Raw genomic sequence first — 1103708 nt, 5'->3', positions numbered from 1 at the left:
GACCCTCCCTCGGTACCGCCCCTCCCACAGTGTGACTCTCCCTCGGTACCGCCCCTCCCACAGTGTGACCCTCCCTCGGTACCGCCCCTCCCACAATGTGACCCTCCCTCGGTACCGCCCCTCCCACAGTGTGACACTCCCTCGGTACCGCCCCTCCCACAGCGTGACCCTCCCTCGGTACCGCCCCTCCCACAGTGTGACCCTCCCTCGGTACCGCCCCTCCCACAGTGTGACTCTCCCTCGGTACCGCCCCTCCCACAGTGTGACCCTCCCTCGGTACCGCCCCTCCCACAGTGTGACACTCCCTCGGTACCGCCCCTCCCACAGAGTGACTCTCCCTCGGTACCGCCCCTCCCACAGTGTGACCCTCCCTCGGTACCGCCCCTCCCACAGTGTGACTCTCCCTCGGTACCGCCCCTCCCACAGTGTGACCCTCCCTCGGTACCGCCCCTCCCACAGTGTGACTCTCCCTGGGTACCGCCCCTCCCACAGTGTGACCCTCCCTCGGTACCGCCCCTCCCACAGAGTGACACTCCCTCGGTACCGCCCCTCCCACAGTGTGACCCTCCCTGGGTACCGCCCCTCCCACAGTGTGACCCTCCCTCGGTACCGCCCCTCCCACAGAGTGACCCTCCCTCGGTACCGCCCCTCCCACAGTGTGACCCTCCCTGGGTACCGCCCCTCCCACAGTGTGACCCTCCCTCGGTACCGCCCCTCCCACAGTGTGACTCTCCCTCGGTACCGCCCCTCCCACAGTGTGACCCTCCCTCGGTACCGCCCCTCCCACAATGTGACCCTCCCTCGGTACCGCCCCTCCCACAGTGTGACCCTCCCTCGGTACCGCCCCTCCCACAGTGTGACCCTCCCTCGGTACCGCCCCTCCCACAGTGTGACTCTCCCTCGGTACCGCCCCTCCCACAGTGTGACCCTCCCTCGGTACCGCCCCTCCCACAGTGTGACCCTCCCTCGGTACCGCCCCTCCCACAGTGTGACCCTCCCTGGGTACCGCCCCTCCCACAGTGTGACCCTCCCTCGGTACCGCCCCTCCCACAGAGTGACTCTCCCTCGGTACCGCCCCTCCCACAGAGTGACACTCCCTCGGTACCGCCCCTCCCACAGTGTGACCCTCCCTCGGTACCGCCCCTCCCACAGTGTGACCCTCCCTGGGTACCGCCCCTCCCACAGTGTGACCCTCCCTCGGTACCGCCCCTCCCACAGTGTGACCCTCCCTGGGTACCGCCCCTCCCACAGTGTGACCTCTCCCTCGGTACCGCCCCTCCCACAGTGTGACCCTCCCTCGGTACCGCCCCTCCCACAGTGTGACCCTCCCTCGGTACCGCCCCTCCCACAGTGTGACCCTCCCTCGGTACCGCCCCTCCCACAGAGTGACACTCCCTCGGTACCGCCCCTCCCACAGTGTGACCCTCCCTCGGTACCGCCCCTCCCACAGTGTGACTCTCCCTCGGTACCGCCCCTCCCACAGTGTGACCCTCCCTGGGTACCGCCCCTCCCACAGCGTGACCCTCCCTGGGTACCGCCCCTCCCACAGTGTGACCCTCCCTCGGTACCGCCCCTCCCACAGAGTGACCCTCCCTCGTGCCCGCCCCTCCCACAGTGTGACCCTCCCTCGGTACGGCCCCTCCCACAGTGTGACCCTCCCTCGGTACCGCCCCTCCCACAGTGTGACCCTCCCTCGGTACCGCCCCTCCCACAGTGTGACACTCCCTCGGTACCGCCCCTCCCACAGTGTGACCCTCCCTGGGTACCGCCCCTCCCACAGTGTGACCCTCCCTCGGTACCGCCCCTCCCACAGTGTGACTCTCCCTCGGTACCGCCCCTCCCACAGAGTGACCCTCCCTCGGTACCGCCCCTCCCACAGTGTGACCCTCCCTCGGTACCGCCCCTCCCACAGTGTGACCCTCCCTCGGTACCGCCCCTCCCACAGTGTGACACTCCCTCGGTACCGCCCCTCCCACAGTGTGACCCTCCCTGGGTACCGCCCCTCCCACAGTGTGACCCTCCCTCGGTACCGCCCCTCCCACAGTGTGACCCTCCCTGGGTACCGCCCCTCCCACAGAGTGACACTCCCTCGGTACCGCCCCTCCCACAGCGTGACCCTCCCTCGGTACCGCCCCTCCCACAGTGTGACCCTCCCTCGGTACCGCCCCTCCCACAGTGTGACTCTCCCTCGGTACCGCCCCTCCCACAGTGTGACCCTCCCTGGGTACCGCCCCTCCCACAGTGTGACTCTCCCTGGGTACCGCCCCTCCCACAGTGTGACCCTCCCTCGGTACCGCCCCTCCCACAATGTGACTCTCCCTCGGTACCGCCCCTCCCACAGTGTGACACTCCCTGGGTACCGCCCCTCCCACAGTGTGACCCTCCCTCGGTACCGCCCCTCCCACAGAGTGACACTCCCTCGGTACCGCCCCTCCCACAGCGTGACACTCCCTGGGTACCGCCCCTCCCACAGTGTGACTCTCCCTCGGTACCGCCCCTCCCACAGTGTGACCCTCCCTCGGTACCGCCCCTCCCACAATGTGACTCTCCCTCAGTACCGCCCCTCCCACAGAGTGACCCTCCCTCGTGCCCGCCCCTCCCACAGTGTGACCCTCCCTCGGTACCGCCCCTCCCACAGAGTGACACTCCCTCGGTACCGCCCCTCCCACAGCGTGACACTCCCTGGGTACCGCCCCTCCCACAGTGTGACTCTCCCTCGGTACCGCCCCTCCCACAGTGTGACCCTCCCTCGGTACCGCCCCTCCCACAATGTGACTCTCCCTCAGTACCGCCCCTCCCACAGAGTGACCCTCCCTCGTGCCCGCCCCTCCCACAGTGTGACCCTCCCTCGGTACCGCCCCTCCCACAGTGTGACTCTCCCTCGGTACCGCCCCTCCCACAGTGTGACCCTCCCTCGGTACCGCCCCTCCCACAGTGTGACACTCCCTCGGTACCGCCCCTCCCACAGAGTGACCCTCCCTGGGTACCGCCCCTCCCACAGTGTGACACTCCCTCGGTACCGCCCCTCCCACAGTGTGACTCTCCCTCGGTACCGCCCCTCCCACAGAGTGACACTCCCTCGGTACCGCCCCTCCCACAGTGTGACTCTCCCTCGGTACCGCCCCTCCCACAGTGTGACTCTCCCTCGGTACCGCCCCTCCCACAGAGTGACACTCCCTCGGTACCGCCCCTCCCACAGAGTGACACTCCCTCGGTACCGCCCCTCCCACAGTGTGACCCTCCCTCGGTACCGCCCCTCCCACAGAGTGACTCTCCCTCGGTACCGCCCCTCCCACAGCGTGACTCTCCCTCGGTACTGCCCCCCACACAGTGTGACCCTCCCTCGCTACCGCCCCTCCCATAGAGTGACACTCCCTCGGTACCGCCCCTCCCACAGCGTGACCCTCCCTCGGTACCGCCCCTCCCACAGAGTGACACTCCCTCGGTACCGCCCCTCCCACAGTGTGACACTCCCTCGGTACCGCCCCTCCCACAGTGTGACCGTCCCTTGGTACCGCCCCTCCCACAGTGTGACCCTCCCTGGGTACCGCCCCTCCCACAGTGTGACCCTCCCTCGGTACCGCCCCTCCCACAGCGTGACTCTCCCTCGGTACCGCGCCTCCCACATCGTGACTCTCCCTCGGTACCGCCCCTCCCACAGTGTGACTCTCCCTCGGTACTGCCCCCCACACAGTGTGACCCTCCCTCGTTACCGCCCCTCCCACAGTGTGACCCTCCCTTGGTACCGCCCCTCCCACAGTGTGACCCTCCCTCAGTACCGCCCCTCCCACAATGTGACTCTCCCTCGGTACCGCCCCTCCCACAGTGTGACTCTCCCTGGGTACCACCCCTCTCACAGTGTGACCCTCCCTCGGTACCACCCCTCCCACAGTGTGACCCTCCCTCGGTACCGCCCCTCCAACAGAGTGACACTGCCTCGGTACCGCCCCTCCCACAGCGTGACACTCCCTGGGTACCGCCCCTCCCACAATGTGACCCTCCCTCGGTACCGCCCCTCCCACAGAGTGACACTGCCTCGGTACCGCCCCTCCCACAGCGTGACACTCCCTGGGTACCGCCCCTCCCACAGTGTGACTCTCCCTCCGTACCGCCCCTCCCACAGTGTGACCCTCCCTCGGTACCGCCCCTCCCACAATGTGACTCTCCCTCAGTACCACCCCTCCCACAGAGTGACCCTCCCTCGTGCCCGCCCCTCCCACAGTGTGACCGTCCCTCGGTACCGCCCCTCCCACAGAGTGACTCTCCCTCGGTACCGCCCCTCCCACAGTGTGACTCTCCCTCGGTACCGCCCCTCCCACAGTGTGACCCTCCCTCGGTACCGCCCCTCCCACAGTGTGACACTCCCTCGGTACCGCCCCTCCCACAGAGTGACCCTCCCTGGGCACCGCCACTCCCACAGTGTGACACTCCCTCGGTACCGCCCCTTCCACAGTGTGACTCTCCCTCGGTACCGCCCCTCCCACAGAGTGACACTCCCTCGGTACCGCCCCTCCCACAGTGTGACTCTCCCTCGGTACCGCCCCTCCCACAGTGTGACTCTCCCTCGGTACCGTCCCTCCCACAGAGTGACACTCCCTCGATACCGCCCCTCCCACAGAGTGACACTCCCTCGGTAACGCCCCTCCCACAGTGTGACCGTCCCTTGGTACCGCCCCTCCCACAGAGTGACCCTCCCTCGGTACCGCCCCTCCCACAGCGTGACTCTCCCTCGGTACTGCCCCCAACACAGTGTGACCCTCCCTCGTTACCGCCCCTCCCACAGCGTGACCCTCCCTCGGTACCGCCCCTCCCACAGAGTGACACTCCCTCGGTACCGCCCCTCCCACAGCGTGACCCTCCCTCGGTACCGCCCCTCCCACAGTGTGACCGTCCCTTGGTACCGCCCCTCCCACAGTGTGACCCTCCCTGGGTACCGCCCCTCCCACAGTGTGACCCTCCCTCGGTACCGCCCCTCCCACAGCGTGACTCTCCCTCGGTACCGCCCCTCCCACAGCGTGACTCTCCCTCGGTACCGCCCCTCCCACAGTGTGACTCTCCCTCGGTACTGCCCCCCACACAGTGTGACCCTCCCTCGTTACCGCCCCTCCCACAGTGTGACCCTCCCTTGGTACCGCCCCTCCCACAGCGTGACCCTCCCTCGGTACCGCCCCTCCCGCAGAGTGACACTCCCTTTGTACCGCCCCTCCCACAGTGTGACACTGCCTTTGTACCGCCCCTCCCACAGCGTGACCCTCCCTCAGTACCGCCCCTCCCACAGAGTGACACTGCCTTTGTACCGCCCCTCCCACAGCGTTACCCTCCCTCAGTATCGCCCCTCCCACAGTGTGACCCTCCCTCGGTACCGCCCCTCCCACAGTGTGACACTCCCTCGGTACCGCCCCTCCCACAGTGTGACCCTCCCTCGGTACCGCCCCTCCCACAGTGTGACCCTCCCTGGGTACCGCCCCTCCCACAGAGTAACACTCACTCGGTACCGCCCCTCCCACAGAGTGACCCTCCCTCGGTACCGCCCCTCCCACAGTGTGACACTCCCTGGGAACCGCCCCTCCCACAGAGTAACACTCACTCGGTACCGCCCCTCCCACAGAGTGACACTCCCTCGGTACCGCCCCTCCCACAGAGTGACACTCCCTCGGTACCGCCCCTCCCACAGTGTGACCGTCCCTTGGTACCGCCCCTCCCACAGTGTGACCCTCCCTCGGTAACGCCCCTCCCACAGTGTGACTCTCCCTGGGTACCGCCCCTCCCACAGTGTGACACTCCCTCGGTACCGCCCATCCCACAGAGTGACCCTCCCTCGTGACCGCCCCTCCCACAGTATGACTCTCCCTCGGTACGGCCCCTCCCACAGAGTGACCCTCCCTCGTGCCCGCCCCTCCCACAGTGTGACTCTCCCTCGGTACCGCCCCTCCCACAGAGTGACACTCCCTCGGTACCGCCCCTCCCACAGTGTGACTCTCCCTCGGTACGGCCCCTCCCACAGAGTGACACTCCCTCGGTACCGCCCCTCCCACAGTGTGACTCTCCCTCGGTACCGCCCCTCCCACAGTGTGACCCTCCCTCGGTACCGCCCCTCCCACAGTGTGACTCTCCCTGGGTACCGCCCCTCCCACAGTGTGACACTGCCTCGGTACAGCCCCTCCCACAGTGTGACTCTCCCTCGGTACCGCCCCTCCCACAGAGTGACCCTCCCTCGGTACCGCCCCTCCAACAGTGTGACTCTCCCTCGGTACCGCCCCTCCCACAGAGTGACCCTCCCTGGGTACCGCCCCTCCCACAGTGTGACTCTCCCTCGGTACCGCCCCTCCCACAGTGTGACACTCCCTCGGTACCGCCCCTCCCACAGTGTGACCCTCCCTGGGTACCGCCCCTCCCACAGTGTGACCCTCCCTGGGTACCGCCCCTCCCACAGCGTGACCCTCCCTCGGTACCGCCCCTCCCACAGTGTGACCCTCCCTCGGTACCGCCCCTCCCACAGAGTGACACTCCCTCGGTACCGCCCCTCCCACAGAGTGACCCTCCCTGGGTACCGCCCCTCCCACAGTGTGACTCTCCCTCGGTACCGCCCCTCCCACAGTGTGACCCTCCCTGGGTACCGCCCCTCCCACAATGTGACTCTCCCTGGGTACCGCCCCTCCCACAGAGTGACACTGCCTCGGTACCGCCCCTCCCACAGTGTGACCCTCCCTGCGTACCGCCCCTCCCACAGTGTGACCCTCCCTGGGTACCGCCCCTCCCACAGAGTGACACTGCCTCGGTACCGCCCCTCGCACAGTGTGACCCTCCCTGGGTACCACCCCTCCCACAGTGTGACCCTCCCTCGGTACCGCACCTCCCACAGTGTCACTCTCCCTCGGTACCGCCCCTCCCACGGAGTGACACTCCCTCGGTAACGCCCCTCCCACAGAGTGACCCTCCCTGGGTACCGCCCCTCCCACAGTGTGACCCTCCCTCGGTACCGCCCCTCCCACAGTGTGACACTCCCTCGGTACCGCCCCTCCCACAGTGTGACCCTCCCTGGGTACCGCCCCTCCCACAGTGTGACCCTCCCTCGGTACCGCCCCTCCCACAGTGTGACTCTCCCTGGGTACCGCCCCTCCCACAGTGTGACACTCCCTCGGTACCGCCCCTCCCACAGAGTGACCCTCCCTCGGTACCGCCCCTCCCACAGAGTGACACTCCCTCGGTACCGCCCCTCCCACAGTGTGACTCTCCCTCGGTACCGCCCCTCCCACAGAGTGACCCTCCCTCGTGCCCGCCCCTCCCACAGTGCGACTCTCCCTCGGTACGGCCCCTCCCACAGAGTGACACTCCCTCGGTACCGCCCCTCCCACAGTGTGACTCTCCCTCGGTACCGCCCCTCCCACAGAGTGACACTCCCTCGGTACCGCCCCTCCCACAGTGTGACTCTCCCTGGGTACCGCCCCTCCCACAGTGTGACTCTCCCTCGGTACCACCCCTCCCACAGAGTGACCCTCCCTCGGTACCGCCCCTCCCACAGTGTGACCCTCCCTCGGTACCGCCCCTCCCACAGTGTGACCCTCCCTCGGTACCGCCCCTCCCACAGTGTGACCCTCCCTCGGTACCGCCCCTCCCACAGAGTGACCCTCCCTCGGTACCACCCCTCCCACAGTGTGACTCTCCCTGGGTACCGCCGCTCCCACAGTGTGACCCTCCCTCGGTACCGCCCTTCCCACAGTGTGACCCTCCCTTGGTACCGCCCCTCCCACAATGTGACACTCCCTCGGTACGGCACCTCCCACAGAGTGACCCTCCCTCGTGCCCGCCCCTCCCACAGTGTGACTCTCCCTCGGTACCGCCCCTCCCACAGAGTGACACTCCCTCGGTACCGCCCCTCCCACAGTGTGACTCTCCCTCGGTACGGCCCCTCCGACAGGGTGACACTCCCTCGGTACCGCCCCTCCCACAGTGTGACTCTCCCTGGGTACAGCCCCTCCCACAGTGTGACCCTCCCTCGGTACCGCCCCTCCCACAGCGTGACCCTCCCTCGGTACCGCCCCTCCCACAGTGTGACACTCCCTCGGTACCGCCCCTCCCACAGTGTGACCCTCCCTCGGTACCGCCCCTCCCACAGTGTGACCCTCCCTCGGTACCGCCCCTCCCACAGTGTGACTCTCCCTCGGTACCGCCCCTCCCACAGTGTGACCCTCCCTCGGTACCGCCCCTCCCACAGTGTGACACTCCCTCGGTACCGCCCCTCCCACAGTGTGACTCTCCCTCGGTACCGCCCCTCCCACAGTGTGACCCTCCCTCGGTACCGCCCCTCCCACAGTGTGACTCTCCCTCGGTACCGCCCCTCCCACAGTGTGACCCTCCCTCGGTACCGCCCCTCCCACAGTGTGACTCTCCCTGGGTACCGCCCCTCCCACAGTGTGACCCTCCCTCGGTACCGCCCCTCCCACAGAGTGACACTCCCTCGGTACCGCCCCTCCCACAGTGTGACCCTCCCTGGGTACCGCCCCTCCCACAGAGTGACCCTCCCTCGGTACCGCCCCTCCCACAGTGTGACCCTCCCTGGGTACCGCCCCTCCCACAGTGTGACCCTCCCTCGGTACCGCCCCTCCCACAGTGTGACTCTCCCTCGGTACCGCCCCTCCCACAGTGTGACCCTCCCTCGGTACCGCCCCTCCCACAGTGTGACCCTCCCTCGGTACCGCCCCTCCCACAGTGTGACACTCCCTCGGTACCGCCCCTCCCACAGCGTGACCCTCCCTCGGTACCGCCCCTCCCACAGTGTGACCCTCCCTCGGTACCGCCCCTCCCACAGTGTGACTCTCCCTCGGTACCGCCCCTCCCACAGTGTGACCCTCCCTCGGTACCGCCCCTCCCACAGTGTGACTCTCCCTGGGTACCGCCCCTCCCACAGTGTGACCCTCCCTCGGTACCGCCCCTCCCACAGAGTGACACTCCCTCGGTACCGCCCCTCCCACAGTGTGACCCTCCCTGGGTACCGCCCCTCCCACAGAGTGACCCTCCCTCGGTACCGCCCCTCCCACAGTGTGACCCTCCCTGGGTACCGCCCCTCCCACAGTGTGACTCTCCCTCGGTACCGCCCCTCCCACAGTGTGACCCTCCCTCGGTACCGCCCCTCCCACAGTGTGACCCTCCCTCGTCACCGCCCCTCCCACAGTGTGACCCTCCCTCGTCACCGCCCCTCCCACAGTGTGACCCTCCCTCGTCACCGCCCCTCCCACAGTGTGACTCTCCCTCGGTACCGCCCCTCCCACAGTGTGACCCTCCCTCGGTACCGCCCCTCCCACAGTGTGACCCTCCCTCGGTACCGCCCCTCCCACAGTGTGACCCTCCCTGGGTACAGCCCCTCCCACAGTGTGACCCTCCCTGGGTACCGCCCCTCCCACAGAGTGACTCTCACTCGGTACCGCCCCTCCCACAGAGTGACACTGCCTCGGTACCGCCCCTCCCACAGTGTGAGATCCCTAGGTACCGCCCCTCCCACAGTGTGACCCTCCCTGGGTACCTCCCCTCCCACAGTGTGATCCTCCCTCGGTACCGCCCCTCCCACAGTGTGACCCTCCCTGGGTACCGCCCCTCCCACAGTGTGACCCTCCCTCGGTACCGCCCCTCCCACAGTGTGACCCTCCCTCGGTACCGCCCCTCCCACAGAGTGACACTCCCTCAGTACCGCCCCTCCCACAGTGTGACCCTCCCTCGGTACCGCCCCTCCCACAGTGTGACTCTCCCTCGGTACCGCCCCTCCCACAGTGTGACCCTCCCTGGGTACCGCCCCTCCCACAGCGTGACCCTCCCTGGGTACCGCCCCTCCCACAGTGTGACCCTCCCTCGGTACCGCCCCTCCCACAGAGTGACCCTCCCTCGTGCCCGCCCCTCCCACAGTGTGACCCTCCCTCGGTACCGCCCCTCCCACAGTGTGACCCTCCCTCGTCACCGCCCCTCCCACAGTGTGACCCTCCCTCGGTACCGCCCCTCCCACAGTGTGACACTCCCTCGGTACCGCCCCTCCCACAGTGTGACCCTCCCTGGGTACCGCCCCTCCCACAGAGTGACCCTCCCTCGGTACCGCCCCTCCCACAGTGTGACTCTCCCTCGGTACCGCCCCTCCCACAGAGTGACCCTCCCTCGGTACCGCCCCTCCCACAGTGTGACCCTCCCTCGGTACCGCCCCTCCCACAGTGTGACCCTCCCTCGGTACCGCCCCTCCCACAGTGTGACACTCCCTCGGTACCGCCCCTCCCACAGTGTGACCCTCCCTGGGTACCGCCCCTCCCACAGCGTGACCCTCCCTCGGTACCGCCCCTCCCACAGTGTGACCCTCCCTGGGTACCGCCCCTCCCACAGAGTGACCCTCCCTGGGTACCGGACCTCCCACAGCGTGACCCTCCCTCGGTACCGCCCCTCCCACAGTGTGACCCTCCCTCGGTAACGCCCCTCCCACAGTGTGACTCTCCCTCGGTACCGCCCCTCCCACAGTGTGACCCTCCCTGGGTACCGCCCCTCCCACAGTGTGACTCTCCCTGGGTACCGCCCCTCCCACAGTGTGACCCTCCCTCGGTACCGCCCCTCCCACAATGTGACTCTCCCTCGGTACCGCCCCTCCCACAGTGTGACCCTCCCTCGGTACCGCCCCTCCCACAGAGTGACACTGCCTCGGTACCGCCCCTCCCACAGCGTGACACTCCCTGGGTACCGCCCCTCCCACAATGTGACCCTCCCTCGGTACCGCCCCTCCCACAGAATGACACTGCCTCGGTACCGCCCCTCCCACAGCGTGACACTCCCTGGGTACCGCCCCTCCCACAGTGTGACTCTCCCTCGGTACCGCCCCTCCCACAGTGTGACCCTCCCTCGGTACCGCCCCTCCCACAGTGTGACACTCCCTCGGTACCGCCCCTCCCACAAAGTGACACTCCCTCGGTACCGCCCCTCCCACGGAGTGACACTCCCTCAGTACCGCCCCTCCCACAGTGTGACACTCCCTGGGTACCGCCGCTCCCACAGTGTGACCCTCCCTCGGTACCGCCCCTCCCACAGTGTGACCCTCCCTTGGTACCGCCCCTCCCACAATGTGACACTCCCTCGGTACGGCACCTCCCACAGAGTGACCCTCCCTCGTGCCCGCCCCTCCCACAGTGCGACTCTCCCTCGGTACGGCCCCTCCCACAGAGTGACACTCCCTCGGTACCGCCCCTCCCACAGTGTGACTCTCCCTCGGTACGGCCCCTCCGACAGGGTGACACTCCCTCGGTACCGCCCCTCCCACAGTGTGACTCTCCCTGGGTACAGCCCCTCCCACAGTGTGACCCTCCCTCGGTACCGCCCCTCCCACAGCGTGACCCTCCCTCGGTACCGCCCCTCCCACAGTGTGACACTCCCTCGGTACCGCCCCTCCCACAGCGTGACCCTCCCTCGGTACCGCCCCTCCCACAGTGTGACCCTCCCTCGGTACCGCCCCTCCCACAGTGTGACTCTCCCTCGGTACCGCCCCTCCCACAGTGTGACCCTCCCTCGGTACCGCCCCTCCCACAGTGTGACACTCCCTCGGTACCGCCCCTCCCACAGTGTGACTCTCCCTCGGTACCGCCCCTCCCACAGTGTGACCCTCCCTCGGTACCGCCCCTCCCACAGTGTGACTCTCCCTCGGTACCGCCCCTCCCACAGTGTGACCCTCCCTCGGTACCGCCCCTCCCACAGTGTGACTCTCCCTGGGTACCGCCCCTCCCACAGTGTGACCCTCCCTCGGTACCGCCCCTCCCACAGAGTGACCCTCCCTCGGTACCGCCCCTCCCACAGTGTGACCCTCCCTCGTGCCCGCCCCTCCCACAGTGTGACCCTCCCTTGTGCCCGCCCCTCCCACAATGTGACTCTCCCTCGGTACCGCCCCTCCCACAGAGTGACACTGCCTCGGTACCGCCCCTCCCACAGCGTGACCCTCCCTGGGTACCGCCCCTCCCACAGTGTGACACTCCCTCGGTACCGCCCCTCCCACAGAGTGACCCTCCCTCGGTACCGCCCCTCCCACAGAGTGACACTCCCTCGGTACCGCCCCTCCCACAGAGTGACCCTCCCTGGGTACCGCCCCTCCCACAGTGTGACTCTCCCTCGGTACCGCCCCTCCCACAGTGTGACCCTCCCTGGGTACCGCCCCTCCCACAGTGTGACTCTCCCTGGGTACCGCCCCTCCCACAGAGTGACACTGCCTCGGTACCGCCCCTCCCACAGTGTGACCCTCCCTCGGTACCGCCCCTCCCACAGTGTGACCCTCCCTGGGTACCGCCCCTCCCACAGAGTGACACTCCCTCGGTACCGCCCCTCCCACAGTGTGACCCTCCCTGGGTACCGCCCCTCCCACAGTGTGACCCTCCCTCGGTACCGCCCCTCCCACAGTGTGACTCTCCCTCGGTACCGCCCCTCCCACAGAGTGACACTCCCTCGGTACCGCCCCTCCCACAGAGTGACCCTCCCTGGGTACCGCCCCTCCCACAGTGTGACCCTCCCTCGGTACCGCCCCTCCCACAGTGTGACACTCCCTCGGTACCGCCCCTCCCACAGTGTGACCCTCCCTGGGTACCGCCCCTCCCACAGTGTGACCCTCCCTCGGTACCGCCCCTCCCACAGTGTGACTCTCCCTGGGTACCGCCCCTCCCACAGTGTGACACTCCCTCGGTACCGCCCCTCCCACAGAGTGACCCTCCCTCGGTACCGCCCCTCCCACAGAGTGACACTCCCTCGGTACCGCCCCTCCCACAGTGTGACTCTCCCTCGGTACCGCCCCTCCCACAGAGTGACCCTCCCTCGTGCCCGCCCCTCCCACAGTGCGACTCTCCCTCGGTACGGCCCCTCCCACAGAGTGACACTCCCTCGGTACCGCCCCTCCCACAGTGTGACTCTCCCTCGGTACCGCCCCTCCCACAGAGTGACACTCCCTCGGTACCGCCCCTCCCACAGTGTGACTCTCCCTGGGTACCGCCCCTCCCACAGTGTGACTCTCCCTCGGTACCGCCCCTCCCACAGTGTGACCCTCCCTCGGTACCGCCCCTCCCACAGTGTGACCCTCCCTCGGTACCGCCCCTCCCACAGTGTGACCCTCCCTCGGTACCGCCCCTCCCACAGTGTGACCCTCCCTCGGTACCGCCCCTCCCACAGAGTGACCCTCCCTCGGTACCGCCCCTCCCACAGTGTGACTCTCCCTGGGTACCGCCCCTCCCACAGTGTGACCCTCCCTCGGTACCGCCCCTCCCACAGTGTGACCCTCCCTCGGTACCGCCCCTCCCACAGAGTGACACTGCCTCGGTACGGCACCTCCCACAGAGTGACCCTCCCTCGTGCCCGCCCCTCCCACAGTGCGACTCTCCCTCGGTACGGCCCCTCCCACAGAGTGACACTCCCTCGGTACCGCCCCTCCCACAGTGTGACTCTCCCTCGGTACGGCCCCTCCCACAGGGTGACACTCCCTCGGTACCGCCCCTCCCACAGTGTGACTCTCCCTGGGTACCGCCCCTCCCACAGTGTGACCCTCCCTCGGTACCGCCCCTCCCACAGCGTGACCCTCCCTCGGTACCGCCCCTCCCACAGTGTGACACTCCCTCGGTACCGCCCCTCCCACAGCGTGACCCTCCCTCGGTACCGCCCCTCCCACAGTGTGACCCTCCCTCGGTACCGCCCCTCCCACAGTGTGACTCTCCCTCGGTACCGCCCCTCCCACAGTGTGACCCTCCCTCGGTACCGCCCCTCCCACAGTGTGACACTCCCTCGGTACCGCCCCTCCCACAGTGTGACCCTCCCTCGGTACCGCCCCTCCCACAGTGTGACCCTCCCTCGGTACCGCCCCTCCCACAGTGTGACTCTCCCTCGGTACCGCCCCTCCCACAGTGTGACCCTCCCTCGGTACCGCCCCTCCCACAGTGTGACTCTCCCTGGGTACCGCCCCTCCCACAGTGTGACCCTCCCTCGGTACCGCCCCTCCCACAGAGTGACACTCCCTCGGTACCGCCCCTCCCACAGTGTGACCCTCCCTGGGTACCGCCCCTCCCACAGAGTGACCCTCCCTCGGTACCGCCCCTCCCACAGTGTGACCCTCCCTGGGTACCGCCCCTCCCACAGTGTGACCCTCCCTCGGTACCGCCCCTCCCACAGTGTGACTCTCCCTCGGTACCGCCCCTCCCACAGTGTGACCCTCCCTCGGTACCGCCCCTCCCACAATGTGACCCTCCCTCGGTACCGCCCCTCCCACAGTGTGACACTCCCTCGGTACCGCCCCTCCCACAGCGTGACCCTCCCTCGGTACCGCCCCTCCCACAGTGTGACCCTCCCTCGGTACCGCCCCTCCCACAGTGTGACTCTCCCTCGGTACCACCCCTCCCACAGTGTGACCCTCCCTCGGTACGGCCCCTCCCACAGTGTGACACTCCCTCGGTAACGCCCCTCCCACAGTGTGACTCTCCCTCGGTACCGCCCCTCCCACAGTGTGACGCTCCCTCGGTACCGCCCCTCCGACAGTGTGACTCTCCCTCGGTACCGCCCCTCCCACAGTGTGACCCTCCCTCGGTACCGCCCCTCCCACAGTCTGACTCTCCCTGGGTACCGCCCCTCCCAAAGTGTGACCCTCCCTCGGTACCGCCCCTCCCACAGAGTGACACTGCCTCGGTACCGCCCCTCCCACAGTGTGACCCTCCCTGGGTACCGCCCCTCCCACAGAGTGACCCTCCCTCGGTACCGCCCCTCCCACAGTGTGACCCTCCCTGGGTACCGCCCCTCCCACAGTGTGACTCTCCCTCGGTACCGCCCCTCCCACAGTGTGACCCTCCCTCGGTACCGCCCCTCCCACAATGTGACCCTCCCTCGGTACCGCCCCTCCCACAGTGTGACCCTCCCTCGGTACCGCCCCTCCCACAGTGTGACCCTCCCTCGGTACCGCCCCTCCCACAGTGTGACTCTCCCTCGGTACCGCCCCTCCCACAATGTGACCCTCCCTCGGTACCGCCCCTCCCACAGTGTGACCCTCCCTCGGTACCGCCCCTCCCACAGTGTGACCCTCCCTGGGTACCGCCCCTCCCACAGTGTGACCCTCCCTGGGTACCGCCCCTCCCACAGAGTGACTCTCACTCGGTACCGCCCCTCCCACAGAGTGACACTGCCTCGGTACCGCCCCTCCCACAGTGTGAGATCCCTAGGTACCGCCCCTCCCACAGTGTGACCCTCCCTGGGTACCTCCCCTCCCACAGTGTGACCCTCCCTCGGTACCGCCCCTCCCACAGTGTGACCCTCCCTGGGTACCGCCCCTCCCACAGTGTGACCCTCCCTCGGTACCGCCCCTCCCACAGTGTGACCCTCCCTCGGTACTGAACCCTCCCACAGAGTGACACTGCCTCAGTACCTCCCCTCCCACAGTGTGACCCTCCCTCAGTACCGCCCCTCCCACAGGGTGACTCTCCCTCGGTACCGCCCCTCCCACAATGTGACCCTCCCTGGGTACCGCCCCTCCCACAGCGTGACCCTCCCTGGGCACCGCCCCTCCCACAGTGTGACCCTCCCTCGGTACCGCCCCTCCCACAGAGTGACCCTCCCTCGTGCCCGCCCCTCCCACAGTGTGACCCTCCCTCGTCACGGCCCCTCCCACAGTGTGACCCTCCCTCGTCACCGCCCCTCCCACAGTGTGACCCTCCCTCGTCACCGCCCCTCCCACAGTGTGACACTGCCTCGGTACCGCCCCTCCCACAGTGTGACCCTCCCTGGGTACCGCCCCTCCCACAGAGTGACCCTACCTCGGTACCGCCCCTCCCACAGTGTGACTCTCCCTCGGTACCGCCCCTCCCACAGAGTGACCCTCCCTCGGTACCGCCCCTCCCACAGTGTGACCCTCCCTCGGTACCGCCCCTCCCACAGAGTGACCCTCCCTCGGTACCGCCCCTCCCACAGTGTGACACTCCCTCGGTACCGCCCCTCCCACAGTGTGACCCTCCGTGGGTACCGCACCTCCCACAGCGTGACCCTCCCTCGGTACCGCCCCTCCCACAGTGTGTGTGACCCTCCCTGGGTACCGCCCCTCCCACAGAGTGACACTCCCTCGGTACTGCCCCTCCCACAGCGTGACCCTCCCTCGGTACCGCCCCTCCCACAGTGTGACCCTCCCTCGGTAACGCCCCTCCCACAGTGTGACTCTCCCTCGGTACCGCCCCTCCCACAGTGTGACCCTCCCTGGGTACCGCCCCTCCCACAGTGTGACTCTCCCTGGGTACCGCCCCTCCCACAGTGTGACCCTCCCTCAGTACCGCCCCTCCCACAATGTGACTCTCCCTCGGTACCGCCCCTCCCACAGTGTGACCCTCCCTCGGTACCGCCCCTCCCACAGAGTGACACTGCCTCGGTACCGCCCCTCCCACAGCGTGACACTCCCTGGGTACCGCCCCTCCCACAATGTGACCCTCCCTCGGTACCGCCCCTCCCACAGAGTGACACTGCCTCGGTACCGCCCCTCCCACAGCGTGACACTCCCTGGGTACCGCCCCTCCCACAGTGTGACTCTCCCTCGGTACCGCCCCTCCCACAGTGTGACCCTCCCTCGGTACCGCCCCTCCCACAGTGTGACACTCCCTCGGTACCGCCCCTCCCACAGAGTGACACTCCCTCGGTACCGCCCCTCCCACAGAGTGACACTCCCTCGGTACCGCCCCTCCCACAGTGTGACACTCCCTGGGTACCGCCCCTCCCACAGTGTGACCCTCCCTCGGTACCGCCCCTCCCACAGTGTGACCCTCCCTCGGTACCGCCCCTCCCACAATGTGACACTCCCTCGGTACCGCCCCTCCCACAGAGTGACCCTCCCTCGTGCCCGCCCCTCCCACAGTGTGACTCTCCCTCGGTACCGCCCCTCCCACAGAGTGACACTCCCTCGGTACCGCCCCTCCCACAGTGTGACTCTCCCTCGGTACGGCCCCTCCCACAGAGTGACACTCCCTCGGTACCGCCCCTCCCACAGTGTGACTCTCCCTGGGTACCGCCCCTCCCACAGTGTGACCCTCCCTCGGTACCGCCCCTCCCACAGCGTGACCCTCCCTCGGTACCGCCCCTCCCACAGTGTGACACTCCCTCAGTACCGCCCCTCCCAAAGCGTGACCCTCCCTCGGTACCGCCCCTCCCACAGTGTGACCCTCCCTCGGTACCGCCCCTCCCACAGTGTGACTCTCCCTCGGTACCGCCCCTCCCACAGTGTGACCCTCCCTCGGTACCGCCCCTCCCACAGTGTGACACTCCCTCGGTACCGCCCCTCCCACAGTGTGACTCTCCCTCGGTACCGCCCCTCCCACAGTGTGACCCTCCCTCGGTACCGCCCCTCCCACAGTGTGACTCTCCCTCGGTACCGCCCCTCCCACAGTGTGACCCTCCCTCGGTACCGCCCCTCCCACAGTGTGACTCTCCCTGGGTACCGCCCCTCCCACAGTGTGACCCTCCCTCGGTACCGCCCCTCCCACAGAGTGACCCTCCCTCGGTACCGCCCCTCCCACAGTGTGACCCTCCCTCGGTACCGCCCCTCCCACAGTGTGACCCTCCCTCGGTACCGCCCCTCCCACAGTGTGACTCTCCCTCGGTACCGCCCCTCCCACAGAGTGACACTGCCTCGGTACCGCCCCTCCCACAGTGTGACCCTCCCTGGGTACCGCCCCTCCCACAGTGTGACACTCCCTCGGTACCGCCCCTCCCACAGTGTGACCCTCCCTGGGTACCGCCCCTCCCACAGTGTGACTCTCCCTCGGTACCGCCCCTCCCACAGAGTGACACTCCCTCGGTACCGCCCCTCCCACAGTGTGACCCTCCCTCGGTACCGCCCCTCCCACAGAGTGACCCTCCCTCGGTACCGCCCCTCCCACAGAGTGACCCTCCCTCGGTACCGCCCCTCCCACAGTGTGACCCTCCCTGGGTACCGCCCCTCCCACAGTGTGACCCTCCCTCGGTACCGCCCCTCCCACAGTGTGACTCTCCCTCGGTACCGCCCCTCCCACAGTGTGACCCTCCCTCGGTACCGCCCCTCCCACAGTGTGACCCTCCCTCGGTACCGCCCCTCCCACAATGTGACCCTCCCTCGGTACCGCCCCTCCCACAGTGTGACCCTCCCTCGGTACCGCCCCTCCCACAGTGTGACCCTCCCTCGGTACCGCCCCTCCCACAGTGTGACCCTCCCTCGGTACCGCCCCTCCCACAGTGTGACTCTCCCTCGGTACCGCCCCTCCCACAGTGTGACCCTCCCTCGGTACCGCCCCTCCCACAGTGTGACACTCCCTCGGTACCGCCCCTCCCACAGTGTGACCCTCCCTGGGTACCGCCCCTCCCACAGTGTGACCCTCCCTGGGTACCGCCCCTCCCACAGAGTGACTCTCCCTCGGTACCGCCCCTCCCACAGAGTGACACTGCCTCGGTACCGCCCCTCCCACAGTGTGACACTCCCTCGGTACCGCCCCTCCCACAGTGTGACCCTCCCTGGGTACCGCCCCTCCCACAGAGTGACCCTCCCTCGGTACCGCCCCTCCCACAGTGTGACCCTCCCTGGGTACCGCCCCTCCCACAGTGTGACCCTCCCTCGGTACCGCCCCTCCCACAGTGTGACCCTCCCTCGGTACCGCCCCTCCCACAGAGTGACACTCCCTCGGTACCGCCCCTCCCACAGTGTGACCCTCCCTCGGTACCGCCCCTCCCACAGTGTGACTCTCCCTCGGTACCGCCCCTCCCACAGTGTGACCCTCCCTGGGTACCGCCCCTCCCACAGCGTGACCCTCCCTGGGTACCGCCCCTCCCACAGTGTGACCCTCCCTCGGTACCGCCCCTCCCACAGAGTGACCCTCCCTCGGTACCGCCCCTCCCACAGTGTGACCCTCCCTCGGTACCGCCCCTCCCACAGTGTGACCCTCCCTCGGTACCGCCCCTCCCACAGTGTGACCCTCCCTCGGTACCGCCCCTCCCACAGTGTGACACTCCCTCGGTACCGCCCCTCCCACAGTGTGACCCTCCCTGGGTACCGCCCCTCCCACAGAGTGACCCTCCCTCGGTACCGCCCCTCCCACAGTGTGACTCTCCCTCGGTACCGCCCCTCCCACAGAGTGACCCTCCCTCGGTACCGCCCCTCCCACAGTGTGACCCTCCCTCGGTACCGCCCCTCCCACAGAGTGACCCTCCCTCGGTACCGCCCCTCCCACAGTGTGACACTCCCTCGGTACCGCCCCTCCCACAGTGTGACCCTCCCTGGGTACCGCCCCTCCCACAGTGTGACCCTCCCTCGGTACCGCCCCTCCCACAGTGTGACACTCCCTCGGTACCGCCCCTCCCACAGTGTGACCCTCCCTCGGTACCGCCCCTCCCACAGTGTGACCCTCCCTGGGTACCGCCCCTCCCACAGAGTGACACTCCCTCGGTACCGCCCCTCCCACAGTGTGACCCTCCCTCGGTACCGCCCCTCCCACAGAGTGACACTCCCTCGGTACCGCCCCTCCCACAGTGTGACCCTCCCTCGGTACCGCCCCTCCCACAGAGTGACACTCCCTCGGTACCGCCCCTCCCACAGTGTGACACTCCCTCGGTACCGCCCCTCCCACAGAGTGACACTCCCTCGGTACCGCCCCTCCCACAGTGTGACACTCCCTCGGTACCGCCCCTCCCACAGTGTGACCCTCCCTGGGTACCGCCCCTCCCACAGAGTGACCCTCCCTCGGTACCGCCCCTCCCACAGTGTGACTCTCCCTCGGTACCGCCCCTCCCACAGAGTGACCCTCCCTCGGTACCGCCCCTCCCACAGTGTGACCCTCCCTCGGTACCGCCCCTCCCACAGAGTGACCCTCCCTCGGTACCGCCCCTCCCACAGTGTGACACTCCCTCGGTACCGCCCCTCCCACAGTGTGACCCTCCCTGGGTACCGCCCCTCCCACAGTGTGACCCTCCCTCGGTACCGCCCCTCCCACAGTGTGACACTCCCTCGGTACCGCCCCTCCCACAGTGTGACCCTCCCTCGGTACCGCCCCTCCCACAGTGTGACCCTCCCTCGGTACCGCCCCTCCCACAGAGTGACACTCCCTCGGTACCGCCCCTCCCACAGTGTGACCCTCCCTCGGTACCGCCCCTCCCACAGAGTGACACTCCCTCGGTACCGCCCCTCCCACAGTGTGACCCTCCCTCGGTACCGCCCCTCCCACAGAGTGACACTCCCTCGGTACCGCCCCTCCCACAGTGTGACACTCCCTCGGTACCGCCCCTCCCACAGAGTGACCCTCCCTGGGTACCGCCCCTCCCACAGTGTGACCCTCCCTCGGTACCGCCCCTCCCACAGTGTGACCCTCCCTCGGTACCGCCCCTCCCACAGAGTGACACTCCCTGGGTACCGCCCCTCCCACAGTGTGACCCTCCCTCGGTACCGCCCCTCCCACAGAGTGACACTCCCTCGGTACCGCCCCTCCCACAGTGTGACCCTCCCTCGGTACCGCCCCTCCCACAGTGTGACTCTCCCTCGGTACCGCCCCTCCCACAGAGTGACCCTCCCTCGGTACCGCCCCTCCCACAGTGTGACACTCCCTCGGTACCGCCCCTCCCACAGTGTGACACTCCCTGGGTACCGCCCCTCCCACAGTGTGACCCTCCCTCGGTACCGCCCCTCCCACAGTGTGACTCTCCCTCGGTACCGCCCCTCCCACAGAGTGACCCTCCCTCGGTACCGCCCCTCCCACAGAGTGACCCTCCCTCGGTACCGCCCCTCCCACAGTGTGACCCTCCCTGGGTACCGCCCCTCCCACAGTGTGACCCTCCCTCGGTACCGCCCCTCCCACAGTGTGACTCTCCCTCGGTACCGCCCCTCCCACAGTGTGACCCTCCCTCGGTACCGCCCCTCCCACAGTGTGACCCTCCCTCGGTACCGCCCCTCCCACAGAGTGACACTCCCTCGGTACCGCCCCTCCCACAGTGTGACCCTCCCTCGGTACCGCCCCTCCCACAGTGTGACACTCCCTCGGTACCGCCCCTCCCACAGTGTGACCCTCCCTGGGTACCGCCCCTCCCACAGTGTGACCCTCCCTCGGTACCGCCCCTCCCACAGTGTGACCCTCCCTGGGTACCGCCCCTCCCACAGTGTGACCCTCCCTCGGTACCGCCCCTCCCACAGTGTGACCCTCCCTCGGTACCGCCCCTCCCACAGAGTGACACTCCCTCGGTACCGCCCCTCCCACAGTGTGACCCTCCCTCGGTACCGCCCCTCCCACAGTGTGACTCTCCCTCGGTACCGCCCCTCCCACAGTGTGACCCTCCCTGGGTACCGCCCCTCCCACAGCGTGACCCTCCCTGGGTACCGCCCCTCCCACAGTGTGACCCTCCCTCGGTACCGCCCCTCCCACAGAGTGACCCTCCCTCGGTACCGCCCCTCCCACAGTGTGACCCTCCCTCGTCACCGCCCCTCCCACAGTGTGACCCTCCCTCGTCACCGCCCCTCCCACAGTGTGACCCTCCCTCGGTACCGCCCCTCCCACAGAGTGACCCTCCCTCGGTACCGCCCCTCCCACAGTGTGACCCTCCCTGGGTACCGCCCCTCCCACAGTGTGACCCTCCCTCGGTACCGCCCCTCCCACAGTGTGACTCTCCCTCGGTACCGCCCCTCCCACAGTGTGACCCTCCCTCGTCACCGCCCCTCCCACAGTGTGACCCTCCCTCGGTACCGCCCCTCCCACAGAGTGACACTCCCTCGGTACCGCCCCTCCCACAGTGTGACCCTCCCTCGGTACCGCCCCTCCCACAGTGTGACACTCCCTCGGTACCGCCCCTCCCACAGTGTGACCCTCCCTGGGTACCGCCCCTCCCACAGTGTGACCCTCCCTCGGTACCGCCCCTCCCACAGTGTGACCCTCCCTGGGTACCGCCCCTCCCACAGTGTGACCCTCCCTCGGTACCGCCCCTCCCACAGTGTGACCCTCCCTCGGTACCGCCCCTCCCACAGAGTGACACTCCCTCAGTACCGCCCCTCCCACAGTGTGACCCTCCCTCGGTACCGCCCCTCCCACAGTGTGACTCTCCCTCGGTACCGCCCCTCCCACAATGTGACCCTCCCTGGGTACCGCCCCTCCCACAGCGTGACCCTCCCTGGGCACCGCCCCTCCCACAGTGTGACCCTCCCTCGGTACCGCCCCTCCCACAGAGTGACCCTCCCTCGTGCCCGCCCCTCCCACAGTGTGACCCTCCCTCGGTACCGCCCCTCCCACAGTGTGACCCTCCCTCGTCACCGCCCCTCCCACAGTGTGACCCTCCCTCGGTACCGCCCCTCCCACAGTGTGACACTGCCTCGGTACCGCCCCTCCCACAGTGTGACCCTCCCTGGGTACCGCCCCTCCCACAGAGTGACCCTACCTCGGTACCGCCCCTCCCACAGTGTGACTCTCCCTTGGTACCGCCCCTCCCACAGAGTGACCCTCCCTCGGTACCGCCCCTCCCACAGTGTGACCCTCCCTCGGTACCGCCCCTCCCACAGAGTGACCCTCCCTCGGTACCGCCCCTCCCACAGTGTGACACTCCCTCGGTACCGCCCCTCCCACAGTGTGACCCTCCCTGGGTACCGCCCCTCCCACAGTGTGACCCTCCCTCGGTACCGCCCCTCCCACAGTGTGACACTCCCTCGGTACCGCCCCTCCCACAGTGTGACCCTCCCTCGGTACCGCCCCTCCCACAGTGTGACCCTCCCTGGGTACCGCCCCTCCCACAGAGTGACACTCCCTCGGTACCGCCCCTCCCACAGTGTGACCCTCCCTCGGTACCGCCCCTCCCACAGTGTGACTCTCCCTCGGTACCGCCCCTCCCACAGAGTGACTCTCCCTCGGTACCGCCCCTCCCACAGCGTGACCCTCCCTCGGTACCGCCCCTCCCACAGTGTGACACCAGGCATCCCACCTGTCCTGGAAGTTCAGGGAGTCTCCTGCATATCAATAGTGGCTCCCTGATGCCTGGAAATTATATGCAATATCCTGGAAATAGATTTTTTTGAGAGGGAGAGGGAGAGCGAGCATCCTGATTGGTCTCCCTTCATGCTAAGAGTGGTCCCCAACCACCGGGCCATGAGGAAACAATATGATTTGGCAATATGAGTCAGCTGCACTTTTCCTCATTCCCTGTGACGCACTGTTGAACGAGCGCACGTGAGGTCATTACCTTAGTGTCATCTGGGTGATGATACGGGAAGAAGATCAACTCCTTGAGTTTGCAAATGACGGTGGGCTGAAAATTATGTGTGACATAACATCTCTGCTGGCATTCTGGATCAAAGTCAAGGCTAAATATCCTGAGATAGCCACGAAAGCACTGAAAACGTTGCTTCCATTTCCAACATATCTCTGCGAAGCGGAGTTTTCTGCAATGGATGCAACGAAAACTAAACAGCGGAATAGACTGGACATCAGGAACCCCCTTCGAGTATCGCTGTCTCCCATCACCCCTCGATAGGACCGTGTTGTTGCAGGAAAACAAGCCCAGGGCTCCCACTGATTCAGCGATATTGGTGTGTTGCAATGATTTTATATGTTCATATGAGGAAAATATGTGCTGTGTTTAATATCAAACGTTACTTAAAATGTTATGATGCTATTGACTTATAATTGACTTATCACTATATTCATGCGAGGAAAATATGCACTGTGTTTAATATTAAATTTGTTAGATAAACCCTTTTAGAAATGAAATTACAGCCCCTCCCCCTCAGTACCGCCCCTCCCACAGTGTGACCCTCCCTCTGTACTGCCCCTCCGACCATGGGGATGCCATTAGGCCCTTACCCCTGCTTTTCTGTCCTAGTTGCCAGCCGGCCCTGAGCTTATGTCTCCAATGGCCATGTAACCAGCGAGGTGAGGATGCAGCCCAGAATTCTGCAGGGCTCAGAGACAGCCCCACCACCACCACATCTCACACTCAACTAGAAATAACTCCCTTCATTGTCTTGCACAGTCTGGAATCAGAATCAGGTTTATTATCTGAATCTTTAAAATATTATCATGATTAAAATCAGAAGTTCATAAAGTCAACATGGAGTTTATTGTCACATGCACAAACACATGAATGTATTGGTGCAATGAGAAATAAGCACAAAGTATCAGACGTACAATATTCATAAAAACATAACGTACATAACTTATAACATTTTTAACACGAAAGAACGTGACGAGAACGGAAAAAAAGTCAATTTTAGTTCAAGGTGGTAAAAGTGCTGCGATATTAAATTCATGATCAGGATCGTGCTGCTTGGATCAAGAACTGGATGGTTATTTACTTTATTTTGAAGAGAAGTAGTTATAGCTTGTGATGCTGTTGGGCCAGGAGATTTCGGCCTTAGTTGATGGTTAGCAAAGCTGGTAATTATTCCTGTGATTGACAGCTGGAGCATTGGGAAGAAGAGACGTCCCAGGTTGCCGTGTTGAGTACAGTATTTATTTAATGCATAGGATCCAAAAATTGAGCTCAAAAGAATAAAATAACCTATAATTTTGAATTCAGTTTTCAATTTTCTCCTCCTTTTCAATGCTCTTTATTTTGCATCAAAGTAGACCGGAACTTAACTGACAGGCGGTGAACCTTATTAAGGATGCACCGTGTGCGGGGCGGAAGATACTCTTGGGGCCGTAGGGTTCCGGGCTCCCGAGGCGGAAGTGTCCATTATAAATCCCTCCCCCGGCAGCACAGGCGGAAGTGAAAATGGAGGCGCTTGTATTCATTCTATCCCTGGTCGATTGTTGCGCCCTAATATTCTTGGCGGTATATTTTGTATCCTCTGGGTGCGGAGGAATGAAGCGAGTGAGGAAGGGTGTAAAGGGATAGGGGAGAAATGAAAGGGGATATAGAGAGGGATGGAGAGGGGGAGTGGGGAGGCGGGATGTGGAAGAGGAGTAGAGGGGTAGACGTGGAAGGGGTCTGGAGGAGGGAGCTTGGAGGGAGATACAGGGTGATGTGGAGGGGTCTGAGGGAGGATGGAGGGGATTGTGGAGGGAAGATGAAAGGAGAACGGGCATGTAGAGGGGGAGAATGTAGGGACAGGAATGGGGTGTTGGAGGGGTGGAGGGTGTGGAGGGGAAGAAGGTGCTGGGGAGAGGTGGGCAAGGAGGGAGGTGTGTCTGGGGGAGGTGGGGGATAGCTGAGTGGTTGGGTGGGGACGAGGGTGGCTATGGAGGAGGTAGGTGTTGGAGGTGCTGAGGATAGGAGGGGGCTGGATGTTGAGGGGCTGTGGGTTGGGAACGGTCTCTGTGGAGAGAGGAGGGAAGGGTTTGTGAAGCAGGGAGTGGGATAGAGGAAGGGAAATATGAGGGTGAGGGAGGTATAAGAGGGGGAAATGAAGAGTGAGTATAATTTATGTGGAATGAGAGCATGGGGGAAATGAATGGTAGCAGAGATGAGGGGTCCTGAGAAGGGCTGGGAGCGAAGCTACATGGGCTCTGGGTTTTCCTGAGCAGAGTTCAGATTATAACCTTGTCAGATCTGGAATGTGATTACATAAACGCCAGAGCTTGTTGCTCTAAACTAAACAAGGTGAGTAATCTCTGGAGACTGGGGTTGGTGCAGTCTCTGTCCCCACCTCTCTAGTCCTATCTGACACCCTCCCACATCTAGTTTCCCTGTGGTTCCCTTTTTGAAGATCATTGTTAGGCTTGGCTAGTTTGCAGCCTAGATGTGAAGAATGAATTTTCCAGTATCAGGGAACTCTGATCTCGTGATTATTTCCCTCCACCCGCACAACCCTTCATCAGATCTGCCTGTGCTCCTGTCAGTTTTGTAACCTTCCCCACCACATTAACCACTTTCCATCTCCCTTCTGGCTCTGTCCACCTATCACCCATTTCACTAACTCCCTAACTCCCACCCCATTCCATCCTTTAGCTTCCAGCAGCTGTCTCCTCCTTCACTCTCCCTAACTCCCACCCCATTCCATCTGCTTCCTTCAGCCAGCTGTTCATCATCCCTCACTTCCCCTCCTGGCCTGGCTCACCTCTCTACTACTGTCTGCCCCTGGTCCTGATACAAGGCTTTGATCCCACGAATCAACAATCCCTCACCTCCACACCCCCCCCCCCCACAGGTGCTGTTCGACTTTATGAGTTTCTTCAGTAGATTCTTTGTTGCTTTTGATTCCTGCATCTGCCTTTTCTTGTCTCTATTTAGCACGATTGCCTGCTTTCTGTCTTTTAGCTAGTTCTTAATCCATGGTAATTGTATGCCTTGAAGTTTGCTAAATGTCTTTGATGTGGGACTTACTCATAAACCCTCTGAAAACCCAGGTTGGTAACTTTCACCAAATTCGTCATGTCCAGTGGCCACTTTATTAGGTACAGTACAGGAATGGAATCTGGTGTGGACTTTTGCTATCGCCTAACCACTTTAAGGTTTGACGTCTTGTGTGTTCAGAGGTGCTCTTTTGCACATCGCTGTTGTAATATGTGGTTATGAGTTACTACTGCTTCCTGTCAGCTTGGCTATTCTCTGACCGACCTGATTAACAAGCCATTTTCACCCACAGACCTGCTATTCACTATGTTTTTTCGCTTTTCACTCCATTCTCTGTAAACTCAAGAGATTGTTGTGCATGAAAATCCCGGGAGACAAGTAGTTTCTAAGATACTCCAACCAGCCTGTCTGACACCGGCAATCATTTCATGGTCAGTCGCTTACGTCACATTTCTTCCCCATTTTGATGTCTGGTCTGAACAACTGAACCTTTTCTTCTTCTTCTTCTATTTCCGGCAGTTTAAATGCATCTAGGTGTATTACTGTCCTCCGCAGGATGTATAATTAAGTATAGAATTTCAAGGAACTCAAATTCTCGAATATAACCTAGTCTCATGTATAAACTGTAACATGGTTTCCAAATAATTGCATTGCCTCAAATCACATTAATTTCATTTGAATCATTTGTAAAACTAAAAGCTCCTTGTTTGATAATATTCATCATCGCATGATTAACATTTAAAATTGCTGTTTTCCAAGTCTATCTGTTATTTCCAAGTTTTCCTTTTCTTAAATCAAAGCCTGTAGTTGTTATTGAGATCTTGAAGTTTTCCCTCAGTTGTTTTGATGTTTCCATTTTATAATCCGAATGTAGATAATTCACTTTGCAACAAATTCCTTTTTCCTTTTGCAACTTTGGAATAAGTTCCTCCATTTTTAATCTGTTTTCCATGTCACTGAATTTTGACAAGCATCTTTTTCAGAAACTGTCTCCTTTAAATGCAGTACTGTTTCGTCCAATCTCTTTCCAACTTACAGTTGTTCTTATTGAGTACTTCTATTTGTTGATGGAGTTCTGCACATCTACCCTGGGTTTCAACCATGTTTCTTGTAAACATAAAATCTGAGGTTTTCCCCTTAAATTCTGGTGTGTGTGGGTGTGTGTACACAGCCATTAATTTCCTGCCTCTCCTGCCTGTGAACTGTTTGATCCTCCATTCAGTGCATCTTTGACTGCTTCCCACCTAAGCCCTGTAATACCAAGATATTTTTCTGCAGACTTGATTATAATTTTAATTTTTTTCGGTTCTTTTGTCTGTTTGCGCTAAACAGTTAATTGCATCTACCATAAACAGTACGAAATCCTTCTTACTCATAAGTAGTGTATCCTTATTTATCATATTACAGCCCTCACAATTCACCAGTTTATTATTCCCTGTATTTGTTTGCTTGATAGTCTTCTCTTTTCCAGCAAATGCTTTCACTGCCTCTACGTAACTGATCCCTTGAGTTACTTTTACATATTGTATCTCAGCTTCTTTCTAATAATGCACCCTTGATAAGCTGCGCTGTTCCTCGCTGAAATTGCAGCATTTCAGCCTAGCTCCCGCCTCACATTTCCCGTATTCATGTTCTCCAGCGCATCTCCCACATCTTTGTTTCCCTCTGCAGACCGCCGCAATGTGCCCGAATTTCTGACATTTAAAGCATTGTAAAGGCGGTGGTATATATATATATATTCTGACCTCATAACATACCCTAAATAAACTTTAGTCAGCAATCTCTCTTCATCAAAGTTGATCATAACCGATAAACTATCACACTTTTTCTCGTTTTTTGTAGCTTTCAAACGTTTGGCCTTAATAATTTTTGCTCCTTTTATGTTCTGTTTAATCTCATCCATTGTAACTTTTGTCGGTATACCCGAAATAACTCCTCTAGTCCACTTTCTATTGTTGGGAATGGAGCATTGTACTTTTTTGCCATATATTTTGTTTAATCTTATCAGTTTGCCTTGTTGAACACTATCCCGACAAATCACTAATAGCGATCTATTTCATAAAATCTTTGCACTTTTGACTTCACCTGTAAGTTTGTTGATTATCCTCGTCAAATGAATTGAGTTCCATTCACCAAAAGATGTTCCATCTTCGCTCAGTTTTATAATTGCTTTAATCTCAACTTCTTTCCGTTGTTTCGCTATCCTATTTTGTTTGTCCCCTAACTCCTCAGAGTTTGACATCTCATACCTCTGTTTTCTTTTCTTACTCTTTCCACTTCATTCCTCTTTCTCCCCAACGTCCATCTCGAACTCACTTCCACTATCCGTCGACCAGCAGTTAATCCTGCGGGATATTCTCTTTATCAACTCAGCAGTTGTGGCCTCCCTACTCATCTCTTCTTCAGCAGTTCTGCCCACAATCGGCACTCTGGGCTGGCTCGAATCGTTGATGAAAACAAGCGACATTGTCACCCTCCGTTCCTTGCTGCCCGCAACGTGCAGGCTCGGTGCTCCATAACTCAGCTCTATTCGCTCAATTCACCTCTCATTTCCCAACCAATAGACTCGACGGTGTAACTCTATGGTCAACTCACCAGCAACTGCATCTTTTGACCATGCCTGTGTGCTTTTATGCATTGAGTTGCTGCCACATGATTGGCTGATGAGCTATTTGCATTAATGAACCTAATAAAGTGGCCACTGAGTGTAATCAGCAACAAATCCACCTTGGCCTTCTCTTCCCCCCCACCCCACCCACACACAAGCACTTAGTAATGACTGGTTGTGAGGATGGTGAAGTGGGGGGACCTCTGGTTGCACAGATGATTACCGTGAATTTAATCCCCTGGTCATTTGGGGTGGGTTAGAATCATACACCATGGAAATGGGCCTTTTGACCCAATTGGCCCACACTGATTTAGATTCCCATCTAAGCAAGTCTTATTTGGCCATGTTTCTCTAAACCTTTCCAATCCAAGTACCTTTTAAATATTGATAAATGTATTTGCCTCAACAACTCTTTGGCAGCTCATTGCAGATACTGACTTGTCTCTGGGTGAAACTCTTACTCCAAGTTTCTATTAAATCTCTCCCCGCTCACCCTATGCCCTCAAGTTCTTGATTCCCTGTACCTGTGGTAAAAGACTGGGTGCATTCCCCTGTCTGTATCCCTCCTAATTTTATTCACCGCTACAAGATCACCCCTCATTCTCCTATACTAAGCTTCAATGAAAAAGGTCTCAGCCTCTCCCCACAACTATATTATGATTATGAGGACACATCCTCTTTTATTGTCATTTAGAAATGCATGCGTTAAGAAATGATACATTATAAGCAGGCTGACCTAAATCAAACACAGTACTCTAAATCCGGCCTCACCAAAGACTTGTACAACTACAACATAGCCTCCCTAACTTCTTTACTCAGTGCCCTGATTGATGAAGGCCAGCATGCAATAAGCCTTCTTCACCACCGGCACATGGTATCTGCAGACCTATATCAACTATTGCTCCCTCTCACTGGTTGTACAAGCCCACTGGGGAAGGACAGGTTAGGAGGCTAGAGGAGGGGGCAGGGTGTGGGTATTGGAATCTTCCCCCATTGCTTAGCAAGACTGCACACCCACTGATGAGGTTGCTAACTGCCTCCCAGCAGCCTGCTGTGGTTGGGGCTGGGCTGGGCAGGGCAGGGGTGTCAGAGCAGTCCTGACCATGGTCGTGACCCTTCTCTCCACAGTGGGTGTTACCGGAACTGATTGGCCACAGTGCTGTCACAACGTTGATGCTGACCTCGATGCACTGGTTTATCCTGCTGCTCAACTTACCCATCGCTGCCTGGAACTTCTACAGGTCAGTTGGCATCGTGGAGTGGATGGATCTAATAGCAAGGTTGGGGGGAAGGGGTTGAGCAGGTGGGCTTCCTCGCACAACTGGTGCAGAGGTTGTGGCTTAGGACAGATGTGAACCCATGTCTAAGCTCATGGGTCAGAGCACCGTGGAAGGAGCACTGATCATGGGTCTTTGTTGGATTGAGCTTAGGCATGATGAGTGCAGTCTTCTGAGGCTGATTTGTTCTGACTCTCCCACAGGTACTTCTCTGTCCCCTCTGGAAATGTGGGGGTCTTTGACCCAACTGAGATACACAATCGAGGCCTACTCAAGACCCACATGAAGGAAGCCATGATCAAACTTGGATTCCACCTGCTCTGTTTTTTCATTTACTTGTACAGGTGAGCAGAGCACAGCTTTCCGGTTGGGGGAAGGGGGCATCATGAAACCCGCAAGTGAGGAATGCAGCAAGATTCTGTCATGAGTTCTAGGGAGGAGTGAGGGAAGGAGCTCTGCTAGGCGTGGGGTGGGGTAAAGATAAATTATTCAGGCCTGGGGAGGGGAAGGATTTTTATTGGCTCTGAACTGGAGTTGGCTTATATTGGGTGAGAAGGGAGGTGGTGAGCGAGTTGGAGGGGTAGAGGCCAGATGGAAGGAGATTTTTGGGATTTACAGCAGGTTTGGGCATTACAGTAGTCATGAGGGTAATTAAGGATGTACGAGTGATGATGGGGGACAGAAAAGGGTCCAAGAACCAAGGATCCTACATACAGAAAGGGATTAATGGGGCATAGTATCACTTAAAATAAGAGGGAGTTTTGGCTAAGGAAAGTATGGTAATTATGTCTTGAGTGACTCTATCCCACACCAAATCCTTCTCTTCCATCAACAGTATGATCCTGGCATTGATCAATGATTGAGTGCCTTGACAGAAGGTGTGGATAGTCACAAGTTTCAAGTTCAGATCCGGGACTTTGACTGGAAGTTGGAGGTTACGTCATATACAGTTTATATTTTGGACCTGACTAAAATGTGTGTTGAGATTATCTTTTTTTAAACAATAAAGTTACAATTTAAATGTATGACTTTGACTGTTCGTGGAGTCTGCAGTTTGTGGTGACCCTCAGTACCAACTGTGGTGCTGACTGCAGCCAGCGTTGGTACTACTTTGGTAGGAAGGGACAGCTGAGATCAAGTTCCTTCTGGCCCCTACCTAGATCACTCAGTAAGGTCATGTCCAAAGAGACTGTTACGCCTCAGTTCCATTTCCCTACTCAGTTACCCTTCATTTTATCTACGCGATGCAATGGTTTTCTGGGAGTAGAGGATTCCTTTTGAGAGAAATAGCACCTCTTAACTTGGCATTAAAAACTGACATGTTATTGTAGTACAATGAGTCCTGATCTAAGTTTTCCTGTAGGTCCAAACTCCCTCAATCTATATTTTCAGGAAGATATCTTGTTCTTTCAGTCTACTTGATCTTCCTTCAAATGACAATCCCATTAAAATTCTTTCTGAAGCAACACACAAAGCAGCTGAAGGTACTCAGCAGCATCAGTGGAAGGGAAATGGCTCACTGACGTTTCATGTTGAGATCCTTCATCAGGTCTGAAAAGAGATAGAAGAGAGCCAGTATAAAAAGGTGGGGAAAGGAACAGCAAGAGTTGGTAGTTGATAGGTCAATCCAAGTGAGAAGGTGGGAGTGGGGATGGTAAGAAGTTGAGAGCTAATAGGTGGAACACCGTACTGCCTCACAGGTACGAATAGCGTAGGATTGTTCTGACTGAGATGTTCAGATCTCTAATTTGGAATACTCAGTGCTCTCATTGATCCTCTATTAGTCCCATACAATGTCCTATCTCATCTCCCTTTGGAATTGCCAAATTAATTCAGACAGGATGCTGGAGACTACCTGCAACTTGTGCCTTGCTCTTAGTTACTGATTCGAGAGAATCAACATATAAATCAAAATGCTTTTTCCAACTATGAATAAAAACTGAACATTCAAGGATATGCAGTTATTGATTTTTATTGAGATTTAAGAAACGATACAAATCATCCTTTTATTCTCTTCCTTTTGATTTGAATAGCCACACCTTACACAGTGATGTGACAAAGTGGATTTTCACAAACCTAATACAATAGGAACACAAAAAATATTGGAGTCAGTGAACATCTTGTCAATGGCCTTTAAGATATGCTTAAAACGCTCAATATTTATAAAATAATAATGATTTATAATCTAAAATGATAAAATAAATAGGCAAATTAAACCAGGCTGAATATTAAATGGTTATGGAGTAACATAATGCAGAAAGAATATATTTAATTCAATGCTGTCACTAGGTTTGGCAAAGGAAGTTACCAAATCCTACTTGTGTTAATGTTGGTGCAACATGCACCTTGTGAAATTCTCACTACTCAGGATAGACAACAGTATTTAGGCCACCGTCACAATTCAAGATGCTCTCTCCCAATTAAAAGACTTGCACTTCTATCGCAACTTTAACAGCCAGAGTTTATTTCAGGTGCTTTAAGGGCAAATTAATAATTTTTGAAATCGACAATATTGTGGTGTTGAAGAGATGGTAGTCATTTTGCACAAAGAAAGCAGCAATACAGTAGAACATTGATTCTTTAAAGGTATGTTGAAGGAGTGATAATCATTTGCCCTGGGAAAAGATCAGGGATATCCTGCAGCAGGCGGCTTGACTTGAGCTTTTGAATGCCATGCTTCACACAAAAACCATTGTCAGCTCCTGTTCCACAGCAAATTTCATTACAAAGATACCAGAAGCAAAGGGAAGGCGAGTGAACCTGACTAGAAGCACAAATAGTACAGTTTTTTTGCTGTTTAGTATTGGGCCATTGCAACAATCAATATGAACACCAAATACTTTACATTAACCCGCTCCAGAGTCAGAACAACTCAACAAATGGGCTTCCTACCAGACACTGGTTTCAACAGCAGGGCTTGGACTCTTCAAGGGGGAGACAAAAAGTCAATTGTGGAGGTATCCTGACCATATCAATTCTCTAAAGCAGGGGTTCCCAATTTCTTTTTATGCCATGGACCCCCACCATTAAGCAAGAGGTCTATGGACCCCAGGTTGGAAATCCCTGCTCTAAAGTATCCCGTATGTTACTTAAGATGGATTTGATACAGAGATAATGTATCAAGTTAGTCTTTGTCAATGGAGAACTGGAAATTGAGGTACACAGATTAAAATAGATTTGCAAGGGAAGTTTTTGAAGCCAAACCATTCGATCACATGATGTGGGGTGAAAGCAGGAACAGGATTGCGAGTCTGGAGGATCAGTCATGACTATCTTGAATGGTGGACCAGGCTCAACAGGTTGAATGATCTAATTTCTACATTTTCTAATTTGGATATGATGATGAGCCCTAATTAGAATGAAGACAGATAAAAGGAAAATTCTAGAACTCCAAAGGGAAAGATCAGTGACATGTGATGAGTGAGGGTAATTAATGGATCAATTCAATGTGATGGCATACCTTGGATTCTATATTTCCTCCTGATCACTGGAACTGGTATCAAGGACTGTTCTACAAATACAGTTACTAAGTATCAGTCATCTTAAGGCTGCAAATGAAATACAGTACTTTGCAGGATTCGAAATGTCCAAAAAGCATTCTAGAAGGGAGAGACCTATTTCAATCAATTTTCACTTGATTTAAGTCTGTCACTTATTACCCAGTAGAATATGCTAATTTTGTTTCTTACTGTTAATTCACAGAGTTGACAGGCACTAGCAAACTCAATTAAAATGAAATATCAAACACTTTTGATGGTCGTAGATTTATTTAAACATACCCTTTGATGGCCATTCCAGTCATATCTAGAAGCAGATAATCTCTCTACCCAACCCCAATACAGATGCCCTCTTTCATTTAAATGGTCATTGGCCGCTCCTCCCTATTACTGACAAGCAATTTACACCTTATTTTCCCTTCCAACCACAGGAGGCAAGGATAATAACTTACATGATTTAAGGTGCTTTGGAGCATCTAATGAAGCACTTTTGAGGCGTATTCAGTATTACAGGTCGAACAGCTGCCATACATCAAGTACCAACAAATAAAGGCATGATGTATTTCAGTTTATTGAGGGTTACTGCTATTCTTTAAAATAATGCACTGGATCTTTAATGTCTGCCTGAGAAAGTTGACAGGCCTCAATCCAACATCCAATTTGAAAGATGGCATGCTGGACCTTGCAACACTGGTGTAGTAGTGTCGATTTTGCTGGCTCTGAAGAGTTAAGCAAACTCCCAACTTTGGATTCCTGCTGCCAAGTCACACTTGGAACTTTTGAACCTTTCTACTGCTTGAATCAGTACTACATTTAGACATCATAGAGTAACACCAGCACCATGTTTACTTCTATTTGGCCCTGCACTCAAAATAATAGAGCCACAGCAAACTCTATCTTCTTGAATCAAGTGCAAGGTTAAAAGAGTACAGGCCATTCACTTCATTGCTAATTATGTGGCGTGATTAAAAGTCAGCAGCAAAATGACATCCCTGTACTTTGCAATGGACATTGCCTGTGCAATATGGGGTGCCATGCAAATTGAAGTCTTTACTTGCATTAATAAAAGGTGCTTGGAATAACAGCTCCATCATCCAACCTTAAGAGAATGGATAACATCTTTTAGAGAACAGAACGAGTGCAGGTTAATCCTTGATTGTAGCTAACTTCATATTGGCTCTTCAGTAGCTGTCTGTGGCATCTCTTCTGCAGGCAGCCATTTCAAATAATTGCCTCATCTTCAAGTGTATGGGGGCAGCCATTTGATTATGTAAAGCACACTACAGTTAAATATTCAATATTAGCTCATAGTCCTAATTCTTCCATCAACTATCAGCTACAGAGACTGTGTGAAGGCTCTGTCAAGAGCCTCCAAATTCAAAGATGAGAGTTCAGAATAAAGCATCAGAACAGGATTCAGAGACAGACACCAGTAATTTACTTCCAGATAAAGATGCAAAAACTGCATTCAAGAAATGATACGATATTCCATGTGAAATTATGAAATTAGACTGAATCTAACTTTCTTTTGCACAAAAAGTAGACTGTGTATAAATAACCTCTAGACCAACATAACTGCATAATAGGATTCTTAAAGAAATAAAACTCATCCTCACTAACTCTATAGTTTAACACTGAAAGCAGCCCAGTTGAATGAAAATTCAGACACCACTTTCAGTGATGTAACTCAAGAAACGATGAACTGAAAATAGAAATGACATTAAAGTTGTGAGACAATGCTGATCTGCTGCAAGTGAATTATTCCGCTAAGTGTAATCTTACAAAGCAGGTAGCAAGAAAAAACAATGAAGCCAATTTAGTAGGAGGCAAGTCCAAAACACTGGGATGTAAAGGTGCTGAAAAAAGCAGGAGCTACTGAATGGAACCTATGTGACAATGCTTCGTAACTGAAGTGGAGCATAAGATTCAACAGGTAAAATTAATGTGTTCACCATTGTACCATTTGGAGACAGGAAGTTTTCATTATAACATACAAGATTATAAATGCTGAGAAACTGCTGAATAACACAATTTTAATATGTAGAATATTAATATCTACAGATCTGTAACAGCTGCATAGATTAGAAACCTTGAGGAACCATGTTTCTTTACATCAATGACAAACAGTAGTGAAACTTTGATCCACCCTTGCCTTTATGAAATTATTAATGTTACCCATCTAAGAGTAGAATACTCTGCAATGTAACTGCAAACATCAGACTGGATTTCCATCATTCAGTATGGGCAACAATAATACTTCTAACCAATTTGGTCAAGGAAGAAGAATGAATATTTGGAAGCACAGGATCCTAAATCTCAGAAGAAATTGAGCTCTCCTGGAAGTTACAATGGCATTTGTTGCTTAGTGGTTTTCTTCCTGACAAACTAGCTCTTCAGCAATAATGGAAGGCAACTCTACCCAAGAGTCCAACCTCTACCTTAATTCCACTTTTAACCTTTGCTTGGTCTGTGATGAGAACATTGCCTCAAATAGAAGCAAGTTTTGAAGATAAGTAATAGAATTGTTACAAAGCAATTTATGGCTTTCAGAAGAACTTAGATCAGGTATCTGTCTAGAATCCTTTATTCAGCACTGATCTTGAACAAAAATATAGAAGTAAACACAAAAGGGTTAATAGAATCAGCTCCCTACAACTGTGCAAAATCATTGACAGGCTCCTCCAAAATACTACAACAAGTTACCTGCAGTATTGCCTAATTAGTAGCACAGATCCTATTCAGGGATTTAAACTAGATCACTGGAGAAAGATGGAACCAGGCATTTTCAAAATGCTGTCAATCTTTTGTACAGCTGGGTGGTACATCTCTAAAGGGCTCTAGATTCACGGGTCAAAACAATTAAACTCTGCACCCAATTATCATCCAATCAAATAATACCAATATTGTACTGTTCCAATAGATGGGCCTGGTAAAATCAGTATGGGATATCAATGTAACCCTGGAAAATGATGTAACTTAAGTATCTAACTTGCTTGCCTAGATTTCTGTTCAAAGAAATAATTTGGGGGAAAATGTGCTTATGTGACCTCAGATAATCAGTAAAATTAAACTGCATGGAGGAAGTATCTAACTTCCTCAATGGAAGTTAGCTCATGTGAGCTCAGAGAACCAAGCAACATATGTGGAGCAGAGAAGTAGCTGAGACCCTGCATCAGTCCTGACCATCCCTTTCCTTCCACAGATTATGTACGCTTGGTTTGCTGAATCCCTCCAGTATTTATTTTTAGCTCCAGATTCTAGCATCTATTTCTTATGTCTCCCAGTTAAACAACCAGCCTTGGGCTGCACACTTGATCAGTTGGTTTTAACTCAGGAAAATTTAGAAGCTATGATGACTTCCTAAATTAGTAAAATCAGGTCAGTATGCTAATTTAGCCTCTGCAAGTAGCAAGATTGGATTCCTTGTTGCTGCATTGTCCAAAATCTCAAGCCATAGTGAGCAAACAAAGTTTGTAAGTAGTACAACTCACATGATTTATGTTGGTGGGATCTGCTTACATACTTACTCTTGCTATTAGAATTCAACCAGAAATTCTGATTTGAATAGAATAAGCCTGTTTAGAACAAGGCAAGTGAATACTGCAAAAGAGATGAGCTGCAGCCTTTACCAGTGCACTAATTTACTAACTGGTGCTAGCTTATTAAAGGAAAAGAAATGTTCAAGTCAGTTCCCCTCCTTCACTCCCACCCTTTCCAAACCCTCTGATTTTTCACTTAATTTGGGATATTAGTTAAGGGATTTTGGAACATCTATTTAATTGAATGTATTTAAGTAGAAGCTAGAAATTAACCAATCCTGATTAGACTTGAGAAAGTGGAGCAATCTTCTAACTTATTTTCGTGAAATTTCCATCTTCTATGGTCTACACTATATAAACTCAAACAGTAATATTGGTCATAGAAGAAAGTGTGTTTAATGGGGAAGAAAACATTGTACAAGCACATTAAAGTACTCCCCAATAATTACTGATCTAGGTGATGCCATTTTTTAAAAATACTAAGTTATCAACTCTAATAGACTCAGGAGGTTGACTAATCACATTTTGGCACTAAGCCTTGTCTGCCTCAGGAACAGATCTATGGATAATCACAATAATGGGGTACAGCCCATTTGAAACACAAAACCTTATATAATAAAAAGGTACTGGCAGGGCAGTGAGTAATTTGAACATAATTTTCAGTTCTATCCTTCTCCTCAATGTTAAGCCATTGTAACCTCATCATGTGGGTACAACATACATATAATTATTCAGTGCTGCTTTGGTAAAAATCCATCAACTGTGCCTGAAGAAGTCAGCCCAATCAACTAATTCATTAAGGGCTACTTGCAAAACTTTGAATATCTTAAAGTTACTATTTATCATTCCATTCAAATATAGTCTGTGGGGCATGTTGCAATGTTTGAAACAAAAAAAAACTGAATAGGGTTTTGTCAACCCACATTGTATAGTTCATAAAGATGGGAAACAGCTGATACATTCCATTGGAATCCATGTTTCCCAGCCCCGGGCCATTAGATCTAGGGTTGCAATAGCAAGCAAAAGAATGAGTCATACTTTAAGAGTTTCCTGAGAGTAAATAGTGCAAATATACTGACTAATGATTGACCTTTGGGGAAATTAAATTCTGAACTGGAATTAGAGAACCACCTTCAGTTTCCTTCCAAAATTGCACACATACTGATTTGGAAATATACTGCACCCCTTCATTGTTACAGGAGATGGCTGGGATTTTTACTGAGGTAAATATAATGGTTGCCAAATAAGAGTAATAATAGTAACGTCTTGGATCATATGTTTATTATGAAGGAGGAGGCATTTTTAGCCTTGGAAGCTTATTAATGTGGGTAAATCCGCAGGACCTGTACAAGTCACCTCCAGATCTTATGAGGGCCGGGGGGGGGGGGGGGCGGGAGAGAGGGGAATCAGAAACTCTTGTAGAGATACTTGTTTAAGAGCCTGAATTCAGCTGTAGGAAAGTTACTGAAGGGAACTCTGAGGGAGAAGATCTACCATCATTATCCCCAGAAGGCCCCTTAACAGGAATAAATCAGTATGCTTTTGTGCATGGGAAGTGGCGTCAGTTAGGGGAAAGATATTGTCAAGATAAGAGAGAGTGCAGAAGGTTCACAACATTACTGCCTGGACTAGAGGGCTTAAGGTTGACCACACTGAATTTTTATTGCCAGAGAATGTGGAGTGATCTCATCGAAATCTTTAAAATTATGAGGAGCATGGATAAAGGTGGACAGTCATAGACTTTTCCCCAGGGTTGGGGGTCCAAATCTAGAGGGCACAGTTATGAGGGGAGAAATTTAAAATAAGGCCTGAGAGGTAAATTCTTTATCCCGAGGGTAGTGAGCACCTGGAATGAGCTGCCAGAGGAAGTGGTTGAGGCAGGTACAATTTCAACATTAAAAAGGTATTTGGGTAAGTATACAGAGGGGAGAATCTTGGAGGGTTATGGATGGAACCAAGGCAACTGGGACTATCAAAAATAATTCTGTGGTCAGAATAAACCAGATGGGGCAAAAGGCTAGTTTCCATGTTGTGCTACTCTACGGCGAATTCAAGATTGTGACTTTTTCAAGGGTAATTATGAATGGCCAATTGTGTGGCAACACTTGCAGCTGCCCCCAGTACAACCTCAGGTATGTTCGTTGTTAAAAAAAAAGACACATTTCACTATATGCTTCCGTGTACATTTGATAATTAAACTTGAATCTTCATCTTGACAGAATTCCCACATCCCAAAGTAAAATGAAGTTGAAAGTTGAAAGCAGTCCTGAAGTAAAGCTCATTTTCTTTTAGTCAAATTTAGATTGTATTCATTGGCCATCATTTACTCTACATCACCTGATACAATACTCTCTCACTCTCTAACCTCTTTCCTCCCAACAGTGGGTTTATTCAACTAAATACACCAATATATTTCTTATCTAAACCCAGTTCACATCCAATCTCAGCAAAATAATAATTTCCTCTTCTTTTCCAGTGGAAAACGTATACTTCCAAGTAACATAAACCCAAATTTAGAGAATTTAATTTCAATTCTAAGAGCAGTTTTACATTAAAAAATAGGTTGTGGGCTCTAAAAAATGTACAATGAATTGGCAAAGTACAAATTTGTGATAAATCAATCAGTGGTTTGATCAATTGATTGGATTGTAATGTGGGTCCTCTCACCTCCTCACCAACCCATACAGGTCAGTTTTCAGTTAAAGCATGATATAAAGCCAATAAACCACTTTGCTCAAGCTTCACTTGAGACCTCTGCTCCTATCTTACTGCCATTCACTTTCACAGTAAGTAAATGTCAATAAGATGAAGAGCAAATTCTACCTCAACATCAGTAGAGGTAACATCTGTGCACCTCCCATACCAGCAGCAGAACTATATCCGGTGATTAAGGAACTGGCAATGTTATACATTAAGGGACATTAAGCAACAAGGAAAATAAAGGATCGGGTAATATAAGCAGTGAAGATTATTTGTAAATAGTTGGAACTTTAAAAATAAGACACATAAAAGAAAAAAACAGCAAAGAAATCTGTATATATTGCACAAATCAAGATGTGGGACAATTACTCCTCATTAAACATTTATATTCTCTCCCAATTCCCTTGCTCTGAGCCTACCCAAACTTAGTAGCAGTCTCCAATAGAAAGGCAAGGTGGAGAGGGTCTCACTATTAAGCCAATGTCATTATGTTACCAGCATCTGTAAATGCTCAAAAAGTGCTGCACACTTTACATACATTGTTTTTCCTATCTCATGTCACTTCACATAGGAGAAATCATAGCGCCAACCCCACACTGAGATCAAAGACTAGCCAAACAGGAACTGTGACTATCTAGTTTGTACAATGGTCATGCCACATCACTTGGTACCGATTCTTTCTACAAAAAAAAACAGGTCAAGTTACAGATCTGAATGAAAGGACATGTACCACCATATAGGAAGCAGTACAACATACACTTCACTCTATCAATTTGGATATGACATCCCTAAATAAGAGAATGTAACAACCCCATCAGTGGATAAAAAAAACACTGCTGCGATCATATTGAAAACACCAAATATGAATTTATCATAAAACAAATGGAAGACCATGATGGGGGAATGAGTGCAGAAAACAAGATTTAAATGATTTAACCAACAATTCGAATTTTTAAAAAAACCCTGACATTTTGTACATGAATATCTAGCTCCTTCTCTCCCCAAAATACCACAATGGGGAATAAAAAAAAAAGAGTCCAGGGCAATATGACCCAAGGTGTGGTCCACAGACAGAGCTGTAGTTAGTTCCACTATTCAAGCTAACAGATTGAAAATAAGGAAAAAATTAATCTATTTTACTGCATGTTTGTCTCAGACTAGCATTTCTCACCCTAGCAAGCCTTCTATGTGTTAGACCCCAAACGAAGATTTAAAATTCCATGGTGTAGAACAAGGTAGATTGCCAGAACTTAAAAAAAGAGGCAGGAAGGAATCAGAGTTCAATGGAGTTGCAATGTAACACAATTCCTCACAACCAATGGGCAAAATTCAAATTGGCATCCCACTGGGGTCAACAAGATTGCTTCTCCAGGATTTGTAACTATGAAGCAAAGTGGTAAGATGCTGGCACCGGTTAGAGGACCTGAAATGAGTTTCATCATAAGCACATTTGTCCAGTTGGTTGTGCCAAAACCCCAAGCCGTTTTGTTCCGTGACTTAATTTCAGTTCAAAAGTTGTCCTTTGCACAGTCACCGTCAACTATCCATGCTACTACAAGCTTCTGTGGAGAGAGAAGTACAAAATTTACAACGTGCCAATAGTCTAAAATAAAATGATTGATGTCTTGTAAATCTATTAAAATTAACTGCAGAAAACTCAGTAATTTAGATTGTTTGCCTGGACAATGGGATTAGTTCCAGATAGCAAATGGGTGGTCATAACAACACGCACATCAAGACATCTAAACTTACACTTGCTTTAAAATATTGCAGCCATATCTAGTACTCTGGGTTCAGTTTCTAATAGCAATACGTAACAAAACTGCAAAGCCAAAAGGGATACATTAATATGATTTGAAATTATAGATAAATCAGAATGAGAGGCAGTCATCTAATCCTAATTCATCCGTGCTGCTGCTGTCCTTTGACTCGAGTAATTACACTAAATTTATTAATGTAATAATACCAAAGTAGTACTCAATCCATGTCCTCCTTGACATTTATATAATGAAATATGAAGAGAAAACAGTCTAATTATGTAAGTGTGCAACAGGTATTTGTATTTTTGACACAAAAATTAAATCTATTTGTATACCAGCTTAGATGTGGAAAAGATGCACCAAAGTCGATTAATATAATGTGATCATAGTATTCAAAACATTGGTTAAACTCCAGGTCCCAAAATTCTGCCTAATCTTTTCTTGGTAGTTTTTCCCAGAGCAGTTACCTAATTAAATGTTTCAGACAGTTGATAGTCCTAATGCGCCAATTTCCAGCTACTTTACATACCCAACTATACTGATGACTGAAATTTTCAGCAAAAAATAAATCATTGAAAACAAAAGCTATCAAACTCTTCTAGCTGAATTTGTTACTAAATGGGGCAGAAAATTTTGAAGTTTATCCTCTATTCCCTGTGATTAGGGAAAGTTTCAGATTCACTGGTGGCAGAAGCAACCACTAAGATTCACTATTACAACTGATTCTTCAGAACTCCAGAAGATATAGGCCCCTTCTATATGAACTCTATTCTCAGGCAGCCCTTTTCTTTCAGGAATCAATCTAATGAACTTTCACCGGACTCATACTCTGTATATTCTTTATTGTACCCACTTTATACTATGTACAGCTCTCTTTAGGCAAGATGATCAAAATGGTGTATAATACTTTAAGTGCTATACAAGCACACCCTGGATATATCTACAAGTGACTCTTTTACACAGATGGTCAATTAAAATTGTTATTTTCATGGAAGTCAAACAAAAATCTGGAAATGCTGGAAAATTGTAACAAACATAGAACATGCTGACATCATTTAGTAGGTCAGGCACATGTGAGAGAGAAAAGACGATGTTAAGTGGTAGTGATTAAGATAAATGACATGAAACATCAACTCTATTCTGCTACTTGTTTCCCGAATGTTGTTTCTATTTCATCTTTAAGAAACTACAAATATGGGTTTTTAAATTTGGTTCCCAAAGCTTATTAACTTTATAAACTTCCTATATAAGCAGTACCAAACCCCTGACTTTCAAAAGATACTTTGCTTTCCTATTCTTTATATAGTAAATATCTTTTTCAGCAATATATCCTGTAGTCTTGCACACCTTAATTGCCTATCTGGTTATGTAACAGATTACCAAAAACAATAAATAATGAATTTTGTCACCTTCAGACTCTTGGTTGCCCAAGAAAGGTGCTGGTCCCCATATCCTCACTGTACCATCATCTGAAGCGCTAGCCATCATGGATGGGACTTGTGGGTTCCAGCTCACACAGTTTACAGTACGAGTGTGTCCTGTCAGCTCTGCTATAGGTAGTTCACTTCTTTTGTGCCAAATGTAAACTTTGTGATCTGTAAGAGACATTTCATTCAAATACTAATGTTAGTACCCTGATTTACCCTCTTACATTATGCAACCTATAGTTCCCAAATGGGATACAAGATAGAAAAATCATTCAACTTTTAAAATTATTACATTTGCAAGTCAACACTTCACAATCTGCTCCTAATTAAGTCTGCTCTAGGTTCTTTCTCACTCCCCAATCTAAGCATATGACCTTTGAAAGAACAAGTAGGATTTTAAATAGCCTGATACTTGCAAACCAATGCAACCTACCCAGTAGGTTTTCCCCATTAATGAAAATTAGGCTTCCTTTTGTTTACCAGAAAAAGCGATTCAGAGACAAAATGTAAGCAAGGAGATCTTGCCTCATTCAATGATGCAGTTACAACTCCCTACTTCAGCCCATTCATGAACTTGTCAATTTGAATTACAGATCAAAATCTAAGCTGCATCATCGCCCAGCTCCCATATAGGGATAAATCTGATGCTATTCTATCAACTAATTTCATGGATTAATTAAAAAGGGTTAAAAATTCAAAAGCAGCTTTCTTTGCAATTAAGGAGTCTGACAAATACAAGGTAAACAGTGATTTTCAGAAAGATTTTTTTATTTGACCCAAAATGATTTAAAAAAAATCTCTTGAACAAACATTGGCACCAAGAATCAGGACGAAACTCAAAAGGCAGTCAGCTTAAAAAGTCAACACTGACAAATCCTTTCTTAAACAACACTGATAAATACAAGATATAACATTTACACCGATGTGCTGGACAAAAGTTGCAGTTATGAGGACAACACAGCTAGGAAGTGTGGCATACATTCAACATGATGTAATAATTGAGAAGACAAGCAGCAGATGATATTTAATACAGATAAGTACACTTTGGCAGAATGAAATATGCAGACTAAAGGGCACAATTCTAAATGGTATGCAGGAATACAGTGACTTAGATGTACATTTACATAAATCTTTGAAGGTGGCAGGAATCTCGCGTGGTTAGGCTACTTGTGTCCAAAGTACAAAAGCAGTACAAAATTTTATGACACACGCCAGCCGAGAAGCTATCCACCGAAACCCACCTTCCTTTGAGATGTCACTGGCAGATAGGATTAAGCTAAAATGGAAGGTATTTTGTAGGTACATTAAGGTCAAAAGAATAAGCAAGCAAAAGGCATACCCATTAGGGACAACAGCGGAAATCTAGGTATGGAGCCAGCAGGTATGGGTGAGGTCCTAAATGGATACTGTTCAACAGTATTCTGAAAGGAAAAGGACTTTATAGCTGAAGGATTCACTGAGGGGAACTTCTCTTGCAGGTGTAAAGGTGGATAAATCTCAAGAGTCAGATGTGATTTATCCTAGGTTGCTATGAAGAGAAGGAAAACGATTGCTAGGGCTCTGGCCGAGAATTATAAATTTGGACATGTGAGGTATTATAAATTTGGACTGAAGGACAGTAAACATGGTCCCGCTTTTCAAAGGTGGGGGGAAAGTGGAACAGAGAAAAGGCTGGTAATTAAAGATCTGTAAGCCTAACATTACAAGTAGGAAAGTTCTTGGCAAAAATTCTGAAGGACAGTTTTACTGATCAGTTGGAAAGGCAGAAGTAGTCAGCATGGCTTTGTCAAGAGCAAATCCAGTCTGACCAAACTGAATGAATATTTTGATGAGGTAATAAAGATTTTTATTGATCAGGACAATGTAGTAAGTATGTATTACTTTGCAGATTGGTCTAAAAGGTTTGGATCCATGGAAAGTATGTAAATTGTATCCAAAATCAGCTTAGAAGTTTGGGACTGGATACTTTAACTAGTAGTGTTTCACAGAGATTAGTGCTAGGACCCTTGCTGTCTGTAAGATATGTGAATGATCTGGAGATGACTGTAGGAAGCATGATTAGTAATTTCACAGATGGTTGAGTTTAACCCTGATAAATGTGAGATGCTCCTAGGGAGTACTGAAGAACAGAGCGACCTTGATATAATAGTCCAATAATCCTGGAAGGTGGCAGTATAAGGTAATAATGTGGTTAAGAAAGTATAGAAGACATAGGAATATATGATAGTACTGGAGAAATTCACCAGAATATTGCCTTTTTGAATGCCTGCTGAAGCTGGGTCTGTTTTCCCTGGAGTGCAGGACTTTTATTCATTCATCCATTTATTTATTTATTGATTGATTGATTGATTGAGATACAGAGCAGAATAGGCCCTTCCAGCCATGCCACCCAGCAACCCCTAATTTAACCCTAGCCTGGTCATGGGACAATTTACAATCACCAATTAACCTAATAACCAGGCAACACACATCAAAGTTGCTGGTGAATGCAGCAGGCCAGACAGCATCTCTAGGAAGAGGTACAGTCGACATTTCGGGCCGAGACCCTTCGTCAGGACTAACTGAACAAGAGCTAGTAAGAGATTTGAAAGTGGGAGGGGGAGGGGAGATTCCCTCCCATTTTCAAATCTCTTACTAGCTCTTCCTTCAGTTAGTCCTGACAAAGGTCTCGGCCTGAAATGTCGACTGTACCTCTTCCTAGAGATGCTGCCTGGCCTGCTGCATTCACCAGCAACTTTGATGTGTGTTGCTTGAATATCCAGCATCTGCAGAATTCCTCACGTTTGCGAACCAACTAACCAGTTTGTGTTTGGACTGTGGGAGTAAAGCAGAGCACCTAGAGGAAATCTATGCTGTCACAGGAAGAATGTACAAACTCCTTATAGACAGTGGTGCGAACGTACCTGGGTCACTGGTACTGTATAGTGTTGGGCTAACCACGATGCTACCGTGTTGCCCCAAGGTTTATGAATGAGGCCATGAGGGTTATAGATAAGGCAGATGCAGGAAATTTTACCCCCTTTCCGAGGTGAATAAAATTACAGCACACAGATATAGGTTAAGGGGTTGAAGATTTGGATATGATCCAAGGAGGACCTTCTTCATTAAGAGAGTGAAAAGTACCTGGAACACACTGCATGAGAGAGTGGTGGAAGCCGAGTCACTGAGAGCATTAAGAAGTGTCTAGATGAGCACTTGAACCACCTAGGCATAGAAGGCAGAGGCTCAAGAGGCTGCAGGTGCTGGAATCTGGAGCAAAAGAAAACAAAATGCTGGAGGAATTCAGCAGGTCAAGCACATGTATGAAGGCAAACGGATGGTCAATATTTGGGTTGGCTCCCCAACCATCCCTTTGCATCCACAGATGTTGCTTGACCCATTGATTTTCTCCAGCAGTTTTTGTTTAGGCATTGAAGGCTGTGGCCAAATGTTGAAAAACGGGATTAATGTTTATCAATGTCTATTGGTTGCCATGGGTGTGATGGGTAAAATGGTTTGTTTCCACGCTGCACGGTTTTAGCACTGAATCCATAATGCTGCACAATCATGGCTCAAGTACTCATCCATATAAAGTTTAAATGTGGTGGGGGTTTCACCTTCAACCACCCCCTCAGGCAGTGAGTTCAAGACCCCTATAACTCTAACTCCCCTCTAATCTTTTCACCAATTATTTTAAATTAATGGGTTTTTTTGGCCCTTTTAAAAAAGGGAAAAAACTGGTCTCTCCATCTAACTTAAATCCTGTAATGTCCAATCAATAACTTAGTACTTCCACTAGAAGGACTGCTGGAGTTCAAGGTGGTGGTGAGGGCAATAAATACTGGCATTGCCAGCAACACCCAGAGAACAGAAATATAATTTTAAAAAATCTAAGCTCCTTGTAATGCCTCAAATGTCTCCCCTTAGCTTCCTTTGCTCCAAAAAAAGCACTAACATTCAAACTTCCATCATTACTCATTTTTATGCAGTTCAGTCAACATCATTATAAACCTACATCCTTTTTAGTACAATCACTTACGGTATTTCCTTGAATATGGTAACTAGAGCTGAACATCCACAAAGAGTACTGTGTAATGTTTGGCTTGCACGAAACATTGGTTAGGTCACAACAGGTGCATTACATCCCATTAATCTCAGGAAGAATGTGAAGGTCTTTATAAGGGTGTAGCAAAATTTACTCCTGTGGTTATCAAAATTGTGATGTTTAGCTGTAAAATTTGAAAGGAGATGGTGAGGGTGGTCTCTTTTGATCTGATAAAAAAAGATTCTAATGAAATGAGGGCAGAGGAAAATTACCACTGTGTTGCTGCAATAGGAAATGTTTCAGTATGAAGACTGGACAGCTTGGGAATATCATTATTGGTTTGGAACAGAGGAGTCCAAAGGGAGACTTAATTGAGGTGTGCGAAATTATGAGGAGTCTGGATGGAGAAAATGAGAAAGACAAGTTTCTCCGAGCAAGGATGTTAAGAACTAGGGTTTTAACATTAAGAGACTGTATTTAGTGGAGTGATAAGAAAAAATTAGGACCCCACAGTGAAGAATCTAGAACTCACTGCATGAAATAATGGTAGAGATAGAAACTCTCACCCATTTAGATGTGAACTTGAAGAACTGTAAGCTACGTGCTGAGTTGCTCTATTTTGATTTTCATGGTACAATAGGGTGACCTGACTCCAGCTTTGTTTTAAATAGAGTAAAAGGTCAACATTCTAAAAATACACCATTAAAAAAGTCAAGTGGGCAAAGGTAGCCTACCTTCTTTACTATTTTCAGGATAGTTTCTTAGAACAACTGGTTCTGGAGCCAACCAGACAGCAAGCTATTCTAAATTTGATATCGTGCAATGAGATAGGAATGATTACAGCCGAAGTCAGATAATCGTTCAGCATGGAAACAAAACTAAAGGCCTACTGAGACTGTACTGACCATTAAATCCCATTTGTATTAACTGCCCCAAATTCTACTCTTCACTACCTCTTGGGACCATTTACGGAGCCTAAATTTAAAATTTATCTACCAATCCCCATAGTTTGAGTCACAGCGGTCAGGTTTCTGGCACTGAGTCTGACTCTGTGACTCAGAAGGGAAGTGGGGTGGGGTGGGGCGAGAGAAAAGAGCTCTGGTAAAAAAGGATTCATTAGTTAGGGGAACAGAAAGGATGTTCTGTGGATGAGAACAAGATTCCCGGATGTTATGTTGCCTCCCAGGTGCCAGGGTCTGGGACGTCTCAGATTGAGTCTTCAGTATTCTTAAATGAGAGGGTGAACAGCCAGGAGTCGTGGTCCATGTAGGTTTCCAACGACATAAGGAGGAAGAGTGATGAAGTTCTGCAAAGTGAGTTCAGAGAGTTAGGTGCCAAGTTAAAGGGCAGGACCTCCAGGGTTGTGATGTCAGGATTGTTACCCAGGCCACATGCTAGTGAGGCCAGAAACAGGAAGATTATACAGTTTAACATGTGGCCAAGGAGTTGGTGTCAGAGGGAGGGCATATTTTTGGATTGCTGGGCTCTCTTCCAGGGAAGGTGGGACCTGTACAAAAGAGATGGTTTGCACCTGAACTAGAAGGGACTAGACATCTTAGTGGGAACATTTGCTAGTACTGCACATTGGGGTTTAAACTAGAGTTGCAGGGGGATGGGAACCAGAGCACCAGAACAGTTAGTGGAGAGGTTGTGGAGACAGATGTTAAGACCTCAGATAAAATCAGGGACCAGAAGGTTGAGCATGGTGCAACTAATGTCCTGAGCTCCATATACATCAATGCAAGTAGTATTGTAGGAAAGGCAAATGAGTTCAGGCATGGATCAACACCCTGGAATTAGTGAGACCTGGTTGCAGGAGCGATTAAGGGAAGAGAGCTGGCGTTACTAGTCAGGGAAAATATCATGGCAGTGCTCAATCAGGACAGACTGGAGAAGTTGTCTAGTAAAGCATTATGGGTGGAACTGAGAAATAAGAAAGGTATGACCATGTTAATGGGGCTATATTACAGGCTAACCACCAGTCCAAGGCATTTCGAGAACAAATTTGCAGAAAGATCACAGACTGTTGCAAGAAACATAAGGTTGTTGTTAGTAGGTGATTTTCACTTGCCACATATTGACTGGGACTCACAAACTCAAAAGGACTAGATGGGATTAGTGTTTGTCACGTGTTCAAGAAGGTTTCTTTAATCAGTACGTCTAAGTCCCATCAAGAGAGTGGGTAATACTTGATCTGCTATTGGGAATGAGACAGAGGAGGCAACAAAAGTTTGTGACGGAGAACACTTTGCATCCAGTGATCACAATGCCATTAGTTTCAAAGTAAATATGCAAAAAGATAGGTCTGGTCCGTGGGGTGTGATTCTAAATTGGAGAAAGGCCAATTTTGATGGTATCAGAGAGGATCTGGCAAGTACGATTGAGACAGGTTGTTCTCTGGCAAAAGTGTACTTGGTAAGTGGGAGGCTTTCAAAAGTGAATTTTTGAGAGTACAAAGCTTTTATGTGCCTGTCAGAATAGAAGATAAAGATAACAGGTGTAGGGAACCTTGGTTTTTAAGAGCCCTGGTTAAGAAGGAAAAAAAAGGAGGTGCATAGCAGGTAGGAACAAACTAGGTGCTTGCTTACAGAGTATAAGTGATCTCCTAAGAAAGAAATGGAGAGCGCTGAAAGGCGGCATGAGGTTGTCCTAGCAGACAAGGTGAAGGAGAATCCTAGGGATTCTACAGATACGTTAAGAGTAAAAGTATTGCAAATGACAAAATTGGTCCTCTGGAAGATCAGAATGGTAATGCATATGAAGAACCAAAAGAGATGGGGAGATATTAAATAATTTTTTTTGCATCTTTATTTACTCAGGAGATAGACACAGAGTCTAAAGAAGTGAGGCAAAGCTGCACCAACTTCATGAAACCTGTGCAGATTACAGATAAAGAGGTGTTTGCTGTCCTGAGGCAAATTAGGATGGAAAAATCCCCAGGGGCTGACAAGGTGTTCTCTTGGATCCTGCAGGAGGCAAGTGCAGAAATTGCTGGGTTCCTAGCAGAGTTATCTAAATCAGCCTTAGCGACAGACGAGGTGCCAGAGGACTGGAGGATAGCCAATGTTATTCATTTGTTCAAGAAGGCTCTAAAAATAAACCAGGAAATTATTGGGCAGTGAGCCCGACATCAGTAGTGGGAAAGTTATTGGAAGGTTTTCTGAGGGACCAGATATGTAAGTATTTGAATAAGCATTGACTGATTAAGGATAGTTAGCATGGCTTTGTGCATGGTAGGTCATATCTAAACAATATTATAGAGTTTTTTGAGGAAATTACTTGGAAAGTTGATGAAGGCAAGACAGTGGATATTGTCTACATGGACTTTAGTAAAGCATTTGAGAAGGTCCTGTGTGGGAGGTTGGTCAAAAAGGTTCAGTTGCTTGGCATTCAAGATAGGTAGTAAAATTGGACTAAACATTGGCTTTGTGGGAGAAGGCAAAGTGGTAGTAGATGGTTGCCTCGGAGGCCTGTGACTAGTGGTGTGCCACAGAAATCGGTACTGGATCTGTTGTTGTTTGTCATCTACAAACGTTTGTATATCAGCAAACTGGATGATAACGTGGTTAACTGGATCAGCAAATTTGTGGATGACTTCACGATTGGAGGTGTAGTGGGCACTGAGGAAGGCTATAACGGCTTGCACTGAGACCTGGACCAGCTGGAAAAATGGCAGATGGAATTTAATGCAGACAAGCACAAGGTGATGCACTTCGGTAGGATCAGCCTGGGTAGGTCTTACACAGTGAACGGTAGGGCACTGAGGAGTGCAGTAGAACAAAGGGATCTGGGAATACAGGTCCATAATTAGTTGAAAGTGGTGGCACAAGTAGATGTGGTTGTAAAGAAAGCTTTTGGCACATTGGCCTTCATAAATCAATGTACTGAGTACAGGAAATAGGATGTTATGTTGAATTTGTACAAGATGTTAGTGAGGCCTAATTTGGAGTATCGTGCGCAGTTTTGGTCACCTATCTACAGGAACGAGGTAAATGAGGTTGAAAGTGTACAGAGAAAGTTTACAAGGATGTTGCTGGGTCTGGAGGACCTGATTTTATAAGGAAAAGTTGAATAGGTTAGGAATTTATTCCTTGAAATGTACAGGATTGAGAGATTGGGAGATTTACTGTGCTCAGTTCTGGTCGCCTCACTACAGGAAGGATGTGGAAACCACAGAAAGGGTGCAGAGGAGATTTACAAGGATGTTGCCTGGATTGGGGAGCATGCCTTATGAGAATAGGTTGAGTGAACTCGGCCTTTTCTCCTTGGAGCGATGGAAGATGAGAGGTGACCTGATAGAGGTGTATAAGATGATCGTGTGGATAGTCGGAGGCTTTTTCCCAGAGCTGCAATGGCTAGCATGAGAGGGCATAATTTTAAGGTGCTTGGAAGTAGGTACAGAGGAGACGTCAGGGATAAGTTTTTTTTACGCAGAGAGTGGTGAGTGCACGGAATGGGCTGCCGGCAACGGTGGTGGAGGTACCTGGACAGGTACATGGAGCTCAGAAGAATAGAGGACTATGGGTAATCCTAGGTAATTTCTAAGGTAAGGACATGTTTGGCACAGCTTTGTGGGCCGAAGGGCCTGTATGTGCTGTAGGTTTTCTATTGCATGTTTCTATAAAGATATACAAAATTATGAGGGGGTATAGATAGGATAAATGCAAGCAGGCTTTTACCACTGAGGTTGGGTAGGACTACAACTATAAGTCATGGGTAAAGAGTGAAAGGTGAAAAATTTAAGGGGAACATGAGGGGAAACTTCTTCATTCGGAGGGTAGTGAGTGTGTGGAACGAGCTGCCAGCACACAGTGTATGCAAGCTCGATTTCAATGTTTAAAAGTTGTCTGGATGGGTACATGGATGGCAGAGGTACGGAAGGCTATGTTCCTGGCGCACGTTGATGGGAGTAGGCAGTTTAAATCAGTGGTCCCCAACCACCGGGCCGCAAAGCATGTGCTACCAGGCCGCAAGGAAATGATATGATTTGGCGATGTGAGTCAGCTGCACCTTTCCTCATTCCCTGTCAGGCCCACTGCTGAATTTGAACGCACAAGAAGTCATGACCCACGTGTCATCCACGTCAGTGAGGGAAGAAGATCAACTCCTCGAGCTTGCAAATGACGGTAGGCTGAAAATTATGTTTGACATAACATCTCTGCCAGCATTCTGGATCATTCTAGCCTTTAGTCAAGGCTAAATATCCTGAGATAGCCATGAAAGCACTGAAAACGTTGCTTCCATTTCCAACATCATATCGCTGCGAAGCGGAGTTTTCTGCAATGAATGCAACGAAAACTAAATTGCGGAATAGATTGGAGATAAGGAACCCCCTTCGAGTATCGCTGTCTCCCATCACCCCTTGATGGGACCGTCTTGTTGCAGGAAAACAAGCCCAGGGCTCCCACTGATTCAGTGATATTGGTGTGTTGCAAAGATTTTATATGTTCATACAGGGAAAATATGTGCTGTGTATTTAATATCCAAATGTTACTTAAAATGTTATGATGCTATTGACTTATCACTATATTCATGCGAGGAAAATATGCGCAGTGTTTTTAGTATTAAATTTGTTAGATAAACCCTTTTAGAAACGAAATTGAGTGTATTAGCCACAGGTGACTTATAGTTGACTTACCACCTATATTCCGGTCGTGATAAACACACCCCACCCCCAGAGTTGCCAACATCCCGTATTAACCGGGACATCCCGTACATTGGGCTAAATTGGTTTGTCCCATATGGGACCACCCTTGTCCTGTATTTCCCCCGCTAAGGTAGAGCGTTCCTATGAAACCTTTCGCGCCGAAACGGAGTAAAGCGAAGAAGCAATTACCATTAGCTTATATGGGAAAATTTTTTGAGCGTTCCCAGACCCAAAAAATAACCTGCCAAATAACACATAAAACCTAAAATAACAGTAACATGTAGTAAAACCAGAAATAATATGATAAATGCACAGCCTATATAAAGTAGAAATAATCTAGGTACAGTGTAGTTTCACTGAGCAGAATCACCAAAAACGATTTGCAGGAAAAAAAATTGGCATGTACACGTCACGCATGCGCACACAGGTGCCCCCGCAAGGCTTCATGGTCATGGTAGTCTTTCTCGGGGTAAACACAACGTATTTGACCGCTACTCTTGTCCGCTGGCAACCCCTCCCCCCTCCCCCCACCCCCCCGGTGTCAAAAAAGGTTGGGGACCCCTAGTTTAAATGGTTTGGCACAGACTACTTTTCTATGCCTCTATAAGGTGAGTCTTTGGAACTCTTCCTCAAAGGTGATGGAAGCAGCCTTAATATTTTCAAGGCAAAGATACATGTTCTTAATAAGAGAGTGAAAGACAATAGTGTAGGTGGACATGAATGTAGAATTGATGCTAAAACAAGAGCTATGACCTTATGTAATGGCAGAGGAAGCTTGAGCTGCCACATGGTGTACACTTGCTTAAAACTGCTTGCTTGTAAGGCTACCATTTGTGCTGTAGAAGCCTATAATCATCAGCAACCCACATTCTTACCTTCACTGCCACTGGCTATAAAGTCTTCATTGTTGCCTCCAAAACATGAATGAATTGTGTAAAATCCTTGTGTCACCCCTTGATACTTTCTCACTAAAACACGATCCTGCAAGTCCCATAGATGAACTCCCTGAAGAAAAAAAGAAATTTACACTAAAGTTGAAGATGTTTTTCCAATGTACTGTATTTCCCATATAACAGTTTTTTGAAAATATTTAATATTTAAATATCGTGGAGTTTAGGACTGGATGACACTTTGATGTCAAGCAATAATTAGAAATACCAAAGGTACAAGAAATGGAATTGTACTTTGTCATTATTTTTGTTAGAAGGTTCATTTGATCCTCTGTATATTTCCCAACTCTTAAAATTATTTTGCATTTACAACATTGGCACAAGGCTAAACACAACCATTATATCAGACTTTAAAAGTTTGGACAACACCATTTAGTATTATTGGTCTGAGTGCTTGCTATTGTTATAATCATACAGTAACACAGCACAGAAACTGGCTTTTCCAATCAACTTACCCATACCAGCCATGATGACCAATGATATGGACCCATTTGCCATATTTCCTCTAAACCCTACCTAGCCACATACTTATCTAAATATCTTTTGATTGTTGTTGTACTTGCCTCAATCACTTTCTCAGGCAGCCCTTCCCATAAATGCACACCCTCTGTGTGAAGCTGCCTCCAAGATTCCTTTCAAATCTTCTCATCTTAAACTTGTGCTCTCTAGTTTTTATTCTCCCTCCCAGGAAAATGACTGAGTGCATTCACCCTATGTCCCTCATGATTTTAAGTGCTTCCATAAAGGACACCTCTCAGACTTCTATGCTCCAAGGAATAAAGTCTTAACCCACCTAATTTCTTCCTGTAAATCAATCAGCTAGAAGCAATAATCAAACAGAAAACAATCGCTTAGGTAAGCTGAATTTCATCAAAACTAGTTCATTGGTTTTATGTAAGGCAAATCATAAAGACAAATTTGCTCAAGTTCTTTCAAAATGCAATGGAGGAAAACCTGTTGATATACTGTGTTTAGATTTCCAAAAGGCATTTGACAAAGTGCTACTTTCTTAGAAGTTTGCATAGCTTCAGCATGTCACCAGAAACTTTGACAAACAGTGGAGAGTATCCTAAACGGTTGCATCATGGCCTGGTATGGAAACACCAATGCCCAAGAACAGAAAAGGCTACAGAAAATGGTAGGTACAGTCCAGTCTATCAAAGGTGAAGCCCTCCCACCACTGAGGACATTTATATGGAGTGCTGCCTAGAGAGCAGCATCCATTTTCAAAGATCTCCATTCAAACTATGTCCTTTTCTCACTAACTACCATTATGTAGGAGGTACAGAAGCCTTAGGTCCTACACACCAGAATCAGGAAGAGATGATACCCTACAACTACTACTCTGACCGGATTCTACAATGTACTGACTCACTTTCAAGGACTCTTTACAACTCAAGTTACAATATTTTTATTTGCACTCTTTGTTTTCTTTTGCAGTGTTTGTCAATCTTTATGTATAGTTTCCTGTAAAATTCTACTGTATTTTTCCCCTGTAAATGCCTGCAAGAAAATCAAGATTCAAGATTGTTTAATGTCATTTCCAGTACACAAGTGTAAAGGAGAATTAAATAATTGTTACTCCTGCTCCGATGCAGCACAAAAGAACACAATAATTAAAAGATACGATAAATATAAATACATAAGATAGCTAACATACAAAGATTTTGATTATGTATCCATAAAGTGATCTATGTACAGGAGAGTCTAAAATAAATCTCAAGGTAATATATGGTAACATACACATACTCTGATAATAAATTTACTCTGAACAAGAAGAATCTCAACCTATCTATTCATTTTTCCTTCTATATTTTGTGTTTGTTGCTTTGAACACAAGAAGCTGGTGCATAAATTAAGAGCCCAAGGTATTAGAGGAAATCTGTATTCCTGGATTAAAAGCTAGATATCACATAGGAAACTGGGAACTGGAATAAATGTGTGCTTTTCAGGCTGGAGGGGTGTAACAGTGGAGAACGACATTGAAAAGACAAGAAGATGCAAGTTTCCAACAAGTAGTTAAAAGAGCAAATGGCATGTTGACCTTTACTGTAAAGGAATTGGAGTTTAAGATAATGCAAACACGAGGAAATTTGCTGATGCTGGAAATTCAAGCAACACACATAAAAGTTGCTGGTGAACGCAGGCCAGGCAGCATCTCTAGGAAGAGGTACAGTCGACGTTTCGGGCCGAGACCTTCGTCAGGACTAACTGAAAGAAGAGCTAGTAAGAGATTTGAAAGGGGGAGGGGGAGGGGGTGATCCAAAATGATAGGAGAAGACAGGAGGGGGAGGGTGGAGCCAAGAGCTGGACAGGTGATTGGCAAAGGGGATATGAGAGGATCATGGGACAGGAGGCCCAGGGAGAAGGAAAAGGGGGAAGGGGGGAAACCCAGAGGATGGGCAAGGGGTATTGTGAGAGGGAGAGGGAGAGAGGGAGAGAGAGAGAGAGAGAGGGAGAGAGAGAGAGGGAGAGAGAGAGAGAGAGAGAGAGAGAGAGAGAGAGAGAGAGAGAGAGAGAGAGAGAGAGAGAGAGAGAGAGAGAGAGAGAGAGAGAATGTGCATATATAAATAAATAACGGATGGGGTACAAGGAGGAGGTGGGGCATTAACGGAAGTTAGAGAAGTCAATATTCATGCCATCAGGTTGGAGGCTACCCAGACGGAATTATAAGGTGTTCCTCCTCCAACCTGAGTGTGGCTTCATCTTTACAGTAGAGGAGGCCATGGATAGACATGTCAGAATGGGAATGGGACATGGAATTAAAATGTGTGGCCATTGGGAGGATCCTGCTTTCTCTGGCAGACAGAGCGTAGGTGTTCAGCGAAACAATCTCCCAGTCTGTGTTGGGTCTCGTCACTATATAGAAGGCTGCATCGGGAGCACCGGATGCAGTATATCACCCCAACCGACTCACAGGTGAAGTGTCGCCTCACCTGGAAGGACTGTCTGGGGCCCTGAATGATAGTGAGGGAGGAAGTGTAAGGGCATGTGTAGGGAATTTAAAATAAGGAAGCTTTGTCACAGTTGTATAAGATGTTAGTGGGTTTAGGATCACTGGAGGCACTTCAAAGGAGGTTTACCACACTACCTCCTTGGATTAGAGGGTTAGATAATTTAATTTTGTATTCCTTGGAGTTTAGAAGAATGAAGATCTTATTCAAACATCACCTTCTCAGGCTCATTCAGCCACACCATCGCCATTGCCCCACATCCTTTGTTGTCAAGGAAGAGGAGGTGAAAAGGCTGTTCAGGGACCAAAATATCAAGGTGGCTGCTGGCTATAACTCTTGTCTCCCAGCCATCCTTAAACACTGCATTAACCCACTGTCTATAGTTTTCACAAACTTTTTCCAATCAGTCTCTTAATTTATGCAATGTTCCAGCAGGTTTTAAGAAATTAATTACTCCTCCAGTCCTGAAAAAAAAACAAAGATCAGTGGAATCAATGACTACAGGCCAGTTGCACCCTCAATAGTCATAATGAAGACTTTTGAAAGGCTGGTCATGTCATTTCACAAATCCATAACTTAAAATTTTATAGATTCACAGCAGTTCACTTACCTGCAGAGCCAACAGACCGGCAGATGACGCAGTTAACATCAGTCTAGACTTCATACTACAGCATATTGACTCTTTTGGTACATTTGTCAGGATTCTCTTTGCTGATTTCAATTCAGCCTTCAAAACCATCAACCCTGAGCAAGAGAAACGCTCCAAATTCAACATGCCAGGTCCCATCTGCAGGTGGATCAGATACTTCCTCTCTGACAGAAGGCAGTATGTGAGACTAGGCAAGTATATACCCACATCCTGCTCAGTCAGCACTGGTGCACAACAAGGGTGCATTCTCTGCCTTCTCTTATTTTCTCTATACACTAATGACTGTCCCTCTAGTGATCCATCAGTTAGCCTGGTAAAGTTTGTGGACAACACCATTGTCATCACCAGAGATGACACATTTCAAGTACCACCAGAGACTAAACAAGCTAGCGTCCTGGTGCAATCACAACAACTTGGAGCTGAATGCCTTCAAAATCAAAGAGATGCATATCAATTTCAGGAGAAATGAGTCTCCTCTCCACCCACTGACCATCAACAATGTTTCAACATTCAGGTTCCTCAGCATCATTATTTTTAGCATCTCATATAGGAGAACTGTATCTCCTTCATTAACAAAAAGACTCAGGAAAGGGTGTACATCTTGCACCAGTTGGTAAAATTCCATCTTCCCCAGAACATTCTCACACCAGGCATTACAGTCTGGTTTGGTGCAGTATCTTCTTGCAATATAAAAAAAAACGACAGTGAACTGTCAAGTCAGCAGAAAAAGCTGCAGCCTATCATTACTGCAGCACTTGCATGTGTCCAGGACAAAGTGGTAGGCAGGAAAAATCATTGCCCACACTAATCACCCGGCAAACTGCCTTTTCCAGAAGCTTCCTTCTGTTATTATAACAAAAACTTCACGCTTTTTAAAAGTTTCTTCCCCTTGGCAGTTAACGTGGTCGTGTTGTTAGCGTGCCCTCACCCCCTTCTATTACCTCAGTCACTACAGGTACTACAAATGCGTTAAATCACTTTTTATAATGCTGTTTACATTGTAAATACATGCTGGTATTTATGCATATTTTATTCCATCTCCGTACATTAACCTCTAACTTTATTTTTATACAATTCTTTATAATTGTTCAATGCTGTTTTTTGTTGTCTGACGTGCCAATATATCACAGCAAATTCCAAATAAATGGACATGTAAATGACAAATAAAGTTGATCCTTGATCGATCTAGCAAACCTGCACTGCCTCTCACAAACCTTGTCTGTCATTTAATATCACGGCCAATCTGATTTTAACATCAACCTCGTTTTCCCATCTAAACATCGTACAGTGGTTGATGTATGCTCATACCAAAGTCCTGTTCAATGCTTCAAGGCTTAATTGAGTGCTCCAACTTACAGTAGTTATTCCCCGAGTTACGAACAACTCGTACTTACGAAGAGCCTGCCATAAAGCCTATTATATTAAAAATTCGCTGGCTCGAGGAAGGAGAACGCCGTCCGCCATTTTAAGTTGGATCATGTTGCCATTAACACTGTGTTGAGTGTGTAACTTTGTATTTGGCTTAAATTTTTCTTAGCAAGTTTCACCCTGACCCCCCTTTTCCAGTCAGCACCACCCCCACTTGTCCCATTTAACCTGTCTCAGTGCAGGTGGGCTTTAGGACCCGGGGGAGCTCAGGGCCTGCTGCCCACGGCTGCTGCTGAATCCACAGTGTTTCTGTTCCATTGATGGAAAACGATCATGACTGAAAATAAAGTGGAAATAATAAAGCGATCGGAAAGAGGAGAAACGCCATCAGTCACTGGAAAAACGTTAGGCTACAGTCGGTCAATGATCGGAACAATTTTAAAGGTTAAAGTGAGAATAATGGAGCACGTGAAAGACCCTGCGCCGATGAAAGCTACAATTATTACGAAGTAACACAGTGGTTTAATTATTGAAATACATATGTTTCTTAATTGTTTTATATGCATAGAAAGGTAAAATATATACTGTATACTAAGGCAAACGTTTGACTAACTCACGCTAAATAATACCGGATGTACCTGTTCCGACTTACGTGCAAATCCGACTTAAAGACGGACTTAGGAACAGAAGTTGTTCATAACCCGGGGACTGCGTGTAAAGCAAAGATTTCACTGTTTTCCAGAATGTAAATGTTTCTGCATTCAGATTCAGTTTCCGTAAAACAAATTTAGCAAACATTTAAATGTTTGCTCTTTTTTGTATGACAGAGTCAGTGACCTTGTTTTCCCAAATTATGCTCCATCATCCACATTCTTTCCCAGTTAACCTCTGAAAACAAAATATAAGAATGAGGGGCTATAGGTCACTTGACACCTTAAGCTTACTCCACAACTCATAAAGATCATGGCAGGTCTTCAACCTTAAATCCACTTTCTATTGTATCCCTCAATTCTTCCAATATCCAAATCTATAAACCTGAGATTTGAGTGCAAGCTTCCACAGGCCACCTGGAATCAAAATTCTCTAAGATTCACCATTCTCTTGAGTGAAAACATATTCCCTCACTTATCCTAAATGACCTGTCCCTTCTTTCCAAATGGTGACATTCAGATCTGGACATTTCAGCCAGGGAAACGGTGACAAGTCCTCTAAGAATTTTGAGCAACACACAAAATGCTGGAGGAAATCAGGCAGGATCTAGGAGTTTTGTATGTTTCAGTGAAGCAACCACTTGTTCTTCTAAACTCTAGAGAAACAAGGCCTAGTTTACTCAAATTCTCTCATGTGACAGACTCACTGTTCCTGGAACTATCTATTGTACTTTTCTTTTTTAAGTCAGGCAGATCAAAACTGCACATGATACACCAGATGCTGTCTCACCAGGGCCCTATACTACTGTAGCAAGATATCTGTATTCCAATCCTCTCGGCATAAAAATCACTTGGCTTCCTAACTGCCTACTGCTCTTACGTTATCTTGTACTGAGCTATGTACAGTATAAGGACACCAGGATCTCTCTGAATATTAACAAGTCCCAAACTCTCACCATTTAAAAAAAACGACATTTGTTTTTCTAACATAGAGGGTAACCTCACTTTTTTAAGTCTACTCTATTTGCCATGTTGCCCACTCGTGCCCTGTCTACTGTCTACACCTTCTTGAAACCATTTTATATTCCCATCACTATTTACAATTTCTTAAGATTCTTGTATTCAGCAGACTTGGAAATTTTATACTTAGTCCCTAGAATCAAATTGCTGATATGACTTCTGAAAAGCTGGGGCCTAAACAACGACCCCTTTAATATCTAGTTAGTTGGTGTCTACCAGCTCAAGAAAGAGCCATCTGCTCCTGGACTTTTTTTCCTTGTCTGCTAACCTAATTTTTAAATTACTATATTGTACCACACGGTTTTATCTGGTTGGATGAGATCAACAGCAAGATCCAAAAGCCAAGGTGGTTCTGCAACTTTTTGTGGAGAGCGAAGGGCATGATAAGTTACAGAAAAGGTTATAGTTGTCTACTGCAACCAAGGAAGACCCTAGTTTGAGACAACTACTTGTACCACTGGACCCAGACTTCTGAGGTCGTGAGAGTGCAGAGCCCCATTTCAACAGCTTTTCCACAACTCTCCCACACATTTTTCAATGTTATCTGCGGACACAATGGATACTGCCATTACCAACACACTTCTGTGTTCTTTGATTGACTGTAAATGAACAAAATTAGCACAGACACCTACTGCAGATATGGACTGCCTTCATACATTGCTTTCGGCGACTGCAACCTCCAAATCTTCATTTTCATTGTGACATTCAAGATGAATTGGAACTTCAAGTTCTTCATAGTTCCTAACCTGTTGAAGTGGTGAAATGTTTCATTTTCACTCTTGGCTGTTTCTGGCATCACCAAGTCAGAATGCTTGAAACCACAATGAATAAAAAAAATTCTAAATTGTCGTACTGCTTATTTCTCACCAACTACCAGTGACCAAAAATCACTATATATATTTTTTTAAAGCACAAGCACATGCAAAGGACACTAAAATCTGTTCGCTCTAAGCGCAGTGTAGTGTGTAATGGCCACAAAGTCCGCATGACCGGTGCTAGCTAGAAACCATTTGGTCACAGTCTCCTGTCCCAATTAAGCAGTATAGTGTCCTAAACAAACAAAGGGAATCCCGGCTATTGTTTCAATTAGTTCTGTTCTTTAAGAGCTGTCCCAAATAAGTGCCTGCCATGATTAACAGATGGCCTAACTAGCTGGAATCCACTGTATTTTACTTTTGCAATTCCATTTCTTAGCTATGCAATTTCAAATTCAGTCACGGCTCCAAGATTTGAAACACTGATTTTGACTCTCTCACTCCTGGCAAAATTATCAGTTTAAAAGAAAAGGCAATTAAAGGTACATTGTTGAGAATGATGAGCTTACATATGGAATGGACTGTTTGGATGGCATGCAAACTAAAGGTTTTCACTGCATCTTGATAACATATATTCCCAGAGTTTTAAGTTATAAAATCTATGTTGCCTTTTTGGTTTCATGTTTGCTTCCATAAATAAGGGTCCATTACCGTAGAGACATTGCCCAAATGGTGAAGAATAAGCAGATAATCAAAAGGTAAAAATAACCATTACCCAAATAAAGGGGGATAGTTGTGCCAGATCAGTCTAGGTCATTGAAAAGTAAACCAGAATGGTTGTTAATGTCTTCACTATATTGAATGGATTATCTTTATAAGTCTTCAAGAAACAAATTGATTTTTGTGTAGTAATGAATGCATCTGGTAATAAGCCAACAGTTAGAAAATACAAATGATAGAAAGGAAGGGTGACAAGGTCAGAGGCAGGCTAGGAGGACAATGTCCTACCCCTCCTGTAATTGAATTGAAAGGGTGCGAGTTTTTTTAATGTGATCAACATGAGGATTCATCAGCACCTGAAAAAGGAAGTAACAAACATAGACTTTGGTTGTAAAGTATAGAAAGATAAGTATCTGCCATAAATAGTGTTCTGTACTCATGATCCTCTGCTACTGAAAACATCTGCTGAACCTTCTATTCAGCATGAAGATGATTAAGAGTGAGCTTCACCTGATGTAAATTATTGTTAATATAAATCTGAAAGAATTGCAGACTCAAATATGAATGCTTGTGAAATCACTGTAACCATAACTCTATTGCCTTACAAGGGTAAAATTATACACTAATTGGCTTGTTCAAGACAAGTTTCTGATTTAGGGCAGCACTTAAATTTGAAACGCCAATAGAGTAGCCATTCTCTTTCAGCAAATCTCATCCTACTGTGAAAATAATTGTTTTTCTTAATACACAAGATAAAATCAATACCCCAGCTGGTTCAAAAACAGCTGCAGACACTATCCTGAACAGATACCACAATCTGATCTGATCTGCACAGTTAAACTGAGATTAAAGTTCCCCATAACACTATTTTTCCTCTAGATTAATTCTCTCTTCATTATCCCGGCTGTTAAGAGAGCTGAAATGAAATCTCTCACTAATTTTAAACACTTTGTTTCTCAGCTCCACGCACAGTTTTTCTTGTTCTTCTGAGCCAAGGTCATTGCTGAAATAACCTTATTTTGGTGCTGAAGATCCAGGTGGATTTCAACTCAAGCTCAACAAGCAACAGCAATGTTTAGGGAATGAGATAAGACCTCATTATAACATTTTACCTTGAAGGTTACAAAGCATTTCTCAATCAGATTAATCCAATGATACCCAAGAAAGCTTTGCCAGGATTTAAGACTATTGAAAATATTAAGGGTTAATAATTGCAGTACAAATGTAAGAGTCAAAGTACTGGAGTATGTGGGAATCCCATGCTTCTAAACAATAAAAATACTCTAATCAGAAAAAAAGAACATTTCTAGTAAATCAGTTTCAACACCAACTCTAGGAAATTGCATTGTTTGCTTTAAATCAGATGTTCCTGAAGGCAATTTCCCAAATTGCCATCATTCCATGGTATTTCAATATCTGTATTACACAGCAGTATGTACTGTATTCTCAATTCCTGATCATTTATAGAGAGTGTCTATTGTTCTGCAAGTTGTCGCTGGTTAAACCAAGTATTTGCAGAGATCTTCCACTATTTCATTCAGCTTCATTCATATAGATTTTCTTCCTCCAACTTCACTATGTCCAGGAGTTGGTAACATTTGAACAGATGGTACACTGGAGATTGTACTTTTTAGAAAGAATCACTGATAACTCCCGCTATTTTGTGGATCAAAGGTGTACGTTGATTACATTCTTACAAATAAGCATGAACACCTTTTTCAGGCTTTGTGTTTAAAATCGAAGCGCAGAGATGAAGAAATCAGCTCATGGTAACAGAAATCCAAATACTCACAGATGATGAACCCTGTTACCATGACAGCCAAAGTTCCTGAATGCAAAAGAATTATGGTGAATAGCTAGAGGGATCTTCCCGTAGCAGGAAAAAAAAATCAAGGTGTAGAGGAACAGCAGAGGTGGTGGTTGATTTTAAGAGAGCCACTTCACTTTAACTATGACGAATTGAGTCAGTATTCTGAAGTTTGGTTGGATCTGTTTTGCCATTGTCAACATGTAGATTTATCACTGTTCTGATCTTCTCTGATGATTGGTCCACACAGAGGTCTCCATGTAGTTAAGGACAAAGCAACATGCAATCAGAGCCATTATCCAAGGTAAAAGGTTTTCATTCAGGCCTAAGGTTTAGAACCCTGTCCATCCACTTAAAAGTCTGCAACCCAACTTCACAAATGATGCAGTGACCAAGTCAAGTCTGCTTTTAGTAGAGCAAAGTTCTCTACTAAACTCTGCATTGACCCAGAATCAGTTCCTCAACCTTAGACAATGAGCTTTAAAAAAAGCTGATTAAAGTGATAGTGTTCTTTCCATCATTAAGGAGGCCTTAAAGGAAGTTGAACCAGGCCCCTAAGTCACCATCACCACTTAGTGTCAAAAGCAGAACAATCTTAAATCAGTTTGGGCTGTTTTGTGTAGACTTTACTCACTCAAGTGAATGGATTTCTCCTGTCTTTTCTCTTCATCAACCATGGTCTTCAGTTATATTTCATCATGCAGAGGGAAACATATGATTCTTGTTAAAAATTCAATTCCAAATAGTTGACTGCTTCTCCAGGTATCCCAGACAGATCAATGTACTTGCAGGTAGATATAACGGAGAGATCTTGCAGTAGAGGATGAAGAAAAAGCACATAAAAAGACAAAAAAAAAACACAAAGCTGCCATCAAGTGATAAATGCACCCCTCCCCATTAATCTACTCAGCTTCACTAAAAGTGAAAAAAGAGCTTCTTTCACTGCTTGAATGCAGTTAACAAAATCGGAAAACATCAAGAGCCAATCCTAATTAACCATTTCTACACAGCTTATGATGCATTTAAATCAACATTCAACTGGTCTTGTTAATAAATGCTATGATTCTAGTTAAGGTCTACAACTACTAATGGATAAATCCCATGTGCAAATGCAAGCTGAACAATATGTACAATACTGTGGATTTTACCAAGGTATTCTTTTTAGTTCAGCTTGCTTTTCTATGTCTAATATCTAAGCACTTCCAACTCAAGGCAAAACACCATACATCACAATGGAAACAGAAGTTCATAAAAAAAAAATCACCATGCAATGATGAAACCCCTGGTTTGATCAACGTGGAATTTTACATCAGGTCAGAGTTGGCTCCAGCTTACATAGGTTAAAGATAATGTAATTAATTAAACCAATCCTCTTATTCAGCAAACCATAATGGAAGTAGATGTGTAAGGATGTGGAGAAATGTGGGTGGAGACGCGGGCAGTCCACAAGTAGCTTGGCTGTGATATCACAGTAAACAACATCCAACATTTAATCAGAGAGTAATGATGCTCAATTGGCAAGGGAATGGAGAAATAGCACATATACAATCATCCTAACATCTGTAGTCAACTCAAAAGGAAAACAGGCAGGGCAAAATGCATTGCTAGGTTGTGGTTTTGAGTTCACAATCCGTTAGCCAGCTACTGCTGAAGCAAAGATACGCTGATACACCTCACTAAACTTCCAAAATAATTTGCAGTTAAGGCTGGGAGAATCAGTCACCACAGGTTAATATTGCAATGGATGTTCCAGGTTTGATTAGTGAATGGCTGATGCTACGTCACTATTTTGAATGAGAACTTCTTTTAAAATAAAAGTTTGTTTTATCATTCTACTCAAAACATTCATAATCACAGAATTACATTCATTCATAGAAATTAGGAAAGCAAATATGGAGAACAAAGTATCATTTGCAGAGAAGATTAAGGAAATTTCCAAGTATTATCTATATACTAGAAGCAAGAGGTTAACCAAAGAAAGAGACCAAAGGAGGAATTGCACATGCAGCCAGAGGATGTGGGTGAAGTTTTGAATGAATTACTTCTCATCTGTATACAATAAGGAGAAATACATGGTAGTTGAAGAATTTGCTGAGGGTTATAGGTATATTATTGAGCATGTTAACATTAAAAGATAAAATGCATCAGATGTATTAATGGGCATTAAGGTGGTTAATTGCCCAAGGCCTTATGAGATATATTGCAGGTTGCTCTGGGAGATAAGGAAGGAGATTATTGGGGAGTTTTAAAATCTTTGCTGCCACAGGTTTATTGTGGTACTTTTATTGATGAAGGTAGCTAAGATCAGTCAGGTTGCTACAGATCAGTAAGTCTAGACTGAATGGTGGAGGTTAGTGAAAAAAATTCTTTGGGACAGGTTTAATCTACACTTGAAAAGGTAGTGGTAGATTAGCGATAGTCAGTAAGGCTGTGGATGGAGTCCTGGCGGATTAATTTGATTTGAACTTTTTGAAGTGACGAAGGTAGTGCTGTTGACCAGATTTATATGGACTTCGGTGACACCAATGATAAAAGGCCCCAAAGATTAGAGACCAGGAGATCCAAGACAAAATGAAAAACTGAATTCAAAGTGGCTTGGTAAAAGGAGAAAGAAAGAAATAGTGGACAATTGCTTTTGTGATTGGAAACTTGTGACTAATAGCATACCACAGGGATCAGTTTGGTTAGGACAGAGTGAGAATATTGTGTATAGTTCACTCTATAACACTATAGGAAGGACATGACTGCACTGGAAAATGCAGGACATTTACCAGGATGCCATAAATTATCAGGATACCATAATAGTTTGATCTAAAAGCAATGTGTAATGCCTAAACAATGGAGACTACAATGGGATGAGGGAGGATCTGGCTAGTGTAGACTGTGAACACAGGCTGTATGGTGGGGTAGTTGAACAGTGGAAGACTTTCAAAGAGATTTTTCACAGTGTTCAATAAAAGTATATTCCAATTGAAAGCAAGGACAGTAAGTGTGGGGAGAGCCAGCCTTGGATAACTAAGGAAATAAAAGAAGGCATTAAACTAAAAGTTCACGCATACAAGGTCGCCAAGAGTAGTGGAAAACTGGAAGATTGGGAAAACCTTGAAAAGCAACAAAGAACCACTAAGCGAGCAATAAAAAAAAAGGGGAGCCGGATTATGAACATAAGCTAATACAAAATATAAAAATGGGTAGTAAAAGTTTTTATAATTATATAATGTAATATAAGTGGCTAAAGTGAATGTAGGTCTCTTGGATTACAAGAAGGGGGAACTGATATTGGGTAATGAGGAAATGGCAGAGGCTTTGAATGACTATATTGTATGGTCTTCACCATGGAGGACACGTCTACATGCCAAAGAGAGATGTCATGGATGTGATGGGAGGTGAGGACTTCAATACAATAGCCATCACTATTGTGCTGAGCAAACTTATGGGCCTGAAGATAGACAAATTCCCTGGTCCTGATGGAATGCATCCCAGAGTACTGAAAGACATGGCAGAACTTATAGTAGAGGGTTTGGTGATAACTTACTAAAATTCCCTGGACTTTGGGTAGATCCCAGAGGATTGGAAGACAGTGAATGTCACACTACTATTCAAAAAGGGATGTAGGCAAAAGGCAGGTAACAAAAGGCCAGTTAGTTTAACATCTGTGGTTGGGAAAATGCTTGAAGCTATCACTAAAAAAGAAATAGCGAGGCATCTGGAACGAAATGGATCCCATCAGGTAGACACAGCATGAATTCAGCAAAGGCAGGTCCTGTTTGACAATCTTACTTGAGTTCTTTAAGGATATAACGAGCCCAGTTGATAAAGGGGAACAGATAGACTTTACTTACTTGGATTTCCAGAAGGCATTCAATAAGGCACAACATAAAAGACTTAACCATAAGATAAGGATGCATAGAGTTGGGGGTGATGTATTAGCATGGATAGAGGATTGGTTAGCTCATAGAAAGCAGAGAGTTGGGATACATGTGCGTTTCTCTGGTTGGCAATCAATGGTGAGCAGTGTGCAGCAGGGGTTGGTGCTGGGCCTGCAACTGTTCATGATATACATTAACAATTTGGAAGAGGGAACCAAGTGTAGTGTATCTAAGTTTGCTGATGATACTAAATTGAGTAGAAATGCAAATTGTGTAGAAGATACAGAGAGTCTGCAGAGAGATATAGATAGGATAAGTGAGATAGGGTAAGGTTTGGCAGATGGAGTACAATGTTGGTAAATGCAAAGACATCCACTTTGGAAGGAAAAATGAAAGAGCAGATTATTATTTAAATGGTAAAAAAATTGCAACATGCTGATGTGCAGAGGTACTTGGGAGTGTTTGTGCATGAATCACAAAAGGTTGGTTTATATGTGCAGCAGGCTATCACAAAGGCAAATGGAATGTTGGTCTTCATTGCTGGATCTTACTGAATGGTGGAGCAGGCTCAACGGGTCAAAAGGCCTACTGCTGCTCCTATTTCTTATGATGGAACATTTCATTTATGAGGAGAGACAGAATAAGCTGCGTTTGTTCTCAGCACAGAGACTGAGGGAACCTGACAAAGGCCTAAAAAATTCTCCCCATACTGAGATATCTAGAACCAAAGGACATGGGTTTAAGGTGAAAAGAAAGAAGGTTAGAGAGGAATTTAAGAATTTTTTTTTCAACCCAGGTGATTATAATCTGGAACAATGAAATGGTGATGGAGGTAGATACACCAAGAACATTTGGTGCATATTGCCAAGGCATTAAAGGCTATGAATCAAGTGCTTGTAAATGAGACAAGTGGGCCAAAGGACCTTTTTCTGTGCTCTATGACTGTAAATTTTAATCAAATATGGTAACCACAGAACAAAGGAAAAACAATGGCAATCATAAACTTTTAAAGGAGCTTATCAGGGAGTAACAAGAACTGGAACAAAGAAGCAGAATCTTTATTTAGATGAGACATAAAAAAGATGATGCATAATACTGCACTCCACCACTACTTCACTGGAATGCAAGTGGAAGTCAACACCTACAGTTCTAGAAATCAAAGCAACCAAGCAAATAGCCAGGAGGAGGAAATGAAAAGGCTCAACTACAAAAATATATTACATTGTACATAAATTAAATGACTAAGAAACAAATTAGAGAAAGGATTCTAATGCTAAGTAAATACCACCTGGTCATTATTAAAACAATTTAAAATAAACATCAGAATTCCTCATAGCTATTTCTGTACATGACATACAAGAAGATGTAGAATATTACAGTGTGCTCAAGATGAAATCTGGGATTAGTTTTGAATACAACCAGGTGAAATCTTAATTTATTATGAGATGCAGTGTGGAACAGGCCTTTCTGGCCCAGTGAGTCACGCTGCCTAGCAACCTACCTATTTAATCCTAACCTAAGCACAGGACAATTTACAATGATCAACTAACCTACCAACTGGTACATCTTTAGACTGTGGGAAGAAATCAGACCACCCAGAGGAAACTCACAGAGTCATGGGGAGAATGTACAGACTCCTTACAGACAGCACCAGAATTGAACTTCCACACCCTGAGCTGTAATACTGTGTGCTAATTGCTATGCTACTATGGCACCCATTGCTCTGAATACAACGTGCAGACATCCAAACCTGGAGTGAAGTAACTTCATACCTATATATTTATGGATTCTACCTTTGGTGTGTTTAAAATCAACAGAACCTAAGCATTACTGTGCTGCAGTTTTTTGACTAACTTGACTTGATTTTGATTCTGAAATCCTTTCCTATACCAGAATACTGATTAAATAAAGCAGGTGCAAGTAAAATACAACAGATTCAACTCTGTTTCACCATCCATTGTGTCATGAGATAGAAAAATTCCCAAATGTAAATTTCATTGTCATGTAAGTACACCGCCCACTGAATAACATTACACTACCTTTAATGTGCGGGTATAGATAGACCCATTGGGCTGAGATACAAAATATATGCTGGCAGCTAAAGCATCAGTAAGTACTATAAAGGATGTTTAACATGATAGCTTTTAAATCATAAAAATTACCAAGCTCACTCCTAGTACAAAGGTCACATGGTCAGTAGAATATTCAGTCATAGCTTACAAATTCAAGGCGGGGAACAAATACAAAATTTCTGGAAGATTTAAATAAGACTTTATCTTGTTAATATACAGCATAAAATAAATAATTTTAAAATGTTATTATTTCTCTTTTTGTCATTTGACAATTTCAATCATATTGAGAATCGACTTCAACATTATTCCATCTCCTTTTAGGTACTTACAGTGGTGCTAGAAAGTTTACGAACCCTTTAGAATTTTCTCGATTTCTGCATAAATATGACCTAAAGCGTGAAGATCTGATCACATAAGTCCTAAAACTAGATAAAGAGAACCCAATTAAATAAACACAAAAAAAATTATATTTGTCCATTTATTTACAGAGAAAAATGATCCAATATTACATGTATCTGTTGGGAAAAAAGTATGTGAAGATCTAGCATTATCAATTCATTTAAAGGGGAAATTAAGAGTCAAGTGCTTCAATGAATGGGATGACGATCAGGAGTGAGTGGGGGAGGCCCTGCCCTTTTTAAAGAATATAAACCTGGGTCTTCACTATCAAAGTCTGATCTTCACCACACAGGTTTTTGGAAGTGTGCCATGCCTTGATCAAAGGAGATTTTTGAGGACCTCAGAAAAAAAGTTGCTGATGCTTACCAGGGCTGGAAAAGGATACAAAACCATTTCTAAAGAGTTTGGGCTCCACTAATGCACAGTCAGGCAGATGGTGTACAAATGGAGGAAATTCAACATTGTTGTTACTCTCTCCAGGAGTGGTTGACCAACAAAAATCATTCTAAGAGCAAGGCATGTAATATTCCAGGAGGTCACAAAGAACCCCAGGATAACTTCTAAGGAGCTACAGGCCTCTTGCACTGGTTAATGTCAGCGTTCATGAGACTACCATCAGGTAAATGCTGATCAACAAAGGTGTGCATGGCAGGATTGCAAGGAGAAAGTCACTACTCTCCAAGAAGAACATTGCTGCCCGATTAAAGTTTGCTAAAGACTACGTGGATAAGCCAGAAGGCTATTCAAAGAACGTTCTGTGGACAGATGTGTCCAAAATAGAACTTTTTGGCTTAAATAAGAAGCATTATGTTTGGCAAAAAGTAAACACTGCATTCTAGTGCAAGAACCTCATCCCATATGTGAAACATGTTCGTGGCACTGTGACAATTTGGGCCTGCTTTGCTGCCTTGGGACCAGGGTGGCTTGCTATTATTGATGGAACTACGAATTCTGAATTGTATCAGCAAATTTTACAGGAAAATGTCAGGGTATCCGTCCGTGAAGCGAAGCTCAAGAGAAAGTGGGCCATTCAGCAAGACAACGACCCTAAATACACAAGTCGGCCAACCAAAGAAGGGTTAAAAACAGAAGAAATTTCATGTTTTGTTATGGCCAAGTCCTGATCTTAATCCTATAGAAATACTGTGGAAGGACCTGAAGCAAGCAGTTCATGCAAGGAAGCCCACCAACATCCCAGAGTTGAAGTAGTTTTACAAGAAGGAATGGCCTAAAATTCCTCCAAGCCGACGTGCAGGATTGATCAACAGCTGCCAGAAATGTTTGGTTGAAGTTATTGCCGTACAAGGGGGTCATACCAGTTACTAAACGCAAAGGTTTACATACTTGTTCCAACAAATACATGTAATATTGGGTCATTTTTCTCAATAAATAAATGAAAAAGTATTAATTTTTTGTGTTATTTGTTTAATTGGGTTATCTTTATCTAGATTTAGGACTTGTGTGAAGATCTGATCACACTTTAGGTCATATTTATGCAGAAATAGAGAAAATTCTACAGGGTTCACAAACTTTCTAGCACCACCGTATATACTCATTTCATGTTTTAAACAACTCCAAGGACTGTGCTTGATCTTCAGCTCACTTAATAATAAAATTCAATAGAAAGCAAGTTTGCTTCCATTTAAATGGTTTACATGGGCAAACCATAGTAAGGCACTTTAACCAAGGCAAGATGGTGAGGTGAATACCCAAAAGATGTCACAGACTTGTAGAACGCTATGCCAATATGCAAAGATTTAGGAAGCTTTCAACAGTTGATGCAAAGGTCAGGATAAGGTCCTAGGGGTAAGCTTAATCAAGGGCAAGAAAGGACTTGTAAATAAGGATAATAATTTCTTGGAAATGGGGAACCAATAATTGCAGCAAATAAGGGTTGGGTGACAGGTCTTGAACAGAGGTGTTCACAGCAGATGGTATTTGTAAAGGCGACCTTGACAGTGATGGGAAAGACAAGTCAAGATATAAAAACAATACAGTAGAAGGTTGTGGTAACTATGAGGAGGTGGGGAAAAGTATGGACTTGGAGCAGCACAGTGGCAAAGATGGTAGAGCCGCTACCTCATCTCTACAGTGACCTGGTGCTGTGTAGATTTGGCACATTCTCCCTATGACTGCAGGGATTTAGCTAGGTCCTTGGGTTTCCTCACAAATCTTTAAGACATGTGGGTTGGTAGATTTAATGCCCACATTAATTGCCTGAAGTAGAAGGGTAAGTGGAAGAATCTGGGGGGATGGGGGGAGTTGGTGGGAATGTGGGAAGGAAAAAAATGGGATTAGAGCAAGATTACCATTAAATGGGTGCTTGATGGTCAACACACATTCCATATGAATTTATTTTTTCTGTGCCATTTCTGAGAGCAACCCCATTGCTTCACTAATTTTCCCAGTCACATATTCATCCCCATATTTCCAATAACTCCCACTCCAGATTCTATTACTTAACTACACATAAGAGACAACTTACAGTGGGAAATTAAATTACCGACCAGCACGTCTGGGAAGAAACTTGAGCACCCGGAAAACATGAAAGCCAGAGATCAGAACCTGAATCATGGCACTGTTAGGCAATGGTTCTACCAACTATGTTATTAGGTCCAATGGGTGAAGGGCCTGCTTCTGTGCTGCATATGAACAGATGGACGATGTTCAGAAGGCTTTAGTGATAATTCAATGTGCAGTATAAAGTTCAATTTATGAAATTAGCCAAGGTGGAACCATACTTCAGTTTCTGTTTGGGTCTGGTAGACATTAGCAAATGATGATAGATACAGTACATAGTGGAGAGTAAAGTCCTTGGCCACTTGAACCTGATGAAAATGTTATTACAGGAAATATATTCCACACTAAAACTAAATGATTCCTCTCTGCTTTACATACCTGAGTTGCTACATTTAACAAGGCAAACCTTCCATTTTTCGAAACTGTAAACGACATTATAGGATGATCCTCTTGTACTCTGTAATAAAAATAAACAAGAATCAAACATAACTTTAACTCACTGGAATTACTTTACTATCATTCATAACAGAATTAGTGAGGAGATATTCAGTATTATTTGAGTCAGGATGCTTCATCCTTCCCATAAATGTCAAAAAAATCTTAAAAATAATATCCCATCTTAATAAAGAAAGCAAATGCATACTATTTTATTTGAGAATTAAGGATTTTACCAAAAGACACAAGAGCAGAATCAAGCCATTCAACCCATCAAGTCTGCTCAGCAATTTTTTTTCCCCATCAACTGAAGTTATTTGGATTAGAGGGTTGTCAGGATTCTATAACTTGATGGAATAGAAGCAAACAGTTGGTCTTAAAGTGCTATTGCCAGTTTCAAATATCAGCTAAATTATTATTTTATCACAGTACAAAGAAGTATGTAAAAGTAGAGCTGTGGACGCATATATGAAGAGTAACTTAGAATTCCCAATATTTGGTACACATCTCAAACTGTGTAAACTAAATGATCTAAGAAGGAATGGTTATCCCAAGTTCCTGGACTCACAAAATTCAAATTAAACAAGTCAGTAAATTATCAGTATAAATAAACTTAAGTCTAAACATTGATTAGACCACCATGTCTGACACCTAAATGCAGTACGAAGGCCATTTTCATTACCCCCAACTGAACTTGTTCTTCCCTAAAATTTAGAAGGTCAAGTAATTTTCAAAATAGGAACTATTCAATTTCAATGCTCTTCCATTAGCTAATATCCAGCCACTTTTTCAAAACAGACAGAATAGATTGAACTACACACACAAAATGATGTGAACAACTGGTCGTAACAGCTTACATATTCCTATCTGTCAGGTCCTCAAAGTTGTAGCCTCGTATCCTTTGATGTGTATCTGAGGCAAGAACTGTTTTCCCGTCATTTAGATACCATAGGCATTGCACTCGCACACCTTCCCATGAATCCAGTAGATTTCCCTCCAAATCCTAGCACAGACACAAAGCATATTAGTAAAGCCTCTGTAAGGTTGTATAGTATAACATAATTCTGTTTCCATTGCATTCCTTCCCCAAAAGCATCAATGTCCAATGTGCAGTGGCAATTATCTATTATCAGACCTCTATGACTATTTATGAATGTGGATTGTCATTAAGTTTTTAACATTGGAAAAATATTAAAACCTTATCCAATCATCCTCAATCAACATTCAATTTGACCAATTATTATCATCAAAATATGATAAAATGAAGACAGACCCTAAAGAAGTTGATGAATGGAAGGATATCAGGGTTCAAGTCCAAATTCTTAGGTAGCAATGTAGGTAGATATGATATGGTAGTGAAGGCGGCATATGGCATTCTTATCTTCATAGACAGAGAATATAAACCAAAACAATAATTTGCAACTAACCAAAACAATCATTTGACTTCACTGAGTATTGTGTGCAATTCTGGTTGTCACACAACAGGAAGAATGTGGTTGCACTGGACAAGCTGCAGAGGAAGTTCACAAGAATGCTGCCTGGACTTTATGGAAGAAATTGAACAAGCTTGTGTAAAGGGGCTGAGAAGGTAACCTAATAGAAACATACAAGTTTATGAGAGGCACAGATAGAGTAGATGGTTATTGCTTTCCTCATGGCAGTGGCATCAAAAACAAGAGGAACGAGTTTTTAAGCAAAACTGAGGAGAAAGTAATTTTCTTTACACAGTGACTGATATCTGAGACTTGCTGCCGGAGATGGTGACGGAGTCAAATACGATCACTACATTTTAGAGGCATTTAGATCGGTGGTTCCCAAAGTGGAGAATATCGCTCCCCTGGCGCGGTGGGAGTTTTAATGGGGGGCAATAAAGATAAAGGTGGTGAAAGGGGCACTCAGTAGCAAGGGGGACAGCTGAGAAATTATAGACTTAATTTAAGAAATGAAGTACTTATTATAAGCATTTGCTCATCAGTGCCTCTTAGTTGATTACAATGATCACATAGTCACCTCATCTCTTACTAATCCATCATTCTCTTAAGACATTGCTCAAAGTGAATGCAGTTGTTGAAAAGCAATGTGACACTTCTGTACGGCACATCTTGAGAAACCTGGACTGAAGAAATTGTATTATTTCTGGGTCTGGCTCGAACATTATTGCTGTTCAATATTGCAACATGGTGTTGGCTAGTACAATTCTCATCTGCTAATCATCTAGTGACACAATTCCTATGAATTGGGGTGTCTTGACCGCATTTCTCTAGCCCACAGCTACCCCATTTTATGTATCTTCAAGCAGAGAGTCAGGTTTTGTCTGAACTATGTTGATGTCTTTATTGATCACAGTGTTTGATGAGGGATCTACACAATAGGCAATTAACCGTCAACATTAATCCATAATGAAAATGGCAGAAGCAGACCAAACAAAAAAAGTGCAGACAGTATAATGTGACATATCTGAAATTTGGATTTACACCACCACCAAGCAACCAACAACAGCCAATGCTGTGTGAACCAGATTTTTTTTAAGATGAGGCAATGAAATCATCCAGGCTTCTTGAACATGTGAAGAACTTGGCTCATTTTCAATCACTTTGTGAAAACTTTTAGAAATGGAAAACACTTCAAAGCATATTTGCCAATACTTCACAACAAATCAGTGATGGTTTGAATACTTCATACATTTCATTGCTCATTGCTAAATCTGGAAAGCCCCATACAACTGGAGAAGAACTCATTCTGCCAGCAGTAAGGGAGGGAGGTTCTGAGTAGTCTTACATAAGTCACCAGTCTAAATAATTAAAGCAATTTCACTTAGTGACAACTCTGTTCAAAGATGAATAGATGAAATGTCTCAAAATGTGGAAGACACCTTGTGCAACATACTTAGGACAACAGAGTTGCTTTGCAGTTGGATAAGACAACATTGCCAGGCAACAAATTTTTACTTCTCAATTATGTTTGTTTCATAAAAGATAAAAGCATTGTTTAAGAATTATTATTTGCAAAGGGTCTAGAAACAGGGAGAGTCAATATTTTAGGTTGTTGAGCAATTTTCCCAAAGAGAAGGACATTCCACTCACCAACATTTTTGCTTGTGAAACAGATGGGGCACCAATGTTAGGACATCACAGTAAATAGTTATTACTTTCTTGAAAAAAGTTGTACCTAACATATTTACCATTCACTGTGAAATTCAGAGAACACCTGGTTGCAAAAATATCTAAGTGTTCAGCTGCACAAATCATTTATTATCACAGCGGTAAATAAAATATAATCCCATGCTCTCAATTCTTGACTATTTCCGAGAGCTTTGTATTGAAAGTGATGGAGATGTTTGAACACTTTCTGTTGCACACCGAAGTCAGATGGCTCTCAAAGGAAATTGCCTGAGACACTGGTATGCTTTTTGAAACTGATAAAATTCTTTGAAGACTGAAATGCTTCATTCAGGCATGACACCGCTTATTTGTCAGAAATATTTTCAAAGTTTAATGGCATCAATCTTCAATTGCATGGAAATGATGTGAATCTTATTAAAGTCAAATCATTTGTCTCCACATTTCTGTCCAAGTTAATCCTATTTAAATGCAGCATCGGCCATTGTTACCTTTTCTAATCCCCGAGCCTCAGAGTTGGAAGAAAAATACCGGATGATGATCTTCAAACAGTGCCCACCTGAGAGAGCTACATGTCAGAGAGATTTCAGGATTTTCTCTCAATCCAAATTCCAGATTGCATAATAAAATCCATTTCTGAACATCCATTTCTGTAATGAGGAATCAACAGGAAGGATGGAGAAAGAACTAGTGTTGTTATAAAATAATTTGAGCTGAAGCCAATGTTCAAAAAATTATATCAAAATTTTTGGTTGCAGAATCTTTGAATGCTGTTCTACACAGTGAAAATGTCAAGTTCTGCATAGGCAGGCACCTCCCAGTCTCCACCCAGCTAACAGGAATCACCTACCATTCATTTCCAAATCACCTGCAGCCTATTTAAACCCAGCTCTCATCCATAACCCTTGTACACTCATTGAACCAGCTAGCCTCGAGCAGTTGCTCCTAGCCTTCAGTTACATTGTTGCCTGTGGTATTTAGTATTTGTTCTCTCTTATTTTGTGGCCTTAGTAGCTAGTTGTTTTTGAGTCTATTATTAAAGTTATCATTCATTTCTGAATTGTGTTTGCTGCTCTGCTTTTGGGTCAAGCCTCCTCTACATTTCCTGACAGATTGAGTGAACCATCCACTGACCCAGCAGAGTATGATGAGCACATGACCCAGAAGCAGCAGAAAATCAACGACCATCTGCTCACCATTCTCTTCCAACTCTCCATTTCACTACAGCAATCCCGCAACAATTAACCTTTTCCCTCTGAACCTCAGATTCCGGTGCCCAAACACTCCTGATGGATCCCCAATCCGATGTCGCAACTTCTTGTCCCAGTGCATCTTACACTTCAAGCTCCAGCCAGCTTAGTATTCTACAGCCAAGATTGCTTTTACCATCTCTCTTGACTGGGCAAGCTCTAACCTGGGCCACCACTCACTAGGACAATAAAACCAACACTTGCAATAAATATAAGGAATTCACTGTTGAGATGCACTGGGTTTTCACACATCCGGGAAGTGGAAAGGTGTCACTGGATTGGATACTTTGCTTGCATCAGTGCTTACATTGCTGGATTACACTGTGGAATTCAGGACACTTGTGGCGAGCGCAGCTGAAATGCGGAAGCGTTGCTGGCCCATTACCATCATGGCCTCTAGGAGCACTTGAAAGACAAATTGTCTATCCAGGAGATGCCCACTGACATTGAATGCCTCATCACTCTGCCCCTCTGTATCAATATGCATCTCATGGAATGACCCTCCAGATCATCAGCTAGCCTCCCAGTTCTGTTCCCAGAACCATTTCAGGCTGCAGGACCCTCCTCAGCAATGCCTTCAGAACCTAGGGAAAGCTCCATTAATACCGTTAAGAGTGTGAGTGTCAGTGGAGAAACACCTTATGTGCCCACTGTGGAGCAGTCGACCACCAGTACATTAAATGCCCACCGTGTCTGGGAAATGGTACCACCAAGTAGAGGGGCCTCCCCCAGCCCCTTGATCTGGCACCATAGCCTGACTTGCTCCCTCTGTTGTTCTCCACACTCCCAACACCTCTATGTGCACAGGAAGTTCTGTTGGATTCTGGCACAGACTTATGGACCAGACTCTGTGTGCGGCTTGGACATTCTATGAGCCTCTCACCCCTTCTGCATCATGACAGACCTCCCTTGGGGTATGAGATGGTCAGAGTATGCATATAGCCTGTTCACATGAGCATCGGAGAATATCGCAAGTCCGCCTAATTTGTCCTGATCGACTCACCCAACTTACTCACTCTGATCTTAAGTTACCCTTGGATCTCCACTTTCGATCCTCACTTTGCCTGGTCATCTGGTTCACTGCTGAGGTGGGGACTCGCATGCTGGATCAGCTACCTGCAAACTCAGTTGACATCACACCGTAAATCCTTGGAGACGAAGGTAACCACTGACCTCACCAAATTCCAACAGGAATACCATGACTTTGACATCACCGTCAGTACGAGGGAAGCCAGCACCCTGCCACTTTACAAAAAAATGACTGTACGATTGACCTCCTTCTGGGCACCACCCTTCCCTGAGGTCACCTATTCTCCCTCTTCCCTCCTAGACCCTAGCCATGAATGACTACAGTGCTGAATTGCTACATCATCGCTTCATTTGACCATTCCAGTCCCCAGCTGGTGCAGGACTCTTGTCAAAAAGAAAGATGGGGGTTTTTATCTCTGCATCGACCACTGTGGACTCACCAAAATCAGCATAAGGAATTACTACTCTCTCCCCTTGACGGATATCACATTCAAAACACCATGCAGGGCCCAGATCTTCACCAAAATGGATCTACAGAACATGTACAACTTGATCCACATCTCCTACGGGGATGAGAGGAAGACGGCGCTCATAACACCCACTGGCCAGGACAAATACGTAGTGACGTCTTTTGAATTTTCAAACAGTCCAGCCATTTTCTAAGCCTTCATCAATGATATCCCCTGAAGCATGCTACACATGGTATCTGTGTCTACCTCGATGACATCCTTATCTTCTCCATCGCCCCTCAAGACGTCTGTTGCATCCATTCAGTCCTTCAGCGTCTCCTCAAAAATCAACTGTACAAGTTAGAAAAATGCTAGTTCCACACCCCAGTCATTTCCTTCCTGGGTTATGTCCTTTCACCCCAAGGCATAACTCTGGACCCAGAGAAATTGTGCCCTATCGTTGGATACTTCTTGGGATTCTCCAATTTCTACTGCTGTTTCATCTGATACTACAGCTAAGTTACCGCTACTCTCACCAAGTCACCTACCTCAAGGATAACCTGGTCTGTTGCTGCAAACCATGTTTTCGAGGAGATCAAGAGACACTTCACCACCACTTCCATCCTCCACCATCTAAAGCTCTTTGGACCATTTGTGGCAGAACTAGACGCATCTGATGTGAGCACCAGGACCATCCTTTTTTTTTTAGCGAGGCCCGTACGTGTAGCCACACCACTGTGCGTTCTTCTTGTGTAAGTTAAACTGTGTACAGCACCGTTATAGAGTAGGAAACAGGGAGCTACTCACAATTAAATGGACCTTGGAGGAATGGAGATAATGGCTTTTGGGAAATACCAAGCCCTTCCTGATCTGGACTGATCATTAAAACCTCAAAAAAACATACAACAGACTTGCCAGCTCTACCCATGTCAGGCTTGCTGGGCCCCCTTCTTTAAGCAATTCAACTTCATCATCTCCTACTGATCTGTCTCTAAGAACACTAAGGTGGACACCCTGTCAAAACAGTTCACCCCAGCTGAAATTGATATCGATCCTCATCCCATCATTCCACCCTCCCAGATCATTGTCTTGAGAACCAGATCCGCCAAGCCCTAAAGCACGAGCCTGTACCAGTTGACACCCATGAGAACTGCATGCAAGTGCTGGCAGCCGTGCGCTCTGAGACACTCAAGTGGGCCCACCCCTCACCCTTCTCTGGCTATCCAAGTGCATTATTGTCTCCGGATTTTCTCTGACATTGGTTCTGGTGGCCCACCATGATCACAGATATACACCAGCACATTGATGCCTGCCCTCAATGAACCAAGTCCAATTCCTCCAACCAGCGGCCTTTGATGGCCATGGCCCAACATTGCCATGGCTTTCATCATGGATTTGCTGCCTTCTGATGGGGCCATGGTGATTATGACAATGGTGGATCTGTTCTCCATGCTGGCCCACTTCATTGCCCTCTCCAAGCTTCTGTCAGCCACTCAGATAGTAGACCTGGGTCTTCAACATGTAGTTCACCTCCATGGCTTCCCTCAGGACATTGAATCAGACTAGGGTCCACAATTCATTTCTTGCTTCTGGTGAACTTTCTGTTCTCTCCTCTGCATCTCAGTGAGTTTGTCCTCTGGCTATCATCCAAACCAAAGGGGCAATCAGAAAGAACCAATCAACAAGTGAAGTAGTATCTGCTCTGTGCCAAGATGTCCCACAATGTATACACCTCCTCTGCCACAGGTATGGAGGTAACATCATGCTAGGAGGATGCTTTTCATCTTCATCTATGGGGATGCTTTTCATCTTATGACTGTCTCTTGAAAAAGTTTAGACTGCAAATATATCCCTTCCCACACAAAAAAAAAGTGAAATTGATCTGGTTGCAAACCTGTGGGTGTAGGAAATGTCGAGCAGGTCAGATAACACTAATGGTGACAGAAATATTGGATCAATATTTTCTGGATGACCTAGAGTAAAATTGGTCAGTTCTGAAACAGATTCAGAGTTACCCAACATTACTGCATTCAGTATTAAGGCCCTTTCAAAATGTCATTGATGGTGGGGAGTGCTGTGCCCCGTGTCGGAGCTGGCTGAGTCTACAACACACCATAGCGTCTTTCGATCCTGCACACTGAAACCTCCATATCAGGCAATGATACAACCATTAGGAATGTGAAGGTGGAGCGGAGTGATGATGGTGCTAAATGGAGACTCCTTTGCTTGCATCTTCAGAAACAGCTTTATTTCTATCTTTGATATCTCTTTTTTCACTCTTTCAAGGTTCTTTTGAAGATCCCGACCTGGAGTTACACTCTGACTTTGGTTCTTTGCAGGAATGGGACCTGCTCTCAGGGCCTCACAATCCGTCAGTTTCCGATATGCCAAGGACACAGCCTAGAAGACTAGTGGGCTTTCAGGGTGCCGGATTTTCAAAGCTCTGGAGGCGGACGGATTCAAGGCTGGTGCCGCTGCTGCCCACTGATGTGTTGCAGGAGAACACAAAAGATCGGAAGCAGCAGGTTTGCTGCTGGCCATGTGCCCAGTGGCGCAGAGCTCAGAAAACGTGACGCAACAGACTTTTAACACCATAAAACAGTGAAGTTGTTTTATGTCCCTCTCACCGTGAAACGGGGTCATCTTTTTCCCTTATGAGGGGGAGGGGGGAGGGGGGGCGCTTGTGGTATGTCAAATACCGAGTGAACAAGTAGTCTTTGGGTACTGCAAGTCTGTATCTTTATTGATGTTTTGCTGCTCGCTTGAGTGCTTGGTGGGAGACGCCGATGCTTTGTTTTTGCTGGTGATGGTGGGGGTGGGGGGTTGTTGCCTTGTTCCTGCTTGTGCATGGGTGGGGGGAGTTGGGAGGGTGGGTTTTGGGGCTCTAACATTTAACTGTCATTCATTCTTTGGGGCACTTTTTTGTTTTCATGGACGTTTGCGAAGAAAAAGAATTTCAGGATGTATATTGTATACATTTCTCTGATATTAAATGTACCTATTGAATGCTCTTCACTGTACATCTGTGGAAATTTGCTAGAGTTTTTGGTGACATTCCAAATCCCCTCAAACTCCTAATGAAGTATAGCTCCTTGTGTGCTTTCTTCATGACTGCATCAATGTGCTGGGCCCAGGAACTTGAAGCTGCTTACTCTTTCCACCAATGAACTCTCAATGAGGATTGCTGTGCGTTCCCTTCCTTAAGCCCATAATCAATTCTTTGGTCTTGCCGACATTTAGGGCTAGGTTATTATTGCAACACCACTCAACTAGATTATCTCTCTCTCTCTCTCCCCGCTGTACGCCTCTGTTGCCATCTGAGATTCTGCCAACAACGGTACTGTCATCAGTGAGCTTACAGAATGCTTGTGCTGTGCCTAGCCACACAATTGAGTATAGAGAGAACAGTTGGCTAAGCACATATCTTTAATGTGGGCCTGGATTATCAGTGAAGAGAAGATGATACTACCGATCCACACTGACTGTGATTTCCCAATGGGGAAGTCAAGGTTCCTGCTGCAGAGGGAAGCTCAGGTTTTGAAGCTTTTTGATTAGTACTGAGGGGATAATGGTGTTGAATGCTGAGTTGTAATTAATAAACAGACGTGTGAAGTACATACTGCTGTTGTCCATGTACTCCAAAGCCAAGTCACACTACAGAAGAGAATGTGGAGACTTTGCAGAGGGTACACTAGAATATTGCCTGATATTAGCTATAGGAGGGGTTGGATCAACTTGGATTGCTTTCTCTGGAGCACTGGTGGCCAAAGGATGATTCAGGGCGTAAATGCCAAATATTAGAGGGTATAGCTTTAAGGTGAGGGGAGAGCAAGTTTTTAAATATTTGCAAAACAAGTTTAGTTTTTTTCCATGGAGAGCAGTAGGTGCCTCATGCTGTAAGGGAAGGCTATAGAAGCAGATACTATAATGGTTAAAAGTCATTTGGACAGGCAGGTAATAGAGAAATACTTACCATGTAAAGACAGATGGGATTAATTAGATTGGTATTGGTGCACATATGGTAGGTGGTGTATTGTACTGTTCCATCTTTTATAATGATCACAAAATCTTGGGACATGAAAGGAAACAGAAACCCTCTGGAGAAATCCATGCAGTCACAGAATAACCATTAAGGTAACATTGGAAATCAGGACTGAACCTGGATTGCTAGAGATATGAGACAGCAACACTATCTCACCAGACATTCAATCACTAGAAATCATTAAGGAGAAAATGGATTCAGACACGAAAGATCGGAGAATTCAGAGCTATGGGTAACTAGCAGAGAGTAGTAGTTGAGTCCAATGACAGATTAGTCATTATAATACTGAACACTACCTCACTTTTAAAAATATACAGTATTTCCATTTTTGCACATTTTAAAAATAATCTATTCAATATATGTAATTGATTTACTTGTTTATGTTTTATTTTATTTTTTTCTCTCTCTCTCTCTCTGCTAGATTATGTATTGTATTGAACTGCTGCTAAGTTAACAAATTTCACGTCACATGCCGGTGATAATAAACCTGATTCTGATTCTATATTCTTTTTTATGCTATTTTATGGCCCAAAACAAAGGTGATCAGTATTTCATCTTTCATCAGGTGGGCTACAATCCACAGCACTTACATGTTTTCTGTGTGAGCCTTCTGTCTTCATTAATCAATCAACCAAATGGCTTCATCAATAGTTTGTCATAATGGCAATCTCAATCACAGGTACTACATTTGCTCTAGTTATCCCTCCCTGCGCCCCCCTCCATCCTCTCTGCTTCTTAAAACTAACTTGGTTTAAAAATTCAACATGAATTGCAGATGTTCAAAAACTAAAATATAAGCAGAAACATGCTGGAAACATTCACCCAGTCAGGCAGCAACAGCGGAAAGAGAAACAGTCAATAGTTCATGTCTGCAACTCTTTGTCAGAAATCAACAGAAATTTGGCTTTCCTCCTCCTGGTTCTGATTAAATGACAATTTAATGACAATTCGGCTTCTCTTTCACAGATATGCTAACAATCTGTACAAGGTACAAGATCCATCACAATCTTACTGAAAGACTGCACAGGCTCATAAGGTGTACTTTTGCTTCTATTTATACTATGTAAACTATCTTGTACCTGTGAATATACTAAAAGCTTTCTTAAGTATGTAAAGGGTAAAAAGTTGACGGTAGATATAGGACCAATAGAAAATAATGCTGGAGATATTGTAATGAGAAATACAGAGATGGCAGAAGAACTGAATGCATGTTTTGCATCAGTCTTCACAGTGGAAGACATCTGTAGTACACTGGACATTCAAGAGTGTCAGGGAAATGAAGTACAGTGGCATGCAAAAGTTTGGCCACCCTGGTCAAAATTTCTGTTACTGTGAATAGTTAAGCCAGTAAAAGATGAACTGATTTCCAAAAGGCATAAAGTTAAAGATGACATATTTCTTTAATATTTTAAGAAAACTTTATTTCCATCTTTTACAGTTTCAAAATAACAAAAAAGGAAAAGGGCCTGAAGCAAAAATTTGGGCACCCTGCATGGTCAGTACTTAGTAACACCCCCTTTGACAAGTATCACAGCTTGTAAACACTTTTTGTGGGCAGCTAAGAGTCTTTCAATTCTTGTTTGGGTGATTTTCATCCATTCTTCCTTGGAAAAGGCTTCTAGTTCTGTGAGATTCTTGGGCCTCCTGCATGCACTGCTCTTTTGAGGTCTATCCACAGATTTTCGATGATGTTTAGGTCAGGGGACTGTGAGGGCCATGGCAAAACCTTCAGCTTGTGCCTCTTGAGGTAGTCCACTGTGGATTTTGAGGTGTGTTTAGGATCATTATCCTGTTGTAGAAGCCAACCTCTTTTCATCTTCGGCTTTTTTACAGACAGTGTGATGTTTGCTTCCAGAATTTGCTGGTGTTTAATTGAACTCATTCTTCCCTCTACCAGTAAATGTTCCCTGTGCCACCGGCTGCAACACAAGCCCAAAGCATGATTGATCCACCCCCGTGCTTAACAGTTGGAGAGGTGTTCTTTTCATGAAATTCTGCACCCTTTTTTCTCCAAACGTACCTTTGCTCATTACGGCCAGAAAGTTCTATTTTAATTTCATCAGTTGACAGGACTTGGTTCCAAAATGCATCAGGCTTGTTTAGATGTTCCTTTGAATCTTTTGAATAGAACTTTTTGGCTGCAACGAGCAAAGTTTTCTTGCTTAAAATATTAAAGAAATGTGTCATCTTTAACTTTATGCCTTTTGGAAATCAGTTTATCTTTTACTCGCTTAGCTATTCACAGTAACAGAAATTTTGACCGGGGTGCCCAAACTTTTGCATGCCACTGTATGTGCTCAGGAAGCTTAATAGTCTGAGGATGGATAAATCTCTTGGACCTGATGGAATGCACCCTCGGGTTCTGAAGGAAGTAGCTGGAGAGATTGCGGGGACATTAGCAATGATTTTTCAAGAATCGATAGATTCTGGCATTATACCGAATGACTGGAAAATTGCAAATGTTACTCCGCTACTTAAGAAGGGTGGGAGGCAGCAGAAAGTAAACTATAGAACTGTTAGCCTGACATCAGTGGTTGGAAAGTTGTAGGAATTGATTGTAAGGGATGAGATTACAGAGTACCTGGAGGCACATGACAAGGTAGGCCAAAGCCAGCATGGTTTCCTGAAAGGAAAATCCTGCCTGACTAACCTACTGCAATTTTTTGAGGAAATTACAAGCAGGGTAGACAAAGGAGACGCAGTAGATGTGGTGTACTTGGATTTTCAGAAGTCCTTTGACAAGGTGCTGCACATGAGGCTGCTTAGCAAGATAAGAGCCCATGGAATTACGAGGAAGTTACGAGCATGGGTGGAGCATTGGCTGATCGGCAGAAAAGCGTGGGAATAAAGGGATCCTATTCTGGCTGGCTGCCGGTTACCAGTGGAGTTCCACAGGGGTCGGTGTTGGGACCACTGCTTTTTATGATGTATGTCAATGATTTAAGACTATGGGATTGATGGATTTGTGGCTAAATTTGCTGATGATACAAAGATCGGTGGAGGAGCTGGTAGTGTTGAGGAAACAGGGAGCCTGCAGAGAGACTTAAGATAGTTTAGAGGAATGGGCACAGTAGTGGCAAATGAAATAGAATGTTGGGAAGTGTATGGTCATGCACTTTGGTGGAAGAAATAAACAGGCAGACTTATTTAGGTGGGGACAGAATTCAAAAAGCCGAGATGCAAGGAGACTTGGGAGTCCTTGTGCAGGACACCCTAAAGGTTAACCTCCAGGTTGAGTCGGTGGTGCAGAAGGTGAATGCAATGTTGGCATTTATTTCTAAAGGAATAGAATATAAGAGCAGGGATATTGTGTTGAGTCTCTATAAGGTACTTGTGAGACCACACTTGGAGTATTGTATACAGATTTGGGATCCTTATTTTAGGAAGGATATACTGACATTGGAGAGGGTTCAGAGAAGATTTATGAGAATGATTCCAGGAATGAAAGGGTTACTGTATGAGGTATGTCTGACAGCTCTTGCGCTGCATTCCCTGGAGTTCAGAAGAATGAGGGGGGATCTCACAGAAACATTCTGAACGTTAAAAGGCCTGAACAGATTAGATATGGCAAAGTTATTTCCCATGGTAGGGGAGTCCAGGACAAGAGGGCACGTCTTCAGGATTGAAGGATGTCCATTTAGAACAGATGTGGAGAAATTGCTTTAGTCAGAGGGTGGTAAATCTGTGGAAGTTGTTGCCACGAGCGGCTGTGGAGGCCAAGTCATTGGGTGCATTTAAGGGAGAGATAGATAGGTTCTTGATTAGCCAGGGCATCAAAGGGTATGGGGAGAAGGCAGGGGAGTGGGGATGACTGGAAGAATTGGATCATCCCATGATTGAATGGCAGAGTAGACGCGATGGACTGAATGGCCTACTTCAGCTCCTATATCTTATGGTCTTATGTAGCTAAAGGAGGAATTTTGACAAGGATTGAGGGAAAACCAAGGAGATTAATAAGTCATTTTAGTCTTTGTGATTAAAGAGCTCATAATATCTTTGCATCTGTGGAAGATGAATTTAAGTGGAATGTAATATACAACTTTTATACAATATGCCAAAATAAGGGCACACATGATGTTTATTTAACAGCATGCCCATATGACTGCCCAATCAAACCATGTTAATAAATACAAAAGAACAGAAGATGCTGAAAATCTCAACAAGTCAGACAACTTCTGTAGAAAAATAATCACTTTCATATTTTCCAACATTTTCTCTTTCGCTTCAGATTTTCAGCATCTGTACTTCTTTTATTTTCAAAATACGATCTTGTTACTTAGAGGTATGCAGAAAGATATTAAATAGAAAATGAACAACTCACACACTGATAAAATTGCCCACGTTGTCCACCTGTCACAAAACGTTTTCCATCTGAGTTCCAAGCCACACTTGTTAGACTATCCTCATGGGATTGGCTCATCTTGGTCCTGAGCTCTCCTGTCTGTAGAGAAACAAATTTAACTATTAAACGTAAAGTGACTTATGTCAGATGTAATTAGATATTTACATATCTTATGTGTTGTGAAACAGTGCAAAGGTATAGGAAGAAAACTTCCAATAATGCAATACTCTAGCACAAGGTTTCCTTTACTTGCTCCTACCAAGATTTCACAAGTTTTTGGTTCAAATCAGTCAAAAGATGAAATTCAATCTATTTTTGCTTTAGAGGGTACTTTCAATTTTTAAAATGTACATGAAAAAACTGCAAGATAAAAAATTATATGCAATTTTCTCGTGCAAAGGTGCAGCTAATTGCACTACTTCTATGTGCCCAAATGACGCTGACTTCTTATATCCCCAATCCAAATATCCACCTCATCTTTTCAATCACTACACTTGATTTTTTCTGTTGCTTAAGTCACAAAGGGCTATATTTGATGAGGAGCACCAGTTTTACTTCAATTTAAAAACAATTTACAAAAGATCAGCACTCATTTCAATGCTGTCTCACTTTTCTTTAAACTGACATCTGTTGCAGAAGCTACCACTACAAAGTCCTTCCCACAGACTAACAGATAACATTGTTTAGATTGATTATCTCCAAGGAACTTCCAATATCCACTATTTGGGTACAATGGCGCAGACAAGGAAGGGACTGGTTTGTGTCAAAGTCACTTAGGAATTGTTATCTTGAGACAATAAAAATATCTGTTAAGATTCTAAGCCTCTATTTGGGGCATGTATTGTTCCTTGAACAGAAGGAAGATATAAAGTTGCTGCAGGCCCTCTTAGCGGCAAGTAAGAAATCAATCACTAGAAAATGGCTAAATCCAATACCACCTACATTAGAAGATTGGTACGAAATTATCTTGGAAATATTTAAAATGGAAAAGTTGACCTACTCCCTGAGAACTCAAAAAGAAACATTTTATCAAATCTGGAATAAATGGATTGAATATATAACCCCAATGCGAACAGACTTTAGATGACTCTCCTAATGATTTATATTGCTCTTCTCATCAACACAGTAATATTGCTAACGTAAGCACCCCTAGTCTAAATGTTTGTTGTTTTTTTTTGGAAAATAGAGAATTATCACAAGGGAAAGATTTGGGAAAGGGATAAAAAAAAATGAAAAAATTAAGTAAATAAGTACATAGGGATTGGATAATTATGTCTGCGGGCAGGAACAAGCACGAACAAATTGGGATATAAACACCTACAATGGTTGGTATATAGGCTTGTATGCAACATTTTGGACCAGTGGAAATGGTCCAGAAGGGTTGTATGGAAACTATTATCACCATTTTTCTTAACAACTAATTTCATTACTTAGCCTAATAGGTTAGATTTACCACAGTACATAATTATCTATTTAAATGTTTATTTTGCTTTTATATCATCTCAATGTGTACTTAAGAATGTATAAATAATTGTAGTATTATACATATAAAAAAATGGAAAAGGTTATATGTGTGAAAAAAGTACATGATAATTGTGAACTCCTTATCCAAATAAAAATAAAATTAAAAAAAAAGATTCTAAGCATTCCTTACCTGCACATTCCAAAGCCATAGTTCAGAGCAATCATCAGGGCCACAGGCCAAAAGGTAATTATCATCAGGACTCCAAGCCAAGTATGATACTCCATAAGCATGACCTTCTAAAGTCTTAAGCAATCTAAGCTGATGAGTGTCCTAAGAGAGGAAAAAAAGCAAAGCCTGTTCTTGAATTATGTCAGCATAACTAATATAGTTGGTTCCTTAAGGTTGTTATAGCTGGGGGACAAGCTCCCACTACAGATTAAATGCTCCCAATGGAATGCGCCCCAATAGCCTCTGACAACCAACTCCAGCTCCAGGCCTTCACATGCTACTAAGCCCAGTGGAATCGCTTCTACTGACAGGAGAAACGGCAAAGGCGGGTTACTGGCACCTTAAAACCAGTAGCTTCAGGCAGATGGGGGCTCATCAGCTGTGGTTGACAGCTCATCTGGGAGAAGGAAAACTCTAATCTCAAACCTCTGCTGCCTTGCGGCTAAACCCACTCCTGGGGAAGGCTTCAGGAGTAAATCCTGAGGGAATAATATGGGGCTGGAGTCCCTAATGCTGATTGGCAACTCCAATGATGCTGCCATCCTCTGGGTTCATCAGATGCATGGGAGGGAGCTTGCTCTCCATATTGTACTGCCCAGCTTGCATATCTAGACAGCTCGGATGCAATATCCACGGTCACCTCTGATCGGAGGCCTCAGACTAATATAGTTGGAAAATTAGGATTATGCACAACATTGCTCAAAGAGAATGGACATTGACTTCAATCACCTACATTCAATTGCACTTTTACCTTTCTAAAATAAAGACTCATTCCTCCAATATTTAAAAGCTGCAGACACGAAGCTACACCCAATTTCAATGCAGCACTACTGCATTAAGACTTCAAAAAAGTGCCTTGGCTCAGTTGACAACTGTCAGCTCAGACAGAAATCTGTAATTTAAATTGCCACTTGAAAAGCAAATAGATATCTAAATTGATACTCTAGTGCAGTACCAATGACATGCTGCAGCCCTGAAGGTGTCATATTCAAATGATGGATCAGTCTTCAGGTGAATGTAAAAGATTCTGTAGCCTTCTTCAAAGAACAGGGGTAATATCCCTAGTGTCTTGGTCAATTAATCCATTAATCATCTTCAAAATTAAACCTGTCACAGCTGTTTGTGAACGCTTGGTGTACTCAAAGACTGTCAGATTTCTTACAATATAACTACAACAATGAATGAAAAATAGAATGTCCTAAGGTTATGAAAGGTAGTCTGTGAGAGTAAACTCTTTGTTCTGAGTTTGGATGGAGAATCACAAGGCAAATGCTGCATTGACATTCAACATGGAGTAATGTTTTAATATTTTCAATACATTGTGCTAAATTAATAATGCTGCATTAATACTGGAAAATTTGAACAACTATTTTAGCTGTACAGCTTTATTATTAACTAAGAGTAAGGTTAAGTTTTTCCCAAAGTATAAATAAGAATATTGATCAAACAATACTTCAGCAAAACCTCAAAGGAAAGAAATGAAGTATAAAAACCATACACTTTTGTAAATAATATGCTTCATTAATACTTCTGTGAGGATGATTGGCTATGAACATCAACGAAATGTGAGGAGAGCAAACAAGGCAAGTGAAGGCAGAATTAATGATAGGATACTCAGTTCAAATAAAGGAATTTTATGTCCAGACATCCACAACATATCAGGGAAGGTATGTATTAGCAGATATGATTATTAAAAAATATGGGAAATCTCTCTTTACTAGCTGAGGAAATGAGAACAAGAGCTGGGAGATCAAGCCAACACTGCCAATACTGTTTAAAGTTGTGAGCGGCCAAGACAGGTTAAACACAAATTTCCCTGAGCTGTAAAGTCAATGACTTGCAGCCTTTAACAAACAGGAAGAAAATTATGGGAGCATTTAGAATTTTTTTTCTATTATTCAAAGTAGTGGAGATCCAGAGTTTACAGTCTTGAAGGACAGACAAGGCCAAGACTACATGGATTAACAATGGATATAACGCGCCATAACCTACATAACTACAAAGAAAGAGATGGATAATAATTTTGGTGTCAATCATTTTAGCCAGTTTGTCTCCTGTAACAAATTCCTATTGCTGTGTTCTACAAACAAAAGCAAGTTGTTATGATATGGGTATACAGGTGTTCCCCGCTTTCTGAACGTTCTCTTTACGACATTTCGCTTTTACGAAAGACCTACGTTAGTACCTGTTTTCGTTAACCAAAAGAGGATTTTCACTTTTACGAAAAAAGACGCTTGCTTTAAACTTGTGTTTACTCTGAGAAAGACTACCGTGACCAAGAAGCCTTGAGTGGGCAGGTGTGTGCGCATGTGTGACATGCGAATGCATGTACGTATGCATGCGTGATGTGCACGTGTGTACATGCCGATTTTTTTCAACGAATCGATTTTGGCTTGAACTTCCTGATTCTGTTAAGTGAAACTACACTGTACATACATTATTTCTACTTTATATAGGCTGTGTACTTATATCATTCCTGCTTTTACTATATATTACTGTTATTTTAGGTCTTATGTGTATTTGGTAGGTTATTTTTTGGGTCTGGGAAATGCTCAAAAAATTTTCCCATATAAATTAATGGTAATTGCTTCTTCGTTTTACGCCATTTCGGCTTACGAACAGTTTCATAGGAATGCTCTACATTCGGATAGCGGGGGGAAACCTGTATTGAGAATATTAAAACAAACTACAATAAACAGTGACCCAAATCATTTACAAAAAACACACAATAAAGGCTCAACTTGATTAAGAAAGATGTTTTCCTGTGGCCTTGTGATACTTACAGGATCAACCTGCCATACGATAACTGTGGTGTCCTTGGATCCTGTTGCTAATTTACTACCATCATTGGAGAACTTGCAGAACCATACTTCATTGCAGTGCTCAGTGAGAATCTGTTGTGTGTAGCAAGGAAACTGCTTCCTTTAAAAAAAAAGGAAAAACATGACTATTTGTAAACGTGTTAAGAGTTGTACAGGTTACCATAAGAATAATAATTGGAGATCCAGGATTACCTGTGGAATATAATATTCTGAGGGATAGGATTTATGTTCACTTCAAAAGGAAGGGACAGATTGGGAAGAGTCAGCAGAGGATATCATGCCTCACAAATATGACTAAGTTTTTTGAAGCAATAAATAAGGAAGCTGATGAAAGCACAGTATTAGATGAACACAGACATCATTAAGGCTTTTGCTGAAGTTCTATATGTTGGTCCAGAAGATTAAGGCTCAAGGGATCTGAAGCATTTTGGCAAACTAGACACAAAATTGGTTTAGTGATAGGCAGCAGAGGGAAGTGGTGGATGAGTATCTTTTGACTGAAAATCTTTAACAAGTGATATACTGCAGGGATAATACGAGGGGTGATTGATAAGTTCGTGGCCTTAGGTAGAAGGAGTAAATTTTAGAAAACCTAGCACATTTATTTTTCAACATAGTCCCCTCCTACATTTACACACTTAGTACAACGGTCATGGAGCATACAGATCTTGGACCTCCAGAAAGTGTCCACAGCAGGGATGATTGATAAGTTCGTGGCCTAAGGTAGAAGGAGATGAGTTATACGGCTCTCATTACATGCACATGCAGTTCAACTCTGAGTGATTAGCAGGAGGTTTGAAGTTAATAACTCATCAGGGGTGATTGATAAGTTCGTGGCCTAAGGTAGAAGAAGATGAGTTATTAACTTCAAACTTGCTGCATAATCACTCAAAGCATTGAACTGCATAGATAGAATAGATATTCAGTCTTATTCATCCAGTGGTAGAGTCTAGAACTAAATGGCAAGTTTAAGATGAGAGGAAAGACATTTAAAGGCAATCTAAGTTTTTCATCCAGAGAGTGGAGAATATTTGGAATGAGCTGCCAGAGGAAGCAAATATAACTACAATATTTAAAAGGTATCTGGACGGGAAAGACAGAGGAAACAGGCCTAATTTAGGCAAATGGGATTAACATAGATGAACATGGATTAGGAGGGTTGTACATTTCTAAGATTATATGACTATCTACATTTGTTACCATCTTCTTGATTCATTGATTATCATGATCTGGATATTTTAGCTGTGTACACACTTAAAATTCACGATTACAGAGGTAGCAATGCCCAGGTAGAGAAGAAGCAATGAAATTCTTTCATGAGTATCCAGAGAAACCAAATTCCAGGCAGAAAACACGTACTTAGTGTTATACTCCACCAAAAGGACTTTAAAATCATACTAAAGTTATCTCCTCAATCTTCCTTTTAGAATTACAAAATTAACAAAGGAAGTTCCTTTCATCTTGAAAGGATTTATGAACATTATTATAAAAGTTTTTTGTCTGAGACAGCAGATGCATTCAGAGGCACTTTTCAATACATCTAGATTACACCCTTGGGTTGACTCACATTGAATGCTAGGATGTTTAAAATAAAGCAATACCTTTTCCAACACATGCGATGGAATCATTTCTAGAATATTAATTACAGAGAAAGATATAATTTTCTAAGCACTAGACATAGGGCTTATTCTGGGTGTACAGTCTTGCCTCAGGTGCAATTAACAGTAAGGAATTATGCAAACAGAACTACGAAGTTTCTTTTTCTCCAAAGGTATACTACAAAGAATATAAAGGAATATAAAGGTGTTCGCATGCGTCATCATCTTACTCTCTTGGGGGCCAACCAAAGGTGCTTTCTTCTTTCTAAAATTTGTTTTTATAATCCAAAGACAATTCTACTTCAAGAACTTTGAGTACTATAGGGCTACTCCATCAGTGAGCTGCTCACTGATCAGAGTAGCTGGACTGGTGTTGGTGGTGAAGCCGGCTGAGATGTCAAAGGAGCCAGTTGGGATATTGAGAAAGAAGATGGTTGGGGTATTGGGAAAGGACATGGCCAGGATGTCGGAGGAGCCAGTTTGGGTTTGGAGGAGCTGATCTAGCTGCAGACCGTGTTGCTGCCAGCCACTCAGAAGCATTGGAGTTGGTGCAGTATAACCACGGGGGATTGTCTCGGACAGTGATAATGTAAACTGTCACAGGCCTGTGACCCTTGTCTGGTGGAGACAGTTGACATGGGAGTGGTGTAGCCTCAGTTCTAGAGAGGACTAGAGCTCAAGTCTCAGTCTTGCATGCTGCTGTAAGACCAGGTGAGAGATTACAGTGTGGTGTCTGCACTCGGCTAGGACCTGGCCTCTTCCATTGGTGTTGCCCTTCCATGTTTGAGCGGTGTAATGACAGGTTGGATTGTGTACGTCTACACACTGCTGGGAGACTGTAACACTGACTGCTGGACATTGTCACTCAGGGTCTTGGAGTATATATGATTTTTTTCCCCCCCAAGTGAATATGCTTCTTTGCTCACTATTTTGAAGTTTACTTGCTATTTTAAATGTTTTGTACCTCGGCCCCAGAGGAATATCGTCTCATTCAGTTGATTCTATGTATGGTTTGAATGATAAATAAACTTCATTTGATTTGATTTGAAATGTTTAATAATGAGCTAAAACCTGCTTCCAGCAGCCAACTGTCCACTGTTATCTTTATCAACTATGGATTTACAAGTTTTGTGGAAATTGCAATCAAAAAATTGCAACTAGGTTAGTGCTGTCCAGGTCTAAATTGGTGAGACCGTGGATAGTGACAGAGCTTGTGAATCACGATGTTGCCTTATTGGCAGGGAGAAAAGAAAGGACAATCAAAATATGATTTGCCTTTTGAAAAAATATCTTTCACAGCCATAAAGTCATCCCACAGTCATTCAAAAAAACTTTACAATCAATTAAGCAATTGAAAATGTTAAAGCAACAATTAAGTTTTAAAAAATTCGTTTTACCTGAGAGCAATTTTCCTTAAAATCAATAAGGTCACTCAAGTAGATTCCCTAGCAGAAATGTGCGAAACCCGCAGCAAATTTGTGCTCTACAGTTGGAATCCAACAAGGCCAGGAAATCAGTGGAGAATCGAAAAAAATTACCACCAGGGCTCCACCAATAAGCTTCCGATTTCCATATTCGTATACGAATTCCAACTTCCTGACAATAATATGGGTAAACACCAGCAGTTTAATGCACAGCTTGCTGGGAACTGAGTGCATCTCCAAGGAAGCTCTGACCATTATCTCAGGGTTCAAATACCAGATGAAATCCAAAGAAACAGAATCATCAGTGGACAAGTTGACAAGTTGGTAAGTTGGTAAAGTTGACAATTCCTAAAAAATTCTCAATAAACTTTAACAAGTAGAGTCATACAGTACAGAAACAGACCCTTTAGCCAAATTGGTCCGTCTAAGCTAGTCACACGTCTGTGTTTGGCTCAAGTCTCTCTAAACCTTTCCTATCCAAGTAACTTTTAAGAGCTGTTAATAATGTACCTACCTCAACCACTTCCTCTGGCAACTTAGATTCTACATATTGACCACCCACAGGGTGAAGGAGTTGCTCCCTAGGTTCTATTAAGTCTCTTCCCCCTCACCTTAAACTTAATGCCTTCTAGCTCTTGATCCCCCTTCCCACAGAAAAACACTGTGCATTTACCTTATATAAGTCATACATGATTTTATACATTTCTTTAAGCCTACTCCTCATTTGCCTACACTCTAATTAAAACAGTCCCAACCTCGCTCCATATCTCAGTCATGGATATGACTGGACTATAGGAAGGACTCTAGGAATAATACTATAAGACATAGGAGCAGAGTTAGGCCATTCGGCCTATTGAGTCTGCTTTGCCATTTACGTATTCCTGGCTGATCCATTTCCCTCTCAACCCCATTCTCCTGCCTTCTCCCCGTAACGTTTCATGCCCTGACTGATCAAGAACATATCAACTTTCACCTTAAGTGCATCCAGTGACCTGGGTTCCACAGCTGCCACAAATTCACCACCCACTGGCTAAAGAAATTTCTTAATTCTGTTCTAAATGGACACTCCTCTATATTGAGGCTGTGCCCTCATATCCTAGACTCCCCCATTATAAGAAAGATCCTCTCCACATCCTTTCAACATTAGATAGGTTTCAAAGAGATCCCCCCCTCCTCATTCTTTTAAATTCCAGCAGGTAAAGGCCCAGAGCCATCAATTGCTCCTTGTACAGTAAGCATTTCATTTCTGGAATCACTTTCGTGAACCTCCTCTGAACCCTCTCCAATGTCAGCACACCCAGCCAAAATTACTCACAATATTTCAAGTTGGGCCTCACCAGTGCTTTTAGGGAATTCTGTATGATGACTCCCTTTGCACTTCTGATTTTGAATTTTCCCCCGTTTAGAAAATAATCCACACCTTTATTCTTTCTACCAAAGTGTATGACCATACACTTCCTGACACTGTATTCCATTTGCCACTTCTTTGCCCGGTTTCCGAATCTGTCTAAGTCCTTCTGCAACCTCCCTGCTTCCTCAGTACTAGCTGCGCCACCACCTATCTTCATATCATCCGCTAACCTGGCCACAAAGCCATCAATTCTGTCACCCAAGTCATTGACATACGATGTAAAAAGCAGCCCCAGCACCGAACTGCAGAACACCACTAGTCACAGGCAATCAGAAAAGACTTCCTTTATTCCCACTCTCAGCTAACCCTTTATCCATGGTAGTATCTTTCCTGTAATATCATGGACTTTATCTTGTTAAGCAGCCTCATATGCACACCTTGTGACCACTGAAAATCCAAGTAGACAACATCCACCACTTCTCCTTTGTCTACCCTGCTTGTTATTTCCTCCAATAATTCCAACAGATTTGTCAAGCAAGATTTTTCCTTAAGGAAACCATGCTGATTTACCAGGTGCCTCCATGTACCCGGAAACCACATCTTTAACAATCAGCTCCAACATCTTCTCAACCACTCAGGTCAGGCTAACTGACATTTAATTTCCTTTCTTCTGCTATCCTCTCTTCTTGAAGAGTGGAGTGACAAATGCAATATTCCAGTCCTCCAGAACCATTCCGGAATCAAGTGATTCTTGAAAGATCATTACTGATGCCTCCATAATCTCTTCAGCTACTTCTTTCAGAAATTTGAGCTGTAATCCATCTGGTTCAGGTGACTTACCTACCTTCAGACCTTTCAATTTCTCAAGCACCTTCTCCCTGATAATAGTAACTGCACTCACTTCTGCCCTCGATACTCTTCAACTTCCAGCTTACTGCTCATGTCTTCCACAGTGAAGACTGATGCAAAATACTTATTCAGTTTGTCCGCCATTTTCTTTCCCCCCCATTATTACCTCTCAAGCATAATTTTCCAGTGGGCTGATATTTACCTCTAGCCTTTCTTTTACTCTTAATAGAACATAGAATAGTACAGCACAGTACAGGCCCTTCAGCCCACAATGTTGTGCCGACCCTCAAACTCTGCCTCCCATATAACCCCCCCCACCTTAAATTCCTCCATATACCTGTCTAGTAGTCTCTTAAATTTCACTAGTGTATTTGCCTCCACCACTGACTCAGGCAGTGCATTCCACGCACCAACCACTCTCTGAGTAAAAAACCTTCCTCTAATATCCCCCTTGAACTTCCCACCCCTTACCTTAAAGCCATGAGCAGTGGTGCCCAGGGGAAGAGGCGCTGGCTATCCATTCTATCTATTCCTCTTATTATCTTGTACACCTCTATCATGTCTCCTCTCATCCTCCTCCTCTCCAAAGAGTAAAGCCCTAGCTCCCTTAATCTCTAATCATTTACAGGTGTCCCATCGCTTTCTGAACATTCTCTTTACAACATTTCGCTTTTACAAAAGACCTACATTTGTACCTGTTTTCGTTAACTGAAAGAGGATTTTCGCTTTTACGAAAAAAGACGCTCGCTTTAAACTTGTGTTTACCCCGAGAAAGACTACCATGACCATGAAGTCTTGAGCAGACAGGTGTGTGTGTAAGTGTGACGTGAGAATGCGTGGCATGCACGAGTGTACGTGCTGATTTTTTTCAACAAATCGATTTTGGCTCAAACTTCCTGATTCCGTTGAGTGAAACTACACTGTACATACATTATTTCTACTTTATATAGGCTGTGTATTTATCATATCATTCCTGCTTTTACTATATGTTAGTGTTATTTTAGATTTTGTGTGTTATTTGGTATGATTTGGTAGGTTATTTTTTGGGTCTGAGAACCCTCAAAAAATTTTCCCATATAAATTAATGGTAATTGCTTCTTCGCTTTACGCCATTTCAGCTTACGAACCATTTCATAGGAACGCTCTACATTCGGGTAGCGGGGGAAACATGCATCTTGGAAAAAAAAACTTTTGTTATCCTCTTTGATACTGTTGGCTAGCTTACCTTCATATTTTGCCTTCTGTTGGCTTATTTTAAAAGATTCCCAATCCTCTACCTTCTCACTAATTTCTGCTCTATTATATGCCATCTCTTTTGCTTTTATGTTGGTTTTTACTTCCCTTGCCAGCCATGGTTGCGTTATCCTGCCTTTTGAATACTACTTCTTTGGGATGTATCCATCCTGTGCTTTCCAAATTGCTCTCAGAAAATCCGGCCATTGCTGCTCTACTGTTATCCCTCCTAGTGTCCCCTTCCAGTCAACTTTGGCCTGCTCCTCTCTCATGCCTCTAATTCCTTTTACTCTACTGTAATACTGATACATCTGACTTTAGCTTTTCCATCCCAAATGCAGAGTGAATTCTATAATATTATCATCACTGCCTTCCAAGAGTTCCTTTACCCAATCAAAACCAGCTCATTACACAACACCCAATCCAGAATTGCCTGCCCCTAGTGGGATCAACCACAATCTGCCTTAAAAAGCCATCTTGTAGGCATTCTACACATGTTCTCTCTTTGGATCCAGCACCAACCTGATTTTCCCCAATCTACCTGCATATTGAAATCCCCCATGACTATCGTAACATTGCCCTTTTGACAAGCCTTTTTGATCGTCCATTGTAATTTGTAGTCCACATCCTAGCTATTGTTTGGAGACATGTATACAACTCCCATCAGGGTCTTTTTACCCTTGCAGTTCCTTAACTCTACCCACATGTCTACATTCTATGTCTTCCAATCCTGTGTCACCTCCATCTAAGGATTTGATTTGATTTTTTTTTTAAACCAACAGAGACACACCATCTCCTCTGCCTACCTGCCTGTTCTTTTAATAAAATGTGTATCCTTGGATGTTAAGTTCCCAACTATAATCTTCTTTCAGCCACAACTCAGTGATGCCCACATCATACCTGTCAATCTCTATGCTGCATGCATTCAAAAATATAAAACTTCCAATCCTATATACAACACCCTTTTAGATTTTGTCCTCCTTCAAAACAGAAACTCATCCCACTGACTGCAATTTTGCCCTTTCATCTGCCTGATCTTTCTGATAGTCTTACTATTCACTACCTCTGCTTGTAAACCAATAGCCCTTTCACTCCAGTTCCCATTGTCCTGCCAAATTAGTTTAAACCCTCACCAACAGCTCTAGAAAACCAGCCTGCAGGATTTTGGTCCCCCTTGGGATCAGTGGTAACCCGGCCCTTTTGTACAGGTCATACCTTCCCCAGAAGAGATCCCAAAGATCCACAAATCTAAGACCCTGTCCCCTGCACCAGTTTCTCAGCCAAACATGCATCTGCTATATCATCCTTTCCTTACCCTCAATGGCGCGTGGCAAAGGCAGCAATCCTGCTTTTCAGCTTTCCCTAAATTAATTAGCTCCCTAAATTCTCTCATCAGACCTCTTCATTTTTCCTACCTATCTGATTGGCGCCAATATGTACCAAGACTTCTGACTGCTCACCCTCCCCTTTAGAATGCCGTGGACCTGATCTGAAATATCCGACCCTGGCACCTGGGAGGCAACACCCCACCCGGGTATCTCTATCACATCCACAGAATCTTCTGTCTACTCCTCTAACTATAGAACCCCCAATCACCAATGCAGTCCTCCTCTCCCTCTTCCCTTCTGAGCCACAGAGCCAGACTCTGTGCCAGAGACCCTGTCTCCCCTCCTCGTTCACTCAACCTATTCTCATAAGGCATGCTCCCTCTGCACCCTTTGTACGGTTTTCACGTCCTTCCTGTAGTGAGGCAACCAGAATTGAGCACAGCACTCTAAGTGGGGTCTGACCAGGGTCCTGTATAGCTGCAACATTACCTCTCAGCTTCTAAACTCAATCCCACGATTGATGAATACCAATGCATCGTGTGCTTTCTTAACCACAGAGTCGACCTGCGCAGCAGCTTTGAGTGTCGTTTGGATTCAGACCCCAAGATCCCTCTGATTCTCCACACCGCCAAGAGTTTTACCACTAATACTATATTCTGTCATCATACTTAATCTACCACAATGAACCACCTCACACTTATCTGAGTTGAACTCCATCTGCCACTTCTCAGCCCATTTATGCATCCTATGAATGTCCCGCTGTAATCTCTGACAGCCCTCTACACTAGTGGTTACCAACCGTTTTAAGCCCAAGATCCCCTACCTCGACCTCAGTGAAAGGCAAGATCTACCTACTAAATCGTTTAGAGAAAAAACAGCTCAGATTGTACTTCCAATTTGAGGCCTTTTATTTGGGCAAATTGTATTTGAATTACACAAAACACTTTAGTCAAACTTTCAAATTAATTCAAACAAGAAAACACTAACTAGCATGTCAAACAGGCCGTAGCTGTCTTTCTTTAAGAATATTACAATATTTCACACCTTTAATTTTATGTTTCATTATTTAATTTTATTTCAACACGAAAAATAAATGAATAAAAATTGACTGTTGCACTCAGTGTAATGACTGGGGCTGAATACTTTCTGCTAGTTCCCTGAAATTTGGCTCATAACTACAGACAGCCAGTCTGAGACAGTCTGTGAGGTGTAGGATTGCCAACTGTCCCGTATTTCCCCCAGTAAAGTAGAGCATTCCTATGAAACCTTTTGTGCCGAAATGCTTTACGCCGAAGAAGCAATTACTATTAATTTATATGGAAAAAAATTTTGAGCGTTCCCAGACCCAAAAAAATAACCTACCAAATCATACCAAGTAACACATAAAACCCAAAATAACACTATAACATATAGTAAAAGCAGGAATAAAATGATAAATACACAGCCTATATAAAGTAGAAATAATGAAAATTAAGCCAAAGCCGATTCATGGGGTTAAAAAATCGGCACACATGCGCACACAGGTGCCCGCGCAAGGCTTCATTGTCATGGCAGTCTTTCTCGGGTAAACACAAATGTCCCGGGATTTGACTGCTACTTTTGTCCCTTATTTGGGAGTGAGAAAGTTGGCATCCCTAGTGAGGTGTCTGTCAGTAAGTCGGCTCCTGCACTTAGATTTAATAATTTTCATCTGTGAAAATGCAATTTCACATAGATAAGTTGACCCGAAGTAGGCACCGACTTTTAGTGGTATAAAACCAAAGAGCACACCGCGCATTGCTCGGCCCCATCAGTAGTAATTGCCACCAGTTTATGAATGGGGATGTCATTTTCACTGACGTATTTTTTTAAACTCATTGTAAATATCCTCACCTCTCATTCTTTCCTTTAATTGCAAAAGAGTGAGGAAGTCCTCCTTTGTTGTAAAATCTTGGAAAGCCATTCTGACAAATACAACATGCTGGGCTGTTAGCATTACATCCAGGGATTCATCGAACTGTAGTGAAAAATATTCACGTCCTCTGACAATGACTCTACCCTCCTTGTCACTGTTGCAGGGCCGAGCGGTATATTATGTATTGCGGTTGTGATGTTGCTTTTGTTTTTAAAGTCATTAAAACAGTCTCTGTGGTAATGACCATTGCTTCCTTGAATAAATCGCCATCTGTAAAAGGCTTCTTGTGTTTAGCTAAAAGGTGACTTACACGAAATGATGCCTCAATAGCAGCCTTATTTTGAGCAGCATGTTCTGTGAAAAATGATTGCTGGGCCTTCAACCCCGATTTCAGCTCAACTTTCCAGGCCCGAATTGCGCTCTTTGGGGGGTAGGTGTCTTTAAATCCCTGGTGGTTGGTGTTGCGGTGCCGCTCCAGATTCCCTCTTTTAGTCAGTGCTTGTGTTTGGTGGCACAACATACATACACACTTGTCTTTCACCAAGGTAAACAGAAATTCCTCTTCCCATTCTGGATGGAATTTGTATGTTTTCGCCTTCTTTCGTGAAGCCTCCGCTATGCTATCAGGATATCATGAGCGATTACTGATTGCGTCACCTCTGATCTGAGCCGACATTTACGTGCTGGGCGGCACCTAATTAATTAACTTGTTTATTTCGGCTTTTTTTTCTTAAAGATGTGCTGTGTGCATCCCGACTACTGCTGCACCACTGCATGCTTTGCGGCCCGGAGGTTGGGGACACTGTCATATATTGATGTTTGCGACAGTCTGTACTCTTATCTAATCTGATTGGTCACTTTGATGCAGCACAGGCTACGCTGAAAACGCGGTGCATGGCGGGGGAACTACACACATGCGCACTGGGCAGAAAGAACGGAACTAAACCCATGCAACCCGGAAACAATCTCTCTTTACAAACAGCTTTTTAGTGAAAATATTGCTATATTACCATTTTCCTAATTAGTATTACTTTTATAATGCTCACATCACAACAGTATTTGTGTATTTATTTTTGATTTTTCTTCGGGATCTACTGGGAAAGTCTCAAAGATCGATGGGTTGGCGACCCCTACTCTACACTATCCACAACATCTCCAACCTTTTGTGTCATCAGCAGATTTACTAACCCATCCCTCCACTTCCTCATCCAGGTCATTTACAAAAATCACGAAGAGTAGGGGTCCCAGAACAGATCCCTGAGGCACACCACTGGTGACCAACCTCCATGCAAAATATAACTGGTCTATAACCACTCTTTGCCTTCTGTGGGCAAGCCAGTTCTGGATCCACAAAGAAATGACCCCTTGGATCCCATGCCTCCTTACTTTCTCAATAAGCCTTGCACGGGTTACCTTGTCAAATGCCTTGTTGAAATCCACATACACTACAAAGCCATACAGACTATTCCTAATCATATTATGCCTCTCCAAATGTTCATAAATCCTGCCTCTCAGGATCTTCTCCATCAACTTACCAACCACTGAAGTTAAGGCTCACTGGTCTATAATTTCCTGGGATATCTCTACTTCCTTTCTTGAATAATGGAACAACATCTGCAACCCTCCAATCCTCCAGAACCTCTCCCATCCCCATTGATGCTGCAAAGATCAGCAATCTCCTCCCTCGCTTCCCACAGTAGCCTGGGGTACAACTCCAGCAGATGACTTATTCAACTTGATGCTTTCCAAAAGCTCCAGCACATCCTCTTTCTTAATATCTACATGCTCAAGCTTTTCAGTCTGCTGCAAGTCATCCCTACAATCGCCAAGGTCCTTTTCCTTAGTGAATACTGAAGCAAAGTACTCATTAAGTACCTCTGCTATCTCCTCCGGTTCCATACACACTTTTCCACTGTCACACTTGATAGGTCCTATTCTCTAATGTCTTATCCTCTTGCTCTTCACATACTTGTAGAATGTGTTGGGGTTTTCCTTAATCCTGCCCACCAAGGCCTTCTCATGGCCCCTTCTGGCTCTCCTAATTTCTTTCTTAAGCTCCTTCCTGCTAGCCTTATAATCTTCTAGCTCTCTATCATTACCTAGTTTTTTTGAACCTTCTGTAAGCTCTTTTCTTCCTGACTAGATTTACAACAGCCTTTGTACACCACAGTTCCTGTACCCTACCATCTTTTCCCTGTCTCATTGGAACATACCTATGCAGAACTCCACGCAAATATCCCCTGAACATTTGCCAAATTTTTTCCTTACATTTCCCTGAGAACATCTGTTCCCAATTTATGCTTCCAAGTTCTTGCCTGATAGTCTCATATTTCCCCTTACTCCAATTAAATGCTTTCCTAACTTGTCCGTTCCTACCCCTCTCCAATGCTATGGTAAAGGAGATAGAATTGTGATCACCATCTCCAAAATACTCTCCCACTGAGAGAACTGATACCTGACCAGGTTCATTTCCCAATACCAGATCAAGTACAGCCTCTGCTCTTGTAGGCTTATCTACATAGTGTGTCAAGAAAACGTCTTGAACACACCTAACAATCTCCACCCCATCTAAACCCCTCACTCCAGGGATATGCCAATCAATATGTGGGAAATTAAAATTTCCCACCACAACAACCCTGAAACACCTTTCCAGAGTCTGTCTCTTTATCTGCTCCTTGATATCCCTGTTACTACTGGGTGGTCTATAAAAAATACCCAGTAGAGTTATTGACCCCTTGTTCCTAACTTCCACCCACAGAGACTCCGCAGACAATCCCTCCATGTCTTCTTCCTTTTCTGCGGTTGTGCCAAGCCCCCTCTTTTGCCTCCCTCCCTGTCCTTTCTGAAACATCTAAAGCCTGGCACTCGAAGTAGCCATTCCTGCCTCTGAGCCATCCAAGTCTCTGTAATGGTCACAACACCATAGCTCCAAGTACTGATCCACACTCTAAGCTCATCCGCTTTGTTCATAATACTCCTTGCATTAAAATAGACACATCTCAAACCATCGGTCTGAGTGCGTTCCTTCTCTATCACCTGCTTATCCTCCCTCTCACACTGCCTACAAGCTTTCTGTTTGTCAGCCAACTGCCTCTTTCTCTGTCTCTTCAGTTTGGTTCCCACCCCCCCAGCAATCCTAGTTTAAACTCTCCCCAATAGTCTTAGTAAACCTCCCTGCCAGGATATTGGTCCACCTGGGATTCAAGTGCAGCACGTCTTTTTTGTACAGTCACTCCTGCCCTGAAAGAGGTCCCAATGATCCAGAAAACTGAATCCCTGCCCCCTGCTCCAATCCCTCAGCCACACATTTATCCCCCATCTCACTCTATTCCTATACTCAATGTCACATGGCACAGGCAGTAATCCCAAGATGACTAACTTTGTGGTCCTACTTCTCAACTTCCTTCTTAACTCCTCGTAGTCTGTTTTCCTTCCCACTTCAGGATGTTGTGGACGCGATTAGAAACATCCCAGACCCTGGCACCTGGAAGGAAAACTACCATTCGTGCTTCTTTCCTGCATCCACAGAATCGCCTGTCTGACCCCCTAACGATAGAGTCCCCTATCACTGCTGCCATACTCTTCCTTTCACTACCCTTCTGAGCCACAGGGCCAGCCTCTGTGCCAGAGGTGCAGCTACTGTTGCTTCTCCCAGGTAGACCGCCCCCTCCCCCACCTCCCCCAAACAGTACTCAAACAGGAGTACTTATTACTACAGGAAACATAACATTCTTATTAATCAAGAACCTATCAACCTCCACTTTAAATATACCCAATGACTTGGCCTCCACGGCTGTATGTTGTAATGAATTCCATAGGTTCAGTACTCTCTGCCTAAAGAAATTCCTCCCCACTTCTGTTCTAAAGGATTGTCCTTGCATGCACGTACGTATTTATTTTATTTATTCATTCATTCATTTTGGGATATAGTGCAGGATAGGTCCTTCAAGATGTGCTGCTCAGCAATCCATAATTTAACCTTAGCATAATTATGGGACAATTTACAATGACCAATTAACCTACTAACCAGTATGCCTTTGGATTGTGGGAGGAAACTGGAGCACCTACAGAAAACCCATACATCCCATGGGGATGATGTACAGACTCTTTACAGATAACAATCGGAATTTACTCCAACATAGAGTTGCGCTAAATGCTATGCTACTGTGCCCTCTGGTTTGTTGGATCCTGATTGCTTTTGCAATCTTAAGATTGTTTGGAAGTAAGAATGAGATATAAAACTTGTTGCTTAAGATCGTTTTATTAACTATTACAAGAACAAGGTATTGAAAGGAAGAAGCATGGAAAGATAAAGGTGAAAGAGCAGACAAAAGAAAGACCAGGCAGGGAAAGAACAAAAGGGAAAAAAAAGCTTAAGGAAAGAGAGACAACAAAGGTGGTCTGGTCTTCTTATACCAAACCACTGATAAAATTAAATTCCATTGATAACATTAACCAATCAGTAGCCAGAATCAAGTAATATGATATCCACCACTGAAACCAAGAGGTTTCCAGTAAATACAGAATCAACTGTAACTCAGTAAACAATAACATATAAGTATAGAGGTGATTATATAAAAATACAAACATTTGTACAAAGATTAGGAATGTTAAACTACAAGAAAAATAACCATGTTACAGTTCAATCCAACAGGTCCTGAATTCCCCCACTATAGGAAACACACTCTCCATTTCTACTCTATCTAAGCCTTTCAACATTTGGAGAAGCATAATATGATTAGGAATAGTCAGCATGGCTTTGTGAAAGGTAGGGCGTGCCTTACGAGCCTGGTGGAATTTTTTTTGAGGATGTGACTGAATACATCGATGGAGGTAGAGCAGTAGATGAAGTGTATACAGATTTCAGCAAGGCATTTGATAAGGTACCCCATGCAAGGCTTATTGAGAAAGTGTGGAGGCATGGGATCCCAGAGGACATTGCTTTGTGGATCCAGAATTGGCTTGCCCACAGAAGGCAAAGAGTGGTTGTACAAACGTAGATGGGTCACATCCTACATGGAGGTCGGTGACCAATGATGTGCCTCAGGGATCTGTTCTGGGACCCCCTACTCTTTGTGATTCTTATAAGTGACCTGGATGAGGAAGTGGAGGGATGGGTTAGTAAATTTGCTGATGACACAAAGGTTGGGGGTGTTGTGGATAGTGTGGAGGGCTGTCATCTGGACATTGATAGGATGCAAAATTGGGCTGAGAAGTGGCAGATGGAGTTCAAACCAGATAAGGGTGAGTTGGCTCATTTTGGTAGGTCAAATATGATGGCAGAATATAGTATTAATGGTAAGACTCTTGGCAGTGTGGAGGATCAGAGGGATCTTGGGGCCAGAGCCCATAGGACACTCTAAACTGCTGCGCAGGTTGACTCTGTGGTTAAGAAGCCATATGGTGCACTGGCCTTCATCAATTGTGGGATTGAGTTTAAGAGCCAAGAAGTAATGTTGCAGCTATATCGGACCCTGGTCAGACCCCACTTCGAGTATTGTGCTCAGTTCTAGTCACCTCACTATAGGAAGTATGTGGAAGACACAGAAAGGGTGCAGAGGAGATTTACAAGGATGTTGACTGGATTGGGGAACATGCCTTAAGAGAATAGGTTGAGTGAATTCGGCCTTTTCTCCTTGGAGCGATGGAGGATGAGAGGTGACCTGATAGAGGTGTATAAGATGATAATCGTGTTTGTTGTCAGAGGCTTTTTCCCCAGGGCTGAAATGGCTAGCATAACAGGGCATAGTTTTAACGTGCTTGGAGGTGGGTACAAAGGAGATGTCAGGGTTAAGTTTTTTTTTACGCCGAGAGTGGTGAGTGCTTGGAATGGGCTGCCAGCAACTGTGGTGGAGGAGGATACGATAAGGTCTTTTAAGAGACTCCTGGATAAGTTCATCGAGCTTAGAAAAATAGAGGGCTATGGGTAACCCCATGTAATTTTTAAGGTAAGGATACATTCAGCAGTTTTGTGGGCTGAAGGACCTGTATTGTGCTGTAGGTTTACTATGTTTCTAATAGTCAATGTTTCAATGAGATCCCTCCTCATTCTTCTGAACTCCAGCGACTAAAGGCCCAGAGCATTCAAACGTTCCATAGAATTACATCCTTGCTTTTATATTCTAGTCCTCTTGATTCAGATCGACAGGTTTACTATACACCGTCAGGATAGATCTATAGAGTCTCTCAAAAGCAGAGGTGGAGGAGTTTGCCTCATGATCAACTCTTCTTGGTGCACAAATACATCAGTGCTGTCCCAATTCCGCTCCCCAGACCTGGAATATCTAGCAGTTAAGTGCTATCTTGCTTACCTACCACGGGAATTTTCTGGGGTCATTTTGGTAGCAGTATACATTCCACCTCAGGCCAATGTCAATCAGGCTTTAGATGATCTGAGCAATGAGATCAACATGCACGAATCAGCGCACCCTAATGCCTTCACCATCGTTTTGGGAGATTTAACCAATTCAGTCTGAAAAAAAATCACTAAGCAATTATCATCAACAGATCACTTACAGGACGAGAGGAAACAACACAGTGGACTATTGCTACACCACCATCAAGAATGCCTACCGTGCTATTCCACGCCCTCACTTCCAGAAGTCTGATCACCTAGCTGTACTTCTACTCCCTGAATATAGGCAGAAACTGAAGACTTCAGCATCAGTAGTGAGGCCCAGGAAGGTATGGACAAGGGAAGCACAGGAGCGCCTACAGGGCTGTTTTGAATCCGTGGACTGGACTATATTCAGGGATTCATCTTCAAACCTGGATGAATATGCTGCAGTTGTAAGCAACTTCATTAAAACCTGCGTGGATGAATGTGTGCCTACAAAGACTTACTGTACATTCCCAAACCAAAAGCCGTGGATGCAGGGCCAGACTTTAGGCAGGTCTAGGCTGGGCTGCAGCCCAGGGGCCAGAGCTGCAGAGGGGCCCAAATAGGTAGCTATCATCATGGCGGACAAAAAAAATACGAGAGTGAAGCACAGAAAAAAAAAGAAACAAGGAAAAGAGGACAGTGAGAAAGAAGCATTAAAAAAGACATTGAAGTTGACAGAATTTTTTAAACCTGTTCTCGATGATGCAACAGTACCATTGCTCTTGTCACAGTCTGAGACCTGGACAAATAGAGACTTGTTCAACAGCTAGCGCTAGCACCAACATTAGCACAGGACCACCATCCTTGCCACAGTCAGCAGCTAACCTTGGAGAGGCAGAGAGCACGTCTTTGGGATTCCCAACCACAGAGGCCTCCAAACAACCAAGTCGGGCTGCCATTAATGTTACTGCTACTGAGGATTCTCACAGCACTGATCCTGCTTGCTGGGGAAAGGAAATGTTAGATGATTCAGTCCGAGCACATTCCCCTTCCACCGGCTTTGTGTTTTGTTTTGCATGCCACATCTTCAGTGATGGTAACAGTCAGTCCATCTTTGAAACTGGCTTTAGTGACTGGAAACATGCTGCTGAGCACATAGGAGAGCATGAAAATAGTGAACACCACAGGAAAACAATACTGACCTACGTTACACTAGCGTCTGACAGCGGAAGAATAGATACAGAACTGCAAAAACAGTTCGAGTCAGAGTGCGTCTACTAATAAGTGGTCTTTACTCTGCAAGCCACACACAGCAATAGGTTAGTATGTGCTAGATCTCATTTTTCAAAAAGATTGTTGGAGTATTGTCAAGTTTCCTAGTTTGCCATAGTGCCATCTCTCTTGGCCTTTTTGTCTCTCATTTCCATTTTACTTTCTCAGAACACACGGTTGAGAAAAATACCTAGATAAAAATGCTTTGGCATTGTTTGAGGAATAAGGCCTATGCTATGTGCAGCAATAGCTAAATAAAGATTTAAGATTGGGTACATCACACTTCGTCTCTCTCATAACTTTACTAAGCCAACTAAGCCTAGGTCAATTTTTGAGTGCTTTAGATGCTGTCCTTAAAACTCAGAATCTGCATTACTTTCTGACCTCCCTCTTAAGGCCTGTAAGTTTATAGCCTACGTATTGTATTAAACCAATGCCTTGGTCCACAGCTTTGATATTTAAACCAGTACAACCTTTGCTCTTGTTCTTGCCTTTTTTTGCTTGATACAGCAGCCTCTAGCCCAGGGGCCCTGGCCCCACTAATTCTGGCCCTGCGTGGATGAACCAGGAGGTACATCATCTGCTGAAGGCTAGATCTGTGGCATTCAAGTCTGGCAACCCAAACCTATATCAGAAAACTAGGTATGATTTGTGGAGGACTATTTCAAGGGCAAAGAGACAATTTTGAACAAAGGTTGGAGCAACATCGGATGCACGGTAACTCTGGCAGGGTTTGCAAGACATTACTTCCTACAAAGAAAAACCCAACAGCATGAATGACAGCGATGCTCCACTACCAGATGAACTCAATGCCTCTATACTCGCTTTGAAAGAGAACACAACTGCAGCTGTGAAGATCTCTGCTGCACCTGATGACCCTGTGATCTCTGTCTCAGAGGCTGATATTAGGCTGTCTTTAAAGAGGGCGAACCTTTGCAAGGCAGAAGGTCCAGATGGAGTACTTGGTAAGGCTCTGAAAACCTGTGCCAACCAACTACAGGGAGTATTCGAGGAAATTTTACAACCTCTCACTGCTATGGGTGAAAGTACCCACTTGCTTCAAAAAGGCAACAATTATACCAGTGCCTAAGAAGAATAATGTGAGTTGCCTTAATGACTATCACCTGGCAGCACTCACATCGACAGTGATGAAATGCTTTGAAAGGCTGGTCATGACTAGACTGAACTTCTGCCTCAGCAAGGACCTGGACCCGTTGCAATTAGCCTATTGCCACAATAGGTCAATGGCAGATGCAATTTCAATGGCTCTTCACACAGCTTTAGACCACGTGGACAACTCAAACACCCGTGTCAGGATGCTGTTCATCGACTATAGCTCAGCATTTAATGCCCTCATTCCCACAATCCTGATTGAGAAGTTGCAGAACTCGAACCTCTGTATCTCCCTCTGCAATTGGATCCTTGACTTCCTAACCAGAAGACCATAATCTGTGCGGATTGGTGATAACATCTCCTCCTCACTAATGATCAACACTGGCGCACTGCAGGGGTTGCATTTAGCCCACTGCTCTACTCTCTATATACATATGATTACGTGGCTAAGCATAGCTCCAATATCATCTGTAAATTTGCTGATAATACAACCATTGTTGGTAGAATCTCAGGTGGTGACGAGAGGGCGTACGTTAATGAGAAATGCCAACTAGTGGAGTGGTGCCGCAGCAACAACCTGGCACTCAACATCAGTAAGATGAAAGAGCTGACTGTGAACTTCAGGAAGGGTAAGACGAAGGAACACATACCAATCCTCAGAGGGATCAGAAGTGGAGAGAGTGAGTATTTCAAGTACCTGGTTGTCAAGACCTCCGAGGATCTAACCTGGTCCCAACATACCAATGTAGTTATAAAGAAGTCAAGACAGCCGCTATACTTCGTTAGGAGTTTGAGATTTGGCATGTCAACAAATACACTCAAAACCTTCTATAGATGTACCACAGACAGCATTCTGACAGGCTGCATCACTGTCTGGTAATTTGGGGGGGGGGGGGGGCGCTATTGCACAGGACCAAAAGAAGCTGCAGAGGGTTGTAAATCTAGTCAGCTCCATCTTGGGTACTAGCTTACAAAGTACCCAGGACATCTTCAGGGAGTGGTGTCTCAGAAAGGCAGTGTTCATTATTAAGGACTTTAGGACCAGCTTCTTCCCCTCTGCCATCCAATTCCTAAATGGACATTGAACCCTTGGACACTACCTCACTTTTTTAATATACAGTATTTGTGTCTTTTGCACGTTTTAAAAAATCTATTCAATACATGTGTACTGTAATCAATTTATTTATTATTGTTAGTTTTATTTTTTTCTCTTTTATATTATGTATTGCATTGAACTGCTGCTGCTAAGTTAACAAAGTTCACTTCACATATCGGTGATAATAATCCTGATTGATTTCTGAAAAAAATAATGCTGATGTTATATTTGCCTTCCTTACTACTGGCTCAATCTACAAACTAACCTTCAGAGAATCCTGCATGAGGACTCCCAAGTCCCTTTGCACCTCTGATTTATGAATTTGCTCGCTGTATGCATTTATTCCTTTTAATAAAGTGCATGACCATGCATATTGCACTTCCCTACACTGTATTCTATCTGCCATTTCTTTGTTCATTCTCCTAATCAGTCCTTCTGCACACTCCCTGCTTCCTAAACACTACCTGCCCTCCACCTATCTTTGTATTATATTGCCCGCAAACTTGGCCACAAAGCCATCACTTCTGTCACCCAGATCACTGACATTTAACGTGAAAAGGAACAGTCCCAACACCAACCCCTCCAGAACACCACAACCACTACCATCTTGAAGGACGAGAACAGCAAATACCTGGGAACACTAGCACTTGGAAATTGACCCTCTTCACCCCCCCCCCCCCAAGTCACTCACCATCTTGACCTGGAAACATATCACTGTTCCTTCATTGTCACTGGCTCAAAATCATGAAATTCCCTCCCTAACAGCACTATGGGTGTACCTAGACCTCAGGGACTGCAGCAGTTCAAGGAGGCAGCTCATCACCACCTTCTCAAGGGCAACAATGGATGGGCAATAAATGCTGGCTTAGCTGGCAGCACCCACATCCCATAAATGAATTTTTAAAAAGTCACTGGCAGCCAACCAGAAAAGGTGTCCTTTATTTCCACTCTTTGCCTCCTGCCAGTCAGCCAAACTCTGACAATATTAGTATCTTTCCTGTAATACCATGGGCTCTTATGTTGTTTGGCAGCCTTATGTGTGGCATCTTGTCAAAGGCCTTCTGAAAATCCAAGCAAACAAGATCTACTGACTCTCTTTTGTCTATCCTGCAAGTTATTTCCTCACAGAATTGCAACAGATTTGCCATTTTTCAGTGAGGTAGTGTCCAAGGGTTCAATGTCCATTTAGGAATTGGATGGCAGAGGGGAAGAAGCTGGTCCTGAATCGCTGAGTGTGTGCCTTCAGGCTTCTGTACCTCCTACCTGATGGTAACAGTGAGAAAAGGATATGCCCTGGACATAGTGCTAACTTTGGCCTATTCTATCATGTGCCTCCAATTACCCTGAAACCTCATCCTTAATAATGGACTCCAACATCTTGCCAACCACTGAAGTCAGGCCAGTTAGTATATAACTTTCTGTCTTTTGCCATCCCTTAAAAATTGGAGTAACATTTGTAATTTTTCAGTCCTCTGGAACCATTCCAGAATCTAGTGATTCTTGAAAGATCACGAATAATGCCTCCAAAATCTTTTCAGCTATCTTTTTCGGAAACCTGGGGTGTAGTCCATCTGATCCAGGTGACTCACCTGCCTTCAAACCTTTCAGCTTCCCAGCACCCTCCCCTTAGTAATTATGACCATGTTCACTTAAGCCCCTGACACTTGAATTTCTGGCACACTGCTGGCATCTTCCACAGTGAAGAGTGGCACAAAATCTTCCCAAGTTTGTTTGCCATTTCTTTGTCACCCTATTAGTACCTCTCCAATGTCATTTTCCAGCAGTCCAATATCCACTTTCACCTCTTGTTTACTCTTTATCCATCTCAAAAAAAACTTCTGACATCATCTTATATTTTTGACTACTTACTTCATCATCTTTTTTTTGCCTTCAGTTGGGTATTAAAAGCTTCCCAATGCTTAATCTTCTCACTAGTTTTTGTCAGATTTGTCTGTTTTGTTTTCAAATGCTTATCCTCGACTTCCTTTGTCAGTCACAATTACCTCATCCTCCTTTTAGAATATTCACCTTTGGGATGTATCTAATTGCTCCAGAAACTCCAGCCATTGCTGCTCTGCTGGCATCCCTGCTTAGTGCCCCTTCCAATTAACCAGCTCTTCTCTCATGCCTCAGTAATTCTCTTTCCTCCACTGTAATACTGCTATATCTCTAAGTGTTCCTTAACCTTCACTCCCTCATCAAATCTGGCTTATTACTCAACACCACATCCAGAATTGTCTTTTCCCTGGTGGGCTCAACTACAAGCAGCTCTAAAAAGGCATCTCCAAATTCCTTCTTACAACCAGTAGGTTCTTGAACTGACCTGCACAACCCTAACCCTACCTTAAAAATAGAACACAAAGTTCAAGTAGGTGGAGCGGAGGGATGATGGCATTAAACGGTGGCTCCTTTGCTTGCATCTTCGGAAACAGTTCTAGTTCCATCTTTAATAACTTTATTTTTCTCTTTCAGGGTTCTTTTGAAGACCCTGACCTGGAGTTACACACTGACTACAGTTCTTTTCGGGAACAGGACCCGCTCTCGGGGTTTTATAACCGGCCGTTGTTGTTCGGCACACCAAGGGCTTGGCCTAAGAGTCCAGCTCGGATCTAGAAGCCTAGGATCTTGGGGCTCTGGAGATGTGCGTATTGAGGGTCTGTGTCACGACAGGAGACCCCGTGTGTCGTTGGGGAAGTCAGAATATCTGTGGTTGTGTGCCCAGATTTTTGGGACAGAGCTTAAAAAAAAAATGGTGTGGTGGACTTTTAACATCCTAAACCAGTGAGTTGTTTGTTATGTCTCCCCGCTCGCTGGGAAAATGAAGACACCTCTTTCTCCCATGTTAAGGAGAGAGAGAACCTGTGGCATGTCGAATACCAGCTGAAATGAGAAGTCTTTGGGGTAACTGCAAGTCTGTGTCTTTGCTGTTGCTTTGCTCACGCTTGAGTGCTCGGTGGTGGGGTGCCGATGTTTTTTTTGCTGGTGAGGGAGGGGGGATTGTTGCTTGCCGCCACTTACACATGGGGGGCGGGGGGAGAGGAGACTTTAGGGTTCTAACATTTGACTGTCGATCATTCTTTGGCACGCTCCTCTGTTTTCATGGATGGTTGCAAAGAAAGAGCATTTCAGGATGTATATTGTATGTTTCTCTGATGTTAAATTGCACCTATGAAACCTTTGCAACAAAAGACCATGAACATAGCCTCGCTACTTTTTTTATTTCTATTTTTTGCACTAAACTATTTAAAATGCCTATACTTACTATAATTCACATTTCCCTCCATTATTATGTATTGCATTGTACTGCTGCTGCAAAAGCAAATTTCACAACATATGCCAGTGAAATTGAACCCGATTCTAATTCTAATGGCTGTGTCTCTCTGCATTAAGGTTTTGTTTTTGCATAGTTGTTTTTCTCCCTTTCCTCACTGTCTTGTATAACTTGCACATAATTTATATTATGCATGTTATCTTTTACATGCATACATACTTGGACAACACACTGATGCTGCCATAAGTATAAGCAATAAATATCGAGAACATGAGATGAAGAGTCCTTGAAGGCGAGTCCATAGGTTATGGGAACAGATCAATGATGGGGCGAGTGAAGTTCAGTGCAGTTATCCCTGCTGGTTCAAGGGCCTGATGATAGAGGGGTAACAACTGATCCTGAAGCTGGTGGTGTGGGTCTTGAGGCTCTGTAACTTCTTCCTGATGGCAGCAACAAGAACAGAGCATGGCCTGGGTGGTAGGATGCTTTCAGGTGAATGTGCTCTGTATAGATGTGCTCAATGGTGGGGAGTGCTTTACCTGTGTGTCAGACTGGGCTGTGCCCACTCTGGGCATTCATAATCCAGGGACAGTCTGTTGTTCAACTCATTCCTTCAAGCTTCTCTGCCAATGAATATGATCACGGCTGATTACCCAAATCAAGTAATCAGTTCTAACTTTCTTCTCATATTCCATGATCCCTCATGTTTCCTTTCCAACCATGTATTCCTCCAATTTAAATGCTACTGTTCTCTTGACACCAATTCACTTGTCCAGCTCAGTGGCAGAGATCAAAGGTTTGAGAGGTGTTGCCAGAGAAGCTGAGGTAGGTATTGCAATGCACTTTGTGGATAGCATAAAATGTTGCCACTGTGTGCCGGTGTTAGAAGGAATCAATATTTAGAATGGTGGATAGGGAATCAGTGAAACTGGTTGCTTTGATGTGCATGATTTCAAGTTCTTTAAATGTTGTTGGAATAGCACTTACCTACACAAGTACAAAGAAATGCATTACATTCCAGATTTGTGCTTTGGGTGTCAGGAGGGGAGTCATTTCTGTCAAAATGGCACCGGCAATATACAGCAATGTTTTGCGGGCAGCTCACAAAACTACAAGATATTCTTTTAGATACACTTCTCCTGGACTAACATCACTACAGTCTATATTTTCACTTAAGAAATCATCTAAATGAACTAGTGATTTTATGATCTCCTGAAGGATTCAGCAAACATGACTCAGAGATGCTGGTATAGCCATTGCTAGTGTGTACTTCAGACCAGATTAAAGTGTGATGGCCAAAGAGCAGAAAACTAACCAATGTTTAGTCTCACTTCTTTGTGCCGATTAAAATTCTGAGCCAGATTAAAGTGAAGCCTGAGAGTAGAAAACAAACTGATGTTCAGCTTCAGTACTCTGTGCTGATTAAAGCGTTGAGCCAGAGTAAAGGGTCAAAGCCCAAGAGTGGAAACGAACTAGTGTTCAACCCACTTCTCCATGCCAGTCAAGATCCTCCCTTGTGCCTATCCCGTCTGCTTGACCTGTCTCCCTCTCTTCTTGCTGCCACCATTGTGCAGGAGGTGCAGGAGTCTTGGATCCCACACTGCCAGATTTGGAAGCAATTGTGCCCATCAGCCATTGGGCCCCTGGACTAGCTTCACTCACCTCAGCACTGAACTGATTCTGCAGCTTGCAGATTCACTCTTGGGGACACTGCTGTTCATGTTCTCTTTATTAGAGTCATTACCATAGAAAAGTACAGCACAGAAACAAGCCTTTTGGCTCATCTAGTTCATGTCTAACCATTTAAACTGTCTACTCCCATTGACCTGCACCGGGAGTATGGACCTCCATCCATCCACGTATATATCCAAACTTCTCTTTTAAGTTGAAATCGAGTTCGCATGCACCATTTCATAGTCATACTTTATTGATTACAGTTGCACCATAAATAATAAATAGTAATAAAACCATAAATAGTTAAATAGTAATATGTAAATTATGCCAGGAAATAAGTCCAGGACCAGCCTATTGGCTCAGGGTGTCTGACCCTCCAAGGGGGGGATTTGCACTGGCAGCTCACTCTACACTCTCAATCTTCTGAGTGAAGAAGTTTCCCTTTATGTTCCCTTAAACTTCTCACCTTTCACCCTTAATCCATGACTTCTAGTTGTAGTCCCACCCAACTTCAGTGGAAAAAGCCTGTCTATACCCCTCATAATATGGTATACCTCTATCAAGACTCCCCCAATCTTCTACGTTCGAAGGAATAAAGTCCCAATCTTTCCTTGTAACTCAGGTCTTCCAGTCCTGACAACACCCTTGTAAATTTTCTCTGTACTCTTTCAATCTTATTTACATCTTTCCTGTAGTAGGTGACCAAAACTGCACACGATACTCCAAATTAGACTTCATCAATATCTTGCACAACTTGAACATCCCATCTCTTGTACTCAATACTTTGATTTATGAAGGACAATGTGCCAAAAGCTTTCTTTATGACCCTATCTACCTGTGGCACTACTTTCAAATAATTATGGATCTGTATTCCTAGATCTTTGTTTTATAGCACTCCTCAGTATCCTACCATCCACTGTGTAAGACCTAACCTGGCTGGTCCTACTGGAAGTGTAACATCCTGCACTTGTCTGAAATAAATTTTATCTGCCATTTTTCCAGCTACTCCAGATTCTGCTGCAAGCCATGATAGCGTTCCTTGCTGTCTACTATACCCCTAACCTTTTTATCATCCACAAATTTGATGATCTACATTATCATCCAGATCATTGATATAGATGACCAATGGACCCAGCACTGATCCCTGCGGCACTCCACCAGTCACAGGCCTCCAGACAGAGAGGCGACCATCTACTACTATTCTCTGGCTTCTCCTACCAAGCCAATATCTAATCCAATTTACTACCTCATCTTGCATGTCGAGTGACTGAACCTTCTTGACCAACTTCCCTTGTGGGACCTTGTCAAAAGCCCTTGCTAAAGTCTATGTGGACAACATCCACTGCCTTGCCTTCACCAGCTTTCCTGGTAACTTCCTCAAAAACTCTAAGATTGGTTAGGCACGACCTATCATGCACAAAACCATGCCAACCATCCTTAATTAGTCTATGCCTATCCAAATACTTACATAGCTGGTCCCTCAGAATACCTTCCAACAACTGCCCTATAATTTCCTGGTTTATTTTTAGAGCTTTTCTTAAACAGCGGAACAACACCGGCTATCTTCCAAACCTCCAGAAGAGACGCTAAGGATGACTTGAGTATCTCTGTGAGGGCTCCTGCAATTTCTGCATTTGTCTCCCACAGGGCCCAAGGGAACATCTTGTCATGCCTTGGGGATTTATCCACTCTAATTTGCCTCAAGACAGTGAATACCTCCACTTCTGGAATCTGTATAAGGTCCATTAAGTTGATGTCGCTTTGTTTCACTTCTATATACTCTGTGTCTGTCTCCTGAGTAAATACCGACACAAAAAAAAAATCAATTTAAGATCTGCCCCACCATCTCTTTTGGCTCGACACATGGATTACCATTCTGATTTCCAGAGAACAAATTTGTCCCTTGCAATCCTTTTGCTTTTAACATACATGTAGAATCCCTTAGGATTCTCCTTCAGCTTGTCTGCTAGGGCAATCTCATGCCTTCCTTAAGCCCATCTGATTTCTTTCTTAAGTGTTCTCTCACATTTCCAAAACCCCACAAGCACCTCATCGGTTCCTACCTGCCTCTAACTGCTATACACCACCTTTATTTTTCTTAACCAGGGCCTCAATATCTCTTGAAAACCAACGTTCCCTACACCTGATATCTTTACCTTTGATTCTGACAGGCACATACAGGTTTTGTACTCTCAAAATTTCACTTTTGAAGGCCTCCCACATACCAAGTACAGCCTTGCCAATTAACAGCCAGTCCCAATCCACACTTGCCAGATTCTTTCTGATACCATCAAATTTCTCCAGTTTAGAAACTCAACATGCGGACCAGACCCATCTTTTTTGCAAATTTACTTTGAAACTAATAGCATTTTGATCACAAGATACAAAGTGTTCCCCAACACAAACTTCTGACACTTGCACTGCCTCATTCCCTAACAGATCAAGTATTGCACACTCTCTCAATGCAACTTCTATGTACTGATTAAGTGAACACACTTGAAAAACCCTATCTCATCTAGTTCTTTTAGTGTGGGAATCCCAGTCAATATGTGGAAAGTGAAATCACCTACTATAACAACTTTATGTTTCTTGCAGCAGTCTGCGATCTCTCTACAAATTTGTTCCTTTAAATCCCACGGCCTGTTGGGTTGCCTGTAACCCAACAGCCAGGGTCATGGTCCATATAGGTACCAATGACATAGTTAGGACAAGTGATGAAGTTCTGCAAAGTGAGTTCAAGGAGTTAGGTGCTAAGTTAAAGGGCACCTTATAAGATAACTTATTCCCAGTTCTACCTATAACACCTTATTAGACAAGTTCTCCAGTCTGTCCTGACTGAGCACAGCCATAACATTTTCCCCAACAAATAACACCACCCCTCCTCCTTTAATCCCTTCTGTTCTGTCACGTCTGAAACAACAGAATCCCAGAATATTGAGTTGCCAGTCCTGCCCCTCTTGCAACCAAGTCTCACTAATGGCTACAAATCATAATTCCATGCGTTGATCCAAGCCCTGAGCTCATCTACCTTTCCTATGATACTTCCTGCATTGAAATATACACAGCACAGGATGTTAGTCGCATCACACACAACCTTTTGATTCCTGACTTTGTCTGAGGTCTTAACATCTGTCTCCACAACCTCTCCAATATTTGTTCTGGCACTTTGGTTCCCATCCTTTTGCAACACTGGTCTAACCCCCTTCCCCTTTGCAGCACTAGCAAACCTTCCAGCTCGGATTAATTCCCCCTCCAGTTCAGCTGTAAACCTAAACCATCTCTTCTGTACAGGTCCCAACTTCCCTGGAAGGGAGCCCAGTGACCCAAAAATCTGACTCTCTCCCTCCTACATCAACTGCTTAACCATGTGTTAAATGGTATAACCTTCCTATTTCTGGACTCACTAGCACGTGGCATGGGTAGCAAACCTGCCCTTTAACTTAGCACCTAACTCCCTGAACTCACTTTGCAGAACTTCATCACTTGTTCTAACTACGTCATTGGTACCTATATGGACCATGACCCTGGCTTTTCACCCTCCCACTTAAGAATGCTGAGGATTCAATCTGAAATGTTTTGGACCCTGGCATCAAGGAGGCAACACACCATCTGGGTATCTCATTCTTGTCCACAGAACCTCCTTTCTGTTTCCCTAACCAACAATTCTCCTATTACCACAGCTCTCCTCTTCCCTTCTGAGTCACAGATTCAGATTCAGACTCAGACTGAGTGGCAGAGACCTGACCGCTGTCACTTTCCTCCACTAGGTTACTCCTCCCAACAGTATCCAAAGTGGTATACCTGTTGCTGAGGGGGGATGGCCACAGGGACAAATCTGCACAGGCTGTTTAACCCCTTTCCCCTTCCTGACTGTCACACCAGTTTCCTGTGTCCTGTACCTTGGCTGCCAAACCCAGGCATCAATGCGTAGATCACTAGTAAGTGACAAATGATAAAACTATTAATAAACCATTCCGTAACTTGGTTCTTGATGGGGAGCAGTCTGAGTTGGTGGTAATTAGCCAGAATGGATTTGTTTCACTTTTTATGAATAAGAAATCCCTAGGGAATTTTCCACATTATCAAGTAGATGGCATCTGGTAGATCAAGTAATCTATTGCCAAAATTTGGTTGGAGGTATAGCTAGTTCTGGAACAGAGCAATGCAGCTAGGATATTGTTTGCTTCAATAGCTTTTGCTGCATTCACAGCTTTTAGTCACTCCTTGATATCAAAAGAATGAATCAAAGTAGCTCAAAACTTCTTTGATGGTGTGGATGTGAAGAGAACGCAAGAGTAGACCATCCACTTAGCACTGAAAATCAAAAAAGAACTAAACCGCAGACTATAGAAATCTGTAAAAGCACACAAAAATACTGGGAACACGGGGTGGGGGGGGAGGCCAGACAGCATAAATAGACAGAGAAACAGTTACCATTTCAGGTCCAATGGAGAGGGAGAAGATGGGAGTTCCTTATAATTAACAAAAGCAGAACATGTTAAGCATGCAAGACTATGGAATCAGAAAGAAAAACTAAGGACAAATAATCGATAGCTTACTATCAGCAACACAGTACACATATTAAAACTATACCCTGATACAATTAACTTATCTCCCAACTCTAAACCAAAGTCAGAATCTTGAAATCATTACTTTGATGTACATAACCACAGCAGGAAATATTGTTATCACTGAAATCAAAATTCACTATCTCAGTCATCATTGCTCTAGTATATACAATCTACAGGCATAATTTTGCATGAAGATCACTTCAACAGCACTTTTTCCTATGGTCTCTATCATTGCGAAGGACAAAATCAAATAGCCTTAGGAATGCAATTATCTCCCTGGGATATTCCTAAGAATGTTTGGTTTTTCAGACAAACCATCAGGCTTTATAACATCAAGCTAACATTCTGGAACAACATTGTGAAAACAAGTTCAGAAGACTGCAGCATTTCAAGATGGTAGCTACAATTTTCATGTTCAACTAGTGACCAGCAATAAATGCAAGGCAGTGCATTTGTTTCATGATCAAAGTAATTTGGAGTCCTGAAATGTCTAGCTGGGACTTCTGATATTATATGCAGAAGGCCATAGGTTGCTGATATTGCATTAGCAGGGATGGCAGTTGAATAATGGGCATGATTAAAAATTCACAAAGAATGGATAAAAGCAGCCACAAAAATGCTGCAGGTAACGTGGACATACCAAATGAACTTTGCATCTACACATCATGCACAATTAAAAATGGAAAGAGGATAACAATCCACATCTTCAAAGTTCCTCAAGTCTAGTAATTCAACTTTAATTAGATTAAAGAACAAAATAAAAGTAGAACTCAAATAGAGAATAATGCAAGTACTAGTAGTGGAACTGGAGCTACTATTTTCCCTTCGTTAATTAGATGGGTACATCCCCCTAGTTAATATTAACTCTATTTCTTACTCCACATTACCTGAACTGCAGAATATCTCCTGCAATTCCAGTTCTTTTTTTTAACCATTAAAACAGCTGTAAGGCTCCAAAATAATCACCAATATATCTCAAAAGAAACTTTACTGCATTATCATAGACTCTAACAGTTTAAAAATGTACACAATGTTCAGTACTATTTGCAACCCCTCAGATAATAAAGCAGTACACATCATAATACAGCAAGACCTGGATGATGAAGTGTAAGTTACATTCACACCATATAAATGCCAGGCAATGATAATATTCAACAAGAGAATATCCAGCTATTATCCCTAACGTTCAGTGCCATTGCCAACACTAAACCCTTAGACAGCATCTTTCAAACCCATGATCTCTACCAGCTAGAAAGGAGAGGCCAGCAAAAGCATGGAAACACCACCACCTGTAAGATGCCCTCTAAATCATGTGCCACCCAGTCTTGGAAATATGTTGTCATTCTTTCACTATTGCTTGGCTAAGATTCAGGAATGCCCTCCTGAACAATATGGTGATTATCATCACACCCCTAAGACTGCAAACGCCCAAGGCCTCTTGAGGGAAGGAAGGATAGGCGATTAAATGCTGCTTAGCCCAAGGCGCTCACAGTCCTTGAATGAATAATGAATTTAAAAAATGGAAGGGACATTCAGATTAAGGACCAATTTAAATTGCACTGTGAGGGGACTAGATACATCTGGAATTTTCTTTGTCACAGTTTTGTGTGAAAAAAATTTCAGAAATGACAATGTGAAGTATCACCTGGCTATCAATTTAGCCCAGCAGAGTTGCCTCCTATAGTATGACAACCACTCTAGTTCAGGACACTGATGATCTGAAAATAGAATTCAGGACGGTACTCTGTGGAAAACTGAAAAAAAAAACTGTTGTTCTCCTTTAAATGAGATAATTACCTACAGTTGTGCTATACAACCTTTTGATTCCATTGTATCTGCACACTTTTTAAGTTTAATCTAGGTCTGGGCTCCTAACCTGGGGTCCATGGACCCTATGCTTAATGGCATTGGTCCATGGCACAAAAAAGGTTAGGAATCTCTGATCTAGATAGTCATCAACACAAAAGGCTAACTCTTTCTCCACAAAAGTTGACTGAACTGTTGAGTATTGCTAGCATTTTATGCTTCTATTTTCAGCATAAAGAAATGAACTGAGTAAAAAGCTAGAGAAAATACAGAAAATATTCACAAGGATGTTGCCTGGATTGGAAAACTTGAGTTATTGAGACTGGATAGGTTGGATCTGTTTCCCTTAAAACAAAGAAGGTGGAGAAGTGATATGACAGGGATACATAAAATTATGAGAGATGCAGATGAGGTAGGTAGCCAAAGTCTGTTTCACACACTGGGGTGTTTTACAAAAAAAAACATAGATTTAAGGTGAGAAGAGTGAGGTTTAAAAGGGATCTGAAGAGTAATTTCTTCACATAAAGAGGAGTTGCCTTTTGGAATAAGCTAGCAGAGGTGTAGTGGCAGGAAAAAGACAAACTACAAAAGATAACTGGGTAGGAATGAGCATGGAATTAATGCAGGTAAATGGAATTAGCATAGGTAGACAAGATGATTGGTATGTACATGGTAAGATGAAAGGTCTGTTTCTATACTGCCTCTTATGACATTCAAGAAACTTTACTGAAGTCTTGTGCATGATATTCCTTGTTGAGCTGCAACTACTTTGAGAAGCAAGATCAGGTGGTGGTACAAAATGGCTTTTGATCTTTTCCGCACAAGAGCAGTTAATCAGAGTAAAGAACTACATTCAAGTTGTTTGGAGATGCAATAGTACTGTATTTAAAACCACAATTCAATGATTAATTCCTTACCTACTACAAACATGGTCTATAAGCAGAGACATTGAGTCTAGATTGCCATCCAGCTTAGTATTGTGATATAGGCACCGGTCCCGCTGCAGTTCCACTGCTTGGCGCAGTAAAGTCTGTAAGCGTCGTGGAGGTAGCATTACTGATGGGGGCAAGTACACTGGGAAAACAAACAACAAATAAAAATTGATTTAACTCTGATGAGTAAAGGAATCGTAACAAAAATATCCGATACAGGTCCTCCCTAGTTATAATTCCCATGAACCATTCATAATCTGAACAGTTTTCAAGTTGGAAATGCAGTCGCAATTCTAATACCAAAAAAGCTTGTTCACATATATGGACTGTACATAGTCAGGCATTCGTAAACTGGGGAAGACTTGGAAAGACAAATCTGACGCACACAACTTTAGATGTGAATAAACAAAGGATTAAAGCTCCCAACCTAAATACAGCAAATTTTCTGCTTACTTGACTTGACAGAATCATGTTAACCTTGCTCAGTCCTTTATAAACACGAAAGCCTAGCTGTGAGCATGAACATAAGAAACACCTGGAATATGTCATCTGGCCCTCTCTGTGTACACATCATCCATAAGATCACAACTGATCTATGTATTAACACAATACAATTTTCTTGCATTTTCCACTTATCCCTTGATTCTCTAAATATTCTAAAATCTGTTTGAATTCTCAACTAAGCCTTCAGACTTCTAGCATAAATTTCAAACATTCACCATTGTCTAAGTAAAATAAATTTCTGAGTCAGTGATTACCAATTCCATACTCCTCAGCAAGAAGAATCACTCTGAATCTAGCCAGTCAAAACCCTATTTTTTTTTAATATTCTGATGATCTTTCCCTTTATTCCTCTTAACTTCTGAGAATGTAGGCCTTGTCTACTCAATCATTTCCTATACAAAAAAAAAACACCATCACTAACTGATCAAGTGAATCTTTATGGAATTCTCTCAATGAAAAGTATATACAGTGGCATGCAAAAGTTTGGGCATCCCGGTCAAAATTTCTATTACTGTGAATAGCTACGCGAGTAAAAGATGACCTGATTTCCAAAAGGACATAAAGTTAAAGATGACACACTTCTTTAATATTTTAAGAAAACTTTATTTCCATCTTTTACAGTTTCAAAATAACAAAAAAGGAAAAGGGCCTGAAGCAAGAGTTTGGGCACCCTGCATGGTCAGTACGTAGTAACACCCCCTTTGGTAAGTATCACAGCTTGTAAACGCTTTCTGCAGCCAGCTAAGAGACTTTCAATTCTTGTTTGGCGGATTTTCGTCCACTCTTCCATGCAAAAGGCTTCTAGTTCTTGGGCCGTCTTGCATGCACTGCTCTTTTGAGGTCTATCCACAGATTTTCGATGATGTTCAGATTGGGAGACTGTGAGGGCCATGGCTTGCACCTCTTGAGGAAGTCCACTGTGGATTTTGAGGTGTGTTTAGGATCATTATTCTGTTGTAGAAGCCATCCTCTTTTCATCTTCAGCTTTTTTTTTTACAGACGGTGTGATGTTTGCTTCCAAAATTTGCTGGTATTTAATTGAATTCATTCTTCCCTCTACCAGTGAAATGTTCCCTGTGCCACTGGCTGCAACACAAGCCCAAAGCATGATCGATCCACCCCCGTGCTTAACAGTTGGAGAGGTGCTCTTTTCATGAAATTCTGCACCCTTTTTTCTCCAAACATACCTTTGCTCATTGCAGCCAAAAAATTCTATTTTAACTTCATCAGTCCACAGGACTTATGTCCAAAATGCATCAGGCTTGTTTAGATGTTCCTTTGCAAACTTCTGATGCTGAATTTTGGGGTGAGGACGCAGGAAAGGTTTTCTTCTGATGACTCTTCCATGAAGTTCATATTTGTGCAGATGTCACTGCACAGTAGAACAGTGCATCACCACTCCAGAGTCTGCTAAATCTTCCTGAAGGTCTTTTGCAGTCAAATGGGGGTGTTGATTCGCCTTTCTAGCAATCCTATGAGCAGCTCTCTCGGAAAGTTTTCTTGGCCTTCCAGACCTCAACTTGACTTCCACCGTTCCTGTTAACTGTAATTTCTTAATTACATTATGAACTGAGGAAACGGCTACCTGGAAACGCTTTGCTATCTTCTTATAGCCTTCTCCTGCTTTGTGGGCATCATTTATTTTAATTTTCAGTGTGCGGCAGCTCCTTAAAGGAGCCCATGGCTGCTGATCGTTGGGACAAGGTTTGAGGAGTCAGGGTATTTATAAAGCTTATCAAGGATGTATACAAGTTCAATAAAACATCTATAGTCCTGTATTCAAATCTCATCATAACAAAAGCCAAATACCACTTACCTTCCAAACTGGTTACTGTGTAAGATGGGTGACTTTCAGCATTTTGTGTATAAGGATGACTGATTCTGAATATCATTACCCAGTTTTTTTTAAACCATATCAAGAAGGTTATGTTTTTCTCGTTTGTGGGCTGACATAAATAACATACTTTTCTATGACACATTCTGATATTTCTTATAATATAAGAGGTATTTCAGCCATTGATTCTAAGTTATCCATAGTCATACAGCTGAAAACAAGCACTCTGGCTCAACTGGTTCATGATGAACAAGATGCCCCATCAAATCTAGCATTTGGCCCATAGCATTCTAAACCTTTCCTATCCACGTTCCTGCCCAAATGTCTTTTAAATGTTACGATACCTGCCTCAACACTACCTCTGGCAGCTCATTCCACATACATATCTCCCTTTGTGTAAAGAAAAAAAATTGCCCCTCTAGGTCCAATTATCTTTACCCTCTTACCTTAAACCTATGCCCTCTAGTTCAATTCCCTAATCCTGGGAAAATGTCTAAGTGTATTCACCTTACCTCTGCCCTCACCTCACCCCACCCCCCATGACTTTATACACCTCTAAAAGATCACTTCAGTTCTCTAGCCTGCCCAATCTCTCACTATAACCCAGTATCTCCACTGGCAAGATCCTTATAAATCTCATCTGCACTCCTTCCAGTTTAGAGCTGATCAAAGAGTTCAGAACACGACCAGTACACATGTTCTAGTCTACACCAACAGTGTTAAGAACTTCAAGTTCCTAGGTGTGAAAATCACCAATAGCCTGTCCTGGCCCAAATGAAGACACAGCCAAGAAAGCTCACCAGTGTCTCTGCTTCCTCAGGAAGCCACAGAAATTCAGTGACGTTTAATAATTTTTACTGATGTGTAGTGGAACGCATTCTGACTTGGTATGGCGACTGTTCCGCACGTGACATTCTCTCTTCTCCCCTCTCCCATCAGGCAGATACCACCAAAACACTTACCACAAGGTTAAAGGACAGCTTCTATCCCACTGCTACAGACTCTTGAATGGACCTCTTAAGAAGGGACTCTTAGCCTCATGATTGACCTCATTATGATCTTGCACTTTAATGATTTACCTCATCTTAACTCAATGCACTCTGGAAAAATTGATCTATATAAACAGTATGCAAGACAACTTTTTCATTTTATCTTCGAAAGATTTAAAGATTCAAAGTTCAAAGTAAATTTATTATCAAAGTATATATAAATTATGCAACTTTGAGATTTATCTGCTTACAGGCAGCCGCAACGCAAGAAACCTGAAAGAACATAATTTAAAAAAAAGACCAGCACCCAATGTACAGCAAAAGAGAATAACAACACAAATCATGCAAACAATAGAAGCAAGCAGCAGCATGCTGAACCAAATTGAGTCTACAGTCCTGAATCCCTGGAGCAACCAGATAGCCCATGAGCCAGGACCCCAGATTTGGGCCACCGGTACCATTGGGGGGGGGGGGGGAAGAGATAAGTCTTAGTGATTTTTGGCAAGGTATATCCCCCTAGTGATAGCATTGCAGTGGTGGTAGCTTTCCCCTTTGGACAGATCGCTGTGGACCAGGCTATTGAAGCCACAGTGAACAAAGACACACAGACTCCTGGAGGCACATCACGGTTCAGCCTGAATGCTGGAGTTATCAAGCATTACTACTTAACAGCTGAGCACCGCAGTGCATTCCTGGGACAGTTAAAGGAGATGGTGCAAGGCAACAAATCAGAGCTTTGTCATGCGGAGCTACAGTGGCCAAGAATCCAGAAAGATGAGGAAGCAGTTTCAGCAGTGGTTAGCCTCATACATGAACCGGTCAACCCATTTGCAGAGAAGCTGGACCTCACTAGCATTTCTACGGCAAATACAGCCCCTAAGGACATTGCCTCTGACCTGATTAAGGCATATGAGATTGGTGAGCAATGCTATGCAACCTTCAAGGGTGAGAGACTGGAGGAAGACCCACCAGCAAAGAAATTCAATGACTCAATGAAAACCAACAAGCTGAAAACATTCAGTGATATGTGTAAGAAGAGAGAAGTGAAATCAAATGGGAGGGCGATCATCTTGAAAGCAAACAGGTCTTTGTTTGGATGCATCATAGTGATGGCACAAGGGCGCAGTCTACCTGTGGAGGATATCCTTTCTCATCCTTTTGGACCATTGCCCTGGGCCCTGTCCACATCAGAAGGATTGCTGAGAAAGACAAATAAAGCCACAACCTTGCAGAAAAATGTAGCAGTAGAAGTCCAGCTCCCAGGAAACTCTGCTACAGTGGTTGATGGAATGAACTTGGTCCAAAGAGTGAAAGGTGATCAAGTTACTTTCAGAGATGTTGCCACAACATTTCTGGGTAGGGCTCTGAGGGAAGGCAGTCAGAGTAGCAGAATAGATGTTGTGTTCAATACATACAAGGAGAACTCTATCAAGAATAGTGAAAGATCTCTATGGGGTGAAGAGACTGGCCATGAGTTGCAAGGTATCACAGGCACACAGATGGTGAGGCAGTGGAGGAGCTTCCTGACCAAAGTCAGAAACAAAAATAGTCTCATTAGCTTCATAGCCCATGAATGGAGGAAAGCTGCATACAGAGTAAAGCTACAGGAGAAGATTCTGTATGCAACTGTGAATGACAAATGTTACAGAATCACATCTCAAGACAATGGGGAGGTGTCAGCTCTTCAGTGTCAACAAGAAGCGGATGGCCGCCTACTTCTCCATGCTGCCCATGCCACAAGAGAGGGATACCAATCTGTAATGATCTGCTCAGAAGACACAGATGTCTTTATTATGTCTTTAGCATTTTGTGACAAGATTGAGGCCCCATTGTTCCAGAAGTGTGGCATTAGAACCCGTACAAGGCTTGTAGACATCAGCAAAGTTGCTGCCACTGTTGGCACAAAGGTTTGTAGGGCTCTCATCGGGTTGCACACATATACAGGATGTGACACTGTAAGTGCTTTTGCAGGCAAAGGGAAGACAAGTGCCCTAAAACTTCTGACCAGCAACAGGGAAACTCAGGGTACATTCTTAGAGTAGGGTCAGGAATGGGACCTCTCCCTAGAACTGATGGACAAACTGAAGGCATTTACATGTCTCTTGTATGCCCCAAAAGCATTGACCACCAAGATCAATTAGCTCAGGTATCACCTTTTCTGTGCCAAAAAAAAGGTGAAATCGCAAGTCATCAACTCCCACTATGCAAGGACTACTTAATAAAACATGCACAGTGAGCCAACTACCAGGCTGGTATATGGAAAAGATGTTTGGAGAAGGACCTACAAGTGCCAAGCCGTGTTGGCAGAGGATGGAAGATGGAGAGAGAAGAGGAAGCTGAACAGTTGGTGGTGCACTGGATGGAAGGCTAGCCAGCACACGATGCCGTCCTGGATCTACTGGCCTGTAACTGTCCAAAAAAATGTTCACTCCCAAGATGTATGTGTGTTGCAAATGGCCTCAGGTGTACTGGCATGTGTAGACTGGCAGGCTGTGAGAACCAGGCATCCACCTCAGAGAGTGTGGAAAGTTCAGATGAAGATGTGGAAGACTTGGAAAATTACTGATTATTAATAAGTTATGAAAGTATGGAAAACAAAGTATGCAAAGCAGTCTTTGATTAAATATTCATTTTACAACCAAATGGGGCCTAGGTTATGGCCATGTGGAACCCTACATTTGAATTATTGTACTGTAATTCTATCTGCTATGACAAAAGCTTAAGATTGTTTTGATTTGATATGGAAAATATCATGACATTGATAAAACTCCAGAAATCTCTCCAAATAAGATTTTTTTTTTACCTTTTGGGGGGGGGGGTGAGGTAACATTTTCTGCTGTACTGATGTTAATATGGAATATATACAAAAAGTGATTATTTATTTTAAGTAATAAAGCTACTGGTGCAATGTTATCACATATTTTCTAACTCTAGAGATGTATACCTTGCCAAAAATCACTTTGAGCATTATTCCCCCCAGATGGTACTGACCAACCCTACTGGCTCACAGGCTACAAGTAGGCCCAAAGCCTCAGCCTCAAATTCATCAAATAGCAAGGCAAGCCGCTATGATGCTCGCAGACATGAAGCGTGTAGCAGCTGGAGTAGACTCACAGCCTCAGCACCACAAAGGGAGGAGTACACATTGCGGGAGAGCGAGCAAAACTGGCTCGACCATCACCTCCGGTCTTGACATCCCGTCTTTTCAGTCATTCTGGGCCAGCGTTTAAATTGTCCAAACACTGGATCATCACCTGCTGGGTGAAGGGCCTACACTTTGCCACTCAGTCTGAAGCCATTCTCGATCTCTTCAAATTGGCTCAATGCTTAGAGTGATCCACCCACTTACGCACCAAAACTTCTCTGCCTCAACTCTTAAAATCGCTCGCTCCAATTGCATCTCTGAAATGCCTTCAAACATGTTGCACCCTGACTGTGCAACACATCAATACGGCTCCTCATCCCTCAAATCAGCCTCACCTCCTCATTACACAATTTACCTCAAAAAAAGTATTTTTATTAATGTTTTTGGTCGTATTTCTTGCCTTCTGAACTACCAGTAACCTGTCGCACAATTTCAGTAGTGCCATCTTAAACCAGAATATCTTGGTACATGTAACAATAATAAACCAATAAATAACAACTTTCCTGTAGCATGGTGACAAAAACTGAACAGAGTACTCCAGATGCAGCTTCACTATCATCTTGTACAATTGCAACATGCCCTCTGAATTTTTATACTCAGTGCCATGACTGATAAAGGCCAGTGTGCCAAAAGCCTTCTTCATCACTGTGTACCTGTGACTCCACTTTCAGGGAATCACATACTTCTTGAACTTCAAGGTCCCCCTGTTCTATATCACAGTCTAGGGCCCTGCTGTTCACTATAAAAATTCTACCTCATTTTGGTTTTCCCAGATGCAACATCCCATACTAAACTGAACTAAAATGATTAAGCTGATCAAAATCCTCTCCCAATTTTTGATAACTTCCTTCACTGACAACTACTCTAGTGTCACCTGCAAACTTTCTAAACATGCCTTGCAGATACTTGATCAAATTGTTAATATAGATGACAAACAACAATAGGCCAGGTACCGACCCATGAGGTACACCACTCGTCATGGGCTTCCGGTTTGAGAAGAACCTTCACCACTCTTGCTTCCATCCATCAAGTCAACTGCATATCAAATTAGCGAGCTCTCCCAGCATTCCATGTCATCTAATCTTCCAAAAGAGCTCATTAAACCTTATTAAAGGCCCTACTGAAGTCCACATAGCCTATATCTACCACATCGACTGTGCAGCCCTCACTGAAGTTCTTGGAGATGTCATCAATCAGGGTCTTCATACATGATCTCCCATGCACAAAATATGTTGCCCAACCCTAATCAAGCCTTCTTTAAAGAGACATGTACATCTTATTCTTTAGAATTCTCTCTAGTAACTTACCAACCAGATGTTAGACTGACTGGTCTATAGTACCCAGGATTTTTTTTTTTGCATCTCTTCTTCAATAAAGGTACAATAGTCACTACCCTCCAGTCTACTGGCACCTCACCCATGATATATGATGATGCAAATATCTCAGCCTGGGCCCACACAATTTGATTTCTTGTCTCTCAAATGTTCTTGGATGTACCTGGTTGGGCCCTGGAGATTTGTCTACCTTCATATATTTTAAGATATCCAGTACCTCCTCTACTGTAGTGCAGACTATACCCAAGACTTCCTCATTAATTTCCCCTAATTTTGAAGTCTTCATGTCTTTCTCCACTGAGAAAAGAGGAGAAATATTCATTAAGGATCTTACCCGCCCCCTGCAACTCCATACAAATATACTTTTGTGTTTGTTTGATTTTATTCTCAATCCAGTTACTCTTTTCCCCTTAATAAAGAGAATAAAGAAAAGATATACATAAAAAATTATTGAAGAAAAGACAGCTATAAGGAATACAGAAAAACTGGTAACGATGTTAACTGTAGAGCATATGAAAATATGAAAGCTATAATCAAGCGGGAAATTTGGATTGCCAAAAGGAAGATTGAGAAGGACATTGCTGATGTTGCTAAGACTGACCCCAAGAGACTGTTTCAATACTTCAGTAGTAAACAAGCAGGAAGTTTAGTGCATTAGGAATAATAGTGGTGTTAAATTATGCAGAGAAGGATATAGTGGATATTCTTATATTTTGCTAAAGTATTCACCTGTGAAGATATTAGCAATATGCCAGTAAGTGTGGCGAAAAATAAGGGTACTTTAATTGACTTAGAAGGTGAGGTCCTGCTTCAGATGAAAATGTTGAAGTTAATAAATCTCCACGACCAGACAACATATATCCAAGGTACTTAGAGGACTGTAATTATATACATAAATCTCTAACATGTATTTTTCAAAAGTAATTGAAGTCTAGTGAAATCCCCAAGGACTGGAAATGGGTTAAAGTTGTCCCACAGTACAAGAGTGACCACATTGATCCTGGTAACTACAGACCAATAAACTTAACGTACATCACAGCTAAGTTAATGGAAACAATAATAAAGAAAGAATAGGCAGGAAAGAACAGACATGCTAGCAGAAAAGGGAAATCGTGTTTTACTAATATGCTGGAGTTCAATGAAGAGGCAACTATAATTTATGATAACAATAGAGCAATTGATATCATTTACTTGGACTTTCAGGAGGCTTTTGTCAAGGTTCCTCACCAGAGGCTAATAATCGAATTACAGGAGGTAGGGGTTCAGGGTAAGGTGTGTGAATGGGTGCAGAATTGGCTCAAAAACAAAAAAAAAGTTATGGTAAGAGAATCATTTTCACACCTAGATGTTTTTAAAAGTGGGGTTCTACAGGGATCAGTTTTTGGGCCGCTGCTGTTTGTAATTTACATTAATGATTTGGATAAGCACATAACAAGCTAGTAATGTTTGCCGATATCACAAAATTAGGAGGAAAGGGTTGATAACATTCAGGCAGCAGAATCAATAGTTAATCTAAACAAAAACCAGATGTGGGCAGCTAAATGGCAGAAGAAATTTAATGCAAGTAAACGTGAAGTATTACATATAATATAGGTAGAAATATTAGATACAAATAACAATACGGGGTCTTCAGTTAGAAAGTGCATTGCATGAGAAAGATTTAAGCGTCCTGGTAGATTCATCACTATCAACATCTAGGCGATGCACAGAAGTAATTAGGAAGGCTAACAGAATGTTGGGCTATACAATATGCTCAGTGGAGTTCAAGTTAAGAGACATTCTCCTTAAGCCCACACCTTGAAAACTATGTATAATTTTGGTTTCCATATTGTGAAAGGGATGTGAAAGCACTGGAGAGAGTCCAGAGAAGGGTGACTAGACTCATTCTAGGACAGAAGGGTATGAGCTATGAAGAAAGATTGAAATAATTAAATCTTTTAGCCAAAGTAGACGTCGAATGAGAGGAGACGTGATAGAAAGGTATAAGTAAAGTGGATGCCAGCTGCTACTTCAAAATTATTCCATTATCGAAGACACACATGGAGACTGGTTAAAGGGAGATTGCAGAGTAACATTAGGAAGTGTATCTTTACACAGTGAAATGTGGAAGCATGGAACAAACTACCTAGTTTGGTTGAGAGTAGTACCTTAGAGACTTCCAAATCTAAACTCGGTAGTTACTTCAACACACCATGTGAATAGGAATTTGGCAAGATTTGTTGGGCCGAATGGCCTGTCCTTGTCAAAAACTTCATAATGTTCTAATACACTTATAAAATCTTTTTGGTTCCCATCAGTCCCATTCCTGCATCTAGTTCCTTGCAAGCAACAGGAATTCTACAGATGCTGGAAATTCAAGTAACATACATCAAAGTTGCTGGTGAACGCAGCAGGCCAAGCAGCATCTATAGGAAGAGGCGCAGTCGACGTTTCAGGCCGAGACCCTTCATCAGGACTAGTTCCCTGCAATCTACTTTCTTCCTTATATCCATCAATTCCACCCTAATACACAAGAGACAATTTACTACAGCCATTCAACACACCTATCAGAATGTTTTTGGTGGAAAGCCAAGCCTGAGAGGAGGTCAAGGTCCTTCCAGGTCACAGAAAGAACATGCAAACTCCACACAGGCAGCAATAGTGAGAAATGAACACAGGTCATCAGAACTGTGTGTCAGTAGCCTTACCAAGAAATGGTAGGCTACATGCCATTTTCTGTCTCATGGGATAGCCTGATAACCACAGCAGAAATTTACATAGTGGCCACTTTATTAGGTACACCTGTTTGTTAATGCAAATATATAATCAGCCAACCTTGTGGAAGCAACTCAATGCATAAACACATGCAGGCGTGGTCAAGAGGTTCAGTGGTTGTTCAAACTAAACATCAGAATGGGGAAAAAATGTCATCAAAGTGACTTACTGTGGAACACTGATCTCCTGGGATTTTTATGCACAACAGTTTCTACATTTTACAGAGAATGGTGCGAAAAGACAAAAAAAACCAGCAAGAGCAGCAGTTCTGTGGGTAAAAATGCCTTGTTAACGAGAGAGGTCAGAGAAGAATGACAAGCTGATAGGAATGCAACAGCACTCAAATAACCACGCATTACAACAGTGGTGTGCAGTAAAGCATCTCTAAATCCACAATACATTAAACCTGTGGGCCACAGCAGAAGACTACACCAGGTTCCACTCCTGTAATAAAGTGGCCACCGAGTGTAAAGAAACATAGAAAATAGGTGCAGGAGTAGGCCATTCGGCCCTTCGAGCCTGCATCGCCATTCAGTATGATCATGGCTGACCATCCAACTCACAACCCTGTACCTGCCTTCTCTCCATACACCCTGATCCCTTTAGCCACAAAGGCCATATCTAACTCCCTCTTAAATATAGCCAATGAACTGGCTTCAACTGTTTCCTGTGGCAGAGAATTCCACAGATTCACCACTCTCTGTGTGAAGAAGTTTTTCCTCATCTCAGTCCTAAAAGACTTCCCCTTTATCCTTAAACTGTGACCCCTCGTTCTGGACTTCCCCAACATCGGGAACAATCTTTCTGCATCTAGTCTGTCCAATCCCTTTAGAATTTTATACGTTTCAATAAGATCCCCCCTCAATCTTCTAAATTCCAGAGAGTATAAGCCTAGCCGATCCAGCCTTTCATCATATGAAAGTCCTGCCATCCCAGGAATCAATCTGGTGAACCTTCTTTGTAATCCCTCTACGGCAAGAATGTCCTTCCTCAGATTAGGGGACCAAAACTGCACACAATACTCCAGGTGTGGTCTCACCAAGGCCTTGTACAACTGCAGTAGTACCTCCCTGCTCCTGTACTCGAATCCTCTTGCTATGAATGCCAGCATACCATTCGCCTTTTTCTTTTTTTTTTAATTTTATTTTTATTTGGATAAGGAATTCACAATTATCATGTACTTTTTTCACACATATAACCTTTTCCATTTTTTTATATGTATAAAACTACAATTATTTACACATTCTTAAGTACACATTGAGATGATATAAAAGGAAAATAAACATTTAAATAGATAATTATGTACTGTGGTAAATCTAACCTATTAGGCTAAGTAATGAAATTAGTTGTTAAGAAAAATGGTAATAATAGTTTCCATACAACCCTTCTGGACCATTTCCACTGGTCCAACATGTTGCATACAAGCCTATATACCAACCATTGTAGGTGTTTATATCTCAATTTGTTCATGCTTGTTCCTGCCCACAGACATAATTATCCAATCCCTATGTACTTATTTACTTAATTTTTTCTTTTTTTTTATCCCTTTCCCAAATCTTTCCCTTTACTTGTGTTAATTCTCTATTTTCCAAAAAAAAACAAACATTTAGACTAGGGGTGCTTACGTTAGCAATATTACTGTGTTGATGAGAAGAGCAATATAAATCATTAGGAGAGTCATCTAAAGTCTGCTCGCATTGGGGTTATATATTCAATCCATTTATTCCAGATTTGATAAAATGTTTCTTTTTGAGTTCTCAGGGAGTAAGTCAACTTTTCCATTTTAAGTATTTCCAAGATAATTTCGTACCAATCTTCTAATGTAGGTGGTATTGGATTTAGCCATTTTCTAGTGATTGATTTCTTACTTGCCGCTAAGAGGGCCTGCAGCAACTTTATATCTTCCTTCTGTTCAAGGAACAATACATGCCCTAAATAGAGCATCTCAAAGTTCAGAGGTATCTGGGACCTAAGTACCTTAACTAATATTCTATGAATACCTTCCCAAAATAGACTTAATTTAGAGCAATCCCAGAAAATATGAAAATGATTTGCCTCCTTGGAGCCGCACCTTCTCCAACACATCACATTTGTATCTTTATATTTTTCCTGATATGGGGTCTTGAAGTATCTTATAATGTTTTTCCAACAATGTTCTCTCCAAGTCAAAGAATTAGTCGAGGACCATTGAAAGCTGCAGATTTTCCCCCAAGCCGCCTCTGAAAGTACCAACCCCGCTTCTTTCTCCCACTTCTCTTTAATATACAGTGTATTTACATTTTTAGCATGGGAGAGTGCATTATGTAGGTGAGAAACTAATTTACTAGGTATTGAACTGCAAGCCGAATTCAGAATCTTGAAAAATTCTAATTCTACTGTTGATAGGTCTGTATATCTACAACTCTGGTTAACATAGTTTCGTATTTGAAGGTACCTAAAAAAGTCATTATGTTCTAGGCCATGTTTGTCCTGCAGGATTTGGAAACTTTGTAATACTCTTATATCTATAAATGAGAGGTAGGTTGTAAGACCTTTCTTTATCCATAGCTCAAATCTTTTATCTCCTCTGTTGGGAAGGAATTCGGTATCATATGCACACCATCTAAAGAGTTTTAACATGTTATTAATTCCACATGAATTAACCACCTTCTGCCATACTTTTAATGTAAGATTTATCCAAGCATTATTAAATTTTTCCAACTGGGCCATCAATCCTTTGTCAGCTATTGAGGCCCGGAGAGGAAAACTGTCAACTAATCCAAATTCTATTTCCTTCCATCTAGCCTTATATTCCCTATTACACCAATATAACAGAGGGGTTATCTGTGAGGCATAAAAATAATTTCTCAGGCAAGGAAGAACCATACCTCCTCCTTCCTTCCCTAACTGTAAGGTGTTATATCGAATTCTAGGTTTCCTTCCTTGCCAAATGAAGCGGGAAATCCATTTGTCCCATTCCCTGAATTGATTATCATCCACCTCCACTGGTAAAGTACGGAAAAGATATAATAACCGAGGAAGAATATTCATTATTATAGTATTTATCCTTGAATTTAAACTTAAAAAGGGGATAAGATTCCATCTATGCATATCTGCTTTTATCTCTGAGATTAATGGCCCATAATTTACCTGTGACAGTGTTGAAAGATCCTTCGGCAGGGTTATTCCTAAATATTTTAATGATTTAGCTTCCCACTTAAGATCGTATGTATCCTGCAATTTTTTGGATGGTGTATAATTTAGGGACATAACCTGCGTTTTCTTTACATTTATTTTATAACCTGATATTTTCCCAAAGTCATCCAACAGTGTAAACAATCCTATAAATGATTTTTCTGGTTCACTCAGATAGACCAAAACATCATCTGCGAATAACGCCACTTTCTGTTCAATCCCTGCCACCTTGATACCTTTTACGATTTCGCTCTGTCTTATTAGTTGGGCAATTGGTTCAATATATAGCGCAAAAAGGAGAGGAGAAATTGGGCATCCCTGTCTAGTGCCTCTCTCTAAAATGAAGGAGTCAGAGAGGTCCCCATTTATCTTAATTCGGGCTGTAGGGCTGTCATATAGAGTCTGAATTACTTTAATAAACCTTTCTTGAAAGCCGAATCTTCCTAACACTCTGTATAGGAATGCCCAACTAACCGAATCAAAAGCTTTCTCAGCGTCCAATCCTACTACCATTGTCTCTGTCTCGTTCTTATTAACCTGTTCTAATATGTGCAGAGTTCTCCTTATGTTGTCCTGTGTTTGTCTTTGTTGAATAAATCCAGTCTGGTCTAAATGGATTAGGCCAGGTAAAAGCTTTTCTAATCTGCGCGCTAATATAGATGTAAATAGTTTGTAATCTAAATTAAGAACACTAATTGGCCGATAATTGCCACATTCTAGTTTATCTTTACCCTCTTTAGGAATAACTGAAATAATCGCTTCTCTCCAGGAAGGTGGAGTTTCTCCTCTCTGCAAGATCCAATTAAAGGTGTTAAGCAGTAATGGGGCTAACTGTGTCTTCAGGGACTTGTACCACTCTGAGGTAAACCCATCAGAACCCGGGGACTTTCCAGCCTTTAACCTAGAGATGGCCACGTTCAGTTCTTTGACAGTTACTGGTTCTAATAAACTTTCATTTTGTAAATCTGTAAGTTTAGGTAGATCTAAAAAATTCAATACACTGTCTATATAGGGCTCATTGGGGGCCCGGGGTTGGGAGTACAGCTCTCGATAATATGTTTCAAAACTCTCTTGAATTTTCCCTATTGTACTCTCCACAAGCTTTGTCTTTGGATTCTTTATTTTATGAATTGTATTGTCCGCTTGTTGTTTTCGTAATTTATATGCTAATAATCTAGCTGATTTACCTCCTACTTCATAATTCTTTTGTCTCAGGTAAAGAAAATTTCTTTGAGTTTCCAACGTATAAATATCATCAATTTCACTTTGCAATTTCCTAATTTCCTGTTTTCGATTTTAATTACTTTTGTTGCTATCTACAACTTGAAGTTGTTTTAATTTTCCTTGAAGGTCTGCTAATTTTTGTGCATTGATTTTTTTCATGTGAGTAGTAATGGAAATAATTTTCCCTCTCAGTACAGCTTTCAATGTATCCCATAAAATCACTGGTGATGTTTCTCCCGTGTCATTAAGGTCTAGATATTCTTTGATTTCACCCCTTACTCTCTCCATTACTTTCGGGTTATTGAGTATATGTGAGTTTAGCCTCCATAGTGTTTTCCTCATTTTCCTTTCCAGGATTAGAGACATAGAGACTGGGCTATGATCCGACAGATCAATTGTTGCAATATTACAGTTTTTTATCCTGAGTCTATCTGTATTAAAGATAAAGAAATAGTCTATCCTTGAATAGGCTGAATGAGGGAAAGAGTAATATGTATAATCTTTACTAGTAGGGTGTAATTCCCTCCAGACATCTATAATTCCCAACTCCTCCATCAATGAATTCACTTTCCGAGTCAGAGGTTTATTCTGAGTAACTATTCTTGAAGAATCTAATATAGGATTTAATCTAATATTAAAATCCCCTCCACAAATTACTACCCCTCGAGAACTGACCATTAGGTCAAAAATGTGTCGATAAAATGACCATTCACTACCTGGAGGAGCATAAACATTCAGCAATGTTATTTCTGTACCTTCTATTCTTCCTGTGATTTTTACAAACCGTCCTTCTTTGTCTCTAGTCTCTGAAATATGTTCATAATTAAGAGTACTTGATATTAAAGTAGCTACCCCTCTTTTGTGACTCAATTTATATGATGAATAAAATATATGCTTAAAGCCCATTCTTTTTAATTTTCCATGTTCAGATTGGCTCATATGTGTTTCCTGGAGGAAAGCTATTTGTGCCCTCTCTTTTTTCAATTTAGACATAATCTTATTTCTTTTAATTGGATTCAAAACCCCATTAACATCATAGGAAATTATTTTTACCAATTCAGTTTGCATTTTTCTCTAGAAGAAAAAAAACACTCTCCTTTTCTAACCAAACAGTAAGCAATCCCTTCTCAACAGTAAACCAAGACATATAACCACACCCTAGACATTTCTGAACGTATAACATTTGAAAATTTTTCCCGACTTCCCACAGTGAGGCCTGAGCACCGACCCGCCTCAGTTCAGAGGGATAACCTCTATCTTCACCCTGTGTTAGAGGGCCCTCAGCAGTTTGAATAATCATAGAGAATTTTCTCCTATTTATGTCTCGACCATATTGCTATCATTCAAGTTATTCCGCCTAGTTTATTTTCAGTTACCAGTTTTCATTTTACTTTTAAGTCCAATTTACTCTTTTCAGTCATTTCTCTTAATTAATCTGTATTCTCTGTACATTCGCGTCTGAATATTTGCAGCTTTTCCTTGTAGTTTGACACTCTGGTTCGAGTGGAGCGTCCTCGCCCCACTAACTGCCACGACTTCTGCCGAATCCTCTCCAGTAGCGACTCCGGTTGGGTGATAACTTTAATAGGTAGTCCCCGGTCCGCCAGGTCCAACGTTGCCTCCTCCACCGTAGTGTAAGTTTTTGTCCCTTCGTCGTAAAAGACTCTCAGCCGAGCTGGATACAGGGTCTGGAATCTGATGTTGTTTTCCTTCAGTACTCTCCGTGTTTCCATATATTCCTTCCGTCTGGCAAGAATCCCCGGTGCGTAGTCGTGGTCTAAACTGATTTTGCAGTTGTTCCACATGAAACCTTTCTTTTGCCATGCTCTTTTAAGCACCTCTTCCTTCGTTCTGTAACTGAGAAATCTGATCAGAATCGATCTGGGCTGGGCGCCTGCCGGAGGCTGTGGTGCCAACGCGCAGTGAGCCCTTTCTATCTGTAGGTCTTTTGCGGCCGGTATATCAAGGTTCTCTCTAAGCAGCTTCTCCACGAAGGGAATCATCAATCCGGGTTTACTTTCGGTTCCTTCGGGAACTCCGTAGATCCTCACATTTTCCCTTCTCAAGCGGCCTTCTTGATCTATTAGTTTCCACTGGAGCTGGTCTTGTAGCTTCAGCATTTCTGCTATCACTTCCTCGGCGTTTTGTAGCTTCTCTTCAATTCCAACAATCCTCGCTTCGGCTTCATCTATCCGCGAGTTAGTTTTTACTATTTCTCCTTTAATATCTTCCAGCTGTTTGCTGTTATCTTGTCGGAACTCGTGAATCTCTCCGAGAATCAAAGACAGAGTCACCGATTCCCCCTCATTATCTCCGTCCTGGCTTGCCGTGGGGGAGCTAGGCCTGTCGCCTTGCTGCATCTCTTTATGTTTATCAGCCTTCGAAGCGGACTTTTTATTCTTGTTCTTAGACATCATCCTTGCCCCTTTTATTAATATAGTTATGCAATATTAAGTATTTGTCTAAATTCGATTTTGGGGCAGTTTACCTTCTTTTTTGTCGAGAGACCTTTTCCTTACGCGGCCATTCCCTTGATGACCCGGAAGTCAGCACCATTTGCCTTTTTCACTGCCTGCTGTACCTGCATGCCCACTTTTAATGACTGGTGTATAATGACACCCAGGTCTCGTTGCATCTCCCCTTTTCCTAATTGGCCACCATTCAGATAATAATCTGTTTTCCTGTTCTTGCCAGCAAAGTGGATAACCTCACATTTATCCACATTAAATTGCATCTGCCATGAATTTGCCCACTGACCTAACCTATCCAAGTCACCCTGCATCCACTTAGTATCCTCCTCACAGCTAACACTGCCGTCCAGCTTTATGTCATCGGCAAACTTGGGAGATGCTGCATTTAATTCCCTCGTCTAAGTCATTAATATATATTGTAAACAACTGGGGCCCCAGCACTGAGCCTTGCGGTACCCCACTCGTCACTGCCTGCCATTCTGAAAAGGTCCCGTTTATTCCCACTCTTTGCTTCCTGTCTGCCAACCAATTCTCTATCCACATCAATACCATACCCCCAATACCCTGTGCTTTAAGTTTGCACACCAATCTCCTGAAGAACTGAAAGAGTTTTGACCGAAAACACACGAGAATTCTTCCCCATTTCCACTCGAAACATGTTGTTTTATCCACTGACTTCCTCCAGCAGATTGTTATATCACAAATCACGTGAACATCATCATCTAGTGTGCAATGCCTCAAATAACCCCCAATATGATAATTCCTTTCCCTTTTACTGCCAAGGATAAAATGTTCATACAAGCTCTTTTTATTAGTCTGCCTAGCATCATTTACTTCTTTGTTGAAAAATAGAATTAACTTACTTTGAAGTTTGTCAAGTAATTTTGATCGTGAAGCTGTCCCTTTTCCTTCCCACTCTGCCTTTGCTCTTAGGTCATCTGTATGACTGCACATGAGATACCTGTAGTATTAGAAATTATCTATAAACAACCATATAGGGAATCATAACTGATAAAACAAAAGAATGCCACAAAAATTTGAAGCAACATTGAATTCTGCTAACGGAGTAAGATTCTCTTGTGTATCAGCAGCATTGTACAAGTACTGATAATGTAATTGATCTAGAAGCAGGTATCACATTTTTAACCTGACCCTAGCAGACATAAATATCACTTACAGGAATGGATTTTTACAAAATCAGGTTGTGTACTTACCTACGAGTCCAGTAGAGATTCTCAATCTATTCTACCCTCAGCATTATTTCGAACACTTGGTTTTTACAGAAAAATGTGGGTGGGAGAGATCAATCTGGTTATCTGTTTGCTCAAATATCAAATTCAGAAGTACTGACAACTATCAGAACACATCTCATTTTAAGAGAAAAAGCAGAAAACTAAATGGGTCTTCCCTTGAGCAGTGAGATGGAAAACTCTACAAATGAGCAAAAAGAGACATCAAAATTAGTGACATCTTTCTTTGAGGCTCTGGTAAAGGGTCTTTGCTTAAACATTAACTCTATTTCTCTTTCCAGTAATGCTGCCTGACCTACAGCATTATTCCCAGTATCTTGATCTGATGCTTAATGTATATTTTATTTTTGCCATTAATGTAGTAAATGGAACCATAAGAAAATATTTCAGGTGACTTCAAATTATCAGGCGAACATGGTGGGTCACATCTCAAATAGGAGATAGTTATTCTAATGATGATGTCATGACATTTTTCCCTCAATGACAAAAAAAAACAAGAGCTAGACATTGGCTAAGAAGTAGAGGGTGGGGGTGGAGAGAGGGTGGTGCACGCTTCTGTTTACATCAACAGTACTGAGGTAAAGAGGGCTGAGAGTTTCAAGCTGAGGAGTGACTATCACCAAACAACAGGAATTCTGCAGATGCTGGAAATTCAAGCAACATACATCAAAGTTGCTGGTGAACGCAGCAGGCCAAGCAGCATCTATAGGAAGAGGCGCAGTCGACGTTTCCTCTTCCTATAGATGCTGCTTGGCCTGCTGCGTTCACCAGTGACTATCACCCATAGATTGTCCTGATCCAACCATGTTGTTGAGCTGCAGTGAAGCTCATCAATGCTTCTACTTTGTCAGAAAGCTCAAGACATTGGGTGTGTCCCCTTTGACTTCCACCAATTTTTATCAACCACAGAAAGCAGCTTACATCATAACTTGGCATGACAGCTGCTCTGCCTGTGACTGCAAACATCTGCAGAGCTGTGGACACAGCTCATTAAGTGTAATAACAAGGTAGAGTAAATAGAAAGAGATCGACTTCACTTAGCAATCAAAAGGCAGGAATATAGATTTGAATAAATCAGTTAACTAGGCGCCATGGTGGGATAGCAGTTAGCGTAATGCTATTACAGCTTGGGCCATTCCAGAGTTCAACTCCAGTGCCATTCTGTAATGAGTCTCTGTACATCCTCCCCACAGAATGAGTGGGTTTTCTCCAGGTCCTCAGGTTTCTTCCGAGAGTCCAAAGACATACGAGATAAATTAACTGGTCATTGTAAATTGTCCTGTGATTAGGTTAGAGTTAATCAGATTTGTTGGGGTTACTGGGGCAGCATCGCTCTAAGGGCCAGAAGGGCTGTAATACTAAATAAATAAAGTCTGCCTTTCATGGGCTCTGTTTAGACAACTCGCTGTCTCAGTAAAGCAGCCAGCATAATCAAAAACCCCATCCACTCCAGATGTTCTCTCTTCTCCCTCTCCCATCAGGAAGAAGATACAAAAGCCTTTAAACATGTACCACCATGCTCAAGGGCAGAGTCTACCTATTATAAAACTATTAAACACTTTCTTATTAGGCCAAGATGGAGCTTGGCTTTACAACAGACCTAATTATGATCTTCACCTTATTGTCTCTGTAATCATAACACTATTTTGCATTGTTTTGCTTTCCCTTATTCTACCTCAATGCATTGTTGTAATTAACTGATTTGCATGAACAGTAAGCAAGACAAAACAGTAGCAGAGTAGCTGACAGGCAGGAGGCAGCAAGTGGGAAAAAAGGGGCTTTCTCTGGTTGGCTGTCGGTGACCAGTGGTGTTCCTCAGGGGTCAGTAAAGGACTGCTCCTTTTCATTGTTTGCCAGTGATTTAGATAATGGAATTGATGGTTTTGTGGCAAAGTTTGCAGAAGGAGCGAAGATAAGTAGAGGAATAGATAGCCCTGAGGAAGCAATGCAATTGCAGGAGTTCGACAAATTGGAAGAATGGGCAAAAGAGTAGCAGATGGAATACAGTCTTGGGAAATGTATGATAATACATTTTGGTAAAAGAAACAATAGTGCAGACTATTATCTAAATAGGAAGAAGGTTCAAACATCAGAGGTGCAGAGGGACTTAGCAGTCCTCGTACAAGAGTCCCAGAAGGTTAATTTACAGATTGAGTCTGTGGTAATAGCGGCAAATGCAAAGTTAGCTTTTATTTCAAGAGGAAAAGAATAAAAAAGCAAGGAGATAATGCTGAGCCTTTTTGGGTCCCATATCTCAGAAAGGATGTGTTGTTATTGGAGAGTCCAGGGGAAGTTCACAAGGATGATTCCAGGAATGAAAGGGTTAACATATGAGGAGCATTTGGCAGCTTTGGGCCTGTACTCACTGGAATTTAGAAGTGTGTGTGGGAATCCCATTGAAAGCTACCGAATGTTGAAAGGACTAGATAGGGTGGACGTGGAGAGAACGTTTCCTATGGTGGGGGTATGCAGAACTAGAAGGGCACAGCCTCAAAACAGAACAGAGGTAGGGAGGATTTTTTTTAAGCCAGAGGGTAGTAAATCTGTAGAATGTTCTGTCACAAACTGCGGTGGAGGCCATGCGTATATTTAAGGCAGAAGTTGATCGTTTCCTGATCAGTCAGGGCATCAAAGGATATGGTGAGAAGGCATGTGTATGGGGTTGAGTGGGATCTGGGATGGCAGCGCAGACTCAATAAACCGAATGGCCTAGTTCTGCTCCTATGTTTTATGGTCTTATAGACAAGTTTTTCACTATACTTTGGTACACGTGACAATAGGACGACCAATTTACATCCCAGCAGTTATGCAAGAACTATTTTTAGACATTACGATACATCTTAAAGACATCTAATTATCCTTTGTCTTTTGACCAGAATCTCAAACTTCGCAGCTTAACCCTAGAAAATGAATGAGAGAAGGTGGTTAACTGTTACAGTTAAAAGGTAGGTTGTATCAAAAATCTTCAAATATTTATCTAAGTACTTTTGAAATGTGATGAGGGTTTCTTTCCATCCCCCCCGCCCCCCGCCCCGGAGGCAGTGAGCTCCAGAACCTCTGGCCAAAAAAAAATTTCCTCATTGCTTCTCTATACCTCAACTTATTAATTTAAATCTACAACTCCGCTGTTTGATTGCTTAGTGAAATAAATCTTTTTATTTACCCTACTTTGGATCCTATGTTTTTACATTTTTGACTAACTTGTCATGTGAAATCTTATCAAAATCATTAATATCCATGTTGACTACTTGCTACATCCTCAAAAATTTCAATCAATTTAGTCATACACAAATCCATATTGGCTATGTCTGATTAAAAGCAACCCTGATGTTTCAGCTTCACCATATGAAGATAGGAAAGTTACAAAACTTTGCAAGACTACTGTTCTTCACATTAAAATTAATGAATATGGGTAAGAATTTAAGGGTAGGATTAAAAACATGACAGGGTTTTAAATTATATTTTGAAGCCATGGGACAGCCACTAATAATAGGAGAACATTGCAAATTTGTCACTGAGACCAACATCACTTATACCAACCAGAAGAGACTATTGTAGAGATCCACTCTGGGGTGAGACTATCCCAATGCATCCAAAAAAACACAACTCACAGTTGTGCAAGAAACTTTCAACATTTTCAGATGAAGATTCTCAGTTCAACTCTCCTACATACCCACTAAGAATGTGTATTCGCTCTGTGTTGTACTTCAAAGGAGTCAGTTCACAACGCAGAACCTGAAGGGCTTCTAAAACCTTGCCATCTTCCAGATATTCTAAGTACTTCTGCTGCAACAGTAAGAACTTCATTTTCTGGAAGAAAACAAAGACATGAAAAAATAAAGATCAGATATTTCACAATTTACCACTTGTAAACTCAATTTAGTGAATTTTGATTTCTTAGCCACACAGGAAAAAGTAATATGGTCCATTCAAGTCTATGTTGTCCGTCAGTTTACCTAATAACCTGTTCCTTCATCTGCGTATGAACAACTTCCTGATTCTCCTACCTACTAATAATAGAGCACAATTTACAGAAGCCAACTAATCTAAAACTCAGCACATGTTTATGATGTGGGAGGTTATTAAAATTCCCTGGAGAAATCCAGGCAGTCACAAGAAAAACTTACACTCCATTCAGAAAGTACCCAATATCAGATCTGGAACCACAATGCCAGACTGAGACAACTGCACCAAATGGAGCACCACTGTGCCGCCAAAAGCTAAATTCCAAGGCTGAAATCAACTCTTGCAGACATCACTCTTTGCAGATTAAAAAAAAATTTTTTTTTGAAGGTAAAGTATTGTAATAACAGGAATATTCAACTATTTTAACTCAGTGGTTCATTTTTATCGTAACTTAATGTCACTCCATCAAAATTCTGACACTATGTATCACCATCAAATCAAGGACACATTATACCATTAGTCAAAATATATACAATTAGGTCACAAGACCGTAAGACATAGGAGCAGAATCAGGCCACTCGGCCCATTGAGTCCATCATGGCTAACTACCCCTCTCGATCTCATTCTCCTGTCTTCTCCCTGTAACCTTTGATGCCCTTACTAACCAAGGACCTATCAACCTCTACTTTAAATATAATCAATGACTTGGGTTCCACAGCCATCCATGGTAATGAATTTCACAGACTCACCACCCTCTGGCTAATAAGGAAATCCCTTCTCAACTTTGTTCAAAATGGACACCCCTCTATTCTGAGGCTGCGCCCTCTGGCCCTACACTCACCTACTATAGGAAATATCCTCTCCATATCTACTCTGTCTAGGCCTTTCAATATCTGATCAGTTTCAATAAGATTCACCCTCATTCTTCTGAACTCCATAAAGTACAGGCGAAGAGCTATTAAATGGCCCTCATACATTAACCCTTTCAATCCTGGAATCAATCTTGTGAAGCTCCTCTGGACCCTCTCCAATGCCAGCACATCTTTTCTTAGATAAGGGGCCCAAAGATGCTCACAATACTCCAAGTATGGTCTGACCAATGCCTTATAAAGACTCACCATTACATTCTTGCTGTTATATTCCAGTCCTCTTGAAATTAATGTAACTTAGTAGTTGCCTTCCTTACCACCGACACAACCTGCAAGTTAACCTTTAGGAAATCCTGCATGATGACTCCCAAGTCCCTCTGCACTTCTGGTGTTTGAATTTTCTCCCCGTTTAGAAAATAATCCACATCTTTATTCTTTCTACCAAAGTACATGACCATACACTTCCCTATATTATATTCCATCTGCCACTTTCTTGCCCATTCTCCCATCTAAGTCTTTTGCAGACCCCCTGCTTCTTCAACACAACCTGTCCCTTCACATATCTTTATATCATCTGCAAACTTGGCCACAAGGCCATCAATTCTATCATCCAAATCATTGACATATTATGTGAAGAAGTGGTCCGAACACTGACCCCTGCGTAACACTACTGATTACCAGCAGCCAACCAGAAAAGGCCCCCCTTTTCCCCAACTCTTTGTCTCCGGCCAGTCAGCCAATCTTCTACCCATGCTAGTATCCTTCCTATAATAGCATAGGCTCTTGTTTTGTTAAGCAGCCTCATGTACAGCACCTTGTCAAGGGCCTTCTGAATGTTTAAGTAAATAATATCCACTGGCTCTTTGTCTATCCTGCCCAACATTTCTTCAAACAATTCCAACAGATTGTCCGGCAAGATTTCCCATTAAGGAAATCACGCTGACTTTGGCCTATTTTATTCCGCACCTCTAAGAACCCTGAAACCTTATAATAAGACTCCAACAACTTCCCAACCACTGAAGTTAGGCTATCTAGTCTTTAATTTCCTTTTTTCTGCCTCTCTCCCTTCTTAAAGTGTGGAGTGACATCTGCAATTTTCCAGACCTCTGGAACCACTCCAGAATCCAGTGATGCTTATAAGATCATTATTAATGCCTCCACAATCCCTTCAACTACCTCTTTTAGAATGCTGGGATGTAGTTCATGTAACTTACCTACATTCAGACTTATCAGCTTCCCAAACACCCTCTCCTTAGTAATACAACTACACTCACTTCTGCCCCCTACTATTCTAGAGTTTCTGGCATACTGCTAGTGAAAACTGACACATGATACGTATTTACATTCTTCTGCCATTTCTTTGTCCCCCATCACTACCTCTCCAGTGTCATTTCCAATGGTCAAATATTCACCCTCACCTCTTTCACTCTTTCTACTGCATATATGAAAAAAATTGGTATCCTCTGATATCTTTGGCTAGCTTACCTTCATATTTAATCTTTACTCTCCTTATGATTTTTTTTTACTTGCCTTCTGTGCTTTTTAAGTTTCCCAATTCTCTAATTTCCCACTAATTTTTGCATATATGTATATGCTTTCTTTTGCTTTTACTCTGCCTTGAAAAAGTATTCAGCCCCCCACAACTAATTACACATTTTACTGTCTTATTTTCTAAACTTAAAATATACTGAAGTAGGATTTATTGAGCTAATATACAAAACATTGCACATCATATCAAATCAAAAGAAAAATTCCAAAACCTGTCAACAATTAACTAAAAATTAAAAACCAAAATTGTGAGCTTGAAAGTATTATTCCCCTTTGTAATTACTACACTAACTTTCCTCAGGTGCATTATTACCTTAACAATCTACCCAATTTGTTGATGTAGAAAACTGGAAGATCAACTGTTTTCAATGAATTAATAAGAATAAATAGTCCCTTTCTAAGGTCCGACAATATTGGTAGATTTTCAACAGACCAAACCAAAATGAAGACGTCCAAGACAAGTCAGGGAAATGATAATAGAGAAGCAGAGATCTGAGGAAGGGTACGAGACCATCTCAAAGGCACTGAACATACCACAGAGCTCAGTGCAGTCCATCATGAAACAGTGGAAAAAATATGAAACCATAGCCACACTGCCTAGGTCAGGTTGTCCCTCTGAGTGAGCAGAAGTTGAGTGACTACAACTGGAGATGAAGTTCATGGCTCCACAATCTCTAAGGCCTTGCACAAAAAAAAAGGGAATTTATGGTAGTGAGACAAGAAAGAAACCCTGGCTTAAAAGAAAATGTCCTTTCCCTGTAAAGACTTTGCAAAGCATCATTTAGAAGATACTGTAAAGATGCAAAAGAAGGTCTTGTGGTCAGATGAGACTAAAGTGGAATTTTTTAGCCTCAATACTGAGTGGTACGTGGTGTAAATCCAGTATGCACATCAGCCAGGTAACACATACCAACAGTAAAGTATGGTGGAACTAGCATCATGTTATGGAGATGCTTTTTAGCAGCACGGACTGGAAATCTGGTCAGGGTTGATGGGAAAATGAAAGCTGTTAAATACAGAAAGATCCTGGATAAAGAACTGCTAGCCTCAGCCAAAAATCTTAACTTGGGAAGGAAATTTGTCTTTCAGCAGAACAACGACCCTAAGTACACTGCCAGAGCAACCATGGAGTGGCTTCAAATGAGGAAAATTGATGTCCTTGAGTGGCCCAGAGTCCTGACCTTAATCTGATCAAACATTTCTGGCAAGACCTCAAGATTGCTGCTCCCCAACTGGCACAGTTTGAGCAATTTTGCAAGGAGAAATGCCAAATCTTGCTCCATCATGTAGTGCAAAGCTAATAGACTTAACCAACAAAGTACTGAGCAAAGGGGTTGAATACATTTGTAACTACAGACATCTCAGTTTTTGAATTTTTAGTTTTCATGCTTTACAATTTTCCCTGCTTCTAGGGCTCTACTGTGAAAAGGGGAGGATGTGATTCACAAATAAAAATTTTCAGTTAAACTGATCAAAATCCCTGGTTGCAATACTCATTTATGTGACAAAGGTTTGGGGGTCTGAATATTTATAATCTTCTCTGCTCCCCTAACCACCCTCTGCAAGGCTCTTTTGTCGACAGCACTGCAGCTGGAGTAACAGGTTGTGATGCAAAAGGTCAGCACACTCTTAACCACGCCTCTGCAGAATGTAGTTAAGATGTTAGTGGGGAGTGATGCTTGTTTAAGCTTCCTCAGAAAGTCCAAACTCTGCTGGGCCTGCTTCACAATCACAGTGGTGTTCCTGGACCAGGTGAGATTGTCTGAGATCTGCACCCCAGGAACTTGATGTTTTCCACTCTCTCCACTGTGCAGCCACTGATGCTGAGGGGTGTGTGCTCAGGCTGAGACCGTCTGAAATTGACAATCATCTCCTTGGTTTTGGTGACGTTAAGCATCAAGTTGTTATCACTGCACCAGCTCTCTAGGTGTTTGACCTCCTCCTTGTACATTGTTTCATCATTTTTGCTGATGAGCCCCACCACTGTGGTATCATCTGCAAATTTAATGATCAGGTTCTCCTTGAATCTGGCTGCACAGTCACGTGTTAGCAGTGTAAACAGCAATGGGCTAAGCACACAGCCTTGTGGGGATCCAGTGCTCAGTGTGATGGAGTCAGAGATGTTCCTGCCAACACGGACTGACTGTGGTCCCTCTGTCAAGAAATCCAGAATCCAGCGACACATGGCAGTGTTAAGGCAGCGACAGTTTCTCCACCAGTCTCTGCAGGATGATGGTATTGAACACTGCACTGAAATCAATGTACAGGATTCTAAGTGCACTATGAAATCATCTACCTTATTTAATATACTGCATGCATTCAAATATCACTGAGAATAGAGAGGCAGATAACTTCAATACCAACTATGCCGTTCTAAGCCCATTCACTCCAGCTCCCATCCCCCGCCAATTTAGCCTAATCCCTTCCCAGCTCTAGAAAACACACCCGCAAAAATATTGGTGCCCCTCAGGTTCAGAAGTAACGCCTCCTTTTTGAACAAGTCATACCTTCCCCAGAAGAGATCCCAATGATCTAGAGATCTTAAAACCCTGCTCCATGCACCACTTCCTCAATCTATGCTGTACAGTATTCCATTAATGGCTAATGGCAACCATCATTATGTCAACAATGTAAAAGAACTTGATGCCTGGTAGAGCTCCTAGCTTTAGGACTATAGATATATTACTGTCATATGGATGACAATGACTCAGAAGCTTAATCAGAATCCAGAAATACAAGCACAAGTTCTACTGAGAGTTCATGATAAAAACAAATGGAAAGACAGGCAAGTTGTGTAGAGAGAGATAAGAATTGACATTTGTGACTTACTGGCCTTCTTCAAAGCTGTGAGAAATTTAGAAATAGGCAAGTTTATACTGTACTTGCAGAGAAATGAGAAGTTTCCAGCAGTAGCTGAGTTTTGTATTTCAATTCCAGGTTTCCTTTTCTCTCCTGCCTCAATTTATACATCATCCAGACAAATAAACTGCCATTAACAAGCCTTCAGTTCCCAGTCTACACAATGTCATCCATCTTCTCTTGGTCCAACGCTATTACAGACAACTCCTATTTTCTCACCTCCTCTAACTGTTCTGCATTAAAATGGACGTGGTAACAAAGACTAAAGAAGACAGAATGGTATATGTTGTAAACATGTGAAATTCTGGAGATGCTGGAAATCTAAAGCAACAAAATGTTGGAGGAACTCAGCAAGTCAGACGGCATCTATAGATATGAATAAACAGCTGACGTTTTGGGTCGAGATCCTTCTTCAGGACTGGAAAGGAAGATGGGAAGACGCCAGAATAAATAGGTCAAGGGAGGAGGAGGAGGATAACTAGGTAATAGGTGAAACCAGGTGAATAGGGAAGATAAAGGGTTAGAGATCAAGTAATCTAAAAGGAGAGTGGACTCAGTTGAAAGGGAAGGGGAGGCTGGAGGAGGTGCTAGGTAGGTGAGAAGAGACAAGAGGCCAGTGGGGAATAGAAGAGAGAGGGGAGGGATTATTTTTAAACCAGAAGGAGAAATCAATATTCCTGTCATTGGGTTGGAGGCTACTCAGATGGAATATAAGGTGTTGCTCCTCCACCCTGAGGGTGGCCTTGGCTTGACACAAGAGGAGGCCATGGACCGAAGTCAGAGCAGGAATAGGAATTGGAATTAAAATGTTTGGCCTCCAGTAAGTTCCCCTTTCGGCAGGTAGAGCGGAGGAGCTCAACAAAGTGGTCCCTCAATTTACAACGGGCCTCAACAATAGGTGGCACGGTAGCTTAGTGGTTAGCACAACACTTTACAGTACCTGGGTTCAATTCCCTCTGTTGCCTGTAAGGAGTTTATATGTTCTGCCCGTGACTGTGTGGGAAGAACGATGTCCAAAGACATACTGGTTGGTAGGGTAATTGGTCAGTAAATTGTCCTGTGATTACGCTGGGGTTGAATCAGAGGATCGGTGGGTGACATGGCCTGAGGGGCCGGAGGGACCTATTCCGCAATGTATGGAGAAGACTGGTAGCATAGTAGTTAGCACAATGCTTTACAGTACCAGTGGCCTGGATTCAATTTCCACCTCTGCCTGTACAGAGTTTATACGTTCTCCCTGTGACTGCGTGGGTTTCCTCCGAGTGCTTCAGTTTCTTCCCACAGGTAGGTTAACTGGGCATTGTAAATTGTTCGATGATTAGGCTAGGATTAAATTTGGGAGTTTATTGGGCAGTGAAGAATGAAGGGCTGTAAGAGCTTATTGCGTGCTGTATCTCAATAAATAAATAATGCAGGAGAGGCTGCACTGGGAACACTGGCCACAACAGACGACCCCAGCAGATTCACAGGTGAAGTGTTGCGTCTCCTCGAAGGACTATTTGGGGCCCTGAATGGAACTGAGGGAAGAGGTGAATGGACGGGTATAGCACTTTGGCTGCTTGCAGGGAGAAGTGTCAGGAGGAAGGTTAGTGGGGAGGGACGAATGGACAAGGGAATCATGGAGGGAGTGATCCCTGCAGAAAGTGGAGAGAGTGGATGGAGGTAAAGCTATGTTTGGTGGTAGGATCCCTTTGGAGATGGTGGATGTTGCAGAGGATGATGTGTTGGAGGCAGAGGCTCATAGGGTGGTAGGTAAACACAGTTGTTCAGGAAATGGAGGAGATGTGGGTGAGGGCAGCATGTATGGTGGAAGAAGGGAAACACCATCCCTTGAAGAAGGACATCTCTGACGTCCTGGAAAGGAAAGCTGCATGCTGGAAACTACTGTGGTGGACGCAAAGGAACTGCGAAAATGGAATAGCATTTTTACAGCAGACAGGGTAGGAACAGCATTGTCTATATGGAATTTTGTTAGGCACTTGACAAGGATTTTCCATGGTCTGCATGCTCAGAAGCTTAAGGTGAGCTGGCGAATTTGGATCCGCAAATAGCTTGCTGTTAGGAGGCAGAAGGTAATCGAAAAAGGATGCTTTTCTGATTATAAGGTAAGGTAATACTAAAGCAAGTAGCTTTTTCCTATTTACTCTTTCAGGGCCATTTAATTTTATGTAGTTCAGCTAATTCCCCCACAACCCCTGGTTCCAGTTAATTCAATTTTTCCTAATGGTTCCAATTTTCCAGTTTCCACAACTGCATAAATCTATCTAGTCATGCTTTCCTGTAAATGTGGTGACAAGAAACAGTACTCTCTATCTAGTGTAGCTAGTGTCACATACAGTTCTTGCATGAAGGCCCTGCTCTTGTATTCTACACCTTCATAATGTTACATAGCACCAAAACAGGCCCTCTGGTCTAGCACATTCATGCCAATTATCAAGTACCTATCTACACTGATTCCACTTACTTAGCACTTATTCTGTAGCCAATGGCATTTCACGTGCTTGTCTATGTAATCCTTAAATGTCCTGACAGCATTCTCTCTTCCCTCACTCAAGCAGTGCATTCCAATTCCAACCAAACTCTGAATGAAAAAGTCCTTCCTAAGATCCCCTCTAAACATCTTCCCCTTTGCCCTATGCTCTACTTTTACATTCTTTATGGGGAGATGTTTCCTACCATTTACCCCATCAAGTCACTCAGACTTTCACATGCCTAAGTCAGAACCCCTTCAGTTTCCTTTTTGCCCAAGAAAAACAAACCCAGCCTATCCATTCTCTCTTCATAACTGAAATACTCCATCCCAAGAAACATCCTGATGACTCATCTCTGCATTCCCTTCGGCAGAATTTACCCTTCCTATTCTGTAGTGACCAGAACTGTATACAGTATCCAGACTATAGTGTACTCAATGACTTGCAAATGAAACATAACTGCAGAGAGTCCCCTTACCCAAGAGGGAGTACAATGAAGGTTCACCAGGCTTGGCAGTTTTGTTATATGGGTAGAAATTGAATGCACTAGATCTGTATTCCCTTGAGTCATACAAGAGAGTAATATAGAGATACAGCAGGAAAACAGATCCTTTGGCTCACCAAGTCTGCACTGACCATCAAGCATCCACTTTTACACCATACTACCCAACTCATTTTATACTCCACACATTCCCTCCACTGCTGCAGAGATTCTATCACTCACCCAACTCGAGGAACTATTTATAGTGGCTAACTAAACCAGCAAAATATACATTTTCAGAATGTAGAAGGAATCAGGAACTCCCAAAAGATAACCCATTTAGCCTTAGAGAAAATATGAAAACTCAACACAGATGTCACCAGAGGTTAGGATTAATGGAGCTATGAGCTCTACTAACAAAATGAATGTGAGATCTCACTGAAACTTAAAACCACCAGGGAGCTTGAATGAATAGATACAAGGAAAGAATGAAGTTAATATGCAAGTACTGTACTAGCAGTTGAATGGAAAGTGCTGTCAGAATAGAAGTGGTTGATAGAGATGAATGAGAAATTTAGGGAATCACAGGGGAGCAATCACTTTAAAAAGCTGACCCCCAGTTTCCTCTTCCATTGCCATCTTAGAACTTTGCTCTTGGGGAATTGTTTCCATATAACCACAGGAAATGCAATGGCCATAAACGTTTCTCCTTCTCTCACACCAAGCAGTCTCTCCAAGTGAAGTAACAAAGTAAATAACAGGAGGTATGACTGGTGCAAGCAAGAAGTAAACCATGAAGTCTGAAAGAAGGGAGAAATAGTACAATTTTAATATGCAAAATAGAGGCTGGAAAGTTGAATTCAACGTCGAAATCTATTATGTGTGAAAGGATGAAGTGCTTTCTCTTGAGCTTCATGTGATCTCCTGGTCTACTGACCCAAGATGTAAGATTGAATCCCATTATGGCAGTTTAAAAATTTACATTCAAGAAATGAAATAAATCTGTACAGAAGATAAGACCATAAGATAAAGGAGTCTGCTTTACCATTTCTTCATTGCCGATCCAATTTTCCTCCCAGCCCCAATCTCCTGCCTTCTCCCTGTATCCCTTCATTCCCTGACCAATCAAGAATCTATCAACCTTTGCCTTAAATATACATAAAGACTTAGCCTCTGCACCAAAAGAATTCCACAGATTGGCCACTCTCTGGCGAAAGAAATTCCTCATCTCCATTCTAAAGTGACGCCCCTATATTCTGAGGCTGGGTCATCTGGTCTTAGACTCTCCCACATCCACTTTATCAAGGCCTTTCACCATTTGACAGGTTTCAATGAGGTCACCCCTCTTTCTTCTGAATTCCAGTGAATACCGGCCCAGAGTCATCACATGCTCTTCATATGGCAAGCCATTCAATCCTGGAATCATCTTCATGAACCTCCTTTGAACACTCTCCACTTTCAGCACATCCTTTCTTAGATAAAGGGCCCAAAAACTACTCACAATACTCCAAGTGAGGCCTCACCAGTACTTATATAAAGTCTCTTTAATAATATTTGCTAGCTTACTTTTGTATTCCATTTTTATCTTCTTAATGAATTTTTAGTTGCCTTCTGCTGGTTTTTAAAAGCTTCACAATCCTTCCTACTAACTTTGCTCTATCATATGCCCTCTCTTTGGCTTTTATGTTGGCTTTGACTTCTCTTGTTAACCACAGATGTGTCATCTTGCCTTTAGAATACTTCTTCCTATTGGGGATGGATATATTCTGTGCTTTCCAAATTACTTCCAGAAATTCCAGTCATTGCTGCTCTGTCGTCACCCCTGCCAGTGTTCTTTCCAATCATTTCTGGTCAACTCCTCTCTCATGCCTCTGTAATTCTCCTTATTCCACTGTAATACTGATACATCTGACTTTAGCCTCTTCTCAAATTTCAGGGTGAATTCAATCATATTATGATCACTTTCCCCTAAGGGTTCTTTTACCTTAAGCTCTCTAATCAATTCTAGTTCATTGCACAACATCCAATCCAGAATAGCTGATCCCCTAGTGGGCTCAATCACATGCTCGTCCAAAAGGCCATCTCATAGGCACTCGAGAAATTCACCCTCCTGGAATCCAGCACCAACCTGCCTGCATATTGAAATCCACCATAACTATTATAACATTGCCTTTTTGGCATGCATTTTCTATCTCCCATTGCAATTTGTTCACCACATAATTACTACTGCTTAGTGGTCTGCATATAACTCCTATCAGTGTCTTTTAACCCTTGAACTTCCTTAGCTCTATCCACAATGATTCAACACCTTACAGCCCTATGTCACCTCTTTCTAATGATTTGATTTCATTCTTTGTTTTTAACCAACAGGGCAACGCCCCCGACTCCTCACCTGCTCTTTCGATATCCTTGACATTAAACCCCCAGCTATAATCTTCTTTCAGCCATGATTCAGTGATGCCTAAATCATACATTCCAATCTGCAACTGTGCTACAAGTTCATCAACCTTATTCTGTGTACTGCACGCATTCAAATATAACACCTGCAGTCCTGTATTCACTCTTTTCGATTTTGTCCACCTTTTACATTGCAACTTGACCTGTTGACTGCAATTTTGCCCTATCAAAAGCCTCTCCTCACTATACATTGCCCCTATAAACCAGCTACCTCGTCTTTAGCATCATCATCCTCCTTTCCTACGATATTTTTTGCGTTGAAGTATATGCAGCTCAGGACACTGGTTCCACCATACTCAATCTTTTGATTCCTAACTTTGTCTGAGGTCTTACCAACATCTGCCTCAACAACTTCTCTATTAACTGTACTGGAACTCAGGTTCCCATCTATCTGCAACTCTAAACCCCACCGTGCAGCATTAACAACCCTTCCCACTGGCTGCAAACAGTCCCTTCTGTACAGGTCCCAACTCCCCTGGAAGAGAGCCCAATGATCCAAAAATCTTATGCCCCTCCCTCCTACACCAACTCCTTAGTCACGTATTAAACTGTATACTCTTCCTAGTTTCAATAACACATTGATGAAGGAAGAGCAGTAGATGTAGTGTATATGGATTTCAGCAAGGCATTTGATAAGGTACTCCATGCAAGGCTTATTGAGAAAGTAAGGAGGCATGGAATCCAGAACTGGCTTGCCCACAGAAGGCAAAGAGTGGTTGTAGACGGGTCATATTCTACATGGAGGTCGGTGACCAGTGGTGTGCCTCAGGGATCTGTTCTGGGACCCTTACTCTTTGTGATTTTTATAAATGACCTGGATGAAGAAATGGAGGGATGGGTTAGTAAGTTTGCTGATGACACAAAGGTTGGAGGTGTTGTGGATAGTGTGGAGGGTTGTCAGAGGTTACGCGGGACATTGATAGGATGCAAAACTGGGCTGAGAAATGGCAGATGGAGTTCAACCCAGATAAGGGTGAAGTGGTTTATTTTGGTAGGTCAAATATGATGGCAGAATATAGTATTAATAGTAAGACTCTTGGCAGTGTGGAGGATCAGAGGGATCTTGGGGTCTGAGTCCAAGGACGCTCAAAGCAGCTGCGCAGGTTGACTCTGTGGTTAAGGCTGCATATGGTGTACTGGCCTTCAACAATTGTGGAATTAAATTTAGGAGCTGAGAGGTAATGTTGCAGCTAAATAGGACCCTGGACAGACCCCACTTGGAGTATTGTGCACAGTTCTGGTCGCCTCACTACAGGAAGGACGTGGAAGCCATAGAAAGGGTACAGAGGAGATCTACAAGGATGTTGCCTGGATTGGGGAGTACGCCTTATGAGAATAGGTTGCATGAACTCGGCCTTTTCTCCTTGGAGCGACGGAGGATGAGAGGTGACTTGATAGAGGTGTATAAGATGATGAGAGGCATTGATCATGTGGATAGTCAAGAGGCTTTTTCCCAGGGCTGAAATGGTTGTCACAAGAAGACACAGGTTTAAGGTGCTGGGGAGTAGGTACAGAGGAAATGTCAGGGGTAAGTTAAGAACGGTGAGTGCGTGGAATGGGCTGCCGGCAACAGTGGTGGAGGCGGCTACGATAGGGTTTTTTTAAGAGACTTTTGGATAGGTACATGGAGCTTAGAAAAATAGAGGGCTATGGATAAGCCTGGTAATTTCTAAGGTAGGGACATGTTCAGCACAACTTTGTGGGCCAAAGGGCCTGTATTGTGCTGTGGGTTTTCTATGTTTCTCATGTCACTCGCTCATGGCATGGGTAGCTATCCTGAGATCACAACCCTGGAGGCCTGCCCTTCAACTTAGCACCTAACTCCCTATTCAGAACCGCTTCACTCATCCTGCCCATGTCATTGGTATGTACATGAACCACGACTTCTGGATATTCACCTTCCCACTTAAGAATGCTGAGAGGACTTAATCAGAGATATTCTGGACCCTGGCATTGGGAGGCCACATACCATCTGGGAATCCCATTCTGTCCATTCCCCTAATGAAACCACCCCCCCCACCACAGTATGCCTCTTCTTGCCCCTTTCCTTTCGAATCGTACAGCCTGACTCAGTGCCACCGACCACTGTGACTTTTCTCTGCACTGGAAGGGGAACCCCCTTCCCCTTCCTGTGTCCTGGATCTTGGGTGTAACTACCTCTCTCTATGTCCTATGTATCACCTCCTCAGCCTCCCAAATGATTCGGAGTTCATCCAGTTCCAGCTCCAACGCCTTAACATGGATTGTTAGAAGCTGCAGTTGATTGCATTTCTCGCAGTTGCAGTCATCAGGGACACTGAAGATGTCCCTGCCTTCCCACATCCCATAAGAGGAATATTCAATTATCCTGCCTGGCATTTTTACTGTCCTAGCTGAGCAAATATAAATAAGGGAAGGGGGAAGAAAAACTTAACCTTGAGCTTTTCATTTCTTTGATTTCTCTGACTGAAGCCTCAAAATCATCATTCTGACTCCGTCCACTCAGACTACGGCTGCTGCGCTTGCCCCCGCCAGCCTGTAATTTGCTCTTGCTACTTGATACCAAACACTGATTGGCCACTGTTCAAAGCTTGATTTCACTGTAGTAACCTGCTGCTCCCTTTTCGATTCGGGCAGTGGACCTGAGTGAAATCCCCTCCTCCCAAATTTTCCGATGTTCGGATCTGTCGCTGGTCAAAACTCATTTTCACTGTAGCAATCCGCTGCTCCTTTTTCTACTCAGGAAGTGGACCCGATTGATATCCCTTCCTCTCAAAACTTTCAATGTCTGGATTAGTCGTTGGTCAAAGTTCTTTTTCCCTGTTGAGACCTGCTGTTCCCTTTTTAACTAGGGCAGTGGACCTGAGTGCACTGGTAGCCATAAATGGTGCAATGGTAGCCACGAATCTATCAGAAAAGTTCATCTGTTTTATTAATGTCAACCTTACTCAGTCTGGCCTAAAAAGTGATACTCAACAGTCTAGGTAATTGCCCCTCTGTTCAGGGCAAATGTGGATGTATAGTATTCATTGGCATTGAGATAGAGAGAAATATCAATGATAACACATCACTTGCACAAATCAGTAAAGTCTAACCCAAGCTTGAACAGCAACCATATATTAAACAGTTAGACCCTTTTGCAATTTGGATAAACCTGTAGTCTTAGATTCAATTATTAATAGTACAGTGATGATCACCAAAATATAGGAAAGATGCAGTGGTACTAGAAAGGATGCATTAGAGGCTCACTGGAATGTTGTCTGAAATGGAATGCTTTAATTACACAGAGATTAGATAGGCTGGGATTTTTCTCACTGGAGTACAAAAGGCTGAGGTGTGACCTTATGGAGGTTTATAAAATTATTGAAGACATAAATAGGATAGATAATCACAATCTTTTTCCCAAGGGTCAGAATCTAAAAGAACACAGGTTTTAAGATAAGGGGGAAAAAACCCGAGCGATTGAAGGGGAAGATTTCTCCCCCCACAAAGGATGGTACATGTTGAACAAGCTGCCAGAAAAGATAGTAGAGGCAGGTACAATCACAAATAAAAGACATTTGGATAGGTACATGGATAGGAAAGAAGAGGGATTTGGGCTAAATGCAGGTAAACAGGAGCTGCTTAGATAGACATCTTGGATGGAACGGATGAGTACAGCTGAAGAGCCTGTTCCTATGCTGCACTTATTTCTCTGACTTATTTCCTGAAAACCACATTCAGTTCATATTTACCCAAGTGCAAAATGAAAAAGCTGCACTTTCTGTAGTTTATGAAGGCGCCACACTCAAGTTAAACAACCACGTATTATAGCAGCTTTCTGAAATTAGATTTTTCATGAACAATTGCAATTTAGCATTCTTGTTAACAGAAAAGTTGATCAGCCAATACAAGCCCCATGCACGTATTGGAAAAAAAAGAGAAACATATGTAGGTCATTTGGTCACTTGTATTGCTTTGTCATTCAATAGGATAGTTAACCCTCGAATCACTTTATTGTATTAAATCTATTTTCCTTTATTCTCTAAAATATATTGTTCACTGTCTTAATTATACGTAGGTAGTGAATGCCAAAGACTTACCACTCTGTATGAAGATACTTCTTACCTTTATCTACAATGGCCAACCCTTGATTTTGAGACTATAATTCCTGGTTCTGGAATGCAAACATGCTACACATCTATGCTGTCAAGCTGCTAAGAATTTTTAAAAAATGCTGAAAACAGTCAGCAGTTCAAGTAGCATCACAACAGCTAAGGACTTAAATTCAATAATTTCTCTCTCCACTGATGTGGTGACTCACTGTGTGCTTCCAGTACTTTAAACCTTTGAGTGCAGATATTTTGTTATCTAAAATAACAAAAAATACTGGAAATACTCCACTGGCCACATTTGTGGCAGAGAAAACGAGTTAGCAAGTTCTGATAAAAGGACAATTGCCTGAAATGTTAAGTGTCTTTCATACCATTAATGCCATGTAACCGGCTGAGTATTTCCAGCATATTCTGTTCTCATTTCAAGAGATTCTAGATCTTGTCTCCTAGTCTCCCACACCACCATTCAGGGCACTAAAATAGTCCTTCTTTCATGTATGAATTCATTACTGTTATGTATTGCATCTGATGCGGACTCCTCTACATTGAAGAGACCTGACATAGATCAGGGGATTGCTTCGTTGAGTATATCTGCTCTATCTACCATGTCAATTGAGATCTTCCAGTGGCTAGCTATTTTAATTCCACTTCTCATTCCCATACCCACATGTCTGTGCTCCTGACATAGACTGGGAGACCACTTTGCCAAGTGCCTACACACTCCATCCACCAGAAAAAGCAGTTATCTCCCAGTGGCCACCCATTTTAACTCCACTTCCCATTCTCCTTCCAACATGACAATTCATGGCCTCTACTGCTGCGATGAGCCACACTCAAATTGGAGGAGCAACATGTTATATTCCATCCAGGTAGCCTCTAACCTGATGGCATGAATACAGATTTCTCAAACTTACGGTAATTGACCCTCACTCCCTCCACCATGTCCCATTCTCATTTCCCTCTGGCACCTTTTCTCCTTACCTACCCATCACCTCCCTCGGTGTTCCTCCCTCTTCCCTTTCTTCCATGGGCTTCTGTCCTCTCATATCAGATTTTCTCTACTCCAGCTCTCTATCTCTTTCACTAATCAACTTCTAGCTCTTTACTTCACCCTTCCCCCTTACCCGGTTTCACCTATCATCTACTACCTTGTACTTCTTCCTTCCCTCCCCCCCCGACCCCAACAATCTTCTGGCTTCTGATCTTTTTTTCCTCCAGTCCTGGTGAAGGGCCTCAGCCTGAAACATCAACTGTTTACTCTTTTCCATGGATGATGCCTGGCCTGCTGAGTTCCTCCAGTATTTTGTGTGTGTTGCTTGGATTTTGGCATCTGCAGATTTTCTCGTTTTCAACATGTCTGCCCCTGACCACCTCCACTGCCAAGCCACGGCCAAATGAAAATTAAGTAACAACACTTCATATTCTGCCTGAGCAGTCTCTAACCTGGTGGCGTAAAGATTGAATTTTTAAACTTCAGGTAAGTGGATGCCACTTTGTACCTTTTCTGTTATTTTTCCCTTTTCTTCTTTTCTCTGATCCAGCTGGCCATTAACATCCTACCTCTTTCCTGCTCCACTCTCTCCCTCTGACTATCACCCAGTTTTGAAATAATTTTTTGTACTGTAACCACAATAAACTAATAATTTTGGAAAATATTGTTAACCGCTTTAGCTTTACTCAGAACAATCAGATGACCTTTAGGACTGAGTACATTTAAAGTCACAAGTTTTTAAACATGGTAGAACAGACATGCAAAATCGAAATTGGATAGATTAAATAGAGGAAACCAAGCAGGAACTGTGAGCATAAGGGTAAGGAAGTCATGTTGCAGCTATATAAAACTTTGGCAAGCTCATATTTAGAACATTGTGCACAGTTCTGGTCACCACATTACAGGGAGGATGTGGAGAGGGTACAGAAGGGGCTTACCAGGACCTTGCCTGGATTAGAGAGTATGAGCTCTAAGGTGGAGGTGGAGATATGTCTCTACCAAAGGAGGTGTAATGCACTCCTTCCCTCTGCAAGCCAGCAGGTCACCCTTGGATAAATTTAGCTGCTCCCTGCCACCCCTACAAAATCAGGATCACATGAAGTCATGGCAGCAGGTGGTAGATGGTCGTATAAGCAGCTGGTACATATCACAAGTCCTGGTTATGTGACCACTGATGCCAGCCAGACAATCTATGAAGATTATTGATTATGGTTGGGGTCACCTTTCTTGTAAAGACACTGCCCAGAAGAATTTGCCAAGAACATTAATTGTCATGAAAAGACCATGATTGCCCATGCTGTATGACATAGCACAGAACAAATGAATTAACGAGCTATAAGGACAGGTTGGACAAATTTGGGTCGTCTTCTCTGGAGTCTTAAAGGCTGAGGGAGATCTTATAGATTTTAAAATTAGCAGATGCATAGATGAGGATTACAGTTACCTTTTCCCAAGGTAGGAATGTCAAACACTAGAGGACATGCACGTGCAGGCAGAAGAGATTTAGTTTAACTTGGCATGGCATTCAGCACAGAGTTCATGGGCTGAAGTGTGCCATACTATTCTACTTAACTACAAATTTATAGCTGGTCAGCCATAAGGAACCAAAAGTCACATAGATTGAGAAAATGCAGAACGGTGACCGCACAGGAGACCATCTAACTCTTTCAGTCCACATCAAATCCATATTAAGCGCAACCCAGCCTGTCCTAGGCACCTCATCTTCTTCCAATAGTCCTGTAACTTTAGTTTTTTCACGTTTCAGCTACTTTTGGAATACTACAGCTAAACCTGCCTCTGCTACAGTACTTGGCAATGCATTGAAGGGCCTAATTACTCACTGTGTAAAAAGGATTTACTCTCTGGTAGTGTTTGATGATTTGGTCCATCACTTCTATTCCAAGCCCCAGGTCTTGATCCTTCCAACAAAGGGGAGTTTCTTTACCTACTCAAACACATCAATCGGATACCCTTAAAATCTCATCTATTCCAGAGAGAACAATTTCATTTTCTTCACTGAAGTCCATCATTCCCAAAATCATCTTAGTAAATCCTCTACAAAGCTTTTATATAATCAAACTGTGACACTCAGAAAATGATACTCCAGTTTTGGCAAAGTACATGATGACCTTCCTGTTCGAACTATAGAGCCCCAGGGTCCCAGAAGCAATTTGTCAAGTGGCCCTACCACTTTCAATGCACACACCCCTCGATCTGTGTTCTTGTACCCCTTTTAGAATTTTGCTTTCTAATTTATATTGTCTCCTCTTACTTTCCCAACTAAAATGTAACCAAGGTTTGGAAAATTTACTGCCACTAAATTAAAGAAGATCAGTGAATATTTAGAAACACAGAAAATTCTGGAAATACTCAGCAAGTGAAGCAGCACCTGGGAAGAGTGCTGATGTTTCAGGCCAAAGGCCATTCATCAGAACGGGAAAGAGAAAAAAAAGTTTTAAGTTGTAGAGGTGGTTGGGTGAGGGAAGATTGGATAGAACAAAAGCAATATTTCTAAAAGGGTGATCCCATGGAGATAAACTGGCGATGAAGTCATCCATTTAATTGGCTAATGACAGCAGTGTGAGGTAGAGTGCAAAAGAATCATAAAATCTGTATAATAGGGGCAACTAGCATGAGAGAACACAAAAGCTACAAAGTACAAAGCAGAGGAAATTCTCAGGATAGGCTGCACTAATAGAAAGAAACTGAGCCAAGGAAGCAAATGGATGAGTAACAGTAGGAGTCCTGTAAAAAAAGATAAATAGTGGAACTCAGTATGAAGTTCCCAAACCCTCCAAACATGGTCAGATGGAAGATGAGGTGCTGGTGCCTGGTTAAAATGCGAAGGAAGCCACAGGTAGGTCAGAATGGCAATGGAATGGAGAATTAAATCGGCAAGCAACAGGAAGTTCAGGGATGTCCTTCTGTGTAGGATCACAAAGCAGCCACTAAATCTGCCTTTGGTTTTTACAAACTAGAGATCACATCACGAGCAGCAAATACAGAAGTGCAAGTAACTCTCTGCTTCTCCTGAAAAAACTGCTTGCATATCTGGTAGGCTAGAAGGGAAAGTTATAAGCATATTACCCACAGTTGGATGTAGAAGTGTCTTGGGAAGATGAGTGGTTGGGAAAGGGAAGAGTCAACCAGGAAATTGTAAATTTCCCTCAGAATTCTGGGAGATGGAAATAAACAAGATGTGGTTAAGGGCTCTGTCAACTGTGGTGCATAAGTAATCTGAATCATATTCAGCAAGGAAGACATTCCAGAAACACTTATGTGGAAAGCTTTGTTATGGCAGCAAATACCATCAACAAATCACTTGTACAAGAGGAAACTACATACTAAACCATTGTTCCAAGCCTACACTTCAGGAAGTCTGATCACCCAGCTGTACTTCTACTGCCTTTATAGGCAGAGACTGAAGACTGCAGCACCTGTAGTGAGGACCAAGAAGGTATGGACAAGGGAAGCACAGGAGCACTTACAGGACTGCTTTGAATCAGTGGATTGGACTGTATTCGGGGATTCATCTTCGAATCTGGATGAGCATGTCACAGTTGTTACTGACTTCATTAAAACCTGTGTGGATGAACATGTGCCCACATAAACTTGCGGTACATTCCCAAACTGAAGGCCGTGGATGAACCAGGAGGTTATTTGTCTGCTGAGGGCTAGATCTGTGGCACTTAAGTCCGATGACCCAGGCCTGCACAAGAAAACCAGGTATGACTAGTGGAGGGCTATTTCAAGAGTGAAGAAACAATTCTGAGTGAAGTTGGAGGGGACCTCAAATGCACGTCAACTCTGGCGGGGTTCGCAGGACATTACCTCCTAAAAAGCAAAAACCTAGTAGGACGAATGGCAGCAATGATTCACTACTAGATGAGCTCAATGCTTTCTATGCCCAGCTTGAAAGGGAGAATATAACTACAGCTGTGAAAATCACTGCTGCACCTGGTGACTCTGTGATCTCTGTCTCGAAGGCTGATGTCTGGTTGTCTTTCAAGAGCACCTGACTAGGGTCTAAAAACTTGTGCCTACCAAATGGTGGAAGTATTCAAGGCCATTTTCAACCCCTCACTGCTACAGAAGTTCCCACCCGCTTCAAAAAAGCAACAATTATACTAGTGTCCAAAAAGAGTAGTGTGAGCTGCCTAAATGCACTCAGATCTACGGTGATGAAATGCTTTGAGAGGTTGGTCTTTGCTAGAATCAACTCCTGCCTAAGCAAGAACTTGGACCCACTGCAATTTGCTTATCACCACAATAGGTTTATAGAAACATAGAAAATAGGTGCAGGAGTAGGCGATTCGGCCCTTCGAGCCTGCACCGCCATTTATTATGATCATGGCTGATCATCCAACTCAGAACCCTGCACCAGCCTTCTCTCCATACCCCCGATCCCTTTAGCCACAAGGGCCATATCTAACTCCCTCTTAAATATAGCCAATGAACTGGCCTCAACTGTTTCCTGTGGCAGAGAATTCCACAGATTCACCACTCTCTGTGTGAAGAAGTTTTTCCTAATCTCAGTCCTAAAAGGCTTCCCCTTTATCCTCAAACTGTGGCCCCTCATTCTGGCCTTCCCCAACATCGGGAACAATCTTCCTGCATCTAGCCTGTCCAATCCCTTTAGGATTTTATACGTTTCAATCAGATCCCCCCTCAATCTTCTAAATTCCAATGAGTACAAGCCCAGTTCATCCAGTCTTTCTTCATATGAAAGTCCTGCCATCCCAGGAATCAATCTGGTGAACCTTCTTTGTACTCCCTCTATGGCAAAGATGTCTTTCCTCAGATTAGGGGACCAAAACTGCACACAATACTCCAGGTGTGGTCTCACCAAGGCCTTGTACAACTGCAGTAGTACCTCCCTGCTCCTGTACTCGAATCCTCTCGCTATAAATGCCAGCATACCATTCGCCTTTTTCACCGCCTGCTGTACCTGCATGCCCACTTTCAATGACTGGTGTATAATGACACCCAGGTCTCGTTGCACCTCCCCTTTTCCTAATCGGCCACCATTCAGATAATAATCTGTTTTCCTATTTTTGCCACCAAAGTGGATAATCTCACATTTATCCTCATTAAGTTGCATCTGCCATGAATTTGCCCATTCACCCAATCTATCCAAGACACCCTGCATCCTCTCAGCATCCTCCTCACAGCTAACACTGCCACCCAGCTTCGTGTCATCCGCAAACTTGGAGATGCTGCATTTAATTCCCTCATCCAAGTCATTAATATATATTGTAAACAACTGGGGTCCCAGCACTGAGCCTTGCGGTACCCCACTAGTCACCGCCTGCCATTCTGAAAAGGTCCCGTTTATTCCCACTCTTTGCTTCCTGTCTGCTAACCAATTCTCCACCCACACCAATACCTTAACCCCAATACCGTGTGCTTTAAGTTTGCACACTAATCTCCTGTGTGGGACCTTGTCAAAAGCCTTTTGAAAATCCAAATATACCACATCCACTGGTTCTCCCCTATCCACTCTACTAGTTATATCCTCAAAAAATTCTATGAGATTCGTCAGACATGATTTTCCTTTCACAAATCCATGCTGACTTTGTCCGATGATTTCACCGCTTTCCAAATGTGCTGTTATCACATCCTTGATAACTGACTCCAGCAGTTTCCCCACCACCGACGTTAGGCTAACCGGTTTATGGCAGACACAATCTCAACAGCTCTTCACACAGCCTTAGATCACCTGAAGAATACAGCCATGTCAGGATGCTGTTCGTTCACTATAGCTCAGCGTTTAACACCATCGTTCCAACGGTCCTGATTAATAAGGTATAGAAACTGGATCACTGTACTTCCCTCTGCAATTGGATCCTCAACGTCCCAATTGGAAGACCACAATCTCTGTGGATTAGTAATAATATCTCCTCCTTGCTGACGATAACACTGGTGCACTTCAGGGGTGTGTGCTTCGCCCACTGCCCTACTCTCTCTACACCCATGACTGTGTGGTTAGGTATAGCTCAAATGCCACCTATAAATTTACTGATGATACAACCATCATTGGTAGAATATCAGATGGAGATGAGAGGGCGTACAGGGGCAAGATAAACCAGCTAGTTGAGTGGTGTCACAGCAACAACCTTGCACTCAACATCAATAAGGCAAAAAAGCTGATTGCGGACTTCAGAAAGGGTACGACAAGGGAACACAACCAATCCTCAAAGAGGGATCAGAGGTGCAGAGAGAGAGAGAGCAATTTCAAGTTCTTGGTTGTCAAAATTTGAGGATATAACCTGGTCTCACATACTGATGCAGCTATAAATAAGGCAAGACAGTGGCTATATTTCATTAGGAATTCAAAGAGATTTGGTTGGTCACCTAAAACCACATAAAAACTTCTATAGATGTACTGAGGAGAGCATTCTGACAGGCTGCATCACTGTCTGAAATGAGGGGGCTACTGCACAGGACTGAAAGAAGCTACAGAAAGTTGTAAAATTAGGTACTAGCCTCTATAGTATCCAAGTCATCTTCAAAGAGTGGTGCCTCAGAAAGGCAACATCCATTATTAACGAACCCATCACATGCCCTCTTCAGGAAGGTAGTACAGTAGCCTGAAAGCACACACTCAGCAATGCAGGAACAGCTTCTTCCCGTCATCAAGTTCCTAAATGGACATGGAACCCAGTAACACTACCTCACTTTTTGTTAATATTATTTTCTGTTTTGCACTATTTTAAGCTATTTAATATACATGTATACTTACTGTAATTGATTTACTTATTCTCTTTCTGTATCATCGTGTATTGCATTTTACTGCTGCTGCTAAGTTAACAAAACTCAACACATTCGGTAACAATAAACGTCATTCTGAAATGTAGAAACAAAGGACAGTGAATTCATCTGTATTCTCTTCCTAACGGCACCCATTTACTATCTTTCTTTTTCCTCTTCTGATGAATGGCCTTTGACCATAAACATCAGCTCTTTCCCCAGGTGCTGCTTCACTTGCTGAGCATTTCCAGAATTCTCTGATTTTATTTCACATTTCTAAAATCCGCTGATTTTCTTTAATTTAGTGACAGTGAATTTTCCAGACCTTGGTCACATTTAGTAGGAAAAATAACACGAAATAAGAGGAGACAATAAACTAGAAAGCAAAATTCTAAAAGGGATACAAGAACACACCTCAAGGGTTGTGTGTGTGTTGACAGTGGCAAGACCACTTGAGAAACTGCTTCTGGGACCCTGGCCTCTATTCTCTCTAAATGCTGCATGTTAACCTATCAACTGGATAACACCATTTAAAATGCTACTAACTTTTCTAGTAGCAGCACACAAAATGTGGGCAAAGTAGCATCCATGGAGAAAATGGGCAGTCGATATTTCAGGTCAGGACCTATCAGGACTCTGCTTGACTTGCTAAGTTCCTCCAGCATACTGTGGGTTACTCCAGATTTCCAATCTCTCTTGTATAGCCTTTCTAATACACCCCATCAATTTTTTGTACATCCTGAATCTTAACTGCGTATTCCTTTACTGAGGTAGAAACATCTTTTCTGTATATTAAATTGATATTGTTACTCAATTATATAACTCAACCACACTCTGTTCCATCACAACTTCTTACTTTGGTATCACATCTTTCTTGACTGCATGTCTATAAAATGCTTGATTCCCTTTTGCACTCTACTATCCTTTCCCATGCTTTCCCCTTACCTCCATTTCCTTGTAACTTTCTGTAATTAGTGTGGTACACGTGAGAGGTACACCACGTGTACCTTTCACATGCTGCCTTTGCTCTACTCTCCATTTTTGGCCGACATTCCCTCTTCGTGGAAACATATCTAAACTGCAGCTAAAATATCTCCACTTTAGAGATATCCAATTTTTCAAATAATTTTGCCTGTCAAACTTTGACTGCAATTTATATAGCCCCTACCTGCTCTCAACCCATCAAAACTGGCCTTGCAAGAAGAGAATATTTTTACTGTATAGTAGCATTTATTCTATCCTTAGCTAGTCAACTATTTCAATTTTCTATCTGCCCTCAATGCCACTCACCCCAGAAAGTATGGCTCATGTTCAGGTAATGCCACATTTCTGTTGGGCAAGATATATACTAACCACAAAAGATTTCCTACACATTTCAGAAACTATTCCCATTTTACCAAAGTTGTTCTTTCCCAGACTGCATGAGAAACAATGAGGGAACTAAAACTATTCCATTGCTTTTGAATATTTGTAATTCCCCTGTAAAATTACCCTTCAGTATCCCTCACTTTATTTGGTGGCCTACAGAAGAATCCCAGTTGTCTAATTGCACCCTGTCTGATCCTTAACTCTAACCAAAGTCTTTCATTGTACAAGGATATCCTCTCTTTCATTCCAGCACTGGAATACTCTGCTTAATTAAGGGAATCAAGGTATGTGTGATCAGTAGTACTATTTGAAAGATGAGCCTCAATCTTAAGGAATAACAGAGCAGGCACAAAAGATCAAATGCAGCACTTCCTGCTTTTGCTTCTTATGCTTTGCTTCTATGATCACTATCCCTCCTCCTCCACACCTTTGCACCCAACATCCAGAGGACACAGCCGCAGAATAGAGGGGTCTCCTTTTATAATAGTGATGAGAAGGAATTTAATTAGCCAGATGGTGAACCTCTGGAGTTTCGTTGCCATAGGGGGCTGTCCAGGCCAAGTCATTGGGTATGTTTAAAGCAGAGGTTGATAGATTCTTGATTACCTAGGGCATGAGGGATATGGGAAGAAGGCAGGAGGGGGAAAAAGGATCAGCAATGATGAAATGGAAGAGCAAACTCGATGGGCCAAATGGCCTAATTCTGCTCTTATATCTTATGGTCTTATTTAGAAGCCATTCCTGCCCTTATACCATCATAGAATTATAATCCATAGGATTCACTGCACCTACAGCTCACTAAACTTAATTATATTTGCATTTACATACAAATCAAATAAACAAAAATAATTTGTAGTTGAGTTCATAGAATGAGGTCATGAGTAAAGACTGCAGATACTGGAATCTGGGACAATACAAAAGGTGCCAGAGGCACTTAGCAAGTCAGGCAGCAGCTAAGGAGGCAAATGAACATTTGATGTTTTGGGTCGAGACCCTTCATCTATACCCTGGAATCAGAACAAGGTACTTTGGGCCTTGTGTAATTACACAGGTCTAAACTGAAAAGTAATTGTAAGAAAACCTTGGTGAAATGGGACAGAAATCTGTAAATGATACAAAATAGGTGTAGATCAGTGTTTGTTAAAGCCAATTTTGCAGGCTGGAGTATGTCTTGAATAAAGCGTATTGGAATATATTAAATGACCATCCATTAGCAAACCTTTAAAAAAACACTTAAAATTTGGAACAAAATGCATTCCAGTGAGACGTAAAAAGTCAGAAAGAAAATCGTCTTGTTAAGGTGGTGGTGGATATTATTAGTTTGCTGTTTTGCAAAGAAAAATAGTAAGCCCGTCAAATAGTTTTACATAGTAGTAACAAATGATTTAAACACCTGCTTGACGTAGAACATAGAATTATGCCACAGAAGGCTCTTTAGCCCAAGTCTTACCCCATGTCTCTGTATATTTGTTCTCTATCCAATTTCCTTTTGAAGGCAAGTTGATAAGCCACCACCAAACTCCCCCCCCACATGGCAATGTAGTTTAAATCATAGTTATTCTAGGCATAAAAAGGGTTTCCTTCTATTCCATATGTATTTTTTTGTCCAAAATGCTCAGTTTGTGCTCCGTTATTGAGTCAGTAGGGTAACAGTCCCTCTACTTAAAAATACAAAATGCTACTACCATTGAGGGGATGACAATGAGAAGTTATGGTGGATAAAGAAATGACTGCATTACTTTCACTGCAGAAATGGAGGGGAAACTAAAGCTCTACTATCACTAAAGAGGAAGCAGTGACGAGACTAGGTACTTAAAGCTGATAACTCCTATTACTATTCAAAAATATATATTTGGTTTTGAATTCATTACTGCAATTTAACTAAGTTAATTCCTTTGGATGAGTGGGATGCCCTGTGAAAAGAGATTGAAATAGATTGGCCTATATTCTTTGGAGATAGAAAACGTGATCTTTTTGTGGTTTATAAAATTCTGAGAATTGACAAAGTATACGCAGACATCCTTTGTCCTCCAGCTAGTAAAGTCCTGATTGACAGAACTCAGTCCAATGATAAGGGGTTGGCCATTTAAGACTGAGACTGAGGCAAACAACATGCAGAAAAATGGAAATCTTTGGAAATGTTTAAATTAAGGTCTTTGTAAGCATGCTATATTTAAGGTTTATAAGATCATTGGATACAAGGAAATACAAGGATAAGGTATCAGGTGGAAAAGTGAACTTGAAACACAGGATCATCCTTGAACTTTCTGAATGGCAGAACACATTTGGTGGTGGATGGCCCATGCCTACTAATGTTTTAAATGTTGAATTGACAGCGAAAGTTTCAATTTCTGTGAAATTGGTAAGGCGATTCCGTTTGCATTGAGTTTCATCAGCTTGTTGGCCAAAAATCCTTAAATTTCATACAATGGTTGGCAGTGAACTGCATTAATGAACCAAATTGTATTAAAAACCATAGCATTGTGTTTGTTTATATTAATTTCAATGAGCTGGTTCCCCAGTAATACAAGTTATGTTAGCACTACTGGTTGAGAGACTTGCGATGATGCCATAATTGTTCTGACACCCCACTTGTATTCAACAGCACCCTTTGTCACTTTAGAGTCATAGTCATACAGCATAGAAGCAGGTACTTCAGCCCAGACTCCATGCCAACAACTTAACACCCACTTACACTACTAATCTTACATTGACAGCATTTGTACTTTTTTATATAATCACCCCACATTTTACCACCCACTGACACACCAAGGGCAATTTACAGTGGCCAATTAATCTATTAACCAGCACATCTGTAGGATATAGGTGGAAATCAGAATGCCTAGTGGAAAACCCATAGTCATAGAGAGAACATACAAACTCCATACAAACAGCCTCTGAGGTCAGGATCAATTCTGGGCTCTCACAGAAGCTCTACTAGCCGTGTAACAAAAAAAACCAAGCTGGGGAAATCTTTTCAGAAAAAGGTAATAGTTCTACATGAATTGCCCCACCCACACCTGGTGTCCTGGCAACTCTCAGTTTGTACTTGGTCAATAAAGAATAGCAAGACGCATTTTATTTTGTAACTTTTATTATCTCAAGACATCATTGATCTTCACAAGCAATGGTCTAATTTAAGTGCAGCCATTGTTGTAAAGTTGAAAACCAGTCAAATTTCTATTAGGACTTTGCTGTGTGCAATTCAATAATGTGCCACAGAATATAAACAGGCCACTTGATTCAACAATGTTGGTACCCTTGCTCTACTTCAACTGCTTCCCATCCAACTTCTTCAGCAGAAACTATTAGATCACTGAAACAGCTGAGAATAGCTACTCTCTCTTTTGACTTTTCAGCATTCAATTCCAACCGCATCACGCTGAGAATGTATGAGTCAAGTGGGTTTGAATGGCCATCAATGCACATGTTTTGCCAACACTTAAACATTAGATAGCATTACTTGGATAAAGATAGATTCTTCTGGAATGATCACCAGGGCTGACTAAATACAGTGGGAAACATTTCCCTTCACTGTATTCAATGCCTTCAATCATGGTGGGGACACACGATAAAATTATAAATTATACCATACATGGGTAACAATAAATGAAGATGATGCTGGGAATTGAAAGAGTGCTGGAGACCCAACACTTTGGACAGCATCTGTGGAGAGAGAAATTGTTAATGCGTCAGGTTGACAATCTTTCATTTGTGCTGTTAAATCATGAGCAATCATGCATGTTTCAGCTTTCAGAACAGGATGACAGGTGAAAGGGTGAGAACAAGAATGTCCAGGTGGCACAAAGGGGCGAAATGACTGCTTATTAACTTTAGATGAGCAACCTCAACAGAGAGGGGAAAAACATGCAGAACACAGCAATTGATTGAAATCTGAAATAGATTGCCTGAAATGCTTGATGACCTTGCATTGGAACTGGCCAGTTATTAATCCATCTGGAGACAAATGAAGTTAATATTAACAAATTATTATTCCTGCACATAATTCCAATGTGCAATCTCAATTCAATATTAAAAACCCAACTGAAAAGAATGGAGTATTCGGTTATTCTGGAAATAATGAAACAAGTCTAAGTATATAACACTTTCAGTACCACTGATGATGTTGTATACAATATGATTCATCTGGTACAATAGCAAAGTACAAGGTAAAACAATGAAATGGGAAAAAAAAATCAGGTGATAAAACATTATTCTCAATTGGGGTTCACTCTATATTACAGTTTTCTTTTTTCTTGAAAATTAGGCTACTTGAAACTGAGCTAATTTGGAAAGAGTCCCATTCCAATTTAGTCTTCAAACATTATGACCTGAAATAAGTAAAGTTATGAATTAGTTCTGAATTGTTGCTCATATTTTGCTATTCTGCTGATACAGACCAAATCCAACCCAATAAGATACTAACAGAATACATTAGAGGGGTCAGAAATAAAGCAAACTTAAGTCTCCAGACACATGGGATCTTGGTAAACCAAAGTGAGTTGAAAACCTTGGAAATATACTATTGTTTTACATATAGATGTGATGATAGGCAGGACTAACAATGCAGTATTAATTAGTAAGTCTTTTACTGCAATAATGATGCAGGATATCCAACAAGGTTGTACAAAAAAGGCTACATGGCCAAAGCTTAGAAAAGGAAAAGGGGTAATCACTTTTGTCAGGATGTAAGCAGGGTCAATGGGAGAAAGACCAATAAATATAAACAAACAATAAAATGTAAAAATAATAGAGTAAGAAATAGGAACAGATTTCAACTTCTCCCATACAAGTGGGACTGCTTAAGTGTGAAAGGCTGAGATATGAAGAAAATTTTTGAAGTGTATCAAGGAGAGAATTTTCTATCACTGTATAGATCCTTGAAAAGCTAGAAAAGTTCCGAACCTAACCTTTGGGAATGTATCCAATCAAGTGGAAAGACAATTAGTAGAAGAACATTTTGAAAATAGTGACGATAATAACTCCCAAGATTTTATTATAGAGAAGAACAGGATCAGAAATTAGGGTCCTGAATTGGGGAAGGTTGAATTCAATACAAGATAGGAAATAGCAAAAATGAACTGAGAGAAGCTACTTTAGGAAAACAATGGGAGACACACAAAAAGAAACAGCAAGTGTTCAGGGAAGCAAGTTTCTGTGAAGGGCAAGATTAATAATTTTATGGAACCTTGATGTCAAGGGACAGGTGATCCAAAAAGTAAGGAAGGCTACTTAAATATATAATTACAAGGACAAAGGGAGTAAGGGCAGGCAAGATCAAGAAATATTCCAAACCATATCCACACTAAGTTACCTACATTAAGGCCAAAAAGGTAACCAAGGAAGTAGAACCCAATAGGCATCAAAGTGGCGATCTACACACTAGAGCCAAGGGATGTGGACAAGGACTTAAATCAATGAACCTCTTCTCTATTCACTGAGGGTACTGTAGTTGGAGAATTTAGGGAGGGGCCAGTAAACTTCTAGGAAAAATATAGCTGAAAAGAGAAAATACCAAAAAATCTTGTTCGACAAAATTTCCCTTTTATCAAAAGAATTATAAAATGAAATGTATCAATTTTAGTAGTGCCTTAGGACCTGATGAGTTGTATTAGGGGTGATTGATAAGTTTATGGCCTAAGGTAGAAGTAGTCAATTTTAGAAAACCTAGCACATTTATTTTCCAACATAGTCCCCTCCTACATTTACACATTTAGTCCAGTGGTCGTGGAGCATATGGATCTTGAACCTGCAGAAAGTGTCCACAGCAGGGGTGATTGATAAGTTTGTGGCCTAAGGTAGAAGGAGATGCGCTATTAACTTCAAACTTTCTGCATAATTACTCAGAGTTGAACTGCATGTAACGAGAGCTGTTTAAGTCATCTCCTTCTACCCTAGGCCACAAACTTATCAATCACCCCTGCTGTGGACACTATAAACAGTGTATGATGGCCCTGGGCCCATAATCAGTGGTGTTTAGAAGAATGATTGGGGGGGGAGGGGGAGAGAAGAAGAAAGAAGTCTCATTGAAACCTATCACATGTTGAAAAGCCAAGATAGAAGTGGATGTGGAGATAATGCTTCCTATAGTGGGGGAGTCCAGGACCAGAGGGCACAACCTCAGAATTGTGGGACATCCATTTAGAACAGTGCGTGGCGCATGGCCAAGTGGTTAGAGCGTTGGGCTCACGATCTGAAGGTTGTGGGTTTGAGTCTCGGCCAAGGTAGCCTGTTGTGTCTTTGAGCAAGGCACTTAACCACACACTGCTCCAGTCCACCCAGCTGAAAATGGGTACTGGCAAATGCTGGGGGTTAACCTCGTGATAGAACTGGCGTCCTATCCGGGAGGGGCGGGGGGGGGGTCTCATACTCTCAGTCGCTTCATGCCACAAAAACCGGCATAAGCACCAGCCTGACTCTGACATTTAGAACAGTGGGTGGTGAATCTGCGGAATTCACTGCTAGACAGCTGTGCAGGCCAGTTCATTGGGTATATTCAAAGACTGAGATTGATAGGTTACAGGGAGAAGGTAGGTGAATGGGGTTGAAAGAGATAATAAATCAGCCATGATGGAAAGGTGGAAGAGATTTGATGGGTCGAATGGCCCAATTCTACTCCCTTGTCTTATGCCAAAGATGTTCAAGGATCTCTGAAGTTGGCTGGAGATACAAATTAGACAACTGGAATTCTAGTTGCCACACCATAGGAAGGAAGTGACTGCAGAGCATAGAATGTTCTCCAGGATATTGATTTGGGTGAATATTTCAGCAGACTGGTGATGGATTTAGTCATTCTGGAGCAGAGAAGTTTGGGGCATGGGAAAAGAAAAACCTGACTTAAATACACAAAATATGAACAGCATAAACATATAAAATGAGACACTATTCTAACAGAGGTCCCTGTGATTAGAGGGTACAGATTTAACACGAGGCAAGACACTTAAAAAACTTTGAGGATTTTATTTTCATCTAAAGGGTGGCTGAAAACTGGAGGTAGGTACTCTTGCAACATTTTTAAGTATTTTGTTGAGCATTTGAAATGGCATGGAGATTATGGGCTAAAGGTCACTTAAACTGCTAAGAACAAGGTTTAATAATAATTTGAAGAACACCAAGTAAAAATCATTAAGAAATGAATCTTCCAGGGAGTGAAAGCTTTAATAGACTTCCTTTTGAACTGTTAACTAAATAATTGTGACTAGGAAAGGAGCAAACAGACACCAGTTTCATTATTCACCCAATGATTTTTGTTGGAAATTCATATTCATGAACATCAAGGTAAGAATAAGATTTGACTTGACTATTTAGCACCTTCACGAAGAATGGCCTCCAGAATGGAAAAAATGGAGGTGTGCCAGACTACAAAGAAGATCCCAGCAAGCAGTTGGAAGTCATACTCCAAAGTACAGCTTGCATTTCTATTCACCACCGCCCTTTAAATCACGACCTGAATCACATGTAAAAATTGCCTAATTTTGCATTTATTCTTGCAAACAAAACTATTTGCTATAAATATGTGCAATGCAAAAGGAAGAGGCTCCTATTTACACAGTATATTTAACTAGGCTACAACACAAAAGCTGCTATTTGTTCAATTTAAGGCCAGTTATTAATTCCAAATTCTCAATTATCAACATCTACGCTTTTAACAAAAGCACACATATGCCAGTTAAACATACAAATTAGCAGTACAAGGCCACTGGACACAACTTCTCCATCATTCAGTAAGATCAAGACTGATTTGACAGTAATCTCAAACCCGCATTCCTGCCCATTTGCAACGATGTTACACCCTTTGTTTTATCAAATATAGCAGATTCCAGTTAATTGAGCCATTGCTTTAACAGGACAGCCACTTAATCAGGACAATTCTTAAAGAACAAAAACTAATTGAGAAAATGGCCGTGATTCCCTTTCTTTTACTTCGGACACTATACCTCTTTATTGGGACAGGAGACTTGCCGAACAGTTTCTAAACAGCCCCAGTCACATACACTTGTGTGGCTATTAGACATTGCACCATGCCCAGAGTAGTCTTTAAATAGGGCCAGTTGCATGTGTTGGTGTTCAAAAACCAGAGGTATTTGTCACTGATAGCTGGTGAGAAATAAGCAGCAAGACAATTCAGAACTGCTTTGCTCACTGTGGTTTCAAGTATTTGGGCTTGGAGGTGACAAAAACTGCCAGGAGTGAAAATGAAAGAATTTCACTACTTCAACAAGTTAAGAAATATGAAGAATCTGAAGGCATCAATAATTACCTTGAATGTTACAATGAGAATGAAGATTTGCAGGATGCAATTGTTGAAAATATTATATGAAGGCAGTGCATTATCAGCATGAAATGTCTGCGCTGATTTTGTACATTTACAGTCAAAAGAATTTGGCAGCATACACTGGATGAATTCCTTCATCAGTAACCATTAGGAACTAATGCAGTTTTATTTATTGGTAGCATTCTAGCTCATTTTGTATTTCATTTAAATACATAACAGGTTAATCAGTTAAACTGTATTTTGTATTTTTTATACCCTTTCAACTATTTCCATTAAACTCTGGTTAACCAGGACAGCTGCTCAATTGACTCAAAATGTATTGGTCTTGATGTGAACCAATTAACCCAAAGCCACTGCATTTTCCTTAAAAATATTCATGATTTCAGGAAAACATCAGTTAATCCTCAATAAAATTCACCTTATCCATTTCTTAAACGGATGACTCTTCAGTAGTCCAGCTACGATATCCAGATGTTTGCATCTGCAAATGCTCAGAATAATATCAAATTGTCTACTTTTTCAATGAAACATATCATTCAATATCCACAAAAATCCTCCATCAACCTGCCTCAACTGTACAATACTGCCCTCTGACAATAAAGGTTCAGATCACTTCAAAATGAGAGCCACTATTCAGTGAATGCAGATTTCAATGATGAAATTCATCATCATCAACACTGCATCATCACTGCCTGTGGTCAAATGAAGAAAACACTGTAAAGATCAAGAGCTCACTCTTGGCACATCTACCAGACAGCACTGTTTCCTACTGTTACAGTGTTCTGAGCCCTTGACTATCTACCGTTAGTATTTTGAAAATCTAGAAAGATGGTAAACTGAAAAAAAGATGGAAAGATGAAAAAACTGAAAAACTACAGGACAGACCAGGGTAGAACTTACATAGTGAGCAGTCAGGCACTGTATTGTGTGGTAGAACAGAAGGATCTGGGAATACAGAATCATAATTCTTTGGAAGTATTGCCACAAGTAGATGGGGTTATATGATCACTGGCCTTCATAAATCAAAATACTGAAAACAGGATTTGGGATGTTATGTTGAAGTTGCAGAAGACATTGGTGAGGCCTAATTTGGAGTACTGTGTCTGGTTTTTGGTCACCTACCTACAGGAAATATATTAATAAGATTGAACAAAGTGCTGAGAAAATTTATAAAATGTTGCCTTGAGGATCTGAGTTATAGAGTAAGATTGAATAGGTTAGCACTTTATTCCCTAAAATGTAGGGGAACAAGGGGAGATTTGATAGAGGTTTACAAAATTATGAGTATACAGCGGTGCTACAAAATTTGTGAACCATGTAGAACCTTATTCCTGCATAAATATGACCTAAAATGTGATCAGATCTCCATGCAAGTCCTAAAACTAGATAATGAGAACCCAATTAAATAACACAAAAAATATTATACTTGTTCATTTATTGAGAAAAACGATCCAATATTACATGTATTTGTTGGGTAAAGTATGTGAAACTGGGGTAATGCCTTCTACGAAAGCTATTTGGAGTCAGGCGTTCCAATCAATGAGATGAGGTTGAAGGTGTGGGTTATGGAGGTGCCTTGCCCTGTAAAAACATGCTGTCAGGTTACTGACAGAGCCTGCTCTTCTCAAGACAGATCTGTTTATTTGCACCATGCCTCGATCAAAACAACTTTCAGAGCTCCTTAGAAAAAGTATTGTCGAGATGTATCAAGAGTGTTCATCAGTCCACAGTAAGAGAAATTGTCTACAAATGGAGGCAATTCAATGCTGTCAACAGGAATTCTGCAGATGCTGGAAATTCAAGCAACACACATCAAAGATGCTGGTGAACACAGCAGGCCAGGCAGCATCTCTAGGAAGAGGCGCAGTCGACGTTTCAGGCCGAGACCTGACGAAGGGTCTCAGCCTGAAACGTCGACTGCACTTCTTCCTAGAAATTCAGTGCTGTTGCTACTCTCCCTAGGCGTGGGCTTCCTGCAAAGATCACACCAAGAGCACAATGTGCAATGCTGAAGGAGGTGATAAAGAACATAAGGGTAATAACAAAAGACCTGCAGAAATCTCTAGAAGTTGTGAAAATAAGAAAAACACTGAACAAGAATGGTGTTCATGGAAGGACGCCACAGAGGAAACCACTGCTCTCCGTTAAAAACACATTGCTGCACATCTTAAAGACCACCTGGATGTTCTACAATGCTTCTGGGAATATGTTCTGTGGAAAGATGAGACAAAAGTTGAACTTTCTGGCAAAAATGCACATTGCTATGTTTGGAGAAGAAGGGCACTACACACCAACACCTCATCCCAACTGTGAAGCATGGTGGAAGGAGCATCATGGTTTGGGGCTGCTTTGCTGTCTCAGGGCCTAAACAGCTTGAAATTGTTGAGGGAATAATGAATTCAAAATTGTATTAATACATTTTACAGGAGATTGTCAAGGTAGCAGTCTGTCACCTGAAGCTTAATAGAAGTTGGATAATGCAACAAGACAATAATCCAAAAGACAAGAGTAAATCAACAGAATGGCTTAAAAAGAAAATTTGTGATCTGAAGTGGCTGAGTCAAAGTCCTGAAAGGTAAAACGTTTAAATGGATCATGAGGGAGAGCTTCTTCACTCAAAGGGTGGTGAGAACGTGGAACAAGCAGCTAGAAGTGTATGGAGGGCTCTGGTCTGGTGCAGGTTGATGGCACTAGACAGAACAACAGTTTGGCATGGACTAGATGGGCCAAAGGATCCTTGTGCTGTAGTATTCTATGACTAGATGTCACCAATGCTACCACTATAAAATCCACTAAATACACTATAAGCATAAGTAAACCCAAGACAATGTCCATCCCTTGTCAAATTCTCATCACCGGCACCCCAGTTACACTCAGCAATCTGAAGGACAGACATCCAAGGAAATAATCCATTCTAAAATCTGCTATAACAAATGTGACATATCCACCAACTCTTATAAATCCACTACCATTTAGGGTGGGGGATTGCTTGGGACACTAGTCAAAACTTAGTGTCCATACACCAAAACACAGAAGCAATGGTGAAAGCAGCTCAGCACTTCAAAAAAAATGCCCACTGGCCCTGTCAGGTACCTCTGCCTATCTAATGAAAGTCCTAGTGCCCCACAATGAAGATGGAACAGAGTGGGATTATGTGAGAGGTGATGACAGAAGGAGGGTGACAACCCCAAATGTAATTCACTAGGTACAATCATTTTCAGTTGCTTCATCGATGACTTCCTCTTCCATATCAGCATAGGTCATTAAGCTCAATTAATCCATACATACTAGACAGGAACAAGACTACTTTTTCATTCTCTCTCCATAGTTCTACAAATAATTTTTTCCTTAGGAAGCTTTTGGCCCATTGGATCCATGCTGGCTGCCAGGACAGAAATCATGTTAATCTTACTTCCCTGTACTGCTTCAAATTATTCTCCCTCATATATGCCAAAAACTCTTAATTCTTTCTGCCATTATGTTCCAGTTACCAATTTACTTTGCAACTTTGGAATGTGAAAGGAAACCCATAGCCACAGGATGAATGTGCAAACCCCACATGAACAGCAACCATGGTAAGAAGCAAACATGTGCTATGAAGCAGCAGCACCAACCTCTGCACCACAATTCCAACTCCCTTTTCAACTCCAAATTTGAATCAATGCTTGTCATGTATCCTAAAACATAACCATTTGATAGTAAAAGAAAGTCTTACTCATGTCATCTTTCATTCATCCAGCTGAAAAAGTCCTTCAAAAATTGGATAAAAACTGGTGGTATAGAGAATGAAGATTCATGGTAAAAGACGGGTACCAAAAATAACGATTATATAATAAATGATAATAAATGGGGGGGGGGGAGAAGAAGGAAAGACCATCAGGCAACAGAATCATGTTTTTCCTCCAACCTCAATACCATTGCTGTATCTCTTAATTCATTTAATACCCAGAACGCTATCAGTCTGTTTTGACTGAACACAGTAACTGAGCCTGTATAGACATTCAGGGTAGGTTCTTTGTATTAAGAACATTTTCCTCACCACATTCCTGAATAGCTTGCCCATTACTTACAAAAGGCATTTTATCTTTGTTGGAAGCTCCTATCCAGACCTAACCTCTTACCATCTAGGGTTAAGAAACTGAGATTCACTAGTTTCTGCACGAAGAAATTCCTACACACCAATCTATTATATGCATAATCCTCTCTTACCCTGTAATATGTCCTTGCATTCAAGACTTTCTCACTAATTGAAAATTATATCCCTTAAGATGTCTCAATAAGATCACTCATTCTACACTCCTGCAGTACTCTTCTCAGGAATTAATTGTATTTTTAAACTCCAACCTCTAGCAACGAGGGAAAGTATACATTTACCAATTTAACTACTTGTGGCAACCTGTTACATTTTGTATTTTATACACAAGAACATCTAGATCTCTCTTCACTCTACTCATGTGTAGTCTTAGACTGACTTCTGATTCCTAATACCAATCCATTGTCTCACACTTGCCTGGAATAAAATCCATTTGTTATTTCCCCCAACCCTATATCCTTTGCAGAGTGCAAACGTCCTTACGGCACCATAGCCTTTCAATAATTTACACACCGTTGCCTTCAAAACTACACTAATTACATCCTTCCATTCTGAAAAAGACCCATTTTTTCCAGCTGTGTCCTAGGTGACATTTAATTCTTCTCGCAAAACCGTGAACTTTTATTTCATGCCATGAGCAAGGCTGGTGCACCTTAACAAATGCCTTCTGGAAATCATAATACACTACATCCACAGGCTGCAGTCCCTCAACTCTTCTTTGACTATAGACTACAGAATCTTCCCAAACACAAATAGTACTGACATGCAGTTTCCTGCTTTTTGTCTCCATCCCTCCTTAATCAAATATGTGCAGTTTTCCCACCCTCTAGTGTCCTGCAGGAACTGACTTTTGAACAACTTCAACCAATACTTCTACAGCCACTTATTTTAAAATGTTTAGGTGCTGACCATGAGATCCTGACAACTTACTTGCCCTTACTGCCATCAGCTCTTTCCAACACTTTATCTTGTGAGATGGACATTATTACAAACTTGTTTTCCTTTTGAAACTGGGCCATCCCTTTATCTTTGGAATTTTTGCAGCATTTTCCCACTGTGACAAGAGATACAAAGCATTGGCTTAAATTATCTGTTATTTGTTTCCTGTTAATTAATAATCCCTCAGTCTTGCTCTCCAAGGGGTCTGCACACAGCTTAGCAGCCCTTTTCCTTTTTTTATATATCCGCTGAAGCTCTCGCTGTTGGCTTTATCACTTGCTAGTTTACTCTGAATCAATTTTCTCCCTTCTTAGCTCTTTAGTTTTTGCCATTTTATATGCTGTAGTTTTTGATTTAATATTTTCCTCGATCACCTTTTCTCATTGATTATGTAAATAGTAATTTCTCAGTCAAGGGCAATATTCTCCCTTATCTAGTCTACCATGTCCTTTAAGAACTTTCAAATGTCTTTGAAAACTCATTTCATACTTCTAAACTCTAGGGAACACAATCGACTTTCTCTCTCCTAATACAGCAAATCCAGCATTCATTGAAATCAGCCTAATGCATACTGAACCATGACAAATACATTATTTTTTAGATAAGGAGAGGAAAACTATACACAGCATTTCAGTCTCAACTTCTCCATTTCATAAACACGCATGCAGCTTCCCCAGGTTGGCATGTCATTATCAGCCAAGTCAGGTGTTGTCTTAGAATGCAAACCAGGATTGGTCCTGACTTGATATCAATGGCAATGAATTACATGTAATTAGCCTCAACTTGTTACCAACAGTTATCCCACAGCAAGTGCATCCTCACCCTACCACAGATAGTCTTTTTGTCTCATCCACTCACTCAGCCTCTGACACTTAAGACTAAATTTTCTCTTTCCCAATTCTAATGAAAGGCATTATTTTGAAATTAGCTTTACTACTTCTTCCTGACACTGCTTGACCTCTGGAATGTTTCCATTTTGCTTTTATTCTAATGTTACAGATTGATTCACTTTTTCCACTGCCATTCATTTCAGTCCCAGAGCACATTGTAGACACCCAGTATGGATCTACTACATCTACTTTCAGTCCATTCCATTATTACCAGCACAGTGCTATAACGTACCTTCCTTGTGAAGACAAGATCGCAGTGGTTACTACAACCAATCCCATCAATGCCACATTGATTGGTGAAATCAAGAAATTTATGCACAAACACAATTTGCAAATACATCCTTCCAGACCAATAGCCTAGTCAGTGCTGGTGCCGTCAAACAACTCTTCATGATACACTGACGTCAGTAACACAAGGCACAGAAACTCTATGTTTTTGCAGGTTCCCCCCCCCAAAAGAAAAGAGAACTAATTCCTCAGAAGGAAGAATGTACAAGTGTTAATTAGGCTTCCTTGCTCATACCTGACCTGATGCCACAAGTTTGAAGTGTGAATTCAACATTACTCTTTTCCAACTGTACACTAGCATTGCTGGTTTCATCCTGCCAGTACCCAAGGATTATGTCTGGAGCATTATTTATTAGATACAATCTGCATGTATGACTTGCCAGGCTTTTGCATGACCTCAGATACAAGTCACACACATCTGTGCTAGGCTGACTGAACTCAGTGACTTTTCTACTCTAGGTTCTATAGAAGATTGATGCATGATAATCCAACCAGTTTTATTCATTGTATCTCAATGCTAGGACATTTCAAAAGATAACAGCTTTTAGAGATGGAAATAGGGAGGAACTGAGGGCAATAAAGAGGGACCTGAAGCCAGGATCAGGGGGGCTAAAGACAGGTACAGGAGGAAGCTTGAGTGGAAACTCCAGCAGAACAACATGAGAGAGGTCTGGAGGGGGATGAGGACCATCACTGGGTTCCGGAAAACTAGCAACAGAGGAGCTGAGGGCAGTGTGGACAGGGCCAATGAACTTAACCTGTTCTTTAACAGATTTGACATTGTGGCCCCTGCCCATCCCCCACATGAGCCATCTGTTGTTGGCCCCCAATCAACACATATTCCACTCTCCCCTCCTACCCCTCCTCACAGTCCCCCACCCTGCTCTCATGACTATACCTCTCCCCCACACAAAACCACCACGGTGGGCTTCACGGCTGAACAGGTGAGAAGACAGCTGAAACGTCTCAACCCAAGCAAGGCTGCAGGACCGGATGGTGTCTGTACCAGGGTGCTCAAAGCCTGTGCCCCTCAGCTATGTGGAGTACTTCGCCATGTATTCAACCTGAGCCTGAGTCTCCAGAGGGTTCCTGTGCTGTGGAAGACGTCCTGTCTTGAAGACGCTGCGCCCCAGCGGCCTCAATGACTACAGACCGGTGGCATTGACCTCCCACATCATGAAGACCCTGGAGAGACTTGTTCTGGAGCTGCTCCGGCCTATGGTCAGGCCACACTTAGATCCCTTCCAGTTCGCCTACCAGCCCCGACTAGGAGTTGAGGATGCCATCCTCTACCTGCTGAACCGTGTCTACGCCCATCTGGACAAGCCAGCGAGCACTGTGAGGGTCATGTTTTTTGACTTCTCCAGTGCGTTCAACACCATCCGCCCTGCTCTGCTGGGGGAGAAGCTGACAGCGATGCAGGTGAATGCTCCCCTGGTGTCATGGATTCTTGATTACCTGACTGGCAGACCACAGTACGTGTGCTTGCAACACTGTGTGTCCGACAGAGTGATCAGCAGCACTGGGGCTCCACAGGGGACTGTCTTGTCTCCCTTTCTCTTCACCATTTACACCTCCGACTTCAACTACTGCACAGAGTCTTGTCGTCTTCAGAAGTTTTCTGAAGACTCTGCCATAGTTGGATGCATCAGCAAGGGAGATGAGGCTGAGTACAGGGCTACGGTAGGAAACTTTGTCACATGGTGTGAGCAGAATTATCTGCAGCTTAATGTGAAAAAGACTAAGGAGCTGGTGGTTGACCTGAGGAGAGCTAACGTACCAGTGACCCCTGTTTCCATCCAGGGGTCAGTGTGGACATGGTGGAGGATTACAAATACCTGGGGATACGAATTGACAATAAACTGGACTGGTCAAAGAACACTGAGGCTGTCTACAAGAAGCCGTCTCTATTTCCTGAGGAGACTGAACATCTGCCAGACGATGCTGAGGATGTTCTACGAGTCTGTGGTGGCCAGTGCTATCATGTTTGCTGTTGTGTGCTGGGGCAGCAGGCACCAATAGAATCAACAAACTTATTCGTAAGGCCAGTGATGTTGTGGGGATGGAACTGGACTCTCTCACGGTGGTGTCTGAAAAGAGGATGCTGTCTAAGTTGCATGCCATCTTGGTCAACGTCTCCCACCCACTACATAATGTACTGGGTGGGCACAGGAGTACATTCAGCCAGAGACTCATTCCTCCAAGATGCAGCACAGAGCGTCATAGGAAGTCATTCCTGCCTGTGGCCATCAAACTTTACAACTCCTCCCTTGAAGGGTCAGACACCCTGTGCCGATAGGCTGGTCCTGGACTTATTTCATAATTTGCTGGCATAATTTACATATTACTATTTATGGTTCTATTACTATTTATTATTTATGGTGCAACTGTAACGAAAACCAATTTCCCGCTGGGATCAATAAAGTATGACTATGACTATAACTATAATGATTTAACTACACTGGCAGTTCTGCATTCACAGAGAAATCGTAGATTTCCTTCCCGGGGGACTTTAAATGCATTTTATGACATCCAGTGTTATTTTTTAAATTCCAGATCAAATTCATTTAAATTTCCTAGTTGCAATTTTGGAATTTCAACTCTGATCTCTGGATTGTTAGTCCAGGCTTTTGGATTTCTAGGCCCGCACCAATGCAAATAAAAGTAAAAATACTGTAGGTACTGGAAATCTGACAATGGGTCACTGGAGCTATGATTAAAGCACTATAGTCAGCTTTGTTTTAGCTACAAATAATGAATTTGCATTTACACAGTACTTACCACAAGAGAGCTTATCAGAAAATAACTCTGTCAGTGAAACACTTGAAATGACTGTAGACCATCCCCTGGTATTACTGATGTCTGTAAGTTGATTTTGCCTGCAACTTGGAAAATGTATATAAAAAAAAACCCCCAAAACACCAAAATATTGAAATTGAATTACATCAAAAGCAAGCAAGATTATTATGAAAGAACAAATATTGAAAGTGATAAAGAGGAAACTAGTTCTGCCATTCACAGGCAGAACACATGCAAGTACGTTGGACTTTGGAATTTAATATTATTGAAAATTGTTCCTATGTAGGAATATCCATAAGGCAGTTCATCACCTTTACATCCGCAGTGAAGCACAATTGCAAACTTGCTCACATCAAAATCACAGAAACATTGATGAGATATTCTCAAATAATTACTTTATAATCATGAGTAGATGGGGCTTCATCAAAACAATGCATCTACAAGCTAGATCCTCAGTCTTGAAGCAATGGGTGTCATAAGCTCATTTCTCTGAAGTATGTTAGGAACATGTCAATATCGCCTGAGTATGACAAATCCACAATCTCCTACTCAAGAGAAAAGAGTCACAAATAATGAAAAGGGATTGTGAGAGAAGGATGACAATTCAAGCTTGCAAATTAATATTTTCACAAGAGCAGTGATCTTTTAAAACATTCTGTATGCGGCAGATCAGTAGTTAAAGTTCCAAAACCACACTTTCAAGATTTAGGAGAAAAGAACAATCATAGTGAATCTCACTATAACAAATTCAGACAGGATGGAGACGATGTCTAAATGGCCTAATTCTGCTCCTATATTTTATGGTCGTAAATGGACTGGATGCAAGGAGGATGTTTTCCCCTCCTAGCAAGCTTGGAGGTGGGGAGGTTAAGGAATGTCCTGTCTTACGATCTGGAGCAAGACATTAAGAACTGAGATGAGAATAGATTTCTTCAGAGACTAGTGACCATAGATGGATTTCTCAACATGAAAGCATTAGGGCATACAGCAAAATAGCAGAAGTATGAAGGTTCACCAGCTACTGTCTTACTGAACAGCAAAGCACAAAGGCTATTTGGTCTAGTCTTACTCCGATTTTGTATATTTCCACTCTCGTTACTATTTCTACAGAATGTCTATTTCCAACCCAGCAGCAGTGGCAACTTGTGTTGAATGGCACGTCCAACAGAAGAGTACAGTATATTTCACCGTCAGTAATAACCATCTCGATTAGCTTGATTACAAGCAAAACAATGCTAATTAACAAGTCTCAATAAATCAAAATGTTCTTTTTAAAGTAGAAAGGCATAAAATCCACATCTACACCTTTATTGTTGTGTAACCAGTTGTTATTTGTCTTCCAAATTTCCTTCCGAATGTATTGATGTCTTTGTTCTACTACAATTTGAGAACCATCCATGGACTTTTACTACACACTTCACAGTAAGTAACACACTTAAACTGCAAAGTTAGTGTAGAATATTACTTATTCAGTATACTTTATAAGTTTATACAAGTCCAAACACCATTTTTCATACAAATTCTAGACCACATTGACTTCCTCTGAATACCAGTATCATAACAAGCAGTTTAGCTCCAGATCAAGTTGCTTCAGCTGCAGTCCAAGATCGCAAGAACATAATACTAGTGTTGTTGGATATTTCGACTACTGAACTAAACATTGAGCACTTAATACTTCCATAGTTAAACTATAAAATGCTAACACTGTAAAGCTCAGATATCTGACAGCATAGATGGAAGCTTCTAGAATCCGTATCACTGTAGTTCTTACTACCAAAGCCCTGAAAAGGTTAACATATTTCCTGTTCTCTCAATCCACCCCTCCCCAACTGGACCGGAAACACTAGACCTCTGCAAAAACAAATGAATCAGCTGGAACAGACAAGCATCTGATCATTTTTTGTCCTCACTGCTAATCCAACACAAATACAAGGCTTTCTATCCCTAATGCTACATAAATTATATCCCCACAACAAACATAATCAAGATACACATATTCCTCTGCTGAACACTTCATTCAACCACTGGCCTATCATCCTGACATGTTCAGCATCATGAATTCCCCAAAAAAGCAAAATGAAACAAACATCTCACTCTGCAACTTTTATTGTTCCTTACCACAATCACATGAGGTGAGTGCACCAAAGACTTCAATTCATTAAGATCGTTTTCGGCCTGTTAACAAAAAACACTGATTAGTGCAGCCCAATGCACACCAGACAAAGAACCTGTGCCTAGACAGCTGATTGAACGTTACCTTTTCCCATTCTCCCTCCATAACGTGATTGCGAAACTTAGTAGCAGAAGAATGCTCTAAGCAGCAGCCCGATTCCTGCATCAAAAGATCCACCGTTTGGCTATAAGAGGAGAAATACTTCAAACCTTGAACCCCAACGACAGTACTGTAAAGGAAATCTGGAACATAGTTCTGATGACAACTTAATCACATGCTCCTATTATTATTTTAGCATTTAAGATTGCAAGAACAAAATGTGAAATATATATTTTAAAATAAATCCATGTCGAGACTTAGTCAACCCTGCAAGTTCTGTATAATTTGTGTGCACAGACTTAGGTACAACTTGTGCACAACCTGCACAATATGAAAAAGCCAAAGGTAGAAATTGAATATCATTAGGTATATTACTTGGAAATCACAAAACACTGACAATCTTCCCCAAATATTGAAATATGGCTCAAAGATACCACATGGAGCTATGTTTCCCAGGAACCTGTATCCAAATTTCAATCATTTGGTTCTTTTGTGAAATCCAAGCTCCAGACTAAACCAAGTATGCAGAAACAGGAAGGAACATCTTAATCAAAATGTTATGTATTTTGGACCACTTAAAACTAGCTATTTATCAATATTATCTCAGAATTTAATTATTTCTATATAGACAATTACAAGATTTGAGCTAAAGAAGCATTTCTATTTGATTATTGTACAGTTGGAGTTTCTACAGGCTTTTGACAAGGTTTCAAATGGCTGGCAGCTGAAAATAAGGGACAGTAGCAAATTGGCTCCAAAATTGGCTCTGGGGCAAAAAGATGATTCGTAGGTGGTTTTGTGACTGCATAGTTACTGCCAGTAGGGTTCCATAAGATTCTGTACAAGCTACCTTTCTTTTTATTAATGAATTAGATTTAAGTGTTGGAAATTTGAAGACAATATAAAAATTGGTTTAAGTTCATGAGAAAATATTTAAACCAAGAAGAATTAGATGGCAGAAAACAATGAAATAGAATTAAATCCAGAGAAGCACAAGATGATGAATTTGAATGTGTACAAGAAGGCAAAGGAATACACAGATTAAAAGATGTGTGGAAGAGATACCCCTAAGTTTGCTCACTGATTAAAAGGTAGAAGAATAGCACATAGTGATTAAAAAGACACATAATGCCCCATTGATTAGTCAAGAACAAGGTATACAAGAACTACTTGTTAGGCCAGAAAAATGAATACTATGTACAGGTATGGTCAGAATAAAGATATTGCACTTGGGGCTGGGGGATGGTTGCACTGAGGGATTTTACAAAGATTTAAAGTCTGGAAAATCCTAGTTACCTTGTAAAGGCTTGAAGTTACTTTCCTAGGAACCAATGCAGCAGGGTGACTCAAGTGAAATACATGAAATGAGGAAAGACCTACTTTACTCAGCTAGGAGCACAGATTTAAAGCAATGAGTAGACTCCAAGGCAGGTGTCTGTCTGAGAGAATGTTTGCCCCCATCTTGTAATGTATGTGCATGTTTGACTGTGATAGTAACAAACGAAGCACAATGATATATTTGGGATGGCTGAGGCTGGATGGCTAGAAAGGCTGGGCAGCCCCTCTTTGAGCAGCACAGACACAATGGGCCCGCACGTTATCGTTGGTTTAGTTTTTGACAGTTTTAAAACATGGAGCAGCGCCCACCCTCCAGCGGATCCCGGGACCCCGGACATGGCAGCCCAAGGTCGGAGTTACACTCACTTCAGCCCCAGGCTATGCAGGTGCTGTCCAATCAGGCGGATCACATCCTCGTCAACCTGGGACAAGCGCTTCTTCTTCTTGTACGTCGCTTGGTCAGGGCTGACACCGCCGGGACCGGACACTAGGTGAACGACGGCGGCGGTGGAGGAAGAGGGCAGTCCGTTGGAGTGAGCGGCCGAGGAGGTGATACTGTAGGACCCAGCCGCTTCCTCCCCGGGCCCGGCCTGGCCAATTACGTCCCCGTTCTGCGCCGCCACGGCCGCCGCGCCGCCTTGGTTCCCATTGGCCTGCATGACGCCGGGAACCGGGCGCCCGGAGCCGCCTCCTCCTCCAAGGCCCAGGAGGCCGCCTAAGTTACCTGGAGGGTTGCTGGGGCCTAGTCGAGCTCCGCAGTGGGCCGCCCCGGGACCACCCTCGCCCTCCGCCGCCGTCGTCGCTCGCTGCCTCTTCCGCGGGGGCGGAGACACTCCGCCGCTCTCCGAGTCGGAGGAAGAGGAGGAGGAGGCCAGAGTGAACGTCGTGTGCTCGGCCGCAGCAGCCGCCGTGGTGGCTCGGTGCACTGCGGTGTGTCAGCCAATGCCTTGTCCGGTAGTCGGGGGCCTCCGCCGCCTCCTCCCCCTTGGGGAGGGGCGGGGCTCCTGACAGCGCCGCCCGGCCCCGGGGTAGAAGACGGAAAGTTCCGGAAGGTTCCGCGCCCGCCGATCGCCAACGGTCGCCCGGCCGCGGGGTTTCCCTCACTGCTCCCTGGCGGCGATGGGCGCCACTGGGAATGACCGCGCCGGCTGCTCGCGCTGCCCCCTCCCCCCTCGCGAGCTCAATCCGTAGTGATGGTCGTCCGTTCAGTGGAGCGCCTTTGTCACAGAGACATTACTCCCTACACCCCACCACCTCCTGTTCCTCTCGCCTGCCGTAACGCTTTTGTTTTCGTTGCCGCCGATGTTCCCGAACACAAACCAAACCCACAGCCTGATGGAATCCGCCTCACAACAACTGAACAAACCGGATGTTTCCACACTTCCGCCGGGCGAGGGGGCGGGGAAAGGGGAGCCCCGCCTCTGTGACGTCATCACGCCGGCTTTCGACGCAACTCCGTGCCCGTGTGAAGAAGTTGTAAACCGAGCTGAGGGAAAAAGGTTGGACGTCAGCCAGTGAATGGAGGGTTGTGTCACAATGGCGGGGCATTGGGAGCAAGGGTGGACCCAAATGCAAGACACAGCTTGTGAAGTTAAGTAAATTGAGGTTATTGTTTGATACCCGGAGAGCAAAGCAGAAGCAGGAATAGCGAACTGGACAAGGACTCACGACTACCACTAGGCTGGGACAAGGGTCTGGGCTAGGACTCAGAACAGGATCCCAGAACTAGAGGAGACATGAAGAGGCTAGGGTATGGACTCCGAGCCCGAGACTGGGCAAGGACCCCAGAACCAGGCATGGACATGACATGGGCTAGGGAGAGGAGGAACATGGAAAACCAGAGCCTTGGTCTCGGGACAGCAGGTACATGGAAACAGGGACGCATACACAGAACTCCTTGGGTACAGGACATAGGACCGGGACTCATGACCCCCCGCGGGGCAACGGCAAGACAGCCTGACTTATCCCACGGCGGCGAGGACAAGACATGACCCCCCATGGGGCAACGACAAGACGGCCTGACTTACCCCACGGAGGCGAGGACAAGACACGACAAGACATGACCCCCTGCGGGGCAACAGCAAGACGGCCTGACTTACCCCACGGAGGCGAGGACAAGACAAGACCAACACGAAAGAACCCCAGACAGTACCTATCTAGCTCTGGCGATAGAACTAGACCGATGTGTAGGCGAGGGCTGCAGTCGAGGGCTAGAGGCGAGAGGGACAGAGAAGGGATTCAGACGGTGGGGGGGTAGGACAGGAATCACAGACCGCCAGGGCCAGGACTTGACTCGGGACTTGGAGGCCGCCAGGGCAGGGACTTGACTCGGGACTTGGATGCCACCAGGACCAGGACTTGACTAGGAACTTGGATGCCGCCAGGGACGGGACTTGACTCGGGACTTGGATGCCGGCAGGGCCGGGACTTGACTCGGGACTTGGATGCCGCCGGGGACGGGACTTGACCCAGGACTTGACCCAGGACTTGGAGGCTGCCAGGACTGGGACTTGACCCAGGACTTGGAGGCTGCCAGGACTGGGACTTGACTCGGGACTTGGATGCCGCCAGGGACAGGACTTGACTTGGAACTTGGATGCCGCCAGGACTGGGACTTGACCCAGGACTTGGAGGCTGCCAGGACTGGGACTTGACTCGGGACTTGGATGCCGCCAGGGACAGGACTTGACTTGGTACTTGAATGCCCCTGGAGCCAGGACTTGACTTGGAGCCTCTGGGTAGAGGCGAGCTCTCGACTCGGCTCAGGAACAGTAGACAGCGGTTCTTGATTCCCTCTGGCGGGTTAACTGACAGACCCACCTCGGTGAGGAAACTGCAGGCTCGCTTTGGTGAGGTAACTTGACAGGGTTGCACTGGTGAGGAAAGGCGAATTACCAGCACTCGCTTCGGGCAGAGACAAGGCTTGCTCTGGCCAGATGACGTTGGCACGCCGTACCTTTGGTGACTTTTGCAGACGCTGTTGCGCCGAATGGCTGAAAGCCAGAGACTATAAACTACCGGTTCAGTCGAGAGTAAATTGCCTCCAATCACCAAAGCCGAGGGACACGGGAAAACAGGGAACCAAAGGAAAACAGGGAGTCAACGGTCTGGATCGTAACATAAACAAAGTAAATTTAAAGGGACCCTGATCCGGACCATGACAGGTCGCGGGATTGAGATGTCAGCCAGTGAATGTAGGGTCGTGGGATTGAGATGTCAGCTAATGAATGGAGGGTTGAGGGACTAAGATGTCAGCAGTGAATGGAGGGTCGAGGGATTGAGATGTCAGCAGTGAATGGAGGGTCGAGGGATTGAGATGTCAGCAGTGAATGGAGGGTCGAGGGATTGAGATGTCAGCAGTGAATGGAGGGTCGAAGGCTTGAGATGTCAGCAGTGAATGGAGGGTCGAGGGATTGAGATGTCAGCCAGTGAATGGAGGGTCGTGGAGTGAGATGTAAGCCAGTGAATGGAGGGTCGAGGGACTGAGATGTCAGCCAGTGAATGGAGGGTCGAGGGGTGAGATGTCAGGCAGTGATGAAGAAGATGGAAGTACAAACAGGAGATGGTATTGTGTGATAGGAGTTGCTGGAGGAAGGTGAATGACAGATTTCTATTCAGGGCCCCATGCAGTCCTTCCAGGTGAGGCAACACTTCACCTGAGAATCTGTTGGGATCATCTGCTGTATCTGGTGCTCCAGGTGTGGCCTCCTGTATATCGGTGAGACCCAACGTAGATCGGGAGACTGCTTCACTGAGCACCTGCGCTCCATCTGCCAGAACAAGCGGGATCTCCCATTGGCCACCTTTTAAAAATTCCACTTCCCACTCCCATTCCGATATGTCACTCCATGGCCTCCTGTACTGTTGCAACGAGGCCACTCTCAGGTTGGAGGAGCAACACCTTGTATTCCATCTTGGTAGCTTCCAACCTGATGGCATAAACATCGATTTCTTGAACTTCTGGTAATGCCCCCCCTCCCCTTCACCATTCCCCATTTCCATTTCCCTCTCTCACCTTACTACCTCCCTTTGGTGCTCCTCCCCCACTTTACGTTTTTCCGTGGCTTTCTGTCCTCTCCTATCAGATTCCCCCTTCTCCAGACTGTATCTCTTTCACTAATCAACTTCCCAACTTTTTACTTCAACCCTCCCCCTCCCAGTTTCACCCATCACCTTGTGGTTCTTCCTCCCATTCCCCCACTTTCTTACTTTGACTCCTCATCTTTTTTTCTCCAGTCCTGATGAAAGGTCTTGGCCTAAGACGTCAACTGTACTCTTTTCCATAGATGCTGCCTGTCCTCCTGAGTTCCTCCAGCATTTTGTGTGTTTTGCTTGACCATGGTAGTAGAATATCATCTCGTGATAAAGGCAGTAGACAGGATTCTAAAAAAAGAAAGGAAGAGTTTAATGTATTGTTGAGTTTTGAAAGTGGATCGGTTTCTGATGTCAATCTAGTTAGATTAACTAAGGATTTTTAAATAGTGTTAGGAGATATTGTGGGCGCAAAGCCTTTAAGAGATGGGGCACTCTTTGTGTTTTGTAAAGATAGTAAGCAACGTGAGAAAAGGTTAGAAGCTGTGGGAAGAAGGAAAGTAACACCATGAAATTTGGAGAGTAATTACAGGAGCACCTCTAGATGTATCCATGATCCAAATTAAAGATAATTTAATCGGGAAAAAGTTGTGGACCCTAAATGTTTAAGCAGGTTGCGTGATGGAGTAAGAACTGATAGCTAGCTTTGATGGAAAGAAGTTGCCAAATCTTGTTAACTTAAGTTGTATGGTGCTGCCCCTCTGAGACTCTTTTAGTCCCAGAAGATTGGTCACGTATTAACTGTGTTTAGGGGTAAAAGGCAGTGCTGTAGATGCGGTGGAGAACATGATTATGGTCATTGTGGAAAAAGTATCAGGTCAAAATGTAGCAGTTGTGGAGGAAACATAAATTTGCTTATGCACTGTGTCCTATATATAAGAAAACTGTGGAATTGGAATGTGCTTGTGTAGAAATGGGCATATTATATGCAGAGGCTCTCAAAATTGACATGATACCTATTAATATCCAGAATACAGATAAATCAAAGTCAGTGTGTAAAGTGCATGATTTTTACAAAAGATTTGTTGATAAACTAAAATTTGTTACTTTCACAGCAGGTGTGGTACAGCGCAAACTAAAAGGATAGAAAAAAATAAAATTATATTAAAAGTTGCAGGAAAGATTTAACTCTAGAAGTTATGAATGGTGCTTTACAAGGAGGGGTAAATAACAATTATACTTCAAAGAAGGGTTGTTAATGTTTTTTCTTTTCCTCTTTTTGGACAAAGAAGTTTGTTAGCTAATGGTCAGGGGATTTTAATGCTAATAGTACTATGTAGGGTTTTAGTGACAATTGTGAAAGGAATGGCGGTGGAAGACTTTCTGGAAGGAAAGTATTTGGTGTGTTTGAATGATGTTCAGCAGGTTGTGTAATATACCTTATATTGGTCTGCCAACTACCATTGAACATTACTAGCAGAAGAAAAAGGCGTAAACAAGTTACTCCATATATTGTTAGGGTGTCAGGCAGCAGCTACTGGCAGGTCACCTATCTCAAATATCTTGATCCTTTGCATGCAGTATATGCCATCAACATGCCAAGGCCTCTTCAACAACACTGCCAAAACTACCGCCAGAAAAGCAGGAGTTAAGTTCATGGGAATGCCACTGCTAAATAATTCCCTCCTAAGGTCCTGAGTTGGATATGTATTGTGATACAATGGGGTTAAATTCAAGAACCCTATAATTAACACTGTAAAATGTTTTTCATTGGAATCACTGTTGTAGTTGAAGGAGTCATATTAATGTACTCTTTAAGATACAATTAATATGTATTCTGCCTGGGTAGTTTACAACCCAACAGCATGAACTTTGAATTCTCTAACTTCTAGTAAATGCTTCCCCCTCTATTCCCTTCTTTTTCTCCTCCAGTTTCTCCAGATACACCCAGTTCTTCCTACATTTATACCAGCCCCCATCACCCTGTTTCTTCCCTTCCTGTCACTCACACTTTCTTCCCACTGGATCCCTTCCCCATTAAGACCCTCTATCTTCCTCACACCCCTCACTTAATTCCATGCACCACCTTCCCTTCCCATCAGATTTCATCATCTTCAGCTCTATGTCTCCGCCACCTATCACCTCCCACCTTCTGTTGCTATTTCCACTCTTCCCTTCACCACTATCGCCCCTCTTCATCTGGATCCACTTATTGCCTGCCAGGTCCAGCTCCACCTCTTTTTACTAGCTAGCTCCCCTCTGTTATTCAGTCCTGATGAAAGGTTTCAGCCTGAAATGCTCAAAGTAAATTTATTAGCAAAATATGTATATGTTACCATATACTACCTTGAGATTTATTTTCTTGCAAGCATTTACAGGAAAATTACAATAGACTTTTATAACAGGCAAAGACTGACAAGCAACAAATATGCAGAAGATAAACTGTGCAAGTGAAAATAAAATTGAGAGCATAAGTTGTAAAGAGTCCTTGAACATGAGTCTACTTTACTTTATTGTTGCCAAACAATTGAAACCAGTGCGTGCAATCATCACAGCGATATTTGATTCTGCGCTTCGCGCTCCCTGGAGTACAAATCGATAATAAATATTAAAAATTTAAGTTATAAATCATAAATAGAAAATAGAAAAGGGAAAGTAAGGTAGTGCAAAAAAACTGAGAGGCAGGTCCGGATATTTGGAGGGTACGGCCCAGATCTGGGTCAGGATCCGTTCAGCAGTCATATCACAGTTGGAAGGAAGCTCTTCCCAAATCTGGCCATATGGGTCTTCAAGCTCCCGAGCCATCTCCTGGAGGGAAGAGGGACGAAAAGTGTGTTGGCTAGGTGGGTCGTGTCCTTGACTATCCTGGCAGCACTGCTCCGGCAGTGTGCGGTGTAAAGTGAGTCCAAGGACGGAAGATTGGTTTGTGTGATGTGCTGTGCCGTGTTCACGATTTTCTGCAGCTTCTTCAGGTCTTGGACAGGACAACTGATTCTAGGTCATAGAATCAGTTCAGAGTTGTGGTGAATACGGTTATCCATGCCAGTTCAGCAGTCTGATGGTTGTAGGGTAATAACTGTTCCCGAACTTGATGGTATGGGACATAAGGCTTCGGTACGTCTTGCCCAATGGTAGTATTGAGAAGCGGGCATGGCCTGAATAGTGGGGTGTCTTTGATGGATGCTGCTTTCTTGTGGCAGCACTCCATATCCACTGTCCATTTCCCTCTGCAAATGGTGCCTGCCCTGCTGAGTTCCTCCACTATCTTCTTTTTTTCCCTGTAGAGCCACTATCCTGTCAATAAATATCCAGCACAGATCAGGAAAGAAGAGGTGCTCTTAACACTTTCACATCCTCCACAAAGGCTATAAAAATAATTTTAAGAAGTCTTCCTTGGTAGTCTCTCGAGATGGAGAATGACTTGCTTCTCGGCCAGCTCTGTAGGTTCTGAAGAAAATGTCCCGGCGATGACAGGAGATGCCTGATGAGTCAGGCAGGTGAGCAGGATGGACCTTCGGCCTTTACACAGAGCTGCCATGTACTCCTGATCTATGGACTAGTGTTTTCAATACCATCGTGAATGCTGCTTCTCCACTTTGAGTAGGCAGACACTAAAGATTTCCAGGAGTTTGTGAGAATGTTGTATTTTTTCAAAAACGGTTCATGTCAGACTTGAACCCATTTCTCCATGTATCTGATAGTCTATTCAGGTGCCAAAGCTTGGAACGAGGTATCTGTTTTGGGACTTTGGTGTCAAGCATAAACTTAATGGTTATTCTTAAAGCAGATTTGAAAGGTTTGGGGAAAACTGCATTGCTGGTTTTTCTGGTGCTGGAGGTACATAGTATGTAGAACAGTACAGCAGAGGATCAGACCCTTTGGCTTACAGTATCTGTGCTAAACACAATGGCAAATTAAGCTAATTCTCTCCATTTCCTGCATATTCGCTTGTCCGTTAACACAGTGTTGAGTGTTACTATTGTATCTGTTTCCACCTCTACCTCTGGCTGCCTGTTCCTGGTGCCTACCATCCTGTGCAGAAAACTTACCCCGCATATCTTCCGTAAACTTTTCCCCCTCACCTTAAATAGTTGTTTTTTGGTATTTAACATTTCTATCCCGGGAGTAAGGTACTACAGGTGTCTGAAGCATAAACTAAATGTAGTCACTGATAATTCAGCACCTTCTGTTTGCGTTCTAAAGTCTGAGTTCACATTAATTTGATCTTTCCACAGCCTCTGCTTATAATCTATTTTCCTTTATATTTAAAAGAAACACTCCCACAAAGTCAATCTTTGTTGACAAATTTCTAAGTCTGTATGAACACAGAATATATAAATATCTACAGGAGTAGGCAATCTGGCTCCTAAAACAATTGATCTGTTTCAGGCCTCAACATCTATTTCACTTCCTTGCCTACTTAATTTGACATTGTTTCAAATATTTATCTTTCTCCTCGTTAAATACTTCTAGTGATTTAGCATGCACAGCCCTCTGAGGCAGAGAATTCCACGAATCCACTCATTATCTTGTAGAATGTCCCCTATTCAGCACTCCAACTAGTGGAAATATCACAAGATGTTTCAAAAATCGCTCTTCATTCTTAGCAAAAGAATATGGATCTATAGGACAACCTTCTCATCCCAGGGTTTAGCCTGGTTCTCTTCTGGACTGCCTTCATTAATGGTATATCCTTTCTGCAATAAGGCGATCAAAACCATACATAATACTCAAGATGTGACCACACCTACACCCTGTATAATAGTTACAATACTTTGCTAGTACTGTATGAAATTCCAGTCCACAAGCAATGAAGGTTATTTACAACCAGCTGCTAGTAATAAAGGTTATTTATTTATACCCACCTGCTAATAATAAAGTTTAACTACAATAAAGGTTATTTACATCCACCTGCTAGTAATAAAGGTTATTTACAATAAAGGTTGTTTATTTACACCCACCTGCTAGTAATAAAGGTTATTTACAATGAAGGTTATTTACAATAAAGATGATTATAATGGCTCAGCAGTGTATCTGCTGCAAAAATTTAGTAAATCCAGTCTCCAAATAAAGTGGATATCAGCATTTATGATGACAAGATATCATAATTATAGCTTTATTTATTAAACTGGGACAATAGTATAAGAACATAGAACATAGAATAGTACAGGCCCTTTGGCCCACAATTTTGTGCCAACACTTTAACCTGCGTACTCTAAGATCAATCTAACCCTTCCCGCTCACATAGCCCTCCATTTTTTTCAACTGTGCACCTATTTATGTCACAACTGCGCGGGCATTGGGGGCAAGGGTGGACCCAAATGCAAGACACATCTTGTGAGGTTAATTAAATTTAGTTTATTGTTCGATATCAGGAGAGATAGGCAGGAGCAGGAGTAGCAAACTGGACAAGGACTGAGGGCTACGACTAGGCTGGGACCAAGGGTCTGGGCTTGGACTCGGAATCGGCTCCCAGAACTAGAGGAAACATGAAGAGGCTAGGGAATGGACTCCGAGCCCGAGACTGGGCAAGGACCCAGTACCTGGGTATTGCCTCGGGCTCGGACCCCAGAACCAGGCATGGACATGACATGGGCTAGGGAGAGGAGGAACTTGGAAAACCAGAGCCTTGGTCTCGGGAGAGCAGGTACATGGAACCACAAACACATACACAGAACACAGAGTCGGGACCCCTCCTTGGGTACAGGACATAGGACCGGGACTCATGACCCTCCGCGGGGCAATGGCAAGATGCCCTGACTTACCCTACGGAGGCAGGGACAAGACAAGACAGAACATGACCCCCCTGCGGGGCAACGGCAAGATGGCCTGACCTACCCCACGGAGGCGAGGACAAGACAAGACAAGACCAACACGAATGAACACCCGACAGTACCTATCTAGCTCCGGCGATGGAACTAGACCGAAGTGCAGGCAGGGGCTGCAGATGAGGGCTAGAGGCGAGAGGGGCAGAGACCTCCAGGGCCAGGACTTGACTCAGAACTGGGAAGCCGCCAGGGCCAAGACTTGGTGCTTGAATGCCGCCAGGACCAGGACCTGGCTTGGTGCTTGAATGCCGCCAGGGCCAGGACTTGACTTGGTGCTTGAATGCCGCCAGGGCCAGGACTTGACTTGGTGCTAGGACTTGACTTGGTGCTAGAATGCTGCCAGGGACAGGACTTGACTTGGTGCTTGAATGCTGCCAGGGTCAGGACTTGACTTGGTGCTAGAATGCCGCCGGAGTCAGGACTTGACTTGGAGCCCGATCCAGACCATGACAATTTAAGAGTATCTTGCACATCCTTAATGTAGCTGCCTTTACCATCAATCAACCTGGTAGTGCATTCCACATACCTACCACTCTGTATAAAGGAAACCTGCCTCTGGCATTACCCCATCCCCCACTACACTTTCCTCCCAACACCCTAAAGTTATGGCACCTCATGTTGGCCATTTCCACCCTGGGAAAAAGTCTCTGACAGTCCACTCAATCTATACCTGTTATCTTATACACCTTTCTCATTCTCCTTCTCTCCAAAGAGAAAAGCTCTAGCTTGCTCGACCTTTCCAAATAAGACATGCTCTGTAATCCAGGCAGCATCCTGGTAGATCTCTTCGGCACCCTCTCTAAAGTTTCCACATCCTTCCAATAATGAGGTGGCCAGAAGTGAACACAATACAACAAGTGTGGTCTAACCAGGGTTTTATAGAGCAGCAACATTACCCTGCAGCTCTTGAACTAATGAAGACCAACACACCATATGCCTTCTTAACAAACCTATCAACTAGCTCTGCGGTTTTTGGGGATCTATGGATGCAAACTCAAAATCCCTTTGTCCTTCCACACTGTTAAGAATCCTGCCATTAACCGCATTTTCTGCCTTCAAGTTTGGTCTTCCGAAGTGTATCACTTCACACTTTTCTGGGCTGAGCTCCATCTGCCACTTCTCAGTCCAGCTCTGCATTATGTCCTGTTGTAACCTGCAACAATCTACACTATCCATGACTCCTCCAACCTACGTGTCATCTGCAAACTTACTAATCCATTCTTTCACTTTCTCATCCAAGTCATTTATGAAAATTGCAAAGAGTGGGGGTCCCAGAACAGAGCCTTCTAGAACACCAGTTGTCCCTGACCACCAGGCAGAATATACTTCATCCACTATCAGCCTCTGCTTTCTGTAAGCAAGTCAATTCTGAATCCATGCAGCTGGGTTTCCCTGGATCCCATGCCTCCATACTTTCTGATGAGCCTCCATTGAGGAAAATTGTCAAATGCCTTGTTGTTGTTGTTGTTCAGTCGTTAGGTCGAGTCCAACTCTTTATGACCAACTCTTTAGGGTCCATGGGGTTTTCATGGCAAGACATGGAAATAGATTGCCAGGCCTTTCTTCTGCGTAGATACTGCTGCTGCCCAGGTTGGGACCCGGCTGGGTTTGAACTCAGGAATATCTGCCTTGAAGTCCAGTACTGGTGCCACTACACTACCAGCCAGCCCTCAAATGCCTTAGTAAAATCCATATACTCCACATCCACTGCTCTCCTCTTATCGATATGTTTTGTCTCTTCCTCAAATAATTCAATCATGGTCATAAGGCATTGCTTGACCCTCACAAAGCCATGTTGACTATTCCTAATCAGATTATGCTTCCCCAAGTGCTTGTATATTCTGTCTCTACGAGTCCTGTCCAATAGTCTGCCCTCCACTGACAGAAGACACAGTGGTCTATAATTCTCAGGGTTATCCCTATTCCCTTTCTTGAATAAAGGAAAAAACATTTCCCACTCTAATCTTCAGGCACTGTTCCTGTGGCCAGTGAGGATGCCAAGATCATCACCAAAGGCACAGCAATCTCTTCCCTTGCTTAGTGTAGTAACTTGGGGTACATCCTATCTGGCCCTAGGGATATATCTATCCTAATGCTTTTCTAAAGTTCAGTGCATCCTCTTTCTTTTCATTGACATGTCTAGCATATCAGTCTATTTTACACTGACCTCACATTCATCAAGGTTTATCTCACTGATGAATACTGAAGCAAAGTATTCACTACTCCAGGCACATTTTCTCTTTTAACCATAATTCGTCCTGTTCTTCACTCTAGTCACTCTGTTTTTCACATACATGTAGAATGCCTTGGTGTTTTCCTTAATCTTACTTGCCAAGGCCTTCTCATGTCCCTTTCTGGCTCTCTGTCCATTTTTAAGCTCCTTCCTGGCTATTTTATAACTCGCAAGTGCCCTTTCTGTTCCTTGCTCCCTAAACCATAAATATGCTTTTTCCCCCTTCCTCTTGACTAGATCTTGCACATCTCTTGTCATCCTTCACCCTTCCATCCTTTTCCTGCATCAATGGGATAAACCTATCCAGAACCCCATGCAAGTGCTTGTTAAATAATCTCCACCTCTGCATTGTGCATTTCCAAGAGTACATTCATTCCAAATTGACATTCCCAAATTCCTGCCCAATAGCATCATAATTCTCCACCCCCTATTAAATAGTCTCCCATATCGTCTGCTCCTGTCCTTGTCCAAGGCTATGATAAATAAATGCTAGGAATACCTAGACATCAAATTCACACAAGGTGAAGTCTCAACCAACCCAGCTTATTTTACAAAGTACTTTTCACAAGCATCTGAGACCTGGTTTCTAAATTGGGAGAAATGTCCCACAGGCTAGTCATGACACAGATGGTTTTACTGAAGAACCACACTCAGCTATAATATCAAAGGTTCATTTATTATCAAAGTATGTATCCATATACAATTCTGAGATTCGTCTTCTCCAGATAGCCACAAGACAAAGAAAGAACATGGAAGTCATTCAGAGAGAAACACCAAACCTATCCTGCACAAAAAGAATGGCATCCCATCAGTATTTCAGGCAAATCAACAGAACAACAACAGTTATGACCCCTCAACCATCAGGCTCTTGAATAAAAGGGGATAGCTACACTCAACTTCACTTGCCCCATCATTGAAATGTTCCCATTACCAATGATCTCACTTTCAAGGACTTTTTTTTATCTCATTATGCACGTGTCAGCTAATTATTATTTCATTGTGATAATATTTAACTCCATTCATTCTGTCGTAGTATTTGTTGAGATTTGGACACAGCAACGCTCCACTGCCTGCATTCTGCCTTGCCTGGGAAATTGGATTGTCGAGTCAACTGATGCTGAAGACTAGCAGTATTCGATTTATTATTAGTTGTTCTTTCCAGCCGCAGTGTAGGCTTCGTTTTCCATTTGAGGGTTTTAATTAATAGCCCTGTTTGGCCAAGTGTTTATTGTTTTCTTTTCCCTTTAACATTGTTCGCATTAAAGTCTGTGAACTATCGACCTGCTTCAGTGTGTCTCACTCCACGCTTGGGCCATATCCGAATCTGGTAACAGTCTAAGGCTCCTTATCTAAGAAAAGATATGCTGGCGTTGGAGAGGGTTCAGAGGAGGTTCACAAGGATGATTCTGGGAATGAAAGTGTTGTCATATTAGGAATATTTGATGGTTATGGGCCTGGAATTTAGAAGGATGAGGGGGGATCTCATTGAAACTTTTTGAATGTTGAAAGGCCTAGACAGAGTAGATGTGGAAAGGATGTTTCCCATAGTGGGGGAGTCTAGTACAAGAGGGCACAGCCTTTGGATAAAGGGACGCCCATTTAAAACAGAGATGCAGAGAAATTTCTTCAGCCAGAGGGTGGTGAATTTGTGGAATTTATTACCACAGGAGCTGTGGAGGCCATGTCGTTGGGTGTACTTAAGGTGGAGATTGATAGGTTCTTGATTGGTCACGGCATCAAAGGTTATGGGTAGAAGGCCAGGGAGTGGGGCTGAGGAGGGGAGAGAAAGATCAGCCATGATCGAATGGTGGAACAGACTCGATCAGCCAAATGGTCTAGTTCTGCTCCTATTTTGTAGAGTCTTACTTACAGAAGGATATTTTAAGAGAGTCAAAACAATTCTGATTGAGATTAGAGATGGAATCAGATGCGTGCCAGTTCTGGCAGGGTTTCCAGGCCATTACTTTCTATAAAACAGAACCTAATATCATGAATGCATGTGATGAACTCAACACCTTTTATGCATGCTTTGAAAGTGAGAATAAAACCACACCTGTGCAAATCCCTGCAGCATCTGGTGACCGTGTGATGTTTTGGATGTTTGTTTTGGAGGCTGACATCAGAACATCTTTCAAGAGGGTGTACACTTGCAAGGCATCAGGCCTTGGTGTACAGTACCTGGTAGGGCTCTGAAAACCTGTGCCAGCCAACTGGCAGGAGTGCCCATGGACAATCTCTCACTGCTGCAGTCAGAGGTTCCCACCTGCTTCAAAAGGGCAACAGTCGTATTGAGCTGCCTCGATAGTATCGCCCAGTGGCACTCATATCTGTTGTGATGAAGTGCTTTGAGAGGTTGGTCATAGCTAGAATCATTTCCTGCCACAATAAGTCTACAGCGGATGCAATCTCACTGGCTCTCCACCCAGCCTGGGACCACTTGGACAATAGAAATACCTTCCTCATGCTACTGTTCAACACAATCATACTCTCAGTTCTATTCAACAAACTCCAAAACTTGGGTGTCTGTACTGCCCTCTGCAACTGGATCCTTGACTTCCTTACTGGGAACTCCTCACAGTTTGTGAGGATTGGAAATAACATCTCCTGCTCACTGACAATCAACACTTGTGCACCTCAAGGATGTGTGCTTAACCCTCTGCTCTTCTTTCACTACCCCCACGATTGTGTGGCTAAGCACAGCTCAAATGCCATCTATAAATTTGCAGATGACACAACTACTGATGTCAGAACTTCAGATGGTGACAAGTAGGCGTACAGGAGCGAGATAAATCACCTGGTTTTGTGGTGTCACAACACTCAACATCAGTAAGATCGAAGAATTTATTGTGGACTTCAGGAAGGGGAAGTCGAAGTAAGACAAATGAGTCCTCATTAAGTGATCAGAAGTGGAAAGGATTCAAGTTCCTGGGTAACAACATCTCTATGGATCCATCCTGGGCCCTACACATTGATGTAATTACAAAGAAGGCACGACAACGGCTATATTTCATTACAAGTTTGAGAATTGATACGTCACCAAAGGCACTTGCAAATTTCTAAAGATACACCGTGGGGAGCATTCTACCTGTTTGCATCACCATCTGGTATGGAGGGGCCACTGCACAGGATTGGGAAAAAACTGCAGAAAATTGTAAACTCAGCCAGTTCCATCCTGGGGATGAGCCTCCCCAGCATGAAGGGCTCCTCCGATTGGTGATGCCTCAGAAAAATGTGGCTTCCATCATTCTTATTGACATCAAGGAGCCTGAAGACACACATGTAACATTTCAAAAACCGTTTCTTTCCCTCTGCCATCAGATTTCTGAATGGACAATGAACCCATGAACACTACTTCAGTATATTTTTTTTATTTTTTCTCTTTTTGCACTACTTATTTAATTTAATTTTTTAATATATACTTATTGTAATTTTTAGTTTTTATTCCTATGTATTGCAATATACTGCTACTGCAAAATGACAAATTTCATGACACTACAGTATGCTGGTGATATTAAACCTGATTCTGATTGTAGCCTGTGGAGATCTTCCATTTGTCTCCTTCTATGATGTGAACCAGGTTGTAAGCATTGCACAGATTCGTCCTTGAAGAAGATAGTTGCTCTGTGGAGATGCTCAAATGCAGAGCCAAGCAGGGGAAGAGGATATCAGTTCTTCACTGTAAAGTTGTTGAGAGGCCGATAATCAATGCAGGGATGGAGCTTGCATCCTTCGTGCTCACAAAAATGAAGCCCACCCCTGCTAGTGAGGTTTACGGATGGATAAATCGTAAGGCCATTTCCTTCTTGATGTATACTTCCATGGCACCATTTCAGGACGTGAGAGGGAAAAGAGCCAACCCCAGGGAGGTCAGGTACTGGATAAGAGGTCAATAACACAGTCGTATAGCCGGTGTGGAGGCAGGGGGGTGGCCTTCTTTTTACTGGCGATCACAAAAAGTTCAGCATATCCAGGTGGAACAGGTCCACACTAGAGGTAGCACAAGAGAGGATACACTAACAGGGACTTGATCTGGACTCAGAATGGTAAATTGGTGTGCCAATCATCACTCTTGGAGTGCCTTTAAAAACAATCGATCTGTGGGTTGTGTCAAGGTAGGCGGGGAAGGCCAAGCACCGGCAGTAGTTCAGGCAAATCAACAGTTCAATGGATTTCCAAAGCTTGGGCATGGGATGGCATGGTTGGCGTTCTTGATGGTGGTGTAACTGTGGTCAAGTGTGTTGGCTCCTCTGGTTCACAGGTGATATGTTGGTGTTAATTGTTCAGAGACTTCTTCAAGCTGGCCTGGTTGAAATCTCCCACAAGGCATCAGGGTGTGCTTGTTCCGTGCCTATTAATTACATTTCTCAGTTCCTCCAGTGCCTGCCTGGAATGTATACTACCACCAGGATAATGATGAAAGCTCCCTTGACAAATAAAATGGTCAACATTTGACTGCTAGATATTTCAGGTTGAGTAAGAAGGACTGGGACAACCACCATGCCTGTGCACCACAATGAATTCATCATGAAGCAAACTCCACCCCCTCTGCCTTTGAAAGACTGAGCTGTCCGGTCTTTGTGGAGAACAGTGACGGCATTGAGCTGCAGCCCTGTGTCTGAAATGGCGTGGGCAGCCATGTTTCTGTGAAGCAAAGTACACAACAGCCCCTGATGTCCCTTTGGTACAACAATCTTGCACTAAGGTCTTCAAGTTATTTTCCAGAGACTGTACATTCACCAGCAGGATAGCCAGGAGAGGAAGTCTAAGGCATCTGCATTTTAGTTGCACCTGTAGACTGGCATGGCATTCCCGCATCCATTTTTTAAAAGGGGATACTAAGAAAAACAGCTGGGCATTGGCCAGACCAAACAGCAGCTCAATGGTATAGAGTGAGTAAGATGGCACTATTAAGTGGCAACTCTTTGCGTGCAGCTCCAATAGGAATCATCAAATATTTCCGTTCAGGACTGAATACAACTGAAATCCACAGTCACAGCCATGGGTATTTCAGTAAGCTGCATCATTATAAGATGTTTAAAAATTCTATTGATACTCAAAGTCAATGAGCTTCGGATGGGAGACTCAGGTTGCAAGTGCAGTTCCCCTTTAAAATGCAAGCCTCGCTTACAGCCCTGCATAGCTATAAACTCTATCTCTATATAGAATGCATCTCAACTATATACACAGTATACTATATAATACAACTACTATACAGACATCCACAGTATAGTAATTTCTGAAGTGTCCCAATCAGGCCTAAAGGTTTAATCGCTGTGAAAGATTTCTTGCCTTGATGGCAGGGGATCATTTTGCTTGGCAGAAGAGACTTGTGGCTGTGAAAGAATCTCAGGTTCTGGGGTCTCCTCTGTGGTGGTTGTAGGAGTTGACTCTCGACTGTGGGAACAGCTCTGGATACCTTTCTTATGGAGGTGTTGGCATTCTGAACAGTGTATGGCAAAGCTTCATTAGCTGATTTGGATCATAATGTGGGAGTACGGTGTTTGATGTTACCATTTTCTTTACCTTTTAGAAAGCCACTTCACATTGCTTTGTCCATTGCCATTTCTTCCCAATCTGTAGTAATGAGCTCAAGGTGTGGACCACGGTAGTCAGGTTTGGCACAAACCTGTTACAATAACTGGCAAATCCTAAAAGGATCAAAACTGTGACAAGTCCTTTGCCTTGGGGCATCCAGCACTACATGAATTTTCTTACCACACTTGTGTAATCCTTGTGTGACCACAGTAAGTGATGCTTGGTTTAAAGAATTCACACTTGTTGCATTGTGCTCTGAGCCCATGATCTTCTAATCTGAGATTTTGGAGATATTCCTTGTCATCCTTAATGATAACAGTGATGTCACCCAGGTGACACTGAGTGCCTGGACAGTCCTGCAGCACCTGATCATAGCTTTCTGCTAGAGTTCAGATACAGATGCAACTCCAAAAATACGCTATTATAGTGATAAAGCCCTTGGTGAGTGTTTGTGATGAGAAACACTTTGGACTCTTCTTTCATCTCCATCTGTTAGGTAGGTCTCAGCTAAGTCCACTTTGCTGAAGTGTTTTCCTTCAGAAAGGTTTGCAAAGATATCCTCTATCCTGGGCTGAGGGTATTGATCTTCTTTCGGTGCTGTCTTGATAGTAACCTTAAAATCAGCACAGATCCTGACAGACCCATCCTCCTTGGCTACTGAGACCATTAGTGTTGTCCATGGGCTCCACTCTTGGCAAGAATTCCTTCAGCCTCCATGCGATCTAGCTCACTAACTTACAGTACTTTGTCATGGATGGTATAAGGAACTGGACAGGTTTTGTAAAACTTGAGTGCGGCATTGTCATTAAGTACTACTTTACCCTTGATACGTTTGAGTTTTCTAATACCATCCTTGAGCACTGCTGTGGCATCATCCAGTACCTTTCTGAATTGACTTTCAGTTGGTTCTGTTCCAGGGGATGTCACGTGCAAATGGTAGATGAGTCTCAAATTAAGTTGTAGTTGTCTCAGCTGCTCATGACCTCACAACGCTGGCCCTCCTGTTTTTACCACGTATAAACCCAATGTGGCTTGTTGGTTGTTGTATTTCACTGTTCTGAATGTCAGTCACACAGGAGTTGCCTTTTCACCAGAATAAGCTCTTAGTTGGATATCTGCATGCTTCAGTTCTGCATCTTTGAAATACTGCTCAAACTCATTCCATGGAATGACTAAAACAGCCAAGCCAGTGTCCAATTCCATTTTAATTAATTTTCCATTCACTTCTGATGTAAGCCATATTGCTTATTTCTGGTTAGTTTTCACATTATAAATCTCAAGGCTACTCAGTTCTGCATCACTCTCATCATTACCAGAATTTTCATCAACAGCATGCGGTTTAGTACTTATTTTGAAACTGCATCTTAATTATCTTTTTCTTTTCCCTGTGCAGTCTATTTATTTCTGTCTGCCCAATATGCTCTTTGTATGTGTCCCACTTTGTTGCATTTTCTCCAAGTTTCACCTTTAAATTTGCATTGGTTTGGTGTATGTGGGGCCCTGTCACAACAGTAACACAATTTGTTCAGCCAGGCAGGCCTTCATCTAGATGCTGCAATTATTCAGGCTCACTTTCATTCCTGTTTGCAACTTAATTGTCTCTCTGGCTGCTGTTTCCATTGATACAGCAATTTCAACCGCTCTTTTAAAGGTAAGTTGTGCTTCATTTAGAAGCCACTTTTGAGTGATTCTTTTGTAAGATTCCACAAATCAAGCAATCTCTTGATGCATCATTAAGCCCACTACTGAGCTGACAATACTCAGACAATCTCCAAGTCAGCTACATATGGTGAAATGGACTCCCCTTCCGTTTGATTTCACTTATGAAATCTAGAGTTCTGCAATCAACAATGGTTTTGGTTCTAAATATTACTGTATTACTTTCACAATATCAACAAAGTTCACTACAGCTGGTTTGGTTGGAGCCGTTAAATTTCTAAGTAAACTGTATCCTTTTAAATTCAATGCTTTCAGTAAAACTGACACTTGTTTCTCATTGACTATTTCATTTGCTTTAATATACTGCTCAATCCATTCAGTAAATTCCAGTAATCTGTTGTGCAATCAAATGCATCAATCTTTCAATGTAGCCAGCCATTTCTGCTTTTTTTTTATGATTATCACCTGGTACTTAATGTTTATAAACCCACTAATTCTGTTTTCTGCATTTTTAAAATTTGATTATCTTTCCTTTACTGGAGAAAACATGCTTCTCTGAAGGGGAAAAAAGTGCTGCACTTTAAAAAAAAATTAAACTTGACCGTTCTTGCTGCTCTTCAACAAGTAGTCGTCTCCGGTTCATTTGTTCCTTCCCTTGAATCTGTCTACACATCCTGCTGCCTTAGGAAAGCAGCAACATAATCAAAGGCCCATCCCATTCTTCTCCCTACTTCCATGAGACCTGTTGTATGATAAAGTTTAACTCTTGATTTCCTAAGTTACCTCAGCTTGGTTCTTGCATGTGACAATAATAAACAAATGATCAATTAATTGCCAATATTTATGTCCTTATAATCCAGCATCTACCAAGACACATTTCCATGGGGAAAGAGAAGGACATTTAAATTGTAACTTTTCTGAATCTGCTAAATTAAAAAAGGACCTGAATGTTAGCTGTGACTTTTCTGACCTAGACAAAGAAATAAATAGAGTAAAAAGAGTGGATGAGAATAATTTGTGGGTAAACATGAAAGGCAGCAAACACAAAAGTAGTAAAGGACTGTTCCCAAAGGAATGGTGAGGCAGAATATGGACCAGAAAGGAACTGATGAAAGTCGTCAGCTGAAAACTGAATTTGTTTCACTCCACAGATGCTGTCTGACTTTCTGAATATTTGCAATATTTTTCTCGGTCTAGAGCAATTGCTTTACTTTTGCTTTTTGATCCAGAAGTAACTCTTTCTGTGGAGACAAAGGGTTTGGCTGAGGTACGCATTGCCCATACTACCGCCAGGTAAAAGGACAGGCTTACCCAATAGTTATAGCCAGTCCACCTGAATTCAATAATAAAGAAGCCATAAAGACAAGAAACCAATGCAAAGTTTATTGCCTCCTGGAAAATTATGAATTGATAATTTAAAATCAGCATGGATTTGTTAAAGAGCCAATTCATACTTGACTAGTTTGTTTGAGTTCTTTGATAAAGTGGCAGAGAGAATGAGTGCAGTGTAGTTGATATATAATTGACCTTTTAAAGAATCATAAGCCTCTTAGCAAATCCTAGGGAACTGCAAGAAGAGTGACAGCATGGAATAAAATCAGTTACCTATGAGAAAGGACAGAGATGGCTGCTTTTTGTACTGCTGTTCCTTTTGGGACCAGTATTATAATCACTGCTTTCATGATATATTTAGGATTTGCATGTGGGTACGCAGGACGAAATTACAAGGAGCACTTGTGGCACAAAACTTGTAAATTATAAATTATTTGCAGCAAGTTGGATAATAAATAACTTTACAGGGCCCAGGCAGACTGGTGAAATGGTAGACACCTGTTATTTAAAATTTACGGAAATAGGCAGGTTGAAGAGAGGCAAAATAGGTTGAGTGGTACAATACGAAACAACAGGTAAAAATAGAAACACGTAAAACTTTAAAATTTACAGAAAAATTAGAGGGCTGTTTTACAGCATAGAAACAGGCCTTTCAGCCCAACTTGTCCATGACATACAAGTTTCCTATCTAAGCTAGTCCCTTTTTGCCTGTGTTTGACCCATATCCCTCTAAACATTTCCTATCCTGTCTAAATGTTCTGTACCTGAGAGCTGATCATAACCCAAACATTCACAAAGTTGAAATGCACCCATAAATCAAATTCCCACACAGCATAAGATGCTTGTAAAGGTGGGTTGTTCCATAAAAATAAATAGTCTGGAGAAGGATTTGGAGAAGAAAACTTGTTTTTCCATTCTCAATAACCAAGCTGCGAGTAACAAATGCAGCCCAAATCTGTCTCAGGCTAGTCATGACATTCCTTTAAAGGATCTTACTGCAGACAAGGTTTTAATTGCTATTGTTGGTTTTAGAAAGGATGTCGCTGTGGTCTGGATGGATAGGATTCACAAAAGGGACATCAGTCTGTTAACTAGATTGTTCAACATGACAAGATTCTAGCTAGTGCCAAGAACAGTTGCCTGCAGTCCACATTAGCCAGCAAATTCCTACCACTGCTCTCCCAAATGTTTGTTCTATGTACAAGCTGTACCAAGGTGCTATACTTGTTCTGGACCTTGATCATCTGTTTGTCGACCCCTTTCATGGATACGTGGCTGCACAAATGGTCAGATGGTGGCTGCGGTAGGCCAAGTGTACATGAGTGGAGGAGAACCTGCACCCATCACAGTCTGTGAAAACCCTGCCTCTCAGGTCCCTTTTATATCTATCTTCTTTCATATGCAATCTATGGTCTATTCAATCTTTAGGTTCCCCAGGGAAAAGGGCTACCAATTCCCATGGCTATCTTGACAATACCTTTCCCACCCTGTCTCCTGTAAAAAAAATGCTATTCCCCTTTCAAAGTTCCTTCATCTCCACTATACTGTACCTGTTCCCAAAATGAGGATTTCCTTCTTCAAAGAACAGGGTTTCCTTTCCTTCACCATTGATGCTGACTTCACCTGCATCTCCACCATTTCCCGGACATCCGTGCTCACCACATCTACCCTCCATCTTAACAGGCATAGAGTGCCTCTTGTCTTCACCTACCACTCCATGAGCCTCTGCATCCGACAATCCGACACGTTATTCTCTGCAACCTCTGCCATCTTCAATGGGACCCTAACACCAAGCATATCTTTACCTCTCCCCCCCACCCCCCCCCATTCTCTGCTTTCTGCGGGGATCACTCCCTCCTTGATTCCATTGTCCATTCATCCCTCCCCACGAATTTCCCTCTTGGCACTTCTCCCTGCAAGTGGTGGAAATGCAAGACCTGTCCATTCACCTCCTCCCTCACCTGCATTCAGGACCTCAGACAGTCAACACTACACTTGTGAATCTGTTGGCAGTGTCTACAGTATCCAGTGCTTCGCTTGCGGCCTCCTCTCCGTTGTTGAGACCTGATGTAGATTGGGTTCACGGTGGCCATGATGGTGGTAAACCCATTCACCAAGGTGGCCCACTTCACTGCTCTCTCCAAACTTCCATCAGCTGCTGAGATGGCCGACCTAGTTCTCCTACATTTTGCCTGCCTCCATGGCTTCCCTCGGGACATTATGTCGGACCGGGGCCACGATTCATCTCCTGCTTCTGGCAAGCCTTCAGCTCCCTCCTCCCCACCTAAGTACGTTTGTCCTCTGGCTATCATCCACAGACCACTGGACAGTTGGAAAGAGCCAATCAGCAAGTGGAGAAGTTTCTGCAATGCTTCGCCGTCTCTAACCCTTCCACATGGGAAAAAAATATCTGCTCTGGGCCGAGCTGTCCCACAGTCTACACACCTCCTCAGCTACAAGTATTTCACCTTATGAAGTGCCTCATGGCTACCAAACCCCCCTTGTTCACCACTGAGGAACCAACAGCCGAGCTTCTGTCCGTCAGTTCTGGAATGGATGGAAAAGTGCATGGTGGGCCATCCACACTGCTAACTATGTCTACTGTCGTTAAGCTAACCACTGTCAGCACCCAGTCAGACTACTTCGGACTGGGAAATATGTCTGGCTGTCCACCTGAGATCTGTCCCTGTGCACCGACTCCCGCAAGCTCCTGCCTCAGTTCATGGGATCCCTTTAAGATTACAGATCACATCAGCCCACTGTCACAATGGCCGGGCATTGGGAGCAAGGGTGGACCCAAATGCAAGACACATCTTGTGAGGTTGCTTAGGTTTAGTTTATAGTTTGAAACCAGGAGAGAAAGGCAGGAGTAGGAGTAGCAAACTGGACAAGGACTGAGGACTATGACTAGGCTGGGACCAAGGGTCTGGGCTAGGACTCGGAATTGGCTCCCAGAACTAGAGGAGACATGAAGAGGCTAGGGTATGGACTTCGAACCCAAGACTGGGCAAGGACCCAGTACCTGGGTCTTGCCTTGGGCTCGGACCCCAGAACCAGGCATGGACGTGACATGGGCTAGGGAGAGGAGGAACATGGGAACACAGAGCCTCGGTCTCGGGAGAGCAGGTACATGGAACCATGGACACATACACAGAACACAGAGTCGGGACCCCTCCTTGGGTACAGGATATAGGGCCGGAACTCATGACCCTCCGTGGGGCAACGGTAAGATGGCCTGACTTACCCCACGGAGGCGAGGACAAGTCACGACAAGACATGACCCCCCGCGGGACAACAGCAAGACGGCCTGACTTACCCCACGGAGGCAAGGACAAGACAAGACAAGACATGACTCCCCACAGGGCAACGGCAAGACGGCCTGACCTACCCCCACAGAGGCGAGGACAGGACAAGACAAGACCAACACGAATGAACACCAGACAGTACCTATCTAGCTCCGGTGATGGAACTAGACCGAAGTGCAGGTGGGAGCTGCAGACGAGGGCTAGAGGCGAGAGGGGCAGAGAAGGGATTCAAACAGCGGGGTAGGACAGGAATCACAGACCGCCAGGGCCAGGACTTGACTCAGAACTGGGAAGCTGCCAGGGCCACGACTTGACGTGGTACTTGGATGCCGCCAGATCCAGGACGTAGACGTGGTACTTGGATGTCGCCGGAGCCAGGATGTGGTGCTTGGAACCTCCGGGTAGTGCCGAGCTCTCGACTCGGCCCAGGAACAGTAGACAGCGGCTCTTGATTCTCTCCCACGGGTTAACTGACGGACCCACCTTGATGAGGAAACTTTGCAGGCTCGCTTCGGCGAGGTAACTGGACAGGGTTGCTCCGGTGAGGAAGGGCGAATTACCGGCACTCGCTTCGGCAGAGACTAGGCTTGCTCCGGCCAGATGACATTGGCACACCATGACTTTGCAGACTTTCCAGATGCTCCCGCATCGAACGGCTGAAAGCCAGAGACTATAAACTACCGGTTCAGCCGAGTGTTAGTTGCCTCTAATCACCAAAGTCGAGGGACACGGGAAAACAGGGAATCAACGGTCCGGATCGTAACATAAACAAGCTAAATTTAAAGGGACCCTGATCCGGACCATGTCACCCACTCCAACTGCCACCATCCCTCGGGATCACACCTACCTTCCACGTGTCCTTCCTCAAGCCTGTTGTCCATAGACCACTCAACCCACTTGAGCCTGAACCTCCAGAACCAAGGATGGTGGAAGGTAGTCCAAGGTACACAGTTTTCTGGCTGATTGATTCATGTCATTGTTAATGGGGTGCTCAGTACCTTGATTACTGGGAGGGATATGGCCCGGAGGAGAGCTCTTGGGTACTGTCCAGTTACATTTGGATCCATTGCTAATCGACGATCCACTGGACTTATCTGGATCATTCTGGGCCACTGGGGGGCCTGTAATTGCAGGCTCCTCCCAGACTCTACCCAGCTAACTGGAGTCTCCAGCCACTCAGTTCCAACTCATCACCTGCAGCCTATTTAAACCTAGCTCTCATCCACAGTCCTTGCTCCCTCATATGAACCAACCAGCCTCAACCAGCTGGTCCTAGCCTTCAATTACCTTGTTGCCTTGTTGTGTTAAGTGTCCATTCCCTCTTACTTTGCAGCCCCTTGGTGGCTTGTTAATTTGCAGTTTATTAGTAAAATATTGTTTACGACTAAATCGTCTCCACTGCTCTGCTTTTGGGTCAAGCCTCCTCTCCGTTTCCTGTCAAGAGCTTTATAAAAGCAAATAGAGAATGAAAGAATTGAAAAGTAAGAAAGTTATGAACAATCCATCTCAAACCTTGTTTAGATGACATTTAGAATATAGTGTACACTGCAATTGCTGTATTATTAGTACAAACTTAGAGTCATGTTCACAGAACATGGAAACAGGCCCCTTGACCCAACTTATGGCACCCACTTAGACCCATTTCCCATGTTTGGCTCATCCTTTAAACTTCCCTCTCCATAATAGAGGATGGTAATAGACATATGAGAGTATACGTTTCAGGAAAGGGTGAACATTTTGGAGGTTAATGAATAAAGAAACATACAATGTTGCTGGGGGTATGCCAAGATGTCAAGGCATTTCCACCAGTGAAAGCATTTTGAGCAATGAGGAGGGAATTAGAGGGCAGTCATTTAAAGAAGCATTGGATGGAATTGCATGGGAACCATCAAGATGAGGAGATGAGGTTTGGACATAGACATGATCATAGTCAATGGAAGGGCAAGTTTGAGACAGCAAGTTTGCAATTCCTGCTCCTATTTTCATATCATCTTACTCTCGGACTCTTCTCATGAGAAAACAAGTCAACTAATCAATGTGTTTAAAGTTGCCAGGGTAGATAAAAGAGGTAGTTTCCACTTGAGGAAGAACATGGTTCGAATCTGTCAGTATAAGACAGTCATCCAGGAATCCAGAACGGAATTTAGCAGAGACTTCTTTATCCAGCGGATGTTGAGAATGTGGAACTCTTTACCATGGGAATAATTGAAGCGAATAGTGTAGATGCTGTACGTGCATATGAGGAAGAAGAGAATAAAAGGTTAAGTTGACAGATCTAGCTGTGGACAGTAGAAGTCTAAGTGAGCATAGATGCCTGCATGCATTTCATAATTAGCTGGGGATAAAGCTTGCATCAATTTCCGGGAACCTCCTCCGAGGTCCACAGCCAAACCGAGTTTATACACATTCAGTTCACATCCATCCCTGCAGGTGTTTATACTCATTCAGTTCATCCCCATCTCTGCGGGTGTTTATACTCATTCAGTTCACCTCCATCCCTGCAGGTGTTTATACTCATTCAGTTCATCCCCATCCCTGCTGGTGTTTATACTCATTCAGTTCACCTCCATCCCTGCTGGTGTTTATACTCATTCAGTTCACCTCCATCCCTGCAGGTGTTTATACTCATTCAGTTCATCCCCATCCCTGCTGGTGTTTATACTCATTCAGTTCACATCCATCCCTGCAGGTGTTTATACTCATTCAGTTCACCTCCATCCCTGCAGGTGTTTATACTCATTCAGTTCATCCACATCCCTGCGGGTGTTTATACTCATTCAGTTCACCTCCATCCCTGCAGGTGTTTATACTCATTCAGTTCATCCCCAACCCTGCGGGTGTTATACTCATTCAGTTCATCCCCATCCCTGCAAGTGTTTATACTCATTCAGTTCATCCCCATCCCAGCGGGTGTTTATACTCATTCAGTTCATCCCCATCCCTGCGGGTGTTTATACTCATTCAGTTCATCCTCATCCCTGCAGGTGTTTATACGCATTCAGTTCATCCCCATCCCTGCAGGTGTTTATACTCATTCAGTTCATCCCCATCCTTGCAGGTGTTTATATTCATTCACTTCATCCCCATCCCTGCTGGTGCTTATACTCATTCAGTTCACCACCATCCCTGCAGGTGTTTATACTCATTCAGTACACCTCCATGCCTGCGGGTGTTTATACTCATTCAGTTCATCCCCATCCATACGGGTGTTTATACTCATTCAGTTCATCCCCATCTCTGCGGGTGTTTATACTCATTCAGTTCACCTCCATCCCTGCAGGTGTTTATACTCATTCTGTTCATCCCCATCCCCGCGGGTGTTTATACTCATTAAGTTCACGTCCATCCCTGCGGGTGTTTATATTCATTCAGTTCACCTCCATCCCTGCAGGTGTTTATATTCATTCAGTTCACCTCCATCCCTGTGGGTGGTTATACTCATTCAGTTTTTCCCCATTCCTGCGGGTGTTTATACTCATTCAGTTCACCTCCAACCCTGAGGGTGTTTATATTCATTCAGTTCACCTCCACCCCTGCAGGTGTTTATACTCAATCCGTTCATCCACATCCCTGCTGGTGTTTATACTCATTCAGTTCATCCCCATCCCTGCGGGTGTTTATATTCATTCAGTTCATCCCCATCTCTGCGGGTGTTTATACTCATTCAGTTCACCTCCATCCCTGCAGGTGTTTATACTCATTCAGTTCACCTCCATCCCTGCAGGTGTTTATACTCAATCCGTTCATCCACATCCCTGCTGGTGTTTATACTCATTCAGTTCACCTCCATCACTGCAGGTGTTTATACTCATTCAGTTCATCCCCATCCCTGCGGTGTTTATATTCAGTCAGTTCACCTCCATCCCTGCAGGTGTTTATACTCATTCAGTTCACCTCCACCCCTGCAGGTGTTTATACTCAATCCGTTCATCCACATCCCTGCGGGTGTTTATACTCATTGAGTTCACCTCCATCCCTGCTGGTGTTTATACTCATTCAGTGCATCCCCATCCCTGCTGGTGTTTATACTCATTCAGTTCATCCCCATCCCTGCAGATGTTTATACTCATTCAGTTCATCCCCATCCCTACGGGAGTTTTTACTCATTCTTTTCATTCCCATTCCTGCGGGTGTTTATACTCATTCAGTTCACCTCCATCCCTGCAGGTGTTTTTACTCATTCAGTTCATTCCCATCCCTGCAGGTGTATATACTCATTCATTTCATTTGCATTTCTGCTGGTGTTTATACTCATTCAGTTCATCCCAATTCCTGCGGGTGTTTATACTCATTCAGTTCATCCTCATCCCTATGGGTTTTATACTCATTCAGTTCATCCCCGTCGCTGCAGGTGTTTATACTCATTCAGTTCACCTCCATCCCTGCAGGTGTTTATATTCATTCAGTTCATCCTCATCCCTACGGGTGTTTATACTCATTCAGTTCATCCTCATCCCTACGGGTGTTTATACTCATTCAGTTCATCCCCTTCGCTACAGGTGTTTATACTCATTCAGTTCATTCCCATCCCTGCAGGTGTATATACTCATTCATTTCATTCGCATTTCTGCTGGTGTTTATACTCATTCAGTTCATCCCAATTCCTGTGGGTGTTTATACTCATTCAGTTCATCCTCATCCCTATGGGTGTTTATACTCATTCAGTTCATCCCCATCCCTGCAGATGTTTATACTCATTCAGTTCATCTCCATTCCTGCAGGTGTTTATACTCATTCAGTTCATCCCCATCCCTACGGGAGTTTTTACTCATTCTTTTCATTCCCATCCCTGCGGGTGTTTATACTCATTCAGTTCATCCCCATCTCTGCGGGTGTTTATACTCATTCAGTTCACCTCCATCCCTGCAGGTGTTTATACTCATTCTGTTCATCCCCATCCCCGCGGGTGTTTATACTCATTAAGTTCACGTCCATCCCTGCGGGTGTTTATATTCATTCAGTTCACCTCCATCCCTGCAGGTGTTTATATTCATTCAGTTCACCTCCATCCCTGCGGGTGGTTATACTCATTCAGTTTTTCCCCATTCCTGCGGGTGTTTATACTCATTCAGTTCACCTCCAACCCTGAGGGTGTTTATATTCATTCAGTTCACCTCCACCCCTGCAGGTGTTTATACTCAATCCGTTCATCCACATCCCTGCTGGTGTTTATACTCATTCAGTTCATCCCCATCCCTGCGGGTGTTTATATTCATTCAGTTCATCCCCATCTCTGCGGGTGTTTATACTCATTCAGTTCACCTCCATCCCTGCAGGTGTTTATACTCATTCAGTTCAGCTCCACCCCTGCAGGTGTTTATACTCAATCCGTTCATCCACATCCCTGCGGGTGTTTATACTCATTGAGTTCACCTCCATCCCTGCTGGTGTTTATACTCATTCAGTGCATCCCCATCCCTGCTGGTGTTTATACTCATTCAGTTCATCCCCATCCCTGCAGATGTTTATACTCATTCAGTTCATCTCCATTCCTGCAGGTGTTTATACTCATTCAGTTCATCCCCATCCCTACGGGAGTTTTTACTCATTCTTTTCATTCCCATCCCTGCGGGTGTTTATACTCATTCAGTTCACCTCCATCCCTGCAGGTGTTTTTACTCATTCAGTTCATTCCCATCCCTGCAGGTGTATATACTCATTCATTTCATTTGCATTTCTGCTGGTGTTTATACTCATTCAGTTCATCCCAATTCCTGCGGGTGTTTATACTCATTCAGTTCATCCTCATCCCTATGGGTTTTATACTCATTCAGTTCATCCCCGTCGCTGCAGGTGTTTATACTCATTCAGTTCACCTCCATCCCTGCAGGTGTTTATACTCATTCAGTTCATCCTCATCCCTACGGGTGTTTATACTCATTCAGTTCATCCTCATCCCTACGGGTGTTTATACTCATTCAGTTCATCCCCTTCGCTACAGGTGTTTATACTCATTCAGTTCATTCCCATCCCTGCAGGTGTATATACTCATTCATTTCATTCGCATTTCTGCTGGTGTTTATACTCATTCAGTTCATCCCAATTCCTGTGGGTGTTTATACTCATTCAGTTCATCCTCATCCCTATGGGTGTTTATACTCATTCAGTTCATCCCCATCCCTGCAGATGTTTATACTCATTCAGTTCATCTCCATTCCTGCAGGTGTTTATACTCATTCAGTTCATCCCCATCCCTACGGGAGTTTTTACTCATTCTTTTCATTCCCATCCCTGCGGGTGTTTATACTCATTCAGTTCATCCCCATCTCTGCGGGTGTTTATACTCATTCAGTTCACCTCCATCACTGCAGGTGTTTATACTCATTCAGTTCATCCCCATCCCTGCGGTGTTTATATTCAGTCAGTTCACCTCCATCCCTGCAGGTGTTTATACTCATTCAGTTCACCTCCACCCCTGCAGGTGTTTATACTCAATCCGTTCATCCACATCCCTGCTGGTGTTTATACTCATTCAGTTCACCTCCATCACTGCAGGTGTTTATACTCATTCAGTTCATCCCCATCCCTGCGGTGTTTATATTCAGTCAGTTCACCTCCATCCCTGCAGGTGTTTATACTCATTCAGTTCACCTCCACCCCTGCAGGTGTTTATACTCAATCCGTTCATCCACATCCCTGCGGGTGTTTATACTCATTGAGTTCACCTCCATCCCTGCTGGTGTTTATACTCATTCAGTGCATCCCCATCCCTGCTGGTGTTTATACTCTTTCAGTTCATCCCCATCCCTGCAGATGTTTATACTCATTCAGTTCATCTCCATTCCTGCAGGTGTTTATACTCATTCAGTTCATCCCCATCCCTACGGGAGTTTTTACTCATTCTTTTCATTCCCATCCCTGCGGGTGTTTATACTCATTCAGTTCACCTCCATCCCTGCAGGTGTTTTTACTCATTCAGTTCATTCCCATCCCTGCAGGTGTATATACTCATTCATTTCATTTGCATTTCTGCTGGTGTTTATACTCATTCAGTTCATCCCAATTCCTGCGGGTGTTTATACTCATTCAGTTCATCCTCATCCCTATGGGTTTTATACTCATTCAGTTCATCCCCGTCGCTGCAGGTGTTTATACTCATTCAGTTCACCTCCATCCCTGCAGGTGTTTATATTCATTCAGTTCATCCTCATCCCTACGGGTGTTTATACTCATTCAGTTCATCCTCATCCCTACGGGTGTTTATACTCATTCAGTTCATCCCCTTCGCTACAGGTGTTTATACTCATTCAGTTCACCTCCATCCCTGCAGGTGTTTATACTCATTCAGTTCATCCCCATCCCTGCGGGTGTTTATACTCATTCAGTTCACCTCCATCCCTGCAGGTGTTTTTACTCATTCAGTTCATTCCCATCCCTGCAGGTGTATATACTCATTCATTTCATTCGCATTTCTGCTGGTGTTTATACTCATTCAGTTCATCCCAATTCCTGTGGGTGTTTATACTCATTCAGTTCATCCTCATCCCTATGGGTGTTTATACTCATTCAGTTCATCCTCATCCCTGCAGATGTTTATACTCATTCAGTTCATCTCCATTCCTGCAGGTGTTTATACTCATTCAGTTCATCCCCATCCCTACGGGAGTTTTTACTCATTCTTTTCATTCCCATCCCTGCGGGTGTTTATACTCATTCAGTTCACCTCCATCCCTGCAGGTGTTTTTACTCATTCAGTTCATTCCCATCCCTGCAGGTGTTTATACTCATTCAGTTCACCTCCATCCCTGCAGGTGTTTTTACTCATTCAGTTCATTCCCATCCCAGCTGGTGTTTATACTCATTCAGTTCATCCCCATCCATGCGGGTGTTTATACTCATTCAGTTCACCTCCATCCCTGCAGGTGTTTATACTCATTCAGTTCACCTCCATCCCTGCAGGTGTTTATACTCATTCAGTTCAGCTCCATCGCTGAAGGTGTTTATACTCATTCAGTTCATCCCCATCCCTGCGGGTGTTTATACTCATTCAGTTCACCTCCATCCCTGCAGGTGTTTTTACTCATTCAGTTCATTCCCATCCCTGCAGGTGTATATACTCATTCATTTCATTCGCATTTCTGCTGGTGTTTATACTCATTCAGTTCATCCCAATTCCTGTGGGTGTTTATACTCATTCAGTTCATCCTCATCCCTATGGGTGTTCATACTCATTCAGTTCATCCCCGTCGCTGCAGGTGTTTATACTCATTCAGTTCACCTCCATCCCTGCAGGTGGTTATACTCATTCAGTTCATCCTCATCCCTACGGGTGTTTATACTCATTCAGTTCATCCTCATCCCTACGGGTGTTTATACTCATTCAGTTCATCCCCTTCGCTACAGGTGTTTATACTCATTCAGTTCACCTCCATCCCTGCAGTTGTTTATACTCATTTACTTCACCTCCATCACTGCAGGTGTTTATACTCATTGAGTTCATCCCCATCTCTGCGGGTGTTTATACTCATTCAGTTCACCTCTATCCCTGCAGGTGTTTATAGTTCTTTAGTGCACCTCCATCCCTGCAGGTGTTTATACTCATTCACTTCACCTCCATCCCTGCAGGTGTTTATACTCATTCAGTTCATCCCCATCCCTGCAGGTGTTTATACTCATTCAGTTCATCCCCATCCCTGCGGGTGTTTATACTCATTCAGTTCACCTCCATCCCTGCAGGTGTTTATACTGATTCAGTTCATCCCCATCCCTGCAGGTTTATACTCAATCAGTTCACCTCCATCCCTGCGGGTGTTTATACTCATTCCGTTCACCTCCATCCCTGCGGGTGTTTATACTCATTCAGTTCACCTCCATCCCTGCAGGTGTTTATACTCATTCAGTTCACCACCATCCCTGCAGGTGTTTATACTCATTCAGGTCATCCCCATCCCTGCGGGTGTTAATACTCATTCAGTTCACCTCCATCCCTGCTGGTGTTTATACTTATTCAGTTCATCCCCATCCCTGCAGGTTTATACTCATTCAGTTCACCGCCATCCCTGCAGGTGTTTATACTCATTCAGTTCATCCCCATTCCTGCGGCTGTTTATACTCATTCAGTTCACCTCCATCCCTGCGGGTGTTTATAGTTATTCCGTTCATCCCCATCCCTACGGGTGTTTATACTCATTCAGTTCGTTCCCATCCCTGCAGGTGTTTATACTCATTCCGTTCATCCCCATCTCTGCGGGTGTTTATACTCATTCAGTTCACCTCCATCCCTGCAGGTGTTTATACTCATTCAGTTCACCTCCATCCCTGCAGGTGTTTATACTCATTCAGTTCATCCACATCCCTGCGGGTGTTTATACTCATTCAGTTCACCTCCATCCCTGCAGGTGTTTATACTCATTCAGTTCATCCCGAACCCTGCGGGTGTTATACTCATTCAGTTCATCCCCATCCCTGCAAGTGTTTATACTCATTCAGTTCCTCCCCATCCCAGCGGGTGTTTATACTCACTCAGTTCATCCCCATCCCTGCGGGTGTTTATACTCATTCAGTTCATCCTCATCCCTGCAGGTGTTTATACGCATTCAGTTCATCCCCATCCCTGCAGGTGTTTATACCCATTCAGTTCATCCCCATCCCTGCAGGTGTTTATACTCATTCAGTTCATCCCCATCCCTGCAGGTGTTTATACTCATTCAGTTCATCCCCATCCCTGCTGGTGCTTATACTCATTCAGTTCACATCCATCCCTGCAGGTGTTTATACTCATTCAGTTCACCTCCATCCCTGCAGGTGTTTATACTCATTCAGTTCATCCACATCCCTGCGGGTGTTTATACTCATTCAGTTCACCTCCATCCCTGCAGGTGTTTATACTCATTCAGTTCATCCCGAACCCTGCGGGTGTTATACTCATTCAGTTCATCCCCATCCCTGCAAGTGTTTATACTCATTCAGTTCCTCCCCATCCCTGCGGGTGTTTATACTCACTCAGTTCATCCCCATCCCTGCGGGTGTTTATACTCATTCAGTTCATCCTCATCCCTGCAGGTGTTTATACGCATTCAGTTCATCCCCATCCCTGCAGGTGTTTATACCCATTCAGTTCATCCCCATCCCTGCAGGTGTTTATACTCATTCAGTTCATCCCCATCCCTGCAGGTGTTTATATTCATTCAGTTCATCCCCATCCCTGCTGGTGTTTATACTCATTCAGTTCACCACCATCCCTGCAGGTGTTTATACTCATTCAGTACACCTCCATGCCTGCGGGTGTTTATACTCATTCAGTTCATCCCCATCCATACGGGTGTTTATACTCATTCAGTTCACCTCCATCCCTGCAGGTGTTTATACTCATTCTGTTCATCCCCATCCCTGCGGGTGTTTATACTCATTAAGTTCACGTCCATCCCTGCGGGTGTTTATATTCATTCAGTTCACCTCCATCCCTGCAGGTGTTTATATTCATTCAGTTCACCTCCATCCCTGCGGGTGGTTATACTCATTCAGTTTTTCCCCATTCCTGCGGGTGTTTATACTCATTCAGTTCACCTCCAACCCTGAGGGTGTTTATATTCATTCAGTTCACCTCCACCCCTGCAGGTGTTTATACTCAATCCGTTCATCCACATCCCTGCTGGTGTTTATATTCATTCAGTTCATCCCCATCTCTGCGGGTGTTTATACTCATTCAGTTCACCTCCATCCCTGCAGGTGTTTATACTCATTCAGTTCACCTCCATCCCTGCAGGTGTTTATACTCAATCCGTTCATCCACATCCCTGCTGGTGTTTATACTCATTCAGTTCACCTCCATCACTGCAGGTGTTTATACGCATTCAGTTCATCCCCATCCCTGCAGGTGTTTATACTCATTCAGTTCATCCCCATCCTTGCAGGTGTTTATATTCATTCACTTCATCCCCATCCCTGCTGGTGCTTATACTCATTCAGTTCACCACCATCCCTGCAGGTGTTTATACTCATTCAGTACACCTCCATGCCTGCGGGTGTTTATACTCATTCAGTTCATCCCCATCCATACGGGTGTTTATACTCATTCAGTTCATCCCCATCTCTGCGGGTGTTTATACTCATTCAGTTCACCTCCATCCCTGCAGGTGTTTATACTCATTCTGTTCATCCCCATCCCTGCGGGTGTTTATACTCATTAAGTTCACGTCCATCCCTGCGGGTGTTTATATTCATTCAGTTCACCTCCATCCCTGCAGGTGTTTATATTCATTCAGTTCACCTCCATCCCTGCGGGTGGTTATACTCATTCAGTTTTTCCCCATTCCTGTGGGTGTTTATACTCATTCAGTTCACCTCCAACCGTGAGGGTGTTTATATTCATTCAGTTCACCTCCACCCCTGCAGGTGTTTATACTCAATCCGTTCATCCACATCCCTGCTGGTGTTTATACTCATTCAGTTCATCCCCATCCCTGCGGGTGTTTATATTCATTCAGTTCATCCCCATCTCTGCGGGTGTTTATACTCATTCAGTTCATCCCCATCCCTACGGGAGTTTTTACTCATTCTTTTCATTCCCATCCCTGCGGGTGTTTATACTCATTCAGTTCACCTCCATCCCTGCAGGTGTTTTTACTCATTCAGTTCATTCCCATCCCTGCAGGTGTATATACTCATTCATTTCATTCGCATTTCTGCTGGTGTTTATACTCATTCAGTTCATCCCAATTCCTGCGGGTGTTTATACTCATTCAGTTCATCCTCATCCCTATGGGTTTTATACTCATTCAGTTCATCCCCGTCGCTGCAGGTGTTTATACTCATTCAGTTCACCTCCATCCCTGCAGGTGTTTATATTCATTCAGTTCATCCTCATCCCTACGGGTGTTTATACTCATTCAGTTCATCCTCATCCCTACGGGTGTTTATACTCATTCAGTTCATCCCCTTCGCAACAGGTGTTTATACTCATTCAGTTTACCTCCATCCCTGCAGGTGTTTATACTCATTTAGTTCACCTCCATCACTGCAGGTGTTTATACTTATTTAGTTCACCTCCATCCCTGCAGGTGTTTATACTCATTCAGTTCACCTCCATCCCTGCAGGTGTTTATACTCATTCAGTTCAGCTCCATCGCTGAATGTGTTTATACTCATTCAGTTCATCCCGATCCCTGCGGGTGTTTACACTCATTCAGTTCACCTCCATCCCTGCAGGTGTTTTTACTCATTCAGTTCATTCCCATCCCTGCAGGTGTATATACTCATTCATTTCATTCGCATTTCTGCTGGTGTTTATACTCATTCAGTTCATCCCAATTCCTGTGGGTGTTTATACTCATTCAGTTCATCCTCATCCCTATGGGTGTTTATACTCATTCAGTTCATCCCCATCCCTGCAGATGTTTATACTCATTCAGTTCATCTCCATTCCTGCAGGTGTTTATACTCATTCAGTTCACCTCCATCCCTGCGGGTGGTTATACTCATTCAGTTTTTCCCCATCCCTGTGGGTGTTTATACTCATTCAGTTCACCTCCAACCGTGAGGGTGTTTATATTCATTCAGTTCACCTCCACCCCTGCAGGTGTTTATACTCAATCCGTTCATCCACATCCCTGCTGGTGTTTATACTCATTCAGTTCATCCCCATCCCTGCGGGTGTTTATATTCATTCAGTTCATCCCCATCTCTGCGGGTGTTTATACTCATTCAGTTCATCCCCATCCCTACGGGAGTTTTTACTCATTCTTTTCATTCCCATCCCTGCGGGTGTTTATACTCATTCAGTTCACCTCCATCCCTGCAGGTGTTTTTACTCATTCAGTTCATTCCCATCCCTGCAGGTGTATATACTCATTCATTTCATTTGCATTTCTGCTGGTGTTTATACTCATTCAGTTCATCCCAATTCCTGCGGGTGTTTATACTCATTCAGTTCATCCTCATCCCTATGGGTTTTATACTCATCAATTCATCCCCGTCGCTACAGGTGTTTTTACTCATTCAGTTCACCTCCATCCCTGCAGGTGTTTATACTCATTCAGTTCATCCTCATCCCTACGGGTGTTTATACTCATTCAGTTCATCCTCATCCCTACGGGTGTTTATACTCATTCAGTTCATCCCCTTCGCTACAGGTGTTTTTACTCATTCAGTTCACCTCCATCCCTGCAGGTGTTTATACTCATTTAGTTCACCTCCATCACTGCAGGTGTTTATACTTATTTAGTTCACCTCCATCCCTGCAGGTGTTTATACTCATTCAGTTCACCTCCATCCCTGCAGGTGTTTATACTCATTCAGTTCAGCTCCATCGCTGAATGTGTTTATACTCATTCAGTTCATCCCCATCCCAGCTGGTGTTTATACTCATTCAGTTCATCCCCATCCCTGCAGGTGTTTATACTCATTCAGTTCACCTCCATCCCTGCGGGTGTTTATACTCATTCAGTTCACCTCCATCCCTGCAGGTTTTTATACTCATTCAGTTCATCCCAATCCCTGCAGGTGTTTATATTCATTCAGTTCATCCCCATTCCTGCGGGTGTTTATACTCATTCAGTTCCTCCCCATCCCTGCAGTTGTTTATACTCATTCAGTTCATCTCCATCCCTGCAGGTGTTTATACTCATTCAGTTCATCCCCATCCCTGCAGGTGTTTATACTCATTCAGTTCATCCCCATCCGTGCAGGTGTTCATACTCATTCAGTTCACCTCCATCCCTGCAGGTGTTTATACTCATTCAGTTCATTCCCATCCCTGCAGGTGTTTATACTCATTCAGTTCATCCCCATTCCTGCGGGTGTTTATACTCATTCAGTTCATCCCAATTCCTGCGGGTGTTTATACTCATTCAGTTCATCCTCATCCCTATGGGTTTTATACTCATCAATTCATCCCCGTCGCTACAGGTGTTTTTACTCATTCAGTTCACCTCCATCCCTGCAGGTGTTTATACTCATTCAGTTCATCCTCATCCCTACGGGTGTTTATACTCATTCAGTTCATCCTCATCCCTACGGGTGTTTATACTCATTCAGTTCATCCCCTTCGCTACAGGTGTTTATACTCATTCAGTTCATCCCCATCCCTGCAGGTGTTTATACTCATTCAGTTCACCTCCATCCCTGCAGGTGTTTATACTCATTCAGTTCATCCCCATCCCTGCAGGTGTTTATACTCATTCAGTTCACCTCCATCCCTGCAGGTGTTTATACTCATTCAGTTCATCCCCATCCCTGCAGGTGTTTATACTCATTCAGTTCATCCCCATCCCTGCTGGTGTTTATACTCATTCAGTTCATCCCCATCCATGCGGGTGTTTATACTCATTCAGTTCATCCCCATCCCTGCAGATGTTTATACTCATTCAGTTCATCTCCATTCCTGCAGGTGTTTATACTCATTCAGTTCATCCCCATCCCTGCAGGTGTTTATACTCATTCAGTTCATTCCCATCCCTGCAGGTGTTTATACTCATTCAGTTCACCTCCATCCCTGCAGGTGTTTATACTCATTCAGTTCATTCCCATCCCTGCAGGTGTTTATACTCATTCAGTTCACCTCCATCCCTGCTGGTGTTTATACTCATTCAGTTCATCCCCATCCCTGCAGGTGTTTATACTCATTCAGTTCATCCTCATCCCTATGGGTGTTTATACTCATTCAGTTCATCCCCATCCCTGCAGATGTTTATACTCATTCAGTTCATCTCCATTCCTGCAGGTGTTTATACTCATTCAGTTCATCCCCATCCCTGCAGGTGTTTATACTCATTCAGTTCATCCCCATCCCTGCGGGTGTTTATACTCATTCAGTTCACCTCCATCCCTGCAGGTGTTTTTACTCATTCAGTTCATTCCCATCCCTGCAGGTGTTTATACTCATTCAGTTCACCTCCATACCTGCAGGTGTTTTTACTCATTCAGTTCATTCCCATCCCAGCTGGTGTTTATACTCATTCAGTTCATCCCCATCCATGCGGGTGTTTATACTCATTCAGTTCACCTCCATCCCTGCAGGTGTTTATACTCATTCAGTTCACCTCCATCCCTGCAGGTGTTTATACTCATTCAGTTCAGCTCCATCGCTGAATGTGTTTATACTCATTCAGTTCATCCCCATCCCTGCGGGTGTTTATACTCATTCAGTTCACCTCCATCCCTGCAGGTGTTTTTACTCATTCAGTTCATTCCCATCCCTGCAGGTGTATATACTCATTCATTTCATTCGCATTTCTGCTGGTGTTTATACTCATTCAGTTCATCCCAATTCCTGTGGGTGTTTATACTCATTCAGTTCATCCTCATCCCTATGGGTGTTCATACTCATTCAGTTCATCCCCGTCGCTGCAGGTGTTTATACTCATTCAGTTCACCTCCATCCCTGCAGGTGGTTATACTCATTCAGTTCATCCTCATCCCTACGGGTGTTTATACTCATTCAGTTCATCCTCATCCCTACGGGTGTTTATACTCATTCAGTTCATCCCCTTCGCTACAGGTGTTTATACTCATTCAGTTCACCTCCATCCCTGCAGTTGTTTATACTCATTTACTTCACCTCCATCACTGCAGGTGTTTATACTCATTGAGTTCATCCCCATCTCTGCGGGTGTTTATACTCATTCAGTTCACCTCTATCCCTGCAGGTGTTTATACTTATTTAGTGCACCTCCATCCCTGCAGGTGTTTATACTCATTCACTTCACCTCCATCCCTGCAGGTGTTTATACTCATTCAGTTCAGCTCCATCGCTGAATGTGTTTATACTCATTCAGTTCATCCCCATCCCTGCAGGTGGTTATACTCATTCAGTTCATCCCCATCCCTGCGGGTGTTTATACTCATTCAGTTCACCTCCATCCCTGCAGGTGTTTATACTTATTCAGTTCATCCCCATCCCTGCAGGTTTATACTCAATCAGTTCACCTCCATCCCTGCGGGTGTTAAAACTCATTCCGTTCACCTCCATCCCTGCGGGTGTTTATACTCATTCAGTTCACCTCCATCCCTGCAGGTGTTTATACTCATTCAGTTCACCACCATCCCTGCAGGTGTTTATACTCATTCAGGTCATCCCCATCCCTGCGGGTGTTAATACTCATTCAGTTCACCTCCATCCCTGCTGGTGTTTATACTTATTCAGTTCATCCCCATCCCTGCAGGTTTATACTCATTCAGTTCACCGCCATCCCTGCAGGTGTTTATACTCATTCAGTTCATCCCCATTCCTGCGGCTGTTTATACTCATTCAGTTCACCTCCATCCCTGCGGGTGTTTATAGTTATTCCGTTCATCCCCATCCCTACGGGTGTTTATACTCATTCAGTTCGTTCCCATCCCTGCAGGTGTTTATACTCATTCCGTTCATCCCCATCTCTGCGGGTGTTTATACTCATTCAGTTCACATCCATCCCTGCAGGTGTTTATACTCATTCAGTTCACCTCCATCCCTGCAGGTGTTTATACTCATTCAGTTCATCCACATCCCTGCGGGTGTTTATACTCATTCAGTTCACCTCCATCCCTGCAGGTGTTTATACTCATTCAGTTCATCCCCAACCCTGCGGGTGTTATACTCATTCAGTTCATCCCCATCCCTGCAAGTGTTTATACTCATTCAGTTCCTCCCCATCCCAGCGGGTGTTTATACTCATTAAGTTCATCCCCATCCCTGCGGGTGTTTATACTCATTCAGTTCATCCTCATCCCTGCAGGTGTTTATACGCATTCAGTTCATCCCCATCCCTGCAGGTGTTTATACCCATTCAGTTCATCCCCATCCCTGCAGGTGTTTATACTCATTCAGTTCATCCCCATCCTTGCAGGTGTTTATATTCATTCACGTCATCCCCATCCATGCTGGTGCTTATACTCATTCAGTTCACCACCATCCCTGCAGGTGTTTATACTCATTCAGTACACCTCCATGCCTGCGGGTGTTTATACTCATTCAGTTCATCCCCATCCATACGGGTGTTTATACTCATTCAGTTCATCCCCATCTCTGCGGGTGTTTATACTCATTCAGTTCACCTCCATCCCTGCAGGTGTTTATACTCATTCTGTTCATCCCCATCCCTGCGGGTGTTTATACTCATTAAGTTCACGTCCATCCCTGCGGGTGTTTATATTCATTCAGTTCACCTCCATCCCTGCAGGTGTTTATATTCATTCAGTTCACCTCCATCCCTGCGGGTGGTTATACTCATTCAGTTTTTCCCCATTCCTGCGGGTGTTTATACTCATTCAGTTCACCTCCAACCCTGAGGGTGTTTATATTCATTCAGTTCACCTACACCCCTGCAGGTGTTTATACTCAATCCGTTCATCCACATCCCTGCTGGTGTTTATACTCATTCAGTTCATCCCCATCCCTGCGGGTGTTTATATTCATTCAGTTCATCCCCATCTCTGCGGGTGTTTATACTCATTCAGTTCACCTCCATCCCTGCAGGTGTTTATACTCATTCAGTTCACCTCCATCCCTGCAGGTGTTTATACTCAATCCGTTCATCCACATCCCTGCTGGTGTTTATACTCATTCAGTTCACCTCCATCCCTGCAGGTGTTTATACTCATTCAGTTCATCCCCATCCCTGCAGGTGTTTATACTCAGTCAGTTCACCTCCATCCCTGCAGGTGTTTATACTCATTCAGTTCACCTCCACCCCTCCAGGTGTTTATACTCAATCCGTTCATCCACATCCCTGCGGGTGTTTATACTCATTGAGTTCACCTCCATCCCTGCTGGTGTTTATACTCATTCAGTGCATCCCCATCCCTGCTGGTGTTTATACTCTTTCAGTTCATCCCCATCCCTGCAGATGTTTATACTCATTCAGTTCATCTCCATTCCTGCAGGTGTTTATACTCATTCAGTTCATCCCCATCCCTACGGGAGTTTTTACTCATTCTTTTCATTCCCATTCCTGCGGGTGTTTATACTCATTCAGTTCACCTCCATCCCTGCAGGTGTTTTTACTCATTCAGTTCATTCCCATCCCTGCAGGTGTATATACTCATTCATTTCATTCGCATTTCTGCTGGTGTTTATACTCATTCAGTTCATCCCAATTCCTGCGGGTGTTTATACTCATTCAGTTCATCCTCATCCCTATGGGTTTTATACTCATTCAGTTTATCCCCGTCTCTGCAGGTGTTTATACTCATTCAGTTCACCTCCATCCCTGCAGGTGTTTATATTCATTCAGTTCATCCTCATCCCTACGGGTGTTTATACTCATTCAGTTCATCCTCATCCCTACGGGTGTTTATACTCATTCAGTTCATCCCCTTCGCTACAGGTGTTTATACTCATTCAGTTCACCTCCATCCCTGCAGGTGTTTATACTCATTTAGTTCACCTCCATCCCTGCAGGTGTTTATACTCATTCAGTTCACCTCCATCCCTGCAGGTGTTTATACTCATTCAGTTCACCTCCATCCCTGCAGGTGTTTATACTCATTCAGTTCATCCCCATCCCTGCGGGTGTTTATACTCATTCAGTTCAACTCCATCCCTGCAGGTGTTTTTACTCATTCAGTTCATTCCCATCCCTGCAGGTGTATATACTCATTCATTTCATTCGCATTTCTGCTGGTGTTTATACTCATTCAGTTCATCCCAATTCCTGTGGGTGTTTATACTCATTCAGTTCATCCTCATCCCTATGGGTGTTTATACTCATTCAGTTCATCCCCGTCGCTGCAGGTGTTTATACTCATTCAGTTCACCTCCATCCCTGCAGGTGTTTATACTCATTCAGTTCATCCTCATCCCTACGGGTGTTTATACTCATTCAGTTCATCCTCATCCCTACGGGTGTTTATACTCATTCAGTTCATCCCCTTCGCTACAGGTGTTTATACTCATTCAGTTCACCTCCATCCCTGCAGTTGTTTATACTCATTTACTTCACCTCCATCACTGCAGGTGTTTATACTCATTGAGTTCATCCCCATCTCTGCGGGTGTTTATACTCATTCAGTTCACCTCTATCCCTGCAGGTGTTTATACTTATTTAGTGCACCTCCATCCCTGCAGCAGGTGTTTATACTCATTCACTTCACCTCCATCCCTGCAGGTGTTTATACTCATTCAGTTCAGCTCCATCGCTGAATGTGTTTATACTCATTCAGTTCATCCCCATCCCTGCAGGTGGTTATACTCATTCAGTTCATCCCCATCCCTGCGGGTGTTTATACTCATTCAGTTCACCTCCATCCCTGCAGGTGTTTATACTGATTCAGTTCATCCCCATCCCTGCAGGTTTATACTCAATCAGTTCACCTCCATCCCTGCGGGTGTTTATACTCATTCCGTTCACCTCCATCCCTGCAGGTGTTTATACTCATTCAGTTCACCACCATCCCTGCAGGTGTTTATACTCATTCAGGTCATCCCCATCCCTGCGGGTGTTAATACTCATTCAGTTCACCTCCATCCCTGCTGGTGTTTATACTTATTCAGTTCATCCCCATCCCTGCAGGTTTATACTCATTCAGTTCACCGCCATCCCTGCAGGTGTTTATACTCATTCAGTTCATCCCCATTCCTGCGGCTGTTTATACTCATTCAGTTCACCTCCATCCCTGCGGGTGTTTATAGTTATTCCGTTCATCCCCATCCCTACGGGTGTTTATACTCATTCAGTTCGTTCCCATCCCTGCAGGTGTTTATACTCATTCCGTTCATCCCCATCTCTGCGGGTGTTTATACTCATTCAGTTCACCTCTATCCCTGCAGGTGTTCATACTTATTTAGTTCACCTCCATCCCAGCGGGTGTTTATACTCATTCAATTCATCCCCATACCTACGGGTGTTCATACTCATTCAGTTCGTTACCATCCCTGCTGGTGTTTATACTCATTAAGTTAATCCCCATTCCTGTGGGTGTTTATACTCATTCAGTTCCTCCCCATCCCAGCTGGTGTTTATACTCATTCAGTTCATCCCCATCCATGCGGGTGTTTATACTCATTCAGTTCACCTCCATCCCTGCGGGTGTTTATACTCATTCAGTTCACCTCCATCCCTGCAGGTGTTTATACTCATTCAGTTCATCCCCATCCCTACAGGTGTTTATACTCATTCAGTTCACCTCCATCCCTGCAGGTGTTTATACTCATTTAGTTCACCTCCATCCCTGCAGGTGTTTATACTCATTCAGTTCACCTCCATCCCTGCAGGTGTTTATACTCATTCAGTTCAGCTCCATCCCTGCAGGTGTTTATACTCATTCAGTTCATCCCCATCCCTGCAGGTGTTTATACTCATTCAGTTCATCCCCATCCCTGCGGGTGTTTATACTCATTCAGTTCACCTCCATCCCTGCAGGTGTTTATACTCATTCAGTTCATCCCCATCCCTGCAGGTGTTTATACTCATTCAGTTCACCTCCATCCCTGCGGGTGTTTATACTCATTCAGTTCACCTCCATCCCTGCAGGTGTTTATACTCATTCAGTTCACCTCCATCCCTGCAGGTGTTTATACTCATTCAGTTCATCCCCATCCCTGCGGGTGTTTATACTCATTCAGTTCACCTCCATCCCTGCTGGTGTTTATACTTATTCAGTTCATCCCCATCCCTGCAGGTTTATACTCATTCAGTTCACCTCCATCCCTGCAGGTGTTTATACTCATTCAGTTCATCCCCATTCCTGCGGGTGTTTATACTCATTCAGTTCACCTCCATCCCTGCGGGTGTTTATACTCATTCAGTTCATCCCCATCCCTATGGGTGTTTATACTCATTCAGTTCGTTCCCATCCCTGCAGGTGTTTATACTCATTCCGTTCATCCCCATCTCTGCGGGTGTTTATACTCATTCAGTTCACCTCTATCCCTGCAGGTGTTTATACTCATTCAGTTCACCTCCATCCCTGCAGGTGTTTATACTCATTCAGTTCATCCCCATCCCTGCAGGTGTTTATACTCATTCAGTTCACCTCCATCCCTGCAGGTGTTTATACTCATTCAGTTCATCCCCATCCCTGCAGGTGTTTATACTCATTCAGTTCATCCCCATCCCTGCAGGTGTTTATACTCATTCAGTTCATCCCCATCCCTGCGGGTGTTTATACTCATTCAGTTCACCTCCATCCCTGCGGGTGTTTATACTCACTCAGTTCACCACCATCCCTGCGGGTGTTTATACTCATTCAGTTCATCCCCATCTCTGCGGGTGTTTATACTCATTCAGTTCATCCCCATCCCTGCAGGTGTTTATACTCATTCAGTTCACCTCCATCCCTGCGGGTGTTTATACTCATTCAGTTCACCTCCATCCCTGCAGGTGTTTATACTCATTCAGTTCATCCCCATTCCTGTAGGTGTTTATACTCATTCAGTTCACCTCCATCCCTGCAGGTTTTTATACTCATTCAGTTCATCCCAATCCCTGCAGGTGTTTATATTCATTCAGTTCACCTGCATCCCTGCAGGTGTTTATACTCATTCAGTTCAACCCCGTCGCTGCAGGTGTTTATACTCATTCAGTTCACCTCCATCCCTGCAGGTGTTTATACTTATTTAGTGCACCTCCATCCCTGCAGCAGGTGTTTATACTCATTCACTTCACCTCCATCCCTGCAGGTGTTTATACTCATTCAGTTCAGCTCCATCGCTGAATGTGTTTATACTCATTCAGTTCATCCCCATCCCTGCAGGTGGTTATACTCATTCAGTTCATCCCCATCCCTGCGGGTGTTTATACTCATTCAGTTCACCTCCATCCCTGCAGGTGTTTATACTCATTCAGTTCATCCCCATCCCTGCAGGTGTTTATACTCATTCAGTTCACCTCCATCCCTGCGGGTGTTTATACTCATTCAGTTCACCTCCATCCCTGCAGGTGTTTATACTCATTCAGTTCACCACCATCCCTGCAGGTGTTTATACTCATTCAGTTCATCCCCATCCCTGCGGGTGTTAATACTCATTCAGTTCACCTCCATCCCTGCTGGTGTTTATACTTATTCAGTTCATCCCCATCCCTGCAGGTGTTATACTCATTCAGTTCACCGCCATCCCTGCAGGTGTTTATACTCATTCAGTTCATCCCCATCCCTGCAGGTGTTTATACTCATTCAGTTCACCTCCATCCCTGCGGGTGTTTATACTCATTCAGTTCATCCCCATCCCTACGGGTGTTTATACTCATTCAGTTCGTTCCCATCCCTGCAGGTGTTTATACTCATTCAGTTCATCCCCATCCCTGCAGGTGTTTATACTCATTCAGTTCACCTCCATCCCTGCAGGTGTTCATACTTATTTAGTTCACCTCCATCCCAGCGGGTGTTTATACTCATTCAATTCATCCCCATACCTACGGGTGTTCATACTCATTCAGTTCGTTACCATCCCTGCTGGTGTTTATACTCATTAAGTTAATCCCCATTCCTGTGGGTGTTTATACTCATTCAGTTCCTCCCCATCCCAGCTGGTGTTTATACTCATTCAGTTCATCCCCATCCATGCGGGTGTTTATACTCATTCAGTTCACCTCCATCCCTGCGGGTGTTTATACTCACTCAGTTCACCACCATCCCTGCGGGCGTTTATACTCATTCAGTTCATCCCCATCTCTGCGGGTGTTTATACTCATTCAGTTCATCCCCATCCCTGCAGGTGTTTATACTCATTCAGTTCACCTCCATCCCTGCGGGTGTTTATACTCATTCAGTTCACCTCCATCCCTGCAGGTGTTTATACTCATTCAGTTCATCCCCATTCCTGTAGGTGTTTATACTCATTCAGTTCACCTCCATCCCTGCAGGTTTTTATACTCATTCAGTTCATCCCAATCCCTGCAGGTGTTTATATTCATTCAGTTCACCTCCATCCCTGCAGGTGTTTATACTCATTCAGTTCATCCCCATCCCTGCAGGTGTTTATACTCATTCAGTTCACCTCCATCCCTGCAGGTGTTTATACTCATTCAGTTCATCCCCATCCCTGCGGGTGTTTATACTCATTCAGTTCATCCTCATCCCTACGGGTGTTTATACTCATTCAGTTCATCCCCATCCCTGCAGGTGTTTATACTCATTCAGTTCACCTCCATCCCTGCAGTTGTTTATACTCATTTACTTCACCTCCATCACTGCAGGTGTTTATACTCATTGAGTTCATCCCCATCTCTGCGGGTGTTTATACTCATTCAGTTCACCTCTATCCCTGGCAGGTGTTTATACTCATTTAGTTCACCTCCATCCCTGCAGGTGTTTATACTCATTCAGTTCACCTCCATCCCTGCAGGTGTTTATACTCATTCAGTTCACCTCCATCCCTGCAGGTGTTTATACTCATTCAGTTCATCCCCATCCCTGCAGGTGTTTATACTCATTCAGTTCATCCCCATTCCTGCGGGTGTTTATACTCATTCAGTTCACCTCCATCCCTGCAGGTGTTTATACTCATTCAGTTCATCCCCATCCCTGCAGGTGTTTATACTCATTCAGTTCACCTCCATCCCTGCGGGTGTTTATACTCATTCAGTTCACCTCCATCCCTGCGGGTGTTTATACTCATTCAGTTCACCTCCATCCCTGCAGGTGTTTATACTCATTCAGTTCACCTCCATCCCTGCAGGTGTTTATACTCATTCAGTTCATCCCCATCCCTGCGGGTGTTTATACTCATTCAGTTCACCTCCATCCCTGCTGGTGTTTATACTCATTCAGTTCATCCCCATCCCTGCAGGTGTTTATACTCATTCAGTTCACCTCCATCCCTGCAGGTGTTTATACTCATTCAGTTGATCCCCATCCCTGCGGCTGTTTATACTCATTCAGTTCACCTCTATCCCTGCAGGTGTTTATACTCATTCAGTTCTTCCCCAACCGTGCAGGTGTTCATACTCATTCAGTTCGTTCTCATCCCTGCAGGTGTTTATACTCATTCAGTTCATCCCCATCTCTGCGGGTGTTTATACTCATTCAGTTCACCTCCATCCCTGCAGGTGTTTATACTCATTCAGTTCACCTCCATCCCTGCGGGTGTTTATACTCATTCAGTTCATCCCCATCCCTACGGGTGTTTATACTCATTCAGTTCACCTCCATCCCTGCAGGTGTTTATACTCATTCAGTTCATCCCCATTCCTGTGGGTGTTTATACTCATTCAGTTCATCCCCATCCCTGCGGGTGTTTATACTCATTCAGTTCATCCCCATCCCTGCAGGTGTTTATACTCATTCAGTTCACCTCCATCCCTGCGGGTGTTTATACTCATTCAGTTCACCTCCATCCCTGCGGGTGTTTATACTCATTCAGTTCATCCCCATCCCTGCGGGTGTTTATACTCATTCAGTTCATCCCCATCCCTGCAGGTGTTTATACTCATTCAGTTCACCTCCATCCCTGCGGGTGTTTATACTCATTCAGTTCACCTCCATCCCTGCAGGTGTTTATACTCATTCAGTTCATCCCCATTCCTGTAGGTGTTTATACTCATTCAGTTCACCTCCATCCCTGCAGGTTTTTATACTCATTCAGTTGATCCCAATCCCTGCAGGTGTTTATATTCATTCAGTTCATCCCCATTCCTGCGGGTGTTTATACTCATTCAGTTCAACCCCATCCCTGCAGGTGTTTATACTCATTCAGTTCACCTCCATCCCTGCAGGTGTTTATACTCATTCAGTTCATCCCCATCCCTGCAGGTGTTTATACTCATTCAGTTCATCTCCATCCCTGCAGGTGTTTATACTCATTCAGTTCACCTCCATCCCTGTAGGTGTTTACACTCATTCAGTTCATCCCCATCCCTGCAGGTGTTTATACTCATTCAGTTCACCTCCATCCCTGCAGGTGTTTATACTCATTCAGTTCATCCCCATTCCTGTAGGTGTTTATACTCATTCAGTTCACCTCCATCCCTGCAGGTTTTTATACTCATTCAGTTCATCCCCGTCCCTGCAGGTGTTTATACTCATTCAGTTCATCCCCATTCCTGCGGGTGTTTATACTCATTCAGTTCCTCCCCATCCCTGCAGTTGTTTATACTCATTCAGTTCACCTCCATCCCTGCAGGTGTTTATACTCATTCAGTTCATCCCCATCCCTGCAGGTGTTTATACTCATTCAGTTCATCCCCATCCCTGCAGGTGTTTATACTCATTCAGTTCCTCCCCATCCCTGCAGTTGTTTATACTCATTCAGTTCACCTCCATCCCTGCAGGTGTTTATACTCATTCAGTTCACCTCCATCCCTGCAGGTGTTTATACTCATTCAGTTCATCCCCATCCCTGCAGGTGTTTATACTCATTCAGTTCACCTCCATCCCTGCAGGTGTTTATACTCATTCAGTTCATCCCCATCCCTGCAGGTGTTTATACTCATTCAGTTCACCTCCATCCCTGCGGGTGTTTATACTCATTCAGTTCACCTCCATCCCTGCAGGTGTTTATACTCATTCAGTTCATCCCCATCCCTGCGGGTGTTTATACTCATTCAGTTCATCCCCATCCCTGCAGGTGTTTATACTCATTCAGTTCACCTCCATCCCTGCGGGTGTTTATACTCATTCAGTTCACCTCCATCCCTGCAGGTGTTTATACTCATTCAGTTCATCCCCATTCCTGTAGGTGTTTATACTCATTCAGTTCATCCCCGTCCCTGCAGGTGTTTATACTCATTCAGTTCATCCCCATCCCTGCAGGTGTTTATACTCATTCAGTTCATCCCCATCCCTGCAGGTGTTTATACTCATTCAGTTCACCTCCATCCCTGCAGGTGTTTATACTCATTCAGTTCATCCCCATCCATGCAGGTGTTTATACTCATTCAGTTCATCCCCATCCCTGCGGGTGTTCATACTCATTCAGTTCATCCCCATCCCTGCAGCTGTTTATACTCATTCAGTTCACCTCCAACCCTGCTGGATTTTATACTAATTTAGTTCACCTCCATCCCTGCGGGTGCTTATACTCATTCAGTTCACCTCCATCCCTGCAGGTGTTTATACTCATTTAGTTCACCTCCATCTCTGCGGGTGTTTATACTCATTCAGTTCACCTCCATCCCTGCGGGTGTTTAAACTCATTCAGTTAACCTCCATCCCTGCAGGTGTTTATACTCATTCAGTTCATCCCCATTCCTGTGGGTGTTTATACTCATTCAGTTCATCCCCATCCCTGCAGGTGTTTATATTCATTCAGTTCATCCCCATCCCTGCAGGTGTTTATACTCATTCAGTTCATCCCCATCCCTGCAGGTGTTTATACTCATTCATTTCACCTCCATCCCTGCAGGTGTTTATACTCATTCAGTTCACTTCCATCCCTGCAGGTGTTTATACTCATTGAGTTCACCTCCATCCCTGCAGGTGTTTATGCTCATTCAGTTCATCCCCATCCCTGCAGGTGTTTATACTCATTCAGTTCACCTCCATCCCTGCGGGTGTTTATACTCATTCAGTTCATCCCCATCCCTGCGGGTGTTTGTACTCATTCAGTTCACCTCCATCCCTGCGGGTGTTTATACTCATTCAGTTCATCCCCATCCCTATGGGTGTTTATACTCATTCAGTTCGTTCCCATCCCTGCTGGTGTTTTTACTCATTCCGTTCCTCCCCATCTCTGCAGGTGTTTATACTCATTCAGTTCACCTCCATCCCTGCAGGTGTTTATACTCATTCAGTTCATCCCCATCCCTGCAGGTGTTTATACTCATTCAGTTCACCTCCATCCCTGCAGGTGTTTATACTCATTCAGTTCATCCCCATCCCTGCAGGTGTTTATACTCATTCAGTTCACCTCCATCCCTGCAGGTGTTTATACTCATTCAGTTCATCCCCGTCCCTGCAGGTGTTTATACTCATTCAGTTCACCTCCATCCCTGCGGGTGTTTATACTCATTCAGTTCACCTCCATCCCTGCGGGTGTTTATACTCATTCAGTTCATCCCCATCCCTGCGGGTGTTTATACTCATTCAGTTCGTTCCCATCCCTGCTAGTGTTTATACTCATTCAGTTCATCCCCATCCCTGCAGGTGTTTATACTCATTCAGTTCATCCCCATCCCTGCAGGTGTTTATACTCATTCAGTTCACCTCCATCCCTGCAGGTGTTTATACTCATTCAGTTCATCCCCATCCCTGCAGGTGTTTATACTCATTCATTTCACCTCCATCCCTGCGGGTGTTTATACTCATTCAGTTCATCCCCATCCCTACGTGTGTTCATACTCATTCAGTTCGTTCCCATCCCTGCTAGGTGTTTATACTCATTCAGTTCATCCCCATCACTGCAGGTGTTTATACTCATTCAGTTCACCTCCATCCCTCCAGGTGTTTATACTCATTCAGTTCATCCCCATCCCTGCAGGTGTTTATACTCATTCAGTTCATCCCCATCCCTGCAGGTGTTTATACTCATTCAGTTCACCTCCATCCCTCCAGGTGTTTATACTCATTCAGTTCATCCCCATCCCTATGGGTGTTTATACTCATTCAGTTCGTTCCCATCCCTGCAGGTGTTTATACTCATTTAGTTCACCTCCATCCCTGCAGGTGTTTATACTCATTCAGTTCACCTCCATCCCTGCAGGTGTTTATACTCATTCAGTTCACCTCCATCCCTGCAGGTGTTTATACTCATTCAGTTCATCCCCATCCCTGCAGGTGTTTATACTCATTCAGTTCACCTCCATCCCTGCAGGTGTTTATACTCATTCAGTTCACCTCCATCCCTGCAGGTGTTTATACTCATTCAGTTCATCCCCATCCCTGCGGGTGTTTATACTCATTCAGTTCACCTCCATCCCTGCGGGTGTTTATACTCATTCAGTTCACCTCCATCCCTGCAGGTGTTTATACTCATTCAGTTCATCCCCATCCCTGCAGGTGTTTATACTCATTCAGTTCACCTCCATCCCTGCAGGTGTTTATACTCATTCAGTTCATCCCCATCCCTGCAGGTGTTTATACTCATTCAGTTCACCTCCATCCCTGCAGGTGTTTATACTCATTCAGTTCATCCCCATCCCTGCAGGTGTTTATACTCATTCAGTTCATCCCCATCCCTGCAGGTGTTTATACTCATTCAGTTCATCCCCATCCCTGCAGGTGTTTATACTCATTCAGTTCACCTCCATCCCTGCAGGTGTTTATACTCATTCAGTTCATCCCCATCCCTGCAGGTGTTTATACTCATTCAGTTCATCCCCATCCCTGCAGGTGTTTATACTCATTCAGTTCATCCCCATCCCTGCAGGTGTTTATACTCATTCAGTTCACCTCCATCCCTGCAGGTGTTTATACTCATTCAGTTCACCTCCATCCCTGCAGGTGTTTATACTCATTCAGTTCATCCCCATCCCTGCAGGTGTTTATACTCATTCAGTTCACCTCCATCCCTGCAGGTGTTTATACTCATTCAGTTCATCCCCATCCCTACAGGTGTTTATACTCATTCAGTTCACCTCCATCCCTGCGGGTGTTTATACTCATTCAGTTCATCCCCATCCCTGCAGGTGTTTATACTCATTCAGTTCACCTCCATCCCTGCAGGTGTTTATACTCATTCAGTTCATCCCCATCCCTGCAGGTGTTTATACTCATTCAGTTCATCCCCATCCCTGCAGGTGTTTATACTCATTCAGTTCATCCCCATCCCTGCAGGTGTTTATACTCATTCAGTTCATCCCCATCCCTGCAGGTGTTTATACTCATTCAGTTCATCCCCATCCCTGCAGGTGTTTATACTCATTCAGTTCACCTCCATCCCTGCAGGTGTTTATACTCATTCAGTTCATCCCCATCCCTGCAGGTGTTTATACTCATTCAGTTCACCTCCATCCCTGCAGGTGTTTATACTCATTCAGTTCACCTCCATCCCTGCAGGTGTTTATACTCATTCAGTTCATCCCCATCCCTGCAGGTGTTTATACTCATTCAGTTCATCCCCATCCCTGCGGGTGTTCATACTCATTCAGTTCATCCCCATCCCTGCAGCTGTTTATACTCATTCAGTTTATCCCCATTCCTGTGGGTGTTTATACTCATTCAGTTCATCCCCATCCCTGCAGGTGTTTATACTCATTCAGTTCATCCCCATCCCTGCAGGTGTTTATACTCATTCAGTTCATCCCCATCCCTGCGGGTGTTTATACTCATTCAGTTCATCCCCATCCCTGCAGGTGTTTATACTCATTCAGTTCATCCCCATCCCTGCAGGTGTTTAAACGCATTCAGTTAACCTCCATCCCCGCGGGTGTTTATACTCATTCAGTTCAGTTCCATCCCTGCAGGTGTTTATACTCATTCAGTTCGTTCCCATCCCTGCAGGTGTTTATACTCATTCAGTTCATCCCCATCCCTGCAGGTGTTTATACTCATTCAGTTCATCCCCATCCCTGCAGGTGTTTATACTCATTCAGTTCACCTCCATCCCTGCAGGTGTTTATACTCATTCAGTTCACCTCCATCCCTGCAGGTGTTTATACTCATTCAGTTCATCCCCATCCCTACGTGTGTTCATACTCATTCAGTTCGTTCCCATCCCTGCTAGTGTTTATACTCATTAATTTCATCCCCATCACTGCAGGTGTTTATACTCATTCAGTTCACCTCCATCCCTGCAGGTGTTTATACTCATTCAGTTCATCCCCATCCCTGCAGGTGTTTATACTCATTCAGTTCATCCCCATCCCTGCAGGTGTTTATACTCATTCAGTTCACCTCCATCCCTCCAGGTGTTTATACTCATTCAGTTCATCCCCATCCCTATGGGTGTTTATACTCATTCAGTTCATCCCCACCCCTGCAGGTGTTTATACTCATTCAGTTCATCCCCATCCCTGCAGGTGTTTATACTCATTCAGTTCACCTCCATCCCTGCGGTTGTTTATACTCATTCAGCTCACCTCCATCCCTGCAGGTGTTTATACTCATTCAGTTCTCCTACATCCCTGCAGGTGTTTATACTTATTCAGTTCATCCCCATCCCTGCAGGTGTTTATACTCATTCAGTTCACCTCCATCCCTGCAGGTGTTTATACTCATTCAGTTCATCCCCATCCCTGCAGGTGTTTATACTCATTCAGTTCACCTCCATCCCTGCGGGTGTTTATACTCATTCAGTTCATCCCCATCCCTGCAGGTGTTTATACTCATTCAGTTCACCTCCATCCCTGCAGGTGTTTATACTCATTCAGTTCACCTCCATCCCTGCAGGTGTTTATACTCATTCAGTTCATCCCCATCCCTGCAGGTGTTTATACTCATTCAGTTCATCCCCATCCCTGCAGGTGTTTATACTCATTCAGTTCATCCCCATCCCTGCAGGTGTTTATACTCATTCAGTTCATCCCCATCCCTGCAGGTGTTTATACTCATTCAGTTCATCCCCATCCCTGCAGGTGTTTATACTCATTCAGTTCACCTCCATCCCTGCAGGTGTTTATACTCATTCAGTTCATCCCCATCCCTGCAGGTGTTTATACTCATTCAGTTCACCTCCATCCCTGCAGGTGTTTATACTCATTCAGTTCACCTCCATCCCTGCAGGTGTTTATACTCATTCAGTTCATCCCCATCCCTGCAGGTGTTTATACTCATTCAGTTCATCCCCATTCCTGCAGGTGTTTATACTCATTCAGTTCATCCCCATCCCTGCAGGTGTTTATACTCATTCAGTTCATCCCCATCCCTGCAGGTGTTTATACTCATTCAGTTCACCTCCATCCCTGCAGGTGTTTATACTCATTCAGTTCATCCCCATCCCTGCAGGTGTTTATACTCATTCAGTTCACCTCCATCCCTGCAGGTGTTTATACTCATTCAGTTCACCTCCATCCCTGCAGGTGTTTATACTCATTCAGTTCATCCCCATCCCTGCAGGTGTTTATACTCATTCAGTTCATCCCCATCCCTGCAGGTGTTTATACTCATTCAGTTCATCCCCATCCCTGCAGGTGTTTATACTCATTCAGTTCACCTCCATCCCTGCAGGTGTTTATACTCATTCAGTTCATCCCCATCCCTGCAGGTGTTTATACTCATTCAGTTCATCCCCATCCCTGCAGGTGTTTATACTCATTCAGTTCATCCCCATCCCTGCAGGTGTTTATACTCATTCAGTTCACCTCCATCCCTGCAGGTGTTTATACTCATTCAGTTCACCTCCATCCCTGCAGGTGTTTATACTCATTCAGTTCATCCCCATCCCTGCAGGTGTTTATACTCATTCAGTTCACCTCCATCCCTGCAGGTGTTTATACTCATTCAGTTCATCCCCATCCCTGCAGGTGTTTATACTCATTCAGTTCACCTCCATCCCTGCGGGTGTTTATACTCATTCAGTTCATCCCCATCCCTGCAGGTGTTTATACTCATTCATTTCACCTCCATCCCTGCGGGTGTTTATACTCATTCAGTTCATCCCCATCCCTGCGTGTGTTTATACTCATTCAGTTCATCCCCATCCCTGCAGGTGTTTATACTCATTCAGTTCATCCCCATCCCTGCAGGTGTTTATACTCATTCAGTTCATCCCCGTCCCTGCAGGTGTTTATACTCATTCAGTTCATCCCCATCCCTGCAGGTGTTTATACTCATTCAGTTCACCTCCATCCCTGCAGGTGTTTATACTCATTCAGTTCATCCCCATCCCTGCAGGTGTTTATACTCATTCAGTTCACCTCCATCCCTGCAGGTGTTTATACTCATTCAGTTCGTTCCCATCCCTGCAGGTGTTTATACTCATGCAGCTCACCGCCATCCCTGCAGGTGTTTATACTCATTCAGTTCTACTACATCCCTGCGTGTGTTTATACTCATTCAGTTCATGCCCATCCCTACGTTTGTTCATACTCATTGAGTTCGTTCCCATCCCTGTTAGTGTTTATACTCATTCAGTTCATGCCCATCCCTACGTTTGTTCATACTCATTCAGTTCGTTCCCATCCCTGCTAGTGTTTATACTCATTAATTTCATCCCCATCACTGCAGGTGTTTATACTCATTCAGTTCATCCTCATCCCTGCAGGTGTTTATACTCATTCAGTTCACCTCCATCCCTGCAGGTGTTTATACTCATTCAGTTCATCCCCATCCCTGCAGGTGTTTATACTCATTCAGTTCATCCCCATCCCTGCAGGTGTTTATACTCATTCAGTTCATCCCCATCCCTGCAGGTGTTTATACTCATTCAGTTCACCTCCATCCCTGCAGGTGTTTATACTCATTCAGTTCACCTCCATCCCTCCAGGTGTTTATACTCATTCAGTTCATCCCCATCCCTGCAGGTGTTTATACTCATTCAGTTCATCCCCATCCCTGCAGGTGTTTATACTCATTCAGTTCACCTCCATCCCTGCAGGTGTTTATACTCATTCAGTTCATCCCCATCCCTGCAGGTGTTTATACTCATTCAGTTCACCTCCATCCCTGCGGGTGTTTATACTCATTCAGTTCATCCCCATCCCTGCAGGTGTTTATACTCATTCAGTTCACCTCCATCCCTGCGGGTGTTTATACTCATTCAGTTCACCTCCATCCCTGCAGGTGTTTATACTCATTCAGTTCATCCCCATCCCTGCAGGTGTTTATACTCATTCAGTTCATCCCCATCCCTGCAGGTGTTTATACTCATTCAGTTCATCCCCATCCCTGCAGGTGTTTATACTCATTCAGTTCATCCCCATCCCTGCAGGTGTTTATACTCATTCAGTTCATCCCCATCCCTGCAGGTGTTTATACTCATTCAGTTCACCTCCATCCCTGCAGGTGTTTATACTCATTCAGTTCATCCCCATCCCTGCAGGTGTTTATACTCATTCAGTTCACCTCCATCCCTGCAGGTGTTTATACTCATTCAGTTCACCTCCATCCCTGCAGGTGTTTATACTCATTCAGTTCATCCCCATCCCTGCAGGTGTTTATACTCATTCAGTTCACCTCCATCCCTGCAGGTGTTTATACTCATTCAGTTCACCTCGATCCCTGCAGGTGTTTATACTCATTCAGTTCATCCCCATCCCTGCAGGTGTTTATACTCATTCAGTTCATCCCCGTCCCTGCAGGTGTTTATACTCATTCAGTTCATCCCCATCCCTGCAGGTGTTTATACTCATTCAGTTCACCTCCATCCCTCCAGGTGTTTATACTCATTCAGTTCATCCCCATCCCTATGGGTGTTTATACTCATTCAGTTCATCCCCACCCCTGCAGGTGTTTATACTCATTCAGTTCATTCGCATCACTGCAGGTGTTTATACTCATTCAGTTCATTCGCATCACTGCAGGTGTTTATACTCATTCAGTTCACCTCCATCCCTGCAGGTGTTTATACTCATTCAGTTCTCCTACATCCCTGCAGGTGTTTATACTCATTCAGTTCATCCCCATCCCTGCAGGTGTTTATACTCATTCAGTTCACCTCCATCCCTGCAGGTGTTTATACTCATTCAGTTCATCCCCATCCCTGCAGGTGTTTATACTCATTCAGTTCACCTCCATCCCTGCGGGTGTTTATACTCATTCAGTTCATCCCCATCCCTGCAGGTGTTTATACTCATTCAGTTCACCTCCATCCCTGCAGGTGTTTATACTCATTCAGTTCATCCCCGTCCCTGCAGGTGTTTATACTCATTCAGTTCATCCCCATCCCTGCAGGTGTTTATACTCATTCAGTTCATCCCCATCCCTGCAGGTGTTTATACTCATTCAGTTCATCCCCGTCCCTGCAGGTGTTTATACTCATTCAGTTCATCCCCATCCCTGCAGGTGTTTATACTCATTCAGTTCACCTCCATCCCTGCAGGTGTTTATACTCATTCAGTTCATCCCCATCCCTGCAGGTGTTTATACTCATTCAGTTCACCTCCATCCCTGCAGGTGTTTATACTCATTCAGTTCACCTCGATCCCTGCAGGTGTTTATACTCATTCAGTTCATCCCCATCCATGCAGGTGTTTATACTCATTCAGTTCATCCCCATCCCTGCGGGTGTTTATACTCATTCAGTTCATCCCCATCCCTGCAGCTGTTTATACTCATTCAGTTCACCTCCAACCCTGCTGGATTTTATACTAATTTAGTTCACCTCCATCCCTGCAGGTGCTTATACTCATTCAGTTCACCTCCATCCCTGCAGGTGTTTATACTCATTTAGTTCACCTCCATCTCTGCGGGTGTTTATACTCATTCAGTTCATCCCCATCCCTGCGGGTGTTTATACTCATTCAGTTCACCTCCATCCCTGCGGGTGTTTAAACTCATTCAGTTAACCTCCATCCCTGCAGGTGTTTATACTCATTCAGTTCATCCCCATTCCTGTGGGTGTTTATACTCATTCAGTTCATCCCCATCCCTGCAGGTGTTTATATTCATTCAGTTCATCCCCAACCCTGCAGGTGTTTATACTCATTCAGTTCATCCCCATCCCTGCAGGTGTTTATACTCATTCAGTTCATCCCCATCCCTGCAGGTGTTTATACTCATTCAGTTCATCCCCATCCCTGCAGGTGTTTATACTCATTCATTTCACCTCCATCCCCGCGGGTGTTTATACTCATTCAGTTCAGTTCCATCCCTGCAGGTGTTTATACTCGTTCAGTTCGTTCCCATCCCTGCTGGTGTTTATACTCTTTCAGTTCATCCCCATTCCTGCAGGTGTTTATACTCATTCAGTTCATCCCCATCCCTGCAGGTGTTTATACTCATTCAGTTCACCTCCATCCCTGCAGGTGTTTATACTCATTCAGTTCTACTACATCCCTGCGTGTGTTTATACTCATTCAGTTCATGCCCATCCCTACGTTTGTTCATACTCATTCAGTTCGTTCCCATCCCTGCTAGTGTTTATACTCATTAATTTCATCCCCATCACTGCAGGTGTTTATACTCATTCAGTTCACCTCCATCCCTGCAGGTGTTTATACTCATTCAGTTCATCCCCATCCCTGCAGGTGTTTATACTCATTCAGTTCATCCCCATCCCTGCAGGTGTTTATACTCATTCAGTTCACCTCCATCCCTGCAGGTGTTTATACTCATTCAGTTCATCCCCATCCCTGCAGGTGTTTATACTCATTCAGTTCACCTCCATCCCTGCAGGTGTTTATACTCATTCAGTTCACCTCCATCCCTGCAGGTGTTTATACTCATTCAGTTCATCCCCATCCCTGCAGGTGTTTATACTCATTCAGTTCATCCCCATCCCTGCAGGTGTTTATACTCATTCAGTTCATCCCCATCCCTGCAGGTGTTTATACTCATTCAGTTCACCTCCATCCCTGCAGGTGTTTATACTCATTCAGTTCATCCCCATCCCTGCAGGTGTTTATACTCATTCAGTTCATCCGCATCCCTGCAGGTGTTTATACTCATTCAGTTCATTCGCATCACTGCAGGTGTTTATACTCATTCAGTTCATTCCCATCACTGCAGGTGTTTATACTCATTCAGTTCACCTCCATCCCTGCAGGTGTTTATACTCATTCAGTTCTCCTACATCCCTGCAGGTGTTTATACTTATTCAGTTCATCCCCATCCCTGCAGGTGTTTAAACTCATTCAGTTAACCTCCATCCCTGCAGGTGTTTATACTCATTCAGTTCATCCCCGTCCCTGCAGGTGTTTATACTCATTCAGTTCACCTCCATCCCTGCGGGTGTTTATACTCATTCAGTTCATCCCCATCCCTGCAGGTGTTTATACTCATTCATTTCACCTCCATCCCTGCGGGTGTTTATACTCATTCAGTTCATCCCCATTCCTGTAGGTGTTTATACTCATTCAGTTCATCCCCGTCCCTGCAGGTGTTTATACTCATTCAGTTCATCCCCATCCCTGCAGGTGTTTATACTCATTCAGTTCATCCCCATCCCTGCAGGTGTTTATACTCATTCAGTTCATCCCCATCCCTGCAGGTGTTTATACTCATTCAGTTCACCTCCATCCCTGCAGGTGTTTATACTCATTCAGTTCATCCCCATCCCTGCAGGTGTTTATACTCATTCAGTTCACCTCCATCCCTGCAGGTGTTTATACTCATTCAGTTCACCTCCATCCCTGCAGGTGTTTATACTCATTCAGTTCATCCCCATCCATGCAGGTGTTTATACTCATTCAGTTCATCCCCATCCCTGCGGGTGTTCATACTCATTCAGTTCATCCCCATCCCTGCAGCTGTTTATACTCATTCAGTTCACCTCCAACCCTGCTGGATTTTATACTAATTTAGTTCACCTCCATCCCTGCAGGTGCTTCTACTCATTCAGGTCACCTCCATCCCTGCAGGTGTTTATACTCATTTAGTTCACCTCCATCTCTGCGGGTGTTTATACTCATTCAGTTCATCCCCATCCCTGCGGGTGTTTATACTCATTCAGTTCACCTCCATCCCTGCGGGTGTTTAAACTCATTCAGTTAACCTCCATCCCTGCAGGTGTTTATACTCATTCAGTTCATCCCCATTCCTGTGGGTGTTTATACTCATTCAGTTCATCCCCATCCCTGCAGGTGTTTATATTCATTCAGTTCATCCCCAACCCTGCAGGTGTTTATACTCATTCAGTTCATCCCCATCCCTGCAGGTGTTTATACTCATTCAGTTCACCCCCATCCCTGCAGGTGTTTATACTCATTCAGTTCATCCCCATCCCTGCAGGTGTTTAAACGCATTCAGTTAACCTCCATCCCCGCGGGTGTTTATACTCATTCAGTTCAGTTCCATCCCTGCAGGTGTTTATACTCATTCAGTTCGTTCCCATCCCTGCTGGTGTTTATACTCTTTCAGTTCATCCCCATTCCTGCAGGTGTTTATACTCATTCAGTTCATCCCCGTCCCTGCAGGTGTTTATACTCATTCAGTTCACCTCCATCCCTGCAGGTGTTTATACTCATTCAGTTCACCTCCATCCCTGCGTGTGTTTATACTCATTCAGTTCATGCCCATCCCTACGTTTGTTCATACTCATTCAGTTCGTTCCCATCCCTGCTAGTGTTTATACTCATTAATTTCATCCCCATCACTGCAGGTGTTTATACTCATTCAGTTCACCTCCATCCCTCCAGGTGTTTATACTCATTCAGTTCATCCCCATCCCTGCAGGTGTTTATACTCATTCAGTTCATCCCCATCCCTGCAGGTGTTTATACTCATTCAGTTCACCTCCATCCCTCCAGGTGTTTATACTCATTCAGTTCATCCCCATCCCTATGGGTGTTTATACTCATTCAGTTCATCCCCACCCCTGCAGGTGTTTATACTCATTCAGTTCATTCGCATCCCTGCAGGTGTTTATACTCATTCAGTTCACCTCCATCCCTGCGGTTGTTTATACTCATTCAGCTCACCTCCATCCCTGCAGGTGTTTATACTCATTCAGTTCTCCTACATCCCTGCAGGTGTTTATACTTATTCAGTTCATCCCCATCCCTACAGGTGTTTAAACTCATTCAGTTAACCTCCATCCCTGCAGGTGTTTATACTCATTCAGTTCATCCCCGTCCCTGCAGGTGTTTATACTCATTCAGTTCACCTCCATCCCTGCAGGTGTTTATACTCATTCAGTTCATCCCCATCCCTGCAGGTGTTTATACTCATTCAGTTCACCTCCATCCCTGCGGGTGTTTATACTCATTCAGTTCACCTCCATCCCTGCAGGTGTTTATACTCATTCAGTTCATCCCCATCCCTGTAGGTGTTTATACTCATTCAGTTCATCCCCGTCCCTGCAGGTGTTTATACTCATTCAGTTCATCCCCATCCCTGCAGGTGTTTATACTCATTCAGTTCATCCCCGTCCCTGCAGGTGTTTATACTCATTCAGTTCATCCCCATCCCTGCAGGTGTTTATACTCATTCAGTTCACCTCCATCCCTGCAGGTGTTTATACTCATTCAGTTCATCCCCATCCCTGCAGGTGTTTATACTCATTCAGTTCACCTCGATCCCTGCAGGTGTTTATACTCATTCAGTTCATCCCCATCCATGCAGGTGTTTATACTCATTCAGTTCATCCCCATCCCTGCGGGTGTTTATACTCATTCAGTTCATCCCCATCCCTGCAGCTGTTTATACTCATTCAGTTCACCTCCAACCCTGCTGGATTTTATACTAATTTAGTTCACCTCCATCCCTGCAGGTGCTTATACTCATTCAGTTCACCTCCATCCCTGCAGGTGTTTATACTCATTTAGTTCACCTCCATCTCTGCGGGTGTTTATACTCATTCAGTTCATCCCCATCCCTGCGGGTGTTTATACTCATTCAGTTCACCTCCATCCCTGCGGGTGTTTAAACTCATTCAGTTAACCTCCATCCCTGCAGGTGTTTATACTCATTCAGTTCATCCCCATTCCTGTGGGTGTTTATACTCATTCAGTTCATCCCCATCCCTGCAGGTGTTTATACTCATTCAGTTCATCCCCAACCCTGCAGGTGTTTATACTCATTCAGTTCATCCCCATCCCTGCAGGTGTTTATACTCATTCAGTTCATCCCCATCCCTGCAGGTGTTTATATTCATTCAGTTCATCCCCATCCCTGCAGGTGTTTAAACGCATTCAGTTAACCTCCATCCCCGCGGGTGTTTATACTCATTCAGTTCAGTTCCATCCCTGCAGGTGTTTATACTCATTCAGTTCGTTCCCATCCCTGCTGGTGTTTATACTCTTTCAGTTCATCCCCATTCCTGCAGGTGTTTATACTCATTCAGTTCGTTCCCATCCCTGCAGGTGTTTATACTCATGCAGCTCACCGCCATCCCTGCAGGTGTTTATACTCATTCAGTTCTACTACATCCCTGCGGGTGTTTATACTCATTCAGTTCGTTTCCATCCCTGCTAGTGTTTATACTCATTAAGTTCATCCCCATCCCTGCAGGTGTTTATACTCATTCAGTTCATCCCCGTCCCTGCAGGTGTTTATACTCATTCAGTTCACCTCCATCCCTGCGGGTGTTTATACTCATTCATTTCACCTCCATCCCTGCGGGTGTTTATACTCATTCAGTTCATCCCCATCCCTACGTGTGTTCATACTCATTCAGTTCGTTCCCATCCCTGCTAGTGTTTATACTCATTAATTTCATCCCCATCACTGCAGGTGTTTATACTCATTCAGTTCACCTCCATCCCTCCAGGTGTTTATACTCATTCAGTTCATCCCCATCCCTGCAGGTGTTTATACTCATTCAGTTCACCTCCATCCCTGCAGGTGTTTATACTCATTCAGTTCACCTCCATCCCTGCAGGTGTTTATACTCATTCAGTTCATCCCCATCCCTACGTGTGTTCATACTCATTCAGTTCGTTCCCATCCCTGCTAGTGTTTATACTCATTAAGTTCATCCCCATCACTGCAGGTGCTTATATTCATTCAGTTCACCTCCATCCCTCCAGGTGTTTATACTCATTCAGTTCATCCCCATCCCTGCAGGTGTTTATACTCTTTCAGTTCATCCCCATCCCTGCAGGTGTTTATACTCATTCAGTTCACCTCCATCCCTCCAGGTGTTTATACTCATTCAGTTCATCCCCATCCCTATGGGTGTTTATACTCATTCAGTTCGTTCCCATCCCTGCAGGTGTTTATACTCATTTAGTTCACCTCCATCCCTGCAGGTGTTTATACTCATTCAGTTCACCTCCAACCCTGCTGGATTTTATACTCATTTAGTTCACCTCCATCCCTGCAGGTGTTTATACTCATTCAGTTCATCCCCATCCCTACAGGTGTTTATACTCATTCAGTTCACCTCCATCCCTGCAGGTGTTTATACTCATTTAGTTCACCTCCATCTCTGCGGGTGTTTATACTCATTCAGTTCATCCCCATCCCTGCGGGTATTTGTACTCATTCAGTTCACCTCCATCCCTGCGGGTGTTTATACTCATTCAGTTCACCTCCATCCCTGCAGGTGTTTATACTCATTCAGTTCATCCCCATCCCTGCAGGTGTTTATACTCATTCAGTTCACCTCCATCCCTGCAGGTGTTTATACTCATTCAGTTCATCCCCATCCCTGCAGGTGTTTATACTCATTCAGTTCACCTCCATCCCTGCAGGTGTTTATACTCATTCAGTTCATCCCCATCCCTGCAGGTGTTTATACTCATTCAGTTCATCCCCATCCCTGCAGGTGTTTAAACGCATTCAGTTAACCTCCATCCCCGCGGGTGTTTATACTCATTCAGTTCAGTTCCATCCCTGCAGGTGTTTATACTCATTCAGTTCGTTCCCATCCCTGCTGGTGTTTATACTCTTTCAGTTCATCCCCATTCCTGCAGGTGTTTATACTCATTCAGTTCGTTCCCATCCCTGCAGGTGTTTATACTCATGCAGCTCACCGCCATCCCTGCAGGTGTTTATACTCATTCAGTTCTACTACATCCCTGCAGGTGTTTATACTCATTCAGTTCGTTTACATCCCTGCAGGTGTTTATACTCATTCAGTTCATCCCCTTCCCTGCAGGTGTTTATACTCATTCAGTTCATCCCCATCCCTGCAGGTGTTTATACTCATTCAGTTCACCTCCATCCCTGCGGGTGTTTATACTCATTCAGTTCACCTCCATCCCTGCAGGTGTTTATACTCATTCAGTTCATCCCCATCCCTACGTTTGTTCATACTCATTCAGTTCGTTCCCATCCCTGCAGGTGTTTATACTCATTCAGTTCATCCCCATCCCTGCAGGTGTTTATACTCATTCAGTTCACCTCCATCCCTGCAGGTGTTTATACTCATTCAGTTCATCCCCATCCCTGCAGGTGTTTATACTCATTCAGTTCATCCCCATCCCTGCAGGTGTTTATACTCATTCAGTTCACCTCCATCCCTGCAGGTGTTTATACTCATTCAGTTCATCCCCATCCCTATGGGTGTTTATACTCATTCAGTTCATCCCCATCCCTGCAGGTGTTTATACTCATTCAGTTCACCTCCATCCCTGCAGGTGTTTATACTCATTCAGTTCACCTCCATCCCTGCAGGTGTTTATACTCATTCAGTTCATCCTACATCCCTGCAGGTGTTTATACTCATTCAGTTCATCCCCATCCCTGCAGGTGTTTATACTCATTCAGTTCACCTCCATCCCTGCAGGTGTTTATACTCATTCAGTTCATCCCCATCCCTGCAGGTGTTTATACTCATTCAGTTCACCTCCATCCCTGCGGGTGTTTATACTCATTCAGTTCATCCCCATCCCTGCAGGTGTTTATACTCATTCAGTTCACCTCCATCCCTGCGGGTGTTTATACTCATTCAGTTCACCTCCATCCCTGCAGGTGTTTATACTCATTCAGTTCATCCCCATCCCTGCAGGTGTTTATACTCATTCAGTTCATCCCCATCCCTGCAGGTGTTTATACTCATTCAGTTCATCCCCATCCCTGCAGGTGTTTATACTCATTCAGTTCATCCCCATCCCTGCAGGTGTTTATACTCATTCAGTTCATCCCCATCCCTGCAGGTGTTTATACTCATTCAGTTCACCTCCATCCCTGCAGGTGTTTATACTCATTCAGTTCATCCCCATCCCTGCAGGTGTTTATACTCATTCAGTTCACCTCCATCCCTGCAGGTGTTTATACTCATTCAGTTCACCTCCATCCCTGCAGGTGTTTATACTCATTCAGTTCATCCCCATCCATGCAGGTGTTTATACTCATTCAGTTCATCCCCATCCCTGCGGGTGTTTATACTCATTCAGTTCATCCCCATCCCTGCAGCTGTTTATACTCATTCAGTTCACCTCCAACCCTGCTGGATTTTATACTAATTTAGTTCACCTCCATCCCTGCAGGTGCTTATACTCATTCAGTTCACCTCCATCCCTGCAGGTGTTTATACTCATTTAGTTCACCTCCATCTCTGCGGGTGTTTATACTCATTCAGTTCATCCCCATCCCTGCGGGTGTTTATACTCATTCAGTTCACCTCCATCCCTGCGGGTGTTTAAACTCATTCAGTTAACCTCCATCCCTGCAGGTGTTTATACTCATTCAGTTCATCCCCATCCCTGCAGGTGTTTATACTCATTCAGTTCATCCCCATCCCTGCAGGTGTTTATACTCATTCAGTTCATCCCCATTCCTGTGGGTTTTTATACTCATTCAGTTCATCCCCATCCCTGCAGGTGTTTATACTCATTCAGTTCATCCCCATCCCTGCAGGTGTTTATACTCATTCAGTTCACCTCCATCCCCGCGGGTGTTTATACTCATTCAGTTCAGTTCCATCCCTGCAGGTGTTTATACTCATTCAGTTCGTTCCCATCCCTGCTGGTGTTTATACTCTTTCAGTTCACCTCCATCCCTGCAGGTGTTTATACTCATTCAGTTCATCCCCATCCCTGCAGGTGTTTATACTCATTCAGTTCATCCCCATCCCTGCAGGTGTTTATACTCATTCAGTTCACCTCCATCCCTGCAGGTGTTTATACTCATTCAGTTCACCTCCATCCCTGCGGGTGTTTATACTCATTCAGTTCATCCCCATCCCTACAGGTGTTTATACTCATTCAGTTCGTTCCCATCCCTGCTGGTGTTTTTACTCATTCAGTTCATCCTCATCCCTGCAGGTGTTTATACTCATTCAGTTCACCTCCATCCCTGCAGGTGTTTATACTCATTCAGTTCATCCCCATCCCTATGGGTGTTTATACTCATTCAGTTCATCCCCACCCCTGCAGGTGTTTATACTCATTCAGTTCATCCGCATCCCTGCAGGTGTTTATACTCATTCAGTTCACCTCCATCCCTGCGGTTGTTTATACTCATTCAGCTCACCTCCATCCCTGCAGGTGTTTATACTCATTCAGTTCTCCTACATCCCTGCAGGTGTTTATACTTATTCAGTTCATCCCCATCCCTGCAGGTGTTTAAACTCATTCAGTTAACCTCCATCCCTGCAGGTGTTTATACTCATTCAGTTCATCCCCGTCCCTGCAGGTGTTTATACTCATTCAGTTCACCTCCATCCCTGCGGGTGTTTATACTCATTCAGTTCATCCCCATCCCTGCAGGTGTTTATACTCATTCAGTTCACCTCCATCCCTGCAGGTGTTTATACTCATTCAGTTCACCTCCATCCCTGCAGGTGTTTATACTCATTCAGTTCATCCCCATCCCTGCAGGTGTTTATACTCATTCAGTTCATCCCCGTCCCTGCAGGTGTTTATACTCATTCAGTTCATCCCCATCCCTGCAGGTGTTTATACTCATTCAGTTCACCTCCATCCCTGCAGGTGTTTATACTCATTCAGTTCATCCCCATCCCTGCAGGTGTTTATACTCATTCAGTTCATCCCCATCCCTGCAGGTGTTTATACTCATTCAGTTCATCCCCATCCCTGCAGCTGTTTATACTCATTCAGTTCACCTCCAACCCTGCTGGATTTTATACTAATTTAGTTCACCTCCATCCCTGCAGGTGCTTATACTCATTCAGTTCACCTCCATCCCTGCAGGTGTTTATACTCATTTAGTTCACCTCCATCTCTGCGGGTGTTTATACTCATTCAGTTCATCCCCATCCCTGCGGGTGTTTATACTCATTCAGTTCACCTCCATCCCTGCGGGTGTTTAAACTCATTCAGTTAACCTCCATCCCTGCAGGTGTTTATACTCATTCAGTTCATCCCCATTCCTGTGGGTGTTTATACTCATTCAGTTCATCCCCATCCCTGCAGGTGTTTATATTCATTCAGTTCATCCCCAACCCTGCAGGTGTTTATACTCATTCAGTTCATCCCCGTCCCTGCAGGTGTTTATGCTCATTCATTTCACCTCCATCCCTGCAGGTGTTTATACTCATTCAGTTCACTTCCATCCCTGCAGGTGTTTATACTCATTGAGTTCACCTCCATCCCTGCAGGTGTTTATACTCATTCAGTTCATCCCCATCCCTGCAGGTGTTTATACTCATTCAGTTCACCTCCATCCCTGCGGGTGTTTATACTCATTCAGTTCATCCCCATCCCTACGGGTGTTCATACTCATTCAGTTCGTTCCCATCCCTGCTGGTGTTTTTACTCATTCAGTTCATCCCCATCCCTGCAGGTGTTTATACTCATTCAGTTCATCCCCATCCCTGCAGGTGTTTATACTCATTCAGTTCACCTCCATCCCTGCAGGTGTTTATACTCATTCAGTTCACCTCCATCCCTGCAGGTGTTTATACTCATTCAGTTCATCCCCATCCCTGCAGGTGTTTATACTCATTCAGTTCGTTCTCATCCCTGCAGGTGTTTATACTCATTCAGTTCATCCCCGTCCCTGCAGGTGTTTATACTCATTCAGTTCATCCCCATCCCTGCAGGTGTTTATACTCATTCAGTTCACCTCCATCCCTGCAGGTGTTTATACTCATTTAGTTCACCTCCATCCCTGCAGGTGTTTATACTCATTCAGTTCATCCCCATCCCTACAGGTGTTTATACTCATTCAGTTCGTTCCCATCCCTGCAGGTGTTTATACTCATTCAGTTCATCCCCATCCCTGCAGGTGTTTATACTCATTCAGTTCACCTCCATCCCTGCAGGTGTTTATACTCATTCAGTTCATCCCCGTCCCTGCAGGTGTTTATACTCATTCAGTTCATCCCCATCCCTGCAGGTGTTTATACTCATTCAGTTCACCTCCATCCCTCCAGGTGTTTATACTCATTCAGTTCATCCCCATCCCTATGGGTGTTTATACTCATTCAGTTCGTTCCCATCCCTGCAGGTGTTTATACTCATTTAGTTCACCTCCATCCCTGCAGGTGTTTATACTCATTCAGTTCACCTACATCCCTGCTGGTGTTTATACTCATTCAGTTCACCTCCATCCCTGCAGGTGTTTATACTCATTCAGTTCATCCCCATCCCTGCAGGTGTTTATACTCATTCAGTTCACCTCCATCCCTGCAGGTGTTTATACTCATTCAGTTCACCTCCATCCCTGCAGGTGTTTATACTCATTCAGTTCATCCCCATCCCTGCGGGTGTTTATACTCATTCAGTTCACCTCCATCCCTGCAGGTGTTTATACTCATTCAGTTCACCTCCATCCCTGCAGGTGTTTATACTCATTCAGTTCATCCCCATCCCTGCAGGTGTTTATACTCATTCAGTTCACCTCCATCCCTGCAGGTGTTTATACTCATTCAGTTCATCCCCATCCCTGCAGGTGTTTATACTCATTCAGTTCACCTCCATCCCTGCGGGTGTTTATACTCATTCAGTTCATCCCCATCCCTGCGGGTGTTTGTACTCATTCAGTTCACCTCCATCCCTGCGGGTGTTTATACTCATTCAGTTCATCCCCATCCCTGCAGGTGTTTATACTCATTCAGTTCATCCCCATCCCTGCAGGTGTTTATACTCATTCAGTTCATCCCCAACCCTGCAGGTGTTTATACTCATTCAGTTCATCCCCATTCCTTTGGGTTTTTATACTGATTCAGTTCATCCCCATCGCTGCAGGTGTTTATATTCATTCAGTTCATCCCCAAGCCTGCAGGTGTTTATACTCATTCAGTTCATCCCCATCCCTGCAGGTGTTTATACTCATTCAGTTCATCCCCATCCCTGCAGGTGTTTATACTCATTCAGTTCATCCCCATCCCTGCAGGTGTTTATACTCATTCATTTCACCTCCATCCCCGCGGGTGTTTATACTCATTCAGTTCAGTTCCATCCCTGCAGGTGTTTATACTCATTCAGTTCGTTCCCATCCCTGCTGGTGTTTATACTCATTCAGTTCATCCCCATCCCTGCAGGTGTTTATACTCATTCAGTTCATCCCCGTCCCTGCAGGTGTTTATACTCATTCAGTTCACCTCCATCCCTGCAGGTGTTTATACTCATTCAGTTCATCCCCATCCCTGCAGGTGTTTATACTCATTCAGTTCGTTTCCATCCCTGCTAGTGTTTATACTCATTAAGTTCATCCCCATCCCTGCAGGTGTTTATACTCATTCAGTTCATCCCCGTCCCTGCAGGTGTTTATACTCATTCAGTTCACCTCCATCCCTGCGGGTGTTTATACTCATTCAGTTCACCTCCATCCCTGCGGGTGTTTATACTCATTCAGTTCATCCCCATCCCTACGTTTGTTCATACTCATTCAGTTCGTTCCCATCCCTGCTGGTGTTTATACTCATTCAGTTCATCCCCATCCCTGCAGGTGTTTATACTCATTCAGTTCACCTCCATCCCTGCAGGTGTTTATACTCATTCAGTTCATCCCCATCCCTGCAGGTGTTTATACTCATTCAGTTCATCCCCATCCCTGCAGGTGTTTATACTCATTCAGTTCACCTCCATCCCTCCAGGTGTTTATACTCATTCAGTTCATCCCCATCCCTATGGGTGTTTATACTCATTCAGTTCATCCCCACCCCTGCAGGTGTTTATACTCATTCAGTTCATTCGCATCCCTGCAGGTGTTTATACTCATTCAGTTCACCTCCATCCCTGCGGTTGTTTATACTCATTCAGCTCACCTCCATCCCTGCAGGTGTTTATACTCATTCAGTTCTCCTACATCCCTGCAGGTGTTTATACTTATTCAGTTCATCCCCATCCCTACAGGTGTTTAAACTCATTCAGTTAACCTCCATCCCTGCAGGTGTTTATACTCATTCAGTTCATCCCCGTCCCTGCAGGTGTTTATACTCATTCAGTTCACCTCCATCCCTGCGGGTGTTTATACTCATTCAGTTCATCCCCATCCCTGCAGGTGTTTATACTCATTCATTTCACCTCCATCCCTGCGGGTGTTTATACTCATTCAGTTCACCTCCATCCCTGCAGGTGTTTATACTCATTCAGTTCATCCCCATTCCTGTAGGTGTTTATACTCATTCAGTTCATCCCCATCCCTGCAGGTGTTTATACTCATTCAGTTCATCCCCATCCCTGCAGGTGTTTATACTCATTCAGTTCATCCCCATCCCTGCAGGTGTTTATACTCATTCAGTTCATCCCCATCCCTGCAGGTGTTTATACTCATTCAGTTCACCTCCATCCCTGCAGGTGTTTATGCTCATTCAGTTCATCCCCATCCCTACAGGTGTTTATACTCATTCAGTTCACCTCCATCCCTGCAGGTGTTTATACTCATTCAGTTCACCTCCATCCCTGCAGGTGTTTATACTCATTCAGTTCATCCCCATCCATGCAGGTGTTTATACTCATTCAGTTCATCCCCATCCCTGCGGGTGTTTATACTCATTCAGTTCATCCCCATCCCTGCAGCTGTTTATACTCATTCAGTTCACCTCCAACCCTGCTGGATTTTATACTAATTTAGTTCACCTCCATCCCTGCAGGTGTTTATACTCATTCAGTTCATCTCCATCCCTGCAGGTGTTTATACTCATTTAGTTCACCTCCATCTCTGCGGGTGTTTATACTCATTCAGTTCATCCCCATCCCTGCGGGTGTTTGTACTCATTCAGTTCACCTCCATCCCTGCGGGTGTTTATACTCATTCAGTTCATCCCCATCCCTGTGGGTGTTTATACTCATTCAGTTCATCCCCATCCCTGCAGGTGTTTATATTCATTCAGTTCATCCCCAACCCTGCAGGTGTTTATACTCATTCAGTTCATCCCCATTCCTGTGGGTTTTTATACTCATTCAGTTCATCCCCATCCCTGCAGGTGTTTATATTCATTCAGTTCATCCCCATCCCTGCAGGTGTTTATACTCATTCAGTTCATCCCCATCCCTGCAGGTGTTTATACTCATTCAGTTCATCCCCATCCCTGCAGGTGTTTATATTCATTCAGTTCATCCCCATCCCTGCAGGTGTTTAAACGCATTCAGTTAACCTCCATCCCCGCGGGTGTTTATACTCATTCAGTTCAGTTCCATCCCTGCAGGTGTTTATACTCATTCAGTTCGTTCCCATCCCTGCTGGTGTTTATACTCTTTCAGTTCATCCCCATTCCTGCAGGTGTTTATACTCATTCAGTTCGTTCCCATCCCTGCAGGTGTTTATACTCATGCAGCTCACCGCCATCCCTGCAGGTGTTTATACTCATTCAGTTCTACTACATCCCTGCGGGTGTTTATACTCATTCAGTTCGTTTCCATCCCTGCAGGTGTTTATACTCATTCAGTTCATCCCCATCCCTGCAGGTGTTTATACTCATTCAGTTCACCTCCATCCCTGCGGGTGTTTATACTCATTCATTTCACCTCCATCCCTGCGGGTGTTTATACTCATTCAGTTCATCCCCATCCCTATGGGTGTTTATACTCATTCAGTTCGTTCCCATCCCTGCTGGTGTTTATACTCATTCAGTTCATCCCCATCCCTGCAGGTGTTTATACTCATTCAGTTCACCTCCATCCCTGCAGGTGTTTATACTCATTCAGTTCATCCCCATCCCTATGGGTGTTTATACTCATTCAGTTCATCCCCACCCCTGCAGGTGTTTATACTCATTCAGTTCATTCGCATCCCTGCAGGTGTTTATACTCATTCAGTTCACCTCCATCCCTGCGGTTGTTTATACTCATTCAGCTCACCTCCATCCCTGCAGGTGTTTATACTCATTCAGTTCTCCTACATCCCTGCAGGTGTTTATACTTATTCAGTTCATCCCCATCCCTACAGGTGTTTAAACTCATTCAGTTAACCTCCATCCCTGCAGGTGTTTATACTCATTCAGTTCATCCCCGTCCCTGCAGGTGTTTATACTCATTCAGTTCACCTCCATCCCTGCGGGTGTTTATACTCATTCAGTTCATCCCCATCCCTGCAGGTGTTTATACTCATTCATTTCACCTCCATCCCTGCGGGTGTTTATACTCATTCAGTTCACCTCCATCCCTGCAGGTGTTTATACTCATTCAGTTCATCCCCATCCCTGCAGGTGTTTATACTCATTCAGTTCATCCCCATCCCTGCAGGTGTTTATACTCATTCAGTTCATCCCCATCCCTGCAGGTGTTTATACTCATTCAGTTCATCCCCATCCCTGCAGGTGTTTATACTCATTCAGTTCATCCCCATCCCTGCAGGTGTTTATACTCATTCAGTTCACCTCCATCCCTGCAGGTGTTTATACTCATTCAGTTCATCCCCATCCCTGCAGGTGTTTATACTCATTCAGTTCACCTCCATCCCTGCAGGTGTTTATACTCATTCAGTTCATCCCCATCCCTGCAGGTGTTTATACTCATTCAGTTCATCCCCAAACCTGCAGGTGTTTATACTCATTCAGTTCATCCCCATCCCTGCAGGTGTTTATACTCATTCAGTTCATCCCCATCCCTGCAGGTGTTTATACTCATTCAGTTCACCTCCATCCCTGCAGGTGTTTATACTCATTCAGTTCACCTCCATCCCTGCAGGTGTTTATACTCATTCAGTTCACCTCCATCCCTGCAGGTGTTTATACTCATTCAGTTCATCCCCATCCCTGCAGGTGTTTATACTCATTCAGTTCACCTCCATCCCTGCGGGTGTTTATACTCATTCAGTTCATCCCCATCCCTACGGGTGTTTATACTCATTCAGTTCATCCCCATCCCTGCAGGTGTTTATACTCATTCAGTTCACCTCCATCCCTGCAGGTGTTTATACTCATTCAGTTCATCCCCATCCCTGCAGGTGTTTATACTCATTCAGTTCACCTCCATCCCTGCAGGTGTTTATACTCATTCAGTTCATCCCCATCCCTGCAGGTGTTTATACTCATTCAGTTCACCTCCATCCCTGCAGGTGTTTATACTCATTCAGTTCATCCCCATCCCTGCAGGTGTTTATACTCATTCAGTTCACCTCCATCCCTGCGGGTGTTTATACTCATTCATTTCACCTCCATCCCTGCGGGTGTTTATACTCATTCAGTTCATCCCCATCCCTACGTGTGTTCATACTCATTCAGTTCGTTCCCATCCCTGCTAGTGTTTATACTCATTAAGTTCATCCCCATCCCTGCAGGTGTTTATACTCATTCAGTTCACCTCCATCCCTGCAGGTGTTTATACTCATTCAGTTCATCCCCATCCCTGCAGGTGTTTATACTCATTCAGTTCATCCCCATCCCTGCAGGTGTTTATACTCATTCAGTTCACCTCCATCCCTCCAGGTGTTTATACTCATTCAGTTCATCCCCATCCCTATGGGTGTTTATACTCATTCAGTTCGTTCCCATCCCTGCAGGTGTTTATACTCATTTAGTTCACCTCCATCCCTGCAGGTGTTTATACTCATTCAGTTCACCTCCAACCCTGCTGGATTTTATACTCATTTAGTTCACCTCCATCCCTGCAGGTGTTTATACTCATTCAGTTCATCCCCATCCCTACAGGTGTTTATACTCATTCAGTTCACCTCCATCCCTGCAGGTGTTTATACTCATTCAGTTCACCTCCATCCCTGCGGGTGTTTATACTCATTCAGTTCATCCCCATCCCTGCGGGTGTTTGTACTCATTCAGTTCACCTCCATCCCTGCGGGTGTTTATACTCATTCAGTTCACCTCCATCCCTGCAGGTGTTTATACTCATTCAGTTCATCCCCATCCCTGCAGGTGTTTATACTCATTCAGTTCACCTCCATCCCTGCAGGTGTTTATACTCATTCAGTTCATCCCCATCCCTGCAGGTGTTTATACTCATTCAGTTCACCTCCATCCCTGCAGGTGTTTATACTCATTCAGTTCACCTCCATCCCTGCAGGTGTTTATACTCATTCAGTTCACCTCCATCCCTGCGGGTGTTTATACTCATTCAGTTCATCCCCATCCCTGCAGGTGTTTATACTCATTCAGTTCGTTCCCATCCCTGCAGGTGTTTATACTCATTCAGTTCACCTCCATCCCTGCAGGTGTTTATACTCATTCAGTTCATCCCCATCCCTGCAGGTGTTTATACTCATTCAGTTCATCCCCATCCCTGCAGGTGTTTATACTCATTCAGTTCACCTCCATCCCTGCAGGTGTTTATACTCATTCAGTTCACCTCCATCCCTGCAGGTGTTTATACTCATTCAGTTCACCTCCATCCCTGCAGGTGTTTATACTCATTCAGTTCATCCCCATCCCTACAGGTGTTTATACTCATTCAGTTCACCTCCATCCCTGCAGGTGTTTATACTCATTCAGTTCACCTCCATCCCTGCAGGTGTTTATACTCATTCAGTTCATCCCCATCCCTGCAGGTGTTTATACTCATTCAGTTCACCTCCATCCCTGCAGGTGTTTATACTCATTCAGTTCATCCCCATCCCTGCAGGTGTTTATACTCATTCAGTTCATCCCCATCCCTGCAGGTGTTTATACTCATTCAGTTCACCTCCATCCCTGCAGGTGTTTATACTCATTCAGTTCACCTCCATCCCTGCAGGTGTTTATACTCATTCAGTTCATCCCCATCCCTGCAGGTGTTTATACTCATTCAGTTCATCCCCATCCCTGCAGGTGTTTATACTCATTCAGTTCACCTCCATCCCTGCGGGTGTTTATACTCATTCAGTTCATCCCCATCCCTGCAGGTGTTTATACTCATTCAGTTCACCTCCATCCCTGCAGGTGTTTATACTCATTCAGTTCATCCCCATCCCTGCAGGTGTTTATACTCATTCAGTTCATCCCCATCCCTGCAGGTGTTTATACTCATTCAGTTCACCTCCATCCCTGCAGGTGTTTATACTCATTCAGTTCATCCCCATCCCTGCAGGTGTTTATACTCATTCAGTTCATCCCCATCCCTGCAGGTGTTTATACTCATTCAGTTCACCTCCATCCCTGCGGGTGTTTATACTCATTCAGTTCATCCCCATCCCTACGGGTGTTTATACTCATTCAGTTCGTTCCCATCCCTGCAGGTGTTTATACTCATTTAGTTCACCTCCATCCCTGCAGGTGTTTATACTCATTCAGTTCACCTCCATCCCTGCAGGTGTTTATACTCATTCAGTTCATCCCCATCCATGCAGGTGTTTATACTCATTCAGTTCATCCCCATTCCTGTGGGTGTTTATACTCATTCAGTTCATCCCCATCCCTGCAGGTGTTTATACTCATTCAGTTCATCCCCATCCCTGCAGGTGTTTATACTCATTCAGTTCATCCCCATCCCTGCAGGTGTTTATACTCATTCAGTTCATCCCCATCCCTGCAGGTGTTTATACTCATTCAGTTCATCCCCATCCCTGCAGGTGTTTATACTCATTCAGTTCACCTCCATCCCTGCAGGTGTTTATACTCATTCAGTTCATCCCCATCCCTGCAGGTGTTTATACTCATTCAGTTCACCTCCATCCCTGCAGGTGTTTATACTCATTCAGTTCATCCCCATCCCTACAGGTGTTTATACTCATTCAGTTCGTTCCCATCCCTGCTGGTGTTTTTACTCATTCAGTTCATCCCCGTCCCTGCAGGTGTTTATACTCATTCAGTTCATACGCATCCCTGCAGGTGTTTATACTCATTCAGTTCATCCCCATCCCTGCAGGTGTTTATACTCATTCAGTTCACCTCCATCCCTGCAGGTGTTTATACTCATTCAGTTCATCCCCATCCCTGCAGGTGTTTATACTCATTCAGTTCATCCCCATCCCTGCTGGTGTTTATACTCATTCAGTTCACCACCATCCCTGCAGGTGTGCTGTCAGCTTGTTGTTCGAGATGTAACCCAAATGCCCTCTCTTTGTAATGGTGTCTTAGAGAAAGAATTAATTACAATATCTGGAGGGGGAGATATAAAGGTGTCTCATTTTTAACATGATAATTCAAACCCATTTCCATCATTCATCTGATCTTATCTCAACCCACCTTGCTACTGTGATTCTATATAAGTTTTTATTGTTACCTTCTCATTTTGCGTTACTTAGATTAACAGAACAACTTGTTCTTTATTTACTTTATCAACTCCATTATCTTAGAATGATTCAATTAATCATCCATTGCATTTTCTGTACTCATTATTATTATTAAGGCATCCGTTAGTCTTGCCAGACTATGGATCTGCGCTTGGAAAGTCTTCACTCTCCTGGGCGCAGGCCTGGGCTAGGTTGTATGGAAGACCATCAGTTGCCCATGCTGCACGTCTCCCCTCTCCACGACACCGATGTTGTCCAAGGGAAGTGGAAGGGCCGGTACAGCTTGGCACCGGTGTCGTCGCAGAGCAATGTATGGTTAAGTGCCTTGCTCAAGGACACAACACACTGCCTTGGTTGGGGCTCGAACTCACCACCTTTAGGTTGCTAGTCGAAATCCTAATCACTTGGCCACGTGCCCACTTATTAATGCACATTGGAAATAACTTTTTTTCATAAGTCATCAAGCTGGTTATCCTGTGGTGTACATACTCCAACGCTAATTTTTCTCTCCTGAAGTTGGTTGTCAGAAATCAGGATCAAAATCAGAACCAGGTTCACTATCACTGGCATATGTTGTGAAATATGTATGTTGTTTTGCAGCAACATTACATCACAATACATAATAAAAAAACTATAAATATCAATAAGAATTTTATATATATATATAAATATTTGCACAAAAAGAGAGCAAAAAAGGAGGTAGTGTACCACGGGTTCATCATCCATTCAGAAATCTGATGGTGGTGGGAAGTGGCTGTTGAGGGTGTGTCTTCAGGCTCCTACATCTCCTCCTTGATGGTAGCAACGAGAAGATGGCATCACCTGGGCAATGGGGGTCCTTACTGACAGATGCTGCCCTTTGAAGGTGTCTTTGATGCTGGGGAGGCCAGTGCCCATGATGGAGCTGGCTGAGTTCACAACTTCCTGCAGTTTTTTCTGATCTTCTGCAGTGGCCCCTCCATACCAGAAGGTAATGTGACCAGTTATAATGCTCTCCACTGTACATCGGGAGAAAATTGTGAGGGTCTTTAGTGACATACCCAGTCACCTCAAACTCTTAATGAAATATAGCTGCTGTCGTTGTGTCTTCTTTGTAATTGCATCAATATGTTGGGCCCAGGATAGATCTTCAGAGATATTTACGCTGCTCACTCTTTCCACTGTCAGTCCCTCAATGAGGCCTGGCGTGTGTTCCCTTGACTCCCCCTTCCTGAAATCCACAATCAATTCCATGGTCTTGCTGACACTGAGTGCAAGGTTGTTGTTGTTGTTGTTGTTCTATCCAATGGAAAGTATCTCTGCCAGTAGAAGACTGGTTCAGTGGAAGTCTGCACTGTAGGTGTGTCTCTAAGATGGGGATTTGACTGTGAAGTGAGACAAAAGAAGAAGATAAGATTATGTATTGTGAACAGAAATCAATTGATAGTAAATAAACTTAGATGGGCTCTGTAAGAGAAGTCCTGTAGAAGTACTATGAAATCTGCTGAAGCTGCGGGCAGTAAATTCATCCCTCTCTTAGAAGTCAGAATGTTTTCCTAGAGGACATACATCTAAGGTGAGATGGAAAAATTCAAAGGAGATGTGTTGGGTAAGTTTACACAGTTTATGTGTATGTTTTACACAGCATATGGTAGTTTTCAGGAACACACTGTGAGGATGGGGATGGAAGCTGATATGACTGAGGTGTGTTGGCACATGAAGGGAATGAAGGGAAATGGATGATGCACAGGCAGAAGAGATTGAATTTAATTCGGCATTACGTTTGGCATAGACATTGTGGCTGAAGGGTCTGCTCCTGTATTAAACTGTTCTACATCCTATTTCAAAGTTGCTGGTGAACGCAGCAGGCCAGGCAGCATCTATAGGAAGAGGCGCAGTCGACGTTTCAGGCCGAGACCCTTCGTCAGGACTAACTCTTCCTTCAGTTAGTCCTGACGAAGGGTCTCGGCCTGAAACGTCGACTGCGCCTCTTCCTATAGATGCTGCCTGGCCTGCTGCGTTCACCAGCAACTTTGATGTATGTTGCTTGAATTTCCAGCATCTGCAGAATTCCTGTTGTTTCTACATCCTATTTAGTGTGTTCAGGAAACCTGCAAAATTTATATAGCCTTAAATCACAAACAGTCCAGAAGAGGGCTCCAAGCACATATCATATCAGCCAGCACGCCTGCTAATTCTTTCACTCAAGAATTTCCCTCTTTGCACACGAAGGGTTTCATGCTCTGGATCACAGGGTAACGTTGATACGTGTGAAAAATTTCCACTCTGCACCGAAAGAACAGCGAGTGACTGCATTCCCTGTTGAAAATGTGAATCAGACACTGAAATACCATAGTGACAAAGGGTGTAGGGCTTCAGTTCAACAGCAACATCTGAGACCTGGGGATGCCTTTAAAATGAAGTGGCTCCAGATTGGCTTTTGTGAGTGAAGACCTTGGGGGAAGCCAGGCAGATTCATTTGTTTGGCACTTTTGATTAAACACGAGAGTGAATGTCTCCATAAATGTTTGCTGGGACCTGTTATCCCTGACCGTGAAATATTTTTTCACCCTCCCATGAGCCTCTAGATTGTCCATCTCCATTCGTGGTGTAAGACTGCAGAGTGTTGATCTGGTCCATTGACTGTGAGACCTTTGAGCTCTGTTCATTCTTGTTTAACATGCATGTAATCCTTTGTTGCAGCTTCACCAGGTTTGAAATTCATTTTTAGGTTTGCTTGATGGTAAAGATAGTATAATGGATGTGTCAGGCCACAAGGTTACAAATTGTGGTAGTGTAAATTTCTGCTGCTGTGCCCCATGAATGCCAAGTTTTGAACTCCCAGATCTGTTTGAGTCTATCTAATTTAACATGGTTATAGTTCTGCAGAGCACAGTAGAATTTGTGCTTGGTGTCAAGGTGGGATTTTATCTCCTCAAGGACTGTGTGATAGTCTAAAGCTGTCATAGATGTATCTGTCAGAGATGTTTGTAAGGATAAGACCAAATAGATTCATCCTTGGTGTTGTTTCACTCAGCACCTGCCATAGCCTGAGGCTGGCAGCTCTGTCCTTCAGGACTTGGCAGAGCTGTCCGGTGTGGCCACTCCTGGTGATGGATGTTCTGTGCTCTTGCTACTCTCAGTATTCCTTCTGAATGCTGCTCATGGGGGCGGGGGTCCCTGATTCATCCCTGGCGGAGGGCAGTAGTGCGAGAGTTAACATGTCTTTCTACAATTATTTTTGACTTGAGTGAGATCACATCTGGAGCATTGTGTAAAATTTTGAAATCATCACTTGAAGAGGGATTTACTTACAAGTACATAGTTTCACGGAAAGAGGCATTAAAAAGACAAGGTGGCGAAAAAGATGCTTGGCATTAAATATAGGAGTTAGGATGTTATGTCACAGTTGTGTGAGATGTTGATGAGAACACACTTAGGGTGTAGAGTTTTAGTCACCCGGTTATATGAAAGACTAGTTAAACTGGAAAGAGTGCAGAGAAGATTTACAACGGTGCTGCCAAGATTCAAGGACCCGAGTTATAGGAAAAGATTTTGCAGTCTAGGACTTTGTTCCTCGGTATAACATTTAAAAGGGATCTGCGGGGCAACTTCTTCATGCAGGGAGCATTGTGTACATGAAATGAGCCGCCAGAGGAAGGTACAATTTAAAAGGCACTTGGATAGGAAAGGTGCAGAGGATTATGGGCCAAACACGGGCAAGTGGGACTAGCTTGGGTGGGCACCTAGGTCTGCATGCATGAGTGGGACTGAAGGGCAAGTCTCTATGATGAGAGTGCAACCAAGATTCACCAGACTGGTTCAGAGTAAACTTGGCCTCTATTCATTATCAGTTAATAAATTCTCTAGAGGAGTTGTGAGAGCTGACATCACTGGGAGATCAGGGCAGACACTGGGAGATTAGCTCCCTTGCCTAAGGCTTGGGTCAAACAATGGAGCAGACTTGTAGGGATGGAATGAAGAGAACTTCCTTCACAGAGAATGGTAAATCTTTGGAATTTATACCCTAGAGGGTGTGATGGGTCACTCATTGATCTCATTCAGAGACAGAAATGAGAAAAAACACTGGGACATGAGATATGAATGATGCAAAGTAGGAATGGATTGAAATGTTGGCTCCCAGTCTTTCAGGTACCGTAATATCCTTGCTTGATGTCAAACACTAGACAGCATAGCTTTAAGGAGAGAAGGGGAAGGTTTACAGGAGATGTGCAGGGCAAGGTTTTTAACACAAGAGAATGCTAGGTACCTGAAATGGATTGCCTGGGCTAACGACGGAAGCAGATATTATAGTGACATCTATGATGCTATTAGATAGATACATGAATAGGCAGGGAATGGAGGGATAGCATCATGGAAGGGATTTAGTTTCATTTGGCATCATGCTTGGCACAGATACTGTGGGCCGAAGGGGATGTTTCTGTGCTGTACTCTATTGGCTTATGGAGTTATTGCTCTCTTTCTGCAGTTATTTAATTTAATTTTTATATATTGTAATTTATAGTTTTTTAAATGTATTGCACTGTACTGCTACAGCAAAACAACAAGTTTCATGACATATGTCAGAGACAATAAATCTGATTCTGATTTGATTTGTAAGAAAACCGTAGCTGCTGAGCACAGGCAGCACTCCAGGGTCAGAACTGAAGGAGTGGGTCTCCCATCTGCACCACAGGTCTATCTGAAATTGTCTGGAAGATTCAGAGCACCAGGCAGTCCATCCCTTCTTGAACCTGGACGGATACCCTGACCAGATGATGTGGGCACATGGGGGTGTGAGATTGGGGTTCACTGCTGGTGCCTCATGTCACCTGCCCGGAGCTGATTTTAATTTGTACGAAAATCTGGAGGAACCTAGTCGGTCGGGCAGCATCTATGGGGAAATGGAAATCAACAATTCGATTGAGACCCTTTACCTGGAGTGAAAAGTGGAGGGCGATCGCCAGCAACATGCTACCTGTCCTGCTAAATTTCTTTAGCATCTTGTGTTTTGCAGGTTTTTGTGTCTCCTGATTTCCATCCGCCCCTGTTGGAAGGTGTCCCCAGCAGGAGGTGTGTCGGCGCGTCCTTCCGCTCTCCCCCAGGGTACCAATCCTTAGATGCCGGCGACTGTCAGTCTCCCGTAACTTCGCGCTCTCAGCCAATGGGTTGGATACTGTGGAGAGGGGGCGTCCGGGCAGTCAGTGCATCGCTTCTCTCGCTCTCCTCTCTCTCTGGTTAAAAAATTGGATCTCACGGTTCCTGAGGAAAGGCGTAATTCAGATCAACAACTCCCAAGTATTGAGTGGAAAGGGATTTGATGCTCTCTGTCTCGAAAGAGCCGAAGGTTGGATCTGGCGCGACCTGGAGTGACTGACTGAAAGTATGTAAAGGGAGCCGAGTACCCGGTGGAAATTGAATGTTTGGGCACACAAGCGGAGATCGGCGCTGAGTCCCTCGGAGAAGTGGGACTCGGATCCGATGGGAATTGTGGAAACTTGGAAGCAAATCGCCAGCATTGTGAAAAATTATGGCGTTTACATTCGCTGCTTTCTGTTACATGCTTTCGCTGGTGCTGTGCTCCTCGCTTCTTTGCTTCGCCATCTGGAACGTAAGTAAGAAGGTACACACACAGACACACACACACACAGACACACACACACACACATACACACACACACACACACACACACACAGACACACACACAGACAGACAGACACACAGACACACACACACAGACACACACACACACAGACACACAGACACACACACACACACACACACACAGACACACACACACACACACACAGACACAGACAGACAGACACAGACACACAGAGACACACACAGACACACACACACACAGACACACAGAGACACAGACACACAGAGACACACACAGACAGACAGACAGATAGACACAGACACACACAGAGACACACACACACACACACAGACACACACAGAGACACACACAGACAGACAGATAGACACACACACACACACACACACACACACACACACACAGCGAGAGAGCGCGAGATGGGGGAGAGAGAGACGATGGAGAAGATGGGGAGGAGAGAATGATGGGAGAGAGAGCGAGAAAGAGAGAGGCTGGGGAAAGAAACAAGACATTGGGAGGGGTACAGGGGAAGATGGAGAGATCAGATGGATGGGGGAGAACGAGAAGAAGGAAATTGGAGAGAAGACCCTGGGTGAGATCGGGGTGATTCACTAGAGGAGAGGAGAGAGAGGATGAGAGACTATTGAAGGGAAGAGATGTGGTCTGAGATAGAGGGAAGGGGAAGGGGAGAATAGAGAAAAGAGAGAGGCAAGAAATTTGAATAAAATATTTGGGTGATTGGAGTGGAGACTGGGGGAGAGGGAAAGCAAGACAAGAGGAACAGGTTAGGGAGATATAGAAGGAAACTGGAAGAAGAGGATGTAAAGAAGAACACCGAAGCCAATGAAATGGGGGGTGGGGGAGGTGGGAAAACTGAAGAAACTAAAAAAAAAGCTAGAGGGAAAATGGGGAAGTTGGGCATGAGATTTGGGAAGTGATGAGAGCATGTCTGAGCTAGCAGTGTGTGGCAGTAAACCCTGAGAAAGCAGTGGGCAATCACCAACTCTCTGGTTTGAAAAAGCATCAATAATCACCTAAAACCTAGGCAATCGGCCCTGTGCTGTTCTATATAACCGTGAACAAGTTGTGTGTCACTGAGCAATCAGCCCAGTGCCAACTCTGAATAACTTTGCACTGCAGAGGGTAACCGAAGCGGGAGAAGCACCCTTCACCCCACAAGCTCCTTGACCATGACTGATCTAATTACAGCTTGGGCTTTGTATTCCAGTGTACCAGAAATAACCTCCAGTCCCCTGGCTTGTCAAGTCCCTGTTTTTCTCTGCCTTAAAAACACAGGCCCTCTTCCGTCACTCTTTGAGCAAAAGAGTTCCAAATATTCACAACACCTAGAGAGAAATAAATTCTTAAATAGGTGACTCTTTATTTTTAAACAGTGACCCTACTTTGCGATTCTCTCACAAGAATCCTGTCTACATCCACCCTATCATGATCTGCAATCTAATGTTTCAGTTAATTCATCAGTCAAGTATCAGCCTGGTGTCTAGTATTACTAAATCCTCTGTCTGGTCTGAATAAACTTTGAGAAGCAGTGTTATACTGAGGAAATCAGCCCAGTTTCTGGTGTGAATAGACCGTGAGAAGTACTGCTATACTGAGTATCTGGTCTAAACAACAAGCCATTTGAAATTAAGGATATTAGTCCAGAATCTGGTCTGAATAAGCCCTGAAGACCTTTGACAAAGTGCTGCACATGAGGCTGCGAAACAAGGTAAGAGCCCAGGGTGTTTCAGGAAAGATACTAACATGGATAGAAGATTGGCTGACTGCAGGAGTCAAAGAGTGGGAATAAAGGGGGCCTTTGGTGTTCTGCGGGGGTTGGTGTTGGGGTCATTTCTTTTCATATTACGTGTCAGTGATCTGGATGATGGAATGATGGCTTTGTGACCAAGTTTGTGGACAATACAAAGAGAGGTGGAAGGGCAGGGAGTGTTGAGGAGGCAGGGAATTTGCAGAAGCACTAGATCTGGAGAATAGGCAAAGAAGTGGCAGATGGAGTATAGTGTAGGGAAGTGTATGGTCACGAACCTTAGCAGTAAGAATAAAGGCATAGGCTGTTTTCTAAATGGGGAGAAAATTCAGAAATTAGAGGTACAAAGGCACTTAGCAGTCCTCATACAGGATTCCCAAAAGGTTAACTTACAGGCTGAATCAGTGGTGAAGGCAAATACAATGTTAGTATTCATTTCAAGAGAGTAGAATATAAAAGTAGGGTGTAATGCTGAGGCTTTATAAGGCATTGGTTGGACTGCATTGGAGCATTTTGAGTAGTTTTGAGCTCCTTTTCAAAGCAAGGATGTGCTGGCATTGGAGAAAGTCCAGAGAAGGTTGGCAAGAATGATTCTGGCAATGAAAGGGTTAATGCATGCGGTGTGTTTGGTGGCTCAGGGCCTGTACTTACTGCAGTTTAGGAGAATGAGAGAGGATCTCATTGAAACCTATCAAATATTGAAAGGCTTTGATAGAGTGGATATGGAGAGGGAGTTTCTTATAGTGAAGGAGTCTAGGGCCAGAGGGCACAGCCTCAGAATAGAAGAAGGTACATTTGGAACAGAGATGAGGAGGAATTTCTTTAGCCAACAGGTGGTGAATCTGTGGAATTTATTGCCACAGACAGCCAAGTTATTGGGTATATTTAAAAAGGAGGGGTTATATTTAAAGAGGAGGTTGATATGTTCTTGATTAGTAAGGGTGTCAAAGGTTACGGGGAAAAAGCAGGAGAATGGAGTTGAGAGAGATAATAACTCAAACATGAAGGAATGGTGGAGCAGACGTGATTGGCCAAATGGCATAATTCAGCTCCTATACAGTATTGTATATTCTTATGATAAGCCGTGGTCACAGAGGCTGAAACTGCCAATAGCCTGGCTGGACTGTGTTTCCCCATCTCTCCATCCCTTAATCCAAGTTTGAGATTTATAACAAGGTAGACAGCTAGGATCTTTATACTTTTATTTGTTATAGCTGTTACATCTGCTATCTATGCTCCTTTCACTGGGACAAATCACTTTTCTTCTGTCAGTTACTTCAGCTTCAATCAACCTACATATCCCCAACTACACTGCTGTGTTAAAATATTCTCTGATACCTAAGGTTACAGTAGAGGGGAAAGTGGGCAAAAGGATGGAAGATGGAATTTAACTCAGACAAGTGCAAAGTGAGACATTTTGGGAAATTAAACCAGGACAGTACTTACACTGAAAAGGACAGGAGAGTGATGTAGAACTGGGTGATCTAAGGTACATACTACTTGCAATAGCCACTTTATTAGGTACACTTGTGCATCTGCTCGCTAAAGCAAATATCTTATTAGCTAATCACGTGGCAGCAACTCAATGCACAAAGGCACGCAGATGTGGTCAAGAGGTTCAGACCAAACATCAGAATGGGGAAGAAGTGCGATCTAAGTGACTTTGACCGTGGAGTGATTGTTGGTGCCAGGCAGGGTGGTTTGAGTACCTCAGAAGCTGCTGATCTCCTGGGATTCTCATGCACAACAGCCTCTAGTTTACAGAGAGTGGTGTGAATAACAGAAAGCATCTGGTGACCAGCAGCTCTGTGGGTGAAAATGCCTTGTTAATCAGAGTGGTTAGAGGAGAATGGCCAGACTGGCTCAGCTGATATAGTCACACGTGATAACAGAGGTGTGCAGAAGAGCAACACATCTCAGAATGTACAACACTTCAAACCTTGAAGTAGATGGGCTACAGCAGCAGAAGACCATGAACATATCGTCTGTGGCCACCATATTAGGTTCAGGATGTACCTAACAAAGCAGCCACTGAGTGTAGTTCTCTCCGAGTGGTGAGACAGCTATACAAACTGGTGAAGAACATACTGCCTTGTTCAGACGGGGCACTGAGAACACAAGCTGAGATGTAATGTCATAGCTGTATAGGATATTGGTGAGGCAACACCTGAAGTCCTGAAGAAGGATCTTGGCCCAAAATGTCAACTGTTTATTTAGTTCCATAGATGCTGCCTGACTGTGGAGCTCCTCCAGCATTCTGTGTGTGTTGACCTGGAATAGAAACATAGAAAACTTACAGCACAATACAGACCCTTCGGCCACAATGCTATGCCGAACATGTACTTACTTTAGAAATTACCTAGGGTTACTCATAGCCCTCTATTTTTCTAAGTTCCACGTAGCTATCCAGGAGTCTCATAAAAGACCCTATTGTATCCACCTCCACCACCATTGCTGACAGCCCATTCCACGCACTCACCACTCTCTGCATAAAAGACTTACCCCTGACATCCCCTCTATATCTGCTTCCAAGCACCGTAAAACTGTACCCTCTCGTGCTAGCCATTTCAGCCCTGGGAAAAAGCCTCTGACTATCCACACGATCAATGCCTCTCATCATCTTGTACACCTCAATCAGGTCATCTCTCATCCTCTGTCGCTCCAAGGAGAAAAGGCCGAGTTCACTCAACCTATTCTCATAAGGCATGCTCCCCAATCCAGGCAACATCCTTGTAAATCTCCCCTGCACCCTTTCTATAGTTTTCACATCCTTCCTGTAGTGAGGTGACCAGAAATGAGCACAGTACTCCAAATGGGGTTTGACCAGGGTCCTATATAGCTGTAACATTACCTCTCGGCTCTTAAACTCAATCCCACGGTTGATGAAGGCCAATGCACCATATGCTTTCTTAACCAGAGTAAACCTGCACAGCAGCTTTGAGTGTCCTATGGACTCGGACCCCAAGATCTCTCTGATCCTCCACACTGCCAAGAGTCTTACCATTAATACTGCATTCTGCCATCATATTTGACCTACCAAAATGAACCACTTCACACTTATCTGGGTTGAACTCCATCTGTCACTTCTCAGCCCATTTTTACAACCTATCAATGTCCTGCTGTAGCCTTTGACAGCCCTCCACACTATCCACAACACCTCCAACCTTTGTGTCATCAGCATATTTACTAACCCATCTCTCCACTTCCTCACCCAGGTCATTTATAAAAGTCATGTAGAGTAAGGGTCCCAGAACAGATCCTGAGGCACACCACTGGTCACCAACCTCCATGCAGAATGTGACCTGTCTACAAACACTCTTTGCCTTCTGTAGGCAAGCCAGTTCTGGATCCACAAAGCAAGGTCCCCTTGGATCCCATGCCTCCTTACTTTCTCAATAAGCCTTGCATGGGGTACCTTGTCAAATGCCTTGCTGTAATCCATATATACTACAAAGCCATGCGGACGATTCCTAATCATATTATGCCTCTCCAAATGTTCATAAATCCTGCCTCTCAGGATCTTCTCCATCGACTTACCAACCACTGAAGTAAGGCTCACTGGTCTATAATTTCCTGGGCTATCTCTACTTCCTTTCTTGAATAATGGAACAACATCCGCAACCCTCCAATCCTCTGGAACCTCTCCCGTCCCCATTGATGCTGCAAAGATCATCGCCAGAGGCTCAGAAATCTCCTCCCTCGCTTCCCACAGTAGCCTGGGGTACATCTCATCCGGTTCCAGTGACTTATCCAACTTGATGCTTTCCAAAAGCTCCAGCACATCCTCTTTCTTAATATCTACATGCTCAAGTTTTTCAGTCTGCTGTAAATCATCCCTACAATTGCCATGATCTTTTTCCTTAGTGAATACCGAAGCAAAGTACTCATTAAGTACCTCTGCTATCTCCTCCGGTTCCATACACACTTTTCCACTGTCACACTTGATTGGTCCTATTCTCTCATATCTTATCCTCTTGCTCTTCACATACTTGTAGAATGCCTTGGGGTTTTCCTTAATCCTGTCTGCCAAGGTCTTCTCATGACCCCTTCTGGCTCTCCTAATTTCTTTCGTAAGCTCCTTCCTGCTAGCCTTATAATCTTCTAGATCTCTATCGTTACCTAGTTTTTTGATCCTTTTGTAAGCTCTTCTTTTCTTCTTGACTGGATTTACAACAGCCTTTGTACACCACGGTTCCTGTACCCTACTATCCTTTCCCTGTCTCATTGGAATATACCTATGCAGAACTCCACGCGAATATCCCCTGAACGTTTGCCACATTTCTTCCGTACATTTCCCTGAGAACATCTGTTCCCAATTTATGCTTCCAAGTTCTTGCCTGATAGTCTCATATTTCCCCTTACTCCAATTAAATGCTTTCCTAACTTGTCCGTTCCTACCCCTCTCCAATGCTATGGTAAAGGAGATAGAATTGTGATCACTATCTCCAAAATGCTCTCTCACTGAGAGACCTGACACCTGACCAGGTTCATTTCCCAATACCAGATCAAGTACAGCCTCTCCTCTTGTAGGTTTATCTACATATTATGTCAAGAAACCTACTTGAACACACCTAACAAACTCCACCCCATCTAATCCCTTCACTCTAGGGACATGCCAATCAATATGTGGGAAATTAAAATTTCCCACCACGACAACCCTATTATTATTACACCTTTCCAGAGTCTGTCTCCCCATCTGCTCCCCGATGTCCCTGTTACTACTGGGTGGTCTATAAAAAACACCCAGTAGAGTTATTGATCCCTTCCTGTTCTTAACTTCCACCCACAGAGACTCCATAGACAATCCTTCCATGTCTTCCTCCTTTCTGCAGTCGCGACACAATCTCTGATCAACAGTGCCAAACCCCACCTCTTTTGCCTCCCTCCCTGTCCTTTCTGAAACATCTAAAGCCTGGCACTCGAAGTAGCCATTCCTGCCCCTGAGTCATCCAAGTCTCTGTAATGGCCACAACATCATAGCTCCAAGTACTGATCCACGCTCTAAGCTCATCCGCTTTATTCATGATACTCCTCACATTAAAATAGACACAACTCAAACCATCAGTCTGAGTGTGTCCCTTCTCTATCACCTGCCTATCCTCCCTCTCGCACCGTCTCCAAGCTTTCTCTATTTGTGAGCCATCCGCTTCTTCCTCCGTCTCTTCAGTTTGGTTCCCACCCCCCAGCAAACCTAGTTTAAATTCTCCCCAATAGCCTTAGTAAACCTCCCTGCCGTGATATTGGTCCACCTGGGATTTAAGTGCAACCCGTCTTTTTTGTACAGTCACACCTGCCCCAAAAGAGTTCCCAATGATCCAGAAGTCTGAATCCCTGCCCCCTGCTCCAATCCCTCAGCCACACATTTATCCTCCACCTCATTCTATTCCTATACTCACTGTCACGTGGCACAGGCAGTAATCCCGAAATCACTACCTTTGCGGTCCTGCTTCTCAACTTCTTTCCTAACTCCCCGTAGTCTGCTTTCAGGACTTCCTCCCTTTTCCTGCCTATGTCGTTGCTACCAATATGTACCATGACCTCTGGCTGTTCTCCTTCCCACTTCAGGATATTGTGGACGTGATCAGAAACATCCCGGACCCTGGCACCTGGGAGGCAAACTACCATCCGTGCTTCTTTCCTGCATCCACAGAATTGCCTGTCTGACCCCCTAATGACAGAGTCCCCTGTCACTGCCGCCATCCTTTAGAGGGCACATGAATTGCAAGTTTTCACAGGGAAGGTGGTGGGTATTAGAACAGTAGAATGAGGTGTCAGAGAAAGTGGTAGAGGAAGGTACAATTACAATGTTTTAAAAGGCATTTGGACAGGATTATAGATAGGAAAGGTATAGAATCCAAGTAAATTGGACTAACTCTGGAAGGGCCTTGAAAGACATGGATATGCTGCATAATTCTCTAACTGTCACCCTATATCACACTGGATCAAGTGTTTGCCTCAAATCAATTGGTTAGATTAACTCTGCCTCTGATTGTAGCCCTAATTAACAGTAACTCTAGCTCTTCACCCTCATTTTCTACTTATATGGATTTGTGGTCAGATGACTGATTCATCATCAAAGTTCTTCTCTTCCGATGTTTTGTCATAGAGTTGTACAACACAGAAATTATGTCTTTGGCTCACCATGTCTATGCTGACCCCTTTGTCCATCAAGCCAAATCAAGTGTAATTATCATTCAGACCATACATGGATACAGTCGAACAAGACAGCATTCCTCTGGGGCCAGGATGCAAACATACGTTCAAAATAGTGTGAGAGAGGGAAAAAAAGCACACATCGTTATGCAAGAAAACCCATGTATAGTCCAAGTCCCTGAGTGACATGCAAATTGATGGCACACCTCCCGGCAATCTAGCCTGTCCTTCCACCCGTCGAACACTTGAGGGCAGCACTGACAGGAGAGGCCAGCTCCCAACCAAGCACGGACAGCATGCTACACCGGCCGCCTCCGGGGTCTCCTCACCTGGACTGCAGCTTGAAGCCTAGACCTCATTACAACTGAGGCCATGCAATTGCTTTGTTGCCTGTCTCCTCACCAAACAAGGGAACCAGGCCAACGGCATCTCACATTATCAATGTCCAACAGAGTCTTGCAATCGCAAGAGAAACATCCAAAACAGCCACTCATAGTTACACTGTGCCAACACTAATATCTTCGAGTAGCAGGCAGCAGCATGATCCGCACCCAGGTCAGCTCCTCTGAACCTTCTCCACCCATCTGCTCGCTTCTCCTTTTCCTGGCTAACTGCTAGCTTCACCTTCTCCAGCCTGTCTACTGGCTTCTCCTGCTCCCGGTCGTCTGCTGGCTCCTTCTTCCAGTCGTCTGCCGGCTTGTCCTCCGACCCGATTGCCAGCTTCTCCTTCTTTGACCCGAGTGCCAGCTTGTCCTTCTCTGACCCGAGTGCCAGCTTCTCCTTCTCCGACCCGAGTGCCAGCTTCTCCTTCTAGACACTAAGACACTCTGACTGGCTGTTCCAAACAACGAGCAGATCACTGATGTAGTAGGCCTGCTGTGCCCGTAATTCTTAGTCTTACATTTTATATATAGCCTTACATTTTATGTATAGTCTTACATTTTATGTATAATCTTACATTTTATATATAGCCTTACATTTTATGTATAGTCTTACATTTTATATATAGCCTTACATTTTATGTATAGTCTTACATTTTATATATAGCCTTACATTTTATGTATAGTCTTACATTTTATATATAGTCTTACATTTTATATATAGTCTTACATTTTATGTGTAGTCTTACATTTTAGTAAGAAAAGTGTAGCTTTGTTTGGCCCCTGAGAGGCCACTGCATTTGAACACGCCGCCATCTTACCATCTACATCAATCCCTTTTGCCTGTATTCTTCTATTTCCTTCCTATTTAAGTGTTTGTTAACAATCTCTTCATAGAGTTTAGCAGCAGTCAAAATCCTAATATTCACAATTCAAGAGAGAATTAGAGAGCAGAATGAATGTATGAATATCGTAAAAATTAGAACCAGTTTTCAGAGTCATACAATTAACAGCATTGATAACATTGCAACCGGGGATGCTGACTAATATTACATCTCATAGTATTTACGATCCCCTAAGCATTGAATCACTTTGTTCTATTTTGTTTGATGATTATTACTTCATGTTTTCAGAGGTGCTTGCTTTTGCTAGGATTGATTTATGATTAGAAAAAGGTGCGGGATGGGGCATCCAATTTGTCTAACGGCTTTCAATAGATTTATTTTGCATATGGAGATTTACCCTCAAATCTGTGGTGTTGGGGTAGGATGGAGACCAATGTGCAACTTATAGTTATCATTATTTTAACGGGCTTAAAGCAAACAGTGAAAGGGACTGTCCTTGTTCTCTTGATTCGTTATTGAAGCATCAGGTTCCTCCATGTGTATCCGTACATTATAGCAGTGCAAAGTGAAGCTAGATACCAGGTTTCCTGGATTTCTGACATCACAGTAACAAATATGTATTTCTCCGTGGTCAGAGCAACATTTGTATTAGGGATATGCAAAGATAGTTCTCTCTGGATCAGAGTGGAAGTTGGGGTTTCATGTTCTGTATTGATGTCCTGAACCAATGTCCCCATTGACTCTAACTTAAAAATCCTTTCTTCTTTCTCTGGTGCACATGAAGTAACCACAATACCACTGGCCCATGGATTGTATCTTCGCTTGAATTCCATCCTCTATAAGTATGATAACCTATGTAGTTTCACTCCTTTGGTATCATTACAGTTTATAAAACATCTTCCATTTGTACCGTCATTCACAAAAGACATTTGACATTTGATTAAGGCCACTCTATATCAGTTGAAGCATACACTTCTCATCAATAGCATATTTAAGTGCTTTAGAAACAATTCTTTTCAGCACCAACCCCCAATTATTTTTTTTTGTAATTTATTTTTTATTGAAGTTCATCATCAAACATTTCCATAAGATGTATTTCAGATACTGTACATATATATCATATAATATTTGTCACAAATCTCCACATAATATTTATCTGAGGTATACACATAGAAAGGAGAGGAAAGAAAGAACAATCGAAAGAAGAAAACTATGTAGAAAGTAGGGAGTGATCATTTTTTTTACAACATATTCATTGGCTTGTGAGAATAAAATCAGGCCTATGATGTGTTATGTAGTTAAACCATTTTTCCCAGTATGAATCAAATTGTTCCAACTTATGGTTAACAGATGCTGTTATCTTCTCCATTTTGTAAATGTCCATTATAATTTCCATCCATATATTTAAAGTTGGGCTCTCCTGTGATAACCATTTCCTGGTAAGAGTCTTTTTACCAGCCACCAGCAGTACATTCATTAAATATTTATCCCTTTTCAACCATTCTTGAGGTACGTACCCAAAATATATGGTCTTACTCTCTAGGGGTATTTCACATTTAAAGATGTCTTGTAGGGCATTATGTATCCCACTCCAATGGTCTGATAATGGGGCATTCCCAGAAAATATGCTAATAGTTTGCATTTTGATTTCCACAATTTCTCCAGCAAACAGGGAGGTTACTATCATAATGTGATTTCTGAGAGGGTGTAATAAAATATCTTATCAAATTTTTCTACCCAAATTCCCTCCATTTCTGTGAACTGGAACACTTCCATTGATACCTCCATATTATTGTCCAGTCTTCCTCAGATATAATTATCCCTCCTTCCTTCTCCCATTTTGTTTTAATGTATGAAGTTGAATGTGTTTTAAGATTTGACAAACCCTTATACACGCTTGAAATTATTCTACTACCGTTATCTGAATTATATGCTTTTCTAAATAGCTCTATCAGATATGTACTTGCCTTGGTTATGTTTTTAACTGCCCTATTAACTTACTGTCGCATCTGTAAATACCGGTAAAAGTCTTGTTTTTCTAACAAGTTTTTCTCTTTGAGCATTTCAAAATTGAACAGTGTTCCTTCTTTCATTATATTGCAAATAGCTGTGATTCCTTTAGCTGTCCAATCCTTAAATCTAGCATCCAGTTTATTCGGTGTAGATTCTGAGTCATATGCACACCATTTAAGAATTGCAATGTCTCTCTCTAGTTTATATCCTTTTATAATAGTTTTCCATATTTTAAGAGTCCATTTCACCCGCGGGTTATCAGAAGTATTTATGTAACTTTGTAGGTTGTTATCAACCAGAATTGCCTGTATGGGGATGGAAAGTATCCTCTCCTCAATGTCATATGATGGGTTGCACCAGCATATCACGGCTCTCAACTGTGCTACAAAATAATAATCTCTAAGAGAAGGTAGGCCCCGTCCCCCCTTTTCCTTGGCTAGTTGCAAAGTTTTGAGACGAACCCTGGGCTTTTTACCTTGTCATATATATCTTGATAGCATCTTGTTCCATTCACTGAATTGATTTTGGTTAATCTCTATTGGTAGGGTCTGAAAGAGATATAGTAGTCTGGGCAGTATATTCATTTTAATAGATTCAATCCCTGAACTGAGACCAAGAAAAGGAAATTGGTTCCATCTTGTTATATCTTCCTTAATTTTTTTATATATAGGCTGATAATTGCATTCTGATAATTTTGCCAAATCTTTTGGCATAATGATGCCCAAATATTTGACAGACTCTGTCTGCCATGCCCAAGGATATCTACTTTCAATTTCTCTTGGTGGGCTATAGTTATATGAAAGTAGTTGGGTTTTATCTATGTTGATCTTGTATCCTGATAACTGGCCATATTGTTCAAAGGATTGCATCAATTAGGTAAAGAGTATGTTGATTGCCCTAGATAGATCAAAATGTCATCCGTGTAACAGGCCAATTTATGCCCTGTCCCTTTAATAGTAATTCCCCTGATATCTTCATTTTGTCTGATGTATTGAGCTAATGGTTCCAGATGTAATGTGAAGAGTAGCGGTGACCATGCACAACCCTGTCTCATGCCCCTTTCTAGGGTAAAACTATTAGATAAATATCCATTAATTTTAATCCTAGCAGGAGGATTGTCATATAGTGCCTGTATAGTTTTAATAATTGTGTCATGTAGACCAAATCAATGTAAAACTCTGTAAAGAAAATTCCAATTAACCGAATCAAATGCCTTTTCGGTGTCCACGCTTATCACTATCGCTTCAATTTCATTTTTTTATATGATCCATAATGTGAAGTGCCCATATTGTCTTGGGTTTGGAGTTGTTGTATAAAACCTGTCTGATCATTATGTATCAGTGTGGGTAGAAACTCTTCTAATTGTTTGGCCATGATAGAGGTAAATCTATAATCCACATTAGGAACAGACATTGGTCTAAATGACCCACATTCCATTTTATCCTTGCCTTCTTTCGGTATAGCTGAGATTATCACCTCCTTCCAGCTGGGTGGCATTTGCGCCTTTCTTAGAGCCCAGTTCAGTGTGGGGAGTAAAACAGGAATTAACTTACTTCTAAATTCTTTATGCACTCTGCCGGATATCCATCTGATCCTGGTGACTTGCTTAATTTAAGCCTACTAATTGCAGTTTTTAGTTCAGCTTCAGTTATGTCAGCAGTCATCATTCTATTTTGTTCTTTGCTTAAAGTGGGTAACTCTAAAGAATTCAGGAAGGTGTCAGTCTGGGTTATGCTTCCCCCTGGAACTTTGGAATATAGAGTTTTGTAAAACATTTCAAAAGATTCTTGAATTTCACTTAGCTTATTTTTTTAATCACTTTTGTTCTTGGATCCCTAATTCTATGAATTGTATTTTCTGCTATCTTTTTTTTCATTTTTCATGCCAGTATTTTCATTAATTTAGATCCACTTTCCCCACTTATTCTTAATAACTTTTCTCACTCTATCAAAAGGAATAACTTCACCTCAAGCTTGCAGCAGTTTTGATGTAATTCTTGAATTGCGTCTCTTTAACCCTGTTTGGTTCTGATAATATTTCCTTTACCTGGTTTCTCATCACCTCATTGTGTTCCCAGGCATCCTTCATATCCAATACTGTTTCCGCTGATTTACCATTTATTCCGGCAATATTTTATCTTTAAAAGAATGAGTATCATAATGCAATAAATTTTATATTAGTTTTTGGCTTTTAAAATTTATTATGTCTACTTCAAAGATTCAAAATTAAATAGGAGGTATGAAATTATAATCAATATCAGAATCAGAATCAGGTTTACTATCAGCAGAATATGCTGTGAAATTTGTTAACTTTGTGGCAGCAGTACAATGAAATAAATGGTAATAGAGAGAAACAAACTGAATTATAGTACGTATATACTGTGTATCTAATCATCTAACTATCTATATATATCAATATATCTATATCTATATAAATAAATAAATCTATATCTATATATATAAATAAATGTTTCAATTAAATAAGCAGTGCTAAAAAAGGAAATAAAAAAGTAGTGAGATAGTGTTTATGGCTTCAATGTCCATTCAGAAATCGGATGGCAAAGGAGTAGAATCTGTTCCTGAATCATTGAGTGTGTGCCTTCAGACTTCTGTACTTCCTTCCTGATGGTAGCAATGAGAACAGGGCATGTCCTGGGTGATGGGGGTTCTTAATGATGGATGCCACCTTTTTGAGGCATCACTCCTTGACGATGTCCTGGATACTGTGGAGGCTTGTGCACATGATGGAGCTGAATTTTACAACTCTCTACAGCTTCAATCCTGTGCAGTAGCCAACACAAACCCCCAGCCCCTATACCCGGTGGTGATGCAGCCATGTAGAATGCTCTCCACAGTACATCTGTAGAAAGTTGTGCTTTTGGTGACATACAAAATCTCTTCAAAACCCGACTTGCTTTCTTTATGGCTGCATTGATATGTTGGGTCCAGGTTAGGTCCTGAGAGATATTGAGACCAGAAACTTGAATTTGCTCACTCTCTCCACTTGTGATCCCTCAATGAGGACTGGAGTGTGTTCCTTCCTCTTACTCTTTCCGAAGTCTACAATCAGTTCTTTTTGGTCTTACTGACGTTGAGTGCTAAGTTGTTGGTGTGACACCACTCAATTAGCTGGTATATATTGCTCCTGTACACCCTCGTTATTAAAGCATCTCAATAAAGGAAGACAATATTTGGCACTATTTGAAAACTATTCTCAATATATGTCCCACAATGCCAATTCAGAAGTGCCAACTTTTAATACCTATCTGAAATTAGAAACTGGCACAATTCACAACGTGAACTGGAATTACACGTGACCATTATGTTTGACAGGTCTTGACAGATCTATTCAGTATTAATTGATATCAATAGGCAATGGCTAATAAAGTAAGACAATTCCATAGCAAGAAAGATCATATGCATATGAACAAACAAGGAGCAGGCCAAAGTTGATTGGAAGGGGACACTAGCAGGAATGATGACAGAACAGCAATGTCTGGAGTTTCTGGCGACAATTTAGAAGGCGCAGGATAGATACATCCCAAAGATGAAGAAGTATTCTGAAGAGAGGATGAAGTAACCATGGCTGACAGGGAAGTCAAAGACAGCATAAAAGTAAAAGAAAGGGCCTACATCAAAAATTAGTTGGGAAGTTAGACGATTGGGAAGCTCTTAAAAACCAAAAGAAGGCAACTAAAAAAAACATAAGGAGAAAAATATGAAATATGAAGGTAAGCTGGCTAGTAATATCAAAGAGGATACAAAAAGTTTTTTCAGATCTATAAAGAGAGGTGAGAGTGGATATTGGACTACTGGAAAATGATGCTGGAGAGGTAGTAATGGGGGGACAAAAATTCCGGAGGAACTTAGTCAGTATTTTGCATCAGTCCTTACTGTGGAATACACTAGCAGTATGCGGAAATTTGAAAATGTCGGGGGGCAGAAGTGAGTATAGTGCTATCACTAAAGAGAAGGTGCTTGGGAAGTTGAAAGGTCTTAATAGTTGATAAGTCACCCGGACCAGAAGGGCTATAGCCCATGGTTCTGAAAGTGGTAGTTGAAGAGATTGTGGAGGCTTTAGTAGTGATCTTTCAAGAATCACTAAATTCTGGAATGGTTCAGGAAGACTGGAAAATTGCAAATGTCCCTCCACTCTTTGAGAAGGAAGGGGGGCAGAAGAAAGGAAGTTATAGGCCAGTTAGCCTGATATCATTGGTTGGCAAGTTGTTGGGAGTCCATTATTAAGGCTGAGTTTTTGGCGTACTTGGAGGCACGTGATAAAGTAGGCCAAACTCAGCATGGTTTCTTTAAGGGGAAATCTTGCCTGACAAATCTGTTGGAATTGTTTGAGGAAATAACAGTCAAGATAGTCAAAGGAGAGTCAATGGATTTTCATAAGGCCTTTGATAATGTGCCGCACATGAAGCTGCTTAGCAAGATAAAAGCCCATGGTATTACAAGAAAGATGGATAGGAGATTGGCTGACTGGCAGGAAGCAAAGAGTTAGAATAAAGGAGGCCTTTTCTGGTTGGCTGCCAGTGACTGGTGGTGTTCTGCAGGAGTTGGTGTTGGGACCGCTTCTTTTCATATTGCATGTCAGTGATTTGGATGATGGAATAGATGGCTTTGTTGCCAAGTTTGCAGACAATACAAAGGTAGGTGGAGGGGCAAGTAGTGTTGAGGAAGCAGGGAGTCTGCAGAAGGACTTGGACATTTTGAGGGATTGGGCAAAGAAGTGGCAGATAGAATTTAATGTAAGGAAGTGTATGGTCATGAACTTTGGTAGGCGGAATAAAGGCATAGACTATTTTCTAACCAGTCAGAATCAGAGGTGCAAAGGGACTTAGAAGCTGTTGTACAGGATTTCTGTGCAGGCAGTGCTGGTGGTGAGGAAGGCAAATGCAACATTAGCATTCAGTTCAAGAAGACAAGAATATGAGAGTAAGGACGTGGTGCTGAGGCTTTATAAGACATTGGTCAGACCGCACTTGGAGGACTGTGAGCAGTTCTGGGCCCCTTGTCTGAGGAAAGGTGTGTTGCACTGGAGAGCATCCCGAGGGAGTTCAGAATGGGTTCACGAGGATGAATCTGGGAATGAAAGGGTTAATGTGTGAAACGTCTTTGATGGCTCTGGACCTGTACTCACTAGAGTTCAGAAAAATGAGGAGGGATGGCAATGAAACCTATCGAATATTGAAAGGCCAAAATAGTGTGGATGTTTCTTATAGTGGCAAAGTCTAGGACCAAGAATAGAGAGACACCAATTTGGTAAAGAAATGAGAAGGAATGTCTTTAGTCAGAAAGTGGTGAATCTGTGGAATTCATTGCCATGGGAAGTAGTGGAGGCCAAGTTACTGAGTACAGTTAAAGCTGAGGTTGATAGGTTTTTGATTAGTCAGGGTGTTAAAGGTTATGGGGATAAGGCAGGCGAGTGGGGTTGAGAGGAATAATAAATTAACCATGATGGAATGGCAGAGAAGATTCGATAGCTGAGTAGCCTAATTCAGCTCCTACTCTCTTGTATGTCTTATGGTCTAAACAGCTTTATTCATTTTAATTAAATCTGCATGAATGTAAAGCATATTTTAAAATGTGGCTGAATGATAACATTTATTTTATATAAATTAATTTCAAACAAGAAATTCTAACTTTGAATTTGAGATTCAAGGCTGCATCGTATGTCTAATTCTCCCACACTGTCAGGGTGTATATGCTGAGAGAAAATACAATGATGTAGAAACTTAGAAATATAGAAAACATATGGCACAATACAGACCCTTCAGCCCACAAAGCTGTGCTGAACATGCCCCTACCTTAGAACTACCTTAAGGATGAATTGTGCTGAACATAAACTACCTAGGCTTTACCCATAGCCCTCTATTTTTCTAAGCTCTATGTAGCCATCCAGGAGTCTCTTAAAAGACCCTATCATTTTCGCCTCCACCACCACCGCCGGCAGCCCATTCCATACACTCACCATTTTGGATCCACAAAGCAATGTCCCCTTGGATCCCATGCCTCCTTACTTTCTCAATAAGCCTTGCATGGGGTACCTTATCAAATGCCTTGCTGAAATCCATATACACTACATCTACTGCTCTTCCTTCATCAATGTGTTTAGTCACATCCTCAAAAAATTCAATCAGGCTCGTAAGGCATGACCTGCCTTTGACAAAGCCATGCTGGCTATTCCTAATCTTATTATGCCTCTTCAAATGTTCATAAATCCTGCCTCTCAGGATCTTCTCCATCAACTTACCAACTACTGAAGTAAGACTCACTGGCCTATAATTTCCTGGGCTATCTCTACTTCCTTTCTTGAATAAGGGAACAACTTCCTCAACCCTCCAATCCTCCGGAACCTCTCCCATCCTCATTGCTGATTCATAGGTCATTGCCAGAGGCTCAGCAATCTCCTCCCTCGCCTCCCACAGTAGCCTGGGGTACATCCCGTCCGGTCCTGGTGACTTACCCAACTTGATGTTTTCCAAAAGCTCCAGCACATCCTCTTTCTTACTGTCTACATGCTCAAGCTTTTCAGTCTGCTGCAAGTCATCCCTACAATCGCCAAAATCCTTTTCCATAGTGAATACTGAAGCAAAGTATTCATTAAGTACCTTCGCTATCTCCTCCAGTTCCATACACACTTTTCCACTGCCACACTTGATTGGTCCTATTCTCTCACGTCTTATCCTCTTGCTCTTCACATACTTGTAGAATGCCTTGGGGTTTTCCTTAATCCTGCCCACCAAGGCCTTCTCATGGCCCCTTCTGGCTCTCCTAATTTCATTCTTAAACTCCTTCCTGCTAACCTTATAATCTTCTAGATTCATATCGTTACCTAGTTTTTTTGATGTCTGCAATTAAATTACCTAGATGTCTGCAATTAAATCTTTAGCTTTAAGCATTTTACACTATTTCCCCAAACATTGCAAACCTAATATACTAACACGCTAATACACACACACACACACACACACACACACACACACACACACACACACCCTTGGTCAAGAAATATTATTCATGTTCTGGTTTGGGAATTCAGCTTTTAAGGATCATCTGAAGTCATGAGCTCATGAATTGGTTTTAAAACCAAAAACATGAAAAATCAATCTCAATAAAACTAGGCATTCACAAATAAAAACTTCCAATAACAAAGTCAAGATTGCAATAGGTTATCAGCCTTTAGCTTTCAATAGAATATTGACCGATACTGACCACAAGCAGAAGACTTCTTAAAGATGTACTTCCACAGAAACTGCTGATCTCCTGGGTTTTTAATGCACGACGGTCTCTAGAGTTTATCACAAATGGTGCAAAAAACTAAAAAGCATCCAGTGAGTGGCAGTTCTGTGGGCAAAAGGTCTTGTTAATGAGAAAGATCAGAGGAGAATGGCCAGACTGGTTCAAGGTGACAGGAAGGTGACAGTAACTCAAATGGCCATGTGTTACAACAGTGGTGTGCAGAAGCAAATTTCTGAATGCACAACACATTGAACTTTGCAGTGGATGGGCTACAGCAGCAGAAGACCACGAACATACAATGACTGGCCACTTTATAAGGTGACCACTGAGTGTATATTGGTCTGCCACTCACCTTGCTCAGGGAGGCAGAATTGTCAGACATCAGGGATCTGTGAGTTGATTGTTGCTGAGGTGATTGAGAGACAGGCAGTGATTTATCCCAGAGAAAAGAGCACTGACAGCTCGTGAAGAAACTTTAACAAATGATCTCAATAAACAATACAGTTAAAGCTCTGATGTGTCTCTCTTGTTATGAATCATGAACTCAAACTTAGGGACAATTTGCTGGGAAAACCCAGTCCTGTAGAGATTATCAGAGTAGACATTGGGCTGATATCCCCAGTGACACTCTGCTTGTTAGTTATTGGTTATTGGTTTATTTTTGGCAAACGTACGGTGAAAAACTTTAAACAACAGGAATTCTGCAGATGCTGGAAATTCAAGCAACACACATCAAAGTTGCTGGTGAACGCAGCAGGCCAAGCAGCATCTGTAGGAAGAGGTGCAGTCGACGTTTCAGGCCGAGACCCTTCGTCAGGACTAACTGAAGGAAGAGTGAGTAAGGGATTTGATCTCCCCCTCCCCCTCCAACTTTCAAATCCCTTACTCACTCTTCCTTCAGTTAGTCCTGACGAAGGGTCTCGGCCTGAAACGTCGACTGCACCTCTTCCTACAGGTGAAAAACTTTGTTTTGTGTGCCACCCATGTGGATGATTTCACCACATCGGTACATCAAAGTAGTACAAGGGGATAAAGAACAACAGAGTGCAGAATCCAGTGTTGAAGTTATGGAGAAAGCACAGTGCAGGCAGGCAATAAGGTGCAAGACCCTAACAAGGTAGATGTGAGATCAAGAGTTCATCTTAGTGTACCCAAGAGGTCTGTTCAATAGTCTTACAACGGGATAGAAGCTTTTCTTGAGTCTAGTGGCACATGCTTTCAGATTTTGTATCTTCTGCCTGATGGATGGAAGGGGGAGAAGATACAATGAGTGGTGGGAGGGTCTTTAATTAAGCAAGAGATATGGACAGAGTCCATGGAAGGGAGGCTGGTTTCTGTGATGCACTGAGCAGCGTCCACAACTCTCTGCAGTTTTTTGTTGCTTGAGCAAAGCAGGCAGCACACCAAGCCATGAGAGTTACTCAGCATAGAAACAGGCCCAATTACTGCCACTTGTCCATACTGACCAATCACACCAGTCTGTGAGAGTTACACAGCATAGAGACAGGCCCATCACCGTGACTTGTCCATGCTGACCAAAGCACACCAAGCCATGAGAGTTACTCAGCATAGAAACAGGTCCATCACCTCAACTTGTCCATGCTGACCAAGTTGCCTAACTTAGTTAGTCCCATTTTCCTGCATTTTCCCATATCCCTCTAAACCTTTCTTTTCCATGTACCCGTTCAAATTACTTTCAAATCACTGTCTGAGACACACTACTTCACACTACTACACTGGGGAGGAGGTACAGGAGCCTAAAGGTCCAGACTCAATGTCTTAAGAACAGCCTTTTCCCATCCAACATCACATAATGAATACAGGTCCATAAACCCATATTCATTATCACTATAATTTATTAGTTCTTATAAATTACAGTATTTTTATGCCTGGCACTGTATTGCTGCCACAAATCAATAAATTTTACAATCAATGTCAGTGATAATAAACTTGGTTTTGATTCTAGATATTTTGACTCCGTGAAAAAAGATACTGGCTCCTTGTTTATGACTCTCATAATTTTATAAACTTCTATCAAGTCTTCCCTCAACCTCTGTTGCTCCAGAGAGAACAATGCAAATATGTCTAACCTCTCCTCACTGCATGTGTCTTCTCCTCACTGCGTGTGTCCGCTCCTCACTGCAAGAGGTAATGTGGCAAATCTTTTCTGCATCCTCTCCAAAGTCTCCACATCCTCCCTCTAATAGGACAGCTAGAATGGAACACAGTTCTCCAGAGGGAGCCTAACTACAGTTTTATGAAGTGCAACATAACCTCCCAACTTTTGAACTCAACACTGTGGCTAAGGAAGGCAAGTTTGCCATGTGTGCTCTTTGCCACTGTATCGATCTATGCATCCACTTTCAGAGAGGTGTGGACCTGGACCAGGCTTTCCTTGCAATTGAAACCATCTAGCCAAAGCAACACCTAGATCTTCTTGGCACCCTCTCCACTGTAATCACATCATTCCCGGAGTGCGGCGAGCAGAACTGTACACAGTACTCCATTTTGGCCAAACCACTGTTGTACGAAGTTGCACCATAATCTCACTGCTTTTATATTCTATGGCCCAGTTAATGAAGGCAGATCATCCTTTACCCTTCTCTTTCATTTCCTTATCTTCCTGTGCTGCCATCTTCTGGGATGAAGGTCCCTCTGTTCCCACAGCCTTACCTTCATTGTAATTGAGAATTGATTTATTATTGTCACACAAAGTGAAAAGCTTTCATTGATATGCCACCCAGACAAAAGATTTCAAACATAAATGCATCAAGAAACACAAAAGTACAAAAAAAAGCAGCCCAGAATACAGAATATAGTGTTACGTGAACAGAGAAAGTGAAGCGCAGGGATACAATAAAGTACAATGGTTATGACATGGTAGACTAAGAGATCAAGAATTCTTCTCTACTGTATAATTGGTCTCTTCAGAAATGTTTTAACAGCGGGACAGAAGCTGCCCTTGGCAATGGTTGTACGTGTTCTCTAGCTTTTGTATATTCTACTAGTTGGAAGTCCAAAGTTCAAAGAAAATTTATTATCAAAGTACGTGTATGTCACCAAATACTACCTTGAGATTCATTTTCTTGCCAGCATTTACAGGAAAATAAAGAAATACAATAGAATTTATGAAAAACTATACATAAAGACTGACCAACAACCAATGTGCAAAAGAAAACAAATCACGCAAATAATAGAAAAGAAAAGTAAATAAATAATACTGAGAACATGAGTTGTAGAGTCCTTAGGTTGTGGAGTCAGTTGAGTGAAATTATCCAGACTGGTTCATTACTCTGATGGTTGTAGGACAATTCTTGAACCTAGTGGTGCGAGACCCGGCGTAAGGCTCCTGAACCTGCCGCCTGATGGTAGCAGCAAGAGAGCATGGCGAGGATGGTGGGGGTCCTTGATGATGGACGCTGCTTTCCTGTGGCAGTGTTCCTTGTAAATGTGCTCAAAGATGGGAGGGCTTTGCCTGTGATGGGCTGGGCTGTATCCATTACTTCTGTAGACTTTTTTGTTCCTGGGCATTGGTATCTCCATACTAGGCTGTGATGCAATGAGTCAGGATACTCTGCATTGTGCATCAATAGAGTTTGTCAAAGGTTCAGATGACATGCTGAATCTGCACAAACTTCTGATAAAGTGAAGGTGCTGTTGTGTCTCCTTTGTGATGGCACTTACATACTGGTCCCAGGACAGGTCCTCTGATATGCTCACGCCAAATAATTTAAAGCTACTTTGAGGGTGTCAGTAACAAGAAGGATGAGCACCATCAAGGTCCTATGTGATAACGTATAAGAGGATTTACCCTGGGCCCAACACATTGATGTCATCACAAAGAAAACATGCCACTGGCTCTACTTCATTAGGAGTTAGAAGGGATTTGATATGCCACTTACAAATTTCTACGGATGTACCGTGGAGGACATTCTGACTGGCTGTCTCCCAGCCCGGTATGGAGGCCCCAGCGCACAGGATCGCAAGAGGCTTCGGAGGTTTGCAGGCTCAACCAGTTCCCTCACAGGCACAGCCCTTCCCATCATCAAGGACATCTTAAACAGGTGGAGGTGATGCCTAAGGAAGGCAGCATTAATCACTAAAGACCCTCACTCTTAAACATCGCATTTTCCCCACTTCCTCTGGCAGTTCACCCCACATATCCACCATCTCTGTGTCACTTTTCCCTTTGATTCACCTTAATATCTTTCCCCTCTCATCTTAAACCTATGTGCTCTAGTTTTAGACTCCCTGACCCTGGGAAAGACACTGTGACCATCCACCATGTCCCTGATGATTTTGTAAATCGTTGTCAGGTCACCCTTTATTCAGTATTAGTTATAGGGTCATAGAGCCATAAAAAGTTACAGCACAGAAACAGGCCATTCAGCCCACTGAGTCTATGCTGACCATCAGGCACCCATCCTACACTGAACACATTTTATACTCCGCACACCCTCCACCCATCCCCACCCCTGCAGGTTCTAGTGTTTTTTTGCACAGAAGGGGCAATTTACCGCACCACCAAAACCACCAACATTGGGTTGTGAAAGGAATATGGAGCACCCTGAGGAAACCCATGCGATCATGCAGACTCCACATAGATAGTGCCAGAGGTCCATAAGGCCATGACATAGGAGCAGAATCAGGCCATTCATCCCATCGAGTCTGCTCTGCCATTCCATCATGGTCGATTTACTGTAATTCTAAATCCCATTCTCCTGCCTTCTCCCTGTAACCTTTGACACCCTTACTAATCAAGAGCCTATCAATCTTTGCCCTTAAATATACCCAATGACTTGCCTCCATGGCTGTCTGTGGCAGTGAATTTCACAGATTCACCAGCCTCTGATTAAAGAAATTCCTCCTCCTCTCTATTCTGAAGGGATGTTCTTGTACTTTGATTTCCCCATTGTAGGAAACATCCTCTCCATGTCCACTCTGTCTTGGCCGTTCAACTTTCGATAGATTTCATTGAAATCCCCCTCATTCTTTTAAACTCAAGTGAGTACCAGAGTAATCAAACACGCCTCATACATTAACCCTTTCATTCCCAGGACAGTTCTCCTGAACCTCCTCTGGATCCTCTCCAATGTCAGCACATCCTTTCTTAGGTAAGGGCAGCAAGACAAGTGAGGCCTCACCAGTACCCTTTAAAGCTTCATCATTACATCCTTACTTTTATATTCTCGTCCTCTTGAAATTAATGCTAACATTGCATTTGTCTTCCTCACCACCAGCTCAACCTGCAAGTTAACCTTCAGGCAATCATGCACAAGGGCTCCCTAATTCCTCTGCACCCTTGATTTCTGAATTTGCTTCTTGTTTAGAAAATAGCTAATGCCTTTATTTCTTCTACCAAAGTCCATGACAATACACTTCCCTACACTGTACTCTATCTGCCACTTCTTTGCCCATTCTCCTAGTCTGTCTTTGAACATTCAGGATCAAAACCGGTTGGAGCTCTGCCAGTGGTGTTACCGAGAGGCCCAGAATTAGTAACTGGGTCAGTAGCCTCAGCCTCAAAGTTTGTGACGAGTATTATGCAGATCATACCTCTGGCTAGTTGCCCCAGTGCTGGACTGCTTGGTCAGGATTTATTCAGCCACTGTGTTGCACTGTTTGTATAGGGTTATAGGATTAATAAACACTGGGAACCTGTGAGTTCATTTCAGCCAGGATGATCTTGAAAAGAAGTATAGATATAATAGTGAAAAAATGTTGATTGTTGCAGCTAAATCACATGATCTTCATAAAGCTATAAAGTTCTTATTTTTCTGTTTTGGTATTAATCACAAAATTAAACTTAAGGAAAACAGACAGGAGATTCTGTGAGCCTGGTAGAGATACCCACATGGTGTGTTGCCTTCCAGGTGCCAGGGTACGGGATGTCTCGGATCGGGTCCAGAATATTCTGAAGGGAGAGGGTGAGCAGCCAGTTGTCTTGGTACACGTTCGTACCAATGACATAGATAGGAAAAGGGAGGAGGTCCTGAAGAGAGATTTCCGGGAATTAGGAAGGGAAGCTGAGAAGCAGGACCTCCAGGGTAGTAATCTCAGGATTACTACCTGTACCACGTGCTAGCAAGGGCAAGAATAGTAGGATCAGGCAGATGAATGCATGGCTGAGAGACTGGTGCAGCGGTCAGGGCTTCAGATTCTTGGATCATTGGGCTCCCTTCTGGGGGAAGTATGACGTGTCCAAAAAGGACAGGTTACACCTGAACCCGAAGGGGACCAATATCCTGGTGGGAAGGTTTAATAGAGCTGTTAGGGAGGGTTTAAACTAATTTGGCAGGGGAATGGGAACCAGAATGACAGAGCGGATGAGGGGGAAGACAGAAATAAATCTAAGATAATGAGCAGTAAAGATGTCAGGAAGAACAGGCAGAGGATGGGGCAAATTTGCAGCCGTTGGGATGAGTTGCAGTGCAATAACATTGCAGTGAAATCAAAGCAAAAAGTACCAAATACTGGTCTTAAGGTGTTATACTTAAATGCAGGCAGCATAAGGAATAAGGTGGATGATCTTGTCGTACAGCTACAGATTGGCAGGTATGATATTGTGGCCATCACTGAGACGTGGCTAAAGGATGCATGTCTCTGGGAGCTGAACATCCAAGGATACTCGGTGTATCGAAAGGATAGGCAGGTAGGCAGAGGGGGAGGCGTGGCTTTATTGGTAAGAAATGATATTAAATCATTAGAAAGAGGTGACATAGGATCGGAAGGTGCAGAATCTTTATGGGTTGAGCTAAGGAATAGCAGGGGTAAAAGGACCCTGATGGCAGTTATTTATAGGCCTCCAAACAGCTGCAATGATGTGGACTACAAATTACAACAGGAAATAGAAAAAGCTTGTCAGAAGGGCAGTGTTATGATAATTGTGGGGGATTTTAACATGCGAGTGGATTGGAAAAATCAGGTCAGCACTGGATCTCAAGAGAGAGAATTTGTAGAATGTCTGCGAGATGGCTTTTTAGAACAGCTTGTTGTTGAGCCCACTAGGGGATCGGCTGTACTGGATTGGGTATTGTGTAATGAACCGGAGGTGATTAGAGAGATTGAGGTGAAGGAACCCTTAGGAGACAGTGATCATAACATGATTGAGTTCACTGTGAAATTTGAGAAAGAGAAGCCGAAATCTGATGAGTCGGTATTTCAGTGGAGTAAAGGAAATTACAGTGGCATGAGAGAGGAACTGGCCAAAGTTGACTGGAAAGGGACACTGGCGGGAAAGACAGCAGAGCAGCAGTGGCTGAAGTTTATACGAGAAGTGAGGAAGGAGCAAGACGGATATATTCCAAAACAGAAGAAATTTTTGAATAGAAAAAGCATGCAACCGTGGCTGACAAGAGAAGTCAAAGCCAAAGTTAAAGCAAAGGAGAGGGCGTACAAGGACGCAAAAATTAGTGGGAAGATAGAGGATTGGGAAGTTTTTAAAAGCTTCCAAAAGGAAAATAAGAAGGTCATTAAGAGGGAAAAGATGAACTATGAAAGGAAGCTAGCAAATAATATCAAATAATATAAAAGCTTTTTCAAGTACATAAAGAGTAAAAGACAGGTGAGAGTAGGTATAGGACCGACAGAAAATGATGCTGGAGAAATTGTAATAGGAGATAAGGAGATGGTGGAGGAACTGAACGACTATTTTGCATCAGTCTTCACTGAGGAAGACATCCGCAGTATACTGGACACTCAAGGGTGTCAGGGAAGAGAAGTGTGCGCAGTCACAATTACAACAGAGAAAATACTCTGGAAGCTGAATAGTCTAAAGGTACATAAATCTCCCGGACCAGATGGAATGCACCCACGTGTTCTGAAGGAAGTAGCTGTGGAGATTGCGGAGGCATTAGCAATGATCTTTCAGAAGTCAATAGATTCTGTCATGGTTCCGGAGGACTGAAAGATTGCAAACGTCACTCCGCTATTTACAAACGTTTGTAAGAAGGGGGCAAGGAACCAAAAAGGAAATTATAGACCTGTTAGCTTAACATTGGTGGTTGGGAAGTTGTTGGAGTCGATTGTCAAGGATGAGGTTACAGAGTACCTGGAGGCATATGACAAGATAGGCAGAACTCAGCATGGTTTCCTTAAAGGAAAATCCTGCCTGACAAACCTATTGCAATTTTTTGAGGAAATTACCAGTAGGCTAGACAAGGGAGATGCAGTGGATGTTGTATATTTGGATTTTCAGAAGACCTTTGACAAGGTGCCACACATGAGACTACTTAACAAGATAAGAGCCCATGGAATTATGGGAAAGTTACATACGTGGATAGAGCGTTGGCTGATTGGCAGGAAATGGAGAGTGGGAATAGAGGGGTATTATTCTGGTTGGCTGCCGGTTACCAGTGGTGTTCCACAGGGATCAGTGTTGAGGCCGCTTCTTTTTACGTTGTACGTCAACGATTTGGATTATGGAGTAAACTGCTTTGTGGCTAAGTTTGCTGATGATACAAAGGTAAGTGGAGGGGCCGGTAGTGCTGAGGAAATGGAGAGTCTGCAGAGAGACTTGGATAGATTGGGAGAATGGGCAAAGAAGTGGCAAATGAAATGCAATGTTGGAAAGTATATGGTTATGCACTTTGGCAGAAGAAATAAACGGGCAGACTATTATTTAAATGGGGAGAGAATTCAAAGTTCTGAGATGCAATGGGACTTGGGAGTCCTCATGCAGGATACCCTTAAGGTTAACCTCCAGGTTGAGTCAGTGGTGAAGAAGGCGAAAGCAATGTTGGCATTCATTTCTAGAGGAATAGAATATAGGAGCAGGGATGTGATGTTGAGGCTCTATAAGGCGCTGGTGAGACCTCACTTGGAGTACTGTGGGCAGTTTTGGTCTCCTTATTTAAGAAAGGGTGTGCTGACGTTGGAGAGGGTCCAGAGAAGGTTCACTAGAATGATTCCGGGAATGAGAGGGTTAACATAGGAGGAACGTTTGTCCGCTCTTGGACTGTATTCCTTGGAGTTTAGAAGAATGAGGGGAGACCTCATAGAAACATTTTGAATGTTGAAAGGCATGGACAGAGTGGATGTGGCAAAGTTGTTTCCCATGATGGGGGAGTCTAGTACGAGAGGGCATGACTTAAGGATTGAAGGGCGCCCATTCAGAACAGAGATGCGAAGAAATTTTTTTAGTCACAGGGTGGTGAATCTATGGAATTTGTTGCCACGGGCAGCAGTGGAGGCCAAGTCATTAGGTGTATTTAAGGCAGAGATTGATAGGTATCTGAGTAGCCAGGGCATCAGTGGTTATGGTGCGAAGACGGGGGAGTGGGACTAAATGGGAGAATGGATCAGCTCATGATAAAATGGCGGAGCAGACTCAATGGGCCGAATGGCTGAGTTCTGCTCCTTTGTCTTATGGTCTAAAACTTGAATCCTGCAGATTGACAGCACTGGCAGGAGTTTGTGTTTTGAAACAAAATAATGGTGACCAGAAATGCTGACAAGAGTGCAGAGAAGATTTACTGAAGGTTGTTGTCACCCAAGGGCCTACGTTATAGAGAAAAGTTAGACAGGTTGGGACTTTATTCCTTGGAATGTAGGAGAATGAAGGATGATCTAATAGAGACCTATAAAATCACGAGGGATATGGACAGAATTTACTTAACACTCCTTATCCTATGCAAAAAGAATCAAAAACTAAAGGGCAATGGTTTTAAAGTGAGAAGAAAATGATTTAAAGGAGACCTGAAGGGAAACTTCTTCATGCAGAGGGTAATGGATATATGAAATGAGCTGCCAAAGGAAGTGGTTGGGGCAGAAACATCTGGACAGATACTACATTGATAGGTAGGGTCTAGTAGGACATTGGCCAAACACGGGCAAATGGGACGAGATTAGACTGGGAACTTGGTTGGCATGGATGAGCTGGTCTTGTGGGGCCAAAGGGCTTGTTTCTTTTGTACAACTCTATGACTCTAGCTGAGATGAGCACAGGATATGGAAAGGTGTAAGGAGGTGTTGAGCTGTTATCTATCGGCCGATAGAGGAAAACAATGCTGTGACTAACTGGTTACTGACGGATAACAGAAAAGAATAAATCTATTGTTCAATATTTACAGTGTGAGAGATGGCACAGAATGGCCATAAATGGTAAGGGGGTGTGCGAGATGGAATGTCAAGGCAGAAACTGCAGAGGCAAACAGGGACAATGTAGAGTTTTCTTTTAGGCTCTGACAAACCCAAGAACAGGGCCAAGTGTATCACTCAGAGCGTAAGGGGCAAATTACGGAATGAGTGAATGTTATAGAACGATGCCAATGGAGTGCCATGAGATAGATAGTTGTGACAGACCCACCCACAAGTTTTGAATGTTCAGCCACCATCTGTGAGACTAATCCAGCACTGCAAACATGCCCTCGCAACCCACACAGGTTAAGGGACGGTGGGGGCTTTGTAGGCGTTTTCAGTGGCATAAGCTGGACTTCAGCAGCGAGGGTTGGCTGATGGGCAATCACCAGAGGTGGCATTTCAGCAGCAGGGCGGCTGGCTGGTACAAGGGAACAGCAGGAGAAGGCGATTGGCTTTGCTTCATTACCTGAGGCATTCTGCAGCTGCAAAAAGAGCAAGTAGTCAGATGGAGTTCGCTAGACCTCCTGAACATGCCCTGCCCTGCAGTAAGTTGCATTTGCCAGAGAGCCAGCAGTACATTTTAGCCCATTTGATATGCTGGTTATATAACGTGCTGACATTGCTTGGTCTGGGCGCTAATGCTGCTTATATAAAGCATGGACACTAGTTATATAATGGCAAGTTCTTCTGCTGCTGACTATATAATGTGTCATTGTGGGATGTGATTGTTATGTACTAACACTAATTAGTTAAGAACTAGTGCCAGTCACATGATGTGTTTGCAGTGGTAATGTCAGTATGAAGTGCTGACACTGTTTGCCTGGAGTGCCGATGCGGTAACATTATGTGCCTCTGCTGGTACGGTAACACAGTGATGCTGATTAGGCTTACTGTTATTACAGATGCTGTCTTATGTTGTGTAGTGCTGGCTGGTTATATAATGTGCTGGCGAGGCCTGATCCTCATGTAGAATCTTTGTTCCTACTTTAATTTTATGATTTGTCATAATTAAAGCTAAGTTATGATCACTGCACAAGCTGCTCTCCATTCAACTGCCCAAAGTACTCATGTTATTTAATGTACTTCATTATGTCCCCCCTTCAGTACCCTGTTTATTCTCCTCCATTGATGCTGCCTTACTTGCTGAGTTCCATCCACATGTGTTTACGTGTGTTGTTCTAAATTTCCAGCATTTGCAGAATCCCTTGTGTTTAGTGTTCAAGTCTTACCTCTTTCCCACTCCTCTGCTCTCACCCTCCTCCTTCTGGACAGAACAAGAACAGAATAGCCCTGTCCTCACTTTAAATCCCACCAGCCTCCCCATTCAACACATCATCCTTTGTAGTTTCCTCCCGTTCCAACAAGATTTCTCCACTCGGCACTTTCCTTTCAGCATTGTGAATCTCGTGTCGTGGTTTCAGAAGAACAACCTAGCCCACAACATCAGCAAGATGAAAGAGCTGGTGTTGATGTAAGGGAGCTGGGCTGAGGGTGTGTGTGTGTGTGTGTGGTGGTGGTGGTGGTGCTGGGGTGGGGCTGGAGTATGAATGCTATCCTGTCCTCATCAGTGGAGTTGTTGTAGAGATGGTAAACTCCTCCAAGCTCCCAGACATCTATATCTCCAGCAACCTTACCTGCTCCCTTCACACTGATGCATGTACTTTCTTAGGCATCTGAGAAGACTTGGCATGTCCTGAGGATTCTCTTGAGCTTCTGTGGATGTGCTGTAGAAGGTATTTTGATGGGCTGAATCTCAGTCTGCCACGACAGCTGCTCTGCTCTTGACCAATGGAACCTACAGAGAAGAGTGTGTATCCACAACCCTCTCTGTGGAAAACCTGTCCCACAGAATCTCTCCCCTCTCACCTTAAACTTTAGTTTTAGACTCACCTACCCAGCGAAAACGAAAGTGACTATTTACTCTATTAATGCCCTTGGTTATTTTATAAATCACAGCCTCCCTACCCATCCATCTCTCCCTATAACTCAGCCTTTCTAATCCCGGCAAACTACTTGTGTATTTTGTCAGTACCTTCTCCAGCTTTGCCACTGCCTTCCCATGGCATGGGAGCAGAACTACATGTGATCTTCCAAGTGCAGTCTTACTAAACACTTGTACAGCTGCAAGTTGAAGTTCCAGGTCTTGTTGACACAAAAGAATCAGTAGCTGGGACAAGCTCAGTGGGTCAAAAGCAGCATCGGGGTGGGGGTGGGGGGGGAGTAATTGCTGGGAATTGGGTCAAAACCCTACATTAGATTGCTTGTTGTCCCAACTCTTCCTGAAAGAAATCTGCCATATTTTGCTGGTTTGTCTGTTGTGCAACTCTTATCTCATGGAGTCAGAGTCATGCAGCCTTTGGCTCAACTGGTCCACACTGACCAAATTTCCCATCTAATCTAATTTTCCCACATTTAGCGTATATCCCTCTAAACCTTTCCCATCCAAGAGAAAATCTGCAGATGCTGGAAATGCAAGCAACACACACAAAATGCTGGAGGAACTCAGTAGGCCAGGCAGCATCTGAGGAAAGGAATACAGTTGAAGTTTCATAAGGACTGGAGAAAAAAAGGTGATAGGTGAAACCGGGGGGGGGGGGCGGGGGTGAAGTAAAGAGCTGGGAAAATGATTGATGAAAGAGGTACTGGGCTGGATAAGGGGGAATCTGATAGGAGAGGACAGAAGGCCATGGAAGAAAGGATAGAGGGAGGAGAACCAGAGGGAGTCGATAGGCAAGTAAGGAGACAAGGTGAGAGAGGGAAATGGGAATGGGGAATGATTAATGGAGGGGGGGGGCTTCTTCTATAATATACCCTAGGGCTCTACCATTCACTGTGAAAGGCTTATTTTCCTTCGTTTTCCCAAAATGCAACAGTTTGCACCTACCCAAATTAAACTCCATTTGTCATTTCTTGGCCCAATTACCCAGCTGTCAAGATCCCTCTGTAAATCATGATAACCATCTTCATTGACAATGACCCCACCTGCTTTAGATTCATCCACCAACTTACCAGCCATGCCTTGTACATTTGCATCCAAATCACTGATATGGATGTCAAATAACAACAGGCCTCGCCCTGAGCCCTGGAGAACACTAGTAATCACAGGCCTCCGGTTCGAAAAACAACCCAACTTCACTTTCTAGTTCCTGCCATTAAGCTAATAGTGTATCGATTTAACTAGCTCTCCATGAATCCCATGCATTCTATTGCAGTCTATCGTGCAGAACCTTATCAAAGACCTTATTGAAGTCCATATAGACCACATCTACCATCCTCTCCTAATTGATCTTTTTAGACCATAAGACCATAAGACAAAGGAGCAGAAGTAGGCCATTCGGCCCATCGAGTCTGCTCCGGCATTTTATCATGAGCTGATCCATTTTATCCTATTTAGTCCCACTGCCCCGCCTTCTCACCATAACCTTTGATGCCCTGGCTACTCAGATACCTCTCAATCTCTGCCTTAAATACGCCCAATGACTTGGCCTCCACTGCTGCCCGTGGCAACAAATTCCATAGATTCACCACCCTCTGACTAAAAAAATTTCTTCGCACTTCTGTTTTGAAAGGGTGCCCTTCAATCCTGAAGTCATGCCCTCTTGTACTAGACTCCCCCATCATAGGAAACAACTTTGCCACATCTACTCTGTCCATGCCTTTTAACATTCGAAATGTTTCTATGAGTTCTCCCCTCATTCTTCTAAACTCCAAGGAATACAGTCCAAGAGCGGACAAACGTTCCTCATATGTCAACCCTCTCATTCCCGGAATCATTCTCGTGAATCTTCTCTGTACCCTCTCCAACGTCAGCACATCCTTTCTTAAATAAGGAGACCAAAACTGCCCACAGTACTCCAAGTGAGGTCTCACCAGCGCCTTATAGAGCCTCAACATCACATCCCTGCTCCTATACTCTATTCCTCTAGAAATGAATGCCAACATTGCATTCACCTTCTTCACTACCGACTCAACCTGGAGGTTAACTTTAAGGGTATCCTGTACGAGGACTCCCAAGTCCCGTTGCATCTCAGAACTTTGAATTCTTTCCCCATTTAAATAATAGTCTGCCTGTTTATTTTTTCTGCCAAAGTGCATAACCATACACTTTCCAACATTGTATTTCATTTGCCACTTCTCTGCCCATTCTTCCAATCTATCCAAGTCTCTCTGCAGACTCTCCGTTTCCTCAGCACTACCGGCCCCTCCACCTATCTTCGTATCGTCAGCAAACTTAGCCACAAAGCCATCTATTCCATAATCCAGATCGTTGATGTACAATGTAAAAAGAAGCGGCCCCAACACTGATCCCTGTGGAACACCACTGGTATCCGGCAGCCAACCAGAATAATACCCCTCTATTCCCACTCTCTGTTTCCTGCCAATCAGCCAACGCTCTATCCACGTATGTAACTTTCCTGTAATTCCATGGGCTCTTATCTTGTTAAGTAGCCTCATGTGTGGCACCTTGTCAAAGGCCTTCTGAAAATCCAAATATACAACATCCACTGCATCTTCCTTGTCTAGCCTACTGGTAATTTCCTCAAAAAATTGTAATAGGTTTGTCAGGCAGGATTTTGTCATATGCCTCCAGGTACTCTGTAACCTCATCCTTGACAATCGACTCCAACAACTTCCCAACCACTGACGTCAAACTAACAGGTCTATAATTTCCTTTTTGCTTCCTTGCCCCCTTCTTAAATAGCGGAGTGACATTTGCAATCTTCCAGTCTTCCGGAACCATGCCAGAATCTATCGACTTTTGAAAGATCATCGCTAATGCCTCCGCAATCTCCACAGCTACTTCCTTCAGAACATGAGGGTGCATTCCATCTGGTCCAGGAGATTTATCAACCTTTTGCCTATTCAGCTTCCTGAGTACTTTCTCTGTCGTAATTGTAACTGCGCACACTTCTCTTCCCTGCCACCCTTGAGTATCCGGTATCCTGCTGTCTTCCTCAGTGAAGACTGATGCAAAATACTTGTTCAGTTCCTCTGCCATCTCCTCATCTCCCATTACAATTTCTCCAGCATCATTTTCTATCGGTCCTATATCTACTCTCACCTGTCTTTTACTCTTTATATACTTGAAAAAGCTTTTAGTATCCTCTTTGATATTATTTGCTAGTTTCCTTTCATAGTTAATCTTTTCTCTCTTAATGACCTTCTTGGTTTCCTTTTGTAAGGTTTTAAAAACTTCCCAATCCTCTGTCTTCCCACTAATTTTTGCTTCCTTGTATGCCCTCTCCTTTGCTTTAACTTTGGCTTTGACTTCTCTTGTCAACCACGGTTGCATCCTTTTTCCACTTGAAAATTTCTTCTTTTTTGGAATATACCTGTCTTGCACATTCCTCATTTCTCGCATAAACTCCAGCCACTGCTGCTCTGCTGTCTTTCCCACCAGTGTCTCTTTCCAGTCAACTTTGGCCAGTTCCTCTCTCATGCCACTGTAATTTCCTTTACTCCACTGAAACACCGACACATCAGATTTCGGCTTCTCTTTTTCTAATTTCACAGTGAACTCAGTCATGTTATGATCACTGCCTCCTAAGGGTTCCTTCAACTCAATCTCTCCAATCACCTCTGGTTCATTACACAATACCCAATCCAGTACAGCCGATCCCCTAGTGGGCTCAACAACAAGCTGTTCTAAAAAGCCATCTCGCAGACATTCTACAAATTCTCTCTCTTGAGATCCAGTGCCGACCTGATTTTTCCAATCTACTCGCATGTTAAAATCCCCCACAATTATCATAACACTGCCCTTCTGACAAGCCTTTTCTATTTCCAGTTGTAATTTGTAGTCCACATCACTGCAGCTGTTTGGAGGCCTATAAATAACTGCCATCAGGGTCCTTTTACCCCTGCTATTCCTTAGCTCAACCCATAAAGATTCTGCACCTTCCGATCCTATATCACCTCTTTCTAATGATTTAATATCATTTCTTACCAATAAAGCCACGCCTCCCCCTCTGCCTACCTTCCTATCCTTCCGATACACCGTGTATCCTTGGACGTTCAGCTCCCAGAGACATGCATCCTTTAGCCAGGTCTCAGTGATGGCCACAATATCATACCTGCCAATCTGTAGCTGTACAACAAGATCATCCACCTTATTCCTTATGCTGCGTGCATTTAAGTACAACACCTTAAGACCAGTATTTGATACTTTTTGCTTTGATTTCACTGCAACTTTATTGCACTTCAACTCATCCCAATGGCTACACATTTGCCCCATCACCTGGCTGTCTTTCCTGACATCTTTACTGCTCACTATCTTAGATTTATTTCTGTTTTCCCCTTCCTCTGCTCCAGCATTCCGGTTCCCATCCCCCTGCCAAATTAGTTTAAACCCTCCCTAACAGCTCTATTAAACTTTCCCGCCAGGATATTGGTCCCCTTCGGGTTCAGGTGTAACCTGTCCTTTTTGAACAGGTCATACTTTCCCCAGAAGAGATCCCAATTATCCAAGAATCTGAAGCCCTGCCCCCTACACCAGTCTCTCAGCCACGCATTCATCTGCCTGATCCGACGACTCTTGCCCTTGCTAGCACGTGGCACAGGTAGCAATCCTGAGATTACTACCCTGGAGGTTACTTAGTTACTTCTTCAAAAACCTCTATCACATTCATAAGACCTGATCTCCCATGCACAAAGCCATGAATCCTGTCTCTTAGAATCCCCTTCAGTAACTTACTGGAGAGGATTCTGAGAGTTACTGATGTTAGGTTCACTGGCCTGAGTCACTGAGCAGTTCCTCATGACTCCCATGTATCTACAAGTCAAAATTTAAGTTGGTGTCCCTGAGCCTTGAACCATCCCATCTCTATACTAAGTATGACACGATCTATGAAATTTCTTCTAAAGCTTCCTTGCTCCAAGAACAGCCCTACGCTCTCAATTTTTAAGTTGGGGCTGAAATCCCTCCTCTCTGTAACCATTCCAATAAATCTTTTCTTCTTTCACTTGAAGATCCTCATGTTCTTCCCAAAATGTTGTGACTAGAACTGGATGCAATGAGGCGAAGTAAAAAGTCCATTGATGGCAAGCAGGGAGTTGAGAAAAGACAGGGAACAAACATAGAACACATTCTGAAGGTGTATGGACAGGAAAACTGTTGTAAGAGGAGAGGAATAGGAAATCTACCCATAGTAACAGAGGAATGAATGAGGTACTGAATGAATATTTTACATCAAATCTTTCCCAAAGTAGTAGTTGCTATTAGAACTTCAGCTGTTATTGTGATTCAGGATGGGTTAAAATTGCTTGAAGTGTTTGCAGTACTAGAAAGGGCACTTGTCCTCTCTCAGGTCATAACAGAAGAAATGGGAGTTGGTTCTGGACTTCAGGAAGGGGAAATCAGAAGAACACACACCTGTCTTCATTGAGGGGCCAGCGGTAGATAGTGTAAACAGCTTCAAGTTCCTGTCCAAGGCCATTACCAATGGGGTCAAGTCTGCTGTGGGACGGGTGATCCACCTGAACTAAACCTGTGCTGTACTTGCCAGGAAGATTTCTTGCACCCTTGCACTGCTCAGGGATCCCATGCTTAACTCAGTGGTTCCCAAACATTTTTGGGTTACCGCTCCCTTGGCTCCCAGACCACATCTCCAGCAGCTCACGCTCCTTTTCCAGCCATTACATAAAAACTATAAAGAATTTTGATTTACGATGCACAGTGAAAAAGAATAGGAACTAAATATTCAAAATAGCGACAAATAATTGGAAAAACTATAAAACCTATTTAAAGATACAAATAAAATTATTTCTTTTCTTAATTACAGTGAAACTATTTTCATCAACAATTTTAGAGCGTACAGTAGAAGTCCAAACATTCACTACTTTGCTTTTTCACCTTTCAATGGGATGGACAGGCTTGGTCCAGTGATATCAGCTTCTCAACATCAGGCTGAGTGTCACTCAGAAGGAGTCTCAGATCCCCATGTTCACTAATTTGCAGTCCACTTCATTGCTTTGAGAGAAGTTAGGTGACTGTGCTCCACTAAATATGATGTTGGAAGGGCAATAAAGAACATCCTGGCTTTTTTCCACAGTGCAGGATAGTGTTCTGAGATTTCTTTCGCCAACCAAAAGTCTTAATATGATTTTTTTGAACCTCATCTTCAGCTCAAAGTCATTTTGTAGAGAGATCAGTTCTTCCTCCATCCTTCCTGTTAATTCCTCATTACAAGTGTTCAGGAATTGATTTATTACCCAATCTGGAATTTGGATCGAGAGAAGATCCTCTGAAATCTTTCTGACATGTCATTATGCAGCTCACCCAGGAGGATAAAGTATACTTGAAGTTCATCATTTGTTGTTGTCTTTCTCTCTTTCAACTCAGAGAGGCTTAGAGATTGAAAAAGGTCACCACAACAAATGTTGTACTTAAATAGGGTGAACTTGGACAGAAATGTGGAGACGACTGATTTGACTTTGATAAGATTCACATAATTTCCTTGCAATTGAAGATAGATTTCATTAAATTTTCTTTTTCAATCTTTTTATTAAGTTTCAAAATTAATAAACATAACAATAATAATAATACAAAGAGATCGGGATTACATTAATAACTGTTAACACGTACAAGCGCAGATTCCTAGTAACAAATGTAGTTTAGCCTCCCAATCTCTTAGTAACTAACCATGAAAAAGATATTTTATAAAGAGAAAAGAAACCCTAAACTAAAAAAAAAGATTGGGCTGTCATATTACATCAGCTAAAATTATTATTTGTCATCAACCCCGCTCCTCTATACGTGAACAAGAAATTACTACAAAGGATTCAGAAAGGGTCAACTTACATCATATGAAAATATTGAATAAATGGCCTCCAAGTTTCTTCAAATTTAACCGAAGAATCCATAATACTGCTCCCAATTTTTTCCAAGTTTAGGCATGCTAACGTTTGGGAAAACCATTGAAGTGTAGTAGGGGGATTGAAATCTTTCCATTTAAGTAAAATGGATCTTCTGGCTATTAATGTAACAAATGCAATTAGACGACAAGCTGATGAGGATAAATGACTAGAGTCTATCACTGGTAGTCCACACATTTCAGTAATAGGATGAGGTTGTAAATCAACACGCAGAACTACTGAAATAATATCAAAAATATCTTTCCAATATTTTTCTAGAAGAGGACAAGACCAGAACATATGTGTCAAGGAAGCTACCTCAGAATTACATCTATCACAAACAGGATTTATATGGCAGTAAAAATGAGCTAACTTATCCTTGGACATATGGGCCCTATGAACCACATTAAGTTGTATCAAAGTGTGTCTAGCACACACTGAAGAAGCATTAATTAGATGAAGAATTTTCTCCCATTTTTCTGCAGGTAAAGGTATCTGAAGTTGTCTTTCCCACTTAATTTTATCGGAAGTACCTAAGCATATTTTTATAATTAAATGATATTAAACTCTTCTGATAGGGATTTAAACTTAAAATTTTTTCTGTGACTTCAATTTGATGTGATATTGGAAAGGTAGGTAAAATAACATTCAGAAAGTTTCTAATCTGTAAATATCTGAAAAAGTGTGATCTAGGCAAATTATATTTATTAGACAACTGTTCAAAAGACATGAGACAATTATCCATGAATAAATCATGAAAACATGTTATTCCCTTTGATTTCCGTAAAAGAAAATCTTGATCAATTCTAGATGGTTGAAAGAAAAAATTAGATATAATAGAACTTAACAGGATAAATTTATTCAATCCAAAATATTTACGAAATTGAAACCATATTCGTATTGTATATTTAATTATTGAATTTATCATTTGTTTATTCAATTTAGTAAGTGCAAAGGGAAGTGCAGCCCCTAAAATAGAAGTCAATGAAAACCCCTGTGCAGACTCACGCTCAAAGTTCATCCATCGTGGACATTGAGTTTCATCCAACTCTTGTGTCCAAAACACTAAATATCAAATATTAATTGCTCAATAATAAAATCTAAGATTCAGCAAAGCCAAACCACCTTTTATTGATTTCTGTGAATATTTCTTACTTAAACTAGGATTTCTATTCTGCCATATACAAATGGTATATGAAGAAATTTTAGAATCAATAATATTAAAAAAAGATTTAGGGATAAAAATTGATACTGTCTGATGATTTCATTAAACTTAGTGAATAATTCTGATAAATATGCATTACCATCCCAAATGTTATTCTGTTGATTACAGGATAAAGTATTTGAATCTTCAAAGAATTTTATCACAGTTAGAAGAAGCACATACCGGTGAAAGCATCTCAAGCAGTTTATTTTTGAGAGCTACTGTATCTGACTTCTGTGTGCATCAGCAAATGTACAAACTGTTTATCATTCTCAATAAAAAGCTCTCAAAATAGTTGAGAATTGAGAGAATGGGACTTGATTTTATTTAGTGCTGTGATAGCAGTATATAATGATTTGTGCAGTTGATCACTTAGGTTTTTTTCTAACAAGATGTTGTCTGTGAGTTACACAGTAAATGGTAAATATGTTATGTACATCTTTTCTCAAGAAAGTAATAATCCCATGGTGGCGTCCTGCCATTGATGGTGCCCCATTTGTTGCACAAGCAAGAATGTTGGTGAGTGGAATGTACTTCCCTTTGAAAAATTTCTCAGCATACTGAAATATTGACTCCTCCTTCAAATCTACGTCTAGTCTTCTTGCAAATAACACCTCATGAAAGACACTTTCATCTTTTATGAAGTGAACATAACCAGGATGCAAAGATTCCACTCTGTTTGCAGTATGTGGGAAGTCAGGGCGAGCGCAATCGTCCCTGATGACTACACCTGCAAAAGGTGCATCCAGCTGCAGCTCCTGACAAACTGAGTTAGGGAACTGGAGCTGGATGAACTTTGGATCATTCGGGAGGCAGAGGCAGAAATAAACAGGAGTTACAGAGAGATAGTCACCCCTAAGAGTCAGGAGACAGTAGCTGGGTGACTGTCAGGAGAGGGAAGGGGAATAGACAGAATGAGCAGAGCATCCCTGTGGCCGTTCCCACCGATAATAAGTATATCATTTTGGATACTGTTGATGGGGACGATTTACCAGGGACAAGTTGCAGTGGTTGTGTCTCTGGCACCAAGATGGGACCCCCAGCTCAGAAGGGAAGGAGGGAAAAGAGGAGAGCAGTAGTGATAGGGGATTCAATAGTTAGGGGGACAGATCAGAGGTACTGTGGAAGAGATCGAGAATCCCGGATGGTCTCTGTTGCCTCCCTGGTGTCAAGGTCCGCGATATCTTGGATCGAGTTCTCAGTATTCTCAAGAGGGAGGGTGAGCAGCGGGATGTCATGGTCCATGTAGGGACCAATGACGTGGGTAGGAAGAGTGAGGAGGTCCTGAAAGGTGAGTTTAGGGAGTTAGGCGCCAAGTTAAAGGACGAGACCTCCAGGATAGCAATCTCAGGATTGCTACCAGTGCCACGTGCAGGCGGGTTTAGAAATAGTAAGATAGCACAGATCAACACGTGGCTGAAGACATGGTGCAGGAGGGAGGGCTTCAGGTTTATAGATAATTGGGCAGTTTTCCAGGAAAGGTGGGACCTGTTTCGGTGGAACGGTTTACATCTGAACTGGAGGGGGACAAATATTCTTACAGGTAGGTTTGCTAGAGAGGCTCCAGTGGATTTAAACTAGATACAAGAGGGGAGGGGAACTAGAGTGTAGGAACAGATGTAGGGAAGAAGGAAGAAAAAGGAGATAGTAAAGTTGTTTGCACCGTTAGTGATAAACAGAGAATAAGAGGTGGAAAATTCCTTTAATGCATTTATTTTAATGCTAGGAGCATTGTAACAAAAATGGATGAGCTTAGAGTATGGATTGATACCTGGAAGTATGATGTTGTAGCTATTAGTAAAACATGGTTGCAGGAGGGGTGTGATTGGCAACTAAATATTCCTGGATAATAGAATCGGAGGGACAAGAGGGGGAGGTGTTGCATTGCTTGTCAGAGAAAATATTACAGCGGTGCTCTGGCAGGATAGATTAGAGGGTTTGTCTAGGGAGGCTATTTGGGTGGAATTGAGGAATGGGAAAGGTGTAGTAACACTTATAGAGGTGTATTATAGACCACCTAATGGGGAGTGAGAATTGGAGGAGCAAATTTGTAAGGAGATAGCAGATATTTGTAGTAAGCACAAGGTTGTGATTGTGGGAGATTTTAATTTTCCACACGTAGACTGGGAAGCTCATACTGTAAAAGGGCCTGGATGGTTTGGAGTTTGTAAAATGTGTGCAGGATAGTTTTTTGCAGCAATACATAGAGGTACCAACTAGAGAAGGGGCAGTGTTGGATCTCCTGTTAGGGAATGAGATAGGTCAGGTGACGGAGGTATATGTTGGGGAGCACTTCGGGTCCAGTGATCATAATGCCATTAGATTCAATATAATTATGGAGAAGGATAGGTCTGGACCCAGGGTTGAGATTTTTGTTTGGAGAAAGGCTAACTTTAAGGTGATGTGAAAGGATTTAGAAGGAGTGGATTGGACAATTTCTTTTATGGGAAGGATGTAATAGAGAAATGGAGGTCATTTAAAGGTGAAATTTTGAGGGTACAGCATCTTTATGTTCCTCTTAGGTTGAAAGGTTAAAAGTTTGAGAGAGCCATGGTTTTCAAGGGATATTGGAAACTTGTTTCAGAAAAAGAGAGATACCTACAATAAATATAGGTTGCATGGAGTAAATGAGGTGCTCGAGGAATATAAAGAATGTAAAAAGAATCTTAAGAAAGGAATTAGAAAAGCTAAAAGAAGATACAAGGTTGCTTTGGCAAGTAAGGTGAAAATAAATCCAAACAGTTTCTACAGTTATATTAATAGCAAAAGGATAGTGAGGAATAAAATTGGTCCCTTAGAGAATCAGAGTGGACAGCTATGTGTGGAACCAAAAGAGATAGGGGAGATTTTGAACAATTTCTTTTCTTCGGTATTCACTAAGGAGAAGGATATTGAATTGTGTAAGGTAAGGGAAACAGGTAGGGAAGTTATGGAAACTATGATGATTAAAGAAGAGGAAGTACTGGCGCTTTTAAGGAATATAAAAGTGGATAAGTCTCTGGGTCCTGACAGGATATTCCCTAGGATCTTGAGGGAAGTTAGTGTAGAAATAGCAGGGGCTCTGACAGAAATATTTTAAATGTCATTAGAAATGGGGATGGTGCTGGAGGATTGGTGTATTGCTCATGTTGTTCCATTGTTTAAAAAGGGTTCTAAGAGTAAACCTAGCAATTATTGGCCTGTAAGTTTGACGCCAGTGGTGGGTAAATTAATAGAAAGTATACTTAGAGATGGTATATATAATTATCTGGATAGATAGGGTCTGATTAGGAACAGTCAACATGGATTTGTGCATGGAAGGTCATGTTTGACAAATCTTATTGAATTTTTTGAAGAGGTTAGAAAGTTGATGAGGGTAAAGCGTTGGATGTAGTCTATATGGACTTCAGTAAAGCCTTTGACAAGGTTCAACACAGAAGGTTAGTTAGGAAGGTTCAATCGTTAGGTATTAATATTGAGGTAGTAAAATGGATTCAACAGTGGCTGGATGAGAGATGCCAGAGAGTAGTGGTGGATTACTGTTTGTCAGATTGGAGGCCGGTGACTAGTAGTGTGCCTCAGGGATCTGTACTGGGTCCAATGTTGTTTGTCATATACATTAATGATCTGGATGATGGGGTGGTAAATTGGATGAGTAAGTATGCAGATGATACTAAGATAGGTGGAGTTGTGGATAATGAAGTAGGTTTTCAAAGCTTGCAGAGAGATTTAGGCCAGTTAGAAGAGTGGGCTGAAAGATGGTAGATGGAGTTTAATGCTGATAAGTGTGAGGTGCTACGTTTTGGTAGGACTAATCAAAATAGGACATACATGGTAAATGGTAGGGCATTGAAGAATGCAGTAGAACAGAGGGATCTAAGAATAATGGTGCATAGTTCCCTGAAGGTGGAATCTCATGTGGATAGGGTGGTGAAGAAAGCTTTTGGTATGCTGGCCTTTATAAATCAGAGCATTGAGTATAGGAGTTGGGATGTAATGCTAAAATTGTACAAGGCATTGGTAAGGCCAAATTTGGAGTATTGTGTACAGTTCTGGTCACCGAATTATAGGAAAGATGTCAACAAAATAGAGAGAGTACAGAGAAGATTAGAATGTTACCTGGGTTTCAGCACCTAAGTTACAGAGAAAGGTTGAACAAGTTAGGTCTTTATTCTTTGGAGCGTAGAAGGTTGAGGGGGGACTTGATAGAGGTATATAAAATTATGAGGGGGATAGATAGAGTTGACATGGATAGGCTTTTTTCATTGAGAGTAGGGGAGATTCAAACAAGAGGACATGAGTTGAGAGTTAGGGGGCAAAAGTTTAGGGGTAACATGAGAGGGAACTTCTTTACTCAGAGAGTGGTAGTTGTGTGGAATGAGCTTCCAGTAGAAGTGGTAGAGGCAGGTTCGATATTGTCGTTTAAAGTAAAATTGGATAGCTATATGGACAGGAAAGGAATGGAGGGTTATGGGCTGAGTGCAGGTCGGTGGGACTAGGAGAGAGTAAGCGTTCGGCACGGACTAGAAGGGCCGAGATGGCCTGTTTCCGTGCTGTAATTGTTATATGGTTATATGGTATTTTCTCCTGGCAAAGTTGGCTCATCCAACTGCAGAACAAACTCTGTTGTTCTAAGTATGTTGCATAATGTGACTTCCACATTTTTAGATATTTATTTTATTTGTTTTTGAATATAGTTGTTGCTGAGTAGAATTGCTTTCATTATTTGGTCTGGTGACTTATGCAAAACCACATTCAGAACCTCCCTTACTGCTGGCAGATCCAGTTCTTTTCCAATTGTATGGAGCTTTCCAGATTTAGCAAAGAGCAATGAAATGTTGTGCAAAGCACACAAACCATCACTGTTTTGTTGTGAAATGCTGACTAACATGTTTTGGAGTATTTTCCGTTTCTGAATGTTTTTCACAAAGTGTCTGAAAATAAGCCAAGTTCTTACTTGTTTTATCAGAGTGTATTCTCTGCAAATGTTCAAGGAGCCTGGGCAGTTTAACTGCCTCATATGTATTAAAGAAAACTTTTTTGCACACAGACACATTGGCTGCTTTTGGTTCTTGCTGGTGGTGTACATCCATATTTCAGGTACTCCACACTATGCTGTCTACATGGTCTGCTTCTGCCATTAATGACCAGGGTTGACTGCCTCAAATGCTGCAATCAATAAAGGGGAAAGTTATGACATCATCATAGCTCAGACAAAACCCAATTCTCTGCCCGATGGTACATATATTGGGGTGGTGACATCACGGTTGGGCCGTGGGCTAGAGAAATGTGGTCAAAAGCATCTGAAAGGGCAGATTATGAACTTTACCCCATTGAACGCCATACTCCAATTCACAGGGATTGCTTTGCTCCATGATTAGCTTATGGGAATCGTACTAGCTACACTGCACTACAGTAGTGAATGGCAATAATGTGTGGGCCGGCCCCAGAAATAACATGATTTCTTCAGTTCAGATTTCTCTTGATATGCCAAGTACAGAAGTGTCACATTGCTTTTCAACAACTTTAACATGCTTCAAGCAAAGTTCAAGAGAATGTTGGGTTAGCAAGAGATGAGGTGATTATGTGATCATGTAATCAATTATGAGGCTCTGCAGCTCAAACAAAATAAGTAATTCACTTCTTAAATGAAATCAGTAATCCCTCAGCTGTCTTGCAACTGAATGCACCCCCCACCACCACCACCTTTATCTTTATTGCCCCTTAAGAAGATCCGACTGCCTTAGTGGGGTTTGATATGGCCCAGTTTGGGAACCACTGACCTATGGGCAGAACAAGGGTGTGGATGCCTGCCTGGCCAGCTTGCACCAGGGAAAAGCCTTCGACAGGATATCACACATGTATGTGATGGACAAGCTCCCCAAAATAGGTATCTGGCATTGGATCTAACTGCTCTACATAGACATTTGTAGTGGTGTTCAAATCAATGGGTGGGAAACTGATAGCTTCCCGATCAGTTCTGGAATCATGCAGGTTTTCCCACTCCTTCCTGTCTTGTTTGTGTGCTGAATCCTCTGCTGAATCCATCCAGAAGGATGTGATGTTCTCAGGCAGAGGGGAGACCCAGGTATAAATCTCCCTGTACATGCATGATATCACCATCTTCTGCTTGGAACTGAGGTTGGTTTTCAGATTGATCAGCATCAGGGGCCAGAGTTAACTGCACAAAGGGTGTGGCTATGCTCTTTGTAAATGGCCTGACCGATCCAGTATTTCCTTCACTATCAGCTCCGATTACCTGGAGGTACTGGGGCTCTGGGGGACCGATCCAGTATTCCCTTCGTATCAGCTCCGATTACCTGGAGGTGCTGTGTTCAGAGATCTCAAGGCATGCAGCAAGAATTGGCTGGAGTGGATTGGGAAGGCAAAACAGAAATTGGGACTGTGGGAATTAAGTTCCCTCTCAAAAACCGGAAAGAACCTGGTCATCAGGTGTGAGGTGCTGTCAGAGCTGCTGTACTTGCTGCAAGTGTGGCCTGTCCTCCGCTCCTCCAGCTTGGAAATCACGGGCCATCTTCCAGTTTATCTGGGGATCCAAGTTGGAGCAGGTCAGATGGGTTAAGGTACACAAGTCCCTGGACGAGGGGTCAAAGGCTCAATGTCACCCTTGCCCTGATAACTACCCTCATGTTTGTTCAGCATCAGCCTGTGCACAGAACCTAGATTCATGAATATTATGAAGGATGGGCCTGGTCCGGTCTCAGTACCGTGCAGCGTCCCAGTCACTGCACTGCCTATCTATCCCTCATGGAAAGTTCCTCCAGGCAGTGATCGGCATCCAGTGCTCTGCAGACACTGTGGGAGAGGGACGATGAGTGCAGTGGGGTGGTTTCCCCGGCAGACAATCCAGACGATCTGGCAGAATGATTCATCGCCAGATTTCACCAACAGGCACCAAGATCTTGCTCCTCTGTCAGGGAGAGGGGCTCTCCCAATCTGATTCTTCTTGCATGCCTGGGTTTGCAAAGAGGGTGTGGAGAAAGATACGAGGGAGTCTGTGTCATGGTTCATTCGGAGCAGTAGGGTGACAGAGGACTCTCTGATTTACAGGCTGTTCACAGAGAAACAGACATGAAGTGCTGTTGGAAGATCAGCTCAGTGAAGGACATCCTTCAGTCTGCCCGGAATTTGTTGGTATGCCAGCACAGTGAGATGCCCATTGAGGAATGCTGCCGGCTGGCAAATCCCAGGCCTCGGGAGTCCGTGCTGAGGGATGTACTGAAGCTTGGTGCAGCCAGAAGAAGGGTTTGCTCAGTGAGGGAGGACCAGAGTATAGGGTTCATCCACTACTAGACATGGAGGGACTGGGTTGGGTGAGGAAGGCCTCAGTTATTGTAGTAGTGTACCACTCCAGGGAGCCACATGAGGGGCAACACTACTATTAGTTTTAAAACTGCAATTCAACACTATTTAACACCTTGCCTATGAATATAAGAATGAAAAGGCATTACATGGTTTATTATTATAAATACTTTTTATTACAAATAATGTTTATTTTGGTTAAAACATAGCTTGCAGTTTCTGGGTGTCAGCATCTCAGAGGATCTATCCTGGACCCAACAGTCTGGCGTAATCACAAAGAAGGCATGCCATTAGGAGTTTGAGGAGATTTGGTATGTCACCAAAGACTCTTTCACATTTCTATCAAATTCTGACTGGTTGTAGTACCACATCCTGGCACAGAGCCTACAATGCAAGAGGCTCTGAGGGTTGTAGACTTAGTCAGTGCCAACATGGGCAAAACATTTCCCACCATCAATGATATTTTCAAGAGGGCTGTGTCCATCATTAAAGACCCTGATAATCTGGGACCTGCCCTATTCTCATTTCTACCTTCAGGGAATCCTGAAGACCCACATTTAGTGATTCAGGTACAGTTTCTTTCTCTCCACCATCAGATTTCTTCATGGTTCCTGAGCCCGTGGACACTACCTCACCACTCCTCTTTTGGCAATATTTAAATGTTTGTGAATCCATGAACACCATGTAGTTATTCCTTTTCACGGCATTATTTATTTTGTAATTTACGGTAGTTTTTATGTTCTGGCACTGTACTGCTGCCAAAGACAACATCTCTCATGTCATATAAGTCAGTGATAATAAACTCGATTCCAAGGAGTGAGAGTATTCATTCTGCCTCTCAAGCCCGCTTCCTCATTCAGCAAGTTCTTTACCTCAAGCATAAGTTTCCTACCCTTTCCTTATATCCCTTGATTCCATTAATCTCCAGAAATTTATTGATCTGTCTGAAACACAATCAGTAACCTCCACAGGGGAGAGAATTCCAAAGATTCACCGTCCTTTGATGATAATTCTCTTCACTTTGGTCCTAAGCAGTCGACTCCAGATTAGACTGCGCATCCAAACTGATGAAAGGTCATCAGCTAGAACGGTTAACTCTGTTTCTTCCTCTGCTGACAATATCGGACCTGCTGAGGGACTTTATTCAAAATTGTCAGCAGCTGTAGTACTTCAGTATTTAGCGGCTGTTAATCAGAGAGAGAAGATGAGAAACAGTCAGAGGAATGCATTGGCATCTGAAACTCCACCAAGTTGTGGAGAAATTAAGAAGGTAATTGGTGATGAAAACTTGACAAAAAGAATGCTAATAATATGGAGATCCTGTGGAGTGACAGGCTGTGGTTTAGAACATTACAGGCATTAATATTTCAGCACAAGGCTGACAACGTGGTTGAATCTCACAGATAACAGTTGGAGGTCCATGGAACATCATAAAACAAAGATCAGCAATTAGCTGAGCCAAGTAACATGGAGTTACCACATCACTGAGGGAGTACAAAATGGAGGCTTTCTGACATAGTTTTTTGGATGTAGCGGAATCAAGGGATATGGGGTTAGTGCAGGAGACTGGGGATGAGGCAAAACATCAGCCATGATCTGAGAGAATGACAAACCGGGAAGAACTGTTTCTTCTTTGTAATTCTCCTGTTATTTGTGGTGTGAAACTAAGCTAATAGTCCAGAGAATGAATTCAGTGGATTACTGTTACCCACATATGTGACCCCGAGGCTGGTAGATTGTTGTGAAAATTGGTTTAAGTAGCTTGTAAATCTGTGTGTAGCTACAGATGTGTTTAATTTTGGTTGTATGTACTAATTTGTGTGCAGAGGATACTGCGTGGAGCTTATATTGTTGTTAATGGCTGTTGTGGTTTCTCTAGTGGCCATTAAATCTCTAAATTAAGGTTAAATACTGAATCTTTGTAAATATGTGCCCAAATATTTATTTTAATGTGTTTATTTATGTTTGTGTGTATACCTTTTCTAATATATGCATTTGTCCACAAAAAGGGCAGGATAAATCCAATCTGAAAATGCTGAAACACTCAAAGGTCAAACAGAATGTGTAGAATATGAAACAAGAATTAACTTTTCAGGTAGCCACATTAGCTCCTCTCACCACAGAACTGTAAATTGCATCATGTGTTTCCAACATTTTCTGTTTTATTTCAGACTTCCAACAGCTACAGTTCTTTTTATTTTTAGGATAAAATCTATCTGGTTAATTATTGCCCATTACTCTATTCTGAAATATCGGTAAAGTGAAGGAAGGAAGGAAGGAAGGCCATGCTTTCAAGTAGCACTTTCTCTCCAATCCCTGTTCTGTGAAGCTCAGTCTGAGTTTTATCAGGATCATTCAGCTCCAGATCTCCTTACAGTCTTGATCCAAACATGGACAAAAGACCTGCTAGAAGAAAGCCTGCTCTTGACATCAATTTGATCAGCTGTGGTATCTAGCAATCCTGGTGAAACAAGTCAGCTCCTTTGATTCATAGTTTTGAGAAGCCAATCATCCAAATTACAGGAGTTTCTTGGGCAGTCATCTTCAGCTGTCCCATCAAAAGCCTGCCCTCGGAAATGGGGATGTTCACAGCTGATTCCGCGATGTTTAATTCCACTTACAATACAACAAGTGAAGCAGCCCAATTCTGCTTGTGGCAAGACTTAACAACATTCAGGCATAAGCTGATAAACAGCAAACATTTGTGGGACATATCGTATGTGCCAGGCATTGACTATCTCCAGCAAGAGAGAGTCGAGAGTCCAGATCTTCAATGGAATTACCTCTGCCAGCTTTCCCATGAATAGGCCGCCATTAACAAGAACTAAACTGGACCAAAGTCAAAGTCGCATGTGTGCACGGTTGCAGTGAAAAACTTACTTGCAGCAACACCTCAGGCTGATAGCATCATATAAGTAGCATTCACAAGAAAAACAAATTAAACAAGAAAACACAATTAAACAAGAAACACAGGTGCTCATTCTGTAGTATTGCTGAACTGTGGTGATAAGGCAGCCATGAAAATATTAGCTGCAAGAACAAATTAGAGGCACAAGAGCGGCTGCTGAAAGAGTCCCAGTGAAGGGTTTCAATCTGAAACGCCAGTTGTGCATTTCCCTTCACAGATGCTGCCTGACTGGCTGAGTTCCTGCAGCAAATGACTCACTGACTGAAGCCCAGAGCATTCTATCATCTACAAGCCAAGTCAATACAGTCTGCGTGCTGCTCCCACAACTCTGCGCGTGTTCATGTGTGCACAGACACTGCGTCTGCAAGTCATCCCACTGGAAATGGAGCATGAGGATTGTAATCCTGACCCAGTGTCTTGACCTGAAACGTTGACTAACCCTTTGTTTCAATCCAATGAGTTCTTCCAGCAGTTGGCTTTATTCTGCAGATTTCAGCGTATGCTGACTCCTGTGTCTCCGTGAACATTTTCGTGATTCAGCACGGTTACAGGTGCTTCCCGTCTAACAAGCCCACGCAGCTCAGTTACACTGCTGTGACAATTAACCTTTCTAACGAGCGCGTCTTTAACACGTGGGAGAAACCTTGAGCTCCCAGAGCAAGCCCACGTGGTCAAGGAGAGAACATAAAAACTCCTTACAGACAGTGGCGGGAATTGAACCCGGGTAATAGTGTTGCACTAACCGCGATGGTACCATGCTGCCTTGCATTAAAGATATTTTACAATCGTGCTTTTTGCTGTGTTTCAGATAATTGCATTTGATGAATTGCGTACAGATCTCAGGAGCCCTGTAGACCAGTGCAATCCACTCCATGCAGTGAGTACAGCACAGACTGCATATGTCACAAAATACATGGCTCATTTCCTTATGTGTACTATATTCATGCTTGAAATTGTTCCAAGCATGAGAAATGAAGAGTGTGCCAAATGAGATCTGTTCTTGAAGCAAGTTATCTCTTTAGTTATGGTTGATCAAACACTGTTCTCTCAGCCCCTCTTTAACCCACCTTCCCATCCCACTCCCCTCTGCCCCCCCAGGACCCCAACCTTAACTTCCACTTCATCGGCCCCTCCTCCCCTCACTCTCCTCTCCCTGCAGCCCTGCTCCCTCTTCCCTAACACCCTCACCCCTCAACCCTTCACTCCCTCTCCCCTCAAACCCTCACTCCTTTTGCCCTCTCTCCCATCATTCCCTCTCTACTAAAGCGCACTCCTCTCATTCTCTCTCCCCTCACACCTCTCATTCTCTCCCCTCACTCCTCTCATTCTCTCCCCTCACTCCTCTCATCCACTCTCCCCTCACTCCTCTCATACTCTGTCTCCTCACACCTCTCATTCTGTCCCCTCACACCACTCATTCTCTCCCCTCACTCCTCTCCTTCTCTGTCTCCTCACTCCTCTCATTCTCCACCCTCACTCCTCTCATTCTCTCCCCTCATTACTTTCATTCTCTCTCCTCACTCCTCTCATTCTCTCTCTCCTCACTCCTCTTATTCTCTCTCTCCTCACTCCTCTCATTCTCTCCCCTCACTCCTCTCATTCTCTCCTCATTCGTCTCATTCTCTCTCTCCTCACTCCTCTCATTCTCTCTCTCCTCAGTCCTCTCATTCTCTCTCTCCTCACTCACTCTCATTCTCTCTCCCCTCACTCCTCTCATTCTCTCCCCTCACTCCTCTCATTCTCTCTCCTCACTCCTCTCATTCTCTCTCTCCTCAGTCCTCTCATTCTCTCTCCCCTCACTCCTCTCATTCTCTCTCCCCTCACTCCTCTCATTCTCTACCCTCTCTCCTCTCATTCTCTCTCTCCTCACTCCTCTCATTCTCTCTCCCCTCACTCCTCTCATTCTCTCTCCTCTCACTCCTCTCATTCTCTCTCCCCTCACTCCTCTCATTCTCTCTCCCCTCACTCCTCTCATTCTCTCTCCCCTCACTCCTCTCATTCTCTCTCCCCTCATTCTCTCTCCTCACTCCTCTCATTCTCCCCATCTCACTCCTCTCATTCTCTCCCCTCACTCCTTTCATTCTCTCTCCTCACTCCTCTCATTCTCTCTCTCCTCACTCCTCTCATTCTCTCTCTCCTCACTCCTCTCATTCTCTCTCCCCTCACACACCTCATTCTCTCTCCCCTCACTCCTCTCATTCTCTCCTCAGTCCTCTCATTCTCTCTCCTCACTCCTCTCATTCTCTCTCCTCACACCTCTCATTCTCTCTCCCCTCTCCCCTCTCATTCTCTCTCTCCTCACTCCTCTCATTCTCTCTCCCCTCACTCCTCTCATTCTCTCTCCTCACTCCTCTCATTCTCTCTCCCCTCACTCCTCTCATTCTCTCTCCCTCACTCCTCTCATTCTCTCTCCCTCACTCCTCTCATTCTCTCTCCCCTCACTCCTCTCATTCTCTCTCCCCTCACTCCTCTCATTCTCTCTCCCCTCACTCCTCTCATTCTCTCTCCCCTCACTCCTCTCATTCTCTCTCCCCTCACTTCTTTCATTCTCTCTCCTCACTCCTCTCATTCTCTCTCTCCTCAGTCCTCTCATTCTCTCTCCCCTCACTCCTCTCATTCTCTCTCCCCTCACTCCTCTCATTCTCTATCCTCTCTCCTCTTATTCTCTCTCTCCTCACTCCTCTCATTCTCTCTCCCCTCACTCCTCTCATTCTCTCTCCCCTCACTCCTCTCATTCTCTCTCCCTCACACCACTCATTCTCTCTCCACTCACTCCTCTCATTCTCTCTCCCCTCACTCCACTCATTCTCTCTCCCCTCACTCCTATCATTCTCTCTCCCCTCACTCCTCTTATTCTCTCTCCTCACTCCTCTCATTCTCTCTCCCCTCACTCCTCTCATTCTCTCTCCCCTCACTCCTCTCATTCTCTCTCCTCACACCTCTCATTCTCACTCTCTTCACTCCTCTCATTCTCTCTCCTCACTCCTCTCATTCTCTCCCCTCACTCCTCTCATTCTCTCTCACCTCACTCTCATTCTCGCTCCCCTCACTCACTCTCATTCTCTCTCCCCTCACTCCTCTCATTCTCTCCCCTCACTCCTCTCATTCTCTCCTCTCACTCCTCTTATTCTCTCTCTCCTCACTCCTCTCATTCTCTCCCCTCACTCCTTTCATTCTCTCTCTCCTCACACCTCTCATTCTCTCTCCACTCACTCCTCTCATTCTCTCTCTCCTCACTCCTCTCATTCTCTCTCCCCTCACTCCCCTCATTCTCTCTCCTCTCTCCTTTCATTCTCTCTCCCCTCACTCCTCTCATTCTCGCTCCCCTCACTCCTTTCATTCTCTCTCCTCACTCCTCTCATTCTCTCTCTCCTCACTCCTCTCATTCTCTCTCTCCTCACTCCTCTCATTCTCTCTCCACTCACTCCTCTCATTCTTTCCCCTCACTCCTCTCATTCTCTCCCCTCACTCCTCTCATTCTCTCTCCCTCACTCCACTCATTCTCTCTCCTCACTCCTCTCATTCTCTCCCCTCACTCCTTTCATTCTCTCTCTCCTCTCACTCCTCTCATTCTCTCTCTCCTCACTCCTCTCATTCTCTCTCCCCTCACTCCTCTCATTCTCTCCTCTCACTCCTCTTATTCTCTCACTCCTCTCACTCCTCTCATTCTCTCTCTCCTCACTCCTCTCATTCTCTCCTCTCACTCCTCTTATTCTCTCTCTCCTCACTCCTCTCATTCTCTCCCCTCACTCCTTTCATTCTCTCTCTCCTCTCACTCCTCTCATTCTCTCTCTCCTCACTCCTCTCATTCTCTCTCCCCTCACTCCTCTCATTCTCTCTGCTCACTCCTCTCATTCTCTCTCCACTCACTCCTCTCATTCTCTCTCTCCTCACTCCTCTCATTCTCTCTCCCCTCACTCCTCTCATTCTCTCTCCTCACTCCTCTCATTCTCCCCATCTAACTCCTCTCATTCTCTCCCCTCACTCCTTTCATTCTCTCTCCTCACTCCTCTCATTCTATCTCCTCACTCCTCTCATTCTCTCCCCTCACTCCTCTCATTCTCTCTCCCCTCACTCCTCTCATTCTCTACCCTCTCTCCTCTCATTCTCTCTCTCCTCACTCCTCTCATTCTCTCTCCCCTCACTCCTCTCCTTCTCTCTCCCCTCACTCTTCTCATTCTCTCTCCCCTCACTCCTCTCATTCTCTGTCCACTCACTGCTCTCATTCTCTCTCCCCTCACTCCTTTCATTCTCTCTCCTCACTCCTCTCATTCTCTCTCCCCTCACTCCTCTCATTCTCTCCCCTCACTCCTCTCATTCTCTCTCCACTCACTCCTCTCATTCTCTCTCTCCTCACTCCTCTCATTCTCTCTCCCCTCACTCCTCTCATTCTCTCTCCTCTCTCCTTTCATTCTCTCTCCCCTCACTCCTCTCATTCTCGCTCCCCTCACTCCTTTCATTCTCTCTCCTCACTCCTCTCATTCTCTCTCCCCTCACTCCTCTCATTCTCTCTCCTCACTCCTCTCATTCTCCCCATCTAACTCCTCTCATTCTCTCCCCTCTCTCCTCTCATTCTCTCTCTCCTCACTCCTCTCATTCTCTCTCCCCTCACTCCTCTCCTTCTCTCTCCCCTCACTCTTCTCATTCTCTCTCCCTCACACCACTCATTCTCTCTCCACTCACTCCTCTCATTCTCTCTCCCCTCACTCCTCTCATTCTCTCTCCCCTCACTCCTCTCATTCTCTGTCCACTCACTGCTCTCATTCTCTCTCCCCTCACTCCTTTCATTCTCTCTCCTCACTCCTCTCATTCTCTCTCCCCTCACTCCTCTCATTCTCTCCCCTCACACCTCTCACTCTCTCTCCCCTCACCTCTCATTCTCTCTCCTCACTCCTCTCATTGTCTCTCCCCTCACTCCTCTCATTCTCTCTCCTCACTCCTCTCATTCTCCCCATCTCACTCCTCTCATTCTCTCCCCTCACTCCTTTCATTCTCTCTCCTCACTCCTCTCATTCTCTCTCTCCTCACTCCTCTTATTCTCTCTCTCCTCACTCCTCTCATTCTCTCCCCTCACTCCTCTCATTCTCTCCTCACTCGTCTCATTCTCTCTCCCCTCACTCCTTTCATTCTCTCTCTCCTCACACCTCTCATTCTCTCTCCACTCACTCCCTTCATTCTCTCTCCCCTCACTCCTCTCATTCTCTCTCCTCTCTCCTTTCATTCTCTCTCCCCTCAGTCCTCTCATTCTCTCTCTCCTCACTCCTCTCATTCTCTCTCCTCACACCTCTCATTCTCTCTCCCCTCACACACCTCATTCTCTCTCCCCTCACTCCTCTCATTCTCTCCCCTCACTCCTCTCATTCTCTCCCCTCACTCCTCTCATTCTCTCTCCACTCACTCCTCTCATTCTCTCCCTCCTCACACCTCTCATTCTCTCTCTCCTCACACCTCTCATTCTCTCTCCCCTCACTCCTCTTATTCTCTCTCCACTCACTCCTCTCATTCTTTCTCTCCTCACTCCTCTCATTCTCTCTCTCCTCACTCCTCTCATTCTCTCTCCCCTCACTCCTCTCATTCTCTCTCCTCACTCCTCTCATTCTCCCCATCTCACTCCTCTCATTCTCTCCCCTCACTCCTTTCATTCTCTCTCCTCACTCCTCTCATTCTCTCTCTCCTCACTCCTCTTATTCTCTCTCTCCTCACTCCTCTCATTCTCTCCCCTCACTCCTCTCATTCTCTCCTCACTCGTCTCATTCTCTCTCCCCTCACTCCTCTCATTCTCTCTCTCCTCACACCTCTCATTCTCTCTCCCCTCACTCCTCTCATTCTCTCTCCCTCACTCCTCTCATTCTCTCCCCTCACTCCTCTCATTCTCTCTCCCCTCACTCCTCTCATTCTCCCTATCTCACTCCTCTCATTCTCTCCCCTCACTCCTTTCTTTCTCTCTCCTCACTCCTCTCATTCTCTCTCTCCTCAGTCCTCTCATTCTCTCTCTCCTCACTCCTCTCATTCTCTCTCCCCTCACTCCTGTCATTCTCTCCCCTCACTCCTTTCATTCTCTCTCCTCACTCCTCTCATTCTCTCTCTCCTCAGTCCTCTCATTCTCTCTCCCCTCACTCCTCTCATTCTCTCTCCCCTCACTCCTCTCATTCTCTACCCTCTCTCCTCTCATTCTCTCTCTCCTCACTCCTCTCATTCTCTCTCCCTCACTCCTCTCATTCTCTCTCCTCACTCCTCTCATTCTCTCTCCACTCACTCCTCTCATTCTCTCTCCCCTCACTCCTCTCATTCTCTCTCCCCTCACTCCTCTCATTCTCTCTCCCCTCATTCTCTCTCCTCACTCCTCTCATTCTCCCCATCTCACTCCTCTCATTCTCTCCCCTCACTCCTTTCATTCTCTCTCCTCACTCCTCTCATTCTCTCTCTCCTCACTCCTCTCATTCTCTCTCTCCTCACTCCTCTCATCCTCTCTCCCCTCACTCCTCTCATTCTTTCCCCTCACTCCACTCATTCTCTCCCCTCACTCCTTCTCATTCTCTCCCCTCACTCTTTTCATTCTCTCTCTCCTCACACCTCTCATTCTCTCTCCACTCACTCTTCTCATTCTCTCTCTCCTCACTCCTCTCATTCTCTCTCCCCTCACTCCTCTCATTCTCTCTCCTCTCTCCTTTCATTCTCTCTCCCCTCACTCCTCTCATTCTCTACCCTCACTCCTTTCATTCTCTCTCTCCTCACACCTCTCATTCTCTCTCCTCTCTCCTCTCATTCTCTCTCCCCTCACTCCTCTCATTCTCTCTCCCCTCACTCCTCTCATTCTCTCTCCCCTCACTGCTCTCATTCTCTCTCCCCTCACTTCTTTCATTCTCTCTCCTCACTCCTCTCATTCTCTCTCTCCTCACTCCTCTCATTCTCTCTCCCTCACTCCTCTCATTTTCTCTCCCCTCACTCCACTCATTCTCTCCCTCCTCACACCTCTCATTCTCTCTCTCCTCACACCTCTCATTCTCTCTCCCCTCACACCTCTCATTCTCTCTCCCCTCACTCCTCTCATTCTCTCCCCTCAGTCCTCCCATTCTCTCCCCTCACTCCTCTCATTCTCTCTCCACTCACTCCTCTCATTCTCTCTCCTCACTCCTCTCATTCTCTCTCTCCTCACTCCTCTCATTCTCTCTCCCCTCACTCCTCTCATTCTCTCTCCTCACTCCTCTCATTCTCCCCATCTCACTCCTCTCATTCTCTCCCCTCACTCCTTTCATTCTCTCTCCTCACTCCTCTCATTCTCTCTCTCCTCACTCCTCTTATTCTCTCTCTCCTCACTCCTCTCATTCTCTCTCCCTCACTCCTCTCATTTTCTCTCCCCTCACTCCACTCATTCTCTCCCTCCTCACACCTCTCATTCTCTCTCTCCTCACACCTCTCATTCTCTCTCCCCTCACACCTCTCATTTTCTCTCCCCTCACACCTCTCATTCTCTCTCCCCTCACTCCTCTCATTCTCTCCCCTCAGTCCTCCCATTCTCTCCCCTCACTCCTCTCATTCTCTCTCCACTCACTCCTCTCATTCTCTCCCTCCTCACACCTCTCATTCTCTCTCTCCTCACACCTCTCATTCTCTCTCCCCTCACTCCTCTTATTCTCTCTCCACTCACTCCTCTCATTCTCTCTCTCCTCACTCCTCTCATTCTCTCTCTCCTCACTCCTCTCACTCCTCTCATTCTCTCTCCTCACTCCTCTCATTCTCCCCATCTCACTCCTCTCATTCTCTCCCCTCACTCCTTTCATTCTCTCTCCTCACTCCTCTCATTCTCTCTCTCCTCACTCCTCTTATTCTCTCTCTCCTCACTCCTCTCATTCTCTCCCCTCACTCCTCTCATTCTCTCCTCATTCGTCTCATTCTCTCTCTCCTCACTCCTCTCATTCTCTCTCTCCTCAGTCCTCTCATTCTCTCTCTCCTCACTCCTCTCATTCTCTCTCCCCTCACTCCTGTCATTCTCTCCCCTCACTCCTTTCATTCTCTCTCCTCACTCCTCTCATTCTCTCTCTCCTCAGTCCTCTCATTCTCTCTCCCCTCACTCCTCTCATTCTCTCTCCCCTCACTCCTCTCATTCTCTACCCTCTCTCCTCTCATTCTCTCTCTCCTCACTCCTCTCATTCTCTCTCCCCTCACTCCTCTCATTCTCTCTCCCTCACACCACTCATTCTCTCTCCACTCACTCCTCTCATTCTCTCTCCCCTCACTCCTCTCATTCTCTCTCCCCTCACTCCTCTCATTCTCTCTCCCCTCATTCTCTCTCCTCACTCCTCTCATTCTCCCCATCTCACTCCTCTCATTCTCTCCCCTCACTCCTTTCATTCTCTCTCCTCACTCCTCTCATTCTCTCTCTCCTCACTCCTCTCATTCTCTCTCTCCTCACTCCTCTCATTCTCTCTCCCCTCACTCCTCTCATTCTTTCCCCTCACTCCTCTCATTCTCTCCTTACTCTTCTCATTCTCTCCCCTCACTCTTTTCATTCTCTCTCACCTCACACCTCTCATTCTCTCTCCACTCACTCCTCTCATTCTCTCTCCCTCACTCCTCTCATTCTCTCTCCCCTCACTCCTCTCATTCTCTCTCCTCTCTCCTTTCATTCTCTCTCCCCTCACTCCTCTCATTCTCTACCCTCACTCCTTTCATTCTCTCTCTCCTCACACCTCTCATTCTCTCTCCTCTCTCCTCTCATTCTCTCTCCCCTCACTCCTCTCATTCTCTCTCCCCTCACTCCTCTCATTCTCTCTCCCCTCACTGCTCTCATTCTCTCTCCCCTCACTCCTCTCATTCTCTCTCCTCACTTCTCTCATTCTCTCTCTCCTCACTCCTCTCATTCTCTCTCCCCTCACTCCTCTCATTTTCTCTCCCTCACTCCACTCATTCTCTCTCCTCACTCCTCTCATTCTCTCCCCTCACACCTCTCATTCTCTCTCCCCTCACACCTCTCATTCTCTCTCCCCTCACACCTCTCATTCTCTCTCCCCTCACTCCTCTCATTCTCTCCCCTCAGTCCTCTCATTCTCTCCCCTCACTCCTCTCATTCTCTCTCCACTCACTCCTCTCATTCTCTCCCTCCTCACACCTCTCATTCTCTCTCTCCTCACACCTCTCATTCTCTCTCCCCTCACTCCTCTCATTCTCTCCCCTCACTCCTCTCATTCTCTCTCTCCTCACTCCTCTCATTCTCTCTCTCCTCACTCCTCTCATTCTCTCTCCCCTCACTCCTCTCATTCTCTCTCCTCACTCCTCTCATTCTCCCCATCTCACTCCTCTCATTCTCTCCCCTCACTCCTTTCATTCTCTCTCCTCACTCCTCTCATTCTCTCTCTCCTCACTCCTCTTATTCTCTCTCTCCTCACTCCTCTCATTCTCTCCCCTCACTCCTCTCATTCTCTCCTCATTCGTCTCATTCTCTCTCCCCTCACTCCTTTCATTCTCTCTCTCCTCACACCTCTCATTCTCTCTCCACTCACTCCTCTCATTCTCTCTCTCCTCTCTCCTTTCATTCTCTCTGCCCGCACTCCTCTCATTCTCTCTCCCCTCACTCCTCTCATTCTCCCTATCTCACTCCTCTCATTCTCTCCCCTCACTCCTTTCATTCTCTCTCCTCACTCCTCTCATTCTCTCTCTCCTCAGTCCTCTCATTCTCTCTCTCCTCACTCCTCTCATTCTCTCTCCCCTCACTCCTCTCATTCTCTCTCCCCTCACTCCTCTCATTCTCTCCCCTCACTCCTCTCATTCTCTCTCCTCACTCCTCTCATTCTCTCTCTCCTCAGTCCTCTCATTCTCTCTCCCCTCACTCCTCTCATTCTCTCTCCCCTCACTCCTCTCATTCTCTACCCTCTCTCCTCTCATTCTCTCTCTCCTCACTCCTCTCATTCTCTCTCCCCTCACTCCTCTCATTCTCTCTCCCTCACACCACTCATTCTCTCTCCACTCACTCCTCTCATTCTCTCTCCCCTCACTCCTCTCATTCTCTCTCCCCTCACTCCTCTCATTCTCTCTCCCCTCATTCTCTCTCCTCACTCCTCTCATTCTCCCCATCTCACTCCTCTCATTCTCTCCCCTCACTCCTTTCATTCTCTCTCCTCACTCCTCTCATTCTCTCTCTCCTCACTCCTCTCATTCTCTCTCTCCTCACTCCTCTCATCCTCTCTCCCCTCACTCCTCTCATTCTTTCCCCTCACTCCTCTCATTCTCTCCTTACTCTTCTCATTCTCTCCCCTCACTCTTTTCATTCTCTCTCTCCTCACACCTCTCATTCTCTCTCCACTCACTCTTCTCATTCTCTCTCTCCTCACTCCTCTCATTCTCTCTCCCCTCACTCCTCTCATTCTCTCTCCTCTCTCCTTTCATTCTCTCTCCCCTCACTCCTCTCATTCTCTACCCTCACTCCTTTCATTCTCTCTCTCCTCACACCTCTCATTCTCTCTCCTCTCTCCTCTCATTCTCTCTCCCCTCACTCCTCTCATTCTCTCTCCCCTCACTCCTCTCATTCTCTCTCCCCTCACTCCTCTCATTCTCTCTCCCCTCACTCCTCTCATTCTCTCTCCTCACTCCTCTCATTCTCTCTCCCTCACTCCTCTCATTCTCTCTCCCTCACTCCTCTCATTCTCTCCCCTCACTCCTCTCATTCTCTCCCCTCACTCCTCTCATTCTCTCTCCTCACTCACTCTCATTCTCTCTCCCCTCACACCTCTCATTCTCTCCCCTCACACCTCTCATTCTCTCTCCCCTCACTCCTCTCATTCTCTCCCCTCAGTCCTCCCATTCTCTCCCCTCACTCCTCTCATTCTCTCTCCACTCACTCCTCTCATTCTCTCTTTCCTCACTCCTCTCATTCTCTCTCCGCTCACTCCTCTAATTCTCTCTCCTCTCTCCTCTCATTCTCTCTCCCCTCACTCCTCTCATTCTCTCTCCTCACTCCTCTCATTCTCTCCCCTCACTCCTCTCATTCTCTCCCCTCACTCCTCTCATTCTCTCTCCCCTCACTCCTCTCTTTCTCTCTCCCCTCACTGGTCTCATTCTCTCCTCTCACTCCTCTCATTCTCACCATCTCACTCCTCTCATTCTCTCCCCTCACTCCTTTGATTCTCTCTCCTCACTCCTCTCATTCTCTCTCTCCTCACTTCTCTCATTCTCTCTCCACTCACTACTCTCATTCTCTCTCCCCTCACTCCTCTCATTCTTTCCCCTCACTCCTCTCATTCTCTCCCCTCACTCCTCTCATTCTCTCCTCTCACTCCTCTTATTCTCTCTCTCCTCACTCCTCTCATTCTCTCCCCTCACTCCTCTCATTCTCTCTCCCCTCACTCCTCTCATTCTCTCTCCTCTCTCCTTTCATTCTCTCTCCCCTCACTCCTCTCATTCTCTACCCTCACTCCTTTCATTCTCTCTCTCCTCACACCTCTCATTCTCTCTCCTCTCTCCTCTCATTCTCTCTCCCCTCACTCCTCTCATTCTCTCTCCCCTCACTCCTCTCATTCTCTCTCCCCTCACTGCTCTCATTCTCTCTCCCCTCACTTCTTTCATTCTCTCTCCTCACTCCTCTCATTCTCTCTCTCCTCACTCCTCTCATTCTCTCTCCCTCACTCCTCTCATTTTCTCTCCCCTCACTCCACTCATTCTCTCTCCTCACTCCTCTCATTCTCTCTCCTCACACCTCTCATTCTCTCTCCCCTCACTCCTCTCATTCTCTCTCCCCTCACACCTCTCATTCTCTCTCCCCTCACTCCTCTCATTCTCTCCCCTCAGTCCTCTCATTCTCTCCCCTCACTCCTCTCATTCTCTCTCCACTCACTCCTCTCATTCTCTCTCCTCACTCCTCTCATTCTCTCTCCGCTCACTCCTCTAATTCTCTCTCCTCACTCCTCTCATTCTCTCTCCCCTCACTCCTCTCATTCTCTCTCTCCTCACTCCTCTCATTCTCTCTCCCCTCACTCCTCTAATTCTCTCTCCTCTCTCCTCTCATTCTCTCTCCCCTCACTCCTCTCTTTCTCTCTCCCCTCACTGGTCTCATTCTCTCCTCTCACTCCTCTCATTCTCACCATCTCACTCCTCTCATTCTCTCCCCTCACTCCTCTCATTCTCTCTCCTCACTCCTCTCATTCTCTCTCTCCTCACTCCTCTCATTCTCTCTCCACTCACTCCTCTCATTCTCTCTCCCCTCACTCCTCTCATTCTCTCTCCCCTCACTCCTCTCATTCTCTCCCCTCACTCCTCTCATTCTCTCCTCTCACTCCTCTCATTCTCTCTCTCCTCACTCCTCTCATTCTCTCCCCTCACTCCTCTCATTCTCTCTCTCCCTCACTCCTCTCATTCTCTCTCCTCTCTCCTTTCATTCTCTCTCCCCTCACTCCTCTCATTCTCTACCCTCACTCCTTTCATTCTCTCTCTCCTCACACCTCTCATTCTCTCTCCTCTCTCCTCTCATTCTCTCTCCCCTCACTCCTCTCATTCTCTCTCCCCTCACTCCTCTCATTCTCTCTCCCCTCACTGCTCTCATTCTCTCTCCCCTCACTTCTTTCATTCTCTCTCCTCACTCCTCTCATTCTCTCTCTGCTCACTCTCATTCTCTCTCCCTCACTCCTCTCATTTTCTCTCCCCTCACTCCACTCATTCTCTCCCTCCTCACACCTCTCATTCTCTCTCTCCTCACACCTCTCATTCTCTCTCCCCTCACACCTCTCATTTTCTCTCCCCTCACACCTCTCATTCTCTCTCCCCTCACTCCTCTCATTCTCTCCCCTCACTCCTCTCATTCTCTCCCCTCACTCCTCTCATTCTCTCTCCACTCACTCCTCTCATTCTCTCTTTCCTCACTCCTCTCATTCTCTCTCCGCTCACTCCTCTCATTCTCTCTCCTCACTCCTCTCATTCTCTCCCCTCACTCCTCTCATTCTCTCTCTCCTCACTCCTCTCATTCTCTCTCCCCTCACTCCTCTCATTCTCTCTCTCCTCACTCCTCTCATTCTCTCTCCCCTCACTCCTCTAATTCTCTCTCCTCTCTCCTCTCATTCTGTCTCCCCTCACTCCTCTCATTCTCTCTCCCCTCACTCCTCTCACTCCTCTCATTCTCTCCCCTCACTTCTTTGATTCTCTCTCCTCACTCCTGTCATTCTCTCTCTCCTCACTTCTCTCATTCTCTCTCCACTCACTACTCTCATTCTCTCTCCTCTCTCCTTTCATTCTCTCTCCCCTCAGTCCTCTCATTCTCGCTCCCCTCACTCCTCTCATTCTCTCTCTCCTCACTCCTCTCATTCTCTCTCCCCTCACTCCTCTCATTCTCTCTCTCCTCACACCTCTCATTCTCTCTCCCCTCACAACTCTCATTCTCTCTCCCCTCACTCCTCTCATTCTCTCCCCTCACTCCTCTCATTCTCTCTCCCCTCACTCCTCTCATTCTCTCCCTCCTCACACCTCTCATTCTCTCTCTCCTCACACCTCTCATTCTCTCTCCCCTCACTCCTCTTATTCTCTCTCCACTCACTCCTCTCATTCTCTCTCTCCTCACTCCTCTCATTCTCTCTCTCCTCACTCCTCTCATTCTCTCTCCCCTCACTCCTCTCATTCTCTCTCCTCACTCCTCTCATTCTCCCCATCTCACTCCTCTCATTCTCTCCCCTCACTCCTTTCATTCTCTCTCCTCACTCCTCTCATTCTCTCTCTCCTCACTCCTCTTATTCTCTCTCTCCTCACTCCTCTCATTCTCTCTCCCTCACTCCTCTCATTCTCTCTCCCTCACTCCTCTCATTCTCTCTCCCCTCACTCCTTTCATTCTCTCTCTCCTCACACCTCTCATTCTCTCTCCACTCACTCCTCTCATTCTCTCTCTCCTCACTCCTCTCATTCTCTCTCTGCCTCTCTCATTCTCTCTCCCCTCACTCCTCTCATTCTCCCTATCTCACTCCTCTCATTCTCTCCCCTCACTCCTTTCATTCTCTCTCCTCACTCCTCTCATTCTCTCTCTCCTCAGTCCTCTCATTCTCTCTCTCCTCACTCCTCTCATTCTCTCTCCCCTCACTCCTCTCATTCTCTCTCCCTCACTCCTCTCATTCTCTCTCCTCACTCCTCTCATTCTCTCTCCCCTCACACCTCTCATTCTCTCCCCTCACACCACTCATTCTCTCTCCCCTCACTCCTCTCATTCTCTCTCCCCTCACTCCTCTCATTCTCTCTCCCCTCACTCCTCTCATTCTCTCTCCCCTCATTCTCTCTCCTCACTCCTCTCATTCTCCCCATCTCACTCCTCTCATTCTCTCCCCTCACTCCTTTCATTCTCTCTCCTCACTCCTCTCATTCTCTCTCTCCTCACTCCTCTCATTCTCTCTCTCCTCACTCCTCTCATTCTCTCTCCCCTCACTCCTCTCATTCTCTCCCCTCACTCCTCTCATTCTCTCCCCTCACTCCTTCTCATTCTCTCCCCTCACTCCTTTCATTCTCTCTCTCCTCACTCCTCTCATTCTCTCTCCACTCACTCCTCTCATTCTCTCTCTCCTCACTCCTCTCATTCTCTCTCCCCTCACTCCTCTCATTCTCTCTCCTCTCTCCTTTCATTCTCTCTCCCCTCACTCCTCTCATTCTCTCCCCTCACTCCTTTCATTCTCTCTCTCCTCACACCTCTCATTCTCTCTCCTCACACCTCTCATTCTCTCTCCCCTCTCCCCTCTCATTCTCCCCCCTCACTCCTCTCATTCTCTCTCCCCTCACTCCTCTCATTCTCTCTCCCCTCACTTCTTTCATTCTCTCTCCTCACTCCTCTCATTCTCTCTCTCCTCACTCCTCTCATTCTCTCTCCCTCACTCCTCTCATTTTCTCTCCCCTCACTCCACTCATTCTCTCCCTCCTCACACCTCTCATTCTCTCTCTCCTCACACCTCTCATTCTCTCTCCCCTCACTCCTCTCATTCTCTCTCGCCTCACTCCTCTCATTCTCTCCCCTCAGTCCTCCCATTCTCTCCCCTCACTCCTCTCATTCTCTCTCCACTCACTCCTCTCATTCTCTCTCTCCTCACTCCTCTCATTCTCTCTCCCCTCACTCCTCTAATTCTCTCTCCTCTCTCCTCTCATTCTCTCTCCCCTCACTCCTCTCTTTCTCTCTCCCCTCACTGGTCTCATTCTCTCCTCTCACTCCTCTCATTCTCACCATCTCACTCCTCTCATTCTCTCCCCTCACTCCTTTCATTCTCTCTCCTCACTCCTCTCATTCTCTATCTCCTCACTCCTCTCATTCTCTCCCCTCACTCCTTTCATTCTCTCTCTCCTCACACCTCTCATTCTCTCTCCACTCACTCCTCTCATTCTCTCTCTCCTCACTCCTCTCATTCTCTCTCCCCTCACTCCTCTCATTCTCTCTCCTCTCTCCTTTCATTCTCTCTCCCCTCACTCCTCTCATTCTCGCTCCCCTCACTCCTTTCATTCTCTCTCCTCACTCCTCTCATTCTCTCTCTCCCCACTCCTCTCATTCTCTCTCTCCTCACACCTCTCATTCTCTCTCCCCTCACACCTCTCATTCTCTCTCGCCTCACTCCTGTCATTCTCTCCCCTCAGTCCTCCCATTCTCTCCCCTCACTCCTCTCATTCTCTCTCCACTCACTCCTCTCATTCTCTCTCTCCTCACTCCTCTCATTCTCTCTCCCCTCACTCCTCTCTTTCTCTCTCCCCTCACTGGTCTCATTCTCTCCTCTCACTCCTCTCATTCTCACCATCTCACTCCTCTCATTCTCTCCCCTCACTCCTTTCATTCTCTCTCCTCACTCCTCTCATTCTCTCTCTCCTCACTCCTCTCATTCTTTCCCCTCACTCCTCTCATTCTCTCCTCTCACTCCTCTTATTCTCTGTCTCCTCACTCCTCTCATTCTCTCCCCTCACTCCTTTCATTCTCTCTCTCCTCACACCTCTCATTCTCTCTCCACTCACTCCTCTGATTCTCTCTCTCCTCACTCCCTTCATTCTCTCTCCCCTCACTCCTCTCATTCTCTCTCCTCTCTCCTTTCATTCTCTCTCCCCTCAGTCCTCTCATTCTCGCTCCCCTCACTCCTTTCATTCTCTCTCCTCACTCCTCTCATTCTCTCTCTCCCCACTCCTCTCATTCTCTCTCTCCTCACACCTCTCATTCTCTCTCCCCTCACAACTCTCATTCTCTCTCCCCTCACTCCTCTCATTCTCTCTCCACTCACTCCTCTCATTCTCTCCCTCCTCACACCTCTCATTCTCTCTCCTCACACCTCTCATTCTCTCTCGCCTCACTCCTCTCATTCTCTCTCCACTCACTCCTCTCATTCTCTCTCTCCTCACTCCTCTCATTCTCTCTCTCCTCACACCTCTCATTCTCTCTCCCCTCACTCCTCTCATTCTCTCTCGCCTCACTCCTCTCATTCTCTCCCCTCAGTCCTCCCATTCTCTCCCCTCACTCCTCTCATTCTCTCTCCACTCACTCCTCTCATTCTCTCTCTCCTCACTCCTCTCATTCTCTCTCACCTCACACCTCTCATTCTCGCTCCCCTCACTTCTCTCCTCTCACTCCTCTCATTCCTCTCATTCTCACCATCTCACTCCTCTCATTCTCTCCCCTCACTCCTTTCATTCTCTCTCTCCTCACTCCTCTCATTCTCTCTCTCCTCACTCCTCTCATTCTTTCCCCTCACTCCTCTCATTCTCTCCTCTCACTCCTCTTATTCTCTGTCTCCTCACTCCTCTCATTCTCTCCCCTCACTCCTCATTCTCTCTCTCCTCACACCTCTCATTCTCTCTCCACTCACTCCTCTGATTCTCTCTCTCCTCACTCCCTTCATTCTCTCTCCCCTCACTCCTCTCATTCTCTCTCCTCTCTCCTTTCATTCTCTCTCTCCTCAGTCCTCTCATTCTCGCTCCCCTCACTTCTCATTCTCTCTCCTCACTCCTCTCATTCTCTCTCTCCCTCACTCCTCTCATTCTCTCTCTCCTCACTCCTCTCATTCTCTCTCCCCTCACAACTCTCATTCTCTCTCCCCTCACTCCTCTCATTCTCTCTCCACTCACTCCTCTCATTCTCTCCCTCCTCACACCTCTCATTCTCTCTCTCCTCACACCTCTCATTCTCTCTCCCCTCACTCCTCTCATTCTCTCTCCCTCACTCCTCTCATTCTCTCTCTCCTCACTCCTCTCATTCTCTCTCCCCTCACTCCTCTAATTCTCTCTCCTCTCTCCTCTCATTCTCTCTCCCCTCACTCCTCTCTTTCTCTCTCCCCTCACTGGTCTCATTCTCTCCTCTCACTCCTCTCATTCTCACCATCTCACTCCTCTCATTCTCTCCCCTCACTCCTCTCATTCTCTCTCCCCTCACTCCTCTCATTCTCTCTCCTCACTCCTCTCATTCTCTCTCCTCTCTCCTCTCATTCTCTCCCCTCACTCCTCTCATTCTCTCTCGCCTCACTCACTCTCATTCTCTCTCCCCTCACTCACTCTCATTCTCTCTCTCCTCACTCCTCTCATTCTCTCTCCCCTCACTCCTCTCATTCTCTCTCCTCTCTCCTCTCATTCTCTCTCCCCTCACTCCTCTCATTCTCTCTCCCCTCACTCCTCTCATTCTCTCTCCTCACTCCTCTCATTCTCTCTCGCCTCACTCCTCTCATTCTCTCTCCCCTCACACACCTCATTCTCTCTCCCCTCACTCCTCTCATTCTCTCTCAGTCCTCTCATTCTCTCCCCTCACTCCTCTCATTCTCTCCCCTCACTCCTCTCATTCTCTCTCACCTCACTCCTCTCATTCTCTCTCCCCTCACTCACTCTCATTCTCTCTCCCCTCACTCCTCTCATTCTCTCTCCCCTCACTCCTCTCATTCTCTCCCCTCACTCCTCTCATTCTCTCTCCTCTCTCTCCTCTCATTCTCTCCCCTCACTCCTCTCATTCTCTCTCCTCACTCCTCTCATTCTCTCTCTCCTCACTCCTCTCATTCTCTCCCCTCACTCCTCTCATTCTCTCCCCTCACTCCTCTCATTCTCTCTCCTCACTCCTCTCATTCTCTCCCCTCACTCCTCTCATTCTCTCTCACCTCACTCCTCTCATTCTCTCTCCCCTCACTCACTCTCATTCTCTCTCTCACTCCTCTCATTCTCTCTCCCCTCACTCCTCTCATTCTCTCTCCTCACTCCTCTCATTCTCTCTCCCCTCACTCCTCTCATTCTCTCTCCCCTCACTCCTCTCATTCTCTCTCCTCACTCCTCTCATTCTCTCTCTCCTCACTCCTCTCATTCTCTCTCACCTCACTCCTCTCATTCTCTCTCCCCTCACTCCTCTCATTCTCTCTCCCCTCACTCACTCTCATTCTCTCTCCCCTCACTCCTCTCATTCTCTCTCCCCTCACTCCTCTCATTCTCTCTCTCCTCACTCCTCTCATTCTCTCTCCCCTCACTCCTCTCATTCTCTCTCCCCTCACTCCTCTCACTCTCTCTCATTCTCTCTCATTCTCACTCCCCTCATTCTCTCTCCCCTCACTCCTCTCATTCTCTCTCCTCACTCCTCTCATTCTCTCTCCCCTCACTCCTCTCATTCTCTCTCCCCTCACTCACTCTCATTCTCTCTCCCCTCACTCCTCTCATTCTCTCTCCCCTCACTCCTCTCATTCTCCCTCCTCACACCTCTCATACTCACTCTCTTCACTCCTCTCATTCTCTCTCGCCTCACTCCTCTCATTCTCTCTCCCCTCACTCCTCTCATTCTCTCCCCTCACTCCTCTCATTCTCTCCTTACTCTTCTCATTCTCTCCCCTCACTCTTTTCATTCTCTCTCTCCTCACACCTCTCATTCTCTCTCCACTCACTCTTCTCATTCTCTCTCTCCTCACTCCTCTCATTCTCTCTCCCCTCACTCCTCTCATTCTCTCTCCTCTCTCCTTTCATTCTCTCTCCCCTCACTCCTCTCATTCTCTCCCCTCACTCCTTTCATTCTCTCTCTCCTCACACCTCTCATTCTCTCTCCTCTCTCCTCTCATTCTCTCTCCCCTCACTCCTCTCATTCTCTCTCCCCTCACTCCTCTCATTCTCTCTCCCCTCACTCCTCTCATTCTCTCTCCCCTCACTCCTCTCATTCTCTCTCCTCACTCCTCTCATTCTCTCTCTCCTCACTCCTCTCATTCTCTCTCCCTCACTCCTCTCATTTTCTCTCCCCTCACTCCACTCATTCTCTCCCTCCTCACACCTCTCATTCTCTCTCTCCTCACACCTCTCATTCTCTCTCCCCTCACACCTCTCATTCTCTCTCCCCTCACTCCTCTCATTCTCTCCCCTCAGTCCTCCCATTCTCTCCCCTCACTCCTCTCATTCTCTCTCCACTCACTCCTCTCATTCTCTCTCTCCTCACTCCTCTCATTCTCTCTCCCCTCACTCCTCTAATTCTCTCTCCTCTCTCCTCTCATTCTCTCTCCCCTCACTCCTCTCATTCTCTCTCCCCTCACTGGTCTCATTCTCTCCTCTCACTCCTCTCATTCTCACAATCTCACTCCTCTCATTCTCTCCCCTCACTCCTTTCATTCTCTCTCCTCACTCCTCTCATTCTCTCTCTCCTCACTCCTCTCATTCTCTCCCCTCACTCCTTTCATTCTCTCTCTCCTCACACCTCTCATTCTCTCTCCACTCACTCCTCTCATTCTCTCTCTCCTCACTCCTCTCATTCTCTCTCCCCTCACTCCTCTCATTCTCTCTCCTCTCTCCTCTCATTCTCTCTCCCCTCACTCCTCTCATTCTCTCTCCCCTCACTCCTCTCATTCTCTCTCCTCACTCCTCTCATTCTCTCTCTCCCCACTCCTCTCATTCTCTCTCTCCTCACACCTCTCATTCTCTCTCCCCTCACACCTCTCATTCTCTCTCGCCTCACTCCTGTCATTCTCTCCCCTCAGTCCTCCCATTCTCTCCCCTCACTCCTCTCATTCTCTCTCCCCTCACTCCTCTCATTCTCTCTCTCCTCACTCCTCTCATTCTCTCTCCCCTCACTCCTCTCTTTCTCTCTCCCCTCACTGGTCTCATTCTCTCCTCTCACTCCTCTCATTCTCACCATCTCACTCCTCTCATTCTCTCCCCTCACTCCTTTCATTCTCTCTCCTCACTCCTCTCATTCTCTCTCTCCTCACTCCTCTCATTCTTTCCCCTCACTCCTCTCATTCTCTCCTCTCACTCCTCTTATTCTCTGTCTCCTCACTCCTCTCATTCTCTCCCCTCACTCCTTTCATTCTCTCTCTCCTCACACCTCTCATTCTCTCTCCACTCACTCCTCTGATTCTCTCTCTCCTCACTCCCCTCATTCTCTCTCCCCTCACTCCTCTCATTCTCTCTCCTCTCTCCTTTCATTCTCTCTCCCCTCACTCCTCTCATTCTCTCTCCCCTCACTCCTTTCATTCTCTCTCCTCACTCCTCTCATTCTCTCTCTCCTCACTCCTCTCATTCTCTCTCTCCTCACACCTCTCATTCTCTCTCCCCTCACTCCTCTCATTCTCTCTCCCCTCACTCCTCTCATTCTCTCTCCACTCACTCCTCTCATTCTCTCCCTCCTCACACCTCTCATTCTCTCTCTCCTCACACCTCTCATTCTCTCTCGCCTCACTCCTCTCATTCTCTCTCCCCTCACTCCTCTCATTCTCTCTCTCCTCACTCCTCTCATTCTCTCTCCCCTCACTCCTCTCATTCTCTCTCCTCACTCCTCTCATTCTCTCTCCCCTCACTCCTCTCATTCTCTCTCCCCTCACTCCTCTCATTCTCTCCCCTCACTCCTCTCATTCTCACCATCTCACTCCTCTCATTCTCTCCCCTCACTCCTTTCATTCTCTCTCCCCTCACTCCTTTCATTCTCTCTCCTCACTCCTCTTATTCTCTCTCTCCTCACTCCTCTCATTCTCTCCCCTCACTCCTTTCATTCTCTCTCTCCTCACACCTCTCATTCTCTCTCCACTCACTCCTCTCATTCTCTCTCTCCTCACTCCTCTCATTCTCTCTCCCCTCACTCCTCTCATTCTCTCTCCTCTCTCCTCTCATTCTCTCTCCCCTCACTCCTCTCATTCTCTCTCCCCTCACTCCTCTCATTCTCTCTCCTCACTCCTCTCATTCTCTCTCTCCTCACTCCTCTCATTCTCTCTCCACTCACTCCTCTCATTCTCTCCCCTCACTCCTCTCATTCTCTCCCCTCACTCCTCTCATTCTCTCCCCTCACTCCTCTCATTCTCTCTCTCCTCACTCCTCTCATTCTCTCCCCTCACTCCTTTCATTCTCTCTCTCCTCACACCTCTCATTCTCTCTCCCCTCACTCCTCTCATTCTCTCTCTCCTCACTCCTCTCATTCTCTCTCCCCTGACTCCTCTCATTCTCTCTCCTCTCTCCTTTCATTCTCTCTCACTCCTCTCATTCTCTCTCCCCTCACTCCTCTCATTCTCTCTCCTCACTCCTCTCATTCTCTCCCCTCACTCCTCTCATTCTCTCCCCTCACTCCTCTCATTCTCTCTCCCCTCACTCACTCTCATTCTCTCTCTCCTCACTCCTCTCATTCTCTCCCCTCACTCCTCTCATTCTCTCTCCCCTCACTCCTCTCATTCTCTCTCCCCTCACTCCTCTCATTCTCTCTTTCCTCACTTCTCTCATTCTCTCTCCCCTCACTCCTCTCATTCTCTCTCCTCTCTCCTCTCATTCTCTCTCCCCTCACTCCTCTCATTCTCTCTCCCCTCACTCCTCTCATTCTCTCTCCTCACTCCTCTCATTCTCCCCATCTCACTCCTCTCATTCTCTCCCCTCACTCCTCTCATTCTCTCTCCTCACTCCTCTCATTCTCTCTCTCCTCACTCCTCTCATTCTCTCTCCCCTCACTCCTCTCATTCTCTCCCCTCACTCCTCTCATTCTCTCCCCTCACTCCTCTCATTCTCTCCCCTCACTCCTCTCATTCTCTCTCCTCACTCCTCTCATTCTCTCCCCTCACTCCTCTCATTCTCTCTCACCTCACACCTCTCATTCTCTCTCCCCTCACTCCTCTCATTCTCTCTCTCCTCACTCCTCTCATTCTCTCTCCCCTCACTCCTCTCATTCTCTCTCCTCTCTCCTCTCATTCTCTCTCCCCTCACTCCTCTCATTCTCTCCCCTCACTCCTCTGATTCTCTCCTCTCACTCCTCTCATTCTCTCTCCCCTTACTCCTCGCATTCTCTCTCCCCTCACTCCTCTCATTCTCTCCCCTCACTCCTCTCATTCTCTCTCTCCTCACTCCTCTCATTCTCTCTCCCCTCACTCCTCTCATTCTCTCTCGCCTCACTCACTCTCATTCTCTCTCCCCTCACTCACTCGCATTCTCTCTCTCCTCACTCCTCTCATTCTCTCTCCTCACACCTCTCATTCTCTCTCCCCTCTCTCCTCTCATTCTCTCCCCTCACTCCTCTCATTCTCTCCCCTCACTCCTCTCATTCTCTCTCCCCTCACTCACTCTCATTCTCTCTCCCCTCACTCCTCTCATTCTCTCCCCTCACTCCTCTCATTCTCTCTCACCTCACTCTCTCATTCTCGCTCCCCTCACTCCTCTCATTCTCTCTCTCCTCACTCCTCTCATTCTCTCTCCCCTCACTCCTCTCATTCTCTCTCTCCTCACTCCTCTCATTCTCTCTCCTCTCTCCTCTCATTCTCTCCCCTCACTCCTCTCATTCTCTCTCCACTCACTCCTCTCATTCTCTCTCTCCTCACTCCTCTCATTCTCTCTCCCCTCACACCTCTCATTCTCTCTCCCCTCACTCCTCTCATTCTCTCTCCACTCACTCCTCTCATTCTCTCTCTCCTCACTCCTCTCATTCTCTCTCCCCTCACTCCTCTCATTCTCTCTCCTCACTCCTCTCATTCTCTCTCCCCTCACTCCTCTCATTCTCTCTCCCCTCACTCCTCTCATTCTCTCCCCTCACTCCTCTCATTCTCTCCACTCACACCTCTCATTCTCTCCCCTCACTCCTTTCATTCTCTCTCCCCTCACTCCTTTCATTCTCTCTCCTCACTTTTCTTATTCTCTCTCTCCTCACTCCTCTCATTCTCTCCCCTCACTCCTTTCATTCTCTCTCTCCTCACACCTCTCATTCTCTCTCCACTCACTCCTCTCATTCTCTCTCCTCTCTCCTCTCATTCTCTCTCCCCTCACTCCTCTCATTCTCTCTCCCCTCACTCCTCTCATTCTCTCTCCTCACTCCTCTCATTCTCTCTCTCCTCACTCCTCTCATTCTCTCTCCCCTCACTCCTCTCATTCTCTCCCCTCACTCCTCTCATTCTCTCCCCTCACTCCTCTCATTCTCTCCTCTCACTCCTCTTATTCTCTCTCTCCTCACTCCTCTCATTCTCTCCCCTCACTCCTCTCATTCTCTCTCTCCTCACACCTCTCATTCTCTCTCCACTCACTCCTCTCATTCTCTCTCTCCTCACTCCTCTCATTCTCTCTCCCCTGACTCCTCTCATTCTCTCTCCTCTCTCCTTTCATTCTCTCTCCCCTCACTCCTCTCATTCTCTCTCCCCTCACTCCTCTCATTCTCTCTCCTCACTCCTCTCATTCTCCCCATCTCACTCCTCTCATTCTCTCCCCTCACTCCTCTCATGCTCTCTCCTCACACCTCTCATTCTCTCTCTCCTCACTCCTCTCATTCTCTCCCCTCACTCCTCTCATTCTCTCTCCCCTCACTCCTCTCATTCTCTCTCCCCTCACTCCTCTCATTCTCTCTCTCCTCACTCCTCTCATTCTCTCTCCCCTCACTCCTCTCATTCTCTCTCCTCTCTCCTCTCATTCTCTCTCCCCTCACTCCTCTCATTCTCTCTCCCCTCACTCCTCTCATTCTCTCTCCTCACTCCTCTGATTCTCCCCATCTCACTCCTCTCATTCTCGCCGCTCACTCCTTTCATTCTCTCTCCTCACTCCTCTCATTCTCTCTCTCCTCACTCCTCTCATTCTCTCTCCCCTCACTCCTCTCATTCTCGCCGCTCACTCCTTTCATTCTCTCTCCTCACTCCTCTCATTCTCTCTCCTCCTCTCCCTTTCATTCTCTCTCCCCGCAGTCCTCTCATTCTCGCTCCCCTCACTCCTTTCATTCTCTCTCCTCACTCCTCTCATTCTCTCTCTCCCCACTCCTCTCATTCTCTCTCTCCTCACACCTCTCATTCTCTCTCCCCTCACAACTCTCATTCTCTCTCCCCTCACTCCTCTCATTCTCTCTCCACTCACTCCTCTCATTCTCTCCCTCCTCACACCTCTCATTCTCTCTCTCCTCACTCCTCTCATTCTCTCTCCCCTCACTCCTCTTATTCTCTCTCCACTCACTCCTCTCATTCTCTCTCTCCTCACTCCTCTCATTCTCTCTCCCCTCACTCCTCTAATTCTCTCTCCTCTCTCCTCTCATTCTCTCTCCCCTCACTCCTCTCTTTCTCTCTCCCCTCACTTGTCTCATTCTCTCCTCTCACTCCTCTCATTCTCACCATCTCACTCCTCTCATTCTCTCCCCTCACTCCTTTCATTATCTCTCCCCTCACTCCTTTCATTCTCTCTCCTCACTCCTCTTATTCTCTCTCTCCTCACTCCTCTCATTCTCTCCCCTCACTCCTTTCATTCTCTCTCTCCTCACACCTCTCATTCTCTCTCCACTCACTCCTCTCATTCTCTCTCTCCTCACTCCTCTCATTCTCTCTCCTCACTCCTTTCATTCTCTCTCCCCTCACTCCTCTCATTCTCGCTCCCCTCACTACTTTCATTCTCTCTGCTCACTCCTCTCATTCTCTCTCTCCTCACTCCTCTCATTCTCTCTCCACTCACTCCTCTCATTCTTTCCCCTCACTCCTCTCATTCTCTCCCCTCACTCCTCTCATTCTCTCCTCTCACTCCTCTCATTCTCTCTCCTCACTCCTCTCATTCTCTCCCCTCACTCCTCTCATTCTCTCTCTCCTCACACCTCTCATTCTCTCTCCCCTCACTCCTCTCATTCTCTCTCTCCTCACTCCTCTCATTCTCTCTCCCCTGACTCCTCTCATTCTCTCTCCTCTCTCCTTTCATTCTCTCTCTCTCACTCCTCTCATTCTCTCTCCCCTCACTCCTTTCATTCTCTCTCCTCACTCCTCTCATTCTCCCCATCTCACTCCTCTCATTCTCTCCCCTCACTCCTCTCATTCTCTCTCCTCACTCCTCTCATTCTCTCTCTCCTCACTCCTCTCATCTCTCCTCTCACTCCTCTCATTCTCTCTCCCCTTACTCCTCGCATTCTCTCTCCCCTCACTCCTCTCATTCTCTCTTTCCTCACTTCTCTCATTCTCTCTCCCCTCACTCCTCTCTCCTCTCATTCTCTCTCCCCTCACTCCTCTCATTCTCTCTCCCCTCACTCCTCTCATTCTCTCTCCTCACTCCTCTGATTCTCCCCATCTCACTCCTCTCATTCTCTCCGCTCACTCCTCTCATTCTCTCTCCTCACTCCTCTCATTCTCTCTCTCCTCACTCCTCTCATTCTCTCTCCCCTCACTCCTCTCATTCTCTCCCCTCACTCCTCTCATTCTCTCTCCCCTCACTCACTCTCATTCTCTCTCCCCTCACTCACACTCATTCTCTCTCCTCACTCCTCTCATTCTCCCCATCTCACTCCTCTCATTCTCTCCCCTCACTCCTCTCATTCTCTCTCCTCACTCCTCTCATTCTCTCTCCCCTCACTCCTCTCATTCTCTCTCCCCTCACTCCTCTCATTCTCTCTCCCTCACTCCTCTCATTCTCTCTCCCCTCACTCCTCTCATTCTCTCCCCTCACTCCTCTCATTAGCTCTCTCCTCACACCTCTCATTCTCTCTCTCCTCACTCCTCTCATTCTCTCTCCTCACACCTCTCATTCTCTCTCCCCTCACTCCTCTCATTCTCTCTCCCCTCACTCCTCTCATTCTCTCTTTTCCTCACTTCTCTCATTCTCTCTCCCCTCACTCCTCTCTCCTCTCATTCTCTCTCCCCTCACTCCTCTCATTCTCTCTCCCCTCACTCATCTCATTCTCTCTCCTCACTCCTCTCATTCCTCTCATTCTCTCTCCCCTCTCCCCTCTCATTCTCCCCCCTCACTCCTCTCATTCTCTCTCCCGTCACTCCTCTCATTCTCTCTCGCCTCACTCACACTCATTCTCTCTCCCCTCACTCCTCTCATTCTCTCCCCTCACTCCTCTCATTCTCTCTCCCCTCACTCACTCTCATTCTCTCTCCCCTCACTCCTCTCATTCTCTCTCCCTCACTCCTCTGATTCTCCCCATCTCACTCCTCTCATTCTCGCCGCTCACTCCTTTCATTCTCTCTCCTCACTCCTCTCATTCTCTCTCGCCTCACTCACTCTCATTCTCTCTCCCCTCACTCACTCGCATTCTCTCTCTCCTCACTCCTCTCATTCTCTCTCCTCACACCTCTCATTCTCTCTCCTCTCACCTCTCATTCTCTCTCCTCACTCCTCTCATTCTCTCTCCCCTCACTCCTCTCATTCTCTCTCCTCACTCCTCTCATTCTCTCTCGCCTCACTCCTCTCATTCTCTCTCCCCTCACACACCTCATTCTCTCTCCCCTCACTCCTCTCATTCTCTCTCCCCTCACTCCTCTCATTCTCTCTCCACTCACTCCTCTCATTCTCTCCCTCCTCACACCTCTCATTCTCTCTCTCCTCACACCTCTCATTCTCTCTCCCCTCACTCCTCTTATTCTCTCTCCACTCACTCCTCTCATTCTCTCTCTCCTCACTCCTCTCATTCTCTCTCCCCTCACTCCTCTAATTCTCTCTCCTCTCTCCTCTCATTCTCTCTCCCCTCACTCCTCTCTTTCTCTCTCCCCTCACTGGTCTCATTCTCTCCTCTCACTCCTCTCATTCTCACCATCTCACTCCTCTCATTCTCTCCCCTCACTCCTCTCATTCTCTCTCCCGTCACTCCTCTCATTCTCTCTCGCCTCACTCACTCTCATTCTCTCTCCCCTCACTCCTCTCATTCTCTCCCCTCACTCCTCTCATTCTCTCTCTCCTCACACCTCTCATTCTCTCTCCACTCACTCCTCTCATTCTCTCTCTCCTCACTCCTCTCATTCTCTCTCCCCTCACTCCTCTCATTCTCTCTCCTCACTCCTCTCATTCTCTCTCCCCTCACTCCTCTCATTCTCTCTCCCCTCACTCCTTTCATTCTCTCTCCTCACTCCTCTCATTCTCTCTCTCCTCACTCCTCTCATTCTCTCTGCCTCACTCCTCTCATTCTCTCCCCTCACTCCTCTCATTCTCTCTCCCCTCACTCCTCTCATTCTCTCCCCTCACTCCTCGCATTCTCTCTCTCCTCACTCCTCTCATTCTCAACCCTCACTCCTCTCATTCTCTCTCTCCTCACACCTCTCATTCTCTCTCCCCTCACTCCTCTCATTCTCTCTCTCCTCACTCCTCTCATTCTCTCTCCCCTCACTCCTCTCATTCTCTCTCCTCACTCCTCTCATTCTCTCTCTCCTCACTCCTCTCATTCTCTCTCCCCTCACTCCTCTCATTCTCTCTCCTCACTCCTCTCATTCTCCCCATCTCACTCCTCTCATTCTCTCCCCTCACTCCTTTCATTCTCTCTCCTCACTTCTCTCATTCTCTCTCTCCTCACTCCTCTCATTCTCTCTCCCTCACTCCTCTCATTCTCTCTCCCCTCACTCCTCTCATTCTCTCTCCCCTCTCTCCTCTCATTCTCTCTTTCCTCACTTCTCTCATTCTCTCTCCCCTCACTCCTCTCTCCTCTCATTCTCTCTCCCCTCACTCCTCTCATTCTCTCTCCCCTCACTCCTCTCATTCTCTCTCCTCACTCCTCTTATTCTCTCTCTCCTCACTCCTCTCATTCTCTCCCCTCACTCCTTTCATTCTCTCTCTCCTCACACCTCTCATTCTCTCTCCACTCACTCCTCTCATTCTCTCTCTCCTCACTCCTCTCATTCTCTCTCCCCTCACTCCTCTCATTCTCTCTCCTCTCTCCTTTCATTCTCTCTCCCCTCACTCCTCTCATTCTCGCTCCCCTCACTCCTTTCATTCTCTCTCCTCACTCCTCTCATTCTCTCTCTCCTCACTCCTCTCATTCTCTCTCCCCTCACTCCTCTCATTCTCTCCCCTCACTCCTCTCATTCTCTCCCCTCACTCCTCTCATTCTCTCCCCTCACTCCTCTCATTCTCTCTCCCTCACTCCTCTCATTCTCTCCCCTCACTCCTCTCATTCTCTCTCACCTCACACCTCTCATTCTCTCTCCCCTCACTCCTCTCATTCTCTCTCTCCTCACTCCTCTCATTCTCTCTCCCCTCACTCCTCTCATTCTCTCTCCTCTCTCCTCTCATTCTCTCTCCCCTCACTCCTCTCATTCTCTCTCCCCTCACTCCTCTCATTCTCTCTCCTCACTCCTCTCATTCTCTCTCCCCTCACTCCTCTCATTCTCTCCCCTCACTCCTTTCATTCTCTCTCCCCTCACTCCTCTCATTCTCTCTCTCCTCACTCCTCTCATTCTCTCTCCCCTCACTCCTCTCATTCTCTCCCCTCACTCCTCTCATTCTCTCCCCTCACTCCTCTCATTCTCTCCTCTCACTCCTCTCATTCTCTCTCCCCTCACTCCTCTCATTCTCTCCCCTCACTCCTCTCATTCTCTCTCTCCTCACACCTCTCATTCTCTCTCCACTCACTCCTCTCATTCTCTCTCTCCTCACTCCTCTCATTCTCTCTCCCCTCACTCCTCTCATTCTCTCTCCTCTCTCCTTTCATTGTCTCTCCCCTCACTCCTCTCATTCTCTCCCCTCACTCCTCTGATTCTCTCCTCTGACTCCTCTCATTCTCTCTCCCCACACTCCTCTCATTTTCTCTCCCCTCACTCCTCTCATTCTCTACCCTCTCTCCTCTCATTCTCTCTCTCCTCACTCCTCTCATTCTCTCTCCCCTCACTCCTCTCATTCTCTCTCTCCTCACTCCTCTCATTCTCGCTCCCCTCACTCCTCTCATTCTCTCTCTCCTCTCTCCTCTCATTCTCTCTCCTCTCTCCTTTCATTGTCTCTCCCCTCACTCCTCTCATTCTCTCCCCTCACTCCTCTGATTCTCTCCCCTCACTCCTCTCATTCTCTACCCTCTCTCCTCTCATTCTCTCTCTCCTCACTCCTCTCATTCTCTCTCCCCTCACTCCTCTCATTCTCTCTCTCCTCACTCCTCTCATTCTCGCTCCCCTCACTCCTCTCATTCTCTCTCTCCTCTCTCCTCTCATTCTCTCTCCTCTCTCCTCCCATTCTCTCCCCTCACTCCTCTCATTCTCTCTCCACTCACTCCTCTCATTCTCTCCCTCCTCACACCTCTCATTCTCTCTCTCCTCACACCTCTCATTCTCTCTCCCCTCACTCCTCTTATTCTCTCTCCACTCACTCCTCTCATTCTCTCTCTCCTCACTCCTCTCATTCTCTCTCCCCTCACTCCTCTAATTCTCTCTCCTCTCTCCTCTCATTCTCTCTCCCCTCACTCCTCTCTTTCTCTCTCCCCTCACTGGTCTCATTCTCTCCTCTCACTCCTCTCATTCTCACCATCTCACTCCTCTCATTCTCTCCCCTCACTCCTTTCATTATCTCTCCCCTCACTCCTTTCATTCTCTCTCCTCACTCCTCTTATTCTCTCTCTCCTCACTCCTCTCATTCTCTCCCCTCACTCCTTTCATTCTCTCTCTCCTCACACCTCTCATTCTCTCTCCACTCACTCCTCTCATTCTCTCTCCTCTCTCCTTTCATTCTCTCTCCCCTCACTCCTCTCATTCTCTCTCCCCTCACTCCTCTCATTCTCTCTCCTCACTCCTCTCATTCTCTCTCCCCTCACTCCTCTCATTCTCTCTCCCCTCACTCCTCTCATTCTCTCCCCTCACTCCTCTCATTCTCTCCCCTCACTCCTCTCATTCTCTCCTCTCACTCCTCTTATTCTCTCTCTCCTCACACCTCTCATTCTCTCCCCTCACTCCTTTCATTCTCTCTCTCCTCACACCTCTCATTCTCTCTCCACTCACTTCTCTCATTCTCTCTCTCCTCAGTCCTCTCATTCTCTCTCCCCTGACTCCTCTCATTCTCTCTCCCCTCTCTCCTCTCATTCTCTCTCCCCTCACACCTCTCATTCTCTCTCCCCTCACTCCTCTCATTCTCTCTCCTCAGTCCTCTCATTCTCTCTCCACACTCCTCTCATTCTCTCCCCTCACTCCTCTCATTCTCTCTCCTCACTCCTCTCATTCTCTCTCCTCTCTCTCCTCTCATTCTCTCCCCTCACTCCTCTCATTCTCTCTCGCCTCACTCACTCTCATTCTCTCTCCCCTCACTCACTCGCATTCTCTCTCTCCTCACTCCTCTCATTCTCTCTCCCCTCACTCCTCTCATTCTCTCTCCTCTCTCCTCTCATTCTCTCTCCCCTCACTCCTCTCATTCTCTCTCCCCTCACTCCTCTCATTCTCTCTCCTCACTCCTCTGATTCTCCCCATCTCACTCCTCTCATTCTCGCCGCTCACTCCTTTCATTCTCTCTCCTCACTCCTCTCATTCTCTCTCTCCTCACTCCTCTCATTCTCTCTCCCCTCACTCCTCTCATTCTCTCTCCCTCACACACTCTCATTCTCTCTCCTCACACCTCTCATTCTCTCTCCTCTCTCCTCTCATTCTCTCTCCCCTCACTCCTCTCATTCTCTCTCCCCTCACTCCTCTCATTCTCTCTCCTCACTCCTCTCATTCTCTCTCTCCCCACTCCTCTCATTCTCTCTCTCCTCACACCTCTCATTCTCTCTCCCCTCACAACTCTCATTCTCTCTCCCCTCACTCCTCTCATTCTCTCTCCACTCACTCCTCTCATTCTCTCCCTCCTCACACCTCTCATTCTCTCTCTCCTCACATCTCTCATTCTCTCTCCCCTCACTCCTCTCATTCTCTCTCCACTCACTCCTCTCATTCTCTCTCTCCTCACTCCTCTCATTCTCTCTCCCCTCACTCCTCTAATTCTCTCTCCTCTCTCCTCTCATTCTCTCTCCCCTCACTCCTCTCTTTCTCTCTCCCCTCACTTGTCTCATTCTCTCCTCTCACTCCTCTCATTCTCACCATCTCACTCCTCTCATTCTCTCCCCTCACTCCTTTCATTATCTCTCCCCTCACTCCTTTCATTCTCTCTCCTCACTCCTCTTATTCTCTCTCTCCTCACTCCTCTCATTCTCTCCCCTCACTCCTTTCATTCTCTCTCGCCTCACACCTCTCATTCTCTCTCCCCTCACTCACTCGCATTCTCTCTCTCCTCACTCCTCTCATTCTCTCTCCTCACACCTCTCATTCTCTCTCCCCTCACTCCTCTCATTCTCTCTCCCCTCACTCCTCTCATTCTCTCTCCTCACTCCTCTCATTCTCTCTCTCCTCACTCCTCTCATTCTCTCTCCACTCACTCCTCTCATTCTCTCCCCTCACTCCTCTCATTCTCTCCCCTCACTCCTCTCATTCTCTCCCCTCACTCCTCTCATTCTCTCTCGCCTCACTCCTCTCATTCTCTCCCCTCACTCCTCTCATTCTCTCTCTCCTCACACCTCTCATTCTCTCTCCACTCACTCCTCTCATTCTCTCTCTCCTCAGTCCTCTCATTCTCTCTCCCCTGACTCCTCTCATTCTCTCTCCTCTCTCCTTTCATTCTCTCTCTCTCACTCCTCTCATTCTCTCTCCCCTCACTCCTCTCATTCTCTCTCCTCACTCCTCTCATTCTCTCTCCCCTCACTCCTCTCATTCTCTCCCCTCACTCCTCTCATTCTCTCTCCCGTCACTCCTCTCATTCTCTCTCGCCTCACTCCTCTCATTCTCTCTCCCCTCACTCCTCTCATTCTCTCTCCCCTCACTCCTCTCATTCTCTCTCCACTCACTCCTCTCATTCTCTCTTTCCTCACTTCTCTCATTCTCTCTCCCCTCACTCCTCTCTCCTCTCATTCTCTCTCCCCTCACTCCTCTCATTCTCTCTCCCCTCACTCCTCTCATTCTCTCTCCTCACTCCTCTGATTCTCCCCATCTCACTCCTCTCATTCTCTCCCCTCACTCCTCTCATTCTCTCTCCTCACTCCTCTCATTCTCTCTCACCTCACTCACTCTCATTCTCTCTCCCCTCACTCCTCTCATTCTCTCCCCTCACTACTTTCATTCTCTCTCCCCTCACTCACTCTCATTCTCTCTCCCCTCACTCCTCTCATTCTCTCTCCTCACTCCTCTGATTCTCCCCATCTCACTCCTCTCATTCTCGCCGCTCACTCCTTTCATTCTCTCTCCTCACTCCTCTCATTCTCTCTCTCCTCACTCCTCTCATTCTCTCTCCCCTCACTCCTCTCATTCTCTCCGCTCACTCCTTTCATTCTCTCTCCTCACTCCTCTCATTCTCTCTCCTCTCTCCTTTCATTCTCTCTCCCCTCAGTCCTCTCATTCTCTCTCCCCTCACTCCTTTCATTCTCTCTCCTCACTCCTCTCATTCTCTCTCTCCCCACTCCTCTCATTCTCTCTCTCCTCACACCTCTCATTCTCTCTCCCCTCACAACTCTCATTCTCTCTCCCCTCACTCCTCTCATTCTCTCTCCACTCACTCCTCTCATTCTCTCCCTCCTCACACCTCTCATTCTCTCTCTCCTCACACCTCTCATTCTCTCTCCCCTCACTCCTCTTATTCTCTCTCCACTCACTCCTCTCATTCTCTCTCTCCTCACTCCTCTCATTCTCTCTCCCCTCACTCCTCTAATTCTCTCTCCTCTCTCCTCTCATTCTCTCTCCCCTCACTCCTCTCTTTCTCTCTCCCCTCACTGGTCTCATTCTCTCCTCTCACTCCTCTCATTCTCACCATCTCACTCCTCTCATTCTCTCCCCTCACTCCTTTCATTCTCTCTCCCCTCACTCCTTTCATTCTCTCTCCTCACTCCTCTCATTCTCTCTCTCCCTCACTCCTCTCATTCTCTCCCCTCACTCCTTTCATTCTCTCTCTCCTCACACCTCTCATTCTCTCTCCACTCACTCCTCTCATTCTCTCTCTCCTCACTCCTCTCATTCTCTCTCCCCTCACTCCTCTCATTCTCTCTCCTCTCTCCTTTCATTCTCTCTCCCCTCACTCCTCTCATTCTCGCTCCCCTCACTCCTTTCATTCTCTCTGCTCACTCCTCTCATTCTCTCTCTCCTCACTCCTCTCATTCTCTCTGCACTCACTCCTCTCATTCTTTCCCCTCACTCCTCTCATTCTCTCCCCTCACTCCTCTCATTCTCTCCTCTCACTCCTCTTATTCTCTCTCTCCTCACTCCTCTCATTCTCTCCCCTCACTCCTTTCATTCTCTCTCTCCTCACACCTCTCATTCTCTCTCCACTCACTCCTCTCATTCTCTCTCTCCTCAGTCCTCTCATTCTCTCTCCCCTGACTCCTCTCATTCTCTCTCCTCTCTCCTTTCATTCTCTCTCTCTCACTCCTCTCATTCTCTCTCCCCTCACTCCTTTCATTCTCTCTCCTCACTCCTCTCATTCTCCCCCCTCACTCCTCTCATTCTCTCCCCTCACTCCTTTCATGCTCTCTCCTCACCTCTCATTCTCTCTCTCCTCACTCCTCTCATCTCTCCTCTCACTCCTCTCATTCTCTCTCCCCTCACTCCTCTCATTCTCTCTCCACTCACTCCTCTCATTCTCTCTTTCCTCACTTCTCTCATTCTCTCTCCCCTCACTCCTCTCTCCTCTCATTCTCTCTCCCCTCACTCCTCTCATTCTCTCTCCCCTCACTCCTCTCATTCTCTCTCCTCACTCCTCTCATTCTCTCTCCCCTCACTCCTCTCATTCTCTCCCCTCACTCCTTTCATTCTCTCTCCTCACTCCTCTCATTCTCTCTCTCCTCACTCCTCTCATTCTCTCTCCCCTCACTCCTCTCATTCTCTCCCCTCACTCCTCTCATTCTCTCCCCTCACTCCTCTCATTCTCTCCTCTCACTCCTCTCATTCTCTCTCCCCTCACTCCTCTCATTCTCTCCCCTCACTCCTCTCATTCTCTCTCTCCTCACACCTCTCATTCTCTCTCCCCTCACTCCTCTCATTCTCTCTCGCCTCACTCCTCTCATTCTCTCTCCCCTCACTCCTCTCATTCTCTCTCTCACTCCTCTCATTCTCTCTCCCCTCACTCCTCTCATTCTCTCCCCTCACTCCTCTCATTCTCTCTCCCCTCACTCCTCTCATTCTCTCTCCCCTCACTCCTCTCATTCTCTCTCCCCTCACTCCTCTCATTCTCTCTCCCCTCACTCCTCTCATTCTCTCTCTCCTCACTCCTCTCATTCTCTCTCCCTTCATTCCTCTCATTCTCTCTCTCCTCACTCCTCTCATTCTCTCTCCCCTCACTCCTCTCATTCTCTCTCTCCTCACTCCTCTCATTCTCTCTCCTCACACCTCTCATTCTCTCTCCCCTCTCCCCTCTCATTCTCCCCCCTCACTCCTCTCATTCTCTCTCCTCACTCCTCTCATTCTCTCTCCCCTCACTCCTCTCATTCTCTCTCCCCTCACTCCTCTCATTCTCTCCCCTCACTCCTCTCATTCTCTCTCTCCTCACTCCTCTCATTCTCTCTCCCCTCACTCCTCTCATTCTCTCTCTCCTCACTCCTCTCATTCTCTCTCCCCTCACTCCTCTCATTCTCTCTCTCCTCTCTCCTCTCATTCTCTCTCCTCTCTCCTCCCATTCTCTCCCCTCACTCCTCTCATTCTCTCTCCACTCACTCCTCTCATTCTCTCCCTCCTCACACCTCTCATTCTCTCTCTCCTCACACCTCTCATTCTCTCTCCCCTCACTCCTCTTATTCTCTCTCCACTCACTCCTCTCATTCTCTCTCTCCTCACTCCTCTCATTCTCTCTCCCCTCACTCCTCTAATTCTCTCTCCTCTCTCCTCTCATTCTCTCTCCCCTCACTCCTCTCTTTCTCTCTCCCCTCACTGGTCTCATTCTCTCCTCTCACTCCTCTCATTCTCACCATCTCACTCCTCTCATTCTCTCCCCTCACTCCTTTCATTATCTCTCCCCTCACTCCTTTCATTCTCTCTCCTCACTCCTCTTATTCTCTCTCTCCTCACTCCTCTCATTCTCTCCCCTCACTCCTTTCATTCTCTCTCTCCTCACACCTCTCATTCTCTCTCCACTCACTCCTCTCATTCTCTCTCCTCTCTCCTTTCATTCTCTCTCCCCTCACTCCTCTCATTCTCGCTCCCCTCACTCCTTTCATTCTCTCTCCTCACTCCTCTCATTCTCTCTCTCCTCACTCCTCTCATTCTCTCTCCACTCACTCCTCTCATTCTTTCCCCTCACTCCTCTCATTCTCTCCCCTCACTCCTCTCATTCTCTCCTCTCACTCCTCTTATTCTCTCTCTCCTCACTCCTCTCATTCTCTCCCCTCACTCCTTTCATTCTCTCTCTCCTCACACCTCTCATTCTCTCTCCACTCACTCCTCTCATTCTCTCTCTCCTCAGTCCTCTCATTCTCTCTCCCCTGACTCCTCTCATTCTCTCTCCTCTCTCCTTTCATTCTCTCTCCCCTCACTCCTCTCATTCTCTCTCCCCTCACTCCTCTCATTCTCTCTCCTCACTCCTCTCATTCTCCCCATCTCACTCCTCTCATTCTCTCCCCTCACTCCTTTCATGCTCTCTCCTCACTCCTCTCATTCTCTCTCTCCTCACTCCTCTCATTCTCTCCTCTCACTCCTCTCATTCTCTCTCCCCTCACTCCTCTCATTCTCTCTCCTCACTCCTCTCATTCTCTCTCCCCTCACTCCTCTCATTCTCTCTCCCCTCACTCCTCTCATTCTCTCTCCTCACTCCTCTCATTCTCCCCATCTCACTCCTCTCATTCTCTCCCCTCACTCCTTTCATTCTCTCTCCTCACCTCTCATTCTCTCTCTCCTCACTCCTCTCATTCTCTCTCCCCTCACTCCTCTCATTCTCTCTCAGTCCTCTCATTCTCTCCCCACACTCCTCTCATTCTCTCCCCTCACTCCTCTCATTCTCTCTCCTCACTCCTCTCATTCTCTCCCCTCACTCCTCTCATTCTCTCTCACCTCACTCTCATTCTCTCTCCCCTCACTCCTCTCATTCTCTCTCCCTCACTCCTCTCATTCTCTCTCCCCTCACTCCTCTCATTCTCTCTCCTCTCTCCTTTCATTGTCTCTCCCCTCACTCCTCTCATTCTCTCCCCTCACTCCTCTGATTCTCTCCTCTCACTCCTCTCATTCTCTCTCCCCTCACTCCTCTCATTTTCTCTCCCCTCACTCCTCTCATTCTCTACCCTCTCTCCTCTCATTCTCTCCTCTCACTCCTCTCATTCTCTCTCCCCTTACTCCTCGCATTCTCTCTCCCCTCACGCACTCTCATTCTCTCTCCCCTCACACCTCTCATTCTCTCTCCCTCACACCACTCATTCTCTCTCCACTCACTCCTCTCATTCTCTCTCCCCTCACTCCTCTCATTCTCTCTCCTCACTCCTCTCATTCTCCCCATCTCACTCCTCTCATTCTCTCCCCTCACTCCTTTCATTCTCTCTCCTCACTCCTCTCATTCTCTCTCTCCTCACTCCTCTCATTCTCTCCTCTCACTCCTCTCATTCTCTCTCCCCTCACTCCTCTCATTCTCTCTCCACTCACTCCTCTCATTCTCTCTCTCCTCACTCCTCTCATTCTCTCTCCCCTCACTCCTCTCATTCTCTCTCCTCTCTCCTCTCATTCTCTCTCCCCTCACTCCTCTCATTCTCTCTCCCCTCACTCCTCTCATTCTCTCTCCTCACTCCTCTGATTCTCCCCATCTCACTCCTCTCATTCTCTCCCCTCACTCCTCTCATTCTCTCTCCTCACTCCTCTCATTCTCTCTCTCCTCACTCCTCTCATTCTCTCTCCCCTCACTCCTCTCATTCTCTCCCCTCACTCCTCTCATTCTCTCCTCTCACTCCTCTTATTCTCTCTCTGCTCACTCCTCTCATTCTCTCCCCTCACTCCTTTCATTCTCTCTCTCCTCACACCTCTCATTCTCTCTCCACTCACTCCTCTCATTCTCTCTCTCCTCACTCCTCTCATTCTCTCTCCCCTCACTCCTCTCATTCTCTCTCCTCTCTCCTTTCATTCTCTCTCCCCTCACTCCTCTCATTCTCTCTCCCCTCACTCCTCTGATTCTCTCCTCTGACTCCTCATTCTCTCTCCCCTCACTCCTCTCATTCTCTCTCCCCTCACTCCTCTCATTCTCAACCCTCACTCCTCTCATTAGCTCTCTCCTCACACCTCTCATACTCACTCTCTTCACTCCTCTCATTCTCTCTCGCCTCACTCCTCTCATTCTCTCTCCCCTCACTCCTCTCATTCTCTCTCTCCTCTCTCCTCTCATTCTCTCTCCTCTCTCCTTTCATTGTCTCTCCCCTCACTCCTCTCATTCTCTCCCCTCACTCCTCTGATTCTCTCCTCTCACTCCTCTCATTCTCTCTCCCCACACTCCTCTCATTTTCTCTCCCCTCACTCCTCTCATTCTCTACCCTCTCTCCTCTCATTCTCTCTCTCCTCACTCCTCTCATTCTCTCTCCCCTCATTCCTCTCATTCTCTCTCTCCTCACTCCTCTCATTCTCGCTCCCCTCACTCCTCTCATTCTCTCTCTCCTCTCTCCTCTCATTCTCTCTCCTCTCTCCTTTCATTCTCTCTCCCTCACTCCTCTCATTCTCTCTCCCCTCACTCCTCTCATTCTCTCTCCCCTCACTCCTCTCATTCTCTCCGCTCACTCCTTTCATTCTCTCTCCTCACTCCTCTCATTCTCTCTCTCCTCACTCCTCTCATTCTCTCTCCCCTCACTCCTCTCATTCTTTCCCCTCACTCCTCTCATTCTCTCCCCTCACTCCTCTCATTCTCTCCTCTCACTCCTCTTATTCTCTCTCTGCTCACTCCTCTCATTCTCTCCCCTCACTCCTTTCATTCTCTCTCTCCTCACACCTCTCATTCTCTCTCCACTCACTCCTCTCATTCTCTCTCTCCTCACTCCTCTCATTCTCTCTCCCCTCACTCCTCTCATTCTCTCTCCTCACTCCTTTCATTCTCTCTCCCCTCACTCCTCTCATTCTCTCCCCTCACTCCTCTCATTCTCTCTCTCCTCACTCCTCTCATTCTCTCTCCCCTCACTCCTCTCATTCTCTCTCCCCTCACTCCTCTCATTCTCTACCCTCTCTCCTCTCATTCTCTCTCTCCTCACTCCTCTCATTCTCTCTCCCCTCATTCCTCTCATTCTCTCTCTCCTCACTCCTCTCATTCTCGCTCCCCTCACTCCTCTCATTCTCTCTCTCCTCTCTCCTCTCATTCTCTCTCCTCTCTCCTTTCATTCACTCTCCCTCACTCCTCTCATTCTCTCTCCCCTCACACCTCTCATTCTCTATCTCCCTCACTCCTCTCATTCTCCCCCTCACTCCTCTCATTCTCTCTCCCTCACACCACTCATTCTCTCTCCCCTCACTCCTCTCATTCTCTCTCCCCTCACTCCTCTCATTCTCTCTCCTCACTCCTCTCATTCTCCCCATCTCACTCCTCTCATTCTCTCCCCTCACTCCTTTCATGCTCTCTCCTCACTCCTCTCATTCTCTCTCTCCTCACTCCTCTCATTCTCTCCTCTCACTCCTCTCATTCTCTCTCCCCTCACTCCTCTCATTCTCTCTCCACTCACTCCTCTCATTCTCTCTCTCCTCACTCCTCTCATTCTCTCTCCCCTCACTCCTCTCATTCTCTCTCCTCTCTCCTCTCATTCTCTCTCCCCTCACTCCTCTCATTCTCTCTCCCCTCACTCCTCTCATTCTCTCTCCTCACTCCTCTGATTCTCCCCATCTCACTCCTCTCATTCTCTCCGCTCACTCCTTTCATTCTCTCTCCTCACTCCTCTCATTCTCTCTCTCCTCACTCCTCTCATTCTCTCTCCCCTCACTCCTCTCATTCTTTCCCCTCACTCCTCTCATTCTCTCCCCTCACTCCTCTCATTCTCTCCTCTCACTCCTCTTATTCTCTCTCTGCTCACTCCTCTCATTCTCTCCCCTCACTCCTTTCATTCTCTCTCTCCTCACACCTCTCATTCTCTCTCCACTCACTCCTCTCATTCTCTCTCTCCTCACTCCTCTCATTCTCTCTCCTCTCTCCTTTCATTCTCTCTCCCCTCACTCCTCTCATTCTCTCCCCTCACTCCTCTCATTCTCTCTCCCCTCACTCCTCTCATTCTCTCTCCCCTCACTCCTCTCATTCTCTCTCCCCTCACTCCTCTCATTCTCTACCCTCACTCCTCTCATTCTCTCTCTCCTCACTCCTCTCATTCTCTCTCCCTTCATTCCTCTCATTCTCTCTCTCCTCACTCCTCTCATTCTCTCTCCCCTCACTCCTCTCATTCTCTCTCTCCTCACTCCTCTCATTCTCTCTCCTCTCTCCTCTCATTCTCTCTCCCCTCACTCCTCTCATTCTCTCCCCTCACTCCTCTCATTCTCTCTCACCTCACTCCTCTCATTCTCTCTCCCCTCACTCCTCTCATTCTCTCTCCCCTCACTCCTCTCATTCTCTACCCTCACTCCTCTCATTCTCTCTCTCCTCACTCCTCTCATTCTCTCTCCCCTCACTCCTCTCATTCTCTCTCGCCTCACTCACTCTCATTCTCTCTCCCCTCACTCACTCGCATTCTCTCTCTCCTCACTCCTCTCATTCTCTCTCCTCACACCTCTCATTCTCTCTCCCCTCACCCCTCTCATTCTCTCCCCTCACTCCTCTCATTCTCTCCCCTCACTCCTCTCATTCTCTCTCCCCTCACTCACTCTCATTCTCTCTCCCCTCACTCCTCTCATTCTCTCCCCTCACTCCTCTCATTCTCTCTCTCCTCACTCCTCTCATTCTCTCTCCCCTCACTCACTCTCATTCTCTCTCTCCTCACTCCTCTCATTCTCTCCCCTCACTCCTCTCATTCTCTCTCTCCTCACTCCTCTCATTCTCTCTCCTCTCTCCTTTCATTCTCTCTCCCTCACTCCTCTCATTCTCTCTCCTCACTCCTCTGATTCTCCCCATCTCACTCCTCTCATTCTCTCCGCTCACTCCTTTCATTCTCTCTCCTGACTCCTCTCATTCTCTCTCTCCTCACTCCTCTCATTCTCTCTCCCCTCACTCCTCTCATTCTTTCCCCTCACTCCTCTCATTCTCTCCCCGCACTCCTCTCATTCTCTCCTCTCACTCCTCTCATTCTCTCCCCTCACTCCTTTCATTCTCTCTCTCCTCACACCTCTCATTCTCTCTCCACTCACTCCTCTGATTCTCTCCTCTCACTCCTCTCATTCTCTCTCTCCTCACTCCTCTCATTCTCTCTCCCCTCATTCCTCTCATTCTCTCTCTCCTCACTCCTCTCATTCTCGCTCCCCTCACTCCTCTCATTCTCTCTCTCCTCTCTCCTCTCAGTCTCTCTCCTCTCTCCTTTCATTCTCTCTCCCTCACTCCTCTCATTCTCTCTCCCCTCACACCTCTCATTCTCTCTCTCCCTCACTCCTCTCATTCTCTCCCCCTCACTCCTCTCATTCTCTCTCCCTCACACCACTCATTCTCTCTCCACTCACTCCTCTCATTCTCTCTCCCTCACTCCTCTCATTCTCTCTCCCCTCACACCTCTCATTCTCTCTCTCCCTCACTCCTCTCATTCTCTCTCCCCTCACTCCTCTCATTCTCTCTCCCCTCACTCCTCTCATTCTCTCTCCTCACTCCTCTCATTCTCTCTCTCCTCACTCCTCTCATTCTCTCTCCCTCACTCCTCTCATTCTCTCTCCCCTCACTCCTCTCATTCTCTCCCCCTCACTCCTCTCATTCTCTCTCTCCTCACACCTCTCATTCTCTCTCCCCTCACACCTCTCATTCTCTCTCCCCTCACTCCTCTCATTCTCTCTCCCCTCACTCCTCTCATTCTCTCTCCCCTCACTCCTCTCATTCTCTCCCCTCACTCCTCTCATTCTCTCTCCCCTCACTCCTCTCATTCTCTCCCCTCACTCCTCTCATTCTCTCCCCTCACTCCTCTCATTCTCTCTCCACTCACTCCTCTCATTCTCTCTCTCCTCACTCCTCTCATTCTCTCTCCCCTCACTCCTCTCATTCTCTCTCCCCTCACTCCTCTCATTCTCTCTCCTCACTCCTCTCATTCTCCCCATCTCACTCCTCTCATTCTCTCCCCTCACTCGTTTCATTCTCTCTCTCATCACTCCTCTCATTCTCTCTCCCCTCACTCCTCTCATTCTCTCCCCTCACTCCTCTCATTCTCTCCCCTCACTCCTCTCATTCTCTCTCCTCACACCTCTCATTCTCTCTCCCCTCTCCCCTCTCATTCTCTCCCCTCACTCCTCTCATTCTCTCTCCCCTCACTCCTCTCATTCTCTCTCACCTCACTCTCATTCTCGCTCCCCTCACTTCTCTCCTCTCACTCCTCTCATTCTCTCTCCCCTCACTCCTCTCATTCTCTCTCCCTCACTCCTCTCATTCTCTCTCCCCTCACACCTCTCATTCTCTCTCTCTCTGACTCCTCTCTTTCTCTCTCCCCTCACTCCTCTCATTCTCTCTCCCATCACTCCTTTCATTCTCTCTCCTCACTCCTCTCATTCTCTCTCCCCTCACACCTCTCATTCTCTCTCCCCTCACTCCTCTCATTCTCTCTCCCCTCACTCCTCTCATTCTCTCCCCTCACTCCTCTCATTCTCTCCCCTCACTCCTCTCATTCTCTCCCCTCACTCCTCTCATTCTCTCTCCCCTCACTCCTCTCATTCTCTCTCCACTCACTCCTCTCATTCTCTCTCCCCTCACTCCTCTCATTCTCTCTCCCCTCACTCCTCTCATTCTCTCTCCCTCACTCCTCTCATTCTCTCTCCCCTCACACCTCTCATTCTCTCTCTCCCTGACTCCTCTCATTCTCTCTCCCCTCACTCCTCTCATTCTCTCTCCCATCACTCCTTTCATTCTCTCTCCTCACTCCTCTCATTCTCTCTCCCCTCACACCTCTAATTCTCTCTCCTATCACTCCTCTCATTCTCTCTCCCCTCACTCCTCTCATTCTCTCCCCCCTCACACCTCTCATTCTCTCTCTCCTCACACCTCTCATTCTCTTTCCCCTCACACCTCTCATTGTCTCTCCCCTCACTCCTCTTATTCTCTCCCCTTACTCCTCTCATTCTCTCCCCTCACTCCTCTCATTCTCTCCCCTCAGTCCTCTCCTTCTTTCTCCTCACTCCTCTCATTCTCTCTTCCCTCACTCCTCTCCTTCTGTCTCCTCTTACCTCTTATTCTCTCTCCCCTCACTCTCACTGCTGAACCAAAGCCCTTCTCTCTTCTCTCCTCCGTCTCCCCTCACTTGCTCTCAGTGCCCTCTCTCCCTCTCCCCTGTCCTGGATTACGTCTTTCCCTCAACAAATCGATTCCTGTTCCAAGCAAGCATTTGACTTTATTGATTATCAGGAGTTTAACTTTGTTATTTACACTTTTTTACTTTACTTTACAATTCCCAGCGAGAAAGACTGAGAAATATCGAGCGGATCTGCTTCTTACTGAGGAGGGTGAGTGACTTGGTGAAGAAGACATTCTGGGGGTGCTGGTGTATATGGATGCTGTGTGACCTGGTGCATTGGGGACGTATGTGGCATATCAAGGTATCATTAGCAACTCTGTACTGAGAAGGTTTTATCTAGCTCCTTAATGATGCATCCTGTCACCTATGACAGCTTTTCTTTCTCCGGTGTCCCCAGCCACCCGCCCTTGAGCAGTATCCATTTCTGCAGTTACCCTGATTCCATGCAGCTATTGAACAACAAACACCCTGATTCTTCCTTTTCCCAAAGCCTTTGGCTGAGGCAATATGGAGCAATCATAAAACTGCCCTAACGAGAGAAAGGGCAATGGAACACAGGCCAAGTGTTCAAACCAGTGTGTCTCAGATGCAGGATGATGTAGAATAATGCAGTCACAGGACAGACTCATAGAGCTACACAGATGGAAACAGGATGTAGATGATGTAGAGTAATAGTCACAGAACAGACTCATAGAGCTACACAGCATGGAATCAGGACCCTTGATCCATTGATCCGTTGATCCATAACTTTTGAATGTTATGGACTCAGTCCACTGAGTCTATGCTGGCTCCTATTGGCTCCATTCCCCCATTCTCTCCCCATATCCTCAGGTGCCCATCCACTTCCCATCTGGCTTTGATTGTTTTTGATATAGATTGCAAGTTCTTGATTATAACCTCACACCTTCCTGTAGCTCTTTCCCAAAAGTTTACATCTGCTCCCCCGGTCCTTGACCAACTTAGTTAAAAATATCTTCACTTTATCCAAGAGAGATATGATCTTGCACACCTCTTCCAAATCCACTGTCAGCCTTCTTTACTAAAGAGAATGTTCCCAGCATCTCTTGTTTTAAGTTTCTACTCCATAATCCATTGCAGGAAAACTTTTCTTCACTTATCTTGACCTTCACAAAGTGTTCACAAATTCCATTTGTGGTCTAACTAGTGTTTATACATTCTTACTTTGGTCCTCTGTGTCTGTTGCCTTTGACTTGCAATGTTGTGGAACCTGCAGATCTCATAGGGGACTGATCATCTGATCTGCTGAAGGACTCCAGAATCCTTACTTTCAGGGTCTCCGGTCTCCCTTTAGGAGGCTCCCAGGGTATCCAGTCTCCATTCAGGCTATTTCCGGTGTTGTGACAGACAAAAACCAAGCCACACCGAAGCCAAAAATAGGAAATATAAATGTCTTTTATAAAATGTCAAACTTGAGGGCAGAATACAGGGTTAATGGCAGGAATCTTAACAGTGTGGAGGAACACAGGGATCTTCAGGCACACATTTATAGAATCCTCAAAGTTGCCATGCAAGTTGATATGAAGCTCTATGGTGTGTTGGCCTTCATTAATTGGAGGATTGAGCTTAAGGCCCATAAGGTAATATTGCAGCTCCATAAAACTCTGGTTAGACCACTCCTGGAGTGTTCATTACTGGAAGATGTGGAAGCTGTAAAGAGGATATAGAGGAGATTTACCAGCAAAATGCCTGGAATAGAGAACATGTCTTATGAAGGTAGGTTGAGTGAGCTAAGACTTTTCTCTTCGGAGTGAAGGAGGATGGAGAGGTAACTTGATAGAGATGTATAAGATGTTAAGAGGCATAGATTGAGTGGACAAAGAGAGACTTCTTCCCAGGGTGGGAACAGCTAGTACAAGGGACTATAACTTAAAGGTGTTTGCAGTGAAGTATAGGGGAAATGTCAGAAGTAGTTTCTGTACACAGAGAGTGGTGGGTGTTTGGAGCATACTGCCAGTGTGATGGTAACGGCAGATACATTCGGGACAGTAAAGACACTCTTAGATAGGCACATAGATGAAAGAAAAATGGAAGTCTTTGTGGGAGGGAAGGGCTAGATTGTTTTGGAAGTAGGTTAAAAAGTTGGGACAACATTGTGGGTACTGTGGTGCTCTATATTCTATGTTCTTTCTTCTCACAGCAAACCTCCAATAGAGCATCCAGGAAAATCCAAGACAATCACTCTCCTGACACTTCTTCAACTCAAAGATAACAATAAACAATGAAATGCAGTTTCGAATGCTGTAATTCAGCGATTAACCATAACATTTTGAATATAGTTGGGAAAATTTACAGAATTCCATATTTAAAATAGTAGCACATCCCAACTAACAGAAGACCTTTGAAAATTCAATACTGGTGTCTGTTCCAAAAGCCAGACTCTGAAAATATGCCCATTTTTAATAAAAATGTAATTGAGGGATGGCTCCATGAATGTACTGTACAACTAACCAGAAGGTGAAGTGACAAAACAGACCTGTCCTGAACTGTGCCTTAAATGTCAGGGATACTCCTTTAACAATGTGTGAACTGCATGGTCATTCATCTATTGCTCTTCCCTGTAGAATCAAAATGTCCCTCCCACACCCACATAATTAGTTTCACTGGCCACAAAGTATCAGTTAGATGTTTAATTCTGTCCAGGTTTTATTTTCTGAAGACTGGTTCTCTTTTTAGTTAATCCATAATTATGCTCTCCTTAATGTCATAACTCCAGAATGATCCCAGACATCTAGTCTTCAGCCTCACTCTCAGCTACTCATGGATCTTCTGGCCTCCCTCTTGGCTGGTCCTGGATTCCCTGGCCTCCCTCAGCCAGTCTTAGGGTCTCCTGCCTCTCCTTCAGTAGCTCCCCGTGTCTCCCCTTGTTTCCTACTCACTGTTGCCATTTAATGCAGTTAATAGAAATAAATGCTTCTCTTCTGCAATTGTGTTTATTTTGTCTGCAAATGAGCCACGATTATCTAATGTTAACTCTGCAATTTATTAGGAGTTACTTATGAACCACTTTATGAATTCCAGAATGCCTCCTGATTAACTGTCTTACCACTTTCAAGGACTTATGCACAATCATACTCAGCTCTTTCTGTTCAGTGTACCATCCTGCTGTGCCAAAGTTGCTCCGACTGAAATAATGTTAATCCTTTATTACATCTTCCAACCCAATGCAACAAGGCCCCTCTCAGATGGTAACAAAGCCACTGGTAGCAAGGACTGTGCCAAGTTGAACAGGCTGCTACATTCTACTCCAATGTTGCTTCAGCTTTCATGTCTTGATAGAGATGTCTAAGATTATGAAAGGCATAGACAGAGTGGACAGTGGCACCTTTTTTTAAGTTCACAATGAAGAAAATCTGCAGATACTGGAAATCCAAGCCACACACACACAAAATGCTGGAGGAACTCAGCAGGCCAGGCAGCATCTATGGAAAAGAGTAAACAGTCAACGTTTCAGGCTGGGACCCTTCTTCAGGATGGGTGAAGGGTTTCGGCCTGAAACGGCGACTGTACTCTTTTCCGTAGATGGTGCCTGGCCTGCTGAATTCCTCCAGCATTTTGTGTGTGCATTCATCTAAGGTGAGCGGAGGAAAGATAAGGAGGATGTCAGAGGTAGGTTGGTTTTACACAGATTGTGGGGGCGAGGTGCCTGGAATGTACTGTCGTGGTTAGCAGTAGCAGCTGTTACAATAAGGACATTGAAAAGCACATGGATGTAAAAAAAGGGACTGTGTAGGAGGGAGTGGTTAGGTTGACCGTGGACTAGGTTTCTATAGGTCAGTACAACATCGTAGGCTGAAGGGCCTGTACAGTTCTATGTTCTAAAGTGAAGTGGGGGGAGAAGAGACAGAGAGCGAGGGGGAGAGGGGAGGGAGAGAGAAAAAAAGGCATAATGAATGAGCAGGAAAATAACTGATAGAAATAAAATGAAGAGCATAGAGAAAGTTGTGGAGAAGGAGAGAGTGACAGAAAATTGAGAAGGCAAAAGAGAAAGCAACAGAGAATAGTAACAGGTTTGTAACGCAGAGGGAAGCCATTGATTGAAACTCACACACGTCTGCAGTGGGTCCTTAGTCCTTCATTTCACAGCTCTTTATCACATATCCAACTCTGTTTAGATATGATCAGGGCTTTGCCTCCATCACTTGCTTGGACAATGTGCTTCAGATTTTTTTTTTTGATTCCCTCAAATGCAGAGGAGATAAAATCTTCCTGGTTTTTGATCCAACTGACAAGCAAACTATGCAATCTGAATTTTCTATTCAGTACCCTCATTCGTTTAAACACTTCAGTCAAGTCTCCCTTTAGTTTTTCATTCCCAAAAAATAACACAATGTAACTATTTTTTCTTCACAGCCACATTTTTCCAGTTCTGGCAACATCCTCATAAATCCTGCAGTGCAGTCATATCTCCCCTGTGACCATAACAGGAGGCACCACTCAACCTGCATTCTACACGCTGCTGTATCTGTTACTACAAACGGTGCACTTTGTAGACCTACACTTCACGGTGGCAGAGGCTTCGGCTCAGTACTGAGTGGAGTTTGTACGTTTTCTCTGTGACTTTGTGGGCTTCCCACATCCAAAAGATACGCTTGATAAGGTCATTGGCCTCTGTAAGTTGTCCATAGTGTGTAGGTGAGTGTTCATAAGAATGTACTCACTTACTGCCCGGTACACCGCAGTGTTTAGGACAGCAATGAAGGTCCTCGAACTCTGCTGGTGTCCATCATATCAGTCACTTCCTCTCAGTTTTCATTACTGTCAGTCATGCAAGTCCTGGTTGGGCACTTAGGAATTCCCTCACACACAGATGTAGAAGGATTCTTCATTGCTATATCTGTAACAGTTTGGTTGTACCGGTCAGGGTTGTCAGCCCTGAGCTGAACCCCCAAACCTGGAGCACTGGTGAACCACTCTTAGTCCGGCCTCTACCTTTTGACCTGTTTGGCATGGGTGACCCTATCAAGAGCTGAAATATAAAGCCCTGACTCCAGCCAACACAGTTCTCTGGGTCACTGAGGCACACAAGCCTCCAAACCACGACACAGTTGTGCTCCTTGTGAAGGTGCTGAGAATGTGGGGACAATAGAAATAGTATAAATGGATGGGTTGTGGTTAGTATGAACTCAGTGGGCTGAAAGGCCTGTTTCTGTGTTGTAGCACTGTGACTCTAGAAGCGGTGAGGCTTGAAGCAGGTGGGCAAGAATGAAGTGGAAAGGTGGGGCATAGGCATAATTGAAAGTAAGGGAGAAGGAGAGAGCAAACTCCCAGGAAAGGGCAGAAGGGAAAGTTTTGTTACTGACCTTTTGGTGTTAACGCTCTTTTATTTCTAACATAGCTGGTGCTACCAGAATATTCCATTCATGGCTTGTTCTGTATCATGTTCCTGTGTGCGCAAGAATGGCTGACGTTAGGTCTCAATATTCCCCTGCTCTTCTACAACCTTTGGAGGTAAGCTGAGACGTACTTTAATCAGCAAGGGAACAAGGGTTATGGGGAGAGGGCAGGACTCAAGGAGCTGACTGACTGACTCTTGTTTCTGTTTCTTACGGACTAAAGGCAAATACAAGGATGTCTTTTTGGAGTGTCACAATGTAAATATCATGGACTAATTAACTTCTGGTTGATAAACTAATTAGTTAAACTAAAACTTTGGGTTACTGGGTGACCTGGATTTGAGCAGGGACAGAAGGATTTGACTGTGAATCCAGCAGGTTTGGGGTTCCAGGGATGTAGTGATTCGGGAACCTTATCCAAGCAGGACAAAGTGCTTGCTACATTCTGGTACTGCATATGACATGAAGGAAGAGGCAGTATGGTCAGGGCATAGAAGCTGGTCTCTGCAGCCATGAACAGTCCTAGTGACTGTGTTGCCTGTTGCTGACAGGGTTAATTTATATCTCCTTGGGGCTGCAGTGGAACAGAACGGTGGCAGGAGAATCCAATTGTCATGATCCATTTATGAAGGTGGTATTTATTGGCAGATGTAACACTTGGAAGCAGTTTTGCTGGGAGATTTTGAAGAGATAGGGTCTAAACTAAGATCAAAACTCTATGATCTTGATATCATTACTAAGTTACGTGCAAGCTGAAATGCATGTTTGGAACAATGGTGTGGGAGAAGGGGGTTCAACTCATGGCATGTCAATACCAGTATTGAAAGAACAGAGAGCTGTTCTTTTGGAATGCCTTCCAAATAATGAGATAAGCAGGATGTGGACAAGAGTGGATGCTGTAGATCTTAAGAAAAAAATCAAGTTCAAAGAACAAAGTAGCAGTTTGGATAATAATAAGCAGCATGAGTCACAAAGGTATGAAAACCATTATAATAATGGTGTATCAATAAACAAAGTCAGTATATGGAAAATATAAAAGCTGAAAAGGTGAGAGATTGTATTTGAATGTATGGAGCTTTTGTAACAAAATTAAAACACCGATGGTGAAAAAAAATCACAAATGGGTTTGCTGGAATAGCTGTTTTGTGATTATATGGTGAACACGACTGAGGGTGAAATATTCCAGGGTCCTTGCTGAAAGAGAATGGCACCTGCTGATGTGTAATGGTGATGATGAACCTGATGATACAGGATGATAAGAGCAAGCAGAGGCAATGATCTTAGACCGAAGGACAGGGTTCAGAATCAGTAGGGGTGGAGATAAGAGATTATCAAGGGACAAAAATCACTGGTTAGAGTAGTTTACAGTGTGCTTAACAGCAAAAACATCTGCAGAGAGAATTGGTCATTAAGAAATTTATGTCAACAGTTACATCATAATCCACGGAGAGCTTAAACTTCATAGGTACTGAGAAAATCAAAATGAGAAAAAATTCTTGGAGATGATAGAACACATTTGGGGCAAGTTTCTGGTCCAACATATCATAGGGCAACGATTGCATCTATTGTAGACTTTATCTTGTAAAATGAGAAATGGCTGAGGCATTCAACAAGCATTATATTTATCTTCACCAGAGAAAGTGCAAAGTCTGAAGCAGAAATGGATAGAAATGAAGGGTCTAAAAATAATGAATGTCATTGCCAAGATAAGATTGCAGAAGTCAGGGGGACTAATACCAGAGGAAACAATATGACCTGAGAGTCTATACCCTCACAAAAGAGGAGAGTTGACCTTCCAAAATTCCACAGTTCAGCAGAAAAGTTCTTAAATAGCAGATCCGTCACTACTACTTAAAAGAAGGCATGGATAATATTGAAAATTATACACCACAGACATCTGTGTTTATTTGTATTCTAGAGTTCATCATGAAGGATGTGGTAACAGAGCGCTTTCAAAAAAAGTCTGGAACATAATTAGGCTAAGTCTTCATGGTTTTATGAAAATAACTTCCGGTTTTCCAAATCTGATTGAGTTCTTTTGTGAACGTAGGAAAAGGAGAAACAACATGTGTAGAATTTTCCTTAGCCATTTGATAAAATATAATCCGAAAGATTATTATATTAAATAGAGACATTTTGAGTTAGGGATAATACCAGCAGTGAAAGAGGACTGGTTAAAGGACAGTAAGCAGAATGGAGGAAGTAATGGATCTTTGTTTTAGATTGGCAGACTAATGGAATGCCACAAGCTCCCAGTTATTCATGGTGAATGAGGTATGTACAATATACTTTGTTCAGTGATGATCAAAAATACAGTGGTATGCAAAAGTTTAGGCATCCCTGGTCAAAATTTCTGTTACTGTGAATAGCTAAGCGAGTAAAAGATGACGTGATTTCCAAAAGGCATAAAGTTAAAGATGACACATTTCTTTAATATTTTAAGCAAGATTACTTTTTTACTTCCATCTTTTACAGTTTCAAAATAGCAAAAAAGGAAAAGGGCCTAAAGCAAAAATTTGGGCACCCTGCATGGTCAGTACTTAGTAACACCCCCTTTGGCAAGTATCACAGTTTGTAAATGCTTTCTGTAGCCAGCTAAGAGTCTTTCAATTCTTGTTTGGGGGATTTTCTCCCATCCTTCCTTGTAAAAGGCTTCTAGTTCTATGAGATTCTTGGGCTGTCTTGCATGCACTGCTCATTTGAGGTCTATCCACTGATTTTCGATGATGTTTAGGTCAGGGGACTGTGAGGGCCATGGCAAAACCTTCAGCTTGTGCCTCTTGAGGTAGTCCATTGTGGATTTTGAGGTGTGTTTAGGATCATTATCCTGTTGTAGAAGCCAACCTCTTTTCATCTTCTGCTTTTTTACAGACAGTGTGATGTTTGCTTCCAGAATTTGCTGGTATTTAATTGAATCCATTCTTCCCTCTACCAGTGAAATGTTCCCTGTGCCACTGGCTGCAACACAAGCACAAAGCATGATCGATCCACCCCCGTGCTTAACACTTGGAGAGGTGTTCTTTTCATGAAATTCTGCAGCCTTTTTTCTCCAAACATACCTTTGCTCATTGCAGCCAAAAAGTTCTATTTTAACTTAATCAGTCCACAGGACTTGTTTCCAAAATGCTTGTTTAGATGTTCCTTTGCAATCTTCTGACACTGAATTTTGTGGTGAGGATGCGGGAAAGGTTTTCTTCCGATGACCGTTCCATGAAGGTCATATTTGTGCAGGTGTCGCTGCACAGTAGAACAGTGCACCACCACTCCAGAGTCTGCTAAATCTTCCTGAAGGTCTTTTGCAGTCAGACGGGGGTTTTGATTTGCCTTCCTAGCAATCATACGAACGGTTCTCTCGGAAAGTTTTCTTGGTCTTCCAGACCTCATCTTGACCTCCACCATTCCTGATAACTGCCATTTCTTAATTACTTTACGAACTGAGGAAATGGCTACCTGAAAACAATTTGCTATCTTCTTATAGCCTTCTCCTGCTTTGTGGGCATCATTTATTTTAATTTTCAGAGTGCTATGCAGCTCCTTAAAGGAGCCCATGGCTGCTGATCGTTGGGACAAGGCTTGAGGAGTCAGGGTATTTATAAACTTTGAAATTTGCATCACCTGGCTTTTCCTAATGACGACTGTGAACAAGCCATAGCCCTAACAAGCTAATTAAGGTCTGAGACCTTGGTAAAAGTTATCTGAGAGCTCAAATCTCTTGGGGTGCCCAAACTTTTGCATAGTGCTCCTTTCCTTTTTTTCACTCTAAAATTGTACAAAACAAAAATAATACACTAATCTCGCTTAAAATGTTGAAAAGAATGTTTCATCTTTAACTTTATGACTTTTGGAGATCAGTTCACCTTCTACTCACTTAACTATTCACAGTAACAGAAATTTTGACCGGGGAGCCCAAACTTTTGCATGCCACTGTAAGTGGAGAATGATTTGGAATAAAGGGCTATATTCAGAATAAGTGAGCAGACAAGATTGTGTTAGAATGTAATGTGGAAAAGTGTGAGATTTGTCCATAAAACCATAAGATACAGTAGTAGAATTAGGCCATTTGGCCCATCGAGTCTGCTGTGCCATTTCATCATGGCTGATCCATTTCCTTCTTAGCCTCAATCTCCTGCCTTCTCCCTGTATCCTTTCATGCCCTAACTAATCAAGAAACTATCAACCTCTGCCTTAAATATACCCAATGGCTTGGCCTCCACAGCCACCTGCGGGAATGAACTCCATAGGTTCACCACTCTTGGCTGAAGAAATTCCTCCATCCCCATTCTAAAAGGATGCCCCGCTAATCTGAAGCTGTGCCCTCTGGACTTAGGTTCTCCCACCAAAGGTAACAGCTTCTCCACATCCACTCTATCGAGGCTTTTCAACATTCAGTACATTTCAATGAGATCCCCCCTCATTCTTCTAAGTTCCAGTGAGTACAGGCCCAGAGCTATCAAATGCTCCTAATATGATAAGTCTTTCAATTATTTTTGTGAACCTCCTTTGAACCCTCTCCAATAAGGGACACAAAACTGCTCACAATACTCCAAGTGAAGAAAAAGCATTTCAAGATGTATGTTGTATACATTTCTCTGACATTAAATGTACCTTTGAAATCTTTGAAAGTGAGGCCTCACCAATGCCTTATAAAGCCTCAACATTACATCCTTGCATTTATATTCTAGTCCTCTTGAAATGAAAGCTAACATTGCATTTGACTTCCTCACTACTGACCCAACCTGTAAATTAACTTCTTGGGAATCCTGCATGAAGACTCCCAAGTCCCTTTGCACCACAGACTTTTGAATTTTCTTCCCATTTAAAAAATAGTCTATGCTTTTATTTCTTCTACCAAAGTGTATGATCATTCACTTCCAGCTACTGTATTCCATCTGCCACTTCCTTGCCCCTCTCCCATTCTAAGTCTTTCTGCGCCTTTCTGCTTCCTCAGCTCCAGCTATCTTCATATCATCTGCAAACTTGGCCATAAAGCCATCAATTCCATCATCCACAAACAAAATAAAATATGCAGATGCTGGAAGTCAAAGGAATACGCACAAAATGCTGGAGGAGCTCAGCAGGCCAGGCAGCATCAATGGGAAAGAGTAAACAGTCGACATTTTGGGCTGAGAACCTTCATCGGGGTCCATAATCCAAGTCATTGACATATAACCTAAAAAGAAGTGGTCCCAACACAGACTCCTATGGAACACCACTGGTCACTGGCAGCCAACCAGAAAAGGCTCCCTTTATTCCTACTCTTTCCCTCCTGCCAATCAACACTTCTTTATCCATGCTAATATCTTCAATCTAATACTGTGTGTAATGTATCTATTTCTTTTAGGCAATGACCACCGCCCCCCCCCCCCGGCCAGCAACCCAGCAATATGTATTGATCTGTTGTCTGCACGTGTGCTGTTGTCTATGCATGTGCATTGCGCTCTCGCTCTCTCTCTCTCTCTCGCTGTGATGTGAATACACCAGTTAAAGCCATCTCCCACATCCATGCTTTTATTTAATTGATATGTAGTTGTGCAGAGACATAACAAATTGGCGACAAGTATGAACCTGAGTGTCAGAAAATATCACGAACTGCACTGACAGTTACGGGACGAAACAAGAGTTAAACAGCACGAGAAGGCTGTCACAGACGCTAACAATGGAATACGTGAGTAACAGTGAAAGATGATTTGAATTTCAAGTGAAAATAATGTGGCAATAGCTTCAGTCAGGAAAGCTGATGAATTTGATTGCTCTAATGAAGCTTCGGAGTCATATATCAAAAGGGTTGAACTGCATTGTAACACGAATAATGTGAAAGAGCAAAAGAAAGCCCTTAGACTTCTTAATAGGCTCAAGAACACACAATCTCCTGTGCAAACTAGTAAGCCCTGAAAAGCCAGCAAGCAAGACATTTGACGAAATTGTTAGTTTTACAAAATTACTTGAGCCCTAAATTGCTGGTAATAGCTAAGAGATTTAGATTTTACAAAAGGAACCAGTCAAAAGGTGAAAGCAGTTTTGAATACATTGCTGAACTGTGCAAACTTTCCTAGTACTGTGACTTCAGAAATGGACTTTTTGATGCATTAAGGGATAGGCTTGTACGTGGCATGCACAGTCAAAGTACTCAAAAGAGGCTACTGAAAAAAGAGACCTAACCTTAAAATGGGCATTGACCATTGCAATATTGTTAGAGACTGCAGCAAAGGAGGAAAAGGAGGTTAGAATGTGAAATGCACGAAATGCTCTAAATGGTACTAAAAGCAAAAAATATCAATGTGGCAAATCCTCCCACTTTGACTGTTGGTTCAAAGAAAAAGTCTACAGAAAGTGTCACAGATAAGGTCACATAGAGAGAATGTGCTAGGCAGACAAAAATCCAACTGAGTGAAAAGTCTCGAACACAAATCTAAGCAAATGAATAAAATTACTGAATGTAAAACAGAATCAGACAACACAGAGTCTAACAAAGGTGAATGGTCATTCCTAAAACTGCACAATATAACTGAAGCAGATCATAAAATCAGCTGGATCGCAATAGATGTTTCTGGAGTAAAACAGAAAATGGAGCTGGATACAGGGCAACTTTGTCCATAATTCCAGAGGCTGCCTACAACAGACTGTTTTCTAAGATACCACTAGAGAAGACCTCAGTGATGGTAAAGACTTACACAAACGAAAAAGTGTCTCCCAAAGGCAAATTGAAAGTGAATGTGATGTATGGAGGCCAAACACAATAGTTAGAGCTTTATGCACTAAAAAATGGGGGGCCAGCACTTCTCGGACATGAAAGGTTGTTGAGAAAAATCAAACTAGACTGGCACTCAATCAAAGTTCTCAGTGTGACATCAACAGGCAACAGCAGCCCAAATGGTAGCACTAACCAAAGGCTGGCACAGCTGCTTAATGATAATGAGAAGGTGTTTGAAGATGGGGTTGGTAAACTCAAAGGCATGAAAGCCAGAATTGAATTCAATGAAGCAGCAACGCCAAGATTCCATGAAATGTGTCCAGTGCTTTACGCACTACATCGTAAAGTGGGATGCTGAATTGCAGAGCCTGGAGGCAATTGGAATTTTCTTCAAGGTCGAGAGGAGCAATTAGGCCACGCCCATTGTCTCAGTAATCAAGAAAAGGAAGGCCGGAGATGTTCACATATGTGGGGATTTCAAGGTGAGCATTAACCCATCAACCCTGTGCTATGTATTGTGCAGTGTCCCTTGGCATGTATAGAAGACATTTTTGCATCTTTGGCAGGCAGGAAGAGGTTTTCAAAGATTTACTTGTTACAAGCATGTCTGCAATAGGCGATTGAGGAGTCAAGCAGGAAGTTCCTCACAATCAACATACACAAGGGACTGTTCCAGTATAATTGTCTTGTCTTTAGCGTCATATCAGCTCCAGCAATTTGACAAAGAGCAATGGGCTAAGTAATCCAAGATATTCCAGGAACACAATGTTACCTTGATGACATTATTGTGACTGGTAAGAATGATGAAGGGCACTTGGTAAAGTGCTGACCAGGCTGAGCGAGCATGGTCTATGCACAAACGGAGAGAGAAATGTGGGTTTTTCAAGAATGAAATATCATATTGTGATCATGTCATTGAGAAGCTTGGCTTACCTAAGTCACAAGAGAAGACTGAAGCAGTGCTACAGGCACCCAAAACAGAAAATGTGACACAACTCAGGTCATACTATGGCCTTTTAAACTACTACCTCTGGTTTCTCCCAAACATTGCTACAGTGCTGCACCCATTGAACACACTGTTGCAGACAGGAGCACAGTAGGAATAGTCAAAAAGATGTGAAAAAGTGTTCAAGGAAACAAAGAGACTAATAACATCCGATGAACTGCTCACCCATTATGACCTATCCCTGCCTATCAGGCTGGTGTGTGATGCGTCCCCTTATGAAAGATGGATCTGAATGCCTGATTGTGTTTGCTTCAAGATCATTTACAAGAGGAATCCTAATTCCCTTGGCACCTCTGATGTTTGAACCTTCTCCCCATTTAGATAATAATCTGCACTATTGTTCCTTTTACCAAAATGTATTATCATACATTTCCCAACACTGTATTCCATCTGCCATTTTTTTGCCTATTCTTCTAATTTGTCTAAGTCCTGCTGCAATTGCATTGCTTCTCTCAGCACTACCCACCCCTCCACCTATCTTCGTATCATCTGCAAACTTTGCCACAAAGCCATCAATTCCACTATCCAAATCATTGACATACAATGTGAAAAGTAGCGGTTCTAATACTAAACCCTAAGGAACACCATTAGTCACTGGCAGCCAACCAGAACAGAACTTTCTTTCAGAACCCTGGAGAGCAGACATCTGGGTCAGGTGACTTATCTACCTTCAGACCTTAGTTTCCCAAGCACCTTCTCTCTAGTAATGGCAACTTCACTCACTTCTGCCCCCTGATACTCTCAAACCTGCTGTATACTCCTAGTGTCTTCCACTGTGAATACAGATGTAAAATACTTATTAAGTTCATCCACCATTTCCTTATCCCACATTACTACCTCTCCAGCATCATTTTCCAGTGGTCCAATATCTACTCTTGCCTTTCTTTTACACTTTATATATCTGGAGAAACTTTTGGTATCATCTTTAATATTAATATCCCAGAAACTCCAGCCGTTGCTGACCTGCTGTCATCCCTGCTAGTGTTCCCTTCCAATCAACTCAGGCCAGTTCCGTACAGTTCTGTAGTTCCTTTTAGTCCACTGAAATATCGATGCATCTGACTTTAGATTCTCCCTCTCAAATTGCAGGGTAAAGTCTATCATATTATGATCACTGCTTCCTAAGGGTTGCATTACCTTGCTCTCTAATCAATTCTGGTTCTTTGCACAATACCCAGTCCAAAATAGCTGTTTCCCTACTGAGCCCAACCATGAGCTGCTCTAAAAATCTACCTCATAGGCATTTTATAAATTACCCCTCTTGGGATCCAGCACTAACCTGATTTTCCCAATCTACCTGCATATTGAAATCCTCCATGACTATCATAACATGTCCTTTTGACAAGCCTTTTTTTAAATCTCCCATTGTAATTTGTAGACCACATCTTTGCAACAGTTTGGAGGTCTGTATATAACTCCCTCCACGAAAAGAATATCTAATGAGGATGTCATGAACAGAGCAAGCACAAAAAGAGAAATAATGTATGAGATTATGAAAAGGCAACATAACTTCATTGGACATGTGATTAGGAAAGAGGAGTTAGAATGCACGGTAATTATGGGAAAGATTGAAGGGAAGAAAGCAAGTGGAAGGCAAAGACAAATGATGATGGAGACAGCAGCCAGAGAACTGGAAATGAATACCAATGATCCACTTGACCCGAAACAGGAGTGTGTGGGCCATGGCAGTCAAAGCTCAAACGGGGCATGGCATCTGATGATGATGATGATGATATAACTCCCATCAGGGTCTTTAGGTAGGAAGAATAGGAAAGCAAAGTACTTTAAATGATAAGAAACCATTAATTGCTAGAGTTTGGAGCAATTTTGGTGGCTGGTTCATGGAGCACAAATTAACCAAAGAGGTACAGCAGGTGTTGGTCTTTATTACAGGAAGGTTTGAGGACAAAAATAAGAAAACCATGCTGCAAATTTTCTATTCAAAGCCATGACCAATGAAGAAAAGCATGCCAAATGCCTTTGTCATCACCCTGTTCATCCAGCTGTGGTTCCAGCACCAATCCCCACAGCATGTCGCTGTTCACAGGTCTCCAATCTGAAAGAAAAATCCTCTGACTCCTACCAACTGACAAGCTTATCTTAGATCCTATGTAATCTAATCTTCCAGACCACACTATCCTGTAGCACCTTGTCAAAAACATTACTGAAGTCCATGTAGACAATGGTTACCACCCTGCCATCATCAATCCCCTTGGTTGCCTCCTCGAAACGTTTATGAGACACAATTTCTCATGGATAAAGTCATGCTGACTATCTCTAATCTGTCCTTGCCTTTACAAATGCAAGTAAATTCTGTTTCTCAGAATTTTCTCCATTAACTTCCCAACACAGACATTAGGCTTACTGGCCTGTCCTTGTAGCCCTTCTTAAATAAAGGCAAGTCCTGCAGTCTTCCAGTACCTCACCTATGGCTAATGATGATGCGGATATCTTTGAGACACAAGACTGCAGATGCTGGAATCTGGAATAACTCACAATGCTGTAAGTATTCAGTGGTCAGGCAGCATCTATGGAGGGAAATAGATAGTATTTTTTTGGATTGAGGTCGTTCATCTGGACTGTTTCCCAGGATAAAGTGTTGGTTCTTTAGGATTGAGGTAAAGAAAAACTTAGTTTTGGAGTGGATTGTAAATCTTTGAATTCTGAATTTCAGAGATCTGTGGATACTCAATCATTAAGGTCCATAGGTTTTGCACATGAATGGAATGGAAGGTAGAATTGATTGGATGGAAGGGTAGGCTTAACATGCTTTATTATGATTCTCTTGCAACTCCCATCTCCATATTTACATATTCCACCCTTGCATTGCAGAAGAATCCTAAGCCAAAGGAGAATTGAAGAGAGGGGAACCAAGATGTTATTGAATTGGGTATTGCGGCGGTGAGGATGGTGATGGGAATGGGCAAGACTTAAAGAAGGAATTTCAGATATAAAGCCTATCAGATATTCCTGTCCTTTGTGTGTTGCAGATACTTTCACAGCCCTGCAGAGAGCAACGAATTAATGTATGATCCAGCAACAGTGATGAATGATGAAACTCTCAACTACTGTCAGAAGGAAGCCTGGTGCAAGATGTCCTTCTACCTGATGTCCTTTTTCTACTACCTTTACTGGTAAAGCATGTCTCCCTGACGAAGAACTGAGTTTTGATCAGGGTTTACTTGTAAAACAACACCACCAGGTGGTTGGTGGGGTGGGGAAAGGGGGGTGGTAAAAGGGCTCAACAGCTACACAATCATGCAGCACAAAACAGTCCTTTGGACCATTAAGTCTACACTGTTCCATCTACACTAATCCTATTTTTATGCATGTGATTCACAGCCTTCTATGCCTTGGTGATTCAAGTGTTCATATAGATAATTATTAAATATTGTGAGAATTTCTGCTTAAGCAATCCCCATATTCCAATTTCCAACCACACTTTGGGTGAAAAACTCTTCCTCAGGTCTCCTACAATTACCCTAAACCTATGTTCTCTAACTTTAGACCCCACAATTATTGGGAAAACATTTTCTATTATCTATCCTGTCTATGCCCATCATAGAGTTGTATGAGGCCAGGTCCCTATCAGCTTCCTCCACTCCAGGGAAAATCAACTCTATTTTAGGGAGCACCCATCACCCTTGCTGAATTTCTTCAGTCTAATCAAGTCCTTCCTGTAGATTGCTGACCAGAATTGTACATAATACTGCAGCTATGATCTGTCCAATGTCTTATAAAGTGATACCATAGCTTTTTTTCTCCATACTGTGTTGTACATAGAGTCACAGAGTTCATAGAGTCAAGGTGTATTACAGCACAGAAAAAGGCCCTTTGGCTCATCTAGTCCATCTCCACGTTGACCTGATCTGCCTGGTCACATCTACCTGTGTCTGGACTATGTCTCTTTAAACCCCTCCCATCCATGACCCACCTGATTTTCTCTTGGTTTTCAGCCCATTTTCCCATCTGGTCCAGATCCAGCTGCATGCTTTGCTGGCCTTCCCTAATATCCATTACACCCCCAATCTTGGTGTCATCTGCAAACTTGCTGACCCAGTTTACTAAGTTATCATCCAGATTATTGATATAGATGACAAACAACAACGGACCCAGCACCAACCCCTGCGGCACGCCCCCAGTGTGGCCTCCAGTCAGAGAAGCAGCCATCTTCTGTCACCCTCTGGCTTCTCCCACAAAGCCAATGTTGAATTAACATTGCTCCTCCAAGAAAATATGCATCACCTCACACTAATCAGGATTAAAATCCACCTATCATTGTCCTGCCTAATTTATCAGCTGGTTTTTATGGATCTATGCAGATAAATGCCCAATGGATGATTCCTCTCATGAGAGGGTCCTGAACAAGAGGGTATGGGCTCAGAATAAGGGGGCACCTATTTAAGACAAAGATAAAGAGGAATTTCTTTTCTCATGAAATTGCGAATTTTTGGAACTCTTTGCCATGGAGAACTGTGGGGGAAGATTCCACATATGTATGTTTAAAGCTCAGGCGAATAGATCTCTAATCAGAGAGGGTTATAATGAAAGGGCAGGAAAGTGACTTGAGTATCAGATCACCTGTGGCCTTACTGTATGGCAGAGCTGGCTAGAGAGGGAAATGGCCTCTACCTGTTCCCAATTCTAATGATATTAAGAGGAGGAACATCACAAACAGATATGGCTACTGTAAGGTTTAATAAGTTGGCTTCATGGTTTCTGTTGCTATTTGTAGACAGTGAATGTAATGTAATATATTCTCTTCCCACCCGGAATCCATCTAGGCAACTCCTCCATCGTCAGAGTCAAGTCATTATAGTGCAGAAATACTTTGTAAATAGGTGTCAGATGTCGTGTGACCTCTGACTTGTACCTGAAGAATCTGAGAGTAGTGTGTGAGGTTTTCCGGTTTGCTGACAACTGATGGGAAATTCAGACCTCAGTTATATACCGTGGGAGCAGTTGTCAAGCCTCAACACTGTATTTATGTGGCAAGGTTGGCAACTGTGTGACCAAGAAAGGCTCTGTTTAATAAGAAAAGAACAAGCCTTAACTCTGCTTTTAAAGTTGTATTTAGAAGTAAATATAAGAATGGCATTTTAATTTGTAATTTAAGAGTAGTGGATTAATCTTTGTTTTGAGAGACAAATTAACCTTTAAGTATTTTTGTTAATTAGTGAAGCAATAATGCTATAGACTGGTGTAATTATTTATGTAGTAGCTGAGCTTTATATTTAGCAAGAAATTAATTAGGGAGAGGGGTAAGCCACTTGGCCCATTAAGCCTGCTCCTTCATTTAATAAGATTAGGCCTGATGTGATTGCAACATCATTTCCACCAGATTCCTTCCTTCTAGTGATAAGTTTTCATCTTGCTGCATATCAATACTCTACCTATCTCTGCCTTAAAATATTCAAAAGCTCTATTCCCATCATGCTTTGAGGACGACGTGCCTGGTTCATTTTAATGCCTGACATGGGTTCACCCAGGAAACTTAAGAGAGGCTACACAAGTTGGAAATCTGGAGCAACACACACAAAATGCTGAATGAAGTCAGCAGGTCAGGCAGCATCTCTAGAGGGAAATGAACAGTTGGTGCTTCTCCTTCTGAGTTTCTCCAGCATTTTATGTGTGTTGCCCATGATTTCACTTAGAAATGATCTCCCATATGATCTGATTTCTAGTTACGTTCTGGTCTGCTGTTAATAGGTGAGCACTGGCTGCAAACTGACTCCCGAGTTTCTTGCAGTACTGATGGTTGTCTATACATCTAAACTCCCTCAGTAGCTTCACAACATTTGGTGGTGTTTGCTCTGTATGAAGACAAGCACTCTTTTGGGTCTTTTAAACAAACAGAATGGGGAAAAAGTAAGGGATTACAACAATGTGAATCATAAGTATTTACATGCATGATTTTGAAAAAAGTGGAAGTGAGATTCAGTATGATAGATATCCAAGTCAAGGTAGTGTGTGACCTGGAGGTGATGCTGTTCCCAGAGCCACAGCTCTTGTCCTTTTTTTGTTGGGGGGAGAGGCGATGATAGAAAGGTTTGGAAGGAGCTGTTGAATGGAGGAATTTCTGCAATGCATCTTGTAGGATAACTCTCCACAACCATGGTGCACTAGTGCTGGTTGGGAGGAGTTGTTAGATAAGTGAATGAGAAGAAAGAAAAAGGTTGAGCTTATTTGGCTAGTTGATGGAGTGGACTGGATACTCTGACTTACCAGCTGTTGGGTTGAATGGGGTGCTTTCTTGCTATGTAATTCCATGTAAATGTGAACATGAGTTGAGGTTCACTAGTGGATTTTCTTTTTCTCCCACAGTATGATTGACACGCTGGTCAGCAACTAACCAGGAGGACATGGTGGTGGCGACTGAAACAGACCCTGAGAGACTGACATGGCGGAGATACTGAATTCAATCCTTGCCACATTTGCACAAAACCTTGGAGCAACCATTTGAAATTAGCCCTTTGTTCCTGCCCTTCCCACACCAAACTATGAGATAGTGGATCAGAATCAGCTCTTTACTCCCAACCGCTTTTATACTAAACAATGAGGCCAAGAGTCTGAAATGCCTCCTCATCTCCTGCCCCTTGGAACCAAACCATGTGGCTAAACTTCAGAATCATCCCTTCACCCCCAACTTCTCTTACAACAAACCATGGACAGAGGGTGAGAATTGTGTGTTCAATGCCAACGGCTGCCATTAGAAGGTACATTTACCATGCTGGTACTGTACAGGATTAAATTCCTGAACTAAATGCAGCTTCCTTATAAAAGAAGGACAAACACATTGTTTGCAAATCTTTAAAGGTGAAAACGTCCATCTGTTTCTTCCATATATCCATTGATATCCACTGGGACCCCTCTTACCAAGGGAACTATATACTAGGACAACTTTCACTGAGGCAGGAACTACCAGGACCACCTTCACTGAGGGTGCTATCCTTCTGGATCCCATTCAGTGAAGGGGAAATCCATCCAGACCTCTAATCCCAACCCTAACCACCCTCACCACGTCACAATGAGAAAATTCATTAAACAACTCAACCTAAACTGCTCCAAGCTGAACACAACGCCGTTCCTATGGTCAACACCGAATGAATCTGTTCTATTTTCAAACTAACTGCACTTACCATTACAGTTTCTTAATACCATTCTATAAAGATTCCTGACATCCACATTTAGAATATATTCAATCCTGTGGGAAACCAAGGTGATTTTTGTACTGTTTTAGATAGTAGTATTTATCCAGGCTTACGCCTGTGGGGGAATATGAGGAAACTGTAATAATGTTTAGATGTAATTTGGCGCATTCATTGGCCTATACCACACTAACACCTTTAAGAGACAAACACACATTTGTTGGCTACGTCTGATGGAGCCTACGGAAGTAAGACTGAAATAATGGTCTCTTTAATATTTCTTGTACGGGATACTTGTAATATACTCTGATAATAAACAGTGCATCAAGGAGATTTGTTTGTGACTGAATGTTTGGTGATCTCTAAGCTGTGTAAACTTGTGATTTGACTCAAAGTGTCAATCAGGCAGGATTAAACTAATAGTTTGACTTCTATTATTATCTTCTTTGTCATTAATTACAACCACCTTCGTATTCCTCAATAACCTTCTCTTCATCAGAAGATCTGAGGTGGGTCTGTTCCCTGATTACAGTGTCTGTCCCAAGCACATTTCTTCAGAAAATCAAGCATGTGGCAGGAATTGGACAACATTCAAGCTTTATTGGGTATATGGCAAGTAACATTTGCACTACAGAAATGTCAAGTAATGATCTACCCGCACTTAACATTTTTGGAATTACTATCCCAAGCCCCCACAAACAACTTCTTTGGTGCCAACAATGACCAGGAATTCCATGGATGCAGGAATTGGACAAGTGATGGTAAATCTGTAGGGAATGGCTCTCTTCCTGACCCTCAAACATCACCAAGCTAAGGAGAAGGCTGGGACAGCACGTAGGGTTTGGGATAAGCAAAGTCACAGAATCACTGACTGAGAAAAGTTATGCAGACAAATGTTATTTGGGCCATTGTGTGTAAATTGGTTAAAAAAAAACTAGTTAGCCTATTCCCATTTTCCAGCATTAGGTCTGCAATTTGCAATTGTCTCTGGTGATATACTAAGTCGCCTCAAAACCCTAATTAAGTATAAACACTGTTGTGCCTTCTTTGTAATTCCATAAATATGTTGGGTCTAGGATAGATCTTCAAAGATGATCTTTGAAGATCTATCACCCAGGAACGTGAAATTGCTCACCTTTTCCACTGCTGACCCCCCCCCCCCATGTGGTCTGATGTGTTTTTTTGCTCGACATCCTCTTCCTGAATTCCACAATCAATTCCTTGGTTTTACTGAGGTTGAGTGCAAGGTTGTTGTTATTACATCACTCAAACCACTGACCTATCTCACTCCTGTACGTCTCCTCTTCACCATCTGAATTTCTGCCAACAACAATTTATCAATGGTGTTTGAGCTGTGCCTAGCTACACATTCGTGGTGTAGAGTACAGCAGTGGGCCAAGCACAGATCCTTGAGGTGAGCCAGTGTTGATTCTTAGCGAGAGTAGATGTTACTTCTGATCTGCACAGGGTGGTCTCCCGGTGAGGAAGTCAAGGATCCAGTTGCAGAGGGAAGTACAGAGGTACAGGTTCTGGAGCTTGTTGATTAGAACTGAGGTTATGATGGTGTTGAACGTCGAGCTGTAATTAATAAACAACAGTCTGACATAGGTATTACTATTGTTCAGGTGATCCAAGGCAGGGTGGAGAGGTAGTAAGATTGCATCCGCTGTAGACCTGTTGTGGGGATCGGCAAATTATGGCAGGTCCAGGTCCTTGCTTAGGCAGGAGTTGAGTCTAGCCATGACCAACCAATTAAAGCACTTTATCACAGTAGATGTGAGTGGCACTGGGTGATAGTGTTGAGGCAGATCACCCTGCTCTCCTTAGGCACTGGTATGATTGACACCTTTCTGAAGTAGGTGGGAATCTTTGACTCTAGCAGTGAGAGATTGAAAAGATGTCCTTGAATACTCCTGCCAGTTGGTTGGCACAGGTTTTCAGTACCCTACCAGGTATATCATCAGGACCTGACACCTTGTGAGGGTTCACCCTCTTGCAAGATGTCCTGATGTCAGCCTCTGAGACAGAGATCGCAGGGTCACCAGATGCTGCAGGAATTCTCACAGGTGTAGTTTCATTCTCCCTTTCAAAGCCTGCATAAATAATGTTGAGCTCATCTGATGCATCACAACGATTCATGATATTAGGTTTCGCCTTGTAGGAAATAATGGCCTGCAAACCCTGCCCAAGCTGATGTGCATCCAATTCCATCTCCAACCTCAACTCAAATAATTTTTTGCTCTTAAAATAGCCTTCTGTAGGTCATACCTGGACTTCTTGTGTAGTTCACTGGTTTTGAATGCGACAGATCTTGTCCTCCGCATACTACACATCTCCTGGTTCATCCATGGCTTTTGATTTCAGTATGTCAGGTATGTTTTTGAAGTCACACTCTCATCCACACAGATCTTGATGAAGTGGGTGACAACTGTGGTGTACTCACTCAGATTCAAAGATGAATCCCCGAAGAGTGTCCGGTCTGCTGACTCAAAGCAGTCCTGTAAGTGCTCCTCTGCCTCTCTTGACCATACCTTTTGATCCTTACCACTGGTACTGTGGTTTTTAGTCTCTGCCTATATGCCGGGAGTAGATCGGACTTTCCATAGTGTGAGCGTGGGATGGCCTGGTAAGCATTCTTGATGGTGGTGTAAGAGTGGCCAAGTGTGTTGGCTTCTCTGGTTCCACAGGTGATATGTTGGTGGGAGTTGTTTAGAGACCTTCAAGCTGACCTGGTTGATATCCCCTGCGATGATAGGGAAGGCATCAGAGTACCCCGTTTCATGTCTGCTAATTACGTTGCTCAGCTCCTCCGGTGCCTGCCTACTTGACGTTGGCCTGAAGTGCCAGGATGATGGTGAAAACTGCCTCGGCAGATATAACGGTCGGTATTTGACTCTAAGTCAAATGAGCAGGATGGAGCCAGACTGCCACGTTAGTGCACCACAATGAGTTAATCATAAAGCATACTCCACCCCCTTTACCCTAAAAAGACTGAGCTGTCCTGTTTTGGGGAGAATTGTGAAGTCATCAGTCTGCAATGCTACATCCGAAATAGCGAGAGATAGCCACGCTTCCGTGAAGCAAAGTACACAGCAGTCCCTGATGTCCCTCTGGTACTTCAATCTTGCTCTGAGGTCTTCAGTTTTATTTTCTAAAGACTGTATATTCACCATGGGATAATCGGGAATGGGGGTCTAAAGCCTCTGCATTTCAATCATACCTGCAGACCGGCTTGGCTTCCATGCTTCCAATTTCTTAAAGGGGAACTGCACTCTGCAGTCCGGTACCTGTTGACTTTTAGAATCGAAAGATTTTTTAAATGCCTTAGGACAGTGCGCTTACTGAAGTACCCATGGCTGTGATTGTGGATTTCAGCTGTAGTAGTCCTAAATGGGAATATTTGATGATTCCCATCAGAGCAGCAAGCAAAGAGTTACCACTTATCAGCACCATCTTAGAGGCCTGTGATGGACTGGGCTGTATCCACTACTTTTTGAAAGTTTTCTCATTCGAGGGCATTGGTGATTCCATAGCAGGCCATGATATAACCAGTTAGGATACTCTCCACAGCACCTATATTTGTCAGAGGTTTAGATGATGGGCTGAATCTTCACAAACTTCAAAGAAAGTAGAGGTGCTGCTGTGCTTTCTTTGTAATGGCACTTATGCGCTGGACCCAAGACAGATCCTCTGAAGTGATAATGCCAAAGAATTTAAAGTAACTGATTGTCTCCATCTCTGATTCCCTGATGACGACTGGCTCATGGATCTTCGGTTTCCTCCTCCTGTAGTCAATAATTGACTCTTTAGTTTTGCTGAAGTTGAGTGAGAGGTTGTTGTGGCACCATTCACTCAGATTTTCAATCTCCATCCTATAAACTGATAGATCACGAACTTTGATTCGGCCAACAGCACTAGTATCATCAGCAAACTTAAATATGGCATTGGAGCTGTACTTTTGCAAAATAAAGTACTGGAAATATCCATTTGGACCTGCAAAATCATTCAAAAGTAGAAATTTCCACTGGGTTTATACGTTTTGTTTTTCAAATTTAGAAAAAAAGTATAAAATTAAAAAAAAACTAAATACAAATTCACTTAACTTTAATTTTCAATTAAAAGTGTGCAACTAAGTTCAACTAATACAAAACTGTAAATTAGCTAATGTTTATCTTATCATTGAGGATAATATGTATTCCAGTGCTTCAGGAGCTTTTCCCAGTGATCAATTATTTTTCACTAAATATTCTTCCTAGTTACTTTCTGGCTTAAATTAATTTCAGTGAATGGTTTGTCTGCCTATTGGGGTTACCCAGTCAATAATCTCTTAATCTCACAACCATTCATCTTCCTTTGGATAAATGGGAGATGTTGTTCCCATGCAGGCTCTAAACAGGTTTTTATCACGGATTCCTCCCAGTGAGAAAGTCTGAAATTTCCACATTATATAGTAATCTTGGATCTCAGAAAATTTACAGCACAGCAATTTGGTCCACTGAGTGCATACTAGTCCTTTATAGAATATTGCAGTCAGTCCTATTTCTCCCCACTTTCTGTGCTGCCCTAATTTTTTTCTGCCTTCAAATATTTATCTAGTCTTCTTTCAAGTTGGATCTGTATATCCAGCTTTTCAGTTAGTACATTCAAATACATAACTATTTGACCCTCTGACCCTCAACACAGGAGCCCCTCAGGGCTGTGTACTAAACCCCCTCCTTGTATACCCATGACTGTGTCACCAGCCACAGCTTCAATCTACTAATTAAAATTGCTGACGATACCACATTGATTGGCCTGATCTCAAATAATAATGAGGCAGCCTACAGAGAAGAAGTCATCACCCTGACACAGTGGTGTCTAGAAAACAACCTCTCCCTCAATATCACAAAAACAAGGGAGCTGGTTGTGGACTACAGGAGGAATGGAGGCAGATGAGCCCCTATTGACATCAATAGATCTGGGGTTGAGAGGGTGAACAGCTTTAAGTTCCTCGGCATAAACATCACCGAGGATCTCTCTTGGTCTATACATACCGGCTGCGTGGTGAAAAAGGCACAACAGAGTATCTTTCACCTCAGATGGGTTAAAAGGTTTGGTATGGGTCCCCAAATTCTAAGGACTTTCTATAGGGGCACAAATGAGAGCATCCTGACTGGCTGCATCACTGCCTGGTATGGGAACTGTACTTCCCTCAATTGCAGGACTCTAAAGAGAGTGGTGTGGACAGCCCAGCACATCCGTAGATGTGAACTTCCCACTATTCAGGACATTTACAGAGAGAGGTGTGTAAAAAGGGCCCAAAGAATTATTGGGGACCTAAGTCACCTCAACTACAAACTGTTCCAGCTGCTGTCATCCAGGAAATGGTACTGGAGCATAAAAGCCAGGACCAACAGGCTTCGGGAAGCTTGTTGACACAACTGTATTTCTATGTTATATTGATTATCCTGTTGTACCCACTATTTATTATAAATTACTCTAAATTGCACATTGCACATTTAGACAGAGATGTAACGTAAGGTTTTTACTCATGTATATGAAGGATGTGAGGAATAAAGTCAAATCAATTCTATACAATACCTAAGGTAAGTATTTATTTATATTTCCCCTGAATCTCTCGCCATCAAGCGGTCCTTAATTCCTCTGTTAATGGGAATAGTTCCTATCTATTGAAACTTGCATCACTACAAATTCTCCTGTCAAGATTCCTTTTTCCAAAGGAAACGTCCAGGTTCTCCAGTCTAACCCTGTAGCCAAATTCCTCATCTTGAAATTATTCTTGTAGATTTTTATGCAGTCTCTCCAGGACCTACATACCCTTAATAAATTTAGATAATCAGAAGTATACCAATACTCCAATTGTGACCAAACCAGTACTTTCAAAGTATCCACAAATTTCAAAGATAGATCCCTCTGTTACTGCATAGCCCTTACAACTGAAAACCATTTTATCAGTATTTTCTTTCCTTATGATTTCTGATAAAATTATGTCCTCACAATCCTTTGCTATTAGATTTCACCTTCCTGCCAAATTATATACATATTTCATTATGTTTCTCCTGCTATCTTGTGGTGCTTGCCCTGTAAATGTCGACACTGTGGAAAAATTGGCTTTTGCAGTTGAAAATTCTGTTAACCTTTATCAACCAAAGGAGTTTACACCAATTGTTACTGAGGTATGGATTCAGAAACAAGAGATAACCTGCAGATGCTTATGTGTGTTGCTAAGGTATGGATCGTTTGCTGTGATTTTCATCTCTTTTATCTTTTCTGTCAGTCACCTTCCCTCAGTCAACCCATCTTTGTCAATCCCACTCCTTTCAGTCACTCTCGTCACGACTGTGGCTGTCAGCCATTCTCCCCTCACCTCCCCTCACTCAGCGGGTTTCTGTCAGTCACACTCTCGTCATGACTGTGGCTGTCAGCCATTCTCCCCTCACCTCCCCTCACTCAGCGGGTTTCTGTCAGTCACACTCTCGTCCTGACTGTGGCTGTCAGCCATTCCCCCCTCACTTCCCCTCACTCAGCGGGTTTCTGTCAGTCACACTCTCGTCCTGACTGTGGCTGTCAGCCATTCCCCCCTCACTCAGCGGGTTTCTGTCAGTCACACTCTCGTCCTGACTGTGGCTGTCAGCCATTCCCCCCTCACTCAGCGGGTTTCTGTCAGTCACACGCTCGTCATGACTCTGGCTGTCAGCCATTCTCCCCTCACCTCCCCTCACTCAGCGGGTTTCTGTCAGTCACACTCTCGTCCTGACTGTGGCTGTCAGCCATTCCCCCCTCACTTCCCCTCACTCAGCGGGTTTCTGTCAGTCACACTCTCGTCCTGACTGTGGCTGTCAGCCATTCCCCCCTCACTCAGCGGGTTTCTGTCAGTCACACTCTCGTCCTGACTGTGGCTGTCAGCCATTCCCCCCTCACCTCCCCTCACTCAGCGGGTTTCTGTCAGTCACACTCTCGTCCTGACTGTGGCTGTCAGCCATTCCCCCCTCACTCAGCGGGTTTCTATCAGTCACACTCTCGTCCTGACTGTGGCTGTCAGCCATTCCCCCCTCACTTCCCCTCACTCAGCGGGTTTCTGTCAGTCACACTCTCGTCCTGACTGTGGCTGTCAGCCATTCCCCCCTCACTCAGCGGGTTTCTGTCAGTCACACTCTCGTCCTGACTGTGGCTGTCAGCCATTCCCCCCTCACTCAGCGGGTTTCTGTCAGTCACACTCTCGTCCTGACTGTGGCTGTCAGCCATTCCCCCCTCACTCAGCGGGTTTCTGTCAGTCACACTCTCGTCCTGACTGTGGCTGTCAGCCATTCCCCCCTCACTCAGCGGGTTTCTGTCAGTCACACGCTCGTCCTGACTGTGGCTGTCAGCCATTCCCCCCTCACTCAGCGGGTTTCTGTCAGTCACACTCTCGTCCTGACTGTGGCTGTCAGCCATTCCCCCCTCACTCAGCGGGTTTCTGTCAGTCACACTCTCGTCCTGACTGTGGCTGTCAGCCATTCCCCCCTCACTTCCCCTCACTCAGCCCGTTGCTGTCAGTCACGCTGCGATCTGGCCGTTGGTGAGCGCGCACTCTTTCGCGCGCCCCGTTGCCTGGCGACGGCACGACGCTGGCCCTGAACTCGGCCTAGCGACTCTCGGTTGGTTCGGCGGCCGCAGAACGAGTGAAGGATCAGTTCGGGGGTCGATTCGCCCCAGACGTCCGATCGGAGCCGGAGAGCCGTTCACCCGGGAAGCAGAGGTGACAGGGGTCCTTTCAACCCGCCCGGCAGTCGGCGGAGCTCTCTGGGGATGTGGAACCTTGGCGCCCCTCGAGGGGCGCATTTACTGCCCGCTCTCCGGCGTTTTTAACGCTCAGCGCTCCCCGATAGAGTGTTTACCTGCCTTTATAGCTGATTTAGCCTATCTGTTTTCATTTTAGTTCAGGTTAGCAGGGGCCACTTTCGAACATGGTAGTCCACAGCTAGGAGATCCTGAAAAGGAAGCGAAGGGTGACAGAGAACGGGCCCTTCGGCTCACCGTCTGTGCTGGCCATGATGCCAAATTAAACTAACCTTTCTGCCCCCACATGGATCCATATTCCTCCATTCCAGCATATTCATGTGTCCATCTAACAGCTGTGTAAATCCCGCTATCATATCTGCTTTCACCACCACCATTCAGTTCTTCCAAACACCTAAAAGTCTGTATCTATAAATATAAAACTTGCTCCACACACCTCTTTTGAACTTCCACATCTCACCTTAAACCTCTGCCCTCTAGTGTTATACATATCCACCCAGGGAAAAGGATTCTATCTGTCTTAACAATGCCTCTTATAATTTAATATAATCCTATCAGCCTCCAGGTCTCTGTAGAAAACAAGTTTGTTCAACCTCTCCTTATAGCTAATACTCTCCAATCCAGGCAGTAACCTGACAAACCCCTTGTGTACGCTCACCAAAGCACATAATCCTTGTAACGTGGCAACCAGAACTGTTGACAGTGCTCCACATGTGGCCTGACCAAAGTTTCATATAGCCACAACCTGACTTTCCGATTCTTATATTCAGTGGCACAACCCATGAATGCAAAAGTTTCTTTATTAATGCAACCAGTAGGCACTCATAGAGTAATATAACACATATTGGTCATTGGGCCCAACCAATCCATGCTGACCACAGTGTTCACCTGGCGAATACCAATTCCCTGCCTTTATCCCTCTCAACCTGCCCCTCCAGTGCTTCTTAAAGGATACTATTGTACCTCTCTTAATCATTTCTTCTGGTAACTCATTTCACATACTCACCACCTTCTGTGCAAAAGTTGCCCCCTCTGGTTCCTTTTAATTTTTTCTTAATCACCCTAAACTCAAGAACCCTAGTTTTGTACTCCCCTACCTTGAAGAAAAGGCTGTTGCCATCCACCTTATCTATACCTCTCATAATTTTAAACACTTCTACAAGGTTGCTCTCATTCTCCTGTGTTCCAAGAATAAAGACCTATTCTGGCCGCCAATCTCTCCCTATAACAGGTTTGGTCTATTTTCCCTGCAGTGGAGGAGGTAAGAAGGGACATGACTGACCTATAGTCTTACCAACATCCTTGTGAATCTTTTCTGCTCTCTTTTCAGTTTAACCATGTATTTTTTTTTTTATAACAGGGTGACCAAAACTGTACACAGTACTCCAAATGTGGCCTCACCAACAACTTATATAACATAATACCCCAAATTGTATACTCAGTGAAGGTCAGCAAGCTAAGTGCCTTTTTCACCACCCTGTCTACCTGTGATGCCACTTCAGCAAACTGAACATTTGTACTCCTAGGTTCCTCTGTTCCATCACACTACCCAGTGTAGGGCACGAAGATAGATAGATACATTATTGATCCCAAAGGGAAATACAGTGTCACGGTAGCATTACAGAGCACAGGTATACAAATATACAAATATTAGAAGAGAAGTAAGAAAGAATAAAAAATTAGTTACCTCAAACAGACTAACAGGAGGAATTCATCACTTCCCCAGCTATAGGGTGACTCATTATAGAGTCTAATAGCAGAGGGTAAGAATGACCTTATATTGCACTCTTTGGAGCAGCACAGTTGTCTTACGCTATACTAAAAGTGCTCCTCTGTTCAGCTAAGGTGGATGCAGAGGATGAAAAACATTGTCCAGAATTGCCAGGATTTTCCATAGGGTCCTTTGTTGTACCACAACCTCCAGTGTGTCCAGTTAGACTCCTTTAACAGAGCTAGCCTTTCTAAGGAGTGGTTTCACTTTGCAAAATGCCTCACCTCATGCTTATTTGTATTGAAATCTATTTACTTTTCCTTGGCTCACTTTTCTAACTGATTAAGATCTCACACTCATCTGTACTCATCTTATCTTCCATAGCCTTCCATGCCTTGCAATTCAGGTGTTTGTCCAGACACTTCTTAAATGCTGTGAGTGACCAAGCTTCAACCACTCATTACTAGTGCTGCATTCCAGGTTCTTTCCACTCTCTAGCTGAAGAAGGTTCACTTATATCCTGTGAAAATCTCTTTCCCTTTACCCTAAATCAATTTTCCCTGATTTTATCTAGCTCAGATAAGGTGAAACATTTCCTGTAGGCTACCCTATCTATACCTCTATAATTTTACATCGGTCAGTCATGTCCCTTCTTAACCTCCTCCATTTTTGGGAAAATACACTAAACCTGTCCAATCTCTCCTCATAATTAAAATGCTTCATCTAGGCAATATTCTGGTGAATCTCCTCAGCACTCTTTCTATTGCCATTATATCCTTCCTATAGTGTGGTGACCAGAACCGCACACCATACTTCATCTGAGGTCTGACCAATATGTCATAAAGTTTGAGCTATTGTCTTGTATTCAGTGCCCTGACTAATGAAGCTCAGTAGACCATATTCCTTCTTAACTATGTTATCCATCTGCACTGTCACCTGTTGTTCAATACTCCCCAGGACCTTACCAGTTGTGACAAATGTCCTAGCCTCCTTAGTACTCCAAAAATGCATTACCTCAGATTTATCAGGATTAAACTCCATCTGCCATTTCTCAGCCCATTTCACTGGTGCATCAATATCATCCTTTAGCCTGACTACCCTCCACACTACCATCTGTGAATTTAGTGATGAATTTGCTGATTAACTACATCAACTGCATTGTGTTCATCAGTATATTTAGTTACCTCTTCAAACTAAATTAGTCGAAACGGGATCTCCAATGAACAAATCTGTGGTGACTACCTCTGGTGGGTTAATCCTGTTCTTCAAAATTATGTACAATAATTTCCCTATCATTGATATCAGACTAACAAGCCTAGAATTATTTACCTTAATCCTTTTGCCCGCCTATAATTTTCAATACTTCCCTACACTTACCATACTCAACTTATTGCTCTATACTCACCATATGCTTCCGTTTTTCTTATTAAAGCTTTGTTATCCCTTGACATGCAGGGTTTCCTGTACTTCCTGTCCTCATTCTTAACCCTGACAGCTACATGTTGACCCTGAACTCTCGTTGTTAGTGTGTAGATTTACCTGTGAGTAGCTGCTCCTCATCTATGTTTGGCAGGTCCTGTCTCATGATATTGAAAGGAGACTTCACTCAATGTAAACAATTAATTTCCAGGCTATCCTTCTCCCTTTCCATAACTGCTTTGAAGCTTATGAGTTATAGTCATTATCACCAAAGTGCTCGACAGACACTTGATCATCTTGCTCAGTTCCTCCTAGATACACTTTAAAAACTCGACCCTGATTAATTTTTCATACTTAAGGCAATCCCAATTAATACTGGGAAAGTTTAAGTTGCCTGCTACTAATTCTATTTTTCTGTCGCCTTTCTGTGATTTGCCTGGCAGTACAAAATCTGATCGACTTTCTCTTGCTAAATGATGGAGGTCTGCAATATAATTCCAATTAAGTGATTTTTACTTCATCTGCTCATACAACCTTATTTTAAGACCCTTCTAAGATATCATCTTGCCTTTTTGCTGCAGTGATAATCTTGGTGTATAATGCAATGACTCTCCTAAACACAAATTAATCTGCAGATGCTGTGATCAAAGCAACACTTTCAGCACACTGGATGAACTCAGCAGGTCATCTCCTCCATTTCCCGCACTTCGGCTCTCACCCCATCCTCCCCCAACCACAACAGGGACAGAGTTCCCCTTGTCCTTACCTACCACCCCATCAGCCTCCAGATCCAGCACATTATCCACCGCAACTTCCGCCACGTTCAACAGGACCCCACCACTAAGCACATCTTTCCCTCTCCACCCTTCTCCGCTTTCCGCAGGGATCGGTCCCTCCGCGACTCCCTTATCCGCACGTCCATCCCCACTGATCTCCCACCCAGCACTTATCTCTGTAAGCGTAAGTGCTACAACTGTCCCTACACCTCACCTCTTGCAACCATTCAGGGCCCCAAACAGTCCTTCCAGGTGAGACAACACTTCACTTGTGAGTCTGTTGGGGTCATCTATTGCATCCGGTGCTCCCGGTGTGGCCTCCCCTACATCGGTGAAACCCAACACAGATGGGGGGACCGCTTTGTCGAGCACCTCCACTCCGTCCGCCGCAACAGGCAGGATCTCCCGGTAGCCACCCACTTCAACTCTGCTTCCCATTCCCATTTAGATATGTCCATGCATGGCCTCCTCTACTGCCATGATAAGGCTAAACTCAGGTTGGAGGAGCAACACCTCATATAACCATATAACCATATAATAATTACAGCATGGAAACAGGCCATCTCGGCCCTTCTAGTCCGTGCTGAACTCTTACCCTATCCTATTCCCACCGACCTGCACTCAGCCCATAAACCTGCATTCCTTTCCTGTCCATATATCTATCCAATTTAACTTTAAACGACAACATAGAACCTGCCTCAACCACTTCTGTTGGAAACATTGTTTTCAGGGCTATGACGTCAATGCTTCCCCTCCCCCACCCTTTATCTTTCAAATTACTGGTCTTTCAACAGAAGCTACAAGCATTCTTCAAATCCTTCCTCATCTTTCATTCTTCAGTCCTGACAAAGGGTTCCGGCCCAAAACGTCGACTCATCGTTTCTAACTGATGCTGCCCAACCTGCTGAGTTCATCCAGCGTAATGAAAGTGTTGCAATGACTCTCCTCTTTTGCATCCCTTTCTATTTCTACAGGAAGCTTTTATAACTTGGAATGTTAGTTGCCAGTCCTACTTTTCTTTCAACTGTGTCTCAGTGACTGCAACAATATCATCTTCCCAATGCTTTAAGTTCATTTGCCTTAACAGTCAGGCAAATCAATGTAAACTATCTTTACAATTTTTCCCATAAATTACAAAATTGAGAAATAGCTCAAAGAGAGGAATAATGGAATAGTATCATGGGCTCCAGCCCATTCAGAAATCTGATGGCAGAGAAGAATAAGCTATTTATTGAGTGTGGGTCTAACTGTGACCCTCTAATGTTAGTAATAAGAAGACATGTCTCAGAGTCTGAGGGTCCTTAATGATGGACACTGTCTTCTTGATGCACCACCTCTTGAAGATGCCCTCAATTATAGATAGTGTTGTGTCCATGATGGAGCTGACTGCGTCTACAATCCTCTGTAGCCTCTTGCGATACTGTGCATTGGACCCTCCATACCAGGTAGTGATTCAATAAATCAAAATGCTCTCCATTGTACTTCTCTAGAATTGTGCAAAAGTCTTTGGCGACATAGCAAATTTCCCCAAACTTGTACTGAAGTAGAGACACTAGCGTGCTTCCTTCTATAATTGTATCAATGTGCTGGGCCCAGTATAGATTCTCCAAAATGTTGCTGCCCAGAAACTTGAAGCTGTCATTGAGCTCTCAGCGAGGGCTGGTGTGTGTTCTGACTTCCCCTTCCTGAAGTCAACAATCAATTCTTTGGTCTTGCTGTCACTGAGTGTGCGGTTGTTGTTGTGACACCGTTCAACCAGCCAAGCAATTATCTCACTCCTGTATGTCTTCTCGTTGCCATCTGAGATTTTACCAACAACAGTGGTATCATCTACACATTAATAGATGGTGTTTGAGCTGTGCTTAGTCACACATTCAAAATGTGGGTAAATTACAACAATTATTCATTTATATTTGAAGCAAAAATAAAACAGGAAAGGTCGCTCTAATGTGGCTTACAAAATACTTTTGGGATAGGATTAGATGCATGGAGGAGGACTATAAAAATGGCCAGAAAAAGAAGCAAACTTGAGGACTGGAAACAGTTTAATTCAGTAAAGCAAGACAAAAGGGATTGATTAAGAAGGGGAAAACAGTAAGTCTGCAGAGACTGCAACTATAAAAATGTAAAGTACATACATTAATTCCTACGAACAGCAAAAATAGTTTCATCTCTCTCCACTTGTAGTAATTGTTCTTTCTTATCAGCCTTGTGTGCTTTTGATGCCACTAATTACACGACTGTGGAGGCGTATTTACCATTTTGAGTAATTTTGAGTATTTTTTGACTTATGACAAAAATGATTCATGGATGGCTGTAAAACTGGGACCTTTTTGTTTTCCAGGAAAACTTGTAATACAAAAAATATACTGTGGTTCCTTTACAAATAGAAAAAGGGGAATTCATATTGGAAAATCAAGAAATGGCAGACTAATTAAATACAGATTTTGTCTTTAAATACAGATTTGGTCTTAACAAACAAGGATACAAAGAACCTCCTAGAAATGTTGGTGAATACTGGGTCCAGTGAAAAGGAGGACCTCAATCTGATTAGTATTAGTAGATAAATGGTGCTAGGAAAATTGAGGGAATTAACGAGTAAGAAATCCCTAGGGTCTAATAAACAACATTTCTGAGTATTCAGGATGTGGTGCCAGGAATAGTGGAAGCTATTATGATAATTTTCCAAAGTTCTCTAGAAGGTAGCTAATGCAACCCCACCATTCAAAAGACAGAAGGAGAGAAAAGGGAGAATTATAGATCCTTCAGCCTGACATCATTGGTGGGAAAATGCAGGAGTCCACCGCAAAAGATGTAATAGCAGAGCACTTGGAGAGGAATGACAGGAGAAAGTCAAAATTAACTGAAAAAAGGGAAATCATGTTGACAAATTACAGGAGCATTTTGAAGATGTAACAAACAGACAGATGAGAGAGAACCAGTGGATGAGGTGCATTTAGGCGTTTAGTATTTTTCGATAATCTCCCATGTCTGAGACTAGTGTTCAGAGTTAAAGCACATGGAATTGGGGTAGCTGCGGGTATTGACAGAAAACTGGTTGGCCAACAGGAGGCAAAGAGTGAGAATAAGAAAGTATTTTTCCCGATGGCTTGTAGTGACTAGTGGGTACACAGAGATCAGTGCTGAAACTCCAGCTTTTCATGCTGCATGCTGCCATGGTTTAGTTAATATTCTCAAGTCTGCAGATGACAAAGCTGGGAGAAAGGGTGCACAGTGAGGAGGATGGAGAGTGGCTCCAGGGTGATTTGGCCAGGTTGAGAAAGTGAGCAGATACCTGGCAAAAGCAGTACAATGTAGATCAACGTGAGGCTATCAACTTTGGTGACAATAATAGGAAGGAAGATTATCAAGTTAAATGAATTATCATGATGATACACTCCCAAGGTATAAATTCCAAGAAAATTAACTTTATTTTGCATGAATAGGACTGTATGTTACAAATATGACACACATAAAGCTATAAACTTAAATTAACATGTTCTAGCAACACACATCAAAGTTGCTGGTGAACGCAGCAGGCCAGGCAGCATCTCTAGGAAGAGGTACAGTCGACGTTTCAGGCCGAGACCCTTCATCAGGACTAACTGAAGGAAGAGTTAGTAAGAGATTTGAAAGTGGGAGGGGGAGGGGGAGATCCAAAATGATAGGAGAAGACAGGAGGGGGAGGGATGGAGCCAAGAGCTGGACAGGTGATTGGTAAAGGGGATATGAGAGGATCATGGGACAGGAGGTCCGGGGAGAAAGATAAGGTGGGGGGGGGGAACCCAGAGGATGGGCAAGGGGTATAGTCAGAGAGACAGAGGGAGAAAAAGGAGAGTGAGAGAAAGAATGAGGGTCTCGGCCTGAAACGTCGACTGTACCTCTTCCTAGAGATGCTGCCTGGCCTGCTGCGTTCACCAGCAACTTTGATGTGTGTTTCTTGAATTTCCAGCATCTGCAGAATTCCTGTTGTTGTCATGTTATACGTAACTTAAATGGCAAAATAAAAATAAGAATAACAATATTAATACATTTTGTGGGAACTATAGTCTGAGGTGTTGTAAAGGATCTTCAGTTCAATTCAAGAACCTGATGGCAGTGAGAAAGAAGCTGTTGTTATTTTGTTGAACTTTGAAGCATGGAACTCCAGACTCCTATACCTTCTGTCCAAAGGCAGTAACGAGGAAAGGGCATGGACTGAATGGTGATGGTCCTTCATGATGGATGTTGTCTTCAGAGATAGCACGACTTAGAGATGTCCTTAATGGTGGGGAGAGCTGTACCCATGATGGAAGTAAGTCCACTACTTTCTGTTGTGTCTTGTATTTCTCTGCATTAGAGTTCCCATGCCAGGTCGTAATGCAACTGGTCAGAATACTTTCCATCATACATCTATAGAAGTTTGTCAGAGTTTTTAATGACATTATGAATCTCCACAAACTTCTGAAAAAGCATGTTTTCTTCTTGGTTTCTGAATAGCAAGAGATTGGGAAGGGGGAGGTTCAAAGAGAGCTGGGTGCTCTTGTGAACCAGTTACTTAAAATATATAGGTGCAGCAGACAATTTAAAAGGGAAATGCAGTGCTGGCTTTCACAGTGAGAAGATTTGAATACAGGAGCAGGAAATTGATGAGACCACACCTTGAGTATTAAGGGCTATTGTGGTCTCCATATCTGAGGAAGGATATTCTTGCTGTGAAGGAGTTCAGTAAGGTTTCACCAGACTGAATCCTGGGATGATGGGATTGATGAATCAAGAGAGATTGGAGAAATTAGGCATTTATACACAGGGGTTTAGAAGAGCAATAGGGTATCTCATCTGAAGATACCAAATTCCAACAGGACTGGATAGATTAGGTGCAAGATGGATGTTCCTGATGATGAGGAATGTTAGGGGAATCCAGGACCAGGAGTTACAGTTTAAGGATAAGGGGGTAAGTCACATTGGAATGAGATAAGGAGAAATGTCTTCACTCCCAGAGCCTGTGAAACTGTGGAAGTCTCCACAACTAAAAAGCAGATGTTACCATAAATATATTCAAGGAGGTGCTAGATATTGTTCTTGGAGCTAGAGGATTAAGGGTCATGGGGAGAAAGGATACAAGATTTGGATGAACCGTATGATCAAATTGAATGGCGGAGCAGACTGGAAGAGCCAAATGCTCAACTTGTACTCCTACATTGTTATGGCGATTTTTCACTACAGCCCAGTCCAACCTTCTGCATCATCATCATTATCATCATCATCAGGTGCCATGCCCAGTTTGAGCTTTGACTGCCATGGCCCACACACTCCTGTTTCGGGTCAAGTGGATCAATTCATTGGTATTCATTTCCAATTTCTGCAGTGTGCAAAATGGACCTGATGACATTAGTGCATTCAAAAATTGTTTATGATGACTTCTTTTTGTTGTGATGTTCAGCATTGATTCCATTTGATTTATTTTGAAATTACAGTCTGGTTATTTGTAATTTTCAAAATACTTGAGCTCTTGCTAAAATAAGACTGACAGTGTATATGAGGTATTGACCTAAATACATTACATTTTCTCTCAGTCACTACTTTGCTGCCTTGTTTCTTCCAGCTGGATGGTTGATCACGCTGCTTTAATCAGCGTGTCAGTTTGTGACAATAATATATTCTCTTGCCCAATGGGAACCTGTCACTCACACACACAATGCTACACAATATGAGGAATTGTTCAAAGGAGAAATCTCTTAGTCACCTTGTTGATCTTATTTATTTTTCAGCTGTCTCTTATTCCACAGCATTTCAGATTTGTTATTGTAGTTTAATTCTTGTACCCTGATTGCAGAGAATTGTTTTTGTTCTCTCCTCATCACATCCTCTCAAGCCCGTTTCAGAGCAAATTGTAAACATGTAGAACAATTGCTACTATCCGCATCATCGGGGCTTGTATGAATGTTGTTCTGAATTTACTGCATTCACTGCACAGACAGCCTCATTATTTGAGGAGCTGCAAATATGTAGATAGCGTCAATCATTAGTTATAACATGATAGAAGGAAGGTCTTTGATAAGCAACTGAAGATGGTTGGGCTGTTATAGTATTGTGCTGAGATCTTTTACTAACATCCACAACTTTCACTTGATTTTGCTCAAGTCAGCAGTGAGATTTCCTCTTTATTCCCATTGATTTCAGTTTTCACAGGTTTATAGAAAGGGTCTGCACAGAAAACAGTCCCTTCCACCCAAATCGTCACGCCGTTTGTGATGCCTATACATGCTAATCCAATTTTCTTGGAGTAGGTCTGTTTCCTTCGTCTTTCCTATCCAAGTACCTGTACAAATGCTCCTTAAATATTGTAAAAGCATCTGCCTCCACCTACTTCCTCTGGCATCTTGTTCCAAATGTTCATCACTCTCTGCATGATAAAGTTACCTCTCAGAACTCTTTAAATGTCACTCCTCTCACCTTAAACTTGTGTCATCTAGTTCTAGATGGCCCTACCCTGGGAAAAAATATTCTGGTTATCTATCCTGTCAATTATCTACCTCACATAATTTTGTAGATCTCTATAAGGTCACCCCTTAGCTTCCTACGTTCCAATTATTCATGCACTTGGTGGAAATAATGAAAGAGTTGACTATTTTCTAAATGGAGAGAAAATACAAAAATCTGAACCACAAAGGGTCTTGGGAGTCCTTGTGCAGGATTCCCTAAAGGTTAATGTGCAGGTTGAGTCTGTGGTGAGGAAGGCAAATGTGATGTTAGCATTCATTTCTAGAGGACTAGGATATAAAAGCAAAGATGTAATGTTGAGACTTTATAAAGCACTGGTGAGGCCTTGCTTGGAGCATTGTGAGCAGTTTTGGGCCCCTTATCTTAGAAAGGACGTGCTGAAACTGGAGAGGTTTCAAAGGAGGTTCACAAAAATGATTCCAGGATTGTATGGCTTGTCATACAAAGAGCGTTTGATGGCTCTGTATTCACAAGAATTCAAAAAATGAGGGGTGACCTAAATAAAAATCTATTGGATGGTGAAAGGGCTTGATAGAGTGGATGTGGAGAGGGTGTTTCCTATGATGAGGAGAAGTTTCTTTAGCCAGAGAGTGGTGAATATGTGGAATTAATTGTCACAGACAGCTGTGGAGGCCAAGTCTTTATGCATATTTAAGGCAGAGATTGATAGATTATTGATTGGTCAGGGTATGAAGGGATACGGTGGGTGGTGGGGGGGGGGGAAGGCAGGAGACTGGGGCTGAAAGGAGAATTGGATCAAGCATGATAAAATGGCAGAGCAGCCTTGAAGGGCCAAATGGCCTAATTCTGCTCCTTTATCTTATAGTCTTAAATCAGAATCAAAATCAGGTTTAATATCACTGGCATATGCAGTGAAATTTGTTGTTTTGCAGCAGCAGTACATTGCAATACATAATATAAAAAAGTTATAACTTACAATATGAAATATATACATATAAGTTAAATTAAATAAGTAGTGCAACTAGAGAAAAAGGGAAAAAAACAGTGAGGTAGTGTACATGGGTTCATTATCTATTCAAAAATTTGAAGGTAGAGGGGAAGAAGTGGTTCCTGAAATGTTGAATGTGGAAGAAGAACGCATGTCCTAGGTGATAGGTGTCCTTAATGATATAGGTCACCTTCTTGAGGCTTCACCTTTTGAAGGTGTCCTTGATGCTGGGGAGCTAGTGCCCATGATGGAGCTGGCTGAGTTTACAACTTTCTGCAGTTTTTTCTGATCCTGTGCACTGGACCCTCCATACTATGGAGTACTTTCCATGATACATCTATAGAAATTTGTGAGAGTGTTTGATAACATACCAAGTCTCCTATAACTCATAATGAAATAAAGCTACTGCCATGCCTTCTTTGGCCAATATGTTGAGCCCAGGATAGATCAGAGATGTTGACACCCAGGAACTTGAAACTGCTCACTCTTTCCACTGCTGATCCCTCAATGAGGACAGGTGTGTGTTCCCTTGACCCTTCCTGAAGTCCTCAATCAATTCCTTGGTTTTACTGATGTTGAATGCAAGTTTGTTGTTGTGGCACCACTCAACCAGCTTATTTATCTGCCTCCTCGTCACCATCTGAAGTTCTGCCAACAATAGTTATGTTGTTGGCAAATTTATAGATGGCATTTGAGTTCATGGCTGTGGGTGTAGAGAGAGTAGATCAGTGGGCTAAGCACACATCCTTGAGTTCTTAGCGAGGAGGAGATATTATTTCCTATTTGCAATAATTGCGGTCGCCTGATGAGGAAGTTAAGAATTCAGTTATGGAGAGAGGTATAGAGGCCCAGGATTTGGAGCTTGTTGATTAGAACTGAGGGTATCAATGTGTTGAACACTGACTGTAATCAATAAACAGCAACCTGACATAAGTATTGCTTTTGTCCAGATGATCCAAAGCCGAATGGCAGTGAGATTGTATCTGCTGTAGACTTATTGTGTGGTTGGCAGGGTCCAGTTCATTGCTTAGGCAGGAATTGATTCTGGCTATGACCAAACTCTCAAAGCACCTCATCATGGTAGATGGGTGCCATTGGGTGATAATCATTGAAGCAGTTCACCCTGCTCTTCTTGGGTTCTGGTATGATTGATGTGCTTTCAAAGCAGGTAGGAACCTCTAACTGCAGCAGTGAGAGATTGATAATGTTTTTAAACACACCTGCCATTTGGTTGGTACAGGTTTTCAGTGCTCTACCAGGTATAGCATTATAGAGTAATGGAATTGGTGGAATCGTACGTAATTCACAGCCACTGATGTTGAGTTAAGGATCACTTTAAGGGACTGGTCAGATGTGATGATGTGTTATGTGAAGTTCTGTTGCACACTTTTTGAGTTCAGTGTTTGGAGTACAATAAGAGAGTTGTTACGGTTTTTCTTAAATATAAAATGCCTTACGTAATCTTATTTGTGGAACTCTACATTGATGACATCAATGTTCTGGGACAATTCCAAAGTTATTGAACATGTTGACCAATGCTGTCATTTTGAAACTGCTGGAGTTTTGGAAGCAAAATAGTATCAAGATGGCACCAGTGAACAACGATTCCTTGAACAACATCTTCCAGATAGTCAAATATATCACTTTTACTACATCTTCTATTTATTTCTATTTTAATTGTGTTTTGGAACTGTTAGAGCTGTGTCTTACAGTTTGGAGTTTGATTGAGTGATCTAGTGCTCAGATGTCCCTAAGAAAATTCCAGGTTGAGGACCACAAGCAAGAACTCCCTTGAGGAGAAGAGCAGAGACGAGGCATTGAACCATAATTGACTCCGTTTCTCACTGATCAAAGTGTCGAGGAAGATTGAAACATCAAGGTGAACGCGGAGGAGGCTGCGGCTTGCCAGTTGCTCTCCAAGGAAGCCGTGGGTTGCTGGTTACTCTTCACGGAAGCTGTGAGTTGGCGGTTGCTCTCCACGGAAGGACTGTTTTCGAGTGGTCGCTCTCCTTGATGCTGATGGAGGATGTTTTCAAAATTCTGAGATTTATGTGATTATTATGTGAACTTTAGTTTGTATTGGTTTCCTTCAGTTTTCTGTGTTTTCTTTCTTGTTGCCGATGGGTGGACTAGGGGTTTGATGTCCTTGTGGGTGATATGTTAGTTTTTTGCAAGGGAAGGGATCTGGGTTTGGGGTTTGATGTTCTAGCTGCCATTTTCCGGGTGGGTGATATGTTAGTTTTTGTCCGAGGGAAAGGTTGGGGTTGGTGAGCTTTTATTTCTTTTTTTGTGTGGGAGTGTGGGGTTTGATGTCTTATCTTTCGAAGACTTCTATGGTTTTTCTGTATTTCACGGCTCTCTGGAGAAGATGAATCTCAGAGTTGAATTCTACATACATACTTTGATAATAAAATGAACCTTTGAAAATGCTGTTGCTTGGTTTGTACAAGCTGAGGTCCAGTTTGTGCTGCGAGAAATCTTTGCTGACAACACCAAATATTTCTATGTGATAGCATCACTCAGCAACTCCACAGCTGTGAGAGTGACGAGTCTACTAGAACACCTGCCTGAACATTATAAATACTGATTGCTGAAAACTCATTGTTTACAGACTTTTGGACTACTGGAGATTGAGTGTGCCCAACAGTTATCCTTCTTGCCCATTCTCGGTGATGCTAAGCCATCAGAGCTAATGGACTACACACAATCTCTCCTAGGAAATAACCATCCTTGTCTTACTTTTAAAGAACTCTTCATGCAGCAAATGCCCAATTAAGTTCATGTAACCCTTGCTAATGCACCTGTCTATAGTGAGCTTGGTAAATTGGCTGATAATCTACACCCTGCCAGGCAACAGTGCATAAATCCTCCTCTTTTCCCTGCCTTAATAAGCCCGTTCAGTAAAGCCTGCAACACAAGCAGAAATGGACTACTAACTAATGCTGCGAAACAGACTACGCCGGGTCAGTTTTTACCACGCTCGCTTTGGTATGAATGCTAGGAAGTGCTGACTGCCTTGCAGCTTCGACAGTGCCAGTGCATCAGGAAATTAGAGCTCTGTGAACACCATGGGTTCCAGCTGCCAGGTTCATCTACTGTTCATTACAGACACCCTTTCTGAGCGACACTTCTTCTGTGACACGGGTGCTCAACTGTGTGTGCTGCCAGCATCACCTATTAATGAAAAGGCAAAGAGCGACAAAACCTCACCAATGGCAGCAGAATCCAAATTTATGGGACATGATGGGCAACGCTGTGCTTCAGAGGGTGATGTTATACCTGGGACTTCATCTTGGTGAAAGTTCGGTGCAGATTTCCAGTGTGCCAAGGACTATTAGTCGATCTTAAGAACTGCTGGCTTGTGGATGTCAAGGACTGTGAGTCATTACCCTGCTCCCCCAGTAAGTTCCCCAAACGACCCTATCAAGCGCATGCACCACCACATGAGTTTACTCCACAACTGAGTGAATTCCCAAACATCACCAAGCCTATATTCTCCATTACAGTCACAAAACATGGGGTTGAGCACCACATTTCCATAACTGGCCTGCCAGTCCATGACCACACGTGTAGACTGGACCCAGAAAAGCTGGCAACCAGGAAGGCTGAGTTTGTCAACATGGAATGACTTGGCAGTGTACGCCAGTCGAATAGCCCCAGGCTTTGCCCCTCCATATTGTCCCTAAGTCCAATTGTGGTTGCCGCACATATGGCATTAACTGATGCCTTAACGTGATCACCACCCCCAATTATTACCGAGTCCCACACATCAATGACTTTTCAGCACATTTCGCCGAGAAGTTAATTTTTTTCAAAGTCGATTTAGTTAGGGGTTACTGTCAGGTGCCTGTGTGCTTGAAGAAACATTCCCAAAACAGCTGTGATAACCCACTTGTAGTATAATTGGCTCCCATATATTATCCCTAGTGTAAGTAACAGACAAAAAAAGTTGAGGAATGTTATGTCCCTATGCAAGGAAATAAACAAAAGTGAAAAAAGTTAACAATAAATGGACAGGGAAAGAAAGAGAGGGGTAAGGCTGCTCATGCCATTGTCTTATTTAGCAGATGGCATAGTCCTGATGAGTTGAATGACCTCCTTCTACATCATAAATAAAATAGCTGGAAACAGAAAAAAAGCATAAGCTCTGTACAGATATCAGCTCATCAGAGGAGAAGGTTGGCCTCTTTGAATTTCTGTGCATGCCACGTGGGCTGAAAAATGCAGCACAGACCTTCCACCAGCTGACGGACTCTGTATTAAAAGACATAGATTTTCTTTTTGTTTACCTGGATGACATAATTGTTGCCAGTATATCCAAATACAAACACGTATCTCATCTCCACACACTTTTCGAGCAGTTAAGCCAACACAGGTTGATTATTAACCCTGCTAAATGCCAGTTTGGGTTGTCAACCATTGTATCAAAGTAGCTGCTATTATGGAGTTCCCACTGTCCTGCACTACTAAAAGCTACAGGAGCTGAACTTATGCTTCCCCTGTATAGTGCGCTTAAAGACAATACCCGTAATCAAGTGTTTGACTGGTCAGCAGACATGAACAGGGCATCTGATGATACCAAACAAGCTCTTTCCAATGTGACCATACTGGCACACCCGCTCCCCAATGCACACATAGCCATTACTACTGGGATGTCCGGACTGTCTTATGCAGAGAGGTTAGAGAGACTGGGCTTGTACACGCTGGAATTAAGGAGATTGAGGGGGGATCTGATTGAGACATATAAGATTATTAAGGGATTGAACAAGATAGAGGCAGGAAATATGTTCCAGATGCTGGGAGAGTCCAGTACCAGAGGGCATGGTTTAAGAGTAAGGGGTAGGTCATTTAGGACAGAGTTGAGGAGGAACTTCTTCTCCCAGAGAGTTGTGGAAGTGTGGAACGCGCTGCCTCAGAAGGCAGTGGAGGCCAGTTCTCTGGATGCTTTCAAGAAGGAGCTAGATAGGTATCTTATGGATAGGGGAATCAAGGGTTATAGGGACAAGGCAGGAACCGGGTATTGATAGTAGATGATCAGCCATGATCTCAGAATGGCAGTGCAGGCTCGAAGGGCCGAATGGTCTACTTCTGCACCTATTGTCTATTGTCTATTGTCACTTCAGACTATGCTGTGGGTGCTGTGCATGAGCAGTTAGTTGCCATTTTCAGCCAGCAGCTCCATCCCCCCAGAAGGAAGTAATTTGTTTGATCGTGAGCTTCTTGATCTCGCTGGCTGTCTGCCATTTTCGTTTTCTTCTAGAGGGTTGCCATTTCACAGCGTTCATCGACCACAAACCCTTTGTGCACGCAATGGCCAAAATATCAAAACCTTGGTCTGCATGGCAACAACACCACCTCGCCTACATATTCGAGTTCACAACTGATATACAACATCTCAAGAGTAAAATAATGCAGGGGCTGATTGCCTCTCATGGCCAGCCATTGAGGCCATACATATAGGGTTTGACTATGCTGGGATGGCATCTGACCAAGCTACTGACCCAGAAGTCAGGCTTAATGAACAGCAGTTACGGGCCTGTGGCCGACTGACATTAACTTTGGGGCAGATTGGGTTTCTCTCTTGTGTGATGTCTCAACTGGTTGCCTTCGCCCCACAGTACCTGCAAACTGGAGGTGGACTGGTTTTAACTGCATGCATGGCCTTTTGCATCTGGGCTGGAGGGCCTCACATAAACTGGTTCCACTAAAGTTTGTGTGGTACAGCCTTAGAAAGAATGTATGTGATTCAACTGCAGCCTGTGTGGAGTGCTAGTGGGCAAAAATTAGCCGTCATGTCCAGGTGCGATTGGCAATGTTTGAGGTCCCTGTGCAAAAGTTTGACCACGTCAATGTGGACCTTGTTGGCCTTATTCACCCCTCCTGCGGTTTCACCCACCTCCTTACCATGGCGGACCGTGGCCAGAGCTCATTCTTCCAGTGTTCACGATGGCACAGACATAGCTAGGGCATTCATCAGCATTTGGGCTGCTCGGTTGGCACTCCATCTGATATTTCCTCTGATCATGGTCCCCAATTCATATCAGACATCTGGGCTGTAATGGCCAGAATCTCAGTGTTAGGTTACATCACACCATGGTGTATCACCCACAGTCCAATGGCTTCTGTGAGTGGTTTCACCGTTCCTTAATGGCTGCTCTGAGGGTAGCTCGTCCGACTCTTGACAGGCTGTCAATGCAGTTTTAGTGAATTTTGGGAGGATCTGTGTAGGATAATGTAATTGGTGTAAATGTATATAATTCACAATCATTGACATTGAGTTGGGGTTCACTTCAAGAGGTTGATCGGATGTGAGGACATAGTACTTGAAGTTCTGTTACTGCGGTTTTTGTGTTCAGTGTTTGGAGTACAATAAATGAGTTGTTACTATTTTTCTTAAACATAAAACACCTCACATCATTTTATTTGCAAAAACTTACACCATCAGGGCCTGACGTCTTGTGACAGTTCACACTCTTGAAAGGTTACCTGCCGTCAGCCTCCAAGACAGAGATCACAGGGTCACCAGATGCTACAGTGATTTGCACAGGTGTTATTTTATCCTTCCTTTCAAAGCATGCATAAAAGGCATTGAGCTCATTGATGCACCATCAATAACTCCAAAAGACTGGAAATAGAGTAAATACTGAAAGGCTTTTATTAGCAGTAAAATGTGACTTCCAGCATGCTGAGTGTCTGCCCCTGGACTGAGGAGGAGGAGCCATGGCCCAATCGCCTTTACTTAGGGGTCTGTGGGAGGAGCCACAGGGGCAGTCAGCAGAGAGGCGTCCCCAGACAGGTAACCCAGTTACAACATATATATATGGTTTACCACACTCATCTAGGAGCAAAGCTTCACAGCCACTCATGATGTTAGGTTTCGCCTTGAAGAAAGTAACAGCCTGCAAGTCCTGGGAGAGCTGACGTGCATATGATTCTGTCTCTAACTTCAGTTGGAATTGTTTTCTGGGTCTTAAAATAGCCTTTTTTGGGTTGTACCTGGACATCTTGTATAGTTCTGGAACACTGGTCTTGAATGTCACAGATCTAGCCCTCAGCAGACTGCAAGATCTAGTTCATCCACAGCTTTAGGTTTGGGTATGACCAATATGTTCTCGAAGGCATACTTTCATCCACATGTCTTGATGAAGTCGATGACAACTGTGGCCTAATGTGCCTAGAGAGCATGAAGTCCATGCTCTTATTTTCCATACTCAGTGCAGAAGTATCCCATATGCTGTCTATAGATCACCTTATCTACCAGTTCGGAGAATAATGATTGATCACATTGCTCTAACTGATCCTCTGCATTTCTTTCTTCTGAGTACCTTTCAAGCTTTTAAATCATTATATGCTGATTTAAGATATGATAAGTTTTGCTTTGTCCAGCCTAGGTGGTCACCTGCACTGTGGATGTTGACCTTTCATTTTGGTTACACAATTAAAGACAAAGATGTCTCTGCTATTGCAGTGCAGAAGACTAGAGCATGCCTGACAGGTTTAAGGGTGTAAAAGAACTAATCAGTGATATTCTTTATACCTTGACCTTTAGAAAGCATTTGATATTGCAGCACTGTGCCTTTGGAATTCAGTCATGAACCTATACTGTTGTGAAAGAGAAGACTTGTTTCATGACGTTTGTGCTGGAGAGATCATTACAACAGGAAGAGAGTAGTTCAGAGTCCGAGGCAGACATGGGAATGAGAAGAAACAGTCAATGCATATAGTCTGCTTTGTCCTTCTATTAGGACATGGTTGACTTGTGTCTTAAGTCTATCCACTTGATTCCAGTGACTTTCACATCTTAATCCAACAAAAATAAATGGTTTCTATCACCTCTTGAATTAAGATGTGCTTCTTGATATCAATCTGAATAAGCTGCCTCATTTTCTGTTCCCAAGTTCTACACTAAGAGGAAATATTTCTAGCCTTTTCACCACATAGCTTCTAATCATTTTAAACAATTAAATCGGCTTACAGGTGTGTTTTTAAAAAGAAATTACAGGCCAAGCTGTAAAGTCATAACTCAAAATTTAACACTTTTATTCCCAGTAATATTTGGTGGGAGCAAAATTAGGCCTTTCTATTTCATTATTTGTAGAGCAAAATGGTGTCTGATGAGCTTGAGCACACTCCCACTGTGTATCACATCTGACACTGTTTTGATCTGCAAACAGTGCTTTAGTGTGCATGGAACAGCCTCTGCTGGCAATAAGCACAATGGGTTCTGCAGAAGATTAAGGTTTGACTTTAGCTTCAGTGCTTTGGTATTCACCACTAATGTGCAGTGTTTAAACCTAGCAGGACTCTTCCATTGTCTGTAGTGCAGAATATAATATTTCTTCTAGGCTTTCTAATGCAATAAGCTCTTTATTGCACATACTCAGCAATCACCTTTTTTATATTGTTCTATTAAAGTCCTCATTTGAGTTCTCTATAGAGAATCTGTCTGCAACCTTGTTCTCTGATGAGCTGATATCTGTACAGAGCTTGTGCCTTTTTTTTTGTTTCCAGCTATTTTATTTATGATGTAGAAGGAGGTCATTCAACTCATCAGGACTATGCCATCTGCCAAATAAGACAATGGCATGAGCAGCTTTACCCCTCTCTTTCTTTCCCTGTCCATTTATTGTTAACTTTTTTCACTTTTGTTTATTTCCTTGCATAGGGACATAACATTCTTCAACTTTTTTTGCCTGTTACTTGCACTAGGGATAATATATGGGAGCCAATTATACTACAAGTGTGCATTTGGGATGTAGGAGGGAACTAGAACACACAGCAGAAATTCATGGAATCACAGAGAACCACACAAGCTCTATATAACTAGTGCCCAGATTTATTATTGAATCTGTGCCCCTAGATCTGCTGCTGGCAGCTACTTGTGATCAGCCTCTCAGCATTTATGAATTAGAGATTTATACTAAACTTTCTCAGAGTGTCAATATCAGTAGCTGCAAGAGTTGCTCCAGATTCCAGCATCTTCAGTCTCTTATGTCTCTTTTGAAAGATTAGAGTTAGAATTGGAGGTTTATGCTTTTTGAAATGTAAAATTGTTTCCCCTGCTGTATCCAAAGAGACAGAGTTCAAAATCCACAGGGGATTCAATTGTACCCAGCTGCCAAAAGATGGTGTATGCTTCCTTCTTTTTCCTGCCAGAGCCTCGATACCTCTTGTTAACCGGTGTTCCCCTAAACTTTGTATGTCTCCCCTTCACTCTAATAGGACCACGCTGCCCCTGGACTCTTGATATGGCACTAATAAAAGCCTCCCGGTTGCTAACTATTCCTTTGCCTAAATGGAGTTACCCCAGCTAGATCCTGCCCAGTGCTCTCAAAGTTGGCCCTGCTTCAGCTCAGAACTTTAACCTGTGGACTTATTCTATCTTTTTCCATTACCCTTTTAAAACTAATAAATTTGTGGTCACTGGACACAAAGTACTCCTCAACTGTCACTTCAATCACTTGGCCTGCTTTGTTCTCGAGGAGGAGGTCAGTATTGCTCCTTCCTGAGTAGGTTTCTCTAATATGTGAGGAAATTGCCTTGGATGCGCTGCACAAAGTCTGCTCCATCTAGACCATTTGCATTCTTGGTGGCCCAACTGATACGAGAGAACTTAAAATCTCCTAGCAGCACTACTCTACAACTATGTGCAATTTCTCAACACATCCACTCCTCAAGTTCCTGCTGGCTTTGGGCGTGGGGGTGGAGAAGAGGGTCTATAATATAGCCCCATCCAGATTACCATCCCAGAATCATGAACAGGTTTAATGTCTCTGACATATATCATGAAATTTGCTGTTTTGTGGTAGCAGTACAATGTAATACATAGAAAACTATAAATTACAGAAACATATCCATAAATGTAATTAAATAAGCAAAAATAGTGTGGTAGTGTGTATGGGTTATTTCATTATCCATTTCACTATCCAATTTATCTGATAGTGAATGGGATGAAGCTGTTCCTAAAATGTTGTGTGTGTGTCTTCAGGTTCCTGTGCCTCCCCCCTGTTGGTAGCAATGAGAAGAGAGCTTGTCCTGGGTGATGAGGGTTCTTAATGATGGATGCCACCTTTTTGAGGCATCACCTTTTGAAGATGTCCTCCATGCAAGGAAGGCTAGTGCCCATGAAGGAGTTGGTTGAGTTTGCAACCCTCTGCAGCTTTTTCCGATCCTGTGCAAACTTCAAAGATCAATGTCAAAGTTCAGAGTAAATTTATTATCAAAGAATGTGCATGACACCAAAGACTACCCTGAAATTTATTTTCTTGCAGGCATTCACAGTAGAATAAAGAAATACAATAGAATCAATAAAAAACTACACACATACAAAGAGTGACAAGAAACCAATGCAAGAGAAGACAAACTGTGCAAATACAAAAAATGATAATAATAAAAAATAAATAAGTAATTAAATAATAATAACTCTGCCATGGACAGTCCCAAGCTGGCTGCAAATGAGGAGGATAGGGCATGAGGCTAACAACTCGGTCCAATAAAAACCCAGTGCTACAGAAATGCCAATAGAACACCTAAGACATCATCCTTGGAAGAGAAAGGATACACCAAGAAGATGGGCTACACCTGGGGATAACTTGAAAGACTGGACCAGAACAGAGGACTCTGGTATGCTACTGTCAGAAGCCTATACCTCAGAAGGGATGATGGGCTTAACTAATAACTAACTAAATAAATAATACTGAGAACTTAAGTTGTAGAGTTGCAGTGGCCCCTTCATACCAGATGGTAATGCAACCATTTAGAATGCTCTTCATAGTGCAGCTGTAGAAATTTGCTAGTGTCATACCTAGTCTCCTCAAACTCCTGATGAAATATAGCTGCTGATGTGCCTTCTTTGTAATTACATCAATATGTTGGGCCCAGAATAGATTTTCAGAAATATTAATACCCAAGAACTTCAAAGTGCTCACCCTTTCCACTGCTGATGCTTCAATTAGGACCTGTATGTGTTCCCTCCACTTCCCTTTCATGAAGTCCTCAATCAGTTCCTTGGTCTTACTAATGCTGAGTGCAAGGTTGCTGTTGTAATGCCACTCAACCAGCTGATCTACCTCACTACTGTACACCTCCTCATGGTTATGGCAATTATAGTTGTGTCATTGGCAAATTTATAGATTGTGTTTGAGCTGTGCCTAACTACACAGTCGTGGGTGTAGAGAGAGTAGAGCAGTGGGCTAAACACATATCCTTGAGGTTCACTGGTTTTGATTGTCAGCAAGGAGCAGATGTTATTACCATTCCAACCTGACTGTGGTCTCCTGGAGAGGACATCAAGGATCCAGTTGCAGAGGGAGGTATAAAGGCACAGACTTTGAAGCTTGTTGATTAGTACTGAGGGTATGATGGTGTTGAACACTGAGCTGTAGTCAATAAATAGCTGCCAGAAGTTGGTATTGCTGTTGGTCCAAGGCTGAGTGGAGAGCCAGTGAGATTTCATCTGCTATAGAACTATTGTGCCAGTAGGCAAATTGCAGTGGGTCCAGGATTAATTCTAGCTATGATCAATCCCTCAAAGAACAACATAGTAGATGTGAGTACAACTTTGTGATAGTCCTGTCCCCTTCTTATTTCTAAGTTCTACCCAAATGGCCTTGTTAGATAATCCCTCAAGAATATCCTCTGTAAGCACTGTTGTTATGTCTTGCCTCGTGTTGGCATGTGGCCAAGTGGTTAAGATGTTCGTCTAGTGATTTAAAGGTCGCTAGTTCGAGCCTTGGCTGAGGCAGTGTGTGTGTCCTTGAGCAAGGCACTTAACCACACATTGCTCTGCGACGACACTGGTGCCAAGCTGTATGGGTCCTAATGCCCTTCCCTTGGACAACATCGGTGGCGTGGAGAGGGGAGACTTGCAGCATGGGCAACTGCAGGTCTTCCATACAACCTTGCCCAGGCCTGCGCCCTTGAAACCTTCCAAGGCGCAAATCCATGGCCTCATAAGACTAATGGATGCCTATATATATGTCTTGCTTTATCAAGAAGGCAACACCTCCATCCTTACCTGTTCCTTTGTCGCACCGATAGTATCGGTATCCTGTATCCTGCCCGTCCCTCAGCTATGTCTCTCTTATGGCCACATGTCACAGTCATTAGAGGCAAACCACGTCCTCAGATAGTCTGTTTTACCTGTTAATCTACGTGGATTGAAATCGATGAAATTTAAATCAATGGTCCCATTTGCCCTTTTAGTGGATTAGGTTAACATGGTTTCATTTTAAAGAGATGTACTTTATTCTGATGCTGTGCCCTTGGATCATAAACTCTCCCACAGATGGAAGCATTTTCCACATCTAGTCTATTCAGGCCTTTCAGTATCATCAAGTTATTATTACAGATATTTTTGTTATCAATCCATCAACATTTGAAAGTATAATTTTAGAGGCATCTAGAATTGGGCATGGCCTTGGGCAATTCAATATTGAGATATATAGGGTTGCTCTTATAGCCCATTGACCATTGAGCATAGTCTTTGACAGCAGTAACATGGTAGAACAAATAGTTCTTCAGATATAACCTATCCTTTATATCTGTTAAATAGCATAGTTGCCATTTTTAAAATATAATGAATAAAAATACTGAACAGATCAACTTCAGCCATCTTGAAGCCCCTTTAAACATATAGTCCATTGGATTTTCATGGGGTCTCTTTCCTTTAAAAAAGCATGATATCTGAATATCATCAGAAGCAAATTTTTTTAAATTTGTTGATAATGAACTTTGTAGAAGCTGTTTGTTATGGGTAAAGAGCTGAGGGAATCTGTTCAGCTGCAGCAAAATGGTTTGTAAAACCCAAAGGACTACTGAAACATCCCTTGTGCACTTGGCTTCTGTAATACCCAGCTGGCTTAATTCTATTTTTTAATGTAGACAGAGGGATTTTCAGGAAATGCATATTGTACAAAAGGGTTCTCAGCAGTTACCCCGAGATAAATTGCTTTTGATCTGTCATAGTAGGAATATTTGTAAATATCAAAAGGTCATTCAGTTGAATAACCCTTTTCTTCCTATGATTGGTCATCCCCGTTTTCCTGTTTGCTCACTGAGTAACTTGTGAATCAGTTGTGACAGCTATAATCATATAGAATCACGCAGCACAGAAGGAGGGCATTCAGTGATGAGAGTATCTGAACCACAACTGACACTGTAAATTGGGTTCAGCAAGCATGAAAAATCAGGAGAGAGTTTCTCTTTGTAGTGTTGGGGAGCAAGTAGATGACTGGGGAAATGATTGGAGTTGAGGTAGTTGCATATTTATTTAGAGCAGGAGTTTCCAGTCCGGGGTCCATGGACCCCTTGCTTAATAATATTGGTTCATGGCATAAAAAATGGTTGGGAACCCCTGATTAGAGTAACTGAATGTGCACTTTTGGCTGGTCACCCTGCAGCCACCAAAATGTGAAACAGTTTATTGGCATAGGCAGAAATGAAGAAGTGAGACACAGGCTTTGAACTTATCAAAGAGAATTACTTTGAGTTTGAAACCTTCAAATTTTATTGAATATTAGTGTTCATTGAATAAGAATGTGAGATGGAACAGATCTGGTCCATTATGGCCGGGTGAACTTGATGGTCCAAATGGGCTCCCTATATGATTTTATGAGTTCCTCCCTCATACAGGAGAAAAAAAAATGAAGCTTGGGTGAATGTAAACTCTGGAAATTAGAGTCTAAGCCAGAGAGGATTGGAAGTGCCATTAAAAGGCACTTGGACAGGTACACGGATAGGAAGATTTAGAGGGGAATGGGCTAAGCACAGGACTTGCTTGGATGGGTACCTTGGTTAGTGTGGACTGGTTAGGCTAAAGGACCTGTATCTCTGCTGTTTGACTCTGACTCTACTCAACAGGTTAGGCAGTATCTGCAGAGCGAATCCTGCTAGAAATCTGATTGCACCAGATACTGTAGTATAAGAGTAGGCAAGAAGCCAAATTCTCTGCAGTATATGATTTTCTTCCTGATATTTTATATCGTTTCCACCATCTCCTAGGAGTGAGAAGCACTATTTTCCATTTGCCTAGATGAGGGCAATTCAAACATTAATACCAACCATGACAACTTGATTGATACCCTATCTACAACTATCAACAAAAAGTTAGTTGCTAAGCTTTTACAAGACAGACGGATAACTGTTTTGATCTTCAGAGAATCAAGGAATATGAAATTAGTACAGGTAAATAGTATAGAGGCAAGGGATCAACTATGACTTTATTGAATTGAGCATGAATGGCCAAATGGTCTCCTGTTGCTTCTACCTGCTACATTCTTACCCACTGCTCTAAATATTAACTTCTTTCATCAGTTTTTTTGTCCGACATCTAAAAAATAGACAGCAGTTATTTACCAAGGCTTCAATGACAGCAACTCCCAAACCTGCAGTTTAGAAAGACAATGAAAGAGGTGGCTGACTTTCTTTTCAAATCTTACTTAGAAATACATCTCCAATCTGTCTTTGCTGCTGGGTTCAGAAAAACTGAACAACCAGTTTTGAAAATACTTTCACTGTACAGATGTAGCGGTTTATCTTCTTGAGAGCAAATAATTCCAGCCTTGCCACCCATGTTAAATTCTGTCCATGAGTAAGTAAAGCTAGGCACCTGTAGGTGCACACACACTCATATGCATCAGAAGCTCAATTTACACATAATGAAACCAGAAAATGCTGGAAATACTTGGCAGGTCATGTTAGACTCTTGTTAGAATTGGAAGGAGACAAAAGAAGGGCAGGTGTGGGATAGCAGTGTCCCTGATAGGATCAAACCAGGGTGACCATGGGGATAAGCTGTAAACAAGGTTATCTGGTCAGTGAATGAATGGGAGCAGGTGGAAAATGAGAACATAGACAAACGAACATGGGAGTTGATGTTTATTATTTTCAAACTTTACCTGGTAACCATTTTCTTTGTGCATTGGAATCTGTGTGTGTGAAAGTTCCATGTTGATGGAGGGATAAGAGTGGTTTGTGGGGCAGTCTCTGAGAATTGATTTTTGGATTATTTTCTAGGTATTTTGACAAAGCCACAGATTGTGCAATAAACATGCAGCCTCCAGAAGATCTTTTACACCGCATATACTCTAAACCTGGGAGCCCAGACACATTTAAAAAATCTACTGTAAGTTAAAATTGAATGTTAAGTGACTGGTTATATGAGATGAGATCATGGAATAGTATGATGCATATTGTCTGTAACCAAATGAACACAAAGGTTAATAAAAAGTTTATAGAATATGTAGGAGCTGTAAAAATGGTTGTTAACCGCTTTTTCCAAGCCTGCATTTCTATTTCTTCCACACTCCTGCTTCATTCATTTTACTGTGTATGAGATTGGCATTTCAGCTGTCACTAGTACATAGAACATAGAACAGCACAACATAGGAACATGCCCCTAGGCTTACAATGTCTATGTCGACCATGATACCAGTTTCAACTGCACATCCTTCTATATGCAGTCTGTACCTGCCAATTCCCCGACTGTTCATGAGTCTGTCTAAATGTCCATTAAATGGCGATCATATCTGCTTCTACCATTTCCCCAGCAGCATATTTCAGACATTTACCACCCTCTTGAAAGTTTCTCCTTTAAACCTTCCCCACCTCCTTAAAACTACTTCCTCTAGTACTTTATATATTGGGATAAAGACTCTGCCTATCTACCTTATCTATGCACCTTATATTTTTTAATATGTACTTTGATTGTGTTGCCCCTGTGCCTCTGATGCCCCAGAGAAATCAATCCAAGTCTGTCCATCCTCTCCTCATGATCAATGCTCTCTAATCCAGACAACACCTGGAGAATGTCTTCTCTACAGTCTGCAAAGCCTCCACATCCATTCTATAATGTGGTGACCAGAAATGCACACAATACTCCAAATGTGCCCTGGCCAAAGTTTCATACAGTTGCAAAACAACTTTCTGACTTTTCTACTCAAGATCCCAACCTATGAAACTAAGCGTGCCATATACTTTCTTCATCACTCTAATTTATTTGTGTTTCCAGGTTCTAAGACATGACCTTCCCAACACAAAGCCATGCTGGATATGCCTAATAAATCCATGTGTGCATAAATCCTATTCCTCATAACTTTCTCCAATAATTTTCCTACCACTGATGCAAGGCTCACCATCTATAAGCAGCACATACAAAATACTGGAGGAACTCAGCAGGTCAGGCAGCATCAAGACCCTACTTCATGACTGGAAAGGAAGGGGGATGACACCAGAATAATATATCACCACCTATAATTTGTTTGGTGTTCCTTATTTGCCAGTTTTAGTCTGCAGTTCTCTGGGACTTCACCTTTGGTTAAAAAGGATACAAAGATCTCTGTGAAAGTCCTCGCAATATTTCTTTCAATAACGTGGGATACATTGCATCAGGCCCTGTGGATTTATTGATCTTCATGTTCTTCAAGAGACTCAACATTCCAGATATTAAGAGGAATAGATAGAGTGGATAGCCAGCGCCTCTTCCCCAGGGCACCACTGCTCAATACAAGAGGACATGGCTTTAAGGTAAGGGGTGGGAAGTTCAATGGGGATATTAGAGGAAGGTTTTTTACTCAGAGTGGTTGCTGCTTGGAATGCACTGCCTGAGTCAGTGGTGGAGGCAGATACACTAATGAAATTTAAGAGACTACTAGACAGGTATATGGAGGAATTTAAGGTGAGGGGGGGTTATATGGGAGGCAGGGTTTGAGGGTCGGCACAACATTGTGGGCCAAAGGGCCTGAACTGTGCTGTACTATTCTATGTTCTATGTTCCCTATTCTTTATATCAATGTGCCCCGGAATATCAGCATATCCCTCCCTGATTTCACTGTCCTCCATGTCTTTCTCCAAAATGAGGTACTTGTTTAGTATACACTCACTTTCTCTAGTTCCAGGCATAAATTTTCTCCTTTGCTGTAGAGTGGCCCTTTCCTCTTCCTAGTTATTCCTTTTTAAAAATATATTTTGAATCCAATCTACCAGTCTTTTAATGTGCTTTTTATTTCCTCTCTCAGAAAGCTGTGAATCGGTGGAATTCTCTGCCCCAGAGGTTGGTGGAGGCCAGATCTTAAGCAATGTTCCCTCTAATGTTTAGTAGTCAGTGTGCACAAAAATCTTATGTTGTGCAAATTTTTTTTGTGACAAAAGTATGTGCGCACTGAATGCACACATGGCACAGTTTATGTAGGTTTACAAAATATTTGACATAAAACTGCACAAAATAACAACAAAATAACATACATATTTAAGTCACTCAGTTATTTTTTTCTCTCTCCTGTCTTTGGCATTTACCCATTCTTTGAAAACTCTATCTCAACTAATAGGACTTCCATCCAATTGATAGCTTTTGATTCTCATTAACATATCCAAATGACATTCCCCTAAACGGTTTCTCAGCTTGTTTTTGAGTTGATTCATTAGGCTAAAGCCTCGCTCGCAGTCCGCACCAGCCGCAAGAAAGGTTCCCCCAAGGTCCATCAACTGTGCAAGGTCACAAAACTGTTCATTTTGAAGTACAAATGCCACCATTTGAGCAAAGTTTGAAATCAGTTTGGATTTAATTTTTTCTTGCACGGAAAATTTGAAATCATTAAACTGTCTGACTATTACGGTGTTTTCAGCTAGAAAATTATGATATTGTAGACATAAAGCATTAACTTGTTCATCACCAAAAGTGAAGTCACAATCTGTAATTGCGGAGAAATCAAAAGCTGACCATTTTTGTACCTCATCTTCAGGAAACCTTTCTTCTAGATGAACACAAAGACTATTTATAAAAGTCACCAGTGAACTTGTATCTACTGTGACATTTTGTTCACTTTGTTGGCTTAGCAAAACTTTAACTTTGTCACTCCACGAAACATTGTCTCCCAGATACTGACTTCTTATCTTGTTAATTTTGCCTCATGCAAAATTAAGTGAATCAATCGGTGACGTACATTGTGGTATTTGAAAAACTGACTATCTAGTTAACAGAAACATTTAGCTAAAAGATTATTTTCAATAAGTATGGCTTCACGGCTGAACAGGTGAGAAGACAGCTGAAACGTCTCAACCCAAGCAACGCTGCAGGACCGGATGGTGTCAGTACCAGGGTGCTCAAAGCCTGTGCCCCTCAGCTATGTGGAGTACTTCACCATGTATTCAACATGAGCCTGAGGCTCTGGAGGGTTCCTGTACTGTGGAAGACGTCTTGCCTCGTCCCTGTGCCGAAGACACCGCGCACCAGCGGCCTCAATGACTACAGACCGGTGGCATTGACCTCCCACATCATGAAGACCCTGGAGAGACTTGTTCTGGAGCTGCTCCAGCCTATGGTCAGGCCACACTTAGATCCCCTCCAGTTAGCCTACCAGCCCTGACTAGGAGTTGAGGATGCCATCGTCTACCTGCTGAACTGTGTCTACGCCCACCTGGACAAGTCAGCGAGCACTGTGAGGATCATGTTTTTTGAGTTCTCCAGTGCGTTCAACACCATCCACCCTGCTCTGCTGGTGGAGAAGCTGACAGCGATGCAGGTGGATGCTTCCCTGGTGTCATGGATTCTTGATCACCTGACTGGCAGACCACAGTACGTGTGCTTGCAACACTGTGTGTCCGACAGAGTGATCAGCAGCACTGGGGCTCCACAGGGGACTGTCTTGTCTCCCTTTTTCTTCACCATTTACACCTCGGACTTCAACTACTGCACAGAGTCTTGTCATCTTCAGAAGTTTTCTGATGACTCTGCCATTGTTGGATGCATCAGCAAGGGAGATGAGGCTGAGTACAGGGCTACAGTAGGAAACTTTGTCACATGGTGTGAGCAGAATTATCTGCAGCATAATGTGAAAAAGACCAAGGAGCTGGTGGTAGACCTGAGGAGACCTAAGGTACCGGTGACCTCTGTTCCCATCCAGGGGGTCAGTGTGGACATGGTGGAGGACTACAAATACCTGGGGATAAGAATTGACAATAAACTGGACTGGTCAAAGAACACTGAGGCTGTCTACAAGAAGGGTCAGAGCCGTCTCTATTTCCTGAGGAGACTGAGGTCCTTTAACATCTGCCGGACGATGCTGAGGATGTTCTACGAGTCTGTGGTGGCCAGTGCTATCATGTTTGCTGTTGTGTGCTGGGGCAGCAGGCTGAGGGTAGCAGACACCAACAGAATCAACAAACTCATTCGTAAGGCCAGTGATGTTATGGGGATGGAACTGGACTCTCTGATGGTGGTGTCTGAAAAGAGGATGCTGTCTAAGTTGCATGCCATCTTGGACAATGTCTCCCATCCACTACATAGTGTACTGGGTGGGCACAGGAGTACATTCAGAAAGAGATTCATTCCTCTGAGATGCAACACAGAGCGTCATAGGAAGTCATTCCTGCCTGTGGCCATCAAACTTTACCACTCCTCCCTTGGAGGGTCAGACCCCCTGAGCCGACAGGATGATCCTGGACATTTCATAATTTGCTGGCATAATTTACATATTACTATTTAACTATTTATTACTATTTTTCTATTACTATTCTATTACGTTATTATTTCCATGACTAATAATATCTACTATTTACTAATAGTAGTATCACTATTACTATTTCTATTACTATTTATTATTTATGGTGCAACTAACGAAAACCAATTTCCCCCGGGACCAATAAAGTATGACTATGACTATGACTATAATTATTAATTACCACATTATTTTTTAGGTAACTAACCTTTTGTGTGCATATTAATTTCCTTTGTGCGCTGGTTGAAAAACGTGTGTGCATGTGTACACGCGCACAGCTTAAAGGGAACATAGATCTTCAGATATATTCAAGGTGATAAATAAATATTGAAAAGATTAAAGAACTGAGATTTATGGGGAACTGGCATAAAAGAAGTGAGGCCAGAATACATCAACCATGATTGATGGAGCAGAGTTGAAGGGTTTAGTGGCTGACACCTGCTCCTATTTTTTGTCTGCTGGTGTTCTTGTGTTCTTATTTTCCAGATTATACTCTTTCTGCCATTTTCTTGTGTCCACAGATAACCTCTTTACATACTTTGCACTCTTTTTGTGTCCTTGCCTTGTGTCTTTATCAAGCTTGAAAATATTACATCCAATACCTTTGGCTGAGTCATTATTTTGAATAGCTGAAAGCCCAAGACTATCATTCAGTGGCAATTCAGTAGTAACAGCCTCCAAATCTGAAAATGACTCATTTATTTCTAATCTCTGCTTTCTGTCCATAAACTAATCCACAGTCTATGCTAATATCAATACCATGAAATTTTTGTTTTTGTTATAAAAGGTTACGGCATCATAGAGTCTTTGGGTTATAGAACACTATAGCACAGCACAGAAACAGGCCCTTCAACCTATCTAGTTCATACCAAACTATTATCTGCCTTGTCCCATAGACCTGCAACTGGACCATAGCCCTCCATACCCCTGCCATCTATGTATTTATCCAAATGTCTCTTAAATGCTGAAATCGAACCTGTGCATACCACTTCTGCTGGCAGTCTCAACACCCTCTGAGTGAAGAAATTCGCCCATATGTTCCTCTTAAACATTTCACATTTCACCTTTCACCTTTGACCCATGACCTCTAGTCTGGTATCTCCCAACCTCAGTAACAAAAGCCTGCTTGCATTTACTCTATTTTCACCTTTCATAATTTTATATACTTCTAACAAATCTCCTCTTATTCTTCTAGGATCCAGGGAATAAAGTCCTAACCTATTCAACCTTTCCCTAGAACTCAAGTCCTGGCAACACCTTTCTAAATTTTTTTTGCATTCTTTAAATTTTATTCAGAATCAGGTTTAATGTTACTGTCATATACCGTGAAATCTGTTGTTTTGTGGTAGCTGTACATTGCAGTACATAATAATAATAAAAAGTATAAATTACAATAAGAAGTATATATAAAAATAATTAAATAAGTAATGCAAAAATAATGAGGTGGTGTTCATGGATTGTTTCATTGTCCATTCAGAAATCTGATAGTGGGGTAGGAGACTGGGTGGGAAAGAAACTGTTCCTGAAATGTTGACTGTGTGTCTTCAGATTCCTGGACCACCTCCCTGATTGTAGCAATGTGAAGAGGGCATGTCCTGGTGATAAGGTTCCTTAATGATGGATGCTGCCTTTTTGAGGCATCACCTTTTAAAGGTGTCCTTGATACTGGGGAGGCTAGTGCCCATGATGGAGCAGTCTAAGTTTGCAACTATCTGCAGTTTTTCCTGATCCTGAGCAGTGGCCCCTTCATATCAGACAGTGATGCAGCCAGTTAGAATGCTCCTCATAATACATCTGTAGAAATTTGCGAGAGTCTTTAGTGACATTCCAAGTCTCGTCAAATATCCTAATGAAATATAGCTACTGTTGTACCTTATTTGTAATTGCATCAATATGTTGGGCCCAGGATAGATCTTTAGAGACGTTGACACCTAGGAACTTGAAACCGCTCACACTTTCCACTGCAGCTTACTTGATGAGGACTGGTGTGTGTTCTCTTGATTTTCCCTTCCTGAAGTCCACAATCAGTTCCTTGGTCTTACTGACATTAAGTGCAAGGTTGTCGTGACACCACTCAACCAGCTGATCTATCTTGCTCCTATACGCCAGACATCTTTCTTGTAGTTAGGAGAATAAAACTATACACAGTAATCCAAATTATGTCTTACCAACATCTTCTACAACTTCAACATAACATCCCATCTCCTGTTCAGTACTTTTATTTATGAAGGCCAATGTGCCAAAAGCTTTCTTTATGACCCTGGTATGTCCTCCCAAAGTGCCACACTTCACACTTGTCTGCATTAAATTCCATCTGCCATTTTTCAGCTCAGTTTTTCAGCTGGTCTAGATCCCACTGCAAGCTTTGATAGTCTTCCTCGCTGTCCAATATGCCCCCAAACTTGATGTCATCCACAAATTTGTTGCTCAGGTTAACTACATTTTCATTTGGATTGTTGATATAGATGACAAATAAAAAAGAGCCATGCAACATGGAATCAGAACCTTTGTCCAAGCACTGTGCAGCACTGTGTTCATGCTGGCCATTAAGTACCTTGCTATTCTAATCCCAAGTTCTCAACACTCTGCCCATTGTCTTCAGTGGCATGACTTTCAACTCTTTATCTAAATAGCTCTTAAATGTTGCCATATTATCTGCTATCATTGCCCCCTCAGGCAGTGTGGTCCAGAACTTATTTTACCCAGAGGGTGGTTAAGGCTTCCTCAAATCTCCTCTAAATTTCCTGCCTCATACATTTATGCTCTCTGGTTATAAACATTTTTTGCCAAAGGGAAAAGTTTCTCATCTATGACTTGCTACCCTGTAATTGTGTACATTTCTGTAAGAACCCTCTCAGACTTCTCACCTCCAAGAAAAATAAATCCAGCCTACCCAGTCTCTCCTGATAGCTGAAACATTCCATCTCAGGTAACGTATGGCAAGTTTCCTCTACACCCTCAATAGTACACTCATACATAATTGATGTTTTACTTTAATGTAATCTTTGTTTCATGTGTAATCTTATTAAACCCCTTTTGAAAATCCAGATTCAATTTCCTCATGATTTACTGTACTCCCTACGCATTCAAAAAAACCTATTAAATTGTAAAAGAGTACAGTCGATGTTATGATGTTTGCCAGTCCTGCTGAAGGGTTTCAGCCCCAAATGTCAACTGTACTCTTTTCCTAGATGCTGCCTGGCCTGCTGGGTTCCTCCAGCATTTTGTGTGTGTTACTTGGATTTCCAGCATCTGTGGATTTTCTCTTGTTTGTTATTAAATTGTCAAATGTTCCTTTCACTAAATCATGCTGATGCTGCTAAATCATAATATTTTCTATGTGCCCTATTACTGTGTTCTTAATTATGAACTCCAGCATTTTGTTGTTGATGTCAGGTTAATAGGCCCACGGTTCTCTATTTTTATTTCTTTCCCTTATATTGTGATGTTGTATATTGTATCTTCCATTTTGTTGGGACTGTTCCAGAGAATAAGGAGCTTTGAAAGCTCATTAGAAATGCATCTACTCTCTCTGAAGCCACCTCTTTTAGAGTCTTAGATTACAGTTTCTAATGGCCATCAGATCTCACTGTTTGGTCGTGTTTTCTCCAGTGCCTTCTCTGTAGTACTGTAATATTAATTACATTCATTGTTATCAAAAGATTTTTTGAAACTTGTCTTAAATGACTTGTGTGGATAAAACCATCTTTCTTTAGAGAATTATTGATAATTAAGAGTGCTTTTGAGGATGGAAGTGAACAGAGTCACAGAGTCAAACAACATGGAAACAGGCTCATTTGTGCATCTCATCCATGCTGAACAAGTTGCCTACCTGTGCGAGTCCTATTTGATTGTGTTTGACCCGATTCTCTCTAAACCTTTCCAATCCATGTACCTGTCTAAATGCCTTTTAAACATTGTAATTATACCTGCCTCTATCTCTTTCTTAGGCAGCTCATTCCATTTTCCCACCTCCCTTTGTGGAAAAAAATTGCCCCTCACATTCCCTTTATTTTCTCCCATCTTACCTTAAATCTATGCTCTCTACTTTTAACTTATCCTTGGAAAAAGACTGCGGCCATTCACCCTATGTGTGACCCACATAACTTTATAAGGTTACCCTTCAATCTCCTGTGCTCCAGGGAAAAATGCCTTTCCTTATAACTCAAATTGTCCAATGCTAGTGACAATCTTGTGAATCTTTTCTAAAACCCTTAATGACATCCTTCCTATAGATGGGTGATTAGGGTTACACACAGTACTTAAAATATGGTCTCACCAATGTGTTATATAGTTGTAATATGACATACAGATTGGTGTACTCAACGCTCTGACTGCTGAAGGCAAGTGTATCGACTTATGTAATTATTTTCAAGGAATTATATACCTTTCCCTGAACACCCTCCCCCCGCCAGGTGCCTATTCTACAATACTCCACAATTCTCAGCCATTTACCGTGTAAATCCTGCCCTGGATTAAGTTACCAAAATGCATCACTTCACATTTGTTTGAGTTCCGTTCCATTCCTTGACCCACTTTCTAGATCCTGTAGTTATCCCAAATTGCTTTCCACATCGCCCATTAATTCTGGTGTCATCCAAAACTTATTAATCATGTCATCTATATTTCATCCAAATCATAACTATAGGTGATGAGCAGGTGAGCCCTGCACCGATCCCTGTGACACATTACAGGTCATAGGCTCCCAATATGAAATACAAGCTTCCGCTACCCTCAGTCTCCTACCACCAAGACAATTTTCATGAATTTTTTAAAGTTTTCAATGATGTGAAAATAACTACAATATTTTAATAATTATGCAATGCATTTAATTGATTGCTGAGGCAGTTAAAATCTAGTGAAGACTTGTATTTTAAGATATTATTTTCTACAATTGCGTTTGTTTTTTAAGACTGCTTCCTTAATTCTGCCAAGTATTTATTTCAAAGAAAATGCAGAGCCATTTGCAGAACTCAGAACTGGAGTAACCTGGCACCTTGATGGGGATTTTATTATTTTACATTTTTGGCTCGGGACTGACCAGATCACCTTCACAGCACACAGTGTTCAGCTGAAAGACAGTTTCAAACTGCAAAATTATGTTGCTTGACAGCATGTTGAAACTTGAATATCTGTTGTTACAAGCCTACGAACACAGTGGGTGAAAAGCAAGATTCCGTCTGCACAGTTGCACTGGGTGGATCAGTGATTGCTTATGCATTTTGTGGCTTTCAATCACTGTTTTGGACTTCTAAGCTAGTTGAAAATTTCTGGTTTATTTAACATTAATTTGCATTTTTATCTAATCCATCCCCCTAAGTAGTGAAAATTAAACACTTTTGGTATCATTTATTTTTCTAGCAGCAGTATAATTTACATAATCTTCCAATCTTTCTGGTGACTGTCTTTTTCCCTATGTATATATTTTTCAGAATTGGCCTTTGTTAGTAAGACCAGCATACTGTATATTGCTCTCTCTTAATTGTCCCAGAGAAGGTGAAGTTGAACCGCCTTCTTTAAACACAACAGTCCTTCTGCTGCTCCCATAGTGTTGTTGGGGAGAAAGTTCTAAGATTTAGACTCAATGATGATAAAGGATCTGCAATATATTTCCAAGTCAGGAAGGTGTGCAGCTTGGAGGGGAAAAAATGTAGTGATGTTCCCTTGCATTTGAAAACCTTGTTTTCCTTCACAGGTTTGGGATGTACTGTTGGGATTGCCTGGGTGAGTAACTGCAGTGTACTTTGTAGGTGGCAGCCACTGAGTGCCAGTGGTGAAGGGAATAAATGTATAAAGTGTCAATGAAATGGGCTGCTTTGCCTTTGTTGGTATTAAATGTCTTAAAAGCTGTTAGAGACACAAGAGATGATAGATGCTGGAGCAACAAACAATCTGCTGTAGGTTTTGTGTCCTGATGCAGGGTTTTGACCTAAACCATCAACATTTCCTTTCCCTCCACAGATTGGGCGGCACGATAGTTTAGCAATTAGTGTAATGCTATCATAGCGCCAGTGACATGGGCTCAATTCTTCCGCTGTCTGTAAGGAGTTTGTATGTTCTCCCCATGCCCCTGTAGGTTTCCTCCTGGCACTCTGGTTTTCTCCCACATTCCAAAGGCATAGAAGTTAGTAGGTTAATTGGTCACATGAGTGTAAATGGGCAGACTGATTGAGAATCCACCAGACGATATTACTGAGCACTGGAATGCCTTCAAAGAAACGGTCTACAACGCTGCCCGGGACACCTTGGGGAAAGTCAAGCGCAAGTATCAGGACTGGTTTGATGAGAGAACCAATCTGTGCAAGCGCTTCTAAGAGCTAAGGCAGCTGCACACCAGGATCTTCTTCCACATCCAAACTCCAGTTCCAAAAAACGTGCCTTTTTGAGTGCAAAATCAACTTTGCAGAGGCAACTCAGAGCTATGAAAGACCAGTGGTGGGCGAACAAGGCCAAGGAGTTACAAGCCATTGCTGACTGTAATGACTCAAGTAGCTTCTATTAAGCAATCAAGGTTGAGTATGGTCCATCAAAACAAGGCACCTCACAACTCCTGAGCAAGGATAGTACATCCATCTTTACTGAGAAGTCAGAGCACATGAAAAGATGGCAAGAATACTTCCACAAACTACTGAACAGACTAGAAACTATCACCGATGAAGCACTGGACAGAGTACACCCTCGACCCATACTGTTCGAGCTAGATACTCCCCCTACTCTTCATGAGGTCATCAAAGCCATCAAACAGCTAAAACCCAACAAAGCACCAGGGCCTGACGATATCGCAGCCGAGATCTACCAGTATGGTACTCACACACTGATATCATGCCTGCACCAGCTGTTCACAAAGTTTTGGGGAGCTGCAGAACTACCACAAGACTTCAAAGGTGCATCAATCGTGACCATCTACAAAAACAAGGAAGACAAGAGAGACTGCAACAATATTACTGTGGCATCTCTCTTCTGTCAGTTGCGGGAAAATGCCTTGTGAAGATCATCCTTAGACGCTTGGTGTCCACATCAGTGACAACATCTTTCCAGAAAGCCAGTGTGGTTTTTGAATAGGCCATAGCACAGTGGACATGATCCTTTCACTGAGGCAGCTCCAAGAGAAATCCGTTGTGCAGCAGAGAAGTCTCTATGTCACATTTGTTGATCTAACCAAAGCGTTTGACACTGTTGGTAGAGATGGCCTGTGGAAGCTCCTACCAAAATTCGGTTGCCCTCCACACCTAACCAACATCATCCGTCAGTTCCACGAAGGCATGGAAGGCCGCATCAACATGTGTGGTGAGTTGTCAGACCCATTTTCCATCAGCAATGGCGTAAAACAGGGTTGTGTTCTGGCTCCTACTCTGTTTGGACTATTCTTCGCTGCTGTCCTTCAGGAAGCCACATCAGACCTACAAACGAGGGCTGATGGTGGGCTCCTTAACCTCGCAAGATTGAGAGTAAAAACAAAAGTCGGGGACATTGTGGCGCATGAGCTACAGTTTGCTGATAACTATGCACTGGTTGCCCACTCTCTCGAAGACTTACAGGAGATCACCAGTCACTTTGCCAGTGTAGCCGAAAGCTTCGGACTGACAATCAGCCTGAAAAAGATGGAAGTTTTGTACCAACCGGTTCCTGGCTCAAGCTATGAAGACCCAACTGTCCTCATTGATGACACTTGTCTCAATGCTATTGACAAGTTTTGCTATCTGGGAAGCATAATAACATTCTCAGCTTCTGTGGATGTAGAGATCGAGTCAAGAACCAGAAAAGCCTGCTTTGCCTTTAGTCAGCTGGAAGATCGTGTTTGGTCACAGAACATCAGGTTGGCTACCAAGTGCAAGGTATACAAGGCCGTTGCCATATCAACCTTGTTATATGGATGTGAGACGTGGTGCCATATCAGAGACACTTACGCCAGCCTGACCAACTGCAGCAGCGTCACCTACGTTCTCTGATGAAGATCACCTGGTGAGACAAGGTCTCCAATACCGAGGTCCTTTCTCAAGCCGGAATGCCAGCAGTTTCAACCTTGGTGATGTCAGCCCAATTGCGCTGGGCAGGACAAGTTTTTTTTTCAGATTATGAGGACACGCAGTCCTCTTTTATTGTCATTTAGTAATGCATGCATTAAGAAATGATACAATGTTCCTCCATAATGATATCACAGAAACACAAGACAAACTGACTGAAAAACTGACAAAAACCACATAATTATAACATATAGTTACAACAGTGCAAAGCAATACCATAATTTGATGAAGAACAGACCATGGGCACGGTAAAAAAAAATCTCAAAGTCTCTTGAAAGTCCCATCATCTCACGCAGACTGTAGAAGGAAGAAAAAAACTCTTCCTGCCATGAGCGTCCAGCGCCGCAAACTTGCTGATGCAGCATCCTGGAAACACCCGACCACAGCCAACTCTTGAGTCTGTTCGAAAACTTCGAGCCTCCGACCAGCCCTCCGACACCGAGCACCATCTCTGCTGAGCGCTTCGACCCCGGCCCCGGCAACAGGCAATAGGCAAAGCCGAGGATTTTGGGCCTTCCCTCCGGAGGTTCTCAATCGCACAGCAGCAGCGGCAGCGAAGCAGGCATTTCAGAAGTTTCTCCAGGTGTTCCTCCGTGCTTCTCACGTCTGTCTCCATCAAATCAGGATTGTGCACGGCCCCTAGTTAACACATACGATATCATCCAGAGCGGCCGCGCACACTGCGTTGCGTCGCCATCTTCTCCTCCCCCTCCTTTCAGAATGTTGTCAGAATGCCTGATGGAAGACTGCCCAAGGACATCTTGTACGGCCAACTGTCCAGTGGTACCTGAAAACGAGGAGGCCAGCGACTACAGTACAAGGATGTTCTGCACAGGAGCCTCAAGAAAGTTGACATTGCCCCATCAATATGGAAGGATCTGGCTCAAGATTGCTCGCAGTGGAGGGACGCCATCAGAAAAGGTGTGGACACTGTTGAAAACAAGCTCAATGAGGCAACAGAGGAAAGGCACAGGAAGCGCCACAACAGAGCTTCTGCCCCTGCTGCCCCTCCAGTCCTCACCTGCCAAGTATGTGGCAAGCAGTGCCTGTCAAGGATCGGCCTGTACAGCCACTCCAGGACGCAAGTATCAAACTCCACTAACTGACTGAAAGGAACCATCATCATCCTATGGGATGGATAGCCAGAGAGAGGGTGTAAATGGGCAGTGTGGGTTCGTTGAGCTGGGAAGGCCTGTTACTGTGCTGTATCTCTAAATAAATATACTCTATGCCGCTTAACCCACTGAGTTTCTTCAGCAGATTATTTTGAGAATTGTTGGAGCTGCACTTATCTGGGCAAGTGAAGTGTATTATGTCATACTCGTTACCTTGCTGTATCACTAAATTAAATTAAATTAAATTATTCCTGTGATTTGTGGTTTGTAGTTGATGGAAAGGATCTGAATTTCAGGAGATGAGTCATTCAATTCAAGGGAGGACAGTGGATGAAGAAAGGGCCCTGGTGGAGGTCTTTATCAAATAAGACCATAAAACATAGGAACAGAATTATACCATTTAGCCCACCGAGTGTGCTCCACTATTCAATCATGGCTGATCCTTTTTTCTGCTCCTCAACCCCATTCCCCAGACTTCTCCCCATAACCTTTGATGCCGTGTCCAATCAAGAACCTATCAATATCTGCCTTAAATACACTGCAACGATCTGGCCTCCCATAGCTGCATGTGGTAACAAATTCCACCAACTTACCACCCTTTGGCTAAAGAAATTTCTCCGCATCTCTGTTTTAAATGGACACCCCTCTATTCTGAAACTGTGCCCTCTTGTCCTAAACTTCCCCACCATGGGAAACATCCTTTCCACATCTACTTTGCCTGGCCTTTTAACATTCAAAATATTTCAATGAGATCCCCCCTCATCCTTCTAAATTCTAGCGAGTACAGGCCCAGGGCCATCAAACATTCCTCGTATGACAACCCTTTCATTCTTGGAATCATCTTTGTGAACCACCTCTGGACCCTCTCCAATGCCAGCACATCCTTTCTTAAATGAGGAGCCCAAAACTGTTCACAATACTCAAGGTGCAGCCTTACCAGTGCCTTATAAAGCCTTAGCATCACGTCCCTGCTCTTGTATTTAAGACGTATTGAAATGAATGCTAACATTGCATATGCTTTCCTCACCACCGACTCAAACTGCAATTTAACCTTTAGAAATTCTGTACAAGGACTCCTAAGTCCCTTTGCATCTCAAATTTTTGGATTTTCTTCCCATTTAGAAAATAGCCTGCACACTTGTTTCTACTACCAAAGTGCATCACTGTTTTTTCAACATTGTATTTCATTTGCCACTTTCTTGCCCATTCTCCTAATCTGTCTAAATCCTTCTGCAGCGTACCTGTTCCCTCAACACTACCTACCCCTCCAGCAATCTTAGTATCATTTGCAAATTTGGCAACAAAGCCATTTATTCCATCAGCTAAATCATTGATATACAGCATAAAAAGAAGCAGTCCCAACACCGAACCCTTCAGAACACCACTAATCCCTAGTAGCCAACCAGAAAAGTATCCTTTTATTCCCACTTGCTACCTCCTACCAATCAGCCAGTACTCCAACCATATTAATATCTTTCTTGTAATACAATGGGCTCCTAATTTAGTAAGCAACCTCATGCATGGCACCTTGTCAAAGGCCTTCTGAAAGTTTAAATATACAACATCCCTTGCATCCCCTTTATCTATTCTACGTGTAATTCCCTCAAAGAATTCCAACAGGTTTGTCAGGCAAGATTTTTCTTTAAGGAAGCTATGCTGACTTTGTCTTATGTTGTCCTGTGTCACCAAGTACTCCATAACCTCAGCCTTAACAACTGACTCCAACATCTTCCAACCACTGAGTTCAGACTAACTGATCTATAATTCCTTTCTGCTGCCTTCCTCCTTTCTTAAGGAGTGGAGTGACATGTGCAATTTTCCAGTCCTCTGGCACCATGCCAGAGTCCAATGATTTTTGAATGATCCTTGCTAAGGCCTCCACAATCTCTACCGCTACCTCTTTCAGAACCTTAGTGTGCAGTCCATCTGATCCGGGTGACTTACGTGCCCTTAGGACTGTCACCTTTTTGAGCATCTTCTCCCTTGTAATAGTAACTGCACTCACTTCTCTTCCTTCACACACTACAACATCTGGCACACTGCTAGTGTCTTCCACAGTGAAGACTGGTGCAAAATACTCATTTAGTTCATCTGCCAGCTCCCCGTCCCCCATTATTAGTTCTCTCTCATTTTCTTGTGGTCCTATATCCACTCTCATCTTTCTTACATTTTACATACTTTTTACTATCCACTTTGATATTACATGCTAGCTTTCATATTTCATCTTTTCTCTTCTAATGATTCTTTTAGTTGCTCTCTGTAGGTTTTTAAAAATTTTCCAATCCTCTATCTTCCCACAAATTTTTGCATTTTTGAATGCCCTCTCTTTTGTATTTACATTAGCTTTGACTTCCCTTGTTAGCCATGGTTGCAAATGGTGCAAGCTGAATCATCTGCAGCTCAACATCAGTAAGACAAAGGAGATGGTGGTAGACTTTAGGAAGACCAAGCCTGCACTGCTCCCTGTTACTATTGATGGTGAGAACGTGGATGTGGTGAGGATCTATGAGTACTTGGGGGTGCACCTGGATGACAGAGTTGAGCACCAACACAGAGGATGTGTATAAAAAGGGCCAGAGTTACCTATACTTTCTGAGGAGACTGAGGTCCTTTGGAGTATGCAGGCCTCTCCTTCACATGTTCTACCAGTCTGTTGTTTCCAGTACAGTCTTCGATGCAGTGGTGTGCTGGGGCATCAACATGGCTGATGCCAACAGGCTCAATAAACTGATTAGAAAGCCTGGATTTGTTATAGGAGTCAAACTGGACACACTGGCAGCTGTGGTACAACAAAGGACCTTACGGAAAATCTGGACAGTGTTTCTCACCCTCTGCATGCCAGCTTGTCAGAACAAAGAAACACTTTTGATAGTATACTAAGACAACTGTGCTGCTTCAAAGAGTGCTATATGAGGTCATTCTTACCCTCGCTGTTAGGCTGTATAGTGAGTCAACTTATAGCTGGGGAAGTGATGACCCCTTCCTGTTAGACTGTTTGTAGTAACCTATTTTTTTATTCTTTCTTACTTCTCTTCTAATATTTGTATACTTGTTTATTTGTGCACTTGTAATGCTACTGTGACACTGTAATTTCCTTTGGGATCCACGAAGTATCTCTCTCTTTATCTATTACAGGATACCCAGCCCCTCATCTGCTGTTGCAACCACAACATTTATCTAGTCAGAGCAGTTGAGTTTTTAGACAGTTGTGACTCTGCATGTTTAATGGTGGATACTCAATGATGGTAATGCTATTGGATGTCACTGATAGGTTTCTGGATTCACTCTCGCTAGAGATGGTCATTGTCTGGCAATTTAGCGGTACATATGTTGTCTACACTTGAGTGTTATTTATGTCTTACTGTATATAGATGTCAATTGGTTCATTTGTTGAGGGATTGTAAATGAAATTGAATACACCCTATCCTCGTTATATGCGTCTTCAAACAATGCGGATTTACAGTTATGCGAGGAACCCATTTCTACCAACGTCTCCTTATATGCGTCCAAAACTCACAGTTATGCGAGGAGCACTGCTTTCCCACCAACACAAGTCACGTGCGCACGCTTCACAGTCTCACTGTTGGGTCGAGAAGCACTGCTTTCCCGCCAATGCAAGTCACGTGCGCGTGCCTCACAATCTCACTCCCACCAGTCTCGCATTGGTTTTGGCAAGATGTGGATGTGTGATATTGCGCTCTTAAACTTTTGTTGGTTTTACCTACGGTGCAGTGATTTTGTGCTTGAAATATTTAACTATGCCTCCTAAGTGTCCAATGTCACGTCCTGGGCCATCAGCCAAGCGGCAGAGAACCGCTTTAACACTTGAAAAAATGTTGGAAATTATTAATAGCGCGGCATTGGCTGAAGGTAACACAGCTCTGGGACACTACTGCGGGGAACAGAATCTTGCCTTTAAAGTTCTTTTGTTGCTTGACAATGCGCTAGACCATCCTAAACATTTGGACAGCATTCATCCTAACATAACAGTATGTTTCCTGCCGCCAAACACAACATCGCTGATTCAACCACTCGACCAAGGTGTGATCCACATTCAAGGCGTAGGTACTTTTTTTATGGCGAACTATCTTTCAGATGCTGCAAGCAACAGATGTTTTGGAAAATCCCGGGAGTTTACCAACGGTGAGGGAATGGTGGAAGTCGGAACATTTGGCACAAATGGCGATGGACATGGACCCAAGTTTAGAACGGAGTCAGCATTTCAGTCGATCCCTGCCGTCAACCCTTCTTCCCTACAAGCAAATTTATGCTGAAAAACAGAATGCTGCCAAGCAAACAACCCTCACCACTTTCTTCAAACCGGTGTCATCTCCTGCTGCCGACAGTTCTAAGAGTTCTGTGAGTCTTCCTTCACCCCTTGCTGTGCTTGATATGATCCTAATGACCACAACAATCCACCTTCTCCATGTAAAGCTGCCCAACACCACAACAGCCACTCCTCTCCCGGAGCGAACACACCTGCCACAGTTGGTGAGTACTGTACACCCTAGGATGTTAACTTTCTATGACTTATTACAATGAATATTACCTTAAATTGATGAAATATAATACAAAAGTTGTCTTGTGGTACTGCTTTTGTGTCGTATTAGAGTGAAAATGTGAATAAATTACAGATAAAACATATTTGGGAAGCCCCCTGGAACGCATCCCTATTTTCTCCATTTAAATAATTATTCACATTATGTGAATTCACGTTATGCGTCAACTGCGAGGAACGTATCCCCCGCATATAATGAGGATGGGGTGTATTGCTCACTTATCTATGGACATCCACACTTCTGACTTTAGGATCAAATTATGGAGCAGCTGAAGGTGTTTGGGCTTAGGATTGTTTTGCAGCAACAGCTAGGAGAACAAATGGGAAATGGCTTTCATTGTGTAAAGAGTAAATTGGAGTGCTGGGATTTTTAGACTTTTCAAGGTTGAAAAGACTGAAGTAAAGGATAGAATGGAAGATTGATTGTTAGCTCTTCTAGCTTATTATTTTGCAAGAAATAGAAATAGAAAATTCTGGAACAATTATGTGCTTTATTCTTCAAAGTTAGCTCTTTCTTACCACATCTGCTACTTAACCTATTGTGTAGTTCTATCAATTTCTGCACTTATTCTGCAATATCACAGTTGCACTCAGGGGAGACATAATGGAGGGGTGGTAAGAAAGATTAAAATTCTGATTCTGAGTCCATATGGGTGGAACTCAGGAATAGGAAGGGTGCAGATATGTGATCAGATTAAGGAAATGTGTAAAAATAATAATGTTGCTGTCATGGGGGTTAAAACCATAAGACATAGGAACAGAATTAGGCCATCTGGCCCTTCGGGTCTGCCTCACCATTCAATCATGGCTGATCCTTTTTTTTTACATCTTCTCCTCAGCCCCAGTTCCCAGCCTTCTCCCCGTAATCTTTGATGATCTGTAATCAAGAACCTATCAATCTCTGCCTTAAATACACCCAATGACCTGGCCTCCACAGCTGCACGTAACAACAAATTCCACAAGTTCACCACTCTTTGGTGAAAGAAATTTCTCCACATCTCTGCTTTGAAAGGGTGCCCCTCTATCCTGAGGCAGTGCCCCCTTGTTCTAGACTCTCCCACCATGGGAAACATCCTTTCCACGTCTACTCTGTCTAAGCCTTTCAACATTCGAAAGGTTTCAATGAGATCCGCCTCACTCAGCCTGTTGGCTGCAACTAAGTCCCATCACCTGCCTGCCCTTCCTGACAATCTGACTGCATGCTATCTTTACTTTTTTATCCTCTGTCTTATCCCAAGTCCCTTCACTCCGGTTCCCACCCCCTGCCAAGTTAGTTTAAACCCTCCCCAACAGCTCTAATAAACCTGCCCGCGAGAATACTGGTCCCCCTCACGTTCAGGTGCAACCTGTCACTTTTGAGTAGGTCATACCTCCCCCAGAAGAGATCCCAATTATCCATAAACCTGAAGCCCTGCCGCTGCACCAGCTTCTCAGCCACATATTTATCTGCCAAATCATCCTGTTTCTACCCTTACTGGTGCATGGCACAGGCAGCAATCCAGAAATTGCTAACCAGTAGGTCCTTCTTCTCAGCTTTCTACCTAGCTCTGTCAATTCTCTTTTCAGGACCTCACTGCTTTTCCTTCTTATGTCATTGGTATCAATATCTCCCCCACCCCTTCAAAACGTTGTGAACGCGATCTGAGACATCCCTGACCCCAGCACCTTAGAGGCAACATACCATCCGGGTGTCCTGTTCATATTCACAGAATCTCCTGTCTGTTCCCCTCACTATTGAGTCCCTTCTCACTATTGCTCCCTTCTTCTCTCGCTTTCCCTTCTGCACCACGGGCCCATGCTCAGTGCCTGTAACCCGGTCGCTGTGGCATTCTCCTGGGAGGTCATCCCCCACAGAAGTATCCAAAGTGGTATACTTGTTTTTGAGGGTAATGGCCCCAGGGGTGCTCTGCTTTAACTGCCTATTTCCATTTCTCCTGACAGTCACTCAGCTACTCGCCTCCTGCAACTTTGGGGTGACTACTTCCCTGTAACTTTGATCAATTATATTCTTGCTCTTCCGTACAAGCCAAAGTTCATCCAGTTGCTGCTCCAGATCCCTAACATGGTCTTCAAGGAGCTGCAGCCGGATGCACTTCACGCAGATGTAGCTCCCCGGCATACTCTGGGTCTCCCAGTTCTCCAACATCTGGCATGAGGAGCACACCACAGCTATTTAAACGATACAGTAAGAGATGAAAAATAACAAAAAGGAAACCTTAACAGACGCTTTACAGGGATCCGATGCCTCTTCCTAGCCGAAGCCTCTTTAGAGTTAAAGCCTGTTGCTTCTACTCTCGCCACTGGCCTACTCCTGATAATGGTCGCTCCGCCCATGGCCACTCCACTTATCCCTTCTGTACTTCTATTTAATTTGTGGAGCTCTGTTGATGTCACTGATAGGCCCTGTACAATGGACAAACACCCTTGAAGCTCCCTTTTTAAATAATCGCTACTGACCTGTGAGAGATACCTCTTGGTAGAGCTCTGTTGATGCTGCTGATAGGCCACGTACAATTTCAACTTAGAACCATAGAACCATAGAAACTACAGCACAGAAACAGGCCCTTTGGCCCTTCTTGGCTGTGCCGAACCATTTTCTGCCTAGTCCCACTGACCTGCACACGGACCATATCCCTCCATACACCTCTCATCCATGTATCTGTCCAATTTATTCTTAAATGTTAAAAAAGAACCCGCATTTACCACCTCGTCTGGCAGCTCATTCCATACTCCCACCACTCTATGCGTGAAGAAGCCCCCCCAATGTTCCCTTTAAACTTTTCCCCCCTCACCCTTAACCCATGTCCTCTGGTTTTTTTCTCCCCTTGCCTCAGTGGAAAAAGCCTGCTTGCATTCACTCTATCTACACCCATCATAATTTTATATACCCCTATCGAATCTCCCCTCATTCTTCTACGCTCCAGGGAATAAGGTCCTATCCTATTCAACCTTTCTCTGTAACTGAGTTTCTCAAGTCCCGGCAACATCCTTGTAAACCTTCTCTGCACTCTTTCAACCTTATTTATATCCTTCCTGTAATTTGGTGACCAAAACTGAACACAATACTCCAGATTCGGCCTCACCAATGCCTTATACAACCTCATCATAACATTCCAGCTCTTATACTCAATACTTCAATTAATAAAGGCCAATGTACCAAAAGCTCTCTTTATGACCCTATCTACCTGTGACGACACTTTTAGGGAATTTTGTATCTGTATTCCCAGATCCCTCTGTTCCACTGCACTCCTCAGTGCCTTACCATTAACCCTGTATGTTCTACGTTGGTTTGTCCTTCCAACGTGTAATACCTCACACTTGTCAGTATTAAACTCCATCTGCCATTTTTCAGCCCATTTTTCCAGCTGGTCCAAGTCCCTCTGCAGGCTCTGAAACCTTCCTCACTGTCTACTACACCTCCAATCTTTGTATCATCAGCAAACTTGCTGATCCAATTTACCACATTATCATCCAGATCATTGATATAGATGACAAATAACAATGGACCCAGCACTGATCCCTGTGGCACACCACTAGTCACAGGCTTCCACCCAGAGAAGCAATTCTCTACCACCACTCTCTGGCTTCTTCCATCGAGCCAATGTCTAATCCAATTTACCACCTCTCCATGTATACCTAGCGACTGAATTTTCCTAACTAACCTCCCATGCGGGACCTTGTCAAAGGCCTTATTGAAGTCCATGTAGACAATATCCACTGCCTTCCCTTCATCCACTTTCCTGGTAGCCTCCTTGAAAAACTCCAACAGATTGGTCAAACATGACCTACCACGCACAAAGCCATGTTGACTCTCCCTAATAAGTCCCTGTCTATCCAAATGCTTGTAGATTCTGTCTCTTAGTACTCCCTCCAATAACTTACCTACTACTGACGTTAAACTCACCGGCCTATAATTTCCCGGGGCCTTCTCAGTTTAGATGGGGAAGAATTTGTTAAGTGTATCCAGGAAGGTTTCAAATTAATATGTATACTGTCCAACAAGAGGAGGGGCTGTACTAGATCTGGTGTGGGGTAAAGAACCTGGCGAGGTGATTGACTTTTCAGTGGGTGAACAGTTAGGGAATAGTGACCACAACTGCTTAACTTTCAGGATAGCTATAGATAAGGATACCTATGGTTCTTGAGAGAGAGTTTTAAATTGGAGTAGGGCAAATTACAAGGGCATTAGGCAGGAACTAAGAAGCATTAATTGGGAACATGTTTTCCCCGGCAAGTCCACATTAAACATGTGGAGGGTGATTGAAGATCAATTGTACAGAGTACAGGTAAGGTATGTTCCTGTTAGAATGAAGGACGGGTGAAAAGACAAGAGAACCTTGGATGTCCAGAGAGATGATGAATTTAGTCAAGAAGAAAAAGGAAAAGTACGTAAAGCTTCGGAACGTAGGATCAAACGAAACACATGAGGAGTATAAAGAAGCCAGAAGAGAACTAAAGAAGGGAATTAGGAAAGCCTAAGGGGCCATGAAAAGTCCTTGGCAAGTAGGATTAAGCTGAATCCCAAGGCATTCTATACATACATCAAGAGCAACAGGATAACTAAGGAGTGAATGGGACCACTCAAGAATACAGGGAGAACATTTGCCTGGATGCAAAGAATATGAGTGAGGTACTTAATGAGTATTTTGCTTCAGTATTTACCAAGGAAAAGGATGTGGAGGACCAGGAGATCAGTGCTGAATATATAAATACATTAGGGTGTTTAGAGGTCAAGTAAGAGGAAGTGTTAGGCCTGCTAATGAGTATTATCATGGATAAGTCCCCACGGCCTGATGGGATTTACCTCAGGTTATTGAAAGAGGCAAGCGATATGACTGCTTGGCCCTTGACCAGTATATTTGTGTCCTCTCTAGCCACAGCCGATGTCCTGGAGGACAGGCGAGTGGCTAATGTTGTACCTCTATTTAAGAAAGGAACAAGGGGAAATCCTGGGAACGATGGACCAATGAGTCTCACATCACTTGTATGGAAATTGCTGAAGAAAATTCTTAGGGATAGGATAGATGAGCATTTGGAAACCCATGGCCTGATTAAGGAACGCCAGCATGGCTTTGTGCATAGTAGGTCGTGCCTTCCCAACTTGATTGAGTTTTTTTGACAAAGTGGTGAGAGAAATTGATGAGGATAGGACAGTGGATGCTGTCTAGTAAGGTGTTTGACAAAGTCCATCATGGGAAGCTAATCCAGAAGATTAAGATGCATGGGGTCCGTGGTGAATTGGCTGTTTGGATTCAGAGCTGGCTTGCACATAGAAGACAGAAGGTAGTGGTTGAAGGGACTTATTTGAGCTGGAGGTCTGTAATTAGTGGAGTTCCACAGGGATCTGTGCTGGGACCTCTGCTGTGTATAAATGACCTGAATGAAAATGTAGATGGGTAGGTTAGCAAATTTGTGGATGACACCAAGATTGGTGGAGTTGTGGATAGAGTGCAAGACTGGCAAAGAACACAGCATAATATAGATCAATTGCATATATGGGCTGAGAAATGGCAGATGGAGTTTAACTGAGATAATTGTGAAGTGTTACACCTTGTTAGGACAATTGCAAGGAGACAGTACATTATTAGGGGCAAGATCCTTAACAGTATTGCAGAACAGAGAGTTTTTGAGATCCATGTTCTTAGCCTCTTGAAAGTGGTTACACAGGTTGATAAGTTGATTAAGAAGGCATATGAAATATTTGTTTTTGTTAGTCAAGGCACTGAGTTCAAAAGGCAGGAGGTTACGTTGCGACTTTATAAAGCTCTGTGTAGGCCACATCTAGAGTATTACATACAATTCTGTTCACCTCACTGTAGGAAGGATGTTGAGGTTTTGGAGACAGTGCAGAAGAGATTTACCAGGATGCTGCCTTGTTTAGAGGGCATGTGCTATCATGAGAGGCTGGATAAACTTGGGTTGTTTTCTCTGGAGCGCCAGAGGCTGAGGGGAGCTCTTAAGATTATGAGAGGCATTGGTAGAGTGGAGAGAGTATCTGTTTCCCAGGGCTGAAATGTCTAATACCAGAAGGCATGCATTGAAGGTGAAAGGGGGTAGGTTCACGGGAGATGTGTGGGGTAAGTTTTTTTTTACTTGTGGATGCATGGAATGTGCTGTCTGGTTTGGTGGTAGAGGCAAATACATTTGAGGCTTTTAAGAGATGTTTGGATAGGCACATGGATGTAAGGAAGATGGAGGGATATGGACATGATGTAGGTAGGCGGGATTAATGTTTGGGTATTTTTGCTTTGAGTTTTTAGCTGGTTTAGCACAACATTGTGGGCTGAATGGCCTGTCCCTGTGCTGCATTCTATGTTCTATTTCAGATTTTGAACTGCTTTGTTAGGTTCGTTTTTAGCGGTCTAAGATGACCACTCTTCCAAAGGCCAGGGGTCATGATGGATGTTTAACATTGGAGCTTGGGTCTTAGGAGTTTGAAGTGAATGTAGGGCTGAGTAGCTGGTGAAGTACCATTAGGCTTCCACTGATGCTATATTACAGTGGAGTGTGTAAACTAAACTAACACTGCTAATTATAGACTGGATACTTCAACAAAGTATATGGCACTGAATACAACTGTGATGAATTGTAATTTTATTCAACCAAATGATATGATATTTTCAAAAGAAGTAAAAAACTGAGGAATGAGGAACAAAATTCAGTCACTTCTGTCAAGTAGCATTGATAAAGCAATCTACCTGATGCTTATCACCATTTTGTTACAGCTTTCTGCGTGCATATTGGTTGCCCTATTTCCCACATCGCAACAGTGACTACACTTCCAGTAGTACTTTGTCTGTGGGATGCTTTGGGATATGACGAAAATTACTTAATAAATGCTATTCTTTCTTCGATAAAAAATTAGACCTATTGTTGGTAATAATATGTTACAGAATGTAGCAAGGTATGAGCAGGGCTAAGCCATTCAGCTAGCCCTCTTATTTAGTGAGATCATGACTGATTCATAACCTAACTCTAAATATTTGTTCTTAAGATCTTTTATAAACAAAAATCCATCAATGTCAGTAGTAAAATTAACCCAGCTACCGCTGCCATATATGGAAATGAGTTCCAAATCTCTTTTAGTCATTACCTGTTAATCTTGAAAACTTTGAACAAGTCACCAATAACTTTCTACATTCAATGAATAGCATTTTGGTTCGCATAATCTGTTTTAGTAATTTAACCCTTAGAATTAAGTTATCGTTTCCTCTGAAGACAAATGTACTGTTTTTCAGATCTCTTATACTGCTGTCCACTAGATTAAATACCAGCCCTCCATTAGTCTTTTATTTCCTGTAAATATCCTGTGATATTTTAATCATCCATGAACATGGACTCTTAAACACTTTAAAATTTTACTTCTTCCAATTTTATGTACTCTTTTTGACTTGGTGGGGGAATAATTAATTATATTGAAATCCATTTGCATCCACCTACAACTGCTTACAATACTATATATTCATGTGTCACTGATGATCTTAAAGCTGTATGATGTAAGCGATTCATAAGTATCATGAATAGTCATGGCCCCAAATACACACTTTGAGGAAGACATCCTAGCCAATTTGAACACTAGGTGATTATTCCTATTTTCCATTTTCTGCTGCTTAGGTAATAACTTATCTCAATTCTGTGAGCAGTGAGTGGCAATTTTTACTGTAACCATGTAGAAGTGAGTTTTCCATTCTGTATGGTGCAGCATCTATTCTTAGTGTCACAGCCTGCAGAAATTCAACCTGATATTCCACTCCATCCCTTATGTTTCATTGAGGAAATTAACTTTTTTTATCATGTTTGACCAGAATTTATTATCTCAAGCCTTGATAATATTGTTTAGGATGAGTTTCACCTATTTTTACATCCGCCCTTAATCACTCTAGCTTGATAACTCAGAAATTTTCGGCACTTCAGCATAGTTAGACCTGCTTCTCTTACACTTAATTATTTAGTCATATTTTTGAATCTAAAATCATTTTGTTCCTGATCCAATGACAATATCAATAAGTTTTGTGATTTTTGATATCATTTTAGCATCTTATCCGGATGTATCACAGCCTGGTATGGCAACTGCTCTGACTAAGACCACAAGAAATTACAGAGTTGTGAAGATAAACCAGTCTATCACACACACCAGTCTCTTCTACATTTCCTTCTGCCTCAGGAAAATACCCAAGATAATCAAAGAGCTCTCCCACTCCTGGTCATTTACTCTTCTTCGCTGTCCTCTCAGGCAGAATATACAAAGGTTTGAGAGCACATAGCACCACACTCAAGGGCAGTTTATATCCTGTTATCAGATTCTTGAATAGACTTGTTAGATGCTAGAAGATGAACTTTTGATCTCCCAATATACTTCATCATGCTCCTTATAAATTATATGTCTTCCTGCACTGCACCTTCCCTGTAACTGTAGTACTATATTTTGCATTCTGACTTTTCTTTTTACTACTACAATATGATTATGTACAACATGATATATCAGGATGGCATGCAAAAAAAAAAGCTCTTCATTATATCTCAGAACATTTTGGAGATAGTGATCACAATTCTATCTCCTTTACCACAGCATCGGAGAGGGATAGGAACAGGCAAGTTAGGAAAGCATTTAATTGGAGTAAGGGGAAATATGAGGTTATCAGGCAGGTACTTGGAAGCATAAATTGGAAACAGATGTTCTCAGGGAAATGTACGAAAGGAATGTGGGAAATGTTCAGGGGAGCTTACAAAAGGTTCAAAAAGCTAAGTAATGATAGAGAGCTAGAAGATTATAAGGCCAGCAGGTAGGAACTTAAGAAAGAAATTAGGAGAGCCAGAAGGGGCCATGAAAAGGCCTTGGTGGACAGGATTAAGAAAAACCCAAGGCATTCTACAAGTATGTGAAGAGCAAGAGGATAAGATGTGATAGAATAGGACTAATCAAGTGTAACAGTGGAAAAGTGTGTGTGGAACCAGAGGAGATAATAGAGGTGCTTAATGAGTACTTTGCTTCAGTATTCACTACAGAAAAGGATCTTTGCAATTGTACGGATGACTTACAGTGGACTGAAAGCTTGAGCATGTAGATATTAAGAAAGAGAATGTGCTGGAGCTTTTGGAAAGCATCAAGTTGGATAAGTCATCAGGAGTGGATGAGCTGTACCCCAGGCTATTGTGGGAGGCGAGGGAGGAGACTGCTGAGCTTCTGGCGATGATCTTTGCATCATCAATGGGGACGGGAGAGGTACTGGAGAATTGGAGGGTTGCGGATGTTGTTCCATTATTCAAGAAAGGGAGTAGAGATAGCCCAGGAAATTATAGACCAGTGAGTCTTACTTCAGTGGTTGGTAAGTTGATGGAGAAGATGCTGAGAGGCAGGATTTATGAACATTAGGAGAGGCATAATATGATTAGGAATAGTTAGCATGGCTTTGTGAGAGGCAGGTCATGCCTTATGAGCCTGATTGAATTTTTTTGAAGATGTGACTAAACACATTAATGAAGGTAGAGCAGTAGATGTAGTGTATATGGATTTCAGCAAGGCATTTGACACGGTACCCCATGCAAGGCTTATTGAGAAAGTAAGGAGGCATAGAATCCCAGGGAAAATTGCTTTGTGGATCCAGAACTGGCTTGCCCACAGAAGACAAAGAGTGGTTGTAGACGGGTCATATTCTGCATGGAGGTCGGTCACCAGTGGTGTGCCTCAAGGATCTGTTCTGGAACCCCTACTCTTCATGATTCCATATTTGCAGTCTCTTGTGTCATAAATAGATTATCATACAGATAGTAAGTGTTTTACAGAATACATCTAGTCCAAATGCTCTAATCCAGTGGTACCCAACTACCGGGCTGTGGACCGGTACCGGGCTGCAAAGCATGTGCTACCGGGCTGTGAGGAAACAATATGAGTCAGCTGCACCTTTTCTCATTCCCTGTCACGCACTGTTGAAGTTGAACATAGGGTTGCCAACTGTCCCGTATTTGCCGGGACATCCCGTATATTGGGCTAAATTGGTTTGTCCCATGCGGAACCGCCCTTGTCCCGTATTTCCCCCGCTAAGGTACAGCGTTCCTATGAAACCTTTCATGCTGAAATGGGGTAAAGTGAAGAAGCAATTACCATTAATTTATATGGGAAAAATTTTTGAGCTTTCCCAGACCCAAAAATAACCTAACAAATCATGCCAAGTAACGCATAAAACCGAAAATAAATAACACTAACATATAGTAAAAGCAGGAATGATGTGATAAATACACAGCCTATATAAAGTAGAAATAATGTATGTACAGTATAGTCGGGAAGATGAAGGCAAAGCCGATTTGTGGGGGGAAAAATCGGCACGTATGCGCGTGCACACACAAGTGCCCGTGCAAGGCTTCATGCTCATGGTAGTCTTTCCTGGGGTAAGGTGTCCGGGATTTGACTGCTACTTTTGTCCCTTATTTGGGAGTGAGAAAGTTGGCAACCCTAACTGTAAAAGGCATGTTGAGGTGAGTTTAACCTTACTTGAATACCCCCCACCCCACCGTCGGCCAGTCCGCAAGAATATTGTCAATATTAAACCGGTCCGTGGCACAAAAATGGTTGGGGACCCCTGCTCTAATCTGCTCTTGATCACTCAGGATGGTTGGAGAAGACTTTTCCACTGTTTCCACTAGACTTGACTACTCCAGTGGACACCTGCTTTATTCTACACTTGCATTCATCATAAAGCTGAGGCCTGTGTCCTCACTCATGCAAGTCCTGTTCATCTGCTCCCACTGAACTCCCTATGTTTGCTACAATTTAATAATTCTCAGACTCAGTTTCAAACTCTTTCAGATTCTCACTTATATAATATTCCCCAACCCTATAACCTCTGATACTTTGGTTAACAAATCCTGACCTCCTCAATTCAATTGCTTCATAACTGGTGGCTGTGCCTTCAGCTTCCTGGTTCCTCTTACCCGAAATTTCTCCCTAACCAATCTATCTATTTCTTTGCTTATAAGGTGTTTCCCAAAGCTTTGAGAATAGCATTGAAGCATTTTTCAGCCCTGGTAACTTAGAGTCATAGATTTATTGGACCAAAATGAACCCATTAGTCCACCCTATCCACGCTAACTGTCAAGTACCAATTTACCAGTACTTGGTCAGAGGCTCTCTATACTCTCTGCACCCAGTTACTTTTTAAGTGCTATGAGCTTACTTGCTACCACTACCCTACCAATTCTCTGGGTGAAAAAAAATCATCCTGTGATCTCCTCTTACTGCTTACCCTAAAACGATGCTCCCTTTTTACTCTTTACACTATCAATGTTCTGATAATTTTGTATATCTCTATTCGGCCCCCTCTCAAAATTCTCTGATCTAGGCAAAATAAATCTGGCCTAACCAGTCTCTTCTCATAACCAGAAGGCTCGATTGCAACCTATTCAAAGGTTCAAAGATGTTCAAAGATTCAAAAGTTTGTTTTATTATTCAAGTATATATGCAGTTTACAACTCTGAGATTTGTCTTCTCCAGGCAGTCACGAAACAAAGAAAATCCCCTCCCTTGCACAAAAATTAACATATCGCCCACATGCCCACATTCAAAGATTGTCCACAATTGTGAATATTCTCTGTACCCTCTAGAGTGCAACCACATTTTACCTGTAGTATGGCAACCAGAACTGGATAGTACTCCAGCTGCAACCTAGCTAATGTTGTACAAAGTTGACTATAACCTTCCTGCCCTTAAATTCCATGTCCTGGCTAATGAAGGCCAGCTTCTTGCCTGTTTTCATTACTCCCCACCACCAAATCAACCTGTGCTGCTATCTTTAAGGACTTTTGGACATGTACACCAAATTTCTCTCGTTCCTCAGTGTTCCCTAGGATCCTACCATTCATCGTGTATTTCCTACCATTATAATGCATTACATCAGAATTAAATTTCATTTGCCATCACTGTGCTCCTCTAACCAAAAGATTCAATATCATACTATATAGTCCATGATTAACTTCCTCATAGTAGCAATTTTTGTGTCTATAAACTTACTAACTATACCCCGAATTCTTAATCAAAATTGTTAATGTATATGACAAATAGCAAGGGGGTCAGTACTGATCCCTGTGCTATTCTGCCGATACCAGTTTTCAATCACAGAAACAATCTTTACTAATACCTTCTGCTTCCTATTACCAAATTATTTTTGGATCCATTTTACCAATTGCCTTGGTCACAAGGCTTCAAATTACTTGCACTAGTCATCCATGCAGGACCTTGTTACTGAAGTTCTTACTGAAGTCCATTTAGACTATGAGTGCCCAATTGCTTTCTCTTCAAAATTTTTGAAATTGGCCAGATAGGATCTCTATTTAATAAGCCAAGTTGAATATCTTACTAATCCCAGCCTATCCAAGTGTAAATTAATTCTATCCCCTATATCTTTTTCTAATAATTTCCCAACCACTGACATTAGACTTACTAGCCTGGCTTTCTTTTTCCTGCTGCTCTTCCTGAACAAACATCTCACATTTAGTGATAAAGGTTTGTTTGTTGACTTGATATATTGGAGCTCAGGGTAGAGTTCCTAATGATTAAGTGCTGACCATTTTACTTAACAAGTAAGTTCTCCTCTGTGATTCTGAAAGCAGTTTATATACTGCCAAAAGCCAATGTTAATCAGGCACTCGAGATTTTGAATGCTACCATCACCAAACAACAAACCACTCAACCTGATACATTTAAAATCATAGTCAGGGACTTCAGGGTCTTTGAAAAAATCTCTGCCCAATTATCATCTGCATATAACCTGTAGCACCAGGGGTCCCAACACACTTGACCTCTGCTGTACTACTGCCTACTGTTCTAAGCTTAGATTGCATTTCAGGAAATCCAATCACCTGGCTGACCTTCTCCTACCTGCATACAGGCAGAGGCTAAAGAGCAAGGCTCCAGAGATAAGGAAAATGAAGAGGTGGCTGCAGGAGGCAGAGGAGCAGCTACTGGATTGCTTCAAGAGGATCTGAATGAACACACCACAGTTGTCATGGACTTTAGAAAACAATCGTAGATGAGTGTGTCCCCACAAAATCATTCATAGTCTTCCCCAACCAGAAGCCTTGAAGCCTTGCATGAACCATGAGATCTGCAATCTGCTGAGGGCTAGATCAGTGACATTCAGGTCTGGAGACCAAGTAAGATACAAGAGGTACAGGTATGCTCTCTGGAAAGCCATCTCACATGTGAAGTGGCAATTTCATGCCAGACTTGAATCACTAAAGGATGTTCAACAGCTGTGGCAGGGTTTGAATGCTATTACCTCTTGCAAAGTGAAACCAAGCAACATAGGTGACAACAAGGCTTTGCTTCCAGATGAGCTCAATGTCTTCTGTGCTCACCTTGACCACCAAAACATGGAGGAAACTTCATGAACCCCCACATCCACTTATGACACTGTGACTTCAGTCTCTGAGGCTGATGTGAGCGCATCCTTCAGGAGGGTGAACCCAAAGAAAGCATCCAGCCCAGATGGGGTACCAGCCAAGTATGAAAGACCTGTGCTGATCAACTAGCTGTTCACTGATTTTCTTTAGCTTCTTGCTTTTGCAGTCTGAGGTTTCCACCCACTTCAAGCAGACTTCAATTATACTAGTGCCTAAGAAGAATGTGGTAATCTGTCTCAATGACTATCATGCAGTAGCACTTACATCACTGTGATGGAGTGCTTTGAGATGTTGATGATGCAAGATATCAACTGCTGCCTGGGAAGTGACTTGGATCCACTCCAATTTGCCTACTGGCGCAACAGGTCCACAGCAGATGCCATTTCATTGGCTCTTCATTCAACCCTGGAATGTTTGGACATCAAAGATGCATACATCAGGATGTTCTTCATCGACTATAGCTCAGCATTTAATACTATCATCCCTTCAAAACTCATCAATAAGCTTCAAGACCTTGGCCTCAATACCTCATTGTGCAATTGGATCCTTGATTTCCTCACTTGCTGACCCCAGTCAGTAAAGGTTGGCAACATTTTCTTCACAATCTCCATCAGCACAGGTGCAGCACAAAGCTGTGTCCTTAGCCCCCTGCTCTACAAGCTTTATACTTATGACTGTGAGGCTATGCACAACTCCAATGCCATATTTAAGTTTACTGACAATACCACTGTTGCTGGCTGAATCAAAGGTGGTGATGAATCAGTATGTAGGAGGGAGATTGAAAATCTGGCAGAGTGGTGACACAATAACAATCTCTCACTCAACGTCAGCAAGACTAAGGAGCTATTGACTTCAGGTGGAGGAAACTGGATGTACATGAGCCAGTCCTCATCGAGGTTCAGAGGTGGTGAGGGTCATCAACTTTAAATTCTTCCGTGTTATCATTTCAGAGGATCAATCCTACGATTATGAAGAAAACACGGCAGCATCTCTACTTCCTTAGAAGATTGCGAAGATACAGCATGACATCTAAAACTTTGACAAATTTCTATAGCTGTGTGAGAGTATATTGACTGGTTGCATTATGGAAACACCAATGTCCTCGAACAGAAAATCCTACAAAATGTAGTGGATATGACCCAGTCCTTCATGGGTAAAGCCCTCCCCACCGTTGAAACATAGAAACATAGAAAATAGGTGCAGGAGTAGGCCATTCGGCCCTTTGAGCCTGCACCGCCATTTATTATGACCATGGCTGATCATCCAACTCAGAACCCTGCACCAGCCTTCCCTCCATACCCTCTGATCCCTGTAGCCACAAGGGCCATATCTAACTCCCTCTTAAATATAGCCAATGAACTGGCCTCAACTGTTTCCTGTGGCAGAGAATTCCACAGATTCACCACTCTCTGTGTGTGAAGAAGTTTTTCCTAATCTCGGTCCTAAAAGGCTTCCCCTTTATCCTCAAACTGTGACCCCTCGTTCTGGACTTCCCCAACAGCGGGAACAATCTTCCTGCATCTAGCCTGTCCAATCCCTTTAGGATTTTATACGTTTCAATCAGATCCCCCCTCAATCTTCTAAATTCCAACGAGTACAAGCCCAGTTCATCCAGTCTTTCTTCATATGAAAGTCCTGCCATCCCAGGAATCAATCTGGTGAACCTTCTTTGTACTCCCTCTATGGCAAGGATATCTTTCCTCAGATTAGGGGACCAAAACTGCACACAATACTCCAGGTGTGGTCTCACCAAGGCCTTGTACAACTGCAGTAGTACCTCCCTGCTCCTGTACTTGAATCCTTTCGCTATAAATGCCAGCATACCATTCGCCTTTTTCACCGCCTGCTGTACCTGCATGCCCACTTTCAATGACTGGTGTATAATGACACCCAGGTCTCATTGCACCTCCCCTTTTCCTAATCGGCCACCATTCAGATAATAATCTGTTTTCCTATTTTTGCCACCAAAGTGGATAATTTCACATTTATCCACATTAAATTGCATCTGCCATGAATTTGCCCACTCACCCAACCTATCCAAGTCACCCTGCATCCTCTTAGCATCCTCCTCACAGCTAACACTGCTGCCCAGCTTCGTGTCATCCGCAAACTTGGAGATGCTGCATTTAATTCCCTCATCCAAGTCATTAATATATATTGTAAACAACTGGGGTCCCAGCACTGAGCCTTGCGGTACCCCACTAGTCACTGACTGCCATTCTGAAAAGGTCCCGTTTATTCCCACTCTTTGCTTCCTGTCTGCTAACCAATTCTCTATCCACATCGATACTTTACCCCCAATACCGTGTGCTTTAAGTTTGCACACTAATCTCCTGTGTGGGACCTTGTCAAAAGCCTTTTGAAAATCCAAATATACCACATCCACTGGTTCTCCCCTATCCACTCTACTAGTTACATCCTCAAAACATTCTATGAGATTTGTCAGACATGATTTTCCTTTCACAAATCCATGCTGACTTTGTCCGATGATTTCACCGCTTTCCAAATGTGCTGTTATCACATCTTTGATAACTGACTCCAGCAGTTTCCCCACCACCGACGTTAGGCTAACCGGTCTATAATTCCCCGGTTTCTCTCTCCTTCCTTTTTTAAAAAGTGGGGTTACATTAGCCACCCTCTAATCCTCAGGAACTAGTCCAGAATCTAACGAGTTTTGAAAAATTATCACTAATGCATCCACTATTTCTTGGGCTACTTCCTTAAGCACTCTGGGATGCAGACCATCTGGCCCTGAGGATTTATCTGCCTTTAATCCCTTCAATTTACCTAACACCACTTCCCTACTAACATGTATTTCGCTCAGTTCCTCCATCTCACTGGACCCTCTGTCCCCTACTATTTCTGGAAGATTATTTATGTCCTCCTTAGTGAAGGCAGAACCAAAGTAATTATTCAATTGGTCTGCCATGTCCTTGCTCCCCATAATCAATTCACCTGTTTCTGTCTGTAGGGGACCTACATTTGTCTTTACCAGTCTTTTCCTTTTTACATATCTATAAAAGCTTTTACAGTCAGTTTTTATGTTCCCTGCCAGTTTTCTCTCATAATCTTTTTTCCCCTTCCTAATTAAGCTCTTTGCCCTCCTCTGCTGAACTCTGAATTTCTCCCAGTCCTCAGGTGAGCCACTTTTTCTGGCTAATTTGTATGCTTCTTCTTTGGAATTGATACTATCCCTAATTTCTCTTGTCAGCCATGGGTGCACTACCTTCCTTGATTTATTCTTTTGCCAAACTGGGATGAACAATTGTTGTAGTTCATCCATGCAATCCTTAAATGCTTGCCATTGCATATCCACCATCAATCCTTTAAGTGTCATTTGCCAGTCTATCTTAGCTAATTCACGTCTCATACCTTCAAAGTTACCCCTCTTTAAGTTCAGAACCTTTGTTTCTGAATTAACTATGTCACTCTCCATCTTAATGAAGAATTCCACCATATTATGGTCACTCTTACCCAAGGGGCCTCTCACGACAAGATTGCTAATTAACCCTTCCTCATTGCTCAAAACCCAGTCTAGAATAGCCTGCTCTCTAGTTGGTTCCTCGACATGTTGGTTCAAAAAACCATCCCGCATACATTCCAAGAAATCCTCTTCCTCAGCACCTTTACCAATTTGGTTCACCCAATCTACATGTAGATTGAAGTCACCCATTATAACTGCTGTTCCTTTATTGCACACATTTCTAATTTCCTGTTTAATACCATCTCCGACCTCACTACTACTGTTAGGTGGCCTGTACACAACTCCCACCAGCGTTTTCTGCCCCTTAGTGTTACGCAGCTCTACCCATATCGATTCCACATCTTCCCGGTTTATGTCCTTCCTTTCTATTGCGTTAATCTCATCTTTAACCAGCAACACCACCCCACCTCCTTTTCTTTCATGTCTATCCCTCCTGAATATTGAATATCCCTGAACGTTCTCCCATCCCAGGTCACCCTGGAGCCATGTCTCTGTGATCCCAACTATATCATAATCATTAATAACAATCTGCACTTTCAATTCATCCACCTTGTTACGAATGCTCCTTGCGTTGACACACAAAGCCTTCAGGCGCTCTTTTACAACTCTCTTAGCCCTTATACAATTACGTTGAAAAGTGGCCCTTTTTGATGCTTGCCCTGGATTTGTCGGCCTGCCACTTTTACTTTTCTCCTTACTGCTTTTTGCTTCTACTCTCACATTACACCCCTCTGTCTCTCTGCACTGGTTCCCATCCCCCTGTTGTGAACTAACCTCCTCTCGCCTAGCCTCTTTAATTTGATTCCCACCCCCAACCATTCTGGTTTAAAGTCACCTCAGTTGCCCTCGCTAATCTCCCCGCCAGGATATTGGTCCCCCTAGGATTCAAGTGTAACCCGTCCTTGTGCCAAAAGAGGTCCCAATGACCCAAAAACTTGAATCCCTGCCGCCTGCTCCAATCCCTCAGCCACGCATTTATCCTCCACCTCATCGCATTCCTACTCTCACTGTCGTGTGGCACAGGCAGTAATCCCGAGATTACTACCTTTGCGGTCCTTTTTCTCAACTCCCTTCCTAGCTCCCTATATTCTCCTTTCAGCACCTCTTCCCTTTTCCTACCTATGTCATTGGTACCTATATGTACCACGACCTCTGGCTCCTCACCCTCCCACTTCAGGATATCTTGAACACGATCAGAAATATCCCGGACCCTGGCACCAGAGAGGCAAACTACCATCCGGGTCTCTGGACTGCGTCCACAGAATCGCCTATCTGACCCCCTTACTATCGAGTCCCCTATCACAACTGCCCTCCTCTTCCTTTCCCTATCCTTCTGAGCTACAGGGCCGGACTCTGTGCCGGAGGCACGGCCACTGTCGCTTCCCCTGGGTAAGCTGTCCCCCCCAACGGTACTCAAACAGGAGTACCTATTGTCAAGGGGCACAGCCACTGGGGTACTCTCTATTACCTGACTCTTCCCCTTCCCCCTCCTAACCGTGACCCACTTGTCTGCCTCCCGTGGCCCCGGTGTGACCACCTGCCTGTAACTCCTCTCTATCAACTCCTCACTCTCCCTGACCAGATGAAGGTCATCGAGCTGCAGCTCCAGTTCTGTAATGCGGTCCCTTAGGAGCTGCATCTCGATGCACTTGGCGCAGACGTAGACGTCCTGGAGGCTTCGAGACTCCAGGGCCTCCCACATCCGACACCGAGAACAACAAACTGCCCTCACACTCATACTGCCCCTCTCAGATAACAACAGAAAATGAATACCAAACCTTCCTCGCCTCGCCCGTTTCCGCCTAAGCCCGTTGAGCCGAAGCCCTTAAGCCTTCACTCTGCTCCTGGCTCACTCCGCAGCCCGCAAACTACGCTGCCCGCTGTATGAGGCTCTGTTCCTTTTAAATCTGCCGCGCTGCACTGCCCGACGTCACACGCCTGCGCAGTCCCTCCTCTCTGAACGCCGTTGAGCATATCTACATGAGCTCAATAGAGACCTCATCATGCAAAAGACATAAACTAAAGGAATTAGTGGAAGAAATATTGGGAAGGTGAAGAATAATGCTTTCATCCCATTGACTGGAAGGAGTTTTGAATTCACTGCCCAAAAAAGTGGTATAAACAAAGACCATCACATTTAATAAGTAGCTTTTTAAATAAGAATTTGAAGTGTCTTAATCCATAAAACTACAGACTGTCAGAGTTTTGATACAAATCAATTCAATACAACAGTGCATTGAGGTAATATAAGATAAAAAAAGAAGTGCAAAATGAAGTATTATGATTACAGAGAAAGTTTATTAAGCAATAAGGTGCAAGGTCATAATGTGGTAGATTGTGAGGCCATGAATCCATTTCTACCATATTGAACTATTCAATAGTCCTACAACAGCAGGATTGAAGTTCTCCTTGAGCTTGGTAGTATGTGTATTCTGGTGTTTGTATCTTCTGTCTGATTGGGTTGGGGGGGAGGAGCGGTGGTGAAGAGAAAATGTCTGGGGTGGCTGTAGTCTTTATTTATGTAGGGTTTACCAAGGCAGCAAGTATAGATAGAGTTCATGGAGGTGAGGTTTCCAATGACCATTTTGAAATCACAAGGTACAGTTGTAATAGGAACAACCTGCTCTCTATGAAAACAGCAGCTGAGATATCACACACAGCTAATAGCCATTTAACATAAGTGGTTTAAAAACTGATCACCATACTTACACAAGACAATGATTGCTTTCTCAGCAAGTATGTGTGCATGGGTAGGAATTTAAGAGTGAAAATGTCTAAGGAGCTGAGAGGTAGGTTCTCACGCTGGACAGGGCCAGGAGTGGTTGTTGAAAGAGACTGAAAGTTGTGACTGGAAAATGGTGGTGAGAGAGAGAACATCAAGGAAAGAGCCAAGCTGTTGAAGGAAGTAAGAGGAATGGAATGGAAAGAGGAAGAAAGGAAAGCAGAGGTATGGGATATCAAACTCTGAGGAGTCAGCGGATAATCAAAGCAGGACAGCAAAACAATGGGAAGAAGATGAGATTAAAGCAATTATAAAACTAAGTGAAGACGAGGTGTCATTTGGTGATTGGAACCTGATTTGTTTGACGAAGATGCTCAACAAAATTATAGGCGAGATTAAAGGAGCAAAGACTTTACGAAATGGATCGCTATTAGTGATTTGTCGGGATAGTGCTCAGCAAGGTAAAGTGATAAGGTTATGTAAAATAAACAGCAAAGAAGTACAATGCTCAATACCCAACAATAGAAAGTGAACTACAGGAGTTATTTCGGGGATACCAACAAAAGTTGCTATGGATGAGATTAAACAGAACATAAAAGGAGCAAAAGTTATTGAGGCCAAACGTTTGACAGTTACAAGAAACGGGAAAAAGTGTGATAGTTTCGGTAATGATTCATTACCGATATCGGTAATGATTAACTTTGATGAAGAGAGATTGCTGACTAACGTTTACTTAGGGTATATGTGTTATGTGGTTAGAATATATATACCACCACCTTTAAGATGCTATAAATGTCAGAAATTCGGGCACATTGCGGCGGTCTGCAGAGGAAAACAAAGATGTGGGAGATGCGCTGGAAACATGAATATGGGAAATGTGAAGTGGGAGCTAGGCTGAAATGCTGCAATTGCGGCGAGGAACACGGCGCAGGTTATCGAGGGTGCATTTATAGCAGGAAGGCAGCTGAGATACAATATGTAAAAGTAACTCAAGGAATCAGTTATGCAGAGGCAGTGAGAGAATTTGATGAAAAAAAGGTTGTTAAGCAAACAAGTATAGGGAATAATGAACTGGTGAATTGTGAGAGGTGTAATATGAAAAATAAGAATACACTATTAATGAGTAGAAAGGAGTTTGTGCTTTTTATGGTGGATGCAATTAATTGTTCAGCACAAACAAGCAAAAGAACTGAGAAAATTAAAATTATCATCAAGTCTGCAGAAAAGTATCTTGGTATTAAAGGAATTAGGTGGGAAGAAGTCAAAGAAACACTGAATGGAGGATCCACCAGTTCACAGGCAGGGGAGATGGAATCTTAATGGCAGTATATTTATCGTAAATGGTCAAGAATTTAAGAAATGTTTCAGAACTTAAGGAAAATCCTCAGATTTTATGGTTGAAGCCCAGGGTAAATGTGCAGAACTCCAACAACAAATAGAAGTACCTGACAAGAACAATGGTGAGTTGGAAAGAGATTGGAAAATGGAGGAAATTATTACAAGGATACAAAAGGAAAAGGAATTTGTTGCAAAGTGAATTATCTACATTCAGGTTATAAAATGAAAACATGGAAGCAAATGAAGAAGAACTCCGAGGTCTCAGTAAACAACTGCAGGCTACGTTCCAAGAAAAGGAAAACCTGAAAAAGCAGATAGACTTGGAAAAACAGCAATTGTAAAAGTATAACGTGCGATAATTGCTATTCTTTAACAAGACGAGTTTAGTCTTACAAGTGATGTAGGTGAAAGCAATGTAATTGAGGTAATGCAACTATGCAAAAACATGTGACGTAATTAGGGAAGAATAGCAGTTTGCGACATTATCTGATGAGCGCATTAAGCATTCATGAGGAATTGCAGCTACAGAGTGATTCTAATAGAGAACTGCAGGCTGAACTAGATTGTCTAGAGAACTCCAGGACATATTTGGTTGGAACACCACAAGTCTAGCAGGTGGCAGTAATGCACTGAAAACTGGTTGCCAACTGCCATAAAACAAAGAAGAAGAAGAAGAGGGGCTGAGAGGTAAGACTTTAATACAGAGAGTTGTTGGTATCTGAAACTCATTGCCAGAGGAGATGGTACAGTTAAATACAATCACTATGTTTAAGAGGCATTTAGATATACGCTTAAATGCATGTAAAGATATAGCAAATGGGATTAGTATAGATGGACAAAATGGTTGGTATAGACACTGGGCCAAAGGGCCATTTTCTGTGTTTGCAACTCTATGACTTTACATCTCTATGAATTGCAAGGACTAAAAAAAACTGTGTGACTATAAATGCTTCTCTGTAAATGTCAAAATTTTTAACCAGTAGGCACATTGCTGACAATGACTTACAGAATAATCAAGATTCCTTCTCTCCATCTGTCATTTAAATCCCTCTGCAGAGCACTGCTTAGGCTACTGGTTCTATTATCCATAATTTTCACCTCCAACAAGATTTCTACATGAATTCAGCTCATCCGTAGGTGGGAAACCATTCAACCTCAACTCTAAAACCAAGCTCAGTCCAACTATCACCTAGCTATAATATACAAACAACGCTTGTTCACCTGCACACTTGGAGTTTGACATCCAAGTAGTTTTACTTTGTTCACTGAATTGTAAAACAGAGTTCAACTGCATTAAACATTTTGGATAGAGGTCCTTCACCAACTTGCCTATTAGAAGTGTAGATCACTTTACATAGCTCAGGACTCACTTCTCAGCAAAGCCATTGATGGCAAAGTCCACCACCATCCCCAGCAGCATTGTCTTTAGCCATCTGAGGAATGTTTTGAGATCAAGAACTCAAACTTATCATCAACCTCATGGTCTACTGCACACACTAATTTCCATCCTCCTGTATGATTCAGAGACATGGACTACCTTCAGCTGGAACCTCAAAGGACTGAGAAAAGTTACCAACATTTTTTCCTCAAAATCCTCTAAGTATAGCAAATCAATTTGGCATACCCTTCCAGTCAAAACTAAAGTTCCAATATTGTCCAATCCGCTCTAACGTGTGGGCCATCTTATTAACATACCTAATATCTGACTCTTGAAGGTTCAAAGTAAAAGGTCAAAGTTAAAAGTAAATTTATTATCAAAGTACATATATGTCACCATATACAACCCTGAGATTTGTTTTCTTGTGGGCATACACAGTAAATCCAAGAAACACAATGAAATCAATGTAAGACCGCTCCCAACAGGACAGACAAATGACCAATATGCAAAAGATAATAGCTGTGCAAATACAAAAGGAAAAAGATATAATAAATAAATAAACAATAAATATCAGAAACATAAGATGAAGAGTCCCTGAAATTGAGTCCATAGGTAGTTTAGTGAATGGGTGAGTGAAGTTGAGTGAAGTTACCCCACTGGTTCAGGAGCCTGATGGTTGAGGGGTAATAACTATACCTGAACCTGGTGGTGTGGGTCCTGAGGCTCCTGTACCTTCTTCCTGATGGTAGCAGTGAGAAACATTGAAACATAGAAAACCTACAGCACAATACAGGCCCTTTGGCCCACAAAACTGTGCTGAACATGTCCTTACCTTAGAAATTACCTAGGGTTACCCATAGACCTCTATTTTTCAGAGCTCCAGGTACCTGTCCAGGAGTCTCTTAAAAGACCCTATCATATCCACCTCCACCACCATTGCCAGCTGCTCATTCCACGCATTCACCACTCTCTGTGTAAAAAACTTACCCTTGACATCTCCTCTGTACCTGCTTCCAAGCATCTTAAAACTGTGCCCTCTCGTGCCAGCCATTCCAGCCCTGGGAAAAAGCCTCTGACGTCCACACGATCAATGCCTCTCATCATCTTATACACCTCCATCAGGTCACCTCTCATCCTCCATCGCTCCAAGGAAAAAAGGCCGAGTTCGTGCAACCTATTCTCATAAGGCATGCCCCCCAGTCCAGGCAACATCCTTGTAAATCTCCTCTGCACCCTTTCTATGGTTTCCACATCCTTCCTATAGTGAGGTGACCGGAACTGAGCATAGTACACTAAGTGGGATCTGACCAGGGTCCTATATAGCTGCAACATTACCTCTCGGTTCCTAAACTCAGTCCTACGATTGATGAAGGCCAATGCACCATATGCTTTCTTAGCCACAGAGTCAACCTGCGCAGCAGCTTTGAGTGTCCTATGGACTTGAACCCCAAGATCCTTCTGATCCTCCACACTGCCAAGAGTCTTACCATTAATACTATATTCTGTCATCATATTTGACCTACCAAAATGAACCACCTCACACTTATCTGGGTTGAACTCCATCTGCCACTTCTCAGCTCAGTTTTGCATCCTATCAATGTCCCGCTGTAACCTCTGACAGCCCTCCACACTATCCACAACACCTCCAACCTTTGTGTCATCAGCAAATTTACTAACCCATCCCTCCACTTCTTCATCCAGGTCATTTATAAAAATCACAAAGAGTAGGGGTCCCAGAATAGATCTCTGAGGTGCACCACTGGTGACCAACCTCCATGCAGAATATGACCTGTCTACAACCACTTTTTGCCTTCTGTGGGCAAGCCAGTTCTGGATCCACAAAGCAATTTCCCCTTGGATCCCATGCCTCCCTACTTTCTCAGTAAGCCTTCCATAGGGTACCTTGTCAAATGCCTTGCTGAAATCCATATACACTACATCTACTGCTCTACCATCATCAATGTGTTTAGTCACATCCTCAAAAAATTCAATCAGGCTTGTACGGCATGACCTGTCTTTCACAAAGCTATGCTGATTATTCCGAATCATATTACTGCCTCTCCAGATGTTCATAAATCCTACCTCTCAGGATCTTCTCCATCAACTTACCAACCACTGAAGTAAGACTCATAGGTCTATAATTTCCTGGGCTATTTCTACTCCCTTTCTTGAATAATGGAATGACATCCGCAACCCTCCAATCCTCTGGAACCTCTCCCGTCCCCACTGATGATGGAAAGATCATCGCCAGAGGCTCAGCAATCTCCTCCCTCGCCTTCCACAGTAGCCTGGGGTACATCTCCTCTGGTCCTGGTGACTTATCCAGCTCGATGCTTTCCAAAAGCTCCTGCACATCCTCTTTCTTAATATCTATATGCTCAAGCTTTTCATATATAGTATCTGTCTCTTCTTCATAGATAATTTGCTGAAGAGGATTAACCTGTTATGGCGGTCAGTGTTATCTTTGGATCAGTATGAAGTTATATGTACACACCAGTTAAATTTTGCCTCACTGTAGTTTGCTGGGCACATTGTCTTTGGAACCTGTTCTGACTTTCAGCTCTGTTGTTTCTGATGCCTTAGTGTGGCTGTATCACACAGCAGTGATAATTAGAGTAGTGATAATTACTATAAACATTCAATTATCATTCCTTCCCATGACACAAAGCTCATTCCAGGTCTTCGTGTGTGATTTCCAGTCTATATTGCTGTGTAATTTATCCACAATTGCCAATTGTGAATAACTGATTTTACTGCCAGAGTGTCATGTATTGAAAATTCTCTTTCAGGTTTTTCACCCAGCAACTCCCTCACAACAGCTTCCTAATAATACCACCTGCACTCTCCGAACATCCATCTACAGAAGGGACATACCAAACAGGAGACAGCAGTGGATGAAATGGGAGGAGAGAGGAAAAGATTTCCAGTCAAAAAGGTAAGGTGGAGGTTTGATTTACATGGAGTATACAGCACAAGGCCATGCTGGGGCTCATGCTCCATCTATTCTTCTAAATAGGTAAATTGGTTTATCATTGACTCATGAGGGAGGTACAGTGAAAAAAATTTGGCTTGCAAACTGTTCATACAGATTAATTCATTGCAGCAGCATACTGAGATAGTGTGAGGTAAAACAATAACAGTGCAAATAAAGTGTTACAGTGCCAGGTCATAAGGAGGTAGATTGTGAAGTTAAGAGTTCATTTTATTCTACCAGGGAACTGTTCAATAGTCTTTCAACAGCTGTCCTTGAGCCTGGTAGTACCTGTTTTCAGACTTTTGTATCTTCTGCCTGACAGGAAGAGGGACAAGAGAAAATGTCTCAGATAGGTTGCCAAATTTCCTTATCCTCCTAAGGAAGCAGAGGTGCTGGGGAGCTTTCTTGGCTGTGGCATCAAACTGATTGGACCAGGACAAGCTATTTGTGATGTTCATTCTAGGAAACTTCAGTCTCTCAACTGTCTTGACTGATGATGTAGTGTCATGCTATTATAAGGCTGGCTGTAAGATTGGGGTTCAATTCCTGCTGCTGTCGGTGAGGAATTTCTACACTCTCTCTGTCACTGCTTGGGTTTCCTCCCACATTCCAAAGACATACATACAGTTAGGATTAGTGAATTGACTATGTTGGCATTGGAAGCATGGCTACATTTGCTGGATGCCCAGCATAATCCTTGCTGATTTGATTTGATGCAAACAACAAGTGTTTTGATGTACATTTGACAAATAAAGCTAACCTACATAATCTAATCTAAACATGAGAAAGTACACCGCTCTGTTTCTGAATCAATAACTAGCTCTTTTGTTTTGCTGACGTTAGGGAAAGGTTTTTGTCATGACACCATGCCACTAGTCTTCCTTCCTTCTTTCTTGTACTCTGACTTATCATTATAGGAGATCTGACCCAATACAGTGGGATCACCTGCAAACTACTAGATGGAGTTAGAGCAGAATCTGGCCATGTAGTTGTGAGTGCAAATAGAGCAGAATATGTTTTCTCTGTCACGTGTTTATCTAGTTTCCTGTCAAGTACGTCTATGCTACTTGCTCCAATTGATAGGAGTTGCAGTTTCTCTGGATAAAGATCTGTATATGAATATGAGTATTTTATAAAATTTTATTGGAGCCCTTAATGTCCATGTGCTATTAATTTCGGTCTTCTCCACAAGTCTGGTATTCATCTGCTCTATTCTTGGATCAAGATTGTTGGGTTTCCTCCAGCCTTGTTTTGAGGACACAGCAAGTAAGTTCCTGTCATCATTGGTGGTGTATATTTCAACCATCGTTGTCACAGTGTGTGTGTGCCAGTCATCACTGGCAAAGTGTGTGAGTGTCAGTCATCATGACACCAAGTGTGTGTTAGGCTCACTGGCACAGTGTATGTCATTCATTAATAACAAAGCATATGTTCATCAATACTGGCACGCTGGCACAGTGTGTTTGTCAGTCGACATCAAGGATGGTGGCAGTTTAATTGTCTAGCTTCATTCATAAATAGATTGGCTGGCTCAGTCTGTAGGTTAAGGGATCTATTGTTTATTCTGTGCTATTTTTGCTCTTTCAAGTCAAAGTACAAAGAAGTCCTGTGTTCCACCTTCACTAGGTAATTTTTAGATACGGTAATCCTATTGCTGTTCCCAGTATGCTCTTCCACACTGCTCACTGAGATAGTGTTGATTCCTTGGCGAGACATTGTTGGTGGAATGAGGAATATACCAGGCCAAAAGGTTATAGGTATGGCTATTGTGACGAAAAACCAAGTTATCAGAAGATTGATGCTAATGAGAGAGAGATAAGTGAGACAATGGAGAAACATTCAAAATGCTAATAAGAGAGAAGAGAGAAATTAACGAGAAAGAAACACATTTCAGAATATTGACAGAACGGTTGCTTTGAACCTGAACTGTTTGAAGTTTGATGGACAGGCGATACCCCAGCAGGGGGATAAAAAGAACAGGTTCGCTAAGGCATGACACACACCACGAGATCACGAGATAATGAGACCCTGGAAGAGCAGGGTGCCCCCACAAGTTGGCGAGAGTTTGGAGGTCTGGTCGCGGGAACCGACCATAGATGCACAGGGTGAAAAGGGTACGATCGGTGGGAACCTGGTGTGTGTGTCCGCCCTTGCCTGGGTGCCGGCTTCACCGTGGAAGAACGGTCGTATCTGGAACGAAGGGGTCACAGTCGGTGACCACAGAAGACATAAAAGGGTCTGCCCAAAACCACCTGTGAACATCAAAGGTCTGCTGAATCAAATTTGCACTCTCTCTCTCTCTCTCTCTCCAACGGCACAACAGTGATTACTGCGAACTGTACTAAGCTGAACTGAACTCTGCGTCACTTGAGACTGATCATTTTACCCCTAGACTGCGATAGAGCTTGATTGATTCCTATTACCCTGGTTCTGTGTACATGTGTGTTTTATCATTGCTAACTTGTTGCATTTGTATCCATGCGATTAGAGTACTGTGTTACTTATTTCTTTAATAAAACTTTATTAGCTTCCAGTAATCCAGACTCCAACTAGTGGTCTATTTCTGCTGGTTTGGCAACCCAGTTATGGGGTACGTAACACTATGTACATTTCTGTGGTTGTTGATGATTGAATGGCTCATGGATGCTCAGTTTCAAATTGCCAGATCTTTTCAGCTAAGAACAGCTGTGGCCCTAGCATTCATTCTGCAGCACACCCTTGATCATTTGTTCCTTTGTTTTCTGTTCAATTCCAGCCAATGTGACAAAACTGAATGATTAGCTCTGTCATTTCAGAGGGCAGTTGAGAATCAAATATATTAGAACAGAACAAAACAGCACTGTGCAGGCCCTTCAGCCTACAACGTAGTGCCAACACTTTAATAGATCTCCACCATCCAAGTCATGCCCCTCTCCCACTGCCACCACATTGCTGTGGGTCCTTAGATGAACAGATTCTAGACTGTGCAAGGATGGCAGATTTCCTTTTTGAAGTGCATTGAGCATCAGTTGGTTTGTTTTGCAGCAATTTGTTGTATCAACTGTTTTATTGTCACCATCTCTGTGACTGTTCTCCTTTAAGTTTCAGCTTGATCCTCTGGATTGTTAGTTCAACCTCCTAAAATACTGGTCTGGTATCGTACAGAGATGACTAGTTCCTGGTTACTCAAGGGCGTTCTTGAGCTTCCCATTACCTGTTATTCCCAGTCTGCCCTAGCTGTCTGTGGCTTCCTGCACTGTTACAGTAACGCTTCAATGTAAGCTTGAGGCACGCCATCTCACCTTCCTCCCGAGCACAAAGTTCACAGTAAACTTATTATCATAGTCCATCTACGTCACCATATGCAACCCTGAGATTCATTTTCCTGTGGGCATACTCAATAAATCCAGTAGTCATAATAGGATCAATCAAAGGCTGCACCCAATAGGGTGGAGAACCAGTGTGCAAGAGACAACAAACTGCAGATTGAAAAAGAAAGAAAGAATATTAATAAATAAATAAGCAAACCATATTGAGAATATGCAATGAAGAGTCCTTGGAAGTGAGTCCATACATTGTGGGAACAGTTCAGTGAAGGGGCAAGTGAAGTTAAGTGAAATTATCCCCACTGGTTCAAGAGCCTGATGGTTGAGGGGTTAAAAACTGTTCCTGAACCTGGTGATATGAGTCCTGAGCCTTTTGGACCTAATAGCAAATTCTCCAGCTGCAGGTCACTGAATGTCTCTCTTTGTATCCAGGACAGACCATTTCTGATGCAGACTATTCATCTGTAATACTGGGTTAGAGGTTAGATTTTCTGCATTAGACCCAAAGTGCTTTCCTGTCTGCAGATTCAGCCTGACCCACTGAGTGTTTCCAGCATTTTCTGTTTATATTGCACCTCTTCCCATCCTGCTTCCTGAAAGAATTTCTTTTTTTTGTAATTTATTTTTTATTGAATTTATTTTTATTGAATTTCATCATCAAACAAACTTTTCCATAAGATGTATTTCAGATACTGTACACCTGCATTATCATATTTGTCACAAATCTCCACATAATGTTTATCTGAGGTACACACTTATAGAAAGGAGAGGAAAGAAAGAACAATCAAAAGAAGAAAACTATGTACAGAGTAGGGCGTGATTTTTTTTTTACAACATATGCATTGACTTGTGAGAATAAAATCAGGCCTATGAAGTGTTATGTAGTTAAACCATTTTTTCCAGTATGAATAAAATTGTTCCAACTTATGATTAACAGATGCTGTTATCCTGAAAGGATTTCATTCCATTCTCCTAACATTTCTGCCTCTGCTATATCTGTTTTGATTATAAGATGTTCCACACCAGCGCTTTATAGATAGCTTCCTTAAACATGGGTTTCCTCTACCATGGTTGACAGCACTTTGAACTTCACCTCTTGTACAACTGCTTTCAGTCTTTAACCTTGAGCCACTATCCATCCCACAGCCTCTATATTTAGTGGTCCATTCTCCATAGCCTTTACTATTTTAACATGATTCTATCATGAAACACTTCTGCTCCTTCCCTTTCAGTATTACAGTGTCACCAATTTTTGTTCCAGCTCCCAATCTATCCACTTCTGTTTGTGCGTAATTTGGACATGGAGCTCTTGAGTTGATTTGGCCATTTGTATAATATCTGCCAGCACAGTAGTGTAGCTAGTAGAGCCACTACCTCACAGTGCCAAAGACTCAGGTTATATTCTGTCCTCCATTGTTGCCTGTATGAAGTCTGCATATTCTCCCCATGACTGTGTGTAGGTTTTCTCCATCAACCCAAAGATGTACAGGTTGATAGGTGAATTGACCACTGCAAATTGTTTCTTGATTGAAGATGGATGATAGAATATGGGCTGAATTGATGAGAATTAGGGAAAGTTTTTTTTTTAAAAAGGGAGTAATCTATGATTAATATGAATGGGTGGTTGATGGTCATCATGAACTAAGTGGTCCGTAAGGTCTGTTTCAGTGCTGTATCTCTTTATGGCTCCATTAAAAATAATTTTTCTCCTTTGAATTGTATTTTTGAAGCAATACTTAAGTACACAAGTCTGATTATCTGTATCAGTTATATGCTTGGTACGATAAACACAGTAAGTTAGCATTTCTGATCAAAGTAATTGGTTATTCTGAGATATTTAGATAAGGATTGTTCATGGAATAATACCTTGGTAATGTTTTTAATTTGCTTTTTTTTCACCCAGTCTCAGGTCACTAGAGGAAAGACAGGAAGGGCATCCTTCCAAGCAGACAGAGCAAGAACTGAATCATGTTTCTGAAACAGAATTGAGCCTGGAGTCCAAGTTTCTTCCTCACCCTGAAGAGCAGGAATATCAGGAGCAGTCCCTTGATGACAAAGGTAGGCTGTTCCAATCTGTCCAGAGATGCACTGGTCCATAATTGTGTTGAATAATAATTAGTATTTTTTCATGGGTATTTACTAAAAAGGAGGCAAATGAATCATGTTTCTGCTTTTTGTCCTTCCCTGATATAGAGAGAAATCACTGATCCAAATTGTTCTGAGTTGGTTTTCTGTACAGGTTCACTGCTCATTTCTGTTGAATTGACTTTGCTCTTAGTACATCCAAAATTTCTGGGAATACCCTAACTTAAACAAACCTGGAGAAGGACTCCTGGAGATGGTCACAGACTCTACCATAAATGGCGGATAAAGGTCAATGCCAGAAAAGAAACTGCCACCCCCTCTGTGTAAGAGTATGTTGTAGTAGGCATAGCTGCTACTAACAGGATATGCTGATAGGGCGGATTGATTTTTGGGGCTAAATAGCCTCTGTCAGTACTGCTGTAAATGCTGTGCAATCTGATGCTTCCCCCAATTTCATGTGAGGGGAATAAACGTTTTTATCAGGAGTTTGTAGTATCTCCAGGATCAGGTCTATTTCCTCAGCTAAACTTTGTTTTTAATAAAACCTGAATGGAGGTTAAGGCCACTCCTCCCAACAGTGAAGGCTGTTCATAACACAAGTCTTACAGGGTACATAGGCAATTCCAAATAGTTGAGTCTTTACCCCAAGATAGTGACCCATCAACCTGGGGGAATCTTACACAAGAAACTGCAGAGTCGTAGACATAGATCAGCACATCTTGGAAATCAGCCTCTCCCCCATGGACTCTGTCTACAAGTTAGCTACCTCACTAAAGCAGCCAACATAATCAAAGACCCTACCTACCCTGGATATTTTTTCTTCTACCCCCCCCCCCACCTCCCCATTTGGCAGAAGATACAAAAGCCTGAAAGCACATGCCACCTGGCTCAAGGTTAGCTTCTATCCTGTTGTTAGAAGACCATCGAATGGTCCCTTGTACAATATGATGGACTTTTGACCTCACAATATACCCCATTATTGTCTATCTGCATTCTCTGTAACTAACATTTTATTCTGCATTCTATTATTGTTTTACCTTAAATTACCTTAATGCACTGTTGTAATGAAATGATCTGCATGAACTGCATACAAGTCAAGTTTTTCCACTGTGGTTAGTACATGTGACAATAAAAAAACAATTTATCATTGAAATGTACGACACAGAAAGATGTCCCTCAGCCAATCATGTCCATTCTTGTCAAAAATAGGATCTACAGTAGATTAGTCTCACTTTTCAGTTATTGATCTTTATCCATGCAGGTTATGGATCTTCATTTAGCCTTCCAATATGCTTTACATGCGTTGTGAGTTTCTGCCTCCTCTATTCTTTCATACAGTGAGCTCCAATCCTCCCTTACTGATTGAGTAAAAAATCTATTCCTCAATTTCCTTCTCATCCAATTACTTTTAAATCTATACCCCCTATATTTTGGCTTCATTGCAAAATTAATTAGGCCTATCTTGCTGATACCGCATAATCCCATCTCACTTTTATACATCTTAATTAAAACTCCTTTCATCCTCTTCTTTTCCAAATAATAACACCAGCCTAGAGAGATACTTCATAATTCACCAACCCTGGCAACATTTTCATAAATTTACATCACTTCCTCTTTCTGTCTTCCTAGAAAAACACTCACATCCTTAGCATCAATCTCATGAATCTGCACCACAGTTAGGTACAGTCCTTCAGATACGACCGTCCTTAGATAAAGATCCTTAGGTCTTATTAGGTTGCATTGTGTCTGTGTATCTTTTAAGCAATGCAAACAGTAAATGCTGGATAAAATCAGAACTGAAGAAGAGTTGCAGACCTGAAATGTTTGCTTATTTCTTTTCCACAGATGCTGTCTGGTCCGCTAAGGTTTATCAGTGCTTTCTGTTTTTATTTCAGATTTCCAACAATTGTTCTGATTTTTAATTTTAAGTATTTAAGTATTTAGATTACCATAATTAATACAAGGAATAGAAATAGTAAGTGTGATTTTATTAGTCATAAGTTTTATCTGTTTTGTACATAACTCCAATGCTCTTCAGTTCAACAAATATGGCAAAACAGAGAATCACTTCCATACTATTGTTAGGACTTGGCATCACTGGAATTACTTCTGTGATGCAAGCTTCTTATACAATGTGATCAGTCAATTGTGTTCAAGAAGATCCTATAATCAACTAATGTGGAGTCCTGATGAAGGGTCTCAGCCTGAAACAACGACTGTTTACTTTTTTCCATAGATGCTACTTGGCCCGCTGAGTTTCTCCAGCATTTTGTGTGTATTGACTTTGCTTCCTGGCAGATCTGGATTGCATACAGAGTGGATAAAAACCTCATAATAAAAAAATTATTTCTCTGAATAATATTGCATGAGAATAAGATAATAGTGCAAACACGAGGAAATCTGCAGATGCTGGAAATTCAAGCAACACACACAAAATGCTGGTGAACGCAGCAGGCCAGGCAGCATCTATAGGAAGAGGTACAGGTGACGTTTTGGGCCGAGAAAGGGTCTTCCTATAGATACTGTCTGGCCTGCTACATTCCACCAAGATAATAGTGCCTTCCTTTCTTTGACTACGCTCCTCTATCCAATTCTTGTATTTGCTGATCCCCTTAGAATCTGAAAAAATATCAGCTTCTGCCTTAAGTATATCCAGCTGCTGAGCAGCTAAAGGTTTATGACTGTAAAAATCCAAAGATTTACAATCCTTTAAGTAAGGGATATCTTTCTTTCTCAGTCCTAAATGGCCAGCCTCTTATCACGGACAATATTCCTTCATTGTAGCTTCTCTAGAATGAGGCAACATCCTCACAGCTTCCTCTGTGATCATTGCTCTCAAGTTAAAGACTGGTAATCTGATATAAAAACAGAAGTTACTGGGGTTGCTCAGCAGGTCAGGCTAGTAATCTAATTCTGTAGTTAAAAGATGGTTGTCTGTTTTACATTCTGTGTATTGATGGCATTGAACTATAGAGCCAAGGGTAAGGTAAGACTTTTATGTGGTATGTGCCGAATTTGGTAATGGTAACACACCACTGCCACTATGCTGGGTGTCTGTTTCCTCATTTGTGTTTCAGGAGATCTTTCCCAAAAGGAGTGAGAATAATTAAATGATTCGAATAACCTGAAATTGTTTGAGAAGATTTTTCTAATACAGAGTCTAAAACTAACAGTTAATACAACTTCTTAAAATGATTGCTTGACAAAGAATTGGCTGACATTTACTTGTGAATGCTTGATTTTTTTTTAGGAATTCAATCAGAGATGTAAAAATGTTCTTTATAGATGCTGTGCCTTTGTCTAAAGATAAAAAGCTAAGACGTCAGAGCAGATGGTTTCCTGAAATCAGTCAAACATTCACCACATGCCATCTATTCCATGGCCATTTAAGTATTTTCTGCCATGCAGCCAACCTGATATTCACTGTGAGATAACCAACATTTCTATAGACAAATCTCTTTCTTGGTTTGTTGCCCATATATCTGTGCTGTAAAAATGCTTCCTCAGTAGGGGAACCATTATTCAGACAAAGCAATGATGAAGGAACAATAACATCTTTCCAAATCAGGACATTTTGTGACTTGGAGGGAAGCAGAAAATTCTGGTAGTCCAACACACCTGCTTCCTTTGCCTTTCTTGGAGGCAGAGGCGATGGGTTTGGGAGGTAAGTTTGTAACAATTACTGTGGAACTGGCAGCTGTTGGTGGACCTCGAAGGGCAGCTGAAGTTCCCCAACCATATTGCAGCCACCACCCTGTGACCAGACATTGTCCTATATCTGAGTCTACTAAGCGAGTGGTGCTGCTGGAGCTGACAGTCCCATGGGAAGATAGCTTGGAAGAGGCCTTTGAAAGGAAGCTCTCCAAGTACGCAGGACTGGTCAGCAACTGTCAGCAGGCTGGATGGAGAGTGAGGTGTCTCCCAGTGGAGGTTGGTTGTAGGGGATTCATAGCCCGTTCCTTCGTTAGACCTTTCAGCATTTTGGGCATCAAGGGAGAGAGGAAGAGGAGAGCCATCCGCAGTACCACAGATGCGGCAGAGAGGGCCTCAAGATGCCTGTGGCTCCAAAGAGGGGAGCCATGGAGTCATAAGTAGCTAGCCATCTAGACACAAGCTGGGGTCTGATCAGCCCCGGATGGGTCACCTGGAGGAGGTTGTATGATGTTGAAAGACCCGAAACACCCAATGATTCCAGGAACATCACTGGAGATGTGTCCAGAAGCATCAATAGATGTATGTACACAGCTCACCATAATTCTAGGAGCCGAGTGTGTTTCAGATGGGGATGGAATTGATAAGTGCTGTCCAGCCACAAGCTGTTGGCTGCTGAACAGAAAACCTCTTTGATACAGTTCAGAGAGTGAAATAGCTATAAAATACTTTGCAAATGTAGGAATGAGCAGATGCTGTATTACAGTTAACAGAAAATGTGTGAAAACCCCTAGTTGAGAGGTGATACATCAAATGACCCTTCACCCTGACAATTGAAAATCCATTTCTGCCCAAAATATTAATGCTATAAACTTCCAGACTTTCAGATTTTAGATCTGATTTCCACACTTGCATAACCATTTCAGAGTCCAGGTTTGATTTTGGTATTCTGAGAAATGTCATCAGCTCATACAAAAATGCCTAAGCCTAGCCTGAAAATGGTTTGAATGTCAAATTTATTCACTGTTCCTATTATTGTCAGAAAAGTCAAATGAAATTCAGCACTTTGTGAAAGTAATTGAGTGTCTGACATGAGCATGTAATATGCTTTCCTGAGACTTGGAGGGGTGGGATAGATGTAGATTGGGAAGTCATGAAGTTTTGCCAATAAGAACAGTAAATCTGTGAAATAGAAGTTCTTACATAGATATGTGATGTGTTTTGGGAGTAATAATGAGGCTAGGACATACTACATGAATGATAAGTTCCTAGAAAGTATTGAGGAACAGAGACACCTTGGTGTGCATATCAAAAATTTCTTGAAAATGGCAGTGCAGGTATCCATGAACAAGCATGGTCCCAAATGATATACGGAACAGTAGCAAGCGAGAAAATAATATTACAGTCATTAACTGTTGGCTTGCTTCGCTCTCCTGTAATGCTGAAGTGATATTTCACTAAGAGATCAGTGGAGAAATGGTTAATCAACATAATTTAGTGGAGTAAATGGAAGTAATAAAATACATAAAACAGAGACAAAAAATGACCATAAAATAACAAGTACTTTATTGAATGACCTATGAAAAAAAATCACCAAAGTTTCAATTACCTCTTTAGTGAATGCATGAGTCCCAGACCAACTTTCTTTGTACAGAATGAGAAGGATGTGGTCAGGGTCAGGTGTAGGAGTGGTGGCAGTGAAAGTATGTTGACCCAGTGGCTGGGAAATTTGAGTGGATCTGTTCTTTCAATATCAGCAGGTAATATTCAGAGTTACCAGCCACATTCTGGATCAAAGTCAAAGTCAAGTTTATTATCATATGCACACATACATGTATGCATAGATGCAATGAAAAACATGCTTGCAGTAGCATCACAGCACATAGCATCATGTAAGCAGCATTCGCAAAAAGAGCAGATGCTAATTCAGATTAAATTATCACATGTACATTGAAATGTGCAATGAAATGCATCATTTGTGTTTATAATGATGTGCTGGGGACAACCCATAAAAGCTGCCTCACATTCAGGTGCCAACATAGTATGCTCACAATGTTCAGCAAAACAACGCAAAGAGCTACAACAATAACAAAACAAAACAAGATAACAACAATAGCAAACAAACCTCTTTTCTACTTCCCTCTCCCCACACACAGGCCTCCAACACCAGGACAGGCCATCTCTGGGCCTCTAGTCCTTGGACCCAGACTCTCAGATTCACAGGCACTGGGATTCCATCATCCAATTCCCTGCCCAGACATGAATTATACACAAGTTTTACAAGAAAGAAGACAATTAGAAGAAAAAGAAACAGAGTCCATTTTAGTTTAAAATAGTCATAATGTCGCTAAACTATAGTGATTAGGGTTTTCTGGTTGATTCAATAACTAAATGATCGAAGGGAAGTAGATGCTCTTGAATCTGGTGGTGGGGGACTTCAGACTCCTATACCTCCTGCTGATGATAGCAGCAAAAAGGTGACATAGCCTGGATGGTGGGGATCTTCGATGATGGATGTTGCCTTGAGGTAATTGCCTCAATCCTGGATCAGGAAGTTGTGTGTAACTACTGCAACGGGATTTAGAAAATGGAACATAGGATAAAAATACTTAAGGAGGCCAAATCCTTAATCAATGATAACCAAATTACTGCAAGAACCTTTAATTGTTAGAACGTGCTTGAGCTTTGTAAACCTAATTTCTTCTTGAATGTGGAGTAATTAGTGCCTTTGGCTGGCTTGAGTTTGTCTTTTTTCTGAACAGAATATCACAAGTCATGTTAATCATACTGTCACATTAATCACCTGATTTAGAATTGGTAATTGAAGCAAAATTTTCTTTTTAAAGGTCATCCAAAAAGGTACTTGTCATTTCCTGGTCATTTGTTGTCTGTTTTTTATGTATTTTACTGCTTCCACTTACTCCACTAAATTATGTGATTAACCATTTCTCATACATGGTGAGATTTCATTCAGAAAGTAAGGAGGCATGGGATCCAAGGAGACCTTGCTTTGTGGATCCAGAATTAGCTCGCCTACAGAAGATAAAGGGTGGTTGTAGAGGATTTGTATTCTGCATGAAGGTCGGTGACCAGTGTGTTCCACAGGGACCCCTCCTCTTTGTGACTTCCATAAATGACCTGGATGAAGAAGTAGAAGGGTGGGTTAGTAAGTTTGCTAATGACATAAAGGGTTGGAGGTGTTATGGATAGTCTGGAGGCTTGTCGGAGGTTTGTTAGAGGTTATAGCAGGACATCGATAGGATGCAGAACTGGGCAGAGAAGTGGCAGATAGAGTTCAACCCAGATAAGCGTGAAGTGGTTCATTTTGTTAGGTCAAATTTGAAGACAGAATATAGCATTAAAGATAAGACTTGGCAGTGTGGAGGATCAGAGAGATCTTGGGATCCATGTCCATTGGACACTCAAAGCTGCTGCATAGGTTGACAGTGTTATTATGAAGGCGTATGGTGTGTTGGCACTCATCAACTGTGGGATTGAGTGCAAGAGCTATGAGGTAATGTTACAGCTATACAAGGCCTTGGTCACTTGGAGTACTGTGTTCAGTTTTGGTCACCTCACTACAGGAAGGATGTAGATACTATAGAAAGAGTGCAGAGGAAACTTACAAGGATCTTGCCTGGATTGGAGAGTGTGCCTTATGAGGATAGGTTGAGTGAACTAGGCCTTTTCTCCTTGGAGCGAAGAAGGATAAGAGGTGACTTGATAGAGGTGTATAAGATGATGAGGGGCATTGATTGTGCGGATAGCCAGAGGCTTTTTCCCAGGGCTGAAATAGCTAACACGAAGCAGTTTTAAGGTGTTTGGAAGCAGGTACAGAAGGAATGTCAGGGTAAGTTTTTCAGTTTGAGAGCGGTGGGAGTGTGGATTGCACTGCCGGTGACAGTGTTGGAGGCGGATACAATAAAATCTTTTAAGAGACTCTTAGATAGGTACATGAAACTAAGAAAAATAAAGGCCTATGTGGTAGGGTAATTCTAGGCAGTTCCTAGAATAGGTTACATGTTTGGCACAACATTTTGGGCCGCAGGGTCTGTAATGTGTACAGTGGATTTCTATGTTCTATAAAGATTTCAGTGTTACAGGAGAGTAACCAAAGCCAACAATTAATGACTGTAATATTATTTTCTAGCTTGCCCCTGTTCCTGTATATCTTTAGGGATACTGCTGAGATCCTTGACAAGAAACTAGTAAGTTTGCAGATGACACACAAGTTGGCTATTTTGTGGATAGAGGAAAGTTGTCCAAGGCTACAACAGGACATAGATTAGACTGAAATCAGGGCAGAATGTTGGCATATGAAACTTAATGCCAACATGTGAAAGGTGATGTACTTTGGAAAATTGAATAGAAATAGGCCATATACTGTAAATAGGGCACTAAACAATATTGGGCTTCAAGTTCATAATCCTGAATTTGGTGAAAAAGGCATATGGCATGCTTGCCTTCATAGTTCAGGGCACAGAATATAAAAGTTGGGACGTTGTGTTGTAACTTTACAAAACACTGGTTAGGTTACACTTGGAGTATTGTGTGCAGTTCTGGACACAATATATAGTTGTGCTGGAGAGAGTGAGAGGACATTCAGAAATTTGCCTGGATTGGAGTTATGGAGAGATATTGGATGGACAGTGTATGCTTTCCCTGGAGTTAAAAAGGTCAAAGTTTGATCTGATAAAGGTATGGAAAATTATGAGAGACATAGATAGGATAGATGGTCAGAATATTTTCCCCATGTTCAGGGTATGAAAACTGAGAGGGCATAGGTTTAACGTAAAAGGGGTGTAAAGTGGGTTTAGCAGAAAGTTTAGTTACATACAAAATGGTTGATACTTGGAACTTACTGTCATAGGAGGTGGTGGAATGAGATACAATCACTAACTTTAGAAGATAGGCACTTGGAAGTGCAAAACATAGGATATGGACCTAATTCATGCAAATGGGATTGGTGTAGGTGAAAAAAAGTTTGACATAAATGTGATAAATCAAAGTGCCCATTTCCATGTTGCAAATTACATACTTCCTTCCAAATTGGATATTAACCTGATTTGGAAATATTTCACTGTGCCATCATTGTTTCTGATAAAAACCATGGAGTGACCTATCCAAGAGTACCTAGATTGCAGACACTCAGAAAAGCAGCTTTCCACCCTTTCTCAAAAGGATTGGCATTAAATGCTGACCTTGCAGTGATTCCCATCTTCCAGGTATTAATTTCTAGAAAGATTGGCTCAGTTGATATGAGCTGCTTCTAGCGTGCCCACGTTTGCTCAATTTATACAGGAGGTTGGATGTGGAACAAAGGCATCTTCCCAGTAGGGCTGCAACAGAATGGGAGATTGGCCAGGTATATTCTCCCCACAAAAGCAGATCAAAACCAGTTTGCCCAATTACCATTCCATTAGTCAACATTCAATCATCTGTTTCTTAATCAATACTGCTATCAAGTGTCACTCACCAGAAACCTCCTCAGCTGAACCATTGGCCTTTAGGTCTTGTGACAACTTTGACCTAAACAGGTAGAGGAGCATTAAATTCTGCATGTCAGTTGAAGGTATTTGGTCTTCCCATGAACTCAGTGGGAATCATAGGGAAAACACTGTTGATTGGAGTCATACCTTGTACAGCGATAGATATTTGTGGTTGTTGAAGTTCAAATATACTTATGCCCAGGAGTTCTTCATGCTGCACTCTGGCACAATAATCTTTAGCTGCTTCATCAATGACTTCCTTGAAATTCACTACCCAACAGTGCCCTCCCTAGAAGCACTGCTGGAGTTCAAGAAAATGCTTCAGCATGATTTTTCTAAGGATAATTAGAGATAGACAATTAACACACATTTCATAAATGAAAAAAGTCTTGGTCTTATAATTAATAACACAGATTATAATAGCATTGAAAGTGCTGTGATAGAGCTTTCACCCTCTCCCACTTTGCTGGGCACACACACACACACACTCACGCACACACACACACACACACACACACACACACCCCCACCCCCTTGGGATAAGATCCCCCTCCCAAAAAATTCAGTGTATGACTTTCATAATTTTATTCACTTCTATTAAATATCTCCCGGGTTTCTTTTGTTCCAAAGGAACCAATCCTACCCATGGAATGTGCAAGTGTAATTTTGTTTTTAAGAACCAAGTGTACCACATCATATGATCAGGATACTTAACAGATTCTGATGTTTTGAGATAGGCTGTTTTCAGTGAAGAATATTCTGATGTTGGTTCCGTCTAGCTTGAGTGATTGTACCTGCAACAATTCTAAAGCAGATCATGGGCATGACAGAAGGCTATCTGGTTTCTTATAGCTCAAAATTTCCAGCCATGGCAATGTTCTTGTATATTTCTTTCACACCCTCTCTGGTGTGGTCACATTTTTCTTGCATGGAATATTCTAGTTGAGGCCTATCAATGATTTATACAATTATGTTTCAGGTTTAAATGAGTAAAGCCAAGTATCCTGTTTCCTTCAAGGGTTTCTAAACATACAACCTCAGAGCCCTTCTTGTTCTCTACACTTCAGTTTCCTGTCATTTATTGCATGTTCCATTATATATTCCCACCCTCTTGATGAACAATCTCCATATTATGGAATAGTTATGGCATGGAAATAGGCCACTCCAGCTGTGTAAGAGTGATCCATCTAGTTCCACTCTCTTACCCTCCCTCCAATAGACTTTCAAATTAGATTCTTGTAGTCATAAGGCTATACAGTATGTAAAACTGGTTCTTCAGCTCAATTTAACCATGCCACCCAATGGTAAATTGGTAACTAAATGGATTATTATTGTCACATTTACTGAGGTACTGTAAAAAGTGAAGAGGTATAGGGGCCTGAAGGTGCACACTCAATGCTTTAGGAAAAGCTTCTTCATTTCTGCCATTGGACTTCTGAACGGTCCATGAACCCATGAACACTACTTGGCTATTCTTCTTTTGCACTATTTAGCTGTATTTGATAAGGGACTTTATTTTGAACTTTTACTTAACTTACTGTAATTTTTTTATGTCTTGCACTGTACTACTGCCACAGAACAATAAATTTCAAAACATTTTTCTGTGATAATAAACCTGATTCTGACTTTGTTTGCATGCCACCCATGCAGGTAATTTCATTACATGAGTGATTTGAGGTAGTGCAAGGGAAAACATAACAGAATTTAAAATAAAATGCTATAGTTACAAAGAAAGCATAGGTACAAAGGCCTGGACAGTAGGTGTAAAGCTATGACATCTCCACTCTAGAAATTATTTCGTTGTCAATAGGAAATATGGTATTGCACCTGCAGAGGAAATACGAGGTGTAAAGCTATTGTGAAGTTAAGAGTCCATTTTATTATGCTAGCTGACCATTCACTAATCTTTTAACTATGGAATAGAAGCTGTCCTTGATCTGGTGGTATGTGCTTTCAGGCTTTTGTATCTTCTGCCTAATGGGAGGTGGAGAAGACAGAATGTCTAAGATAGTTGGGATCTTTGATTATGTTAGCCCCATCGGATTATGCAGGCTAATCCCATTTGCCTGCATTTGATCTATATTCTGCCAAATTAATGTAATTAGAAATGTCCAAGTTTCTTAAAAATGTCATAATCATACCTGTCTCTTCTAATTCCTCTGGTATCTCATTCCAAAAATGTACACCCTCCTTGTGAAAATGTTGACCCTCGGTAAATCTTTACCTCACACGTTAATCCTATGCCCTCTAGATTTGAACTACCCTACCCTAGGTAAAAGGCTGGTTATTTAACTTACCTATGCTTCTCATGATTTTTTAAACCTCTATAAACATCCCCAAGGTAGAAAGTCTTAGCCTAGATAAATCAAACCGTCCAGTCCTGGTAACATTCTCCTAATTTTTTTTTACCTTTTCTAGTTAAATAACATTCTTCCCATAGGAGGATGACCAGAACTTATGCAGTACTCCAAAAGTGGCCTTTCCTTTCAGTTACTTAACCAGCTTGCTTTTGAACTCTACAGCTGGGTCTGTCCCCACTATCGCTGTAGAGCAGTCCAGACCCTCATTTCCCACTGTGTAAAAAAAATATTTCCTCATGTCACTTTTGCTTCTTTTACCAGTCATATTCATCCTATAGAATTTACTATGTGAAGCATTTTGATGCATCTGATCAAGTCCTCTTTTTGTGACCTTACAACAGTAATCACTCTGCCAGTTTTAGTTTCATTTACAAACATTTTATTTAAGTCCAAATTATTACTCTACTGGTGGAAAGGAGGACTCCCCTCTCTTCGACATTTTGTGGCTCTCTCATTCTCCTCGATCATTATCCTTTGACTCCTCCCTCAGTTGGTTTTTAGTTTGTCATTTTGCTCTGGGTCCTGCAGGCTTCCTGATCAGTTTGTTAGTTAAGGCTTTGTAAGATGCAGTTAGATGCAGGAGTGCCAAATAAACTACACTAGTTCATGAACTCTTTGTTCCCTTAAAAATTTCAATTGTTAGTCATACATGTCTCAACAAATCCATACTGAATGCCTTTATTTCTCAATGATTTAAACTCTCTCTTTGAATTTTTTGCAAAATTTTCCATGATGAATTTAATATGACAATCCTGCAACTCTCAACTGCTTCATATTGATGTATTAATATTGAGGTACAGTGTAAACATGATCACTGCTCTCTGGTATAGCTCATCTTCTCTTTCACTCCTTTATTTTGTATGTTTTTTATGTAGTACAGAAAATGTATTTACTTTGCAGGTGCAATACCATATTAACTATTGACAATGAAATAATTTCTGGAGTGATGTATTGCTTTAACCATGATCCTAATTCTGATACCATCTTAAGCAACACACACAAAATGCTGGAGAACTCAGCAGGCCTGGTATTATCTGCAGAGGGGAATAAACAGTTGACATTTCAGGCTGAGACTGAAAGGACTGTTTGGCCCCTGAATGGTAGTGGGGGAGGAAGTGTAGGGGCAGAGGAGAGACTCAGTGTAGATTGGGGGACTGCTTTGAGAACACCTTTACTCTTGAACTGCTGCAAAAGGCACAATCTCCTGATGAGGCCAAACACAGACTGGAGGAGCAACACATCATATTGTCATGGTCCGGTCAATGAAGTCTGTATTCTGGTTCACGGTCCGGTCCGTGGACTCAGGACTCCGGGTCTTCCAGCTGTCCCTTGATTGAGTTAATCATAAGCATCTGATTCCCACCTTAGGGCTTGGAATATAAGTAGCTTTGGGGTTGAGTGTGGGCTGCTGGTTTGTTTTGTCAAGATCTCCTGTGAGTAACCTGCTGGTGGAAGGCTAAAGTAGCTACTTGCCATCTTTAGGCTGTGTTGGGGAATCATCCCCTCATGGATCCTTGCTGTCAGTAGTTGGAGCTGTCTTTATGGTATGAATTTGGCTGTTTCCTGGGCCAGCTGAGTGACTGCCAGCCACTCTGAGCTCGGTAGGGATCTGGCTGTTTCTGTAGCCAGCTGAGGTTGCTGGCCAAACTGAGACTTGGAGCTACTCTGAAGCAGAGATGGAACTGTCTGTTGTTCTTTGGTGTTTGTTTCTTCTCTGTGGGGGTAAGTCAGATTGTTTTGCTGTTGCCCTGGAGGGGGGGGGTCCTGTCTTGTCTTGTCCTGTCCTTGCCTCTGTGGGGTAAGTCAGGCTGTTTTACCATTGCCCTGGGGGGGGTGGTCATGTCATGTCTTGTCTTGTCCTTGCCTCTGTGGGGTAAGTCAGGCTATCATGCTGTTGCCCTGCAGGGGGTCATGTCTTGTCTTGTCCTTGTCTCTGTTGGGTAAATCTGGCTGTTCTGCTGTTACCCAACAGGTGGACATGTCCCACCTTGGTGTGGAGAGGTTGAGTCCTGGCTTGTCTAAGTATAAGTCCTGGCTCTATGTTTATGTACTGTCCTGTCTCATGTTGGTGTTGTGTTAATGATGAGTCCTGGCTTTTCGAAGGACAAGTCCTGGCTCTATGTTGATGTTCAGTTCCCAGTTGGTGTCTCAGCTACAGCCTCTGAGTTATCAGCCTCTGCATTTCAAGATGAAGATCCCGCAGCCAAGCTCCCAGAACCCAAGCCTCGAGGATCCCGCAGCCAAGCTCCCAGAACCCAAGCCTCGAGGATCCCGCAGCCAAGCTCCAAGAACCCAAGCCTCGAGGATCCCGCAGCCAAGCTCCAAGAACCCAAGACCCTGGCCTCGAGCAAATACCCCAGCCTGTCTCCAAGCTCAGGTCTCTAGACCCCAGCCACGTCCTGTCCTGAAACCATGTCATGTCCTTGCCTGGTTCTGGGGCCTGAGCCTGAGGCAAGACCCAGGTTCTGGGTCCTTGTCCAGTCTTGGGCTTGGAGTCCAAGCCTTGTCTCCTAGTCCATGGTTTCTGGTCCTGGTCCCACTTTCCCTAGCCCTAATCTGCGTTCTTGTCCCTGCTCCTGGTCTGAATCCTGTCACGTCCCTACTCTAGTCAAGTCCTGTTCCTTGTACTTCAGTGTCTGTGTCTTGCATTTGGGTCCATTCCCAGCACCCCATTGTGACACATTTTTTTTGGTAGCATCCAATCTGATGGTATAAATATTGATCTCTCCAATTTCTAGTAATTTCTTTCCCTCCCTCTTCCATTCCCCACTCTGGTTACCTTCTTACTCCTTCTCTTCTCTTCACCTCCTTTTGATTATCATCCTCCTCCTCCTCCCCTATCTTCCATGGTCCACTGTCCTCTCATCAGATTCATTCTTCTTCAGCCCTGTATCTCTTTCACTTTTTGCATCCCCTACTCACATACCTTTCCCCTTTTTCCCTTTTTCCCCATCTACCTCCCTTCCCACTCATCAAACAGTTTATACTCCTCCCCCTCCCCCATCTTTTTATTCTAGTTTCTTAGCCCATTCTTTCCACTACTGATGAAAGATGATAGCCCAAAATGTTGACTGTTTATTCCCCACCATAGATGCTGTCTAACCTGGTGAGATCTTGCAGCATTTTGTGTGCATTGTTCAAGACTTTCAACATCAGCAGAATCTTTTGTGTTTCAGATACCATCTTGATTTCATCAGAACCAGAGGATAATTTTGAGGATGGGGCCATGCATCACATCCTAAGATTACGAAATTCACTTGGCTGGGAGACAGTATTGCCAAATGATGGACCAAGTCTCAAAATCCGTACTGCTCAGTTTTTGACAATAAATCAGCTACAGGTACAACCCAAAGAATTTGGATTTAACTCTGTTTTCAAAGACCCTTTTTGGAAGACAAATGAAGGCACATTCAGATTTTACAATAAAAAAAAAGTTGACTCAGAATTTGATAGCTAGTTTGATACAAGACATGTTTAGTACGCTGGATGAACTCAGCAGGTCGTGCAGCATCAGTTAGAAATGATGAGTCGACGTTCGGGCCAGAACCCTTCGTCAGGGTTCCGGCCCGAAACGTCGACTCATCGTTTCTAACTGATGCTGCAGGACCTGCTGAGTTCATCCAGTGTACTGAAAGTGTTTCTGTTTTGATCACCGCATCTGCAGATTATTTTGTGTTTTTGATACAAGACATGATGGTCAGTCAAACACAAAATCAGAGTCAGTCAGCTGTGATGTCTGAAGATCAATGGGACACAATGATTAATGGATTTTGATCTGATGGTCAGCTAAGTGCAAGATCTGGAGGAGCAATGCCTTGTATTCTGTCAGGGTAGACTACCCAATGACATGAATATTGAGTTTTCTCATTTTCGATGACCTTTTTATTTCTTTCTTCTCACCTCTCTCCATTACCTCCATCTCCTTCTAAATGCCCAGTCCTCCAATTTTGTCCTTCTTTCCACCCTCCCTTCCTTCAACCTGTCTTCACCCATCTTCCCCTCTTTCCTCCTGGCTCCATCTATCCACTTTACTCCAGGGTTTCCCTTGTCCCCACTCCTCATTTGGTTCAACTGGTCACTTCTCCCCTAATGGTTCCCATTTTCACCTCATTTAATCCTCTCATCCTCTCTATATTGGCTACCTCACCTCTCTACTCTGTCTTGATGTAGGATTTTGAGCCAAAATGTAAACAATTTCTTTCCTCCTGTAGATGCTCTATGATTTGCTAAGTTCCTCCTCGAAGTTTATTGCACCAAATTCCAGCATTTGCAGTCTTTTGTGTCTGCAAGATCTGATGGTCAGTTAGGTACAAAACCCAACAATAATGTTCTGGACATGTATATAGTAGTGGCATCATCGCTGCATATTACATTGGTATGATGTATAGTAATTGTGAAGGGCGATGTTCTAGTTTGCTTCAGTTGGTTGCACTTGCTTTTATCTTATAGCACTTTGGCCAGTGTGCTGACCTTTAATCCAACAGCAACACTTGTAAAGCTGATAGAACTCTGGATGTGATTTCCTAAAGCTACATGTTGATCTTTTATCTAACTACCTACCTACTGGATTCAATACTCTGGTAGTCTCAGATGAAAATAAGTACACAGAAGACCAGGCAGTTTGATGAGCCATTAAAAGGACTGCATCACCATGGCAACTGATATTTCCAGAAATAAACTTCACTGTGATTATACTCTAATGTTTAGGGGCAGGGAGATATACTGGGAGGATGGATGTTGTGCGAGAGCTATGCAACTGTGAAAGACCACACCAACCTGAGCATTCAACCAGTGTACAAAAAAACAACAAATTGTGCAAATACAAAAGGAAAGAAATAGTAACAAAGAAATAAACAATAAATATTGAGATCATGAGATGGAGATCTTGAAAGTGAGCCCAAAGGTTGTGGGAACGTTTCAATGATGGGGCAAGTGAAGTTGAGTGAAATTATCCCCTTTGGTTCAGAAGCCTGATGGTTGAGGGGCAATAACTGTTCCTGAACCTTTTAGTGTTAGTCCTGAGGCTTCTGTACCTTCTTTCTGATGGCAGCAGTGAAAAGCAAGCATATCCTGGGTGGTGGGGATCCTTATTGATGGATGCTGCTTTTCTGTCTGTGTTTTCTGTAGATGTGCTCAATGGTGGAGAGGGCTTTACCTGTGATGGATTGGGTTATTTCCACTACTTTTTGTAGGATTTTCCATTCAAGGATTTTAACGTTTCCATATCAGGCTGTGATGCAGTCAATCAATATACTCTCCATGACACATTTATAGAAGTTTGTCAAAGTTTTAGATGTCATGCCAAATCTTCACAAACTCCTAAGGAAGTAGAGGCACTGCTGTGCTTTCTTCAGAATTGCACTTGTGTGCTGGGCCCAGGACGGGTCCTCTGAGATAATACCACCGAGGAATTTAAAGTTGTTGACCTTCTCCACCTTTGATCTTCTGATGAGAACTGGCTCATGAATTTCTGGTTTCCTTCTCCTGAGGTCAATAATCAGCTCCTTAGTCTAGCTGACAATGAGGAAGAGGTTATTATGGCACCACTCAGCCAGATTTTTTCTCCCTCCTATATCAGAGTTATACAGCACAGTACAGGCCATTATTTACCTATTTATAATACATCTATAATAATCCCACATTTAGCCATTTGATCCATAGCCTACAATGCCTTGGCAATAAAAGTGCTTATATGGAATCTTCTCAAGTGCTTCCGCCACTCATTTAGGTAGTGTATACCCAGATTCCAATCACACCCTGAGTGAAAATTCTTCCTCAGATTCTCTTTAAGCCTCTTCATCCTTGCTCTAAATCTAAGCCTTCTAGTTTTAGATGCCTCTGTTATGGAGAAGAAATTCCTCCATCATCTGCCCTGCCTAATGTTGTTTACCTCTATCAGGTTCTCCCTCAGTCTCCTCTGCTCCGAGGAAAACAATCCAGCCTATCCACTCCCTTCTGTAAAGTTCCATCTTCGAGAGTTCAGCCTTTGAGGTTCTGCTCTTTAATGAATGAGCTAGCTCACAAAACTTACATTACAGGACCTAATTTCCTCTTTTTACTAGCATGTACTAGCATGACCTTTTTAGAAGGTCCTGCAGTTGCTCAGAGATGCCCAGGTACCTGTGAATTTCCTTTATGACCACAAAAATACCTGTCTGCTCCTGTTGCAACTGAGTCTCCTGATCTCTCACTCTTTCCTCCCTCCTGTGCAGCAGAGACAGCCGTGATGCTACAAATTTGGCGGCTGCTACTTTTCCTTAAGAGGCTATTTCCCCTCTCACCCCTATTAGTATCTTCAACAGTTTACCTGTTTGAGAGAAGGATGGCCACAGGGAACCCCTGCACTACCTGATGCTTCACCTAGTGGTCACCCTACACATTTCTAATCATAGGATGACTAGCCCACTAAACATGTGGTTCACAATATCTGCACCATCTGCTCTATATTGAATCCATTTGCAACTCTAGCTGAGCAATAATATTCACAGAACTTCACCGAGACTGGTCAACTTGAGTTATAACAAGAAACTGGATGGTTTAAAACAGTTTTCCTTGGAACAAAGGAGACTTTATGGAGGCTTATAAAACCATGAGAGGCTTGGAGAAGGTGAATGGTCTCAGCCTTTATCTCAAAGTAGTGGAATATAAAACTAGAGGTTCAAAGTGAGAGAGAGAAAAGATCTAAAGGGGCAAGGTCTTTCCATTCAGTAGGTGATGGGAGTATGGAACAAGCTCCCAGAGAAGTGGTAGAGGCAGGCACAATTACAACACTTGGAAGACATTTCAATAGGTACATTGATAGTAAAGGTTCAGAGAGATACAGACAAAACACAAAAAATGGAAATAGTGCAGGTAGGCAATTTAGTTAGCAATGTTAAGTTGGACCAAAGGGCCAGTTTCCTGCTGTATCTCTTTGATTCACCAGGGACTTACCAATTGCCCATTTCACCGCTTCACCAAAGCCTACACTCTGAGTCCTCTGCGCTCCAGAACCGACGGTTTTTTTTTTGAGGGGAAACATGCTATGCGTTCTCTGCCTAGCTTCCTAACACTCAGAATGCAAGAGATCAGACAGCTGAAATTCATTGGCCTCAATTGAAAAGGTTATATTTTAAAAATGGGGCACTCTTATGGTACTTTCTTTCTTGGAACTGCAAACTCCAGCTAAAATCTTCTGGCCCCCAGGAATTAAGTGGGGAAAAAAAATACTAGTTTTGTCTCCTAAAATGGAGGAGACAAAATTAAAATTAAAAAAAAATTAATGTTCATCCCTTAACTGAACCCCATGGTCTGGGTAGACTGTACTTGGAAACCACTAATTTTTAAAAAGATCACTTGTCAATCTCAACAGGAGCAAACTTGATCTTAGCTTTAATATTGTTGGATTTTATGTTGCCACTTTGTGTCCAGCCCACTTCCCATTTTTTCACTGGTGTGGTGTATGGAGTAGTTACTTTAAAAGAGAAAAGATTTGATGTTTCAGATTGGGCCTTTCTATCAAAATTGCATTTGTCATGGGATATAAGGTGATAAGTTATGTGGTGAGTTGATTCAAGTGCTGCAACAGTATGCAGAGTGCTCTAATTAGTGGAGCTTTGACCTGTAACATTTTTTCCTTCATTCACGCACAGTACTGCATAACACAATGACTTTTATTTCCCAGGTGGATGTCATGACATCAAAGGAAGACACTGGTGATTTTGTGTACTGTCTCTCAAGGACTCGGAATGACCCAAGAGCTCGCTATGATCCTTACAATCTACAAGTTGTTTCTGCAAAAACAGCCAAATCCTATAAAACATACTGGACAATTAGTGCATCCCATGTTTCCAAGGTAACAGAAATGTCTGGTCTTTCAGAAGTCATACAGCTCAGTTAAACATTAGTGTTCTTTACTATTTGTATACTCTCATCTTTCTAAATGTAACATTGCTGCAGATTACATGTTCAGGGCAATGTTCAAGGCCCAAAAGTTTAGAATTATACATGAAGACAGAGTCTTCAGTTCCACTTGCAAATTGTCAAGTAATGAAGTTGTTCTTGTCTGTATGCAGCAGGATCTAAACAACATTCATATAGGCACTGATAATTGGCAGGCAACATTTGAACTACCAAAGAAAATTTCACCATAGTGTCATAGAAGCACAGAATCATACAGCACAAACACCTTTGGCCCACCTTGTACAGTATATACTGACTGTGATGCCTATCTGTGCTAATTCCATTGGCCTCTATTTGGCCTATATCCCTCTACTCTTTTCCTGTCTAACTACCTATCAAAATGCTTTTTAAACACCATTGTATTTGTCTCTACGACCTCCTCCAGATGCTCATTCTGATAACCACCACCCTGTATGCAATAAACTTACCTCTTGCCTTTGAATTTCTCACCTCACATCTTAAACCTATTCTAGATTCTCTAACCTGAGAAAAAGACATTATCCTATCTATGTCCCTTCAGATTTAATAAATCTATATAAGGTCACCTCTCAACTTCCTTCATTTTGGTGAGAATAAATTAAATGCAACCAGTCTCCCCTTATAACTAAAACCCTCCATTCCCTTCTGAACCCTCTCTATTGCTATCTCTTCCTTCCAGAACTGTATACAATACTCTAAGTAGAGGGATATAGACCAAATAGAGGCCAATGGAATTGCACAGATAGGCATCACAGTCAATATACTCAGTACAAGGTGGGCCATAAGTTTCCGTGCTGTATGATTCTGTGTTTCTATGACACTATGGTGAGATTTTCTTTGGTAGTTCAAATGCTGCCTGCCAATCATCAGTGCCTATGTAAACGTTGTTTAGATCCTGCTGCATGCAGACAAGAACAGCTTCATTACTTGACAGTTTGCAAGTGAAACTGAAGACTGCCTTCATGTCTAATTCTAAACTTTAGGGCCTCGTACATTGCCCTGAATATCCAATCAATGTTTTGTACAGTTGTAAAATAATGAACTAACTCTTATACTCAATTCATTGGCCTTTTAAAATAATTGTACTCTATCTACCTGCATTGTCACTTTTAGGGAGTTATGGACTTGCACTCCAAGATTTCAACGTTTTTATATAAAAAAAAACTGCTTCTAAGTTCCTGTCATTTGCTCGGCATGTCTTGCTGAGATTGACTTCATAAAGTACATTATTTTGCACGTCTAGATTAATTCCATTTTCCATCACTCTGCCCAATCTTCCAGTTGATCAATATACTGTATCTGTCAACAACCTAATTTGCTACGTATGACTCAATCAATTTTCATGCTCTGCAAACTTGCTCATCAGACCACTATATTCTCATCAGAGATGCAAAGGATTCGGCAAATGCAGGAAATCTTGAGCAGTGTACACAAAATGCTGAGGGAACTCGGCAGGTTAGGCAGCATCTATGAAAGGGAATAAGTCAATGAAGGGTCTTGGCCTAAAACGTTTCACTTCCCTCATAGATGCTAGCTTAGTTCCTCCATCATTTTTATCTGTATTCCTCTACATTCTTGTTACGTAGTATGTATATGCTACAAACAAAGGTCCCAGCTCTGATCCCTGCAGTATACCACTTGTTATAAACTTCCAGTCAAAAAATAAAACCATCCATTATTACTCTTTGCTGTCTATCACCAGGCCAACAATGGATCTGGTTTGTCAACATGACTCAATTCCCCTTTATTAAACATTTTTATTTGGACAGATCTCAGCAGGGATCATTCTTGGCACCTCAGGAAGGACTGCAATGCTTCAGTGAAGAGAGCTGCCAGAATGGATTTTTCCATAAGTGTATTGTGTTTGACAAAATGATGCTGTGGCTAGTAGAGCTGCTGGCTCACACCTCCAGTGGCCTGATTTCAATGTACATGTGGAATTTGAATGGTCCAGCAATTCCCACACCACATAAATGAACAAAACAGTATTGTTTAGAGAAGAATTGAGATATTGGAGAGTTAAGATTGTTAGATGGTAGATATGCACTGTGTGGAGAAGGGAAGGTGTAGGTCTAATAGGACATCTCTTGTCAAACACTGCCATAGGCATTATCAGCTGAATCAGTCCCTCCTGTGCTGTTTGATTCTGGACACAGAAACTGCCCTCAATTCAGAGCTGGTTCATAGGTAACTGAAAAGCAAATGATAGATCAGTGTAGGGCAGTGCTCCTGTCATGATGTTCTTCCTGAAGCATTAGCTTTTTATTCAGAAATTGACTATGGCACAGGAGATCATTCAAATAGGCAAGCCTATGATAGTCCTATTAGAGCAATCCTTTCAGCCCATTTCCTCAATCCCTCACTGGCTCCCTGTAAATTATTCTCTCAAGTACATATCCAAGCTCTTGCTATTTTGTTCACTACACCCTTACACCCATATATTCCTCTCCATAACTGTTCCCGGAATAGAAAAATATCCTCACAAACCCTTTGAATCTTTGTTCAAAATTTTATCTTTTGAGTTGAATCATTTGATAATCTCTCCTCTATTTACCTATCCAAACCAGTAGTGAAGTTTTACTCCTTTGTAAATCTCCCCTCAAATTTCTTTGGCATACCAAATCACCTCAGATTCCTAATGAAATATAGCTGCTGTTGTGCTTTCTTAGTAATTTCATCAATATGTTGGGCCCAGGTTAGATTTTCAAAGACATTGACATGCAGGAATTTGAAAATACTCGCCCTTTCCACAGCTGATCCCTTGATGAGGATTGATGTGTCTTTCTTTGACTTCTCCTTCCTGAAGTCCACATCAATTCCTTTGTCTTACTGAAATTGTGTGCAAAGTTATTGTTGTGATGCCACTCAACTAGTGGTATCTACCTCACTCCTGTACGCCCTCGCATTATCACCTGAAGTTTTGCCAACAATAGTTGTGTTATCGGCAAATTTATAGATGCTGTTTGAGCTGTGCCTAGCCACACAGTCGTAGATGTAGAGAGGAGAGCAGGGGACTAAGAATGCATCCTTGAGGTGTACTGGTGTTGATTGTCAGCAAGGAGGAGATATTATTTCCAATCTGCACTGACTATGGTTGCCCAATAAAGATTACCTGGAATGATTGGTGCTTATTCCTTTAACTGTCCTCTGATATGGGTTAGAAAATTATTGAGTTCAAGGGCATTTGGGCAACAAATGTTATTCTTTAAATAAATGAAAAGCATTTCGAACAGCTCTGAATGCTGAACTTTGTTCCATCCCTGAAATAGCTTCAGTTATGATTTCAGCCTTATTAGAGTCAAAAAGTCTTGGAACAATACAGTGCAGAAACAGAGCCTTCATCCCAACAATTCCATGCCAACCATGTTGCCCACCAATCTAGTCCCAATTTCCTGCTTTTGGCACACCTCCATCTAAGCCCTGCCTCTCTATGTACCTATTCAAGTGCTTCTTAATGATACAATTGTACCTGTCTCAACCACATCCGGCAGCTCATTCCATATTCTCACCACCTCCAGGTGAAAAAGTTACTTCTCAGCCTTTTTAAATCTTTTTTCCCTCATCCTAAATCTATGACCCTATTTTTGGACTCCCTACTTGAGGAAGACTGTTATCATTTGCCTTATTCATGCTTCTCATAATTCTAAACTCTTCTACCAAGTTGCCTTTCATTCTCATACATCTAACTTTCTGTGATGATTTGATTTGCAGGTCACCTCTATAACTGAAAAAGATGGAATAGAAACCATTTCGGTATTGGATTGGTTGCTGGAACGATATCTTTTTTACAAGATTCATCAACTGCCTGTCTTTGTGAAGTTCAGGTAGTATGTCACAGAATTGATCTAAATTGTTGATTAGATATAAAGTTGAAGGCTGTGATCTAAACATAACTGTTTTCTAAACAGGGCTCTGTATAACTGAATAATATCTTCCATCCCTTCGTGTTCTAATTGTAAAATATCAGTTTCATTCACTTGTAATGAAGACAGCGCTTAACAATCCACATAAATGGATGTGGTTAAGAAAGCTTGGAAGATGCATTTGATTATTAGCAGAGGCAGACAATACTAGATTTGGAAGGTTAAACTAGGACTATAGGAAACAATAGTTTACCTACAGCTCAAGAACTCTGAATCTCTGTCACTACATTCTAGAAAACAAACATCATGACATTAGAGAAGGTGCAGAAGAGATCTATAGGAATATTGCCAGGAGTAGAAAATTTCAGGTAAGGTTGGCTGCACTGGAATATTTTTATCTTGGAAGAATTGCACTTGAGAAGAGATCTGAGATATATAAAATAATGAGAGGCTGAGAAAGAGCGGATAGTGTTCAATAACCTGATCTAAAGAAATCAGTATAAGAAAGGAGGAGAGCTGAGAAGAATTTATTCTTCTTTTAGAGAGTGATTGAGGACTGGAGCAGTGAAAGATTGAAAGATATTGTTCATACTTGAAGTCAAAGTCAAAGCATTTGTGACATGCACAAATACAGGTATGTACCGGTGCATTGAAAAACTTGCAGCTGCATCACAGGTATATGGCATCATAAGCAGAACACACAAGAAAAACATACATTAAACATAAAGTATACACAGATTTGTAAGAAGGAGCACACTTAGAACAAAAATAAAGAAAATCAGTTTCAGTACAAAGTGATCAAAGAGGTTATAGCCTTGCTAAACTTTCGTGATGAGAGTTTTTAACGTTGATTCAAGAACTGAACATTATAACTCAAGGCGTTGGTAATCATTTTAGTAGTAGAATTCAGATGGATACTTCAATAACTAAAGACACAATGCTTAATGGGCTCCTTCTGTGGTGATTTCTATGATTTTATTCTTTGCATTCATGAATTTCTTTGCATTCATGAATTTCTTTGCATTCATGAATTTCTTTGAACCACAACTGCCTCTGGATTTTCACTATTTAGTAGTTACTCTGCTCTTGATTTTGTCCAATATCCTCATTCTTTCACCACTGATATCCATTTGTCGCCCCCATCAAGGTTAATGCAACAGTTTTACCAGGCTGCAACTTTAGAGGGAAATGGACAATTGATGTTTTGTGCTGAGACCATGCATCCAAACCAGTTGAAGGGTTTCCACTCAAAACACTGACAGTTTCTCTTACCCCACAGATGCTGCTTGCCTAACTGAATTTCACCAGCAGATTGTTTATTGCTTCAGATCGCAGTATCAGTAATCTAATATGTCTCCACTTTCCTGTCTTGGATAGTTCTATGGGTTCTGAATGAGACAGATTTCTGGGGCAGCACATTAGTATTGCAGTTAGAGCATCAAATTACAGTGCCAATGATCAGTGATTGGGGTTCAATTCCCCCCATTATCCATAAGTAGTTTGTATGTTCTCCCCATAACTGTGTGGATTTCCTCTGGGTGCTCTGGTTTCCTCCCACATTCCAAAGACATATGAATTAGGGTTAATAAGTTGTGGGCATGCTATATTGGCGCCAGAAGCATTGACATTTGCGGGCTGCCCCTTCAGACATTGTTGGTCATTGACACAGATGACTCATTTCACTGTATGTTTTGATGTGCATTTGACAAATAAAGTTAATCTTTATATAGCATCAATAAACTGAAGCATAAAATATAAACTCAAAATCTAATTTCTGCACTGAGTGTTCTTGCTGTCAGAGAGCCTGTGCCAAGCATGAACTACCAGGAGTGACTGGGCTATTGGAGAGACAGTGCTAGGGAAGGGCTGCACGTTCAGATCAAATTTCAAAGTAAATTTATTATTAAAATACATGTATGTCACCATATACAACCCTGAGATTCAATTTCTTGTTGCCATATTTAACAAATCTGTAGAATAATTACCAGAGTGCAGAAGAAAACAAGCTTCAAATTAAAAAAATAAATAATATATATCGAGAACTTGAGATGACGAGTCCTTGAAAGTGTGTCCAATGTTGTGGGAACATTTTAATGATTGGGTGTGAAGTTCAGTGAAGTTATCCCCTCTGTTTCAAGAGCCTGATGGCTGAGGAGTAATAACTGTTTCTGAGCCTGGTGGTGTGAGTCCTGAAGCTGCTGTGCTTTCATGATGGCAGCAGCAAGAAGAAAGCATATCCTGGGTGGTGGGGTCCCTGATGATGGATGCTGCTTTCCTGCTACAGTGTTTCATGTAGTGTAGATGTGCCTAATGGTTGGGAGGGCTTTACCTGTGATGTACTGGGCTGTATCCACTATTTTATGTAGGATTTTTATACATGAAATAGATGGGCAGTGCTGAAGGTGTGCTGCACTTCTAGGCTATTCAGAGGGATTGTTGCAATAACGGAGGGGCAGGATCAAGGGAGAACTGTGCTGTAGGAGGGGAAGTAATGGAAACAACACAGTTGTGTAACTAGTAAATTCAGCAACACAGGTTCAATCTTGTCCTCTGATGTGCAAAGCTTGCAGGTTCTCTCTGGATATGTGTGGGTTCCTCCAGATGGTTCAATTTCCTTCCATTAGTATTATGACAAAGATTAGACTTGGTGGTTTCAGGAGCCAGGAACATCAGGTAAATATACTTTGTAAACTGCACAGAATGGATTATAATCTGTGACTTCCTGCTATCACCAGTAGATTGTCTACCTTTGGAAATATTAATTTGCTTCAAAGTTTCCCCTAAATACAATATGAAGTGTATTAATTGTTATCCCTCTCAATATTCATAATTTTATTTGATGTGAAATCCGATTAGTTCGCCACTGCAAGGACCCCTATATAGTAATTTGGCAAATGCCCAGATGATTGGTTTGCACTGGTGTGGGCTGAAGGCTAAAGACTAGTCTAGAAACTACAGGTCTGCTCCATTTCTCAAATGCGAGAATATGATTATTTCAATTTATCTTTGTTGTACAGTTTTACATAGAAGTACAGCACTCTCTCAGGACTGCACTAAGTGGCAGACCAGACAGAGTGCTTAAGTTGTGAAATAGGTCTTACACCATTTAGAGGTAGGTTGTTGTGTTCAGCTGCTGTCGTCTTTCAACATTGTTCATTGGGATCCTTTATTTTTGTTCAGTGTTGGAGCAGACACACTATTGAACAATTAACAATATAACAGCTTGATTATATGGTTGAACATTCAGTGGTGGGAGTGCTTCTAAACTGAGGTGGAATGAGAATAATGCAAAGACAAGTAGGACCACTACTTTAAAAGAAGCTGTGTAGGTACACGAGCAAAGTTAGATGAAGAGGGATCAGCAGTGATGCATATTTGGCGACTTGAGATTGCATGAGCTGTTGCTTGTGACAAGTGAGTATGAGATTTAAAAAGCAAACAGGGCTAGTTGGGATTTTCAGAGGACTTGAGATTGCTGGGTAATTGGGCATTTGGCAAGGACCAATAAAAATGAATTTATGTTTAAGTGGAGCAGCCATTGTGGGAGAGGCCATTGATGGAGTGGGACATGGTTAGTTAGGGAGCTTGATGCTTTGGCTCAAGAGGCTTCAGCAAAAAGTGGAGGCTAAGGTAATTTCTGTTAAGTTTTTTTTCTTAATGCACAATTAGAGCAGTGGAGTTTAAACTAAAGTTGTAGGTGGATGGGAACCAGAATGCCAGGTAAAGAGTAAAGTGGTTGTGGGGAAAGATGATATTAAGCCCACATATAAAGACAGGAACCAAGAGGTTCCTATATAGAGGTCCCAACTAGAGAGTGCGATACTGGATCTCCTGTTAGGGAATGAGATGGGGCAGGTGACAGAAGCATGTGTGGAGGAACACTTTGGGTCTGCTTTGTGATCATAATTCCATTAGTTTCAAGATAATTATGGAGAAGGGTAAGACTGGTCCTCAGGTTGAGATTCTAAACTGGAGAAAGGTCAATTTTGATGGCATCAGAAAGGATTTGGCAAGTGTGGATTGGGATTGTTTGTTTTCTGGCAAAGGGATGATTGGTAAGTAGGAGGCCTTCAAAAGCAGAACTTTGAGAGTACAGAGTTTGTATGTTCCTGTTAGGGGGGAAAAAAGGCAAAGCTAACAGGTTTAGGGTTTTGAGGGATATTGAGGCCCTTGTTAAGAAGAAGGAGGTGCATAGTAGGTATAGACAGCAAGTAACTAATAAGGCACCTGAGGAGTATAAGAATTGCGAGAGAACACGAGGGAAATCAGCAGAGCTATAAAAAAAAAAGGCATGATGCTGAAGGAGAATCCCAAGAGCTTCCACAGATATATTAATAATAAGGATAGTAAGGGACAAAATCGGTCTGCTTGGAGATCAGCATGGTTATCTATACATGGAGCCAAAAGAGATGGGGGAGATCTTAAATAACTTTCTTGCATCTGTATTTACTTGAGATATAAACATAGTCTATAGCAGGGGTCCCCAACCTTTTTTGCGCTGCGGACCAGTTTAATATTGACAATATTCTTGCGGACCGGCCAACCCTGGGGGGGGGGGGGGGGCGAATAGGGTTGCCAACGGACAAGAGTAGCAGTCAAAGAAAGACTACAATGACCATGAAGCCTTGCGTGGGCACCAGTGCGCATATGTGTACCTGCCGATATTATTCTCTGCAAAGCGTTTTTTGGCAATTCTGTTTGGGGGCGGGGGGTGTTCTTCACGACCGGAATATTGGTAATAAGGGGCTAATACACTCAATTTCGTTTCTAAAAGGGTTTATCTAACGAATTTAATATTAAACACACAGCGCATATTTTCCTCGCATGAATGTAGTGATAAGTCAATCATCAGGGGAGGACGGGGAGCTTGAAGTGTTGAAAGAATTTCCAGTAGAAGTGGTAGAGACAGGTTCGATATCATCATTTAAAGAAAAATTGGATGGGTATATGGACAGGAAAGGAATGGAGGGGTATGGGCTGAGCGCAGGTCGGTGGGACTAGGTGAGAGTTGCTTTTGGCACGGACTAGAAGGGCCGAGATTGCCTATTTCCATGCCGTAATTGTTATATGGTTATATAAGTCACTTATCAGTCATTAGCATCATAACATTTTAAGTAACGTTTGGATATTAAACACACAGCACATATTTTCCCCGTATGAACATATAAAATCATTGCAACACACCAGTATCGCTGAATCAGTGGGAGCCCTGGTCTTGTTTCCCTGCAACGAGACGGTCCTATCGAGGGGTGATGGGAGACAGCGATACTCGAAGGAGGCTCCTTATGTCCAGTCTATTTAGTTTTAGTCGCATTTATTGCAGAGATATGTATGTTGGAAATGGAAGCAACGTTTTCAGTTCTTTCGTGGCTATCTCAGGATATTTAGCCTTGACTTTGATCCAGAATGCCAGCAGAGATGTTATGTCAAACATACTTTTCAGCCTGCCGTCATTTGCAAGCTTGAGGAGTTGATCTTCCCACGCTGACATGGATGACGCGCTGTTAATGACCTCGCATGCGTTCAAGCTCAATAGTGCGTGACAGGGAATGAGGAAAGGTGCAGCTGACTCCTATCGCCAAATCATATCGTTTCCTCGCGGCCCGGTAGCAAATGCTCTGCGGCCCGGTGGTTGGGGACCGCTGGTCTATAGACCTGAGGTAAAATAGCAGTGATGTCGTAGACCAAATACAGGTTACAGAGGAGGAGATGCTTGCTCTCTTCAGGCATATTAGGGTGAATAAATCCTCGAGCTGACAGTGTCCTCTTGGACCTTGTGGGAGGCTAGGCAGAAATTGCAGTGGCCTTGGCAGAGGTATTTATAACATTCTTAACCATGGGTGAGGTATCAGAGAACTTGAGAATAGCTAATGTTGTTCTGTTGTTCAAGAAAGGTTCGAAGAATAAAGTGGGAAATTATAGCCACATGGTCTAATGTCAGTAGTGGTAGAATACTTTCCAATAGTTTAAGGGCTCAAGTATATAAGTATTTGGAAAGATAAGGCCTGATTCAAAAGTTCAAAGTTCAAAGCAATAGTTAATGTGGCTTTGTGCATGGTAGGTTGTGTCTAACAAATCTTGTAGTTTTTTTGAGAACCTTACCAGCAACTTTAATAAAGGAAAGGCTACATAGACTTTAGTAAGGCCTTTGACAAAGTCCATATTGGGAGGCTGGTCAAGAAGGTTCAGTTGCTGGGCATTTAGAATGAAGTAGTAAATTGGATTTGACATTGGCTTCACAAGAGAGGCCAGAGAGTGTTAGTAGATAGTTGCCTCTCTGACTGAAGGCTGGTGACCGGTGGTGTTCCGCATAAAGTGGTGCTAGGTCCATTGTTGTTTGTCATCTAATCAATAATCTGGATGATAAAATGGTAAACTGGATCAGCAAATCTGAGGATGTGGAGAGTGAGCAGTGAGGAAGGCTATCAAAGCTTGCAGTGGGATCTTGTCCAGCTGGAAAAATGGGACAAAAAATGGCAGATGGAATTTAATCCAGACAAGTGTGAAATGTTCTTTGGGAGAACAAATTAGGGTAGGTCTTGTACATGGTTGGGTGCTGTAGTGTGTGGTAGAACAGAGGGATCAGGGAATTAGGATCCTTAATTCTTAGAAAGTGGCATCACAAGTAGATAGGGTAATTAAGAGAGCTTTTGGCACATTGGCCTTCATAAAACAAAGTTGGGATGTTTTGAGATTGTTTAAGTCAATGAAGAGGCCAAGTTTGGAGTATTTTGTACAGTTCTGGTAATCTATCTACAGGAAAGATATCAGTGAGAGTGAAAGAATACACAGAAAATTTACAAGGATGTTGCCGTGAACATAAGGCCAAAAGACATGGGAGTAGAATTAGTCCATTTGGCCCATTGAGTTTGCTTAGCCATTCAATTATGGCTGATCCTTTTTTTCCCCTCCTCAGCCCCACTCCCCGGTCTTCTCCCTGTAACCTTTGATGCTGTGTCCAATCAAGAACCTATCAATCTCTGTCTTAAATACACCCAACGACCTGGCTTCCAGAGCTGCCTGTGGTAATAAATTCCACAAATTCACCACCCTCTGGCTAAAGAAATTTCTCCACATCTGTTTTAAATGGACACACCTCCATCCTGAGGCTATAACCTCTTGTCCTAGACACCCCACCATGGGAAACATCCTTTCCAAATCTCCTCTGTCTAGGCCTTTCAGCATTCAAAAGGTTTCAATGAGATCCCCCCTCATCCTTCCACTGAGTACAGACACAGAGCTGTCAAATGTTCCTCATTTGATAACCCTTCATTCCCAGAATCATCCTTGTGAACCTCTGAACCATCTCTAAATTCGGCACATCGTTTCTTAGATGAGGAGCCCAAAACAGTTCACGATACTCGAGAGGTCTCACCAGTGCCTTATAAAGCCTCAGCATCACATCCCTGCTCTTGTATTCTGGACCTCTTGAAATGAATGCGAACATTGCACTTGCCTTCTTCACCACCGACTCTACCTGCAAGTTGATCTTTATGGTGTTCTGCACAAGTACTCCCAAGTCCCTATGCATCTCAGATTTTTAGATCTTCTCCCATTAAAAGAAAATAGTCTGTACATTTATTTCTCCTACCAAAGTGCATGACCATGCATTTTCCAACATTGTATTTCATTTTCCACTCTCTCGCCCATTGTCATGATCTGTCTAAGTCCTTCTGCAGCCTACCTGTTTCCTCAACACTACTTGCCCTCCAAAAATCTTAATATCTGCAAACTTGGAAACAAAGCTATCTATTCAATCATCTAAATCATTGATATACAGCACAAAAAGAAGCGGTCCCAACACTGACCCCTGCAGAACACCATTAGTCACTGGCAGCCAACCAGGAAAAGATCCTTTTATTCTCACTTGATGCCTCCTACCAATCAGCCAATGCTCTAACCATGCCAGTAACTTTCCTGTAATACCATGGGCTCTTAACTTGGTAAGCAGCCTCATATGTGGCGCCTTGTCAAAGGCCGCCTGAAAGTCCAAATATACAACATCCACTGCATCCTCTTTATCTGTCCTATATGTAATCTCCTCAAAGAATTCCAACAGGTTCATCAGGCAAGATTTTCCCTTAAGGAAACCATGCTGCCTTTGTCCTATCTTCTCCTCTGTTTCCAAGTATTCCATAACCTCATCCTTAACAATTGACTCCAACATCTTCCTAGGCTAACTGGTCTATAATTTCTTTTCCACTGCCTTCCTCCTTTCTTAAATAATGAGGTGACATTTGCAATTTTCCAGTCCTCTTGCAACATGCCAGACTCCAATGATTTTTGAAAGATCATTACTAATGCCTCCACAACCTCTACTGCTACCTCTTTCAGAATCCTAGGGTGCAGTTAATCTGGTCCGGGTGATTATCCACCAGAGTTATAGGAAACGTTTGCATAGGTTAGGACTTTGTTCCCTGGAGCATAAGAGAAAAGGGAAATTTGATAGAGGTATTCAAAATCATGAGTATTGATAGGGTAAAGGCAACCAGGCATTCTCCACTGAGGTTGGGTGAGACTAGAACTAGAGTTCACAAAGTAAGGGTTAAAGGTGAAATATACAAGGGAAGCCTGAGGGTCAGGGGTTGGTGTGATTGTGGAATGATCTGCCAGCAAAAGTGGTGGATGTGGGTTGATTGCAACATTTAAGGAGGGTGCCACTGTAGCGTAGTGGTTAGCACAATGCTGTTACAGCTCAGGACTCTGGAGTTCAAGATTCAATTCCGACGTCATCTGTAAGGAGTCTGTATGTCCTCTATGTGGAATGCATGTGTTTTCTCTGGGTGCTCTGGGTTACTCCCACAATCCAAAGATGTACTGGTTAGTAGGCTAATTGGTTGTTGTAAATTGTCCCATGATTAGACTAGGGTTAAACCGGAGGTTGCTGGGCAGTGCTGCTCGAAGGGCCAGAAGTGCCTATCCTGCGCAGTACCTCAGTAAATAAATACATAGGTTATAAGGAAGCATGTATAAGTACAAAGATGGGAGGGGTATATAGGGCTATGTTCCAGGTGCATGTTGATGGGACTGGGCAGAATAACAGTTCAGCATGGACTAGATGAGCCAAGTGACCTGTTTCTATTATTCTGACTCTGGGAGCTGCCATTCTATCAAAGGAAAAGCTTCACAATCTACAGCATTGTAGGATCTATCAGCACAGAAGGAGCCCACTGGCTCCTCATTGTTTGTGTCAGCTCTTTGAAAGAATGCTTCAATCTCACATCCTAACAGTCAACACATAACCCTGCACATTGGTCCTCTTCATTTTAAACAACCAGACTGTTCCCATGTTTAGGAAATTACGGGAAAGTTACATACGTAGATAGAGCGTTGGCTGATTGGCTGGAAACAGAGTGGGAATAAAGGGATCCTATTCTGGTTGGCTGCCGGTTACCAGTGGTTTTCCACAGGGATCAGTGTTGGGGTCGCTTCTTTTTACATTGTACATCAATGATTTGGATTATGGAATAGATGGCTTTGTGGCTAAGTTTGTTGACGATACAAAGATAGGTGGAGGGGCCGGTAGTGCTGAGGAAATGGAGAGTCTGCAGAGAGACTTGGATAGATTGGAAGAATGGGCAGAGAAGTGGCAAATGAAATACAATGTTGGAAAGTGTATGGTTATGCACTTTGGCAGAAAAAATAAACGGGCAGACTATTATTTAAATGGGGAAAGAATTCAAAGTTCTGAGATGCAACAGGACTTGGAAGTCCTCGTACAAGATTCCCTTAAAGTTAACGTCCAGGTTGAGTCAGTAGTGAAGAAGGCGAATGCAATGTTGGCATTCATTTCTAGAGGAATAGAGTGTAGGAGCAGGGATGTGATGTTGAGGCTCTATAAGGCGCTGGTGAGACCTCACCTGGAGTACTGTGGGCAGTTTTGGTCTCCTTATTTAAGAAAGAATGTGCTGACGTTGGAGAGGGTACAGAGAAGATTCACTAGAATGATTCTGGGAATGAGAGGGTTAACATATGAGGAACGTTTGTCCACTCTTGGACTGTATTCCTTGGAGTTTAGAAGAATGAGGGGAGACTTCATAGAAACATTTCGAATGTTAAAAGGCATGGACAGAGTGGATGTGGCAAAGTTGTTTCCCATGATGGGGGAGTCTAGTACGAGAGGGCATGACTTCAGGATTGAAGGGCGCCCTTTCAGAACAGAAATGCGAAGAAATTTTTTTAGTCAGAGGGTGGTGAATCTATGGAATTTGTTGCCACGGGCAGCAGTGGAGGCCAAGTCATTGGGTGTATTTAAGGCAGAGATTGATAGGTATCTGAGTAGCCAGGGCATCAAAGGTTATGATGAGAAGGCGGGGCAGTGGGACTAAATAGGATAAAATGGATCAGCTCATGATAAAATGGTGGAGCAGACTCAATGGGCCAAATGGCCTACTTCTGCTCCTTTGTCTTATGGTCTTAGTGCTGTCCAGGAAAACATTCCATGTCTGAAAATGCAACACAGAAAGTTTGACTGGAATGTGAAGTAATAATTGGTGAGGATTTTAAAAGCATGTGTCTGGTAAGATCAGATACAGTGCACAATTAAGAATAAAATTATTTCCACAATGCAGTTGTATTTCCTTGATAGTTGTTAGTTATGGAATATAAATTCACCATTAGTTATGGAATAAATTCTGTTAATGTTCAAAAATTTTAATGATGAGAGATTTTACTAAAACAATCTAGAACATTTATCACCAAGCGGTCTGCTGGAGAAACTCAATGGACTGAGCAGCATCTGTGGGAGGAAAGGAATCGTTGACATTTTGGGTTAAAACCCTCTAATAAGACTAGGAATGGCAAGGGGGATGACCAATATAAAAAGGAGAAGGGAAGACACAAGTTCAAGGTGATTAGTGGACTGAGGAGAGGCATAAGATGACCAATACATTGCACTGGGAGGAAGGGGAGGAAATGGAGTTAGAAAACAGTGGGAGGTGGATGATAGATTGAGACAGACAAAGAGAAAATGAGAGGCAGATGGAATTGGAATGGGGTGGAAGGGAGGGTGGAGACAGTGGATTGCTTGTTACTCCAGATTCCTGTATCTATAGTCTCTTGTATCCATGGTTCATTAATGTCAGATTGTATTGTTATTGACTCCCCAATGCCCTTTGAAAAGGCCTGATGCCAATCACACCTGGGTGGTGCCTTGACACCATCTTAACTGGGGTCTGAGAGTGGAAATGATCACAGTTTACCTCCTGGGAAGAAGCAAACCAGAGGTAATCCCCTTTAGTGAGCCTAAGACTCCATTTTTCCCACAAGAAAAGTCTCAACCTTCCCAAGTGGCTGTGCAGAATTCCCAAAGGTGAATTTGTTTCACCTTTGCCACTCACTTGGTTGCAAATAGGCACTCTTTGTTAATTCTGAACTGTGCAGCAAGTAACCCTTAACCAACCCTGAGATGTTAGAATAATCTGAGTCTTATGTTTAGGTCAGCCTTGCTGACAGTTAACTACACTCCAATAGATGATATGTAAGTTCAGCTTGGCTGAAAGATTCATGACAGCAGATTTTAATACAGGACTTGTAGAAAGGATAAAATTCAGTGAAAGGTAGTCAGATACCAGGGTTTGATTTAAAGGCAGGGCTTTTCCTCTATAATTTTAGTGTTACTAATATCCTGTTTGTAATCAATGTTTTCCAGAAAATGGAAGGCTTTCAATATTTGGAAGGTCAATGTCCGCAGCTCAAAGACCAGCAGAAGTAGGTATGTTGGAAAACTAATGGTTCACAAAATGTTAAGAGAGCCTATTTCAATCTCCCACTGCTACAATTGGAAGTTCCCACCTACTTCAAAAGGGCAACAATTATACCAGTGCCCAAGAAGAACAGAGTGAGATGCCTTAATGACAATCATTCAGTCGCACTCACAGCTGCAGTGATGAAGTGCTTTGAGGTGTTGGTCATGGCTAGAATTAACTCTTGCCTCAGCAAGGACCTGGACCCTCTGCAATTTACTTATCACTGCGATGGGTCTACAGTGGACACAATCGCAATGGTTCTCCATGTGGCCTTGGATCAAGTGGACAATACAAATACCTGTATCAGGATGCCATTTATTGACTGTAGCTCAGCATTTAACACCATCATTCCTACAGAACCTGGGCCTCTGTACCTCCCTCTGCATCTGGATTGTCGACTTCCTAACTGGAAGACCACAATCTGTGCGAATTGGTAATAACATCTCCACCTTGCTGATGATCAACTCTGATGCACCTCAAGGATGTGTGCTTAGCCCACTGCTTTTCTCTCCCTACACCCATGACTGGGTGACAAGGCACAGTCCAAATCCCATCTGTAAATTTGCTGATGATACAACCATTGTTGGCAGAATCTCAGATGATGATGAGAGGGTGTACATAAGTGAGATATACCAGCTAGATGAGTTGTGTCACAGCAACAACCTTGCCCTCAACGTCAGTAAGACCAAAGAGCTGATTGTGGACTTCGGAAAGAGTAAGATGAGAGATCAGAAGTGGAGAGAGTGAGTTCCAGGGTGTTAATATCTCTGAGGACTTAACCCAGTCCCAACATATCGATGCAGCTATAAAGAAGGCAAAACAGTCGCTATACGTATTTCATTAGGACTTTGAGGAGATTTGGTATGTCTCCTTAAAACACTTGAAAATTTCTACAGATGTACTGTGGAGAGCATTCTTACCAGCTGCATCACAGTCTGGTATGGGGCGGGGGGCGGTGGGTTCAACTGCACAGGATCAAAGTGAGTTGTAGAGAGTTGTAAAATTAGTCAGCTCCATCATGGGTAGTAACCTCCATAGTATCCAAGACACCTTCAAGGAGTGGTACCTCAAAAAGGTGGTATCCATCATTAAGGATCTCCACCACCCAGGATATGCCCCCTTCTCATTGTTACCATCAGGTAGGAGATACTGAAGCCTGAAGGCACACACTCAGTGAGTCAGGAAAAGCTTCTTCCCCTCTGCCATCCAATTTCTGAATGGACATTGAACCCACAAACATTATCTCATTACTCTTTTATTTCTGTTTTTGCTATTTAAATTAATATACATACTCTATACTATATTTAATTTAATATTCATACTATATTATGTACTATATACTATAATTCAGTTTGTTTTTCTATATTATTATGTTTTGCATTCTACTGCTGCTGCAAAGTTAACAAATTTCATGACTATATGACATGTTAAATCTGATTCCTTCGTGAACTTGAGCAGAAATTAGTGAACAGGGTGCCAACTCTTTCACAATGCAACTCATATTCAGTTAACGCATACTAGAAGTTAATTCATTCTTTGCTTCTACTCAAGACACTGTCTGGTGCTTGTGTATAGTTTCATGAGAGATTTCTCCATGTTCACCATAGCCTTGGAGAGGGATAGGAGCAGACGATATGGGAAAGTATTTGATTGGGAGGGGGGAATTATGATGCTATTAGGCAGGAACTTGGGATCATACATTTGGAACTGATTTACTCAGGGAAATATATAACATAAATATGGAGTTTTGTTTAGGGAGCACTTACATGGGATTATAGATAAGTTTGTGGCAGGCAAAGGATGGTAGAATGGAGGAATCAATCTTGACATGAGATGTAGAATATCTACTGTAGTCTAGAGGAAGAAAACGATTACTTAGGGTTTAGGAAGCAAGAATCAAACAGGGTTCCAGGGATTTGCAAGGTAGACAAAAAGGAGCTTAGGAATGGATTTAGGAGAGCCAGAAGGGGCATGAGAAGGCTTTGGTGAGTGGGATTTAAGAAAACCCTAAGGAATTCTACACCTATGTGAAGAACAGGAGGACGATTAGAGTGAGGGTAGAACTGATCAGAGATAGAAGAGAATACATGTGCCAAGAGTTGAAGGAGGTAGGGGAAGCCCTTAATAAATACATTGCTTCAGTATACACCAGTAAGAGGTGTGACGAGAATACACATAAAATTAAGATGTTTGCTGGCCTGGGTTAGCATCAGTGACATCAGCAAGTGGTCTGCCACCTGCCCTCAGGGGAAGGAAAGATGAGGAACAATGGAGCAGCGTCTGGAGATGTGTAATGAAGGGACGTGGGAGAGAGACAGCTGTCTGGAGCGGCTCCCCCTTTGAACCCTGAACTGTTTGAAGTGATGGACAGGCGATACCCCAGCAGGGGGATAAAAAGGGACCAGTTCGCTAAGACACACACACGCCACCTGAGGTAACGAGACCCTGGAAGCGGTGCGCCTCTCACGAGTGGGTGAGAAGTACCAGACAACGACCAGGGTGGAAAGGTACGATCAGCGGGAACCCGGTGTGTGTCCGCCCTTGCCTGGGTGCCGGGTTCACTGCAGAGGATCGACCACATCTGGAGGAGGGGTCACAGTCGGTGACCTCAGGTGACATCACCAAGGACCCGCCCAAAAGTTGCTTGTGAGCAATCTCGCCGGTCTGTGAGTGAAGCCGTTCTGAATGATCAGTTGTTCCTGTTCTATCTCTTTCTTCCCCCACCTTGTCCATCGCCATGGCAACGATTACTGCGAACTGAACTACTAACTGGACTGAACTTTGAGTCATTTTGAAATTTGGTCATTTACCCCTAGACAACGACAGAGCTTGATTGATGCTGTTATCTTAATCCTGTGCACATGTGTGGTTATCATTGTTGAACTGTTGCATTTATTATCCTTTCGATTACTGTTTTGCTTGTTTCTTTAATAAAACTTTCTTAGTTCTAGTAATCCAGACTCCAACTGAGTGATCCGTTTCTGCTGGTTTGGCAACCCAGTTACGGGGTACGTAACAGAGGAACCTTGAAATGTATGGGGAGAATGTAAAGCAAGCTGATATGCTAGGACATGTTGACATTAAGAAAGAAGATGTGCTGGAACTTAAGAAAAATATGAATATAAATACAGTAAGTCTTCAGGTTACTACAGGAAGTGAGGGGAGAGATTGCTGCACCTTTAGCGATGACCTTTACATTTGCACTGGTGACAGGAATAGTACCAATTGATTAGAGGGTGGCAAGTGTTATTCCTCTGTTCAGGAATGGGAGTAGCGATATCCCTAGGAATTGTAGACTGGTGAGCCTTACTTCAGTATTAGGCAAATTATTGGAGGAGTTTCTTCAAAGTGGGACTTATGAGCATATAAAGAAGCATAGTCCAATTAGGGATAATCAGCATGGCTTTGTGAGGGGTAGGTTATGCCTCACATGTATGATTGAATTCCTTGAGGATGTAACAAGGCATATCTGACGAAGGTAGAATAGTGATGTGGTGTATATGGATTTTAGTAAGGCATTTGATCAGGTTTCCCATAATAGGCTCATTCAGAAAGTCAGGAGAAATAGGATCCAAGGAAACTTGGCTGTGTGGATTCAGCATTGATTGCCCATAAAAGGCAGAGGGTAGTTGTAGATGGAGAGTTTTTTGCCTGGAGGTGAGCGACCAGTAGTTACTGCAGGGATGTGAACTGGGACCCCTATAAAATTACTCAGATGAAGAAGTGGAAGGGTGGGTTAGTAAGTTTGTGGATGACATGAAGATTGGAGATTGTTGTAGGTTACAACAGGATATTGACAAGATTCAGAGCTGGGCTGAAAAGAGACAGATGGAATTCAACTGGAAAAAAGTGAAGTGATTCACTCTGGAAGGTCAATTTTGAAGACAGAATACAGGATTAATGGCAGAATTCTTGGCTGTGTGGAGGAACAGAGGGATCTTGGGGACTAGGTCCATAGATCCCTCAAAGTTGACGCATAGGTTGATAGGGTTGTTAAGAAGGCATATGGTGTATTGGCTTTCATAAGCCAGGAGTTGAGTTCAAGACCCATGAGGTGATGCTGTCGTTCTGTACAAGTCTGGTTAAACCACACTTGAAATATTGTTTTGAGTTTTGGTCACCTCCTTATAGGAAAGATGTGGAAGAAGGTGCAAAGAAGTTTTACCAGGATGCTGCCTGGATTAGGGAGCATGTCTTATGAGGATAGGTTGATCAAACTAGAGCATTCTCTTTGGAGCGAAGGAAGATAAAAGATGACTTGATAGAGGTGTACAAGATAAGAGGCATAGATCAAGTAGATAGCCAGACACAGTTTCTGAGGGCAGAAATGACTAATACAAGGGGTATATTTTTAAGGTGATTGGAGGAAAGGATAGGGGAATGTCAGAGGTAATAGTTTTACATAGAGAGTGGTATGTGTGTGGATGCCCTACCAGGGGTGGTAGTAGAGGCAGATACATTAGGGACACTTAACAAATTCTTAGATGGGCACATGAATGATAGAAAAATAGATGGCTATGTAGGAGGAAAGGATTAGATTGATCTCAGAGTAGATTAAAAAGGTCTGCACAACATCATGGGCCTAAGGGCTTGAACTGTGCTGTAGTGTTCTATGTTTCACACAAGATTATGAATATAGACCATTTGATGGTAGAGTTTGTGTCAGTGTTGGAATAGTTGGGGGTGGTGTGTTGTGGTGGAGCTGGGAAATTCCTTATTTTGTCTTGGAGAACATCCATGTATTTTCATAAAGAAGGGCGAAGAGCTGTTAAGAAGGACTCTGAGTAATTTTGCCTTCCATAATTTCAGACACATTACTGTCCTTCCTCATCTTAACACTGAGCAGGGGGAACAATGGAAGTATATATTACAGCATAGAATGAGAGCTTTTGGCCTATTGCCTAACCCTTCTCCAGAAGAGATTTGGAGCCATAGAGTTATATAGCACAGAAACACATCCATTGGCCAAAATTATCCATTGTGCCAATCTAAGCTAGTTCCATTTCCCATGTTTGACTGGTATACCTTAAAGGTTTCCTATCTATGTATCTGTCCAAGACATTTTAAGTTTTGTTATTGTATCTACCTCAGATACTTTCTATGGCAGTTTGTTTCATATACTAACTGCACTCTGTGGAAAGAAGTTGCCTATCAGGTTCCTTCTAAATTTTCCTCTCTCATCTTAAACCTGAACCTTTAGTTTTAGTTTCCTTTTCCTGGGAAAAAGACCATGTGCATTCACCCTAAATGCCCCTCATGATTTAATACACCTCTCTAAGGTCACCACTCAGTCTCCTGTGTTTTAAGAAATAAAGTCCTAGCCTCTAGGAACACAAGAAGATCTGTAGATGCTGGAAATCCAAAGCAACACACATAAAATGCTGGAGGAACACAACAAGTCAGGCAGCATCTAGGGAAATAAATAAATAGTTGATGTTTCTGGCTGAGACCCTTTAGAACTGGACAAGAAGCGGGAAGGTGCCAGAATAGAAAGGTGGGATAAGGGGAAAGAGGATAGATAGAAGGTGATAGGTGAAGCCAGGTGGATAGGAAAGGTAAGGGCTAGAGCAATGAATCTGACAGGAGAGCAGAGTGGATCACAGGAGAAAGGCAAGGAGGAGGGGACCTGGGAGAGTTGACAGGCAGTTGAGAAGAGTAAAGAAACCAAAGTGGGAAATAGAAGAAGACTGGAGTAGGAGCGATTTTTTTTTTTTTTAGCTGAATGGAGAAATCAGGGTTCATGTCTTCAGACTGGAGGCTACCCAGATGGAATCATCCAACCTTTGAGTGACCTCATCTTGGTATAAGAAGAGGACATGGATTGACATGTCAGAATGGGAATGGAAATTGGAATTAAAACGTTTGGCAACCGGGAAGTTCTGCTTTTGGCTTGTGGAGTGGAGGTGCTTGATGAAGCGGTCCTCCATCTTACCAATGTAGAGGAAACTGCATCTGGAGGCACAAGGCCGAATAGATGACCCTCTAGCAGAGTTGCACGTGAACTGTTACCTCACCTCGAAGGACTGTTTGAGGCCCTGAATGGAGGTGAGGGAAGAGGTGAATGGGCAGGTGTAGCACTTTGGCCAGAAGGGAGATTAGTGGGGAGGAACAAATTAACAAGGGAATTGTGGAGGGAACGATCCCTCTGGAAATTGAAGTGGGGGGGGGTAGGTAAAGATACATTTGGTGGCATCTCCAAAAGGTCAAGAGTCCATCTTATTGTACAAGTGACTGTTCAATAGGTTTATAGCAGGATAGAAGCTGTCCTTGAGTCTAGTGGTATGCGCTTTCAGATTTACGTATCTTCTACAAAATGGGAGGGGATAGAAGAGAGAATGCTCCGGGGTGGATGAAGTCTTTGATTATGTTGGCTGCTTTACTGAGGCAATGAGAAGTGTTGACAGTGTCCACAGAGATTGGTAAAAACAGTTTCTTTATTACATTATAAAAACACCTTGGGGTGACACAGCATACATAATTTAGTTAATTACTACAAGAAAATTCTCGGAAGCATTATCAGACAAAATTTAACACCAAACTACCGTACATAAATATAGATAGAAAACTGTGAAAACACACAGCAGGTCAGGTGGAATCTGAAGAGAAAGCTGGAGTGAATTTTCAGGTCAGTAACCTATCACTTGAAGAGATTAGTTCCTAGAAATTTGATTGCACCTCATTTTGGTGCATTGAAATATCATTTTGTCTTTCTATCATTATGGTGGCCCAGCTAGCAGAGCCTCATAGCACCAGAGAAGGGTTCAAGCCAGAACTTAAGTGCTGTCAATGTGGAATTTGCATGATCTTCTCATGACCATATGCACTTCTCTCTCTGGTGCTCAGTTTCCTCTTGCATCCTAAATATGTGCAGGTAGGTAAGTAGATTGTTTTTTTGTGTAGGGACAATTGGCCCTAGTCTTCTAAGGGCATGGGGGTGTTGATGAGAATGTGGGGAGAATAGCAATGTGATTTATGTAAGATTAATATAAGTCAAGGGGGGGGGTGGTGAGGGCTGGAATAGATGATAATCATGGACCTGCTGGACCAAAGGACCTGTTTCTGTGCTATATCTCTCCATGACTCCATGTTGAACACTGGTGTCAATTGTGAGCCTTGCAGCTACCAAGAATTATGGTATTCACCATCTTCTAATTTTTCTCATGCTCTATCAGCGGTAGGGTACTCAGGGAGAGGAAGGCCATTTTCTTAATTGAAAAATGTGGGTTGTTCAGTAGAGGCCTAAGAAACACATGAGTGAAGTCAATGCTGCTGGTACTCATGGGAGCAAGCGAAGCTGGAAAATTCGAGGCTTGGTGAAGTCTTACTGAAATATAAAAGAAAAATAGTTCCATAAGTCAAGAACCAGAGCCAGTGTGGTCTCCAATGAAGGCAACAAACTAAGGAGTATCTCAGGAACAAATAATCTGCTGGAGGAACTCAGCAGGTGAAGCAGCATCTGTGGGGCAAAGGAATTGTCAGGAACAGGTCCAGATACAGATTTTGACCTGAAATGGCAACAGTTCTTTTCCACCCACAGGTACTGCTTGAGCTTCTCTAGCAGACTGCTTGTTGCTCCAGATGACAGGATTTGTGTCTCCTGAGGAATAGATTAGATCTGGTAACCCGTCTGTTTGAGATTTACTCTAACCTTCAGCTTCATCAGGAGAATAGTCCAGGTACATGAACATAGGTAGCCTAATTGAATGTCAAATACCTTGTTATTACAGACCTAGATAACCAGATAGGTTCAGGCATCAGGTGCTCTGTCTGCCTGTGGGCTCTTCACAGGTGACCGACTCTGTGACTGCTTACTTCAGGACTCCAATCCTGCCTGAGTGACCCACAATACCTGTCCTAAAGTCTTCAGTATTGAAATGCTACATGAACTGTTATGCTGAAATGCCCATTAAATGAGTAGCACAACAGTTAAATACTGCAGTAACTCCCTGGGATTTATCGCACCCTATGGAATTTGACTGGTGTTTGAGCAATCTTCTGTCAATTTTGAAGCTGCAGTGGGAGGTCAAGAAGGTGTCCCTTTAAGCCACAACTTAACCAAGGATATGGTATTTTACATCCTAGCTATCACAGTGGTTGTTTCATGTAGCTTTGAGATGTAGTTTATGTAAAATATACTGAAACTGGCATTGCATGATGATAGGCTTGTGTCTGATGCTGGAAAAATATCGGGCTTGGTATTAGCTGGAAGTGTCCAGACCACTTTTATGATCGGCATGATTTCACTTGAAAACAATCATCAACATGATTTACTTATGGACTGCGTAACTCTGAATGGGCACATGACAGGGAGCAGAAACTTCTCGAAGAGAAATATTTTAGGAAGCACTTTAAAGAAGGGTGGAGAGTTTAGAGCAGATTTGTGAGTGGTGGAGTGATGAAGACAGACTGAGAAGGAAGCATAATTAGATGTTTCAGTGAATGGGGGTCTGGAAGAGTTCACAGAATGCTGTAAGGCTGTGGAGGAACTGTAAATAAGAATGAATACTGGGACAAAGTTAAGTGTCTTTCCCAATTTTGATTGTTCATTATGTTTTTGTTTTTTAGAATGATTATGACGAAGCAACTGTTTTTTGCCGATGTGATCTTCATGCGCTGCCTATATTACATACAGGCATTGTGTGAAGCAGCCAGCTCAAGTAATGGAGGTCTAGGATCTGCAGAGAGTGCCATTGTTTTTGTGAAAGTAAGTCTGCTTATCATGTTGTGGGTTCAAAATGAAGCAACTGAATTACTACTCTCAGTCCACTCAACCATGAACATCTGCATCCACTTGGCAGTATTTCCCATTCCACTCCTGCTTCCATTACTCTTCATCCACCGTTCATCACCCTCAGATTCTATTCCACTTGTGACCTTGCTGGCCTCCCACTGGATAATCATGCTGCTGTCTATGTCTAAACTAATATTTTCCTGTTACCTCTTGAGCTTACTGACCAGGTACAGTGATGCCTCAAAGTTAAAATTCTTATCAAGTGTTTGGCTGCCTTCTACTATATAAATCTCAGAGAACTCTATACTCCTGTTTTTTTTTGGCTCCATCATTCTTTGTCATGGCACTCCAACTACTAGGCACTGTTCTCTGGTATTTCTTTTTCTCTCTTTTCTCAGATGCTTGTTATACCCTTCCTATTTTCTTTTCACTGTTTTTGCATAAGGGCTGAAATTTGGATTCTGCAGTCAGTCCAATGAAGATTTGAGACATTTTACTACATTAAAGTTGCCTTACAGATACTGAGTAGCTGTGGATTTTCTCTCCAGATCTATTGTAAATACCTCAAGGGATAAAATCCATATTGATTTATTACATACAATGACACAGAAGGAGTTCATTTGGTCTGTTGGGTCAATGATGGATCTCAGAGGAGCAATTCCAACAGAACCCTCTCCTTGTACTCTGTACCCCCTACAGTCCTTGTACTCTGTACCCCAACAATCTGTTCTCTCTTCAGTGTTCATTAATTCTTATAGAACACGAACAGTGCAGCACAGGAACAGGTCCTTTGGCCAGCAATGTTGTGCCAAGCTAATTAAACATAATTAAATCCTTTATACTTAGACAAAACAAGTAATTTCATGTCATATAAGACAGTGTTATGGAACCTAATTCTGATTCCGAAGGTCCATTTCCCTCCGTTCTCTGCACCTTCATATACCTATTTAAGAGCCTCTTGAACACCTCTATCATATTTACCTCCACTACCACACCTGACAGTGTATTCTAGTCACCCATCTCTCTCTGTATGAAACATATGTCCCACACATCTCCTTTGAACTCTCACCCTAAATGCATGCCCCCTAATATGAGACATTTCAACCCTAGGAAAAAGATATGGGCTTTGTATCTAGACCTCTCATAATCTTCTACATCTCCATCAGATCTCTTCTCAACTTGCGTGCTCCAGAGAAAATACCCTAAGTTTGTCTAACCACTCACTCTATTCTTTTGCCATTTAGATAGATGAGGGATACTTGATCCAAAACCACATCTTCAGGGTATGAGTGAAAACTAGGTAAAATCCATGTGGAGACCATGCAAATTTCACACAGACAACTCCTATAATCTGTGAGTTACTGTGAGGCCTCTACTAACATGCTCCCTAAATACAGAGAACATTCAGCCCTGTTACACAATCAGCAGATGGAGAATCCATCCTGCTGTCTGTTCTCCAGGGACAGGCTGAGATTTTTCTGTGAAATGCTTCATCAGTGTTTTCTTTTTCACTTCCAGCTGGACAGAAATAACTCCTATTCCTGCGAGGAGTTTGCTGAAATTCAGAGTGAGCAACGTAAATATGCACTGAAACAACTTTGCGACCTCAGATACAAGATAATTCAGTCTGTCAAAGAGACCTGTTTGCAGGTGATTTCACAACCACTGTCACCCTTCCAGCTTGCCTTGTAATCAGAAACCACTCACAGCTGATAGGACATTTGGGAAAAACAACACAGATTTATGAGGATGTTGCCAGGACTCGAGGGCCTGAGTTATGGCAGGTTGTTGGGCAAGCTAGGACTTTATTCCTTGGAGTGGAGGAGACTGAAGCATGACCTTATAAAATCATGAGAGGCATAGATAGGGTGAACTCAATGACTTTTTCCCAAGGAAAGGGAACCAAAAACTAGAGGGCATAGATTTAGGTGAGAGTGGATAGATTTAAAAAGTATATTAGGGGCAACTTCTCTATGCAGTGGGTGGTCCATATATGGAATGCACTGCCAGTGGAAGATGAGGCAGGTACAATAGCAACATTTAAAAGACAGTTGGACATGTGCATGGATAGGAAATATGGGCCAAATGCTGGTAAATGGGACTACCTAAGGAGGGCACCTTAGTTGGTGTAGTCAAGTTGTGCTGAAGGGCCTGTTTCCATGTTGCATTACTCCACGATACTGGTGGTTGTCTGTCATATCCAACGATATGACCAAATTAACCAATTTCTCCTGGGATCAATAAAGTATGACTGTGACTATGACTATAACAGGAAACCTGTGTGGGAAACTTTTTGAAATGGAAGAGCCATCACACTGGGGTAGTTCCACTCTCTTGACCTTGGAAGTGCTGGTCCAGTGGTTTGAGTAGTCATCATAACTGGGGTCTTGGTTGCAGTAGATGACCATAAGATCTTCTCTGGTTCTTCATACCCTTCAGTGTTCACGGAGCATTGCAGAACCGCTTTCCTGACCCTTGGATCCCACTGTGGACCTCATCTGCCCAGGCTACTGGTGCTGACTTCACATCGCTAGGACAGACATGCTCCTATCTCCCTGGGGTGCAAGGCCAGCCGGCTACTCTCACCTGGTTTAGCCTGCCTGTTGAAGGGGTGTACCAGAGTGTGGCTCTGTTGCTTGCAAACAGCTACTTGGAGCTACAAGTGAGAACTGAGTGTCCAGTGGGGACAAAAAGTGAATGAGCTGGCCCAGATTGAACACAACAAGCTCCTTCACCAGAGGTGCTACCCCTCCCTGGATACCCCATGCACCTCACACCCACTATGACAGCATTGATAAGCAGTGTCAGAGCCAGATATTGAACTCCAAGCATCCAGGAGGAAGAGCACCATTGCCATTTCTCCTCATGGCTATTTGATATCAATAGGAATTGACAATTTAGCTGCTTGAGCTGTTTTGCCATTTGTGTGTAATGTACTGTACTCCCTTTGTCCATCTTTGTTCCATGACTTTAACCAACACAGAAGAGCTCAAAAAGAGGAGTCATGAGTGAATCTAATAGAGATTTCAGGAGAAACAATTTTCTCTGAGCATGGTAAGAAGCTGGGATGGTTGAGATGAAGAGGAGAAAAGACATAAATTGATGCAACATGGAAATATGCCCACGAAAATAAAAATTTGATAACCTTAGCTACACCACACGATTTTGAAAGTGTTTATAAGATAGCTAAATCTATAGCTGGGCAGCCAGAACTGCACACAATGCATGAAGTGTAGTACAGTTGTAAAATGACATCCCAATTCCTGTACTTAATTCTCTGATTGATGAAGGCCAGTGTGTTAAACACCTTCACCACGTTGCCATTTCCAGGGAACTATGTTCTTAGACTCCTAGGTATCTCTGTTCTACAACTCTCTTTGGAACTGCACCAAGTCCTGCCACGGTTTAACTTCCCAAAATGCAACTAGTGTGAATAATGAGGAGAGGAATTGATGTTAAGGAAGAATATTAACACTGGCATACGTAAGTTCAGATAAATGTGAAAATGTATTTCTGTGCTATTCTATGATAAAGCTATGGAAACGGTCATCACTTTAAATTTTTAATAAAGAATATAGAACTTAAAATGCTAATAGTCTGAACTAGAAGGAAAGTAGCCAAGGGAAGTCCAATATCAGAAGAGAAATAGTCTTCATCATTTCTTCTATTGTTGACTTGTAGCTTCATAGCCACACCCACCACATCCACACCTACCACATCCTGTCCAAGGTTGAGTGAGAAGCAGCAGCACCATCCTATATCATGCAGTTGGAATTGGCAGTTTGGTGGTTGGGAATGTGACACACTTACTTATATATATGACAGAGTAACCAGGATCAGTACTGATGGCAGGTTGTTCCTTTGAAGTGGCTATAGAATTGTCTTGAGCCCTCCTCCTGTGCCAGCTGTATAAAGAATTAATGGCAAAAGGGGGAAGACCTGCAGAGGTTCCTGAAGCACCTTCAATTACTCCAAAAGACTGAGGCTGGGTAAAATACTGAAAGGCTTTTATTTGCTGTACAATACGACCTCCACGCTGAGTGTCTGCCCCCGGACTGAGGGGGAGGGGCAAGACAAAACACCTTTATACAGGAATCTGTGGGGGGAGCCACAGGGGCAGTCAGCAGAGGTGTGTGTCCAGACAGTTAGCCCAGTTACAACATATATATATACATCCACATTCATCCCTTTTTTTTAAAAAAGAGTCCCGCGGGGTGAAGTGACTGACATTATTTAAAACAAGTATATTTACAGGTCAAACCTATCAGGCAGTTGAGTCTGTCACTGTGATCTACGTAGCATCGGTGGTGATTGCATCAGCGATGGCGGTTGTGCTGGCTCCGGCCTGATTTGAGGTGCCAGCACGTTAGGCGTTGTTAATCCCTTGTGCGTGTGCGTCATGCCCGGTATGGGAGTGACGTGTGGTGTCTGTGTAGGGTTTAGAGTGCGCAGTGTCTCATGGGTACATACATCGGTGGGTACAGGGTGAATAGTCACCACGGAGTGTTCAGGGTAGGGGCCCGGTGCTCCTGCGGGCGCCAGGTCGCGGATGGAGACCATGTCCTCCTGCCCATCAGGTAAAACCACATAGGCATACTGAGGGTTCGCATGAAGTAAGTGAACCCTCTCGACCATCGGGGAGAATTTATTGCTCTTCGCATGTTTCCGGAGCAGCACTGACCCCGGGGACATCAGCCAAGTTGGTAGGGTGGTTCCAGTGGTCGACCTTCTGGGAAAAGAAAAGAGCCGCTCATGAGGGGTGGCGTTGGTGGCCGTGCATAACAGGGAGCGGATGGAGTGGAGTGCCTCGGGAAGGACCTCCTGCCAGCGGGAGACCGGCAGTCCCTTTGACCTGAAGGCTAAGGGTGTGGCTTTCCACACCGTGCCATTCTCCTTCTCCACCTGTCCATTCCCCCGGGGATTATAGCTCGTGGTCCTACTAGTTGCAATTGCCCTAGCCAGTAGATATTGGTGCAGCTTGTCACTCATAAACAAGGACCCTCTGTCACTGTGGATATAGCATAGGTATCCAAACAGAGTGAAGAGCTTGCGCAGGGCTTTTATAACTGACGTGGTAGTGGTGTCGGGGCAGGGGATGGCGAGTACTTACTCGTCAGTGGAGGGAAGGGGGCCCTTAACTTCAACACTCAGTTGCTCAAAGGGGTGGGTGGCCTTGATGAGTTGTGCCTTTTCGGGTAGGTAGAAGTGTGTTTTGCACTCTGTGCAGACTTGGCAGTCCCTGGTCATCATCCTGATCTCCTCAAGGGAGTAAGGCAGGTTCTGGGCTTTCACGAAGTGGAAAAGCCGGGTGACCCCCGGGTGGCAAAGATCTACATGTAGGGCGTATAGCCGGTCGATCTGCGCGCTGGCGCGCATTCCCCAGGATAGGGCATCAGAGGGCTTATTGAGCTTCCCAGGCCTGTACATGATGTCATAGTTGCAGGTGGAGAGTTCGATTCTCCACCCCAGAATTTTATCATTTTTGATTCTGCCCTGCCGTTGGTTATTAAACATGAAAGCGACTGACCACTGGTCCGTTAGCAGGGTGAATCTTTTGCCGGCAAGATAGTGCCTCCAATGCCTAATAGCTTCCACTATGGCCTGGGCCTCTTTCTCCACCATGGAGTGCCGAATTTCAGGGCCTTGAAGGGTACGGGAGAAGAATGCCACCGGTCTTCCGGCCTGGTTGAGGGCAGCAGCCAGTGCAAAGTCGGAGGCGTCACTCTCTACTTGGAAGGGAATGGACTCATCCACCGCATGCATTGCTGCTTTGGCAATGTCCCCTTTTATGCGGCTGAAGGCCGCGCGGGCCTCGGCAGAGGGGGAATGTGGTGGACTTGACCGGGGGCGGGCCTTGTCTGCGTAGTTAGAGACCCATTGGGCATAATATGAAAAGAAGCCCAGGTACCTTTTGAGGGCTCTGAGGGTATTGGGAAGAGGGAGTTCCAACAGGGGGCGCATACGGTCAGGGTCAGGCCCAATGACTCCATTCTCCACGACACACCCAAGGATAGCAAGTCGGGTGGTCCCGAATACACACTTGTCCTTGTTATAGGTGAGATTGAAAGCTTTGGCCGCTTGGAGAAATTTTTGGAGGTTGTTGTTGTGATCCTGCTAGTCGTGACCGCAGATGGTGATGTTATCCAGATATGGGAACGTGGCCTTCAGTTGGCACTGGTCCACCATCCGGTCCATTGCCCTCTGGAAGACAGATACACCATTCGTACACTGAAGGGGACGCGCAGAAAGTGATAAAGCCTGCTGTCTGCCTCGAAGGCGGTGTAAGGGCGGTCCTCCCGGCAAATGGGGAGCTGATGGTAAGCGGATTTTAGGTCCATGGACGAGTACATCTTGTACTGTGCTATCTGATTGACCATATCCACGATGTGGGGTAGAGGGTACGCGTCGAGCTGCGTGAACCTATTGATAGTCTGGCTATAGTCCACGACCGTCCTATTCTTCTCCCCATTCTGAACAATGACCCCTGCGCCCTCCAAGGACTTGTGCTTGCCTCAGTGACCCCCTCCCTGAGCAGCTGCTGCACCTCCGACTTAATGAAGGCTCTGTCCCCCCGCGCTGTACCTCCTGCTTTTAGTTGCCACAGGTTTACAGTCAGGGGTCAGGTTGGCGAACAGTGTTGGGGGAGGGATCCTGAGGGTGGAGAGGCCGCAAGTGGCGTCGGTAGTGCGGCAGTTGGTGTGGTGTTGGGTGGGATGTGCGGGTTGGTGTGTGGTCTGTAGCAGAGTATGTGACGTATCCCTACAAAACTGGGGATTTTCAATGGTAATTGGTGGGAGGGGCCCATCATACTTCATTAATCACGCTCTTCAGGTGGCTCTGGAAGTCGAGCTCCAATAGCACAGGGGCACACCATTGAGGTATAACCAGTAACGTAAAGTCTTGATATTCTGTGCCCCGCACCACTAGTGTTGCTACACAACCCCCCCCCCCCCCCGATGTCTGTTGTATGCGACCCGGAAGCCATGGTGACCCTCTGACTTACCGGCCGTATCACGAGTCCGCAATGCTGCACCATGTCCAGGTGGATAAAACTCTCCGTGCTGCCTGTGTCAAACAGGCAGCTTGTCCTGCGCCCCTCCACCAGGATGTCCATCATTGACCTTGCGAGCTGGTGGGCAGCGCTTTGGTTGAGGGTCATGGAAGCCAGGGTTGGGTCGCTGCCTTGGTCCGGCACGGTGGGGTGCCCCAGGAGCACCCATTGGTTGTAGGCGGTGGGAGGCGGCGCCGACCAAGATGGCCGCCCCCATGTCTCGCACGTGGTGGCGGCGTACAGGGAAGATGGCGACCCCCATGTTTCGCACGCAGCGCTGCTCGATCCCGCTCGTGGTTTGGACTTACAGACCTTTGCGAAGTAGCCCTTCTTTCTGCAGCTGGAACAGGTAGCTTCTCGGGCCGGGCAGCGTTTCTGGGGTGCTTCTCTAGTCCGCAGAAGTAGCACTTCGCGGACTCGTGAGTGGCGGCAGCCGAGGTCGGTTTGCCAGCGGGTTGCGGGGTCTGCGACGCCCACAAGGTCATCAGGGAATCGCATACCTGGAGAGCCTCAGAGTTGTGCAGAGCGGCCTCCAGCGTGTCAGCCAGTTCGATCGCAGCACTTAAGGTAAGATCGGCTTTTTCCAACAGCCGCTGGCGCACATACACTGACCTGGTCCCCATGACGAAGGCGTCTCTCACTAGGAGCTCTGCATGCTGTGCCGCCATCAGCTCCTGGCAATTGCACGCTCACACAAGTGTCCGTAGGGCCTGGACGAACTCAGCACTTGATTCCCCGGGCCGTTGTTGCCATGTCGCTAAGCGGTGCTGAGCATAGACGCTGTTTATCGGCCGCAGATATTGTCTTTTGAGGGTGCTCATCGCGCCATTGTAGCTCGGCTGGTCTCTGATCAGTGAATAGACCCGTGGATTGACCCTGGAGAGTAGAACTCTGCGCTTCGCTATGGGGTCAGTGGCTTTAATCTCCTCTAGATACGCTTCGAAGCAGGCCAGCCAGAGTTCGAAAGCGTTTCCAGCTTCAGGCGTTTGCAGATTGAGGTCTAATTTGTCGGGTCTCAGTGCGTGTTCCATGCTTTAAAATGTACAGCGAATAAAATTGAAGCACCTTCAATAACTCCAAAAGACTGAAGTTGGGTAAAATACTGAAAGGCTTTTATTCGCTGTACAATACGACCTCCACAGTGAGTGTCTGCCCCTGGACTGAGGGGGGGGGGCAAGGCGAAACACCTTTATACAGGAATCTGTGGGAGGAGCCACAGGGGCAGTCAGCAGAGGGGCGTGTCCAGACAGGTAACCCAGTTACAACATACATATATATGGTTTACCACAGTTGCTCTCCTGAAGAATGAGTGAGATTGGGTATCCCAACCTTACTTGTCTCAGTGGTGCAGGTGAAGAAGGAGCTTGGAGGGAATAAAGGGCAAGACATTTGATAAAATGATTCACTTTATAACGGTCAGACAGGAAGATATTAACACAAGATGTTACTTGGGACGGAGACACTGCTTTCTTGTTCTTCAGGAAAATACAACCTTTCTATAGACTTTAACGTTTGTGACAATCTCAGCAATCGCCTTTGGACATGCTTCTGTTGTCATGAAACAGAAAATACCGGAAGCATTCAGCAGGTCAAGTTGCATCAGCGTGGAGAAAAAAGCAGTCAATGCTTCGGTTCATCAGAACTGGAAAAGTAAAATAAACAACTGTGTTTAATTTGGAGATAGGGAGATGGGTGGAGAGAACCAAGGGAAATGTCTGCTGTAGGGTTCAGACTAAAGTTGTCAAGGTAACAGCTACTTTAAAAAACAGTAGTTAAAAACAAGAGGAAAAAAATTCAAATGGAGATTTATGGCCATATCTGGTTTGGGCTTCCCACATTGAACTAATAATACCCAAAATAAGCTTGAAAAACAACACCTTATTTTCCATCTGGGAACATTGCAGCCCTCAGGACTTAATAGTCAATTTAACAATTTCTGGCAACAACTCCTTTTTCTTCCTCCAACTGAGATGTCTTCTTTTACCACCACTATCATTGCTGCCCTCACCCTTATTTCCTCCATTTCCTGCACATCTGCCCCCACCGTTATAACAGGGATGGAATTCCCCTTGTCCTTACCTTCCACCCTCTGAGCCTCTGTATCCAGCCAGTACTCCACAGCTTCCACCGTTTCTAAAAGGATCGTACCACTAAGTACATCCTTCCTTCTTCCCCTCTGCTTTCTGTAGGGATCATTCTCAATGTTACTTCTTTGTCCACTCATTCCTCCCCACTGATCTCTGTCCTGGCAGTTATCCCTGTGACGGTGACAAGTGCTACACCTGCCCCCATGCCCCCTTCCTCACCACTGTTCAGGATGCCAAACAGTCCTTCCAGGTGAGGTGATACTTCACCTGAAAGTTGTTGAAGTTATCTATTGTATCCTCGGCAATGATGAGACCCAATATGGATTTGGAGACTGGTTGGTTAAGCACCTTTTCTCTGCCACTGCAACAGTCAGAATCTCCTGGTAGCCACCCATTTCAATTTGACTTCCCATTCTTACACTGGCATGTCTGTCCATCGCCTACCTCCATTGCCATGATGAGGCCAAACTCAAGTCGGAGGAGCAACTCCTCCTATTCCATCTAGGTAGCCTCTAATCTGATGGCATGAACACTGATTTTTCTAACTCTGGTAATCACTCACCTCTGTTCATCCTTCCCATCATCTCCCTCTGGTTTCCCATTTCCTTGCTGTTATTCCATGGTCCATTGTTGTCTCCTGTTATTTCTTCATTCTATAGCTTTTGCATTCCTTTACCTCTTCCACCTATCACCTCCCAACTTCCTGCATCATACCCCTTTTGCCCCATCCACCCACTTTCCCCTCACCTGGTCTCACCAAGCTTTTACTTCTCCTCCTCCCTCTACCTTTTTCTGGCTTCTGCCCCTTTCCTTTCTAGTGCTGATGAAGGGCCTTCACCAAAAATATTCACTGTTTATTCCCCACTATAGATGCTGCCTGACCTGCTGAGTTCCACCAGCATTTTGTGTGTATTGGTCAAGATTTGAAGATCTGCAGAATCTTCTGTGTTTAGAATAATGAGAATCATTAGGAGAGGGATGAATGGCAGATGGAATCAGAACCAGGCATGGATGGTGGGGGTGGGGGAGTGTGGTGAACAATAGATGAACTACTTTATTAGGTACGTCTGTACACCTGTTTACTAATGCAAATATCTAATCAGCCTATCATGCGGCAACAACTCAAACAAAGAAGCAGACAGACATGGGCAAGAGGTACAGTTGTTGTTCAAACCAAATATCAAAATAGGGAAGAAATGTGATCTCAGTGAATTTGACTGTGGAATGATTATTGGTGCTAGACAGGGAGGTTTGAATATCTCAGAAACTGCTGATTTCCTGGGATTTTCATACACAACAGTGTCTAGAGTTTACAGAGAATGGTACAAAAAACAAAAAAAAAACCATACAGTGAGCACCAGTTCTGTAGGTGAAAATGCCTTGTTAATGAGTGAGATCAGAGGAGAATGGCCAGATTGGTTGAAGCTCACAGGAAGGCGACAGTATTTTGAATGGCCATGTGTTATAACAGTGGTGTGCAGAAAAGCATCTCTGAACACACAACATGTCAAACCTTGAAGTGGATAGGCTACAGCAGCAGAAGACCATGAACATACACTCAGTGACCTCTTTAGTGGCTGACTGGACCAGGAAGGAGAAGGGAGCAGGTGAAGTCTATTTGACCTCCTGAGACCACAGATGAATTTTTACATTGATCCCACTTTACTGCTCCATCCCATATGTTGGATTCCCTAAGTGTGCACAACCTCCAGGGATGCAGAATTCCACTGAAGAAACCTTTTATTTCTCCTAAATAACTGGTGCATTGTGTAATCCTCGAGTGAGTGAGACCTAGCTTTTACCTCAGCTGCATTTCCTGTTGAGTTACAGGGTCTTGGATTTAACTTCATTTTGTTAAATCAACACAAAGTGGAATTTCTAATTTATGCTTGTGATTTCCTTGCTCTCCAACTCTGCAGAAAGCCACAGCAGAAGGATTCAGGAAGTTATTTACAGCAGAACCCAGCAATTTGAGTGAGAGGCCAACATTTACTGAGATTGTGGAGTCAAGACCCCTCCTCATGGTGTTCATCAGGTTCCTGAAACTGGTAGATCACCTCTTCCAAGAGCTTATCAGTCGACTGGTGAAAACTGCTGTCCAGCTATTACTTGAAGCCATAACTGCTTCATATGCGGTGACTTCAACAGATGCAAGAAGAAATGAGCAACTGCTGAGGTGAGTAAGTGCTTCAATCCCACTAGATACTGGGAAAAAATATATGGTGCCATTTGGAATTTTAATTGAGAGAAAGAACATAGTATACAAATGTTTTTAAATTATGAGGGGTATTGATAAGGTGAATGGTTGCTGTCTTTTCTCTAGGGCAGGGGGTCCAAAACTAGGGGGCATAGATTTAGAGCGTGAAAAGAAAGATTTAAAAGGGATCTGAGGGGCAGCTTTTTTATGCAGAGGGTGGTGAGTATATGGAATGAGCTGAAAGAGGAAGTGGTTGGTGCAAGTACAATTGGGTCATTTAAGAAGCCCTTGGATACACACATGGAGGGTCAGAGCTTAAGGGCTATGGCCCGAACGCAGGATATTGGGACTAGCTGGGTGGGCACTATGGTTGGCATGGATTCATTGGCTAAAGAGCCTGTATTTGTGTTATGTTGTTCTATGACTAAGGGTATCTCACCAGGAACTGAACTAGGACCTTAAGTAGTCATAGCATTCATTAATGACTTAAATGACACAATAATATAGCAATAATTTAAAATTATGCTGTAAAATAAAAGGAAGTATATAGAACTTTAAATTAAGTCTCATCAAAGTTTCTGAGTTTGTTATTAACATTGTGACTTGGAGCATAGAAGATAGAGGTTTACAAAATTATGAGGGGTATAGACAGAGTAGATGCGAGTAGTCTCTTTCCACTTAGATTAGGAGAGCTAAGTACGAGAGGGACATGGCTTTAGGGTGAAAGGGGAAAGGCTTAGGGGGAACTTCTTCACTTAGAGAGAGATGGGAGTGTGGAACGAGCTGCTATCTCATTCCCACTCCCATTCAGATATGTCCATACATGGCCTCCTCTACTGCCATGATGAGGCTAAACTCAGGTTGGAGGAGCAACACCTCGTATACCATCTAGGTAGACTCCAGCCCCTTGGTATGAACATAGAATTCTCCAACTTCCGGTAATTCTCTCCCCCTCCCTTCCCCTATCCCTATGTCATTCTGCCCCCTCCCCCAGCTGCCTATCACCTCCCTCATGGTTCAGCCTCCTTCTACTACCCATTGTGTTTTCCCCTATTCTTTCTTCACCTTTCCTGCCTATCACCTCCCTACCTCCCTTCCCCCACCCCTTTATCTTTCCCCTTACTGGTTTTTCACCTGGAACCTACCAGCCTTCTCCTTCCCACCCTCCCCCCACCTTCTTTATAGGGCCTCTGCCCCTTCCGTCTTCAGTCCTGATGAAGGGTTCTGCCCTGAAACGTCGACTGATTGTTTCCACGGATGCTGCCCGGCCTGCTGAGTTCCTCCAGCGTGTTGTGAGTGTTGAGAAGAAGTCATCACCCCGACACAGTCGTGTCAAGAAAACAACCTCTCCCTCAATGTCGCAAAAACAAAGGAGCTGGTTGTGGATTACAGAAGGAATGGAGACAGGCTAACCCTTATTGACATCAATGGATCTGGGGTTGAGAGGGTGAACAGCTTTAAGTTCCTCAGCATAAACATCACCGAGGATCTGACGTGGGCTGTACATACCGGCTGCGTGGTGAGAAAAGCACAACTGTGCCTCTTTCACCTCAGACAGTTGAAGAAGTTTGGTATGGCTCCCAAATCTGAGAACTTTCTACAGGGGCACAATTGAGAGCATCTTGACTGGCTGCGTCATTGCCTGGTGTGGGAACTGTACTTCCTTCGGTTGCAGGACTCTGCAGAGAGTGGTGTGGACAACTCAGAGCATCTGCAGATGTGAGCTTCCCACTATTCAGGACATTTACAAAACCAGATGTGTGAAAAAGGCCTGAAGGATCACTGGGGACCTGAATCACCCCCACCACAAACTGTTCCAGCTGCTACATCCGGGAAATGATACCATATAACCATATAACCATACAACAATTACAGCACTGAAACAGGCCATCTCGTCCCTTCTAGTCCATGCTGCAGCATAAAAGCTAGGACCAACAGGTCCAATACAGCTTTTTCCACCAGGCCATCAGACTGATTAATTCATGCTGTTACGATTATATTTCTATGTTATATCAACTGTCCTGTTGTACATACAATTTATTATAAATGACAATAAATTGCACATTTAGACAGAGATGTAACATGTAGATTTTTCTCCTCATGTACATGAAGGATGTAAGCAATAAAATCAATTCAATTCATTTCAAAAAACCACCTTCACCACCTGTCTACCTGTTTTGCCACTTTCAGGGAATTATGTAATAGTACCCTTGGGTCTCATCTATTCTGCAACACTTTCCAGGGTTCTCAGTACATCCCAACTTGTTTTAACTTACCAAGATCTACTTCACACTTCTGAGTTAATTCCATCTGCCATTTCTTTACCCATTTTCCCAGTTGATCTGTATCTTGTTGTAATCTTGGATGACCTTCTTCACTATTTGCTATGTCATCAGTTCTGGTGTTATCTGCAAATATATTAATTATGCCATCCATGTTCTCATTCAGATCAATAATATACAGGACTCAGTACTGTATTGGTCACAGGCCTTCAGTTTGGAAAAACAATCCTTCATTATCACCCTCTGACTTCTACTACCAAGCCACTTTTGTATCTATTAATGAGCTCACTGAAGATCCCTGTCACCCTGTGGACGAGCCAACCCATGGGGACCTTGTCAAAAGGCTTTATAAAGTCAATGTAGACAATAACTATCGCTCTACCTTTCTCGGTCCCTTTCGTCACCTCTTCAAAAAACTCCGTCAAACTCATGAGACATGAACATAGTCACAGTGACTTTAGCCTTTTCAAATGCAGATAGATTCTGTTTCTCAGAATCTCTTCCAGTAACTTCCCCACTACTGATGTTGGGCTCACTGGACTGTTATTCCCTGGCTTTTTTTTTCTGTAGCCCATTTTAAACAAAGGCACAACATTAGCCACCCTCATGTCTTCTGTTACCTCACCCGTGATTACATCTCTGGCAGGGGTCCTTTCCTTGTTTCCCACAGGTTCCTTGGATACACTTGGTCAGGTCCTGGGGAATTAGCCACCTTTATATGTTTCAGCAGTACCAATACCTCCTCTTTTGTAATGTAGATGTTTCACGACAACTCTGTTCTCTTCCCTGAACTCACTAGCTTCCACGTTAGGCCATTGTTTGACTAATCTGTGGGTCAGCCCCCTGACTTTAGATAACAGTCCCCAGGTATTCACAAGAAGGTCAACCAGACATGGAGTGACTTGTTATGTCCAAGTCTGGTGATTTACTAAATGCTGTTCAGTCTGTCTGGCATTTCTCTTTCTCTGCATTAATATAGTAGTAATTGAGTAGCTTGCTGGGCCCAGAGGGAAGTTAAAGCCAAACTTATTGTCTGGGTCTGGGTCGCATACAGTAGAGGACTGGTGAGAATGGCTGATGTTCTCCAAGAAGGACTTGAGAGAACCAATTGAGTTTCACAATAATCTGCTTATTTCATGATCCACACTACTCAGGATATTTTTTCTTTTAAAATTCAATTACAAATTATTTTTTAACTAATAGTACATTCCACCATTGCTGAAGCAAGGTTTAAAATCATATCCCTGGATTGCTAGCCAAGCTGTAAGCTTATTGGCAACACACAAACTCCTGTAAGAACTCATCTGGTCAGATATATGGAAGGTAATGAACAGTCAGCGTTTTGTGTCAGACCCTTCATATGATTGAAAGAATGAAGAGGATAGCCAGTATAAGAACGCTGAGGAGTAAGGGGTGGAGCAAAAGCTGGCAGCAGAGGTAGATCCAGGTGAGGGGGGATGGTAGGCAAATGAGTGGGGTGTGAGAATTATGTCAGAACCCCCCTATCATCTGTAGTCACTTGGGTCTCTGTAAGCTTATTAGCCTGAAACTCACCTACTCCATCACCACCATCAAGCCTTCAGGGACAAAATCTTTTAACAGTGAGAACAGGTTCCAATAAATTCCATTGATAGACATCCAAGGAAATCACTAGATGTCGCTGCAGTAAAAATTCAGATTTGTCTTCCAAAACATGATTTGGAAAGTAGTGGTTTACTTTTTAGATTATAAGGATTCCTTGGGAACATTGCACAAGGCTCCAGCTATGGTTCTGTTTGTAAATCTGTTGTAATTCTACTTTTAGCACGTTCCCACATGGAATAAGGGCACACCTGGACAGGCGCCTCCATAATATACTGGGTGATTCAGAGACTTCTTCTCAGGACTATAAAACAAACAAAGGAGTAGATACAAATGAAAGCAAACCTGAGGAGCTCGCTGATCAAGGTGCAATGCATATAGATCAGGTAAGGCTGCAAGGTGAGGGAGATCGGCTGACAGTGCAATGCTTCAATATTGTAGTGGATATAAATCACATAAATACATCACAGGTATATCCCTCCCTACCATCGGTAGTACCTATAGGAGGTGTAGCCTCAAGAAGGCATCATCCATTATCAAAGATTCCCAGTATCTGGGCCTTGCCACGTTCTTACAGCTACCATTTGGCAGGAATTCCCACACCACTAGGTTCAAGAACGGAAGTAACAAACAGAATAGCTCTAATTATTAATGCAGCAGCACTATGATCCTTCAGTCATTTTGCATTAAAATGGGCATATTTTTGTTTTCTTGTGTATGCTGGTTATATAATGCAATGTGCATATGACATTGTAAGTAGGGTTTTCACTGTAGCTGTGCATACGTGTACAGATGAGAACAGACTTTGACTTTGTTTTTTTTTGTAATTTATTTTTTATTGAAGTTCATCAACAAACAAACATTTCCATAAGATGTATTTCAGATACTGTACATATATATCATAGTTATATTTGCCACAAATCTCCATAATATTTATCTGAGGTATACACCTAAAGAAAAGAGAGGAAAGAAAGAACAAGCAAAAGGAGAAAACTATGTACAAGTAGTGAGTGATTTTTTTTTAAGCAACGTATTCATTGATTTGTGAGAATAAAATCAGGCCTATGATGTGTTATGTAGTTAAACCATTTTTTCCCAGTACAAATCAAACTGTTCCAACTTATGATTAACAGATGCTGTTATCTTCTCCATTTTGTAAATGTCCATTGTAATTTCCATCCATGCATTTAGAGTTGGGCTCTCCTGTGGTAACCATTTCCTGGTAAGAGTCTTTTTACCAGCCACCAGCAGTATATTCATTAAATATTTATCCCTTTTCAACCATTCTTGAGGTATATACCCAAAATAATGGTCTTACTTTCTAAGGGTATTTCACATTTAAAGATGTCTTGTAGGGCATTGTGTATCCCACTCCAATAGTCTTTGAAAACGGGGCATTCCCAGAAAATATGATAATGGTTTGCATTTTGATTTCCACAAATTCTCCAGCAAACAGGGAGGTTACTATCATAATGGGATTTCTGAGAGGGTGTAATAAAATATCTTATCAAGTTTTTCCATCCAAACTACCTCCATTTCTGTGAACTGGTACACTTCCATTGATACCTCCATATTATTGTTCATTCTTCCTCAGATATAATTATCCCTCCTTCCTTCTCCCATTTTGTTTTAATGTATGAAGTCGAATGTGTTTTAAGATTTGACAAACCCTTATACACGCTTGAAATGCTTTTCTAAATAGCTCTATCAAACATGCACTTGCCTTGGTTACGTTTTTAACCCTTCTATTAACATACTGTCACATCTGTAAATACTAGTAAAAGTCTTGTTTTTCTAATAAATGTTTCTCTTTAAGCATTTCAAAACTGGACAGTGTTCCTTCTTTCGTTATATTGTAAAGAACTGGTATTCCTTTAGCTGTCCAGTCCTTAAATCTAGCATCCAATTTATTTGGCTTAAAATCCGAGTCATATGCACACCATTTAAGAATTACAATATCTCCCTCTAGTTTATATTCTTTTATAATAGTTTTCCATATTTTAAGAGTCTATTTCACCCATGGGTTATCAGTAGTATTTATGTAACCTTGTAGGTTGTTATCAGCCAAAATTGCCTGCATAGGGGTGGAAAGTATCCTCTCCTCAATGTTTTTCCATTGAGTGTCATATGATGGGTTGCACCAGCATATCACGGCTCTCAACTGTGCTGCAAAATAGTAATCTCTAAGAGAAGGTAGGCCCCATCCCCCCCTTTTCCTTGACTAATTGCAAAGTTTTAAGACGAACTCTAGGCCTTTTACCTTGCCATATATATCTTGATAACATTTTGTTCCATTCATTGAATTGGTTTTGGTCAATCTCTGTTGGTAGGGTCTGAAAGAGATATAATAGTCTGGGCAATATATTCATTTTAATGGATTCAATCCTTGAACTGACAATAAAAAGGGAATTAGGCTCCATCTTGTTATATAAGATCATAAGACAAAGGAGCAGAAGTCGGCCATTTGGCCCATTGAGTCTGCTCCGCCATTTTATCATGAGCTGATCCATTCTCCCATTTAGTCCCAGTCCCCCTGCCTTCTCACCATAACCTTTGATGCCCTTACTCAGATACCTATCAATATCTGCCTTAAATACACCTAATGACTTGGCCTCCACTGCCGCCCGTGGCAACAAATACCACAGATTCACCACCCTCTGGCTAAGAAAATTTCTTCGCATCTCTGTTCTGAATGGGCGCCCTTCAATCCTTAAATCATACCCTCTCGTACTAGACCTCCCCATCATGGGAAACAACTTTGCCACATCCTCTCTGTCCATGCTTTTCAACATTCGAAATGTTTCTGAAGTCTCCCCTCATTCTTCTAAACTCCAAGGAATACAGTCCAAGAGCGGACAAACGTTCCTCATATGTTAACCCTCTCATTCCAGGAATCATTCCAGTAAATCTTCTCTGTACCCTCTCCAACGTCAGCACATCCTTTCTTAAATAAGGAGCCCAAAACTACCCACAGTACTCCAAGTGAGGTCTCACCAGCACCTTATAGAGCCTCAACATCACATCCCTGCTCCTATACTCTATTCCTCTAGAAATGAATGCCAACATTGCATTCGCCTTCTTCACCACCGGACTCAACCTGGAGGTTAACCTTAAGGGTATCCTGCACGAGGACTCCCAAGTCCCGTTGCATCTCAGAACTTTGAATTCTCTCCCCACTTAAATAATAGTCTGCCCATTTATTTCTTCTGCCAAAGTGCATAACCATAAACTTTCCAACATGGTATTTCATTTGCCACTTATTTGCCTGTTCTTCCAATCTATCCAACTCTCTCTGCAGACTCTGTTTCCTCAGCACTACCAGCCCCTCCACCTATCTTTGTATCATCAGCAAAGTTAGCCACAAAGCCATCTATTCCATAATCCAAATTGTTGATGTACAACGTAAAAAGAAGCAGCCCCAACAAGGACTTTTGTGGAACACCACTGGTAACCGGCAGCCAAGCAGGATAGCATCCCTTTATTCCCACTGTCTGTTTCCTGCCAATCAGCCAATGCCCTATCCACGTATGTAACTTTCCTGTAATTCCATGGGCTCTTATCTTGTTAAGCAGCCTCATGTGTGGCACCTAAGGCCTTCTGAAAATCCAAATATACAACATCCACTGCGTCTCCCTTGTCTAGCCTACTTGAAATATCCTCAAAAAATTGTAATAGGTTTGTCAGGCAGGATTTTCCTTTAAGGAAACCATGCTGAGTTCTGCCTATCTTGTCATATGCCTCCAGGTACTCGGTAACCTCATTCTTGACGACTGACTCCAACAACTTCCCAACCACCGATGTCAAGCTAGCAGGTCTATAATTTCCTTTTTGCTTCCTTGCCCCCTTTTTAAATAGCGGAGTGACATTTGCAATTTTCCAGTCCTCCAGAACCATGCCAGAATCTATTGGCTTTTGAAAGATCATTGCTAATACCTCCACAATCTCCTTAGCTACTTCCTTCGGAACAAGAGGGTGCATTCCATCTGGTCTGGGAGATTTATCTACCCTTAGACTATTCAGCTTCCTGAGTACTTTCTCTGTTGCTAATTGTGACTGCGCACACTTCTCTTCCCTGCCACCCTTGAGTGTCCGGTATACTGCTGATGTCTTCCTTAGTGAAGACTGATGCAAAATACTCGTTCATTTCCTCTGCCATCTCTTTATCTCCCATTACAATTTCTCCAGCATCATTTTCTATCGGTCCTATATCTACTCTCACCTGTCTTTTACTCTTTATATACTTGAAAAAGCTTTTGGTATCCTCTTTGATATTATTTGCTAGCTTCCTTTTATAGTTCATCTTTTCCCCTTTAATGGCCTTCTTAGTTTCCTTTTGTAAGCTTTTAAAAACTTCCCAATTCTCTGTCTTCCCACTAATTTTTGCTTCCTTGTATGCCCTCCCCTTTGCTTTAACTTTGGCTTTGACTTCTCTTGTCAACCACGGTTGCATCCTTTTTCCATTCGAAAATTTCTTCTTTTTTGGAATATACCAGTCTTTCACCTTCCTCACTTCTCGCATGAACTCCAGCCACTGCTGCTCTGCCGTCCTTCCCGCCGGTGTCCCTTTCCAGTCAACTTTGGCCAGTTCCTCTCTCATGCCACTGTAATTTCCTTTACTCCACTGAAATACCAACATATCGGATTTCGGCTTCTCTTTTTCAAATTTCACAGTGAACTCAATCATGTTATGATCACTGCCTCCTAAGGGTTCCTTCACCTCAATCTCTCTAATCACCTCCGGTTCATTACACAATACCCAATCCAGTACAGCCGATCCCCTAGTGGGCTCAACAACAAGCTGTTCTAAAAAGCCATCTCACAGACATTCTATAAATTCTCTCTTGAGATCCAGTGCAGACCTGATTTTCCCAATCCACTCGCATGTTAAAATACCCCACAATTATCATAACACTGCCCTTCTGACAAGTCTTTTCTATTTCCTGTTGTAATTTGTAGTCCACATCACTGCAGCTGTTTGGAGGCCAATAAATAACTGCCATCAGGGTCCTTTTACCCCTGCAATTTCTTAGCTCAACCATAAAGATTCTGCACCTTCCGATCCTATGTCACCTCTTTCTAATGACTTGATATCATTGCTTACCAATAAAGCCACGCCTCCCCCTCTGCCTACCTGGCTATCCTTCTGATAAACCGTGTATCCTTGGACGTTCAGCTCCCAGAGACATGCATCCTTTAGCCACGTCTCAGTGATGGCCACAATATCATACCTGCCAATCTGTAGCTGTACGACAAGATCATCCACCTTATTCCTTGTGCTGTGTGCATTTAAGTACAACACCTTAAGACCAGTATTTGGTACTTTTTGTTTTGATTGCACTGCAACTTTATTACACTGCAACTCATCCCAATGGCTGCAAATTTGCCCCATCACCTGCCTGACTTTTGTGACATCTTTACTGCTCACTATCTTAGATTTATTTCTGTTTTCCCCTTCCTTGGCTCTATCATTCTGGTTCCCATCCCCCTGCCAGATTAGTTTAAACCCTCCCTAACAGCTCTATCAAACCTTCCCGCCAGGATATTGGTCTCCTTCGGGTTCAGGTATAACCCGTCCATACTTCCCCCAGAAGAGATCCCAATGATCCAAGAATCTGAAGCCCTGCCCCTTGCACCAGTCTCTTCCTTAATCAGTCATAGCTTCCTTAATTTTTTTATATGTAGGCGGATAATTACATTCTGATAATTTTGCCAAATCTTTTGGCATAATGATGCCCAAATATTTGAAAGACTCTGTTTGCCATGCCCAGGGATATCTACTTTCAATTTCTCTTGGTGGGCTGTAGTTATATGAAAGTAATCTATGTTGATCTTGTATCCTGATAATTGGCCATATTGTTCAAAGGATTGCTTCAATTTAGGTAAAGAGTATGTTGATTGCCCAAGATAGATCAAAATGTCATCCGTGTAACAGGCCAATTTATGCTTTGTCCCTTTAATAGTAATTCCCCTGATATCTTCATTTTGTCTGATGTATTGAGCTAATGGTTCCAAACATAATGTGAAGAGTAGCGGTGCCCATGCACAACCCTGTCTCGTGCCCCTTTCTAGGGTAAAACTATTTGATAAATATCCATTGATCTTAATCTGAGCAGTAGGATTGTCATATAGTGCCTGTATTGTTTTAATAATTGTGTCATGTAAACCAAATCTATGTAAAACTCTAAAGAAAATTTCAATTAACCGAATCAAATGCCTTTTCAGCATTCATGTTTATCACTATTGCTTCAATTTTATTTTTTTGTATATGATCCATAATGTGGTGTCCTTCGTATATTGTCTTGTGTTTAGCATTGTTGTATAAAACCTGTCTGATCATTATGTATCAGTGTGGGTAGAAACTCTTCTAATCATTTGGCCATGATGGAGGTAAATATTCTATAATCCACATTAGGAACAGATATTGGTCTAAATGACCCACATTCCATTTTATCCTCGCCTTCTTTCGGTATAGCTGAGATTATCACCTCCTTCCAGCTGGGTTGCATTTGCGCCTTTCTTAGAGCCCAGTTCAGTGTGGAGAGTAAAACAGGAATTAGCTCTTTTTAAAATTCTTTATACCACCCTGCTTTATATCCATCTGATCCTGGTGACCTGCTTAATTTAAGCCTACTAATTGCAGTTTTTATTTCAGCTTCAGTTATGTCAGCAGTCATCGTTCTACTTTGTTCTTCGCTTAAAGTGGGTAACTCTAAAGAATTCAGGAAGGTGTCAATTTGGGTTATGCTTCCTCCTGGAACTTTGGAATATAGAGTTTTGTCAAACACTTCAAAAGCTTCTTGAATTTCACTTAGCTTATTTTTTATCACTTTTGTTCTTGGATCCCTAATTCTGCTATTTTTTTTTTTCAGTTTCCATGCCAGTATTTTCATAGATTTAGATCCACTTTCATAGTGTCTGTGTTTCAGAAACATTAAATTTTTCCTGATTTCTTGTGTAGCCAAGCTATTAATTTCATTCCTAATTTTTAAAATTTCCTCTAATGTATTCTGTGTCAAACTCAATTATTGTTTTTTTTCTAGTTCCTTCAGCCTATTTTTAATTCCGCTAATGTTTTATTCCTTATTTTTTTCTTATATGAAGATATCGCTATAATTTTCCCGCCTAAAACAGCCTTCAGAGCATCCCATAGAATGGGAGGTGAAACCTCTCCATTATCATTGAATTCTAAGTAAAGACCAATTTCTTTTTTAATTTGTTCCTTAAAATAGGGATCATTGAGTAGAATTGAATTTAGTTTCCAAATAGTATTCTTTGGTTGTAGGTCAAAATCAACAGATAAATATATAGGTGCATGGTCACTTACATCTATTATCCCAATTCCACAGGTGATTATTTTGTCTTTGTCTTTTCCAAATGTTATAAAATAGTCTATTCTTGTATATACAGAATGGGGGGGGGGTGCAGAATAATGAGTGTAATCCCTTCTGTCGGGGAAAATGTCCCTCCTTATATCAATTAGACCATCATCTTCAAAAAGTGTGTTAAATTTCTTATATAAAGACTTATTTCATAGGTTTTTCTATTGAAAGAGTAAGTTTGGTTGTAATTGTAAATTTAAGTGTCCCCCACATATCAAGAGAACTTTTGTTTCCGTTACCATAATATTAGTGATTTTCTGGAAGAAACTAATATCACTTTCTGGAGGTGCATATATATTCAATAGAGTAACTGAATTTCTGTCTATCTTCCCCCTTACCAGAATATATCATGGAACATAGAACATAGAATAGTACAGCACAGTACAGGCCCTTTGGCCCATAATGTTGTGCCGACCCTCAAACCCTGCCTCCCATATAAGCTCCCACCTTGGATTCCTCCATATACCTGTCTAGTAGTCTCTTAAACTTCACTAGTGTATCTGCCTCCACCACTGACTCAGGCAGTGCATTCCACGCATCAACCACTCTCTGAGTAAAAAACCTTCCTCTAATATTCCCCTTGAACTTCCCACCCCTTACCTTAAAGCCATGTCCTCTTGTATTGAACAGTGGTGCCCTGGGGAAGAGGCGCTGGCTATCCACTCTATCTATTCCTCTTATTATCTTGTACACCTCTATCATGTCTCCTCTCATCCTCCTTCTCTCCAACGAGTAAAGCCCTAGCTCCCTTAATCTCTGATCATAATGCATACTTTCTAAACCAGGCAGCATCCTGGTAAATCTCCTCTGTACCCTTTCCAATGCTTCCACATCCTTCCTATAGTGAGGTGACCAGAACTGGACACAATACTCCAAGTGTGGCCTAACCAGAGTTTTATAGAGCTGCATCATTACATCGCAACTCTTAAACGCTATCCCTCAACTTATGAAAGCCTACACCCCATAAGCTTTCTTAACTGCCCTATGTACCTGTGAGGCAACTTTCAGGGATCTGTGGACATGTACCCTGAGATCCCTCTGCTCCTCCACACTACCAAGTATCCTGCCATTTACTTTGTACTCTGCCTTGGAGTTTGTCCTTCCAAAGTGTACCACCTCATACTTCTCCGGGTTGAATTCCATCTGCCACTTCTCAGCCCACTTCTGCATCCTATCAATGTCTCTCTGCAATCTTTGACAATCCTCTACACTATCTACAACACCACCAACCTTTGTGTCATCTGCAAACTTGCCAACCCACCCTTCTACCCCCACATCCAGGTCGTTAATAAAAATCACGAAAAGTAGAGGTCCCAGAACAGATCCTTGTGGGACACCACTAGTCACAATCCTCCAATCTGAATGTACTCCCTCCTTATCTGCCCTCCTTATCTCCCATTTCGAATACTTTTTCAAAATTTAGCTTGCTTGAGATGAGAATAGCAACTCCTCTCCAATGTCCTGATTTATATGAGGAGAAAAACAAATTAGTGAAGCCCATTCTCTTTAGTTTTCCATGCTCATTATTACTAAAGTGAGTTTGCTGTAAATATACTACATGGGCTTGTTCTTTCTTCATTTTTGATAGAATTTTACTGCATTTGATTGGATTTAACAGCCCATTGACATTAAAAGAAATGAATTTTACTTTGTCCTTAGCCATGTGTATTTATCTGTCAGTATATCGTTGAAATTGGCAGAATAAAACTTAATCAATCTATTCCCTGAACCAATAAGAACCAAGAAACGTGAATGAAAAAAAAGGTAAGGAAGGTGTGATTCCAAGGCTGAGGTCTCTAGTAGATGACCCTGGGTTGAGCTAGAGGAAAAGTCTAGCCGTGGAGGATAGCCTCTTCTACCTGTGAGTTGAGGGCCCCACTGCGGTACCCATAAAAGTAAGTGAAAAAAAAACTATGTCCATTACACAGAAAAGATTTCCCTATGTATTCCTCCCATGTATATATTCTCATTCAGGTGGGGAAAAAGGAGTGAATGAATGAATAAAAAATAAATTAATTGAGTAATATAAAATCCACATTGTAATATGTATCTCTTGAGGTAAGTATAGCACCGTCTATGTTTGCTTCTGTTTAGCTTATCAACACTTTTGAAATTAGTCAGACCTTATGGCTGTTCTGGAGGGGGTGAGGGCTGTCTTCTGAAAATTCAGTCTCTTCCTGATATTCCTCTCTCACCCCCCTCCCGTCCCCTGCTTCCTCAATTCTCTCACTATTTCCCAAGCAGAGCGGGATAGCTGCTCAGCCAGGCTTTCCCTCGGTTTGATCATGCTGATGGGCAACCCTCTGTCCTTCATGTCGGCAGTTGTCTCTTCCACTGTCTGATACAGCTGTGCCCCGTCTTCATAAAACACTCACAGTTTAGCAGGGTACGGAGTCTGGAAGCTAATCTTTCTTTGCTTTAATACTCACTTCACTTCAGAAGATTCCTTACGATTCTGCAGGACCGCTGGGGGGTAATCTTGATCAAAATATATTCATTTCCTGTTCAAAAATACCTTTTTCTTTCCCCAGGCCTTGTGCAGAATCTCTGCTTTGGTTTTGTACCAAAGGAATCTAATTACTATTGATCGTGGCTTATTTTCCCTGTCTCCAGAAGGCCTTGGGACGAGCGTGCAGTGTGCTCTCTCAGTGTCAAGTTCCATAGTCAAGGGAACCTCCAGCGTGAACTGTAGTAACCTTTCTACAAACTCCACCATAGGCAACCCCTCCGCTCCTTCGGGAACATTATATATCCTGATATTCTTCTGTCGTGACCTTCCTTCTTGGTCGAGTAGTTTATTTTCCTGTTGATTTAACACCTTTATCATCTCACTTAGCAACCGTTCCATGTTTTGAACGCGATCTTCCACCTTTTCAATTCGTGCCTCTGCCACCGCTATTTTTTGATTAACGTTGGTGAGCGCTGACTTGATATCATTTAATTGCTGTTTTGTCTTTTTGGAATTCCTATATCTCTTCCAGAATTTTTATTAAATTTGCCGCTTCGCCTGAACGAGGCCCAGCCTCAGCCTCACTACCACGTGCTGGTGTAGGAGAGTCGCTCGTTGCACCCTCCTCGTCCACAGGCTCCGCAGTGACGCTTTTTTTAATCTCCATTCCTTTTCGCCATTCTTGCCCCCCTTACCAGTTCAGATCTTTTCGAGCGATTTTGTGTTTGGCGGATTAACTTGGCAAAATAAACATTTTTCTGGAGGAGCTATTATTTTAGGCTGCCATTCTGGATGATGACGTCACTGGAACCCCTTGAGTTTGGTTTTAAAGCCATGAAGGAAGGAAGTCCTGGTGACAGTGCAATGCTTTAATACTCCACTGAACTTGGCAAATGGAGTATAATGTGGGAAAACTCAAATATATTTATTTTGGAAGAAAATATAAAATAAACATCTAAATGGTGGGAGATTGCAGAGCTCAGCAATATCAAAGGAGCTGGGTGTCCTGCCGCGCGATGTGCAAAAAGCTGGTATACAGAGAGCAAGTAATTAGGAAAGCGAATAGGATGTTACTGCTTATTGTTGGCAGAATGGAATACAGAAGTAGGAGGTTTACTTAATTGATGCTACCAAATCTGCTGTACTGTGTATGGTCTTACAGATACTAATACCTGGAAGCAGTAAAGAGAAGGTTTACTGGACTCGTATCTAGAAGGTCAAGCTGCCTTATTAGAAACTTTGGAGCAGTTTAGGCCTGTATCTGCTGGAGTTTAGAAGGATGAGAGAAGACTTGAATGAAAACCGTTACAGGTTGGGTAGGGAAAGAATATTTCCTCTTCTACGAAAATTTAAAACTAGGGGGTCACAGTTTAGCAGGTTTATGAGGTGGTCCACTCCATCCAATACATACATAGTCTCAGTCTACTCCTGATGCTTGAGATTTTCTATGTTATCCCAAATGCTCTTTCTCCATATTGCATGGTCATTGGCTAAAGGTTCCCAGTAGGAATGTTGCACTTCATCAAGGAATTTTCTACATATCATTGAAATGTTTTCTCTGTTTGCTTGGTAATTAATTCCCTTGACAGAGCTGGAAGGAAAGTGACTGTTTTGGAGTCTGGTGTCAGATATGTGAACATGCCTAATGTAACTGGCTGAGTGTAACCAAGGCCTAAGTGCTGAAGCTGTTGGCTGGGCAAGGATGCTGACCTTGATTCACTTGTCCTTCTAGTTAACTTGGAGGATTTTGTGGAAACATTGTTCTGGCCTTGTTCCAGTGTGTTGAGTATGTGCTGTATGTAGTCCAGGTCTCAGAAGCTTACCTTTCTGATGCCTTGAGGAACCTGCTGTAGAGCTCAGAATGTAGAACAGAACAGCACAGAAAGCAGCCCTTCAGCCCAGGATGTTTGTGCTGAACATGCTGCCAATTTAAACTGAACATCTCTATGCACATGGTCTGTTTCCCTCAATTTCCTTCCTATTCATGTACTGTCTAAATGCCTCTTAAAAATTACTATATTTGCTTTCATTGCCAGCCTGTTCCACATTTGTTCAACCTCTCCTTATAACCATTGCTCTTTTATCCAGGCAATATTCTGGTAAACCTCTTCTTCACTCTCTCCAAAGACTTTACATCCTTCTTGTAATGCAGCGAACAGAACTGCACATAATGCTCCAAATGCAGTCTGACCAAAATAGATAGGTAGTCATTGATTTTCTTTGGTGTTAGTGGAGCAGTCTTTAAATTTTGCCTAGAGACTCACCTGTAGCTTCCTAATTCTATTTTGTACTACCTTAACAAGTAGCTTTCAATTTCCATTTCTTGCCAGCTTCAACATGGGGCCGTGTATGAGGTAGGATAGGCAGGGACACAACACATACACTCTCTGAAATGCAAACACGAGGAAATCTGCAGATGCTGGAAATTCAAGCAACACACACAAGAAATGCTGGTGAATGCAGCAGGCCAGGCAGCATCTATAGGAAGAGGTACAGTCGACGTTTCGGGCTGAGACCCTTCGTCAGGACTAACTGAAAGAAGAGATGGTAAGAGATTTGAAAGTGGGAGAGGGTGAGGGAGATCCGAAATGATAGGAGAAGACAGGAGGGAGAGGGATGGAGCTACGAGCTGGAAAGCAGATTGGCAAAAGGGATAAAAGGCTGGAGAAGGGAGAGAATCATGGGACGGGAGGCCGAGGGAGAAAGAAAAGTGGAGGGGAGCCCAGAGGATGGGCAAGGAGTTATAGTGAGAGGGACAGAGATACCTCCTCTTATTTACCACTCGATCGTGACCCCACTAAGGAGCACCAGGCCATTGTCTCCCACACCATCACCAACTTTATCAGCTCAGGGGATCTCCCATCCACTGCTACCAACCTTATAGTTCCCACACCCCGCACTTCTCGTTTCTACCTCCTACCCAAGATCCACAAACCTGCCTGTCCAGGTAGACCCATTGTCTCAGCTTGCTCCTGCCCCACCGAACTCATTTCTGCATACCTTGACACTGTTTTATCCCCCCTTGTTCAATCCCTTCCTATCTATGTTCGTGACACTTCTCACGCTCTGAATTTTTCAATGATTTTAAGTTCCCTGGCCCCCACTGCTTTATTTTCACCATGGATGTCCAGTCCCTATATATCTCCATCCCCCACCAGGAAGGTCTCAAAGCTCTCCACTTCTTTTTGGATTGCAGACCTAACCAGTTCCCCTCTACCACCACTCTCCTCCGTCTAGCGGAATTAGTCCTTACTCCAAATAATTTTTCCTTTGGCTCCTCCCACTTCCTTCAAACTAAAGGTGTAGCTATGGGCATCCATATGGGTCCCTGCTATGCCTGCCTTTTTGTTGGCTTTGTGGAACAGTCCATGTTCCAAGCCTATTCTGGTATCTGTCCCCCACTTTTCCTTCGCTACATCGACGACTGCATTGGCGCTGCTTCCTGCACGCAGGCTGAGCTCGTTGACTTCATTAACTTTGCCTCCAACTTTCACCCTGCCCTCAAGTTTACCTGGTCCATTTCCGACACCTCCCTTCCCTTTCTTGATCTTTCTGTCTCTTTCTCTGGAGATGGCTTATCTACTGATGTCTACTATAAGCCTACAGACTCTCACAGCTACCTGGACTATTCCTCTTCCCACCCTGTCTCTTGCAAAAATGCCATCCTCTTCTCGCAATTCCTCCATTTCTGCTGCATCTGCTCTCAGGATGAGGCTTTTCATTCCAGGATGAGGGAGATGTCCTCCTTTTTTTAAAGAAAGGGGCTTCCCCTTCCTCCACCTTCGACTCTGCTCTCAAACGCATCTCTTCCATTTCACACATATCTGCTCTCACCCCATCCTCCCGTCACCCCACTAGGGATAGGGTTCCCCTTGTCCTCACCTACCACCCCACCAGCTTCCGGGTCCAAGATATAATTCTCCGTAACTTCCGTTACCTCCAATGGGATCCCACCACTAAGCACATCTTTCCCTCCCCCCACCTTCTGCTTTTCACAGGGATCACTCCCTATGCGACTCCCTTGTCCATTCGTTTCCCCCCCCATCCCTTCCCACTGATCTCCCTCCCGGTACTTATCCTTGTAAGCGGAACAAGTGCTACACATGCCCTTACACTTCCTCCCTCACCACCATTCAGGGCCCCAGACAGTCCTTCCAGGTGAGGCGACACTTTACCTGTGAGTCGGCTGGGGTGATGTACTGCGTCCGGTGCTTGCGATGCGGCCTTCTATATATTGGCGAGACTCGACGCAGACTGGGAGATCATTTTGCTGAACACCTACGCTCTGTCGGCCAGACATAGCAGGATCTCCCAGTGGCCACACATTTTAATTCCACGTCCCATTCCCATTTTGATATGTCTATCCACGGCCTCCCCTACTGTCAAAATGAAGCCACACTCAGGTTGGAGGAACAACACCTTATGTTCCGTCTGGATAGCCTCCAACCTGATGGCATGAACATTGATTTCTCTAACTTCCGTTAATGCCCCACCTCCCCTTTGTACCCCATCCCTTATTTATTTATTTATTCCTCTCTTCCCCCCCCCCGCCCCCTTAGCCTCTCTCTAATTTCTCCCTCTGTCCCTCTCATTATAACTCTTTGCCCATCCACTGGATTCCCCCCCCCCCACCTTTCTTTCTCCCTGGGCCTCCCGTCCCATGATCCTCTCATATCCCTTTTGCCAATCAACTGTCCTGCTCTTGGCTCCATTTCTCCCCCTCCTGTCTTCTATCATTTTGAATCTCCCCCTCCCCCCCCACTTTCAAATCTCTTACTATCTCTTCTTTCAGTTAGTCCTGACGAAGGGTCTCAGCCCGAAACGTCGACTGTAGCTCTTCCTATAGATGCTGCCTGGCCTGCTGCGTTCACCAGCATTTTTTGTCACCCTCTGAAATAGTCATTTGGACTGTAGTACTGCTGCAGAACAACAAATTTCATGGCGTTTATGTCAGTGATAATAACTCTGACTGTGATTCTGAAAAAAGGTGTGCAAAATGAAAATGATATGTGTGTGTCTCCAAATTCCAGCAAATTTAAATTCCTGTGCCATCCCCTGAACAGTGTGGCAAGCCATATGATCCTTGATTGAATTAATCAATTGTTGGTCCTTGTCCTGTTTTAATCACCATCTCGGCAAAGCTTACTCTTCCTAAAACCAGTTGTTTCTGCACTGGAATCACCAGTAATAAGCTCTGCCTTTTGCAGTCAAATAAACTTGAGATTTATGTTTGTTCAGTGTGAAGTCTGATGAGAAACATGCTGCATGGCATTAATCTGCCAAGTGAATGTACCACTTATCTCTATTCTGCAGGTACTCCAAGATGTTAAACAACAGACAAAGACAGTGAAGATGGCACCGATGTTCATTGTAAATTTGATGCTCGATATTCCATCTAAACATATAATCCTTCCTCGAGACAGCACAAAGGTTAAATGCCAAGCCCGTAACAAAGTGTGTCGGACAGCTAAAGTCAGGCTATCTTTGGACCACTTACAGATTTCTGATGAATCAAGGGATATAGATTGCACTCTCCAGGATTCTTCAGGTACAAATTCTTTTAACCAAAATCTCAGCTTTGTTTTTAAGTTCAACCTATAGCTTGCAAGTGTACTGCAGTCACATTTTGATGGATTACGTTACCCATTCATGGAATAATTTACAGAAGGAACTAATTACTTAATTATCAGTGGCTAAATATTGTAACCAGATTACAGTAATGAAGAAAATAGACAGGGAATAGTAAGAACCTTTTCTTCATAACATTTTATGGAGTATTCTGTGCAATTCTGATTGCCCCATTTTGGTCACGAACAAGAGAAAATCTGCAGATGCTGAAAGTCCAAGCAACACACACAAAATGCTGGAGGAACTCAGCAGGGCAGGCAGCAGCTATAGAAAAGTGTACATTTGATGTTGAGGGGTCTCGGCTTGAAATGTTGACTGTATTCTTTTGGAAAAAATGCTGCCTGGTCTGCTGAGTTCCTCCAGCATTTTGTGTGTGTTGTACCTGTTTTAGGGTTGGGTTGTATCTGAGTGTGCATGAGAGTGTGCATGCATTAGTATATGTAGGTATGTGTGAGAGAGTTTATATTGATATGGATCTGGTAACTCGGCTGATTGTACATACAAAAATGAAGCTTATGATATGTGAACAGATTGTCTAACAAGGAGCTTCTCATGTTATTTTTATAGAAAGTGGAATAGACATTCAGGAAGAGATGGAAGAAGGGTAAGTGGAGAGAACAAGGATCTGCTTCATAACAAAGCACCTTTACCGTAAAAAAAAAGTGTGTAGGCAGAGTATTAGTCATCTGAGGAGGTCACAAATTGAGAGGATTTATTGTTAATGATGGAATTTGGAGGAGGAGGAGGAGGAGGTCTGAGTCTTCGAATGTCAGGAGGAGAGTTTCAGGGGTTGAAAGATTAGGGATTATTATGATGGGTTAGGGAGATGATCATTGATGGGGTACAGGTGATGGTGTTTTGTAATGGGATGGTGGTTTGCTAAACTTTGATTATGGGAATCAGAATAGGTAGAATTATAGAATGGTTACAGCACAGAAGGAAGCCATTTGGTCCATGGTACCTTTAATTTAATTTGTACCAGTGACTTCAATTCTACAACCTCTCCACCGATGGAAACAACTACCCTCTGTCCAGACCTCTCATTCTTTTACATACTTCTATCAAATCTCCCTTCAGTCTTTTCCAGTCTCAAGCTTTCCAATCCGTTCTTCTAGCTGTAGATCCACATTTTAGGGACAAATCAAAAAAAAGTCATCTGGACCTTCTTCAATGCCATCACTTTCCTTCAATAATGAAGCAACAGGAATTGGACATAATACTCTAGCTGATGCGGAGCCAGTGCTTTACAAAGGTTCAACATGACTTCTATTCTTTTATACTGTAGGTCTGTACTGATAAAGCCCACAATAGTGTAATTCTTAGCAAACATTTTCCAAATCTTCCCTGACACTTACAATGACTTGTCTAACCATGCCTTAGGCGCCTCCATTCCTGCCCCCTTTGAAAACAGCTTATTTAATTTTATCACAAATAAGAGAAAATCTGCAAATGCTGGAAATCTGAGCAACACACACATAATCCTGGAGGAACTCATCAGGTCAGGCAGCATCTAGGAAAAGAGTACAGTCGGTGTTTCGGGCTGAAACCCGTCAGCAGGACTGGAGGAAAAAAAAACTGAGGAGTAGATTTAAGAAGTGGGTGTAGGGTAGAGAGAAACACATGATGTAGGTGAAACTTGGAGGGGGGCTGATGAAGTAAAGAGCTGGGAATTAAATCGGTGAAAGAGACAGAAGTCCATGGAAGAAATAAAAGGGCAGGGGGCAAGGAGATAAGGTGACAGAGGGAAAAGGGGATGAGAAATGATGAAGGTTGGGGGAGGGTGGATGGCATTACTAGAAGTTCAGTTAACCAATATTCATGTCATCAGGTTGGAGGCTACCCAAATAGAATTCAGGTGTTGTTCCTCCAACCTAATTGTGGCCTCATCACGACAGAGGAAGAGGCCATGTATAGGCATATCAGAATGGGAATGGGAAGTAGAATTAAAATGGGCTCCCTTGCCCATTCATCCCTCTCCACTGATCTCCCTCCTGGTACTTATCCTTGCAAGCGGAACAAGTGCTACATCTGCCCCTACACCTCCTCCCTCATTACCATTCAAAGCCCTAAACAGTCTTTCCAGGTGAGGTGACACTTCACCTGCGAATTTGTTGGGGTCATATACTGTGTCCGGTGCTCCTTGTGTGGCCTCCTGTATATTGGTAAGATCTGACATAGAATGGGTGGCTGCTTCACTGAGCACTTACACTCTGACTGCCAGAAAAAGCAGGGTCTCCCAGTGGCCACCCATTTTAATTCCACTTCCCATTCCCATTCTGACACGTCTATCCATGGCCTCCTCCACTGTCATGATGGGGTCACACTTAGGTTGGAGGAAACAACACTTTGTATTCCATTTGAGTAGCCTCCAATCTGATGACATGAACACCAATTTCTCGAACTTCCGGTAATCCTCCCCACACACCCCTCCGCACTCCTTCACCATTTTCCATCCCATTTTCGGTCTCTCACCTTATTTTCTTGCCCACCCACTGCTTCCCTCTGGTGCTCTTCCCCCCCTTTTCTTTCTTCCATGGCATTCTGAATCTTTCACCAATTAACTTCCCAGCTCTTTACTTCATCCTTCCCCCTCCAGGTTTCACCCATCACCTTGTATTTCTCTCTCCCCTCCACTCACCTTTTAAATCTACTAACGCAAACAGGAGGAATTCTGCAGATGCTGGAAATTCAAGCAACACACATCAAAGTTGCTGGTGAACGCAGCAGGCCAGGCAGCATCTCTAGGAAGAGGTACAGTCAACGTTTCGGGCCGAGACCCTTCGTTACACTTCCTCCCTTACCACCATTCAGGGCCCCAGACAGTCCTTCCAGGTGAGGCGATACTTCATCTGTGAGTCAGCTAGGGTGATATACTGTGTCCAGTGCTCCCGATCTGGCTTTCTATATACTGGTGACACCCGACGCAGACTGGGAGATTGTTTTGCTGAACACCTACGCTCTGTCCGCCAGAGAAAGCAGGATATCCCAGTGGCCACACATTTTAATTCCACATCCTATTCCCATTCTGATATGTCTATCCACGGCCTCTACTGTAAAGATGAAGCCACACTCAGGTTGGAGGAACAACACCTTATATTCCATCTGGGTAGCCTCCAACCTGACGGCATGAACATTGACTTCTCTAACTTCCGCTAATGCCCCACCTCCTCCTTGTACCCCATCTGTTATTTATTTATATACACACATTCTTTCTCTCTCTCTCTCTCTCTCTCCTTTTTCTCCCTCTGTCCTGCTGACTATACCCCTTGCCCATCCTCTCGGTTTCCCCCCCCTCCCACTTTCAAATCTCTTAATAGCTCTTCCTTCAGTTAGTCCTGACGAAGGGTCTCGGCCTGAAGCAACGACTGTACCTCTTCCTAGGGATGCTGCCTGGCCTGCTGCATTCACCAGCAACTTTGATGTGTGTTGTTTTAAATCTGCTGCTCACCGTTTTTTTCTCCATCCAGTCCTATTAAAGGGTTTTGGCGCAAATCATCGACTGTAATCTTTTCCTAGATGCTGTCTGGCCTGCTGAATTCCTCCAGCATTTTGCTTGTGTTATTTAATTCTATATTACCAAATATAGAGGGTCCTTAATATACTGTAGATGCCTACAGTATATTACAGTATATCTACAGTATATTATGGATCCTTGGGCCCACAATGTTGTGCCGACCATGTAACCTACTCTAAAAATGGCCTAGAATTTCCCTACTGCATAGCCCTCTATTTTTCTAAGCTCCATGTACCTATCCAAGAGTCTCTTGGTCTACCAAAACCTCATAGAGGGAAATAGAACAGTAACAAACACTTTACCTCATCAAGACCATGCCAACCATCAAGCATTTATTTTTTACACTAATCATACCATTACCCATTTTATTTTCCCACATTCCAATCCACTCTACCTCAGATTCCATAGTCATCGCCGATAATAAAATAAAATAACTGGACCCAGAACACATGCACTCTTACAACTCATCCACACTTTACTTGTACACAAGGAGAACAGCGTGGCCCCTGTCGCCAACTGTTCTGAAGTTAGGGAATAAAACTGCTATTTTTATACAGAACTGGCTTATCAGTTACAGATAATGACCATTTGGTAAATTGTGTATTTTTGAATTCCTTACATGGAAGATCAATTACCATTCACAATAGAGAAGTTCAAAGTCAATAGAAACTACAAGCTAACATCTGATGGCAATCTGAAGTTAGTAAAGCAATTGGGGGTGTGTGTGTGTGTGTGTGTGTGTCCTTACTGTGTAAAGGAAAGCTACTGTATATCCTTCTAGGTCAGAGGTTCTCAACCTGGGGTCTATGGACCCCTCAGTCAATGGCAGGGGTCCATGGCATAAAAAAGATTGATAACCTCTGTTCTAGGTTGATTACTCACAGCCATAGTCAGTCTCTCCTATCTTGCCTGCAGTAAGCAAGGCTGGCTCCAGTGGTCTCACTTAAAAGGTTTGAGTTGACTACAACTGCCTCAGGTTTAGCTTTCTTGGATGTTGTGTTTAACCCTTGCCTTACCACAACTTTCACACTGCGAGCAAATTACATGAGCTAATTAATATAGATTAAAAAAGCATTAACTCCAACTATAATCCTTGGGCATGCCAATATTCACCTTCTCAGGTCAGAAAACAATCATTCACCATGGCGTTTGGTCATCTGTAATACAGCCAACTTTATATCCACATCATCAATGTGCCTTTTGTGCCCCTTGCTTTAACTTTGCTGGTATAGCTGTTATGTGACCTATTATCAAAACCGTTCTGAATTTCCACATGTGCCCCATTGACTGTGTTACCCTTATCAACACTATCTACTCCCTCATCAAAGATCTCCAAGTATATTAAGCACAATTTGTCCATTACAATTCAATGCTGGCTTGTCTTAATTAATTCTTTCTCCATATGAGGATTAATCCTGTTCTTAATCAGTGTTTCTAAAAGCTTTCCTAATCTAACTGTTTTGCGGTTGGCTTATCCTTATTCTCTTTTTTAACAATGGAATAATATTCACCTGTCTCCAGCCCTCCGGCATCACTTTGTATCCAGAAAGCATTAGAAGATTAAGAGCAGTGTCCACAGGATCTCATCAGTACTTCTCTTTAAATCATAGAATGCATGCCATCTGCTCTTAGTAACCTTAAGGTTCATCCATCCTTTTTATACCTCCACGCTATTAATTTTTAAATATGTCTCTCAGATGAACCAGTTCTATGGAGATGAATACCATCGGGGATGTTGATAGGAATATATGGAGAATAAAATTGGTTAAGGTAGGATTAGTGCAACTGGATGTTTAAAGGTTGGCACAGACTTGGTGAGCTGAAGAGCCTGTTTCCCTGCTGCATTGGGGTCAGTGTAGTCTGGAAAACTGATCTCTCTTTCTCACAAGGTCCAAATGCTAGCTGTCAGACAATTCCTCTTAACTTCCTATTGACCATGATCCTACTGCAGCTCTACTTTACAGAGCTTCCAGTGTCTAGTTCCCAGATTCAATGAACCTGCTTTTACAACATAGCTTTTGCCCCTCTCCTGAACTTATTTCTTCCAATTTATTTGCTTGGGTAGCCACTTTCATAAGATCATAAGACATGGGAGCAGAATTAGGCCATCTGGCCAATTGAGTCTGTTCCGCTATTCAGTCATGGCTGATCTCTTTTTCTTTTCCTCCTCAACCCTAATTCCTGACCTTCTTCCCGTAACCTTTGATGCCACGTCCAATGAAGAACCTATCAATCTCTGCCTTAAATACACCCAATGACCTGGCCTCCACAGCTGTATGTGGCACCAAATTCCACAAATTTACCACCATTTGGCTAAAGAAATTTCTCCGTATCTCTGGTTTGAAAGGGCGCCCCTCTATCCTGCGGCTGTGCCCTCTTGCCCTAGACTGTCCCACCATGGGAAACATCCTTTCCACATCTACTCTGTCTAGGCCTGTCAACATTCGAAAGGTTTCAATGAGATCACCCCTCATCCTTCTGAATTCCAGCGAGTACAGATTCAGAGCCATCAAATGCCCCTTTCATTCCTGGAATCATCATTGTGAACCTCCTCTGGACCCTTTCCAATTCTAGCACATCTTTTCTAAGATGAGGAGTCCAAAACTGTTCACAATAGTCAAGGTGAGGCCTCACCAGTGCCTTATAAAGCCTCAGCATCACATCCTTGCTCTTGTATTCTAGGCCTCTTGAAATGAATGCTAACATGGCATTTGCCTTCCTCACCACTGACTCTTAACCTTTACACAGTTAACCTATAGGGTGTTCTGTACAAGGACTCCCAAGTCCCTCTGCATTTCAGATTTTTGGATTTTCTTCCCATTTAGAAAATAGTCTGCACATTTATTTCTACTACCAAAGTGCACGTCCATGCATTTTCCAACGTTGTATTTCATTTGCCACTTTCTTGCCTATTCTCCTAATCTGTCTAAGCCCTTCTGCATCCTACCTGTTTCCTCAACACTACCTGTCCCTCCACCAATCTTCGTATCATCTACAAACTTGGCAACAAAGCCATCTATTCCATCATCTAAATCATTTATATACAGCATAAAAAGAAGTGGTCCCAAAACCAACCCCTGTGGAACATCACTAGTCACTGTCAGCCAACCAGGAAAGGATCCTTTTATTCCCATTTGCTGCCTCCTACCAATCAGCCAATGCTCTAACCATGTTCGTAACTTTCCAGTAATACCATGGGCTCTTAACTTGGTAAGCAGCCTCTTGTGTGGCACCTTGTCAAAGGCCTTCTGGAAGTCCAAATATACAACATCCATTGCATCCCCTTTATCTATCCTACTTGTAATCTCCTGAAAGAATTCCTTGAAGGAAACCATGCTGACTTTGTACTATTTTGACCTGTGTCACCAAGTACTCCATCACCTCATCCTTAACAATTGACTCTTACCATCTTCCCATGGACCTGGATCTCAAGATCTCTCTGTACCTCAATGCTTTTAAGTGGTATACCATTAACTGTCTTCTTTCTCCTTTCATTTGATCTCACAAGGTACTGTACAACTGCTCACGTTGCTTGGATTAAACGCCATCTACCATTTCTGTACCCGTATCTGTAACGGATCTACTGTATATCCTGATGCATTTTTGATTGGTCATTACACTGTCCACAACTTCAGCAATCTTGGTGTTATCCTCAATTTTGCTAATTCACCCATCTAAATGCTCATTCAAATCATTGATATATATCACAAACAACAGAGGTCCCAACACTGATCCTTGCGAAACACTACTGATCACAGGCCCCAGCCAGAATAGCTGCCTACTCTGTTAGTAGGCTGTAGTAGAACACCCCTACTCTTTCTTCCATGGGCAAGCCAGTTCTGAATCCAAACTTCCAATTCACCCTGGATCCCAAGCATCTTTATCTTTTGAATCAACCTAGCTCAAGGGACCCTCTCAATTGCCTTCATGAAGTTCACCTAGATAGTGTTCATTGCCTTCCCTCCTCAAGCTTCTTTGGCACCTCCATAAAAAACGTGATCAAGTTTGTAAGGCATGCCCCTCACAAAGCCATGCTGACTGTTTCTAAGCAGGGTATGCCTTTCCAAATGCCCATAAATCTTATCCCTCGGTATCTTCACCAATAGCTTCCCTACCACTGGGGCGAGGGTCACTGTCCTATAATTACCTTAATTATGTCTATTCCCTTCTTGAACAAAGGTACCACATTTGCTACTCTCTGGTTCTCTTTCTAAGTCCTCATCTGTTGCTACTGAGGACATAAAGATCTTTGTCATAGCCCCAGCAATCTGCTCACTTACTTCTTTCTATATTCCAGGATATATGGCAGCAGGCTCTGGGGATTTATCCACCTTAATGCTTTTCAGAAGACCCATCACTACTTTCTCCTTATTCTCAACATGTCCCAGCACATTAGCATTCTCCACTCTGTTTTATTAAGTCCTATTTGTCCACCCTTTCAGCTCTTTGCTGACTCCATTGGTTCTGTTACCTGCATTTATACAGAACTTGAACTTCCTTAATTTTGCTGCCAATTTCCATCTTTCTCACATCTTCACATGAACTATCTCTGACACTTCCTTTTCCTTCTAGATTCCTCTGTATCCAATTCAAAGGATACACTAACCATTAACATTTATTGAAGCCACAGATCTCCCCAGCTAACTTAACCACTCTTCCTTTCACCCTGCTTTGTATAAGGATTCCATTCCATTCACCCAGTTTCTCCATCTCTGCTGTAATTGCTCTGATAATGAGACATAAATGGTATAAAATGTCTTTTTTTTTGCTTTGATCATCTATTTCCTATGCGCCTAGTTTCATCCTAGTCTTCCACATCACCATCCACCACTGCATTAAACAAATTATCCTTTGCAGATTCAGCCACCTTCATAGAGATTCCACCACCAAATATATATATTCCCCTCTCTTTATAGCATTTTGGAGGAACTATTCCCTTCATGGATTCCTGGTCTGTTTTTCCATCCATATCATCCATTATCCTTCTCATGACACTTTTCAATGCAACCACAGGGGATACAAAATCTGTCTTTTTACCTTTTCCCTACTCAATTCAGAGACACAGGCAGTTTTTCCTGGTGAAGCACTTCTTTTAATCTAGTGTATTGGCTACCGTGTTCACAATATGGTCTGTACTCTGGGGAAACTAGATGCACATTCGGTGACTGTTTTGGGGGGAATATGAACCAGTCTGCAGAAAGTACATTGCACTCTCAGTTGCCTGCCTCTTCAATTCACCTTTCACTCTCACTCTGACCGACTTGTCTGAGGCCTCCTCCACTGTTAGATAGAGGCTGAATGAGAACTTGATGAACAGCACCTCATCTTTTGTCTGATCATACTGCGGCCCTCAGACTACAACAAGATGTAATTTGCTTTCTCTATCAACGTCAGAGCTGATCACTTATACTATAGGTCTTTGTCTGTGGTATTTGCCCAGCCTGACCTTCCAGGCGTGTCCTACACTTCTGCCTTTCATATATTTTGCATTCCTTTGTTTGTGCTCTTACTTTCTCACTGTCTAAATTTCACAGCTCATACATTCCTTTGATAATATTCTCTCTTTCTAACAGTCCTTTTTTTAGCCCATTGATTGGACAACTCCAGATATAGACTTCATTTCTAACCGTGATCAATATATTTGCTTTGTTCGATTGTCTAGCCAGATCTGTGAATGACTCAGTAGCTAAAATCATTGGATTTTTTTAGGTTTTTCTGAACCAATAGAAAAACGTATTTGTGTGATAAACCCATGCATTTTCAACCTCCAGGCCTGAATATAAGCATCCTGCTCAGTATATCTTGTCGCCCACTTCAGAAGATCTACTGACACAAGTACATAATATAGTCAGAGTACTAGAAGAGATCGTTGGTAAGGAACAAATAACCAGAATCTGTTATTTCAAATGTTAAAATAAATTCACAGAATGTATCCATACATGAATGATGAATGGGCAAATTATTAGGCACTTAAGAAACAGGGTGCTTGTGTTTGTAAACAGGGCCGCTGAAAATAAAAGCAAGGAAGTCATTTTAAATAATTTCAAATCACTTTTTTCTATAACCTTTGATTCCTTTTCTGATTCAAAATTTATCTCTGCCTTTATATACACAAGATTTCTTCTGCCCAGCTCTGTGCCAAGGAGTTCCAAAGACATTAAAGTGACCTAGCCCTGTGGGCAAATGAATGCTGAGATCAAAGGTCAGCAGCCCGTCACTCATTATAAATCAGACATATCAAACATTAAAAGGACTAGACACAAGAGGTATTGCAGTTGCTCGAAATCTAGAGGAGTACTCACAATATGCGGGAGGAGCTCAGCAGGTCAGGCAGCATCTATGGATGGGAATAAACAGTCGACTTTTCGGACTGAGACTCTTCATCAGACCCAAAACATCGACTGTTTATCCCCAAAATAAGGACTATATCTTTTTGGGGGAGGGAGCAATGTGCCAAAGCAATTGTGAGCCAACGGCTTGCTTCTAGGTTGGAGGGTAAGTATTGGGGTTTGGGCAAGGGTCAGGCTCACAAGTGGGTGGTGCTTGTAGAAATATGTTGAATATTTGTGTCGGGACATTGTCAACTCTCATTGTCAACAATGTGGGGAAATGGGAGGCTGAGTACTTCGATAAGAGAAATAAAAAGGCTGATTATTATTATCTACTGTAAGTGCAGAGAGCAAAGTAAGTGAAGTTCAGAGGGTTCTAGGTTTTCTAGTGCATCTATTGCAGAAAACTAGCAGGCAGGTCCAACAGGTAGTTAAGGCAAAGAGTGTTTTTGCCTTTATTTCAAAGGGATTGGAGTTTAAACATTAGGAGGTTTTATTGCAATTGTACAGGGCGTTGGTGAGGCCTCACCTGTGATACTGTGTCCAGTTTTGTTCCCTTGACTAAAAAAAAATCCAGTAATGTTGGAGGCAGTCCACCTGCACTGAAGGGCAGGAGTTATATGGAGGGACTGGAAAGGCTGAGCCTGTTTTCCTTGGATCAAAGGGGTCTGAAAGGTAACAACTAGAGGTTTATAAAATCTTGAGGGGTATAGATAGGGTAGAAAGTCAGTCTTTTCCCCAGGACACGGGAATCTAAAACAGAGGGTATTAGTTTCATCTGAGAAGGGAAAGAATTAAAGGGAGATCTGAGGAGTATATTTTTCCACACAGGGTGATGGCTATGTGGAATGAGCTACCATAGGAAATGGTGGAAGGTGGGTAGAAATATGATGTTTAAAGGTTGGTTGGATGGGTATATGAATAGGAAAGGGTTAGAGGACTATGCGCCAAATGCAGGCAAATGGAACTAGCTTAGATGTGCATCTTGGATGAAATGGCGTGAAGGGCTGGTTTCCATGCTTCACTCTGAATACAAAGGAGATTCACCAGGCTATTCCTGGGGCGAAAGGGTTATCCAAACAAGAAAGACGAATTGACTTGGGCCTGCATTTCTTGGAATTTAGAAGTCAGAGGAGAGACCTAATTTACATATATAATATCCTCAGGGGGATTGGCAGGATAGATGTTGAAATGTTTTCTCTATAATACCATAAGTCCATAAGAGAGAGGAGCAGAATTAGGCCATTCAGCCCATTGAGTCTGCTGCACCATTTCAACATGGCTGACCCAATTTTGCTCTCAGCCCCAATCTCCTGCCTTCTCCCCATATCCCTTCATGCCCTGACCTTCAAGAATCTATCAACCTCTGCCTTAAAGACTTGGCCTCCACAGCTGCCTGTAGCAAAGAATTCCACAGATTCACCACTATGGCTAAAGAAATTGCTCTTCATCTCCATTCGAAAAGGACATCCCTCTATTCTGAGGCTGTGTTCTTTGGTCTTAGACTCTCCCACCATAGGAAACATCCTCTCCATATCCACTGCATCAAGGCCTTTCACCATTTGCTAGGTTTCAATGAGGTCACCCCTCATTCATCTGAATCCTAGTGAATAGAGGCCCAGAGCCGTCAGACGCTCTTCATATGACAAGCCATTCAATCCTGGAATCATTTTCATGAAGCTCCTTTGACCCCTCTTCAGATTCAGCACATCCTTTCTAAGATAAGAGGCTAAAACCTACTCACAATACACCTCACCAGTGCTTTATAAAGTGTCAAAATTACATCCTTGGTTTTATATTCTTGTCCACTTGAAATGAATGCTAACATTGCATTTGCCATCCTCACCACAGACTCAACCTGCAAATTAATCTTTAAGGAATCCTGCACAAGGACTCCCAGGTCCCTTTACAACTCAGTTTTTTGTATTTTCTCTTCATTTAGAAAATAGCCCTTTTATTTCGTCAACCAAAGTGTATGACCATACACTTCTCGACATTGTATTCCATCTGCCATTTCTTTGCCCATTCTCCTAATCCATCAAAGTCCTTTTGTAGCCTCTCTAATTCCTGAAAACTACCTGCTCCTCCAGCTATCTTGATATAAACAAAGTCATTGACATACAACGTAAAAAGAATCAGTCCCAACACAGACCCCTGTGGAACACCACTAGTCAGTCAGCCAGTCAGAAGAGGCTCCCTTTATTCCCACTCTTTGCCTCCTGTTAATCAGCCACTGCTTTATCCATGCTAGAATCTTTCCTTTAATACCATGGGCTTGTAACTTGTTAAGCAGCCTCATGTGTGGCACCTTGTCAAAGGCTTTCTGAAAATGCAAGTACCCAAAAACAAGCAATGCTTTTTTGTCTATCCCGCTTGTTACTACTTCAAAGAATTCCAACAGATTTGTCAGGCAATATTTTTCCTTGAGGAAACCATGCTGACTATAGTCTATCATGTGCCTCCAAGTACCCTGAGACCTCATCCTTAATAATCGACTCCTGCATTTTCCTAACCACTGAGGTCAAACTAACTGGCCTATAGTTTCCTTTCTTCTGCTTCTCCTCTTTGTTGAAGAGTGGAGTGATATTTGCAATTTTCCAGTCTTCTGGAACCATTCCAGAATTTAGTGGTTCTTGAAAGATCATTACTAATGCCTCCATGATCTCTTCAGCTAATTTTTTTTTCAGAACTCTGAGGTGTATACCATGTGGTCCAGGTGACTTATCTACCTTCAGACCTTTCAGTTTTCGAAGAACCTTCTCTTTAATTATAGTAACTTCAACCCCTGACAGTTGGAGCTTGCACCATACTGCTAGTGTCTTCCACAGTGGGGCAGTCATTTAAAACTGAGGTACACAGAGAATTCTTCTGGTAGAAGATAGTGCATCTTTTGAAATCACTGTCCTGGAGGTGGAAGCTGAATCATTAGAACTATAAGAAGTAGAACTGCATAGGTATTTGATAGATTGAGAAATAAAGGGGTATGGATAAGTGACATAGAAGATGAAATGAGGCCGGTATAATCGTATTAGGTGGTGTGATAAGCTGAAGGGATTGATGGCCTCCTTCTGCTATTTTCTTCTTCTATTCCTGTGTTCTTGTGACAGCACTTAATTGGGGTAAGAGTTTCTGTACATGTTTAGTAGCTCACTACTTATAAACCTTTCCGTAATTAAGGATCCCAGCCATCCTGGACATTCTCTCATCTCCTCTCTTCTGTTGGGCAGAAGATACAAAAAACTAAAATCATATACTACCTGTCTCAAGGACATTTTTACCTGCTGTTATAAAATCCATTGAATGGTTCCCTAGTATGATAAGATCAACTCTTGACCTCAGAATCTACTTCATTATGACCTTACAACTTATTTTTTATCTGACCTGCACTTCCTCTGTGGCTGTACACTTAATTTTCCATTCTGTTACTGTTTAACTGTGTTCTACCTCAATGCCCATGTATTGATTTCATCTGTATAACCAGCATGTAAGACAAGCTTTTCAATGTATCTCAGTATATGTGACAATGATAAACCAATTCTAATTCCATTTTCTCATGAGTAATGTGCTGATGTGAAATCAACCATCATTATTTCAGCCAAGCTGGTCACCTTTACCAACGAGCCTCGCTTGTCCATGTTTAACTCACGGTCTTTGTATGAACTGAAGCTCTCTAGTGATCAGGAATTGGAAGCAAAGAAGACAAAGCAGTTCTTGCTCAATGCTGACATACTGTTTGGCCAAGATCCAATCTACCAACAACAAGTAGGTCAAGAATTTGCCCATTAGAATTTATCTGTGTGGTTTCATTTGGTCAAATATTGCAAATATTTAACCTTTATTAAGAGAAATGACTGACTTTTCTTATGTGAAATTTACAGCACAGACAGAATATTTACCTATCTACTCTGTGCTGGCATAAAAGGCACCTAAACTAGCATTCATCTTCCCCGTTCAGACTCCCGTAACTCATGAAGGTTTACCACCATTTTGAGGGCTATAAGTACTTGCCTCCCTGGCAGCACCAGAGTCTGTAGCATGTTATTGCTCAATTTGTTAAAATACTGGATTGATAATTTCAGTGTATTTTCAACTCTGGTAGGGACCAGAGGAGTGTCATGAAACAGAGGGACTTAGGAGTACAAGTGCTTAGATTGCTGAAGGCAGTGTCATTGGTGGACAAGGTGCTGAAGAAGGTGTTTGGCGTGGTGCCCTTCATCACTCAGTGTATTGACTTTAGGAGCTGGGAAGTTACATAGCAGTTACACAGTGAAATGTTGGTGAGGCTTCACTTCTAGTACTGTGTACGGTTTTAGTTACCCTGCTATAGGAAAGATGTTATTAAACTATAGTGAGTTCAGTAAATATTTTCTGGACTTATGGGTATGGATTACATGGGGAAGGGTGGTTTCATAGTCTAGGACTTTATTCCCCGGAATTTAGGAGATTGTTGGGCAATATAGTCAGCATGTACGAGTTGAACCAAAGGGCCCATGTCCATGAAATATGACTCTATTTTTGGCTAATCTAGTGGAGTTGTAACTGATGGAATAGATAAAGAGGAACTAGAGGGTGTGCGTACCTGACTGCCTGACATATTTAATAAAGTTCTGTGCAGGATATTTGTCAACAGGATTAGAACACATGGAACTCGACCTGAGCACTGAAGAACATCGGAAAGATGAAAACTTCTCCTAATTGAACTCTGCCACCTCCCCCCAAAAACGCTGTTGATACGGGAGCAATATTGAATTTGCCAAAGTGAAATTAAGTTTTGTTATAGAAAGGGGGAGTGTTGCGTTACAGGAACTAAGGGTTATGGAATGTAGATGGAGCTAACTTGTAAACCAGACTTGGTTTAATTAAAGAGGGTTGGTGACGGAAGTCTGTTTGAAATAAAAACAAATGCTGGAAGTATCCAGCAAATTAAACATCTGTCAAGAGGGAAACAGAGTTGGCACTGCAGTCCAAACACCCTTCATTCAAAATGGGGAAAAAAGGCATGTTTAAAGTTTTCTAAATTATAGAGAAGGTGAGGAGTGTATCCATTGCAGGATGGAAACCAAGAAAAATATACTGTTGCTGATGTCTGAGAAAGAGTGTTATAGACTTTTTAATCACAATTGCTATTGTCTGAAGAGGAGTAAATAGAGGAAAACTTATATAAATGAATTAAGTTATCAGAGTCATAGAAAAATAGTCAGAATCATTTTCCAGGGTAGAAATATCAAATGCTACAAGGAATACACATCAAACTTGACCGTACCTCTTCCTAGAGATGCTGCCTGGCCTGCTGCGTTCACCAGCAACTTTGATGTGTGTTGCTTGAATTTCCAGCATCTGCAGAATTCCTGTTGTTTGCGTTTTAAAATGCTACAAGGTGTAGCTTTGTGTTGAGAAGGGGAAAGTTTAGAGAAGATTTATGAGGCAAGAAATTTCCAGAGCGGTAGCTGCCTGAAAAGTGCTGCTAGGAGAAATGGTGGAAATAAAGATGATAGTGATGTTTAAGAGGCATTTAGACAGACACAAGGACAGACAGAGAATAGAGGTGTAGACCCAATGCAGGTAGATGGGATTTGTTTAAATTGACATCATGTTAAGCACATAGACCATGGGCTGAAAGGCATGTTTCTGTGCTGGACATCTTTGTCTTATGTAATAGAGGGGAGAAGAAAAAAAACAATGCTGGAACTGTGGGTAACAGAGCACAATAGTGCTGGAAATTGGAAATAGCTGTTCAGATAGCAGTTTTGAAAGAAAATAGAAGGCACATTTTAGTAGATTTAAAGATACTAGAAGGTACTAATGTGATATCTCTCAGGCTGGTGTGGGAATTATGGGAGGAAACTGCTGGGACAGAATTTTCAGGTCTTTGCTGACCACAGGTGAGGTTGCCAGATGACTGGAGGACAGCAAATGTGGTTCCTTTAATCATGAAAGGCAGCAAGTGAAGCTTATTAGTTATAGGCCTGTGAGTCTCACAAGTGGTTGGGAAGTTATTGGGGAAAGAACTTTTGAGTGACAGAATTGACCTGAACTTGGAGAGTAAGCATTAAGAAGAATCAGAGGAACTTGTTAAGAGAACATCCTATCTGATTGATTTGGAGGAGACTAAGTATATTGATTATGAGAATACTATTGACACTGGTCCAAAAGCCTACAGAATCCAGTTTAATAAATCAGACAGATTGAGGAAGAGGTGATGGTGGAGGGTTTGTTTGTAATTGGAAGTTCATGATCAGTGGTGTTTCACGGGGACAGGTGTAGGGACTTTTACTGTTTGTTAGACAAAGAATTATACATAATGGAAAGAAGTCCTTCAGCCCATCTGGTTCATGCTGACCAAATTCCTCATCCAAGCTAGTCAATTATGGTCAGCCAGTCAATTATGTTAAAATCACTGTGAGAAGCTGTAGTTCATATAGATTGCTGTTGCTTCAGAAGGCGGTCGTCTGTCATCTTAGGAGGTCAGTGAGATCACTGAAACCAGGGTTGTATTCCAAGAAGACGGAATGACTAAGGGTGAATCTGATTGAAATTTTCGATCTTGCATATTCAAGGGATTAGTTAGTTGATTGGTCAGACCCAATAGATGTAAAAATCAGAGCCCAGTCTTTCAGGAGTGAGGTTAGGAAACAGGGCATATAAGTTTGCAACTTTCATCTTTAAACAGCAGTTTTCCTTGGACAATGATTCCTTTCAAATTTAAGGTTGATTTTCATTAGCCAAGATGTCATAGATAAAGGTAGAAATATAAAGATGGATCACTGGTCACTCCTAAGGCATAGGAGAAGGAGGGGGTGAGCTGGGTTCCTTGTGCCAAAGGTGATCTTTCACTTCAGCACCACATTACTACTGCCATATCCTAAATGCTTTAATTTCCTTAACATAACAAATAGCTTTGATCTTTGTTTTAAAGTATACTAAAAGACTGAATCTCCATAGCCATTTGGGTGGAGAATTTTAAAGATTAACAGGTCTCCCTGTGAAAAATCAATTCTCATCAGGATGGGCAGACCCTTCCATCACTCTGGACATCCCAGTCTTAGGAAATACTGTCCTTGCATTTACCCTGTCAATCCACAAGGATTTGTATGTTTCAATATATTCACTTCTCAAATTTTCTAAATGTAAGGGTGTAGGCCCATGATCTTAATTGATGGTAAAATGGCCCAAATAATTAAAAGGCACCCCTCCCCCACCCCAGAAGTAAAATAGGCATTGACATTAAATGAACAATAAAAAGTGAATAACAAAATGTTTAGCTACAGGGTGATGTTGCACAGGACTATTCTTAATGAGACCAAAGTGTACTTGAATTAAAGAAATGTCTTCAGTACCCTGTCTACTTGTGTTTTGGTATTTATTTATGAGCATATGCATTTGGAGAAGGAAGAAATCACTCAGTGCTTTAAGCCAGACCCACCCTTTATTATGTCATAGATGATGACTATTCTATACTTTCCGTAACCAGCTCATTGACTTTACTACTATCAATGAACATGTACTCCAAACACCAAATATCCAACCACACCTCTTAAGTGTGGGATGCTCGATAAAGACATCTACAGATGATACAATATTTTAAAAAATCTGATTAATAATGAGGAGGAAAGCTTTAAAGTGTAGCAGATATAACTTGTAATTTCATTGTTCAAAACATATTCAGTTTAGTCAAATGTGAGGTAATGCAACTGGGAGGTGCAAAATCACAGTAAATGGGAGGATTTTGAGAGGAGTGGAGGGAACAGCAGGACCTTGAATTGCATGGTTAATAAAATGATCAGCAAGATATTTATTCATTAGCCAAGTTGTTGAAGAATAAAAAGGGAAGTTATTCCAAAACGGTATGTTACACCAGATAGACCTCAGCCTGCACTCTTTAGTTTTGGTGACTGCTGTCATTACCCTGGATAAGTTATAGAGGAAATTTGAGTGGAGTGTAGCTAGGAGGAAATATTGGATCAGTTGAAGGTGTTCTGAGATGGAACAGTTTAGTTGAGATGAGAGACTGGAGAAGCTATAGTAGATCTGTTCTCTCTGGAGTGGGAGATGTTAAGAGGGACATAATTAAGCTATATAAAATTAGGAGGGGCACAGAAAGAGTAGACTGCAGGAAACTTTTTCCCATATTGGAGGTGATAATCCTAGAGGATGTAGGTTTAGAGTAAGTGGGAAGACATTCCGAGGGGATGTACGGAAGATCTTTTTCACCAGAGATGGTGAGCACCTGGAATGCCCTGCCTGAGAGAATGGTTAAAGCTGGATAACTGAGATTATTTAAGAAGTGTCTAAATATGCACCTGATAAGCATTTAGGCATAGAAGGTTATGGACCAGCTGCTGAGCAATGGGATTAATATGAAAGGGTGCCCACTGTTCAGCATGAATGAGTTGAGCTGAGTGGCCTGTTTCCATATGGTATGAGTCTATGACTCTGTTTTCTTTGGGCAGAAGAGGTTGGATATAAGGCTGTGGGTAGGACGCTGCTGGAGGAACTCAGTGTGTCAGGCAGAGTCTATGGTGCAAAAGTATAGTTGATGTTTTTGGTTGACAAACTTCATCTGCAGCCCCTGTGCCTCTAAAATAATTTGTAGAAGGATTAGAGAAGACCTAAGGGTGATGGAGCCCTGGAACTCGCAGATAAGGGTTGTAGAAGCAGAAACCCTTTTTATATTTAAACAGTACTTAGATGTAATTACATAGCTGTTACATGCAGGAAAAAGAACTAGGTGCTATAAGGTGGGATTAGATAGTCATTTAAAATAGAGATATATAGAAATCCCTTCTCACAGGGGTTGTTGAATCTCTGAACTTCTCTGTCCTACACAAAAGTGGATTAGAAGTACTTAAGTGCATACTATTTATTATAAATTACTATAATTGCACATTGCACATTTAGATGGAGATGTAACGTAAAGATTTTTACTCCTCTTGTAGATGAAGGATGTAAGTAATAGAGTCAATTCAGTTCAGTTTAATTCAAGATAGACAGATATCTTGATAACAAAGATCTGGCACACAGCAGCTGAGGTCTGGAATAAATATGCCATGATCATATTGAATGGTGGGGCAGGTTTGAGTTGCCAAGTGGCTTACTCCTCTTATTTTCTTGTGTTCTCCCCATTCCTGTCCAAAATTGTCCCTATCTCTTTTTTCCACTGTCTCTGAGTTGCTCTTGTACATCATAACTGTACTGTTCAGTATATGTTATCGTTGAGTAATACACTCTAAATGTAGCAGTTCTAGTTATTCCTTCTTTGTTATCTGAAGATATTTGATACCAATAGAATGCCAACATCTCTTGAAAGGACCTCTTGCAAATCCAGGAATTCTACACAATTTCCATTTCTCTCTCTACTTTTGTTTGTCTTGTTTTCAGATCTCTTCCTTGACTAATATCATAACATGTTTATCTTTGGCTTCTAGCTCACTAAACTGCAGAATTTGATAAGTGCCTCAATGGTGGAAGTAACACAGTACAGCAGAACATTTGAGCAATACTCTGTTATGGTGGATCAGGCCATGAATCTGGATCTTGAAGCTTTAATAAGGCAGCAGGAGTGGAGCCCAGTGGAATTCAGAAGCATGTTGGAGGTTTACACAGAATATGTCATGAGTGTAAGAAACATGACAGTGGAGAGAAGGGTCCGGTTGGTGAAGGTGGTGAGCCAGCAATATCAGGCGGACTGCTTTCCCTATTTGGAAATGGTGACCCATGAACTGCATAACCACCTGAAGAACACTGCTTACAAAAAGTCTAGTGAACTGCTAAGTGTGAGTACTTGTTCACCATTATTGTAGTTTATTAATGTTATCACTGTCAGTGAGTTTCAGTTTAATATCTTCCAGCACCTGCAAGAGACACTTCCAGTGCAGACTCTGTCTCTGGCAGGCCTATGTGCTTGCATGTTCCTGCACTGAATCACCCCTTCCCTTGGATGCTTGGCTAATATAGAGTCATACAGCATGGAAACAGGATCCTCAGCCCAACTGGTAAATAATGACCTAGATGCTCTCATTTGCCTGGATTTAACCTATATCACTCTAAACATCTCCTATCCATACACCTGTCCAACTGATTTTTTAAAAATTGTTATTGTACTTGCCTCAGTTACTTCCTCTGGCAGTATATATTCCCACCGCCTATCTTAAAAAAAGTTACTTTCATATTTCTATTAATTATTTCCCCTCTTACTTCAAACATATGCCCTCTATCTCTTGAATGTGCAACTCTAGGAAATTGACTGTGTTCAATCAATATATATATATATATATATATATAAAATAAAACCCTCTTGATTTTATACAACTTTGTAAGGTCCCCTCAGTCTTCTACAGCCAAAGGAAAAGGCCTAAGCTGCTCAACCTCTCTCTTAATGCAGTACCTCAAGTCCTGCCAACATTATGGTAAATCTTTTTATCATGTTTCTCAGTTGAGTAACTTCTTTCTTATAGTTGAATAACCTAAACTGAACACAAAACTCCAAATGTAGCCTTACTAATGTCTCTTAAACCCTAAATTGTGCCTGGTTTCCAGTGGGATAGCACCTCTCAGCAATGGCTGTCCTACATTTATTATTATTATTATTTTTATATAGTCTCTATTGGGCTATGGGCTGAAAAATTGCAAGGCAATAAAGTAAGGCAAGTAGCCTATCTGGTGCTAAAAATGGCTGGAAAGAAGGGCTCACACAACCCATGGCAAAATCCAGGTATTTAGCACAGTTAACAACCTTGAGATGACACATCTTGAACCTGATGAAAGCCTGCAGTCAAAGTCAAAGTCCCTCATTTCATTCTGTGTTGGATCGTTGATGAGATCCTATTTCTGGAATGCTTTTTGCAATTTGACAATCCTGTAATATTTTCAGGGTAAGCAGAAAGGATCTACTTTCATTCGCAGAGCAGTTCATTACAAGGGAACATAGATTTAAGTTCATGGAGAAAGGAATTAGAGGAGACACAAGAGACAGCAGATGCTGGAATCTGCAGCAACAGGCAAGATGCTGGAGGAACACAATGGATCAGGCAGTATCTATAGAGGGAAATGGACTGACAAAGTTCTGGGCTGAGACCCTTCATGTCACCAAAGATACTGTACTTACAAATTTCGATTGATGTACAGTGGAGAGCATTCTGACTGGTTGCATCACCTCCTGGTATGGAGGCTTTAATGCAGAGGATAGCAAGAGCTTCAACCCAGCTCCATCAGGGGCACACCACTCCCTATCATTAAGTTCATCTTCAAGAGGTGGTGCCTTAAGAAGTTTGTGTCCATCATTAAGGACCTTCACTTTGACGACTTAGAGAACTTTGTTGGTGTGGTCAGAACTCAACATGTTCTTTGTTTCATTTTTAGGTGATTGAAGAAGCTCAGCAGAATCTCAGTAAGGAACCAGAAACCATTGACATGTTTGGGGAACACTTGCTGTTCCTGTCTCGAATGGAGATAGAATTGCCCAAATTGGAGAGAAAGTTTCAAACTGTGACTCAGCTGTATGGTATTGCCAATGAATATGGTGTCTCCATCCCTCCTGAAGAAGTGGCACTCTATCAAATCCTGGTTCCAACTTTCCACAGCCTGAAATCCAACATCCTCTACTTTGAGGCCATAAAAGAAAGCAACGTCAAAAAATTCAGTGCAAACCTGGAGAGAGACATCAGTAACCTTTACAATGATCTAATGCAAGTTAAATATAAGGTAATACCACAGAGAACTGAGTGTGAACAGTGGGGTGGTTGGAAAATGCTGCTTTCATCTTTATGCTTTTCATTTGAAACAATTTTTTTGGGAAGTGAATATATATTCTAATAAAAGCCAACTAGCAGGTTCAAAACAGCTGAGACAGAAGTAATTGTACTTAAATTGAAGTAGTGCAGATCCCACAAAGTCATGTTTCTATTTTGATCTCTCCCCTTGACTGATCTCCAATTCCCTGATCTCCCTCTTGACCACTTGATGCAATTAATAGGTAAATAGTGCTTACCCCAAAATGGATACAGAGATTCACATCACTTCCTTATTTTTTTCAATATATGAATGACTACAACATTGTTGCTTCCTACACTAGAATTCATTTTAAATAGCATTACATTTGTAGCTAATTTGCACTCTACTTTCATTTTTGCATACTCTATTTTTGACTATTCGCTTAGTTTTTTTAGCCATCTTTATCTGCATCTCATAGTAGGAGCTATTCAATAGTCTTATTACAGTAGGGTAGGAACTGCCCTTGAGCTTGGTGATACATGCTCTCAGGCTTTTGCCTTTACTGCTGAATGAGGGGTGGGGGGAAGAAGAGAGAATGTCCAGGGTGTGTAGAGTCTTGATTATGTTGACTGTTCTACCAACGCATTGAAAAGTGTAGACAGAGTCAGTGGAGGGGAGGCTGTTTCCTGTGATGTGCTGAGCTGTTTCCACAACTCTCTGTAGTTTCACAGGTAAAGCAGTTTCCTTGCCAAGCTATGATGCATTTGGACAAGATGCTTTCCATGGAAAATGCAAGGGTCAAAGGCGATATGCCAAATTTCTTTAGCTTCCTGAGGAAGCAGAGGCACTTGCTGAGCTTTCTTGGCTGTGGCATCTGTATGGGTGGACCAGCACAGACTTCTGGTGATGTTCACTCCCAACCCTTGAATCTCTCAACCCTTGACATCAGTTGATGTAAACAGGAGTGTGTACACTGCCCCTTCCTGAGGTCAATGTCCTGCTCTATGGTTTTGCTAATATTGAGCACGTTGTCATGACACCATCTCAGTAAGCTCTCTGTCTTTTTCCAGTATTAACTCATCATTCAGAATCAGGTTATTATCACTGACATGTGTCATGAAATTTGTTGTTTAGCAGCAGCAGCAGTACAGTGCAATACATACTAAATGAAATACTGTAAGTTATAATAAGAATACTGTATATAGTATTAAATAAATAAATAGTGCAAAAAGTGAGCAAAATAGTGAGATAGTGTTCATGTGTTCATAGACCATTCAGAAATCTGATAATGATGAAATCATTATTTGAGATATGCTCACAATGGTGGTATCATCTGTAAGCATTCTGACAGGCTGTGTCACTGTCTGGTATGGGGGTCTACTGCACAGGACCGAAAGAAGCTGCAGAGGGTCGTAAATTTAGACGGCGCCATCTTGATACTTGCTTACAAAGTACCCAGGACATCTTCAAGGAGCGGTGTCTCAGAAAGGCAGCGTCCATTATTAAGCACCCAGGGCATGCCCTTTTCTCATTGTTGCCGTCAGGCAGGAGATACAGAAACCTGAAGGTATACACTTAATGATTCAGGAACAGCTTCCTCCCTTCTGCCATCCGATTCCTAAATGGACATTAATCTATGGACACTACCTCACTTTTTTAATATATATTTCTATTTTTGCACAATTTTTAATCTAGTCAATATACATATACTGTAAATTATTTATTGCTCTGCTATATTATGTATTGCATTGAACTGCTGCTGCTAAGTTAACAAATTTCACGACTCATGCTGATGATAATAAACCTAGTTCTGATTCTGAAGCTAGTAGTTTGAGTTAGAATAGATTCTGGCTACAGTTGAGTGTATAGGGAGTAGAGTGGGACTGAGAATGAGAATGGACATGGGTAAGGTGTAGCTGTGTATTCCTACTGATTGTGTCTGCTCACCAAGAACTCAAGGATTCAGTTAGAAAGGGAGGTGTTAAGTCACAGTTGTAAGAGGTTGGAGATGAGCTTGCTTGGAATTATAGTATTGAAGGTGGAGCTGTAGTCAATTGTAGATGTATTTACTATCCAGACGCTCCAGAGGTGAGTGTAGGGTTGGGGAGATGCCATTCGCCATATTTTGGTGTAGATGAATTGCAGTGGGTTAAGGTTGTCTGGGAAGCTGGAGTTAACATGCACCATGACCAGTCTCTCAAAGCACTTTATGATGGTGGATGTCAGAAGGTGGTATGCATTAAGGCATATTACCTTGCTTTCCTTAAGCATCTGGATGATAGTGATCTTCTTAAAGCAGGTGGGAACCTCAGAATAAAGCTGGGGAGGTTAAAAATGTTTGAAAATGATTTGTCTCCTTGCACGACACTTGTTCTGTAACTGTACACTATATCCTGCTCTCTGTTTTTTTCTTTTTACTACCTGGAATGATCTGGCTGGATGCATGCAAGATAAAACATTTCTCTGTAACTTGGTACATGTGGTAATAATGAACCAATGATAATAATAAACCATGTTTTGGTCTTTTAGGTGAGAAATCCTGCTCTCCTCCAGGCTGCGACCAGTCCACACAATGCCCTGGAGACCATCAATGCTCTGATACTGGAAGTCTCCTCAATTGCCGGCAGGGCACGAACCTACAGCAACTATCAAGATCGCTTCTGCAGCTCAGGTAGCATAGTCTGCTCTATCATTACCATTTCTGGGTCAATGCAGAAATGGCCAGGAAGGGTGAGCAGCCAGTCGCTGAAAGCACTGCTGTCTGAGACTGAGTACGAGTTGATGCTGATGAAGTTGCTGAGGGAATCGGAGAAGGATTGGAAGAATCTGCTTGCAAACTGGATGGAGACCTGGTTTGATGAACTGAACGTTGATGCCATTCAAAAGGATGTCAACAGATTCACACAGACAATATATTTGCTGGAAAAAGGTCTGTGGTTCATGACTGTGGTGCTAGCTCTGACATTTTATCCTGCTTTCCTAAAGACCACATTGAATGTCTGATGCCAGGTTTAAGGTTGGAGGGGAAAAATTAATTGTGTGACCCATGTGGGGAAAATGACACAGATAGGAAAAAATGGAATCCATTTCAGAGAAATGGAGTTGAGGATAGGCAGAACATAACAGCAGGGAGAATATGCGAGACTAGTTCAGTTGGAATCTGGAATTGTATTTGTTCTGGTTATTACATTATGGGAAATAAATGGTTGAACTGAAGAGGGTACAGAAGAGAGGGGTGTGAATGTTGCTAGGACTAGATAATTTTAGTTATAAGGAAAGATTGGATAGACCTACCTGAATTATTTACTTTGGAAAATTTGACCCTGCAGGGAACTTAACTGAGGCATGTAGATTTATGAGATGTTCAGCACAATATGTAGGGAAGACCTATTTTGCTTAGCAGATTGGTCAAAAACTGGAGGGTGTAGAGTTCAAGTGATGGGTAGAAAAATTGATGAGGAGATGAGGAAACTATATACATCTAGGGGATGCTAGGGGTCTGAAAATGACAGCCTACAAAGATGATGGGGTTAGGAACCAAGATCATCTTCATAATGTTCTTGGATAAAGTGATAAAGTATGAGAAGACACCAGCTACAGGGCCATGGATCGAGTGCTTTAAAGGTAAAATCAGGCAGTGAAGAAGCTGGTTGGATGTGATGAACCAAATAGCCCTCTGTGTTGTGAATATTCTGTGATTCTTTGAGTGCTAGATGGTTTAGTTTATATGTTTCTGCGTAACCGAAACTGTTATTGTGCTTGTGATCCCAAGTGAGAGGGTCTAAAGGATTCAAATTTAACATAGAGATCCTTTCAGTCTATTTTTCTATGCCAACTGTGATGCAGGTTTGTGCTATTCCTATCCATTAAATGCCTACAGGATTTCAGGTAACCCTCATTTCTGTCCTCTCCTCATTCTTCCAATCCTCTTCTGATTCTCCCTATTTTGTACCCTTTTTCATATCTATTCTCCTCGACCACCATTACCTGTTTCTACACCCCCCCCCCCACACTTCCTGGTTTCATCCACCTAGTACACACACATTTCATCCACTAGCTCTCCCACTTGGTGAAACTCTGCTGCACTCTCTATTGCTACCATATCCTCCCTGTAGTTTGGTGATTGGGATTATACAAAATTGTAAATAATTGTTTAGCTGTAACATGATATCCTAGCTCTTATACTCAATGCCTTGGCCTATGAAGGCAAACATATCAAATGTACACTGTTGGTACTCTATCTCTCTGTGTTGCTACTTGCAGCAAGCTATGGACTTGTATCTTGAGGTCTCGATGTACGTCAATGCTCCTAATGACCATGTCATTTATTCTATTATATATCCTACTAGACTTTCCAAAGTGCATTATCTCATACTTAAATTCAGATTAAATACCAAGCAATTATGAGATTAAGCAACATTCATGGCAAACAAATTTTCCACTGTGGAAGGCTTATTATCTTTATATTATCCTATATAATTATAAAATGGTATACTGATCACAATCCTATGCTGCTAGGTTATTGGCAAACTTTTGCTCTGTTGTTAATGCTGCCAGAAGCAGACTGTTGCACAGTAGTGTATCATCGTGTTATTGTTGGATTCCCTTTCACTGCTAACATTTTCTTTCTCCTTTAGGATTGCCACCAAATGATAGCGTTCCTCTTTTGAAGCAGGCAGTGTTTGACTTTAAAGAGATGTTGCCAATCATTATGGCCCTGAGGAATCCTTGGCTGGAATCCCAGCACTGGGACACCATTGAGTATACAGTTGGGCGCTCAATCAAGGATAAACACCTCACGCTGGAAAATTTCATGAAGCTCAGGGTAAGACTTGTCACAGAAGGGTTGACAGATTACAGTAGGCCCAGCAATGGTGAGCATCTCTGAACTTGTGGATGCTTGCTGGATTCTGAGCCAATGTTCTCACTGCCCTTCCCCTTCTAGAAGGTATACACAACTGACAGAGACACAGTCTTCTCATTGCTTCTTAATGGAGTTTTTGAATTTAATACCCTCCAGCAACTTGCGCTGCAGACATTTTAGGAGCCCTCTCATTCCACATTGATAATGACTAAAGCTTCTTTTCTAGTGCGAGGTTGCTGACACCTGTTGTGTCCCCTACCTGGTCCTAGATGATGGTTTGTTTCCATGTATGTTAAAGAATAGTAAATTTTTAAGTTTTCAAAGATGGTGGGCATGACTGCCATGGCTGTTAAAGATTGAGCATCCCTAGTTGCCAATGAACTGAGTAGCTTAGAACTGACCCATTGGCTCATCATATCTGTGCTGACCATGTTGCCAAATTAAACTAAACCTATATTCCTGTACTTGAATTAGAGAATCGCATTCAGTTTCAGAGAATCTGAATCAGCTATTCAATAGAGTCAGAGTTATACAGTATGCAAACAGACTCTTCAACTAAGCACTTCTATGCTGTTCAGATGTTGATCTAAGCTAGTCCAATTTGTCTGTGTGTAGCTTGTATCTCTCTAAGCCTTTACAATTCAATTGTAATGATACCCAGCTCCACAATTTCTTTTGGCAGCTTGTTTCATATACCCACCACTCTGTGTTGAAAGGTTGTTCCTCAGATCTTGTTAAGTTTTTCACCTCTCACCTTAAATTATGCCTTTTAGTTTTAGACTGCCCTACTCTGGGATAAAACTGTGACTATCAACCTTATTTACTCTCTTCAGATTTTATATATCTCTATAAAGTTACCTCTCAACCTCCTATGCTCAAGCCTCCTATGCTATCAAGCCTTTCTGTATAACCCAAGCCCTACAGTCCCAGCTCCATCTTTGTGAATCTTTTCTGCACCATTTCCAGCTTAATGACACATTTTCTGTGGCTGGGTGACAAGAGTTGCAGACAGTACTCCAAAGTGTGAGCTCAACAACAACTAGTAGTCACAAAATAATGCCACAACTCCTGTACTCAGTGTTCTGACTGATGAAGGCAAACATGCCTAACACCTCTGTTGTATATTTAATATTTCAATAATATTTGAGGAAAATATTGTAAATATCTTGCTCGATTAAGCATTCTTTATCATTTGCATAATTCTTTATGGGTTATATGTAAAAGTATGTGAATGGCAAATGTCATCATGCCACTACGTATAGGTTCATGCCTCACAAAAAGTGAAAACAAAATGAAAAGTAGACACATTATTCCTGGCTTTGTGTTTTGATTTCAATTGGTTTTGTGTTTTTGGACTTGCAAAACATAACAGTGGTGATAAATAAATTTTAAATGAACCTGAGATGACTATCTAACTGTTGAAGTGCAGTGAGACATTTGAGTTAAAAGGAAGTGTAGTGAGATGTTTGAGTTAAAGAAAAGCACAGCACGTGGCTTCGTTAGAAAGAGAGAGAGATGGTTGAGTTAAACTTAAAAAAGGCAGAAAATAGGCAAAATTCAAGGGTTCATTAGTGAGTACCAGATGATGATAATAATAATAATAAACAAACACAGAAATGGCTAGCTATATCAGAAAGATAGATGCATTTGATTGCACAAAGGTTAACTGGTTGATGTATACTGAATGGATTGAGCAGCTTTTGATGCAAGTGAAATAGCCAATGCAAAGTGAGAAGCGGTTCTGATGAGTGTAATAGGTGGAAAAGCACTTAGTTTGCTTAGAAGTTCAGCTGCTCCAATGAAACCAGCCAAAATGAGCTTTGCTGATATCTTGAAAGTAGTGCAGGAACATTTATAACCGAAACCACTGTTGACTGCAGAAAGCTTTAGATTTCATAAGTGAAATTAAAAGGAACAGGAGTTCATTTCATCTTACGTGGCTGAATTGAAGAAATTATCCGAGCATTGTCAGTTCAGTGATGGGCATAATGATGCACTAAGAGATCATTTAGTTCATGGAATCTTATAAGAAAACATTCAAAAACATTTAAAAGAGCAGTTGAAATAATTGTATCAATGGAAACAGCAGTCAGAGATGCGACTGAGTTGCAGTCAGGAATGAAAGTGAGCTTGAACATAATTGCAACATCTAAACAGAAATCTATCTGTGTTACCATTATAGCAGGGGCTCACAAACACCAGACCAATGCAAGTTTAAAGGCAAAACTTGCAGAAAATGCAACAAAATAGGACCTTACAAAGAGCATGTTGGGCAGACAAAAATAAATGGACGCACAAAGAAAAGAAGAAATAAAAAGTTGAGTTGAGTTTCAAAAATAATGTTAATCTGCATGCTGTTGATGAAAAATCTGATAATGATAGGAGTGACACAGGACTCAGTAGTACTTGAGACTTACAATGTGAAAATTCAAGCAATATGCCAAATATGTATCGGGTAGATTAATTGGTCATTGTGAATTGTCCCATGATTAGGTTAGGGTTAATTGGGTTTGTTGGGGGTTGTTGGAGCAGAGTGGTTCTGCTAAATAAATAATTAGATACTGAACTGAAGCCTGCAGAACTTGCACTGGAGAAAATTTAATACCTGTGGGAATGAAATTCGTAACAGTGAAATACTACAACCAACAAGCCACACTGGGCTTGTACGTGGTAAAAACAAGAGGGGCAGCATTGTGAGGATGTGATTGGCTGAGACAGAGTATATACATGTCTCCACATACAATCCTGAGATTCTTTTTCTGTGGGCATACTTAGCAAATCTTTAGAACAGTAACTGTAAACTGTAAATAAACTATGCAAATGCAGATATATGAAAATAGCAATAAATAACAAGCAAGAAATGACAACATTCATCAATATAAATGAGTCCTAAATAAGTGTAGCTGTTTCCCTTTTGTTTGAGATCATGATGGTTGAGGGACAGTAACTGTTTTTGAACCTGGTGGTGCAGGTCCCGAGGCACCTGGCCCTGCTACTTGATAGCAACAGTGAGAAAAGAACATGGACTGTGTGGTGAGGATCTTTGATGATGAATGCTGCTTTTCTACGGCAACCTTTCATGTAGATGTGCTCAATAGTTGGGAGGGTTTTACCAGTGACGTACTGGGCCGAATCCACTAACTTCTGTAGGATTTTCCACTCAAAGGCATTGGTGTTCCCATACCAGACCATAATGCAGCCAGTCAGCACTCTTTCCACAATACATCTATAAAAGTTTGCCAAGGTTTTCGATGACATGCTGAACCTCTGCAGACTCCTGAGGAAATTGAGGTGCTATTGTGCTTGCTTTGCAATAATATTTATATGATGGATCCAGGATAGGCCCTCTGAGCTAGTGACACCCAGGAATTTAAAGTTACTGAGTCTCTACACCTCTGACTCTCTGAGTTCTGGCTCATAGCCCTCTGGTTTCCCTCTCCTGAAGTCCACAATCAACTCCTTGGTCTTATTGATATTGAGTGAGAAGTTGTTGTTATTACACCACTCAGCCAAGTTTTCAATCTCCCTCCTGTATTCTGATTCATCATCCCCTTTGAAAACAGCCCACAATGGTGCTGGCGTCAGCAAACTTTTATATGTTGTGGGAACTGTACTTAGCCACACAGTATAAAACTATAACTTGATTGGAGATCCATCCACCATTTGTATGTCACATCCTCTACAACAGAGTCAACTGAAAGCTAATTAAGAAAGATCCTCAGGAATGCCACAGCAATGTTCAAGGATAGCATAGGGAAACTCAAAGATATCAAGGGTGTTAAGTGAAAATGCCAAAACCAGGTTTTACAAATCCTGTCTGGTTCCTTATACTATCCAGGATAAAGTAGCTAGTGAGCTAGATTGCATGAAGGCTGAAGCAATTCTTTCCAAGGTTGGGTGGAGCCCATGGGCAAAGCCAGTGTTCCCAGTAGTCAAGAAGGATGGGTCTGTCAGGATTTGTAGTAATTTTAAAGACACAATCAATCTAGTACTGAAAGTAGATTAGTATTCTCTGCCTAGGATAAAGGATATCTTTGCAAATTTTCTGGTGGGAAATACTTCAGCAAAGTGGGCTTAGCTGAGGTCTACCTACAGATGGAGATGGAAGAAGTGTCCAAAGTGTTTCTCACCAGAAACATTCACAGAGGTCTTTGTTACAATAATAAGTTTATGTCTGATGTCGCATCTGCACTTGCTGTCTGGCAGAAAGCTATGGGCCAAGTGCTACAAGACTACCTTGGCACTCAATATTATCTTGATAATATTATTCTTACTGGTCAGGATAACAAAGAACATCTCCAAAATTTCAAAGCAGTGTTAAAAAGATTAGAAGGGCTCAGAGCATGATGCAACAAGTGCGAACTCTTTAAACAAAGGATCTACTATGGCCACACCATTGATACAAAAGGAGAAAATTCAAACAGTAGTGGATGCCCAAGGGAAAAGGATGTGTCACAGTTGTGGCAACACACATAAAAGATGCTGGTGAACACAGCAGGCCAGGCAGCATCTCTAGGAAGAGTCCTTTTTAGGATTTGTCAATTACCATAACAGGTTCCTGCCAAACCTGGCTACTGTGTTCCACTCCTTGAACGGCAGACCGAAAGAAATGACAATGGACAAAGCCATGTGAGGTGGCTTTCAAGAAGGCACAGGAAGTGGTGAGATCAGACACTGTACTCACACATGATCCACATCATCTAGTGAAGCTTGCCTGTGACCCTTGCCTTATGGTATAGGTGCAAACATGTCACATGTTATGAGTAATGGAAGTGAATGCCCTATAGCCTTTGCATCACATTTTCAATCCATTGAAGGGTGTTCGACTAACAGCAGCAGAATGAATGAAGGGATCAGCTCTGTTTCTTGGAGGACACAATGGCAAATCAGAAACGACCCCACACTGTGTCAGGTCTACATGGCAACCCAAAATGACTGGAATATGCAGCAAAAATCCCATTTTACCAGTGCCAGGATGAACTTGACCTTGATGGGAATGCCTTATGTGGGGGTTGAGAGTTGTTGTACCATCCAAGCTGAGAGTTTAAGGTGTTGGAGGAGCTACATGCCAGTTACCAAGATGTGGTTAAAATGAAAGTGTTGGTTTGAAGCAACACACACAAAATGCTGGTGGGACACAGTGGGCCAGGCAGCACCTATAGGAAGAGGTGCAATTGACGTTTCGGGTCTCGGCCCAAAACGTCGACTGTACCTCTTCGCTTGAATTTCCAGCATCTGCAGATTTCCTTGTGTTTGTGTTGGTTTGAAGCTTTGTCTGGTGGCCTGGGATAGATCAACAGATGAGCAGCTTGCCATGCACAGTTCAGGATGCCAAAATGCCCATAGGATGCCAAGAGCAACATCTCTCCGTCCTTGGGAATGGCCTGCATTGCCTTGGCAGAGGAGTCACGTGGATTTTGCTTGACCATTCATGGGCATAAATTTCTTGGTTGTAGTGGATGCAACTGAAAGTGACCAGAAGTGTTCACAATAGCCTCCACTACAGCCTTGCAACACTGTTGATATGTTGAAAAACCTCTTCTCAAACACTGATGTTCAAGAACACTTAGTCAGTGACAATGAACCAGTTTGTTGCAGAATAGTTTCAATCATTCTTGTAAATAAATGGAATGATACATATTATACCTGCACCATACCACCCAGCTACAAATGGCTTGGTGGAAAGATTTGTCCAGAATCTAAAGGATGTGAGTAATGTTCGAACACGCCACAATGACATTGAATCAGAAATTCAACAATTCTTCCTTTCATGTCGCAATGCAGTACACTCCACAACCAACAAGTCATCAGCTATGCTGTTACTGGGTCATCACCTGCATTCATTTTTAGATCTCCTCAAATCCAATCTCAGAAGGAGTGTGCAGGACAAACAGCTGAGACAAATTGAGGGATCCTCAAACCAGGGGGTTCAATGTTTCACTCCTGGCCAAGCAGTTCTGGTGAGGGACTACAGAGGTGATCACAAGTGGATGTTGGAAATAGAACATAGAACATAGAATAGTACAGCATAGTACAGGCCCTTCGGCCCACAATGTTGTGTCCACTCTTAAACCCTACCTCCCATATAACCCCCACCTTAAATTCCTCCGTATACCTGTCTAGTAGTCTCTTAAATTTCACTAGTGTATCTGCCTCCTCTACTGACTCAGGCAGTGCATTCCACACACCAACCACCCTCTGAGTAAAAAACCTTCCTCTAATATCCCGCTTGAACTTCCCTCCCCTTACCTTAAAGCCATGACCTCTTGTACTGAGCAGTGATGCACTGGGGAAGAGGTATTGGCTGTCCACTCTATCTATTCCTCTTAATATCTTGTATACCTCTTCCATGTCTCCTCTCATTATCCTTCTCTCCAAAGAGTGAAGCCCTAGCTCCCTAAATCTCTGAACCAGGCAGCATCCTGGTAAATCTCCTCTGTACCCTTTCCAATGCTTCTTCATCCTTCCCATAGTGAGGCGACCAGAACTGAACACAGTACTCCAAGTGTGGCCTAACCAGAGTTTTATAGAGCTGCATCATTACATCGTGACTCTTAAACTCTATCCCTTGACTTATGAAAGCTAACACCCCATAAGCTTTCTTAACTGCCCTATGTACCTGTGAGGCAACTTTCAGGGATCTGTGGACATGTACCCCCAGATCCCTCTGCTCCTCCACACTACCAAGTATCCTGCCATTTACTTTGTACTCTGCCTTGGAGTTTGTCCTTCCAAAGTGTACTACCTCACACTTCTGTGGGTTGAACTCCATCTGCCACTTCTCAGCCCACTTCTGCATCCTATCAATGTCTCTCTGCAGTCCTTGACAATCCTTTACACTATCCACAACACCACCAACCTTTGTGTCATGTGAAAACTTGACAACCCACCCTTCTACCCCCACATCCAGGTCATTAATAAAAATCACGAAAAGTAGAGGTCCCAGAACCAATCCTTGTGGGACACTACTAGTCACAACCCTCCAATCTGAATGTACTCCCTCCACCATGACCCTCTGCTTTCTGCAGGCAAGCCAATTCTGAATCCACCTGGCCAAACTTCCTTGGATCCCATGCCTTCTGACCTTCTGAATAAGCCTACTGTGTGGAACCATTGTCAAATGCCTTACTAAAATCCATGTAGATCACATCCACTGCACTACCCTCATCTATATGCCTGGTCACCTCAAAGAACTCTATCAGGCTTGTTAGACACAATCTGCCCTTCACAAAGCCATGCTGACTGTCCCTGATCAGACAATGATTCTCTAAATGCCCTTAAATCTTATCTCTAAGAATCTTTTCCAACAGCTTTCCTGCCACAGACGTAAGGCTCACTGGTCTATAATTACCTACTACACACACTTTCTCTCTCTCACACACACACACACACACACATATACATATATACACCTACAGAGAGAGAGAGAATATTGCTTGATTAAGCATTCTTTGTTGCTTACATGATTCATTAGAGGTTATATGTATTACATGTAAAAGCACGTGAATGCCATATGTCATGGCACTAAATATAAAAACAAAACCAAGAGTAGACCCATTACTCCTTGCTCTGTGTTTTTCTTTTAAGTTTACTATTTTGGTGTAACAAAACATATCAACCTTCTTCATCATCCTATGTACCTGTGTTGCCACTTTCAGAGAACTATGTACTCCAGATCTCTGTTCTCCAACACTCTGTAGAGCCCGACCTTTTACTGTAAGTTCTGCCTGTTTTAATTGACCAAAATGTAACACCTTGCACTTATCTGAATTAAATTCCAGCTGCCATTCCTTGGTTTCACTTTCCCAGTTCATATAGATGAAATTGCTAATATTCTAATATATATATTATCTCTCTCTCTCTCTCTCTCTCTCTCTCTCTCTCTCTCTCTCACACACACACACACGCACATACGCACATATGCATATATATATTGTGGACACAATGTCTCTCCTTGTACACCCACTTCGCTCTATTAATGTAAAGATAGCCTGCAGCGTGCTAAGTTGGTAATTAGTTTATTATTGTAAGGTGGGGGTTATATGGGAGGCAGGGTTTAAGGGTCGGCAAAACATTGTGGGCCGAAGGGCCTGTACTGTGCTGTACTATTCTATGTTCTATGTACTGAGGAACAGGGAAAAATGTTTTTTTGCATACTGTCCATGTAGATCATTTCATTACACAATGGCTTTATGTAATTAAAGGGAAAACAATAACAAAATGCAGAATAAAGTGTTACCATTACAGAGATTGTCTGCTCTCGTTGCACTATGAGGTGCAAGGTCATAACCTGGTAGATTGTGAGGTCAATAGTCAATCTAATCGTACTAGACTACCATTCAATAGTCTCGTAATAGCAATATAGAAGTTATCCTTGAGCCTAGCAGTATGAATTTTCAGCCTTTTCTATCTTCTACCGGATGGAAGGGAGGGATAAGAGAAAAATTGCTGGGTATGTGGAGTTTTGATGCTGTTAGCTGCTTTACTGAGGCCGTGGCTATTACAGACAGAGTCTATGGAGGAAAGATTGGTTTCTGTATTGTGCTCAGCTTTGTCCACAACTCCGTGGTTTCTTGGGGTTACCTTATGCATTTGCCATAGCAAGCTATGATGCATTCAAATAGGATGCTTTCTATGGTACATCAGTAAAAACTGGAGAGCATCAAAGAAGACACGGCAAATTTTAAAAAGAAGCCCTGAGGTGAAAATCTGTTAGCATTCATCTTTGAAGCAATATTAATGTTTTGAAAGTGGACATTTTATTCTATCTGAATCCAAAAGTAATACCTGACTCTAATCATTGGATGTGAACCAATGGACAAACAAGTGGAGAATATGCAAATGAGATTTCAAGCTGCTAAGTAGTTTTTTAAGTTGTGATGAAGTGCCTTAGCCTGAAATGTTGGCTGTTTATTATTCCCATTGTTCCTCCAGCATTTTATATGTGTTGCTCTGAATTTCCAGCACATACAGAATCTCTTGTGTTCATCACTTTTAAAAATATTTTTCCAGGTGTTCCAGCATAAGGATGTGATTGTTAATGCATCCAGCTTAGCTACCAATCAGGCAACGCTGAGAAGCATGCTGAAAGAAGTCATTATGCAGTGGAAACAAACCAGCTTCAAGCTGGTGAGTCACCAGCTCGAGACCTCCACTGTACTGATTATTGGGTCCACTGAAGAGGTTATTACTCAGCTGGAAGAGAGTCTAAACATCATCTCCACCATTAAGAGCTCCCGTTATATGGGACCATTTGAGGTACAGTGTTTGTTAGTTTGAATAGATATTGCCTATGTCTTTAGGCAAGAGGCCATCTGTTTTAAATGGAAATTTGTCATTCCCAGGAAATGCACATCACTGCTGCAGCCACAGACTGTGCTGTATATTGCATGAAGGAGGCAAGACTCTAGTGACAAAGCAGCCAGTTATACTCAGTTATGAAATAATGTGTTTGTCTTTTGAAGCCAAGATTTTTGCTACTCTGCTCCCAATCGTTCAGAAGGACATTTAGAGTAACACTGCTTCATGTGGTTTTAGAGTCATAGAGTAATACATCATGGAAACAGGTCCTTTGCCCCATCTCATCCTTGCCTACCAGGTCCTCATCTAAACTAGTGTCCACACTTGGTCCTGATCCCTCCAAACCTTCCTATCCATCTCTAAATCTTTCCTATCTATGGTCCCAGGGGAAAAGAGTTGGAAATGGCTTTGCGGTGCTATTTAGCTAATTAAATTCAATGAGTACCCAGTGGCTGATCCAACACTAGGCTCTGCCGGCCCAAGTGAGAAGTGAACGCACTGACCATATTCTGAAAACTGGAGCGAGCTGCACTACTACTTCTACTACTACGTCGACTCAGGCCTAGGGGGCCGGAGTCGGGCACGATGATGGACTCTCCACTTCTCCCTCTCCCTCATCAGTGTGTTCAGTTCATCTACATTAGCCGTGCTGCTGTCTTCTAGCAGCGTGTTGACCATAGTCTCGGGAGGGCGCCCAGGGTTCATCCTCCCATGCTTGGGCTCCCATATGATGACTAGGCTGGCAGGTAGCTCGGGGTGGCGTAGACAGTGCCCAGCGAGTAGACAGCAAGCTGCAGGTGGGTGTAAATTGCCATTGTCGTGTGTGGAGGAGCTCTCCTACCTCTCCTAGCAAAGAAATTTAAAAGAACAACTTGTCTTTCTTGGGCAGCTTATGCTGCAGCGAGCCTTGATCTGCATATTTAATATGTATATGCATATCAGAGCTTAATCTGCAAATTGAAAAGAGCCCTGTCTGGATGTGTTTAACTGATAGGAACATTGGCAAGATATCCTGTGCCCAATTTAAAATGTTTTGCTGCTCAGTGTTTGTCCAGTGATTCTGGTTAAAGTCACCCTTTATGTAACACTAATACATATAGCATGTAATCCACAGACTTGCACCTAATGGATGGGGGCATAGACAGCGCAGTATATTCACAAACAACATCTACATACATGCTTGAAAATTGCTTTTGGATTGAGATTTGCATGAATGCTTTTGATAGCCAAAATAGAAGGATTGGGAGGCATTCATTAACTGGCTATTGGTATCTTCCTATTTTTGCTTCTATGAGATAAGGGAAATGAGGGGTATAAACAATGGACAGAAACCCAGTGAGAAATGGGATGTATGGGCAAGTTTCTGGTGAAGCATTATGCATTTTGCATGTTCATTAACATAGTAACTCCAAGCTAGTATTTATTAAATGCAAACTTCCCCTGAATGCAGAATGAGGTGATTGACTGGGACCATAAACTGACCCAGATGGCACTTACGTTAGAAGAGTTGATGACCTGTCAGCGAAACTGGCTCTACCTCAAGCCCATCTTCCAAGCAGCTGACATCCAGAGGTAAGAATCATTCCACATCTGGCACATGCCTTAAACTTAGTTATTTCTGAAGTTAGTGAGGCATCATATCTGCTTCTTAAGATTCGCACAGTATTTAAGATTCCTTTGATTTCAATGGGATTGAGAGGTTACAAAAGCCTGAAGGCATGTACCAGCAGGCTTAAGGACAACATTTATCCCATGTTATAAGACTATGAACTGTCCCCTAGAGCAGGGGTCCCCAACCTTTTTTGCATCGCGGACCGGTTTAATATTGACGATATTCTTGCGGACCGGCCAAGGGGGGGGGGGGGGAAGCGGTGTTCAAGTTCAACAGTGTGTGACAGAGTATGAGGAAAGGTGCAGCTGACTCATATCGTTTTATATCGTCAAATCATATCGTTTCCTCGCGGCCCGGTAGCACATCATTGCGGCCCTGTGGTTGGGGACCACTGCCCTAGTAGGATAAAATGGACTCTTGCCCTCCCAATCTACCTTGCACTTTTCTGTCAGCATTGAGTTTCCTCTGTAATTGTAACACTTTATTTGGCATTTTGTTACTGCTTTTCCCTTGTACTACCTTATTGCACTGATGTGATAAAATGATCTGCAAAACATAGCTTTTCATGATACCATGGTACTTGTGACAATAATTTACCAATTTACAAATGGTCTACTTTTTTGCATAGCTTGAGGAGTCAATGAGTTTAAGTGACTTAAAATGGAGCTTAATCCATGCTGACCACTCAGCCATGTGTTTGACTGATTGCTGTATTATTTCATAACACAGGCAACTAGTAACAGAGACCAAACTCTTCGCCCAGATTGAAGTAACATGGAATGAGTTGGTGATGCGAGTTCAGAAAAACTCAAATATCTTGAAGATTACCAGTACAGCAGGGATCCTGGAGCTCCTGCAGGCCACCAATGCTAACCTGGAAAAATTACTGAAGTGTCTGGAGGTAAAGTATTCTGGAGGAAGAAAGAACTTGATCTCCTGCTTTTTGTCCCATGTTCTGTGCCCTTCTAATTGCTTATCACAGAATCTACGTGCAGAGCGAGAATCCAGACACATCATAGGAACACAAGTGTACAAAGTGGAAAAAAAATAGGGGCCGACTAGACCCTTCAATACTGGCCTGCTATTTAGAATGACTGATATGTACTGGCCTCAGTTTCACTTCTGTGCCAGTTCCTCAGATCCTTCAATGCTTTATACTTGCAAACATTTATCTATCTCCTTTAATGATGCAGCCTCCAGTACCCTTGAGACAGAGAATTCTAGAGATTCACCACCCTCTGAAAGGAGAAATTTCTATACATCTCAGTTTTAAATGACTGATTCCTTTTCTGGTAGCCATGACCCTCATGTTCGTGGCTCTCCCACCAATGTGATGAACTAATATATTTAATAGAGTTGGTTATAAAAATGGTAAGAATGGAAGGTCAGTTAAAACATTTATTACCATTTGATATTCCAATATTGGATGTGCTGATGGAAAGGCTGGTGGAGTTGATTCAATAGTAACATCCAAAAGAGAAGGGAAAAGATTTCCATAGGTAATGAAGAGATGAGAATAGGACACATTAGGCATTGCTGTCAGACAATGTGACAAAGGATCTCTTTCCATGGAACTATCAACAACCACGGGATTGTGCTGGGATCACTGTGGTGAATGTTGATGTTTGAGTAAATGAAGTGGAACTTGAGAACTAATTTGCAAACTAAGGCAATTTGCTCTTGTTGCTATGCAGGATTACTTAGAAGCTAAGCGGATTGCTTTCCCACGTTTCTACTTTCTCAGCAATAATGATCTGCTGGATATCTTGTCTCAGAGCAGAAATCTTGATGCCATACAGGTATGAAGCAAAAATCTGGAATCATAAGGTTGGTTTTAGAATGAAGGGTTTCAGCTGCAGAATTAGAAAGGAGAACTTGGGGTTCTGCTCCTTAAAGATGATTAAAAGGAGGGTTGATAGAAATGTACAAGATCATCAACTATTTAGTTTAGGTATGTGTCCCCAATAACAGAAAGTTCAACAGCTACAGAGTACATAGAACATAGAACACAGAACATACAACCACCACCACTTCCACCTCCACCACTGCCCTTAGGTTGTGTGTTCCAGACTCCAACCACTCTCTGCATGAACATTTTCCCACAAATCCCTTCTAAATCTTATTTTAGACCTATACTCTCAAGTTTTAGACACCATTGCTATGGGGAAAAGTTTACTATTGTCTCTGCTTTCTGTGTAACTCATAATTTTGTATATCTCAATTAGGGCTCTCTTCAGCCTTCTCCACTCTAAAGAAAACAGCCCTGGCTTATCCAATTTCTTATAATTGAAATACTCTGTCCCATCAATATCCTGGTCAATCTCTTCTGCACCTTCTTCAGAGCAACCATATTCTTCTTGTCATGTGGTGACCAGAGCTGCACACCATACTGCAGCTGTGGTGTACCCTATGTTCTGTAGAGTTGTACCTTAGATATATTGCAAGAGAAAAATCACCAGATCTTTGGTTGTTAGGGAAATAGAAAATCCTTTCATTAATGCACAATAGGTTAAATGGCCTCGTTCTATGTCCTATCTTACTAAATAGGAGATAACTGGTGCAGATAAGAACATCACATTCCCTGGTTTTGAAGAACATTTGCTGGTAGTTTATAGCAGTTCAGAAATGTTAAATTTCTTTTAATAAACTATGTTGGTGGAAATGATGTGAGGCCTATATTCTTTTTCTTTTCCAATCTTTTGATTAGTTTCATAATGATAAACATAATATAGTATGGATACAAAGTTATTGGGATTACATTGTTGTAATTAACATATTTAAATATAAACTCAGTTGACACACGGGTATTAAACCTCCCAATCATACAGAATACAAATATAATATACAAAAAAAACATGAAAAAGGGAAAAAATACCCCAAAAGTAAAACTAACCTAAACAATGCTAACCAACTAAACTAAAGAAAGAAAGACAGGAGCTGTTGTGAAACATCAAAAAAAAAGAACCATTAGTGTCGTTGACTCCGCTCCTCTCAACATATACTAAAAAGAAATAGAATAGGTTTCGAAAAGGTCAAATTACATCATATGGAAGTGTTGAATAAATGGCCTCCAAGTCTTTTCAAATTTAATAGAGGGATCATAAATAACACTTCTATTTTTTCTAAGTTTAAACACAACATAGTTTGAGAGAACCAGTGAAATGTGGTGGGTGGATTGATCTCTTTCCAATTCAGCAAAATGGAACTTCTAGCCATTAACGTAAAAAATGCAATCATCCGATGAGCTGAAGAGGTTAAATGACTTGGTTCTATCATTGGTAGCCCAAAAGTTGCAGTAGTAGGGTGAGGTTGTAAATCAATATTCAGAACAGTTGAAATAATATCAAAAATATCTTTCCAATATTTTTTCAAAAAAGGACATGACCAAAACATATGAGTTAAAGAAGCTATGTCAGAGTGACGTCTATCACATTCAGGATTTATATGAGAGTAATAATGAGCTAATTTATCCTTAGATATATGAGCCATATGCGCTAATTTAAACTGTATCAACCCATATTTAACACATATAGAGGATGAGTTAACTAATTGAAGAATTTTTTTCCTATTTTTCAATCGGTAAAGTAATCTTAAGTTTCCTTTCCCAATCAGTCTTAACTTTATTAGAAACGTCTGGACGTATTTTCATAATTATATTATAAATAGTTGCTATTACACCTTTCTGAAAAGGATTTAAATCTAAACTTTTTTCCAAAATATCTGTTGAATATAAATTCGGGAAGGTAGGAAGAACAGTATTTAAAAAATTTCTAATCTGTAAATACCAAAAAAAAGGGATCTAGGCAAGTTATATTTATTAGATAATTGTTCAAAGGACATGAAACAATTATCCAAAAATAGATCACAAAATCGTACTATACCTTTAGTTTTCCAAGCCAAATAGGCTTGATCCATGATAGAGGGTTGTAAGAAAAAATTAGATATAATAGGACTTGCTAGAATAAATTGATTCAACCCAAAAAATTTTCGAAATTGAAACCATATCTGTAAAGTATATTTTACTATTGGGTTATCCATTTGTTTATACAATTTAGAAAGAGTAAAGGCCTATATTCTTACATATTTCTTAATATAACAGATCAAAGTATCAAGAAAATATTTTAACATCATATTTAATATTTTATTTTTGTTATCTAGAATGTTTATCCTGAAAAGGCAGTGGAAATAGATTCAAAGGAACTTACTTTCTTTTTTAGAGAGAACGTTGAAGGCATAGGGAAAAGAACAATTGTGTAGAATTAACTGGGTGGCTTGACAAGGGTTGGCATTATCTCAATGGGTCAACTGGCCACTGGGAGCCAATGATGTCATTCGAAAGTACTCTGAGTTCCCAATTAGCAGCCTTCAAATGAACGGATTCTGATACTGATTTCTTTCCTCTTTCATTAGCCTTACTTGGCAAAATGCTTTGAAAATATCAGGTCTTTGGAAATCAGCAGTCAGTCTGCTAGACCTCCTGTTGTGTTAATGGTCAAGTCTGCAGAAAATGAAAATCTGCCCCTGCTAAGGTACTGTGCAGCCTAATTAATACAGTTACTACTCTTTGGTTGAGCTTGTTCCTTTTTGCATCTCATATTTCGTATTTTAGTTTACCTGGTCAGCAATTATATTTTCAAAGATGATTCCAGAAGTGCAATAGACATTCATCCCATTACTTGATCACATAGCCCATCATTTGAGGTTTATTGGCCAAATGTGAGCAAATGGGACTAGCTTGCTGTGCAGCACTATCAGCATGGACGAGTTGGACGAACAACCTGTTTCCATGCTCTATGACTGTGCTGGCTGTCTGATACTGATATTGACTAGAGCGTAAAGGAAATACATCAGTACAGCCTAGTTCATGCCTGGTGTAGGGAGAGGCAATGCCAGCCCATGAGCACACCGTGACATCTTATTCTATTGCAGTTTATAGGGGTTTGTTGTGTAAAAATTAGCTGTCAAATGCCACGGATTACAACAGTAACCAGACTTTGAGGGGTTCATCACCTATAATGAACTTCGAGGTATACAGAATTTCTGAAATCTGTTGCCATAAAAGGAAGAAATTTTCTTTCCTTTACAACAGTATATTTCATCGTTAATCTTTTACATTTCCAGTTTTCATTCCTCTGATTTTCAGGGATTTGAGTTGAATGTGAGGCTTCCTTTATATCTCAGCCCATTATGTTCTTCAGGGTTGTCACACATTTGATTTCTGACTTTGCACCTTGTTCCTCATCATCATGTTTTTCAAACTACTCATTTTTAGTATATGGCATTCTTATTTACCTACCTATTTCCTATTTACACTTGAGAGATCTGGATAGGATTGGTGTGGGGAGGTTGTTTCCATTGGCTGGAGAGTCTAAAATCTGAGGGCACCACCTCAGAATAAAGGAACATCCCCTTGAAGCAGAGGACTAGTCATTTCTTCAGCCAGAGGATGGTGGATTTGTGGAATTCTTTGCTATAGAGGACTGTGCAGTCCAAGCCATTGGGTGTATTTAAGGCAGAAATTTATAGGTTCTTGATTAGTAGAGGGCTAAGGGTAAGGGGAAAAGGTGGGATAATGCAGTTGAAAAACAATCAGCCATAATTGAATGGTGGAGCAGACTTGATGGTCCAAATTGTCTAATATTTCTTCCATATCATCTGGTCTTATAGAGAAGATTGTGGTGAGTCATTACCTTGAGATAAGGTACTCCTACAGTGTTGCAAGGAAAGGAATCCCAATAATTATGAAGGACTAGTGATACATTTACAAGTCTGGATGATATGGGACTTGGAAGGGAATCTGTGGGTAGTGGTGCTTCTATGCAGGTTCCCATGCAGAATCAAAATGGCTGGAGGCTACCTTTCGTGATGGAGCAGATCTAGGAGAAAAAACCTGAAGTATCATCTAACCTACACTTCTGCCTGAACATATTTGCAATTACAGTGGATTCCAGTTAATTGGGAGATATTGGGACCAGTACATTTTGGCCCAATTAAGTGGTGCCCCATTTACCCGAAGTTTCATAAAAATAGTTAAAAAGTTATTAAAAAAACAAACTACTGTTTAACTGAGTAACAAATTATGTATTTGAATGACATACAAAACAAATTAGAATACTATCAATACCACTACAGTACTATAAAACTGCTGCATTCTTTTGATTAATTGTAAGTGAATAAGATCTGCACAAACATCCTCGTGTAGATAATGAACTGTCTTTATACAATACTATTGATGATTGCATCATTCAAATCTTCATTTTAATTGTAACATTCAAGATTATTGCTGATTCCTTCACATCTTTCGTAGTTCCTAACTTGTTGAAGTAGCGAAGTTATTTCATTTTCTCTCCGACCGTCTATTTCTGGCATCTCCATGCCTGAATGCTTGAAACCACAGAGAGCAAATCAGTGTTAGATATCACTGAATTGTCTTACTTCTCACTATCAGTGACAAAAAAAAACTGTTTTTGAATACAAACACATTCAACTGACACAATTTAAAAACTCTTTGCTCTAAGCATGTTGTGGTGTCTAGCGGCCATGCAAGTGCACGCATCTTACGTGAGTTAGAAACTGTTTGGTAACAGTCTCCTGCCTCAATTAAGCGGCATAGTGTCATAGAACATAGATGATAGAACATAGACATCTACAGTATATTACGGATCCTTCGGCCCACAATGTTGTGCCGACCACGTAACCTACTCTAAGGATGGCCTAGAATTTCCCTACTGCATAGCCCTCTATTTTTCTAAGCTCCATGTACCTATCTAAGAGTCTCTTAAAAGACCCTATTGTATCCACCTCCACCATCATTGCCACCAGTGCATTCTACACACCCACCACTCTCTGTGTGGAAAAACTTACCCCTGATATCCTCTCAGTACCTACTTCCAAGCACCTTAAAGTTATGCCCCCTCGTGTTAACCATTTCAGCACTGAGAAAACAGCCTCTGGCTATCCATACAATCAATGCCTGTCATCATCTTATACACCTCTAACAAGTCACCTCTCATCCTCCGTCGCTCCAAGGAGAAAAGGCTAAGTTCACTCAACCTATTCTCATAAGATACATTCTCCAATCCAGGCAACATCCTTGTAAATCTCCTCTGCACACTTTCTATAGTATCCACATCCTTCCTGTAGTGAGGTGACCAGAACTGAACACAGTACTCCAAGTGGGGTCTAACCAAGGTCTCATATAACTGTAACATTACCTCATGGCTCTTGAACTCTATCCCACAGTTGATGAATGCCAACACACCATACACCTTCTTAACAATGCTGTCAACCTGCGCAGCAGCTGTGAGTGTCCTATGGAGATGGACCCCAAGATCTCTCTGATCCGCCACACTATCAAGAGTCTTATCATTAGTATTATATTCTACCTTCAAATTTGACCTTCCAGATGAACCACTTCACACTTATCTGAGTTGAACTCCATCTGCCACTTCTCAGCCCAGTTCTGCATCCTATTGATGTCCTGCTGTAACCTCTGACAACCCTTCAGACTATCCACAACTCCCCCAAGCTTTGTGTCATCGGCAAACTTACTAACCCATCCTTCTACTTCTTCATCCAGGTCACTTATAAAAATCATAAAGAGGAGGGGTCCCAGAACAGATCCCTGCGGAACACCACTGGTCACCGACATCCATGCAGAATAGGAACCATCTACAACCACCCTTTGCCTTCTGTGGGCAAGCAAATTCTGGATCCACAAAGCAAGTTCTCCTTGGATCCCATGCCTCCCTACTTTCTGAATGAGCCTTACATGGGGAACTTTATCAAATGCCTTGTTGAAATCCATATACTTTGCATCCACCGCTCTACCTTCATCAATGTGTCCCAAGTAAATGAAAGAAATCCCAGTTATTTTCTTGATTAGGTTTTTTTCTTTAAGAGCTGTGCTAAGTATGCAGCTGCCCTGATTAACCAATGGTCCAATTAACCGGAATCCACTGTATTTTAGCCTTGTCTTTATCATTCAAAGTTCAAAGGTTCAAGAGTTCATTTATTATCAAAGTATGTATCCATATACAACTCTGAAATTTGTTTCTCCAGATGGCCACAAAACACAAAAAGAACATGAAAGTTATTCCGAGAAAAATATCAAACCCACCCCCCGCATTAAAAAGAATGGCATGCCAATCATCAACCCCAAATGCCCTTCCCCTGCACAAATAGGACGAGACCATCGACCTCCAAACCCCTCTGCCACCGTACAAAATGGAACAAGAACATCAACCCCTAAACTCCCTCCCCTTGCACAACAAAGTGGAAATAAATGTGGGGGGGGGGGGGAACACGGAATATAAAAAGCATAAGTCTGAGAAAGTCCACAGTCCATAAACATAATAGTCCAATCCATAATGCAGAACCACGGTAACATCTTCCTCTGGCAATGAAGAAAGTGATGAGGCCTCACCACACAAGTGTAGATGCCTACCTGTCTGCCACAGCAAACCACACAGCGATAGGCCACTCACAGACTTCCTCTTGGCAGCATTTAAAAGGAAGGTAGTCAGCGCTGAACTCTCGCTTACCTTCCACATTCGCTTGATGTCTCCATCTTCCTCAATGCTTTAATCGGTGATAAATGGACGCTTTAATTGACAAAATGGAGTGAAACATTGGCTTGTGGCCCGTCCCAAAGTTTTCTTGTTTTGAGGCCAATTGAGTATGCACTTGCTTCCTGAAATCTTCTTGAAGACAGCGAAGTGCTGGATATCTCAAATGATCTCCAGTGTAAATTGCAGGCTCTACAAGTCCCAGAACCACATTTAAGGTGAAATACTAATGTGAAAGAAGTTAAATAGACACTTTCATGTGCAATCTGTGAGATGTTGACCGAAGGAGTGTTGCATGCTGGCGCCATCTTGACCGGAAGTCAACCACTCTGTCCACTCTATCACCCCTCAGACAGTGTTTTCCATATTGCAGCCACCCATATTGTGCAAAAAAAAACAACCTAAAATCCCTTCTAAATTTTTACTCGTTACCCTAAACCTATGCCCACTAGTGTTAGATGTCTCTGCTATCTACTCCATCTACACCCCTCATACTTCTATGTACATCAATTAGGTTCCCCTTTAGACTTTTCCACACCAAAGAAAACAAATCCAGCCTATCTAGCTTCCCCTCCTAACTGTGGAAGACTCTGCCTTAGGCAACATTCTTGTGAATCTTATCTGCACCCTCTCCAGTTCAATTACACCCTTCCTATACACACATTACTACAGCTGTGGCCTAACAAATGTTTATTACATTGCCCCACAATCGCCTTAATCTTGTATTCTATGCCCTGGAAAATGAGGGCCAACATTCTATACCAACTTACCCACTGGTGTTACTACCTTTAGGGATCTTTGGACATGCTCCAATGTCTCTCTGTTCTGCTGTACTCCCACCGTTCATAGCACATGTCTAACCCTTAAGTGCATTACCTCACATTGATCAGGTTCAATTCCATATGCAACTGTTCTACCCACATTCACCAAATGATCAACTTCATCCTGTAAGCTACGACAATCCTCCTCATCATCAACTGCACCACCTATTTTTGTGATATCTCCAGAGTTCACTACTGGGGAGGATGTACAGGTGCCTGAAGACCCACACTCAATAATTTAAGAACAGAGTATTCCCATCCATCATCAAGTATCTGAATTGTCCATGAACCTATGAACACTACCTTGTTCCTTTTTTTTGTACTATTTATCTATTTTATAATTTGTAGTGATTTTATGGCTTTTCACTGTACCGTTGCTGCAAAACAATAAATTTCAGTGATAATAAACTTGATTTTGATTCTGAATGTTGCTAATCACGCCTCTTACTTTCATATTGAAATAGATAATATTCAAACATGAGTGTATATTTGTGGTCATCAGCTGTTATAGCCCACCCACTTCAAGGTTCAAAGATGCACTTCTGCGCACCATTGTTGCATGGTTATTTGAGTTACTGTTGCCTTCCTGTCAGCTTGAACCAGTCTGGCTATTCTCCTCTGACCTCTCTCATAACAACGCATTTCTTGCACCATACTCTGTAAACTCTAGAGGCTATTGTGCATGAAAATCTCAGGAGATCAGCAGTTTCTGAGATTTAACCACTCCATCTGGCACCAACAATCATTCCATAGTCAAAGACACTTAGTTCACTCTGATATTCGGTCTGACCTTCAACTGAATCTCTTAATCATGTCTGCATGCTGTTATGCTTTGAGTTGCTGCCACATGTTTGGCTGATCAGACTTTTGATTAATGAGCAGGTGTATAGGTTATCCTAATAAAGTGTCCACTGCATGTATATAACAAAAGCAAGTACATTACTGGTCTTGGAACTTTATTATCTACTTTAATTACAGATTTTCAACATCTGCATGTGTTTTGCTTTTAAATTGAGGAATTGGTGTTCATGGTGCTGTTTCCTCCTGTCAGCTGTTGAATCGTCTAACAGGATATGGTGAATCTGACCTACTGGCCATAACATTGTTCTTGTCTGTCTGTTGCCTTATGTTTTTGCTGTTTAACTTTCACTAAGTTGGGTACCTGTAGGCGTAGGCTCCCAGCACATTTCTGCACACCTTCATGGTACTGGAGTGGATTCCTATAGATGGAAGGACATGCAGCTCACAGGCTAGTTGGCAGGTAGTTTCCTCTTGAGGTGTGGATACTCTGATGTCTTTTTATGCCCCTCACTCTTTTGGATCTAAAGCCATAACCTAATAAGAAAAATATTTCAGAACCCAAATATTATCAATAACTTCAGTAAATTGCTCCTTTTCCTAGCTAACCAGATAAATTGTATTCATGTGTGAGTTTTCTTTCTTGTTGCTTTTGCTAGCATTTGATTGTGTGAACCTGATGCAGTTAAATTTCATTTTTATCCTGTATTGGTGGTTATTTTTAACAAACTTTGTCAATGTGAAGTTTCCTATGCAGTTGCTGAGAAGTCAGAACTGAAAATCAAAGTGCAGTTTATTGTTATCTGCATAAGTGCATGTACGTAGAAAGACTTATTTGCAGCAGCATCACAGAAGCAGCATTCACAAGGAAAACATAAATTAAATTATACACAGATTTTATAAGAAAACAGAATTATAACAAAAAACAAAGTGCAGTTAAGTACAAAGTGATCAAAGTGGCTGCAACTGAATCTGCGGCAGGTTGGATCATGGCGATTCTGACAACTCTTAAAATTATCTTTTGCAGGAATGTTCGGATACGGGGACCTATTGAAAGCTGGCTGGGTAACATGGAAAGTGCAATGTTCGAAGCTGTGAGAAAGTAAGTGGTCCTGGCATTCAATTCAGGCTACCCACACAAAGTGCTGGAGGAACTCAGCAGGCCAGGCAGCATCTGTGGAAAAGAGTAAACAGCTTGTGCTTCAGGCCAAGACCCTTCATCAGGATTGGAAAGGAAGGGGGAAGGAGTCAGCCTATGAAGGTGGGGGGAGGGGAGGAAGAGGTACAGGTGCTAGGTGATAGGTGAAACTGGGAGGGGGAGGGAGTAAAGTAAAGAGCTGGGAAGTTGATTGGTGAAAGAAATAAAGGATTGAAGAAGTGGGAACCTGATAAGTCAATGGAAGAAAGGGAAGGGGGTGGAGCACCAGAGGGAGGTATTGGGCAGGTAAGGAAATAAGATTAGAGAGGAAAACTGGAATGGGGAATGGTGAGGGGGGTGGTGGAATTTAGCAGAAATTAGAGAAATCAATGTTCATGCTATCAGGTTGGAGGCTGCCCCGGCAGAATATAAGACGTTGCTTCTCTAACCTGAGTGTGGCCTCATCGCAATAGTAGAGGAGGCCATGGACTGACATGTTGGAATGGGTATGGAAGTAGAATTGAAATGGGTGGCCACCTGTCATGGTCCGGTCCGTGAAGTCACCGTATTCCGGTTTACAGTCCGGTCCATTGACCCTTGCTCCAGGTTTTCCTGTCTACCCTGTTTCTGTTCTTGCTGAGCTCTGATTGAGGCAGCTGATGCTCGTTGGGGCCGGCTGCATAAATGCCTTCAGAGACCAGGGTGTGGCTGCTGGATTGTTCTTCTCCTTACTCCTTGTATCCCCTCCTCTGCCTTCTGTTTCCTCACTTGAAGCCTTGCCAGTAACTCTCACCTCGCCTGAAGTTCTCGTTTCGCCTTGCAATGCCTGAAGCCTTGCCTTGTCTTGCTGTCTTGTCCTGGAGCCACTCCATACATTGCTCCCTGCCTGTCCCTTGCCTCCGTCGGGTAAGCCAGGCTGTCTTGCCATTACCTACGGTTGGTTCTGTCCCTTCTTGTCCCTTGCCTCCGTCGGGTGGAGATCCACGCCCTGCCCTGGAGTACTGCGCCCTGCCCAGGAGAAGCTTCCAGTCTCCTTCTCCAGCCTCCGGCCTCACCTCGCCTCAAGTCTCCTGCCTCCAGCCTCGCCTCGCCTCATCTCACCTCCAGCCTCCTGCCAAGCCTCATCTCGTCTCAAGTCTCCAGCCTCCTGCCAAGCCTCGCCTCGTCTCTAACCTCTAGCCTGAAGACTCCAGCCTCCTGCCTAGCCTCAAGTCTGAAGACTCCAGCCTCCTGCCTAGCCTCAAACCTGAAGACTCCAGCCTCCTGCATAGCCTCAAGCCTGAAGACTCCAGCCTCCTGCCTAGCATCAAGCCTGAAGACTCCAGCCTCCTGCCTAGCATCAAGCCTGAAGACTCCAGCCTCCTGCCTAGCCTCAAGCCTGAAGACTCCAGCCTCCTGCCTAGCCTCAAGCCTGAAGACTCCAGCCTCGTCCTTGCCCAGTTCTGGGGTCCGAGCCAGAGGCAAGACCCAGGTACTGGGTCCTTGTCCAATCTCTGGCTCGGAGTCCAAGCCCGGGCTCCTAGCTCTCTTGTCCAGTCCTGTTCCAGGTTCCTGGTTTTCCTGTCCATGTCCTTGCCATCGCCCTGTATCCTAGTCCTGTCCCTAGTACTTCAGTGTCTGTGTCTTGCATTTGGGTCCGTTCCTAGCCACCTCTGTATGACACCACCAGGCAATCCTGTTTTTTCTGGCAGACTAAGCGTAGGTACTCTGCGAAGCGGTCTCCCAATCTGCCTTGGGTCTCACTGATATACAAGAGGCCACACTGGGAGCACCGGATTCAGTAGATGACCCAAAAGACACAGGGTTGCCTCACCTGGAAGGACTGTTGGGGCCCTGAATGGTAGTGAGGGAGGAGGTTTTGGGGTAGGTGTGGCACTTGTTCTGCTTGCAAGGATAAGTGCCAGGAGGGAGATCAGTCTGGAGGGATAAATGGAGAAGGGAGTTGCGTAGGGAGCTATCCCTGTGGAAAGTGGAAAGTAAGAGGGAGGGAAAGATGTGCTTGGTGGTAAGATCCCTTTGGAGATGGCAGAAATCACAGAGAATTATGTGCTGGACGCAAAGGCTGGTGGAGTGATAGGTGAGGACAAGAGTGGATTTCCAGCATCTGCAGATTTTCTGGTGTTTGTGATTCAGTTCAGGCTGGCTGGTGGGTGTAGGGAATGGATAGTTGGTGCCAGTTACTGTCAGTGCAGGCAGTGAATAATTACCATGCTGCTTATTGACGGTAGTAACCTGTTAGGAAAATAGTGCTATTTGCTGGTTAAAACCAAAATATACCAATTGACCTTATAGAGAAGTAGAAAATCATGAGGGGAGTAAATGAGGTGATTGCTCACTCTTTTTTTCCAGAAGAAAGTACTCAAGAACTAGAGGGCATAGATTTAAAAGTGAGTGGGGAGATATTTAAAAGTGACCTGAGGGATAACATTTTCATGCAGACAGTGGTGAGTATGTGGAACGAGCTGCCAGAGGAAGTAGCTGAGGCAGGTATCATTTAAGAAGCACTTGGAAAGGTATATGGAAGGGTGGGGCTTGGAGCAATACGGGTCAAATGCAGGAAATTGGGACTTGTGGGAGGGCACGGTGGTCACCATGGACTGGTTGTGCCATTGTGACCTTAAATTGAAATTACAGATTTTTCCCCAGGGTAAGTAAATCAAAAACTAGAGGGAATAGGTTTAAGGTGAGAGTGGAAAGATTTAAGTAGGACCTGAGAGGTAGCTTCTTCATGTAGAGTGGTCAGTATAATTAATAAGCTGACAGAGGAAGTGGTTGAGGCTTGTACATTAGCAACATTTCAAAGACATTTGGATGAGTTAATAGATATGAAAGGTTGAGAAGGATATGGCCAAACACAGATATATGGGACTAGCTTAGATGGGAATCTTATTCAGCATGGACAAGTTGGATTGAAGGATCTGTTTCTGTGCTCATTACTCTATGAGTCCGTGACTCTAAAAATCTGTCACAGTGGTAAATGTTCAGGATGTCACCTAAAGGTAGCAACTCTTAGAAGGGAGGCAAACACCAATTCCATGACACAACCATCAGGAACAATGCCCAGTGAGGATATCCCTCCTTGCTTATTCTGGCAGCTGGTCGGAGTAAAGGTGAGGTAAAGGTTTGGTGCAGCTTTGACTGCTGTGGGATTGTGTACCCAAAGCCGTGTGATGCCTAAGAAACCTGCTGAATGTTGCAGAATGGTCAGCTATTGAACATGCATCCATTGCCTCACAACTAGAAATGCAGGTGAAGTGCGCTGCTGACTCATTCCACTCTACCCTATGCACAAGGGCAAAGGAGAAGTTTCTCTTGGTGTGGAGAGACTCAGTGACAGTGTGAGATTTCACCTGTTAATTGAGTACTATACTGTTAGAAAGGAAAAGTATTGCCAGTACTGCAGGATTTCATACTAGTATGTGAAATATTGTGCTATTACACTCTTTAAACTGTTGAAAACCTTGTTTGGATTGATGGAGAAAATTTATTTATTGAAAATAGTTGCCAGTGTAATTGGCAGTCTGGACTGACCATTGAATCTCACATTTCTTTGTGCCAATCCTTGCTGTTTTTTCATATCCTTGATACCTTTCCACATTAAATATTTATGGGTGTCCTTTTTTCTACGTTTGTATATTATTAATAAAATCTGCTTCTGCTGCCTTTTGTACAGGAGGTTCTAGATTACCGCTCATTGGATAAAAAGAATCATCTCTTCCTGGAGTCATACGTCCACACAGCATAGAAAAGGCCATTTGGTCTCCTCATCCACACTGACCAATAGGCACCCATCCACATTAAACCCATCTTTCAGCACTTGGCCCATAGTCTTCCTGTTCGTTGTTTTTATCCAGTCACCATCATCCAAGGCTACATGCTGATATCCCCCAATTAGATACATGCCACGCAATGAGACTATAGAATGATGATATTCAGGACAAATACTGCCTGTGGGCCTTTGGCACTGATATTCTTCTTCGAATATTATTCTAGGCATCTCCAGATGGGAGTAACCGACTGGGGATCAACACAATTCAAAAAGTGGGTGCTGTCTCATCCAGGGCAGGTAGTCCTCACCGTGGTAAGCCAAGTCATCATTTAGTTCATTAGTATCATATAGTTGAACAGCAGTGATAATAGCCATTTCCCCATAATGCTTGTGCTAACTTATTGAAAGCATTATTCAATGGAAATTAATACGGAACAGTCATCGGTGAGCATTTATATTCTCTCCTGATGATGGAAGGAAGGTTCTTGATAAAGCAACTAAAGATGATCGGGCTTATCCATCTCTGTAATGATATAATGGAGTTGGGTGTAATTGACTTCCAGGAACCACAGGTCTCTCTGATACCACATTTGGTCAACTACTGCCTTGATGTCAAGGGTAGTCACACTCACTTGTTCTTTAGAAATAATTTCTTTGCTCCATGTTTGAACCAAGTTTGTGATGAGTTCAGAAGCTGAGTGGTCCTGATGAAATCCAAACTAGTATCTAGTGCTGTTAGACAGCATTATTGTAAACACCTTCTATCAGTCTGACAATTGAAAGTATACTATATTATAGTTAGCCTGATCAGGTTAGTCCTGTATTTTAGGACAAAAAAATGACTGGGCAATTTTCCACATCATCAGTATTGTAACCGTGCTGGAACAACTTAGTGAGAGGTGACATTATTTCTGAAGCTCTGGTCTTCAGTACTACACTGGGATATTGTCTGATCCCATAGCCTTCACAGTACCCCGTACCCTCAGTTGTTTCTTGATATTGCATGGTATGAATTGATCTAGCTTCTATGTGGGAGAGAATTTTGGGAGGAAGTGGAGATGGATTATCCACTTGGCACTTCAGCTTTGCCCCTAGCACTCATTCTGGGCCCAATCATTTAAGGACCATGACTTCCTTGGGAACGTCCTCCTCACATCAGTTGTTTAAAATATCCACCTCCATTGAAAACCGGACCTGACTGATAGCAGTGCTTTGATCTGATCTTTTGGTGTGAGAGCATTTAGCTATTTAGTACATCAACAGCTGTGTTAAATTTCACCCTGTTGGCATTATTTCTTGGGTATGCTTCCAGCAGGCCTCTGCATGCCTCATTCAACCAGGCCAGGGTTGATTCCTTGGCTTGATAGCAATGGTAGAGTGAGTGTCTTTGAGGTTGGGCTAGTATGTATTTCTACTGCTGCTGATGGTCCACAGCACTTCATGAATGCCCAGGTTTGAAGCATCTGCAGTCTGCTTTGTGTAACATGATTGTAGTGCCACACCACACTATGCAGGATGTTCTCAATATGAATATAGAGCATTATACAGACATGAGGGGCATACACTGGTCTCTACTGCAGTTCTACATGGACAAGCATCTTCCACAAATAAATCTGTGGAGATAAGGTCAAATGAGCTTATCTCTCTCGATGGTTCACGTATGACTCAGTCTGACATTTATATCCTTCTGGCCTTCACCAGCTGGGAAAGCATTGGTGCTTCTAGGTCACACCCTGATGATGGACATGAAATGTCCCACACAGTGGCTTTCGTTCAAGTGTTGTTTGATGTGGAGGGTCATAGACTCATCAGCTGTGGATGGTGATAGGTAATTTGAAAATTGGGAAATTTCCTGGCCCAAGTTTAATTTAATGTTATGAAACCATGGGTCTGGAGTTAATATTGGGAATTCTCAGGGCTTCTCCTGTCATTTGTATCCAACTGTGCTGTCATCTCTGGTGAGTCTGTCCTGTCATACATGCAGGAATTGTGATGGAGAAGTCTGGCCGTAAAGTAGGCTAGTTTGAGAAATTTGTGGGACAACTCTGTCAGGTGGCTCATCAGTCTCCAAGTGTTTGTGAGAACTTTGTAAGGTCAGCTGGTTTGGGAGGGACATTGCTGTACCCAAATTTTGTGTCTGAATTAATGCCATCTGATTTTATTCTCTTACTGTTTCACTATAGTGATTATGGTTCAACTGAGTGACTCTGTTGGCTAGTTCAGGGATAACCATGTGGACAGAGGGCAGATAGCAAGTCTCCTTTCCTGAAGGTCATTCTTCAACCAGATATGGGCCTGCAACATTTCAATAGTTTTGTAGAAAATAGGCTCTATTTTCTGTTAGTGAGTCAGTCCTCTGCTTGCTGAACTATCACCCCTTATACCATTAGCTCTTACCTTCTGCATTAAACTCTGTCTGCTCTGCTAATTCTCCAAAAGATTTTGTGAAACTGATTTCCCTTCCATAAAACAATGGAGACTCTGTTTAATTGGGTTATGATTTCTAAATACCCTGCTGCTACTTCATTAGTAATAGATACAGGTATTCTCCCAGTGGCAATGACTTTTTGTTTCCTGATTCTAGTCTCCATCTTGACTTGGATAGGGGCATTATAGTTGTGATTTACCAATCCTATGAAACTGCTTATTTGATCTGCAATGTTATTTTGTAATCAGAATAAAGTTTAGCATCTCTGACATATGTCATCAAATTTGGTGCAGTAATATAACGCAATACATAAATAACTATAAATTACAATAATAAACAAATAAATACATGCACTCAGAGGGTTGCGTTATTAGGTACACCTGCTTATTAATGCAAATATCTAATTAGCCAATCATGTGGCAGCAACTCAATACATAAAAGCATCCAGACATGTCAAGAGGTTCAGTTATTGTTCAGATGAAACATCAGAATGTGGAAGAAATGTTATGTAAGTGATTTTGACTGTAGATTGATTGTTGGTGTCAGACAGGGTGGTTTGAGTATCTGGGAAACTGTTACTGTCCTAGGATTTTCACACACAACTGTCTGCAGAGTTTTCAGCGAATGAATGTGAGAATCAGAAAACATCCAGTGAGTGGCCATGATGTGCAGAAGAGCATCTCTGAATGCACAGCACGTCAAACTAACTGGATGGGTTACAGCAGCAGAAGGCCATGAACGTGCACTCAGTGACCACTTTCTTAGATGTAGGATACATCTAATAAAGACCATAAGGCTGTAAGATATAGGAGCAGAATTAAGCTATTTGTCCATTGAGACTGCTCCACCATTTCACCATTTTCCTTTCAGCCCCAGTCTCCTGCCTTTTCCCCCTATCCTTCCATGCCCTGACCAATCAAGAATCTATCAACCTCTGCCTAAAATATACATGCAGACTTGGCCTCCATAGCTGCCTATGGCAATGAATTCCACAGATTCACTACTGTCTGGCTAAAGGAATTCCTCCTCATCTCCATTCTAAAAGGATGTCCCGCTATCCTGAGGCTGTGTCTTCTGGTCTTAGACTCTCTCACCATAGGAAACATCCTCTCCATATCCACTCTACCAAGGCCTTTCACCATTTGATAGATTTCAATTAGGCCACCCCTCATTCTTCTGAATTCCAGTGAATACAGGCCTAGAGTCATCAGTCACTATTCATATAACAAGCTGTTCAAACCTGGAATCATTTTTGTTAACCTCCTTTGAACCCTCTGCTGTTTCAACACATACTTTTTAAGATATGGGGCCAAAGCTGCTCTCAATACTCCAAGTTAGGCCTCACCAGTGCTTTATAAAGTCTCAACATTACATTATATGAAATGGTCACTCAGTGGAGAAAAATTAAATTAAGTAAGTAGTGCAAAAAGCAAGCAAAAATAGTGAAGTAGCGTTCATTGTCCATCTGAAATCTGATGGTGGAAGGGAAGAAACTGTTCCTAAAATGTTGAGTGTGTGCCTTCAGGCTCTTGTTTCTCCTCTTTGATGGTAGCAATGAGATGAGGGTATGTCCTAGGTGATGGGGGTCCCTAGTGATGGATGCCGCCTTTTTGCAGCTTCGCCTTTTGAAGATGTCCTCAAAGCTGGAGAGGCTGGTGCCCATGATGGAGGTGGCTGAGTTTGTAACCCTCTGATTGGGGGGTGTTGTGGACAGCCTGGAGGGTTTTCAGACGTTACAATGGGATGTTGATAAGATGCAGAACTGGGCTAAGAAGTGGTAGATGGAGTTCAATCCAGATAAGTGTGAAGTGGTTCATTTTGTTAGGTCAAAATTGAAGACAGAATATAATATTAATGGTAAGACTCTTGGCAGTGTGGAGGATCAGAGAGATCTTGGGGTCCATGTACGTAGCACACTCAAAGTGGCTATGCAAGTTGACAGTGTTGTTAAGAAGGCGTATGGTGTGTTGGCATTCATTAACTGTAGGACAGAGTTCAAGAGCTGTGAGGTAATGTTACAGTTATATGAGACCTTGGTTAGACCCCACTTGGAGTACTATGCTCATGTCTGGTCACCTCTCTACAGGAAGGATGTAGATACTATAGAAAGGGTGCAGAGGAGATTTACGAGGATGTTGCCTTGATTAGGGAGCGTGCCTTGAGAGAATAGGGTGGGTGAACTAGGGCTTTTTTCCTTGCAGCGACAGAAGATGAAGGGTGACCTGATAGAGGCATATAAGATGTTGAGAGGCATTGATTGTGTGGATAGCCAGAGGGGTTTTCCCAGAGCTGAAATGGCCAACACAAGGGGGCATAGTTTTAAGGTGTTTGGAAGTAGGTAGAGAGGGGATGGCAGGAGTAAATTTTTCACACAGAGAGTGTTGGGTGCATGAATTCACTGCCTGTGACGGTGGTGGAGATGGATGCAATAGGGTCTTTTAAGTGACTCTTAGATAGGTACATGGAACTTAGAAAAATAGAGGGCAACACACATCAAAGTTGCTGGTGAATGCAGCAGGCCAAGCAGCATCTGTAGGAAGAGGTGCAGTTGACGTTTCAGGCCGAGACCCTTCGTCAGGACTAACTGAAAATAGAGGGCTATGTGTTAGGGAAATTCCAGGCAGTTTCTAGAATAGGTTACATGGTCAGCACAACATTGTGGGCTGAAGGGCCTGTAATGTGCTGTAGATTTCTATGTTCTGTTATGCAGTTTTTCTCAATCCCGTGCAGCAGCCCCTCCATACCAGACAGTGATGCAACCAGTTAGAATGCTCTCCACGGTACATCTGTAGATATTTGCTAGTCTTTGGTATCATACCAAATCTCTTCAAACTTTTTTTTTGAGTTACTGAACATTTTATTCACAATTTTAATTTTCAAAAATGTATTTGAATCAATTCCATAGTTTGTGAATTTTTTTTTTGGTAATTTATTTTTTTATTGAAGTTCATCATCAGACAAACATTTCCATATACAAACGTTTGTATTTCAAATGATGTATTTCAGATATTATACATATATATCATATAGTCATATTTGCCACGAATCACCACATAATATTTATCTGAGGTATACATCTATAGAAAAGAGAGGAAAGAAAAAACAAGCAAAAGGAGAAAACTATGTACAAGTAGGGAGTGATCTTTTTTTTTTACAACATTCATTGATTTGTGAGAATAAAATCAGGCCTATGAGGTGCTATGTAGTTGAACCATTTTTCCCAGTATGAATCAAATTGTTCCAGCTTATGATTAACAGATGCTGTTACCTTCTTCATTTTGTAAATGTCCATTGTAATTTCTATCCATGCATTTAAAGTTGGGCTCTCCTGTGATAACCATTTCCTGGTAAGAGTCTTTTCACCAGCCACCAGCAGTATATTCAGTAAATATTTATCTCTTTTCAACCATTCTTGAAGTACATACCCAAAATATATAGTCTTACTTTCTAAGGGTATTTCACATTTAAAAATGTCTTGTAGGGCATTGTGTATCCCACTCCCATAGTCTTCGATAATGGGGCAATCCCAGAAAATATGATAATGGTTTGCATTTTGATTTCCACAATTTCTCCAGCAAACAGGGAGGTTACTATCATAATGGGATTTCTGAGAGGGTGTAATAAAATGCCTTAGCAAGTTTTTCCAACCAAACTCCCTCCATTTCTGTGAACTGGTACACTTCCATTGATACCTCCATATTATTGTCCATTCTTCCTCAGATATAATTATCCCTCCTTCCTTCTCCCATTTTGTTATAATGTATGAAGTCAAATGTGTTTTAAGATTTGACAAACCCTTATACACGCTTGAAATGATTCTACTACCATTATCTGAATTATATGCTTTTCTAAATAGCTCTATCAAACATGCACTTGCTTTGGTTACATTTTTAATACTTCTATTAACATACTGTCACATCTGTAAATACTGGTAAAAGTCTTGTTTTTCTAATAAATGTTTCTCTTTAAGCATTTCAAAACTGGACAGTGTTCCTTCTTTCATTAAATTGCAAAGAACTGTTATTCCTTCAACTGTCCAGTCCTTAAATCTAGCATCCAGTTTATTCGGTGTAAACTTCTAATGAAGTATAGCCACTGATATGTTGGACCCAGCATAGACACCCAGGAACATGAAACTTCTCACCCTTTTGACAGCTAATCCTTCGATGGCAACCTGTATGTCTTCCCTTGTCTTCCCCATCCTGAAGTCCACAGTCAATTCCTTGGCCTTACTGATACTAAGTGCAATGTTGTTCTTGCGACACCATCGAACCAGCTGATCTATCTCACTCCTGTACCTCTCTTCTTCACCATCTGAGATTGTGCCAACAACAGTTATGTCACCAGAAAATTTATAGATTGCATTTGAGCTAAGCCTAGCCACACAGTTGTGGGTGTAGAAAGAGGAGAGCAGTAAACTAAGTACGTACCCTTGAGGTGCACCGGTGTTGATTGTCAGCAAGTAGATGTTATTGGTGATCCGCATTGACTGTGGTCTCCCAATGAGGAAGTCAAGGTTCCAGTTGTAGAGGGAGATACAGAGACTTGGAATTTGGAGCTTGTTGATTAGAACCGAGTGCATGATGGTAATCAATAAACAGCAGCCTGAGGTAAGTGTTACTATTGTCCAGGTGATCAATAAACAGCAGCCTGATGTAAGTATTATTATTGTCCAGGTGATCCAAGGCTGAGTGGAGAGTCAGTGAGATTGCATCCTCTGTTGTGAATATATTGTGGTGATCGTCAGATTGCAGTGGGTTCAGGTCCTTGCTTAGGCAGGAGTTGATTCTTAATGCATTTCATCACAATAGATGTGAATGCAACTGGACAATAGTCATTGAGGCAACTCAGTCTCTTGAAGGATATTCTGACATCAGCCTCTGAGGTGTATTTCGTGTAATTATCCTATTACCTTTTGCAAGTTACTACTGAATCATCTTCATCCACTCATATTCCTGAGTGTGACAGATGATAGATGAAAGTTCCTTTATCCTCTCTAGTTTGTTTAGTGATCACCTTAAATCTGTTCCCTCTGCTGTTACTGTAACCAGCAAGTCAGTTCTGGAGTGCTGGAGGAACTCAGCAAGTCAGGCAGCATCTATGGAGGGTGTTACGTACCCCATAACTGGGTTGCCAAACCAGCAGAAATGGACCACTTAGTTGGAGTCTGGATTACTGGAACTAAGAAAGTTTTATTAAAGAAATAAGCAATACAGTACTCTAATAGTAAGGATATAAATGCAACAGGTTAGCAATGATTAAACACACATGTACACAGAACTAGGATAATAGGATCAATCAAGCTCTATCACAGTCTAGGGGTAAAATGATCAGTCATCAAGTGACACAGAGTTCAGTTCAATTCAGTTCGCAGTAATCGCCATCGTGCCGTTGGGGAGAGAGAGAGAGAGAGAGAACGAAAATATGCAAATCGGATTCCAAACAGACCTTCGATATTCCTTGCAGTTAGCTTTTGGGTGAGCCCTTTGTAATGTCTTCTGAGGTCACCGACTGTGACCCCTCCGTTCCAGATACGCTTGTTCTTCTGCGGTGAACCCGTCACCCAGGCAAGGGCGGACACACACACCGGGTTCCCGCCCGACCGTATCTTTCCACCCTGTGAGTCTATGGCTAGTCCCGCGACCAGACCTCCAAAACTCCCACCAACTTGTGGGGGCACACCGCTTCCAGGGTCTCGTTACTGCGTGGTGTCGTGTGTCTGTTGCCTCAGCGAACCTGTCCCTTTTTATCCCCCTGCTGGGGTATCGCCTGTCCACTTCAAACTTCAAACAGTTCAGGGTTCAAAGCCACCGGTCTCTGACAATACTCGGAACTGTGTCTCCTTTTCGTTAATCCCTCTCGTCTCTCATAAACATTTCTGAATGTTCCCCCATTGTCCTCTTATCGGCATCAATCTGCTGATAATTTGGTCTGTTGTCACAAGGAGAATAAGTAATCAAAGTTTTGGGCTGAGTTCTTTAATAATGGTCCTTATAGTCTCTTCCCTAAACATCAACTGTTCATTCCCCTCCGTAGATGCTGCCTGACTGTTGTATGTATTGCTCAAGATTTCCAGCATCTGCTGAATCTCTTATGTTTACAGTAGAATTGCTGCCTTGGCTCTTATCCCATTGTGTCACCAAGGCTTGTCACAGGCACTGCTGTTTGTGACATTGATTCTTGCATTTCTCAGCCCAGTTTGAGGAGGACACCCCCAGGGAGAAAGAACAGCTATACCTAACACACTTCCTATTGAAAAATATATTCTATTTTTAAAAGTTATTCTGAGCAGAATGGTTGAGAAAAGCATTTCTCTAATTGCATAATGTGACAACCTAGATATCAGAAGATTTCATTTGGGCTGAGGAGGGCTCACTAAAGTGGGAAGATGATACAAAATCTGTTCCTCTGTAAAGAATATTCTAAGATCTGTGTATAAATTGTTTCAATTATTATCATAGAAGGAACGCTTAATTGCTCTGGGTCTGTACTCATTGGAATTTAGAAGGATGAGGAGGGATCTCACTGAAAAATTTCAGATGTTGAAAGGCCTGACGGAGTAGATGTGGAAAGGATGTTTCCCATGGTGGGAGAATTGAGCACAAGAGGGCAGAGGCTCAGGATAGAGGGGCGTCCATATAAAACAGAGATGCGGAGAAATTTCTTTAGCCAGAGGTTGATGAATTTGTGGAATTTATTACCACAGACAGCTGTAGTGGCCAGGTTGTTGGGTGTATTTAAGACAGAGCTCAATAGGTTCTTGATTGGGCTCAGCATCAAAGTTTATGGGAAGAAGGCTGAGGAGAAGAAAAAAATGATTGAATGGCAGATCAGACTCGATGGGCCAAATGGCCTAATTCTGTTCCTATGTCTTATGGTCTTAAGTGATAAAAGGTGAACATCTTTATTTAAAGGAAAAAGTACTCCAATGAATTGACAATTTATTACACTTTAAATTAGGCAGTGGTGTTGAGATTAGGATAGATTTTGTACACTAGCCACTTTGTAAAAGGACTTTAAAACATAGGAGCGGAATTAGGAGATTCAGCCCAAATCTGTTTGGCCATTTAATCATGGCTAGTTTATTTTCTTCTCTCAATCCCACTCTCCTGCATCCTCCCCCAAACCTTTGAGACTCTTACTAATCAAAAACCCAAGAACCCCCACTTTCAATCTACCCATTGACTTGATCATAGTTGTCTGTGGCATTGAATCCCACAGATTCACCAGTATCTGGTTAAAGAAAATCTTCCTCATCTCTGTTCTAAAGGGACATCCTCTATTCGGAGGCTATGCCCATTGGTCCTAGACTCTCCCACTATTGGAAACATCTTTCTATCTAAGCCTTTCAATATCTGGTAGGTTTCAATGAGATCCATCCTTATTCTTCTAAACTCCTGCAAGTACAGATCCAAAGGAATCAAGCACTCCTCTTTCATTCCTGAGTTTATTCTCATAAACCTCCTTTAGAACATAAAACATAGAATAGTACAGCACAATACAGGCCCTTCGGCCCACAATGTTGTGCCGACCCTTAAACTCTACCTCCCATATAACCCCCCCGCCTTAAATTCCTCCATATACTTGTCTAGCAGTCTCTTAAATTTCACTAGTGTATCTGCCTCTACCACTGACTCAGGCAGCATACTCCATGCACCAACCACTCTCTGAGTGAAAAATCTTCCTCTAATATCCCCCTTGAATTTCCCACCCCTTACTTTAAAGCCATGTCCTCTTGTACTGAGCAGTGGTGCTCTGGGGAAGAGGCGCTGGCTGTCCACTCTATCTATTCCTCTTAATATCTTGTATACCTCTATCATGTCTCCTCTCATCCTCCTTCTCTCCAAAGAGTAAAGCCCTAGCTCGTTATTCTCTGATCATAATGCATACTCTTTAAACCAGGCAGCATCCTGGTAAATCTCCTCTGTACCCTTTCCAATGCTTCCACATTCTTCCTATAGTGAGGCGACCAGAACTGGACTCAGTACTCCAAGTGTGGCCTAACCAGAGTTTTATAGAGCTGCATCATTACCCCGCGACTCTTAAACTCTATCCCTCCACTTATGAAAGCTAGCACCCCATAAGCTTTCTTAACTACCCCATCTACCTGTGAGGCAACTTTCAGAGATCTGTGGACATGTACCCCCAGATCCTTCTGCTCCTCCACACTACCAAGTATCCTGCCATTTACTTTGTACTCTGCCTTGGAGTTTGTCCTTCCAAAGTGTACAACCTCACAATTCTCCGATTTGAACTCCATCTGCCACTTCTCAGCCCACTTCTGCATCCTATCAATGTCTCTCTGCAATCTTCGACAATCCTCTACACTATCCACAACATCACCAAACTTTGTGTCGTCTGCAAACTTGCCAACCCACCCTTCTACCCCCACATACAGGTCGTTAATAAAAATCACGAAAAGTAGAGGTCCCAGAACCGATCCTTGTGGGACACCACTAATCACATCCCTCCAATCCAAATGTACTCCCTCCACCACCACCCTTTGCTTTCTGCAGGCAAGCCAATTCTGAATCCACCTGGCCAAACTTCTCTGGATCCCATGCCTTCTGACTTTCTGAATAAGCCTACTGTGTGGAACCTTGTCAAATGCCTTACTAAGGATTGGACCCTCTCCAATCCTAGCATCACTATTCTTAGATATGGGGCCCAAAACTGCTCATGATACTCCAAATGTGGGTTGAACAATGCTTTATAAAGCTTCAGCATTTTATCCTTGCTTTTAGTTTCTAATCCTTTGGAAATGAACGCTAACATTGCATTTGCCTTCCTTAGTACTGACTCAACCTGCCAGTTAACTTTTAGGGAATCCTGCACAAGGACTCCCTAAAGAAATAGTCTACACTTTTATTCTTTCTACCAAGATACATAACCATATACTTCTCTATACTCTATTCCATCAGCTACTTCTTTGCCCATTCTCCTAATTTGTCCAAGTCCTATTGCAAAATCTCTTTTTCCTCAAAACTACCTGCCCTCCACCTAACTATGTATCTCCCACAAACCTGGCACAAAGCCATCAATTCTGTCATGAGTAATCATAAGACCATCAGACAAGAGCAGAATTAGGGTATTCGGTCCATTGAATCTGTTCTGCCATTCAATGCTGATCCTTTTCTCCTCTCCTCAGCCCCACTCCCCAGCCTTCTTCCGTAACCTTTGATATTGTCTCCAATCAAAAGCCTATCAAGCTCTGCCTTAAGTACACCCAACAACCTGGCCTTCACAGCTGCCTGTGGTAATAAATTCCACAAATTCACCACCCTCTGGCTAAATAAATTTCTCTATCCTGAGTCTGTGCCCTCTAGTCCTAGACTCCCCTACCAGTGGGAAACATCCTTTCCACATCTACTTTGTCTAGGCCTTTCAACATTTGAAAGGTTTCAATGAGATCCCCTCTCATCCTTCTGAATTCCAATGAGTACAGACCCAGAGCCATCAAATGTTCCTTGTTTGATAACCTTTTCATTCCCTAAATCATCCTTGTGGACCTGCTCTGAATCTCTCCAATGCCAGCATATCTTTTCTTAGCTGGGAGCCCAAAACTGTTCACAATACTCAAGGTGAGGCCTCACCAGTGCCTTATAAAGCCTCAGCATCACGCCCATGCTCTTGTATTCTAGACCTCTTGAAATGAATGCTAACATTGCATTTGCCTTTCTCACCATCGGCTCAACCTGCAAGTTAACCTTTAGGGTACTCTGCACAAGGACTCCAAAGTCCCTTTGCATCTCAGATTGTATTTCATTTGCCACTTTCTTGTTCATTCTCCTAATGTGTCTGAGTCCTTCTGCAGCCTACCTGTTTCCTCAACACTACCTGCCCCTTCACCAATCTTCGTATCATCTGCAGACTTGGCAACAAAGCCATCTATTCCATAATCTAAATCATTGATATGTAGCATAAAAAGAAGCGGTCCCAACACTGACCCCTGCAGAACACCATAGTCACTGGCAGCCAACCAGAAAAGGATCCCTTTATTCCCACTCGCTGCCTCCTACCAATCAGCCAATGCTGTAACTATGCTGGTAACTTTCCTGTAAAAACCATTGGGTTCTTAACTTGTTAAGCAGCCCTATGTGTGGCACCTTGTCAAAGGCCTTCTGAAAGTCCAAATATACAACATCCACTGCATCCTCTTTATCTATCCTTCATGTAATCTCCTCCATGAATTCCAACAGGTTCATCAGGCCAGATCTTCCCTTAAGGAAATCATGATGACTTTGTCCTATCTTGTCCTCTGTCAGCAAGTACTCCATAATCTCATCCTTAACAATTGATTCCATCATTTTCCCAACCACTGAGGCCAGGGTAACTGGTCTATAATTTCCATACTGCTGCCTCCCTCCTTTCTTAGAGTCGAGTGATATTTGAAATTTTCCAGTCCTCCTGAACCATGCCAGAGTCCAATGATCCTTGAAAGATCATTACTAATGCCTCCACAATCTCTACTGCTACCTCTTTCAGAACCCTAGGGTGCAGTTCATCTGGTCCGGATGACTTATGTATTCTTGTCTCTTCCAGCTTTTTGAGCACCTTCTCCTTTGTCATAATAAGTGCACTCACTCACTTTACTTTCCTCACATCTTTCAACATCTGCCACACTGCTGTGTCTTCCACAGTGAAGACTGATGCAAAATACTCATTTAGTTCATCTACCATCTCCTTGTCCCCTGTTATTACTTCTCTGGGCCCATTTTCTAGTGATCCTATATCTATTCTAATTTTTCTTTTATTTTTTACATATTTGAATAAGCTGTTACTCTCCACTTTGATATTGTTCACTAGCTTGCTTTCATATTTCATCTTTTCCCTCCTGATTCTCTTAGTCGCTCTCTGTAGGTTTTTAAAAGTTTCCTGATCCTCTATCTTCCTACTAATTTTTGCTTTGTTGTATGCCCTCACTTTCACTTTTACATTAGTTTTGACTTCCCTTGTCAGCCACAGTTGTACTATTTTGCCATTTGAGTATTTCTTGGTTTTTAGAATACATCTACCCTGTACCTTCCTCATTTTTCCTAGAAACTTACGCCATTGCTGCTCTGCTGTCATCCCTGCCAGTATATCATTCTAATTTGCTTTGGCCAACTCCTCTCTCATACCACTGTTATTTCCTTTACTCCACTGAAATACTGCTACGTCAGATTTTACTTTCTCCCTATTAAATTTCAAAGTTGAACTCAATCAATGCCTCCTAAGGTTTCTTTCACCTTAAGCTTCTTCATCGCCTCTGGTTCATTACATAATGCCCAATCCAGTATAGCTGATCCCCTAGTAGGCTCAACAACAAATTGCTCTAAAAATCCTTCTCATAGGCATTCAACAAACTCGCTCTCTTGAGATCCATTACCAATCTAATTTTCCCAAATGACCTGCATATTGAAATCTCCCATGACTATCATAATATTGCCCTTTTGACATGCCTTTTCTATTTCCCATTGTAATTTGTGGTCCACATCCCAGCTACTGTTGGGAGGCCTGTATATAACTGCCGTCAGGGTCCTTTTACCTTGCAGTTTCTTAATTCAGCTCACAAGGATTCAACATCTTCCAATCATATGTCACATCGTTCTACTGATTTGATGGTATTCTTTACCAGCAGAGCCATGCCACCCCCCTCTGCCTACCTTCTTATTGCTCTGATACAACGTGTAACCTTGGACATTCAGCTCCCAACTACAACCATCCTGTCGAGATTTAGTGATGGCCTCAACATCATACCTGACAATCTGTAAAAGTGCGACAAGATCATCCACATTATTTCCTATACTCTGTGCATTTAGATATAACACTTTGAGTACTGTATTTCCTACCCTTGATTCTGCATCCCTAATGCACTGATATTTGACCTGCTTGCTGCAATTTTGTCCTGTCATCTGCCTGTCCTTCCTGACAGTCTGAATGCATGTTCTTTGCTTTTTTTGCCATCCATCCCATCCTGAGTCTCTTCACTCTGGTTCCCATCCCCCTTCCAAATTAGTTTAAACCCTCCTCAACAGCTCGAACATATCTCCCCATGAGAATATTGGTCCCCCTCAGGTTCAGGTGCAAACTATCACTTTTGTACAGGTCATACTTCACTCAGAAGAGATCCCAATGATCCTCATTGGTTACAGTAATATATGATGGTCAGGTTTAGATAAAAGAGCTTTGGAATGCTGTGTCTGAATGGGACAAAAGCCAGGCTGAAAACACTTGAACTGAACAGGTCAAAGATGGTCCATTTTCCGAAGGTGAATACGTGAGGGAGAGGATAATTATTTGAAATGTTTGGATGGATCATCTGGGAGTAATGCTGAGACATTATACTGCACATGTCTTGCTAGTTATGGAATAGAATCTAACACCAGCCCAGCAGAGATGGATTTAGTTGGAATTGGGTGCATCACTCCAGTAGCCAGTCTCTTGAGGCTGGAAAATGCCTCACTGTCACCATCAGCATGTCAGAGAGGTTCTGAAGACCCTAATCACAGACCTGTCTTCGTCTGTAAGCTGGAGGTGTTCAATAGTTATAACAAACACTTTGGAAAACCTGAAAAGCTGCTGCAATATTTCCTTAAGTAGACTGCTATTCCATAAGTGTTTGAGGAAATGATTTATTGTCTGACAGATTCTAACAATGTGAACACCTATTAAATCCACTATGATTTATGGTCTTTCATGCATTGTCAATAAATTTATTTTTAAAAAGGACTTTAGATATGTTTCTAAGTTTGGTTCACTTGTTTCACTCGGCCTGAGTCTATTATCCCCATGCCTCACACCAATGATTTGAGGCTGTAATACAAACCAGCTCTGCAGCAATATGGCTGGACTTTTCTGATGCACTTCCCAAACCTGTAACCCCTGTGCCATCTAGCAGGTCACAGCAGCATACATACCTGAGAATGCCATTCTGGTATTGTTGTAAATCTTGACTATTTACTGCAAATTTCTTTTTTTAATAACTTTCTAGCAAGGGAGTAGTTAAGAGACAGCACCAAGATCTCCTCCAAACTGCCTCAACCCACTTTCTTGCAATTCCTTTTTATATAGTTTCTTCTTGTCCAGTAATTTTTCACGACCTGTGCTAGGTTACATAGAGGTTAGATGAAGATGGGCAAAGCCACTGATAAAGAACATTGAATGGTATTGCAGTGCTGTAGCAAGGATATGTAGTTAATCATTAACCCTTTTGGAGCCATATTCTTCCTATTTCTCCACGGTCCCCCTTTTTATCCTCTAAGAACAATCAAGATAGCTCTTAATCATCATCATATTGAATATTCATCAAGGTATCGAGTGCTTCTTGCTTGCTTTCTGTTGAAAGTTTAGTTATAGAGAACATAGTGATTGCTACGGTTCAGGGGCCTTCGCTGTCTTATAATCCCACTTAAGGCACAGCCTAGGCATAGCTGTATCTGGATAGACATGTAGGTTATAACTATAAGAGCCAGCGTGATAAGGACATACCTTGTCAGACGCTTAACAGTGCCTCCCAACATCTAGTATCCATCCCCACCTTTCCTTTTTCACTTCTTGATTTTGTACTGCTTCCTCATCCACTCTGCTCAACAAAGCAGCAGAAGGCTTTATTAATAGCAATGCAGACACCTTCACTAGCTTCATAAGGAAGTCGAGGGCAGGCAAATGGTTGTGAAGAGCATAGCATAAAGCTGCTTTACCCCATCATTATTCTTATAGTACATATCCTTGCCCAATGCAGTGGTAGAATTTTAAAGGCATTGTTCTGACAAATCCGGAATAATTCAGGGCCAAATAAATGTGGGGTACAAATCAATGCAATTCTGGCAGAACCTCATCCAGTTAGGGGCATAGGTGGAGAAGTTCTGTAGTCAGTGCCACCTGTTCCTGTAGGTGCCTGCTTGTCTCAGGGCTCTGAGACCTATGAGCTTCCAGCAAGGCAGAGTACAGTTTGATCCTACCCCCGTACAGTAGGTGGAATTATTCTCACTGAATTACCCATTAAATGATGACCTCCCTCATAACTGAGACTGTGTTCTGCTGACAGTTATATCTCCTACCTTTATCCTTGTAGTGGAGAATAAAGTCACTTTTAAGAGCCATCCCTTGACAGATGTGGTTCCTTTCTTTATATTCCTAGGTGTTGGAAATCCATATAAATTTTAAGCTAAGGACTTTAAATTGGGCCTTGCTGGTCTTATAGTCAGTGAGATACTGATATTAAATCCTCCACCCTAATATTCCATTGAGTAAAGTTCCTCTGACACAGATGCTCACACCTCCACATTGGAACATTCATAGAGCATAGAACTGTACAACTCAGTATGGGCACTTTGGCCCACAACGTTGTACTGAGCAGTATAAACCTGCTCCATGTTTAATCTAACCCTCCCCTCCCACAGCCTTTAACCCTCTATTTTTCTTACATCTATGTGCCTATATAAGATTCTTCTGTATGATCCTATTGTCCCATTCTCTCCGGTAGTGCATTCCAGACATCCACCACTCTGTGTAAAAAAAAAACAAACAAACTACCTCTGACATCTCCCCTAAACTTTCCTCTGCTCAGCTTAAATGCATGTCCTCTGGCATTGGCCACTGCTATCCTTAAAAAAAAAAGTTGTGTTTTGTCCACTCTGTCTGTGCCTCTCATAATCATATACACCTTTATCAAGTCACCTCTCATCCTCTGTCACTCCAAAGATAGAAGCCCTGGCTTGCTCAAGCTTTCCATATAAAACATGTTCTCAAATCCAGGCAGCATCCTGGTAAATCTACTCTGTACCTTCTCTGAAGCTTTCACCTCCTTCCTATAAAGGGCCAACCAGAAATGACACAATACTCTAAATGTGGTCTAACCAGAGTTTTATATAGCAACACATACAAAATGCTGGAGGAACTTAGTAAGCCAGGCAGGATTTATTGAGGGGAATAAACAATACCCCTGACTGTTTATTCCTCTCCATAGATACTGACTTGGTGAGTTCCTCAGCACTTTGAATGCTGTGCACAGATAGAATTTTCCAGTATTTGCTTAATCTTGTGTATTTTATATAGAGCTGCAATACTAGCTCTTGAAGTCTATCTCCCATATAATGAGGGTCACTACACCATACCTCTTCTTAACCACCTATCAATTTATGTGGCAACTTCAAGAGATCTATGGGTTGGGACCACAAGATTCCTCTGTTCCTTCACACTGCTAAGAATTATGCTATTAACTCTGTATTCCGCCTTCAAATTCAATCTTTCAAAGTGAATCACTTTTCTAGATTAAACTCCATCTGCCACTTCTCTGTCCAACTCTGCACTCTGTCTATAATCCATTTAAACTACAACAACTTTGCTCACTATCCACAACACATCCAAACTTCATGTCATATGGAGACGTGCTGATATACCTTTCCAGTTCCTCATCCAAATAATTTATAAAAATATCAGAGAGCAGGGGTCCCAGGACAGATCTCTGCAGAACACTTCTGATCACCAATCTCCAGGCAGAATACACTACATCTATGGGCAAACCAATTCTGAATCCACACAGCCATGTTTCCATGGATCCTAGGCCTCATGATTTTCTGGATGAGCTTACCACTGCAACCTTGACAAACACCTCACTAACATCCATACACACCACAGGCACTGCTCCACCTCCATCAACTTGTATTGTATCCTCCTCAAATCTCAATGAAGCTCATGATCTGCCTATCACAAAGCAATGCTGGCTTCCCCTAATAAAACTAACCTTCTCCAAATGCTCATAAATTCTGTTCTTAAGAATCCTCTCCAATAGTTTGCCTACCACTGAAGTAGAACTAAGATCATAAGACCAAAAGTCTATAAGAGATAGGAGCAGAATTAGACCAATTGGCCCATTGAGTCTACTCCACCATCCTCTCATGGCTGATTTATTTTCTCTCTCAACCCCATGCTCCTGCTTTCTCCCCATAACCATAGATGCTCTCATTAATGAAGAAACTATAAACCTCCACTTTCAATATACTCAATAACTTGGCCTCCTCTGCCACCTGTGAAAATCAATTCCAGAGATTCACCACCCTCCAACTAAAGAAATTTGTCATCATCTCTGTTCTAAAGCAATGTTGTTCTATTCTGAAGCTGCGTCCTCTGGTCCTAGATTCCCTCACTATAGGAAACATCCTCTCCATGTCCACCTCTCTAGTCTTTCAATAGTTGATAGGTTTCAATGAGATCCATCTATTCTTCTAAACTCCATCGAGTACAGGCCTAGACCCATCAATCACTCCCCATATGTTAACCCTTTCATTCCCAGGATCATTCTCATGAATCACCTCTGGACCCTCTCCAACACCAGCGCAACTATTCTTAGATATGGGACCCAAAACTGCTCATGATACTCCAAATGAAGTTTGACTGATGTCTTATTAAGCCCTTGCATTACATCCTTGTATTGCTTTTATATTCTAGTCCTCTTAAAATGAATGCTAACATTGCATTTTCCTTCCTTCCCACTGACTCAACCTTTAAGTTAAGTTTTGGGGAATCCTACACGAGGACACCCAAGTCCCTTTGCACCTGTGATTTCTGAATTTTCTCACATTTTAGAGAATAGTGTACATCTTTATTCATTCTATCAATGTGTATGACCATACGCTTCCATATACTATATTCCATCTGCCTCTTCTTTGCCAATCTGTATATGTCCTTCTGCAGACATCCTGCTTCATCAACACTATCTTCCTCTCTACCTGTCTTTGTATTGGCTGCAAACTTGGCCATAAAGCCATCAATTCCGTCATCCAAATCATTGGCATATAATATGAAAAGAAGAGCTCGTAACACTGACCCCTGTGGGACACTGCTAGTCATCACGGACAACCAAGAAAGGTCCCCTTTGTAAACTCGAGGAATTCTGCAGACACTGGAAATTCAAGCAACACATGTCAAAGTTGCTGGCAGGCAGCATCTCTAGGAAGAGGTACAGTCGACATTTTGGGCCGAGACTCTTTGTCAGGACTAACTGAAGGGAGAGCCCCTTTGTGCTTACTCTTTGCCTCCTGCCAGTAAGCCAATCTTCTATCTGGTATCGTTCCATGGTCTCTTATCTTATTTAGCAGCCTTATATATGGTACCTCGTCAAAGGCCTTCTGAAAATCTAACTAAAGAACATTCATTGACTCTCCTTTGTCTATCCTGCCTGTTATTTCCTCAAAAAATTCCGAAAGATTTGTCAGGCAAGATTTCCCCTTAAGGAAACCATGCTGACTGTGGCCTATTTTATCATGTTCCTTCAAGTACCATGAAACCTCATCCTTAATAATGGACTCCAACATCTTTCCAACCACTGAATTCAGGTTAACTGGCCTATAATTTGCCATTTTTTTTTTACTTTGACTTCCCTTATTAGCCTAGGTCACCTCATCTTCCCTTTAGAATACTACTTCTTCTTTGGGTTGTATTTATCCTGTGCTTCCGAATTGTTCCCAGGAACTCCAGCCTTTGCTGTTCATCCCTGCTAGTGTCCCCTTCCAATCAACTTTGGCTAGATCCTCTCTCATACCTCTTTAAGTCCCTTCACTCCACTGTAAACTGATACATCTAATTTAGTTTCTCCCTCTGAAACTGCAGGGTGAACTCTATCATATTATGATCAATGCCTCTTAAGGTTCTTTCACCTTAAGCTCCCTAATCAAATCAGGTTTGTTACACAACACCCAACCCTGAATAATCTTTTCCCTAATGTGCTCAACCACAAGATGTTCAAAAAATCTATCTTGTATGCATTCTATAAATTCCTTTTCTTGGGATCCAATCCAACCTGATTTTCCCAAACTATTTACATATTGAAACCCCCTGTGACTGTTATAACATTGTTCTTCCTATCTTCCTTTAGTTTGAAGCCCACATCCTGGCTACTGTTTGGAGTCCTTGGCCATAACTCCAATCAGGTTTTTTTTTACCCTTGCAGTTTCTTAATTCTACCTACAAGGATCCTATGTCCCTCCCTCTAATGATTTGATTTAATTTTTTACTAACAGAGTTACCCGCCTCCTCTGCCTACCTGTCTGTCTTTCAAAACAATATGTATTCTTGGATGTTAAGTTCCTTGGATATTAGCTATGATCTTCTTCGAGCCATGACTCAGTGATGCCCACAACAACATCATATCTGCCAATTTCTAACTGCGCTACAAGATCATTTACGTTATTATGTAAACTGCCTTGGTGAACACTGAAGCAAAGTATTCATTAAGAACCTACCTTACCTCCTCTGCTTGCAAGCACATGTTTTCTTCTTTGTCCTTTAGCAGCCCTACCTTCACTCTAGTCATCCTCCTGTTCTTCCCATATTTGTAGAACATCCTTGGTATTTTCCTTAATCCTACTTACAAAGGCCTTCTCATGTCCACTTCTAGCTCTCCTAAATCCCATCTTGCACTCCTTCCTAGATCCTAGACCCTTGAGACTCTTAATTCTCAAGAGTCCTGTCTGATTTTAACTTCCTAAACTTTAAGAATGCATCTTTCTTCCTTTAATTAAGTGCTCCACTTCTTTTGTCAACCATGGTTCTTTTACCCTATTGTCCTTTCCCTGTCTTAGTGGGACAAATCAATCCAGAAATTCATGCAAGTTTTCTCTAAACAGTCTCCTCATTTCTGCTGTGCATTTTCCTGAGAATCTGTGTTCCCAATTTACGCTCTAAAGTTCTTGCCTAATACCATCATAATAAAGCCTCCTTCAATTAAATAGTTTCCATATCATCTGTTCTTATCCTTGGCCATGGCAATGCTGTAGCCCAGGGAGCTGCAGTTACTATTTCCAAGATGCTCGCCCACAGAGAGCCTAGCACCCGACATGGTTCATTGCCTGGTAGATATGGCCTCTCCCCTAATCTGTCTGCCATCATACTGTGCCTGGTGTCCTTCCTGGACATACCTAATAAATTCTTCCCTGTCTAGCCCTTTTGCACTACAGAGGTGCCAAACAATATTAGGGAAGACCATAAGGCCATAAGACATAGGAAGAGAATTAAGTCATTCAGCCCATCAAGTCTGCTCCGCCATTCCGTCATGGCTGATCCCAAATCCTACTCATCCCCATACACCAGCCTTCTCACTACATCCTTTGATGCCCTGACCGATCAACTTCCACTTTAAATATATGCATGGGCTTGGCCTCCACCACAGTCTGTGGCAGAGCATTCCACAGGCCTTCTACTCTCTGGCTAAAAAAATTGCTCCTTATCTCTGTTCTAAAGGGTCACCCTTCAGTTTTGAGGCTGTGCCCTCTAGTTCTGGATAACCCCATCATATGAAACATCCTCTCCATATCCAGTCCTTTCAACATTCTGTAGGTTTCAGTCACTTAGGAAGATGAAGTCATTTATGACAACAGCCCCGTCATTTTTGCGCCTTTTCAAAATCTTTCTGCTGATCTGCCCCTCAGTATTCTTGTAACTATTGGGGACATATAGAATATCCACAATGGGGTGATTGCTCCTTCCTGTTTCTGACTCCCACCTACACTGACTCAGTCACGATCCCACCATGTTGTCCTCCCTTTCTGCAGCTGTGATAATACCCATGATCAACAATGCCACTCACCCTTCTTTCTTTACCTCCCTCCCTGTCCCTTTGAAACAACTTAACCATGGAACATCAAGCAGCCAATTCTGCATTCGTGAAAGCAAAGTCAGTCTTTGTAATGGCCACAACATCATAATTCCAAGCACCAATCCATGTTCTAAGCTCATCACTCTTATTCTTAATAATTCTTGGATTAAAATAGATACCTTGCTACCCGTCCAACTGATTGTATTTATGCCCTATTCACTACCCACCTTTCTTCACACTCTCTCTCCCATTGTACCTACCTTTGCAGTAAGAGCACCATCATCTGATTTATCCTCTGCTTCCCAACCACCTGCCAAGCCAGTTTTAACCCTCCCCAGTAGCTCTAGCAACCTGCCTGCAGGGACATTGATTCCTCTAGAGTTCAAGTGTAACCCATCCCTTTTGTACAGCTCATTCCTTCCTTAAGAGATCACAATGATCCACAAATCACAGATTATAGATGAGGCAGGTCTCTGGTTACTTCCTTCTGTGCTTCCAATACCTGAAGAAGGAAACCTCTCAAGAACTGAGTCAATGCTATGCAGTAAGTAGGTCAACATGTCCTTGCTCAAAGGAGCACTGACAGGCAACTTCATGGGCAGCCCATTCCTATCTCATGGGAGACAGTCTAGACACTCTTCTGGATCTGGACCATTGATGGCCTTCCTTGCTGTCCACTACTCCTCAAATTTTGGCATAATCCACACATTTCCTGATCCAGTTTAGCAAGTTATCACTGTTAACCTTTCCTCATTTCTTTCACCAGTTCCCTGGTGGTGTGATCCATTATCACTCAACATCATCTTGAGTATTTCAAATCGAGGAGCAATGTCTTTTAGCAAAACCATCTTTTCTCCTTGTGGGATAAGTTTCTAGAAAACATATCTATTATCACCAGTACATAATGCATCCACCTTGCATTTAGGAATCAGCATAAAATCTATATGCACAAAAGGGCCCCATGTTGGGGCTTTAAAAGAGGTACACATTTTTGCCAGGTGTTTTTGCCACGTTATATTTTTGACAAATCGTGCATTTCATACTAACTTATCAGTGCAAGCAGCAAAGCCTGTTGGAAATCAATTTTGTTGAATGATATGACTCAACCCTACTTTTGTCACATATGTAAAAGAATGACACATATGGGCAAGCCAAAAGAGAAGGTTCCTGGGGTCAACCACATAGCCATTGTGGGTGATCTAAAGAATTTTGGTTGTTTTGATAACAGACAGTCTTCTGCAAATTTGATTTCCCCCCATTGTCATCATTTTGAAAAACTTGCCACTTCATCAATAAAACTTTATCAAATGGACCCCTCTGTTTCTGTTGCTGATGGTGGTTTTGGTGCTGGCAATGCTGTAAAACACTCATAACCTTAGGCAATGGTATGTCCTCCCATCCAATATAAGTAGTAAAGAATATTTGCTTAATATGCAGTTGCAACCCATTTACAATCGTTTTAATCAACGTGGCCTGCCCTGATTGGGGCTGAGGCCTGAATGACTGTCAAATACTTCTCACATGTGCTCAACATAATCACCAAGTCCTCATCTGATTTTGTGCTAATCAATAATGGACACTAAACATCCTTCACTCTAGTCAGAACATTACCCCATTTAGTTTGGCCTCCAACAGTACCTTCTGACCAGTTGCACTTTCTGCATACTTGTTTCTAGTTCCTAAGGTCCATCATTACCTCAATATCCACTTGTAAAATCTCCATCATATGCTGGAAACATGCTATGTCTTCATGGGATTAGGCATGTAATCTACTATGGATCTTAATTCAGGGAATGTCCCGATTCTTTAAACATGGACGGAAAGATGATCATTATATATCTTTTTATTATGGCTGGTGTTTAAAGATTCGAGGGTTGTCACTGCACACCATGTGCCAACAAAATATTTGTGCATTTTATTTTGAGTACGTGTGCAGCGACAGAGACTTACTGTTCACAGCAAGGACCCATATGTGTACTAAGGGCAGAAAGACTTTGCGTAAGCAAATCCTTACCTCTATGTATACTCAGTGGCCACTTTATTAGGTATGCCTATACACCTGCTTGTTAATGCCAATCAAGTGGCAGCAACTCAGTGCATAAAAACATCCAGACATGGCCAAGAGGTTGAGTTGTTGTTCAAAGCTGACAGGAAGACGAAAGTAACTTAAATTAACCATCCATTACTATCCCGGTGTACTGAAGTGCATCTCTGAACATACTACACATTGAATCTTGAAATGGATGGGCTACAGCAGCAGAAGGCCACAAACATGTATTCGGTGGCCGGCCATGTTATTAGGTACAGGACAAACTTTGTTTGCATGTCATCCATACAGATCATTCCATTATAACAATACATTGAAGTAGTACAAGTAAAAACAACAAGAAGGTGTTACAGATACAGGGTAAGTGCAGTGCAGACAGACAATAATTTGCAACATCATAATGAGGTTGATCTTACTGTACTAGTGGATCATTCAATAATCCTGTAACAGTGGGATAGAAGCTGTCCTTGAGCCCGGTGCAATGCACTTTCAGGCTTTTGTATCTTCTGCCCAATAGGAGAGGGGAGAAGAGAGAATGTCTGGGGTGGGTGAGAGTCTTTGATCATGTTGGCTGCTTTATTGAATCAGCAAGAAGTGTAGACAAAGTTTATAGAGGGGAGGCTGGTTTCCATGATGTGCTGAACTGTGTACACAATTCTTGGCAGTTTTTTTACAGACTTGAACAAAGCAATTGCAATACAATCTGTGATGTATCTGCATAGGATGCTTTCTATGGTACATTGATAAAAGTTGGTAAAAGTTAAAGGGGACATGAAAATTTTTTTAGACTGTTTGGGAAGTAGAGGCACCAGTGAGCATTCTTGTCCACAATATCTGTGGATTTTCATGTTAAAGAAGGAAGCCTTTTACAGGGATAACAGAGAAAGCTAGAAACACTCAGTGGGTGAGGAGGAGGAAAATATAGTCAATGTTTCAGGACAAAAATCTTATTTAAAACTGGAAATGTAAGAAAACAAGTGTATTTAAGCTACAGAGAGGGGGAGAAGGGAGGGAGTGTCTGCTATAGGGTGCTGACCAAAATTGTCAGGTGAAAATTACTTGGAAAGGTGACATTGGGAGGCAGAAAAGTAAAATGAAACTACCTGAAACAGAAAGATGCAGCCATTTTGGCAGAGAATGGGGAAAGAGGGAGGGATTGTAGCTAAAACTGAAAGTTCCATATTATGGCCCGAAAGCTGTAATACAAAAGGTGGAATGCTGTATCTTAAACAGCTGGAGCAAAATAGGAGCCAGAAACAGGGATCTCAGAGTGAGTGTGTGGCAGAGAACTAATTGGGAAGAGTCACCTTTGTAGTCCCTCAATCTGCTTTAGTTTGTCTTGATACAGAAGAGACTACAACACAGGCACTGAATTCAGTACTAGAAATCAGAAGTGGACAGGAACATGCATCCAAAAGTTTTAGAAGGTTATGGACCAAATGTTGGCAAATGGTACTAGCTTGGATGGGACTTATTGGTTGGCATAGACCAGTTAGACCAAAGGGACTGTTTCAATGTTGTACAACTCTATGACTTTAAGTGAAAGTGTATCTTTGCTTTACCTGAAAGGACTGTTGGGTTCCTGGATGGTGTAGCATCTCCAAAGGATGTATGGGGAAGTGTCATGAGACAGGGAGTAGTTGGTGGAGATTAAAGAGACCAGGGAATCACAGAGAGAGCAATTGTTTCATTGACAATTGGCAACTGGTTTATTGTTGTCACATATAGTATAAAACTTTATTTTGCATTTCAAAGATAAATTCAAAGCACACATACATCAGGGTGTTACAGAGGGAAACGCAATAGTAGATTGTAGAATATAATGTAACAGCTATAGAGAAAGTGCAGTGCAGGCAGACAATAAGGTACAAGGGGTGTGATGAAGTGGATTGTGAGATCAGGAGTTTATCTTTACTCTACAAGAGTGCTGGAATGTGTGGTGGTTGAATCCTGTTGAAGGGGGAGAAAATTATGGAGGACGATCTGTTAAATATGGAACCAATTGGGGAGGATGGTGAAGACATGGGAAATCCTATCCTTGTTCTGATTGAGAGAAGAAGGGCGAGAACATAAATGTAGGAAATAGAAGAGGTACATTCGTGAGCTGTATCAGGTGTGATAGGAGAAAATCATTGTTGAGGAAAACAAATTCTTCAAGGCACTGATGTGGAAAGTCTCTTCAAGAATCCTTCAATCTGTTTTGTCTGTCCTGACTCATCACGAGTTATCTAATTGTCCTCCCCTCCAGAGCACAACATTTCATAGCTGATTTCCCTTTGAAAGCAATTATTGATGATGTTGGCACTATCCTTCTAGACCACAATAGCTTAAGATAGTTAATATAGCATGCAAGGCCTCAAATCTCATTGGGTTTGGTATTTTCTGTTTCAAAACAAAAGGACAAGCAGCACCTTACCCATCTGAAATTTGCTGTTTTTGTGTTGGTGCAGAGCCAGATAATGTTCAACCGAGATTGCATGAACTGCTTCAGTGGGACCAAGCCACAAAGCCAGCTACAGGAAGTCCATCTAGAGCTGATGAATAGGCTTGATATGTTGGCTGAGCTCGTGTGTGCACCTCTGCGACCCTCCCAAGAGACAGTGTTGGAGAGTCTGGTAACCATCAATGTACACTGCCGTGATGTGCTGGGTGACATAATTGTTAAGAAGGTCTTCAAAACAGAAGATTTTGAGTGGACCAGGTAATAATCAGCCTGAAAAGCAATAATGCAGCTAGACACACTGGGAAACCTGCCAGCCCCTCGGTCTCCAGTCTCCATCAGGGTTGTGGGCAGGATGGCGTAATTTAAATATCAATCGATGGAGTACAGTGATTCTGTGGATAGAAGGTAGTTGCCTTGGGTAATGTGGAGGGTCTGCATTGACCAGCTGGCTTAACGTCAGCTCTCCCTAGACAGTCAGGTTTCCTTCAGGGGTAGAGACCTGGGATGGGGTTGTCCAGCCTGAGATTCAGCCAGCTGTTCAGCCCTCACTGGATATAGTCCTTAAGTGACCATTATATGCCCTCCCTCTTCCATTTATCCTGCCCACGAGCTCCAACCATTCATCACCTGACTTGCCAACCACTCCTTATCTACCATTTGGTCATTCAACTCACCATTCTTGCTGAATATCTCCCCTACCATTAGTCACTCAACTTTTCCATCCCTGCACATTCTTCCCTCCTCATTTGATTATTTTGGCCACTTCTCCTGATGCAGCGAGAAGTATATAAGGAAGTCCATGGAGCAGAGGTTGTTTGCCATGATGTGCTGAACTGTGCCCACAACTCGCTGAAGTTTCTTGCAATCTTTGCAGATCAGTTGCTATACCAAGTTTTGATGCCTATGGATAGGATCCTTCCTATGGTGCATCAATAAAAATCAGTAAGGGTTAAAAGAGACATGCCAATTTTCTTTAGCCTCCTAAAGATGTAGAGGCACAGGTGCACCTTCTAGGGCATGGCACCTATCTGGTTGAACCAGGAGGGGGTGTCAGTGATGGAGACTCCTAGGAGCTTGAAACTCTCTGCCTCACTGCCATTGATGCAAAAGGGAATAGAACCATAGAGTAAAATAACAAAGAAATAGGGCTTTTAGCCAAACAAATTCATGTCAGCCAAGATTCCCATCTAAGCTAGTCCCATTCGGTTGTGTTTGACCCATTTCCACATAAACCTTTCCTATCAATGTTCCTGTCCAAGTGTCTCTTAGGTGTTTTTATTACACCTAGCTCAACCATTTGATTTAATAGCACATTTCCATATACGCACCATGCTTTTTGAGAAAAAGTTGCCGTTCAGGTCCCTTTAAAATTTTTCTCTTCTCACCTACACCTATGTAAACACAAAATACTCTGCAGATGCCGGGGTCAAAGCAACACTCACAACACGCTGGAGGAACTCAGCAGGTCGGGTAGCATCCAAGGAAACGATCAGTCAACGTTTCGGGCCGGAACCTGAGGAAGTCCTGACGAAGGGTTCCTGCCCGAAGCATTGACTGATCATTTCCACGGATGCTGCCCGACCTGCTGAGTTCCTCCAGCGTGTTGTGAGTGTTACCTACACCTATGCCCTTTAGTTTTTGATTCCTCTTCCCTGGGAAAGTTCTGTTGAAAGGGCTTTCATTTTTCACAAATGCTGCCTGAACTGCTGAGTGTTTGCAGCATTTTTAAAGACATGATGTTACTGCATTGTTCATTTATATTCAAAGTTATCTGAAGACCCTGACACACTAACTCTTGCAGAATGTTTTATTCCTGAGCTATCCCAGCAATTATTTCTCATTTATTACTGCCTGATATATAGAGGCAGCATCTGCACACTGTGGTACGCATATTGTTTATACATAATATAAATTGTGTAGATGTTTAAACACATGATGTATGCATCCATAGAGAATGTACACTATTTATTTATGCATGTTATACTGTGTATGCATCTGTATATATGTTCTTGCGTACATAGGGGTAGGTGGATAGACCTTCCACAAAGGTAACTTTTTGCGTTGTAACAGTATTATGAATTGAGTATATTCATAAAGAACCAGTAATTGACAGTCTCTGCTGCAGCTCGAAGCCTAGTGGGTGCACTTGTAAGATGCATTGTGACTTGGGGTTATTGTCATCCCACTGAAATATGTGTGTTTGAAAGGCATGGAGAGCTCTGACAGAAAATCTGTGTTTCAGGCAATTGCGTTATGAATGGAACACGCAGAACAACTCTTGCTACGTCATGCACGCCAAAAGCTCCTTCATCTATGGCTATGAGTATCTTGGCTGCTCTCCCCGATTAGTAATCACTCCACTGACTGACCGCTGCTGGCTAACTCTGACTGGAGCCCTGAACTTCAACCTTGGAGGCTTGCCATCAGGACCATCAGGGACAGGCAAAACAGCAACAGTCAAAGACCTCGCTAAAGTAAGTGTTCAGTGCTGAGCAACGATCAGAAAATGATCTTAAATTCCCTTCTAACATTTTATAGCATGATATTCAGTACTGGGCTTCTTTATCTCCTGTTTTAGTGAAGACTTAAAGTCATTAAAACCAAGCAGTGTAATCATTGGAAAAGTAAAGCATTGTGCCCAACATCACCTGTACCAACAAACAGGATGCAAGACCTGATGTGGGGTTTCAACCCAAAATGCTGGCAGGTCCTTCCCCCCCTCCCATAGGAGCTGTTCAATCCTCGGAGTTCCTCCAGCATCTTGCTTGTTGCTCTAGGTTCCAGCGTCTACAGTCTCATGTGTCTCCAGATTTATTACCTGCTCCTGCCTTAGGCTGTTCTGCTACAAAGGGCATAAGCTTAAAATGTTAATCTAATTTCCTGCATTCTACTCATATCCCTCCGTCCCCCCCCAAGTGCTTATTAAGTGGTATTATTGTACATACCTCAAACACTTCCTGACAGCTCGTTCCATTTACTCACCACCCTCTGTATGAAAAAGTTGCCACCTTAATCCTATGTCTCCAGATTCTATCTTCCTTACCCTACCCACCTTATGTTTGTCTCTCATAATTCTAATTACTTCAATAGGATTCAATAGGTACATTTAATGTCAGAGAAATGTATACAATGTATATCCTGAAATTCTTTTTCTTCACAAAATCCACAAAAACAGAGGAGAGCTCCAAAGAATGAATGACAGTTAAACATTAGAACCGCAGAGCCCCCCCAGCTCCACCCTCCCGTGCATAAGCAGCAGTAAGGCAACGACCCTCACCCCCCCCACTCCCACCAGCTAAAAAGCTTCAGCGCCCTCCACTGAGCACTCAGGCATGCAGCAAAGCATCAATAAAGACCCAGACTTGCAGTACCCCAAAGATTACTCGTTCACCCGGTAATTCAACATACCACAGGCTCTCTCTCTCTCCCTAATAAATGAGAAAAAGGGGTATCCCCGTTTCACAGCGAGAGGGGAGACATAACAAACAACTCACTGATTTACAATGTTAAAGTTTGTTGCGTTGCTTTTGCTGAGCGCTGCACCCAGAGAGTTAGCCCCAGAAAGGCTCAGCTCTCTGGACACGAAGCCCCCGGCAGCTAACCCACTGCTCCTGATGTTCTGTGTTTTCCCACAACACCTCAGTCGGGGCACTGGCCTAGAATCAGCCCATCTCCAGAGCCACGAAAATCTGGCACCCTGAAGATGTGCTAGTCTTCCAGGCCATGTCCTTGGGATATCATGAAACCCTGAGAGCAGGTCCCATTCCCGCAAAGAACCGAAGTCAGAGTATAACTCCAGGTCAGAGTCATCAAAAGAACCTTGAAAAGGAAAAAAAGATATATGAAAGATAGAAATCTGCTGTAAAATTATCCCTAATTCTCCTACATTCCAAGGAATAAAGACCTAGCCTGACCAACCTGTCACTGTAACTCAGGCCCTTTATTAGCCTGACAAACCACGACTGCTTTCCCCATTAATGAGCAACAATTTTCATGCAGCAGGTTGGGTGAATGTTTGGCCAGCCTCTGGCAGAGTCTTTTGAGTGTTGTGGTGCCATCTTAGCTACATGTGGAGTTAGTGATGACTCAGGAAACAGGAATACCCATGTACAGAATAAAAGAATGTGTGGGGCCAGAGCAGAAACAAAGTGGCAAGTTCCTTTCTCTGAAGGATCTGAAGGAATGTGCTAGATTTGTTTAGTAAAGCCAATGACCTCCTGCATGAATCCACCATATAGAACTCTACATTGACTGGATGCAGCTTGACACATTGAAACATAAACCCTGTGCTTTACCATACCCTATGAAGCATCCCATTATAACTTGCTGTCCCATTTTGGTTAGCTGATCTATGTAAATTCAGCAACACTCACTTGCAATCCTTTAACTCTGAAATAGAGTCTTGTCTTGCATAGCTGTGTTGGAGAACAGATTTTGAGTATCTACCCTCTCATCATCTTAGATGCTTCTATTACGTCAGCCCTCCGCCTCCTTCACGCCAGGAAAATAAGCTCAACCTCTGCAATCTCTCCCCATAACTATGGGCCTCCAATCCAGACAACATCCTGCTGAATCACATTTTACAACTGCTATGTGCTGTACAATCTCATCTTTTCTGTAGTGTAGAGACCAGCGTTACACACAGTATTCCTCATGTAGTCCTGATGAATGATCCTTATCCCGAAGCATTGACTATGTCTTTGTTTCTACAGATGCTGCCTGATCCACTGAGTTCCACCAGCAGCTTGTTTTTTTTTTTGCTACAACCCAACGAGTGCTTTGTAAAGCTCTAGATTTATACTGCATGGAAATACCCCAACACATTGATGCTGACCAAGTAGCCAACATAAGCTAATCTCATTTGGCTGCATTTGTTCTGTGTCCTCCTAAACCTTTTCTATCCATATAGCTGTCTCAATGTTTTTTAATGTAAATGTACTCACATCTATCATGTCCTCTGTCAGCTTGTTCTATATAGCCAGTACCATCTGTGTTAGAAAAAAGTTGGACTTTATGTTCTCTTTAAAGCTTTTCTATCTCACTTTGCTGTCATGCCATATACTTTCTTGGCCACTGTATCAACCTCTGTTGGTACTTTCAGAGAAGTGTAGACTTGAACCTCAAAGTTCCTCTGTCCATCCAATTCTTCAGTGCTGTAACATTTCCTGTAAATGTCCTACCTGTAGTGACTTCCCAAAATGCCAAAGCTCTGCTCTGCTCAACTCAACTCTATCTGATCTGTATCTTGCTGCAACCTCCGACGTATGATCCACAAACTTACTAATCGTGTCATATATTCATATCCAAATTGCTCATGTGCTGATAGGATAGTTGACTACTGTAATTTACTCCTGTATGTGAGTGTCTATGTGAGAAAGAATAAGTGTTAGGGTACAGGAAACTAAGGGTAAGTAGAACTGATACAAGAGCTGGCATGGATCCAGTGGGCAGAAGAGCCATGTAATAAATAAGTGAGTGACCAGAATTAGATGCAGTACTCCACTGGTAGCCAGACCAAGAAATCTTATGCTTTTTCAAAACTTTCACATCTGACATTCCGACCCGAAAGTATAATCCAGATACATTCATATACTGCACTCACTTAGAATTGCGTCTCATATAATGTTTCTTGCTTTCAGTCTCCTTTGACAATGTATCACATTTCTTGAAGCTGACTGACATCTTCCTCTTTATTCCATAGGCAAACAGGTGCTGGGAATTTCTTCAGTGTTTTCTTTCTCATCTACCACTACATCCAAAATGGATGGGAACTCTGGGTACACTATGTAAATAAGGCTTCCCACCAGCCTTCCATATCTTTATCACATAGCTTCTGTGGAGTCAATCTATATTCCGTCTGAGACAATAGAGAAGGGGACAGTTTGGTTTATCGTTCCAAATGGCTCTTTGGATCATAGAACATAGAACAGAACATAGAAATTTATGCCACATTACAGGCCCTTCAGCCCACAATGTTCTGCCGCCTATGTAACCTACTCTAAAAACTACCTAGAAATTCCCTACCGCATAGCCCTCTATTTATCAAATCTCCATGTGTTATCTAAGAGTCTCTTAAAAGACCCTATTGTATTTGCCTCTAACACCCACGCTGGCAGTGCATTCCACACACCCAAAACTCCCTATGTGTGAAAAACTTACCTCTGACATCCCCCTTGTGCCTACTTCCGAGCACCTTAAAACTACGCCCTCTCATGTTAGCCATTACATTGCAGCCCTGGGGAAAAAGTCACTGGCTATCCACACGATCAATGCCTCTCTTCATCTTATACACCTCTTATCAGGTCACCCCATATCCTCTGTCACTTTAATGAGAAAAGGCCAAGTTCACTCAACCTATTCTCATAAGGCCTGGTCTCCAAACCAGGCAACATCCTTGTGCAGTGAAAATTATGACTGAGAAGGTGCTCAGGAAGCTTAAAGTCTCAGGGCACATAAATCTCCTGGACCTGTTGGAATGCACACTTGGGTTCTGAAGGAAGTAGTTGGAGAGATTGCGGAGGCATAACAATGATCTTTCAAGAATCGATAGATTCTGCAATTGTACCCAATGACTGAAAAATTGGAAATGTTACTCCACTACTTAAGAAGGGTGGAAGGCAGCAGAAAGGAAACCATAGACCTGTTAGCCTGACATCAGTGTTTGGGAAGTTGTTGGAATCGATTGTTAGGGATGAGATTACAGAGTATCTGGAGGCACATGACAAGATAGGCCAAAGCCAGCATGGTTTCCTGAAAGGAAAATCCTGCCTGACTAATTTATTGCAATTATTTCAGGAAATTACAAGCAGGGTAGACAAAGGAGATACAGTGGATGTGTTGTACTTGGATTTTCAGAAGGCCTTTGACAAGGTGTGGCACATAAGGCTGCTTAGCAAGATAAGAACCCATGAAATTACACGGAATTTACTAGCATGGATGGAGCTTTGGCTGATCGGCAGAAACCAGAGAGTAGGAATAAAGGGATCCTATTCTAGCTGGCTGCCAGTAACCAGTGGAGTTCCACAGGGGTTGATGTTGGGACGGCTGCTTTTTACGATATACGTCAATGATTTGGACTATCGGATTAATGGATTTGTGGCTAAATTTGCCGATGATACAAAGATAGGTGGAGGAGCGGGTAATGTTGAAGAAACAGAGAGACTTAGATAGTTTAGGGGAATGGGCAAAGAGGTAGCAAATGAGATACAATGTTTGAAAGTGTATGATCATGTACTTTGGTGGAAGAAATAAATGGGCAAACTATTATTTAGATGGAGAGAGAATTCAAAATGCAGAGAGGCAAACGGACTTGGGAGTCCTTGTGCAGGATACCCTAAAGGTTAACCTCCAGGTTGAGTCGGTAGTAAAGAACGCAAATGAAATGTTGGCATTCATTTCTAGAGATATAGAATATAAGAGCAGGGGTGTGATGTTGAGGCTCTATAAGACACTCGTGAGACCACACAGAGTATTGTGTGCAGTTTTGGGCTCCTTATTTTAGAAAGGAAATACTGACATTGGAGAGGGTTTGGAAAAGACTCACAAGAATGATTCTAGGAATGAACGGGTTACCGTATGAGGAATGTCTGGCAGCTCTTGGGCTGTGTTCCCTGAGCATGAGGGGGGATCTTATAGAAACATTCTGAATGTTAAAAGACCTGAACAGATTAGATTTTGCAAAGTTATTTCCCGAGGTAGGGGAGTTTAGGATAAGAGGGCACGACTTCAGGATTGAAGGATATCTATTTAGAACAGAGATGCGGAGAAATTATTTTAGACAGAGGGTGGTAGATCTGTGGAATTTCTTGCCATGAGCAGCTGTGGAGGCCAAGTCATTGGGTGTATTTAAGGCTGAGATAGATAGGTTCTTGATTAGCCAGGGCATCAAAAGGTGTGGGGAGAAGGTAGGGGAGTGGGGATGACTGGAAGAATTGATTCAGCACATGATTGAATGGCGAAGCATACCCGATAGGCTGAATGGCCCACTTCTGCTCCTATATCTTATGGTCTTATGGTCTCATAAATCTCCTCTGCACTCTTTCTATAGTATCCATATCCTTCCTGTAGTGAAGTGAAGAGAACTGAACACAGTACTCCAGGTGGGGTCAAACTAAGGTCTTGTATAGCTGTAACATTACCTCATGGCTCTTGAACTCAATCCCATTGTCAATAAAGGCCAATATACCATACGCCTTCTTAACAACACTGTCAACCTGGACAGAAGCTTTGAGTGTCCTATGGACAGGGTGCCCAAGATCTCTCTGATCCTCCACACTGCCAAGAATCTTACCATTAATATTATATTCTGTCTTCAAATTTGACCTACTAAAATGAGCCACTTCACACTTATCTGGGTTGAACTCCATCTGCCACTTCTCTACCCAGTTCTATATCCTATTGATGTCCCACTGTAACCTCTGACAATGCTCAGACTATCCACAACATGTCCAACTTTTGTGTCATCAGCAAAGTTACTAACCCACCCTCCTACTTCCTCATCCAGGTCATTTGTAAAAATCACAAAGAGGAGGGGTCTCAGAACAGATCCCTGCGGAACACCACTGATCACCAACAACCTCCATGCAGCATACAAATCATCTACAACCACCCTTTGCCTTCTCTGGCCAAACCAATTCTGGATCCGCAAAGCAAATTCTCTGTGGAGTCCATGCCTCCTGATTTTCTGAATGAGCCTGGTATGGGGATCTTTATCAAATGCCTTACTGAAATCCATATAAACTACATCCACTGCTCTACCTTCATCAATGTGTTTTGTTATGTCCTCAAAGAATTCAATTAGGCTCATAAGGCATGACCTGCCCTTGACAAAGCCATGCTGTCTAATCCTAATCAGATTATTTCTCTCCAAATGCTCATAAATCCTGCCTCTCAAGATCTCCACCAACAACTTACCCACTACTAAACTAAGACTCACTGGTTTATAATTTCCTGGGTTATCACTACTCCCTTTCTTAAAAAGGGAACAACATTTGCAACCCTCCAATCTTCAGGTACTAATCGCATCCTTATTGGTGGTGCAAGGAGCATCGCCAGAGGCTCTGCAATCTCCTCCCTTGCTTCCCACAATAGCCTGGGGTATGTCTTGTCAAGACCCAGCGACTTATCTAACTTAATGCTTTTCAAAAGCTCCAGCACATCCTTTTACTTAATGTCTACGTGCTCAAGCGTTTCAGTCCACTGTAAGTCATCCCCAAAATTACCAAGGTCCTTTTCCTTGATGAATACTGAAGCAAAGTATTCATTAAGTACCTCCACTACCTCCTCCGACTCCATGCACACGTTTCCACTATCACACCTGATTGATCCTATTCTCACATGGCTCATCCTCCTGCTCTTCACATACGTGTAGAACGCCTTGGGGTTTTCCTTAATCCTGCTCACCAAGGCCTTCTCATGGCCCCTTCTAGCTCTCCTAACTTCATTCTTGAGGTCTTTCTTGGCACCTTTGTAATTTTCTAGAGCTCTTCTTTTCTTCTTAACTAGATTTTCTACATCCTTTGTACACCATGGTTCTTTTATTCTACCATCCTTCCCCTGCCTCAATGGAACATACCTATGCAGAACGGCATGCAAGTGTTCCCTGAACATTTGCCACATTACTGCCATGCATTTCCCTGAGAATATCTGTTCCCAATTTATGTTCCCAGGTTTCTGTCTAATAGCATCATATTCACTGCCCCCGCCCACTGTAATTAAATGTTTTCCCAGACTGTCTGCACCAATCCCTCTCCAGCGCTATGGTAAAGGAGATAGAGTTGAGATCACCACCTCCAAAATGCTCTCCCACTGAGAGATCTGACATCTGACTGGGTTCAATTCCCAATACCAGATCAAGTACAGCCACTCCTCTATTTGGTTTATCTATATATTGCATCAAGAAGCCTTCCTGAACACATCTAACAAACTCCACCCCATCCAAACCCCTTGCTCTAAGGAGGTGCCAGTGAGTATTAGGAAAGTTACAATCACCCATCACAATAACCCTACTATTTTTGCACCGTTCCAGAATCTGCCTCTGTATCTGCTCCTTGATGTTTCGGCGACTGTTGGGGGGGGGGGGGTCGATAAAAAACACCCAGTAGAGTTATTGCCCCATCCTGTTTTTGACTTCCACCCACATTGACTCAGTAGACAATTCCTCCATGACTTCTTCCTTCTCTGCAGCCGCAGTACTATCCCTGATCAGCAATGCCTCGCCCTCAGTTCTGTTACCTCCCTCCCTGTCCTTTTTGAAACATCTAAAGCCCGGCACGGCACACTCAGCAGCCATTCCTGCCCCTGAGACATCCAAGTCTCTAATGGCTACAATGTCATAGTTCCACATATTGATCCACCCTTTAAGTTCATCAGCCTTATTTATGATACTTCTTGCATGAAAATGGACACATCTCAAACCATCTGGCTGAGTGCATTTTTGCTCTAACATCTGCTTATGCTTCCTCACAAACGCCCTACAAGCTGTCTCTATTTGTGCATCAACCACCCCATCCTCTGCATCTTCACTTCAGTTCCTACACCCCTGCATATCTGGATTAAACCCTCCCCAACAGCATAAGCAAACCTCTCTCCCAGGCTATTGGTTCCCCTCCAGTACAGGTGCAACCTGCCACACTTGTACCAGTCACCCCTTCCCCAGAAAAGGTTCCACTGATTCAAGAACTTAAAACCCTGCCCCCTGCCCCCTGCCCCCTTTTCCTCAGCCACTCATTCATCTGTGCTATCTTCCTGTTCTGACCTTCATTAGCTTGTGGCACCGGGAGTAATCGGAGATGACCACCCTGGGGGTCCTGCTCTTCAGCCTCTTTCCTAACTCCCTCAACTTACTGCACAGGACCTCTGCCCCTCTCCTGCCGATGTCATTGGTACCAGTATGTACCATGAATACTGGCTGCTCACCCTCCCCTTCAAGAACTGCTCCTAAGCCCAAGGAGACGACACACTATCCTGGCATTTCTTTTGCTGCCACAGAATCTCCTATCTGCCCCCCTAACTATTGAGTCTTCTTTGACTATCACTCCACCTGATTTCACTCTACCCTTCTGAAGCTCAGAGCTGACCACGGTGCTATTGGTCTGGCTGCTGCTGCCTTGCCCAGATAGGCCATCCCGCTCACCAGTATCCAAAGGTGTAGTCCTGTTACTGAGGGGAATGGCTACAGGGAGACCCTGCACTGACTTCCTTCTCCCTTTACCTCCCTCAGTGTTCACCCATCTACTCCCTGAATTCTGCGGTCTGAATGTAACTACCTGCTCAAAAGTCTTATCTATCACTTACTCTGCCTCCTAGATGATTCTTAGTTCATCCAAATGCAGCTCTAGCTCCTTAATGTGGTCTTTCAGGAGCTGGAGTTGGCTGCATTTCCCACAGGCGTACTCGTAGAACATAGAACATAGAATAGTACAGCACAGTACAGGCCCTTCGGCCAACAATGTTGTGTCGACCCTTAAACCCTGCCTCCCATATAACCCTTCACCTTAAATTCCTCCATATACCTGTCTAGTAGTCTCTTAAATTTCACTGGTGTATCTGCCTCCACCACTGACTCAGGCAGTGCATTCCACGCACCAACCACTCTGAGTAAAAAACCTTCTTCTAATATCCCTCTTGAACTTCCCACCTCTTACCTTAAAGCCATGTCCTCTTGTATTGAGCAGTGGTGCCCTGGGGAAGATGTGCTGGTTGTCCACTCTATCTATTCCTCTTAATATCTTGTATACCTCAGCCATCAGGGAAATCATCAGGTTGCATGAATTCCCACATCCTACAGGAGGAGCATTCCACTGCCATATCTGCCATCCGGCGTGCACTGTACTATCGGCAACCAGGACCAAATCAGTAATAACGAAAGGAAAACCCCCCCCTTCTTACCTGTTTCTTTGGCCTCAGCCTCTTCTCGTCAAAGCCTCTAAGTTCTCACTCTGACTCTAGCCCCCACTCCAGTGGCTGCTCCACTAGACCCTAACTCTCTTTTACGGTTTAAAAAATAAGAGAAACCCCCACGCAAGGTGAAAGAACTCACCGTGTTTAGTGGTGCTCCACCTGCCTTCTGCTGCCGCCGATACCTCTGATGCTTCCCATACCTCTGCACTGGTTACTGTTTTTAAGAAATTCCCCCACACAAGGAGAAAGAACTCACTGTGTTTGATGGTGCTCCATCTGCCTTCCGCTGCCGCTGATCAGAATAACTTCAAAGCTCTGCAGTTTCCTGTAGTCCTGTTATTTTCATGGAGTATATTTATCCAGGAAGGGTAAGATGAAGGAACACATACCAATCCTCATAGAGGGATCAGAAGTGGAGAGAGTTTCAAGTTCCTAGGTGTCAAGATCTCTGAGGATCTAACCTGGTCCCAACACACTGATGTAGTCATAAAGAAGGCAAGGCAGCGGCTATACTTCATTAGGAGTTTAAAGAGATTTGGTATGTCAACAAATACACTCAAAAACTTCTATCGTTGTACTGTTGAGAGCATTCTGACAGGCTGCATCACTGTCTGGTATAGAGGGGCTACTGCACAGGATCGAAAGAAGCTGCAGAAGGTTGTAACTCTAGTCAGCTCCATCTTGGGCACTAGCCTACAAAGTACCCAGGACATCTTTAGGGAGCGGTGTCTCAGAAAGGCAGCGTTCATTATTAAGGACGTCCAGCACCCAGGGCATGCCCTTTTCTCACTGTTACCATCAGGTAGGAGATACAGAAGCCCAAAGGCACACACTCCATGATTCAGGAACAGCTTCTTCCCCTCTGCCATCTGATTCCTGAATGGACCTTGAAGCTTTGGACACTACCTCACTTTTTTAATATACAGTATTTCTGGTTTTGCACGTTTTTAATAATCTATTCAATATGTGTAATTTACTTGTTTATTTATTATTATGTTTTATTTTATTCATTATTACTATTTTTTTCTGTCTCTGCTAGATTACATATTGCATTGAACTGCTGCTGCTAAGTTAACAGATTTCACATCACGTGCCAGTGATAATAAACCTGATTCTGATTCTGATTCTGAATCCCCTTTTGAAGGTCATTACAGAAGCTGTTGTCACTGACTTTTGACTCAGTACATTACAGATTGCAACAACTTGATTCCTATTCTTCTCATGCCCCTATCCCCTCTGGTTAGCAACCTCCAGTTTCAGGAAACAGTTTCTCCTTGAATTATTTTATTTAAACTCCCCATTAACTTGAACTATCAAATCTCCCTCAGTCCCCGAGAAGAACAACTCCATTTTCTCCATGTTTTGATTCCATGCACAAAAAAAGTGGTGATGCATTTTTAAATAGACCTCTGTAAAGAAATGTTATCTGCTTTATTCGTTTTAGGCCCTGGGAAAGTTTTGTGTTGTCTTCAACTGTTCCAAAGGCCTGGATTACAAGGTATCATTTCCTGTGCTCAACAAGTAAATTTATATAAGTAAACAAGTAAGCTTATATAAGTAAGTATTGTCTGGCATTGAACGTGTATCAAATATTGCTCTCTTAAGTATTTTGGTAAGACAAAGGCTTGGATTTTCCACATCATGTATCTTCTGCTTCGTGGCTCTGGTTGTAACTACTGTACATATATTAAGTTTCTTTCCCCATCTCTATTTTGTCACAACAGGCTGTTACTATGTTTAGTATTGGAAATGAATGACATGCTTGAGGTCATTATCTAGCCTGGTAGAGTTTCATTAGGCAGTTTGAAAGGAGAGTAAGAAAACTTGCCTTTCCTGTCCCTTTTACAACACCCAAATTGCATTGCAGCAATTAAGTACTTCTAGATGTCAAAAAATTCTGTATTTAACCTGTCCCTTGGAGAGTTTCAGTAGGGTAGTTTAAAATGAACTTTTGTTTTCATTCAACACCTGTTACGGGAGTGTTTTAAAAGGTCAGTGTAAAGGAAACTTTTGTTTCTATTTAATCCATGCTGTGATTGCTCTGGGTAAGTTGCACATGGTTTTATTCCTGCTGGCACATTATGAGAATTATATGGAAAATCAGGAATTATCAGATTCCCTTATTTTGTAATCCAGTAATAACTGACTATTAACATTTGGCTGTTCTTCCAGCTATTATGAAAAAGGGTCGTTAGATTATTTTGCCATCCAAATTGGGTTGAAAGCTGAAAGTACCAACTGCAACTGTCTGGATTCATGGCAAACTCTATCCAATCAGGGAGACGGATGGGACTGAAGAATGGCACCTGAAGTTGAGACCCCCCTTAGTCAACCCTCTCCTAAAGAGCTGAAGAATCTACAGAAGACATCAGGACCAAGGGCTCTAGAGGTTAATGAACTGTACCAAAGAACTTTGGGGTAACAGTCCAACCAGAGAATGTGGTTGAGGCTCCCTTCCTCCCCATCTTTTAGCAGAAGCAGTAAGAGTGGGAAAAATGCATGTTCAGACTGAAGATGCATTGGAAGCTTTGACATATAGTTAGATGCAGGAACTTTAAGTAATGCTTCGAACACATGTTGTTGGGGAAATTAGCATACTGGAAACTAACTAGTGGTGACAATAGTAAACTTTTAGGAACTTTTCTCACAACAGCAAAAGTACAAAAGCTGTAAAAGTGGGAGATTTCAGTCACCCTAAAATTAACTTGGATTTGTCAGTGCAAGAGCAAGAGAGAACTGAGAACTCTTAAATTACCTCAGGTGAATATCTTTAGCTAGTACATAACAAGCTTAACAAGGCAATAAGGCAATTTTGGATTTAGTTTTATGGCTGTGAAGCTTGAAGGAATGTTAGTCATAGAGCCATAAAACAAGGAAATAGACATTTGACCCAAGTGGTCCATGCTGACCAAGATACCCATCCAAGCTGTTCCAATTTGTCCATATTCTTCTAAAAAAAACTCTTATTTACGTATCTGTCCAGCTGTCTTTTAAAAGTTGTTCCACAAACACAAGAAAATCTCTAGATGTGGAAATCTACAGAAATACACAAAAAGTGCTGGAGGAACTCAGCAGGCCAGAGCAGCATCTATGGAAAAGAGTAAATAGTCGACATTTCAGTCCAAGACCCTTCATCAGGACTGGAAAGGAAGGGGAAGGAGTCAGACCAAGAAGGTGGGTGGAGGGGAGGAAGAAGTATGAGGTGGCATGTGATATGTGAACATGGGAGAAGGGGAGGGGGTGAAGTAAAGAACTGGGCATTTGATTGGTGAAAGAGATAAAGGGCTGGAGAAGGAGGAATCTGATAGGAGACAACAGAAAACTATTGAAGAAGGGGAAGGGGCAGGATCACTAGAACATCAGTCGAATTGAAATAGGTAAATGAGAAGAACAAGTGCCACACATGCCCCTACACTACCTCCCTCACTACCATAAACAGTCCTTCCAGGTGAGGAGACACTTCACCCATGAATCTGTTGGGGTCATCTACTGTGCCTGTTTTTCCTGGTGTGGCCTCCTGTATATTGATGAGACCCAATGTATATTGGGAGACCGCTTCATCGAGCACCTTCGCTTTGTCCGCCACAAAAAGTGGGATTTCCTGGTGGCCACCCATTTCACTTCTACTTCCCATTCCCATTCCAACGTAATCAGTCCATAGCCTCCTCTACTGCCACAATGAGGCCACACTCAGGTTGGAGGAGTGGCCTCATTACATTCCATCTGGGTCACCTCCAACCTCCAAAATTGATTTCTTGAACTTCTAGCTCCACCCCCTCTCCTTCATCATTCCCCATTGTTGTTTCCCTCTTTCACCTTATCTCTTTACCTGCCCATCTCCTCCCTCTGGTTTTCCTTCCCCTTCCCTTTCTTCCACGATCTTCTGTCATTTCCTATCAGATTTCCCCTTCTCCAACCCTTTATCTTTTTCACCCATCAACTTCCCAGCTCTTTACTTTACCTGCTCCCCCTCCCAGTTTCACCTATCACTCACCAACTTGTACTTCTCCCTCCTCTCCCTCCTCTCCCTCCACCTTCTTAGTCTGACTCCTTCCGCCTTCCTTTCTAGTCCTGATGAAGGGTCTCAATCCGAAACATAGACTGTTGACTCTTTTCCATAGATGCTGCCTGGCCTGCTGAGTTCCTCTAGCACTTTGTGTGTTGCTTTTAAAAGTTGTAGCTCTCTCAATCACTTCCTTTTTTGTTTTATTTGACCAAATAAACTTTATTCATGATATAAAAATTACAAGAGTAAACCGTTCAATGCCTTTTCATTATTTACATTCATTGTCAATATTTTCTGTAGTGTTCTATTGCATTCATATACATTAATAGCACTGCTGTTACGCATGTGGCGCTCTGGGTGCACTAATAATTAAGGGGCTTCCTCCCTGAACCTGGCCCTCCCTCTCCAATAGGAGAAGAACTGTATCCTGTGGCCCCTCCCCACCGAGCCCTTGAAGTGGCTGCACCAAGCTACACTGTATTCCTGCAGTCTGGAGCCACCCCATCTGGCACCAACAATCATTCCTCATTCTGATGTTTGGTCTGAACAACAGCTGAAGCTTCATGTCCAAATCTGCATGCTTTTATGCATTGAGTTGCTGCCACACTTTATCTATTTATTTTTATTAGAGATACAGAGTGGAATAGGCCCTTCCGGCCCTTTGAGATGCACCGCCCAGCAACTCCCACAGCCACCAATGAACCCTAACCTAATCATGAGACAATTTACAATGACCAGTTAACCTATTAGTCAGTACAAAGTTACAATGACCAGCTAACCTGCTAGACTCTTTACAAAGGATGCCAAGATTGAGCACCAAACTCTGAGCCTCAGAACTGTAATAGTGTCATGTTATGCCACCGTGGTAGTACCCCCTGTGCCTAATGAAGTGGCCACTGATTGTACTGTATGTTCTAGGTTTTCTGCTGCTCTTGCCCATCCACTTCAAGGTTCGAGGTGTTGTGTGTTCAGAGATGCTCCTCCGCACACCACTGTTGTAATGTGTATTTATTTGAGTTACTGTTGCTTTCCTGTCATCTTGGACCACTCTGGCTATTCTCCCCTAATCTCTCTCATTAACAAGGTGTTTCTGCCCGCAGACTGTTGTGTATGAAAATCCCAAGAGATCACTACTTCCTGAAATACTCAAACCCCGTCTCACACCAATAATCATTTCATAGTCAAAGTAACTTACATCATGTTTCTACCCCGTTCTGATGTTTAGATGAACAACAACTGAACCTCTTGACCATGTCTGCATGCTTTTATGCACTGAGTTGTTATCTCGTGATTGTCTAATTAGATATTTGCATTAATGAGCAAGTGTACAAGTGTACCAATAAAGTGGACTCTGAGTATATGTTGGGTCCAGTTACAGCAAAGTATGCCCTTGAAGAATTTCCTTATCCCACCCCTTACCAAAAAAAACCTGGTCTTGGATGATAGTCCTCGTTATTTTTCATTTTTAGTTCAGCTGTTTATAAAACAAAATGACATCAAGAATGCGCTTACTTCACCACTGCATTCAGTGTCAAATAGTGCAACCAAATGATTTGTGAAACTTGTCAAAGAAGCACTGATGAACAAAGTGTTTCGGGGTGTAGATTTAACAATGAGACATTGATTAGCAAACCCCTTGACCCACTACAGAATGATATTCTTCATTAAGTTACTAATGCAATGAAGACAGAATATTAATACTCTTAAAAGGAAATTGGAAGGTAGACAAAGAAACAGAAACAAAAAATATGTCTCAAGTCACAGAAAAATAATATAAACAGCTTGATAATTATGGTGTGTTAACACCACTTAGCAAGTCTAACATTCATAAAAGTGGTATTGAGATGATGGTTGAAGCATGTGGTACAAAGTGAAATTTTGTGAAAAGAGGGGACAATATTACGGATACAAGAGAATGGAATCTGAAGTGAAAATCACTTAATTTTGGTAGGAGAAGGAATATTGAAGAGTTTTGTAATCATAAGTGGATTCCAGAAGTGGTTCCCGACCTTTTTTATACCATGGATCAATACCATTAAGTAAGGGGTCCAGGAACTCCAGGTTGGGAACATCTGAGCCAGAGGGAGATTGTGGAAGCAGTGACATGCATTTTTACCAAAACGTGTCAAGAAGTGATGCCTTCTTCAAGTCACCAAGTGAATGCAAAATGAGAAAATGCTGGAACACACACCAGGTTAAAGACTCTTCATCAGAGCTGAGAAAGAAAGAAAACAAATCTGTTTTTAGTTGCAGAAAAGGTGGAGATGGATGGATGGATCAAAGGGGATAACTTTTATTTTTGCTTTCCCAGTTCTGATGAAGGGATTTCAACCTGAAACTGACTGTTTTAATTTCTCCGATCTACTGTTTCCAGCATTTCCTGTTTATATTTCATATTTCCAGCATCTGCACGTTAAAAATTTTTATTGACTGAGTTTAGGAGTCAGGAAGTTATATAAGATGTTGGAATTCTGTTTACGGTTTTGATCACCCTGTATTGGAAAGATGTTATTACACTAGAAAGAATGCAGAAAAGATTTACCAAGATGTTGCCTGGACTTGGAGATGTTGTTTAGACTGGGTTGTAGGAGATTGAGGAGTGACCTAATAGAGGTGTATAAAGTCATGGGGGTGAAAGCATGCACTCTTTTTCCCAGGGAGCGGATGCTAAAACAAGAGAGCACAGGTTTAAGATCAGCTGGGAGATTTAAAAGGAGCATCAGGGACAACTTCTTCACACAAAGGCTGGTGCGTATTGGTGCTTGAGGCAGGCACATTAACAGCAAGATCTAGGGAAGTACATGGACAGGAGAGATTTAGAGGGCTATGGGGCAAATGTGGGCATATAGGATTAGCTTGCTGAACAAAACACAGTCAATGAGTTGGGCCAAAGGGCCTGTTTTTATACTGTATTACTCTGTGACTATTGAAACAAGTAACAGAAATTAGTCCTTCAGCTTATCATATCCATGCCCACTGAAGTCAATAGGAGCTTTCTTCTGGAACTCCTGCAAAAGCCTTGGAAGTACAAGATCATCATGTATTTTCTGAAACACTGTGCATGAGCAGGAGAATTCCCAGTGAATTTCTGCTGTGTTTCCTTCTCCCTGAACAGCCGAGAGTAGTTGGTATATTCTGGGGTAAAGCACATTGTCTGAAGCAGAGTAAGTGCCATGTGACTTAATGGCCTATGTTGTGCCTGCTCTGACATCTGGGAGTTGCATGATGGTGACATTAGCTAAAACTGTACAGAAGTTCTTGTTTAGTATTCATTTCTCCTCTTCACTCCTCCACCTGGGAAAAGGAGTTCTGTCAAGGCCGAGAGCACAGCCCTGTCCACGGCTGTTTCTGCTGTGTTTATATACATCTGCACCTGAAATGCTGATACTGTAAATACCAAGAAGACATTCCAAATCCTGTCTCTCTCATTCATGTGTTTCTTTTAATTCACCTTCTAATTCTGCCCAAGTGACCATCCCTCTTATTGGAAGGGTTTAATGAAAGTCAGTGATGGAGTACGGTGAGTTTCTGAGCCTGTTACAATGCATCTTTAAAATGGGATAACACAGTCAAAACTGTTCTTGCACTGATCTTTATTCATGTATGCTTGATTAATTTTCCTTTGCCTTTAGTTTATCTGAATAGCTCTCACTTTCAAATTAACCATGGGCACTTCCTTACCTTTCCACTGAGATGAGTCTGCTGAAGTTCATAGGGGATAACAAAACTAAGAAAGAAATATGGAGGGCAGTAAGGTGAAATTTTAAATCCGTTATAATATGTTAGAAGTAAATGAGCAGCTCAGGAAAGAGTAGGTTCCCTCAGGGCCCAAAAGGGGTAATTAATGCATGGAGCCAGGGGATATGAGTGAGGTCCTAAATGAAAACTTCTCATTGGTATTTGCTCAAGAGAGGAGTACAGAAGTACCTATAACATGCCTGTAATGGCAAGGAGGAAATATTAGAAAAGTTGTGCACATTAGAAGTGTGGGTGAACAAAGACTTACGGTCGATGGGATTTAAATCACAATACTAAATAAGCCGAGGGAGAAGATAGCTGGGGCTCTAATGGAGAGTTTTCAACTTTTTTAACCATAGGTAGGATGCCAAAAGACAGCAGGAGAGTTAATATTATCCTTTGTACAGAAAGGACAGTAGGGATAAGCCTGGAAACTACATGCTGGTGAGCCTTATGTCAATGGTAGGGAAGTTGCTAGAAAAGATGTTGAAGGACAGGATTTATGTTCACTTGGAAAGGGAGAAGTTGACTAGAAAGAGTCAGCATGGTTTTAGAACATAGGACACAGAACATAGAAATCTACAGCACATGACAGGCCCTTTGGCCCACAATGTTGTGCTGACCATGTAACCTATTCTAGAAATTGCCTAGAATTTCCCTACTGCATAGCCCTCTATTTTTCTAAGCTCCATATACCTATCTAAGAGTCTCTTAAAAGACCCTATTGTATCCAGCTCTACCACCATCACTGGCAGTGTATTCAACTCACCCACCACTCTCGGTGTGAAAAACTTACCTCTGACAACCCCCTTGTACCTACTTTCAAGCACCTTAAAACTAGGCCCCCTCAAGTTAGCCATTTCAGCCTGGGAAAAACCCTCTGCCTATCCATACGATCAATGCCTCTCATAATCTTATATACCTCTATCAGGTCACCTCTCATCCTCCGTCGCTCCAAGGAGAAAAGGCCAAGTTCACTCAACCTATTCTCATAAGGCACACTGTCCAATCCAGGCAACATCCTTGTAAACCTCCTCTATACTCTCTCTATAGTATCCACATCCTTCCTGTAGTGAGGTGACCAGAACTGAACACAATACTCCAAGTGGGGTGTAACTAAGGTTAATGAAGGCTGACACACCATACGCCTTCTTAACAACACTGTCAACCTGTGCAGCAACTTTGCATGTTCTACAGACACAGATCCCAAGATCTTGCTGATCCTGGCCACTGCCAAGAGTATTACCATTAATGTTATAATCTGTCTTCAAATTTGACCTGCCAAAACGAACCATTTCACACTTACCTGGGTTGAACTCCAAATGTACACATCTCAAACAAGCTAACTGAGTGTATCTTTGCTCTATCATCTGCTTATTCTTCCTTGCAAACTCCTACAAGCTGTTTCTACTTGTGCACCAACCACCCCATCCTCTGCATCTTCACTTTAGTTCCCAAGCCCTTGCAAATCTGGATTAAACCCTCCCCAACAGCATAAGCAAACCTCTCTCCCAGGATATTGGTTCCCGTCCAGTTCAGGTGAAACCCGTCCCATTTGTACAGGTCACTCCTTCCCCAGAAAAGGTTCCAATGATCCAAGAACTTGAAATCCTGCCCCCTGAACCATCTCCTGAGCCACTCATTCATCTGTGCTATCTTCCTGTTCTGACCTTCCCTAGCTCGTTGCACCAGAAGTAATCCAGAGATTATCACCTTGGAGGTCCTGCTCTTCAGCATCCTTCCTAAATCCCTAAACTTACTGCGCAGGACCTCTGCCCCTCTCCTGCCGATGTTATTGGTACCAACATGTACCACAGCCTCTGGCTGCACACCCTCCCCTTCAAGAATATTCTGCAACCGCTCAGAGACATCCTTAACCCAAGCACCCGGGAGGCAATACACTATCCTGACGTCTCTTTTGCTTCTGCAGAATCTCCTAACTATCGAGCCCCTATGACTATTGCTCTCCCTGACTTCACCCTACCCTTCTGAGGCTCAGAGCTGACCACAGTGCTATTGGTCTGGCTGCTGCTGCCTTGCCCAGATAGGCCATCCCACTCATCAGTATCCAAAGGTGTAGACCTGTTGCTGAGGGGAATGGCCACAGAGAGACTCTGCACTCACTTCCTTCTCCCTTTACCTCTCTCGGTGTTCACCCATCTACTCCCTGAATTCTGCAGTCTAGGTGTAACTATCTGTTCAAGAGTCATATCTATCACTTGCTCTGCCTCCTGGATGATCCTAAGTTCATCCAACTCAATCTCCAGCCCCTTAAAGTGGTCTTTCACGAGTTGGAGTTGCTGCACTTCCCTATGTCTTTGGCCTCAGCCTCTTCTCATCGAAGCATCTTCAGTCAAAGCCTGTCGCTTCTACTTTCACTGCTGGCCTACACCCATCAAGGGTTGCCCTGACAATGGCCACCCCACTTTTATTTGAATTCACAGTGCTCTGCTCCTGACGCTGATTAGGCCTCAGGAATGTCCGAACGCCTTTGGAGCTCTCCTTTTAAACAAGTTTCGATGACCTGCGTGTAACCTCTTCGAAGTGCTCTGCTCCTGATGCTGATTGGGCCTCTCTTGATTTGTGCAAGGGAGATCATGCCTCATAAATATGACTGAGTTTTCAAGGATGTAACTAAAAAAATAGATAAAGGCAAGGAGGTAGACGTGGTTTACATAGACTATAGTAAAGCTTTCGATAAATTCATAGTTTGGCACAGAAGGTTAAGGCACAAGTTATCTGAGGAGTGCTGGCAAGGAGTAATATGGAGGATGTTACATCAAGAACACTGAATGTAATAAACAAGTTTGGAAGAGGTGCATGTGAATCCCAGCCTCACCTGAAAGAGATGTTTATGTCCTTGGATAATGGTGAGGGAGGAGATGTAAGGACAAGTGTTATAGCTCTTACAATTGGACCGAAAATATGTGGAGAGTTTGTGTGACTGTATGGATAGGAAGGTTTTAGAAGGATGTGGGCCCATCACAGACAAATGGGACTAGCCTGAATGGGCATCTTGGTCAGCATAGACTGTTTGGGCCAAAAGGCTGCTTATGTGCTATATCGCTCTTTGATCTTTGTTGTTAATTGAATAAGACTCTGGTCTAGATTCAAACCTGAGTCCTACTAGAGTAGGAATCAACCTTGCCACAGTGCAGAAAAAAGGTGGATAGCAATGCAATTAACTGCAATGTACATTCATCATTATTAGCCAAGTTGCTGTTTTGCTTGATCCATTGTCTGTGGGACTAGCTATGGATTGAAGGAACTTTATTATCAAGTAATTAGCCGACAAAATCTAGAAGTTCCTGGGTCTAATCCTGGTCAGCTGGCCGATGCCAACTAGAGACTGTGATGGCATCAACTCTCTGGCTAGGGCAGAGTTATGACGCGACACTGTAAAGTGCAAAGGTGAAGTTTGAACATAGAATATAGAATAGTACAGCACAGTACAGGCCCTTCGGCCCACAGTTTTGTGCCGACCCTCAAACCCTGTCTCCCATATAAGCCCCCACCTTAAATTCCTCCATTAGCCTGTCTAGTAGTCTCTTAAACTTCACTAGTGTATCTGCCTCCACCACTGACTCAGGCAGTGCATTCCACGCACCAACCACTCTCTGAGTAAAAAAACCTTCCTCTAATATCCCCCTTGAACTTCGCACCCCTTACCTTAAAGCCATGTCCTCTTGTATTGAGCAGTGGTGCCCTGGGGAAGAGGTGCTGGCTATCCACTCTATCTATTCCTCTTATTATCTTATACACCTCTATCATGTCTCCTCTCATCCTGCTTCTCTCCAAAGAGTAAAGCCCTAGCTCCCTTAATCTCTTTTCATAATGCATACTCTCTAAACCAGGCAGCATCCTGGTAAATCTCCTCTGTACCCTTTCCATTGCTTCCACATCCTTCTTATAGTGAGGTGACCAGAACTGGACACAGTACTCCAAGTGTGGCCTAACCAGAGTTTTACAGAGCTGCATCATTACATTGCGACTCTTAAACTCTATCCCTCGACTTATGAAAGCTAACACCCCATAAGCTTTCTTAACTACCCTATCCACCTTTGAGGCAACTTTCAGGGATCTGTGGACATGTACCCCCAGATCCCTCTGCTCCTCCACACTATCAAGTATCCTGCCATTTACTTTGTACTCTGCCTTGGAGTTTGTCCTTCCAAAGTGTACCACCTCATACTTCTCCAGGTTGAACTCCATCTGCCACTTCTCAGCCCACTTCTGCATCCTATCAATGTCTCTCTGCAACCTTTGACAATCCTCTACACTATCTACAACACCACCAACCTTTGTGTCGTCTGCAAACTTGCCAACCCACCCTTCTACCCCCACATCCAGGTCGTTAATCAAACTCACGAAAAGTAGAGGTCCCAGAACAGATCCTTGTGGGACACCACTAGTCACAATCCTCCAATCTGAATGTACTCCCTCCACCACCACCCTCTGCCTTCTGCAGGCAAGCCAATTCTGAATCCACCTGGCCAAACTTCCCTGGATCCCATGCCTTCTGACTTTCTGAATAAGCCTAAGAATAAGTTTGTGTGAGGGTCAGGAGGGTATTCAGTGGTTCTGGGGCCATGGCCCTAAAATATGGTGCCTCTTTAATGCTCTTTCAAATCGCTGGCCTTTCCAGCACGTATCCAAGTCCTGCTATCTGAGTACCTGTGTTTCACTTTATTGTTTTCCTTCCCATCTGTCAGCATCTTGTCATCATCAGAAGTTTTTGCTCATCTCACTTGGAACAATTGCCCCCATGTCAGTGTAAGACTATAGCGCACAGTGGAATAGGTTAGTTACTGGCACACAAGCACATTTCATAAATTTGGAAGCTGCAAAGCTGTCACTCTGATCATCCATGGCTGTGACCTATGGCTAAGCACTGTCATCTGTTTAATTAAAATCTCATTGAAGTAGAAGTGAGCAGATAGCTGCTGTGCAGACACTGTCTTCAGCAAGTAACTGTGCTAATCAGGGCTGGCATAATTGTGACCTTCCCTTTATTTTCTCTCCTCTTGTCTCTCCACCTATTTGCCTTCTTCTTGTCTCTGCAGATGATGGCGAATTTGTTCTCTGGAGTAGCTCAGTCTGGAGCATGGATTTGCTTTGATGAGTTTAATCGGATTGACGTGGAAGTCCTGTCTGTAACTGCCTCACAGATCCAAACAATTAAGGCAGCCAAGGACAGTGAAGCAATGAAGTGAGTATTTCTACACGCACAGCATGGAGATGCATTTGCCTTCTTCTCACATCTGCCACAGATATCAAATATAATAATAAAATATGTCTCTGAGGCCTTGTGGGACAAGTTTGGTGGGATGGGACTGAAAACTCAATCTAGTTGTGAGGCAGCAGTTCTACTAGCCGTGCCATTATGTCACCCTTTCATGGAGTCACAGAGTTATGCAGCATGGAAACTGGACCTTCAGCCCAATTCGTCCATACCAAACTAGTTACTACATGAGTTAGTCCTATATGCCTAATATCCACCTAACCTTTCCTATCCATGTATTTATCCAAATGTATTTTAAACATTGTAATTTCTTATGAATTACTCAATTACACCATGCAGTCTGCAGTTCGACGGTGGTTCACAGTGATGCTGGGTAAGGGGTTCCAGAATTTAGAACTAGTAATGATGAAAAAGCAGTGGTTGCACAATTTCAGTGGATAGTGTTCAATCCTAACCTTTGGTGCTGCCCGTGTGCAGTTTGCACATTCTCCCTATGCCCCCTGGTTCTCCAGTTTCTTCCTACGTCTCAGAGATGGTAACTGGCCATTATAAATTTCCCCATGTGTGTAGGGGAGTGGTAAGATCTGGGGGAGTTTGTATCATGTTCATGGCAGAATAAAATGATGTTAGTGTAGGAATCATGTAAATATGTGCTCGGTGGTCAGCTCAGACTTGGTGGGCTGAGGGGCCTGCTTTGTGTTAAATGATTCCATGAACAATATACGCTCAGTGGCTAATTTATTAGGTGTCACAGTAGATGACCTCACATATTTCCATATTGTGTTTCACTTGTCACATTCTCGCCTACTCAGTCAGCTTGTTTATATTTCCTTGAATTCTCTGTACCACCTTCTTCCACCTCCTGATTTTGTATCCTCAGGAAATCTGGAAATGTGACATTTGGTGTCATTCAGCTAAATTGTTGATTGTAGATTGTAAAAGCTGGGGGTTGGCACCAGTCCACGCTTGTCAACATGAGAATGATCATTTACTCTCAATTTTTGTTTTGTGTACAATTATCAATTCTCAATACATGTAAGTAAATGATCCATAATTCTGTAGAGGTCATGGAAAGGAACTTATAAAACGTAGTATTCAAATGCACCTGAAACCCTTGTCTTTCTAGGCAGGGCAGATCTCACATTTGGGAGTTGCTATCAAGATAGCCTTTGTGAGTAACTGCAGTGCGCTTTATTCATGATACACCAAGCAACCACAGTGTGCTAGTGGTGGGGGAATCAATGGTTAAGGTGAAGAATGTGGTTCTTCTCTAAGAAGCTGTATCGGACGGAACTTCTTAAGTCTTTTGGGGCTGCACCCATCCAGTCAAGTGTAGAATATTCAATCACATGTGTACTCTATAGAAAATGTAAAGGTCTTGTACTGTCCGGAGGTGAAATGCATGCAACAGGATACCAGACCTACTATTGTAGCCACAGTAATTTTGTGCAACACACAAAGCACTGGAGGAACTCAGTGTGTCAGGCAGCATCTATGGATGAAAATAGACAGTTGACATTTCAAGTCGAGACCCTTCTAATTCAGCAGTCAGGTAGTATCTATAGAGGGAGAGAGATGGTGCTTTCAGTATTTAATCACACATATAAACGTAATTTAATGCAAGAATCGATAGATTCTGGCATTGTACCAAATGACTGGAAAATTGCAAATGTTACTCCGCTATTTAAGAAGGGTGGGAGGCAGCAGAAAGGAAACTATAGATCTGTTAGCCTGAAATCATTGGTTGGGAAGTTGTTGGAATCAATTGTTAAGGATGAGATTACAGAATACCTGGAGGCACATGACAAATAGACCAAAGCCAGCATGGTTTCCTGACAGAAAAATTCTGCCTGACTGCAATTTTTTGAGGGAATTACAAGCATGGTAGACAAAGGAGATGCAATAGATGTGGTGTACTTGGATTTTCAGAAGGCCTTTGACAAGGTGCCACACATGAGGCTGCTTAGCAAGATAAGGGCCCATGGAATTACAGGGAGGTTACTAGCACGGGTGGAGCATTGGTTGATTGGCAGAAACCGGAGAGTGGGAATAAAGGGATCCTATTCTGTTACCAGTGGTGTTGGGACTGCTGCTTTTTGTGATGAATGTCAATGATTTGGACTATGGGATTAATGAATTTGTGGCTGAATTTGCTGATGACACAAAGATAGATGGAGGAGCAGGTAGTATTGCGGAAACAGAGAGCCTGCAGAGAGACTTAGATAGTTTAGGGGAATGGGAAAAGAAGTGGCAAATGAAATACAATGTTGAATAGTGTATGGTCATGCACTTTGGTGGAAGAAGTAAATGGGCAGATTATTATTTAGATGGGGAGAGAATTCAAAATGCAGAGATGCAAAGGGACTTGGGAGTCCTTGTGCAGGATACCCTAAAGGTTAACCTCCAGGCTGAGTCAGTAGTGAAGAAGGCAAAACCAATGTTGGCATTCACTTCCAGAGGTATAGAATATAAGAGCAGGGATGTGATGTTGAGGCTCTATAAGGCACTCATGAGACCACACTTGGAGTATTGTGTGCAGTTTGGGCTCCTTATTTTAGAAAGGATATACTAGCATTGGAGAGGGTTCAGAGAAGATTCACGAGAATGATTCCAGAAATGAAAGGGTTACCGTATGAGGAATGTCTGGCAGCTCTTGGGCTGTATTCCCTGGAGTTCAGGAGAATGAGGGGGGATCTCATAGAAACATTCTGAATGTTAAAAGGCCTGAACAGAATAGATACGGCAAAGTTATTTCCCATGGTAGGGGACTCTAGGACAAGAGGGCACGACTTCAGGATTGAAGAAAGTCCATTTAGAACAGAGGTGCGGAGAAATTACTTTAGTCAGAGGGTGGTAAATCTGTGGAATTCGTTGCCACGAACAACTGTGGAGGCCAATTCATTGGGTGCATTTAAGGCAGAGATAGATAGGTTCTTGATTAGCTAGGGCATCAAAGGGTATGGGGAGAAGACAGGGGAGTGGGGATGATTTGAAGAATTGGATCAGCATATGATTAAATGGAAGAACATACTTGATGGGCTGAATGGCCTACTTCTGCTCCTATGTCTTATGGTCTAATTACCATGGGAAGAGATTGCCAGGTAGACAGAGGAGAAGATTCTAGTACATACTCAATGTTGCCCTGAGGATGTTTAAATTCCCCACTGATTCATGGGGAGTTCTGGCCTATTGCCACTCAAGTGGAGGAGCTTTGAGTTGGAAATTAGAATCCTGAATCCATGCATCAGGAGAACATAGTACCACACCTGCCCCTGTCATTAATCACTTCCTACCCCATGTGTAGAAGAATCCATGGCTTCCTATTTGATCAAATCCATAAAACCAGATTAGAAGAAGCATGTCTCCCTCTATTCAGAGGGACTGCCAAAGAAAGTGTTTACTGTATGTACAGTCAAATTTTACATATCTTAACCCATTTATATTTATTCAGCCCAAATGTTTTTGACCACATATTCAGTAGCAAATTGCATCATAATATTCAGCCTATATATATTGAAGCTTAATGTGTGTTTAACTTTCTATGTAGTTTCTAACAGCAAAGGAAATGTACATTGTGATCGTGTACAGTTTTGGTTGTCTTTTGTATAGGAAATACAGTACGTTGTTAACCAAAAAAGAGTGCAGGCATTTACGAGGATGCTGCCAGTACTCAGGATCCTGAGCTAGAGGAAGACATTGGGCAGGCCAGGACTTTCTTCCTTGGAACATAGAGATTGAGGGTGACCTTAGAGGTGTATAAAATTATGAGGGGCACAGATGGGCTAAACACAATTTTATTTCCCATGGAAGGGCCTAGGTTTAAGGTGAGAGATGAAAGCTTTAAAAGCTGGAGGGGCATATTTTCTGTGCAGGTATTTATTTATTATTTAGAGATACAGCACAGTAACAGGTCTTCCTTGTTCAAAGAGTCCACAGTGTCTAATTACACCTATGTGACCAATTAACTTACTAACCCATATGTCCTTGGAATGTGGAAGAAACTAAATGGTTTATAAAATTATGAGAGGCTTAGAAAAGACCAATATTAGGATAAATAGTCAGTCTTAAGCAGGATAAAGTTATCAAAAAAGAGCATGTAATTTTAAGGTGGGGGGGGCGTGGTGTGCAGGGGAGTTTAAAGGAGATAAGCAGGGCAAGTTTCCCGCCAAACACACACAGGTGCCTATAACACAGTGCCAGGAGAAGCGGTGAAAACAGGCACAATTGTGGCATTTAAGAAGCATTTAGACAGACACATGAGCAGGGAATCAAGGGAAATGGATCACATGCAGGCAAATAGATACTGTATAGTTTAATCTAGCGTCATGGTCAGGTTAGACATGGTGGGCTGAAAGGCTTGTTCCTTGATGTACTGTACTCTGTTCACCTCTTCCCATTGTAGGAAGGTATAGCAAGTTAAATACACTGCAGGCCATCAGTACTTAGAATGTGACAGATGGCTCCAGAGAGCTGTCAGAGTTCTACCTGTGTGTTCATATACCCCTAGGCTCATTGAGTGCCCTAAAAAAATCAGCAATTTAATTTGGGAAAAACATGTACCTGGGATATGTTGAGGCATTTATTCCTAAGTTTGATCTCCTGTTTGACAAGAGCATAAATGGTCTTCTTAAAGCAGTGGATGCCATAGTAACAGTTTTGTTTTCAGTATTTGCAGGATTCTATACATAAGCAGTAACATGCATTTTTAAAGAATAAAACATTTAATAGGTGTCATGACAATCGGGTAATTGAAAATTGAAGCCTGCCGTTAGAGATGACAGCATCATGTCATCATCAACTGACAGACAGATACAAGATGGAATCAGGCATTCCGGCCCACTGAACTTGTGCTGACCATCAGCTAATCTTTTATGCTGGTTTTACATAAATCCCAATCTATTCTCCCCACACTCTCACCAACAGATTGTTTCTTTTCTTCCAGATTTGTGTTTGGAGGCAGAGAAATGCGGCTGAATATGTCTTGTGGTTTCTTTGCAACCATGAATCCTGGGTAAGCTTCTGTTCAGAAGAAATCTTTGGTTGTGTGGATATGAAGCTAAGTTGATTTACAATATGTACAATATGTAGAACATATATGAACATTTATTTTTAAAGTAACATTAAGTGAATAGAAATGTATGTAGCAAAATGAAGTGCACTTTCTATTCTGGTCACCCAGAATGAACACCAAGCCTCCCAGACAGGGTCTGCCGAGTTTGATTTAGGGAGAAACTGCCTTGTCCTGCAATGGGCAGAATATTGTTGGGGACAGATCTGAGTGCGTCCATTGCTTTAGCTCTCAGTTTGTGTTTCAGGAAAGAGGTCTGGGTCAATAACACCTGTACCTAAATTCTATTTGGTAAACTTTGGTGGGTCATTTCTTGAAGATATTGCATTCGAGATGTTGGGTGGGGTAGGGTGAAGAGACAGGTAGATCTAGGAAACCAGTTGGGGTCTAGACCCACCTGCCCCATCATGTGACCCCCACCTTGGAGCAGTGTTCCCTTCAGTCCTTGTCATAGATTCATAACACATGGAGACAGGCCATCAAGCCATGCTGACTCGTGGGTACACATTTATATCAATCCCATCTTCCAGTACCTGGCCCATAGCTTTGTGCCTTGGTACTGTAATTCAATTGCATTCCAGGCACTTACCATCCCTCTGATCCACTCTAAATCTACTTTCTCTTACTATAAACCCATGTTATCTGTTTCTATCTACCTGTGATATAGAAACATAGAAAACCTGCAGCACAATACAGGCCTTTCGGCCCACAATTCTGTGCTGAACATGTACTTAATTTAGAAGTTGCCTAAGGTTACCCATAGCCCTCTATATTTCTAAGCTCCATGTACCTATCCAGGAGTCTCTTAAGAGACCCTATTGTATCCGCCTCCACCACAGGTGCTGGCAGCCCATTCCACGCACTCACCACTCTCTGCATAAAAATACTTATCCCTGACATCCTCTCTGTACCTACTTCCAAGCACCCTAAAACTGTGAGCGCTCGTGTTAGCCATTTCAGCCCTGGGCAAAAGCCTCTGACTATCCACACAATCAATGCCTCTCATCATCTTACACACCTCTATCAGGTCACCTCTCATCCTCCGTCGCTCTGAGGAGAAAAGGCCAAGTTCACTCAACCTATTCTCATAAGGCATGCTTCCCAATCCAGGCAACATCCCTGTAAATCTCGTCTGCACCCTTTCTATAGTGATATGTATTTTTTTTCAGTCTATACCCAGTGACCTAGTCCTGGACCAGTATTCATTATCTTAATGGTCTATGGTACTGCTAAGGGAACACAGACACAGGTTCTTCACTCCAGAATATTATGCTGAACTAATTGCAGTAGTAATATAATGCCCAACTAAACTAATCCCTTCTGCCTACCTAATGCCCATATCCTTTCATTTCCTGCACATTCATATGCCTATGAACATCTTGAGTGCCTCAATCCTATCTGCTTGCACCACCACCCCAGGCAATGCATTTCAGCTGCACACATCTCCTTTGAACATAAGATTACTCTACACATCAACTCTGTTAAGGTACTGTTTCTTTACATTTGAGTTCCCAAAGGGCAACACTTCACATTCGCCTGGTTAATCTCCATCTGCAATTTCTCCACCCAGATCTGCAAGTGATCTATGTCTTGCTGTATCATTTGCCAGTCTTCTACAATATCCACAATGCTGCCATTCATCATATCATTTTGGAAGAATGTGTATTAAACCTGCACTCCAAATCTGCTTTCATGTGAGGCTCAATAGCTCTTAATTGTGGCTTTGATTAAGACATAACAGAAAGAAAATATCTTGTACAGCAATGATGTTTTTCTTGACTAAGTTAGTTTCTGCATGCCAGTGACAGTGCGCAGTGGAGAGCACTTCAAGTGAGAGATCAAAATACTCACAGATAGACAGGGCTATAGAAATTTTAGTACGTTGGCTTTCATAAATATAGAGTATAGGAGTTGGGATGAAGAAGTACCTGTAGTACAGAACTTTAGGGAGCCCAAATTTGGAGTATTGTGTGCATTTCTAGTCACCTAACCATAGAAAAGATATCAATGAGATTGAAAGAGTATAGATAACATTTACAAGGATGTTGCTGAGACCTGAAGACCTGTGTTATAGTGAAAGGTTGAAGAGATTAGGACTTTTTCCCCCCTCTGTAGCATAGGGGCAATTTGATAGAGGTATACAAAATTATGAGGGTTATAGACATAATAAATGGAATCAGGCTTTTTTTTCCCTCAGAGGTTGTGTGAGACTACAACTAGAGGTCGTAGGTTAAGGTGAAATATTTAAAAAAAATCTGAGAGGAAACATCTTCACTCAGATAGCAGTGTGAATGTGGAATAAGCTGCCAGCACAAGTGCTGGATGCAGTTTTGATTGCAACATTTAAGAGACGTTTGGATAAGTACATGGATGAAATAGCTGTGGTCCAGGAGCAGGTTGATGGGACTAGGCAGATAATAGTTTGGCACAGACTAGATGTGCTGAAGTCTGTGCTCTGACTATGACAGGTTTCACTTTAATCAAAAAGGAATCAATAACCTGGCTGGGAGGTTAGCTACTGTTCCAGGGAGGGTTTAAACTAGTTTGGCAGAGGTGTGGGAACCAGAGCACTAGAAAGTGGAGGGATTGAGAGAAAGGTAGATGTCAAAACCAGGAAGAACAGAACAAACAAGGTAATACATTATGGGATGGATGGGTTGAAGTGTGTGTATTTTAATTCTCAGAGTATTATAGGTAATAGTGATGAACTTAGAACATGGATTGGTACACGGAACTATGACGTTGTGGCCATACAGACTTAGCAGAAAAATACTTTAGGTTTTGATGTTTTAGAAAAGATAAGCTAAGGGGGTGTGATGAGTTGTGCCATTAATCCGGGAGAATATTACAGCTGCACTCAGAGGGTAATTAATGGAGGTCTCAGCCACTAAACCTATATGGTTAAAACTCAAAAAAGGTGCAATCACTCTGAAGGGATTATACTACAAGCCCCCGAAACCACTCTGTTACACTCCCAGTGCCCTAACATTCACTAACTCCTACCTTGGTTTGTTCTCCCAAAGTGAAATACCTCACATTTGTGTAAATTAAATTCCATCTGCCATTTTTCCCCATCTGCTCTCAATCCCACTGCATGGCTTGATAGTCTTTCTTGCCATCCATTACACACCCAACCTAGGTGTTATCTGAAACTTTGCTGATCTAAATTACCACATTATCTGGATAGTATGATGACAAACAACAGACCCAGCACCAATCTCTGCAGCGCATCTCTAGTCACAGGCCTCCAGTCAGAAAGACAACTATTTACTTCACTGTCTGACATCTCCCACTAAGTCAATGTTGAATCCAACTTACCACTTCCACCTGAACGCCAAGCAACTGAGCCTTCTGGACCAGCCTCCCAAGCAGAACTTTGTCAAATGCCTTGCTAAAGTCCATGTAGGCAACATCCGCTGCCTTTCCTTCAACTTTCTTGGTTGCCTCCACATCTCCAAGATTTGTTAGACATAAAGCCATGTTAACTATCATTAATCAGGCTCTGTCTATTGAAATACTTAACATATCCTGTCCCGTAGAACACCATCCAATAATTTACCCACAACTGATAACAAGCTCACCAACCTATTATTTCAAAGCTTATTCTCAGAGCCTTTCCTGAACAACAGAACAACATTAGTTATCCTCCAGTCCTCTGGCACTTCACTTGTGGTTAGATAAGTTTTAAGTACCTTTGCCAGTTCCCTGCAATTTCTGTGCTAACCTTCCACAAGCTCAAAGGGGTCACCTTGTCAGTCCCTGTGATATATCCATTTTAATTTGCCTGAAGACGGCAAGCACCTCTTCTGTAATCCATGACCTCACTACTGTTTTGCCTTATTTATATAGACTGTGTGCATCTCCTGAGTAAATGCAGATGCAAAAAATCCATTTAATATCTCCACCATCTATTTTGGTTCCATGCACACTGACCCTTACAAAATGTCTAATAATCTAAACAATATCAAGCTCTGCAGAAAGTCCCAACAGTCCCCACTCATTGTAAACCTGTCATATCTTGTACAGGTCATCTCTGCTCCAGAAGAGATTCTAATGATTCAAGAATCTGAAGTCCTTCTCCCTGCACCAATTTCTCAGTCACTCATTTGATCTATCTTTCTGTTCCTGGCCTGACTAGTATGTGGCACCAGGCGAAATCCAAGTTTACTACATTCAATTAATTTTCCGCATCTTTCCTAACTCTATATACTCACTGCAGAGGACCTCCTCCCATTTTCTCCTCATGTCATTGATGTCAACATGCACCACAACTTCTGGCTACTCACCCTTCCTCTTGAGAATGTTCTGCAGCTGCTCTGATACATCCTCAACCCTTGCACCTGGGAGGCAAGACACCATCCTAGTGTTTCTTTTACCAGCACAGAATCTCCTGTCTGTCCTGCTTATTAAGAGGTCTTCCATCACTATTACTCTGACAAGGCCATAGTGCTACTGACCAGGATGTTGCTACTGCAGCTTGATAGATCATTCTCTCCCATCCTCAATCAGTATCCAAATGGACATTCTTGTTTCAGAGAGGAATGGCCACAGGGGAACCCTGCACTGACTGTCTACTCCCCTTACTCTGTCTCGTCACACCACAACCTTAGCTTCCCCTTCTTACGCAGGGCCACTCCAAAACTGTTGCTCTGAGTAACCCTAGCTTATTTTTATTAGCCGACAACTATTCACTCAAAATTTGCAGTTGTGCCACTTTTAGGGTATTTTTAAGTGAAACTCACCAGAAAGTATTGGGAGCTGCACCTTTTGAAGTCTTGTGCCTTGTGTGCCAAGTCCTCGCTCTTGTTAAATTGTGGAAGACAGATTCATTTATAGTCAACCAGTGTCTGAAAGGAAGAAATCTGCAGAGCTGTAGAATGAGGGTGTCAAGTGAGAGAATAGACCAAGTGCTGTGACAATGCTGCAATTATTTGATCCTGTCTACCAAGGTAGAAAACACCCAGGTTGGAGAAAGAGCTCATTACCACATTCTTAAGGTAAAGCAAGGGCTGATGTCCAGGCATGTACCTGGACCCCAAGATCTCTCTGTCCATCAACACTGTTAAGGATCCTGCTATTGATGTTGTACTGTCACCTTATGTTGGGTATCCTAAAGTGTAGCACCTCACATTTGCTCAGATTAAACATCAGTTTTTACTTGTCCACTAATATCTGCAGCTGATCTAAGCTGATCTATCAGTTGGCAATCTTCTATGCAATTCACAATGACACCAATTTTGCCAGTCTTAGTATTGTCTGGAAATGAACTCATGCAACCTATTATATCTTCATCCAAATCATATATACAGTATGGATAAAACCATATAATTCGCCATACAGATCTCTGTAGAACACCATTAGTTATAGGCCTCAGTCCAGACTCATCCACAATTATATTCTGTCTTCTGTGGGCAACCCAATTTTGGATCCCGTGCATACTAATTTTCTGGATGAGCCTACCATGTGAAATCTTGTTGTATACCTTACTAAAATCCATGTCACCTTCTTGGAAAAACTCAATCAGTTTAGTCAAATGTGACCTGCCCCACACAATGGTATGCTAAATGTGTCTAACTAGACCATGTTTCTCCAAACGCTTGATGTTGCATTAGTCCTTCTCTATCTTTCTGTACCTTTAAGTCCAGAGTATCTAACTCCAAATCTTCAACCCAGTTCCCAATCCATGGACTGTTCCAATTTTGGTTCTTAACAAAAGTGACCAAAACTCTGGATTCCGAAGAACTAACTGCAGAAGGTAGAGGATTGAGAGAAACAAAGGGTAAAGAGGAAGAGGAAATGGAGGAGAAAGAGGTAAAAATGAAAATAAAAAACAGGTGAATAAAAAAGATAGTTGATGGAGAGTGAGAGTGAAACTTTGCCAATGGTGAAGAGGAGGGATTCATGGGTGATAATGGGGAGAGAGAGAGAGAGGGAGAGAGAGAGAAAGAGAAAAATAGAAATGAAAGAGGGAAGTGTTGGAAGTGAAAGATCAGAGAAACTGGAGCAGAGATGAAATATGTTTCCAAGACTTGAAGAAGTAAAGCAGTTGTGACACAATTTAATCAGACAGGAGTCACTGCCCAAGAGCAGCAGCTCATCAGCTGTGGGTGGCCCATTCGAGGTTTGAGTGATACTGACAGATGTGTTTTCAGTCTTCTTTTTTTGCATAAACTAACATTAGCCCTTGTCTCATCCTTTCAATAAATAATTGATTTACACACTTAAAGATCATACACTGGTTGAAGAAGGCTGGGGGAAGTGTAGATAGATAATCTCCCATTATCTCCAACTTGAGAAAATCTGCAGATGCTGGAAATCCAAAGCAACACACACAAAATTCTGGGGGAACTCAGCAGGCCAGGTAGCATCTATGGAAAAGAGTAAACAGTTGATATTTTGGGCGGAGACCCTTTATCAAGACTGGAAAGAAAGAGGAGAAGCCAGAGTAAGGAGGTGGGGGAGGGGAGGAAGAGTACGAGGTGGTAGGTGATAGGTGAAAGTGGGAGAGAGAGGGAGGGGGTGAAGTAAAGAGCTGAGAATTTGATTGGTGAAATCAACAAAGGGCTGGAGAAAGAGGGATCTGATAGGAGAGGCCAGAAGACATGGAAGAAAGCGAAGGGAGGGGAACATCAGAGGGTGGTGTTTGGCAGGTAAGGAGATAAGGTGAGAGAGGTGAACAGGAATGGGGAATGGTGAAGAAGATGTGGGGGGGGGGCAATTACCAGAAGTTTGAGAAATTAATGTTCATGCCACCACGTTGGAGTATACCCAGACAGAATATAATGTGTTGCTCCTCCAGCCTGAGTGTGGCCTCAGTGTGGCAGCAGAGAAGGCCTTGGACTGACATGTTGGAATGGAAATGGGAAGTAAAATTGAAATGGGTGGCCACCGGGAGATTCTGCTTTTTCTGGCAGATGGAACAGAGGTGCACAGCAAAGCGGTCTCCCAATCTGTGTCAGGTCTCACCAATATACAGGAGGTCACATCAGGAGCACTGGGTACAGGAGATAACCCCAACAGACTTGCAGGGGAAGAGTCGCCTCACCTGGAATGACTGTTTGGGGACCTGAATGGTAGTGAAGGAGGAGGTGTAGGGGCAGGTGTGGCACTTGTTCTGCTTGCAAGGATAAGTGCCAGGAAAGGGATCAGTAGGAAGGGACAAGTGGACAAGAGAGTCATGTAGGTAGCGATCCCTGCGGAAGGTGGGGAGAAGAGAGGGAAAGATGTACTTGATGGTGGGGTCCCGTTGGAGATGGCGGAAGTTATAGAGAATTATGTGCTGGATGCAGAGGCTAGGGGGTGGTAGGTGAGGACAAGAAGAATCCTTTTCCTGGTGGGGTGGCGGGAGGATAGGGTGAGGGCAGATGTGTGCGAAACAGAAGAGATGCGGGTGGGTGTAGCCTTGAGGGTGGAGAAAGGGATGCTCAATAGTTCTGAAATGAAAAGCCTCTTGCTGAGAATAAATGTGTTGGAGTCAGAGGAACTGAGAGAAGGGGATGGCATTTTTACAAGTGACAGGTTGGGAAGAGTATAGTCCAGGTAGCTGTGAGAGTCAGTAGGTTTACAAGAGATATCAGTAGATAGTGATCGAGAAAGGGGAGGGAGGTGTTGAAAATGGACCAAGTAAATTTGAAGGCAGGGTGGAAATTGGAGGCAGAGTTGATGAAATCGATGTGCTGAGCATGGGTGCAGGAAGCAGAACCAATGTGGTCGTCAGTCTAGTGTACGAAGAGTTGCTGAGTGGTGCTGGTGTGGGCTTGGATCATGGACTGTTCCATGCAGCCAACGAAAAGTTTGGCAAAGCTGGGACCCATGCATGTTCCCATGGCTACACCTTTGGTTTGAAGGAAGTGGGAGGAGCTGAAGGAGATATTATTGAGGACCAGTTCTGCCAGACGAAGGAGAGATCCCATTATCTCTGTTGGAAGAGTCAGGAAAATATTGGTCACAAATTCACTCCAAGCCTAGCCCCTCTCTTGGCCTCTTGAATTGATTTAGTGACCAACATTAAACTTTGTTTTAACGTTCAAGTGGTGTTGAAGGAGACTTTGATGTTGAGACACACAGTTTAGTGTTTTAATCCAGTTGGATTAGTAGATTTATTTTCTATCAAAGCCATTTTTCTAAAGCTTTGCTGTTTTCCTTTTCCTTGGTTTGTACTTACTGGATTGATGTCAGCTGTTGTCTTGATAATAAAGTTCTGCTGCCTCTGTTCAGTTTACGCTGAGGATTAAGTCTCTCTACGCTAATCCTCTGCAGTGAAACTATATGTGTCACAATGTAACTTGAGCAAGATTAGAAGTTAACCAACAATTTTTTGTGAAGTGATTTATGTTTTTAAGTAATCTCTTTATTGCCATTCCCTCCTCACCCTCCAGACTTCTTTGTTAGGTACCATCTTTCTGCAAACTGATCCAGTCTCTTCACCCTCCATCTTCCATTGATGTTAAGATATTTTGAACTCACCCACTCCATCATTAGGCTGCTTATTTTATCTACTTCATAGCAACATTGGTCTTTGCAATGCTGCTGAAATCCTTAGATTTCTCTTACTGCTTCTGGATTTGAATATTCTACCCAACTGTTGCCCAGCTTTTTTGTTGTGCCCTCTATAGATGAACTCATTCTAATGGTTTTACCTCAATGCATTACTGGTTGATATGCTAACTATTCTGCCCAAGACTACAAGAAGTTGCGGTCTACAGAGTTGCGGGCACAGCCAGATTATTACAAAACCAGCCTCTCCTACGTGGATTCTGGCTATACTTCCAGCTGCCTCAGGAAAACAGCCAACATAATGAAACCTTTCCTACCCTGCTCATTCTTTCTTCTCCACTCCTCAGGCAGAAGATTCAAAAGCTTGAAAACATGCACCACCAGGCTCAAGGATAGCTTCTGTCCCCAGTTATAAGGCTTTTGAATAGACCTCTCGTTCAACAAACATCAACTCTTGATCTTTCCTTCTACCTCATCCTGGCCTTTGCATTGTATTTGTCATTCTATACCACACTTTTGCTGTAATTGTAACACTAACACTACATTCTGCATTCTGTTATTGTCTTTCCTCTTGTACTGCCTTGATTGTACGGATGGCATGCAATACAAAGTTAATGAATGTATCTCAGAACATACGGCAATAATGTAGCAATTACCAATTACCACTTGTACCCAGGGCTTGTCATTCTGTGTATGTGAACTGTATTGATTTCTGAACTGCTATTATAGTAACTATTATAATCCCATCCTAGTTGGAGGTCACTCCACAGTCACCCTCTTCCCATCTTGTGGTCACTTCTAGCCCTATTTCTTTCTGAGATCTCTGTGCTTTCCACTACTGGGCTCTTGCTCATCTTGATTTTAATTCGTCCACATTAGCAGCATGACTTTAACTGGCCAGGATCTAAGATCTTGAGTTCTCACCCAAATCTACTCTGTGATTTTCTTTTCTCCTTTAAGAAACTTCTTAAAACCTCGTCTTTGAGCAAGCCTTTATCTACCTGTCCTAATAACTCATTACTAACAGATCCTGTATGGTAAAACTCCCATAAAGCTCTGGTAAAACATTTTTAATAGATTAAGGTGATGTAAAAACACAAGTCTTTCTCTTTCCATTCTTGGATACCTGGAGGTGAATGATTCTGAGTATTAGTGAACAGACTGAGTGAGACCATTCCCCTGGTGGTGATTGTCTGTCCAGATTTAACCTGAATATTTTCCTCATTCATCCTTTGTGAATGGATTTTGCTTTACTGTGATTTTTTTTTTGTTGCTATTTCATTGGTTATTCGAGTAGCCTTGAGGTTTGTGTGTGGTCTGTGATGAGACTCAATGTTCAAAATGCTGGGCAAAAGTCATTATACAAAGTGCACAAACAGTTCATATCTTCTCGGGTTGTAATGCTCTATGACTATGACATGAGTCTTTTCAGGCAATGGGCTCAAAGCCTTGACCCAGGAGAGAATTCATTCCACCTCTGTCTGCTCTATGATCATTGACCTGGATGTCCATCTGTGGTGTTACTGTCAGTTGAGTGTGACAGGCTTACTTACTGCCAGCTAAGTGGATTCACGCAGAATAAACAAAAATTGTGAACCATAGAATAATAGGTTAGTGGCAGCATGGATCAGGGATCAGCAAATACAGCAAAGGTCTGCACTAGTCTAGGTTTTTGGACTGGAAGCAGCTGGATAGTAGTACTCCCAAGGGATCAGTATTATTTTAATATTTATCAATATCTTGAGAAATAGGTAAGGTAGAATTTCAAACAAAACTGGCGGCAGGTACAGGATGGCAAGACCTTGATGCAAATGGTAAATAGAAATTTGTTTATTATTGTAACATGTTCTGAGATATGTTTATGTGTAGAGTTTTGCTTGTGTCCAGACAGATCATTCTGTAAAAGGTGCATTAAGTAGTATAGCAGGAAAAGAAAACCAGAATGCAGAATGTTGTAATTGTGGTTCTCTCATTGGGCTCGTATACAAACTTGGCTTGTTAGCTCATTCTGCTAACACCAATGTGATTCAGTGTGAGAGGGCCACCTTTCATAAACAAGATACATCTAGGTTCGGTATGATTTGGAGTTCAACCAAACAGGAACGTTGTGATGTTCTGATTAAAGGAACCTGGATTTGAGCAAACCAGACCACTATCCGCCACAAAACTCTCTGCACCCCGCTCCCTCTGGACACTTCTCCAGATCCCACCATCCTGATTAGCTGACACAACGATGCTAAGTAGAACAACAGGGCTTCTTATCTTTTGCCAAAACCAAAACATTCTATCAGCTTAATGCACTGTTTTTGAAGAAAACTGCTGAAATGGAATACCTATAGCATTGCAGTAGAAATCTTAACCACAGCATTACACAGTCACAAAGGAAATGCAGTGCAGATAGCCAAGTAAAGTACACATGCTGTCACGTGACCGGCAACAATGAATATAGAATTGAATTGAGTCAGGCTTTATAAAAACAATTAAACACTTACTAAACTCTGCTCAATATAAAAAATAAACAATGAAAATCTTAACCAGAAATAAACGGCTATGCGGCCATTTAACAAACCACCACTCAGTACTAGTTCTTAAAGCGATAAATGCGAAAACAGTTCTTAGAATGGTAAATTCGAAAGTACAAGAGATTTATACAGTCAATTAGGAGAGACTTTCCTGAAGTAAAGAATTCCTCGAAGACACGACGTCATGCCAGTCCCAGCCGGATCCTGCCTTGTCCGCAGGATTCATGACGACGGAAATAAAACTGTTTAAAGGAACTGATCTTCCCTCTGTGTGCTAGATCCTGCACAGCCTTTTCTGCTGCTTTTAGCAGAGGCTATCTCATGCAGATCACTCTTTCTTGAACGAATTCAATGATGGTCGATCCTTTCAACCGTCAAACGACTCCTTCAGGTTCCTGTTTTCACTCTCCAATATTACAGAAAAAATACATCAACAAACCTGGCAGCGATTGGTTAAACTGCCTGCCCAGCACTTTTGTACCTTACAATAGAACGTAAAACTCCGTTTTAAATCAAAACTGCATCATAAGGCAAATACACAACGGAGAGGAGTCTCTGCCTAACGTTCTAACTGGAAAACTAACTGCGTCACCCCAGGGGACTCCTTTTATACCCATGGTGAACATGTCATCATGTGACCTCACATCGGCAGGAAAATTACATCAGGTGACCTCCAAAAGACCATTACATCATCCCTGCAAGCGAGTCACAAGATATCCATGAGGTATGTAACAAAGCCATGACAGGTAGTCTGAAATATCAAGAGTTCATCTTTTCCATAGAAGAGGTCCATACAAGAGCTTAATAAGAGCGGGAATATTAAAATAGAGGGTGTGTTCAACAGTGCAACATTTTAGAAAAATTGACAAGTGACAGGTGAAATTTAATACAGAGGGCAGTGAAGACGTGAGTAGATGGAAGCCATTTCCATTAGTATGCTGCTGCTCACAAACCAAGGGGTTTGAATTTAAAATGTGCAAAAGATACAGTGGTGAAAAGCAGTTCACACAGAGAGTGGTGATTATTGGTATTTGTGACCTGCAGGGAGATAGAAATAGTGCCTATTGAGATTGCACAGCTATGGATTTTCCCTGGAAGTTATTCACTTTTGAGAGAAAGGGCTAGGACATGGCATAAATGGGGTGAATGGCCTGTGCCATTAGCACTTCTCTGTTTTCATGATGATGTGACTGTGTTGTTGCTTGGTGAGTCGTGTGCGAATGGGTATGGCCTATAGTCATAGAGTCACAGAGTAAGACAGCACAGAAACAAGCTCAAAAGCCCAACAACTCTATGCTTATCACGGTGCCCACCCAGCTATTCCCAATATCCTGTGTTTGGCCTATCCCCCTAAGCCCGTCCCTGAAAGTACACATCCAAGTGCTTCTTAAGTGATACTGTAGTGGTGTGCTACACACAGCGCTAGAATAACGACACGTAGTCGGTGAGTTGTAGTTGCAAAAAAAGAGGTTTATTCAAACTTTGTGGCCTCCTTTAAAGCCTTCCCGTTTCCACCCTCCCCAGGTGGGACTGCTGTGGGAAATGCATATTCGCAGACCCTTCCCGTGCGCGGGTTCTTCCCCCTGCTGATGAAGATGGCCTGGCGCCCTTTTTGGGGCAGGCCTCTCTGCCAGCGTGTGCAGTTTTATGAGCCAGTTCGTGTGTGCTGGAAAGTGGGTCACCACATAACCCCCCGCCAGAACTGGCGATACATCCCGCAATGTCCACAGTCTGGCTCGGCCTCTGTTTGGGAGGTCTTCCCCTGCGCCGTGGTGCCTGAGCCTGGACCGGCTGCGCCAAGTTCACATGGGCCGGTTTGAGTCGGTCCACCGTGAAAACCTCCTCCCTCCCCCCAATGTCCAGCACGAACGTGGACCCGTTGTTCCTGATCACCTTAAATGGCCCCTCATAGGGCCGCTGCAGCTGTACCCGGTGTCCGCCCCGTCATACAAAAAGAAACTTACAGTTCTGCAGGTCTTTGGGTACGCAGGTCGGGCTCTGTCCGTGCTGTGAAGTGGGGATGGGGGCCAGGTTACCGAGCCCCTCACATAGTCTGTCCAGGACTGCTGTGGGTTCTTCCTCTTGCCCCCTTGGGGCCGAACTCTCCTGGGACTACCAGGAGTGCGCCGTACACCAACTTGGCCAACGAGGTGTGCAGATCCTCCTTGGGCGCCGTGTGGATTCCGAGCAGGACCCAGGGAAGTTCGTCCACTGAGTTAGACCCTTCCAGGCAGGCCATGAGAGCCGACTTCAGGTGACGGTGGAAACGCTCCACTAGTCCGTTCGACTGTGAGTGGTAGGCAGTTACGTGGTGTAGCTGTGCTCCTAAAAGGCTGGCCATAGCTGACCACAGGCTGGAGGTGAACTGGGTGCCCCTGTCGGAGGTAATGTGGGCCGGTACCCTGAAGCGGGCTACCCAGGTTGCGATCAGTGCTCGGGCGCAGGATTCGGAGGTGGTGTTGGTGAGCGGGACTGCCTCTGGCCATCCGGTGAACCGGTCTATCATAGTTAGGAGGTACCGTGCTCCTCGTGACACTAGCAGGGTCCCCACGATATCCACAAGAATGTGGTCGAACCTCCGGTGGGTGGGTTCGAACTGCTGCGGCGGAGCCTTGGTGTGCTGCTGCACCTTGGCCGTTTGGCACTGCATGCACGTTTTGGCCCATTCACTGACCTGTTTACAAAGTCCATGCCAAACGAACCTGTTGGAGACCAGCCGGACGGTTGTCCTGATGGAGGGGTGCGCTAAGTTGTGAATGGAGTTGAAAACTCACCGCCACCAGGCTGCTGGGACAATGGGGCGGGGTTGGCTGGTAGCTATGTCACATAGTAGGGTCCTCTCACCTGGGCCTACGGGGAGGTCTTGGAGCTGCAAACTGGAGACCGCAGTTATGAAACTAGGGATCTCATCATCTGCCTGCTGTGCCTCCGACAGCGCTGGGACAGGGCCTGTATGGTAGGTCTGGATAGTGCGTCCGCCACGACGTTGTCCTTTCCCGAAACATGCTGGATGTCCGTTGTGTATTCGGAGATGTAGGGCAGATGTCGCGGCTGGCAGGACAACCAGGGATCGGACACCTTAGTGAATGCAAAGGTAAGCGGTTTGTGGTCCGTGAACGCGGTGAAGGGCCTACCTTCTAAGAAGTGCCTGAAATGCCGGATTGCCAGGTATAGTGCCAATAGCTCCCGGTCGAAAGCACTGTATTTCAGTTCGGGTGGTCGTAGGTGTTTGCTGAAGAACGCCAAGGGTTGCCAGCGACTCTCGATGAGTTGTTCCAGCACTCCACCGACTGCTGTGTTGGATGCGTCCACTGTGAGGGCAGTAGGAACATCCATTCTGGGGTGCACTAGCATCGCGGCGTTTGCCAAGGCTTCTTTGGTTTTAACGAAAGTGGCTGTGGCCTCTTCGTCCCAGGTAATGTTCTTGCCCTTACCCGATATCAGGGTGAACAGGGGGCGCATGATTTGGGCTGCTGAGGGGAGGAAACGGTGGTAGAAATTCACCATACCCACGAATTCCTGCAGGCCTTTGATTGTGTTGGGTCGGGGGAAGTGGCGGACCGCGTCTACCTTGGTGGGCAGAGGGGTTGCCCCGTCTTTAGTAATCCTGTGGCCCAGGAAGTCGATGGTGTCGAGTCTGAACTGGCATTTGGCCGGGTTGATTGTAAGGCTGAATCCGCTCAGTCGGGCGTAGAGCTGGCGGAGGTGGGACAGATGCTCTTGACGACTACTGCTGGCTATGAGGATGTTGTCCAAACAGATGAATGCAAAGTCCAGGTCTCGTCCCACCACGTCCATTAGCCACTGGAACGTCTGTGCGGCATTCTTTAGACCGAACGGCATTCGGAGGAATTTGAAAAGTCTGAATGGGGTGATGAGTGCCGTTTTGGGGATGTCTGGATGTACCGGGATTTGATGGTATCCCTGGATGAGGTCTACTTTGGAAAAGATCCTTGCGCTGTGTAGGTTTGCTGCAAAGTCTTGAATGTGTGGCACAGGGTAGCGGTCTGGCGTTGTAGCCTCGTTCAGTCTGCGGTAGTCACTGCATGGTCTCCAGCCCCCCGCCCCCCGTTGCCTTGGGAACCATGTGCAGGGGGGAGGCCCATTCTCTGTTGGACCATCGTATGATCCCCAATTCCTCCATCTTCTTGAACTCCTCCTTCACCATTCGGAGCTTGTCCGGGGGAAGCCTTCGAGCACGGGCGTGAAGGGGTGGTCCCTGGGTCGGGATGTGGTGCTGTACTCCGTGTCTGGGCATGGCTGCCGTGAACTGCGGTGTCAGTACTGATGGGAAATCTGCCAGGACCCTGGTGAATTCGTCGTCGGACAGCGTGATGGAGTCCAGGTGTGGGGCTGGCAACTTGGCTTCACCCAGGGAGAACGTTTGAAAAGTCTTGGCATGGACTAATCGCTTCCCTTGCAGGTCGACCAGCAGGCTGTGGGCTTGCAGAAAATCTGCCCCCAGGATTGGTTGGGCCACGGCGGCCAGTGTGAAGTCCCACATGAACCAGCTGGAGCTGAACTGTAGCTTCACTGTGCGGGTGCCGTAGGTTCGTATTGTGCTGCCATTTGCAGCCCTCAGGGTGGGTCCCGGTTCTCTGTTGCGGGTGTCATAACTCGTTGGAGGTAAAATGCTGATCTCCGCTCTGGTGTCGACGAAAAAGCGGCGTCCCGACTGCTTGTCCCAGACGTACAGGAGGCTGTCCTGATGGCCAGCCATCGTAGCCATCAGCAGACTGGCATTTCTCGGGAATTTGCAGGGCAGTCTACAGCGGCAGTCCTCTGGTGGTAGAAGCACCATTGTTCGTTGGGCTCCTCACTCCTGTCGCGGGGTTTTGTAGGCTCTGCTGCCGGGCCTGGTCTGGGCTGCCGTTGGGCATGCGGCTTGCTGATCTGTGCGACAGACGTCCCTCTCTCCTTCTTGGCATTCCACAGCGCATCTGCCTGGGCCGCCACCTTCCGGGCGTTGCTGAAATCTGCGTCAGACAGCAGCAGGCATATGTCCTCGGGCAGTTGCTCTAGGAACGCCTGCTCAAACATGAGGCAGGGTTTGTGTCCTTCAGCCAGGGCCAGCATTTCATTCATTAATGCCGACGGCGGCCTGTCTCCCAAACCATCCAGGTGCATTAAGCGGCGTGCTCGTTCACGCCGTGAGAGTCCGAAAGTCCTTATGAGCAGGGCTTTGAATGCTGTGTATTTGCTGTTCTCCAGGGGCGACTGTATAAACTCCTCAACTTGTGCAGCTGTCTCCTGGTCAAGGGAGCTCACCATGTAATAGTAACGAGTGGACTCTGAGGTTATCTGCCGAATGTGGAAATGGGCTTCTGCTTGTTTGATCCATCGGCGAGGTCGCAGCGTCCAGAAGCTTGGCAGTTTCAACAAAACTGCATGAACAGATGTGACGTCAGTCATCTCTGGTCCAAATATCGTTTGGGCTGTCGGGGTCACCAAATGTAGCGGTGTGCTACACATAGCACTAGAATAACGACACGTACGCGGTGAGTTGTAGTTGCGAAAAAAGAGGTTTATTCAAACTTCGCGGCCTCCTTGCAAGCCTTCCCGTTCCTGCCCTCCTCGGGCGGGACTGCTGTGGGGAATGCATATTCACTGACCCTTTCTGCGCGCGGGTTTTTCCCCCTGCTGGTGAAGATGGCCTGGCGCCTTTTTTGGGGCTGACTTCTCTGCCGGCGCGCACCGTTTTGTGAGCCAGTTTGAGTGTGCTGGGAAGTGAGTCACCACAATACTATTGAACTTGACTCAATCTTTTCCTCTGACACCTGGTTCCATACTGTACTATGCCCCTAGTTTTGGACTGCTCCACCCTAGGGTAAAGACTTTTTCTATCCAACGTCAATGCTCCTCATGACTTTATAAATCTCTGTTCTCCAACATTTCAAGGAATAAAGACCTGGCCTGGCTAAGCTCGTTCTACAACACAGGCTCTCTCGTCCTGGCAAAATGTTCATAAACCTTTTCTGCACTCTTTCCAGTTTAACCACATCTTTCCTATAACGGTGACCAAAATTGTACTCAGTACTCCAAGTGTGGCCAAACCAACAACTTATACATCTGCAACATGAAGACACAACTCCTACAGTCACTGCCCTGACTGATGAAGACTAGTGTGCAGGGCTGCTGCTGGTGATGTGTGTGTGTGACTATCTGTGAAGATGATCCTGAGATAGTGAGACAGTCTGCAGTGTTAGTGCTGTGTAGGAATGGGAAAGTTTATTGTGTAAGTCTGATTGTGTATGTGCGTTGTGTTGGGGCTGTGGATGGAGGCATGGTCTGTAGGTTCAGTGTGTCAGTGTGCTGTAGTCTCAATCTGCGGTGTGAGTGTGTCTGTGTATCAGCCTGTGGTGTTAGTGAGTCTCAGTGTGACCTGTGGGGTGAATGTCACAGTCTGTTGATCTGTGCCCAAGAAGATAGAGTAAGCTGCCTTAATGACTATCGTCCAGTAGCACTCACATCTATGGCTTTGAGAGGTTGGTTATGGCTAGAATCAACTCCTGCCTTGTCAAGGACCTGAATTCGCTGCAATTTGCCTATTGCCACAATAGGTCTATGGCAGATGCAATCTCAATGGCTCTTCACATGGCCCTATATCAACTGGACAATCAATCACCTATGGCAGGATGCTGTTCGTTGACTATAGCTCAGTGTTTAACACTATTATTCCCACAGTCCTGTTCAATAAGCTACAGAACCTGGGCTTCTGTATTTCCCTCTGCAAGTCAATCCTTGACTTCTTAACTGGAAGATCACAATCTGTGTGGATTGATAATAATATCTCCTCCTTGCTGATGATCAACATTGGTGCACCTCAGGGGTGTGTGCTTAGCCCACTGCTCTACTCTTTCTATACCCATGACTGTGTGGCTGGGTGCAGCTCAAATGCCATCTATAAATTTGCTGATCGTAAAACCATTGTTGGTAGAATCTCAGATGGAGACAAGAGAGCGTACAGGAACGAGATATGCCAACTATTGGAGTGGTGTCACAGTAACAACCTGGCACTCAACATCAGTAAGAGGCTGATTGTGGACTTCAGGAAGGATAGGATGATGGAGCATGAACCAATCCTCACAGAGGGATCAGAAGTGGGGAGAGTATGCGATTTCAAGTACTTATGTGTTAAGATTTCTTAAGATCTAACCTGGTCCTATGATATCAATGCAGCTATAAAGAAGGCAAGAAAGCAACTATATTTCATTAAGAGATGGAGGAAGTTTGGTTTGTCACCTAAAGCACTCAAACTTCTACAGATGTACTGTGGAGAGCATGGGGGTGGGAAGGGTCGAAAGAAGCTACAGAAATTTGTAAAATTAGTCAGTTCCAGCTTGATTTCTAGCCTCTGTAGTATCCAAGATGTCTTTAAGGACTGGTGCCTCAGAAAGACAGTGCCCATTATTAAGGACACTCATCACCTAGGACATGTCTCTTCTCATTATTACTGTCAAGAAGGAGGTGCAGAAGCCTGAAGGCACACACTCAGCTGTTCAGGAGCAGCTTCTTCCCCTCTGCCATCCGATTCCTAAATGGATATGGAACCCATAAATGCTACCTCACTTTTAAAAATATTATTTCTGTGCACTATATTTAATTTAACTACTGTATTTAATATCTATATATATTTCGTGTAATTGATTTACTTTTTTTTATACTATTATAAAAAATAGCATGGTACTGCTGCAGCTAAGTTAACAATTTTCACAACATATAGCAGTGATATTAATTCTTCAGGGTGAGTGTGCTCTAGAATGACCTGTGGTGTGAGTGTGTCCCAGTGTGATCTATGGGATGAGTTTGTCACAGTGTGTTGACCTGTGGGGTGAGTGTGTTGTCTTTCCCCCTGTACTGCTAACCTGCCCTCTGGGCATTCCTGACACAGATTTGGAGCAGGATTTTTCTTTCCCTGCTTTAGGTACAAGGGCCGTGTTGAGCTGCCAGACAACCTAAAGTCCCTGTTTAGACCAGTTGCCATGATGGTGCCTGACGCCAAGCTCATTGCTGAAGTCACGTTGTTCTCTCAGAGCTTTAAGTCAGCCAGGTCTCTCTCTGGAAAGGTCATCAATCTTTACCAGCTGGCCCGCCAGCAGCTTTCTCAGCAGGTAAGGAGTCACATTCTCCCAGGATCAGCTCTCTGATCTATCCCTTTCAACACCAGATCCCTTTGATGCCCCGACCAGTCAGTTACATGCCAATGAATACACACATTCAGAGCTAATGTTATACAGCTATCACCTTGAATACAGGACATTCTCCCAGTCCCGAGTGCCCAGATTCTGACATGGTTACATGGTCTCCCTTTATGGTTTACTGATGTCCATGTTAGTGGTTCCCTGGTCACTCTGTGCTGGAGTTACAGCAGCCCCAGATGTTAGCATCATCCTTGCCTCAATTCTGGAATTGTGATGGGCTCAGCTACAGAGACTGATAGAGGCTCCTGGGGTCTTGAACTAGAGTTATAGTGTGATACATCATGGAAACTGGGCCCAACTCATCCACTTTGACCATCTAAGCTCAAAGTTAATTTATTGACATATGCACAATGAGATGCATGCACAGGTGCAATGATAAAGCTAATTAGGGTTAGTGTTAGTGATCAACTAGTCTCATTTGCCTGCATTTGGCCTATATCCCTCTGAACATTTCTTATCTATGTATGTATCTGTCCCTTAAACATTGTAATTAAACCACTTAAATCACTTTCTTTGACTCTGTATACCTCCTGTGTAAAAAAAGTTGCCCTTAGGTCCCTTGTAATATTTTTTTGAGGACAAAGCAGGATTGTTTTACACAGAACTGTAATGTGCTCCTGTACTGTAACCACTCAGAGATTCTGTAATATCCTGCTGGGAGTAATTGACTAAGATGTGGTATATAAAGAAGATTGGAAGGTGGAGATTCAGCTCCAGACTGTCAAAATAAAAGAAGCCTGGCTTTACTTTTAACCTAGGAACTCATCAATCGCTCCTTTCTCTGCAGGACCATTATGACTTTGGAATGCGGTCTGTGAAGTCTGTATTACTGCTGGCAGGGAAGAGGAAGAGAGCATTGGAGATTAGGTAAGTAGAGGATGACTGCACTAAGTGACTACATCTCACTGGTTTGTCAGAGGGATCCCCATGATCAGCGTTGCAATTCTGAAGCAGAGCACCAAGAAGATAATCTTCTGAAGTCAAAAAAGAGCCTCTGCCTTCATTCCTTACATGTTGTTGTATCTGTCTAAAAGCCCCTTAAGCACCACTATCATATCTGCTTCTGCCAATGTCCCTGGCAGCCCATTCCAAGCACCAACCCTCTCTGAAATCACTTGCTCCACTCATTACTTTTAAAATTCCCCCCCCCCACCTAAAATGTGTGTCCTCCAGTATTTGACATTTCTAACCTAGGAAAAGATTCTGACAGTCTACACTATCAATGCCTCTCGTGTCTTTATATACTTATATCAGGTTTCCCCTCAGTCTCTGATGCTCCAGAGAAAACAACATAAGTTTGCACAGGTTTTCTTAAGAGTTCATCCCTCTAATCCCGGCAGCATCCTGGTAAATGTCCCATATACCCTTTCCAAAGCTTCCACATTTTTAATGTAATAGTGTGACCAGAATTGCACACAATGCAAAGAATTGCATACAAATGATGCCGAGGGATCTTGGTGTCCTACTGCATGCTTTATTAAAGGTTAGTATGCAAGTACAGCCAATAATCAGGAAAACTAATGCTGTTTATTGCAAGGAAAATTGAATGCAAAAGTAAGGAAGTTATCCCTCAGTTGCATAGTGCATATTTAGGGTACTCTAGACAGTATTAGTCTCCTTACTTAGGGAAGATGGAAACAAGTTTACTCAAATGGACACCTAGAATGGACAAGGTGTCTGATGAGGAAAGGCGAACTTTAATCCAGTGGTATTCAGGAGAAGGAACACCATAAAAGGTCCTAACATAAGAACATAAGAAATAGGAGCAGGAGTAGGCCATCTGGCCCATCGAGCCTGCCCCGCCATTCAATAAGATCATGGCTGATCTGTCTGTAAACTCAGCTCCATCAACCTGCCTTTTCCCCATAAACTTTAATTCCCTTACTTTGTAAAAACCTATCTAACTGTATCTTAAATATATTTAGTGATGAAAGCTCAGGGTGGATGTGGAGAGTGTTTTCTCTTTTGGAAGAATCTAGGATTATGTGTCAATGCTTAAAATAATGAGTTGCCCATTTGAGACAGAGTTGAGGTGAATTTTCTACTTTCAGAGGACTGTGTGTCTTTGGAAATCTCTTCCTGTAAGGCTGTGGATTATGTTTAAAACAGGGATAAGTTTTTTTAAATCTATTTCTAGCCTCCTGACATCATCAGCATAACTTATTAACCTACCTATCTACATGTCAGCAACAAAATATAGCAACCATACTTTCAGTCCATAAGCACTACCTAAACATTCCTTTTGTTTGCAGTATTTTTTATTTTTATAATTTATTGTAATTTTGTGTCTTTGCTCTGTACTGTGGCTGCAGAACAACAGATTTCTCATCATCTAAGTCAATGATAATAAATCTGATTCTGATTCTGTTTTCAAGTTATTTCTATAAACTGTAAAATATTGGGGGCAATGGAATGATTCATTGCCACTTGCAATAACTTGCCAACCAGAAAAAGACCACTTTATAACTAGTCTCTGCTTCCTGTTAGCCAATCTTTATTCTCACCAATATGTTACCTCCTACACCATAGACTATTTTCTGCAATAACCTTTGATGTTGTGTCTCATCAAATTCATTTATGAAATATAAGTACAGTTCATTCACCAGTATCTCTTTATATGCAGCACATGCTACTTGTTCTCAAAAAAACCCAGTAAGTTGGTCACACATGTTTTCCCTTTCATGAGACTGCTTTAATACTTGATTACCTTTAATTTTAAAATTGCCTTGATTCAGTGACTAGTTTTGAGCTCTAACATTTCTATCCTGTTTCCTCACACTCTTTGTCTCCATCCTTTTTGAATAGAAGAATTGTGTCAGTTATTTTCCAATCTAATAGAACTTGCCCAACTATAGTAAATTTGAGGAAATTAAATTACTGTATAGTTCACTCTTTTATTAAAAGGGATTTTGTGTTCCTAGAAAACTGTACATATTAGGTATGTGAAGACGTGTCATCTTGTGTAAAAGAAGGCAAGTTGAAAAAAAACGTAGTTTATTTTTTTCACGTAAATCTCATAGGAGTGAATTTCTATTCTCTACCTCAATCAATATTCGTATTGATTTCTGATTTCTGTTAGGACAGATTCCTATTACTGAGCTGCCTTAATGCTGTAGTCACCCATACAGTGTCATGCTGTCCTATGGAGGGGAAATAGGCCCTTCAGCCCTCCAAGTGCAACACCAACAGCTGAGTACCCATGCATACTATTCTCATTTCCAGCAGCTATCCCATGCCCTTCTCTGCCTTGCCCAGATACCTCTTAAATGTCATGAGAGCATCTTCTGCCATTATCCCCATAGGCAGTGCAATCCAGATTCCTACTATTCTCATTTCCAGCAGCTATCCCATTCCCTTCTCTGCCTTGTCCAGATACCTCTTAAATGTCATGAGAGCATCTTCTGCCATTATCCCCATAGGCAGTGCAATCCAGATTCCTACTATTCTCATTTCCAGCAGCTATCCCATTCCCTTCTCTGCCTTGTCCAGATACCTCTTAAATGTCATGAGAGCATCTTCTGCTATTATCCCCATAGGCAGTGCAATCCGGATTCCGACTATTCTCATTTCCAGCAGCTATCCCATGCCCTTCTCTGCCTTGTCTAGATACCTCTTAAATGTCATGAGGGCATCTTCTGTCATTATCCCCATAGGCAGTGCAATCCGGATTCCTACTATCCTGGGTGAAAAATTCTTACACAGGTGTTAGAGCACGATGAACAATTTTGGTCACCCTGTTATAGGAAAGATGCTATTAAATAAGAAAAATTGCAGAAAAGATTTACCAGGATGTGGCCTCACTTGTGAACCTGAGTTACAAGGAGAGATTGTGGAAATTAAAATTTTATTCCCTAGGACAAAGGAGATTGAGTGGCGACCTGATAGATCATATAAGACATAAGGTGCATGGACAGGGTGAAAGCACGTAGTCTTTTCTTGTGTGCTAAAAATGAGAAGGTATAGATTTAAGATTAGAGATGAGAAATTTAGCAAAGGTATCAGGGGCACCTTCTTCACATAAAGGATGGTGCATATTTGGAATGAGTTACCAGAGTTTGTGGTTGGTGACTGCACATTAGCAACATTTTACAGCCATCTAGATAAGTACATAGATAGGAGATGTTTAGAGGGCTAACGACTAAACATGGGCTGGTAAGACTCACTCTCTGGGCAATACCATTGGGATGAACAAAATGGGCCAATGGCCTGCTTCCATGCTGTATGACACTGAGTCTATGAAATCCCCTCTAAACCTCTCAGCCCTCACCTTAAACCTCTACCTTCTGCTAAGGGAAAATACCAGGCTGACAAGGAGGGGGGTAGTCTGGGTTAAAAAGGAGGTAACTGGGATGGGGAGACAACTATCCATGTCAGTCTGATAATACAGGGGTAATACAGTTTCTCCTGGAATGCAGATACGTGAACATGTCAGTCCACAGTTTCTCCCGAGTGGTAGTCACATGGTTTAATCAGTCCACAGTGTATCCTAGGTAAAAGGCACGTGGACAAGTCAGCCTAGGGAATCTCCCAGGTGACAGTCACACATGCTAAACCCATTGAGTTCCTCCAGCAGATTGTTTGCTGCTTCAGATTCCAGCATCTGCAGTCTCTTGTGTCTCCAATAAATTAGAAGAAATAAATGAGTCACAGTGGCCCCGGTGGGGTTGGAAGTGAGGGATTTGATGGGAGAAATCATCAATGTTTCAGATTGAAACCCTTCATGAGGACTAAGATTAGAGAGGGGTGATGGCCAGTATATCTCCTTGCTGATAGTCATACTGGTAGGTCAGCTTTCAGTTGGTGGTGGCATCCATTAGTCTCGCGAGCCCAGCTTTCAGTATCACCTAGGATAACAATCACTAAGAGAGGTCATGGTAACTTAAAGCAAAATGCAAGAAATCTAGACACTCAAAACCTGAAAGTGATCATTCTGAGCCACTGAGAATTTTCAGCATTTTCTGATTCTATTTCAGTCTGCAGTGTGTGCTGAGTGGAAGGGCACAGCAAAGGAAGTGTGAAAGAACATGTTCTCCCTGTGGGAGAACATTAAATAAGCTGGAGACTTATTTTTGCCTGATCATTTCTAAAACCTCGAGCACATTTCTCCCAAGATGTTATGCTGTGCTTGAATTATGTCAGGAGGGGGTAGGATTCGCCTTAATTCTATTGTCCTTGAGTGGAGAACTGATCTACAGTTCTCAGATTGTTCAGTCAAGGCAGATATTCAGTGCATTTCAGCTTTTGTCAGTGAGGGTGGCAACCCAGACTGAGTTCAGTAAACCACCCAGGTACATAATTTCACTCAAGTGCAGGTGCTAGCTATCTTCTCAGTCAGAGCTCTATGTTTAGCTATATAGCTGTTACCCCTTGCCTGTGCACTTTTTACTGAATTTCTAGATCAGGCATGTCTTTCAGGCTCACTAAATGTGCTGATTAGTTTGATATCTTGACACACCTGCAGTGGCAGGCAAATTGGCTCATTAGTCAGTTGTACACAAAATTGGCTTTGTGGAAAGAGTCAGAGGTGGTAATGAAGTAATATTTTTCACATTGGAGACCTGTGACCCGTGGAGTGTGGCAGGGATCAGCGCCAGATCCCCTGCTGTTTGTCATCTGTAGTAATGATTTGGATGAGAGTGGAATTGGTATGATTAGTAGGTTTGTAGATGACCAAAATTGAAGTTGTAGTGGACAGTGAAGTAAGCTATCTAAGATTTCAATAGGATCCAGATCAAATGAGAAAGTGGGCCAAGGAATGGCAGATGGAGTTCAACTCACTTGAGTGCGAAGTGTCAAATTTTGGGAAGTTAAGGGCAGGCCTTACACACTAGATAGTAGGACCCAAAAATGTGTTGTAGAACAGAGACCTAGTGGTACAAGTACATAATTCTCTGAAAATGGTGACAGAGATAAACAAAGCGGTGAAGAAAGTATATGGCACACTTGCTTTCATTGTACAGGACACTGAGTACAAGAGTTGGGCCATTATGTTAGAGACGTATGGGATGTTGGTGAGACCGTCACTGAATTATTGTGTGCATTTCTTTTTGACATACTGTAGAAGGATGTGATTAAGCTAAAAATGGTGCAGAAATAACTCACAAGGATATTGCCAGGACTGGAGAACTTTCGTTATGAGGCAGGATTCACAGTCTGGGATTGTTTTCTCTGGTGTAAAGGAGGCCGAGTGGTGACTTTTACAGCAATTATAACACGAAGGGCATAGATAAGACAGATAGTCAAAGTCTTTTTCCCAACATAGGAGAGTCTAAGACTAGAGGGTGTAGGTTTAATGTGAGAGGGGAAAGATTTAAAGGGGTCCTAGGATTCAAGATTTTTACACAAAGGATGGTGGGTATATGGAACAAGCTGCTAGGGAAAGTCGTTCAATTGTAATATTTAAAAGACATTTGGACAGGTATATACATAAGTTGGAATGGCTTAGAGGGATATGGACCAAATGTGAGCAAATGGGACTAGCTTAGGTGAGCACCTTGCCTATTATGGATGAGTTAGGGCTGAAGGACCTGTTCCCATGCTATAAACTTCTGTGACATGGAGAAAGAGCCAGGTGGGAGGGAAGGGGTGACTGTCTTACAGGTAAGTATTCAGGAGCTCCTTGAGCACATTTCGTGATCCAACCCATTTTCAGTTCCTCTGAATGCAGGGGACTGCAGCTCAACAGAGCCTGGACCAATGCCCTCAGAGAAGTCTTTTGGGGAGAGGAGGAGGTTGTTTTTCAGTATTCTAGGGGAATGTTTAGTTTTTATGGACAGGGAAATGGGAAGTTGACAATGTAAAAAAGGGTGGGGGGGAGAGCAGAGTAAGGAATGAAAGGTAGAATATTCTTACCATTTGGGTAATATGCTTACTTCTAATTTTTTTTAAAAATTAGTATTACCCAGGAGATAGTGTAGGCCAAACCTGCTCATAGTCTGACCTGCCAGTATAACTGCTGCCCAGCAGACACCATGGTCTGATCTGCCAATGTGATCCTAACCCAAAAGATAATGTAGTTTGATCTGTCTGTGTGACTATTACCTGAGAGATACTGTAGTCTGGTCAACTATTTGAACAGTTACCTAGCAATAGAAACCGTATGCAGCATTGAAAAGGTTAATGTAATAGCAAAATAATTGTAGATGCAAGTGTTCATGTCAGCTCTGTGAATTTCATTTCATTATCACTTTCTGTGTTGCAATCACAGCAGGCAGAAAGCTGCAGTCTCTAATTTAGGGGCACAAGAGAGACTGCAGATGCTAGGATTTTGGAGCAACACTACAAACATTGGAGAAACTCAGCATGTCATGCGGCATCTACGGAGGGAAATGAACAGTTGATGTTTCAGGCCAAGACTTCATTTCCCTCCGTTCATGTTGCCTAACCTGCTGTCTTCCTCCAGTATGTTGCCCATAATCTAGCATTTCCTCTGATAATTTAACATGTTCTTTTCTCTTTAGAGATGCAAAGAAGTCGCTGAACCACACTGATGAATCACACATTCTCATCAATGCACTAAAGGATGCAAATCTGACCAAGTTCCTGGCTGAAGATGTGCCCTTGTTTGGAAGCATTCTGAATGACCTATTCCCAGGACTGACTCCACCCAACGATGAAACCCTTCTTTTGCAGGTGACAACTTCCTTAAATATTCTTCCTCCTTTTTTAAATTGCAGGTTTCCCCTTCATCCTCTGGTATTTCCCAGGGTGGTAATGAAACAATTCTGAAGATTATATAATGTATACATATTTAGATAATAAGTGTACTTTGAGCTTTGAACTTCGATGAAGTCAAGGATAACTTGCACCCATTTTAGTTTGTTGAGTTCTGAAGAAGCTGAAGAAGGTGCCTAACAGGGCAAGTTGGGGTGGTGAACTCATTCTATCTCTAGTACTGGACTGTTTGTGTGCTCCCAACAAAGAGACACAATGTTCTAGACCTCCTCAGCACCATCTATCCTGGATGCACTTTTTTCACTTTGGCTACGGATTCCCATGTTAGTAAGGGGAAATTTGAATTGTTTTATTATTGTTGCATGTACTGAGATAAAGTGAAAAATTTGTTTTGCATACCATGAAACTTAAGTACATTGAGGGAAAAGCAATAATAGAATGCGTAATACAGTGTTACAATGACAGAGAAAGAGCAGTGCAGGGAGACAATCAGGTGCAAGATCGTGACAAGGCAGATTGTGAGATCAGGAGCACAAAAGGTCCACTCAGTAGAACTGTGAGAGTGAAGCTGTCCTGGAGCTTTGTGGTCCAGGCTCACCACCATGGTGTTTTCAAGCTCTTGAATCTTCTGCCTGATGAGAGGGGACAGAAGTGAGAAATTCTAAGGGTGGGAGGAGCTGATGATTATGTTGGCTCTTTCCCATGGTAACAGGAAGTATAGACAGAGTCCATGGAGGGGAGACTGTTTTTTGTGATAGACTAGGTTGTGTCCACAACTCAACCACTTTCTTGGGGTCTTAGGCAGAGAGGTTGCCCAAGACCATCAAACTGTGAAGCATGCAGATTGGATATCTGCAATGGTGCATCTATAAAACTTGGTGGGGGTCAATGGGGATATAATAATTTTCCTCAGCCTTCTGCGGAAGTAGAGGCATGAATGTGCTTTTTTGGTCGTAGCATCTATATGGTTGGACCAGGACAACCAATTGGGGTTACATGTTTTCCAGGAATGTTTATCTGGTAATCTTTTGCCATGGTGGAGTTCAGAATGCCTATGCCAGGAGTCTAATATTAGACGTGTGAACAAAGTAGCCTGTCCATTAGAACCAACTACCGTTGGAGACTTATTGCTCTATTGCTTATCCAGCCAGCATATTTGGAGATATGCAGAGACAGCATTGCTAGAAACCCTCTGTTAACCCTGAGGTACTAGTTATAACAGACAGAAGTGTGCAGGATGCATATGTTAACATTGCATCTTATAGCCTATGGAGTAAGTTCTCAGTCCCAACACACAGTGCTCACACCTTGTGAGTTTGTCAGTATTCATTTTCTGCAATTAACATTCACATGCTGTCCATGTACAAACTTCCCCATGCCCTAGTGACTGTGTAAACAGCTGCTCCTGTATTCATACTTTTAATGGACCTTTAACATGCTTATATTCATATTTATTAACATTAAACCTAGGAAAGAATATCACAGAAACAGGCCCTTCAGCAAATAATGCCTGTCCCAACCATGGTGCTAATTTAAAGTACATATTTTTCTGCACATGATCTATATCCCCTTACTTCTGTATGTTTATGTGCCTGTCAAATTGTCCCTTTTATGTCGCTATTGTATCTGCTTCCACCACCATGCCTTGCAGAGCATTCCAGGCACCTACCTGTAAAAACTCACTGTAAAAACAATTTCCCATGGAATCCTCTTTAAACATCTCCCCTCTCACATTCAAGCCATGCCCTCTTCTATTTGACATTACCATCCTGGGAAAAAGACTCTGACTGTCCACACTATCTATGCCTCTCAAAATTTTATGAACTTCTATCAGGTCTTCCACCAGCATATCCTCTATCAAAAGCAGTGAATATGGCCAGTCCACCGTGGGTAAAGCCCTCCCCTCCATTAAGCACACCAAATGCAGGAAAGCAGCATCCATCATCAGGGACCCCATTACCCAGATCATGCTCTTTTCTCTCTGCTGCCATCAAGAAGGAAGTTTAGGAGCCTCAAGACTCATACTATCCGGTTCAGGAACAGTTATTACCCCAGAATCAGTGAGAATAAGCTCATTCAACTTCACTTGCCACATCACTGAATTGTTCCCACCACCTATGGACTCATTTTCAAGGACTCTTCATCTCATGTTCTTGATATTTATTGCTTATTTATTATTGTTACTTTTTTTCTCTTTTGTATTTGTACAGTTTGTTGTCTTTTGGACATCGTTTGTTTTTCTGCCTTGATGGGTGCAGTCTTTCTATTTGGTTCTTGGATTTACTGAGTATGTCCACAAGAAAACAAAGGTCAGGGTTGTATGTGGTGACACATACGTACTTTGATTATACATTTGCATTGAACTTTGGAGCATGCAAAGCTCCAGAGAAAACAATCCAAGTTTGTCCAACCTCTCCTTATAGCTAATACTCTTTAATCCAGGCAGCATCCTGGTGAAACTTTTCTATGTCCTCCCCAAGCCTTTACATACTCTCTGTTATGGGTGAACAGAACTGCACACAATACTCTAAATTTGGCCTGACCAAACTTTAATACAGCTTTAAAAGTAAACCAAAGGATATAAAGTCGGTTTTAGGAGCTTGGACTAGAGGTTTGCTCTTAATAAGATGCTGTATAAAGTTCTCTATTTTCCCACGAGTACTCCAAATTATTCTGCCAGCTCTGTGAGTGTGTGTATGAGGTAGCTTAGTGACAGCTTGTACTTTTTATTCAAACAGTCAATCTCAGATCTGGCTGAGATGGTTCATTTCCTCCGAAGTCCTGGCAATATGTAAATAGATGCATACCCATATGTATAATTAAATAAGTTGCTGTTCATCCACTTTCAACTTAGCTGGCGTGACATCTGGGAGATGGAGGGATCTCGGCTGAGTTTTGTCTTCAGAGCCACTTATGACCTCCTACCCACACCCCAGAACCTGAACCAGTGGTAGGGAGAAGACCCCGCTTGCTTTCTTTGTCAAGCACCTGGATCACTAAGGCACATTTTAACAGGATGCACCACGAGCCTCACCCAGGGGCAGTACACTTCGCGGCATAACCAAGTTCTCAGACAGCTGGCATCAATCTTGGAACAGAGGCGAACCACCACAAATGCTCTCCAACAAACATCGGCAGGAAATGTCTACATCACACAATTTGTACCAGCAGGCCAACCTCCAGAGCACCATATAACATCAAAAGATGTAAGCATTCTGCCGGTTGCTCGGGATTGGAAAATGGACATGGACTTGAAAAAAAAAGCTTGTGTTTCCCCCAGACATTGCAGCTACAACGCTCCGGCCAGACATGGTCCTGTGGTCCACAACAGCCAAGCTGGCATATGTTGTGGAATTGACAGTACCATGGGAAGATGGTGTCAAAGAAGCTTATGAGAGGAAAAAGACCAAGTACTCTGAACTGGCAACTGAAGCTGCCCAGAATGGCTGGAAGACCAAGATTTCCCCTGTAGAAGTGGGATGCAGGGGATTTGTTACTACACCTACGACCAGTCTATTGAGGAAGATGGGGGTGAGGGGTCACTCCCTCCAACAAGCAATTAAGTCCTTGTCAAATGCAGCAGAAGAAAGCAGAAATTGGATTTGGATTAAAAGGAAAGACAACAACTGAGCTGCAAGATGAAGACAGGAGGGTATGGAACTGAGGGGGGTGTATCTGGGACGCCAGGTAGCACCGTCGAGCCCTCTGGAGACGTCGTAGGCTTATCAACGAAATGTCAAAGAAGGAGGGTGCCCACCTGATGACCCCGATGATGTACCTACCCTCCCTCCTGGTCACCACTCCAAGCCCACTGCCAACATTGAGAGTGCCGACTTACCATAGGGATTGAAACATCAAGTCCTGGTAGCTCTACTACTGAGAGTTAATGATATGCTTAAGGCTCATACATACTGTTAAAATACAAAGGAAGGGTTTATTACCAAGACAATTGAATATAAAACTACACATTGCTTGTAGATAAACTTCACTGTAATGCTACACCTAGATTTGAAAGCCTCACAAAACTTTGGACCATTCCAGAATGTCACCATTCCCAGGTAAACCACTGAGAGTGGAACCATCCTGAATGACCCTTTTCCACTTTGAGCAGTCACAGGCCAATGATTCCCATGTTAGTAGGGAAGAAAACACTGTTATCCTGAAGCATATCAACAGAGGAGGTGTTGGTGGTCTTAAAGCACATAAAGGTGGATATTCTGGGAACTAAGGGTGGAGATTGGAGCTGAGCAAAGATCTTTGTATCTTTGTTTGCCGTAGATGAGGTACTAAGAGACTGGGGACTGACTAATATTGTGCCTTTATTCAAGAAGCACTACAAGAATGAGCCAGGAAACTACAGGCTGGCGGGACTTGTATCAGTGGTGAGAAAGTCACTGGATGGTATTCTGAGGCCAGGGTTTATTTGCATTTGTAAAGTCAAAAATTTATTATGGATAAATTCATAGCTTTGTTCGTTGGAGATCATATCTCATGAATTTGAGTACTTGGGAAAAATGACCAAGAGGATTGGGTGTGGACATTGTCTACATGGAGGCAAGACATTTGATGAGGCCCTACATGGTGGGTTGGTCCAGAAGTATAGAAGGTTTGGGGAGAGAGCAAGGATGCAGCAGAGGACTTAAGAACTTCAAAGCTGTATATCCATCATCCATTGTTTCTTAAACATTTCTGTTTTGGTCCATTCATTATAGAAAGCGATAGGCATTGCAACATTGGAGCTGGGCTTCCAGAGCTGCCCAAACCAAGAGGAGAAGATAATCCAACTGTACAGTCAGATTCTGGTATGGTTAATTCTGCTAAAATCCTTCACCTCACTAGCTTCATTCCTGTCTTCCCTTAAGATAATTCTAATGAAACATAGATATCTATCTCCCTTCTAGATGTTGTGCATTATCAAAAGAATGATTACAAATTCAGCTCAAAATGTGTATTGTCAGATAGTTCACCCAACTATGAGGTGCAGTGCCCAAGTTAATTTTGTAGATGTTTCTTAATATTAAATTCCAGGACCTGAATTCAGTGGACTGATGCTAAAATGTCGCTGTGGAAGATTAAGTGCCTTCCTCACAGTGCCACACATTTCTCCAACACTTTTCACATTCTCAGGTCATCTCTGCATTTGGGACTGTCTCATATTATCCTTTGAGCGCCATTACCCATGCCTGATGTTCACATCACAAAAACTTGGTTTTGGGATTTGGTGTCATTGTGGTTTCATGTTTGTTATTGGACGACATCACTCACTGAAAGGGAACAGGCTATAATAAATGAATACATGAAAACTGTAATGCTGTAAGAAACATGGAGATAGTTTGTCCATAGGGCGAGGAGAACTAATCCAGTGATGACTCTTGTGTTTCCTACAAATAAATAATGATTCTCAGTTGCATAGATATGTGGTTGTGCAAATGAATCTTGCAAACTTGCTGTAATAGTGTGAAATTAAAATACTGCATATCTGGAAATCTGAAACATTCAAACAGTCATCATCTGTGAGGAGTTTCCTGTTATGGCATAGAAGTAGGTTTTGCCCATCAAATCTATGTCAGCTGTCTCTGATCCGCCACCTGATCCTTCTCCATGCTAGAGGGAATTTAAATAGCCAATGAGCCTGTCAATCCTTGGGATGTGAAGGAAACCCATGTGTTCACAGGAAGAACATGCAGCCTGCACATAGGCAGCATTGGAGGTCAGGATCGAACACGGGCTGCTGGAGCTATGAGTTAGCGGCTCCATGAGCTGACTCGCTGTGCTTCCCTAACATGTCTAATGATAAAATAAAATGAGCTTGAAGTTGCAAAGGAAAGAAGGAAATGTTTATGATTGATTGGGGACCAAGTGCGACTGAAGGAAGTGGTGGGGCTGGTTGAGAGAGGGTGGTGAATAACAGACTTTCTATGGGAAGGTGTGGGTAGATAGTGAAGTGTAAAATCTGAAATACCGGAAAAGAAATTTTTCTAGCAACAAACAATCTACTAGATGAATTAACTAGGTCTTAGGTTTAAACCTTGCATCAAGTTATTCCTTCTCTACATACCACTACTCCCTCTCCACAGATTGTTTGTTACTGCAGATTCTAGCATGTGCATCTTTTGTGTCTCCGGGACAAACCCCTGAAGGCTTAAAATGGAAGGAGCACAACTGGGATGGCAGTGAAATAGTTGAATTCATTGGTGTCTTAAGTATCTCAAGCTTGTATTGAAATTTGTTGGAGCAGTGCAGGAGGCCAAAGATGGTGTTCAGAGTGAGATGGGATGAAGATTTAAGGTGTCAGGCTGCTGGAAGTTAAGGATTACATTTTGTAGTCAAACAATATGTATTTGTTATTGTGGAAGTGTGCACTGGCTACAGGACACCAAACTGTAAGAAGTTTAAGTGAGGGATACGACAGACTAGAGATGCTGGAAACCTGGAGCAAGATATAAAGGAGTTGGAGGAACTCAGCAGTCAGGCAGCATCTATGGAGGGAAATGGACATTCAATGTTTTGGGTGGAGACCCATCTTCAGGACTGAAAAAAGGGAGATAGGCAGTATAAGGAGGTGGAGAGAAGGGAGTAGAAGGGGTGGAACAAGAGCTGGTGGGAGATGGGTGGATCCAGGTGAGAGGGAGGGAGGAGAGTGTGAATGATGTAAGAAGCTGGGAGGACATAGGTGGAAATGAAGCAGGGCTGAAGAAGATGGAATCTGATAAGAGATGACAGTGGAGCATAGAGTAAAGGGAAGGAGCTAGAAAGAGGAACCAGAGGGAGGAATATGTGGACAATGGGCAAATTCAAAGAGTAGAGCAGGGAAAAGAGATGGGGTGATAGGGCCAGTGGGAACTGAAGAAAAATAAGGGGAAGGGACAGAAGAGTGGTTACTGGAAGTTGGAGAAATTGATGATCACGCAATCAGGTTGGAGGATACCAAGGCAGAATATGAAATGCTGTTCCTTTAATCTGCATCTGGCTCAGCTTGGCAGTAGAAGGAGGGTGTGGTCAGACATGTTGGTGTGGGAATGTGAAGTGGAATTAAAATGGCTGGCCTCTGGGAGATTCCAGCTCACTGACGTAGAGGATTTATCACAATGGATGCAACAAAATTACACCAATCACATAAAAAATGTTGGTGGAACAGCAGGTCAGACAACATCTATAGAAAGAAACATTTGGATCAAAACCATGGAGACTGGAAAGGACAAGGGAAGTGGCCAGTATAAAAAGGTAGGAAGGAGAAGGGGTGGAGTAGGAGTTGTATAAGTGGATCCAGGTGAGAAACGATTTGCTGCTTCATCCTGAATGTTTAGTGGCTGGATGGGAGAAAGGGAAGTGGTAAGAGAGCAAGTTTTGTACTTTCTGCAGTTATGTAGGAAAGGTGCTGCAAAATGGGAAATGGGATTGACAGGAAATGAGCCAGAGTCCTGAAGGGAACAGTCCCTATAGCACGCCAGAAGAGGAAGGGAAGACACTGGTGGAATGCGGTGCAAATGCTAGAAATTCCTGTTGAATGTGGAGGCCAGTGGAGTGAAATAAGGGGAATCATATCCTTGATCTCAACTGGGAACAGTGGGAGCAGAAGTGCAGCAAATAAGGTAGACTTGACTGAGATCCCCGTTACCTGTGGCAGAGAGAAAGCAAGGTTGAACAAGAAAGGAAGATACATCAAGATCACTGGTGAGGAAAGTGGTGTTCACTAGAACAAGTGGGCAAAGAAGCTGGGAGAATGGAATCGAGTCATTATTGCAAATAAAGTGCTTTCTTGATCTCAGCTGACCAATAAACATGGAAAATTCTTAAAGGGTCAAGGGGCTAGATGCAAGGAAATGTGTCCCTTGGGCTGTGGAATCTATGATCAGCGGACATGTTGAAAAGAGGAAGTTGTTTAGGACTGAGATAAGGAAGGTGTGGATGATCAGTCATTATGTTCTTTTAAAATAGAGATTGATAGATTTCTTGACAAGGAAATGAAAGAATTTGGGGATAGTACTGAAAAAATGGCACTGGGTGAGATCAGTCAGGATCTCGGTGACTGGTGAGGCAGCTTGAAGGGTTGGATAGTCAACTCCCACTCCTGTGTTTTACATTCATATATCCTTAAGTGGGAACCCTTGGGTGAATTGCCTTTCCTTCTGAATACTGTTTGTTATTTTAGGTTCAGGCAGAAGAGTGTACAGCACATCAGGTGATCTGAAAGATAGGAGCCCTAAAGGGTAACACTTCCACAGCTGAGGGCAACGTTCACAGCTCGGCAGAAAGGAGTAGACCTATCATCAAACCAAATTCAAAACATTTATTACGTAAAACAGCCATTGAAAGGCATAAAATTCAAGGCTCAGTTTAAAATAAAATCTCCACGAGACTGAATCAAATCATTGAGTCATATATTGACAAAAGCGTGATGTTCTTTTTATTTATGTGTGTGAGAAATGACATAAGTGAAATTTTGTTCAGGTGAGAGATAAAATCACAGCTTAATATAACAGTGCCCACTGTGTTCAGTATCATTCTGGCTTATCATGAACTTGGGACTGAGCCTGATTGAGTCATGTATTGTCACTGCCAAGAACCACTGCCCATCGGGTTAATTCAGTATCAACCACACTTCGTATGTTACTCTGTCTCATCCTGTTACTGTGGAGTAATACTGTTCACAGATTTCAGTATCAACCCCACTGCATTTGAGCTCTGGTCAATCTCCTCTTGTCACTGTGGCATATCTCTGTCTACAGGTTTCAATATCAAACCCATCCTGTGTGGCTCTACTCCACTATTGTCGCTGTGGAGGAACACAGCCCATAGGCTTCAACATCAGCCCCACTTCATGTGAGATCTGGTCTATCTCATCCTATTACTGTGGACCAGCACTGTGCAAAGCGTTCAGAATCAGACCCACACCATGTGAGCTCTGGGTCTATCTTATGTTGTTCCTGTGCAGTTGCACTGTCCAGAGGTTTCATATCAGATCCACACTGTTTGGCCTATTCCTCTGGAGTAAAGTCCTGTACAGATATGACCAACACCATCAGAATCAAAATCAGATTTATTATCATTGATATACATACGATGAGAAATTTGTTGCTTTGCAGTAGCAGTACTGTGCAAAGACTTAGAATTTAGCACATTGCCCCAGAGAAAGCTTCTGTTATCAGCATCTCTTGAGGCACCACATCTTGAAACTGTTGTCAGTGGTGGGGAGGTTGTGCCCATGATGGATCTGTAAGTCTAAAGCTCTCTGCAGCCTCTTGTGATCCTGGGGATTGGAGGATCCATGCCAGGATGTGATGCAACCAGTCAGAATCTTCTCACTGTACATCTACAGACATTTGCAAGAGTCTTTGGTGACATACCAAATCTGTCCCAGGATAGATCCCCTGATATTGATGCCTAGGAATTTGAAATGCTCACCCTTCCTACTGCCATATATGTCTTTCAGTTGTCTAGGTGCTCCAAAGTAGAGTATAGAACTAGTGAGATTGCACCTGCTGTAGACCTGTTGTGGAAGCAGGCAAATTGCAGAGGGTCCAGATCCTTGCTAATGCAGGAGTTAATTCTAGCCTTAAGCAACCTCTCAAAGTATTTCAAAGAAGGGGTTGCTAACAGGTAATGGTCATTGAGACAGATCAACATACTCTTCTTTGCACTGCAATGATTGCTTCCCTTTCAAAGCAGATGGCAAACTCAGACTACAGCAGTTGAGAAATTGAAGGTGCCCCTGAATATTCCAGCTGGTAGTTGGCAATGCTTTTCAGTACTCAGCCGGGTACACTATTGGGGCCTGATGCCTTGTAAAGGTTCACTCTCTTGAAAATGTTTAGCCATCGGTCTCTGTGTCACCTGGACCAGATAGACTACATTCCAGAGTTCTGGAAGAGGTAGCTGAAGAGATTGTGAAGACATTAGTAGTGATCTTTCAAGAACTGGAAAATTACAAATGTCACTCTTCTCTTTAAGAAGGGAGGGAGGCAAAAGAAAGAAAATGATAGACCAGTGAGTTGTCGGAGTGATGTTGGAGTCCATTATTAAGGATGAGGTTTCGGGATATTTGAGGGCATATGATAAAATACTGTAGGCCAAAGTCAACATGGTCAAGAGGAAACCTTACCCTGAAAAATATGTTGGAACTCTGAGGAAATAACAGGCAGGATGGACAAAGGGGAGTCAATGGATGTTGCTTACTTGAATTTTCTGAAAGCCTTTGACAAGTTGCTGCACATGAGGCTGCTAAACAGGATAAGAGCCAATGGTATTAGAGGAAAGATATTAGTATGGATAGATTGACTGACTGGCAGGAGACAAAGAGTGGGAGAAAAGAGGGCCTTTTCTGGTTGGCCACCTGTGACTAGTGGTGTTCTACAAGGGTTGGTATTGGGACTGCTTTTTTCATGTTGTATGTCAATGATTTGGATGAAGGAATTGCTGGTTTTGTGACCAATTTTGCAGATGATACAAAGATAGGTGGATGTGCAGGCAGTGTTGAGGAAGCAGGGAGTCTGCAGAAGGACTTAGAGAGAATAGGAGAATGAACAAAAAAGTGGCAGATGGAATACTGTATAGGGAAGTGTATGGTTATGTGCTTTGGTAAAAGGAATAATGGTGTAGATTATTTTCTAAACAGGGAACAAATTCAGAAATCAGATGTGCAAAGGGACTTGAGAACCCTCGTTCAGGATTCCCTAAAGGTTAACTTGCAGGTGGAGAAAGGAAAATGTAATGTTATCATTCATTTCAAGAGGACTATGGTACAAAAGCAAAGGTGTAATGCTGAATTTTTGTAAGGCATTGGTCAGACCACTCTTGGAGTATTGTGAGCAGTTTTGATCTCCTTATCTGAGAAAAGATGTGCTGACATTGGAGAGCGTCCATAGGAGTTCATGAGAGTGATCCTGGGAATGAAAGGATTAGCATATGAGAAGTGTTTGTTGGCTCAGTGGCTGTACTGGTGGAGATTAGAAGAGTGAGGGTGGATCTTATTGAATATTGAAAAGCCTACATTGAGTGGACAGAGTGAACATATTTCTTATAGTGGGGACGTCTACAAGCAAAGGTCATAGCATCCGAATATAAGGACATCCCTTTATTCTGCTCCTATGTCTTATGGTCTTATGATAGCTCACAATCACCCTTCCATACTGAATAGAGGGAGTTTGGAAAGCTACTTGAGAATCTGTGTTTGATTTCTCCATTTTAGAGGAGATCACATCGTGCACTCCAAATTCAACATCAAGTTAGAAGTAGTGCAGGTGGTTCTCCAATTCTCTTGGAAGAACTTCTGGGACCTCAGATGGTGGTTGGGCATAAGGTAAACAGCAGATGTTACACTAGATATAATCTGTTGAATGTGGAGGCGAATGTAATGAGCAGCAATTAACAATGTAAACCCTACTTTTGTTCTTTTGGGAGGAGAGATGGTGAGAGTAGAAATGCAAGAAATCAGGTAGATGTGGCTGAGTGTCCTTTTGGTCATGGCAGAGAAAGTCATAGTTCAGGGAAAAGGCAGACTGTTGCAAGGGGGTGTTGGGGAGCAGACCCAAATGCAGGACGCAGACACTGAAGTAGTATAAACAGGACTATGTTTATTAAGAATTACCAGGGGGTCCAAGGAGCGAGAACAAAATGTCAACATGGATGTAAACTCTGAATAACAAACCGGAAAACCAGGACTAGAACTTGGGACTTGGACTTGACTGAGAACACGGATCATGACTCGGAACTCGGGTCTTGGTTGGGGACTCAGTACCTGGGTCTTGACTTGGTTCTTGACGTAGAACTCGGACTTGGCTTGGCTTGGACACGGACTAGAATGGGAACTTGGGTCGTGGCAGGGACTCGGTACCTGGGTCTTGACTTGGCTCATGACTTTGAACTCGGACTAGGCGTGACCTGGAGCTCATACTTGGCTAGACCTGGGACTCGGACTTGGCTTGACCTAGGACTGACCTGACTTGACTTGGAACTCGGACTTGACTTGACTTGGGCACGGACCCGGGACTCCTCCTTGGTGTGAGTTTCTGCTATCGAGCTTCTTGGTGTGAATTTCTGCTGTCGAGCTTCTTGGTGTGAGTTTCTGTTGAGTTTCTGATGCTGAGCTTCTTGGAGTGAGTTTCTGAGGGGATGGTCCAGTAAAGGAATAACTGAACCCCGGAGCTATTTATGTTGCAAACCAGAAACGAGAAGCAGGTGCCTCAATGGAACACAGGAAAACAGAAACAACCGGAATGCGGAATCCACGGACCAGACTGTGAACTGGAATGCAGAGTCCACGGACTGGACCATGATACAGACACCTTAAAAATCCATGTGAGCAAGGAATTTCAAACACCTGGTGTATATAACAATATTTTAATCCAATCTGATTAGAAAGTCTCATAGTCAGAGCCTATACAGTGAATAAGGAGAAAGCAGGGTGAGAAGAGGTCCAAATGAAGGGTCTCGACCTAAAGCATTGACTGTTCATTTCCCTCCATAGATGATGCCTGACCTGTTGAGTTCCTTCAGCATCCTGTATGTTCTCTTAGAGCAAGTGTAGTGAAGATAGCTGTGAGAGCTGGGGACTATTTATCCTATCCCCTGTGATGATGATAAAAATATCAGGAGAGAGTAAAGAAAAAACATCTGAAATTAGGAACAGGGTGGAAAGGTGATAACATTTCTGAGTTTTATATGAGTGCAAGAAACAAGACTACCCTCACATGGAACAAGCCTAATCATGAACATCCAATGAAACTGAAAGTGAAAAGTTCGGTGTGTGTGCCGTCACGTAGCAGGTGTGGGATGGAGATGAATTTCTAAGGGCAGTGAAATTTGAGAAGGATATTCGGCAGGAATTCTCTTTCAGAAAGATACTCCACACTTCAGTAGTTCATGCACTTGCTTCTATTGACCTCCTCCAGGGTAATTAAGACAATAATTAGAGGACATGTCGCAAACAATGCATAAAGTTCCTCTTGATTACAAGTGCTGAAGGCTTTTGTGTGCAATAAAGACAGTAATGTAGAGAAATTGATGCCGCCCAGATTCCTCTTTGAGTCTTCATGCAGAGAAGATCATGCCTATTCTGCTTCTACATGAATGAAACCTCTCTGATTTGAGGAGCAGCTCTCTGATTATTGAAAGGAGGTAGATTAGGAGGACAACTGTGATGTCTTTTCTTCAAGCAGTCTGCATGATGTCCCCTCCCAGTCACTGCAAATAGATTTCCTCCTTTCTTTAAGGTAGTCTGAATTACGGGATCTTTGAGGTCACCAATCAGTTATATGAAGATAACCATGTTATAGTGGATGACCACATGTCACAGTTTCTTAATGACAGCAGTTAGTGGTTACTAATGAACTTCAGCACTTTTCTTAAAAGATGATGTTCATACATAACTGTCCTGCAGACTTCAACCTAAAGTGTGTGGGGTTGTTCAATTCAGACTGAGAAAGACTAGAAATTTCAATTTTAAAGCTTAGGGAGAAATCATGTTCGATTTAGAGCTCCAAGTGCACATCATTAATGTTCATAAGTCAGGAATGAAAATAATCAGAATATCTAACAAAATGGTCCCCACTGTAATTAGAAATCTGGGATTGATTGGCATCTCCCGAGAGCAAGGGGTTTAGATGGTGTGGAGTTTGTAAGGTGTGTTCAGGAAGGATTCCTGACACACTATGTCCATAAGCCTAGAGGAGGAGAGGCTGTACTTCTTCTGGAATTGGGAAATGAACCTGGTCAGGCGTCAGGTTTATCAGTGGGAGGGCATTTTGGAGATAGTGATCACAATTCTCTCTCCTTTACCATAGCATTGGAGAAGGATAGGAGCAGACAAGTTAGGAAATAGTTTAATTGGAGTAAGGGAAAATATGAAGTTATCAGGCAGGAACTTAGAAGCATAAATTAGGAACAGATGTTCTCAGGGAAATGTACGGCAGAAATATGGCAAATGTTCAGGGGATATTTGAGTGGCGTTCTGCACAGGTACAATGAGACAGGGAAAGGATTTTAGGGTACAAGATCCGTGGTGTACAAAGGCTGTTGAAAATCTAGTCAAGAAGAAAAGAAAAGCTTACGAAAGGTTCAAGGAAACTAGGTAATGATAGAGATCTAGAAGATTATAAGGCTAGCAGGAAGGAGCTTAAGAATGAAATTAGGAGAGCCAGAAGGGGCCATGAGAAGGCCTTGGCGAGCAGGATTAAAGAAAACCCTAAGGCATTCTACAAGTATGTGAAGAACAAGAAGGAAGACATGAGAGAATAGGGTCAATCAAGTCTGACAGTGTGTATGGAACTGGAGAAGATAGCAGAGGTACTTAATGAATACTTTACTTCAGTATTCACTATGGAAAAGGATTTTGGTGATTGTAGGGATGACGCAGCAGATTGAAAAGCTTAAAAATATTAAGAAAGTGGATGTGCATGAGCCTTTGGAAAGCTTCAAGTCGGATAAGTCTCCGGGACCAGACGAGATGTACCCTAGGCTACTGTGGGAGGCGAGGGAGGAGATTGCTGAGCCTCTGGCAATGATCTTCACATCATCAATGGAGGCAGAAGAGGTTCCGGAGGATTGAAGGGTTGCAGATATTGTTCCCTTATTCAAGAAATGGAGTAGAGATAGCCCAGGAAATTACAGACGAGTGAGACTTACTTCAGTGGTTGGTAAATTGATGGAAAAGATCTTGAGAGGCAGGATTTATGAACAATTGGAGAGGCATAATATGATTAGGAATAGTCAGCATGGCTTTGTCAAAGGCAGGTTGTGCCATATGAGCCTGATTTTTATTTTTTGAGGATGTGACTAAACACGTTGATGAAGGTGGAGCAGTAGATGTAGTGTATATGGATTTCAGCAAGGCATTTGATAAGGTACCCCATGCAAGTCTTATTGAGAAAGTAAGAGGGCATGGGATCCATGGGGACCTTGCTTATTGGATCCAGAATTGGCATGCCCACAGAAGGCAAAGAGTGGTTGTAGACAGGTCATATTCTGCATGAAGGTCGGTGACTAGTGGTGTGCCTCAGGGATCTGTTCTGGGACCCCTTCTCTTTGTGATATTTATAAATGACTTGGATGAGGAAGTGCAGGGATGAGTTAGTAAATTTGCTGATTTTAGATTATGAGAACACTCAGTCCTCATTTATTGTCATTTAGAAATGCTTACATGCATTAAGAAATGATACAATGTTCCTCCAGAGTGATATCACAGATAAACAGGACAAACTAAAGACTAACACTGACAGAACCACATAATTATAACATATAGTTACAGCAGTGCAAAGCAATACCATAATTTGATAAAGAACAGACCGTGGGCACAGTAAAAAAATAAAAGTCTCAAGTCCCGATCGACTCCCAAGTCCCCGATAGCAGGCGGCAAAAGGGAGAAATTCCCTGCCATAAACCTCCAGGCACCATCAACTGCCGATGCATTGGAAGCACCCGACCACAGCCGACACTGAATTCGTCCATCCGAAAACTTCGAGCCTCCAACCAGCCCCTCCGATACAGCCTCCCGAGCGCCATCCTCTGCCAAGTGCCTTCGACCTTGCCCTGGCCGCCGAAACAAGCAAAGCCGAGGACGCGGGGCCTTCTGCTTCAGAGATTCCGGTCCACACAGTAGCAGCAGCAGCGAAGTGGGCATTTCAGAAGTTTCTCCAGATGTTCTTCCGTACTCTCACGTCTGTCTCCATCAATTCAGAATTGTGCATGGTCCCCTACTTGACAGATTATAGAAATCATTCACCAGAGAGGCTGCGCGCACTGCGTCGCGCCGCCATCTTCTCCATAACACAAAGGTTGGAGGTGTTGTGGATAGTGTGGAGGGCTGTCAGAGGTTACAGTGGGACATTGATAGGATGCAAAACTGGGCTGAGAAGTGGCAGATGGAGTTCAACCCAGGTAAGTGTGAGGTGGTTCATTTTGGTAGGTCAAATATGATAGCAGAATTTAGTATTAATGGTAAGACTCAGCAGTGTGGAGGATCAGAGGGATCTTGGGGTCAGAGTCCATAAAACACTCAAAGCTGCTGCGCAGGTTGACTCTGTGGTTAAGAAAGCATACAGTGCATTGGCCTTCATCAATCGTGGGATTGAGTTTAGGAACCGAGAGGTAATGGTGCAGCTATATAGGACCCTGGTCAGACCCCACTTGGAGCACTGTGCTCAGTTCTGCTCGCCTCACTATAGGAAGGATGTGGAAGCCATAGAAAGGGTGCAGAGGAGATTTACAAGGATGTTGCCTGGATTGGGGGGCATGCCTTATGAGAATAGATTGAGTGAACTTAGCCTTTTTTCCTTGGAGCAGTGGAGGATGAGAGGTAACCTGATAGAGATATATAAGATGAGAGGCATTGATCGTGTGGATAGTCAGAGGCTTTTTCCCAGGGCTGGAATGGCTAGCACGAGAGGGCACAGTTTTAGGGTGCTTGGAAGTAGGTACAGAGGAGATGCAAGGGGTAAGTAGTGGAGGGATCGGTTAGTAAATTTGCTGATGACACAAAGGTTGGAGGTGTTGTGGATAGTGTGGAGGGCTGTCAGAGGTTACAGTGGGACATTGATAGGATGCAAAACTGGACTGAGAAGTGGCAGATGGAGTTCAACCCAGGTAAGTGTGAGGTGGTTCATTTCAGTAGGTCAAATATGATGGCAGAATGTAGTATTAATGGTAAGACTCTTGGCAGTGTGGAGGATCAGAGAGATTTTGGAGTTGGAGTCCGAGTCTGTAGGACACTCAAAGCTGCTGCGCAGGTTGACTGTATGGTTAAGAAGGCATACGGTGCATTGGCCTCCATCAATCCGTGGGATTGAGGTTAAGAGCCGAGAGGTAACGTTACAGCTTTATAGGACCCTGCTCAGACCCCACTTGGAGTACTGCGCTCAGTTCTGGTCACCTCACTACAGGAAGGATGTGGAAACTATAGAAAGGGTGCAAAAGAGATTTACAGGGATGTTGCCTGGATTGGGGAGCATGCATTATGAGAATAGGTTGAGTGAACTCAGCCTTTTCTCCTTGGAGCAACGGAGGATGAGAGGTGACCTGATAGAGGTGAATAAGATGATGAGAGGCATTGATCGTGTGGACAGTCAGAGGCTTTTTCCCAGGGCTGAAATGGCTAACACAAGAGGGCACAGTTTTAAGGTGCTTGGAAGCAGGTACAGAGGAGATGTCAAGGGTAAGTTTTTTACACAGAGTGGTGAGTGTGTGGAATAGGCTGCCAGCGATGGTGGTGGAGGCAGATATGATAGGGTCTTTTAAGAGACTCCTGGATAGGTACATGGAGCTTAGAAAAACAGAGGGCTATGGGTAACCCTAGGTAATTTCTAAAGTAAGTACATGTTTGGCACAGCATTGTGGACCGAAGGGCCTGTATTGTGCTGTCGGTTTTCTATGTTTACTGTTCTATATAATGAGAAGAAAGTTTTACTGCAGTTATCCTCAACTCTGGTTAGATTACATCTGGAGCACTTTGGGCACTATACTTCATTGATGATATACTGGGTTTGGATGGAATATAGTGCTGATTCCATAGCAGGAAACACTTCTTGCAAATGCTGGCATGAAGTTGACACTCTTTTTCACCAAAAGTAAAACATGTTAGTGTAGGTTTTTGCAAATAAAACAAAGTAAGGTGTTTTATGTTATGAAACCTGTAACACATTTTATTGAACTCCCAAACCTAAAATCAGAAGTATGCTACAAATCCTTACGTAACAACATCATCACATCAGACCAGCCTCTTAAAACGAAACCCCAACTCAATGTCGGTGGTTGTGAATTATGTACCTTTCTCCCAATTTCATTACCCTACACAGTTCCCACCAGAATTCACTAAAACCAGCATTGTGAACTTGTCTGGACCTCAGACGAGCCGCCTGGCTCAGGTCCTGTGTTCCATGGGTGGAAGAACCACAGGTGCATTTGGCTCATCTGGAGGTGCGTTGACATGCTCATGGTCATGTTGTGACACCAGGGGTATGGCAGTGGAATACTCCAAATCTTGGTGGGCCGGTTTAAGGCAATCTACCGAAATATGTTCAGGCTTACCCATTTATCTATGATAAAAAGACTTTTCTTCCCTTTCCAAAATGCGGAAAGGGTCATTGTAAATGGACATAAAGGGATGTTGCTGTGCGTCATAGTGGATGAAAACAAACGAGGCGGAATGTAGGTAACAGAAACCCAGGAGTGCTGTACGGCATGATGGGAGGTAGGAATAGGTGAAAAGGAATTGAGTTTACTGGGGAGGGTGAAACACTGTTGAGAGACCGACCAGGCGGTGTGGCATCAGGAATGAAATCACCTGGCACTCGTAATGGCTGCCTATATAGCAACTCAGCCGCGGATGACTGCAGGTCCTCTTTTGGAGCAGTTCTGAGCCCCAGCAGGAACCATGGGAGATGATCATGCTAACACTTATCAGTAAGGAAAGCCCTCAGAGCAGCTTTTAAGGAGCAGTGAATAAGTTCAGCAGCTCACGGAATGAAGCGGTGAAAAAAATTTACCATACCTAAAAACTCCTGTAGGCTTTTTTGTAATGTGTGTTGGTAGGAAATCCATAATAGCGGCTACTTTTGATGGGATGGGTTTTGCACCTTTTGTGGAGATGTGGTGGCTGAGAAAGTCAATGGTTGATGCCCCAAACTGCCATTTAGCAGGGTTAATAATCAACCCATGTTGGTTTAAGTGCTCAAAAAGTGTGCGGAGATGAGATACATATTTGGATTTGGAAGCACTGGCAACAAGCATGTCATCCTGGTAATACAGAGTCCATCACCGTTGTAAAGTCTGTGCTGCATCTTTCACTTCAAACAGCATGTGCAGAAACTCAAAAAGGCCAAATGGGATTATTAGAGTTGTGTTGAGAATGTCCTCCAAGCACACAAGCACCTGCTGGTACACTCTAACTAGATCAAGTTTGGAACTAATTAACTTTCCAGCTAAACATGCTGTGAAAAGTCTTGGATGTCCAAGACTGGGTAACGATCGAGGATGGTGGCCTTGTTAAGGCATTAGTATTCACCACATGTCTGTAAAAGGTGAGTTTTCAGTGATCGGTATTTTTTGTGTTCAGGTGGGTGTTCAAGCAGACTTACCATTCTCGCAGCTGTGGAATTGCTGAGTGATGCTACTACGTAGTAAAATTTGGTGTTGTCGGCAGTGATTTTTCGCAGAGCAAATTGGGCCTTAGTTTGTACAAAACAGGCGACGCCATTTTGCTCCGAAAACTCCAGCAGCTTCAAATGACTGCATTGGCTGACGTGTTCAATAACTCTGGAATCATCCTGTCATGTCGGGTTCACCAATGTAGGTTTTCACAAATAAAATGAAGTGAAGCATTTTATGTTTAATGAAACCCATAACCAAAAGAGCTAAAAATCCTTATGTAACAACATCATAATATCAGACCAGCCTCTTAAAGTGAAATCCCAATTCAGTGTCGGTGGTTGTGAATTATGTACATTTCTCTCAATTATGTTACCCTACACAAGCATTATTCATAATTTTAAACCTTAGAACAGCAAAAAAACTTGATACTGTAAATCTGAAATAAAAAATCAGTAAACATCAATAACACTCAGCAGGCCAGGCAGCATCTGCAGAGAGAACAGAGTTAATGTTTCAGTTCAGAGATGAAGGGGCAGAATGCTTCTAGCATTTCTACTTTTACTTCAAATCTGAGATTAGTAGATTTTGGATAACCAAGGATGTGAAAAGATACAAAGGTAAGATAGGAGAATGAAGTGGGTTATGTGGGTCCTTATAAAGCTATTGAACAGTCATCTCGTGCGAGAAATGAACTCTTGACCTCACAATCTATATTGTTATGACCTTGCACCTCATTGTCTGTTTGCACTGTAATTGTAACAGTTATTGCTTCCTTCATACTACCTCAATGCACTGATGTGATGAAATGATCTGTATGCAAAATAAGGTTTTTCACAATAATAAACCAATACACCTCAAAGAGTAGGAAAACAGACTAGAAGAGCTGAATAGCCAGTTCCTTTCCCTATGTCCCTGAATATCTTTTTCAACAACCTGTTAGTCACTTTTTGTACAACCACAAGATTAGAGGAACAGCACCTCATATTCTGCCTTTGATGGCACAAACATCGATTTCTATGACTTCTGGCAATCATCCCCCTTTCTTCTTCCTTTTGTTTTCTCTTTTCTCACCAGCCCCATCAACCCTTCTCTTTCCCCTACCCGGCTCTCTCAATCTGACCATCACCCACTCATTCCTGTTTACGACCGTTTTTTCCCTTTATTCCATGTTGCACTGCCTTCTCCTATTACAAACGTACATTCCATTTTCCTCATCCCTTTCTTACTTCCACCTATCACTTCCAAGCTTCTTACATCATTTCCATTCTCCACTCCCTCCCCTGCATGTTGGCATCCATTTCCCCCACCTTTTTCTACTATCTCTTTCTTTCTTGACCCAAAATATCAATTGTCCATTTCCTCCATAGATGCTGGCTAAATCACTGAGTTCCTCCGGTATTTTGTGTGTGTTACTCATGATTTTCAGCATTTGCAGTTTTTCTTGTATCTTGAATTGTTATATAAATATACATCCAATATTTATCTTTATATTTATATTTATATAAATATACATCCCGCTCTGGTTTTCTGCCTGCTCTGGATCTCTTTATCGCTAACTGCCGACAGGACATCAACCGTCTCGACTTCACCGCACCTTGTCCCCATTCCAACCTCACTCCTTCAGAACGCTCTGCTCTCCACTCCCTCCGCACTAATCCTAACCTTATTATTAAACCCGCCGGTAAGGGGGGTGCTGTTGTAGTCTGGCGTACTGACCTCTACCTTGCCAAGGCACAGCGACAACTCGCGGATACCTCCTCTTATTTACCCCTCGATCGTGACCCCACTAAGGAGCACCAGGCCATTGTCTCCCACACCATCACCGACTTTATCCGCTCAGGGGATCTCCCATCCACTGCTACCAACCTTATAGTTCCCACACCTCGCACTTCCCGTTTCTACCTCCTACCCAAGATCCACAGACCTGCCTGTCCTGGCCGACCTATTGTCTCAGCTTGCTCCTGCCCCACCGAACTCGTTTCTGCATACCTCGACACGGTTTTATCCCCCCTTGTTCAATCCCTTCCTACCTATGTTCATGACGCTTCTCACGCTCTTAAACTTTTCGATGATTTTAAGTTCCCTGGCCCCCACCACTTTATTTTCACCATGGATGTCCAGTCCCTATATACTTCTATCCCCTATCAGGAAGGTCTCAAAGCTCTATGCTTCTTTTTGGATTCCAGACCTAATCAGTTCCCCTCTACCACCACTCTGCTCCGTCTAGCGGAATTAGTCCTTACTCTTAATAATTTCTCCTTTGGCTCCTCCCATTTCCTCCAAACTAAAGGTGTGGCTATGGGCACCCATATGGGTCCTAGCTATGCCTGCCTTTTTGTTGGCTTTGTGGAACAATCTATGTTCCGTGCCTATTCTGCTATCTGTCCCCCACTTTTCCTTCGCTACATCGACGACTGCATTGGCGCTGCTTCCTGCACGCATGCAGAGCTCGTTGACTTTATTAACTTTGCCTCCAACTTTCACCCTGCCCTCAAGTTTACCTGGTCCATTTCCGACACCTCCCTCCCCTTTCTAGATCTTTCTGTCTCTGTCTCTGGAGACAGCTTATCCACTGATGTCTACTATAAGCCTACTGACTCTCACAGCTATCTGGACTATTTCTCTTCTCACCCTGTCTCTTGCAAAAACGCCATCCCCTTCTCGCAATTCCTCCGTCTCCGCCGCATCTGCTCTCAGGATGAGGCTTTTCATTCTAGGACGAGGGAGATGTCTTCCTTTTTTAAAGAAAGGGACTTCCCTTCCTCCACTATCAACTCTGCTCTTAAACACATCTCCCCCATTTCACGTACATCTGCTCTCACTCCATCCTCCCGCCACCCCACTAGGAATAGGGTTCCCCTGGTCCTCACCTACCACCCCACCAGCCTCCGGGTCCAACATATTATTCTCCGTAACTTCTGCCACCTCCAACGGGATCCCACCACTAAGCACATCTTTCCCTCCCCCCCCCTGCATTCCGCAGGGATCGCTCCCTACGCTCCTTGTCCATTCGTCCCCCCCATCCCTCCCCACTGATCTCCCGCCTGGCATTTATCCGTGTAAGCGGAACAAGTGCTACACATGCCCTTACACTTCCTCCCTTACCACCATTCAGGGCCCCAAACAGTCCTTCCAGGTGAGGCAACACTTCACCTGTGAGTAGGCTGGGTGATATACTGCGTCCAGTGCTCCCGATGTGGCCTTTTATATATTAGCGAGACCCGACGCAGACTGGGAGACCGCTTTGCTGAACACCTACGCTCTGTCCGCCAGAGAAAGCAGGATCTCCCAGTGGCCACACATTTTAATTCCACATCCTATGCCCATTCTGACATGTCTATCCACGGCCTCCTCTACTGTAAAGATGAAGCCACACTCAGGTTGGAAGAACAACACCTTATATTCCGTCTGGGTAGCCTCCAACCTGATGGCATGAACATCGACTTCTATAACTTCCGCGAATGCCCCACCTCCCCCTCGTACCCCATCTGTTTCTTATTTTTATACACACATTCTTTCTCTCACTCTCCTTTTTCTCCCTCTGTCCCTCTAAATATACCTCTTGCCCATCCTCTGGGTCCCCACCTCCCTTGTCTTTCTTCCCGGACCTCCTGTCCCATGATCCTCTCGTATCCCTTTTGCCAATCACCTGTCCAGCTCTTGGCTCCATCCCTCCCCCTCCTGTCTTCTCCTATCATTTTGGATCTCCCCCTCCCCCTCCCACTTTCAAATCCCTTACTCACTCTTCCTTCAGTTAGTCCTGATGAAGGGTCTCGGCCTGAAACGTCGACTGCACCTCTTCCTAGAGATACTGCCTGGCCTGCTGCGTTCACCTGCAACTTTGATGTGTGTTGCATCCAATATTATAATGTGAATACATTTTGTACAATGTTTACTTGTGTTAAAGATGTATGCAACAAGGTATTTAATAATCATTTAAATTTATTTCTGATAGCTATTGAAACTAATTCTAGCTGCTTCCTCAAGAGTTCTGCTTCCCTCTGCTCTTGGTCTGGTTTCGATCCAAGGGAGAGTACTCAGCACCACGTAACATTGTCCCTACTGTTTTCTCTTTCCTCTGTCCACAGGTACGTCATGGCGTGATGCTGGTGGGCCCCACCTGTGGCGGTAAGACGGTAGCTAGGATGATTCTGCAGAAGGCCCTGGTCATCCTGCCAGGACTTGTTCCAGAGGCCATGGCTGAGGCCAAATCACCCTCGGTTAGTGAATTTTTTATTCATTACAAACATACTATGAAGGGCTGCTCAGACTAAACCAATATCATTATTGACTCTAATATCATGACAATAAAAAGGCTTTGAACTTTAAAAAGCATAGAATAATAGAAAGATATAACTCAGAAATGGCCCTTCAGCCCACTAAGTCCATATTGACCATCACCACCAACTTGCATTAATTCTAACTTAATCCTGTTTTAATCTTCCCACATTCCCAACAACAATTTCTAACTCCCCCACTCCCCTTCAACCAAGATTCTACCACTCACCTACACTAAGGCAATTTACCATAGCCAATTAATCTATTGGCCATCAAATCTTTGGGATGTGCAAGGAAACCAGAATATCTGGAAGAAGTTCGGGGGTCACAGGGAGGAAACACTGGGCTGATAAACTACACACAGACAACACTCAAAGTCAGGTTTGTCCCCGGGTTTCTGGAGCTGTGATGCAAGGGCTTGAATAAGATCCCGAGGAGGTGAGATGTTGTACCTGCTGTATGAAATTAGTTCACATCATCTTCCTACTGTAGTGGTTGGGGCTCATGCCACTCAAATGTTCCCTTTGCAGTCCAGATCCAGACCAGGATTGGCAATGACTGGACACTCCCACTTATTCCCAGTGGAGACTCGTTAAGGTGGGATGACGCAATCCTGAACTCATTTATGTAGAAATCCCCAGAGAAATTGAGAAGATGATGTTGCTTGAGTGCTGGTCTACTCCTGACCTGGTGATCACGGAAGTGTGATAACCTTCAACAGTTCACTCCACGACGCAGGCAGCAATGAACATTACTGGTATTCTGTAACAATATGTTAACTCTCATCACTGATTTGTTTACTTCCAAGCTGCTCATCATTGAGGGGCAACTGAGCCTCAGTCAATTCAACACAAACTCTTTCAAAGTGGGAGAGGCAGTACTGAGGGAACGTCACACTGAGGGAGGGCAGTAATGAGGGAGTGTCATACTGTGAGAGTGGCAGTACTGATTAAACTCTAATTGGAGAGAAAAATTCAAAACTCTGAGGTGCAAAAGGACTTGAGAGTCCTCATGCAGGATTCTCTAAAAGTTTAATTTGCAGGTTGAATCAGTGGTGAGGAAGACAATTGCAAAGTTAGCAATACAAATGCAAAGCAAGGATGTCATGTTGAGGCTTTATAAAGCACTAGTGAGGCCTTACTTGAGTATTATCAGCAGTTTTGGGCCCTTATTTAAGAAAGAATGGAGAGGGTTCAAAGGATGTTCACAAAAATTATTCTGAATGAAAAGCTTATCATATGAGGATTATTGGATTTTTCTGGGCTTGTACTCACTAGAATTCAGAAGAATAAGGGAGAATCTCATTGAAATCCATCAAATGTTGAAAAGCTTCGATAGAGTGGATGTGGAGAAGATGTTTCCTATGGTGGCGTGTCTAAGACCAGAGGACACAGCCTCAGAAGGATGTCCATTTAAAATGGAGATGAAGAGGGATTTCTTCAGCCAGAGAGTGGTGAATCTCTGGAATTCATTGCCACAGGTGGCTGTGGAGGCCAAGACATTGGATATATTAAAGGCAGAGGTTGATAGGTTTTTGATTAGTCAGGACATGAAGGGATATAGGGAGAAGGCAGGAGACTGGGGCTGAGAGGGAAATGGATCAGTCATGATGAAATGGTGGAGCAGATTTCATGGGCCAAATGGCCTAATTCTGACCCTATATCTTATGGTCTTAATGCACATTGTTGGATGGGCAGTACTGAGGGAGGGTTGCACTGTGCAAGGAGCAACGCTGAAGGATGTTGCACTACAAAAGAGCAACACTGAGAGTGTGGTGCAGTGCTGTGCAATCAGTATTGTAGGAGTGGGTCACTGGCAGAGGGCTTTTATTGGGTTAGTTTTGCATGGTTTGAAGGCTCACACTTAAGGAGAACTGCATTGCCAGTGAAGCAGTGAAAATAGGGGATTTACAGCTCTGAACAAGTTTTGTTTTAGCGGAGGTACTGAGTGAGTGTTGCATACTTTTTCTTGCCCATGTGAGTTTCCTTATTTTAGGTTCTGGGAGTCAGGTTTTTAATTCCTGGAAACCTTGGAGCAATTCCTAATCAATTAGCAACCAAAGATCCAAACCATCCTGAACATTTAATCCATCCATTGTTGCTGCATCATAAAGTGTCAACATGATGTACTGTAACAGCTCGTCAAGGCATTTTGATAGTACTTTCCAAACAAACTATCTCTGGCACCTAAAGCAAGAAAATGCTAAGAAACACCATCACCAAGTGTTCCTATATGTCACAGACCACATTGGTTTAGAAATATAATACCCACCTCCATTTTCAATTATCTAAATCCTGAATACTCTACCCAGCAACACTTGGTCTACCTTTCCTATGTCGACTTCTGATAGGCCACACTTGGAATACTGAACTTCTGATAGGCCACACTTGGAATATTGAACTTCTGATAGGTCACACTTGGAATATTGAACTTCTGATAGGCCACACTTGGAATATTGAACTTTTGATAGGCCACACTTGGAAAATTGAACTTCTGATAGGCCACACTTGGAATATCGAACTTCTGATAGGCCACTCTTGGAATATTGAACTTCCATAGGCCACACTTGGAATATTGAACTTTTGATAGACCACACTTGGAATATTGAACTTCTGAAAGGCCACATTTGAAATATAGGAAGGATGTGAAGGCTTTGGAGAGGGTTCAGAAGATGGTTATCAGGATGCTACCTGGATTAGAAGGTACTAGTTATAAGGAGAGATTGAACAAATTTGGGTTGTTTTCTCTGGAGTCTTGGAAGCTGAGAGAAAATCTGATAGAAGTTTATAAAATTGTGAGAGGCATAAATAGAGTCTGTCTGGTTATAGGCTGGTCAGTGCTTTTCCCAGGGTAGAAATATTGAATAATAGAGGGATTAATTTTAAGGTGAATGAAAAGTTCAAAGGGCATCTGCAGGGCAAGTTTTTACACAGAGTGTGGTGGTTGCCTGGAACATGCTGCTAGGGAAAGGTGTGGAAGCAGATATCACAGTGCATTAAAAAAGCTCTTACTTAGACACATAAATATGCCTGGAATGGAGACCCATGGATCATATGCAGGAAGAAAGGATTAGATTGATTTGGCTACATGCTCAGCATTGACACAGTGGGTCAAAAGGCCAGTTCCGGTGCTGAACTCTTCTGTGTTACATATTCTAAAATCCCACATATGAATGGCAAAAAAGAATCTCACCTGGAAAACTTCACTCTAAATCCCAGAGATGAAGGACAATTTCAAACCTCTCAAACTGGTTCCAAGATTTTTCTGTATCCTCCACAGAGTTCCATTGGTAAGAAAGGCAAGGTGGAGACCTTCACTGTGAATCCCAAGTCCATCAGCCTTCGAGAGCTCTATGGGTATCTGAACCCAAGTACAATGACCTGGACTGATGGTCTATTGGCACAAGCAATGCGAAAGTTTGCCAAAGACCTTCACAAAGATCATGGCCATGAGCCTGAGACGAAGCTGACTTCTCCTTCATTCAGCAATGTAGAGAGGAGTTGGACTGAGCTCCAAGATCACAAGAGTCAGGAAAGAGAAGGTAGGTGCATCTGAGCAAAGAGGTTGCTAAAGTGTAATTAGTCCACATCTACTGCCCCTCCCTCACCATTTTCTGTGTCACCTTTTCAAAGAACTTAATCAAATTTGGGAGTTTCCAGAGACATGCTGACTATCCTCAGTCAGTCCTTACTTTTCCAGATGCACATAGATGCTGCCACTCAGAATTCCCTGCGATAACTTCCCCAGCTCTGTTGGCTAGGCTCATTGGAGACATTCAGACACACTTACAAATGTAAATAACTATTAAGAATCTTTAAAACTTTTATTGGAAATGTAGAATAAAAATCCATAACACTCAAAAGCATTTAAGTACCTCAAAATTTAATAAACAAATTCAGGCATTCCCATTGAAATTGATGGAGGAGCTGTCTCTGCCTGGCTCAGGAATTCATGCTGAATGGAAGAGGTAGCCTAACTTCAGACTCTCCTATTGCATGAGGTAAGGTACTCAGGGCAAATGAAAATCAAAACACTGCAGATGCTGGAAATCTGACATTAAAACATAAACTGCGGGAACTACCTAGCAAGTCAGGCAGTGCCTGTGGGAGGAGAAACAGAAATAATGTTGCAGGCCTGAGACCCATCATCAGATCTGTTCCAGCAAAGGTCATCATTATGAACCTCGACCGACTGGGGCATGCCCTCTTCCAGATGCCAACAAACAGGAGGTACAGAAGCCCAAACAATCTCTTCCCCACTGTTATATGGGTTCTCAAGCCGACCTAAAAAAATCCTAATTCTACATTTTTGTATACTTCCCTCAGCTTGTACTAATGCCATTATTCATTGTATCATTTGCTTATTTTGTCCTGTAAGTTATGTATATCTCATATTTGTAAGTTACTGTGCTGCTGCAAATGAAATGAATTTTCAAGCATTTATACTCTGGGGTATGTATGCCCATGACAATAAACTTGAAGGTTCTCAGACCTGAAATGTGAATGCTGTTTTCTCAGAAGCTGCTTGACCTGCTGAATGCTCCCAGCATTTTCTATGTTCATGTCATAATGTTGACCACCAAGCTTCTGCATTGTTGTGAAATCATTGTGACAAAAGGTTATCTGCAGGTGCTTCTTGACCTACTGGATGTTCCCACCTTGATCTGGGTGGCTTGCCGGATCATTCCAGAAGGCACATAATGTAAATTTGGTGTCTGATTTGCTTGTAAGGATGAATGATTTAATCTCTTGAGGAACATTATTGAACCATAAAAATTTGGTCTTGTCAGGTTCAGGCAGATCCCGAGAAATGAATGTTAACAATGGGCTGAATAAGAAATAGAAGCAGAATTTGGTTTTTCAGGCCTTCGTGCCCGTTGTTTCATCAGTAAGGTCATGGCTCATCTTTCACCCTTTGCCACTTCGTTACAATAACCCTGTGTCCCTAGATTCCCCCTAACATCTAAAAATCTATAAATTTCTGCAAGCTTTTCTAAAATCTGCCGCTTTCTGCACTGCTCCAGATATGACACTGATGAACAGTTGGCGGTGGATAATCATGGATGGCCCTGTGGACACAGTCTGGATTGAAAACCTCAACACGGTGCTGGATGATACAAAAACCCTGTGCCTATCTAATGGGGAACGCATCAGTTTTCCGCCTGGCATGAGGCTCCTGTTTGAGGTGGACAGCCTTTCCCAAGCCAGCCCTGCCACTATCAGCAGATGTGCCATGGTCTATATGGTAAGATATCATCTGCACTAGTACCAGAACAGAAATAGCAAAATGCACGTACTTGTGAACATTTGAGAGATTTAATTATTTGTGGAGAATTAAGTCCACTGTGGAATTAAGCCTACTGCTTCAACTACATAAGATGAAATGTCAAATTGTGCTGTGGATATTGTTCTCTGCAATAGGATTTAAATGGGTTTGAGTGTTTGGTGAAAGCCTGGAATTTATTGTCAGAAAGTGTTGGATCCTGCACTTTGATAAGAAGGATCTAAAGGTGAATTATAATTTAAATAGCGAGATACTATGAGTAAATAGGCATTAGAGTGCAGGAATTGCAAAAAGATAACAGACTGGTGCAGCAAGTAGTTGATTTGGTGTTGATATTGGATTATCATTGTCATATGTACCGAGATACAGTGAAAGGCTTTTGCCTACTTACTTCAAAGCAGTTCACTCCATGCACAAGTACATCAAGGTCATAAAAGAAATACAGAATGCAGAATATAATGCTGTAGTTATGTAGAAAGTGCAGTGCAGGTAATCATATAAAGTGCAAAGGCCTTGATGAGGTAGACTATCATGAGTTCATCTTTAGAATGTGATAGATCCATCTGATAACAACAGTATATTTTAGCTGTCCTTGAGTCTGACAGTACATCCTTACACAAGAGGAGAGAAGAGAGAATGACTAGGATAGGAGCAGCTTTTGATTATGTTGGCTGCATTTCCAAGTCAGCAGAAGTGTAAACGGAGTCAATGGAGATGAGGTGGTTTGTGTGATGCAGTAGGCAGTGTTCACAACTCTGCGATTTCTTGCAGTGTTAGGTAGAACAGTTGCCATACCAAGTTTTAATGCATCTGGTTAAGATACTTTCAGTGGTGCATCTGTAAAAATTGGTCATCAGGGACATACCGATTTCCTTAACCCTCTAAGCAAGTAGAAGCGCTGGTGTACTTTCTTGGCCGTAGTGACAAAGTGACTGGTTCTGGAGAAATTACTGATCATATTTATACACAGGAACTTGAAGCTTTCAACTCAACTCCACCTCAGCACCACTGACACAGTGGCTTATTGGACCATATGGCAAAGTGAGTACAACTTGGAAATAGGGATGTTTTGTTACAGTTGCACAGTGTGTTGTTGACAAACTGTACAGTGTACAGTGCACAATTCAAGTTCACTTCCATAAGTAAGCAGTCAAAGGGAGATTCACCAGGCTAGTTCCTGAATGAGAGATTTCCCTGTGAGAATTGTACGAGGTTCCATTCTGGTGAAGCTGCAACACAGATTACAAATACATGTGCCAAGCAGGGAAAACTGTATATGGGTGAATCCCAAATTGTTATCTGTGTACCATTACTAGAAATCATCGTCATCATCATCAGCTGCCATGCCCAGTTTGAGCTTTGACTGCCATGGCCCACACACTCCTGTTTTGGGTCAAGTGGATCAATTCATTGGTATTCATTTCTAGTTCTCTGGCTGCTGTCTCCATCATCATTTGTCTTTGTCTTCTTCTTGCTTTCTTCCCTTCAATCTTTCCCATAATTACTGTGCGTTCTAACTCCTCTTTCCTAATCACATGACCAATGAAGTTACATTGCCTTTTCATGATCTCATACATTATTTCTCTTTTCGTGTTTGCTCTGTTCATGACATCCTCATTAGATATTCATTTTGTCCATGATATTCTTTGCATCCTCCTCAAAAACCACATCTCTGCTGCTACAATTCATTTCCTCATGTTATTAGATATTGTCCAACATTCTGAGCCATATAACATAACTAGATAAACATAACATTTCAGTACTGTTTGGCCGGTTGTCAAGCCTAGTTCAGTATTGGTCAGTATACTCTTCATTCTCGTAAAGGTGTCTTTTGCCATCCCTATTCTTCTTTTGAGGTCCATGTCACACCTGCCATCTGATGTCACCCAGCTTTCTATGTAGCAAAAGTTCTGTACTTGTTTTATGTCTTCCCCATTTATTCTCAGCCTGCAGATAGGATTCTCCTTCTTTTTGGGTATCACCATACATTCTGCCTTTTTGCAATTGATAGATATACCCATTTTTGCACTTTCTTCAACAATTATATCAATTAAGGTTTGTAGTTCTTCCTCCGTACTTGCAATTAACACAGTGTCATCTGCATATCTGAAATTATTGATGTTTTCACCACCAACTTTGATTCCCAAGATGTCTCTTATTTTTTGTAATATTGTTTCACTGTACACATTAAATAAATCGGGGAGAAAACACACCCTTGTCTAACGCTTCTCTTGATCTTTGTAAACTGACTCACTTCTCCAGCTATTCTTACAGCAGCAGTTTGCTCCCAGTACAGATTTCTGATTAGGTGAAGGTCTTTTGAATCTAGATCTAGAGTTTTCTGTAATGTTTCAAATAACTTACTGTGCTTCACTTTATCAAATGCTTTTGTGTAGTCGATAAAACAAACAAACACATCTTTTTGCACTTGAATAGCTCGTTCTGATAGTATCCTTAACATCAATATTGCGTTTCTTGTACCTTTGTCTTTCACAAAACCACATTGTTTTTTACCTGTTTCAGCTTGTATCTTACTTTTAGCTCTTGTCATCAAAATTCTTAGAAGTATCTTGGTGATATGACTCATGAAACTTATGGTCCTATGTAATTCACATTCTATTGCTCCAGGTTTCTTAGGAAGAGTGATAAATACTAATTTTTCATCTCTTCTGGTATTATTCCAGTCTCATAAATGTCATTGATTAAATCAGTAAGTTTTTCAATTCCATAATCTTCAAGGGCGATAATTTGTTTTATTACTAATTCATCAGGCCCTGCTGCCTTTCCTTTCTTCACCTTATTTATTGCATTACGAACTTCAGGTTTTAAAATACTCAGACCTTCAATGTTTTTCTTAATTTCTGTTTTATCGCCTCGATCGTTTTCAAACAATTCCTGAATATACTCAGTCCATCTGTTCATAATCTCATCTTTTTCCATGATAATGGTACCGTCCTTTGCTTCAAACATCCACCTGCAGAACAGAGGAGCTTTTTACCTGTGATACTCTTGATTTGTTGATGTAACCTTTTTGGATCAGTAATAGGGATTCTTTCTATTTACTCAAATTCCTGGTTTAACCATTCTTCTTTGGCTTTTTGACATAAGCTTTTAACTTTTTTTTATCTAAGGACTTGTATTCTATAGGATTTGCTTTCTTCCGTCTCCTTTCTTCCATTAGATTTTTGATTTCATCTGTCATCCATTTATTCTTTGTGCTTTTTTCTTTTTTAGAATCACTGAATTTGCTGATTCTACCAAGGCATCCTTTAGAGAGTTAAATTTCATTTCTACATGATTGCTATCATCTTCAACAGATTCTATTTCTAGACTTTGAAATCTATTCCCTACTTCAAATGTAAATTTTTGTCTTAAGTTTTCTTTTTTAATTAATTGCAATTAGTCAAGAGATTGTTCAGGTTTTTGCTTCTTTAGTTTTTTTAAGTTTTACTTTTACATGACATACTAATGGGTTATGGTCACTATTACAGTCTGCACCTGGATATGTTTTGCATTGAGTCACTGATTTTCTAAATCTTTGGTTTATGGGAATAAAGTCAATTTGATTTCTAGTGTTATCACCTGGACTCTTCCAGGTCCACAAGCGTCTTGGATGGTTTTAAAGTAGGTATTCATAATGACCCAATTATTCATCTTGCACCATTCTACCCATTTCTCACCTCTTTCATTTCTTTCTCCTAGTCCAAATTTTCCTATGATATTTCCATCAGCACCTTGTCCACTTTAGCATTTAGATCTCCCTTGACAATAACAATATCTTGAGGTTTGCATCTATTCTTTGCTTGTTCAGGCTCTTCATAGAATTATCCTCATTTGTTCCATCTGTTGTTGGTGCATATATCTGTATAATTGCTAAATCAAATGGTTGCCCTCTGAATCTTACAAGGAGCACTCTATCTGATATTGCCCAATGTCCTAAAATATTTTTTGCCATGTTTTCATCCATAAGAATTCCTACTTCATTAGTATGGGATGTTCCACAAGAATAAATTAGTATTTTATTTCTATTCTGACATGTTCCAACACCTATCCAACGAACTTCGCTAATGCCCATGATGTTAATCTCTAGTCTTTCCATTTCATTTATCACATTGTCCAATCTTCCTGCTTGATATACGGTTCTGACATTCCAAGTGGCAATAATTTTCTTTTGTGTTACTTGAATTTTATGAGCAGTAGCTTGATGACGGGTGGGGATCCCCTGCTGCCCAGGATCAACCCTACCGTGCGAAGCATCTTCAGAATTGTCTTGAAGATCCTCTTGACGCTGTTGTTGAGTGATACATTTTGTGAGTTTGACCATAGTTTTCTTCGCAAATAGATTCTAGGAAACCTAGTATCTAGCAACGGTGGTTTGCTATTGCCTGCAGTTGGGCGAAATGCTAGAAATACAGTCAGCTAATAAGAAGGAAGAATTCTGTTTGAGGATTGCTTAGTTATGGCCTTGTATTTAATGACATTGTTAAGAATGGCTCTCTGCTATTTTCACAACAGGACCCAGTTGATCTTGGCTGGCAACCTTACGTGAGGACCTGGCTGGCCAAGCTCCCAGAGCAGCTGCCTCAGGGTGGCAGAGAGTGCCTACAGACCCTCTTTGACAAAAGCATGTCAGCGGGCCTATGCTTTGTGAGGAAGTGGCGACAACTGTGCCAGTTCAATGTGCCAGAGCTGGGCATTGTGATGACTCTTTGCCGCATTCTCCAAGCTCTTCTGGACTTCCTGAGCAGGAATGGTGGTTTTGGAGCAGGTTGGTAATCTTTCTCATGGTGTTTGCGACTATTGAGGCTGCAGTTTTGCACCAGTAGAAAAGCCTCAGTGTAGATGTGCAATCCAGGCAGGAGGATGGATTTACAAGGCTATCAATAATGAACATGGACCCTCAGTGCTAAGATGTGGAGCTTCAGGGCCACACCTTCACAGACACCATGAGTTGTGTGCTGTCGCTGGCGACTGGCAGCATCCACTCCATGATGTCAATAGAGGCAGGCCCCACTTCTCAGCACTGAGCAACTGCTGAGCTCCACCCAACCCAATCAATGCCAACTCTCATGGGGAGTCTCTCCACATTGAACTGTGGGCAAATCATTTAGCGCAGAGACAGAGATTCACACCTGGTTCCTAAACAGTAGTAAAGAAGGCAGGAGTTCGCGATAGGTTCATGAACAGCAGTGGGAGTGCAGGTGTACATGCAATATAATGCTCTACAGATTTGAGTATAAAATTCAGAAAGCCCTGTTGCAGCTGTATAAAATTTTGGTTAGGCCACATTTGAGTATTGTTTGAGGTTCCAGTTACCATACTACAGGAAGTGTATGGAAATTGTTGGGGGGAGTGGGGAGTGGTGCTCAGACAGGTTTCCCCAGAATGTTGTATAGATTAAAGAGTATTGGCTATAAGGAGACATTGGACAAATTTGAATTGTTTTTTTTCTGGAACACTAGAGACAGAGGGGTGACCTGATAGAACTTTATAAAATTATGATAGGCAGAGTATTTTTTCCCAGGGTAGAAATATCTAATACAACAGGGCATATTTTTAAGGTGGGAGGGAGAAAGTTTAAAGAGGATGTGAAGGTACGTTTTTTTTACACAGAGGTTGGTAGCTGTCTGGTTTGTGCTCTCAGGGATGGTAGTGGAAGCAGATATGATAGTGACATTTAAAAAGTGTTTAGACATGCACGTGAATAAACAGGGAATTCTGTGATATGGACCATATGTAGGCAGATGTGATTAATTAGATTAACACCAAGATCAGCACAGTCATGGTGGGCCGAGGGACCTGTTCCTGTGCTGTATGCTCTATATTCTATAACTCCTTTTAGCACCAAGTTCTGGGAATGCATCCTGAACACTAAGTACATATATTCTGCCTCTTTTGTCAGCTATGGATGACCAGAAATTATCTTCACTCTGAGTCAGAAGGTTTTGACTTCAAACCCCACTCCAAGTGCATAACCCAAGCTAATGCTCCAATGTAATCCTGCACTACCACAATAATCCCCTTTGCATCATTGTGAAGAAAAGCAGGGAAGTTCTCTCCAGGATCCTGGCCATTATTTATCCCACAGTCAACATCACAAGATGGAGAAATTGCTGAGTACACATTTCTTGTTTTATTTAAACTGCAATGTAAGCTGCACTTCAAAAATGTTGAATAAGCAGTAAAATTATTTTACTACAACCTTTCAAATGTGAAGTAGTATTAGTTGTTGCATATAAAACTCAGCAAAGTCCTGAGATTGTATTCAAATAATGGTGGCAGACCATAAGAGTGATTTAAAGAGGGAACAATACAGAGGCCTCTTTGGTATAGTGGGACAACTCCTATCAACTCATGACTGCTCAAAATAGACGGAAGGAGTATCCGACACGTCACTGAGACTATTGAGTCTGTTTGTTGGGAGCATGCTGAAGCCCAGCAAAATATTGGAACAATGCACCATATCTAAAACTAACACTCACCCTCACCCATCCCAGTAAGCATTCCCAATCCCTGCGGACTGGTCTCTGGATCCCCCGTTGATCTCATCAACTACCTCAGAACTTGCAGGAGTGAAATAAGATACTGAACGTCTTTCTTTCATCAGGTGTTTCTGCTGGCTTTAATGAAGAAGTCAGTGACCCCAAAGGGCTCTCCATGATGATAACCCCTGAGGAAAGTCCAGGTGGACAAGACAATGAGGCCAGCTCTGGATCCGGGTGAGGTTTAACACAGTCCTGGTTTGTCCATCTGATGCAACACCAATCACATGTAGTTGTGTGCGAGTCTCTGGTGTGCAGTGGGTTATTGCCAGACCAAGTCTTAGTAAGTCAGAAGTGGAAGCAGGAGTAAGGTATTCAGCCTCTCATGCCTGCTTTGATATTCAGTGAGATCATGGCTGATCTATTATCTCAGTGGATTACTTGCTTATCTATTATGATATTGAAGAAATATTCAGCCCATTGAATGCATGTCACTATCCAGCAGAGTGTACCCATCATCCCCATTCTTATTTCCTCTGGGCTCTTCATCTCATTCAGTCTCACGTATCTATTAATTTCCCTTTGCCATTTATCTATGTTAGGAGTGAATTACAGCAGCCTATTAACTTACCAGCACATCCTCGGGAGCTGCAAGGAAACCATGGGAATCTCATGTGGTTGTGGGGCAAATGTTCTGACTCCACATGGTCAGAACTGGAGGTCAGGATCAAACTAAGGCTGGTGGAGCTGTGATACAGCAGCACAACCTGCTGCCCTGCCATGCTATTTCCCTGCAACAACCACATATCCCTTGATTCCCCAGTATATACAAATCTATTTGTTTCACTGCCTTTAGACTTGGTTACTCTGCATCAACTCTCACTGACTACATTGCTCTACATGTGTAACTCCCAAAACACTAGCTTGTCTCTGATTTGCTTTACATCATGATTCAGACAGCCACTAATAGATTAACATGGCAATATGAGGACATTTGAAAGGAGAGTGAGAAGTCAACCACATTAGAGGACTGGAGAAGCCTTATCTCCACACCATAGTTTGGGATCAAACCTGATCCCTAGAGCTGGCAACATAACCAATGACCACTCATTCTATGTTCACCTCTTTTCCATTGGGAAGAAGCTTGAGAACACGTGCCACCAGACTCGATGATAGCCTCCATCACAGTATTAGTAGACTTTTAGATGGACCTCTTGTACAATAAAGATGAATTCTTGATCTCCCAATCTACCTCATTATGGCCCTTATACCTTAGCTGTCTACTTGCACTGCCCTTTCTCTCCATTGGTAACACACCACACATTGACCACTTCGTTAGGTACTTCCTGTACCTAATAAAGTTCCTGCTGAGTGTATGTCTGTGGTCTTCTGTTGCTGTAGCCCATCCACTTTGAGGTTTAACATGCTTTGCTTTCAGAAATGTTCTTCTGCACAACACCGTTGTAACACATGGTTGTTTAAGTTACTGCCATCTTCCTGTCAGCTTGAACCAGACTGGCCATTCTCCTCTGACCTCTCTCATTAACAAGGCATTTTCACCCATAGAACTGCCACTCATTGGATGTTTTTTTGTTTTTTGCACCACCCTCTGTAAGCTCTAGAGACCTTTGAGTACGAAAATCCCTGGAGATCAGCAGTTTCTGAGATACTCCATCTGGCATCAACAATCACTCCACTTGGATCGTATTTCTTTTGCATTCTGATGTTTGTTCTGAGCAACAACTGAGCCTCTTGATTATGTTTTTATGCATTGAGTTGCCACCACATGATTGGCTAATTAGATATTTATATTAACATACACTAGAAAAAGCGGCACACCTGAGGACTGGGAGAAATTCAGAGTCCAGCAGAGGAGGACAAAGGGCTTAATTAGGAAAGGGAAAAAAGATTATGAGAGAACACTGGCAGGGAACATAAAAACTGACTGTAAAAGCTTTTATAGATATGTGAAAAGAAAAAGATTGGTTAGGACAAATGTAGGTACCTTACAGTCAGAAACAGGTGAATTGATCATGGGGAATAAGGACATCGCAGACCAGTTGAATAACTACTTTGGTTCTGTCTTCACTAAGGAGGACATAAATAATCTTCCAGAAATAGTAAGGGACAGAGAGTCCAGTGAGATGGAGGAACTGAGCAAAATACATGTTAGTAGGGAAGTGGTGTTAGGTAAATTGAAAAGATTGAAGGCAGATAAATCCCCAGGGCCAGATGGTCTGCATCCCAGATTACATAAGGAAGCAGCCCAAGAAATAGTGGATGCATTAGTGAAAATTTTTCAAAACTCTTTAGATTCTGGATTTGTTCCTGAGGATTGGAGGGTGGCTAATGTAACCCCGCTTTTTAAAAAAGGAGGGAGAGAGAAACCGGGGAACTATAGACCGGTTAGCCTGACATCGGTGGTGGGGAAAATGCTAGAGTCAGTTATCAAAGCTGTGATAACAGCACACTCGGTGAAATCATCGGACAAAGTCAGCATGGATTTGTGAAAGGAAAATCATGTCTGACGAACCTCATAGAATTTTTTGAGGATGTAACTAGTAGAGTGGATAGGGGAGAACCAGTGGATGTGGTATATTTGGATTTTCAAAAGGCTTTTGACAAGGTCCCACACAGGAGATTTGTGTGCAAACTTAAAGCACACGGTATTGGGGGGTATGATATTGATGTGGATAGAGAATTGGTTGGCAGACAGGAAGCAAAGAGTGGGAATAAACGGGACCTTTTCAGAATGGCAGGCAGTGACTAGTGGGGTACCACAAGGCCCAGTGCTGGGACCCCAGTTGTTTACAATATATATTAATGACTTAGTCGAGGGAATTAAATGCAGCATCTCCAAGTTTGCGGATGACACGAAGCTGGGCGGCAGTGTTAGCTGTGAGGAGGATACTAAGAGGATGCAGGGTGGCTTGGATAGGTTAGGTGAGTGGGCAAATTCATGGCAGATGCAATTTAATGTGGATAAGTGTGAGGTTATCCACTTTGGTGGCAAGAACAGGAAAACAGATTATTAACTGAATGGTGGCCGATTAGGAAAAGGGGAAGTGCAACGAGACCTGGATGTCATTGTACATCAGTCATTGAATGTGGGCATGCAGGTACAGCAGGCGGTGAAAAAGGCAAATGGTATGCTGGCATTCATAGCAAGAGGATTCGAGTACAGGAGCAGGGAGGTACTACTGCAGTTGTACAAGGCCTTGGTGAGACCACACCTAGAGTATTGTGTGCAGTTTTGGTCCCCTAATCTGAGGAAAGACATTCTTGCCATAGAGGGAGTACAAAGAAGGTTCACCAGATTGATTCCTGGGATGGTAGGACTTTCATATGATGAAAGACTGGATCGACTAGGCTTATACTGTCTGGAATTTAGAAGATTGAGGGGGGATCTGATTGAAACATATAAAATTCTAAAGGGACTGGACAGGCTAGATGCAGGAAGATTGTTCCCGATGTTGGGAAAGTCCAGAACGAGGGGTCACAGTTTGAGGATAAAGGGGAAGCCTTTTAGGACCGAGATGAGGAAAAACTTCTTCACACAGAGAGTGGTGAATCTGTGGAAATCTCTGCCACAGGAAACAGTTGAGGCCAGTTTATTGGCTATATTTAAGAGGGAGTTAGATAAGGCCCTTGTGGCTAAAGGGATCAGTGGGTATGGAGAGAAGGCAGGTACAGGGTTCTGAGTTGGATGATTAGCCATGATCGTGCTAAATGGCAGTGCAGGCTCGAAGGGCCAAATGGCCTACTCCTGCACCTATTTTCTATGTTTCTATGATTCTATTGATGAGCAGATGCACAGATGTACCTAAAAAAAAAGTAGCCACTCAGTGCATATTTTGCATTTTGATGTTGAGGCAGCAGCTCTATTTGCCAGGCCACTGTCGTCCAGATCTGGCTTCTTCATTACCAACCAGCCTGCCAGTTTTTGTATTATTGGCATTCTTCTTAACTGTGTCTTTTACATTTGTCCAAATCATTTATGAAAAGCAAGGGGCCTGGTACTCAACTTAAGTTCTCTGAGCTAGTTGGTTTATCTGATCCATGTGAGGTAAACTGTTCAGTAAATGAAATGATTAATTCTTTCAACAATAACTTGACAAATACTTTAAACACAGTGACCCCACTTTGGGTTAAAAAATCACTTAGTAAAATGTTGCCATGGTTAAATAATTCTGTCCTCAAGAAATTATGTAAAGTAGTTGTGAAAAATGGAGGAAAATGGACTAGAAGTCCACTGTGATATTTTCAAGAAAAAACTAGCCTCCATTAACACTCTGATAGGCTCTGCAAGAAAAGCCTATTTTCCAGCATTATAGCAATGATTCAAGAATATTGTTCTCAACTATAAACCGGCTGATGAATCCTGCCACAACATATAATGTCTTCGGTGAAGCTTCTGCCATAAAATGTGAGGAATTCACAATAATTTTATCAACAAAATTGCTTCCATTAGGGAGAGTATTGCTGCAGATACTGGTAACCTCTATAGCCAGACTCATAAAAAGATGGCAACCGTGTCAAAATTTACAAGTATTTCCAATTCTAAACTCTATAAGATTGTTACAAAGAGCAAATAGTTTACTTGCTGTCTAAACCCTGTTCCTATGCCACTTTTTGAGGACGCCTTTTAAAAATTAGTATTTTTAATTCTGTTATTAACATGACTCTTGAAAGTGGAGTTTTTCCAGATGCATTCAAAATTGAGGCTGTCATACCCCTACGTAAAAAGTCAAACTTTGATAGTGAAGGACTAGCTAACTACAGGCTGATAATCAAATTTTCCCTTCCTGAGCAAGATACTTGAGAAAGTCATTTTCAACCAAATCAACAACTTTCTGAATAAGAACAATATTCTAAAACAGTTTCAATCAGGTTTTAGAGCAAACCACTGCACAAAGATCACCCTTATCAAAGTTGTCAGTGACTTCAGGCTCAGCACTGATGCTAACAGAGTCTCAGTTCAAATTCTTCAAGGTCTAAGTGATGCCTTCAACACGGTTGACCACATATTCTCCTAGATCACCTTGGGAACTAGGTTGGCCTCTCTGTTGTGCCCTTAATTGGTTTCACTCATATGCCTTAGAGAGAAAATTTTTTGACTGTCTTGGAGGTCAATTTTCTAAGAGATATGATGTACCTTTTAGTGTTGCTCCTTTCTGTACCTCTCTCGGCAACTGGATTCCCGACTTCCTAACAGGAAGACCACAATCTGTGCAGATTGGTAATAATACCTCCTCCTCACCGACAATCAACGCTGGTGAACCTCAGTGGTGTGTGCTTAGACCACTGCTCTACTCTCTCTATACCAATAATTTTGTGGCTAGGCATAGCTCAAATGCCATGATAAATTGCTGATGATACAACCTTTGTTGGCAGAATCTCAGATGGGGATAAGAGGGTGTACAGGAGTGAGATACACCAGCTAGTTGAGTGGTGTCACAGCAACAACCTTGCATTCAACCAAATGGAAGACCTTGGAAGACCAAAGAGCTGATTGTGGATTTCAGAAAGGGTATGATGAGGGAACATGAACCAATCCTCATAGAGGGATCAGAAGTGGAGAGAGTGAGCAATTTCAAGTTCTTGGGTGTCAAGATCTCTGAGGATCTAACCTGGTCCCAACATATCCATGCAGCTATAAAGAAGACAAGACAGCAGCTATATTTCATTCAGAGTTTGAGTAGGTTAGGACTGTCACCTAAAATACTTGAAAACTTCTGCAGATGTACCATGGACAGCATTCTAGTATGGGGGAGGGAAACTACCGTACAGGATCGAAAGAAGCTACAGAAAGTTGTAAAATTGTAAAATTAGTCAGCTCCATCTTGGGTATTAGCTTTCTTAGTATCCAAGACACCTTCAAGGAGCATTATCTCAGAAAGGCTGAGATTCTCCAACAGACTAGAGAAAACAGCCAAAGTTTGTCCAAGTGACTGAAAATGTGGGATACATCTTATTCATACTTTTAAAGATGTCAAGTCCTCATATATGTCCACACTTTCCACGTTCGTCTTTCCTAATACTCCATGCTCTTTGTCCTTAATATCAGTGCCTAGTTGTTCATGTGCAAAGCATTCAGTCAGAGCTTTATACATCCTCTGCCCCTTTACTTATGTGCGGGTTTAGTCATTAAAGGGTCCCAATCTTCCCTTTTTAATCCTCTTACCCTTCATTTATATATGAAACACATTTGTATTTTCTTTGATTTTTCCTGCTAATAACTTTCCATATGCTTCCTTTGCCTCCTTAATTTCCTTTTAACTTTTAATAATTGCATGATGTTTGATGTTCCATGGGACTGCAGGCCTGCAAGGTGGTTTTTACAGAAGCAACCAAACCAGCTTCCCTCACTGCTGGCAAAGCTCTACGTCTTTTCCTTTACCTGGGCAGTTGGTGGCTGCTTGAAACACGAGGATGATTGTGAGGAGGATGACCTGGTCGGAGTCAGTGACAGAGTCAAAGAGGACATGGCGATTAAGGTCACGCTGGACTTCAACACTTTTGTCCAAAAGATGTTCGGGGGGAAATCAGAATCCTGTGAGTCTTGATGAAGGGTTTTAATTTGAAATGCCAACTGTTTATTTCCCTCCATAGATGCTGCCTGACCCGCTGAGTTCTTTCAGCCTTTTTTGTGTTACTGCCAATTTCCAGTACCTGCTGTCTTTTGTGTCTCTGAGTTGCTGCTTGTTAGAAGTAATGTTTCTCTGCCACCTCCGACCAAGAGAAGGGGCAAGAAATCACGGCTGAATATCAAATTAATGACTGGTCCTGCCTTTGAGCAGCTTTCAATCCCTTTCCCACACAGCCAACATCAGCTTGTTTCCTCATCTTAGTGAAAACCTGAAACCCTAAATGAACATTGAACTTTCCAACTCAGTTTAAATCTCCCTCTGAGATCTGATTAAATTTACCTCCACATTTAAATTAATATAAATGTATAAAGAATAAATTTATTCTGTCTCTTTGCAGAATAAAAGCAATCATCTAAATATTCAGTTGGTTAGGCTGTATCTATGGAGAGAGATTATTTAATATCTTTTTAAAGTCAAACCATAGAAACCATAGAAACCATAGAAACTACAGCACAGAAACAGGCCCTTTGGCCCTTCTTGGCTGTGCCAAACCATTTTCTGCCTAGTCCCACGGAATTGCACACAGACCATATCCCTCCATACACCTCCCATCCATGTATCTGTCCAATTTATTCTTAAATGTTAAAAAAGAACCCGCATTTACCACCTCGTCTGGCAGCTCATTCCATACTCCCACCACTCTCTGTGTGAAGAAGCCCCGCCTAATATTCCCTTTAAACTTTCCCCCCTCACCCTTAACCCATGTCCTCTGGTTTTTTTCTCCCCTTGCCTCAGTGGAAAAAGCCTGCTTGCATTCACTCTATCTATACCCATCATAATTTTATATACCTCTATCAAATCTCCCCTCATTCTTCTACGCTCCAGGGAATAAAGTCCTAACATATTCAACCTTTCTCTGTAACTGAGTTTCTCAAGTCCCGGCAACATCCTTGTAAACCTTCTCTGCACTCTTTCAACCTTATTTATATCCTTCCTGTAATTTGGTGACCAAAACTGAACACAATACTCCAGATTCGGCCTCACCAATGCCTTATACAACCTCATCATAACATTCCAGCTCTTATACTCAATACTTCAATTAATAAAGGCCAATGTACCAAAAGCTCTCTTTACGACCCTATCTACCTGTGACGACACTTTTAGGGAATTTTGTATCTGTGTTCCCAGATCCCTCTGTTCCACTGCACTCCTCAGTGCCTTACCATTAACCCTGTATGTTCTACGTTGGTTTGTCCTTCCAACGTGCAATACCTCACACTTGTCTGTATTAAACTCCATCTGCCATTTTTCAGCCCATTTTTCCAGCTGGTCCAAGTCCCTCTGCAGGCTCTGAAAACCTTCCTCACTGTCTACTTCACCTCCAATCTTTGTATCATCAGCAAACTTGCTGATCCAATTTACCACATTATCATCCAGATCATTGACTTTCAAAGTGAAAGTTGAGTTTATTGTCATATGCACAAGTACATGTATGCACAGGTGTAATGAAAAGCTTGGAGCAGCATCACAGGCACATAACATAATATAAGCAACGTTCACAATAAGTACTGTAATTTAGACTAATTGTACACACTTTTTACAAGAAAGAAAACAATTACAATAAAAAGAATTCTACTTCATTGCAAAGTGATCAAAGCAGTCATTGTATTTCTGAATTGCAGTGATTAGGATTCTGCCAGCTGGTTCAAGAACAGAATGGTTGAAGGAAAGTAGTTGTTCTTGAACCTGGTGGTGTGGGGCTTCAGGCTCCTGTTCAGTGGTAGTTGTGAGAAGATGGCATAGCCTGAATGTAATGACAGATTTTGCCTTCTTGAGGCAATGCATCCTGCAGATCTACCAGTGGTGGGGAGAGATGTGTAAAAAGTAATAGTGAGGGCTGTAACCACTTTGCTTGATGGGAGGAACAATTCATTCTATTGTCATCTTTGTTACAGCGGTTCAGTTTCCTCCTGGGAAGGCCACTGTCTTTGAATACTTTATGGATATGCAAACAGGGAAATATGTAACCTGGGACAAGCTGGTTCCACCCACCCAGACATTAATTTCTAAAGGTAATCAGAATCCGGATTCTTATTTTTTCATGAAAGTACATCTGTGTCTGCTAATTGGAGGTTAATGTGTTGTTGACCAGAACTAACCTGCCACGATATAATTACCTTTAGTTTGATTTTATGAACCTTAACTCTACTTACCATCCACTCTCTCCTTGTTCCCACCCACTTTCTGATCTTCTTCATGTTTCCTTGAGTTACAATAGGAGAATAAGGGATAATCTTGCTGATGAGTACAAAAGGTGTCAGGAGCTTGGAATATACTGATGGGGGATGCAGTGGAAAAAATTTAACTGCAACATTTAAGAAACATTTAGACAAACAGATAATAGGCCAGGAATGAAGGGATATTGACTACAGGCAGGCAAATGGAATTAGTTTAGATTAGTGTCATGGTGGGCACAGACATGGTAGGCCAAAAGGCCTTTTCTAGACTGTGCTGTTCTATGTTATTTGTTCTATGATGCAGCATAAGAATTTCAGAACTGAGGAGAAATTCCTTCACTGAGTTAGTTTTGTACCGCTGGAGTTCTCTGCCACAGAAGGCTATGCAGGCCAAAACACTTAGTATATTTAAGGAGGAAGTGGATAGATTTCTAGACAAAAATGCATCATGCGATCAATATCAATGGGCATTTTGATGGTTGGATGGACATGCTGGTCCAAAGGGCTGTTTCTGACAATACATGCTACAGTTTGAATACAGAGAGACATGAAAGTATGTAGGACTGTGAACCCTGAGAACATATCAGAGACATTGCATTACTGTAAGGCAATTTCTTCGTTTTTGACCACCCAGGCTTGTCCACCTCCTCCGCCATCTACCAAAATGGTTTTGATGCTGTCAATTTGATCAATACTTGTATTCCTTCACCCTGAATCTTTTGTCCTCCACAGCCCACTTCTGTCCCTGACCCTGATTATCTCCTGGTGTGGTTCCTTATTCACTGGATGCATACTGTTATCATTACCATCATGCTCAGTTTCATTTACTAAAATAGCTCTCAGCTCAGAACCACTGGACATGGATTTCGCAAGCTAAACCACCCTTCAATTCTTCAATTACTCAATCCTAGTTGCCCTCGAGGAAGCAATGGTGAGCTGCCTTCTTGAACCACTGCAGGTGTGAGAATACTGACAATGCCATTAAGGAGAGGGTTCCTGGATTTTGAAAGAATGGCAATATGTTTCCAGCCATGCTCAGTCAAAAGTCCTGTGCAGTTGATGCATCACCACTTTATCCTAAGATCTTCATCTTCACAGAAACCAATTGTGAATGGAATGAATTCCATTCACTCCAGTTAATATGAAGAAACCACTGAGAGCACAGAGCACTGCAAAGGCTGTGGGAGCAGACAACATCCCAGCTGCAGTGCTGGAGACCTGAGCTCCAGAACTAGCTCAATCCTCACCAGGTAGATGGATAGGACTGGCTTAGAGAGATGTGGCTCAAATGCCGGTGATTGGGACTCGCTCATATAGTATAGGCAAGTTGGTTAACATGGAGGAGTTGGGCTGAAAGGGCCCATTTAACAGCAAATAACTCTGACTCAATGACCATTGTCATCCTCTAGACAAAGTGAAAAAAATCCCAGCTGTATCTTGTCCACAATAGCTAAAAGGTGTAGATTTATGATGGTTGCAGTTTGTGGGTCTGGGACTGCCTGAGTGGTGGAGGCAGAAACCATGAACACATTTGAAACAAGTTCTGGCAACCAGTTAACATGCAGTAGTGTGTAGAGCTTCAAACCTAGACCTAGGAAGCGGGAACATCCTAAATAAATCTCAATTAATTGACAGAAAGAGTGGACCAAATGGCCTCTTTCATTGCCACCATTTTCTATTGTTTCATGAACAAGCTCAAATCTCAAAATCTGCTCACTCTTCCTGATTGTATTGGTCCATAGTGTGCAGACTACCTGTGGTCCCTTTGTATGTTTCTTTCTTAAACTCATAGGCAGGTTGTTATAGCTTTGAATTGCTCTTGTCCAATCTCCAACAACTCATTAAAGAAACACACACAAAATGCTGGAGGAACTCAGCAGGTCAAGCAGATGTTGGCCTGCTGAGTTCCTCCAGCATTCTTTGTGTGTTGCTTGGATTTCCAGAACCTGCAGATTTTCTTGTCTTTGGGCTCGTTAAAGAATTAGATTTAACAAGGAGTAATTACTCCAGTAATACTATTTCCGAAGTGGCAGGAGGATGGGAACCGGGGTAATTGTGCTGAAGATGAGGTAGTTGCTTTACAAACAGAAGCAATGTGTGGTGAGATTCTTAGCAAGGAAAGGCTGATGATAGGGCAAAATTGCAGTCAAAAGGTTGAGTTGCAGCATAAAGGATGGACAAAATCAAAACAAGTGAATACAGAACTGAAGCTGTTATATTTGAATGTGTGCAGTTTATGGAACAAGATAGATGAACTTGGAGCACACTTACAGATTGGCAGGTATGAATGACATTGTGGGCATCACTGAATCATGGCTGAAAAAAGATTATAGCTGGCAGCTTAATATCCAAGGATACAGATTGTATTGGAAGGACAGGCAGGAAGGTAGAGGGTGTGGTATTGCTTTGTTGGTAAAAATGAAATCAATTCATTAGAAAGAGGTGACGTAGTGTCGGAAGGTGATGAAACATTGTGCATACAGCTAAGGAACTGCAAGGATAAAAAGACCCTGATGGGAGTTATATGCAGGTTCCCAAGCAGTTAGAACTTTGTCTACAAATTAAAAAGGGAGATAGCAAATGCATGCCAAAGGGGCAATGTTACAATAGTCATTGGGGATTTCAATATGCAGATAGGTTAGGAAAATCAGGTTGGCGCTGAATTCCAAGAGCAGGAATTTCTAGAGTACCTACAAGATGACCTTTTAGAGCAGCTCATGGTTGAGCCCACTAGGGGATCAGCTATTCTGGATTTGGTGTTGTGCAATAAACCAGAATTGATCAGAGAGCTCGAGGTAAAAGAGCCATGAGAGGCAAGTGATCATAATATGATCAAATTCACCCTGAAATTTGAGAAGGAGAAGCTAAGGTCAGATGTATCAGTATTACAGTGGAGGAAAGGGAATTATAGAGGCATGACAGAGGAGTTAGCCAGATTTGATTGGAAAATAACACTGGCGGGAATGACGGCAGAGAGGCAATGGTTGGAATTTCTGGAAGCAATTCAGAAGGCACAAGATATATACATCCCAAAGAGGAAGAAGCATTCTAAAGGAAAGATGACACAACTGTAGCTAACAAGAGAAGTCAAAACCAATGTAAAAACCAAAGAAAGTACATATAATAGAGCAAAACTTAGTGGGAAGTTAGAGGATTGGGAAGCTTTCAAATACCAACAGAAGACAACTGGAAAAGTCATTAAGAAGTTAAAGATAGAATTCATAGATACTGCCTGACCTGCTGAGTTCCTCCAGAATTTTGTGTGCATTGATCAGATTTCCAGCATCTGCGGATTTTCTTTCTTTGTGACTTGGGTGCTTTGTTTTCCAGAAAGACAATGGCCCCAAGATCAAGCCAAAGCCACATAGGAATGGTTAAAAACAACAAAGTTAAGTAATGTCCTGGAGTGACCAAGTCGGAGTCCAGACCTCAATCCAATTGAGAATTTGAGGCTGGATTTGAAAAGGGCTATTCACTCACGATTCCCATGCAATCTGACAGAGGTCGAGCAGTTTTGTAAAGAAGAATGGAGAAAAATTGCAGTGTCCAGATGTGCAAAGCTGATAGAGACATTTCCACTCAGACTCAAGGCTGTAATTGCTGCCAAAGGTGCATCTATTGAATACTGATTTGAAGGGGATGAAAACTTATGCAATCAATTATTTTGTGTTTAATAGTAGTAATAAATTTAGACCAATTTGTAGAAATTTGTTTTCACTTTGACATGGAAGTGTCGTTTCTCTTCATCAGTGTAAAAAACACAAATTAAATCTACTTCGATGCAATGTTGTAAAACATTAAAACTTTGAAACCTACAGGGGGTGGGGGGATGACTACTTTTTATAGGCACTGAGGCACTGTGTGTGTGTATATATGTGTATGTATATATATGTGTGTGTATGTCTGTGGGTGTGTATATATATGTTTGTGTGTATATATGTGTGCGTGTGTGTATATATGTGTGTGTTTGTGTATATGTGAGTGTGTCTTCATGGCTATCTCTCGAGGTCGAGGAATATGGTCTTCGTTCCATACAGAGCGAAAACACCTGTGCATGTATTTGTTTAACGTGTACTTGATGTTGCACTCCAAGAAGCACACGATACTTCACAAATCAACCAACTCATTCCAGTGGCATGGAAACCATGACGACTGGAGCTGATGGATTTGTTGCAGCCTTCATCTGCCTTCACAGCCATTGAGTTCGAAGTAACTTCGACCGTCTGTTCCACCATTGAGGTCTTGGTTGGATTGTTCTTTGTCAGGGACCTCACCCTTGACCTTACCGCCATGGGTGACCCTGCCAGGAGCATAGCTCCAGATGGCATTGCTCTCGGGATCTCAGGACCACACAAGCTTCTCCACCGTGACAAGGTGACAATCCACAGAGAAGGTGAGTGTGTATATATGTGTGTGTTTGTGTATAAATATATACGTGTGTATATGTGAGTGTATATATATGTGTTTGTGTGTATATGTATGTGTGTATATATATGTGTGTGTGTGTGTGTGTGTGTGTGTGTATGTCTGTGGGTGTGTGTTCAGATCAGTTTCCATTTATTGTCATTTAGAAATGCATGCATTAAAAATGATACAATGTTCCTCCAGAATGATATCACAAGAAAACACAGGACAAACCAAGACTAAAACTGACAAAACCACATAATTATAACATATAGTTACAACAGTGCAAAGCAATACCATAACTTGATAAAGAGCAGACCATGGGCACGGTAAAAAAAGGCTCAAAGTCCCGATAGACTCATCATCCCACGCAGGTGGCAGAAGGGAGGAACTCTCCCCGCCATGAACCTCCAAGCACAGCCAACTTGCTGATGCAGCACCATTGGAAGCACCCGACCGCAGCAGACTGTGAGTCGGTCTGAAAACTTCGAGCCTCCGACCAGCCCCTCTGACATAGCCTCTCTGAGCACCATCCTCTACCGAGCGCTTCGACCCCGCCCCGGCCGCCGAGCAACAAGCAAAGCCGAGGACTCAGGGCCTTCTCCTCCGGAGATTCTGGATCATACAGTAGCAGCAGCTGCGAAGAAGGCATTTCAGAAATTTCACCAGATGTTCCTCTGTGCTCTCACGTCCATCTCCATCAAATCAGGATTGTGCACGGCACCCTACTTGACAAATAACAGACATCACCACTGGAGTGGCCGCTGTGAGCTGTGTCACGCCGCCATCTTCCCGCTGTGTGTGTGTGTGTGTGTGTGTGTGTGTGTGTGTGTGTGTGTGTGTATGTATGTCCATGTGTATACATGTGTGTATGTATGTCCATGTGTATACATGTGTGTATGTATGTGTATATATATATATATATATATGTATGAGCATATGTGTGTATATATCTGCATGTATTTGTATGTGTGTATATAAATGTGTGTATATATGTGTGTATAAATGTGTGTGTGTGTATATATATGTGTGTATATGTACTGTATATGTGTGTGTATATGTGTTTGTATATGTATGTTCATGTGTGTGTTTGTGTGTATATGTATGTCTGTGTGTATATATATATGTGTGTGTGTGTGTGTGTATATATATATATATATATATATATATATATATATATAGACACACACACACTCTCATGCACTCACACACACTCTCTCTCAGTCCATTTTAATTCTTTTGTTGCCACAACTGCACTGTGCTGCCTTGGTGCAGTGGCTCGGATGCCTCTCCGGCAGCTGAAAAGCAAGCAACCCCACAGCTTGGGTCCTGAGTCCGCTGAGTGTGGCTATAACATCTGCAGCTGGCCACAACACAGCTTGTCTCCTGCCAAGCAAAATCCTGGGTGGGCAGTTCCGACTCCTTTCTGGACACTGCGTCATATCAGCCCCAGTGAAGCACAGTGGCTTCGTCCCTCACCCTGAGCAGCTACAAACAGGTGACACCATGGCTTCAGGCAGTTCCCCTGCATCCGCCCCTGCTCATGTCCAATGAATCAGTGAATCAAACCTGCTGCGTACCAAATTAACAATGTCCAAAGGGGTCTTGCGATCACGAGAAAAGCAACCATAGTGGCCACTCGCTAATTGACTGTCAGCCTCCATCGACTCAGGCAGCAGCACGTTGCACAGCTCTTTCATTATCTCCACCAGCAAGCAGCTCACTGATGGTGTAGACCTACAGTACTTAACATGCAACAGGATCTTGCAGTCATTAGATGTATGTTTAAGTAGAACAGTAGCACCTTTTGTTAATCCCATAGAAGCCCCAGCGACCAGCCGCACTGCCGCCTTGCTTGCAATAGTCTTAATATGTTCTCTCAGTGCACCTATTGCAATGTGTTTAACCAGGAGCGTGGATGTCTTCCAGACTTCCCACATCCCACACAGAGTACAAAACACTGCCCCTGGAGCCATTCTCACTCAACTACTATGCACTAATAGATGAGAAATGAACAAGTACGGACAGAGAGTGAGAGAGAGGGAGAGGAAAAGAAACATTACTGGGTACTTTACCTCACCCAAACCTGGTCTCGCCACAGCCCCTCAAAACACTGGCAACTCCAAAAGAATAGCTCAAACACGAGGAATTCTGCAGATGCTGGAAATTCAAGCAACACACATAAAAGTTGCTGGTGAACGCAGCAGGCCAGGAAGAGGTGTAGGAAGAGGTGCAGTCGACGTTTCAGGCCAAGACCCTTCGTCAGGACTAACTGAAGGAAGAGTTAGTAAGGGATTTGAAAGTGGGAGGGGGAAGGGGAGATCCAAAATGATAGGAGATGACAGGAGGGGGAGGGATGGAGCCAAGAGCTGGACAGGTGATTGGCAAAGGGGATATGAGAGAATCATGGGACAGGAGATCCGGGGAGAAAGACAAGGGGTGGGGGGACCAGAGGATGGGCAAGGGGTATAGTCAGAGGGACAGAGGGAGAAAAAGGAGAGTGAGAGAAAGAATGTGTGTATAAAAATAAATAACGGATGGGGTACGAGGGGGAGGTGGGGCATTAGCGGAAGTTAGAGAAGTCGATGTTCATGCCATCAGGTTGGAGGCTACCCAGACGGAATATAAGGTGTTGTTCCTCCAACCTGAGTGTGGCTTCATCTTTACGGTAGAGGAGGCCGTGGATAGATATGTCAGAATGGGAATGGGATGTGGAATTAAAATGTGTGGCCACTGGGAGATGATCCTCTCATACCCCTTTTGCCAATCACCTGTCCAGCTCTTGGCTCCATCCCTCCCCCTCCTGTCTTCTCCCATCATTTTGGATCTCCCCCTCCCCCTCCCCCTCCCACTTTCAAATCTCTTACTAGCTCTTTCTTCAGTTAATCCTGACGAAGGGTCTCGGCCCGAAACGTCAACTGTACCTCTTCCGAGAGATGCTGCCTGGTCTGCTGCGTTCACCAGCAACTTTGATGTGTGTTGCCAAAAGAATAGCTACTCCGTTTGTACTTGAATTATTTTTATTGACCTTTTCTAATGAAGCGCTCTTGCTGATTTGTCTCTCCTCAAATCAGAGAAAATGTCGCAAAACTCTGCCTTTGAAATCTTGATCACCCTTCTGATTAAAAGGTAGCACTTTTTACACAGCCTGGATGTGGACTGTCCAGCCCTTTTGTAAGAAAGCAGCATCCATCATCAAGGCCTCCCACTATCCAGGCCATGCTCTCTTCTCGCTGCTGCCATCAGAAAGAAGGTATAGGAGTTTCAGGACTCACTCCGCCAAGTTCAGGAACAGTTGTTACCCCTCAATCATCAGGCTCTCGAACCAGTGGGGATAGCTTCACTCACCCCATTGCAGACTTTGGACACAATTTCAAGGATATTTCACCTAATTTTCTTGATATTTATTGCTTATTTATTTATTATTATTATTTCTCTTTCAGATGGCACAGTTTGTTGTCCTTTGCACATTGGTTGTTTGTCTGTCCTATTGGATCAGTCCTTAGTTGATTCAATTGTGTTTCTAGATTTACGTTTTATGCCCACAAAAAAAAGAATCTCAGAGCTGCATATGATGGCATAAATGTACTTTGATAATAAATTTACTTTGAACTTTGAACTTTCAATTTTGAACAAAGATTGACGGTCAATATGCAAAAGAAAACAAACTGTGCAATTACAAAAAAAACACTCCTTTTAATGTGCTCAGTGGTGGGGCGGACATTTCTTGTGATAGACTCTGTTGTATCCACCACTTTTTGTCAGCTTTTCCATTCTTGCTCATTGGTGTTTCCATACCAGGCCACTATGTAACCAGTCAGGATACTCCCCGACTGTGGATCTAGAGAAATTTGTCAATGGTTTAGATGACATGCAAACTTCTAAGAAAGTAGAGGTGCTGCCGTGCCTTCTTTGTAAAGACACTTGCATGCTGATTCCAGGACAGATCCTCTGAAATGATAATGCCAAGGAACTTAAAGTTACAAACCCTCTCCACCTCCAATCTACTCATGTGAACTGGCTCATGGACCCTCGGTTTCTTCCTCCTGAAGTTAATAATCAGCTCATTGGTTTTGCTGACATTGAGTTAGAGGCGGTTGTTGTGGTAACGTTCAACCAACTTCTCCCTCCTTCTACAATTTCCTGCAGACTTCAGTCATCTCCAGCTGTCTGGAACCCAGTTCCTGAATTCACTCCCCAAGATTATCTTTCACTATGTTTTTCACAAACCACTTATTTAACCAGGAACTTGATCCATAACTTTAATATCTTATATATCTTGAAATGAAATTATTTTTGACAATGTTACTGTGATCCATCATGACACCATGCACAATGAAAGAAATGTGTTGTGATTTAAAGCTGCTGTTGCACCATTGTACAGGAAGTTTTACCCAAGACTGTGTAGTAGGAACTAGTACTGGGAGAGCAATAAGTGCTGAGGGGCATGTGGTAATATGACAACCACCATACAACCAGCTGCTCTGTGTGTGTTAGTTTTCCAGGGGGTGTTCTGTAGGAAGTGATGATCTATTTGACAACATTGCCCTTTGGCACAATTTTGCCAGAGTGATGCTCTTGTTTATGGAAATAACTTTGCCAGTTCTGCCCTGTTCAGTTCGCTACTCAGCTCTGTGCTGAACTGAGGCTGCGGATGCCTGGCTTTGTGTCTTTTGTAAAACTTCAGTTCTGAAGCTGTTTGCTTGCTTTTGTTGTTTGCATGATGTGTTTTCTTGTCTCTGCGCATTGGGTGTTTGACAGTTTTTTTTAAATGGGTTCTTTTGAAGATTCTTTGAAGATATAACAAGTGCAGTGGATAGATGAGAACAGATGGCATTTGATAAGGTGCCACGTAAAAGACTTATCCATAAGATAAGGATGCATAGAGTTGGAGGTGATGTATTAGCCTAGATAGAGGATTGGTTAGCTAACAGAAAGCAGAGGGTGAGATGTATGTGTGTTACTCTGGTTGGTGAGTAACCAATCAGTGGTGAGCAGTGTATTGCAGGGGTTGGTGCTGGGCCTACAACTGTTACGAAATACGTTGACGATCTGGAAGAGGGGACCGAGTGTAGTGTATCTGAACTTGCTGATGGTACTAAATTGAGTGAAAAAGCAAATTGTGCAGAAGATACGAAGAGTCTGCAGAGAGATATAGATAGGTTAAGTGAGTGGGTAAGGGCCTGGCAGATGAAGTTGAATGTTCATAAACGTGAGGTCATCCACTTTGGAAGGAAAAATGAAAGAGCAGGTCATTATTTAAATGATAGAAGATTGCAGCATGCTGCTGTGCAGAGGGACCTGGGAGTGCTTGTGCATGAATCACAAAAGGTTGGTTTGCAGGTGCAGCAGGTATCAAGAAGGCAAATGGAATGTTGGCCTTCATTGCTAGAGGGATTGAATTTGAGAGCAGGGAGGTTATACTGCAACCGTACAGGATACTGGTGAGGCCGCACCTGGAGTACTGTGTGCAGTTCTGGTCTCCTTACTTGAGGAAGGATATTCTTGCTTTGGAGGCGGTGCAGAGGAGGTTAACCAGGTTGATTCCAGAGATGAGGGGGTTAGACTATGAGGAGAGATTGAATCGCCTGGGATGGTACTTGCTGGAATTCAGAAGAATGAGAGGAGATCTTATAGAAACATATAAAATTATGAAAGGAATAGATAAGATAGATGCAGGAAATTTGTTTCCACTGGTAGGTGAGACTAGAACCAGGGGACATAGACTGAAGATTTGGGGGGAGTAGATTTAGGACGAAGATGAGGAGGAACTGCTTTTCCCAGAGAGTGGTGAACCTGTGGAATTCTCTGTCCAATGAAGCAGTGGAGGCTACCTCACTAAATATATTTAAGACATGGTTGGATAGATCTTTGCATAGTAGGGGAAATAAGGGTTCTGGGGAAAAGGCTGTTAGGTGAAGATGTGTCCATGGCCAGATCAGCCATGATCTTATTAAATGGCGGAGCAGGCTCGATGGGCTGGATGGCCTACTCCTGCTCCTATTTCTTATGTTCTTATGTAACATTTCATGCCATTAACTTTATGAATCAGAAAAAGTGGTTGAATTTATTGCTGATTTTTTCTGAACTGACACATGATTAATTCTTGATCGTTTTGTTATTAACAGGGGCCCATTTAGCAAGTCTTGCTGAGCCAATAATTCCTGAACCTCCCAGATCAAAGCCAACTATTCAAGGTCTTGTGCATACAGTAGACACTGTGCGATATTCTTTCCTCATCAGCCTGCTGTTGCTCAATAAGTGCCCCGTGCTGCTAACAGGTAATGATACATTAGTTAAATGAATGGCCTCAAAGTCCTTTGAGGTTTCATTAATGTTGCTGCAAATACCACCACTCAGACTGAACTGAAGCAGCAGCTTGAAAAGTCATGCCTTGTGATACAGTCAGTTCTTAAAAATTCACTCACGCTCACTAACACTGCACTGCTTCCCTTTTAAAAGCAACTAGACAATGGGGTGACCCATTGGGGCACCCTTTGAGAGAAGGGTAGTGCAGTCTGATGTGACCAGAATAAACATTAAATTTTCCTGAATGCTATTGGTATCGCTTTGCTTTGGAAACTGAAGTAGAAAACCTCAGTTTATTAAAGAAGAACGACAGGTAGCAAAGCAAATATAGCTGTTTCTCATTTAATGAAGGACACTTTTGATGGCATCATTTCTGGTTTATCTGCCACCCTTGTGCTTCTGATTGTCATTCTGGAGACATGCAGCCCTTTCATCCCCTGTCTCTTCATTTCTTTTGCTGTTTGTCTCTGATCCTGGAGACGTGCATGCCTCCCCTCCTCTGTCTCTTCTTCTCTCATCTTTTTTTGTCCTGACTCTTTGATCCTGTACTCGTGCAGCCCTGGCCTCATCCGATTCTTGTTCTCTCCCTCTTCTTGCCGCTTCCCGATGATGTTTGGTGTCATCTCTTGACCATAATGTCCCTCTTCTCTTTCCACGTGGCATAATTAGGCTGACCATCTTTTTTACCCTAATGCTGGATAGAAGATACGAAGCAGTAACACCAAAGGATGCTGATTATTCTTGATGATGTGGTTGGCACTCTCCTAAATGGACGTGATATAGTCACTGCTGTCCTTTGACTGCAGCAAAGGGTTTTATGGTTGTCTCGAAGTACGTCATTACAATAAGATTTAATTATCTCTTATTGATGGGTGGGAGTTAGACCTGTCCCAATCCTGCACATGCTGATGGTGATTAGCAGAATGTGACCCCTCGAAATAGAGCTGCCCTGCCCTCTTGCTCCAGTAAGTGTCACTGCTGAGGCTGGCTGTGCGCACGTGTCGAGCTGTCGCATACCGATTTCCATGATGGCCGATCGGGTCTCGGGTTAAAAGGGAGCCTATTTATTTTGGCGAATGAACAATTTTATACGAATATGTAACCCTGAACTTTGCCTGCATTCTGTAAGCTAGCGCATTTTAATTCGATTTAGCCAAAAAAAGTGCTGCTGTAATGCACCGTTTGCGTGAATTGGAGGTCACAAACAGAAACAGACAGACAGAGCATGAGAGTTTTAGTGGTATATAGATAAGTCAGACAAATCATGCCATGAGATAACTATTCACATCAATAAAATTATTAAGTTAACTATTTACATAAATATGTATGAACTTAACCAGAACGCTAACCAATTTCTCAGTCATCTGAAATCCTTTCATTTCAAGAGCGTTTTTGCAATTGTTACACTAAACTGATTATGTTAATATGAAGGCAGTGGAGCTCTGGACTACCAATAATGTAATATGGAAATTGACAGTTAAACCCACTAATACATGTGCCAATCAAGAAATGCCCATTTACACTAATCCCATTTTGTTCTCCTCACAGTACCCCTGCTCCACCTGGGATTCCACCCCTTACCCATACTGTATGGCCAATTTGCAGTGGCCAATCAACACAAAAAAAACATTTCATTGATGTGTGAGAAAAAAAAACCAGGGCACCTGCCAAAAACCTACATGGTCACAGAGAGAACATTGCAAATTCCACACAATACATGAGGTTATGATTGCACCTGAGTTGTTAAGGTTGTGAGACAGTGGCTCTACCGTTGTACCACTGTCCAGTCCTAGAAACAAGTTTGAGTTTCACCATGGCAACTAGGGGATTTAAATTCAAGTACTTAAATTAATCTGGAATTTTAAAAAAAGCTAACAAAGTTAACCATGAACTGATGTAAAAGTCTATCAGGTTCACTGCTGCCTTCCAGGAAAGGATATCTGCTGCCCTTGCTGGTGTGGTCAAAACGTGACTCTATAACAGGTTGATTTTAACTGTCTCCTCAATTCAGGAGCAATTACAACAATATCCATAGTCCACAATTTGTATATTAAAATTATAATTCTCTCCATACTAGAATAGAGTCCTACAGCAATAAAGCAATGCAACATGAATACAGGACTTTTGACCTATAGTTGGGAGCCTAATATCAAAGGATATACATCCCAGAGTTCTGAAAGAAGTTGCTGAAGAGGTAGCAGATGCATTAATTATGATCTTTCAAGAATCATTTAATTCTGACATAGTTCTGGAGGACTGGAAAATTGCAAATGTCACTTCACTCTTTAAGGAGGGAGGAAGGCAAAAGAAAGAAAATTATCAGCCATTTAGCATAACCTCAGTGTTTGGGAAAATGTTGGAGTCTGTTATTAAGGATGAGGTTTTGGGGTAGTCGGAAACTAATGACACAATAAGTCAAAGTCAGCATGGTTTCTGTAAAGGGAACTCTTGCCTGACAAATCTTTGAGGAAGCAACAAAGCAGAGTGGACAAAGGAGAGGCAGTAGATGTCATTTACTTGGATTTTCAGAAGGCATTTGATAAGGTGCTACACTTGAGGATGCTTAACAAGATAAAATCCCATGGCACTACAGGAGAGATACTGGCATGGATAAAGGAATGACTGACAGGCAGGAGGCAGTGAGTGAGAATAAAGGGGGTCTTTTCTGGTTGGCTGCCAGTCGTTAGTGATGTTTCTTAGCGGTCAGTATAAGGACTGCTACTTTTCATATTGTTTGTCAATGATTTAGATAATCAATTTGTGGGGCAAAGTTTGCAGATGATACAAAGATAGCTGGAGGGGTATGTAGTGCTGAGGAAGCAATGTAACTGCAGAAGGTCTTAGAGAAGCCGGAAGAATGGGTAAAAAAGTGGCAGATGGAATACAGTGTTGGGAAATGTATGATAATACATTATGGTAATAGGAAGAAAAGTGCAGACTGTTATTTAGATAGGGAGAAAATTCAAACATCAGAGCTGCAAAGGACCTTAGAATTCCTCATTCCTCCAAGAGTTTAATTTACGGGTTGAGTCTTTGGTAAAGAAGGCAAACGCAATGTTGGCATTTATTTCAAAGGAAACAGAATATAAAAACAAGGAGATAATGCTGAAGCTTTAAAAAGCACTATTTAGGCTGCACTTGAAGCATTGTCAACAATCTTGGCCCCTTTTCTCAGAATGGATGTGTTGTCATTGGAGAGAATCCAGAGGAGGTTCACGACAATGATTCTGGGAATGAAGGGGTTAACATATAAGGAGCATTTGGCAGCTTTGGGCCTGTACTCACTGGAATTTAGAAGGATGTATGGGATCTCACTGAAACCTACTGAATGTTGTAATTCTTGTGCTCAATTCCATAACTGATGAAAGCCAGTATGCAAAATGCCTTTTTCACCACCTGTCTACCTATTTTGCTGTTTTCAACAAACTATACACTTGTTTTCCCAAGTCCCCTCCTATTCATAGTATAAGATCTTTACTGGTTTGACTTTCCAAAACACATCTCTTCACACTTGTCTGTTTTGAAAACCATCTGCCATTCCTCAGCCCACTTCCCTAATTAATCAAGATCCCCCTGTAATCTACAATAGCCTTCTTCACTGTCAATAACACCTCCTACTTTCGTGTTATCTGTAAACTCCATGCATTCACATCCATATAATTTATATTAATAGCAAATAACATGGGTTGCAACACTGACCCCTGTGGCACACCACTAGATACTGGCCTCCATTTTAAGAAACTGTATGCTGTGCACTGTTTACATAATCTTTAACACAAACCTCTAATAACTCTGATTAAGTGCATTTGGCAATCTGCTAAATATTGTAAGTACAAATGTAATAGTCATGAATTTGGTTGCCTTTTAGCACTGCTGTGTTGTGTAGACTTGTAACCAGATTTTCCTCCTCCTCTTCCAATCCCAAAACGATATGTCGCCTCTCTTTTCATCACCTATCAGCCCTTGCTATCAATCCACTCGCTGTCTCATTGGAGAAAATACCTTAGGCACTGCCTCTATTCGACCTCTCCACCTGCTGTCTAGCTACGTTGAGGCTAGAGCTCTTCTGAGTAAACCCACGGTCAAAGTGTTGCCGAAGATTGATCTTCCATTACCCAGACAATAAATGAAAGCACCAGACTCTACTTAGCTTCTTCAACATCACTTCCTTTTGTGGTCAGTGTCCTTGATCTCTGGTTCTCTGAACAAAACTGAACTGGAAAATGGAATGGGTGACCTGAATAATACAGGTTATTCTACAAATCTGTTCTCTACAAATTTGTTGTGTTTCAAAATAGAACAATATTGCACAGGAACAGTGCCTTTAGCCTACTGTGTCAATCTCCCATTTACAGTAGTCCCATTTTTAAATTCTTCACACTTTCTTATTAACTCTCCCCAGATTCTACTTCTCACCCCCACACTAGGAGCAATTTATAGTGGCTAGTTAACCTACCGAATCACATCTCTGCGATGTGAAAGTAACCCAGATCACCCAGAGGGACCCATGCACAATGATGTACTTGTGTATTGAAATAGTTAAATTGGTTTATTATTGTCACATGTACTAAGGTAAAGTGAAAAGTTTTATTTTGCATGCTATCCATACAGATCATTTAGTCATGTCAGTGTATTGAGGAGGCCCCATGTGCCACCTAGGCACTAAGGGTTCAGACGACAATGACATGTATTGAGGTAGTATAAAGGAAAAGCAATAACAATGCAAGCTGAAGTGTTACAGTTATGGAAAAAGTGAAATGCAAGTAGACAATAAGTTGCAAGGCCACAACGAGGTAGATTGTGGGTCAAGAGTTCTGCTCAATAGTCTTCTAACAGCAGGATAGAAGTTATCCTTGAGCGTAGGGGTATGTGCTTTTAAGCTTTTGTCTCTTCTGCCTGATGGAAGGAAGGGGAAGAGAGAATGTCTGAGGTCTTTGATTTTTTTTCTCTGTTGCCTGCTTTACTGAGACATCATGAACTATAAACAGAGTCCATGAAGAGGAGCCAACCGGGCAGCATGAACATCGATTTTTCCAACTTCCAGTATTTTTCCCATCCCCCTTCCATCTTCTTCATTTCTACACTCTGGCCTCTTACTTCTTTTCCTCAGCTGCATAGCACCTCCCCCGGTGCACCTCCTCCTTCCCTTTCTTGCATGATCTACTTTCCTATCAGATTCGTTGTTGTCCGGCCCTTTGCTTTTTCCACTTATCACCTCTCAGCTTCTTACTTCATCCCCCCCTTCCCCCACCCACCTGCCTTTGCCTATCACCTACTAGCTTGTCCCCTCCCCCTCCCCCAACCTTCTTATTCAAACTCCTTTCCCTTCCTCTCCATTTCTGATAAAGGGTCTTGGACTGAAATGTCGACTTTATTCAATTCCAGAGATGCTGCCTGACCTGCTGAGTTCTGCAGGTATTTTGTGTGTGTTTCCATGGAGTGGGTGTTGGTTTCTCTTCCATTCATCTATATCTGTAGAAATAATCTGTGTGGATGGCTTGCAAAACTAAGTCAGACAATGTACCAGAGGGTATTGCTTGTGACTTCCAATCTAAACATCAGTTTACAAGACAATTCAGCTATCTGACTGGTATCAATGTGCACATCTGCAGAATGAGAAACTGACAATGCTTTGTGTCCTTTTGTCAGATTTAATGTTTATTTTAATCATAATAGTTTCAGGTTAGGCAATTATAAAGGACATTTTTATTAGAGAAGTTTATTATGGGTACTTTCTATAAAGTACAGAAATCTAATCAGTGAAGGTTTGCTTAATAACCCCTTACAACATCAGCAATGTTGAGAAAGGTCTTGTATGTATAGAAGATTTCTTTCTTTGGATTTGGTTGATGTAAATCTCCAGTGGTCGATCAAGCTCCTGTATTTATACATAATTTACATTTTCATTTTAATGCTTTTGACTGGTGAATTCATTTGAAGTAGTGTGATCAAAATAAGTAGTTGCCAAGATTACAACTCGCAATACAATTAGCAGGGTTCCTACAGCAGCAACTGCACAAATGCATATGTAATCAGCCTTGAACAAATTTCATTGGATTAAATCAACTCATCACTCTAATCAATCTGTAGCAATGCTCAGTAGAATTATCTTCCCCATCACTCACTGAAACAAAGGAACCATTTAATCTGTCCTTTAAAAGTTTGGGATCCCAAGACTGAAAACTTCAACTGATTTTTTACTTGGGTGATCACAGGTATCCTTGACTTCTAAATTTAATCAGAGCTTAGTGAATGAAGGTCGTGCAATGGCTTTGTTCGATTGGAAACCTCACAAAACTTTTCTAGAAGGCACAAATGTCTAAGGCAAAGGTAAGATGCTGTAGATATTGGAGAAAACACACAGACAACAATGAGGATTAATCAGCTGAATCTTAACTAATAACTTAAACAACACACTTCAAAGTTGCTGGTGAATGCAGCAGGCCAGGCAGCATCTCTAGGAAGAGGTACAGTCGACGTTTCAGGCCGAGGCCCTTTTGGTGAATGCAGCAGGCCAGGCAGCATCTCTAGGAAGAGGTACAGTCGATGTTTCAGGCCGAGACCCTTCGTCCTGAAACATCGACTGTACCTCTTCCTAGAGATGCTGCCTGGCCTGCTGCGTTCACCAGCAACTTTGATGTGTGTTGCTTGAATTTCCAGCATCTGCAGAATTCCTGTTGTTTGTGTTTTATAATAACTTAAACAGTTTGCAGCAGGGTGGGTCTGTTGCAATCAAACTCATTCAGAATCAGAACCTTTCCATTTTACTTTGATATACAGCAAGAGCAGGTGGTTAATTTACGCCAAGGACGTGACTTGCTGGTCACAGACATGGTCAAAATTTGCTCTTCTTGTAGATAATATTCCCCAATCTCTGGAAACCCGATGGCTGAACATAAGCAAGTAAAAGGCTGAGTCCTTGAAGTAATGAAACTGCAGCACTGTCTGTGAATCAGAGGGAGAAAGGTTCATTGCGTCAAAGGTCACAGAAACAGACATTTTGGCCCAGCTGGTCAATGCCAAGTAAGATGACCATGTAAATTAGTAAATTGGTTTATTATTGTCACATGTACCAATATTTCCCTCCCTGTTTCTGCCCACTGCTGCTTTGTGCTGTCCTATACTTTGGTCCTTTGTATCTGATTTTGAAACTACATTGACCCATGCCAAAGTGGAGTTGAAGGCTGTACATTAATGCTCTGCCCTTGGGGGCAATCAGGCTTTGGGGAGTTGCTTCTTCCTGCACGCTACAACTTGCGATAATGCTTTACCTCAGTCCTTTCTCAAAATAGAGCCTCTAATCATGCATCCGACAGAATTGAGAAGGTGCAGGGGGAATTCAAAATGGTATGCAAATATCTGTTTAGACAAGCACTAAAAGCCACTTATCTCAAGCATTATACACTCAACATCTCTCGCTGGATTTGCATAATGATCAACGACCTGTCCCAGTACTGAAATTGGCAACACAGCAGGTGGGAGAAGTGTCACATAGTTGCACCTGCACCCACTGTCTGCAAAACTGCTTTCTAGCATAAAATGTTTAAATGCTGGCAGAGGCACCAGAGACTCAACTGTAAACACCTCAGTTATCTTTGAGAATGATCTCTACAGTGGTGGCAGTGGAAGGAGGAGATTTGATAGGGTTAAGGTAAAAAAAATACCCTGCTCCCAAAAATGTCAGATCCTTCAGCCACAGTCAGAGACTCACCCCCTGTGCACCCTGTCCTCAAGGAGGATGTGGTGTGACCTCCTCAAAGCCTGTGCAATTGCACAGGTCAGGAAGGGGATGCAGCCGTCCTTGCTGAGATTTGCCTTGAGCAGTTGCATAATACTGGACTAGATTCTGAAGGCTAATCAACTGTTACCCCAGACATCTCTCCCTTCGCCATAGCAATATCGTAGTTTAGCAGTTACATTCCAGAGATGCAGCTAATAACTGGAAGACATGAATGTCAATACCACCATGATGGCTGAGAAGGAACTCAGTGATTCAGAATTGATATCAATAATAGTGTTTCTGAAACACTAAGATTAACATTACAAACCCCTCTGGTTCATTGCTATAGTGGAGGAACAAGGATTCACTATCCTGCCTGGTCTAACCACAATATGAAGACAGACTCACAGCAATATGGTTGACTGGTAACTACCTTGATGGAGGACCAAGCAATTTGTGGAGGGTTAATAAATCCTGACCATGCCAATGATCCCTATGCCCCAACATTGTAAAATCATTCGGTGAATGGTCACACAGATGAGGATTGCACTCTCTGCCCACCACACTGGAGGGTGAGGTGTCTGTGTACTGATTGGTAAAATGGGTGGAACATTACTGAAGCTTGACCTCAGCTTTGTCCTTACCTTCTCCAGGTGAATCAGGCAATGGAAAATCCGCACTTATTCGGGAAATGCTTTCAACGCTTGAGAAATCAAAAGGCTCATTGATCCAGTCAGAGACCATCCTGGGCAATGTCTTCCTTTACAATGAGATGAAACATGAAAGGTGAATACTTCCATGGTTAGAATGAGGAAATGGGTGAGCTGATTGATCTATGGGTCAGTTTCTGGCAATGAATTTAATCAAATTGCTATTACAAAAACTGCTGATAGAATTCTTCAACATGGTTAAGATTCCTAAATATACAACAGTACTGCACAGTATCAAGCCCTTCAGCCCTTGATGCACTTGCCAATTTAAGCTGCACATCTGCTTGCAAATAATATATATCCCTCCATTCCCCGTCTATTCAGTGCTGATCAAAAATCTTAAATGTTGCTGTTGTATCTTCTGCTACCACCTCCTCTGGCAGTTCCAGGCACCTACCACTCTCTTTTTAAAAAAAAGACTTGCCTCATAAAACTGCTCACAACACTCCAAGCGAGGCCTCACCGGTGCTTTATAAAGTCTCAACATTACATCCTTGCTTTTATATTCTACCCCTCTGGAAATGAATGCTAACATTGCATTTGCCTTCCTCACCACAGACTCAACCAGCAAATTAACCTTTAGGGAATCCTGCATGAGGACTTCCAAGTATCCATTTAAGTCCTTCTGTAGCCCCTCTACTTCCTCAGAACTACCTGCTCCTATAAACATATCTTATGCATCTGGTTTCAATTCCGAAAATTTTTCGATCTTAATCAATTTGGGCTAGCGATTCCTATTTTAGGCAATATATTCTTTCCCCTTTCCTCTACGGACCATGCCTTTCAAATTTGGAAGACCAATGGTATATCACGGTTTTTGGATTTATTTTCAGATGGCTCCCTTATGTCTTTTGAACAGTTATCTAACAAATATAAATTACCAAGAATACATTTTTTTAGATATCTGCAAGTTAGAAATTTCCTAAGTACCATACTTTCTTCCTTTCCAGCGTTACCCCCTACAAATATTTTAGATACTATAATTAACCTTAACCCGTGTCTGAAAGGTGTAACGGCTATTATTTATAATACTATCATGAAACTTAGGAAAGCTCCATTCGATAAGATTAGGTCTGACTGGAAAAAGGAATTGGGCTTTACTTTTTTGGCGGATGACTGGGCGCATATTTTACAACTAGTCAATACTTCCTCTATCTGTTCCAAACATTCCCTAATTCAATTTAAAGTTGTTCATAGAGCACATATGTCTAAAGATAAATTAGCTCGTTTTTACTCTCATATTAACCCTCTTTGTGATAGATGTCATGGGGAGATAGTTTCCTTAACTCACATGTTTTGGTCTTGTCCTACTCTGGAAACATTTTGGAAAGACATTTTTAATATTATCTCAAAGGTATTGAATATAGATATTTCTCCCCATCCTATTACTGCTATCTTTGGATTACCTAAAACCTCCAGTAATCTTTCCCCTTCAGCCCGTAGGATGATTGCATTCCTTACTTTAATGGCGAAAAGATATATTTTACAACATTGGGAGGAGATTAATGCCCCAACTACCTTTTTTTGGTTTTCTCAAACGATACTGTGTTTAAATTTGGAAAAAATCAGAAGTAATCTTTATGATACCTAAGTTAAATTTGAACAGACCTGGAGATTTTTATTCAACATTTTCATTTAATGTAACTTTTTTTTCTCTTTGACCATATTTACATTCCCTTCTTGGTTTTTAACTGTTATTAATGGAGGTCGGGTTTGAGGACGTGATTGTTTAAGTTGTTTGAGTCGACTTGATACCTAGTTAGCCCATTGCTTTGCTTTGCTTTTTAGGTTCGTTGCACGGTGGGTTTTTTGGGGTTTTTTCTTCTCTTTATTGATATATATGGAAAATTAGTATACTACTATATTACCTCGTTATTTTATAACTAAACTGCACTGTTTGTATTGTTTTTCTATGTATTAATATCTCTTGTAAAATTATATCACAACAGTGTATTAGTTTCTGTATGTTTTACCTTTTGTGTACTAATTCAATAAAAAGATTTAAAAAGAAAGAAAGAACTGCCTGCTCCTCCACCTATCTTCACATCATCTGCAAACCTTGCAACAAAGCCATCAATTCCTTCATCTAAATCATTGACATTGGTCCCAACACAGGCCCTTGTGGAACACCACCAGTCACTTGCAGCCAGCCAGAAAAGGCTTTCTTTGTTCCCACCATTTGGCTCCTGCCAATCAGCCACTGCTTTATCCCTGCTAGCATCTTTCCTGTGATACCATGGGCTCATAGCTTGTTAAGCAGCCTCATGAGTGGCACCTTGTCAAAGGCCCTAAAATCAAAGTATACAACATCAACCGATTCTCCTTTGTCTATCCTGCTTAATATTTCTTCAAAGAATTCCAACAATTTGTCAGGCAAGATTTTCCCTTAAGGAAGCTATGCTGACAACAGCCTATTTTATCATGTGACTCCAAGTACTCTGAGACCTCGTCCTTAATGATCGATTCCAACATCTTCCCAACCACTGAGGTCAAACAAGCTGGCCTATAGTTTCCTTTCTTCTGCTTCTGCCCCTTCTTGAAGAATGGAGTGACATCTGCAATTTTCTAGTCCTCTGGAACCATTTCAGAATCTAGGGATTCTTGAAAATCATAACTAATGCCTCCATGATCTCTTCAGCCACCTCTTTCAGAATTCTGGGGTATACACCATTGGTCCAGGTGACTTACCTACCTTCAGACCTTTCAGTTTCCCAAGAACCAACTCCTCTCTCATGCCTCTATAATTCCCTTTCCTACTGATACATCTGACTTTAGCTTCTCCTTCTCAAATTTCAGGGTGAATTCCATTATATTATGGTCACTTGCCTCTAAGTGTTCTTTTACCTTAAGCTCTCTAATCAATTTTGGTTCACTGCACAATACCCAATCCAGAATAGCTGGTCCTCCAGTGGGCTCAACCATGAACTTCTCTAAAAAGCCATCTTGTAGGCACTCTAGAAATTCCCCCTCTTGTAATCCAGCACCAACCTGATTTTCCCATATACCTGCATTTTGAAATCACGCATGACTTTTGGCAAGCACTTTCTATCTCCCTTTGTAATTTGTAGGCCATATCTTTATTACTGTTTGGGACTTCTGTATACAGATCCCTTCAGGGTCTTTCTACCCTTGCAGCTACTTAGCTCTATCTACAATGATTCAACACCTTCCAACCCTATGATTCTATGTGTTAGATAAGTATTTGAAAGGTCAAGGAATTGAGGGGTATAAGAAACTGGCAAAAAAGACGAGTATGTTCCAACATAGATCAGCCATGATCATATTGAATCATGACAGGCTTGAACAGCTGAGTGGCCTACTGCTGCTCCTATTTTCTTGCATTCCTCTATGCTCTAAAGGAATGCAAATTACTCTAGATGTGTGTGTGTTCCTTTTCATATTTACAGGGAGGGAGAAGGTCAGGTTTAGTAATGACTGCTTTCTGTGTGCTTCATTCCACAGCCTGGTGTCTGGCCTCACCCAGATGTTTGAGGGCTTCAACAGGAAAATAGACAAGAGTACTGCCTGCATTGATGGAGGTATGAGACTTCCATGGAAGTAGAAGCATAGAAACATAGAAAATAGGTGCAGGAGTAGGCCATTCGGCCCTTCCAGCCTGCACCGCCATTCAGCACGATCATGGCTGATCATCCAACTCAGAACTCTGTACCTGCCTTCTCTCCATACCCCCCGATCCCTTTAGCCACAAGGGCCATATCTAACTCCCACTTAAATATAGCCAATGAACTAGCCTCAACTGTTTCCTGTGGCAGAGAATTCCACAGATTCACCACTCTCTGTGTGAAGAAGTTTTTCCTCATCTCGGCCCTAAAAGGCTTCCCCTTTATCCTCAAACTGTGACCCCTCATTCTGGACTTCCCCAACATCGGGAACAATCTTCCTACATCTAGCCTGTCCAATCCCTTTAGAATTTTACACGTTTCAATAAGATCCCCCCTCAATCTTCTAAATTCCAGAGAGTATAAGCCTAGCCGATCCAGTCTTTCATCATATGAAAGTCCTGCCATCCCAGGAATCAATCTGGTAAACCTTCTTTGTACTCCCTCTATGGCAAGAAAGTCCTTCTTCAGATTAGGGGACCAAAACTGCACACAATACTCCAGGTGTGGTCTCACCAAGGCCTTGTACAACTGCAGTAGTACCTCCCTGCTCCTGTACTCGAATCCTCTCGCTATAAATGCCAGCATACCATTTGCCTTTTTCACCGCCTGCTGTACCTGCATGCCCACTTTCAATGACTGGTGTATAATGACACCCAGGTCTCGTTGCACCTCCCCTTTTCCTAATCGGCCACCATTCAGATAATAATCTGTTTTCCTGTTCTTGCCACCAAAGTGGATAACCTCACATTTATCCACATTAAATTGCATCTGCCATGAATTTGCCCACTCACCTAACCTATCCAAGTCACTCTGCATCCTCTTAGCATCCTCCTCACAGCTAACACTGCCGCCCAGCTTTGTGTCATCTGCAAACTTGGAGATGCTGCATTTAATTCCCTGGTCTAAGTCATTAATATATATTGTAAACAACTGGGGTCCCAGCACTGAACCTTGCGGTACCCCACTCGTCACTGCCTGCCATTCTGAAAAGGTCCCGTTTATTCCCACTCTTTGCTTCCTGTCTGCCAACCAATTCTCTCTCCACATCAATACCATACCCCCAATACCGTGTGCTTTAAGTTTGCACACTAACCTCCTGTGTGGGACCTTGTCAAAAGCCTTTTGAAAATCCAAATATACCACATCCACTGGTTCTCTCCTATCAACTTTACTAGTTACATCCTCAAAAAACTCTGAGATTCGTCAGACATGATTTTCCTTTCACAAATCCATGCTGTCTTCGTCTGATGATTTCACCGCTTTCCAAATGTGCTGTTATCACATCTTTGGTAACCGACTCTAGCATTTTCCCCACCGCCGATGTCAGGCGTACCGGTCTATAATTCCCCGGTTTCTCTCTCCTTCCTCTTTTAAAAAGCGGGGTTACATTAGCCACCCTCCAATCCTTAGGAACTAATCCAGAATCTAAAGAGTTTTGAAAAATTATCACTAATGCATCCACTATTTCTTGTGCTACTTCCTTAAGCACTCTGGGATGCAGACCATCTGGCCCAGGGGATTTATCTGCCTTCAATCCCTTCAATTTACCTAATACCACTTCCCTACTAACATGTATTTCCCTCAATTCCTCCATCTCACTAGACCCTCGGTCCCCTACTACTTCCAGAAGATTATTTATATCCTCCTTAGTGAAGTCAGAACCAAAGTAGTTATTCAATTGGTCTGCCATGTCCTTGTTCCCCATGATCAATTCACCTGTTTCTGACTGTAAGGGACCTACATTTGTCTTAACCAATCTTTTTCTTTTCACATATCTATAAAAGCTTTTACAGTCAGGTTTTATGTTCCCTGCCAGCTTTCTCTCATAATCTTTTTTCCCTTTCCTAATTAAGCCCTTTGTCCTCCTCTGCTGGACTCTGAATTTCTCCCAGTCCTCAGGTGTGCCGCTTTTTCTGGCTAATTTGTATGTTTCTTCTTTGGAATTGATACTATCCCTAATTTCTCTTGTACAAGTGTAGTGAGTGATCAAGGAAACAAACTGCAACTGTCGTTGTTCTCAAAATGTTACCGAGTAGTTTCACTGAATCATGGTTCCCTCTGTCCATCTCACCCTCCATCAGCAGGTCGGCCGTGAATTGTATTGATCTTGATTGTTTTGTTTTCCATAATCCTTCAACAAGAGTTTGCAACAAGTTGTAAATGTCAACTGATGAAATATTATGGACTGTTCTTCACCAGTGTTGTGCTACCAAAAGCTCCTCTTTATCACTTGGTAGCTGAAGCCATTTTAATCCAAATCATTATCTCTTGCATCGCAAAGTGGTGCAGGGCAACACAGGTTTCTGCTGAGCAATTCAAAAGGCATCACTTCACTTAAACATTTAAGGTCCCAGCCATGGAGTAAAGAGAATTATGAGAATTGTAAGAAGGGTAAGATGTTTCATTGGAGGCCAGTGGGGATAAATCCATAACATAAATCACTACAGGTCTGGGTGGCAGGGAGCAGAATGCCTGTAGATTGTTAGTAACTGTTACTCTAGATTCTAGCATCTGCAATCCCTTGTCCCTCACATATGAGAAGTACTCTGGCCCTTCGAACCTGCTCCCCATTTATCCAGATCGTGGTTGACTTTCCACCTTCATGTCATTTTCCTGCATTGCCCCCATCTTCCTTTCATTGCCTTAGTCAGGGGATACCTGTCAATCAACGACAGAGCCTCCTCAGCTTTTGGAGTAGAAATTTTGGAGGTTTCAAAATGAAGGAATGTAGGATGCTGAATGGTAATTGTGGTGTATAAAATTATGAGGTGCATAGTTAGGGTGAATGCATTCAGTCGTTTTCTCAGAGTTGGGGAATCAAAAATTAGAGGGAGTAGGTTTAAGATGAGAAGAGCAAGATTTAATAAAACTTGAGGGGCAAATTCTTTGCACATAGTGTGATCAGTATATGGAATGAGCTGCCAGAAGAACTGTTTGAGGCAGGTACAATTACAACTTATAAAATACAATTAGCCAAGTAAGTGGATAGGAAAGTTTTAGAAAGTTATAGGACTAGCTTGGTTGGGCATTTTGATCAGCATGGACAAATTGGGCTGACGATCCTGTTTCTGTGCTGTATGACTCTATGACCTTGGAACATTGTCTCCTAGAATTTATAATCCTTGAAAATGCATATCTTTTGGTATTATTAAGATTATCTGGTGAATTAATGGTCCAAAAACAATTCCCTGGTAGCACACTTCGAGGTCAAGCAATATCTGTCCTACATTGCACACTACGAGGTCGAGCAATATCTATATAAAAAAAGGAAAAGAAAGAAAAGAAAAGGAATGGAAAATAAAGAAACTATGCCAGAACAGGGTTTTGACCCACAACATCAATGATTCCTTTCCTCCCACAGATGCCTCCGACCTACTGAGTTCTTCCAGCTAGTTGTTTATTGCTCCAGATTCCAGCGTCTGCTGTCTCTTCTGTTGGACTTCATTCCTCATTTCCTTTGATGTTTCAATGGAACCAATGGGCCTGTTTCCATGCTATTTGACTAAATGAATCTATACTGATAGGAAAACTTTAGTAGGATATGGGCAAAACACAAGCAAATAGGATTAGTTTAGATGGGCTCCTGGCTGTCATGGGAAAGTTGGACATTCTCATTACTGGCCCAAGAAGTTGCTGCAGAATTCCTTGTCTTTAATACATGAATCTGTTACAGTTTTAGTCACTCCTTGTGAATTGGATGGATTAAGTTTTGCCTCAAGAATACATAATTTCTGTATCCAGATGAACAATCTCAAAAGCCTATGATTCAGTCCCTTTGCTTTCAGTCTTGAGAAAACTAGAGTCTGTCCACTCTTACTCCAGTTATTTTCAAACTGACCACACATTCTGGGATGGAGATCATAATTTATGGTAAGCATGCTGAAAAGTTCACTTTGCTCTCTGAAACAAGCTGTAGTGTTTAATGAATGAACATTCAATGACACTCCCCATTTTTTTCTCTCCTACATCTTTCCCTCATTCCCACCTGATATTAAATCCTGATTTTTCAAACCCTGTTATCCTTCACAGAGTCAAGAAAAGCACAGCACAGAAACAGGCCCTTTGTCCCATTTAGTCTGTGCCAAATCATTTGGACTGCCTACTCCCATTGATCTGCACCAGGGCCATGGCTCTCCATACCTCTACCAACGATGTACCTATCCAAACTTCTCTTAAATGTTGAAGTCGAACTTGCATGCACCATTCCACTCTCAGGACTCTCTTGGTGAAGAAGTTACTCCTCATGTTCTCCTTAGCCTTTTCACCTTTCATCCTTAACCCATGACCTCTAGTTGTAGTTCCACTCAACCTCAGTTAAAAAAGCCTGCTTGTATTTTCCCTATCTATACCCCTCATAATATTGGATACCTCTATCAAATCTCCCCTCAGTCTTTGGCATTCCAAGGAATAAAGTTCTAAACTATTTAATCTTTCCTTGTAACTCAGGTCCTCCAGATCCAGTAAAATCCTTGTAAATTTTCTATGTACTCTTTCAACCTTACTTACATCTTTCCCATAGGTAGGTGATCACAACTGCATACGATCCTCCTAATTAGGCCTCACCAATGCTTTATACAACTTCAACATAATATCCCATCTCCTGTACTCATTACTTTGATTTATGCATTCACTGCACCCATTCACAGTGTGGTAAACGTAGATTATAACAGCAAGCACACTAGAGGAGTACTTCAGTTGATTGTAAAAGGGTTTGTCATTTCCTGAGGCATCAGTAGGTGATTTAACAATGTAACTCTCATTTCTGTGCACTATCTCAAAGCTGTGCAATAAACATCCAGCCTAACCCAGTTCTCGATCATTATTTTAGTGTACAGCACTGCACATAAACACCTTTCAGCAATTAAACAAGCATTCCGTCTGAGCATTGCTCTGTCAGCTACACATTTTATTAGGTTCACCTGCACACCTGCTCATTAATGCAAAAATCTAATCAGCCAATCATATGGCAGCAACTCAATGCGTAAAAGCATGCAGACATGGTCAAGAGGTTCAGATGTTGTTCAGACCAAACTTCAGAATGGGAAAGAAATGTGATCTGAATAACCTTGACCATGGAATACCAGTCAGAGTGGTTTGAGTATCTCAGATACTGCTGATTCCCTGGGATTTTTACAATAGAGTTTATAGAGAATGGTGTGAAAAACAAAAAAAAAGTTCCAGTGAGCAGTTCTGTGGGCAAAAACACCTTGCTAATGAGATCTCTGAAAGCACAACATGTCAAACCTTGAAATGGATGGGCTACAGCAAAAGAAGACCTCAAACATACACTCAGTGGACACTTTACTAGGTACAGAAGATACCTAATAAGTAGCCACTGAGTGTGGAGCTCAGAATAATTTTGATAGCCTACTTCAATTTGCACTGAGCCTCTAGGTTCTGGAGACTGGTGTGTTTTGATCACTTCTGAGCTATCAAATAATTGATTTAAGAATCAAGTGAATGATGTTAGGTCTTGAGGTGTTGCTGGCAAAGTTACCATGTAGAGTAATGTTAATTCCTTTACCAACATCATCACTCATCCATCTCTACCATCTGTTACTTTAACCCATAACTCAGATCCTGATTTAGAATTGGATTGTCATCCATCAATTTTTATATACAACTGTTGGTTAAAAAATAGACAAAACTGAAAGTGGAGAAATGCACTTTCTGGAAGTTAACCACTATGCGGCTATTCAGCAAATCGCCACTTGGTACTGGTTCGCTTGGTTTGGGGTGAGGCTCAAGGCTTGGGATTTTGAAGCTCCTCCTGGGCAGGGCACGGATCTCCACCCAATGGAGTCAAGGGACAGGAAGGGACCGAACCCACCGCAGGGTAACGGCAATACGGCTTGGCTTACCCGACGGAGGCAAGGGACAGGAAGGGAGCTAGGTACAGCGTGGCTCCAAGACAAGACTTCAGGTGAGGCGAGAGTTACCAGCAAGACAAGGCAAGGCTTCAGGTAATGCAAGGTGAGGCAAGAACTTCAGGTGAGGCGAGAGTTACCGGCAAGACAAGGCAAGGCTTCAGGCAATGCAAGATGAGACAAGAACTTCAGGCAAGGCGAGAGTTACCGGCAAGACAAGGCAAGGCTTCAGGCAATGCAAGACGAGACAAGAACTTCAGGCAAGGCGAGAGTTACCGGCAAGACAAGGCGAGAAAGCAGAAGGCAGGGGAAGGGATACTAGGAGTAAGGACAAGAACAATCCAGCAGCCACGCCCTGGTTTCTGGAGGTATTTATGCAGCCAGCCCCAACGAGAACCAGCTGCCTTAATTAGTGCTCAACAGGAGCAGAAACAGGGTAGACAGGAAAACCTGGAGCAAAGGTCAATGGACCGGACCATGAACTGGAATGCGAACTTCATGGACCGGACCACGACACTAGCGGATTATGATCGGTATAAACTGTGAGTCGTTTATGAGTAGTACTAACATACACTTCAAAATGTTGTAATGCCAAAACAAGAGATAATAATTCCTTTTCTATTGTTGAATGATTTCTTTGATGAGCATTAAATTTCTTAAAAAAAATAAGCTACCGGACGATCAACTTCATCACCATCATCTCTTTGAAGTAACACTGCTCCTGCAGCTTCATCACTAGCATCTACAGCTAGCAAAAATGGCTTTTCAAAGTCAGGAGATTTGAGTACAGGTTGACTACATATTAATAGTTTTCAATTTATCAAAGGCTTCCTGACAAGACTCTGTCCAAAAGAACTTCTCATTTTTCTTCAAGAGATTAGTTAATAGAAGAGCAATACTCGCAAAATTCTTACAAAATTTTCTGTAATATCCTACCATACCCAAGAATCTTCTGAGAGTTTTCTTACCAATTGGAGTGGGTACTTCTAAGATTGCCTGAACTTTTGCTTGAATAGGAGCTAATTTTCCTTGACCCGCAACATAACCAAGGTAAGTCACTGTGGCATGGCCAAATTCACTTTTAGCTAAGTTAATAGTTAAGTTTGCTTTTGAAAGTCTCTCAAATAGTTTCTCCACCGCAGTAATATGTGCTTTCCACGTATTATTTCCTGTAACTAAATCATCAATATAGGCATCTGTATCTTTTAATCCATGAATCACACTATTAATCATCCTCTGAAAAGTACCTGGTGCAATTCTCTATCCCAAATGGAAGAACATTATATTCATATAACCCAGATGGGGTTACAAATGCAGAAATCTCTCTACCTCTATCCGTCAATGGAACACACCAATAACCTTTTAACAAATCAATATTTGTAAGGAATTTGTCTTGTCCAACTTTATCCACACCATCATCTACCCTAGGGATTGGATATGCATCAGTTTTCGTCACAGCATTCACCTTCCTGTAATCCGTACAAAACCTAATACTATTGTCTGGCTTAGGCACCATAACACACGGTGAACTCCAATTCGAATTAGAATATCTAATAATATCATTCTCTAACATATACTTAATTTCTTGTTCGGCAAGTTCACATTTTTCCCTGTTCATTTGATACGTATGTTGTTTTATGGATTTTTCATCTCCAACATCTACATCATGCGTAGCTACAGTGGTCCTTCTAGGAATGTCTGGAAATAAATCTCTATATAAAAAAATTAACTGCTTCATCTGCTCTCTCTGCTCTGGCTGTAAATCAGCTAATTTTTCATCAATATTTTTTAGAATTTTTGAATTTGGTAACCTGGCTGAAATAATGTTGGGTTTAAAATGAGTTTCAGATGAATCATCCATTAAGTTTTTATAAAGATCAGACTCATTATTGACCACAACAGTCATAGTAGCAGCTTCTCTCTCATAATACGATTTTATCATATTTATATGACACAGCTGTGTTGGCTTTCTTTGATCTGGGGTTTTTATCACGTAATCCACATCATTTAACTTAGATTTAGTATCATAAGGACCATGAAATTTAGCTTGTAATGGATTTGTTTGCACTGGGAAAAGAACCAACACCTTATCTCCAGGCTTAAATAACCTCATCCTAGCTTCCTTATCATACCACGTCTTCAGCTTCTCTTGAGCCAATTTTAAATTTTCCTTTGCCAAGCTTCAAGCTTTATATAATCTTTCTTTAAATTTTAAAACATAATCTAGCAAATTAGTGTGTACTTCTTTATTAATCCACTATTCCTTCAACAAGGCCAAAGGTCCTCGAACTCTATGCCCAAACACAAGTTCAAAAGGACTAAAACCTAATGATTCCTGAATTGCCTCCTTTACTGCAAAAAGTAGTAAATGTACACCTTCATCCCAGTCCTTTTCATTTTCCACACAATATGTCCTAATCATAGTTTTTAATGTAGAATGGAATCTCTCCAAGGCTTCTTGCAATTCTGGATGATAGGCTGATGAAATAATCTGTTTTGCGCCCAGTTTATAAACTATCTGCTGAAACAATCCCGACATAAAATTACTACCTTGATCTGATTGTATTTCCTTAGGCAACCCAAAATAAGTAAAGAATTTTATAAGAGCCTTTGTCACAGTTTTGGCTGTTGTATTCCTAAAAGGTACTGCCTCTGGAAACCTAGATGCTGTGCACATAGCAGTTAACAAGTATTGATGTCCAGTTTTAGTTTTTGGCAAAGGACCTACACAGTCTACAATGATTTTTGAGAACAGCTCACCAAATGCTGGAATTGGTTGCAGTGGGGCCACTGGATTAACTTGATTAGGTTTACCCACAATTTGACATGTATGACATGTTCTGCAAAATGTCGCTACATCTTTTCTTAAACTAGGCCAATAAAAATGTTTAAAAACCTTGTTCATAGTTTTCTTTACACCTAAATGACCACCCAAAGGAATACTATGAGCCATAGTTAAAATCTCATTTCGATAAACTTTAGGAACTACTACCTGGTGATTAACTTCCCATTCCTCACTAGCAGGAATTATAGGTGATCTCCACTTTCTCATTAATACTCCCTTTTCAAAATAATATCCTACTGCCACCGTCCTAATTTCACTATCTGGAAGAGCTTGTTCCTTTAATTTAACCATCTCAGGATCTCTACCCTGCTCTACTATCTTCTCCTTCCGAGATAAAGACAAATCTTCATGGTCAGACTTACTACCAAAATCCTGTTCAACTAATGTAGGTAAAAAAGTTTCTGATACATCCTCAAAATTTGAATCTTGAGTTGAACAGTCATGGGTAACAACCTTATCCCGTACATCAGTCTTTTTAGCCATAGCTGTTGTTACAACATAGGAAGAATCTGTGATAGAATCCCTCTGTGTTTCCTCAGAATTAGGATTTATTGTTAAATGCACTTCAGGAAAAACTTGTCCACCTGCTAAGTCATACCCTAACAAAAGAGAAACATCATTCACAGGTAAACAGGATTGTAATCCTACTTTAACAACCCCTGTAACTAATCCTGACCTTAAATTTACTCTATGTAAATGTACTAGCATAAGGGCACTCCCAACTCCTCTTATATAGTTTACCTCACCAACGTCAAACTCATCACTAAACTTTAGCACACTGTCTAATATTAGTGATTGAGAAGCTCCAGTATCTCTAAGTATTCTTATTGGTACTGAATTGGATCCTTCTTTCAAGGATACAAAGCCTTCTGTTATAAAAGATTCATATCCCCTCTTAACCTGGTCAGACTCTAACAAAACTTCATTAGTATTTATCAAACTCTATCAATTTACAGGTGTTTTAATATGCTGCACACAAGCATCTGGGACTGCTTCCTTCTTTTTCTTTTTCAATTGAAAACAGTTAGCTATTACATGTCCAGGTTTCTTACAGTAATTACCAATAATACCAAAATGTCTTTCCTTCACATGTCTCCCTTCATCTTTACTTTTCTCACTAACTTCAGATTTAATTTCTGGTTTACTTTGACTCTCTGTGCTATTTTCCTTTTAAAAGTTTTACCTGGAGAAAATTTATTCTTATGAATTAAAGCATACTCATCAGCTAATTTAGCAGTCTCCTGCAATGCAGCAGTGTCCCTTTCATTTAAGTATGTCCTCACTTCAACAGGAATGCTCCTTTTAAATTCCTCCAGTAAAATCAACTCTTTTAATTTATTATACTCCCCATTCACATTTTTAGAGGAAACCCATCTCTCAAAACACACAGATTTCTCGTAGGCAAATTCCACATAGGTTTTTTCCACAGATTTCTTCAAATTTCTGAATCTTTCTCTATATGCTTCCGGAACCAACTCATATATGCCTCCAATATATGCTGTTTAACAATATCATAATCCAATGTCTGCTCAGCATTTAAAGCTGTATAAACTTGTTGTGCCTTGCCTTTAATTATACTTTGTAACATCACCAGCCATTGCTCTTTCAGCCACCCTAAACTCAGAGCAACAATTTCAAAATGCTGGAAATATTTGTCCACTTCAGCTTCATTGAATGGAGGAGCCAAAATAACCTCAGGACTAGCAATAAACTGTTTCTTAGAACCAGAAGACTGATTTCCGGACTTTAATTTCTCCATCTCTAGCTCAAATTTCCTCTGGTTTTCAGCTTCTCTTTCTTTAAATTCCCTTATTTTATGGGCCTCTCTAGCCTTGAATTCTTCTGTTTATTTTCAGCTTCTAACCAACTTCTTTCCAAATCAGCTTCTAATTGCTTTAACTTTATTTGTTCAAGATGTAACTGCATTTCCAGATTGCTCATTGGAAACCTATCTAACACCTCATCATCAAACATTTTCAAACTGATATAATGCTCAGCGATTTTACTTTGAATTAAGGCCTTTGTAGTACTCTTCGTAATTCTCTTAATATCCAACCTCCTAGCAATCTCCGATACAACAGGTTTTCCTGCATTCGCTAAAAACTCTGGGTGAGGCGAATCCATAAAGTCGTCAATATTCATTACAGCTGAATACCACTCACACACCAATCAAACTAAAAAATAATCAGGTAATTCCCTTTTCAAATCAGAATGGCAATTAAACAAGCACTTAAGTTCAAAATTTTGGAACAAAATCCCAGACGAGCCCCTACAATTTCTGTAACGTAACCAGCAACAATGAATATCAATCGAGTCAGGTTATATAAAAAAAACCAAACATTTATTAAACACGGATAAACAATTAAAAAAAACGAAAACCTTAACTGGAAGTTAACCGCTATGCGGCCATTCAACAAATCGCCACTCGGTACTGGTTCTTAAAGCGATAAATGTGAAAACAGTTCTTAAAGCGGTAAAGTCAAATACAGTTCTTAAAATGGTAAATTCTGAAGTCCAACAGATCTATACATTCAATTGGGAGAAACTTCTCTGGAGAAGGATTTCTTCATAGACGTGACTTTACTGCTGGTTCTGTCCAAAAGGATTCAGGATGAAGAAAATAAACGGCTTAAAACAACTGACCTTTCTTCCGGCGAGCAAATCCTGCATGAACTACCTTTCTCTTTTGGCAGGAGTTATCTTCAATGCAGGTCGCTACTTCTTCAACGAAGACTCAATAGAGTCGATCCTTTATTAAACTGCCGAACATTACCAACTTCTCTTAATCCTTCATATCCCATACTTCGATTAAAGTCTTCACTCTCCAATACTACTGAAAAGGTACATCGACAAATCTGGCAGAAATGGGTAAACTGCCAATCCAGCACTATTGTACCTTACAATAGAACGTAACACTCCATTTTAAAAATGAAACTGCGTCATAAAACAAATACGCAACGGAACGGAGACACTAAGTTCTAACTGGAAAACTAACTGCGTCACCAGGGGTCTTCCCTTTTATACCCGTGGTGAACATGTCATCACGTGACCTCACATCGGCGGGAAAATTACATCAGGTGACCTCCAAAAGACCATTACATCATTCTCACAAGAAAGTCACAAGATCTCCTTGAGGTATGTAACATAAACAGCTGTGACATGATTTCCTGACTCTTGTAGTCAATGTACTAACCAATGAAGTCAAGCATGTCATTTGTCGTCTTTACCACCTTATCTAATTACATGGCCTTTGAAATTACGTACTATGGGCTGTGGAAGCTCGGTCACTCAGCTCAAAGATTAATAGATTCCCAGGCATGAAGGGGTTTGAGATAAACAAAGAAAGTCATGCATGCTGAGCTGGACATCCTACCTTTCCTCCACGCAACTCCCTTCATCAAGATCAGGCCTGATTTTGGTGAAGGGAGTGCACGCAGGAAGGGTGGACGTCCAACTCTTGTTCCTGCTTCCTGTGTTCTTATGAGTAACAACACTTACACAACCTTGGAAAGGAATCATACAGATGAGCTCACATTACACTCTCCATCTGCATTGTGACATTGTAATGATGCACCATGCAGACAATGTGTAAAGTGACTGCTCTGTTCTCTACATGAACACTATCTCCAGTTAAGTAAGACAATTAAACAATTCATTCATTCCCAAGAATGCCAGTTCAGTGATAAGTTCACACATCAGGGCCACATTCTGTCACTGAATTTCAGCAACTGAGTCACATCTAATTGGTCTCAAGCAGAATCAGTGAAGGAAACGAAAGGACACTTCTCAATGGAGAAAGTGGGTGGTGGGAGGGGGTGTCAGTGAGTGTCAAGTTCCAAGTAGTTCAAGGTTTTGAACAAATTGTGCTGTGAGTAGGTTTGGTGACAGGCTGGTGCTGAATCAGTATACAAGAAAGGGACATCAGTAATGCTCTTGTGTCTTCATGAAAGCTCAGACAACTTTTAGACAAGATCTGTCAACAAAGCAACCTTCAGTGAGACAACTGACTGTTTCCCCATGTTGATTTGTTCCTGTAAATCCAAGGTAAATCAAGATGCAAGGTAAATCAGATTCCCACCTTCCATGATGAACCTGTGGACTAGACTGCCATCTAGAGCCCTGACAGCACATAACTCTGAGATACAATACTGTACAAACATAGAAAGTTATAGCCATAGTCATAGATCATGGAAACAGGCCCTTCAGTCCAACTTGTCCATGCTGACTGTGCCTCCAGTGAACTAGTTCCATCTAGTGCATTTGGCCCATAGCTCTCTAAACCTCTCCTGTCCATGTACTTATCTAGATGGCTGTTGAATATTGCTAACATATCCATCTCAGCCACTATTTCTGACAGTTCATTCCAAATGCGTATCACCCTTTATGTAAATAAGCTGCCCCAATTTTCTTTTAAATCTCTCACCTCTGATTTTAAACCTGCAGTATGTCCTCTTATCTTTAGCAATCCTTTCCCTAGGAGAAAGACTGTGCTTTCATCCACATTCCCCTCTATTCCCCTTGTGATCTTATATACCCATATCAAGTCACCCCTCAATCTCCTATGTTCCAAGAGAAGGCCGCAGATGGAAGTCTTTACCACTATTTAAACTGAAGTTCACCTTCACCTGGGAAGGAATGGTGGGCAGAGCTGATATTAATGTGCTCAGAGTGATGAACCAGTAGCATTAAGTATATGATCCCTAGTACACCATTAGGTAGAGCTCAAGGAATGTGGGCTAAGCCTGAAGTAAAAATAACCTTGGCTTGGTCCTGCACGTGAATGAAGAAAAATAGACAACAGAGACCTGTGTCAGTAATTATAGAGGTGAGCTGGTAGGAATGTTCATTGCCACCACCATCTGCTCTTTCAAGGGGATAAAAAAAATCTCCTGGCACTATTTTAGATGAGGCGAAGCCATAATTGGTCTCCTGGCCAATCTGTAGCATCAGGACATTCTTTTTGAACTATGTACGACACACGATGCCCTGACCTGCTGACAAAAATCTTCCCACACCATATCTTTGGGCCTTGTGGTTCTCAGACAGCAGATTGCTGACTTTGTGGACTACACAGAACATCACCTGTTGGATGACAGTGCATTAGAACGTAGCACTGTGCTATCAGGTCCCTTAAGATGGCCTTCCATTGTGGATGATCTACTTTAGGCCTCAACTCCTCTTCTGTGCCAGTTTCACAGAACTCTCAATTCTTCAATCTTTTAAATATTATCTATCTCCAATGAACTTCTACCCTCCAAGAAAAATAATGTTGGCACACCTCAGTTTTTTATGCCTAGCCCCATATTTTGCAGCTACGTGGCCTGCTTGATTGTTTCCCACTGGTGGAAACATCACTACATCTACCCTTTTTAAGCCCCTTTAGGATCTAATATATTTGAATAAGGTCACCCCTCATTCTTCAAAACCCTAAAGAGTAGGAATGGATTCCTTATGTCTTCTCCTCCTGTCAACAAGGTCATGGTGTTAGTTTCACTTCCTGCCTCTTCACTGCACACCAAATATCAGTGTCTGTTGACCTTGAATATACTCAGTGATTTATGGCCCATTGGAAAGGATACTTGTAAAGATTAATGATCCTCTGACAGTAATGTATTTCTTCATTTCCATTTGAATAAACAGCTTCTTACTAATGGAGACACAAATAACTGCAGATGCCAGGATCTGGAGCAACACAGGATCTACTGAAGGAACTCAACAGGGTGAGCAGCATCAGTGGGAAAAAAGGAATTATCAGTGTTTCAAGTCAAAACCATGCATCAGGACTGAGAGTGGGAGTGGAGAGGTGAGATGTTTGTCCACCTTCTCCTCTCTACTCTCAGTCCTGATGCAAGGTTTTGGACCTGAAACATCAATAATTTCTTTCCTCCACAGATGTTCTATGACAAAATGAGCTCCTCCAGGAAATTGTTTGTTAAGTTACAGGATTTATCACCCTCAGAGACTGCGTACATTTTTAATGGATTTTCTTTCTCTTGTTGAACCGGCTCAGTTTGCAGCGGTACAGGTGTGGAATTGGCTAAGAAGCACATTGCTCAGGCAGCCACCCTGTCCAGTCGTGAAAACAAGGAGGTGAAGTTTGGCGCCGTGCTGATGAGTACCCAGACCACTTCAGCCCAAACCCAGACTCAGATCCTAAGCAACCTGGTGAAGAGAAGCAGGAGCAGGCGGAGCGCGGAGAGAAACAAACAGGTTGGTGCACTGATGTGTGCAGAGAATGGGTCATTTCCGCTCAGCTCAAGCCACAGTGCAATCACAATGGCCGCTGTGCCATTTAAGGAAAATGAGATGTGTCAGGGAAAGGTGAGAGACACAGTCATTTATTGTTTATAATTAGTGCTGCAATACGTGGTTGGCAGGGCCTTCAACTATTCCCCGTCTATAATTACTCTTGAGAGCCTAGTGGTGAGAGCCATCTGGTGAACCAAATCCCTGCTGGATCATGATGATGCACAACCTAAAAGGCGAACCCGAAACTTATATTCCATGTGTCTGCTGCCAGAGGTGGGGGAAGGGGAGTGGTTTGGAGGGGCTGACAGAGCAGGCTGGGTAAGTAATAGGTGTGAACTTTGTAGATACTACACCCTACAGCCCTGGTAGGCCAGCAGTGGAGGGAGGGAGTACACACTCAGTGTGACCCCTGTGTGTATTCAGTGTACCCCAAATGTGCAGTCCCAGTGTGTATTCAGTGTATCCCAAGTATGTAGTCCCACTGTGTATTCAGTGTACCCCAAATGTGTAGTCCCACTGTGTATTCAGTGTACCCCTAATGTGTAGTCTCAGTGTGTATTCAGTGTATCACATTGTGTACTCGCAGTGTTTATTCTGTGTTCTCCAAGTTTGTACACAGTCCACCTCCAGTATGTACTCAGTATAACCCCTGCTTTTACATGGTGTTCTTTCAGTGCATGCTCCATATGCCCCTAGTGTTTACCCATTGACTTCCCAGCGTGTGCTCAATGTACACCCTGTGTGTACTCAGTATAAAGCCAGTGCGTGTTCAGAGTATCCCAGGTCAGTGTGTATTGAGAGTGCTCAGGTGTACTCACAGTCTGCTCCTGGTGTGTACCCAGTATACCCTCAGTGTATTCTCATTGTACATCCAGTGTGTATTCAGTGAACTTCTGCTGTGTATTCAGAATACAGTATTCAATATACAGCCCATGTGTACACAGGATACTCTCTGTGTGTATTCAGAGTACCGCCAGTGTATAATCAATGTACTCCTAGTGTCGACTCAGTATACCGCAAGTGTGTGATCAGTGTAACCCTAGTGTGTACTTAATGCACTCCCAGTATGTGCGCGGTCTAGAACATAGAACAGTACTGCACGGTACTGGTTTTTGGCCCATGATGTTGTCCCAACCTTTATAAATCTATTCCACAATCAATCTAATCCTTCCCTCCTACACAACCCATAACCCTCCATTTTTCTTCTATCTGTGTACTTATCTAAGACTCTTTTAAGTTGCCTTTTGTATCATCCTCTAAATCCATCCCCAGCCTTGCTTTCCAGGAACCCACCACTCTGTGTAAAAAGCCTACATCTAACATCTTCCCTAAACATTCCTATGCTTCCTTTGAATAGAAATCCTCTAGTATTGACTATTGCTTCCTTGGGGAAGAGGTGCTAGCTGTTCCCTCTATCTATCCCTCTCATAATCTCTAACAAATACACCTCTATCAAGTCACTCCAAAGAGAAAAGCCTAGATCGTTCTGTCTTTCATCTTAAGACATGTTCTCTAATCAGATAACATTTGGTAAATCTGCTGTGCACCATCCCTAAAGTTTCCACATCCTTTCTGCGACAAGGTGCCCAGAACTGAAAGCAATACTCTAAGAGTTTTACAGAGCAGCAATTCTTGAAATCTCTCTCCCAACTAATGAAGGCCAGCTCACTATGTGCCTTTTTAACCACCCTAACAAATTGTTTGGCAACTTTGAGAGATCTCTGGAGATGGACCCCAAAACTCTCTGTTTCTCCACATGGCTATTAATCCTTGTACTCTGCTTTCAACTTCAAACTTCCAAAGAGTATTACTTCACACTTTTTCAGACTGACCTCCATAGGCCACCTCTCAGCCCAGCTCTGCATCCTGTCTATCCTATTGTAACCTGCGACAATCTCCTCCACTATCCACAAAACCCACAACATTTGTGTCATCTGCTAACTTGCTAAACCACCCCTTTACTTCCTCATCCAAGTCATTTACAAAAAATCATAGACTAGGGGCCCCAGGACAGATTTCTGTGGAACACCACTAGTCACCATCCTCCCGGCAGAATACACCCCATCTGCTACCACCCTCTTCCTTCTGTGGACAAGCCAGTTCCAATTCCATGCAGCCAAATTTCAATGGATCTCAGCCTGATGACTTTCTGGATGAGCCTGTTATAAGGAACCTTGTCAACCACTTTACTAAAATGCATCCTGGTATGTAGTCAATCTGCTACAAGGTGCACTCTGTGTTTTCTCAATGTATGCTCAGTATAGTGAATGTGCTCCAGGTGCTTACTCTGTACTCCCAATGTGTACTCAGTGTATTTTGTGTACCCCAGTATGTACTTAGTGATCTCCTGGCAGACACTCAGTGTTCTCCTGGTTTGTACACATCATACTATCTATGTATACTTGCTGTACTCCCAGTATGTACTCTGTACCCACGTGGTATGTACTTAGTGTACTCTTAATGTATACTCTATATCCCCTTATGTGAACGAAGTATACTCCCGATCAGTAAACAGTGTAGTCTTAGTGTTCCTCCAGCCATCGCCTACTCAGTGTCTACCCTGTGTTTACCTCCTGTCCTCTCAATGGGTTCTCAGTGCACCCCTGCTCCCCCCACCCACAGTGTTCTCAGTCTACTCTGTTTAATCCCAGTGTGTTCTCTGTATACTCACACTGTATATTCAATGTATCCACAGTGTCTCAGTGTACCTGAGTGTGTTCTTGATGTACCACCAGTGTGTACTCAATGTAACCCCAATGTATCCTCAGTTTACTCCCAGTGTGTACTCTGTATACTCTCACTGTGTGTTCAGTGTATACTCATGGTGTGTATTCGGTACATTTCCAGTGTGTCTCAGTCTCTCAATACTCCCGGTGTGTTTTCCATGTAGCAGCAGTGCACACACAGTATATTCCCAATCAGTAAACAGTATTACTCTGTGCTTACTCACTGTCCTCCCAGCTCTGTGTATTTATTGATCTTGGTCAGTGTACATGCTTGTCACCGCTGTGCTGTTGGTTGCTCACTGTGCCCGTCAGGTGATTGTGTTTGTCGATGACCTGAACATGCCTGCTGTGGAGAAGTATGGAGCTCAGCCTCCGCTTGAGCTAATCCGTCAATTTCTTGACCTCGGTGGATTCTTTGATGTTATGAATCTAAAGTGGCTGGTATGTTTCTTATTTTTCTATTCATGTGTTTTCAAGCTATTTAATCAGAATAAATGAAATAATGTGGCCAGACAAATATTGTGTATACAAGAACAGGTCAAAGACTGAGGGTCATGTGGTGAGTGACTCACTTCTTCACACCTTCCCACCATCTACAAGGCACAAGTTAGAGGGAGTTGATGCTCACCATTTTCCAAGCAGATTACAGATCCAACAACTCTCAGGAAGTTCACTGCCATCCATGGGATCCAGGGTGAGCTAGCCTTTGGCGGACAGAAGCAGAGGGTGGTGGTAGAGGGTTGTTTATCGGACCAGAGGTGTGCTGCAGGGATTAATACTGGTTTCACCGTTGCTTGTCATATACTCCGCATTAATGACTTGTTGAGAATGTGGGTGACATGATTAGTGAGTTTGCAGATGGCATCAAAATTGGTGGTGTAGTTGTCGCTGAAGAAAGTTGCCTAAGGTCACAACAGGATCTCAATTAAGAGCGTATGCGAATGACAGATGGAATTTAATTCAAATAAGTGTGAAGAAATACATTTTGAAAGTTTAAATCGGGGTAGGACTTGCAGAGTGAATGGCAGGGCCCTGGGGAATGTTGGTGAACAGAGGGCGTACAAGTGCGTAGTTCCCTGAAAGTGCAACACAGGTAGACAGAGCATTGAAGAAGACGCATAACATGTTTGCCTTTTTCGGCTGAGGCACTGAGTGTAAGACTTGAGACATCATGTAATAATTGTACAAAACTCTGGTTAGGGTGCATTTAAAGATCACATGGATGAACTACAACAATTGTTCATCCCAGTTTGGCAAAAGAATAAACCAGGGAAGGTAGTGCACCCGTGGCTGACAAGGGAAATTAGAGATGGTATCAATTCTAAAGAAGAAACATACAAATTAGCCAGAAAAAGTGGCACACCTGAGGACTGGGAGAAATTCAGAGTCCAGCAGAGGAGGACAAAGGGCTTAATTAAGAAAGGCAAAAAAGATTATGAGAGAAAGCTGGCAGGGAACATAAAACCTGACTGTAAAAGCTTTTATAGATATATGAAAAGAAAAAGATTGGTTAAGACAAATGTAGGTCCCTTACAGTCAGAAACAGGTGAATTGATCATGGGGAACAAGGACATGGCAGACCAATTGAATAACTACTTTGGTTCTGTCTTCACTAAGGAGGACATAAATAATCTTCCGGAAATAGTAGGGGACCGAGGGTCTAGTGAGATGGAGGAACTGAGGGAAATACATGTTAGTAGGGAAGTGGTGTTAGGTAAATTAAAGGGATTAGAGGCAGATAAATCCCCAGGGCCAGATGGTCTGCATCCCAGATTGCTTAAGGAAGTGGCCCGAGAAATAGTGGATGCATTAGTGATAATTTTTCAAAACTCTTTAGATTCTGGATTTGTTCCTGAGGATTGGAGGGTGGCTAATGTAACACCACTTTTTAAAAAAGGAGGGAGAGAGAAACCGGGGAATTATAGACCGGTTAGCCTGACATCGGTGGTGGGGAAAATGCTAGAGTCAGTTATCAAAGATGTGATAACAGCACATTTGGAAAGTGGTGAAATCATCGAACAAAGTCAGCATGAATTTGTGAAAAGAAAATCATGTCTGACGAACCTCATAGAATTTTTTGAGGATGTAACTAGTAGAGTGGATAGGGGAGAACCAGTGGATGTGGTATATTTGGATTTTCAAAAGGCTTTTGACAAGGTCCCACACAGGAGATTTATGTGCAAACTTAAAGCACACGGTATTGGGGGTATGGTATTGATGTGGATAGAGAATTGGTTGGCAAACAGGAAGCAAAGAGTGGGAATAAACGGGACCTTTTCAGAATGGCAGGCAGTGACTAGTGGGGTACCACAAGGCTCAGTGCTGGGACCCTAGTTGTTTACAATATATATTAATGACTTAGACGAGGGAATTAAATGCAGCATTTCCAAGTTTGCGGATGACACGAAGCTGGGCGGCAGTGTTAGCTGTGAGGAGGATGCTAAGAGGATGCAGGGTGACTTGGATAGGTTAGGTGAGTGGGCAAATTCACGGCAGATGCAATTTAATGTGGATAAATGTAAGGTTATCCACTTTGGCGGCAAGAACAGGAAAACAGATTATTATCTGAATGGTGGCCGATTAGGAAAAGGGGAGGTGCAATGAGACCTGGGTGTCATTGTACACCAGTCATTGAAAGTGGGCATGCAGGTACAGCAGGCGGTGAAAAAGGCGAATGGTATACTAGCATTCATAGCAAGAGGATTTGAGTACAGGAGCAGGGAGGTACTACTGGAGTTGTACAAGGCCTTGGTGAGACCACACCTGGAGTATTGTGTGCAGTTTTGGTCCCCTAATCTGAGGAAAGACATTCTTGCCATAGAGGGAGTACAAAGAAGGTTTACCAGATTGGCTCCTGGAATGGCAGGACTTTCATATGATGAAAGATTGGATCGACTAGGCTTGTACTCTCTGGAATTTAGAAGATTGAGGGGGGATCTGATTGAAACGTATAAAACTCTAAAGGGATTGGACAGGCTACATGCAGGAAGATTGTTCCCGATGTTGGGGAAGTCCAGAAAGAGGGGTCACAGTTTGAGGACAGAGGGGAAGCCTTTTAGGACCAAGATGAGGAAAAACTTCTTCACACAGAGAGTGGTGAATCTGTGGAATTCTCTGCCACAGGAAACAGTTGAGGCCAGTTCATTGGCTATATTTAAGAGGGAGTTAGATATGGCCCTTGTGGCTAAAGGGATCGGGGGTATGGAGAGAAGGCAGGTACAGGGTTCTGATTGGATGATCAGCCATGATCGTACTGAATGGCGGTGCAGGCTGGAAGGACTGAATGGTCTACTCCTGCACCTATTTTCTATGTTTCTATGTTTCTATGCACATGCAGTATTATGTACAGTTCTTGTCACAAAACTATACGAAAGATGTGACTAAGACAGAGAGGGTGCAGAAAAGATTCACAAGCATGGTACCTGGATTGGAGCCCTTGAGTTACTAGGTGTGATTGGATAGTGTAGGTCTGTTCCTGTCGGAGCAATTGAGGCTCAGAGGTGACACAAAACTGAGACACACACAAGGTAAATAGCCAGTGCCTCTTTCCCATAGCAGGGATGTGTAAAACTAGACAGCATAGGTTTAAGGTGAGAGGGACAGAGGTTTAAGGGAACCTAAAGGATAAATTTTTCACACAGTGTTTGGTATTGAGAATGAGCTGCCAGAGGAGGTGGTGGAGACAGGAATAGTGGTACTGTTTAAGAGTCATCTGTACAGGTACTTGAATACGTAGGAATAGAGGATGTGGAATTAGTCATAGGTTGGCATAGATACAGTGGGTTGAAGGATACGCTGGGGTAGATTAGACATGGCTTTCAGTCCATTGTGGCACTGTCAGGTCAAAGGCAACACTATCTATCCTATTCCCACTTTCCGGCACTGGCTCCATAGCCCTGCAGGTCACAGTTCTTCAAGTACACACCGAGTGTATAATGTGGGGAGGTTCCATACCTCACCACCCTCTGGATGAAAATAAAATTCTTATCCTCCTTCCAAAGCTTTTACCAGTTATATTAAATCTATGCCTTCAAGTTTCTTGATTCTTTGTTTAGGGAAATAGGCCTTCTGATTTCTTATTACTTGGCTCCTCATAATTCTATACCCCTCAGTAAGTTTCCCTTCAGCCTTTTCTGTTCCTAAAGAAATAACACGACCTATCCAATCTCTCCTCGAAGCTAAAGTTTCAAATCATGCTAATACTATCGTCCTTTCCTCTGCACCCTTCTCCAGTGCAAGCACATGTGTAATGTGGTGACCAGAACTGTACAAGGTCCTCAGGCTATGGCCTGAGAACTATGTATGTAGTTCAAAAATAATTAGCATCATATGGCTGCCTATCCTGCTACCTCTAAGAATCTGTGAACACGTAAAGTTCCCACGTCTCTCTGCACTTCCCACAATCCTCCAACGTACTGAATATTCCCTTGCTTTCTCGTACTTCCTAAATTCGCTGAATTAATTCAATTTGGACTTCTCTGCCCAATTAACCAGGCCACCTATATCTTCCACGAGTGTAGTGAAAAACTTATTTGCAGTTTCACAGGCACAGAGTATCAGTTAAGCAGCACTCACAAGAAAAAAACATAAAGTAAACGTAACTGATACCCGTGTTTTACAAGAAAGAACACAATTAAAACAAAAAATGCCCATTGTAGTGCAGAGTGATCAGAGGGGTTGTAATGTTGGTATACTGAAGTAGTGAATAGGGTTATTCAGATTGCTTCAAGAACTGAATGGTTGAAGGGAAGCAGCTGTTATCTGGCTGGATGATGGGAATCTTGGATGATAGATGCTGCCTTCTTGCACTTCAGACTTTGCCTTCAAGTCTAAATCATTAATATGTGCAAAGAAAAGCAAAGAGCTGAGTATTAAGCCTTGCAGAATCCCACTGGTGACAGCTGTCAGTTACAAATATTGACTTTCTTGCAAGGTGTATGGAGTAAGTGGGACTAGCTCAGTTAGGCAGTTTGGTTGGCAGAGATTAGTTGGGCCAAAGGGCCTATTTCTGTGCTGTTTAGCTATTTGATTCAATGACTCTGGAGGTAGGAAAGGTTTGGTGCAACTTTTCTAAGTGATTTGGTGAGACCATGTACAGTTGTGGTCTCCGTATTTAAGAAAGGATGTGCTTATTCATTTCACACTAGTGAAATTTAGGAGACTGCTAGACAGGTATATGGAGGAATTTAAGGTGGGGGGTTATATGGGAGGCAGGATTTAAGGGTCGGCACAACATTGTGGGCCAAAGGGCCTGTACTGTGCTGTACAATTCTATGTTCTACGTTATGGTGGAGGCAGTGGGGAATAGATTCATCAGGTTGACTTCAAGATGGAGGAGTTGATGAATGGTTGAGCAAATTGGGCTGAAACCCATTGGAATTTAGAAGATTGTGAGGGGATTTTATCATAACATCACATTATGAGGAGTCTGACAGGGTGAGTGCTGAGAGGATTTTACTCCTGTTGGGGGTATCTAGAACCAGGGAGCATAGGTTTAGAATAAGGACCGTCCATTTAAATTGGAAATGAGGAGGAACTTTCTCTCTCAGAAGGTGATAAATCTGAAATTCTCTGTCCCAGAGACTAGGAATTATTTGATTTACACATTCTGCTGTAACACCATTGATTCTTTTTTTGGGACTTTTGTTTCCAATTTAGAAAGCTGCTTTTCAACTTAACTCTCCCCACCCTCATCACAAAGCATTGGATCAAAATATATATTTCACCCATACTTTCTGATTTATGAAATATGGACACATATTTTCAAGGAGGACATTCCTATAGGGAACAATTACTGTGAAGCCCTATGGAACCCCAGTGGTATCTTTACATTCTCAAACACACTCAACAACTATCACTGCCCATCACCAAGCCAGATTTTAGTCCCTTGAATGCATGGGTTTTATGGTCACCAGTAGGGTCAGGGACAAAATGGGCCCTTACCGCGAGTTTTGTGCCTGTGCTTGGGTGCAAGATGTTCAAGTTGATTGCTGGTGTCTCACCATGTCTTTCCTGCTCTTTCCGCTCTGGCCCACACCAAGCAAGTGGAGGATTTGACCCTGGTGGCAGCTTGTGCACCTCCGGGTGGTGCACGGAGTGAGCTCAGTCAACGTTTGCTCAAACACTTCTGCACCTTCACCCTGCCCCAGCCCTCAACCAAGTCAATGCAGCACATCTTCCAGGTAAGTGCTTGATCCTGCAGGGAACATGTTAGACACAGGTTCCATCACTCCCCGGGCAGGGACAGCGCGGATTAGATACAAACTGAAACTCTCTCTAACATACATCAAAGCACGGATTATACACAGAGTGAAGCTCCATCTACACAGTCCCATCACACACTCCCAGGGCAGGAACAGCACACGTTAGACACAAACTGAAGCTCCCTCAATGCTGTCCTGTCAAAGCAACAATGAGGCCATAAGATATAGAAGCAGAATTAGGCTATTCAGTCCATCAAGTCTGTTCCATCATTCAATAATGACTGATTTTTTTAAAAACCCCATTTTGTCACCTCCTCCTCAAATATCCTTAAACCTCTTACCAAGCATGAACTGATCAATCTCTGCATTAAATACACCCAATAGCTTGACTTCTACAGCCCTCTGTGGCAATGAATTCCACAGATTCACCACTCTCTAGCTAAAGCAGGGGCTCAACGAGGAACATTAATTTCTCTCTCCCACAGACCCATTGAGTTCTACCAGTAGATTGTTGCTGCCTCTAGACTCACCTGTCACATACTCTCACTGCAGTGACAGCATAGGGTTGTAGGTACAGAGTAAAGCTCCCTCTATACTATCCCATCAAACTGTTCCAAAGCATCCCAGTGACAGGTTTAGAATCCACATGGTCAGTTTATGAATTTTGGTACTCTTGGAATTCTTGTTTCCTCAGGTTAAAGTTGGCTGTTATCTGGAGAGCCATAACTTCATGCCAGTCGTCCAGAACTGCAGGAAGCAGTTGGTATCTGCTGCGATTAGCATGTATTACAAAATGTCTTGGTACATGCTACCCACACCAGTCAATCCCCATTACACATTCAACATGAGAGATTTGGTGAAGGTAAGGTCTCCTACACTGCCAGTCCATCACATTTTGCCTAAATCAGACTCCAATTTGGCATTTATTTATGCTTCTTCTGTATGTGTGAGTATCCATGTATGCCAGTGTGTATATTTGCAAGTAAGCATGATTGTAACAGTTCTATATATATGTCCTACTCTATGCTGCTGACATGAAACTTGGTGGAGAAAAACACCATGAAGAGTGTGCAGAAAAATACAAGTAGGTTCAGCAGGTGGAAATAAGATTGAATATTGCAATGTTTATTTTCATTCAAGGGGTGCGGGCTTCGTAGATTGAGTCTACATTTATTGTCCATTCCAAGTTGCCCTTGAGAATGTAGCCGTGGACTGTCTTCTTGAACTGCTGCAGCCCTTAAGATACTTTATACTTTATTGTCGCCAAACAGTTGACACTAGAGCATACAATCATCACAGCGATATTTGATTCTGCTCTTCGTGCTCCCTGGAGTACAAATCAATAGTAAATATTAAAATGTTAAGTTATAAATCATAAATAGAAAATAGAAAAGAGAAAGTAAGGTAGCGCAAAAAAAAAACGAGAGGCAGGTCCAGATATTTGGAGGGTATGGCCCAGATCCAGGTCAGGATCCGTTCAGCAGTAGGTATCCCCACAATGCTGATAAGCAGGGAGTTCCAGGACCTTAACCCAGTGATGGTGAAGGAACCGTGATCTCAGGATAGTACGGTTCCACCTGTGCAGTTCCACAAGCTTTGGCTGTCCTTCGAGCTGGTAGAGATGGTGGCTGTGGCAGGTGTCTTAGCAAGCTGCTGTAGTTCATCCTGTAATGGTACAGATTACTGCCACGATGCATCGGTGGTGGAGCGAGTGGATAGTTTGGGATGGGTTCTTCTCAGGTGGGCTGCTATGTCCTGTATGGTGTCAAGTCACTTGAGTGTTGGTGAAGCTGCATTCGTCCTGGCAAATGGCGAGTGTTTCACTGCACTCCTGACTCGAGCTTTCTATATGGTGGGCAGGCTTTGGGGAGTTAAAAGGTGAGTTACTCGCTTCAAGATTTTACTGGATTCCTACCCTCTGACTTGCTCTTGTAGACCTGTGTGAGAGTCACAATTTCAGTGATCTGGGTTCAGTTTCTACTTCCGTTGCTGTGTGGAGGTTGCATGTTCTCCCTGCATGTATTTCCCAGAGTGTTCTAGTTTCCTCCCACATCCCAAGATTTCAAAGACTGGCAAGTTAATTGGTTATTGTGAATTACCTCTCATGTGAATGGTAGGAAAATAAAGGTGGTGTAAGAGAGAATGGTGAGAGGATATGGTGAATCTCTGGATTCACTGACCTGGCTGGTAGCTGGATGTTTGAAAGTAGGTGAGTAAATTGGGTATAGGGAAATGGCTCACAAGAGGATTTGAGGCCATCACAGAGTCACACAGCATTGAAATAGGTCCTTTGACCCAACTGATCCATGCTGAACAAAATGCCCCATCTAAGCTGGTTCTATCTGCCAGCATTTAGCCTATAACCACCTACATCTTTCCAATCCACATACCTGTGCAAATGTCTTTTGCTTCAGATATTTGCTCTACACAGACACCATGCTATATGGGGAAAAAAGTTGCCCCTAAAAGTCCTATAAAATCATTCCCTTCTTACCGTAAATCTATACCCTCTAATTCTCCATAATTTCCACCATCTCCAATATCCCACCACCAAGCACAATTCTCCCAACCTCCCCACCCCTGCCCACTTTCTGTTTTCTACAAGGATCACTCCTTACGTGACTCCCTTCTTCATTCATCCCTCCCCACTGATCTCCTTCCTGGGTCTTACCCTTGCAAGTGGAACAAGTGCCACACCTGCCCCTACACCTCCTCCTCACTATCATTCAGGGGCCCAAACGGTCTTGCCAGGTGAGGTGATACTTCACCTGTGAGTTTCTTGTGGTCATCTACAGTATCCGATGCTCCTGTAGCAGAGTGAGCAAATTTGAACAGAAATGTGGCCTCACCTAACCTCCGAATTCTTGTACTGAATACTCTGATTGATGAAGACCAGCATGCTAAAAACCTTCTTCACCATCCCATCTACCCACTTACTTTCATTGAACTGTGTATTTGTACTCCAAGGTTCTTCTATTCTATAACACACCCCAGGGTCCTGCCACTTGCTGTGAAAGTCCTACATGGATTTGACTTTCCAAAATGCAACAGCTTGCACATAAGAGTTAAACTTCATTTACTATTCCTTGGCCCACTTACTCAGATTCAGATTAAGATTTATTTATCACATGTACATCAAAACATACAGTGAAATGCACCCACTAACACACTCAGGTCTCCAACCTCCAGTCTCTGGCACAGACTTACAGATTTGTAAACATCAGGTCTCCAACCTCCAGTCTCTGGCACAAACTCACCCTCTATCTCTGGACACACCAATTTTGGTCATCAACCTTTCAGTCTTTCTACCTCCTGACTTGCTGAGCACTGGACTTTGACCTTTGGCTTTGCCCTCTGAACTTTGCTGACGTCAGAGTATCGACATCAGGACTTGCTGATCACTAGTCTGACCTTCGGGCCTCGACCTCAGGACTTGCTTGTCACAGATTTGACTTTAAGGTCCCGACCAACCCAAACTCCAGAATTGTTGACTTTCTACCACTAAGCACCTGGGCCACAAATTCTGGACTTGCATGGACCTCTACTCCTGATAGCCTGAAGGAGTGGGTGGTGTAACCATCCCTTGTGACTACTGCCCATACGGATCTCCGAATCGCTCAGCTGATCAAGGTCCCAAAATTTTTGATAAAAACCTTTTCTTTGTCCACTGTACCATCTATTTTAACATCATCGTCAAACTTACTATTCATGCCTTCTATATTCTTATCCAAATCATTGATTCAGATGATACAGCACTGACCACTGGCATACCACTAGTTACAGGCCTCGAGTCCAAGAAACAACCTTCCATCATCAACTCTGCTTTCTACCATCAAGCCAATTGTGTATCCAATTTAGCCAGCTCTCTCTGGATTCCATGTGATCTACCTTCCAAAGCAGCATACCATGTGGAACCTTATCCAAAGCCCTGCCAAAGTCCATATAAACCACAACTACCACACTTCCCTCATCAACTTTCCTGGTCACATCATCAAAAATCCTTATCAAGTTTATAAGCATGATCTCCCATGTACAAAGCCATGCTGACTACCCCAATCAACTCTTGTCTTTCCAGATTATCTCTCAGAATCTTCTCTAGTAACTTGCCTACCATAGATAAGACCATAAGACACAGGAACAGAATTAGACCATTTGACCCATCGAATATGCTCTGCCATTCCATCATGGCTGATTTATTATTTCTCTCAATCTCCTTTCTCTTGCCTCCTCCCTGTAACCTTTGGTGCCCTGAATAATCAAAAACCTATCAATCTCCATTTAAAATATAGTCAATAACTTGGACTCCGCAGCTGTCTGTGACAAAAATTCCACAGATTTACCACCGTCTGGCTAAAGAATTTCTCTGCATGCTGTACGTCCACACTACGCCAGATAATTTTGAAAACGAAGCTTTTTCTCTTCGTTTTGCCCTCCCATCCCCACTGAGCCGGCGTTTTCAACCCCCGAAAACGGAGATTTTCGAAGACACTCTCCAGAGTGAATAAATCTGAAAACGCTTAATATCCGGCGTAGTGTGTACGGGATAACCGGAGAGAGTTAAAAACGTTATCATGACAACACAACAACAATGCTTTTTTCTGCTTCTGCCTGGTACTGCGCAAGCTGTTATAACGTGCAGTCGGCGTGAACGGCGTGAGAGTTAAATTGTAAAGTGAGCTTTTTTGACTATTTAAAAACGCTGTCATGACGTGCCGGAACAGATGTTTTTGTTTTAACAACGAAGTGAAGAAGTGAATAAGTATACTCACTTCGCCCCGTTTTCTGTCCTTGCTTGTATGAAGGTGGTTTACCTATTTATGTAAGTACTTCTCTGACAATAAACATACATCAAAGTTGCTGGTGAACGCAGCAGGCCAAGCAGCATCTATAGGAAGAGGCGCAGTCGACGTTTCAGGCCGAGACCCTTCGTCAGGACATCTCTGACAATAGATGTGTAACAGCCTAATGTAACATTGTATGGAAATACAAGATAACGCTGATGCAGACTTTTTTTTTAAGAGTTGGTCAGTTTTTCAGTGTTCGTTGTCAGCTGGGTCATACTGTCCGTGAACTCCTTGTCGGTTGCCTCCATACGCTCCAGTATTGTTTTTTAAGTTTTAAGTCCTCCTGCGCGACAGCCAAGAGCAATTCCTTTAAAATTTTTCTACTCTGTAACTGGACAAACATGCACTAAGTATACCGTTTCCGAGATTCGTCCAAATATCCGCCTAATGTGGACGGAGATATTTTGAAAAACGCTTAGTGTGGCCGCCTGTGGTTTTTACTCGAAACCGGCGTTTTCAAAATTATCCGGCGTAGTGAGGACGTAGGCAAATGGACGTCCCTCTATTCTGAGGCTATGCCCTCTGGTGCTAGACTCACCCACAGTAGGAAAAATATGCTCTGTCTGGGCCTTTCAATATTCGATAGATTTCGATGAGATCCTCCCCTCACATTTTTCTGAACTCCACCGAATACAGGACCAGAGGCCATCAAACACTCCTCGTACATTAACCCTTTCCTTCCTGGAATCATTCTCGTCAATCTCCTCTGGACCGTCTCAAATGCCAGCACAGCTTTCTTTAGATAAGGGGCTTAAAACTGCTCATAATACTCCCAAGTGCAGTCTGATCAATACCTTATAAAACCTCAACATAACACCCTTGCTCTTATATTCTAGTCCTCTCGAAATGAATGCTAACAAATTCATTTGCCTTCCTTACCTCTGACTGAACCTGTAAGTTGATATATTGGGAATTCTACACAAAGACTCCCAAATCCTTGAATGTTGAATCTTTGTGGGTGGAATTAAGAAACTGCAAGATTTAAAAAACCATTATGGGAGTCATCAGTAGGCCTCCAAATAGTGGCCAAGATGTGGAGTTGAGATTCCAAAGAGAGCTGGAAAGGATATGTAATAAGGGTAATGTCACAATTGTCATGGGGGACTTCAATATGCAAGGGGACTGGGAAAATCAGGTTGGTATCGGATCACAAGAGAGGGAATTTGTTGAATGCCTACGAGATGGCTTTTTAGAGCAGCTTGTACTTGAGCCTACTAGGGGAAAGGCTAGATTAGGTGGTGTGTAATAACCAAGATCTTATTAGGGAGCTTAATATAAAGGGACCCTTAGGAAACAGTGATCAAAATATGATTGAATTCATTCTGCAATTTGAGAGGGAGAAGCATAACTCACATGTATTAATATCATAATGGAATGAAGGTACCTACAGAGGCATGAGAGAGGAGCTTGCCCAGGTGGATTGGAGCAGGATACAGGCAGGGATGATGGCAGAGCAGAGGTGGCTGAAGTTCTGGGAATAGTTCACAAGCATAGGATAGATCTGTCCCACAGAAGAAGTTCACACAAAATAATCTGCAGATGCTGGGGTCAAAGCAGCACTCACAACAAGCTGGTGGAACTCAGCAGGTTGGGCAGCATCCATGGAAAAGATCAGTCGACGTTTCGGGGCGGAACCCTTCGTCAGGACTGTAGAGGGAAGGGGCAGAGGCCCTATAAAGAAGGTGGGGGGAGGGTGGGAAGGAGAAGGCTGGTAGGTTCCAGGTGAAAAACCAGTAAGGGGAAAGATAAAGGGGTGGGGGAGGGGAAGCAAGGAGGGGTTAGGCAGGAAAGGTGAAGAAGGAATAGGGGAAAACACAATGGGTAGTAGAAGGAGGCGGAACCATGAGGGAGGTGATAGGCAGCTGGGGGAGGGGGCAGAGTGACATAGGGATAGAGGAAGGGAGGGGGAGGGAATTACCAGAAGTTGGGGAATTCTATGTTCATACCAAGGGGCTGGAGACTACCTAGACGGTATATGAGGTGTTGCTCCTCCAGCCTGAGTTTAGCCTCATCGTGGCAGTAGAGGAGGCCATGTATGGACATATCTGAATGGGAGTGGGAAGCAGAGTTGAAGTGGGTGGCTACTGGGAGATCCTGTCTGTTGTGATGGATGGAACGGAGGTGCTCGACAAAGTGGTCCCCCAATCTGTGTCAGGTTTCACCAATGTAGAGGAGGCTGCACTGGGAGCACCAGATGCAATAGATGACCCCAGCAGGCTCAGAAGTGAAGTATTGCCTCACTTGGAAGGACTGTTTGGGGCCCTGAATGGTGGCAAGAGAGGAGGTGTAGGGACAGATGTAGCACTTGCGCTTACAGGGATAATTGCCAGGTGGGAGATCCGTGGGAAGGGCTTGTGGACCAGGGAGTCGCGGAGGGACCGATCCCTGCGGAAAGTGGAGTGGGGTGGAGAGGGAAAGATGTGCTTAGTGGTGGGGTCCTGTTGAAGGTGGCGGAAGTTGCGGAGGATAATGTGCTGCACAGAAGTTGTTGTTCTCAAGTGGCAGGAATAGGTAACCGTGACTGACAAGGAAATCAAAGGACTACATAAAAGCCAAGGAAAGGGCATATAATGTAGCAAATGTGAGTGGGAAGTTGGATAACTGGATGTTTTTTAAAATCCAACCAAAGGCAACTAAAAAGTCATAAGAAGGGAAAAGATGAAATATGAGAGCAAACTCACCAATAATATAAAGCAGGATACTAAAGGTTTTTTCAGTTATATAAAGAATGAAAGGGAGGTGGGGTTTGATATTGGACCACTGGAAAATGATGCTGGTGAGGTAATAATGGAGGACAAAGAAATTGCAGATGAACTTAACGGGTACTTTGATTCAGTATTCACTGTGGAAAATACTAGCAGTGTGCTAGAGGTCCATGAGTGTCAGGGAGCAGGAGTGACTGTTATTGCTATTACAAAGGAAAAAGTGCTAGGCAAACTGAAAGATCTTAAGGTGGACAAGTCACCTGAACTAGGTGGACTACATCTCAGAGTTCTGAGAGAGGTTGCTGAAGAGATAATGGATGCATTAGTCATGATCTTTCAAGAATCACTTGATTTTGGCATGGTTCCAGAGGACTGCAAAATTGCAAGTGTCACTCCACTCTATAAGGAGGGAGGAAGGCAAAAAAGAGGAAATTATAGGCCAGTTATCCGAACCTTAGTGTTTGGTAAAGTGCTGGAGTCCATTATTAAGGATGAAGTTTCGGTGATAAAATAAGTCAAAGTCAGCATGGTTTCTGTCAAGGGAAATCTTGCCTGACAAATCTGTTACAGTTCTTCGATGAAGTAACAAGCAGGGTGGACAAAGGAGAGGCAGTGGATCTTCAGAAGGCATTTGATAAGGTGCCACACATGAAGCTGCTTACAAGATAAAATCCTATGGTGTTACAGGAAGAATACTGGTATGGATAGAGGAATGACTGACAGGCAGGAGTCAGCGAGGGGGAATAAAAGGGACCTTTCCTGGCTGACTGCCATTGACTAGTGGTGTTCATCAGGGGTCAGTATTGAGACAGCTACTTTTCACATTGTTTGTCAATGATTTAGGTAGTGGAATTGATGGCTTTGTGGCAAAGTTTACGGATGATGCAAAGATAGGTGGAGGGATAGGTACAGCTGAGGAAGCAATGCAATTGCAGCAGGGCTTAAACAAGTTAAAAGAATGGGCAAAAAAGTAGCAGATGGAGTAGTCTTGGGAAATGTATGATAATGCATTTTTGTAAAAGGGACAATAGAGCAGACTATTATCTAAATGGGGAGAAAATTCAAACATCAGAGGTGCAAAGGGACTTAGGAGTCTTCATGCAAGATTCCCAGAAGGTTTACATGTTGAGTCTGTGGTAAAGAAGGCAAATGCAATGTTGCCGGTCATTTCAAGAGGAGTAGAACATAAAAACAAGAATATAATGCTAAGGGTTTATATAGACAGTAGTCGGGCTGCACTTGGATTATTGTCAACAGTTTTGGTCCCATATCCCAGAAAGGATATGTTGTTATTGGAGACAGTCTAGAGGAGGTTCCCAAGGATGATTCAGGGGATGAAGGAGTTAACATATGAGGAGCATTTGCTAGTTTTGTGCCTGTACTCACTGGAATTTAGAAGAATGTGGGCTGATCTCATTGAAGCCTAGTGAATGTTGAAAGGACCAGATAAGGTGGATGTGTAGAGGATGTTTCCTCTGCTGGGAGTATCCAGAACTAGAAGGCACAATCTCAAAATTGAGGGGCGACCTTTTAGAATAGAGGTGAGGAAGAATATTTTAGCCAGAGAGTAGTGAATCTGTGGAATGCTCTGCCACAGACTGTGGTGGAGACCAAGTCTGTGGGTATATTTAAAGCGCAAGTTGATAGTTTTCTGATTGGTCAGGGCATCAAAGGATACGGTGAGAAGTCAGGTGCATGGGGTTAAATGGGATCTGGGATCAGCCATTTCAAATGGCAGAGCAGACTCGATGGGCTGAATGCCTATTTCTGCTCCTATGTCTTATGGTCTACGTCCCTTTGCACCTTCATTTTTTGAATTTTTCCCCATTCAGAAAATAATCTATGTCTTTATTACTTTCTGTCAAAGAGCATGACTATACACTTCCCTGCACTATATTCCATCTGTCATTTCTTTTCCTTTTCTCCCAATCTGTCGGTCTTTCTGAAGACCCTCTGCTTCCTCAACACTACCTGGCTCTTCCCTATCTTTGTATCATCTGCAAATAAAGCCATAAAGCCACCAAGCCATAAATTCTGTCATCCAAATCATTGATATACAACGTGAAAAGAAGCTGTCCCAACACCGATGCCTACAGCACACCACTAGTCACCAGCAGTCAACCAGAATAGGCTCCCTTTATTCCCACTCTTCACCTCCTCCCAGTTAGCCAATTTTCTATTCATGCCTGTACCTTTCCTGTAATACTTGGGCTGTTATGTTGTTTAGCAGCCTCATGTGCGCCAATTGTTAAAGTCCTTCTGAGAATCCAAGTAACAACATCCACTGACTCTCTTTTGTTTACCCTGCCTGTTACATCCTCAAAGAACCCCAGGAGATGTTAGACTTACTGGTCTGTCACTTGCAGGCATTTTATTTGACATCCTTCTTAAATAAAGGCATAATATGCACTACCCTATGGGCTCTGAAAACTTCTTGCAGAAGTGTCTTAATAACGTTGAGTGCAAGCTTGTTTCTGCGACACCACTCAATGAGCTGATTTATCTCACTCCCATATGCCAACCAACTGGTGGAAATGCTCAAGGACATTTTCAGTCTCTCACTGCAACAGCTGGAGGTTTCTGTCTACTTTAAACAGGAGGCAATCATACCAGTGCCCAAGAAGATCAGGGTGAGCTGCCTCAACAACGATCGTCCAGTGGCACACATATCTACTGCAGTGAAGCACTTGCAGAGGTTGGTCATGGCCAGAACCAACTCCTGTCTCAGCAAGGACCTGGACCTGCTACAATTTGCCTATCACCACGATAGGTCTATAGCGGATGCAATCTCACTGGTTCTCCACTTGGTCTTGGATCACCTGGACAATAGTACTACTTGCATTAGGCTATAGTTATTGACTACAGCTCAGTGTTCAACACAGTTGTACCCTCAGTTCTAATCAAAAAACTCCAAAATTTGGACTTCTGTACCTCCCTCTGCAACTGGATCCTTGACTTGCTTACTGGGAGACCACAGTCTGTGCGGATTGGAAATACATCTCTTCCTCGGTGACAATCAACACTGGCACACCTCAAGAACGCATGCTTAGCCCACTGCTCTACTCTCCCTACATCCACAAAAATGTGTGACGAGGCACAGTTCAACCACCTTCTATAATTTTTTCCGATGACACAACGATTATTGGTAGAATTTCAGATAGTGACAAAGAGGCATACAGGAGCAAGATAGGTCAGCTGGTTCAGTGGTGTCACAGAAACAACCACCAGGAACTCAAGAAATGCAGTTATGATCTACACAAAGTCATCAAGGCAGCAAAATGACAATACAGGGACAAGATCCAGACACAACTCTCCACCAACAACACAGCTTATGGCAAGGTCTGCATGCCATCACAGACTTCAAAGCTAAACACAGTGGTGCTGCCAACATCCTTGCCTCTCTCCTTGATGAGTAAATTTTTTTCACACTTGATTCAATATTGCCAGCGCTGAGCCGCTGAGGAGAGCTGCCAATGCAACCTGCACCTTGGTCTTCTCTGAGGCTGACGTATGCAGGCGTTTCCAACGAGTGGACAGCTGGAAGGCTGCAGGACCAGACAGCACCCCAGGGTGGGTACTCAGAGTGTGCGCAGCACAACTGGTTGGTGTGTTTGCAGACATTTTTAATCTCTCCCTCTTCCTGTGTAGAATGCCCACCTGCTTCAAAACATCCACCATTGTCCCTGTACCTAAAAAGACCAAGGTAACATATCTGAACGACTGGCATCCTGTTGCACTCACCTCGATAATAAGCAAATGCTTTGAGAGTCTGGTCAAGATTACATCTGCAGCATGCTGCCACCCAAACTGGAACCCTTACAATTTGCCTGCCGACACAACCAATCAATGGGTGACGCAATAGCCACAGCTCTACACCATCCTTACACACTTGGAGACGAGGGATGTTTATGTGAGAATGCTGTTCTTGGACTACAGTTCAGCATTCAACACCATAATTCCCTCCAGGCTCGTCAAGAAGCTCAGAGACCTTGGCCTTCACCCTGCCTTGTGCAGCTGAATCCTGGACTTCCAGTCAGATCGCTGGGAGGTGGTAAGAGTAGGCTCCCTCACCTCTGTCCCTCTGACCCTCAACACAAGAGCTCCTTCCCAGGGCTGTGTACTAAGCCCCCTTCTTTATTCTCTGTACAGCCATGACTGTGTCACCACTCACAGCTCCAACCTGCTAATTAAATTTGCAGATGATACTACATTGATTGACCTAATCTCAAATAATAATAAGGCAGCCTACAGAGAAGTCATCACCCTTACATAGTGGTATCAAGAAAACAACCTCTCCCTCAATGTCAAAATGGAACTGGTTGTGGACTACAGGAGGAACAGAGACAGGATTACCCCCATTGACATCAATAGATCTGGGTTTGAGAGGATGAACAGCTTTAAATTCCTCAGTATACACATCACCGAGGACCTCACTTGGTCTATACATACTGCCTGTGTGGTGAAAAAAACACAGCAGCGCCTCTTTCAACTCAGACGGTTGAAGAAGTTCAGTATGAGTCCCCAAGTCCTAATGACTTTCTACAGGGCTCAATTGAGAGCATTTTAACTGGCTGCATCACTGCCTGGTATGGGAACTGTACTTCCCTCAATCGCAGGACTCTGCAAAGAGTGGTGCAGTCAGCCCAGCACATCTGTGGATGTGAACTTCTCACTATTCTGGACGTTTACAGAGAGAGGTGCGTAAAAAGGGCCCAAAGGATCATTGGGGACCCAAGTCACCTCAACCACACACTGTTCCAGCTGCTACTATCTGGGAAACGGTACCATGGCATGAAAACCAGGACCAACAGGCTCCAGGACAGCTTCTTCCACCAGGCCATCAGACTGATTAATTCACACTGACACAATTGTATTTCTAAGTTATATTAACTGTTCCATTGTATATCTTACTATACATGCTATTTATTACAAATTACTATAATTTGTACATTGCACATTCAGACGGAGATGTAATGTAAGGATTTTTACTCCTCATGTATGTGAAGATGTAAGAAATAAAGTCAATTCAATACTCAACATTATTAAGACCTAAGAATTGATTGTGGACTTCAGGATGGTAAGACAAGGGAACACACACCAGTACTCATCGAGTTATCAGAAATGGGAAGTATGAGCAGCTTCAAGTTCCTGGGTTCAACATCGTTGAGGATCTATCCTGAGCCCACCATATTGATGCAATTACAAAGAAGGCTTGAGAGTGGCTACATTCATTTGGAATTTGAGAAGAATTGGTGCATCACCAAAGACACTTGCAAAAAGTTGTAAACTCAGCCAGCTCCATCATGAGCACTAGCCTCCCCAGCATCAAGGACACCTTCAAAACGAGATGCCTCAAAAATGCGGCAGCCATGATAATATTAATTGTTTGGGCAGGCTTGAAGTGCTAGCTGACCCATCTCTGTTCCTATTTTCTTGTATTCTTCTTTAGAGTGAAGGATGAGGTTGATAGGATTGCCATATGCTCAAAAGGCCAAATTGCCTCCATCTGTGTGAGAATATGAGAAATCCCAGTCCTTGGATATTGTTGTAGAAGTTCCTTAGTGCAGAACCTGCTCCAACCATCTTCAGCTGCTACATCAATCACCTTCATTCACAAGTGAGGCTGTCTGCTCATGATTGTAGAATATTTAGTTCCCTTCCCAGCTCCTCTACAAATGAAGCAATTGATGTCTGATTTGGGCAATATTCAGGAATAGGTGGAAAGGTGTCAGGTAGAATTTGTCCTGCAGATCAGATCTAAACACCTGTCCTTGACATACAATGGCATATTCATCACCAAGTGGGATATGGACCAAATTGGAACTCGGTCATTAGACAGCTTGGTCAGCACAAATAAGTTGGGCCAAAGGGCCACCTTCTGTGCTGTATAGCTCTACGACCTTGTGAACCACCACTATAAATATTGACCAAAAACTCAGCTGGGCTAGTCACTTAAATACTGTGGCTACAACATATCAAGCAGTAGTAAATTAAGGCAACTGGTCTTGTTGTGTTGTCTAGAAGATGTTTCGCCACTCACCCAAGAAGCTTCTTCAGTTCTGATCCATAATGGGTAGTTTTCTGGTTTATAAACTCTGTGAGTTGTTTAAATGTATAGCAATCACATGAGGGTTGTCCTCTTCCTGTGTATGTGTATAAATATATATATAGGCATCCGTTAGTCTCAGGAGACCATGGATTTGCGCCTTGGACGGTTTCCAGGGCACAGGCCTGGGCAAGGTTGTATGGAAGACTGGCAGTTGCCCATGCTGCAAGTCCCTCCTCTCCATGCCACCAATGTTGTCCAAGGAAAGGGCACTAGGGCCGATACAGCTTGGCACTGGTGTCATCGCAGAGCAATGTGTGGTTAAGTGCCTTGCTCAAGGACACAACACGCTGCCTCAGCTGAGGCTCGAACTAGTGATCTTCAGATCACTAGACCAATGCCTTAACCACTTGGCCACGTGCCAACACTGTGTATATAGAACAACAAGTACTGCTGTAGTTCATAAGGGAGACTAGCCCTCAACTTCGCAAGGGATGAACATAAATACTGACTTTCTCAGTGACACCCAAATAGCAGAACGTGGATACATTTAAAAAAAAGATGTGAGGTTACTTAGTTTTTGATACAGTGAGGGATCCAGATCTGTGGTTCATGAGATACAAATACAACAAGTAATAAGAAGGCTGACCTTTTGTTGGTCTTTACTGCACAAAGATTCCTGGGGAAACATAAGTCTTGTTATGACAGCACAGGGTTTTTCTGAGACTTCATTTGGATTTCTGGCATGTTCCTTGGACTCAGTGCAGTGTCAATTCAACATGTTAATTCCAAGAATGAAGTGGTTGTTCCCTAAAGAATCAAAGACTAGTGGAAAAGTGGAATTGAGGAAAGTGTGAGCACTGAGAGATTGATGGGGTATCTGTTCTCCCTGGAGATTGAACACTTATCACAGTTCTGCAAACATGCTCTGTGGATGTCCATAGATGGTAGTGTAAGGGGTAAGATCAAACATCAAATATTATAAATGCAAAATACGGGGACTGAGCAAGGAAATGAATGAGGCAGTGGAGCAGCTTGGTCTCACTGAATGATGGGCACATACCCAACTCCTGCTTTTCTTCCTTGTATTTGTGTATACATGCATGATGTATGTGTGTATATATGTATCTGTGTGTGCAGGATGGTGTTTGTGTCCATGTGTGTGTGGATATGTGTATGCATCTGTGTGTGTCATATGGGCCTTTCATTTACATGTGACGTCTGTGAAGAGCAGTTGCTGATCTCTCTGCAGGTGATCGATGGCCTACTCCGAGCTGACGAAACAGACATTGTCTCCAAAAACAAGGCAGTGGTTCTCTTTGCACACGAGGTGACCAGAGTTTTCCATGATCGGCTCAGTAATACAAAGGATAGGCAGATGTTTTATACCTTCCTCTCGGATGATCTCCACAACTACTTCAAGGTGAGCAGGAAAACAAAAGGCTACATTCAGATTGAGCAGGGAGGGAACAGGTGCAAATATTAAACTCAGGAGAGCTGGGAGAGAATAGTTCAAACAGATTGGGGCCAAGATTGCTCTGTTGATAATCTGATGAGCCATCTGGTTGATAGGTTATTGCGGGTTATTAATTAAAGTAATATAAAAGCTGCGAAAAACCAGGCTGTAGGACATACCGAGGTCAGCCCATGCTAATAGAGAGAAAAATTCTGAGCCAATTGTCACAGATGAATGACCTGCAGGAGAACTGACCATGCAAGACACTGGTATCTGGAACTGGAATCGGAATTAGTTTATTACTGTTATATGTTCCAAGGTACAATAAAAAGCTTGTCTTGCAAACTGTTTATGCAGATTAATTCATTACACAGTGCATTGAGGCAGTACAAGGTAAAACAATAACGGAATACAGTATAAAGTGTAACTGCTACAGACAAAGTGTAGTGCTGACAGAAAATAACGTGGAAAGTCATAACTACATAGATTGTGAGATCAAGAGTCTAGGCACTATCTATTATACAAGTCTTATAATAGCCTTATAATCAATAGTCTTATAACATGGTAGAAGCTGAACTTGAATCAATTGATGTATGCATTCAAGATTTTGTGTCTTCTGCCCAATGAGAGAGGGGAGAAGAGAGAATGTTTGGGGCGGGTAGGAACTTTGATTATGCTGGCTGTTTTTTAACTGAGGTAGCAAGGTTTATAGACAGAGTCCATGGAGGGCAGATTAGTTTCTGCAATGTGCTGAGCTGTGTTAATCTCAGGCAGAACAGTGGCCATACCAAGCCATAATGCACCTGGATAACAATGTCACAGCAGTGCTCAGACAGGACAGAAGGGAGATCTCATCTTGCAAGGCTTTATAGGTAGAAATGAGGAATAAGGAAAGTATGACCATGTTAATAGGATTATATCATAGACCACCCAACAATCCGCAGGATTTAGACGACAACTTTGTAGAGGTATCACAGACTGTTGCAAAAAACAAACTTATGATAGTAGATGATTTTAACTCTCCACATATTGAGTGGGACTCCCATACTGTAAAAGGGCTGGATGGGAAAGAATTTGTCAAATGTTTCCTTAATCAGTACACAGAAGTGCCAACTAGAGAGAGTGCGATACTAGATCCTATTAGGGAATAAGACAGGGCAGGTGACAGATGTTTTGTGTAGGGGAACACTTTGCATCTAGTGATCATAATGTCCTGATATTCTAAATAGAGAAAGGATATTTTGATGGCATCAGAAAGGATCTAGCAAGTGTGGATTGGAATAGGCTGTTTTCTGGCAAAGGTATACTTGGTAAGTGGGAGGCCTTCAAAAGTGAAATTTTGAGAGTACCGAGTTTGTATGTTCCTGTCGGCAAGGGAAAAGGCAAGGGAACTTGGTTTTTGAGGGATATTCAGACCCTGGTTAAGAAAAAGGAGATGCACAGCAGATACAGGCGGGGAGGAGCAAATGAGATATTTGAGTATAAGAAATGTAAGAGGACATGTAAGGAAATTAGGACCACTTAATTATGGCATGAGGTGGCTTTAGCAGACAAGGTGAAGGAGAACCCTAAGGGCTTCTACAGATATATCAAGAGCAAAAGGATAGCAAGGGACAAAATTCATTCTCTGGAAGATCAGAGTGGATAGCTATGCTTGGAAGCTGAAAAAGATGGGGGAGATCTTAAATGAATTTTCTACATCTGTATTTACTCAGGAGACAGACACAGAGTCTATAGAAGTGAGGAAAAGCAGTAGTGAGGTCATGAACCTTATACAGATTACAGAGGAGGAGGTGTTCGCTGTCTTGAGGCAAATTATGGTGGATAAATCCCCAGGGACAGACAAGGTGTTCCTTCAGACCCCAAGGGAGGTTAGCGCAGAAACTGCAGGGGCCTTAACAGAGATATTTAAACCATCTTTAGCCAACGGTGAAGTGCCAAAGGATCGCTAATGTTGTTCTGTTGTTTAAGGAAGGCTCTAAGAATAAGTCAGGATATTATAGGCTGGTGAGCCTGATGTCAATAGAGTCGTAAGACCATTGAGTCAAAGTACACAACAGCACAGAAATAAGTCCTGAAATGAAACAGTTCACCTTTCATCCTTAACCCATAACCTCTAATTCTAGTGTCACCCAACCTCATTATGAAAAGCCTGCTTGCATTTATCCTATCTATCTATTCATCTCATAATTTTGTATATATCTTATCAAATCTCCCCTCAATATTGTATGTTCTAGGGCATAAAGCCCTAAAGAATTCAATCTTTCTCTATAACTCAGGTCCTCAAGTCCTGGCAACATCCTTGTAAATTTTCTCTGCACTCTTTCAATCTTGTAAAAATCTTTCCTGTAGGTAGATAGACGGGACTTACCATGTTGTCTATCCCTAATCAGTCTGTCTATCCAAATACTTATAATCGGGTCCTTTAATATGCCTTCCAATAACCTTCCCATTACTGATGAAAAGTTCAAGGGGAATATGAGGGGGGACTTCTTCACTCAGAGGGTGGTAAGAGTGTAAGATGAACTGTCAGTGCAAGTGGTGGATGTAGATTCGATTTCAACATTTAAGAGCAAGTTGGACAGTACATAGATGGGAGGGGTATGGAGGGCTATGATCTGGATGCAGGTCAATGAGACTAGGCAGATTAAAGATTCGGCATGGACTAGATGGGCCAAAGGGCCCATTTCTGTGCTGTAGTGTTCTATGACTATAAAGTGTTACAGATTACAGAGAAAGCGCAGGCAGGCAACAATGTGCAAGAGCTACGATGAGGTAAACTTTGAGGTCTTGAGTTCATGAAAACAAAATGTCCATTCAAGAGTCTTATGACAGCAGCAGAGAGGTGGTGCATGAATATTCGGATGGGCTGCACCTTCCAGGGTTGCGGACACTCTCAATGCCCTGGTACCTTCTCATTCCAGCAAGTCATTCCTGCTCAAGGTCCACCAGATGCTGGCTATAACTAGGTTCTGATTGACACAGTGTCAGTGTGGGTGGACTGCCTTACCTTGCCCTGTCTTCACTCTTATAGAGCAAATTGAGTCCAGCCGACCTGATTGACAGCTGCTTCTTGTTTGGTGACTTCCTGGATCTGCAAGCGTCTAGTGACAGCAGAGTTTACCAACAGATCACAGACTGGGCCAGACTGGAATCGGTCTTGGAGCAGTACCACCTGAGGCAGAGCCTAGGGAACATGAAGGTAAGATTGGAGAATGTCAGCACCCTCCCAGTCAGCATGGCTGGATGGTATGCCAAAGGTCCCCCATCCCAACCTGGGCCATGTAAAAGTGTAGATCCTGTTCCACATAACCCCTGTACTGAACATTGTAGATCCCATTGCACACACTATAAGTGCTGGATCTTATACAATGTGCATCCTCTACAGTGCAGCACCTGTAGTGTGTAGATCCCGTACTATGTAGTAAATCCACTGTGTGGGTCCTGTACTGTGCAGTACCTCTACAGTGTGGATCCTGCAGTGTGTAGACTGCATATTGTGCAGCAACTGTACTGAGAATATCCTGTTTGGCAAAACACCTATACTGTAATGCATACAGTAGCTCCTGTTTTACACAGCCTGTATATGTGTAGTTTCAGAAGCATGCTATACCAGTATTGCTTGGTTCCTTTGCTGTGTCGTTCCTCTTCCATGAAGTACGTGGATTTTCATTTTCCTGTTCTGTGCTGCACCAACACGGTACTTTATGTAGTAACACACACAAGATGGTGGAGGAACTCGGCAGGCCAGGCAGCATCAATGGAGAGGACTTACTGATGAAGGGTCTCAGCCTGAAACGGTTTATTCTTCTCCAGTGATGCTGAATGACCAGCTGAGTTCCTCCTGCATTTTATGTGTGTTACGCTGGAGTTGCAGTGCCTGCAGAGTATCTTGTGTTTATAGTATACTTTCTGTACTGAGCAGCACCAGTGCTGTGTATTTTGTGTACTGCACAGCACTTGTGCTATGTACTTACAGTATCATGCAGCATGTGTACTGGTTCTTCTCATAGCACTTAATATGTGTTCTCTGTAGAGTTCATACAGAATAGTACATGTACTGTATTGCATTCCTGTACCACTTAGCACCTGAACTGTGTACTTCCTGTATTGCTCAGTGCTTATACTGTGTACTGTACACTATATTTCCGGTCCAGCCCATCACCTTTATTATATAGTTTCTATATCGCTCAATATCATACTGATCACACAGCAGCTATAGTTTGTAGTTCATGTTCTGTGTAATACTTGTATCATTTATTCCCTGTTATGTACAACATCTGTACCGTGCAGTAGCTAACTACATTAGTGATGTTTGGTATAACCCCTGCATTGTTCAAAGTTCAAAGTACATTTATTATCTAAGTATGAAGCTATATACAACCTAGAGATTCGTCTTCTTACAGGCAGCCACAAGACAAAAAATCTAGTAGAACCCACTAGAAAAGAAGACCGTCAAACACTCAATGTGCAGGGGAAAAATAAACAAATTGTGCAAACGTTAAAAGTAAGCAAGTAACATTCAGAACTGAAGTTCATGAAAATAAGTCCACAGCCATGAAACCAGTCATCACTACAGCCAATCCAGAAGCTTGTTAATTGCAGGTCACAGCCTCAGTTCAGAGCAGAGACGAGTAAATCTCGCGGAGCAGTGAGCTAAATGCCAGCCCATCCCTCACACCTGGCCCCAACACCCTGGCCCAGTGCTTAAATTGACCACACCTTGCTCTCAGACCCAGACCTCGCTGACTTGATAAGCTCTCAGGCCCAGGCCCCGCTGCCTCGACTGAGCCTGTACCCGACCGTTCCGATCTGGCTCAGTGCTTAAATCGACCAAACAGTGGGTTATTCCTTAATCTTGGGCCTGGGCTCTGCTGCCTCGCTTCGGTATTGCTGCTTCAAATCGTCTCCAAGCCCATTCCAGCAATGGCCAAACATTGGCTCAATCTCTACTCTAGGGCCCAGGCCTGGGCCTGGGCCCCACCACCTCAATTCGGCCCACACCCACTACGCAGTAACGATCCTGCATCTTTGAGACTTCAGTTCACACTGCAAAAATAGAAAGTCATACAGGCAGTTCAAAAGCTCAACTCCAAAAGGGAAGTTTGCAGCGATTGTTTCTGAGAAAAAATGTCATTAAGAAAGTAGTTAATAGGTTTGTTTGCTGCCAGCACGTCATCCATTACAGTGCTTCACCAGCGCCATCCTAAACCGGAATAGAAGTCGAGTAAGTTCTATTTCGTGCAGTACCTGCCCTGCATAGTTTCCATTCTGCACGGTACCTATACTATTTGTATCCTGTTCTGTGATCACTTGTGCTCTGTACTGTATAGTTCTTGTGTTGCACAGACAACAGTTCCATTGGCTCTAATAATGTGTGTTTTCCACCAGGTCACTCCGCCTGTGTTCTTCAAGGAGGCAGTGGAGCACATTGTCAGAGCTGTTCGGGTCTTCACCCAGCCCAGCGGCAACCTCATGATGGTAGCATCTCCCTCCCCCGTCACTGTTCACCCTTCATTCCTTGTTTCCTCCTCTCACTCTGTCTCTCCCTTTCTTGCATTGTCTTTCTCCCTCTCTTACATTATCTCTCCTCACACTCTTCCCCCTTCGTACTGTGTCTCTCTCTCTGTCATACCTTCTCTCTCTCTCTCCCTCACCCACTCTTACATCTCTCTCCCCATCTCTCACAGAGTCTACCCCATACACACTCTCACCCACACATTGTCTCCTCCACTCACATCGTGCCTTCCTCCCTGTCTCACACACTCTCTACCTCTCTTTATCCCCACTCGTACTCGTCGCATACTGTGTTTTTCCAAACATGAAAGCCTTGCTCAATGAGTTCTGACAAGGGATTTCTGTCTTGTTGGTGGTTTTCATGGAACAGGTTGGCTTGGACAACACTGGCAAGATAACCAACTCCTCTCTGGCCTGTTATATAGCAGACTGTGAGCTCTTCAGACTCTCCATCGGACATAATTATAACCACAGTGACTTCAGAGAGGACCTGAAGAGAGTCTTCAAGCAGACCGGTGTCCATGGAGTCAACACTGTCCTCTTGCTGACAGATTTTGACCTCCTCAAGGTAAGAAAAGCAGAAAAAGATGTGTTACCCATCAGAGCCCTTCAGTCTGAGGATTAAACTTAATGTGGGCAGAGAAGAAAGTTATCTAAGGCAACAATTAGATCTTAATCAACTGGGCCAATTGGATGAGGAATGTCAGACGGATTCAGGTAAATGCTCTGTGTTGCATTTTGGGAAGGCAAATCAGGGCAGGGCTTGCACAGTAACTGGCAGGGCCCTGGAAACTGTCGTAGAACAGAGAGCACTAGTGGTGCAGGTACATCGTTCCCTGAAAGTTGTGGCACAGGGTGAGGCAATGCTGTGAAAGGGGCATTTGGCATGCTTACCCTTATTGGTCAGAATATTGAGTTGGGACGTCTTGTACAAGATGTTGGTAATGCCACATTTGGACCACTGTGTACAGTTCTGATTATTGTGAAGGATGTCATGAAACTGGAGATGCTGCCAAAACAATTTGTGAGATTTTACCGTCTGGAGGGTTTAGCTATAAGGAGAGGTTGGATAAGGCAATGGCTTTTTCTCTGATGTGTAGGAGGCTGAGAGGTGATGTTATAGAGGGAAATAAAATCATGAGAGGCATAGACAAGGTCAGTAGTTGCAATCTTTCCTCCAGGTTAGAGTAGTTTAAAATTAGAGGGCAGGGAAAGATTTAAAGGGGATCTAAGGGGAAATCTTTTCATACAGAGGGTGGTGAGTATATGGAACAATCTGCCAGAGAAAATGGTACAGGCAGGTAAAATACAACATTTACAATACAGCTGGAGAGTTACATGGAAAGGAAAGGTTTAGAGGAATATAGGCCAAATGCAAGCAAATTGGAGTGTTTTAGATGGGCAGTGGTCAGCATGGGTGAGGTACATTAAAGAGCCTGTTTCTGTGCTGTATAGTTCTATGACCTGGGCTTAGACAGGTGGATGTGACTCCAAGCTGGGAATGCTATCCCAACTGGTTTAGAGCTAGATTCATACAGGGAATGGTATCCCAACTCATGATCCAAGAGATGCTCCAACTGGAATCGGTGATCTAAATGAACTTTGACCCAGGATTTCCATGTGGTGTCTAATCTGCCCTATCTGGTCTTGAGGCCATATTTCTAATGCTTTGAGCTTGAAGTATTTCAGACATCACATATCCAACAGTGTACCCATGTCTTGTATTAGGAGTGCAGTGAATTGTGGAGGCTTCCACAGCAAACCCTCTTACTTAGTGGCTCAGAGCGATGAAGGAGCTGTGGTGGAACCTAGAGCCCTGGTGATCAGGTGTATTCTTTGTGTGCAGGATTCATTCCTGGAGGACCTGAACTGCTTGGTGAACTTGGGGCAGGTGCCGGGTCTCTTTGAAAGTCAGGAGTTGGACAATGTCATCATGGAGCTGAAGAAATATGTGTATGAAGGCAACATCTCTGACAACAAGGAAGCTCTGTACCATTTCTTCCTGCAGGTGGGCCCTTAATTAATAGGCATCCGTTAGTCTCGTGAGACCATGGATTTGTGCCTTGGAAGGTTGTATGGAAGAGCGGCAGTTGCCCATGATGCAAGTCTCCCCTCTCCATGCCACCGATGTTGTCCAAGGGAAGGGCATTAGGACCCATACAGCTTGGCACCAGTGTCGTCACAGAGCAATGTGTGGTTAAGTGCCTTGCTCAAGGACACACACGCTGCCTCAGCCAAGGCTCGAACTTGCGACCTTCAGATCATTAGACGAACGCCTTAACCACTTGGCCATGCGCCAACACACTGTAATCAACATCTGTTTCCTACCATCAAGCTAATTGTGTATCTGATTAGCCAACTCTCCCCAGAATCCATGCAACCTGACCTTCCAGAGAATTCTTCTGGTCATTGGCCCACAGCTAAGGATATCATATACCTTTCTCAGTACTAACAGACAGGCTACACTCCACACTGTCTCTGATGCATCACTGTCTGTAGGTAGTCCAGTGATATGTCACTGCTTCCTAGGATTCCAGTGATACCTCACTACTCCTGAGTATTCCAATGATGTCTCTTCCTCTGAATACTCCACTGCTATGACACAGGGTCTTGGTATTTTAGTGATATCTCATTATATCACACTGATTCTGGACATTCCAGTGATGTTATTCAGGATCTGGGTATGCTAGTGATATCTTACTGGCTCTGGTTCTAGATATTTCATGGCTATGGCACTGGCCCAGGGCATTCCAGTAATACGACTGACTCTGTATATTCTGGTGGAATGATCGTGGCTCAGGGTATTTAGACCATAAGACAAAGGAGCAGAAGTAGGCCATTCGGCCCATCGAGTCTGCTCCGCCATTTTATCATGAGCTGATCCATTTTATCCTATTTAGTCCCACTGCCCTGCCTTCTCACCATAACCTTTGATGCCCTGGCTACTCAGATACCTATCAATCTCTGCCTTAAATACACCCAATGACTTGGCCTCCACTGCTGCCCGTGGCAACAAATTCCATAGATTCACCACCCTCTGACTAAAAAAATTTTTTCGCATTTCTGTTCTGAAAGGGTGCCCTTCAATCCTGAAGTCATGCCCTCTCGTACTAGACTCCCCCATCATGGGAAACAACTTTGCCACATCCACTCTATCCATGCCTTTTAACATTCAAAATGTTTCTATGAGGTCTCCCCTCATTCTTCTAAACTCCAAGGAATACAGTCCAAGAGCGGACAAACGTTCCTCATATGTCAACCCTCTCATTCCCGGAATCATTCCAGTGAATCTTCTCTGTACCCTCTCCAATGTCAGCACATCCTTTCTTAAATAAGGAGACCAAAACTGCCCACAGTACTCCAAGTGAGGTCTCACCAGCGCCTTATAGAGCCTCAACATCACATCCCTGCTCCTATACTCTATTCCTCTAGAAATGAATGCCAACATTGCATTCGCCTTCTTCACTACCAACTCAACCTGGAGGTTAACTTTAAGGGAATCCTGTACGAGGACTCCCAAGTCCCGTTGCATCTCAGAACTTTGAATTCTTTCCCCATTTAAATAATAGTCTGCCCGTTTATTTTTTCTGCCAAAGTGCATAACCATACACTTTCCAACATTATACTTCATTTGCCACTTCTCTGCCCATTCTTCCAATCTATCCAAGTCTCTCTGCAGACCCTCCGTTTCCTCAGCACTACCGGCCCCTCCACCTATCTTCGTATCGTCAGCAAACTTAACCACAAAGCCATCTATTCCATAATCCAAATCGTTGATGTACAATGTAAAAAGAAGCGGCCCCAACACTGATCCCTGTGGAACACCACTGGTAACCGGCAGCCAACCAGAATAGGATTCCTTTATTCCCACTCTCTGTTTCCTGCCAATCAGCCAACGCTCTATCCACGTATGTAACTTTCCTGTAATTCCATGGGCTCTTACCTTGTTTAGCAGCCTCATGTGTGGCACCTTGTTATAGGCTTTCTGAAAATCCAAATATACAACATCCACTGCATCTCCCTTGTCTAGCCTACTGGTAATTTCCTCAAAAAATTGTAATAGGTTTGTCAGGCAGGATTTTCCTTTAAGGAATTCATGCTGAGTTCTGCCTATCTTGTCATATGCCTCCAGGTACTCTGTAACCTCATCCTTGACAATCGATTCCAACAACTTCCCAACCACCGACGTCAAGCTAACAGATCTATAATTTCCTTTTTGCTTCCTTGCCCCCTTCTTAAATAGCGGAGTGACATTTGCAATCTCCCAGTCCTCCGGAGCCATGCCAGAATCTATCGACTTTTGAAAGATCATCGCTAATGCCTCCGCAATCTCCACAGCTACTTCCTTCAGAACACGAGGGTGCATTCCATCTGGTCCGGGAGATTTATCGACCTTTAGCCTATTCAGCTTCCTGAGTAATTTCTCTGTCGTAATTGTGACTGCGCACACTTCTCTTCCCTGCCACCCTTGAGTGTCCGGTATACTGCTGATGTCTTCCTCAGTGAAGACTGATGCAAAATACTTGTTCAGTTCCTCTGCCATCTCCTCATCTCCCATTACAATTTCTCCAGTATCATTTTCTATCGGTCCTATATCTACTCTCACCTGTCTTTTACTCTTTATATACTTGAAAAAGCTTTTAGTATCCTCTTTGATATTATTTGCTAGTTTCCTTTCATAGTTAATCTTTTCTCTCTTAATGACCTTCTTGGTTTCCTTTTGTAAGGTTTTAAAGACTTCCCAATCCTCTGTCTTCCCACTAATTTTTGCTTTCTTGTATGCCCTCTCCTTAGCTTTAACTTTGGCTTTGACTTCTCTTGTCAACCACGGTTGCATCCTTTTTCCACTCGAAAATTTCTTCTTTTTTGGAATATACCTGTCTTGCACATTCCTCATTTCTCGCATAAACTCCAGCCACTGCTGCTCTGCCGCCTTTCCCGCCAGTGCCTCTTTCCAGTCAACTTTGGCCAGTTCCTCTCTCATGCCGCTGTAGTTTCCTTTACTCCACTGAAATACCGACACATCAGATTTTGGCTTCTCTTTTTCTAATTTCACAGTGAACTCAATCATGTTATGATCACTGCCTCCTAAGGGTTCTTCAATCTCTCCAATCACCTCCGGTTCATTACACAATACCCAATCCAGTACAGCGATCCCCTAGTGGGCTCAACAACAAGCTGTTCTAAAAAGCCATCTCGCAGACATTCTACAAATTCTCTCTCTTGAGATCCAGTGCCGACCTGATTTTTCCAATCTACTCGCATGTTAAAATCCCCCACAATTATCATAACACTGCCCTTCTGACAAGCCTTTTCTATTTCCAGTTGTAATTTGTAGTCCACATCCCTGCAGCTGTTTGGAGGCCTGTATATAACTGCCATCAGGGTCCTTTTACCTCTGTGATTTCTTAGCTCAACCCATAAAGATTCTGCACCTTCCGATCCTATGTCACCTCTTTCTAATGATTTAATATCATTTCTTACCAATAAAGCCACGCCTCCCCCTCTGCCTACCTTCCTATCCTTCCGATACACCGAGTATCCTTCAGTGACACTGTTTATTTATTTCTTTCCCAGCGTGTACACGACAGGTTGCACATTGCACTGGCTCTAAGCACAACTGGCCCGATGTTTCGCCAGCGCTGTCGGATGTATCCTTCCCTTGTCAGCTGCTCCACCATTGACTGGTATGACCTGTGGCCAAAGGAGGCTCAGCTCAAGGTGGCCAATGCGTACTTCGCACATGCAGAGTTTGTGGAGGTATGAGGTTAGCCTGTCAGTGTGAATCAGTGCTGTATATTCATACAGCAGTTCAAGTGAAACTTCCATGCCGCAGCAACAAACAATTGCTGGAGGAACTCAGCAGGTTGTGCAGCATCTGAGGGGGAAAGGAATTATTGATGTTTCAGGTTTTTGACAGGGTTTGACCAGAAATATCAACAGTTCTTTTTTCACCCCACAGGTGCTGCTTGATCCAATGAGTTCATCCAGTAAATTTTTTGTTGCTCCAGATTTGAGCATCTACATCCTTTGTGTCTCCTTTCTTGCTGTGAACTTTTCTTTTGGAGTGAAGTTTTGGAAGTCCTGGGATTAGAACATTTTCTGGGTATACAAATATAAGATTCAATAAAGGAAATCATTTGGTGATCTTTAAAAAATAGTGGACAAATAAAGAAGAAAGCTTAATCTAGACGAACATGTCACAAACATTTACTTTCATTTGTATCACATCCTTAAAACATCCCCAAGGCCCTTCACAGGAGTGCCATTAAACAGAAAAGGCACTGAGCCACCAAAGGCAATAGGTAACCAAAATCTCAGTAATACAGAGAGGTTTTAAGAGTGGAAGTCACAAGAAGAAATAGCACAAGGCACCACCTCCAGTGGGACAGCGATTAAGTTCAGGAAGACAATTAGAGAGTGTAGAAATCTTAAAGATCAAGGACTAAAAAATGTTACAGAAATGGAGACAGAAGGGCTGGAGATCACAGAAATGGTGTTGTGAGATTAACTGATGAAGGAGGTGTGAGTTAGGACACTGCTAGCAGAGTTTTGGGTGGTAATGGAATTAGAGTGAAGGAGGGTTGTTGCTTGATATTAGCAAGGAAAAGACTAAAGCAAAACCACTGCACAGTATCAAAGATTAACCTACAAGTTGTTAAAAACTTCTCACTTGGCAAAAATTTCTCCAGCTAAGGTAAATTCTCCTATTGTGTATTATATTTCCACTTCCATTTATGTCCTTTTATTACAGACATACAGACAATTCCCTAACAAAGTGAAGATTCACCTTATGAATCACTACTATCACCACTGATACATGAAGAGAGATTGAGACCATTAGGATTATATACACTGAAATTTAGAAAAGCGAGACAGGATTTCATCAGAAGCTACAACATGCTGACAGGATTAAACAGGTTTAGATGCTGGAAGGAAGTTCCTGATGATAGGGAAATCTTGGACTGGGGGGGTCACCAAGAGGGAAGCCATATAAGACTGAGATGAGGAGTAATGTTTTCACCTTCAGAGACTGGAGAACCTGTGGAATTGTTCATCACAGAAAGCAAATAACCCCAAATTGTGATTTCAGTAAGGAGTTTAAATATTGTTGTTAGGGAAAAGAGATGAGGGAAAATGGGGAGAAAGAGCGCTAAATTTGGATGATCAGCCATAATCAAGTTGAATAATGGAATAGGCTGGAAGAGCTGAACAGCCTGTCTTGCTTCTATTTCCTATGTTTCTATGTATGCTGGAATTCAGAAATAAAATAAATAATGTCAGTCAGGTAAAAGAAATAGATTTAGGAAAAACATTAACTCAATCATTTATTCAATGTGAAGAACTCTGCAGTCAGGCAGCATTTGTGGAAGGAAATGGACAATTGATGGTTCTGGCTGAGACCTTGAAGGGTCTTGACTTGAAATGTAAAATGTCCATTTCCCTCTACAGATGTTGGTTAGTCTACTGAATTTCTCCAATATCTTGTTTGTTATTCCAGATTCCAGCATCTGCAGTCGTATCTTCAGTTAATACAACCTGAAACATTAACTCTATTTCTCTCTCCAGTTTCTCTGTTTCTCTCTCCACAAGTGCTGACTGACCCACTGATTATTTCCAATACTCCTGCCTCTATGGGTTGTCCTGTTGTATATTAGTTTCCTGTCATTTCCAGATCCAGTGTTGCCTGGTTGGAAGTATTGCTTCAGGCTGAGTAGTAGGGCTGTCACTTGTTATTTCAGGTATTGAAGGAAAAGGTGGCCACGGCTTGCGTTGACATTCACAACAGCGTTTCAGTGGCATTGGAGCAAATGTGGCAGCAGATGAGAAGGCACTACTACATCACCCCCAGCAAATACATGGAGCTGATACGCACATTCTCCAATCTGCTTACAACCAAGAAGAAGAAGATCTTGAACTCAAGGTAAAACAGTACTTTGGTAATTGTTCATTGATGAATATTGGTACTGAATTGTCAAAGATCAATAGGGTAAGAAAATTGCTGGCTTAGACCATCTAGGATAATACCAACACTTGTTCTTTGGATCTCTCCTGAGGTTAACAGTATTTGAAGGATAAACCCAAAGTGGGATTACTTTCCAAGATAATGTTCTTTCTAAGATAACGTTCCTTCCAAGATTATATCTTTGGGTTTATCCTACCAAATCCACTTTTTACTATTCATAATGGTGCCATGGTAGCATGACACTATTACAGCTCAGGGCATCGGAGTTCGAGTTCAATCCCAGCATCTTCTATAAGGAGCTTGTACATCCTCCCTGTGGAATGTGTGGGTTTCTCCAGGTGCTCTGGTTTCCTGCCACAGTTCAAAGATGTACCTGTTAGTAATTTAATTGGTCATTGTAAATTGTCCAGTGATTAGGCTAGGATTGAATCGGGCATTGCTGGTGGCAAGGCTCAAAGCACCAAATGGGCCTATTCTGCGCTGTATCTCTAAATAAATAAGACATCCAGACATTCAGAAACTTACAGCGCAGGCAGAGTTCATGGCCTGTACTAGTTGACCCCACATCCCATTTCTGGGTCTGCACCCGGCAGTCCACTGCTCTTCAGTGTTTATCTGGACTGTTTCTGCTTCCGCCACTCAAGGTGACTTCCACATGTTAAATGAAATTATATTTTTCTCCTCTCCCCTCTGCCCTTTAACAATTAACTTAAATAAATGTCCCAGCTTACTGACACTTCTCACCCATCTAAGCATCTTGCAATTTTACACACAAGAACTAAATGTCCTTACAGTCCCTTTCATCTGAAAGGAAATAACGGAGTGCCTAGCCAGGCTCCACTAGAGGTTATAATCTTCCAACTCTACCCAATCCTTGTAAATCCGCTCACATCCATTCGAGTTTAACCATATTCATCTGGTAGTGCGGTGACCAGAACTGTATCCAGTCCTCCCTCTGTAAAGGAGAATAGTAAAGCCACTGCCTCACAATGTCAGAGGTATGTTTTCTCCCTGTGACTGCATGGGTTTTCCCTGGGTGCTTATGTTTCTTCCCATGTCCCCAAGACTTGTGGGTAGGGAGATGGAATTGGTTTATTACTGTCACATGTACAGAAATGCAGTAGAGAATTTCGTTTTGCATGCCATCCATACAGATCATTTCAAGTACATCAAGGTACTACAAAGGTAAAACCGTGAGGTCAAAAATTCACTATTTTTGTACGAGAAGAATCTTAAAGCAGCAGGACAACCACAGTAAATTGCCTCTATTTTGTAGGTGAGGGTATGAAGGTCAATGTCTCATAGATTGTCTCATAGATTCATACAGCATGGAAACGAGTGCTTTGGCCCAATTTGTCCCATTGAGCCAGTCCCATCTGCCTGTATTAGACCCAAAGCCCTCTAAATATCTCCTACCCATGTAATTATCTAGATGACTTCTAAATGTTGCTAACATGCCCCACATTATCAGCTATTTCTGGCTGCTCATTCTAAATATGCACCGCCCTTTTTGTGAAGAAGCTGCCATCAATTTTGTGAAGAAGCTACCAACAAAAGATCAGATCTTTTGTTTCCGATCTTCAACCTATGCCTCCTCATTTTTAGCACACACTCCCTAGGATAGAGTATGTATGCTTTCATCCTGTCTATACCCTTCATGAACTTATATGCTTCCCATCAGGTCACCCTTTGACTCTCCTAGTCTACACAAGGTCTCCTTGTAACTCAGGCATCAAGTTCAGGTGACATCTTGGTAAATATTTTCTGCATTATTTCTAGTTTTATAACATTTTTCCTATAACAGGAGGACCAAAACTGTACACAATACTCCAAGTGCAGCCTCACCAACTTCTTGGATGACTGCAATATAACTTCCTAACTCCTATATTCAATCCCCTGATTAATGAAGGTCAGTGTGTCAGTCATCTACTGAACTACTCTGTCTACCCATGGCCTGCTTCGTGAACTAAGCATTAAACTTCTTGGTCCCTCTGTTCCACAACACTCCCCAAAGCCTCCAAAGTTCAGTAGCTCATATTTATCTGGACTGAAAGCCATTTACCAATCCTTCTCCCACTTACTAAGCTGGTCGAGATCCCTCTATCATTTTTCATAATCTTCTACACTTTCTACAAAACCACCTATTTTAGTAACATCTGCAAACTTACTAACCATGCCATGTATATTCCAAATTGTTTATATACATATTATAAACAATAAAGGCCCTGCACCAAATCCTGAGGCCTCTAATCTGAGAAAGAACTGTCACACATTACCTTCTGCTTCCTACCACTGAGCCAATTATGAATCCAATCCATTATCTCCCATAGACAACATCCATTATCCTACCCTTATCTATCTTCTTGGTTAATCCTTGAAGAGTTCCAAGGAGCAGATAAGGATGTAAGAATTATAAAACATGTGGGACTAATATGAGATAAGTGTAGATGGGTTGACGGTCACACAAATCAGGTGAGCCAAAGGACCTATTTCCATGCCGTGTTGCTCTAAGTCAGACTGAGAAAACAGACCAGTGGTCCCATAGGATGCTTGCTTGGATAAATAGAGGTAACAATGAGCCTCTACAAAGCATGGGTTTGGTCAGTAGGTCAGGCAGCATCTGGGGAAAATGAAACAGTGTTAACATTTCAAGTCACAACCTTTCACCCCACTCTCTGCTGTGTTCCTAGAAATCGCTTTGCCAATGGTCTAGATAAACTATCAGAGGCTAGCTCACTGATTGGTGTGATGCAGGAAGAACTGGTGCCACTAGGAGCACAGATAGAGAAGAAAACCAAGGTACTATTGAATGAACATTTGGAAGTTCACAGAAGTAAAATGTTGTACTGTACAGCCAAATGGTGTTTGAGAAATATCTTTCTCATTCTTTACAATCACTCACATTCCAGAAATATATCTGGAAATATATACATTCAGTGATGTAAGAATGCAAGAACATAACAAGAACCAAAAGCAATTGTCAGCTATCCAGCTCCCCCCCCCCATCCCCCTGAGTTTACTCCACTAATCATCAAGATCATGGCTAATCTTATATCTCATGCAACTTCCCTGCAATATTCCCACATCCCTTCACTTGCTTATTTCCAGGAATCTCTGGATCTGTGCTTGGATGAACCAATTGACTAATCCTCCACTGCTCTCTGGGGGGGAGAATTCCAATGAGTCACCACCCTCTGAGGGAGGGAAGTTCTCCTCAGATCAGTGCCCCCGGGCTGGTCTCCCCAGTCAGGAGGAAGCATCCCCGTTGTAGATAAGAAGGATTAAGGGTTTCAGTCTATTAGTCCACATTTGACCAAGGGATAAGGACCATATGGCGATATTTAGATAGGAATAAGAATTGCTTACAGATCTTCTTAATCTAATATTCTCTAAGTCATTAAGTTTAGGGTCTGAACCAGATGAGACAATTTCCATAGTAAATGCTACTTCATCTGCTAAAAAGTGGTAAGTAAGTCAGCACTGAATAATATTGTTATAAGCACAGATATTAAAAGTATAGCAAGAACAACATTTCTTCCTGGAGTATGGGTCTATCTTACTCTGGTAACAACACTTTTTGAGTGTATTATTCCTGAGCGATGTATCTATGAGATTTTCCTCAATTGAATAGGATTTTTATGCTTCTTTTTAGATTTAAATATGTGTTTTATCTTTTCAATACATCTTACCTCCCATCTAGATGTAGCAGTCCTATGGTGGACCCTCGTACTGGTCTAATATGAGAGTTCCAATTCATTCTGGGACAGATTTGATATTATCTAGGGAGACAGTTTTACTTAGAGTCTTGCTTACACATCTGGTCTTAATTATCAGAGCCGTATTTATTGATAACCTCAGTAACAAGACAAAGAGGTTTCTGATTAGGACAGAAACAAGGGAGGAAAAAATTTTAATGGAACTACTTTTCTTGAACCCAGTCCCCTTTTTGTGGTATCCAAATTTTTTGTCAGGTTCTTTTGCTTTCTCTTGAATTCTCATAAACTCTCTCAATTCCTTGGGGAAAATTGTATTGGATGTAGGTGATGGTTGGCCTGAGTTAGCAATCAAGAGTATATTTAGCCGTATACTGTACACTATGAAATAAGGTGTAAAATTCTCGTGTACTCCTGTTTTTGCAATTATCATATTGTTTACGGACAGTTGCACTTCAAGGACAAGTGTAATACACTTTTGGTTTCTAAAATAGACCAGTTTTGCCACGCTTCGCTTAATCTCTAGATTACTTCGCCTCTCTGTACCACTGAATCGAGAGTGGAATGAAGTATGGTAATCCATTTGTATGCCTGTTTGTTCACACGGCTTGAAAGCCTTTAGCAACAACAAAAGACCCTCAGTCAGCATGTATGCTGGCAGGAGTGCCAGCACGTGGGAATATGGAGTTTTGGAGTGCTATGATGGCTGCAGCCTCGCTACAAGAAGTTGTAGGGATTAACCACATATCTCCCATACAAATATCAACTACCACATAAATATACCTCTTAGGTTTCCGATAAAATGGACTGCCTTAGGATGCCAAAAATGGGCCACATCCTCATTGGTGCAGTTAGTTTTGTTTGTCTTTAGGAGGCGGTCTTGTGATTGCTCCTTTATTACAGGCCAGACAGACACTCTTTACAATTTGCAATGAATTGCTTACAATCATTCAACATGTAAGGCCATCGGTATAACATGCTAATTTCACGTGAGTGTCCTGTCCACCACCATGATTGTGTCCGAATCCTTGATGGGCTTCTTGAATCAGGCTTGCTGCTTGTGGGCAGGAGCTATTTGTTTCTTATCTTTTTTAGGGTGGCATACCCAAAACCTACCTTCAGCATCAGCTTCGTAGTTGTACTGTGTTGGAGATCTTCTGAAAACCTACCTTCACCATCAGTTTTGTAGTTATACTGTGTGGGAGATCTTCTGAAAACCTACCTTCAGCATCAGCTTCGTAGTTGTACTGTGTGGGAGATCTTCTGAAAACCTACCTTCACCATCAGCTTCGTAGTTGTACTGTGTGGGAGATCTTCTGAAAACCTACCTTCAGCATCAGCTTCGTAGTTGTACTGTGTGGGAGATCTTCTGAAAACCTACCTTCACCATCAGCTTCGTAGTTGTACTGTGTGGGAGATCATCTGAAAACCTACCTTCACCATCAGCTTCGTAGTTGTACTGTGTGGGAGATCATCTGAAAACCTACCTTCAGCATCAGCTTCGTAGTTGTACTGTGTGGGAGATCTTCTGGGATTGGTTTTGGTAGTATCCAGGAAAATTCTTAAAACATAATCCTGGTTACTAACAAAAGCCTAGCCTCTCTTGCTGTTGTAAGATCCATCCTGACTATGTGTTTTGATTGTTCATCAGTTAGTTTATTACTATAGCCGTGTAAGTGGCCTGGAGTATGTATCAGGATGTGTAACACCTGTACAAATGGTCAAGTCAATAATAATTCATAAGTATTCTTCCAAGTCAACAAATGTGTAAGTAGCTTATCTCTGTGTGTTCTCCATCCTGTAGCTAACCAGATCGGAAGATGTCTTTCTACTGCATTCCTAACATAATTAGAGTCAGTACATATCAAGCCTGGTTCTGGTGTAGTGACTTTGTTTCAAACATGATTCTAGAGCTTTGGCCTCTGCAAATTGAGCCATATGATTCCCTAAAGGATGTGCTTGCAACTTATGAGGTTCAATTTCAGTCTCTATTAAAAAGTCATTTTATAATCCCTTCATCATTTCTGTCTTTGACTTGAAGAATAAAATATTCATCATGTTAAATTTGAGGAGCGGATTTCAAGATGGTGGCACAGTGAAACGTCTGCTTTGCTGAGCTCAGCACCGCAACTCTGATAATTTCGCATATAAGCCTATCCATTTCAACTTTTTTTTAAATGCCCAAGTGTCGGATTTAATAACATGAACATTGATGAGTATTTTTTTTGAGCTGCTTCAACACCATGCCATCCAAAAGCACTAAAAAGGCGGCCATGATGGACTGCACAGAGCGCTGTCCCGGAGTTGAGAAGCTAGCTGCTGCTAGCTCTGCTAACACGCTGGACCCTGCTTTTCGCCAACTAATTCAGGAAGTTACAGAGAACATATCCAAAATGATGGACGAGAAGCTGGGTCCACTCTCTCTAACACTCCAGAACCACATATTGGAGCTTAAAAATCTTGATAAGAGAACGACCGAGGCTGAGGGCCGAGTCTCTGCGGTTGAGACTGTAACTGAGCAAGCCCAAAGCCGCATCCGGGCGCTAGAAAAGCAAGTTCAAAGCCTGTCGGACCATATCGATGATCTTGAGAATAAAGGTAGGAGGAAAAACATTCGAATTATCAGTCTACCTGAAGGTACAGAAAGCAGCCAGCTAACGAAGTTTTTTTGAGGGCTGGCTGCCTAATTTCCTTGATTTGGAAACCAAGGATGGACACATTAAAGTAGAAAGAGCTCATCATACGCTGGCTCCAAAACCGGGCCTAGACCAACGCCCTCGACCTGTCCTCATGCGGTTCCATAATTTCGGTGATAAGCAAAGAGTGATGCTTTGAGACGCCGCGGGACTGGTGCCCAGGCTTTAATATATGAGGGATCCAGGCTTATGTTTTTTCAAGATTTTTCGGCAGCCATTATTCAGAAGCGCAAGGAATTCAATCAGGTAAAGAAGCAGCTGAGGGAATCCGGAATCCAGTACTTTATGCTGTACCCAGCGGCACTGAAAATCACCTACAATGGGACCACCAAGATATTTGATTCTCCTGGCAAAGCTAAAACTTTTGTAGATACGTTGGGCTAAAGAATGTATATATTGTGTAGCCCTGGTTACAGGCGATAACATGCTCGATGGTCACTTTATTTTACCTTTTCATTACTCGACAACAAGATAACTTAGGATGGGTAACGTGTTTGTTTTGATTGATACAGTTTCATTATTTGTTTAAATTAGCGGCACTGCTTAGGCCTGAAGGAGCTTAAACATGACGGTAACAAATCGGTAGATTGATAAATTATGTCCGGTTTTCATTTTTGACTATGTTAGATGCCATATTGGCAGTGGGACAGAATATGGTGTGCTAGAAGGTTCAGATATCCCCTTTAAGTGTGGTGTAAGTCCTCTTGTTCAGCGCTGTTGGCGCTTTGTTTTTTTTGTGTGTTTTTTTTCATTCACTTATTGCTGCTCAGGTGATCTTAAATTGAGTTTCTTCTCCTCCAGAGTCAAATGATTATTATAAAGGGTTATGACCAGTAATATATTAAAATTGTGCACTTGGAACATTTAAGGGGAATCATTCACCAATCAAGAGAAAGAAAATCCTATTAAACCTGAAAAAAAGGAAGGGTGGACATAGCCTTACTGCAGGAGACATATTTAAATGATAAAGAACATCTAAATCTGCAACAGAGTGGATTTGATCAAGTTTATTTTTCATCTTTTAATACCAGGAGTAGGGGGGTGGCCATTTTAATTAGGAAGAACCTACCTTTTAAGTTACTAGACTGCATTAAGGATAAGTATGGGAGATTTGTGATTGTTAAGGCTTCAATATATGGAGAGGAATATGGTATTCTCAATGTTTACTGCCCTCCAGCTGATCCTCTCAAATTCCTAATAGATGCTTTTTCCAAACTTACAAGCTTTTCAATACAAAACATTATTGTAGGTGGGGATTTTAATTGGCTCATAGACCGATTGATGGAGAGAGTGAATAGTGGTCCCCCATTGCTCTCCTCACAGTTCAAACAAATCATGGGCCTATGTGGAGAACTAGGACTTGTGGATGTCTGGAGGTCGCTACATCCCTCAGACAAAGATTTCACATTTTTTTCTAATCCACACAAGTGTTACACCAGAATAGACTTTTTTCTGTGTTACCTTTTATCATAAAAGAGGATCAAACAGGTTTTGTAAAAAACCATAGATCATCTAACAATATCAGAAGATTACTTAATTCAGGCATGTCAGCAACAGGCAGTGGACGGCATGGTCGTTTCCTTAGATGCAGAAAAGGCCTTTGATCGTGTTGAATGGCTGTATCTTTTTTGTTACTTTAGAACGATTTGGTTTGGGCAATAATTTTATTAAGTGGGTGAAGGTTCTTTATAATGACCCTTTGGCTGCGATTCTCACTAATGGTATTAGGTCGCATAATTTTAGTATTCTGAGGGGCAACCGGCAGGGCTGCCCTTTATCACCACTACTTTTCATACTAGTGATCGAGCCATTGGCTGAAGCTATTCAGCAAGACCCCAAAATATCTGCTCCAGACATAGGACTAAAGTCACATAAAATTACATTGTATGCAGATGATGTTCTAATTTTCTTATCAAACCCTGCTATATCAGTGAATCACCTTGCATCGATTCATTTAGCGCCTGTTCAGGTTATAAAATAAACTTTACTAAATCAGAGGCTCTGCCTCTGGGGAATCTGCAGCAGGTACCTGACACTTAGGGTGTTTTCCCCTTTAAATGGTCGTAGACAGGTTTTGTTTACTTGGGTATATTTATCACACCTACGTTCGATCAATTGTTCAAAGCTAACTTTACACAGTTATTTGACAAAATCAAACAGGATCTTGAGCGATGGAGCATTCTTCCCATTTCTTGGCTTGGCCGAATATCCTTGGTCAAAATGAACATTCTTCCTCGTCTGCTCTACCCAATACGAATGATTCCAGTCATTTTTACCCAACAAATACTTAAAAAAATAAATGGCTGGTTTGTTTCTTTCATCTGGAACAAAAAAAGACCCAGTATTAAAGTGTCTAAGTTACAGCTTCCCACTAGTCTAGGGGGTCTGGATTTACCAGACATCAAAAAATATCAATTAAGTTCTTTTTTATCTTATGTGGCTGACTGGATTTGCAGGGACCCCTCCTCAATTTGGCTGGACATTGAAGCTTCACAAGCAAAATGCCCTCTTATTAATTTGCTTTTCCTCAATAAGATGAAACTAGTTAAGGAATATTGTCGCAATCCAATAACAATTAATACAGTCAGGGCTTGGAGGGCAGTGCGACAAATTGAGGGCAACGCAGCGAAAATATCACCCTTCACTCCAATAACCAGCAGTCCAGATGTTCAGCCTGGCATATTGGATCCTGGATTTAAACTTTGGATTTCTAAGGATATTTTCCATCTAGGAGATTTGTTTGATGAAGGAACAATGATGTTTTTTAGTCAAATAGTACAGAAATTTAACATACCCAGCAAGGATCTTTTTCGTTTCTTTCAGATAAGAGATTATATACAGAAAAAAAATCATTGCTAACTGATTTCTGTAGTTCTGATATAGAAAAGAGGATGCTTTGTTCTAAGGGTGAAGTCTCCATTCGTACTTTTTACAGCATCCTGAGGGAATGTTCTTGTAGAGAGGCTGAGCAGCTGGGAAGGGTTTGGGAGGAAGAGCTGGGAGTAGAAATTACAGCTGAAACATGGGAAGACATCTGTGATAATGCAAAGAAAATTTCAGTTTGTAATAGAACTAAAGCACTGCAACTCAAAGTTCTGCATAGAGCCCATCTGACTCCAGTTCGTCTCTCAAAATTTAAGACGGGGGTTTCTCCAATGTGTTCTAAATGTAAAGTAAATACTGGAACTTTCACCCACTGTTGTTGGACTTGTCCCAAGCCTCAGGCATCCTGGAGTGATATTTTGGGTGAAATGGAAAAGATGCTGAAGATGGAGCTTGAACTGGACCCAGTGTCTTTTCTCTTAGGCTTACCCAGCAGTCGTATTATTAATGCACATCAGAAAAACTTTTTAACATGCTGACTTTATGTGCGAGGAAGAAGATTTTACTTTGTTGGATACCCAACAAGGCCCCTGGACTTTTTGGTTAGCGTAAATTAATCATGGAATACATTCCTTTGGACTTTTTGACGTGTATGGTACACTCAAAAACAAATAGTTTTCATAAAACATGGCAACCTTTTCTGCAGTATGTAGATGTAAACCTGTCTGCTATACTAATAAGGGCTTTTGTATAGGATGTTGGGGTGATGTCTGTATTTTGATGGAAGTGTTCTGATAGTTGATATCTGTGAGGGGAAGAAATGTAAATGTACCTGTAGATTGGAAGTTTTGTTATGCTGAGCAAAGAAAATTTTTTTTAAAATTGAACATTTGGGGTGTTATGCAATATTTCTGCTATACTATTAACATATTCATAATATTGACCAGCAAATGCTTGGACAGCTACTGGAACCAGGAATTCAGCCATTTTATAGTACTAGGTGGAATGCTGCGGCACTTGTGAAAAGCTCTTTCAACTGGACTACTGCTAAATCCCAAGAGAGGGAATTTGTAGAATGTCTACAATATGGCTTGTGGTTGAGCACATTTGGTGAATAGCAATTCTGGATTGCATGTTATGTAATGACCCAGATTTGATTAGAAAGTTTTAAGGTAAAGAAACATTTAGGAGGTAGTGATCATAATATGATAAAATTCAACCTGCAACTTGAGAGGGAGAAGCTACAATCGAATTTATCAGTTTTACAGTTGAGAACTAAGGCATGAAAGGGGAGCTGACCAAAGTTAATTGGAAGGGGACACAGCAGAGATCACAGCAGGCAGCAATGGCTGGTGTTTCTGGGAGAAGCTGAAGGGAAGATACGTATCTTGTGTCAGTTTTCACGTTGGAAAGCACTCACAGAAGGCCAGAAATGAGGGAGTGTCGGGGTAGAAGTGAGTGTCATTGCTACTACTAAGGAGAGGGTGCTTGGGAAGCTGAAAAGTCTGAAGCTAGATACGTCACCTGGACCAGAAGATCTAAGCCCCAGGGTTCTGAAAGAGGTATTGAAGAGACTGTGGAGGCATTAGTAATGATCCTTATAAAATCACTGGATTCAGGAATGATTTCTGAGGTCTAGAAAATTGCAAATATCACTCCACTCTTTAATAAGAGAAGGGAAGCAGAAGAAAGGAAATTATAGGCCATTTAGCCTGACTTCAGTGGCTAAAAAGATGTTGGAGTCTATTAAAGAGTGTGGTTTTGGGGTACTTGGAGGCGAATGGTAAAATAGCCCAGAGTCAGCATAATTTTTTCTAAAGGGGAAATCTTGCCTGAAAAATCTGTGGAAATTCTTTGAGGATATATCGGGCAGGATGGACAAAGGAAAGTCAGTGGATGCTGTTTATTTGGATTTTCAGAAGGCCTTAGATTAGGTGCAGCATATGAGGCTCATTAACGAAATAAGAGCCTACGGTATTATAGGAGAGGTATTGGAATGGTTAGAAGATTGGCTGACTGGTAGGAGGCAAAGAGTGGGAATAAAGGGGACCTTTTCTGGTTGGCTTCTGGTGACTAGTGGTGTTCTGCAGGGATTGGTGTTGGGACAGCTTCTTTTCATGTTGTATGTCAATGATTTTAGAAGGAGGAATTGATGGCTTTGTGGCCAAGTTTGCAGACGATATTAAGATAGGTGGAAGGGCAGTTAGTGTTGAGGAAACAGGTCTTAGACAGAATGCGGGATGGGCAAATAAGTGGCAAATGGAATATAGTATAAGGAAGCACATAGTCATGCACTTTGGCAGAAGTCTCTCAAAAGCAGAGGTGGAGGAGTATGCCTCATGATCAACTCTTGGTGCATGAATATATCAGTGCTGTCCCAATTCTGCTCACCAGACCTGGAATATCTAGCAGTAAAGTGCTGTCCTTTTTACCTACCACAGGAGTTCTCTGGGGTCATTTTGGTAGCAGTTTACATTCCACCTCAGGTCAATGTCAAGCAGGCTTTAGATGATCTGAGCAATGGGATCAACATGCATGAATCAGACTCACCATCGTTTTGGGAGATTTTAACCAGGCCAGTCTGGAAAAATCACTAAGTATCTACCATCAACAGATCACTTTCAATACAAGAGGAAACAACACACTGGACCATTGCTACACCACCATCAAGAATGCCTACCATGCTATTCCATGCCCTCACTTCAGGAAGTCTGATCACCTGGCTGTACTTCTATTCCCTGAGTATAGGCAGAGACTGAAGACTGCAGCACCAGCAGTGAGGACCAAGAAGGTGTGGACAAGGGAAGCACAGGAGCACCTAAAGGACTGCTTTGAATTGGTGGACTGGATTGTATTCAGTGATTCATCTTCGAACCTGGATGAGTATACTGCAGTTGTTACCAACTTCATTAAAACCTGTGTGGATGAGTGTGTGCTCACAAAAACTTACTGTACAATCTCAAACTAAAAGCCATGGATGAACCAGGAGGTACATCGTCTACTGAAGGCTAGATCTGTGCCATTCAAGTCTGGCAACCCAGACCTGTACCAGAAAACCAGGTATGATTTGCGGAGAGCTAATTCAAGGGCGAAGGGACAATTTTGAACGAGATTGGAAATGACATCGGATGCACGGCAACCATGGCAGGGTCTGCAAGACATTACTTCCTACAAAGCGAAACCCAATAGCATGAATGGCAGCGATGCTTCACTACCAGATGAACTCAACGCCTTTTATGCACGCTTTGAAAGGGAGAACACAACTACAGCTAAAGGCTGTGAAAATCCCATTGCACCTGATGACTCTGTGATCTCCATCTCAGAGCCTGATGTTAGGCTGTCTTTAAAGAGAGTGAACCCTGACAAGACGGAAGGTCCTGATGGAGTACCTACCTGGTAAGGCTCTGAAAACCTGTGCCAACCAACTAGCGTGAGTATTCAAGGACATTTTCAACCTCTCACTGCTATGGGCGGAAGTTCCCACTTGCTTCAAAAAGGCAACAATTATACCAGTGCCTAAGAAGAATAATGTGGGCTGCCTTAATGATTATCGTCCAGTAGTACTCACATCGACAGTGTCTTCTTCTTCGGCTGTCCATCGATTTCGATGTTGACTGAGGCCTGGGCAAGGTTGTATGGAAGACCAGCAGTTGCCCATACTGCAATTCTCCCCTCTCCACGCAACTGATGTTGTCCAAGGGAAGGGCACTAGAACCATACAGCTTGGCATTGGTGTCGTCACAGAGCAATGTGTGGTTAAGTGCCTTGCTCAAGGACACAACACGCTGCCTCAGCTGAGCTCAAACTAGCAACCTTCAGATCACTAGACTGATGCCTTAACCAGTTGGCCACGCGCCAACACATCGACAGTGATGAAATGCTTTGAGAGGTTGGTCATGACTAGACTGAACTCCTGCCTCAGCAAAGACCTGGACCCACTTCAATTTGTCTATTGCCACAATAGGTCAACGGCAGACGCAACCTCAGTGGCTCTCCACATGGCTTTAGACCACCTGGATAATACAATCACCTACGTTAGGATGCTGTTCATTGACTATAGCTCAGCATTTAATACCATTATTCCCACAATCCTGATTGAGAAGTTGCAAAACCTGGGCCTCTGTTCCTCCCTCTGCAATTGGATCCTCGACTTCCTAACTGGAAGACCACAATCTGTGCAGATTGGTGATAACATATCCTCCTCGCTGACAATCAACACTGGCGCCCCTCAGGGGTGTGTGCTTAGCCCACTGCTCTACTCTCTATATACACATGACTGTGTGGCTAGGCATAACTCAAATACCATCTATAAATTTGCTGACGATACAACCATTCTTGGTAGAATCTCAGGTGGTGACAAGAGGGCATACAGGAGTGAGATATGCCAACTAGTGGAGTGGTGCCACAGCAACAACCTGGCACTCAACGTCAGTAAGGTGAAAGAGCTGATTGTGGACTTTAGGAAAGGTAAGATGAAGGAACGCATACCAATCCTCATAGAGGGATCAGAAATGGAGAGAGTGAGCAGCTTCAAGTTCCTGGGTGTCAAGATCTCTGAGGATGTAACTTGATCCCAACATATTGATGTAGTTATAAAGAAGGCAAGACAGCATCTATACTTTATTAAGAGCTTGAAGAGATTTGGCATGTCAACAAATACACTCAAAAACTTCTATAGTTGTACCTTGGAGAGCAATCTGACAGGGGAGGAGCTACTGCACAGGACCAAAAGAAGCTGCAGAAGGTTGTAAATCTAGTCACCTTCATCTTGGGCACTAGCCTACAAAGCACCCAGGACATCTTCGGGGAGTGGTGTCTCAGAAAGGCAGCATCCATTATTAAGGACGTCCAGCACCCAGGCATGACCTTTTCTCACTGTTACCATCAGGTAGGAGGTATTGAACCTGAAGGCACACACTCAGTGATTCAGGAATGGCTTCTTCCCCTCTGCCATCCAATTCCCAAAGGGACATTGAATCTTTAGACACTACTTCACTTTTTTTTAAATATACAGTATTTCTGTTTTTGAACATTTTTAATCTACTCAATATACGTAATTGATTTACTTGTTTATTTATTTTTTAAATTTCATTTATGATGATTATTATTATTGTTTCATTTATTATTATTATTCTTATTTCTCTCTCTCTGCTAGGTTATGTGTTGCATTGAACTGCTGCTGCTAAGTTAACAAATTTCATGTCACATGCCGGTGATAATAAACCTGATTCTGATTCTGAATAAAGGCATGGTTATTTTATAAATGTGGAGATAATTCAAAAATCAGAGGTGCAAAAGGACTCTGGAATCCTTGTGTAGGATTCCCTAAAGGTTAACTTGCATGTTGTGCCAGTGGTAAGAAAGGCGAATGCATTGTTCACACTCATTTCAAGAGGACTAGAATATAAAAGGATGCAATACTTTATAAGGCATTGGTCAGACCGCACTTTGAGCATTGTGAGTAGCTTTGGGTCCCTTTTCTAAGAAAGGGTATGCTGGCATTGGAGAGTGCCCAGAGGAGGTTCATGCGCATGATCTCAGGAATGAAAGGGTTAACATACTATATGAGGAGAATTTGACGGCTGGAGTTTAGAAGAATGAGGGGTGGGTCTCATTGAAAGGTCTGAACTGAGTGGATGTGGAAAGTATGTTTCCCGTAGTGGGGAGTCTAGGAATCGAGGGCATAGCTTCAGAATTGAGGTATGTCCATTTAGGATGAATTGAATTGACATTATTACTTACACCCTTCACATACATGAGGAGTAAAAATCTTTACGTTGTGTCTTTATCTAAATATGCAATGTGCGATTTATAATAAATAGTACGTACAACAGGACAGTCAATATAACATAGAAATATAATTGTATCAGCATGAATTAATCAGTCTGATGACCTGGTGGAAGAAGCTGTCCCCGGAGCCTGTTAGTCCTGGCTTTTATGCTGCAGTACTGTTTCCCAGTGGTAGCAGCTGAAACAGATTGTGGTTAAGGTGACTCAGGTCCCCATTGATCCTTCGGGCCCTTTTTACACACCTGGCTCTGTAAACGTCCTGAATAGTGGGAAGTTCATATATACAGATGTGCTGGGCTTTCTACACCACTCTCTGCAAGGTCCTGCAATTGAGGGAAGTACAGTTCCCATACCAGGCAGTGATACAGCCAGTCAGGATGCTTTCAATTGTGCCCTTGCAGAAAGTTCTTAGGATTTAGAGACCCATACCAAACTTCTTCAACCTTCTGAGGTGAAAGAGGTGCTATTTGCTTTCTTCACCACACAGCTGGTATGTACAGACCACATGAGATTCTCGGTGATGTGGATGCCGAGGAACTTTAAAGCTGCTCACCCTCTCAACCCCAGATCCATTGATGTCAATAGGGGTTAGCCTGTCTCCATTCCTCCTGTAGTCCCCAACCAGCTACTTTGTTTTTGTGATATTGAGGGAGAGGTTGTTTTCTTGACACCACTGTGTCAGGGTGATGACTTCTCTGTAGGCTGCCTTGTTATAATTTGAGATTAGGCCAATCAATGTAGTATCAGAAATGAGGAAAAATTTATTTATCTAGAAGGGAGTGAATCCGCAAAATTATTAGCCACAGATGGCTGTGCTGGCTAAATCATTGGGTATATTTAAGGCAGAGGTTGATAGGTTCTTGATTAATCAGGGTGTCAAAGGTTACAGGGAGAAGGCAGGAGAATGGGGTTGAGAGGGAAAATAAATCAGCCATGATGGAATGGCGAAGTAGGCTCGATCAGTTAAATGGCCTAATTCTGCTCTGAGGTCGTATGGTCTAAATAACAACCATTTTGAAATTAATAATTTTGGTATAATGTGACCACATTGGCTGCCAAATGTGATTGTATAGCGTTTGCTGTCCATGAAGTTCTGAACTCAAATGAAGGTCTTAGGTCCTATCTAATATAGATAGCTATGGGTACCCTCACTAAAGGGAGTTTAGTTGCTTATACCCACTATTTGAGCTGTAGGTCACCCCACCTTCCACCTAGATGAGATACTTACAGCTAACAAAGTATTTTAAACACAGTTCATTTCTTTTTAGTGATATAAATGAACTGTTACCCAATTATTCAAATTTGGGTAAAATTCTTAAAACATACTTAAAGCTCACAGAGGATTTCTATTTTGTAATTTCCAAATTACAAGCAATTTCTAAAACTCAAAGGATTTCCAAAATACAGGTACAATTCCTATAAGTTAAAAAGACAGTGAATTGCAGATAGATCATAGAACATTGAAATCTACAGCACATTACCGGCGCTTCAGCCCACAATGTTGTGCCGACCATGTAACTTACTCTAGAAACTGCCTAGAATTTCCCTAGCACATAACCCTGAGTTGTCTTCACAGAAATCAAAGGCAGAATAAATGGATTCTAGTCACCCTATCTGTCATTCTTCTTTTTGTTCCTTAACCATTCCTAACAAGACTGACTGCTCTTTAACATTTTACTCTTTTGGCTGTTTGGTGACATCACATGCATGTGATGTTTTTCAGTTATGTTCATCAGACCAGCTGAATGCATTCTTTAATTAAGCCGCTGAGGACCCTATTCACTTGTTTACGACAAGAAGCTAAACAAGGAACATTGGTTGGAAGTTTAACTTCCTCAAATACAAATCTTTGACCCCTGGGAGAGTCAGCTGCTGTGTTAGAAAGCTGAGCTTGGCAAAAAGGACCTCGGCCCTGGAAAATGAATATCCATCACAGCTTTAACCTGATTCCAAAAGCTTACAGCAAAAGACCCTGCTGGAATATGTGGGTCCCCATTATCTCCCAGGTATGGGAGAGAATTTAATAAGGGAAGATATTTGTCTATCTTAAAAAAGGGTTTAATCAGTAATCTAAAGCAATTGAGCAAAGGGCCAGGAATGTTATAAAGCACTGCAACATTTGTGCTACCTCACGTCCTAGGTTATATAAAGGTTAAAGAGCAAATGGCAGTCAATTGCCCGATGAATTTTTGACATCCATGAAGATGTTTGAAAGAGTGAGAGAGAGAGAAAACTGGGGAGGGAGAGAGAGACAGAGAGAGAATTGGAGGGGTGGGGGTGGGGAGAGAGACAGAACGTTGGGGGGAATTAGGGGGTAGAGAGGCCAGGGATCTTTGGCAATATTGGTCAACCACAGACTCAATATCTGATAGGAAATTGGGAATGGTTACTCAGAGGGACATTGGTTGGGATTTCAAGAACTGTCACTTGGTTGGACAGTATTTGAAGAGAATGGCCCTTTTGTGGACAATAATGTGAAACATCAAGGACGATAATTGTTTGGACATTGGAGATGGACATTTCTGGACAGCTGTAGTGTGATATAGTCATTGATTAACCATCATCACTTTGGATGCTTGTGTGCTCTGTTGACTGCTCATAACACAAAGTAGAAATTTATCTAAGTGTCCCTCTCTGCCGAGAGCCACGTACCGAGTGAACTGACTGATATCTGCTCTCCCCAGGAAGTTGAACAGTTAATGAAGAAACTTCAGGATGACACTGATGCTATGGAGGAGGTTCGAGCTATAGTCAAACAGGAGGAGGAGATTATGGCTGAGGAGACACGAGTTGTGCAGGATTACGCCGAGGTAAGCAAATTATTCTATTCCATCCTTTTCCCATGTTTCATTGGCCTGAAATTTGCATGTCTATCTTTCAAGTTGCTAGTTATTCAGTGATATAATGTGGCTGTGCCTTGGCTTTTCTTGTGACATTTAATTAGTTGATATTTCTCTGTGCATTTTAGTGGCATCAATTGAATGTAGGATTGTTCCATCATACCTTTTCATAAATACAATTTCCCAATCCTAGCAACACAACCAAAATATAAAACTTTGGTTTGTCTGCATTTGGAGCATAATGTGCAGTTCTGGTTGCCACATTATAGGAAGGGTCTGGCTTTAGTGAGGGTACAGAAGAGGTTCAGCAGGAAGTTGTGTGGGTTAAAGAGTGTTAGGTACTGTATTGTTCTTTGTAGAACATGGTCGTCTGAGGTGAGACATGACAGAGCTTACACAATTTTGAGAGGTAGAAAAGGGTAGACAGTCAGAGTATTTTTCTCAAGGGTAGAAATGTTAAATACTAGAGGCCATAGCTTTAAGGTGAGAAGATAATTTAAAGGAGGTGTGCAGAGCAAGATTTTTTTTACAGAGGGCATAACTGTCCAATTCAATGTGCTACCGATATCTTCTTGCTGTCTAAGTTCATTCTCCCTGCTAATCACGCAGCCAAAATTTGATTTATCAGTTTGACCTGGACCAGTAGAGTGCATCAATGTGCTAAGAACAGGGAATTGTTCACCAGAAGTCAGGAAATTGATGCCCAAAGTCACTGGAGGATTACTGTGAAACATATAAGATGTGACATCGATAAATTTGTTGGCAATGAGTAGTGAAGTCATGTTCTAGGTCTTCCTGCAGTAATCAGTACTGAGGACATAAGAAGTACACAACTCAGGGCTATTCAGCCATTCAAACCAGCTCTGCCATACTACAAGAGCAAAGAGAATCAGGGACTGAATATTCCTACAGCCCCCTAAGGCAGTTACAAAGCTTCAGTCAGTCCTAGCAATGTCCCAGCCAGTTTCAACCCAATACTGGTCCAGAGTGAGTAAATCTCAGCCTATTTCAATCTGACACTGGCCCAGTGTTGATGTTCTAGCTGACCTCAGCCCATCATTACCCAGTGCCAGTGAACCCCGGTAAGCTGCAGCCCACTAATGCTGCTCTGCCTTCTGAATGCAGTGCTTCAACTGAGACCCGCTTATGTCTTCAGCTACACACATGAAAGATTCTTAGACCAGAAGAGCTTCCCCTGCCCTGTTCCTCAATCAGCATCGTAAATGCAGATTGTTTAGTCATTTTCACTTTGCCATATGTGGGAATCTGCCATGCAGAAATCACCTGTCACCATAATCAGAACCTAAATTCCAGCTCCCAAGTCCTGACTGGAGTGCCCTGAGGTTGTGGAAGGTGCTCAAGACCTGTGAGCCCTGGACAAATCATGAACATAGAATCATACAACATGGAAATAGGCCTTTTAGCCCAACTGGTCAGTATCGACCAAGATAACCATCTAAACTGGTTCCATTTGCCTGTGTTTGGCCCATATCCCTTTGAACCTTTCCTATCCATGAACCTGTCCAAGTGGCTTTTAAATTTTGTTAATGTTCCTGCCTCAACCACTTTCTCTGGCAGCTCATTCCACATACTGATCACTCTCTGGGTGAAGAAATTGTCCTTCCTGTTCAATCTCTCCCCTCTCATCTTAAACTTATGCACTCTAGTTCTTGATTTCCCCCACAGACTGTGTGCATTGACCATGTCTGTTGACATTCATTCACTGATTTATACCAGTTCAAAGTTCAAAGGAAAGTTATTATCAAAGTACATATATGTCACCCTAAGATTCGTTGTCTTGGGAGCATCCAGAATTCTACAAAGAAATACAATAAAATCAATGAAAACTGCACACAGCAAAGATGGACAAACAGCCAATGTGCAAAAGACCACAAGTTGTGCAAATACAAAAAGAAAAAACAAAATAATTAATAATAAACAAGCAAATAAATAAATAACATTGTGATCAAGAATTGTCGAATCCTTGGAAGTGATTTCATAGATGGAATGATTCAGTGTTAGGGTAAGTGAAGTTTTGCACTCTGGTTCAGAAGCCTGATGGTTGAGGGAAAATAACTCTTTCTGAACATGGTGCGGTGGGATCTAAGGCTCTTGTACCTCCTTCCTGGTGGCAGCAGCAAGAAGAGAGCACGATGTGGGTGAGGTGGGTGATGAGGGTCCCTGATAAAGGATGCCGCTTTCCTGTGACAATACTCTGTGAAGATATGCTTAATGGTGCGGAGGCTTTACTGTGATGGACAGGGCTGTATCCATTACTTCTTATAGGCTTTTCCATTCCAGGGTATGGTGTTTGCACACCAGACTATGATGCAAACAGTCATTATACTCTCCATAGCACATCTATTAAAAGTTTGTCAAGGTTTCAGATGGATTGCCAAATCTTCACAAACCTCTAAGAAAGTAGAGTTGCTTGCATGCCTTCTTTAGATAGATAGACAGATAGATTGATACTTTATTGATCCCAAAGAAAGTTACAGTGTCACAGTAGCATTACAAGTGCACAGATATACAAATATTGGAAGAGAAGTAAGAAAGAATAAAAAACAAGTTACTTCAAACAGTCTAACAAGAGGAGGTCATCACTTCCCTGGCTATAGGTTGACGCATTATTGAGCCTAATGACCTCACATAGCACTCTTTGGAGCAGCGCAGTTGTCTTAGCCTATTACTAAAAGTGCTTCTCTGTTATGATAAGATGGCATGCAAAGGGTGAGAAACATTGTCCAGAATTGCCAGGATTTTCTGTAGGGTCCTTTGTTCTACCTCACTCTCCAGTGTGTCCAGTTTGACTCCTATAACAGAGCCAGCCTTCCTAATCAATTTATTGAGCCTGTTGGCATCACCCTTGTTGATGCCATTGCCCCAGCATACCACTGCATAGAAAATTGTACTGACAACAGCAGACTGGTAGAACATGTGAAGGAGAGGCCTGCATACTCCAAAGGACCTCAGTCTCCTCAGGAAGGATAGGTGACTCAGGCCTTTCTTATACACAGCCCTCTAAGTTGATGATCTGTTCAAGTCTGCCATCCAGTTGCACCTCCATGTACTTGTAGGTCCTCACCACATCCATGTCCTCACCATCAATAGTAACAGGGAGCTGTGTAGACTTAGTCTTCCTGAAGTCCATCACCATCTCCTTTGTCTTACTGATGATGACCTTCAGATGATTCAGCTTGCACCATTTGACCAAGCTCTCCACCAGGGCCCTGTATTCATCCTCCATACTCCCTTTACATGCTGGACCCAGGACAGATCCTCTGAAATAACACTGAGGAATTTTAACTTATTGACCTTCTCCACTTCTGTTCCTCAATGTGGACTGACTCATGGACCTTCAGTTTCCACCTCAAAAATCAGTAATTGGCTCTTTGGTTTTGCTGAGAGGTACAGTAGATGTTGCACTGTTCAGCTAGATTTTTAATCTCCCTCCTGTATGCTAACTTGTCACCACATTTGATCCGGTCAACGAAAGGGGTCATCAGCAAACTTAAATATGGCATTGGAGATGTGCATAGACTCGCGGTCATAAGTGTAAAGCAGGTCGAGCAGGGGGCTAAGCACGTAGCCTTGGGGTGCACCGATGTCGCTGCCAATTCAAACTGACCGGGGTCTACGTGAGGAAATTGAGGATCCAGTTGCACAAGCAGGTATTGAGTCCTAGGTCTTAGAGTTTATTGATTAGTTTAGAGGGGATGATAGTGTTGAATGCAGAGTTGTAATCAATGAAGAGCATCCTGATGTGTGCATTGTTTTGTTCCTTTGTTGATCTGCAGCAGGCAACCAGTGAGCTGAAAAATGTTCTTCCCATCCTGGGCCAGGCCATTAGTGCACTCCAAGCACTGGACAAGAGCGACATTTCAGAGATCAGGTGTGTCACATCAAACTCTACCATTGCCCGCGCCAGGTGGAACCACGGTATACCAAACCTCGAAACTGTTTAATGTCAGGACTAACAATACTTCACTTTAAGTGGAATGGTTTTGAAGTGGGAGCAGGCATCTGAGGAGTATGCACACAAATGGTTGAGCGTGAAGAATAGGTTGTTGAAGGTACAGTTAGCACCCTGGCAGGTTTGGCAAATGTGAGGAGTTGAGTTTAGGCAGTCAAATGTAAAAGGAAAGTGGCAGGACCATTGAAAGCAGTGATGTGCAGAGATCTTGTGGTGCAAGTCCATAGCTCCTTGAAAGTGAGCACATAAGTTCAGTAGATAGGGTGGTAAAGAAGGTATATGGCATACAAGAGAAAATCTGCAGATGCTGGAAATCCGAACAACACACAAAAAATCCTGGAGGAACTCAGCAGGGCAGGCAGCATCTATGGAAAAGAGTACAGTCGATGTTTCGGGCTAAAACCCTTCGGCAGGACTGGAGAAAAAAAGCTGAGGAGTAGAAGGTCTGGGTAAGCACATGGTCAAAGGGTTGGAAAGCAGCAGGGATCGCAGCAGGGGAATAGTGAGAGAGAGTTTCGCCTATCGCCTGGTGTTTCTCTCTCCTCTCCCCACACCTTTCAAATCTACTCCTCAGCTTTTTTTCTCCAGTCCTGCCAAAGGGTTTCGGCCCGAAACGTCGACTGTACTTTTTTCCCAAAGGTGTATGGCATGTTTGCCTTCATTGGTTCAGGCACTGAGTATAAGGGTAAGGAAGTTCTGTTGCAGTGATATAAAACTTTGGCACTTAGAGTATTGTGTTTAATTCTAGCCACCCCATTACAGGAAGGAGGTGGTGGCTTCTCGCAGAAAAATATTAGTTTCACTAATTTGATTGGGTATTTTTGAGGAGGTAACTAAAGAAGATTGATGGCAGTCGACATCTTCTAAATAGATCTTAACCATATAACCATATAACAATTACAATTAGTTGGGCCTTGACAAGGATTCACATGATAACTTGGACCAGAAGTTTAAAGCACATTGAATTCAAGGTAAGCTGGCTAAAAGGATTCAAACTTGACTTGGTCATAGGGGGAAGAGGGTAGTGGGGGAAGGATGCCTTTCTAAACAGTGATATACAGTGGATTCCGGCTAATTGGGCTATCAGTTAATTGGGGTAGCTACTTATGTGGGACAATTCTTAAAGAACAAAATCTAATCCAGAAAATAGCTGAGATTCCATTTGTTTATTTGGGACACCCTGCCGCTTAATTGGGGCAGGAGACTGTTGCTGAACATTTTCTAACTAGCCTCAGACATGTGCACTTGTGTGGCTGTTAGACACTACACCATGCGTAGAGCAAACAGCTTTTAAATAGTGTCAGTTGTATGCGCTTGTGTTCAAAAAGCAGTGATTTTTATCACTGATAGTTGATGAGGAACAAGCAGTAAGACAATTCAGAACCGTTTTGCTTACTGTGTCTTCAAGCATTCAGGCTTGGAATTTCAGAAATGGCCAGGGGTGAAAATGAAACATTTTTACTACTTCAACAAGTTAGGACTATGAAAAATTCATCTTGAGTATTACAATGAAAATGAAGATTTGGAGGATGCAATCATCGATGGAATTGTATGAAGATAGTCCATTATCTGCACTAGGTGTCCATGCAGATTTTGTTCATTTACAGTCAATCAAAAGAATGCATGCACTGGATAAATTCCTCTATCGATAACTATTAGAAACTAATACACTGTTGTATAGTTCTATAGCGGTATTCCTAGTGTTCTAATTTGTTCTATATTTTATTTAAATACATAATTTGTTACTCAGTTAAATGGTAGTGTGGCTTTTTTATGTTTTTAACTATTTCCATGAAACTTTGGCTAATCACAACAGCCACATAATTGGGCCAAAATGTACTGATCCTCATGTGTCCCAATTAACCAGAATCCACTGTACTCTGTGGTACCCTCGTTCTTTCCGGTATATAGTAACAGGTTAGATGTGAATCTAGGAGATATAATCAGTAAGTTTGCTGATGACAGGAAAGTTGGTGGTGCTGTGGGTAGTGAAAAAGATATTAAGACTCCTCAGGATGTAGATCAGACGGGAAGTTTGTTGGAGCACTGGCGGATAAAATTTAACCCCAATATGTGTGAGGTGAATGAAAGGATGCAGGAATGTTGGTAAACATCCTTAATTTCAAGTCTATAACTCCCTGAATGTGGCAATATGGGTAGGTAAGATGGTGAAGAAGGCAGATAGAACACTTGCCTTCATAGACTGGGACAGAGAATATAAAAGTTGATATTATGTTGCAACATTACAAAGCATGGGTTAGATCTTATTAGCAGTATTGTGTACAGTTCTGGTCACCACACTAAAGGAAGAGATATGACTGTGCAGAGAATGCTGCCTGGATTGGAGGACTTTAATTAGGTGGGGAGAACATGTTTCTGCACTCTACAACTCTATGACTATGATGAAGCAAGGATGTGAAAGCAAACACTTATGTGTCAGTGTGAATATGGTTTAATTTTGGGTATTGTACATTAGGAAGAGAGGTGCAGTGAACAGTAGCAGTATGACTACATCCAGTGGCCACTTTATTAGGTACACCTATACACCTGGTCATTAATGCAAATATCTAATCAGTCAATCATGTGGCAGAAACTCATGGTATAAATGCATGTCAAAAGGCTCAATTGTTGTTCAGACCAAACATTAGAATGGGGAACAAATGTGATCTAAATGACTTAGATTGTGGAATGATAATTGGTGCCAGATGGGATGGTTTGAGTATCTCAGAAACTGGGATTTTCATGACGACAGTCTCGAGTTTACAGAGAATAGTGCAAAAAACATCCAGTGAGCACCAGTTCTGTGAGCAAAAATGCCTTGTTAATGAGCGAGGTTAGAGGAGAATGGCCAAACTGGTTCAAATTTACAGGAAGGCAACAATAACTTGAATAACCAAAAGTAACAGCATCTCTGAGCTCACACGTTGAACCTTGAAGAGTATGGTCTGCAGGAGGTATCTAATAAAATGGCCACTTAGTGTCTGTTATTGACAAGAAAGAGAAGCTTGAACCAGTAATCTGGAGTTGCAAGTGCAAATGGCTTTATGGAAGGGTGGTTACAGCTGAATTTAAAGAAAAACCATTACTGACTATCATTAAGGCTCATCTATCACCACTATCCCTGAGGACACCATGAATGGAACAGTGGTGCAAATAGAAGAGCAACATGTTGTCTCTGTGGAATTTGCATGCTCTCCCTGTGATAGGGTTTCTCCTTGGTACGCCAGCTTCCTTCAAAGACCTGTATGTTGGTAGAGTAATTGGCTGCTATAAATTGTCCCCATAGTGTATAGATGAGTGGTAGAATCTAGGGACAGTAGATGAGAATATGGAGAAATTAGATTACAAGGAAAAATATTGAAGATTTGGAGTAACCTGAGGTGGAAAATTGAAAAATCTGAAAAATGAAATGAACATGGCCATCCCCTGAGCAAAAGTGGTTCTACAAGTCTGTGAATGTACCAAGGATAGTAGAGCAAATACTCTCCTGTGCTACTTAATTCTACATTTCAACCAGTTCAACACTGGAAACCTAAGCAGCTTTGACAGCCAAACCTTGGCAGTCATTTGTGGGGGCTGGCTAATCTGGGAATAAGGGGTTTCTTCTTTATTTGCTCAATTGGATCCCTCCAAAGCACCACAATAACTACTCTCTGCCACACCCTCTGTCACTGTATCGTTACTGATGTTAATCCAGCTTCTCAAACTGTTCCTCAGTAAACACCCCTGCCCCAACATATTGCTCCCGGAACTGCTGATGAAAATCCAGCTCTTCTGCCATCATCTAGCAACTCCGTCAATGTGCATTGTCCCAGTATGACCACGATTTGTTTGACAACGCTGATCTTATTGTCATGTGTACAGGGTTTACAACAGCCCACCCACTCTGGTCCTGACTGTAATGAATGCCGTGTGTGTGCTGCTGCAGAAACCACCCCAGTGGGCAACAGCGAAATTACTGCTCAGTGACCCTTCCTTCCTGAAGCACCTGCTCAGCCTAGACAAGGACAAAATACCTGAGAAGGTGAGATTCATTCATTCTCTCTCCACCCTTCCCCCCTTCCTCCCCCTCCCTTTCCTCCCTCTCCCCTCTCTCCCCCTCCCGCTATCCCCTGCCCCATCCCCCCCTCCCCTCCCCCTACTCCCACCTCTGCCTCCTCTCTCCTCCCTCTCCCTCCTCTCTCCCTTCCCCCCCTCCCCCTCTCTGCTTCTGCCTCCTCCCAGCTTCCCCCTCCCTCCTCTCCACCCGCTCCACCCTCCCCTCTCCCCCTCCCCTTCTACCTCCCTACCCCCTCCCCCCTTCCCACATATATACTCACTCCTAAGTTGAGTTCTCTCTCTCTTTCTTACACACACACACACACACACACTGTCCTGAACCACCATCATATTTAATGTGAAACTTCACTTTCCACTTTCCAGGTGTTCTTGAAATTAAAAACTTATTCGAAGCAGCCTGATTTCAGCCCTGAGCGAGTGGGTAAGGTTTCGACTGCCTGCCGCTCCCTCTGCCAGTGGGTGCTGGCGCTGGAACATTATCATGAAGTCCGCAAGGTAGGGGCAGCGAGTGATCGCTCATACTTCCTGTTTCCTGTGGGATTGGGAACTCCTCTATGACAATGTCACCTGGCCTTCAATACTTCAGACTGTACTGACAACTCATGCAGGTGATGCTGGGGGCACGATGTGTTCATTCCAGGAGGGTCAGTGTGTAGAGTAGGAGAAGGTTTGATGGCTGGTACAGGGGATTGGAGGGGAGGGTACTCTGTATCTCCAGATGTAAAAGGATGCTGCCAGGTCAATGAGTCTGTGTTATGGGAGAGGTCGGCCAAACTATGTCTCTATTCCTTGGAATGTAAGAGAATGAGGGGCAACTTTATAGAAGTATTTAAATTAAGATGGGTATAGGTAGGGTGGATGGTAACAGTTTTTTCCCCAAGGCAAGGGAGTCCAAATCTAGGGCACATAGATTCACAGTGAGAGGGGAAAGATTTAAAAGGGACCTGAGGGGCAACTTTTTCGTGCAGAGGATGATTATATAGAACAATCTGCCTGAGGAAGTGTTTGTACCTGTTAGCATTTAAAAAGCATATGGATGGGAAGGGCTTAGTGCAATGTGGGCCAAGAGCAGGAAATTGGAACTACCTGGATGGGTATCGTAGTTGGCATAGACTGGTAGGGCTGAAGGGCCTGTATCCATGCTGTGTTGCCCAATGATTCCATTATAGACAAGTATTTGGGCAATATCTCACAGGAAACAAAATAACGTGGATAACACAATTGTACCAATGTTCCAAAAACAAAGTGGTAACCCCTATAAATTCTGTGCAGCTTTGGGGTGTTCCTCTTGTACTGAAGGCATGGTCTGTGCTTGATTCCAGCCCCACTTCCACTATGAGCCAATATTCAACCTCATGACAAATGGGGTTCACAAGCTATCAAAAGGAGAAGCCCTTGGAAGCAATTTGTAAAGTGCAGAACATATACATCCCAAAAAGGAAGAGGTGTTTTAAAGGCAAAATGACACAACTATGGCTAACAAGAGAAGTTAAAGCCAACAAAAGCCAAAGAGAGGGATGGGAACCAGAGTGCCAGACAGACAGTGGAGAGGTTGTGGAGACAGATGTTGTTAAGACGTCAGACAAAGTCAGGAATCAAAAGGCTGAGTATAGTGGGACTAATGTTCTGCATTGTGCATATTTCTATTGTAGGAAAGGGAAATGAGCCCAGGGCATGGTTCAACACGTGGAATTATGATATTGTCGCCATTAGTGAGACTTCGTTGCAGGAGGGTAGGACTTGCAGCTCAATATTCCAGGGCTCCATTGCTTTAGACGTGACAGAGTGGGAGGGATTAAAAGTTGATGGTTGGTCTTACTAGTCAGGGAAGATGTTATGGACTAGTCAGGACAGACTGGAGAACTTATCTTGTGAGGCTTTATGGGTAGAAATGAGAAATAAGAAAGTATGACCACATTGGCTATGTTATACACCACCCAACAATCTGCAAGATTTAGAGGAACAAATTTGTAGACAGATTGCAAACTATTGCGAGAAACATAAGCTTGTAATAGTAGGTGATTTTAACTTTCCCACACAGTGACGTGAACTTCCATACTGTAAAAGGATTGGGGTTGTCAGATGTGTTCAGGAAAGTTTCCTTAATCTGTACATATAAGTCCCGATGAGAGTGTATAAGACTTGATCTCCTATTAGGAATGAGATTGGCCAGCTGACAAAAGTTTGTATAGGGGATACTTTGCATCTAGTTGTCATAATGCTATTAGTTTCAAGGTAGTTATGGAAAAAGTTAGGTCTGGTCCTCAACTGAGATTCTTATTGGAAGGCTGTTTTCTGGCGAAGGTGTACTTGATAAGTGTGAAGCCTTCAACAGTGACATTTTGAGAGTACAAAGCTTGTATGTACCTGTTAGAATAAAAGTAAGGATAAAAGTTTAGGGAACATTGTTTTTCAAGGGATATTGAGGCCCTGGTTAAGGAAAAAAAAGGTGTGGAGCAGGTATAGCTTGGTAGGCACAAATGAGGTACTTGAGGAGTATAAAAATGCAAGAGACCACTTAAGAAAGAAATCTAGAGGGCTAAAAGAAGGCATGAGGTTAATCTAGCAGACAAGGTGAAGGAGAATCCTAAGGGCTTCTGGAGATAGGTTAAGAATAAAAGGATTGCAAGGGAAAAAATTGCTCCTCTGGAAGATTACAATAGTAATCTATGTGTGGCGCCAAAAGAGTTGGAGAAAATGTTAAAAGGACTTTGCATCAGTATTTACTCAGGAGATGGATAATAGAAGTGAGGCTAAGCAGCAGCAAGTTCATGTACCCTATACAGATTACAGAGGAGGAGATGTTTGCTGTCTTTAGGCAAATTAAGGTCAACAAGTCCCCAGGGCCTGATAAGGTATTCCCCCAGATCTTGTGGAAGGCAAGTGCAGAAATTGCAGGAGCCCCTGCAGAGATATTTCAATCATTCTAAGCGACAAGTGAGGCACCAGGTGATTGGAGGATTGCTAATGTTGTTCTGCTGTTTAAGAAAGGCTCTAAGAATAAACCAGGAAATTATAGGCCGGTGAACCTGACATCAACGGTGGGAAAGTTATTGGAAGGTATTCTAAGGGACAGTATATATAAGTGTTTGGATAGACTGATTAGGAATAGTCAGCATGGCTTTGTGCGCAAAAGGTCATGTCTAGTCAATCTTATAGTTTTTTGAGGAAGTTACCAGGAAAGTTAATGAAGGCAAGGCAGTGGATGGTGTCTACATAAACTTCAGTAAGGCATTTGACAAGGACCTGCATGCGTGGTTGGTCAAGAAAGTTCAGTTGCTTGACATTCAAGGTGAGGTAGTAAATTGGATTAGACATTGGCTTTGCAGGAGAGGCCAGAGAGTGGAAGCAGATGACTGGAGGCCTGTGACTAGTGGACTGTTAAGGGATGGGTGCTGAGTCCACTGCTGTTTGTCATTTATATCAATGATCTGGATGATAATGTGGTTAACTGGATCATCAAATTTACAGATGACACCAAGAATGAGGGTGTAGTGGACAGTGAGGAAGACTATCAAATCTTGCAGCGAGATCTGGACCAGCTGGAAAAATGGCTGAAAAAATAGCAGATGGTAATTAATGTAGACAAATGTGAGGTGTTGTACTTTGGGTGGACCAACCACGGTATGTCTTACATAGTGAGCAGTAGGGCACTGAGGAGGGAGGTAGAACAAAGGGATCTGGGAATCATGTCTCCAGTTTACTTAAAGTGGCATCACAAACTCCCAGGAACTTGGTGCACTTAACACTCTCTAAGAAGGAGCCATATATTTACAGAGGGGGAAAGTTTGTCTGCGCCTTCCTGAAGTCCACAATGATTCCCCTTGTCTTCTCCATGTTCAGGCTCAGGTTGTTCTGACATCATTCCATCAGCTGCTCCATTTCCTCTCTATATTCCATCTCATCATCGTTCTTGATGAGGCTAATCACTGTTGTGTCATCCACAAACTTGATGACTTGTTTTGAGCTGAATCCTGCAACGCAGTTAGACGTCAGCAGTGTGAACAGCCTTGGGGAAAACATAGAACATAGAATAGTCCAGTAGAGTACAGGCCCTTCGGCCCACATTGTTGTGCCGACCCTCAAACTCTGCCTCCCATATAACCCCCCACCTTAAATTCCTCCATATACGTGTCTAGTAGTCTCCTAAATTTCACTAGTGTATCTGCCTCCACCATTGACTCAGGCAGTGCATTTCACGCACCAACCACTCTCTGAGTAAAAAAACCTTCCTCTAATATCCCCCTTGAACTTCCCACCCCTTACCTTAAAGCCATGTCCTCTTGTATTGAGCAGTGGTGCCCTGGGGAAGAGGCGCTGGCTATCCACTCTATCTATTCTTCTTATTATCTTGTACACCTCTATCATGTCTCCTCTCATCCTCCTTCTCTCCAAAGAGTAAAGCCCTAGATCCCTTAATCTCTGATCATAATGCATACTTTCTAAACCAGGCAGCATCCTGGTAAATCTCCTCTGTACCCTTTCCAATGCTTCACATCCTTCCTATAGTGAGGCGACCAGAACTGAACACAGTGCTCCAAGTGTGGCCTAACCAGAGTTTTATAGAGCTGCATCATTACATCGCAACTCTTAAACTCTATCCCTCAACTTAAGAAAGCTAACACCCCATAAGCTTTCTTAACTACCCTATCTACCTGTGAGGCAACTTTCAGGGATCTGTGAATATGTACCCCGAGATCCCTCTACTCCTCCACACTACCAAGTATCCTGCCATTTACTTTGTACTCTGCTTGGAGTTTGTCCTTCCAAAGTGTACCACCTCACACTTCTCTGGGTTGAACTCCATCTGCCACTTCTCAGCCCGCTTCTGCAACCTATCAAAGTCGCTCTCCAATCTTTGACAATCCTCTACACTATCTACAACACCACCAACCTTTGTGCTGGCTGCAAACTTGGCAACCCACCCTTCTACCCCCACATCCAGGTCATTAATAAAAATCACAAAAAGTAGAGGTCCCAGAAGCAATCCTTGTGGGACATCACTAGTCACAACCCTCCAACCTGAATGTACTCCCTCCTCCACAACTCTCTGCCTTCTGCAGGCAAGCCAATTCTGAATCCACCTGGCCAAACTTCCCTGGATCCCATGCCTTCTGACTTTCTGAATAAGCCTACCGTGTGGAACCTTGTCAAATGCTTTACTAAAATCCATATAGATCACATCCACTGCACTACCCTCATCCAAATGCCTGGTCACCTCCTCAAAGAACTCTATCAGGCTTCTTAGACATGATATGCCCTTCACAAAGCCATGCTGACTGCCCCTGATCAGACCATGATTCTCTAAATGCCCATAGATCCTATCTCTAAGAATCTTCTCCGACAGCTTTCCCACCAGAGACGTAAAACTCACTGGTCTATAATTACCCGGACTATCCCTACTACCTTTTTTGAACAAGGGGACAACATTCGCCTCCCTCCAATCCTCCAGTACCATTCCCGTCGACAATGAGAACATAAAGATCCTAGCCAGAGGCTTAGCAATCTCTTTCCTGGCCTCGTGTAGCAGCCTGGGGAATATTTCGTCAAGCCCCGGGGACTTATCCATCCTAATGTATTTTAATAACTCCAACACCTCCTCTCCCTTAATATCAACATGCTCCAGAACATCAACCTCACTCATTTTGTCCTCATCGTCATCAAGTTCCCTCTCATTGGTGAATACCGAAGAGAAGTATTCATTGAGGACCTCACTCACTTCCACAGCCTCCAGGCACATCTTCCCACCTTTATCTCTAATGGTCCTACCTTCACTCCTGTCATCCTTTTGCTCTTCACATAACTGAAAAATGCCTTGGGGTTTTCCTTTACCCTACTCACCAAGGCCTTCTCATCCCCCCTTCTTGCTCTTCTCAGCCCCTTCTTAAGCTCCTTTCTTGCTTCCCTATATTCCTCAATAGACCCATCTGATCCTTGCTTCCCAAACCTCACGTATGCTGCCGCCTTCCACCTGACTAGATTTTCCACCTCACTTGTCACCCATGGTTCCTTCACCCTACCATTCTTTATCATCCTCACCGGGACAAATTTATCCCCAACATCCCGCAAGAGATCTCTAAACATCGACCACATGTCCATAGTACATTTCCCTGCAAAAACATTCCAATTCACACCCGCAAGTTCTAGCCTTATAGCCTCATAATTTGCCCTTCCCCAATTAAAAATTTTCCTGTCCTCTCTGATTCTATCCTTTTCCATGATAATGCTGAAGACCAGGGAATGGTGGTCAATGTCCCCCAGATGCTCACCCACTGAGAGATCTGTGACCTGACCTGGTTCGTTACCTAATACTAGATCTAGTATGGCACTCCCCCTAGTCAGCCTGTCAACATACTGTGACAGGAATCCGTCCTGGACACACTTAAGAAAATCTGCCCCATCCAAACCCTTGGAACTAATCAGGTGCCAATCAATATTAGGGAAGTTAAAGTCCCCCATGATAACAACCCTGTTATTTTAGCACCTTTCCAAAATCTGCCTCCCAATCTGCTCCTTGGTATCTCTGCTGCTACCAGGGGGCCTATAGAATACTCCCAATCGAGTAACTGGTCCCTTTCTGTTCCTGACTTCCACCCATACTGATTCAAAAGAGGATCCTGCTACACTACCCACCCTTTCTGTAGCTATAATAGTATCCCTGACCAGTAATGCCACCTCTCCTCCACTCCCCCCCCCCCCATCCCCTTTAAAGCACTGAAATCCAGGAATATTGAGAATCCATTCCTGCCCTGGTGCCAGCCAAGTCTCTGTAATGGCCACTACATCATAATTCCATGTATGTATCCAAGCTCTCAGTTCATCACCTTTGTTCCTGATGCTTCTTGCATTGAAGTACACACACTTTAGCCCTTCTACCTTACTACCTTTACACGCTTTATTCTGCTTCTCTTTCCTCAAAGACTCTTTATATGTTAGATCTGGCTTTACTCCACGCAGTTCTTCCACTGCTCTATTGCTCCGGGTCCCATCCCCTTTGCAAATTAGTTTAAACCTTCCCGAACCATGCTAGCAAACCTACCTGCAAGGATGTTGCTCCCCCTCGAGTTCAGGTGCAACCCATCCAATGGGTATAGGTCCCACCTTCCCCAGAAGAGATCCCAATGATCCAAAAATCTAAAACCCTGCTGCCTGCACCAACTCCTCAGCCATGCATTCAACTGCCAACTCCTCCAATTCTTACCATCTCTATCACGTAGCACTGGCAGCAATCCTGAGAACGTCACCCTTGAGGTCCTGTTCTTCAGCCTTCTGCCTAGTTCCTGAAACTCACACTTCAGGACCTCATCCCTCTTCCTGCCTATGTCGTTGGTCCCAACATGTATCACAACTTATGGTTGCTTTCCCTCTCTTACCAGGATGTCATGCACCCGGTCAGAGACATCCCGGACCCTGGCACCCGGGAGGCAACAAACCATGTGAGTGTCCTTCTCACATCCACAAAATCTCCTGTCTGCTCCCCTGACTATAGAGTCTCCAATGACAACAGCTCTCCTCTTCTCCGTCCCACCCTTCTGCACCACGGGGTCAGACTCAATGCCAGAGGCCCTGCCACTGTGGCTCACACCTGGTCAGTCATCCCTGCCAACAGTACCCAGGACAGTAAACTTATTATTCAGGGGAATGGCTACAGGGGTGCTCTGCACTACCTGTCTATTCACCTTCGCTTTCCCCCCTCTGACTGTCACCCAACGACCTGCTTCTGACAGCCTAGGTGTAACTACCTCCCTGTAGCTCTCACCTATGACTGCCTCATTCTCCCTTACGAGTCGAAGGTCATCCAGCTGCTGCTCCAGATTCCTTACATGATCTTCCAGATCGCCCAGCCGTATGCGCTTCTGGCAGATGTAACTCTGCGGGAGAGGGGAGTACCCCCACGACTGCCACATCTCACATGAGAGGCGCATCACCGTCTCAGGAGTCATTATAAAGACTAATTGGGAACAAGCTCGTCCTCCGCCTCTTCTCATCGAAGCCTCTCGAGTCAAAGCCACAAAGCTCCACTCCTTCACTGGCCCACTCACTGAGCGCAAGTGCTCAGTGTAATGGGACTAGAGGCATTGCTGCCCACACGGACAGACTGTGGCCTTACTGTTAAGAAGTCCAATTGCAGAGCGAGATGTTGAGACCCGGCGAGGACAGTTTCCCCACTAGTTTCTTGGGTATGATGGTGTTGAACACTGAACTGAAGTCTATAAACAGCAGTCTGGCATATTGGACCCCATTTTTCAGGTGGGACAGGACAGAGTGGAGGGCAGAGACTATTGCATCGTCAGTGTACTCACTAGAATTCAGAAGAATGAGGGGGTGACCTCACTGAATATTGAAAGGCCTGAATAGAGTGGATGTGTAGAGAATGGTTCCTATGTTGGAGGAGTCTAGGACCAGAGGGCACAGCCTCAGACTAGAGGGGTGTCCTTTTAGAAAAGAGATGAGGAGGAATTTATTTAGCTAGAGAATAGTGAATCTGTGGAATTCTTTGCACAGGCAGCTGTGGAGGTCAAGTCACTGGGTGTATTTAAGGCAGAGGTTGACAGGTTCTTGATTGGTCAGGGCATGAAGGGGTATGGGGAGAAGGCAGGAGACTGGGGCTGAGCAGGAAATGGATCAGCCATGATGAAATGGAGGAACAGACTCAATGGGCCAAATGGCCTAATTCTGCTCCTATATCTTATGGTCTTATGATCACAGGTAGGTAGGGTCATTCAGAAAGCTTCCTAGGTCAAAGTACTGAATACAAGAGTTGGGATGTTATGTTGAAGTTGTATAAGACTTTGGTGAGGCACAAATAGGGGTATTGTGTTCAGATTTGGTCACCTACCTACAGGAAAGATATAAATAAGATTGAATGAGTACAGAGAAAATCTACAAGGATGTTGCTGGGACAGGATGATCTGATTATAAGGGAAGATTGAATAGGTTAGAGCTTTATTTCCTAGAACGTAGAAGATTAAGAGGAGGTTTGATGGAGGTATACAAAATATAAGGGGTATAGAGAGGGGAAATGCAAGCAGGCTTTTTCCACTGAGATTGGGTGAGACTACAACTAGAGGTCATGGGTTAAGGGTGAAAAGTAAAATGTTTAAGGGGAACCTGAGGGGGAACTTCTTCACTCACAGGATAGTGAGAGTGTGAAACAAGCTGCCAGTGCAAGTAGTGGATGTGATTTCAATTTTGACGTTTAAGAGAGGTTAGGATGGGCTATGGAGGGCTGTGGTCTAGGTGCAGGTTAATGGGAGTAGGCAGGTTAAATGGTTTGGCATGGAATAGGTAGGCTGAAGGTCCTGTTTCTGTGTTGTAGTTTTATATGACTCTATAACCACGTGGGCTATCAGGGCATCCAAAAGTCTCCCTGATGACTACATCTGTGGTATGTGCACCCAACTTCATTCCTTACTAACAATGTCAAGGAACTGGAGCTGGATGTACTTGGGACCATCTGGAAAGCAGAAAACGTCATAGATGAAACTTTTACTGAGGTGGTCACACTCAGCGTGCAGGCATCAGATAGTCGATGTGTGAATACCAGGAGATATGAGGGGAATAAGCAGTCAGTACAGGGTTCCCCTGTGGCCATTCCTTTCAGCAACAAGTGTATCCCTTTGGATACTGCTGGTGGGGGAATGACCTATTAGGCACAGTGGCAGCAGCCAGGCTTGTGGCACTGAGGCTGGATCTTGAGGCTTAGCAGGAAAAGGTAAAGCCAGGCAGAGCGATAATGATAGGAGACGGACAGGAGGATCTCTGGTCTCGAAAGAGACACTAGGATGGCGTGTTGCCTTAGTAGGTTTTTAATTACTTGCTTAATTAGTTTAATGCAACATCAAAGGCCAAAGGCCCTATTCCTGTGCTGTGCTGTACTGTGCTATACATGGGTGTAAGGATTGTTGATGGGTTGAAGCATCAGGAGTGGGAGGAGATGAATCCTGCATAATTTCATAGAGCTGCTAGTTCATGTCTTGAGTCACCTAAATTCAATATTGACATCCACTGTTGTTTTTTTGTATGTCTGCAGTTTGAATATTCTGTTTTTGGGTTAACAGGCTAATGTAACTTTCCACCAATGTCTACTTGAATAGTAGAGTTTAGGGGGAGTTAATAAGAATGGGGGAGAATAAAATGAGATTAGTGTAAATGGCTGATGAGCTCAGTGGGCCAAAAGGCCAGATTTCATGCCTAATGACACTGCGATTCTATGATTTTGAATGTGACTATTTATAGGTTTAAATTTTTAAAATTGTCGTAAGTCAAACTAACTTGGCTGATAGATCCACAAAGACCACAACAGTGCTGACATGAAACTGAGAGATCAAAGAGGACTCTGCAGAGGATTACGGTACAGGAACAGGCCCCTTGGCCCTTGCTGTTATGCCAAACTAATTCAATAAGTAATTTAAATGCCTAACTGAACAATCCCCTTCTGCCTACACAATGTCCCTAGCCCTCCATTCTGTGCACATTCATACGCCTCTTAAATACTTCTGTTGAATTTGCCTCTACAACCAACCCTGGGCAGTACTTTTCAGGTACCCCATCTTACTTTAAATGCACACCCTTTGGTATGAGACAGAAGACCATAAGGCATAGGAGCAGAATTTGATCATTTGGCCCGTTGAGGCTGTTCCACCATTCCATCATGGCTGATTTATTATCTCTCTCAATCCCAAACTGCTGTCTTCTTCCCATAACCCTTCCTAATCAAGAACCTATAAACCTCCACTTTAAATATACCTAATGACCCCAGAGCAATCTGTGGCAATTAATTCTACAGATTCACCACAATCCAGCTAAAAAAAATTTCCTCATCTCTGTTCTAAAGGAATGCCACTCTATTCTGAGGCTGTGCCCTCTGGTCCCAGATGCCACAATATAGGAAGCATCCTCCTCACGTCTGCTTTATCTAGGCCTTTCAATATTTGATAGGTTTCAATGAGCTGCCCACTCATTTTTCTGAACTTCAGTGAGTACAGGCCCAGTGCCATTAAAAGCTCCTCGTATATTAACCCTTTCATTCCCGTGAACTTCCTCTGGACTCCCTCCAATGTATGCACATCTTTCCTCAAACTGCTCACAATGCACCAAGTATGGTCTGACCAATGCTTTTTGACCCTGGGAAAAAGATAACAGCTGCCTACCTTGTAGATGCCTCATAATCATATAAACCTCTATCAGGTCATCCCTCAGCCTCTACTACTCCAGAGGAGACAACTTAACTTTGTCCAACCTCTCCTTACAACACATGCCCTCTAATCTAGGCACCATTGTGGCAAACCTCTTCTGCACCCCTCCAAAGCCTCCACTTCCTTCCTACAAAGGGGCAACCAGGACTAATGCCTTCAGCAACTCACCCTTCAATAGCCGTCTTACTTCAGGAATATCAGTGTTAATGCTTGTTGCTTGCAGGAATGTTTTTCTCATTTTAATTCTGAATTAATGACCCATTATGTTGAGACTTTAAACACCAGCTTTAGACATCCTAGTCAGGTAGATCAACTCCACAGTTACCCCATTGCCCTATGAAAAGAGTGGTGTGTTCACATTTTCTAGTCTCCACACATTCCTGTTTATGATCTCTCAGAGTTGGACCATTGGGTCCTTGTTGTTTATCAATTTTGAGGCTTAATAACCATATTTTTTGATAGAATGATTGATTTATTCCTTATTTGCATTGGACTTTTGTTCTCCATTATGGGCACAATTTATTCTTCAGCTGTTTCTTCCTGCCCCATCATCAATTCTCTGGTCTCTGACTGTAGAGTTCCACATTTTTCCAGTGAGATTGCAGAATTGGTTTATTTTTGTCATGTACTGAGACGCAGTGAAAAACTTCTGTTGTATGCCATGCCATCCAGACATAAGTACACGGTGGTAAAAAGGAAACAGGATGTAAACAGTAGTGTTGCCATTACAGAGAATTCAAAACAAGACACAAGATGAGGTAGAATGGGAGATCAAGAATTCATTATCAACTGCGAGGTCCATTTAAAATTCTGATAACAGCAAGATAGAAGTTGTCCTCAAGTCTGGTGGTACATGCTTTCAATGGGAGGGGTGGGAGAAGAGAGAACATCCAGGGTAGGGGGGGGGTCTTTGATTATGTTGGCTGCTTTCCTGAGGCAGTGGGAATTGTAAACAGAGTCACGAAGGGGAAGGCTGGTATGCATGACAGACGGGGAAATGGCCACAACTCTGTAATTTCTTGTGGTCTTGGATAGAGCAGTTGCCATACCAAACCATGATACACAGAATGTGTGGACCATGTCACAGGAGGTTAGAGGTGAAGGTGGTGAAATAGCCAGCCATATACAAGAGTCTGACTCCACGTGAGCCCATTGGAAAGTTGAAGATAGGAGCTCTTTGTGCCTGCAGTGCTTGGTATGTGACCTGCAGGCTGAAGTGGTGTCACCCAGTTCAAAACCACCACAGTAACCCGTCCAACTCTGTGTGACAGGCAGTGGAGCCAAAGCAGCAGAAAGTGGTGGACGCCCAGGAAGTTCTTGTAATCGCCAGGAGTAACCTTCGAAAAAAGAATACAGCCCTGAAGCTGGTAAGAAGCTGTCACCATTTTCCATTCACACCCCTTTACCTTCCTCCTTCACTTCCTCCTCCTTCTCTCATGGAGGGATAAGCTGCCTACTGATTCTCTGCAGCTCTACTCGTCTTTGCAAACAGCCCCTTGTTCGCATGCGCGCACGCGCATATATATACACACACACACACACACACACACACACACACACACACACACTGACACACACACACTGACACACACACACACACACACACACACACACACACACACACACACACACACACACTGACACACACACACACACACACACACACACACACAGACACACTGACACACACACACACACACACACACACACACACACACAGACAGACACACAGACACCCACACACACATACACTGATACACACAAACACAGACACACAGAAACACAGACACACACAAAAAACATGCACATACATGCTTGGATATATCAATACACACACAGAAATACAAACGGACATACACACACACACACACACACACACACACACACACATATAAACATGCACATACATGCCTGGATATATCAATACACATACATAGAAAGACAAACGGACATATACACACTCACACTCACACTCACACACAATAGACAATAGGTGCAGGAGTAGGCCATTCAGCCCTTCGAGCCAGCACTGCCATTCACTGTGATCATGGCTGATCATCGACAGTCAGTGCCCTGTTCCTGCCTTCTCCCCATGTCCCTTGACTCCGCTATCTTTAAGAGCTCCATCTAACTCTCTCTCGAAAGCATCCAGAGAACTGGCCTCCATTGCCTTCTGAGGCAGAGTATTCCACAGATCCACAACTCTCTGGGTGAAAAAGTTTTTCCTCAACTCTGTTCTAAATGGCCTACCCCTTATTCTTAAACTGTGGCCTCTGGTTCTGGACTCACCCAACATCGGGAACAAGAACTGTCCTTTGTTATTCAAATAACAAGCCATGGGTGACAAAGGACATTAAGGACATCCTGAATGCTAAAAAGATGGCGTTTAGAGATGGAAATAGGGAGGAGCTGAGGGCGATACAGAGGGACCTGAAAGCCAGGATCAGGGAGGCTAAAGACAGGTACAGGAGGAAGCTTGAGTGGAAACTCCAGCAGAACAACATGAGAGAGGTCTGGAGGGGGATGAGGACCATCACTGGGTTTCGGCAAACTAGCAACAGAGGAGCTGAAGGCAGTGTGGACAGGGCCAACGAACTTAAACTGTTCTTTAACAGATTTGACAGTGTGGCCCCTGCCCATCCCTCACATGAGCCATCTGTTGTTGGCCCCCAACCAACACATATTCCAGTCTCCCCTCCTACCCCTCCTCACAGTCCCCCACCCTGCTCTCATGACTATACCCCTCCCCCACACGGAACCACCGCGGTGGCTTTCACGGCTGAACAGGTGAGAAGACAACTGAAACGTCTCAATCCAAGCAACACTGAAGGACCGGATGGTGTCAGTACCAGGGTGCTCAAAGCCTGTGCCCCTCAGCTATGTGGAGTACTTCGCCATGTATTCAACATGAGCCTGAGGCTCCGGAGGGTTCCTGTACTGTGGAAGACGTCCTTCCTCGTCCCTGTGCCGAAGACGCCGCGCCCCAGCAGCCTTAATGACTACAGACCGGTGGCATTGACCTCCCACATCATGAAGACCCTGGAGAGACTTGTTCTGGAGCTGCTCCGGCCTATGGTCAGGCCACACTTAGATCCCCTCCAGTTCGCCTACCAGCCCCAACTAGGAGTTGAAGATTCCATCATCTACCTGCTGAACCGTGTCTACGCCCACCTGGACAAGCCAGTGAGCACTGTGAGGGTCATGTTTTTTGACTTCTCCAGTGCATTCAGCACCATCCGCCCTGCTCTGCTGGGGGAGAAGCTGACAGCGTTGCAGGTGGATGCTTCCCTGGTGTCATGGATTCTTGGCAGACCACAGTACGTGTGCTTGCAACACTGTGTCCGACAGAGTGATCAGCAGCACTGGGGCTCCACAGGGGACTGTCTTGTCTCCCTTTCTCTTCACTATTTACACCTCGGACTTCAACTACTGCACTGAGTCTTGTCATCTTCAGAAGTTTTCGGATGACTCTGCCATAGTTGGATGCATCAGCAAGGGAGATGAGGCTGAGTACAGGGCTACGGTAGGAAACTTTGTCACATGGTGTGAGCAGAATTATCTGCAGCTTAATGTGAAAAAGACTAAGGAGCTGGTGGTAGACCTGAGGAGAGCTAAGGTACCGGTGACCCCTGTTTCCAACCAGGAAGTCAGTGTGGACATGGTGGAGGATTACAAATACTTGGGGATACGAATTGACAATAAACTGGACTGGTCTAAGAACACTGAGGCTGTCTACAAGAAGGGTCAGAGTCGTCTCTATTTCCCGAGGAGACTGAGGTCCTTTAACATCTGCTGGACGATGCTGAGGATGTTCTATGAGTCTGTGGTGGCCAGTGCTATCATGTTTGCTGTTGTGTGCTGGGGCAGCAGGCTGAGGGTAGCAGACATCAACAGAATCAACAAACTCATTCGTAAGGCCAGTGATGTTGTAGGGATGGATCTGGACTCTCTGACGGTGGTGTCTGAAAAGAGGATGCTGTCTAAGTTGCATGCCATCTTGGTCAATGTCTCCCATCCACTACATAATGTACGGGGTGGGAACAGGAGTACATTCAGCCAGAGACTCATTCCTCCGAGATGCAGCACAGAGCGTCATAGGAAGTCATTCCTGCCTGTGGCCATCAAACTTTACAACTCCTCCCTTGGAGGGTCAGACACCCTGAGCCGATAGGCTGGTCCTGGACTTATTTCATAATTTGCTGGCATAATTTACATATTACTATTTAACTATTTATGGTTCTATTACTATTTATTATTTATGGTGCAACTGTAATGAAAACCAATTTCCCCCGGGATCAATAAAGTATGACTATGACTAACATGTTTCCTGCCTCTAGCGTGTCCAATCCCTTAATAATGTTATATGTTTCAATCAGATCCTCTCTCATCCTTCTAAATTCCAGTGTATACAAGCCCAGTCGCTCCAATCTTTCAACATATGACGGACCCGCCATCCCGGGAATTAACCACGTGAACCTACGTTGCACTCCCTCAACAGCAAGAATGTCCTTCCTCAAATTTGGAGACCAGAACTGTACACAATACTCCAGGTGTGGTCTCACCAGGGCCCTGTACAACTGCAGAAGGACCTCTTTGCTCCTATACTCAACTCCCCTTGTTATGAAGGCCAGCATGCCATTAGCTTTCTTCACTGCCTGCTGTACCTGCATGCTTGCTTTCAGTGACTGATGAACAAGAACACCTAGATCTCGTTGTACTTCCCCTTTTCCTAACTTGATATCATTCAGATAGTAATCACACACACATATACACACACACTCACACTCACAAATACATACATACACACACAAATATACACACATACATGCACACTCACACTTTCAAGTTAATAACTTCAAACTGCACGAGAGCTGTATAACTCATCTCCTTCTACCTTAGGCCATGAACTTATCAATCACCCCTGCTGTGGACCACTTTCTGGAGGTCCAAGACGCTGAGTTCTACAAAGAAGGGATCAGTATGCTCCACGACCACTGGACTAAGTGTGTAAATGTAGAAGGGGACTATGCTGAAAAATAAATGTGCTAGGTTTTCTAAAATGGACTCCTTCTACCTTAGGCCATGAACTTATCAATCACCCCTCGTACATGCACACATATACACACGGATATACGTGCACACACATACAGATGTACACATACACAGGTGCTCAGACACATATATACACATGCACACGTACACATATACACAATAAATGCACTTATGCATGAACACACACACACACAAACACACAGGTGTACGCACACCTCAAAAAAGTAGGCATAGGCACAGTCACTCTCTCACTCAAGCACACACAGATTTACACATGCAACCTGCAAATTCATGCATGGGCATACACATAAAATGAGTATGCCCATGCACTTAAGGACACATGTGCACACCTCTGTGAATGGGAACTCCAGTTGAATCAATCACCAACATGGAAAACATCAGTTTTACACAAGGGAATTTCCAGAAAAGATTCAAGGGAAAGTTCTTGCCACATTTCATGATGTGGTGATCCACATCTCAATCCTTCTCAGTGGGATCAAGCTATCAAGGCAGGAGGACAAACCAGTCCAACCAATGAAAGAAGCTGAGCCGACTAAGTCGAAGGTGTTAGAAGTGCTTTGAAATCATGAGCATTACCCAGACCACTTTTATGAGCCCATTTACAGCAACCCAAGACATCCTTCCCATTCACCTCTGCCTGGTCAGCATTATGAAAGTCAATTCATCGTTTCCATTCTACCCCGCAGGTTGAGGACCATCAGCTGTCACTACAACAGGCCTTCAACAAAGCCTTGGAACAGAAGGAGGCTCTGGCTGCCCGCAAGCTGCAGACCACCCACAGGCTGTCACGGGCTTCACTCCTCATCACAGCCCTCGCCAATGAAGAGGTGGGAAACAGCCAACCCAACAGGGTTTAGAAGAGTAGAGAGTGACAGAATAAAGTGAGACTGATGAGCACAGAGGAACGAGACAGTGGGAGACCGATGAGCACAGTGACGGTACAGAGGAACACCAATGAGCAGAGTGACGGGATAGAGTGAGACTGATGAACAGAGAGTAACGGGACAGAGTGAGACTGATGAGCAGAGTGACGGGACAGAGGAACACCGATGAGCAGAGTGACGGGACAGAGTGAGACTAATGAACAGTGAGTGACGGGACAGAGTGAGACTGATGATAGAGAGTGATGGGACAGAGTGAGACTGATGATAGAGAGTGATGGACAGAGACAGACTGATGAACAGAGAGTGATGGGACAGAGTGAGACTGATGAACAGAGAGTAACGGAACAGTGAGACTGATGAACTGGAGTGACGGGACAGAGTGAGACTGCTGATAGAGAGTGACGGGACAGAGTGAGACTGCTGATAGAGAGTGATGCGATAGAGGCAGACTGATGATAGAGAGTGATGGGACAGAGTGAGACTGATGAACAGAGTGACGGGAAAGAGGGAGAAGGATGATAGACAGTGACGGGACAGAGTGAGACTGATGTACAGAAAGTGATGGGACAGAGGGAGACTGATGAACAAAGAGTGATGGGACAGAGTGAGACTGATGATAGAGAGTGACAGGACAGGGTGAGACTGATGAACAGTGAGAGACGAGACAGAGGGAGACTGATAATAGAGAGTGACAGGACAGAGGGAGACTGATGATAGAGAGTGACGGGACAGAGTGAGACTGATGAACGGAGAGTGACAGGAAAGGGTGAGACTGATGAATAAACAGTGATGGGACAGTGTGACACTGATGATAGAGAGTGACAGGACACAGTGAGACTGATGATGGAGAGTGATGGGACAGAGGGCGACTGATGAACAAAGAGTGATGGGACAGAGTGAGACTGATGATAGAGAGTGACAGGACAGGGTGAGACTGATGAACAGTGAGTGACGGGACAGAGGGAGACTGATGATAGAGAGTGATGGGACACAGGGAGACTGATGATAGACAGTGACGGGACAGAGTGAGACTGATGAACAGAGAGTGACAGGACAGGGTGAGACTGTTGATAGAGAGTGACCGGACAGAGGGAGACTGATGAACAGAGTGTGACGGGATAGAGTGATACTGATGAACAGAGAGTAATGGGACAGAGTGAGGCTGATGATAGAGAGTTATGGGACAGAGTGAGACTGATGACAGAGAGTGATGGGACAGAGGGAGACTGATGAACAAAGAGTGATGGGACAGAGTGAGACTGATGAACAGAGAGTGACAGGACAGAGTGAGACTGATGAACAGACAGTGATGGGACAGAGTGAGACTGATGAATACACAGTGACGGGACAGAGTGAGACTGATGATCAGAGAGTGATGGGACAGAGTGAGACTGATGAATAGAGAGTGACAGGACAGAGGCAGACCAATGATACAGAGTGATGGGACAGAGGGAGACTGATGATAGAGTGTAACGGGACATAGTGAGACTGATGATAGAGAGTGACGAGACAGAGTGAGACTGATGAACAGAGAGTGACGGGACTGAGGGAAACTGATCTATAGAGAGTGACGGGACAGAGTGAGACTGCTGATAGAGAATGACGGGACAGTGTGAGACTGCTGATAGAGAGTGACGGGACAGAGTGAGACTGATGAACAAAGAATGACGGGACAGAGTGAGACTGATGATAGAGAGTGATGGGACAGAGGGACACTGATGAACAAAGAGTGATGGGACAGAGTGAGACTGATGAGCAGTGAGTGATGGGACAGAGTGAGACTGATGAATAGCGAGTGACGGGACAGAGTGAGACTGATGAACAGAGAGTGACGGGACAGGGGGAGACCGATGAACAGAGTGATGTGACAGAGTGAGACTGATTATAGAGAGTGATGGGACAGAGTGAGACTGATGAACAGAGAGTGATGGGACAGAGGGAAACTGATGATGGAGAGTGATGGGACAGAGTGAGACTGATGGAGAAACAGTGACGGGACAGAGTGAGACTGATGAGCAGTGAGTGATGGGACAGAGTGAGACTGATGAACAGAGAGTGATGGGACAGAGTGAGACTGATGAACAGAGAGTGACAGGACAGAGTGAGACTGTTGAACAGCGAGTGATGGAACAGAGGGAGACTGATGATGGAGAGTGATGTAACAGAGTGAGACTGATGAACAGAGAGTGACGGGACAGGGGGAAACCGATGAACAGAGTGATGTGACAGAGTGAGACTGATGATAGAGAGTGATGGGACAGAGTGAGTCTGATGAACAGTGAGTGATGGGACAGAGTGAGAATGATGAGCAAAGAGTGCTGGGACAGAGTGAGACTGATGAACAGAGAGTGATGCGACAGAGTGAGACTGATGAACAGAGAGTGATGCGACAGAGTGAGACTGATGAGCAGTGAGTGAGGGGACAGAGTGAGACTGATGATAGAGAGTGATGGGACAGAGTGAGACTAATGATGCAGAGTGACGGGACAGAGTGAGACTGATGAACAGAGAGTGATGGGACAGAGTGAGACTGATGATGCAGAGTGACGGGACAGAGTGAGACCGATGATAGAGAGTGATGTAACAGAGTGAGACTGATGAACAGAGAGTGACTGGACACAGGGAGACTGATGAACAGAGTGACGGGACCGAGTGAGACTGATGAACAGAGAGTGATGGGACAGAGTGAGACTGATGAATACACAGTGACGGGACAGAGTGAGACTGATGATCAGAGAGTGATGGGACAGAGTGAGACTGATGAATAGAGAGTGACAGGACAGAGGCAGACCAATGATACAGAGTGATGGGACAGACGGAGACTGATGATAGAGTGTAACGGGACATAGTGAGACTGATGATAGAGAGTGACGAGACAGAGTGAGACTGATGAACAGAGAGTGACGGGACTGAGGGAAACTGATCTATAGAGAGTGACGGGACAGAGTGAGACTGATGATAGAGAGTGACGGGACAGAGTGAGACTGATGATGGAGAGTGACGGGACAGAGTGAGACTGATGAACAAAGAGTGACGGGACAGAGTGAGACTGATGATAGAGAGTGATGGGACAGAGGGACACTGATGAACAAAGAGTGATGGGACAGAGTGAGACTGATGAGCAGTGAGTGATGGGACAGAGTGAGACTGATGAACAGCGAGTGACGGGACAGAGTGAGACTGATGAACAGAGAGTGATGGGACAGGGGGAGACCGATGAACAGAGTGATGTGACAGAGTGAGACTGATGATAGAGAGTGATGGGACAGAGTGAGACTGATGAACAGAGAGTGATGGGACAGAGGGAAACTGATGATGGAGAGTGATGGGACAGAGTGAGACTGATGGAGAAACAGTGACGGGACAGAGTGAGACTGATGAGCAGTGAGTGATGGGACAGAGTGAGACTGATGAACAGAGAGTGATGGGACAGAGTGAGACTGATGAACAGAGAGTGACAGGACAGAGTGAGACTGTTGAACAGCGAGTGATGGAACAGAGGGAGACTGATGATGGAGAGTGATGTAACAGAGTGAGACTGATGAACAGAGAGTGACGGGACAGGGGGAAACCGATGAACAGAGTGATGTGACAGAGTGAGACTGATGATAGAGAGTGATGGGACAGAGTGAGACTGCTGAGCAGAGTGATGGGACAGAGTGAGAATGATGAGCAAAGAGTGCTGGGACAGAGTGAGACTGATGAACAGAGAGTGATGCGACAGAGTGAGACTGATGAACAGAGAGTGATGCGACAGAGTGAGACTGATGAGCAGTGAGTGAGGGGACAGAGTGAGACTGTTGATAGTGAGTGATGGGACAGAGTGAGACTAATGATGCAGAGTGACGGGACAGAGTGAGACTGGTGAACAGAGAGTGATGGGACAGAGTGAGACTGATGATGCAGAGTGACGGGACAGAGTGAGACCGATGATAGAGAGTGATGTAACGGAGTGAGACTGATGAACAGAGAGTGACTGGACACAGGGAGACTGATGAACAGAGTGACGGGACCGAGTGAGACTGATGAACAGAGAGTGATGTGACAGAGTGAGGCTGATGAACAGAGAGTGATGGGACAGAGGGAAACTGATGATGGAGAGTGATGCGACAGAGTGAGACTGATGAACAGAGAGTGATGCGACAGAGTGAGACTGATGAGCAGTGAGTGAGGGGACAGAGTGAGACTGTTGATAGTGAGTGATGGGACAGAGTGAGACTAATGATGCAGAGTGACGGGACAGAGTGAGACTGATGAACAGAGAGTGATGGGACAGAGTGAGACTGATGATGCAGAGTGACGGGACAGAGTGAGACCGATGATAGAGAGTGATGTAACGGAGTGAGACTGATGAACAGAGAGTGACTGGACACAGGGAGACTGATGAACAGAGTGACGGGACCGAGTGAGACTGATGAACAGAGAGTGATGTGACAGAGTGAGGCTGATGAACAGAGAGTGATGGGACAGAGGGAAACTGATGATGGAGAGTGATGGGACAGAGTGAGACTGATGATGCAGAGTGATGGGACAGAGTGAGACTGATGGACAAACAGTGACAGGACAGAGTGCGACTGATGAGCAGTGAGTGATGGGACAGAGTGAGACTGATGATAGAGACTGAAGGGACAGAGTGAGACTGATGAACAGAGAGTGATGGGACAGAGTGAGACTGATGAACAGAGAGTGACGGGACAGAGTGAGACTGATGAACAGCGAGTGATGGAACAGAGGGAGACTGATGATGGAGAGTTATGTAACAGAGTGAGACTGATGAACAGAGAGTGACGGGACAGGGGGAAACCGATGAACAGAGTGATGTGACAGAGTGAGACTGATGATAGAGAGTGATGGGACAGAGTGAGACTAATGAACAGAGAGTGATGTGACAGAGTGAGGCTGATGAACAGAGAGTGATGTGACAGAGTGAGGCTGATGAGCAGAGAGTGATGGGACAGAGGGAAACTGATGATGGAGAGTGATGGGACAGAGTGAGACTGATGATGCAGAGTGATGGGACAGAGTGAGACTGATGGACAAACAGTGACGGGACAGAGTGAGACTGATGAGCAGTGAGTGATGGGACAGAGTGAGACTGATGAACAGAGAGTGACAGGACAGAGTGAGACTGATGATAGAGAGTGATGGGACAGAGTGAGTCTGATGAACAGTGAGTGATGGGACAGAGTGAGACTGACGAGCAGTGAGTGATGGGATAGAGTGAGACTGATGAACAGTGTGTGACGGGACAGAGTGAGACTGTTGAGCAGAGTGATGGGACAGAGTGAGAATGATGAGCAAAGAGTACTGGGACAGAGTGAGACTGATGAACAGAGAGTGATGCGACAGAGTGAGACTGATGAACAGAGAGTGATGGGACAGAGTGAAACTAATGATGCAGAGTGACGGGACAGAGTGAGACTGATGAACAGAGAGTGATGGGACAGAGTGAGACTGATGATGCAGAGTGACGGGACAGAGTGAGACCGATGATAGAGAGTGATGTAACAGAGTGAGACTGATGAACAGAGAGTGACTGGACACAGGGAGACTGATGAACAGAGACTGATGTGACAGACTGAGACTGATGATAGAGAGTGTTTTGGACAGAGGGAGACTGCTGATGGAGAGTGATGGGTCAGAGTGAGAGTGATGATCAGAGTGACGGGACAGAGTGAGACTGATGAACAGAGAGTGACGGGACAGAGTGAGACTGATGATCGAGGGTGACGGGACAGAGTGAGACTAATTAACAGAGAGTAATGGGACAGAGTGAGACTGATGAACAAACAGTGATGGGACAGAGTGAGACTGATGATAGAGAGTGACGGGACAGAGTGAGACTGATGATAGAGAGTGATGGGACAGATTGAGACTGATGAACAGAGAGTGACGGGACAGAGGGAGACCGATGAACAGAGTGACGGGACAGAGTGAGACTGATGAACAGAGAGTGATGGGACAGAGTGAGACTGATGAACAGAGAGTGACAGGACAGAGTGAGACTGTTGAACAGCGAGTGATGGAACAGAGGGAGACTGATGATGGAGAGTGATGTAACAGAGTGAGACTGATGAACAGAGAGTGACGGGACAGGGGGAAACCGATGAACAGAGTGATGTGACAGAGTGAGACTGATGATAGAGAGTGATGGGACAGAGTGAGACTGCTGAGCAGAGTGATGGGACAGAGTGAGAATGATGAACAGAGAGTGATGGGACAGAGGGAAACTGATGATGGAGAGTGATGCGACAGAGTGAGACTGATGAACAGAGAGTGATGCGACAGAGTGAGACTGATGAGCAGTGAGTGAGGGGACAGAGTGAGACTGTTGATAGTGAGTGATGGGACAGAGTGAGACTAATGATGCAGAGTGACGGGACAGAGTGAGACTGATGAACAGAGAGTGATGGGACAGAGTGAGACTGATGATGCAGAGTGACGGGACAGAGTGAGACCGATGATAGAGAGTGATGTAACAGAGTGAGACTGATGAACAGAGAGTGACTGGACACAGGGAGACTGATGAACAGAGTGACGGGACAGAGTGAGACTGATGAACAGAGAGTGATGTGACAGAGTGAGGCTGATGAACAGAGAGTGATGGGACAGAGGGAAACTGATGATGGAGAGTGATGGGACAGAGTGAGACTGATGATGCAGAGTGATGGGACAGAGTGAGACTGATGGACAAACAGTGACAGGACAGAGTGCGACTGATGAGCAGTGAGTGATGGGACAGAGTGAGACTGATGATAGAGACTGAAGGGACAGAGTGAGACTGATGAACAGAGAGTGATGGGACAGAGTGAGACTGATGAACAGAGAGTGACGGGACAGAGTGAGACTGATGAACAGCGAGTGATGGAACAGAGGGAGACTGATGATGGAGAGTGATGTAACAGAGTGAGACTGATGAACACAGAGTGACGGGACAGGGGGAAACCGATGAACAGAGTGATGTGACAGAGTGAGACTGATGATAGAGAGTGATGGGACAGAGTGAGTCTGATGAACAGAGAGTGATGGGACAGAGTGAGACTGATGAACAGAGAGTGATGTGACAGAGTGAGGCTGATGAACAGAGAGTGATGGGACAGAGGGAAACTGATGATGGAGAGTGATGGGACAGAGTGAGACTGATGATGCAGAGTGATGGGACAGAGTGAGACTGCTGGACAAACAGTGACGGGACAGAGTGAGACTGATGAGCAGTGAGTGATGGGACAGAGTGAGACTGATGAACAGAGAGTGACAGGACAGAGTGAGACTGATGATAGAGAGTGACGGGACAGAGTGAGACTGATGAACAGAGAGTGACGGGACAGAGTGAGACTGATGAACAGAGAGTGACGGGACAGAGGGAGACCGATGAACAGAGTGATGGGACAGAGTGAGACTGATGATAGAGAGTGATGGGACAGAGTGAGACTGATGAACAGAGAGTGATGGGACAGAGGGAAACTGATGATGGAGAGTGATGGGACAGAGTGAGACTGATGAACAAAGAGTGACGGGACAGAGTGAGACTGATGAGCAGTGAGTGACGGGACAGAGTGAGACTGATGAACAGAGAGTGATGGGACAGAGTGAGACTGATGAACAAAGAGTGACGGGACAGAGTGAGACTGATGAACAGAGAGTGACGGGACAGAGTGAGACTGATGATGGAGAGTGATGGGACAGAGTGAGACTGATGAACAGAGAGTGACGGGACAGAGGGAGACCGATGAACAGAGTGACGGGACAGAGTGAGACTGATGATAGAGAGTGATGGGACAGAGTGAGACTGATGAACAGTGAGTGATGGGACAGAGTGAGACTGATGAGCAAAGAGTGATGGGACAGAGTGAGACTGATGAACAGAGAGTGATGGGACAGAGTGAGACTGATGAACAGAGAGTGATGGGACAGAGTGAGACTGATGAGCAGTGAGTGATGGGACAGAGTGAGACTGATGATAGAGAGTGATGGGACAGAGTGAGACTGATGAACAGAGAGTGACGGGACAGAGTGAGACTGATGAACAGAGAGTGATGGGACAGAGTGAGACTGATGATGCAGAGTGACGGGACAGAGTGAGACTGATGATAGAGAGTGATGTAACAGAGTGAGACTGATGAACAGAGAGTGACTGGACAGAGGGAGACCGATGAACAGAGTGACGGGACAGAGTGAGACTGATGAACAGAGAGTGATGTGACAGAGTGAGGCTGATGAACAGAGAGTGATGGGACAGAGGGAAACTGATGATGGAGAGTGATGGGACAGAGTGAGACTGATGATGCAGAGTGATGGGACAGAGTGAGACTGATGGACAAACAGTGACAGGACAGAGTGCGACTGATGAGCAGTGAGTGATGGGACAGAGTGAGACTGATGATAGAGACTGAAGGGACAGAGTGAGACTGATGAACAGAGAGTGATGGGACAGAGTGAGACTGATGAACAGAGAGTGACGGGACAGAGTGAGACTGATGAACAGCGAGTGATGGAACAGAGGGAGACTGATGATGGAGAGTGATGTAACAGAGTGAGACTGATGAACACAGAGTGACGGGACAGGGGGAAACCGATGAACAGAGTGATGTGACAGAGTGAGACTGATGATAGAGAGTGATGGGACAGAGTGAGACTAATGAACAGAGAGTGATGTGACAGAGTGAGGCTGATGAACAGAGAGTGATGTGACAGAGTGAGGCTGATGAGCAGAGAGTGATGGGACAGAGGGAAACTGATGATGGAGAGTGATGGGACAGAGTGAGACTGATGATGCAGAGTGATGGGACAGAGTGAGACTGATGGACAAACAGTGACGGGACAGAGTGAGACTGATGAGCAGTGAGTGATGGGACAGAGTGAGACTGATGAACAGAGAGTGACAGGACAGAGTGAGACTGATGATAGAGAGTGACAGGACAGAGTGAGACTGATGAACAGCGAGTGATGGGACAGAGTGAGACTGATGAACAGAGAGTGATGGGACAGAGTGAGACTGATGAACAGAGAGTGACAGGACAGAGTGAGACTGATGAACAGCGAGTGACGGGACAGAGTGAGACATGATGGAGAGTGATGGGACATAGTGAGATTGATGAACAAAGAGTGACGGGCAGAGTGAGACTGATGAACAGAGAGTGATGTGACAGAGTGAGACTGATGAACAGAGAGTGATGGGACAGAGTGAGACTGATGAACAGAGAGTGATGGGACAGAGTGAGACTAATGATGCAGAGTGACGGGACAGAGTGAGACTGATGAACAGAGAGTGATGGGACAGAGTGAGACTGATGATGCAGAGTGACGGGACAGAGTGAGACTGATGATAGAGAGTGATGTAACAGAGTGAGACTGATGAACAGAGAGTGACTGGACACAGGGAGACTGATGAACAGAGAGTGATTTGACAGAGTGAGACTGATGATAGAGAGTGTTTTGGACAGAGGGAGACTGCTGATGGAGAGTGATGGGTCAGAGTGAGACTTACGATCAGAGTGACGGGACAGAGTGAGACTGATGAACAGAGAGTGACGGGACAGAGTGAGACTGATGAACAGTGAGTGATGGGACAGAGTGAGACTGATGAACAGTGAGTGATGGGACAGAGTGAGACTGATGAACAGAGAGTGATGGGACAGAGTGAGACTGATGATAGAGAGTGATGGGACAGAGTGAGACTGATGATAGAGAGTGATGGGACAGATTGAGACTGATGAACAGAGAGTGACGGGACAGAGGGAGACCGATGAACAGAGTGACGGGACAGAGTGAGAGTGATGATAGAGAGTGATGGGACAGAGTGAGACTGATGAACAGAGAGTGACAGGACAGAGTGAGACTGTTGAACAGCGAGTGATGGAACAGAGGGAGACTGATGATGGAGAGTGATGGGACAGAGTGAGACTGATGAACAGAGAGTGACGGGACAGGGGGAGACCGATGAACAGAGTGATGTGACAGAGTGAGACTGATGATAGAGAGTGATGGGACAGAGTGAGACTGCTGAGCAGAGTGATGGGACAGAGTGAGAATGATGAGCAAAGAGTGCTGGGACAGAGTGAGACTGATGAACAGAGAGTGATGCGACAGAGTGAGACTGATGAACAGAGAGTGATGCGACAGAGTGAGACTGATGAGCAGTGAGTGAGGGGACAGAGTGAGACTGATGATGGAGAGTGATGGGACAGAGTGAGACTAATGATGCAGAGTGACGGGACAGAGTGAGACTGATGAACAGAGAGTGATGGGACAGAGTGAGACTGATGATGCAGAGTGACGGGACAGAGTGAGACCGATGATAGAGAGTGATGTAACGGAGTGAGACTGATGAACAGAGAGTGACTGGACACAGGGAGACTGATGAACAAAGAGTGACGGGACAGAGTGAGACTGATGAACAGAGAGTGATGTGACAGAGTGAGGCTGATGAACAGAGAGTGATGGGACAGAGGGAAACTGATGATAGAGAGTGATGGGACAGAGTGAGACTGATGAACAGAGAGTGATGGGACAGAGTGAGACTGATGATGCAGTGAGTGAGGGGACAGAGTGAGACTGATGATAGAGAGTGATGGGACAGAGTGAGACTAATGATGCAGAGTGACGGGACAGAGTGAGACTGATGAACAGAGAGTGATGGGACAGAGTGAGACTGATGATAGAGAGTGACGGGACAGAGTGAGACTGATGATAGAGAGTGATGGGACAGAGTGAGACTGATGAACAAAGAGTGACGGGACAGAGTGAGACTGATGAACAGAGTGACGGGACAGAGTGAGACAGATGAACAAAGAGTGACAGGACAGAGTGAGACTGATGAACAAAGAGTGACGGGACAGAGTGAGACTGATGAACAAAGAGTGACGGGACAGAGTGAGACTGAGGGACAGAGAGTGATGTGACAGAGTGAGACTGATGATAGAGAGTGACGGGACAGAGTGAGACTGATGATAGAGAGTGATGGGACAGAGTGAGACTGATGATAGAGAGTGACGGGACAGAGTGAGACTGATGAACAGAGAGTGATGGGACAGAGTGAGACTGATGAACAAAGAGTGATGGGACAGAGTGAGACTGATGAACAGTGAGTGACGGGACAGAGTGAGACTGATGAGCAGAGAGTGACGGGACAGAGTGAGACTGATGATAGAGAGTGATGGGACAGATTGAGACTGATGAACAAAGAGTGACGGGCAGAGTGCGACTGATGAACAGAGAGTGATGTGACAGGGTGAGACTGATGATAGAGAGTGACGGGACAAGCTGATGATAGAGAGTGTGGGACAGAGGGAGTCTGATGATGGAGAGTGACGGGACAGAGAGAGTCTGATGATGGAGTGTGACAGGACAGAGGGATACTGATGAACAGAGAGTGATGGGACAGAGTGAGACTAATGAACAAAGAGTGATGGGACAGAGTGAGACTGATGAACAAAGAGTGACGGGACAGAGTGAGACTGATGATAGAGAGTGATGGGACAGAGTGAGACTGATGAACAAAGAGTGACGGGACAGAGTGAGACTGATGAACAGGGTTTGACGGGGCAGAGTGAGACTGATGAATAGAGAGTGATGGGTCAGGGTGTGACTGATGAACTGAGAATGACGGGACATAGTGAGACTGATGATAGAGAGTGATGGGACAGAGGGACACTAATGAAGAAAGAGTGACGGGACATAGTGAGACTGATGATAGAGAGTGACGGGACAGAGTGAGACTGATGAACAGAGAGTGACAGGACAGAGTGAGACAGATGAACAAAGAGTGACAGGACAGAGTGAGACTGATGAACAAAGAGTGACGGGACAGAGTGAGACATGATGAACAAAGAGTGACAGGACAGAGTGAGATTGATGAACAAAGAGTGACGGGACAGACTGAAAATGATGAACAGAGTGACGGGACAGAGTGAGACTGATGAACAAAGAGTGATTGGACAGAGTGAAACTGATGATAGAGAGTGACGGGACAGAGTGAGACTGATGATAGAGAGTGATGGGACAGAGTGAGACTGATGATAGAGAGTGACAGAACAGAGGTACACTGATGAACAGAGAGTGATGGGACAGAGTGAGACTGATGAACAAAGACTGATGGATCAGAGTGAGACTGATGAGCAGTGAGTGACGGGACAGAGTGAGACTGATGAGCCGTGAGTGACGGGACAGATTAGGACTGATGATAGAGAGTGATGTAACAGAGTGAGACTGATGAATAGACAGTGACGGGACAGAGGGAGACTGATGACCAGAGAGTGATGTGACAGGGTGAAACTGATGATAGAGAGTGACAGGACAGAGTGAGCCTGATGATAGAAAGTGATGGGGCAGAGGGAGTCTGATGATGGAGTGTGACGGGACAGAGGGACACTGATGAACAGAGAGTGATGGGACAGAGTGAAAATGATGAACAAAGAGTGACTGGACAGAGTGAGACTGATGAACAAAGAGTGATGGGACAGAGTGAGACTGATGATAGAGAGTGACGGGACAGAGTGAGACTGATGATAGAGAGTGATGGGACAGAGTGAGACTGATGAACAAAGAGTGATGGGACAGAGTGAGACTAATGATAGAGAGTGACGGGACAGAGTGAGACTGATGATAGAGAAGGAAGGGACAGAGTGACACTGATGAACTGAGAATGACGGGACATAGTGAGACTGATGATAGAGAGTGATGGGACAGAGGGACACTAATGAAGAAAGAGTGACAGGACAGAGTGAGACTGATGATAGAGAATGACGGGACGGAGTGAGACTGATGATAGAGAGTAACGGGACAGAGTGAGACTGATGAACAGAGAGTGATGGGACAGAGTGAGATTGATGAACAAAGAGTGACGGGACAGACTGAAAATGATGAACAAAGAGTGACAGGACAGAGTGAGATTGATGAACAAAGAGTGACGGGACAGACTGAAAATGATGAACAGAGTGACGGGACAGAGTGAGACTGATGAACAAAGAGTGATTGGACAGAGTGAAACTGATGATAGAGAGTGACGGGACAGAGTGAGACTGATGATAGAGAGTGATGGGACAGAGTGAGACTGATGATAGAGAGTGACAGAACAGAGGTACACTGATGAACAGAGAGTGATGGGACAGAGTGAGACTGATGAACAAAGACTGATGGATCAGAGTGAGACTGATGAGCAGTGAGTGACGGGACAGAGTGAGACTGACGAGCCGTGAGTGACGGGACAGATTAGGACTGATGATAGAGAGTGATGTAACAGAGTGAGACTGATGACCAGACAGTGACGGGACAGAGTGAAACTGATGAGCAGTGAGTGACGGGACAGGGTGAGACTGATGATAGAGAGTGATGGGACAGAGTGAGACTGATGATAGAGAGTGATGGGACAGAGTGGGACTGATGAACAAAGAGTGATGGGACAGAGTGAGACTGATGTTAGCGAATGACGGGACAGAGTGAGACTGGTGAGTAGAGAGTGACGGGACAGAGTGAGACATGATAGAGAGTGATGGGACAGGGTGACACTGATGATAAAGAGTGATGGGACAGAGTGAGACTGATGAACAAAGAGTGACGGGACAGAGTGAGACTGATGAACAGGGTTTGACGGGACAGAGTGATACTGATGAGCAGTGAGTGACAGGGCAGAGTGAGACTGATGATAGAGAGTGACAGGACAGAGTGAGACTGATGATAGAGAGTGATGGGACAGAGGCACACTGATGAACACAGAGTGATGGGACAGAGACAGGCTGATGAACAGAGAGTCACGGGATAGAGTGAGACTGATGATAGAGAGTGACGGGACAGAGTGAGACTGATGAACAGACAGTAACCGTACAGAGTGAGACAGATGAGCAGTGAGTGACTTGACAATGTGAGACTGCTCATAGAGAGTGACGGGGCAGAGTGAAACTGATGAACAGAGAGTGATGGGACAGAGTGAGATTGATGAACAAAGAGTGACGGGACAGACTGAAAATGATGAACAAAGAGTGACAGGACAGAGTGAGACTGATGGACAAAGAGTGATTGGACAGAGTGAGACTGATGATAGAGAGTGACGGGACAGAGTGAGACTGATGATAGAGAGTGATGGGACAGAGTGAGACTGATGATAGAGAGTGACAGAACAGAGGGACACTGATGAACAGAGAGTGATGGGACAGAGTGAGACTGATGATAGAGAGTGATGGGACAGAGTGAGACTGATGAACAAAGAGTGATGGGACAGAGTGAGACTGATGATAGAGAGTGACGGAACAGAGTGAGACTGATGATAGAGAGTGATGGGACAGAGTGAGACTGATGATCGAGAGTGACAGAACAGAGGGACACTGATGAACAGTGAGTGATGGGACAGAGTGAGACTGATGAACAAAGAGTGATGGGACAGAGTGAGACTAATGATAGAGAGTGACGGGACAGAGTGAGACTGATGATAGAGAGTGATGGGACAGAGTGAGACTGATGATAGAGAGTGACAGAACAGAGGGACACTGATGAACAGTGAGTGATGGGACAGAGTGAGACTGATGAACAAAGAGTGACGGGACAGAGTGAGACTGATGAGCAGTAAGTGACGGGGCAGAGTGAGACTGATGATGGAGAGTGATGAGACAGAGTGAGACTGATGAGCAGAGAGTGATAGGACAGAGTGAGACTGATGATAGAGAGTAACGGGACAGGGTGAGACTGATGAACAGAGAGTGATGGGACAGAGTGAGATTGATGAACAAAGAGTGATGGGACAGAGTGAGACTAATGATAGAGAGTGACGGGACAGAGTGAGACTGATGATAGAGAGTGACAGAACAGAGGGACACTGATGAACAGAGTGTGATGGGACAGAGTGAGACTGATGAACAGAGTGTGTCGGGTTAGAGTGAGACTGATGAGCAGTGAATGACGGGACAGAGTGAGACTGATGAACAGACAGTGACGGGACAGAGTGAGACTGATGAGCAGTGAGTGACGGGACAGAGTGAGACTGATGATAGAGAGTGATGTGACAGGGTGAGACTGATGATAGAGAGTGACGGGACAAGCTGATGATAGAGAGTGTGGGACAGAGGGAGTCTGATGATGGAGAGTGACGGGACAGAGAGAGTCTGATGATGGAGTGTGACGGGACAGAGGGACACTGTTGAACAGAGAGTAATGGGACAGAGTGAGACTGATGAACAAAGAGTGACGGGACAGAGTGAGACTGATGAGCAGTGAGTGACGGGACAGGGTGAGACTGATGATAGAGAGTGATGGGACAGAGTGAGACTGATGATAGAGAGTGATGGGACAGAGTGGGACTGATGAACAAAGAGTGATGGGACAGAGTGAGACTGATGTTAGCGAATGACGGGACAGAGTGAGACTGGTGAGTAGAGAGTGACGGGACAGAGTGAGACATGATAGAGAGTGATGGGACAGGGTGACACTGATGATAAAGAGTGATGGGACAGAGTGAGACTGATGAACAAAGAGTGACGGGACAGAGTGAGACTGATGAACAGGGTTTGACGGGACAGAGTGAGACTGAAGAGCAGTGAGTGACAGGGCAGAGTGAGACTGTTGATAGAGAGTGACAGGACAGAGTGACACTGATGATAGAGAGTGATGGGACAGAGGCACACTGATGAACACAGAGTGATGGGACAGAGACAGGCTGATGAACAGAGAGTCACGGGATAGAGTGAGACTGATGATAGAGAGTGACGGGACAGAGTGAGACTGAGTAGAGAGTGACGGAACAGAGTGAGACTGATGAGCAGTGAGTGACTTGACAAAGTTCGACTGCTGATAGAGAGTGATGGGGCAGAGTGAGACTGATGAACAGAGAGTGATGGGACAGAGTGAGATTGATGAACAAAGAGTGACGGGACAGACTGAAAATGATGAACAAAGAGTGACAGGACAGAGTGAGACTGATGGACAAAGAGTGATTGGACAGAGTGAGACTGATGATAGAGAGTGACGGGACAGAGTGAGACTGATGATAGAGAGTGATGGGACAGAGTGAGACTGATGATAGAGAGTGACAGAACAGAGGGACACTGATGAACAGAGAGTGATGGGACAGATTGAGACTGATGATAGAGAGTGATGGGACAGAGTGGGACTGATGAACAAGGAGTGATGGGACAGAGTGAGACTGATGTTAGCGAATGACGGGACAGAGTGAGACTGGTGAGTAGAGAGTGACGGGACAGAGTGAGACTGATGAACAGAGAGTGATGGGACAGAGTGAGACTGATGATAGAGAGTGATGGGACAGAGTGAGACTGATGAACAAAGAGTGACGGGACAGAGTGAGACTGATGAACAGGGTTTGACGGGACAGAGTGAGACTGATGAATAGAGAGTGATGGGTCATGGTGTGACTGATGAACAAAGAGTGACGGGACAGAGTGAGACTGATGATAGAGAGGGACGGGACAGAGTGAGACTGATGAACAGAGGGTGATGGGACAGAGTGACACTGATGATAGAGAATGACGGGACAGAGTGAGACTGGTGAGTAGAGGGTGACGGGACAGAGTGAGACTGATGATAGAGAGTGATGGGACAGAGTGAGACTGATGAACAAAGAGTGACGGGACAGAGTGAGACTGATGAACAGGGTTTGACGGGGCAGAGTGAGACTGATGAATAGAGAGTGATGGGTCATGGTGTGACTGATGAACAAAGAGTGACGGGACAGAGTGAGACTGATGATAGAGAGGGACGGGACAGAGTGACACTGATGAACTGAGAATGACGGGACATAGTGAGACTGATGATAGAGAGTGATGGGACAGAGGGACACTAATGAAGAAAGAGTGACGGGACATAGTGAGACTGATGAACAGAGAGTGACAGGACAGAGTGAGACTGATGAGCAGTGAGTGACAGGGCAGAGTGAGACTGATGATAGAGAGTGACAGGACAGAGTGAGACTGATGATAGAGAGTGATGGGACAGAGGCACACTGATGAACACAGAGTGATGGGACAGAGACAGGCTGATGAACAGAGAGTCACGGGATAGAGTGAGACTGATGATAGAGAGTGACGGGACAGAGTGAGACTGAGTAGAGAGTGACTGGACAGAGTGAGACTGATGATAGAGAGTGACGGAACAGAGTGAGACTGATGAGCAGTGAGTGACTTGAAAAAGTTCGACTGCTGATAGAGAGTGATGGGGCAGAGTGAGACTGATGAACAGAAAGTGATGGGACAGAGTGAGATTGATGAACAAAGAGTGACGGGACAGACTGAGAATGATGAACAAAGAGTGACAGGACAGAGTGAGACTGATGAACAAAGAGTGATTGGACAGAGTGAGACTGATGATAGAGAGTGATGGGACAGAGTGAGACTGATGATAGAGAGTGACAGAACAGAGGGACACTGATGAACAGAGAGTGACGGGACAGAGTGAGACTGATGATGGAGAGTGATGGGAGTGAGTGAGACTGATGAACGAAGAGTGACGGGACAGAGTGAGACTGATGAACAAAGAGTGACGGGACAGAGTGAGACTGATGAGCAGTGAGTGACGGGACAGAGTGAGATTGATGATGGAGAGTGATGGGAGTGAGTGAGACTGATGAACGAAGAGTGATGGGAGTGAGTGAGACTGATGAACAGTGAGTGACGGGACAGAGTGAGACTGATGAACAGTGAGTGACGGGACAGTGTGAGACTGATGATGGAGAGTGACGGGACAGAGTGAGACTGATGAACAGAGATTGATGAGACAGAGTGAGACTGATGAGTAGAGAGTGATAGGACAGAGGGACCCTGATGAACAGAGAGTGACGGGACAGAGTGAGACTGATGAACAGAGAGTGACGGGACAGATTGAGACCCATGATAGAGAGTGAATGGACAGAGTGTGACTGATGAACAGAGAATGACAGGACAGAGTGAGACTGATGATGGAGACTGATGGGACTGAGTGAGACTGATGAACGAAGAGTGACGGGACAGAGTGAGACTGATGAACAAAGAGTAACGGGACAGAGTGAGACTGATGAACCAAGAGTGACGGGACAGAGTGAGACTGATGATAGAGAGTGACAGAACAGAGGGACACTGATGAACAGAGAGTGATGGGACAGATTGAGACTGATGATAGAGAGTGATGGGACAGAGTGGGACTGATGAACAAGGAGTGATGGGACAGAGTGAGACTGATGTTAGCGAATGACGGGACAGAGTGAGACTGGTGAGTAGAGAGTGACGGGACAGAGTGAGACATGATAGAGAGTGATGGGACAGGGTGAGACTGATGATAAAGAGTGATGGGACAGAGTGAGACTGATGAACAAAGAGTGACGGGACAGAGTGAGACTGATGAACAGGGTTTGACGGGACAGAGTGAGACTGATGAATAGAGAGTGATGGGACAGGGTGTAACTGATGAACAGAGAGTGACAGGACAGAGTGAGACTGATGATAGAGAGGGACGGGAGAGAGTGAGACTGATGAACAGAGAGTGATGGGACAGAGTGACACTGATGTTAGAGAATAACGGGACAGAGTGAGACTGATGAGTGGAGGGTGACGGGACAGAGTGAGACTGATGATAGAGAGTGATGGGACAGAGTGAGACTGATGAACAAAGAGTGACGGGACAGAGTGAGACTGATGAACAGTGTTTGACGGGGCAGAGTGAGACTGATGAATAGAGAGTGATGGGTCAGGGTGTGACTGATGAACAAAGAGTGACGGGACAGAGTGAGACTGATGATAGAGAAGGACGGGACAGAGTGACACTGATAAACTGAGAATGACGGGACATAGTGAGACTGATGATAGAGAGTGATGGGACAGAGGGACACTAATGAAGAAAGAGTGTCGGGACATAGTGAGACTGATGAACAGAGAGTGACAGGACAGAGTGAGACTGATGAGCAGTGAGTGACAGGGCAGAGTGAGACTGATGATAGAGAGTGACAGGACAGAGTGAGACTGATGATAGAGAGTGATGGGACAGAGGCACACTGATGAACACAGAGTGATGGGACAGAGACAGGCTGATGAACAGAGAGTCACGGGATAGAGTGAGACTGATGGTAGAGAGTGACGGGACAGAGTGAGACTGAGTAGAGAGTGACTGGACAGAGTGAGACTGATGATAGAGAGTGACGGAACAGAGTGAGACTGATGAGCAGTGAGTGACTTGAAAAAGTTCGACTGCTGATAGAGAGTGATGGGGCAGAGTGAGACTGATGAACAGAGAGTGATGGGACAGAGTGAGATTGATGAACAAAGAGTGACGGGACAGACTGAGAATGATGAACAAAGAGTGACAGGACAGAGTGAGACTGATGAACAAAGAGTGATTGGACAGAGTGAGACTGATGATAGAGAATGATGGGACAGAGTGAGACTGATGATAGAGAGTGACAGAACAGAGGGACACTGATGAACAGAGAGTGACGGGACAGAGTGAGACTGATGATGGAGAGTGATGGGAGTGAGTGAGACTGATGAACGAAGAGTGACGGGACAGAGTCAGACTGATCAACAAAGAGTGATGGGACAGAGTGAGACTGATGAGCAGTGAGTGACGGGACAGAGTGAGACTGATGATGGAGAGTGATGGGAGTGAGTGAGACTGATGAACGAAGAGTGATGGGAGTGAGTGAGACTGATGAACAGTGAGTGACGGGACAGAGTGAGACTGATGAACAGTGAGTGACGGGACAGTGTGAGACTGATGATGGAGAGTGACGGGACAGAGTGAGACTGATGAACAGAGATTGATGAGACAGAGTGAGACTGATGAGTAGAGAGTGATAGGACAGAGGGACCCTGATGAACAGAGAGTGACGGGACAGAGTGAGACTGATGAACAGAGAGTGACGGGACAGATTGAGACCCATGATAGAGAGTGAATGGACAGAGTGTGACTGATGAACAGAGAATGACAGGACAGAGTGAGACTGATGATGGAGACTGATGGGACTGAGTGAGACTGATGAACGAAGAGTGACGGGACAGAGTGAGACTGATGAACAAAGAGTAACGGGACAGAGTGAGACTGATGAACAAAGAGTGACGGGACAGAGTGAGACTGATGATAGAGAGTGACGGGACAGAGTGAGACTGATGAACAGTGAGTGATGGGACAGAGTGAGACTGATGATAGAGAGTGACGGGACAGAGTGAGACTGATGAACAAAGAGTGACGGGACAGAGTGAGACTGATGATAGAGAGTGATGGGACAGAGTGAGACTGATGAACAAAGAGTGACAGGACAGAGTGAGACTGATCAACAAAGAGTAACGGGACAGCGTGAGACTGATGAACCAAGAGTGACGGGACAGAGTGAGACTGATGATAGAGAGTGACGGGACAGAGGGACCCTGATGAACAGAGAGTGATGGGACAGAGTGAGACTGATAAACAGAGAGTGACGGGACAGAGTGAGACTGATGATGGAGACTGATGGGACTGAGTGAGAATGATGAACGAAGAGTGACGGGACAGAGTGAGACTGATGAACAAAGAGTAAAGGGACAGAGTGAGATTGATGAACCAAAAGTGACGGGACAGAGTGAGACTGATGATAGAGAGTGACGGGACAGAGGGACCCTGATGAACAGAGAGTGATGGGATAGAGTGAGACTGATAAACAGAGAGTGACGGGACAGAGTGAGACTGATGAACAGTGAGTAATGGGACAGAGTGAGACTAATGATAGAGAGTGACGGGACAGAGTGGGACTGATGAACAAAGAGTGATGGGACAGAGGCAGACTGATGAACAGCGAGTGACAGGACAGAGTGAGACTGATGATAGAGAGTGATGGGACAGAGTGAGACTGATAAACAGAGAGTGACGGGACAGAGGGACACTGATGAACAGAGAGTCACGGGACAGAGTGAGACTGATGAACAGAGAGTGAAGTGACAGGGTGAGACTGATGATAGAGAATGACGGGACAGAGTGAGTCTGATGATAAAGAGTGATGGGGCAGAGGGAGTCTGATGATGGAGCGTGACGGGACAGAGGGAGTCTGATGATCGAGTGTGACGGGACAGAGGGACACTGTTGAACAGAGAGTAATGGGACAGAGTGAGACTGATGAACAAAGAGTGACGGGACAGAGTGAGACTGATGAGCAGTGAGTGACGGGACAGAGTGAGATTGATGATAGAGAGTGATGGGACAGAGTGAGACTGATGAACAAAGAGTGATGGGACAGAGTGAGACTGATGTTAGCGAATGACGGGACAGAGTGAGACTGGTGAGTAGAGAGTGACGGGACAGAGTGAGACATGATAGAGAGTGATGGGACAGGCTGAGACTGATGATGAAGAGTGATGGGACAGAGTGAGACTGATGAACAAAGAGTGACGGGACAGAGTGAGACTGATGAACAGGGTTTGACGGGACAGAGTGAGACTGATGAATAGAGAGTGATGGGACAGGGTGTAACTGATGAACAGAGAGTGACAGGACAGAGTGAGACTGATGATAGAGAGGGACGGGAGAGAGTGAGACTGATGAACAGAGAGTGATGGGACAGAGTGACGCTGATGTTAGAGAATGACGGGACAGAGTGAGACTGATGAGTGGAGGGTGACGGGACAGAGTGAGACTGATGATAGAGAGTGATGGGACAGAGGGACACTAATGAAGAAAGAGTGTCGGGACATAGTGAGACTGATGAACAGAGAGTGACAGGACAGAGTGAGACTGATGAGCAGTGTGTGACAGGGCAGAGTGAGACTGATGATAGAGAGTGACGGGACAGAGTGAGACTGATGATAGAGAGTGATGGGACAGAGGCACACTGATGAACACAGAGTGATGGGACAGAGACAGGCTGATGAACAGAGAGTCACGGGATAGAGTGAGACTGATGATAGAGAGTGACGGGACAGAGTGAGACTGAGTAGAGAGTGACTGGACAGAGTGAGACTGATGATAGAGAGTGACGGAACAGAGTGAGACTGATGAGCAGTGAGTGACTTGACAAAGTTCGACTGCTGGTAGAGAGTGATGGGGCAGAGTGAGACTGATGAACAGAGAGTGATTGGACAGAGTGAGACTGATGATAGAGAGTGACGGGACAGAGTGAGACTGATGATAGAGAGTGATGGGACAGAGTGAGACTGATGAACAGAGAGTGACGGGACAGAGTGAGACTGATGATAGAGAGTGATGGGACAGAGTGAGACTGATGAACAAAGAGTGACGGGACAGAGTGAGACTGATCAACAAAGAGTGACGGGACAGAGTGAGTCTGATGAGCAGTGAGTGATAGGACAGAGTGAGACTGATGATAGAGAGTGACAGGACAGAGTGGGACTGATGAACAAAGAGTGATGGGACAGAGTGAGACTGATGAGTAGAGAGTGATGGGACAGAGGCAGACTGATGAACAGAGAATGATGGGACAGAGGCAGACTGATGAACAGCGAGTGACGGGACAGAGTGAGACTGATGATAGAGAGTGACGGGACAGAGTGAGACTGCTGATGGAGAGTGACGGGGCAGAGTGAGACTGATGAACAGAGATTGATGAGACAGAGTGAGACTGATGAGTAGAGAGTGATAGGACAGAGTGAGACTGATGAACAGAGAGTGACGGGACAGAGTGAGACTGATGATAGAGAGTGACGGGACAGAGTGAGACTGATGATAGAGAGTGATGGGACAGAGTGAGACTGATGAACAGAGAGTGACGGGACAGAGTGAAACTGATGAACAGAGAGTGACGGGACAGATTGAGACCCATGATAGAGAGTGAATGGACAGAGTGTGACTGATGAACAGAGAATGACAGGACAGAGTGAGACTGATGATGGAGACTGATGGGACTGAGTGAGACTGATGAACGAAGAGTGACGGGACAGAGTGAGACTGATGAACAAAGAGTAACGGGACAGAGTGAGACTGATGAACCAAGAGTGACGGGACAGAGTGAGACTGATGATAGAGAGTGACGGGACAGAGGGACCCTGATGAACAGAGAGTGATGGGACAGAGTGAGACTGATAAACAGAGAGTGACGGGACAGAGTGAGACTGATGAACAGTGAGTGATGTGACAGAGTGAGACTGATGATAGAGAGTGACGGGACAGAGTGAGACTGATGATAGAGAGTGACGGGACAGAGGGACCCTGATGAACAGAGAGTGATGGGACAGAGTGAGACTGATAAACAGAGAGTGACGGGACAGAGTGAGACTGATGAACAGTGAGTGATGGGACAGAGTGAGACTGATGATAGAGAGTGACGGGACAGAGTGGGACTGATGAACAGAAAGTGATGGGACAGAGGCAGGCTGATGAACAGAGAGTGGTGGGACAGAGGCAGACTGATGAACAGCGAGTGACGGGACAGAGTGAGACTGATGAACAAAGAGTGACGTGACAGAGTGAGACTGATGATAGAGAGTGATGGGACAGAGTGAGACTGATGAACAAAGAGTTACAGGACAGAGTGAGACTGATCAACAAAGAGTAACGGGACAGAGTGAGACTGATGAACCAAGAGTGACGGGACAGAGTGAGACTGATGATAGAGAGTGACGGGACAGAGGGACCCTGATGAACAGAGAGTGATGGGACAGAGTGAGACTGATAAACAGAGAGTGACGGGACAGAGTGAGACTGATGAACAGTGAGTGATGTGACAGAGTGAGACTGATGATAGAGAGTGACGGGACAGAGTGAGACTGATGATAGAGAGTGACGGGACAGAGGGACCCTGATGAACAGAGAGTGATGGGACAGAGTGAGACTGATAAACAGAGAGTGACGGGACAGAGTGAGACTGATGAACAGTGAGTGATGGGACAGAGTGAGACTGATGATAGAGAGTGACGGGACAGAGGGACCCTGATGAACAGAGAGTGATGGGACAGAGTGAGACTGATAAACAGAGAGTGACGGGACAGAGTGAGACTGATGAACAGTGAGTGATGGGACAGAGTGAGACTGATGATAGAGAGTGACGGGACAGAGTGGGACTGATGAACAGAAAGTGATGGGACAGAGGCAGGCTGATGAACAGAGAGTGATGGGACAGAGGCAGACTGATGAACAGCGAGTGACGGGACAGAGTGAGACTGATGAACAAAGAGTGACGTGACAGAGTGAGACTGATGATAGAGAGTGATGGGACAGAGTGAGACTGATGAACAAAGAGTGACAGGACAGAGTGAGACTGATCAACAAAGAGTAACGGGACAGAGTGAGACTGATGAACCAAGAGTGACGGGACAGAGTGAGACTGATGATAGAGAGTGACGGGACAGAGGGACCCTGATGAACAGAGAGTGATGGGACAGAGTGAGACTGATGATAGAGAGTGACAGGACAGAGTGGGACTGATGAACAAAGAGTGATGGGACAGATTGAGACTGATAAGCAGTGAGTGACGGGACAGAGTGAGACTGATGAACAAAGAGTAACGGGCAGAGTGAGACTGATGAACCAAGAGTGACGGGACAGAGTGAGACTGATGAGCAGTGAGTGACGGGACAGAGTGAGACTGATGAGCAGCGAGTGATGGGACAGAGTGAGACTGATGATAGAGAGTGACGGGACAGAGGGACCCTGATGAACAGAGAGTGACGGGACAGAGTGAGACTGATAAACAGAGAGTGACGGGACAGATTGAGACCCATGATGGAGAGTGGATGGACAGAGTGAGACTGATGAACAGAGTATGATGGGACAGAGTGAGATGATGATGGAGAGTGATGGGACTGAGTGAGACTGATGAACGAAGAGTGACAGGACAGAGTGAGACTGATGAACAAAGAGTGACGGGACAGAGTGAGACTGATGAACAGTGAGTGATGGGACAGAGTGAGACTGATGATAGAGAGTGACGGGACAGAGGGACCCTGATGAACAGAGAGTGACAGGACAGTGTGAGACTGATGTACAGAGAGTGACGGGACAGTTTGAGACCCATGATAGTGAGTGATGGGACAGAGTGAGACTGATGAGCAGAGAGTGACCGGACAGAAAGAGGCTAATAAACAGAGAGTGACAGGACAGAGTGAGACTGATGAACGCAGAGTGATGGGAAAGAGTGAGACTGATGACAGAGAGTGATGGGACAGAGGGAGACTGATGAACGCAGAGTGATGGGAAAGAGTGAGAGTGATGAATAGAGAGTGACGGGACAGAGGGAGACTGATGAGCGGAGAATGACCGGACAGAAAGGGACTAATAAACAGAGAGTGACAAGATAAAATGAAAATTAATATATGAAAGAATGCCAGTGGAGCTGCTGCCTTCCAGCTCCAGAATCTGGGTTCAATCCTGATTTCAGGTGCTCTCTGTGTGGAGTTTGCATGTTTTCTCCTTGTGACTGCATATGTTTCTTTTGGTTGCTGAAGATTCCTCCCATATCTCAAAGACATACAGATTGGTAATTTAATTGGCTACTCTAAGTTGCCCCTCACATGTAGGTGATTAGTAGAATGTCGGGGGAGTTGATAGGAATGTGATTAGGATATGTTAGAATCAGTGCAGATAGCCAGTACAGGTTTACTGGGCTGAACGCTTGTTTGGTGCTGTGAGATTCTGTGGCTATGAGAAGGCAGCAGGCATTTCAATTGCAGACGTATTTAGGACCTGGTTCTGGAGTAGAGCACAACATGGTTCTAAGATGCTTTGAAACCTTTACGTCACTGTTGAGCAGCTTGTGTTGTTACAGATCCGCTGGAAGGAGTGTCTCGATGACCTGGACCGCTGTCTGTTGTCAATAGTGGGTGACACTCTGCTCTCGGCCGCTTGCATCACCTACTATGGCCCATTCACTGCTAACTACAGACAGAGCCTGCTGAACCAATGGAAAAGCTTCTGTACAGTCATCCAAATCCCAGTCTCACCCGACTATGCACTGATCCCAGCTACAACCGAAAAGAATGAGGTAATGTACAGCCGGTATCAATCTGAACCCAACGTGTGAAGATCAATGGCTCCAAGAGTGAATCATCTGGGACTGAGACCAACATAACTGTCAGCTGCACCTGAATGGATTGGGGTGGTATTGTGGCTAGATAGACTTCTCAATGCCTTCGTAAAACAGCCAGCATAATCAATGATCTCACCCTACAGTCTCTCTTCTCCCACCTGCCATCAGTTAATGAAATATTATTCAAAATCCATGTAATGTGCATCACAGGTAAACAGTAAATAGCTTGCTATCCTAGTGACGAGACTTTGATGCAGCTATAAGGAAGGCAAAATAATGGTCATAGTTCATTGGGAGATTGAGGAGATTTGGTTTGTCAATTAAAAAACTCCAGCTTCTACAAATGTACCGTGGAGAGCACTGGTCTGGTAAGAGGGTGGGGGTGGGGGGGTGGGGTGCGGTGCTACAGCACAAGATCAAAATAAGCTGCAGAAACTTGTAAAATTAATAGGCTCCATCATGGATACCAGCCTCCAGTACCCAAAATATCTTCAAGCAGCGGTGCCTTAGGAAGGCAGCGTCCATCATTAAGGATCCCCACCACCCAGGACATGCCCTCTCACACTGTTACTGTCGGGAAGTAGGTGCAGAAGCCTGAAGGCACACACTCAGCGACTCAGGAACAGCTTCTTCCCCTCTGCCATCCGATTCCTAAATGGACAGTGATCCCTTGGACACGACCTCACTACTCTTTATTTCTGTTATTTTTGCACTATTTAGTTTAACTGAACTATTTAACAAACATATATATGTAATGTAACATTATTTTTTCCTTTATATTATCATGTATTTCATTGTACTGCTGCCGTAAAGTTAACAAATTTCACTATATATGCCAGTGATATTAAATCTGATTTTGATGGCAAAGTATTCATTAGTCTCACAGTCCGAGGGAAGAAGCAGTTAACCAGTCTACTAGTTCCTCTGATGCTTTGGTACCTCCTTCCAAAGAGTAGTGCTTCAAAGAGATTGTGGATTGTGGTTATGTTTTGTAACTCCAAAACATAAAACGAATGAAAAGAAAAACGTGGAGCTGGGAATAACATGTCCACTTCATTCTTTACTTTAGGGAGATGTGCACATATGATGTGGTGGGGTAATGACGTATGCTATTCACGTGCTTTCACATATAAGCTGTAATGAATTATGTAACAACAAAGTGCTTAATCAACCAATATATTTACAATATTACTCAAATATTACTGAAATATTAAATACACAACACTCCTCCCTGCTTAGCTATAAACTCCATCTCAATGTAGAATACATCTCAACTTGTATTCATATACATACAGTATGCTATATCATAAAACTACTATACAGACATCCACAGCATAGTAAATTGTAAATTGTCCCATTCAGGCCTAAGGATTTAATTACTGTGGATGATTTCTTGCTCTTGTGGGATAATGCTTCTCACCCTCTGCATACCACCTTGGCTGAACAGGGTAGCACTTTTAGTAATACACTAAGACAACTGTGCTGCTCCAAAGAACACTATATGAGTTCATTCTTACCCTCGGCTATAGGCTCTATAATGAGTCAACCTATACCTGGGGAAGTGAAGACCCTCTCCTGTTAGGCTGTTTGTGGTAACTTTTTTTTTGTTCTTTCTACTTCTCTTCCAATATTTATATCTGTGCACTTGTAATGCTACTGTAACATTGATTTCCTTTGGGATCGCTAAAGTATCTACCTATCTATTTAGCTAATGTCTTTCTTGACAAAGGAGTCACTTTGCTTGGCCGGTGAGACTTGTGGCTATGAAACAATCTCAGGTTTTGGGGCTTCCTCCATGGTGGTTGTAGGAGTTGACTTTGGGACTGCAGGAAGTGGTTCTGACAGCTCTGGACACCTTTCTTCTCTAACAATTGACTCTGCTCTCAGTGACTGATCAATGTGTCATCTCCAGATGACATCAGACTCAATCTCCACTGTGTCGGAGAGAGGTCCAGTTGTGTCCTTAATCTTTCAAAGTACCCACACTTGATCACCTCTGAACTCCCTCTCCAGAACTGCTTGACCAAGAGTGTAACATTGACACTCCACGTTTGAGGAGCCCTCAATTTGTCTCAGCTCTTTGTCCTGTTATACTCCTTCTGAGATTGTTTTCGAGGAGATCCATCCATGAGTTCAACGGACAACCCAGGAACAGCATAGCTGGTGAATTGTTGTTGTTGAGTATGCAAGGAGGAAATTGATGAGCTTCTGATTCAGTGTTAGTGTAATGTGTTCTGCTGACATTGCTTACACTACATTCTTTGGACTCTGAATAAACTTTTCCTCCAAGCCATTTGTAGCTGGTTGGTACAGTGCACTGTATGCTGTTTACTGGTTTCTTAAAGTTGTCATAGCCAAGGGTGGTAGTTGAGATAAGATCTTGCTGCCTATTGAATGCTCCCTATGGCATGCATCTCAAATGACCTCTGACAACCAAATCCAACCCCTGGCCTGCACGTGTGGCTTAGCTACTAAGCCTGGTGGAACCATTTCTACTGACAGGACAAGGAGCAAATGCACATTACTGGTGCTTTAAAACTAGTCGCTTCGAGTAGATAGGGCTCATCAGCTGTGGTTGGCAGCTCATCTAGAAGGAAAGCATTGATCTCAAACCTCCACTGCCTTGCAGCTACACCCACTCTTGGGGAAGGCTTCGGGAGTAAACCTTGAGGATAAGTCCGGAGCTGGATTCCCTCAGGCAGTCCTGCGTTGAATTTAATGCAGACTGGCAACTCCTGCAATGCTGCTGGTGTCAAACTCTATTGGTCCCTGCTTTTCCTTTGGATTCATCAGCTGCAAGGAGAGGGGGAGCCTGCTACATGGGTAGAAGCTTGCTCTCCATATCGTACTACCCTGGCTTGTGCAATGACTTGCATATCATAGAGACCTCTGGGACGCAACATCCATGGGCAAAGCAATAGCAGATGGAATACAGTATCAGGAAGTGTATGGTCATGCACATTCGTAGAAAAAATGAAAAGTTTGACTATTTTCTAAACGGAGAGAAAATACAAAAAACTGAGGTGCAAAGGGACTTGGGAGTCCTTGTGCAGGATTCCCTAAAAGTTAATTTGCAGGTTGAGTCTGTGGTAAGGAAGGCAAATGTGATGTCAGCATTCATTTCAAGAGGACTAGAATATAAAAGCAAAGATGTAACGTTGAGACTTTATAAATCACTGGTGAGGCTTTGCTTGGAGTATTGTGAGCAGTTTTGGGCCTCTTATCTTAGAAAGGATGTGCTGAAACTGCAGAGGGTTCAAAGAATGTTCACAGAAATGATTCCAGGATTGAATGGCTTGTCATATGAAGAGCGTTTGATGGCTCTGGGCCTGTACTCACTAGAATTCGGAAGAATGAGGGATGGCCTCATTGAAACATATCGAATGGTGAAAGGCCTTGAAAGAGTGTATGTCAAGAGGATGTTTCCTTTGGTGGAAGAGTCTAAGACCAGAGGATACAGCCTTTGAAAATGGAGATGAGGAATTTCTTTAGCCAGAGAGTGGTGACTGTTGAATTCTTTGCCATGGGCAGCAATGTATATTTATGGCAGAGGTTGATAGATTTTTGCTTGGGCAGGGCTTGAAGGGATATGGAGAGAAGTCAGGAGACTGGGGCTGAGAGGAAAAGTGGATCAGCCATGATGAAATGGCAGAGCAGATTGGAAGGGCCAAATGGCCTAATTCTGCTCTAATATCTTATGGTCTCATGGTAATACCACTACATCATTAGAGAGCGTCTCACTAGAGTAAGATGAAGCAGACATATTTTCCCAGGTTCCCATCTTTTTCTTTTGTTTAGTATTTGGAGTTACAAAACATAGCAGGAGAGGTCTGTGATTATGCTGGCTACTTTACTGAGTCAGTGAGCGGTATAGACAGAGTCCATGGAGAATCAGAGTCAAGTTTATTATCACTGCTTTATGTCACATGAAATTTATTGTTTTATATTGTACAAAGCCATACAATTCATATAAATTACAAAATAGATTAATAGTGTAAAAAAGAAATGAATAATGAAATAGTGTTCATGGGTTCATGGATCATTCAGAAATCTGATGATGGACAGAAAGGACTGTAGCCTCTTGCAATCCTATGCATTGGAGGCCCTATACCAAGTTGTGATGAAACCAACAGAATGCTCTCCACCATACATCAATGGAAATTTGCCAGAGTCTTTGGTGACATACCAAATTTCCTGAAATTCTTAACGAAGTAGAGCCACTGACATGCCTTCTTCATGATTGCATCAGTATGGTGGGTTCAGACATATCCTCTGAGATGTTGATATCTAGGAAGTTAAAGCTGCTCAGCCTTTCCACTGCTGACCCCGCAACAAGAACTGGTATGTGTTCTCTCAATTTCCCTTTGCTGAAGTCCACAGCCAGTTTCTTGGTCTTGCTGATATTGATTACAAGGTTGTTTTTGCAACACCACTCAACCAGCTGATCTATCTCACTCCTGTATGCATTCATAATCATATAAGATTTTACCAATAACAGTCATGTCATCTGAACATTTATAGATGGCTTTTGAGCTGTGCTTAGCCACACAGTCAGGAGTGTAGACCAATGGACTAAGCACACGTCCTTGAGTTATGCCTGTGTTGTTAACAATGAGAAGAAGTAATCACCAATTTGCACTGACTGTGGTCTCCCAATTAGAAAGTCAAGGGACCTTAAGGGGAAGTCAGTTGCTGAGGGAGGTACACAGGGTAGGCTGGTTTCTATGATGTGCTGAGTTATGTCTGAAGCTATCTGCAGGATTAATTAAAGCCTCACCAGTAATGTCCACAACCCCACAAGTGTATTGAGAGGTCTTCAAGTGCAGTACTGAGGTAGGCAAGGATGAGGGGAATACAGGAGACACTGGCAAAAAGTATGAAATACTGGAAGTTAGTGGGAGAATTTGTGTCACTGGAGGGTGGAGGGCTAGGAATGACTGAGGGGCCAGTGAATGAGCTAATACTTCTCAGGATCAAGCTGGGAGTGACTGGAGCAAATCTTCAGAGAATTGGTAATTGGTTTGATATTGTCAAATGTAGCAATATACAGTGAAGAGCTTTGTTTGTGTGCCAGTAAATAATTGTCAATGGTGAAAGTGATTGGAGTTCATCTAGACAATAGGGAAAGGCAAAGAGGAGTCAGTGATGTAGCAGAACTGGTGGAAGTGTGCAAGATGTCACTGGAGAAACTGATGGTTTGAGAGGGAGGAGGGATGTTTCCTATAGTGGCGGAATCTAGGACTAGAGGGGATAGTTTCAGAATACAATGTTGTCCCTTGAGAATAGAGGTGAGGACTTTCTTTAGCCAGAGGATGGTGCATCTATAGAATTCGTTGCCATAGATGGCTGTGGAGGCCAAGTCATTGGGTATATTTAAAGTGGAGTTCGATAGGTTCTTGCTTAGTAAGGGCTTCAAAGGTTATAGGGAGAAGGCAAGAGAATGGGGTTCAGAATAAGCCAACATGGAATAGTGGAGTTAACTCAATGGGCTGAATGGCCTAATTCTGCTCCTTTGTTTTATGGAGCAAAGAGATGGAGATGAAAGGAATCACTAAAGAGATAACACAAACAACTTGAGAGTGATTCATATGTATAATTACAACATCAACACTCTAGTGTTAACAAGCTATTCAAGAACGTCAGGGTAATGCAATATACTTTCTGACCAGGTTCGCAATTTGCAGAATAGGGGTCTGCCTCCTGACAATTACTCAACAGAGAATGCCATCCTGGTGAAGATGGGCGAACACTGGCCCTTACTCATTGACCCACAGGGACAGGCTATCAGATGGATCAAAAAGATGGAAGGAGAGGACCTGTGCGTCCTTTTGGCCACACATCACAATTACATGAACAAGATGTCGAACGCCATTCGCATGGGGCATCCAGTCCTATTGCATGTAAGTGGACCGTGGGATTCGTGTAAGCCTCACGTTTTGTTTCACAATATTTTTTATTTAAAAACACATCTTAAATTAAAATTACTTCACAGAGTCATCCAGCATGCACATATGCCTTTTGATCCATTGTGGTTGCACTGACCACTAACCACCCATTTGCACCCATCTTACATTGATCCCAACCTACCAGTCCCCATGGCTCTGGGTTGTGGGAGAAAACCAGAGCAACAAGGGGAAAGCCATATGGTCATTTACTCCACACAGACACCATGCAAGGTTGTGATTGAGGCCAGATCCCTGGTATGGTGATGCAGCAGGTCTACTGCCTGCACTGCTGTGATTTCTTCAGTGCTCTCCAGCTCCTGCAGCCCCATTACCCTAGACAATGCCACATATGTTGTACACTCCTTCACCCCAGACAGGAACAACCATAGCGAGGACACGTCCCCACAAAAGCCCATCACTGCACCTTGACCAGGTCCAGGAGCACATTGACTGGCTCATCTCTTTCTGCATGAGAGGAGAAACTGGTGGCCTTTGAATTTCTCTCATTCCTTGTGGATGACCCGCCTGAGGACCTAAAAATGCAGTCAGCCTACACTTAGTATACACAGGAAATGGTGACACATGAGTCTGCAGATAATGGAATCTAGAGTAACCCACAATCTCAGGTTGAACATAAGCAAGTTTCCTTCTGTAACCTCCTCCTACACCAGCCATATTAGGAGTTGTTAGTGGAAAGGAAAGACACTCCAGAGGTTGCTCTTCCTAAGTTGGAGCAGGACAATTATGACTCTGACCCAATCTCCCTCAGATAGTCCTATTGGGAGAGGAGAAGCTGACTCTGTGAATGTGTGATTGGACAGTGTGAAAAAATCTTCATTCTGTGCCTGACTGTGGGAGAGTGTGGAGGGGTCCTCATTCTAAGTCTGACTCTGTGTGTGTGTGTGTGTGTGTGTGAGAGAAGGGACAGTGTAGAGGGAGCTTCACTGGCTAGCCCGTCTGACTGGTCTGTCCCTGCCCTGTCCAATTTGAGGACAAGGAAGATGAGAAGGAGAAATAATACTTGTGAAAAAAAAGGTCTCCATGTTTGACAGGATGTCACTGAACAGCTGGATCCCTGTCTGAGACCAATTCTCTTGCGGAACATTTGTACTCGGGCAGAACAGGACTTCATCAAGATTGACAACACAGAAATAGAGTACAACCCCAACTTCAGGTAACTCACACATTTGTTTGTTTTCTCTCTCTCTCTCTCTCTCTCTCTCTCTCCCCCCCCACCCCCCATACCCCCCATCTCACTCTCTCTCACTCATGAGGGCCCGTGGTCAGTTCCAGTCCAGTGGGTTCTCAGGTGACTGACTGGCATGTTGCCTCCCGGGTACAAGGGTCAAAAGTGTCACTGCGCAATATTCTGAGAAAGAGAGCAAACAGTCAGATGGCATGCTCCATATTGGTACTGGTGACACATGAAAGAAAGGATGACCTGCTCCAGGCAGACTTCAGAGCTGGGAAACAGATTAATAAACAAGAGTTCAATAAGTCATTGAGTTGTATAGCATAGAAGCAGGCGCTTTGATCATTCATGCTTATCTATAACTAATCCCATGCTGTATTAATTCCATGTTCCTCTGTGCCCTGCTCATTCAATTATCTGTCCAGGTGCCTCTTACATGTGGTTACTGTTCCTACCTTCACCAGTTCCTCTTTCAGCGTTTTCCAGACACCAACCACTCTCTGAGAAAAATATACCCCTCAGATCCTCTTTAAGTCTTCTTCCTCTCACAAACCCATGTCTCTAGCTTTAGACACTTCTACCATGGGCAATAGTCTCTATCTATGCCTCTCTTAATTTTATCTACCTTTATCATATCACTTTCCAGTCACTTCTGTTCCAGGAAAACAGCCTATCCGATCTCTCCTCATAACTCAAGTCCTTCAGTCCCAGCAACTTCCTTGCATGTCCATTCTGCGCCATCTCTATCTTAACCACATTCTTCTTATAGAACAGCAACCAAAACTGACACAATACTCCAAGTGTGGCCTAACCAATGTTCTGTATTACTCTAACATGACAAACATCCATTGCACTCAATTCCTCGGACAATGAAGACAAGAAGGCTAAATGCCCTCTTCACTACCCTGTCTACCTGCATTTCCTCTCTCAGTGTATCTCTGTTCAACATTCCCCCAGTCCCGATCATCCACCTAATATGTTCTGTCCTGGTTTAACTTACAAATTGCATTACTTTGTATTTGTTTGAATTAAATTCCATTTACCATTCCCTTGTGATTAAGATCTGCTAATTGATTGAAGAACCAAATGGTTGAAGAGAAGTATCTGTTATTGAACCTGACAGTGTGGGACTTGAGGCTTCTCTGCCTTCTGTGAGAACATGGCATGGCCTAGATGGAGAAGATCTTGGATGAATTTTTCCTTCTTGAAGAAGCACCCCCTGTAGATATGCCAGATTCTGTCATAAAAGGGTGTAGAAGACAGACGTCAGGATGATAATATACAAGGAATTTAAACAGTGGGCAAAATCAATTATAGACCAAAATAAAGGCCTGGTGTGGACACAAAGGCTGTGGCTGAGTACCAAAGGGGTTTTCAGAAGAGAAGGTGGTTGATACATGGATGAATAGAGTATCAGTAATGAAAGGGCGTGAAAAAGCATGTATGTCACCAGGTCCAGATAGGATATATCGGTTGAAACACTGAAAAACAGGAGTAGGGTCATGAAGGAATTGAAATCCCACTGTAAATACTGTGTGCAGCTCTGGTCTCCATATCTGATACTCCTAGAATCAGTGCAACAAAGATTCACCTGATACTGAGATTGAGATGTTGCATTCAGCAGGATTAGAAATGATGAAATTTGGAAGAATCAGTGATGGTATCAGTGAAATGTGCCTGATTATGAGAGAAAGTGACATTCCAAAATGTTGCTGCTCTACAGTTAGTGCCAGAATCTCAGCATATTAGGTCTACAGAGATTTGATTCCACAGAGGATTAGAACTTAAGTTTGGTCCTGGTACAAGTGTTGATCTGGCCAATGTTCCCAGTCCTTGATTTTAACCAGCACCTTCCCTTGACAAAGATAAGTCAAGGAGAGGGTGCTGGTTCCCTGGATAGTACACCAGAGTCCAGGCAACTGCCAGCTGGTTGGAGGTAAAATTCTGTAGCCCATTAGCGCCTGAAGTGTGAGTGCATTCATTGTGTGTTAACAATGTCTCTGCAGGTTGTACATGACCACCCGCATGTCCAACCCAAACTTCCTGCCAGCCGTCTGCATCCTGGTCACACTAATTAACTTCACAGCGACATTTGAGGGGCTTCAGGAGCAACTGCTGTCCAGGGTGGTGAAACGGCAGCATCCTGAGATGGAAGAGAAGCTCGGGCAGCTGCTGCATAGCACTGTCCACGACATGGGCACCCTGCAGGACCTGGAGAACAGGTCGCTCTCCCTATTGCAGAAGTCTGAGGGTAAGGAAAAAAGGACAGCATGTGAGGTTCTCCTGTGTTGGTTGGGTTGTACAAAGCAACAGTTATCATGCTGAGGGGCTGACAGCAGGCACAAAGAGCAATTATCTAATTAGACTCAGTTGGGATAGATGAGTAAATTGGTTTAATGTCACATGTACCCAGGTACAGTGAAAGACCTTGTCTGCATGCCATCCGCACAGATCATTTCATTACAGCAGTGCATTGGGGTAGTACAAAGGAAAAGCAATAACAATGCAGAATAAAGTATTCTTACTTTATTCTGACATTAAGTTGCAAGGAATAGTGATGTAGACTATGAGGTCAAGAGTCCAACTTATCGTATGAGAGAACCATTTAATAGTCTTATAACCAGGCTATCAAAGTTGTTATCATGATGTGTGCCTTCAAGCTTTCGTAACTTCAGCCCAATGGGAGTGGGGAGAAGAGAGGATGTCCAGGGTGGGTGAAGTCTTTGATTATGTTAGCTGCCTTACTGAGACAGCGAGAAATTGTGGGGTCCCCGTCCCACCCACTGTAGTGTGACTGGTACATAGCAGCACACAACAGATACCTCAGAGAATGGGCCACTGGCTATACAGGTTTTTATATCCTAGAGTCGCAGGGCACTCTGGTGCTTCAAATAATCAGTAATAAAGTCTCAGAGTCATACAGCTTGAAAACAATCTTTCAACCCAAGTGGTGCATGCCCACCAAGGTTCCTATCTAAACTATCCCATTTGGCCAATATCCTTCTAAACCTTTCCTATGCATGTACCTATCCAAGTGTTTTTTTAAAGTTGGACCAAGGGGCTTGTTTCAATGCTGTATAACTCAATGATTATAACTTTGACTTTATGTATGAAGAAAGATTGAGAACATTGGACTAATACTCTTTGGAGTTTGGGATATTGACAGGCTGGATACTGAGAGGATGACTCCTCTGCCTTTGATCAAGTCTCACGTGGGATCTGGGGCAAGTCAGCAAATCAGATCAAAAATTGACTTTGCAGTGGGAAACAGAGAGTGATTATCACAGTGGGTTGCTTTTTTAACCGGACTCCTCTGACTAGTGGTGTCGCACGGAGGCAGCTGCTGGGACCTTTGCTGTTTGCATATGAATGATCTGGATGTGGATAGTGGTGGTATGGTCAGTAAATTTGACCACAAAATTGGTACCATTATTCACAGTGTGGAGGTAGTCCTAAAGTACAGGGTTATATCTATGGGCTACGAAATGGCAGATGGATTTTAATCTAGACAAATAGGAGGTGATGCATTTAGGAAGTGCTAATGAGGTGGCACATACACCATGAATAATGAGGTCCCAGGGTGTGTTGAGTAATAGAGGAACTTTGGTCTGCAAATCCAAGTTGTCATCACAGGTTGATGTAGTGCTTAAGAAGTCACATGAAATACTGTCCTTCATTAGTCAGAGCACCAGATACAAGAGCAAGAAGATTATGCTCCAAATTTATATAACATTTGTGAGACCTCAGGTGGAGTACTGTGTGCATTTCTGGTCACCACACGTTATGGAAGACAGTGGCAGAGGATGCAGAGAAGATTCACAAGGCTGTTGCCTGAAATGGAGTATTTTAATTATGAGGAGAGACTAGAGAGATATTTGCCTGGAGCAGAGGAGGTTCAAAGGAGACATAACTGCGGTAGATAAAATTATGAAGGGTATAGGCAGGGTAGAAACATAGAAACATAGAAACATAGAAAATAGGTGCAGGAGTGGCCATTTGGCCCTTCGAGCCTGCACCGCCATTTATTATGATCATGGCTGATCATCCAACTCAGAACCCTGCACCAGCCTTCCCTCCATACCCCCTGATCCCCGTAGCCACAAGGGCCATATCTAACTCCCTCTTAAGTATAGCCAATGAACTGGCCTCAACTGTTTCCTGTGGCAGAGAATTCCACAGATTCACCACTCTCTGTGTGAAGAAGTTTTTCCTAATCTCGGTCCTAAAAGGCTTCCCCTTATCCTCAAACTGTGACCCCTCGTTCTGGACTTCCCCAACATCGGGAACAATCTTCCTGCATCTAGCCTGTCCAATCCCTTTAGGATTTTATACGTTTCAATCAGATCCCCCCTCAATCTTCTAAATTCCAATGAGTACAAGCCCAGTTCATCCAGTCTTTCTTCATATGAAAGTCCTGCCATCCCAGGAATCAATCTGGTGAACCTTCTTTGTACTCCCTCTATGGCAAGGATGTCTTTCCTCAGATTAGGGGACCAAAACTGCACACAATACTCCAGGTGTGGGCTCACCAAGGCCTTGTACAACCGCAGTAGTACCTCCCTGCTCCTGTACTCGAATCCTCTCGCTATAAATGCCAGCATACCATTCGCCTTTTTCACCGCCTGCTGTACCTGCATGCCCACTTTCAATGACTGGTGTATAATGACACCCAGGTCTTGTTGCACCTCCCCTTTTCCTAATCGGCCACCATTCAGATAATAATCTGTTTTCCTATTTTTGCCACCAAAGTGGATAACTTCACATTTATCCACATTAAATTGCATCTGCCATGAATTTGCCCACTCACCCAACCTATCCAAGTCACCCTGCATCCTCTTAGCATCCTCCTCACAGCTAACACTGCCGCCCAGCTTCGTGTCATCCGCAAACTTGGAGATGCTGCATTTAATTCCCTCATCCAAGTCATTAATATATATTGTAAACAACTGGGGTCCCAGCACTGAGCCTTGCGGTACCCCACTAGTCACTGCCTGCCATTCTGAAAAGGTCCCGTTTATTCCCACTCTTTGCTTCCTGTCTGCTAACCAATTCTCTAACCACATCAATACCTTACCCCCAATACCGTGTGCTTTAAGTTTGCACACTAATCTCCTGTGTGGGACCTTGTCAAAAGCCTTTTGAAAATCCAAATATACCACATCCACTGGTTCTCCCCTATCCACTCTACTAGTTACATCCTCAAAAACTTCTATGAGATTCGTCAGACATGATTTTCCTTTCACAAATCCATGCTGGCTTTGTCCGATGATTTCACCGCTTTCCAAATGTGCTGTTATCACATCTTTGATAACTGACTCCAGCAGTTTCCCCACCACCGACGTTAGGCTAACCGGTCTATAATTCCCCGGTTTCTCTCTCCTTCCTTTTTTAAAAAGTGAGGTTACATTAGCCACCCTCCAATCCTCAGGAACTAGTCCAGAATCTAACGAGTTTTGAAAAATTATCACTAATGCATCCACTATTTCTTGGGCTACTTCCTTAAGCACTCTGGGATGCAGACCATCTGGCCCTGGGGATTTATCTGCCTTTAATCCCTTCAATTTACCTAACACCACTTCCCTACTAACATGTATTTCGCTCAGTTCCTCCATCTCACTGGACCCTCTGTCCCCTACTATTTCTGGAAGATTATTTATGTCCTCCTTAGTGAAGACAGAACCAAAGTAATTATTCAATTGGTCTGCCATGTCCTTGCTCCCCATAATCAATTCACCTGTTTCTGTCTGTAGGGGACCTACATTTGTCTTTACCAGTCTTTTCCTTTTAACATATCTATAAAAGCTTTTACAGTCAGTTTTTATGTTCCCTGCCAGTTTTCTCTCATAATCTTTTTTCCCCTTCCTAATTAAGCCCTTTGCCCTCCCCTGCTGAACTCTGAATTTCTCCCAGTCCTCAGGTGAGCCACTTTTTCTTGCTAATTTGTATGCTTCTTCTTTGGAATTGATACTATCCCTAATTTCCCTTGTCAGCCACGGGTGCACTACCTTCCTTGATTTATTCTTTTACCAAACTGGGATGAACAATTGTTGTAGTTCATCCATGCAATCCTTAAATGCTTGCCATTGCATATCCACCATCAATCCTTTAAGTGTCATTTGCCAGTCTATCTTAGCTAATTCACGTCTCATACCTTCAAAGTTACCCCTCTTTAAGTTCAGAACCTTTGTTTCTGAATTAACTATGTCACTCTCCATCTTAATGAAGAATTCCACCATATTATGGTCACTCTTACCCAAGGGGCCTCTCATGACAAGATTGCTAATTAACCCTTCCTCATTGCTCAAAACCCAGTCTAGAATAGCCTGCTCTCTAGTTGGTTCCTCGACATGTTGGTTCAAAAAACCATCCCGCATACATTCCAAGAAATCCTCTTCCTCAGCACCTTTACCAATTTGGTTCACCCAATCTACATGTAGATTGAAGTCACCCATTATAACTGCTGTTCCTTTATTGCACACATTTCTAATTTCCTGTTTAATACCATCTCCGACCTCACTACTACTGTTAGGTGGCCTGTACACAACTTCCACCAGCGTTTTCTGCCCCTTAGTGTTACGCAGCTCTACCCATATCGATTCCACATCTTCCTGGCTTATGTCCTTCCTTTCTATTGCGTTAATCTCTTTTTTAACCAGCAACGCCACCCCACCTCCCCTTCCTTCATGTCTATCCCTCCTGAATATTGAATATCCCTGAACGTTGAGCTCCCATCCCAGGTCACCCTGGAGCCATGTCTCTGTGATCCCAACTATATCATAATCATTAATAACAATCTGCACTTTCAATTCATCCACCTTGTTACAAATGCTCCTTGCGTTGACACACAAAGCCTTCAGGCGCTCTTTTACAACTCTCTTAGCCCTTATACAATTATGTTGAAAAGTGGCCCTTTTTGATGCTTGCCCTGGATTTGTCGGCCTGCCACTTTTACTTTTCTCCTTACTACTTTTTGCTTCTACCCTCACTTTACACCCCTCTGTCTCTCTGCACTGGTTCCCATCCCCCTGTTGTGAACTAACCTCCTCTCACCTAGCCTCTTTAATTTGATTCCCACCCCCCAACCATTCTAGTTTAAAGTCACCTCAGTAGCCCTCGCTAATCTCCCTGCCAGGATATTGGTCCCCCTAGGATTCAAGTGTAACCCGTCCTTTTTGTACAGGTCACGCCTGCGCCAAAAGAGGTCCCAATGATCCAAAAACTTGAATCCCTGCCTCCTGCTCCAATCCCTCAGCCACACATTTATCCTCAGCCTCATCGCATTCCTACTCTCACTGTCGCGTGGCACAGGCAGTAATCCCGAGACTGAAGGAATCTTCTCCTTTTATCAGAGGTGAATAGTAACAGAAGATATAGGTTTAGAGTAAGGGGAAAGAGATTTGGAGGGGACATGACAGGAACCCTTTTCACCCAGAGAATTATGAATACCTAGAATACACTGCTTGAGGAAGTGCCAGAAACAAGAGTTGCTGACAGCATTGAAAAGGAGTTAGACAAGTCCCTTGAATTACTCAGACATAGAAGCCGATGGATCAAGTGCTGGAAGATGGGATTAATACAAATGGATGTCCAGTGGATGGTGTGTTTCCATGCTCTATGATTTTATGTCTCTGGAGTATCTGGAACAAGAATAAGGGTTCACCCATTTCACTTGGAGGTGAGCTGAAATTTCTTCTCTTAGAAATTTCTTTCTCTGGAATTCTATTCCCTCAGAGAGCTGAGGAGGCTGAACAAGAAGGAGGCTTCCCTTGTTCTACCTCAATGTGTAATGATTTGATCTAAATGACCGGTATGCAAAATAAGCCTTTCACTGTATCTCAGTACATGTGACAAAAATAAACCAATTCCAGGTCCAATATGTAAAAGGAAGACTGACAGAAATCTAAATAAAGGAGTCAATGTAATATTCAGGCCAAGGTTGAATGTCAGTGATGTTAATGAATGGAGGTGCAATTTCAAGGGCCCTCTTGTACTTATTCTTATGTCTTAAGGAAGAAAAGGGACGTGGAGATTTTTTGGAAAATATTTCAGGCCTTAGGCAGATGAAGGAACAGCCAAATAAAACTGGAGTTTTGAATGGGAGGAACTCTCAAGATTGAAGAGTTCGATTCGGTTCCTGAAGTAGGAACCTTTCTATCAATGCAGTATTTTCACTGTGACTCTTCCTTGTTCTAGGGCACATCTTAGATGACCAGGACCTCATTGATACCCTTCAGAAGTCAAAAGACATGTCCAAAGAGATAAAACTTCGCATTGAAGCCTCGGAGGAGAATGAAAAGAAAATCACAGCTGCTTGCCAGAAGTACCTTCCTGTGGCAACACGAGGTTCCATTTTGTACTTCGTGATTGATGAATTGTCGCAGCTGAACTGCATGTACCAGTTCTCTTTGCACTGGTTCATGAAGATATTCGCTGAGTCTGTGGGTGACATTCACAAGCCACTCACAAGGATGCCACAGTCGGGCACAAGTCAAAGTGCCTCTTTGCAACAATCCAGATGGTTCAGAAGTTCTACCAGCACACCACTGCACTCCAGCTTCAACTCCTTCCTCCAGAACATGATCAAAATACTTACCAAGAATGTTTACAAGGTACAACACTGCCGAAAACATCAAGAGACAAGACTTCAACACCATTCCACCAAACATCACCACCACAGGCAATTCGAATTGATCAAACTCCTTCCTATTCACTTGCTCTGCAATGCGTTTGAGGCACAGAAGCTCAACAGGTCTCATTCTTCACCCGAGTCATTTCCACCCTTCATCAACTCACTCAATGTATTCTTATCAGCCTTTCTCATTGCATCCTTCCCAGACTCAATAAGTAAATTCATCCTTTTGTGTAGAATCCCAATGAATTAAACCTGGAGGCTGCAAATGTAGAAAACCCGAAAGGAACAAAATATGCCCCTATTTATAAAAGGAGGGAGGGAGAAATCAATTTCCCAAAGTAAGGAACCTCATAAACGGAGGGCAGCATAAATAGTTCCCCCTTTTTAAGGAGCCAAGTAAAGCCTATTAACTCTAGACCTTTGAGCCTAACATCAGAAGTAGAGAAGATACTGGAAACAATTCCAAGGGACCCATCGAAGACAGCTAATGTAGATATCTTTTCTGACCAATTTGATTAAATTCTTTGAAGAGTGTATCAATGAGAACAGGGCAGAAAATTTAATTTACATAGACATTGTTAAGGCTTTTGCAAGGTATCTCATGGGAGACTGGTTAGGGTGCATGGGATCCAAGGCAAGTTGGCAAACTGGATATAAAATTGAATAGGAGACAGAGGGTGATGTTAGAAGATTATTTTTGTGATTGGATGCCTGTGATTAATGGTGTCCCATAAGGATTTTTGGTGGGATGTTTGTTGTTTGTAACATATCTGTATTACTTGGTTGTGGATGTGGGAGACTTGATTGGTAAGTTTGTAAATGACACGTAGATTGATAGAGTTATTGATAGGTTGGGAAGGTATCTTAGGCTACAGAGAGATATTGATGTATTGGTGAAATGGACTGAAAATGGCCAATAGAGTTAAATCTAGTCAAATGTGAGATGATGAATTTTTGGAGAATTAATGAGGCTGGAATATACACCATGAATGTTAGTGTCTTAGAGGCTGTTGAGGAACAGAGAGCCCTCTGAGTACAAGATCCTTGAAGGTGGCAATGCAGGTAAATAATGTGGTTAGGAAGGCTTATGGGATACTGACATTCATTAGTTGAAGCAATGCATGCAGAAGTAGAGAGGTGTTGTTCCAACTTAATAAAAACTAGTTAGACCTCAGCTGGAGTACAGACCTCAACAAAGAAAATTTGTGATAGTAATGGAGAAGACGGAGAGGAGATTCACCATATTGACTCAGATGGTATAGTTCAGTTATGAGGAGAAACTGGGGAAGCTGAATCTATTCTCCCTGGAGCAGACAAAGGTAAGAGAGTACATGGTTGAATGATATAAATTTATGAGGTGTATCGATAGAGTAGACTGCTGTGACTGACTGAACTGAGTCATTGGAGAGAGACAGAAGTTTGTGATAGGGAAGTCTTTATTCCACACAGTCGACCTTCTGGAGAGAATCTCATTCTGTCCTCACACAATGTTTTATATTTTATAAGCACAAAAACAACAGTAAACAATTAACTGCAGTGTCAATGGCTATAATTCCTTGTTTTAATATTCTGAATGCAGGCAGGTTTGCACCTTGCAGAATTACATATTTGCAATGCTAACACTTCCCAACTAGCAGAACTCCTTTGAATATTCATTACAGATGGCTGGTCCAAAAGCTGCTGAGCACAAACTCCAGACACCCAAAATATGCCTATTTTGTTGCAGGGTTGACAAATGGCTCTCTGAATATACAACTATTGAACAAACCATACATTGTGGCAGGTTTTCATGCTGTAAAAATTAATCTTTCTATATATTTCTGAACACAAGAAGAATGAAAATGCAGGGACAGTGTTGGGTGGTGTGAATGGTATACTGTACAGAGTGGCAGTATGTAAGGGTTGTACAAGAAGTGGATAATCTCATCTTTCTGTCTCTCCCCCAAAAGCTGGTCCGGTTTGCCATCTTCACGGATCACCAGCTCTGCTTCTCCTTTATGCTGTGCACCAGCATCATGCGGATGAACAAGATGGAGGAAGGTGGCCACAGCTCCATGGGAACCCTGCCAGAGGCTGAGTGGCAGATCTTCCTTCATTCAGAAGTGCTGGCAAAAGTGGACCATGGACAGAGATCCCAGGACACACAGAGTACAACCCCAACAATCTGTTGTTTGAATTCTGCTGTGGGTGTTGGGGTACAGTGGGAGTAATCCCTGTCCCTCTCCCCAGTCTCTGAGGATATTGGGGTACAGTGGGAGTGATCCCTGTCCCTCTCCCCCACTCACTGTGGATATTGGGGTACAGTGGGAGTGATCCCTGTCCCTCTCCCCCACTCACTGTGGATATTGGGGTACAGTGGGAGTGATCCCTGTCCCTCTCCCCAGTCACTGTGGATATTGGGGTACAGTGGGAGTGATCCCTGTCCCTCTCCCCAGCCACTGTGGATATTGGGGTACAATGGGAGTGACCCCCGTCCCTCTCCCCGGTCTCTGTGAATATTGGGATACAGTGGGAGTGATCCCTGTCCCTCTCCCTGGTCTCTGTGGATATTGGGGTACAGTGGGAGTGATCCCTGTCCCTCTTCCCACTCACTGTGGATATTGGGGTACAGTGGGAGTGATCCCTGTCCCTCTTCCCACTCACTGTGGATATTGGGATACAGTGGGAATGATCCCTGTCCCTCTCCCTGGTCTCTGTGGCTATTGGGGTACAGTGGGAGTGATCCCTGTCCCTCTCCCCGGTCACTGTGGATATTGGGGTACAGTGGGAGTAATCCCTGTCCCTCTCCCCAGTCTCTGAGGATATTGGGGTAAAGTGGGAGTGATCCCTGTCCCTCTCCCCCACTCACTGTGGATATTGGGGTACAGTGGGAGTGATCCCTGTCCCTCTCCCCGGTCACTGTGGATATTGGGGTACAGTGGGAGTGATCCCTGTCCCTCTCCCCGGTCACTGTGGATATTGGGGTACAGTGGGAGTGATCCCTGTCCCTCTCCCCAGCCACTGTGGATATTGGGGTACAATGGGAGTGACCCCCGTCCCTCTCCCCGGTCTCTGTGAATATTGGGATACAGTGGGAGTGATCCCTGTCCCTCTCCCTGGTCTCTGTGGATATTGGGGTACAGTGGGAGTGATCCCTGTCCCTCTTCCCACTCACTGTGGATATTGGGGTACAGTGGGAGTGATCCCTGTCCCTCTTCCCACTCACTGTGGATATTGGGATACAGTGGGAGTGATCCCTGTCCCTCTCCCTGGTCTCTGTGGATATTGGGGTACAGTGGGAGTGATCCCTGTCCCTCTTCCCACTCACTGTGGATATTGGGGTACAGTGGGAGTGATCCCTGTCCCTCTTCCCACTCACTGTGGATATTGGGATACAGTGGGAGTGATCCCTGTCCCTCTCCCTGGTCTCTGTGGCTATTGGGGTACAGTGGGAGTGATCCCTGTCCCTCTTCCCACTCACTGTGGCTATTGGGGTACAGTGGGAGTGACCTCCGTCCCTCTCCCCGGTCTCTGTGAATATTGGGGTGCAGTGGGAGTGACCCCTGTCCCCTGAGGGCCTCAGAGCACAGTGAGAATGTTCACTCCTCTCCACACCCTGTGAGTGTCAGTGTACGTGGAAACGACTCCTCTGCCTCTCCTTAGTCCCTGCCAATGTTGGTGTACAGTGGCGGAGGGATTTCTGTCCCAGTCTCCGTTCCCTGAGGATGTTGGTGTAGGTTGGGGGGATTCTTCCAACTCATGTCTTCGACATATTGCTGAAGACATACTGGGACGATACCTTTGATATTATTTCAACTGTTTTGAATATTGATTTACAACCTCATCCTATTACTGCAGTCTTTAGTTTACCAGTGATAGAACAACATTATCTGACCCCCTCAGCTTGTCAGATGATTGCTTTTGTTACACTAATGGCTAGAAGATCCATATTATTGAATTGGAAAGAGATTAATCCTCCTACTAGATGTCAATGGTTTTCTCAAACTATGTCTTGCTTAAATTTAGAAAAGATTAGAAGCGACATTTACGATCCTTCTATTAAACTTGAAGAGATTTGGAGAACATTCATTCAATACTTTCATATGATGTAATTTGACCCTTTCCAATTCTATTTTGTTACTCCATGTTCGGGGAGAGGAGCGGAGTTAACGACACTAATGGTCTTATCTGAGGTATCATAATAGCCCATTCTTTTACTTTTTTTTCTTTAGTTCAGTTTTCTTTTAGTTGGGTTAGATTTTTTTTCTTTTGGGGTATAATTTTTTTTCTTTTTTCATGATATTTTTGTATTTTCACTTTATATTTTCCTATAGTATATTTGTATTTTTTGAGATTTTGGGAGGCTCATTAAATATGTGTCAATTGAGCTCATGTCTTCGACATAAGTCTCAGTGATTGTCACTCTCTGGGGGGGTGGGGGACAGTGATAGTGGTCTATCTGCCATACTTTGATTAAGGAAAGTTATTATTTATTGTACAGGTCTGGAAGAGAATAAATGGTTTAAGCAAAGTGGTGATGCTCAGTGGATGTCTGAAGCCATCTGGAGTCAGTGTCTGTACATTACCACTCAGCTGACCCCCTTTGCGCTCCTCTGTAGATCCCTCAATAGCCAGCCTCAGCAGTGGGAAGACTTCCACCAGGCTGAGGAACTCCACCACTTCCTGAAAACTCCTTTCCGCAAACAGATGCCACTCTCAAAGCCAGGTAAATTGCACAGTGGAAGCTGTGCTTCTGGTACACGGGGCAGGGTGATAACTGGATTGTTTGCTGGCACCTGGTGCATTTGCTGGTAATTGAAGTGTGCACTGTTAACTCAGTGGGTGCTGATAGCTGTTGTGTGTGCTGGGAATGAATATGCATGCTGTTTCCTAGTGTATGTGTTTGTAATCTCAGCTCCTACATCTGGGGTCATGTCAGGAGGCGGCAGAGACATCGGAATCAGAGAAAAATTAACACAGCAGTACAGCACAGGAGCAAGCATTTCAGCTCATGAGATCTGCACTGAGCATGATGCAAAATTATACTGAATCTCTTCTGCTTGTCCCTGATCCATATCCCCATCTTCCCTGCATTTTCATGTATCTATCTGACAACCTCTTGAACACCACTATCGTATCTCCTTCCATCACTACCCTAGGTATCATATTCCAGGCACATACCACATAGCTCCATTAAACTTTTCCCATCTCACTATAAATGCATATCCTTTAATACCTGTTAATTCTACCCGGGGGAAATAGATTCTGACTGTCTACCCTATTCATGCCTCTTATAATTTTATAACCTCCTTTTAGGTCTCCCCTCAGCCTCTGACTCTCCATAAAAATCACAAAATTTATCCAACCTTTCCTGACAGTTCATCCTCTTTAATTTAGGCAGCATGCTGATAAAGCTCTGATGCATCCTTCCTACATCGGGGTGACCAGAACCGCACAAATTATTCCAGCTGCAGCTTAAGCAGAGTTTTATATAGATGCAATGTGCGTTCTTTCTCTTATGCTCAGTGCCCAACTATGCTTGCCTTTACCACCTTTAGCACCCTATCCATTTGTGTAGGCTAACCTTTTTGTGTAATAATGATCAAATGATGACCATCTTTGAAAGATTAAATCCATTACAACTACTACTACTAAGGAGTCTCCCCATGTCTTCCTAACAGTTCTCTTTAACTGCTTTCTCCAAGCCACTGAAGAGCAGTTCCCCAAATGAACAGTAATGTCACCTTCACACAGCAGTTCTAGGAGAAATGCAAACATCAGTTACAATGTCAAACATGAATTAAGAACAGAAAAAGCTGCAAACACTCCACTGGTTGGGTAATGCATATGGGAAGAGGAACAATTAACAAGATCCTTTGTCAGAACTGACCATTGGAAAAGGTTTATCTGTTTATTTTCAGACTTCAAAGACAGACTTCTTTCCTATTTTCACCACAACAAAGGGCCTTTTTACAACCTCATAAAGATGGTGGCTCCATCAGTAGAAAGCTTGGAGTATCCTAATCAACTTTGACTGCCCTGGAAATTCATTTGACTTATGTTGGCTTTATAATTGCATGAAAGTCAGAATGTTATTCAGTTACACAGTACTAAAACAGGACCTTCAACCCAATTCATCAATTCTGAAATGGTGCTATTTGCCTATGTCTGGCCTATATCTTTCTAAATCTTTCATATCCATGTACCTGTCCACGTGTCTTTTAAATATTGTTATGTCTGCCTCAACCACTTCCTCTGGCAACTTTTTTTTTCACATATTATCCATAGTATTGGGAGGAAAATCTTAACTCTCAGTTCTCCTTTTAAATCCTTCCTCTCTCACCTTAGACCATAATATATAGGATCAGAAGTAGGCCATTTGGCCCATCGAGTCTGCTCCGCCATTCAATCATGAGCTGATCTAATTCTTCCAGTCATCCCCACTCCCGTGCCTTCTCCTCCTATCCTTTAATGCCCTGACTAATCAAGAACCTATCTATCTCTGCCTTAATTGCACCCAATGACTTAGCCTCCACAGCCACTCGTGGCAACAAATTCCACAGATTTACCACCCTCTAACTAAAGTAATTTCTCCACATCTCTGTTCTAAATGGACGTCATTCAATCCTGAAGTCATGCCCTCTTGTCCTGGACTCCTCTACCATGGGAAATAACTTTGCCATATCTAATCTGTTTGGGCCTTTTTAACATTTCAAAGTTTTCAAAGGTACATTTAACGTCAGAGAAATGTATACAAAATACATCCTGAAATACTTTTTCTCTGCAATCATCCACGAAAAACAGAGGAGTGGCCCCAAAGAATGAATGACAGTTAAATGTTAGAACCCCAAAGTCCCCCACAGCGTCCCTCCCTCCCACGCATAAGTGGCAGCAAGCATCAATCCCCCTCCCCCCACCGGGAAAAAAGCAAACCTGCCACCAAGAACTCAAACTCAAGCAAAGCGACAAGAAAGCTACAGACTTACAGTACTCCAAAGATGACTTGTTCACCCAGTATTCGACATACCACAGGCTCTCTCTCTTTCCCTAATAAGGGAAAAAGAGGTGTCTCCATGTCACAGCGAGAAGTGAGACATAACAAACAACTTGCTGGTTTACAATGTTAAAAGTCCATTGCGACGCTTTTTCCGAGCTCTTTGCCCAAAGATCTCGGGTCTTTGGGCACACAGCTTGAGATCTTCCATCTCCCACAACACACCGATCTTCAATCCACCTGTCTCCAGAACCACGAGATCTCAGTCTTCCGAAGGCAAGCGAGCTCAGAATTGTTGGGGGGTGGGAACCGAACTGAAGAGACTGGGGAAGAGGAGGTTGGCTTACAAATAGAGAAAGCTTGTAGACAGTGCGAGAGGGAGGATAGGCAGTTCATAGAGAAGAGACGCGCTCAGACTGAAGGTTTGAGATGCGTCTATTTTATGCAAGGAGTGTTGTGAACCAAGCAGATGAGCTTAGAGCATGGATCAGTGCTTGGAGATATGATGTGGTGGCCATTACAGAGACTTGGATGGCTCAGGGACAGGAATGGTTACTTCAAGTGCCGGGTTTTAGGTGTTTCAGGAAGAACAGGGAGGGAGGCAAAAGAGGTGGAGGCGTGGCACTGTTGATCAGGGATAGTGTCACGGCTGCAGAAAAGGAGGACGCCATGGAGGGATTGTCTGTGGAATCTCTGTGGGTGGAGGTTAGGAACAGGAAGGGGTCAATAACTTTACTGGGTGTTTTTTTATAGGCTGCCCAATAGTAACAGGGATATCGAGAAGCAGATAGGGAAACAGATCCTGGACAGGTGTAATAATAACAGAGTTGTCATGATGGGAGATTTTAATTTCCCAAATATCGATTGGCATCTCCCTAGAGCAAGGGGTTTAGATGGGGTGGAGTTTGTTAGGTGTGTTCAGGAAGGTTTCTTGACACAATATGTAGATAAGACTACAAGAGGAGAGGCTGTACTTGATTTGGTATTGGGAAATGAACCTGGTCGGGTGTCAGATCTCTCAGTGGGAGAGCATTTTGGAGATAGCGATCATAATTCTATCTCCTTTACAATAGCATCGGAGAGAGATAGGAACAGACAAGTTAGAAAAGCGTTTAATTGGAGTAAGGGGAATTATGAGGCTATCAGGCAAGAAATTGGAAACAGATGTTCTCAAGGAAAAGTATGGAAGAAATATGGCAAATATTCAGGGGATATTTGTGTGGAGTTCTGCATAGGTACGTTCCAATGAGACAGGGAAAGGATGGTAGGGTACAGGAACCGTGGTGTACAAAGGCTGTAATAAATAAGAAAAGCTTACAAAAGATTCAGAGAGCTAGGTAATATTAGAGATCTAGAAGATTATAAGGCTAATAGGAAGGAGCTTAAGAAGAAAATTGGGAGAGCCAAAAGGAGCCACGAGAAGACCTTGGCGGGCAGGATTAAGGAAAACCCCAAGGCATTCTACAAATATGTGAAGAGCAAGAGGATAAGACATGAAAGAATAGGACCTATCAAGTGTGACAGTGGGAAGGTATGTATGGAACTGGAGGAAATAGCAGAGGTACTTAATGAATACTTTACTTCAGTATTCACTATGGAAAAGGATCTTGGTGATTGTAATGATGACTTGCAGCAGACAGAAAAACTTGAGCATGTAGATATTAAGAAAGAGGATGTGCTGGAGCTTTTGGAAAGCATCAAGTTGGATAAGTTGCCGGGACCAGATGAGATGTACCCCAGACTACTGTGGGAGGTGAGGGAGGAGATTGCTGAGCCTCTGGCGATGATCTTTGCATCATCATTGGAGACGGGACAGGTTCCGGAGGATTGGAGGGTTGCGGATGTTGTTCCTTTATTCAAGAAAGGGAGTAGAGATAGCCCAGGAAATTATAGACCAGTGAGTCTTACTTCACTGGTTGGTAAGTTGATGGAGAAGATCCTGAGAGGCAGGATTTATGAACATTTGGAGAGGCATAATATGATTAGGAATAGTCAGCATGGCTTTATCAAAGGCAGGTTGTGCCTTATGAGGCTTATTGAATTTTTTGAGGATGTGACTAAACACATTGATGAAGGAAGAGCAGTAGATGTAGTGTGTATGGATTTCAGCAAGACGTATGATAAGGTATCCCATGCAAGGCTTATTGAGAAAGTAAGGAGGCATGGGAACCAAGGGGACATGGCTTATGGATCCAGAACTGGCTTGCCCACAGAAGGAAAAGAATGGTTGTAGACGGGTCATATTCTACATGGAGGTCGGTGACCAGTGGTGTGCCTCAGGGATCTATTCTGGGACCCTTACTCTTCATAATTTTTATTAATGATTTGGATGAGGAAGTGGAGAGATGGGTTAGTAAGTTTGATGATGACACAAAGATTGAAGGTGTGGATAGTGTGGAGGGCTGTCAGATTCTACAGCAGGACATTGATAGGATGCAAAACTGGGCTGAGAAGTGGCAGATGGAGTTCAACCCAGATAAGTGTGAAGTAGTTCATTTTGGTAGGTCAAATATGATGGCAGAATATAGTATTAATGATAAGACTCTTGGCAGTGTGGAGGATCAGAGGGATCTTGGAGTCCAAGTCCATAGGTCGCTCAAAGCAGCTGCGCAGGTTGACTCTGTGGTTAAGAAGGCGTACGGTGTATTAGCCTTCATCAATCGTTGAATTGAATTTAGGAGCCGAGAGGTAATGTTGCAGTTATATAGGACCCTGGTCAGACCCCACTTGGAGTATTGTGCTCGGTTCTGGTCGCCTCACTACAGAAAGGATGTGGAAGCCATAGAAAGGGTGCAGAGGAGATTTATAAGGATGTTGCCTGGATTGGGGAGCATGCCTTATAAGAATAGGTTGAGTGAACTCGGTCTTTTCTCCTTGGAGTGATGGAGGATGAGAGTTGACCTGATAGAGGTGTATAAGATGATGAGAGGCATTGATCGTGTGGATTGTCAGAGGCTTTTTCCCAGGGCTGAAATGGTTGCCACAAGAGGACACAGGTTTAAGGTGCTGGGGAGTAGGTACAGAGGAGATGTCAGGGGTAAGTTTTTTACTCAGAGAGTTGTGAATGCGTGGAATGGGCTGCCGGCAACGGTGGTGGAGGCGGATACAATAGGGTCTTTTAAGAGACATTTGGATAGGTACATGGAGTTTAGAAAAATGGAGGGCTATACGTAAGCCTAGTAATTTCTAATGTAGGGACATGTTTGGCACAACTTTGTGGGCCAAAGGGCCTGTATTGTGCTGTAGGTTTTCTATGTTTCTATGTTTTTTCGGCCAAGCCCTTGGTGTGCCGAATAATGGCCAGTCATAAAATCCTGAGAGCAGGTCCCATTTCCACAAAGAACTGTAGTCAGCGTGTAACTCCAGGTCAGGGACTTCAAAAAAAACTCTGAAAAGGAAAAATAGAGATATTGAAGATGGAAATTGAGCTGTTTCCGAAGATGCAAACAAAGGAGTCACCATTAGGCGCCATTAAACCTCCTAAGTTTCAGAATGTTTCTATGAGATCCCCCCTCATTCTCCTGAACTGCCAAAGAGCTGCCAGACATTCTCAGACGTGGTCTCACGAGTGCCAAATAGAGCCTCAACATCACATCCCTGCTCTTATATTCTATACCTCTAGAAATAAATGCCAACATTGCATTTGCCTTCTTTACCACCGACTCATCCTGAAGGTTAACCTTTAGGGTATCCTGCACAAGAACTCCCAAGTCCCTTTGCATCTCTGCATTTTGAATTCTCTCCCCATCTAAATAATGGTCTGCCCATTTATTTCTCCCACCAAAGTGCATGACCATCCACTTTCCAACATTGTATTTCATTTGCCACTTCTTTGCTCATGCCCCTAAACTATCTAAGTCTCTCTGCAGGCTCTCTGTTTCATCAACACTACCTGCTCTTCCACAGATCTTTGTATCATTGGCAAATTTAGCCATAAATCCAATAGTCCAAATCATTGACATACATCATAAGAAGCAGCCGTCCCAATACCAAGCCCTGTGGAACTCCACTGGTAATCAGCAGCCAGCCAGAATAGGATCCCTTTATTCCCACTTTCTGCTTTCTGCCGATCAGCCAATGCTCCACCCTTGCTAGTAACTCCCCTGTAATTCAGGCAGCATCTCTAGGAAGAGGTACAGTCGACATTTCATCAGGACTTCGAAGGGTCTTGGCCCGAAACGTCGACTGTACCTCCTCCTAGAGATGCTGCCTGGCCTGCTGCGTTCATCAGCAACTTTGATGTGTGTCGCTTGAATTTCCAGCATCTGCAGAATTCCTCGTGTTTACCCCTGTAATTCCATGGGATCTTATCCTTCCTAATGACTTTCTTAGTTTCCTTCTGCAAGCTTTTAAAAGCTTCCCAATCCTCTATCTTCCAAATAGCTTTGGCTTCCTTATATGCCCCCTCTTTTGCTTTTACTTTGACTCTGACTTCACTTGTCAGCCATGATTGTGTCCTTCTTCCATTCGAAAATCTCTTCTTATTTGGAATATATCTGTCTTGCACTTCCCTCATTTTTCACAGAAACTCCATCCATTGCTGCTCTGCTGTCCTTCCTGCTAGTGTCCCTTTCCAGTCAACTTTGGCCAGTTCACCTCTCACGACATTGTAATTTCCTTTATTCCACTGAAATACCAACATATTGGAATTTAGTTTATCCTTCTCAAATTTCAAAATGAACTTGATCATATTGTGATCACTGTTCCCAAAAGGTTCCTTAACCTTAAGCTCTCTTATCACCTCCGGATCATTGCACAACACCCAATCCAGCACAGCCGATCCCCTAGTGGGCTCAACAACAAGCTGTTCCAAAAAGCCATCCCTTAGACATTCTATAAATTCTCTCTTGAGGTCCAGTTCTGGCCTGGTTTTCCCAATCCACTTTCATGTTAAAATCCCCAACAGTTATCATGACGTTGCCCTTCTGACACGCCTTTTCTATCTCCTGCTGTAATTTGTAATCCACATCCTGGCTGCTGTTTGGAGGCCTGTATACAACTACTCTACACCCTCCAATCCTATGTCATCCCTTTCTAATGATTTAATATTATTTCTTATACACAGGGCCACACTACCCCCTCTGCCTGCTAGCCTATCTTTCCAATGCACATTCAGCTCCCAATGGCAGCTATCCTTTAGCCAGGGTTTCAGAGATGGCCACAACATCATGCTTGCCAATCTTTAGCTGAATCTCAAGATCGTCCATTTTATTTCTTATGCTGCGTGTATTCAAATATAACATTTTCAGTCCAGTATTTATTGCTTTCTGTTTTAACTGCACTACACCTCTATTGCCCTGTAACTCATCCCACTGGCTGTGATTATGCCTCATCTCCTGCCTCTCCTTTCTATCATCTCTGTTGCATACTATCTTTGATTTATGTCTGTTTTCCCCTTCCTCAGCCCTATCAATCCAGTTCCCATTCCCCCGCCAAATTAGTTTAAACCCTTCCAAACAGCTCTATTAAACCTGCCTGCTAGGATATTGGACCCCTTTGTGTTCAGGTGTAACCCGTCCTTTTTGTACAGGTCGTACCTCCCCCAGAAAAGGCCCCAATGACCCAGGAACCCGAATCCCTGCACCCTACACCAGTCTCTCAGCCACACATTAATATGCCTGATCATGCTATCCTTGTGCTCATTTGCACATGGCACAGACAGTAATTCTGAGATTACTACCCTGGAGGTCCCGCTTTTCAGCTTCCTACCTAACTCCCTGAATTCTCTCTTCAGGACCTCCTCCCTTTTTCTACCTATGACACTGGTACCAACGTGTACCAAGACTTCTGGCTGTTCACCCTCTCCCTTCAGAATACTCTGCATCTAATCTGAGACATCCCATACCCTGGCACCTGGGAGGCAACACACCTTGTGAGTATCCCTATCAGGCTGACGGAACCTCCTGTCTGTTCCCCTCACTATGGAATCCCCTATGACTACTGCATTCCTCATCTTCTTCACTCCCTTCTACACTACAGAACCAGACTCAGTGCCAGAGACCCGATCACCATGGTCATCCTCTGTCAGGTCACCCCCCTCAACAGCATCCAAAATGAGATAATGATTACTGAGGGGGATGGCCACAGGGGTGCTCTCTACTATCTGAGCTTTTCCCATTCCTTCCAGGAAGAATGCAGGAAGATTTTTCCCGATGTTGGGGAAGTCCAGAACGAGGGGTCACAGTTTGAGGATAGAGGGGAAGCCTTTTAGGACCAAGATTAGGAAAAACTTCTTCACACAGAGAGTGGTGAATCTGTGAAATTCTCTGCCACAGGAAACAGTTGAGGCCAGTTCATTGGCTATATTTAAGAGGGAGTTAGATATGGCCCTTGTGGCTAAAGAGATCAGGGGGTATGGAGAGAAGGCAGGTATAGGGTTCTGAGTTGAATGATCAGCCATGATCATACTCAATGGTGGTGCAGGCTCGAAGGGCCGAATGGCCTACTCCTGCACCTATTTTCTATGTTTCTATGTTTCCCTGCCAGTCACCCACTTATCCAGCTCCTGCAGCCTTGGGGTGACTAACTCCTTGTAACTATCTCCCGCTCACTTTCCTTAATAGGCTGTAGGTCACCAAGCCTCAGCTCCAGATCCTAAACATGGTCTCCAGGAGCTGCATCTCGGTACACCTGGTGCAGATGTGGCCTTCTGGGAGACTGGAAGATTCCCAGGATTCCCACATCTGACACCCAGAACAAAGCACTAATCCAACAGATCTATTCCTCCAAAAAAAATGCAAGGAAAAAGAAAAGAAGTCCACTTACCTCGCCGAAGCCCGAATGAGCTAAAGACCTACCATTTTGCCTCAGACCACTCCGTCAATGACCGTTCCTTTGATGACCAGTCTGCTGGGCAGTGTCTCCCTTTTATGCCTGAACCTTCCCTGTTCTCCAACACACGATTGATGCTCTGGTTACTACTGTGTGCCCTTTAGTTTTAGACTTCCATACCCTGAGGAAAAAGACTGTAATTATCTACCCTATCTATGCTTCTCGTGATTTTATGAACCTCAATAAAGTCACAGCTCTGCCTCCTACACTCCAGGGCAGAAAAAGCAATCTATCCAGTTTAACCTTGTAACTCAAGTCTCCAGTCCCTGTAGCATCAAGGTGAGCCTTTTCTACATTATCTCTAGCTTAATCACATCCTCTCTAGAATGCTATAACCAGAAATGTGCACAACAATCCAAGTGTGGTCTACCCAGTGTCCTGTACAGTTGTAACATAATGTCCCAACTCCTGTACTCAATACCCCAGCCAATGAAGGCAAGCATGACAAATGGCATCTTTCACCAACCTGTCTATCTGTGTCACTACATTCATGAAACAATGTACCTCTACCCTTAGGCCTGTTTGTTCTACCAGGATCCTGCCATTTACTATCTTTGACCTGTTCCAGTTTAACTTCCCAAAATCCCATATGGAGTAAACAGACCCAGAGTTAGTACAGACCAATGTGAAGCAAAGCTGCATCATTACCTCGACAACTTCCCTCAATCATTGGGACAAAGAAACTCTGCATCTCCACTGAGGAACCAAGTTTAGTTGAACCCCAATTTAATGCATTAAGCTATACTTCACAGACAACATATAAATGCATGTTTGGAGGATGTTCTCCAAGTTATTGTCGATTCAATCACATAGATGCTGAGGGCTTACATTAATTATCCGTAAAACAAAGAATCTTTGCCATCTGAGCCCACCACTGTTGGATACTACCCTCCTTCAATAAACATCCATGATGGGACAGTGGAAAAAGAAGACTGCTTCCCATATCTCAGGAGCCACCTTGAAGAAGGAGGTGAATTTCTGGAGCAGTCAAACTTGAGGGAAATTCTCCACTATCCCTTTCAGTGGATGGAGATAAATGTTTTACTGAGGTGGAAAAAGGCCTTTAGTTCCTATAGCTTGCTCCATTTCTGTTTGAGCTCTTGCACAACAAAGCTCATGTCCTCAGTGCATCTAGATGGAGAGAATGTGGAGAGCTTCTCTTTAAAGCACAGGGAGGAGCAGCCTACACAGAGTGAAGGCAGACATCTTCTGTCACGTTCAGTGAGCCAGCACAGTCTTTGGTTGTCTGGTGAAAGCTAAGAACTCAAGACTGGAATAAAGCTCATGGTTTGTTAGCAGAAGTGATCTCCACCCTGAGACACGGAACTACCTGCTTCTGAAGTGATCCCTTGACATTAAGGACGATCTGTTCCCACTCTAGTTCGGAAGGCTCAGAATGCTGGGGGATTGGGGCCAAGAGAAAGAGAGTGCTGGAGATTGGTAGGAGATGGCACTGTGGATGGCAAGGCAGGGAGATGGAGGGAGGCATTGGGGACTGGGGGCAAGGAGTGGGGAAGAGAATGGGGACTAGGGAGGGGAACGGAGGAAAGGAGACCATTGGGGGTGTTGAGTGGAGGAGAGAGAGAGTGTTGGGGATTGGGGCAGGGAGTAGGGGAGAGAGAGAGTCATGGTTAGTACTCTATAAACTTCTGCAGTTAGAGAGGATTTACATATCTACCTCTTTGTTGCACAGGTTTGAGCTCACAAGGAATTAGCACTGGATTACACCGTGTGAACACCGAACCTGAGGACACAATTTTCCCTTGGGAACTTCTGAGTGCATTCCAAAGGCTTATATTGGTAGGAATGAGCGTCACATGAATAGCCAGTGTGAGGGTGCAGCTTAACCTAAACACCATCCAGACATGGCTCAATATCTAGCATAGAATCACCAAGTTACTTACATGGCACAGGTTTGGGCCTTTTGACCCAGTACATCTATGTGCACCTTTTTTCCCTACAATAATCTAATTTGCCTGTTTTGGTTATTTGTCTATACGTGCCTTGTTCATTCAAAATATCTCTTCAACACAATGATTGTATTCAACTCCACCACCTCCTCTGACAGCACATCCCTTTCAATCCCTCCATCAATACACAGGAACTGCAGCATGAACCATGTGCCGAATGCACTGAGGTTACATGTGCAGGCTACTCCAACAACACCTCTCAAGACCGTCACTTCTGTCACCCAAGGACAAAGATTTCTTGTGGTTGGGAACAGCACCACATTCAGATTTCTCTCTCAAGTCACACACCATCCTAATCCAAAAATACGTCACCTCCCTTCATTGTCATTGATTCACTAAAGCTGCCCCCGTAGCACTGAGGCTGTACTTTCCCCAGGATGGCAATAGTCCAAGAAGGTGACACATCCCCACCTTCTCAAGGATATTTGAAGATGTGCAGTAAATACTGGCCTTTTCATTATAACCTACATTCTCTTAAAGAACTAAACTAAACCAACAAAGCATAAAACATGCGCTGGCCCACAGGTACTGACAGTGTGAGGTACCACCCCCACAGGGAGTAAATCTCCAGGCCATTTCCTTTTACTCTTAAAGTGCCTATAAAAAGTATTCACCCCACCCCCCCCAGAAGTTTTCGTGGTTTATTGTTTTACAACATTGAATCACAGTGGATTTAATTTGTCTTTTTTGACACTGATCAACAGAAAAACACTCTTTTGTGTCAAATTGAAAGCAGATCTCTCCAATGTGATCTAAATTAATTACAAATATAAAACCCAAAATAATTAATTTCATTAAGTATTCAACCCCTTTAATATGACATACCAAGTCATCACTGGTGCAGCCAATTGGTTTTAGATTCACATAATTAGTTAAATGGAGATCTGTTTTTTTGGAAACCCATGTGCAGTCAAAGTGTTTCAATTGATTGTAGTAAAAATACACCTGTATCTGGAAGGTCCAACTGCTGGTGAGTCAGTATCTTGGCAAAAACTACACCATAAAATCAAAAGAACACTCCAAGCAATTTCACGAAAAGGTTATTGAAAAGCACAAGTCAGGAGATGGATACAAGAAAATTTCCAAGTCACTGAATATCCCTTGGAGTACAATTATGTCAATCATCAAGAAATGGGAAGAATATGGCACAGCTGTAAATCTGCCTAGAGCAGGCTGTCCTTAAACACTGAGTGACCGTGCAAGAAGGGAACTAGTGAGGGAGGCCACCAAGAGACCTTTGACAACTCTGGAGGAGTTACAAGCTTCAGTGGCTCAGCTGGGAGAGATTGCACATACAACAACAGTTGCCTGGGTGTTTCACCAGTCTCAGCTTTATGGGAGAGTGACAAAGAGAAAGCCCCTGTTGAAAACAACTTATATGAAATCTCAGCTAGAGCTTGCCAGAAGGCATGTGGGAGACTCTGAACTCAGCTGGAAGAAGTCCTATGGTCTGATGAAACCAAAATTGAGCTTTCTGGCTGTCAGACTAAATGCTATGTTTGGCGCAAGCCTAACACCTCATGTCATCAAAAACACTACCTCTGCCCCGAAGAAGCAGAAGAAGAAGAAGCAGGCTGAGGGTGGCAGACTTCAACAGAATCAACACACTCATTCGTAAGGCCAGTGATGTTGTGGGGATGGAACTGGACTCTCTGACGGTGGTGTCTGAAAAGAGGGTGCTGTCCAAGTTGCATGCCAACTTGGACAATGTCTCCCATCCACTACATAATGTACTGGGTGGGCACAGGAGTACATTCAGCCAGAGACTCATTCCACCGAGATGCAGCACAGAGCGTCATAGGAAGTCATTCCTGCCTGTGGCCATCAAACTTTACAACTCCTCCCTTGGAGGGTCAGACACCCTGAGCCAATAGGCTGGTACTGGACTTATTTCCTGGCATAATTTACATATTACTATTGAATTATTTATGGTTTTATTACTATTTAATTATTTATGGTGCAACTGTAATGAAAACCAATTTCCCCCGGGATCAATAAAGTATGACTATGACTATGAATGGTGGTGGCTGCATCATGTTGTGGGGATGCTTCGCTGCAGGAGGCCCTGGAAGGCTTGTGAAAGTAAAGGGTGAAATGAATGCAGCAAAATACAAAGAAATCCTGTAGGAGAACCTGATGTAGTCTGCAAGAGAACTATGACTTGGGAGAAGATTTATTTTTCAACAAGACATTGATCCCAAGCATAAAGACAAAGCTACACAGGAATGGCTTAAAAACAACAAAGTTAATGTCCTGGAGTGGCCAAGTCCGAGTCTATACCTCAAACTAACTGAGACTTTGTCGCTGGACCTGAAAAGGGTTGTTCACTCATGATCCCCATGCAATCTTACAGAGCTTGAGCAGTTCTGTAAAGAAGAAAGGGGGAAAATTGTCGTGTCCAGATATGCAAAGCTGATAGAGACCTATCCACACTGGCTCAAGACCGTAATTGCTGCCAAAGGTGCATCTACTAAATACTGACTGGAAAGGGGTGAATACTTATGCAATCAATTATTTTGTTTTTTATTTGTAATTAATTTAGATCACTTCTTTTTTCTGTTGATCAATGTCAAAAAAACCAAGTTAAATCCACTGTGTTTCAATGTTGTAAAACAAAACATGAAAACTTCCAAAGGGGGGTGAATACTTTTCATAGGCACTGTACCTGCTTGTTTCTGCCTCATTGATGCTGCTTGACCCAATGAGTACCTGCAGCATTCTGTCTTTATTGCATGGTTTACTGTAATCGCCATGTGGTTCTACCTGGCTGGATCAGTGTGTACCAGGAGAACGAGGGAGTGTCCATGTTCTTCCATTCATTACCATGTCCTTTCTGTTCTAGATAAAGATCTTGAGGCCGGAGTGTTTGACAGCTGCTGTGAGTACGTTTGTTGAGGAGAAGCTGGGTCCTGATTTCCTCCCAAGCCCTGCTGTCTACTTCAGGGATGTTTTTGATGAAACCGATGCCTCTACCCCCCTCATCTTTCTTTTGTCACCAGGTAAGGGAGCCTGAGGTCCAGTTTGCTGTCTGTAGCTGTGATTCATTGAAGAAAACAGGCTTAACGTAAGAGAGGGATTAATGGAAGAGGAAATTGGGAACTCTCTATTCTTCCTGCACCCTGTGTCCCTCTCTATCAATGCTGCTTCTCTGTCAGAGTAACACTATCCCTGTATTGCCCCTACTAACACATAGATATAATTCAGAACTGTCTTTCCAAGAATATGAACCCCACAGTGAGGAAACATCCACAGCACCTGCCCTCCCACAGTTAGACACTCCCTCAACAGCACTCTTCCTCCAGTGAGAAACTCTTCGTACCACCTCTCTGAAGGTGTGATAGCCCCTCTGTCAGGAAGTATAGAACAGGTGTGACCCAGAAGCAGATTAGCAGAGACAAATTAGCAGTGAACGATACTTTTAATAGTTGACTGCAAAATAACAAGCCACAAGAGGCCACAAAGCAATAGAGAACAGAAACTAAACACAGCAGCCAACAAAGTAAACTGTAGGCAGGGAGAGTGAAAGCTAGGAGCAACTGGTTGGTCTGATGAGTGAACAAGCACTGTGGATGAGAAGTGGGGTTAAATAGGCTGCAGGTGATGAGTCTGGAATGAACGTCAGGTGACTCCTGTTAGCTGGGTGTCTTGTACAATTCAGCTAGGTCTTCTAACGTACAGAAACAAATTCAGAATGGAACAAATTCTAGGTGCATTTTATTCACTTGCAATGGAAGCTGCTCCACACATTATCGTCTGGAAAATGATTACATTTTATAGCTCAGACAGACCACTTTTATACCATAAGACCATACGATATAGGAACAGAATTCTGGCCATTTAGTCCATTGAGTCTGCTCCACCATTTCATCATGACTGATACAATTTTCCTCTCAGCCCCAATATCCTGCCTTCTCCCTGCATCTCTTCGTGCCCTGACCAATCAAGAATCTATCAACCTCTGCCTTAAATATACTTAAAGACTTGGCTTCCACAGCTGGCTGTGGCAAAGAATTCCACAGATTCATCATTCTCTGGCTAAAGAAATTCCTTCTCATCTCCGTTCTAAAAGGACCATCCTCTTTTCTGAGGCTGTGCCCTCTGGTCTTAGACTCTCCCACCAATGGAAACATTCTCTCCACATCTACTCTATCGAAGCCTTTCACCAATCAATAGATTTCAATGAGATCACCCCTCATTTTTCTGAATTCCAGTGAATACAGGCCCAGAGCCATCAGACACTCCTCATATGACAAGCCATTAAATCTTGGAATCATTTTCACGAACCTCCTTTGAACCCGCTCCAGTTTCAGCACACGAGATGAGGCGCCCAAGACTGCACACAATACTCCAAGTGAGTCCTCACCGGTGCTTTATAAAGTCTCAACATTACATCCTTGTTTTTATATCTAGTCCTCTGGAAATGAATGCTAACATCACATTTGCCTTCCTCACCACAGACTCAACCAGCAAATTAACCTTTAGGGAATCTTGCATAAGGACTTCCAAGTACCTTTGCACCTCAGTTTTTTGTATTTTCTCTCCACTTAGAAAATAGTCAACCCTTTCATTCCTTCTACCAAACTGCATGACCATACACTTCCCAACACTATATTCCATCTGCCATTTGTTTGACCATTCTCCTAATCTGTCTAAGTCCTTCCACTTCCTCATACCACCTGCCCCTCCACCTATCGTCATTTCATCTGAAAACTTCACCACAAATCCATCAATTCTATCATTCAAATCATTGACATATAACATAAAAATAATTGGTCCCAACGCAGACCCCTGTGAAACACTAGTCACTGGTAGCCAACCAGAAAGGCTCCCTTTATTCCCACTCTATGCCTGCTGATAATCAGCCACTGCTTTATCCATACTAAAAGCTTGTGTGGCACCTTGTCAAAGGCCTTCTGAAAATCCAAGTACACAACGTCAACCGATTCTTCTTTGTCTATCCTGCTTGTTATTTCTTCAAAGAATTTTAACAGATTTGTCAGGCAAGATTTTCCCTTGAGCTAACCATGCTGACTATGACCTATGTGCCTATGTGCCATGTGCCTTCAAGTACTCTGAGATCTCATCCTTAATAATTGACTCCAACATCTTCCCAACCACTGAAGTCAGATCAACTGCCCTATAGTTTCCTTTCTTCTGCCTCTTTCCTTTATTGAAGAGTGGAGTGACAACAGTACATTTTACAGAGAACAGTAATTAGGTTGTTTCATTCCATAACATTCCTTGGTTATCTGCAAACGTCTCTGGTTCCTGCCATTTGTTCTTCAATCAATCATCTTGTGTTTAGAGGCTATGTCCTGTTTACCTGTTATTAAAACAGGCCCCCAACCATAAAAAGCACACACCTTGATAAAACACACACACAGACTTGTAAGCCTCCCATGCAAATCAGCAAAGGAACCTGGGATCTCACAGGTTCCATTTTGTCACATTATATTGTACAAAAGTTACAAACTCATAAAGACTTCAGGATTACAGATATATTTCCACACTGGGAAGTGCCTGCATGTGCAGGTCTGACAGGATGCCCCCCCCCCCCCCACATCTGGCCCCATCAGAATGTGGTGAAATCCATGGCAATGTGGGACCATAGGCACTGATGGATTGATAATGGCTACAGGAGCCCAGAGGCCTGCTGGTTGGAGGAGTTGGACTGGGCACACTGAAGGCAGGCAGCCACAAACTGACATAAGTCGGTGATCATTGTGGGCCACCAGACCCACATCACAGAAAACCCTAGTCCATTGTGCATCTGGATGGCCAGAAATGGGTGAGTACTGGGCCCACATGGGGCATCAGAGTTCACGGCCATTGGCACATACATGCCATTGACAGAAGTGTCAGGCTCATGCTGTAGGGTCTGGCGGATCAGGTGCTCAAGGTCCCAGACCATGGGGGTGAAGACCTAAGAGGATAGAATGAGGGACTGAGGGTTGGTCTCTGTTTCAGCTGGGTCAAACTGTCGTGACAAGGTGTTCATCTTTGTTTTCTTGGAACAGGTAGGGAGGAGATAATAAACTTGAATTGTTCAAAGGAGAGGGCCCAGCAAGCCTGATGTGGGTTGACTCTGTTGTATGGCTATGAGGTTGTAGTGGTAAATCCAGATTAGGAATATCTCAGTGTTTCCCATCAGCCAAAGTCTCCATTCCTCCAAGGCCCATTTGATAGTGAGTAGCTCCCTATCTCGTACTCCATAATGGTGCTATGTAGAGCGGAACTTACATAGGAAGAAGGCACAAGGGTGTATCTCCCCGTCCAGTCCTCACTGAAAGGGGACGGCCCCGGCACCCACGTTAGATATATCTACCTCTATTACAAAAGGTCCAGAGGGCTTCAAATGGTAGAGAATGGGAGTGGTGGTGAAGCATTTCTTGAGTTCCTTGAAAGTGTGGTCCACAGCAGCAGACCATGTTATCCGTGAGGAGACTTGGTAAGGGAGGGGAGAGGACTGGTGATATGGCTGTAGTTTCTGATGAAACAGCAGTATAAATTGGGGAAGCCCAAGAAGCACAGTAACTATTTGAGATTGTGCAGTTGAGGCCACTCAATGACAGCGCGCATTTTCCCTGGGTCCATGGTTATGCCTTGGATTAAAGGACATAACCCAGGAAGGAAATGACTGGGGTGTGGAACTGGCAATTTTTTAACTTGTAGTACAGTGGTTTTCGAGGAGATACTGATGGACTGAACAGACGTGACAGACATGGTCTTGGGGGTGAGGATGTCAGCAAGGTGGACAAACTCATACCTGTGTACCATATCTTGAAGAATCTCATTAATGAAGGTTTGGAAAATGGCTGGACTGCTGGAAAGTCTGAAAGGCATCAGGAAATATTTGTAGAGGCCAGTGGGTGTTATGAACTTTGTCTTCCACTCATCACCTTGGCAGATGCAGATCAGGTTGTACGCACTCCGTAGATCCAGTTTGGTAAAGATATGAGCTCTGCAGTGTGTTTCAAATGCACTATCCATCAAGGGGAGAGGGTAGCAATTCTTAATAGTAGTCGATGCAGGGACTAAGATCCCCATCTTCCTTTTCAACAAAGAAGAATCCTGCACCAGCTGAGGACTGGGATGGGTGAATGAATCTGTGCTGTCGCATTCATGATTTGGGTCTCAGGAGAAGAGCGGGAGAACAGACAGCCTTGGGGAGTAATAGTGCCTGGAAGGAGGGCGATCATGCAGTCATTTGGTCTGTGAAGCAGCAGGGTGCTGATTTCTCTTCTACTGAAGGTGATGGATAAGTCACGATATTCCTGTGGGAGTTTGGTGAGGTAAAGGGTTTCCTCAGTCTCCATGAACTTACAGGGTAAAGTCAACTGAGGTTGCAGGCAGATACTCTGACAAGTGGGTCCTCAACTCAGCAATGCACTGGATGACCAGGCAAAGTGAGGGTCATGAGTAGAGAGCCAGGATGAGCAGAGTCTATCAGGAGGAACTGGATGGACACGCATTGCTCTCCGAAGCTCACGTGCACAGGCCATATTCTCATTCTGACTAGCTCAGACCCCAAGGGAAGTCTGTCAGTGGCCGTGACATTGAAGGGGTGAGAGATGGGTTCAGGAGAGTCCAATCTGTATACCCAGTCTGATCCAGAAAGTTGTCTGCAGCGTCAGAATCCACAAAAGCCTCCTGTTCTGTAGAAAGACAGAGAGTGAGACGGCTTATGGTGCTGGAACATGGGGCCAGGAAGAGCTTGCCAGATAGGAGTCCCCTCGTTTTTGCCTGCAGGCGCCATTTTCCCAGACACCATGGGAATTTAATGTGTTCTGCAGTAGGTGCACAATTTTTTCTCCACTGATACTAGTGCACTTGGGAGGATAAGGGAACTCTCCATAATAGCTTGGGTTCTGGAGGCATTGGTGATGAGGGTTCTGCAACATGAAATGTTTCTGGGAATGGAACTGGGGTTGGGCTGATGATCTGGAGCAGGGGTTCCCAACCTAGGATCCACAGACCCCTTGGTACTGGTATTGGTCCATGGCAAAAAACAAAAGATTGGGAACCCCTGATCTAGAGGGTCATTCCTCAAGATGCTTGTCAATATGAAGAACTAGAGTGATGAGGCTTTTGAAGTTGGTGGGTATCTCCTGGGTGGACAGCTCTCCTTTCAAGTACCAAGAGACTATGATGGTAATGGGCCAGCAGCACCTCTGCAAGGGTACTCAATTCCACAGTATAGAGTGTGAGCCTTAACACAGGCAAAGTAGATCCACTGCCTCCCTTCCACTTCCTAGATGGTCAAAAACCCAGTGCAGCTCAGTGGTAAAACCCTTATAGTTTTTGCAAATAGGAGTTTTATTATCCCATTTAGTGGTTGCCCAGGTCAGAGCTCACCCATTCAAGAGAGAGATGAGGAAAGCAATCTTGGCTGAGTCCATAGAATACAGAGATGGCTGTGGCTCAAAATCTAAGATGCACTGGGACAGAAAGTTGCAGCATCAGGTTGGGGATGTGTCAAAGCATTCAGGCACCGGAACCGGAACTCCGAAGGAAGAGGTTGACTGGCACAGGCACGGGGTTGCTGTAACAAGACAGAGAGTTGGAAGGGAATGGCAAGCAGATGGTCAGTAGTTTTCTGCTGCTTTGTCAGCAGATGACTTCCTTTAGGTGAGGATACTCTGCTGGGTCAATCGAAGGTTCACTCATCCTGTCAGGAAATGTAGAGGAGGCTTGACTCAAAAGCAGAGCAGTGGAGATAATTTAGGGGTGAACGATACCTTAAAACAACAATCCATGAGGAGCCAAAAACAAGAGAGAACATGAATTAAACAGGACAGGCAACAAGGTCAACTTTAGGTAGGGAGAGTGAAAGCTAGGAGCAGCTGGTTGAGGCTGCCTGGTTCAATGAGTGAAGAAGGACTGTGGATGAGAAGTGGGGTTAAGTAGGCTGCGGGCAGAACATTTGGAACAAGTGGCAGATAACTCCTATTCGCTGGGAGGAGTCTAGGAGGTACCTCCTGACGCCTTCAGTCCTGGCCTCAGTGGTGTCATGGCCCTCAGAGCCGTCCCCACAACAACATTGTGCTCCTCCATCACTGCCCATCTCCTTTAATTTAGAGGAGATAGAAAATTAGTCCTGGGCACAGGAGCAGTGAGGGACTGGGCTGGTCAAGTCCCACCACTGTCCCTGGTGTGGTGGGGACAAAGACCATCTGCCTCAGGGAGAGGAGCCTGTCTTCAAGGGACAGAAAGCTGAAGTGACAAGGAGCAGGGAGGTGGAATCATATGAGTCAGATTGGTTGCTTTTAGGATTGTGTAGCTGGCACAATATAAAATGATTGTTTTATTTACCTGTACCTTTGGACTAACACAAAACTATGCTTTGTCACTACAGGCACTGACCCCATTGCCCAGGTACTAAGGTTTGCCAAGGAGTTCAGAGGCAGCACAGCCCACCTGGACACAGTGTCACTGGGCCAGGGGCAGGGGCTAGTTGCCGAAGAGCTGATCCACAAGGTTCAGGTCGTAAAGGGGCACTGGGTCTTCCTACAGAACTGTCACCTGGCCGCCTCCTTCATGCCAACACTGCAGGCCATTGTAGAATCGTGAGTTGGTCTCTGAGTAGTTAACTGGGTCTCTATATGTGTAAATAATCCCTCTCTGTGTCTACAACCCTGAGATGTGTTCAACATGCCCTCTGGTGCAGACCCCCACTCCAGAGCAGAACCCCCCCCCCCCATATATGTGTCCTTCAGCACAGGAATTTGTGCATCCCCGAAACATTTACCACCTCACCAGCTCAGCCTACTGTGTACCCAGCCTGAGAGGAAACCCATCAGCTGATTGAGGATTGTACACTGTGTGAAGCAGTTGTGGTGTGTGCTCTGATTTGAGAGTGTACTAGTACATCACACAAGTGGACACTGATATATATACTTTCGTACATTGGTACACCGAACACACAAACATACTGGGGATCAGAAATAGGCCACTCGGGCCCTCAGTCTGCCCCAATGTGTAATAAGATCACAACTGATGAAACTGAAACTGCTTTCTCTTTTGTTAACTTACTGTGCTTTTCCAACATCTCTCATTTTATCCCTGCTTTCACCAATCTGGGGGAGTGTACTGATTTGGGTTTACACACTTACATGTGTACCTTGGGGGAGTGCTCTAATTCAGACACAGCCTGAATCTGATCTGTTCTGTTCTGTTCTGTTTGATCTTGATGAGTCTCAAAGGCACTGAACTGGTTTTAGGGTTGGGCTGTATTCCCATGCCCTACCCCACCCCCTTCCTCACTCTGACTACTAGCTTCTTGCTCGTCTCCTGCATCTCCATCAGTCCACCTCTTTCCATTCTCCCATCTTCCTTCCCCTTATCCCACCTCCTCTCCCCAATATTCACACTGAATTATTAAGTTTGGCTTTTTTTTGTTGACTTTGTTAGGTTCAAGCAACCAGGTGTAAATCTGGATCCTGACTTCAGGCTCTTCCTGAGTTCCAAATCGGACCAGACATTTCCCATCTCCATTCTCCAGGATGCGATGAAGGTGAAGGCTACAGACTGTTATACATACCATAAGATGGGCTCTTCAAAAACTTCCTCATTGTCTATCTGCATTGCACTTTCTCTGTAACTGTAGCAGTTTATTCTGCACTCTGTCATTGTTTTTCCTTGCACCACCTCGATGCACTGTTGTAATGAAATGATCTGTATAAATATGATGCAAAGCAAAGTTTTTCACTGTACCTGAACCAAACTACTACATACACTCTTCACACCTTACCCTCTGATAGTTCCACAGAACCTAACCCTACCTCATATGGGGCCTTATTAAAGGCCATCTGAAAATCCGTAAACTTCATTCTCTGATTCTCCTTCATCTATTCTCGTGAAGGATCAGTAGGCTAGTAAAACATAATTCCTATATCAGAAATTCACATTGTCCAGTCTTCACATTGCAGCTGTATAAACCTTTAGTCAGACTGCACTATGCAGCCCTATTATAGGAAGGATGTGAAGGCAGTGAAGAAGGTGCAGAGGGGGTTTGAAAGGTACATTTAATGTCAGGGAAATGTATACAATATACATCCTGAAATGCTTTTTCTTCACAACCATCCAAAAAAACAGAGGAATACCCCCAAAGAATGAACAACAGTTAAATGTTAGAACCCCAAGGTCCTCCCCAGCTCCCCTTCTTCCCACGCGTAAGCGGCAGCAAGCTACAATCCCCCCACCGGCAAAAAAATGCTGCCTGGATTAGAAGGTATGAACTATAAGGAGAACTTGGAGAAACTTGTGTTTTCTCTGGAGCGAAGATGACGAAGATGAGATCTAATAAAGGTTTTCAAAATTATGAGAGGCATAGATAGGGTAGACATTCAGAATCTTTTCCCCTGGCTAGAAATGTCATACATCAAAGAACATACTTTTAAGGTGAGAGGAGGAGGATTTTTACGCAGAGTTGTAGGTGTTAGGAATGGGTTAGCAAGGGTAGTAGTGGAAGCAACTGTTTGGTGGCGTTTAAGGCTTTAAGATTGAGACATGAATATGAAGGGATTGGAGAGAAATGAATGATACACTGGAGGAGGTCATTTAGTATAAATTGGCATCACAATCAGCACAGCCTTGTGGGCTAAATGACCTTGTCCATTACTACACTTATGTACATTCTAGTCATTTCAATGTGTCCTGTTAACTCTTCGTTTTTAATGGCATGTTCACTAGTTGGGCCGACTGGTCTGTATTTCCCTGTTTGCTCTCTCCCGGCCCCGGCCCCTCACCTGCCCCTAGGCCAGTCTCACCTAGCCCATCACCTGCCTGAAGCCAGTCTCACCCGGCCCCTCACGTGCCCCTAGACCAGGCTTACCCGGCCCCTCACCTGCCCTAGACCAGTCTCACCCGGCCCCTCACCTGCCTGAGGCCGGTCTCACCCGGCCCCTCACCTGCCTGAGGCCGGTCTCACCCGGCCCCTCACCTGCCCCAGGCCACTCTCACCCGGCCCCTCACCTGTCTGAGGCTGGTCTCACCCGGCCCCTCACCTGCCCCAGGCCGGTCTCACCCGGCCCCTCACCTGCCCTAGACCAGTCTCACCCAGCCTCTCACCTGCGCCAGGCCGGTCTCACCCGGCCCCTCACCTGCCCCAGGCCGGTCTCACCCGGCACCTCACCTGCCCCAGGCCGATCTCACCCGGCCCCTCACCTGCCCTAGACCAGTCTCACCCAGCCCCTCACCTACCCCAGGCCCGTCTCACCCGGCCCCTCACCTGCCCCAGGCCCGTCTCACCCGGCCCCTCACCTGCCCCAGGCCGGTCTCACCCGGCCCCTCACCTGCCCCAGGCCGGTCTCGCCCCGGCCCCTCACCTGCCCCAGGCCTGTCTCACCTGGCCCCTCACCTGCCTGAGGCCAGACTCACCTGGCCCCTCACCTGCCTGAGGCCAGACTCACCCGGCCCCTCACCTGCCCCAGGCCGGTCTCACCTGCCCCTCACTTGCCTGAGGCCAGACTCACCCGGCCCCTCACCAGCCCCTAGACCAGTCTCACCCGGCCCCTCACCTGCCCTAGACCAGTCTCACCCAGCCCCTCACCTGCCTGAGGCCAGTCTCACCCGGCCCCTCACCTGCCCCTAGACCAGTCTCACCCGGCCCCTCACTTGCCTGAGGCCAGTCTCACCCGGCCACTCACCTGCCCCTAGACCAGTCTCACCCGGCCCCTCACCTGCCCTAGACCAGTCTCACCCGGCCCCTCACCTGCCTGAGGCCGGTCTCACCCGGCCCCTCACCTGCCCCAGGCCACTCTCACCCGGCCCCTCACCTGTCTGAGGCTGGTCTCACCCGGCCCCTCACCTGCCCCAGGCCGGTGTCACCCGGCCCCTCACCTGCCCTAGACCAGTCTCACCCAGCCCCTCACCTGCCCCAGGCCAGTCTCACCCGGCCCCTCACCTGCCCCAGGCCGGTCTCACCCGGCCCCTCACCTGCCCTAGGCCAGTCTCACCTGGCCCCTCACTTGCCTGAGGCCAGTCTCACCCGGCCCCTCACCTGCCCCTAGACCAGTCTCACCCGGCCCCTCACCTGCCCTAGACCAGTCTCACACAGCCCCTCACCTGCCTGAGGCCAGTCTCACCCGGCCCCTCACCTGCCCCTAGACCAGTCTCACCCGGCCCCTCACCTGCCCTAGACCAGTCTCACCCGGCCCCTCACCTGCCTGAGGCTGGTCTCACCCAGCCCCTCACCTGCCCTAGACCAGTCTCACCCAGCCCCTCACCTGCCCCAGGCCGGTCTCACCCGGCCCCTCACCTGCCCCAGGCCGGTCTCACCCGGCTCCTCACCTGCCCCAGGCCGGTCTCACCCGGCCCCTCACCTGCCTGAGGCCGGTCTCACCCGGCACCTCACCTGCCCCAGGCCGGTCTCACCCAGCCCCTCACCTGCCCCAGGCCCGTCTGACCCGGCCCCTCACCTGCCCCTGGCCGGTCTCACCCGGCCCCTCACCTGCCCCAGGCCGGTCTCACCCGGCCCCTCACCTGCCCCAGGCCTGTCTCACCTGGCCCCTCACCTGCCCCTAGACCAGTCTCACCTGGCCCCTCACCTGCCTGATGCCAGACTCACCCGGCCCCTCACCTGCCCCAGGCCAGTCTCACCCGGCCCCTCACCTGCCCCATGCCCGTCTCACCCGGCCCCTCACCTGCCCCAGGCCTGTCTCACCCGGCCCCTCACCTGCCCCAGGCCCGTCTCACCCGGCCCCTCACCTGCCCCAGGCCGGTCTCACCCGGCCCCTCACCTGCCCCAGGCCGGTCTCACCCGGCCCCTCACCTGCCCCAGGCCGGTCTCACCCGGCCCCTCACCTGCCCCAGGCCTGTCTCACCTGGCCCCTCACCTGCCCCTAGACCAGTCTCACCTGGCCCCTCACCTGCCTGAGGCCAGACTCACCCGGCCCCTCACCTGCCCCAGGCCAGTCTCACCCGGCCCCTCACCTGCCCCATGCCCGTCTCACCCGGCCCCTCACCTGCCCCAGGCCTGTCTCACCCGGCCCCTCACCTGCCCCAGGCCCGTCTCACCCGGCCCCTCACCTGCCCCAGGCCGGTCTCACCCGGCCCCTCTCCTGCCCCAGGCCCGTCTCACCTGGCCCCTCACCTGCCCCAGGCCAGTCTCACCCGGCCCCTCACCTGCCCCAGGCCGGTCTCACCCGACCCCTCACCTGCCCCAGGCCCGGGCCGGTCTCACCCGGCCCCTCACCTGCCCCAGGCCGGTCTCACCCGGCCCCTCACCTGCCCCAGGCCGGTCTCACCCGGCCCCTCACCTGCCCCAGGCCTGTCTCACCTGGCCCCTCACCTGCCCCTAGACCAGTCTCACCTGGCCCCTCACCTGCCTGAGGCCAGACTCACCCGGCCCCTCACCTGCCCCAGGCCAGTCTCACCCGGCCCCTCACCTGCCCCATGCCCGTCTCACCCGGCCCCTCACCTGCCCCAGGCCCGTCTCACCCGGCCCCTCACCTGCCCCAGGCCGGTCTCACCCGGCCCTTCACCTGCCCCAGGCCCGTCTCACCCGGCCCCTCACCTGCCCCAGGCCCGTCTCACCCGGCCCTTCACCTGCTCCAGGCCAGTCTCACCCGGCCCCTCACCTGCCCCAGGCCCGTCTCACCCGGCCCCTCACCTTCCCCAGGCCCATCTCACCTGCCCCAGGCCGGTCTCACCCGGCCCCTCACCTGCCCCTAGACCAGTCTCACCCGGCCCCTCACCTGCCCCAGGCCCGTCTCACCCGGCCCCTCACCTGCCCCAGGCCGGTCTCACCCGGCACCTCACCTGCCCCAGGCCGGTCTCACCCGGCCCCTCACCTGCCCCAGGCCGGTCTCACCCGGCCCCTCACCTGCCCCAGGCCTGTCTCACCTGGCCCCTCACCTGCCCCTAGACCAGTCTCACCTGGCCCCTCACCTGCCCCGAGGCCAGACTCACCCGGCCCCTCACCTGCCCCAGGCCCGTCTCACCCGGCCCCTCACCTGCCCCAGGCCCGTCTCACCCGGCCCCTCACCTGCCCCAGGCCCGTCTCACCCGGCCCCTCACCTGCCCCAGGCCCGTCTCACCCGGCCCCTCACCTGCCCCAGGCCAGTCTCACCCGGCCCCTCACCTGCCCCAGGCCCGTCTCACCCAGCCCCTCACCTGCCCGAGGCCCGACTCACCCGGCCCCTCACCTGCCCCAGGCCAGTCTCACCCGGCCCCTCACCTGCCTCAGGCCCGTCTCACCCGGCCCCTCACCTGCCCCAGGCCCGTCTCACCCGGCCCCTCACCTGCCCCAGGCCCGTCTCACCCGGCCCCTCACCTGCCTGAGGCCAGACTCACCCGGCCCCTCACCTGCCCCAGGCCCGTCTCTCCTGGCCCCCTCACCTGCCCCAGGCCGGTCTCACCCGGCCCCTCACCTGCCCCAGGCTGGTCTCACCCGGCCCCTCACCTGCCCCAGCCCAGTCTCACCCGGCCCCTCACCTGCCCCAGGCCCGTCTCACCCGGCCCCTCACCTGCCCCAGGCCCGTCTCACCCGGCCCCTCACCTGCCCCAGGCCCGTCTCACCCGGCCCCTCACCTGCCCCAGGCCGGTCTCACCCGGCCCCTCACCTGCCCCAGGCCGGTCTCACCCGGCCCCTCACCTGACCCAGGCCTGTCTCACCTGGCCCCTCACCTGCCCCTAGACCAGTCTCACCTGGCCCCTCACCTGCCTGAGGCCAGACTCACCCGGCCCCTCACCTGCCCCAGCCCGTCTCACCCGGCCCCTCACCTGCCCCAGGCCCGTCTCACCCGGCCCCTCACCTGCCCCAGGCCGGTCTCACCCGGCCCCTCACCTGCCCCAGGCCGGTCTCACCCGGCCCCTCACCTGCCCCAGGCCCGTCTCACCCGGCCCCTCACCTGCCCCAGGCCAGTCTCACCCGGCCCCTCACCTGCCCCAGGCCCGTCTCACCCGGCCACTCACCTGCCTGAGGCCAGACTCACCCGGCCCCTCACCTGCCCCAGGCCAGTCTCACCCGGCCCCTCACCTGCCCCAGGCCCGTCTCACCCGGCCCCTCACCTGCCCCAGGCCCGTCTCACCCGGCCCCTCACTTGCCCCAGGCCGGTCTCACCCAGCCCCTCACCTGCCCCAGGCCGTTCTCACCCGGCCCCTCACCTGCCCCAGGCCGGTCTCACCCGGCCCCTCACCTGCCCCAGGCCGCTCACCTGCCCCAGGCCGGTCTCACCCGGCCCCTCACCTGCCCCAGGCCGGTCTCACCCGGCCCCTCACCTGCTCCAGGCCGGTCTCACCCGGCCCCTCACCTGCCCCAGGCCCGTCTCACCCGGCCCCTCACTTGCCCCAGGCCGGTCTCACCCAGCCCCTCACCTGCCCCAGGCCGTTCTCACCCGGCCCCTCACCTGCCCCAGGCCGGTCTCACCCGGCCCCTCACCTGCCCCAGGCCGATCTCACCCGGCCCCTCACCTGCCCCTAGACCAGTCTCACCCGGCCCCTCACCTGCCCCAGGCCCGTCTCACCCGGCCCCTCACCTGCCCCAGGCCGGTCTCACCCGGCACCTCACCTGCCCCAGGCCGGTCTCACCCGGCCCCTCACCTGCCCCAGGCCGGTCTCACCCGGCCCCTCACCTGCCCCAGGCCTGTCTCACCTGGCCCCTCACCTGCCCCTAGACCAGTCTCACCTGGCCCCTCACCTGCCCCGAGGCCAGACTCACCCGGCCCCTCACCTGCCCCAGGCCCGTCTCACCCGGCCCCTCACCTGCCCCAGGCCCGTCTCACCCGGCCCCTCACCTGCCCCAGGCCCGTCTCACCCGGCCCCTCACCTGCCCCAGGCCCGTCTCACCCGGCCCCTCACCTGCCCCAGGCCAGTCTCACCCGGCCCCTCACCTGCCCCAGGCCCGTCTCACCCAGCCCCTCACCTGCCCGAGGCCCGACTCACCCGGCCCCTCACCTGCCCCAGGCCCGTCTCACCCGGCCCCTCACCTGCCCCAGGCCCGTCTCACCCGGCCCCTCACCTGCCCCAGGCCCGTCTCACCCGGCCCCTCACCTGCCCCAGGCCCGTCTCACCCGGCCCCTCACCTGCCTGAGGCCAGACTCACCCGGCCCCTCACCTGCCCCAGGCCCGTCTCTCCTGGCCCCCTCACCTGCCCCAGGCCGGTCTCACCCGGCCCCTCACCTGCCCCAGGCCGGTCTCACCCGGCCCCTCACCTGCCCCAGGCCGGTCTCACCCGGCCCCTCACCTGCCCCAGCCCAGTCTCACCCGGCCCCTCACCTGCCCCAGGCCCGTCTCACCCGGCCCCTCACCTGCCCCAGGCCCGTCTCACCCGGCCCCTCACCTGCCCCAGGCCCGTCTCACCCGGCCCCTCACCTGCCCCAGGCCGGTCTCACCCGGCCCCTCACCTGCCCCAGGCCGGTCTCACCCGGCCCCTCACCTGACCCAGGCCTGTCTCACCTGGCCCCTCACCTGCCCCTAGACCAGTCTCACCTGGCCCCTCACCTGCCTGAGGCCAGACTCACCCGGCCCCTCACCTGCCCCAGCCCGTCTCACCCGGCCCCTCACCTGCCCCAGGCCCGTCTCACCCGGCCCCTCACCTGCCCCAGGCCGGTCTCACCCGGCCCCTCACCTGCCCCAGGCCGGTCTCACCCGGCCCCTCACCTGCCCCAGGCCCGTCTCACCCGGCCCCTCACCTGCCCCAGGCCAGTCTCACCCGGCCCCTCACCTGCCCCAGGCCCGTCTCACCCGGCCACTCACCTGCCTGAGGCCAGACTCACCCGGCCCCTCACCTGCCCCAGGCCAGTCTCACCCGGCCCCTCACCTGCCCCAGGCCCGTCTCACCCGGCCCCTCACCTGCCCCAGGCCCGTCTCACCCGGCCCCTCACTTGCCCCAGGCCGGTCTCACCCAGCCCCTCACCTGCCCCAGGCCGTTCTCACCCGGCCCCTCACCTGCCCCAGGCCGGTCTCACCCGGCCCCTCACCTGCCCCAGGCCGCTCACCTGCCCCAGGCCGCTCACCTGCCCCAGGCCGGTCTCACCCGGCCCCTCACCTGCCCCAGGCCGGTCTCACCCGGCCCCTCACCTGCCCCAGGCCGGTCTCACCCGGCCCCTCACCTGCCCCAGGCCCGTCTCACCCGGCCCCTCACTTGCCCCAGGCCGGTCTCACCCAGCCCCTCACCTGCCCCAGGCCGTTCTCACCCGGCCCCTCACCTGCCCCAGGCCGGTCTCACCCGGCCCCTCACCTGCCCCAGGCCGATCTCACCCGGCCCCTCACCTGCCCCAGGTCGGTCTCACCCAGTCCCTCACCTGCCCCAGGCCGGTCTCACCCGGCCCCTCACCTGCCCCAGGCCGGTCTCACCCGGCCCCTCACCTGCTCCAGGCCGGTCTCACCCGGCCCCTCACCTGCCCCAGGCCGGTCTCACCCGGCCCCTCACCTGCCCCAGGCCGGTCTCACCCAGCCCCTCACCTGCCCCAGGCCTGTCTCACCTGGCCCCTCACCTGCCCCTAGACCAGTCTAACCTGGCCCCTCACCTGCCTGAGGCCCGACTCACCCGGCCCCTCACCTGCCCCAGCCCCGTCTCACCCGGCCCCTCACCTGCCCCAGGCCCGTCTCACCCGGCCCCTCACCTGCCCCAGGCGCGTCTCACCCGGCCCCTCACCTGCCCCTGGCCGGTCTCACCGGGCCCCTCACCTGCCCCAGGCCCATCTCACTCAACTCCAGCTTTCTCTTCCTCATTTGATAAATTGGTGAACAGTTTATTATTGTCACATATACCAAGGTACAGTTAAAATTTTGTTTTGCATGCTATTCATACAGATTGTTTTAAAACATAGATTCACATAGCAACCTGCATGTGATCATGATCTTCGGCATATGACACTGCCAGATGTATATACTGACAATCTCACAGCAATTGCAGCTGCCTCTTTCAACCACTCCACTAATGTGGCAATAACTTCATGAATGACAGTTGTACACATTATCCCAACTTAGTTCCAGTGGATGAGGGCGTTCAATGGGGAAGTTCAGACAAAAACTTGCTGTGCATCCAGTACTGTTCCTGCCTGGGGTGTGTTTCATTGGACAGTGTAGAGGGAGCTGTATTCTGTATCCAACCCGTAGTGTTACTGCCCTCAGACGGTCTCATGGGTCAGTGTTGAGGCAGCTTTTCTCTATAAATAACCAGCTTGAAAATGTTAAATGAGGCACTTTTGAGGAGATCATGGAATCATAGAAATGTGCAGCATAAAGATGAGCAGCCCATCCATGTCAACTGTAATGCCTATCTATGTTAATCTGTTTACGCACATTAAGCCCATATCCCTCAATGCCTTTCCAATCTGAGGACATATCTAAACGTTTTTCAGCGTAATTGTATCCGCCTCCATTATCTCCTCTTGCAGCTAGTTCGGACATTCACCACACTTTGTGTGGAAAAACTTATTCCTCAGATCTCTTTTAAATTCCTCTCCTCTCACCTTAACCCTAGGCCCTCTGTTCTAGAGTCCTCTGTCAGGAGAGAAAGTTTCTAACTATCTACCCTATCTACATCAGTCATAATTTTATAAACCTCTATTAGGTCATCCCTCAGCCTCCTACATACCAGTGAGAATAAACCCAGCCTACCCAATCTCTTCTTATAATAACAGCCCTCCATTCCAAGCAACATTATGGTGAATCTCTTCTGGCACTTTTTCTTTTGCTACCACATCCTTCCAGAAAAGATCTGATTCTTCACTGAATCAAAACTGGGTAAACAGCAAAATGAAAGTGCTTTTCCCATTTGTACTACCTTGTTCTACTTGTATAGAATGTGAGGAGCAGTACGGAGAGCTGGGTGAGATGAAGCTTGAAGGAAAAGAGGGTGGGGGAAGCCAGAAACTAAGGAGAGCAGGATGAAGAATGGAGATACAATGGTTGTAAGTGGAGGGCTATGGAGAATGACACCAAAAGAGGTGGGTGACTGAAGAATGGGGAAGGAAGACAGGGATAGTACACATGACTCCTTAGAAGGCAAGGGCTTGGCCATAATTACCTGGGTGTCAAAGGTCCTACTGATGTTCATATCTAGAGTTAGCCAGCAGCAATGAGACTGGTGCAGGGTAGACAACAACCGAAGTTGTTATCTTCCTAGAGATGCTGCCTGGCCTGCTGCATTCACCAGCAACTTTGATGCGTGTTGCTTGTCATTAAGCATGGTGTTTTGTTCTCTCAAACGTTTTTATCTTTTGCCCAGTGGAAGGGATAGGATAATTGATTGTTCTGGCTGTTTTTCAGAGTCAATGGAGAGGAGTGTGGTTTCCGTGATAGACTGGGCTGTGTCCCCAACTCTGTGCAAACCATTATGGATTTAAACAAAGCAGTTGCCACACCAAACTGTGCTGCATCTAAGCTGTGACACTAGCAGTATGGTGGAAGCTCCAGGAGTCTGGGTTCATGAAGTGTGTGAAGTTACCATTACTAGAGAGAAGGTCTTGGGAAACTGAAAGGTCTGAAGGTAGATACATCACCTGGACCAGATGGTGTACACCCCAGAGTTCTGAAAGGGATGGCTGAAGAGATTGTGGAGGCATTAGTAATGTTCTTACAGTAATCACTAGATTCTGGAATGGTTCTGGAAGACTGGAAAATTGCAGATGTTACTCCACTCTTCAAGAAGGGAGAGAGGCAGAAGAAAGGAAACTATAGGCCAGTTAGTCTGACCTCTGTGGCTGAAAAGGTGTTGGAGTTGATTATTAAAGATGAGATCTTGGTACTCAGAGGCACAGGATAAGATAGGCCGTAGTCGGCATGGTTTCCTCAAGGGAAAGTCTTGCCTGACAAATCTTGGAACTCTGAAAAAACAGAAGAGCAGAATAGACAAAGGAGAATCGGTTGATGTTGTGTACTTGAATTTTCAGAAGGCCTTTGACAAGGTGCCACATGTGAGACTGTTTAACAAGCTCTGTGCCCATTGCGTTACAGGAAAGTATTAAACAGTGGTTGATTGGTAGGAGGCAAATAGTAGAAATAAAAGGAGCCATTTCTGGTTGGCCGCCAGTGACTAGCGGTGCTCCACAGAGGTTGGCGTTGGGATAGATTCTTTTTACGCTATATGCCAATGATTTGGATGATGGAATTGATGGCTTTGTTGCAAAATTTGCAGACGATATGAAGATAGGTGGAGGAGCAAGTGGTTTTGAAGAAGTAGAGAGGCTACAGAAGGACTTAAACAGATTAGTGGAATGGGTAAAGAAATGGCAGATGGAATACAGTGTCAGGAAGTGTATGGTCATGCACTTTGGCAGAAGAAAAGAAAAGGTTGACTATTTTCTAAGTGGAGAGAAAATACAAAAATCTGAGGAGCAAGGAGACTTGTGGTCCTCGTGCAGGATTCCCTAAAGGTCAGTGTGCAGGTTGAGTCTGTGGTGAGGAAGGCAAATGTGATGTTAGCATTTATTTCAAGAGGACTAGAGTATAAAAGCAAGGATGTAATTTTGAAATTTTATAAAGCACTGGTGAGGCCTCATTTGGAGTATTTTGAGCAGTTTTGGGCCCCTTTGAAAGGAGGTGCTGAAACTGGAGAGGGTTCAAAGGAGGTTCACGAAAATGATTGCAGGATTTAATGGTTTGTCATATGAAGAGTGTTTGATGGCTCTGGGCCTTTATTCACTAGAATTCAGAAGAATGAGGATGACCTCATTGAAACGTATCAAATGGTGAAAGGCCTTGACAAAGTGGATGTGGAGAGGATGTTTCCTTTGGTGGGAAAGACTAAGAGTAGAGAACACAACTACAGAATAGAGGGGTGTCCTTTTAGAATAGAGTTGAGGAGGAATTTCTTTAGCCAGAGAGTGGTGAATCTGTGGAATTTGTTGCCACTGGGGGCTGAGGAGGCCAAGTCTTTATGTATACTTAAGGCAGAGATTGATAGATTCTTGATTGGTCAGGGCATGAAGGGATATAGGGAGAAGGCTGGAGATTGGGGCTGAGAGGAAAATTGGATCAGCCATGATGAAATGATGGAACAGACTCAATGGGCCAAATGGCTTAATTCTGTTCCTATATCTTATGGCCTTATATATCTTAGATAGGTGGGAGGCATTGGCGACATGCTGAACTTCCTTCATCTTCTACGGAAGTAGAGGTATGGGTAAGCTTTCTTAGCCAGAGCATCCACGTGACTGGACCAGCTCAAGTTGTTAGTGATATTTACATCAAGGAACTTGAAGCTCTCAGCATCTCCACCTTGGCATAACTGATATAGACAGGTCCATGCACTCTGTCCCACTTCCTGAAGTCAATGACCAGCCTTTTTTTTGTTTTTGGTCTCATGTTTTGTCAAAGGTCACGGTGGAGCCACCAAAAGGCCTCAAAAACAAACTGCTGACAGCCTATGGAAGCAGCGGCTTGAGGGAGGTCGCAGAGCGGATCTACAGGAGGGCGAATTCAAAGCTGGGCTGGAGAAGACTGCTCTTTAGCCTCTGCCTCTTCAATGCCGTGATTCAGGAGAGGAACAAATATGGTGCACTGGGCTGGAACCTCCCGTATGAATTCTCCTCTACTGACTTGGAGGTAGGTTTGAAGGTTAATGGATGGTCTCCAAGAAGGATCAGGTTCTCAGCTGATGATATTCATCCACTAATACCTGGCATTCTGCCCAGGTGTCCGTTAAAACACTTGGCAGTGCTTTCCAACTGTCACTTCACATTTTCACAAGTTCTCTGCCTTATGAGTAAAAATATCATTTACTGAAACTTTACTCTGAATGTGGACTGGACACCCTTCTTTCTTGATCTTTCGAGGATATGGACATACTGACTGCAGATACAATAGCAACACTGGGTCTTTTATTCAGAGACATGAACAGGCAAGTGAGATTAGTTTAGTTCTGCATCATGGTCAGCCCAGACCCGGTGGGCTGAAGGCCCTTTTCCTGTGTTATACTGTTTGATGTTCTACATTCTACATCAGTCAGGGGACAGCTGGAATCTGTTATTAAATTGGAGAATTGATTTATTATTGGTATATTAATGACGGTACAATGAAAAATTTAGTTTTGCATACCATGCATACAGATCATTTCATTATGACAATACATTCAGGGAGTACAAAGGAAACAAACAGAATGCAGAATAATGAATTAGAGTTAAGGCCATTATAGAAACATAGAAACATAGAAAATAGGTGCAGGAGTAGGCCATTCGGCCCTTCGAGCCTGCACCGCCATTTATTATGATCATGGCTGATCATCCAACTCAGAACCCCGCCCCAGCCTTCCCTCCATACCCCCTGACCCCTGTAGCCACAAGGGCCATATCTAACTCCCTCTTAAACATAGCCAATGAACTGGCCTCAACAGTTTCCTGTGGCAGAGAATTCCACAGATTCACCACTCTCTGTGTGAAGAAGTTTTTCCTAATCTCGGTCCTAAAAGGCTTCCCCTCTATCCTCAAACTGTGACCCCTCGTTCTGGACTTCCCCAACATCGGGAACAATCTTCCTGCATCTAGCGTGTCCAACCCCTTTAGGATCTTATACGTTTCAATCAGATCCCCCCTCAATCTTCTAAATTCCAACGAGTACAAGCCCAGTTCATCCAGTCTTTCTTCATATGAAAGTCCTGCCATCCCAGGAATCAATCTGGTGAACCTTCTTTGTACTCCCTCTATGGCAAGCTTGTCTTTCCTCAGATTAGGGGACCAAAACTGCACACAATACTCCAGGTGTGGTCTCACCAAGGCCTTGTACAACTGCAGTAGTACCTCCCTGCTCCTGTACTCGAATCCTCTCGCTATAAATGCCAGCATACCATTCGCCTTTTTCACCGCCTGCTGTACCTGCATGCCCACTTTCAATGACTGGTGTATAATGACACCCAGGTCTCGTTGCACCTCCCCTTTTCCTAATCGGCCACCATTCAGATAATAATCTGTTTTCCTATTTTTGCCACCAAAGTGGATAACTTCACATTTATCCACATTAAATTGCATCTGCCATGAGTTTGCCCACTCACCCAACCTATCCAAGTCACCCTGCATCCTCTTAGCATCCTCCTCACTGCTAACACTGCCACCCAGCTTCGTGTCATCCGCAAACTTGGAGATGCTGCATTTAATTCCCTCATCCAAGTCATTAATATATATTGTAAACAACTGGGGTCCCAGCACTGAGCCTTGCGGTACCCCACTAGTCACCGCCTGCCATTCTGAAAAGGTCCCGTTTATTCCCACTCTTTGCTTCCTGTCTGCTAACCAATTCTCTATCCACATCAATACCTTACCCCCAATACCGTGTGCTTTAAGTTTGCACACTAATCTCCTGTGTGGGACCTTGTCAAAAGCCTTTTGAAAATCCAAATATACCACATCCACTGGTTCTCCCCTATCCACTCTACTAGTTACATCCTCAAAAACTTCTATGAGATTCGTCAGACATGATTTTCCTTTCACAAATCCATGCTGACCATCCATTATGAGGTAGATTGTGAGATCAAGACTGCATATTATCAGACTAGGGAACCATTTAACAGTATGATAACAATGGTACAGAAGCTGTCCTTCTGGTGGTACCTGCTTTTGAATCTTTGTTTGATGAGGGTGGAGAGGAGAGAGAATGCCAGGGTGAATGGGGTCTTTGATTATGTTGGCTGCTTTCGCCAAGGCAATGAGAAGTGTAGACAGGGTCCAATGAAGGGAAGGCTGAATTCCGGAATGTGCTTAGCTGTACCATAAATTTCTTTAGTTTCTGGCCGTATCAGGAAGAGCAGATGACAAACCAAGCCATGATGCATCTTGATAGGATGCTTTCTATAGTGCATTGATAAAAATCAGTGAGTGTGAAAGGGAACATGCCAAATTTCTTTAGTCTCCTGAGGAACTAGAGACACTGGTGAGCTTGGCCAAAGTGTATGTAGTTAGACCAGCACAGGCTATTGGAAATAATCTGAATCAGGTTTATTATCACTATCTCATATGACATTTTTTTTTGTTTTGTGGCAATACACTGCAATGATATAAAGTTACTATAAATTGCAAAATAAAAAATAGTGCAATATAAAATGAATTATACAGAAGCATTCATGGACAGTTCAGAAATCTGATAGTGGAGTAGAAGCTGTTTCTGAATGCTTCAATGTGTCTTCAGGCTACTGTAACTCCTACGTAATGGTAGTAATATGAAGAGGGCTTGTATCAAATTTTGAGATTCTTTAGTGATTGGTGCAGCCGTCTTAAGGCACTGCCTCTTAAAGGTGTCCTTGATGGCGGACAGAGTTTTGCCCATGATGGAACTGGCTTGGGCTACATCTCTCTGCAGCCTCTTATGATTCTGTGCATTGAAGCTTCCGTGCCAGAAAGTGATGCAACCAGTCAGAATGTTCCCCACTGTAGTGCTCTTCGGGCATTTGAAAAATAATAAGATTAGGCATAGATTTTAAAACAGAAATTGTGTTTATAAACATAGGACATAGAAATTTACAGCACATTACAGGCCCTTCGGCCCACAATGTTGTGCCAACCATGTAACCTACTCTAGAAACTGCCCAGAATTTCCTTAATGCATAGCCCTCTATTTTTCTAAGCTCCATGTACCTATCTAAGAGACTCTTAAAAGACCCTATTGTATTCACTTCCTCCACCGCCGCCAGCAGTGCATTCCACGCACCCACCACTCTGTGTGAAAAACTTACCCCTGACATCCCCTCAGTACCTACTTCCAAGCAACTTAAAGCTATGTCCCCTCATGTTAGCCATTTCAGCCCTGGGAAAAACACAATCGATGCCCCTCATTATCTTATACACCTCTATCAGGTCACCGCTCATCCTCTGTCACTCCAAGGAGAAAAGGCCACACTCAACCTATTCTCATAAGGTATGGCCTCCAATCCAGGCAACGTCCTTGTAAATCTCCCCTGTACTCTCTCTATAGTATCCACATCCTTCCTGTAGTGAGGTGAATTTTGGAATGTTTTGAGTTCATGAAGTGAGAAGTGAATGAGGAATCAAATGGGTACAGAATGAGGAATGGAAAGGGAGGGAGAGAGCACAAGTGTAAGCGAGGAGAGATTGTGTTGCCTAATGTATTTTGGTGACTCTATATAAAATTACTGCATGGTGCTTATCATTAGCACAGGCTGCAATCCAACAGTACTTACAGCTACTACTGTTCTAACCTAACACTTCCCAGCCTGTTTCCTTCCATGCATGTGAGAGATTGCACATACCAAAATTAAACCTTTACGTTGCCAGAGATGAATCTTCTGATCTTGTGAAATTCTGCCTCAGGACTGCCAGTACTTGTTGGTCCTTGCAGTTCCTAGGGACAAAATACCTTTGTACTTCAGCTGTTAACTGCAGAAGGGAAAAGGTACAGGAACCTCAGACTCACACCACAAGTTTCAGTAACATTTATTACCCCTCCACCATCAGGCTCTTGAACTGACTGGATAACTTCACTCTACCCATCACTGAACTGTTCCCACAGCTTGTAACCTCACTGTCAAGGACTCTTTACCTCAGGTTCTTGATACTTATTGCCTAGTTTTTTTCTTTTCTAATTGTATTTGCACAGTTTGTAGTCTTTTGCACTTTGGTTCTTTGTCCATTCTGTTGGTTGGTTCTTTTATTGATTTTATTGTGTTTCTTGTATTTACTGTGAATACCCACAGGAAAATGAATATCAGGGTTGTATATGGTGAACTCAGACTCACTAATGAAGATGGTATAAGTAAGACACATGAATAGAAATGCTTCAAGGGTTACAAAGTGGGAAGGCAATATTAAATCATCCAGAAATGGCAGATTTGCCCCATAAAGAGAAATCAAATAGACTTAGACTCTAAATTATGTGCAATTCTGGTCACCCAACTGAAGGAAGGATGTTATTAAACTGGAAAAGGTGCAGAAAAGGTTCACAAAGATGTTATCATGTCTCAAGGACTTGGGTTGTAGGGAGAGGCTAGCTAAGATTGGACTGTGTACCCCTGAAGTGAAGGAGGCTGAGGGGTGACCTTATAAAATCATGAGGGGCAGAGATAAGATGATTAGTCATAGTCTTTTTTTTTCCCAGGATTGGGGTCTAAGACTAGAGAACATAGGAAAAATTTAAAGGGGACCTGAGGATCAGGTTTTTTACACAGAAGATGGTGGGTGTATGGAATGCGCAACCAGAGGAAGCGATAAAGGCATTTAGCATCATAGGGTCATGGAAAATTACAGCACAGAAACAGGCCCTTCAGCTCATCCTATCCATGCTGAAACATTTAAACTGCGTAATCCCATCGACCTGCACTTGGACCATAGACCTCCATACCCCTCTCATCCAAACTTCTCTTGAAAGTTGAAATTGAAGTTGCATCCATCACTTGTGCTGGCAGTTCGTCCCACACTCTCATCACTCTCTGAGTAAAGAAGTTTTCATTCATGTTCCCCTTAAACATTCATTTCACCTTTCACCCTTAACCCATGATCTCCAGTTATAGTCTCATTCAACCTCAGTGGAAAAAGCCTGCTTGCATTTACCCTATATATATCCCTCATAATTTTGCATACCTCTATCAAATCTCCCCTCAATCTTCTATGTCCTATGCAATAATGTTCTAACCTATTTAATCTTCCCTTATAACTCAGGTCCTCCACTCCCAGCAACATGCTTGTAAATGTTTTCTGTACTCTTTCAATCTTAATTACATCATTCAAAGGAGGAGGCATTTGCTCTTTTGAGACAAATCAGTGTGGACAATTCCCCCAGGGCCTGATAAGGTGTTCCTCAGACCTTGTGAGAGGCAAGAAGGCAGGTCTAACCAGCAGTAAAGAAGGCAAATGGCATTTCATTTTAAAGGAACTGGAATTTTATCCTATTTGTACAGCATGTTGATGAGGCTACACCTGCAATATTGTGCACAGTTTTGGTTCCCTTATTTAAAAAAAGGATAGTAACTTTGGAGGCAGTCCAAATGAGATGAAGCAGGCCAATTCCTGCGATGAGAGGGTTGTCCTGCCAAGAGAAACTAGCCAGTTTGGCTCGGTATTCCTCGAGGTAGGGCAGAATGAGGAGGTGACCTTACTCATACATAAAAGATCCTACGGGGACTCAACAGAAATATTTTTACAAGCGACAGAGTCATGAACACAGCAATGTAACTACAAGATAATGTGGTGTTTGTTTAAAACAGCGGCACGTGGATTTTTTTTTTCTCCCAGAGAGTAGTAAATCCTTAGAATTCACTGCCCTAAGGATTGTAAAACCAGATCATTATAAGTATTTATGGTGGAGACAAATAAATATTTGAAAGATTGAGGAACTGAGGGTTATAAGGAACTAGCACAGAAGAGTTGAGGCCCATGGTCATACTGAATGGAGGGGCAGGACGAAGGGGCCGGGTGGCTTCTCCTATTTCTTGTGTTCTTGTGCTTCTACTGACTGAGGAGTCAATCTCCAGGAATAATGGTCTGGGGTAAGGGATCTGCTGTTTAATGCTAGACTGACAAGGATGTGTGGTTATGACCCAGGTGACAAGAAGTTGATTAACAATTCACTGATGTTTAATAGGAACTATGCAGAAATAAAGGAAAAACAATAAACACTACGCCAACAGGACCATTAACTAGAACTTTCATACTAAAGCCAGCACCAAGACAGTGGCTTGACAGTAGTAGCTCATCACTAAATAAATACTATTCCTTAACATCTTCTTTCCTGGAACCAGTAAGCAGGGAATATTGATATTGCTCTGCTTTTTGGTCAAGTCTCAACAAGACTGGAATGAGAGGAAGGGAGTTAAATACATCCTCGATGAAGCACTAATTGCCTGGAACATACATACTCATAAGCGTGATTGACAAACCCATTCTGCAGCCTGTCTGTGAGGGCGTGCCGACCCCGCAGTGTTTCATTGTTGTGACACGATGCGACTTGCAAGGCACAGCTACTGAGGTGCCAGAGACCTGTGCCTGCTGGAAGTCCCAGATGATAGACTTGTCCAGGATGTCATGGGCCAAGATCCATGAACTTTCCTCAGGGCTATATCCCTCCCAATCCATGAGATACTGGACCCTGCCCTGCACCCAGCGAGATGCCAGGAGGCACCACACAGAAATAGCCATGACCCACCCACCAAGCAGGGGCAGGGGGTTGTGACCGGTGCCAGGAGGGAAGTAGTCACTGGCTTATCTGGGAAACATGGAACACTGTGTGAATACTCATTGATTATGGTAGGTGCAATCTATATGAGACCTTGTTGATATTCTTCTCCATTATGAATGGTCCCATGTAATGTGGGGCCAACTTGCAGCTCTCGACTTTGAAGGGCGGATCCCTAGATGCCAGCCAAACTTTTCCCCCTAGCTTGAGAGGCCTTGCCTGTTAACAGAGCTAATCAGCCTGCTAGGAATGTTGTTCCTAAGTGCGTAGCAGAGAAATCCTGGCTGGTCGTCACATGTGCTTGTAGCATCAAACATAGAACATAGAACATAGAATAGTACAGCACAGTACAGGCCCTTCATCCCACAATGTTGTGCCGACCCTCAAACCCTGCCTCCCATATAACCCCCCACCTTAGATTCCTCCATATACCTGTCTAGTAGTCTCTTAAACTTTACTAGTGTATCTGCCTCCACCACTGACTCAGGCAGTGCATTCCACGCACCAACCACTCTCTGAGTAAAAAACCTTCCTCTAATATCCCGCTTGAACTTCCCACCCCTTACCTTAAAGCCATGACCTCTTGTAATGAGCAGTGGTACCCTGGGGAAGAAGTGCTGGCTATCCACTCTATCTATTCCTCTTATTATCTTGTACACCTCTATCATGTCTCCTCTCATCCTCCTTCTCTCCAAAGAGTAAAGCCCTAGCTCTCTTAATCTCTGAAAAACCAATTATTCAGCAACAGGAACTCCTATATCAATCTCTCGTTCAAGGAACAGTGGTGGCTGGAATCCCTTTTGGCGTTCAAAGGGGCACATGCTAATGGAGGATGACAGGAGGTTTTCGTGGGCAATCTCTTCCCAAGCCAATTGGAGCTCTAAGATGTGGAGTTGGAAGAAACAAGGTTGTATAGTCTTGTTTCCAGCTCCAGATTCACTCTCTGTCTAGCCAATAGATTGGGGGGGTGGAAACCAGATGAGAGGCTGGAAGTGGTTCCCACAAGAGAACAAAAAACCTTCCAAAAACTGGATCCGACACAGTATGCTGAGGGACAGACTGAAACATGAGGATGGCAGTCTCACGAACTGATGGGAGCTTAGGAAGAATAATGATGTCATGGATGTTCTGGGACATAGTTGGCCACCAAAATCATCCCTTGATAAATTCCTGGATGTCCAACCGATGGGCGAGTGACCCCATTCTAACACTCTGTGGTGCACGGTGACAGGGACAAGCAGTTGGTTGCAGCATCCTCCACCTGGGCCTGGAACTGACCGTTGGGCAGCCTTCACCTCTGCCTCTATTCCTCAAATCACCAGAATAGCAATTCATAAACAAGGAAAGATGGGCTCATGATTGCATTGTCCTCAGACATGTTAAACTGCTAGGAGAGAGCATTGGCCTTCATATTCTCACTGCCACTACAGTGAGTGAGGATGAAATTAAACTAGGTGGATGAGAGAGCCCAACAGGCTTGACAGAAGTTGAACGTCTTAGTGTCTCAGATATAGGAGAGATTCTTGTGATCTATCTATACCAAAAGGCAGTGCTGTGCTCCTTCCAGCCAGTATTGCCGTAATTCCAAGGTCTCCTTGACAGCCAAACATTCCTGACATCATAGTAATGTGGGAGAGTATACAGACAAATAGTGATCTAAGGAATGGGTAGCTCAGGGCATTCTTTCTTTGTGCCACTCAGTTGCCCAGTTGTCACCTCAAATGACTAGATTAATCACATCATCCAGGCTGTCCTGCTCGTCACACACTGCAGTCTCATGCCAGACCCCTGTGCTCTGTCCCCACTGGAAGGCGGAGATGATGGATCTCTTGTTCCATCACATCTTCACCGCAAGCATGTGGAACTTTACTACATAGTCCCTCACTGTCCCTCTATGTTAGCGCAGGTCCAGGAGGTGATGGCAGCCTCCTGACCTCGTAATGAAAGATCAAAATTTCTCATGAACTTGACAACTAATTGCCAAAGTGACTAGGTTGTAGGGGAACCTTGTTCCCATAGAGCATTGAACTGGCTGAATAGGGGTTTGTATGAGTGATTTGTGATGTATACTAGTGTCTGTGCATCATCACTGAACCTACTAGACTGGGTTTGGAAAGTCCACTGGTTAATACAATTCCTGCAGCCGTTGGGATCACCTGAGTATCTGCCTGGTAGAGTAATACTCAGTTCTGATCCAGATGCCATTACTGAGTTGGGGCATTAGTGGTCATGGTTCTTGAGCCTGTTGGAGAGGAGGACCTAGGAAGTGCTAGATGTCGGGCTAACATGCTAAAAGGCTGCGGAACTGCAGCCATGAGAGCAGTAATCGCTACCACCTGATTCCACTTGTCTGCAGTAAGTTACCAAACCATCACTGTGAGGGCTAACACCTGTTCTTACCAATGAAACCGAGCTTGCCGCTCAGAAAGTAGCTGTTACGCTGTGTGAGATATGTCAGCCAACACAACTTCTACAGATTTTAGTTTCTCCTCCACAAACTGGTTTGGACTGAGCTTGTTGTTCTGAGTATCTGTTGCACTGCTTGAGTCACTTCACCCAACGTGGCTTCAACTGACTGTAACTTATCTCCTACTGACGTCAAGGTCAATGTCAGCTGTTCCCACTCTGCTGGTTCCATCTTCTTTGCTCAAGACTTGCTTGCAAGGATGTGTGGTTATGGCCCATGTGCTGAGAGAGACACTGAAGCCTATCAATATTTCACTGAGTTTTAATAGTAAAAACAATAAATGCTAGGCCAATAGGGCTGTTAACTAGAACTTTCTAACTAAAGCTAATGCCGATACAGCAACTTGGCAGTAGTAGCTTAATACTAAATAAATACTACTCCTTAACAATGTCAGTCTAATCAGTAGTCTTCTTTCCTGCAACCAGGACAAAGGTAAGCAGGGAGCATTGATATTGCTCCGATTTTGGTCAAGTCTCAACAAGACTGAAATGAAAGGAAGGGAGTTAACTACCACCACAATGAAACACCAATTGGTTGGAACATGTATACTTAAGAACATGATTGCTGAATCCATTTTGCAGCCCACCCATGAGGGCACACAAATCCTGTGGCGGAGTACGTGGTTGTGACTGAGATGAGGAGAGAGCTTGTCATGCAGAGTTGGTGAACCATGGAATTCTGTACCCTAGAGTGCTGTGGAGGCTCAGTCAATTTCATTCAAAAGAGTGATCAACTCTTTTGCAGGCCCACCATATAAAGGCTTTCACACTATGTTATCAGTCCAAGTAGTCTGTCCTCAGTTAGCAGCAGAGGTGGGAAGCAATTAAAAACTGACATATAAATTAACAATGCAGGAAGATCTTTACTCTGGATTACCCCACTACATCCATCCCTCAGGAGTGTGTATGGGATAGTGTAAAGGGAACTTCATCCTGACCCTGTTGTCGAATAGACAATAGAGAGACTGAGTGAATTTATATGATAAACTATTGTAACAAGTGCCATTCTTCAGGCACAGTTTGCTTTAGGGCAGCCCAGAGGACCCAAGGATTGACAGTGATGACAGGTAATATTTCAGTGATGGCCTGGAGTCATGGCTGTGAGTTGGAGGGTATATGAGAGGCTTGAGATGGTTTGTGTCTGTCCAGTCCCTCACTGTTTCTCTCCCCTGTCTGTGCTGCCAGGTAGCCATCCTGAATCTTGAGATACTCCTGCAGGATGAAACGGAGATCCCGTGGGAAGCCCTACGTTACCTGACCGGGGAGGTGGTGTATGGAGGTCGTGTCACTGACCACTGGGACCGGCGGTGCCTCAACAGCATGCTGAGCAGATTCTACAGCCCAGAGATCCTGCAGCAAGGCTTCAGCTTCTCCACTGATGGGGTGAGCTCACCCTCCCCAACAAACTCCTGACCCGCCTACCTCATTCACTTGCATACACATCCCTACCCATGGGGCTAGGAGATTGGCTATCACCCTCCAATCAGGGCAGGGTACACCACAGTGAAGCCCCTTCAGGGCAGGAGATATATCAGTTACCCCTATCAGGGGCAGGTCAGTTATCACCAACCCCCAGTGATTTCACAGACCTCAATTACCCCTCTCAGGGGCAGAATTTACTCACTATCAGCAGCTGGGAACATCCCAGTAATCCATGTCAGGGGGAGGTCAGATATTATAAACCCCTCTCCCCAGGGACAGGGAACACCTCAGTTACCCTCATCAGATGCAGGTCAGCATTGTCACATCATCTGGCTTCATTGTCATCCCCTCACTGTCAGAAAACTGGCCGACTGATGAGGTTCTGTTTGTGGCCTTCAGAGCACGAGCCAGGTTTATCTAGCTGGGACAAGCTGGAGTGACTGCCTCAGCTCTGGCCACAGGATGGACAATTGCTCTGGGTGGACATCCAGTAGTTACCCATGTAGTTACATTGTGATGAAGTATTCATCAAGCCCAGAAAATGAAACTGGGTTTACTATCATTAAGGAGTGGACAGAGTACAGGGAGAGTTGGTTTCCTCTGAAGCACCCAGAACATTGAGTGCTTCAACTTCATGACATAAAGTTTGAACAAAATGGGCCTCCTCTCCCACAAAATCTGTTGGAGCAGGGGATTAATTCTGACTTTCAAAGTGAGCATTGGTTGGTGTCTGGCAAGGTAAGGTATCAAAGATTGTGGCATCAAATGGAACTACTTGCGTGCGTGGTGTGCCAACAACAACCTGGCCCTTAACAGCCAGAAGACCAAGGAGATCATTGTGGACTTCAGGCATGCTAGGAGCCACACTCACATCCCCATCTACATCAACAGAGCTGTAGTGGAGCATGTATCAAGCTTTAAGTTCCTTGGTGTCCATATTTCTGAGGATCTCACCTGTTCCTGAACTCCTCCATCCTGATCAAAAAGGTGCAACAGCGCCTTTATTTCCTGTGGAGCATCAGGAAAGTTCACCTCTTTCCCAGGATACTGACGGACTTTTACCGCTGTACCATTGAGAGCATACTCACCAACTGCATCTCAGTGTGGTATGACAATTGTCCCGTATCGGACCGCAAAGCACTTCAGCGTGTGGTGAAAACTGCCCAGCAGATTATTGGCACCCAGTTGCCCACCATTGAGAACATCTACCGTAAGCACCACCTGGGCAGGGTGAAAAGCATTATCAAGGATGCATCTCACCCTAACCGTGGACTTCTTACTCTCCTCCCATCCGGTAGGCACTACAGGAGCCTCTGCTCCCACACCAGCAGGCACAGGAAGAGCTTCTTCCCTGAGGCTGTGACACTGCTGAACCTCACATCACAGTGCTAAGCAGTATTGCACCCATATTGTACTGTCTCAGTACTTTTATATTTGTGTGCTGTAGTACTTTCTTTTTATTCGCAGTTATTTTGTAAATAACACTATTCTTTGCATTTCTGGTTAGATGCTAATTGCATTTCATTGGCTTTGTATCTGTACTTGGCTCAATGACAATAAAGTTGAATCTAATCTAATCTAATAGAATAGAGCTGCAGCTCTGATAAAGTGTTAGAACAACTGACTCTAACCCAGCACCTTTAAAAGCTTCATGGGGCACTATCAGATAAACACTTACCTCAACGTCACACTGGGTGGTACACTACAAAATCCTGGGCAAAGAGGTGGAGCAAAGGAGGAGAAGGGAAATGCAGAGTAGATGAGGGAGGGAATTGCAGAATCTGGTCCAGCTGAATGCATCAGTACCAACAGGATATGCCACAGGCTTGAGCCAGAAATGATGGAACGCAGCAGAGTCAGAGGGTTGGAAGTGAAACATTGAATGGGAGGACAGGACATTAAAGGGTCTTGAAAACCAGGATTTAAAATAAAGGCATAATTTATCCAGGAGCAAGCTTTGTGATGGGTGAATAGAACTTCATCTACATTAGAAACAGGGTGGATGGGTTGAATGGCTTTCATTTACAGCCTAATTTCTTCCTGTCCTTATTTTGATTGTGCTAGGTTTACACTATGATTGCTGAGAACAGGAGCTTGCACCAGTGTATAAAGTACATGGAAACTCTACCCATCACTGACTCTGCGGATATCTTCGGCATGCACACCAATGCAGAGAGTGCTTATCTAGAGAGCCAAGCCAAGGAGTTCATGACCACCATCAAAAACATGGAACCCACGCTCAGCAGTGGAGTGCAGACTCTCAGGTTAGCCCAGCTTCACCCTCACTGGATCTCCTTCCCATCACCACCAGAGACAAATCAGTGACTGAGCAGTTACAGCCATGAGCTGGGAGCCCACTGTGCGCAGCTCACCTCATCTCATTCAGTTCAATACATTACGGAGGCTCTCATAGTGGAGTAAATCCTAACAAATTCCCCAGAGTCTCCACACTAGGAGGCCAGACAGACTGTTTGATGGCTTTGCAGAACACTACTGTTTTGTAAACAAACTTCCAATCACCATCCATTCTCCATTGTATTCCATTTCTGTTCTCACCCACCCAGTCTGCTGCATAGTGAAGCTTAATGTAAGCCCAAGGAACAAGCATTTCATCTATACATCACATACGTTCAGGCCCACTGAGCTCAACAATTGCTGTTCCCACCAAGATGTCCTCTAGGCCCATCTTTTATTTCTTTGCTTGCTCCATAGTGCCTCATTTGTCTTTCACCATCATCGTTTTGATTATTTCAGCACCCCCATAACCTACCATTTCACAGAACTTCCCTCTCGTTCTTTCCTCCGCTGCCCCCCGTTGTTGTCACTATACACTAACCACAACCCCTATGACTATTATTTGATGAATTTGTTAACAATCATTACCACTGCCCTATTGCTGATGACTAACTAATGTTCAATGGCAGCCCTTTAGAGATCATCAACCAAGGGAGAGCTACTGATTGTTAACTGGTGATCCTATTACTGATCACAGGATCCAGTATCATTGTGATTAGGTCACAGGACTAGTCAGTGCTTTGATCCAAAGACACAAGTTTTTGACCCTACAAAGGATGGTAAAAACAGCCAAGAGGAGCATTGGGGTTTTCCTCCCCTCTATTTGTGACATTTACCCAAAGTGTTAAATATAACGGGCCTGAAGCATTGTTGAGTATCCCTACCACCCATCGCACAATTGTTTTGATCCACTACTATCAGGAAGGAGGTACAGGAGCACAAAACTAGGACTGCCAGACTGGGTAACAGTTTATTCTCCCAGGCTGTGGATTAATGAATACCTTACCACCACCAAGATCTCGTCAGTAGGACAGTGAGCTGTTTACTGTTTACCTATACTATGCAATATATACACTTTGAATTACATTTTATTAACTTATTTTGTTGATATTTTGGCAATATTTTGTTTAATGTTCTGTGTGTGGTATATGTATTGTGGGTGCACTGTGGTCTAGAGGAACGTGGTTTTATTTGGTTATATGTTTGTACAATTAGATGATGATAAACTTGAACTTGAGTTCAAACCCAGCAAGAAAGATGACAATTTCCATAATGTGAGGTAAAAGTTAGCAAAACAACATATTTCACCAATGTCCTTCAAGTGTCACGTACCCCGTGATGGGTTAAAGAACCAGCAGAAATGGAAAACAGCTTGGAGTCTGGTATTGCTGTTAACTAATGCCATTTATTAGTAACTACGTAATACAGTAATATAAATTCAGATACATCAAACAGGTTAGCAATGATTATATACATATAAGTGTGGAAATATTAAAACCAAGCTTCTTCAAGCCTAGGGGTAAATAGATACAGTCTTACAGTGATGAGTATAGTTCAGTTCAGTTTGTGGTATTGAGTTGAGTAGTGATGGAGAGAGAGAGGTGTTGTGGTTGTTCGAGTAAGCCATCGATTCTTCCCATTGTCCTCCGAAGTCCTTTAGAAATCACCGAATGTGACCACAACAAGGGGACCATTTTCTGTGGTGGAGTTATCAACCCAGGCGAGGGTTGGACACTAATAACTTCCCACCAGTCACACCTTTTCCACACTGCGAGAGCCGCTGATCGATCCTCCAAAAACCCACCTTTCTGTGGGCACAAAAAAGCTCATCCAGTGTCCAAAATCATGTGTGTGTCTGTCTGTCTACCAGCTGACCTTCTATTTATCTCAGCATGCTGAACACCAGCTGTCCATCAAGTAGCTCCTCTCTTCTCTCTCTGTAGGAACTCAGAAGCTAGCGGTGTCCTTGCAGAAATTCCAAACAAACTGTGAGCAGTCTTCACATCTCTGTCTCTTAATAACAAGGTGTTTGTGCTGTACAGCTCTCTCTCTCTCTTTAAAAGCACAGTTCATAAGGGATAATTCAGGATCCCATCACACAAGGAAGGAAGTTTTCCACACTTAGAGATGAAATTTGTAAGTCGGTTTATTATTGTCACATGTACTGAGGTATCACACACAAAATGCTGGAGGAACTCAGCAGGCCAGGCAGCATCTACGAAAAAAGGTATAGTCGACGTTTCGGGCTGAGACCTTTGGCATGTCCTGCTGAAGGGTCTCGGCCCAAAACGTCAACTGTACTCTTTTCCGTAGGTGCTGCCTGGCCTGCTGAGTTCCTCCAGCATTTTGTGTATGTTGCTCAGATTTCCAGCATCTGCAGATTTTCTCTTGTTCGTGTTTGTACTGAGGTACTTTGTTTCGTACGGTATGCCATCCACACAGATTATTTCATCACATCAAAGCACTGAGATAGTTCAAGTGAAAACAAAAGCAGAATGCAAAATAATACAGAGAAAATACAGTAAGGTGCAAGGCCATTAAAGGTAGATTGTGATGTTCAGAGTCCATCTTGTTGTACGGGAGACCAATCAATACCTTAGAACAGCACATAAAAGCTATTATTGAGCCAGACGGTACATGCTTTTAGGCCTTTGTATCTTCCCAACTCCAAATCATTTCCATTCAGGGACAATTAAGTGAACCACAACATGCACTGATGTTTCCAGCCATATCTGTGCCCAATATCCCCACAATTGACCATAACCATGGCACATGAAAGACTATTGACCAGTGCTCCAGTCACTGGTCATTGCCATTAAGAGTATTTCACTAAGCAGGTGGCTTTTAGGTTGCACACACTCCAAAACAGGAAGCAGTGTTTCCAGGCTCTTTTTTTTTCAGAGAGCAGCGCAGCCAGGATGAAATAGTGCTGGAAAGAGTGGAAGGAATCCTCAGGAAGTTGCCTGAAACAGTGGAGGACGTTCATGGATTGGAAAGCAACATAACAGACCTAGCCCACTTGTTTGCATCATCCAGCTGGGCATCGCACGTGGCATCTGTCAAAGGTGAGGCTGTGCCTTGCATCCTCCACACTCTTCACCTTTACCCATAAGAAAGAGTAAGATTCTGTCAGGGCTCAACAAGTCGGGCATAGGGAGTAAGTTTCCCCAAAAGACCAGAAGTTCGAAGCAAGCAGGCAGTAAGGACAAATATGGTAAGGATAATGGTGTAAGGCAACGACCATCTCGAACATAAAACCAACCACTTAGCCAGGATATTCAATTTTGGTATTGGCATTGGCTTATTAATGTCACATGTGCTGATATACCACAAAAGAACTTAGTTTGGTTTGCCATCTGGATAGATCAAGCCATACATAAGTACATGGAAGCAGTGAAACGAAAAACAGAATGGATAATCTAGTGTTGCAGTTGCAATGCGGGTAGACATAAAGTGCAAGGGCCACAATGGAGCAGGTTGGAGATTAAGAGTTCATCTTCAGCATTTGATAACAATGGGATATAAGCTCTCCTTGAGCCTGATAAGTTGTATTCTCAAACTTCTGTATCTTCTGCCCAATGAGTGAGGGGAGGAGAGTGAATCACTGGGTTAGATTAGATTAGATTATGAGGACACACAGTTCTCTTTTATTGTCATTTAGTAATGCATGCATTAAGAAATGATACAATATTTCCTCTAGTGTGATATCACAGAAACACAAGACAGACCAAAACTGAAAAACTGACAAAAAGCACATAATTATAACATATAGTTACAACAGTGCAAGCAATACCGTAACTTGATGACGAACAGGCCATGGGCACGGTAAAAAAAAAGTTCGAAGTCTCTCAAAAGTCCCACATCTCACGCAGACGGGAGAAGGAAGAAAACTCTCCCTGCCATGCCCGACCACAGTCCAACTCTGAGTCATCCGAAAACTTCGAGCCTCTGACCAGCCCTCCAACACCGAGCACCATCTCTGCCGAGCACTTCGACCCCGGCCCTGGCCGCCAGCAGCAGGCAAAGCTGAGGATTTCGGGCCTTCCCTCCGGAAATTCTCGATTGCACAGTAGCAGCGGTAGCGAACCGGGCATTTCAGAGGTTTCTCCAGATGTTCCTCTATGCTTCTCATGGCTGTCTCCATCAAATCAGAATTGTGCATGGCCCCCTATTTAACAAATCATTTCACCGGGGAGGCTGCGTGCGCTGCGTTGCGCCGCCATCTTCTCCTCCAGAAGTTGGATAGATCTCCTCCAGGGTTGGGATGGATTCTTGGTTATGTTGGTTGCTTTCCCAAAGCAGCAGGAAGGGTAGACAGAATCAGAATCAGGTTTTTTATCACTGTCTTATATGACAAAAAATGTGTTGTTTTGTGGCAGCAGTACAATGCAAAAAAAAATTTCCATAAATTACAAAATAAATAAATAGTGCAAAGAAAGGAATAACAAGGTAGTGTTCATGGACCATTTGGCAACCTGATGGTGAAGGGGAAGAAGCTGTTCTTGAATCACTGAGTGTGAGCCTTCAGGCTTCCGTTCCTTATTGGAGTGGAGCCTTGTCTGCATGAGGGGCTGAACTGTATCCACAATTCTCTGCAGTTTCTTGTAGTCTTGGGCAAAGTTGTTGCCATACCAAGCAGTAATACTTTAAGATAGCATGCTTGAGATGGTGCATGTGTAAAAGTTGGTAAGATTCACTGGGGACATGCTGAATTTCATTGGCCCTCCAAGGAAGTAAAGGTATTGATGTGCTTTCCTGACCACAGCATCCAGGACAGTGACATATACATTTCAGAATTTGAAGCGGTCAAATATTTCCACTTCAGTACCACTGATACAGACAGGGGCAAGAGCTTTGCCCCACTTCTGAATCAATGACCAGCTTCTTCATTTAGAAATGAGTTAAGAAGTAATGTCTTCACCAGAAAACCAGTGAGCTTGTGGAATTCTCATGAGACTAAGGTCAAGTCACTGAGTATACTGAAGGAGGTTGATAGGTTTCTCAATACAATGGGCATCAAGGAGTGCGAGAAGAGGTGGGAATGTACAGCAGAGGTAGAAAATAGGCTGTGTCATTTAAATGGGAAACCCATATTTTTGGATCTTTTTCTGTGTTGCTCTGAAAGTGATTGATGCCAGTGGTGAACCGAACTCCTATACAGACAAACCCAAATACACTGACTCCTTTACTGCTGCCTCCCTCCACCTAAATCCAGGACATCCAACAATGGACTGTAGTGTCAAGGTTCTGTATTGGGCTCTGATTTGAGCCTTGCTTTTGAACAGGTCAAAAAAGAACAAAACAAAAGGTATTTCACATCCTAAGGATGTGCACCCACAAACAAGTACGCTCTGTTCTGCCCATGAGCCAGCTCAGCCACCATTGGTGCTGTCCCTCCAGTTGGTGAAGCACTGTCTCTGTTGTTCCTCCAGCAGTGTAGCAATCCTTCTGTACCGCCCCTACTGCCAATCCCTCAATACTTCCTCCACTATAGCACCATGCAGAAGAGCATTCCCATCCACAATGTAACTCCTCCTCATTTAATAGTCGGATGAAGGCACTGAAGTTTCAGCAGCTGAAAAGGTAGTTAGGAAAGTAAGTTGTGAAGAAGACATAAGGAGGCTTCTTCCTCATTACCATAAGTCCATAAGACACAGGAGCATAATCTGGCCACTTGGCCCATTGAGTCTGCTCTGCCATTCCATCATGGCTGATTTATTATCCCCTCAGCTCCATAATACCCAAAACCCTTATCCTTAATAACGGACTCCAACACCTTCCCAAGCACTGAGGTGAGGCTAAATGACGGATAATTTCCTTTCTCTCCCCCCCCCCACCCTTTGAAGGGGTAGAGTGAAATTTGTAATTTTCCAGTCCTTTAGAACCATTCCAGAATCTAATGATTCTTGAAGCTCAATACTAGTGCTTCCACAATGTCTTCAACTATCTCTTTCAGAACCCTGGGATGTAGTTTATCCGGTCCACGTAATTTATCTACCTTCAGACCTTTCAGCTTCACAACCACCTCTCCTTATTAATAGCAACTACACTCACCTCTGCCCTTTGACACTTTCAAATTTCTGGCATACTCCTAGTATCTTCCACAGTAACAAATGACATGTAATACTTACTAAGTTCATCTACTATTTCTTTGGCCTCTTTACTACCTCTCCAGTGCCATGTTCCAGTAGTCTAATATCTACGCTCTCTTCTCTTTTACTCTATATATTTGAAAAATAACTTCTGGTTCTTTGATATTATTGGCTAGCCTACCTTCAGATTTCATCTTTTCACTCCTTATGGGTTTTTTTGGTTGCCCATTGTTGGTGTTTAAGAACTTTCTAATCCTCTAGCATCCCACTACTTTGCTATATTATGTGTCCTCTCTTTTGCTTTTATGGTGTTTTTGACTTCTGTTGTCAGCCATTATTGCTTCGTCCTCCCTTTAAGACACTTCTTCATTTTTGGGATGTTTCTATCCTGAATCTTCTGAATTTCTGAAACTTCTGAAACTCCAGCCGTTGCTGTTCTGCTGTCATCCCTGCTAGTGACTCCTTCCAATCAACTTTAGCCTGCTATTCTCTCATACCTCTGTAATTCCCTTTACTCCACTGTAATAATGATGCATCTGACTTTAACTTCTCCCTCTCAAACTGCAGTGTGAATACTATAATCAACGTCTCCTAAGGATTCCTTTACCTTAAGCTCCCTAATCAATACTGGTTCATTACACAACAATACAGAATTGCCTTTTCCTTAGTGGGCTTAACCACAAGCTGCTCTAAAAAGCCATCTCGTGGGCATCTCACAAATTCCCACTTTTGGGATTCAGCACCAACTTGATTGTCCCAATACTCCTGAATATTGAAATTCCCTCATTATTGCGATATTGGCCTTATTATATACCTTTTCTATCTCCTGTTGTGATTTATATCCCATATCCTACCTAACTTTTTGGAGCCCCGTATATAATTCCCATCAGGGTATTTTTATCCTTGCAGTTTCTTAACTCTACCCACAAGGGTTCTACATCTTCCAATCCTACGTTACCATCCTCTTCTGGTTACCTGCCTGTCCTGTCGATACAAGGTTTATCCTTGGATGTTAAGCTCCCAACTATGGTCTTCTTTCAGCCATGACTCAGTGATACCCACAGCACCATCCCTACCAAACTCTAATTGCTTTAGGAGGTCACCTACCTTATTCTGATAATGTGTGCTTTTAAATATAACACCTTCAGTCCTGTATTCATCATCCTTTTCAATTTTGCCCCCATGTTATACTTTAACTCATCCTACTGACTGCAATTTTGCCCTATCATCTGCCTCTCAGGATCCCTTCAGTCTAACTACACACTGCATCAACTTGTACAGCCCCAACCTCAGCCCTTTCACTCTGGTTCCCATTCCCAACCTTCTTCAACAGCTCTAGCAAGTCTGCCCACAAGGTTATTAGACCCCTCAGGTTCAGCTGTGAACCATCCTATTTCCACCCGCCCCCCCCCAAAGGTCATACTTCCCCAGAAGAGATCCCAATGATCCAGAAATCTGAAACCCTGCCTGCCATCTGCACCACTTCCTCAGCCACTGCTTCATCTTTCCTATTGTCCTATTCCTGCCCTGACTTGCATGTGGTACTGGGAGTTATCCAGAGATTACTACCTTGGGGGTCCTGCTCTTCCAACTCTTCCCTAACTCCTTTTAGTCACTGTGTCAGACCACTTCCCTCTTTCTAACTGCAGTAGATCATTTGTACCAGTGTGCACCACAACCTCAGGCTGCTTACCCTCCCTCTTGAGGATCTCCTGCAGTCACTGAGACATTTTGACCCTAGTACCTGGAGGAGGAAGGTAGAAGGAATACAGAAGGAACCAGCAGAATGAACCCAACAATCCATTTCTCCCTCAGCTTATTGTCTTACACATATGCTCAAGAGCTGCCCTTTGGATTATTTTGCCACATAACTCTGCGAGGGGTACAGTCTGTGTAGGTTAACCCACCAATACAATATAGGAAGCTACAGCACCCATGGAAACCTATGCAGTGACAGGGAGAACATGCAAACTCCAAACAGCACAGCGACTGGGATCAAACCAGAGCTCCCGGGGCTAGGTGTCACAATGGGAGTGGACCCAAATGCAAGACACAAACACATCTTGTGAGGTTAACTTAAATTGAGTTTATTGCTCATTATAAGGAGAGCAAAGCAGAAGCAGGAATAGCATACTGGACAAGGACTCAGGCCTTGGACAAGGCTGGGACTAAGGGCCAGGGCCAGGAACTCAGTACCTGGAGCCGCCAGGGCCAGGAACTCTTCTTATTCACAGGACAGTCTCAGACACGGTACGTAAAACACTGAGCCGGGAATCCTCCTTAGACATAGGACGGAGTCGGGACTCTTCTTGACATGGGGCCAGGACCCTTCCAGGGTACAGGGCCAGGACCCCTTTTAGACGTATGACATGGATACGGAGACCACACAACGATGGACAGAACTATAGCTGGGCTGAAGTACACCCCAAGCCGCAGCGAGCTCTTGACTCACCCCAGCGGGTTAACTTTGACTGACCCACTCTGGCAAGGGAAGGCGGCTTGCTGGCACTTGCTTTGGGAGGAGACGAGGCTTGCTCCAGCCAGATGACACTGGCTCACAGTACCTTTGATAACTTTGTTAACTCTCTCCCCCGAACGGCTGAAAGCCGGAGACTATAAAGTGCCGGTTCAGCCGAGAGTAAATTGCCTCTAATCACCAAGCCCGAGGGACACGGGAAAACAGGGAACCAAAGGGAAACAGGGAGTCAACGGTCTGGATCGTAACATAAACAAAGTAAATTTAAAGGGACCCCAAACCAGACCATGACACTAGGAGGCAGAGATATTTACAAAGAGTTGTAAATAGCTCTGTGTGTGGAGCAAAGGTCAAAGAAATGGAGGATAATGTGGGGACATGTGGCATTGCATTTTACCTCAATGGATTTCTGAGCCGTAAATTGCAGAGATCTGGGGGATCCAATCACATGATTTATCCAATTTTAGTCTGAAGGTATAGCAGGTAACTACTGTGTATGAACTTTATAGTTATAAATAAAAGGTTTTACACAGAAATAAGTGACATCCATCCATTATTTGGGGCATTGTTGAGATCATATCCAGAGTATTGTTTCATCTTCTTCCCGAAAAGGGGATATAGATGCGTTCAGAGAGGGTTTCTGGGCTGATACCAGGAATGTGAGGGAAGGCTGGACAAGCTGGATTCTCGAGGAGTGACGGGGGCTTGATTGACACATATGTTCTTGAGGGTTTTTTGACAGGTGGGATGGCAACACCTCATCCCCACCCCCATCCAAACATGGTGGAATCTGATCACCAGTTCTTCTACCTAGTATTTTCAAGCTGAGCTTTCTAACAAGCTTTATGCTTCCTAACAGTAGTTCAGTGGGTATTCCCCACTAATGCCATCACTGCTCATAACCTCTGCTTGCAGGAATTTTAGAGTGATAGAGTCATACAGTGCAGAAACAGACACCTCAGCCCAACTGGTCCTTGCCAACGAAACTTCCCATCTACCGTAAGTTACTGCCATTTGCCTGTGTTTGGTCCAAATCCCAAACTTTTCCTATCTATGTATCAGTCCAAGTACCTTTGAAATGTTGTCAATGTAGCTGCTTCAACCACTTCCTCTGGTAGCTCATTCTGTATACAGACCACCCTATGGGTGAAGAAGTTGCCCCTCAGGGTCTTACTCTGAAAAAGAGGGAGAGAAACATGGCATTTTGTACAGTGGTCTGTCAGTACATACCCGGCAGCTATGTGTCACTGCCCCAAGTGGAATTACACTGTTCCCATTTTCCACTGCTTGTGAGTTCTTGTGAGTTACTGCTGCCTCAGCCACCATCTCCCTTCATCTTCACTAGGGTTTGATTGCTTGGCAAACTTGGCACTGCTGGCGGTGCTGCGGCATGAGGTCAACTGCTACAACCAGCTGCTGCAAGTAGTTAATTCCTCACTGCACTCCCTATGCCAAGGGGTGAAGGGGAAGATTATCCTGACCCCCACACTGGAGGAGATGTACAACTGCTTCCTTAGCCTCAAGATGCCCAAACTTTGGCAGGTAAGTTGGTAAATTGGTTTATTATTGTCACATGTACCAAGACACAGTGAAAAGCTTTGTTCTGCATGGCATCCATACAGATTACTTTATCACATCACTGCTCTGTGGAAAAATAATAACACAACATGTTAACAGTTACCGAGAAAGCACTGTGCAGGTAGATAAAAGGTGCAAGGTCATTGCAAGGTAAGTCAGGAGTTCACCTTGTTATACCAGGTGACTTCAACAGTCTTAAAGTAGTCTTATAACTTTCTCATAAAAGCTGTCCTTGAGTCTGGAGGCATGTGCTTTCGAACTTTTGTATCTTCTACCCGGTGAGAGGAGCAAAAGAGAGAATGCCCAGGATATGTGGGGTCCTTGATCATGTTGCCTGTTTTCCCAAGGCAACGAAAAGTATAGACAAGAGTCCATGGAGGGGAAGCTCTATTCCATGATGTGCTGAATTTTCTTGCATTCTCAGACAAACAGTTGCCATACTAAAGATTAACTTTATTTGTCACATGGACATCAAAACAAGCAGTGAAATATGTCATTTGTGTCAATGGCCAACACAGTCTGTGGATGGTTGCTGGGGGCAGTTCAGTCTGCAAGTGTCAGCATGCTTTTGGTACCAACGTAATATACCCACCACTTACTAACCTTAACTCTTACGTCTTTGGAATGTGAAAGGAAGCTGAGCATCTGGAGGAAACTCTTGTGGTCATGGAGAGAATGTACACAGGCCTTACAGACAACAGCAGAACTGAACCCGTGTTACTGATGCTGTAAACCAGGACGCTATCTGCTGCACTACCATGCTGCCCTTATCAGGTCAAATGATTCTGATAGGATTCTTTCTGTGGTGCACCAATAAAAAATGGTGAGGATCAAAGGGGCCAAGCCAAATTTCTTTAAGCTCTTGAGGGAGTATAGGAAGTGTTGTACTTTCTTGGCCATGGCAGTGTGCATGGTGGAAGGAGGAACAAAGAGCTAAGGGAGTATAAACATTATTAAGCAGGAATGAGTTCAGAAAAGGTTTACAACAATGTAGCCAATACTTGAGGGCCTAAGTTTTCGGGAGATGTTAGGTAGGCTAGCATTTTATTCCTTGAAACATAGAAGACAATTTTATAGAGATATATAATACCATGAGGTGTATAAATAGAATGAATGCACACAGATATTTTCCGAGGTAAAGGGTATGAAAAACTTTGTTGGCACCTTGGTCAGCATGGATGAGTTGGGCTGAAAGTCTTGTTTCCATTTGTATTACTGTATGACTCTGACCAAGCCAGTAACTTTACATGATGTTACAGGATCGTGTCCATGGCATTCTCAAGGGTGATTGTGAGCAGCCAGAAGTTTTGGAACATATTGGCACCAATGGCGTAGGTAGACAAGGTGAGGAAGTCCTGAAGAGAGATTTTAGGGAGCTAGGTAGAAAGCTGAGAAACAGGTCCTCCAGGGTAGTAATCGCTGGATTGCTGCCTGTGCCACATGCCAGAGAGAGTAAGAATAGGATGATTTGGCAGGTGAATGTGTGGCTGAGGAATTGGTGCAGGGGGCAGGGGTTCAGATTTATGGATCATTGGGATCTCTTCTGAGGAAGATATGACCTGTACAAAAGTGACAGGTTACACAACTTAAGGGGGTCCAATATCATTGCGGGCAGGTTGGCTGGAGTTGTTCGGGTAGGTTTAAATTAATTTGGCAGGGTGATGGGAACCACAGAGATGGTGATAAAGATGAGGTAGTTGGTTTACAAAGAAAGGCAATGTGCAGTGAGACTCCTAGCAAGGGCAATATTACAGTCAACAGGATGAGTTGCAACATAAAAGGCAGACAAAATTGAAAAAGGTGAATACAAGACTAAAGGTGTTACATTTGAAAGCGCACAATATACAGAATAAGGTCAATGAACTTGTAGCACAGTTGCAGATTGGTAAGTATGATGTAGACATCACTGAATCATGGTTGAAAGAAGATTATAGCTGGGAAAGGACAGGCAGGAAGGCAGAGGGGGTGGCTCTGTTGGTAAAAAATGAAATTAAATTATTTGAAAGAAGTGACTGAGGGTCAGAAGATGAATCATTCTGGATAGAGCTAAGGAACCACAAGGGTAAAAAGACCCTGATGGGAGTTACATACAGACTCCCAGACAGTAGTAAGGATGTGGTCTACAAGTTACAACGGGAGTTTGAAAATGCATGCCAAAAGGGCAATGTTACAATAGTCATGGGCAATTTCAATATGCAGGTAGATTGGGAAAATCAGGTTGATGCGGGATTCCAAGAGGGGGAATTTCTAGAAGGCCTATGAGGTGTTATTTAGAGCAGTTCTTGGTTGAATCTACTGGGGGATCAGCTATTCTAAGTTGGGTGTTGTGCAATGAAATGGAACTGATTAGAGAGCTTGAAGTAAAAGAACTCTTAGGGGCAAGTGATCGTAATATGATCGAGTTCACCCTGAAATTTGAGAAGGAAAAGCCTAAGTCAAATGTATCAGTATTACAGTGGAGTAAAGGGAATTACAGAGGCATGAGAGAGGAGTTGGCCAGAATAGATTGGGAAAAATCACTGGCAGGGATGATGGCAGAGCAGCAATGGCTGGAATGTCTGGAAGCAATTCGGAAGGCAGAGGATATATACATCCCAAAGAGGAAGAGGTATTCTAAAGGAAAGATGACACAACCATGGCTAACAAGGTAAGAGAAAGCCAACATAAAAGCCAAAGAGAGGGCATATAATAGAGCAAAAGTTAGTGGGAAGTTAGAGGCTTGGGAAGCTTTTAAAAACCAACAGAAGGCAACTAAAAAAAAGTCATTAAGAAAGTAAAGATAGAATGTGAAAATAAGCTAGCCAGTAATACTAAAAAAGGATGCCAACAGTTTCTTCAGATACATAAAGTGTAAAAAAGGGGTGTAACTCTCGCTTCGGCTAGCAGCTTAATATAGGGGGTGATAGCCCCTGTCCTGGCCAAACTTAAAAAAAATCTTGTTTGGGTGGATGCTGCACGATGTGTTCCCTGTTACAAATCAGTACCCCGAAATAACAAACAGTACACAATTGCAATTAAACGATTAAGCTTTATAATTCTTACTTTGACTATATGGTTATAAAGACAATGAAAACAAAAGAAAAAAGGCCCATTCTTATGAAACAGTCCACAGTGAGCTCCACAATGTTGGACCTCACTGATAAGCCGGTCTTCCACCATCAACCTCCTCCGATTGTCGCTGCTCTTCGGACCCTCTCTCCAAGTCCACTCCATCCGGTGGTCTACCAACTCCCTCCATTCACGTCTTCTCTCCTCATCTCTCCCCAGCAAAAGACTGCGAAAATTTCTCTTCCAGACTCACAAGAAAGAACGACAGCATTCCAAACCCTGTTATCTCTAGTCATAACCCAAACATTGCTGCTACAGAGAAACCACTACATTATTAGTGAAACCTTACAGCATGTTACAGAGGCAAGAGTGGATATTGGACTGCAGGAAAACGATGCTGGAGGAGTAGTAATGGGAGACAAGGAAATGGTGGATGAACTGAATAAGTACTTTGCATCAGTCTTCACTGTGGAAGACATTAGCAGTATGGAGGACGTTCCAGCTGTCGGGGGTCATGAAGTATGTGAAGTTACCATTACTAGAGAGAAGGTGCTTAGGAAACTGAAAGGTCTGAAGATAGATAAGTCACCTGGATCAGATGGTGTACAGGGTTCTGAAAGAGAAGGGCATGGAGATGTCAGTAATGATCTTTCAAGAATCACTAGATTCTGGAATGGTTCCAGAAGTCTGGAAAATTGCAAATGTCACACGACTCTTCAAGAGGGGAGAGAGACAGAAGAAAAGAAACGATAGGCCGGTTAGTCTGACCTCAGTGGCTGGGAAGATGTAGGAGTTGATTGTTAAGGATGTGGTTTCAGGTACATGGAGGGACATAATAAAATAGGCCATAGTTAGCATGGTTTCCTCAAGAGAAAATCTTGTCTGACGAATCTGTTGGGAATTTTTGAAGCAAAAATTTCTTAACAAGCAGGATAGACAAAGGAGGATGGGTTGATGTTGTGTACTTAGATTTTCAGAAGGCCTTTGACAAGGCAGCGTCATCTTCTTCTTCTTCTGACTTCTAATGGCGGTTGGCAGTCCAACTTAAAGGTGCATTACTGGCACCAACTGGACCGAAGTGTGGTGTGGAGAGTTGGGAAATAAAACCCTTACTAGTTCTTTACCAAATGAAAACTAAGTTACCCCAAAAAGCCCTATAGATTGAAAATGAGACAATATAGTAATTAAGTTAAAGTCACTCCCATAACTTAAAGCTTTTAAATGAAAACTATCAACCGTTAAAGATAGTTGTGCAGCCTGCATTTGCTTTCTTTCAACCTTAGACGCTTCACATTGTAAAAGAATATGTTCAGTTGTTTCATTACGATGACAAAACCCACACACCCCAGGGAGATACTTTCCAACAAGATATAAGGAATAATTTCGCCTAGTATGGCCAATTCTAAGGCGAGCCAATATAATTTCTTCCTTTCTTGTTTTTCCCCCTTCTCCCGTCAATCCAACAGTTTAATGTATTCTGTAAATGTGTCTTGCCTTATGCCCATTATCCCACAAGTCTCGCCATAATCCCTAGATTTCAGCCCCAGCAAACCCTCAGCTTCTGATTTGCTAAGCAGAATGTCAATATCCGCAGTTGAACTTTTGACAGCTTCTTTAGCCAATCAACTCATTCATTCCCCTCAATACTTCCTTGTGCAGGAATAAGGCATGTAAGCCAAAACCTTGAATATGAAATAAAGTTTGAAGAACTTCCAGCAGTAACTCTGACCTATTGCTAGAATGACCTGTTTTAGAACTAGTCAAAACCGAAAACAAATCTGAGCAAATTATAACTTTGCAAGGACAAATTTCCTCCACCCACTGTAAGCCCAAAATGACAGTAACCAATTCTGCTGTATATATTGATAAATGGTTAGTAAAACATTTCTTTATTATTACCTACAATCCAGACAAAAAAACAGCCACACCAACATTCCCAGATTCCCAAGAGAAAATCTGCAGATGCTGGAAATCCAAGCAACACACACAAAATGCTAGAGGAGCTCAGCAGGACAGGCAGCATCTGTGGAAAAAAGTGTAGTCAAAGTTTTGGGCAGGAAAAAAAAACATAGAGAAACTACAGCACAGAAACAGGCCTTTTGGCCCTTCTTGGCTGTACCAAACCATTTTCTGCCTAGTCCCACTGACCTGCACACGGACCATATCCCTCCATACACCTCCCATCCATGTATCTGTCCAATTTATTCTTAAATGTTAAAAAAGAACCCGCATTTACCACCTCATCTGGCAGCTCATTCCATACTCCCACGACTCTCTGTGTGAAGCCCACCCCCCCCAATGTTCCCTTTAAACTTTTCCCCTCTCACCCTTAACCCATGTCCTCTGGTTTTTTTCTCCCCTTGCCTCAGTGGAAAAAGCCTGCTTGCATTCACTCTATCTATACCCATCATAATTTTATATACCTCTATCAAATCTCCCCTCATTCTTCTACGCTCCAGGGAATAAAGTCCTAACCTATTCAACCTTTCTCTGTAACTGAGTTTCTCAAGTCCTGGCAACATCCTTGCAAACCTTCTCTGCACTCTTTCAACCTTATTTATATCCTTTCTGTAATTTGGTGACCAAAACTGAACACAATACTCCAGATTCGGTCTCACCTTATACAACCTCATCATAACATTCCAGCTCTTATACTCAATACTTTGATTAATAAAGGCCAATGTACCAAAAGCTCTCTTTACGACCCTATCTACCTGTGATGCCACTTTTAGGGAATTTTGTATCTGTATTCCGAGATCCCTCTGTTCTACTGCACTCCTCAGTGCCTTACCATTAACCCTGTATGTTCTACCTTGGTTTGTCCTTCCAACATGCAATACCTCACACTTGTCAGTATTAAACTCCATCTGCCATTTTTCAGCCCATTTTCCCAGCTGGTCCAAGTCCCTCTGCAGGCTCTGAAAACCTTCCTCACTATCTACTACACCTCCAATCTTTGTATCATCAGCAAATTTGCTGATCCAAGTTACCACATTATCATCCAGATCATTGATATAGATGACAAATAACAATGGATCCAGCACTGATCCCTGTTGCACACCACTAGTCACAGGCCTCCACTCGGAGAAGCAATTCTCTACTACCACTCTTTGGCTTCTTCCATTGAGCCAATGTCTAATCCAATTTACCACCTCTCCATGTATACCTAGCGACTGAATTTTTCTAACTAACCTCCCATGGAGGACTTTGTCAAAGGCCTTACTGAAGTCCATGTAGACAATATCCACTGCCTTCCCTTCATCCACTTTCCTGGTAACCTCCTCGAAAAACTCCAATAGATTGGTCAAACATGACCTACCACACACAAAGCCATGTTGACTCTCCCTAATAAGTCCCTGTCTATCCAAATGCTTGTAGATTCTTAGTACTCCCTCCAATAACTTACCTACTACCGACGTTAAACTTACCGGCCTATAATTTCCCGGATTACTCTTCGATCCTTTTTTAAGCAACGGAACAACATGAACCACTCTCCAATCCTCCGGCACCTCACCTGTAGACAGCGACATTTTAAGTATTTCTGCCAGGGCCCCTGCAATTTCAACACTAGTCTCCTTTAAGATCCGAGGGAATACCCTGTCAGGTTCCGGGGATTTATCCACTTTAATTTTCCTCAAGACAGCAAGCACCTCCTCCTTTTCAATCTGTACGGTTTCCATGATCTCACTACTTGTTTCCCTTAATTCCATAGACTTCATGCCAGTTTCCTTAGTAAATACAGACGCACAAAACATATTTAAGATCTCCCCCATTTCCTTGTTTCCGCACATAGCCGACCACCCTGATCTTCCTGAGGACCAATTTTATCCCTTAGAATCCTTTTGCTCTTAATATACCTGTAAAAGCTCTTTGGATTATCCTTCACTTTGACTGCCAAGGCAACCTCATGTCTTCTTTTAGCCCTCCTGATTTCTTTCTTAAGTATTTTCTTGCACTTCTTATACTCCTCAAGCATCTTATTTACTCCCTGTTTCCTATACATATCATACAACTCCCTCTTCTTCTTTATCAGAGCTGCAATATTTCTTGAGAACCAAGGTTCCTTATTCCTATTCACTTTGCCTTTAATCCTGACAGGAACATACAAACTCTGCACTCTCAAAATTTCTCCTTTGAAGGATTCCCACCTACCAATCACGCTTTGTCCCAATCCACGCTTTTTAGATCCTTTCTCATTTCTTCAAATTTGGCCTTCTTCCAGTTCAGAACCTCAACCCTAGGACCAGATCTATCCTTGTCCACGATCAAATTGAAACTAATGGTGTTATGATCACTGGAACCAAAGTGCTCCCCTACACACACTTCCGTCACTTGTCCTAACTCGTTTCCGAACAGGAGATCCAATATTGCATCCCCTCTAGTTGGTCCCTCTATATATTGATTTAGAAAACTTTCCTGAACACATTTTACAAACTCTAAACCATCTAGACCCCTAACAGTATGGGAGTCCCAATCAATATATGGAAAATTGAAATCCCCTACCACCACAACTTTATGTTTCCTGCAGTTGCCTGCTATCTCTCTGCAGATTTGCTCTTCCAATTCTCGTTGACTATTGGGTGGTCTGTAATACAATCCCACTAATGTGGCCATACCTTTCCTGTTTCTCAGCTCCACCCATAAGGACTCAGTAGACAAGCCCTCTAATCTGTCCTGCCTGAGCACTGCTGTAATATTTTCCCTAACAAGCAATGCTACTCCCCCACCTTTCATTCCTCTGCCTCTATCACATCTGAAACATCGGAACCCTGGAATATTAAGCTGCCAGTCCTGCCCCTCCTGTAGCCAAGTTTCACTAATTGCTATAACGTCATAATTCCACGTGTCAATCCACGCCCTCAACTCATCCGCCTTCCCCGCAATACTCCTAGCATTGAAATATATACATCTCAGAAGATTTTTACCACCACTCACAACCTTTCTATCAGCGGATTTGCTTGAACTTTTAACATCATTTATTTTCACCCCAGCCACACTGTCAGCTCTGGCATGCTGGTTCCCATCCCTCTGCAAATCTAGTTTAAAGCCTCCCCAACAGCACTAACAAACCTCCCTGAAAGGATATTGGTCCCCCTGTAGTTCAAGTGTAACCCGTCTCTCTTGTACAGATCCCACCTGCCCCAGAAGAGGTCCCAATGATCCTGAAATCTGAAACCCTGCCCCCTACACCAGTTCCTCAGCCACTTGTTCATCCTCCAGAGCATCCTATTCCTACCCTCACTGGCACCTAGCACAGGTAGCAATCCTGAGATTACCACCCTTGAGGACTGGAGAAAGAAAAGGATGAGGGGTAGATTTAAAAGGTGGGGAGGGGAGAGAGAAACATAAGGTGATAGGTGAAACCTGGAGGGGGAGGGATGAAGTAAAGAGCTGGGAAGTTGATTGGTGAAAGAGATACAGGGCTAGAGAAAGGGGACTTTGATAGAAGAGGACAGAAGGCCATGTAAGAAATAAAAGGGGGAGGAGCACCAGAGGGAGGTGATGGGCAGGCAAGGAGATAAAGTGAAAGAGGTAAAAGGGAACGATGAAGGAATTGGGATTGCATTACCACGTTCAAGAAATTGATGTTAATGCCATCAAGTTGGAAGCTACCCAGACAGAATATAAGGTGTTGTTCCTCCAACTTGAGTGTGGCCTCATTGTGACAGTAGAGGAGGTCATGGACTGACCTATCGGAATGGGAATGGGATGTGGAAGTAGCCACTGGCAGATCCTGCTTCTTCTGGCGGATGGAGCGTAGGTGCTCGGCGAAGCGGCCTCCCAATCTACATCGGGTCTCACGGACATACAGGCCACACCAGGATCACCAGACACAGTATATGACCCCAACAGACTCACAGTTGAAGTGTCACCTCACCTGAAGGACTGTTTGAGGCCTTGAATGGTAGGGAGGTGTAGGGCAGGTGTAGCACTTGTTCCACTTGCAAGGATAAGTGCCAAGAGGGAGAACAGTGGGGAGGGATGAATGGACAAGGGAATTGTGTTGGGAGTGATCTCTGCAGAAAGCAGAAAATGGGGGGAGGGAAAAAATGTGCTTGGTGGTGGGATCCTGTTGGAGATAGCGGAAGTTCCGGAGAATTATGTGCTGGACACAGAGGCTGGTGAGTTGGTAGGTGAGGACAAGAGGAATGCTGTTGAGGGCAGTGTTGATGGTGGAGGAGGGGAAGCCACTTTATTTGAAAAAGGAGAAAATCTCCTTTGTTCTGGAATGAAAACCTTATACTGAATGCAAATGTGGCAGAGACAGAGGAATTGAGAGAAAGGGATGGCATTTTTACAAGTTACAGGGTTGGAAGAGGTATAGTCCAGGTAGCTGTTGAGAGTCTGTGGGTTTATAAGAGACATCGGTAGATAAGCTGTCTCCAGAGATAGAGGCAGTGAGATCAAGAAAGGGGAGGGAGGTGGCAGAAATGGACCAGGTAAATCTGAGGGCAGGGTGGAAGCTGGAGGCAAAGTGGATGAAGTTGACAAACTCCACGTGGGTGCAGGAAGCAGCACCAACGCAGTCGTCGATGTAGCACAGGAAAAGTGGGAGACAAACACCTGTGTAGGCTTGTAACATAGACTGTTCCACTTAGCTGACAAAAAGGCAGGTTTAGCTGGGACCTGTGCGAGTGCCCATGAAGGAAGTGGGAGGAGCCAAAGGAGAAATTATTAAGAGTGAGGACAAGTTCCACTAGATGGAGGAGAGTGGTGGTGGAGGGAAGCTGGTTGGGTCTGGTGTCCAGAAAGGAATAGAGAGCTTTGAGGCCTTTCTGATGGGGGATGAAGGTGTAAAGAAACTGGAAATAAGATGATGGAGCCAGGGTACTTGAAATCATTGCGTATGAAGTGTCATGTATGTAGGTAGGAAGGTAGAAAGGGACTGAACTGGGTTGGCGGGGGGAATAAAACTGAGTCAAGGTATGCCGATATGGGTTCAGTCTACCTGGATAAGCGGGTTTGTAGATCTTGGATTGGAGGTAGAAATGGAAGGTGCAGTGTGTGGGAACTATGAGGTTGGTGGCAGTGGATGGGAGATCCCCAGAGCTAATCAGGTCAGGGATGGTGTGGGAAACAATGGCCTGGCACTCCTTCGAGGAATCCTGTTCGAGGGGTAAGTAAGAGGAGGTTCTTGAGAGTCGTCATTGGACTTCACCAAGGTAGAGGTCAGTCTGCCAGACTAACCCTTTGTCTGCGGGTTTGATGGTGAGGTTAGGATTAGTGCGGAGGGAGTGGAGAGCAGAGTGTTTGGAAGAGGTCAGGTTTGAATTGGAGAGAGGTGTGCTGACGGCTGATGTCCCATTGACAGTTGGCAATGAAAAGATCCTGAGCAGGCAGAAGCCGAGGGCGGGGTGTCCAGGAAGAGGAGGAGGGTTGAAGACAGGAGAAGGGATCATCAGTGCGGGGTGGAGAATCCTTGCCAAAGAAGTACGCTCAGAGATGGAGGTGGTGGAAGAAAAGCTGAGCATCATGACGGGCTAGTTAAATTATCTTTTGATCCATCAATAAAAATGTTTAACATATCACAATAATTTTCTTTAACATATTGATGAACCGACAGACTCTAAGGCATATCAGGATCCTTGGACTTCATTAAATCATGCAACCTAAAATCAACTAAAGTCATTGGAAAAAAAAACAATGTGGGGTTACTGAAAAAGCTACAGTGGGACATATTGCATAATGCAGCAAACCGATATTCCTAGCATAATAAGAACCCAGCCACCCAAAACTAAAAGTACTCTTCTTGTGATGTTCCCAACAGTCTTCCTCACACTTTTTACAAGGTGATCATTTCTCTGCCCCCTCATATTAATCCAGTACGTAAACATCAACTTCACCCTCTGCAACTGTAAGAGTAATTGTCCCATTTCAACCAGTAAAGCCAAAACGGGAGATGGCCTTACTGCACCACAACCAGTCTTGAACCACATCCAAACATGAGACTGCTTAACAATATGGTGTTACAGGAAAGATTCTGGCATGGATAAAGCAGTGGCTGATCGGCAGGAGGCAAAGGGTGGGAATAAAAGGAGCCTTTTCTGGTTGGCTGCTGGAGACAAGGGTCTGTGTTGGGACCAATTATTTTTACGTTATATGTCAATGATTTGGATGAAGGGTGTTTATGACTCTGGGCCTGTATTCACGAGAATTCAGAAAAATGAAGGGTGACCTCATTGAAACCTATTGAATGGTGGAAGAGTGATAGAGTGGATGTGGAAAGGATGCTTCCGATGGTAGGAGCACCTAAGATCAAAGGACATGTCCTCAACATAGAGGGGCATTCTTTTAGAATGGAGATAAGAACATTAGAACATAAGAAATAGGAGCAGGAGTAGGCCATCCGGCCCATTGAGCCTGCCCTGCCATTCAATAAGATCATGACTGATCTGTCCATAAACTCAGCTCCATCTACCTGCCTTTTCCTCATAACCCTTAATTCCCCTACTATGTAAAATCCTATCTAACTGTTTCTTAGATATATTTAGTGAAGAAGCCTCAACTGCTTCCCTGGGCAGAGAATTCCACAGATTCACCACTCTCTGGGAAAAACAGTTTCTCCTCATCTCTGTCCTAAATCTTCTCCCCTGAATCTTGAGGCAATGTCCCCTAGTTCTTGTCTGACCTACCAATGGAAACAACTTTCCTACTTCTATCTTATCCATCCCTTTCAAAATTTTGTATGTTTCTGTAAGATCCCCTCTCATTCTTCTGAACTCCAGACAGTATAGTCCCAGGCGACTCAGTCTCTCCTCATAGGTTAACCCCTTCATCCCTTGAATCAACCTGGTAAACCTCCTCTGCGCTGCCTCCAAAGCCAGCATATCCTTCTTCAAGTATGGAGACCAGAACTGCACACAGTACTCCAGGCCCTGTATAGTTGCAGCCTGACCTCGCTGCTCTTGAATTCAATCCCTCTAGCAATGAGGGCCAACAATGAGGAAGAATTTTTTAACTAGACAATAGTGAATCTGTGGAATCCTCTGCCACAGGCAGCTGTGGAGGCCAAGACTTTGTGTATATTTAAGGCAGAGATTGATAAATTCTTGATTGGTAAGGACATGAATAGATAAAGGGGGGAGGCAGGAGACTGGGGCTGAGAGAAAAAATGGATCAGCCATGATGAAATAGTGAAGAAGACTCAAAGGGCCAAATGGCCTAATTCTGCTCCTATATCTTATGGTCTTATGACTCATTATCCTATCAAGTCATGCTTGCTGTTGCTTTGGATAAGGACTGTGAGAACGTTTTAATGTGGTTGATGGAACAGTTAAGCTGATTACACTTTACAATGTTACGCTGTATTTTTAGCATCAGTTTTCTTGCAGCAAGAATCACAGAGAGCCAGATACTTCTTGAGTGATGGCTCCAGAAGTAACTTCATTAAAAATAGACAGGCTGATTAAAACTGTGCATGACACTTTTCAATCTGGTGTTTACCACCATGTATCCTTCCACCCAGCTCCATTCATATGACTCATGCAAGCCTCTTGGGTCATGGATTGATGACCTCGTAGATCGAGTGAACTTTTTCAGGACCTGGTCGGTGCAGTTCGTGGCAGGTGCTCAGCAGAGGTAAGATCAGTGCGAACCCGGGGTCCACCTTCAGGAAAAATCCTCAGCCCTCGGGCAGATCCACAAACTCAAATTCATAACCTGACCCCTGGGAAATTAGCTGAACTCCAGATGTCAACCACACAAAGCCAAACACTTGACACCCATTCAACCCTAGAACATAGAATATAGAGTGCAAAACAAGAACAGGCCCTTGCTGAATGAAACTAAATATCTTTGGCCTTGGTATGATCCAAATCCCTCCATTTCCTATGTGACTTCCCTAACTAACACCTCTATTATATCTGCTTTCACCACCATCCCTAGCAACACATTTCAGACACACACCGCACTACGTAAAAATAACATCTCCGTACTTCTCCTTTGAACTTTCCCCCTCTAACTTTAAATGCATGCTCTCTAGTACTTGACATTTCCTTCCTGGGACAAAGATTCTGAATGTCTACTCCATGTATGTCACACACAATTTTATAGACCTCTATCATGTATCTCCTCAGCTTGACGCTCCAGGCAGTATAATCCAAGTTTGTTCAACCTCTCCTTAGAACTGATGCCCTCTATTCCAGGCAACCTCCTGGTAAACCTCTTCTGTGTGCTTTCAAAATCCTCCACGTCCTTCCTCTATGCAGCAACCAGAACTGCCACGATACTTCATGTGCAGCCTATCCTGTGTTTTATCTTGCTGCGACATGACTTCCTTACTTTAAGCTCAGTGCCCCAACCCCAATCAATGAAGGCAAGCATGATGCCTTGTTTACCACCCTATCTAGTCATGTGACCACTTTCGGGGCGCTGTGGACTTGACCCCAAGATCCCTCTGACATCAATATTGTTAAATGTCCCCTTCCATTGCCCTTCTCACTTCAAATGCAAGTCCTCTGGTATTTGACATTTCTTTAGTTCCCTGTTGATTGAAATATATCCTGGGTGTCAATGTACTTGGTATGATTCAGATGTCTTTACTTTTCAATATCACTGCAGGATTGTGGTTCTTCAAGAGAGATCTGCATCCCAGCGGAGTGTTACCCAGCAGACCTGTAACGTGAACCCATCTGCCTTCTGGCTTTCAGCATTCTTCTCTCCACAGGGTAAGCCACTGACACGGCTATGCGATCCGAGGCTGAGCATTCATACTGTACTGTCTCTAAGGCTGGGCACTCACACTGTACAGGGTCTGGAAGTGGGTACTCACATTGAACTAGGTCTGTAATGGGTCTGATACTGGAGACTCACGCAGTAATGGAAACAGGACTGGGCATTCACATTGTAGCAGGTGTGGGAATCCGGCCAGTTCCACTGGACCACTGGCTAAACCCTTCCCCCAGACCAGACACTGACCCAGAACCAGATGTTGGGCCCAGACAGGAAGTGACCCCAGAGTGGATATTAACCACACACCCCCCCCCCACAAACTGGACATTGATTCCAGACCACATATTGACCCCAAATCAGATATTGATCCCTGGACTGAGACTCCTACAATGAATCATCTTCACCTGCACCATGGATGAGTTGTTGAGGTGAAGTAATTGGCTTGGCTTGAAATTATTGACCATCTTTGCAGGATTCCTGGTGGCTCTATTACAGAACCATGCCCGGAAACATGGTGTGCCGATGGATTCTCTCACCTTCAGCTTCCACATCCTGCCCTTCAGTGAGGACACTGAGGATCATTCCAGCCCCACAAAGCATCGATCCAATACCTGGACGAAAGCCTTTAAGGTAGGTGCAGGAAGCAACCTCACCACATGGTTGTGGGCACATTGTGAAGTACGTTCAGAGTTCTTGGCATAGAATCATGCCACTTCGCCCAACTTGCCCATGCTGACCAATGGGAACTATTGGGTACTAATCCCATCTGCCAGCACTTGGTCCATCTCCCTCTATGCCTACATGGTTCAGGTGCTCATCTGGACATTTCGTAAATACTGTCAGTAACCCAGCATCAACCAGTCTCACAGACTGCCAGTACTCACCACTCTCTGCGTAAAAATAGAACATAGATCCCTACAGCACAGTCTAGGCCCCTTGACCTACAATGTTGTGCTGACCTTTTAACCTACTCTTAAGATCCATCTAACTCTTCCCTCCCACATAGCTCCATCATTTTCCTATCATCCATGCCTATCTAAGAGTTTCTTAAATACTTCTAATATATCTGCATCTACTACCACCACCCCTGGCAGGGTGTTCCATGCACTCATCATTCTCTGTGTAAAAAAAAACTACCCCTCTACCCCTGACCTGCCCCCCTATACTTTCCTCCAATTACCTTAAAATTATGCCCCTTGGTATTAGCCGTTTCTATCCTGGAGAAGAAGCCTCTGGCTATCCTCTCGATGTATGCCTCTTATTATCATCTTGTACACCTCTATCAAGTTGCCTCTCTTCCTCTTTTGCTCCAAAGAGAAAAGCTTTAGCTCACTCAACATATCCTCATAAGACACGCTCTCTAATCAGGCAGCATCCTGCTAAATCTCCTCTGCACCATCTCTAAAGCTTCTACATCCTTCCTATGATGAGGCAACCGGAACTGAACACAATATTTCAAGTGTGGTCTAACTAATCTTTTATAGAGCTGCAACATTACCTTGTGGCTTTTGAACTCAGTCTTATGACTAATGAAGGCCAACACCCCATATACCTTCTTAACCACCCTATCAACTTACTAAAATCCATATACATCACATTTACTGCTCTACCTTTATCAATGTGCTTTGCCACATCCTCAAAGAATCCAGTCAAGCTCATGAGGTATGACTTGCCACTCACAAAGCCAGGCTGACTATCCTGAATCAGACCATGCTTCTCTAAATGCTCATATATCCTGTCTCTGAGAATTTTAAATAGTTTGGCCCCCACCAAATTAGGACTCACTGATCTATAATTCCCAAGGTTATCCCTTCTCCCTTTTTTGAAATATGGAATAACATTTGCCTCCCTCTAATCATATGATACTGTTCCTGGGCCAGTGAGGATGCAAAGATCTTCGCCAAAAGCACAGTAATCTCTTTCCTTATTTCCTGAATATCCCACCCAGCCCCAGGGACTTATCTATCCTAATGTTTTTCAAATCTTCCAGTACATCCTCTTTCTAAACGTCAAAATATTCTAACATATCAGCTTGTTTTGTGCTCTCCTCACAAACGTCAAGGTCCTCTCACTGGGCAATACTGAAACAAGGTATTCATTAAGCACCTCCCCTATCTCCTCCGAATCTGTGCACGTTTCATCTTCTATCCCTGATCAGTCCTACCCTCATTCTAATTGTCCCCTGTTCTTCACAAGGCTTCACAGCCTTGGGGGTTTTCCTCAATCCTGTCCACCAAGCCCTTTTATGAACCTCCTATCTCTCCTAAATCAATTCTTCAGTTCCTTCCTGGCTACCTGGTATCTCTCTAGAATCCTGTCTGACTCTTGCTTTCTAAATCGTAAGTAAGCTTTTTACTTCCTCTTGAAAAGATGTTCCACATTTCCTGTCAACCATGCTTCCTTCCCCCTACCATCATATCCCTGCCTCAGAAGGACAAACCTATCAAGAACCCTATGCAGGGCTCCTTAAACAACATCCACATTTCCGTTGTGTATTTTCCTGTGTACATCCATTCCAAATTTATGCTACCAAGTTCATTTCTAATTACATCATAATGCACCCTCCCCCAAATAAGTACTTTCTCATACCGTCTCCTCCTATCTGTGTACAAAGCTATGGTAAAGATCAGAGAGCTGTAGGCACTGTCTTCAAAATACACACCCTCTGAAAGGTCTGACACCTGACCTAGTTCATTGCCTAGCACCAGATGCAGTATGGTCTTTCCAGTCAGCCTGTCTACATATTGTGTCAGGAATTTATCCTGGACACATCTAGCAAATTCCACCCCATTTAAACCATTTGCACTAAGGAGGTGCCATTCAGTATTAGGGATGTTGAAGTCACCCATGACAATAACCCTATTATTTTTGCACCTTTTCAAAATCTACCTCCAAATCTGCCCTCAATGTCTCTATTGCTATGGGGGTGGGGGTCTATAGAATATTCCTTATAAAACGACTGCTCCCTTCCCGTTTCTGACTTCCACCCTCACTGAATCAGTTGACAGTCCCACCGTGACATCCTCCCTTTCTGCAGCTGTAATACTAAACTCGACTGGCAATGCATTCCCTGACTCTGTTACCTTCAAGCCCATTCCGCTTGAAACATTGAAACCTTGGGACACTCAGCAGCCATTCCTGCCCTTGTGACAGCCAGATCTCTGTAATGGCTAAAATGTCATAGTTCTGTATACTGATCCATGCTCTAAGTTCATCACCCTTATTCCTGATACTTTGTGCATTAAAATAGACACACTTCAACCCAGCCCATTGATGCAATTTTGCCCTACCAACTGCCTCTGTCACACTGTCCTATCACTCTGGTTCCCAACCCCTGCCAAAAAAAGAAAAAGATTCTATTCATATTCCTTCTAAATCTCTTCCCCTGACCCTAAACCTATGTCCTCAATTTTTATTATCCTCTGATGTGGGAGAAATTCCTCCAATCTATCCCCTCAAATCCCAGGATGGGTTCTGGGGGTGTACACAGGGCAGGGTCTGATGGACAGAGTGAGCTCTTTTCCATATGATTGGCTTCAAACAATATTCTGCTTACAGGGCAGAGCTGCTCCAGATGATGGGGCTGTGCTGTTTGGTTTTTACTTGGATGGTGCCTCCTGGGACCCCAAGGCAGAGACACTGAAGGACTGCCATGTGGGCCAGAGATTCTGCAAAATGCCTGCAATACACTTCCTGCCTGTAAAGGTGAGACCTTAACTGAACTGCGAACATTTTTCAAGTTCAAAGTAAATTTATTATACAAGTACATACCCTGTTTATGTAACCATATACCACCCTAAGATTCCTTTTTGTGGGCATACTGAATAAATCCAATAAGTATAATAGAATTAATGAAAACCTATAGCAACAGGGTGGACAACCAGTGTGCAAAAGACAACAAACTGTGAAAATACAAAAAGAAAAAAATAAAATAAATAATAATAATAAATAAATAAATTTCGAGAACATGTGATGAAGAGTCCTTGAAAGTGAGTCCATAGGTTGTGGGAAGAGTTCAGTGATGGGCGAGTGAAGTTGAGTGAAGTTATCCTCTATGGTTCAAGAGCCTGATAGTTGAGGGGTAGTAACTGTTCCTAAACATGCTGGTGTGAGTCCTGGGACTCCTGTACCTTCCTGATGGCAGCAGTGAGAAGGGAGCATAACCTGGATGGTGTGTGTCCTTGATGATGGATGCTGCTTTCCTGTGACAATGTTCTGTGTAGATGTGCTCAGTGGTGGGCAGGGATTTACCCTGATGGACTGGGCTGCATCCACTACTTTTTGTAGGATTTTCCTTTCGAGGACATTGGTGTTTGCATACCAGGCTATGATGCAACCAATCAATATACTCTCCACCACACATCTATAGAAGTTTCTCAAAGTTTTAGATGCCATCCCAAATCTTTGCAAACTTGTCAGGAAGTCGAGGTGCTACCATGCTTTCTTCATAATTGCACTTACACACTGGGCCCAGGACAGGTCCTCTGAAATGATAACTTTAAGGTACTTAGAGTTGCTGAACCTCTTCACCTCTGATCCCCCAATGAGGACTGACTCATGGACCTCCGGTTTCCTCCTCCTGAAGACAATAATCAGCTCCTTGGTCTTGCTGACATTGAATAAGAGGCTTTTGTTGTGGTAACACAGCCAGAGTTTCAATCTCTGTCCCATATGGAGATTCATCACCACCTTTGATCTGGCCAATGACCATGGTGTCATCAGCAAACTTAAATATAGCATTGGAGTTGTGCTTAGCCTCACAGTCATAAGTGTAAAGTGAGTAGATTAGGAAGCTAAGCTCACAGTTTTGTGGTTCATCTGTGCTGATGGAGATTGAGGAGGAAATGTTGTCAATTTGAACTGACTGGGGTCTGCAAGTGAAGAAATCAAGGACAATTGCACAAGGAGGTATTGAAGCCACGGTCTTGAAACTTATTGATTAGCTTTAAGGGGATGATGGTACTGAATGCTGAGCTGTAATCAATGAAGGGCATCCTGATGTATGCACCTTTGCTATCCAGATGTTCCTGGCTTGAGTAAAGAGCCAATGAAATAGCACCTGCTATGGACCTGTTGTGCCAGTAGGTAAATTGGAGCAGATCCAAGTTGCTTCTCAGACATAGGGTCTGTACTGAGATGTCCCCAGGGAAGGACCGGAGCCAATAGGAACCCAAGCACTTATACTAAGCCCTTTGTGACAAATGAGAGGATTTTATGCCTTGTAGTTGGTCTGGATATGATCTTTTACCCAGAGGTGAAAAGTCAGTGTCCAGCACAGCACAGTGGCAGGCAGCCCTGTCTTGTAAATTCTTACAATCTCAGCAGCAGAGGTAAGGAGATACTTGATTAGTTGTGGAGTGAAAGGTTAATGGGATGGGTAGGAAGATAAAGATGAGATAACTAGCAGATCCTATTAAATGGAAGAGTGGATTCAAAGGGTTGAATGACAACTTCTGATTCTAAAGTTCACCATCAGTATGTGATACATGAAAGTTCACGATCAGTCTATGATATGTGAAAATTCACCATCAGTCTGTGATGTATGAAAGTATATTGTTCGTTTGTGATATCTAAAAGTTCAATGTTAGCGTGTGATGTTTAGAAGTTCATTATTAGTAATACTTGATGCAAGAATATGCAATTAAAAACATTTTTATCTCATTTCAGGTTGACAGCCAAAAGGGATTGTCCAGGCTGGTGAAGGACTCTCCAGTAGGGGATCGGTATTACGAATGTCCCATGTACAGGACCTCTCAGCGAGCTGGCTCCCTCTCCACTACTAGCCTGTCTTCTACCTTTATAATTGCAGTCCACCTCCCCACTGCCCTGCCTGCCGATCACTGGGTGTTGCGGGGCGTGGCCCTTGTGTGCCAGATGGACAATTGACCATTCTGGCTGTATCTCCTCTCTCCTTCCAAGGAGAAAATCCAAGGGTGATTCAAGATCACCTTTCTCAATCAGCCCCTAATTCCATGATCCTGATTGCATTATTCCACCTTCTCTGCTTCCTCTAGGTTTCCAATATCCTTCTCTCTTCTGATCAATGTTCCAGAGTTCATTGATCCCCTCTCATTGTGGAGGAATACTTATGTTGTTTCCATTAATCCCCTCTATTAGAAAGGGGTTTATTAGTTCTGCTCAACTTGTCACCCCACCCCATGTAAGGCCCTCTATATCTCAGCCCAGGAGACCTGGAGCTGGTGTTATCCGTGTGTGCTTGTGTGTGCTCACATGTGTGCCTCAGGCTTCTTCATGAGTGCTCACCATGTGTGATCTCTTGTTTCACATCTAACAATAAGAACATTGCCACATTTTACAGAAGTGATCAATTCTCCAATGTTTGCTTAATTAAACAATCTGATTGGTTTTCGACTAAGTCTATGTCTAATTATTTGCACATTTCATTTCCATTCCTGTCCAAACTCTTCATCAAAATTAGACAGTCATGAGAGACTTTAAGACCATATATGATGTAATGGGAGAATTAGGCCATTCTGCCCATCAGGTCCGTTCCACCATTTAATCATGACTGATTGTTTATCAATGACCATTCTCCTGTATTTTCCCCATAACCCTTAATCCTTTCACTAATCTAGAACCTATCAATCTCTGCCTTTAAAACACCTAATGATTTGGCCTCTAGAGCCCTCTGTGGCAACAAACTGCACTTGTTTACCATCCTCTAGCTAAAGTTATTCTTCCTTGTTACAATTTTCAAGAGACAATTTTATTCTGAGACTGTGCTTCAGATCTGAGACTCTCCTAATAAGGGAAGTATTCTCTCCACATCCATTCTATCCAAAGCTTTCATTTGCAATGGTTTCAACGAGATTCCCCCCATACTTCTGAACTTCATCAAGTACAGGCTCAGTGAGGCCAGATCAGGATCGAGCTGACTGTTCTCACAGAGTCAGTGGCCTCCTTCCATCTATTAAATCTCTGTTCCTTTCAGTGGAGTATGCTCAGGCTACAGAGGGTGCAGAGAGATGAGGCTAAGGAGAATCTCTCCAGACTTGAGAAAAGTAGACACAGGCTAGCCCAATAAGTCTGAACCAATGAAATCAAAATGTAATGGTGCAGAACTGGTTAGGTCACAGCAGAATTTCAAATTATGGTTCTGGTCATCACAGTAAGAGGTTGCAGAGGAGATTCACTAGGATATAGCCTGGGATCGAGTATTTTAATTATGTGGAGAGTTGAGAGGCTGGATATGTTTTCTTTGTTGCAGGGGAAGCTGAGTGGGACCTAATAGATGTGTACAAAATTATGAGGGACACAAATAAGCTAGACATTGCAAATGTTTTCCCCAAACCAGAGGTGTCTAAAAGCAGTAGGCATGGGTTTAAGTAGTAATAAGTTTAGAATAAGTTTGCGGAAGTATTTTTCACCATAGGATGGTTAGGATTTGGAAATGGATACTCTCACAACATTGAATGCATATTTAAATGAGGATTTGAATCTCCATAGAATAGAAGGCGATGGGTCAATCCTAGAAAATGGAATTAGTATAGCTAGGTTCTTGGGGTTGTCAGGGCTGGACTATTTAGGAGCAAGGTCATATGCAGTGGATAGCAAGAGTGGTTTGGCGGCGAGGGACAGTAGGGGTGGTCCAGATGCTGCAGACTGAATTGTTGACTTTTGGAGCTCAGAGTTTCTTACGTCTGCAAACTAATGAGGATTGCTTCAATTGGCAATTGAGTCCTTCATGATAGGATAAGAACTTCTAGCTGCCAACCATTGTATAAGAAGAATGAGATTCATTTTGCAAGGATGTGAGCGTACAACGTACAGAACACTGCTTAAAGAGTGGTACACTTCCCAGTAGCTCTAAGATGATGATTACAGTTTTGTTTATCTGTTATTAGGTAAGGCATAATAAGTTTCCATGATATTGGAGTACAAGAAAGATTCACATGAATATTGCCATGACATAGGCCTGAATGGGATAGGTCTTCATTCATTGGAGTGCAGCAGCCTGAGGTGTGTAAAGTATGAAGGGTATAGATATGGTCAATGCACGCAGTCTTTTTCCCAGGTAAAGGAAAGCAAGAACTGGAAGGCATAGGTTTAAATTGAGAATTAACAAATTAAAAGGGACCTAAGCAGCAACTTCTTCATGGGTGGCAGGCATGAAATAAGTTGCAGGAGAAATGATTGATGTAGGTGCAATTACAACATTGAAACGGCATTTAGACATGCACATTGATAGGAAGTCTCTAAACTTCACAGGAATATGGGGCTAGTTTAAGCAGACAACTCAGTCAGCATGTACAAGATGAGGCGAAGAGCCGATTTCCGTGCTGTCACGACGGCTTAAATGGGAATATTCCCAGTTTAAGTGGGAATATTGGCATGTACAGTTGGGCCGAAGGATCTCTATGACTCTGTAAAACTCTCCTCGGGTTTCCAGCCGGGTGAAAGTATCGATTTTAACCGATGTTTCGATGACAAATTCTGCTATCTTCATCAGGAAGGCATCATTCTTCCTTCACCAGGCGGTCCGAAAAGCCACTGGCGCGGCACAATAGTTTTGTGCTGTCGAAGTAGTCAATCCTATGGCTATTGCGAATGCGATGTTCCGCTACCACTGATTTCTCCGGGTAACCCACTTCCTGGGCTCCATGATGCGGGTTCCCACTATCGGCCGATAGACACTGCTCCGCATTCACAGAGAGTTCTGTAAACCCAACCGTCCCAAGTCCCAGGTCACCTCTGACTCACACAAACCGGGATTTCAGCTTCTTAAAAACGCAAACACGAGGAAACCTGCAGATGCTGGAAATTCAAGCAACACACTTAAAAGTTGCTGGTGAACGCAGCAGGCCAGGCAGCATCTCTAGGAAGAGGTACGAAGGGTCTCGGCCCGAAACGTCGACTGTACCTCTTCCTGGAGATGCCGCCTGGCCTGGGGCATTCACCAGCAACTTTCAGCTTCTTTGCCGCTTTGAGGATGGTATTACTCCGGCACCAACTCATTCAGGCCCCGCCCCACTCTGCTCTCAGGGACCAATGGGCGTGCGGCATCGTTCTGAATGACAGCGCTGGCCGCCGAGTTGGACTAGGCGGAGTCGAAGATGAGTGTTACCCCGTCGACCAATGAATGGGCAGAAAACTTGGAAGGGCGGAGTCGCATTTAAGCCAATGGCCGAGCGCGAACCGGCGTGGAAACGGTTGCCATTGGTAACGTCAACGGGACTCAGTGGAGGAGCAACATTCTGGGGAAAGGTGAGCGACTCGCATGGCCTAGGCAGCGAGACAGAGGAGGGGTTGGGGGGATACGGAAGGAGGAGGACTCGCGGGATAAGTTGTTTGCACGGAGTGCTGCCAGAGGAAGTAGTGGAGCCAACACTACTGCTGATTTAAGGAAGCATATAGACAGACACCTGAATAGGCAAGGCGTGGAAGGATACGATTAAGTAGAGTTACTAGGACATGATGTTTCAATCCCTATGGTAAGTCGGCACTCTCGATGTCGGCGTATTATACTGCTAAGAGTGTACAAAAGATTTACAAAAACATGCTGTGAAGTTTCTTCAAGGTGTATCGACATTGAAGAAGTTTTCCTTCTCTAGCGGACTGGAGTTCACGGGATAGCCCAGTCTATCACACACAAACACATTTACAAGGAACGCTGTCACAAGTAAGCGGTATCCATCATCAAACACCCCCACCATGCTCTGTTCTCGCAACTGTCATCGAGCAGGAGGTACAGAAGCCTTAGGTTCCACCGCACCAGGTTCAGGAGCTGCTATTACCCTACACCATCAGGTTCCGGAACCGCCATGGATAACTTCACTCACAGCTTATCTTGTAACTTATCTTACAACCTACCAGCTCACTTTCAAGGGTTCTGTAACATGTTCTCAATGTCTGGGGGCAGAAGTGTGTCAAATTGCCACTACCAGGGAGAAAGTTCTTGGGAAACTGAAAATTCTGAAGGTAAATAAGTCACCTGCACCAGATGGACTCCACTACAGGGTTTGAAAGAGGTGGCTGAAGAGATTGTAGAGGCATTAGTAAAGATCTTTCAAGAATCACTGGATTCTGGCAAGGTTCCAGAGGAATGGAAAATTGCAAATGTCACTCCACTCTTCAAGAAGGGAGAGAGACAGAAGAAATGAAAGTTATAGGCCAGTTAGTCTGACTACAGTGTCTGAGAAGATGTTACAATCAATTGTTAAGGATGTGGTTTCAAGGTACTTGGAGGATGTAATGTTGAGACTTTATAAAGAACTGGTAGGCCTCATTTGAATATTGTGAGTATTTTTGGGTCAATTATTGACGAAAGGATGTGCTGACATTGGAGAGGGTTCAAAGGTTTACGAAAATGATTCCAGGATTGAATGGCTTGTCATATGAAGAGCATTTAATGGCTTAGGGCCTCTATAAAATTGGAATCAGAAGAATGAGGGGTGACCTCATTGAAATCTATCGAATGTTGAAAGACCTCAATCGAGTGGATGTGGAAAGGATGTTTCCCGGGGAAGTCTGAGACTAGAGGACACAGCCTCAGAATACAGGGACAGCCTTTTACAATGGAGATGAGGAGGAATTTCTTTAGCCAGAGAGTGGTGAATCTGTGGAATTTATTGCCACAGGCAGCTGTGGAGGCCAAGTCATTGTGTATATTTAAGATAGAGGTTGATAAATTCTTGATTAGTTGGGGCATGAATTGGATACAGGTAAAAGGCAGGAGAATGGGACTGGTAGGGAAAATGGATAAGCCATGATCAAATGGCAGAGGAGACTTGATGGACCAAATAGCCTAATTCTGCTCCTGTATCTTATGGTCTTAATTTGTCTTCTTTTGCACATTGTTTTTTGTCAGACTTTGTTTATAGTTTTTTAATAAATTCTATTGCAATTCTTTACTTTTCTAATAACACTTGCAAGAAAATGAATCTCAAGTAATATACAGTGGTGCTAGAAAGTTTGTGAACCCTGTAGAATTTTATCTATTTCTGCATAAATATGACTTAAAATGATTAGATCTTCCCATAAGACCTAAAACTAGATACAGAGAACCTAATTAAGTAACACAAAAAACATTATACTTGTTCAATTATTAATTGAGAAAGATGATTGAATATTACATATATTTGTTGGAAAAAGTATGTGAACCTTTGCTTTCAGTTATAGTGTGGCCCCCTTGTACAGCAATAACTTCAACCAAACATTTCATGTAACTGTTGATCAATTGTGCACATCGACTTGGAGGGATTTTAGGCCATTCCTCCTAACAAAACTGCTTCAACTCTAGGATGTTGGTAGGCTTCCTTGCATGAACTGCTTGCTTCAGGTCCTTCCCCAACATTTCTATAAAATTAATGTCAGGACTTCAACTTGGCTACTCCAAAACACAAATTTTCTTCTTTTTAAGCCATTCTGTTCATTTACTCTTATGTTTCGGGTCATTGCCTTGTTGCATTATCCAACTTCTACTAAGCTCAGGTGATGGACTGCTACCCTGATATTCTCCTGTAAAATGTCTTGATAAAATTTTGAATTCATTGTTCCCTCAATGATTACAAGCTGTCCAGGCCCTGATGCAGCAAAGCAGCTTCGAAGTATGATGCTCCCTCCACTATGCTTCATAGTTGAGATGAAGTTTTGGTGTTGGTGTGCTTTTCCCTCCAAACATAGCAATATGCACTTCTGCCAAGAAGTTCAACTTTTATCTCTTCCATCCACAGAACATTGTCCCAGAAGTATTGTGGAACATCCAGGTGGTGCCTTGTAAACTTGATGTGCAGCACTGTTTTTTTTTTGGAGGGCAGTGGTCTCCTCCATGGTGTCCTTCTATGGACACCAATTCTTGTTCATTGTTTTTCTTATAGTGGTCACATTGTGTTGGCGCGTGGCCAGGTGGTTAAGGCATTGGTCTAGTGATCTAAAGGTCACTAGTTCGAGCCCCAGCTGAGGCAGCGTGTTGTGTCCTTGAGCAAGGCACTTAACCACACATTGCTCTGCGATGACACCAGTGCCAAGCTGTATCGGCCCTAGTGCCCTTCCCTTGGACAACATCGGTGGCATGGAGAGGAGGGACTTGCAGCATGGGCAACTGCCAGTCTTCCAAGGTGAAAATCCATGGTCTCACGAGACTAACAGATGCCTATGAGTGGTCACATTAACAGAGACTTTAGCAAGTTCTAGAAATTTCTGCAGGTCTTTTGCTGTTACCCTTGGGTTCTTTTTCACCTCCTTCAGCATTGCACACTGTGCTCTTGGTGTGATCTTTACAGGATGCCCACTCCTAGGGAGATTAGCAATAGTACTGAATTTCATCCATTTGTAGACAATTTCTCTGCTATGGACTGATGAACACTTCGGTCTGTTGAAATACTCTTGTAACTTTTTCCAGCTTCATACATCTGTACAATTCTTCTTCTAAGGTCCTCTGAAAGTTGTTTTGATTGAGACATGGCGCACATAAACAGATCTTTCTTGAGAAGTGCGGGCTCTGTAAGTAACCTGACTTTGTGTGTGTGTGTGTGTATATGTCTTCATAGGGCAGGACGCCTCTACAATCCACACCTCCAATCTCACCTCATTGATTGGAACACCCGACTCCAAAAAGCTTTTGTAGAAGGCATTACCCTGGAGCTTCATGTACTTTTTCCAACAAATACATGTGATATTGGATCATTTTTCTCAATAAATAAATGAAAGTATAATGATCTTGAGTTATTTATTTAATTGGTTCTCTTTATGTAGTTTAGGAATTGTGTGAGGATCTGATTACATTTTCAGTCATATTTATGCAGAAATAGAGAAAATTCTGCAGGGTTCTCAAACCTGTAGCACCACAGTATTTTGATAATATTTTTCTTTGACATCTGTCAAATTTTAGTACATAGTGATCAAAGTGGTCATCGTGATCCTAAACTGTAGTGATTAGAATTGTGCCAGCTGGTTCAAGAACTGCATTGTTGAAGGAAAGCAGCTGTTTTGAACCTGGTGGTTTGAGACTTCTGCCTCTTTCTCAATGGTAGCATGGTCTGGATGGTGAAGATCTTTGATGGATATTGTCTTCTTGAGGCAACCTTTACTCTTTTTATACCAACCATCTCAGCTCCACAGGTCTGCAGGAGTCGGGCAAGATCTTTTGGTATATGAGGGGCCTTAATTTGTCTCTCTAGTTACTCTTTTTCCCTTAATACATTTTTAAGATCTTTCTGGTTTTCCTTGATCTTCTCCACCAAAGTTATCTCATGCCCCCTTTTTTCCTTCCTAATTTCCTTCTTGAGTATACTTCTGAATCCCTTGTATTCATCCAGGGATTCAATTGAATCCAGCTGCCTGTATGCCACCTCCATTTTCCTGGCCAGGGCCCCTGTATTCCTCATCATCCAAGGTTTCCTACTCCTACTAGGCCTGCCCTTTACTCAAGCAGGAACATATAGACCATGAGCTCTCACTATCTCACCTTTAAAAGCCTCCCACTAGCCTGTGATCACTTTGCCTACAAACAACCCATTTCAAACAGCAAGATCTTGTCACATACTGTCAAAACTTGCCATACCCCAGTTTAGAAGTTGAACTGTTCTGTCCCTTATTTTAAGACTAATAGAACTATGGTCACTGGTCTCAAAGTGCTTGCCATGTCACCTCAGTCACTTGCTCCAAGTGTACATCCTGCTTTGCTCTCTCCCTAGTAGAACTCTCTAGTAGAGTTCCCTGAATGCACTTAACAAATTCCACCCCATACTCACCCTTAACGGTAAGGGAATCCCAGTCTCTGTTTGGGAAAGTTAAAATCCCCTACACAAACTCCCAGCATATTTGTTCTTCTAACCTCTGTCTATTTGAGGGCTTATAGTACAATCTCAACCATGTGATTATGTGTTTCTTATTTCCCAGCTTCACCCAGAAAGACTCGCTGGATGATCCTTCAGTAATTTTGTCTTTGACCAATGCTGTGACATTCCCCTCAATCAAAAATGCAACTCCCCGTTCTCTCCTCCCTTTGCCTCTATCCCACCTAAAGCACTTGTACCCCAGAACATCAGCTGCCAGTCTTGCCCCTCACTTAACCATATTTCTGAAATGGATGTAATATCCCAATCCCACATAGCTATTCAAACCCAAATTAATCCATTTTACCTTCAATCCTCTTGCAAAATAGATGGTAGGGGTGAAAGCACTCATGGTGGTGTTCAGAGGACACATGAATATGTCGGGGTGGAGGAACAGAAAAGAATTTCTTTAATTTGGCACCATGTTTAACACAGACATTGTGGTCCAAAGGGACTCTTCCTGAGCTGTACTGTTCTGTGTTCTGGTACATGTCATTCTGACTGTCTGTCTGTTCACCCTGCCCTGTCAAATGGTGTTGTGTACTGATGTGGTCAACCTCCTCCCTACAGTCTTTGTTTACATCTGAACAGACGGCTGGTACTTTACTGGTGGCAAAGTGGTTGTGTCACAGGAGCAGCAGGCAAAGATTTGGAGACTGCACTTCCAAGCCATGGTAGCATTTAAATCCAAGCTGTTTAATATCTCTGGAATTTAAAACAAAGCCGTTCTCAGGAACAGTCATAAAAAACCCATCAGGTTCATTTCTGTTAAAGAAAGAAGTGTGTTATCCTCAGCCATTTTGGCCAATGTACTGTCTCCAGATCCACAGTGCAATTAACTCTTGGCTAATCACAATCAGGTTGATGATAAATGTTGCCACAGCCAGTGACATTCACATTACATTAATAAAGGGAAAGAAAGCTTGTATCGGTTGGACACTGTTAAAACCCAAGGCTCCAGCATAGAGTAGTCTGGGTGTAGACCAAAGGTTTCATTAAGATACACGTCTGCAGTGGGAGACTGCAGACTAGTCTGACCAATTATTAATATTGAAATACTTATTTGGTGACTTGGTATTTCACCTTGGATGGCCTAAAAGCTTTTAAGGATAGAAACTCTTCTCAATATCTATCTTTTATATCAATATTATGTCAAGTAATGTGCATATGACAGTAAACTTGACAAGTGCAATGATATCCACCACCCTCTGCCTGAAGAAGTTGCCCCTCAAATTCCTTTTGAATATAACTTGCAGCAGCATCACAGACAAAGAGCATCACATAAGCAGCATTCACAAGAAAAACAAACAAATTGTACACAATTTTTACAAGAAAGAACACAGAACAACAAAAAAACAAGTCAATAGAAACATAGAAAACCTACAGCACAATACAGGTCCTTCAGCCCACAAAGCTTTGCTGAACATGTCCCTACCTTAGAACTACCTAGGCTTTACCCATAGACCTCTATTTTTCTAAGCTCCATGTACCTATCCGGGAGTCTCTTAAAAGACCCTATTGTATCCACCTCCACCACCGTCACCGGCAGCCCATTCCACGCACTCACCACTCTGCTTTTTTTTTTTAAAAACTTACCCCTGATATCTCCTCTGTACCTGCTTCCAAGCACCTTAAAATGGTGCCCTCTCATTTTAGCCATTTCAGCCCTGGAAAAGAGCCTCTGACTATCCATACAATCAATACCTCTCATTATCTTGCACACATTTATCAGGTCACCTCTCATCCTCCGTCACTCCAAGGAGAAAAGGCCAAGTTCACTCAACCTATTCTCATAAGGCATGTTCCCCAATCCAGGCAACATCCTTGTAAACCTCCTCTGCACCCTTTCCATGGTTTCCACATCCTTCCTGTAGTGAGGCGACCAGAACTGAGCACAGTACTCCAAGTAGGCTCTGACCAGGGTCCTATTTTGCTGCAACAATACCTCTTGGCTCCTAAACTCAATCCCACAGTTGATGAAGGCCAATGCACTGTATGCTTTCTTAACTACAGAGTCAACCTGCACAGCAGCTTTGAGTGTCCTATGCACTCAGACCCCAAGATCCCTCTGATCCTCCACACTGCCAAGAGCCTTACCATTAATACTATATTCTGCCATCATATTTGACCTACCAAAATGAACCACCTTACACTTATCTGGTTTGAACTCCATCTGCCACTTCTCAGCCCAGTTTTGCATCCTATCAATGTCCTGCTGTAACCTCTAACAGCCCTCCACACTATCAACAACACCTCCAACCTTTGTGTCATCAGCAAATTTACTAACCCATCCCTCCACTTCCTCATCCAGGTCATTTATAAAAATCACAAAGAGTAGAGTCCCAGAACAGATCCCTGAGGCACACCACTGGTGACCGACCTCCAGGCAAAATATGACCCATCTACAACCACTCTTTGCCTTCTGTGAGCAAGCCAGTTCTGGATCCATAAGCCATGTCCCCTTGGATCCCATGCCTCCTTACTTTCTCGATAAGCCTTGCATGGGGTACCTTATCAAATGCCTTGCTGAAATCCATATACACTACATCTATGGCTCTACTTTCATCAACGTGTTTAGTCACATCCTCAAAAAATTCAATCAGGCTCATAGGGCACGACCTGCCTTTCACAAAGTTATGCTGACTATTCCTAATCGTATTATGCCTCTCCAAATATTCATAAATCCTGCTTCTCAGGATCTTCTCCATCAATTTACCAACCACTGAAATAAGATTCACTGGTCTATAATTTCCTGGCCTATCTCTACTCCCTTTCTTGAATAAGGGAACAACATCTTCAACCTTCCAATCCTCCGGAACATCTCCCATCCTCATTGATGATGCAAAGATTATTGCCAGAGGCTCAGCAATCTCCTCCCTCACTTCCCACAGTAGCCTGGGGTACATCCCATCCGGTCCCGGTGACTTATCCAACTTGATGCTTTCCAAAAGCTCCAGCACACCCTCTTCCTTAATATCTACATGCTCAAGCTTTTTAGTCCGTTGCAAGTCATCCCTATAATCGCCAAGATCCTTTTCCATAGTGAATACTGAAGCAAAGTACTCATTAAGTACCTCTGCTATCTCCTCCGGTTCCATACACACTTTTCCACTGTCACATTTGATTGGTCCTATTCTCTCACATCTTATCTTCTTACTCTTCACATACTTGTAGAACATAGAACATAGAGTAGTACAGCACAGTACAGGCCCTTCGGCCCACAATGTTGTACCGACCCTTAAAGTCTATCTCCCATATAACCCCCCACCTTAAATTACTCCATATACCTGTCTAGCAGTCTCTTAAATTTCACTAGTGTATCTGCCTCCACCACTGACTCAGGCAGTGCATTCCATGCACCAACCACTCTCTGAGTAAAAAACCTTCCTCTAATATCCTACTTGAACTTCCCACCCCTTACCTTAAAACCATGTCCTCTTGTACTGAGCAGTGGTGCCCTGGGGAAGAGGCGCTGGCTGTCCACTGTATCTATTCCTCTTAATATCTTGTATAACTCTATCATGTCTCCTCTCATCCTCCTTCTCTCCAAAGAGTAAAGCCCTAGCTCCCTTAACCTCTGATCATTATGCATACTCTCTAAACCAGGCAGCATCCTGGTAAATCTCCTCTGTACCCTTTCCAATGCTTCCACATCCTTCCTATAGTGAGGCAACCAGAACTGGACACAGTACTCCAAGTGCAGCCTAACCAGAGTTTTATAGAGCTGCATCATTACCTTGTGGTTTTCCTTAATCCTTTCTGCCAAGGCCTTCTCATGGCCCCTTCTGTCTCTCCTAATTTCATTCTTAAACTCCTTCCTGATAGCCTTATAATCTTCTAGATCTCTATCATTACCTAGTTTTTTTGAACTTTTCATAAGACTTACAACAGCCTTTGTACACCACTGATCTTGTACCTTACCATCCTTCCCGTCTCATTGGAATGTACCTATGCAGAACCCCACGCAAATATCCCCTGAATATTTGCCACATTTCTTCCGTATGTTTCCCTGAGAACTTCTGTTTCTAATTTATGTTTCCAAGTTCCTGCCTGATAGCCTTGTATTTCCCCTTAAATGTTTTCCTAGCTTGTCTGTTCCTATCCCTCTCCAATGCTATGGTAAAGGAGATAGAATTGTGATCACTATCTCCAAAATGCTCTCCCACTGAGAGACCTGACAGCTGACCAAGTATTGTTAAACTGTAGTGATTGGGGTTTTGCCAGTTGGGTCAAGAACTGAATGGCTGAAAGGAACTTCAGCCTCACTTTTACTCTAACATTTCATCTTTTTTCTCCAGTCCCGATTAAGGGACTCGGCCCAAAACAACGACTGTTTATTCTTTTCCATAGATGCTGTCTGGCCTGCTGAGTTCCTCCAGCGTTTTGTGTGTTGGGTGAAGAGAGCTTACTGTTCTTGAACCTGATGGGGTAGGACTTCAGGTCTAACTCCCAGTTATTGTTTGACAGAACAAATATGATAGATCATGTTTGATGAGCTGAGTAGCTCAAATACTAAGACTGGAACCTGTGCTCAAGGTATCTGCTGCCTGGTTTCATTGTAGATAGAAAACACGGCTCCTTTATCCAAGAAAGGATAGGGTAAGCTAAATCACTATGAGCCAGATAAGTCAGGGAGCTATTGGAAAAATGTTCTGAGAGATAGGATTCATCTACACTTGGAAAGGCTGCAATAGATCTGGGATTGGCAACATGGATTGTTGGTGGGAGATCCTGTCTGACTAATTTAATTGATTTTCTTTGGAGAATTAAGTAAATATATCTGTAGCTGTTTGGTTTAACATGGATTTCAGTCAAGCCTTTGACAACGGCGCACATAGAAATTTAGTCCAGATGATTACAACCCCTAGGATCCAATGCAAGATGGCAAACTGGATCCAAATTTGGCCTGGTAATAGGAGGCAGAGGATCATGTGGAGGGCTACTTTTGTGATTGGAAGCATGTGATTAGTGGTGTACCATAGGGATGGATGCTGGGACTGCTGTTGTATGTTCCACATGTTAAAGATTTGGATGTGAATGTTGGAGGCATGATTGCTAAGTTCCATGATGACAGAAAAGTGGTAATTGTGTTGATAATGAGGGATGGTGTTTTAGACCATAGTGTGGTATTAATCAATAGGAAGCCATCCAGGGTAATGGGAGATGGAATTTAACCCTGATTAGTGAGAGGTGATACATTTTGGGAGGTGTACAAAGGGGAGAGCATACACTATGATTGGTAGGGTCCTGTGAAGGACACAGGGACCTTGGTGTACATGAACAAAGATGCCTGAAGGTGGCAGCACAGGTACAAATGGTGGTGATGAAAGCTCCTGGCTATAGGCAACCATCTCCCCACCACTCTTTCGATCCACATGAAGAATCTTGACCCATTTCCTCCACAGATGCTGCCTGATCCACTGTGTTCCTCTAGCCTCTTTGCTCTATTTAACTGATTATCAAATGCATCTTAATGTAGTGAAACATATCAAGGCATTTCATAGTTGTTGCAGAAATGGGTTTGAGGTGCATCTATAATGGGAGTAGAAAGCACAAAAGAGTCAGGAAGGAAATGCTATTGTTAAGCCCAGCAATGAAGGCTCAGGTGTCAATGGTGAAGAGATTTCACTGGCAAAGAATAATTATCTGCAATTGGATGGAGAAGGTGGGGGAGATACAAGGAGATCTGGAACAAACCAACATGTTGTTTTAACACAAGACCCAGCACAGGTTAGGACTGACAGGTGCTTGGGGTTGGGTGTGGACATTACTCTGTGTTCTCTCTCCCTGCACTGAACCCTCTCCAGCTTGCTCCTCCCACATTCTAGGGCTCCTTATAGGCACAACTGCAAAGGCAGGCCCTAAAGTCATGACCGCAACAATGAACACCAACCCTTGGGTCACCAAGTACTCGGGGCCGAATCCAGCAGCCGACCCCAGGAGGATGAGGAGGATCATCGCTGAAGATAATGAGTGGGCTCTGGCCACAGTCCAGCGGCTCAGCGACCTCTGCATCAACCACATCGTGCAGAACTTTACCGGTAGGTGAATGTAGAGAGATCACTTCGGTGAGGTCCTGTCCAGATTGATTTCAATCTCAGCCTCACTTTCCTGCATGAACCCAGACCCCCTCACTAATAGCTACAACATCATACTTCCAGGTATCAATCCATGCTTTAAGCTCACCTTTCTTATCATGCTCCTAGCATTGAAATAAATGCATTTAAGTAATTTTCCACCTCTTACTCTCTGTTTATCACTAATGGTGCAAACTACTATTTTCTTTTTCTTTCTCCTTCCCTACATCTGTTCCTACACTCTGGTTCCCCTCTCCCCTTGTATCTAGTTTAAATCCACTGGAGCCTCTCTAGCAAACCCACCTGCAAGAATATTTGTCCCCCTCCAGTTCAGATGTAAACCGTCCCACCCTCCCTGGAAAACTGCCCAATTATCTATAAATCTGAAGCCCTCCCTCCTGCACCATGTCTTCAGCCACGTGTTGATCTGTGCTATCCTACTATTTCTAAATCTAAACATTAGTTTAGTGTCATCTGAAAACTTATTAAGCATGCCTTGTACATTCTCATGCAAAATATTGATATAGATGGCAAATAGCGATGGGCCCACCATTTGATCCCTGGGAAACATCACTTGGTCATGGATTTCCAGACCAATAAACAGCTTTCCACCCTCACCCTCACCCTCACCCCCTGCTTCCTACCACTGCTTGGGATGGAATGGGGTGAAGTACTTGAGGGCAATATTGCATGAGAGTGTGTGTATATATTGAGGGAGTGTGTGGATGATATTGTTTGGGTGTGTTGAGAGGGTGGTATTATGTAATGGTGTACTGTATATGTGAGTGTGTGTATGTGTGAGACAGCAAGAGACAGTGCTTGAGGAACAGTGAGGTTTTGGGAGGGTGGAGGTGGTGTGTGTGTGTGTGTATATGTGTGTGTGTGGGTGGTGCTGGGCTGTAGTTGAATGTGTGCGGGGCTCTGACTGGCAAGAGCTAGTGCTTTGTCTCTGGTCTGATTCTGAACCTTGTATTCGCTGGCTTCCCCTCACTAACACCTCAGTGCACCCACTGCTGAATGAGCTCCCGGAGAAGAACAGACGCAAGGTGCTGGCCAAGATCTCCACTAAAATTCCCCTGCAGGTGACAGCCAACCTGGTTAGTGATGAGGGCTACTGGCGCCGATGCTGTCTGGAGTGCTGGCAAGTGTGTGACACCTCCCAGTATGGAGGAAGCTGGAAACAGATGTTCTTCGAGCGGCTACTGAAGAACATCATCGAATACTTTGTCCCTGACACCACCGAAGTGAAGGTGGTGCTGGAGCTGATCCCACTCTGCAGAAACTATGTGAAGAGATTGGACATTGGCCAGCTCCTGCCCCCTGTCAAGCAGACCCCAGAGAAGCTGGATGATGAGGCATCAGACACTGGGAGCGAAAGTGACGGCCCCTCAATGGATCACTTTGACTTCAGTATTTTGCTGAACAAGCTACCATTTCTGGAAGAGCTATCTGTAACCTACGGGGTGAAGGACTGTGGTATGAACTTTGAATGGAATATCTTCCAGTTCACTTACCAAGACTGCTTCTCCCTGTCAAAGGCCATTCACTCTTGCAAAAGCCTGAAGGTGCTCAGGCTGCCCTGCAACGGGATCGATGACGAACGGTTACGAGTGATTATCAAGTATCTTCTGAACCACCCCTCACTGATAGAACTGGACTTGTCCCACAATATGATCGGTGACAGTGGCTCCAAGGCTTTGGCCAAGCTCCTGCTCAAGTCCAAACTGGAGAAGGTTAACTTGTGCGACAACCAGATCGCGGCCTTTGGAGCCAAAGCCATCTCCTACAAGGTCCGCCACTTCTCCACACTCCGATCCCTCAACCTGCGTCTCAACCAAATTGGCGATGAAGGTGGAGAAGCCATAGTGCGTGCCTTGGTGAAGTCCTCGGTGGAAGACATCAACTTGGCCAGCAACGAGCTGTCGGAGCATGTAGCTGTGGTTATCTCTGAGGTCCTGATGAGGAATCAAACCCTCAAGTTCATCAACCTGTCCTGCAATAACATTGGCCCGGTAAGTATACTAGGGACGAGAGTGAGCCATGTGTCTGAATGCCATATAAACCCTCCTGTGACTAAGCCCACCCGCTTGGATTATCGTCCAAGGGAGTAGCGGCTAGTACCCAGACCTTTCTAACTGCAGTGAGAAGGTGTGGGTGAGATACTGCAGTCCTTCTAGTGAAGATGCTCTCATGGTGCTGTTGGAGAGGGTGTTCCAGGATTTGGGCCCAGTGATATATTGCCAGGTCAGGATGGTGCCCGACTTGGAGGACCCCACTAGGAAAGGCAAGTGGGACCTGCTTCCAACACCTTCAATTTCTAATCTTCTGGTAGATGAGGTTATGGTGTTGGAGGGGCTGCCTTCACCGAGTGTGACAAGGCTTCTTGTTGACCAAGTATGAGCAGGTGAAAGTATTCCCGCAATATCACAGGTGTTTACACTGTGGTCTTCCACAAGAACAATACATTTTACTTCACATCAGTGATAATAAATGATTTTGATACTGAAACAGGAGGCTGGACAATTAAAACTGAGATACATAGAAACAGCCCTCCAAGAGAAGTGAATCTCTGGAATTCTTTGCCCCCTGAGAGTGGTAGAGGCCAGTTTATTAGATATATTTAAGGTGGAGGTAGGTAAATATTTGAAAGAGCAAGGAACTGAGAGTAATTGGTTCATTGTTGTCACATGTACCAAGAATGATGGGGTGGGCTTGAGAGGTCTGGTGGCCTACTTCTTCTATTTTCTGGTATTCTTGAGCTCAAGTGAGAGAATATAATAACAAAGTAAAGGATAGTCCTGCATTCCAACAAATCCATGCTGACCAAGTTGCTCATCTGACCTAGTTCCATTCGCCTGCACTTAGTTCGTATCCCAGTAAACTAGGGGTTCCTAACCTGGGGTCCACAGACCACTCAGTTAATGGTAGGGTGTTCATGGCATAAAAAAGTTCAGAAGCCCTGATCTAAACCTTTCCTGTCCACATACTTGTTTAATTGATTTATTAGCATCTGGCATATCCAACAAAGTGTTAGATTTGTGCAGTTCTTCATTTAGATGGTGTGAGCTGTACAAAGAAACGTGGAGCAGTTTTAAAAGTGGAAAAGCCGCTGCACTGGGCAGTTCCACTCTCTAGACTGAGGAAATGGCGCAGGGGGTAGAGTTTCAGATTTTTGTATCTTTGGGATCTTTTCTGGGGAAGGGATGACCTGTACTACAAGGACGGGTTATACCTGAACTCAACGGGGGGGCCAATATCCTTGCGGTAGAGCTGATGGGATGGGTTTAAACTAATTTGGCAGGGGGATGGGAACTAAAGGGACAGTTGTTATACAAGTGGATGCAGTGTGTAATGAGACTGAGTAATGTGACAGACAGGTGATGGGGCAAAATTGCAGCCAGTGTGTGCTGTTGAAGTGTATTACAGGGGCAAAATCAAAAAGGGTGATGAATACATGAGTGAAGGTGTAATGTTTGAATGCACACCATATACAGAACAAGGTAGATAATCTTTTAGCTCAGTTAGAGATTGACTGGTGTGATGTAGATATCACTGAGTTGTGGCTGAATTTAAATCATGGTTGGGAGTTTAATATTCAAGGGTGGCTTTGTTGATTTAAAAAAAAATGAAATCAAATCCTTAGAAAGAGGTGACATAGGATTGGAAGATGTAGAAGGGTAGAGTTAAGAATCTGGAAAGGTAAAAAAAGACCCTGTGGTGGCTATATGTGGTCCTCCAAGCAGCAGGCAGGATGTGTGGTACAAATTAGAACAGGAGGTATAAGAGGCATGTTAAAAGGTCCATGTCACAATGGTCATGGGGGATTTCAATATGCAGGTAGATTGGGAAAACCAAGTGCTGAATCCTAAGAGGGAATTTGTAGAATGTCTAGAAGATGGCTTTTTAGAGTAGCTTGTGGTTGAGCCCGCTAAGGAAAACGCAATTCTGGATTGTGTAATGAACCAGATTTGATTAAGGTGCTTAAGGTAAAGGAAACCTTAGGAGGCAGTGATCATAAATGATAGAATTCAACCTGCAGTTTGAGAGGGAGATGTTTCAGTATTACAGCAGAGTAAAGGGAATTACAAATGTACAACAGACAGCGGGCCAAACAAATGATTGAAAGAGGACAGTGGCAGGGATGATGGCTAAACAGTAATGGCTGGAGTTTCTGGGAGCAATTCCAAAAGAGGTACTCTAAAGAGAAGATGACACAAGTATGGTAGACAAGTGAAGTTAAAGACAGTATAAAAGCAAAAGAGACTACCTGTAATATAGTAAAAATTAGTGGGAAGTTAGAAGATTGGAAGGCTTTAAAATCCAACAGCATTCAACTAAAAAGCAATTAGGAGAGAAAAGATGAAATGTGAAGGTCAGCTAGCCAGTAATATAAAAGAAGATACCAGAGATATTTTCAGATATATAAAGAGTAAAAGAGAGGCAACAGTGGATATTGGACTGCTGGAGAATGATGCTGGAGAGGTAGTAATGGGGGACAAAATGGTGGACAGACTTAAGTATTTTGCATCAGTCTTCACAGTGGAATTCACAGCAGTATGCCAGAAATTCAAGGGTGTCAGGGGGCAAAAGTGAGTGCAGTTGCTATTACTAAGGAGAGGGTGCTTAGGAAAATAAAAGCTCCAAAATTCTAAGTCACCTGGACCGGATGGTTCTGAAAGAAGTAGCTTAAGAGACTATGGAGGCATTTGTAGTGATCTTTTAAGAAGACTAGAAAATTTCAAATTTCACTCTACTCTCTAGGAAGGGAGGGAGGCAAAAGAAAGGAGAGTTATAGGCCAGTTAGCCTGACTTTAATGCTTGGGAAAATGTTGGAGTCCATTGTTAAGAATGAGGTTTCAGGATACTTGGAGGCACATGATAAAATAGGCCAAAGTCATCATGGTTTCTTTATTGGGAATTCTTACCAGCCGAATGGCCTGTTTTCCGTGCTGTAGTGTTCTATGGCTCTAAATTCTGTTGGAATTATTTGAGGAAATAACAGGTAGGGTGGACAAGGGAGAGTTAGAAAGATGTTTACTTGGATTTTCAGAAGGCGTTTGATAAGATGCTGCACTTGAAGTTGCTTAACAAGGCAAGAGCCCAAGGTATTACAGGAAAGATACTAACATGGATAAAGATTGGCTGACTGGCAGGAAGAAGGGTGGGAATAAAGGGGGCCTTTTCTGTTGGTTTCTGGTAACTAGTGGTGTTGGTGTTGGGACTGCTTCTCATACGTCAATGATTTGGATGATGCAATTGATGGATTTATTGCCAAGTTTGTGGATGGTACAGAGATAGGTGGAGAGGCAGGCACTGTTGATGAAGCAGGGAGTTTGCAGAAGTTCTTAGTTTAGGAGAATGGGCAAAAAAGTGACAGATGGAATATAGTGTAGGGAAGTGTATGGTCGTGAACTTTGGTAGAAATAATAAAGATGTAGGCTATTTTCTAAATGGAAAAAATTAAAAATCAGAGGTGCAAATGGACTTGGGAGTCCTCGTGCAGGATTCCATAAAGGTTGAATTGGTGGTAAGGAAGGCAAATGCAATGCTAACATTTATTTCAAGAGGACTGGAATATAAAAACAAGGATGTAATGCTGAGACTTTATAAGGCATTGGTCAGACTGCTCTTGGAGTATTGTGGACAGTTTTGGACCCCTTATCTAAGAATACATGTGCTGGTGTTAGGGGGTCCAGAGAAGGTTCACAAGAACGATTCCAGGAATGAAATGGTTAACTTGTGAGGAGCTCCAGGCCTGTACATGCTGGAGTTCAGAATAATGACAGGGGTGGGGGGGGGGGTGAATTTCTGAATCCCATTGGGTATTGAAGCTCCTAGATAGAGTCAATGTGGAGAGGATGTTTCCTAGAGTGAGTGAGTCTAGGATCAGAGGGCACACCCTCAGAATAGAGGGGCGTCTATTTGGAACAGAAATGAAGAGGAACTTCAGCTAGAGATCTGGGAATCTGAAATGGATCTGTGGAATTCATTTCCAGAGGCAGCTGTGAAGGCCAAGTCATTTCAACATATTTAAAACAGAGGTTGATAGTTTCTTGATTAGTCAGGGCATCAAAGGTTATGGGGAAAAGATGGGAGAATGAGGTTGAGAGGGATAATAAATCAGCCATGATAGAATGGCAGGGCATACTTGATGGGCAGAATGGCTTAATTCTGCTCCTGTGGTCTATTTGTATTGCCTCTTTCAGAGAAAAGTGTACTTGTACCACAAAGTTTCTCTGCTCAACATTCCCCAGGGCCCTGCCATTTAGTGTGCTATTTCTGTCCCAGCTTAACTTCCCAAAAGCATTGCTTTGTACTGGTCTGAGTTAAATTCATCTGCCATTCCTTTGCCCACTTCCCCAGTTGATCTGGATCCTATTGTGACTTTAGACAATCTTCTCTGTCCACCACACCACCAATTTTGATGTTATCTGCAAGCTTTGTTATTTATATTTTTGTCTAAATCATTAATGTATATGACAAACAATAGAGGATTCAGCACAGATCCTTATGGTACACCACTGATCACAGGCCTCCAATCTGAAAAACAACACTTCACTACCAAAAGCCAATTTTGGCTCCATCTGGCCAACTCACCCTGGATCCCATTTGATCCAACCTTCCAGACCAGTCTACCATGCAGAATCTCATTAGTCTTACTGATGTCTCAATAGACAACATCTACCACCCTGCCCTCATCAGTCTTCTTGTGATCAATTAAAACTGAGGCATGCGGGAATTTTTTCTCATGGGGAGTAGTGAATCTCTGGAATTTTCTATGCCAACAGTTGTGGTGGATGGATCACTGGGGGATTCAGGGAGGGAGTTTTTTGAAGCTCAGAGGTTGGCCAGATCAGCGTTGGGCTAAGTGGCTCATTCTTGCTTCCATCTCCTTGTTATTAAGGCAGGCAGTTTCAGGATGGCAAATTCCCTTTCCTGGAGATTATGGGTGATCCTGATGGGAATTTGTGACAATCCAGTGCCTTCACAGACACCATTAATGATCCTGTGTCCAGCTGTATTTGACTTCTTTAGTTTAACCCCTTAGGTACAGTAGTGGGATTAAAACATGCACCTCCATATCATTAGCTGAGGCCATGTGTGTAATTTGACCATATGCTACTGTACCCTTCTTCCATGGGTTTTCTTTTTTTCTGACCAGGAGGGTGGGAAGCAGTTGCTGGAGGGTCTAGCCATGAACAAGACCCTCCTGGAGTGTGACCTGCGACTGACAGACATTGGCCAAGAGAATGAGTTCGCCATCAACCAACTCCTGCACAACAACCGGGAGCGGATCCGGAATGTCATCTGCCACCCAGCCAAGGACAATGGGAACCCACAGATAGTGTCTGATCATGACTTGGAATTCAACTGAAGCCTCTGTGCCTCCCTCTGCTTCAATCCTGTCCCACCTAACCAATGTAATTTGCACCCACGGACTGAAATCTGTGGGACTATTTTATACTGTGTGGATAAATAAACATATTGTTGGAAAGTAGTTAGGCCTTGCACTTATTTGTCCCCAAGGTGTGAACCAAGACTCTTCCTCTAACTCAAAAATCTGAGAGCCGGGGACACAGTCTCAGGACTTGGCCATTTGGGGCAGAGATGAGCAGAGGAAAGTAAATGTTTTTATCTTCTGACCATGGAGGGCTGTGGAATCTCAGTCATTGAGACCCTTCAGCCCATTTTGTCCATGCTGTGCAATATACCCACCTCAATTGATCCCTTTTGCCTGTGTTTGGCCCAAATTCCTCTTAAACTTTCCTCATCAATGTATTTGTCCAAATGTATTTGAAATGTTGTGAATGCATCTGCCTCCAACCACTTCTTCTGGCAGCTCATACCACATACGAAGTCAAAGTTGAGTTTATTGTCACAAGCACAGTATGCACAGGTCTAATGATACCTGCCTTCTTGTGCCCCGCAGGTCTCTTTTAAATTTTTCCCTTAAACTTGTTCAAGGTAATTTTTATTTAAATCAAAGTATATATGTCACCATATACAACCTTGAGCTTTTTTTTTTGCAGGCCCGCTCAGTAAATCCAAGAGCCTTAGTAGAATCAATGACTCAAGATAAGAAAGTGAGCCATAGGTTGTGGGAACAGTTCAGTGATGGGTGAGTGAAGTTGAATGAAATCATCCCCATTAGTTCGAGAACCTGATGATTGAGGGCTAATAACTGTACTTGAATCTGGTTAACGTGAGTCCTGAGGCTCTTGTACTTTCTTCCTGATGGCAGCAGCAAGAAAAGAGCAGGAGCTGGGTGGTAGGGGGCCCTGATGATAGATGCTGCTTTCCTGCAAAAGCACTCCAAGCAGATCTGCTCAATGGAGGGGAGGGCTTTCCTGTGATGGACTGGGCTGTATCGATTTTCTGCTCAAGGTCATTGGTGTTTCCAACGTGTAGAGCCAGTCAATATATTCTCTACCACACATCTAGAGAGGTCTGTCAAATTATTAGACGTCATGTCGAATCTTCACAAACTTATAATGAAGTAGAGATGCTGCTGTGCTTTCTTTATAATAGCACTTGCATGCTGGTCCTTTGAAATGATAACACCAAGGAATTTAAAGTTGCTGACCCACTCCACCTCAGGTCTTACGATACGGACTGGCTCATGGACCTCTGGTTTCCTCCTCCTGAAGTTAATAATCAGCTCCTTGGTCTTGCTGACATTGAGTGAGAGGTTGTTATTCTGGCACCACTCAACCAGATTTTCAATCTCCCTCCTCTATGCTGATTCATTGCCACCTTTAATTCAGGAAACGACAGTGGTGTCATCAGCAAATTTGAATATGCCGTTGGAGCTGTGCGTAGCCTCACAGACATAAGTATAAAGTGGGTAGAGCAGGGGGTTAAACACACAGCCTTGTGGTGCACCTGTGCTGATGGAGATTATGGAGGAGGTGTTGTTACCAATCCAAACTGACTGGGGTCTGCAGGTGTGGAAATCCAGGATCCAATTACACAAGGAGGTATTGGAGCCAAGGTCTTGAAGCTTATTGATTAGTTTTGCACTCTAGTTTTTAACTCCTTTCCCTCGGAAAAGGATTGTGTGCAGTTACTCTATGTCTGCCCAGCATGATTTTGTACAACTCCATAATGTCATTTCCCCACATCCCCAGATTTCCTCCTTGCCAAGGAATAAATACCTAGCCTGCCCAACCTTTCTCTTACAAGTCACTCCCTTGAGTCCTGGCAATGTTCTTGTTAACGTTCCTGCACCCTTTCCAGCTTAATGGTACCCTTCCTGGAGCAGGGCAGTCAAGACTACACAGTACTCTGTGCTCAGTATCACTAATATTGGTGTCGTATTGGTTTAGTATTGACCCATTTACAGAGATACAGTACAAAGCCTGCCTTGCAAACTGTTTACACAGATTACATCATTACACAGTGAACTGAAGGTAAAGGATTACACTGTAAGGTAAAACAACAATGCAGAATAAAGTGTGAAAGCTACGCAAAAATGCACTACAGGTAAGCTATAAAGTGCAAGATCATAACAAGGCCAAGAGTCCATCTTGTCATACAAGAGTCTGAGAAGTGGGATAGAAGCTGTTTATGAGCCTGGTGCAATGTGCTTTCAGTTTCCATTATTCATCCAGAACAAAACTTCCTAGGGCGCGTCTTGTACAACAGCAACAGAACATCCAACTCCTGTAACAAGCTGCCCTGTCTAATGAAGGCCAGTGTGTTGGATACCACTTTTACCAGCCTGCCTGGCTGTGAGAGTTGAGAGTAGCTGGATATGGGAAATAGAAGTGGCAGATCCCCCATGGTTTGAACGGATGGAGTCGCAGATTCAGAAGGTCATTGTGTGCTTGCAAGTGGGCGACACCTCCCGGCAATCATCCCACTAAACCTGACAAGAGCATGATACCCAGACCACTGGGCAGTGAAGGAAAGTGAGGTCAGTCTGTGAGGCTTTAAGCAGGCTCTCAGAGTGGTGGAGGGACTAATATAGGAGCTGCAGAACCCAAGCTCTGGGTAACAGAAGGTAGTGTCAGCCATGGTACAGCGGTGAAATTTGGCACAGAGCAGGAATTGTGGAATCACCAAGATCATGGGGGTGGGTGTTGTGTGGCCACAAGAATACAGAGGCAAAATTAAATACTGTAGATAGTGTCACTGGGAGTGTCCACCCAGGATGGACTGGTCAGCATTGCACTGAGGCTGGTTGATTTCCACACTGGTTACACAGCACTGGAGAGGATGACAGGGGCACGGGGAGAACAGTGTCTACCCAGGATGGAGCACCACCCTGGAGACACCCTCACTCTTTTGCACGGGTGTTGAGAGTCAATGATCAAACTTACAGTATGGATGAAAGAAGATATCTGTGGTCTTCACATGGTTAACTCTGCCTCTCCAGTCCTGTCCAACTCTGAAACCTTGGTAGTGCTTCAGCCCTCCTCCATCCCATGGAGCTCTCCAGTAAGTTCTATCATTCCCACTCATCCCCAAAATCTTCCAGAAATCCTCCCATTGCTGCATGAAAATGTTTCTTGTCCGACCTTTATTTCTTCAAACTGTGTTCTCTGTAACCAACCCTTCTGTCGCTAGGAGATTAACATGATTTATCAAAATCCTTCCTAGCACTGAACTCTCAACGGTTTTCCCTGCCACCAAAGCAAAAGTCTATTGACACAGGGTCGCTAGGTTCAGGTTAGCGTGGATTTATTACAGTCAACACCATCTCTCTGGCCACACATTCATCTCCTTAATTTCCTATTTCTGTACTTGCACGTGCCTCTGGTAGTAATCTGGAGATTATTAGATTTGAGTCCTGCTTTCCAAGCTCCTTAAGCTTTGCCTGTAGGATCACCTCCTCTTTATACCTGTGACATTGGTAATGATGTGGGCCATACCTGTTAGCTGTTTACCCTCCCCCTTCAATCTGCACCCATTAAATGACTTTGGAAGACAATACACTGTTCTGCAGACACATCCGTGACCACACAAACTCTCAATTATGAATGTTCTCCCATTTTCCTTCCATCCCACTGATGCCTCCTGGCAGTTCTCTGGTTGTTCATGAGGAACCAGTGCTCTCTTCAGTATCAAAAGGAAAAGTCTGTCCTTGAGGAAGAAGGGTTCAGGGCATCTGCACCACTCATCTGCTTCTCTTCTTCTACCAGTGGTACCAAAATTGGTAGTCTGATTAACGATGGAGAAAGCGCTGACTTCAGGAGATAGGTGGCTGGACATATATCAGCAAGTGGAATTTAATCTAGAGAACTGAGTGACGTATTTGGAGAGGATGAACAAGTCAGAGATAAGGTGAACAGATTCAACAGAAGGCATAGGTTAAATGGGGTGTGCAGGACAATTTTTATCTTTTTTAAAAAAGTGGTAGATGCCTGGCACATTCTACCAGGGAAGGTGAGAGAAGCAGATAATAGTGTTTAAGAGGCATTTCGAAGCGCATAAACAGGCAGGAAGTGGGAAGATATGAAACGTGGAGCTGGGTGGGATTCATTGGAACAAACATCATGGGTGAACTAACCATTTATTTGATATTTTGTCCTATATTCTTTGTACTGACTGGCCTGTGACCATTCAAGGGGGAACGGAAGCATCGGAGGTAGTATTAAGAACCACAAGGTCATGCATTAATAGTGCTCTGAAGCCGAAGTATGTGGTGGCAGGAATGTTGGTGCAGCCCACAGTAATTTCAGCCACTTCCCATTCTCTAGTGCCTTTTAACAATAAAGTGTATGCATAATCAGAGGTATGGAGTTACATTAGGGATCTGATGATAGGATGGACCTATGATAGATGCTGTGCGATTCAAAATTGGGGTGTGATATTCCCCCCTCTCTGCATGAGCGCCCCCTGCCGCTGGCGGCGCTGTCACGGGCGGGCAGACTGGCTAAGCAGCTGGACACTGCTCGCTTCCGCCTAGGACCTTGCCGTCAGCTGTCGGGTTGGAGCCACCGGCGGCCGGAGCCTGGAAGTCGGAGGCTCCGCAGGACACCGAGTGATGCTGGAGGCCAGCCCGCCCGCCAAGGGGATCAGAGCGCAGGGGAAACAGGCGCCGAGTCCGGGACCGGGACAGGGTCGAGGCCTAGACGGAGTCTGAGCGAGCAGAGCGGCAGAGCGCGGGAATCATGGAGCTGGGCCGGAGGTGGAGGTGGAGGTGGGGGCGGGGGGGTGTTGGGAGGGAAGGGTGGAGGAGGAGGAAAAGAGGTGGCGAGGAGAAAGATGGACAGAGAGGGTGGTGGAAGGAGGGAGGGAGGTGATGACGGGCGAAGAGAGGGGCACAGTTGGGTGGATGTGCTGGGGAAGACAGCTCATGAGGAACAGGTCCCTCAGCCACAATGTCTACCTGTGTACGATCCTGTCCGTCCATTCCCTGCCCGTTCGTGTCTAACAGCCATTTAAACACCACTAAATGTACTTGATTCCACCAGTTCCCGGCAGCACATTCCAATGTGTTTAAAAACCTGTCCTGCACATCTCCTTTAAACTTTCCCCTCTCACCTCAAATGCAGGTAATCTGGTTGTCGACATTTCTACCCTGGGAAGAGACTGACTGTCTACCCTGTCTGTGCCTCAGTTTTCCCCCCAGCTTCCAGAGTCAAAGAGAAAACAATCCAAGTTTGTGAAACCTTTCCTTATAGCTCATACAGTCTAACCCAGACAGCATCCTCTTAAACCTCTTCTGTACATCTACCGATGAAGACAAGCGTGCCATACGCCTTCTTTACTAAACTGTCTACTTGCGTGGCCACTTTCAGCTCCTTCTGTACCTCAGTGCTGTGAAGGGTCCTGCAGTAAACTACACCTATCCCCTACAGTAATCTTCCCAAAGTGCAACACCTCACACCTAGTTGGTTTAAACTCCATCTGTCATTTCCGCCCATATCTGTAACTGGTGAACCATACATCTCACCGTATCCTTTAACCATCCTCTACACTGTCAATAACCCCACCAGTGTGGGTGGAGCTAATTAAGTTTAATAACCCACCATCTACATTTTTGTTCATTTATATATACTCGAAGAATAGATTCCAACATGCAACAGAGAGAGAGGGCTACAACTGAATTGCAACCAGGACCACCCGCTGCCCTCCTGTACTACAGAATAGGCAGGACCTGTACTGAACCGGAAAGGTCTGACTCATCTGCCGGTCAGTATTGTGCCTGAGAGCTGGTACCTGCCATGTTGCTCCTTGGGAGATGGGTGTTAGTTACCAGATACAGAGAGGAGAGTGGGTGGGGCATGGAGAATTAAAGCAACAGGCAACAGGGAGTCAACATCGTCAAAGTGTGCTCCCTCAGCACCACCTGTCCCGCAGGTGTGAAGGACATACCTTGGTATTGCACAGATGCATTATGGGGGTGCTGGGACAGGGCCGGACAGGGCAGCTAGAATTAATCTCAGCGAGACACCGGATCCTGAGGGTCTGCGCAAGAGAGACACTGATACGTTGTTACCTCAAGGTCGAGTCCAAGCCATGGAACTCTTCGGGTAAGGAATTTCTTCCTAAGGCTTGTAAATCTCTGGAATTCTCACAGAGGGCCGTGGATTCCAAGTTGATAAATTCACAGCAGAGATCAGATTGTTCACTGGCAGGGAATTGAGGGGTGCAGACGCAGTGGGATTCAGTTTGGTGGGAGTGGCTGCTTCTGTTTTTTTCCCAGCGAGGGGTGGAGAGGGGTTTGAACAAGGGAGGTTAACCTGGGTTGTTTTCTTTGAGCAGAGGCTGAGGGGAGACCTGATCAGAGTTTATAACATTCTGAGAGGGTAGACAGCCAGAATTCCTCCTCCATGGCAGAAATGTCAGATAATAGAGGGCATGTATTTAAGGTGCGAGGGGAATTTAGATGAGATGTGCAGGGCAGGTTTTTTGTACCCCCTGCCCCCACCTGAAACACACTGCCAGGGGTGCTGGAAGAGCATAGAACAGTACAGTGATAGACCCTTTGGCCCAGCGTTATGCTAACTAATTAAACACCAAACTAAACTAATCCCTTCTACCTACACAATGTCCATATCCCTCAATTCTCTGCACAGTCACGTGAGCCTGTACCAAATTGATGTCCTCCACCACCCTGGTAACCTCTTGCTCTATATAACTTCTTTGAACTTGCGTATTCTTATCTTAAATGCATGCTCTTTATTATCAATACTGGGAGAAAGATACCACCTGTCTACCCTGTGTGTCTCTCATCATCTTATGAACTTCTATTAGGTCTTCCCTCAGCCTCCACTGCTCTGGAAAAAAAAACAAATCTGCCCTAACTCTGCTCATAGCCCCTGCCCTCTAATCCAGACAGCATCCTGGTAAAGTTTTTCTACACCCTCTCCAAGAAATCCACATCCTCCTTATAATGGATCAATCAGATGTTATAAAGCTGCAATACAACTTCCTGACCCTTACACTCAATTTGTTCAATAAATCACCATCTGCCTTTGTTATCACCCTATCAATGTGTGCAGCAGGTATGATAAAAACGCTGCTAGATAAATGTGAATGTGCAGGGAATGGAGAGATATTGGCAGAAGAGAATTAATTTAATTCAGCATCATGTTCAGCACAGTTATGGTGAGCCCAAGGGCCAGTTGCTGTGCTGCTCTCTATTGGGTTTCAGGTGGGAGCAGCAGTGGTCACTGGCCCTGGATCCTGCCCCATTCAGAAAGACCCTGGCCTCAGCCCCACACTCCCCATCCTTCCACTCCCTTTTATGGGAAATATCTGTCATAACCTCCTTAGCTCCTGAGAGAGTCGGAGATTCACCACACTCACAAGAAATTCCTTCCCACTTCAAATCCTGATCCTGCTGCCACTGGTTCTAGATATCCTCAACAGGGATGACACCCTCTTAGCACCCACCTTGTCAGGCGCCACCCCCCCGCCCCGCCCGAATCTGATGTGTCAATAACATTCCCTCTCATTCTTCTAAATGCCAATTGGCCCAACCTGATCAACCTATCTTCACCTGAGCAGGGAGGGAGGTAAGCATGGGGAAGGAGGGGCAATTGAGGGAAAAGCAATGTGGAGAATAGGCAGGGAGGGATGCCAGAGTTGTATGGGGTCATGGTGGAGGTGGATGGGTTATGTCCATGAAGGGAGGAGAGTTGTTCAGGGCAGGAGGGGCGACAGAAAGGAACTGAGAGGTGGAGGGGAGTGGGAAACAGCTGGTGGGAAGTTTAGGCAGGGAAAGAAATTGGAAGAGGTCTAGGTGGTTGGGGGAAGAAAGGGACGTGTGAGGTGGGACGTGGAGAGGAAGAAATAGAGGTGGAGAGTCTGAGAAATGACCCTTTGAACTGCCACATCCATGTCCATGCTGACCACCAGACTCCTGCACTCTTTACCAGCATTTGATGTATAGCCTGCAGCGTCTTGGGGATTCAATGCTTGGATTAATACTCCTCACATTTGAGAGAATTTCCCCCTCCCCCCTCTCAGACAATGCATTCTGCATTCCAGTTCCCCCACCCCAGGGAGCTCTTCCCCAGGAGCCGTCTGAACCACCTACACACCTTAAGCCTATTCCCTCTGGTCTTCAACAATTGGCATGGCTGACATATCTGATACACTTGTATCAGGCATCTCTCCCCCTTCACTGCAGGGAAGAGAAACCCAGCCCATCTGTTCTCTCTTGACTTGCCTGCTCCATCCCAGCCAACGTCCTGCTTAGTCTCCCCAGTAAACATCCTTCCAGTAATGTGACTGGAACTGCACACTGTACTGAACTTGCCTGCTCCTGTATACTGTGCCCTGATTAATGAGGGCAAGATCTTCCTGCACTGCTGCCTGCTGGCCTCCTTGGACTTGTACACTGTTCTTAATAGTACTCCACAGTACCATCACCTCACCCCGATCAGGATTAAAGCTCACCTGCTGCTCACACTGCCCCTCTTACAGCAACATCATCCTCTAGTCTACAACTGTTCTTGTCAGCAGTGTGGTGAATCTCAATGTGGGGCGCTTGTTCAGGCTCGAGGGGAAGAAGGAGCTCAGCCGAGTCGGGAGAACCATGCTAAAGCTCTGTATTTTGTGTTTCAGCACCGTGCCGGTCCTGATCCTAGTCCTGGTCCTGCTGAGCTCCCCATGCAGGGCTGAGGACCCTCACCCAGACGAGGTGTGGACAGATTTCTGGGTGGTGCGTTTTGTCGTTAACCTGGCAGGTTATGCCACCATTCTTCTCCCCGGCTACCTGCTAGTGCAGTACTTCAAACGCACAAACTACCTAGAGAGAGGCAAGTCTTCTGCCCTGGGATCGGAGGGCAGGGCAGTTCCTGGGTGGGGATGTTGTGGTGTCAGAGGACGTGGGGCCCCAGGTGGGGTCAATGCACAGTGTTTCTGGGGAGTACAGTGTTCTCAGGGGTCAATGGACGTGCGGTTCGCAGGTCAGGCAGCATCCGTGGGGAGAGAGCACCAAGTCTGGACTTTGAGTCCAGTGATACCCCAAAGCCCACCCACCATCTTCTGAAGGTGGGTCTCTTCAGAAACATAACGTGGTTTTGTCAGGGCTATACTAACTGCCTACTCCAGGGTGCTTGGAGAACCACAGTCTTAACCCAGCACAGGATTCCTGCCTGTGACCCCCTGTAGATTGTCCGGGGTGGGGATGGGAGTCGCCTTTCAATATCCCCAACTGATCTCCAGTTAAGCCCCATGAGCCCTGGCAAGGCTCTCTGCAAGACTCTCTGCATTGAGGGAGCTTTGTATTACAAGGTTAATGGCCAAGTTGTGAGGTAACTCCCTGTTCTCCCGCCTTCTCTTCCAGGTCGAGGCTTCTGTTTCCCAGTGATAAGCACCTGTGTGTTTGGCAGTGAGGTGAAGACTGGGGTACAGGATGAACACTCCCCAACTTCCCGAACGGAGGCTGCAGAATCATCTCCCACCAAACAGACGTTCAAGTTGCTGGCCTGTGCCCTCGGACTGCAGGTGAAATACCAGTGATCCCACCACCTGCTCCCAACCAATTCCTCCACCCCTGCCGGTGTTGCATTGACCGTCCGAATGCTGTTCTGACCCCTTGAAGCACCAGTTCAGCCTGCGCCACTCCCAAGATATTATCACAGGAAGCATTTCTTCTGTTCCCCTGCTGAACCAGCCTTCCCCCTCAAATTCTCATCCTCTGATCTCCAGTCTTACTGCTGATGAAAACAGCTTTCAGTAATTTCCACTCTCCAGCCGGTTGTGAACCAACCCATCCCATCACAGCAACAGCGTGTATTACAGTTAACCCTAACCTACATCAATCATTCAGAGTAAAGTGGTCAGCTGGTTTATTATTGTCACGTGTACCCAGGTACAGAGAAAAACATCGTTTTGCATGACACTCAAACAGATCCTGTCATCCCATCAGTGCACTGAGGTAGAACAGGTTTAGCAATAACAGAACATAGAAACATAGAAAATAGGTGCAGGAGTAGGCCATTCGGCCCTTCGAGCCTGCACCGCCATGTATTATGATCATGGCTGATCATCCAACTCAGAACCCTGTACCAGCCTTCCCTCCATACCCCCTGACCCCCGTAGCCACAAGGGCCATATCTAACACAAGCAAAAAATGTTAACAGCTACTGAGAGAAAGTGTAATGCAGGTAAACAAGGTGCAAGAGGATGCAATGAGGTAGACTGAAGTCAAGAATTCATCTTATCATATTAATTCAATCGTCAATTATAACAGGATAGACACTGTCTGAGCCTGGTGGTGCTTTCAGGCACTTGTATCTCTGCCCGATGGGAAGGGGAGAAGATAGAAGATTTGGGGTGGCTGGGGATTTTGTTCTTTGCTTTACTGGTGCTGTGAGATGTTTAGACTGAGGGAGTGGAGGGGAGCCAGCTTTTCATGATGTTCTGAGCTACGTCCACAACTCTATGCAGTGTGGTACATACTACGTGTGCTGAGTGATTCATCCAGTTCTACTGTTGTTGAAACTCTTTATCCTTCTGTGTTGGACACTACAGTAGTATAGTCTCAAAGCACCCGAGACCAAAGCCCCATCCCTCAGTTAGAATCATACAGCAAGGAAACATCCCCTTCAGCTCAACTGGTCCATAGTGTTCGAGATTCCCATCCAAGCTAGGTCCATTTGTCCATATCCCTCATTCCTATCTGTGTGTCTGGGATGGGACAGGTGGGTGATGGAAATGTGAGGAAAATAAAAATGGGATTTAATGTTGGATCAGCTTTAATTGGGTGATGGTTGACATGGATCTGGTGGTCTGAAGGGCCAGTTTCTGTGCTGTATCTCTCTCCATCTCACTTCTGCAGCCTGGTTGCACAGTCACCGTGGGAATTCTTCTTGAACTTTGCAGCACTGCCTCTCACATCAGTCAGTGCCCATCGTCTGACATTGCTGCCCTGTGCCCTCACCCAGCTCCAGGTCCTCGGGTTCTAAAACTCTCTCCTCATTAGCACAGCTCAGAGTGAAAGCTTGCACAGCCTCCTGCAGTAGTGTTGTGTGTCCACGGTGCAGAATCACAGGGCTGCCCAGTAACGGGAAGTGCTGATGGGTGCAACCAGCACAGAGACTTCAGAGTGAGCCAGAGGCATAAAACATAGCAACAGGCCCAACTGATCTGTTCCAACCTGCACCATTGAGCACCAATTCCAATATCCTTCATTCAGCTTGTCTCCCTCCAAGTGCTTCCTAAATGAGACCATTGTACCTACCTGAACCACTTCCTCTGGCAGCTTATTCCAATTACTGTACGAAATGTTACCTCTCAGGGCCCTTACCCCCAGTCGCTGCCCCCTAGTTCTAAACTCCCCTACTTTGGGGAAAAGACTGTTACCATTCACCCTATCTATACCTCTCATTTTTAAATGTAATGTTGCCTCTCATTCTCCTAGGATAAGGAATAAAGAACTAACCTGGCCAACCTCTCCCTATAACTCAGGCCCTCTAATCTTGGAAACGTCCTCAAATCTTTAATGCACTTTTTCCAGTTTAACTCTTGTAACAGGTTGACTAAAACAGCAGAGTACTCTGGGCAAGTGTGGCCTCACCAACGACTGCAGCATAATGTCTGACTCCCATACTCAATGCCTTGCTGAAGGCCAGCATGCTAAATGCCTTTTTCACCATCCTGCCTACTTGGGCGCAATTTTCAATGAACAATGCATTTGTGCTCACTCCTAAGTTGCTCTGTTTCATTATACTCCCTAATGCCCTACCATTAATCGTACAAGTCCTACACTGGTTTGACTTTCCAGTACATCACTTCACATTGATATTATTAAAATTAATTTGCCATTCCTTGGCCTATTCCCTAACCGATAAAGATCAGGTGGTTAAGGAGGCATGTGGTGCATTGGCCTTCATTAGTCGTTGGATTGAGTTTAAGAGCCGTAAGGTAATATTGCAGCTCTATAAAACACTTGAGGTATTGTGTTCAGTTCTGGTTGCCTTCAAGGAAGGATGCGGAAGTTTTAGGAGAGGGTGCAGAGGAGATTTACTGGGGGGAGTTGCCCTCTGAATTTCCCTCTTAAGAGTAGGCCTAGACATTTTATAGTCAAAGGGATTCACTCAACCCCAACCTCCTAAATCCAACGTATGCTTCCTTCTTTTCTTGACCAATGCCTCGATATCTCTTGTCAGGCACAATGAGGCCACCCTCAGGGTGAAGGAGCAACACCTTATATTCCATCTGGGTAGCCTCCAACCTGATGGTGTCAATATCAATTTCTCCTTCCAGTAAAAAGAATTCCCTCCCCATTCCCCACTCTTGCTTCTTACCTCTTCTCACCTCCGTCCCCTCCTTCTCCAGCCTTTTACCTTTCCTACTGACCTGTCTTCACCTATCACCTTCCAGCTATCATCTTTCCCCTCCCCCCCAAAGAACTTTTTATTCTTTCGTCTTCCCCTTTCCTTTCCAGTCCTGAAGAAGGGTCTCGGCTTGAAACATTAACTGTTTATTCATTTCCATAGATGCTGCCTAACCTGCTGAGTTCCTCCAGCATTTTGTGTATTGCTAAAGTTTAATTGAGTATTTGTTTCTTAGCCTTTACTGTGTAACTGGCTATCCTGATGAGTAAATTTGCTCTTACTGGTTACTGCTTTATCCCATGACTTGCTCCTACACACCCGCCAATCTAGTTCAAACCCTCCCGTGTAGCAGAGCAAATTTGTTCCTGGCTGGTTTGAGTGCAATCCATCCCTCTTGTACAGTTCACCTCTACCCCAGAAGAGATTCCAATGATTGAAGAACTTGCATCTCTACCTCGGTTTCTCAGCCATGAGTTCATCACTAGCACACAGGACTGGGAGTAATTGGGAGATTTCTACCCTTGAGGTCCTGTTTTTTAGCTTCTTGCCTAACTATACTCATTCTGCTAGACATTATTTCTTATGCTACCCACATCATTTGTTCTGGCACATCCAACAGCCTCTGGTCAAATTTTCTGCAACTGTTCAAGGCAGGAGGGCTCAGCTTAATTTGTCAGCATGTTTGACACAGACATGTGGGTAAAGCTATTTGGTATATTAGTTTATTATGGTCACTTTTACGAAGATACAGTGAAAAAATTAGTTTTGCATGTCATCCATACAGATTAATTCATCACATCAGTATGTTAAGGTAATACAAGGAAAAACAACAACAAAATGTGGAATAAAAAGCTACATTTATAGAAAGAGTGCAATACAGACCGACAGTAAGGTGCAAGGCCATGGAGAGAGAGATTCTGAGGCCGGTTCTCTTGTCTTATCATACTAGGGAACCATTCAATGGTCTTATGACAGCGGTCCCTGAGCCTAGTGGCACCTGCTTTCAGGTTCTTCAATATTCTACATGATGGGAGGGCGACCAAGGGAGAACGTCTGGGGTGTGTGAGGGCTTTGATTTTGCTGGCTGCCTTCGTGTGGCAGTGAGATGTGTAGAAAGAGGCCGTGGAGGAGATGGACTGGGCTGTGTTTACAACTCTCTAGCTTTTTGCAGTGTTGGGCTGACTGATTGCCATCCCAAGCCACGGGCGCATGTTCCTGTAATGTCCCATGTTCTGTTTTGTTGCTCTACTAGGTGTCCTATCTGACGTGGGGTGTGCTGCAGGAGCGTGTGATGACCCGCACCTATGGGAAGACAGACACCAACCCCGGGGTGAAGTTCCGCGACTCCCAGTTCCTGGTCTTCATGAACCGTATCCTGGCAGTGACGGTGGCCGGCCTTAGCTGTGCCCTGACCAAGCAGCCCCGCCACGGTGCGCCCATGTACAAGTATTCCTTTGCCTCGCTCTCCAACATCCTGAGCAGCTGGTGCCAATACGAGGCCCTCAAGTTCATCAGCTTCCCCACTCAAGTGCTGGCCAAGGCTTCCAAGGTCATCCCTGTCATGCTGATGGGCAAACTGGTGTCTCGCAAGAGCTATGAGTACTGGGAGTACCTGACGGCTATTCTCATCTCGGCCGGAGTCAGCATGTTCCTGCTGTCCAGCAGCCATGACAAGCGGCCATCCACCGTTACTACCTTCTCGGGTGTGGTCATCCTTGCTGGCTACATCCTCTTCGACAGCTTCACGTCCAACTGGCAGGACGCCCTCTTTGCCTATAAGATGTCCCCGGTGCAGATGATGTTTGGGGTCAACCTCTTCTCCTGCCTCTTCACGGTGGGCTCTCTGCTGGAGCAGGGGGCCTTCTTCCAGTCACTAGCCTTCATGTCACAGCACCTGGAGTTCGGCGTGCACGCCGCGTTGCTATCTATCTGCTCCGCCTGTGGCCAGCTCTTCATCTTCTACACAATCCGCCAGTTTGGGGCGGCCGCCTTCACCATCATCATGACCCTGCGCCAGGCCTTTGCCATCCTGCTCTCCTGCCTCCTCTATGGCCACTCTGTCTCCCTGCTGGGTGCCCTGGGCATCGTCACCGTCTTCCTTGCCCTCTTCCTCCGCGTCTACGCCCGCAGCCGTGTCAAGGCAAAGAAGAGACTGGCACAGTCTGTTCCGGCAGTACAGAGGGTGTAGGCTGGCCAGTCACGGACAGGGCAAGGCTGATGGGTCTGCCGCAGGTGCCAAGCCTGGGGGTGGGGGTGGGGAGTAGGGGAGGGGAGACCCAGGAAATGCACGGTCCATCCCACCGACACAGGGGGTGAGAGACTCTCCATAGTTCAGGTCACTGCACCTTTCCTCAGCTGGGGCCAGAGAATGGTGTGGGTTTGTGTCTGTTTGCATTGGGAGTGTGTGTGTAATGTATACACGCAGAAGCAGGCTGTTTCTCTGGATATTGTGTGTGTGTGTGTGTGTGTGTACAGCTTTTGAGTCATGCTGTATACTTGGATATGTGTATGTGTTTGTGCTGGTGCCTTGAGGCACGTGTTTGTACATTGGGCTGCATGTGTTCAGCATGCAGCGGTGTATTTGTGGGTTCTGCTGATGCATGTGCAGTGAGTGACCAGACCACAGTTGAGGTTGAGTGGTTGACCTTCCTGGACCTGTCTCTGGTGCTTGCCTGTATTCACTCCAAACCTCTTCTCCCCTTCCCACCACAACTGGCTGCTGACTCCATTTGGAAAGCCTGGCCCATTCCAGGTGCATGGTACTCCATGTAGTTTTACTGGGGCTTTCTGAAGCCTATTTTATATACTGTCGGCGTATACACAGACTGGTATTACACTGGCTGCTGTGTGTGTTTTTATACCTGACTGCTTTCAGTTTAGGGAGTGTGGGTGATGGGCGCTGGACCTCTGCTGTTGGAAGTGACCCCATTTCCCCTTCTGTGTACCTGGGTGTGGAGCCAGCATCCATCTGCAGAGCTGGCGAGTTGATTCTCACTAATAAAATATTTTGGGTGAGTCCTGTCGTCTCTCGTTCTCCTCTCTCGCACTGCAGAAGGAATTCAGCACGGACAGTTCAAGCTGAAGGTGAAGAATCCTGTCACTGACAGTGGGCAGACCCCTTGACTGGTGATCGGATTGGGGCTCGCCCACCCCCCATCTGTGTCCTCACACCCACCCCATTCAACCAGTCTCTTAGCCATTCAGTCCGTTAACACAGGAGGGACCATTGAGGCAAATATTCTGTCCCTGTCTTCTGTTGGGACGGGTAGCCTGTCCACGGTGGGGTATCACCAGTGACTAATCAAATTAGGAATGTATTCTTATAGTTTAAACAAACAAGGGATGATCTCAGAGTCACTTGGTAGAGGGAAATTTCAATTCAAACCCTGCATCAGGACTGGGGGTCTTGGGGCTGGCTGGCAATGGGTAGATTTGTGAGGGGGGTATGTGAGAATGTCAGTAGTAAAGGGCAGTATTTATAGTACAGATCACCATTGTGTTTCAAATGAGTTATTTATTGTCGTAGGTACCAAGGTACAGTGAAACCCTTTCTGCATGCCACCCATACAGATCATTTCATGATAACAGTGCATTGAGGTAGTACTAAGGAAAGCAGTGAGAGTGCAGACTGAAGTGACGGTTATAGAGAAAGTGTAGTGTAGGCCAACGATAAGATGCAAGGGCCATAAAAAGGAGGATTGTGCAGTCAAGTGCGTCTTATCGTACTAGGAGAGTGATAACAGTGGGATAGAAGCTGTCCTTGAGTTTTCAGGCTTTGTATCTTCTGCCTAATGAAAGGGAGGGGGAAGAGGGTGACCAGCTGATGGAGCAGCAAGAGGTGCAGACAGAGTCCATAAATGGGAGGCTGGTTTCCATAGTGTGCGTGAACTGTACACACAACGCTGCAGTTTCCTATGATCTCAGGCAGAGCAATTGCCACACCAAGCTGTGATACATCTGGATAGGATCCAGTTGCATGGTGCATCTCTAAAGACTCTTTAATCTGCTGACGAAGTAGAGATGCAGGTGTGCATTCTTCACCACAGCATCAGTGTAGTCAAATGAGGATGGGCTATTGTTGATGTTCACTCCCAAGATATTGAGCTCTCGCCTATCTTGCTCTCAGTGCTGTTAATATGAACATGAGCATAATGCACACTTATTGAAGTCAATGGCCTGCTCTTTGGCTTTACTAACATTAAGGGAAAGGTGGTTGTCATCGTGTCACTACGCTCTATTTGCTGTAATCTGACAAGTGAGATTTGCCCCAGTGCAGTGGTGGTGCAGATGGAGTCAGAGCAGTATCTGGCCATGGTTGTGAGTGTATAGGTAGGGGGCTAAGCGTGAGTAGGAGGCAGAGGATGCAGTTTTGTAGAGCACTGGTATTAAGAATAATTGTGATGGAGAGGTTGTTGCCTAATAGTGTTTGCATTGTTAATGAAGAAGCCAAGGATCCAATTGTTAATGGAAATGTTGGGTCCTAGGTCTAAGAGTTCAGAGATGTATTTTCTTAGAATTGAAGCTGGAACTGTCATCAGTAAACAATGGTCTGATATGCTCCAGGTCCACTGTAGATTAATTTAGGCAGTACATTTTCCAGCATAGCTGCATTGTACATGGTCTCTGGGGCAAAGGACCAAAATCAGAAGCAGCAGGTTGGAGATCAAATTCTGAAAACAGCAGGTAAGACAGCATATGTGGGAAAGAAACTATAAATACTTCAGCTGTGTGCATCTCCATCACGACTGGGAAGAATAAATCAGTTACATTGAGTGACAGAGAGGATGGGCCAAAGGTGATGCCAGGGTTGTGGAAAATACCTTTTAAATGAAAGTCGGGCAGTCTGAGTGGGGAACCGCACTCTGACCTCTGGCCTCCTGCACTGACTCAATGAGCCAGTCATACAGCCCAGAAGCTCAAGGTCTATTCACAGTGCCTCCTGCGTTGGTCCAGTTTGCCAGCATTTCACCCATCTGTTGGGTTATGTTGCCATTATACAAAGATGTGGGTTAGTTTGCATTTGGGAGTATTGTGTACAATTTTGGTCACTTCTCTAGGAAAGCAACCAGGCTGGTGGCATAGTGGCATCAGTGCCAGACTTCAGGACAAAAGGTCCTGAGTTCGAATCCAGCCGGCTCCCCTGCACGCTTTCTATCTGTGCTGGGTCACGAGCTGGTGATCTCTTTGGAAACTCACCTAGAAGGTAATGGTAAATCACTGCTCTAACACCTCATACATAGTTCCCCACTACGTCAGAGAGGCTTGGAGGGAAATCGTCTGCTAACCAGAGAAACTCTGGATGCGACGTATCTTTGCTTTCCTATAGGAAAGATGTCATTAAGCTGGAAAGAATGTAGAAGAGATTTATAAGGACTTATTCAAGGGACTGAGCTGGAAGGAAGAATAACAGTATAGACTATTTTCTAAACGGGGGGGGGGTGGGGAGAGAGATTAGGAGTCAGTTCAGGATTTCCTTAAGATTAACTTGCAGGTTGAGTAGATAGTAAAGGCAGCAAATGCAACATTTTCAGAGGACCAGACCATAAAAGCAAAATGTTCAGCACAGACTTGGTGTGCATATGAGCGGTACTGCGTCTGAGGAAGGATATGTTGATACTGGAGAGGGTCCAGAGGAGATTCACAATAATGATCCCAGGGATGAAAAGCTTAAAGTATAAGGCACTGTACTTGATGAGTTCAGAGTGATGGGGGGGGGGGTAAAAACCTACCATTTTCAGAAAGACCTGGATAGAGTGGATGTGGAAAGTACATTATCATTAGTAGGGAGGCCTAGGATCTGAGGGCATAGCCTCAGAATAATGATTTGTCCTGTTACAACTGATGATGGCCAGTGAGGTGGTATGGGTAGGGAGATAGAGTCAGAGAAAATAAAAGGTGTCCATTAGCCAGAGCAGACAGACATGGGAGGACTAGTGTGGTAAACTGAGGATAGGGGGTTGTGAGGGATGCCTGTGACACAGATCAGTGTTGGGACCCTTGCTGGCTGTGATAGAGAATGGTACTTCAGAGACAGGCCCTTTAGCACACATTTATGCCTACCTGTACCAATCTCACGTTCTGCATTAATTCCACATAGTTGCAAGAAAGTTTGTGGACCCTTTGCAATTACCCAGTGTTCTGCCTTACTTACTTACTCAAAATGTGGTCTGGTCTTCAGTCAAGTCACAATAATAGACAAATACAATCTGCCTAAACTGATAACACACAAACAATTGTACCTTTCCTGTCTTTATTGAACACCTTGTTTAATCATTCACAGTCCAGTCAAATATGTGACATTCTCCTGTAAAGTGTCTTAATACAATTTTGAATTCATCGTTCCATCAACAGTTGCAAGCTGTCCAGGCCAAGGCAGCAGAACAGCCCTGAAACCATGATGCTCCTTCCACCAGTTGAGATGAGGTATTGATGTTGGTGTGCTGTGCCCTTTTCCTCCCAACATAGCAGGGTGCAATTCTGCCAGAAAGTTCAACTTTAATCTCCTTTGTCTACAGAACATTGTCCCAGAAGAGTTGTGGAACATCCAGGTGGTCTTTTGCAGACTTCAGGTGTGCAGCAATGTTTTTTTTTTCTGGAGAGCAGTGTTCTCCTCCATGGTGTCCCTCCATGAACACCATTCTTGTTCAGTATTTTTTCCTAATAGTGGACACATGAACAGAGACTTTAGCCAGTTCTGGGGGATTTTTGCAGGTCTCTTGCTGTTACCCTTGGGTTCTTTGTCACCTCCTTCAGCATTCACACCTGACTCCAAATAGCTTTTATAGAAGGCATTACCCCAGCAATTCACATACGTTTTTGAACCTAGACTGTGATTGTTTAAATGGTGTGCTCAGTATTGATGCAAAGTAGTACAATTGTTGTGTGTGTTATTAGTTTAGGCAGATTGTGTGTTTATTATTGTGACCTAGATGAAGATCAAGCCACATTTTATGAGTAATTAATGCAGAAAAGGGTTCACAAACTTTTTCTTGCAACTGTATCTCTGTGCTCTGCTCATTCTCTTTCCTGCCTCCTCCAACTCCCAGCCCTTCTTAAATAAAAGCATAACATTCGTTGCCCTTCAGTCTCTCAACTATAACTAATGATAATAAAATCTCTCTGCCCCAGCCCCTGCAATCCCCACACTTTACCACAACCTCAAAACCTCTAACACTACCTTCCTTCATATTGTAGAAATGCTCCAGGATATCACAGGACCCTCATCTGAGCTCACCAGGCTTCCAGCTCCTTCTCCACCGTAAATACAGACTGCCCATTTCCTGTGGCTCCACAGATAACTCTCAGTACAAGATCAGAGTAGTTTACTCACTTCCATGTGCTTGTCTGCTCTGCTTACTCCACCTGTATGACCTCACTGCAATCTCTCCTGCTGCCAAATTAGTCTAAGCCCTCCCAAAATTGGCCGTGACCCAGTGCTTCTGAAAGAATTTGAATCAGCCCCGATTCAGCACTGAACAGTGAAGCTCACAGTCCTGTGGTCAGATTCAGGAACCTCCCAATGGGAAAGAATCCATATCTACTCAAAGGCTCCCTTGTTTGATGACCAACCTGAGATGGAACCAGTCAGGGAGTCTGCACTCCCGGAAGGACCTGCGAACAGCGACACTGTGTTTGGTAAAGAGGCAACTGGCTCTCCCGCAGTTTGCTCACCAGTAATTCACTACCTGAGCCCTTTGCTCAAGGATCCATTTCATCACCGTGACTGCTGGCAGTGGAAAGTAGGGATGGGAAGAAGAGGGAGAGGGATGTGAAGGAAGAAAGAAGAGGGAGGAGAATGGAGAGACGGGGGTTGGGGTGGGGGAGGAGAGAGAGGACGGCATTTTGCTTCTGAGTGACATTGCATTATGGTCGCAAGTAATGGAACCGTATGACCATCTTCCCGCTTGCTGGGGCTTTAAGTGGATCAGTCAGTGCTGGGTGTGTAACACAGGACTGGGGACAATTCTATAGTGAGCAGTGAGGAAGAGGCTCAGTGATAGTCCTGGAACTGGACACAGAGCAAGGTATCACGACAGTGATCAGAAAATGCTGATGAAAACTCAACACGTCAGATAATGATGTGGGAAGAGAAACAGTTAACACTGTCAAAACTGGGAAGAAGCAGCCAGCTTTAAGTTGCAGAGTTGGGGGGGGGGGGGCGGAGAGGGAGCATTTAAAACTGAAATGCATGGTAGAGATAGAGAAAATGCCCAGGATAATGGGTGGTGCGAGAGGGAGAGTTAATTTTACATGTGGCTGTCCTATGTAACTGGTGGCTCTCATACAGAGAACATGAATTACCTAAAGTTAGAGAAATTGATTAAGTTCCACACTACAGCCTAAGAGGAGTTTAGTATGAGAGATGGGACATCATGTTAGTTATACACAACACTTGTTGGATCACATTTGAGTATTGTGTGCAGTTCCAGTTGCCATACTGTAGGAAGAACATAATTAAGCTGAATGTAAAAAAGGTTCAATGATGTTGTTTGGACTTGGAGGGCTTGAGTGAAAAGACCCAACTGTCCTCTGGGACTTCTCTAAGACCATAAGTTAGAAGCAAAATTAAGCTATTTGGCCCAAAGAATTTGTTCTGCCATGGTCTCCTGCTTGTCCCATAACTCATAACCCCTTCACCCATCAGTAATCTATCACTCTCTACCTCAAGTACACCCGATGATGAGGACGCCCACAGCTTACTGTGGCACCAAATTCCCTAGCTTCATAATTTTCTATAGGACTATCAACTGGCAACACTCACATCTACCATAATGACATGCTTCGAGAGGTTGATTACGGCTAGAATTAACTCCAGTCTAAGCAACAACCTGGACCTGCTGTAATTCACCTACCAGTGCAACAAGCGAATGCGGTCTTGCAAATGTATATAGACGTACAGTGGAGAGCATTCTGGCTGGTTGTATCACCTCCTGATACGGAGCCTCCAGTGCACAGGATTGGAAGAGGGTTGTAGTCTCAGCCATCTCCATCACAGACACAACCTCCCCACCATCAAGGACATCTTCAAGAGGCGGTACCTTAAGAATGCAGCTTCCATCAATAAGGATAGATATATGGACAGGAAAGGAATGGAGGGTTATGGGCTGAGTGCAGGTCGGTGGGACTAGGTGAGAGTAAGGGTTCGGCCCGGACTAGTAGGGCTGAGATGGCCCGTTTTTGTGCTGTAATTGTTATCTGGTTATCTGGTAGATGCCCTTCTCATTACTAACTGGAAGGAAGTACAAGAGCCTGAAGGCCCACACTCAACTATTCAAGAACAGCGAGCTTCTCCTCCATTATCAGATTTCTGAATAGTTCATGAACCCTATCTCATTCCTCTTCCACACTAATTATTTCATAATTTATTGCAATTGCCTTTGTACTGTACTGCCATTGCAAAGCAACAAATTTCACATGTAAAACAGTAATAAACCTGATTCTGCTCAGGGTAAAACAAGCTCAGCTTGAACAAACATTCTGAAGCCTGGAAGTCCTACATTCTAGGCAACATTCTGGAGATAGTCCTCTACTCCACGCCCTCTTCAGCGTAACTACATCCTAATCAGAAAGTGTGGTGCCCAAACTGCACAGTACTGAGCTGTAGCCTAACCAACATGTAATAAAGTTTTAATGTGACATTCCTGCTCTTTTATTCCAAGCCACAGCTTGTGAAGGTAAGCATTCCAAATGCTTTCATGGTTTAGACAGGGCAGAGTTTGTTAAGTGTGTCCAGGACAGATTCCTGTCACAGTATGTTGACAGGCTGACTCGGGGGAATGCCATACTAGTATTAGGTAACGAACCAGGAGAGGTCACAGATCTCTCAGTGGGTGAGCATCTGGGGGAGTGACCACCGCTCCCTGGCCTTTAGCATTATCATGGAAAAGGATAGAATCAGAGAGGACAGGAAAATTTTTAATTGGGGAAGGGCAAATTATGAGGCTATAAGGCTAGAACTTGCGGGTGTGAATTGGGATGTTTTTGCAGGGAAATGTACTATGGACATGTGGTCAATGTTTAGAGATCCCTTGCAGGATGTTAGGGATAAATTTGTCCCGGTGAGGAAGAGAAAGAATGGTAGGGTGAAGGAACCATGGGTGACAAGTGAGGTGGAAAATCTAGTCAGGTGGAAGAAGGCAGCATACATGAGGTTTAGGAAGCAAGGATCAGATGGGTCTATTGAGGAATATAAGGTAGCAAGAAAGGAGTTAAGGAGCTGAGGAGAGCAAGAAGGGGGCATGAGAAGGTCTTGGCGAGTAGGGTAAAGGAAAACCCCAAGGCATTCTTCAATTATGTGAAGAACACATAAGGATGACAGGAGTGAAGGTAGGACTGATTAGAGATAAAGGTGGGAAGATGTGCCTGGAGGCTGTGGAAGTGAGCGAGGCCCTCAATGAATACTTCTCTTCGGGATTCACCAATGAGAGGGAACTTAATGACGAAGAGGACAATATGAGTGAGGTTGATATTAAGGGAGAGGAGGTATTAAGAGTTGTTAAAATACATTAGGACGGATAAGTCCCCGGGGCCTGACGGAATATTCCCCAGGCTGCTCCACGAGGCACGTGAAGAGATTGCTGAGCCTCTGGCTAGGATCTTTATGTTCTCGTTGCCCACAGGAATGGTACCAGAGGATTGGAAGGAGGTGAATGTTGTCCTCTTGTTCAAAAAAGGTAGTAGGGATATCTGGGTAATTATAGACCAGTGAGCCTTGCAACTGAGGTGGGAAAGCTGTCGGAAAAGATCCTTAGAGATAGGATCTATGGGCACTTAGAGAAACATGGTCTGATCAGGGACAGTCACTTTGTGAAGGGCAGATTGTGTCAAACAAGCCTGATAGAGTTCTTTGAGGAGGTGACCAGGCATATAGATGAGGGTAGTGCAGTGGATGTGATCTACATAGGTTTTAGTAAGGCATTTGACAAGGTTCCACACAGTAGGCTTTTCAGAAAGTCAGAAGGCATGGGATCCAGGGAAGTTTGGCCAGGTGGATTCAGAATTGGCTCGCCTGCAGAAAGCAGAGGGTCGTGGTGGAGGGAGTACATTCGGATTAGAGGGTTGTGACTAGTGGTGTCCCACAAGGATCAGTTCCAGGACAAACTGAATGTGGGGGTAGAAGGGTGGGTTGGCAAGTTTGCAGACAACACAAAGGTTGGTGGTGTTGTAGATAGTGTAGAGGATTGTCGAAGATTGCAGGGACATTGATAGGATACAGAAGTGGGCTGAGAAGTGGCAGATGGAGTTCAACCGGGAGAAGTGTGAAGTAGTACACTTTGGAAGGAAGAACTCCAAGGCAGGATACTTGGTAGTGTGGAGGAGCAGAGCGATCTGGGGGTACATGTCCACAGATCCCTGGAAGTTGCTTCACAGGTAGATAGAGTAGTTAAGAAAGCTTATGGGGTGTTAGCCTTCATAAATCCAGGGAGAGTTTAAGAGTCGCGATGTAATGATGCAGCTCTATAAAACTCTGGTTAGGCCACACTTGGAGTATTGTGTCCAGTTCTGGTCGCCTCACTATAGGAAGGATGTAGAAGCATTGGAAAGGGTACAGAGATCTACCAGGATGCTGCCTGGTTTAGAGTGTGCGCATTATGATCAGAGATTAAGGGAGCTAGGGCTTTACTCTTTGGAGAGGAGGATTAGGAGACATGATAGAGGTATTCAAGATATTAAGAACAGAGGTTTTTTACTCAGAGTGGTTGGTGCATGGAATACCCTGCCTGAGTCAGTGGTGGAAGCAGATACACTAGTGAAATTTAAGAGACTATTAGACAAGTATACGGAGGAATTTAAGGTGGGGGGTTATATGGGAGGCAGGGTTTCAGGGTCAGCACAACATTGTGGGCTGAAGGGCCTGTACTGTGCTGTACTATTCTATGTTCTATCTGTGCTGCTGTTTTCAGGGATTTAAGGTCCCTCTGTTCATCAAGACTCCCAAGGACCCTACCATTACCACGAGGGAGTTATCCATGATCATCCTGTTGGTGTACAATCCACCTCAGGCAGGCACTGGAGATGAGCTCCGCAATCGGCAGGCATGGAATAATGCATATTCCCTATCATTGTGGGAGATTTCAACCAGGCCAACTTGAAATCTCTGAACAACTACCATCAACATATCACTGGTAGAATAAAAGAGTCAACACACTTGACCACCGTTATACCAGCATCAGCAATGCTTACATACCCACACTTTGGAAAGTCCAATCACCTGGCTGTACTTCTACTCCTTTAGAGAGAGACTAAAGACCACAGCACCAGAAGTGAGGACCAAGGGAAGCAAACAAGCACTTACAGGACTGCATCGACTCAGTGGACTGGACAATATTCAGGGATTCATCTTCAAGTCTGGAGGAACATACCACAGTTGTCACCTACTTCATCGAGACCTGTGTGGATGAACTAGATTTGTAGTCTGCTAAGGGCTAGATTTGTGGTATTCCAGACCAGTGATCCAGAACCATACAAGTCATCCAGGTACAACCTACGAAAGGTTACCTTAAGGGCGAGAAAGCAATTCCCTTGAGGCTTGTGACAATAGGATGGAGATCAGCTTTGGCAGGGTTTGAAGGCTATTACTTCCTACAAGGTGAAACCTAACATCATGAATGGCTGCGATGTTTCACTCCCAGATGAGCAATACCCTTTTTCTTTTAAACATGCTTTGAAAAGGAGAATAAAACTACACCTGTGCAAATCCCTGCAGCATCCAGTGACCCTGTGACCTGTCTTGGAGGCTGACATCAGAACATCTCAAGAGGGTGAACCCTTGCAAGGTGTCAGACCCTGATGGTGTACCTGGTTGGGCTGCAATTTGCCCATTGCCACAATAGGCCTACAGTGGATGCCATATCACTGGCTCCACTTGGCCTTGGATTACCTAGACAACAGAAATATTTACGCATGTCAGGCTGCTGTTTGATTCCAGCTCAGCATTCAACACAATCATACCATCAGTTCTGATCAAAAAGCTCCAAAATGGGCCTCTATACCTCCCTCTGCAACTGCATCCTTGACTTCAGCACCAGGAGACCACAGCTTGTGCAGATTGATCCTCAGCAAGGAGGAGTTGTTCCCAACGTTTGCACACCACAGCTCAACTCTTTCTACACCCACAACTGTGTGGCTAGGCACAGTTCAAATGCCATCTATAAATTTGCCAACAACTATGACAAGTGGCTGTGTTTCCATTATAGTTTGAGAATTGGTAGGTCTCCAAAGAGACTTAGATCTTTAGAAATTTGGATCATGGGGAGTATTCAAACTGGTTGCATCACTGTCTGACATGGAGGGGCCACTGCAATGGATCGGGAAAAAGCTGCAGAAAGTTGTAAACTCAGCCAGCATCCAGGACAGCTTTAAAAAGTGGTGCCTCAAAGGCAACATCCATCATCGAGGACCACCATCACACAGGACATGCCCTCTGTTTCAGGAGCAGTCTCTTCACCTCCGACATTGGACAATGAACTCATGTACACTTCAATACTTTTCCCTCTTTTTGCACTAATTAAAAAAAATACACATTGTAATTTGTAATTTTAATTACTACTGCCAAAAAGCAGTGAATTTCACCACAGATGCCAATGATATTAAGCCCCATTCTGATTGTGTATGTATTTCTAGTTGACTTCTCAAAAATGTATCATTTTGCACTTTAACTCCCCCTCCACTGCCTAACCTTCATTTCTGAATTCCCATCACCAACCTTCCTACCTGCTGCCTGATGGACACAGTGCTCAACAGACAGCCACTTAATACTTTTCTAGACTGCAAATCTGGGAGCAGACTTGAAATTGCCTGGTCCTGCACAGTAACTCTCCAAAACACCCCAATAACCAATATAAATGGGGAGGACTCCCACCTACAGAAATCTCTAATGGGGACTCCTCACTGTCTGGCTGAACAAGAACTGCTGAGTGGAATGGTTTAGAATACAGAACAGTACAGCACAGCATCGGTCAAACATTCTGCTAACTTTAACAATGCCGGCATATAACTGAAATCCCTCCACCCTCCCACCAGCTTCTGACAGAGAAGACAATCCAAGTTTGCCCGACCTCTCCTTGTAGCCAATACTTTCTAGTTCAGAAACCTCCTCTGCATCCTCTCCAAATCCCTTATGTAATGGGATGACCATAGTACTCACAAGTGCACATAATACTCCAAATGCAACCAAACCAAAGCTTTATTTCCAAAAGATTACCTCCTTTTGGTGGGACAGGCCTTGGACTCGCAACCATTTCACAGGACTCACTTCCTGGTGGTTAGTGCAGGCTACTAAACTCTCCTCCATCAGCTCATCTTACTCTTCCATTATCTGGGACCCTCATCAACCTCACCTCTGGGCCATCATGGAGCACCCCTTTCAGCATCAGCCAGAAAACAACAATGAACAGAATTTGTTCGGATTTCAGACAAGCTACTGAGCAGATGACTGAGTGCTGAAGAATGTCACTGCTGGGGCTAGCATCCACTGGTTAAGCAAGTCAACAAATTGACTGTGAGACTGGGGCAGACGTGGCAGGGAGCAGAGTGCAGTTGTGGTGTTTCTTGAGCAACCAGGAAGGTGATTCCATATCTTCAGCACAACTGCCCAGCCCACACATCTGATAAATCAACTCCATCAACAGGTTGGATGTACTTCAATGTGTCAGTAACAACCCCTGCCCTGGGACTATGTAATGGGATTCTTTAATAGGAGCGTTAAAAGACAGCTCGTAGGGATCAGAAGCGAGAGCCAATTAGCTTGCACTCCCATGATGTTCACTCCTCTCTCCATGGGACTGAGGCTGTGACAACTGCCCCTGGCTGCCATGCTCCATGCTCATAATATGAAGAACTGATACGGAGGCTTCGGGTCTACTTCCGGCTTCAGATCCAGGGACCCATTTTGGTTCCGAATGTTGCTGCTTCTATTGCTTGCATGATTTGTGTTCCCCCCACCCCCCTTTCTCTGCACTTCAGGTGTCAGTCTTTATTATATTTGTTGGTTCTTACAGCTTTCTTGCTTTGTGGCTGCCTGTGTAAGCAGATTTCAAGGTTGCATAATTTATACATTCTTCATTAATAAATGTACTTTGAACTTTACTCTGTGGCAATACAGATGCTGGAAATCTGGAGCAATACACAAAAAGCTGGAGGAACTGAGCAGGACAGTAGCATGATACTGCCTAACCCACTGAGTCACTCCTGGTTCATTCTACTCTCTTAATAAAACTTTTCTCTTCTCACTTCCAGCAACCAGTACACTGATAGAGCAAAGGTGTTATCCTCCAGTCTCTGAGGAGGAATGTGATGAAGACACGTAGAGAGCTTTACTGTGCCTAACCTTTTCTTATCCAGCTTCACAATCCTCAAACCATCTATTTTTAAATTACCTATCAGCCCAGTATTGTTCCAATTCAGGGAGGGGTTAGTGGACATTAGGCGTGGAGACCCTTGTCTGTTTATACCCGGACCAGAAGCCCAGAACGCAGGCTGTCAGGATGTTTATGTAGCCGAAGTCCATGGTAAGGGAACAAGTTATGTCTGTAACTCATGAAGCTCTTCCCAAACTCGTGGGCAGCTTCGACACCAGGAACAACATCTCATTTCAAATGTTTGAAACAAAAGGTTATTAAACCACACCTGGATTATGTGAGTGAAGTCTGCAAAAAAAAAGGAGCCGGTTCAGATGGTGCCAGAAACAGCAATTTTCACCGCTCAGTAGCAGAGATCTTGGATCTACACTGCCCATTTGATTGGGGGGGGGGGGGTCACTGGCTCAGCTGGGAAGAGCAGAGTTGACATTTACCCACACTGGACAAACCAACAGGCAAGGTCCACTCCTCACTGCCTCCGAACAGGACAATATAGAACCAGCACCACCTCGCACCCTCACCCTCCGAACAGCATATAGAACCAGTACCACCTCGCACCCTCACCCTCCGAACAGAATATAGAACCAGTACCACCTCGCACCCTCACCCTCCGAACAGGATAATATAGAACCAGCACCACCTCGCACCCTCACCCTCCGAACAGGACAATATAGAAACAGCACCACCTCGCACCCTCACCCTCCGAACAGGATAATATAGAACCAGCACCACCTCGCACCCTCACCCTCCGAACAGGACAATATAGAACCAGTACCACCTCGCACCCCCACCCTCCAAACAGGATAATATAGAACCAGTACCACCTCGCACCCCCACCCTCCAAACAGGATAATATAGAACCAGCACCACCTCGCACCCCCACCCTCCAAACAGGACAATATAGAACCAGCACCACCTCCCACCCCCACCCTCCGAACAGAATATAGAACCAGCACCACCTCGCACCCTCACCCTCCGAACAGGACAATATAGAACCAGTACCTCCTCGCACCCCCACCCTCCGAACAGCATATAGAACCAGTACCACCTCGCACCCTCACCCTCCGAACAGCATATAGAACCAGTACCACCTCGCACCCCCACCCTCCGAACAGGACAATATAGAACCAGCACCACCTCGCACCCTCACCCTCCGAACAGGACAATATAGAACCAGTACCACCTCGCACCCTCACCCTCCGAACAGAATATAGAACCAGTACCACCTCGCACCCTCACCCTCCGAACAGGACAATATAGAACCAGTACCACCTCGCACCCCCACCCTCCGAACAGAATATAGAACCAGTACCACCTCGCCCCCTCACCCTCCGAACAGGATAATATAGAACCAGTACCACCTCGCACCCCCACCCTCCGAACAGGACAATATAGAACCAGCACCACCTCGCACCCCCACCCTCCGAACAGGACAATATAGAACCAGCACCACCTCGCACCCCCACCCTCCGAACAGGACAATATAGAACCAGTACCACCTCGCACCCCCACCCTCCGAACAGAATATAGAACCAGCACCACCTCGCACCCCCACCCTCCGAACAGGATAATATAGAACCAGCACCACCTCGCACCCCCACCCTCCGAACAGGACAATATAGAACCAGCACCACCTCGCACCCCCACCCTCCGAACAGGACAATATAGAACCAGTACCACCTCGCACCCCCACCCTCCGAACAGGATAATATAGAACCAGTACCACCTCGCACCCCCACCCTCCGAACAGGATAATATAGAACCAGTACCACCTCGCACCCCCACCCTCCGAACAGGACAATATAGAACCAGTACCATCTCGCACCCCCACCCTCCGAACAGGACAATATAGAACCAGTACCACCTCGCACCCCCACCCTCCGAACAGGACAATATAGAACCAGCACCACCTCGCACCCCCACCCTCCAAACAGGACAATATAGAACCAGTACCACCTCGCACCCCCACCCTCCTAACAGGACAATATAGAACCAGTACCACCTCCCACCCCCACCCTCCAAACAGGATAATATAGAACCAGCACCACCTCCCACCCCCACCCTCCGAACAGAATATAGAACCAGCACCACCTCCCACCCCCACCCTCCGAACAGAATATAGAACCAGTACCACCTCGCACGCCCACCCTCCGAACAGGACAATATAGAACCAGTACCACCTCGCACCCCCACCCTTCAAACAGGATAATATAGAACCAGTACCACCTCGCACCCCCACCCTCCGAACAGGACAATATAGAACCAGTACCACCTCGCACCCCCACCCTCCAAACAGGACAATATAGAACCAGTACCACCTCGCACCCCCACCCTTCAAACAGGATAATATAGAACCAGTACCACCTCGCACCCCCACCCTCCGAACAGGACAATATAGAACCAGTACCACCTCGCACCCCCACCCTCCGAACAGAATATAGAACCAGTACCACCTCGCACGCCCACCCTCCGAACAGGACAATATAGAACCAGTACCACCTCGCACCCCCACCCTTCAAACAGGATAATATAGAACCAGTACCACCTCGCACCCCCACCCTCCAAACAGGACAATATAGAACCAGTACCACCTCGCACCCTCACCCTCCGAACAGGACAATATAGAACCAGCACCACCTCGCACCCCCACCCTCCGAACAGGACAATATAGAACCAGTACCACCTCGCACCCCCACCCTCCAAACAGGACAATATAGAACCAGTACCACCTCGCACCCCCACCCTCCGAACAGGACAATATAGAACCAGTACCACCTCGCACCCTCACCCTCCGAACAGAATATAGAACCAGTACCACCTCGCACCCCCACCCTCCGAACAGGACAATATAGAACCAGTACCACCTCCCACCCCCACCCTCCGAACAGAATATAGAACCAGTACCACCTCGCACCCCCACCCTCCGAACAGAATATAGAACCAGCACCACCTCGCACCCCCACCCTCCGAACAGGACAATATAGAACCAGCACCACCTCCCACCCCCACCCTCATATACCCATTTCTGCAGCAGAGCTCATCCCTGGGCATTACAGCCACTGACCATCATGCGTGGAGATCCCAGAGAACCATCCCACCATGCAGCTCTAAGCCCATCACAAGGATCTGCTCCTGATGGGGAAACACTCAACAGTCTGCTGAGAACAAGGTGTGGGATTTGACCCTGAACAATGATCCCTCTCAGAACCAGACATCAGTTGCCTTTTTCTATTTTCCCGATTCCTCCCTCTCCCAGGAACCTGTCACTCCCAAAGCCCAGATCTGCTCTCCTATACAGAAAAGCTGCCACACCAGATTAACCAGCTTCAAAGTCTAGAGTCGGAGTTATGAGGGAATCACCATGCACGGTGGCCAATGATGGCAGCATACCACCTGACATGCCAGTGGGTGAAATTTTATTTTACAGAACATAGCTCTGAAATAAAACATGCTCTTCAAAATAAAAATACAAGGACAGCAACAATGACAAGGGCCCACTCACTGGTGGAACAACTGTATACATACACCACAGATCCCCTGCCAAATCCAAATTAAATACAATAGTCCAATCTCGGTACATGTGGGAGATGGGCGAGCAGCATCAGTCCACCTCCTCCATGCGGGAAGCATCCTCGTCTCCCTCCAGGGGCGGGATCTCTTCAACAGCTTGTGGAGCAGCCTCTTCCACAGACACCTCCTCCTCGTCAATACCTATCAACAGAGAGAGTCAGTCAGCATCCTCAGCCGTACAAAAAGTTGGTAAGTGGGATGGATGAGGGAGCCACAATATGACCAGGCACTGCAATGCCAGCAGCACTGATGTGGACAGAATATTAACAAGATCCCAGAGTCAGACTCTGCCTAGAGCTGTTGGCTGTGGAGGCAGAGATACCAGAACACAAGCAGGTTCTGACACTGCAATCTAATTCTAAGGTCTTCTATTTTATTTTCCAGGGAATGTAAATTCACCAGCAGGATAGCTGAGAATAGGAATCTAAGGGCTCTGCGTTTCAATCTTACTTGCAGACTAGCCCGCTTTCCATGCATCCTTTTTCTGAAAGGGAAATTAACACATGACCCAACACTGCAGTCCAGAGTCAGTTGATTTTGAGAAGATATTTTTTTCCAAACATTTTGCTGAATCAATGCTTGCTGAAGTACCCATAGCTGAGACTATGGATTTCAGCTGTAGTAGTGCTAAACAGGAATATTTAATGATTCCCTTCGGAGATGCACACAAAGAACTGCCATCTTCCATCGCCACCTTGGCATCATGTGACATTTTGCTTTCTGCTCAAAAGTCCAACCCCAATGTTTTTAAACCGGTATTTACAACTCATGGTCCATTCTCACAATTACTCCCAAATCTAACTCTTGGGTAGTGTTTTAGCAGATTTGTCTGCCAGTTCATCACACTGCACCAGTCAGTTTGGCCTTGTACTGTGTCAAAGGTGATGTACATTCCAGTAAAGGTGGAATGTACCGGATCCCAAACGCTTACTTCCACAGGTAAAGGTGGCCTCTGATCCACCACAGCCAGTCCCAGTTCATACTCCATGCCTTTGTTTGGATTTATCACCTGGGCTCCATGCTGAATTTCACTAGTGATTTTTTTAAAACTCCGCTCTACACTTACATAACCAAATCACTTAACCTGGCAGGGTAATATTCTATGATATTATGATCACCGTTCTCAAAAGGTCCCTACTTGGAAAGGAAGGGTTAAGTGCAGCTGACTAGCTCTGGGGGTCTGACCAACCTGACCCATTTGATAGCTTTGTTTTGAAGCAGTAACAAATATGTTGATGAGGGCAGAGCAGTTGATGTAGTCTACAGGAACTTTAATAAGGCCTCTGGCAAAGTCCCATGTGAATAATTGGCCCAAAAGGTTAGAAACCAACGAACCCAGGTTAAGGTAGCAAACTGGACCCCAAATTGGGGGTTGGTTTTACGATGGGAAACCTATGACTAGTGGTGTATAACGGATCAGTACCAAAATCCTTCCTGCTCATTGTTCCTGGAACAAACAGCAAAGATGCATAACCAGGATGATCTTTATCCCAGCTCAGCATTGAATACCATTATCCCCTCAAAACTTAAGCTCCAAGACCTTAGCCTCAATACCTCCTTGTGCAATTGGATCCTCAATTTCCTCACTTGCAGACCCCAGTCAGTTCATATCAGCAACAACATATCCATAATCACAAGTGGACCATGTGTGCTTAGCCCCCACATTCTTACTTTACACTTATGACTGGGTAGCTAAGCATAGCTCTAATGCCCATAATGGCGGGAGGAGAAGATGGCGGCACGACGCAGCTCTCCAGTGAAATGATATTAGAAACATAGAAACATAGAAAATAGGTGCAGGAGTAGGCCATTCGGCCCTTCGAGCCTGCACCGCCATTTATTATGATCATGGCTGATCATCCAACTCAGAACCCAGCCTTCCCTCCATCCCCCCTGACCCCTGTAGCCACAAGGGCCATATCTAACTTCCTTTTAAACATAGCTAATGAACTGGCCTCAACAGTTTGCTGTGGCAGAGAATTCCACATATTCACCACTCTCTGTGTGAAGAAGTTTTTCCTAACCTCGGTCCTAAAAGGCTTCCCCTCTATCCTCAAACTGTGACCCCTCGTTCTAGACCTCCCCAACATCGGGAACAATCTTCCCGCATCTAGCCTGTCCAATCCCTTTAGGATCTTATACGTTTCAATCAGATCCCCCCTCAATCTTCTAAATTCCAACGAGTACAAGCCCAGTTCATCCAGTCTTTCTTCATATGAAAGACCTGCCATCCCAGGAATCAATCTGGTGAACCTTCTTTGTACTCCCTCTATGGCAAGGATGTCTTTCCTCAGATTAGGGGACCAAAACTGCACACAATACTCCAGGTGTGGTCTCACCAAGGCCTTGTACAACTGCAGTAGTACCTCCCTGCTCCTGTACTCGAATCCTCTCGCTATAAATGCCAGCATACCGTTCGCCTTTTTCACCGCCTGCTGTACCTGCATGCCCACTTTCAATGACTGGTGTATAATGACACCCAGGTCTCGTTGCACCTCCCCTTTTCCTAATCGGCCACCATTCAGATAATAATCTGTTTTCCTATTTTTGCCACCAAAGTGGATAACTTCACATTTATCCACATTAAATTGCATCTGCCATGAGTTTGCCCACTCACCCAACCTATCCAAGTCACCCTGCATCCTCCTCACTGCTAACACTGCCACCCAGCTTCGTGTCATCCGCAAACTTGGAGATGCTGCATTTAATTCCCTCATCCAAGTCATTAATATATATTGTAAACAACTGGGGTCCCAGCACTGAGCCTTGCGGTACCCCACTAGTCACCGCCTGCCATTCTGAAAAGGTCCCGTTTATTCCCACTCTTTGCTTCCTGTCTGCTAACCAATTCTCCACCCACACCAATACCTTACCCCCAATACCATGTGCTTTAAGTTTGCACACTAATCTCCTGTGTGGGACCTTGTCAAAAGCCTTTTGAAAATCCAAATATACCACATCCACTGGTTCTCCCCTATCCACTCTACTAGTTACATCCTCAAAAAATTCTATGAGATTCGTCAGACATGATTTTCCTTTCACAAATCCATGCTGACTTTGTCCGATCATTTCACCGCTTTCCAAATGTGCTGTTATCACATCCTTGATAACTGACTCCAGCAGTTTCCCCACCACCGACGTTAGGCTAACCGGCCTATAATTCCCCGGTTTCTCTCTCCCTCCTTTTTTAAAAAGTGGGGTTACATTAGCCACCCTCCAATCCTCAGGAACTAGTCCAGAATCTAACGAGTTTTGAAAAATTATCACTAATGCATCCACTATTTCTTGGGCCACTTCCTTAAGCACTCTGGGATGCAGACCATCTGGCCCTGGGGATTTATCTGCCTTCAATCCCTTCAATTTACCTAACACCACTTCCCTACTAACATGTATTTCGCTCAGTTCCTCCATCTCACTGGACCCTCTGTCCCTTACTATTTCTGGAAGATTATTTATGTCCTCCTTAGTGAAGACAGAACCAAAGTAATTATTCAATTGGTCTGCCATGTCCTTGCTCCCCATAATCAATTCACCTGTTTCTGTTTGCAGGGGACCTACATTTGTCTTTATCAGTCTTTTCCTTTTTACATATCTATAAAAGCTTTTACAGTCCGTTTTTATGTTCTCTGCCAGTTTTCTCTCATAATCTTTTTTCCCCTTCCTAATTAAGCCCTTTGTCCTCCTCTGCTGAACTCTGAATTTCTCCCAGTCCTCAGGTGAGCCACTTTCTCTGGCTAATTTGTATGCTACTTCTTTGGAATTGATACTATCCCTAATTTCTCTTGTCAGCCACGGGTGCACTACCTTCCTTGATTTATTCTTTTGCCAAACTGGGATGAACAATTGTTGTAGTTCATCCATGCAACCTTTAAATGCCTGCCATTGCATATCCACCGTCAATCCTTGAAGTGTCATTTGCCAGTCTATCTTAGCTAATTCACGTCTCATACCTTCAAAGTTACCCCTCTTTAAGTTCAGAACCTTTGTTTCTGAATTAACTACGTCACTCTCCATGTTAATGAAGAATTCCACCATATTATGGTCACTCTTACCCAAGGGGCCTCTCACGACAAGATCGCTAATTAACCCTTCCTCATTGCTCAAAACCCAGTCCAGAATAGCCTGCTCTCTAGTCGGTTCCTCGACATGTTGGTTCAAAAAACCATCCCGCATACATTCCAAGAAATCCTCTTCCTCAGCACCTTTACCAATTTGGTTCACCCAGTCTACATGTAGATTGAAGTCACCCATTATAACTGCTGTTCCTTTATTGCACACATTTCTAATTTCCTGTTTAATACCATCTCCGACCTCACTACTACTGTTAGGTGGCCTGTACACAACTCCCAGCAGCGTCTTCTGCCCCTTAGTGTTACGCAGCTCTACCCATATCGATTCCACATCTTCCCGGCTTATGTCCTTCCTTTCTATTGCGTTAATCTCTTTTTTAACCAGCAACGCCACCCCACCTCCCCTTCCTTCGTGTCTATCCCTCCTGAATATTGAATATCCCTGAACGTTGAGCTCCCATCCCTGGTCACCCTGGAGCCATGTCTCTGTGATCCCAACTATATCATAATCATTAATAACAATCTGCACTTTCAATTCATCCACCTTATTACGAATGCTCCTTGCATTGACACATAAAGCCTTCAGGCGCTCTTTTACAACTCTCTTAGCCCTTTTTAATGCTTGCCCTGGATTTGTCGGCCTGCCACTTTTACTTTTCCCCTTTGTACTTTTTGCTTCTACGCTCACTTTACACTCCTCTGTCTCTCTGCACTGGTTCCCATCCCTCTGTTGTGAACTAACCTCCTCACACCTAGCCGCTTTAATTTGATTCCCACCCCCCAACCATTCTAGTTTAAAGTCACCTCAGTAGCCCCCGCTAATCTCCCTGCCAGGATATTGGTCCCCCTAGGATTTAAGTGTAACCCGTCCTTTTTGTACAGGTCACACCTACGCCAAAAGAGGTCCCAATGATCCAAAAACTTGAATCCCTGCCCCCTGCTCCAATCCCTCAGCCACGCATTTATCCTCCACCTCATCGCATTCCTACTCTCACTGTCGCGTGGCACAGGCAGTAATCCCGAGATTACTACCTTTGCGGTCCTTTTTCTCAACTCCCTTCCTAGCTCCTTATATTCTTCTTTCAGGACCTCATCCCTTTTCCTACCTATGTCATTGGTACCTATATGTACCAGGACCTCTGGCTCTTCACCCTCCCACTTCAGGATATCTTGGACACGATCAGAAATATCCCGGACCCTGGCACCAGGGAGGCAAACTACCATCCGAGTCTCTGGACTGCGTCCACAGAATCGCCTATCTGACCCCCTTACTATCGAGTCCCCTATTGTATTTGTAAGTAGGATGCCGTGCACGATTCTGATTTGATGGAGACAGACATGAGAAGCACAAGAGGAACATCTGGAGAAACTTTGAAATGCCCAGTTCGCTGCCGCTGCTACTGTGCGATCAAGAATCTCCGGAGGGAAGGACCCAAAATCCTCGGCTTTGCCTGCTGCTGGCGACCGAGGCTGGGGTCGAAACATTCGGCAGAGATAGTGCTTGGTACTCGGTGTCGGAGGCTCGAAGTTTTCGTACGACTCAGAGTCCGACTGTGGTCGGGCATGGCAGGGAGTTTTCTTCCTTCTCCCGTCTGTGTGAGATGTGGGACTTTCAAGAGACTTCGAACTTTTATTTTTACTGTGCCCATGGCCTGTTCTTCATCAAGTTATGGTATTGTTGCACTGTAACGATATGTTATAATTATGTGGTTTTTGTTAGTTTTTCAGTCTTGGTCTGTCCTGTGTTTCTGTGATATCACACCGGAGGAATATTATATCATTTCTTAATGCATGCATTACTAAATGACAATAAAAGAGAACTGCGTGTCCTCATAATCTAATCTAATATTCAAGTTTGCTGATGACACCACTGTCGTAGACCAAATCAAATGTGGTCATGAATGTAGTGTATACGGATTTCAGCAAGGCATTTGACAAGTTATCCCATGCAAGGTTTATTGAGAAAGTAAGGAGGCATGGGATCCAAGGGGACATTGCTTTGTGGATCCAGAACTGGCTTGCCCACAGAAGGAAAAGAGTGGTTGTAGATGGGTCATATTCTGCATGGAGGTCGGTCACCAGTGGAGTGCCTCAGGGATCTGTTCTGGGACCCCTACTCTTCGTGATTTTTATAAATGACCTGGATGAGGAAGTGGAAGGATGGGTTAGTGAATTTGCTGATGACACAAAGGTTGGAGGTGTTGTGGATAGTGTGGAGGGCTGTCAGAGGTTACAGCGAGACATTGATAGGATACAAAACTGGGCTGAGAAGTGGCAGATAGAATTCAACACAGGTAAGTGTGAGGTGGTTCATTTTGGTAGGTCAAATATGATGGCAGAATTTAGTATTAGTGGTAAGACTCTTGGCAGTGTGGAGGATCATAGGGATCTTGGGGTCAGAGTCTATAAGACACTCAAAGCTGCTGCGCAGGTTGACTCTGTGGTTAAGAAAGCATACAGTGCATTGGCATTCTTCAATCGTGGGATTAAGTTTAGGAGCTGAGAGATAATGGTGCAGCTATATAGGACCCTGGTCAGACCCCACTTGGAGTACTGTGCTCAATTCTGGTCACCTCACTATAGGAAGGATGTGGAAACCATAGAAAGGGTGCAGAGGAGATTTACAAGAATGTTGCCTGGATTGGGGAGCATGCCTTATGAGAATAGGTTGAGTGAACTCAGCCTTTTTTCCTTGGAGCGATGGAGGATAAGAGGCATTGATTGTATGGATAGTCAGAGGCTTTTTCCCAGGGCTGGAATGGCTAGCATGAGAGGGCACAGTTTTAAGGTGCTTGGAATTAGGTACAGAGGAGATGTTAGAGGTAAGTAGTTGTTTTTAAAAAAACCACTAACCGCAGAGAGTGGTGAGTGCGTGGAATGGGCTGCTGGCGATGGTGATGGAGGCAGATACAATAGGGTCTTCTAAGAGTCTCCTGGATAGGTACATTGCTCTCAGAGAAATAGAGGGCTATGGGTAACCCCAGGTAATTTCTAAAGTAAGGATATGTTCGGCACAGCCTTGTGGGCTGAAGGGCCTGTATTGTGCTGTAGGTTTTCTCTCTGTTTCTATGACTCAGTATAAAGGAGGGAGATTGAAAATCTGGCTGAGTGATGCCATAACAACCTCTTACTCAATGTCAGCAAGCTTCAAGGTCTCCTTGGCGCTTATTATTGACTTCAGGAGAAGGAAACTAGAGTCCACAAGCCGATCAGAAGTGGAGAGTGCCAGTGTTATTATTCGAGAGGACCTTTCACAGGCCCAGCACACAAGTGTAATTACAAAGAAAGCACGGCAGCACCTCGACTTCCTTAGGAGTTTGCAAAGATTCGGCCTGACACCTAAACTTTTGGTAAACTTCTATAGATGTGTGATGGAGAGTATATTGACTGGCTGCATCACAGCCTAGTATGGAAACACTAACACCCTTGAACAGAAAATCCTAGGAAAAGTAGTTGATACGGCCAAGTCCATCATGGGTAAAGCCCTCCCCACCACTGAGCGTATGTACACAAATTGTTGCTGTAGGAAAGCAGCATCCATCATCAGGAGCCCCAACCATCCAGGACAATTGTACTGAGTATATGATTTAAATAATCACAGTATAGGTTTAAAAAAGTACGTGAACCTTTGGGGGAGTGCCTTCTACAAAAGCTATTTGGAATCAGATGTTCCAATCAATGAGGTGAGATTAGAGGTGTGGGTTGTAGAGGTGCCCTGCCTGATAAAAGACCCACAAAGCCAGGTTACTGACAGATCCTGCTCTTCTCAAGATTGATCTATTTATGTGCACAATGTCTCCATTAAAGCAATTTTCAGAGGACCTTGGAAGAAGAATTGAAGCTGGAAAAGGCTACAAAAGTATTTCTGAAGTCCTGGGTGTTCAGTAAGAGAAACTGTCTACAAATGCAGGAAACACAGTACTGTTGCTACTCTCCCAAGGAGTAGGCATCCTGCAAAGATCACACCAAGAGCACAATGCTGAAGGAAGTGAAAAGGAACCCATAGGTAACAGCAAAAGACCTGCAGAAATCTCCAGAACTTGCTCAAGTTTCTGTTCATGTGCCCACAATAAGAAAAACACCGAACTTAAATGGTGTTCGTGGAAGGACACCACAGAGGAAACCACTGCTCTCAAAAAGATCGCTGCACATCTCAAGTCTGCAAAACTGGATGTTCCACAACTCCTCTGGGACAATGTTCTGTGGACAGATGAGATTAAAACTGAACTTTTTGGCAGAAATGCATACTGCTATGTTTGGAGGAAAAAGCATCATAGTTTGGGGATGCTTTGTTGCCTCAAGGCCTGCAATCGTCGAGGGAGCAATAAATTCAAAATTGTATCAAGACGTTTTACAGGAAAATGTCAGGGTTGCATGGTACTGACGATGCAACAAGATCAATGATCTGAAACACAAGAATAAATAAACAGAGTGGTTTTAAAAGGAAGAAAATTCATGCTTTGGGACAGCCAAATCAGAGTCCAGACCTCATCCCAATTGAGATGCTGCAGCATGAGGAGGGCTGTTCATGCAAGGTAACCCAGAAGCTATAAGAGTTTTGTATGGAGAAATGATCTAAAATTCCTCCTCGCCATTGGGCAAGCCCCACTAGCAGCTGCAGCAAACATCTGGTGGAGGTTATTGCTGCTAAAGGAGGTTCTCCCAGTTATTAAAAACAATGGTTCACATCCTGGACTGTGAAGACACAAAAAGTATGATTGTGGGTTATTAGTTTAGGCAGATTGCATTTTGTCTATTCTTGTGACTTAGATGAAGATCAGACCATATTTTATGAGTAATTAATCCAGAAAACCAGGTAATTGCAAAAGGTTCACCAGCCTTTTTCATGCAACTGTAGATGCACTTGATAATAAAAATTTACTTTGATCTTTGGTATACATTAACATCTTGGCTATGGATATTAAAGTATGAATTGCTAATCAAGTGACAAGAAAACTGGCAGTGTTGCTGATAGTGAGGACAGGATAATATTGAACAGTTGGGCAGAATAATGTTACATGGGGATCAATGCTGATCAGTGCGAGGTGATGTAAGAATAGACTGACACCATAAATGGTAGGGCTCTCTGGGTTACTGAGAGAAAGAAAGTGTGGGGGGGGGGGAGAATTTTGGTGCAAGTCTAAAAGATCTATGAAGGTGGCAGTAGCAGCAGATAAGATGATGGCAGCAACATACAGATTTACCTGAACTAAGGGGTTTTAAAAAAGCAGGGATTCTATGGTATAACTTCAGTCACAGCTGGATTATGATACAAAGTTCTGATTATCATATGACAAGTGTGTGATGACGCTGGTTCAAAGGAGATTTAACAGGATGTTGCCCAATGGAGCTTTTCAGTTACAATGAAAGAGGGGATGAGTGGGAAACCTGACAGATGTGCACAGATAAAAGAGTAAACAGTAAAAATTTCTCTATAGCAGAAATATCTAAAACCAGAGGGCTAGGTTTAGGACAAGTAGGGGAAGCTTGTTTTTGCAGAGGTGGTTGGAATTTGGTACACAGAACCCAAGGGATGGTAGAAACAGACTCAGTGTATACATAGACAAGCACCTGAATTGCTGAGAGACACAAGGCTACAAGACAAAGGCATGAAAATAGGATCCGTAAAGATGGGAACTACATAGGCACACCGAGCTAAAGGGCCTTTTTTATTGCTAAAGGATAATACTAGATCCAAAGAATTATCTTACTGCCCCCCCCCCACACATACTGCTCTCTCACTGTAGATTAAAACCCAGTAACCCTCAATGATTGCTGTATTACTCTTGTACTTTGATTTATACCAGACTCTGCATTACTGCTCCTTGCAAGACCTATATAGGCATCTCTTTTCCTGTCACGTTTTCTCAGCTGAGAAAACAATAAAGAATATTGAGCAGAGCCAAAGCTTTCTCTCTAGCCTTCACCCCCATTCTTTAAAACCAGGCCCGATGCTCCTTTTCCATTGATCCCCCCTCCATTCTATTAACTGGTTATCCTGGCAAGTTTATTTCCTGACATTGGTAATGATGTAATGGCAGCCAAATGATACCCACCGGATGGATTTGTTGGATTAATTCTCCTCCCAGCAGCAACTCTAGATCAAGGTTTCCCAACCTTTATGCTATGGACCAAAGCCATTAAGCAAGAAGTCTGTGTATCCAAGGGGTGGGAACCCCTAATCTAGATAATACTTGGCTGGATCCAGCAAAAACCAAGCACGGCCTTGGGGAAGAGATTTACCTTCCTCATGATACTGTGATTACTCACCCAGTCCCAGTTTGACCATGCGATAGATTCGGTTGGAGTGTGTCTGGGGGTCATCCAGTGAAAATCCAGAAGATAAGAGTGCAGTCTCAAAGAGCAGGATCACCAGGTCCTTCACAGCTTTGTCATTCTTGTCTGCATCAGCCTTCTGCCTCAGGGTGTCCATGATCGGGTGGTCAGGGTTGATTTCCAAGTGTTTCTTGGCCATCATGTAGCCCATGGTGGAGTTGTCCCTCAGTGCCTGAGCCTTCATGATCCTCTCCATATTGGCAGTCCAGCCATAAGTGCTGGTCACAATACAACAGGGAGAAGATACCAGCCGGTTGGAAAGAGTCACCTGGAGAGGCAGGAAGACATATCAAATACTGCCCTTCAACCAGACCCTCCCTCAGCACAATGTGTTGGCCATCACCAAGGTCAACCCTGCAGCTATCGACAGCCCTCATACCAGTGATCGAGTCTAGAGTTCTAGGTTCTATGAGGGACTTCTGGAGTGGGTGAGCTTCCCGACACCAAACTGGCACTTGCCAATAGTGGATATTATGTGTGGCTGCCCTGACTGGAGGGCTCAACAGCACCAAGCATTACTCAGGTAAGTACAGGAAGAATGGAGATACCTCACCTTCTCCACCTTCTTGTCCAGGATCTCCTTCATCAACTTGCAGAGGCCATCATACTTGGTGCGGTCATCTTCTCGCTTCTTCTTCTCCTCGTCATCCTCGGGCAGCTCCAGCCCCTCCTTCGTGACGGACACCAACTGCTTGCCATCAAACTCCTTCAGCTGCTGCACGCAGTACTCATCAATGGGCTCCGTCATGTAGACCACTTCAAAGCCCCGCTTCCTCACCCGCTCCACAAAGGCAGAGTTGGCTACCTGGTCCTTGCTTTCACCTACAGATCCAGACAAATCAGCATGGTAAGTCTGTGCCCCGGCTGTGTAGGAGGGATGGGAATGCCACCTTGCCACTGCCCCAACTGAACCCCTATCATCAGATACAAGGACAAGGACAAAACCAAGCTGGGCTCCCAGAGTCAGGTTACACTGAGCACACAACCTCAACTTGCATTTCCCAAATAAGAGAAAAATCTGTATTTGGGTTTGATAGAGGTTGGGGATAAACATCTGCTGGAAGTGATAGTTAAGAAGGTGGGAGTTAATTCAGACTACCGCAGAAGCAGAGGGAGGCTGTATCTGCTCAAGCCGCACTAGCTCTCAATAAACCACAACACACCTGTGATGTAGTAGATACATTTCTGGTTCTCCTTCATGCGGGAGACATAGTCAGATAAGGACGTGAGTTCATCTCCAGACTGGGAAGTGTGGTAACGCAGCAGCTCTGACAGCTTCTTGCGATTCTGAGAGTCCTCATGGATACCGAGCTGTGAAAGAACAGATGGAGGAAGTCAGCAAGCACAACTCAAATACCCTAACATGGCAAGCCAGAAGGAACCCACTTTTGCTGTCCCCCCACACCACATACAATTGCTGCACAATCAAAGACCATTCCAGTTCTTTCAGTGTGCCCTAGGCCCCTGTGGCCCAGAAGGCAGCATCTCACTCCACCCCAAGGAGACCAGGTGCACAAAAAGTTACTATTGTTTGGTCATCAGTTTGCATTACCCAGTCCTCAAGTCTCATTGGGCTGAACAGATTGGAAAACTGTTCACAGGCAGGGCAACAGACCAATTTACATCTGCAAGTGAGAAAATAGAACAAAACGATTTACTCAATTTGTCATTTATTAATGAAGACTTCACTTACTGCAAATGGTAGGGAATGCTTTTTAAGCACAGGCCTACATAAACTAGTCTTTCTTCACATTAACAAGGCATTTAAAGTGAATAAAAACCCATCACAATTCCACCTGACAACAGTGGCCGTGTGACTAAGTGTTTCAGTTGCTTTCGATGTGCAGTGTCCTTAGTGGGAGGACTCTGTAAAGGGCACTACATTTGTTGAGAAACAGCAAATGTTGGGATCTGGAACAACTACCGGCTGGAGGAACTGACTACTGCTAAATTTGCTAATGACAAGGGTGAGTTGGCAAGTTTTTATAAAAGAGCACAATGAGGAAACAGCAGAGTAAGTACAAATGGAACAAGTGGGCAAAAGTCTGCCATACTGATGACATATAGAAATAAAGTTGAAACACTCAAATGGTAGGAAGTTTCAGAATTCTGGGATACAGAGGGACCCACAAAAGGATTTGTATATACACTCAGCAATTAGAAAACTGACAACATCTCTTTATTACTGGGAAACTGAATACAAAAGTAATTTATGCTTCAATCTTACAGGCAAGACACTTGGGACATCTCTAAGGAGGAAAGGTTGGACAGACCATATTTGTATCTCGTGGAGTTTAGAAGAGCAAAGGGGACTTGACTGAACATTAAGGAGTCATGACAGGTATTTGTGGGGTCATGAATCAGCAACAGCCACCAAGCCGAAACATTAAAGGTCCTCCACAAGAAAACCTAAACAGCAGAAGCTTCCACAGACCAGACCATGGGTCTCAGGAAAAAGCAGCCCCACTTTAAGGAGACACACAACAATGTTGAAGAATTACTGGTCACCATACCTTGAGGTTCTTGGAGAACTGCTCATAGAACTTTTTGTAGTTCTCCTTGTCTTCTGCCAGTTCACTGAACAACTCCATACATTTCTTGACTATGTTCTTACGGATGACCTTCAGAATCTTGCTCTGCTGAAGCATCTCTCGGGAGATGTTCAAGGGCAGGTCCTCAGAGTCCACCACACCACGCACAAAGTCTGAGCAAAATAGGAACAAATACAACTGCACATTTAAGAAACTAAGAATGATTGAGAACAGTCAGTCCAGAACACTGTAGATACCAAGACAAAGCCAATACATGCCACAAGCCACTAGACTTGAAGACAGAACTTCAAATCTGTTTGTTTACTGTGTCAGGCCAGGTCCAAAACATTCAAGATATTCCAAATTCAATTCACCTCTCATTCAGACTCTCAGGCATCAGAGACAGCAGAATAGATGTGCTGGCTGTCAGATCTTACCATCAGCTCTGCAGACTATGGGCCAGCCATCTAACATTTGCTACTAGACTGTACCAGAATGGGGACATCCCTCTTCTGAACCAAGACTGTGGAAATGCAGGACAGAGTACAGATATAGCAGGAAATAGGACAGAATGCCCTGGCAAGTTAAGGAAATCATTGGAGTGGAGGCAGACAGCAAAGGAAGAACAAGACCAGAGCAGAGGAGTGATTCAGGGAAATTTACAGATGGGAGACATTCACCCACGTAACAAGCACAGACACAATCCCACATCATCAGGTTAAAGCACTTACTGAGGTATTCAGGGATCAGCTCCTCACAGCTGTCCATGATGAAAACTCTCCGGACATACAGCTTGATGTTATTCTTCTTTTTCTTGTTCTCAAAGAGGTCAAAGGGTGCCCGTCTGGGAAGGAATAGGAGGGCTCGGAATTCCAGCTGCCCTTCAACAGAGAAGTGCTGAGGAGAAAAGAAACTCTCAGTCAATTGGTCAAGACAGACGTTGACACATAGGATCTTTAGGATAATTGTAAAGAATCTGAAAATAATTCTAACTATATGAGACTGGCTCATTTCAGGAGACACACAAACCTTGTCTCCTCCCCGAACCTCAGCACTAGACCCACCTTCACAGCCAGGTGGTCCTCCCAGTCATTGGTGAGACTCTTGTAGAACTCGCCATATTCCTCCTGTGTGATATCGTCAGGATTGCGAGTCCAGATGGGCTTAGTCTTGTTCAGCTCCTCCTGGTCAATGTACTTCTCCTTAATTTTCTTGGTTTTCTTCTTGCCCTTCTTTTCATCATCTTCCTCCTCATCTGAGCCCACATCTTCAATCTTGGGCTTCTCCCCTTCTTCATCCTCCACTCCTTCCTCTTTTTCTGCCTTTTCCTCTGGCTCTGCCTCATCATCACTGATTTCCTTCTCCCGTTCCTTCTCAACCTGAAACCAAAAACCAACATTAGTCAAGCTCACCTTTGACTTCCACCACCTCTTCTGACAACATGTTTGAGGCATCTACCAATAAAGAAATGTCCCAAATCTCCTTCAAACTCCATCCCCCCCCACCCACCAAAAAATTTACACTATCTGTGCATTACATAAGTTTACACATTTCAGCATTACCCTTAGCCTCTAACGCTCTAGAGAAAACAAAGTGGATGTTCTTCTTTGGTAACAGCTAAAATGCCCTCTCTGTTCTATGCAAAGCCCCAACCACAGATCCTCCACTTACAAAGAGAGTAATGGGGTAGCCAATGAACTGGGAGTGTTTCTTCACTATCTCCTTGATCCTCTTCTCTTCTAGATACTCAGCCTGGTCCTCCTTCAGATGTAGGATTACCTTTGTACCGCGACTGATAGCAGAGTCACCTCCATCACCCTTTCCTGGAAAGCAAGTCAGAGACTGTTAATCCACTAAAGGCTCAGGACCCAACATCCACTCATGGACCTAGTATCAATCTAGAACAGAATCCTGAGATAAGCTTTGCTTATGATCTTAGTGCAGGAAAGTGATAAATAAGTAGATCAGTCAAAACAATGAATGATAGAGCAGGCACACAGAACCAAGTCTACACATGAATGTTTGAAATTAAGAGTAGGTCACTCAGCTCCTCTAGGCTTTTCCAAAGAGTCTAAACCAGAACTATTCACTGCATTTCCCTCTTCAGAAGCTGTCTGAACCAGAGTTCTTTTAGAAGCCTTTAAAAATAAATTATCTAAATGTGCAATTAGTACCTTTAGTAACCATATCTTTGGTGCTTTCATCAAATCCGCAAGTCAACAGGGTAAAGGAAGGATAAGTTTTTTTTAAATGCCAACAAGGTTATTGATGGTCATCTCAACTCACTCACTCCAAAACATTTATTCCCAACACTCCTTTCCCCATACCCACCCGTGGAACAATGGTTCCAGTGTCAACTGTCTACAAAATACACACAGGCAACACCAACAACTGCCAAACCAGGAACCTCAACTGCGAAACGCAAGAGCAATATAGGATAACCACCGTGTCTGCAGCTTTCTCTCCAAGCTCTACCTCACCCTGACTTAGCACTACTCCTTGTCATTGGATCCAATTCTGAAACCCCCACCCCTCCTCTTCAACAGCACAAAGGGAACAGCTTCACTGAGAGGCCAACACTACACACAGCTCATATCACTTTCTAAAGGGACAGTCAGCAGCACTGGGACTCCGAACTGAATTTTGAGGCAGCACTGATCCCTGTGACACAGAGAAAGACACACTCATGCCTACCAGCTACTTCCTGTCCTGCACACCAATATCTTTATCTCCAACTTTGGACTTCCTTGTTTCATAATAATTATGTCAAGCCCTCTAGTTCAGCTCTCCCCAATTAACTAAGGGCAAGGTGCATATCCCAGGAGATGTAACTACCACAAATGATGAAACTTCATTGCAAAATGAACCCCCACCACAATCCTTTCTTTTCTGCAATAACTTTTAATGCAACATTTTATCAAACAACATCAGTACAGATCATCGACTAGTTCCCCTTACCAATTGGAGACTTGTGAAATCAGAGGAAGAGGCTGTGAAACGCTGTTGTCAGTTTGCAGCGCAGAAACAGGCCCTTTAGCCCATCATGTCCATGCCACCCATTGTACACATCTATGCTAATCCCATTTACCATAAAACTTGTAGCTTCAGATATTAAAAGGAAATTATGTTAACCTAACATCAGTGTTTGAGAAAATGTTGGAGTCTATTAAGGATGAGGTTTCAGGGTACTTGGAAACTAATGACACAATAAGTCAAAGTCAGCATGTTTTCTATAAAGGGAAATCTTGCTAAACAAATCTGTTGGAATTCTTTGAGAAAGTAACAAGCAGGGTAGTCAAAGGAGAGGCAGTGGGTGCTATTTGCTTGGATTTTCAGAAGGCATTTGATGAGGTGCCACACATGAGGCACCTTAAGATAAAATCCTATAGCATTACAGGAAAGATACTGGCATGGATAGCGGAATGGCTGACAGGCAGGAGGCAGCGAGGTATAAAGGATGGCTGCCAGTGACTAGTGGTGTTCCTCAGGTCTCAGCATTGGGACAGCTACTTTTCACATTGTTTGTCAATAACTTAAGACAATGGAGCGGATGGCTTTGTGTCAAAGTTTACAGACAATACAAAGATAGATGGAGGGGTAGGTAGTGCTGAGGAAGGAATGTGATTGCAAAAGGACTTAGACAACTTGGAAGAATGGGCAAGAGGGACAGATGGAATACAGTGTTTGGAAATGTGTGATAATGCATTTTGATAAAAGTGCAGACAGTATCTAAATGGGCAGAAAATTCAAACATCAGACATGTGAAGGTACTTAGGAGACACATGCAAGATTCCCAGAAAATTAATTTACAGGTTGAGTCTATGGTAAAGAAGGCAAAAGCAATGTCAGCATTTATATTCTATTCCACTTGAAATAAAAGCAAGGAGATAATGCTGAGGCTTTACAAGACACTGGTCAGGCTGCACAGGCATCAACAGTTTTGGGCCCCGTATCTCAAAGGATATGTGGACAATGGAGGGAGGCCAGGAGGTTTACGAGGATGATTCCAGGAATGAAGGAATTAACATATGAGGTGCGTGTGGCAGCTCTGGGCTTGTACTTACTGGAATTTAGAAGAATGCGGGGAATCTCACTGAAAACTACCAAATGTTGAAAGGACTAGATAGTCAGTCATACTTTATTGATCCCGGGGGAAATTGCTTTTCATTACAGTTGCACCATAAATAATAAATAGTAATAGAACCATAGTTAAATAGTAATATGTAAAATATGCCAGTAAATTATGAAGTAAGTCCAGGACCAGCCTATCGGCTCAGGGTGTCTGACCCTCCAAGGGAGGTGGATGTGGAGAGGATGTTTTATTTATATTATATATAAAAATAAAGTCAGAGGGTAGCGAATCTGTAGAATGCTCTGCCACAGACTGCGGGAGGCCAAGTCTGTGGGTACAATTAAGGCGGAAGTAGATCGTTTCCTAATTGGTCAGGAAATCAAAGTATATGGTGAGAAGGCAGGTGCATGGGGTTGAGTGGGATCCGGAATCAGCCATGATGAAATGGCGGAGCAGACTTGATGCACTGAATGGCCTAATTCTGCTCCAATGTCTTATGGTCTTGTCTTAAATGTTGCAACCCCTTTCAAGCCTCCAAATTCTAACATTAACCCAACACCCTCATTCCAACCTGCTGAAACTGGTAGATTCTTGTCATCTACCAGCCCCATCAGGTCACCCCTCACTCCACGACTCCAGGGAAATCAGCCTATGCAATCACTCCTGACAACAGAAGTCCTCCAATTCAGTGACCATTCTAATCAATCTCCTCTGTAACCACTCGAGTTCAATGACATCCTTCCTACAGAGGCTCACTGGAGAAGAATCACTTCAAAGCACTGGGATTAAATTCTACTTGTCTTTACGCCAGCCATTTCCCACCCTCTCATGTCACACTATAGCCTGACAACACTCCTCTGTCTATAATAGGTAGGTTAAAGGATCAGAACATCATGGGCCAAAGGGCCTGTACTGTGCAGTACTGATCTATACCACAAATTTGGTGAGCCAAAAGGAAATGCAGTTCAACATGGCAACCAATCATATAAAACCATACAAGATGCCACATATTAAAAACCCTGTCAAAGCATGAATGCACCAGCTCATCCTGAAATACACAGGACCACATTAACTCGGGTGAAGGCCACTGAAAATTAAGGACTGCCACATCATAACATAACTCAGTTTGCTGAATGGCAGAGGATTCCACGTGCTGTTAAATCCAGCCACATTACTCAGTGGGTGTATACCCTTAAGCTCACAAGTAGACAGACCCAGTGGAAACTCACTGGTAGAGGGGAATGATGTTGTTTGAACAGTAGCACACTGGGTTACAGTAATAGAAATGGTTGAAACACTAGTGCCCATTATAAATACCCAGTCGTGTTGTGGAGTTTCAGCTTGAAACATCCAAGATGCTGCTTGACCAGCTGAGTTTCTCCAGTAGATTGTTTGTTGCTAGTAACTATACCTGGTTATTTATTCTGGGCCAACTCTAACAAATCCCTTCCTTACTAAACTTTCTAAATCTTTGTCCATCCTACAGCACATGTTTAAGACTGTGATAACACGTGTGTCAGTAGGTGAATCACACTGCCAGCTCACCTCACCAGGCGTCATCATTTATGCATTAAGTTAATGCAGCCTGATGCTGACTTGGAGACCTGGAATGGATTAACGAACTTGATCCCCATCAAATCCATCATCCAATTTGGAGAACAACGCGCATGTGTGTGATTAAACAGGATAATCCTGTTCGGACACCTGTTTGTGATTACTGGTACCAATATAAAGCAGGACTACAGTCAGCACACATCAAAACATCAGCAACAACAATCACCATGAGCAGCTCTGACCAGGAGTGTCCGGACTCTAACCAGTCGCAGCGAAGCTCAGGCAGACGACGGTCTAACAGCATCGGCATGTGCCCCTTGCCCAGCATCCCAGAATACCCAGGGTATCAGGACCTTAAGGTAAGTTCCTGATGGCTTTACCAACCTCTTGACTTTGAGTTGTCCTCAGAACAAGAGAATCCTTGCTGAAAATTAAAAATTGAAAAAAAAAAATCACATTCACTAGTGGTCAAGATGCTTTCATTACCAGCTGCTGCTGAAATGCCAGACAGGCTCCATGGAGGGGAAAACAGAGGCTGGGTCAATGACTTTTCATCGTGCATTACCTTGCTCAAGGTAATTTTTCCATTCCTAATCAGCAGCCTGTCTGAACTACTTGAATTCAGGTTGAAAGAAGAGCTGAAACATTTGAAAAGATTATTTTAAAATAGCACAGCAATTGACGACAGCCAGTTTTATGTTTTATATATCTCCAATTTCACTTCAAATTTCCTCAGGGGCGGAAAAACTCTTAAAGGTGGGCTGTTGTGACTACCCCACTGTGCGTGTATAAATAAAAATACTTACAAAATTAGGTAAGTAGTGCTAAAAGAGCAAAAAAGGAAAAAAAAAGTGAGGTAGTGTACATAGATTCACTGTTCATTCAGAAATCTGATGGAGGGGAAGCTGCTCCTAAAATGTTAGGAGTCTCTTCGGGCTCCTGTACCTCCACTTCGATGGTAGCAATAGGAGGGCATATCCTAGGTGTGGGGGTCCGATATCCTTGATGCTGGGGAGGCTAGTGCACTTGGAGCTGGCTGAGTTTGCAACTTCCTGCAGATTTTCCCGATCCTGTGCAGTGGCCCCCTCTGTGCCAGGCTGGTTTGTGTACAGTTAGTTAGAATGTGTTCCGCAGTTCATCTATAAAAATTTCCAAGAGTCTTTAGTGTCATACTAAGTCTCCTGAAACTCCTAATGAAATGTAGCCACTGTCAAGTCTTTTTTGTAATTGCATCAATAGGTTGGTCCCAAGATAGACCTTCAGAGACGTTGACACCCAGGAACTTAAATTCCACTGATAATTCCTCAGTACAGACTGATGTGTGTTCCCTGACTTCCCTTTCCTGAAGTCCACAATCAACTCCTTGATTTTACTGACTTTGAATGCAAGGTAGTTGTTGCTGTTGTATATTTGTAAATGGCATTTAAGCTCTGTGTAGCCACACAGTCGTGGGTGTTAAGATTAGAGCAGTGGGCCAAGTACACATCCTTGAGATGCATCAGTGTTGATTGTCAGCAAGGAGATGTTACTTGCAATCCGCACTTACTGTGGTTTCCCAATGAGGGAGTCAAGGATGCAGTTGAATTGGGAGGTAGAGGCCCAGGTTTTGGAGCTTGTGGATTAGTACTGAGGGAGGGTGTGATGGTGTTGAACATTGAGCTGCTGTCAATAAACAGCAGCCTGACATAGGTATTGCTGCTGTGCAGGTGATCCAAGGCCGAATGGAGAGCCAATGAAATTGCATCCATGGTAGACCTACAATGATGATAGGAAAATTGCAGTGGTTCCAGGTTCTTACTTAGGCAGTTGTTGGTTCTGGCCGTGACAAGCCTCTCAAAACACTCACAGTAAAGTGCGTGCAACACTAACAAGTAAAATCAGAGGATGAAGGAAAAGAGATTCTTTAAGGAATTATAGATATTGAAGCACTTGAATCTAAGGCAAGGTAGGATATGGACCAAGTGCTGGTGAATGTGCACAATGTTTGATGTGGATAGAGCTGAATGACCCATTTCCATCTCCTATGTCTAACTGATCCTTGTCTCTTACCCTTAACTTTAGGGCACAAGGAGTCTTCCATCAAGAGTTCACTCTAGCCTTGCACTCAATATTCATGGCTCAAAGAGGAACAGCACTTCCCAGAAATCAGACAGCACAGTCGCCATTCACACTCTGGCCCAGTGGAGCCTGCAATTCCAAAGCATAGCAGGATTGTCTGGAGATCACATGCTCCCAGACGCCAACAGGCAATTCCACGACAAGAGCCTGGAAGATTACTTCCACGAGCGCCTGATGGAGCTGAAGCACAGACCTGTTCAGGCAGCCAGGCCCAGTTGCTGACACCAAACTTTTACTAGCATCATAGGCTACAGTAGTTTTGCACTGGGACTTCTGAAGCACCCAGTAATTGGCAGTGTTGATTCTGGAGCAGACAGGTTCCACTCCACCTGGAACAGCTCAAGAAACTTTGACACACCATGTTCTCCCAATCAACCAAGTTTAATGAGACAATCCTATTGTGTAATTATGTATATTTGATATCCAGGTCTTGGACTTGCACCCGAGCACTATCATTAGCCCAAGGCATCTATCCAGCTTGCACAGCTTCATCAACCAACGGCACACTTAATCAAACCGCTCACACACCATGCTTTTGTGTAGCCCAAGTCCATAAAAAGTAGTTTTATGAGGTTTTTTTTTAAACCAGTGGGTAAAATAATTAGTCACTTGCTCAGGACTACACAATGTGTGCCAATTAAAACTGGAATTCTGCAGAACGTACTTACGCTGCCTGATCTCATGATCACAACCACTTAAAAGTCTATAAATACTGACGCTAGGATGATACCCATTTTTAAAGTGGGTTCACTGGAAAGCAGCTTACATTATTGAGACGGAAGATATTTCAAGTGCTCTAATGTTACATACCGTGTACTTCAATGCTCAATGAGCTATATCCTACTATGGCTCTTTAATAAAAGATGTAAATAATGAGGACTGTTTTTAAAAATATTTTCTCAACATCTGGTTGCCTTGGACGATAATGTCCAAATAAGTAAAAACAGCCAAACCAAGTAACAAAACCCCACCCATCAGATAGCAGCTCTCAATGTAGAGCAGGCTTACCAATATACTGTACAATTTCAGCATCATTAGGCGTGATTGGGTTAGAGGACCACCAGTCAGCGATCACAAGCATTGATCAGGGACAAAAATAAACTGCCAGGGCAACTCGGTGTCAGTCAACATCTGTCGATGTAAAGAGATGGTCAATATTTCAGGTTGAGTCCCTGGATCAAGAGTAGAGGGGACATAACCATTATAAATGGGGAAAAGAGGGATGAGCCAAGTTTGGGGGGCGGGGGGGGTGCGCAAACACATATGTATGAATAATTGAGCCAGGTGGGGTGGGGTTGGGAACAACCACCAAATACAAGTTTCAAAGACATTTGGATTAGGTATACAGATCGGAAAGGTTTACAGGGATATGAGCCAAATACAAATAGCACCAAACTACATGATCAACAAGCTTAAAGTAAATTTATTATCAAAGTACATATATGTCACTATAGACAACCATGAGATTCATTTCCTAAAAACAAAAAATAGAATCAATGAAAGTCCACACCCAACAGGAAATAACAGATGTGCAAGACAACAAACTGTGCAAACAAAAAGGAAAAAAAACTATAAATGAACAAAAATATTAAGAGCATGAGATGGAGAGTCCTTGCAAGTGAGTCCATTGGTTGCGAGAACAATTCAGTGATGGAGTGAGTGAAGTTGAGCAAAAGTTTTTAGTTGACTTATTGAGATACAACGCGGAAAAGGCCCTTCAAACCACGCTGCTCAGCAACTTTCTAGACCCCAATTTAATCCTAGCCTAATTACAGGAAAATTTACAATAACCAATTAACCTACTAACCAGCAGGTCTTTGGACTGTGCAAGGAAACCGGAGCACCCAGAGGAAACCCACATGGCCCTAGGGAGAACATACAAATTCCTTACAGACAGTGGCAGGAATTGAACCTGGGTCACTGGTCACGTAAAGCACTGTGCTAACCACTATGATACCATGCCGCACTCACCCCCTCTTGTTCAAGAGCCTGATGGTTGAGGAGTAGTAACTGTTCCTGAACCTGGTGCTGTGGGTCCTGTACCTCCCTCCTGATGGCAGCAGCAAGGGGATGGCCCAGATGGTGGGGGTCCTTGATGGCGGATGCTGCTGTCCTGCCTCAGCATTCCATGTAGATGTGCTCAATGGTGGAAAGGTCTTACCTGTGATAGACTGGGCTGCATCCGCTTTTTACAGGCTTTTCTATTCAAGGGCACTGGTGTTTCCATACCAGGCTGTGATACAACCAGTCAATATACTCTCCACTGCACATCTACAGAAGTTTATCAAAATTTTAGATGACATGCTAAATCTTTGCAAATTTCTAAGGAAGTTACTTCTGCACTATATAACTAAGACAAGGCCATTCAGCCCATCATCCCATTCGCTCTCAATATTGATCTCAAAATTACTCATTTGTTGCTATTACCCCCTCCAGTTCATCATGTTGTTCACCAAGATAAATTAGCCACCTTCCGCCATCTTTGTACACACTGAATAGACTGCATATGTGGATGGGCAATGAATACTAGCATTGCCAGTGTCACCCGTGTCCTATAAACTATAAAGGTAAGCAGCTGAGCTTCCTACAGAACCAGAGGAGGAATCAAGCCATCTTAGTGACCATTAGTTGGCATCAGGCAAAGTAAACGGCAAAGGGTTATAGCAGGGCAGCAGCACCTGACAAGTACTTTGTGTAATAGAATCCTCCAATCAGTTCGGGCTCCCACTCTTTTACATAGACGCCACAGATACCAGTAAATGCAAGAAATATCATAACTACACGGGTGTTTGAAATCCCTGCCATTCACCAAGCGGTAGAAAACTAGATATCCACACTTGTACAGTTTTGAACACTTGAACTAAGAGGTGCTGCCTCATATTAGAGCCTCTTAGAGGCAAAAATGGTTGGAGACAGGGGAACCTCATTCTCAGCAACACTCACTAACCAACTAAGTATTCTGGTTAGTTACACCAACTAACATGGCAAGAAACAGCCCTTTTTGTTTAAAAAAACACAATGAGATAGAATGGCTTTAATGCAACAGTTGAAAGGCAGCACCAAACCACACTCCGGCATTAGACTAGACGGCAAGCCAAGGAGCCAAAATGATGCAGGAAACACTGTTCCACATCACTTATTATTCCTTGCTCACGCCAGTCACTCCAAAACTACTCCACTCTTACTTAACTGGGATTATAGAGTACCCAACATTAAAACCACACACCATGTTCAGGCTATCCAAGAGAAAATGAAAGTCAAGCCCTAATACTGCAAGTTTGATGTAGTTCTACAATGAACCCTCCTGTGACCCTGTTCACCCTGGCCAAAATAATCAAGGATAGAGTGAAATCAAAAAGCTGGACTCAGTAACAATAACTACCAATTACAAAATCTCACCTGAAGGAAATAACACACCTTCACCTGCCTCACCAGCATGATGCCTCATCTGACCTGTCACAAAATTCTCCCTTCCATGGGTTCACCCTCTTTTGCACGAATTGAGGGTGGTTGGTTGGTTTTACACTCATTGCTTACCAGTATAGGTTTTGACAGTGAAGGAGCCTCCAGCAGATGATTCCCAGGCATATGCCTCATCATCGTTGTTCTTGGTGAGCACTGTAACCTTCTCAGCTACTAAGTAAGCAGAGTAGAAGCCAACACCAAACTGTCCAATCATGGAAATGTCAGCACCAGCCTGCAGTGCCTCCATGAAAGCCTTAGTGCCAGACTTGGCAATGGTGCCCAGGTTGTTGATCAGGTCAGCCTTGGTCATGCCAATCCCAGTGTCAATGATGGTCAGCGTACGCTCCTGTACATTGGGAATGATTTCAATCTTCAGGTCCTTGCCACTCTCCAACTTTGAAGGATCTGTTAAGCTTTCGTAACGGATTTTGTCCAGGGCCTACAAGAGATAAAGTCCGAATATGGTCACAAACTATTCAAAGTACCCAATATCAAGTATTAGAAGCAGCCTTTGTCATGAAGATATAGCAAAAGGTTATCTTCACAGTGTGTCTTACAAAAGAAATAACAAGTCCAGAACCACCTAATACATGAAAATGACATCCACACTGCACAGGACACACTAGCCAGTTGACATATTACTTCTTGGGAATGACCACCAGAGAAGTTGGCATACTGGAGAGAAAGACAAACAAGCAACAAAGCAAGCATCACTTCACACTCTGGACTGCACTCCATTTGTCACTTTTCAGCCCAGCTCGACATCCTGTCTATACCTTGGTGTAACCTATGACAACATTTTACGCTATCCAACCTTCATTTATCTGCAAACTTACTAACCCACTCTTCCACTTCTTCATCCACGTCATTTATAAAAGATCATTCAATGACTTGCATAAATATGACATAAATGACTCACAGAACAGGTCCCTGATTGTCACCGCCCTCCAACCAGAATATGTTCCGATCTACTACCACCCTCTGTCTTCTGTCAGCAAGCCAATTCGGAATCCACACAACCAAGTTTCCATGGATCCCATACTTCATGTCTTCAAGCCTTCCATGGGAAATTTGTCAACCACCTTACTAAAATCCTTATACACCACATCCACAGGGGCACTTTCTACAGGGTAACAATTGAGAGCATCCTGACTGGGTGCATCACTGCCTGGTATGGGAACTGTACCTTCCCTAATAGGAGGACTCTCCAGAGACTGGTGCGGACAGCCCAGCGCATCTGCAGTTGTGAATTTCCCATGATTCAGGACATTTACAAGGACAGGTGTGTAAAAAGGGCCCGGAGGATCACTGGGGACCCAAGTCTTCTAACCACACTCTATTCCAGTTTCTACCATCCGGCAAGCTGTACCACAACATAAAAGCCAGGACCAACAGGCTCCAGGACAGCTTCTTCCACCAGGCCATCAGACTGATGAACTCACGCTGATCTGAGTGTACTCTATATTACATTGACTGTTCTATTTATTATAAATTACTGTGATTGTACATGGCACATTTAGATGGAGACATAACAAAGATTTTACTCCTCATGGATGTGAAGGACACAAGAAATAAAGTCAATTCAATTCACATTTGTTTAATAGTCACCTCGTTGAAATGAGGTTTGAGAGACATGAACTGCCCTTCAAAAAAAACCAAGCTAACTTTACTAAATCAGAGACTATGCCTCTGGGGTATCTGCAGCAGGTACCTGACTCAGGGTGTTTTTCCCTTTAGATGGTCGTAGACAGGTTTTGTTTATCACACCTATGTTCAATCAATTGTTCAAAGCTAACTTTACACAGTTATTTGACAAAATCAAACAGGATCTTGAGCAATGGAGCACTCTTCCCATTTCTTGGCTTGGCCGAATATCCTTGCTCAAAATGAACATTCTTCCTTGTCTGCTCTACCCAATACAAATGATTCCAGTCATTTTTACCCAAAAAATACTTTAAAAAAATAAATGGCTGATTTGTTTCTTTCATCTGGAACAAAAAAAGACCCTGTATTAAAATGTCTAAGTTACAGCTTCCCAGTGGTCTAGGGGGTCTGGATTTTCCAGACATCAAAAAAAAAATCAATTAAGTTCCTTTTTATCTTATGTGGTTGACTGGGTGCACAGGGACCCCTCCTCAATTTGGCTAAACATCAAAGCTCCACAAGCAAAATGCCTTCTTATTAATTTGCTTTTCCTCAATAAGATGAAACTAGTTAAGGAATATTGTTGCAATCCCAATAACAATTAATACAGTCAGGGCTTGGAGGGCGGTGCGACAAATTGAGGGCAACGCAGCGATAATATCACCCTTCACTCCAATAACCAGCAGTCCAGATGTTCAGCCTGGCATATTGGATCCTGGATTTAAACTTTGGATTTCTAAGGGATTCCATTTAGGAGGTTTGTTTGATGAAGAAACGATGACGTCTTTTAGTCAAATAGTACAGAAATTTAACATACCCAACAAGGATCTTTCTCGTTTCAGATAAGAGATTATATACAGAGAAAAATTATTTGTTAACTGATTTCTATAGTTCTGACATAGAAAAGAGGGTGTTTTGTTCCACGGGTGAAGTCTCCATCAGTACTATTTACAGCATCCTGAGGGAATGTTCTCATGGAGAGGCTGAGCAGCTGGGAAGGGTTTGGGAGGAAGAGCTGGGAGTAGAAATTACAGCTGAAACATGGGAAGACATCTGTGATAATGCAAAGAAAATTTCAGTTTGTAATAGAACTAAAGCACTGCAACTCAAAGTTCTGCATAGAGCCCATCTGACTCCAGATCGTCTCTCAAAATTTAAGACGGGGGTTTCTCCAATGTGTTCTAAATGTAAAGTAATTACTGGAACTTTCACCCACTGTTTTTGGACTTGTCCCAAACTTCAGGCATCCTGGAGTGATATTTTGGGTGAAATGGAAAAGATTCTGAAGATGGAGCTTGAACTGGACCCAGTGTCTTTTCTCTTAGATTTACTCAGCAGTCATATTATTAATGCACATCAGAAAAAACTTAACATCCTGACTTTTTGTTCAAGGAAGAACATTTTACTTTGTTGGATATCCAATAAGGCCACTGGACTTTTTGGATGGCGTAAATTAATCATAGAATACATTCCTTTGGACTTTTTGACACGTATGGTACACTCAAAAACAAATAGTTTTCGTAAAACGCACCAACCTTTTCTACAATATGTAGATGTAAACCTGTCTGCTATACTAACAAGGGCTTTTGTATAGGATGTTGGGGTGATGTCTATATTTTGATGGGAGTGTTCTGATAACTGATAACTCAGATGAAGAAATGTAAATGTATCTGTAAATTGAAAGTTTTGTTATGCTGAGCAAAAAAAAAATTAAAGGAAAAAAACCATGCTGATTCTCCCCAACAAAACTATACTTCTCCAAATGCTCTTAAGCCTTGTCTCTAAGAATCTTCTCCAATAGTTTGCCCACCACTGACACAAGTTTCACAGGTCTATAATTCCTTGCATAGGCCCTGTTGCCTTCCTTCAACAATAAAACATTCATTAAAACCTCCATCTCTCATGAGCACTAAAGCACAATACTCATTAAGGACCTCCTCCACCTCCAGGGACTTTCTCTCATCTGTGTATCTACATTTACATCAACTTTGGTTCACAAGTTCAGGTATAACACATCCCTTCCCCACATAGCTTCCCACAGAAGAGATCCCAGTGATGCACAAATCGGAAACCATGCCCCATGCATCAAGCCTTCAGTCATACATTCATCTGCAAAATGTTCCTATTCTGCTTTTTGCTTCCATCTTAACTCCCAATATGCAGTCTTCAGGACCGCATCTCTTTCTCTACCCTTGTTGCTGGTAACAATGTGTACGTGACTTCTGGCTGCAAACCGTCCCATAATATGGCCTCAACGATGTCTCTGACCCTAGGATAGGTTCCCTGTAAGTATCAGTGAGGATACACATGTGTAGAGCCACAGAATTGAGGTCTTGAATGAATACTTCTTGTCTGTATTTACATTAGAGATTATGGAAACTAGGGAATTCAGGGAGAAGAGGAGTGATGTCTTGAAATACATTTCTAAAAATGTATTGGTAGACTTAAAAGGGAAATAATCCACTGGGATCTATCAAATGCTCCCCAGGATGTTGTGGGAAGCAAGAGGGAAAAAAAATAGGTTTTTGCATCTTCCCCATAGAACACTACAGCACAGAAACAGGCCCTTTGGTACATCTAGTCTATGGCAAACTATTAGTCTGCTCAGTCCCATTAACCTGCACCCAGACCATAGCCTCCTTACCACCTCCACCCACGTACCTATCCAAATTTCTCTGAAATGTTGAAATTGAACCCGTATGGGGCATGGTTTCCCGTGCAGGTTCCACTGGCAGCTCGTTCCACACTTCCGCGTGAAGATTTCCCTCATGTTCCCCTTAAATATTTCATCTTTCACCTTTAATCCATGACATCTAGTTCTAGTATCACCCCACCTCAGTGGGGAAAAGGCCTGCCTGCATTTACCCATCATAATTCTGTATACCGCTATCAAATCTCTCCTCATTCTTCTACACTCTAAGGAATAAAGTTCTAACTATTCAACTTTTCCTTATAACTCAAGTCTTCAAGTAAGTTTTCTCTGCACTTTTTCAATCTTACTTACATCTTTCTGGCAGGGAGGTGATCAGAACTGCACACAATACTCCAAATTAGGTCTCACCAACATCTTATACAACCTCAATATGACATCCCAAATTCTGTACACAATGTTACTGTTCCTCTCCACACCATCAGCTAACAACCTTGCTATTTCTTTAGAAGTTGTCTTTTTTTCAGTAAAAAGGCTGAGCTGCTAGCTTGATGCTCAACCCAGCAAGAATGGAAAAGGTGCAAGGAGCCAATTGGAATCAAACCCGAGACAACTCGCCTCGAAGTCCAGTGCACACGCCACCAGACCACTGGCCAGCTATACATAATACTTTGTGTTAAATACTTTCTTTACAAGCCCATCAACATCTGATGCCACTCTCAAGGAATTATGAATCTGTATCCCAGATTCCCCTGTTCTACCGCACTCCTCAGTGCCCTACAGCTCAGCATTTAAGTCCTACTCTGATTTGTCCTCCAAAAGTGCAACATCTCACATTTGTCTGCATTAAATTCAATCTGCCATTTTTTGCAACTGGTCCAAATCGTACTGCAAGCATTGATAGCCTTCCTCTTTGTCCACTACACCCACATCTAGCTGTCATCTGCAAATTTGCTGATCCAGTTTACTACATTATCAAGATTGCTGATATAGATGACAAATAACAACAGACCCAGCACCAACCCCTGTGGCATACCACTAGACAACGGCCTCCAGTCAGAGGCAACCAACTCCCACCACTCTCGTTTCTTCTGTGAAGCAAATGTCTAATCCAATTTACTACCTCACCCCGAATGCCAGGCAACTAAATTCATGTAGACAACATCCACTGCCTTGCCTTCATCAACTTTCCAGGTAACTTCCTCAAAAAGTCCAAGATTGGTTAGACATAACCCACTACCACATACAAATCCATGTTGACTATCCCTAATCAGTCCTGACTATCCAATTAATTATCTATCCAGTCTCTTACAATACCTTCCAATAACAGATTCACTACTGATGTCAGGCTCACTGGTCTGTAATTTCTCAGCTTATCCTTGGATGTAAATGAGATTCTGGAAGACTGGAGGATGGCTAATGTTGTTCCTTATTTAAGGAGGGCTACAAAGACAAGTCAGGGAACTACAGGCTGTTAAGCTAGCATCAGCAGTGGGAAGGTTCTGGAAGGAATTCTGATGAACAGGATCTTACTGTAAATGGAAAGGCAAAGACAGATTAGGGTTAATCAGCATAGTTCTGTTTGGGAGAAATAGTGTCCTAGAACTTTGAACGAGCTTTTATTTTGAAGAGGTGACCAAAAGGGGGTGAATACTGTGGCTATAAAGCAAGGCGAATCCTGAAATACTCAGAAATAAATCCTGTATCAACACCGCTGGAGTATCAAACATAGGATAAAAACTTACATCAGAAGCATTGGAGATGAGCTCACGGAGAAAGATTTCTTTGTTGGAATAGAAGGTGTTGATGATCAAGGACATAAGCTGAGCAATCTCAGCCTGGAAGGCAAAGGTTTCAACCTCATCGTCAATACGAATTTCTTCAGGCATCTGAAAAACAGAAATCCCTTCTATTCAGCACAAAACAGTCCATTTAATATTTTCTGGTGCTCCAGTTCACCTACCGCCAACATATTGTTTTCTCCACACTCTACACACAGAATTTTGTACGCTCTCTGGTTAACAGAACAACAGCCCAAAGATTCATATATCCCAACAGCTCAGCACTCCTAAGAATTTCAAGTGATTGCCTGCTTTAAAATTTAGACCAAAAGTTTTGAAATTGTCAATTTCTTCTTGAAACCAAATGATGGATATACAATGAAATTAAACATTGCATATTTGTATGGCTACATGAAACTTCAGGTTTAAGATAGTGCTACTGAAGGTGGACCATTTTCAAAGCAAGAAATACGACTAAGTACTACATTGATAACACTTTTTATGTGAAAAATTGTGGGGCTGATCTGAGTCAAGGCGTGCAGGTACGAGACTGATTCAGAGCATGGTTGAGGCATGCATGAGACAAAGTTGGAGTTGGAGAGACCAGAGCTGAGTTGTTTCGGAGCCTATCCACCTAAAGCAGGAGCGAGGCTGGATCTATCCAAGCTCTAGGCCAATTTGGAAATGTTGAGTACAGGCCAGAACATGGCACCAGGGCCCAGAGCAAGGGGTCCAGGTTCATGTGCGGGGGACGATCCGGTGCTTGAACAACTTAAATGCTGGGCCAGATGGACTGAAAAGGCAAGTTGTCTGGACCAGTTCTGGACCGAGTGTGTGCCTGCTCCAGGCTTTGTATCTGCAAGCTTCGCAGTGATTTCTCCAGCTGTGTGATGAACTGAGACTGAGGCTACTTACTGGCTGCTCCAGGCTTTGGGTTCTGAATACTAATGCTTGCTTTATTGTTTGAATTTCCTCCTATTTCTGCACATTGGGTTCTTTCGGGATTTTTTGCTTTGTGGCTGCCTGGAAGCAGACAAAACTCAAGTCTGTATAATGTATACACACCTTGATAATAAATGTACTTTGAATGAACACTGAACTATAGGCCAGTCAGCCTTTAAGTAGTACAAATTTTAGAAGCAAAATTTAGACAGAATGACTTGGACAAGTTAATAGGAAAGATAGCACAGATCTGTCAATAGCCGACTTAGAGCTCTGTGAAGAGGCAAGAGGATCCAGATAAAATACAAAATTTTATATCGATTACACAATATTTTTGACCAGCAGCACAAAACTAAATACCCCGGAATAAAAAGGTGGTAGCAGCAACAATTACTGAAATGACAGGAAAGCGGATGAGGAGAAAGTCAGTCATACATCACTCTAACCTTCAGCCCACCATATTCACACTGATCTTTCTTCCTCAATTTATACCACTCCCATCTGCCTGCACTAGGTACTTAACCAGACTCTTCAACCCACCCTATCTCAGAAGTATCCTTCCATGCCTTGCCAAATCATGTGTCTCAAACAAAATCATTGTATCAGACTTCTCCACCTTCCCTGGCAACAAGTTTCAGGTATCAACTATTCAGTGTAAGATGTCCCTCTCCTCAAATCCCCTTAAAACCCCTTCCTCTCACCCCAGTAGTGAGCAACGGCTTTCATTCAGGAGGGAAATGCACAGCAGAGCAGGGGCTATAGTCGGCAAAACAAAGATTTCTTTATAAACTTTCGTAACTCTCAAACACAAGAATACATGGCACATTTTCCCAATTCTTAGACGATAAAACTAGACAGTAAACCACGAGAATGGTTAAAGGCCAAGATGATGTAGAGAAACTGTTGGAATAGACAGATGAATGCTAGATTTGACAAATTTAACACCAAGAATCAGAAGGTGTTACATTTCAGTAAGGGAAATAACGAAGAAGCAAAACTCTAAAGGCATACGTATACAGAATATCAAACTGCGAGCATGAGCAAAGTCTTAAAATCAGGAGGTAGTTGAGGAAGCAGTTAAAAAACACATAACATTGAGCATTAGAGACAGTTATAGTACAAGAGCAAGGATTATATTATCAAGACTCTACATTTAGAGTCATGAGTGTAACACTGTGGACACCACAGGCTATTCAAGGCACAAGACGTGCTAGTCTGCCTCTGAAACAGAAGTTGTAAGATTAGATTCAACTTTATTGTCATTGTGCCGAGTACAGATACAAAGCCAATGAAATGCATTTAGCATCTGACCAGAAATGCAAAGAATAGTGTTATTTACAAAATAACTGTGAATAAAAGTGCTACAGCACACAAATATAAAAGTACCGAGACAGTACAATATGGGTGCAATACTGCTTAGCGCTGTGATGTGAGGTTCAGCAGGGTCACAGCCTCAGGGAAGAAGCTCTTCCTGTGCCTGCTGGTGCGGGAGCAGAGGCTCCTGTAGCGCCTACCGGATGGGAGGTGAGTAAAAAGTCCATGGTTAGGGTGATAACGCTTTTCACCCTGCCCAGGCAGCGTTTATGGTAGATGTTCTCAATGGTGGGCAATTGGGTGCCGATAATCGCTGAGCAGTTTTCACCACACGCTGGAGTGCTTTGCGGTCCGATACGGGACAATTGCCATACCACACTGAGCTGCAGTTGGTGAGTATGCTCTCAATGGTACAGCGGTATAAGTCCCATCAGTATCCTGGACCTGATATCATCAGTTAAAATCAATAGCGGAGCAGTGAGTGTGAACTCGTTCTAATTGAAATTGGGTCAACCATCAGGGATCAAACCAAGGACACCAAGTAACAGTGAATGGTTATAATAGGAAATGCTGTCAGGATAGCACAGGCAAAGATCAAGGGAAATGGATACGTTTCTCGAAAGGAAATAAAATCATATGCGGAATAACAAGGCTGGCCAAATTACCTGCTTCTGTGCTGTAACTCAATGCATGTCAAATAGATTAAACACCCAATGCAAATACTAAATTGGATCCCAATACTTATATACTTTTATAGGAGGCAAAGCATGGGAATAAACAGGATCTATTCTGGTTGACTAGTGGTGTTCCACAGGGGTTGATATGGGGCCGTTTTATTGCAGGCATTCACAGTAGAGGAAATAGAATCAATGAAAAACTCTACACAAAGACTGCCAAGCAACTAATATGCAAAAAACAAACTGCAAATATAAAAGAATTAAACAATACTGACAACATAAGTTCTAAAGTCCTTGAAAGTGAGTGCATAGCACCACACACAAAATGCTGGAGGAACTCAGTAGGCCTGGCAGCATCTTTGGAAAAATGGATAGTCAATTTTCAGGGTCGAGACCCTTCATCAGGACTGGGGGAAAAATGGGGGGGGGGGAGAAGGAAGTACAAGATGGTAGGTGATAAGTGAAACTGAGAGGGGGAGGGGTGAAGTAAAGAGCTGGGAAATCAATTGGTGAAAAGAGATAAAGAGCTGGAGAAGAGGGAATCTGATAGGAGAGGACAGAAGGTCATGGGAAAAAGGAAAGGAGCAGCAGGGGGAAGTGATGGGCAGGATGGAGACAAGCTGAGAGGATGAAATGGTGAAGGGGGAGCCATTAACCGAAGTTTGAGAAATCGATGTTCATGGAGGCTACCCAAGTGCTCATCCAACCAGACTGAGGTAGTAGAGGAGGCCATGGACTGACGTGTCGGAATAGGAAGTAGAATGGGTGGCCACTGGGAGATCCAGCTTTTTCTGGCATGCAGAGTGCAGGTGCTTGGCAATCTACGCTGGGTTTCACCGATATACAGGAGGCCACACCAGGAGCACTGGATACATTAGATGACCCCAACAGCCTCACAGTTGAGTCCATAGGTTGTGTTCAGTTTTAAGGTGAGGGAAGTTATCCACACTGGATCTGGTGGTCTGGGACCCAAGGTTCCTATATCTACTTTCTGATGGTACATTTAAGTGTAAGGGATTGGGGATAAGCTTCCGACACAGAATTGTATGGAAGAAAGCAAATCATTTCTTGAGGGTCAAGCAGTGTCTATTGGAATACTAAAGTAACAAGTGTTTTAATAAGGGTGTGCAAGATTACAAGGCGGCAAGAAAATAGGGTTGACAGAGATAATAAATCAGTCATTATGGAACAGCAGACCAGACTTATGTTTTATGCCAAACTAACCACATCTGCCTGTGCATGATCCAAATTCCTCCACCCCCCCCCACCCACAAGCTTCCGGCACAATCCAAGTTTGTCTCACCTCTGCTAGTAGCCAATGCCCTCTAGTCCAGAAACTATTTTCTGCACCTTCTCCAAATGCCCAGATCCTTCATAATTCTTCTCCTTTGTATTGCCCTCTAAATCCACGCTGACTACTGTATCCACCTAGCTAATCCCAGTTAAACCGCAGCTGAAGTACTACGGAGGTGCTAGTCACCCTCAAGGTAATGTGATTGCCAAAGAGTGGGTACAGAAAAGGTTTACAGACCAGTCACCAGGAAGAGAAAATAATGGCCAAGATAGGGAAGCTAGGATTGTTTTCTTTGGAACATAAAATCCCAAAATGAGATTGAATGAGATGCACACAATTCAAAGGCCTTCTTTTAAACTTTCCTGTAAGAGGTCATGAATAAAAATGCACAAATGAAACATTTTCCACCAGAAGGTGCATAGGTGTAGAACAAAGACCAAAGAGGTCAAGGTGGAAACTCCCTAACCACCTAGTAGTAGAAAGACATTGATTCTCAACCAGGAAAGGCAGAAATGGTCAAACAACCCCTTCAATGCTACACATTCCCAGTGATTCTGACTTCCAACTCAAAACCTACTACCCAGTACAACCCACAATCACCAAAGGAATCAACAGACAGGAAAAGGTTGGGGCTGGAAGTTCCCTTCTGTGAACTGAAAGAAAGATAGAGCTCAGAGGTTGGGGAAGGATAGATATGTCCAAGACAGTCCCCAGTCTCTTCTTGAATAGAACTTGTGTACAATAAAGAGGAACTCTTCTCTCCCCCCCAACCCCCCAAAGCAACACAAAATGCTGGGGGAATTCAGAAGGCCAGGCAGCATCTATGGAAAAAAAAGTACAGTCGACATTGCCGGTAAGGGCTTTGGCTTGAAACATTTGACTGTATTTTCTATAGTTGCTGCCTGGCCTGTTGAGTTCCACCAGCATTTTGTGTGTTACTCAAGATTTTCTCGTTTGTGATTTTTTTCCAACCTTCTTCAGGATGGCTTTGGCACCTTATCTGTCTACTTCCTCTTTCTCTGCAACTCTATTCTGGATTCTCGTATCATTTTATTCCCTTTTAAATTACCTCCATATGCTTATGTTTGGAAAAACCTATCCGAATAGCATGATAAACAAGCTTCTCCACTATACTTCAGGCAATAATAAGAAGCCCGATTTCCAGCCGTAGAGTATGTGATGCAGGAAATAGACTCAAGGTGGGTGGGATAATGGAGTGTGCCCAAACTGTGGAGATGGTTTGGTGCAGAGGACAGGAGGTGGGGTGGGTGTCGCAAGCCCCAGCCTGCCTGGCCCAGAGGCAAAGCCAAATTAGCGATTCAGTCTGCCGTGGGGTGGGGACAGACGCGCGGAAAAAAATTATCGCACCACGTGGCCTGGTGTAATATAGGGAAATGGGTGCAGAGGTCTCCGAGCAGGAGTCCAAGCACCACAAGTAATAGGACGTTGCAAAGTTTTATTAACGTGGGGGGGGGGGAGAGAGAGCGGGAGTTCACCCCCAACCGTTTAGCCGCAGAATGACCGCATCACAGCCGGAAGCCATATGCACCACTCTCCCTCCCATCGGGACAAAATGGCGGCGCCGTGGAGCACGTGGTGGCCGGCCACAGATAAAAGGACCGGGTCGGATGCCCACCCCTCTACAACCAGATACATGTACTGCGCCAACCGGTCTGCATATCTACCGGGGCTGCCGCGGTGCAGACTGCCCAGCTAGCAACCACATTCTGGTCTGCACCCCCGAGCCCTCCATAGGCCGACCGAGCCCAAACCCAAGCAGGGCTGGCCAAGAGCGATCGGTGCCAGCCTGATTCCAGGCCCGGGCACAGGAGAAACACTGCCGCGGGGCTCACTGCCGTATCCCGGGCCGGCGAGTTAAGAAGGCTTTGTCTTCCCTACCTTGACCGGGTACGTGGTCCGCTGCTGTTACCGGAGGGGACTGACTGGGAGGAGCCAGGTACTCGCTGCTTCACTTCACTTCACTCCCGCCGCAGAAAGGAGTCGTTCTTCCGCTGCCGCGGTATCTCAGCGCCGCACCACCCTCCGGCGGTGTATCCATGCGCGCGTACCGGCCAGCCCACCGAGGTTCCAGCCCCATCGCCGGTCCCCTACTCCTAGACATCCGGACCTTTTATCTTTACCGCGCTCTCTTCCCGCTGTCTCCCGATCGCCGTGCAGCCTAAGCTGCCGAATCGTCGAGGCACTACTTCTCCGGGAAGTGCGGAGGCTGACGGGTGAAGATGGGTAAACCGGTTTGTTCCAGCACATTCGACGGGTGGGTTCCGGCGCAGTTACGTCAGAGGGCTGGGCTTGGGTGGGGCGCCGCCAGTTGCCATGGAGACGCGGGTAGAGTCGGTGTTGATCGAAACCAGTTTCCTGGCGGTGGGGGCAAAGGATGGGAGATCGCTGCTTGTTAACATTGTTCCTCCTTCTTCCACCCTCCTCTCTTCTGCCAAGTGGGTTTCACACTTGCACTGATTGATGGCGTTGTGTGTCCCTCTGGGACTTTTCACGGTGCAGTCAGTCTCTGTTCCACAGTCCAGTCTCAGACCAACCATCAGTCGTGACAAGGTTTTCATGTTATAACGGGCCTCAGAAAATAGAACATAGAAATCTACAGCACATTACAGGCCCCTCGGCCCACAATGTTGTGCCCACCATGTAACCTTCTCTAGAAACTGCCTGGAATTTCTCTAGCGCATAGCCCTCTATTTTTCTAAGCTCTATGTACCTATCTAAGAGTCTCTTAAAAGACTCTATTGTGTCCGCCTCCACCACCATCGCCGGCAATGCATTCCACGCACTCACCACTCTGTGTGAAAAACTTACCCCTAACATCCCCTCAGTACCTACTTCCAAGCACCTTAAAACTATGCCCCCTCGTGTTAGCCATTTCAGCCGTGGGAAAAAGCCTCCAGCTATCCACACGATCAATGCCTCTCATTATCTTGTACACCTCTGTCAGGTCACCTCTCATCCTCTGTCACTCCAAGGAGAAAAGGCCAAGTTCACTCAACCTGTTCTTGCAAGGCATGCTTCCCAATCCAGGCGACATCCTTGTAAATCTCCTCTGCACTCTCTATAGTATCCACATCTCTCAAGTGGGTTCTAACCAAGGTCATATATAGCCACAACATCACCTCATGGCTCTTGAACTCAATCCCACAGTTGATGAATGCCAACACACCATATGCCTTCTTAACAACACTGTCAACCTGCACAGCAGCTTTGTGTGTTCTATCAACATGGACCCCAAGATCTCGCTGATCTGCCACACTGCCAAGAGTCTTGCCACTTATATTCTGTCTTCAAACTGGACCTATCAAAATGAACCACCTCACACTTATCTGGGTTGAACTCCATCTGCCACTTCTCAGCCCAGTTCTGCATCCTATCAATGTCCCGGTGTAACCTCTGACAACCCTCCAGACTATCTACACCACCCCCAACCTTTGTGTCATCAGCAAACTTACTAACTCACCCTTCTACTTCTTCATCCAGGTCATTTATAAAAATCACGAAGAGGAGTGGTCTCAGAACAGATCCCTGCGGAACACCACTGGTCACCATCCTCCATGCAGAATACAAACCATCTACAACCACCCTTTGCCTTCTGTGGGCAAGCCAATTCTAGATCCACAAAGCAAGGCCTCTTTGGATCCCATGCCTCATTACTTTCTGAATGAGCCTGGCATGGGGAACCTTATCAAATGCCTTACTGAAATCCATATAAACTACATCCACTGCTCTACCTTCATCAATGTGTTTTGTTATATCCTCAAAGAATTCAATCAGGCTCATAAGGCACGACCTGCCCTTGATAAAGCCATGCTGACTATCACTAATCACATTATGTCTCTCCAAATGCTTATAAATCCTGCCTCTCAGGTTCTTCTCCAACAACTTGCCCACCACTGAAGACAGACTCACTGGCCTATAATTTCCTGGGTTATCTCTACTCCCTTTCTTGAACAAGGGAACAACATTTGCAACCCTCCAATCCTCCGCTACTTTTCCCGTCCCTATTGATGATGCAAAGATCTTCGCAAGAGACTTAGCAATCTCCTCCCTCGCTTCCCACAGTGGTCTGGGGTATACCTCATCCAGTCCCGGTGACTTATCTAACTTACTGCTTTTCCAAAGCTCCAGCACATCCTCTTTCTTAGTGTCTATATGCTCAAGCTTTTCAGTCCACTCTAAATCATCCCCACAATTGTCAAGGTCTTTTTCCCTGGTGAATACTGAAGCAATAAGTATTCATTAAGTACTTACGCTATCTCCTCCAACTCCATGCACACATTTCTGCTATCGCACCTGATTAGTCCTATTCTCACATGGCTCGTCCTCTTGCCTTGGGGTTTTCCTTAATCCTGCTCACCAAGGCCTTCTCATGGCCCCTTCTGACTCTCTTAATTCCATTCTTGAGCTCCTTCCGAGCAATCTTGTAATTTTCTAGAGTTCTATCAGTATCTAGTTTCTTGAACCTTTTGTAAGCTTTTCTTTTCTTCCTAACTAGATTTTCTACACCATGGTTCTTTAACTCTACTATCCTTTCCCTGCCTCAATGGAACATACCTATGCAGAACTCCATGAAAATGTTCCCTGAACATTTGCCACATTTCTGCTGTGCATTTCCCTGAGAACGTCTGCTCCCAATTTATGCTGCCAAGTTCGTGCCTAATAGCACCCTATTTACCCCTACCCCAATTAAATGTTTTCGCAAATTGTTTGCTCCTATCCCTCTCCAACACTATGGTGAAGGAAATAAGAGTTACGGTCACTACCTCCAAAATGCTCTTCAACCAAGAGATCTGACACCTGACCAGGTTCATTTCCCAATACCAGATCAAGTACAGCCTCTCCTCTAGTTGGCTTATCTACATATTGCATCAGGAAACCTTCCTGAACGTACCTAACAAACTCCACCCCATCTAAACCCCTTGCACTAAGGAGATGCCAATCAATATTAGGAAAGTTAAATTCACTCATCACAACAACCCTGTTCTTATTGCACCGTTCCAGAATCTGCCTCCCTAGCTGCTTCTCGATGCCCCTGTTACTATTGAGGGTCTATAAAAAACACCCAGTAGAGTTATTGTCCCTTTCCTGTTTCTGACTTCCACCCACAATGACTCAGTAAACAATCCCACTCTGGCCTCCTCCTTTTCTACAGCCGTGATACTATCCCTAATTGGTAATGCCATGTCCTCACCTCTTTTGCCTCCCTCCCTGTACTTTTTGAAACATCTGAAGCCTGGCACTCTCAGCAGCCATTTCTGCTCCTGAGGCATCCAAGTCTCTGTAATGGCCACAACATCACAGTTCCACGTATTGTCCCACGGTCTAAATTCATCTGCCTTGTTTATGATACTCTTTGCATTACAATAGACACATCTCAAACCATCAGGCTGAGTGCATCTTTGCTCTATCATCTGGTTATCCTGCCTCACAAACTCCCTATAAGCTGTCTCTACTTGTGCTCCAACCTCTCATCCTCTGCCTCTTCACTTCGGTTCCCACCCCCCTGCAAATCTAGTTTAAACCCTCCCCAATAGCAGGATATTGGTTCCCCCTTGGATTGAAGTGCAACCCGAACTTTTTGTACAGGTCACACCTGTTCCAGAAGAGGTCCCAATGATCCAAAAATCTGAATCCCTGCTCCCTGCTCCAAACCTTCAGCCACGCATTTAACCTCCACCTTTCTATTCCTATACTCACTGTCGCGTGGCACAGGCAGCAATCCTGAGATTACTTTTGAGATCCTGTTTCTCAACTTCCTTCCTAACTCCCTGTATTCTGCTTTCAGGACCACACCCCCTTCCGGTGCTCTATTTGAACGAAATTGAATTAGTATATCATACCAACCCTGACTTCCAGGGCACCCAAACCCATGATCACCATATCCCTCCATACACCTCTCATCCATGTACCTGTCCAAGTTTTTCTTAAATTTTAAAAGTGAGCCCGCATTTACCACTTTATCTGGCAGCTCATTCCACAATTCCATCACTCTGTGTGTGAAGAAGTTCCCCCCTAATGTTCCCTTTAAACTTTTCCCCCTTCACCTTTAACCCATGTCCTCTGGTTTTTTCCTCCCCTAGCCTCAGTGGAAAAAGCCTGCTTGCATTCACTCTATCTATACCCATCATAATTTTATATACCTCTATCAAATCTCCCCTCATTCTTCTACGCTCCAGGGAATAAAATCCTAACCTATTCAACCTTTCTCTGTAACTCAGTTTCTCAAGTCCTGGCAACATCCTTGTAAACATTCTCTGCACTCTTTCAATCTTATTAATATCCTTCCTGTGATTTGATGACCAAAACTGTACATAATACTCCAAATTCGGCCTCACCAATGCCTTATACAACCTCACCATAACATTCCAGCTCTTAGACTCAATACTTTGATTAATAAAGGCCAATGTACCAAAAGCTCTCTTTATGACCCCATCTACCTGTGATGCCACTTTTAGGGAATTTTGTATCTGTATTCCCAGATCCCTCTGTTCTACTGCACTCCTCAGTGCCCTACCATTTACCTTGTATGTTCTACCTTGGTTTGTCCTTCCAAAGTGCAATACCTCACACTTGTCTGTATTAAACTCTATGTGCCATTTTTCAGCCCATTTTTCCGGCTGGTCCAAATCCCTCTGCAAGCTTTGAAAACCTTCCTCACTGTCCACTACACCTCCAATCTTTGTATCATCAGCAAATTTGCTGATCCAACTTACCACATTATCATCCAGATCATTGATATAGAAGACAAATAACAATGGACCCAGCACTGATCCCTGTGGCACACCACTAGTCACAGGCCTCCACTCAGAGAAGCAATCCTCCACCACCACTCTCTGGCTTCTTCTGTTGAGCCAATGTTTAATCCAATTTACTACCTCTTCATGTATACCTAGTGACTGAATCTTCCTAAATAACCTCCCATGCGGGACCTTGTCAAAAGCCTTACTGAAGTCCATGTAGACAACATCCACTGCCTTCCCTTCATCCACTTTCCTGGTAACCTCCTCAAAAAACTCTAATAGATTTGTTAAACATGACCTACCACACACAAACCCATGTTGACTCTCCCTAATAAGTCCCTGTCTATCCAAATACGTGTAGATCCTATCTCTTAATACTCCTTCCAATAACTTACCTACTACCGACGTCAAACTTACCAGCCTATAATTTTCCAGATTTACTTCTAGAGCCTTTTTTAAACAATGGAACAACATGAGCTATCCTCCAATCCTCTGGCACCTCACCCATAGATACCGACATTTTATATGTATCTGCCAGGGCCCCTGCAATTTCAACACTAGTCTCCTTTAAGGTCCGAGGGAATACCCTGTCAGGTCCTGGGGATTGATCTACCCTGATTTGCCTCAAGATAGCAAGCACCCCTCCTCTTCAATCTGCATTGGTTCCATGACCTCACTACTTGTTTGCTTATTTCCATTGACTCCATGCCAGTTTCCTTAGTAAATAAGGTAGTTATCTACCTTCAGACCCTTCAGTTTCTCAAGAAACTTTTCTCTAGTAATGTTATCTTCCCACACTTTGTGCCCCCTGACATCTGGAGCTTCCACCATACTGCTAGTGTCTTCCATTAAGTAGACTGATGGAAAATGCCTGCTGGGTTCACCAGCAACTTTGATGTGTGTTGCTGGAAAATACCTATTCAGTTCACCCGCCAGTTCGTTGTTCCCCCTTACTACCTCTCCAGCATCATTTTCCAGTGGTCCGGTATCCACTCTCACCTCTCTTTTACATTTTATGTATCTGAAGAAACTTTTGATGTTTCCTTTAATATTATTGGCTAGCATACTTTTGTACTCAATCTTTGATTTCTTAATTTTTTAGTTGGTTTTTAAAAACTTCCCAATCCTCTAACTTCCCACAATTTTTTTGCTCCATTAGATGCCCTCTCTTTGGCTTTTATGTTGAGTTTGACTTCTCTTGTTAACCACGATTGTGTCATCTTTATATTAGAATACTTCATCCTCTTTGGGATGTATATATCCTGTGCCTTCCAAATTGCTTCCAGAAATTCCAGCCATTGCTGCTCTGTTGTCATCCCTGCCAGTGTTCTTTTCCAATCAATTCTGGTCAACTCCTCTCTCATGCCTCTGTAATTCTCTTTACTCCACTGTAAATCTGATACATCTGACTTTAGCTTCTCCTTCTCAAATTTCAGGGTGAATTTGATCATATTATGATCACTTTCCCTGAAGGTTCTTTTACCTTAAGCTCTCTAATCAATTCTGGTCATTGCACAACACCCGACCCAGAATAGCTGGTCCTCTAGTGGGCTCAACCATGGGCTGCTGTAAAAAGCCATCTGATAGGCACTCTGGAAGTTTTCCCTCCTGGAACCCAGCACAAACCTGATTTTTTCCAATGTATTGAAACCCCCATGACTATTGTAAGATTGCCCTTTTGGCATGCATTTTCTACTTCCCATTTAATCTGTAAGACACCTCCTTATTGCTATTTGGGAGTCTATATACAACTGTCATCAGGATATTTTTATCCTTGCAGTTCCTTAGCTCTGTCCACAATGAGTCAACACCTTCTGACTCTGTCACCTCTTTCTAATGATTTGATTTCATTTTTTACCAACAGAGCAACAGTACCCCCTCTACCTTCCCACCTGTCCTTACGATACAATGTGTATCCTTGGATATTAAGCTCCCAGCTATACTCTTCTTTCAGCCATGATTCAGTGATGCCAACAACATCATATCTGCCAATTTACAACTGAGCTGCAAGTTCATCTACCTTGTTCTGTATACTGTGTACATGTATAACTCCTTCATATATAACAGCTTCAGTCCTGTATTCACCCTTTTCAATTTATCAAGAGCCTCTCTTCACTACACATTGCCTCTGTCTGTAAACCAGCTACCTCATCTTCAGCACTATTATCCGTCTTTCCTACGATACCTCATACATTGAAATATAGGCAACTCAGGACACTAGTCACGTCATGCTCAACCTATTGATTCCTAGCTTTGTCTGAAGTCTTACCAACAACTGTCTCAATAACCTCTCCACAAACTGTTCTAGCACTCTGGTTCCTGTCCCCCTGGAACTCTAGTTTAAACCCCACTGTGCTGCATCAACAAACCTTCCCATAGGATATTAGCCCTCCTCCAGTTCAGGTGCAAACAGGTCCCACCTTCCGTGGAAGAGAGCCCAATGGTTCAAAAATCATACGCCCTCCCTCCTACACCAACTCCTTAGCCATGTATTAAACTGTGTAATCTTCTTAGCTCTGGCCTCACTAGCACATGGCACAGGTGGCAATCCTGAGACCCTGGAGGTCCTGTCCTTTAACTTAGCACCTAATTCCCTAAACTCCCTGTGCAGAACCTTGTCACTCATCCTACCCATGTCATTGGTATCCACATGGATCACGACTTCTGGTTGTTCACCCTCCCACTTACGAATGCTGAAGACTCAGTCTGAGGTATCCTGGACCCTAGCACCTGGGAAGCAACATACCATCTGGGAATCTCGTTTTCGCCCACAGAACCTCTTGTTTATTCCCCTAACTAACAATTCCCCTATCACCACAGCGCACCTCTTCACACCCTTCCCTTCTGAGACACAGTGCCAGAGACCCAACCACTCTGACTTTCCTCTGTTAGGGTCATCCCCCCTGACAGTATCCGTAGTGATACTCATTGAGGGTGATGGCCACAGGGGTACCTGCACTGGCTTCTTAACGCCTTTCCCCTTCCTGACCGTCACCCAGTCTCCCGTGTCCTGCATCTTGGGTGTTACTACCTCTCTATATGTCCTATCATGCCTCAGCCTCCGAGTTCCAGCCCCAACTCCTTAACACAGATTGTTAGAAGCTGCTGCTGGATGCACATCTTACAGTTGTAGTCACCAGGGACACTGGAGATCTCCTTGCCTTCCCACATCCTGCAAGAGGAGCATTCAACTATCCTGCCTGAAATCTCTACTATCCTATTTGAGCAGATATGAAGAAGGGAAGGGAAAAAATGAGCTTTTCTTTTCTTTTGCTTTCTCTGACTGAAGCTTCTCTTCCCAGAAGCCTCGAAGAGCTAAAGCCTCAAGATCACCACTCTGACTCTGCCCACTCAGGTGACAGCCGCTGCACTTGTCCCGCCTTCCTTTAATTTGCTCTGACTGGTTGCTGGTCAAAACTCTTTTTCGCTGTAGTGACTTTTGTACTAGTGTACTTTTTACCTGGAGTACTATTCACCTTTTGTACTATTTACCTGTAGTACTAGTCACCTTTTGTGCTCTTTACCTGGAGTACTATTCACCTGTAGTATTTTCTTGTGAGAATCTTATAATATTTACCTGCTGGAAACTTAGCTGAATTGTTACTTACCTGTGCATATTAACTGGTGTGAATGTATCAGTGTGGTAATCGCGCTGTATTGTGTTGTTTCACTCCTTATTCACCATTGAGTCTGCAATACAACCAAGGAGCGTGGAGGCTATAAGCTGACCCTCATGTCATTTTTGAGTCGAGTTCGGCTGACTGTCTAATTGATGTTACAACACCTCAGTGAGGGCAGTACAAAAACCCTAAGGTAGGAGCAGAATGAGGCCATTCAGCCCATCGAGTCTGCTCCACCATTTGATCATGGCTGATTCATTACCTATCTCAGCCCCATTTTCCACAAGTTTAAGTTTATTGTCATTCGACCGTATACATGTATACTACCAAACCAAGCAACGTTTCTCCTTCCTTCTTCCTACAACCCTTAACGTCCTTACTAATCAAGGACATGGAAAATGCTCCTATGTTATCCTCTCCCATCAAGGACAGGGCCAGCAGGTGTAATGAAGTACCTCCACCTGCAGGGGCCCTCTCATTCACACTCCACCCTGGTTTAGAGATGTGTCGCCAGTGTTTTATTGTCACTGGGCATAAATCCTGGAATCCTCTCCCCAGTGGTGCAGCGGTGCAGTTACTAGCACTGCTGTCTCGAAGCTCCAGCAGGCATTGGCTTTTACTAAAACCTGTTGCCCTTCAGCTCAGGGGCAGTGCATGAGGACGAGGTGTGTGGGTAGTAATTTTCAAAGTAAGTAGGGTGAGTTAAGGAGTCTGTGGAGCCAACTTATAAGATCCTTCGCTTGGTACATAATCAGGTTTATTGTTACTGACATAAGTCGTGATATTTGTTTCTTGTGGCAGCAATATAGTGCAGATATAATGGGTTACTATAAGCTACAATAAATAAATAAGCTATAAAAATAAATAAATAATGTGAAAGAGAAATAGTTATACAGCTATACAGATTGGAAACAGGCCCTAAAGCCCAATGTCCATGTTTATCAAGTTGCCTAACTGAGCCAATCCCACTTGCCTGCATTTAGCTAATATCCTTCTAAACCTTTCCTACTCATGTACCTGTCTAAATGCCCCTTATGAATTTTTTGACCTTGATAAGATCACCTTTCAGCTTCCTACACTCTAGGGAAACGCTTATGCTTTCTCCAGTCTCTCCTTACAACCCAAGCCTTCCAGCCCATCTGCTGAGTTCCTCCAGCATTTTGTGTGAGTCTCCATCAGTCTGGGTAACATACTTAAAAATCCCTTTTTGCACCCTGTCCAGTTTAATGACATCCTTTGCAGAAAGTTGCATTAAACATAATTTGCTGGGCCCCAGCAGAAGCACCAGGTCCAGATCTAGGACCCATGCTTTGGGAGGATGTCAAAATGTCAGAGAGGGTCACAGAAAAGACGGGAGCACCTTCTCAAAGAGGACACGGCTGATGAAGAGTTTGATTAAAACACAAGGCTACAGTTTCCAAAGGCCGGCAAGTTGTTGTCCAGCAGGTGTCGACTGAGGATGAAGAAGAAATAGGGTAAAAGGAGGAAATACTGAATATTCAGCAAGTCAGGCAGCATCTGTGTAGGGAGAAACAGATAATGTTTCAGTTCTGAGACCTTTCATCAAAGCTGTGAAAGGAAGGTGTGCATTGTTTGGATGAGAAATGAAATCAGAATCAACAGGAGCTTCTGAAATGGGGCTGAATAATTGCTTGAAGGGAAACTAAACAGAACACAGAGGGAAAAGCAAAGGGAAGGGTCAGAACAGAGAGCTCTATACACTGACAACACTGTAGTCAGAAGCCTAAAGACCTTCTACGCCGTGTGTTTATTCAATAGGATCAGAATCAAATCTATTATTACTTTCTCATATGATGTGAACTTTATTATTTAATGGCAGTACAGTGCAAAGATGTAAAATTGCTATAAATTGCAAAATAAATAATGAGTGCAAAAAAGGAATAACAAGGTAGTGTTCATGGGGCCATTTGGAAATCTGATGGTGGAGGGAGAGAAGCTGTTTCTGAATTGATGAGTATGGATCTTTAAGTTCCTGTACCTCCTCCCCGATGGTAGTAAGGTGTTGACAAGGTCTCTCATGATAGGCTCAGGCAGAAGACAGGATCCATGGTGAATTGGCTATTTGAATTCAGAATTTCCATGCCCATAGAAGACAGTGTAGTGTTTGATAAGGCTTATTCTGGCTGAAGGTCTGTGATTAGTAGTATTCCACAGGGATTCATACGAGGAGCCATAAATCCACAAGAAAAGGGAGCAGAATTTGGCCATTTGGCCATTTTATCATGGCTGATTTATTCTCCCATGCTCCTCCATGTAATATTTGACACCCTCACTAATCAAGAATCTACCATTCTCCACTTTAAATATACCCAATGAATTAGCCTTCACAGCCATCTGTGGCAATGAATTCCACAGATTCAGCACCCTCTGGCTAATGAAATTCCTGCTCATCTCTGTTCAAAAGAGACACCTTTCTATTCTGAGGCTGTGTCCTTTGGTCTAGACTCCAGCACTATAGGTAACATTTGCTCCAGGCCTTTCAATGAGATTTCCACCCCACCACATTCTTCTAAACTCCAGTGAGTATGGGCCCAGGGCCATCAAATGCTCCTCATATCTTAACACTTTCTCTGAACAGTCTCCAATGCCAATACATCCTTTCTTAGATACAGGGCAGAAACCTACTCACAAAACTCCAAATATGGTTTGACCAACCAGCCTCAGTATTACATCCTTTTTAATATTCTAGACCTCTTGAAATGAATGCCAACATTGCACTTGCCTTTCTCACTACCGACTAATACTGGATCAGGACTCCCAAAGTGCCTTTGCACCTCCAATTTCTAATTTCTTTCCACAATTAGAAAATAATCAATGCCTTTATTCCTTCCAACAAAGCGCATGACCATACAATACCCTACCCTGTATTCTGCTCATTCTGCTAGTCCGTCTGAGTCCTTCTACAGACTCCCTGTTTCCTCAACATTGCTTGTTCCTCCGTCTGTTTGTATTATCTGCAAACTTGGCCACAAAGCCATCAATTCTGTCAGACAGATCTTTGACATGTGGTGTGAAAAGTAGTTGACCTAACACTGACCCTTGTGGAACACCAATAGTCATTGGCCGCCATCCAGAAAATGCCTCTTTTACTCCCACTCTTTGCCTTCTGCCAGTCAGCTAATCTTGTATGCATGCCCGTATTTTCTTGTAATACCATTGACTCCTGTCTTGTTTAGTAGTCTCATGTATGGTACCTTGTAAAAGGCCTTCCAAAAATCGAAGTACACAACATCCACTGATTCTTCTTTGTTTATCCTGCCTGTTACTTCCTCAAAGAATTCCAACCGATTTATCAGGCAACATTTCCCCTTAAAGGAAACCATGATGACTTTGACCTATTTTATCATCTACTTCCAAGTACCCCGAAACCTCATCCTTTATGATTGAATCTAACATCTTATCAATCACTGAAATTGGGCTAACTTCCTTCTTAGTGAGTGGAGTGACATTGCAATTTTCCAATCCTCTGAAACCATTCCAGAATCTATTGATTCTTTAAAGATCACTACTAATGCCTCCACGATCTCTTCAGCTACCTCTTTCAGAACCCTGGGTTGTAGTCCATCTCATCCAGTTGACTTACCTACCTTCAATACTCCATGCCAGTTAAAATGTCGAGCAAGGTTAAAATTGTTGAGGGTGAGAGCAGAAAATGAACAAGTGTTCAAGAAACCATCTGCCTGCATTTGGCTGCTCATCCTCTCTTCTCACTACTCTCGTTGGGCAGGGAGTGCGGGAGTGCCACACCACCAGCTTCAGGAGCTGTCGCTGCCTTTCGGCTGTCGGGTTCCCTGATGAGTTTACTTGCCTCAGTGCAGAACGGCCTCCACAGCTGTGGACTCACTTTTGGATGTCTGCAGCTCATGTTCCTTGTCTGTTGTTTACTGTATTTTTACTATTTGCGTGATGTCCTCTCTTGCAAATTGGATATGTGGTGGTCTTGTGTGTGTTTTCTTTTTTAAAATTTTTTTCTTTCTTTTTCTTTATTTTTGTGTGTGTTTCAGTGAATTCTATTGTGCTTTGTTTTGTAAGTGTCCATAAGAAGATGAATCTCAAGGTTTTATATTGCATACATACTTCGATAATAAATTTGAATTTTGAACTTTCAGACCTTTAGCTTCCCAAACACCTTTCCTTTAGCAATAGCAACGACACTCACTTCTGCCCCTTGACACTCAAATTTCTAGCCTGGTGTTGGTGTCTTCCACAGTGCAGACTGATGTAAAGTGCTTATTCAGTTCATCCACCATTTCTTTGTTCACCATTACTACCTCTCCAGAATCACTTTCCAGCGGTCTGAAATCCACTCTTGCCTCTTTTACTCTTTATATATCTGAAAATAACTTTTGCCATCTTCTTTTGTATTATTGGCTAGCTTACCTTCATACTTCATTTTTTTTTCTCTCCTTACTTTTTTTTTTAGTTGCTTTCTGTTGGTTTTTAAAACTTCCCAATCCTCTTGATTCCCACTAATTTTTGCTAAATTATACGCCTTTTGTTTTTATGCTGCCTTTGACGTTTGTTGCCTCCTCCTCTCCTTCGAATGCTGCTGCTTCTCTGGGATGACCTGATCCTATTCGATTCAGGATTCCGAATTACTCCCAGAAACTCCAGCCATTGCTACTCCACCATCATCCTTCTGCAGCTTGTAATAGAAATAAAAGGCCTCGATGACAATGTGAATGTGTGGGTTAGTAAACTTGCAGACAGTACAAAGATCGGTGGAGGTGGGGGTGGTGATGGAGATTGCTGAAGGGATGCAGCAGGACATAGATCAGTTGCTGATATGGGTGAGGAAATGGCAGAAGGAGTTTCATCTGGCCAAATGTGAGGTATTGCACTTTGGGAGATGAGTAAACAGTTAATTGCAGAATCCAGCCTTATAACACTTTGGTTAGGCCACTTCAGGAGGACTGAATTCCATTCCAGTTGCCACATTGTTGGAAAGACGTGGAGAGGTACCAGGTCAGGACTTACACAGTAAATGATGGGGCCCTGGACAGTATTGTAAAGCAGAAAGAACTAGGGGTAAAGGTACATAGTTCCATGAAAAAGGGTGATACAGGTAGTCTGGATAGTGATGTTGGCATACGGCAGACTTGTCTCCATCGCTCAGGGCATTGACTACGTGAGTTTGGATGGCATGTTTCAGCTGTACAAGATGTTGTTGAGGCCACATTTGAATACCTAGCCACAGAAAATATATCATTAAGCTAGAGAGGGTGTTTCAAAGATTCACCGTGACTGGAAGGCTTGAGTTATAAGAGACCGATTGACTGGAGCTTTCTTCCTTGAAGTGTAGGAGGCTACAGGTGACTTTATATACATTTATAAATTCATGAGGGGTATAGACAGGTGAATAATCAGACATTTTCCAACTTAAAACTGCAGTGCATGGGTTTAAGGTGAGGGGAAAGATTTAAAGGGGACTTAAAGGAAACCTTTTTATACAGAGGATGGTTGGTATATAAGGAGCTTCCAGAGGAAGTTGTAGAGGCAGGTACATTACGATGTTTAAAAGACATTTGGATGTACACGGATAGGAAGGGTTAGCAAATGGGTCAGGTTGAGGTAGACAAATTGATCATCACAGATAAGATGGGCTGAATGGCCTGTTTCCCAGCTTCAAGAGTAAATTCCCTCACTGAATATTGAAATCAACTATGCAGAGATTCAGTCATGGAGTTCAATGGAAGCATGTGTCGTGCTGGAAACTGGTACTGAAGGTAAGATCAGCCACGGTGGAGGAATGAGGACCCGGTCCAGGGGCTGAATGGCTGACCCTTCTTTGTTTTCTAATGCTCTGACATTCTGTGCCCCGTCACCTGGACCAAAAGTTGCGATGCTACCCATTCCTTACAAGGGGAATCCACTCTGTGCTGAACCACAGCCCTTTCTCATTTTAAATAAGGCATCAGAGAGACTGATGTCCCTGAACCGCTCTTGTTTCAATTATTTATCTGGATCTGAGAGTTTTGCTTTTTAATATTTTCCAATTGTTAATAGAAATAATAACTTGGAGTAATACTGCAAGGAAAAGGCCTTTCACCCAACTCGTCCACACTGACCAAGATTATCATAAAATCATAAGATATAGGAGCAGAATTAGGCCATTTGGCCCATCAAGTCTGCTCCACCATTCGATCATGGCTGATCCTTTTTCCCTTCCTCTGTCCCATTTGCCCACATTTAGCTCATAACCATCTGATCCTTTACTCTCCACGTATCTGTTCAAGTACCTTTTAAATGGCGTCAACAACTTTTGCTGGCAGCTCATTCCAGGGACGGGCCACTGTCCAGGTTCCTATTAAATCTGTCACCTCTCATCTTAAACCTACATCCTCCAACTCATTATTCCCCAACCCTGGGAGAGAGACTTTATGCATTCACCCTATCTATGTCTCTCATAAATATTATACACCTCTTTTAAATTCACCCTTTATTCTCCAACACTCCAATGAAAAAGTCCCAACTGGCTCAACCTCTCTCCGTAAATCAGTTTCTCGAGTCCTGGCAATATCCTCATAAATCTCCTCGCATTCTTTCAAGCTTAATTGCGTCTTTCCATTATCTGGGTGACCAAGACTGAACTATTTTCGGTAGTTTATAAATGTTTTTTGTGTTTCTGAAGTAATTGTGAAGAAGCATTGTTGTGGTATTGCTCCCAGACAGCTGATCCGAGCCTGCACCTACTGACCTCAGTGGTTTAGGATCATGACCTTGGTGTTGGGGGGAGGAGGGGGAATTGTAAGCAGATGATCTCCAAATGAGCTCGAAGCTAAACTTCCTGATCCTTGGGATTATCTCGTTGCGACCAGCGTCTTGTTCAGCAGTCGACGGAGCTGCTACCTCACAGCCCGAGTGAGCGGGGTTCGGTCCTGACCTCTGATCTTGATGCATGGAGTCTGCACGTTCTCCCTGTGACCATGTAGGAGTCCTCCCACACCCCCCGTGGGTTAACACACCCCACACCCCAGTGGGTTAACAGGATGTTGCAAGAACTGGGGAATTTGGTCGGAGACAGAAGAACCTAATGTGAAAAATGGAAAAAAGGTAGACTGACTAAATACAGACTTTGCCTTCATGAAGGAGGATGCAAGTAACTTTCCAGAAACATGAGTGAGATGGGGTTCAGTGAAACACAGGAGCTTTGCCAAATCAGTATTGCCTGAGAAAAAGTGTTCAGGGAACTGAGGGGATTAAAGAGCAGGGAAACAAGCCTTCATCCGGTCTGACATTAACGGCGGGGAAGATGCAGGAACCCACTGCAAACGATGTAACGGAGCACTGACTCTGGGGAAGGTGGCATCAGAATGAAGTAACTAGGCATCAGAAGAATGAGAGGGGATCTCAGAGAAATCCACAAAATTCTCATGGGAATGGATAGATTAGATGCAGGAAGGACATTCCTGATGATAGGGGAATGCAGGACTAGGTGTCACAAAGGGGAAACCAAATAGAACTAAGATGAAGAGAAATGTCTTCACCCCCCAGAGTATAGTGAACTAGTGGAATTATCTATCACAGAAAGCAGACGTCACCTAAACACTAAATATACTCAGTGAGTTAGATATTTTCCTGGGGTCAGAGGATAGGGGGAGAAAGCAGAAATAGGGAACTGAATCTGGATGATTAGCCATGATCATATTGAATGGTAGAACAGAGTAGAAGGGACGAATGGCCTACTCCCGTACCTGTTTATGATTCTATGTGGATCACCTCAAGTGATAATGAAATCACGTGTGAGAGAATCAGGTGCAGGGGAAAGAGGGACACGAGGGGTGGGGGGAATGACATCAAAGGTATTACTCCCCTAACAGAACCAGATAGCCTCCTGTGTTGGTTATAACTGAAAGGGAAATTCAGCTGAGGTGACACACATAAAATGCTGAAGGAAAGGAGTAAACAGTTGACATTTTGGGCCGAGACCCTTCATCAGAATTGTTGATCCCAGCTGAGGTTTTTGAAGCAGGTAGTCGGGATGTTGCAGCACCGACTGCCTGCCACTGAGGGGCAGCCTTGGACCATCGGCGGAGGTGGCAATCCTCAATACTGCACCACGGAGTGAAACACAAATTCCCACTCCATTCCGGCCCATTCCCATCCCCATCCTGATACAACAACTGCTCCTGCCAGCCTCGACCCATCTCGACAGGTGAGTACCTTGTCAGAACTGTGAATTCCAATGCTCCTTCCTTGACTTCTGTTGTGCAGTTTTCTCTAACAGCAGCCGATCAGATCTGTCCCTCAACCCCTCCATCCAGTTCCCTCGCCTTCCGGTTCTCTTATCCACTCTATCCCACCTTCCAGGTGCCTCAGCCCTCCATCCATTCCTACCTCCAGGTCCCATTCCTACTCCATTCCTCCCTCCCTCCCTCTGAACTCCTCACCCCCCCATCCCTCCCCCCAGGTTCCTCCATCCTTCTCCCTCCAGGTCCCTTCCCCCTCCATCCCCTCTGGGTCCCTCCAGGTCCCTTCATTCCTCCCTCCCTCTGGCTCCCTTGTCCACTCCAACCCTCCTTGCCCTCTATCTGGGTCCCTTGCCCACTCCTTCCCTCCCTCTTTCAGGATTTGTCATCCCCTCCAACCCTCCCGCTGGGTTTTCCATCTCTCCCTCCTGGCCCCTTGTCCTCCATCCTTTCCTTCCCTGGGTCTCTCCATCTCTCCCTCTGGGTCCTTCATCTCTCTCTCTGGGGCCCTCGCCCCCTCTATTCCCTCCCTCCAGTTCTTTGCTCTCTGCATCCAATTCTCTTTCTGGATCTCTCACCCCCTTCTATCCATCCCTTCCTTTGTGCTTCTCACCAGCTTCCCTTCGTCCCTCTCCAGCAGACACTGATCTGGTCAGAGATTGTCCCCAACCTGTATCTTGAGGTGTGACCCTCTCCCTGTTTCTGTGGGTGTGAAGGCCCATCAATGATCATATTATGTGGGGGATTCTGGTCTCTCAGAAATCTTTCCCATGTTCCCCTGCACAGTGCTAAGGACAAGTCTGGTGATGCAGGAAGGAGTCTCAGTGGGGCAGGACCACTGGATCTTGGTGATCACATCCAGGTTCTGCCATCGATCTTCCAACTGGTTCTTATGTCTCGGCTGTGGCAGGTGTGTTGTGAGATGGAGCACATTGTATGTGGCAGCTGGTACCCAGGCAAGCTGTGGTGGAAACTGCAAGCAGCCAGTCCATCTCTCCGCATTGCCCAGGGTATCGATGTCAGCCCTTTGGACTCTGCAGCCTGATCAACATGTTTGTTTTTTTGATTCAGCTTTATGAGCTCAGTGTGTTACTGGTTCATCCAACATTAACTGATCTACAGCCCGATTCAGCACATTGGGTCCTGTCCCCATCACTACCACCCCGTATGGCCCTGCAAGGCTGCATTATTCACAGTTCTCTCTCCTCCTGTCTTTCAAACATCTTCAAATACTCCACCTTCCTTCTGCTTTTTGGGCTCATAGTCACCTCCACTACTCATTATTGCTCTACCCACTGCCCCAGCACCGAAACAAACCTGGTTGGCAGTGAGGACACAATCTGTAGCTTTGGTAGTGTCTGTAGCCCCGTTGGATGGTCTGCACTCTCACCCTGTGTCATATGACCATAAGATATAGGAGCAAAATTAGGCCATTCGGCCCACTGAGTCTGCTCTGCCATTTCATCATAGCTAAAAGGACGCCCCTCTCTTCTGAGGCTCTGGTCTTCAACTCCCCACATTGGAAACATCCTCCCCATATCCATTCTATCGAGACCTTTCAACATTCGATGAGGCCCCATTCCTCCCTGGCTGCAGGTTCACAAGAACCCTCTTCTCCCGAGCACCCATCCACCTCTCGCCCCCACTCCACATTTCCCACCAGCCCCAAATGGATTTTGACCAGAATCCAGGGCCTGGTGTCTCCCAGGTGAACGTATGATTCATAGCTAACCATTTGTCTGTCACACAGGTGCTGCCTACCTGTTGCTGCTGTTAACATCTGCTTCTGTATTTAAACTCCTCATTGACCAAGAGCCACTGAGGCCTCTATGATATCTGAATTTCTATTTTTAGGTTGAATTTTGCCTTGCTGCCGTCTGTTCTGAACCAGTGTACTGTCTGAGGTCCCAGAGACACATCTCTAGATATCAGCTGATGTAGAATTAGTAACCAGTGCTGTAGGATGGTGGAGCAGATTCAATGGATTGGATGGTCTGTATCTGTGGTCCCTGTTGTTGAAGAGCATTCCATCACCTCCACCATCCCTCCATCCCTCTACCCCCTCAGCTCTATCTATCCACATCCTAGCTGGGAACACGGTCTTCAGTTTTGGCCACCCTGTCATAGGGCAGATGGAAAGAGTGCGAAGGAGATTTATCTCGATGTTGCTGGGACTGAGATATGGAGAAAGGCTGAGCAGTTTGGGATTTTATTCTTTGGGACGAGGAGAATGCGGGAGGATCTTACAGAGGTGTGTAAAATCACAGGGGAGGGGTGTAGATAGGGTGAACATGCATAGTCTTTTTTTCCCAGGGTTGGGGAATCAAGAACCAGGGGACATAGGGTTAAAGTGGGAAGGATTTAACAGAGTCTAAGGGACAACTTCTCCGGCCAGAGGGTGATCAGTATATGGACTGAGGAAGTGGTCGAGGCAGGTACATTAACCATGTTTAAAAGGCACTTGGACAGGTACATGGGCAGGAAAGGCTTATCCTATGGGCCAGTGACTAGCTTAGCTGAGGAACTTGGTCAGTGTGGACTAGTTGGGCTGAATGTTTCCTCGCTGTTTGATTCTATTTATGACATGGATAGAGATCACTGAGTCTGTACGAGCTCTCAAAACAATCCCATCGGTGCCCACTAACTTCCCTTGTAACCCATCGACTCACCAGCCCATCGGTCCCCACTAACTTCCCTTGTAACCCATCGACTCACCATCCCATCGGTCCCCACTAACTTCCCTTGTAACACATTCTCACCAGCCCATCGGTCCCCACTAACTTCCCTTGTAACCCATCGACTCACCAGCCCATCGGTCCCCACTAACTTCCCTTGTAACACATTCTCACCAGCCCATCGGTCCCCACTAACTTCCCTTGTAACACATTCTCACCAGCCCATCGGTCCCCACTAACTTCCCTTGTAACACATTCTCACCAGACCATCGGTCCCCACTAACTTCCCTTGTAACACATTCTCACCAGACCATCGGTCCCCACTAACTTCCCTTGTAACACATTCTCACCAGACCATCGGTCCCCACTAACTTCCCTTGTAACACATTCTCACCAGACCATCGGTCCCCACTAACTTCCCTTGTAACACATTCTCACCAGCCCATCGGTCCCCACTAACTTCCCTTGTAACACATTCTCACCAGCCCATCGGTCCCCACTAACTTCCCTTGTAACACATTCTCACCAGCCCATCGGTCCCCACTAACTTCCCTTGTAACCCATCGACTCACCAGCCCATCGGTCCCCACTAACTTCCCTTGTAACCCATTCTCACCAGCCCATCGGTCCCCACTAACTTCCCTTGTAACACATTCTCACCAGCCCATCGGTCCCCACTAACTTCCCTTGTAACCCATTCTCACCAGCCCATCGGTCCCCACTAACTTCCCTTGTAACACATTCTCACCAGACCATCGGTCCCCACTAACTTCCCTTGTAACCCATTCTCACCAGCCCGTCGGTCCCCACTAACTTCCCTTGTAACCCATCGACTCACCAGCCCATCGGTCCCCACTAACTTCCCTTGTAACCCATTCTCACCAGCCCATCGGTCCCCACTAACTTCCCTTGTAACACATTCTCACCAGCCCATCGGTCCCCACTAACTTCCCTTGTAACACATTCTCACCAGCCCATCGGTCCACACTAACTTCCCTTGTAACCCATCGACTCACCAGCCCATCGGTCCCCACTAACTTCCCTTGTAACCCATTCTCACCAGCCCATCGGTCCCCACTAACTTCCCTTGTAACCCATCGACTCACCAGCCCATCGGTCCCCACTAACTTCCCTTGTAACACATTCTCACCAGCCCATCGGTCCCCACTAACTTCCCTTGTAACCCATTCTCACCAGCCCATCGGTCCCCACTAACTTCCCTTGTAACACATTCTCACCAGCCCATCGGTCCCCACTAACTTCCCTTGTAACACATTCTCACCAGCCCATCGGTCCCCACTAACTTCCCTTGTAACACATTCTCACCAGCCCATCGGTCCCCACTAACTTCCCTTGTAACACATTCTCACCAGCCCATCGACTCACTGGACCAGCTACACACCAGGGCCAATTTACGTTGGCTTTGGCATGTGGAGGAAACTAGGAAACACATATGGTCACAGGGCAAACTCCATAGATTCCATCTGAGGTCAGGATCGAAGAGAAAAAGCAAGATAATGTTGCAGAAAGGGCAGTGAAGGGTGGAGGACATGGAGATAAGCTGATGAAATTACCTGATCAATGGGGGGGGGGGGAAACAAAGAACAGGTCAAGGAGGGCCCATGGAGAGAGAGAAACTGGGCCGATATCACGGGCAGAACTGATATCAGCAGTTTCTGATTATTATTCTGTTGTTGCCCTGTCCAATGCAAATAGAGGCATCAGGGCTCTGACCTCCATTGGTAGACGGGAAGCCCTGGTTCAAGGAGAAGGCACATCGCAGAAACAAGTGTGGAAAGACTCAGCAGAGGAGCCAAGAGAATGGAACAGAATCCTACAGGAGACAGGGTGGGAGAAGCAGCTGAGACAGGTGTGGGAGCCCATAGGCTTTGACTAGATGTCCCCAGGACTGAAAGATTCAGTGGCTGATCTCTGCCAGTCTGTTTGCTGCTCACAGCTGCCTGGGTTTAATCCAAAGCTACAGGTTAAGAGGGCACACAGCCCTTCCCCATGCTGCAGGCTTCCGCTCCCCATGTGCATGGATCTGGAGTCTGCACACACATCCTCCTGCAGATCTCTCAGACTGTCTCCTGCCTGGGCTCCTGTTCACACCTCCAATCACTGCAGCTCCCATTCATTCACTGCCCCCCGTGCAGAGTGTCCCTAGGAGGTGGCTGGAAAAGATCGCAGCGATGGTGCTAAATGTTGGCAGCAACAGGTAGGTATCACCCAGGAAACCTGTCACCCTTACAACTCCTGATATGGCTTTTGCACATAGCGATAGTGACCAGCATGACCAAAGAAAGGTCACAGTGAAGTCTGCCGTGCCTGGTATTCAACTGCCGCAGCTCAAAGATATGACACGATTACAGGCCACTTAGATTAAACAGCATGCCTTTATAAACACATATACATCAAAGCATAAAAATATATACTGTATTAAAACTAGAATTATTGCTGAGGCTTGGTCTTCTGACACCGCTCGAGTCCTGGCCGTTGAGGAACCATAGCCTGTATATCACTGAGTTCGGTAGGAGTTCCCTAGCACCTCCCAGTTCTGCACTAGTGGTAGAGCAATTGATTAACATTAGTCTGGTTTGGGTGCCACCCTGATGGGAGTTAATGGGGAAGTACATCTCACTAGCTGAGGGGGAGAGAGGTGTAGGAGGGGAGGTGTTGGGAGGGCAGCCTTCACAACATTCTTCACCCTGCCCTCTCTTCCTCCCTTTCCGACGGGACTGGGCTCTGCTTACACGCATGGCTCAGCCAGGATGGGTCTAAACCTGAAGGAGGAGGTAGAGAGGAAGGACTGAGCCGAGAGAGGGGGGTGCATACAGGGCAGGGGGGAAGACTAGCTCTGCCACCACACCCAGCTTCGGTAAGCCCCAGGATGGATCAGACCAGCGAACGGATCAGGAAGGACAGGCAAGCTCCCGATGCCAGCCCCAGGGACAAGAAGAAAGACATGATGGCTCCAGCTGTCTCCGCCTCCTTCGCCGCTGCATTCCTGTCAACACCAGTCAGCCATCAGTCAACATCCCTTCCAATGGCACCCAGGCCCCATACCCGACAACAGACCCCCGACGGTCGGTAAACTGCCCCCTGCCAACAACAACCCACACCCAACAACCAGACACCGCATCCCCAGCCCTCACAGGACACCCAAAACCAAGCACATAAGCAACCCACCCTCCAACAACTACCCCCACCCAACAACAAGCCTACCGCTGACAAGAAGACACACCTCAATACAAGGCCCATTAACAGGCCTCAGCCCTGGCAGTGACCCCCATCTCTCCCTGATCATTGTCAGGTCCACCCACAGCAAAAATAGGGGCAGGAGTCGTCCACAATCCCCTCATGCTTGCACCACTCTTCAAAGGGATCATGACTAACCCACCTTCATGTGGGGTCCCCATTGTAACCTCTATCCACCTCTGTTCTGAACATTCTCAGTGCCACAGACTTTATTCACCCCTTCTCATCCTGAAGTCAGTGCTGAATGGGTGACCCCTTATAGACCCCTGGTCAGGAGAAATATCCTCTCTACAACTGCCCTGTCAACCCAGGCAAACATTTGTGAATTGAATGTGAAGACAGAAGGTTGCGGTGGATGGGCGTTATTCTGGCTGGAGGTCTGTGACTGGTGGTGTAGTTTGTGATGTATACAAATCAACTGGATAAAATGGAGGTGATCCGATTAGTAAGTTTGCAGATGACACAACAAAACTGGCAGAGTTGTGAATAGCGAAGAAGATTGTCAAAGCAAACAGCAGGACATAGATCAGTTAGAAATGTGGGCAGAGAAATGGTAGATGGAGTTCAGTCTAGACAAGCGTGAGGTGTGGCACTTAGGGAGGTCCCATGCAAGAGGAAAGTATACAGAAAGTACCAGGACCCTTGGGAACATAGCTACACACAGGACCACGTGCCCACAGCTCCCTGAAAGTGCTAGTAGAGAGATCAGCAACACATGCCTGCCTTCACCAGTTCGGGTGTTGAGCACAAAAGCTGGCTGGTCATGTTGCAGCTGTATAACAATTTGGTTCGGCCATATTTGGAGTCTCGTCTGCAGTTCTGGTCACCTCATTAATGGAAGGATGTGGAAGATTTGGACAGGATGCAGAAGAGGTCCATCAGGATGTTGCCTGGGTTGGAGTATTGACGATAACGGGAGATTGGACTAACTTGGATTGTTTTCTGTGGTGAGATGGAAACTCGGGGAAAACCTGGTTGAAGTATATAAAATTTTGAAAGGCATAGTGGGAATTTAGAGTCTTTATTCCCAGGGTGGAAATGTCAAATAGTGCAGGACATAGCTTCAAGGTAAGAGGGGGAAATTTATTTTACGCACAGAGAGTGGTGCTTGGAAGGTACTGTCAGGGATGGTAGTGGAGGTGGGTATGATAGCAACAATTACGAGATGTTTAGATAGACATATGAACTGGTAGGACCAGTGGAGTGGGATTAATTTAGCTTGAATCTTGTTGGTGGGGCTGTAACATAAACACCGCAGCCAGGGGAAACATAAAACTCCACCTCTAACTGTAATCACTTATTTCATTCACTCACAGTGAACCCTCTTTCTCCCCTTAAGACAAGCCCAGCAGCCAGGCTCTGGAGAACCTTTGCTGTACTCCCAGGCCCTTCAGCCCATTGATCCATGCTAACCAGGTGAGCAATAAGACAATGGTGGGCTGAGAAAGGGCAGGTGAGGGAGACATCACATGCAAGGGAGAAGGTGAGGAACAGGAAGGTAAAGGCAATTGAGCAGGTGTCCACCCTCCTCATGTCATCCACCATCTCTCCTCCTCCCCACCTCTGTCTCTCCTCCTCTCCCTCCTCCCCCTCTTCCTCCCATCCCTCTCCCTTGTCCCCCTCCCCGGCAGACTCACTGGGGTCCGTAGCACATGCAGAGACTGGCCAGGTAGCCGTTGCTGAAGGCGAAGAGAGCCATGAAGCAGATATACCAAGCGTCGTGTGCGAAGACGACAGACAACTGACGGGGATACACGTTACACAGCATGAACAGCGGGATGAACACGAGCCGGCTGATGACAAAGGCTGGCAGCCACTTGCTGTCCTTTCTGGGCTGAAGAAGGGTGCAGAGACACAGAGGTTCAAGCACCACACCCAGTGACATCAGCATCCAGACACACACTTATTCCTCTCATCCCCAACAAGCAGCCCTCATGCAGACAGACCTCTGACACACAGGGGTGGTAATGAGTGGTCTCTGTACTCCATCGAGCAGAGCAGCTCAGGTACCAGCATTCCTACTCACAATGTTGTGCTGAATTAACTAATGCCCAACTAAACTAATCCCTTCTGCACGCACAATGTCCTGTTCGTCCAGTTCTTGCACACCCACATGTCTATTTAAGAGCCTCTCAAAAGTCCTTGTCCTGTCTGCCTCCACCACCACCCAGGCAGTGCACTCCAGGTACTCACCACTCTCTCTGGAAGAAAAACTTGTCCTGCATATCTTTGAATGTATTCCCTCACATGCCAACTGGTATTACACATTTCGATCCCGAGAAAAGACACTGGCTTCTTGTCTATGCCTCTCAAAATCTTATAATCCTCTGTCAGATTTTCCCTCAGCCTCCATCACTCCAGAGAAAACAACCCAAGTTTGTCCAATCTCCCCTTATAGTACACACCCTCTAACCCAGGCAGCATCCTACTAAACCTCTTCTGCGGAAAATGCATCTCAGGGTTGTATACGGTGACGTTTTTTTATGATCGCAAGACCCTGCTGGACATTAAGCTACCCCATCAGCAAGTTTCTCATTGGCGGAGAAACTAAAGGAGTTGGACTTGGTGAGGATCAGCGTTGGAGGAGTCCGTGTGCAGTCAACCAGCAAGTGATCGTCTCAGTTGCTTTTCTTGTAATAGTAAGATCCAGTTGTACATTGTTATTGTGGAATGCTGCAAGTCCAATTCACTGGAACTCAGGAACTCAGTTCCTCGGCCAATAAAGCCAAGCATAGCATACACAGCCTTTCCCACCCTATCTTGGAATCCAAGATCCCTCTGCTCATCAACACTGTTAAGAGTATTGCCATAAATAGTGTCTCTTTATATTTGATCTCCCAACACTTCACATTTGGTCGAGTTAAACTTCACCTGCCATTTCTCCACCCATATCTCCAACTTATCTGTATCCCACTGTATCCTTTGCCAGTTTTCTGTACTATCCACACATCATCAATCTTTATATCATCTGCAAACTTACCAGCCCACCTATCTATGTTTTCATTTGTACTGTGGGAGGGGCAGTACTGAGGGAGTGTCACACAATGATAGGGGCTTCAATAAGATAGCCTTGTATTTCACAACTTTAATACTTCCTTGTGTTAACATTCTAGGACTTCCTGCAGTCACCCATCAAACAGATGACCTGGACAAATCGAACCTAAGGCCATTCTGGCCTCACCTTGTCACGTGTGTCTCTATCCCTCCCACACCTCGACAACCCCAGACTTACCTTTCCCAACTCTGTTATAGGATTTTAGACTTGAAACATTAGTCCATTTTCTCTCTCCGCAGATGCTGCCTGACCTGGAGAGTTAGGCCTTCCAGCCCATTGAGTCTGCTCTGCCATTCAACCCCATTCTCCCTGTGACCCTCAACTCCCATATCAATCAAGAATCTATCAGTACATCCACTGACTTGGCCTTAATGCCCTCTGTGGCAACAAATTCCACAGATTCACTACACTTTGGCTTAAGGAACTCCATTTCTTAGTTTTAAAGGGCAGTGGCTTTATTCTGAGATTGTGGCCTCAGAACCTCGACTGGAACCATCAATCCTATGTCAGAGAGAGGAAACATTTCCCTAAATGGTCAGAGATGAATCAATTTTCTTTCTGGGCTTTTTGCCATCAAGGAATTTTGTACAATACCTCTTTAAATTCTAACCCTTGAAAGGGATAACATTGGTAATATCTTTTCCCAATCAACCACTCAACCCTCCTCACACTTTCTCAGTTTCCTGTTCAGATTTAGGACACTAGATTTGCATTGCTCTACATTACTTTCACACCCATTGTAAATGTCTATCATATTGTGTTGCTTTTGACAAGACTGTCAACCATGCAAAAATTAAGGTCCAAAGTAACAAATGGCAGTAGGTTCTTCAGCTGATCTACTAAAACAACACATACACATACTTGAATTCACCTTCCAGCCTGTTGCAATAAACTTGATTTGTCCAGCCTACGTGTAGGATAAAGTCTCTCATAAATCACTGCCTTACCTCCACTGCACGCATGATGAGCTTATTTACGCCATAACAACTATTACAAGGATTATTAGGTGACCAATAAATGACTCCTCCCAAGGTTATCTGTCCTTTTGACATTTCTTAACATGAATCACTTTAATTCCAACCTGCCATAGCATGTCACATCTGCACTCTACACTTTCTTGTTGGCTTTTCCAAAGGTAATACTGAGGGAACACCACACTGTACCAAGAGTGATACTGAGGGAACACCGCACTGGAGAAGGGGTGATACTGAGGGAACACCGCACTGTAGAAGGGGTGATACTGAGGGAACACCGCACTGTAGAAGGGACCATACTGAGGGAACACCACACTGTAGAAGGGACCATACTGAGGGAACACCGCACTGTAGAAGGGACCATACTGAGGGAACACCACACTGTAGAAGTGGTGATACTGAGGGAACACCACACTGTAGAAGGGGTGATACTGAGGGAACACCGCACTGTAGAAGGGACCATACTGAGGGAACACCACACTGTAGAAGGGGTGATACTGAGGGAACACCACACTGTAGAAGGGGTGATACTGAGGGAACACCATACTGTAGAAGGAACCATACTAAGGGAACACCACACTGTAGAAGGGGTGATACTGAGGGAACACCGCACTGTAGAAGGGGTGATACTGAGGGAACACCGCACTGTAGAAGGGGTGATACTGAGGGAACACCGCACTGTAGAAGGGGTGATACTGAGGGAACACCGCACTGCAGAAGGGGTGATACTGAGGGAACACCGCACTGTAGAAGGGACCATACTGAGGGAACACCGCACTGCAGAAGGGGTGATACTGAGGGAACACCGCACTGTAGAATGGGTGATACTGAGGGAACACCGCACTGCAGAAGGGGTGATACTGAGGGAACACCGCACTGCAGAAGGGGTGATACTGAGGGAACACCGCACTGTAGAAGGGGTGATACTGAGGGAACACCGCACTGTAGAAGGGGTGATACTGAGGGAACACCGCACTGTAGAAGGGACCATACTGAGGGAACACCACACTGTAGAAGGGACCATACTGAGGGAACACCGCACTGTAGAAGGGACCATACTGAGGGAACACCACACTGTAGAAGGGGTGATACTGAGGGAACACCGCACTGTAGAAGGAGTGATACTGAGGGAACACCACACTGTAGAAGTGGTGATACTGAGGGAACACCACACTGTAGAAGGGACCATACTGAGTGAACACCACACTGTAGAAGAGGTGATACTGAGGGAACACCACACTGTAGAAGGGGTGATACTGAGGGAACACCACACTGTAGAAGGGGTGATACTGAGGGAACACCACACTGTAGAAGGGACCATAGTGAGGGATCACCACACTGTAGAATGGACCATACTGAGGGAACACCGCACTGTAGAAGGGGTGATACTGAGGGAACACCACACTGTAGAAGTGGTGATACTGAGGGAACACCACACTGTAGAAGGGGTGATACTGAGGGAACACCACACTGTAGAAGGGGTGATACTGAGGGAACACCACACTGTAGAAGGGACCATACTGAGGGAACACCGCACTGTAGAAGTGGTGATACTGAGGGAACACCGCACTGTAGAAGGAGTGATACTGAGGGAACACCACACTGTAGAAGTGGTGATACTGAGGGAACACCACACTGTAGAAGGGACCATACTGAGGGAACACCACACTGTAGAAGGGGTGATACTGAGGGAACACCGCACTGCAGAAGGGGTGATACTGAGGGAACACCGCACTGTAGAAGTGGTGATACTGAGGGACACCGCACTGTAGAAGTGGTGATACTGAGGGAATACCACACTGTAGAAGGGGTGATACTGAGGGAACACCGCACTGTAGAAGGGACCATACTGAGGGAACACCGCACTGTAGAAAGGACCATACTGAGGGAACACCACACTGTAGAAGGGACCATACTGAGGGAACACCGCACTGTAGAAAGGACCATACTGAGGGAACACCACACTGTAGAAGTGGTGATACTGAGGGAACACCACACTGTAGAAGGGACCATACTGAGGGAACACCGCACTGTAGAAAGGACCATACTGAGGGAACACCACACTGTAGAAGTGGTGATACTGAGGGAACACCACACTGTAGAAGGGGTGATACTGAGGGAACACCATACTGTAGAAGGAACCATACTAAGGGAACACCACACCGTAGAAGGGGTGATACTGAGGGAACACCACACTGTAGAAGTGGTGATACTGAGGGAACACCGCACTGTAGAAGGGGTGATACTGAGGGAACACCGCACTGCTGAAGGGGTGATACTGAGGGAACACCGCACTGCAGAAGGGGTGATACTGAGGGAACACCGCACTGCAGAAGGGGTGATACTGAGGGAACACCGCACTGTAGAAGGGGTGATACTGAGGGAACACCGCACTGTAGAAGGGACCATACTGAGGGAACACCGCACTGTAGAAGGGGTGATACTGAGGGAACACCACACTGTAGAAGTGGTGATACTGAGGGAACACCACACTGTAGAAGGGGTGATACTGAGGGAACACCGCACTGTAGAAGGGACCATACTGAGGGAACACCGCACTGTAGAAGGGGTGATACTGAGGGAACACCGCACTGTAGAAGGGACCATACTGAGGGAACACCGCACTGTAGAAGGGACCATACTGAGGGAACACCACACTGTAGAAGAGGTGATACTGAGGGAACACCACACTGTAGAAGGGGTGATACTGAGGGAACACCACACTGTAGAAGGGGTGATACTGAGGGAACACCACACTGTAGAAGGGACCATACTGAGGGAACACCACACTGTAGAAGGGACCATACTGAGGGAACACCGCACTGTAGAAGGGACCATACTGAGGGAACACCGCACTGTAGAAGTGGTGATACTGAGGGAACACCGCACTGTAGAAGTGGTGATACTGAGGGAACACCGCACTGTAGAAGGGGTGATACTGAGGGAACACCGCACTGTAGAAGGGACCATACTGAGGGAACACCACACTGTAGAAGGGGTGATACTGAGGGAACACCGCACTGTAGAAGGGACCATACTGAGGGAACACCGCACTGTAGAAGGGGTGATACTGAGGGAACACCGCACTGTAGAAGGGACCATACTGAGGGAACACCACACTGTAGAAGGGGTGATACTGAGGGAACACCGCACTGTAGAAGGGGTGATACTGAGGGAACACCGCACTGCAGAAGGGGTGATACTGAGGGAACACCGCACTGCAGAAGGGGTGATACTGAGGGAACACCGCACTGCAGAAGGGGTGATACTGAGGGAACACCGCACTGCAGAAGTGGTGATACTGAGGGAACACCGCACTGCAGAAGGGGTGATACTGAGGGAACACCGCACTGCAGAAGGGGTGATACTGAGGGAACACCGCACTGCAGAAGGGGTGATACTGAGGGAACACCGCACTGCAGAAGGGGTGATACTGAGGGAACACCGCACTGCAGAAGGGACCATACTGAGGGAACACCGCACTGTAGAAGGGGTGATACTGAGGGAACACCGCACTGTAGAAGGGACCATACTGAGGGAACACCGCACTGTAGAAGGGACCATACTGAGGGAACACCGCACTGTACAAGGGACCATACTGAGGGAACACAGCACTGTAGAAGGGACCATACTGAGGGAAAACCGCACTGTAGAAGGGACCATACTGAGGGAACACCGCACTGTAGAAGGGGCGATACTGAGGGAACACCGCACTGTAGAAGGGGCGATACTGAGGGAACACCGCACTGTAGAAGGGGCGATACTGAGGGAACACCGCACTGTAGAAGGGACGATACTGAGGGAACACCGCACTGTAGAAGGGACCATACTGAGGGAACACCGCACTGTAGAAGGGACCATACTGAGGGAACACCGCACTGTAGAAGGGACCATACTGAGGGAACACCGCACTGTAGAAGGGACCATACTGAGGGAACACCGCACTGTAGAAGGGACCATACTGAGGGAACACCGCACTGTAGAAGGGGTGATACTGAGGGAACACCACACTGTAGAAGGGGTGATACTGAGGGAACACCGCACTGTAGAAGCAAATTAGATGTATTGGCAGATGTCTAGGGTTGCTGTGTTTGTTGTTTGGTAGAGCATAAGTTTGTCTCATCTTGGTGTTTGGGGTGTGTGGGTATTGACAGGGTTCTGGTTGTGTCAGTGCACAGAGATAGTGGAGTTTTCCACTAATTTGCTACCCTTCTCGTCCACACCCATTCTGCGGGAATCTGTATCCTAGGCCTAGCGTCCTGCAGCATACCCTGCACACCACTAGATGGCAAACGATGTCTGCTGGGATCTCCCTCAGATGTAATTTCACGCAGCAATCCTTGTTCTGTCCCTAGAAATTTAATGTTGCTTTGCATTTTCCGATAAACACCACATTGTGCCACAGAATGTGTTCACAGATTCCTATACTCTTCCCAGCAAAGGCCAACGTTCCAGCCTCCTTCACAACTGTCTGTCATTCCATGTTTATTTTCTGCTCTGTAATCGAGCACTGTCAGCCCCTCCTGCACACCAAATTTTGTTTCCACGCACATAAAATTATTCTGTTCACATAGCTTCACATTTACCCACATAGCACTGCCTCTACCTCACCCACCAGTTCACTCAGCTACCCCAAGCACTCAGCAATCTCCTTGGTTTCTACTCGTAGTCCAAACACCAGCCTTTGTATCAATAGCAAACTTGGAAACATTCTCAACCAGGTTGTTGGCGTGAACTGTGTGTAGCTGCAGCCTCAGCAGTGAACTGTGTACCAGCCCCACCCCCTGGGACCTCTCCCAACCTGAAAATAAGCTGGCTATTCCTGCTCCACACTCTAACCCATCCTCCTTACTCCTTCCACCCACCACAACCCTGACTTTCTGCAGTGGCCTCCCCTTCTTTCAGCAAATACTTGTTGAAAAGTGCAACCAGATGAAACGCACGGACCCCCAATTTTCCACCCTGAAAGTTATGTTCCCACAACCCTGCTACACTTTTTCCTTCATTGGCCCACTTTGTATAAACACATTCTGATTTTGTTGCCACGTGCTTGGTAATGATTCCAGCATTTCCGACCCTTCACACATCAAGTAAGATGTCAGTGAATCTTTTACCTCAGCGCCACTTTTCTGCACCAATTCTCAATATCTATCCAACTCTGGCCTGAATATACTCAGTGCCTGAGCCTCCACCACTCTTCCAGGGAGGATGCCAAAGATTAGACACTCGCTGGGTGAAGAATTTTCTCCTGAGGCCTGAATGGCCAACTGAAGGTCCTGGGCTCCCAGCTGAGAGAACCATCCTCCCTTTATCCCTCCTGTCAATAGAGTCACAGAGCAACACAGCATGGAAAACACTGTTATCAGCCACCTTATATATGTCCCATACCAAATCACCTCTCACTTTCCTACGTTCCAAGGGTTGAAGACCTGGCCTGCAACCCTCTCTATAGAACCCAGACCCTCTTGTCTTGGCAACAGCCTTGTAAATTCTTTTTGAACTCTCTCCAGTTTAACTACCCCTTTCTATCGAAGGGTGATCAAAACTGTACACTGGGCTCCAGGTATGGCCAAGACCATAAAGAACTTCAAAGAAATAGGTGTCTTTGGTCAACTGCTCCATATTTTGCCAAACTCTCCTTCCTGAAATAATGATGTTGCATTTTTCCCAAGCCAGTTTGTTGACACTGTGTTCTGAGGTATGAGGAATTCTGGAAGATCATTACTGATGCATCCACTGTCTCAGCAGGCACCTTCAAGCCTGCCACTGCACGGTTTGGTCCATTGATGGAGAAGGTTAACGACCTCAAATTCCCAGAGTAAATATCACCAATAGATTTTCCAGCATTTGGTCCATTGATGGAGATAGTTAAGATCCTCAAATTCCCAATGTAAATATCACCAATAGATTGTCCAGGGTTTAGAAACATAGAAAACCTACAGCACAATACAGGCCCTTCAGCCCACAAAGTTGTGCCGAACATATCCCTACCTAAGAAATTACTAGGCTTACATATAGCCCTCTACTTTTCTAAACTCCACGTACCTATCCAAAAGTCTCTTAAAAGACCCCATTATATCCACCTCCACCACCGTTGCCAGCAGCCCATTCTATGAACTCACCACTCTCTAAGTAAAAAACTTACCCCTGACACTTCCTCTGTACCTACTTTCTGTCTCCTCTTGTGGCAACCATTTCAGCCCTGGGAAAAAGCCTCTGACTATCCACACGATCAATACCTCTCATCATCTTATACACCTCTATCAGGTCACCTCTCTTCCTCTGTCGCTCCAAGGAGAAAAGGCCGAGGTCACTCAACCTATTCTCATAAGGCATGTTCCCCAATCCAGGCAACATCCTTGTAAATCTCCTCTGCACACTTTCTATGGCTTCCATATCCTTACTGTAGTGAGGCGACCAGAACTGAGCACAGTACTCCAAGTGGGGTCTGACCAGAGTCCTATATAGCTGCAACATTATCTCTTGGCTTCTAAATTCAATTCCACAATTAATGAAGGCCAATACACTGTACGCCTTTTTAACCACAGAGTCAACCTGCGCAGCTGCTTTGAGTGTCCTATGGACTCGGACCCCAAGATCCCTCTGATCCTCCACACTGCCAAGAGTCTTATCATTAATACTATATTCTGCCATCATATTTGACCTATCAAAATGAACCACTTCACACTTATCTGGGTTGAACTCCATCTGCCACTTCTCAGCCCAGTTTTGCATCCTATCAATGTCCTGCTGTAACCTCTGACAGCCCTCCACACTATCCACTACACCCCCAACCTTTGTGTCATCAGCAAATTTACTAACCCATCCTTCCACTTCCTCATCCAGGTCATTTATAAAAATCACGAAGAGTAGGGGTCCCAGAACAGATCCCTGAGGCACTCCACTGGTGACCGACCTCCATGCAGAATATGACCTGTCTACAACCACTCTTTTCCTTCTGTGGGCAAGCCAGTTCTGGATCCACAAAGCAATGTCCCCTTGGATCCCATGCCTCCTTACTTTCTCAATAAGCCTTGCGTGGGGTACCTTATCAAATGCCTTGCTGAAATCCATATACACTACATCTACTGCTCTTTCTTCATCAATGTGTTTAGTCACATCCTCAAAAAATTCAATCAGGCTCGTAAGGCATGACCTGCCCTTGACAAAGCCATGCTGAGTATTCCTAATCATATTATACCTCTCCAAATGTTCATAAATCCTGCCTCTCAGGATCTTCTCCATCAACTTACCAACCACTGAGGTAAGACTCACTGGTCTATAATTTCCTGGGCTATCTCTACTCCCTTTCTTGAATAAAGGAACAGCATCTGCAACCCTCCAATCCTCCGGAAACTCTCCCGTCCCCATTAATGATGCAAAGATTATTGCCAGAGGCTCATCAATCTCCACCCTCGTCTCCCACAGTAGCCTGGGGTACATCTCCTCTGGTCCTGGTGACTTATCCAGCTTGATGTTTTCCAAAAGCTCCAGCACATCCTCTTTCTTAATATGTACATGCTCAAGCTTTTCAGCCTGCTGCAAGTCATCACTACAATCACCAAGATCCTTTTCCATAGTGAATACTGAAGCAAAGTATTCATTAAGTACCTCTGCTATTTCCTCTGGTTCCATACATACCTTCCCACTGTCACACTTGGTCTATTGATGGAGATAGTTTATGGCCTCAAGTTCCCAGTGTAAATATCACCAATAGATTGTCCAGGCCCAACAATGCAGTGCTATGGTTACACCGACATCTCTACTTCCTCAGAAGGCTGAGGAATTGCAGCACACCCATGACTAATCTTACCAACTTTTACAAAGGCACCGCAGAAGATATCCCATCCGGATGTATCACAGCATCTGCCCAACACCTCGAGACATTGCAGGGAGTTGTACATGCAACTGGGTCTGTTATATAAACTAGACTCCCCTCCATTGACTCTGTCTGCACTTTACACTGCCTAAGGAAAGCTGCCAACATAACCACAGTTATGCAAATGGCATGAAATACTAGAAAGGAACTCCAGCTGAGCTCGTGATCTCCGAATGTACCCTGCTGTGGCCCTCACAACGTACACCATAAGACATAGGTATACGATTTCCTTCAGATCCACCCGCACTGCACTTTCTCTGTAATTGTAAGAGTATACTCTACATTCGGTTTCCTTTTTACTACCTCGAATGGAATGATCTGCCTGAATACTGTGCACAACAACAAATTGTCACTGTACCTTGGCACATAAATCCAATCTTTGTACCGAGGAGTTCCCTGCATTTATTGTACATTAATTTTATCTATGTTATTTTATTATTATTTAGAGATACAGGCCCAACAAGCTGAACTGCTCAGCAAGCTTGGCCTAATCACAGGACAACTTACAAATGAACAATTAACCAACTAACTGGTGCTCCTTCACACTGTGGGAGAAAACCATAGCAGCCAGTCGAAACCCCTGAGCTGCAATAGCATCCTGTTATCCACTATGTCACCGTGACACCCGTCGTGTTATCCGTTTCCTCACTGTGACACCCGTCGTGTTATCCGTTTTGTCACTGTGACACCCGTCGTGTTATCCACTATGTCACTGTGACACCCATCGTGTTATCCGTTTTGTCACCGTGACACCCGTCGTGTTATCCACTATGTCACCGTGACACCCGTCGTGTTATCCACTATGTCACCGTGACACCCATCGTGTTATCCGTTTTGTCACCGTGACACCCGTCGTGTTATCCACTATGTCACCGTGACACCCATCGTGTTATCCGTTTTGTCACCGTGACACCCGTCGTGTTATCCACTATGTCACCCTGACACCTGTCGTGTTATCCGTTTTCTCACCGTGACACCCGTCGTGTTATCCGTTTTGTCACCGTGACACCCGTCGTGTTATCCACTATGTCACCGTGACACCCATCGTGTTATCTACTATGTCACCCTGACACCCGTCGTGTTATCCGTTTCCTCACTGTGACACCCGTCGTGTTATCTACTATGTCACCGTGACACCTGTCGTGTTATCCGTTTCCTCACTGTGACACCCGTCGTGTTATCCGTTTTGTCACCGTGACATCCGTCGTGTTATCCGTTTCCTCACTGTGACACCCATCGTGTTATCCATTTTGTCACTGTGACACCCGTCGTGTTATCCACTATGTCACCGTGACACCCGTCGTGTTATCCGTTTTCTCACCGTGACACCCGTCGTGTTATCCGTTTTCTCACCGTGACACCCGTCGTGTTATCCGTTTTTTCACCGTGATGCCAGTCGTGTTATTATCTGCTTTGTCGCCGTGACGCCCGTGGTGTTATTCACTCTGATACCATGACACCCGTTGTGTTATCTGCTTTGTTACTGTAACACCCAGCATGTTATCCGCTTTGTCACCGTGACATTCGTCATGTTAAGAGCTTTGTCACCGTGACGCCCGTCGTGTTATCCGCTTTGTCGCCGTGACGTCCGTCGAGTTATCCTCTGTTGCCGTGACACCCGTTATGTTATTCACTATGTTGCCGTGACACCGTCCTGTTATCAGTTTTGTCATCGTGACACCCGTTGTGTTATCGTTTTCTCACTGTGACACCCCGTCGTGTTATTCACTATGTTGCCGTGACACCCGCTTCTTCATTCCGTCCTTTCTCTTGTCATTGGAGCCAGGGAACACTCAGTTACTTTTTGCTACCCTCCTTTTAAAACAAATGCAATGTAGAACCTAGTTAATTCACAACTTTCTTGCTGATTTAATTCCATGATCCATCTTCTCCCTCTTTATAATTTCCAGTCATTTGTTTCTGCCCCCTATGATTCTTCCAGTTGAGCAATTACTGCTCTTGGTAATAACTTCCCTAATCTGAAGCAATCTTTAACATTCCATTAGCAATGACTGGATTAGATTCTTCGTAAAGTTATTATTTATGGAAAATGCATTAGCTAAGAACATTGATATATTTAAATAGTGGCCATTATTTAGGCACTGGTAAACTTTTAAACATCAATCTCAGCCAAAGGATCTCTCAAAGTGATTTCAGTTAGTAATGGTTTAAATTTCTGCATGACCTACTGTATGTCTCTAAAACTGCATCTTGCTCTCTCCTCCTCTTCCACTCTCTCTCTCCCCCTCTCTTCCCCCACCCCTCCCTTTCCAGTCACCCTGTCCTTCCCTCCAGTCTGTCTTTCACCCTCCACTTCCTCTCTCTTTCCTTTAAGTGTGTGTGTCTCTCTCTCTCTCCCCATTTCCAGACTCTGGTACATCTTTCTTGCTCTATAGTATCTCTCTCTCACTGCACTCTCTCTCTCTGCAGACTCACCCTTTACCTCACCCTCTCCCTGTCTCGTTTGTCTCTCTCCCTCCCCCTTAAGTTTCACTCTGGCATTTCTTTCCTTGTGCTCCTCTTGCTCTCCCCGCCGCCCCCGTCACCGTTCTGTCCCCTCTCTAATTACATGCCATTGCCTCTCTCCATACTCCCGGGTCTGTGTCAGTGAGCTGGAATACATCTGCCCTCTGACTCAAGAAAGCCCGCACTGACACAGGGCTCTTGGTGTCTGTGACTAAGCTGTCTTCAATAGCACTCTTGTCGATGTGTTATTCCACAACGGTGGTTTGGAGGGGCAGCTCATATCCACACCACATCCCCTGGATGGGAAGCAGGGTCCGCCCACCAGCACTTCCTGCACCACAGGAGCAGAGGCAGCAACCACAGGTTTATAGCTGCCATCATTCCTTCCTCATTTCCCAAACAGACAGGATGGGGGATGTGACCGACACAATTCTGCTCCCTTGGCCACGCTGTGCACATCCCCTCTCTTTCACCCCTCCTCTCTTTTCACAGTGCATATCTGCTGGCCTGCCCTCCCCTCCCAAAACTGCCCCTCACCCCCTCGGGAAAGAGCCCTCACCCTCCCTGTCAGCACTGAAAACAATGTACAGTAGAACGCCCAGATCCACTGCCCACCTCAGCCCAGAGTTCTCTCCCCTCCACCACATTAAACAAGGTCGTTTCTTCATCCCTCACCTCGTCTTTCCCAGCACCCAGTCTCTGCCTTTTCACCTCCCTCTCCCTCCACATGATCCAGCCTTGACCTTTCCTGTCCCCTCTCCTCTCCCCCCTCCCTCCCCATCACTCAACGTCCATCTATCCCCTCTCATCTCCCCCTCCCTCCCCATCACTCAAATTTCCATCTGTCCCTCACACACTCACCCCCACACAGAGTACACACACACTCACTCACACACACAGAGTATACACTCTCCCCCACGAAGAGAACACACACTCAACCGGAGTACACGCTCACCCCCACACAGAGTACACACACTCACCCCCATGAAGAGAACACACACTCACTAACACAGTACATGCTCACCCCCACACAGAGTACACACACTCACCCCCATGAAGAGAACACACACTCACTAACACAGTACACGCTCACCCCCACACAGAGTACACACACTCACACAGAGTACACACACTCACTCACACAGAGTACACACTCACCCCCACAAAGTACACACACACACTCAGAGTACACACACACTCAACCAGAGTACACACACACCCCCACACAGAGTACACACACACTCACTCACACAGAGTACACACACTCACCCCCACGAACAGAACACACACACTCAGAGTACACACTCACCCACACACAGAGTACACACACACTCAACCAGAGTACACATTCACCCCAGAGTACACACACTCACCCACAGAGTACACACACACACACAGAGTACACACACTCACTCACACAGAGTACACACACTCACCCCCAGAGTACACACACACTCTCACAGAGTACACACACTCACCCCCACAGAGTACACACACACTCACTCACACAGAGTACACACACACTCACCCACACAAACAGAACACACACTCACCCAGAGTACACACACAGAGTACACACACTCACCCCCACAGAGTACACACACACTCACTCACACAGAGTACACACACACTCACCCCCAGAGTACACACACTCACCCACACAGAGTACACACACTCACCCCCATGAACAGAACACACACTCACCCACACAGAGTACACACACACTCACTCACACAGAGTACACACACACTCACCCCCAGAGTACACACACTCACCCACACAGAGTACACACACTCACCCCCACGAACAGAACACACACTCACCCACACAGAGTACACACACTCACTCCCAAAGAGTACACACACACACTCACTCACACACAGTACACACACTCACCCCCACAGAGTACACACACACTTACTCAGAGTACACACACTCACCCCCACAGAGTACACACACACTCACTCACACAGAGTACACACACTCACCCCCACGAACAGAACACACACTCACTCACACAGAGTACACACTCACTCACCCACACGCAGACCGCTGTTAGACTGCGACCCAGCCAGTCGAAGACGTTGAACATCAGGAAGCAGGAGATGGGTATGAAGTAAACTCCTGGAGAGAGAGACAGACAGACAGAGGGTCACCCACGGTCAGAATACGGTGAGTTGCAGGGTCACACAGAGAGGGGTGATCCCCTTCGGGGATGTGGAGGGCAAGTACTCACTGACACTCAGAGTGGGACCCTTTAACAGGGCGAGAGAGTCCCACCAAGGTTATGGGCCAGGTCAAGACACGTGAGCTTCCCAGAGAACAGGAGGCACTCTGGAGACCAGGCCTGGACACATCCCTTCCCTTCTTCCACACCTTTCCGAAACCCACCACTTCCAATCCCACCCCACCCCACCCAACACCTCCCGTCACACCCCACCATACTTACCCCACAGCCCGTCTGCAGAGATGGTAGACTTGGCATCCACTGCGACAGATGGGAAAACACTAATGGTGACAGCAAACACCAGCCAAACCAGCAGCGCAGAGGGCCAGATCTGCAGAGAGTGAGGGGTCAGGTCAGTGTTACACAAGACACCACGGGGTGGGGGGGAAGAGATCAGAGAGAGAGAGGGGGGAGGGAGAGGGGGGGAGGGAGAGAGAGGGGGGAGGGAGAGAGAAAGAGAGGGGGAGAGGGAGAAGAGGGTCAGATCTGCAGACAGTGAGGGGTCAGGTCAGTGTTACACAAGGCACCACGGGGTGGGGGGGGGAGATCAGAGAAAGGGGGGAGGGAGAGAGAGAGGGGGGAGAGAGGGAGAGAGAGAGAGAGAGAGAGAGAGAGAGAGAGAGAGAGAGAGGGGGAGAGGGAGAAGAGGGTCAGATCTGCAGAGAGTGATCAGGTCAGTGTTACATAAGGCACCACGGGGTGGAGGGGGAGATCAGAGAGAGAGAGAAAGAGGGGGGGGAGAGAGAGAGATAGAGAAGGAGAGAGGGGGAGCGAGGGGGTGAGAGAGAGAGAGGGAGAGGAAGAGTTAGAAGTGGGTCAGATCTGTAGAGAGTGAGGGGTCAGGTCAGTGTTACACAAGGCACCACGGGGTGGGGGGGAGAGATCAGAGAGAGAGAGAGAGAGAGAGAGAGAGAGGGGGGGGAGGGAGAGAGAGAGAGAGAGAGAGAGAGAGAGAGAGGGGAGAGAGAGGGGGAGGGAGAGAGAGGGGGTAGAGAGAGAGATAGAGGAGAAGGAAGCCCTTCAGTCCATCAATTTATGCTATCCCTTGCACCCATTTAACTTCATTAGGTCTCTAATCTTCCATGGCTTGTACTTCAAGTGCTTGTCCAGATACTTAAATGTCTGCTCCACCACCCCTTTAACCGGTGCCTTCTAGACCCCTCATACCCTCTGCTCCACCATCCCTTCATAGAGTGCCTTCTAGACCCTTCACATCTTCAGAGAACTCCAGTCAGTGAGTCAGATTCACCCTTGCAAAATCGAGGTTGGCTTTGCCCAATTCTGTTAATTGTATCCTTCACTGTAAAGTCCAGCAGAGATTGGGATAGAGACAGGCAGAGGTAGAGGGAGTGAGTGGCCGACAGAGTTGGTGTTCTTGGCTCTCACCTTCCTCAGGATGTTGATGACTGACAGCTCCTCGTCCTTCTCCACAATGTGGGTCTCCATGAGATTTGCGGATGACCTCCTCTCATTGGTGCAGGCCGGATCTGTGCCAAGGTAAGAGTGTCAGGACTGTCACTGAAGATTCCCCTCAGGCTAGAGGTCCAGAGGGATCATGTCTCAGGATCATTCTGACCATCTATCTTGTTCCCTGCTCTCCCCCACTACCTAGGACAGTTCACCATTGATCTACAGTGGCTTCTGGACCAGTGAAGCCTTGTACTCAATCCGTACCCTGCCTCGACTCTCCTGTCCTGTATTCCCCTCCATCCCAGTAACCCTCCAAGATCTCTGTCCTCCCCTAATCTCACCACTTGACCCTCGCCATTAACTCACCACCACCCCCCTCACAGCAACTCAGCAACAGAAAATAAACTACTAGAAAAATCAGTGGAGGTTGATAGTTTGGGTTGTGCCCTTCCATCAGGCACAGGTGAGGGGGAGGGTATCACAGGGGCTGGGAGAAGATGGATGGAACCAGGTTAAGAAGGGTCGCAGGGTTTAAAGGGGGTAGGAGAGAGTGATGGGTGGATAGAACTAGATGGGGAGTGGGGAAGGATACCGTCTCGTTAAAGGTGATGAGGAAAAAGGATAGAAGTAAAAGAAACGCTGGTGGGAGCGGAAAAGGAGTAGGATGTGTGTCACCTAAAATTAGGAAACTCACACCATTGGGGTGTAGGCTTCCCAAGAGGGAGGACAGATTTTGCATTTCTTGTTGTGGTATAAACATTTGATTTTCCAGCTTCAGGTCACCCACTCAACCCCCTCCCCACTCTTTCTTTTTTGCTCACAAAGGTCCATCCAGGGTCCCCTTCGCTCTCTGTTCACCTCTCGTTACCCCATGGAGAATCTTCTCCAGCACCAGCTCCTGAGTGACCATGTCTTTGACCAGACTGTTCGCTGCTATTCACGGTAACTCCTTTTACAACTGTTCAACTCCATTGGCCTGAGTTGGACCCGAGCCCAGCACAGCACAGGAGCAGGCCCCTCAACCTCTCTGTGCCAATCATGATGCCAATTTAAACTGCACACGGGTCCATACCCACTCCACTCCCTCATTCCCTGCCTGTCTAAATAGCTCTTAAATGTTGCGTTCATATCTGCTTCCACTACCTCCCCCAGCATTGCAGTCCTGGTAAATAACATTCTCTGTGTAAAAAGAAACTTACCTCACAAACCTCCTTGAAATTCACCCTCTTATCTTAAAGCTATGCCCATGCGTTCAACATTTTCACCCTGGGGTAAAAGGCTGTCTACGCTTCTCATCGTTTTATAAACTGCAAAGTCATTCATCAACCTCAAACACTCCAGAGAAATCAACCCAGCTTAGTCCAGCCTTTACCTTCAGTTAATACACTCCAATCCAGACAACATCCTCGTGAACCTCTTCTACACCATCTCCAAAGCCTCTACATCCTTCCTGTAATTAAGTGACCAGAAATCTACACAATACTCCATGTGTGGCCAAACCAAAGTTTTATATAACAGCAACAGAACATCCTGACTTTTCTCAGTGCCTTGACCAATGAAGGAAAAAGCATGCTATGCAGTATATCTTCTTTATCATCTTATCTGCATTTCAGAGAGTAATGGACTGGCGCCCCAGCGGACTTGGACTGAAACACAGACTTGTTACAGCACAGGAGTTATACAGCACAGAACGAGGCCCTTCAGCCCAACTCATCTCTGCCAGCCAAGTTGCCTTGGTGAACTAATCCCATTTCCCTGCGCTGGCCAATGTCGCTCTAAACCTATCCCAGCCATGAACCTTTACAAGTGTCTTTGTAATTGTTCCTGCATCCACCGGTCTGGGTAGTATCTGAAAATCAACATCTGGACAGTAGAAACAGCTATGTTAGACAGCTCCACCTTCAGTAAAACAGTACAGCACTAGACAGAACATTTGGCCCATGATGTTGTGCCAATCTTGATGCCAATTTCTACTCAATGTGCTCCTACTGTGAATAACTTCAAGCAATCTCAACTCCAAATCCCTGGAAATGGATCTCAACACCTCCCTTTGCAACTGGATCCTTGACAGCCTAACCAACAGAGTGCAAGCATCAAGAATAGGCAGCAACACCTCTGCCACGATTACCCTCAACACTGGTGCCAAACACCAATGTACTCCCTGCCCCATGACTGCATGGCCAGACTCCTCCGTGTCTCTATCTACAAGTTAACGGATGACATCACTGTAGCAGGCAGAGCCTCAAATAATCATGTGTCAGACTATAGGAATCAGGATTATTATCAGTGTGTTATCACTGATATATGTGTGAAACTTATTGCTTTCTGACAGAAGTACTGAATAAGACATAAACATTACCATAAGTTACAAAAATAAATAAATAAATAAATACTGCAAAAGAGGAACGGTGAGGTAGTGTTCATGGGTTGATGGACCATTTAGAAATCTGATGGTGGACGGGAAGAGGCTGTTCCTAAAACATCGAAGGTGGATCTTCATGCTCCTGATAGTAGAAACAAAAGGAGGGACATATCTTGGATAATGAGGGTCCTTAATAAGGGAAGCGGCCTTCCCAAGGCCCTGCCTTTTAAAGATGTTTTCAATGGTGGGAAGGGCTGTGTCTGTGATGGGGCTGTAAGAACCTGAAACCCTCTTTTGGAGGCAGATTGGAGCCCCCAAACCAGGCAGTGATGCAGCCATTCAGAATGCTCTCCAATATAAATCAGTAAACATTTGCTAGAGTTTTTGGTGACAAACTAAATCTCCTCAGACTCCTAATGAAGTATAGCCATTGGCGTTCCTTCTTCGTGATCACGTAAATGCTTTGGGCCCCAGACAGACCCTCTGAGATGTTGACACCCAAGAACTCGAAGCTACTCATCCTTTCCACTGCTGATCCCTCAATGAGGACTGGTGTGTGTTCCCTCGACTTCCCCTTCCTGAAGTCCTCAACCAATTCCCTGGTCTGACTGACTGACTACAAGATTGTTGTGACACTGCTCAGCCAGCTGACCTATCTCTTCCTGTACGCATCCTCATTGACCTGAGATTCTGCAAACAACTGTGAGTTTACAGATGGTTTTATAGCTGTGCCTAGCATTCAGTCATGAGTGTAGAGACAGTAGAGTAGTCAGGTAAGCATGCATCCTTGTGGTGTGCCTGTGTGGATTATCAGCAAGGAGGAAATGTTATTATTAATCTGCACTGACTGAAGGACGTTGCCTTGATTAGGGAGCATGCCTTATGAGAATAGGTTATGTGAACTCGGCCTTTTCTCCTTGGAGCGACAGAGGATGAGAGGTGACCTGATAGAGGTGCACAAAATAATGAGAGGCATTGATCATATGGATAGTCAGAGGCTTTTCCCCAGGACTGAAATGGCTAGCATTAGAGGGCATAGTTTTAAAGTGCTTGGAAATAGGTACAGAGGAGATGTCGGGTAAGGTTTTTACGCTGAGAGCGGTGAGTGCGTGGAATGGGCTGCCAGCGATGGTGGTGGAGGCGGAAACAATAGGGTCTTTTAAGAGACTCCTGGATAGGTACATGGAGCTTAGAAAAATAGAGGGCTATGAGTGAGCCTAGGTAGTTCTAGGGTAAGTATATGTTCAGCACAGCTTTGTGGGCCAAAGAGCCTGTATTGTGCTGTAGGTTTTCTATGTTTCGAGATAGAAGGCCTAATTGCATGGTGCGTGAAAATCCCAGGCACTTAGCAGCTTCTGAAATAATCAAAGCACCCAGTGTGGAACCAGCAAGCATTCTATGGCCAAAGTCACTGAGATCACGTCTTCCCCTTTCTGATGTTTGGGCTGAACCTCTTGACCATGTCTGCATGCCTTTATGCATTGAATTGCTGCCACATGATTGGCTGATTAGATATTTGCATCAATGTGGTGTACAGGTGTACCTAATAAAGTGGCCACTGAGTGTGTTAAACATGATTCACTCTTTATAATTCCATGATGATCTCTCTTACTTTATCCGGCTGCTATGAATGCCATCCAGGACCAATGTTTCTAAAAGGTTTCCCACCACTGAGGTAATCAGACTGGCCTGTAGTTGCTGGGCTTATTTAACAATGGAATAAAATTCCCCACTGCCGATCCTCTGGCACCACACTCACATCCAAAGAGCATTGGAACACCATAGTCAGTGCACCTAGGATCTCCTGTGTGCTTTTCTCAGAATCTAATGATGCAATCCATCTTATCCTGGTAACTAACCTACTTGCAGTTCAGCCAACTTTTATAAAACCAATCTGTCTCGAGTCTTCTCCTCCACTCTCACTTTGGAAGCAGTTCCCCCAGCTGGATGCAAGTGTAAGGTCCTTATTAATGAATTGAACACTGTGAGCAGGTCCCAGTGCCCCACACATACTCCATGGTACCGGTGCAGACCAAAGACCCCCCAGACTGGAACCAGTCCAGTGGCCTGAGCAATTTTCTCACCTTGTTTGATCAGGTCCATTTTGCTGAAACTCTCCTCCTGCTGTGCCTTCCTCCATTCCTCATTCTTCCTTTGGAAGTGGTAGCGGGAGAACTCCTGGGCCGGGAAGACAGACAGAGACACGATGAGGGGCTGAGCATGGGGCAGCTTGCCTGGACAGAGACCAGACACAATCTTCATCGCAGGCACATCTCCAAAACCAGCCTCCTACTCTTCCCCACGGGAAACAAGGTAGCAAAACTTACTGAGGAAGACAAGGGATTGGGGGTGGTGAGGCACTGGCTGAGAAGGGTATGGCGGAACACAAGATGGAGGAGGGACAGAGTGGGACTGGGCACAAAGTTGGGACTCACCAGTCGGGGCAGGATGTGGTAGCACAACAGTGCCAGCAGCACCACCACAAAGGCTGTGCTGAAGTAGCCGAAGGCGATGTCCGACTGCTCAGCTCCACCTGTAAAACATGGGGGCAGGAGGCAGACAGTAACCTGGAGCAAAAGACACAATGACCCCTGACCTTGGACCACCAGATTGCTGACCCCAGCTCAGAGCTTTCCTATGACCCTGCACCACCCTGGGCAAACCAACCCCGTCCCTTGACAACTCCCACCCCAACCATCCCCAGCCCTCGTTCAGTCTATCCGCTGAACCCTACACCCAGACAAGCCCACCAAAAGCAATGTGTGGTGGGGGGGGGGTGCTGAGAGCATTTAATGTGAGAGAAGATAAGGGTGTCTACTGTGGATATTTCACATGCTGAAGGTAAAGGCCACTGGGATCTGGGGTCCCCCTGTGTCCCAGGGTGTGATCTGCAGGAACAGTGCAGACAGAGGCATTGGCAGATATTTGTGGAGGTAAGGAGGACTTTGCTGTGTTTGGTGGGGTTGGAATGGGTTATTCACGGATCCAGAGAAACCAAAGTGGTCCACAAGCCGAGGAACCGCACTCCCACCATCTTCCCTCAACGACCCTCCAAGAACCATTACAACCTCCAGCACTCTCTATCCCCCAACCCACTTCTGCACTTCCCGTCCCCCAGCCATTCCCAACCCCACATTCTCCCACCTCTCCCAGTTGGTCGGCCACATACTTGCAATGGCACAGATCATGGCAAGAGCTGCGAAGGTCCCAGCCATTCCCTGCCCACTCATGATGGGAGCAGTGTAGGAGGCAGGCAGGAGGCCAGCCAGGCCAAAGAGGCTGCCCTGGAGGACGGCTCCGAAACCTGGGCACAGGAAGGGGAGAGTGCCTGTTACAGGGGGCAGACGGGGAGGAGCACCGTGGCACGGGCAGTGTGGAAGCGTACGATCATGGGAGAGGCCGTGACAGAGCGCGATAAAACAGAGCCACACACACAAATTGCTGGGGGAGCTCAGCAGGTCAGGCAGCACCTGTGGAAATTAATTAACAGTCGACGTTTTGGGCCGGGACCCTTCTTCAGGACTGGAAAAGAAGTCGGGGGGGGGGGGAGATGGCAGAATAACAAGGCGCGGGGACGGTAAGTAGGACTAGAAGGCGAGAGTGAAGCCAGTTGGGTGGGAAAGGTAATGGGATCTCTTGCGTCTATGGGTCTCCGGTTCGCCTGTACTTGAGTACAGAGTACATGACAGGAAGAATGCGGAGGCTCTGGATAGGATGTAGATACACCAGAATTAGATTATGAGGACAAGTTGTTTTGTTCCAGAGCAGTGGGGATCAGGGGAGGTGTATAGGCTTATGAGAAGCATAGATGAGGTAGACAATCAGAATTTTTCTCTCAGCATAAGAATGTCAAATAGCTTTGAGCTGAGAGAGGGAAGCGATGAAGGAGATATGAGAGGAGGGTTTGTTTTTACACACAGAATGGTGGGCTGGAACTGTCTGCCAAGGAAGAGGAGGAGGCAGATATCTACGGGGTCTTATAAGGCATTTAGGCAGATACAGGAACATGCAGCTAATGGAATGGCATGGACAACCTGCAGGTAATTTAATTCTGCATCAGGCCAGACACAGACATTGTGGGATAAGAACCTGTTCCTGTGCTCGACTATTCAATGACAGAGAGTCACACTGAGGGAGTGGGGTGAGGGAGTGTCACACTGTGGGAGTGGGGTGAGGGAGTGTCACACTGAGGGAGTGGGGTGAGGGAGACTCACACTGTGGGAGTGGGGTGAGGGAGACTCACACTGTGGGAGTGGGGTGAGGGAGTGTCACACTGAGGGAGTGTCACACTGTGGGAGTGTCACACTGTGGGAGTGGGGTGAGGGAGACTCACACTGTGGGAGTGGGGTGAGGGTGTCACACGGTGGGAGTGGGGTGAGGGAGTGTCACACTGTGGGAATGTCACTGTGGGAGTGTCACACTGTGGGAGTGTCACACTGAGGGAGTGTCACACTGAGGGAGTGGGGTGAGGGAGACTCACACTGTGGGAGTGGGGCGAGGGTGTCACACTGTGGGAGTGGGGTGAGGGAGTGTCACACTGTGGGAGTGTCACACTGTGGGAGTGGGGTGAGGGAGTGTCACACTGAGGGAGTGGGGTGAGGGAGACTCACACTGTGGGAGTGGGGTGAGGGAGTGTCACACTGAGGGAGTGTCACACTGTGGGAGTGGGGTGAGGGAGTGTCACACTGAGGGAGTGGGGTGAGTGAGTGTCACACTGTGGGAGTGTCACACTGATGGAGTGGGGTGAGGGAGTGTCACACTGAGGGACAGTCACACTGTGGGAGTGCCACACTGAGGGAGAGTCACACTGAGGGAGTGGGGTGAGGGAGTGTCACACTGAGGGAGAGTCACACTGTGGGAATGTCACACTGTGGGAGTGGGGTGAGGGAGAGTCACACTGAGGGAGTGAGGTGAGGGAGTGCCACACTGAGGGAGAGTCACACTGTGGGAGAGTCACACTGAGGGAGAGTAACACTGTGGGAATGTCACACTGTGGGAGTGGGCTGAGGGAGAGTCACACTGTGGGAGTGGGATGAGGGAGAGTAACACTGAAGGAGTGGGGTGAGAGAGAGTCACACTGTGGGAGTGTCACACTGAGGGAGTGGGGTGAGGGAGAGTCACACTGAGGGAGTGAGGTGAGGGAGTGCCACACTGAGGGAGAGTCACACTGTGGGAGAGTCACACTGAGGGAGAGTAACACTGAGGGAATGTCACACTGTGGGAGTGAGGTGAGGGAGTGCCACACTGAGGGAGAGTCACACTGAGGGAGTGGGGTGAGGGAGAGTCACATTGTGGGAGTGTCACGCTGAGGGTGTGTCACACTGAGCAAGTGAGGTGAGTGAGTGCCACACTAAGGGAGAGTCACACTGAGGGAGTGGGGTGAGGGAGTGTCACACTGTGGGAGTGGGGTGAGGGAGTGCCACACTGAGGGAGTGAGGTGAGAGAGTGTCACACTGAGGGAGAGTCACACTGTGGGAGTGTCACACTGAGGGAGTGTCACACTGAGGGTGTGGGGTGAGGGAGAGTTACACTGAGGGAGTGTGGTGAGGGAGTGCCACACTGAGGGAGAGTCACACTGAGGGAGAGTTACACTGTGGGAGTGGGGTGAGGGAGTGTCACACTCTGGGAATGTCACACTGTGGGAGTGTCACACTGAGGGAGAGTCACACTGAGTGAGTGGGGTGAGTGAGTGTTACACTGTGGGAATGTCACACTGAGGGAGTGTCACACTGTGGGAGTGGGTTGAGGGAGTGTCACACTGAGGGAGTGGGGTGAGGGAGAGTCACACTGAGGGAGTGGGGTGAGGGAGTGTCGCACTGAGGGAGTGTCACACTGAGGGAGTGCCACACTGAGGGAGTGCGGTGAGGGAGTGTCACACTGAGGGAGAGTCACACTGAGGGAGTGTCACACTGTGGGAGTGGGTTGAGGGAGTGTCACACTGAGGGAGTGGGGTGAGGGAGTGTCGCACTGAGGGAGTGTCACACTGAGGGAGAGTCACACTGAGGGAGAGTCACACTGAGGGAGTGAGGTGAGGGAGTGTCACACTGAGGGAGTGCCACACTGAGGGAGAGTCACACTGAGGGAGTCAGGTGAGGGAGTGTCACACTGAGGGAGTGCCACACTGAGGGAGAGTCACACTGAGGGAGAGTCACACTGTGGGAATGTCACACTGTGGGAGTGGGGTGAGGGAGTGTCACACTCTGGGAATGTCACACTGTGGGAGTGCCACACTGAGGGAGTGGGGTGAGTGAGTGTTACACTGTGGGAATGTCACTGTGGGAGTGTCACACTCAGGGAGTGGGGTGAGGGAGTGTCACACTGAGGGACAGTCACACTGTGGGAGTGCCACACTGAGGGAGTGGGGTGAGGGAGTGTCACACTGAGGGAGAGTCACACTGTGGGAATGTCACACTGTGGGAGTGGGGTGAGGGAGAGTCACACTGAGGGAGTGAGGAGAGGGAGTGCCACACTAAGGGAGAGTCACACTGTGGGAGAGTCACACTGAGGGAGAGTAACACTGAGGGAGAGTAACACTGAGGGAATGTCACACTGTGGGAGTGAGGTGAGGGAGTGCCACACTGAGGGAGAGTCACACTGAGGGAGTGGGGTGAGGGAGAGTCACATTGTGGGAGTGTCGCGCTGAGGGTGTGTCACACTGAGCGAGTGAGGTGAGTGAGTGCCACACTAAGGGAGAGTCACACTGAGGGAGTGGGGTGAGGGAGTGTCACACTGTGGGAGTGGGGTGAGGGAGTGCCACACTGAGGGAGTGAGGTGAGAGAGTGTCACACTGAGGGAGAGTCACACTGAGGGAGAGTCACACTGAGGGAGTGGGGTGAGGGAGTGTCACACTGAGGGAGTGGGGTGAGGGAGAGTTACACTGAGGGGGTGGGGTGAGGGAGTGTCACACTGAGGGAGAGTCATACTGAGGGAGTGGGGTGAGGGAGTGTCACACTGAGGGAGTGGGGTGAGGGATAGTCACACTGAGGGAGTGGGGTGAGGGAGAGTTACACTGAGGGGGTGGGGTGAGGGAGTGTCACACTGAGGGAGAGTCACACTGAGGGAGTGGGGTGAGGGAGTGTCACACTGAGTGAGGTGAGGGAGTGTCACACTGAGGGAGTGCCACACTGAGGGAGAGTCACACTGAGGGAATGGGGTGAGTGAGTGTTACACTGTGGGAATGTCACTGTGGGAGTGTCACACAGAGGGAGTGGGGTGAGGGAGTGTCACACTGAGGGAGTGGGGTGAGGGAGTGTCACACTGAGGGAGTGGGGTGAGGGAGAGTCACACTGAGGGAGAGTCACACTGAGGGAGTGGGGTGAGGGAGAGTTACACTGAGGGGGTGGGGTGAGGGAGTGTCACACTGAGGGAGAGTCATACTGAGGGAGTGGGGTAAGGGAGTGTCACACTGAGGGAGTGGGGTGAGGGAGAGTCACACTGAGGGAGTGGGGTGAGGGAGAGTCACACTGAGGGAGAGTCACACTGAGGGAGTGGGGTGAGGGAGTGTCACACTGAGGGAGAGTCATACTGAGGGAGTGGGGTGAGGGAGTGTCACACTGAGGGAGTGGGGTGAGGGAGAGTCACACTGAGGGGGTGGGGTGAGGGAGTGTCACACTGAGGGAGAGTCACACTGAGGGAGTGGGGTGAGGGAGAGTTACAGTGAGGGGGTGGGGTGAGGGAGTATCACACTGAGGGGGTGGGGTGAGGGAGAGTCACACTGAGGGAGAGTCACACTGAGGGGGTGGGGTGAGGGAGTGTCACACTGAGGGAGAGTCACACTGAGGGAGTGGGGTGAGGGAGTGTCACACTGAGTGAGGTGAGGGAGTGTCACACTGAGGGAGTGCCACACTGAGGGAGAGTCACACTGAGGGAATGGGGTGAGTGAGTGTTACACTGTGGGAATGTCACTGTGGGAGTGTCACACAGAGGGAGTGGGGTGAGGGAGTGTCACACTGAGGAAGTGGGGTGAGGGAGTGTCACACTGAGGGAGTGGGGTGAGGGAGAGTCACACTGAGGGAGAGTCACACTGAGGGAGTGGGGTGAGGGAGAGTTACACTGAGGGGGTGGGGTGAGGGAGTGTCACACTGAGGGAGAGTCATACTGAGGGAGTGGGGTAAGGGAGTGTCACACTGAGGGAGTGGGGTGAGGGAGAGTCACACTGAGGGAGTGGGGTGAGGGAGAGTCACACTGAGGGAGAGTCACACTGAGGGAGTGGGGTGAGGGAGTGTCACACTGAGGGAGAGTCATACTGAGGGAGTGGGGTGAGGGAGTGTCACACTGAGGGAGTGGGGTGAGGGAGAGTCACACTGAGGGGGTGGGGTGAGGGAGTGTCACACTGAGGGAGAGTCACACTGAGGGAGTGGGGTGAGGGAGAGTTACAGTGAGGGGGTGGGGTGAGGGAGTATCACACTGAGGGGGTGGGGTGAGGGAGAGTCACACTGAGGGAGTGGGGTGAGGGAGAGTTACACTGTGGGAGTGGGGTGAGGGAGTGTCACACTGAGGGAGAGTCACACTGAGGGAGTGGGGTGAGGGAGTGTCACACTGAGCGAGAGTCATACTGAGGGAGTGGGGTGAGGGAGTGTCACACTGAGGGAGAGTCACACTGAGGGAGTGTCACACTGCGGGAGTGGGGTGAGGGAGAGTCACACTGAGGGAGTCGGGTGAGGGAGAGTCACACTGAGGGAGTGGGGTGAGGGAGAGTCACACTGAGGGAGTGTCACACTGAGGGAGTGGGGTGAGGGAGAGTCACACTGAGGGAGTGGGGTGAGGGAGAGTCACACTGAGGGAGTGGGGTGAGGGAGTGTCACACTGAGTGAGAGTCATACTGAGGGAGTGGGGTGAGGGAGAGTCACACTGAGGGAGTGGGGTGAGGGAGAGTCACACTGAGGGAGAGTCACACTGAGGGAGCGGGGTGAGGGCGAGTCACACTGAGGGAGTGGGGTGAGGGAGTGTCACACTGAGGGAGAGTCATACTGAGGGAGTGGGGTGAGGGAGAGTCACACTGAGGGGGTGGGGTGAGGGAGTGTCACACTGAGGGAGAGTCACACTGAGGGAGTCGGGTGAGGGAGAGTTACACTGTGGGAGGGGTGGTACTGGATGAGAACCACACTGTCTCACACACACACACACACACACACACACACTGTCTCACACACACACACACACACACACACACACACACACACACACACACACACTGTCTCTCACACACACACACACACAGTCTCACACACACACAGACACACACACACACACACACAGTCTCTCTCACACACACACACAGACACACACACACACACAGTCTCTCTCACACACACACACAGACACACACACACACCCTGTCTCACACACACACACACTGTCTCAGACACACAGACACACAGACACACACACACACACACTGTCTCACACACAGTCACACACACACTGTCTCACACACACACACTGTCACACACACACACACACAGTCTCACACACACACACACAGTCTCACACACACACACACAGACACACACACACACACAGACACACACACACACACACACAGTCTCACACACACACACACACCGTCTCACACACACACACACACAGTCTCACACACACACACAC

General features: G+C 44.3%; 8 protein-coding genes across 28 annotated transcripts in view; 5 read left to right on the top strand and 3 right to left on the bottom strand.

Annotated features, from left to right (window-relative positions):
* The first annotated feature begins 24663 nt into the window (after positions 1-24663).
* Positions 24664-31164, top strand: cnih4 (cornichon family AMPA receptor auxiliary protein 4). Its single transcript, XM_063040498.1, has 5 exons — positions 24664-24783; positions 25474-25542; positions 29972-30084; positions 30324-30464; positions 30956-31164. The coding sequence occupies exons 1-5, from the start codon at positions 24715-24717 to the stop codon at positions 30981-30983; spliced, it is 420 nt and encodes a 139-aa protein (XP_062896568.1). The 5' UTR covers positions 24664-24714; the 3' UTR covers positions 30984-31164.
* An 894-nt stretch (positions 31165-32058) lies between these two features.
* LOC134342406 (WD repeat-containing protein 26) lies at positions 32059-191372 on the bottom strand. 5 transcript variants are annotated; one of them, XM_063040494.1, is made up of 14 exons: positions 191075-191372; positions 189356-189455; positions 189217-189273; positions 145715-145851; positions 141655-141752; positions 123348-123504; positions 91590-91728; positions 88768-88908; positions 87093-87212; positions 73740-73885; positions 72826-72904; positions 53590-53719; positions 43026-43211; positions 32059-41418 (listed from the first exon to the last, which is right to left on the bottom strand). In XM_063040494.1, the coding sequence occupies exons 1-14, from the start codon at positions 191365-191367 to the stop codon at positions 41393-41395; spliced, it is 1809 nt and encodes a 602-aa protein (XP_062896564.1). In that variant the 5' UTR covers positions 191368-191372; the 3' UTR covers positions 32059-41392. The 5 variants fall into 5 exon arrangements, 4 of the variants coding, with proteins under 4 accessions (XP_062896564.1, XP_062896565.1, XP_062896566.1 ...); XM_063040495.1 differs by lacking the exon at positions 32059-41418 and adding an exon at positions 46167-46292 and having other exon boundaries at positions 43081-43211; XR_010017017.1 differs by lacking the exons at positions 32059-41418; positions 43026-43211 and adding an exon at positions 64222-64397.
* An 81186-nt stretch (positions 191373-272558) lies between these two features.
* Positions 272559-384691, top strand: cnih3 (cornichon family AMPA receptor auxiliary protein 3). Of its 3 annotated transcripts, none has more exons than XM_063072396.1 (6): positions 272559-272947; positions 322522-322590; positions 364253-364393; positions 369449-369561; positions 380134-380277; positions 383468-384691. In XM_063072396.1, the coding sequence occupies exons 1-6, from the start codon at positions 272867-272869 to the stop codon at positions 383493-383495; spliced, it is 576 nt and encodes a 191-aa protein (XP_062928466.1). In that variant the 5' UTR covers positions 272559-272866; the 3' UTR covers positions 383496-384691. The 3 variants fall into 3 exon arrangements, with proteins under 3 accessions (XP_062928466.1, XP_062928474.1, XP_062928484.1); XM_063072404.1 differs by having other exon boundaries at positions 272560-272947; positions 364253-364300; XM_063072414.1 differs by lacking the exon at positions 272559-272947 and adding an exon at positions 311979-312022 and having other exon boundaries at positions 364253-364300.
* An 81984-nt stretch (positions 384692-466675) lies between these two features.
* On the top strand, positions 466676-962099 carry LOC134357419 (dynein axonemal heavy chain 6-like). The gene is made up of 85 exons (XM_063068992.1): positions 466676-466683; positions 467098-467252; positions 481956-482119; positions 486443-486613; positions 490411-490523; positions 502213-502275; positions 510875-511013; positions 512559-512690; positions 522098-522354; positions 526462-526624; positions 560963-561310; positions 562896-563237; positions 565776-566175; positions 567884-568071; positions 577123-577368; positions 578861-578982; positions 579752-579923; positions 580717-580821; positions 583433-583551; positions 590236-590310; positions 594340-594427; positions 620617-620867; positions 622852-623083; positions 633955-634008; positions 645318-645463; positions 650439-650507; positions 669507-669693; positions 670571-670650; positions 674234-674246; positions 677257-677415; positions 682170-682259; positions 700626-700757; positions 704095-704267; positions 705858-706059; positions 710614-710866; positions 712706-712817; positions 714205-714237; positions 718912-719135; positions 721126-721242; positions 731940-732092; positions 740494-740626; positions 744013-744089; positions 747535-747545; positions 756516-756519; positions 758896-759095; positions 762173-762301; positions 767902-768042; positions 768758-768925; positions 782911-783081; positions 786149-786316; positions 788506-788595; positions 789002-789199; positions 790478-790639; positions 794209-794391; positions 795975-795983; positions 796374-796555; positions 799288-799396; positions 814304-814429; positions 818257-818351; positions 822297-822456; positions 822855-822986; positions 829868-829912; positions 834961-835056; positions 839449-839589; positions 865301-865516; positions 871231-871461; positions 872559-872680; positions 874705-874949; positions 880892-881307; positions 883280-883478; positions 885811-886035; positions 896828-896934; positions 899947-900103; positions 906460-906670; positions 907515-907617; positions 919371-919598; positions 929817-930014; positions 932118-932317; positions 935250-935413; positions 942262-942458; positions 955009-955121; positions 956103-956209; positions 956686-956843; positions 959772-959918; positions 961881-962099. The coding sequence occupies exons 1-85, from the start codon at positions 466676-466678 to the stop codon at positions 962097-962099; spliced, it is 13143 nt and encodes a 4380-aa protein (XP_062925062.1).
* A 3300-nt stretch (positions 962100-965399) lies between these two features.
* On the top strand, positions 965400-983553 carry tcte1 (t-complex-associated-testis-expressed 1). Of its 5 annotated transcripts, XM_063072382.1 has the most exons (5): positions 965406-965438; positions 974360-974437; positions 975838-976050; positions 977089-978098; positions 983249-983553. In XM_063072382.1, the coding sequence occupies exons 3-5, from the start codon at positions 975879-975881 to the stop codon at positions 983459-983461; spliced, it is 1395 nt and encodes a 464-aa protein (XP_062928452.1). In that variant the 5' UTR covers positions 965406-965438; positions 974360-974437; positions 975838-975878; the 3' UTR covers positions 983462-983553. The 5 variants fall into 5 exon arrangements, with proteins under 5 accessions (XP_062928412.1, XP_062928442.1, XP_062928452.1 ...); XM_063072342.1 differs by lacking the exon at positions 974360-974437 and having other exon boundaries at positions 965400-965438; positions 975817-976050; XM_063072372.1 differs by lacking the exon at positions 974360-974437 and having other exon boundaries at positions 965405-965438.
* Positions 983554-987964: 4411 nt separating this feature from the next.
* slc35b2 (solute carrier family 35 member B2) lies at positions 987965-998867 on the top strand. Of its 4 annotated transcripts, none has more exons than XM_063040493.1 (4): positions 987965-988219; positions 992110-992303; positions 992834-992994; positions 997081-998867. In XM_063040493.1, exons 1-4 carry the CDS (start codon positions 988203-988205, stop codon positions 998014-998016), a joined length of 1308 nt encoding a protein of 435 aa, XP_062896563.1. In that variant the 5' UTR covers positions 987965-988202; the 3' UTR covers positions 998017-998867. The 4 variants fall into 4 exon arrangements, with proteins under 4 accessions (XP_062896563.1, XP_062896562.1, XP_062896561.1 ...); XM_063040492.1 differs by having other exon boundaries at positions 987965-988225; XM_063040491.1 differs by having other exon boundaries at positions 987965-988231.
* A 15719-nt stretch (positions 998868-1014586) lies between these two features.
* Positions 1014587-1051261, bottom strand: hsp90ab1 (heat shock protein 90, alpha (cytosolic), class B member 1). Its single transcript, XM_063040489.1, has 11 exons — positions 1051105-1051261; positions 1044943-1045086; positions 1038976-1039342; positions 1029366-1029517; positions 1028759-1029073; positions 1028426-1028591; positions 1027677-1027867; positions 1026327-1026474; positions 1025717-1025985; positions 1025098-1025431; positions 1014587-1014898 (listed from the first exon to the last, which is right to left on the bottom strand). The coding sequence occupies exons 2-11, from the start codon at positions 1045084-1045086 to the stop codon at positions 1014789-1014791; spliced, it is 2196 nt and encodes a 731-aa protein (XP_062896559.1). The 5' UTR covers positions 1051105-1051261; the 3' UTR covers positions 1014587-1014788.
* A 21597-nt stretch (positions 1051262-1072858) lies between these two features.
* Positions 1072859-1103708, bottom strand: part of LOC134342402 (equilibrative nucleoside transporter 1-like) — a 150605-nt gene continuing 119755 nt past the window's right edge. For all 8 annotated transcript variants that reach the window (XM_063040483.1, XM_063040486.1, XM_063040482.1 and 5 more), the window contains 8 exons: positions 1097272-1097406; positions 1096538-1096635; positions 1096187-1096280; positions 1091717-1091817; positions 1090553-1090661; positions 1090142-1090227; positions 1075367-1075563; positions 1072859-1073478 (listed from right to left, as the gene is read on the bottom strand). In XM_063040483.1, the coding sequence (XP_062896553.1) occupies positions 1073367-1073478; positions 1075367-1075563; positions 1090142-1090227; positions 1090553-1090661; positions 1091717-1091817; positions 1096187-1096280; positions 1096538-1096635; positions 1097272-1097406 (932 nt within the window). In that variant the 3' untranslated portion in view covers positions 1072859-1073366. The remainder of the gene's footprint in view (positions 1073479-1075366; positions 1075564-1090141; positions 1090228-1090552; positions 1090662-1091716; positions 1091818-1096186; positions 1096281-1096537; positions 1096636-1097271; positions 1097407-1103708) is intronic.

This window comes from Mobula hypostoma, chromosome 2, assembly GCF_963921235.1.
Source record: "Mobula hypostoma chromosome 2, sMobHyp1.1, whole genome shotgun sequence".
Classification (NCBI taxonomy): domain Eukaryota; kingdom Metazoa; phylum Chordata; class Chondrichthyes; order Myliobatiformes; family Myliobatidae; genus Mobula; species Mobula hypostoma.
This window is presented reverse-complemented; position numbering and strand designations above follow the sequence as displayed.

Coding starts and splice junctions, on each gene's coding strand:
- cnih4 (XM_063040498.1), top strand. CDS start 24,715: ATGGAGGCGCTTGTATTCATTCTATCCCTGGTCGATTGTTGCGCCCTA. Junction 24,784..25,473: donor TATTCTTGGCGGTATATTTT/GTATCCTCTGGG, acceptor AGCAGAGTTCAG/ATTATAACCTTGTCAGATCT. Junction 30,465..30,955: donor TTTTTCATTTACTTGTACAG/GTGAGCAGAGCA, acceptor TTCCATCAACAG/TATGATCCTGGCATTGATCA.
- LOC134342406 (XM_063040494.1), bottom strand. CDS start 191,367: ATGCAGGCCAATGGGAACCAAGGCGGCGCGGCGGCCGTGGCGGCGCAG. Junction 88,909..91,589: donor TCGTATGGCAGGTTGATCCT/GTAAGTATCACA, acceptor TTCCTCTCTTAG/GACACTCATCAGCTTAGATT. Junction 43,212..53,589: donor TATAGCCAGTGGCAGTGAAG/GTAAGAATGTGG, acceptor TGTCTCTTACAG/ATCACAAAGTTTACATTTGG.
- cnih3 (XM_063072396.1), top strand. CDS start 272,867: ATGGCGTTTACATTCGCTGCTTTCTGTTACATGCTTTCGCTGGTGCTG. Junction 369,562..380,133: donor CTCTTCTACAACCTTTGGAG/GTAAGCTGAGAC, acceptor TGTGTGTTGCAG/ATACTTTCACAGCCCTGCAG. Junction 380,278..383,467: donor TTTTTCTACTACCTTTACTG/GTAAAGCATGTC, acceptor TTTCTCCCACAG/TATGATTGACACGCTGGTCA.
- LOC134357419 (XM_063068992.1), top strand. Junction 511,014..512,558: donor GTGCCATTGTTTTTGTGAAA/GTAAGTCTGCTT, acceptor TTTCACTTCCAG/CTGGACAGAAATAACTCCTA. Junction 594,428..620,616: donor GGCAGGTAGTCCTCACCGTG/GTAAGCCAAGTC, acceptor GTGTTGGTGCAG/AGCCAGATAATGTTCAACCG.
- tcte1 (XM_063072342.1), top strand. CDS start 975,879: ATGACCGCAACAATGAACACCAACCCTTGGGTCACCAAGTACTCGGGG. Junction 976,051..977,088: donor CATCGTGCAGAACTTTACCG/GTAGGTGAATGT, acceptor CTAACACCTCAG/TGCACCCACTGCTGAATGAG. Junction 978,099..983,248: donor CCTGCAATAACATTGGCCCG/GTAAGTATACTA, acceptor TTTTCTGACCAG/GAGGGTGGGAAGCAGTTGCT.
- slc35b2 (XM_063040490.1), top strand. CDS start 989,425: ATGCATTATGGGGGTGCTGGGACAGGGCCGGACAGGGCAGCTAGAATT. Junction 989,568..992,109: donor CAAGCCATGGAACTCTTCGG/GTAAGGAATTTC, acceptor TTTGTGTTTCAG/CACCGTGCCGGTCCTGATCC. Junction 992,304..992,833: donor CACAAACTACCTAGAGAGAG/GCAAGTCTTCTG, acceptor CTTCTCTTCCAG/GTCGAGGCTTCTGTTTCCCA.
- hsp90ab1 (XM_063040489.1), bottom strand. CDS start 1,045,086: ATGCCTGAAGAAATTCGTATTGACGATGAGGTTGAAACCTTTGCCTTC. Junction 1,025,432..1,025,716: donor TGGACAAGAAGGTGGAGAAG/GTGAGGTATCTC, acceptor CTGCCTCTCCAG/GTGACTCTTTCCAACCGGCT. Junction 1,014,899..1,025,097: donor CATGGTCAAACTGGGACTGG/GTGAGTAATCAC, acceptor CTCTGTTGATAG/GTATTGACGAGGAGGAGGTG.